Source organism: Lissotriton helveticus, chromosome 12 (assembly GCF_964261635.1).
Source record: "Lissotriton helveticus chromosome 12, aLisHel1.1, whole genome shotgun sequence".
Lineage (NCBI taxonomy): Eukaryota > Metazoa > Chordata > Amphibia > Caudata > Salamandridae > Lissotriton > Lissotriton helveticus.
Window position 1 is genome coordinate 256,566,369 of NC_136073.1, and position 1,041,410 is coordinate 257,607,778.

A 1,041,410-nucleotide genomic window follows, 5' to 3' on the forward strand; every position below is an offset into this window, starting at 1 on the left:
CATTTGAAATGGAGCCTATTTGCTGCTGAAAGTGTTAGTCCACAGACTGTTTAACACATTGAAAATACAGAGCCCCCCTTTCCCACGCCATCACTATCACCTTGCTCAGCACCCTCGAAAAGCACGCCAGTGACCTCAAACCTTTGCACACCTCCTGGGGCAGCTCCTGCTTTGATAGGCAGCTTGCTCTGCCTGCTGGCACCAGTGCAAGCCCGATTCCTAGTCCTCGACTCGTGGGGGGGGTGCTGCACCTCAGACCTTTGCAAAAGTGTGTTTAGACACCGCGGCTGCAACCAGCAGCCAGATGTTTTTATATTTTGGCCAGGCCAACCAGCAGAGACATTGGCACGCCACTTTTCTTAGCGAGAATCCATGTTTTCCCCTTAAGTAGTGAGAATGCTCTACTTGGTTGATTAAAAACACGACCAAAAGGAAGGATTAACATAGGGCAAGAGATGGGAGGAACTGAATTGGAGGAGGGAGACTTTTGAAGTGTGTAGGGAAAAAAGGGTATGGGGAAAGAGTGGGCAGGGGAAAGGGACATAGCAAGCTGAACGATAGTGGTCTTCCGCTGGTAATGTATAGATCCATGGCAGTAGGGCAATCAGACTTGACTTAAGCAATAGGTACCTGGTGTAAGAAGTTGAGGGTGGGAGGAGAGAGAAGAAAAGAGTCTGTCATTTGTTAACTAATATGGAAATGATAAAAAATATAAACAAAATTAAGAATGACCTTTCCTATTTACAAGGTAATGGATATATACTGCAAAACAGAAAGGTGATGTGAGCCAAAGGGATTTTGCCCCTCCCTCCTTACTCTCGGACCCATATGGATATTCTGTGGGCACTCAGAGAGAGGAAAATAGTCTTACTGGCTCGGCCAAGTCAAAGAGAATGTGTAAATATCAAGGTTTTTAACTCTCCTCATTCCACCTATCCACCCTCCGTTTCCCCTGCCCTCCACTTTTGTGTGCTGAGAAGTCAAGGGACACAACAGTAATGTGGTATTTAAAAAAAAAAATTACAGAGCACAAACTAACACTCCACGAGACTGCACTACTGTCTGCAACTCAACAAGAAACCTGGAAAAAAGCTAGGGTTTCAAGATATTATGCATAAGCTACAATTCTCTAGAGAAATTTGTTGTTCCACAATCTAGATCTCTCAACTCAAAATGATCTCTCGCACCACTTGTAATTTGTGAGGGATACTTTTAACACAGCCTTAGTACTAGATCTGAGTGCACAAGTAGGGGTGCATTTCTCCAATTTGTTCATCAGGAACTTAGACAAGGTTCCATGACAAATTTTGTACATCATAAAGGAGGTCCTAAAAATAATAACATTTTCCACGGGTAGTCAGTGCAATTGTCTCATATAAATAGATATTGACTCAAATGTATTTAAATTAACAACTGATCTTATTAGTTTTAGAATAGCTTCATATTTAGAAATGCACCCAAATCCCTTGTATCGTTCATCTGAGTAGCTGAACAGACTGCAGCCTTTGTGTAGCCAATGTTCTAGATTCATGGACTCGTCAGTTTGTCACTCTGTCCCCCTTGCCTAGTGAGGCGGCTGCTATGGTTCGATATGGCAAGGGAGATGAATGCACTAGAGCTTTTCCTGTCAGGCGGGGGGTCAGGCAGGGTTGTGTCTTGGCCCCCTTCCTTTTTAACTTGTATGGAAATGCACGAGGAGATGAGTTGCTTAAGAGCGGTCAAGACTGCCCACGAGTAGGAGGCCGTCCGATACCTACCTGACTGTACGCGGATGACGCAGTTCTGATGACACTTACACAAAATGGTTTACAAAGGGTTTTAGGCAGTTTTAATGTTTTTATGAAGAATCTGGGCTTATCTATTAACGTTTCTAAAAACTTTATCATGAACTGTGGAAAAAAGAAGTATAGAGGCAGGGGAAGGGAAAGCAATAAGGTATCTCAAACGATACATTTTTCGTATTTGGGTATCCTATTTAATGACGATGATACCTGGACAAAAACCATAACTGCGAAAAAACTCGCATTTATGAGAACCACCAGTGCACTCGCCACTTTTTGTAGGATACTGGGACGTAAGCCACCCGGTGAAATCATACAAATCTATAAGGCCAAATGTCTCTGAGTGACCATGTACAGAGCAGGGGTATGGGGGTTCATGAACACACTTCAGATAGAGTTGGTGGAATACGCCTTCCTCCGCTTCATTTTGTTGGCTCCGCAAAGCACGTCTACCTTTGCCTGCCATGAAGAATTGGGTCTTGCATAACTAACAGATCTTATTAAATTAGAACCCATACTCCTCTGGCACAGGATATGGACAAAGGAACAGACGGTACTGAATAGAACAATCATGTCGGACATAATGAGACTTGTTGGGGTTCGTATGATCCCCTGGATGAAGTATGTTGAGTCCTTTTTTTCATTACTAGGTAACTCAGAGTTTTACTCAAACCCCAGCTCAATGATTGGTATCTCTAGAAAGGAGTTAAAATCTAGGGGCCTTGTGTACCTAGCTGAGGAGAGAGCATTAGGTGAACTTGCGAAACCTTGTGCGCTGAAACATCAGTTAACACTTACAACTGGAGGGATGGAGCCATACCTGTCTTTCGTATCTAGCGGGTTTGATAGAATGCTGCTTTTTAGATTCAGGTTAGGTTCCATTCATAGATTGTCATTTCCAACAATGAATGACTGGTCACATAACTTACCAGCTTGCCCGTGTGATTCCCAATCAATTCAGACAACATTACATATGATGTTCTTCTGTAAATGTTATGTGACACAAAGAAAAGCATTACTTGTACCCATTTTGAGGGCGTATGGTCTAAGACAGTGTTGTATAGCGCAAATTCGTCTGCAATGTCTAGAAAATGCACATATTGCATGGAGAATTGCTTTATACATTAAACAAGTGCTCTGAATCAGGATAATAATGTGACGGAATAGTAAGGAACAGAGGAGGTTGGAAGGTGACCGGCGATACGTGATATGGGTATTAATTCATCATATCTACAATCGTTTTTTTAATGCATTTTATAACTGATTTGAATCTGTTTTAGTTTGTATTTTATCTTTGGCATAAGGGGGCCCTGTTAGTTTTAGTAAAGATTTATCAAATGGAATACTTGTTTTAATAATTGTTTCTGTAAATTGTATTTTATTGTGCTTTTATGATTGTTTTCCTTTAATCGAATAAAGCTTATTTTGATTGATTGCCTAAGTTGGTCAAAACCACTCCTGGGTTGCTTGTGTTCCCATCTGGATGGTTCCTATCCTGGCAGTTCATGCTGGACTGCTCCTTTTAGAGCAAGACAAAGGCTGATTCGCACCTGGTATGTCTGTCTAGGGTGGCATATTGGGCAAAACATGATGGTCAGAAATGCAGCCTCAAGCAATCACCAGTGGCTGAGATAAATTCAGTCAATCCTTATTTCACCTTGTTAGTTGATAATGTAGACATGGTGGTGGCTGTGGTTGGCAGTACAAAATGGTGGCATGTACTAGCACACCCACGCCTGCCTCAGACATCCATCTGAGCCCAGTGCCACCATTTTGCACCTGAATGTGTCAAGCAGACCTCAGGCTGCTGCTGTAGTGAGCTTTTTTTGGATCCCGGGGTCACCTAGTGGGTGCTGAAGGAGGATCCTCTGCACTTGGACGAGGCCTGTGGTATACAACGGGAAGAACTAGAACACGAACTGCTGTTGTGCGCAAAAATTGTGTTTGTCATGCTACTTTTTTAATGAGAAATGCATTGTCACGTGAAAAATTGATGCAAGGACACATTACACACCAAAATACAGAGGTAAACTATGGATTTCCATGGCATGTAATTATGTGTAATTTTCCTGAAATGTTATCTATACAAAATCAAATTATAACAAGTTCCCCCACCTCTACCATGAACTTTGCCACTAGCACACTGAAGGCTGTCTCTGACCTCATATTGGGCACTCCACTGGGAATGACAGAGGTGGGGGAGATTTCAATACAGTCATGACTCTGACTCGATGTAGGTAGCCCTGCCTTCTCCGCGCCCTGTCAAAATGGGCGTCTTCTATGGGACTCAAGGACGTATGGCGGAATAGGCATCCAGAAGAAAAGCAAAACCCATTACTTTTCACTCCATCAATGCCTGGACTATTTATTTATCCCAGTTATACATCTTAGCAGCAGCGTGGGGGTACGAATTTTGACGAGGGGACGTTAAAATCATCTCTCAGTGGAGTTATTGATCAGCTGCTCAGACTCTGGCCACAGGGGGCACTTTATTGTTTGGTGATGAGAGGATTAAACCTTAACAGCACTTCTTTGGGATACAATAGAAGAATATTTAGGTTTAAAGTAGTTTATTGCATTTTTACGAGAAACAATACAAACAAATTAATACAGTCGTCGCAAAGAGGTAGTGCAGAATTTCCGCCCCAGGAGCGCCATCAGTGTGTCAGATATTACAATCGGAGCAACCTTCAGAGCATAAAGCCAGGTGTGTATGCGGTGACGACAATTTCAGGAACCAACATCCCCTTCCCCAACTCCCCCCCCTCCCAGCCCACACCCCAAATCCCCTTCCCCCCTCCCCCCGTGCTGTGCAAATGTCCTACACCCCTATCACTTCTGCGATGTATCCGCCCCTCCCGTCAGGCAATCCTCCCGAGCAAACTAGGTGGGTGGGTCAGTCAGGGACGTCAGGCGCAGTAGCCTGAGATATCGGGGACAAGTAATTTCTTTGAATTCTGACTGTAGTAAGGTATGGAAAGGCTGCCACAGCTCCTCAAACTTATCCACCTCGCCCGCCACCATGAGGGATAACTTCTCCATTCCCAGAACGTGCCATAACCTATGTAACCAGCCAGTAGTGGTGGGAAGTGTGGTGGTGCGCCAATAGATGAGTATGTTCTGAATCGCCGAGCCCAAGGCGATCGCTATCTGTCTACCCTTTCTGGACCTCAGAGGATACATCAAGCCGTTAGGTAACCCAAGCAGGACATAGGCTGGGAAGCGAGGCCATTCAATGTCGAAGCACTGGTCTATCTCATCTAAGATCTCCGTCCAGTAGGGACTCAGTAACGGACAATCCCACAAGATGTGTGTAAGTGTGCCAAGCTGTCCACATTCTCGCCAACAGGTGCTCACAATGTTGCGATTCATTTCATGCAGCCTCTGAGGCGTATAGTACCAATAGGTGGATAACTTAGTGAAAGTTTCAGTGAGCCCAGTGTGGTATGCAGAATGACGCGCCCGGTAGGAAATGTGGTCCCAATCCGCGTGACTCAGCGCCCTCCCCAGTTCTCGCTCCCAGCGCTCCCGCCCGGGGTTGTAAATGTGGAAAGGGGGGGTTGTAAGAGTCTGTATGGATCTGAGATGAGTTTGGAGTCCGAGGAGCGCGTCACCAGCCACATCTCATAGGGTGTGAGTTTCCGGTCAGCCAGGCCCCGCACTTGCGGCTGAAGCGCCCAATGGAGTACCTGCAAATACCGCATTCGCTCCGTCTCAGGCAGGTGGTATTCCCGTCTGAGGTCCTGAAACGATACGGCGCCCTCCGGGCCGTATATGTGAAACAAAGCACAGCATCTAGCCGCCCGCCAGAGCGTGAATGTTCCGGGTTCCATCCCAGGCTGGAAATCGGGGTTTTCGACCAGTGGTGTAAGTGGCGACGGGAAGGTGGTGAGCTCATGCGTAGCATTCACGGCATCCCAGACTCGCAGCGGGACTTGCGTGATAAAGGACGCGTAGAGGTTGGGGGGGCGGTGAGCTCTGCGCATGAAGGGTATCTCCTGGAGGGTCCTGCCCGCCACTGCCTGGTCCTGAAACAGCCAATGCTTATCAGATTCCCACTTGCTCCATTCTACGAAAAACTGCAATTGCGCCGCCTGATAGTACTTGTGTAGATCCGGTATGCCAAGTCCTCCCGACTAAGGTGCCAGCGTGGACAAGGCTCTCTTGAGTCTGGGTTTGCGGCCCTGCCAGACAAAGCGTGCGATGTCGGCCTGAGTCTGTCGGATCCAACCCTTCGGTGGTTGAAGCGGTAGGGCCCTAAACAAATACAATACCTGCGGTAAGAGAGTCATCTTCACCGCGGCAATCCTTCCCAGCAACGACAGCGTTCCTTTGCTCCAGCGGGACAATTCCTCCTTAATTTTCCTGCCTAAGGCTGCGTAATTGGCCGTCACCATGGCAGGCAAAGAGGGTGCCAGTAATACGCCCAAGTAGGGAACCAGGTCTTTAGACCAGCGCATGGGGAAGCGTCCTTGTAACTCGAGTCTCGTGGCAGGGGTCAGCGAGATGTCTAGGGCTGCCGATTTCCCCATATTCATCTTAAAACCCGCCACGGCGGTGAAGGCGTCCAACTCGGCGATGCAAGCGGGAAGCGCCCTTCTTGGATCATCAAGCATTAAGATCACATCATCCGCGTATAAACTAATGGTGAGAATATACCTTCCCATCCGGACGCCGGTCGCCACCGGATTCTGACGAATCCTCTGGGCAAATGGCTCCATGTAAAGAGCGAAGAGTAGCGGTGACAACGGGCACCCCTGTCTGATGCCCCTCTCTATCGCAAATTGTCTGGAGCTGCAACCATTCACTCGCACCACCGCGGACGGAAATCTATAACAATTGAATACGAAGGTGCGGAATTTCTCCCCGATACCCAGTTTGCAAAGTACTCTCTCTAGGTATGGCCAATGTACCCGGTCGAACGCTTTCTCCGCGTCAACCGAAAGCAGCATTCGTTCCCCAGGGATACGGGAGGCCTTCTCCAGGATATGGACCACCCGTTTAGTGTTGTCCACCGTTTGCCTACCGGGGACAAACCCCGCCTGGTCCGGATCCACCAGCCCCGGCAGATGAGGTGCCAGACGTGCCGCTAGGATCCCCGTGTAGAGCTTGAGGTCCACATTTAATAGTGAGATCGGCCGGTAGGAGCCGCATTCAGTCCGGTCCTTCCCCGGCTTGGGGATAACCGACACCGTTGCCCGGAGAAGGTCGGGAGGGATAGCCCCCGGCTCAGAAAAGGAGTTGAAGAGCCGCGTCAACAATGACGCCAGTTCCGGGCAAAACGTTTTATAGAAAAGTGGGGTGTAACCGTCGGGACCCGGGGCCTTCCCATGTTTGAGTCAGGAAATAGCTGTAATCACCTCCCCGGGCTGAATGTCCCGCTCCAAGTGTTCTGCCTGTTCCGAGGTGAGGGCGGGGAGTTCGACCGAAGCGAGGTAGTCAGCCTCGGCCAGTGCCGAGGAGGGCTCGCCCGCATATAAGTCGGCATAATATCAACGGAACCCGTCCGCAATCTGGCTATCCTCCGTGGCCGTCGCCCCGCCGGAAACCGATAGCTCCTTTACCCGCTGATTCTGGGGTTTTACACGAAGCTTGGTCGCTAGAAGGCGGCCGCACCTGTCGCCACCAGTGTAATACGCGTGCTTCAGGCTCAACGCTGCGTACTCCGCTCTATCCATGTCTAGTGCAGATAGGAGCTTCCGGGCAGCTTTGAGTTGCCTGCAGACTCTAGGGGCTCCCGTCCTCTGATGTACCTGTTCCAACTCCCGTACCTTGCAAGTAAGTTCGTCCCTCTTTTGTTGTCGTTCCCTATTCTCCGCAGAGGAAATGGCGATAAACTCACCGCGGAACACCGCCTTCAAGGCGGCCCACTGCGTCGCTCGAGTAGTGTCGCCATTATCATTGTGCTTCTGATACTCACTAATCGTGTCTTGCACCTGTTTCACAACCGATTGCTTATGCAGTAGGGTATCCCGGAGGCGCCAGACCCCTCGTGAGGGAGACACCGGCGGTAGCTGGAAAGTGCCCATCACCGGAGCATGATCTGACACTGTAAGAACCCCTATGTCGGAAGCCGTCGCCAATTAATTAATTGGTCCCGTCACCAGGAGATGATCTAGTCTCGCGTAGGTCTTGTGCGCGTGTGAGTAGTAGGAGTAGGCCTGGGTGGCAGGGTGTAGGCGCCTCCACAAGTCATGCAAATCGAGATCTCCCAAGCGGGATTTACTCAGCTGCGAGATCTCTCCTGCTTGTGGGCGTCGCTGCGCTGATCTATCTAAGGAAGAGTCAAAGACCATATTCAAGTCCCCCCCAATGATTATGTGTCTATCTGGGGTAGTCGCTATGTCTTCTAGGGCTAAATGTAGAAACCGGTCTTGGTGGTCATTGGGACTATATATCGAGCCCGCAGTAAACATCAGACCTCCCATCTTGACCCTGTACACCAGGAGCCTCCCCCTCTGTTCTGCCACTTTGTGCAAGACCTCGCCTTTAAACTTTCTAGACACTAAGATTGCAATCCCGCTGTCTTGGTAGCCCCAGAGGAGAAGAGCTGTACCGGGAATTTCGGTGACCTCATCCTGTGGCAGTCTCTGGCTAGGAGGTGAGTCTCTTGTAAGAGACAAATGTCCGCCTGGGTGCTTTCAAGTAGGGACAACACTGCTCTACGCTTGACCGGGTTGTTCAGCCCTTTCACATTAAGGGTGACTATCTCAAGGGCCATGAGTGACCATCGTAAGGGCAGCGCTTAAGGAGCCTGACTCTTCCCCAGGGACGTCAGTAGTGACAATAGTGTGAAATGGTGGTGCGGGGTGTAGCAAATGCAACAACCATACAGCACAATACCCGAAACTCTGTAAATGTGGTGTGAGGTCAAAGCAAGAGCAACAGCAATACATAACAGCACAGTACAAACCCCGAATCCCCCCTCCCCTCCCCCCAACTTCCCTCAACCAGCCCAACTCCCCGCCTCCCCTCACCCTGTCTAGTGGCCTGCCCTCCCTCTCACCCTCCCCCCTCAATCCCAACCGTTCAAAAAACACCATTGTCCCAGTCTGGTCCGGAATGGACAAGTCCGTGGAAAGTTATTCGAGTGGACGTCCAGCCACCACCTATGCCCTCCCAGTGCCCTCCCCAGAACCCTCGCACCTGCAATAATGATGAGGCCAAAACGATCTCCCCCCGGAGTATGCTCAGGCCGTCAGGGCTATATCACCAGACGACGTGTCCCTGGATACCTCCCGGATTGCACTGTCCATTTCTGCTCGGACCGTGGGTGAGTCAGGTCGCAAAGGCAGGGGTGTGGATCGCCGCCTCCGAATTGTCTGCCACCCATCCCTGGCGTTGCGTCGGCGGTGAGGCGTGGGGGCGTAGTCATCCGTTGCGGTGATTCCCAGCACTCCGCAAGTGTCCTGGAGGGACCGAAGCTGATGCAAAGTCCCGTTCCAACGGAAAATTACCCGAAAGGGGTGGCCCCAGGAGTACTGACCTCACAGAGAGACGCCAGGACTCTAAGTAATGAGGATTACTGATAAGTGCTCAGAGCATTACAACTTCGATCTTCTTCTGCCTCATAGTCATTAGAAGTTAAGAATATACCAAGCGATGCTAAGTAGACATGCAACGCCCTTTTGTAGTCTTCCTGAGTCTTAAACCTGTCAGGACCTCTGTGGGCCTGGCTCAAAAGCAGTCAACAACTTAAGATGAACCTTACCTATGGGCTGGGCACAGATGACGTCACCATTAAGCCCATAGTTAGAGTCCATGAAACTATCCATCCACAACACAAACAAATCAATGTTAGTGGACAAATGTTCAGAGAACACACCAGACCTACTGTAGGATATGATGTGATGTGAAGCAACACCATCTGGTACAGAAAGTATGCAGTATACAAAACTGCAACCTCCCACCCCCTCAAACATTGTTCCAGTCCAGACCTCAGCAGAGCCATCATACACACTTGTTTGTATTTGTTATGATATACATGAAATATTGACGATTATTTTTTTCTAAAATCAAATATTATTTACAGTTTATAATATTGAATTATTTCTGATTTATGTTTGAATCACATGGCTCTTTTGGGGCCGTGAACATTTTTCCAAACTACGGCAAGAGATTCCGCCTGACTGTTATATCAGGCAGGTTGTTTCCTGTTTTGCATTTAGTCTTTCTACCCCTGCTCTCCTGCCTTTGCATTTATTAAATCAGCGGCCATCTTTGTTTCATAAGAGTGTGGTGGTGAACCCAGAGTGTTCCTTCATACCCCTTTGTGTAAAGGGTTAAGACTTGACAAAAACATCCATATGGTGGAAGACCTCCATTTTCTGGCAAGGGCCAGGCTGTAAACAACAATCCAGTGGAGCAATGTGAGCAGTTGTCACCTCGGTCACAACTCTTGAGAAATGAACCTGCACAACAAGTTTCTCCCTCCCAACACAAACCCTCTGGGTTTTAAAAGTAAAGGGTAGAAGCAAGAATGCAGGAGGAGGTGGTTCAACCTGCACAGCAAGATCATGGCCCCTGCTGAAAAAACGCCTGGCCTTGTAAAATCGTTTTGACATTCAGCTCTGAACAAGGCGCATCCCCACCTCCTGACGCTGAGAATGGGATAATCTTCCCGAATGAAATCAGAAGGAGGGTAAGAAATGGGCGAGCACTTTACAGCACCTTTGCAAACCCGTGTCACAGATTGAGAGGAAAAAAAAGAGTTCAAACAAAGGGCTTTTTAAATGCTTCTAGAGGAGCCGCGTGCAGTCACAGTTAGTCACGTGCGCCTCTCACAGCAACGACAGGCCGTCAGCATGACTGGGAAAATGGCTTCTGGTTGGGACCGCGGGACAACTGCAGAAGCAGAAACTCTCAACTGCTCACTGTAAAAGCTTAAAATTAAAAATAGAAAGGAAACTTAAGAGCAGAGTCAAGCAAGTAAAGCTGAAACTGAAATAAAATAAATACGTCCGATGCATGGATGTGCTCCCATCAACATCGATTCACAAAAATGGCTGGAGAAACGGAAGCAACCTCACATGCTCTCTGACCTTAATGACATCACAAGAAGTGGTGTCATATCACCTTATACCCTCATTCTTCCCAGGAGTGATGTCACATGATTTTAACCCAGATAACATTACAATAATCGCTGACGTTCCATAATACCTGCATTAGTAATATAATAACACAAATGTCTATTTTAGATATCGCCTAACATAACCTTTGAAAGTGGTGGGGATCATATTTGTCATAAATTGTGCTAAGCAAGTGAGCTGGACCTCTAAAGGATGGGTCCTGGGGATTGTCTACGGAGAAGCTTTAGAAAAAATGGGTTCAGATAGTGTATTTTAAAGCATAGTTTTTACATAAATGTGATAAAAAGCCATGTACTGTGTAAGTAACACTAGTTAAATATTCAAATCATGTTATGGTGTACAAAGCCAATGAAACCTGATATTCCCCAGGAGTGTGCCCAAATTATTTCATAATGTATTATGGGTGCCTGCATATGTAGAAAAAAATACCTCATGCTGCCAAGGCCAGCATTTTGCATCAGCACCCCCATATGACATGGGTGCCTCATTATGCCAAAAATTACACATAACATGCAAGTGGCAGAATGTTGCAATTAATGCTGTCCATATAGCATTGTTGGACTTTATTATTTTTCTTAAGCTGATGTATGTTGGGGCTAGTATTTTGTCATGCCCCCCCACTCCTCAAATACCCCTGTTGCCCTCCCTTATGTCAAGAATTACAACCATTGTGCTAGTTCCATCAGTTTGTAAAGGGGGTCCTCTAAGTGTACACAACGTTCTCAAGTATGCCAACACCAGCATTTTTCCAAGGGTGCTTCATATGTGAAGAGTTAACTCTACTATGGCAGTACCAATATTTTCCAATGATGCCACTTATGCCACAAATTACCTCCAGGATGCTGTGCCAGTATTTTGTCACATGTGCCTGTCATGCTAAGAACGCGTCCAGTATGCCAGCACCAATATTTTACTATAGGGGCCTCTGCATGGCAAGAATTACTTATAGAGTGCCACGGCCAATGGTAGGCTTGCAAGCATAACACCACATATGCTCATTCATGTTCTCATACATTCACTCACTCAGTCACATTCATTCTCAGTCACCCACTTGCATTCATCCACTCTCAGTCATTCTTACTCTTTCTCACTCATACTTTCTCACTCACTCACACACAATGACTGTCACTCTCATCATTCTCACCCATTCATTCACACTTAGTCTTGCTCACATTCACGCTTACTTTTACCCAGTCAAACGTTCTTACTCATCCTCACTCTTAATCTCACTCACTCATTCTTGCTCATTCTTTTCACGGTTACACGCACACACTCTCATTCATTCTCACTCCCATATAGTCTAACTTTCAGTCTAATACTCACTCCCCCACACTCATTTTTACTCATTTATTTTTACTCCCTCGCCCACAATCACTCTTACCCATCTTCTCTCACTCCGACTCAGTCATACTAATTGACACTCTATCTCACTCATTCTTATTCACTGTGACTCTCTCAGACACACACTCTTACACATATAGTCACATACACGCACCAGCTCTCTTGCACAGGCTCACCCACAAACATGCACACAACATACTTCTAAAAGGCTTTTTTTTAAATCTCAGTTGCTAGCAAAGATCCCATTATACCTCTTGTGCTTCATTTTTATTACACTAATGGTGGATAATACATTATTATTCATTATTAGTGTAATAAATAAAATGGGCAAAACACAAGGATGGTGACCCTGGCACTGATTTGCCACCTCTGAAGCCAAGGGTCGCAAAGGCAGAGCCAGGAGTCGCACAGAGCAAGTCAGGTGTTGCAGCTGGGACCACTGGTGACCCCTTAATGAAGTCCATTAATGCTCCCGAGCGAAAAAGAATACCTAGCGCAGCCCCCAGGCCCACCTATTTGTAGGCAGAGACCATGGGCGAAGAAATAAAGCACTCAAGCGACCTGGGACCTTCAGCACAGGCGCTGAGGGCATCAAAAAGGAAGAGAAGCGTTGAAGATGTGGCTGAAAGCAAGATGGTGGACACAGCCTCTCTACTGCTTAGGCCAGAGCGAGCGACCCCTTCACCTTCAGATAAATACATACAAAAATTAACGCACACACCTTAAATCAAAAATAAGTGTAAGTTAAAGTAATTGGCGGGAAAAGCCTTTTTTTATGTAATGAAAGCTTAATTGTTTAATGTGAAAGCTGCAGATCTATGTGTGTGTAACCAGACAGTCACATAACTGATTCGTGGTTGGTGCATGGGGAAATAGTGACATGTATTTATAGTGCTAAGAAATCCAATCTTGCGAGTGTCACTATGCTATTAACAATCTGCATCTCTCACTCAGAGCAGAGCATAAGTGCACTCCATAAACGGCATCCTTGGTACGTGGCTTTTCTTTTTTTTATTTTTTATAAACTCTTTTTTATTAAACATCGCTCAGCATACAGTGGATACAGTAATTGAATTGCAGCAGTCATCTTGTATACATTTTGACCAGAACAAACAGTGCAGAATTAGAACACAGTTGTTCCTTAGTACATTTGAAATGGAGCCTATTTGCTGCTGAAAGTGTTAGTCCACAGACTGTTTAACACATTGAAAATACAGAGCCCCCCTTTCCCACGCCATCACTATCACCTTGCTCAGCACCCTCGAAAAGCACGCCAGTGACCTCAAACCTTTGCACACCTCCTGGGGCAGCTCCTGCTTTGATAGGCAGCTTGCTCTGCCTGCTGGCACCAGTGCAAGCCCGATTCCTAGTCCTCGACTCGTGGGGGGGGTGCTGCACCTCAGACCTTTGCAAAAGTGTGTTTAGACACCGCGGCTGCAACCAGCAGCCAGATGTTTTTATATTTTGGCCAGGCCAACCAGCAGAGACATTGGCACGCCACTTTTCTTAGCGAGAATCCATGTTTTCCCCTTAAGTAGTGAGAATGCTCTACTTGGTTGATTAAAAACACGACCAAAAGGAAGGATTAACATAGGGCAAGAGATGGGAGGAACTGAATTGGAGGAGGGAGACTTTTGAAGTGTGTAGGGAAAAAAGGGTATGGGGAAAGAGTGGGCAGGGGAAAGGGACATAGCAAGCTGAACGATAGTGGTCTTCCGCTGGTAATGTATAGATCCATGGCAGTAGGGCAATCAGACTTGACTTAAGCAATAGGTACCTGGTGTAAGAAGTTGAGGGTGGGAGGAGAGAGAAGAAAAGAGTCTGTCATTTGTTAACTAATATGGAAATGATAAAAAATATAAACAAAATTAAGAATGACCTTTCCTATTTACAAGGTAATGGATATATACTGCAAAACAGAAAGGTGATGTGAGCCAAAGGGATTTTGCCCCTCCCTCCTTACTCTCGGACCCATATGGATATTCTGTGGGCACTCAGAGAGAGGAAAATAGTCTTACTGGCTCGGCCAAGTCAAAGAGAATGTGTAAATATCAAGGTTTTTAACTCTCCTCATTCCACCTATCCACCCTCCGTTTCCCCTGCCCTCCACTTTTGTGTGCTGAGAAGTCAAGGGACACAACAGTAATGTGGTATTTAAAAAAAAAAATTACAGAGCACAAACTAACACTCCACGAGACTGCACTACTGTCTGCAACTCAACAAGAAACCTGGAAAAAAGCTAGGGTTTCAAGATATTATGCATAAGCTACAATTCTCTAGAGAAATTTGTTGTTCCACAATCTAGATCTCTCAACTCAAAATGATCTCTCGCACCACTTGTAATTTGTGAGGGATACTTTTAACACAGCCTTAGTACTAGATCTGAGTGCACAAGTAGGGGTGCATTTCTCCAATTTGTTCATCAGGAACTTAGACAAGGTTCCATGACAAATTTTGTACATCATAAAGGAGGTCCTAAAAATAATAACATTTTCCACGGGTAGTCAGTGCAATTGTCTCATATAAATAGATATTGACTCAAATGTATTTAAATTAACAACTGATCTTATTAGTTTTAGAATAGCTTCATATTTAGAAATGCACCCAAATCCCTTGTATCGTTCATCTGAGTAGCTGAACAGACTGCAGCCTTTGTGTAGCCAATGTTCTAGATTCATGGACTCGTCAGTTTGTCACTCTGTCCCCCTTGCCTAGTGAGGCGGCTGCTATGGTTCGATATGGCAAGGGAGATGAATGCACTAGAGCTTTTCCTGTCAGGCGGGGGGTCAGGCAGGGTTGTGTCTTGGCCCCCTTCCTTTTTAACTTGTATGGAAATGCACGAGGAGATGAGTTGCTTAAGAGCGGTCAAGACTGCCCACGAGTAGGAGGCCGTCCGATACCTACCTGACTGTACGCGGATGACGCAGTTCTGATGACACTTACACAAAATGGTTTACAAAGGGTTTTAGGCAGTTTTAATGTTTTTATGAAGAATCTGGGCTTATCTATTAACGTTTCTAAAAACTTTATCATGAACTGTGGAAAAAAGAAGTATAGAGGCAGGGGAAGGGAAAGCAATAAGGTATCTCAAACGATACATTTTTCGTATTTGGGTATCCTATTTAATGACGATGATACCTGGACAAAAACCATAACTGCGAAAAAACTCGCATTTATGAGAACCACCAGTGCACTCGCCACTTTTTGTAGGATACTGGGACGTAAGCCACCCGGTGAAATCATACAAATCTATAAGGCCAAATGTCTCTGAGTGACCATGTACAGAGCAGGGGTATGGGGGTTCATGAACACACTTCAGATAGAGTTGGTGGAATACGCCTTCCTCCGCTTCATTTTGTTGGCTCCGCAAAGCACGTCTACCTTTGCCTGCCATGAAGAATTGGGTCTTGCATAACTAACAGATCTTATTAAATTAGAACCCATACTCCTCTGGCACAGGATATGGACAAAGGAACAGACGGTACTGAATAGAACAATCATGTCGGACATAATGAGACTTGTTGGGGTTCGTATGATCCCCTGGATGAAGTATGTTGAGTCCTTTTTTTCATTACTAGGTAACTCAGAGTTTTACTCAAACCCCAGCTCAATGATTGGTATCTCTAGAAAGGAGTTAAAATCTAGGGGCCTTGTGTACCTAGCTGAGGAGAGAGCATTAGGTGAACTTGCGAAACCTTGTGCGCTGAAACATCAGTTAACACTTACAACTGGAGGGATGGAGCCATACCTGTCTTTCGTATCTAGCGGGTTTGATAGAATGCTGCTTTTTAGATTCAGGTTAGGTTCCATTCATAGATTGTCATTTCCAACAATGAATGACTGGTCACATAACTTACCAGCTTGCCCGTGTGATTCCCAATCAATTCAGACAACATTACATATGATGTTCTTCTGTAAATGTTATGTGACACAAAGAAAAGCATTACTTGTACCCATTTTGAGGGCGTATGGTCTAAGACAGTGTTGTATAGCGCAAATTCGTCTGCAATGTCTAGAAAATGCACATATTGCATGGAGAATTGCTTTATACATTAAACAAGTGCTCTGAATCAGGATAATAATGTGACGGAATAGTAAGGAACAGAGGAGGTTGGAAGGTGACCGGCGATACGTGATATGGGTATTAATTCATCATATCTACAATCGTTTTTTTAATGCATTTTATAACTGATTTGAATCTGTTTTAGTTTGTATTTTATCTTTGGCATAAGGGGGCCCTGTTAGTTTTAGTAAAGATTTATCAAATGGAATACTTGTTTTAATAATTGTTTCTGTAAATTGTATTTTATTGTGCTTTTATGATTGTTTTCCTTTAATCGAATAAAGCTTATTTTGATTGATTGCCTAAGTTGGTCAAAACCACTCCTGGGTTGCTTGTGTTCCCATCTGGATGGTTCCTATCCTGGCAGTTCATGCTGGACTGCTCCTTTTAGAGCAAGACAAAGGCTGATTCGCACCTGGTATGTCTGTCTAGGGTGGCATATTGGGCAAAACATGATGGTCAGAAATGCAGCCTCAAGCAATCACCAGTGGCTGAGATAAATTCAGTCAATCCTTATTTCACCTTGTTAGTTGATAATGTAGACATGGTGGTGGCTGTGGTTGGCAGTACAAAATGGTGGCATGTACTAGCACACCCACGCCTGCCTCAGACATCCATCTGAGCCCAGTGCCACCATTTTGCACCTGAATGTGTCAAGCAGACCTCAGGCTGCTGCTGTAGTGAGCTTTTTTTGGATCCCGGGGTCACCTAGTGGGTGCTGAAGGAGGATCCTCTGCACTTGGACGAGGCCTGTGGTATACAACGGGAAGAACTAGAACACGAACTGCTGTTGTGCGCAAAAATTGTGTTTGTCATGCTACTTTTTTAATGAGAAATGCATTGTCACGTGAAAAATTGATGCAAGGACACATTACACACCAAAATACAGAGGTAAACTATGGATTTCCATGGCATGTAATTATGTGTAATTTTCCTGAAATGTTATCTATACAAAATCAAATTATAACAAGTTCCCCCACCTCTACCATGAACTTTGCCACTAGCACACTGAAGGCTGTCTCTGACCTCATATTGGGCACTCCACTGGGAATGACAGAGGTGGGGGAGATTTCAATACAGTCATGACTCTGACTCGATGTAGGTAGCCCTGCCTTCTCCGCGCCCTGTCAAAATGGGCGTCTTCTATGGGACTCAAGGACGTATGGCGGAATAGGCATCCAGAAGAAAAGCAAAACCCATTACTTTTCACTCCATCAATGCCTGGACTATTTATTTATCCCAGTTATACATCTTAGCAGCAGCGTGGGGGTACGAATTTTGACGAGGGGACGTTAAAATCATCTCTCAGTGGAGTTATTGATCAGCTGCTCAGACTCTGGCCACAGGGGGCACTTTATTGTTTGGTGATGAGAGGATTAAACCTTAACAGCACTTCTTTGGGATACAATAGAAGAATATTTAGGTTTAAAGTAGTTTATTGCATTTTTACGAGAAACAATACAAACAAATTAATACAGTCGTCGCAAAGAGGTAGTGCAGAATTTCCGCCCCAGGAGCGCCATCAGTGTGTCAGATATTACAATCGGAGCAACCTTCAGAGCATAAAGCCAGGTGTGTATGCGGTGACGACAATTTCAGGAACCAACATCCCCTTCCCCAACTCCCCCCCCTCCCAGCCCACACCCCAAATCCCCTTCCCCCCTCCCCCCGTGCTGTGCAAATGTCCTACACCCCTATCACTTCTGCGATGTATCCGCCCCTCCCGTCAGGCAATCCTCCCGAGCAAACTAGGTGGGTGGGTCAGTCAGGGACGTCAGGCGCAGTAGCCTGAGATATCGGGGACAAGTAATTTCTTTGAATTCTGACTGTAGTAAGGTATGGAAAGGCTGCCACAGCTCCTCAAACTTATCCACCTCGCCCGCCACCATGAGGGATAACTTCTCCATTCCCAGAACGTGCCATAACCTATGTAACCAGCCAGTAGTGGTGGGAAGTGTGGTGGTGCGCCAATAGATGAGTATGTTCTGAATCGCCGAGCCCAAGGCGATCGCTATCTGTCTACCCTTTCTGGACCTCAGAGGATACATCAAGCCGTTAGGTAACCCAAGCAGGACATAGGCTGGGAAGCGAGGCCATTCAATGTCGAAGCACTGGTCTATCTCATCTAAGATCTCCGTCCAGTAGGGACTCAGTAACGGACAATCCCACAAGATGTGTGTAAGTGTGCCAAGCTGTCCACATTCTCGCCAACAGGTGCTCACAATGTTGCGATTCATTTCATGCAGCCTCTGAGGCGTATAGTACCAATAGGTGGATAACTTAGTGAAAGTTTCAGTGAGCCCAGTGTGGTATGCAGAATGACGCGCCCGGTAGGAAATGTGGTCCCAATCCGCGTGACTCAGCGCCCTCCCCAGTTCTCGCTCCCAGCGCTCCCGCCCGGGGTTGTAAATGTGGAAAGGGGGGGTTGTAAGAGTCTGTATGGATCTGAGATGAGTTTGGAGTCCGAGGAGCGCGTCACCAGCCACATCTCATAGGGTGTGAGTTTCCGGTCAGCCAGGCCCCGCACTTGCGGCTGAAGCGCCCAATGGAGTACCTGCAAATACCGCATTCGCTCCGTCTCAGGCAGGTGGTATTCCCGTCTGAGGTCCTGAAACGATACGGCGCCCTCCGGGCCGTATATGTGAAACAAAGCACAGCATCTAGCCGCCCGCCAGAGCGTGAATGTTCCGGGTTCCATCCCAGGCTGGAAATCGGGGTTTTCGACCAGTGGTGTAAGTGGCGACGGGAAGGTGGTGAGCTCATGCGTAGCATTCACGGCATCCCAGACTCGCAGCGGGACTTGCGTGATAAAGGACGCGTAGAGGTTGGGGGGGCGGTGAGCTCTGCGCATGAAGGGTATCTCCTGGAGGGTCCTGCCCGCCACTGCCTGGTCCTGAAACAGCCAATGCTTATCAGATTCCCACTTGCTCCATTCTACGAAAAACTGCAATTGCGCCGCCTGATAGTACTTGTGTAGATCCGGTATGCCAAGTCCTCCCGACTAAGGTGCCAGCGTGGACAAGGCTCTCTTGAGTCTGGGTTTGCGGCCCTGCCAGACAAAGCGTGCGATGTCGGCCTGAGTCTGTCGGATCCAACCCTTCGGTGGTTGAAGCGGTAGGGCCCTAAACAAATACAATACCTGCGGTAAGAGAGTCATCTTCACCGCGGCAATCCTTCCCAGCAACGACAGCGTTCCTTTGCTCCAGCGGGACAATTCCTCCTTAATTTTCCTGCCTAAGGCTGCGTAATTGGCCGTCACCATGGCAGGCAAAGAGGGTGCCAGTAATACGCCCAAGTAGGGAACCAGGTCTTTAGACCAGCGCATGGGGAAGCGTCCTTGTAACTCGAGTCTCGTGGCAGGGGTCAGCGAGATGTCTAGGGCTGCCGATTTCCCCATATTCATCTTAAAACCCGCCACGGCGGTGAAGGCGTCCAACTCGGCGATGCAAGCGGGAAGCGCCCTTCTTGGATCATCAAGCATTAAGATCACATCATCCGCGTATAAACTAATGGTGAGAATATACCTTCCCATCCGGACGCCGGTCGCCACCGGATTCTGACGAATCCTCTGGGCAAATGGCTCCATGTAAAGAGCGAAGAGTAGCGGTGACAACGGGCACCCCTGTCTGATGCCCCTCTCTATCGCAAATTGTCTGGAGCTGCAACCATTCACTCGCACCACCGCGGACGGAAATCTATAACAATTGAATACGAAGGTGCGGAATTTCTCCCCGATACCCAGTTTGCAAAGTACTCTCTCTAGGTATGGCCAATGTACCCGGTCGAACGCTTTCTCCGCGTCAACCGAAAGCAGCATTCGTTCCCCAGGGATACGGGAGGCCTTCTCCAGGATATGGACCACCCGTTTAGTGTTGTCCACCGTTTGCCTACCGGGGACAAACCCCGCCTGGTCCGGATCCACCAGCCCCGGCAGATGAGGTGCCAGACGTGCCGCTAGGATCCCCGTGTAGAGCTTGAGGTCCACATTTAATAGTGAGATCGGCCGGTAGGAGCCGCATTCAGTCCGGTCCTTCCCCGGCTTGGGGATAACCGACACCGTTGCCCGGAGAAGGTCGGGAGGGATAGCCCCCGGCTCAGAAAAGGAGTTGAAGAGCCGCGTCAACAATGACGCCAGTTCCGGGCAAAACGTTTTATAGAAAAGTGGGGTGTAACCGTCGGGACCCGGGGCCTTCCCATGTTTGAGTCAGGAAATAGCTGTAATCACCTCCCCGGGCTGAATGTCCCGCTCCAAGTGTTCTGCCTGTTCCGAGGTGAGGGCGGGGAGTTCGACCGAAGCGAGGTAGTCAGCCTCGGCCAGTGCCGAGGAGGGCTCGCCCGCATATAAGTCGGCATAATATCAACGGAACCCGTCCGCAATCTGGCTATCCTCCGTGGCCGTCGCCCCGCCGGAAACCGATAGCTCCTTTACCCGCTGATTCTGGGGTTTTACACGAAGCTTGGTCGCTAGAAGGCGGCCGCACCTGTCGCCACCAGTGTAATACGCGTGCTTCAGGCTCAACGCTGCGTACTCCGCTCTATCCATGTCTAGTGCAGATAGGAGCTTCCGGGCAGCTTTGAGTTGCCTGCAGACTCTAGGGGCTCCCGTCCTCTGATGTACCTGTTCCAACTCCCGTACCTTGCAAGTAAGTTCGTCCCTCTTTTGTTGTCGTTCCCTATTCTCCGCAGAGGAAATGGCGATAAACTCACCGCGGAACACCGCCTTCAAGGCGGCCCACTGCGTCGCTCGAGTAGTGTCGCCATTATCATTGTGCTTCTGATACTCACTAATCGTGTCTTGCACCTGTTTCACAACCGATTGCTTATGCAGTAGGGTATCCCGGAGGCGCCAGACCCCTCGTGAGGGAGACACCGGCGGTAGCTGGAAAGTGCCCATCACCGGAGCATGATCTGACACTGTAAGAACCCCTATGTCGGAAGCCGTCGCCAATTAATTAATTGGTCCCGTCACCAGGAGATGATCTAGTCTCGCGTAGGTCTTGTGCGCGTGTGAGTAGTAGGAGTAGGCCTGGGTGGCAGGGTGTAGGCGCCTCCACAAGTCATGCAAATCGAGATCTCCCAAGCGGGATTTACTCAGCTGCGAGATCTCTCCTGCTTGTGGGCGTCGCTGCGCTGATCTATCTAAGGAAGAGTCAAAGACCATATTCAAGTCCCCCCCAATGATTATGTGTCTATCTGGGGTAGTCGCTATGTCTTCTAGGGCTAAATGTAGAAACCGGTCTTGGTGGTCATTGGGACTATATATCGAGCCCGCAGTAAACATCAGACCTCCCATCTTGACCCTGTACACCAGGAGCCTCCCCCTCTGTTCTGCCACTTTGTGCAAGACCTCGCCTTTAAACTTTCTAGACACTAAGATTGCAACCCCGCTGTCTTGGTAGCCCCAGAGGAGAAGAGCTGTACCGGGAATTTCGGTGACCTCATCCTGTGGCAGTCTCTGGCTAGGAGGTGAGTCTCTTGTAAGAGACAAATGTCCGCCTGGGTGCTTTCAAGTAGGGACAACACTGCTCTACGCTTGACCGGGTTGTTCAGCCCTTTCACATTAAGGGTGACTATCTCAAGGGCCATGAGTGACCATCGTAAGGGCAGCGCTTAAGGAGCCTGACTCTTCCCCAGGGACGTCAGTAGTGACAATAGTGTGAAATGGTGGTGCGGGGTGTAGCAAATGCAACAACCATACAGCACAATACCCGAAACTCTGTAAATGTGGTGTGAGGTCAAAGCAAGAGCAACAGCAATACATAACAGCACAGTACAAACCCCGAATCCCCCCTCCCCTCCCCCCAACTTCCCTCAACCAGCCCAACTCCCCGCCTCCCCTCACCCTGTCTAGTGGCCTGCCCTCCCTCTCACCCTCCCCCCTCAATCCCAACCGTTCAAAAAACACCATTGTCCCAGTCTGGTCCGGAATGGACAAGTCCGTGGAAAGTTATTCGAGTGGACGTCCAGCCACCACCTATGCCCTCCCAGTGCCCTCCCCAGAACCCTCGCACCTGCAATAATGATGAGGCCAAAACGATCTCCCCCCGGAGTATGCTCAGGCCGTCAGGGCTATATCACCAGACGACGTGTCCCTGGATACCTCCCGGATTGCACTGTCCATTTCTGCTCGGACCGTGGGTGAGTCAGGTCGCAAAGGCAGGGGTGTGGATCGCCGCCTCCGAATTGTCTGCCACCCATCCCTGGCGTTGCGTCGGCGGTGAGGCGTGGGGGCGTAGTCATCCGTTGCGGTGATTCCCAGCACTCCGCAAGTGTCCTGGAGGGACCGAAGCTGATGCAAAGTCCCGTTCCAACGGAAAATTACCCGAAAGGGGTGGCCCCAGGAGTACTGACCTCACAGAGAGACGCCAGGACTCTAAGTAATGAGGATTACTGATAAGTGCTCAGAGCATTACAACTTCGATCTTCTTCTGCCTCATAGTCATTAGAAGTTAAGAATATACCAAGCGATGCTAAGTAGACATGCAACGCCCTTTTGTAGTCTTCCTGAGTCTTAAACCTGTCAGGACCTCTGTGGGCCTGGCTCAAAAGCAGTCAACAACTTAAGATGAACCTTACCTATGGGCTGGGCACAGATGACGTCACCATTAAGCCCATAGTTAGAGTCCATGAAACTATCCATCCACAACACAAACAAATCAATGTTAGTGGACAAATGTTCAGAGAACACACCAGACCTACTGTAGGATATGATGTGATGTGAAGCAACACCATCTGGTACAGAAAGTATGCAGTATACAAAACTGCAACCTCCCACCCCCTCAAACATTGTTCCAGTCCAGACCTCAGCAGAGCCATCATACACACTTGTTTGTATTTGTTATGATATACATGAAATATTGACGATTATTTTTTTCTAAAATCAAATATGATTTACAGTTTATAATATTGAATTATTTCTGATTTATGTTTGAATCACATGGCTCTTTTGGGGCCGTGAACATTTTTCCAAACTACGGCAAGAGATTCCGCCTGACTGTTATATCAGGCAGGTTGTTTCCTGTTTTGCATTTAGTCTTTCTACCCCTGCTCTCCTGCCTTTGCATTTATTAAATCAGCGGCCATCTTTGTTTCATAAGAGTGTGGTGGTGAACCCAGAGTGTTCCTTCATACCCCTTTGTGTAAAGGGTTAAGACTTGACAAAAACATCCATATGGTGGAAGACCTCCATTTTCTGGCAAGGGCCAGGCTGTAAACAACAATCCAGTGGAGCAATGTGAGCAGTTGTCACCTCGGTCACAACTCTTGAGAAATGAACCTGCACAACAAGTTTCTCCCTCCCAACACAAACCCTCTGGGTTTTAAAAGTAAAGGGTAGAACCAAGAATGCAGGAGGAGGTGGTTCAACCTGCACAGCAAGATCATGGCCCCTGCTGAAAAAACGCCTGGCCTTGTAAAATCGTTTTGACATTCAGCTCTGAACAAGGCGCATCCCCACCTCCTGACGCTGAGAATGGGATAATCTTCCCGAATGAAATCAGAAGGAGGGTAAGAAATGGGCGAGCACTTTACAGCACCTTTGCAAACCCGTGTCACAGATTGAGAGGAAAAAAAAGAGTTCAAACAAAGGGCTTTTTAAATGCTTCTAGGGGAGCCGCGTGCAGTCACAGTTAGTCACGTGCGCCTCTCACAGCAACGACAGGCCGTCAGCATGACTGGGAAAATGGCTTCTGGTTGGGACCGCGGGACAACTGCAGAAGCAGAAACTCTCAACTGCTCACTGTAAAAGCTTAAAATTAAAAATAGAAAGGAAACTTAAGAGCAGAGTCAAGCAAGTAAAGCTGAAACTGAAATAAAATAAATACGTCCGATGCATGGATGTGCTCCCATCAACATCGATTCACAAAAATGGCTGGAGAAACGGAAGCAACCTCACATGCTCTCTGACCTTAATGACATCACAAGAAGTGGTGTCATATCACCTTATACCCTCATTCTTCCCAGGAGTGATGTCACATGATTTTAACCCAGATAACATTACAATAATCGCTGACGTTCCATAATACCTGCATTAGTAATATAATAACACAAATGTCTATTTTAGATATCGCCTAACATAACCTTTGAAAGTGGTGGGGATCATATTTGTCATAAATTGTGCTAAGCAAGTGAGCTGGACCTCTAAAGGATGGGTCCTGGGGATTGTCTACGGAGAAGCTTTAGAAAAAATGGGTTCAGATAGTGTATTTTAAAGCATAGTTTTTACATAAATGTGATAAAAAGCCATGTACTGTGTAAGTAACACTAGTTAAATATTCAAATCATGTTATGGTGTACAAAGCCAATGAAACCTGATATTCCCCAGGAGTGTGCCCAAATTATTTCATAATGTATTATGGGTGCCTGCATATGTAGAAAAAAATACCTCATGCTGCCAAGGCCAGCATTTTGCATCAGCACCCCCATATGACATGGGTGCCTCATTATGCCAAAAATTACACATAACATGCAAGTGGCAGAATGTTGCAATTAATGCTGTCCATATAGCATTGTTGGACTTTATTATTTTTCTTAAGCTGATGTATGTTGGGGCTAGTATTTTGTCATGCCCCCCCACTCCTCAAATACCCCTGTTGCCCTCCCTTATGTCAAGAATTACAACCATTGTGCTAGTTCCATCAGTTTGTAAAGGGGGTCCTCTAAGTGTCAACAACGTTCTCAAGTATGCCAACACCAGCATTTTTCCAAGGGTGCTTCATATGTGAAGAGTTAACTCTACTATGGCAGTACCAATATTTTCCAATGATGCCACTTATGCCACAAATTACCTCCAGGATGCTGTGCCAGTATTTTGTCACATGTGCCTGTCATGCTAAGAACGCGTCCAGTATGCCAGCACCAATATTTTACTATAGGGGCCTCTGCATGGCAAGAATTACTTATAGAGTGCCACGGCCAATGGTAGGCTTGCAAGCATAACACCACATATGCTCATTCATGTTCTCATACATTCACTCACTCAGTCACATTCATTCTCAGTCACCCACTTGCATTCATCCACTCTCAGTCATTCTTACTCTTTCTCACTCATACTTTCTCACTCACTCACACACAATGACTGTCACTCTCATCATTCTCACCCATTCATTCACACTTAGTCTTGCTCACATTCACGCTTACTTTTACCCAGTCAAACGTTCTTACTCATCCTCACTCTTAATCTCACTCACTCATTCTTGCTCATTCTTTTCACGGTTACACGCACACACTCTCATTCATTCTCACTCCCATATAGTCTAACTTTCAGTCTAATACTCACTCCCCCACACTCATTTTTACTCATTTATTTTTACTCCCTCGCCCACAATCACTCTTACCCATCTTCTCTCACTCCGACTCAGTCATACTAATTGACACTCTATCTCACTCATTCTTATTCACTGTGACTCTCTCAGACACACACTCTTACACATATAGTCACATACACGCACCAGCTCTCTTGCACAGGCTCACCCACAAACATGCACACAACATACTTCTAAAAGGCTTTTTTTTAAATCTCAGTTGCTAGCAAAGATCCCATTATACCTCTTGTGCTTCATTTTTATTACACTAATGGTGGATAATACATTATTATTCATTATTAGTGTAATAAATAAAATGGGCAAAACACAAGGATGGTGACCCTGGCACTGATTTGCCACCTCTGAAGCCAAGGGTCGCAAAGGCAGAGCCAGGAGTCGCACAGAGCAAGTCAGGTGTTGCAGCTGGGACCACTGGTGACCCCTTAATGAAGTCCATTAATGCTCCCGAGCGAAAAAGAATACCTAGCGCAGCCCCCAGGCCCACCTATTTGTAGGCAGAGACCATGGGCGAAGAAATAAAGCACTCAAGCGACCTGGGACCTTCAGCACAGGCGCTGAGGGCATCAAAAAGGAAGAGAAGCGTTGAAGATGTGGCTGAAAGCAAGATGGTGGACACAGCCTCTCTACTGCTTAGGCCAGAGCGAGCGACCCCTTCACCTTCAGATAAATACATACAAAAATTAACGCACACACCTTAAATCAAAAATAAGTGTAAGTTAAAGTAATTGGCGGGAAAAGCCTTTTTTTATGTAATGAAAGCTTAATTGTTTAATGTGAAAGCTGCAGATCTATGTGTGTGTAACCAGACAGTCACATAACTGATTCGTGGTTGGTGCATGGGGAAATAGTGACATGTATTTATAGTGCTAAGAAATCCAATCTTGCGAGTGTCACTATGCTATTAACAATCTGCATCTCTCACTCAGAGCAGAGCATAAGTGCACTCCATAAACGGCATCCTTGGTACGTGGCTTTTATTTTTTTTATTTTTTATAAACTCTTTTTTATTAAACATCGCTCAGCATACAGTGGATACAGTAATTGAATTGCAGCAGTCATCTTGTATACATTTTGACCAGAACAAACAGTGCAGAATTAGAACACAGTTGTTCCTTAGTACATTTGAAATGGAGCCTATTTGCTGCTGAAAGTGTTAGTCCACAGACTGTTTAACACATTGAAAATACAGTGCCCCCCCTTCCCACGCCATCACTATCACCTTGCTCAGCACCCTCGAAAAGCACGCCAGTGACCTCAAACCTTTGCACACCTCCTGGGGCAGCTCCTGCTTTGATAGGCAGCTTGCTCTGCCTGCTGGCACCAGTGCAAGCCCGATTCCTAGTCCTCGACTCGTGGGGGGGGGTGCTGCACCTCAGACCTTTGCAAAAGTGTGTTTAGACACCACGGCTGCAACCAGCAGCCAGATGTTTTTATATTTTGGCCAGGCCAACCAGCAGAGACATTGGCACGCCACTTTTCTTAGCGAGAATCCATGTTTTCCCCTTAAGTAGTGAGAATGCTCTACTTGGTTGATTAAAAACACGACCAAAAGGAAGGATTAACATAGGGCAAGAGATGGGAGGAACTGAATTGGAGGAGGGAGACTTTTGAAGTGTGTAGGGAAAAAAGGGTATGGGGAAAGAGTGGGCAGGGGAAAGGGACATAGCAAGCTGAACGATAGTGGTCTTCCGCTGGTAATGTATAGATCCATGGCAGTAGGGCAATCAGACTTGACTTAAGCAATAGGTACCTGGTGTAAGAAGTTGAGGGTGGGAGGAGAGAGAAGAAAAGAGTCTGTCATTTGTTAACTAATATGGAAATGATAAAAAATATAAACAAAATTAAGAATGACCTTTCCTATTTACAAGGTAATGGATATATACTGCAAAACAGAAAGGTGATGTGAGCCAAAGGGATTTTGCCCCTCCCTCCTTACTCTCGGACCCATATGGATATTCTGTGGGCACTCAGAGAGAGGAAAATAGTCTTACTGGCTCGGCCAAGTCAAAGAGAATGTGTAAATATCAAGGTTTTTAACTCTCCTCATTCCACCTATCCACCCTCCGTTTGCCCTGCCCTCCACTTTTGTGTGCTGAGAAGTCAAGGGACACAACAGTAATGTGGTATTTAAAAAAAAAAAAAATACAGAGCACAAACTAACACTCCACGAGACTGCACTACTGTCTGCAACTCAACAAGAAACCTGGAAAAAAGCTAGGGTTTCAAGATATTATGCATAAGCTACAATTCTCTAGAGAAATTTGTTGTTCCACAATCTAGATCTCTCAACTCAAAATGATCTCTCACACCACTTGTAATTTGTGGGGGATACTTTTAACACAGCCTTAGTACTAGATCTGAGTGCACAAGTAGGGGTGCATTTCTCCAATTTGTTCATCAGGAACTTAGACAAGGTTCCATGACAAATTTTGTACATCATAAAGGAGGTCCTAAAAATAACATTTTCCACGGGTAGTCAGTGCAATTGTCTCATATAAATAGATATTGACTCAAATGTATTTAAATTAACAACTGATCTTATTAGTTTTAGAATAGCTTCATATTTAGAAATGCACCCAAATCCCTTGTATCGTTCATCTGAGTAGCTGAACAGACTGCAGCCTTTGTGTAGCCAATGTTCTAGATTCATGGACTCGTCAGTTTGTCACTCTGTCCCCCTTGCCTAGTGAGGCGGCTGCTATGGTTCGATATGGCAAGGGAGATGAATGCACTAGAGCTTTTCCTGTCAGGCGGGGGGTCAGGCAGGGTTGTGTCTTGGCCCCCTTCCTTTTTAACTTGTATGGAAATGCACGAGGAGATGAGTTGCTTAAGAGCGGTCAAGACTTCCCACGAGTAGGAGGCCGTCCGATACCTACCTGACTGTACGCGGATGACGCAGTTCTGATGACACTTACACAAAACGGTTTACAAAGGGTTTTAGGCAGTTTTAATGTTTTTATGAAGAATCTGGGCTTATTTATTAACGTTTCTAAAAACTTTATCATGAACTGTGGAAAAAAGAAGTATAGAGGCCGGGGAAGGGAAATTTTTCTGGAAGGCAATAAGGTATCTCAAACGATACATTTTTCGTATTTGGGTATCCTATTTAATGACGATGATACCTGGACAAAAACCATAACTGCGAAAAAACTCGCATTTATGAGAACCACCAGTGCACTCGCCACTTTTTGTAGGATACTGGGACGTAAGCCACCCGGTGAAATCATACAAATCTATAAGGCCAAATGTCTCTCAGTGACCATGTACAGAGCAGGGGTATGGGGGTTCATGAACACACTTCAGATAGAGTTGGTGGAATACGCCTTCCTCCGCTTCATTTTGTTGGCTCCGCAAAGCACGTCTACCTTTGCCTGCCATGAAGAATTGGGTCTTGCATAACTAACAGATCTTATTAAATTAGAACCCATACTCCTCTGGCACAGGATATGGACAAAGGAACAGACGGTACTGAATAGAACGATCATGTCGGACATAATGAGACTTGTTGGGGTTCGTATGATCCCCTGGATGAAGTATGTTGAGTCCTTTTTTTCATTATTAGGTAACTCAGAGTTTTACTCAAACCCCAGCTCAATGATTGGTATCTCTAGAAAGGAATTAAAATCTAGGGGCCTTGTGTACCTAGCTGAGGAGAGAGCATTAGGTGAACTTGCGAAACCTTGTGCGCTGAAACATCAGTTAACACTTGCAACTGGAGGGATGGAGCCATACCTGTCTTTCGTATCTAGCGGGTTTGATAGAATGCTGCTTTTTAGATTCAGGTTAGGTTCCATTCATAGATTGTCATTTCCAACAATGAATGACTGGTCACATAACTTACCAGCTTGCCCGTGTGATTCCCAATCAATTCAGACAACATTACATATGATGTTCTTCTGTAAATGTTATGTGACACAAAGAAAAGCATTACTTGTACCCATTTTGAGGGCGTATGGTCTAAGACAGTGTTGTATAGCGCAAATTCGTCTGCAATGTCTAGAAAGTGCACATATTGCATGGAGAATTGCTTTATACATTAAACGAGTGCTCCGAATCAGGATAATAATGTGACGGAATAGTAAGGAACAGAGGAGGTTGGAAGGTGACCGGCGATACGTGATATGGGTATTAATTCATCATATCTACAATCGTTTTTTTAATGCATTTTATAACTGATTTGAATCGGTTTTAGTTTGTATTTTATCTTTGGCATAAGGGGGCCCTGTTAGTTTTAGTAAAGATTTATCAAATGGAATACTTGTTTTAATAATTGTTTCTGTAAATTGTATTTTATTGTGCTTTTATGATTGTTTTCCTTTAATCGAATAAAACTTATTTTGATTGATTGCCTAAGTTGGTCAAAACCACTCCTGGGTTGCTTGTGTTCCCATCTGGATGGTTCCTATCCTGGCAGTTCATGCTGGACTGCTCCTTTTAGAGCAAGACAAAGGCTGATTCGCACATGGTATGTCTGTCTAGGGTGGCATATTGGGCAAAACATGATGGTCAGAAATGCAGCCTCAAGCAATCACCAGTGGCTGAGATAAATTCAGTCAATCCTTATTTCACCTTGTTAGTTGATAATGTAGACATGGTGGTGGCTGTGGTTGGCAGTACAAAATGGTGGCATGTACTAGCACACCCACGCCTGCCTCAGACATCCATCTGAGCCCAGTGCCACCATTTTGCACCTGAATGTGTCAAGCAGACCTCAGGCTGCTGCTGTAGTGAGCTTTTTTTGGATCCCGGGGTCACCTAGTGGGTGCTGAAGGAGGATCCTCTGCACTTGGACGAGGCCTGTGGTATACAACGGGAAGAACTAGAACACGAACTGCTGTTGTGCGCAAAAATTGTGTTTGTCATGCTACTTTTTTAATGAGAAATGCATTGTCACGTGAAAAATTGATGCAAGGACACATTACACACCAAAATACAGAGGTAAACTTTGGATTTCCATGGCATGTAATTATGTGTAATTTTCCTGAAATGTTATCTATACAAAATCAAATTATAACATGTTCCCCCACCTCTACCATGAACTTTGCCACTAGCACACTGAAGGCTGTCTCTGACCTCATATTGGGCACTCCATTGGGAATGACAGAGGTGGGGGAGATTTCAATACAGTCATGACTCTGACTCGATGTAGGTAGCCCTGCCTTCTCCGCGCCATGTCAAAATGGGCGTCTTCTATGGGACTCAAGGACGTATGGCGGAATAGGCATCCAGAAGAAAAGCAAAACCCATTACTTTTCACTCCATCAATGCCTGGACTATTTATTTATCCCAGTTATACATCTTAGCAGCAGCGTGGGGGTACGAATTTTGACGAGGGGACGTTAAAATCATCTCTCAGTGGAGTTATTGATCAGCTGCTCAGACTCTGGCCACAGGGGGCACTTTATTGTTTGGTGATGAGAGGATTAAACCTTAACAGCACTTCTTTGGGATACAATAGAAGAATATTTAGGTTTAAAGTAGTTTATTGCATTTTTACGAGAAACAATACAAACAAATGAATACAGTCGTCGCAAAGAGGTAGTGCAGAATTTCCGCCCCAGGAGCGCCATCAGTGTGTCAGATATTACAATCGGAGCAACCTTCAGAGCATAAAGCCAGGTGTGTATGCGGTGACGACAATTTCAGGAACCAACATCCCCTTCCCCAACTCCCCCCCTCCCAGCCCACCCCCCAAATCCCCTTCCCCCCTCCCCCCGTGCTGTGCAAATGTCCTACACCCCTATCACTTCTGCGATGTATCCGCCCCTCCCGTCAGGCAATCCTCCCGAGCAAACTAGGTGGGTGGGTCAGTCAGGGACGTCAGGCGCAGTAGCCTGAGATATCGGGGACAAGTAATTTCTTTGAATTCTGACTGTAGTAAGGTATGGAAAGGCTGCCACAGCTCCTCAAACTTATCCACCTCGCCCGCCACCATGAGGGATAACTTCTCCATTCCCAGAACGAGCCATAACCTATGTAACCAGCCAGTAGTGGTGGGAAGTGTGGTGGTGCGCCAATAGATGAGTATGTTCTGAATCGCCGAGCCCAAGGCGATCGCTATCTGTCTACCCTTTCTGGACCTCAGAGGATACATCAAGCCGTTAGGTAACCCAAGCAGGACATAGGCTGGGAAGCGAGGCAATTCAATGTCGAAGCACTGGTCTATCTCATCTAAGATCTCCGTCCAGTAGGGACTCAGTAACGGACAATCCCACAAGATGTGTGTAAGTGTGCCAAGCTGTCCACATTCTCGCCAACAGGTGCTCACAATGTTGCGATTCATTTCATGCAGCCTCTGAGGCGTATAGTACCAATAGGTGGATAACTTAGTGAAAGTAAGCCCAGTGTGGTATGCAGAATGACGCGCCCGGTAGGAAATGTGGTCCCAATCCGCGTGACTCAGCGCCCTCCCCAGTTCTCGCTCCCAGCGCTCCCGCCCGGGGTTGTAAATGTGGAAAGGGGGTGTTGTAAGAGCCTGTATAGATCTGAGATGAGTTTGGAGTCCGAGGAGCGCGTCGCCAGCCACATCTCATAGGGTGTGAGTTTCCGGTCAGCCAGGCCCCGCACTTGCGGCTGAAGCGCCCAATGGCGTACCTGCAAATACCGCATTCGCTCCGTCTCAGGCAGGTGGTATTCCCGTCTGAGGTCCTGAAACGATACGGCGCCCTCCGGGCAGTATATGTGAAACAAAGCACAGCATCTAGCCGCCCGCCAGAGCGTGAATGTTCCGGGTTCCATCCCAGGCTGGAAATCGGGGTTTTCGACCAGTGGTGTGAGTGGCGACGGGAAGGTGGTGAGCTCATGCGTAGCATTCACGGCATCCCAGACTCGCAGCGGGACTTGCGTGATAAAGGACGCGTAGAGGTTGGGGGGCGGTGAGCTCTGCGCATGAAGGGTATCTCCTGGAGGGTCCTGCCCGCCACTGCCTGGTCCTGAAACAGCCAATGCTTATCAGATTCCCACTTGCTCCATTCTACGAAAAACTGCAATTGCGCCGCCTGATAGTACTTGTGTAGATCCGGTATGCCAAGTCCTCCCGACTAAGGTGCCAGCGTGGACAAGGCTCTCTTGAGTCTGGGTTTGCGGCCCTGCCAGACAAAGCGTGCAATGTCGGCCTGAGTCTGTCGGATCCAACCCTTCGGTGGTTGAAGCGGTAGGGCCCTAAACAAATACAATACCTGCGGTAAGAGAGTCATCTTCACCGCGGCAATCCTTCCCAGCAACGACAGCGTTCCTTTGCTCCAGCGGGACAATTCCTCCTTAATTTTCCTGCCTAAGGCTGCGTAATTGGCCGTCACCATGGCAGGCAAAGAGGGTGCCAGTAATACGCCCAAGTAGGGAACCAGGTCTTTAGACCAGCGCATGGGGAAGCGTCCTTGTAACTCGAGTCTCGTGGCAGTGGTCAGCGAGATGTCTAGGGCTGCCGATTTCCCCATATTCATCTTAAAACCCGCCACGGCGGTGAAGGCGTCCAACTCGGCAATGCAAGCGGGAAGCGCCCTTCTTGGATCATCAACCATTAAGATCACATCATCCGCGTATAAACTAATGGTGAGAATATACCTTCCCATCCGGACGCCGGTCGCCACCGGATTCTGATGAATCCTCTGGGCAAATGGCTCCATGTAAAGAGCGAAGAGTAGCGGTGACAACGGGCACCCCTGTCTGGTGCCCCTCTCTATCGCAAATTGTCTGGAGCTGCAACCATTCACTCGCACCACCGCGGACGGAAATCTATAACAATTGAATACGAAGGTGCGGAATTTCTCCCCGATACCCAGTTTGCAAAGTACTCTCTCTAGGTATGGCCAATGTACCCGGTCGAACGCTTTCTCCGCGTCAACCGAAAGCAGCATTCGTTCCCCAGGGATACGGGAGGCCTTCTCCAGGATATGGACCACCCGTTTAGTGTTGTCCACCGTTTGCCTACCGGGGACAAACCCCGCCTGGTCCGGATCCACCAGCCCCGGCAGATGAGGTGCCAGACGTGCCGCTAGGATCCCCGTGTAGAGCTTGAGGTCCACATTTAATAGTGAGATCGGCCGGTAGGAGCCGAATTCAGTCCGGTCCTTCCCCGGCTTGGGGATAACCGACACCGTTGCCCGGAGAAGGTCGGGAGGGATAGCCCCCGGCTCAGAAAAGGAGTTGAAGAGCCGCGTCAACAATGACGCCAGTTCCGGGCAAAACGTTTTATAGAAAAGTGGGGTGTAACCGTCGGGACCCGGGCCTTCCCATGTTTGAGTCGGGAAATAGCTGTAATCACCTCCTCGGGCTGAATGTCCCGCTCCAAGTGTTCTGCTTGTTCCGAGGTGAGGGCGGGGAGTTCGACCGAAGCGAGGTAGTCAGCCTCGGCCAGTGCCGAGGAGGGCTCGCCCGCATATAAGTCGGCATAATATCGACGGAACCCGTCCGCAATCTGGCTATCCTCCGTGGCCGTCGCCCCGCCGGAAACCGATAGCTCCTTTACCCGCTGATTCTGGTGTTTTACACGAAGCTTGGTCGCTAGAAAGCGGCCGCACTTGTCGCCACCAGTGTAATACGCGTGCTTCAGGCTCAACGCTGCGTACTCCGCTCTATCCATGTCTAGTGCAGATAGGAGCTTCCGGGCAGCTTTGAGTTGCCTCCAGACTCTAGGGGCTCCCGTCCTCTGATGTACCTGTTCCAACTCCCGTACCTTGCAAGTAAGTTCGTCCCTCTTTTGTTGTCGTTCCCTATTCTCCGCAGAGGAAATGGCGATAAACTCACCGCGGAACACCGCCTTCAAGGCGGCCCACTGCGTCGCTCGAGTAGTGTCGCCATTATCATTGTGCTTCTGATACTTACTAATCGTGTCTCGCACCTGTTTCACAACCGATTGCTTATGCAGCAGGGTATCCCGGAGGCACCAGACCCCTCGTGAGGGAGACACCGGCGGTAGCTGGAAAGTGCCCGTCACCGGAGCATGATCTGACAATGTAAGAACCCCTATGTCGGAAGCCGTCGCCAATTAATTAATTGGTCCCGTCACCAGGAGATGATCTAGTCTCGCGTAGGTCTTGTGCGCGTGTGAGTAGTAGGAGTAGGCCTGGGTGGCAGGGTGTAGGCGCCTCCACAAGTCATGGAAATCGAGATCTCCCAAGCGGGATTTACTCAGCTGCGAGATCTCTCCTGCTTGTGGGCGTCGCTGCGCTGATCTATCTAAGGAAGAGTCAAAGACCATATTCAAGTCCCCCCCAATGATTATGTGTCTATCTGGGGTAGTCGCTATGTCTTCTAGGGCCGAATGTAGAAACCGGTCTTGGTGGTCATTGGGACTATATATCGAGCCCGCAGTAAACATCAGACCTCCCATCTTGACCCTGTACACCAGGAGCCTCCCCCTCTGTTCTGCCACTTTGTGCAAGACCTCGCCTTTAAACTTTCTAGACACTAAGATTGCAACCCCCGCTGTCTTGGTAGCCCCAGAGGAGAAGAGCTGTACCGGGAATTTCGGTGACCTCATCCTGTGGCAGTCTCTGGCTAGGAGGTGAGTCTCTTGTAAGAGACAAATGTCCGCCTGGGTGCTTTCAAGTAGGGACAACACTGCTCTACGCTTGACCGGGTTGTTCAGCCCTTTCACATTAAGGGTGACTATCTCAAGGGCCATGAGTGACCATCGTAAGGGCAGCGCTTAAGGAGCCTGACTCTTCCCCAGGGACGTCAGTAGTGACAATAGTGTGAAATGGTGGTGCGGGGTGTAGCAAATGCAACAACCATACAGCACAATACCCGAAACTCTGTAAATGTGGTGTGAGGTCAAAGCAAGAGCAACAGCAATACATAACAGCACAGTACAAACCCCGAATCCCCCCTCCCCTCCCCCCAACTTCCCTCAACCAGCCCAACTCCCCGCCTCCCCTCACCCTGTCTAGTGGCCTGCCCTCCCTCTCACCCTCCCCCTCAATCCCAACCGTTCAAAAAACACCATTGTCCCAGTCTGGTCCGGAATGGACAAGTCCGTGGAAAGTTATTCGAGTGGACGTCCAGCCACCACCTATGCCCTCCCAGTGCCCTCCCCGGAACCCTCGCACCTGCAATAATGATGAGGCCAAAACGATCTCCCCCCGGAGTATGCTCAGGCCGTCAGGGCTATATCACCAGACGACGTGTCCCTGGATACCTCCCGGATTGCACTGTCCATTTCTGCTCGGACCGTGGGTGAGTCAGGTCGCAAAGGCAGGGGTGTGGATCGCCGCCTCCGAATTGTCTGCCACCCATCCCTGGCGTTGCGTCGGCGGTGAGGAGTGGGGGCGTCGTCATCCGTTGCGGTGATTCCCAGCACTCCGCAAGTGTCCTGGAGGGACCGAAGCTGATGCAAAGTCCTGTTCCAACGGAAAATGAGCCGAAAGGGGTGGCCCCAGGAGTACTGCGTGTCGTGTTCTCGCAAAAAGTCTGTGGCAACTTTGAATGACTTGCGTTTCTGCAATGTGATCGCTGATAAGTTCTGAAACAGGGCCACCTGATGTCCCCGGAAACTCAGGGGTTGCCGTCGCAGCGCCTCGCGGAGAATCCGCTCCTTCAAGGGGAAGTCCCGTAGGAAGGCCAGAATGTCCGGGGGCGGCGCCGAGGCCCGTCGTGGTAGGCCCACTCTGTGCGCCCTGTCAATTCTCACAGGGAAGTCTCCGGATTCGCCCAGTATGTCGCGAAACAGGTCCCTCAGGTAAGCGGCTACGTCTTCCCCCTCTTCGTGAGATGGAACGCCCCGGACCCGGATGTTATTTCGCCTGGACCTGTTCTCGAGATCCTCAGCGTGGGCCTGGAGATCGATCTGTTGGTCCCTGAGTCGCACGACCTCCTGCTGCAGGTGCGCTATCTCCTCATCACGGGAGTGGCCAGCTTCTTCTATGGTGGATACTCATTCTCCAAGGGAGTCAACCTCTCTCCTCACCTCCCGGACCTCCCCGGCTACTTCCTGTTTCAACGTTTGGAAGTCATCCCTGAGGGTGCTGAACAGCGACTCCAGAAAAGATCTGGTTACCGGAGGCTCCCCCCCTCCACGCCTCGAGAGCTAGTCGGGGGGCTCGGGGCAGGCTGACCCCTGTCCTGTCTCGGGGCGCCTCTGCCTAGCATTTCTGGTAAGGTGCGGTCTCCTTTCTTTCCCCCTCTGTTGCCTGACATCTTGGAGGTGGGGACGCGCAGCAGGAGGGAAGGCACCCACAAAGTTTTGCACGGTATGGAGATACAGAGGCCAAGACTCACGCAACGGCACCCTCCGGGGCGTCTCCTCCCAGTCCAACCCCAGCCGGCGGGCTCCCAGGACCCCAAGGGTGTCGACTCAGGAAAGGCTGCAGCAGTCCGCTTTCAGTGGCAGGTCGCCCCAACTGCGCCGCGGAGTAGGAGTAGAAGACTTGTGGAGGCGACAGCAGAGTAATCCTCCTCTCCGGGGGCGAACCACCGCGTCGTCAGGGCACTAACCTCTTCTTCGGGCCGACGCCCGTGCTTCACCACTCCTGCCGGAATCAGGGCCGCACCCCTCCGTGCAACAGCGCGAGGCGCCTCGGGCCGGTCCCCCTCCTGGTCGTTGCTCGCCACCGCAATCACCGCTCCACTCTGTGCGGAGCCCAGGGGCGTTCTACGTCCGCGAGGGGTCCACCATGGGAACTCCCGTTCCAGCAGCTGGGCTCTGGCTCCGTGGAGGGGAGGGCGAGGAGGCGGGGGCCAACCCCCAGTCAAGGCAGTGGGCTCACGCGCCGACTCCACGCCACAGGCCCGGCCGAGAAGAGCACTCAGGAGCTGAATCAGGGCGGGGGTCAAACGCCGTGCTCGTGGTCATCGGGGCATTCCTAGACTCCCCCTGGCTTCCGCTCGTCCCCCCAACCCGTTGGGGGCCCGTGAGGGGGTCAGGGGGCGGCGCGTAGATGCAGGCCTTCTGGCCTACCTGATCCCTGGTCTGGCGTAGCAGCCCTCTGCCGGCTCCCCCCCCGCGTCACTCCGGCCGAGGCGCCTTCGTCCTGCTGGGTACCTCCGCCTCCTGACCTCACTGGTGGCCTGTAACGGGAGCACCTTCGAGCTGCCAGTCCCTGCTGTGTCGCCAAAGCCCCTCACGGGATCTCCGGCGGGTCGCGGCTGCCGGCTCTTCGGGTCTCCGCCGGTTCCTTGGCCCGCCCTCGCTCTGGGGACTTCTCCGGCGAAGCACCGCCGGATTCGCGGGGCACAGGAGGTTGCGGGTTGCGCCGCTGCATGCCCGACTGCACTGGGCGTCTGATCCGCCCGATCCGGTGGAGATCAGCGGGAAAGGGCGGTGTAGGGGCTTCGGGGTCTCGGGAGCTCACGGTGAGAGCGTCCTCTCAGCCCGCCATCTTGGCCACGCCCCTAGAAGAATATTTAAAAGTTAATGTATCCTTGGTCACGTCTCCAACCAACCTCTGGTAAGCATTCAAGACTGTATTAAGGGCAGAGTCTTTTCCCGTTTTCAGGGGAAGGAGAAGTTCAAACCACTCAAAGAGCAGATCATGGTGCTAGAAGAGCAGCTTAGATTTAATCGTACTACGGACACCCTTGGGAGGCTTGAACAGATCAAACTATTATTGAAATAAAGTTATTAGACACAACTGAGATAGCATAGATGGCGCCTGGATACCCTATCGGGTGATTAGCCGTGCTTTATAAATCCTGATTAATTGATTGATCGCCAGGATAAGATATGAAAACTGGGTAATAACACCAGCAAACTACCTTATTGGCTAGCAAACAGAGACAGAGAATCTAGGATCATTCCCTAGGGCAAGTGCTGACTTCTTAATCATTGCAACTCTCTTTACTGATTACTATAGATCTTGTTATAGGAATCAGATCCCTCTCTTTTTGGAAATACAACACCCCATTTGGGATGACCTGATTATAAATCAGTAACACCTGTGGAACAAGAGGGTCTGGAACCCCCAATCACGATCAAAGAGTTTCCGCAGGCCACTGTGGAAATACCCCCAGGCATGACACCTAGGCCAAATAGCTTTCCGAATGTTTTAATAAATATTTTGCACTGCTGGCACCACACTTGCTGGCATTGTTTGTGGAGAACAAGGAGCAAAGCTATCTTCCTACTATACTATTGCTACTATAGCTGTGATCTTAAAGCCTAATAAACCAGCAGATGAATGTTCAACTTTCGATCCATACCGCTCATCAATATGGAAGCCAAATAATTGTCGACATTTCTGGCAGGCAAAGGTGGCGTGCTCAATACTACATGGTTATAAACTTGGCTTCATGCCAGGCAGGAGCACAAGGCATTGTCTGAGATGCTTATAAGTGGCCTTGGTGAGGGCAAAGGGACTATGGGGACCAGCTGTGCTGATCCTAGTGGACTTCAAAAAAGCCTCTGGCACGGCCTTTCTGCTCCTATGTTTCGGGTGCTTTGAAGGATAAACCACGGCCCTCTCTTCCTTATGTATGTTGTCACACTGTACAATGTGCCAGGGGTGCAGATACAAGTTAACGGAGTGCCCAGTACCCAGTTGTGAGAGATGCTCATTAGTTAAGTCCTCTCTCTCCTTTGCTCTAACTAAATGCCTCTGGCCGAATACATGAGGAGGGATGCCCAGACAACAGGGTTTGGGGGTTGCTGAGGTGAGGAAGGCAATGTGTCATTATAAACCAATGACATGATGCTATTTGTGCAGCTACCTGATGACACACTAGCAAGAATTATCCAGATTCCACAAGTATAAGGCGAGATGTCCGGTTTGAATGTAAATTGGAACAAGTCAACCTACCTTCAAACATGTGGCTCCTATCCACAATATTTGTTGCAGACACAGATGCGCCTAGCCAGGGATCGTTTCAATTATCTAGGCCTGACGGCAGGGCCGTTTCTAGGGGTTTTGCCGCCCTAGGCGAGAATTGAAAAATGCCGCTCCTCCCTTTTACTACCATCACTCATCAGCTAAAAGTTCGTAATCCTTGCTAAGCACATTCCGTCTTCCATCCTGCCGTGGTAGGTAAATAGAGCAATTTTGACTCCTGTTATTTGTAGCCTTTGGAAACTGTTTACGCATCGTGTAAAGCGCTATATGGAAATAACTATTATTTTTGTTTGCGGGGTGGTAAAAGGACGGGGTGGGGGATGGTTGGGGGTAGCTGCGTTCTGTGACATCACATGATATAATCTTTGCTCGATCAAGTGACCAGAAAGAAGAGCGTCAATCAGTGCACTAATGCATGGGAAGCCAAGTTGCAGAGCCCCAGGCACTTTTTGCCTGATCTTGGGTTTCATGAGGCGCTTATTAAAGGTCTATCTGTTGGAGCTATGAATTCACCGACTGTAAGATGTAATGGGTAAATAGATTGATGCGGAAACATTTAATTTCAATATTCAACTTGGGAAGGAGAAATGTATTCAAGGAGAGAATGAATAGTTAATTAATATTATTACTAATAATTTAGGCTTTATATGCATCAGTGAATATTATATTTATTTACACACGATGCCTACTATCAAGTATCCGACAAAGAATATATTCTGCTCCTTTCAATGAAAGTGTAATTTTACTTTGTTGTGGCTCTAACAAAAATCCTGCCTTCCCTTTTTCTTTTCGCCTGTTTAATAGTATGCCAATAAAAGTATTACCCAACTTTGCCATTGGTTTTGTGTTAAAGTTACTGCAATCGAATGTATTTTCACGTTGTTGTTTTTATAACTCTCGTCATAATAAAATACTTTGATATTTTTGTTAGAAAATATTTTAAAAAATATATATTTAATTTCCCTTTTTTTACACTATTTTTACAATAAAAGTAATAGTTTACTTCATACTGGGGATGTGATAAACATATTTCGATAAAGTGTTATTTCACTGTTTTTAAAAAAAAATGAATTAACCAATCGTGTTTGTACACTTTTTGCATTCCTTTGTAATTAATAGTATGAAAAAAGTATCATAACACGTTATTTAATAATTATTATAGCAATTACCATATTTTTACAGGTATATATTGCTTCTTATCACTCTGAAGGAGCCTTTACACTGTTGCTCCATCACATTATACATGGAAATTACACAGTTGGTAATTTTGGGTGCTACCTAGAACAACGCTATAAAAGTTACTTTACTTTAATAATAGCACGAACAATCTCCACCTAATGCAAAAACTACAATACTTGGCCAAAGTTTGGATAAGCACTTACTTGCTAAAACCATTTGGGAATTAGTAGCATGTTATTAACGTTATTAACTGCGCCACAAAACCAGAAAACACCAGTAGCAAGGGCCTTGCTCCTCACTCCTGATCCACTGGTATAATCTTCTGGGCGCACTGAATTACTGACGCCGCACAGCTCCAGGGTGCCGCAGAGCTCTTTCATCCCTGTCCATCCCGAGCCGGATGTATGGCACCTCCCCCGGCCACCAACCCACTTTTGCCACCGGATTTCTGATACATTCGTTTCCGGCACCTTTTCATAATGAATGCGAATAACTAAGACAAAAGAGGGAACCCGGGCTGAGCGCGTGCACGAGGAGCACAACCGGAAGAAGACCTCTGCCAAGCACTTTGCCGTCCTGGACGGTCTGAGGGTCCCTGCGCTCTGATATGGGCGTAATTGGTGAGCCCCTTACTGCGCCTCACATGTACACTCCCTTGACTGTGCTGGGTATCCCTGCACCTTGAGAGAGGGGCTTAATGACTGCAACCCCTGCCCTCTTCTGCACCTCACGCACTGCCGTTTCTAGGTTATTTTGCCGCCCTCCCTCTTTTGCCGCCCTAGGCGGCCACCTAGTCCTGCCTAATGGTAGAAACGGCCCTGCCTGACGGTGTCACTTGACCAGCAGAAATGATGGGGTTTAAACATCGTTCCTAAACTGCAACGTATGAGTGGAGACTTGAAAGCCTCGTCTTCTTTGCCAGTCTTCATACCGGGCAGGACAGCCCTGTTTAAGATGATCTCCCTGACTCGATTCCTTTACACATTACAGAATATTATCCCGCCAACATTGTCTCGAAATACAGGCAATGATTACTTAATTCAAATGCGCTTTCAAAGTTCCCAGAATCTCCTTCCAGAAGTGTACCCAAGCATCGTACGATGGAGGGTTAGGAGTAGTGAACACCCGCCGATATTATTGGCCTCATAGTTTATCCCAATAAATGACTGGCTGTTTTGAGGTCTTTGCATGTTCTGGTCAAGTTGATACTTTCTTTCCATTCAGGGGTTGTGTGGAATGGAATCTTGACACCTTGATCCAGTGCAGAGAGGCTTTGGGTGTCCATGGATCAGTTGACCTCTCTGGCAATTGGGTTTGTTGATGTGGGTGTCAAAATAAACAAGCATTGGCATTGCCAATAGGTCTCGCTTGTGGGACCTTATAAGTATTTAGTTTTGCAGTACAATATGATGAGTGGCGTTGCGTGTGTGAGTGGCGTTGCGTGTGTGAGTGGCGTTGCGTCGATGAGTGGGGTTGCGTGGATGAGTGGGGTTGCGTGTGTGAGTTGCGTGTGTGAGTGGTGTTGCGTGTGTGAGTGGCGTTGCGTGTGTGAGTGGCGTTGCGTGTGTGAGTGGCGTTGCGTGTGTGAGTGGCGTTGCGTCGATGAGTGGGGTTGCGTCGATGAGTTGCGTGTGTGAGTGGCGTTGCGTGTGTGAGTGGCGTTGCGTGTGTGAGTGGCGTTGCGTGTGTGAGTGGGGTTGCGTGTGTGAGTGGGGTTGCGTGTGTGAGTGGCGTTGCGTGTGTGAGTGGCGTTGCGTGTGTGAGTGGCGTTGCGTGTGGGAGTGGCGTTGCGTGTGTGAGTGGGGTTGCGTGTGTGAGTGGGGTTGCGTGTGTGAGTGGCGTTGCGTGTGTGAGTGGCGTTGCGTGTGTGAGTGGCGTTGCGTGTGTAAGTGGTGTTGCGTGTGTGAGTGGCGTTGCGTGTGTGAGTGGCGTTGCGTGTGTGAGTGGCGTTGCGTGTGTGAGTGGCGTTGCGTGTGTGAGTGGCGTTGCGTTGATGAGTGGGGTTGCGTCGATGAGTTGCGTGTGTGAGTGGCGTTGCATGTGTGAGTGGCGTTGCGTGTGTGAGTGGCGTTGCGTGTGTGAGTGGCGTTGCGTGTGTGAGTGGCGTTGCGTCTGTGAGTGGCGTTGCATCGGTGAGTGGCGTTGCGTGGATGAGTGGGGTTGCGTGGATGAGTTGCGTGTGTGAGTGGCGTTGCGTGTGTGAGTGGCGTTGCGTGTGTGAGTGGCGTTGCGTGTGTGAGTGGCGTTGCGTGTGTGAGTGGCGTTGCGTCGATGAGTGGGGTTGCATCGATGAGTGGGGTTGCGTCGATGAGTTGCGTGTGTGAGTGGCGTTGCGTGTGTGAGTGGTGTTGCATGTGTGAGTGGCGTTGCGTGTGTGAGTGGCGTTGCGTGTGTGAGTGGCGTTGCATGTGTGAGTGGCGTTGCGTGTGTGAGTGGCGTTGCGTGTGTGAGTGGCGTTGCGTGTGTGAGTGGGGTTGCGTGTGTGAGTGGGGTTGCGTGTGTGAGTGGCGTTGCGTGTGTGAGTGGCGTTGCGTGTGTGAGTGGCGTTGCGTGTGTGAGTGGCGTTGCGTGTGTGAGTGGCGTTGCGTCGATGAGTGGGGTTGCGTGGATGAGTGGGGTTGCGTGGATGAGTTGCGTGTGTGAGTGGCGTTGCGTGTGTGAGTGGCGTTGCGTGTGTGAGTGGCATTGCGTGTGTGAGTGGCGTTGCGTGTGTGAGTGGTGTTGTGTGTGTGAGTGGCGTTGCGTGTGTGAGTGGCTTTGCGTGTGTGAGTGGCGTTGCGTGTGTGAGTCGCGTTGCGTGTGTGAGTGGCGTTGCGTGTGTGAGTGGCGTTGCGTGTGTGAGTGGCATTGCGTGTGAGTGGCGTTGCGTGTGTGAGTGGCGTTGCGTGTGTGAGTGGCGTTGCGTGTGTGAGTGGCGTTGCGTCGATGAGTGGGGTTGCGTCGATGAGTGGGGTTGCGTCGATGAGTTGCGTTGCGTGTGTGAGTGGCGTTGCTGTGTGTGAATTGCTGGTTGGGGGAGTGGGGGGGTGGGCGGGGGAGCAGCAGGCAGATGCGAGTGGAGCGCGCGCTGGAGAGGGAGGGGGTGGGAGGACTAGGCAGCGGGAGAGAGGGAGAAAGGAGCGCGAGGGAGGCGTTTTTAGATACATGAAGCCAAAATTACAAGTGAGCATGTTACAAAAGCAAACGTTACGTTACATGAGACAATAGTGACAGTTGTGCAAGTATTAAGAGCAACAAAATACAAGAGGTAGCAAACGATATGCAATAGCATATCTGAGGGAACACGGCCTGGGGGAAGCTGGCTGGGGAGGGGGGAGGAGAAATGAAAGGAAGGCTGTGTTTGCGGGGAGAGAGAGGGGAGGTGCTGGTGTGGGAGGGGGAGGTGCTGGTGTGGGAGGAGTGCTGCTACGGCAAGGCTGTGTTTGCGGGGAGAGAGAGGGGAGGTGCTGGTGTGGGAGGGGGGAGTTGCTGGTGTGGGAGGAGTGCTGCTAGGGGAGGAGAAGCCCTGGCCGTGAATGCGCGTGCATGTTCACGTGAACTGCAAGAAAACGCCGGGCTGAAACCCCTTCGTTTGAAGAGGATTTTGCCGACATGAATTCGATCCTATCCATTCCTGCGGAATGGGACAGGCTCGACCTAAAAAGTGCTGGTACTCCGTCCCGGATAGTACCGGCCCATTTAAAGCACTGGGTGTGATATAAGTGAACAGAGAGTGACATACCGATCGATGTTCCATTGCTGCTCTAGCGGTTCTTCCAGTGGTTCTTCAGTGACCTGCTCTGGAGGATATCTAAGTATATTTGGCTTCAGTGGTGTTGCCCGCTGTCTGGTGGTTTTATTTATTTATTTATTTATTTATTTATTTCCATTTGTATAGCGCGTTATCACCCCAGGGTCTCTAAGCGCTTGTACAAAGAGAAACCCATCCCACAGATAGCAGATGTCAGACCTATAACACACCCCATGCTTCTCGGAAAAGCATTGTTTTTAGCATTCGGCGAAAGAGTAGAAGATTAGATTCCTTCCGGAGGTCAGTTGGAAGTTTATTCCATGCTGTAGGGAGCAGAATGGAAAAGGCACGCCCCCCAACAGTGGACAGGCGAAAGCGAGGATTCGCCAGAAGAGTAGCTTCAGAAGATCGAAGTACCCTACCCGGAATGTATCCAGCCAGTCTGGTTTTAATGTAACTGGGCGCATTACCATAAAGTGCCTTGTGTGAGATACACAGACCTTTAAACAATGCCCTCTGTCTAACAGGGAGCCAGTGTAACTGATACAGGAGAGGAGACGCACGCGTTGACCTAGGTTTATTAAAAATCAGTCTTGCTGCATCGTTCATGACCGTCTGCAGCCGCGTAAGTAGTCGCTGGGGTAGCCCTATGTACAGCGCATTGCCGTAATCCAGGCGTCCCAGAATCATGGCAGACACAACGCTTCTTAAGGTGGAAAAAGACAGCAGTTGAGCGATCTTGCGAATCTGTCTCAGAAGACCAACGCAAGTACCTACGACTGCAGACACCTGTTTGTTCATGGACAACGTGCTGTCGATGTAAATTCCCAGGCTCTTCACCACGGTTGCGGGTTGCGGTGACTTGCCCAACTCCCTGGGCCAAAAACCGTCGTTCCACGGACTGCCCTGGATGGCTATGGGCAGCACCTCGGTTTTGTCCGGATTGATCTTCAGGGAGTTGGCAGTCATCCAATGTCCCCGAGCTTTCTGAGGGATGTGGTCCGTCCTTGCCTGACCGTTAAATGCCTCTCGGCACGTAGGCTGTAACTGTGCAGCAAGCACATGACCCCTCACTAATAATCCAATTATAGGCCACTTTTTCGAAAATCGAATTATTGCAGTTCATTATTTAAACCGCTGTGTTATTTATTACCACATCCCAGAATTCTGAAGTGATCTCGGAGTTTTCAGAGCGCGCTCCTTTTACAGGATATGACGCTGTACGTGACGTCCCCACGCTTGACAGCGCGTGCTGCGATCAAAAGCACAAGAAACATAACTCCCCGTGCCCACTCCAATCCAGAGCACTGGAGGAGCAGCACACGTGTGTGAGCCCAGCCTTAATGTCACTGGTGCGACTGCCGCGGCAGAATGACTTCTGACAGAGCCGCATTGTGTGCTCGGAGCCGCTAACAAACGTCCGTTGAAGAGCCGCAGCCCAGGAAGAACAAAGGCCTATTTAAAAAACACACAACAAAGGCAGCAAACGAAGGCGTCTAAAACATTTCATTTGCAACAAGACTTCTCCCTCGAATTCTTTACTACTGAATCCGTGCAGTGGACTGAGGGCCATAAAAACATGGGGGGAGACTCAAGCAAGGCTTGTGATGCAATTTTAGGGCATCCCAGGTCGTTGGTGGGAAGTCCATTATATTAAGTGCAAGTGCCAGAAAGCCAGTCAGAAACCTTCACTTGGGAGGAGGCTTCCTGCGCCTGAACAAGAAAGAGCATGTGATCCCTGCTACAAGCACCCACTGACGTCTTTGCTCCAGCAACTCCAACAGGACCCAGGCTAAATAATAATTCTGGTTCCTAGATAGCTATTGGGGATACTTCATAACATGTTTAAGAAACAACAAACTGTACTGCACACCATTATTTATCAATGTTACAATGTTCAATGCGCCTCATGAGCTAAACATATTGCTCGAGTTTTTAGGCCTCTATACAGCACCTGCTGTCTGTTCAATACCCTTTGTTTTTTAACAGTGGTCTCATCTAGACAGCACATGCACTGTCTCTTCAAGACCTTTTGTTTTTTAACAGTGGTCTTACAGGCTGCCCATTCCTTACCATTGGTTGGCTTCATTGTCACTCTCATTTGATTGCTTCTTACTGGTCAGCTGCAATAAGCATCCTTCCTCTTCATGTGTTTGTCCCTCTCCTGGAACATGGGCGGATTATTTGTGTCCTTCCACTTTTCATATTTTTCGGCACTACTTTTTTCTTTGTGTTTTTGGCACCAGAGTGCATTATTTTGCAGGTGGCTCCCCCGTATACTTCTCTCCCCTCTGTGCTCCTCCCTCGCACCCTCCCTCCCTCCCACACCCATCTTACTTACTCCACCTACCTTTCCTCCCTCGTCTAAGTTGCCTACCCTCACCTGTCCTCCCTCATCTGTGTTTCTGGACCCCAATCATCTGCATGCCTCCCTCGTCCATGTTGCTTGACATCATCCGCCCATCCTCGCCCTTCAGTGTTGCCTGCAGGTCTGTGTTGCTTGCCCCCACCCACTCTCCCTCATTTGTTTTGCTTCCCCGATTCTTGTCTGTGTTGTTGCTTGCCTCCACCTGCCCACCCACCTTCTGTTGTTATCAATGTTGTTGCTTGCCCCACCCGCTCTCCCTCGCTAGACCGATGACTTACAAAAGTAGTGGAACAGCACTTGCTACAAACAATTCCTCAGAATAACTGAAAGGGTGCATATAGGAGGGTTTCCCATTTAGTGGATTTGCTTCCTGAAGCCTCAAAATCGTATAGGAGCTGATCAGCACCAGCAGAAACATGCATAGAGTCCCTCTGAGAGGTCAGTTTTCACGCTCCTCAGAATGACATGTAGCCTATTGTGGGAGTTAAACTCTACCTCCAAATGTGTGAGTCTCACTCGCAATGTGTGAGACTTGAATTATGTGCTGCAAATGACATGTTGCTATGACCCCCCTGTAGTGTAGTTCCTATCTTCCCAATAGGCTCTGCGCATTGGAATAATACCTACAGCAGTAAAGGCCTAGGCCAGACGTTAACTAGGTCTACTACTGTCGATACTAGACTTAAGTTTTGGGTTTGCCAGCGTAGCTCAGAGTTCGCTAGAAACTTTCTCGAATGTTCAAGGAGGAATTAACTTCCCTGATTAGACAAGAAGGGATTTAGTTTCTGACAACCATAGAACATGACAACTTTGCTCTCCCCTAATCAAGAGTCAATCTCGAGAGTCGTGTGAACAAAAGGCAAATTATTTTACTCAGTCAGTACGTGCATTCTTAGTCTCATCAGAATGTAGAGAAAAGGAAGAGACGGGCGTGTTCAATAAAAGATGTTATTTATTGATCAGTCTCTTTTCTCATACAAGAGAAATGGATCGATATTATTGCAATAGTTATAGTTAAGTAAAGTGCATACATTAAAAGCAATAGTATAAAGTAATACTGTAAAAACATTGATATGGTTTCTAAGCCATATGATGTTTTAAAATGAATAAAATATATTACATACACATATACATTTGACTAAACGTACTCAACTGGTGTTTCTAGATACGCCTACCCCGTGTACCTGACCTAAGCCTAATACGTGGGCGGGAATAGAAAGTTACAGTTTAAGTTAAGTTTGTTTTTGCCAAGTGAATAACTAAAGAATTCTCTGTGAGGGGTTATTCAGTTCTGTACCTGGAAGTTTAGGATGAATGAGGAATGGTATCTCTCTCTCTGGTCTCGATATTCCAGGCGGCCTGCGAGGGCTGCCCAGAAACGCCGGTGCTGGATTCTCGGCAGGAGAAAGCAGCGCGTCTCTCAGCGCGTCAGGAAGGCGGGGCTGCTGCCAGCGGGGTCTGCTCTGCTCTCGGCTTCGGCAAGTATGGCTGCTCCGTCTCGTCACCACGCGTGTGTTTGCATATGGCAAGATCGGTAATATTTATACCTTTAAGGTGCCGAGATTGACGTAAGGATGGACATAGATACGTCAATAAAGATGTCATACGATTTGCTCGTTAGCACATTCTTTTACTAAAGTTCTCGGTGAAATCAAAACAATGGCCGCAGGGTTTTGCCCAGGTTGTCATAGGTTTGATTTGTTATGAGAACTCCGTATGCCTTATCAGGGGCTGGAGGAATATCGCTTGTCTAATTAGATCGCAAGCGTTATGACCTAATCAGATAACACGTTCCTGTGCCGTAGTGTGACTGCGTCAGATAACGGTATCTGCATCATGGGGATTTTCTGCCTCATGGGCTGACTGCTAGTTAACTTGTTGGTTTGTTTAACTAGAATAGGGTCAGGAATAGGGGGATCGATTCAGAACCGATAGGAATACATGACACCCACTCCACGCTAACTATGGACATATTTACTAATCTAGGCATAGTATAACATAGTACAACATACTATAGAGTAGTGTGTATACCTTACCACCCCAAAATACATAAATGCATTTTGAAATTTTCAAATATACTGAAAAATTGCAGACATGTATATATAGTATGCACTCAAGCTGTAGATAAAAGCCAAACTAATCGCATTTGTATACATTATTGCTTATTTGGTATATGAGAATTACACATGAAATGATTTCTTACAGAAAAAAGTTTCGAGACCATTCCATCACAGAATAAAATATCTTTATGAACATGCCAGCGGGCAGCTAATGTCTATAAGCTATCTAAAATTTAGAAACCTTAGTTCTCTAAGAATAGTTCTTACTCTAAGCAGAAGATAGTGTCCCGAAAAAATATGTAAAAATATTTGGGGCTGCTGAAAAAACTGCTGTCCGTGAACTGGAGCGTAAATGTTCATGTGACTTTATTTTTAAAGTTGAAGGCCGAATTCAGGGAACGCCGTGTGCGAGCTTGCTCAAAAGTCTCTATTTCTGTTCGGGTGAGAACATCATATCATTTAGGCTTTCGAAAAAACTGTCAACAGCTTCCTGGGAAAGTTCCACTAACTCGGAAATAGGTGTAATCATGCATTCTTGCGCATGATTGTCTCCATTGACATTCTGATTTACATTACTGACAGAAGGTCGTACCTGTTCGATGCTGCTTTCATCTTGAACTTCACTACCCATCAATCGTAGTGGTGAAGCTTCCACGAATGCCGTCATCAGGATTGGTAGCCTTTGAGGGCAGCACAAAGCATGAACCTTGATCGGGCTCAACAATGTTTCTGCATCCATTGGCGCATCCGATTGTAGCGTCATACAGGTGTCTAACACGCATTCTTCTCCGCATAGCAGACACCTCAATACAGGTAAAACACATCTTTGCCACATTGGTCGAAATGATAGAAACCAAGTCATGTTCAGGTCTCTAAGCCGGGAAAGTCCCAGGATTTTTGATATCCGGTCCCGGTATCCAATGGCTAGGATTGTTTCTTCCCTTGTCGCAAGAGTTTTGTCTGTGACATGGGTTGCCATAACGAAAAATAAGGACTAAGAATAGGATTCCTGCAATTAGTCCCAGGATCAGGGGAAGTCCGCCAAAAATCGAATGGACGAAATCTGGAAAATACCCAGTATGGCTTTGAATGGTGTTAATGCCATCGAAAATACTGTCTTAAATACATTTGAGACCCCATTGGTATCAGAAATATTTAAGATTTCACTCAGGATTTCCGCAAAATGTACGGGGGAATTAGTTGATAATAATGTATGTATCTCTGCAGTCGTCCTTGCGACTTGTAGATCATATGTTTCTTTTGATGACGAGAGCCTGGTAGGCGTCTGAAGAAGGACTGTTTTCATTCTGCTTAAAGTATCTATTCGAATAGAAGTAATTTTCAAATCAGGCCATGCCCTTGCCTCCCTGTCTGGGAAGGAGCTGGGGAACAATGAGCGTCCACAGCACTTGACCTTCGCAGTCGTAGTGACTAGATAAGGAGTCCCGGGCATAAGACTACAACATCTGCGGTCTACAATAAGAATGTAACTCCCATTATAGAGTCTTTGAAAGAATGGTTCTATTTCTGTTGCAGGTGCGCCTTGCTGGTGACATGAAAGGTTGTATGAATTCCCTTCACAGGCTCCATGCAAACTAATTCTGTTACACAGAAGTGTGCCACTTAGTGACATCGCACAATTGTTGCCACTAAGAAACACTTTCTGTCCTTTATTACTGACACATGCATGTGAATAGGGCAGGTTCCATGTTGTTTTAAGGTACCCCTTTCCCAATTTCTCGTACATGCCAGCCTGTATATATTTTTGGCAGTATTGAAACCTGAAGGTTGAGATTGGAATATTTATGATTCCGTGTATTATCCATTCACTGACAGGTCGTTCTGACATTGTCATTGGTAATCTTTCTAGTTTTTCAATGCTCAAGATTGTATAATCAGCACCCTTTTGCGCCATACCGATTTGTCTATCAGTAAGGTTAAAGATTTGGAATAGTGACGTTGTGTTGATTAAACGCCAAGGCACATAGCCTGAACGCAGATTTTGTAACGTCCAGCCAAGCTGTACAATAGAACGCAATTGTGACTGACCATGTTGTAATAACAGTAAGTCTTGCGATAATATGTCGATTGCTGAAGACACAATGCTGTCCAATGAAAAAATTCTGGAGGACAGAGTCATTAACCCATTGTCCACTACAGAAAGTGATTTCTCCAAATTAATACGGTCAATTTCCCGTATTCTCTCTGCTGTTTCAATTTGATTAACCTTCCAGACCTCTGGGGGGAGGAGCCTAGCTCGCGACCGAGATGGCCGCGTTTTAGCTCGGCTCCGTTCAACCACCTGTTTTCTTCGATTATCCTGCATTTCTCCTGCCCCGGGAAGCCCTCCTTGCGGTGTTTCGGTACCGCGGGCACTTTGCGGACACTTACCCGTTGCTCCGGTGATCCTGGGTGCTGTCGATCCTGTGCGGTGGTCCCGCTCGGAGCCTTCGGGGCGGACTGGCCTGGACCTCCTGGCAGCGACGGGACGTGACGGAGCGCGATGGTCGGCCCTTGCTGGCGCTGTGGATCTGGTTGCGGGGGCTGATGTGCGAATAGGCCGGCTGTGCCCGTTGGCGGACCCGACTGGCCTGGGCCTAGGGGTGCGGACGCTGCCTCCTGCGGGAGAGCCTCCTCATTTATCCGGCTTGGTCCCCCCTTTGTTCCCCGACCCGGCCATTTTGGATTTACCGCCCGGGCTCGGAGAACGGGGCCGGCGGCACGGGGGGGCCGCCGAACATCCTTCTTCTGGTGGGTCTCCTTCCTGCCTTGGGGCGCCCCGCCGCAGTTCGGCTGACCTCCTTTTGCTTTGGTGTTGCTCCGGCCGGGGCCCCCGACGACCGAGGGCTTGCTGGGCTCCTAAGATGGCGGCCGACCCTGGGAGTCTCTGCCGGGCCTGGGCGAGCGCTGGGGGCCCGCCACACGGCCCGGATGTCGGATCTTGTGAAGGGTTTCCTGCACTTCAAGTTGTCCTGGATGCACTATACTCCTGGCGGACTTCCGTGGCTGTGCCTGTTTCCCCTGTGGAGGCGGACCCACTTTTTGATTTATGCGGGCCCCCATCGTTGGATTTTGCTTCCTTGTTGCAGGGTACGGCTGGTGTGCTCCTGGTCTCTGTGCCTCCGGCGGAGACCGCATCCTTGAATTGGAGACTCTCCGACGCCCTTTGTCGTCCTGCTTTGTTGCCTCGGCCGCGGGTCTGCGGTCCGTTTGCATCCTGTCCAGGCCTCGATGATCCTTTCTGTTTCTCATCGCGTCGGCTCCCCGGCCGGGGCGCCTGTGCCGACCCAGCTGGGCTTGCCTCGTTGGACTTGTCCATAGAACTGTGCCTGCGGTGCGAAGATTGTACCGTAACTTTTTTATATTCTCCGTATTTTCTTTCACGTTTCTCCTCAGGACTGCCGCTGGATTTCCTCCTGAACCCTGTGTCCCTCGTCGTTTGGACTTTGTTTGTTTGGATGATTACAACCTTGGACAAAAGCGGACAGGGCTGAAATGACTTATTATATGCGGTAGTCTTGTTTTTGATCTATGACCGACATGTGCTGTTGTGATGTTGCGTAACTTCGTGGGACTCCTGAAACTTATCCTGATGTCGTTTAACTTCCCGTGGGCTCTGCCTCTCCCCTTTTCACAGGTGGTGGGATGGTTGCAGATTATCCTGTTTTTCGCCCTCTCCCGTGTGTGATGTTCCTTTCTTTCCCTGGCCCTTCTTTTTTGTCTTTGTTTCTACCTTGTTTCTTTCTCCTATATTTCGGGTTCTATTTAGGGCGACAGGCACGCTGCTGGGGGGTTGGCCGTAGCCTTCTGCAGGGGTGTAGGGTGGGCTTGTGGGGTGGGTGGGGGGGTCTGTTGCTGTTTTTGGGGGATCTTTTTCCTCCTTTCTTCTCCCTTTTTGGTTCTATGGCCCTTGTGTATCCCTTCTTTCGGGGCTCTGTCTCGTCGTCTGTCCCCCTGGTGTCTTTCTGGGGTATTTTTCCGGTATCACGATGATTCTGATTTGCTGGGTGTGTTTTCTGTATTTTCAATGTCTATTTTGTACCGGGTTATTGTTTTCCTGTTTCGTCGCCCGGGGGCGGGTGTTTGGATAAGAGTCCCTTCCTTTCCTTCTTCCCCCTTCCTTTCCCCCCCCCCCCCCCCTTAAGCGGGGTTCTTTTCTTTATTGGGGGTCCGTTTCGTATTGTTCTTGTATTTGGGTCCTTTTTTGCTGTTCGGTGGGACAGGTGGTGGCTGCGGTGGGCGGGCATTGGACGATGTGTGCGATGGCCTTTCCTCATGTCTGTTGTTTTGACCGGTGCTTATTGGTCTGCCTATTTCGTATTTGTTTTTCCTGTGTTTTTTATGATCATTGTATTGCTGCCCGCCGCGGCCCCGCCCCTTTGGTTTGTCTCCCGGCCCGCCATACTCCTGTACTCCCTAACCCGTCCTTTAAAAATAAGAAAACTACCTTTCTAATTCTTATCTCCTGTGATTGCTCTAAGATGCTTATTATTTCTCCTGTTTCTTTGCCTTTGTATATTGTGATACTCTGTGCATTGCTCCTGACATTCGGCTCTGTGGTGGCCAGCCCGGTGGGTTGTAGGCCCGTATTTGTGATCTCTTTCTGTACAATAAAGGTTTTCAAAAACAAAAAAAACAAAAAAAAAAAAAAAAACCTTCCAGGCCTCATTGTATGCTGCATATACAGAGGCTGCTATGAAACGCTTTTGACGCTGTTTGCGTGGTCCCAAAGTGAAATCACGCAAGTCAGCACCATCAGTAAGTAAAGTTAGGTGTTGCTTAATTTCTGTCAGTGTGGAAGTTTGTAGCCATTGAAGGCATAATTTGCCCACACTGTAGGTGGTTATTATCCCTGGGTGATGTCTTTGAGGATATCTAGGGTCTGGCCTGTTCATTTTGAAACCCTGTGTTTTGTTCAGGAATCTGTCTTGATAGTATCTGTGGGCCAGATCAACCACTGTTTCCAATCAGGATGTGTTCTGTTTTGGTTTAATATATGGTTTAAGTCTATATCTTCATCTGTATCAGAGTTATTGCTAAACATTGTTGGCTTTGGAATAGACGGTTTAATTAAATCTTTGATTTTGGCTAAGCCAAGACAGGTGGTTTGTTGAACAGTGTCATTTAAAAATATCATTTGTTCTGGGATCATGCAGGCTCTAAACAAAGCTTCTATACCCTGTACTTGCCATTCTTTTGTACCCCAAACACTTTTCAATTCAACATTTTTGTCCCAATAATCAAATCCAAAAGTATTCATTTGTTCAAAAAATGAGTCTGAATATAACAATTTTGTGTTGGTTATCATGGTTTTGGTTCCTGTCTTGTTTGACAATTTAAAATAAAATGTTTCAGCATTACTTGTGTTAAAACCTGAAAAATATGAATATTTGTCGTAAGCGGTTCTTGAGCTCCCTTTTGGAGGTGTTGCACAATGTTCCCATTGATTATAATTTAAAACATTTCTAGGTTGTGCAGATCTATGTAAAAAGTGATTACCATAGTGGTTATAGCAATACATACTGTCATAATTTGTAGAACCCTGCAAATAATGATGTTTGGTAAATTTAGCAGACATTACTAAATCAGACATCATGTTATTAATGCTTTCGAAGTCCCAATCATCAGCAAATGAGTTTGGTTTTGCAAAGTCACTCAATGAGATCTTAATTTGGTGTGGATATTTCAGGATCTCGACCGGACCATAAACTTCATAGTCAGTGTTGTCCCAGGCTACCCCACCAGGTATCGGATTGGCTGTGAAGTTCGCTGAAGAAAGTTCTCTTTTCTCGACGTGTGAAGATGTGTGTGGTTTGAGGATCAAGTTGATGTTCTGACTTGCTGTGTCCATTTTAGCATATTTTCCCTCAATGAAGCGTCCCAAAGTAAGTACCATGATGAGCCAAAGTATGAGGATAAATGCACCAAAACCCACCCAAAATTCAATCCATGGAGAAATCAGATATGTTTCTTTCAGTTGATTCAAAAGTTCCTTAGCTTTGTCTTTAAAGGATTTTGATGATGGCTGTGTCTTTGATTCACTGAAGCCTTCAGAGGAATCATCGAAGTTGATGAAGTAGCCGGATGCAGTTCTGTCAAATGTTCCAATTGCTTCAGGATTTCTGTTTCTTGCATTTTCACTTGGTACTTCATTATAGATTGGTGTGTCTCTGCTAAATGTTTTTATTTGGGTTTTCAGAGGTCTGAGTTCTATTGCATTGTTGCATAGTGCTTGTTGTTCTTCTGTAGGCGTTTCGAATGTGATGAGCCTCTTCGTTAGGACCTCTGTACTGGTAGCAAACCTTGGTGTTCTGCTACTTATTGGGAGTCCACTTGGCCTACTGTTTGTTATCGGCCACATGTTGTGGTTTTACCAGGTCGATGGATACAACTCGGTTCTCCTTTTTACCAGCAAGTGGCGGTAGTACAACTGATCTTGTCCCGTTGACAGACAAGACAGGAACTGCTTTTCTGTAAGAAGGCCCAAATTCCTTCTTTACCGCGATCTTTTCCCTGACTAGATCCCCGACTTTTGGAATCCAGACAGGTCTTGCTGGGACAGGTGGTGGTTCTTCAGTGGTTGTTGGCTGTTGTTTCAACTTTATGTTGCTCAGGTCTTTTCTTGTTTTGTTTAAGTCCTGCAAAATAGCCAAACGGTCTTTGATATCAAAGCTTTTTTCTTTCACCACTGAAGTCTGACTATCAAGGTCAGAGATCAACATCCTAGTTCCAAATAATAATTCGTACGGACTGAATCCCTTCAGAGAATTTCTTGGCAAGTTATTGAGACTACGTTGGACACTTATTAGATGTTTGACCCACCCAGCTCCCGAACCTAATATCCTTTCCGCTATAGATTGCTTTATGCCTTGGTTTTTTCTTTACACCATCCCATACCCTCAGGAAGGAAGTGAGAAGATTCCCGCTGGGCTGTGCTCATTTGGCCATGTTTCCCCCCAGGCTGGTGGGCCTGAGTGAAAACAATGGTCGAACGTAGCATGCTCTTAGCGTATATGCCATTTAGACTCGCAAATCTTTGTATAACAGTCCGGACGTCAGCCGAGTGCTGGTGATCTACATTATAAGTGGAAACTAGCCTGTATATGTTAATCGCAAGCCATTCTTTTTACTGGTGATATTATCCGCCGTAATACGACGAGGTATTAAACTGTTTCTCTCCCCACTGCAATCTCTGTTGCAGTTTGGGCTGTTTTTTACAAACATGGTATGACGCAGGCTCATGCCTGGCCACCAGTACCGTGATTGTAATTCTTCCAGAGAATCTTTTAATTTAAGGTGTCTGAGACCCTCGCCCATGTGTGCGTCTGCGATTAACAAGTTTCTCCTGTCCATGTTTGGAATCACTCTATCCCCCACTCCAGGGATTCGAGCAAAAGGGACGGAGTTTGCATCGATTATGTATGTATAATTGAGTGGATAGTTGATCGGTAACGCTGAGCAGTCGCCTTTTGATGACGTTTTCACCGCCAGTACTGTTTCACCGTCAATGTATTTTAATGTACGCTTTTTTCGAACTACGGGAGCCGAGTTAGTGGCTGCCGCTGCGGCTGTTTCAGCCAATGAATTCCCTACAACGTGAACGCCATCACGCTGATGACTCAGTGAGTGAGTCACGTGAGTCTTTGGTAGTTCTTTTTGTAAAAGAGCTATTTGTTCCCAGAGCAGTTTCTGCTTTATTGGTGCATCTGTGTCATCTTTGTAACCGTTTTGAATCCATGTCTGCAAATCCTTGTTGTATGATTTGACGCAGTAATATGAATCTGACACTATAAGTGTCGGGAATTCGCGATCCGCATTATCTAGTGCCATTTTCAATGCTATTATTTCAGTTTGTAGTTCTGAATTAGTTTCTACTGAGTGTGATTTTGTTAATAGAGGTCTTAGTTTACCTCCGCGCCACACTTCTTTTGTAATCTCACATGTGGGGTTGTATGCTTGTTCTCCCCAAACGGAGGGTTGAGCATGTCCGTCTGTATAGATTACACAGGCGTAATGTCGTAAAGGCAGAATGTCGATTGGCAGAGGATATGTTTCTTCATATGCTAGATTTTTTAATTCTTCTAGTTCTCAAAAAATTGTCAACCAAGCTATACTTGATAATTCATATCCTTCGTATAGGACTGTCAGATGGGCAATTCTGGATTTTTTAAAGTTGAATTTGTAACCCTCCGCTGCGAACCCAAGTATTATGGTGTTCACTCTCTTCAAGTGAGTCTCCAAGTCATCATCTGTTAAGTAAATGTCATCGACATAAGATAATGCTTCATCATCATATAGATGAAGTAATTCTGTTACTCTCGCTGAGAATACCCCTGGGCTGTTCTTGTACCCCTGGGCTAACCGACAGAATTGTTTTTGAGTGCCATTTACTGAGAATGCAGTTAAATATCTGCTCTCTGGTGCTATGTTTTGACAAAAGAATCCATTGGAGATGTCCAAGGTTGTTTTGTATTTTTTGCGCACTATGTTATTCATTAGTGCAGCACTGTGTGAGTTTTGCACTGCAAAAGTTTTGCAACATGTGTTAAGGTGTCGGTAATCCAAAACTAGACTATATGAATTGTCTGGTTTGGAGACCGGAAACAAGGGGTTGTTCATTTGTGAGGTGCAAGTTTCAATCACCCCCTGGTATTCTAGCTGATCTAGTATTTCATTTACCTGTTTTTTAGCTTCTTGCTTAATTGGGTACTGCCTTTGTGCAGTAGGTTGTGATTTTAACTGGATTTTGTGAGGAGGAGAATCCTCATCCCATCCTACGTGATTTTTATATAAAGCAGGTGCTAAAGCCACTGCCCACTTTCTAGCAAGTGTGTATTTTTTATGAATTGGAATTTGATTTGAGAAGGCAGGCATAATTACTTCTTCGCCATGAGGGCACTCCCTGACAAACTCTGGTGGCCAGTCTTTTTCAGCTAGAAGGATATCATAGCCCTTGGAGAGATTATCCCAAAATAGTCCCCTTATTTTCCTAGTCTTATCACCCTCTATACGCAATGTTATCTCGTATATCTTGTGGGGTTTGCTAACCCTGGTGTCTGCAGTTTCCACTTGAAGATATTCATTCGTGTCCACTGTCTCCAGATGATTCATAAGGACTTTGCGAGCTATGCTCACTTCTGCTGCACTGTCTAGCATTGTCTGAGCCCACTCTCCGTTTTTCAGTTGTGTCCTCAGTATTCTCGGCATTGTTAACTACCTTGATACTGGCTACCTTCTTTTTTAGAAATTGTAATTTCTTTTTTAGCTGAGCAGGTTCCTTGTCTTTGGACTTGGCGTGCTCTTCTCTTTGTTCTGATCGTCCTCTTCTTTCCGATTTCTGCGAGGAATTCTGAAAAGATTGAGAGGGACGTATATCAATGTCTTGATATCTATCAGGTTTTTTAATATTATCCCTATTTCTAAGGTTATATCTATTCCCAGAGGGGTCACTCTGCGGTGACCTCTGTCTTCGGTTTGGAGATTTTTCTCTTCGCCTAGGAGACCTTCCTCTGGACTGGAATTTCTTTTCTTTAGGATTGGATTGTTTGTTTCCATCCCAGTTCTTTTTTGGTGAATTATTATTAAAAAATATTTTTTCTGGACTTTCAGTCAGTTGCGGTTTTACTGGTATTCCACCTAAACTATCTCTACCTAGTTCCTCATATGATTTTTCTATGATTCTGGCAATTTCAGCTGGTTGGTCTGCTATATCTGTCTCTTTTAACCTCTGGCGGATCGCCACGTTTGCTGCTTCACCTTTTATATTGGCTAATAATATAGCCGAGACCTGCTTGAAGTCTTTCAGTAATTTCATACCAAGAGTTAAAGCAGGTTCTGGACCGTATTCGTCTTGAATTTGTTTTAGCACATCAGGTATTACCGAAATGGATGGAACACCATGCGTTTTTGTGTAGATGGAAGCAAAGACTGTACCCCAAGTGTCACAGTCCTCTATGTGTGGTGCGATTCCCATAGGAAGACAGATAGTCAGAATCCTGTGTTTTTCTAGCGGGGTGGTGTCAGGAAACACCGCCTCTATTTGGGTAATTTTCTGTGCCAACCAGAATGGTATTTGTTCCCGTTTAGCTGGTACTTTACCTAGGCAGGATTGGATGTTCTGTGGTGTAATTTTATTTGTGTTCCCCTGGTGAGGGGTCAGCTGTGGAAGTTTAATCGCTGGCTGAATTGTTGAAGTCCGCATTACATACTGGACTAATTGTCTGTGAATTTTTAGTAATTGTTTTAGCTGTATTAACAGCTCTCCTGTAGACATCCCTTCGATGTCTGGGTGTGGTGTGTATCCGGCTAAGACCGTCCACGTTGCTCCTGGTCTTCCTAAAGGACCGAGCCTGGTGATGTGATTATTATGTATTAGGGCGCCATCAAATAAGAGCAAATGCTCTTGGAATTTGAGTGGTACTTCCACCTCCTCGAAAGGAGTGTAAATGTCGGGTGGTACCTCTATTTTGTAATAGTGGAAGTACTTTGTTACAGCATTTGCTGCTGGAAAATGTATCCATGTATAGTATACCTCTGTCTGCCGATATTCGTGTGCCTCAATTACGAATATGACTGTGCCACCTCTAGGTGTCAGTCCATTTTCTATAAGTTTTAAGGTTATAGATTTCCTTTTGGTGACCGGGATGAGTATTATATCCCCGTCTGCTGCCTGCATGGTAGCATCAGCTGCTGCGAGTTCAGTTGCTAATCTAACTGCCTCTCTTTCATCCTCATTGTCTGACATGTTACTGACAGGATGGTTATTTCTTTTGTTTGCAGATCAGGTTTCTTATGGAACAAAGATTAGATACACAATATTTTGGAACTGTTTATCCTTCAACGTTGACTATACCAAGAACCATACATAGGAGTTCCCTCCTGCGAGGTCTTGGAGGATATTACCTTTCACCCACTCCAGACGTCTTTGGAGTATTTGGGAAAAGGGGTCTGAGTGAGAAAGCACGACTGAGTTACTCTAAATGTCTTACGTTAGTTTTATCGCCCTTTCCAAACACGTTGGGCGCCATGTAGTGTAGTTCCTATCTTCCCAATAGGCTCTGCGCATTGGAATAATACCTACAGCAGTAAAGGCCTAGGCCAGACGTTAACTAGGTCTACTACTGTCGATACTAGACTTAAGTTTTGGGTTTGCCAGCGTAGCTCAGAGTTCGCTAGAAACTTTCTCGAATGTTCAAGGAGGAATTAACTTCCCTGATTAGACAAGAAGGGATTTAGTTTCTGACAACCATAGAACATGACAACTTTGCTCTCCCCTAATCAAGAGTCAATCTCGAGAGTCGTGTGAACAAAAGGCAAATTATTTTACTCAGTCAGTACGTGCATTCTTAGTCTCATCAGAATGTAGAGAAAAGGAAGAGACGGGCGTGTTCAATAAAAGATGTTATTTATTGATCAGTCTCTTTTCTCATACAAGAGAAATGGATCGATATTATTGCAATACTTATAGTTAAGTAAAGTGCATACATTAAAAGCAATAGTATAAAGTAATACTGTAAAAACATTGATATGGTTTCTAAGCCATATGATGTTTTAAAATGAATAAAATATATTACATACACATATACATTTGACTAAACGTACTCAGCTGGTGTTTCTAGATACGCCTACCCCGTGTACCTGACCTAAGCCTAATACGTGGGCGGGAATAGAAAGTTACAGTTTAAGTTAAGTTTGTTTTTGCCAAGTGAATAACTAAAGAATTCTCTGTGAGGGGTTATTGAGTTCTGTACCTGGAAGTTTAGGATGAATGAGGAATGGTATCTCTCTCTCTGGTCTCGATATTCCAGGCGGCCTGCGAGGGCTGCCCAGAAACGCCGGTGCTGGATTCTCGGCAGGAGAAAGCAGCGCGTCTCTCAGCGCGTCAGGAAGGCGGGGCTGCTGCCAGCGGGGTCTGCTCTGCTCTCGGCTTCGGCAAGTATGGCTGCTCCGTCTCGTCACCACGCGTGTGTTTGCATATGGCAAGATCGGTAATATTTATACCTTTAAGGTGCCGAGATTGACGTAAGGATGGACATAGATACGTCAATAAAGATGTCATACGATTTGCTCGTTAGCACATTCTTTTACTAAAGTTCTCGGTGAAATCAAAACAATGGCCGCAGGGTTTTGCCCAGGTTGTCATAGGTTTGATTTGTTATGAGAACTCCGTATGCCTTATCAGGGGCTGGAGGAATATCGCTTGTCTAATTAGATCGCAAGCGTTATGACCTAATCAGATAACACGTTCCTGTGCCGTAGTGTGACTGCGTCAGATAACGGTATCTGCATCATGGGGATTTTCTGCCTCATGGGCTGACTGCTAGTTAACTTGTTGGTTTGTTTAACTAGAATAGGGTCAGGAATAGGGGGATCGATTCAGAACCGATAGGAATACATGACACCCCCAAACTGTTATGTAGCACGATGCAGGTCAATGAAAGCTGAATCTGGAATAGAATTAAGTTTTGTCTGCATATCCTCTTTGGAGCTTTCTTTCGAACCCGAGATGTATATATTTTTTTGCTCCGCCAACAGACAGTTATCAGAGCCTCAACCCCATGCCCCGGTCACTGCCAGGAATGATGTTGATCTAGTAAAAGTGACCACCCATCCCTGGCAATGGGCTCAGTAGCTTCTTTTACCGCTAGTTTAGTGCCATTTATTTTTGACATATAAAGCAACCCCTAGAAATGTGTTACCCTAATACTGTTAATACCTCATGAACAGATGATTATTCTTTTGTTTTCCCTTACAGTAGATACCAGTACTGTTCACTTGTGCAGAAGTGAGGGGCCTAAAGAAACCTACAAAAAAGTGAGATACCAAATTTCTCAGCAGAGGGGTGGAATTACGGCTTATTCTGCGACTGCACCGGCTCCCCTTACCTGTTAAACAAATAACTGAGGACATTAAGGAGGATAGAGAAGAGAATCTGTTAGACATCCTGAACCTCCTCAACCTGGCTGGTGGAGCTTGGGCCCTAGGCGGTGGTCCAGGCGTAGTGGAGATGGTAAAGATGCAGGTGAGTGAGATGAGCAGCAAGTAGCAGTGAATTTCAGCTGCAGCGCTGCAAGTGCCAGAACAAGGCAACAGTATGACACTACCATACCCGTTTACAGCATCCCACAAGATGGTTCATTGCTAAATATCACCCGGGATAGGCTCAAGCTAACAGCTGAATATACTGCCCAAAAGATGGGCACCATCCGTGTTTCTGTCATTGTAGTATTGACAAATATTATGGAGGTCGAGGGTGAAGGTTTTGTTCACGGGATACTTCCAAAGAAAAGGTGCAAGAAGTGTTCACTCTTAGAATTTGGCTGAATAACATGCAGTGGCAAATAGTTGTATGGCCGCTTGCAAAAGAAAGAATCCAGAGAAATAAAATGAATGTCTCCTCAAACACATTCTTTCCAACAGATGGTCAAGGGGAACAGCAGAGGTGGACAAGGAGGTGGAAGAACTTGGAGAGGCAAGTGGCAGGGACAAGGAGAACGATGTCTGATCATGCCACCTGTTTCAGTTGTGGTCATTTGAGCCACTGAAAACAAGATTGCCCAAACCAACCTCTGGGAACTCATGACCTGTCAAAACAGCCAAATATCCCTCCTCCTTCCCTCTTTAACACTGCTACCTGCTATAGAAAATTCACCTTTTCTGCATGGCCACACCAGCTGTTTTGCCTTTTCATTGTCCCTACATTTTTGCTGGCTTTAGAATTCTGTGCAATTTACCACTGCTAACCAGTAGTAAAGTGCCTGTGCTCCCCTTTAACCATTTTGAATTTGGCTTTTTCTTAATTGGCACCTTTAACTTGCTTGTAAGTCCCTAGTATATGTTGTAAAATGTGCACCCCGGTGCATGGAAGGTAACTGTCTCTTGTAGACTGCAGCACCTATTGTGCCATCCACTACAGAGGCAGTGCAAACATGGCTTCAGGCCTATCCTGTATAGTTTCTGTTTCTGTGTAAACACGCACTGCACCCTATCAAAAATAAAACTTTTGCCGGGTAAAAATATGTTAGTATCTGAGGTCTCTCAGTCTATGCAGCTTTTATTGACTTTTCCACAGAGATCAATAGAGTTGACTACCAGTCCTTGAGACTTGGTAAGCCAGACACTTTTCTACACTTAATCATTGCCTTACATATTTCTACTTGGTGTCAGGTTGCCATGGGGAGAGACCAGGAATTATCATCTGTAATTTCTACTGAAAATGGCTTAAAAAGGGTTGTCTGCTTGACCATATATGCCCACATATACCCTTATATATGTCAGACTTACCGTTCCACCAAGGTAGTAGCAGTAGTGATTCATCGAGAATTGGGGTTTTCACCTGCCGTGCTTGCTTTATGCAGATGATGTTGTTATTCTCTATGTAACTCTGAGGGACCTGAATAATCGTTTGTCTACTTTACAGCAGTATGTTGGCTCCAATTCCCTGAAAATTAATGTTTCTAAAAGTAAAGTTTTGATTATTAAGTGAAAAGCTTCAGAAATATTTAAACCACTGTTGGTATCTTTGTAACGAGAAACTAGAGGTAGTAAAGTCATAAGGGGCCATATGTATCAACATCTCCATTTGCGATTCTCAAATAGCGATTTTTTTTGCGAATCGCTATTTGAGAATCGCAAAATGCTATGTATGTAGGATTTGCAATAAATGTTGCAAATCCTACATATTACTTAATAGCGAATCTCAAATTGCGATTCGCAATTAAGGAATACCTCCCCATTCATTCCTATGGGCCTAGAGGCCTATAGGAATGAATGGGAAGACATTCTCAAATTGCGATTAGCAATTAGAGAATCACAAATTGAGAATGCATGAGCAAAGATCCAGAGCACACTATATATATCAATAGAATGTTTTCTTGTAAGAGTATTGTTTAATTAGGGATAGATCCAACCAAACGTGAATTTTTCAAAAGTTTTATTCATCAGCAGTGTTCACCACTTGGGAATCACTGTACATGTCACTCAAGCCGACACGTGTTTCATCACAGCATGTGGCTGTGAATCTTCAGGGCTGATCTTAATGATCAAGGCGCGTGGTCGGGGAACCGGTGATAATTCCAACCCGTTCCTTATCGGGTGGTTTTTAATTTTCGATATAGCGGCACCAGTCAGTCAGTCAGGTTGCCGAAACCAGTTCATTTGTTTGGGGAATTTGTTATATAGACAAATTCAGTGGAGCGGAACACAATACTCTTACAAGAAAACATTCTATTGATATATATAGTGTGCTCGGGATCTTTGCCCAAACAGAACAAAAGGGAGGTCTCTGCCCCCCTTTTTTTTTACAGAGGTTAAGGTTCTCCTCTGGCCAAGAAGCACCTACATTGATACCAGGACAAACTAATACTCTACCGTGAGAAGTTGAGCGCCAAAATTCTGAACACTAAAAAACCGACTCATAGACTATTTATTTATTTATTTATTTATTTATTTGCTTATTAAGCGCATGAATCAATTCCCGAAGGGATATCTCTGCGCTGGTGCTAGCATTAGAGGGTTACTGCAAGGAATAAAGCTGAAAAGGAAGACCTGAGAAATTTAAGGCATGGTGAAGAGATAAGTTTTCAGTTTCTTCCTAAATAGTTCTAGGCTCTGAGTCTGTTTTAGATCAGTGGGCAGGGAGTTCCAGAGAATGGGTCCTTTATAGGACAGTGCTCGGCCTCCTTGTCTGGCCCTTCTAATCTTAGGGACCTGAAGCAGGAGATGGTTGCAGGATCGAAGAGTACGGCCAGGGATGTAGGGCAGGAATTTTGCTTTTAGATAGCTGGGGCTGGTGCTGAACAGGCATCTGTATATAACATTGCAGATTTTGAATTTGATGCGCTGCTTTACGGGTAGCCAATGAAGTTGGCGAAGCAGGGGGCCGGACGGTGTTCTGGGAGGGGCATTGAGGGCCAGTCTAGCCGCCGTATTCTGGACAACCTGAAGTTTGTCTAACTGTGCTTCATTTGCTGAGATGTATAAACCATTGCAGTAATCCATTCTGCTTATTATAAGGGTCTGGATGAGAGTCTTCCTATGGCTTGGGGGTAGAAACGGGAAGGCTCGTCTCAGGAGCCCCACCACATGGAGGCAAGCACCTGCTACTTGCATGGTGTGCTCTTTAAGCAGAAGTGCCTGGTCTAGTTTGACACCTAGGTTTTTTGCTGTTTGTTTGGGATAGGGGATGGGGCCTAGTTCCAGAGGCCACCAATCCGGGGACCAGAGAAGGGTTGCCCCTCCAAACAGCATAACCTCCGTTTTGGATACGTTACATTGTAAAAAAAATTTAGCCATCCAGTTTGCTACAGCCCTCATCCCGTCTGCAAATGATGACTGAATTGCCGGAGTGAGGGTCTGGAAGGGGAATAGCAGCTGGGTGTCATCAGCGTATGATACAGGAGTAAATCCAAAGGATCTTATCAGATTAGCTAAGGGGGCCACATAAATGTTAAACAACGTTGGGCTGAGACACGAGCCCTGTGGCACACCCTTAGTTAGCTCCCTTGATGGTGATGAATGGGAGCCCAGTCTGACACCTTGAGTTCGGTCGGAAAGGAAGCTGTGCAGCCATGATAGAGCTGTTCCTCCTACCCCTACGCTACTCAGTCTTTCGAGAAGGAGAGCATGTGATACCGTGTCTATTCAAATTGAGAATGCAATTTCAAGGGTGCAGGGGTGTCAAAAGGACACCCTGTTGCACCCCTGACAAAAGTATGGGTGCACATGTGGCGCACATACATACCCTAAGGGCATTTATGTGCTTCACATTGCACTTTGAAAAATGCAAAAAAGAGCATTTTTCAAAGAAATCGCAAATTACCACCAACTTGAAGTTGGTGGTAATTTGCGATTCCTTAAGGCCAAATTTCACTTTTTTGGTGCTTCTTACATTGCATTTAAGGAATCGCAAATTTTGCGATTCCTTATGTTGCACGCAGATTTTCCTCATACATACCATTTGGCAAAATTGCGATCGCAAACGCCAAAATTCTGAGAATTTCGGCGTTTGCTAATGCAATTCTGCTTGATACATATGGCCAGGGAAAAATGATATGCAGTAGTGTGAGTGATAACAAACATACAGCTCATGGCACTAGTAAGGCCACTTCACAAGCCAATAAGCTAACGGAACACAAAAGTGGCCACACACGAGTGTTCACATGCTCTGTCTTTAAACCAAGATGGCCCCTTGCATCAGAGTTCAAATGTAGGAGATGCAAGTAGTGACTTCTCTTACTGAAACAGTCTCTGTGTGTTCCACACACACTTCAAAAATAAAGGAAGTAAGATCTCGACCTGTGCTATTCTTTTCACACTAAGTAGACAAATGCATGCATTTAGTTGTTGAGCATCACAGCCCAAGACAGGATGTGCTGCAGTTCTTCTTTCTTCGTCACGTGGCAGGTGTGCCCCGCCCCCATCGAATCATCAATTTGAAGCATCAAGAATCCGAGGGGCGCACAGTCTTCATAGCAGCAGTTTCTAAGATGACCACCGGGATTTCCGGTCTTGCAGAGACTTTAAATCTTATGGGCCCTGAAATCCATGGAGCAATCTCGTGCTTGCTATTTTCTTTATTCCCTTGGGTCTGAAAATGGTGCCCCAACTGGAGGCTGTGCCCGGAAGTAGAAATGCTAAGGGAAAAAGTCTACAACAGTTTGTATTTTTCACGACACCTTTTTAAAAGGACTCTCTTTCTAGACCACATTTGCCAGAACAGTCGCCAACTAAGGTGCCTTGGTGTTTTAGCCTTTTGGGAGCAAATTGTCAGCACTGGGGTCCCTGGATACCAGGTTCTGACACCTATCAACAAGAAACAATGTTATAACAAGATTATAACGCTACACAAAAGCCAAGTTGTATTTATACAATTATAAATAAAATGAACGTTTAGAATATTATTATAAAATGTCAACATTTCAGTCATATGATTCACGTTTCATGTTATACTAAAACCTATAATGATTGCTTTGTTATTGTTGGATAATAGCTGATTTACATATCACATATATTTGCAAAGTCACTTTGCAATATCCAGTATATATTGGATATTACAATATACAGTATCCATTTTTTTTAAATCATTAAAGATAGTGGCGGCTCCGCCGCAATGGCGGAGGAGCATTGCCCCACTGACTCAGAGCCAAAACAAATTGATATTTTATTTTATTATTGTCTTATTTTTCAGCTGCTAGCTGAGCCAGCATGTGCAGGGAGGGGTGGGACCGGGCCATGGGAGGGGGGAGGCTTTGAACCTTTCTTGGACGAAAGTTTCCCAGCGGAAAAAATATCACTTTACTTGAAATCTTTACTGGTAATTTCGTCTGGGAACTTTACTGCTTGCATCAACAGTCAAAAGATGATCAACAAAGCCTGTTGAGGGGGCTGATCTGTGCCAGTGCACTCTGTGAGATCAAGAAACAATCATCCACTTTTTGTTGCTCTGTCAGCATACTTTAGGCATCGGAAATTCTATCTACCTCTGCTCTTTCTCAAACATAAAATCAGACTGGGCAATGAAGCTCTAGACTTTTGTATGAAAACAGACGATAAGAAAATCTTTTCAGTCATATCAGCTTATATTTATGCAGCTTGGAAGAGCAGGATATGAGCCTGGAAAATATATTTCATTGTCTTTAAGCAATATTTTGAGCGCAAAGGGACAGCCGCATAGGTGTATTGATCTTATTTCTGAAGATCTTACATGACTTCATCCAGAGAATGCCTAAGCTTTTATAACACATTCAGTACAGAAAGAACTCTTGAATCTAACTCATTTCTTCTTCCAACTATGTTGAAACGGCTCATATTATGTGTTCCTTGGCATTCTTGGGGCCCCCAAAGGACTCGGATTCAATCCAATTTGTTCTATTCCATAACTTATCAAATTGAATATTTATTCTTTTTATTTTTTGTAAATCCAAAGTATATTGTGCATTTTAATGTAAAGAAGGTGTTTTTATTCTGTTGATAATCATTATGGCCTATTTAGGCTGCGTACCATAAAGATTTTAATTTTTTTTTATTTTGCCCAACTGCCAGATCTGGTTTTCCATATGAGGGGTATTTGTGCAAGCAGGAGTTCGGATGAGCAGAGGAATCTAGAAGGTTTGTGAGACCAGATTCGATTATTGAGGTATGTTGGGCCAGTGTTGTGTAGTGCCTTGAAGAGTTTGAATTGTGCTTGTTTGTTTTAGGGAAGCCAGTGGAGCTCCATAAGGTTAGTTGTGATGTGAGTACTGTGTAGGAGGTTGAGAGTGAATAAGGCAGCAGAGTTCTGAATGGTCTGCAGCGTTGTGGTGAGTTTTTTGTTGATCCCGGCACAGAGGGTGTTCCCGTAGTCCAACTTACTTGTGATCAGGGCGTGCATGACAGTTTTCCAGGTGCTGGTTGAGAGCCATTTGAAAATCTTCCTCAGCATCTTCAGGGTATGGAAACATGAGGTGGTGATGGCATTCACTTGGGTGGTTATGTCGAGTTTGCATTTGATGATGATCCGGTTCTTGTGGTGTGTAGTGGAGGTTGGTATTGGTCCTAGCTCTGTTGGCCACCAGGGGGAGTCCTACGGTGATGTACTCTTCCCACAGTTTTGGTCTTGTCTGTGTTCAGCTTTAGAAAGTTGGTCTTTATCCAGTGGGCGATTTCAGTCATGCAGGCATTGAACTGATACAGGGAGCCTTGTCCATGAGGCAGAGAATTTGAAGCATTCCATTGGCGTAGGAGAGGATGTTGGTATTGTGAGAGCAAACTGATCTGTCATGTTGTTTTCTTGAGGGTCTCAGGGCTTCTTAAAGGCACTTCTTCACATAATTGCCTCTCCCATCTTTTTTTCCTTTAAGCATTGTGTCAGTGGTAATCTTACATTCCCTATATGCATTAGTTCCAACACCGTATTTATTGTATGACAAACAGGACAATACAGTTTAATATGTGCCAATGAACAACATAAAATCAATTCAGCTATATAAAGAAGAAATACTTCAGAGTACAGGGTTGAGGATAACTCATGACTGATGTCCATACAACATCTGCATCTCAAAGGAAACAATGCCCCAACCCAGATTCAGCAGACAGTTTCCACAAAATCCACAATGTTGAGAAGCCTGTAACAGTGGGGCTCTGCATACCACAACAGCTTGACATCCCCAGGTCTCAGAATCTCAGTGCCACTATCTCTGTTGCTCATCAATAAGCATGATATATACTACATGAAATGTATTTTAGAGGCCATAATAGTTAGCAAAAAAGTGTATTATCTGACTGATTGGAATGTCTAAGGGCCCCAAAAGCAATCACAGGAGCCCTGGGATGAAGTGCATGCCCATGGTTTCTCCAGGCAAATCTACTGTCAATATGCCAAACAACTGAGTTTGAGGTTGGTGGACTGCCCATCATGGCTGCCATCATAGATATGCTCAGACCTAGACACGTCTAGGTCTGACGTTGTTATACTCCCGTTGAGCGCCGCTGTCACGAACTGGAAACGGAGCGGATCATCAGGGAACTACGTCTCCCAGAATTCATAGCGAGAAGCAGGAAGTGATTTAGGAGACTAGCAGCCCGCAGAGGGCGTCGGATATTCAATGTACTTGCAGCCTTGGTGTAGTATGCCTGTGGATGTTCCTGTCTCCTTGCCGATCCGCCTAGCACATCTTTGGTTCTGACATTCAGACGGCTGTCTGATTGTTTTCTGCACTGCTTTGCCCTCCGTTGGGGAGCCGGTCTGGCTCATGCGGAGGACGAAGGTTCTGTTGTTCGTGTGGTTTGGAACTAAACCATTTTTGACCTCCGTTGTCTGAGCGGCTCTGCTCTTTGCGGAGGACTTTTGGAGTTTGTTTTCTTCTTCAAGTGGGTTGTTGCTTCTTTTGCCCTCCGTTGGAGAGCCGCGTTTCACGGCTCATGCGGAGGACGAAATCGCTCCACTTACCCACCGTCATTACCAGGCTTGGTAATCTTCCTGTTACCTATTTGGAAACTGTGCGTCTTGCCACCCCGGCTGGGGTTTATTCCTTGGGTTTTTTCATTTTACTGGATTGTGGTGTCAAGTGGGTGAAAACTATAACTATTCAGTTCTTCGTGCCGTTGCACATTGGATCCACAAGGTACTGTGTCTTTGCATTCTTAAAGGGTGACTCTAACCCCGCAGGATTATTTTTGTATTCAGACATTAACTTTGGCTACGCCACACATTCAAGAAGCCCCTCTTGACGTTCTGTCCTATTATAAGGGGGTACGTGCACAATCTGTATACGTGTTGGTTCATGCAATCACTATTATAGGAGTGTATGTAAGAAGGTGTGTTTTGTGTTCACAGGTGTGGCTAGCGTGGTCCCTGTACCTCCTAAAGTGGATAAGGGTGAAGAGCATTATCTTCCTGAGAAGCCATATCGTGTTTATCGTTTACAGGTAGATACATGGTCAGAGTTACTAGCAATTGGTGTTCTCGGCTATGGTGTATATTTAAATAGAACAGAAGAAGGGGTTCTCATTTTCCTTTTCTTTTGTCATTTCAGATCTCCCTCCCTGCTGTTCCCTCCCCTTCCCCGCGGGCTTTATTGCCCTCGCCTGATCCTTCTTGAACCTTTGGCTATTGTAGCAATCAGGGTTTGGATAGATCAGGAGGTGGCTTATCTTTTGCATCACGCTGATCCCGAGGACGAAGCCGGATAACAGACGTGGCGTCATCAACTAGGCCACACCAATTTCAATAGAAACAAAACAAAGCATAGGGTCCGTAAGTCTCTCAGGGGTTTGTTATACACATGTGGCTTCAAGCAAGGAGGCAATGGGTCCACAAACTGATCTCTCTTTCAAAAGTGCTCATTCACATACAAGATCTCATGGGTCTAGGCAGGATCTTACGAGAAGAAATGCTGCATGCATTTGTAATAAAGAACCCACCCAGCCTTCGCAACTGGCTGTTCAACAAGGTTTGTTGCACAGACAAGCACTCCAGCGCACCTACCCGCACACCAGTCAAGTGTTCAAGAGTGAGTTCCAGTTCTCTCAGGAACTAACTTTTGCAGCATTCAAAGCCACCGTCTTCCAGTTCACATCTTTTGCAGAATCAGTGATGGTTTGATCTGCCAAGCAAAAGTGAAGTTTAGTCCATTTACAAGAGACTCTGAGTAGAATACAAGTGACAGTCAGGGCACAACAGAGGAAACATATTCTATTTCTCGTCCCAAATCCCTTACCCCAGATCTTCACGTTTAGGTGTGTCCAGGGTGGGCTGGCAGGAGATGGGGGGGTTGGGAGTAAGCACTGTACTGGTTCTCTGGACAGCCCAGAACTGACATTGACTTACACCCAGAGAAAAGGCTGCATATGTTGAGCTGGAAAACCAGTGGAGATTTCTAAGAGTATAGCAACCTTGTACTGCCACAATTGATGTTAGTTTATTGGAAAGTTCCCACATACTTCACAGTGAGTGAGAAACATATAAAGCTGTTAAATTAATAAATGACTTCAATTGCACAGTATACTCAGGGAAAAACAGCCGGCTAGCGAGATATATTTCAAAGGCTGGCCAGTACTATACTGTGGATAACAGAAGTTATATGGGGACTATTCATAGTCGCCATATGGATCTTCTGCTTTGCAGCAACTTTGAATCCGCAGGTAAGGCTTTTTAGCAGTCAGTAGAGCTCTGGATTAAGTTACCAGTTTTTATGAAGATGCTTAGTGGGCCGCAGTGTTTGTACTTATCTCAATAATATTGTTGTGCAAGCTTTTTGTCTGCTTTGAATTATTAACACTTGTTTGAAGTGGGTGGGTGTTCAGTCCAGAGAGGCTGGGGACATGCTTGTAGAATGTTATATTGTGTAGAGCTTGTCTGCCCATGAACTACACATGTATTAACGCCAACTATGTGTCATATTGGCTTTCAGAATGTAGTGTACTGCTTCAATGGTAAATGGACAGGGCATTAACTCCCAACAGGTAAGAAGGTGGACTAGGGAGTCTGGTGGGCAGAATTTCGGTACTGGATAAGAGAATAACAACTGGAGCCTGAATGGTTGGGCCTGAACCTGAGGAGGCATCTGGGTATACTCAACCCAGGCAGTCATCAACCTCCTTCAGATGACTGTGAACCTCCTAAAAACGTTAGGATTCCCTATCAACATGCAAAGTCACCCCTGACTCCTTAACTGATGCTCCCATTCATCAGAGCTATTCTAGATATGGGATGGTTTTGTACCTTTCCACCGGAGTGGAGAGTCCAGCGCATTCAGGCTATGATCCTAATGTTTCAGCCTCTATCCTGGATCTCCGTGCAGATGGCTCTGAGGCTGCTGGGATTGTTTCCTCCAGCATCCTGCTTGCCAAACATACCAGGTGGCATATGCAGGCTCTGCAGCGGGACCTCAAATCTCAGTGGTCACAACATCAGGGGTATCTGTCAGATATTATCCATATTTAGGAGGAGATTGCAAAAGACCTGCAGTAATGGCTAGAGAACCATTAGGTCGGTGGCATGCTCCTCTCCTTATCCCACCAAGAGGTGACTGTGGTAACTGATTCATCACTTTTGGGTTGGGGAGCACATTTGGGAGAGGTGGAGATCGGAGGCCTCAGGTTTTTGGAGGAGACTCAACTCCACATCAATTTGTTGGAGTTGAGGGCTATTCGCTTGGCTTTGAAGGCCTTCCTGCCCACCAAAGGACTCCTGCGGGTACTTACGGACAGCACCACTGATTTGTGGCACTGCAACAAGCAGGGCCTTGGGTCCTGTGCCAGGAGGCTCTGTGTCTTTGAAAGTGGTTGAACCCCCCATGACTTTTCAATGATGGTGAACCACCTTGAACAATGTTTAAACATCAGTCATTGATACTTAGAAGACCACATATGGCAGTTGCACTGGAGGTGGTGCAGAGCACCTTCCATCAATGGGGAGAACCTTGACTCGATATTTTATCTTGTGGAAGCACACTCCACCTACAGTGGAGGTCAGGACTCCTGTGTGCCTTCCTGTTGCTGCTTCTCCTGCCCAGAGTTCTGACTGGGCGCATGTCCTCCTAGTGGTCCTAGATTGGGCCACAAGACTGTGGCTCCTGGAACTCAAGGGCATGAGCATCTTTCCTTTGACCAAGCTGCTGGTTCAAAAAGATCTTCTGTTGCAACAGCAGTGCAGGGCACTGCACTTGAGCCTGCACAATTTGCATCTTCTTGCCTAATGATTGAGTGGCAGCAGTTGACCTCTTTCGTCCTTCCTATTGGCATTGTTGATGTCATTCCGGCGGTGATGCATCCAGCTACAAAACTGGTGTATGCCAATCATTGGAACAAATTTGTGGCTTGAGTCCTTCTCGACAAATTGACCCCCTACAAGCAATGTCAGATGAAGTTTCGGTTGGTTCATTCCTGGCTCAGCAACTACTTGCTCTGTGCTTGGTTAAGGGCTATTTGTCGGCTCTTTCAAACTTTTAGTGGTTACCAGATCAGTCTTCTTTATCTAAATCACATGTTCTAATGAGATTTTTGAAAGGTTTACTACATTTATTCCCACTAACACACTTTGTGATGCCACAGAGGGACTTGAACTTAGTTCTCACTATTTTTATGTGCGCCACTTTTGAGCAGCTGCACAGTTGTCCATTAAGACTTCTGACATTGAAAACAATCTTTCTAATTGCCTTTAACATTGGTTAGGCATATGAGCGAGCTTCAGGCTCTTCCTGTCAACCCACCGTAAATAACATTCTTTCTGGATAAGTTTGTGTTGAGGTTCTGGGTTTTCTTTCTACCGAAATTGGTCACTCCATTTCATGCCAGGCAGGCTATTACTCTTCCAGCATTTTCTGCTCCATCTCATCCCTTTAATGAGGAAGAGAGACTTCATTGGTTGGATCCTAAGAGGGCACAAATCTTTTATATTGATTGCACCAGAGAACACCGAGTGGACAATCAGCTGTTTCAGGGATTCTCCAGGGCACGGAAAGGCAAGGCAGCGCAAAAACAGACCATTTCCTGATGTATTGTTCACTGCATAAATACCAGTATGGACAGCTGAAAAAGCAGCCTCCTGAGTATTTATGGGCTTATTCCACTGCTACCACTGCATTGGCATGTTGAATAGCTGTACAGGACATTTATCAGATGGCTTTGTGGCCATCGGTACATATGTTCACAAAGCACTATTGCCACGAAAGCTAGGTCTGTCAAGAGGGAGATTTTGCCTGCTCAGTCCCGCAGTCTGAACCAGTTCACAGACCCACCACCTTGGGAAGGTACTGCTAGGTATTTATTCACATGGTGAGGAATCTGCAGTTAGAAGTATCCATCAAAAGAAAAAGTTACCAACCTTCAATAATGCTCGTCCTAGTGAATACTCTATCTCAGTGGTTTCTAACCTGTGGTCCGGGGACCCACTGGAGGGCTGCAAAGCCTCCTCAGGGGGATCAGGACTACTTACAAATTTAAATAATATTAACAGATTAATAACGTGTATATAAATAAAGAAGCTAAATGTACAATTTAACATTTTGAAACGCACTGTAAATGTTAAGGAGTTTGAAATTTGAGGTTAAAAATTAAATTAGTATCCTCAGATTGATTTGTGGGAGCAGTACAGGTCAAACAAAATATAGTATGGACGATGAGTGGTCTCAATTAAATTAACCTTTCTATTAAAATGTTAATTTACATTTTTTTATTTTGTTATTTCTAAATGTTTGTGAATTAAATTAAAAATATCCTCATTTGTGTATCTTTTTGATAAATGCTTTTTTCAAAAATGTTTGTGTATTGTTTTACCGTTCAAATAATAGATAATGCTTATGCTGGGGTCCCCAGCTTCCAGTAATGACTCCTTGGGGTGTCCCAGGATTCCAATAATGATTCAGTTGGGGTCCCCGGGTCCCAGTATTGATTAAGTGGAGGTCCCCAGAAGTCAAAAGGTTGAGAACCATTGCTCTATCTAACCGTAGATTCCTCGATGATTCCCCCCCATCTACCCATTCTGTGAACTGGGTTCTTTTTCCATTTAAAAAGGGTCCAATGTAGAGATCTTTAGAATGGTCATGCTCATCCGTCGATGGACTCTGCATCTGAGGATGTGGATAGCCTAAGAAATGAACTGACTTTAGTGTGCCTGGGTAGTACTTATATGAGGCTTCACTTGTCACTTCTGGAGTGGAACAACCTCATCGAGGAACCTCACAACTGCACCTATCTGAGCGCAGGAGTAGTACTTTGAATCTTCAAATTTTGCAAATTGAGTCTTACATCTGGGGAATATTCATAAGGTTAGGAATCTGGGCTTAGATAAAGTATCCACCAAACGTGTTCATCTGCAAGAAACACACCTCACGTATAAAGATTAGAAACAACTTTTAAGGTTTGGTGCTAAAAATATTGGGCTACTAACTAGACATTTAATAGTAAGGGGATGGCTATCTTATGTACAATTCTGAACAGTTCATAACATGCATTTCAATGTATGCAGTGGTCAGTGTTTAATTTTGTCATTATAAACTGAACATAACTCCTTTGAGTTCATGGGCCAAACAAGGATGAAGGTCACTTCTGTGAAAACCTTTTATCAAGCACACTATTTTGGTACCGCTTTTAATTCAATGCAGAGATTTTAAGATGGTTTGAAATCCTATCCAGGATCAAATCAGCCAAGCAAGGAAAGGTCCCATGGCCAACACCCCCTGAACCCTGCTGAAGGGTGTGTGCTGCAGGTGCGACCAGGCACTACAGCCAACTCCACGTATGCATGGCCGAAGGCTGTGTCACGTGATTTGGTTCCTATGTGAGGTTGGGGGCCTTGCATGACCGTCCATACTGGTTTGACTCCGGTCCTGTGACCAATCCCACTGACTTGGCTGAAGAATGAAGGCAGTGGGGGGTTGCTGCCACCGTTGGTCAGGCGTAGGGCCCAGCTGAAGCTTAGGCCCTGCAGTCAACTCCTGCAACACATCGTCAGCAGGTGGGGTGCAGGGCCTGTTTGCCAATACTTTTTTATTTTATTTTTATTTTATATAGCTCACACTTGACCTGAAGATATCAGGTATCAGAGCACTTTACATGAGCACCAGTTTCATTACAGATGGACACATTCATTTTTGTTAGGCACGGGGAGATTAAATGATTTGCCCAGAATCACAGGATGTTGAGCATCCCTGCAGAGAATCAAATCCGGTTCCCCAGCTTCGAGCTCGACTGATCTAGTCGTAAGTCTACATCCTCTCTCCTATACTTGGTTGGGTGTAAGGCATAGCCAAAGACCAGGCCATACGCCAGCCCCAGCTGAAGACCGAGTGCAGTGGGGGTTGGTTGCCCATAATCGGTAGAGTGCAGGGCCCTACAGCCAACCTCTGCTGCTCATGGTCAAAGGGTGTACTAAGCAGGGTGGCCACTTGTGACCGCAACCAGGCCCTAAAGCCAACACTTGCCATAGCTTGCACCGTCTATCATCCTCAAAATACTAATTTGTCAATGGTGTAAAAAACAAAAGGGCTATCACCAGAACAACATTTCAGATGGCTCAAGTTGTGCCATGTGTTGTTTGCATTGGTAGCCTTAACTGGCAGATTTGACTGTTTTTCAGCATTTTATGAGCCCTTGGTTGTACAGAGTATTTCTCACTGACTCGAACTATGCCTCTTTGTCACTGTCGTGCCCTCCGATTATGTATCAACATGCTAACAGGTAACAGTATGGAAGTGCAGGTGTCCTACTTTTGTAGAATTTAGCATGATGGTGAGCTACAAGGGATTTGGCTCATCTATATAAAGTTTAATTAGGTTTATAGGGCAAAGATAAGTGTTTGCTAGCTCTATCTAGCTGTAATTCTTTTTGGCAAATAGGTGGCATCCTCCAACTTTGTAATGATTTCCTATTTCTTTCAAATCTCCTGGTATAGCATTAAACACACATGTAGGTTACTGAATCAGAGAAGCTAAAGAGGGACTCGGTATAGAGGATCAGGTGAAAAACAGCCATACATCACCAAAACCAGCGGGTCGTGCTCCTGACGTATCACTCTTCCTTTTCCAAAAGTTATGGGGTAGCCATACTAATCCAAAAAATCATTAGAGGGCCTATTCTGGATTAACCCCAAAGGATCCTCTAAAGACTTTTCTTTAGCCACATCATATTCTGTGACATCCTCCTGACTGTCTTTTACAGGAAAAAAAAGCATTTTCCAAATCTCTAGAAGGCAGCTGTAGTGAGACCTTAGGTAAAATAGCCAATTAAGGAAGTTAATGGCATGAACAATCGTATACCCATCTCATTGTTCACTTACATGGGCACACCTCTGGACAATATGATCCAGTTTCAGTTGAGGACTTTGCATAATCTGATGACCTAATTGAGGGAACACAAGTAGACTTTCATCCCAGTCATAACTCCAGGCTGGTGGTCCTATCAGCCAGCAATGATCTTCGTCAACTCATTTATTAAGGTACAACTGGCATACTAACCCATTTAGACTTCTTGACTGCATTTGATACTACTCACCCCGACATCCTGCTTAAGACACTGGAAGCAAGAGGTCCTGAAATGGATAACATCTTTCATGTCAGGTAAATCACAAGTGGTCAATCTTTCCCTTTACTTTTTGAAAGGTATACAACATCGATTGAGTGGTGTCTAAAGGGCCAATCACCTTTTCTGGACCATTACCATATTGCTCCACCTAGCAGAGGTACATATATACATGTATCCTGAAGATACTCAGCTTATTTATATGTAACCTATCTAGAGCACAAGAGACTAACATTCACAAGATGACACCTTTAGAGTAGACGTTCCCCATCGCCAGGGGTCGAATGAACAGCATTATCCCCGAGATGAACCTGACCAAAACTGATATATTAATTGCCTGTGCTTTATTGGTAATGGAAAGGGACATGATCTTATAGCCAGATATAATTGACAGTCCACCAAATGCTTTGACAGTGGTTTGGCATATAGGAGTTTTCTTCTTCAGCACCATGTCCCTGGAAATCCAATCCATGAATGTGGCCTGAACCTGTTTCACCTGACTTCACCTTCTAAAGAGGATTTTCCCCTTCACTTATCCCTTTTTGCATACACCAGTGGTGAATATTATCATTCAACCTTGCCTTGACTATGTTAATTCATTCTGCCTTGAATCTCTAGACAAAATCTTACATTGACTGCAACTTGCTCAGAATGCAGCGGCATGAATGCTTATAAAAGCTGCCAGAAGATTGTATATGTTGCCATTACTACAATCTCTACACTGGCTACCCATTTCATCTCGGATTACCTGTGAGGCTCCAACAATATCCCATATGCCCCTATACCTCAGATCATTCTCTTTTCTGGACAATAAGTAGTCCTTCTATCAACCGCCATGCTTGCTCAGATTAGCAAACCATTTCTTGCTGATCACAACCTGGACCAGCACCCTTAATCACTGAGACCTTTTTTGTCTACAGCAGTGGCCAAACTATAACTCTCTCCCTTTGAGTTTCCAGCCAGAAACAAACCAGCCTCTTTAATAATTAAGTATTTTTAGCCTTTTCTCCCAATCAAGGATGCCTCTTCCAAAAGCACTAAGAAGAATCTGTATACGAGAACTCTACAACTAAATTATAACATAACATAAGATAACGCAATGGGCCAGTTTGTGTTTTCCACAATAAACACTTTCGTTTCTATACCCATTGTAGGCTCTGTAGCCACTTTTCTATCTATCGTATCCAGAAATCTCACCAAATTTGTGACCAGAGGATCAGGGATTTGAGGTACTTGGAATCCTACAGCAGACCTAATCATAGACAGAAATCGTCCTATGGACAAATGCGACATGACAGACAGGGTGTTTCTGTGTGATGCAATGAACTATCATGATCTGATGGAGTTTTGGTGCATAATCAGTCCCAGGGAAAGGGAACATACTTTTAGTTTGTGGGATCATGGTAATAATTTGAGCATAGGCTACTTTCTTACCTCCAATTCAGCCCTACACGTTTTGTCCAATGGCTGGATCCTGGAAAGTGAGTTCTCACACCACTCACCAGTACAGATAGACCTTGGCCATGGTCACATTTGCCACTGTCTAAAAACATGGAGGATTTATGCTTCCAGGTACAAATTGCTAACAGTGAAGGAGACCCTGAGGGGGCACCTACGTGTATACCTAGACTTTAACATGGGTTTAGAGACCTCGCTACTAAACCTTTGAGTCAATGGAAAAACAGATGTAAGGGGTAACATGATGCAAAACTCAACCCTGAACAAAACAGCATTCTTTCCTAATGAGGGAAATCAGGGACGTTACTGCTAATTATAATACATGTCCTTACCCATAGTTACTGAGAAATCTAGAATGAAACGAAATTGATCTAAACACTTTTTTATGAGCAGAGTAGAGTATGCCTTAACTCTCCTGCAGTGGGGCCATTACAAGCAGGGAGAGAAAGCAAGCCGACATTTGGCAGCCCAGGTCAAGCAGAATGAACTCCACGCTGTTAAACCTGCTACAACAGTGAAGCTATCATTGTCCTCAAACATCCTGTGGAAATTGCAAAGTCATTTTCAAACTTTTTGATTGCCTTTATCGTTCTGAATGTCCTGACATGTCGCTGACTGAGACAGAGTTCCTGGCAGGCATACACCTTCCCACATTGTCTGCCGATGGCAGAGCACTGCTGAAGGGTGAAACCATGGTCAATGAAATATTGGAAATATTGGAAATAAGTTTAAACCTACCCTATGGCAAAGCACTGGTCTGCTGGGTGAATGCTGTAGCATTAACAGAACACATATTTCCCGTCTTAGTCCAGATGCTCAAAGAAGCAGGAACAAAGTTGAATTTAGCGCTGGTGGTGCCCGGTGCGACAATGTTTGTTGGCATTCCCCCATCCATGTGGTGGAGGTGGTGACTACCTCCAACATAGATTCCCTTGCCCCACTTTTTCACCCTGCCCCTCAAGTCCAGTGGCGTAGCTAGAGTTTTGCCGCCCGGGGCAGTTCCTGAGTTTGCCCCCAGTGATGGCCAGTGCAGGTAAGAGCGGTAGGACAAAGTTGACAGGCGATGACGAGGGAAAAAAAACACATTTTAAAAGTAAATCATTTACCTTGCACTCACCGCATCGCTGAGTTGGCAATGCTGTGAGCACAAGGTAAGTGGTTTTCTTTCTTTTTTATCCCCTTGTCATCGTCTGTCGAAACCCCCCTCACCTCCATTGCTCTTACCTGCACCAGTCACCACTGTTGCTGCCTCTCATACACACCAAAAGGCATGCCTCCTCCTCCGCCGCTAGATCTGTTCCCCAGGCACGGAAAATTGCTAACTTCACGTGAAGTACTACTGCCCTCCCAAAAAGGGCCGCCCGGGGCGGACCACCCCCCACCCAACCCTATGAATGCCACAGGTCAACTCTACATAACCACTCTCTTTCAGATGCATTTAATTAGTTATATATTGCCACTCATACAAATTAGGGTGTCAGAGCCAATCAATCATACGTGTGTAAATCAGTGTAGGACTACAAGGTGTTGTAGTGACATGTCATCCATACTAGTACAAAAATATGTCTCTTAGAAAAGCAGTAATCCACTGACCTATTTACATTATATGCACTTTGTGATCTGCATGGTACACGTTCTTTGCAGCAGGCACATTTACCCTCTGTGCTATTTTATGATCAGTCAAAACCTCAACTAGACAAAACTTCGTTCTCTCTCTAGGAAGAACATTAATCACCGGAGGTAGCTTAACATTTTTATTGTTGCCTGGAAATTGCAGGAGGCAAAGAATGCGGCAGCAGGGGCCTTTAAAACCAAAATAAACTTGCAAACACTGCGCTCCATGAAATCAGCACCCGGTGCAGTGGCAAAGGTGGCATCACCATAGAGTCGGCCCTGAGCAGGAATGACAGCCAGAATATGCAAGGGATTTAGCAAAATGAGCATAAGCCTAATGCCCCAACCAGGCAAGAACCCAGTATAGTGCTGGCTTTAGTTACAGGTTCATATCTCTAATAAATGCTGACATAATAATTTTGGAAAAACTGTTGGAAATTTGTTTAAGGAAAGTCACCCTAAACTTTAAGTATCGCTAGATGCGGAAAAGGTGTTTGACTGGGTTGAATAGATATATGGCCATATGTATCAACACATTTCCCCATAGACACAAAATGGGCAAAACCCTTTGATACATCTGGCCCATACTTTTTTAGAACGCTGAAAAAGGCTGGTTTTGACCATTACATTTTAGCGAAGGTAAGATGGCTGTCTGAAGAATCATCCGCCTAAATAGACTGTGGGGGTTTGTGTTGGACACTTTACCCTTTTGCAGATGGAGGATATGTAGCTGTCCCCTCTCACCTCTCCTATTCTTCCTTACACTGAGACCCCTAAGAGCAGCTATTCGGCAGGCTGAATCTATCAATAGCTTAAATATGGTTGCAGGTCATCCCATGATTATGCAATATGCAGATGTCATAGTCATCACACAAAAAGGTAACCCAGAAATTCAATCTCTAATTTGATTACTCTAATTGAGACATTTTTCTCCTTTTCTGGTTCTAGGATCAACTGGGGTAAGAGTGAAGGCCCAAGTGACCAAGGCCACTAGGACTTCAAACTCTGAGGTACCAAGGTGTATGGGTCAACAGTGGCTTAGATAACATGGTCTGAGATAACCTGCAAACGCTTATAACAAAAATTGACAATGGTTTTACCCGATGGTCGTCACTGCAACTGTCTTTATTGGGGAGAGTACAAATTGTCAAAATGTTACTTGCCCACAATACAATTATTTCCTAGGGATGCTATCTCTCTTGAGCCCTAGGATTATGCTACAAGTAATCAACAATTGTATACAAGATTACAAATGGGCAGACATGACTCCTACACTCAACCCTTAAAACTAAAAGATGCCACAGCATCTGGTGGCCTAAGGCTTTTTAATGTGAATTTTATCAATTGACACATCAGCTTTCGCAACTTGTTTATTTGAATCATGAATCTGAGGCTCTACTTACGTGAGCTACAATTAAATGGGCCAGTGTGGATCATCTATAAGGACTTCATGTCCTGAGTGACTGCAGGAAGTGAGTCCAAGACTAAACCCCCTCTGACAGTCAGAGCAATGTTGGACTCCTGGACATCTCACAAACAGCTAAAACAAATACATTCCTTCACAGTGGGGCACCCATGCAGTGCAGGGTTGGTAATCAGGTGAGACACTTTTAATGGGCAGATATGGGGTTTCCACTGTGTAAACACAGTATATGTCCTGGTTCATAGTAATACCACAAAAACCTTTTCCTAACTATGCTTGAAATTCAAACTACTACCCTTCCAAAGTTAGAGTTATCGACAACATACACATTGTTAGGAGGTAGAATTGGGTCTGTACAATTTATATTCCTAAACTCCACAATACTACATTATGAGGTCAAGATGGGCAAGAATAAGGGTGTTTAGCTGTGCCTGGGCAACAACTCTATTTTGAAATTGTACTCCACTGAGGTAGAAAAGGAGAATGGGGCCATATTATGGATATGGCGCATTTTTCCTGTTTGTGCCATGTGTGATTGCACTTGCCTGCAGGGGGATGTCTGGGGAGGTCCATGGGTCCCCCTTTTCTACTCTAGAAGGCAGCCTTTAGGAGGTGCACCACCTTTTTGGGGTGCACTTTAAGTACAACTCCTAAAGGCATATTTGCCTGTGTGTCTGCACGCCCTTATGCGAACAAGGGAAAGCCCTTTCATGGTAGTGTTGGCGAAATGTGCACCAGCGCTATCAGTATTACAGAAGGGGATACACAAGCGTCTGCAGCCCCCTCTAAAATACTAATGTGCCCCAGCGGCGCAAAAAGCGGGAAGCAGGGGCACACGCCAGTTGCGCCCTTGAGCCACAATGTATACTACGGCCCTAGAAGCCATTGGCAGGCTTTGCTGGAGACGGACACACAGACATGTATTTATTTATTTATTTGTTTGTTTGAGGTTTTATATAGCGCTGGTTAGACCCGGAGGTATCAGAGCGCTTTACATGAGGTTCGACAGTGTTACAAAGTTACATCACTTTCCTGTGATCGCTTGCTGCATGTTCTAGGTAAACTTTTTTATTAGGCTGGAGGTACTGAACTATGTAGTTTTCAAACGGTCATGGAGTAATAACGCAAAAAAAAAACACAACAAAATTGCTCACTCGTTATTGACAAGCCACAAACTGTTTTTATAATTGGCAGCACTGTTGGTGCACAAGGTAAGCCCTCTGGAAATGAAGTAACTAGTGAGGATAGCCCCAGACGTTAGTAGCATGTATAAAGAGCAATGGATTTACAGCAGGAGCAAGTGAGATTTTGTTTATAGGAACGCATGATTATCTTCAACCTTGCCCCCGAAACTGATTCCGAGGTAGTCAAAACGAGGTAGTCAAAAATGATTCTATTAAAGAAGTTCTAGCCGCCTGATTCATCAAGCAAAATTGAACTCGCAAAGGGCAAGATTCTCAGAATCTTGCCTTTTGCGAGTGCAATTTTTGCATTTGGGATTCATCATCCCAAATGCAAAATTCGCTATTTAAAAATTAGCACATTTGCGAAGAATTGAATTTAAGGAATCTCTATTTGAGATTCCTTAAATGCAATTCATGAAGCATTTTAAAATTGCGAAAATGCAATTTTGGGCCGCTATTTACCGAGAGGTCAGACCTCTCGGTAAATAGCAAAAACTTAGAAAAATGCATTTAAATGCATTTTTCTAAGTTGCATGTTACACACACACATGTCCTTTGGACATGTGTGTGCGCAACACCAATGTAGATTACATTTCAGGGGTGCTACAGGGTGTCCTTTGGACACCCCTGCACCCTTGAAATCGCATCCTTATTTGCGATTAGCTAATTGCTAATCGCAAATAAGGAATAACTCACCATTCATTCCTATGGGCCTGTAGGCCCATAGGCATGCATGGGGGAGTTATTCCTTATTAGCGATTAGCAATTAGCTAATCGCAAATAAGGAACATGTAGGAATCGCAATATTTATTGCAATTCCTACATGAATCCCGTTTTGCAAGTCCTTAATAGCGATTCGTTATGAATCGCTATTAGGGGCTCGCAAAACGGGAGATTGATGAATCAGGCTGTAGGTCTCTACACTGGCGGTTTTCATTTTCTTGTCATTCTAGAAGCTTGTTTCCTCTGCGATAAAGAAAAGTTTACAAACCTAGTCTAACATTCATATATATTAATGACGATCCCACAATGAAGAAGAAAGTGATTTACACGTGACACAGGTTTCCCATAACAGGTCTCATTACATAGAGAATCAACCCAACACTGTCCCATCGGAAAAAATAAGCATAGCTTTGAGGTCTTCTTCCTTTGAATGTCAAAGTCAAACGAAGGATCGACCTCGTGTGATTTGTGCTGGGACTATGGTGGCTCTTGGCTGTCTTAAAGAGAGCTTGCTCATTTTTCCTATAAGCAATATGCCTATGGGAACAGTTTTAATTCATTTTCCATTTTTTTAAAAGGGGGGGGAGCAGACACTTGGGTAGCAATGAAGTAGCACATAAACCACATTTTGCTTTTTAGTAACTTTCTAATAGAACAGTTTCATTTTGTTAAAAGATGAAAGAAATGGGACCTCTAAATAAATAAGCACTGTTTGGAGCCAAATCTCTATGTTGAGGTGTTCAGGGATACCATACTGGTAAAGGTTTTATTCTTTTATTGTAATATTAACGGAGATGACATTTCTGAGATACAATGTACCTACCACATGAAGAAAAAAAAAACAATTTAACCTGCCGAGCCCATCAAATGGTGTGTAGAGCAACAGACTAGTACTTTTTGGGGATCTTACAAGCAAAACAGCAGAGGGCCAATTATGGCTTCATATGGCGACTGCTCTACTTTCAAGTTGTCCCTTTGTATAATGCTCTCTACCTGCCCTCACTGTAAAACAACATGCCAGAAGAATTCACAACTCACCATATCCCAGAAGAGGCGGCCGTGGCTGGCCAAAAGCCATCATAGTCTGCTGCGGCGTCTGATGAGGGAATGGCATACCGGGAGACAGACCTGTGACTAACAAAACCTAGTACAGAGAATAGAGGAAGGTATACCTAAAATACACTTTCTTTAAAATACTGTGCAAATGGTACTGACTCTACCTGAGCTGTGTTAAGCAAAACTATGTAGGACTGACCTATGCTAGGGATGCAGAACCTCAGGTTGAGACCTACTGCACGTCCTGAGATTGTAGAGTAGAAACCCATTTATTTAGTTACTACCAAGCTGTATGGCAGGTGGCAGGTATTGCATGTCACTGGAGACGCCATTTTCAACCCTATGCAAAACTATCATTCCTACACATCACATTTAAACTGGTTGATATTATTTCCTACCGACATAGGGAAAATATCTGAATCCAGTCAGTAGAGGTCAGTCAGCGCACTCACACAAACTGAATGGCTGTCTGAACTCAGGCTAGTCACTCATGAGAGTATTGAATAAAAGCTAAGAGACCAAACAGTGTAGTATGATGCACTCTAGGGACCATGCTTGGAATAGTGTAGCATGCTGCACTCCTAATGTAATTGGAAACCCCTGTCTTCAACACGTCCACTATTAAATCATGTTGAAAATGCTTCACCTGTTTTCCACCAGATAAAAATGCGAGGCCAAGGCTGAACCCCCTTTCCCCTCCCTGCTGCCCCCTCCGCCCCTCGCTTCCGGTATCCTTTACTCTTTTGCTTAACCACAATTGTGAGCCCACCCCCCTGGCCTTTTTAAGCGAGTGGTGTGGCCCAGTGGCCACAGGGGACATCATTGGCTGCTACGGTGGGTGGGTAGGGATAGGGCCTTCCAAGGGAGGGGCAGTTAGGACTAACCCCTTCTTTGTTCTGTTGACTAATGGGCATGCTAGTTGGTAGAGACAGTGAGAGGTTTTTTGTGAGAGGTATTTAGTAGATCGAGTTTTATTGTGCAGAGTATTTTGGGTCATGGGGAAGGTATTAGACTGTATATTTGTTTTGGTCATGTTGGAGAGAGTTTGCGCAGAGTAAGGGAGGGGTTAAGCCAGGGAGGGAAAATGCATGGTGCAAGCTGCAATAGCATCCTGAAAAGGGTCCTGGCACTTATGTTTTTACAAATTAAGCACTGGTTTACTGTGGCTGGAAGTTAACAACACACCCCGGCTGGATGCCTATATGTGACATTTCAATGGTTTATTGCATAGATCATGGATGTTTCCACGTTTTTTGGCCTAGCCCTGTCCTGGATGCTAGTGTGTGACGGATTATGGCATGCTTTCTGGCCTGGGTGCTTATGTGTGACATTTCCATGCTTTCTGACCTGAGGGCTTAAGTGTGACATTTCCACAGTTTATTGCTTGGGTGCTTGCTTATGTGTGGCATTTCCATGGTTTATGGCATGGGTGCTTATGTGTAACATTTCCATGCGTTCTAGCCTGAGGACATGTGTAACATTTGCACGGTTTATGGCTTGCGTGCCAGTTGAGGGTGTGGGTGGAGCCAATAAATGAAGTGGGTGGAGCTAGTGAAGGAAGTGGGTGGAGCTGGGAACAAGGGGTGTGGCCTCTGACAAACATTTGAGCACCTGGACTTCATATTTTACAAATTAAGCACTGGTTAAGGGTTTGCTTGCACCTGAGGTAGGGGGGAGGGTGGACCTCATGAAGCCTCAGGTATTGGAAGCCAGAGAGGAGGTCTGTAAGGGGTATGGCAATAGGCGTTGACTTGCTTGCCTCGAAAAAATACATTAAAGAAGTTGGCTGTGGAGGGACGTGCAGGGATGACAAAGGCACACAATCAGCCACATCTAGGGATGATAGGCCCTGCCAATCTGTAACTGCAGCAAAAAGAAAGGGCAAAGGAGCTAAGCATTTGCCGGGTAGAGTGGGGTCCGAGGATCAGGTCTCTGGGTTGGATGAAGACGAGGTGTGGTTGGTGCACCGACAGGTGGTGTCCAAGTCTCCATTAATGAAGGATGCTTGATCTATCTGTGCCGCAAGAGCTGGCACCATTGAGAAAAATAGAGAGAGGCAGGAAAAATAAAGGGACTCTAACAGCATGTTTATAGAAAGTAATAGAGTCTTTAATGAGGCACCTCACCCTACGGAAACCAGGAGCAACTGCCAAAGCAACTGACAAGTTGCCCCTGATCTCCTTTAACATTCTAAGTTCTGCATTATATATTGCATCATAACACTGTATCTTGGAGACTGCACAGCATGCACATACCATTATGTACTTTACAATGTACCACACTACTCCCTCCCTTTTTTGACACACAACCTTTTTAAAATATACAGCCTTATTCTTGACAGTTATAACCTAAATGAAATCAGAACTTCTGCAAAATCTAAATACTATTGGCTGAAAATGTATAAATATATACTATAAAAAAAGCTATGCATTGCAAATAAACAAAAATGTTATCTAGTAACTGATACATGAAACTCAGGAGAAATAAAACTTTTTAAAGAGCACATCATTTATCATAATCCCTAAGATTAACAGGATATTGATATTTACGAGAACTCATTCTTCAAAATCTTAGATCTGTTTTGACCAACTCTTTTTCATCCTGAGTAGAACTCTCCTTTTGTCCATCAACAATGTCTTTCCTTTTTTCTCCACTTCATCATCTATTTTGCCCTTCAACACCACTACACGACTTTCATTCCAGACCCTGCCATCTTCGATTTTTATAGCATTGTTAAGATATTTGATTACACAAGTTGGGTTTGTGAACTTTGGATCAGTCATGTTGCCAACCAGAGCTTGTAAACAGACCCACTCTCCTAACTCTACCGCATTCTTTTCCACAAACTTCTTTTCGTCAAAATACACTTTCCTTTTCCCCTCCTGATCTCTCCACTCACCTACCCCATTATTTCGGTTCGGTTTATTCAAAAACAATCATTTTGGACACAAAACAGTATTAGGAACTCTTCCTTTGATTAGTTCTAATGTGTTTTTTTCCGTTGTGCGTGAGGCTTCATAGGATGTGCTGTAATTAATTGTTCTAATTAGTTTTTCCAGTTTAATGAATTTACCTTTGACAATTGAATATTTTCTTTAATCACTTTGTTGAATCACTCCAGGGCTCCATTGGTTTCTGGAAGATACCTTGCGCATCTTTTGTGCGCAATCCCACAATCATTCAAAAAGTACTCCATACATTTTGACACAAATTGTTGCCCATTATCAGAATGAAGTGAAACTGGGAAACTTTCTCTCAAAAACTTGATGACAGATTTGGTACTTAAATATTGTACACATGTGACTTTTGCCCATCTTGAGTAAATATTCATTAAAACAATCAAGTATGGCGTACCATGTTCAACCCTTTATGAACCGACAATTTCAATAGCAATCTCCTGCCAGGGCTGTTCTTGTATTGTCCTAAAACCATGGGCATTTGACAGTCCATTAAGATCTTCTCACAAACTTTACATTAATGACTTAATCTTCAAAGTCACACAAATAAACTTCATACTTTTGTACATCATCTAGCCTGGATAAACAGTCAGCAGTTATATTATTTACCCCAGGAACATGGCATTCTTTCAAATTAATATCATGCAGGCCAACCACGCATCTCCTGCTTCTAGACAAAATAAAGTCCAAACTCTTCTTTCAGAAAACTTCATTGAGTGGCTTATGGTCCGTACACACTTTGAATGCTGTTCCCTACACAAAATTCTTAAATTTGTTCTGAGTTCAGAAAATAGCTAAAGCTCAGTGTCGTAACACAGGCCACCGCAGCCCCTGTGGTGCTCGGGGGACCCTCAGCACAGTACTGTGGCCTGAGAGCTCCTGATTGAATCCGGAGCAGGCCCGGACTGGCCGTTGCGGGCACCGGGCAATCCCCCGGTGGGCCGCATGGGTGGGGGCCGCTATTGGGCCCCTGGGGGCCGTTTTTGCAGCACGGCCCTGTAACAAAATCGGCCGAAAATCAGCCCTGGCAAAGAGCGCGGTCGCACCCTTAACCAACCCTGGGGGAGGGGGGCCGGCCGAACACTTTGCCAGGGCCGGTTTTGGTTCCCAGTCCGGCCCTGATCCGGAGCAGGGGCCTCTATATGTACCTAGCAGGGGAGCCCTCACATGTTTTGTTACGCCACTGCTAAAGCTTCTTTCTCAATTACAGAATAATTCAATTCTGCTCAACGGAAACGTCTGAGGCACAAACTATCAAACATTCTCTACTCTCTCTTTTTTTGTTTCAAAATTGCCCCAGGACCTTTTGAATTTGCATCAGTGACAATGTAAGTTTCATTTCCTGTAATAAATGCGGAAATTAGAGAGTGCCTGAAGGACAATGCTCCTCAATCATACACGAATTGTTGGTTTGCGAGCAGTCAAAGGGGCCTGAGGATAGTTCCGGCACAGCAGCATCAGAATGTGGAGGACCCAGAGGAAATATGGCAATAGACATCGGCCTTGGCATCGCCTGCCCGGCGGTCAGGCCCTGGAGTAGGCTTGCATACCTCATATAAGGTAGGGGTTGAAGTGCTAGGAGGGGGTATGAGTGGAAAGAGCATAGCTGTGGTAGGGAGTGGTCTAAGGGAGTGAACCCTGGACGGCGCAGGAGGCCATGGGCAGCCAAAACACAATTAGTTTTACTTGTCTGAGGAGGGTCCAGGTGGAAGTGAACTTGAGACTGGTAGAGGAGAACTACATGGGCAAGTTGCTAGCTAACCAAGTGGGACAGGGACAAGCTTTTGTCGTGGAGAAGCACTGGAGGCCAGTAGGGAGAGTCCAGTTCAACCCATGTAACCTGCATTGAAGTCTGAACTTGTGTTAGTGCAGCTAGTTCTTGGACAGCATTGGATCATGAGTGGCATGAATGAGGAAGGCTACATGTGGCCTCCTCTCAGAGATGAGGAAGATGTTGCTGTTACTTTAGGGCTTTGATTTTGTGTTAAAGTTGGTGGTATAAAGGACCGAGCGAAAGGAGATGGGCAGACAACTTGTATTCTGTGTGGGTCATGTGGACATGATGTGGTCAAAACTACCAAAGGAGGTTGAAGAAGGGAGAATGAAAGGTTCTTTTGAAAACTGGGCTTTGGTCAATTGATAATTTTAGCCATAAATGTTGTGCCTGAAAACAGAGCACGGTGGATACAGGTTGATACAGCACCTATGCTGGCTGGAGGGCCAGTCCGTCAATGACTCTATACAAGAGGAATTGAGCAGGGTTTATTATGGCACAGTAAACCCTGTCATTGCATTGATAAACAAATTGGGGCCAGGGGCATTGATCGCAAAGTGCGACATTACGTCAGTCTTTTACCCACTGCCTGTGCATCCCATGGACTTTGAGTTGTTTGGAGTGCAATTTGTTGGTTACCTTTTTGTTGCTAAGGCGCTGCCTATGAGGTGCTCCATTTCCTGTGCACTGTGTGAGACCTTTAGCAGTTTTTCGCAGAGTATTTTTAGTTTTTCCACTGGCACATAGTGCATGACACACTACTTGAATGATTGTTTCATTGTGGGGTCAACAATCTCAGATCAATGTGCTATTATGTTGCAGGGACGTTTTGTGGAATTGATGCAGCATTTGGGTGTGTGTTTTGCTCCAGAAAAGACTGTGAGTCTAAGTGAGGTTTTGACTTTTCTTGATGTGGAACTGGATTCAGTACGGAGGAAATAGAAACATTGTTGGAACTTTTAGAGATGATGTTTGCAAAATATGAAGTGCAGGTGAAGGACATACAAGTTCTTCTTCGCCATTTGAATTTTTCTCACAAGGAGGTGGGTCATACTACTTGTAGAAGGATGGGCATGGCTCTATCAGGTTCCTTGCTCTGCCATCACAGGGTAAAGGCTGATCTGCGAGTCTGGCAAACATTTTGTTTTCTTTCTTTCAAAACGTTTTTTATTAATATTCAGCAGAGAGGGCAAAAGAAAATTGCAAAGACATCATGACATTCCGTGCACTGCTATGTAGACATTTCAAGACATCGCAATAAGACAAATAACAACAACAACACAGGAGCCCCATATGATCCTAATGAATGGTAGCGTAGCAGTCCCGGGCTGTCCGGCATCTCCACCTCGCATATACCTGACTTATCGTATCAGTGGTACACAACTACAACAGTTAAATTCGCATCTATGACTGATATCCTAGAACTTCAATCGTCGGGGAGTGGCGCTACGGTGTTACGGGGCAAAAAAACACCAACAGGTAATTTAGCATTCCGGTTCTAATATAGATGCCTAACTTGAAGTGCAGTGCAGTGATGCATCCATATGCTGTAAATCATGAAGGATAGATGCAAGAAAGAAACCAAAAGAAAAAAGAGAGCAAGGACATAACCAGCGCGCAGAGATAAAGAGAGGGATGTGGAAAAGGGATAGAAAAGAGAGAGTGGTCGGCGGGGGTAAAAAGAAGGAGCACCTTGATGAGGCCTCCAAGGTTATTTACTCCATGGGGGACCATTACTCTAGCACTAGCCAACAGAGTCTCTGAGAGAGTGAGATAAGGGGGATCGTGAGCGACAGTATTGATCAGTACGCCAATGGGAAGTGTGGTTGGATTTGAGGTACACCTTGGGACAATGCGGGGTGCAACTAGGTAGCGTAGTTCCAAAAGCCCTCCGGGTCAGGGGGAGAAATTGCGTCATCAAAAAGTTGCAGGGCTCGAAGTCTTGGCGGTTGTAGTCTAGCATTCTCCAGGCGTCCCAGGTTGTCCACCAGCGGCTTCCACAGCTTCACAAATGTAGTTTCCCGAAGCTGTAGGCGCGCCGTGAGCAGCTCCATTGCCACAGTGTGCCACAAGCGAGTGAACCATACATTGATGGAAGGCGTTTCTGGTTTCTTCCAGTATAGTGCGACAGTTTGTTTTGCAGCTCCGAGCATATGAAGACTGAGGTGCCGATCTCGACAGGTCATTGCTCGTAGGTTCACTGGCTTAAGGCCCAGGATGAGAACGAGTGGATTCTCGGGCAGCCCAACACCTTCCTTCCAGTATGTAGCAAGGAGAGGGCATGTCCACCAAATATGAAAGAAATCTCCCATCGCTTGTGTACAGCGCCAACACAGAGACGATGCATTCGGGAACATCTTTTGAATTCGGGATGGAGTATAGTACCACTGGGTCATCACCTTAGAGGTGGATTCCTGTTGGGGAATGATACGGAAAGTTTTTGGAATGTCTCGCCAGAGACGCGCCCACTGAGAGGGAGTGATGTCGGAAACTGACTGCCACTGCCGTTGGTATGGATCGAGTTCCACGCGGTGCGAATGTTGGAGAATCTGGTATATACGGGCTATTAACCCCCTAGTAGAGCTAAAGGTGCGTGCAAATTGTTCAAACGACGTTAAAGGGCGTGTGGTCCCCTGGGCTAAAGAGCCCCCTTGCAGCCAATGCCTAAGTTGAATGTACTGAAACCTATCTTTCTCAGTGAGCTGAAATTCCTGTTTACACTGGGCGAACGTTTTGAGGTCTTTCCCTATAAAGAGATTGCGAATCATTCTGCAGTCTTTATCTGTCCAATTTGCAAAGTAAGGCGGGTGATATGCAGGGGGAAACTGTGAGTTGCGAGCAATTGGGGTATGCAGAGATGGGAAGGTAGTGAGGCCTCTATGTACCGTCACTTTATCCCAAATCTCAAGGACCGTTTTGGTAGGAACTGCCTGGTACGCACTGCGATGGCGCGCTTCACGGGGCAACCACGCATGGTCCCAGAGAGGGCGACATGTGACTGCCCTGTCCATGTGAAACCACACTTTCTCGCTTTCCCATGCCGCCCATTCCGGTATAAAACGAAGGTGGGAAGCCCAATAGTACTCCAGCAGGTTAGGGCTGGCCAAACCCCCTGTATCCCTTGGAAGCATTAAGATTTTACTAGAGAATCGTGGCTTCTTTCCCCCCATATAAAAGCGATGAGTTCGCGTTGCAGACCCTGGATCTGGTGTTCTGGGATAGGTGTCGGCAGTGTTTGAAACAAATAAAGGGTTTTAGGCAGGAGAGACATTTTAACCGTGTTGAGGCGTCCCAACCACGAGAGTGGCAGGGCTTTCCACGCTCGTAGGTCAGCAATAACTGAGTTTTTGTATTCCTGCCAATTGGTTTGAGTCCAGGTAGCAAGATCCGGTGTTAGATTTAGGCCCAGGTAATGTACAGAACTGGTCGCCCTTTGGTAGGGAACAAGGGCTTGCAGGGTCGCAATCTCGCCTGCTGGGATTGTAAGATTAAGAGCCCAAGATTTTGTGTGATTAATCTTAAGTCCCGACGCTTGCTCATAGAGTTGGAGCACAGTATGCACTGCTGGAAGCGAGCATAACAGGTCCGTCAGGGTAAGGAGTAAGTCGCCCACAAAGAGGGCAATTTTATGTTCTACATCCCCAAGCGTAATGCCCTGGATGTTGGGCGACCCGCGCACCATAGTAGCAAGTGGTTCTACCACCAGGGCAAATAATAGGGGCGAGAAGGGGCAGCCCTGCCTGGTGCTCCTAAGAATAGAGATAGGCTGTGTGAGTTGACCATTAACGCGTATCCTAGCGAGGGGAGAAATGTAAGGGGACATGATGCGCGCTATCATACGCGGTCCTAAACCGGCTTTCTGCAAGACAGTGCAAAGAAAACCCCAGTCCACCCGGTCACACGCCTTTTCGGTGTCTAACGAGAGCAGGCAAGCCGGAGTCCCCCTGTGTTGCGCCTTCCCTACGAGATGTGCCACTCGCTGCACGTTATCCGCCCCCTGACGCTGCTGGATAAAGCCTACTTGATCTGGTCCGACGAGATAGGGGAGGTGCACACTGAGCCGTTTGGCCAGAATTTTAGTGTACCGTTTAAGGTCCGTATTCAACAGGGCAATGGGACGGAAAGAAGAGCACAGCGTGTGGTCCTTACCAGGCGTCGGTATAAGGCCAATTTCCGCCATTGCCATATCGGGGGATTGCCCGACAGTGTCCGTAAATGAGTTAAAAAGGCGCAGTAGGTACGTTTGGAGATATGGCAAGAAGGTGCTGTAAAACAGGACCGGGAGCCCAACAGGGCCCGGGTTTCCCAAGTGGAAGTTCCTTGACGGCAATCGTTAGCTCTTCCAGAGTGATTGGTTCCTCCAGAAGCTCAGAGTGGTAGGTGTCCAAGGGACCCCAATCGCAGGCATCCAAGGCAGCGGATATTTGGGCTGGCGCGCGCGAGTCCCGAGCGTAAAGTGATGCAAAATAATCCTGAAACGTTCGAAGCTTATCAGCTTCCGTGGTGACCCATGATCCGTCCCCTAGCTTTAGTTTCGCGATGTGGGCCTTGGCCGACCGCACCCCCTAGCAACGAGCCAGCACCCTTCCTACTTTGTCTCCTCCATCATAATATCGTTGTCGTAACGCAAGCAAGGCACACTCTGCTGCATTTGTCCTGTGAGCCCTAAGTTGCCCCCTAAGGACCACTAAACGTCGCTTATGGCTCGCCAAGGCCATTCCTCGTCTAGCTTTTCCAACATTTTGATTTCACGTGCAAGTTTGACTTCGTACAGGCGAGCTTCTCGCGCCCGTGCAATAGCAAGGGAAGTGAGCACTCCCCGTATCGTGGCTTTAAACGCATCCCACAGCACAGGAAGAGGCGTGTCGGGAGGTCGTTGGCAAACATTTTTGAGGGACTTCAATGGTGCCCCCTTTGCAGTGATGGGGTAGGAGGCAGATCAGTCTTTGGAGCTGTTTCCGGATGCAACAGGAGGCTCAGGGTTTTGAGTTTTATGAGAGGGAGGTGGTGTGCTGAGTCCTGGCTGGAGGAGTTGTGGTCGCAGTACTGCTTTCTTGGATTTTTTTCCAATTGGTGGTAGCTGTCTGTTTGTGGGGTAATCACTTTGCAGATAAGACAGTGCTGGTTAATATGAACAATATGGCAGTTGTTAACATTGTTAACAGGCAATTAGCAGGGTTGTCAAGGTTTTACAGTCATTGAGGATTATTGTATTGTAATGTTTATGTTACAACATTGTCTTCAAGGCATGGCATATCCAGGAGTGCATTATGACATTGCGGATGCTCTGTCTCATTCTCAGTGACAGAGATTCTATTGTTTGGCACCGAGGTGGTCGAGAGGAAGACGCAGATGACAGAACACATTTAGTCAAGAAAGGTGTATGGTCAAGCATGGGTGAAGCGTTTAGCATCAGGTGGTAGGAAAAGTAGTGGAAAGGAGGAGGCAAAGCAATAGAGGGCAGACATAGTAAACTTTATAATGTTGTTGATTAAGGGAGTTTGTTGGCTGGGACTATCTCGGGTAGGTTCACAATATTGGCTTTTTTGGAGAAGCTTAATTTGGAGGAAAATATATCAGCAGGTGAAACGGGAAGCAGAATGCTTGAATGTGGAGTGCATAAACTAGGCAATAGAGGGAAGGTTTGGCGGCTGTTGACGTTATTTTAACAAGATTGATTGGTATTCTTACAAATGTTAGTAAGGATGTTAAAGAGTACATCCTGTTTTCTGTCATTATGGTGTGGCCATATTTTGGCACGTTTAGCACATTGCTTCTTGTGAAGTGAAGGTAGTCTCCTTTGCGGATAACACCCAGCTGGTGTTCTCTTTTAAGAATCACTCTGCTGATTCTTTTACTAGATTTAGGAGGTGTTTGAAGGGCATTTCACGCTGGATGAATAATAACAGCTTAAAACTTAATGCGGACAAGATGGAGGTCTTGTTCTTTGGCCAGACATCTCCTTCCCCCGTCAGACTTTGGTGGCCAGTAGAAATGGGATTGCCACCTTTACCGGCAAACACAGCGAAAAACCTGGGCATCAAATGGGAGACAGACCTCTCTCTCTTGGCCCAAGTCCATCATATATCAGCCTCATGCTTTGGGAAGTTGAGAAGTTTGAGGAAATTCTTGCATCTATTGCCGGAAGATTGTCGCAGGATCATAGTCCACACTACTGTGACATCTTGGCTGGACTACGCAAACTGTTTTTACCTTGGGCTGCCTGCCTATCTTATTAATAGATTACAGATTGTACAGAATTCGGCAGCAAGATTAATTCGTCAGGTCCCATTCCGTCACCACATCTCTCCGCACATGAGACAATTTCACTGGCTATTTGTAGCTAAAAGGATAGAGTGTAAGTCCCTGACTCTGGTTTTCAGGCTTTGCAAGATGGTGGCCCAGGCTATCTTAAGCGTAGGCACGGGCCTATACCAACAAAAATGCAAGCTGAACTCTAAATCCCAGCACCTGCTCTGTTTACCTCGTTTTGCTAAGTCCTGTATGGGAGGCAGGTCCTTCACTGTGGGGACGGCCAGACTGTGGAACTCCCTGCCTTCCCATATGCGCACGATCAAGTAGGATCGTGTGTTCGGAAAGACCTTGAAGACTTGGCTCTCCAGCCAATGCTAGTACCTCGGTTGGACCTACATCACCTGCTGTAGACCACAAAGCGCTGGGACACCGCTGCTTGGGGTAGCTGTTGCCCTGAACAATTGCTATTTTTATTATTATATCCAGCAAAAAAGGGAAATTTTGGGAATCACTAAGTGGTTTGGGGAAGAGCTGATCTGCTGGCACGAGCTGCTGCCCAAGCTTGAAATGTTAGCAAGAGGGTTCCTGGGTCCGGACAAGCTGTTAATTCACCTGGGAGAGAATGATTTAGAGAAGATGAAAAACTTGACCCCTCTGAAACGGATGAAGGATGTTTTGGTGAGATTAATGAGACATGGGAAGGAACAGCCATTTTACAGACTGAGTTTCTGCCCAGGCATGAGTGGAGGGATAAGCGGAGGCCAGGGGCCAGAGGCCAGAAGACACTTAATCTGAGAGATGCAGCCAACCTTGCACCAGTCACACAGGACCATTTACCTGCGACTGCGGTCAGCATAAATGAAGGTCTAGTCATTTCCTGGTGTGACTGACAGAAGGAGGAGAAAGCGACTGAGAAGGAAGACGTTTTCATGAAAGATACAGGAAAAATTAATATGAGCCTAACCGAGAGACGCAACGCAGGAGGGGACTGTTGTTTGTAATATTTACATGATATGTTTTTATTTTTCTAAAATATTTATGTTTTCAGTGTTTGTTATAATTTGATATATAATAAAATCTTTATTTATATTTATTTAATTAGTTTATGTATTTGTAGAAAATGTGTTTGTAATCTAGTACTGACTGTAGTCGGAATAATATTTTTTTTCTATGGACAAAGCCAACACTTTTCCTACTTTTGGACTGACTGGAGTGGGAATAGTAAATTGTACCCCACCGTAATCCAACACATTCCCTACTGTTGCACTAAATGCCGTGATAATAGTAAATGTTACCCCTCCGGAATCCAACACTTTCCATACTGATACACTGACTGGAGTGGGACTATAAAATATTTCTTTTTGTAAATTATAATTTTTATTGTTTTTTTAATTGTAGGAATAGTAAATTGTAGTTTTCTGAAATGTTATATTTTATGTAATTTTATATTTATTGTAGTTAGAAAAGTAAATCTTTATTTTTGTGCTATTTAAAAAATGTTGTTATTGGGGGCGTGGTCTCACTGCAGATGTAGTGAGACGTACACTATGAGAACTCCGGGCCACCGGTGGTGCAATTAGCAATTTTAAACTTGCGAAACATGCTAGTGGGGCCTTTTCTGGAGATGACTGCTTGAAGGAAACACTCCGTCTGATTTCTCGGGGCCTGGCGACCCCCTTGACAGGCGGACAGCGGCGGGAGCTGTGGGGGACGGAGAGGGCTCCGGTCCTGGAGGGCGTGCCTGCCATTTTGTGGTGCCTGGGCCTACACGCTCCCGAGTGGGCGATCCCTGGTGACCCACGGTTGCTGAGTGCCGAAAGTCGAAGGTTCGGCCCGGAGCCTTTGGCGGCTTTGTGGGGGCTGAGTCAGACCGGTGCTGCTCTTTCGTCGATAGTGCTGGCGGGGCCCTGATGAGAGATTGCTGGTGACGTTTGGCGGGAGACAGCCTGCCATCTTATGCCGCCCGCTCTGAAGCGTCCTGGAGTGAACAACATCTCTGAGTGGGGACCTGGATCGGGGCTGGCCGCCGTCCGCAAGATCAAATAAGCAGCCTGGTTCTGGGGACTGGGGAGCGCCGGCCTCAGGGCCTGAGGAGAGCAGCGTCTGGGGATAATCTGAGGATTGCCTGTCCTGCTGCCACCTTGAGCCCTGGTACATTGGGTCCTTGTTGGGCCGGCTTGAGCTGTTTGCCCCCCGGCTGGGGCGCCGCACTGCCAGTGGGACGCCCGGGCCTCCTGCGTGCTTCCGGCTGGCGAAACTGCATTGCAGGTGGTGGGGGTTCGACGGGGGCCTCCTGTTGCTGGACTGAGTCTGCTTGCCCTTGGCTGTCCTTTGCCGTCTCCCGGCCATAAACTGTGGTAGCTCCGGGCGTCCTGCTGAATTGCTTTGGCGAGGCCCCGCTGGTGCTAGTTAGCCCCTGGGACATTTCTACTGCTGCAGATAGGGGTGGTGAGACCTGCGCATCGGAGCATTGGGCCCCGGTTGAACTGTGTCCTGACCGGGGCGCAGTTCCCCCATTCGGGCCTCCCTGAACGCAGCTGCGCCCCTCCTCACGCTCTCATTGTCTGCCATCTTGGCTGCTGCGCAGCCCTGCGGGGACTGAATCGGGGGCCCTCTGGCCGCCTCCTGCATCGCCCAGCCTCTTCCCGGCACCGCAGTCAAGTGGGGGGTGCCCATAGTGAGCCTAGCCCAGTGGACCTGTAAATGCGCCCTACTGGTGTTGGGAGAGGCGGGCGCTGATACTGAGGGAAGAGACTGCAGCTGCCATCTTCCTGCAGGAACGGCGAGAGGGCCTTACTAGACCAGTGCTGATCAGCCACCAAAGAATAAGTTCTGTGGTGCAGCCAAGTACGAGTGCGGGGGGCCATTAACACCGCCATCGGGGGGGGGGGGGTTCCCTTGAGTCTTACGCCTTCTACGACCCCGTCTGCTTATAATTCTCCCGGGCCATAGTACAGTCCCCGGCGGTGGAGCTCCCCTCCCTACTGCTTTGCTCTACCGGCGTCGCTGCTCAAGCTGAACTGCTGCTCTACTGGGTACCTTCACATTGCATTCCTGGCAGCCTGAGTGCAGGGTGGTGGTGCCTACTGCATTGGATTGTCATATAGTTGTTTGGTGGCAGCTTCTAACAAGGTGGCCCCCGTGGGGTCCACAGCGACAAGGCACTATCCCAGCACGACCATGACTCGGTCAAAATCTGGGAAAGATCCTTCAGCAACCCCTAAAGAGACTGCCACCACGGCGACGTGAGACAAGCTGGGTCCAGCTCCTGCTTCTGAGATTATGCCAGCGGCTGGGGGCACCTCTGAGCCAGTCACACAGGCTTTCATGACACTTTTAACGCAGGAACTCAAATCAGAAATAGGGTCCTTGCGCAATGAGGTCCAGGCCTGCGTCAAAGATCTCCGGAAGGATGTGGGGGAGTTGGGTGACCGAGTGAATGACATTGAACGAACCCTGGACACCCGTACAGAGGATCAAGAGCACCTATGGTGGTGGTTGGCCACCCTGGAGGAGTAGCACATTGAATTACAGATCAAACAAGAGGATTTGGAAAATAGGGAGCGCCCGAACAACATACGCATACGGGGGATTCAGATCGGGGCAGAAGCTACCGACATCATGACCTTTGTGGCAGATCTGCTCCGCGACATTAGGAGGGACCATGACGACTCATCGCCAGCTTTGAACCGTGCACACCGAGTAGCTGGACCCCCGGGGAGGCCTGGCCTCGTCCCAGACATCTTGACTCGGTTCCACTTTTTCACCGAGAAGGAAGCAATCCTCAAGGCAGCTCAGGACAAACCTGAGATCCGGTACAATGTTTGCCCATCCAGCAATACCAGGACTTGGCCCCCACAACGCTTCGACGCCGCAGAGACTTTAGACCCATCACTGATAAGCTTCGGGAGCATAACATCCGCTACCAATGGGGTCACCCCTTTACCCTCATATTCCAGTGGGAGTCCAAGCGGCGAGTGCTGAGATCCTACAGGGAGGCGGCTCAACTACTTCAGATTCCTGACTCCCCTCCGCCAAGTCCCTCCCGAATGCCTGCTAAGACCCGGGTCCCACTAAAGCCACAGTGGAATTTGGTGCACCTTTCTCGACACCCCTCCTCCAGAGATCGCAGCAGCTCATCCCAGGAGAAGCAGGACATATTTCAGCACATCAAATCCTTGGAGGGAGGCAACTCACCCTCGAACTCACAAGCCACTGCCATTAAGTAGCGAGACCCTATGATTGATGCTCATCTCAAAAGATATACTCCTCGCCATACGGGAGATCCCCCCACCGTTGACTTTACAACTATTTGGCTGCCCCACTGACAAATTCTGTGCACATACTCCCACAAGACCGAGCCCAGCTGGGGTCGGAGCGGACCGCAATGCGCCATAATAGAAGTTTACCTGCAAACGACTGCAGCAATACTGCATAACAAAAGCTGGATAAACCTCAGTATACATGGCTTCTGGCGGGAGTTCGGTATCCCGCAGGTTCACAAGCTTCTACCACCGAATGCCTTCGCTGAAGTCTGTGTTGATACCCTCAATGACTGTTATTTGCCTCTGGGAGGTTTTTAATTCCTGATGTTAGAGCCACAAAGTTCTTTCCCTTCCTGCTCGGGTGCTGTGATTTGGCGGAGAGGCAGCTCAGATGTTACACTTCCCCGATGCTTCCTCGGTGGTCCCTGCAGGGGACCTCCCCGGGCCCACGAGGCACGCTGCAGCTATCAGGGCAGGCAACAGGTCACGCAAGACACACACCCGCGAGAGACTGTGGCAGCTGGCGCTATAAATGACAGGATGTGCTACAACGAGCAGGATCCCTCGACAGCGGGACACTGCCTTCAGTTTTGCCTATGTCTGTTACCACTCGAACTACCCCAACCCAAATGGCCACATTTGGCACCTACTCTATGCTAGGGGATAGGCTTTGAACCACCAATGGGTAATCGACACACCCCTCTCGTATGCACCTCGGCAGGCTTATAGATGGACTTCCACCTTCCACTAACGTGGCGGCGGCCTAGGGCCGCGCTCCAGAGTTTTCTGTCACATTTCTCAGTGCAATGACCGACCCCTGCTCCTATTCCTGGTAGAGTGACATCTCCAGGACAGCCTGTGCCGAAGTGCCTGACTACTCCCTGGACTGGATTAGGAACATGTTGGCCATGATGGCAGTTGCAATATTTAAGTTGTTTCAGTTATCTCTGCCTTTCCCCCCTCTTTCCTTTCCCTACCCATCTCCCTGGCAGGGGGGGCACCTAGACTCTTGGGAGAGCTGCCAGCAGATACCTAGCCTTATAGATCATTTGTTTGGGACAGCGGCGTGACCTGACGATAGCTGACTATGGCCTCCGTACCCTGTTTGAAAGTTCTGTCCCTTAATATGAAGGGACTAAATTCCCCCAACAAAAGGCGTCAAATATGGAGGTACTGGTTGCTACAGAACCCAGACATAATCTTCTTGCAAGAGACTCACCTCCTCAGGGCTGATGTAAAGCGCATGTCCCCCCCTTTCCCCCTCCAGTTCTGATCCTCAGCAGCTACCTAGACAGCGGGCGTAGCCATCCTTTGCCGGGCGGGCATTCCACAGGGTGATACTAAGGTAGTCCGGGACACTGAGGGCAGAGTTCTTAAGGTGGGGATCAGGAGAGGGCATTGCACACGTACTCTTTGAAATGTGTATGCGCCTAACCAGGGCCAAGATGCTTTCTTGGGCGGTATCTTATGGGAGCATGTAGTACCGGTGAGTACGGACCTCATAGTGGGGGGAGACCTAAATTTGGTATGGGACTCTGAGTTGGATCGCAGTAGGGGCGCGTTCCATGGGGTGAGTGCTATGTCGGCAGCAACGAAAAACTCTCTTACCGCCTTAAACCTTATAGACGCCTGGCGCTATCACTCCCCTGAGAGTAGCGACTACACATACTACTCCCAAGCGCACCGCTCTTATTCTCGCATTCACTTTCTCTTTGTGTCCCATTCCCTGGTTAAAGATACCCTCTCCGTGGACATCTCTGACATATCAGTCTCAGACCACGCGCATGTGGAGCTTCTCCTTCACGAGCGCTTCGTCCACCCCAAGCGGCCTACGAGGTGGTGATTTCCACCCCACGTCCTCAGGGGCCCGGTAGATAGAACTCCAAACTGCTATTTCATCCTATTTTGAAACTAATGATCTTCCGGAAACGCCCCTCCCTGTTTTGTGGGATGCGTTTAAAGCCACGATCCACGGTGCTCTTACGTCTATTGCTATCGCTAGGTTGCGGGAAGCCCGTTTATACGAGTCCAAATTCACGCGTGAAATCAAAACATTGGAGAAATTAGACCAGGAACGCCCTTTGGCGGTGTATAAATGCCGCTTGGCTGTCCTCAGAGGCCAGCTTAGATCACATAGAATGAACAAGTGGGAACGCGCTTTACTTGCGTTGCGTCAGTACTACTACGATGGAGTGGACAGGGTGGCTACTGTTTTGGCCCGTCGCCTGAGAACGCGGGCAGCCACAGCTCACATCGCGAAATTAAAGTTAGGGGATGGGTCATGGATCATCACCGAATACAACAAACTCCAAACGTTCCAAGATTACTATGCGTCTTTATACGCGCGAGATCCGCCCGCCCCTGAACTCATATCGGCTGCCCTGGATGCCTGCGACTGGGACCCTCTGAATGACTACCACTCCAAGCTTTTGGAGGAGCCAATTACGTTACAGGAACTAACCAGTGCCATGAAGGAACTCCCACTTGGTAAAACGCCTGGCCCGGATGGGCTTCCAATTTTGTTCTATCGCACCTCCCTGCCGCAACTTCAAACGTATCTGCTACACCTTTTTAAATCTTTCACAGATACTGTCGGGCCATCCCCTAATGGTGATCCATCCCCTATGGAAATGGCAGAAATTGCCCTCATCCTAAAGCCTGGGAAGGACCACACACTCTGCTCTTCCTTCTGCCCTATTGCCCTATTAAATACAGATCTCAAATTATATACCAAAACTTTTAGCGTGCACCTGCCCCATCTCATCAAGCCGGATCAGGTGGCTTTTTTCAACAACGCCATACAGCGGACAATGTGCGGCGAGTCGCACACCTTGTAGGGAGGACGCGGCACTGGAGGATTCCGGCCTGTCTGATCTCACTGGATGCCGAAAAGACGTTTGACCGAGTGGATTGGGGAGTTCTCCGTGCGTTCCTGCAGAAAGTAGGTCTGGGCCCGCTGATGATAGCGCGCATCATGGCCCCTTACATTTCACCTCTGTAAGGACCTGGTGTAACCAGGTCTGGCTGGGAGCTCAACCTGAGTCCATTAAAGGTTTCAAAATTGTATAAACAAATTTATATTCATTTGTCCCAATTCAACATCATGTGACGTGCAAAGGTTCTGATTCAAAAAATTCGTTATTTTTACTGTACATAATACAACATATTCATCTAGTTTCAACAAATCCGAAAATGGTGATTACATAAGATACAATTAGGCTTAATACATTGTTAAATCACATATGTATATTTCATTCCTTGCATCTTTACAAAAGTCCTTAAATGAATGATAAACATCAAAACATATCCCAATGCATTTCGGGTCACTACTGGACCCTTCTTCAGGGGTTGGTCCTTATTCAAACGGTTTGAATCCTTGTTATTCAATAGATGTTCTGTTTATGAGCACTTCAAAGTAGTATTTCAAACACTGTAAAGATAGTAATCGCCATAATGGGAATATCAGTATTTTAATGTGAAAGTCACAACTGCACTGTATCAAAAGTGATTCATAATGAAGAGATGAAAAAAGAATCGTGAGGGTACTGTGAAACTAACGGAAGCAAAGTGAAAATGTGTAAGGAAACTAATTAGGGAGGTGAACTGTAATAGTGCTGAGGTACCAACTTATTTGGAAGACCCTACTGCCACATATGAGTGTGCTTTTCACCGAACACCAAGTGATGGAGAAACTACGTGCAACTCGAGTACATCCGAATTAAAAAATATCGACTTACCCGCCCAACAGTCACAATAGTGGACGGGCTCAAGAATTCAACAAACGTATCCGGTTCTGTAAATTACATATATACATATGTCAATCAAAAACTAACGTAAAAAAAGAAGCGTCTCCAAAACTCTATGTATATCTACTGGCTTACCAAAAAACGAGTGTCATGAATGTAAATCCCAAAGTTCCCGCAATCTGCGGTGCATCATAAACGCGGTGGCCAAAGGCTCCCTGTAATATAAAGGGGCGAGTGCATCAGTGACCCGCCTTCATTTTCCCGTGTGATAAAAGATCACATGAAGCGGCAAGCGCTTAAAGCGTTCCTACCTTCGGTGTCGTGGCGTTCTCTGACCCTCGACCTTGTGACTACTTCCGGAAACAACATCCGGTCCAACGTAGCTTACTTAAATAGTCATACGCCCTGTCCTTTGCCTGATGTCCGGTTCACTGTGCATGTACTCTTAAAGGGCTAGATACTATTTGGGAACTAAAACGCTGCCGAAACAATGTTAAAGGACATGGTTGCCTATGGAGTATTCCTTTAATTGAACTTCGTAATTTGCTAAAAAAGGCTCAAAGCTTGGCCGAAGCCGTGAGTAGTGTGGAAAGATACCAATATATCTGAATCCCATGATGGAAAATTATGTTATGATTAAAAGGGTCTGCGCTCGACACAATGTCAAGTAAGCACAAAAGAAAATACTACACAATAAAAAAATGTGAAGCTGAAGTGTACTGCTCCTTTGTTTATACAATTTTGAAACCTTTAATGGACTCAGGTTGAGCTCCCAGCCAGACCTGGTTACACCAGGTCCTTACAGAGCTGTTGTACAAAGAATTGTGGGCACAATTCATACTGGGATAGCTCCCATACGAAGTAAACTTGCTTTTCAATTCGAAGAATTGGTTGAAACTAGGTAGGTGTGCAGGCTAGACAATTACATTGCCCTTACATTTCACCCCTTGCTAGGGTGCGGGTTAATGGCCAACTCACACAACCCATCTCCATTCTTAGAGGTACCAGGCAGGGTTGTCCCCTGTCGCCCCTATTGTTCGCCCTCGTCGTGGAATCACTTGCTATTATGACACGCCGGTCGCCTGATATTCGTGGCCTTACACTTGGGGGCATAGAACATAAGATTGGCCTTTTTGCAGACAACATGCTTCTTACCCTGTCCGATCCGCTGCTCACGCTTCCAGCAATACATGCCCTGCTCCGGTTCTATGAGCAAGCTTCAGGGCTTAAAGTCAACCATACGAAATCTTGGGCCCTTAACTTCACAATCCCGGTCGATGAGATTGCGACTTTGCAAGCTCTCGTCCCGTATCAATGGGCGACCAATTCTATACGATATCTCGGCCTCAATCTTACACCTGACTTAGCAACCTGGTCCCAAGCTAATTGGCAAGAATACAAAAACTCAGTCCTCGCCGATCTACGGGCATGGAAAGCCTTACCGCTTTCTAGGTTGGGACGCCACAACACAGTCAAAATGGCCATTCTGACGAAAATTCTCTACCTATTTCAAACACTGCCGACACCCATCCCGGAGCACCAGATTCAGGGGCTGCAACGCGAGCTAACCACCCTTATATGGAGGGGAAAAAAACACGATTCTCTAGTAAAATTTTAATGCTTCCGCAGGATAGAAGGGGGCTTGCCTGCCCTAACCTGATAGAATATTACTGGGCGTCTCACCTCCGCTTTATACCAGAATGGTCGGCGTGGGAAAGTGAGATGGTGTGGTTCCACATGGTCAGAGCAGTCACTTGTTGCCCTACCTGGGACCATGCATGGTTGCCTCGAGAAGCACGCCACCACAGCGCATACCTGGCAGTTCCTACTAAAACGGTGCTTGAGAATTGGGACAAAGGCTTTGGGTGAGTGATAAGACTACGCCATGTTATGCAATAGTGTGAAGAGCGGCCCCCCGAGCGCTCAGGTGTATCGGGTAAAACTTTTCCAAAAACAAGAGTTAGGAATGGCCAGAAAGGTTTTTTTGTAAAACAAGGGGGAGGTAATAGATAAACCCCAAGAACCTTGTATACATGGGTAACCCTAAGAGAACGAAAAGACCAGATCGTGATGGTAATGAATTAATATGCATAAAGAATAGCTCACTGGTGGTCATCTGCTTTCTATTTGTTTAGAGCATGAAAACGGACCGAATTTAAAACGGATCCTTGCACTGAACCTGAACCCGCACTCAACACCCAAATCATAAAGGGAAAGAGACAGCAACCAGTAATCTGAAAACGGTGGCTCCTCCTGGTAGTCAAAGATACGGCATACTTAATAATAAAAACAGGTACATGAAGAGATCAGAGATGTGAACAATCTTAATAGTAGCAAATGAATAGGCTGAAAATTGAGTTTCAGTTTACATATATATACAATTTTTTCCTACTCAACAGAAAGATACGTACTGAGTGGAAGAATGGAGGGTAAAACCAACTACTTCATGGAAATTTGAGTAAATCTCCCCTACTATAGAGGTAGACTTTTTTATATCATAGAGTGTAAAAACAGTAACTTGACTAAATCAGAAAACGTCATGCAACAATCATATTTAGATATTGTTTACCCTGCACAGGAACAGTATAATCTTACCTGATGCAACACGGTCTATGATCCCAAAACCCACAATTGATAGATGGGAAGGCAATATGACCATTGATTGAAGGAATAACATCTTCAATGAATAAGGTATTTAAGAACACGAGATCTTTATATACTATGGGTTAGCAAAATGTTAACAGCAGTGGGCATGATGTCCAAGGAAAAGGTAAACTCTGTTAGTTTTGTAACAGGAACATGAATAGGGTTATAGAATGTTGATGTGTTGTGTAGATAACTTTATGAGAAAATACGAAGTCTTACCATAAAATGTACAGTATAGTGTTCTAAATAGTACAGAATAAATGAGAGGAGACCACAGTATGTTAAGCAACATGTAAATAGAGGTATGACAATATTTTAGGATAATAGAGATGTATGTTTTTCCTATACCCATAAAAGTATGGTAACGCTATGTTTTTTTAAATTGATTTAGAATCAGTCCTGAGGAAGGTCTACCATCAAAAAATACCGAAACGCCGCGTCGACTGTTTTGATTCTTTGTTTTTTATAAAAAGATGAATTTTTTAAATGTGTGATCATGTGATTTTAATATTGTAAAATTGTGAAATAAATGTGATGTAATAAAGTGCAATATATATTTTTACAAGACATAGTGTGGAAAATACATCTCTCTCTCTCTCTTTTGAATTTATGCATGCTTTTTTTGATATACAAAGTTTTTCCTCTAGTCTTTTAGAAATTGAACTCTATTAGTTTGAAGTTCACTTTTAAAATGTGTATTAGACTATTGCAAGCAATGTGAGTGTGTTCCTAGGGATCTGTAAAAACTTTGAATCTCCCACAAGAAATTGAAGATACAACATTGTAACTTTACCTTTTCCGCCCAATTGATGGCATGCTGTGTTAAAAGTTAAAAATAAAAATAATTGGTTTCCACTTGAGTGATGACTCTTGTCACTGGACGTTGATCATCGGTCCATTCTTTGTGGGGACGCCTTTATGTCCTTTTAAACGTTGTTTTCCCCCCCAGTCCCCTACAAGTCTGAGCGGGGTCCTCCTTTACTTTATGACGTAATAACTCCCTTATCCTACACTAGAGTGGTGGTTTCTGCCTCGGTTTGGCGCAAGTCTCAACTAACCAGAAATCCCATTTCTAACATCAACCTTCTAGGGAAAAAGGTAGAGGCGGTGACTGAATTCACCTGGTCTCCAAAGGAGAGTTTGTTGTTCATTTGGACACGCAGGTTTTTGACTTTCTTCACCGGCAGGGGCGGAGGGCCTAATTCATCTGGTCACCAAGATGGCGACCAAAGGGATGTTTTATTTCCAAAAAGAATTACTTCTGTTTTTCCTGAATTCAATTTTAGGCAGTTATTGCTCATCCAGGTACTGGTGCCCAGCATACAGTTTCAAAATCTGTTGTCTGTATCTGTGTCCTGGTTGGCAAGAGACACCACAATGTGTGTGTCATCAGCATATGAAGTGAGAGAAGAACCAAATAATCTTATCAGGGAAGACATATACTTTATAAAAAGTAGGGCTGAGCGTGGATCCCTGTGGGACTCCGAATGGGAGTGAGAAAGGCTCTGAGACAAATGAGTCCAGGACTACCACTTGTTTTCTATCTGAGGGGATGTATCCCTACAAGGTCAGTGTTGTTCCCCACACACCGATCATAGGTAGAAGGTCCAGCAGAAGGTCACAATGGACCATATCACATGCTGCGGAGAGATATACCAGTACTAATGCAGCATTTCCTCCAGCATCTATTGCTTCTCTGATTTCTTCTGTGGACAGACTCTGTACTGTGTCCACTTTGAAAGGCATATTGCGTGGTGTCTAGCAGCTGATTTTTCCAGGATAACATTTGAAAGTTGGATAGTCATTGCCTTTTCAGCTAATTTGGCAGGTAGAGGAAGCCATGAAATGGGGCAAAAGTTGTTGGGATCATTAGGATTTCGATGTTATTTTTCTCAGAGGCAGTAATGAAGGAACCTTACATGCTTTTGGAAAATTACCCAATTTGAACATCATATTAAGGAGAATGGTGAGATTTTCAGGCATTGGCTCTGGGACCATTTTAACCACCGCTGGGGGGCATGGATCCATTGGAGAATCTGACTTGGCTGCTTGGACTGGAGCATGAACTGATTTGGTCTAAAGGGAAGTGAATTCTAAGAGGGTAGCCTATTATAGTTGTCTTCAACTTTATTTAGAAATAACTTTGCAATGTTGCCACATAGCAGTTGGCCTGATTTTGTCCAGGGAGTTCGGTTAATTTGGAGACTGTTTTGAATAATTCTTTCGAGGAGTTTTTGCAGCATTAATCTGTTCAGTGTAATATGTCCATTTTAATTTCATAAGTAAGGTTTTATAGTTTGATTTTTCCTATGTTGCTGTAGTGTCTCCTCCAGGCAGCTTTTTGATGCTTGCAGAGCTGTTTCTGCTTTTTAAGTGTGTCAGAATACCAAGGTGCAGTGGAGTGGAGTTGTTTAGAGTACACAAGATTTTCTGGAGCTAGCCTGGTGACTGCAGAATGAAGCCAGCTGGTGTATAAAGAAGTATCAGCTTCCAGGTCTTCAGGTAAATTAGACGGAGAGATTGAGAGCTGATAGGAGAGCTGATCAGGTTTTACTTTGTTCCAGGCGCCGGTTTTACGTGGCCTTGGGGCAATATTGGAGTCAAATATTCTAGAAGGAAGAGTTGGTTCAAATATAAAAACATGGTGATCAGACCACGTCAGAGGCAAATAGCCTTGATAGTTGAGTGCAGTGTGATTAATAAATATGCCATCTAGCGTATGACCAGTGTCATGGGGGGGCCTTGTACCAATTGTTCAAGGCAACCACTAGTCATGATATCTAAGAGGCGTACAGTATCTGGGTCTGTGGAGGTTTCAAGGTGAAAGTTAAAATCACTTAGTATGGTGAAATTGTTGACAGAGAGCCCTTCTTCCAGCTGGGGGCTTATTTTGACTGTGAGGGAGTGTCTTGGACTTGGGGGTGATACAGTAAGATACCTGTAAATGAAAACTGATTGAATGTTTCAAACTGGAAAGAAAGAGCCTCACAAACACCTGAAGGAACCGGTTTATAAAAGGCTAATATTGAGTCACGATGAAATATTGCTAGGCCTCCTCCTGTCTTTAAGGGCCTGTCTAGTGTGTGGCATGTAAAAACCGGGAGGAATGGCCTCTAACAAATCTGGACCTGATACGTAGCTGGCCATGTTTCTGTAATAAACACTATATCTAACTGCTGCCTTTCTAGAAAACCAGCACACTTGACGCTTTGTTTTACCAGCGACCTGGCATTTAGGAGTGCACAGCATATTTGTCTACTAGTTCTATGAGTGTGTTCAACTGTGTTAAAAGCCAATTATTACGAGCGATACAAAAGAGCAGGTTGGATAAGTAAGAGTGACATACCTGGCATAAAGTTAGTAGGGAGTTAGCAGGTGGGCTAAAATCAAGGCAATGACCATTGGTCCTCTTACTGTTCACGTCAAGAGCATGCAGGTCCGAGCCTGACTATTGGATAGTGGATACCTGGTCTTGTGTAGGACCAAGCAGGAAGGCTGGCACTGAGCAAGGTCCGAGCGCAGACGGGGACAGATTGGCTTGCCTTAGGCGCACCTGCTGCACGCGTTCGCTGTGGAGACGCGCTCAAGCATTACTTAAATAACCATGCGGGGTGGGGATGTGTTCTTGCATTGTTTAAATCACCCTCCATGTGAGGGTGGACGTGGCCAATTAGCACTTCGTAGTGCGAAGGAAAACAGGTGGGGAAAACTAGAAATGATGCACAGATAATGGGATCCAGCAACCCCAAGATCCCCACACAGACTCCACTGTGGAGAAGATGTGCTGCCAAATAAAATCATATTAAAATAAAAAGGTGAAACTATAAAATTATTAAAAGTTGGAAAGATCCCTTTCCAGTTTGGCGACAGCGATGATGGAGCTATGCACCTCCCAAGTTGCACATTGCTCCTTAAATGCTTGTGGTTTTCATTTAACCCATTTCTAAACTGCCTGAACCCTATGTGTTCATTGTATGATGAACTCACAGCTAATTCCTATTAATTTATTCGACCACATAGAAGCTGGCCAAATCATGGCATGGTTTCTTTTAAGAGCACAAGACTAGCCTTAATAACCAACAGTAACCAAAAATTAAAATACTCACCCTGGGTTCCAGAGTAGTGTGCTGTTCGGCATAAAGAGTTACAACACCTCATATGGTCTAATACGTGCTATATAAAACAATTACAATAAAGATGCACTATATAACCACATTAGTAGTAATATCATAACACTCATAACACTCAGCAGTTGGCAAGTTGATTGTAGTTATTGACACTCACGTTCACATAGGACAAAACTGCTAAGGAGCATGTCCATCAACCAGTACTGTATCAGTCCACAGAAAATAAATCACCCATAACCAACTGAGCAGGCACTAAATAACTGAAGAGATTTTCCACATGCCGTTGAGCAACGGAGGATTCTTAATTTAGTTAACATCTGCACGTTAGAGGTGGGTGAGCCAACAAATTAAAAGGTAGGCGTGAGCCAGAGTCAATGCAAGGGTCTGGCTCGGCTCTTAGAGCATGTGCACGAGCCGAGCCCTGAAAATGTTTGTTATGTAAATCATACAAGAAACATCACATAAAATACGATGAAGTCTCTTCAAAAGTCAAAAGAATGAATTTCATTAACATGCGGAAGTTTTGACATCTATACATCACATTATAGCCCTGCAAAGAGAAGTACTTATTCCAATGATAAGTTTTTAAACATGATCCATTATTTAACTTAGAGACAAGACAGTTGTCATGTAAACCCTGTACCTCGCCGAGGTTATTTTAGAGCAATAATATAGTGTCTATTAAATCAAACACAACTGGCATTCTGAACTCACAAATTTAAAAGTGCCTTTATGTACGATAATTAAGAAATAGCAGTTGGTGAAATAAATTTGCCTAAAATGACACATATTAAGCAAGGAAGCGACGATTTATGCAGGTCTTCTGGTTTCACTTTGTACAAATCAGCCAGTAAATGGGTATCTATTTGTCTTTGCTTGTGTTTTGTCTTTGTGCTTTGTTTTACCTCATTTGTGAATTTTTCTTCACTTTTTATGCAGAGCAAACTGCAGTCTGATGTACTGAAATGCTTTGCATAAGCACCAGTTATATTAAACAAGACCACATTCATTGTTGGTAGGCACCAGGAGATTACGTTATTTACCCAGAATCACAGGATATTGAGACGACGCGTCAACGCCCAGACTCAAACAGGATTTATAGTATGCAGCACTGGCTGTAATGTCACATCCAGGGAAGAAGGCAGGTGTCAGGCAGAAGCCACATTAAAGAACGGCTCATTATGGGCTCAAGGTTCCAACAGCACCTCGAGCTGAGACAAGAGCCAGGCTTCAGACTCAGGCCTGGCTCAAGCATTCAATGGCTCGCCCACCTCTACTGCAGTTCCCGACTAACTACATACTACAACCGCTTTTTGACATCTCACAATGACAATCAGGTATTGGATGATATTAACAAAGTCCATCCCAGCAGATTACTCCATCGTTTCTCCTTTAACCTGTGCCTCCTCAGGCTCATATTAGGATCCTTGATCTGTCACGCACTACACTATCGGAGCAGGGATGCCTAAGGGAAGCTTTGTGCATTATAAGTGATTCGTAGAATGGAATATAGAGCCATTAAGTTTAAACAAAATACTGAGAACCAGGTAAATGGACTATGCCCATACAAATACCATAAGGGACTTGCAAAGCTGCTCCTAGCTGCCAGCTTACTGAAATTCATAAATTGCAAGTGAAAGGGCGAGATTTTGATCGATACCTTATATCTATTGATCCAAACCTCGATCTGGTCGACTGAACCTTTGTTGCCTGTCTTGGAAGAAAACAGTACACCTATCTGCAAGTTAGTTCACCCAATAAAGGACTCTACTCTCAAAGATCACGGACAACTTCTAGGTTTCAAAAGTTTATTGTAAAGATATAATGAGCTGCAAATACAGACATCTCAGAATGAGATTCACGAGATACACAGGTCCAATTACATACATGTGCTCTCGAAAAGCCCTCAGACGAGCAACAGAAATCACTAACACAAGTTCTAAGAATAGTAAAGCTATCAGCATAGACGCATATCGCTCCTTCATTTAGATTGGAGGAAAACAAACACAGGTTAGGCGTCCCTACCCTGTTCTAGATGGTATCCCTACTTAACCAAATCCCAACCTAACAAAGGTGTCAGCAGTGAATGACCCCAAGGAAGTCACCCACTCTAAGTCTCTTGGTGAAAACCTAAAGTTCTCCAGTCATGACCCCTCACTGCCTACCCATCCGCTCTCTAAAGGGTCCTCAGGTCTCTGCTCTAACTCCACCCAGGGGTGCTGTCCCTAATACAAAACAGTCAACAACATTTGAGACGCCCCTTGCGAAACGCCTCTCACGTGGTGCAACTTCAGGCTTTTTCCATGATGCTTTGTATTGGGCCTCAGACGTTAGAGTTGACCTTGCTTCTCAGACTCTTCTCCGGCCCGCTGATACCCCTTAAACATTCCAGAACCCTCCTCCATGTCTGGGCCGTCCACTGAACAGACCTCTATTCATTCATTTATAATTGGATCCCCCCTTTCCTGTTGCAGACAGATATCTGCCGCCAAGAACCCAACTCTCATAGACTTCTAAAAAGGCTTGCAACATTTCTCAGCCCAGACATGTACGTGTAAATCAATGCTAAAACATTTCAGGCCTACAATATTTCTCATTATGATTATAGCATTCAACTTCTTCATTTGGTTAAAGCATGTTAAAACTCTTATTCTATTATTCAGTAAACATTACTATAAATCATGGCCCATTAATGCAATGACCAAAAACGTTAAAACAATCTGTGTCGTGAAAAGAAACACCTTCCCTTTTAGCTCCAGCTCTGGCCCTGAGGCCTACCACGTTCTGCTCTTAACCACATACCACCTTATGTTTTAGCAGCTTCACGACATGGATTCAAAAAAATAATCACATCTAATAAAGTCATATAATGTCACACATTTCTGTATTAGTTCCACTTCTACTTAAATCTCTATATTAGCTATACATTTAGAATATAATTTCAGATACTATTAGCACTCATGGCATTTCTCTTCATGTTTTGTGCTTACTAAAGGTAAGTGTGATGTACTCATACAATTAAATCAGTTTGCGCTCTCTCAGTTCCCCCCTTTGATGACCTCTCGGGGTCATCACTAACATTTAAACTGCCGTTATTGCTGGCATTCTCTGCGCTTCCAGAGCTCTCAGGCTCCTGTACTGATTATCTTGTATGGCAGCCAATCTCTGCAACTGTTCTCTTTGGGCCCTTTCTGACCTTCTTGCTCTGTACCATTTGAATACCCTCACCAATCCCCACAATATTATCCCACAGATCAATATTATGATGATAGGCTTTAGGATGTACCATACAAAGCTTTTGCCTAAGGCGGAAAACCACCCTCCAACTGTACTCATTCCGTGGCCCACCTTTTCCCAGACATTTTCTCTACTCAAGTCTTCGATCTCCTTGTGAATACTAGTTATGTTCCTAATAACTTTCTCAAGGGGCTTCGAATTGTCTGGAATGTAGGTGCAACATTCCTGGACCTTCAAAGCCTTACAGACTCCGCCCTCTTTTGCTAGTAGGACATCTAATGCAAGACGATTTTGAAGAACCATAGCCCTTATCGATTGCATCTCTCCTTCTACCAGCATTAAGGACTGAGCAGTGCTGGCAGACAACCTGTCGACAACTGTTGCCAGTCGTCTAATTTTAACATCATTAAGGATTATTCCCAAAAGAGGAAACATAGCTCCAAAGACATCTCCAACCATTTCGGCATCACCTACATCTCTCCTTCCCCTCGATGATGTCTGACCCTCAATGATCACTAAGTCTTGTGCATGATATATTTTGGGGAAGACAATTGCCAAGTAACATGATCCATACCAGTTGTCAGGTAGTCTCACGTAAGCATTTCTTCCACATACAAAATACACATTTGGAATCACTTGCATTCCCTTCAGGAAATCCTTAGTGTAGTACTCTAAATTAAAAGCATGTTCACAGTCAACTTCACCCACGTATACATTTTCATAATACGTTTTGGCTCGGTGAAGACATAACTTTCCTCTCTGCGCTTTATCTAAAGCTATTGGACCACTACTACCCTTTCTCTTATGTGACTTCTCTTCCTCGGTCCAATCTAATTTCCCTTGTCCTGATTTTTTCAAAATCTTTTGTCTCCTGTAACGATCATCCACCTGCCCTATGAACTTTTTCTCGACTTCTGACACCTTGCATGTCAGATTATTTCTACGGGCATGTGAAGTATCTAAGGTAATCCAAGGAATGAAGAACTTGGCCAATCTGTCTTCACTCTTCCAGTAATCCCATTTGTTCATCTGCTTATAATTTGGGACTTCTGGCAACACTGAATCATAATTAGAGAAATAGTATTCAAAACTATCTCTCTCATAAAATATACTAAGCAATAAGCTACATGTAATGCCATATGTCAGAGGGAGGTGATGATAGCGAATTCCTTCATCTACAGACGCAGGCAACTGCATGCAGACGTAGCAATCCTTAACCTCCATGGCATCCACGTATTCATATAAAAGTTTAGCATAAGCATTTGACCTAAAGTCTCCTTGGGACTCGTCTACATGTAACCTGCGGGCTTCTGCAGCCAATAACGCTTTCTCTTGAGTGTTTTCCCTTTTCTCACCAGCAACAATAGGTGTAAGCGTTACTACAGAACTCACATCAGTTACCTTTACCTCTTCTTCATGTCCCTTTATATAAGAAATTGTTACCACTAAAGCTATTAATATTATCACTCCTACTATTAGTGTACCTATTATACATTTAGCTCTGCGGTTCGGGGTGCCGGCCTCCATTTCGTCAGATATTATAGCTCTCTCTTTATCTTTGCAAAAAGTTCCTTTACTCTCGTTCCTTTACAGTCTCTTTTCAATCCTTTTTGTCGTTAGAATCCACACAGCTGGAGGCTGACAGCCTTTTTCGCAAAAGTCCTTTAACAGTTCAAAAAGACAACCCTAGCCCTTCTCCATCAACTCAAGGGATTCCCTAAAATTCTCTGCTTCCTGGGCGCTAGGTAATCTTCTTTTTCTGCTTGCTTTATTTACAAAGTCCTTTAACAGTCAACTATCAGATTTGTGGTTGCAGCTTCAATAGCATAGTTCAATATTTCCAAGCGAAGAGTGTGCTCTTCATGTGCTGTTATCGTTGTACCAAAGTCGGGGAATTGCAATTCTGTAAGAAACATATGTTTTAACTTGCTGAGGCGGGGAGGTCTGGGGAGCACGAATGTTAGTGACCCTTCTTGTTCGACACCGGGTACCAACAGTCGTATTTCCACGGTGATAATGGGCTCAGAACTGGACACCACCACCGCTCGGATCCTCCCTGTCTCCGGTTTCACAGACATTTGTCGCCAGATATGTCCACTCAGGTGTGGAGTATCTTCTGTTAGGCACACGCACTCTTCTTGACCTTCTTCGGTCCGGTGCCTCAGCGCCCTGAGCACCTTCTTCTGGGTCTGAGTCTTCTGATATCGGAGGAAGGGTTGCTTCTGGAGTTGACCTCAGGCTAGAGCTCCTTCTTTGCGGCCAATTAGCTTCTCCACGTGCCCTTCTACTCCTTCTCCTTCTGGTCTGTTCTCGCTCTCTTTCAGACCTGTCAGGGTCAGACTCGTACTCCCAGCTACTTTCTCCTTCTGTAGCGTCTTCAGTTTCGCTGTTGTACTGACCGTCCTCAGCTTGGTCAGACTCGTTCCCTGCTTCCGCGGGCACCTCTACAGCTTGACTAGCCCCCTCTATGGCTTCTTGGTCCTCAGCTGGACGTCCATCTGAGAGAGGAGCTGTTTCCAGAGGTGCTGGAACCCTTTTCGTATGTGACGCGTGGATCCAATTGGGCAGGCCTCCCACCTTTACAGCTGTGCTTGTGATCAGGATGACCTGGTAGGGCCCACGCCAACGAATATCCAAGCAGCTTCTTCTCACATGTTTCTTCACCAGGACCCAGTCCCCAGGATACAGGTCATGGCAAGGGCCCTGGCACGCTGGAACCTCTGCAGCCTGTACCTGAAGAGACACAGAACGCATTGCGTCAGACAGCCCCTTACAATAGTCCAGGATCATATCATCTGTGATATTTAACAGTGCAGTAGCTGGAATAGATGGCAGCCTCATTGCTCTCCCCATTAACACCTCATGTGGTGACAACCCTGTTCTTCTGTCTGGGGTACTACGAAGGCTCATGAGAACTAATGGCAGGGCATCAGGCCAACTCAGAGTCGTTGAGGAGCAAACTTTAGCTATTCTGGACTTGATCGTGCCATTGATTTGTTCCACAATTCCTGAGGCTTCTGGTCGGTAACTGCAATGCAGCTTTTGATCAATATTTAGTGCAACACAAATCATCTTCACAAGCTCACTGTTAAAATGTGTTCCCCTATCTGATTCCAAAAAGGCCGGCACCCCGAAACGAGGGATAAGTTCTCTAAGCAGTAACTTAGCCACTGTGAGGGTGTCGCACCTACGTGTAGGGTATGCCTCAACCCATCTGGAGAACACACAAACAACCACCAGGACATAGCGGAGGCGGTTGCATCTTGGCATTTCAATGAAATCTATCTGCATTCTGTTGAATGGACCTCCAGACCTTCCTATGTGACTTAGTGCAACTGGTGTTCTTTTCCCTACATTCAGCTGCTGGCAGGTCACACAACGCTGGCACACTGCTTCTGCTGCTATTCTAAACTTAGGATTGTACCAAGTCTGTCTAAACACTCTCAGCATAGCATCTCTCCCTAAGTGTACGGGACCATGTATGAGTCTAGCCATTGGACTCACCATCTCATTAGGCAACACTGCTCTGCCGTCTGCTGAGACCCAAAAATGAGTCTCACCCATTACACATCCTGCCCTTTCCCATGTTTCTTTTTCAGAATCTGGAGCATTTTCTTGCATGATTGACAGTTCATCCCAAGTATCAACAGTTTCCAGTATCATGGCTAATTCAGTTCTTACATTTATTCCACCCACATCCACCTCTGTGAAAGAGTAACCTTGTTCCGCGCAATACCGCGCAACTTCATCAGCATATCTATTGCCTTTCGAAACAAAGTCCTCATTTCTGGTATGTGCGATGCACTTTACAACTGCGATACTTGCTGGACATTGCAATGCTTCTAACAACAGGCGCACAAACTCTCCATTGCGAATGGGAGAGCCTGAAGAAGTCATGAACCCTCTTTGAGACCATAACTGCCCGTAATCATGAACTACCCCATACCCATACTGGCTGTCGGTGTATATGGTGACTCGAATTTGATTGCCTGCTAAGCAAGCACGTGTCAGGGCAATAATCTCGGCTACCTGAGCGGAGTGTACTCCTTCCAGGCACCCAGCTTCCACAACTCCTTCAATTGTACAAACAGCATAAGCTGCTCTCAACTGCCCAACTTCGTCTCTTACACATGAGCCATCGACAAAGAAAACTTCGTCTGGGTCGGTCAGTGGCTCATCTACGATGTCGGGTCTGGGTTTGGTGCATAGTTCAGTCACATCGAGACAGTCATGGTCTGTATATTCATCATCATCATCAATATCATTTGGAAGTGGCATTAAGGTAGCAGGGTTCAAAACAGAGCATCTCTTGAGGGTCACATTCTCTGCAGCAAGAATAACTTGCTCATAGCGCGTGAGCCTGCTATTGGTCAGATGCTGTGTTTTGGTCCTGGTCATTAACAATTCAACAGAATGTGGCACGCACACCTCTAACGGGTGCCCCATAACGATATTTTCACATCTCTCAATGCTGACACCCGTTGCAGCAACGGATTTGAGACATCCGGGCAACGCTGCGGCTACTGGGTCTAAAGTAGCCGAGAAATAAGCAACTGGTCTACGGGCATTCCCATGGATTTGGACCAACACAGACAACGCACAACCTTCTCTCTCACAACAGTAAAGAAAAAATTGTTTATTGTAATCAGGCATTCCCAATGCCGGAGCACGACACAGGTCCTCTCGCAGCTGTAAGAATGCCATCAAACAGTCTTTGTCCCATGGTACCGGATCACTCACCTCTTTGTGCGTCAGTTTTTGCAAGGGCTTTGCTTTCAGTGAAAAGTTCACGATCCACTGTCGGCAATAACCCACCATCCCTAGAAACATCCTGACCTCTCTCTGTGTCGTGGGCGCGTTCATTTTCATGATCGCCTCTATCCTGTCTGGTGACACCTTTCGTTTGCCTTTCTCAATTCTGTGTCCCAAGTACTGCACTTCTGTCAGGCAGTACTGCAATTTTCCCGGGGACACCTTGTGCCCATTGGCAGCTAGGTGATTTAACAAAGCAATGGAGTCTTCCCTGCAAGCTTCTTCTGTTTCTGACGCCACAAGGAGGTCGTCTATGTACTGGACCAGAACTGACTTCTGGGGCAGCACTAGACTTTCAAGATTTTTCTTCAAAAGCTGGTTAAAGATCGATGGGCTCTCTGTATACCCCTGAGGGATACGACACCATGTTAGGACGCGATTTTCCAGCTTAAATGCGAAAAGAAAATGGCTATCTTCGTCCAAAGGGATCGAAAAGAAAGCCTGACAAAGATCGATCACAGTGAACCACTCAGCTTGGAATGGAATCTGAAACAGTATCACTGATGGATTCGGTACCACTGGACAACATGAAACGACTATGTTATTAATCTTTCGAAGGTCCTGCACTATCCGAAATTTCCCATTTGGTTTCTGCAGACCCATAATCGGGGAGTTGCATGGACTACCCACGATTTCTTTCAGTATTCCCTGTTTAATCATAGACTCGATCACGGGTTTTATGCCTGCAATCGTTTCTGGAGTCAATTTGTATTGGGGTGTTCTTGGGAACTCAGCATGCGGCTTCACTACAATTTTCACTGGGTCTACCCCTTTGACCAATCCAATTTCTTCCCCAGTGAAATCCCATACTTCTGATGCCACTGTCTCTCTCAAGTCCCAGGGAAGCTCGTCTACTGTCAAAGTAGGGTACAGCTCCACACATATCCTTGAATTCGCAACTTTGAAATCTGCATCATCATCATTAGTCAATACCTCCACTCCCTGAGGTGTACAATATATAGTACAATTCAATTTACACAACAGGTCTCTTCCTAGCAGACACACAGGGCTTGAATCGCAAACCACAAACTGGTGCTCATCACTGTACTTCCCTATTTTCACCTGCACCGGTTCTGTCAATTGGCTGGTTATTCTCCTGTTTGCGACCCCTACCACCTGTATGGTCTCTCCGGACATGGGCAGGTCTGGAACTGCAGCTGATCTGATCGTGGATCTAGTGGCTCCTGTGTCCACCAGAAATGTCGTAGGGCACCCTGCTACTTCTGCTTCCACATAGGGTCCCCTCTGATCTACCTCTAAGGCTGCCCCAAGGGTGCAGTCTTCTCTTTCCACTCTCTGTCCGGTTAATGGGTCCACATAATAGCACTCTTCCCCTTCCACAAACAGGGGCATTTGTCTATAGGTCTTACCCATACTCCCTACTCGAGGAGGTTGCGGGAACTGGGCTCGGGGAGGAGCCCCCCCTTTGAGCACCTTTCCTTGGTATGGCGTTACCCCTCTTGTAGGTGCGCTCTGAACCTCTTCCTCCTCTATCTCTTGCTCTCCTATCTCTACATTGTAGGGGCACTCGCGTTTCCAATGCCCCAGCTCGTTGCACTGGTGGCACCTAGTCGTTTTCTTCAAGGTAGCTATGTCTATTCTGGGTCTAAAGGTGGAACTCTCCTCATTACCCTTGTTCTGACTGTACTGCTTCTTACCTCCTGTACCTGTCCCTTGCTGCTGTTGCTGCGGTCCCCCTTTGCCTGCTGCTTGCATCTGTACCACCATCAACTTTTCCTTTAGTTTCTTAGCCTTGGAATCTATCTCATCACAGCAGTACCTGGCATATCTCAGTATTTCATCTAGGGGTTTAGTTTGCCAACAAATCGAGTGTTGCTGAATCATTAAACTAATATCCGGTCTCAGTCCCAGGACGAACTTGGACACAAATTGCCCTATATCTTTTGGATCCATTACATCCAAGCCGCTATACTGTTTAAACGCCTTCAGCAATCTCTCGTAATATTCATGAACTGTCTCTTTGGGTTCCTGTCTCGTTCGGTCTATTCTGACCCAATCTATGTCTTGCATTGGCACCTTCTCTTTCAGCCAAGTCATCACTCTCTCGAATTTTGCCATCACAATCTCGGACGGCCCATTAGTCTTGGCATCTCTCTCTGGCTCCGTTGTGGGCCACTCAGCGCTAACCTTGCATGCTGTCCACAGATCTCCTGGTACTACAATGTCAAACAGCGTGTTCAGATCTATCCATAGGACCTTGGAGATTTTTACAAACCTCTCGACTTGCTTGTACCACTCCACAGGGTTCTCTCGTAATTTGGGGAAAGAGGTGGTAAAAGCAGCTAAATCTCCCCTACTCCAAGGGACATGTACATAGTTCCCATTTGCAACTTCCCGCAAAGGGTAAGCTTCTATTCCCTGCTGTCCTGGTGTCATACCAATCATGCTTCTCCTGCCGGTCCCTTTCTTGGACCACCTCTCTTCCCACTTATCTAGTGCCCTCCATGTCCTTATTCCAGTGATCAGTTCCCTTATGTGTGTTTTCAGCCCAATCGTTCTCCTCTCATCTAGGTCTCGATCTGAGTAATGTAGCCTGTGGTTACCCTGTAATGCTTTGGTTCTTGACAAGTCCACCATATATTTGCCTGCTAGTTCGACTAACTTCTCATGGACTGCTCTCGCCTTTCGAGTGATGTCTTTTGCCATATACAGTATTTCATCCTGTTCATACATTTCCATTCTTTCTAAAGGCAGGGTACCATCTACCATGTCATCCAGATCTGACCTTAAACTGGAGACATCAAGTCTCTTGGCTTTTATCTCAGCTCGCAATATGTCTTTTGAAGGGGGCTCACTGGTCTCCCTACCATCCCAACTTCGAGCTCTGCGTTTGGGCTCAGGAGAGTTAATGGGTGGCCTCCCTTGCTCCCATCTCTCCAGGTCCCATGCTCGGCCATCCGATCTTGGAAGGTGATGGAACACGGGCCTGTTATCCCTACTCTCTCTCTGCCCACTCTCGTCTTCTTCTCTCCTCTCACCGCGCATCTCTCTGTTATTTTCCCTCTGGTCGCTACACTCCCTTTGCCTCGTATCGCTCAGTATCCGATACGATCCTTCCTGGTTCCCCATATTCCCTGGGCTGCGCTCATTTCTGTCATCACAGGGACTATGGTGCGACCTCTCACAACTCCCATTCAGTTCTCTGGTGCCAGGTACACAGTGTGGACACTTAAAGCTGTTCCTGTACTCTTGCGCTCTCCTCTCCCCTTCACTGAGTATTGGGCACGCCACCCCTCCACTCCCGGGGCCCCCGTTTTCCGGATCTGTTCTACCTCCATTCCGGGCCCAATGGGTGACTCCCCTACTCCCTCTACAGTCCCACTCCGGGCTACTCTCCCCAGCCCCGCAGTGAGTCCGTGCTCTGCTGTCCTGACTTTCCCTTTCTGCTTCTGCAGCATTGATGCACTTTTGAGCCTTCACTGCCTCGTCCCACTGCTTCATGTACTCATTCAGCTCTTGAAAGGATTTTCGTCCAGATCCCCTCAGATCCATTGGCCATCTGGGGCCCCCAGGATCTCCCCCTGGGTCCCCTGCTGTGTGCATCGGGGTGCTCCACTCTCTGGGTATCGGCATCTGACTTGGGGAATTAGTGGTATCGTTCCTCCTTGCCTGCTCTGCTCTTTCTCTGTCTTTCCGTTTCCGTTCTTCCCCTTTTGCTCTCTCTTGGTCATATATCGATATTATAGGACCTATGGTAACAGGTACCTGTAGTGCATCTGGTAATGGGTAGGATGTGGCGCTTTCCGTTTCCGGCGCTCTTTGTACCACAAACCTACCGACTACCTGTTGCACCTGACTAGGCTGGAGCAACTCTTTCTTTGGCTCAGGATCCCACTCTGAACTGGGAAGCGGTCTATGCTCTCCTGCATTGCCCCCCTTTGCTCCTTCAGTATTCTCGACCTCTCCCCCTGCTCTATTATACGGGGGTGGCCTGTCTGTCAGTAATCTGTTTATCAGGCTGTCCTCTGTTTCGCTCTCATCATCTTCTTCCAGGGGACTTTTATTTACTGGCGCCTCTAACACTGGGTACAGTTTATTTATTTCCAAATGATGCACTCTCCATCTTTTAGCATCCGCATCCCACCTGGCATCCTGCACTGCCCTTACCGAGCGTTTCACCCTTTCTTGTCGTCTGTTCATATTCCTTTCATGCGCTGCCCTAAGCCAGGCATCAAGGGCTTCGAACTGGGTTGGTCTAGGCAAGGGTCTCTTTGAGGTCATGACTGATTTCAATCGATGTAACACCTCTAATCTGAACGTCCCGTACTTCGGGAACGTCAGTTCCTCATTTCCTTCAGTAATCTTACTCCACTCTGATATCCAAAGGATCGTATGCAACCCAACATTTACTGCCATATAACGAGCTGGCGTACCCTCCGGCGGGGCTTCTTCCCCTTCATACGATCCTCCCTTCTCTTTCTTAAACAGCGCTTTCAACCATTTAAAACACTTCATAATTATGCGCACAAAATCCAGCCTCGCTACTCTGTTTACTTCCTGATGACAATCCACCAATCCTGTCGCGGCTTTGCTAGCTTGGCCTATCACAGCGCGGTCTTTCTCCTGTCGGCCAATCACGTCGCGACCCTGTCTGACGTGTTCGCTAGCTGGCCTATCACAGCGCGGTCTTTCGCCGGTCAGCCAATCACTGCGCGACACCACCTGACGTCACTTTTCTCCGCTTCGCAGCAGCACCCCTCCTTTCTCAACTCGTCTCCCGGTTATGCATGCGTCCCATTCATACTCTGAAAAATGACTACTTCCGACCAAGCGGTCACTTCTCTCGACTGTACGTCCACAGTCTATCTGTAATTGTCAACACAACTGACGAGATGTCTATCGTCTCTCTGATAGGTTGCTTACACACACAGTAACTTCCGACCAGCGTCCGTTACTCACGCACTCACTCTTACGTTCCCCCTATCTCGGTCTCTCGGGTGATCAATGGTACCTCATGACCCCCTTCACACTAGTTGACAATTACTCTGGGTGTCCGATACACCCGAACCACTTAAGCTCTCCTTGAACTTAAGATTTCCACCGGTTGCGCGCGCTCACAACCTGTTCCACAGTCACTCTACAGACATTCAACTCCGCCAGACATTACAACATAGATACAATACAAAAACACCGCAATCTAACACGCATAACCCTTTATACTCACTCTCGACCGATACTGCTGCTTTTTCTGTCTCACGTCATCCGGATCTTCTTCTGCGGGCTGTTCTTCCGATCATCGATTTCTAGGGGCCTTGGGGTAAGCTAACCTGGCCTAGGTCACCGTCCTCAAGAAGGCAACCATCCTCTATAGCTACCAACTGAAAGGGCGAGATTTTGATCGATACCTTATATCTATTGATCCAAACCTCGATCTGGTCGACTGAACCTTTGTTGCCTGTCTTGGAAGAAAACAGTACACCTATCTGCAAGTTAGTTCACCCAATAAAGGACTCTACTCTCAAAGATCACGGACAACTTCTAGGTTTCAAAAGTTTATTGTAAAGATATAATGAGCTGCAAATACAGACATCTCAGAATGAGATTCACGAGATACACAGGTCCAATTACATACATGTGCTCTCGAAAAGCCCTCAGACGAGCAACAGAAATCACTAACACAAGTTCTAAGAATAGTAAAGCTATCAGCATAGACGCATATCGCTCCTTCATTTAGATTGGAGGAAAACAAACACAGGTTAGGCGTCCCTACCCTGTTCTAGATGGTATCCCTACTTAACCAAATCCCAACCTAACAAAGGTGTCAGCAGTGAATGACCCCAAGGAAGTCACCCACTCTAAGTCTCTTGGTGAAAACCTAAAGTTCTCCAGTCATGACCCCTCACTGCCTACCCATCCGCTCTCTAAAGGGTCCTCAGGTCTCTGCTCTAACTCCACCCAGGGGTGCTGTCCCTAATACAAAACAGTCAACAACATTTGAGACGCCCCTTGCGAAACGCCTCTCACGTGGTGCAACTTCAGGCTTTTTCCATGATGCTTTGTATTGGGCCTCAGACGTTAGAGTTGACCTTGCTTCTCAGACTCTTCTCCGGCCCGCTGATACCCCTTAAACATTCCAGAACCCTCCTCCATGTCTGGGCCGTCCACTGAACAGACCTCTATTCATTCATTTATAATTGGATCCCCCCTTTCCTGTTGCAGACAGATATCTGCCGCCAAGAACCCAACTCTCATAGACTTCTAAAAAGGCTTGCAACATTTCTCAGCCCAGACATGTACGTGTAAATCAATGCTAAAACATTTCAGGCCTACAATATTTCTCATTATGATTATAGCATTCAACTTCTTCATTTGGTTAAAGCATGTTAAAACTCTTATTCTATTATTCAGTAAACATTACTATAAATCATGGCCCATTAATGCAATGACCAAAAACGTTAAAACAATCTGTGTCGTGAAAAGAAACACCTTCCCTTTTAGCTCCAGCTCTGGCCCTGAGGCCTACCACGTTCTGCTCTTAACCACATACCACCTTATGTTTTAGCAGCTTCACGACATGGATTCAAAAAAATAATCACATCTAATAAAGTCATATAATGTCACACATTTCTGTATTAGTTCCACTTCTACTTAAATCTCTATATTAGCTATACATTTAGAATATAATTTCAGATACTATTAGCACTCATGGCATTTCTCTTCATGTTTTGTGCTTACTAAAGGTAAGTGTGATGTACTCATACAATTAAATCAGTTTGCGCTCTCTCACAAGCTTGTCTCTCATACTTGTCCATGAATCTAATTGAACCTCGGTGTTCCTCATGTATGCACGCCACAAAAACACTTTACAATGAAACTAAACATATTTCCAACCACACTTCCTACACGATGTAGGGTAATACGTAGGCAAGCGTTTCGGCGCCCCACATAGGGGTAGTAAGGACTACATGAATATTACAATAAACACCAGCTATACATAAAACGTAATGAATGCAACGTTTTCTCTAATGGAAACTAATTGCAACCCTATTATTGCCTTGGGCTTCCTATGAAGAGTAACCGAAACAAACAAGACTCTACAGTGAATCGCACGGGACCAACGACATCCTACGCGGCTTCTCTTAAAGTTAAGAATAATATTCATTCGACCCCTCAAACTTTTTTCTCGAATTGTGGAGACTGTTCTTGCCGCGGGCTTCTAGCGGTAGGTTGTGCCTGTTTTGGGCTGCTTTTGAAAGTGGATTGTGCTTGTTTTGTTCTGCCAGTTCAGGCCACAGTGCGCACGCGCGTCTCCGCTCCGGAGAGAGACGAACAGTGGCTCTTCATTCCGAGCCCGCACACGCCCCCCCCCGGACCCTGTCCCCTGTGCAGTGTTGATCCCCGGACGTCCACCGTTAGCCAAGGCATTCTTCTCTGTCTCTCCTCTGGTTCCGTGGAGGGTCGAGCTCTGAGGGTCACGCGCTGGTGACCGGTGGGCCGCGGTGGAGGACAACCCGGCGCCTCGCGCCGCTGCACCAGGGCCCGAGGCGGTCTCCCTCCCGCCGGGCCGTGCTGCGATGCCCTCGGACTTCATCTCTCTGCTCAGCTCCGACCTAGACCTCGAGTCGCCACGGTGCCTGTACTCGCGAGGTGAGTCGCGCCACAGGTGGCAGGGGTGTTGTGAATGTGGGTGAACAGGAGATAAAGGGGTGCTTCTGTGCAGGGAGGGTTCTTGGGAACGGTCAAGGTTAGAGGACGCAGGGCACCCCAGGGGCAGGAGGGGTTCTGGTGAGGTGGGAGTGGCAGGCCTGGTATGCTTTTGAGGGCTGGGAAGGAGGGGCAGTGCATGCCCCTCAGTGCAGTGGGTGGTGCCAGGCGCTGAGCACCTTTGGTAAGAGACCCCCTAATGATCCAGGGAACCTGTCAAGCACTAAGAATGCTATGCATTCTTCTACCTCGCACCTACATTGAGACAGTGTTGCTGTTGTCTCCGATCACATGTCACAACATGGCCCTTTTACAAGGCCAGTCTCTATAGCGTGTGTCCCGATCTTTACTTGGCCCTGCTGCATGCATGTCTGCTCGCTGGGTGGATTCTGCTGCTGGTCACCTCCGGTGGACTGCTTGTGGCACCTGGGCGAGGCTTATGTCATTCTTTCTTGATTCATGAATTTTAGTAGACTTAGCTCGTCTTGCAGATCTGATGCACATCCTGCTACAGTTGTGGATTATACTATTTGCCTAGCTGGGTCAGAGCGTTCTGTCACACCGTAACCTCCAAATGGTTGCCTTTTCCAGCGTCTGTCCCTGCAATCCTTTAAATAAACGTTAGCCTAATTCACACTAAACGCCTCACCGATGGCTTCTCCTCTGAAGCCGAACGCATCATTTATTTTTATTTTTATGTTCTGGACTTTGCTCGCCCGTCCCTAAGAAGCGAATGTCTAACTTTTTTAATGTCCTGCAAGAGCTGTACCCCTCTATGGACTTTATCATATTTTGCCAGGTTTCCCCCTTACACTGGCCAGTAATTCACGTTTATTATTTGGTCGCTGCCCACTACATTGTTCAGTGGAGTTTTTTGGAATCATGCGAAATCGACGGGATTGAATGCACTGTGCTTTTTAAGTGAACAGGAACACTTTTTGTTGGTTTGTTTTTCTGTCGCTTATATATAGAACTTGGTAGAATGCTACCCTGTGCTTTGCGCGAATGTGGGACAGTTCATGATCTTGTGTGAGAAGGAAATACAGTCGGTTGACTGTGTATTGGCGTCGCGTGCGGTTTTTATTATTATTATTTAGTACGTTCACATATCCCAAAAACATGCGCTGACATTAAAGTTGACATGCCTTAAAATAAATGCAATAAACGTGTAGTTCTTTTTGTCTACAGTTGAATATATTTGGAATTCTGAAATAATCTTGCACTTGTATTCTATTTTGTAGTATGTATGAATGTATGTATCAAGATAAGGACACAATAATGCTATATGTACTAGTCATCCGATAAACACGTTTTTAACAAATTGTTGCAATTAATGGCTGGTTCAGTCGCTCGATAGTGTGTGCAGCATTTCTGTATCCTAAAAATACAATCTTTGTAATAATATTAACCTTGTCACTTAAGAAGACTCCGGTGTTAAGCAGCTACAAATCCACTGTGCTGTTGAAGGGCAAACATGCGGAACAGACGGTCTGGAGAAACATAAAAGCTTCTGAAGATTTTGCGCAGTTAATGGATGTAGCTGCTTTCGACAAACCCTAAATGCAGTCGAATTCGGAGCACGTTAATAAAAGCACTGTTTGCACATTAAAAAAAATTACACGGACTGATTTTACACATCACTTAGTTAAACTGTAAAACTAGTATTTTGCTTGCCATTCAGTACAGTTTTTAGTTGCCACAAACTCGTATTTCCCACCTCAGGACAGAACCTGAAGTGTATTTCTATATTTTAACGTTTCTGTCTCGTACAACCCGTTAAGTATCGAAAAAAATAAAATTATGCTTGTTGTCTAGAGAGAGCCCCATGTAGACTAGTGTGGTCTATCTTTCACCGACACCAAGAGTGATGTGCACTATCCGGGACAAACATGAACATAGAGGAACAGACAAGCGCATAGAGAGAGGGTGGAACAGGCTGCTTACTTGGACATGGAGACATCAATGTGCACTGTAACGAAACCCAAATTCCACTGTCATCTAGCATTGTGGCGGAAGGCCAGAAGGCATCATTTGTTTCATTCCCCTGCAGAGCCACCACCACTGGGCAAACTGTATTTTAAAAAGTTTTTCCTTGTACCTTACTATAACGCATCCAGAACATGGTACGATATTTGCATCAGTCTTACAAACCTCACTCGTACCTATAATTCGTACCCCGTGGACAGCAGCGTTGCAAACCTCTCCCAACACACAGGGTAGGTCAAATATTGACGAGAGCAGTACAAGGTACACTCCACCACCCGTCCAGTTAAATATCCAGCAGAAGCAGCACACACTTATATGCTGCACCATCCCATATGCAATATCAGTCTAAGCTTCACTCACAGGGTTGAGAGAGAAGCTGAGAAAAGACAGCAAGCATCGGGTATTTCCAACGTTGATCCTTGAGGGCTCGATTCATTTCCAGATATTCAATGTATGCGCATGAGGTGCATTTTACATCCTAAACGTGGGATCGTTTACTTAATTTCTTGGCCGTAAAATCTGGACCATTGTGGATCAACATTCTACTCCATAGGCCAATATGGATGGGTTCCAAAGCAAACCACTACTGCGCCAGGGTGATAACGAAAGGGTAAAACTAAAAGTGATCTAAAAATAGAAAAAAAGTCTTGAATCCTGTATAGAGGTTGTGGTCTGGTTCCTAAGAGTGAAGGCTTACAAATGTCTCTCTGATTGATGTGTTCAAGACTAGTGACATAGCGGAATAACCTTTGTATTTACACTCCGAGTAATCCGTCTAATGGAAGGTGCCTAAAGAACTCCCTTTCCAAGCTTGAAGATACATGCCAAGCAGCTTCACTCTTACCATATTCCTAAACATACCATCTCTTGAAACAGTTGGCTCAGCAAACCAATCCTAGGCCTCATTAGCACTAGAGTCTGTGCTTGCACTGGCTGGTTGGTCATGCTGCACCTGTCCCTGCCTTGTACGTTAATTTAATTCCTGTACAGATAAACCTGGTCTATCTGCCATTGAATAAGGGCTCAAATGGTAGGTGCTTTTTTTATTAAAACTTCTCTTATTGTCACTAATTGGTTGCCTTTATGGGAAAGATAATTGTTTAAACAATCTGTGAGCAAAAGTTGAAGCAAACTTTTGGGAGCACCTTTTTATAGTGCTACTTAAATTTGATCAGAAAATGTAAAAGTAAAACTCATTTTTTTTGCACGTTTCAGAAGAGTATGTGAACATATTGGTGTTTCAAGTAGGATTTTGGGGAGTTGCTGCTGTAGGTGAGACAGCAAAGCTTGTAGAACCTATGTGGTGAAGTTGGTTGTGAAGATTATAATTTGTAGTTTATGAAGCTTAGTATATTTTAGTTGCAGTAGATGAAGGTGTACATGGTTATTACACAAATGGTTGTGGGTGATATGTGGTTGTGTTAGTTTTGTACTGTAGTTAATGGCCTGGTTAAGTGAAGTGCTTCAGTCTGCTCATGAAAAAATCCCTTAAACAAATGGTTTATGGTAGATAAAGGAGGATGTTGGATGTGCTGAGGGTGTCTATTGTAAAATGTAGGTTGTGGATTTATGTAGCATAATGGTGCTGTCCGGCGGGAATGTCTGTGCTTATTTTACATTGTAGGCATGGCTGTGAATCATAGGTGGTAGCACAGAATGTAGCTCATAGTTTTTGTAGGTGTAGATGGTGATAAAGGTGTTGAGCTGGTGAAGTCTGTAGCAGGTTGTATAAGCAAAGACACGCTCCTACCCCTCTCAGCTAAAGCGTCCTCCAAACTTCATCTAGTGACATGGGCAAAACCTTCTATGTTGTCTAAAGAGGATGCTTACACTATTATAATATTCACTGAAGCATTATCCCCTCAATCAAAACCTTCTTTCGTTGATGGAGAAAAAAAATGAATTGTACTTTTGCCGCTTAGCCCACTTTTGTTATGTCGCTGTGATGGTTTGCCATTAGTGGTGGTAAAGTGCTACTAATATGCCTGTACGATAATGGTTTAAATATTTCTACATAAAAAATGCTCAACTTCTCCCCAGCAAACAGATTACATTGCATCTTTATTTCCCTGGAAATAGATTTTTGGCTAGAGCAAAGCTATTTGTTTTCCAGTAGCGTTTCGTAAATTAGCTCTGGAAATTTAAACAATATAACACTCCTACTGATTGCTAAACTAAGAACATATAAAGCGTTCAGCACCATTATTTAGGGAGGCAAAGAAAAGTGTTTCGGACTGCAGTTAATAGATAAACTATCATAAGGTTTTTATATTAAGTGCCGCGCTTTAGTCTTAGTGTGCCGGAATCAAACCCACAGTGGTGTAAAATGGAAAGGAACTCAACTAAACAGTTGAAATTAGTAGGTTTATTTTAGTCGGTGCACAGTAAAATGGCATTAAATGCATTCTTCCCACAATGTTACATATTTGTGGCAGAGAACTAAAACGACTTTTTTTTGTGCATAGTTAAGCACTCTTGTGGGTTAATCCAATTTGTTTGGAAAATAAAGGTCTTTCCTGAAAGAGTTGGATTAATGCTGGTAGCTTTAAAAATACAGACTCGCCCGATTGTGCGTTATTTTCATTTGAATTTCTTAACTACAAATATGATAAGAAATAATGAGATCTGTATCTGAAGTACATTTCTCTATCAACCTTATCTGAACCGTCGAGTGGAAGCGTTGGCATGCGCTAAGCATGTATAAAGTGACTTGCGACTGTTTTCTAGCTGCCAAAAGTTTCAATAAAATGATTAAGGTACACACATACATATGCATATATTCTATAGCGCAAACGTAGCCAAAAGACAGCCGTGCACTGTACAGGGTCAAAGACACTAAGGAGTGGCTCCATTTTTGTGGTCTGGTCTTTGGAACAACCATTTAGGTGGAGAGTGGTCTTCGCTCTGGTGAGGTTTTTTTTAGAATGGATTCCCTAAAATCTTTGTATTTGGAGGGGACCAGTTTAGCAAAATTAACATGGCTGACGGATGACTCTCTCCCCGATATCTTGGCAGCACTACCCCCTGCTTACTATATGCTTAATATCAATCGTCCTTCCGGCCGTGTTGGCCGGGGGGTGGCAGCTGTCATACGGAAGGAGCTCAAATTTATTTCCACATCTTCCTTCATCCTTGCTGATGTAGACAACCTTATCATCAGTCTCGAAACAGGAGAGGGAGCTCTTACTCTTATTGTCCTCTACCGTCCCCCGTCTTCCATGCCTCTGTTCCCTGCCACCTTTAGCGAACAATTAGCCAACCTGATCACCTCTTCTGCCCGAGTCGCCATCTTTGGCGATTTTAACTATTGGTACAACAATAGCGACGCCGGTCCCCACGCTGCAGAGCTGTTCGAAGTCCTCTCTAATTTCAACATGAGCCAACTTGTCTCCTCCCCTACTCACATCAGGGGTCATATATTAGATCACATCTGGACCCACAATCTCACGCTCTCCTGTCCTGTGATTACCCCCTGTATCTGGTCGGACCATCATTTAATTGACACGGTGATCACAGTCAGGGGCCACGTTAAAGCTCCTCCCTTGGCAGGTGGGGTCGCTCGCAAATGGGGCACCCTCGACTCACAAGGTTTCCTCTCTTCCCTGTCTGACACTCAACCTCCATCGCGCAGCAGCGCGACTGTCCAGGCTTTGGAAGACGACTTCTCCAGCTGGATCACAAGGGCCAGTGACCTCTTTGCCCCTCTCTCCAGATTCCTCCGTTCCCGCCATAGCAAATCGCACAGGTGGTTCAATGCCTCCCTGAAATCCCAACAGCTTAAACTGCGTCAGATGGAACGTAGGTGGAGACGTTCCTACTTACCGATCGACAGAGAGGCATATGTCGCGGCACGAAAAATATACAAAAGCGCAATCATAGCTGCGAAATCCTCACACTTCTCTGAAAGAATTTCCGTCGCCCCCAATAAATCTAAAGAGATATTTAGAATTATGGGTGAGCTGACGTCTGACGCCAGAACCCTCCCTTCCCAGGCCCCCACCCAACAATCCTGTAATGCCTTAAACAGCTTCTTCACTGAAAAAATCACTAAGATTAAGAACACTATCCCTCCTGCCCCACTCGCCGTTTTACCTGTCTCCTCTCCTGGAAATCCACTCTCACTATCACACTTTCCCCCCCCTTGACTCCCTCACCCTCGCCAAACTTGCCTCCCGAGTCAAATCCGGCTCCCCCAATGATTGCTGTCCTACTTCCGTCTTCAGAGACATCTGCCTGGCTTTGCCGAATTGCGTCTTGCCACTGTTAAACACCTCTCTCCTCGAGGCTGGTACAGTACCTAACTCTTTCAAGGAGGCAGTTTTGGTACCTTTGCTGAAAAAACCTGGAGCCGACCCGGAGGACTTCGCCAACTATCGGCCTATTTCTCTCTTGCCCTATCTTTCCAAAATCTTGGAGGCACACGTCACCAGCTGCCTCTCTCAGTTCGTCGAGTGCTTCGGCTACCTTAAGCCCAATCAAGCCGGCTTTAGACCTGCCCACTCTACTGAGGCTGTGATTTTGGCGGTTATGAACTCTCTCAGGGGCAATGCCGACAACGGGTCTCCACAGGCACTGGTCTTACTGGATTTGTTGGCAGCGTTCGACACGGTGGACCATAACATCCTTCTCCACCGTGTCGAGCAAGCCGGCATCCGGGGCCTGGCCCTGGCCTGGATCAAATCTTTTTTGACAGGCAGAACACAGGCTGTCCACCTGGGTCCTTTCATGGCCTCTAAGGAACCATCCACCTGTGGAGTGCCTCAGGGATCCTCCCTGTCTCCCCTGCTTTTTAATCTTTATCTCCGCCCGCTCATCCACTCTCTGAAGAGCTGGGACATCACCGTCTTCAATTACGCAGACGATCTGCAAATCATTTTCCCTCTTAATACTCCTAACGCAGCTCTCGACTGTCAGGCGGTCATGCTACACATCCAGCAATGGATGAACCTTAACCAGCTCAAGCTGAACCCGGGGAAGACAGAGCTAATCCTTCCGGGCAATAGTTCCATCTATTGGGGCCCTCAGTTCTGGCCTTCGGAGCTGGGTCCCCGCCCACCCCGGCAAAGTCGGCAAAGAGCCTGGGGGTTATCATAGACACAGAGCTCTCCCTTAAGCCTCAGGTCGGTGCAGTGGTGTCCTCCTGGATGTTCCAGCTTAGGAGAATCAGGAAAGTTTCCCATCTCCTCTCGCCTGAGGCCCTGATACAAGTTCTGATCGCCCTGGTGCTCTCCCGCCTGGACTTCTCCAACTCCTTGTACCATGGCCTACCCAAATATCTTCTGCATAGGCTGCAAATTGTGCAGAACCAGGCGGCCAGACTGGCTTATAAAACCCTGAAGTGGCAGTCTGCAAAACCACTGCTCTGCAAACTCCACTGGTTGCCGGTCGAACAGAGAGCCCCATTTAAGATCGGCTGCCTGACCTACAAAGCTGTCACGGGTACTTCTCCCGCTTTTCTCAAATCCCTAGTGATTCCTTACTATCCGGTACGTAATCTACGGTCCTCTCATCGCCAACTTTTGACTGCACCTCCAATTAAGCTTAAAAAACATGGTGGTCGCAGATTCGCTCATCTGGCTCCCAAACTCTGGAATCAGTTGCCGTTACCGCTCAAATCTTCTAATTCTACTAATTCCCTCCTGGAATTCAGAAAACTTCTGAAAACCATTCTCTTTACACAGTCTGGCTAGCTTCCCTCTTCTACTTTCCTCAGCACTCACCCAGCGCCAGGAAACTTACGGTGACAGAGCGCTATACAAAACTCCCTTAAGATAAGATAATAATTGTAACTTCAGAACGAGTATTAAAGTAAGTCATACCCAATAATAATGAAAATTGGGATAAACTATTCAATCTCAAAAAGAAATTAAAATGGAGAGAATAACGTGCAGATTACCTAATCGAGTATCGTAAAACTGGTGTCATCCATATCGGTTTACAGATTAGGAATGAGCCAGCTTTATTTGTTAATAATCAGAAGTTTAAACACAACTGGACTCTGACTGCAAACCAACGGAGTAGGTATTGGATGGTACTAATTATATAGACTGCAAAGGAAGTGATTTTATTTGAGAAAAAAGATTAAGGAGTTGGGACAAATCTTAAGAGAACATATAGCATTGGTTGAAGTAAAAAAAACAGAGTTCATGGAAAAAACAAGTAATAGATCTGTATGAGTAGGGATTGGTGTCAGTATAACGCGTTGTATTACAACGCATTCCGTTACAACGCAGATTTTACAACGCGGGATCCATTACAACGGATGTCATTACAATGCATGGCATTACATCGCAGATGCTATTACAACGCATGGCATTACATCGTAAGTATAGGTAAGTTGAATTTTTTGTTAAAAATGTTATTTAGTTTATTGTAAATAATTTTTTTTTAAATAATTTAATTAAAAGACATTTAAAAATTGTCATTAATTTAATTTAATAAAATAATATCTATTTAATAAATGTAAATATAATAAAAATTGTAATTAATTTAATTTAATTAAAAAAAGTAATTAGTTTAATGTACATATTTTTTATAATGAAATTAAATTAAATTAATAATATTAATTTATTTAATTTAATTAATTTAATAAAAAATGTTATTAATGTAAAATAATTAATTTAATTTATTAAATATATTTCAATTAATTTTAAAATGGTAAATATAATTTAATTATCCCTAAACCCAAACCCTGCCCTAAAACCTAAAAACACCCCTGTACCCCAAAACCCAAACCCTACCCTAAAACCTAAAAACACCCCTGTACCCCAAAACCCAAACCCTGCCCTAAAACCTAAAAACACCCCTGTACCCCAAAACCCAAACCCTGCCCTAAAACCTAAAAACACCCCTGTACCCCAAAACCCAAACCCTACCCTAAAACCTAAAAACACCCCTGTACCCCAAAACCCAAACCCTGCCCTAAAACCTAAAAACACCTCTGTACCCCAAAACCCAAACTCTGCCCTAAAACCTAAAAACACCTCTGTACCCCAAAACCCAAACTCTGCCCTAAAACCTAAAAACACCCCTGTACCCCAAAACCCAAACCCTGCCCTAAAACCTAAAAACACCCCTGTACCCCAAAACCCAAACCCTACCCTAAAACCACCCCTGTACCCCAAAACCCAAACCCTGCCCTAAAACCTAAAAGCACCCCTGTACCCCAAAACCCAAACCCTGCCCTAAAACCTAAAAACACCCCTGTATCCCAAAACCCAAACCCTGCCCTAAAACCTAAAAACACCCCTGTACCCCAAAACCCAAACCCTACCCTAAAACCTAAAAACACCCCTGTACCCCAAAACCCAAACCCTGCCCTAAAACCTATAAATACCCAAACACCCCAAAACATATACCTCAGTACCCCAAAACATATACTCCTATACTCATACTTATTTAAAAAATCACTTAAATTAATATATTTAATTTATAATATTTAAAAACAAAAATAAATATTTTTTTTTATAATTAATAATATTTAAATCAATTAAATAATATTAAATGAAATAAAAAAAATTAAATACTTACCAATACTTACGATGTAATAGTATGCGTTGTAATAGCATCTGCGATGTAATGCCATGCATTGTAATGACATACGATGTAATGGATCCCGCGTTGTAAAATCTGCGTTGTAACGGAATGCTACGTAAAAGTTGCGTTGTAGGTGTAACATACCATGAGTAGTACTTGATAGATAAATAAAAACTTTCCAATTAAAATAAGGTTAAGAAACTCAGTTTTGAAATAGTTTACCTGTGTCTTAAGTAACAATATTGTGATGAACATCACTGACTTCATCCACAAAGAGAGAGGGAGTTTCTCTATAGACCAAAAATTAGTCACATTTTCAGATTCATCAGAAGATGAGAGAGTGTATAGGAGAGATGACAGTGATGTTATGGGTAATAGCAAGGATTATCAGACTTTTTTTTAGAGCAACGCCCAAAAGAGAAATCAAAGGAACAATCATGGGACTGGAAGAGGCCAATATCAGAGTGCACACACCCCCCAAGATTAGTTTCTGACCAGGAGCCAGAAATATTGTTAATAAACAATCAAGTAGAACCATCACTAAAATACAAATGGAGACTTTAGATAAGGGCATTAGTTTTGTGCCAACCAGTTTTATTATTAGGTTTGTATTGGAACAGGACCTTAGGGCCTTTTTAGAAAGCTCAGACTAAATAGGATCTTTGAGGGTAAAGATAAGGCTCCACCTGAAAAAAGATCAGGTCTTGCACTCAAATCCACGTTTAATCCTTCCTTGTCCCTAGTAGTAAAATAGGTTGTGTCAAATCTCTCATAGAACCCTTGAATGAATATGTGGACTGTTTCCTGAGACTTCCGGTGAGTGTATAGGGATTTATTGTGAAGGATTCAGCACATTTGATCTTATAGGCTGAAGGCTTGGGTTTGATAAAAAACATTCAATATTTAGTCACACATGACATAGAAGTGCTGTATGAACATTTTCTTCAAAATGACAAAATCATGGCGATTCAAAAAATCTTATATTAGTCAGGGTTTCAAGGTCCCAGGTTGTAACCATGGTCTTAAAGAACAATATTTTCCTGTTTAAAAATAATCTCTTCCTTCAATTGAGAGGGGCCAGCGAGGCAGCCACTTCTACTCCAAGATGAATGTGCTTTTTATGTAGCCAAATGTGAGAATAAACATGTTTACAATGCAGTGACACTATTCTTTGAACATGTTAAGCATTGAACCTGATTTATTGATGACAGATTCTTCATTTGGTGTGGCCCTGAGAATTTATTAATTTAATATATAACCTTTTTAAATCTAGGTGATAGAAATCTGAGATTTATCTCAACTTGGACAAATATTAAATGTAAAGTTTTAGATACAACTAGAAAAGAAGTTGCTAGCCACTTAGAAGTAGAACTATGTATGAAACCCACAGACAAGAACACACTATTGCACTATGAGAGTTACTATCTTATAAGTCAAAGGTAAAACATCAATTTTTGGGCACGTTTCTGACGTTATGGAGAAATTGCAGTACCATGAGTAAAAAGGAAAATGACGGGATTGTTTTTGTTAGTACATTTTCAGGGATAAGCACTCACAACACTCCCAAAACCTCTACATTCTGCAAGAATATGTCCCTGAGAGATAAGTTGATACATACATTTTGAGAGAGAAAACCAAATGTGCAAGTTAATATATAGACACAAAGGAAAGAATAATAGGTAATATATTGTGTGAACGTTGTAGCACTGTCGGTTTTGTATTTGTGATGTCAGGGTTGGATGCCATGGAGTAGGATATAAGAATCATCACATTACCAAATTGTAGGAACAAGAACATATTATGCCTACTTAGGTGTCTTTGCAGCTACGGATACATGGGACAAACTGGTCGAGAATTATGTATTTGAGTCAGCAATTGGAGCAAAAAAGATAGGAACTCTTCTAGTGGAACATTTACCTTGAAATAAATTGGATGGAAATGAAAATGAGGTGGTTTATACAAGAGAAAATAGAAAGTAGGAGAGGGAGGTAATACCATCACAAGAAGGAACATTTGTGAGTAGTTTTTCTTTGTTGTCAAAATTGGATTTGTACAAAGTGGGGTTGAACCATAAAGAGGAACTGGAACAATAGGTTATTCAATTCTTGGGTACATTAGTTTATGAATCTTGTAATTTTAACAAACACAAATCGGGTTGGAGATGCCCTTTACGCTAGAAGAGGTGATAAGTAAAATTCCGGAACTTTAATTCAGTAGCTTCATTTGGCTTGTAAAAACAAACCATAAAAGGACAAACATGCAATATGCTAACAATAATAAATACATAATAATTCATATTGTTAAAACATTGCAATTAAAAGCCGCCCAAAAAGTGAAAATTACAATTAAAAGCCGCCCAAAAAGTGAAAATTACAAACATGGAACCAGGACCACAACTTACACAAAATAAGTTAATCCTCTTTTGTTTAAAGATCGCACATATTAAAAAGCATTACATATTCATAAAAAGCAAGGTTATACTGTTCGTTAAAACAATAGAGAATGCCTGTGTCATAACATGTGCTCAAAGAATGCGGCCACGCCTAAGCAGACCCCAAGTTTGGGAAGCAACTGCAAGTATAGTAATGAAGGAATGTGATGGAAATGTGAAGTGCCCCTTAAAAGTGAATAAAAAACTTCCTAATATAATTACCATAAAATCCACAACATTTGCCAATGATTACATTGAATGCTCATTACATGGGAAGACCAACATTTTCTTTCAGGCCAAATTGGTAATGTCTCCTGGTGATGAAAAAAATATTGGGCTGTCCCAAATTGGCGCACAAGCCTTTAATGTAACTGAGCCAGGGGATATGAAGATCCCTATCACAGGCAAGGCAGTCCATGATTTCCCTAGTTAGGAAGGCTTCAGATTTGAGCCAGATGGAAAACCATAAATTCAAGGGGGTCAAGTTAATAAAGTCAGCCACATATGGTAAACCAAGTTCCTTGTGAAGGGAATAGATTGGTGACCCTGGCGACACACCAAGGATGCACCTACATACTCTTATTCTCCTTGTCCTGCAAAAGTTTAACAGCCCTATACCCCCATGAAGCCTGATCCTTAGGTGAGAGTAGGTACACACTCCCTTTTATGAATCTTGATGAGAACCACTAAGGTCTTATTACCTATTTTTGAGGCCTGACTAAACAGGAAACCTACAGCCTCAGCGGAAAACGCATCCTCCAGAGAGTTTACCGAACTGCTTATTAGCTTAAATTTTATTTCACATGTCCATATCCCCACACATGCACAGGGTCACACTCTGGACCAAATCTGGTCTCTCAACATCTCTATTTCTGTCCCCACAGTTACTCCCTGTCTATGGTCTGACCATTTTTTGATCTCCTTCTTCCTGGACTTGAGGTCAGCTCAGAGGCCATCTCTCCCTATAAACACCTGGGCGCGCAACTGGGGTAAAGTTGACATTCCATCTTTGTGCTCTTCTCTCTCTACTTCCAGTCCAGCTATTGACAAACTCTCCATTCCATCTCAAGCTGAAGCCATAAATGAATGGCTGATCAGAACATGTGATCAGGTGGCTCCCCTTAGGCGTGTCCAGGTGAAGCGCACTCACCACGCGAACAAGTGGTTCAATCAGGAGCTTAGGGAGAAAAAACTGGCGGCTCGCCAAGCAGAGCGTACCTGGAGACGCACCTATAGTGTGACCTCAAAGACCCTGTACAACTCCATTCAGGCGGAATACAAGAGAGCTATTTTGAAGGCTAAAACTTATTATATTTCAGGCAAGATTCTTCAGGCGGAGAATAAACCGAGGGAAATCTTTGCCACAGTGTTTGAACTGGCCTCTTCGGACAGAACAACTGCCAAACCGGATCCTTCTCAAAAGCTGTGTGATTCTTTGAATGATTTTGTCATCAGTAAAATTGAAGGCATCAAGTCCAACATCCTCCCTCCCTCTACTTCATTTTCCGACATTGTCCCGCCAAACAACCCGTATCACCTTGATCAATTAGCCTTGCTATCTGAGGAGACTTTTCTCTCTATTCTCCCTAATGTCAAATCTGGCTCTCCTGCAGACGCCTGCCCGGCTTATATCATGTGTGACATTTTCCGGAGCTGTCCCCTTCCCCCCCTGACCTTCCTTAATGAGTCCCTTAAAACAGGCACTGTCCCCTCCTCCCATAAATCAGCCACGATTGTCCCCATTTTAAAAAAGCCGGGTGCCGACCCTACAATACTGGCAAACTACCGCCCCATCTCCCTCCTCCCCTATCTGGCAAAGGTGTTGGAGCGGCACATTACCCTCACTCTTAGTTCCTTCATTGAGTCCAGTGGGTTTCTTGCCCCCTCTCAGGCGGGTTTTCGCCCTCTTCATTCCACCGAAAAGGTGGTAGTGTCCGTTATGGACACACTTAGAGAGGGGCTTGATTCCAATCTCCCACACGCGTTGATTCTCCTCGATCTTTCTGCCGCCTTCGACACGGTTGATCATAACATTCTTCTTTCCCGTGTCGAGGCGGCAGGCGTCGGGGGCTCCGCCCTGGCTTGGGTGACCTAATTTCTTAGTGATCGCACCCAAGCCATCCATCTGGCAGACGTTTCCTCAACGGCTCATAAAGTACAGTGTGGTGTCCCTCAGGGCTCGTCTCTCTCCCCTCTTCTCTTCAATTTGTATATTTTTCCACTTATTTTTGCTTTACAGCGGATGGAGGTCACAGTGTTCAATTACGCTGATGATCTCCAACTTATTTTCACTCTGTCTAACTTACCCCATTCCATTCACAGCTTCCAGTCAGTGATGGTCTTTATCAGGGATTGGATGAACTCGAAACAACCTGAAACTCAATCCTGATAAAACCGAACTTGTCCTGACTGGAGGTAAACTTAACCCTTGGTCCCCTGCTTTCTGGCCTTCCTCACTTGGCCCCCCTCCTCCCCCCTCCTTCTCTGTTAAAACTTTGGGGATCACTCTTAATCAACACCTTACCCTTCATTCACATGTTAGCACGGTGGTTTCTTCTTGTTTCTTTGCGTTGCGTACTATCCGCAAGATCTCACGCTTTTTTTCTTCCTCAGCCCTCAAGCTCATTGTCATGGCGATGGTTCTCTCCCGCCTTGACTATGGCAACGCACTGTACAATGGCATTCCCAATTATGCCCTCCGCCGGCTTCAACTGGTGCAGAACCAAGCCACTCGCCTGGTTCTTAGTCTACCTAGATCTCAACACATCACCCCGTCTCTCTGTTCCTTGCATTGGCTCCCGATAAAAGAAAGAGCACTGTTTAAACTTGGATGCTTGACAGCCCCAGCTTTTATTAAAGCTAACATCCATGACTATATTCCTGTTAGGCAATTGCGTTCCTCCTCCCTCTCTCTTTTAGTGGTACCCAGATTTAAGAAAAGTAGGACAGGAGGCTGTAAGTTTTCTGTCCTTGCCCCGTCCTTTTGGAACTCCTTGCCCCTCCCTATTCGAACATCTGTATCTTATATGGAGTTCCGTGGGAGACTGAAAACTTTTCTGTTCTCACGGGCCTTCTCATCTTAATCTAACTGATCCTGCCCTTTGAAGTTGTACCGACCCCGCAGCGCCATGAAACCGCTAGGTAAAAGTGCGCTATATAAATATTTTAAAATTCAAAAAAAATTCAAAATACAAAGATGCAGAACTTAAAACATCGCTGCTGAGGCAAGGTGCTCTCAGGAAGTATTGTATTAAAACCTTGAGCATGACATAAATGTTCCAAATTACAAATAAAAGCAAAAGAGCAACATAATTAGGATTATCCCATGTAGAGAAATTTGCATTATGGAAATGTATGAGAACAAACCTAAAGGATTTTGATCACTTGACCTGAAATGCTTGCATTAGCCTGTTATTAGTAAGAATTGGTGAAATTGTGCAGTCAGGGGAGGTTTTAAACCAAACTTTGAGCCCGATAAGGGCCCTTCTGGCATCAGACGGAGTGGCGTGGGCAGAATGACAAAACTATCACAAAGTCCCTGGTGCCCAGGACTCCTGCAGAGTAACCATATCGTAAAGTGAGACAAAGTCCACTCAGTTCTTCACCTGAATTTAACAGCAGTCCCAGCTGTGTCCAACATAACAGCCTAACCTTACAGGCAGTGCCTGACGGTGACTGAGAGGGTTTAAGCTCCAAATCTTCTTCCAGAATCAAAGGGGGGGGGGGCACAGCTGGCACCTTGCAACCATTAGCTGAGACCTCATAGTCAGTTCCCCTATCTATGCAAATGTTTACATCCAGCTGCAAGAGAGAGTCATGGCAAAGTTAGTCAGAGCCATGGATCTCAGCCAAAGTAGAAAAACGATTAGTGTAGATGCTGAATAAAAGACACTCAATGTCTGCTCAGAAGCCAACTCCCTCATTGTACCATACCTCCCTTGCACGAATCTGAAAAAATACTCTAATGGCAGGACCATCATATTACTTTTTAGCACTATAGGAGGCTGGATTATTATGTGGTGTACACTTATGGAAGTGTAGCACCCTGCACTAATCCATACAACCCTTCTGGTGATTTTAGTGGTCCTAGACAAACTTAGGAAACTCTCTGGGTGGTAGATGTGGAGAGAAACCTTCAGGCGTAGTCCAGAATGAGTGTAAAGCAGCTTGTTTTACCAGTACTTAATCTTTTGGTGTAGGCTAAGTGAAAAATAACCACACAGTGTACTTATCAAAATATGTATTTATTATAAACACTTACTAATACATTGCATTATCTCCTACCCGGAGTAATAACCACAATACTTTAACAATTGAACACGTAAGTAGGACAAATACACAGTGGTCTTCAGGGGGAGACCAAACTGTATACTAAAATAGTGGAATGCGAGCCACGACTTAAGTTGGGGTTTGCACCCAGAAGAAGTAGTAGAGACTGGGACCCAAGGAACCACCCACGGTAAGTGACCGGGAACTCCATGGAGGCCGTGTGCAGGGTGGGAACACGACCACGTACTCCATACAATTAGTGTGTATGTCTTGGTAGCAGTTTTAAAGAAGGACTCTTCCCAGCGGACCCTGAAGAAACCCCGTGGAAGATGGCAGGTTGGAGGGTCACCCCACCTTTGGATACCCCTGGAACTAGGATACCTACACCAAGGAAGCTGGGTTCAATGATGCGAAGTGACGTCGGAAACTGCCGTAGACCACAATGGAGGACTTCAGTGAAGATGCCGCTGGCAAAGCAGGCGAAAGAGTCCTTTGGAACTCAAAGGTGGATTCAAGAGGAGCAGAGGGGGAAGAGTCTGTGCCACTCAGAAGTGACCAGGAGGCATGGAAGACGAATGCCCACCAATGTCAGGATGCAGGAGAGTTGACAGTGCCCTAAAAGTTGCAGCAGTGTGGAACAGGCGACGCTGGTCAAGACCAGAAGCCGTTCATGTGCTGCCCCCCACGGCAGATGTCAAGAGCAAGGGGGTTAGTGTTGGCAACCAACCTAGTCGTCGAAAAAGGTGCAGTGTTGGGACCAGCAAGGTCCAAGTGACTCACCATGAGCAGGTACGTCAGAGTAGGCCAGAGCAAGCAGGGGAGCCCACTGGAGCCAAAGAAGACCCTCAAGGACCCACGGGCCGAAGGCACAGGAGTCGCAAGAGGACTTTGAGCATCTCACCGAATGATGAACGCCCACAGAGTATGTGGTGCAGGTGAAGATCTTGGTTGAAGGAGATGTGTGAGGCTGGAGCTTCTTTGAAATCTGAAGATCTTTGGAGGAGGTAGTCAGCAAGCCTTGGCAATGGCAAGTCCACGCCGTGCACAGAAGTACTGCTCCAGTGGTTCTGACGAGGAATACTGGCTTCAAACTTGCTGTGCAGACAGTGCAGGCCTCAAGGGAGTTGCAGAACCACCACCTGAGTTGCTAAACCTTTCGAAGTCCGTAGAAGCCCAGGAACAGCAGATGCAGGGAAGTGACTCCTTCACTTCAAAGGAGATTCCTTCCGGTGTCTTGGATATCCACCGGCCTGTAGAAGAACCTGTATGAAGCATAGGCACAGACGACGTAGAAGACTGGCAGTACGACGAGACCAGAAGCAGCAGGAGTCTTCCCAGTTGCAGTCTCTGTTCCCAAAGCGAAGTTCAGGGAAGTCCAAAGTGCCTGGATGGATGAAGATGAAGTGGTTTCGGATCAGAATCTTGTCCCACAATGAATCTAGGAACCCACCCACAGGGTTCCTCCCAGAGGAGGAGCTCAACAGTGGGGAGGAAACTCCCATGTCCTTTCTCCAGCTTTGCGCCTAAGCGGGAGCCAATGATTCTCTGAACTGGTTTCAAATGGAGTATGCAAGGATGGCAATAAATGTGCCCTTCAAAGCAGTGTAGTGGCGGTGGTAAGCGCCCCCACCCTGTCCCAATACACTTTCCTGTCTGGGAGATGCGTAAACCTCCCTGTGACAGGAAACCTATTGTCCAACCTGCTCATGCTCATGCTTGGCTCAGCAACAGGAGGGCAGAATCGTGTCTCTGGTTGGCGGCAGCTATAGTTTGCTGTCCAAGTATAGAAGACTGGAACCGGGAGCACTGAGGTCCTACCAGAGGAGCTTAAAAGGCATTGAATCATACCTTTCACACCGTTTACGGTGTGGAGGTATGATTCAAACATGTTTGATACCAAACATGACAGGGCTCATTACAGCTACTTTCTAGATAGCCATCGCGCAATGGCGCATGGTCACTCTATGTTTCGTAATGGTTGATGCACTTACAACCTGTGAGAATGAATTCCGTGGATTGTAGGGGTTTCCTGCTCGTACAGGGCACCTTCACACTTAGGAACCAGCACCCTGCCTTCAGGATTGAAAGGCCTGCCTTAGGGATGACTTATTGGTTTTAAGTGTAGTGACCTCAGTTATAAGGAAATGTGTATCTGCAATAAGTTGTGCAGCCTGCCAGCTTACACAAGCTGCACTGGCAGGCTTGTAGTCTCAATTTGAGTAGTCTCCCGTGGGTGACATAATACCTGCTTCAGCCCATGGGGGGGTGCCTGGTGTACCTATGCCCTGGGTACCTTAGTTCCATATACTATGGACTTACAAGGGTACATCATTAGCCAATCTGGGGGGGGGGGGTACGTAAGTACTCACCATGTCCAATTTGAGGAAGAAGCACAGAGACAGGGTCCTGATTAGCAGGATCCCAGTCAGACTAGTAATTAAAACACAATGACACCAGCAAAAAGTGGGGGTGACAATGAAAGCAGATCCTACTTTTCTTTAAGCACTATGCCCAAAAATGCGGCACAGATCAGGTCCTCTGCTACAGATTGTTTCATAAAATTGATAGTTATTCAGTCCCCTTCAAATTCCTTTCTAATGGGACCCAGCCAGGGAACTATGCGAGCAAACGGGACATCGGGTAACTAGTTGGATTTGCATCTAACATGTGAATGAAGCCAGTGAGTAGCTTTGTTCATTAGCTGCTAAGTATTTTCAGCTGTCTGATTGAATTTATCTACTGAGGTGTCCCATAGTTGGCTCACATTGGTTATCATCTGGCAGGACCAAGGCTAAAGGGGGGCCCAATTGATGGAGCAATGTGAGTCCTCTTAGAAAGCAAAAGGTAGTACTAATCTAGACAATGTAGACACTTGTGAATGAAGCATGGGCATCTTTTTTGCAGCAAATGTCTGAGACCGTAGTTACAACTGTACGCATAGACTCCCGTCTGCCGCGTGGGCCAGCCCCAGACCCCATAACCTGAGTCAGCTTGCTTTCAGTAGCAGGCAGACAAGAAAGCACAAGAAAGAGGTGGCCTCCAAAATGGATTTAGTGATGGTGGAACAGATGAGGCACCATTAAGGTCGCTTGAATGTGGAGCCAGGAAAGTGGGCTGAGGACTTCTTGACCGTAGTTGTTTACCTTTCTTTTTTACGCTTTGCGGGTGTAGAGCCTTCAGCACTAGTAGCAGCGAGGGAAGATGTAAGAGCACAGTCAGAATGAGTCAAGATATTAGGATCTCCATTTCCTCAGCGTGGTGGCTCTTCAAAGGATGCATATATCCCTTTGGTTAGTTGATGGAGGCAGAACTGGACAATCGGAGACAAGAGATAACCTCTCCTCAACGAGGTGACTCTCATTATCAATTATGCCCTTCCCCGTTCAATAAAGGCATCCATTGTAGAATTTTGGTAGTAGCAGGATTACGCCCCCCAACTTGCTTTTGTCCAGCTTAACACTGGAAGGCTCAACTGCCTTAAAGAGGGTAGCAGTGCACCAGAATATGCCTAACCCATACTCTAATGAAAACAGGCCACTGATTCACCAAGGGAGACAAACAATAGATCCAAATCTTCCCTCCCAAAACGTGTACAATGAGGGAGACCAAGTTGCTCAGACCAGGCACAAGTCGGGGAGTAGGAGCAAGAGAACGGACTGGGCCTGGACTTCCCTGGGCTGGTCTTTGCACAGGCTCTCCCTGCGCCGTGGGACAAATAAGCACGTAAGAGTGCGAATTGAGGCAGAGACCCCTCCTCCTGGCTGCGGGCTCCCTAATAGCTGCTTGGGGATGTAGTCCCACAACAGCAGCCGCAATGCCAACAATGTGGGAAGAATCGTTCCCCGCGCCACAGGAGACAGTAAGCGCTTAAGAGCACAAATTCAGTCTAAGTCTCCTTCTCCTGACCGAGGGCTCCATGTTGGCTGTTGGGGGATGTAGTCTGTGGTATCGTGTTGGTGTTGCGCGCGTGTGAGTCTCGTGTTGTGTGCGTGTGTGTATCTGTATGCGCGTGTGTGCATGTGCTCGTGTGGAATGCGTGGAATGTATGCAAGAGCGAATGCTGGGGAGTCAGTTACTGGAAGGGAGGACGGAGGAAGTACTATCGTGTTGTTGCTGTACTGCTATTACTTATATGTTAATAAAGATCAACTGAAGAACCTACATGCCTACGGAACCTTCTTACAATACATGGCGACGAGCGGGATTTGCAGCAGCAACATCGATTTATTTTTTAATTTTTTCTACTTTTAAATCTTGTTGGACCAGTGAATATTATTGCTATCAATTACTAACCAACGGATTACTTCTAAAAGACTTTCAACTACAACAGTGAGTAACTTCTGGCTGAACTTTTTGTGAAAATTAAGAGGTTACCTTAAACTATCCACTGCAACGTATGATGCATCTTTTAAACTGAATGACTCGTGAAGAACAGTTGCGCGTGCAGTTGATCTCCTAGTCTTCCCGTAGTTGATCGTCATCATCACGTGATAGTGTCATCACGTACTACGCACAACGTGTGGCCATTTTGGATGTGTTTTCCTCGCATTAACGCGTCAACAGAGTATCATAGCGACGCGATCAAGACAACATCTGAGTAACGCGATAGGCAGTAACTTAGCAACGCGATCAAAACAACATTGAGCAACGCGTTCAACACTGCATTTTACCAACGTGTTCAGATGTTCAGATAAATAAACACATGCACAGCGTTTATAAGTAAAATTAACGCTGGCCATCCAGTTAGTTCTACGTTGTGGGTAATATCTTATTTACTATTTTTTTACAATTACAAAATCGTTTTTTCTTTTCTCTCATACTACTTGAACTTTGGTGAACTTTTTGTACAAGTGGAACTTCATATCAACTTGGACTTTGGTGAACTGTTTGCGCAAGTAATTGGGAATTTTTTTTCTTTTATTTTGCAAGTGTTAAATTATATTTCTCTTATATTGTGGTTATAATGTCTTCAATTCATCCACCTCCATTTTTTCTGGCGGAATCTGGTGAACCTCCTATTGCATGGGATCTTTGGATTGATATGTTTGAGGCTTATGTTGAAGTGTTAAATGAAGAAGAACCTTCTCAAGATAGGAAGGTATCACTACTTAAACATAGATTAGGTGCTGTAGGGTTGAGGGAGTTTAAAAATCTACCAAAAATTGAAAATGCTGGTGATATGGGCGCTTATCAGTGTGCTGTTAAACAGATGCAGGAAAGATTTGGAAGGAAAATTAACGTAGTGATGGAAAGGTTTAAGTTTTATTCAAGGGCTCAAAAAAGCGATGAGTCAATTGATCAATTTGTTTCTGCCTTAAGGGGTTTAGCAGTCACTTGTGAATTTGAAACCATCACATATGATCAGGTTTTGCGGGACCAGATTCTTATGAAGACTAAATCCAAAAAAATCCAGGAGAAATTATGGTCGTCTGGCAGCACTTCATTGAAGAATGCAATTGAAGTCGCTAGAGGCGTGGAAATAAATGACCAATGCATTCGTGAAGTCAGAAATGAAAAAAATGATAGTGATTCTGCATCTATCAATGCTGTGAATAAGGTTGATAGTTATAAACCCAAGACCGATAGTAGGACTAGTTATTCATCTTACTCTAATAAAAAGGGGAATGAAAAAACTTATGTAAAAACTGGTGAATCAAAAAAAGTTTGCATGTTTTAGATGTGGATCTTTGACGCATCTAGCTAATTATAAGTGGTGTCCTGCTCTTGACAAAATTTGCACTAATTGTAAAAAAAAAGGGACACTTTACTAAGGTCTGTCGAGATTTCAAAGCTAAAGTTAACTATTTACAAAGTGATGAACAAGATGACATTAATTGTGTTCATGCTAATAACCAAGATGATGCTTTCTATGTTGTAGGTGATGTATGTAGCATACAGGATGAATCTTTTAAAGAAACAAGTAAGGTAAAAAAATTACCGTCATGCCTGGTCACTATTGATGGGTTGGAGGTAAAGGTCATGGTAGACTCTTGTGCATGGTACACCATTATGGGCATGGATTTGTTTAAATCTCTGTGGCCTACTAGACCATTATTAGGTCCTGATGTACGACCTGGTAGTTACACTGGGCATAAAATACCTTTAGAAGGGTTCATAATTGCCGTAATAATCTTTGGTGGTAATTCGTGCCAGGGTAAAATTTATGTGGCCGACAAAGGTGCAACTATTTTGGGGTGGCCACACATTTTTGATTTAGGCATGATAATTGACCCCAGACGGGAATGTCCTGTTTATTCTATTCAAGATGAATGCATTCAGAATAATACTTATTCAAATTTACAAGAAAAATTTCCTGATGTGTTTTCGAATGGGATTGGCAAAATGGTTGGGTTCAAACATAAAATAATATTAAGAGAGGGCGCATGTCCTATTCGACAAAAACTTAGGAATGTTCCCATCAGTTATAGGGAAAAATTAGGTGAGATACTTAAGAAACTATGTAGCGATGGCATTGTTGAACCTGTGGAAAGTTCAGATTGGGTTTCGCCAGTCGTGATTTCGCTTAAATCTAATGGCGATTTACGACTGTGCGTAGACCTAAGATGTTTAAATGAAGCTATTTGGGTGGACACATTCCCTCTTCCTAATCTGCAGGAGCTTACATCATCTGTTGGTGGCTCATCTTGGTTTTCCAAGATTGACTTAACCAGCGCGTACCATCAAATTGTATTAGATGATGATTCTAGACATTGTACTGCCTTCATAACTACAGAAGGAATGTTCAGGTACAAACGAATGCCATTTGGTCTCGCCAGTGCTTCGGCTGTTTTCCAAAGGGAAATGTGCAGAGTTTTACAAGGCATTGAGAATGCCAAGGTCTTTCAAGATGACATTTTAATATATGGGAAAGACAAAGAATGTCACGATAAAAGTTTATTTGAGGTTCTAGATGCGTTGAGAAAGAGTGGGTTAACCATAAAAAATGAGAAATGTGTTTTTGGAAAATCTGAAGTTGAATATTTAGGACATGTGATATCTAAAGATGGGATCCGACCTAAAATCAGTCATGTTGATGCTATCTTAGCTGTTCCGGAGCCCAATAGCAAAGAGAAATTGATGTCATTTCTTGGACTCACTGAGTTTTATTCACGTTTTATTGAAAACTATGCTTCAAAGGTTGAACCTTTGAGATTGTTATTAAAAAGAGGTGCAGTATTTACATGGGGTGAGCAACAAAAGACATGTTTTGAGGAAGTGAAGAAGGAGATAGTTACCACTCCTTGTCTGAAACCATTTGTGCCAACGGCTGAATGTGTATTATCTGTGGATGCATCTGGTTATGGAATTGGTGCTGTATTTTCCCAGCGAGTTAAATCTGAAAAATGGGTAGTAGCATATGCTTCACGCACCTTGACTCAAGCGGAGCGGAACTATTCCGTGATTGAGAAAGAGTTATTGGCGGCTTCATGGGCAGCTGAAAGATTTCGAATGTATGTCTGGGGGAGGAAATTTAGAATTTGTACGGATCACAAACCATTGGTGAATATTTTAAGACCTGAGGGAGGAAAAAACTTAACTCCAAGGTTGGCTCGATTAGCTTCAAAGTTGCAGATGTTTAATTTTAGCATAGAGTATATCCCGGGTAAAGATAATGTAGTTGCTGATGGATTATCCAGATTACCCAATGCAGATTCCAAGGAGGTTATAACCAATACTGATTGTGAAGTAGCATTCACCACTAAGGATGTATTTCTTGTTGGGATGCAGGATGCCATTAGCGGTATCTCGGAGACATCATGGATGAATGAGATGGAGAAAGACATGGTCCTGAAGGAGATTAAACGTTTTATCGTTGAGGGTTGGCCAAGGGAGTCCAGTTTACGTGGTGAATGTGTTGCATTTTCCAAAATTAAAGATGAATTGTGTATAGCCAATGATATCATCCTAAGGGGCGACAGGATCGTTCCCCCTGTGGGCTTAAGAAAGGTTATTGCTGAGAGAAGCCACTTAGGACATGGTGGTATGTCTAGTTCGAAGAAAAGGGTCAAGGAGTGGTTTTGGTGGCCAGGGTTAGATTCTATGGTAGACCGCCTAGTAAGAGATTGCAAGAATTGTTGTACTAGCGATAAAGTAGTTAAACCATTACATGTACCATTAACCATGGTTGAATTACCTGAGTATCCGTGGCAAAAAGTAGCTATTGATTTTATGGGGCCATTTTCTGCTTTATCATCTACGGAATGTTATGCCATTGTACTAGTGGATTATTATTCTAAATGGCCCGAGGTAAGGATGGTAAGTGGGATGTCATCAGATGTGGTTATTGAGTTTTTAGAAGACGTATTTTCTAGAGAGGGTGTTCCTGAAATATTAGTTTCTGACAATGGTCCCCAATTTGTGTCACAGAAGATGGAAGAGTTTTTACATGTGATAGGTATCAAACATGTTAGATCTTCATTATATCACCCAGAAGGCAACGGCCAAGTTGAACGCTTCAACAGAGTAGTCAAGGAAGCAATTGAGTTGGCTTTAAGTGCAGGGTTGCCTTGGAGGAAAGCCTTGCAAGAAAGACTGACTGCTTATCGTGTTAACCCCCATTCAGCTACAGGGAGAACGCCCTTCGAGATCTTGAGAGGCAGGAAACCTTTCTCTGGGTTGGTGCCTTGGTGGTTAAGGAAAAGGAATAATAAAATGCAATACGACACTGGAAATATTGATAAAGAAATCAGAACCGAGGTTAAGAAATATCAAGATCGCAACCAGCGGCACCATGGTAGTAAACCAGCTTGGCCTTTAGTTCGGATTGGTCAGTTGGTCAGGGTGAAGAACCCCAGGAAAGTGTTGAAGGGTGAAAGTGTATGGTCCAAACCTTTAAAAGTGATTAAGGTTTTTGGCAGTGCTGTTGAATTAGAAGATGGTAAAAGATGGAATTTTCGTCAATTGAGTTTTTGTAATGAGAGGGGTGGTGTGGCTGGTGCACATCATGATCGTGGATCTTGTAGTGGCTATTTTCTGAGTGATGAGTTTGGTTTTGCAAAAGAATTGGAGTTATCTAGTGATGCAAACAGTGGCGGTACTGGTAGTTGTAGTACTGATTGTGATCCTGGTGATGGTGTTGAGGACGTTGGTGATGTTAGACCTGCTTCCCCTCATTCTGGCGTTGATGATGGGTATCTCCGACGTGGTGATAGAGTAAGGAAGTTGCCTGCCCGGTTTGCTGATTATAGATTAGGTTGATTCTGTGTGGGTGCTTAGCTTTTCTGAGGAGGAGGGTGTGTGGTATCGTGTTGGTGTTGCGCGCGTGTGAGTCTCGTGTTGTGTGCGTGTGTGTATCTGTATGCGCGTGTGTGCATGTGCTCGTGTGGAATGCGTGGAATGTATGCAAGAGCGAATGCTGGGGAGTCAGTTACTGGAAGGGAGGACGGAGGAAGTACTATCGTGTTGTTGCTGTACTGCTATTACTTATATGTTAATAAAGATCAACTGAAGAACCTACATGCCTACGGAACCTTCTTACAATATAGTCCCACCCCAGCAGCTGCAGTGCCAACAGTGCGAGAGGAACCGGCACCCCTGAACTTATAGTACGCAGATATATGGCCTGTGTGGACTACAGTTCTCTTTTCAATATTGCTTGGTTATTTTCCGTAATTTGCTGGTTTGACTTGATTATGGTGGATGCCTGTTTAAAAACCAAAGGATTAATCTGTGTCTCTTTGTAAGTCAGAAATGCAAGGGTAGAATGTAGAATGCCCATGGTTGTAGACATGACTGTATATTTGACGTCAACAATCCACTAGAATAGCTAGAGAATTTGGATGAGAATTATTCGTAATACTTAAGTCTGAGTCTGAAGAATTGTGGATCCTGACATAAAAAAATGAATCATTATAAAACGATTATTTTAGTCCCTGCATATACTTAACTTGGTTAATCGTTTAAAAGGGCATTTCATTTGTATTCAAGGTGGCGACCATGGCTCTTTTCCTTCAGCCCCTTTTTTTCCTATGAATATGGGAAACAACCTTTACAACGCAACTTTTACAATGCACTACCATTACAACAAAACTTTTACAACGCAACATCCATTACAACGCATGACACTACAACGCATACCATTACAACGCATACCATTACAACGCATACCATTACAACGCATGTCATTACAACGCATGTCATTACAACGCATGCCATTGCAAGGCATACCATTACCATCCAACACTTACCCTACTGTTGCACCCCCTGGAGTTAGAATAGTAATTTATACCCCTACACTATCCAACACTTACCCTACTGTTGCACCCCCTGGAGTTAGAATAGTAATTTATACCCCTACACTATCCAACACTTACCCTACTGTTGCACCCCCTGGAGTTAGAATAGTAATTTATACCCCTACACTATCCAACACTTACCCTACTTTTGCACCCCCTGGAGTTAGAATAGTAATTTTTACCCCTACACTATCCAATACTTACCATGTTATGTTATGTTATGTTAATTAATCATTTTTATAGCGCACGGCTACTCAAAAAGAGTGTCCCGGCGCTTTTATTGGAGAAAGAAAAAGCTGCAACCATACATGCAATGTAATGTTATGCGTTGTAACGGTATGCGTTGTAAAGGTAGTATGCGTTGTAATGGAATGCGTTGTAAAGGTAGTTTTTAAAAATTCGTTGTAATGGCATGCGTTGTAATGGAATGCGTTGTAATGGATGTTGCGTTGTAAAGGTGTGCGTTGTAAAAGTATGCGTTGTAACGTCATACAACCATGAATATAGAATCTGAGAGAATGCAGTGAAATAAAAGCAGGATATAACCATCTTCCATAAAAGTGACGGTCATATAGGTGACGGTATTTGTCTTTTTAGTAGTCAATGCATATAGGATATGATTTTTATTTTTAGTAGTCCAAGTCATCCACAGAATAAATAAAGAATTAACACTGATGATATGTGGTGTATTTTAGTCTCTAAATACACCACAACATGGGTAGCAGAAAAGGAATTTTTTTCTACTTTAAAATGGTGCCTCCTTTTACCCACGAACATAGGAGTCACACCCAAATCAGTTCAGGTGTTACTCGTTATCACTATACATAGATGGGCTCAGAGACACTTGATTCGCAGTAATATCAAACCCAGAGAGTGAGGAAGCTAGGTTGAGGTGAAGGGAACTCCCTGTTTTAAGCATTGAGTTCAATAGTGCTTTTAAGAAATAACCTGATAGATACACATAAGGTATATATATCATTTTTTTTTTTAGCTTACCCTAATGAGAATTTAAGGAGTGAAATGCTATTGAGATCATATATGTGTGTATATATATATATATATATATATGTATGTATGTATAAGTATATCAAAATCGCAAAAGGTCCTCTGCCAGCTCGCAGTGTCACCAGCGCTCGCATCCGCCGCAAAGGATCCACGAACCACCAGAATGTAGGCAATTTAATTGTTTATTGCTGTTGCCTCTCGATTACGCGTTTTGGGCACCACTTGCCCTTGATCACACAAACGAAGAGTGAAAACGCATTTTTTAACAATGCTAAAACCACGTGGTAGAACACCCAAAGTAAACGTAGTGAAAATACACACTTCAACCAAGGTACAAAGTCTTTCTTTCTTTTTTCTGTTGTATCCAGTTATTGTGAATGATCTTCTCTTTCATATTCCATATAGAGGTGATAGGTCCCAATGAGTTCTGTGGCAGTTTCAATATGTATGTGTATATGTATGAATATATGTATATATGTGTGTATATATATGTATGTGTGTACATGATTGTATATATATATTTATTTTTACACAACAAAGGATGCAGCACTCCAAAGTCAGGATTCTCACAATTGATTCTTGGCAAAAAACTCCAACCAACGCGTTTCAGGCCTCACACAGCTTTTCTTAAGGTTAGAGGGTCCTTTCTTTGTTACACTATATATACCCACATTAGCCCTAATGTGGCTTTGTGGGATTTGTAGTGTTTTTAAGTATTTCAAAAAACTTTATTTACAATGGAAAGAAGGGGAAAATTGTAATTAGTGTCAGAGACTTTCGTGACAGTGCTATCATTTTACTTCCTTTTGATTATTTCTAAACCAGCAATGCAATTTTATAAAGAAAACAACTTCTTAATGTGTAGCAACTCGTTTGATAACAAGTATTATTCACGTTATTTACATTATTTACATGTTTGGGTATAGTACCCATGGCAAACCTTTTGCTCGGTTGATTAGATTATCAATGAGCAGTTACAGTATAGTACTAATTTCATTTCACACAGATAGATCATCTCAATTTCATTGTTTCAATTTCATTCAAGATGTACAAAAAGTTCTTCGTCGTTATTCATGCCCATTGATAACTTTGTACTGAGTCCAATGATGTAGCGTGACTCCATCTGGTGCAGTTTTTTAGGCCTGGCTGCTTACTTAAGCGAGACTTATTGTTGCCGGGTAGCTTAGCGAAGTGGGACAGGAGAGGTGCATGAGCTTGCAAACAGATTGGAGACAATGGCTGTGACCGCTCGCTTTTAGTGACATGGGCTGTGAATGCGTGTGTCTCTTCTCGCGCTCTCCAACGCTTTCACTTTCGCGAGCGAGAGCGCCTTTCTTTGTATCAGAAGCGCTGTGTGCCTTCCAGCACTGCTGTGTCCCTGACCCCGCCCCCACCACTCAGTGGCAGAAGCAGCAGTGTCACAGTTCAGTTCCGGTGGTATCGTTCACCTCTATTCTGCAGCTCTGGACACATTGACGATCGGCCGCTTTTACTCTCACCCAACGCACCAATTCCAGGCGCCATGCGGCTGTTTCCTGCTCTAGTGATTTCCCATGGCCGCGTAGCTCGCCCCATGGGGCAGGGGCCCGCTCGCGCCTGGACCTGCTGCTGAACTTGCTGACGGCGCTGGTGCGGCACGAACGCATACAGACAACCTGGGCTTGCGCCGATGAGCTGCGCTTCTATGCAGAGCGGGAGAGCACGGGACTGGGGCCGACGGATGGAAGCTGAAGGCTAGTTAGGGGGGGGGGGATAAATGAGTGATCGGTAAAATGAGTGATTGGTGCACAAGCGGGTGCAGGGGATCATCTACCGAGCTTGGAGCAGAAAGGCTGAGGCATTTGTAAAAGGCGTTTCAGCATGATGCATGTGTTTCGGTAAGGTAGATGGTTTAAGAGTGGTTGTGGTGTCGGGGAAGGGAATGGGGGGGCGAATTGCATACGAGTTCCTAAAGGTGAATCTTATTGTTATCGATGTGCCGCAAAGTGAAGACTAAACTTAGGTTCTGTAAAGCTTCATTGACAGGAGAATCAGTCCCTGCCACTTGGCGGCAGGCCTCGCCAACGTATGGCCCGATTTGGGTCAAGGATTTTCTGTTGTAAAGTTCCTAAGCCACTGCTTCTGTTGAGAGGTATGTTATGGCTTGCTTCTCGTGGCCTTCTTTAGTTTTCGGACGTCATGGTGCAGGACTGGCTTTCACGCTTGCGGTGCTTGGTGTAACAATAATTTTTTGGGGCTCTCAAACCCCCCCCCCCCCCCCAAACCCCCATGCCCCCTCTACCCACCCCCCCTTCTTCTTCTGCTGGAATGTGCTGGTGCTTTAACCATGCCTGCCCTGTGCCGGACTCCCTGGGTGGGCGCAGCTTCTCTACGTGCCCACTGCTCCATGCACCGCCTCTGTGCACTGTCACTTCCCACATGCAGCATGCTCCTTTCTTCCCCAGGTTCTAAATGTCTTGTTTATTTCTGCGGTCCTGCGCCGACCTATTGTGAATGCACGGCAACATCTAACATTTTTTGTTGCGTTCGGGCACCACATGGCAGGCTGACATGATTGGGCCAGGCGGACTGCAATGGGCAGCATAACCTTACTGTCCAAACAAGTGGAGCCACGCAACACAGCACTTTCAGGGCATGCCAGCCCGACAGTGACAGAGTATTTTTTTTTGCCTGGCCGCAGTGCTGAGTTTCATCGGTGCCCTCCCGATTGCAGCCGCCATTGGCACCCAATGCTCTAAGATCGGTGCGCAGCTGGTCAACGCCATGGTGGAATTGCTCGAGAAGTTCATCAGTAAGATCCAGTGGGACCTGGCTGCAATGACGCACAGCCTCCGGGCAGCAGCCAAGGTTAGTGCCCTTGCATTTCTGGTGCTTGCTTACAGCAGTTTTAATATCTTAAGAGTTTCTTGTTGCTCAAATAGGTGTAATTTCTATTATTTATATATGTTTCTGTTGTCTATATTGCTTGATTTTGCTTGTAGGATAGTGTAACTCATAATCTTTCATTCATGCCCATTTAAAGTTGGTGCTATAAAAAATGCACACATTCTACTTGCCACAGCTCGAGGGGCAGTGGTTGTGTACAACGGGACAGTGTACTTCAGCTGTATCCACACATATAAATTACAGGACATTTAAAGGAACACTTGTTTAGTGACCTACCTAATCCAGTGAGATATTTCACTGAGCAGTTCAAAGCCGCAGCAGACATCACAAAATACTTCTACTATGTCTGTTGTTGGTGGTTGTTAGAGGTTGCGGACTGGGAAAACAGGGCTGTGTGTTTTTCTCTGCACTGGAAGCCCCTTTATATCTAGTGCTTCACAGACCGTGCATATGTGTGCATTAATTACTTATCCTATAAAATACTATTTATGTATGGACGACATATTTTCAAAAGGGAAATTTTTGCATGTCCATGTCCGCCAACAATAGCGCAGCCGGTTCACCCAGTCGCTGGATGGCCGCCACTGCTACATGCACCCGTCTAATGTTATGCCTGGTCGCCCTCTGAGGCTTAAAGCCAGCCTGGTCGGGGTGGACCGGAGTAGCAATATGAGGCAGTAGGTGGTTCGCTAGAGCCTTAGCCAGAATTTTGGCCTCTACGCTCAAGAGAGATATGGGACGATATGATGCGTGTTGATCCAGTGGCCTACCTGGTTTGTGAAAGACAACCACCTCCGCATGCCTCCAATCTGGGGGAAGAGAGCTTCATTCTCGTGCCTCCTCCACCACTGAGACATCAGTCACATTTTTAGGTCTAGCCTGGGCAGCGCATGTGCTACTCTGCGAGGCATGCTGTATTGGAGTATGTACTTGAAGCCCCGCCCACTCTCTGGCCATATTGTCATTGGCATGTGTCATTGTCCTTTATAAATGCTGGCTTCTGATTGGTTAATGCGATTGTTCTATTACTTGCTACAGCATGGGGGAATGGGTCAGCCCACTTCAGCCACCCACTGGATACGTTGACCCTGTATTTTGTTGTTTTTGTTATTTGAGGCTAAAAAAAGGTTTTGCCTTTCACAAGTCTTTTTTTCTTTTTATATTGATGAATGCCGGGCAGCTCCCCAACAATAAAGTTGAACAAAAACCATGTCAAAACTAAAACAATGTATTGAAGAAGCGGAACGGCTGGCAGCCATTGATAGATCTGTAGGCTTTGCCAATGCTTTTTTTCATTTAAAATGAAAGTGCTGTAAGAGTGCTTATCTCTTCCCACAAACCTAGACTACCAAGGAACATGCTTGATGTTGGACCTGCAGATGTTGGAGATTAGCTAAGCTGAATCACTAAACTTCTATTATAGGCCAAACTTCAGAATGCAATTTCTGTAGCATTGAGTGTTACTCAAAAACATTTCTCCATGCACAGTCCTACTACTATACGTGTGTGTGTGTATATGTATGTGTGTGTGTGTATATATATATATATGTGCGAGTGTGCATATATGTGTATGTATGTGTATATGTGTGTGTGTATATGTGTATATATGTGTATGTATGTGTGTGTGTGTGTATGTATATATATATATATGTGTATATATATATATATATATCTGTATGTATGTATATGTATATATCTTACCTACTGGCGGTCGCCAGTAGGTAGTTCTAGTTAGGACCAAGTTTCCATAGGAAGAGCATTTCTTGTTTGCTTATAACTTTGGAAAATTTCATGAACATTCATCAAACGACACCAAACTAATTCTTTGTTCATATCAGCTAATTTTTTTTTGGAAACACATTTTATTCATTTATCACAGTTACATAGTGGTCAATACCCTGAAGATATAATGCACAGTAAATTACAGTCCGAAGCATCGTGAGCAACTATAATGCCATCGTCACATTAATTTCGTCCTCGTTGAGGTCTATACCTCCGCCCACTTTCATGTGATTGTCCATCTAGCTGACATTGCTTAGGATATTTGCGATCTACGACTGTCTAGTTTATCGAAACCTGGCTGCTCCAGCCGTAAGCATATTCGAGGTCATCCCAACATTCAATGGAGTAACACAATAACAACTCCCCCATACCCTCCTCCCAACAGCACCCCTTCCCGCCCCCCCGTCAGACATGTCGCTCTACCCCGTCCCCCTGTGCGTCGCGTTTGTTCATATAAGCTCATGTGTTGAAAGTTTGGGTGTGATTCGTCAAGGGTGGGGCAGAGAAAAAAGGGGGGTCCCAAACGTGTTTTCTCCATGCAATTTCCATAGGAAACTTTAGACAAGGCTGCAGGTCGAACGGGTGAACGGAATTACCCCAAATTTGGCAGGGAGAAGAGTCTTGGTCTAGAAAGCACACTTTTGTTTATTTGGTGTAAATCCGTTCAGTAGTTTTGGAGAAATATCGAAATTTACAGATATCGATATTTGGGAATTCTGACATCTGATTGGTTGAGGCGTTACGAAAACAAGCTTGCTGCTTATTGGTTGCAAGCTGTTGCAACTAGGAAGTGTTGGCAGCCATTTTGTGATTCCATTGAAACGAGTAATGGGAAAAAAGGGCGAAAAGAGTAGGAAACAGGAGGATTAGAGCACTGTAACCTCTGTCGGGGAGTGCGAAGCGAAGTAGTTACTCCTACCGGTCTGAAAGTGCGGTGTTGCTCAGTGACATGGTGCTGAGATGAGATGCTGCTACACTCTGGTATGAAACCGAGAGCCTAAACCGTGAGCTCATTGCTGTAAAGTGATGTGCTCTGGTCTTAGTAGCATACATGTACAAGTAGTGTTGGTAGGCGTTTATACCATACAGGGAGTGGGAAGCGAACTACTGACCCCTACCGTGCGTTTATACTATACCGGAAGTGGGAAGCGAAGTACTCACGCCTACCGGTGTGAAAACTCTGGGATCAAACCGAGCTGATTGCTGTAAAGTGATGGGCTCTGGGCGCTGTAGAATACTGGCCGGTGTAGTATAACTGTGTAAGTAGTGTTTGTATGTGTTTATACAGGCAGTGGGAAGCGAACTACTCACCCCTACTGGCCTGAAGACTCAGGGATTAAACCGTGAGCCTATACCTTGAGCTCATTGCTGTAAAGTGATGTGCTCTGGGTGCTGTAGCATACCTGTGGAAGTAGTATTAGTTTGCGGTTATACAATACAGAGAGTGGGAAGCCAACTACTCACCTATGCTGGTCTCAAGACTCGTGGATGAAACCATGAGCTCATTGCTGTAAAGTTATGCACTCTGTGTAGTATTCCAATGTTAAGTCATAGTAGAATGTTAGTATGTAATGCTACTAGAATGTAAGTATGTAATGTTAGAATGTAGGGTTGTCATGAGGGGAATCTTGGGGAGTTTGTATACGGTGCTGGAGAAGATGGTTGCCTTGCTCTCTGGTCCAGTTGGTGGCTGTTTAAGCTGTCTTGTTCTCCTGCAATAAATCTACTTATTGGATCCACTGCTGTCTGCCTCTTCACTACTTGAATTTGGCGACGAGCGGGAGAAGGTAAAAAGGCAGCACTCGCCAATATTTTGAGCTTCCTTGCGTTCTGCTGAAGACCCGTTTTCTTCGTGAAGCTGTTTCTACTCATCCCAGGGTCATCGGCTCATCGAACTATGTCATCCGACCTCTAGTAGGATTTATATTTTTTGATTTTGGGCTTCCTCTGCCTCTTCACTACACTCTGGTCGCTGTACTACACGTGTGCAAGTAGTGTTAGTATGCGTTTATACTAATTCTGCAGTAACCAATGCATCATGGCCCTATGGAGCGCCACCTCCCAGGCGCAGCTCATACAATGTCCCGGGGTGAGCATCCGCGGGACATTTATGTTTGCTATTACAGGGCGGGAGCATGGCTTCCACCCTGTGATAGCAAATCCTTGTTTGCTTAGTTGAAGCGAGAGGAGGAAAACCTCGTATCGCTTCAATAAAGCAGATCCGGATGGTAAAAATGAAGAAAAAAATAAATGAAGCGGGGCTCACCCGTTCATTTAAATGAGCCCCCTGGTGGGTTATGTTCCGTGGCCAATTCTATTATTATATTGCGGGGTCTCTGCAGTACTGGGGACCTTAATCTCACATGTAAATTGGGCGGGGGAGGGCACAGAGACGTTTCGCAGCCTAGGGGATCGCCATGTCCCCGGGTATTGTTTACTAATTGTTAGAGGGGCAGGGGGGTGTGGCCGAGCAGCATGGCCGACAGGACGTGAGCTTCGCCAGCTCCGTCCGAGGACCCATTATATCCTACAAAGAAGATCCTTGCCGGACCCTCCAAAGGGGTGCTGACGATCCGGATCCTTCCTCGTTCCGTCTGGGACCCCCACTTTGCCAGGAGAACCTCCGGTGCCCCGTCAACGCTGCCGGAGAACGAAGCGGCGCTCTGAGGGCTCCGCCTGTCTCTACGCGAGACCGCGGACTGGGCCTGCGCGAAGGAGTAGCGGTGCGTGCGGCCCGCTTGCAGAAGACGTGTCCCGGCTACGGAGGTGCTCACGTCCACGTCGGACCCCCCGATGGTTGGAGATCTATAGCGGACGTCCTGAGAGGCTAGTGGAGGGCTGCACTGGGGTCCGGTGACTCCCGCTGACCCGTGTAGGGGGTTGAGGTGCTGGCCCCTCCCCCCGCCGATCCTCTGCTGCACCGGAGCTCCCGGCTGCTGAGAGCAGCTCCGGGTGAGTGATTCCCCTGGTACCTGGGGCTCTATGCGAAACTTGGGGGACTGAGGCTGTGAGATCGCCGAGAGCTTGACGCTGGTCCAGCCGGACCTGTTGGCATTAAGGCCCGCCTCTGCACTAGGAGTCGGTGCGGCCTGCGCGGGCTGCCCCCTTTGGTTACCCTGCAGCTGTGGAGATTGTGACCTCCGTCCCCACTACAGAGCACCACAGCGACCCTTCCACGTGAAGCCTGCACTGGCGCTGAGACTAGTGGCGACCTGCGGGGCTGACCCCAGAGGGGCACGGACGACTTGGGGCCCCCCAATGGACTACGTGCCATTTTGCCTGACTCCCGGAGCGGCCCCCCCCCTGCGTGGCAGCGGAATGCAGACTGTGCTATCCCTAGAGGCTTGAACACCGACCTGTTGCACCTGGGACTTGAGGGGGCTCGCCCGGGGTGCGCTGGTTGGCGGGGGTGCTGGCCGGTAAGCTGCCTTCGACCTGATTGCTGGAGATCCTCCGGCCCAGCCCGGTGAGTGCATCTTGAACACTGGTTGCCACGCTCTCCCTTTGCTAGTGGTGGGAGTCACTGCTTGGGCCGGATCTGCCTGGTGCGACCTGCTGATTTGTCCTCTCTCCCGGTCCTCCCGTCTTCGCTCTGCCGTTGGGCTCTGTACCTAACCGGTGGGACCGGGCGTGTCCTAGCTGAGGCGCCTCGAGGGGGCTCCCGATCTGCCCCCCAAGAAGACGACCAGCAAGGATAGAACTGCGAAATCCTCCTAACCCAACACCATCGTGCAGTATACCACCCCGAGACTGCCGTCACAGAGGATCACACGGCAGACAGGGCCGGACGATGGGGGCGATGACCCGCATGAACCTTCCCGAGCGGAGATCCTGAAGGCTATCCAGGGATCCCATTCTGCCTTGGAGAGGCAGATCGAGACTGTATCGATCGATGTGAACCTCCTCCGGACGGACCTTCGCAAGGTGGCAGACAAGGTCTCGGACGCGGAGGGCAACATCACACAATTGCAAACTGAAGTGGCTTCCCTGCAGAAATCGGTCACGCACCTGACGTCCACTACCCGTGCACTGGAGAGAAGAGTGAAGATGCGGAAGGCAGGGCCCGTCGGAGCAACAACAGGGTCCTGGGCGTGCCGGAGCGCCATGAGGCGGGAAACGCTGAACGCTTCTTGGAGACGTGGATCCGTACCCAACTATGCCCGACCGGTCTGTCCAGTGTCTTTGTCATAGAGAGGGCGCACAGGGCCCTGGTTCCCCCTCCACGACCGGGCGAGTCACCTAGAGCCATCATTGCAAAGATCCTGAATTATAAATATCGCGATTGTATTCTACGGGCCGCTAGAGAAATGGAGTCCATCACCATTGAAAATAGTCGTGTTTCCATCTACCCTGACTATACTCAACAGGTGCAGGAACTACGGAAGTCCTACCTGGGAGTCAAGCAGAAACTTCGGGACATGAAGCTACAATACATGCTCCTTTACCCGGCCAAACTCAAGGTGCTCTCCCAAGGACGCGCTCACTTCTTCGAGTCCCCGGCGGAGGTGTGGGAGTGGCTCGAGATACGAGGAGACGACCTACCCCCTGGTGAGCGAGGCGGCCTGAACTCTGATATAAGGTACTGTCTTGTTAAAATGTTGTTGCCCAGGGAGGCTGGGTGAGTCACCCCTCCTGGCTTTTGTCTACCCAATGCTGTCTATACCTGGTGCTGGGAGCCCTGGTTGATTCAGAAAAGGGGGGTGGTGATGAACAGAGTGCCTGAATTAAGCAGACCACTCTTACCCAGTCCAAAGATCAGGGCTTGATCCATCACCGTTTTTTAGCTCACTGCACCATCCCAGCTCAGAACTTGGCTATATGCAAATTAGTCTGTTCCTGTCCCAGTGCATGATGGGAACAGGGCAAACCAAACTACCAAGCCAATTCTTGTACTGGGAAGGAAACAAGCTTCCGGGGACCGGTTTCTGCCATTTCAGGCGTCTTCGGCCCGGCTTGCTTGAATCCTGATGGTGCAATGAGCAAGGGACTCACATCTGAGTATACCCTTCCACGCTTATGGTGGACAAAATGATTCAGAAAAGGGGGTGGTGATGAACAGAGTGCCTGAATTAAGCAGACCACTCTTACCCAGTCCAAAGATCAGGGCTTGATCCATCACCGTTTTTTAGCTCACTGCACCATCCCAGCTCAGAACTTGGCTATATGCAAATTAGTCTGTTCCTGTCCCAGTGCATGATGGGAACAGGGCAAACCAAACTACCAAGCCAATTCTTGTACTGGGAAGGAAACAAGCTTCCGGGGACCGGTTTCTGCCATTTCAGGCGTCTTCGGCCCGGCTTGCTTGAATCCTGATGGTGCAATGAGCAAGGGACTCACATCTGAGTATACCCTTCCACGCTTATGGTGGACAAAATGATTCAGAAAAGGGGGTGGTGATGAACAGAGTGCCTGAATTAAGCAGACCACTCTTACCCAGTCCAAAGATCAGGGCTTGATCCATCACCGTTTTTGGTTGGTGGACTGCACAGAGGATGGATGCACTGTTGGCCGAGGTGATGTGGTGCGAGGTCCAAGAGTTTATGGCGTACCGTTGCCCAGCATTAGAACTGTCTTTCATGAACATTCCCGGAGACTGTCCTGGAACATTGGGTCCTCGGGGAGTTGGGGGGGAGGGTGGGTGGTTCTGGTTGGTTGTGTGTGAGTGTGGGGTGCGTGTGTTGTATGGGGTGGCTGTGCACGTCCTGGCACTGGCAGGGGAAGGGCAGAGTAGCGTTTTTGGTTGTTGCTGTCCTCTTGCTCGCGGGTGGGGGGGGGGGGAACTGGTTCTGATGGGGTTTTGAGTCCTATTGTTTTTGGATGGCGCTGGCGGGGGATGAACGGGATGGTGTGTTTTCTTGTTGCGTCATTCCTGCTCATGTGTGGGGGAGGGGAGGGGACTGTTTCAGGGGTTGGGTGGTTGCGGGTAATGTGGGGTTGGGGGGAGTTATGGGGGGAATTTTGTTTTTGGCATAGTGTGTACTACTGTTCGCGCCCCTAGGAGGCTGTTTGCAGAGGTTAACCTTGGGTGCCCGGATGGGCGAGACCAAAGCTTATGGGATTCAAATTTTTAACTTGGAACCTGCGTGGCCTGGGTACTTGCTCCAAGCGGCATAGGGTGCTGTCCTTCCTTCACCGGCATGGAGTATCAGTGGCGTGCTTACAAGAAACGCATATGAATGAAGAGGGTGATCTTAAGTTGGCGAAGAAGTGGAGGGGTCAGATGTTCCATTCCTCCTTCTCTACCTATGCTAGGGGGGTCCTGATCTGGGTGGCTCCAGGGGTTCCCATGGCGGTCCAGTATGTTGAAGCTGATGTTGAGGGCAGATATGTTCTTATACGAGTAAAACTTGATGGGAGGGAATTCCTGCTGGTGAACTCTTATGCACCTAATGTAGATGACCCGAGTTTCTTTACCGGCCTGCAGGAGCTCATAGCGACAGACTTGGATGCCCCCCTCCTCTGGTTTGGAGATTTTAATTGTGTACTGGATCCACTGCTGGACAGGCATCCCCGCCGGGCGGGTACAAAACCTCGGATGACGACACGACTCCGGGAGGTGACGGATTATCTGGGTGCTGTCGATGTCTGGCGCCTCGGCAATCCGGGACTGAAGCTCTACACTTGCTATACCCCCACACACAACACACATAGCAGGCTCGACAGGGTCCTTGCTGCCAACATTGGCGCATCTCTTGTCTTATCGGTCACACATAAGGCCTGGTTTTTATCCGACCATTCGCCCGTGACGTGCATGGTACAGTGGGTGGACCGGTCCTCCCGCCCAAGGACCTGGCGGATACCAGGGGATCTTCTGCAGGATCCGGTGGGACGGGACCATGTGGAGACGTCCCTGCGTACTTATTTGGACCTGAACTGGGACGTGGGTGATATCCCTTTTGCGACCAAATGGGATGCCCTCAAGGCAGTCGTGCGGGGCGCTTGTATGGGTCTGACGTATGGAGTCCGTAAGCAGCTGCTCAGTGACCTCGCAAGGGCTGAGGAGCGCCTCAGCCACTACTAGTCCTTGCCGGACCCGGATGGGTTGAACATGGACTCTGAGCGGACTGCCCGAGAAGGCGTCCATGATATCCTGGCCCGGCTGGATAGATTCACTCTTGGTCGATATCGCCAACGCCTTCACCGAGAGGGGGACAAGTCGGGCCGGTTGCTGGCCTGGATTCTCCGAAGGGAATCGGCCCCTGCGCGGATCGTTGCGTTGAGAAATCCCGCTGGGGTCCTGGTACACTCGGAACGGGACCTTCTTGCGGTGCTCCGCACACATCTGCAGAAGGTCTATACTGCTGACCCCCTGGTGACAGAGGCGTCATATCAGCCATACCTCCAGGAAGTGGAGAAGCGTGGCTCAGTGGTTAGAGGCGGCAGACCCGGAAGCTGAGATCGACCGTGGACCAGGGTTCGATTCCCCACCTCGGTGGGTCTCGGGCTCAAAAATTCCACGGACTCCACAATTCTCGCTCTGGTGCCTACTCAACTCACTGGGTCACACTCTGCGACTCTGGGCAATAGCTTGCTTAATCTCCACTGCGGCCCCTCGCGGCGGGATGCCTGGCTTTCACCTTGTGGACACCCTGCCGGGGTTTCTCACAGGGGAATACCAGGACGGGTTCCCTAAGCAAGCGCCGGGACGCTTACGGGCAGCTGTGCGCTTTACAAGTCCAGCACATTTACATTTACATTTACATTACATTTGCCCCTTCAGACCCTCTCTAAAGAGGATGCTGAGGACATGGATACTCCAGTGACGCTTCATGAGGTCAAGGTGGCGTTGGCCGCCCTACCGAAGGCTAAGACGCCGGGTGGAGACGGTTTTCCCCCAGAGTTTTACCAGGCGTTTGCTGATACCCTCGTGCCCCTTCTTCTACAGGTTTGCCATGAAGCGATGGAGCGAGCCGCGCTCCCGCCCACCATGCAGCAGGGTGAGGTCTGCATGCTCCTAAAACCGGGTGGGGATGACTGTGATCCCGCGGCCTACCGGCCAATCACTTTAATCAATACCGACGCCAAAATCCTCACTAAGATCTTGGCCACCCGGCTGGCATCACATATGGCGCGCTTGGTTCATCATGATCAGTGCGGGTTCATTCCAGGCCGCAATACCGCCATGAATCTCCGGCGCCTGAACCACGTTCTACATGAGGTGCGCAATAGGGAGGATCCTCAGGTCCTGGTCTCGATAGACCTGGCTAAAGCCTTCGATACAGTTAGCTGGGGGTACCTATTAGAGGTGCTTCGGTTGGCGGGGGTGGGGCCCCTTTTCTGCGCCTGGATTCGTATTCTTTACAGTGCGCCTACGGCCAGGGTCAGACTTGGAGCGGCCCGTTCGGAGGAGTGGCAGTTGGGCGGGGCACCCGCCAGGGATGCCCCCTGTCACCGCTCCTGTTCGCTCTGGCGATTGAGCCCCTAGCGGTGACACTATGAGCGGAGATGGCACCCTGGGGAATACGGGTGGGGGATGTGGTACACCTGGTCTCGCTTTATGCGGATGATGCGTTGTTCTACCTGACTTCCCCACGGGAGTCGCTACCGATCCTGTTACGCCACTTGGAACGCTTTGGTGCAGCTTCTGGGCTGCGTCTTAATCCTGAGAAATCCCTGATCTTTCCCCTTGCGGGATGCGGTGAAGACCCTAGTGTGGGTTTCCCGCCCCTGGGACTGCGGTGGGAGATGGAGGCCTTCCGCTATTTGGGTGTTCAGGTGGCTGTCTCTGATGAACAATTGCTGGCCCGGAACGCCGACCGTGTGCTCAGTTCCCTACAACAATCTGTATCCTTCTGGAATACGCTTCCACTCTCTCTCATGGGACGGTTGGCAGTCTCGAAGATGGTGATGCTGCCTAGAGTATTGTATGTCCTACAGAATACCCTCTGTCCTCTTCCTCCTCGAATTTTCAACAAGCTTAATACTATGCTCACCTCCCTGCTTTGGGCAGGCAGACGTAGCAGGGTTGCGCTACGTACGTTGGTCAGACGCTGGGAGGAGGGGGGCTTGGAAGCCCCGCGCTTTGATTTATACTATTACGCGGCCCAACTTATACCAGCTGCGCGCCGGTTCGCGGGCGCGGAAAATTGGGAATTGCGACTCCTGGCTGGTAGTGCAGATGAGAAGACGTTGCAAGTGGCTCTATCTATGGATATTGGCACCGGTCACACTAATGGAGGAGCACATGTCTTTTCGGGAATGGCGTGAGGGCGGCTGCGACACATTGGCAGACTTGTATCCGGACGAGTCCTTCGTGACCCTGGAGAGAGCTATAGAGACCTTCAGTCTTACGGGGGGCCAATACCTTCACTATGGAGGCCTGCGGGACGTGGCGAGAGCGACATGGCCACAGTTCCCTGAGGCGCCCCAGGTGTCCCATACTTTGAATATCCTGCTATCGTGCGGCACGGGACGGCGATTGATAACGCTTTTATATACAGCGATGAGATGCGACTCAGCGCCTCCGATAGCCCCGTCCTGGGCGGCATGGGAGGCGGATCTAGGGGTTGCCTTGGACCCGGGACAACGGAAACGAGTAGGGACGCTCACCAAGAAGGTGTCGTGTAACGCCCGTTTCAAATTGATCCATTTTAATTTCATGCACCGCACTTACGTAACCCCAGTTGCTCTGCACCACATTGCGGCGGATAAATCGGATGCCTGTCCTAGGTGTGGTTCAGTCGGGGCCGGATTTCTCCATTTAGCTTGGGAGTGCCCGCTGGTCGGGGACTTCTGGAGGGTAGTAGTAGCCCACATCCGGAGGGTCACGGGACTGTGTCTTGACCTGACCCCGATCCATTGCTTGTTAGCCCTGGTCCCCAAACCCAAGAAGAGGAATCTCTCATATAAGATGCTCCAGCTACTTTTGGTGCTGGCTAGACGGCGGGTGGCTATCACCTGGATGGGACAAAGGGCACCAGATATGGCATTGTGGCTTCGGGATGTGGGGGAATGGACATTAGCTGAAGAAACGCACATGCAACATACGCGTAGAGATGAGCGGCTACAGGAGGACTTGCTTGCATGGCGTATGATGTGCGCTGTGGGGTTGACTGACAGCGACTCCGATGCTACTAGTACTGCATTGTTCTCGTCCGAGGAATCGGGACCTGAGGAAGGGGTGGCGGGTGATGGAGAGGGAGGGTAGGGGCTGCGCACATGTTACCTATTGTCAGTTTCTATACTTGCACTGTATCCAGTGGATCTGATTCTTGCATCCTCTGTTCTATCTGCAACTGTTGAAGCCGTGCTGGGAGTGTGAACTGCGTACACTTGTATTTATATATACTGATGCCAATTTTGGGGGGGGGACTGTATTGTTTATTCTGCTGAAAAAATAAAGTAAAAAAAAAAAATTGTTAGAGGGGCTTCGAGGCCAACTCCAGTCCGGGGATCGCCACCCTCTGGGGCTTTACTTAAATATGCAGGGTGGGCCTTGCCGGTCGCTGAAGCCTCGGTGGCCCTAGGCAGTGCCTTATTGGTTCTGTAATCACACGGGCAGTACTCATGGTGTTATAAAGTGATACACTCATAGAACCCTTGCAGTTGTAGAATTACCCAGGCTTCATTTATGTAATAGTCTGTTGGTTTATATGTGGTAGGTGCACTGCAAAATTTCAAATGTTTTCCCTCATAACTTCCTATCAACCGCCGATTTTCACAATAAACTACAGACAAGTGTTGTCAGAAAAAGAAGACCCATACACTAACTTATTTATTCGTAAAAAAAATAACCTTTATTAAAACAACACATATAAATGGAAACGCAACTTTATTCGAACAAACAGTATAACATGAAATAAGTGGGTGGGACTCCTCTGGAAGCAGCATACAAAACCTGCAAGACAAACAAGCATTGGCATTGCCAATAGGTCTCACTTGTGGGACCTTATAAGTATTTAGTTTTGCAGCACAATATCCTTGTTGCATAATCGGATATTGTGCTGCAAAACTAAATACTTATAAGGTCCCACAAGCGAGACCTATTGGCAATGCCAATGCTTGTTCAATTTATACTCATTTTGCTGGTCGAATTTTTACATAACGCCGACACCGTTGTACTGGAATCGATGCAGCTTAATACATACGAACTCCATCTGCCGAATATTTGCTTAAATGTGCATGCTCCCCTAAATAAACAGAGCTTTATTATCTAGGTATTTCGTTCTTAATAGGTATTTTTTTTTAGGTAGCTGTTTTTATTTTATAATGTCGCCTATATTCATCTTCTGATGCAGGCTTTCTTTGCATGGTGTTGCCTTGGAATAGTGCTGTGCCTTGCATCAGGAAGAGGCGTGTGTGGCGTGTGTGCTTCTCCTTGGTGTCTAGTGGAGCCTGCTGGGGGATTCATTTGCAGCGTCTTTCACTGCAGCGGGCGCTGCCATCCACGAGCTGACGATTCTGACTGAAGCGCTACTTATCTAAAAATGCTACCTTTGAGAGGATGCTTTCAAATTAGGGTGACGAGATTTTAAAAACCAAAAGCCCGGACTTTAATAAACATAGAAGGATGACTACAACTTTTGAACTGACCGAGGGCCACAGAATGATTTCAGACGGCGTTCATGGACATAGACAACACAGACAAAGAGTTACACCGATTATAAATTAAATGCAATTTTTACACAGAGAATTATATGTGTTAATTAAATTGGTTTCTGAACAGACTCGACGCAGATTGTGCATTGGAACATATGAAAGCATGTTTCCCTCTTTGTTCACTTTTCAACAAGCTCTGACTGCAGGCAGCAAATGCTTGACGGCCGGCCGGCGACGATGGAGGGCAGGAAAGTTAGAGAAAGAGGGGTGAGGGGTGGCGAGGGCAAAAACATAAACAGGCATGCTGTGACGGAGGTGTGAGAGGTCTGGCAGGGAACAGATGGCCTGGCCGTGAAGCAGGGGGCGGGGCAGCGCTGGGGAAGCCTGTGGGAGGTGTCATTGATGCCTTTGATGTGGGGAGGGAGGAGAGCCTTTTGCGAGCAGATGTCCGTGAGGTGTGGGAGGAGTGCCTGATGCACGTTCACGTGGTTCACGTGAACTGCATGAAAACGCCAGCAAAAAGCTGGTGGTTTCACGAGCAGTTTGCCTACTTGAATTCTCGCTCCGCTCGATGCGCTTGCGCGCATCGATAGGTCGCGAGACCTAAAAAGAAACATGAGTATGTGTGCCATGTCCAAGGTAAAAAGAAAGGTAGTCAGAATGAAAGGAAGAAAGTGAGAATGGGACAGAGAGTGAGTGAGTGGGTGGAGGGGGAATCAAAAGAACAGAGGGAGGAGGAGACAGAGTGTCAGCCTACTGCACCCAGCCCTCACTATTCACCTCCCGTCACCTGTGTGTCTGGGACGCTGGGGTCCGCGAGAAAGAGTGCGGTCCAGCAAGTCCTTAAAATGAAACGGAGATATGAATGAGGCTAGAGATTACATTATTATCTACGGCAACATCGCTTGCCTGCACCTGTGCACACAGGCTGCTGCACCCTAGCCCCTTCCCCCGCACTGTGCTCAATTGCAGCTCCTGCGCACCAAGGCTTCACTGCTCACCTGCCACCACCGGTGTGTCCAACGACGTGCCGGTGCGAGCTCTGACTCCGGGGTGCCTCTCTCAGGTTGGCACAGCAGGTCTTCGGTCAGGGATGGTGTCTTGATACCACAATGGAAGGCGTCAGAATGCCCAGGACATGATCACGGGCTGAGGTCCCGCTCCACCCATTATGGTGCAACCAACTCAGTGTCTGAAAAGGGAGAAATAATATAATGCTGGAAACGTCTTGAGGTGTAAATGAAGGTTTATTTCAAGCTTAATAGAGAACACCAGTTGAGTGCATCCTTCCTTCTTGAAGTACGATCTACCTACTGTTAGTGGTAATCGTGGTTCAAAGAGGAGTTGGAGTGCACCAGAATACAGAAGGTTAAATAGTAATATGTTCTGGCAACATTCACACACAAAGGAACAGAGCGCATGCTAGAAGCATAATGTGTGCGTGTAATGCAGTGGCGAAGCCTGTGTGCATGTACACTTGGTAATCGGCTCACTACAGTGCCTCACAAGCCAACGCCACGTGTCTGTAGGGCAGCGCTGCCGCTGGCTCAGGCCTACAGTACGGTCCAGCAGGCCCTTAAAATGAGACAGAGATGTGACTGAATGAGGTCAGAGATCACATCATTACGCACAGCAACATCGCTTGTTCGCACCTGCGCACCCAGGTTGATGCACCCCACCCCTCTCGCCGCACTGCGCTCCATTGCAGCCCCTGTGCACCCAGGCCGCACTGCTCACCTGCTGTCATTGTTGTGTGTCCAAACTCTACGGCCAGCAGTGTTCACAATTCAGATGGAGTTTTGATTGCCAGGATGGTGCACACCTCATGGATTCCTTTTTTTTTTTATGCGCATTGTGATATGCGAGGTGGATGTGGCCATATCACCTGAGACAGAGTGGAAGAACTGGGACATGTGGCGTCGTCGTTATCCTATTTATATGTACGGAAAGTGGGCTGGGCTTGCGTACGCCAGGCCAGCGTAGGGATGTGAATAATTATTCCGGGACCTGGCCGTTGTTTAGTTCCTGCCTGGCCAGGAAATGTACTTATGTTTGTGTCCCTGTTTCAGTTTTGACGTCGCACAATCCGTAATTTACATTAATGTAGCATGTACCGGGAGGGCGGCAACTACCGCTAATGAGATGCTGTCCGAAAACATTGAATGGCCAACATCACATGTTGTCAAGCTTGTGGATATGCGCAGACACGCATGTCAATGGTGTGCGGTATTATTGAAAGTGTTGCTATCGCGAAGCGCACACATGTGAATGTGCTCGGATGTAGGGAGGATCAGCAGTGAGGCTGTGTCATACACAGTGATAATGCGCATTACAGTAAAGCAATGCATGTCAAACGTGAATCTGAAAGTCTCACATATGACACACTACTATACTGGTAAAGCCTGACAACCGAGCATACTGCAACACCAATCTACACATTACTCTTTACTGTTTGTCACATGTGATCTAGGATGTGCACTCTGTCCGTGGCTGATGATATCCCTTTGAGCCACCAATACCCAGGCCGAAAGGCAGCACAATAATACGCACACAGCCACCAGGGGCATCGTGTAACGTACATTTGTTTTTTGATGTAACGTTTCAGATGCATGGCCATCACACGTGGAAGGCTACTATACAGACCATGAATATTGATCAAGATGATCGTTGCATGTTGTGTGTAGTATAAGATATGTGTACAAAGCAAAAAACTTTTTTAAAAAAGCTCTCTAAGCAGAAGAGGTGTAGAGAGAATGACTAAAATGGGTGGGGTCCTCCAACTGTTACAATGGGAAATGTTATGAACCAATCAAATGCTTTTTTTTAAGGTCACATGGCAATCGTGCACTGTGCGCGGAAGGAGGCCGCACCGACTTAATTTTGAGAAAATATATTTACCAGAATATAAGTTTATTACAGTTAGAAATATATAAATGTTTAAAATATTTTAGAGTATTGCTTGCTCTCATATACACTTTAAACTTATTTAGATATAGTTTTTAGACAAAAAAAATGAGGGAATGGTGTACCCGGCGCGACACCATACGTCTGTGACGTAACGTGTTGGCCTGGCAGCGTGCACTCGTCTCATCCTCAACGTGCAGCGGGCTCGAGCTCACACGTACATGACGTAACGTGCGGCTTGGTACTGCGTACCCGTCGCATACCAAAGTAGCAGCTGGGGCGACCTCATACGTATATGATGTTAAGCGGGTCTCGGTGCCACGAACCCGTCGGATACGAAATGCGCATCATTTACGAGTTTAGCAATATGGCGGATAGGATTCGCGTGCTGATGGAGCTTGGTACACTACCGGTACCGGACTCCAGTTTTCTCAAAAAAAGAGAAACACTTTTTTAAAGATATTAAACATTACATAATTTTTAAAGTTAACAATAAAAAGGATAATAGAGTTTCAAAATAATACAAAAAAATAGAAAAAATATAACTTTTATAAATATTAAAATATAAAATTAACATTTAAAAAACTTTCAAAATTCACTGAAAACCCATAGGTTTTACAGACTTTCTAGTTGGGAATTAATATTTAAAAAACCTTTGAAATGCACTAAAATACCATAGGTTTCAGGGACGTAATAGTTAGTTGGACATTTGACTCATAAAACCAGAGAAATTCGCCCGTTCTAGTTAGTTGAGCTAACTATAACCCGCGCGCCTGCAATGCATTGCTGATGATGTCACATATTACATCACTCATGACCTGCTCAGTGACATCACTGATGACATATCAAATGACATCACTGATGACATCGTCCAGTAAATGTGTATTTCTGTAAAGTTTAAATATTTTTCATATATATCTATGCCACGGTGTATTGAAGAATGAGTCTTCCCTTTTGAAAGCCCATCCCCAGTCCCTATCTCAATTCTTTGCATGCCTCCGTGCTCTTGATCTACCCATTTTGTCACTTGCCTGCCTCCTTTAATCTAATTTATTTCACTCCTGCAGATTGCTTGCACATAATTTCATTGACTTCACCCCCCAGCTGAACCACACCCATAGAACCTAATGATACGTAACCTCCAACATCTATTAATCCCACCAACCATCTTGCAACATTCTCAGCTAGATGTAAAGATTTACTTTGTATATGTAATGCTATATGCTTATGAATTGAAATTATTTAATTTGTAAAAAGTTTTTGGTCAAGCCTTAACCCCGTTTGCACTCTCTCTTTGAGACACGTTGTATATACTTTGTGGGCATACAGTCCATCCATTGCTTTCAGTTTGTTTCTTTCAGTGTCCTTTAAAAATCCTTGCATCCAAGTGGTTAACCTTTCCTATTTGACCCTCCTTTTCATCAGTTGTTCACTCCCATGGATCACCGTCCCAGTTTTTCTAGCCTTCCAATTCTCCTATTTTAGCAAAGGTAAAACTGACTCATTTTCCTTTGTCCAAGAGAATTGCACACAAGCACTCAATCTTTTCAGTTCAATCAGACTTCCGTTTCTGTAAATAGGGATGTAACTCTTCTTGTCTCTTCACGTTTGCTGTGCATTCAAAGACTGAGATCAAATGTCAGACGCTGTTTTCAAGGGTGCCTCTTTAAATTTCTACTACTTCACAGTGAGAGAATTTCCCCCAAACCCCTCCCGCTTCTCTGCTTGTTTATACCATTGGGCGGGGGGTGGGATGTGGGGGGCTGGTGGGGTCTGAAATTGGTGCGCATTTTTATATAATTTTGGGGCGGGGACGGCAACTCGCTAAACTGCAACAAAAAAAATCCTTTTTGTTTTAGTATGCTCTTTACTATAGTAAATGATTCTCTACCAGTGCGCTGTTTCAGAATCTGGTATCATTTGGCATGGATTGAGTTTGCCCTCAGTGCATAGGCACTCCGCCCCTGGTCTCTCCGAGTTGCCTTCTTATGGAGACCTATTCCAAGGTGGCTGGTGATTTTTTTTTTTCTGGCCAAAAGATTTATTTCCGTCAAGGGCAGTGCAAGTTTTTTTTTTTTTTTACAGAGTTTTTATATAGCGCCAACTTGACTCGAAGGTATTGGGTATCGCATCGCTTTACATAGCACCAGTTGCATTGCATGAGGAAACACTCATTTTTTGTTGTTGTTATCTACAGGGAGATTAAGTGATTTGCTCAGAATCACAGGATGTTTAGTGTCGTTGCCGAGACTCAGCCCGGTTCCCCAGATTCGAGGTCGACCGCCCTAGCCGTTGGGCTAACTCCTATCCCCAAGTTGGGAATATTATGTCTCCTGGGTTTCTCTCGACGGTTGTGGTGGCTGGTGGATTTTGCAGGGTACTCTGGAATGGATTTAAGTACTGATCCACGTATGAAGGGATACAGGAAGGGTTGGGAGGAGGAACATGGTGCTGGATGCAGAGATGCCTCAGTTCTAAGTGCACAGGAGTAAGATTTGAAGGTCAACACCTAAAGTTATTCTGATAGCAAAAGGATGGAGCCAAGGGGTGGAACTCTGTAAAGATGCTTCACAACGTACCAAATCTTTATTAGCAGCCCTAAGTGGTGGGCATCCATCATCTAGACCAGGGGTCTCTATCCTTTTCTGGGAGAAGAGCTACTTATGATCCTGAGCTGCTAATAGTGTTAGTGTTCTAACAGAGACCACATCAAACTAGATTATATTAGTGGATGCCACATTCAAGCTTACCAACTTTGATCATCTCGATGAAGCAGGCTTGGATACCAGTAGAAATGTATATAAAGGGTTTATCAATATGCAATGCATCTACATTGGTAATAGATGACATCTGTAATTGCAGTGTCCCTGGTACCAAGATAATAACAATAGTACTAGGTCTCACCAACAGTGCTTGATTTATCAATGAACTATCAGCTTTATGTGCTGGATATTCCACTCTACGCCACCTCAACCTAAGTCTTTCCACTCGACTCTACGCCGCACCACTCAGCTCCACTCTGCGCAACACCACGCCACTCTACGCCCCACCCTACTCTACACCCCTGCCACTCTACGCCCGCCACTCTACACCTATGCCACTACACTCCAGTCAACTTTAGAACACTTTACTCCACGCCCCTTTACCCCAATAACTTTTTAACCATACTGAATAGCAGTCAAACTAGAGTGCAACATAGCTAAAACATATTGGCGAAGCCATAGGCAAGACCTATAGGCTATGCCAGTACATGTTTAAAGTGTTCCTTGTGACACAATTGTTTTAAATTATGAATTTTTGTTTGTGTGTATGTTGACCACTAAATGTTTGCATATAATTAACAAAAAGGTTGAAAAAATAGCAGCAGAATGTATTAGAACAAGTCACATATGCACTTACAGTGAAGTGTTGCCATATAGCCAGCTAGCAGAAATTAAAATGTTCTCATATCTTATACAAAGCAAATCCAGGATCTCCATCTGCTGAGTAGATAGCTTATTAGTGTTTTCTGGTTTTTACGAGCAATTGAAAAAGACCTCTGTGTCTTTCCTGACTCGAGCACTGTGGACCCACAGCCCAGTGATTTCAAAACACTTCAAACTAGCCAATACCATAGGAGATATTCCAGTCGCCTATTAATTTACACTTACAATACACTAACCAAGATCTATATCGACCATGACACCTTAAATATATCAAGGGCTTGTCTCTAATGGAAATTTAATGATTTGGTGATACGGCTGCTCACTACATAGCCAGCACCTCTATTAAGCTAGTTTAAGTATTTCCTGTACAGATACCAATAACAATTCAATTCAAAATCTTTATTCGAATTTTTGCAAATTCATAAAAGCAATACAGACAATCCCAGATAAAATAACATATTTACAATAGTTAAAAACAGCAGTATAAGAAACAATTATAAATGTAATTCTCAGATTTACTAAGGGTTCTCCATTGTTTTACGAACATGGGTAATGACTCTTAGAAAAGTGCTAGTGCGGAATATCAACTCTTCATTATTTAGAGTCAACAACATCAAATTTGATTCCTCCAAAGAAAGTGGTCTGTGCTTTTTAAAATAGGGTGCTAAAAACCATTTAAAATATTTTTGATAAAATATACAAAAGAAAAAGAAATGTAAATCAGTTTGCGAGCTCGTATCATCGCATGGGCACAAATTATTTCCAGATTTTAAAAAGGTATAGCCTAATGGAAAACATAATAAGAATCTCACAGTCCCTACCCTGAGGCAGAAAAGCAAGGATCTTTCCCACTTTGTCATTGGAAGCGTGAGATACAGAGGGATTGGTTGTATATACAGATCTTTGCTCACATAAGCCTGGATTGTATGGATTGTAGGTTTAATTAATTCCCTTGCCAATCTTTCTTCTCTATAAAGTGCGTACAGTGCAGATTTTAAATCATTTTTATCTTTGGAATTAATTTTGCAGGGGTCAAGAAAAAGGTATAATAGGTAAAATAGCAGCAGAATGTATTAGAACAAGTCACATATGCACTTACAGTGAAGTGTTGCCATATAGCCAGCTAGCAGAAATTAAAATGTTCTCATATCTTATACAAAGCAAATCCAGGATCTCCATCTGCTGAGTAGATGGCTTATTAGTGTTTTCTGGTTTTTACGAGCAATCGAAAAAGACCTCTGTGTCTTTCCTGACTCGAGCACTGTGGACCCACAGCCCAGTGATTTCAAAACACTTCAAACTAGCCAATATCATTGGAGATATTCCAGTCGCCTATTAATTTACACTTACAATACACTAACCAAGATCTATATCGACCATGACACCTTAAATATATCAAGGGCTTGTCTCTAATGGAAATTTAATGATTTGGTGATACGGCTGCTCACTACATAGCCAGCACCTCTATTAAGCTAGTTTAAGTATTTCCTGTACAGATACCAATAACAGAATACTTGCATCCATGCTGTAGTGTCCAACCGAAGACAAATGGTTCACTTTAGAACTTTTTTGATTAGGAGTCGAGCAAAAATTGTTTGCTCCAGTTTCATGCTTACACTTTCTACCATTCTTTAGCCGAGGGTAGCGGGCGATATAAAATGCAATTTTTTTTGCAATAATGCATACTATAAATTGACATATACCGTTTTCCGTATTACCATCCATTTTGTTTACAGTAAAGTATTAAATGTCGAGGAAGATCTTCCTTTACAGCAAGATGGCCGCCGTGAGGCTGTGGTGAGAAGTCGCTCCAGGCCTCTCTCCCCCCGAGACACCCAGATGGTAGAAAAATAAGGACTATTGTACTACTCTATGGATTTGAGTAGCTGGTTACAGAGAGGACTGTACGGATACCGTCCTAAACATCCAGGCGTAAAAGAACAACTCAGCCGATTCTCTCAAAGAGCACTGTAGCTGAGCGCAGTGCTTCGTGATCAGTTGACAAAGTTGGCAAAGATGACTACACGCCTATTCAAAGACAAGGAGAAGGCAAAGTTGCAGCAAGACGCTACACCAAATGCACAAGGAATGAGTGGTAAAGGTGCCCAGGGTAGCGCGAAGAGAACCAGCAACGATCCAACCTCAGGATCACAACAACATCACCGAGGGCCTGGTGCCATAAGGAAGACAATTCCCCCGACACAAAAGGTGAAGAAAGTAGAGAAAGAGAAAGTCGAGAAAGCCGAGATGGCAGAGATGCGGGTAAAACGCGATATAACAATAGTGCCTGCAGCTAAGAAAGATCGGCTTTCGGACTTTTCAAATGAAGACATTACAATTGCGGCAAAACAAGGTACGAATAAAGGGAAAGACGCGGCACTGAGGCAGCCTACCTTGTTGGAAGTGTTTACCCCGAGGAGAGGCTCACAGCCAGACATGGAGCTTCCCGCTTGCAGAGGCGTCCTCGAGGATGCAGCGGCTGAGGCACCAACAGAGACGGACGCTCACAGCGTGGAGACAGTGGTTGCTCGGCAACCCAGAGACCCGGCAGCAGCACTCATCGGCAGTGGTAGCGGAGGCGGAGTGGAAACGGGAGCTGAAGCGTCGAAGGTAGTACAACCTTCGGGTCAAAATGTAAATGGGCAAAAGCAGCTTAAAGGGGTTAGCGGTGACATAACTCCTTCTGTATTGATTAGCCCACATAAACCTAACTTAGTAGGAAGCGCGGACATGCTGGCAGCGTTAACTCAGCTGGAAGCTGAAATGTGCAATAAAAGTCTAAAGGAGAGAAACGATGGGGGTAATTCTCTATTGGAAGCAGGAAGAAGCGTAAAATCAGGCGCAGAAAATATAAACGGTGAACTGGAGAAAAGAGAGGGAGCCTCACTGGAGGGAGAATGCTTCTTTTCAGTAAATGAGGATGCTGGCACCACTCAGTCAAGCAATGAGGCTACAGAGGAATCAGATGAAGACTCAAGCTCTGGGTCAAGCTCTTCTGTAAAAAATAATACGCAGAGAAGGAGAAAGTCAAAGGGTAAAAGATATGGTGGAGGACTGGATACACCAGTTGCAGGGGGAAGGAAGCTAGATTGGGACTACTCTGCAACATCCCAGACTTATGTAGAAGAAAGTAACCCACAGGCCTCCGGTAATACCCACATACCAATCCAGTACATGGCCCCCTTTGATACGATCTGCTCCACTCTCAAGCAGATGCAGGGGGAAGCAAGGTCGGAAGGCCGAAGGGATAGACAGGCCACAAAGAAAATTCAAAACACACTTAGAAAAGTCAACAAACTGTATGAAGGCCTCAGTGAAAGAGTGACGGAGGTGGAGGTTCGGACTGGAAAACTAGAGGATGATGTTGGAGGTTGGCAGGACTTTAAAATGGAGCAGGAAAAGCTGACAGTTGACTTACAATGGAAGCTGGAGGATTTTGAGAACCGCCAGAGGCGGAATAACATACGCATTTTGGGAGTAGAGGAAGGAGCAGAGGGAGACGACATTATGCGATTTGTGGTTAATTTGCTGAAAGGAGCTTTTCCTGAATCACAGTGGGAGTGGGAGAGAGAGATACAACGAGCGCACAGATTCCCATTTACTGTCAGGAAAAACCACGGAGATAAGAGACAGACAGCTCAACACGTCTTGCCCAGAGCCATTTTGATCTATGTCGGGAATTACCTGCTCAGAGAGGAGATAATGGACAAGGCTAGACCGAATAAGAAAAGATCTTTTGAAGGAGTCACTTTCTTTGCCAGGCCGGACTTCTGCCACGTAACGGTGGAGAGAAGATGGAGACTGAGGCAGCTTATTAAACCCTTTCAGGCTTTGGGCTCTGAGGCCTTTCTCTTATTTCCAGCTAGACTCAAAGTGGTCACAAGGGGCAGAATAAACATTTTCCTATCCGAGGTAAAAGCCCAACAATACTTGGAGGAGATTAAGGCACAGAAAAGGGGCTGAGAAGCTTAAAAGATGATAAAGAAAGGATTGGTAGACTCTGATATTCAGCTGGTTGGAGGGTCGGTTAAATTGAATGGATAGTGTTTTGTAAATAAATAGGGAATTGGTACAGAGTAGTATAGAATACTCGGGGCGTTGGGTTTAGGGGGGGGAGGGGAGCGATATCCACAGGCTACTGCGGCTACACATAGGTCTTCTGGACCTATTTGCCTGTAAAGGGGGGGAGGGGGGAGGGGACCAGAGTCGGGGTAGGGTGGGTGCAGGGGGAGAGGGGGGGGGTAGTGAGGGTTAAAAAAACAAAAAAAAGGGTGAAAGTATGGAAGAACCAGCACAAGAAAGCACAATACAGAGCACAAGTAAGGAATTTCTATTGGTATTCAACAACCGAAATGACAAGATCTCATGATACATATCAGGTTTATTATGAGAACAAAATGCTAGATCTCGAATGGTTTATTGAGTTGGGTAAAACAAATGATTCAGTTAAATGACCTGTAGGATAGCTACTATCAATGTCTGCGGACTGAATGATCTGGGGAAAAGATTAAAAGTGGCGGCATTGCTTAGGACACTTAAGTTGGATTTGGTTTGCCTTCAAGAAACGCATGTTGAAGCTTCCAAGAGCTATATAATGAATCATTTAGGGTTTTCGGTACTGGCAAATACTAGGCAAGAGACAAAACACAGAGGAGTGGCGGTACTAGGAAGACCCACTGATGTAGAAGTAATAAGGAAATCAGAGGATAAGTGGGGAAGGTGGGTAATAATAGAAATAAAATTTAAGGGAGAAAAATGTACCATAGTTTCTGTGTATGGGTCTACAGAAGACGACCCAGACCTTTTTCAATTTTTAGATACAGAGCTGGCACTATGGCCTGAGCCAATTGTATGCTGTGGAGATCTTAACATTCATTTGGTCAAATGGGGGGTACATATACAGGGAGAAAAAAGAGAACCCACAGGGCACTATCAGATATGGTAGCAAATAATTCCTTAGTTGACCCGTGGATAAAAATGAAATCAGGTATCGATGGTAGTACATTTTATTCGGCCCCACATAAAGTACTTGTTAGGCTGGATTATTTCCTGATTTCATACTCCCTGATATCAGAGGTACAGATAGAGAAACAGCCTCGAATTGTTTCAGATCACAGTCCTTTGGTTTTAACGATTAAACTGGGTCAGGCGCAAACGAAAGATATGCAGTGGACATTTGATAGAGCCCTGTTGAAAGATGAAGGCTATAGGCGTCATATGACAGGATGGATCAGATCCTATTGGGAAATTAATAAAGATACAGCCCCAGTGGGAGTAGTGTGGGATGCCTTTAAGGCAGGAGTACGGGGAGAAACAATGACCTATGTGTTCTCAGCACAGAAAAGAACAAGACTCAAAATTAGTGAAGCAGTACAAAAACTGATAAGGGTAGAGGAGGAGTTGGCGCAGGCTTTAAGAAATAGGGTACCAATAGAAGATCATCTATTAAAAATAGTGGCACTCAGGGTGGAGGTGACGGAAAGTATCTCTGAAAAAGCAGCTGTGAATTATCTGTCTAAGAGAGAGGATGCCTACGAGTTGAGTGAGAAGGTAGGCCATCTATTAGCAGTACGTACCAGGCAGAGACTAGCGGCATCGGACATTGTTGAGATTATGAATGAGAATGGAATTTTGGTAACTGAAGTAGACAGAGTGAGAGATGTATTTAGGCAGTTTTATGAAAAATTATATACCAGGGATAGTACGGGAACGGTGGGCGAGATGGAAAGTTATTTAAGGGAGGGTACCTCGCCAGGTTTGACGGAAGAAGAGAAAGATAGTTTTGACTCCCCTTTTGTTCTAGAGGAATTTATCATGGCTCTAAGTACGCTTCCGGCCGGTAAAGCTGCCGGACCGGATCAGATTCCGGTGGAGTTTTATAAGGTCTTTTATCAAACAGTGGGATTGGAAATGTTCAATGTCATGATGGAGGCACAGAAAGGGGATAAAGTACCTGAGACATGGGGGGAAGCAGACATCATTGTTATTTTAAAAAAAGGGAAAAATCCGACACTCCCAGGATCATATAGGCCTATCACTTTGTTGAATGCGGACGCGAAGGTATACTCTAAGATTGTAGCGACAAGATTGGCGGGAGTAATAGAGGGATTGGTAAGCCACACTCAGCATGGCTTTATTCCTGGCAAAGGCACAACGCAACATACCAGACAAGTTATCACAACATTTGATGCAGCGAATGGCTTGGGGGACTCTCTCGCGGCACTATTTTTAGATGCCGAAAAGGCATTCGATAGAGTCTCCTGGGAATATCTATGGCAAACACTAAAATGGAATGGATTTGGAAATAGTTTTGTAACAGCAATGCAGACACTCTATAAAAACCCAACAGCAAGGATTAGAGTAAACAGAGGCAAATCATTAGCAGTTAGGATTGGGAGAGGGACTAGACAGGGCTGCCCAGCATCACCATTACTATTCGCTCTCTATCTAGACCCCAAATAGTATGCAATCAACATATGCAATCAACATATGGTGTTTAATGATCAAAGAGTTGTGGATTCTGCTGTATACTTGGGGGTTGCAATCACAGCTAACTTAGACGCGTTGGTTCAGAATAATCTTGCGCCACTCATGTTAAAAGTCAAGTCCGATCTAGTACGTATGAACAATTTGCACCTGTCATTAGTAGGCTGCACTAACGTTATAAAAATGCTAATATTACCGAAATTTCTGTATTTCTTTAGGACAATACCATTATTTTTTGAGTTAAAATGGTTTAATGATTTGGAAAAAATTCTGAACAGATTTATTTGGGCCCATGGCAAGACCCGAAGGGCATATCGCTTTATGTCCCTTCCCAGAGAAAAGGGGGGGTGTGGGGTGCCCGATTTTAGATTATACTATTGGGCATCTGCACTCCAATATATGCGGGGACTGATAGGGGGGGGGTGGCGCAGACGTTAGAACAGCGAATGACTCATCCAGGATATACTCCATTGTGCTGGGACCGGAGGTAGAGAATTCCTTCCTCAAATGTATTGATTTTGCTTATTTTAAAAGAACTAGGTTCAAGACAGTCCAAGCTGCAATTAAGATTTGGATTACAGTGATGAAAAAACTTGGGTTGGGCCGATACAATTGGTACACGAGATTATATAAAAATATCTCCCTCCCAAGGCAGATCTTTGGAGACAGTACAATGGCAGGCTGGATGGAGAAGGGGATAGTACAGCTTGGAGATGTGAGGAACATGGAGGGGATGTTCCAATTCACAGATCTAATGACCAAATTTGGGTTAGATAGGAGGGACCTTTTCAAATTTTTTCAGCTAAGAGGTTTTCTTGGGAATAAGCAGGGTGGAAGTATAGGGTTTGCTAAAGTAGAAATCCTTGAGATAATAAGATTGGGGGGTGACTGCTCAATACGGTGCCTTTATGCAAAGTTGTTAGCAGGGAAACCAGATGACATAGATAAACATGGTGAAAAGTGGGCAGACAGGCTGGAAGGGGAGTCCTGTTGGTTTAAGGAGTCACTGGATCTAGGGCGTACTCTCCTGTGCTCAGCACCGCTGCAATCGCAGCAGTATAAAACACTTTACTCGCTCTACTTTACCCCTGCAAAAATAGCAAAATGGGGGGGTACCACAGGCACCACATGCCCAAGATGTAGCTCCCCTGATGCAGATCTAATACATTTATTTGCAGTATGCCCGCAGATACAGACAGTGATAAAGGATATAGAGCAATTTCTGGATGCCACTCTTAATATTCAGATTACTTTAAAACCCCCAGAAATACTCCTTGGGATAGTTACAGATATTAATGTCATTCAGAGGGAGTTCATCTTTGTTGCAATGGCAGTTTTTAGGTTATGTTTAGCTAGGGCTTGGTTAGACAAAAACCCCCCAGGAATGCAAGTCTGGCTGTCGAACCTTTTATCAACCTATAATTTGGAAAAAAACATATACGCCCGGAAAGGTAGGAAAGGGAGGAGATTGGGATTAAGGATATGGGACCCTATTATAAGATGGAAAGAAGGACTGGATTTGTGAGATTTGAACAGGTCATGTTATGGCAAATGAAATAATCAAATAACCTGAGTAGATGTTGATATGTTGTTTATTGAAATCTTAACTGTTTTCCTTTTATGTATGATGTAATACGATAATTGAATACAATGTACGGTTGAAGAATATATAATGAATTGTGTGAATTGTGCAATGGTATAAATAAAAATATATTTAAAAAAAAAAAAGTATTAAATGTCACATAAAGACACACCTGAAACCCAGCACAATTTGATTTTTGCCAGAATCTTTTTCTTTTTAATCAGTAAGAATTTACACTGGTGTTGGAATAACCTGGTATGAGTAATGTCCTCAACTGCGGGGTGGATGGGCTCCAATTGTGTGCATTCGGATTGCTTGAACTACCCTTAGGCTTTGAAGCACTTACCCATACGGATAGGCAGCTACTCATTAGATGGTGTTTTTATTTGAAGTCTAATTGAGATGATTTTTCATGTTGTGTTTGATGACCATTGTGGCGGATTTGTGGTTTATGGGATGCAGCACCTGGTGGTGTGATGGGTGAAGGAATGTGAATTCTAGACGTGCCTATTGCAATAAGCACTAAAACATATAGACTGCTACCTAGCACTAGCTTAGCTATAGGGGCAGGGGTCTTCAATGTGCCTTTACTCCAAAAACTAGGAGTAATCAGAGAAGGGTCAATAATCAGTATGCCAACATTTGCCAAACGAAGACCTTGTTGAATGTTTCAAAGGATACCTAAAGGGCACATTTAGGAATAGGAGACATGAGCAGCAGCCATGTACTTTTTTTTTAAAATAACAATAAGGCAAACATATTTTCCACTACTAAACTAACAAAGATAATGCACCTCATGAATGAGGAGGGAAATGGGAGAGCAACCAATGCCGGCAACCTGAACAGAAACTACACTAGCTAAAAAAGTCCCCTCCTACCAGGTTGAAGGAAGCCAACGTTTTTTGAACCCCCAAGCCCTTTTCAATCTGGTAATCGAAACATGCAAGCGTAAGAGACTAAGCATCCTCCTTACCTTCTAATATTTTCTTCTAGGTAACGCCTACTGTCATTATCAGTAGTGAATGATAATTTCAGTGTAAAAAAGAGACAAGATAATGTAAGGAGATTTATCCTTCGTCCATTGTTTGGCCTAGGAAAGTAGCATAGGAGAGATTTGGTAATTCTCATTTTGTTAAATCTTGCCCAGTTTTTCTTTCCTCCTTTCACTGTTAGAGATCAACACCCTCCTACCGTTCACCATAGGAAGTTCCTTTTTTGAATGACATCTTTATTAATTTTCATAAAAGAAACAATAAACAGAACAATAAAGGAAAAAGACTATTGTCCGCAATTCACACCACAATTAGTGGAAAACGATTATCTGAGAAAGTAAAAAATACAGACAGGAACACTGTCATACACAGCTCAACCCCCTTTGTAGTGATGTACAAATAACAGCAATTGTCAGTCCGAGCAAATATTGCTATTGGAAAAAACAATGACACAAAATCAAAACAACCCCTTATGTTCTATCACCGGCGCAACCCAGACATGTAAAAAGATGTTGCATTCACAGGGGAGGTTGCGCAAATGATATGCATAACTTATTATGCCCCATGACTACCCACAGACCACTGTAACCCATCTTCTGTGTCCTTGACACACAATATACAAATCTGTTAGACCCCATCAAACATCTTTAGCAGGGCACAAGTCCTAAAAAAAGTGGGGGGACTAACCTAGTTAGGCAGTATGCAAGTGACATCACGACGTGTGACATCACTGCACATGACTGTGTGACAAATCATGTTCACACTATATAAAACCTGCAACAAAAAAGACATCACAACGCATGATATTACATGTGGCATCACAGGAATTGACATGTAAATGTAAATGTACAGGAATTTATATAGCGCAAATCACCGAGCGGTTTCTAAGCGCTTGCTTAGGGAACCCGTCCTGGTATTCCCCTGTGAGATAACCCCGGCAGGGTATCCGCAAGGTGAAAGCCAGGCATCCCACCGCGAGGGGCCGTTGTGGAGATTAAGCAAGCTATTGCCCAGAGTCGCAGAGTGTGAACCCGTGAGTCGAGGAGGCACCGGAGCGAGAATTGTCGAGTCCATGGACATTTTAGGACTCAAGACCCTGCCGAGCCGGGAATTGAACCTTGGTCCCGGGCTGACCTCTGCTTCCAGGTCTGCCTCCTCTAACCAGTGAGCCACACATCATAGGAAGTGGCATCACAAGCCTCTACTTTAATATGTACATGTGATGTAAAGCGCTCTAACACTCTGCTTTGGGATGAGTAGCGCTATACAAGAAACAACAGTGGTACTTAAATTATTTCAACGCCTCCTCGGGGGTAGTAAGCGGTATACAAATTTCATTTATTTTGTAAATACTAGGAGAGACCTACGCATCTGACATTCTTACAGTGCATGCATATCTAGTAAACAGAGCCTGAACAAAGTGATAAGCTGCTTCTCAAGTATGTGTGTATTGCTAACCTTTGCTTCCCCTCTGCTGCATTTGCTTCTTGGTGTGTGGCTCCGCACTGCTTCCAACTAGGAGATTCGAACAAAAAGAGGCCTGATTACCCCTCAAATTCGGTCTTTGTAATGGGCCCAGCAAGAGTCTAAAATAAGAAAGCCCAGTCCCCACCTGCACGTTGTTGCTTGTTGCAGATGGAAAGTGCACAATGTGCAGACGCTGCTGAAAGTGTCCCGGTGTTTGGAAATTGCACCAGGACGAGTAGAGCACATTATTTAGTGGGGCCCAACTTCTTGGCAGGGTGGACGGCGTTCCCCTTGTGAAAATAGTGGGTGGACGCCATCCACCTGCTTGTACCCCCGAGTCGTACCCTTCTCTTTAGGGTGGGCGGTCATTAGATTTGCCCTTCAGAGCTAACGGAATAGTATCCAAGAGATAAGTGGCGCTCCTCTCCTGCAGAGCATCATGAGTGTGGTCACTTCTGCATGCATCCACTAAGCCATTGGTACTCAAAGTACGGCCCTGGTGCCGCATGCGGCCCTCCTGACCTTTACATACGGCCCCCTAGTGCACTTTACTAGCGAGTGCTAACAATAAAAAGATGTTAAATAAACAGGCAAGCAGTTGTTTTAAATGTTAAGTAGTGTTAAAGAAAGGAAGTAACTATTGAGTCCGGCACCACTTAATTTTAGGAGCTCCTTCGTTTATAAAGCCATTTTGCAGACAAAGTATAAAAATATAATACTCTTCAAAATTCAAAAAGTGTAGTTAGTTAACATGCATAACCTTTTCACTTTAGTACATCAGATAATAGTGCATTACGCAGTACTATTTTAAAAGGTACAGATTACAAACATGAATTTAGAAACATTAATTCTTCCCTCCAGTCTGATAACAATGCCAATAGTGAACTAAAGAGGCAAGTTAGTAGTTATGTGCACTTTTTGAGTGACCTGGCTTCCTATTATACAAGTAAAACTTTAAACTTTAAAGTTTACTAAATCAAACACAGAAGGTTTTGTAAAGCGCGCATCCTGAAATCAGCTATTTCGAACTCCTTGTATATATGATAATGACTTGAAACCAGGGAAAGGGAAGCAAAAATTGTCTAGGATCACACAGTTTTGCAAAGTGGGGAAGCTGGGATGTGAATCCCAACATTTCCGGTTTTACATTGTGCAGTTCAACAACTAGATCTATATGCTTTGCTTCCCCTACACCCACCTTACTTCCAATGCCCCCCCAAAGCTCTGACCCCGGCCCAACCGTACCCCACTGGCATCAATGCGACCCTCGGTTACTTTACACAGCACACCTTTTGGCCTCAGGGAATACCCATGGACTAGGCCATTTCTGGAAGCTAGCTATGGTTATCAAGGAGGCGTTTTTCCTTTCGAGCCCATCACTGTATTTCCCTTTGCAGCAACTAATTCTAGGTCTACATATTTAATATTATGGTTGTGACTGTTTAGGCCTACGAAATTGTCCCAGCTAGCACTCCAGAGACTCAGGCGGAATCTCGAGCCCTGCAGCCTCTTTAATTATCTGTTTCCTCTGCCCTGTAGGCCTGAATATGGCAGCAGTTCTACACTATATGATAGAAAATGTACGTGTACCTGTAAACTTCTTGAATGTGTCATTAGAACCTTCAGTCAGGCAGGAGAAAGATACGTTTGATGGCTGTAGTTTTTTTGGGTAAACTTAAACAAGTCTTTCCTTGTCATTGTTTTTACATATTGCAGGACCTTATCCCATGTATCCTCTCTAATTTCCCATATATATATATATATATATATATATATATATATATATATATATATATATATATATATATATATATATATATATATATATATATATATATATATATATATATATATATATATATATATATATATATATATATATATATATATATATATATATATATATATATATATATATATATATATATATATATATATATATATATAATCGCCTACATAATCTTCCATGCTGTGGTAACCGAGACGAAAGTGGAGGACATCTGTGCAAAAGGGAAACCACAAGTGTACAATTCACCAGTGTGAGAATATTAGCAAGTTTATGAGAGGAGGGAAACTTGTCTGGAGTATCTGACCATGTAGTTTTTATAGCCTCCAGTAAGGTGCATGTACCATGAATTGACCTGTGCCTAACCCATACTGATATCCGATTTCCTCGATGGTCCTGCTTACCCACCCTTCCCATTAACCCATCACCTATTGCATGAATATCAGCATCGGACCCAACTCTCTTGTCAGAATACCTGGTTAACTGAGAAAATCGAGGCAAACATCTCCTATCAGGGGCACATGGCAGCCCCCCTCCGAGGCACGAGTACAATGCTCAATGCTGATAGCAGTATTGGCCGCTGTAAGCGATCGCAGATGTGTCCTCATGAGTACTTTGAGGTTCAGCATTTCACTGATTTGTGTAATCTTTCAGGCATGCAGTATGCAGTATGCACTATGACCTCCCAATCCTTTGGACACCCCAACGATCTTATTGGCCAAATAATCTTTGCAGCGAAATAGTATACTTCTAAATTGGGCAGACCCGTTCCAGCCCTGTGTAGTGGCAGCATGGCATGCTCTATAGATAATCTCTGTTGTTTGCTGGCCCAAATCAATTACGAGAAGAGGCTATTCGACTCACTGAAAAGGAAAACCTTCAATAAAACTTGGGGAGCTAAAAAGAGGTCCTCAGCCGTGGATGGACCAACATCTTCACTATGAATACTCTTACTTGCACTGACAATGGAAGTCCCTCCCAGAAAGAAGTTGAGTTGCAGATCGCTGTCGCTGCTCTCCCAATATTCCCACAGGAAGTTTATCTAGCAGCATTTCTGGTCAGTGAGCTTTAGTCTGGAAGTAGTACTTATTTTTCCAACTTGTAAGCAGACATTTTATTTGTTTAAACCTTTATTTGCTCATTTACTATCAAAACATACAGTGAACAAGTGTTCGAGGCATGTGGGCTGCTAAATTCATATCTAGTGCATAGATCGCCGCCTAGTGTTGGGTCCGGATGATTGCACATTGTTGTCCTGGAAGAGTCTTCGAAGTATCACGAGATAGGTGGCTCCTCCCCTGGACTACAGTGCGCATGGGCATCGGCTCCATCCCCAGATTGTTTTTTTCCGCCATTGGGTTCGGATGTGGTTCTCGACGTCTCCGTGTCAGAACCGATAAACTTTGTTCTTAAGGCCAAAAGGCCTTCGTTACCAGCGTCTGTATTGTTTGCGCACGGTCTCGAGCGTCGTCCGACTCTCTGAGCCGGAAATCTACGGAGTATAGTTACTCTTCGCACTTCGAGGCCCTCTCGTCGCAGCAAGACACGACGACCTTAACATGGAACGGAGCCCGTTTAAGTTCTGCCCCGTCTGTGGATCCAAATATCCACACATCGATGTGCATCCGGTCTGTAATAAATGCCTGTCACCGGACCACAACGAAGACGACTGCATGGCCTGCTCAAAATTCAGGTCGAAGAAGGCGCTCAAGCATCGGCGCGCGGCGCGCCTCGAGGCCCAGCGAGCGACACCGGCACCCGACAACATATTCGACGACCCTGCGGAGGAAGGCGGTAGCCATCACCTCCAAATTTCGCCACCGTCGACGGAGGTCCAGTCCGATCCCGAGGAACAGGTCGAAGGACAGGACCAGGACATTGAATACGTCGAGGAGGTAGGGGACGACGAAGAAGTTTTTGGGGCCGCGGAAGATAGCTCAGAGGAAGAGCTATGCCCCGACGTCTATATTACACAGGCTCAGGTCACGGGATCGCCACTCGGCCTTACCCACGACCCTGCACCGCTATCCCCGGCCCCGCATTCTAGCCCGGCCACGGACACTCAAGCGGAGCCGCCATCCAACGTATCGAAACCGAAAACTTCGGTTTCTACAACACCCAAGATGGCCGACGTCCAGGCAAACTCGAAACCGAAACCAGCGGATTCGACAACACCTAAAATGGCCGACGTCCAGCAGAAAACGAAACTGAAACTAACGGACTCGACAACATCTAAGATGGCCGACGTCCCACCAAAAATATCAAAGCCTGCTCCTTCATCGACTCCGTCCACCTCCGGTCCACAGAAGTCGAAGAAGGTTATCGAGCCAACAGCGCCGCAGAAGGTGCACAAGGACTCCTCCTCCAAGAAGGCCGTCCGTCAAGAGTCGGCCTCTGTTGCTCCGGCACGGACGTCGAAGTCTGTTCACACGCCTTCAGACGCTCCTACGGCGCCGTCAACTAAACGCCCCGTCGAACATAAATCGACTACAGGCCACGACCCGAAGGCCGCAGCCACTACGCATCGGCACAAAGATGTCGGAAATGCAGCATCGGCATCGGCGCCAGAGCCTACAACGGAGCCGCGCCACGTTGCAGCTGAAGAATCGTCGACGCAAATACCGTCGCAACCGAGGGACTCCGACGCCACCAGACACCGAACGTCGGCTTCGACACCCTCCGCCTCCTTCACTAAACAAGTCACCGACTCCCTGAAAAGGATTCGAGACAAGACTTTGTCGGCGGCTCCCACGCCATTGGCTCCGAAAGAGGTTGACACTCCTCAAAAGTCATCAACCAAGCTTATTTACACTCTTCCACCAAAGGTGCCACCAAAGGCATTTGCACCTAAATCGGTGCCAAAGACTTCGGCTCCTTCGACGCTTCAAGCCTCGGAACAAGACTCTGAGCATTACATCAATGCCCAAACAGGGAAACTGACCCTTTACAAAAGGAAGATCACTTCCCAACCACTGGAATCCTATGTTATTCCACTGAAGAAAAAGAAGCCAGCACAGGACATTCCTGCCCTTATTGAGCCTATCCTACCACCACCCAGAAGAAGTCCATCACCTTCCCCAAACCAATCAGGGGGAGAGGATGATGAGGAAGACGACCAATACAATTTCCCAGTGGACAATGACCCTGATGTTCAGCAGGACACATATGACGACACTGGGGACCAAGGTAGCCAGCAGGTGGTACAAGATCCACAAGGTTTTGGGCCACGTACATCTCCAACGGAGGATTCTGCAGCATTTAATGCTTTAATCGAACGGGCAGCGGGAACTCATAATGTGGACATGCATGCTGACCCGGTGGAGGAAGATTTCCTGTTTGACACTTTCTCTGTCTCAGAAAGAACAGTAAAAATTCTTCCTATGCTCAAAGGTGTCCTTAAACATGCCCCAGAGATCTTTAAGGAACCAACCAGGGCAAGAGTGGTGAACCCACGTATCGAGAAAAAATACAGGCCAGCACCTGGAGATCCTGCATATATTAGAGGACAGTTGCCTCTAGACTCGTTGGTGGTCGCCAATGCCCGCAAAAGGGCAAACTCCCAAACTACGGGTGAAGCTCCTCCCCCTGACAAGGAGTCGAAAGTGCTTGAGGCATCTGGCAAAAGGGTGGCTGCGCAGGCTGCCAATGTATGGCGTATAGCGAACACACAGGCACTGTTGGCGCGTTACGATAGGGCGCATTACGACACCCTAGAACAGCTCCTTCAACATCTACCTGATGAGTATAAAGAAGCAGCAGAAATGCTCATACAAGAGGGAAAGCTTATATCAAACGCTGCAATATAATGTGCACTTGATGTGGCTGACACAGCGGCTAGGGGAATTAACACTAGCGTCATGCTGAGGCGACAAGCTTGGCTTCGTATATCTGGATTTAAGCCTGACATCCAAACTACTATCCTCAGCCAGCCCGTCAATCCTGACAGACTGTTTGGCCCAGATGTAGACACCACACTTGAAAAGATTAAGAAAGACAACAAGACTGCTAAGTCCATGGGGGCACTTCAGTCACAACAGTTCAGGGGCGGCACTTTTCGTCGCTCAGGAGCACGTGGTGTTACCAGAGGACACTTGGGTCAACAATCACAATTTTCAAAGGGAACTGCACAATCCTCCTACCCCAAGCAGGGTAGAGGAGGATACAGAGGTAACAGTGCCAAGGGCAGGGGCAGAGGAAACAACAACTCACGTTCCTCTGCCTCCAATAAACAGTGACTCTCTGTCACTGCCCCCCGACCATCCAACACCTGTCGGGGGGAGACTCCAGCAGTTCCTGCCAGTCTGGACATCCATCACTACAGACAGGTGGGTGCGAAAACTTATCCAATACGGTTACTGTTTGGAGTTAACATCCACTCCTCCCAACATTCCCCCAAGGCACCGTCCTATGTCGGCAGAGCACTTGCACTTATTGCAGCAGGAAGTCTTGGTGATGCTGCAAAAAGGTGCAATCGAGCTCGTACCAGTGGAAGAGGAAGGCACAGGAGTCTATTCCCTGTACTTCCTCATCCCAAAAAAGGACGGATCCCTCAGACCTATTCTGGATCTACGCCCCCTCAACATGTACATACTGTCAGAACATTTTCACATGCTGACACTGCAACAAATTCTACCCCTGCTAAATCAAGGGGACTTCCTAGCAACCTTAGACCTCAAGGATGCTTATTTCCACATCCCACTCCACCCATCCCACAGACGGTACCTCCGGTTCACCATTCAAAACAGGCACTATCAGTTCAAAGTCCTACCCTTCGGGGTAACTACTGCCCCCAGAGTGTTTACAAAGTGTCTGGCGACAGTGGCGGCGCACCTCAGAAGGCAGAACATACACGTCTACCCGTACCTAGACGACTGGCTTGTTCAAGCAAAGTCGGAACAACAGTGCGCCGCGGACATGTCCCACACTATTCAACTCCTGCACAGTCTGGGGTTCTCGCTCAACTACCCAAAGTCGCACCTTCAACCAGCCCATGTGCGGCAGTATCTGGGCGCGACAATAAACACCCTGACTGCTATGGCTCAGCCAAACCCAGCCAGGATCAACAGCATTCAGTCACTGATCCAGAGGTTCAGACCGCAACACTCCCTGCCAGCGAGAGTGTTCATGCAGTTGATAGGCATGATGGCCTCCTGCATTTTCATAGTCCCGCACGCGAGGTTGCACATGCGTCCTCTCCAAGAATGCTTGGCGAATCAGTGGACACAGGCTCGGGGACAACAGACGGACCTAGTGTTGGTGACCGGTCGGGCATACAACTCTCTGCATTGGTGGAATACACACAACCTTTGCAAGGGACGACCGTTCCAAGAGCCTGTGCCACAGATTATCCTGACAACGGACGCATCTCTCCAAGGGTGGGGAGCTCATGTGCTCCACTACACGGTGCAGGGACTGTGGTCCACACAACAACAGAAGTTGCACATCAACTACCTGGAATTGATGGCAATCTTCATGGCGATGAAGTCCTTCAAGGTACATTTGTGCAACAAAGTCGTGTTGATCCGGACGGACAACATGACAGCCATGTACTACATCCAAAAACAGGGAGGTACTCACTCACCACAGCTGTCTCATCTGGCTCAGAGCATGTGGAAGTGGGCCATTCAGAGGAACATTTTCCTCATGGCGGAACACCTCCCCGGCAAGGACAATCAGATGGCGGATCTGCTCAGCGGGTACAGCCATCAAATGCACGAGTGGGAGATACATCCATCAGTACTCCACCCGTACTTCCAGCAGTGGGGTCCTCCAGAGATAGACCTGTTTGCCACAAGGGAAAACGCAAAATGCCAAAGCTTTGCCGCCAGGTTCCCTCACCCGGAATCGCAGGGGAATGCGATATGGATGAACTGGTCAGGCAAATTTGCGTACGCTTTTCCCCCAGCGCCTCTCATTCAGCTGGAGGCAAAAAAGCTAAAGCAACACTCGGTGACTCTCATCCTGGTTGCTCCAACATGGGCACGCCAACCATGGTACACCACGTTTCTGGAACTTTCCGTGGTACCGCATCAAAGGCTGCATCTCACACCCAGCCTCTTGACGCAGAACCATGGCGACATTCAGCATCCAGATCCGCAACAGCTCAATCTGGCGATCTGGCTCCTGAGGTCTTAGAATTTGGCTACCTCAACCTGCCTCCTGAATGCATGGCCATCATCCGGGAGGCACGGAAGCCCACGACCAGAGCTTGCTATGCTGCAAAATGGAAGCGATTTGTCATTTACTGTACAGACAACAATATCAACCCGCTAGATGCATCCATTCCTAACATCATCTGCTATTTGTTACATCTTTACAACTGCAATCTAGCGTACGCTTCCATTCGGATCCATCTATCCGCCATAGCGGCTTATCTCCAGAATACCACCTCTCTGTTTTCAGGGTGCCTGCCATTAAAGCCTTCCTAGAGGGGCTGAAACGAGTCATTCCTCCTAGAACTCCACCAGCTCCTGTGTGGAACCTCAATGTGGTCCTCACTAGGCTGATGGGCCCACCTTTCGAGCCACTGCACTCATGCGACCTTCAGTTTCTAACGTGGAAGGTGGCTTTTCTCGTTGCTATCACGTCGCTCAGACGTGTTAGTGAGCTGCAAGCGCTCACTGTCCAAGAGCCATTCATCCAAAATACATTCTAACAGGGTGGTGCTCCGCACTAACCCCAAATTCCTTCCAAAGGTGGTGTCACAGTTTCATATCAACCAAACTATTGACCTGCCTGCATTTTTCCAAAACCCACAAACGGTAGCAGAAAGAATGCTTCATACATTAGACGTTAGGAGGGCGCTAATGTACTACATTGACAGAACACAACCCTTTAGGAAGACACAACAACTTTTTGTTGCCTTCTCCGCACAACACAAAGGCAACCCCATTTCCAAAGCAGGAATAGCCAGATGGATTGTTAAATGCATTCAAATCTGTTATCAAAAGGCTAAACGCACTTTAACAATACCCCCAAGAGCGCACTCCACACGCAAATTGGGGGCCTCCATGGCTTTCCTGGGGAACATTCCTTTAGAAGACATTTGTAGAGCAGCCACATGGTCTACACCACACACATTTACCAAGCATTACTGCGTAGATGTGCATTCCAAACAGCAAGCAGCTGTGGGACAGGCTGTTCTCAAGACACTTTTTCAAGCTTCTGCAGCTGGCACGGGCAACCGCCCTTAATGGAGGGACTGCTGTGTATTCTATGCACTAGATATGAATTTAGCAGCCCACATGCCTCGAACTGAATATGCTACTTACCAGTATGCATCTGTTCTTGGCATGTAGGGCTGCTAACATTCATATCGCCCGCCCTCCTCCCCGGTGCCCGTAGCGGCTGCAGACACTCTCTTGCATTCATCATTAGCATGGACATCCTTTACACTATTTCACTCCATCTCTGCCACAATGGCTAAAAACAATCTGGGGATGGAGCCGATGCCCATGCGCACTGTAGTCCAGGGGAGGAGCCCCCTATCTCGTGATACTTCGAAGACTCTTCCAGGACAACAATGTGCAATCATCTGGACCCAACACTAGGCGGCGATCTATGCACTAGATATGAATGTTAGCAGCCCTACATGCCAAGAACAGATGCATACTGGTAAGTAGCATATTCAATACAGCATATTGACATTGTGTTTGAATAAAAATGTAAATGGCAACATTATTGGGGATTTCTCACCTCAAAGGTTTACATTCTGATTGGGCCACTTAGTACACATACCATTCTGGCTCACAAAAAAAGACTCTCCGTCAAAGTCGTCTCCAAAGAATGAGGAGTATTGCAGACAGCTGGAAGGGGGCCTGTCTTAATACCCATTTATACAAGAGGCGATGTTTCCAAACCAACAAAATAGCTGCTTTTGTGTATGCTGGACTCTTCGGAAAAGTATATGCGAAATAAGTTTTAACTTGATTAACCCAAATGAATGACGTAAAGAAGATAATCTCTTCGAAACAGGGGCTTTTACCAAAATCAAAGTGCTTTATGTCATTGTTTGATCCTGTGTGCTAATGGTGTAAATCTATAGAACTGACAAGGTGTAGTGCTGTGTGCTCTTAGACATCCTAGTAACTTTTCATTTGGTGTACTGTGAAGTACTTTGGGCCAAATATCGATCAGTTGAAATAATAGATAGAGAGAAAATTCGATATGTTGGGCAACTATTTCATAAATAATAGATTGTCTGTAAATGTGAATCATGTAAACATATCTAGTCATATACTTCAGTTTTAATTAAGGTGGTTTTATCAACTGTATATGAGTAGGCAATTTACTGGTTTGATAGTTATTATGGAGACTTAATTTGCCCACTGCTGAAAACTTTCATGGCTAAAATTCTACAAATTACCTGTACGGTACATCAGTTCTTTTGATAAAGTAGTCAAATGGCATTATTTTGAATCCTTACTGGTTAAAAGGTTTGTTCTCCCTGAGAACAACATTTTTCTGACTGTGATTGGAACGGAGCCTATTATTATGAGAGCATGCAGGTTTCTCTAGACCGACTAGATTTCTTACTCTGTTAGGGCGAGGCAACAACATGAAGTTAGTGGTTATTTACCTCCAAGCTTTACAGAGCGGTGAATCTGTTTGGTTTGTTAGTAGAATAATTCATATTGAAATTAATACTTAATTGAAAATTCATAAAGAGAAAACACCAGGATACAACTAAGAATGAGTAATGTTTTATTATAAAAAATAAAATTGTCAGACTTACGCATCCATATAAACGTAGTACATTTCAAGTGCAATTATCTTGAAAACACCAAATTTCCAATTTTTTTTAATACGTGCTCTATGAAATTTGCAATACGAATACAAATGATGCATTATTCACACTTTTTGGTACCATTCTTGCATGTTTTATTTTATCTCTTTAAATAAGCTTCACGTTCATGTAAAAATCTAGGACACAGCAGCAACACCTGTTAAAACATCAAGTCTTTTCTGATCACAACGATAAACTAGCATTATCAAAGCAAGTAAATTTAGCCTTTTTGATTTATTGGCTTGGTGAATGCTGTGCAGTGTCATAATGTAAGCTAATGCAATTATTTATACCAACCGTCAATGGATCACTTAGGTGTGGAGTTTTAGGTTCCTCTGTTCCTCTTGTGATCTATTACTTGGGACCTTATCTTGAACAGATAGCCACTTGTGTGCTACTTTGGGGTGTTTAAGGATCTGTATTTGTACTAGCTTTAATTTTGCAGCTGCAGCCACTATCGTATCTCTTATAAAAGGACATAAATGACCAGTACAACTTAATTTAATTAATTTCCCTCACATCTCACCCAATATAAAAACCCTCTGATTTTATATCTCGACTTTTCTCCGTCAAAGATGTAACAAATGTCACTATATTGGTTGGGTTTTTTCAGTGCCTTCTGCTATACTTCTCATAACATAGGGCTAGCCATATCACTTGCAACAGAGCCCCAGCCTTTCTTGTTGAGCTTATTCTTATGAGGAGATTTAAACACAGTGAGACCCCTAGTGTAGATATTGAAAGGTTTTTGTTGTAATGTGTATGGCTGCGTTGATCAATCATTCAACCTACATACTAAGGCTGAAGGATCTAACCTATGTCTCCGTGTACCTCTTTATTTTTGCAAGACATGTTTAGCAGAAATGAGATCTCCACCAGTTATTTCATGAGTGAAGACAGTTGGTTTATCTTAGAATTTTTACAGGCGCAGGCAGCTGTTGCAGGTGCCACCTTTCCACACAGTTAGCGTGTGCTTGTTTGTTTCTGCTGATGCACAATGGGTGATTTAAAATCAAGATCAGTGTGTTGCGATAGCCTTTAATTCTTTCATCACCATAGTTAGCGGTATCTTGCATTATTTTTCTACTTAAGATTTTTTTAACCTATATTCCACTATTTTTAACCTATATTCCACTTCTTGTTTATTCGGGCCTTTGTTATTATAGTAGCATGCAATTTAGTCAGGGTAGGATTATGGATGAGGTAAAAGATCAGAAAAGTATGACCTATTTACAAGCAATTCGGGTGATTATTAAAAAGGAAGTCTGTCTTTGACCTTCTCAATTGAGTGCTCTACCCTCGTCTTAATTTTCACATTGTCAAGTATAATGCCCTGTGAAATTTTGTGCACATTGAACATATTAATTGATTGTATTCTGTTATTACAAGCATGTGTGAACGTGTTACGCCCTGTTCTTATTAAATGCTCTTTAAACTCGTTAGAGAGCTAGTGAACTGTTAACTTGTTGTAACTGTTATGACGTAATTTGGTGTCTTTATAGTGGCAGGATATTTTTGGAACGGGCTTAGGAAAGTTGTTAGATGTTACTTTAGAAAATGTAATGAATTGTTTGCATGTGTCAACGGATCTGTAAAGCGTAAAATACTTTTTTAAATAGAAAGAATAGGTTCTCTTTTAACCCCTTACAACCCTCATGACATAACATATATTTATCAATATAAGGTGTTGACAGGGCACACTTGTGTGTGTGTGTGTGTACACAATGGGCTGGTGTGTCTTTATTTTTTACTTCCCTTCACCCCCTCAGTGGTGGACAGTCTCATTTGGATCTTGATGAGTTTTCGCTGCCATGTCCTTTTCGGCAACGGCAAATTCCTGAACTCTCCAAACAACCCCTGTTTTCCTCTTGGGGCACAGACACACACACTTCTGTGTCTCTGTGAGGAGCTTAATCCTGTGTGGATTTTTTCTTAGCCTAATAAAAAAAATCCAAAATGTTTCTAGTGCACTGAAATACATAATTGAGTTTGTGGTTGTCTTGCACTTTTGGGAACCTACCAACCCAAGCTATTTTTGAACAGTAGACCACTGTGATATTGCTAGTTTGGTGAGCTTACAAGACTGCCATGACGTTTTCTTAACCAAATTGTTTGCAAAAAACAGAAAAGTTTCGGAATGTGTGGGGAACAGCAAAACTCTCAACTACCTCAGTTGCCACAACTCTACCAATTAAAACAGGACATTGGTGGGTTTATGATAACGGACAGGAAGAGGCCAAATATGTGACAGTCTGAAGTAGACTTAGCGTGAGTGGGATCTTCACTTGGTCACAATTTTGACCTATCCCTGTCCCCTCCAATAAGCCCAAATTTATAGGGTACTATTTTGATGACACAAGTGGGAGCGTTGGATGCCTGAAGTTCTGTTTTTTCAGTCACTGAAAGTGAACACTTTTTTTTTTTTAGGTCGAACCTAGAGCAGCGCATGTGCTGCTTGCTCGATTTTAGTAAGTGCTTTTCAAAGTGCTACCCGCCGGCCACCAGATTGCGGTTACGTGCACAAGCACGCGCGCCTCGCTCCGCCTCTCCAATCATTGCTGCGCGCGCATCCCTCGCGTATGTGTTCTCTTCTGTTTGCATTCTCTTAATTCCTCAGGAATTCTTCCTTGTTAATTATCTTTCTTGTGACCTCTCCTTGTCTCAGTCGTTCTTCCTGGTGTCACTTCTCTTTTTCTACGTTTTTTTATTCCTCGCGCCAATATCTCTTTTTCAGACGATCTGTTGTGGTACGTTTTTGTTCTTTTTTCCACATTGTTCAGGAATTCATGGGTTTTCCCTCTCCCTCTCTGTCTCGTGCCGCTCACTCTCTCCTCCGTGACTCTCAGTGACAGTTGTTTCTTGCGCTTATTTTCAGCTCACTGACTTGGGTGAGCTCTTGACGTCTCTCTATCGCCACCCGGTGCCGCAGCTGAACAGTGCAGTCAGCCTGGAGTTTGTAAGTACAGCAGAGCTGCCCCTTGCTGTGGGTGTCGGTATCTTTCTAATGTCCGAGCATGCAACCAGCAGACAGACAGCTTTGCAAGGCCGGTAGAAGGGCACATTCAGCTGTGGTAGAAAGTGGTACTTAGGAGAAACGGCAATCCTCAAATGCATGGAGTGGCTCCGAGAATTCCCTATTCACCCACCGGTCAGCTTCAGAGGCCGGTGGGGCTGGAATCGGCTCAACTACACCTCAGACAGCAGCGTGAGTGGTTGCTTTTAGTGGGAAGCGTGGCGTTCTGCTGAGCTGTGGTGAAATGCTTAACAGGTGTGACGTCATGTACAAACCACACCACAACAATTTAAGCAGAGTCATAATCAAGGCCACTGGAATTATGCGGCAGGAGAGGGATTCATTATGCTGACTAAATTACGAGGCAAGAAAAGGCAAATTATGCAGCGTAATTCGGCACATTTTGAGAGGGGATTACTTCATAATTTTTAACTGTTTACCCTTGTAAGCACTGTTTTAGCAAAGTTTTCAGCTTATTAGTACCACTTTCAAATTTAAACACAAAAATAAGTTCTGAAAAGTAACCAGTGAACCTTAGTTCAGGACCTTTCACTGCGCGACAAATGTTGTGCATTTTTACTAACTTTTGATCCATTTGAGCTAGAAACAATTTTATTTGGTTAAAATCTGCAAATTATGTGGATATGAGGATTATGTGACAAATGCAGCAGATCCATAGCTAGGCGAAAAATGCAGCAGCTGCAGAATCTTATAATTCCAGTGGCTCTGTTCATAATTAAGCCCATTTTGGGGTCGCAGAGCTGCAGGCAAAGCTATGACCCAGCTTGTGACATTACAGTCCTGCCTGAACCCCTGATCACACAGCACACTGCAGTGATATCACAAGCCCCACCGACTGACCGCACATCATTCTATTATGACATCACAGATCCTACCTACTAACAGCACACTGCAGTGACATGACATGCCCCACCTCCTGACACCTCTTGGCGTTTTTATCACTAGCTCCATTCTCTGACAACTCTTCACACTGTAATGTCATCTCACATCAAACATTGTAAAACAGCCCTTGGTTCATAGAGCATTTTATGCAAAGGCTTCGATATATTCTTTGTTTTTGGATAAGATGGTGCCAAAGCAATGGAAACTCCCCCCTTCAGAGGACACGTTCAGCTAGGGTAGCAGTAGTGCAAGGTTTCTTCATCTCAGGTCACATACAAATCAGGCAGCAGCAAAGCAAGCTTTGCTCTCTTACATTGGCATAGCCGCTAGGTCTGGCATTGGGGACCTTATAAGTGTTTAGCCATGCAACAGTTGATGTTGTTGCACCAAGGATATTGTGCTGCAAAACTAAATACATATAAGGTTCCAAAAGCGAGACCTATTGGCTATGCCAATGCTTTTTTTTACCCATACTCTGACATTTGCAGGAATTGTGGGTAATACAATGTGTCAGGATTCACTCAAGCCAAATCATAGTGAGGGTTCTTCATTGTCTCTACATGTCAGCAGTGTCTAAGGATGGTGGTTCTCTTGGGTGCCAGGCTGACCCTATGTGGGAATAATGCATATATCCCTCATGGATTCTCTCACCATTAAAAACCCTCTGTAATGTATAGTTTGGAGAGCCATGCTCAAACCAAGCGGAAACCCACACATGATACTCCACACATTCCTAGGAAAGCATAGATTTGGGTCAAGTTTTTGGAGCGCTGTGCTTTTGTTTGAACAAGACTAAAGGAAACTATCATATTTTGTGGAGAAAAATATTGAAATTTGAAAACATCTTTTTTTTTGTGTTGTCCCAAGTTGAGGGTGTTCTAGCATCCAGCAGTGCGAACCTTTCTTATGTGTAGATGTTGAAAACATATAGTTGTGGACGATCTCGGTACAGCTCATGTGTGATAGCTGCAACCAACAGTCTGGTAGCTTACACAGGCATTTTGCTTTTAGTTTCTTTCCAATTTCCCAAATGCACCACGTCCAGATTTTTTGCCCATCGTCACTCTGACCCTCTTGAATACCCTTACATGTTACTCCCCTTCTCGGGAGACTCAGGAGAACAAACGTGGAGATCAGTCCTTGGCATGAATATGTTCCTGTACAAGGTAGACTGGAGGGAATACCAAGTTTTAGGGACATATTCTAAAAATCTAACATCCTGTTTAGAGTGTCCTACCAGCCAGCCTGTCTGGCCAATAGAGGTTCAGCTTGCACCACTAGATTCTTTGGATTGTTCAGAATTAGAAAATGCGTAGCTTTTGTACTTTCCACATAGTTCTGAATGTATCTATCATCAAGTGAACAGTGCACCATGAACTGAGATTAGGTCACAATTTTGTTATCTGCTCTGATGTAATTGGGCGGAGTACATTCCCTATGAAAATATATATATTTTTGGTGTTGACATACTCCAGACGTTAACAGCAACATTTACTTACTTTTTGCTCTTTTTGTCTGTTTGAGAAATACACAAAAATATTAAGCAAATTTGTAAAAAGAAAAAAAAAAACTGGGGAAAGAAATGAAAGTTTTTTCACGTTTTTGGTCTCGTCTGGCGTTGCAGTACGCATGCACTGCTCGCTCTGCGAGGGCTACTTGGAATCAATAAGTTTTCAGAAGTTGTGTCTCTGCTCCTCCCGTGATTTTCATTGGTGTGCGTCTTTTGTGGTCATTGATTATGCTGAATGAAGTGTGATGATTGTACCGGAGGCTTTTTAGACACTCCTGGTTGCCACCCTGTCCTCTTTTGGCCCCACCCACCCAGACTGGATCTTTTACTAGCGGCGTGACACAGTGAGTTTTAGAGTGACTGTTGGCACTTTTTTGTTACCATGGTTTGCATGTGGGCTGTGCGTTTACTTGTGGGTGATTTATAACTAATAATGTTTTTTATTTGCCGATACTTGTTATTTTCAGCGGGCCCGCCGCGGCCGCGCTTGTTTATTTATTTATTTATTTATTTATTTATTTATTTATTTAATTGGCCACACGGGGCAAAACGAAGCATTGTGCATCACTATAGCAGTGTGCTTTCATTTTCTGCGTGGTCTGCCTCGGACGCGCTTGTTTATTTAATAATTTTTGCGCAACGCTATGCGGGGCAAAAGGGAGCTTTTCGGTTTGTCAGGAATTACGTGCCCCGGGGGTAGCTGCTGGGCACACAGACTTCCATTGTGCGTGCATCGGTTCTCAATGCTATCGGGTGTCCCTATAAACAGCAAAGAGCAGCTCCGCCTCTGCCAGACCTCCCTGCGGAGGAAACCACATACCCACAGCCTCAGAAGCACGTAAACAGCTCGATCTGTGGATGGGTAACGTTCAACACTAAATGAAAATAGAGGGGATTAAAAACACAAGAAGGTAGTGGAGACAGCCTGTGAGTCACCCAGAGAACCCAGATCACCTCCCTACGGGGAACAGTCAACTTATCCTATTGTGTTTCAGGCTGCTCGCGTCTGTTGTCTTGGTTCTTTTGCCCTATCCGTAAGGGAACCATTGTGCCTTGTAGAACTGGTGAACTGGAGCACACAATGCTAAGCTGTAGAAAGCTGAACAAGCATTGGCAAGGTCAGCAAATCATACGGGCGCCCGCTGGAATATTAAGCATGGAGCCTGTGTTGCTGCTAATGCTCAAAGTTCAGCATGAGCTCGGGAGGGGAGGGGACGGCAATGAGGAGCATGCTGTAATGCTGGCAAACAACAAAAAAAGAATTTGCAATGCAATAGGTCTTGCATTCACGCGAGTTTGAGCTATTGACATTGCAAATGACAATGCCTTTTATTTTTGTTTTCGTTTTTAAAACAAATAAAAGGCATTGTCATTTGCAATTTTAATAGCTCAGACTCACTTAAATGAGAGACCTATTGCATTGCAAATGATTGTTTGTTATAGCTTCAGGGTACAGTGCTAGGTTGATGTTGACTTCGTACAAATGCAGACCACTGAATATGTCGGGAGAAAAATACGTGATTTGTAAGGTTGCCCAAAGAGATCCAAGAGAAGCATGTGACTAAATAAACTAATGGCATTTTTTAAACTCCTACACAGAGTTGCACAAACACCACAGCAATGAAAAGGTTAATTGCGATTCATTAACGTGACTTCAGCATGCTGCCTTTCTTCTTACAGGCTGTCCATTGCCTTCAGCCCAATCGTGGCCAGATGATTACTCTTTGGGTACATATTTAGTTAATGTAGATCTGCGGTGAATGTTATCACATGCCAATTGTGTAATTGAATCTTTTATTCCACAATGGCTAGCCTTCCTAGGAATTCCTCTGCTTAACCTATGAAACACTTTATGTACTAACAACTGTGATTTTGAAACCATTAGTCTTCATTGCTTGATATAGCATTACAATCCACAATCCAAACAGCTTTATTAGACAAATGTCATAAAAGCGAAATTCAACTAATTAAACTCATTTTTGTTACAAAAAGTTTCAGTGCAAATAATTTAAAAAATACAATAAAAAGGTGAATAAATACACATCAATCTTACACTGATTAAAAATCGTATTAAACATTTAGAAGAAAGCAATGGATAAAACATTGGATTGTCCTAATTAAAATTACAATAGGTAATTAAGCATCCACAATGACTAAAAAGGATAAGTTGCAGACATAAATGCCAGACATCGATTAATCAATTGGTTAAAAGAGATTTTGATCTTATAGCCCACATCCAGCTCAGATACTTGGTTACAGCTGTTGCAATACATGGGAGAGTGTAATTTTTCAATATCCTCATTGCAGTGCTATATATTCTGGTAGACCGCAATCTGCATAATGGAGCCAACCACGCTTTGCATGGAGCTGTGTATGCTGGGCACACAAAGAGAACATGAGCGTAAGACTCTTCACACTTAAAGCAAAAGGGGCATTTACTGTTGCCCCGCTTGCCAACTTGGGCGTGAAGGTTTGCAAAGGCAAAGTTCCTACTCTAAACTGGAAGTACAACTTTGATCATAAGGTTTGGATACAATATCCCAGTACATCTCCAATTTAGGTTGTGGTTTCACTATTAAGAAAAGCCCTGATTGCGTTGAGCTATCACATCTATTGTAGGTATTATAATGGAGCATATACCATATAGCATTACTTAAGGAGGTTTGGGGAAGGGAGGGTCTTTAATGATGGTTCATAGACTGCTACCTGAGGCTGTAAATAGTTATTTTTGCACCGTATGAGTAAAGCCTATTTCATCAGTTTCATAAGCTGATTATAGGCTTTTGTATTTGCCTTGTGGCTGCGTTGCCTCACAGAAAGATCCAACCATGCTGCTGTAATCTCTTGTACACTTGTTTTGAAAGACATTGCTACGATGACTCTAAGCCTCTGCATAGTACCCCCCAGTGCTCCCACTGGTTGCTCGTGAATGTTTAATAAACATGCAGTGTTTTTATGTCAACCTGAAATGGACTGTTTATAACAAAACAAGTGTCCGCTGTGTAGATCCACATTCTCAACAAGAAAAGCATGTAATGCAATAATGGCGAGCTAAATTTGAAGCTTCGGATGCCATTTCCTTCCTGTGTTTATTAGGATTTTTTAATTTATAATAAGTGACCATGCAGGAATAGGTCAGGCTCTTGGGGAAATACTGTTACTCTACTTTCCTGGACTATTTTATCACTTGATTCTGATTGGTCTCATTTGGTATGTTAAGTAATGTGCAAGAGTGGTGTTTGATGGGTGTTTGCACCTCTTATACCTGGAAATTACTCTTTCTTTTGTAGTGTTTTGGCCATGCTCAAATTATGCCTTTTTCCAATAAAATGTAAGTAGCCTTTTAGCAGCCCCAAATATATCATTAGAAGAAGTTTACTAGTGTGTGTTTGCCACCCTTCTTGCCCTCCTTTCATGCTTTATAGCACCACCTTTGGGACTTTTTTGTGTGGCTTTCCTTATGATATCAACAGTGTGCCTAAGTATTTCCTTCCATAAAAGGTTTCATCTTTTCACCCCCCCCCTGTATGCAGGAATGTGCCTGTGTCGGATTTGCAGAGTCCGCTCATGTTTTATAGTCTATTAGGGGTCAAGTACCATCTGATAGTTTTGGACACACCGAAAGCCTTTGTGGAGTTCAAACCAAATGTAGGACTATTCTTCCTCTTTGACTTCCCTAATAAATTGTGTTTCCCATTAAGTACTTTGTAGCAATCCTCTAACAGAATTTGGTGTAATTTCCTTATCAGGTCTTTGGATTTTCAAGGGGTCAGTGGCCTGGTTGCTGGTAATTTATTGTTGGTGTGCATAGCGCAACGCCTTACCTGATTATATTGCATTCTATCTGTTTATTTCGGGTGGAATTCCCTTTTGCATTACCCAAATGATTTAATCTGTCTCTTGTCATAAGGCACCCCACCCCTTGTTTCCACCTTCAGAACTGCGCCGGGTCTAACTGATCAAATTGCTGGATTAAGATGGATCCATGTGTATGGGGCTAGAGGTGTTGAGGCCATGTTTATTTGCATTATGTTCACATATCACTAAGCCTTTCCTAGTGGGATTTTCATATGTACAGTAATTTGGATTGTGCTACTCCCATTAAAAATGCGGAGCCATTTCCCTTTTCTGTAAATTTCTGATTCCTTTGCTGACTATTCAACCAGAATTCTTAAGTTGTGCAGCATTATAATAATATAGTATTCTGACAGGCCAGGCCACCCTCGTTCAACGGGGCCAGCAGTAATATTCTACTCAGCCTAGCTCGCAATCCCACCTAAACAAGTGTAATCACTTGGCAATGATTTCAGTTCGGAAAGCAGGAATGAATTGGGGAACACTTGAAATTAGTAGAGCAAGCGGGTTGGAATAATTTTCACAGCATTGATTCCCCTAATAAAGCGATATACTTGCCCTTCCACCTTTGTAGATCTGTTATTATCTGAGTTTTAAGGCTAGGTTAGTTTGTGGTATACCAATTTCCACAGTCCTAGTAATTCTAGCCCACTACATGGGACAAAGAGCCTTCAGTTGTGCCTCCCTGTCTCCCTAAGTTAAGTACATTTATTATCTCTGACTTGTCTTCATTAATGTTTAAGCCCCATGCTTTCTCAAAGTCCACTTTGCGTTCCGTAAGGAAATTTCTGGTTCGATTATTGTAAAGAGGACGTTGTCGGCTAAGAGACTTATTTTATGTTTTTCCTCTCCTAACTAGTACCTCTTCAAAGAGGGGTGAAATCTTCTGAGCTAGGTGTCAAGAGAAAAGACAATTGCAGAAGGGGGCATCCTTGTCTCACGTCGCTTTGCTGTATGAATTTTCAGATGATATGCCATTAACTTTAATTCTCGCCTTCAGTTGTACGTTGTTAGCTATATTTCAATTTTCAATTAGGGCCTAGCCCTATTCCAACGCTGCCTTGAGGAAGTACCAGCTTACCCTTTCAAATGCATTTTAACATCTAAAGTCATATGGAGAGACGATATCCACACCCCTGCCCTTCTTCTTTTTGGAGATCTCAATCATGTGGGCACCTTTCCATACATTGTCGCCCCGTCTGTCTTTTTTGTGCAAAGCCCACCTGCTCCCTTTTGACCAGGATGGGTTGAAACTTCTTTAGAAGCTCTGCAAGCAATTGTGTGAAGATCTTAATGTCTATGTGCAGGAGAGTTATTAGCCTATATGATTAGCAGTCTTTTTTTTTTTTTATTGTATTTATTGATTTTACAGAAAATCATAACATAAACATTAGGAACAAGTTCCCAAAAAACATTTACCAGTCAGCACGTCCAGATAAAAAGAAAGCAATATTTCTAGTAGTTGCACATTTCGGCTACATCTGCAAGAGATAACAGTTAACAATCTACAAGTATAGGTCAGGTGTTATCTCATTCGTACACATCATATTTGGAGCATCTATCAGCACATAATCAACATCATAGGAGACATGAAACGTCGGATATCAACACATTCCAGGTACGCATCAGGCTTATACAAACATCCAATGGGTAACAGTTCAATACCAATTCCCTTTTACGAACTGGGCCAACGGAATCTGTAGATATGTCATGCAACCTCCGTGGTAGTGGCAGGTGTTGGGGTACTTTGCCTGGTGCGTGCCTATTGCAAGAAAGGTTCCAATATATTTTTCGGCCTCGAAGTTGGTGGCATTAGATCCCAATATACTCCCAGCTGTGTGTGGCCAGAAGTAACATCGGTCAACCAATGCTTTGAACTTTGGTACATTCTTCCTACCCCAGCGAATAGCGACCTGCCTCTGCGCGTATAACAAGAGGAGAGCATGTAGCTTGCGTCTTTGGGGTATAGTGTCTCGCACAAAACCAAGCAAGCCCATGAGCGGGGAGGGAGCATCAGTCCTTTCAATGATTTGATTTACCGCATCAAATATGTCTCGCCAATATATGGTTAATCTGGGGCAATCCCAGGCCATGTGTAAGAAGGATGCTGGTTCAAACCCACGTCGCCAGCATCTCTCATCTTCCCATAAGCGCATGCGGAAGAGATTGCTAGGTATCCTGTAAAATCTATGTAAAAATTTTAAATGGATAAGGCGTAATCTGTAGCTCGGGGAAAGTTCCATCAACTGCCTGCAACAGAAATCCCACTGTTTGTCCGTCATGGGAGGGTCTAATTCACTGTTCCACAGTTGCAATGAATGTGGCTTAATGATCTGGGCATTGTTTTGCATAATGGTATATAGTATATAGACATGTCACCAGTTTACGTGGCGAGGTCTGCGTTAAAATATTATCCAAAGCGTGCAACATCAGGGGTGCCTCTGGAAACCCCTCCCAAAGTGTACGGCATGCACCTTTTAACTTGTGATACAGAAACCTCTCTGTGAATGGCACCGCTTGGCCATCTGCCCTCGTGGGTGTGGGGGCCTGAATTGACCTTCAGGGTATAGATCTGCCAAAGTTCGAAGTTGTGTTTCTCCAGATACCGCCGCACCGACACCTTCTTCTAGACCAGGCAGCATCGGATTGTGCTGCAGAGGTACGGAAGGTGCATATAGTACCGGGAGTTTAGCTCTTCTTTGAAGTTCTCGCCATGCCCATCTCAAAGAGCCCGCCGTGTCCACATCTTCCCTGGGGCGTGGTGTCTTTTTATATAATGCCACCACTAACGGGTCGGTGCTACCGCATTGATTTCAACTGCGACATGAGGTTGGCATGGTGTCTGGTGTACCCAAAAATGCAGAAACTGGGCTTGCGCATAAAACGCATATAGCTGCATGTCCGGAGCACCTAAGCCTCCTTGCCGTAATGGTTGGGTCAGGAGATCCCATGATATTCTGGCTTGACCACCCGCCCACACCAGGGATAACATCTGAGAGCGAATACTCCTGAAAAAATGTTGTGTGAGGGGAATTGGCACATTAGTGAACACATTTTGGCAGAATAATCATTTTAGATAGGGCCACTTTGCCCGCGATAGATAAAGGCAACTTAGACCAGATAGCCACCTTATTTTCCAGCCAGGTGTAAGCCCGTCCAAAGTTTAAGTTCCAAATCTCCTGCAAATTGCGGCTCAGCCAGACTCCTAAATATTTAACGGCCTCTGCCTCCCATCGTAGCGGGTATTCAGATGATACTACTGGAGTGCCATCCGTCAGTGGAAAAATGACAGATTTCGCCGAATTAATGGAAATGCCTGTCAGGCCACCAAATTTGACGAATTCCCGGAGTACCGGATCTAAATTTTCTTCAGAGTTTATGATATACAAGGTCACATCATCTGCATAAAGTGATATCAATAGGCTGCGAGTACTAAAACCTATTCCTCTTGCAGTGTGATGCTGACGTATCCAGGCTGCAAAGGGCTCCATGGCAATCGCAAACAATAATGAGACAGCGGGCAACCCTGTCTAGTGCCCCGTGATATGGAAAATGTCTCAGTGACTCGCACACGGGCTAGTGGTTTAGTATATAGCAGTTTAATACGACTAATGAACAGAGGGCTTAAACCCATACGTGCCAATATCGTAAATAAGTATGGCCATTCAAGTCAATCGAACGCTTTAGTGGCATCCCAAAAAATGGCAGCAGCATGGACAATCGGGTGGAGGTAATGTAGCACTGAGAACAGTGTTCTAAGGTATGCGATGTTGATCGCTCGGGTATAAAACCCGACTGATCCGGGAGGGCTACCATTGGGAGCAGTGGTTGAAGGCGGTTTGCCAGCAATTTAGCACAAATTTTAACGTCTACGTTAATTAAGGATAACGGCCGGTAAGAGTCTAATTCCGTTTCCTCTTTGTCTGGCTTCAACAGAGTCATAATCAACGCTTCGCGCATGGATGACGGAAGAATTTCCATCTCCAATGCTTCGTCATATACGGCCAGCAATCTGGGAGCCAGTTCTTCTACATACGTTTTGTAAAACGCAGTCGTCAGACCCATCTGGCCCTGGTGCTTGTTCAGTGTCAAACTTTTTATCACCTCTGTGACATCTTCTACGGTGATGGGGAGGCCCATGTACAACCTGTGCGCATCATTAAACCATACCAATGCTATGGTTTCTAAGAACTCCTGTAAGCCATCTGGGTTTGTTGTTTGGGTGGCTGTATACAATGCAGAGTAAAAGGCATAACACTCATTCAAAACTCCTGTCTGGCCTGTAACTGTATCTTCACCAGCCCTTTTAATCTCATGTATGAAGGAAGCAGATGTAGATTTGCGAACCATCCTCGCTAGCGTGCATCCTGGCCTGTCCCCCTCGCCATAACGCCTTGCTTCAGCGTATTTGCCCAGGAATTTAAGTTCCCTTTGCGCCTCCTCTGCAAACTCTAAGAGCTTCCTCTTCAGCTCTGCTGCCGTGTCAGGGCTGGCATCAGAGTAAAATCGTCCTTCAAGTTCCTTAATCTGACCTTCGATTGTCGCTATTGTACCTCTAATGGCTTTGAGTACTCTCGCCTGTCTTGCTATACATTTCCCTCTAATTACCACCTTAAATGCGTCCCACAGTGTGGCTTCGGTTGTTACCGAGCCAGAGTTCAGGGCAAAGTAATCGATGATATTAGTCCTGATCTCTTTCTTGAAAGCCTCGTCATGTAGGGCATGGGGGGCAACCTCCAGCTGAAGGCACGTGGTGGCAAATCCGGCAATGATAATTTAAGCAAGCATGGGGCATGGTCAGACAGTGATCGTGCAAGGTGGGATACCTCAAGCGTCCATGCGGCCATATCTGACGACACCAACCAAAAATCTATGCGCGACCAAGCAGCGTGATGACTAGAGATGCATGTCCCCTCCCTCGGTCCGGGGTGTCTAACCCTCCAGATGTCCAACAAGTCACCTTCAGATAGAAGATCATGTAGGGCCAAACTAGCATGTGGGTGTAGAGGCCTTGGTGTACAGTGCCTATCTAGATCATCATTCAGCACTGAATTAAAATCCCCTCCCCATATTATTGTCTGGCAGCCTTTGGAGACTATCCGCGACCAAAATATCACGAAAGAAATCAGGTGAGTCCACATATGGTCCATACACGGCTGCCAACACCACAGGCCTACCACCCAAGCGCCCACTCAAGACGACATACCTCCCCTCGGGATCAACAGAGACAGTGTCACCCTTCCAGTCTAAACCCCTGTGAGTAAGTATTGCCACCCCCGAGCATAATTAGAGTAAACAGCAGAGTGCGTGTCCGCCCATCTGTTGTGACGTAGTCTTGGTGGTGGTTGTACATTAAGGTGCGTTTCTTGCAGAAAGCATATGTCGGTGCTATGCCTCGCTAAATAGGTGTGGACCAGTCTAGCCTTCCTGCTATCATTCAGTACCACGTAAGAATATTAAATGTGACCGTGCATGTTACTATAGCGGCCGCTTAGTAAGTGTACTCATACCCAACCTCCATCTATAATGAACGCTCCAGTGCAGCCCAGCAGGGCATACAACATATGCAGACTGGTACAATACAGAAAAATAAAACTTAAACCACCCACCCACCCTCCACCCACTCCAACCCCCCCAATCAGGTTGTGTCATACCCCACCCAGTTCCAACTGTGGAAATGAACAAAGCAAGCATAGGGATTCTTCTCGTGAGGGCGTGGTGGGGCCGGCATACTCCCCCGTTTACACAGGGTGGCCGGGAGTAATGCAGACACGCCAGTAGTGGCACAACGTGTGGCTAAAGGATCATATACAATAATCAATAGGGAAAGGATCACTTGTCCTGCACAACCTTAGGTATCTATTAGGTATATATTCATATATGCTCAAGAGGGAAAGGGTTCGGCACGGTGCATTAAAAAAACTTTAACAAATCGAACCACACTTTGACCAAGATGTCTGACAATAAATAAATGTGTATAGGGCACCTGTAACTTAGCAGAACTGAAACCATAAAATATATTCGGAGCAAATCAGTCATTGTCACTTAGGCGGTTATCACCCTGATCCCCTCCACTTTTTGTTTGTTACCGCACACATGTTTCGCAAATTTGAGGGTGGACTTTGCATCAGTGAAGAAATGTGCAGTTCCATCATATGAGACTTTGAGTTTCGCTGGCTATAAAAGAGATTAGGGAATCTTCGCCTGCATAAGAAGGCGTTTAGCTGGAAGAAACTCCCTTCGTGCCGCCTGCACCGCCGGGGTGAAGTCCGGGTAAAATGTTATTTCCTTTGAGTGATTTGTCCTTTTTCCCTTGCCAGGCGCAAGATGAGGTCCCTGTCTTGGTAATTTAACAGCTTGGCCAGGATTGGTCGCGGTGTCCCGCCCACAGGCGGCTTCGGGCCCAGTGCTCTGTGTGCCCGTTCGACCACAAACACCGGAGACAGTTGGGGATCGAATAACTCATGGAGGAGGTCCGTCACAAACGCTTCCATTTTAGAGATAGCGGTCGTCTCCGGAATGTCGGTGACTCGGAGGTTATTCCTTCGCGACCGCGCCTCCAAATCATCATTCTTTGCTCGTATGATATTCAACAATTTATCCATTTGTAGTAGTTGTTCTTTCGTTTCAGTTTGGAACTCATGGATTTCAGTGTGTCTATTTTCCAGGCAATCCAGCCTAGTTTCGTGTGTGGTTACTTGGGATTTAACAGAGTCTAATTGTGAGGTCAAAACGTCTAATTTCGTAACAATGTTGCGCAAGCTGGAGCGCATTTCTAGCATTAATGACTTGAGGTCTTCCCCCCTGTTCTTCCGAGTGCAAGACTTGACCCGCAGCGCCCTGCGTATCTGGATCCTGATCAGCATGTCTGTTAGTGCGCTTATTTTCAAAAGTAATTTTGGGCTGCTTAGCATCAGCTTTACCCATGGCGCTGTCGGTGAATGGCACTGTATATGAGCACTATATCGCATGAGAGGTCAGCGGCCACCAGGTCGGTTGCGTTTGGGCTGTACTCTGCACAGCGTATCACCCACTGGGTCAGTCGTAGAAGTCCACACAGATCTCTTCCACGTCACATACAAATCAAATCCAGTGCGCTTCAACCAGCTCAGAGGCGCAGTCCCAAGTCACCCCCTCTACATCAAACCCGCACAGCAGGCCAGAGGTTAGGCCACAGCACAGGGGGAAGTGCTCCACATCTACCAAGATCACGCACTCCCGTTGAGATTGTGAAGTTTTCCATTCAATACAGCATTGACGCACATGTTCGCACAAGGCTATGGTTACCTCGGCATCTAGAGCTTCTCGCCAGGGCAACAGGAAAGCCTCCTCCTTTCACACTGTTCCAATCATAAATCCACGGGGTCGGGTATTTCCTGCAGGTGGTAGGGGCAGTGACAACGCGGCAACGGCAGCTGGTATAAGGGCAGATCTCATCGGGGTACCGCAAGTGCGCGGCGCAGGAAGTCAAAGGCAGGCCCTCTCCTCGCAACGCGCTCAGGGCCTGATGTTGCAAAATGGTGGCTGCTTCAGTCCGCGAAGCCAACCGCGCTAGGACCTGCATGCAGCACTATGCCTGGAGTTGGGAATCCCAGGGCGCCGCCACCAGCCGCCTCAGCGCCTGCCCACAGCCTCTCACCGTCGGGTCTCGAGGCAATCAGCGCGTGCCAACTATGCCCAGACGCCTCTGGCTACAACATAGGCGTATGCAATCTCCTACCGTGCCTACTTAAGATACACCTCGCCTCTCCGGTAGCAGCAATGTCTACAGCCCGCTCCGAAGAAAGGAGCAGTGCCCAGGTAAGCGCTCACTCCCACCTCTTGCGCCTCTGTTGCTCCAGCGCCGACTCTCGCCTGGGTCACCGGCCGCATCCTCTATCAGTAGCGTGTTCTCAAAATGGTGCTGCATGCACCGCACAACGCGATCTGGCACAGCACAACCAGAGACTGTCCGGCACCAAGGGATCCCACAGCAAGCACTCGGATCCTCCGCATACCTCCGCCTCTCCGATGGGGTCACGGCACCTCAGGAATGAACACCGCACTTTCTCGTGGGTTGGGCCTCCATAGCAACGGACTAGAGTATGTGGCGAGACAGCGCTTAGCCGATCCGCCTTCCGCTGTCGGCGCCTCGTCTCCCCCGCAACACCAGTTCCTTGTTCGAATCTTTAGCAACGACGATCTTCGTGCAATGGAACCTATCCTAGATCGCCACACACACCAGTGCTTCCCCAGTCTAGGGCGCCTCAATTACACCACCACATCAGCGTCATGTGCAGGATTATTTCTGGATTTTGTCCCGGGCCAGCGGAGCTCGCTTAAGAAGCGGCCATTTCGCAGCTCGGCTAGCCACACACCCCATATGATTAGCAGTCTTGAGTTGAATTCCCTGGTTTTTGGATTACCACAACCTCCGCTTCTCTCATAGTAAGGGTAATAACTGCTGTTTTCTGGAAGAGTTTATCAATTCCGCAAGGGAGTCCAATAAAAGAGGTGCACATTTTCTGTAGAATGCTCCAGTGAGTTCATCTGGGCCAGGAGTCTTTTTGAGTTGCATAGGTTCCAAACCTCCTAGGTGGAGATAGTTTTGTCTAATTCTGCTTTCTTATCCAGGTAGATAGATGGTCCTAGATGTCTGTTGTAGCGTACCAGTCCCTGATCTGCAGATTTTGCTTTCATTCACTTGGAGAAGGTTTTTGCAGAGTGGGTGATATCAGCATGTCAGTCATTTTAGTTAGAAATTGTTCATGTTGCCTATTTGGAGCATAGATGTTGATTAGTGTAAATTCAGTTTTGTGGATTAGGATATATATCTTAAGGGATCTACACTTTGAGTCCCATGTAATAGTCTGTAACTGTAAAGTCAAGTCCTTCTTAACTATTTTAGCAACTCCAGCCGTCATTGCACTCCCCTAGGCTCAGACATGGACTGGGTCAAGCCTATTTTTCATAATAAATTGGTCTTCTCTCAAAAGGTGTATTTCCTGGAAGAAGATATCAGCTTTTTTACCCAGATATATATCCACACCATATATATTTTCACAGGAAAGTTGAGCTCCCTTACATTAAGTATGATGAGCTTGAGTGGTGGGATGCTGGCGTTGCAGAACCTCCGGAACATGACTGCCTGCATGCACCTTCTCTTCCTTATCTCTGATTGAACAAAAGCTGTCATGTTGCTTTTTTTTTTTTTTTAATTCTTTATTCACAGCTGGTAGGCATCAATCTTAACATTACAGTGATATTTTGAGTGTTACAGCCGGGTTTTATGTTTTCTCCCCAACTCAGATCTCCGTTACGTACCACAGTAATCGTCATATAGTGTATCAAAACATTACATAGGTAGTCTTCTCAAATTTTCTCGACAGTCACTGTATAAGGTAATGAAATATCATCAATCAAACAACCCTCCATCCGCCCACCCCCCCCACCCTCTTACAACCAAAAAACTATTCGTCTCCCGGCTATCCAGCATGGGCAATCATTGAGATGACAGGTTGACCTTGGACCTTGTCCCGGCAAGCATAGGTGCTAATGTGCGTCAATACGTGGACCCCTCCACCGTATAGTATTGTGTAGCATGGGGGTATGTAAGTGGGGTCTGGGCCAGCTGTTGCGTGCCTAATGCAGCATACCTATTCCCAACTAATTCTCCTGCTCAGTGTTCCCCAGTTGTGTTTGGTCTTCCCCCTCCATTGTGATAGGCATAGCCTCCCACTCCAGGGAGATAGGGAACTTCCTAAGGCATCTTGCTTCTTCCCTCCTGAGTATCGTCCCCTCCACCCGTCCCCACTTAAGTACTTCTGAGTGGCAGATGTGTGCAGCGGGCGGCCTGTGCGACTTCCACCTCATGGAGAGCGTTCTAAGTGCAAGCAGCAGTGCCATATCAAATAATTTCAGCTGAGCCTTCAGTTCTTTCGGCCTTCTGCGCAACCCCAAGAGGCAGCACTGTGCCTCCTCCGGCACCAGGAGGGTCGTAACCGCCCTCAGTGTCCGGCACACTTCCGTCCAGTAACCACGGAGTCGAGGACACGACCATAGCATGTGAATGAGCCCGGCCTCGTCCTCGTCACAACGTGGGCAGGTATGGGGGGAGTTGGGGAACATTTTATGTATGCGAGTAGGGGTCAGGTATGCTCTATGCAAGACCATCCCTTGGATAAATCGGAACCGGACATTACGGGAGACTCGCCTGGGATGCTCCAGCATTGCGGTCCACTCCGTATCCAAGATGTCTCGGTTCAGATCTTGGGCCCAAGTGTTCCGAAGAGTGACGAGTGATACCGCAGCATGGGCCCTAACTCCCACATACAACCAGCGTACCAAGTGCCCTCCCGCTCCCATAAGATACAGTAAGTGTACCAATTGATGTTGTGGGGGCTGAAGGCGTTGAGGCGCCCAACTGTGCTGTACATAGTGTGTGACTGTGGCGTGCAGTAAGTACATTCTGGGGGGAGCTCCTGTGGCCTGTAGGAAGTAGTCATGTGTAAGAAGATGGTCGTCACTAAACAAGTTGCCCACCACTTCCACGCTCGATTCAGACCATGGTCTCAGCGCTCTATCCGTCAGTCTGCCCTGCGGTGTCGGTATGCCCAGTAGGGGAATGTTGGGCGCATACGGCACCGTTGCATTCGTGTACGCTAGTGCCTTCCGCCAAACCTTCAGTGCCGTGTGGAGAAGTGGGTGGCAGTCCGCTGGGATTCGGCTCCTAGGGAGGAGTAGGGCATGGAGCTCCCCACGTTTCAGTCTGTCGGTCGTGTACCCTTTTTCATGGAGGTTCCGTCCCGCTATCCAGTGGGAAAGCCACAGGAGTTGGCCTGCGTAGTAATGTCCCCGGAAATCTGGAGCTCCCATCCCGCCCGCTCTGGTCCCCAGCTGCAGCTTTCTCAGTCCTATCCGTCGTCTGCCAGTCCCCCAAATCAGAGTGGTTAGCAGAGAGTTAAGGGCGTCAAAGATGGATTGCGGTAAAAACACTGGGATATTCACAAAGAAATATAATAGTCTAGGGAGCATCACCATCTTGGAGAGTGCAATTCTGCCCGCAACGGATAAGGGTAACGTCGTCCAGAACCCTACGGAGGCCCAAAGTTTTGCCACGGCCTTCTTGACATTTCCCTCTATCTGATCCTCCTGGTGACGATAAACCTGTACCCCCAGGTATTTAAATGTGTCCGGTGCAATCGGAAGCACTGCAGCGCCAAACCTCAGTACCCCCGGATCTGGGGTAGCTCTAAAATAGAAGCCAGTGGACTTCTCAGGGTTAATAGTGAGGCCCGATATAACAGAAAATCTCTCAAAAATGCCATACACTGGGCCATGATCAGCCTCCAAGTCCCTTAGGAACAACATGATGTCATCCGCGTAAATGGACAGAAGGTGCAGAGTGCCACCACTTAGTATCCCCCTGTGTTCCATCGTAGCTCTTAGGGCTATAGCCAGGGGTTCCAGAGCCAGCACGAATAACCGCGGCGACAGCGGGCATCCCTGCCGCGTGCCACGATGGGTAGCGTATGTTCCCGAAATATGTCGCCCCGTTCGTGCCCTGGCTGTGGGTCCGGTATAAAGCAATCTAATCCATGCTATGAGGGAGGCCAGAATTCCGAACTTCTCCAGAGTCGAGAACATGAACGGCCAGGCTAGAGAGTCGAAGGCCTGGCGAAGGTCCAAGCTATGCTGCCCGCCCTAGGGAGTTCAGGGTTGGCAGATGCCATAAGGGCGTGCAACCTACGTATATTTATAGAGGTGCTTCTGCCCGGCAGGAACCCGCATTGGTCCCTGTGAACCAGCGTTGGGAGGTGTTGTAGTCGTTGGGCTATTACCTTACTAAGAATTTTATATTCCGTTGCTAACATGGACAATGGTCTATAGTTTGCCAAGTCCAAGCTGTCCCTCCCGGGTTTCGGCAGGGAGATCACCAATGCCTGCATCGTGGTTTCAGGCAGATGGCCCTCCGTCAGCGCCTCTCGGTAAATTCTCTCCAGTACCGGCACCAGGGTGTCCGAGCACGTCGCATAGAATTCCACCGGGAGGCCATCCATGCCTGGCGTCTTATTGCGGTTCAGCGACTTGATAGCCGTCTGGATTTCATGTCGTGTTATGGGGCCTCCGAGATCCCTCTGGGCATCTGCTGGCAGAACAGGGAAGGGGAGGTCGGTCAGGAAGGCTGTGATCTGGTCAGCACCGACTACTTCCGGCTGAGCATATAAGGCAGCCAGGTGGTCATAAAATGCTTGGTTAATGTCCGTTTGTGTACCTACTATCCTCCCGTCTCGTGCCCGTATCCTAGTTATCACCGGGATGTCTGGATGTTCCCGCACCAGGCGAGCCAGTAGCGCTCCCGATCTATCTGCCTCGGCGAGCTGTCGGCGCAGATATTCGAGCTGTCATGTTGCTTTATAGGACTTTGTTGGAGGGAGTGCTGCAGACACTCACAACCCTCAAGTTACACTGGGAGATAGACTCGCTGATTTCTCTTGAAGGAAAATCCTAGAAACTAGTCTTTGTTTTTTTTTTAAATGCGCGCTTCAAATGTATCAAATTCTTTCACTTACATTGGGCCTGTTTGACCTCCTGACGTATCCATGCCATGTTCCTGACCCCACCTCTGAATGCCCCTGCTGCACTGTTGAAAATGCAGATCTTTATCCTCATGGTCGGTTTTGCCTTCTTTAACACCCTATTGAGCTACTGTCCCCTGGGTGGCACGGGGGCAGGCACAGATGGACTTTCCTCTTGATCTCTCACTGTGCCTCCTGGGCATCCATGGACATTAGGTGGCCAGGAAGGTTACTGATCGGCTTATAGATCTGGCCTTTATTCTTGCCTGCAGGTGATTGACCAGGAGTTGGAAGTCTGCTTGGGGTCCTGATATCTACTGTTGGTGGGTGGTGTTGACAAAGTGGTTGAACTTCAAGAGGGAGGCGATCCACCGAAAGGAGGTTAGGAGGAGTTAGAAGGGTGCAGATAGAACCAGCATAAGATGCCATTTTGTTAGCCCGCCCGCCTGTGGAAAGTTGGGGGCCGGGTACTTATAGATGACTCCTCTTCTGCAGGCTCCGTGTCGGGCTTGGATGATGGCATGTTGAGCTGGTACTCTTTAGTGGAATTTGCCTATTTATTCCCCTGCTCTGCTTCTCCACCCCTGCTATGATTTGTGAATGATGCATGTACAGTGGTAGATGGTCTGACCTTATTGTTTATATGTCCCATTCTTACAGGCTCTTTTGCCCCACTCATTCGGGGGCATCTCCCTTCCGCTGAGTGTGTTGATGATACTCCTACAGTACCATTATTGTACTATAACATGTAATCAGATTTTCACTGACTTGTCTGTGTTCAGCCTGCCCACGACTATGTTCTACTAAAAGTTGGTTTGTTGTAATAACAAAAAAAGTGTTATGAGTTTGAATGATAAGCTTCTTTGTCAGTGATACCCTGGCTTCACCCATATGTTGCGGTATGTCTAGTGCCTTGAACAGTAAGCAAAACCCCTGATGAAGATATAGTAATTGCAAAACCAACTACTCCAGTCTGAGGGCTATGTATCCCCCTAATTTCAATGTTCGCGAGATCGCACACCCAAACTTGACCAGCCATGGAAGACATGGTGTGGGTGGGCGTGGAAAATTTACTAGAGGCGTATATATTCAAGAAATCATTAAACGATCTTAATGGATCCCAGCAGACACTCCCTCTTCCACATTATTACCACATCTGCCCTTTTTACCTCCTTTTTTTTTATCACAGGTGAAGTTCCTGTAGAAAGGGCCAGATAGAGCCTCCCTCTGCCCCAGGACTCTATTTGAGAACATAGTTATAGAAACTTTAAAATGCTAACCCACACATGCATTTCTCAGTACTGTTAAGTCTTAACCTTTTACTCTATTGATATGCTGCAATTTTTAGGTCTTTGCTAAACCTCTTTTTTTACAGGAGAGTACATCTGGTTTTCATAGATTACCTGGTTCAGTATAATTGCAGAGTTTGAGTGTTTCGTTGTGGATTTAGGCTGTTTGCATTGGTCCGCTTCTTTAAATGTTGTCACTTTATCTCTTGGTCTTAGGTGTGTCCGATTTCAGTTTTTAGGGCTCGGGGCGGAGCTCCGAGATCCTAATGTTAAAGAAAAAAAAAAAAGTTTCTTTAGGGCTCGGGAAAGACATTCCTTAGTGCGCGAGTTTTTTTATATTATCTGAATGGTGATTGGTCCTCGCGGTGATGTATTTTTAGTAGTCTTGATGCGATTGGGCAGATGTAATTGTCGGGCGCCATTTTGGGCATTTTCTGTGCGGTTACGTGCTCGGCAGTGCATTAATTTTAATTAGGAGCTGTCAGGGTGGCCGTGTAATGCATTCCAGATGGTGTGCGCGCGTTCACCATAGAGCAGTGCGTTTGTCGGGCGCGCGTCCTCCTCACGTGCACACAAGCATAGCGAATCGGTGGCATTTCAAATGGAATCACCGGGATGGTTTTTACTCTTCCTCCGAGGGAGAGGTGATGAATCTGCAAACTTCGATCACTATTCCTCGCTGGACAGAGATTTTGGGCAGTATGTGAAAAAAATTGTTTTCCCCTGGACTCCAAGTGTTATACAAAAATTGACACCTCCTGCTTGACAACAGGATGTATTTTCCATTAAAACGCCGACAGCACGTTCGCGTCGTGTAAGCTGTTGATTACAAATAATTCGATTTTAAGTAGGGATTATTTGTATGTGAAATTCTAGGGCACCAGCGACTCTCGCGTTTACTCAAGTGAAAGGATGGTTTTAGGTAATGAATCTTTTTTAATTATTCTGTGCTATTTAATTTTAGACTACGTTGTATTAACGTTCGCATTCTCTGCCGTACTTGACGCTCTCGCTAACAAAATTGACTCCGAGTGGGTGTAAAGTCCTATTACTAATCCGTTTGTTACTAAAGAACCGCTGGTGGTACAGGCCCAGGAAAGCGTGGCCCTATACTGGAATTTTTATCCTCTTGAATGTCCCTTTTCACCAGAACTGTAGACCATCTAGAATAAGCTAGTGTGAGGAAAGCAGTTTATTATATGGTGTGGTGGTGCAACCTCACCTTGTAATAAACTTCCAAACCTGATTAGGGTTCAGGCAGGTTTGTTTTAAAAGTCCTAGCTCACTCCTGGGTGGCTAAGACCAATCAGGCTTTATCAAAGGAACAGGTGTAAAGCATTCAGAAGTACCAAAACAGTTGAATATGAAGAGAAAGCAGCACAGTAAACATCCAACACCAAATTGACACCTCAGTGACAAAACTTCAGCAGAGGGTTCCGGATATATGAATTTTTAAACAAATATTAAATCACAGATGTTCACTTAGTGCTATAAATCATTGTAATCTAATGTGACTCTCTATATGGTTAGCCACAACAAATAACTTGAAAACAGCTATGAAGGCACTCTTGTGGTGACCCACTCCAACAGGAAGCCAGACACAGGGTCCAATGAGGTTGAGTAGAGCACTTACCTCTCAGTCAAAGCATTCTTCAGTCCAGTTCCAGGCTCGAAGTTCGACCCGTTGTACAAATCAATGGAGTGGTCCTAATGTAAGGGATAAAGAATGCTGAAGATGCTCATGGAAGCTGAGCCAGTGTCTGGGTCTCCTGAAGCTACTCCTCCAGACACGAACATGATGGGACGACTTTACCCACAGGGGTCCTGGTTGTTTGAAGTCCAGCCAAAAGACCGGTTGCCACTGGTCAACTAGTCTCCAGTTACATCATTTATGTATTTATTAACGAGTTATATATAGCGCTGGCCGGACCCGGGGGTTTTGGAGCGATTTACAACCGTTTTAGTGCAAGAGTCATACAATAGAGCAGTAGTATACATATTGGTTCGGAAGTCCAAGTGTGCTGTGCAACATGGAGGTAGTACGTGAGTCCTGAGATAACCTCATTGAGTGCACGTTGTCTTGGGTTGAACCTCTTTGAGGGGGGAGGGAACAGGTAGGGGTCAAAGAGCGAGGAGGATGTAGGTCTTAGTGATACAATGTCGGGGAACTACAGTGAGCGGGGATTTGAGTTTAGGTGGCGGCTATCTGTTCGGGAGGGAGCGGTTGAGGAAGAGGTCTTTTAGGTGTTTTTTAAATTTTGTGAAGGACGGGATAGTCCTGATATCTGCTGGGATGGAGTTCCAGATTTTTGGCGCGTTTCCGGCAAAGGACCGTGCGGTGTTTTTTTTGTTTGCGTTTTTTCCATAGGGATGAGTACTAGGGTATTAGAGCTCCTGAGGTTCCTTGTCTGACCGGCCCTCTTGAGTTTGGCGGCCAGGTAGTCAGGTTTTCCTGTGTGCTGGGCTTTGGGCGCGAGTCAGGCAGTTCTGAAGCTGGCACGCAATTTGACTGGGAGCCATTTTAGTTCTCGGGAGTGCTGGTGAGATGTGATTGTATTTCCTAACTCAAGTGACCATTCTGGATGCTGCATTGAGAGTTTTTTTGAGGGGAGCTAGGTGAGATTTTGTTGTACCCATAGTTGAGTCTGGATAGCACCAGTGATTGGGTGGCTTGTTTGCAGTCTTTGGTTGGTGTGAAGGGTTTTATTTTGTAGAGTAGCTTCAGATTGAGGAAGGCACTCTTTGCGGAGTTCTTAATGTGTTTGGCCATGTCAAGTTTTGGGTCTCGGGTGATATCTAAGGATTTTACGGAGTTGGCCAGAGTGAGATTACCGTTGAGAGCATCCATTGCTTTTAGACGTTCTGAAATTTTAGAGTTCTCTTCTTTGTTGGAGATGAGGAGGATCTCTGTTTTGTCTTGGTTGAGTTTTAAGTGGTTTAGAGACAGCCAGTGTTGGATTTCTTTGAGAGTGTCATTTAGTCTGTGAATGTCATTTATGGAGGAGGTTTCTAGATAGATCTGGGTGCCAGATGTTCCAATTAACTAACAGTAGCTTCCTTGCTGGGCATCCAAATGGTCCAGCAGACTCTGGTGCAACTTTTGAGGGTCGGGACTGGGTCTACTAGGCAGCACTTGGACGGTCAGTGGAGAACAGGTGTTTTTGGCTACGAGCTCACCAAGATCACCGTTTTCAGCTCTAACGGCCCTGTAGCTGTGACTGGGAGTAAGCCAACTGACTCTTGGAGGGGGGGGGGCACCGTCTCTGTCTGGGGCTCATGGGCAACTTTTCCTCATGTACGACACCACAGGCACGTTCCTTCTTTGCTAGTTTAAGGTGCACTAGTACAGTCTTTGGTACAGTCCCTCTTTGCTGGTCCAGGGAACAGCAAGGCAATCATTTTTCAATAACAGATGTGATCTGCGGTTTGGGTGCCATGGGCGCCTCTTTTATGCCCACTAAAAGCTCAAGGGGTGGAGCACATAACTAGCCATTCAGACTATTTGCTCCCTTTGCCTGATGGCCGCTTCCTGTGAAGTGTGGCATATAGCTATCCCAGGGTGCACCAGTCTTCCCACTACCAACTAGGCAATTCCATTTTTATTATGGTTTAGAATTCCGAAGAATTCCACATAAAATACATAATTAAAACACAATTCCATACACCAAAAAATTCAATTAAAATTACAAATTTTCATTTAAAAATACATGAGCTTTGGGTAATAAAGTTGCCGTATGTGAATTATTACCAATTTTTGCAGATTGTTTAAGCTAATTCTGTTCCAAAAGCATTCATTAAAAGAGAACAATTTTTCTAGTCACTAAACTATACTCTGCGGTGGTCAACTTAATTACAATGCAGATGGTCTTTCAACATGTACATGCTTATTTCAGATACAGCACACTATAGTTTATCGGAGAAACCTAATTAAGTAAGGTACACTGAAAAATTAATATAAAGTTATAATCTAAAAATAAATATCAAACAACACACGACATTTGAAAAGATGTACATGTTTGAATGTAAACATAGGAGCCTAAACTTAGGGGCTGAAGTCAGAAAAAAGTGCAAGTGCTCTGTGCATCTTCTTTTGGAAAAGCTATCCCAATTAATACTAGCAGCAAAAAGTTTTTATAAGGTGCGCCATAAAGGGCTAATGCTCTAAGCATCCTCTATGGAACACTCCATACCAACAATTAACTAGCAGCAAAAAATATCTTATAAAGTGCGCGTAAGAACTTGAGCAAGACAAGTAACGCGTCGAAAAAAAAGTGCAAGTGCTCTGTGCAACTTTTTGGGAAAGTATTTCCCAACCACCCCTAGCAGCAGGGTATTTTTATAAAATACGCAAAAAAGTGCAAGTGCTCTGTGCATTCACATAGAATGGTTCTTACCAACAATAACTAGCGCCATAAGGTTTCTTAAACGATGCACATACGCAGAATGCAAGTGCTATAGACATTCAAATCATAAGAACTTATTACAAACTTAAAAAATATTTTAAAATTCTTTAAAAAAGCGAAAAATTAAAAAAACACATCAGTTCAGATGGAGGGGACAGGAGGCAATTGCGGGCCTGTTCTGCTGTGGAAATGTTATACTTTAAAAAACCAATCCTTAAATGTCTGCGTCGTATTGAGCGGAGTGAGGGCACACAAAACAAAACACGATTCAAATCTTGTATACCAAAATTACATAGCTGACAATACCTCTCATTTTTAGGAATACCCTCCCAGGAACCTGTTACAATTCTTAGGGGTAATAAATTCAATCTTAATAACAGGATCACCCTACGTACTCCATGTTTCAGGTTCCATAAGACATACGGTTGGGGATTTTTAATAATGGTACTCCCAACAATACAATCCATACTTCTGTTCATTGAGCACAATTTAGAATCTCTTTCACGGGAAACCACATATATTGTTTTCTTAATTATCTACTTTAAGGCTGTTTTACATAGAACCGCTGCTCCGTCCATATCTAAACCAAACATTCTTCATGCTTTTAAATAATTTCTAAAAATAGCACTTTTTCCCAACATAATTACAAATATTTCCCTGTGCAATGCCTCCCTTAGTAAATTGTCAGACCCATTTATCAGAGCATTACACCACCTTAAGTACGCAGCCATTGATAACACATATGTGGAAAGGAGACCAAATTCGAATCTTAGCGCTGCAATCGGCGCTGCACGATTTAGGTTACATATTTGACGCCAGATCTTTCCTTCCACTTTATCAAATTTGGCCCACTCTTGCGCATCTATTGTTTCGCTAGCGTAGTTCAGAGTCGGTGGGATCTTTATTTTATAGACTGAAATAATATGTGAGAAATGTTTTCCCACATTGCGTGTACAGGCGATTATTGCAGAGGCTTGTGAAATCGCTTTACCTCTGCAATGATCCATGTGTCTATTGGCTGAACACCTGTTAGTAAATATTTTTCCTAAATATGGATAAAAGGTTACTACGTCCAGTTTTTCCTTTCCCAGAAACCAATTCAATTTTTTTCTGACCTTACAGCCTTGATAACTAAAAATCATAACTTTACTTTTCAAAATATTTATTTAAAAAAAATACTCTTATGTATACCTTACTAGCTCGGTCCGTCGTCTTTGCAATCCAATTGGTGTTAAATCCATTATTATTGCATCATCTGCATATAACAGACAACTCAGTTTTAGGTTACCTAATTGAGGAGGGTCCCCTTTACTGTCCTACACTACTCTGCAGATCATTGATGTAAATGGAAAAGAGTAAAGGGGCCAGGAGGCACCCCTGCTTCAGCCTGTTGTTATTATTTTCTTTGAGAGGGCTTGTGTCCCCCCCCAATGAAACTTTTGTCCAGGTCGAAGAATGGAGAGCAATTATTAATCTTAGGAGGTTCCCTGGTATCCCCATTGTAACCAATTTCCTCCACAGAGGCCCCCAATCTACCCCGTCGAACGCTGTGGAGAAATCTATAAAAGCTGAGTATAACGGGACTCCCGACCCACTGGATATTTTTCGGTTAAGGTTTGCAAAATAGAGATGTTATCCAGTGTGCCACTATTCTTACGGAATCCTGTTTGTTCCAAGGGGATATAATTGTTTCCGAATGCCCACTCTTGCAAGTAGCCAAGTATATTCTTTGCAAACAGTTTCCCCGTTGCACCTAAAAGGGAAATTTTTCTAAAACAGGCCGGGGAGTTTTTAGGGCCCTTCTTATATAACGGGACTAATATACTTCCCTTCCACGATTGTGGGATGTCCCCATCATTATAACAGTGGACAAACAACGGATGTAAAACTTTTGCCCAGTCATCACTGTCCTGTTTTATTATGGCTACAGGAACATCATCTGACCCCATTGCACTAGAGTATCTCGCCCCTTTAATATATCCTTCAATCTCCAAATGTGTCGATGCTCCCACATCCCCCCCGTTAGTGAAGCATTAATGACCTCTTCAATCTGATCAGCTGGGTGATTTGGCGCATAAAGCAGAGAAATAAAAATAAACCATTCGGTTTCTGGGATTAAAATGGGTTTTGATTTTTCTCTCCCATCACAGAACTTTGCTGTCAATGCCCAATACTTTCTAGTATCCCCGGATAAAGCCACTTCCCGTAAATTAACCCATTTTTCGTCTTCAGCCATCTTCCGATCTGATGCTATTTTCCTTTTCCGAACCTGTTTTAGCCTATTTATCTCTCTCTGCCTTTGTAACCTGGGCTCTCTAAATTGGTCTCTAATTAAACCATTAATCTCCTTGTTCAATTTTTTAATTTCCCATGGGATTATTGCTATTGGGGGGACTGTCGCACCTTGCCTATTCTTTCCTAATCTTCTAATTGCTGCCAAAACCCTCTCATACCTCAAGACCAGTGTCTCCGGACTTGGGCTAAAAGCAATATTCTTAAAAACAGTCTTAAAATTTGGAAGCGACTTATATGACCAGCAAGTATGGCCATTATTTCGGGAATAAGTGACGTTTTCATTCCTCTGATTCCAGAGTTCAGGCTTCTCAATTTTTATAACCATATTTGCCTCTATAATGTTATGGTCACTCAACTTTGTGGGGAGTACCTTAAACCAACTAGGCAGAACTCTTTTGTTGGTGTATGGCGCGCCCAAGTTCTTCCCAGAGGTGTGACTACTTGGGGGCAACACACCCATGGAAAAAAGTTTTGACATCTGCTTCCCCATCTCTGTCTGAGATGCCAGACAGTATGCTAAAACAAGAGCTGCCCCTTTCATATGTGGCTACCATTTGCTCTTCAAAGGTGGATTTCCTCTTAAAGCTTGCCTTTTAGGCTCACACACTGTTTAGCCATCTTGCAAAGAGGAAGTCACACCTCTCTCAGCTGCAGGCCATTTATGTTCTTCCTGAGAGTCATTCACTCCTCTCCCCAGAGGGCAAAAGGCTGTTTCAAAGACAGTATCTTGTGTGCAACCATAAATGGCCGGGGTGTGGAATTTCATAAAATATCCACTTGTCCATGGGGCAGGTTGCTTCATACATCTACTTGTCCTGTAACAAAATCCACTTGTCCCTTTTGTGCCATGTAATGCGTTGACAAATTATGGGAGCAATCTCATTATATAACCACTCTGAAATAGCCTCTCTGATTATGCCAGGACTCCTACCATAGTAGGGTTTGAATACTAGCAATTCCCTTACGTTGTCACGTTTCCGCAGATCTACATACTGGGGCTGAAGGTAATGGTAAGCAATAGTTCCAGGGTTTGAATGCTCCTTTAAGTCTGTGCAACTTACTAACTTGCATGTGTTAAGGGTTTTACAACTCTTCTCTGTTCTTTTCCCATACTGAGAAAGGTTGGAAATGTACTCCTGACCATGGAGACATAAAACCTCTTCCAGGATTGGGAAAAAAGTGTTTGGAGTGAAAGTGAACTTGCAAACACTCAGATTTTCGCATGAGCAAATCTACACCTGAAAATTTGCTCATGCTAAAAGGCAGTTCACAAATATTTTCTAGGATTACTATTTCTTGGCCTACTTCTGTAAAGTCTTGTGAATTCATGAAACCTGTATATCTGCACTTAATGCAAGAACAAGGAGGCACTTTTGAGTCTTTATTTAATAATTGGTCCTCTAATTAAGTCTGGTGTTAACCATTACCTTTTGTGTTTATTCAATTCTGTCTCTCTCCTGCTGTCTATCGGCTAGCTTTACTGTGAGTGACAGCATTCTGTGCTTTCACAAGAAGCATAGCTACACAGTCGTTTTGTTCAGTGCCTGGAACTACTAAAGCAATGTTTACTTGTTGAAAACAATTTTTGCTTTTGCCAATGTTTGTTATAATGGTGAGGGCCCGGCAGCTCCCACATAAATAAGGTTTTACAAAAACCATACCAAAACCAGTCACACATTGAAAAACAAACAAAAGGCTGACCAGCATTTTCAGACAGACTGGCTTTACCAATGCTTGTTTATTTTTTATATTTCCCATAATCTTATTAAAACTGGTAAACTGATTTTCCATTATGAACATTTTTGGGAAATACTAACATACATCAACACAGTTTAATAAATGTGCTGCAAAGAAATGATACCTAAAGGTTTACAGTAAAGTGAAATGTTTTTGCATTTTTTTGTGAACATTTAATTTTGAAAGCAAAGAATCCTCAATCTTGCTTTTAAGCTTCTGCAAATATTTGCATCTAATCAGAGAGCATAGCATTCTGGGAGTATTCTACAAAGCCTCATATTGCTAAACATTGATAACGTGTGTACACCCGTTGTAGACCCTGAGGCGCTCCGCGTGATTCCAAAATGGTGGCCGTCCTTCCCAATTTCAGGTATGGCACGGGGGCACCACAGAGGTACCCTGGGGGGGAGCAGTAACAGCAGGGCCCCAGGAAGGATCTTAGCAATCCTTGAAAAGAACCTGGATGTGGGGACCCACAGTGTTTTGCACTCCTTGCATGACCTTAAGATGGCTGCCAGGGGAGACTTTTCACCACGAGGAGCTCTAAACCTGAGTCTGTCCCTTCTTCACCTCTCCTCTCATCATCTTTGTCCCAGTGGCCAGCTGGAGAACGTTGCGGAAGGCTCTCCCCAGTAACACCAGGACCGATGTCTCTCCTGACCTTACTTCCCTCCTCCCTACCCCTTACCCCTCTCGAGTCTTGACTTTGGATCACCTCCTGTTCCTCTCTCTATTCTGGTGGAACCAGAAACGCATACATGGCCGATTCCCGGTGGAGCTGCACCGACAGCTATAGGGGAGATTGGCTGCGGCACACCGCCATAGCCGTCACCTACCCAGCCGGACTTCTGACATTTGTCTCGTTTCTTCTCCACCGCTGCTTTTGCTCTTTAATTGTTTTCATGCCCGGTGGAGTTACCTGATAGCTAAAGAGGAGATGGACTGTGGACTTTCCCCTCGGTCGTCACATACCCAGCCGCACTTTGGCCAGACCCTCTTTCGTCTCTCCTTTCTATCTAACTCCTACTCCTTTACCCCACCCCCTTAACCTTCTAAACTCCAGTTATTTTGTCTTCTACGCTCTTGAAATGTTTTTCTAGTAACTGATGTAACGTGTAACTGAAGTAATTGTATAATTTCTGTTAAACCTTATGTAAAGCGCTATGATACCTCCAGGTCTATCCAGCGCTATATAAAACTTTTTCAATAAATAAATACTGGAACCAATGTCTGTTCAGTCTGAGCTTACAGCATTTACTTAGAGCACTCGCCCTAATAATAAAGACTTTGCAGTAATGAACCATAAATACAAGTTTGAACAGCTTTAAAAACATGGATACAAATATTACCTTAACTGCAAGCAATGCCTTTCCCTGATCCCTAATGTGATACTGCAAACTGGCAGCCAAAGGGTTTGTGCTGCAGGGGTTGGGGCCCACTTGTCCCAAGGACAAAATACACATGAAAACTTGTTGTCCTTGTCCCCAAACAATTTGTCCTGGGCGTCCCGCTATAGGAATTTCACATCCCTGAATGGTCTGGGGAAACTTTAAGCAACAAAGTGGCAACTTTCTAACATTGCCAATTATGCAAGAGTTAAATTAAATTTGACTTGGGAATCAAGTCTGGTTTAATGCAACAATTAATTGTGATACCTTGAAGCACCATCCTTAGTAGTCCCATCCAGAAGCTAGCACTGCTGAGTTGTCAGCGTGTAACTGCACTCGCCAATGGGTGTAGTGACCTTTCTACTGAGAAAACAACAATGTGGATTTTTTGCTGTCAGGACATGTAAAATCACATATCCTACTTTTTGATATACAGCACCCTGCCTTCGTGCTTGTTCGGCCTGCCTTGGGTGTGATTTACATATATTAAAAAGAAAGCTGTGGGCTTTGCCATTACTTTAAATGGCAAAGTCGAGTTACCTGTTTAGAAACTGCTCTGTCAGCCTGCAGTGGCAAGCTGAGCACTCTGTTTTACCTTGTCATGCTCGTGGCACAACCAGTGCTGCAACCAGCAATGAAAACTTCACTTAAAGGCCCTAATATACTAGAGACTTGTATATCTGATTGACTCAGCCACAGTTGGCTTAAGTTAGCTTACTTATACCTTTTTAAAGGGTCAGCCCATTGGCGCAGAGGCCTGTTTGCCAGACTCCGTGCAATTAGAGTTGAAAAACCAGCAGCATCAGACTAAAGTTACCAAATATGGGGAAGAACTGACTGGTAAACCCTGCAAAAAGCCATTTCTTTACAGTCCGCATTTTCGTACCTGCTTCTTAATTAGCTCAGTTGTGAGGTCCTTATAATTTCCATCTCAGCCGTATTGCTACTGGCAAATCTTTGATTAGAGCTATCTTGCTATGTCACAAACAGTATGTGCCAGTTAAGTGATTTTTCATTTTGAAGGTCGTTGGGGACCTCAATCAACCCTTCTTTGGTTTGTCTTTGTTCACTGTGGTCTTGCAGCGTACTCTGAGCTCTCTGTGTATCCACTTGATAGTCTGCCCGCCTGCAAGAATACTTTGACCAGTTCGCTGTTCCAATTGACCATATTGTTCCCTTGTGTTCTGTTTTTCAGGCTGTGAGTGTGTATGTTTTGCCATCAAGACCTGTTTTCCCAGTCCTAGCGTTTGGCCTTAGCCATCTTGTCAGTGCCTCCGGGCAGGTGGTTGTTATAAGGGACTGTTCAGTGTTGGTTGCATTTTGTATAAATGATTCTGCTTGATCTTAGCATTTCCCCCTGAATTTAAGGCAATTCTTAATACCCGTGGTATCTTTCCCAGTGTATGTACGTATTTATTCACCATGTGAGTTGTTTCTTTCTGGCAAGGGTCCACATTGTCTGTTTGCCCTTGATAAAATTCTAAAATGTTCCTAGCTTGGCGACGTTTGTGTTCACGAGACTTGGCTTTTCAGTAGCCGCTCCTTAAGCTTCACAGAGGTATTTCCTGTAAACTGTTTCTCATGGCTGGCCATCTCCTAACCTTGTTAGGGTGTTGAAAGTGTCTCTTGTCAGTAGGATACCCTCTCAGTGTGTGATGCATAAGTCCTAAAAAAAAACAAAGTTGACAGGCTAACCAAGTTAGGCAGTATGCAAGTGACCTTGTGGCTCATGACATCACTGAGCGTGATATCGCACATGGCATCAGAAGAAGTGGTATCCGAAGTGACAATTGATCTCAACACCTCCGACATACTTTTAGCGTTCTATTATGAGTACATGTGAGGGCATTTCAAGATTTAACCAGATATTTTATGTTTATTATTCTTGGTATGGTGCCGACACTTGAAGAAATCAGGCATATTTTGGGCTCCACCTCACGATCCACCACAAAGCCGTTACAGTTTTTATCCTGGAACGTCAACGGTTAAAAGCCGGAGGGAAAAAATTCTCCAATATCTCAAAGACTCCCCCGCACAGATAATTATTTTACAGGATACACATCTCCTGAGAGAAGAAATAAGTGAGATCTGTGGGAAGCTTAGATGGGTGGAGCACTGTGTCAGTTTCTGTCAAAGTGCTAACATTAGGGGGGGGTTGCTATCCTAGTGAAAAAATAAGCAAAAGCTTGTCTTCTAGACACTGACAGACCCAAATGGCAGATGGGTGATTGTCAAGCTATTTGTTAAGGGTTCTTACTTAACAGTAGTAGGTTATTATGGCCCCAACCAGGATGACCCCATCATTTTGAAAACAATTTTTGGGAACTTGTTAGGATTTCCAGATTCGACCATCTTAGCCGGAGATCTTAATATAGTCCTGAATCCTCAATTGGATATATCCCCAAGCAGTAGGGCAAACATTTTATCTAAATCAAGGGCATACCTCCAGCTGATGATGAGACAAAATGCCTTATCTGATATTTGGAGGGAAAGATCAGGCGCAAAATTAGGCGCTTCATTTTATAATTGGAAATACGGACACAAATCCAAGATTGACTACATTCTGATCAGCAATGATTTATGGGGTAAAGTTGAGGACATAGGTTATCTAGCTCCTCACCTATCAGACTACACGGCGGTGTGGATGGACCTAAATTTAGTAGAAAAAGAACAACCGAAAGTGTGGACATTCGATCGTACACTTCTTTTAGAGAAATCAGAAGCTTGTTATCTCTCTCAGGAGACTGAGTTTTTCCTAATTACAAACATAGGCTCGGCATAGATTCCGGTGGTGTGGGACACCTTGAAGTCCTATCTGAGACGGTTAGTAACAAGTAGGATCTCTCACAAGAACAGGCAATATAGGGAGAAAATTGCACATATTGAAGGTTAAATGAAGGAGGTTGAAAGGTTGATCAATAAGGTGGTTGACCAAACAACATGCCAATCACATGTCATGAAACTGAAAACTTTGAAAGATCACTTAGAAGATACTATCTAGACCAGGATTTCGAAACAGTGGGAAGCTAGTAAACTGGCCCATTTCGAATACGGTGAGGGGGCTAGCAAACTCCTGGCTTGGAATGCTAAAACAGACCGGGTACGAAAATTAATAATACAAACCGATAACGAATATACTAATTTACCGGCAGTTAGTGACGAAGAGATTGGAGAAGCTTTTTTTTAACCTTTTTTCAAGTTCTGTACAATGAAGGAAAAGATGTAGATAGCAACTGTGCACAAGAATGGCTGAATCAGGTCAACATAACCACTTGGAGTGCCTCTCAACCAGAAAACCTAGAGTCAGAGATATCTCAACAGGAGGTCAGGAAAGCCATTTCTCGATGTAAAGCAGGTAAGGCAGCGGGCCAGATGGCCTTCCTGTAGAACTATATAAGTTCTTGGGAGAAGTCATAATACCAATAATGACAACCCTTTTCAATAAAATATTGCTTGAAGGAATGAGGCACCCTATCTCCTGGGGAGAAGCCACCATAACACTGATTCTAAAACCTGGAAAGCCTTCAGTCATATGTGGGTCATATAGACCTATTTCACTTTTAAATACGGATTATAAGGTTTTTGCTAGAATTTTGGCCGATAGACTGGGTGTGGTGGCGGGTGATTTGCTGCATGCAGATCAAAAATGTTTTTTGAGAGGAAGGAATCTTTTCGATCTTATGCATGATTTCATAGGTGCCATTGATTTCGCCTCCACCTTTTCTCTTCCTTTGGTAGCAATGACACTAGACGCCACCAAGGCATTTGATCGGGTTAATTGGAACTACTTAGCCGCGGAGTTGGAGTTCAACTTTGGGCCAAACTTTAGTCGAGACATCAATCTTATATATAGTGATCCTTCAGCAAGGCTTATGGTCAACGGAAATCTGACCAAACCCTTTAAGATCAAAAGAGGAACCAGACAGGTATCCTATTTAATATGCACATAGAGCCTTTTGCTCAACGTCTCAGGGAGGAGACAAGTATCACACCATTTAAATGCGGAGCATGGGAGAGGAAGGTAGCTGTGTATGCTGATGATGTACTCATTCTTTCATCAGATTTGGAGGTGTCTTTACCCCCATGTCATTCGCTTAACACAGGATTTTGGCCTAGTCTCAGGATACGTGGTCAATGCAGGGAAAACCGAGATAATGGCTTGGAACTTGCTGGGGTGTTGACATCAAATTAAGAACGAGATGAGATCTGGGAAACGAGGTCAATGCAGGGAAAACCGAGATAATGGTTTGGAACTTGCTGGGGTGTCGACATCAAATTAAGAACGAGATGAGATATCTGGGAGTAAAGATTGTCCATAATAAAGACCAGATCTCTGGGACCAATCTGGCGAATGTTTCAAGGGAATGTCAGAAACTCTTGAAATCTTGGGCCCATCTTCCTTTGACTATTTTGGGGAGAATCAATTTAATCAAGATGGCAATCCTCCCATAAATTACTGTTCTTTTCAACACCATTCCTTTATTTTTTGAGACACTCCCAATTGCTAAGTGTCAGCAGTCTATTCATTCGTGTGGGCCTAAAAAGCTGCGAGGATATCTTGGAAAAAATTAAGGCACAGGAGGGAAAAAGAGGGCCTGACATTGCCAGATTTGCAGTACTATGCCTGGGCTTTCCAGCTGACACATTCAAGAATGTTGGTGAAATCTCCAGATTAATCAGAGAGGGGAGTAATGTTTTTGGCTATGTTAGATCAGGTGGGGCTACCTAAAGAGGGCTTTCTTTTTGAATATGGAGATCAGAATTTTTTTAAGAAAGTAAGGCTGAAGGTCTTCATGAGTATGGCTCGTACATGGGCTAGAATCAAACAATGCACTGGTTTAGGCTACTTTTCAAGTATGGCTCCACTGTGGGATTTTCCGGGAGCCCCGGGCTGTCTGAAGGATAAATTGGCAGCCCCTCTAAAAACAGCTGGGTTCCTGGTGTGGGGAGAGCTCACGTTTACCATGGACACTACTAAACGACAAATTGGAGGAGGGCTTGTCTAGGTTTAAATATTCACAATTAAAGAGTTGGTCCCAGAGTCTGAAAAAAACTCATAGGTATAGGGAACGCGCTAGAAGAGCAACTGGTACAGAGACCGGCAGGGAAGAGAGAAGTATCTTTCTTTTACTGGTCTATTGAAGAGGCTATTGATGGGGATTTTAGGCTAGCCGAAGAACTGTGGAGATCGTATATACCAGACATAGATTGGGTAGATTTGTGGCAAATTTCTTTTAACACCTTATTTACAGTTGTAAAACCAGCCTGGTTCAGGAGAAACCACTATTTTTCTAGACACAGGGCTTTTTTTCCACGGCTAGGCTTTCTAAAATTGTTAAGGGTCCCCCTGCCAGTTGCAAAAAATGCGGTATGGTGAACGCCTCTGATATACACATGTTCTGGGACTGTCCAGCCATCCAAGAATTTTGGGAGAGAGTAGGGAACACCTTAACAGATATTTTGGGCCTCCCAGTACACGTTTCTCTCAGCCTTGTCATTTTTGGTATATCAAGTGAACTCACAGGTTTGAGCAGGAGTTTTTAATTTTACTCTATGCTGTTGGCTAGACGAGAAATATGTAAGAGAATTGGGTTGAGGTCACACCCCCTACATACTCAGATTGGTTGTCCACCTTGTATAAAACCTCCTGGACAGACTTGGCTATACTGAAAAGCAGTAGAAATAAAGCTATGTGGGATGGTTTGATTAATTGGTCTCCTGGTTAAGCATTAGTTGGTTATCTCTCTTTGATAAGCCCAGTTAAAATTCTCTCCAATCCTATGATTAAGCCTCACGGAAGCTGTCAGACTGTGCTAGGCCTCGCATATTTTTTTGGTGCGCAGGTCCGATTATGGGTGAGCTTTAAGCGACAGACATCGGTTACGATTAATCAAAAGAGAGAGCGACCACCCTCTCCATGACAACGAGAGGTCAGCAACACAAAGGAGGTTTGTCAGCTACTGGTTGTCGGGCGACAGATCCGAGTATATCCCTAGAGAGCCTTCGTATCAAAATTGAGTAACAGTGGCGACTTACTAACCTTCTAGTTGTCTGGGGTTGGAGGCGAATGAGGAATAAAAAAAAAAGATATTTTGTGATGGGATTGTAAAAAAAGTGAAGCAACAAAAAATGTGTGCCTCAACTTACAAAATAATTTTTTTAGTAACTCTGCCACAAAGAAATTGCCAGCAAGGTGAAAATGTGACTGTAAATCTGTTCTGCTTTCATTTGTTTCAAAGTCTGCATTTTAAAATATCTATGGCATTAAGGCACCTGCTAGTGAGACCTTTGTGAGCCCAGTAAATCTCAGGTAATAATAAAGGTAAAATAACTGGTTCCGCATAGCTATCAGCTAGGATACTCCAGCAAAAGGAATTCTGATGGCCCCTTGACTTTGCCCTTTGTTTTGGGCCCGCAGGAATTTAAAATAAAATAAAAAATCCCTCCCCACCTGCACATGTCTCCTTGGAACGAAGCAGAAAACATGCAGGCGCTGCTGAAAGTGTCCTGTGAATGAAGTCTACACCGGGACGAATTCATGATATTTTAGTTTGGCCCAACTTCTTGGTGTAGGTGGGTGGACGCTATCTACCCCCAAATTGTGCCCTGGATGTAATGGCAGTCACAGGCTCCGACCGCTGCTTCCCTCCGGCTGCCTCCAAATCTCCCTCATGGGGCTCCGCCAGGCTCTCGATATATATGATATCCTGGCGCGGAATATCACCGCGCTGTGCCCAGTGCTTAATTTGTGCCAGTGCTTTCCGTGCTTAGCACCGGCACTTAAATATCACGGCCGGGTCTATGCATCTGCTACGCACACACCCACATTGATGATTTGTTTTGTTGTAAAAATAAATATACCTTTATTGTATACTCTGTGCTAATGTGCAGCCACAGGTCCGCAGCGTGTTCATGTATATCCCGCCCGCCGGCCGCCGAGTCTCAGTCATACTGTCACCGGCGTCACGGCGTTTAATCGGTTTAGTGTTGTGGCGACTTGCAAGTTGCTACTCGAGTGCCTCCGAAACTCACACTTCACTTCTTAATCACGTAGGTGAGGTAGCCCTGCTGCTGCCCCTGCCCAGGCCAAGATAGAATATATTATTGAATAATGATAAATATATGATAATATATATAAAATATGTGTGTCAAGTTTCATCATCATGGCGGCCGCAGGCCCGTGTGGCCCTTCTTAGTTCAGTGAAGTTTCAAGTTAGTAGTCAGTGCCTGCAGAGTAGACGCAGAGTTGTTGACAGTTTCTGTTTGCCAGTGGGTGGGCGGGCCACGAAGTTCAGGGGGAACACAGAACGCACACAATGATGTGATTTGGGCGGGCCATGGTGGGGCCGGGCTGGAGGGTCTGATGGGGGTAGGTGCTGCCTGTGTGCAGATTTTTTTCACTTTGGCTCAGGCTGCCGCTGCCACCAGTTGCCACGCCCCAGCATAACCACCGTGCTGCGCAGTTACAGTGGCAGGCGGCAGCTCCCCAGGCCACGCCACGAATCATCATCCACATTAAGTTAGCCCGGTGGCCCCAACCCGACCAACGACGAAGCTGAACAGGGCGCTGGGCTGTGCTGTGCAACTGTGTCTGTCCGGTCTGGTAGCACTGCAGCCAGTAGTACGGTGACTGACTGGTCTCTACTACAGGATGGCCTGGCACTGCAGACTGCGGCCTGGTAGCAAGCAGTACAAAAGGGGGTGGTGATGGACGGAGCATCTGAACCAATCAAACACTTGCACCCAGTCAACAGATCTGGGTTTAATCCATCACCGTTCTTTAGCCCACTCTGCCACCCCAGTTCAGACATGGCCATATGCAAATCAGTCTGACCCTGTGCCTCATGGGAACAGTCCAGCCCGAACTGCCAAGCCATGACTTCCCTGGACCGGAAACAAGCTTCCGAGGTCCGGCAGTTCGGGCTGGACTGTTCCCATGAGGCACAGAGTCAGACTGATTTGCATATGGCCATGTCTGAACTGGGGTGGCAGAGTGGGCTAAAGAACGGTGATGGATTAAACCCAGATCTGTTGACTGGGTGTGAGTGTTTGATTGGTTCAGATGCTCCGTTCATCACCACCCCCTTTTGTACCGCTTTGGCCGCCATAAGTGTGGCAGGGTATGCTCAGACGTGAGTCCCTTGCTCACTTTGCCACTGGATTCAAGCAAGCCGGGCTGAAGAAGGCTGTAATGCCAGAAACTGGCCCTCGGAAGCTTGTTTCCGGTCCAGGGAAGGCATGGCTTGGCAGTTCAGGCTGGACTGTTCCCATGAGGCACAGGGTCAGACTGATTTGCATATAGCCATGTCTGAACTGGGGTGGCAGAGTGGGCTAAAGAACTGTGATGGATTAAACCCAGATCTTTGACTGGGTGTGAATGTTTGATTGGTTTAGATGCTCAGTCCATCACCACCCCCTTTTGTACCGCTTTGGCCGCCATAAGTGTGGCAGGGTATGCTCAGACGTGAGTCCCTTGCTCACTTTGCCACTGGATTCAAGCAAGCCGGGCTGAAGAAGGCTGTAATGCCAGAAACCAGTCCTCGGAAGCTTGTTTCCAGGGAAGGCATGGCTTGGCATTTCGGGCTGGACTGTTCCCATGAGACACAGGGTCAGACTGATTTGCATATAGCTATGTCTGAACTGGGGTGGCAGAGTGGGCTAAAGAACGGTGATGGATTAAACCCAGATCTTTTGACTGGGTGTGAGTGTTTCATTGGTTCAGATGCTCCGTCCATCTCCACCCCCTTTTGTACCGCTTTGGCCGCCATAAGTGTGGCAGGGTATGCTCAGACGTGAGTACCTTGCTCACTTTCCCACTGGATTCAAGCAAGCTGGGCTGAAGAAGGCTGTGATGCCAGTAACTGGTCCTTGGAAGCTTGTTTCCGGTCCAGGGAAGGCATGGCTTGGCATTTCGGGCTGGACTGTTCCCATGAGGCACAGGGTCAGACTGATTTGCATATGGCCATGTCTGAACTGGGGTGGCAGAGTGGGCTAAAGAACGGTGATGGATTAAACCCAGATCTTTGACTGGGTGTGAGTGTTTGATTGGTTCAAATGCTCCGTCCATCACCACCCCCTTTTGTACCGCTTTGGTAGTAAGCAGGCAGCACGCAGCAAAGTACAACTGAGCAGTGCAGTGTGCAGCTAGCTAGCAGTGTATGTCCCTGCCGACCGACTCACCGCGAATAATGGTAAGATTCAGAAGATAGAAATTAAGTTAAGTAAAGCAAAGCACTCAAAGTTTTAAGTTAAGCTCTGCAGCAGTAATTTAATTCATTGAAGGCTAGTCGATGCATGCATGGTAGGAGGCAGTCAGAAGAGGACCGGCGTCACCTAGGGTCCGGTTTCTTGCAGAACAGTATGGCTCAAGAGTCTTCACATGGCGACCGAGCTTTGGTCGTGATTAGAACAGAACAGTATCAGTATGTCATATCCGATATTATAGTACTTAAAAATATACAGAACTATAACTAGCAGTTAATAACAGATGTTTTTCACCAAAGGTTTTGGAGAGAGTGAGACATAAAAAAAGACAACAGGGAGAGGTGTCTTCCTGTGCCCATCATGTGTATATATATTGGATGGTGAGGTATTTTGTGGGTTCTTGCGATATATCTCCTTACATTGCTCATAGTGCCATGATCAGTGAGGTATGAAGCAGGAATTGACCTCGCTGTAGCCCATCCTTATCTGCTAGGACATTGAAGGGTGCAAGCTGTCCGTCACAATAGAGGTCTCCCAATGGCTGCACCCTGCCTCCCCCTAGGCCGAAAGTTCTGCCCCGGTGGTGACACTGTGCCCGAACTGCCAAGCCATGACTTCCCTGGACCAGAAACAAGCTTCCGAGGTCTGGCAGTTCGGGCTGGACTGTTCCCATGAGGCACAGGGTCAGACTGATTTGCATATGGCCATGTCTGAACTGGGGTGGCAGAGTGGGCTAAAGAACGGTGATGGATTAAACCCAGATCTTTTGACTGGGTGTGAGTGTTTGATTGGTTCAGATGCTCCGTCCATCACCACCCCCTTTTGTACCGCTTTGGTAGTAAGCAGGCAGCACACAGCAAAGTACAACTGAGCAGTGCAGTGTGCAGCTAGCTAGCAGTGTATGTCCCTGCCGACCGACCCACCACGAATAACGGTAAGATTCAGAAGATAGAAATTAACAGCTAGATTCATCAAAGACCCGTTTTGCGAGTCTTTAATAGCGATTCATAAGGAATCGCTATTAAGGACTTGCAAAACGGGATTCATGTAGGAATTGCAAAAAATATTGCGATTCCTACATCTTCCTTATTTGCGATTAGCAAATTGCTAATTGCAAATAAGGAATATCTTCCCATTCATTCCTATGGGCCTACAGGCTCATGAATGGGAATTATAACTTCCCATTCATTCCTATGGGCCTACAGGTCCATAGGAATGAATGGGGAGTTATTCCTTATTTGCGATTAGCAATTTGCTAATCGCAAATAAGGATGTGATTTCAAGGGTGCCAGGGGTGTCCAAAGGACACCCTGTAGCACCCCATAAATGAAAATTTACACAGGTGTTGCGCACACACATGTCCAAAGGACATGTGTGTGTGTAACATGCAACTGAGATAAATGCACTAAAGTGCTTTTTTCTATTTTTTCGCTATTTACCACGAAGTCAGACTTCGTGGTAAATAGCGGCCAAAGATTGCAAAATCGCAATTTAAAATTGGTTAATGAATTGCATTTAAGGAATCTCAAAAAGAGATTCCTTAAATGCAATTCCTCGCACAATTGCGAATTCTATAATAGCGATTATTGCATTTGGGATGATGAATCCCAAATGCAATAATTGCGCTCGTAAAGGGCCAGATTCTCAGAATCTGGCCCTTTGCGAGCCGATTTTCATTTCATGAATCTGGCCGTAAGTTAAGTAAAGCAAAGCACTCAAAGTTTTAAGTTAAGCTCTGCAGCAGTAATTTAATTCATTGAAGGCTAGTAGATGCATGCATGGTAGGAGGCAGTCAGAAGAGGACCGGCGTCACCTAGGGTCCGGTTTCTTGCAGAACAGTATGGCTCAAGAGTCTTCACATGACGACCGTGCTTTGGTCGCGATTAGAACAGAACAGTATCAGTATGTCATATCACATATTATAGTACTTTAAAATATACAGAACTATAACTAGCAGTTAATAACAGATGTTTTTCGCCAAAGGTTTTGGAGAGAGTGAGACATAAAAAAAGACAACAGAGAACAGGGAGAGGTGTCTTCCTGTGCCCATCATGTGTGTATATATATATATATATATATTGGATGGTGAGGTATTTTGTGGGTTCTTGCGATGTATCTCCTTACATTGCTCATAGTGCCATGATCAGTGAGGTATGAAGCAGGAACTGACCTCGCTGTAGCCCATCCTTATCTGCTAGGACATTGAAGGGTGCAAGCTGTCCGTCACAATAGAGGTCTCCCAATGTCTGCACCCTGCCTCCCCCTAGGCCGAAAGTTCTGCCCCGGTGGTGACACTGTGCCTACTTTGTGTGCCCTGTAGAGGAAAAGCAGGTGCATATGGGATTGTAGTGCTTCTGAGGTATGAGCCCCGTAGAAAGCATCTATGGGCCACCTCCAGCATCAGTTGAGTAGGTGTCACACCCCTTCTCCCGGGATGAAATAACCGTAGGATAGACAAGTGTGTCCATGCTGGTAAGTGTGTGGCCGTGTCTCCCAAATTAAGTCTGCTAGCCCATTTTGTAATCCACTGCAGCTGCCAATTATGTTTCTCGGAAGCCCGAGGTGAACGTGAATCTATTTCCGTCCTGTTATTCACGTTTCTACAATTTTATGTTGCCCGATCGTCTGCTCTTGATTTCAGGATGGATGCAGGGGGTGAGAAGTGATTAGGGACTAGGAGGCTCCACCATCCCCAGCCCACTGCCCTTTGATATACCTGGTGTTCTGTTACTAACCGCTACACCCTCTCAAGCCACTCGAAATTAAAAATAAACATATGGCAATTCTGACTGCCACCCATGCACCTCACCCTCAGTGTTAACCCTCAATTCCCCCAACCAAATATGAAAACGAATACATTGACTCCTGCTACCCAGATCCGCGCTGCGTACTCAGATGGATTAACTCCACGTACATCAGACGTGTTACTTTATCACGACGATCCACGCTGTAGCGGTTTTCACCGCGAGGGCCCGACCCATGGGCGGACTCAAAACGATCTCATCATCAAAACTACACTTTGATGGCTGACTTGGTTCCACCTATTTAGATCTCGAGTTTCCTCTTTTCGAGAGCGTCTCTCCTCTCTTCCATTCCCACCTAAGACAAGCAACCGTTGGGTTTCCTGCCCCGTCACCCGTCCTGATGAAGACCGCGCTGCAAGGGAATAATTAGTACCTGCGTTTTTTAAGGGGTCGAAACGTCGACAGCTCTGTGTTTCTCCTCAGCTCCACCCCATAAACTTGACATTTATCGAATTATGTGGAGCATGACATGTTGATGATTGAAATTTTGAACTAAAGGTCTATTTGATCTGTGTTTGACTAACATTACGAAGTATAGTGAGGCCGTTTGGCCAAGTTTTATGTCACTATCCTTTACCCACACCATCCCTCACGATGCCACTTCCCTCCTCCCCAGGGGCACGTGTAAATATTTTGGGCCAGTTACCTGCAGATTGCAAAATTGTGATGGGTGGCGACTTTAACTGTCATTTTGAACCCTTAGAAGGGCTGAGGGAGGGAGCTCTCACTGCAGAAGACGACTTCTGGGGCGTCCCGGTGTGCCAATCTCCCCATCCCAAATCATGGTCCCCACTGGCGGTACAAATTATGTCCTTGACGCTTAATTCAGCGATAAGGGCGTGTAATGGACGAACAATCTCAGATACCCCCTCTAATTGTACCTTTAATAGGAAAGACCATGAGTCGCGTCTGGACTATATTTTTGTAGACATTAGTTTGTGGCCCAAGGTCGTGGATTTTGAAATAATTCCACGTACAGACAGTGACCACAATGCACTTCTTCTACACTTGACGCACTCTGTTTTAGCACCCGGCCCCCAGCCCTCTGAGATTAGGGAGGATCCATGTAATTTGGTACTCACCTGGCGTAGGGTTAAATGAGAGAAACTGGCAAATTCAAAAGATAGTATTAGGAAACTGTATGAGCTAGCACTCCCCAAGTTAGAAGAGCTGGACAAATTAATTAATTACTCTAGCTCCCAGGACTTTAAAAAGAGATTAACTCAAATCCATGAGGAGCTGGTGGGTGCTTTGGGCGAGGTCCTCTACCCAGAGGCAGTGCGGCGCAAGCAAAAGACTCAGGCCTCTTCCTGGTACAACTCAGCCTGTAAAAAGGCCAAGACTGAACTAATTACAGCAGTAAAAGCAGGTACAAATAGGACTAGAGTGGCTGAGCTTAGGCGTGAATACAAGGATGTAATGGCCCGGGCAAGGTCAGACTGGGACTGGGATAGATGGCATGATCTCTCTGGTGCCCTTGAAATGAGGGACTCAAGGAGATTTTGGTCACTGGTAAATACCGGTTCAGGTGAACCAAAAGCTGCAGTAGAGCCCAATATCGCAGCCTCAGTGTGGGAAGTCCACTTTGGCAAACTTTATGAAGAGAGCTCTGATGATACCAGTGATGTGGTTGCTGCCCTCCTGGCCCAGCCTAGTGATAAGTTGGAGTTCAGTCTTGGGGAGGTGGCCAGTGCAATAGATAGGTTAGCGATGGGGAAAGCACCGGGACTTGATAAGCTGCCTGGTGACCTTTTTAGGTCCCACTCTGAAATCTGGGCCCCGTATCTCCACATTCTTTTCAATTCTATTGCAGATGGCATGGAGATCCCCTGTACTTGGCTGGGGGCGGAGATAGTACCTATTTTTAAAAAGGGCTGTCCCCTTCTCCCAGTCAATTACAGGCCGATCAGCCTTATAGACGTGCCTCAAAAGCTCTTTTTCCGCCTCATATTGGACCATCTTCTGGACTGGATGGAGGATAGAGATATTCTAAGTCCCCTTCAGGCCGGCTTCAGGAAAAAAACGTCCACCGTGGACCAGATCTTCCGCCTTGTTCTCCTCTATTGGAAAACTGTGAGGATTGAGGGCGGGAGGCTGTACATGGTGTTCGTAGACCTGAGGTCAGCATTTGACCTAGTCCCCCGAAAAAAACTCTGGGAAGTTTTAAATGAGATGGGAGTCCCGGCGCATCTCTTACAGGCCATAATCAGACTCCATGAAGGCAATTTTGCCCAGGTCCGGTGTGGGAGGGGCGGACTTTTGTCAAACAAGTTTCCTGTCCTTAGGGGGGTAAGGCAGGGTTGCGTTCTGGCGCCAACCCTGTTTTTCCCCTATGTTAACAACGTCCTAACCCATCTCAGTAATGTCAAGGACAATGATGCACCCTTTTTGGCAGGCAGGAGGGTGCCGGCTATCATGTTTGCTGACGACACCCTCCTGCTTTCCAAATCTCCGATGGGGATACAGCGGACTCTGGATGGATTTGGTCTTTTTTGTAGACAGAATGGTCTTGAGATAAACACAGGGAAGACCAAATTCATGATTTTTAACCCTTCCCCTAAGACAAGATCAAATCCTTCTTTAAGCTCTGTAAGCCTGGAAAGTGTAAAAACGTTTCAATACTTAGGGGTGACCTTGCATGAGAACCTAGCATGGGAACCACAGATAGCAAGTTCTCGGATTAGGCTGTCTCAACTGTCCGGGGCGATTCTGAAGGTTACGAACACCTCCACCTTCAAACCAATCGCCCCGGCAATCGAAATGTATAAAATGCAAGCTAAGGCGGCTGCAGTATACGGCAGCGAGCTGTGGGGGCATAAGGCTGGAAAAGCGCTGACGAGCGTAGAAAATAACTTCATGAGACGACTTCTGGGCCTCCCCCGTGGCACAGCCTTGACTCCTCTAAGATTAGATATGGGACTCTCACCCATAGGGGAAGACCTTGAACTAGGCCCACTAAGATTTTGGCACAGGCTCTGGACCACCAATGAGCTTAAACACTACAGGCAAGATCTTATCCATGTACTGAATTTAAATCAACGTGGCAAAATTCCATTGTTGGCCTTTGTAAAAAAGGAATTGCATCGCCTGAGTCTCCATGAGCTCTGGGAGGCTCCCGAGACAGGCTGCCATAAAGTTTCTCGGAAAAGACTTATAGAAATCCACAAAGAAAGTAGTCTTGCTTCCACTGTGCTTGCACCCCACAATGGGAGTTTAACCCAACGTTTTCTGGAGTCTAAAAATTCCTATTTTGAAAATTTTATGGACATCATTTTCCCATTATTGGCTAGAAAGTTATTTATTCAATGGAGGCTTGGTACTTTGCCACTCAAATCCTTTACGTGTAAATGGGGCAAGGGGGAAGATAAAACATGTCCCGGTTGTGATCTTTGTGAGGAGGAGGAAATTCATGTTCTGTTCTTCTGCCCAGCCTACAACAGACCCAGGAATCATTGGCTAGCGCCTCTGTGTAGGAACTTGGGCATAAGGAGCCATGCAATCTCATACAGAATATTGAAAACCAATACTTCCCCTCACATAGTATTCGCGATTGCAAAATTTCTAATGGCCATGTGGCATACCAGGAGGAAATTACTAAAAAACTGATCATTTAAGGATGGCTCTATTATATATACAGTGTTGTGAATGTATCTCTGGCCTAACATCTGGGAATTGATTGCTGTTCTTAGTTATTTATCTCTTATAAGAATGGTTTTACGTGATGTTTTACTAATATGTATTCTTTTAATGAATGATCATATGTATCTTTTATGGCCTCAATGGCCGAAATAAAGAATTTTTGGATTGGATTGGATTGGAAATATTTTATAAACTATTTATCAATACACCTTTGCGCTACTCAAGATATACTTACATTGTGATTAAATAACAATGTATGTGAAATAATTGTGTCTTTATTGTTTGTTACTTTGTATATATTATGTTTTCACTTGCTGGGACCCCTTCTCTCAGTACCCAGATCGACACAACAAATAAAAAAAATCCCTAGTCTTCCACCACCACCCTGTGCATATAAACCACCTGCCGCAAATTGAAGAAAAATCCTGCAATACCTGTTCTCAAGACACTCATACTGACTCAACCTTGTTTGCCTTTCCTTCATGCCTCAAAGCAGCACTCTCATCGGCCACTGCAGTATGCATTGTCAGAGTGAATCGGGAGTGTCCTACACTGACCGGGAATTTGGTGGCCGGCTCAGGCATTCCACACCACTTGAAGATGTGGGTGGAGCCAGAAAAAAGTGGGTGTGGCCTCCGACAAACATTTGAGCACCTGCACTTCATATTTTACAAATTAAGCACTGGCTGTGCCGTTCAGATCTGCTGTTCTGCTTAGCGTGGGAAATGGGCGCTTTAAAGACCCTGAGCACGCCCCTACCTCATCTATCTATCACCAGCGACTTTGAGGGGCAGCTCGGAAACGCACGAGATGCAGAGGGTGCCTCATGGACGAGCGACTCACCATGCCATCATATTTAACTGAAGTCTCACGCATTTTTGGAAAATCAGGGAATTGCATACGAAATTTCAATAAGCTGCTTGCGAACTAAAATATGGATTTTATATAGTTCTGGGCTAGTTTTCTTACCGTTTCGTCGCCTTATTTTATTTGCATTAAACATGTGGAGAACAAAAGAGGATGCTCACTCAAAGAGGATTTCTGTAAGTTTAGGGACAACATCCATCAACATGAGGGTGATGTTTATTGCAGTCTGAAATGTAGCCACTTGAGGGCAGTTCCGCTCCACTTTTAGACACTGACTTTGAATATACCACATGCCTTACCTCTCCTTTTAGCTCACGTTTTTCGATAGAATTAGTATGCAGTTTAATTCGCTTTACATTCGTTTTTTTCTTATATTTGATTATCTCATAGAATTGTCAGATTTTTTTAAACTAACCGTTTTTGTTCGATAACTGTGATTCGAGCATATAATAGAATTGTTAATGTTTTTAAAAAGGTTGTAATGCTACATCGAAAGGATGGCCTATTGATCTGATCTGACTTGATTTATAAAAGTGCTCTAAGATTAGGTGAAAAATCTGACTGTTACACAGAAAGTGAGGTACGTACGCACATGCAATGTAAATGCACGATACATTTTTTTTTCATCTTTTCACTATTCCAAGTGCAGCTTAATTTGGCATGTTTAGTTGGGGATTGAAGGGCTGGGATTGAAGGTTTGATATTAAGCCTTGTTGAATGAATGTGAATATTTATAAAGTTCACTGCTCCCTCGGTTTCCGCGTGCTGTTAAAAAGGCTGAAATGGCAAACTAGCAGAGACAAGTTAATAAGGCAAGTTAATTGTAAAAAAAGCAACAAAAAAAACAGGACTTGTCTTTTGAGCAATGTCATGAAGTCAGATGACCGTATATGCGGCAGAATTAAAGAATTGAAATTCTTGTGCCCCAGTTATCGCAGACCTGGGCCCAAAAAGGTGTATACATCATTTCTAGCCCGAAATGTTTGTGGACTATACAAAAGAGCGTGAAATGAGTACAGGAGGGGTCCTTGCAGGGAGATCGGGTAGCATTTTTGATTGAAGAAACTGGGACTTAATCCAACAAAAAGCTGTTCAATGGTCTTAAATGCTGGAATGCCAATGACCTTCTGAACACGGCCTTACATATGCAGCCTGTGCCCCCAAAGTCAGAAAAATCCTAGGCGCATGCAATGGAGTGAAGGATTAATCCTCTCACCGTCTTTCTGTGCCTTCCCCTGAAGGACTGGTGACAACTGGCTTAATTTGCATGGTGCGTTCATTAACCCTAGCCCAGAAGCCACCAGAATGGTTTGGCTCCAGAGGCAGGAGGAGCTGCCGCTCTGCAGCTATATCTTTATTCCCCGATGGTTCTTGGCAATGTAAGAAATACTGTTGGAAAGGCAGATGCCTCTTTACAAGGGTGCCTGAGCAAATATATTTGCGTGGGACAGTCTTCTGGCATAAGGCTTGTCTCTCTGACCTCCACCGGTTATCCACATTTCAGCTCCCCTGGGGGATTAGATTGAATCTGTTAGCCCGTCTTCTGTCCCCTGAAAATCCATCCTGGGCCCTGTAGATCACATAAACTGACCAGTAGCCAGACCATCTGTCATAGGGCATTACTAACACGCATACAGTACCTCCATTTCAGGTTGCTGGGGCTGCAGATCCCAGAAGCCATATGGTTTTGTATGCCACTAATTTAAATTTAGCTTCTATTTTTTTTAAATGTCAAAATGACATTTTGTTTTCTCTAATATCACCGTCCCAGTGGGATTAGTAGTGCAATATTGTGAGGCCAATAGAAATAGCCCTATTCTGGATTCCCGAGCATGCTTACTTTCCGGAAATATGTTGTGATGCCAGTCCTCCTTTGTTGCAAGGTCCCACAGCAAAGTACCTCAGTTGTATTGTAGCCCCTACTTGAATGTGTACATGGCTGCAATTCCAATCTTTCCCTTTTGAGTGCTCAGTGTACGCCTTTACATGTGTGGGAAGTATTTTGACTGGAAATTATGTGTTTAACGACTGAATTCATCTTGCTGTCAATATTTGTGCTGGTAGTTTTCATCAAAGGTAGCGTATTACCTCAGACCAGCACCAAAGAAAAGCGCCTTGTTTCCTCAAGGCCTCACAAATTAAAAAAAAATTCTGGGATTGGTAAATTTTGCTTGATGTTGTGTTTCTGCAGGGCCATAGATCGAATGATTTCTTTGAAAATGTGCATACAAAAGACAGTTAAAAGGTTGCAGTGTTGTACCATTCCCACACCCTTGAGATGTGTCCATCCCCACATTTGAGGATAATTGATATTCTCAAAATGTTAGAGAGATTTGTGTCAACAAAGTTACGTTTTTACTAAAGTTCTCCTACAATTGCACTGCATTATGGACATTCCAGATTTCTTAGAGGTGGGAATTTCACTTACCTCTGAACTCTTATTCTTGGGTACAATTTAAAAATGCATATTTTATCCTTTTAGCCAAATTCTATTCCTTTTTTAGGTCGCGCCTGCGATTGCAGGGGCGAAAGCCCCTGCTGTCGCAAAGCGATCTATTGCAATCATTTCAGTCATTTTCCCTGTCAAGGACTAGGCAGAGACAACAGACTGTCACGAGCACGCAGCCGGCCGGAATCGGATCAGGTCACGCGCTCCGATCCCGGCCGGCTGTTCACAACACATGCACACGCAGGCACAGGCAGGCACACACGCAGGCACACGCAGGCACACACAGGCACACACAGGCACACGCAGGCACACACAGGCACACACAGGCACACACGCAGGCACAGGCAGGCACACACGCAGGCACAGGCAGGCACACACACAGGCACACACGCAGGCACACACAACACACACACACAGACAGACGCACGCACCCCCCCCCCCAACTCACCGGGCTCTTTTAGTGTGTTCCGTGTCTCTGTCATCAGCCAGGGGGTCAGTCTCGAACCTCAATCTCCCTCCGCAGCGCTGGTCTTCACCCGGGCCCCCTCCTGGGACCCGGGACTTCAGATGCCGCACTCCTCTTTGGTGCCGGGGCTTGGAGCGCGCACGCGCGGGCAGCTCCCGCCCTCTCGCGCTCAGCCCGGGCTGCTTTCAGATTGTGGCTTTTTGTCAACAGGAAAGCTGTGAGGCTACAACAGAGGCCAGCTAGTTTATATATGTCAAAATAAAATGTACATTTCTGTATGATCATATCATTTTTTGCTCCTTGTGTGTTACATAGTTTTGGTTGTGTATGGAATAATGTGGGTCTAGGCTCTGGCTAGCTTATAAGTTCACCCAAAGGGGAAACTTTTCTGACAATTTGATCCCCATGGAACACCAATGACTATTTTCAAACGTTGACCCAAGGCAGTGTTCTAGGCTGGCATTCCATTTGACCTTCTTCTAGACAATGAGGTAAACGCAAGTACGTGGATTTATCAGTTTCCACCAATTATTGAATTCCATTATTGTTGAAGGCAATTAGGTGATTTAAATTACACACCCGGTGCATTTCGGAGAGGATGCCTTCTTCAGTAGGCAATGGTTAAATTGATAAATGCATAATTAAACATGCTCAAAGAAAAATCCGAAGTTTGAATGCAAGACTTGAGATCGGCTGGGAGCCGGGAACCTCGAACACTGTGATCAAAGTTTGAAATATATCGCTGTGCACTGGGAATCATGCAGGATAGTGCACGAAAGCGGTTTGACGCCCCCTGGCTGTTGCGCCATTTCTAGCAGCAGGCACGTGAAGTGACAAGTCAGGGTGTCTGTGACTTAATGTGGGCACGCTCGATGTTTGTAAATCAGTGCTTTAAATGGGCCGGTACGGAGTACTGGAACTTTTTTATTTTGTGAGGGAGAAACCGGTACTTCAAGAGAAATGTAATACTTTTAATTGGAGAGCACCGGCACCTCTCGGAAACAAGCAGGCACTCTGGTACAGAATACATGCACTTCTATTTTTCTATTTCAAGCACTGTTTGTAATTGAGGGGCCTCTTGACAGGCAAGGGTTGTCTGCGAGTGGGCATTTCTGGTAGTTCGGTGGACTCCTGAACCCATCGGAGGCGTCTCTGTTTAACCATGTAATAAAAGGTTTAAATCCTTGGGGGGCTCGGCCAGTCATTCATCCTTCAAGGATCGATGCAAAGTGCACCATTGACAAGGTACTGATAAACACCAGATAACGGCACCAACAATCTCTTTCATGGTGAATGCGTGCTTCACAAATCGAGTGCTCGATTATGCTGTGTGTGCGGGTCCACTCAGCCGCTCATCCTTCTGAGGTCGATAAAATGAGTACCACTGAAATGGGTAACAATACATATCTGTTATTCGGCACCAAGATGCCTCTTTGGGGGTGAATGAGCGCTTTACAATGCATGTTATGTTTTAGGTAATGCCTGAAGATGTACAGTTGGAAAAACACCTCTTTTGATGCCAAACATTGGGCGCACGGGCGCAGCCGGGCCCTTTCCTTGAAGGGAAGCCAATGCAAACGGGAGCAGCACGGTCAGCTCTCCTCGTGCTCTAACCCTCGCTAATAAGGGGGCTACGCCCTCCGAGCGGGGGGGGGGGGCGCATCGTGGCCGAGGGTCCTATGGGTCAGCACGGAGTGTGCTGATCTCACCTGTGCCAGAGGACAAGAGCAGAGTAGGTCAGGTCTCTGCGGAGGAACAGAGTGTCTGAGACAAGGTTCTGGCCCTCCCACTGCCGGGGGTTTCTAGGAACGGACTGTGAGATCAGCAGGTGTTCTCAACATGACGCCCTACCCCACAGGCTTGGCCACCCAAGCCTCTGGGGGAAGGGGGCCTCGCTTCTCGAGGGATGTTGGTTATTTCAAGGCGCCGGACCCGGATCACAAAGGTTCTGCGGAATTCACTAATCTTTGCTAATTCACAATACATTTTCTTCAGCTGTGTGCCTAAATTGGTTTTAAATGCTGATGGAAATGTATATGTTTCACAGAAACAAAAAGCCACACCGCAAGTCCGCAACAAGGAATTTGCACATTCCTAGGAAAACCAACATAATTTTTTTTATTTGTTTCTTTCTCTGGACACACTTTTTCCACCCATTGAAAAAGTTCACTTTTGCAACAGTAGGGACAGTATTACCTTTTCCCCCTTGTGAAGGACAAACTAAACAAGCATTGAAAATGCAATAGCTCTCACCTTTAATTAAGTTAAACCCATTTGCTTTGCGAACGGTATTGTATAGCACAGCAAATGGCTTTAACTTAATAAAAGGCGAGACCTATTGCATTTGTAATGCTTGTTCTTTTGAGTGTCATGTGAAGTATGGTTCTATACAACGAGAAAATAATTATGCGCACAGCTACATTGCTGACTCAATCCTTATTTTCAGGCAGTCTCTGAAAATTGTACATTTTGTGACCAGAAGAGTCTGAGGGACATTGCTGCAGTTTAGTTTTATAAATCTTATCTTTGCGCAAATTTCACTTTATTCCAATTTTATTACTGCTGTTTTTCAAATTCTGTAAACAATGTTTGTGGGAGACTTTAAACAGTGCACGCACTGACCCTCCCTGAATTCAAAATGTTGTTAAATTTCTGGAAAGGTTTTCTGGGTTCAGCTATGGTTTTCCTATCTGTTCTCCAGCTGTTTGCAAACATGTGGAAACGGCAGCATCTCGAAATATTGATGCAGAAATACAAAGTGACGATAAAAAACAATTTTACCTACACTATTGTTGTTTAGGAAAGTTCGGAAGAGGGTACTTTTACCATAAAAACCCTTTATCTGGATGCCGGTGTTTTGTATGAAAAAGGCTAGTACTCACTCTTATTTTATTAAAAATAATAACATTTTCAGATTTTGACCATTATCTTTGACCATTTCAGAGCTCTTCTCAAATTCTGCTTGATTTGTTTGCCCAAAACACGGGTGATGTGGGAGTGGGAATTATATTTGCTCTAGATTCTCCAATCCTGCTCATCCTTAAAGTGCGAAGCATCGGAAATCGTGTGGACGAGGGAACACCTCTTTCCTTGTTATACTTTATAGAAAAAAATGTGAAAATGGTTCTGTACTTGCAATCCCCAAATGTCAGTAAAGGAGCTTGGCATCCTAAAGAAAATGTTATCACTTAGTTATATAGAATTATATTGACCATAGGAAGCCTGTTCTCTTTCTGAAGATGACCAGATAATGAGAAATAGATTTTAAGACCCTGTATATCCCTAGCTGTTGCACCATTGTACTCCTAAAAAGTGTTGTAGAAAATAGTTTAGCAGGCCAAAAACACCGTGTGCCCATAGTCTACACAGGGGAAGATGACTGATTTGATAACTGTGTTTTGGGGATTGGATGTTCAGCAAGTGAATTCACCTGTTTCCCTTTGTTTATTTTGTCTAGTCTGTTGGCATAAAAACATTTAACCAAATAATAAACACGATTTGAATCAGTTATTTTTATTTTGTTAGTCTTAAGACTACATGTTAAAACCAACCTTTCTTTGCATGATAAAGCAACATTATGCCTGCCTATGCTTTATTTCATTCAATGGAGTCCTTAATGGACTTTTAAGTGTAAAACACTTTGAAACCTGTTCACTGTGAGTCATTGTTAATGTTTAACCCTTTAGGAAATTGTCAATAAGGTCTAGCCATCTTTTTGTCATCCATTACTCAAGATCATGCTCCCTTTCCCATCCCTCCACCTCCCCTTTGTTTGCTTACGTGCTTTCAATCTTCCCTTCCCTTGTCTGTTACTGTCTTCCCTTCCTCAGATATTTTCTATTTTCATTATTTGAACCTCCTATACACATCTGTTCCCTCTCCGTTCTCTAGCTCTTACTCACCTACCAAATTCTTTTAGTATTTCTTTCCTATACTTTTGTGCTCAATATTATATTTTCATCTCATCCATAACTTTCTACCCTTCTTCTTTCTCGTCTTTCACCCTTCTCTTCTTGTCTTTTAGGTTTGCTTATCCTGGTCCATTGTTCCCACACTGCTTTTTTAACCTTTTCTCAATGCCATTCTTCTTTTTCACCTTTCTCCATTACTTTCCCTTCCCATTCAGTTTCCTCCTTCCACTCAATCACGGCTGTTAACTTCCCTCCTTAATATACTGCTTATTATACCCCTTTGTAGTGATAATAATCAATTTTTTAAAATAGTATAGTTTGGGTTTAAAAAATCTGGAATATAAGCATTGAGAAACAGTACGCATGCAAAGAATTCATAATACAATTATTCTTATACCATATAATTATGTAGATAGTAGTTTGCAAGATATATTTTCTATTGAGCAGTCTTTGGCTTATGAGTACATGCTAGTAACAATGTTGTTTAGTTATTAAATCAGTTCAGCTCATTAATGAGTTTTGTTCCGAAAGATCAGTCGTAAATGAGGAAGTAGAGAGAGCAATGTAAAAGAAAGAGAAGAGACTGGAGAGAGAGAGAGCGTTCATGATGATCTAAAAAGAGAAAGGGTAAGCTGATGTCTGTTCACTTTGAAGGATGAAAAGGTTCAATTAAATCATGAGGAAAAGAATAGGAAATGTTCTCCAGTCTTCAATAACATGACACCATAAGATATCCTATATGTTTGTCAGAGAAACAGTTTTGTAATCAAAGGAGAGAGAGAGGAACCAGATAGGTTACTTCATTTCCCCTAGAATATTGTTATCAACCAACAAGAACTAGCTCTGTTTAGTGTGCTTTGTGTCTGTATGGGAAACCACTTGGTTTTGTATGAAGGCCCTCGCCCACCAACCTAGTTGGTGTATGCTTCATCATTGACGCCAGATTACTGCGGAGTGGGTTTTATTGAGTTTGTGAGTGTGCTATGCGGGTGTGTTGCGTGAGGTTTTAAAATACTGTCCTTGGGGTCCCAAAGGTTACTTTATTGGTGGGCTACAGGCAGTGACTAAAAACAAAGGCTTGGGACGTGCATGGTAGACTTATGGTCTCCAATGTCCAGTGCCGTCGACTAGTTTCAGCCAGGCCTTTTCTTCTACTGGCTTTCTTCAGGGCCTAATATGTGTAAGGGTGTTACAGGGATCTATATGTTTGTTAGTGCCCTGTGTGTGAACCATGCGCTAAGGTGATTATATTTGTAAGAGGTGTTTCCTCTCAGTTTGTACCTGTTAGGGATTTAAAAAGGAAGACAGACAAAAACACATATTTTTTTTTTGTCTGTCTTCTTTTCTAAATTTTAGTCACTGCCTGGAGCCCACCAATAAAGTAACCTTTGGGACCCCAAGGACTTTATTTTAAAACCTCACGCAACACACACGCATAGCACACTCACAAACTCAATAAAACCCGCCCTGCAGTAATCTGGCGTCGATGATGAAGCATGCCACCAACTAGGTTGGTGGGTGAGGGCCTTCATAAAAAACCAAATGGCTTCCCATACAGACACAAAGCACACTAAACAGAGCTCGTTCTTGTTGGTTGATAACAATGTCAGGGAAACAGCACACTAGAACCCCACAAGAGGTAGTCCGCTTGTTCCTCAAGAAATGGAAACAGTTCTTGTTGGTTGCATGCTTCATCATCTTGTCTCATCCTGGTCCCTAAAAACCAGGATGGGCTCAACCATATTCCAGGGAGCCTCTTCGAATGTTTCCTGCTGGAGTCTTACACCTAGTTATATTAATTGTGTCCCTGATATGATCAAAACAGTACTAAAAGGGGGGTGTCTTTGAGATAATAGTCCTACACTCTACATTGAGTCAACATGTTTCAGCTCTAACATATGCTGCCCTTGGGGTCCCGGGCTTTTATCCTAATTAAATTAGTATAATACCACATAAATGTCTCATATACATTTTTCAGTAGGCTTAAACACTTAGCAAGGACGAATACAATCACATATGACATGTAAACATACAAAAGTCAAAATCGCCCTTTCACCACGATGTACTTGTCTTGGACCCTGGAAAGAAATAATAATGGATTCATGTTGGTATCAAGCTTTCCATGCATTTCTGTAGTGTTCATTTGTAGAACACCCCATTTAGTAATCCAGCAGAACCATAGAAGATATTTTTCTATGATTGCTATTATTGGATATAATCAAATATAGACTGAACGAAGGACAAACTATGGTCATGTGGTTCCATGCCTCCTGTTACACCTAGTCATGCTCCATCTCCTCTCTGATGGCGAGCGGGAGAGAATGCTGATCTTTTAGCGTGTAGAAATATGGTTCACACATTTTTGATATCTTTCTGTATTTTTGAAATATTACTTTGAGTAAGGAATTCTTTACAGTTTATTTCTTTTTTTGATCACCTTTGTTTTTAGTTTTAATGGGGGAGAGGGAGCAAAGCGGATGACACATTAACTTGTCATGTACATCATATATATGTGCAATAGCAAATTAGTAAAAGCATTTGTAAACAGTTCTGTCACCTTTGGCTAATACTAGACCTAGTCTCATGTTGCGTAGTCCTGATCAGGCTTGTTAGGTTGTGGGAGCCTTGGCTCGAGTTGTTATACCCTAGTGGGTTGTGTCTGAGTTCTGGTGATCGTCTTCAGAAGATGATAGTTCACACATGCCTATGCATGTCTGAGTTCTGGACATAATCCGTAGAATGCCTCCTGTTTGTTCGCGTTTTATATAGGTGGTAACTGGTCACCATTTGGTTTCGAATTTGTGAATTCTGTTGAGTATCCGAACTGTCCGTTTCTCCATGGTATATATAGTCCACATGTTACGAGTCGAAGCTTAGACTTGTTTCCACATTTGGGATATGCTCAGGCAGGCGGTCAAAAATAGGTGAGTGAACAGTTTGTCTAGAGGAGTAGCTGTGAAATATGTTCTGTGTGTCCCGGGGCCCCTAGAAGAATGAGAAGGGGCCCTGAAGTTGGGATATGTTGGTTATGACTCAGCCCATCGTGAGGACCGCCTGCCAGAAAGATTGAATATGGGGGCATGCCCACCAGGTATGTAGGAGGTTAACTCTGGTTCCACTGGCTTTCCAGCAAAGGTCTCGCCTACTAATCATCTTATGGAGGCGAATAGGCGTGAGGTACCATTGTGTTAGTATTTCGTATGCTCTTTCTTTGTGGCGTAGGCATAGTGGGGATTTTGTGGTCCTCCCCCAGAGAGCTGTCCAGGTCTTTTCTGAAATTTTATTTCTTAGGTCTCTCTCTCTTTGTATTATGTATGTATACTGTTTGTGGGGGATGAGGTCTAGGATACATCTATAGAGTCGGGGGATGCCCCTCCGCTTTATATCATTGCAACTCTTTGGGTGTTATCTCTGGTGATATTGCGGCTTGTGCAGGTCCCCCTCCCACCCAAAGCAAGACTTCATTAGTCTGAAGGCCTTGCATCTATCCAGGTTAAGGTTAACAATTCACTCTCCTGAAGCTCTCAATCCTTGAAGTCTTTCAGTTGGAGGATGGGTGGTGGTGGGGTTGGGGGCGTCGTTCTGATTGCAGATTTGGAGTTGTGGGTCCTTGAAATCTGGATTGTTTACTTATCGGTTCAGGGGAAAGAGTTAGCGAGTGAATACTTATTTATGGAGTATTATTTGCCAATATGCCAAGAGTTCTACTGTTGTAGAGAGTAAGGAGGGGCATTGCTGCCACATTGTGTGAGGGAGCCATAGTAAATCTATTAGTGAAATAGTGCAAAATGTTTGTTTTTATCTATATCCACAGTTCGGAATCAAAGTTCTGGTCCAGGAAAAAGTGTATCTGGTCTGCCAGCGTGTATGCCCTCAAAATCGGGAAATCCCTGCTCCCCCTTGGCCCTGGGGCATGGAAGCGTCTCATGTGCCACCCACAGTGTTTTACCCTGCCATGCAAAGCTAAGCATTTCACGGTGTATCGCGCCAAGGTTGTCTTGAAGGGAGTAAGTGGCAGCATCTAAAGTGAGACATGAAGTTCATTTTGAGACTGCTCAACCTACCCAACCAGGATATTTTGGGTTTGTTCCATCATTAGAAGTCTTTAAACAGAGATGTGTTCATGGAAGGGATATTGCATTCGTTGATTGTCTAGGTTAGGGACGGCAGGTTGATGCCTAGGTTTGGGATTGTGGTTTCTGCCCATGTGAACCCCCTCTACTGGACCGGTTCTTGCAAGCCGCTACCCCCATGTCTTGAGATTTAGAGTAATTGATTTCTAAGCCCGATACCTGAGCAAATAAGTTTAGCTTGCAGTGCTGGTATCGATCTATCGGGTCTGTTATGAAGCATAGGATGTTGTTTGCAAACTGAGTGAGTATGTGTTCCCTGTTTCCCACTGTTAGTTCATGTATATTGGGTTTTCACTAGGTATTTGCCCCTAAGGATTCCATGGATAAGAGGAATGAATATTAGCGGAGAAGGGGGCAGCCCTGTCTCGTTCCTCTCATCATGGGTATATCAGGAGTGTATTCCCCATTTACTTCTATTTTAGTGATCCTATTTTGATAGCATGCCTGGAGGAAGGTTTACATCTTGTGGCCGATACCGGTCTTGTGTAGAATCTTAGTTAGGAACAGCCAGTCCACTCTATCGAAGATCTTCTCTGCGTGAAGGGAGAAAAGGACCCTCAGCTGGTTCGAGCTCTCGGCATCTCCCATTAAAGTTACTGCCAATCTGGTGTTATCGTTTGCCTGTCTGTTTTTGATAAACTTATTGGTTAGATGTAAGGTGTGGCCATACCCTGTGCAGCCTGGTGACCAATATTGATGTGAACAATTTTATGTTTCAATGAAGAAGGGCTTCAACTGATAAGACTGGCAACGCAGTGGGTTTTTATCCAGTTTCAGGAGTAAAGTGCAATATGAGACCTGCATGGTGTTGGGAACCACTTTGAATGTCAAAAAGTAGTTGAAAAGGTTAGTGAGTGGTTGATTCAGCCAACTAGGAGGTGTAACCCTTATAAAATGTGGCTTTAAAGCCATCAGACCAGGAGAGTTTTTGGGCTGCCTCACATACTTCTTCCTTAGATGTACTGGCTCTTCAACTGCAGGACAACCCCCCCCGAACCCCCCCAGTGCCTTGAGACCCTAACTGGTGATAAGCAGTGCTCTATAAGGACCCTGATTGATTGTTTGATTATCCTCCTCTAGGGGACTTAGATCTGCCTTCAGTTATGGGGGCTTGTAGTCTTGGAGGTATTTGTTTAAGTGTTCATCTCAATCTTGGGCTTGGAAAAGGGCAGAGTAGTATCAGTCGAATGCAGTGTCTGTTTCTTGGTGCAGCGTCCCCCCTCCCCATCATCATTTCTTGGTGCAGCACCCCACATCATTTTCTATGGCATTGGTGTGGTTTCAAGTTGACATTATGTGGAACTTATATGCTAGTAGTCTATCTGCTTTGTCACCTTTCTCATAATAGGTTTGATTGATGTAACGTAATTTTGTGGCCACTTCTTTCATCTGGATTTGTTCCAGCCCGCTTTTAACCATTGCAAGTCTCTTGGAGTCTTCATCGAGCCTCTTTGTATGTGGCGTGTCTCTGCCTGGAATAATTCTTACTTCAAATCTGTAGTCTGTTTATGTTGTCTAGGCGCTCAAGGGTGGTTGTGTGGGAGGTAAGATCACCTCTGAGGACTGCCTTAGCTGCATCCAAAAAGGTAAAGGGGGTCTCTTCTGCATTATCGTTTTCAGCCAAATAGTTTTCTTGAGTCTCTCTACAGTGTTCTTGTATGGTTTAGTCTCTCAGTGTAATTTTGTTAATCATCCATGGCTTTGGCTATGGTTTTTGGGGTGTTAACCAGATGGGGCGTGGTCTGATAGCGATTGCACATCCATGGAGGAGTCCAGTTATCTTGGCAAAAGGCCCTTTGAGGTTAAGAAATAGTTGAGGTGAGCTAGGGTTCGTAAACATTAGAATAAAAAGTGTATTCATTCTCACCTGGGTGGTGGTGGTGGTGGTGGTGGCGCCAGATGTCCACCTGGTGCATTTCCATTATTCCTTGAGATAAGGATGGGGGAGGGTGAGGTTCGCCATGTTGAGCTTGGGAATGGTCGATGACTAGGTTCAGTAGAATGTTAGTCTTCCCCTGTATTATATAGCAAATTGTGAAATCCTAAGGAAAAGTGTGGAGTAAAATTATTCTTTGTCCTCGTTGGGGCTTACAGGGAGATGGCAGCATATCTGCGCCTAGTTTGCCCTGTATTCCCACCTGGCGACCATCATGATCTGTGTATGTGGCACTGACTTGGAAGGACTGGTCCCTTCCTATAAAGATTGCTACCCCACGTGCTTATTGCGTATAAGAAGCATGAAATTGTACCTGATACCAATATGAGCGGAGGCGTTTTGGTATCCGTTTTGAGAAGGCACATCACATGCAGCAATGCTATGTCTGCTTGAGCCAAAGAAGGAGAGCTTGACACTTAATTGTGGAGTTAAAGGGCTGTGCATTGAGCTTCACTATCTTTAGGTGTGTCATAGTAAGTGGTATGGAGATGTGTGATCTTGATGTGGGATGTGGTCAGCTGGGAAAGTGGTTGGCAGTGGACCATTTGGGTGTGGAATTGTTAGTGGTTTTCTTGTACCTCTCCTCCAGTAGTTTTCTCAGCATTTATGTTTTATCTTCTGAAGATTAATGCTGGCCGTCCTTTTCCTCTTGACAGCGGAGTTCACGGGCTATCTTGCGAGCTGAGCATATGGGTTAGAAGCACCACCTCCCCCCAATATCAGTCAGGTTAGTATATGTCGGTTTTTGGGTTTGGTCATGGGAGGAGGTTGAAGGGAGGCCCAGTATCTCTCTAACTTCCTCTTCACTCCTCACCACTAAGCGTTTTTCTTTGGCTATAAAGAGGAGCCGGAAGGCGAATCCCCTCGAAGCACTATTGGTTTTGTTTGTGGACCTTTTTCAAGATATCATCCTTTGCACGCAAGTAAAGAATGCGCATGAGTACATCTGGAGGAAGATTCTTTTGTTGTTGATAGACAGAGTAGACCTTGCGGTTGCGGTCTAGAATGATTGGGGTGTCTTTAGGCTGTTGTTGTATGTGGACAAAGAGAGCCTGGAAATGGGCTTTGAAGTCTGCTGGCATGATTGCTGGAGTGATGCCACTGATCCTAATGTTATTCCTCCTGGATCGTTTTTTTCTGATCGTTGAATTTGTTGTGCAGTGCTGCATATTATTGCTCCAGCCTTTCCAAACCGGGTGGTGCGGTCGATGTTGTCTTAAGCATGGTCATTTACCATGGTCTGAACATGCTCCTGGCCAGGGGTGATTTGTTTAGCATAACATATGGTTTAGGTCCGTCCAGGCTCTGTTGAAGTCGTGGCGGAGGGACGAGATATTTTGAGAGAGCAAGGATTAGATGTCACCTTTAGTGGCTTTTGCTTGGGGGTCAGTTGTAGTTTGCAATTTGGTTATAGATGTGGAGGGCGGGGTGGGAGGTGGCTCTTCATTCTTGCAGTTGTGGGGCATCCAGCTTCTGGAGTAGATACTTAATAGTGGAAGCTTGCAGAGTTTTTTTATTTACCACCATTGCTCGGTCAGTGTGGGGGCCCTGGGGGTTGTCCAATCATGGGAGGACAGGCTCGTCTTTGGTCGTTGTATAGGTTATGAGCCTTCCATCCCTCACCACACCTTCCCTTCATCTTCTGAACCTGTTGCCTTGTGACCGGGCTCCTCTATTTTTTTTAGTTTTTTAGTTTTTAAAAGACCTTTATTATGCAGAAGATGTACAACATACAGAGTGGTGTTATCGGCTCACTGGGGCCAGCCGAACAAAGAACAATCAGGTAACCTTCAATTAGATGACACAGCCATTTAGCCGGCAACCCGGGGGTCCGGCGGCGAATCTCATGTAAATGCATTCACAATCATCTGTTATCTAGGTGCATAAGCGGCAGGTCTTGTGATTTTGTCTTATTTTGTCATAAGTAGCCATACAGTGTTCACCCAGCATTAGTGCCGTGTTATCAATCTCCCTAATTCCCCACAAATAGCTCAGTAGACAGTTGTAGTTAGCCGGTAGTAGGGGGGGGGGGGATTAGCAATAGGTGTTTCACCAGTTCCGTGTCCATAATGCTGTCTGTGAATAGGCAAGGTGTATACTGGTATAGCTCACTGAGGCACAGTAGCAGGCGAGTGTGTGTGGCAGGGTTAGCCTGCAGCCGTTCCGGGCAAGGCTCAGATGGCCCGCAATGTGGTGCCTGCATGTCCTCCCTATGTTGGTAAAGGGTGGTTGCGAAGGGCATGGTGGTGCTTAATATGCTGCGCAGCATGTCAGCAACTAACACGTGCAAGGTTGAGTGCAAGTCGGCACCTCGCACAGTGTGCAAGCGTCATCATGGCTCAGCAATGTGAGAAATGCGTGAGGTCGATAATATACCGCTTCCTGTTAGTATCATAGTGTATCTGGTGTCCTCGATGTGGTGAAGAGGTGGGTCTGGTCGGGGAACTTGACCAGCGAACAAACTGTCCCCAAAGCCTATACAATGGCAGGGAAAACCTAGGGTAGGAAGGAGGGGGGGGGGGAAGAAAGGGAGAGATCGTCACAGGTTTTCATATGCGGCAGCATTTGCGGGGCGGGACGGGGCAGGTCATCTTGCAGTGTGAAGCGCGCGTTGGGGTGGGGGGGGTCGACGTCCTCAAGTTGGGGCTGGCAAGCGCTGCCTGTGAGGTATGGTCAGGGTGCATGTGAGCGCAGCGCGGGGCGGTTGTGCCAGCTGTTGACGTGGTGGTCGTCCCCCTACGGGGAGAGGGGGGGGGGGGAGTCTCCTTGCCAGCATCTGCAATCTGCACGGGCAAGTAGGGGCCGGGGCAGCAGTGGGCGTGTATCGCTGTGTGGGCGTCTGGCGCAGGACTGAGAGCAGCGGAGGTCTGCATCTGTTAATGCAGGGTGTGAGGTCTATAGAGGTGAGGGGGTGGGGGAGAGGGGGGGGCAGCAGAGTAGCGCCCGCTCCAGGGATGGTATGTGTTGCAAGGGCTATGAAGCCTGTTATCTCAAGTGATCTCTTGTTCCTGACAGGTGCGTTGGAATGCCTTGAGGAGGTCGTCCCAGAGCTGGGCGATAGGGAACTTGCGAAGCCCCGCCGTTTCCTCTCGTAGGAGCACTGTGCTCTCCGCTCGCGCCCAATTGGTAAAGGAGGCGCGCCAGTGCCGAGTGTGGGGGGGCGGGGTTGCAGCCTTCCAGTGTTTGGTAAGCAATCGTTTGGCCGTTATAAGCCCCATATCCCAGAAGCGTGTCCATACTTTATTAGATTTTGTGCGTTTATACAGCCCCCAGATGCATGCTTCCCATGTGTGTGGTAACTGTTCACCAGTGCTGCGTGCGAGTAGCTTTACGACCTCGTCCCAGTATGTATGAATGGCCGGACAGTGCCACAGCATGTGTAGTAGGTCTGCTCCGTTCAGAGAGCAGCGCGAACAAGCGGCGTCAGTAGTTGCAAAGTATTTATTGATCTTGTCGGGTGTGAGGTAAGCACGATGTAAGATGTAGAATTGGATAACTTTAAAGCGGGGATTGCGTGGGATATATGTCGGTCCGGCTAAGATCATTGCCCATTCTCCATCAGTCCAGGCCCGCCCCCTATCTGTCGCCCACTTCTCCCGCAGCGACAACGTGAATGGTTGTGAGTGTGCCTGTAGGGCCTGTGCCAGCCAGTGGATGACATGTGAGCCATTTCCCATAACATGGAGATATTGTATGAAGCTGTGCATCGGGATTTCTTCGGTCATGTCACCCCAGGATGTAGTAAGCGTGTGTACGAGAGTCGCATGTAGCAAGAACTGGCCAGCTGGGAGTTCCGTGCTTGCGGCCAGGTCCGCAAAGGTGAGCAGTGTACAGTCAGTATATAGGTCTCCTAGTGTGTCTACCCCTGCCTGCGTCCAGCTAGCCAATCGAGTCACAGTCAGCGCGCCCGTTGGTCCCGGGGTGCCCAGAATGGGCAGTATCGGGGCATATGGCGTCGTCGCCCGGGTGAGCCGCAGACATCTCGGAAAGCATCTGCGCGCCACAGCCAGGTGCAACTGCGTGGGACAGGGGGTGCGAGTTATCGGGTGGAACAGCCAGCAGATTTGCGTTTGTGTCCAGGCAGCAGCATTCGAAGCAGTGTCTTCGAGATACTTGCCGCTGAGCCATCCTGTCACCCACTGCATCTGTGCCGAAAGGTAATACAGTTCCATGTTACGAACCGCCAGGCCTCCCGATTCTGTCGGCATGTAGAGTTTCGTCAGCGCCACGCGGGGTCGGCCCGCGTTCCAAATGAGGTTACGCAGCATAATCTCCAGGTCGCGAAATATTTTAATCGGCACGTATGTGGGTATGTTGGCGAAATAGTACAGCAGCCTAGGGAGTACTATCATTTTAGTAAGTGCCACACGGCTCGGTACGTTGAGGGGCAGGGTGTTCCAGAATTTGATCTGCGCCCGAACCGAGGCGATGGCCCGCAGGAGGTTTCCCTCTAGGATGTCTGTTGGGTTCCGATATATTCGTATCCCCAGGTAGCGGAACATAGTGGGATGCCACTGCAGTCTACCCCCGCCCAGGCGCACATCGCACTCGGGCGTGTCCGGGCTAAAGGAAAAAGCCCCCGATTTGGACCAGTTGACTCGCAATCCTGACATCTCTTCGCAGGTCCGAAAGACGTCAGTCAAGGAGGCAGGAATGTCGGTTATGTCTCTGACGTACAGCAATAGGTCGTCCGCGTATAGTGACACTGTGTGCAGGCCATCCGCAAGTGGCATCCCCCATTCAGCCCCTTGGGTTCTGAGGATTGTGGCCAGAGGTTCCATGGCTAGGGAGAACAGTAGAGGCGACAGGGGGCATCCCTGTCTGGTGCCTCTCCGTACCCGGATGGTGTCCGAGAGTAGCGCACCCGTGCGGACCCGGACTGTTGGTTTGTCATACAACAGGCCCACCATGGCTTCATAGCCTCCCCCCAGTTTAAACTTTTCCAGTATTGCTCCCAGGTACGGCCACTCTACCGAGTCGAAGGCCTTCTCTAGGTCTAATATCAGGCATCCTGCTCGGGCCACTGTCGGGTAGCATATTCCTGTATCCGGAAAAGTCGGCGGATATTGTGGGAGGTGTGGCGAGTCGAGACAAAGCCTTTCTGGTCCTGGTGCACCAGGTGGGGCACGTGGGGGGCCAGTCTCCGGGCGAGTGTGGAGGCCAGTATTTTGTAGTCCGTGTTTAATAGTGCCAGGGGGCGATAAGAGACCATCTGCGTGCCGTCCTTATCAGGTTTGGGGATGGAGATCAGGGTTGCCTCATTTAACGTTGAGGGTAAGGCTGCATCCTCCACCGCTGCAGCATACATTCTCAGAAGTTCTGGGATAAGTATGTCCGAGCCTGCTTTATAAAATTCGGCCGGGAGCCCGTCTGGGCCTGGGGATTTTCCATTAGACAGGTTAAAGATTGCTTTGCGCACCTCATCAGGTTCAAGCGAGGCTCCCAGTTCGTCCTGTTGGGCAGTGGTCAGCTGTGGCATCGTTAGAGGGGAGAGGTAGTCAATAATGTCTGGGCGTGAGCGCTGCAGTCGGGAGCGGTAGAGTGCATCATAGTGCCCGGTGAACGCATCATGGATCTGGTGTTGCGAGTATAATAGGCCCTTTCCATCTACATGTATTGCTACCACTGGGGTCGAGCGGGTCTCCTGTGAGATCAGCCAGGCCAGTCGTTTTCCAGGTCTGTCTCTCAGGTGATGTGTCCTCACCGAATGCGCCGCGTAATTGATGTCGCGGAGTCGCTCCAGCAGGCCCGCGTGTTCTGTGCGCGCCTCCTGCAGCGAGTCAGCACTTCCGTCAATGGCCTCCCCCTCCCTGTCAAGCAGGTCAGTTTCAAGCTTGGTCAGATCATTTTCCAGCTGTTGTCTCATGTGGCCCTGTGTCCTCAGGCAGTGTCCCTGGATCACTACTTTGAAGGCATCCCACTCCACCTGGGGGGTGGATGCCGTGCCCGCGTTGTCTTTAAAGTACTGGGAAGTGCGTGTAAGTAGGGAATCGCGGAAAGCCCCGTCGAGCAGGAGCGCTGGTTGTAGTCGCCAGGTGGGTATGGGAGGGCGAGGACGGTTCCAGGCTATAGTTAAAAAGTGTGGGTTATGATCTGAGTGTGTGCGGCCCATGTATAGTGTATCGGTCACAAGGGGCAGGAGTGCAGAGGACGCCATAAATCTATCTAGACGGACATGCAAGTCGTGGGCGCCTGAGTAATATGAGTAGACCCCTGTCCCAGGGTTGCGCGATCTCCAAATATCGTGGAGGTTCCACTGTTCTGCCCACTCCAGCAGCGCCTTCGTGGCACCACGTGTCGGTGCGCCCATGGGGGGGGGAAGAGGAGCGGTCCAATGCGATGTCTAGTGTGCAGTTGTAGTCCCCACCCAGCAGCCAAGGGGCTGCATGCCAGGTTGCCATCATCGTGGAGAGGTGCGCCAGGAAGTCCCCCTGATCAGTGTTTGGGGCGTACAGTGATACCAGCACTACCTGTTGCCCATCGAGCCTGCCTTGCACTGCAACAAACCTTCCCTCCTGGTCTATCGTAGCGTCTGTAGCTGTCCAGGGGATCCCTGGTCGGACCCATATCAGAGCGCCGCGGGCATATGAGGAGTAGGTTTTGGCATAGAGTTGCCCGCGCCATTTGCGGTGTAGCGATAGGACCTCTGTCTTGTTCAAGTGCGTTTCCTGAAGCAGTGCGATGCCGATCTTGTGTCGTTTTAGGTATGAGTAGATCTGATAACGCCTGGCTGATGTGTGCATTCCCCTGATGTTCCAGGTACATATTCGTATCTCAGACATAGCTTCCGTTTACGCAAGTCCCTCCAACCCCCCCGTGAGTCAGTTCCTCAAGCAGCGCATCTCGCTGGGCCTCAGGTCCCGCCCCCAATTCAAATTTGCTCAAAGATCTCAGTACAGAGTGCGGTGATCTCCAGTGGTGTAAAAGGGTAGGGGGAAGGGAGAAAACATTCAGCCACAACATGGCAACATAACCTAAAATGCCAAAAGGTCGGCTGCACAACATGTCGCCGTCCAAACGCTCAAATGAGCTCGTAAACTATACAGTTCTAGGGGGTATCATGTGGTTTATGCTATAACAATAGGAAATTCAATGTAGTCCATAAGGTGTGTGGCCACCCTCCCGGGCAGGGCAGTGAGGCCGTTGCCGCCTGGCGGGCGCATGGGTCCAGTCTCACAGTGCGGAGCCAGCATCGTTCCCAGGTGTCAAGTGGTGGGAGCGAGGCGTCTGAGAGGGGATCTACCTCCTCGGGCGGCCCAAACAATGTCAGTTGGTATGGACAATGCTGCAGAGTAGGTGTCTATTTCGTGGCAATAGGCGGCCTGGCCGCGTACATATAGGAATCACAGTACCTGGTCGAAGTCCAGTGTTCCAAGGTGATCGGGGTCCAGCAGCATGTAGTTGCATAAGACTTTGCCTGTGTAGGGGGGTCCACAAAGTAACCATGTAGTCAGGTTAGTGCTGGTGCTTAGAAGGAGGAAACCACACGGATCTGGTCAGCCAAATAGGTCGACAGTTTGAGGAGTGACGTCTGGGAGTTCTTCAGTGTGCTGGGAATCCGATAATCCATAGATTGCCTCATCATCGCTCGGGAGGGGCATCGGCCTGGCGTTCGGGGCAGGGGACAGAGCCAGAGTGCCGCTGATTTCCACTACACTGCGGAGAGCATCTTGTTGCCCTTGTAGCATCTCGTGTGTTGACGGGGAGTGCGCTGGTGGCTCTCGAGCTCGGGGAGGTGTGGGCGCCCTGCGCCTGCGGCGTCGTCGCGCTCCTCGCGTGCGTTCCATGGTAGCAGTCCCCTGTGCTCTCCTGGGAACGTCAGGCATATTCTCATCAAGCCAGGCCTCAACTTCACAAGAGTTCATGAAAAAGTGCGTCCTGTCTTTCGCCACCACCCGTAGCTTGGCAGGGAAGAGCAGCGAGTATTGAAGTCCAGCTTGCCGTAGTCGTCTTTTCACCTCTAAAAAGGAGTGTCTTTGCCTTTGCACTTGCACAGTGTAGTCTGGAAAGAACATCACCGTGGCGTTGTCTATTCTGATCTCGCCTAGCTTCCTGGCTTCCCGCAAGATCGCGTCTCGGTCCCTGTAGTTCAGGACTCGTAGGATGATGGGCCTGGGGTTCGAGCCAGCAGAGAGGGGTTTCGTTGGCACTCGGTGGACACGTTCCACCACGAAGTGTGGCGACAGTGTGTCGTCTGGCAGCTGCTCACGTAGCCAGTCTTCCACTCTTTGCGTGGGGTCCATTCCTTCCCATTTCTCCGGAATACCCACCAGGCGGATATTGATTCTCCTCGCCCGCCCTTCTGCATCCTCCGCGCGGTCTTCTAGGAAGTCCACGCGGTTAAGGAGGTCCTGTATGTGTTTGTCCGACCGGGTCACCGTCGGTTCCAGTGACGCCATCTTGTCTTCCAGCGATGTGGTGCGTTCCTGCAGTTTCTTGTGGTCAGCCCGGAGGTGAGTCAGATCTATCGCCACACTGTCTTTTTTTAGTTTCCAGGGAGGTGCGGGTCTGCTGGAGGTTCTCTTCCATCCTCTCCATGGCTGCCAGTACTGTGTCTAGCCTCGACGCCACGTGGGCGGCGTCCATCTTGGATGTTGTTTTCGTCGTCTTTCCCTTCACTGATGCACTCCCCGTTCCGGTGCGTGTCATTACCCCTCCAGACATGGGGCAAGTGGTGTGCACAGGCAGTGCCAGTAGCAAGACTTGCAGTGGTATCGTTGCAGGCAATGCAAACAATCAGGGCGCCGTCTACGGTGCCAGTCCGTCAATGCCGCCTCCCTGTGGCACGGTGTAGGAGCCTCGTGGTCTCACCCACTCCCCCAGCTCTCTCTCGGCGGCTCCGCTACGTGTGTAACGGTCAGGCGTTTGGGGCCTGTGGCTTAGCGGGTCGCAGGTTGTAGCAGATTGGGGTGCCAGTCCAGTTCCAGAGACCGGGAGATTCCCGCCGCCCCCAAGCGCTATCCGGGTCCCATCAGGGCAGTTATTGCTTCTAGGGCGCCACTCAGGGTAGTGCTGTCGCAGGTGCGTGGGGGCTCAGATGGCCTCCGTAGGCGGTCGCGCCCCGGTAGTGTCCCCGCAGCCCTCAGGATGCAGCTCCCACTATGGGGGGGGAGGGGGGATTCCCCGGTCCAGCTACTCACTGCGTCACCATGAGGGCCTGCCAACTCCGGGGTCCCTAGCCGGTGGTGTCGGCGTGAGGCAGCGTGCAGTTATGGAAGGGCAGGGGGAAGAAGGCTCCACTCGTCCCTCGGCGCCTCTGTGTCACGCTCGTGACGCAGCCCAGGCTGCGTCTGCAGGAGGCGGGTGCTCGCTCCCTCTCGTCCGTGCCCCCGCAGGTTCGTCTCGATCCGCTTCAAATCCTGGCTGCTTCAGGCTCGTCGTCGCCCTCGCCTATAGTCTCCAGGGCCCGGTGCGTGGGGGTATCGAGTGCACCTTGTCGAGGGTCGCTGCGCCCCTCGCCATCCGCGCTCATCAGCAGTCAGGCCTTCACTGGTGGGCCGCAGCGTGAGGCCTGGTAGTCCGCGAGAAGCCGCTGCCTCGCGTGATCTCGCTCCCGGTCGTGACGCAGTCAGGCCGGCTGTAGCGTCGCCGCCAGCCTCGGTGCGGAGCCCCTCAGTCGATCCGCGCCAAATTCAGCCTGGATGCTGTCAAGAGTTGCGGGCAGTCCCGCCAGCAGTTACAGGCCAAACAGGATAGTTTTGGCCGGAGAAATGACCCGGGGTAGGGGAGCTCAAGCAGGAGCTCTACCCGAGCACGTCTTCCTCCATTGCGTGCTAAGCCACGCCTCCCGTGACCGGGCTCCTCTGAGGCTCAGGGGTGTCTGATAATTTGGGACCCTCCTTTTTGGAGCAGTGTATGGCAGTCATGCCCACCCCCAGGGCTATGACAGTAGTTTATTTCAGTAGTTCCGTTAGGAGGGGCCCCAGGGTGTTTGCAACCCCCAATCCCTGTTTCCAGGCTGCACCAAGAGTGGAGACAAGGCCCTTAGAGACACCCTGGGAGAACGGCACCTGCCCTCTTGACTGCTTGGCCTCTCTGTGAGTAATTCAATTCGAAATTCATTGGGGGAACCTCTGTCACTATGCCTCTGTCATCATTCCTCCCCGGTATATACTGGGGAGGTGGCCTGATGTTTCCGATTTCACTTGGGTAGTACCCTATGGGAAAATGTTACGGGGCTCAATCGTGAAGCTCAGGCCACATAAGTGTCGACTGGCTTAGTCTCTGTCCATTCTCCCAGTAGTTTTATTTCTTTGATAGCTTCTAATATTTTTTTTTAAAATAGTGATCTTGATTTGGGCATTTGTTATCTTCACTATTTTTGATTTTAATTAGTAAATTATCAGACAGCCGTTTTTCTGTATTAATTATCAAGATCAGCCAATCCTGTGTACACGCCACATGATCAATGACCAGTCTTTCCTGAATTTATCTGCTAAGAAAATTCGGGGTTCATTAGTGACAGTGAACCCAGTCAGAGCAGTGTTGGCTTTCTGTTCAGTTTTGACAGTGCCTTGCAAATGGGTTTTTACTTGGTTTCTTTTTAGTTCAGTGAGTGTCCCAACCTTCTGCCCATGCGAGGGCCTGGGTAAAGTTGGTCTTATTAATTGGGGGAGGTGCTGATAGGATTTGTGATGCTATCTCATTAGAGAAAGTCAAACCTTTTTCTTCTGCCACGTGTAGTCCGTTTTGTTCAGACTTCCTGTTGTGTGAAGTGATTGTTGGTTAATTCAACAACTGGAAATAAATAGTGAATATTTTTTTGACCTTATTCCTACTTCATGCATCGCTAAACTTGGCCCTTATCATCCCCACAGCTGTACGATACGATACTATATATCCTAACCATAATCGCAAAGGCAGCCAGAGGGTCATCCACTACGACCAGGAGGAAGAGAGGAGAAGACTAGGGTATGGCAATAACTATAGACCAATGGGTAACCTGTATGTTTATCATGCAAACAACATACAAGAACCCCATAAGAGGTAGACTGCTGACCCTAAAGAAATGGAAGCAATTATTGTTTTGTTTATTTGACCCTCACCCACCGTGTTAGTGTCATGCTTCATCGGGTCTCATCCTGGTCCCTGAAAACCAGGTTGGCCTCAACCATATTCCAAGGAGCACTTTCGATAGTTTCCTGCCAGGATCTTAAATGAAAACATTTGAGTATCCTTTCATTAGTGGTGTTCCTGGTATGATTACAAACAGTACTATAAGATGGGTCTCTTGGAGATAATGGTCCTACATCCTTCATCAAGTCGACATGTTTCAGTCCTAACATATAATGGGGTCCTGGGCTATCATCAGGACCAAATCAGTATAATGACCTGGAACTGTCTCACATAAATTTGTCAGTAGGCCTAACTGGACTCAGTCAGGATAAATACATACACATATAGCCCATGGTATAACCATACCATGGGCAAAATTGCCCTTTCACCAATGACATTCACGTCTTGGATCCTGTAAAGAAATAATACTAGATTCATGTTAGTTTCAAGCTTTTCATGCATTTCTGTAGTGTTCATTCTAGCACACTGGGGAACAGCCATTACAACGCGGTTTCTACCACGCATTGCTTTTACATCGCATGCATTACAACGCATGGTAAAACCACGCATACCATTACATCGCATGCGCTTTTACAACGCATGCGTTGTAATGTGTAATGGCGGGGGCGGCTATCCACGTCGTTGTGAAGAAACTTAGCCTGTTTCCTCACAGCAACGTGCAGCAAGCAGGAAGGAGGAAGCAGGATCCGACGGCGACGCTGGAGAGGAGAGAGGTAAGGGGGTTTGTGCATGGGGTGGGGGTTACTTTTGTCGGGTTTAGGGTCGTTTAAAAGTAGTGTGGTTATGTTTGTGTAGTGTGTGTTTTTTTAAAAACGTTTTAGTGTTTGTTGTGGTGTTGTCGTGTTTGTTTAGTGTAGTGTATTTGGGAGGGTATTGTAGTGTTTATGTAGTGTAGTGATTTAGGTTTTAGGATAGTGTAGTGTATTAGTGTTTAGGGTAGTGTTGTAGTGTTTATGTAGTGTAGTGATTTAGGTTGTAGTGTAGTAGTGTTTGTGTAGTGTTCAGGGTTTAGGGTAGAGTAGTAGTGTTTGTGTAGTGTAGTGTTTTAGGGTTTAGGATAGTGTAGGGGTGGGAGTAGTGTGGGTAGCGCAGTAGTGTTTTAGGGTAGTGTAGGGGTGAGAGTATTGTGGGTAGCGCAGTAGTGTTTTAGGGTTTAGGGTAGTGTAGGGGTGAGAGTAGTGTGGGTAGCGTAGTAGTGTAATAGTGTTACAAATGAGAGGGGGGTGCATACCCCTGTAGCCACACACTGTCGCAACTTCGCAACATAGTTTCAAGTACGGAGAAAGATTTGTCAGGGACCCAGTGAAAAACATGTATGGAAGAGAAACATAATAGATTTACAAGCAGTTAGCCAGGTCTGTACTCCCTGTTGCCAGTCGTTAACCGAAATGGGGGCCCCTTTACTCGCTTCAAAGGTGCCATGCTCTCATATAACACCTAGTCGTGCCCCTGTCTCCTCTCCAGTGGTGAGTGGATGAGAAAATGCTGACTGTTTATATATTAGAGGGTTGGGGTAATGTGGTAGTTTCCAAAAAGATCACCATGAGTATTTGCGCATGCACGTTTGAGTCAGAAGAACCTTATGGGACTTGTGGTTTTAGAGCCCTGCAGAGAGACTGCGCATTCTAGAAACTCCAAGCAAAATGTGTAATACAGAGGCTAATTAGAAATTGCGGTTTCGTCGTGGCAAAACAGTTTGTGCTTTTTCAAAAGAAACCACCCGTGATTTCTAACGGTGTTTTTAAGGTGTAAGTGGAAGGAAAGAGGTATGCAACATATCCTGGTTCAGTTGGTGCATTGTATTAATTTCTGACAATTATGCATATGGCCCCAATAATTATTAGTAGAAGCCTATATAATTCCAGGGAAGCAAGGATACAAATTCAGAAAATCATTGCAGAAATGTTTCCCCCTTTTGTAACATCTGTAGGGATTGTGTGTAAAAGAATGTGACCTTGATTTTTAAGAACGTTTGCAGATCTATATTTTCTAGGAGAATGGGTAAAAAACTTTAACGTGCAAGGTCTAAAAGAAGCACAATCCTTTTTGCTGCCCAGTCTCTCCAACGTTGTTGTTTCCCATACATCATTGCCTGTTGGGTATGCTATAGTGAAAAGTACATGAAATATTTCATTTTGTTATGTTGCTTGGTACTGTGCTTGCATAAGGCTGAGAGGACGTTGTTGAAGGAGTGTTGTGCCATAAAATGTCTCCCGGTACTGGTTGATATCAGATAGTGTATCTGGATCAAAGCTAGCTAGCTCAGTAGCCAATGGGAGTATTGCTAGACAGCCATTGGAGGCCATGTCTCACCAGATAAACAATTTGATATCTTTAGAAATCCGCTAGGGTGAAACTTCATAGAAAGTTTGGTAGCTTTAAGTGGTAAAATGATTTTCTAAGTGCCATATCAAATACAAAATGAATACATCAATTTATTTGTTTGCAGAATTTGTCTGATAAATGCAACGGAAACCAGCTAATAGGAAATTAAAAAGCAATGATATCACTATTTTAACGGTTTTGATCCTGTCCCACAAAACAATTAATTGAACCAGGAGCTGTTTGACAGAGTGCAGTGTTGTTAGCTTTTCAGTTTGTTTAAAGAATCCTTGTTAAGGTTAAATTTAACCAAATCTGACATACTTTTTATGGGTGTTGTCCCAATTCAAGCCTTTATTGGCTACAAGTGAACATTGACACACTTTAATTTTCTGCTTGGTCCTTCTTGAAGGTGTTTCCTGAAACTTTAGCATATTGACCTATAATTTAGCAGCAATTGCTTTTTCATCTTGTTTTCTAAAAATGAAGGTTTGAGCGGCATACACTGCCCATTTGTAGAAATCTGTTTTGAAGAGGATACCTGGTATTTTGGTAATTACTCTAATTGCAATTAGAATGGTTTATATAGCTAGTGAAAACAATACGCCCCCCCCCCGCCCTGTAGCGGCTGCTATCTAGACATCATACATGATCCTGCATCTTGGACCTTGTCTCCACCCCTCTTCTTCTACCCCTCCCTTCCTCTCCCAGTACCACGCCCACGGTTTATCCCCCCTGTTTAGGTCTCGCCTGTCGATGCGCATGCGCATCGAGCTTGCGAGACTATTGGGGCTTAAACAGTCTTTGACCAACTTGCAAGGAATCGTGGCGATTCCTTGCAGTGCCCGTGAAATTCAAGCTTAATGCGCATGCGCTTAAAAGCGCGTGCACATGCCCCCAGCCGCCTGCCTGCCCCTGCTGCTTTCACACCCTCTCGCCGTCTGTTCCCCTTGCTGCGTCATCAAAGACTTTCACGGCCGGCCGGCCGTGCTTTCAGTTTCACTGCCGGCCGGCCGTGTAAAGTGCACTTCAAAGGCCGCTCTCCCTGCTCCGCCCCCTGTAAGTGCTCTTGTTTTACTCTTCAGCACACACTTTTAGAAAGTGCATGCCTCTGCTCTCAATCTCCTTCACCCCTGAAATCCCCGCTCCTCTGGTCTTTTAAACCTCCTCTCCACCGGTTTCCATTCTTTTTTCGAACATTTCTCCCACCCGTCGTCCTTCTCTGTAATCCATCCCGCCCCCTCCAGCTACACGTTCTTTGTTTCCCAGCCTCTTGTTTATTTTTTGATGATTTCGCTCAACCTCATGTTTCCCACCTTCCGTCATCCCGTTGCTTGAGGTCATGAAAAGGACGCTGCAGGATTGCACAGCCTCGCTCGAGTTGCCCACCCCCTCCCTCTCCCCTTCCGTGACTCGTATATAACAACTGAGAACAGCACATTAATTAACAACTGGTCACAGTTGCTAATCACGCTCAATACCCAATAACGTCTGATCACTCGTACTTGGCACTATGCTTTATGCGATTTTTTGACACAATTTATTTTGTGTTGTTAGCTCTTAGCGCCCTCGCCTTTTTCAAAACGCTCGGGGTATTCACCATCTTCTGATGTTTGGAGTCACCGGAATACATCCTACAAAAGGAGGCCAGAAAGGCTGGGACTCCTGAGACAATTAAAGCTAGAGGCATTGGATGGCGAGCCGCAAAACAACCGGAAGACAATCGCAAGTCCACACAGTGAACCCAATACTTGCACGGTCACATCTAGAAAGGTAAAACTCTCCTCTCGCCTGCCGTGGGATGCATACGTGTGACCTCGGCATAATTAGCCTTTGAAAACTTTGGGGATTACAAACGCTTGCGGGTCACCCCTTCCAGCTGAGCTAACAGACTGATGCGAAGCAGATGGACAGCACACAGAAGGTGGCGCTGGCCTCTCTAATTAACAAGCACTGGCGTTGCCAATAGGTCTCTTTTTTTTTTTTTCCCCGCTATTCTTTCCAGTGTTTTCGAGTCTTCTCCTCTACCATTTCCTCCCTTCTTTTTTCTGCAGTCCATCTGTGGCTCCTCTTAATCTCGTCCATCTCCCCTTCCTTTCCCTTGACTTCAATCCCTTCATGCCCTCTCTCCTTTTCCCACCACTTTGCCTACCCTCCCTTCTTCTTCTCTCCTCTCTCCTCCCTTCTCGCCTCCTTTTACAGCCCTGCTGTTCAGCTTGCTTCCTTCCGTACCCATGCAGTTTCCTTCTTTTCCCATGGCTCACTGCAGCGTTTCATTCGCACTTTTCGGCATCAATTCCTCGGTTCACTCTATTTGCTATGTTTCTTTGTTCCACTGCCCCCACCTTCCTTCCAACACACTGTGGCCCTGTGCAGTTTGTCGCTGGCATTCTTTAGTGAAATGTAGTGCACATTGCCCCTATAATTTCATCTTGTGTGTATAGCGTCTTCCCTGCTCTTATTAAGTCGTTCATGTTCTTGCTTTTCCTCTGCAGGCTCTTCTCGTTTATGTTTCTATATTATACCGAGGCACATCTCTTTACCAGGCACATGCACTTTTGTCACTTAGGGAGTATGCAGTACCGAGCACGGCGTTTCCATTGCGTATGTTTGCTTGTTTGTTGCTGGGTTATAACTGCGTGTTAAAGAGCCAGAAACACGGGTGAGTGCACATGAGATTTGTGTGCGTCAGTGTTGCCGGCGAATGTAGAAGTGGCCATTAAAAGTAGAGACAAAGGAGCATCGTTGTGTGAGGGCTTACCTGCAATGTGTGTGTCTGTGTAGATTGCTTCTAAATGTACAATGTATGCGAGCCTGTGTATGACTGTCTACGTCTGTAAAATGTGTATTTCTTTGTATTCTATATGTGTGCTTGCATAGAGGAGCATGTTTTTTCTGTACCCCACTGCACGTTGCTTGTGCACGAGTCTTTGTGTATGTAAACGCTCGTGCGTGTTTGCTTGTGCAATAAATGTGTACAATGATGTGTGTATCACGTTCTATGGAATGTATGTGCTGAGCGAATGTTGTGCTTGTGCCTTTGTGCATGCCTGTGTGTTTGTGTAGATTGTGTGCGCCTTTGTACTTGGTATATAGCTCCGTAGTAGTGCTACTATGTGTAAAGTATGACTGTTACTTTGAGCTGTGCGTTTGTGCATGTATACAAAAGCTTCTCGAACGCTTTTGCATGGTGCGAATTTTTTTTATTTTTATATAGGAATGACTGTGTTTATAGATAAGTATGTGTGTTTGTATTCTGTGCTTGGCTACGAACTCTGTTGTTTTGTGTGCCCTTCAGCGTATGTATGTCTTTTTTGCGAGTACGCCTGTGTGCATTTGTGTAATGTATGTGCCTTTGTGTGGTGTATGACTGCTCCCGTTTTTTTGTATGTGTATGAGATGTGGGCTTTACCCACGTAACGCCACTCACACACGCAATGCCACTCACACACGCAACGCCACTCACACACACAACGCCACTCACACACGCAACGCCACTCACACACGCAACGCCACTCACACACGCAATGCCACTCACACACGCAATGCCACTCACCCACGCAACGCCACTCACACACGCAACGCCACTCACACACGCAATGCCACTCACACACACAACGCCACTCACACACGCAACGCCACTCACACACGCAACGCCACTCACACACGCAATGCCACTCACACACGCAATGCCACTCACCCACGCAACGCCACTCACCCACGCAACGCCACTCACCCAGCGCCACTCACCCACGCAGCGCCACTCACCCACGCAGCGCCACTCACCCACGCAGCGCCACTCACCCACGCAGCGCCACTCACCCACGCAGCGCCACTCACCCACGCAGCGCCACTCACCCACGCAACGCCACTCACCCATGCAACGCCACTCACCCATGCAACGCCACTCACCCATGCAACGCCACTCACCCACGCAACGCCACTCACCCACGCAACGCACCCACGCAACGCCACTCACCCACGCAACGCCACTCACCCACGCAACGCCACTCACCCACGCAACGCCACTCACCCACGCAACGCCACTCACCCACGCAACGCCACTCACCCACGCAACGCCACTCACCCACGCAACGCCACTCATCCACGCAACGCCACTCATCCACGCAACGCCACTCATCCATTTGCAAAACGAAAAATGTAAAACTCTTCTATTGCGAGACCTATTGCATTTTCAATGCTTGTTTTTCTTTGGACTCACGTCTGGACAATGTCAACTGTATTAACATCCTCATCGTCCCAGGCATGTGGAAACAGTCTCCTTTGTCTGTCTTTCCTTCTTTTATAGTGTATTCATCCCACTGTGACACTACCAATTGCCTCGTGATGTACTGCGAGTACTTTGAAAATGTTAATAAAAATATTTTACAAAAAAAGAAATATATAGCTAGTGAAAACAATAAAGAGTATGTAGACACAACTGTCTTGTCCCTTGCTGTGTTAGAAAACTGCTTCAGAGCCAGCGATTGATTCTGATTTCAGCGGAGGAATTTTTGTACAAGACATGGACTATTCAGATGAAGTTCTCTCCCAACAAAAATTTACTAAGCACTCCATAAAGAAAAGCCCCAGAAACCATATCAGATGCTTTTTCCATGTCAAGTGCCATAAGGGTTGTCAGGAGTATTCAGCTTTCTTAGCGACATAGCTTGAACACTGATGTAGTGTGAGGCAATTTTTTTCTTTATAAAATCCATGAGAGTCTGTTGAATCAGATTTTCTGAGATAGGTTTCAGCTTTTTGGCTAGGATTTTCACACGTTTTACTGTCTACATTAATAAGGGAGATTGGTTTGCAGTTGTCGTTGTTGTTTAGAGTTTTATTTAGCAGTTCTTTGTATCTAATGTAGCCTTTCTTTGTAATTATAACAATATTTGGTCCCATAACAGAACCTGAGACAGTTCCTGAGTTTGCATATTACCAACACTAATTTAATGGGATTAAGGATGACCTCTTTTTGTGTAGGAGGAAGGCCATCAAGACATCGGGCTTTCTCTGTTTTCAAGGAGTATATAGCTTTAATTACTTTGCATTTCCCTGATAGTTTGTTGAGAGCGTCCCTATTGCCTGGGGTATGGTAGGAATTGCAAGGTCTTTAAGGACTTGGAAGTATGGGTTTATTGCACGAGTAACAGTGATGGTAGAATCTATGAAGTACCTAATGAATTTCTTTTTCGCTATATGTTATCATGGTTATCTCTTATTGTTGAGATTTTGTATTTTGTTCTGTTGTATTCGAAATGTGTAGCACGCAGCTTCTCTACTTTATTATGCCCTCAAACTTTGAGTGTTTTAGGGTTAGTGCACTTGGATAAGCTCAACATCTAATTGTAGTCTTAGTTTAAGTTCGGAAAGACCTTCTTCCCCTTCTTTTGTATCAATTTAGTTATCAGAATAGTGATTTCTTTCTGGATTTTAATCTAGTTTCGTTTTGCCCCATCCCTGGTTAGGTTTTGCCTCAGACAGCGTGCCTATTACTTACCATTACAGTGGCTTTGACGTGACTCTTGTTTCCTTACTTCTTATTCTTCATTGCCTCCTGCTTGCCCCCTACTTCCTGCTGGGTCATCTAGTGTTTACCCCTGCTGTGTAGCATGGCCCAAGTGCAGTTTCCTGCCTGCCACTAGTGTCCTGCCCCTGGCCATATGCTCCCGCAGGTACTTTGTAATTTTTAATATGTACTCTTACAGAGTGCTTTTGTTTCCACTACCTCCCTCCTCCCACCATCGGTTCTCTTGCACCCCACTCCTCTCCAACTCTCCATTTTCTTGCTGTTCCCTCCCTCCTCCCCCCACGCCTCTCGTGCTACATTGTCTCCCCCCCCCCCCCCCCCCAAACTCCCCCATCCTCCATTGTGTTGCAGAGAGTGCTATTTGGCTTTGTTTAATGTTTTTGGACATATTGCACAGCAACACAGGCTGATGTGCATCCTGGCTTAAAGAAAAAAAAGTGACATGTCGCAGTCAACTCTGGTCACGGCATAGCGCTTTTTTGTACAGCAGCCCACACTGCAACAGGTCTAAACAAGCATTTACAATGCAACGGTCTCGGCATTGCAAAAGTTAGAGCTATTAGCATTGTAAATGAACGCGAGTTTAAGGTCTTGACACTGTAAATGACAAGGTCTTTTATTTATGTTTTAAAAACCAAAAGATAAATAAGTCATTGTCATTTACAATGCCAATAGCTCAAAGTCGCGTAATGTGTATGCCAAACTACATTAGCCTCCTGACGAGTGCCCTTTCACTTAATTTTTTACAAATGAAAGCCCTGGCATTTTTTTTTTTTTACAAATTAAGCACGAGTGGTGTCCGTGTGTGCATGGGAGTGGTGGTGTCCGTGTGTGCATGGGAGTGGTGGTGTCCGTGTGTGCATGGGAGTGGTGGTGTCCGTGTGTGCATGGCAGTGGTGGTGTCCGTGTGTGCATGGCAGTGGTGGTGTCCGTGTGTGCATGGCAGTGGTGGTGTGCGTGTGTGCATGGCAGTGGTGGTGTGCGTGTGTGCACGGCAGTGGTGGTGTGCGTGTGTGCACGGCAGTGGTGGTGTGCGTGTGTGCACGGCAGTGGTGGTGTGCGTGTGTGCACGGCAGTGGTGGTGTCCGTGTGTGCACGGCAGTGGTGGTGTCCGTGTGTGCATGGCAGTGGTGGTGTCCGTGTGTGCACGGTAGTGGTGGTGTGCGTGTGTGCACGGCAGTGGTGGTGTGCGTGTGTGCACGGCAGTGGTGGTGTGCGTGTGTGCACGGCAGTGGTGGTGTGTGTGTGTGCACGGCAGTGGTGGTGTGCGTGTGTGCACGCCAGTGGTGGTGTGCGTGTGTGCACGCCAGTGGTGGTGTGCGTGTGTGCACGCCAGTGGTGGTGTGCGTGTGTGCACGGCAGTGGTGGTGTGCGTGTGTGCACAGCAGTGGTGGTGTCCGTGTGTGCACGGCAGTGGTGGTGGCCGTGTGTGCATGGCAGTGGTGGTGGCCGTGTGTGCATGGCAGTGGTGGTGGCCGTGTGTGCATGGCAGTGGTGGTGTCCGTGTGTGCATGGCAGTGGTGGTGTCCGTGTGTGCATGGCAGTGGTGGTGTCCGTGTGTGCATGGCAGTGGTGGTGTCCGTGTGTGCATGGCAGTGGTGGTGTCTGTGTGTGCATGGCAGTGGTGGTGTCTGTGTGTGCATGGCAGAAGTGGTGTCTGTGTGTGCATGGCAGAAGTGGTGTCTGTGTGTGCATGGCAGAAGTGGTGTCTGTGTGTGCATGGCAGAAGTGGTGTCTGTGTGTGCATGGCAGAAGTGGTGTCTGTGTGTGCATGGCAGAAGTGGTGTCTGTGTGTGCATGGCAGAAGTGGTGTCTGTGTGTGCATGGCAGAAGTGGTGTCTGTGTGTGCATGGCAGAAGTGGTGTCCGTGTGTGCATGGGAGTGGTGGTGTCCGTGTGTGCATGGGAGTGGTGGTGTCTGTGTCCGTCTCCATTGCACGGTGCCAAACCCACGAAAGAACAGTTTAATTCACCACTCCAAAAAGTTAAACTTTTGCGCCACTTTGCCTGAGCCCAAACAAGGATCTGTGTAGATGTTACTTCTGCGTGAGAATATTTGCCTTCCTTCCTTTTATGGACGCCTTAGCTGGCTCTGAAAATTGCCACCATCTGGCTTGCAAATGGCGCCCCTGCCCAAACGCGCTCTTGTGTGGAGCATTTCATAGGCTGGCTGCTCGTGGCTGGGGGCGGCGGCGCGCGCGCGACCAAATCCACATCACTAACGCGCACTCACCATCTGTTTTCCCCGCAGCTGGGCCTTGAATAATTGTCCAGGAGCTGATGGACTGAGGGGGGCACACCATCTCCGAGGGCTTTCTGATTCATTTAACCAGCCTGGCTGCCCCCCAGAGGAACCGCAGCACTGGTTTATTCATGATGGCTTTAGAAAAAACACTGTACATTTTTGTCTGACAAATGGTATCATTGTATAGAAGAAAAAGCTCTCACAATGCTGTATTGCCGGGTTTGGCAGGCGGTGGACGCATTCACCTCTAGGGGGCAGTGTTGTGCTCCGAGGAACGGGGGCTGAGCGAATGAGAGAGGTGGAAACAGCACGTGCTGGTTGTATTATGGCATTTACACATAATTTAGTGACATACAGACCTTTGTGAACAGGGCATTCAGGCCAAATGGGCATCAGTGCCAATAGTGCCGGTTTTTGCCACCGACATGCCTGCATTCCTGACACGAAGATCCATCTTTTCATTATTCTGCACAGCGCGTCTTCATTTTTATACGACAGGAAAAAAAAAATAGATCAGAGTGGAAGCAGCGAATTGGTCTGTGGTGTTAGACTGCAACAGCTTTTAATTATAACAATGTTTTTACCGTAGAAATCGATTGAGAGGTTGTGGGAGTACGTCGAGCGATCAATGTGTTAAAAGCGTATAGTATTTTTTTTCCAAAGTTGTCACTGCGTAGACGCCATGCTTGAGGATAACAGATTATAGAAGGTGCAAGGACATGTAGGTTTTCTGATACACAATGTAATATGGGCTTAACGTTACCAGCGTAGGCGGCGGATGAAGAAAAGAAGGCTTGCTTGAAGGGGCAGCCATGTGTGTGTTATCAGCGCCGCGCGCTGGTATGCAGACTCCCCTTGCATACCAGCAGGCGCTCGTCGCGTTCCGGGCTGCATTCGCATGCTCTGGATACAAGACTTGGCCGCGTGCACAACGTTATCCTTTGGGGAAACGCTGCGTGCGGCCAGGTCTTGTCTCACTTCGGCGTCTCAGACTGCTGAGACGCCGACAATAGTTCTCTGGCGAGAACGCGCTTCCGGCGCGTTATAGCCGAGCCCTAAAAAACTAGTAAATATATATTTTTAAAAAATCGACACAGCCAATAGATCTCGCATAGGCAAACCGTATTGTCTTTGGTATTGTTTTTTTCATGTGTTGGAGTTGGCCTCCAGAAACTCTTGAAGTTTCTCTTTTCAGTAAGGTGAATATATGCATGCGCAAGGTCTTATGTAAGATTATTTATTCCCCATGATGTTTGGGTTTTCTATGTAGTTTTTTAATCTATACATTAACGAGATGCATGTGTGGTCTTTGATTAGTATAGATTCAGTTGTGGGCTCAAAGATGTTCGAGATGTGGACTTTGTTCACTAGAATGTAATCGATCCTGGAGAATGAATGGTGTGAAATCTTTGCCCGTTGGATTGTGAAGTCTCCATCTGTCTTTACGGTAATGTACCCTTTGGAGGTTATTAGTTTATGGGATGTGTTTTGCCACACTACTGTCCCATGGTAAAAAAAAAAGTCACCTCTCATTATGATTCATAACCCTTGTTTGATCTGGGAAATGTTCTTGTTTGGTTGTACCGCAAAATCTACCTAATCTGCTGTGGTGGATAAATGCTAAGGGCGTAAAGCTCGGATCCATACTGCTGGAGCCTCATCAGGGGCCTTCTGTATAATTTTATGATCAAATCTTTATTGCTTTCCTCTTGGAGAGAAGTGCCACAGGCCCATTTTTGTTGATGCAGAAAAGCAAGCAAAATCATCTACCTATCTCTAATCTAAATATCTTCCCCTACACGAATTCCTGTCTCTTGTAGGCACATCTTTGCCTCCTTTAGTTATTAGTGTAGACTAGGATCTTTTGGCGTTTCAGTGGATGGTTCATAAATTTAATGGTGAGGAAGAGCAGTTTAATATGTGTCATGTGTGATTGGCTTAGGCACTTAGTATATAGCATTGATGGGTGAGATCACGTATGAAGTGAATTTGAAAAAATGACTATCTTTTTCTATTATTCTCTTGTAATATAAAGTTGAGTGACTACATATATTGACCATATAACATTGGTGGATATAGCTGCCGAAGATAGTGATTGATCAGCATGGAAGGAGACCGAGTGAAGTGGTATGGAGAAGTACAAGAAATAGGAGAGCGTGCAAATAAACTAAAATTACCCAAACAAAAGCCCTCCCTTCAATCCCATCCCACTCCCACCAGTACACTGGATCGAGTAACTCATTGGAACCCATGAGTGACCAACACGCAGAGTGCATTATGTCTTCCTCAACTGATATCCTGCTGTGTGAAAAACATCTTTCTCTCTAACATTTTTTATAACAACCCTGTATAATCAGTGGCACCATTGTACCCCAACTGGAAATGTAATTTCTGTAATACATGATTTTCTGTATAGATATTGTATAGCTGTATAAATGTCAAATTGAAATATTTACGAAGTGAGCACAGCGCTTCATGCCTGGTAAGTTCAACCCTTATTAAAAGCATTGAGCTCCTAGCAAGTTTATCTGGCAGATACCTTTGAGCCCTAGGTAACGATTTAGATTGCTGGGTAAATCCATCTAGTACTTAAGTGCATCTCTGCCATCATCATATTGCCAAGTGAGTACTGACCCTGCACCAAAGTCACCTTTACAGGTGGCATTCACTTGGCGCTTTAGGAAATGTAGTGGCTAATCTTTTATTGCCTGGGTTCAGTGCAGGAGGTATTAGTATTATCCAGTATTATGGGTATCTTTCATAGATTCACATGCCTGAATCATTCCCTGTACATAAATAAAGTAATGTCCTATAGACATATATACATAGTAATGGGCCAGAGGCCTCTCATTAGTGACATATCCATGTCCTTTTGTGGAAAGGACCAAACTTTGGCTTAGAGCCAATCGTCTATCACCACCCTCTACAACCTTCCTGGAAGGAGCTCTGGCCCCTCAGATTTTCTACCGCACGTCGTGCTAAGGGAGTCTCCACTGAGCTCTGCTCAGTTTTCCTTATTTCTCTGGATTTTCCAGTACTTTTCTCTCAGAACTTCTGTATTTGTGTGGGGTTTTCAGTTTACCATGGCTGATACTCCTAAAAAAGGACTTTTTAGACCTTGTGCCTCTTGTGGCCAGAAGAGGCTTCATGTAGATGACAAACATAAGAATTGCCTTTATTGTCTCTACCCAGACCACTCTTCTAAGGATTGTAAAGTCTGCCGGACTTTTTCAACAAAGACCCTCAAGGACAGAGAGGGGTGCCTGTTGATATGGCTTCAGAGACTGAAAGATAAAGACCAGACAGTCTCCTCTGGTGAGAGTGAGTGTTCCTTAAGGAGTTCACATTCCTCTCCTAAAAGGCCTAGAGTGACACCCCCAGGACCATCTTTGGAGCCACCTCAAAAGAAGACGCTGAAGTCTTCAGAAGTTTATTCTAAGGCCTTGCCTGTGAAGGTTTCTCCTCAGGGCTCTGCTTCCACCTTCAAGAAACCCTTCACGACATCATTAGCTCTGCCTGTGACAGCGTCGACAGCGACCATCTCCACTTCTGTGGCGTCATCTTCATTGTCCACTTTGACGTCTACAACATCCTCGTCGTCGACGGGTAGGTCAGTTTCCTCTATTATAACAATAAAGAAATCGTCGTCGACGCCATCGTCGATGAGCGCTTCCACAACGACGAAGTCCACATCATCGTCGTCGACAAAAGCTCCATCGTCGTCGATGAAAACATCATAGACATCGACGAAGGCTCCATCGACGCCGTCGACGAGATCATCGTCGTCGACGCCAAAGTCGACGAGGCCGTCGACTAAGAAATCACCGTCGACTATGACAACTGGATCAGTCGTTGACGTCCCTCCATCAACGACCACCCCGTCGACGGGCTTGACGACGACACAGGCACCTACCTATAAAAGTGCGTATGTTCACTTAAAAATTACCAAGCGCACTCTGACACCGGATTTAACCTCTCCGAGCAGAGTCCAGGCTTTACCACCTGCGCATCTTCTGGACGAAGAAGACTCGGATGAGGGCTCTATGTTCCAGACAGCTAGTAGCCCATCTGAACTGAAAGTAAAATATCACGAGAGTTCAGATTATGAAGAGCAAGAACAAGACGAACAAGTGGATTACCAAGAGGAATTCCAGCCTCCTTCTCCTCCTCAACCTATGGTGTGTCTACCCGCTTCCATAGTCACGGATCTGCAGTTCTTGATTGCGGACTATAAACAAAGGTTTCCGTCTACACCTCCACCACCTCCAGTAGTTTCTCCTCCGCCTCAACCTCGGCCTCCACCTCTAGTGCTTCAGCCGGATCCTGCTCCTTCACATCCTCCACCATCCTCAGATGAGGAGGAGGAGCAACACCAGGAGGAAGGGGAACTCCAGGACTCACGTGACGAGTGGGATGTTTGTCATTCCATGTCCAGCATCTCCTGTGCCAACTTAAGCCGATTCGCCCCCGGAGGACATTGGGGGATTCCATAATATCCTGGAAAGGGCGGCTTTGCGTTTCAAGATTCCAATAACCACTCATCAACAAGACTGTTTCCTTTATGATTTTAAGGAACCATTCAAAAAGGCTGTTAGGTCCATCCAAGTCATCGACTATATTTGGAACGAAGGTGTTAAAATCATGCAATGCCATTCTTCTTTTCCCCCAGTTCTGCCCTGGCTGGACAAGAAATATAGGGCTCCAGACACGGCTCCGGCTTGCCTTACTGGCCAACCCAAGCCGGACTCGGTCATTACTCCAGCAGCGCAGCGCAAATCGAAAAATCCTTCTGCTGCTCTCATCGCACCACCGGATAAGGAGGGGCGAAAACTGGACAATATCAGAAAGCGGTTTTCTTCAATGTTCGCGCTGACAGTGCACGCTTCAAACTCTATGGCACTGCTAGGACGTTACAACTGTCAAATGTGGGCCGATATCGCCCCATATTTGGGATCATTGTCAGAGGAAAAAAAAGAGGCTAAGAAGATTCTCTTAGAAGGCGAACACTCAGCCTCAGAGATGATTGATTGTGCGATGGATATCGCATCGACGGGGTTCCGCCAACTAGCTGGAGCTGCGGTACTGAGACGGCAAGGCTGGCTCAAAGCAACTACTTTCCGACCGGAAGTGCAAACTAAGGTGCTCGACATGCCTTACGACGACCAACTTCTGTTTGGAGCACACATTGATGAGGCGCTTCAAGGTATTAAAAAAAGATACTGATACAGCGAAGGCACTGGGTACCCTCCAGTTTAAAAATCCTTCCTTTAGGGGCTCAAGAGGGAGAGGCCAGTCTTCAAGAGATGATTTTCAAGGTTACCGTTCCTCGTACAGCTCAAATCAGCAGTACAAACCCCAGTATCAGCAAAGACAACAACAACAGTCGTCTTACACGAAGTCTTCCTTTCGTGCTAGAGGAGGAAAGAAGGACACAGCCAGAAGACAATGTCTTCTCTCTGCCACAGGTCTCCACTTATTCTCCACCATGCAAAGTTGGACGGAGAATTTCATCTTTCCTACAAAATTGGAGAAAGATTACTACGGATCGATGGGTCCTCCAAATGGTTCGCTTCGTACACTCTCTGGAGTTCATAGAAATTCCACCTCAAACTCCTCCTCGTCCAATGCTCCACAAGAATTTACAGCTGCTGCAATTGGAACTCTCACTAATGCTCCAGAAAGGTGCTATTGAAAGAGTCCCTCGCGATCAGAGAGGCAAGGGGTTCTACTCCCGATTCTTCTTAATTCAGAAGAAAGAGAAAAAATGGAGACCTATATTGGACCGATGAGACCTAAACAAGTATCTCAAAAAAACAGTCTTTCCGTATGGTGTCCCTTCAGGAGGTGCTACAACTCCTCAACGCGAACGACTTCATGGTGTCTCTAGACCTTCAAGGCGCTTATTTTCACGTGCCTATCCACAGGAATCACAAGCAATACCTCAGGTTCGCTGTGGCTGGCAAACACTACCAGTTTCGGGTGTTGCCTTTCGGCCTGAAGTCGGCACCACACATCTTTACAAAATGCCTGACTCCAGTAGCAGCGTACCTCCGGCAACAACATCACCAAGTCTTCCCATACTTGGACGACTGGCTCGTCAAGGCACCTTCTTTTTCAGGCATGACCAAGTCCTCCAATGTCTGTCTTCAACTTTTCAACGACTTGGGCCTTACTCTCAATCGAGAGAAATCTGTCCTTCAGCCTTCCCAGCGTCTCACTTTCCTAGGCGCTGTCCTCGATACAGCTCAGAAGAAAGCATTCCCTTCGCAGGAGCGTCAATCCAAGCTGGCATACTTGGCGGCCCGTGTACGAACCAAAAGGACCCTCACGGTGCGCCTTTACAGGTCCCTGCTATGGATGATGCCTTCTTGCATCCTGTTGGTTCCACACTGCTGTCTTCATATGCGCCCTCTTCAAGAAGCGCTATCCACTCAATGGATCCAGTGTACAGGATCATTCGACGATGTAATCCGAGTGACTCCTCGCGGGTGAAAGCTCTACAGTGGTGGATTCACCCACAGAACCTTATGCAGGGTATGCCTTTCCTGCTTCCAGTTTTGCCGCATGTTAAAACCGCAGATGCGTCCCTGGAAGGTTGGGGTGCGTTCCTCCAAGAACTCAGAATCAGCGGACAGTGGTCCCCTGCCGAACAACAACTGCACACGAACCTTCTTGAGTTAAGAGCAGTTTACCTGGCGCTTCGAGCGTTCCTGCCTCGGATCAAAAATTCCCCAGTGCTTGTGAGAACAGACTACACCACCACAATGCACTATATAAACAAACAAGGGGGGACTCGTTCTCTGACGTTGTCTCACAAATCTCAGAAAAGCTGGAACTGGCTACTTCTTCACAACATTTCCCTTCGGGCAGAAACCAACAAGACTTATTCCCTGAAATGGAAAAGGTTCTGCACATGGTGCAAGTCACAGAAAGTACACCCTTTTTCTTCGACACCTGCACAGATTTTGCCTTACCTTCTAAGTTTGGCAAACTCAGGTCTGGCTCATGCTTCAATAAAAGTTCACCTGGCTACCATATCTCATTTCAGACGTTCCTTGACTGGTGCTTCCCTCTGGTCCAGTAGACTCATAAAACATTTTCTGAAAGGTTTGTTCAGAACATTCCCTCCGGTGAAAACTTTACCGCCTACCTGGCAGCTAAACATTGTGCTGGCTCAATTAATGAAACATCCCTTTGAGCCGATACACAAAGCTGATATCAAATATCTTTCCTGGAAAACGGCTCTTCTACTGGCGCTTACCTCAGTGAGACGAGTGAGCGAACTCCAAGCCTTCTCCATTCAAGACCCTTTCCTCCAATTCAGACAGGACAGAGTGATTCTGAGGACTAATCCTAAATTCATCCCAAAAGTCCCATCTGACTTTCACCTTAATGAGCCTATAGTCCTGCGCTCTTTCTTCCCGAATCCACATTCTGCAGCAGAGAGGTCAATCCACTCTCTTGATCTCAAACTCTGTCTTAAATTCTACATCTACAGAACACAGACATTTTTGGAAAATCTAACCAACTCTTCATTGCTTTTAGCAGACCTAGGAAAGGTCTTCCATTGACTAAGCAGAACATTTCACGTTGGATCTCTGCGACTATTGCTTTCTGTCATCAGCAAGCAGGACATCCTCTGCATTCCAAGGTTCGTGCTCATTCCACTAGAGCAGTCTCAACCTCCATGGCTCTTTGCTGGAGTGCCCATTATTGACATCTGCAGAGCGGCGACATGGAAGACGCTGCATACGTTCACCAGGCACTACTGCTTGGATACTGAACTTATGAAAGATGCAGCAGTGGGACAAGCTGTGCTCCGTCAACTATTTCACTAGAGGTGAGCCTTCTCTTTCATCCCACCTTCCTACTGTCTACTTGCACATTTCTCTCTAATATTGCATTTTGGTACCTTTTGCTTTCTCTATTGATGTTCTTATCTAGTGAGATTTGATATTGTACCATTCGAAATGTGCTTGTTATTGCTCGCTACTCTGATTCAGGCATGTGAATCTATGAAAGATACCCATAATACTGGATAAGGAATGCGTTACTTACCTGTAACTGCAGTTATCCAGTATTGGTATCTTTCATAGATTCACATGCAACCTACCCGCCTCCCCTGGAAGGACTCACCTTTGTTCTCTCAGTAATATACTACTTAGCACTGTGCTTACGAAAATCTGAGGGACCAGAGCTCCTTCCAGGTAGGTTCTAGAGGGTGGTGATAGCTGATTGGCTCTTAGCCAAAGTTTGGTCCTTTTCACAAAAGGACATGGATATGTTACTAATGAGAGGCCTCTGGCCCATTACTATGTATATATGTCTGTAGGACATTACTTTATTTATGTACCGGGTACTCCCATCCCAACGAAGGGGAATGATTCAGGCATGTGAATCTATGAAAGATACCAATACTGGATAACTGCAGTTACAGGTAAGTAACGCATTCCTTTATTTCTTGTGTATAGATGTTTTTTAATGACCCAGTCCACAGTTGGTAGATTGGTCAGTGCCATTTTTTTCCTAAGTAAACTGCATTAATGATGGTTGCCACAGTGCTATTTAGGTACTTTTGTTTAGGTGCCTGATTGCAACAGATTTGATGAGAAGGCTGTTTCGAATTAGTCATTATGAATTAAACACCCCGAGTAAAGTCAAGTGAATGCTGTGTTGAGATCCTTTTAGTTGTTCGAGTAATGCAAATGGAGCAGGTGTGATTTGGACCTCTGTTTCACTGTCTCTGAGAACCACAGGAGCGTTGTATGAGGATTGGGAGGTCTTGCAGCCAAAGTTAGAATAGCGTGACATATTCCCTCGGTAACGATGCATCTCCATTACGGCAAAGCGTACCCATGCTGACATTTTAATTAGGGCTCCTGGTTTTAGGGCATTTATTTTTTAGACATTTCTGTCTAATTCTCCATATTTATTTTTCGCTCTTTTTATCTTCACTTTACAGATTTATTGTAAGTTTTGTGCAAAAATAAGCTTAACTTGTATGTTCCACATTTATGTAACTCATAATGGGACACTTTTAATTGGCTGACTCATGGATTTTGTGCCATATGAAGCCATATATAATATATCATCCAAATGCAATACACTCATTGGCATTATCACTTTAGTCAGGGCTTTAAGTGGGAGAAAAAAAACTGGCGGTGCTTAAAAGGGGTGTGACAAATTTCTTAAAGTTTTGTGGCCTATCCGAGTAGGGGTGTGATTTAAATCAAGATAACTAGCATTGTGTGCTTAAGAAAATCATGAAGTTGCATCCAGCAAAGGATAATAAAATAGGCAAAAAGGTATATTTATTAAGTATAAGCCATAAAATACCAAACACTTTAAAACATGTAAAAATTATTACTCCCTTGGTCCTCAGCAATCACACCAACTGTAGGTCAGCTCCCAGACACTCAGCACGGATTCCCTCTTGATCACAAAGCTCCCTAATCTATTTTTACTGGGGCTCCAGTCTTACTTTTGTACCCCAAAAGTCTTTGTTCTTCTTGTGTGAGGGGTCCTGGACCCAATCTAAACCAGTTCTGGGTTTACTCTGCCAGTGCACCTCTTCCTTAGTGGGTATGGGCCAGAGTCATCAGACGCACCACAGGAGGTGGAGCCGGCATTGTGAAAGGCAGACACAGCCCTGTTGAGATCCAGGTGCTGCTACTCCCACCACTCCCAATCCAGATAGGTCTATTCAGCCTTGTGCTGACTCAACCAGCCTCCTGGAGCCGCCCCCAGCCCCTGTCACTCACAAACCAGACAGTCAGTACACAACCAGGCAGAGGCACACAGAAAAGTTGAACAGGATAATAGCCACTTTCTGAAAGTGCTATTTCCAAATTAAGAATTTAAAAACCATCTTCACTAAAGGATGTGTTATTATTAAATTTGAGTTCAGGGATACCAGATTCCATATGTCTATCTTGCCGTTATGGGAAGATATGCAGGTAAATATGTTACACAGGATTCCCCATGTTATCCTATGTGCAAGATAGCCTTTCAATAGTGAAAAACGAAATTGGCACTATTTCACTATCAAGACATGTTACCCACACTAGTAACACCAAACAAAAACCGGGATGTCTGGTCACCCTATATCAGGGCTCTCCAACCGGTCGATCGCGAGCTACCAGTAGCTCGCCGACCCTCTGGGAGTAGCTCGTGCTGCTCTCTAATTATAAAGACGTATTTTAAGCATTTTATTTTTTAGACCTTTATTGTCTTTTTCCAGTTATAAGCCATTGCCCGCCCTCACACTAACCAAATGCTCTGATTAGCTGAAATGAGCTTAGCTGGGGCGGGGCGGGTCAATAAACGTGACGTTCTTCCTACGGTCACCTGCATTTTCCAGGCAGGCTCCGTACTTCATATTTGCAGTCTCATCCTCCTGGGAAGCTGCACAGTGCAGGACTGGTAAGTGTGCCCCTGGCCTGGATTATTAGCAGAGTTGTTAAATCCGGCTAAGTGCATTGTAAGTCCTTTGATTTTAACATCGGCTGCCACTTGGCTCTATATCGGACAGACTTCAGTAACAAGCGCAGTGTAGCCGATATTAAAATCAAAGCTCCTTGCAGTCACAGAGCTGCTACCGCGGTCACAGCAGATGTAAAAATCCAAAGTCCTTGCCTGTACGAACTGCTTTCACTGACTACAGCACGCTTTAAATTTGCTTTGCGTGGTAGTCAGTGAAAGCTGCTCAGTGAATGCAAGGAACTCTGATTTTAACGTCTGCTGCCTCTGTGCTTTTCTTCTGCCTTCGATAATAAAGTGTGGTGGCAGCCGACCTTAAAATCCAAGTTCTGCGCAGGCACTGAGCTGCTACCACGGTGGAGGCCAATGTTAAAATCAAAAGACCTTGTCAGCCCTGAAGTGCTTTCACTGACTTTAACACGCTTTATATTTGCCTTTGTGTGGAAGTCAGTGAATGTGGCTGAGTGCATGCAAGGCCCTTTGATTTTAACATCGGGTGCCGCCGTGCTTTATATCTGCCTTTGGTAATAAAGTACAGTGGCAGACTCGTCTAGGGCATTAAAAGTACTCTAAGTAAAAGTATTTTCTAAGAACAAATTGAAAGACGGAGAAGTGTATTATGAACAGGTAGTACGCTATGTTGTGGGATAATGTCTGTAAAAAGATTATTGTTGTAGCAGTGCTGCTATATTGAACATGGCTGCTTGTGCAGTAATAAGTGGCATGGGTGTGGCCCGCTCAAAGAATGTAGGGGGAATTTACTTGGCAATGTCAAAAATTAAAGCACAAAAAACTATTCAAATATTGTAGTACACTACAATATTTGGCAATACTGCGGTAAAAGGGGATTATAGCAGGACTGCAGCTAAGGGTATGGTGGCTGCTTGTGCAGTAGCAGAACATGTAGTATGTTTATTAATTGTATTGTTTGGCAAGGTTAAAGCATGTACAGCGATTGTGTATAGCCACGCTGTACTTTGGACAGCACCTGCACAGAACATCGGCTGGCTTGAACCTGTGATTGATCTGACTATGAAGCTTTCCGTTTATTGTGGTATGGCTGAAGGACATTTCCATATGTTTCATGCTACTATAATTGCTGGAAGTAGAAGAGGACTGTGCAGTGAGTGCAAGGCTTAGCATACAGTCTGTTGCTGAGAATTGCAGAGCTATGCCTTTTCTGAAAATGTACTTTGCAGAGTTAAAGCATGTGTTACTGACCTGAGTGAAGTGCTTTATAATGAAAGTAAGGTTGCAGCCTTTCCAAATATCGGCCATTTATTGTTCCAATAGTCTGCAAGCTTAACATAATAATATAACGTGTATTTGTAAAGCGCACGTTCATCCAGAGGTCTCTTGGTGCTGAATAACAGATGTTCATTGTTACCCAACTCAATGGTACTCATGCAAAGGCCCGGACGTGAATGAAAATTATATGTATTCATTTGTAACATAACTTTTCTCTCTTTGTTTTAGTTTTTTTCATAATGAAGAAAGGGGAAGACTTCTGTTGCAGCATGTTTATAGTGCTTACTTATGTGTGGCACTGAAGCACTTATTTACAGGGTTAGCAAGCAATGGCATGTGTTGGGTGGGTGGTTCAAAGTGTTTTCTTTGGTTTTTGACCCTATGTGGTAAGTGTTTCCTTGTCTTGCCTGATGAACACCAAGGTGCAGTTATCGTTATCATGTTATGGGAAGCAGTGTGTAGCATTGTGGTGAATGAGGTGTGAGACAGATATACAGTTTTTTTATGAATTTCAGTTTGCTGACAGCTTTTAACGGCTCTATAGGTCTGTATTTTGTTCAAACCACAGTATGGGCCACAAAGAAATTAGCCTTAAATACAATGAAACAGGGCGTGGGAGGTGTCTCCGAAAAATGCGCAAGTTGCTTGGCCTTAAGTAGCTCACGGCTATTTTCACTGATCAGAAGTAGCTCTCACTACAGAAAAGGTTGGAGACCCCTGCCCTATATACATTTGAGGTCCGAAAATAGAGCCCCTTAGAGCCCCCTTTCGAAGCCCCCCCCCCAAAAAAAACTGTGGGGGGGGGGCCTCAGACCCCCACAGAACCCCCCCTTAAAGCCCTGACTTTAGTACACATGAACATCGACAACAGTTTAAAACTTCACTAGGAAAACCTGTCCCTTTATTTAATTCCTTTTTCTGTGAGTAAAATACCCAGGCAAATCCTTAGTGGAACACTAGCACATGAACATTAGCATTGACCAAAACATGGTTTGGAAAAAATATAATCAAAAAACGTTTTTGCACATTTGGTGTATTTTAATTTCTATTATAAAACATGATTAAATGATAAAAAGGTTTTAAGTACATTGGTATCGATACATGATAAAATATTCCAGCATTATAGCATATGCATGGGTCTAAGCATACATCAGGTACATATATATTACAATAAAAAGATGGTTTCCTGTCTACGCGTTTCGACACAACTGTGTCTTCCTCAGGACTGTACCATCATGTTTCTGTAAAAGATATATATAAAAGACATTTTACAAGTCTGTATTTAAAGTGCAAAAAACGTATATAATGTAAATTTTGACATTTCATACGTAGGGCTAGTGTTCTAAAAATCTCATAAATCTAATAATACCGCTAGGCAATCATGCACACAAAACACATCATTTATCTACATGTATACAGATCTATATACATATCTATAGGTACCTATTTACAACATTACTACTAACATGTACTGTACTTCCACATCTATGGTAGAAAATAGAGAACCATATGTGTGGTTCCGAATGAAAGATGGATAAAGAAAAAGGAAACGAAAAACACGTGAAGGTCTATGTTTTTTAAGTTATCCTCAAGGCTTTAATAATCCTGACGTGCCCCTACTAGTATTGCATGGTAATTACTATGTGGAGTAATACCATAATGTAGGCAGCATCTTATAAAGGACCTATATGGCCATACGTGACTGGTTATGTGTTTCATTTTGTCATGTTGTCTGCTTACCTATAAATACCCACACGTGATACCAGAATTTGAGCCAGTATAGGAGCAGGTATACAGTCTAAGGTCCCAGGGTAGGGGGAGAAATGATGGGTGCTGCAGAAAAAGAGGGAGTTTTGGGATCAGAGTACATATCAACAGCCCAAAAGCTCAGTTGGCAATTCTAAGATAATCCTATATTATCCTGCATTTCTTTTATATTGTGAGTGTCTACAAGTGTGACTGACACCTCGCTTAGTATGACACACTATTGCTGCAATGATGAATTAATCTAAATTAATGCAGCACATATTAAGTGTAGTCGTATTTAATCTCATTGGTTGAAAATGGTAGAAACAGGCAAAAAAGTTTTCCTGCCCATTTAGCCAAATTTTAACATTTTTGGTTCAAAGTTTAGGTCCTAAAAGAGACTATTTTATTTACAGAAATCTCGCTGTTTGGGGGATGCACTCTAAGATAACCTTCCCGAAAATACCAAGTCATAGCGATAAGTATTTACCTCCAATATAGGAATTCTGAGATCGTCCGCTTTTTTGACGTTTAGCAGTGAAAGTTTAGCGCCTACATGCACAGAAAAAGAGGGGCAGAAACGAAAAAAGCGTCATGGTAAGGACCGCTCTGCCACATTGCTAATTCTACTCTTTGTATGCAGCACAAACGCTTACCTCTTTTGATGATAGTTTTTATGAACCGGCTACATGTGGTTCCCGGCGTCTGTTTCTGCAGGGGAAGCATGGACACGGCTATTATTATTTCGACTACTGAAGTAAAAATAAACATACACACTGGTAGGCTACCGCATTACCAATTATTTTACAGAAAACGTTTTAGTGGGGGCCAGCACAGGCACGACTTGTGTTACTTAATCTAAAGAGAGGTGATAACTACTAGCAGGCTAACGCATAAACACTGGGTGCAAAGCCGCTATAGCGGAGTTCGGCTTACCGTAATATGCGCCCTTCCACTCGTTTAACTAGTGTGGCCCGGCTTTAGGGGTTGATTGATGTAGCCTGATATCACGCGGTTCCCAGCGTCTCTAATACTGCAAATGAGACACGCACAGTATTAAGAGTTTGTTAACTAGAACTAGCTACTGGCTATTACCGTATTCGCCTACAGACTTCGTGAGTTAAAGAGCTGCGCGCGGACCGGTAGAAAATGAGTCCCGGCGGTTTCTGGTATTGTGGCAAGAATCTGAGCTGGGCTTGTGCATTGGCTATATATAACCACTTCGTTTATTGGCTAGATTAGAGTCATGTGCTTCTTAAGGGGAAAGGCTCACATTATTCGCACTTTATTTTTCAGATCTTACTAGAACGTATTTAGAGACCCTTTACAGGGAAATTACTCATGAAACCTGTATTACCATACCTAATCCAGATAGGTCTATTCAGCCTTGTGCTGACTCAACCAGCCTCCTGGAGCCGCCCCCAGCCCCTGTCACTCACAAACCAGACAGTCAGTACACAACCAGGCAGAGGCACACAGAAAAGTTGAACAGGATAATAGCCACTTTCTGAAAGTGCTATTTCCAAATTAAGAATTTAAAAACCATTTTCACTAAAGGATGTGTTATTATTAAATTTGAGTTCATGGATACCAGATTCCATATGTCTATCTTGCCGTTATGGGAAGATATGCAGGTAAATATGTTACACAGGATTCCCCATGTTATCCTATGTGCAAGATAGCCTTTCAATAGTGAAAAACGACATTGGCACTATTTCACTATCAAGACATGTTACCCACACTAGTAACACCAAACAACAAGCATTTGCAATGCAATAGGTCTCGCAGCATTTAAGTTTGAGTTGCTGGCATTGTAAATAACAATGCTTTGCATAATTTTTTTTTGTTGGTGTCCGTGTGTGCATGGCAGTGGTGGTGTCTGTGTGTGCATGCCAGTGGTGGTGTCTGTGTGTGCATGGCAGTGGTGGTGTCCGTGTGTGTATGGGAGTGGTGGTGTCCATGTGTGCATGGCAGTGGTGGTGTCCGTGTGTGCATGCCAGTGGTGGTGTCCGTGTGTGTATGGGAGTGGTGGTGTCCGTATGTGCATGGCAGTGGTGGTGTCCGTATGTGCATGGCAGTGGTGGTGTCCGTGTGCATGGCAGTGGTGGTGTCCGTGTGTGCATGGCAGTGGTGGTGTCCGTGTGTGTGTATGGCAGTGGTGGTGTCCGTGTGTGCACGGCAGTGGCGGTTTCCCTGTGTGTATGGCAGTGGTGTTGTTGCTGCTGCTGTAGTATTTTGACTGGTGGTGCTGGTAACGCGTGGTATTGATTGCACTAGTATTGCAGCTGCTAGACCTGCTGGTGGTGCTACTGGTAGTGGTTGTTTTACTGCAGAGACTTTTTCTGCTGCAGGTAGTGGTGGTCCTCCTGCTGTCAGTGGTGGTACTTCTAGTGGAGCTACAGCGGTGCTGCTGCTTTTGGTGGTGTCCCTGCTGCTTGTGTTGTTGGGGCTGGTACTGCTGCCTCTGGTGGAGTTTTAGTGCTGCAGCAACCCCTTGCTGGTAGGGCTGCTCACACACTGCCCCTGCACACTCACACACTGCCCCTACACACACACAGACTGAAGATGTATAGGTGCCCGAGTCATCATTCACACGCATGTATGCATCATAATGCACTAGTGACCCGAGCGTGGTGATGTACTCACGCATGGACCGCCAGGCATGTGTACATTTGTTACAACTGAAATGTTTTCCCCCTTTTTTTAATGCACCGTTCCAAGATGGCGTTCGGTCATCTTGGACCGCTAAAGTAAAAAATAATATGAAACGCTGCTGAGAGGAGCAGCCCAGCAGCAAATTGCAGCTGCTGGGACGTCTGAAATATAATCAAATAGGGAGGGGTGGGGAGTGCTCAGCGAGCGTAGAGGAACGGTAAATAGAGAGGGATGGGGGAGCAGAGGAGATATGAGTGGGGAAAAAAGTGTAACTTGACAGGGTGGAAGCAACGTGTGAGCTGAGCAAGAGTGAGTGCAACAGGTAAAGTGCATGGCGAGGAGAGGGGAGAGCAAGGAAAAGTAGAAGGGAAAAAAATAAAGCCCTGGCGTAAGTTACCAAATCAAAAGGATGGTAAGAGGCAGAAACACAAGTGGAGGAAAGAAAGCTATTGATTAAGAAGCCAGCAAATGAGATCGGCAAGAGAGCCAAGCAATGATAATGGGCTGACGCTGTAAACATTGGTAGTGCCTATATGTGGGCGAGATATGAAAACATAATTTCCCTACCTTAAATCTTAACCTTTTTGTGCTGGTAGGAGCAGTGTTGTTCTGTCATTTTATACAAAATTATGTTTGTGGGATGGAAAACATAGATGTTCGCCCTGGTCAGGTACTGTGCTGCTGCAGACTTCACGCGTATGGGGCGTGGCTGTCTGTGCCTGGGTGTCTCCTGGTACATCCGCCCTATGTACGGGTGCACCTGGGCAAATATTACGTCGAAGGGGGGCAATTCATCCGTTGGCATATAACAATTCGTTGAATAATACAAACGAAACGGCCCTTGCTCTGCAGAAGGAATAGTCCCCGCGTCACCTGGTGGAGTCACGTTATGGGGCGCGGTGGGTGTTTCGGGGTGTCCATGGAGTAGGGGACCGCGGCGGCGGCCTCGGGGTGCTCCTGGCGGCTGCTCCGTCTCGGAGGAGGCCCTGGTCCCTGCCGCCGAGGCCAGGTCTGCCCAGCGCCGAAGCAGGAAGGCCTGATAAGGCTGGAGCACTGAAAGCCGCGTCTTATCTCGGGCCGCACATGGCCCGAGAGTGCATCCTTTTCCTGTGCTGGACGGGAGACGTAAACTGGCCGTCTCCTGACAGCCAGGGGCCTCGGGCGCCGCCCCCGCTCTGCGCAGCCGGAGGGGCCAGCTCGCCGAAGGAATGGCAAGTCAATAGTAATGTTTCTTATAGATGGAGCATCCTTACGGTCTGTTAATTCAAATATAAAAGGTGCTTGCGCAGCGCACACCATGAACTAATAAAGACTGGCACCCCGGGCTGGGACGTGCTCGTGATGCCTTGGCGGGGCTTGCTGGGCTTGCTTGTGTGCTTCCCAGAGAGACAGGAGATTGGGAACGCGCGCGCGCGGCCGGCTCCGATCGCTTTCCTGAGCGTGCGCGCGCCAGTCTCTGTCTCCTGGGAAGCAGACTCCGCAACTATAGTATCGCGCCTGCGCGATGCATATGGCTTCGCCATATGCATCGCAGGCGCGAGACCTAAAAACCGGGATGTCTGGTCACCCTATATACATTTGAGGTCCGAAAATAGAGCCCCTTAGAGCCCCCTTTCGAAGCCCCCCCCCAAAAAAAAACTGTGGGGGGGGGGGCCTCAGACCCCCACAGAACCCCCCCTTAAAGCCCTGACTTTAGTACACATGAACATCGACAACAGTTTAAAACTTCACTAGGAAAACCTGTCCCTTTATTTAATTCCTTCGTTTTCAGTCTGCACTGCTACTGGCCTAGCAGTCATGAATAATATACAGCATCATAGATCGCTTAAAAGAAAGCATATTTTTGGTATTTTTTCTTATTTAAAAATAAATACAGAGAAATGTTTTTCTATCTATATTTGACTGTAAAAATTAGTGAAAACTGAAAACTGGCAGCCTTAATGTTAATGTTTCGTGCCTGCACTTAAATGTTTTTGTCCAGGCTAGTAGATCAGGCAGGCACCATTTTGTTTATAGACTCACAGTCGCCGCCTCTTTAAATAAGGGTTAGATATGTGGACCTCACGGAGGTAAACATCAGTTTCTTATACTCTGAATGGATGCCTGAAAGTTTTCAGGGTTTGTGAGACATTGAGCCTCAAGACTTGAGTATGTGCGCCTCAACCATGCCGTTCATTGAATGCTTCCTCTGAATGAAAAGACTGACTCTGCAGCAGTCAGGACGATCCCAGTCAGTACAATTATGTGCAGCTGGGAATTGTCAGGGCATTCCCAGCCATCAGGACATGAACACAGATATCGAGTCGAGAAAGCTCTTAGCAAAGGGATGGGTTTTGTGAAAATGAATGATTTCTCTAACCTTTTCCAAAGGCTTTGGGAACCTTAATTGCAGCACCTACATGACTTGACCATGCCTTCAAGTGGTACAGAAGAGGCTGCTCTGTAAAACCGAGGCAGCTAACATGCTTCCTCTCAATCATAATCGTGCTTTTTGCAGACTTCCATTTCTAGGAGTGTATGGTTGTATTTACAATATCTCCATTACAGTTATTAAACATAAATCGAGTATTAACAGGTTTGGGTGCGCTTCTACTTTCTTCATTCTACATTAATTTGTTGCTGCAACAAATCCTCTTGATAATGCATACAGAGTGCTTGGCATGCTTTTAGGTTAGTGTCCGAGTTGGTGCTTCCAACTTTGGTATATTTTTGCATGCATCTGATTAAAAGAATACATGTCTTCCTTGGTCCGCATGCTAGGGTAATGTTCTGTTCTCCAAGAAGCAAAACACTGGTTTGCTTACCTTTCATCGTCATTCTAAATCACCTTATTTCGGTCTCCAACCTTAAAAGCAAACAGTTATCATACAGTTTTACAATGCTACAGATTTTAAAAATAAATCGGGAATTGTCAAGACAATGATAAAAAAAATTTGAAATTAATAAATGTGACTCATCTTAAAGTGCTTGAAGTGCATTTGTTTAAGAACGTTAAAAAGCAAACCATAAAATTGCAAAATTAGGCCAGTTAAATAAAACATGCAAGATACAGGCTAAAATCCTTAAAAATAGTGAATAACTTTTCGAGCGAAAACAAAAATCACCCAGAAAGCCACAGCAAATACAAAAGTAGATCAGTCAGGGCACCCCATGATGGAAAAGCTTGGATCTGATAGGCCAGACACTTTCGAGGTATTTTGCAGTAGAGAATATTTTATATAAGGTGAAGTATCAGATCTACAAATTCTCAATACAACTTTCCACTCTCGGACTGATAGATTTTTGCATAGGTGCACTATCCAGTGCTTATGCTAGCGGGTTAATGCTCAATAGAAGAACAAAAAATGCTCGTCAGTTTCCTCTGCACTATGACAGACTTGGCAGATTTCACTCCCGTCAGTAGGGCTCTTCCACTTGGCAGTAAAACTGGCAAGTCGAAGGGCACCCAGTCTGAATCTGATGTAAAAGAGCTTTGGTAAAGGGAGGCTCTATCGAGTCCATAAAGGACTCCAATCCCGGCGCTGCTTTCACCTCCAGGAATCTGTCTTTAAAGGAACCAAGATTGTATCAAAGCTCTGTCTTCACTCTCCCAAAAACGAGACTTAACCATTCTAGATGAGCTACAAGAAATGGTTTGCTTAAACGTAATCCTTTGCTCGTTTTGTAGTGTAATGGACTATTGGTGTTGCCTATTGTAGACATCAGCCCTTTTCCTGACATTTTTGCCCTAGAATCAACTGTTTTCTCTTGATTTACTATTCATTCTGATATATGAAACTATCTTGCTTCCTGCCCATTACTTGGTCTAGCCTTCCAGTGACACGATCTTGTGTTACAGAGACTAGTTTAGGATACGAACTATTCATTTAGCCTTTCTCTGCCACTTGTTCAGTTTACAGTTCCTTTGATTTACCTGAGCCAAAATTAAATGTCTAGGTGTTTAAACTCCCATCTCACTGTGCTGCTGATTGCAGGCTTGCCCGTCAAATTATAAATCTCCGAGTTTTACTGAGCGCCTTTTCCGAAGCTTATTCAAGCCGAACAAGGACGCCCCTTCATGGAAATACTGACCTCTCCTGCTCGTCTGAAACAGCTCCCTGTGCTGAAAGAAAAGCAGTGTGTGCACACAATCTTTCCACGTAAAACAGGATGACTGTCATTCATAGCAAGCAAGCAAACCAAACAGCCTATTTCCAGACCAGTTGTCGAGGTGGTCATTTTGAGTCTGGTTCCTGTTTACGGATGTTAATTTTCCATTTACAATTCCAATGTTCTCAACCAGCTAATACCCATTTTGAGTTGGCTTAGTAGAAAAGCAGTTGTCCGTTTTCTAACCTTATTCAAATCATGTATAGAATGAAGGCTAATTCGTAGGTTCCCGTGTGTCATCTTGTGTTTGTGTGTGCCGTGTCCAGTCTAAAACTCTTTTAATATTTAAAGTATGCCATGTAGGAGGGAAGATTCCTGTTAGTTTACAGGTCTCAGGCGAGCCGTTTCACCACTCCACATTAAGAATGCAAGGCTAGCTGATACTTTTAAACAGTAAATTCAGTAGCCAATAATAGATTAAATAATGCTCTCTGATAACTGCAATAAGACTTTCATTCTCAGAAGTATGTACATCGTAGAAATCGTAGTGTTTTGTTTTAACCGGGCTCGTTCACAAGAGACAGCTGAACAGTGAAGTTGCAACCTCTTTACGTGCTGCTTGGCTTGTGCTGAGTTACGGAATTATACACTGGGATTGTACATTGCTGATCTGCAGATTGTTAGTATCAGTTGTGAACATTTCGAACTAGAAAATAAAATTCTTGAATGTACCATTACCTAGGGAAACTGTTAATAGCCCTACCAGCCCCAATCTTCCCCTCTCTTCCCTATCTATTATAGATAAAGCAGTTTCTCTATTCCCGGTTAAAGAAGAATTGGACAAGTTGAAGGATGTACAGACTTCTTTCAACTGTCGGAATTGAAGCACTGTTGTAGTACCAAGTAAGATAACCGGTTACGAATGTGGGCATTGGAGAAGTAGCAACAGTGATGTGAAGATAATGAGGCTGATCTACTCGAAATGACACCATAGGTCTTCTATTAGAAATATATAAGAAATCTCTTTAGGAGACCGAGAAACCAAGAGGCGGAGTTAAATCTGGGAAATAGTCACCCAAGGTGAGATATTATCTCAGAGCAAGGAAGCAGAGCAAACAGAAACGTAGCATACTATTCAACACCAGTTACAATGAAAATATATCCTAATACGATTAAGGCCTGACTATACTGTGCTCGATTTATTTACTACTGAGAAAATATTGGACTGATGTATTCCTAACTGTAGGGGAAATGGGTGGGTAGTCTAGTAATCCATTAAATGTATATGTGCTTGTATGTAATGAATTCACTCACAAATATAATATTGGACTCTCTTCTTGTAGCATTATCTAATATTGTCTGCCCCCCTTATCGTCCGTATTTGGGACCGTATCAGACCCATTCCTAAAGCTCTCTATCAGCTATTTAGTAGATGCTAGAATTAAAATCACTGTTTTGTTCACTTTCACACAAAGCATATCGGTAAATGTCCCACATTTCTGAAGAAACTGGCACCTTACTTCTTTCCTGCCAGAAACTTCCACTCCAGGTGAGCAGTGGACACTTCAAGAGGGTGACACGCAAATGCCCTTACCCCCATCTTAGGAGCTGAGCCAACCATGTGTAGGTCATGAAACTCCTGAAAATTGAACTGCCTATACTTGAGATCAACATGGGTTGTGTTGCAAAATATCAGACAAGGCTGCTCATTCTGCCTGATTGACTGCTAATTTCTCCCCTTTATTTATTTATTTAAATATTTATTTAAAGAGTTTTATATAGCGCTGGCTAGACCCGAAGGTATCAGAGCGCTTTACAAGAGAATCAACAATGTAACCGAAAAAGATCAGCAATTTACACAATACATCAAAAGATAGGCAATACAATTAGGAGAGGTGGGAAAGGAGAGATAAAAGTGGGGGAGGGGGCAGGCGAGGTGAGAGAGGGAGGATAAGGGCAGAGACAACACAGAGAGACAAAAGGAAGTCTGTCTAAAGCCCGACTGGGTAGGTGACGGCCAAGGAGAGAATCCACGGCCCATCTCCCCTATAGCTAAACCAGGTAGCTCCATCGGGCATCAGACAGAATAGTTCAGTCTCGATACATTGAGAGAAAAGAGAAGGAGAGACATAAATAGAGGGAGGTGAGAGAGGGAGGATAAGGGAAGAGATAACAAACTGTTAAGGTGTGTTTTCTTACCTGTCTGCACTCTGCCGTTAACTGAAGCGTAACATAATTCCGAATAAACAACTGTCTGGAATGATCAGTCGTGAGAACGACATTAGTGTGGATGGTGAGAGTTAGAATGTGCATTGCTCTCTAGACCAAGTAAGTTTCAGCCAGTTAAATTAGATGCATTTTTCCTAATGTGTGTCCCCTTATGGGTTCCATGGCACAGAGAATTAATTATTTTATTGTCTGTTTTGGCCGCACTGTTGTCTAGAAAGCCTATTGTTAGCAGTTCTTTAAAATATATATAGAATGGGCTTTAGCTCCCCTACAGGAGTATCTCAGTCTTACTTCATGCTGTTGATGGGCTTCCAATGGAATGCATAAGGAAATATTTTGTATTTGAAAAATACAGTTAATCCAATTGCTGTTTGCCACATTACATTTTTCATCTCCTGTATGCATTTTTAACAGAATCTGTATTTGCTACTTTATCCCCAGCATTAATAAAGCCAATGTGTCTTTAATGTGATAATCTATATTTATAAATTAAACACATGTAAGTAACATTTGTGACTGAATGTGTTTATATGTGTTGGCTTTGCTAATGGGTGTTAAACATATAGATGGCAGATTCTGTAAAGTGTGAGAGCAAACAAATAATCTTAGTTAAGGTGCTTTTGTGAATTTTTACAGGAAGTTAGAGAAATTGCATGCCTACTACTTGTCAGCAGTGATTCAGACAAGACTGTTGCAAGGTAGATAATACTTAGTGAGTGAGAGCTTTTATACGGATTGCTTACGGGCTTGATTCCATGGATATCAGAACCAGATGGAGTGGGTTCCCAGCCTGACCACAGATAGCAAGCTACACTGTCTTATATATATATATATATATATATATATATATGCTGTTGGTTATGGGGAGGAGAATATCGCTCTATGAAACACTTTGTGGAAATAAACAGAGAGCAATTAAATGGCATGAGTAACTGCTGGCAGATTCAGAATGGAATATGATGTTCAATTACTCTGTCAGTCAGTAGTATAACTAATGCCACACTTAAGCTTATGCGTTAGAAATATCTTCATAAGATTCTATTGCGCATGAATAGTAATTAATTAGATGTATTCTGGACGTCCAAACACTTGTCCACGATGTAACGAGTTGAGGGCAGTAGAGCAACACAAGATACAGAAATCTATAATAATGGTACGCTTTTGGAACACTCTACTTGATAAATTTAGAAAAACTGGAAGCATAATACAAAGTTCAATAAAACACTTTATTTTGGCTTTACACCAAAAGTTAATAAGTCTAAATTGAAGTATAATTTGCCACCCCTTGCTTACTGCCAGCTAATAAGAACATTGCACAACATTGGCTGCAATAAGGGTGGGTCTGGCTGCAATAAGGGTGGGTCTGTCATTGAAATGGTTCAAAGATTTAGGAAAATAGGCAGTGACCAAGAGAAGAGGGGTACTGGTATGTACAGTTCAGTTTACCAAAGACCTCCATGATTGCGGACACCTCATTATTATGTTAATAGACCCAGCAATTAATCCAAGTGATGTCAGTCCACAAGTAGGTATAGTAGATACCTGCAACAGTTAATACCCTGAGGGCAAAATGTAAAAGAACTATGAAGGGAGAAAGTGGTCTGTGTTTCATTTAACTTGAGTCGTTCGGTGTTCCATGTTTATATGTTCTATTTTTGTGTTTGAATTTGGAGCAAGGGGATTTACAAACTATTTTTATTAAGTGCTGTAGTTACATAGATGCAGTAAGGAAATGTTTTACAAAAGCTCCCTTAATCTGTTAAGTGCAGAGGATGTGAACAGGTCATCTACTACACTGCCGAAAAATCCTCTTGGTTCCAGCGGTACCTCTCTCTCTATTGACACGTGCTTGGGCATCGCCTCAGGAGGGCAATCCTCCAAGCGGGGATCCACCCAATGGACCATTAGCAGGCCCTGAAAAATCATAAAAAATGTTACTAGAGTTGCACGTCTAGTGACTTGAATAGTCTTCTCAATATAATTGTAATATTCTTGGGCCATAAACTGATCTCAAATTGTAGGATCCAGGGACAGTATTTTATTTTATTGAGCAGCTCTTTTCTTCGTTATCATATATGGGAGCGCCTTCAAATATGTGAGTTGAGCATTTCTGCTGTACAAAAAATCTTTCCTTTTTATTGAATGTACCAAACATTTGCTCCAATGGATAAGAATCTTGTTCACATACAGGGTACACATGGCCCCTCACTTGCCTCTTAGTTCACAAGCGCATCATCATTAGGGGGTGGGTAGGAATATTTCTCAGTTCATGCTTAAAAATTGTTTAATAAATGTATTACGAACGCATGAAGTCGGAACACATTGTCATTAACTCCACTCAAAGCAATCTGCCACGCTCCAATCAAAGCAATCTGCCTCACTCCAATCACAATCTGCCTCGCTCCAATCACAATCTGCCTCGCTCCAATACGAAACAATCTGCTTCGCGCCAATATGAAACAATCTGCCTCGCGCCAATATGAAACAATCTGCCTCGCTCCAATACAAAACAATCTGCCTCGCTCCAATACAATACAATCTGCCTCGCTCCAATACGAAACAATCTGCCTCACTCCAATACGAAACAATCTGCCTCGCTCCAATACGAAAAAACCTGTCCTGCTCCAATACGAAACAATCTGCCTTGCTCCAATACGAAACAATCTGCCTCGCTCCAATACGAAACAATTTTCCCCATTGCAATCCGAAACAGGGTGCCCCACTGCAATCCGAAACAAGGTGCCCCACTCTAGTCCAGAACAATGTGTCCCACTCCAATCCAAAACAATCTAAACCACCCCATCCAGTCCAGTCCACTCCACCTCACTCCATTTCAGTCTAGTCCGCCCCACTCTACTCTAATCCACCTCTCTCTACCCTATCCAGCCCAACCAGTTTGGTCCCCACCACTCAAAACAATCAATCCAGCCATCGCACTCCAGTTCACCCCAATCCAGTCCAGTCTCAACTCAACTTAGTGCAACCTCCCGCTCCAGTGCAACCCCTCCGCTTCAGTGCAACCCCTCCGCTCCAGTGCAACCCCTCCGCTCCAGTGCAACCCCTCCGCTCCAGTGCAAATCCGCTCCGCTCTGCTCCAGTCCAATCCGCCTCGCTCCAGTCCAGTCCAATCCGCCTGCCCCGCCCCGCTCCAGTCCAATCCGCCCGCCCCGCTCCAGTCCAATCCGCCCCGCTCCAGTCCAATCCGTCCCACTCAATTCCAGTTCCCTCTACCCCATCCAATCCCACCTACCCCAGTTCAGTCCACCCCACTCAATCCAATCCATCCATACCACTCCAGTCCAATCCACCCACTCCAAACCACCCCTCTCCAAGCCACCCTACTTTAATCCATTCCAACACAACACAGTCCAGCCTAATCCACCCCAAACCAATGTAAACCGCACAAATTCAATCCACCTCACACCATTTTAATCCACCCCATCCAGTCTACCCACTCTAATCCACCCCACTTAATCCATCCTACTGTGCCCCAATGCAGTCAACCCCACTCTACTCCAATCCACCCCACTACCTTAATCTGCTCCAACCAGCTCCCCTCTGCGCCGCTGTCTGCCACAGAATCTACTCTCTACTCAACTCTACAACACAAATCCAGTCTACGGCCCAAAACAATTTTGAACCTATTCTGGGGTGGGAGCGCAGCATAATGCCTGGTTGAGCCACCCCATACCCTTTTTGGGGGAAAGGGGCTCCTTCCCCCTTAGGTGCATAACTCTTTTGGATTGAGCGTTTTTACCCAAAATCTGCTCCTTGGGTGCAGAAAGTTCACTAAACACCAGAAGAAAATTAGGCCCCAAACAAAAAAAAAAAGGGGATGAGACAGCTCACCCAGGCATTCTGCCATGCTCCCACCCCAGAACAGGTGCTTCAGTCTTTCTGCCACCTGGGGCCGGATTGATAGTGTGTACTCAAAATTTGCCCCCGGGTGGCAGAAGGGCCACTGGGCACAAGTTTTATTTTCAAAATGGCACCATAACAAACAAAAGGCTAGGTTGACCTACTCTAGCATCGAGCCGTGTCTCCCTCCAGAATGGGCAATAGAGCCTTTCTGCTCAATGGGAACTACAGCATCCTTCTCTTACAGCATGAGGGGCAATTATTTTCTTTATACTTATGGGTAGCAGAGTGGGGCTAAGTCTCAGTTTCACCCTACTTCTATGCTGAATGACTGCATGGCTCAGGTCAGCTGCCACCTGGGTAAATCTACCAAAACAGGCATTTCTGAAAGCTAGACAATCAAGGGGAGTCAGAGTGGTATACCTTGCATGCACTGCGCAACATTTTGTTGTGAACAGTGTTGTGCAAATCTCACTCTTGCTCTAGAATCTCACCTTTTCATTGTATTTTTGTGATGTAAACTTACAGAAACCACAGAGATCCACAAAATTCCAACCACTAAACATTTCCCCAATTGTCTCAGTAAAAATGCTGCCCCACTTGTGTGGCTGGGTCTAGTGCCCCCAACAGGCACATATCAAACCAGAATCCATGAGCGTCTCCCCAAGGAAGTCCTATTGAACCTGGTTTGATGCGTGCCTGTTGGGGTCACTGTGCACAGCCACACAAGTGGGGTAGCATTTTTATCACAATAAGTGGGGAAACTGGTTGGTAAGATCTTTGTTGATTTCTGACTCCGGAAGCTTTTGTTACAGAAATGCAAGGATAATGCACAATGTAAGGCAAAGTCTGAGGTTTGCAGGGCAGTGTCGGCGAGAGAACTTTGTAGGATCCATGCAAGGCACACCACGCTGGACTCTCCTAGTAGGAGAGGTGTGGCGCCGCGGCCAGGGCGACTGACGCTGGAATCTGGGGATCAGGGTTCGATCCCCGGCTCCGGCGGCAGGTTAGCCCAGCACCATGTGACTCTGGGCAATAGCTTGCTTAATCTTCCCGACGGCCCCCAGCGCCTAGAGACCCTTACGGGTGATTGTGCGCCTTACAAATGTAGATTATTATAGTTTTAAGAAATATCTGGTTTTGGTAGATTTTGGCTGCTGAGCCCTGGCCCAAAAACTGCAGCTGCACCTATTGCCAAATCACGTACCTTTTCTGACAGTAAATGTTGATGTCTTCACATTTTGTTCTGGGCCCTTTCCTGTTGTACACTAGATCTACCCTCACAGGTGAGGTGCCATTTTTAACGGGAGACTTGGGGTAATGCTGGGTAGTATGAAGTGTGTGGCTCCCCACAGATTCCTGAATTTTTCTCACATAAATGTGATGGGGTTTGCAAGGGCTTCTGGGTAAGTAAACCTGGTGAGAGCTACGCAAGTCATCCTACCTTGGATTCCCCTAGGTGCCTAGTTTTCAAAAATGTGCATGTTTTCTAGGTTTTTCTAGGTGCCGACTGAACTAGGGCTCAAAATCCACAGCTTCTCACATTGCAAAAAAAGGTCAGTTTTTAGTGGAAAAATTGATATGTCCATGTTGATTTTTGGGACCTTCCTGTTGCGGTCACTAGTCCTACCCACACAAGTGGGGTACCATATTTATCGGTAGACCTGTGGGAACAAAAATAGTGGAACACTTGTTATTACCAATTGCATTTCTCTGCATCTGTGACTTTCAAATGTAAGCCAGTGTGTAAGAAAGAAGACATTTTGAAAAATGGCTTCTTAATCGCATGCTAGTATGGTTGCTCTCAAATTTAGAGATGTGCAAATACCCACTGCTCCCTAACTCGATATTTGGTGTACATTTCAGAAATACATTGGTTTCCTTAAAAACCCAATTTTTCACTCTTTATATTTTACCATATGAATTACTCTATACCTGGTGTACAATTAAAACCAGTTGTAATGGGCAGCTTAGTTGTGCGCTCTGGGGTACCTCGCGTACTTGGACACCCTGCAAACCCTATATATCCCTGCAGCCAGAAGGGTCTACCGGACATAGTGGTATATTGCTTTTGTAACTCAGACATTGTGACAAGAAGTTAAAAATGAAAACGTTGTCACAAATGGATGTTTTTTCCTACTTAATGTCATTTTTCCCCCTTTCAAGGGTTAGTTTCTTAGGGAAAAACTTGAGGTATTTACGCAAATTACTCCATGCTTAATTCAGAATAGTCTACTTTTCGAAAATCTATAGTTTCCGGGATCACACATGGGTTTCATAGTAATTTTCACCACAAACTAGAAGTAGTTTGAAAGCACAAAAATTAGGAAAAATAGGTTAAGTCTTTGAAAAACGCCAAATCCGAGCTAAAAATGTTTTTGATTCAGCCCTGCATGTTACCAGAAAAGGGTGACTTTAGCACAACAAACCTTTCGTTGATGCCATTTGTAAGGGAAAAAAAAGACACCTTTTTGCTTATTTCCCCTATTTTTCCCAAATAAACTCAAATTTGCCTATTTTTCTCAGTCCTCTCCAGGGCGGTCCACAAAACTGGGTACCTTTAGAATTCACAGGATGTTGGAAAAAATAATGCAAATTTGACATGGGTATCTTATGTGGGTAAAAGAAAAAGTTATGTAGGCCTAAGTGCGAACAACCACAAATAGTCAAACAAGCATTTACAATGCAATAGGTCTCGCAGTGACATTGTTTTGAGTAAATGGCCTTGTAAATGACATTGTTTTTTTTGCATAACATGAATAAAAGGCATTGTAATTTAAAATGCTAATAGCTAAAAGTTTTGTAAATGCAAAATCTATTGCATCGCATTTACACGAGTGTGAGCTATTGGCATTGGAAATGGTAATGGCTTTTATTAATGTGATTTTTTTTAACATAAATATAATGGATTTCTAATGCAGTAGCATAAACTTATGTAAATAAAATATTTATTTTATTTCCAAGATGTTGAGCGCTATTTCCATTGTAATTACAATGCTTTAACTTTGTGTTTATAAAACCTACAAGGTGTGCATTAATATGCACACCTTGGTACACGCATTACAATGCAATAAGTGGTAATCTGTGGAATTTGTCAGTTGCAACATATTTCATTTTTGCATTACTCTGTATACCCAAAGTAGTTTTCACCTTTCAATAATACTGTCAAAGGTATGAGTCAGAGTTTCTGTGTTTTTTCTGAACTTGTACGTTGATTTCAGTCTTGTTTGGCACAGGTCCTAATACTGTAAGCATTTTGCCTTCCTGAGATACTATGATAGTGCAGCTGTATAGCAAACTTTTGAGATGCCCATAAGGGCTTCTTAGCACTGGTTTGTATCGATATTGAATTCAAAATTGGCAGCTGTGGTTGGGTTCAGGATGAAGATCAGGGTAGGGTGGATATCATTTTTGTGTGGCTAATTTTTCGTTAATTGAAAAGTATGAGGGATGTACTTTGGTCTGATTTTTCCCTTTGTCTTTCTCTCGTATCTCCCCCCTACCCTGTTACTACTCTACGTTTCCTCTGATCTCGTCTTCAAAGATCTCTATATGCTCTCCCTGCAACCGTTGTAACCTAGAACTGATGTAATCTTGGAACAATAAGGATATCATGTAAAAAGCTTTGATACTTTCGGGTCTAAGCTTTTTTAATTCTGAATGCTGAGACCTGAGTAACATGTCAGCTAAAGAGGAGAACTACGTTACGGTAAATGATGTAACTTGTAACGCAAGGTTCCTCTGGCAAAGCGCTCTGATACATCCGTGTCTAGCCAGCGTTATATAAACTTATCAAATCAACTAAACTCAAAAATGGTTCCCCTGATCGCTGAGACCTGTGCAACATGGCTGATGTCCGGTGGAGCTAATAGACAGCTATTGAGGACATGGGCCCTGGTTTCCCCCTGACCGTCACCTACCCAGCCGGACATTGGGCACAGTTCCTCCTCTTCTGCCTAGTAATGACTCCTTCCTTCCCTTCCTCCTTCGAATTCTTGCAACATTATTTTTGTTTACTGTACCTTTATATGCTCTTGTAACTGATTTAACTTTTATTGTAACAATCCTGAATGTAAAGCGCTCTGATACCCTCTTGGGTCAAGTTTGTGCTATATAAAACATTATAAATAAATAAATAGTATTCTTGGCAAAGGATAGGACATGTCTTTAGTCCTTCAATCAAGACTGTGTCACCTGAGAGTAACTGATGATGTATTGCAAAGATGTTTATCTTCAGAGATGGCTTTCACTAAAGCCTGCACACCTGCTTAACTTAGGCAAGTGCAAGAACATGTGTGAAACCTACAGATTACCGGCTAATTTACACTGAACTTCTGTAGATGTGCACCCGGCTAGTGAATGTTTGAGTCAAAGATTACCCAGGATGTTATAACCCAGGCACACCTCATTGGGACAGGCTGCAGCTGTATGATGAGCCAGATGCAAAATGTGAAGCTTCCAGCAACTCTCTACCAGCTTGAATCTATTTCCATGCCGGAAATCTGGGGTCAAGCATGCAGAATAACAACTCTGCAACAGATATGCACGGACACGTCCATTAAAACAAAAACGGCAACTTACTTTTTGGACCCAAGAAGACTGAAACCCATCTGGGTTGCTGGTGTGCCTGTAAACAGGGGGATATGTCCTGAGTTAGTCCTTCTTTGATCCCTGCCTCTAATCCGCAGCTTGCTCAGGTGATATCTTGCACATACACAAGCACATTCTCACAACAACCCCTCCTCCCTCCTCACACACATAGCCACAACCTATCTTGATACGGGTAACGTCTGCCTCCCGGTAGCAGGCCAGATTTGGACACATTGAGCACAGTCGGTTTATATTTGTCCGGCATCTGATTGTATGTCAAATAGTGATCAATATCAAGTTATCATTATCAAGCCCTCTTGTGACGTCTAGAAATAGTAGTTTGAGTTTAACTGCGAGAGTGGAAGTTGCTACAGACTGTTACAAAATGGACAAACAAGTTATGTTTTCTACCTGGGCGTAATTCAAAACAGAACCTCACTACATCTTGATGTCACTAGCAGTGTCGGCAGGGCTATCTAGGTTTGTCTCGAACATGTTTTGCAGAGTCTATAGGAGTTCGAATTATGCTTTTAAATGGACTCTAATGAGGAGCTTCATTATCTGAAAGAGACACGTTAGTATTAGATTCCTTACCTTAGAATATCCGCAGGCGTCAGACTGGATCCGGAAACTTTTGCATAGCAGTACCCTTGCGCGTCGGTAGGCTTCGTCTGCGGCTCCGCGTCCGTCGTCGGCGTCGTGGGCGCCGTGATGACGTTGTCGGAGTACTTAGACGCCGCCTCCTGACGTCAGTTCTTCTTTTTTCCGCGCCAGCAAGCGCAGATCTGGAAAAAGCAGTAACCCTAGTCAATTTTTGACTAACTTTTTTGATCACTTTTGATCATTTTTCGAAGTCTTTCGACTCCGATTGGTGCCGTAGGGATGCCCGGCTTTAAGCACTGCGAGGATTGCGACCGCCTGATGTCGGTGACGGATCCTCACCACTTGTGTTTAACGTGTCTAGGCGTCGATCACGACGACAAGGCCTGCTCCGACTGCCGGGCCCTCGATTCGAAAGCCAGGTGGGAGCGGTACCGCAGGCGACTCGAACTCCGGCAGTCGGTCCCGCGCCGCGAGAGGTCTCGGTCCCACAGGAGGTCGAGGGACAGGTCGCGGGGTCGGAGCCACCACAGCTCCGAGAGTAGGCCGCACTCCTCCGGGTCGAAGTCGTCGTCCGGTAAGAGGCACAAGAAGTCCAAGAGGCGTCATCGCTTTGCGGACTCCCCTTGACGCTCGCGCGATGCGGCCGGGGGTTCGGGTGACACCGCCCACGCGGCTCCGTCGGAGTCGCGAGCGCCGCGTTCAGCTCCACACCCTCCGGTCCCTGGGCTCAACGCGACGCCGGAGGAGATCGAGCGCTTCCTCATGGCCATGAGGAAACTCTCTCCTCCGACGGGCTCCGCGGCGCCTTCGGGCCCAGCGGACCCGTCTGGGACCCCTAGCGGGTCGGGGGTTTCTGCCCTGACTTCGGGCCCGGCGCCGCGGGACATCGCTAGACCTTCTTCGGGTTCTGGATCGTCGCCGGTGGACCTTACGACCTCCCCGGCGTCGGACCATCAGGTGTCGCCTCCGGCGCTGCCCCTTCATTCCTGTTCCGACGTCGGGACGGCCCCGATGGGCGCCGCTCCAGACGTCGTTTGGGGAGTTTCACTTCTATGAACAGGCCCCATTAGTTGAGAACCCTGAGTTTCAGGAGATGGGTGATGAAGAGGATTGGGAGGGGTCTGAGGACCCTCTGACCAGAGAGTGTCAGTCTCATGAGGACTGGGCAGGAGACCTTGGGGAGGCCAGTGGCCTGGACACCTCTCCAGACACTGGTTTTGTCTCCCCTCCTACCGTGGCTTCGGAGGAGGGGGCTACCTACAGCGTGGTGTTGATGAGGGCTGCCAAGGCCTTGAGCCTTGAGCTCCCCGTCGCGGCCGTGAGGACTAATCTCCTCACTGAGGTCCTTAAACCGAAGTCAAGCTTGGCCGAGCCTCTGCTGCCCTTTAATGAGGCCTTGACCGACGTTCTTCTGGACACTTGGTCCAAGCCCGCTACGGGTTCGCCCGTAGATAGGAACGTGGCCAGACGCCACCGCCCCGCCCCGGGGGGCCTATGTTTCCTGTCCACCCACCCTACCCCTGAGAGCCTGGTCATCCAGGCCTCTAATTCCCAGACCGCATTCCCGTCGGCGCCGCCGGACAGGGAATCCAAGAGGTACGAGCAGTACGGCAAAAAGATCTTCTCGTCCCTGAGTTTGGGACTGCGGTCTTCCAACACCACATGCCTCTTGGGCCGCTACACCCACTCTCTGTGGGATACGGTCGCGGAAGTGCTGCCAGAGTGTCCGTTGGAGGTACGGGCCAAACTCGGCCAAGCCCTTGTGGAGGGCCGGGATGCAGCCAAATATTCCATACGGTGTGGGTTGGATACCACTGACTCACTGGGTAGAGCGATGGCAACGACGGTGGCGGTCCGACGCCACACCTGGTTGAGGTCCGCCAACTTTTCAGCCGATGTCCAGAACACCTTGATGGACATGCCGTTCGATGGCCGTCGCCTCTTTGGCGACAAGGCTGACCATGCGCTTGAGCGCTTTAAGGACTCCAGGGCTACGGCCAAGTCCTTGGGCCTCTCGGCCCCGCGCCAGCAATCGGCTGCCTTTCATTCCTTTCTTGGGCACGGAAGGGATGTACCCACACGTGCTGCCAGCCACGCTCCGCAGGGTAATACCCAACGCGGTGGCGGCCGTGGGAACTGCCGTCCCGGCGGTCGGGGACGACGGCGAGGTCAGTCCACACCTTCCCCCGCAGCATCCGCCTCAAAACCCTCCTAGTCCGTGCTTTTAGGCCCATGTGACGCCAGTGGGGGGCAGGGTTCGCCATCACCTCCTCCACTGGCGCACCGTCACTTCGGACAGGTGGGTGCTGCAGATCGTCCGAAGGGGCTACTCCCTCCCCTTCGAGGCGACTCCTCCAGCCATGCCACCGCAGAACCACCGTGTATCGGGGGATTATTTGCGACTTCTGCAGGAGGAAGTTACGGCCCTCTTGAACAAGGGGGCCATCGAGTGCGTTCCTGGGCCAGAAGTAGGGTGCGGTTGCTACTCCCACTACTTTCTGGTACCCAAGAAGGGCAAAGGGGGCCTACGTCCTATCTTGGACCTACGGAACGTCAACGGCTTCCTCCGGAAGGAGAAGTTCAAGATGCTGACACTGGCTCAGGTCCTAGCTGCCCTGGACCCAGGAGACTGGATGGTAGCGTTGGACTTGCAGGACGCTTATTTCCACATCCCCGTCCTGCCGGCCCACCGGCGCTACCTGCGGTTCACGGTTGGCCACGAGCACTTTCAGTATACCGTGCTCCCCTTCGGCCTTACCAGCGCCCCACGGGTGTTCACAAAGTTGATGGCGGTGGTCGCAGCTCATCTGCGCAGGTTAGGGGTTTCAGTCTTCCCCTACCTCGACGACTGGTTGTTGAAGGCGGGCTCGCCCCAGACAGTCGTCAGCCACCTCCAGACTACGGCAGATCTCCTGCATCGGCTGGGGTTCTCCATCAATGTGCCGAAGTCACACCTGTGCCCCTCTCAGAAGCTCCTTTTCATCGGAGCGGTTCTCGACTCGGCGCAGTTTCGGGTTTATCCACCCGAGCAGCGGGTCCGGGATATTCAGGCTCTGATTCCCATCTTTCAGCCGTTATCCCGGGTCTCGGTCAGGTTGACGCTGCGGCTTCTGGGGCTGATGGCCTCCTGCATCCTGCTGGTGCATCACGCCTGGTGGCGGATGCGGGCTCTGCAGTGGGACCTGAAGTTTCAGTGGGCCCAGCATCAGGGCAACCTATCCGACCACGTCCTGATCTCGGAGGGCACTGCGAGACAGCTGCAGTGGTGGCTCACGGACCGCGATTGGGTCAGCGGCAGATCCCTCTCCCTTCCCCAACCGGAGCACGTAGTTGTGACGGATGCGTCCCTCCAGGGCTGGGGTGGCCACATGGGAGAGGCGGAGATCATAGGCCTCTGGTCTCCGGCGGAGGCCCGGCTCCACATCGACCTGTTGGAGTTACGGGCAATTCGTCTAGCACTGAAAGCATTCCTCCCCTCTGTCCGGGGGAGTGTAGTGCAGGTGTTCACGGACAACACCACCGCCATGTGGTACTGCAACAAACAGGGCAGAGTGGGGTCGTGGACCCTTTGCCAGGAGGCTCTGCGCCTCTGGCAATGGCTGGAACGCCAGGACGTGACCCTGGTGGCTCAACACCTGGCAGGTTCTCTGAACGCCAGGCCGGACGAGCTCAGCCGTCGGTGCATGATGGATCACGAATGGCGTCTGAACTCGGACGTGGCGCAAGGCCTCTTTCAGCAATGGGGAGAGCCTTGATTAGATCTATTCGCCACCGAAGAGAACGCGCAATGTCATCTGTTCTGCGCGTTGGAATTTCCAAGGCGGACTCGCTCGGAGACGCTTTAAGTCACGAGTGGAGCTGCGGTCTACTGTACGCCTTTCCGCCTATACCACTTCTGCCCAGAGTGCTGAAGAAGATCAAGCGCGACCGGGCCCAAGTCATCCTTGTGGCTCCGGACTGGGCTCGAAGGTACTGGTATCCAGAGCTACTCAGTATGTCAGTCGATCCCCCGGTTCGTCTGCCTCTTCAGGAGGACCTTCTGTCGCAGCAGCAGGGGACGGTCCTCCACCTGAACCTGTCCAGTCTCCACCTCCATGCTTGGAGATTGAGCGGCGACAGTTGAGGCCATTTGACTTGCCTCCTGAAGTCTGTAACGTCATTCTGGCAGCCAGGCGTCCCTCCACAAAGTCGGTATACGCCTGCAGGTGGAACAGATTTGTGGCATGGTGCACAGCCAAGGCTGTGGATCCTCTTGCTACCCCTCTTTCTCAGGTTCTTCTCTTCCTTCTTTCTCTTGCCCAGCAGGGCTCTGCTCTGGGCACTATCAAGGGCTACCTTTCTGCCCTTTCAGCCTTTCTGAGGCTGCCTGATCAACCTTCTTTGTTCAAGTCCCCTATTGTAAATAGATTTCTTAAGGGCATCACACACACGTTTCCTCCTGTTCCGTTTGTGATGCCTCAGTGGGACTTGAACCTGGTTCTTACATTTCTGATGTGCACTCCCTTTGAGCCACTTCACAACTGTCCTCTCCGCCTTCTAACTCTGAAGACTGCTTTCCTGGTTGCCATCACCTCTGCCAGGAGAGTGAGTGAGCTCCAGGCCCTTTCTTGCACTCCACCTTTCCCTTCTGTCCATCCAGACAAAGTGGTGTTGCGTACTAAGCCATCTTTCCTGCCCAAGGTTGTCACGGCCTTCCACATCGGGCAGTCTATCACCTTGCCCACCTTCTTTCCGCCACCGCATCCCTCTAAAGAGGAAGAGCGGCTCCACCGTCTGGACCCAAAACGTGCGCTCTCATTTTACTTGGATCGCACACGCCAGTTCCGGGTGGATGACCAACTCTTTGTTGGTTACGTGGGCGCTAAGAAGGGGAAAGCGGTGCACAAGAGGACCATTTCCCGGTGGATCATCTTGTGTATCCAGGCATGCTACTCCTTGGCTAAAAAGGAGCCCCCTGTTGGATTGCGGGCTCACTCTACCCGAGCCACTGCGACTGCAACTGCCCTGGGCCGGGGAGTGCCCTTACAAGACATCTGTCAGGCAGCTACGTGGGCATCGCTGCACACGTTTGCAAGACACTACTGCCTGGACAGCCAAGTCCGGAGGGATGGCTTCTTTGGCCGTTCTGTCCTCCAGGACTTTCTGGTGTGATTATTGGTTCGCAGACCCACCACCGGGTTTGGTATTGCTGGGGTATCTATTCTAAGGTAAGGAATCTAATACTAACGTGTCTCTTTCAGATGCACAAGTTACTACTTGTGTAACGATATATCTGTAAGAGACATTAGTTAGTATTAGATTCCTTACCGACCCACCCATCCTCCCCGTTCTGCGAACCGATATCTAGGGTTAGGGTTTACCCCTTTCAGGGCCCTAGTTTCAATGGCACCAGTGTTGGTTTTTTGACATGGCTCTGCGTTTCTGGCGCGGAAAAGCTGTGTCTAAGAACTGACGTCAGCACGCGGCGGAGGCGGCGTCTAAGTACTCCGACGACGTCATCACGGCGCCCACGACGCCGACGACTGACGCGGAGCCGCAGACGACGCCTACCGACGCGCAAGGGTACTGCTACGCAAAAGTTTCCGGATCCAGTCTGACGCCTGGGGTTATTCTAAGGTAAGGAATCTAATACTAACTAATGTCTCTTACAGATATATCGTTACACAAGTAGTAACTTGTGCGACAGGTCACGATGTAGGAATTGAAAGACGCTCTTTATTAGGATCTGTTTGGTCGGTTGTTATGAGGTGATGATCTGTTGTAATGTTCTTCAAACTGGTGTGAAGAGCCAAGTCTATAGTGTCTGCGTTCATGTAAACTGATGCCTTAATAATCATAGGAATGAAAAGTTCCTCTGTGGTCAATTTACCCTCCCGAGGGCTCCTCTTGCGTCGGGTGCTCCTGCCCCTTCATGCAACAGACATCACCAAGCAAAACAGAAAGCAACTTCACATCCGCCCAGGGAGGAGACCTGGGACGGCGAGGGCTGCCCACGCATACGCGGTACCTGCAACTTTCACGTGCCCTGCGGCTCGTGCCCAGTGGCGGCACGTGCAGCTGGTGCAGGCAGCGCCTGTCCCCTTCCGGGACTCCCGTGCTGAAGAGAGAGCCCCGGCGCCAGAGAGGAAGGTCGGCACATAGCAGTGCGGGGCTCCCATGCCTATGGAGAGAGCCCCGCATCGTGCAGCCAGAGGTGTAGAGGAGCTGGAGTGCTCCGGCCGCAGCAAGCCACCGTTCAGGAGGACCGTTCACCATGCCCCCCCCCAGACCGGGTGAGTCAATTTGTGCCGATGAAGGCACAGTATCAATGTTTATTTACTGAGCGGACCCACCATTGCGGGCCGCTCCAACGATGGGGCGAAAGTGAAACTGCATGCTGGCTTGCCTGGGAAGCGGGACAGGGGATGTGTGCGTGCCTGTACGTGCGCGTCCACAGACCCCAATCACCAAAAGCCCTGCTCGTGCCCTGTTCTGTCCCACTTAGGAGGCGAGTCGCTGACAATAAGTCTCGCTGGCGACAGCGCTTCGCGGTGCGTTGCCAGGTGCGAGACCTAAAAAGGGCTTTGAATTCTAGGAGGAAAGGCGTAGCAGCGAAAGGATTAAAATCAACGAGTAGTAGGAGAGGAAGTTGTGTTGTGGGGTGTTAATGCATTGTAATGTAGTGTCCTTTAAAGAGGTGAGTTTTCAACTTATCCCTCAATTGGAGCAGCATTTGAGCGTGCTGTCTTGCCTTTTTATTTTATTAACTTGTTAGTCTGCAAAGTAAGTATTACTTGACTGAAAGGTAAGCTTTGAGTTTGGCGTTAAAGTTAATTCTCCGGTGGTTGAGCGTTTAGCTCTGACACCTCCCCACAGTAACTCTTTGAAGCCTTGAACTGCTCACCCCACTACCCTTAGAGTCAAGTGCGGAAAGGATTATCCTTAACCCAATTTTCCGAGCCCTAGTATTGTGGACACAGGTAGACTATTGCCCCCAACCACCACTATTGGAGCCCCCATCTGCCCTGCCAATTTCCCCCTCCGTTCCCCCACTCCTCTCCGGGGACTAATTAAAAATGCGATGTTTTTTGCGGGGAGAAAAAAGCTTCATGAAAAATTATTTTAAGAATACCCGTCTCTGTCGTGCTCCATATGAACTTTCAATGGTTTAGGCTGTACTGATTTATGCAGACACTGCCTTCACGTATTTTTTGCTGATGGGGCTTTACTTTTGTTAACAGAAACTGCTCTTCCATTTGTTGCTTGACAGTTTACAAACAATTAGGAGAGAATGTGTATTAAGTCCTTGTAGTCCATTAGACCACCTTCTGTGATTTTTGTAATACTCCTTTTTCGTCCTTTCACCCAGCCCTCTTCATCCATTAGACTGTTATTTAGCTGTTCACATTTTTGTTCTGCTCACTGCAGCATACAGCACGGGGCTTCTCTTTGCTGTAAGTGAATGCAGTATCCTCTTTTACAAGGAGCACATTCATACACAATACCTTAATACTGTTTTGTTAATGAGTGTTTTTTTTAGACCTAAACATTTGCATCTAGCCAGCGTTTTTATTTATCAATAACTGCGAGGACCTATCGGATCCCCCAACAATACAGTTGTACAAAAAAGATCAAAAGACAAAACGAGCTCTAACAAAGCCAAAAGGCTGACACCTAAAACCAGACCTTTCAGCTTTGCCAATGCTTGTTGTTTTTTCCTGACCGCCATCGTGTGGTAATAGTGTCTCATGATGGGTTCCGACATTCGCAAACCTTTTGAATAGAGTAAATGTGATTTATTGTTAATAAAACTCCTTTGTAGTATTATAATGCCAAGGCTATTCATTGATAATATGCAACAGTAGCACAACTGTTATACCAACGATTGTTCCACTAATCTTTAATGAGCAGAAACATTCAGCTTCCTCTCTTTTATTGTTTTCAGCAAATGTAACCTGCACCATCAAGGTCTCAAAATAACCGTCCTCCATTGCACCCCGTGTTACAGAAGACTTCCTGGTTGCTGTTTGCTGTATCAAACCAGCAATCCAGAGAGACCAGCAAGGTCACTCCTTGCAAGCATTTTGACAATAAAAATGAAACGGCCCTAAACTCAAAACCATGAACAATGAATCTGGTAAAAATGTTGCACAATTCTCTAAGGCTAGCCTAGGTTTCGGAAGTGATTCTAACGTTTAGCATTACCAAACTTTCCTCATCAATCTGGCCTCATTCCCTGTCCTTAAGGTCCGATTTAGAATTCCACTTTCATGTGGATACCACCCGGCACTATTATAAAAGTTCATGTAACAGCCACTGAAGTTATTTTTTAAAAATCATTTATACTTTATTCCAAAGACGCACGATCACATGCCATCACTGTTGTATGTCTTTTAATCTGACCAAGTGTGTTGTCATTCTCTGAAAATATATTTGAGTGTATCTAGAACCATGGACATTATTTAACCTTGTTAATTCATATATGTAACTATATTTTTTTAGGTGAATGTAGGATTGTAAAAAACTGGCCCCTCTGTTGGCAAACAGTGGGGCAAGTTATAGAATTCATATCTGTCTGTTGTGTACCTCTTCAAATGCTTCCTGTCAACATCTGTCCTGTGGTATTTTGAGTGGCTTACTTTTATTAGTTATTTTGTATCACACAAACCCAGCTTATTAAACTCAGATTGCAGAAACCAGGATGTTATTTGAGAATGAGTGAATATTTAATTTTGAATTTACTAGACAGTGTTTTTTCTACATTACATGACTGTGATTTACACAGTTTTACATTATGCTGCACGTATTTACTATTTGTGGTATGGATAGAAATGATGTGCCCTGAATCGTGTATATATATATTTTTAAAGTGCTTAAACTAGCAAGAGAACCTGAGGCCTCTATGATGATGGAATTAGCCGACTAGTCACTAGACCAAATTTGCACCTTTCATTTAGTGTTAAATTACTCCAACCCAGTGTTTATTTACCTCGGGTAGGACCGCTCTCTCCCCAACTGCAATCGTTCCTTAGACTTAATATTACACATTTAATGTTTTTATTGGCTACCTTTTTTTGGTAACTATTTTATCTTATTTAATTGTAGAGATGTGACTTTGCCTGCTGGACAGTTTTGATGAGTAGAAATATAACTTTATTGTATGATTAATTAAAATCGTTAATATACCTATAAAGTCAAGCTACATTGAAAATATTGCTCCTTGGACCAATTAGTAATAAAAATTGAAAAACTGTTTAAAAACTGAATGGACTGCAGTTAATACAATGAACTAGGAAATACATGTTAAAACATTTAAAAACATTGGCATCAGCACCAGCAAAAACATTATCAAAGTTCCAATGGCTTTGCCATTTTCAATATGGGCTGCTAAAGTACAAAATGTCTGGCTTGTGTTTGGACGGATTCAGACTTTGCCTTGTACTACTGAGATCAAATAACGTTTTAGTAAGCGGCGAAAGTAGGGAAACGTTAGTAATACCGTTCCCTGTCCCTTACAAGGGGAATTAAAGAGAAATGGGTCATTCAATCAAGGCCCTCTATGACAACTTTAACGACCAGACACCTGACTCCAAAACCACTTTCTACTCCAGCAACTCCAGCCAGCCCACCATCTCCTCCTGAAACCCAGTCACCACCGAAGACACCACATTGACCAAGAAAGACATCCACTCAGGGGCCCCCACGAATCCCTGCCCCCCACACATCTTCAACAGAGCCGCAACGCAACCTTCAAAACAGGCATCTTTCCAAACGACTGAAAACGCGCAGAAGCCCCTGCTAAAGAAGCCCTCAGCTGATCCCACGGACCTCCAGAACTACTGACTCATCTCCCTCCTTCCCTCCGTGGCCAAAGCCACAGAGAACGCCCAACTAACTAAATGAATCGAAGGAAACTCCATCCTCGACGCCTCCCAAACCTGATTCCAAAGCAACCACAGCACCGAGACCACTCTACTCGCTGCCACAGACTACATCTGCACCCTCCTCAACCAAGGACATACCGCAACCCTGATCCTACTCGACCTTTTTGCAGCGTTCGACACCGTCTCCCTCACTGCCAGACTCCACAACACCGGCATACAGGGAACTGCCCTCTACTGGCTTCCCTCCTTCTTCACTGGCAGAACCCCAAGAATCAGACTGCCACCAACTGCAGAGTACCCCAAAGTTCGTTATTCAGCCCCACGCTCTTCAACATCTACATAGCCCCCCCTCGCCGCCATCGTCAGACAGCACAGACTCAGCATAGTATCCTACCCCAACGACACCCAGTTCACCCTCTCCCTCACCAAGGACCCTAGCACCACCAAACTCAACTTCCAGGAGGGAATGAAGGACGTAGAATCCTGGATGAGCAGCAGTTGCCTAAAGCTCAACTCTGAGAAGACAGAGGTCCTCGTTCTTGGACCCTCCCCCTCTGCATAGGACAACATATGGTGGCCCACTGCCCTCGGCAGCCCTCCCACCCCCACGGACCACGCTCAAAACCTCGACATCATACTTGACTCCTCCCTCTCCATGACCCGACATGTCAATGCCGTTGCCTCCAGCTGCTTCAACACCCTCTGCATCCTCCAAAAGACCTTCAAATGGAGCCCCCCTAATCAAGGAAGACCGTCACCCACGCACTCATAACCAGCAGACTGACTACGGAAATGCCCTCTACGCCAGGATCAATAAGTCTCTGCTCTTCAAACTCCAGACCATACAGAACAACGCAGCCAGACTCGTTCTCTGCATCCCTCGCACAAACACATCACCCAACACCTGCGGAACCTCCACTGGCTCCCCGTTGAGTAGAGTATCTTTAAAGATACTCACACACACCTACAAATGCGTCCACAACACCGGGCCCCAATATCTCAACAATAGAATCTCCTTCCACGTACCCAAGAGGAACCTCAGATCCGCCGATCTCGCTGAACCCCCGTGCATCTGTAGAGCACGAACGGGTGGAAGAACCTTCTCCTACATCACGGCCAAGACCTGGAACGAGATCCCGATCAACATCAGATGTGCCCCCACCCTGCGCATCTTCAGGAAGACCCTCAAGACCTGGAAACCCTGACTCTTCGACTGACCGGAGTTGCCCCCCCCCCCCCCCCCCGCACCATGAGACCCTCACGGATGAGTAGCGCGCTTAAAACCCCCTGATTGATGCATTGATTTAATCAGCGGAATATGCCTTCGGTCTCGGATTAGTCCTGTCCGTTTCGGTTGCCATAATGTCCCAGGCTCGTGCCTTAAATTGGTCCTATGAGGTACAGATGGCCAGGTCAGCTAGGTCTGAATTAGCGTTCTGGAGCGGCAGCCCTGCACAACTCATCTGTTGCCTGCTTCATACATTTTAAGAAACAAGCTGTTGGTTGCCTAAATTCACCTCTTAAACGTATTTCAATGGCAACCTTTCAAGTGCAGATATTCAAAACTCTGAAAAAGGGTTTAAGACAAAATGTTCTCAGCATCAAAAGTTTGCGGCAATGCAGATAATATGTGGCAGTGTTTCTGTAGTGGCTGTGCTAGCCTACATGATCGCTTGCCGTTGCTTCCTATTCTTCTATACCAATAGACTCTGAAAGAGATCAGCTCCAGAATCTCATAATCGGTCTTTTTCTCCAGACCCATCTTTTGTTTTAGGTACAGTTGTGCAGAAGGCAAGATATAAAGAAATCCTTCAGTCTAAAGTAATAAAGCAAGCATGCAGAGACTCGCAAAACCACATGGAAAACCTGTCGGATAATCCCGTTCAGGACAAAATCCCTCACCCACCGAAGGTGGCATGCGTCATCGTCTGGGATCCTCCTCCTGGTGGGAAAACCTAGTCCCGCCAAGGGCTACGACTCCCTCTCTCAGAGGAAGGAGCGATGGGATGTTTTGTATTACTACTCTAGGGAGGATTTACCAAATCCAACAGATGAGGCAAAAACAAGTTATGGTGAGGGCGCAGTGCAGCAAAAAATCAAACTGTGAAGGTAGTGATGCTAAAACTAACAGGAACAAAGGAGTTGCCTTTATGAGTTTGTTCTCGCTGCCAGGATTAAAAACCGTGCACCTGCAGTATGGATTTAAAACGGCATGTGTCGCATGAAAAGGTCTACATGTTTCAGCCAAGTCGACGCTAAAGGTGTCAAGGCTTTTGTCAGGACCTAGAAGGGTGCTGCTGCCACAAAAAAGTGAAATAGTAATGACCAAATAATGAAAATGCTAAAATATCAAACCACTAATCCTGCTATTTTCAGTTCCAGATTTGCTGGTCATACCTATTGGAGAAAGAACATGCTTGCAATTGATTTGTAAGGATGATGTGGAATAGTCTTATCTCCACATATAAATGATGCGTTTTGCCTGTGTAAATTATATCATATTCGCTTACCCGTGGTGTACGAATAAGTAGCCTCACCTCAACCATGCGACAGCTCAGGGAAGGGGGCACTGCTCTGTAAAAAAAAAAGGGGATGTAAAGGTGCCAAACATAATTACAAATATGTTGACCCTACTCCTTAAAAGTTTATTAAGGTTCAAACAGATCACTAAAGAAACAAGTTCACGAAAAAACGTATACAACAACACAAAGTCCTATGCAAATCAGCTCATGGTGCCAAATATACAAACAGTATCTGAAGTATAGATCAAGACCCAGTATAGTTGCGCAAGGGGTCCCTGAAGTGTGTTAAAAGGCCGTGTCAAACTCTAAGTGTGGTCCTAACAACTAATCTCACCATGCAAGTCCTTGATCTTTCTAGCAACCTGAGGAGTGTATTGCCATGGTTGTAGTGTGATATATGCTGTGGGGTCATCACGTTTATCATCAGCACAATAGAAAAAGGGTTGTAAAATGGTGACGAAAAAATGCCCGGACTATGGCAATGCCCTCTGCTGTTGACCCCAGTATTTAAAGTTGCAGAGATGTGATATCAATTCACACTAGCGATTATTCAAGTGTGTTTACTCAGTGAATTTAAAAAACAAAAGAAAGGCTGTCAGTGAGCATTAAACCCCGCTTAGTTAACCATATGCCACTGAGTGCACCATGCGTGTAAAGTAAATTGTAGTGCCTGGTTTAAAATAATACTGTAGTACCCACAGTATGAAAAACGAACAACCCTCTCAAGAAGCGTACAAGTGAATGCTAAGGAAACGCTTGTATTATAGTTTGATTACCACATACTCACTCACAGTCAATAAACAAGCCCAGCGCCCCTATGCCAATAGACCACAGTTATCGACACATAAGACAGCCGTGGACAAGACAGACAGCCGTGTCGTATAACACTCTCCTCTCCGTTGGTACCCCGTGGCGGTACGTAATCTGCGATCAGAGAGGAGGGTCGATGCTTACCAGTTTGTCTTAAATGACCTGGGGAAATACGCGTAGTGCGGCGCGTACGTATTAACATCACGCAAGTTAGACTAATGTTTAACAGAAGGTTGGCTGTCGGTATTTGTGGTTTTACCATCTAATGATCATCTGTGCATGACCCGTATAGAGAACGGGTGCCCGCTCTAACTAACAGAATACTTTATTGCCTATATTTTTAAATGACAGTTGGCAACATTCTCCCATCTCTTCAGATAGGAGAACTTTATTATCCACATGTTGATCATTACGGTCATCGAATACAGCCCGCCAATGGAATTCATATTATTGAGACCCACTCAATGCATTGTAACATTAGTGATAAATATATGTGCAATTCACACATGTACTGCGTACACATTGAGATGGATCATAACTGCTGCTGTCAACATGTAGAATCAATGCGCATAAGTAGCATGTTGAGGGACCCCCAAAATGGTTACAAATACGTTTCCACGCATGTCCTTCGTGTAAGTTGCCAAGTAAAGTACAAATAGCAGTAGGTAGCAAAAACTGCAGGAACCTTGGTACAAGGTATTAGTAAAGTGGGACCTAGATATTAATCCCATGTGTATCGAATAGTCTGTAAGTCTGTGTCAAAGGCACTGCTAATTGGTCGCCTTGTACTCTCATACAATAGATAGGTAGTAAGGACCTAAATGTCCTATTCAAAGTAATCAGTAATAAATCTTAGGACACCCCAGTGAGACTCTATGCGAAGACTAGTGTCAACTATGGTACTATCCCTACATGTTGCTCCACATCGATCATTGTAGTGTAGATTAGGTGGAAATTAGTAACCTGGTTAGGCTCAGGCATGGAAGATAATTGTATTATAGTGCTGTCCACGGGATTTCCATGTTGAGACCTGTGCTATCCCTCTGTAGTCTGTGAACCCATTTTGCTCACGTCTGAACAGATACTTGAAAGTGTCTGTTACATGTGGATAATAAAGGATTGTTCAAGAACCGTCCAACTCAGGTCATGTGGTGAATGATTTTTCTCAAAAAGTGATTGGTGATCTTGGTTGATTGTTTCCTGCAGCGGATTGTGCTCCATGATTCTTGTTTTGATCTTGCGTGTCATCATGCCCACGTAGCAAAAGCCGCATGGGCAGATGATAAAATAAATTAGCTTCTCACTGTTACAGTTAATCTGCTGAGAAAGGGTCCATGGTCTTCTAGAACTGATATTGATCGAGACAGTGTGTGTTTCATTTGGTGACACGAGAGTCACAAGACTAAAGCCCTATGATGGCTGGTAAGCCCTATAATGTCTCTTGATTGGGGGATTTCTTCAGTCTTGGACAAGTATGTACGAGCTGATCTTTAATTTTGGTTCTTTTTTTGAGAGCAAACAGAATTTCTCCACATGCTTGTCATATTTATCCTTTGTGGAGCAGTTCCTCCTGATCTATAAAAAGTGTCCATAAGGCAAGTTGTCTCGGAGGGATTTCGGATGGTAACTTTTGTATGATAGCAGAGAATTTGCGGCTATTGGTTTCCTGAAGAGCTCAGTCGCCAGGCCCTCTCTATCTGGGAAAATGCGGATATCCAAAAATGGCAAATTGGTGTTGCTGTATTCGGAAGTAAACTTCAAAAACTCATTCCTGATATTCAGCCATTGATGGAATTGAGTGATGGTGTCAGGTGTACCCCGCCATATGACGAACATATCGTCAATGTAGAGCTTCGAGATAAGATGTACTCTGTATGTGTTGCTTTCTTCCAGAATCTGCTCTTGCTCAAACAGATGTACATACAAAATCGCCGAGCTGGGAGCAAAAACACCTCCCATAGATGTTCCTGATGTCTGTAAATATAATCCATCTTCAAATTTGAAGAAGTTCCCCTTCATGGCAAGTCGTGCACATGCCATGATAAAGTGTACCAGGGAGATGGTGTCTATGACTCTGTCACTGAGTAGAGTTTGTATTGCTCCCAGCGTTTCTTCCTGGGGAATACACGTATAAAGGGAATTAACATTGAAAGAGACAAGGTAGCCTTTAGTTGCATCAAACTGAGTCTCAGAAGGAAATCTCAGGAGATCTTTTGTATCTTGAAAGCACGCTGGCATCTCAACAACCAACGGTGGGAGAAAATTATCCACAAAGGTGTAAAGGGTCTTGAGTAAAGAACCAATGCCGGAGATAATAGGTCTCACAGGATGTGGTCTTTGCTCCTTATGTATTTTGAGCAATACATAAAAATATGGAATGATCGGATAGATATTTAATCAAACCATTTTCCTTGGCCTCATCAACAATCCTCTTAATCTCCAAGGACAATCTCTTAGTATGATCCATTTTCAAAGGTTAGTAGAAGCGCTTGTTTTCAAGCTGTCGTAAGCACCCAGCTCGGTAGGTGGACGCAATCATGATGAGTCGCGCCCCCCTAATCGCTGGCTTGATGATGAATGACTGGTTGTTGTTCAATGTCTTTATTGCCATTTGTTCTCGCGTGGGTGTGTTCTGAAATTGCATGTTGTTGGTCTCACACATTGTGGTAACATCCTCTAAGACCTCTTTCTCAAAGGTTGAAACCTGATAAGGGATCAAATATGTGGGGGGGGAGGGGGAGGGGTGTGTAGACCGGATTTTCAAGCCTGTATTCAAAAGGGCGTCTTCTGGTTTAGCACTAGGTTTATCCTGAAAGAAAAATTGAAGGCGTATCTTGCGAAAGAAACCAGACAGTTCCTGCTTGATCAGGAAGGTATCACCTTTGTTCGATGAGACATAGCCCAATCCTCTATCGAGGACTGCCAGTTTGTCTTCTGTCAACTGTCAATCACTCAAATTAACCACTAGGTCACCTCTTGGCTGCTCCCCAGGTGTGCGGTGGGCTTCGTCATGCTCAGTGTCACCCTGCCTAACATGCCAACTGCTCAAATATCAACTTCCCAACCACAAATAAAAATATGCCAATAATGATTTCGAACTGGGATGATCTTTATGATAAAATCACAGGGTTACTACTCCCGTTATGCCAACGATTACAGGCCATTGAGAGAACAATTAACAAACTAGCAGTCACAAAATTCTTGTCACTCCAGAGTAAAGGAGGTAAGGTTTGCCTCTCCCAAGGTCAAAACATAGCCTTGAAATCGGCTACTCCGCTGGGAGCAGATAATATATTGGATTCCAATGGCTCAAACTGTAAAAGCTTTGTGAACCAAGCCCCTCAAAACGCTTCTACAATGGTACCCCTTACCACCGGCATCCACCCAAATCAGGTAGCGGATTCAACTCCATTCGTAGGCTTGGTGGTTGAGGCACCAAGACACTCTCCATCTTGGGACGTGAACCAGGGCAATATAGACCCGAGGCCAGATGGTTCCTGTTTTAATACCCGGAGAGCATATGATAGGTTAAGACTAGATCTCCCTCCAGCCACATGCCTCTACGTGGTTATTCTGGCTAACACCCCAAAATAAAAAAAATACGCAAAAAGAATCCCCTATCCAGCTAATTCTCAAAGCACGCCACTGGATTCACAAGCATTTAAATGAACGAGAAGAGAGGGGCAGTTTAAAATGTTAATGACAATTGGGCAGCTCGGCTAAAACACTCAGAGTGGACTGTGTAGTTTTAACCTCAAGTCACCGACATGGCTCATAAACTTTTACACTTATTGTCTAAAACACAGTCATCTCAGTATCACAGATGTTTGCTTTGCCACTCTGCTTTTTCTAAAAACCATTACTCGAATGGCCAAGACCAGCTGGAACTAGGGACTACACTTTTGCTCCTAACCGAATGGACACCCAACATCGAGTGAGACATTGAGTAAATCCCTTTTTGACCCTTCCAACTTCCAATTTCTTTTTGGCAATATCGGACAAGGATGCCTGTGACCAACAAAGATCTGAGGAATGTGACCCAAAAAACACCCGCCCCTGCTGTATTTGCGGGGGCGGATAATATAATTCCACTCACTAAGGGTTCAGACAAGATATCAATTAGCACATAGAACGTTGCAGGCTTGGGTAAAAAATTGTCTGATCTAGAATGGTTTATTTATATAACTTCCTTTGATTTAATCTGCCTATAAGGGACTTGGGAAATAAGCCCAATCTAAATAAACGGCTATAAAACTTCTATACACCAGTCTTTGCTTCAAATTCCAGACGTGTGAGGGTTGGCATTTTGACATTATTAAAGAACACAGCGAGATTTGAAGTTCTCTCCTCCCATAGTGATTCCCAATACTATAATAATCTACACCTTAAAGGGCCAGATGATAACACCGTCCCGGTAATTAATTTTTATAATAATATTTTTGGGTTTTTAGTTGAGGATAAAATAAATACTTTAATCGATAATACCTGGAAAATCCCAGGAGTTATATAGTTAAGTGATTTTAATGTGCACAGCTGTCCCTTCGCCGCCAATTCATTAAGTGGTTTTGCAGGCAGAGGATGGAGTGGGAATTGTGCATTTTGCCATAATCAGTATGGTAACATATTAAATAAATGTATTGTCTCCAAAGATCTAGAGTTAGCGAATCCTCTGTCTGAAACCACTGGTCAGTTACAAAAGAACTTCCGTACAAGTTTAAATAGTTCCTCTACTGATTTTGTAATAGCATCAGCATCCATCTGAGGGCCATAACTGACATAAAAACCAACTTCTCAAGTTTTTTTGACCATGCGGACATATCTTACCAACTGCACTGGGATGGGATTAGTGGCTCCCATATCTCGCATATAAAACCTTATGTAGCATGGGATTATCCTTAAGGGGAGGAAATTGACAGGGAAGATTTCATTCCGTGGGTTGTGGCAAAAAGGTATAACTAAATCCTAACCTGCCTTGAGATAAATCCCGAACCATCATGCATTGTGACCGCCTTTTGAATCAATCCTGCAGGAGATAAAAAATAATTGAACAAAAATTGGTATAGCCCCAAATCAAAAGGTTCAGAAGTGGTTTGACCAGCACTGTACTAAAGCTCTTTCTAAACTTCATCACACCTTAAGATGGAGCCTAGATCCAGCGTTCTGGTTAAACGCGTTCGCCAAATGTATAAGACTCCCAGGAGGACTAAACTAAATGACTTGAAGAAGTAAGCTTGGGAACAACTTTACCAAGGTTCTGTTACGAACAGCTCGAGGGTACTTTGGGCATTAGTTAAAGCCCCCTTTTTTAAACGCTCCACAGGATGTAGTTATGTAGATGAGGATTCATGGGAGGCGCACTTTGTAAAAATGTTGCAGGCTACATACAATAGGGGAGACTTGGATATTCATGTCCTCTCTTTTAACCACCTGGAGTTAACTGAAGCTCTAGCACAATGCTCTAGTAACAAGGCTCCGGACCTAGATGGCACCCTGTTAGATTTTTTTTACGAGGCTCCTGACCTATGGGGCCCTCTGCTAACTTACGTTTTTAACGTAATAGCTAAGGTGGGGCTGCCTGACTCCTGACGTAAATCAAATTTAATACCCATTTTCGGAAAAGCGTGATAAATCTGTTCCCAAAAATTACCAGCCAATCTCCCTCCTCGACAGCACTGTAAAACTCATGGGAAGAGTCCTATTGAATAGGTTAGAGCATTGGGATACGACAACAAAATCTTTTTATTAATTAGGCAGCTGTATACAAAGGCTGAAGCTTGTGCTTGTGTCCGATAAGGCCAATAGAGGAAGTGTATTAGATGGGTTTCAGTCACCGGGGGGGGGGGTGTAGTCAAGGGTTTGTTCTTGTCCCCTTCTTGTACTCCCTATATATCAATGGAGTAGAAGCCCCACCTGTTGGAATCAACAGTGGACGTCCCCTCAATGCAGAAGCTCTGCATCCCCATTTTACTTTATGCAGACAATGCAGTTTTAATTGCTTGTATGGGAAAGTCCCTCCAGAAATGACTAGATACTTACGTGAATTTTATGGATCTGCAAATGTATGAGGCCAAATCCTTTATCTTAGTTACAGGCCGTAAGATTAAAAAACCGCCAACGTTTTTTTTTTTTCTCTGAACGCAAAGTGGCCCAGACGGAGTTGTTCTCATATCTATGGGTGACCTTCGACCAGATGTCAACTTGGTCCCACATGGTGATAAATAGAGGAATCATGCTAGAAAAAAGCATTAATGCCATAGATTCGTTTAATAATAAGATAGGCTCAAAACAAACCGACATGGTTAAAAAGGTATATGCGGCAAAATCTAGCACAGTAGCCTCCTACGGAGCTGGAGTCTAGGTATATATTATTCCCATACCACTAAAATTGATTGAGGACAGTTTTTGGAAAAAAATGATGTGCTTACCCAATAGTATTTTTTTTATTTTTAGGTTTCGCCTGGCCGTAGCACGCAGTGCTCCGCCCAGGCGAAAACTTTTGTTAACAGTATGGATGCTCGTCCCGCCTCTGTTTCCCATTGGCTAGCTCCATAAATGGAGGCTAGCCATTGGAACAGAGATCTGTCCGTCAATTGCGGAGCAGATTCAGGGGCGTTCCGGCCATTTTTCCTCATCCTGCCCCTTTGACAACGTCATGCGGCCGTGGGCGGGTTTTTATTTTTTTTTGCAAATTTGTTTGGGCCATTCCGTGGCCGACCGCCGCCGGAGGAAGTCCAGGTCCAGGTGAGTGCTGGCCGTTCCCGCCGCCCCCCCTCCCGCTGTCTGTGCTTTTCCCGCCCCCCTCCCGCTGTCCGTGTTTTTCCCGCCCCCCCTCCCGCCGTCCGTGCTTTTCCCGCCCCCCTCCCGCCGTCCCCCCTCCCGCTGTCCGTGTGCTGTCTCCCCTCCCGCAATTCCACACCCCCGAATTCTCTAGTCTTCCTTCAACGTGGTCTCTTACTACAATTACTTTTGTGTGTTGTGTAAAACTTCAAATCGGATCACGGTGTTTACAGTTTTTGTCCGAAACTTCTGTGTTTTCCACAACGAACTTTGGAGATAATCATCTTGTTTCAGCGACTGGAGAACCTTCAGCAATGCTTCCAGGCCCAACATTGGAAATAAGTAATCTGAAGATAGTTTGTTTGTGGGCCGCCACACGCACCGGAGTCCCCCAGCATCCCACTGAGGCGCGGATGGCGGAGGCAGCCCTCCCGAGACCACAAACCCGTTTTCCCGCAGCGCAGGATGCATGCAGACGTACCCGGGCCAAATGGTTGGCCCATCTGCACCCGTCAGAGGCCGGGCTGCCCCCCCCCCCTAATATTTATGTATTAAACTCCCAGAATCAACATGGGCAAAAAAAGACTCTACCTGCACCTACAGAGGAGGAAACTGACTTCTCTGGATACTTTTTTTTAGCCAAGGCAACAACGGCACTAGAAAAAGATTGCTGTTACAGAACAGAGGTTATCACTAGGGGTGGGGAGGGGAACCAATAATGATGTTTATTTGCCTCAGGAGGAGGTAAAGGCCCATGCTGGCCCTGAGAGAGCAGAACAGATTATGGACACGTTGCCACTCTCTGAAACCTTAACGACAGCTACCACTGTTAATGGGGCTCCGTTTTTACCGGGGAATACCTCCACAAATGGTAAAAGGAAAAGAGTCCTTGCGAAAGCTTCACTCCCCAAAGAAAACTAGAAAGGCTGCACCACCTCCGGCACCCCTTCTATTAAGAGCTCTCAACAGGTTGAGATTATATCTGAGACTGTATCAACATTAAACTGGCTTAATTTAAAATAAATACAATTTAAGCAGTTAATGCAGCCGTTCTATGCACGCTTAGAAGCCATAGAGCTTCATGCAGCTCCGTTTTTTAGGGTACAGTTTGACAACCTTCTTACTGCTAATCTCAGAACTCTGCGGTTTTAAAATATCCAGCAAGGTCATGCAACAGGCCGTCGCACTCTAAATCTGTGTGTTGCCTGTGCTTGTTTATACCCAGCCAGCCACTCATTCTTGTAAGGGTTCTAGCTTGCTAAGTTGTATATTTCAGCCTTGCAGATTCTGCTCGGGTAACACTTAGGCTTTCTTGTTCTGAAGATTAAATAGCTCAATGATTCAGCTGAGATGTGTTTAGAGATCTGTTTTTAAAGCAAACTCCCTCCAAACAGTTTGAGTAAATTAGATTTTTATCCAGAAATAGCCAGAAAGGATACAACAGCTAGCAAGTATTCAAATGTTTCTCATATTTCTCATGTGGTTGTTGACACGAGGGAAGTTAAGACAATGACCATGTTTGGTCCACTGGTAACTGTTGTGACCGGGGCTTTCGTTTTTTTGGCACTGCTAGTAGGGGAACATGAGGTTACGGTTCTGGGTTAAGGTTTGGAAGCTGTTCATTTGATGGAGTGGTAAATGGACAGTAGATAGTATGGACAGACTAGCAGCTCTTGGACTCTATGCCACAGTTCAATGAGCAAGTCATCCGAGCTCACAGAAACTTTGTAACTGAAGAGCCAGCTGATATTTGGATAATTACTTTGACACATATATATATATATATATATATATATATATATATATATATATATATATATATATATATATATATATATATATATATATATATATATATATGGCTCTAGGTGTGTGTGTGTGGGGCTCGGGGGGTGTGTGTGTGGGGGGGGCTCTGGGGGTGTGTGTGGGGGGCTCTGGGTGTGTGTGTGTGTGTGGGGCTCTGGGTGTGTGTGTGTGTGGGGGGGGGGCTCTGGGTGTTTGTGTGGTAGTAATTGCTGTCTGCTGAGCTCATCCGTAGGGTTCAATAGGTCTCACATTTGCGAGAGATTAAGCTAATGGCAATGTAAATGACAATGCCATTTATTTATCTGTTTTCAAAACCAACACATAAATACAAATTTTGTCATTTACAATGCCAATAGCTCTAACTTTTCCAAAGGCGAAACCATTGCATTGTAAATGCTTGTTCATTGTGAGTTCAATGTCCCCTATATATCCGACCAGATAAACGTGGCACCTATTCTCCTATGGCATTCCATATGGAGAAGAGATACTGTAAATCTCACCCAAGATTTTATCACGGATTGCCTTGTATTTGAACACGTACAGAGGATCCCCTGGATGATGTATGTTAAAAACATTCTAAATATTCTCGGCTGGGGTACTCTTTTTGAAACCCCACACAAGAGCTCGACTATATCTAAAAGAACATTAAAAATTCGTTTTTTAAATTTCATAGCTGAAACTAGGCTTGCAAAGCATACTAATAAATATACGGTCTGTGCGTATCTGGAGAGCCCTATGCTTAATGATGGTGTACCATCATACTTGAAATTTGTAACAGATCCACGCCATAGATTCATTTTAATCAGGTTCTGCCAAAATCTTTTCTAAAGCCCTGCCGTGTTGTCTGTGTGATGGTGTCTCACCGCAGTCTGATTTGCACATTTTTTTCTTCTGCAAGTTTTATGCCGAACATCGCAAAGGATTTTTATTACCAAATATGGGTGAATATTAATTTAGGCAATGCCGCCCAGGATTGTATATTTTACGTATCTTTCCCGATCCTTTAATCTGTTATTGTGTTGCTCTCTTTTTATGTCTATTGCTAAAAACCAGGAACTTGCAAATTTATTGATATGAATTGTATTTAAGTTTTTTTTTAACTTGGTTTTATATCTGTATCTTTTTAACTATATGGTGTATATATGGACTTTTATGATTAATTTGAATTAATCGAATAAAGGAAGTTTGATTTGATTTAATAAATTTTTTTATCGAATTAAAAGGGGCCATCTTTAATTTTGTACAGTATGCCACGAATCGTTAGCAGAGCTGCAACTGATAACTTGTTAAGCTAAATTCCAATCGAAATTGAGCTTGGAAGTGGTGACCTGCAATCTGAAGGTTTGGCGAAAGGTGCTGCACTGCAGTCTGTCCTGCCAACAAGCAAGCTTATTTCTAAAATGTACTTTACATGTCTTGGGGCCATCCGGTCCAGAAAAATTCTTCAGCAAACAAATGCCATATTGAGTAACTGAGATGCGCTTGCTTGTGAGCATTTGATTGACCACACTCCTTGAACAACACTCCCAGGTGCTCATACATGGTGTCTTTCTATTTAAACACTGTTGATTTCCCAGGCACCCCTTATCTTCACTGTCTGGCCAAAGGAGGTGATTTTCCTTACATTAAGATGCTCACTCATTTAGGGACCTTTGAAACCCTAATGCTGTCTGATGTAAAAGTATTGTGTAGTCTGCATACTGTAGGATTTTCAGTCTGCGGCCTGCGAATTTGGGGGTGGGGTGGGGTGGTGGGAGGGCGGCCAGACACATAGACCCTCTCCATATCGGCCAAATTGAAAATTTGAGAGGCTAATATGCATCCCTGCTTCAGAACTTTAGTATTGAAGAGTTTTTATGAGGTTACCCACTTTGATGGTAACTTAATCTTAACTCTTGTGTTAGTATAAAGACTGATGATTTCTGTTAACAGGCAGATGGAATGTTCCATTTAGTTAGTTTGGCCCATAAATGGCCACATAAGATATTGTGATAAAGGCACAATTCAGCAATCGGCCCTTTTAAGGATATGTTTTCGGAGCCTGTCAAAGAAACTCTTCAGAATATGCCATTTGATGGTATCCATCTCTTTGGAGAGCAGGCCGATTCATCTTTGTTGGTTAAAGCTAACCGACCTGATCAATCTACCTAATAGGTCCCAGACTGAGGGCTTTATTCTACAAGGTCTGAGTTCAACCTGTCTTTATTTAGTGCTACCAGCACTCTTTCATTTCTGAGGTAAAGCACTGATTCTGTTCATGTTACCTTGCACCCCTCCAGGGGTGGCCTTTTTATTCCACTTGCGATCTTCAAGTAGGCGCTCATGATTAGCGATGTTTTTTCCTTTATCTGCCAGGTGCAGAAGTGCTTCTTAAGTTATCTACAGCGGATACATATGCTTTATTTGTATGGTATTTTCTTATGTCATGTCGAGCTGTACCTTCGCGGTGTAGACTATGCCCTATGTGAGATTTTGCCAGTACACTTTCATTCAGTGTTCCTATCTATGGCCATATACATTTTTGTCTATTCATATCTAATTCCCCGTATCTTTTCGTTGACAAGCAGGTTATTCTGCTTACACATTTGTTATATACTCTGCTTCCACTGATGTATATTGGCATGTATGGATGGATATTGTTTATAGATATGTAGTATAGGTATCTATGCTTTGACTGACATTTTGATATGTCTTCCTGTAGTTAGCCCTGTGGGCTTCACTTGTGTGCTGCTTTTCTCTGGTCCCGGGGTTGACTTTCCTTTTCAATAAGGTTCCTTGCCACTCTCTGGTCATACAATTGTCGTTGTACCCCTTAAAGGAACTGACTTTTTCTACCCCAAAATGTGTCTGTCTGTCTGTCTGTCTGTCTGTCTGTCTGTCTGTCTGTCTGTCTGTCTGTCTGTCTGTCTGTCTGTCTGTCTGTCTGTCTGTCTGTCTGTCTGTGTCTGTCTGTGTCTGTCTGTGTCTGTCTGTGTCTGTCTGTGTCTGTCTGTGTCTGTCTGTGTCTGTCTGTGTCTGTCTGTGTCTGTCTGTGTCTGTCTGTGTCTGTCTGTGTCTGTCTGTCTGTCTGTGTCTGTCTGTTGTACCTGCATAAAAAAGAGGAGGCAATCGGGAACAACTTTTAAGGCAGAAAGAATCTAAACACATTGTGTCATTAAGAACATGGAATCCAAGGGGCTTGAATCAGGATGAAGAACTTTACGTACATCTTTAGAACACCACCATGAACCAAGCAAAATAGATACCTAAATCATCTAGCAGATTACATGTGAGCTCACTAGAGAGCGTTAAGACATCAATATACCAAGAAAAAAGAGAAGTTGTGATCGTGATCAAGTGAAAATGATTCCAAATATTGGTATACAGGAACATTTGATAATCAAAACTGCTCACTGGAGAGCGATAAAGAATGAAAAAACTCGATAAAAAATAGAAACATCTAAACATATTGTCTAAATCTGCGAGCAAAGGGAAATTATGAGAAAAAGATTGTAAACGATAAATTAAAATGATTTAAAAACATTTAAAAAAATTGATGCCTCGGAATATTTCACAAAATGGGTTATTTTAAATCATTCACAAGACACGATTGGCACTTTGAGCACTGTTGCACTTTAATTGCTGAATTGCACTAGATATTTTATCACCTTTTAAATTGTTAAACTACATGTATCAGGATGCTTTACTAACAGGAAACAAGCTATGATGTTAGAAATAAAAGATGTCTGTGAATGTGAACATTCATCCCTTGATCAAGGTCCGAGTTATGGACCGAAACGCGTTGGGCATGGCAAGAACATCTTAGCAGGAATAAAGAAAAACGAACTAGATCCTAAGTGAGTATGTGGTCAATCATCGCTGCTGTTAAACCTGCTATAATATATATATATATATATATATATATATATATATCTAGCACATTATGGCACACACACTTGTCTTCTGTATTTCAGTTCTTTTCTTTACACAGTGTTACTCTTTATTCCGTCACTACTTCCAGTGTTGTTCTCTAGTAGATGGCACATGAAACTGCTCTCTATCAGGGTCCTGGTGACCTTTCCTGCTTCTGAGAGTTTTAACGTTACGGACCAAGAACCTCTTTCATTGTGTTCTTGGTTTCTTTTTCTATTGTTACCACATGGTCTGCTGTACCTTTACTCTGCATTTTATCCTCTTTCCCCTTTGGAGTGAGATAACTCTATACGTTACTATTCTTGCCTCCCTATTCGGGGGCGTTATTACCTCTATTGGGTGTTTCTTTTTTCTGGCTAAGATGGTTTCATAGCCATTGTCCCGTAAGGAGTGAAGGCATTTGCCTCCTGGTTTGCTGCTGTTTTTTCTTAATCTTCTTCTCTCAGTTAGGTTTTGTCTCTCTGGGAACAGTTTCCTACTTTTCATGCCTGTACCAACAAATAGTACAAATAGTATGTTTAATGTACATTAAATACACAAAACCTCTACCACACTATTTTAACAATACCAGCACGGAGGTATATTAAAATTCTTTTTAGCCCTCACATGCGAGGTATTTTTTAATACTCGCGTATCCATTCACTCCTGACCCTACCACTGACTACCCTCGCACACCACACATAGTGTTTACATCAGTGCTGCCGTGTATCCGTTGGATAGCAGCAAGCCGCGTTCTGTAGAGGGACGCGAAGACCCTTATGATGAAGCATGACACCAAGGGCCCTTTTGGTGTGTGAGTGGTATTTAAAGAACATCATGTGCTTCCCACCATTGTAGGAAACACACCAAACTCTAGACCTTATTTCCTATTTTTCGCCTATCTTACATGGGTGGATTCCATTTATTTATTAACTGTAGCTGGGGGTATCGAATCCGCCCCTTGTGTCCTTATGGACACATTCCCTCTCCACTCCCTCTTTTGATATATATTATATGCCATTTATCCCAATAAAAATCCAAGAAACTTCTCAAAAGCAAATTCATTCCTGGTTGTCAGAAATTGAACCTTAAGTGGAATTCCCCCACAGTCAACAGTGTGCAAGGTCCCTTAAAGTCTGTTTAAAATTTGACCTGTTATTTAAAGCCTACGTGTTGATGAAGGCACAAATAACTAACTTGGTACGGCTGTGGTTCGCTTATGACAGAGTTCTTACATTTTTTTAGTCCAAGGGAGTATTTATAAGAAATTGAGCTATGGTAATTGCCTCACTGAGAAAGCAGAGTGGCATGCCATGTATTTGCAGATGAGTCGCCGAGCAAAAATTAAGATAGACTTTATTTCCGAGCAAGTAATCAGCAGTCGTTTGAGCAGTCTGCAGGAGTTTCTAGAAATGTATTTCCTGTTTCCCTGTTTGTTGCAATATTAAGGTGACTTGTGTGAATGTAAAATCTACTTTTGTTCCTTAGTCCATGCGGCTTAACATGCTAACAGACGGTAAGTACATTCAACACAGTCTGTATGATATTGTTATTTTATCACCATGTTCTTGATGTTATGGAAAGATTCTCGTTCATCTGATTCTGCCTCTGAACCTCCTCTGCTTTAATGACTTATAATCTAGTCTCTTTGCAGAAAAATGGTCCTAACCAAAATCTGTCTTGTCTCATTTCTAGAATCAGTCTATGACCTTCTCCCAAAGGAGCTACAGTTGCCTCCTTCTAGAGAAACCCCAGTAGCACCAATGAGTCAGACAAGTGGTGGTGAGGCAGATGAGGTGGGATCACCACCCCCAGCTATTGTTGCTGCTGGTAAGCATTACATTTTTGCCATCTAATGGTTGTGTCGTATATTTCTCTGGCATCCTGAGCAGTGCTGGCAAAGTTTAAAGTATAAAAGCAAGTGTTCTAGGGTGAGGTAACTGTTTCTAAAGACAAGTGGCACCTTTTGTAGGCATATTTTCCTTTCACTGATGTTGAAGGCACATAGTTTGACAGTAATAGATAAGAGTATAGGGCTTGTCCCTGGAAAACCACTCATTGTAAAATGTCAACTATTTGGTGGTTTCAAACAAATTAGTTAATAGCTTGCTAGTAGCAGAAACTAAAATATGTTTTGTTCTGTTTTTTTTCTTTTGTGTTCTGTTTTAAACAATGGAAACCTCATTTTAATTAGGAGTAGTATTTAAGGTTGGAAAATGTCGAATAAACATTATTGAGATTGTTTAAAAAAAAAATCTTCATTCTCTGTCCGACAAGTGAAATATCATGACTTCGGATTTCTCATGGAAAGTGTTGTAGAAAATGCCAGCTATCTAGTGAGGAATATTCCCGCCATTAGAGCCATTCCCTAAACTTAATGGTTGATGGCATTAGTGTATGCCTTTTAGTTCCTTTATTTTTGATAACTCACAGTGCTTAAATTGCTCTTGTTTGTTAAGTAGTATTATTTATCTCACCCTTATGGATTTCAGGCTTTACGCTTGTTCACGACACTAATTGTTTGCCTTTAAATTTAGTTCTAAAAATTGTGCAGTTAGTTCAGTAGTGATAAGTATTATACAGAGCTTCACACCATATTTTATGCCGTTTGAAAGCAGTGTAAGTAGCAGATGTTAATATTACCCACTTTAGTGTTAAATAAAAGATGCTTTAAATATAATACATCCTTTAGCAGAAAAATCTAGGTATTTTAAGGGTTTTGCCTTAATAAGAAAAATTGAATGCTCCCCATGCCTCGAGTTTATCCTGAGTTATAGTGATATATAAAAACGCACCGCCTCACAATTACATTCATACATACTGCAGATAGAAGCTTTACGGCACTGCTCAGTGTTAATTTGCTGCCTGAAATGCACAGCAAAATCTGTGGATTTAATAGTGTCCAAAGGACGGTATTAGTCCGAGATCTACATTTACTTTTGTGATCACTTTGTTACAGACTATTTTGTTCTACCAGTTCTTGACTGGCTAATTGCTTAGAAAATGACACTCTGCAGCTCATTATGGTCTACAAAAATACACAATCACTCTTTAAATCCACAGATGAAAATTGATGATTTTTTTCACTGACGTTGTTCTGTGAGCTTTTACTGGTTTAAATATACTGAAATATCTGTTGCCTCCATGTGCCCTGGCCAGTCAGAATCCTCTATTGAAGCCTGGAGCTAGGTAGGAAAGGACGGGTAGGTGAGGGGTTTGTCTACTGGGAAAGTGGGTTGGGGGGATCTCAAGGAATACCGAATGATATCGACATACGAAAAGAACCTAGTGGTTACGAAAATAAATCAGTTTTCTTTGACTTTGCACTTAGCAAACTCATAAACAAAATTGTAAAGACAATTTGCACTTAGCAAACTCATAAACAAAATTGTAAAGACAACAAGCGTTCGAGGGCAGAAACAGCAATTAAAAATAAATGTCACATCATGGAGGGCATTCTTAAGAGGTAGACAATTTGCATTTTAGTAGCAGTGTCTCTTTCAACCTATTCAAAAGTAGCTATAGGCTTAACATGTCAAAAGTAGCAAAAATACAGCCAGCGAAAAGGTGACCTTGACAGCGTAACTGCAAACACAACTTTTCCCTTGTGTTCTGTATAAAGTATTGTATTTATTCAGCCTGCCACTGGACTTTCTTAGTAATCATTTAAAGATTTAAATTGTGTTCAATTAAGTTAACTTTGTTTTAACAAAGGTTACTGGTCTATGAGGAAAATAAAAGTAACGTGAGACCTTCATCATTTGTTCACAATGTGCCTTCTGCAATGCGCATACATTGTTTAATCTTCGGCTCATTTGCAACTATTAAGTAATTTTTCAACAAATGGATATCTGTTTTTTCTGAACAATAACAGATTTCACATAAAATTGGAACCATTTGTTTGCCTTCCGGGCATCTTTCATCCTTTCCCTTTTAGTCTCCAAGCAGAGGGATTGTTAGCCTCATACCTAATCGATTCCTCATGAATCATTAAACTTATTATATTGGTTGAGGCTCATAATGCATGTGCAGGCTGACCAGTAAACCTCCAAAGATTCCTGCTGGTCTGGAAAGCAACATCCTTTGCTACACATATATTCACTGGCACAGAGAGGGGCTTCTTGAGGCTTAATACATTTTATGATGAATGGATCCAGGAATGTAGTCAATAAATAGCATTTGTGATGGTTGGTGCTACATGTGAGCTGGTCCTGTCTTCTAGTGACATACCACAGCTGAGCAACTTCCATGAAATAGTTCTTATTTACCGGAGAGCTATGTTCCTGCTTGAATTAAATAACGTGTTTCTGGGTTTCCCTTGGGGAATAGAAATGCTTGATAGAAATCTGCAAAAGCATATATTACTTGGGATTTTTGTACTGGTTTACATTTGTGCATTCATGTAACTTAGAGATGGTTTCTACGTGTAGGGCTCTTCAGAGTATGTGCAGAGCTATTTGAGAATATTGTGCCCGGAAAAAAGCACTTAATCGCTTGTATGGCACAGAAAGCAGTATTTCTGCACATCTACATTATGTTGCACATAAAACTCACAAATTATATTGAAGCTCTGTGTGACATAAGTTAGTAGTAGAGACTTCATTACTCATTTTCACTCAGGAGGCTGTTATTTTCATATTTCAACACTTTCGTTGGTTTATGATTCAGACCTTGGAAAGTTATTTTTTAGCAACACTTCACATATGCTGCAGTGACCTTTAAAATTAGTGACTGCAGTTGAACTAGGTATGGTTGATGTTTGACGTTTCTAGCCCCATCCTATAGAGTACAAATTGTGTAATCATTGTCACGTGGTCACAGCATCTTCTTAAGATGTCCTGGAACTATCTTAAAATATTGTTTTCATCTGCCAACCTAGCCTATTTTGCATACAAGGATTCATGCAGAACAATAACAGTCGATTCTAGGATTAGTGCAGTTTGGTATATTTTTCCCAAAATAGCTTTGGTTTTTTACAATGGATGGGTCACCTTAGCTGCAGGGTTTCTTTAAAGTAAAATACTAGCTTTGGTTTTCTGTTTACTTTTTTTCAGTGGTAAAACAAAGTAAAGGATGAACATCTGTGATCTTTGCCGCTGTGAACATTTGCAGGAATTGATGATGATTTCAGGATGGTGGTGGTGGTGAGGGAGGTGATGTCGCTAGGTTTTCCATGAACAGCCATAGGACTCTGTTATCCATTGGGTACCAAGGGTCCAGCCCCTCATGGCATGGCACAGACCCCAGTGGCAGGGTTGTCTTAAGTTTCCATTCCACAAGAGCAGAGCCACACCAAAGCCATCTTCTGCATCGGAAAACAAGGATGTAGTCAAGCCCCACATCTGCACATGCTGCCATTAATTCTTTGCAAGTTGGCATTGCAACAAGGCATGTTTCCTACTGGTCTCCCAAGATTTCAGGGGATCGACAACACTAGAGCAGACAGCCTAAATATGCATCCCTGATAATTACTTGAATGGAAGGTTCTTCAGGAAGTTCTTGAAACCCCAACCTTTAGTGTTGTGGCCATCCAGCCATTGACTGCTAGTCACGTAAACTCAAAGTATGATATTTTTGCCTCTTGCAGAGGCACAAGCGCTAGATTACTAGGCAATACCCTGCTGTTTACCTTAATCCCTGCTTCTTGAATAGGTTGATCTTCTCTTGAGCATGGTTCAAGGTTAGCTTTATTGTCTCAGACTGAAAGCTACTGTCACTTACGACTATTCTACTGGAGTTCTTGACTTGCTTCTTTAGAACTCAGTGGAGGTTTGGTGTTATAGATCTTAGTTAAGGGTGTCCACATGGGTGTAATTCCTGACATTTGAGCAAAAGAGCATGCCGCATCAGGGGCAGTTTGCTCACTTGAAGAGATTTTCCACAATTTGGACGCCATGCACATTTATGTAGATTGATCAAGGGATCTACAGTCATTGGACTAGCTCTGAGGACAATATGCCAGGTGACCAAAAACCTTGCAGGCGGTGTCAGATGGAGTATATTATGAATCACCCATGTTTTTTTTGGCTTGAAACTTAACTTCCATCCAATTTCAAGGAACACTGCACAAAAATGGTGTCTGTGGCAGTCTTAAGGAATGTGCCTCGCAGATATTTGACAGGTGAGCACATTGCCTACACTTCCAAACACATATACACTCAAACACTTTTTCTTAGCACTGTGGTCTCTAGGTTTCCTCCCGAAATGATACTATTTTGGGCAGAAAGTTTTACCAAAATCTCTTTGCCCAACCCTCCTTTCGTAAAGATGTCAGTTGCCTCCTTCATCCCTTCTTAGTTGCAGTGAGATCTACCAACAGAAGTAGAAATAGAAAGAGTCTGGGTGTACGAGAAGGATAAGGTTAACGTTGACTGTGCTAGTCACGGTATGTAGACGTTTTTCTAAAGTATTACGATCCAAACATGCCCGTGCATTGGATCAGAAATTATAGACTGACTCCTTTTTAAAAATATATATATTTAAATAATTGCTGAAAAAACAGATGAAGAAGTTTTGTGTATCATCAGTTGATAATGTGATAAAATCCTTAGTCATCATAAAGGTTACTTTATTTTTCTTCCAAGTTATGGAAAGACTAGTTATTCATGTGTGTGATACACTGAGCAGTTTACTTCGTTTATCAGGCAGCAAGAAGCAAGAGATGCGCAGAAAAAAGGCAAGAAAGGTGCAGAAAGATTGCCTCTGTGGGGCTCTAACATTAGAACTAATCCTAGTTTTTGTTTCAGTATAGTCCTGTGACTCTTTCTTGCAGATTCTTTCTGGGCCCCTCATCCCCGTAAGTACTGATGTTTACTGACAGACAAGAGTCCATTTCTGTGGAAAGCTGTAACCTGGACTATCCTAAGGAGATGACCTTCAATTGAACACAGTAACCTTCCAAACTGCCGCTTGTTCGGTCTTATGTTGTTGGTTGTTTCAGATTAGGAGGACTACAAACTTGGTTGGCTTAATGAAGCATAGCATTTTCTGATAGCTCCAGGGGACCATAAAGTAGGATGCCTTGGCAGTCATAAACACACAATAGATGTACATTTGTGGATGCACATTATTTGACAAGTGGCATCACTGTCAATTGTTGGGGAGTTGGGGGAGCGGGGGGATTCCGTTGGTTGGTTTTTCTAGGGCTATTAATCTAGAGATTCAGCATGACCACATGTACTAGTATGTGACTGACAGTAAAAGCATTCCTTTATTTGCGCTACATCAACAGCATGTTAAAGCCCAGTGTTTGCAACTCAAATTAAATTGTAGTGGATATAAGAGAATGTTAAAAAAAACACAGCTGTTGCAGAATAGATGCCACTCTCTTACTGCTTGGGTAACGATTACTAAAACTGAATTGTTCAGTCACTCAATCTGGCTGCCAGAAAACAGTCATGTATGAAATGCTAACGACAGATGGCCTGCATAAAATTAACTCCATTTACACATTACTTCAACTTGATTCTCAAAATGAATTTCCAGCTTTCCCATTCATTGTATCTTGAGGTCTCCCTCTTTTGTGCCTGTATAGAGATATACGAAGTAGTTAGCACACATTCCATTTTACTTTAGTTATGTTAGTATGGTTAGAAAACTGCAAGTGTACTTATAAAAACAAATTTAAAGCATGTATTCCATTAAAAAAAGCTTGAAAATAATTATCTGTCAAGTTTTTGCAGTCGTGCTTTAGAATGGCTGGTCGTCCAGATAATGACATCAAAACATGCTCAACACCTGGGTCTGGAAACATCCCCACTTTAAGTAGCATCTTCAAGCTCATGTTTGTGTGTTTGTGTTTGGAAATTGGAACAAATGCTGCAGATACAGGATGAGAATGTAATAATTAGAATTATTTATCTTCAGCTGATGAGGCATTGCATGCACAGTCTTCTTTCGTGTTCCTAATCCTTTTTGCTATTGTTCTCTGCCCCATAATACCGTGCTTAAACTCGTGCTATCCCGTGTTTCATTGTCGTGACACCATACTTGTAGACATGTGGGATGGATGGATGATGTTTAAGAGTATTTCCTGATTGAGTGTTATGGATATTAGCTTTGGTGAGAATTTAATTAGTCATTCTTAGCTGTAATTGTTTTGACATCATTCTAAACCGAACTTCTTATTCTACTCTTTCTGAGTCCAGTTTACCATCAAAGTAGCTTATTATTTTTTTTTTACTGGTAAAACACCTGAATATATAGTCAGGTCAATTATGAGTTATTTCACTTCGGACACATTCTTCTCATTGTCAAAATACATTGTTGTTAGGCACATACATTTGTTTTATTAGTTAGCAAATGCAACAGAGATTCATCTTCAACCAGCGTCCATTTTGCTGATTGGGACTACAACCACACGCAGCAACACAGTCGTGTTTCTCAGGTAAAAACACCAAGATCCAACCTGCTCATTTTTTTCTTTAGTGAGTACAATATTGAGGCAAACTTGAGGCAAGTCTTTTTAGTCAAGTGGGGATGGAAATCACAGATGAGAACTTTGAAAAGGTGGGGCCACATATAGTACTATGGGGGAATCCAGAACTGCGTAACCAGAAAATATTAGAGTCTGGCTTTTTTGTGTGACCAATCTGCCATTTGTAGTGTGTTTTCCAAGTGTTAAAACTGTTAATAGCTACAGTAACCGCAGCCTTTATTTTCGACTGCATGGAGTTGCTCAGTCTTCTCTCCCTGATTATGCAAAAGCCGTGGAGAAATGCATGGCCCTTTTGAAAGCTTCATGCTTACTGTGCCAGCTTAGCCATGTCAATTTTGATTCACAGTTCTTCTGGGTCTCAGAGCAGGACCATTGTCCGTTAGAAAGCTATCTATTTACAGGGATATTATGCATCTTTGCCTATCTTTGCTTGTAATCTTAGTTCCTAAGATGCTTGCTTTATCTCCATTCAAACCCAACCCTAATCGAAATAGTTGGCTATTTACATAGCAATGATTCATTCTGCAAGAGAAGCTGAACCACAGTTATGTGATTAGATACTCCACAACTAGACCCTACAGTGGTAGAGAAGAGAATAATCTTCATTGCTGAGCTAATTAAAAACATTACAATGGTTTGATTTCAGTAATGGCACATAGTCTGCAAATGCCAATTATTTGATAGAACAGTAGAATTTAAAATAAATGACAAAACCTGTACTTGCTTTGGAATATTCTGTTCTCAAAGGGCATATAGATTACTGCATTCGTTTACATATGCTTTGCACATCTAGAACAGGAAGTATCGTAGTGAATGTTCTCTGGCTGAAGACCATGAGTCAAAACCTACAGTTAGCAATTTAAATTGTTTCAGTTCTATTAAGTTACGCTTAATTAATGAGAATATTTTGAACGCTTAAAATCAAACAAGGGTTCCGCCAATAAGGCATTTCGGAGCAAGCTTGGAGTTGAGTCTAGTAGCTTCTAGTCTGGCCCGTTTAACATAGGCTCTTCTCTTCATTTGAGAAGTCATGATAATACACCAGCAACACCACCTCTCCTTTGGGATTCGAAGGTAGAAGGGATATAATTGTGTACTTCTCAGAGCAAAGTGAATGTCCGAGGTTTTGTTCTCGTATTTTAATTTATTAATTCCATTCTTGTCCGTTCGTTTCTGGTGTTTCTAATAAGAATTTCAAGTACTGGCTGGCGTTCAAATGCTGTTATTTGGATTTCTTTAAATCTTCCAAAGATGTCTTGTATTTGTTGTCTGGTTGGAATAAGACGCTTACGGGTAACACACAAGTTTCCTTCGGAAGTGAAGATACTTAACAAATTGAAGGAAAGAGAGCAGAATAACACTAAAAACAAGCATTGGCAAAACCAGTATGTCTGTGAGTGCAGGGCTTTTACTTTTGCCAATAGTTTTGTAAAGCATAGTCTAAGAAAGATCAAGGAAAAATATATATTATGAGGAAAAGCAAACCCATATATTATGGTATATAACATTTGTACTTTAAAGTCAGTGTTTTCAATTCGTTATAAATGGATTGGTAAATTTCTTTTTTAATACTGTTCTCTCGGGGAAAGAATTAAAAAAGAATAAGTGCCAAAATGAAAAAGGAAACACTTGACCGGGCCTGATTTACTTTCCCTGGCATTCAGCCATTTGCTCCCCTGCAGTATGTCAGGGAGCAGACCCGTGGTCTGCAGGAGACGTGTCTTTCTAAGTACACCTTCTGCTTCAAATGCCAGCTGACTGAGTGCAGTGGATGGCCCTTCCTCAGCCCCATAAAAGCCTATATGTGCCAAAGTTTGCGCTTTGATGCAATATATTGAATACAGTAGATAAAACAAAAATAACCCCAGAAGTCTGGTCTTCAGCCTTACCCCAGCAAAATGATCCTGGTTACCTGGCTTTTGCAGAGGGGTCAGAATCAGCATAATGTGATCGGTGAGGCAGGTATTTGAGTAGAGCTAGAAATCACATGCTCTCTTATGGAGTGCTGAATGAAAAAAGAAAAACGTTGTCCTCCCACAAATGTGAGTAATGGGTAGATACCAGTCAGCCATTCAAAAGGATTGCAAAGAGGATATGCTGCAGGGAGGGACAAATGCAAGAAGAGGAAGGTAAGCCATTGGATAAGAAGGAAGTAAATGAGAATGACCGTAAATGATCAGCAAAGGGCAGACTGGAAGCCCACTGTTGGCGAACAATAGGTATTTTACAACCTAACCGCTTTGTCTTGTAGCCTTGACTAAAAACTCTTCTCTGAAAAGACAGTGTCACTTCAGTAGAATAAGGAGCATTCTCGCATGGATTCGCTTTGCTTCCATGGACTACTTCCTTTTTACTTTAATTGTCTATTGAAGAAATTGCCTTCCCTGTACTGCACAAGCTGGTACAAGCAGTCTTTGAATAGTATACTGCATGTAAACAGAGTTCCCTTTGGCTGACTCTTCATTGTTTATGTCTTGGGTGTGAGAATCTAGTATCCAATGAGTTTTTGTTTTCTGCACTTAAATTCATTTGAGATCCCTGATTCATTGTCGATTTCCAAGAGGAACATACACTAAAATTGTATAAGGAGAGTTTGGTGCTAGGTGTGGTATCTGAGTCAGCAGTACCTGCTAATACCCATGAGAAGGCCGTCATCCCAGCACTGGGATTTTCTACTGCCCTTTTGTTAGTGAGAAACTCCAAGCCTTCAACACTTCGTTGTATTTCCAACAGTGTTACCTTCCAATTGATGATGGAGACTCAAATTGGTTTGTATGTATAGAGGAAATAATGCTCCAACACATCATTAGTGCTACTATCCCATTTCCTTTTTGCTCACTGTTCCACCAAGGGAACTTTTAGGTCATCAGCATCTGCTTGTCTGGAATTAGATAAAATAGTCAGTGTTTGCACAAAATATCACTGATGCAGTTGCACAGTCCCTGCTTTCTGTCAGTTTCTTAAATAATATGAAAGAGACTTTTGCTGGTTTGTTCTAATTGTAGCCTACACCAACTACAGCCTCTGTCAGCTCCAGATTGTTAACTTGCCCATTGATTTGTACACTTTATCTTGCCCTTCTCCAGCAAACTCATTTTTATGTTGTCCTCATTCATCATCAATTGGTACCTTCTGATTTTAACTCATGAAAGATAGTTCACCTGATGCCTTTTGTGTTGATATCTTGTCTCTGAACCACTGGGGGAGGCCTGAGTCACCTGAACCACGTCAATGGTCCGAGAGTTCAGAGTTTGGTGTAATCATGAGTGATCTCTGATCAAGCCAAAATGTGACCTAAGGATGATTTATTGATAAAAAACATGCCCTCTCCAGCCCTGATACATAATTAATTCTTTTTAATCAGCTCTTGAATGTTGGAGGTACTGTTCAGAACCATTGTTTGCACATCTCAAGTCTGACCAGGAGGAATAACTTAAACAGCAGCTTGTTATCCTTCGACTGTAATCAGGATTTGAAAAATCCTCTTTATGGCGAACCAGAATAAATCAGGACTAGCTATTTTTAGGGCCTACTCACCCTTTCTGGTGTGCTTCTTTGCTCCCAAAATGAATGAGCAATAAAGATGCCTTCAAATTTTTCTGGCTTGACACATTTGCTTGGCTTTCAGAGAGGGAGACCAAAAGTCAGTTGGTCTTCCTACTTTTACTTTTCTTTCTGTGACTAAAGTTAGAGGATTTTGTAAAGGGAACTGTGTGACAATCCCTTTGAGACCAGTTCATGGATCAAGTACATTATAGTTAGGTCAGTGGATTATTAAAGTTACTAGACCTGCAGGTTAATACGTTTTTAAAATAATTTTTCGAAACCCTCTGTAATACACAGTCAGCTTCATTAATTATTCTAAAGCTTAGAAGTGATGGATTTAACTTAATTTCTTGATTTTAAATTTCAAGGAAAGTCTTCCCTTTACCTTTCCAATAATCTCTGCAACTTAATCATTTTAGAGATCTTCTTTGGTATCCAGTAGATTCTGTGAAGAATAAAGAAATTATTTCCTTTCAGTGATGCAGACTTTACTGTATTGTAGAGTGTAAATAAGGATACTTGCCATAGGTTTTCGAGCTCCAGCCTTGCCTCGCTCCCATATTTTGTGGGGTGCACACTGCCTCATGTTCGCTGCTTTGCATAGTCTGGCACACCAAAGTGAAACTTCTTTATCATTGGTGCTGGATTTTGGCGTTTGAATTCCACCTTTGATGGGGTTTTTGTTTTTTTCCATAGTTGTTGCAAACCCCATGAGGCACATTGTAAATAACTTAGGCTGGATAATGTTCCTTCCATTTGTACCTTCAAAGGTTCCAGGGAAGCAGTTTTTTAAGATCCACCTTAATATGTCTCCTTTTTTAAGTGGTCCACTCACGTAGTCTCCTAGGAACTCTGGTAAGCCTGCGAGTGCAGAATCTTTGACAGATTCCAACTGGACGGTATCAGTGGTAGGCTCCGAACTCCATGTCATTGTCTTGCTGCTGCATTTAGGACTTTTAACCTGACATTTTTGGGACGCAAATTTATAAAGGAGGTTTGTTGAGTAAATTCATTCTGCCATTCCTTGGAACATCAGTCCCAACTTAGAATTATCTGGGCAAGAAATTATTATTATAAAACTCTTCAATTGGAAAGTCCAGCAATATGGTTGAAAGTCTGGCATTGATGTTTGGTGCAAGTTGAGTAGCTACCGGCCCTCTCTCCAAGAATTAAAGTGAAAAATAGAAAAGAGAAACATCTCAATCTCTATATTAAGTAATAATATGCATCATGTGAATAAGTGTGTGTAACCTACAATCATTTTTTTTATCGGTCTCTACATTTTCTTTTCACTGATTGAGGTGGTCAGAACCTCTACATTATGAAAATTATGCTTTTTGTTCTGACACTTTACTATTATAATTGCTGGGAAACTCATGTGCACTTTCCCTCCTAAGTGCTGCGGTTCCCCCATCCTGTTGTCCAGCTCTCATTGCCTATCTTATGTGGTACATTATATGTCTGAGCGTATTGTATATGAAGAATCTCCAACCTCCAGTGACAACTTCTTCAAGGCAGTCTTAAGTATACATTCCTTGCTGTGTTGGTCTGAAAAATTATTAGGACTTTACTGGGCTTTTGAAGTAGCTTATCAAGGGCTGTTGTTGGATTGTTTTGGAAAATCAATTCTATAAGAAGGGCCTATTGCAAAACTTTTAATTATGTTATTTTGTAGTCCTTCTAGTACTTTTAGTAACCTTATGTTCTTTCAAGAGAGGTTTTTGATTTTTCTCTAGATTCTCCATAATAAACTTCTCCTGAATCCTAAATTGGGCAAATTCCTTAGTGTTTCTTTTTATAACATACGTTTTCTGCATGGCTGTTTCTAATAATCTGGTGCTCTTTCCACTCTCATATATATGTTATCTCTCAAGCGGATGCTATATTAAAACATCTTTTACCCTCAGCCATTGGATTCCCCAGCATGGTCTTTAGTGTATTATTTGTGCGGACCAACACTCCTTTTCATTTAACACTTGGGGACTTGAGTGAGATAGTTGATTCGGACACAATATTCTTGATTCAGATATTAGATAGGGGCACTTTCATCCAATGTCGTGTTTTCACTCTAGTTCCATCTGTAAAACTGGTTTCATCTGGTATTTCTTTCTATATTGGCACCTTTAACATTGTCAGCCTTCGTGTAGTATTGAAGCTTCCTTGCTGAATTGATCTATTAATTACTTTGTGGCCTAGACCACATTCGGAGTCTTGTGAATTAAAGTCCTTGGATGTAACCTGCTAAACTCCCAAGGATGAACGAAAGACTTCAGAAGACTTCAAAAGAAAATCAAGATCGTTGCTGATCCTTCTAGGAGAGTAAACTACTAGCAAAAAAATAAATGCACTAATCTTAAGTTGCCAAATCCAGGTCATAAAAGATCATGGGTTCACACAGCTCAAAGGGTAGAACTGGGTTAAATGTGTACTGAGAAGTAAGTTCATTAATCAGAGGATTAAACAGAATCAGACATTTTCTTCAAGTACCCGGTGACGTGTAACAATTGCAGGAATTTAATTTGATACTTGGACAAGAAACTAAAACACCATGTAAGGTAGTTTTCCCCAAAACATTGGCTCAACTGCATGTGTAGGGATATCTGTGCATCCAGCTGGCAACATTGTTGAATAAAAAGACATGATATCATAGAATAAGTGTGGTACCCTTGGCCCATATTCATATGTGTGGAATTTGTGGAGCACACAGTTAGCAATAAGATTGTTTGGCACTAGTTGAGTAACAGAAGAGCACTGAATGTTCAGTGTGGTGTAGTTGTGAATAGAACTAATAATTCACAAATAACATTATTTCACCTTCCAAGTTAACAGCCCCTGGCAGTGTTCTGTGGTAAATTTTCAAATGTAGATTTGAGGGTATTCTCTCTAAACATTTTCAAATACCATAATTAATTATATTTAATTTCAAACTGGCAAAATTAATAGTAAGTGCACTAAAAATCAGTGAATAATTTAATTTTTAGTGCATCATTTGGGCATATTTACTGGGTATTTGCTCACCATCTTTTAACACTACATTCCTTATATCAGTTATAATTGTGTTGCTGAGTCAAAAGTATAGCAAGTTGAAACTGAGCTTCCTTCACGTATGTTTTTCATATAGTTCTTAATCGCTTGTTCTTCACACAGGCATTATGCAACTAGTTGTATATACTGGCATGAACAATGTATAGTTCATATCAACAAATATTTGCAATGAGCTTCTAATGCTGTCATATTCATAATAAGTATTAGGATTTCATTCAAACTTATCTCATCAATGTTTGCTCTCTTGTATTTTTTAGTTCAAAGTCTACTGATCCACAGGTCTTATTTATTAATGTAAGTTTTTTGCCCAACTCACAACCGATTACGTGCTCATTTCTCAAGGACACCTTTCAAGGTCTGCAAATAAAACAATGTGAATGCTTGCTTCTACAAAGTACCTGAAATTCTTCAAATATGTAGCAGCCCTACCACACAGTCTTTTGTGAATTCCAGGTACACTGTGTGGTTAATTTAGCACAGTACTTTCAAGCATCTTTCTACCATTACTTATTCAGTGTGCTCCTCGATGTGTGCCACTTCAAGTGATGGCTGGCAATCCACATTCAATTAAACTAGGTTTATTCGGCCTTCATCTTGAAGCAATGTTTACCACTCGAAGAACCAAAATCCAACACAAATAGACCAGGGTAATGCTTCATTGCAGTTGTGTTTACCTTTTCAGTTATTTTTTAAGTGAATTACAGTGTTAAAATTTTGTTTTTCATTACCTATGTCGAATCTTTCAAATGTTAAAATTATTTTCGGTTTGTATACTGTGTATTTCAGCTGTTTTTTTTCTCTTCTCCACCTTTAAAAAGATTCCATATTATAGCCAAATGAATGCACAGAATGTAAGAAGTTTCTCGAGGATATTTTTCTTCAAACGAACTATCTATTTTTATGGCTTAAAGTTTTATCTGTTCTCTACGTTCCATTACATTGTTCCCTGCACATCTCTTTCGATTTCAATATTCCAGATTTCCATCAGATGTTGTCAGTTTTGCAAATTTTGTTTAATGCAGGAGTGCCTTGTTGATTATCATAATTTTTATCTGCAAAATGGGAGCAATTATTTTTTCTTGAGCTTATTGGGGCTGATAGTTTTTATTTTATTTTAAAGTGAGAAAAGTTCACCAATATCCAATCTGCTGTCCAGCTTTCTTCAACAATAGTACATTGTCACATTAGATTTCGGAGCTTTTGGTTAACACCTATCAAATTTGTTTTCATGACATTGTGTATCACTCTTAAATGTCATGATAGGCTCTCTCTCAAAGATCTTCCAGTGCTTCTTACTTAGGTTATCATCCAGATATCCCAGCCAATATACTCTAACTAGTTTGACGTGTAGCAACATTTTTTTTTGTGTTTTATTGTTTGCTTTCGCAGAATTGTTTAGTTTTACTTCCATATTTAACTAATGTTGCTTTTCTGCAAGCATATACCATGGAGGGTTTGTGCTTCACCTAACCAGGTACTCTTGATATTTTTTGTGGAGACCAAGTGTGTCTTTCAGGCCTTTTGCCTCTTTAAATTGTTTGTGTACTTCAGATTCTAACTTATTCAAATTGGCAGCTGCTTTGAGGATGTTGCCATCTTTTCAATCCCTTAGACATCACAGATTGTGCTGTTTACTTGAACCTATAATGTTTCTTCTTCTTCTTGGTTAGTGTGTTATTATTCTGAGTGATTAATTGACTTGATACTCTCTGTAACATCCTATTTTGTTGTTTTGTTTAGTCTTATGCAGACCTAGATTTCTTTTATTTGTCCTGAAATTGCCTTTCTCACATATTATTTCTGTTTGGAATGTTCTTTGCCATTTACCAAGGGGGCAAGTACAGTGTGCATGTTGTTCAGATTCCACCCTCAGTAGTGTGCATAACCTCTCTGAATCCAGTCTGTTGGCATCACTGTAGTGTCTGGTTTAGAAACCAATACAAGTCATATTCATGATTCTCTTTATCCTTACTTCATTGTTTATTCTTTTCCAGATCAGGATCTTGCTGTCCACGTAGCAATTCCAATAGCTAGCTTCCTCTTCTGATCAACCATACTGCCATCAAACCACTGTATAAATGATCACTCTTAAATGTTATGATATCCTTTCTTTCAAAGATCTTCTAGTGTTTCCTACTCAGGTTATTATTCTTACATTATCACACACATTCCATTCAATACTGTTCAAATTGTTTGATAAGTAGCTCTGAATGCCTAAAAAGACGTTAGTGTTGACAAACAACAAACCTTGTCCCTCACATGGGTTTTCAGTGAATAGGAATAGGTATTTTGTTTAGTATAAAATCAGTACTTTCAGATTTTGTTTCAACAATGCAGATGATTTGCTGGTCTTGTACCAATTGAGCCCTCTGCTTTTTAACATCTATTTGACCCCCTTGATCTTTTTAGCGGAGGAGCTGGGAGCAAAAATTATAGCTTACGCGGACAACACCCAGCTACTATTTACCTGGAAGGACTCTGATCTGGGCACTAATACCGCCTCAGAAGTGCCTCTCGTCCGTATTCCACTGACTTGCACATGCCCAACTTAAGTGCAACGAGGACAAGTCGGAGGTACTCCTGTACTCCTGTATGGCCGGTTCCCCCCTGCCTTCAGAGAATCTTTGTGGCCCCCTGATTTCCCCTGACCTAACTCAGAGGGAGGCCCGGCGAAAAACTTAGGGGTCTGGTTCGGTGAAGATTTCCGGTTTTCAGATCATGCTAAAAAACTTACCGGAGTTTGCTTCGGCACCCTCAAGGCTTTATGAAGGTTTTTGCCCCTGCTACCAAGGCAGGCTAAAGAAATGGTTGCCCGTGCCCTTATCCTTTCCCGCCTTGATTACGCCAATGCGTTGTTCATTGGCATCCCTGGCTATTTGTTAAAGAAACTTCAAATCCTACAGAACACTGTAGCTAGACTTCTGTTCAACATCTCTAGGAGATCTAGTGTTCGGCAGCATTTGCGGGATTTACACTGGCTGCCCGTGGCCCAGCGGGTGCAATTCAAAGCCCTTACCTTCTCATAGAGCCCTTCACGGCCTAGGGCCATTGTCTCCTAGGAAGCGCCTTGCTCTGTAAATGCCCAGCAGATCCTTGCGATCTGCCACTCAACGCTGGATGGTCATCCTGCGGTTTACCAGGTCACGGCTGGGGGTCAGTTCCTTTCTGTCAAAACAGCAGCTGCCTGGAATGCTCTCCCCGTGGACTTACAGCATACCCAGGACTTCCGCCTTTGTAAAAAACATTTAAAAACGCATCTTTTTAATCAGCTTATTTAAATACTCTTTGCCCTCTCTGCCACAGCTTCACTTACGCGCCAGGACACTCTTGAGTATTTGAGCGTAATAGAAGTCTTTTATAAGATAACAATTAGCATCTGCTTTTACCTCACTTGTGTGTGAGGGGCAATGAGCTTTTCGCATCAATTCTCAAGTCACTAAGCCGTCTTGCTCCCATAGACTATAATTCAACTTGTTAGAAATACGAGTTCTCATTAATGTGATGTATAAATGGTCACAAATTGAAGAAGAAACACATTGACAAATTCTGATATTCTTTGTTAAAGCATCAGCCTGAAATTGTATCCATGAGAGTGCTAAGCCCCCCTCCCCCCTATGAATTTTAACTCTTAGCCTGTTTGACTTAACATGTTTTTGGAATAGTCCTTTAAAAAGTATCTGACGTTTTCATGGTTTATAAACAATCAAAGTTTGGAATATGTTTCTTGTAAGGTTTGCAGTGATTTTAGTTATTTATTAAATACATTTAAAGTGAAACTTCATACTGGGTTTGAGTGTTTAAAATATTTGTGAATCCCCACAATTGAAATGCAAGCAATTGCATTTCATTCCAGAATGTGAGCAATGAATAACCCAATATCTGCTGTAAGACGAAATCTGTTTTTTAAAGACCATATTGCAAGATTCCAGAGGGTAGGGGACAAAATACTAGGCCTTCACACCTATTCTCAAGGTCATTTGGTTGATGGTGGGGCAGAAGTTGAAAGGTAGAGAGTTCCACAAGCTGTAAATAAGAACTGAATAGGAGTGCCCACACATGCTAGTTAAGATCATGGATTAGTGAAAGAAAATAAGTCTTGTTCAGAATGTAGAAAATTCTTTAGTTGGTAGGGAATACGCTCACTGATCAAGAATGGCGGTTGTTAAGTGTGGAGATTGCTGTGGAATTGGCAAAGTACTTTGGCCTTAATTTCTCCCATTAGTAAGCCAATTCCGTGCTGGTACGATTGATGACTTACTCTTGTGTAGAGGCTGCAATCAGTAAAATACCCGCTGTAGTCTGAATTTGAAATTTAGATACCACATATAGTGTTTGATGAAAGATTAACTTTCATTACCGAGGTCCAAGTGGAAGAAGAGTGGAACCAGGAATGCATATTTGGTAAAATCAGGCAGAGGCAACTGCTCTAGCCTGGGCAGTGCTTAGAGAAGGGTGAGTGAAAACAAAACCAGTGTCTCTGACTGATGAACCAGATAGGAATAGCCTACCATAAGTTCCTTTTTCCTACAAAGCCACTTCTTTTTCATTTACTCTCATGTTGCCTCCATGCTGCATAGAAAATGATAATCAAAAAACTCAGACCCTTAGACACGCGGATTAGACTTGAAAGAGTATTCTCCATGTGAGGGTATAAGTTAACCGAGCATAATGGTTGAGCTAACAGACACACAGAGATTTTGTTACCAGTGCTCCTATACCTTAACACCATATCTCTTGTCGAGTTAAAAATATTTTTACATTTGGCTGCTTGTATGTAGTCTTAAATCTGTCAAATGGTCACTTCGTATATGTGCCTTTAGGGCTTTTCAGTTCAACTATGCAAAAGAATATTATCGCAACCCCTGTATAGAGCATGAAAACCAGCTGCTGGTTCTGGTCTTTGTGTGTATAGGTAATTTGACACCATCTGGTACTGGAGTTACAAGGTACTAATTCTAATTTTCTGCAAATTTTAACAGACCTATTACATAGAAAAGGTAGCTCTAGCAATTTTCCTGATTAAACTTCAGTGGCGACTCAGAATCTCTTCATTTGGCTGACACACTTTGCCATAAAACAGACATAATCCGAGGCATCAAAATTAGGGATTTAAAAACCAATGTTTCAGTGTAGCCTGGAATCTGAAACTGTCCTAGTTTTTGTGAGGCCCAGCATGATCTCAATTCATACATTTTCAAGAGTTTCCTTTAGTTCTCGGGCACTAGCATCTTATTTAGGGTCCGATTAGGATGGCGGACGGACTTTGCCCGTCTGCCATCCCTGTGGTAACGGGACCGTCCGCCACGTGGGCAGCTGTCCCGCCGTGCCAATTATGATGCGCCCGCCACACTGGCGGGCGCATCATGCATTTTTAACATTGCGGCGGGCGGTGCTGAAAACACCGCAAGCCGCAATGTTAAAAATGCAGGCATGCATTTGCATACACAAAGCGGCAGGCACCGCGCGGTGCCTGCCGCTTTGTGTATGCAAATGCAGGGGGGTACCACAGGTACCCCCATGTTCACCCCCCCCCATTCGCCTTCACCATGGAGGCCCCCAAAGTAAAGACCGTATGCCTTTCCGTGGCGGCATTGCTGCCACGGAAAGGCATCTGCAGGAGGCCATCATAATATGGCTGGCGGTGTCTGGAAGACACCTGCAGCCGTATGAACCCTTTTCCGCCCCGGCCGCAAGGCGACCGGGGTGGAAAAGCGGCGGAGGGTGTTTCCGTCCGCCGCGGTCCCCCCAGCCATTGTAATATGGCGGAGGGGAAATAGGTGGCGGACGGGCACGGATTGCGGACAGATCGCCACCGCCTGCATGGCGGTGGCGATCCGTCCGCCATCCTAATTGGCCCCTTAGTTTGTATCTGTATATCTATGCATGTCTGTAAATGTATCGCCGTATGTTTAGTTGTGGGCTTTTTATCAATGTAGTATGAACCCATTGATGTATTTTGTGTACGCAAGTGTCTTGGTGTGCTTGAAAGAATGTTTCAGTGGAGGTGTTTTCCAGAACCCTTATTTTTTTGCAACATTTTATGTTGTATTTTTTTTTTTTTAATCAAAGAGCATGTGACCCAAGCATGTGGCTGTATATCGGTTACTGCCTTCAGAATGCTGCCATTATTGCCAAGTTATTTCTCATTTATTTCAAAGTGAGAATTCTTGCTGCAACCAACTCTTCGGGTTTTTGGAGGGACAGAATTGGCTTCAATGAGGTGTGAGGGCCTGGAGGGAACAGACTTCGATTTCTACCAGTGAGGTTTGTTACACATTACACACGAATATAAGACAATTACAGTTACACATTCGTATCGTTCAGTTTTTGATGGTTACATTTGAATAAATAATTAAAGACTGGATTATACATGTTATTTACTAGTTTAAAGCGTTACTCATTTAGCATGTGAATGTCAACAGCAGTATTGAACATTATTTTTGGCTTAATGTAAACTAAAATCATTCTACATAAAATACTATGTAATAATTAAATTGGATTGCATATTATATTTGCTGGGATGCTAGCTGTTTTCTCTATTAATACACTTAACTTGCATTCTAGCTCCGCCATTCAAAGACAGGCATCGTGTGGTGGGTTGTGTGACGGTATCTGTCTGTCAGTAGTGAAGACAAATAATGCCAGAGACACTTATCCCATCCAATCTCACCCAGGGATAGGTCGGTCTTGTTTCAGACTTCTTCCTAAGTCTTTTTTTCTTTCTTTTTTGAGTTTTTAACTAGTGGAATAATACTGAATGACGCAAACTATTTTTATGTGAAAGTTAATGTTCCTTATATGTGGTTATGAAGAATTGACCTAGAAGGTTACGAATGGAATGATAGAATTATTATGTGTATTTGCAGCCACTTTGTATGTTCAGATTATCAATTTGATATCTTCGGCAGTACAGTCTAGAACTAGAGGAGCTTGTTTCCTTTTCTATATGTCTTGAGCACATCAAAAGTAAATGGTTCAATTTGGTATTGCCCAAGATGTGAAATGTAAAGTACATAAATATTTAAATCGGCGGACAGAGCATGAAAAGCAGCCTAAGAGGTAAGATTATTGACATTACTTACATTTTTTCTCAACTCCTGCATGGGAAGAAGATTCCCTTTTGGATTTTGAGTCCTCTGGATAAAGGTTTGTTGGGCTTATTTTTTATTATGGGACAAGACCCAGTCCCACCACCCCCATTTATAAAATGAAGTCAGTACACAGGAATTTCTTTTATGCATACGTCTGTGATTTGTTTATATTTGTAGCACAAATTTAAACCATATAGGTATTTCCCCAAGCTCAATAAAGAACAAATCACTATTTTGCTGAAAGAGATTTAAAAGAAAGTTAGTCTTCATATGCCACTGACTATTAATCTCGATATCATGCTTCTGAGGGCAGAATGGTGAACACTACTAGTTAGTGTAGGTTTGTCATTGTACCAGCTCCCTAATGGATGGCAGTGTACATTTTTGTCTTAATGCTGAACAATTTCAATACTATCCCAGATCTATTGTAATGTTGGATGTTCAATACAATGTTTCATGTGGTGGGAGGGATGAAGGGGGTTACGTTTTTAAAGGTTCATTCTTGATGGTGCCATAGGCTTTGCTTTTTCTTTTTCTAAGGAAAGGATCTTAAGTGCTGAGAGAACAGCTTTCTACTGTTTTTGTTGAGATCCTCACATAGGTGTGTTTCTGAACAACACTATCTACTTTGTGCCTTCCCACATCTTCCCAGTCGCTGTATTTTAATGGACGTTTTCAGTCAATGGTCACAGAGTATTCTGATTTTTAATCATTGGCGGTTGTAGAGCTTGTAGACTTTTAATTAGTTCTATGGTTAGGAGTACCCAGAGTAAACTTGTTCCTAAGAGTGCAAGAATGTCTGAGGTTTTCAAGGGTATTTTCACATAAACTTCAACCTGTGCTAACCTTGCCACATGCTGCTAGTCTGCCCCCTTCCCTCCCCTCCTCTCCCCTGGACTGGACATGGCCATTTGCCAGTTTCCTTAGGAAATTAGAACACCATACCCTTTACAAAGCGCATTTGATGAAAAAATACCTTATATGCAAGTTCCATATTGAAAGATTACTTACTAAATGTGTGCGGTTTTTTCTGGTGACCTTATGACCTTCAGAAATGTCCTACACAGATGGCTTTTGCTTTAGAATTAGCATTGAGAATACCTTATTCTCAAGCACACATTGGTTATACGTTGTTCAGTGTATGCCACCGGTTAAACAGTGTGTAGATTTTGCCAGCTCGTCGTAGTAGTCTTTCTGACTCTCCTTCCTACCAAAATGCTTGCAGTACAGATGGGACCATTAAAAAAAAGCCTCTAAGGAAACTTCTGTCTCTTCATATGTGTAAGGGGACCCAAAGTGGAATCCTCTCTTCTCTCACTAACCCACCAACCAACCTGTGCATCTTCAACCTTTTCTGCCAAGAGCCTCTTTCTATGCTTAAAGAGAGGAAACTCAAAAGGAGCTCAATTGACACTCCACCTTCCATGGTGCTGCCTCAGTTTATGTTGTCTCCGCTTCTTACAAGCTCCCCAATTTTTAATAAAACGCTTCCTTCAATTAGCCATCTTCTGACAGAAATGCTATTGGTGAGCAGCTGTGTGTAGTTCATACAGTGAAGTGGATTTGTCTCACAGCTCCTTGTATTACTTTGTATAGAATTTCTATCCAGTAAGTTAATTTCTGATGAATACTTCTAACTGCTGATTATTCACCTTGTTAATTTCCCCAGGTGCAAGAGGGTCTCTAGAAGATTTTCATAACAACTCTCTCAAGTGTCTGAAGGTGGCGTTGTGTGGCTCTGTGTCTCGTCTGTCTTGCCCCAGATGTGACGTTGAGATCAGTATATCTGCTCCACCTCCGATCTCGGACGTGATGAGGATCCGGAGCTTGCTCCCTCAAGTCTGTCATACTTGACAATGTTTTTCTTAGGAATTATTTCCTGTATGCAAGGGGTAGGTGCATTACCAAAACTACAGTCTTCAAACTGTGAAAGGACTGCCACAGACAGATGTTGTAACTTACTTTCATAAGGTTTGCCTCTGGTGTCTAAGTTCCAAGAAGATTCAATGTTGTGTGTTAAATGTGGCAAAATGAATCCCGAGGCTATCCTTGCCTGAAAACCAAATTGTACATCTTGGAACATCGACAGAAGTCTAAGCAGACCAGTTCGCGGTTAAGAGCACGGACAACTCCCTGCTCTCAGGGCTAATCTCATGAACATTCGTCATTGAAGTTGAGATCTTCAGATAAGTCAGAAAAGTAAAAAAATACTAAAGAAATACAAACACAGCTCACAGACTTACCTCCACTCTCACCTTCAGTGTTGCATGTCTCCCGGGTACCCCCAGGTCATGAACACCGATCTGCCACCCGGAACTTATTTAGACCCTCCTTCCAATTTAACTATACTTCTCTGACCCTTTGGAGAGGCTGTAGCAAATATGGGATTTCAAAGAGGCTTTTACCTGAATCTTTGGAATCCAACCAGATCCCTCTAGCGAGCCTGTGGGCACTTATGATCTGAAGCAGCCTCCTGTCAGTCTCCAGACTGTCTACCACCAGTGGATCCGTCCCTAATGCCAACTGTTCCTCTCAACATTGTTCTGAGGACAGCCTTGGCTTCAGGCTTGATGTCAATGCCCCTTATGATGCCACAACCCTGACCTTTTTTGCCGGCCGACGCTGAAAGGGAAGCTGATAGTCTTTTTGGACTCGGTAGTGAGCCTGAAGTGATTTCCATCAATACTGCATCTACATTGTTCATAGACACACTCTGATGCCAAGTCGCTTCTACAGTGATTTAATGATTGTGCAGATCATGGTGAGGATTCCAGTAAGTTGTATGACGAAAACCTTTTTCTAGACCTCCAGGACCTTAGTGGTTTGGACAAATTGCCAGAAACTGGCCCCCAGTCACCATTACCTAATGTTGCTACAGAAGAATCTGCCTCCTTAACTGCTGTCATAAGGAGTGCAGCTGACGTTTTGGACCACACCGTCGCCCCCCACTGATTTCAAGATAAGTGTGTTAACTAGAACAGGCTACTGGGAAGCCTCTCCTCCCCTTCAATGAGGCTCTTACAACACACTGGGTGAAGCCAGGAACTTGTCCGCCATTGAACAGACAAATTGCAAGGCGGCACAGGCGTGCCCTGAGGGATCCTCCTTCCTTCCAGCAGAGACCGAGTTCATGGAGACTTTTGCAAACCCAAAAGTTCTCCGAGACTAGCCTTCCCCTTAGTTCTGTTAACACAAGCTATCTCCTCGGGAGATACTTGTATGTGTTATGCGACAAGGTGGGAAATATCTTACCAATTGTCCCAGATGAGTTTCGCCACAAACTCCAGTGCCTCATTCAGGATGATTAAGACACAACAATGCACTCAGGCCTGGACACTACGGACTAACTGTCTGAATAGAGCAGTTGGGGCCAGTGTGGTGCTTCGCAACCTCATTTGGATCTCCTCGACCTGATTTTTGAGTGACGCCCAACAGTCCCTATTAGATATGTCTTTCTGTGGAGTTCATCTCTTCGGAGACAAAGCAGACTCGATCCTAAAGTGCTTTAAGAACAGAAAAGAGACTGCACTTTCTTGGACTGGCAGTTACGCCTTTTCGTGGCTTCGGAGGGGGTTATAAACCGAGTTCACGAGCAAACATTCCTCAACAGGCTTCCCAAGCCTTTCAAGGCGGAAACCAGGAATACGAACACTAGAGTCCAGGCCTACAGGGACAGTAAGCTACCCAGGCCCCTGCCCCTTCCCCCACCGCTGTCACAAAACCACTTTGTCACCCTCTGCAGCACTGATCGCCCAGTGAGAGGTTACTTCACCTTTTACTTCCCCAGGTGCAGAGCATCACATCCAACCAGTGGGAGCTTCAAGTCATGCATAACGGTTATTCCCTTCTTTCCGATACATCCCACACCACAAACTCTCTAGGAAGACACTTGTCCATTTTCCGAAGAAAAGTTCAAGGTGTCTTGGCCAAGGGAGCCATAAAGAGGATACAGAGGGTGCCGGCATCAGGGATTGGTACTGGTTGTAATTCCGGTTATCTTCTTGTGCCTAACAAGGATAGAGGCTTTTACCCCATTCTAGATCTTCATTCTTAAAATATCTTCGTTCGGAAGGACAAGTTCAAAATGCTCATTCGGGCTTGAGTTTTTTCTGCACGGGCTAAAGGAAAGTGGATGGTAGTGCTGGATCTGCAAGACACAGACTTCCACATTACCTTCCAGCACTCTCACAGACGATATCTGTGTTTTCAGAGAGGCCATGAACTCTTTCAGTTGCCTATGCTCCCTTTCAGCCTTACTAGTGCAGCTCAGGTGTTCACAAAGGTGATGATGGTGGTCGCTGCCCATCTGCGAAGATTGGTTTGACTTAATTTGGTTTTTCCATCAACTTGCCACAGTCACACCTGACTCCTTCATTATGGCTCCCCTTCATGGTGCTGGCACATGCAGACTCTGCAGTGGGATCTGAAGCCTCCGTTGGCTCAGCACAAGGGAACCTTTTGGATTCTGTCCAGGTGTCAGAGGGAAACCTCAAGCAGTTCCTGCTAGGCTGCAGTTAACCTGATGGCATACTCCTTTTCGTAACCCATCCAGAATTGATGGTTATGACAGATTTATTATTGGTGGGTTGGGAGAGGTGGAGATCAGAGGACTCTGGTCTCAAGCAGAAGCACACCTCCATATCAACTTTGTGGAGTTGCGGGCTGTTCACTTGGCACATAAAGCTTTACTCCTGCAAATCACGAATAGCTGCTACACCTAAAGGTGTCACAGGGTGTCTTCCATCAATGGGTGAGAACCTTGGCTTGATCTTTTCGCTACAGAGAGCACAGTGCCCAAACCTTTACACGTTGAAGTTCCCAAGGCTGTTTTTGATGAGACAACTTTCACCTGGATTGGCACTCAGGACTCCTATGCTCCTTCTCGCCTCTTCCTATCCTGTCTAAGGTTATGAAGAAGATCAGGAAAGGCTAGGCCCGACTCATCCAAGTGGCTCTGGACTGGGAGAGGAGTGTGGGGCTCCTGGAATTTCTGGCCATGAGCATCTCTCTTCCAATCCGGTTGCCCATTCTGTGTAGTACCCTGTTGCAGGACCCTGTTGCAGCAGCATGGCAAGGTCATGCACCAAATAAACCTCTATGTGAGGAGTTTGAGAAGTGACAGTTGATGGCTTAGAACCTTCCTTCCGAAGTAGTTGATGTCATTTTGGCAGACAGGCGTCTCTCCAAATTTGTTTATGAGAGAACCTGGGATAAGTTTGTTGGATAGTGATCCTTCTGCAACATTTAGACTTTACAGGCACAGATAGCTGACATTTAAAGATTACTTGTTGGCCTGTCAGCTATTTTATACGTACCTGATCAGCCATCTCTTTTCATATCACAAATTGTGATGCTTTTCTTTGTGGAACCATTTCAGGTCCGTGATGCGATTAGTCTGAGTCTGCACGCCAAGTTGGATTTAATAAAACCCCTTAAACGGATGTTGCAAAGAAATTCTACTGCATTTGACTTACGCTTTATTGGCTTTTTGCCCTGGAAGTCTATATTTGGTGACTCTACATTCAGTGCCTTGAGTTTTTGTACTTTTAGAAATTCTGTTAAGTGGTCGCTTCCCACTCCTGAAGCTTCTAGTCCTGATGATGACCCTGAAAACCACCTGGGGTGGAAACGCCGTCGACGCTTCCAACATGGCCTAAATCATAGAGGACATCAACGATTTGACTATACTCTGTGTTAATTGTTACAAGAGCATTTTCCTCTGCCATTGTTTTCGATTTTTTTTACATGTCCTGTGTATTATATTCTGTAGGAGTGTAATTGTTGTAGGATGTATTGTTTATGATTACATTTATTTATATTTTGTACATGGTTCTCTTGTATGTTTATTTCAGGTCTTTTTCTTCTTCTTTTCTTAGTTGCATGACTTATATTTATGGGTCTTTCATCACGTGGTATTTGAGGGTTGCCCGAGAGCCACTCTTTGGATAATTGTTTCTTGAAAAGGCTGACTTGTATTTTCGTACCAACACCATTTATGATACCACAGTGAGACCTGGATTTAGTTGTCACATTTCTCATGTTAGTGGCATTTGAATAGCTGCAAAGTTACTCCCATCGTCTCTTAACTTAGAAAAAACAATCCTTCTTGAAATCGCCTCAGCTTGCCGTGTGAGTAAATTAGAAGCTCTGTGTGTCTAGCAGCCGTATACCAACGTCTTCCTGGACGAATTAGTTCTTCGCATGAAAGTGGGCTTCCTCCTGAAACTGGTCATGCCCTTCCACGTAGGGCAGTCCTTTACTCTGTCAGCTTTCTCTGTCCTGCTTCATTCCTCTAAGAAGGAAGAATACCTCTATCATCTAGATCCCAAGAGGGCGCTGAGCTTGCCCCCTGATCACATCAAGGAATATCTGGCGGACAATCCACTTTTTGGGGGCTTTGCTAGGACCAAAAAGGATTAAGCTGTACAGAAAAGGATCATTAGCCGATTGATTGTTTTATGCAGCAACATCTGTAATGGACTGGCCAAGAAACAGCTCCCAGAAGATTTGCACACTCATCCACCATAATTAAGGCGGCTACCACTGTTCTGGCGTGTGATGTGCCAGTTTTGGACATCTGCCAGGTTTCTATGTGGCTATTGGTCCATACTTTCCCGAAACACTACTCCCTGATAGCCAGGTCTCTTGCGGGAAGGGCATTTTGCCATGTCTTTAGCCATTTCATAGACTCACAACCTGGAATCTGGAGTTAGAAGTATCCATCTGGGGAAAAAGTTGCTTACCTTTGGTAACGCTCTTTCTTGTAGTTATTCTAACTGCAGATTACTCAATGGCCTGTCCTCTTCCTCGTTCTATGGGTTGGATTTTACTAGTCCATACAAATAAGATGGCAATCTAGAGATCTACACACTGACATACCCTGATTTTGTAGGCTCTGCATCTGAAGGTGTGGACTGGAATTAGAAAAAAAATCACATTAGCATGTGAATGTTTTGCAATTATAGTGGCCCGACGTCCCATCTAGGACACTCAACGTGGAGCTCTACGATGCCACCTGTTAATGTACATGGGAGTTGCTTTGAAAATCTTCCTGATCCATTCTGACACCTGGGGTCACAAGGTGAGGAACCTGCAGTCCGATAAAGTGTCCACCAGAAAGAGTTACCAAAGGCAAGAAACTTTTTCCTTTGGAATCCAACTGGGTTCGCTCACTTTGACAACAAAGATACCATTGACTTTGTGATAGGACACTGCCTGTCCCATTTAGACAAGAGCTATGTTGTACTGATTTTCCAAGGTGTGAAGGTCTTCACGTCCATGCATGGCTGTCACCTGTGAGAACCTGTTTGTAAAAAAGTGCTATTTTGCAAGTGTTTGTGTCCCTTTCTATAGAAAAACACATTCTTACCAGATATTTCCTTAATTGTACTGTGGAAGAGTTCTCTTTCAGAACATACTTGTATCCCTCTGCGGTTGATTGGGCTCTTTTAGCAGAATTCCCTCAGTAATATTAATGCGGTGTGTCAGATCTTTTGAAGAGAAGGGAGAGTAAACTCCTTTCTTAGTCACAGTGAGCCTGTACTAATGTTATCTGATTTTGGTGAAGCTGAATGGAATAGCTCAAAATAATCCAAGCCTCTTGCTGGTATTTAAAAATCTCATTAAAAAACAGAAGGAGATTAAATGGTCAGGTTTCTGTGCCACACTTTCGTGGATGATTGTTGTTCTGCAGCACAAAAAACACACACTTCCGAGGTAGGCAAAAAGAGCACAGATGTTCAGCTCTGTTTTCTACCCTGGTAAGTTTAATGTCTTCACTTTAGCCTGTATCAAAGGCTGAATTTCAACTTGTTTAAACAAAACTGTAATTATTATCATTGAGCCTCTAAATTCACCCATTCTGAATGGTTTGAATATTCACAATAAATGCCTGTACCTTCTGAGGAAGTTTTCGACTCCTTCAGTTTCCTCAAACTTTTTTTACGCATTTTCACCAGATGATCTACGCTATCCCAAATATTCTTTTACTCTTTCACTTCTTCAGTCAGGATTCTTGACTAACATATATGTACCCAGAACTGCGGCTTTGAATGTGTACAGCCACAATGATCACACATCACTATTTTTTAGGTCGAGCTGACGTTAGCATTCATGCGAAGCATGAATGCTGTCAGCTCGACAACTAATGTGATCCGTTTTTAGGAGAGTGGACACCAAAGTGTTACGAGCGTTTTCAGTGCCGGATTTCACCTCGGGAGCGCGCAGCATTGTCTGCAGTGGCAGTGTCAGTTTCGCTTTTTTATTACTTTCGTTTTTCCCGAGGCTGGCTGAGGCTGGCTTGGAATGAACAGGCTTGCCCCCGCGCATGCGCAGAGTAACTCACAGCCCTTGTTTATATTTGTTTTAGTTCCGTGATGCTCCGATCTTTGCCCCTTCCGAGTGGAGCTTCCGAGTGGAGCTTCCGAGTGGAGCTTCCGAGTGGAGCTTCAGAGTGGAGCTTCAGAGTGGAGCTTCAGAGTGGAGCTTCAGAGTGCAGAGTGGAGCTTCAGAGTGCAGAGTGGAGCTTCAGAGTGCAGAGTGGAGCTTCAGAGTGGAGCTTCAGAGTGGAGCTTCAGAGTGGAGCTTCAGAGTGGAGCTTCAGAGTGGAGCTTCAGAGTGGAGCTTCAGAGTGGAGCTTCAGAGTGGAGCTTCAGAGTGGAGCTTCAGAGTGCAGAGTGGAGCTTCAGAGTGCAGAGTGGAGCTTCAGAGTGGAGCTTCAGAGTGGAGCTTCAGAGTGCAGAGTGGAGCTTCAGAGTGGAGCTTCAGAGTGCAGCTTCAGAGTGGAGCTTCAGAGTGGAGCTTCAGAGTGGAGCTTCAGAGTGGAGCTTCAGAGTGGAGCTTCAGAGTGGAGCTTCAGAGTGGAGCTTCAGAGTGGAGCTTCAGAGTGGAGCTTCAGAGTGGAGCTTCAGAGTGGAGCTTCAGAGTGGAGCTTCAGAGTGGAGCTTCAGAGTGGAGCTTCAGAGTGGAGCTTCAGAGTGCAGAGTGGAGCTTCAGAGTGGAGCTTCAGAGTGCAGAGTGGAGCTTCAGAGTGGAGCTTCAGAGTGCAGAGTGGAGCTTCAGAGTGGAGCTTCAGAGTGCAGAGTGGAGCTTCAGAGTGGAGCTTCAGAGTGCAGAGTGGAGCTTCAGAGTGGAGCTTCAGAGTGGAGCTTCAGAGTGCAGAGTGGAGCTTCAGAGTGGAGCTTCAGAGTGGAGCTTCAGAGTGGAGCTTCAGAGTGGAGCTTCAGAGTGGAGCTTCAGAGTGGAGCTTCAGAGTGGAGCTTCAGAGTGGAGCTTCAGAGTGGAGCTTCAGAGTGGAGCTTCAGAGTGCAGAGTGGAGCTTCAGAGTGGAGCTTCAGAGTGCAGAGTGGAGCTTCAGAGTGGAGCTTCAGAGTGCAGAGTGGAGCTTCAGAGTGGAGCTTCAGAGTGCAGAGTGGAGCTTCAGAGTGGAGCTTCAGAGTGCAGAGTGGAGCTTCAGAGTGGAGCTTCAGAGTGCAGAGTGGAGCTTCAGAGTGGAGCTTCAGAGTGGAGCTTCAGAGTGGAGCTTCAGAGTGGAGCTTCAGAGTGGAGCTTCAGAGTGGAGCTTCAGAGTGGAGCTTCAGAGTGGAGCTTCAGAGTGGAGCTTCGGAGTGCAGAGTGGAGCTTCGGAGTGCAGAGTGGAGCTTCAGAGTGGAGCTTCAGAGTGGAGCTTCAGAGTGGAGCTTCAGAGTGGAGCTTCAGAGTGGAGCTTCGGAGTGCAGAGTGCAGATTCGGAGTGGAGCTTCAGAGTGGAGTGGAGCTTCAGAGTGGAGCTTCAGAGTGGAGCTTCAGAGTGGAGAGTGGAGATTCAGAGTGGAGATTCAGAGTGGAGAGTGGAGCTTCAGAGTGGAGCTTCAGAGTGGAGCTTCAGAGTGGAGCTTCAGAGTGGAGCTTCAGAGTGGAGCTTCAGAGTGGAGCTTCAGAGTGGAGCTTCAGAGTGGAGCTTCAGAGTGGAGCTTCAGAGTGGAGATTCAGAGTGGAGATTCAGAGTGCAGATTCAGAGTGCAGATTCGGAGTGGAGCTTCGGAGTGGAGCTGAGCTTCAGAGTGGAGCTTCAGAGTGGAGTGGAGCTTCAGAGTGGAGCTTCAGAGTGGAGCTTCAGAGTGGAGAGTGGAGATTCAGAGTGGAGATTCAGAGTGGAGAGTGGAGCTTCAGAGTGGAGCTTCAGAGTGGAGCTTCAGAGTGGAGCTTCAGAGTGGAGCTTCAGAGTGGAGCTTCAGAGTGGAGCTTCAGAGTGGAGATTCAGAGTGCAGATTCAGAGTGCAGATTCAGAGTGCAGATTCAGAGTGCAGCTTCGGAGTGGAGCTGAGCTTCAGAGTGGAGCTTCAGAGTGCAGAGTGGAGCACTCTACAGCACCCCGCACTCTACAGCGCCCCGCGCTCTACAGCGCCCCACGCACTACAGCGCCCCGCAGCGCCCTGCACTCTACAGCGCCCCGGGCTCGACAGCGCCCCGCGCTCTACAACGCCCCGTGCTCTACAGCGCCCCACACTCTACAGCGCCCCGCACTCTACAGCGCCCCGCACTCTACAGCGCCCCGCACTCTACAGCGCCCCGCATTCTACAGCGCCCCGCATTCTACAGCGCCCCGCACTCGACAGCGCTCTACAGCGCCCCGCACTCTACAGCGCCCCGCACTCTACAGCGCCCCGCACTCTACAGCGCCCCGCACTCTACAGCGCTCCGCACTCTACACCGCGCTCTACAGCGCACTGCACTCTACAGCGCCCGCACCGCAGCCTACAGCGCACCACAGCGCCCCATACTCTACAGCGCCCCGCACTCTACAGGGCAACGCGCTCTACAGCGCAACACACTCTACAGCGCAACGCACTCTACAGCACTCTACAGCGCCCCGCACTCTACATCGCCCTGCACTCTACAGCGCCCCGCAGCGCCCCGCATTCTACAGCGCCCCGCACTCTACAGCGCCCCGCACTCTACAGCGCCCCGCACTCTACAGCGCCCCGCACTCTACAGCGCCCCGCACTCTACAGCGCCCCGCAGCGCCCTGCACTCTACAGCGCCCCGGGCTCGACAGCGCCCCGCACTCTACAGCGCCCCGCAGCGCCCCGCAGCGCCCCGCACTCTACAGCGCCCCGCACTCTACAGCGCCCCGCACTCTACAGCGCCCCGCACTCTACAGCGCCCCGCACTCTACAGCGCCCCGCACTCTACAGCGCCTCGCACTCGACAGCGCCCCGCACTCGACAGCGCCCCGCACTCGACAGCGCTCTACAGCGCCCCGCACTCTACAGCGCCCCGCACTCTACAGCGCCCCGCACTCTACAGCACCCCGCACTCTACAGCACCCCGCACTCTACAGCGCTCCGCACTCTACACCGTGCTCTACAGCGCACTGCACTCTACAGCGCCCGCAGCGCACCGCAGCGCACTCTACAGCGCACCGCAGCGCCCCATACTCTACAGCGCCCCGCACTCTACAGCGCAACGCGCTCTACAGCGCAACGCGCTCTACAGCGCAATGCACTCTACAGCACTCTACAGCGCCCCGCACTCTACAGCGCCCCACGCTCTGCAGCGCCCTGCACTCTACAGCGCCCCACAGCGCCCTGCACTCTACAGCGCCCCACAGCGCCCGCACTCTACAGCGCCCCGCACTCTACAGCGCACCGCACTCTACAGCGCACCGCACTCTACAGCGCACTCTACAGCGCACCGCACTCTACAGCGCACTCTACAGCGCCCCGCACTCTACAGCGCCCCGCACTCTACAGCGCCCCGCACTCTACAGCGCCCCGCACTCTACAGCGCCCCGCACTCTACAGCGCCCCGCACTCTACAGCGCCCCGCACTCTACAGCGCCCCGCACTCTACAGCGCCCCGCACTCTACAGCGCCCCGCACTCTACAGCGCCCCGCACTCTACAGCGCCCCGCACTCTACAGCGCCCCGCACTCTACAGCGCCCCGCACTCTACAGCGCCACGCACTCCACAGCGCCACGCACTGCGCCCCGCACTCTACAGCGCCCCGCACTCTACAGCGCCCGCACTCTACAGCGCCCCGCATTCTACAGCGCCACGCACTCCACAGCGCCACGCAGCGCCCTGCACTCTACAGCGCCCCGCAGCGCCCTGCACTCTACAGCGCCCCGCAGCGCCCTGCACTCTACAGCGCCCCGCACTCTACAGCGCCCCGCACTCTACAGCGCCCCGCACTCTACAGCGCCCCGCAGCTCACCGCACTCTACAGCGCACCGCAGCGCCCCATACTCTACAGCGCCCCGCACTCTACAGCGCCCTGCGCTCTACAGCGCACGCACTCTACAGCGCACCACGCTCTCAGCGCCCCGCAGCGCCATGCACTCTACAGCGCCCCGCGCTCTACAGCGCCCCGCACTCTACAGCGCCACGCACTCTACAGCGCCACGCACTCTACAGCGCCCCGCACTCTACAGCGCCCCGCACTCTACAGCGCCCCGCACTCTACAGCGCACTCTACAGCGCCCTGCACTCTACAGCGCCCCGCACTCTACAGCGCCCCGCAGTGCCCCGCACTCTACAGCGCCCCGCACTCTACAGCGCACCGCAGCGTCCCGCACTCTACAGTGCAACGCAGCGCCCCGCACTCTACAGCGCCCCGCACTCTACAGCGCCCCGCGCGCAGAAACTTTTACAAATAATAGAAATCCCACCATCGACAGTAGTCAATTTATCCACGAAAGTATTGACAAGGGATGAGGAATCTGTCCTCAATCTAGGTTTAAAATGTGTTCCCAGTCAGCAAACATACAAGGCAGCTCCAATAATATCCTATTGGCGAGCTAGTCCTGACAATAGTGAAGAACGAAATTAGCAGTATTTCACTATCATGACATGTAATACATACCTACACATGTCCCACCTTTAACATACACTGCACCCTGCCCCTGGGAGTGTCTTGGGCCTACCTTAGGGGTGTCCAACATGTAGTAAAAGGGAGGCTTAGGGCCTGGCAAGAGACTGCACTTGCCAGGTCGACTTGGCAGTTTAAAACTGTACTCAAAGGCACTGCAATGGTAGGCTGGAGACACGTTTACAGGGGTGCTTATATGGTTGGCACAATCACTGCTGCAGGCGCACTAGATGCATTTGATTTACAGGCCTTGGGCACACACAGTGCACTTTACTAGGGACTTACCAGTAAATCAAATATGCAAATTATGGAGAACCCAGCAGAATTAAAAATGACAGAGGTAGCATTTGCACTTGAGCACTGATTAGCAGTGGTAAAGTGTACGGAGTACATAAAACAGCAAAAAAGAAGTCCAGCATAACATCAAAAATACAGGTGGTAGAGCAAAAAGACAGAGGAAAACACGTCAAGGATGCCAGGTCTTGCAACTGCTTAGAGATCTTTGAGTGATGACAGGTCACATTGCCTCTCTCTCATCGTCTCATGACCCCAAAAGACAGAGGTCAGTCGCAGGTGTCTAGGGATAATTGGTGCACCTGAGCCCACTACAAGAGAGCGCTTCGATCCACGAGAATCCACTGCAATAATCAATCTAAATTACACCGCGCTGTGTTTGTTTACACTTCCTCTCTCGGGTGGGTTCTTTTCAGATGTGATCCCATTTGTAGCTCAGCAGACAGCAGCTTACCCTGACAGAGCAAGAGAAGGATGATCCGCACTCTGCTGCTTTTGGTCCAGCTCTCTCATTTATGTGTATTTTGTTGCCTGCGAGTGTTGTTTTTGTTATCACAGGAGAGGGGCTTGGCCTGATTCTACTCCCCACTACGAGCAAGGAGCCACGTGAATATCACCTGTGTATGTCCATTACGAAGTGATGCTAGAACACGTTTTATTTTAAAAATGGATTAGGCCCCAGAAGGTGTTCAAACAATTTCGAGGCATGGTGCTCATCTTCTCAGCATGAGAAGGATGAAATGCTGAGCCGAACTTGCTTTGATTCCAAACTAGTGGCCATTAGGTTGCAGTTGCATCATTGTAACAGGTGCATCAACCAACTGAGCTAGCTTGAAAAATTCCGGAGTGCAAACATACTAGATTAATAATGTAAGGTTCCTTTTGTAACACCTGCTTAGGACAGCTGCTAATCACCAAACATCTGATGCAGAGACACGCATTTTTTCCTTGACTGAAGCAACTATAACGATGATGCATATGTCATAAGTACATAGAAAGCTCACGAAAGTAAGCATGTGATGCTGAACATTTAAAAACATGATGGAATAACAATCTAGTATTTTAGCTATTCATCTTAACAAGACCAATGCATTGAACACCGTTACGTTGGCTGATAAAAGCGCATTTTATTTACAGTAGTCTAAAAGAGCAAAACTGCAGGAAAATGACCACTATACAAAATAAAAATAGCACTACTCTGCGCGCCGCCACTCCCGTGCACCATTTTAATTATGAAGACCCGGCCTGGCTCCAGTGCGTACCACTACCAACTATTTAATTAATTTTAAAAAGGCTCAGGCCAGGCCGGTAGGGCGTGCGCACCACGGCACCATAATTAATGTTTATAGGCCGGGGCCCGTTACCATCCGTCCCTGGCGTGCGTTGCGCACTGTAACTATTATAATATAGGCTTGCCTGCTTGCTTGCTTCAGCAGCAGCCGAGGGCAAATGGAGCAGGCGAGGAAGCAACAGGGGTTGGGGGGCTGGTTGAGGGCAAGGGCGAACCCAATATGGAGGGAAGCGGCACACAGGCAAGAACAGAGAGCAACACTGAGTGCGGCCCCGGGAGCAAAGAAGTACAGAAGCGAGAAAGCATGTTCTATAGGAGGGACAAACACGAGTGACAAGTTGGGACATAAATAAGAAGCAGGCAAATGCGCGACAGGAAAGCAACTCATTAGTGCACGCAGCAGGCCTGGAGGCAGGCAGCCAGCAGCAGGCCTGGAGGCAGGCAGCCAGCAGCAGGCCTGGAGGCAGGCAGCCAGCAGCAGCCCTGCCCCGCCGGTCGGTGACGGAGACGGAGTGACAGACTCTGAGTGACTTACTTTGGTCTTCGGACTCGGATTTGGACAGGGCAGCTGAGCGTGGGCGGGCCTGGCCGCCTGGCTGCTTTGTCTTGGACTTGGAAGGCAGTTAAGTTCGTAGTTTTCTTTATTCTTCTCTTGTCTTCTTCTTTGGCTATGCGCGCCGCCTGCCGCGCCCCATATGCCACGCACAGGGGCTTACTGCTTATTGGCCCGCATGATGTTGTGCGTGCCCTGGGGCTGCCTGGCATTGCTCACCACCACTCAGCAGCAGCCAGCCCTGCTGCCCACGCCCCCCACGCACGCGGCACGCGCATACGCGGCGGCGGAAGTGCGGAACGGAAAGTGAAAGAAAAGGATACAGGCCTGTCCCGCGTCCCGCCGCCATTTCATAGAATCAGGCGGGCTTAGACTAAGATAACAAAAAGTGCCTTACACACTGTGTAAGGCACGGTTTGTTATCATTGTCACTTTTGCCTCATGTAATGTAACGTTTGCTTTTGTATTTTGTTCACTAGTAATGTTCTCACATCCCTTCTTACTCGGCTTGCTTAGCTGGCAGAATGGTGTTGCAGCGTTGGCTAGGAGTTTATTATAGTTGAGCTTTTTTCTTTCAGTCAAACAATAAAGTAACATTCATACAACCTAAATTCAGGATGCTGCCTCCCTGCCAATGTTTTAGTCATCTCTCTTTTTAAAGTCGGGAACATTCTGTTAAAACAGCTGTTTAGGATGTAAGGTATTACTTCTCACGAAACAGACTGATTTTTGATAATGTCCTGAATGCAGCAAGGACCGTCTGAATCAATGTAAAGAATTGCAGTGTTCCTAATGTTCTATATGCGATTTGCCTTCAACTAGTAATTACCATTGGATCATTGTGTGCTGTCTCACTCTTAATGCCTGTTTAAAAAGAGTGCTCTATATGCTGGACCCAAGTATGTTGCTATTTAAACAACACCAGCGATCAATGCACGCTTCCACCACACGCACACAGAACCAGACGTCGGTGCACGCTTTCACCAGGCGCACACACACACCACCAACCGTCAGTGCACACTTTCACCAGGCACACCCCATCAGCCATCAGTGCACGCTTTCACCGGGCACACACGCCACCAGCTGGCAGTGCACACTTCCACCAGGCACACACACCATTAGCCATCAGTGCACATTTTCTACAAGCACACACACACCACCAGCCATCAGTGCACACTTTCACCAGGCACACCCCATCAGCCGTCAATGCACGCTTTCACCGGGCACACACGCCACTAGCTGGCAGTGCACACTTCCACCAGGCACACACACCATTAGCCATCAGTGCACATTTTCTACAAGCACACACACACCACCAGCCATCAGTGCACGCATCAATGGTTAGCACATCCACAATTAACTATTGTAGCAATCGCAGTATGGCGCACTTTACTTCTAAACATGTCAGTGCACGCTTTTCCACCATGCACACACACCATCAGCCATCAGTGCACACTTTCAACAGGCACACACACACCACTAGCCATCAGTACATGGTTTCATCAGGCATACCCACCACCGGCCGTCAGTACACACTTTCAACAGGCACAGACACCATAAGTCATCAGTGCACGCTTTCACCAGGCACAAACACCACCAGCCGTCAGTGCACGCTTTCACCGGGCACAAACACCAACAGCCGCCAGTGCACCCTTTCACCAGGCACAAACACCAACAGCCGTCAGTGCACGCTTTCACCGGGCACAAACACCACCAGCCACCAGTGCACCCTTTCACCAGGCACAAACACCACCAGCCGTCAGTGCACACTTTCACCAGGCACAGACGCCATAAGTTGTTCGTGCACGCTTTCACCGGGCACAAACACCACCATCCGTCAGTGCACGCTTTCACCGGGCACAAACACCACCAGCCAATACAGAGTTTGGAAAAGAATTCATGCAACACATTGTCATATACAATGCCAATAACTCAAACTTGAATGCTGCGAGACCTATTGCATTGCAAATGCTTGTCCTATTTGCCAATAATGTCTGTCAGGAGCTGCATTGCATCTTGATTGCAGCAGAGGACACAGTGCAACCAGGAGACTTGTCGTATAGTATGGCACAGAATGCAGCCAACTAAGATCTGCAGTGCAAATTGTGTTTGATTAATTTATTGAGATCCTCATCATAACGCTCAAAACAAGACAAAAGACACTTTAGCCTGACACTTTGAGCACTCTAAATTAATTATTTCCTGAAACGCTTTTTCAGCTTGGCAATTAATCTTAACACTTAACATCAAACATTTGCTTGTGGCTTCAGATGATCTTAGAATGAAATGTATAGCTGATTTAGAAATCCTTGTCTATTCCTAGAAACATTATCTAACATATATTGCAGTCCACCTGAATATGCCAGGAGATTACTTCTTCCTAATTAGTGGGACAATAATGAGGCACTCAGATAAACATTAGATTAGTCTCCTTGAGATCTTTCTTTCCTGTTTTATTTTGGTTTCTTGTAACATTTAATATGGCCCTCCTCAAAAGATTGGTGAGTTTCAATCCCGTTGCTTAAAAGATTCTTACTTTGTTCTCCATTAGTGTTTACAACTGTGATCCTTTATATTTTGGGTTTGGACGGCATCCTAAAACCTCATGTTTCCTCGACTAGCTAAAGGCTGGGAAAGCATCAACTTAAGTCCAGATGTTCGATGATCTTTCGTTACCTATTACAGATTCCATTGAGGCAGTTCAGAAGTCATTATTGACACATTAATGACCACAACATGATACCCCAGATATTGAACTTCTTAAACAGATTCTTTGTGCGCCCTATTTTGCTGTGTCCCCTGCAGTGTTTCTTTTTTTCAGTGGTAGTAACAAAGCTAAATCAGAATCCATTTTAATGTAAGGTATGTATCCAGGAAATAAATTCCTTCAGCCGGGTTCTTCAGACCCTCCTGCTGTATTTATCTGTGTGTATTTATTAAACAGTTTTGGTTTAGTGTTTCACAGTGTACTTATTCCAGCTGTTAATGTAATGACAAATTGCAGACAGGCTGAAATAATCTTTTAAAATTGACTCTGTACTTTCAGAATTTGTGTACCTGGGAACGGATAAGGTACCAAATCTCCCTTGCTTCGATTTATCTTTTAGGATGCAGACTGCAGGCTCCACTAACCTTTATATAGCTGAAGGCTGTTAATTCAGGTGTCCTAGTGACTATTTCGCACCTTAGCTTTCCAAATTTGTCTTCTTACCCTTGCCTTGCCCCCCTATATCTAGAGGGTGGGGGTTACACTTATCCACCTTAGTATAGCACTGCATTGAATATGTGATTGCAGAGGATTTAGGGTTCGTACCCTGGCTCTTTGCTGTCTAACTTGGGGTTCATAAACCCTCTAGCAGTAATTAAGCACATTGATTACAAAAGTAAGTATTTTTGGTTTGCAGTGCTATATTTTCATTTTCTTTTCATTTTCATTGTCTTTATTGCGATTCTTCATCATAAAAGACAGTAATATCCAAAAATTAATGCAACTTCCCGTCACGTTAAATTACACCATCATATTCAAAAATCTAAACCTTAATACTATACCACGTCCGCAATAGTTAATAAATAGATATGTATACATATACATGTTAAAACATACCTAAAAAAAAAGATTAGATATATAAACCAGCATAGAGACTTAATCTACATCAATTGTTTTACAAGGGGTGAGAAATCTTCAGAGCCAAACAGGTATTACTATACCAACTCCAACCCCTGTTTAAAAGGTCCCATCTTTAGTCATTACACAGCTACATTCCCCCCCGCTGCTCCTCCCATTTTTATTGCGTTAAGCCCACGCCCGGCTCAAAAACTTTGTTACACCAATTACAGCGAGGTTGGAAGTGTCATATTTCTAAATTCTCCTTGCAACCATCGCCGATCTTGTATTCATGGGCAAGCATACCGGTTTCAGTCAGATACTTCTCGGCTGGTGGTACGCAGGGCATACAAATAAAAAGTTATCAATGTTTTCACTATGATCTTGGCAGAATGCACACTTATCACTGCTGGCAGGGTTCCATTTGCTTGTAAACCATTGTAGGGGTAATGTGCCTATCCTGAACTCATGATAGAGTTTCCGATCGTGAGGCTTCGTGGTAAGATCCCAGTAACCTTCCAAGTGCGGTTCATCCTTAATATCAAGGAAATCCCTCGACAGTGACTGGCTGATGTGGAAGGAGAATCTCTTAGTCTTAACCAACTCCCAGTATGCTGCTCTGTAGGACCTTTTCGATGGAAATTCCGCAGCGTTTGGGTGTTCCCATAGATTCCTCATTCCCATCTCGGTCAACAAGGACCTAATTGCAGTCAGCCATGAGATCTTATGTGATCGGCTCAACCCCCTCACTTCCAGTACGGCCTTGGCATACAAGGAGAGTTCCGGAGTGATCCAGACACGCCTCCAAAATGCCAGCGGTCTATAGCGTGCTACGTTTTCAAGTGCGTGACAGCCCAGATCAAGGAACAATGGTATTAGGGGGGGGACGATTGCGGCAAACCTACTATAGATCTCATGAACTTATTTGGGGCTATGGAAGTGGAGATAAATTACAAAAACCCCAGATTTCAGCACCATATAATATGGCTTGGCAAATTTTGGTTGTGTATATCTGGACAATAGGTTTGGTTTGAGACAACCTGTGCTCCTTAATCAGGGCACCGGCCAGTTGGGCGTGCTTTAGCGCTAGCATTTCGACCTGGGGCTTCCAGCTTAATTTATCATTGAATGTAACACCCAAGTAGGTAAAGGCCTCTGTTTGCTCCAATAGAGCGCCATCCATGTAAACACTAGCTTTAACCCCTTCTGCGCTCATGAGGAGCTGAGCTCGTCATGTAAGGGGGTATTTTAAAAAACGCAGCGCGCAGCGGGAAAACCGCTAGCGCGTATGCGGTTAACTGGCTTAGACCCTTGGAGCACCATAAACTTTGTCTTCCCTACGTTGACCACGAGCTTATGTTCGCGGCAGAACACCTCAAAACCAGACTGTGGCAACTGCCGCCCCTGTCTCTTTTTGGATATAAGCAAGGTGTCGTCCGCAAACATGAGCAGTGGTACTTTCATGCCAGCTAACATTGGCGCACCAGTTGGGTGGTTTGCGAAGTACTGGACCACCCCATTTATAAATAAAGAAAACCGGGTGGGAGCCAGCACGCACCCCTGTCAAACACCTTTGCTGACCTTAAACCTTTCTGTGGTCTCACCTGGTTTGCCCTAACGAACTTGCGCATAGGTGTATTCATGAAATTTGACCAAAATAGCAACCAAACCTTGGGGCATCCCCATTTTCAGTAATGCCCTCCACAGTTTCACCCTTGGAACGAGATCTAATGCGGATTTTAGTTCCACAAATGCCGCAAAAAGCATGCCCCGCCTAATACCACCTCCTTCCAGTAAATTAATACAAATCTGAAGGCCTGATCAAGGGTCCCTGTATGAGACCGAAACCCTGCCTGTAAGGGTGTTAAAATATCGGCTTCGGTCATCCATCCCTGTATCTGTCCAAGTACTAATCTCGCAACGATCTTTTGTACAGCGTCGATTAGACTAATAGGTCTATAATTTGCTGGTGCGGAACAATCCCCCTTCTTGTAAATCTGTATGATCTCTACACCAGACCAGGACTCTGGGAGCGGGGCCCCACTAACTATGGCATTTGCTAGTAGCTTTATGTATGGAACCCATAGGTCTTGGTCTTGTTTAAACAAATCTGCAGGGATGCAGTCTGGCCGGGGGCCCTGCCACTTTGGACTATATTTAACACAGACTCCACCTCTCTGCATGTGAACTTCAGTGGTTCTTTAGAAAAAATAGGCGGGACAAATTAGTCGCTACTATATGCAGCCTTAAACTGAGCTTCGAAATAAGTCACCCATGGTCCATTTTCAATGTGGTTACTCGGGATTTGTGACTGCTGACTGTTCCCCCCATTTAAATAGGTGCCAAAATTGGGTCATGTTACAGGCATGTAATGGGTGAAACAAGTCCTTCCATCTTTCTTCATCCCAATCTCTCTTAGCTTGTCTCTGTGAAGCTTTGTAATTAGCTCTACACTGTTTGATATTACCCTGTGACCTCGATCTAATAGCTTCCACAAGGGCTTTGTAAGCCTTTCTACAAGTGTAGTTATACCACGAACTTGGCTTCAGGGGTCTAATCTTTTTGCAAGAGTTTTCTTTAATGAAAAACTTTTTCAAACCCATGAAAAGTTTGTTGTGAACACCCGATAGGGCGGCGTTTAACGCCTCCTGGGACTTACAATCCTAGAGTGTTGACAAGGAACCCAAGACCATGACCCTAATCTGCGCAACATCGCTGTCATTGTTAGCTACCCTTGCCCACCGAACCCTTCTTAAATCGTTAGTAATGGTGACCGTTTCGGAGATTATATCACCTTCCCTCTGTAAAAAACTACAAAAACTTCTGTCATTAATTTTTAAGACCAGAGGGTTGTGACCGCTTTCCTCTGAACCTCCATGTCTAAAACTGAGGGCCATAGTTCCACATTAACAAGAATGTAATCTATACGACTACCGGTTCTTCCATTATCGAATGTCATTGCGCCCTGCCTATCAGACTGCGTCCTCCCGTTAACCGCCCTCAAACCCCTTTCCAAACAAAACCCCTTCAATTGAAGGGCGGCCTCAGACCATTTCCTTATGGGTTGTAGGTCCAAATGAGGATCGCCCGATAACGCATCCACATCTTCACTGAGCCTTCCATCTTCAAAATCCAGGGGTTCGAAACAAGTATTAAAGTCGCCAGCAATGATCAAGTTACTAGTGTCTACATCTTGAATCGGATAACTTTCTAGAATTGTGATGACATTTGAACCTCTGCCACCCAGTTGGCCCCGCGAATAGACATTATTTATTGTTATGTCTAGGCCTTTTGATGAACTAACCCGTATGGCCATAATGTCCGGGCTTTCAATAATTAGCTCATCCACCCGTATCCTCTCTAATTGCCTCACCCAACAAGTCAACCCACCAACTGGTCTGCCCCTCGGTCCCCGGGTAGCTGCTTTAAAAAAATTTAAATAGCCTGAATGATAAACTACTTCTACAGACCACGTCTCCTGGAAGACCCACACATCAGTTGACTCTATATATGTTGACCAATCTCTGGACTTAATTTTTGTTTCTAATCCCGCTATGTTCCAAGAGGATAGTCATACATGGCTTCGCGAGACTAGATCCTTCATTCGCAGTGCATATCAGAACCTCCTCTGTATTCCCATCAACTGATATAGGCAACCTTGCTAGGGGTTCTTAACCACTTTGATGCTAAGGCCCTGGACAGATTTATTAACAATTTCCATTGAAATCAATGGAAACTCCATGACGAGTTACCCTTAGGGGTGGGACACGGCCATCTGTTCTTTCCGAGTTGACCAGTACTGCTGCAACATCAAATTTAGTGGGATTTTCACGCAGTTCACTGCCCATGCTTGCACTCCTGGTGCCAACTATCGGTGTGGCACGTAGAGAAACACTCTCGCTTCCCAGCATGCTACTAGTACAAGTTGCAAGATTCCGATCAACCACCTTTTTAACCCCACTACCTACAAACCACGGTAAGGTGTCACTCCCTCTCAGTCAGCCGATATCTTCGAGAGTTGATAGTAATTCAAAACGATTGTTGGTTTGTACAGGATAATCAAACCGATTGTAAATCCTGTTAGGATCCCACGCTTCCTTATTTCTGGGCATCTTACGTGGATTATAGAAAAACCCTAAGGGAAGTAGTTTGATTTCCTCAACTGCCAGAGGATAGTGACCAGCCATCTCTAAAATATATTGTACCAAAGAGGGTGTCCTAAAACTTAGTACCCCACAATCGCCAGCCATAGATTTATGTGAGTGGCCTACCCAATTAATTTGTCGCACCATTTTAAATTCATCAAATAATTGGTGTCTAATGCCTGTCTTTTTGCTCACTAAATGGAGAGCCTTATTTTTGAGCGTTGACCAGTGCTCTCGAGTAGTGGGGCACATTGGCTAAGACAACCATGTAGGGCGTGGCTTCAGGGGGAGATGGAGACTGGGTAGCATGTTGGGGTCGCCTTCTACTCCCGGCTCAACCTGCCTCCTTCTATTACCTTCAACCCCACATTGCTGCACCAACTTTACAGAGGTACCATTGTTTGAACCTGAAGTAGGAAGGCAGGCTGAACTTGTCACCGGTTGTGCCAAGTTATGACTTGTTTGAGCATTTACCAAATTTCCATGCTGCATGTTAGGTGCAGCCCCTGAAGTGTTACATTTGACCCCCCATTAGCATGGATGGTAGATTGGGAGAAATTCCTTTGGTTGCTATAGGATAGGCATTGATCGATCTTGTTTAGCCTTTCATCAACTAAGTCTAATCTTTTAAATATCGGATCAGTAATGGCTATTTGTTCTCTTAATAGTGAGCACAATTCCTCTGGATTGAACTGAATATTTGTGCATGGTGCCTGCTTGGGTTGAGAAGGTATTAGTATCGGTGTTGGAATTACAACAGAATTAGCATCCGAGATGTTAGAACTGACTTGCCAAAGACATGTACCCTACTAGATTCATTAATACCGGCCAGTGAACTTTGTTTTACTGTACTACGACCTTTCCTTTTTTTAGTGGGCGGTTCATCCCCGGATCCCCCCATAGCTTTCTTCCCCCTAGTCTTTACCATAACAGGGCTCTGTGTGCTACGCTGGACTTGCGGGGTACCTGGAGTGGAGACTCCTCACATGTCAAGCTGGGAGGTGACATATCACAAGCAGGTTCTAATTCATTACTTGACAATGGTTGGGGTATCAGGGCACTGGACAGAGAGCCTCCCCGGGATGGTGCAGGTTCCAGCGAGAGCTTTCGCTCTGTTGCCTGGATCTCATGCATTAATACAGATTCTGCTCTATTTATGAAAGCATCTAATGTGCCCACCACCCTATCCCCAACCTTTCTTTTACTCATTATTAGGAGACCTCAATGCCACACAATTAACGGGAACCAGTCTGACTAATAAAAGAACCCCTAGGCAAAGGTGTAATGCTTACAGTTCGCCGCAATAAATGTCAATAATGTGGCCCAGCCCGGCCTCCTCTGGGTTCTGACGGGCGCGGACGGGCCCGCCCTAGGCTCGGGCACACCCGCGCGCATCCTGCGCTGCGGGAGGCCTCAGGTGTTTTTGAGCGCCTCCTGGCGCTGTGCTCTGACGCGTTGGTCCGCGCCACTAGAGGATTCTGGGGGTGTAGTCCCCGTCCGCTTCTTGGCGTGGTGATGGTGGTGGAGGTCGTGAGAGGCAGTAGCAGTCCCACCGTGGACTGAATTAACGAGAACCAGCAGGGCAGCGGTGAGTGTTCCGAATGAGGGCAGAAAGAAGAGCAAAGGTGATATATTATTCACACAGTATTTGGCTGACAGGCATTTCAATTCATTAATGTTAAAGTTATTAGAGGACTCTTTGAGCCCTACATGAGTGCTTTGGCACAGTGTTTTTTCTAGTTAAGCCAAGTAACGGACACTTGGATGTTTGCTAATGTATCTAATCTTTAATTTATTACGTGTGCCATGCTGGAAACGTTCCCTTCGCCCTTGATTCATTGTAATTTTTTGGTTTGGGACACTGTCTTGATGATGCCAGATAGATTTGCCTGAAGACTTTCTACTCATGCTCTCTAATAATTGGGGGTGGCAGGCAAGGAGGCAGGCTTCCATTTTACTAGTTGTGCTTGTATAGACTTCGCGGAACGAGACATCGTTAGATTAAATTAGTTATCATACACTTTTTATTAATATGGTCAACAGGTTGGATGCAAGTATTGCATAGGATATACATATTGAACTGGATACAGTAAAGACCCGTCTCAGGACCCATAGTTCAAATTGGTCATGTAGAAGCAGGAAGAATGTCAATTGCAAAGTGCTAAAGGAGAACCCTGTGGCTTATTAACAAATACATCCACAAGATCAAACCACTCCAAGGTACCTTGCACCAAGTGTGTGTCATTTTTGTCTCTCTAGTTTGAATTCCAGGACTTATGGAGCCAGTTAGACTGCCGTTTAAACAATCGCACTCTGTCAGTGGATTATTTATTATTTATTTGGATACGCGTTGTATGCTTGCGAGTTTCAAGCATATGTTTCTTTTTAATATATGTATTGAGTTTATGGGATTTTACATTTTTTTGCAAATGATGGTGAGATCTGCCTTGATGAGCAAACCAGAATCCTGCATTCCTCAACTTTTGAATGCTTAATACAATGTACTGTAATATATTTGTTTGCAATTTCAGTCATCAGAACTGAAGCATGACATAGTAGTATCAAATAGCATGCTTGATTTATGTCTAGAATAATTCCTATGGGGGTGTAATCATTACCCATGGGTATAAATTGCGGAATCTTTTTCCAGGACTTCATGTGAGAGCCCTGCCAGACATCTCCTTGTCTCGAAATGCTGATGCAGTCCCATTTTTTAAAGCCCTCTATCTGTGGCACCTGCCCAATGAATGTTCCCAAGGAGACAGGTTTCCAGGGTAGGCCTCCAGTCCCATCGTATCTACCGCAGCGTCAACCTCCAGTTCAGGAGAACCACACTTGAAAGCTCTGGATTAGAGAAGGTGATGGGATTGCCATATATTCCTATTTATTTCGTTGCAGCCCATGCAGGAGACTGCAATCCGAAATGTTGGGTCCTTCAACCCCGGTGTAACTAGTCATCAATCACTACCACTTGTGACGCCCAGTAGTATAGGCGTAGATGTGCCGCTCCCAGCTCCAAGTTGACTGAAAACATTTGAATATGGGGTATTCATGTCAATTCACCGGAGTTCAGAGGTTCGCCCATACATGTCCAGAATTTGAAGTAGTGTTAGCCCCGTGTCAGCAGGACACGAGAGAAACAGCTGCACATCGTCAGCATAAAGGACAATACCGTTCTCCCTATCTTCTTTCCAGGGAAGACCCCACACTTAGGACAAATCACCGAACCAATGCTAATGGATCCATTGCATTTGTCTGTTGCCTCTCTGTATCGAGAAGGAGCTGGAGAGGATGCCATTAACATGTACCTGCGCCTGTGGTTGGATGTACAGTAGCTGTAAATATGCTAGGGAGCGAGGCCCAAACCCTAGTTTGGAAAGTACTCCTATCAGGAAATTCCAGTTCAAAGTCAAGAAGCAGATAACAGTACTAGACCCAGTGAGACTATATTAGTTCCCTAGTGCTGCATGGACCCACCGAACACAGTGCTGGGTGCCATAATGCGGGATAAAGCTGTACTGGTCTGGGTGGACCATCCCAGGTATCACCCAGATAAGTCTGTTTGCTAATACCTTTGTGTACAGCTTAAGTTGAGTATTTATAGGAGTTTTCAGGTATGTTTTGTCTATTACCCGTATGTATGCCTTTCAAGTTGCCCAGAAGCTATCTGGGGAATCCACAGATCCCTTGTTAAGGTCTAACTAATTATGTAGGTCCTGTTTCAGAATGTGTTGGCATGCTTTACTGACAAGACACCAAGTGTTCAAATGCCAGATGGGTCGGCAGCCCACCCCTTGTTTCCAGGTTGACCATAACCGGTGAGTGATCTAAGATACAGCTCCGGAAGATGCGCACTCAGTTGTTCCCAAAAGGTCTGTGACCCAGGGAAAGACGATACCTATATGGGATCTGGTGCCATGGATGGCTGAGGTGAAGGTGTACTCAAATGTGCCACGCATCACAAAACCCCAGAAGACTCATTGCTCAATCAAAAAGGGCAGTATTCCCTACACTGTTGGCCTGAGTGAGACCTGTTGAGTCTATAGACTATGTTAGTCACCGCCTACGATCGTTTATCCATGTTGAAGGCCTGCTATCTGGGTCTTAAGGGTGGATTTGACCAGTTGCCCTGGAACATAGATTCTGATAGATTGTAGGGGCGACCCTAGAAGCACCTTTCCAGTATTACATATCACCGTTGTCCATCTGACACAACTTGCGTGACTGCCATTGGGAAACTTCTGCAGAGTAGTATAGCTTCCTCCCTAGACACCCTGGAATAACCGTAGGAAATACCCGGTCATAGCCAGGCCAAAAGCAGGTCCCGATGCCCAGCAGGTGGGTTTTCTGCAGTATAAGAACTGCCCCTCTTTTTGATACAGTGTAGAAGACCATTGACTTTCCATGTCATTTACCTTAAAGGCATACATAGAGTATATCAGGAAAGTGTCTCAGGACTTCTAGAGATTTTCTTGATATATAAATATTTAACCTTGCATACCTTCAGCCTAATTATGAACCTAGAGGCATATTGTTAACCCCAAAGTAGGCACATTAAGTGGATGAGCCTGCTATCGTGGAAAAGAAAACCTATTAAAAAAGGGACCAAATTGCTTTGTTTCTATCCAGTTGTGAATGCTGTAAGTAACCAGGAGCTGAGCTAAATGTTTTACAATATTTACACTTCAGATGTGTGTGCATTGTAATAGGATAAGTTTTACACGTTTTTCATGGTTCTCCAGTTTTCTCGCATTTTAGACTATTCTACAAAAATGTTGTAACTGTCACCATACAGCTGTTCCTCGGGGACAACAGCCTTTCCAACAAGGTTTTTACCTTGTTATGCCTTTACCACAAATTTTTTATCATGCATATTTTTACCATGTGCATGCCTTTACCATGCATTTAAGGTAAATTGGTGAGTCGGGGTGGACTCAATCCTCCCCCCCTCCCACCCCCCCGCCGACCCCCACCCCGAATCATTCTTTTTATATATAGAAACGATGTGTGGTATTGCATGCGTTGTAAAAGCATATTATATTTCTGGTAAAAACATGCTTGGTAAATGCATTTGATGTATTTACCTACGTTGGACCGTCGTACAACTATTACTCGGCCTTTTGACCAAAAACAAAGCTACTGTCTTGTTTTTTTTGTCCACCAGACCACCCAGTCAGTGTTGTACACTTAAGTGCCTTTCCCCAAAAACTCTTTTTAGGCTGTCTCTACCCCAACGCCAACCCTTTCCCATCCTTGTTGTTTGGCCTGTACCTCCCCCTTCGTATTTGCTTGATGCCTGCCTCTGAACAAGAAGCTCTATGACAGAAAGCGCTGGCTTATCCATAGCGTTTTGTTTTTACTTACTTTAAGCCATCTTTAAAAAACATTAAGAAAACCATAAAGCTCAAGCAGAGCTATTTCGCTTTGTTAATGTTTTTTTTTAAGATGGTGCTCAGCAGCGCGGGCTGCTGTGCAACATAGCTTAAAGTACATAAAAACAAAGCGATATGGTGCTTTCAACGCTGCCCACGCCATAGCGCTTGGTTTTTATTTACTTTGAGCCATGTTACACTGCAGCTTGCACTGCTGTGCAACATCTTTAAAGACCATTGACAACACTAATTGGTCTAGCATAGGAGAAACCTAATGATTTTGCCAATGCTTGATTCCATCATTTTACGGTCCACTTGTAAAAGACTCTAAAATGAGGGTGCCTTTGAGATGAGGTAGTAGATTGATATAAGATCGATTTTTAAAGTTCATGAAATCTTATTCAGTAAAGATTATCATGTTTTAACCCGGATGGCTCATGATAGCAACTTAACTGTAACAAAGTTATTTGGAGAGTAAACTCTGTCTGTGTGACGATCTGATTTCATTAGTCTTCTTGATGTTCCAAATCTTCCATGGCGACCTCCCAAAAATGTCACCAGGTAGCTTTAAGATAGTGTCGGAAGGTTTGGGACAGCACTGATAGAACCTACTGAAACATACTGTGTGGTTGTGGTTCACCTTACAGGTGTATAATGGGGAAAATACTAGGTTTATCAGCTTACCTTTTTGGCATGTTACGAGTCTACACAGTTTAATGTTGTTTAAGGGAAAACATGTTTATCAAGACTTGCCTTTTTTTATTTTGCCCATATTGTATGAGAAGAACACGTTGAATTAGGACAGCATCCTTGCTAATCTGAACCTCAAAGTGGCTGCAAATCGGTTTCTATATGTTCACTGACATTCTCGTTTAGAATATAAATTGTAGTTATTGATATATGCTTTACTTTGCTTAACTGAAGAACAGTGCAGTAATGCATGATATAATTAAACATGATCACCTTTACTTTACATGTATGTGAATGCTTTTGAATGTAACTGAAGATCTAAGACTACATTCAGCTAGGAAACAATGGTGTGTGAAATGGAACTGATACTCGAGCAGCATATATAGGTGTTCCTCCTGTTCTGGGCAGTACAAGATGCATCTTTTACACCTGTGGGAAGAAATTCAATAATGCATTATTCCCGATTTTTAAATATACAAACAGTTTTTTTGTCTTCAGTACTTTGCTCAGGCACCTTCTCAAAAACGACCCAAGTCCTGCTCTCTTCTGTTTCTGGCAAATTGCTGTCGCTAATTGGAGTGGTCGAAATTTTTGAATTAATGTGTTAAAGCCCAAACTAGGACTTTCCTATACCAGACATGCATAACCAATACTCTTCAAATCAGCTATAGTCTTCCATTTTCACCTGACTGTGTGGCCTGGAAAATGGGTAGAGATGTTATTCCGGATGCAGGGCTATGCACTTCAAAGCAGGAGAGAGGAGCAGAGCATATCTTTGTAGCTCTTGATACAAGAGCCACCTTTTTGCTTTTTTTTTATCACTGAAAGGTGTAATGACCTTTCAGCAAACCTTTCTCAATTGGAGCAGACTAGATCTAGTGCCCTTTTGTGACTGTCTCAGTTTAAGGGTGTACTAAAGGCTTTGTCCACAAAGCCTGTGGCAAAAATTAAAGTTGTTCCTTTGACCCCTGTGATAGTTATTTGCTTAGTCTCCTTAGAGTTATTTGGGGAAGCTTCTTCAAGAAATTATTTTTATTGGATTCTGACTGGGATTATGTCGATTAGGGGAGCAACATTTGTTTTTCTCTTAATGCTGATTCTGGTTGCATGTTCCGTTCTAGTAAGCTTTATACAACTGTCATAACCTGCAGATTGTTCATTCTCTGTGTTCTATGTCAACATATTGAGCAACTCGTCTTTCAGTCACCTTTTTGCGTTTAGTCTTTATGGCCTCCATCACAGGTTCATCATGTAGACCATTGTGCGCAGAAAAGCTGTTCTAATGTGAGACCACGTTCCATGTAGAGATACTGTTTTGCGAGTATGAAAACCTGTGCCTTCTAGTTGTGTTTTGTTAGTAAATGAATGTATTTTGCAATGATTCCAAGCAGTAGCTGAACATTCCTGCTTTTTAACCACAAGTGGATTTAGCTATATACTGTAATGTAAGGCTCCAGATTGGACAGAGCCAAGAAAGCAGAACAGCAGAAGCTTTAACTAATTAATTGAACTGATAAAAATAGATTTCCAAACTGCCACCGATCGTCTTTGTTGTATTAGTTTTTCTTATGAATATTTCTAAGTGCAAGTTCCTCACTTTTTTAATCTTCACCAGGTGACCGAATGGATCAGTAAATTATCCAGGCAACTGCTCTTACATGCCGATAGGCGGCACCATTGGCTCCGTGGCAACTGCGTGCCACCTAAGTGACATTACTGAGCCATGTAAAAGTGCCACCCCTGTGTAATGACATCCGTTTGTGTCTTTCCATGCCCTTTAACATAGAACCGGAGCTCCGCAACCAACTTTTCAGTAGTTTTTACCAACATAAACTCATTTTCCAAACTGTGCTAGGGAAAATGCCCCCATTCCCAAAGATCACTCGCTACTACCCATGCCATGACTGCAAGATGCCGGGACACCCTTACCTGTTGCCTCTGGTTCCTTGTGCTGCCACGCTGTTGACATCCTGATAGCCTACTGCCATGCCCTAGAGCCCCGTGTTGGGCGAACACATTTTGCACAGCCCTCTGCTCCCGCTCCTGATCGGGGACCCCCGGCTGCCGGAACTACAGCTCCCAGGAGGCAGCACGGTCTCGCGAGAGGAGGAGGGGAGCAGGCCCATAAGTTTTCCAGTGGGCTCCCGCGGTACGGGACGCCCACGGGCCAAGGGCTGGTCCGTCTGTGCCCGTCAGGGCCAGGAAGAGGCAGGGTGGTGCCATTCCCCTTGGCTGATGCCTTTTCAGGCGTCGTCGAGGAGCGGGTAAGACTTCTATCGACTAACTCTTGTCAATCACTGCGATGTGCTACCAACGATAGATTTACCCACAGCAAGACTCTGAGACTCTAAGACTGTGTTGCTATTTTGTAGGTCACCAGACTCTAGGGGTCTCTGGGCCTGACGATCTACACTGATATAAATTGTAACAGTTCTTGGGGGATCCCTAAAGGTACTCTAAGGTGTAAATCAATCGTGGGAAGACGGTAATTACATTTTAACATAATAAGGATTACCCTGACTATATGGCCTGTAGGAGAATTGCAATAAGCTAGTGCATCAGCTTCTATTATAAGCATTACTCGACTAGATTTTTGGCTCACTAATTTCCATTTAAGTGACTTTGTAACTCAGGTTGCTACTGTAAGTTTTTGTAAAGAATAGAAGTGAATAGCTTAGGAGTATGGAGAAACGCAAGAGTGTGGTAGGCACTTTAGATGCTTTTTTAATTAGAGCTGAATCGCTTCTCTCCCACGAGATCCAGCTAACAGAGAGACGTTTATCACTCGACCCTACCCAGTTCCCAATGTCTAGAGAGCCTAATATTCCCCTGACACCCAGAATTACTGTTCAATGTAGCAACGATCACTCTCCTTTGGCTACCCCAATCCCGATGCTCCCGAGTCCAGAACGGGTCGATGATCACAGCTCAAACTTAGGGACTAGACCATGAACCAGGAAACAAATAGAAAAGGCCAAAGGGAAAGCACCGAGAGCAAGGCAGAAGTGTGTTAAGGGGGGTACTGAACGTAGGAACATAGGAGGCCTAAGCTCCAACGCTCAAATAATTCAGCAAATAAAGCAACAACCAGTGGTAATTAAAAAAACTTGTAGTATGCAGACAGAAGTAGATATCCCCCTCACTGATGAGATTGATCCCAAAAAGCATCTAGGTTTTTAAAACACCCTTAGAGGGATCCTAGAAACTACTTTAGGTTTAATGATGAACCAGATAAGTAGCCTTATTGATGATAGATTTGGCCGTATGGAGCAAAAGATTGAGTTGTTGAAAAAGGCAGTAGGTACTATAAGAGATAAAATAGACAAAATTCAACCCTGCATTGAAGTATGGGGGAAAAGCCCAATTCACACGGAGGAGCCCCGGTATCTGGGCTCTGCGGGAGCGAGTGGGAGGTTAAGGGAAGCTCATGCGGCCAATGTAACAACCCGGGAAGCCGAGGGCACAAAAGAAACGGAGCACACCAGGGGGGTGCAACGAGTGGATCAGGGCCAGCTAGGTTGAATTACTCTTACAATAGGCCTCTGAATCCTAACTCTGATACCCTAGGTTTACCGCCAGCTTCTTGCCCATATGTAATAATTTTAACTGGGGTGCCAGTACTAAAAAATCCTCCGAAATAAAACTGCTGACTGGCTGATTAAACATTAAAAATGTAGACCCCAGAGTGTTAATGAAATTTTGATGGTCCGAAGAGTAGGGTGGGTTGGCGATTCCCCAAAGAATATTGACGTCGATTGCATAGTCATAAACTTTCGCCATCCGCAGTTGGTCCGATTTCTACTAAACATCAGGGAAGAATTCTCTCCTCAAAGCACCTGTATAAGCGCACTCCCACTGGGCTTTTTCTACAAACCGATCCTCAGGCCGAGCGGTAAAGGGAATGGTCCTATTTTAAAGGTAAACATGTTTGAGGCGCTATCCTCCCTAGACGCTGTGGAATCACAACCAACCTGTATAGCTAGAGTGACGCCCAGGTTGGAGAAAAGTATAACTAATATTTACTTAGGGGACACCTCTAGTCCTTTTCAAGTGGTGGGACAGAGGGACCCATTAGAAAATAACATATCTAAACCGAATTCAGTTACCAGGGAGGAAGAGCAAAAACCCTCATCAGCCACGTTGATAAACAGTACTACAACAGAGAGGTTGGGCTCCGATTGTATAATTTTATCGAACCAGGGTAGTACAGATAACAATTTAACTCCAGTCGTTTCAGGAGGACTTGTAGCCCCTAGTACCGCCCAGGCAAGTTATTTAAGTGCACTAGGACTTAGTATTGTTCTCTGGAACGTTGCTGGTCTGCGCTCCAAAGTTATCAATGATGAGTAGCTTAGTTTTACACAGAATTTTAATATCCTCCACCATAACACCCATGTGCTCAATGGTGATCACCATTGAGCACATGGGTGTTATGGTGGAGGTATTTTTGAACAAATAACTATGTATGATATAGCAAAGTTTTGTTACATTTGTTTATAGACCTGAAGAAGTCATAGATGCGGAGGCATCACAACTGACGAAACACGTGTTGGCTTTGGATGATTTGTGATTGAAAGAAGATTTTATCAGACTTAAAGAATAAAATCGTCATGAGAAAAGAAGATTGACTGGACTTCTTTTTTTACCACATGTGAAGTTGTGCTCAGGACATTGTATATTTTTTCTATTTTGGACTGGGTCTCTGGTCCATATCTGGGGGTACAAGTGGCTGTCCCTGTCCTTGGAAGCACACTGTGATTGTCATCTGTATTTAATTTGGGGAGTACGCAAATTATCTTGTGCGCAGGAAAAGCCTTGCCATTTTTCCATTTCATTTCCATGTGGGAGGGGTGCCAGGACCTTCCCCTACTTCACAAACGCCCGATACCCGCTCTACTCTACACGGACGACGCAGTAATTATTGCTCGCACCCCCCTGGAACTCCAACGCTCGCTTAATAAGTATAATACCTATATGTCTAACTTAGATTTAAAAATTAACATTAAAAAAACCTTTAATATGAATTCAGGGCCAAGGCATAAGAAAAGGAGAAAGGAGCAACGCACTCCTCTTAACAAAAGTGTGACTACAGAGGAGGCGTTCCCCACACAAATCCACAAAGCCTGTAGTTTAGTCTAAGTCATATTAACGTCCAATTAGACAGTTGACTGGTTAGAAAAATCATCCTTTATCACATTATATGAATGCACAGCATAGCTAGGAAGTCAGAATACCCTGACGAACACCTTTGACCTTTCTTGGCATACCTACAGGTCAAAACATGCTGGTAACCAAAGGATTCTAAATGGTCAGATGAATCATTGCATTTCATCTGCTGACCATTTCGTATGCTTTTAATCAGTACCAGGCGTACACAATAATAAAGGTAATTCCATGGGTATATCCCTAGGTATTTTTAATTCTTATAACATGATCTGGACCACTGCATTTGTCATGTAGTAAGATTTATAAGGACGTTGGTTGGGTCTGCTAGTGTGGCATTGTTCCTACCCCTGTGTGAGAAGTTGCCGAAGATGAAGCATGCCACGATATGTTGTGGAAGAGACAACCTCTGAAATATCTTTTTATGACCCTTGTGCCATTGTTTCCCCTCTGTGAAATGACTGAGTGGAACTATGGGCTTGGGAGCGCAAGTATTTATGTAGGAAGATTTGGTTAAAGAAGACATACTTGAGAGTGTCTCTGTTTACTCTCCTGTGGGGATTGATGCTCTTAACGGCCATACCGGATGAATTCAGAAACGTCTTCACTCAGGCGATCAACGACAGACCGGGCACAGCTAAATTTGACTTAAAGGTTTGCTTTGAAATAACTGATTGTGTGGGCCAGGCCATTGTCACTAGTAAAAAAAACAAAATCTGGTATAATTACTTGATGTGTGCGATTAAGTTTTTAGATGACTTGGCAACATCCCTTATGGGTTTGCTGTTTGACAGTTCCAGGTTCTCACCAGCAAGTCTATTCCATCATCGATACCACAAGATTAGAGAATACTCTTCGGGTATCGCCTGTCATCGGAGGGAGCCCTTTCAACCCTTACATCAGCCAGCAAAATCTTTTAACTTAATTGGTCCTGGTGGCAGCAGAGACCATGGGCACTACCATTGACAGTAGTCCGCTTATTTCTCTCCTGCTGCAGCTGTGGCCAAGCAGTTTTCATTCCCCCAGCCATCGTCACACAAATCTGGCAGGGGCAAGATTTGTTTTTCCCATCTAGCTGGCATGCTATAACTTCAGACCAGTGAGTGCTGCCAATTAGTCATCATGGTTATGCCCTTCCTTTCAAATCTGCCTTCATTCTGGCACAGTAATGCAGTCTCTGTTATTTAAAGGGTACAAAGAAAGGTTCCTGTAGGTGGAGAGGGAGGCTGCAGCTCCCACCAATTTGTGGTGCCCAGAAAGAACAGAGAGCGTAAACCAAATTTTGACCCTCCACTTTTAGACATCTTCCTTGAAAAGGGTAAGTTCAAAATGTTGACTCTTCCCCAGAATCTTCTCGCCCTGGATTCACAGGACTGGATGGTGTCTTGCAAGCCGTGTGTTTTTTCTTCTATATACCCGTCCTGCAGTCCCGCAGACGCTTTCTTCAGTTGGTGGTGTGATTGGAATGCTTTCAGTTCCCATATCCTGCCCTTCAGCATCACCTCACACTCTTGTGTATTTAAAAAGGTGATGGCGGAGGTTGCAGCCCAACTTTGTGACTGGCTGCTGAAGGCTGGCTCACCTGTGGAACACTTGCTGGTCACCATCATCATTCTGTGATCCCTGGAGTTTTTTTTATCAATGAGTCGAAGTCCTGCCTGCAGTCTAAACAGAGGATCCCTTTCTTAGGGGCCATCCTGGACACAGCTGCATGTAAAGCTTTTTCACCCCCGCAATGAGTCCAAGGCACTATAGTAATGAACCTGAAGGTTACGGGCTCACGTCTGGGTTCCGGCGTGAAGTGCTTTGAGTTTTTTTGGCCTCATGCATCCTGCTGGTTACTCTGGCCTGACTGCACATGTGGATCCTGCAGTGAACTCAACACTGGGGCTGCCTGTCAGAGAACATCCGTATTCCGGAGAAGGCACTCAGGACCTCTAAAACCGATTGTCAGATCGCCTCTGCTTTGGGGCATTCATCTATGAGAGGTGCAGATCAATGATGTTTGATCCCTGGCTGATTAGAACACCATCTTCCTGCTGGAGTTTCATGCCATTATATAGGTTCTGGCGGCCTTTCTTCCATATATCTGATTAACAATTGGATCACATTTTTTCACTGAAATAAGCAGGGTGGTGTGGGGTCACAGATCCGATGCCACAAGGTGCTGCGACTAGAAATAGTTGGACTCCCAGGGGACCTGTCGGATGGTTAACCATTTGGTACATTTATGAATGCCAGGGTGAACGGGCTCAGCATTCACTATCCAGGGGACCACAAACTGAGTCATCTTTAAGTGAGGCGTACCCTAACTATCTTTTTGGTGCCACCGAGAACAACATTTTCATGACTACTTGCTGTGGCGTTTATGCCAAGAGGACCCTTGAATGCTGCATTCCTCCTGAAGTGGGACTCTGGTCCCCTGCATGCGTTCATTCCCGCCCTGTCTCAACTTCTTAGTTCTGAAGGTCCTAATAGGCAGGGCTCAAATCATTCTGATAGCCCCAGTTAGGCCTTGGAAATTGTAATTGGCTGATCTCCTGAGCCTGAACAACGACCCCCTCCACCCCTCTCCCCGCTAAAAATCCTTCTACCTCTCATGGAGTACTTCCTTTATCAGCAACACTGCAGGATCTTTCACCTGAATCCTCCCAATCTACTCCTACACACGGAGATTGTTTGCCACCAACTGAGCAGGATCCAGCTGGCCCCAGAAGTGGCGGATGTTTTTATTCAATGCTGGGTGCCCATCTACCACATCTAGTTTGCTTAGTTTCTGACTTGATAAAGAGACCATCCAGATAATAATCTCCAGGTAAAGATGGCTGATGTTTTGATGTTTTCTGTCCCATTGTCATGGGCATTAACCGTTATTTGTTGGTCCTTTTGTGATGCACTTTTTAAAAGGGCTCACATATGCTTCCCCATGCTCCCTATCTTTGTGCATTAATTGGATTTTAATTTGCTCCTTATGTCCTCACTGCAGTTACTTCTACTTGCCATTTCAGTGAGCTGCAGCGGTGAAGGGCAACCTTCCCACACCATCTACTTTCTAGACAAATTGGAGAGCTTGTAGCCTCGATAACATGTGCTCGAAGGCGCTCTACATAGTTGTTCGGCAGTTTATTGGCTCTGACAGTGTTAAGTGGAGGGCAGTCTGTAAGTGGACCTTTTCCAGATGAATCTTCCGGAGTATATAAAAAAGCTGCAGCTTTAAAAGGATTCTCCCTAGGGCCTAGGAACTCATTCCATCAGATCAGAAGGCCTCACTGAAGTGCTGAGGGTAGGCCCATTATTGGACATATGCCAGGTTGTGACATGTTTTTGCTCACCCCTCCCCCAAGCATTATTGTCTCGAAATCAAGCCCAAAGAGATGGGCATTCCTCCCGCTCAATTCCTACAGGATTTCCGGTATAAGTTCAGTTATCTGACCCTTCATTTTAGGAGGGAGGTATCCATCAGAAGAGCAAGTTACTTACCTCCGGTAGCATGCCTTTTAGAGGAGACACTACCGAACTGCAGATTCCTCACCGCCCTCCCTCCTTCTCCTTTTGTAGCATGGGCTTTTAAAGTTCTGAAAGGTCCTAGGCTAGATTCCTCACACGGTGGCACTGTAACCGGTTAGGGTTGATATATGTCTGAGGATGCAAAGGCGTTCCAAGCAAATAAGATTCGGTGTCACTTCCCGGGACTGCACTAAGTCCACAGAATCAATAGTGACACCTATCGATGTGTGAGAGCTGTTGCTATGAAAAACTGATCCAGTTTGGTGCAGCGAGGGAGTTGAGAATGTGAGGGATCTGTGGCTAGATAGAGTATCCATCAGAACTGGTGTTACCGAAGGTAGGCAATTTGTTATTCCCAGTCTTACGGGCTAAGCAACAAGAGCTTTGCTTTTTCTCACCAGAATTTGTGTCTCAAGCAGGGACCAAAGTAGGCCACTCCACTCCACTCCACCCATCACTATTCAAACTTGCGCATCTTATTCCAGAGCGAATCGCTTTTCTCCATCGCTATTCCTCTAGGTCAGGTTAGTGCCTAGTTATAGCTCCACAACACAGAGATCTAACTGCTAAATATGAATCCTATGCTGGGCCCTGGAAAAGGATGAACATTAAGCCGTGCACACTGTAAATTCCATAACATTTACAAGATGCTTAGCTCAGACTTCTGTCCACGTGGATTCATGTTAAACTCTTTCCACCACTGGAGTCTAGATGATCAGGCCCAGTAGGTTTTACCCTGTACAGATTTTAAACACAAACAACATTTCTTTGTAGTTCTGTGTCTTCCTTTTAGTGACACTCTAATTCTTTTACATTTTTCTTTGAGGTTACGTCGTAGTCTTTCAAAACCAAGCTTTATTCTTAACCTTATTTAGTATTTGGATATAGCAAACAGCTGGACATTGGAACTAGATAGTTATGCTTACGGTAACTTTGGTCTCTGAATCCTCTTATATATCCTGTAATTGTTCATAACTGTTTCAGCAGCTAAAAGATAATTTACTGACTTGCCAAAAGGTGGTGCATTGTTCCCATCAATTGAAAATAGGGAAGACTCTACCAGTAATGTAACTTTCTAGGTAACACACACTTCCTGAAGAGCATTGGCAATGCCAATAGGCCTGGTTTTAAATAAATGGTGTATGGTAATGTGAAGCATTACAAGTAAATAGTATAGGAATTGATATGTATGCATCAGTGGTAGCAAAGAACTGTAGAATAATATTGGGGTAGGTTAAAAGGTCTGGTGACAGTTGCACTGTCAATCCAGACCTAAAAATCGTAGGTTAAAGACTGCCCTCTCCCATCGATGCTGATGCCAGAGAAAAACAACATAAATTGTTTAGTTATCTAAGACACTTGAATCGCATTCGAGTGGCATCTGAGAGCACCTGAAAGTTCAAACATATGTAGTTGGATAAATAAGCAAAATGACCACATCTGCTTGAGGGCAAGCCTTTTTTGTTTTTTTGTGGAAGCATACAATTTATGCCCAATCAAAACATGTGCTCCTTGGGTCCCACCTTGTGGGCAGAGCCAACGTCCCTCTATAGTGATAATCACATAATTGTCTGGCGCCAGCAGTTCTGTGAAACTGGACCATAAAAAACATGCTGGTAGGAAAATAATCTAATGACTTGAAAAATTACAAATTACTTTGCTGGATGTTTTGTCAGGGACTAAGAATTAGTAAAACAGTTAACTAAATTCTGTTTACAACTCCAAGAAATGTGTACAATTCTTCATCAACGGGTCTAAACATGTTTACCTAGTTTGACTAGTGGTTGACTCTGTAACTGGAGGAGCTTGCAGTGTCACTGCCTCACCTGTCTTAAAGAGGAAATGCTGTTATCCGTGGTAATATTCGGGGCAATATTCCAGCTGCTGTTGCTGAGAACAATCAGGTGAAGGTGGAATCTATATGTACACTCTAAATTGAGGACATGAAAAGATTACGTAAGGGAACCTTACACCAATTTAAATATGAAAATGAAATTTCAACCACAACATAGCTCTGCTAGGCAGAGCTTCTGTTATACTTTAGTGCTGATTATGAGAAGCAGCAGGTATACCTGGTATATCCTTTGGTAACCTGACAGTGTCTTGCTATCCCTGGTCTTGGGCAGTGGCACAAGTTGAAATTAAAGGTGGCTGTAAGAACCATGTTTATTTTCGTACGCCTTCACCTTCCGTTAACCACTCACTGGAGATGGATTTGGGTTATGTAAGAGGACGCAGTCCTGCGATGTCATCAGGCATCCACACGTCTGAGATGTTACAGCTTTTACCACTCTCATTTTGGTGAATTGACTCAAACCGACTACTTTCCTCGGTGGGTAAAATGTTCCACCTTCACTTGTATAGAGCTCTGAGAACCTTATTGAAGGGGCACTGCATAGAAAGTAAGCTTTAGGAACCAAAGAAGAAAGCATATTCAAACATAATAGGCCTTGTTGAGTAAAAATCTGCAAGCCGAGAATGGCAGATTGGTTCTCCCCTCTGCCTATTGCTAAGAGGCTTACCCGGTCAGTGGGGTTATGGGAATGCTTCTTTTCTGAGTAACTAGTTAAAACGTTACCTCAGTTCGTTCATGCTAGTGTACCCAGTTCAAGTTCCATGGTAACATTTTATTTCGGTATTTATCCCATTATTGTAGGGTGTTTTCTGATGAGCAGTCTTCTTAAATCTGTTAAGTAAAATGTTATTTTTGTGATTCACAAGTATTTGATCAAAGTGTCCTTAACGTTCATAGAAAACATAAAATCCTCTTCGATATTTCAGTAAAACAGTTTGTAAGATCTGATCCTGCCTATTACTAGATGCTGCAGTCTAGTTATTTCACTGGGATATACTCTAGAATTTAGGACTGTAACTTCTGAGTGAAAATTAATGCTGTGTCTGGTATCAGTTCCTTTTTACCCATTATTCTGTTTCTTTTTGTTAAAATATTTATAATATTTTTTTTAAAGAAGTGTTAATCAGCAGCTGTTTCTCATGCATTTTCTCGTATTTGTATTCCAGGAATTGCCTCTGAAGCAGGGAGTGTCTGCATTAATAATGACCTGTAGTTCTCTGCTTCATAGGTTAGACATTTATTTTAATTATTTTGTGGCTAAGCGCAGTCCCACCTTTTCAAATCAAACATTGATGAGAATTGTTTCAATTGGCATTTAAATTTGGCTACAAGCATACATATTGCATCTAGGGATTAATTGTATAATAAAGTATGTCCATAAAGGCTGTTGTTGGTTTCCATCAGCTGCTATAAAAACTAAAATGACATAGCTTGATAAACATATATTTGGATTTGATTGCAACAGAAAGTTGAATCACTCTCGGGGGCTTTTTGCGAAAACCCTGTAACAGTATGCAGTCGTTTGTATTGCTTGCAGCATTTCTTTTGAAAAATGTACCAATATTTAAACATTCCTCATTTGGGAATACCAAAACCAAACCCAAAAAAAAAAACTAAAGCCTAATTACAATGGGACTGCTAGCCCAAGCATGTGAAAATCTGTGTATTTACTTTTGAATTGTACACCGCAGATGCTTCATCTTCCTCTTCTTCCATGGGCGGTGCTCGCAGCTCCTTTACCACCACTTCCAGCCCTACCATTAACTCTACCTCAGTCACGGACAGCAAAGCTATGAAATTGGAGAGTTGCTCCTTGACCATTGGGGTAAGTAACAGAGGGGTAAGTGAAAAGCAGTTAACCAGTAAAGCAATTCAGCAGCAACAGGCGGCACCTATGAGATGGAGGGTCCTGAGTATCTCTCCACCACCCGAGGACTTGCTGGATAATAGTCTGATGTCATGTCAAGATGATGGGGGTGTGGTGGAGTCTGAACCGAGCAGCACCATGTGGATGGATGACTCCACCGCCAACTTCAGCAACATGAGCACTCATTCTTACAATGATAATACAGAGGTGCCCCGTAAGTCCCGCAAACGAAATACCAAGGAGAGGCCAGGAATCAAACGACATGACTGTGAAGAATCCAACATGGATGTGTTTGATGCAGACAGCGCCAAAGCACCTCACTATGTGCTATCCCAGCTCACTTCTGACAACAAAAGCAGCTCTCAAGCAAGCAACGGGTTGGTATTTGTTTTTTTCAATTTTATCATTTTCGGTAACGTTTACCAAAGACTGTACTTTTTGTTTGCCTGTTTCCAATTCTCTGCTTAAGTTTTCAGTCAGTAGGGTGAAAAGTATATTTCTCTGCAAATCAAGAGGTGTTTTTCTTTACCTCATGTTTTATCCTTTAGGTCCCTTAAGCCATTCTTGGAAATAACTGCTAGACTTAGACTTGCCTTTCGTGCAAGTACATTATTAACATTAATTCCTGGAATTGGTGTTCATAAAAAACAATGTATTTCTGACCCATTTGGAGTAAGACATTGTCATTGCCACTAAGGTGAGCCCCCTGGCTCCTAGCTTAGACCAGCTCCGCTTGCGGTTTAACTTTCTAACTCTTTATGTTTAATATAGTGCTAGGTGTCTGTGTACATAATTGATATGTTCAAATTGCGTCCATATTTAAAAGAAAATAATTTCAACTGTTTTAATGTATTTTTAAAGTGTTGATCAACCTTTAAATGTGTGCATAATCATTGTTGGTCAAACATTTTCTATAAGCTCAGTGGCACCTTTTTTTGCTTAGCTAAATTTTGATTTCTGGTTAGATTCAGGCATCTCAGGACCATGGTACCTTTCTGTTAAAAAGAGTTATCAAAAAGTCTAATTCTGATGTATATTTCTAATTGCAAATTCCTCAGTCTTCACAGGCACCCAACTGGATCTGGCATCTTTTGCAATAGTTCCTGCATGCTAATAGGTGAAGTCATCAATCTGCTTTACAACTCTCCCCCCCCCCTGGACATGATGGCACAGCTGCATATAAGGGCCACCCCTGCGTGATCATGACAGTTTCTGTGTCCAAATGCCCTGTTTTGGAGCTCTCTTTTTAACAATTTTGTTTTTCACTGAAGTTTCAAATTCGACTATAAACTTTGGGAATGTGCAATGATGTCTCTAAAGACAAATGATGTCAAGCCATGCTACTTATGTCTAAAGCAGATGTCGGTAACAGACCAAAACAATATCTGCTTATGGTTCCTCAGCACTGAATATGATTTCAAGTTGTGTTACATGTTCCTTGATGCACCCAAATGCCATCTGACAGAGATTCCAATCTGTGTGTTATGGAACACAAGAAATAAGTTGGGTCCGACTCTAAATCACCCTCTTACCCTTGGTCTGAGGAAAAGTCAAAAGACGAATCCAAGGATGAGTCAAGCCAAGGAAGAAACACAATAAACACAAGAAGCATGACCGAAGCTTCTTGATGGTCATACGCTGCAAATTCAGTGATAGATTGTGTAGTTGATAGATTCTGACCTCGTTATTTGACTCCATTCCGAACCAACTTTGGAACCGATGTGACCGATTTTATTTTCTCTTGCCCATCATCCAGGCCATACTACCTCCAAGGTGGCCATGCTGCAAGTATTTAAGTTCCTTTCAGCGTGCTCTGTCGGCCTCCAGTCAGACTTCTGCTGCAGAGCACTTCCCAGGTGCTGACTGACCCCAGTTGAAATCAGCTCACTCCGGTAACGGTTAGGTCATACCTTCACTCCTGTGTTGCAGTCCAGGCTCTGCATAATGCTTCTGCTTCAGTGCTGGCTACGGATCCAATGACTCCTGGTTCATCACCGGCTCCTGTCTCTGAATCTAAACCCTCTTCAGTAGAGCCCGTCCAGTGTTCAGTTGCTTGTTTACCAAGAGACTTCTGGGGACGACTAGACCTCTTGTGTAGTTCCGCTTGTGCAGTTCAAGGACACTTTTGTATCGAACTTAGGCCCGTTAAAGGCCACAAATATTCTATATGAGGATGAGGTGGCAGATAATTTGCTTCAACCATATTATGCAGGTGCTGGTCTTTATTTGGATTTTCAAAATGCCAGTGGGTCTGACACCTCTCTGGAGTCCACTTTTAAGGCACTTATGAAGGAAAGTGTCTCCTTTGTGGTTGTAGTTCGAAAGGCCTGGAATAGTCTTTTCATTGTGGAACAGGTAAGGCAACCCTAGTAGATATTTTGTGACCTGGGCTGTTGACCTCTGAGCCCTTGTTGCCTTTTTACAGTGTGTTGATTGACATGGCTCAGCTGTGGGTCTAAGCTATTTTCATCTGTGCCATTGAAGGCATCACAGGCCAACACTAGTTTATCTCAAATATTTTACGCACAATCTAATTAGAGAGCCTTGTAACTCAGACCTCATAGAGCATTGTAAATTTGAACTGTTCTCTAGGAAACATAGAATCAAAACAAATTGACTCTCAGGGCAAGAAAATATTTTATTTCTGCCAGTTTAACAATAAGCTCCCTGAATGCTGTTATTTTTCTGGGTCATTACACTCACACCCTCTGTCACATGGCATGTGGATCTTTGTTGGCTTTGCCAGAGAATATAGAAAGTGCCTTCACCTGGAAATTAAATGGTGTTTAAGATGCTGAAAAGTATGTTTATATTCTGGACTGGATACTAAGGATTCTTCTGCCCGTGCTGGGAGCACCAGCGTATCCTCAGATGTCATGCCTGAATGTTCTTGACTGGATTCTCAGAGGATGTAGAGGCTTTCTTAATGCACATGCTGTTCGAGGAGTCTATGTTGCATGTAGAGAAGGCTGATTCTGCCTGCTAGAAATGTAATGGTAGCGAAGCTATAGCCTGCTCACTGGGGTTGCTTTTCCCTGCGTGAGAGTTCCATCAGCAATACAGGATGGTCAGAGTATACTTGGGGGTCTTGCATATCACCAGCTATAGCCATTTCAGTCTGTATAGTAAACCACACCGTTTTTAATTCGTGTTTGAATCAGGGTAGGTTGATGAGGTCAACAACAGAGCAACGCTCTTCCTACTCCTCTTTGCCAGGCACAAATGCTAAACATGGTTACCTTGTCTCCCAACCTAATATTTAAACTTGCCTTATTGATACTCCATCACATTGGACTAGTGGTTCCTTCAAATCATCCAAGTTGGTCATGCCCTTCCATTTCTGGCTTACCTCCCCACGTACTCCCAGTTTATTCTCAGACATCTCTGGGTCGCTCCTCTATTCTGTTAAAAGGAGAATCCGATTTTGCATGCCTAAGTGTTGATTAAACTGGTACCAGAGGGGAAGACAGTAATGGGTTGTTATTCTCTGTACTTTTTGATCCACAAAAATGACATGAGACAAAGGTTAATTCCTGGCCTCTGACTCCATTGTTCTTCCCTGGAGGGTGAAGTTCAAAATGACATTAGCTCATGCTTTGCAGACCTTCGATGCTGAAAACTGGATGCCGTCCATGAACCTGCAGGAAACTTGCTTTTATTGCGGCAGCATCTCTGGACTTTAAGAAGCTAATGTTGACGGTTGGAGCACATTTTCACAGATCAGAAATATACATACTCCTATACCTTGATGGCTGCGGAGAGTGAGCTTGCTATATCTGATTTCAGGCCTCCTGCAACTGTTCAATGCTGCCCCCTGTGGTTCTCTTTCAGCATGCCCAAATTTCATATTCAACCAATGTAGGGGTTAACTGGCCCCAGCTGTAAGCCTCCCCATCCACGCATCAAGTCCGGGTCATTCAAGTTGATGTTTTGGGCAAGAGCATATGTTCTGACCTAGACGGTCGTAAGGCTGGTGGGGCTCTTGGCATTCTTCATCCTGCTGGTGCCTCACATCTCGAGGCATGTGCAAGCCCTTTTTTGGATTCCATAGCTGCAGTGGGTCCAATGCTAGGGGGATGCCTTTCGAAATGTGCATGTCCATCGAGACACCTCAGGACCTTCAATGGTGGATAGTGGATGCCAAGCTGATGTGTGGCTTTCCATTTTTCTGGCTTCCGCTAGAGCTTACAGTGACTGATACGTTGTCTCTTGGCTGAGTAGGTTATCTGAGTGAAATGGTGATATAAGGTCTTTTAGATCTCAGATGGAGCAGCACCACCATAAAAATCTTCTAGAGCTTCATCATGGACAAGTCGATTCAAGTGCTAATGGACCTCATGACTGTCACTTGGTATTAAAACGAGCATGGCAGAGTGGAGTCTTTTGCCCTCTGTCAGACTTTGAGGCTGGCTTACACATCCTAGGGTTTCCCTCATGGTGAAACACCTACTTGGATCTCTCAACATCAGGTCAGGCAAACTCGGGCGTTATCTTGCTGATAATGAGTGGTGTCTGCAACCAGAACTATCTTCGTCCAGAGGGGTTGTGCCCTCGGTAAATCTATGATCTATGAACTAGCTCAAAGTACACTCATTGCTCATCTTTTTGCACTGTTTTTGATCCTGTGGTTCCTGAAGAAATTTAGGTTGGACCTAGCACAGCTTATTGTAGTGGCCCCTAATTGGGGCAGGAGTGTCTGGTACCCTGAACTCCTGTCCCTATTATGTTATGTTAGGAATATTCATAGAGTGCAGTATCAACCATGAGGTTATTGTGGCGTTGAACAGGTGTGAGACTAGCCAAATATAGAACCTGGTGGTACTCCTCAAAAAGCCAGGTGTTCAGCTTCTTGCAGAATTCAAGAAGTGGAGAAGAATCTCTTAAGTTTAGCGACCTTAGTTTTGTGCGGTGCTGCGAGAGAGCAGTGTGTGGAGAAGGGGACAGGGTTGAAGGTGTGGAGGGTTGCAGGAAGGGTGTGGTGGGATCAGGTAGAGCCAAGGTTCCTGGTTCTGGGCACGTTCTGAACACCTGTCGTCTTCTTTAGGTTCCTCTCTGGCAGGATCTTCTCTCCCAGTATTAAGGTAAGGTGCTGCACCCAAACCTCCACAATCTATACCTCCGTAAGTAGAGATTAAGCAGAACTAATTTAGAGGCTTTGATCTACCATCTGTAGAGACTGTCATTTTGACTGCTCAACTCCTTCCACCAAATCAATTTAGTTAGAGCCTTGGTCCACGTTTGTCTCCTAGTGTGAGGAGAAACAGGTTGACTGTTTGCAGGCATCCTTTCTCCTAAAAGTGGTGTCACCTTTCCATGTGGGTCAGTACACTATGCTTCATACAAAGCAATACTTTATTGATATAGACCATGGCAAAGTTCACCAAAATATTAAAATAGACAGCTGAATCAGCGTTATAATTCTATTAAAAACATTAAAATTAAGATATTAATAAACATTTAAGAAACATTTTTTAAAGAATTCATTTTTGTCCCTTTGTGAATAAACTTACCCTCCACAGAAAAAGGACGTTGTATGGACACAGCTGGGCCGACAAACAGTGGGCAATTGCCCAAAGTCTGCACCCCTCTGTTACACAGAGAGCAGGTCTGCTGTTCATGGGGAATATTCTTCCATGCCCCTATTATTGATTCAGTACGTATTCTGTCAGACCCTAATAGAAATATCATTCTTCTGATATGTTCTAGTGAAAGGCCTAAATTAGGCTGCATCCTGTTTAAAACAGTGCAATTGGCAACTACACTGTATCCTTTTAAAGGGTATCAGTGAGCAAATCTGCACGGGTATTTGCTAGGAGAATTACTCTTTTTAGAGATAATCCTAAATTACTATATGACACTTGAAAGGCCTAATTCATGCTGAAAGGCCCGTACTAGAGTAGAAAATGAACTGCAAATAAGGGACATACCATGTATCCCTCAATATTTCAAAGGAGAGGCAATAGACAGTGAGGGAGATATTCAACTCCATAAAGTATTATTGGTGGAACTCTCCTTTATACACCACTAACAAATGATTAAAATGTATTTTCCTCACTGATTTACACGCCGATTTTAAAATAAAGTAAAATAATTCTCCTGGAGATATAGATTTTGATTTTATGTGGTCAATGTCCCGTTTAGGGCGAAGGTTATCTGAAAAAAGTCTGCCAAGATAAGGGTACTCTTTCACACACTCCAATAACTTTCATCCCCTTTTCAAACTTAATGAGTGTTTTCCACCTTGATTTCAATTTAACTTACTGTTTTAATTATGGAATAACTGTCGTGCTCTTCTGAACATTGACTTTGAGAAAATATTTAACTAAATTCGAGTCTAATTTGTTTAAGTTGCTCTGTAAGCGAATGTGCGTGAGATCAAATGAAATTTGGTCATCAGCTTATAAAAGCGAGTAACTATGGAAAGAACCTAAACGTGTAGGAAAATTATTAATGCTATAGAAGGAGAGCATGTCATGTAAATATAATTTTAAAAAGTGAAGGGGGTTTGGGTGTATTGCTTTTGTTGAAAATTCTTTATCATCTCCCAGCAGCACTCTTCACACGGTAGAGAAGTGTAAAGCCATTGACAAAACCTTAATAACAGTAGAGGGTATACCCTTTTCGAAAGAGTGAACTTTCAACATGATCAAATGCCTTTGAAAAGTCAATAAAAGCAGTATCAACTGATTGCATCTTTAGTTGCACATATTTATCTAAGTTGATTAAAAATGGCAATATTATCGACAGTGCAGCACTTAGATTTGAAACCAGATTGTTCACAGGGTATAACATTTTTTTTCTCAAATACAATCTTGTAACTTTTCTAAAATGCTCTTTGTACAAATATTTTCGTCACTGAGCTGAGTGAGGCAATTTGTAATTTTGAGGTTCGCTCTTTAGGAATTTGCTTTTGTAGGGTGGAAGGGTTTCTACTACCAGTCCACGATTTAGGAATAGATCCAGTTCTAAAAAAATATATATATTTAATAAAGACTGCGGTCAGCAGTCCCTGAGTCTCCAACTCCAGCACCCAACAGTTACACTCTGCCTTTAACACATCAATCCATTTGTAGTCTTGCCCCATCACATTACAATGTCTTGCAGTATTGATATAATGGGCAGTTTGCTGGACAGATGGAGATGAAATTTCCATTTCCAAATTAGAAAAGTTGAGCGATACAAACTGCCACTTTACAAAAACCTACTCTGGGTCCTTTCTATATAATTTTTTAATGCTGTGGGATGGTTACTGTGGGATACATCATGCTTCCTACTTTTTTTCTCCACCTCATCAATAAGAAGGAGAGACTATACCTAGTGGTTTCACAGCATGCCCTTGCTCTCTATATTTTAAGGAGTATTTGATGTGCCACTAGCCGCTGGTTGGAGTTCCTGGTGAGAAGAAAAGTAAGGCAGCTAAGAAACTGACTTTTTCCCAGTGAATTGTTCTCTGCATGGAATCGGTTTACCTTGGTTAAAAACAATCTTCAAAAGGGCCTATTCCAGCAGAGCAAAAAGGCTTAACCACTGTTTGAGCTTGGGGTGTTCTGGTTTTGGACGTCTTCAAGGCAACAGTTTTCACGTCTAGCAGTACTTTCACCAGACCTAACTGCAAGTCTGCAGAGGGTCGTTTTTTTTTCCACTCCGTCCTCCAGGGCTTCCTGTTTTAATGTCCCCACTCCACACCCACCTTCCTCCTTGGGGCATTGCTTTGGTTATAATTCACAAGATGAAGATTCTTCAGTCAGAAGTATCCACCAAGAGAATAAGTCACTAATTTTAGTAAAGGTTCTTTCAGATGGATTCTCTTACTACAGATCCTCACTGCTGTCCTTCCTCCCAGTTCTGCGGAGTGGACTTTCAGGTATCAATAAAGTTCCAAGTTGACTTTTGCACACTGCCAATGAAACATTCTGCATTTTCGGTCATAGACGGTATAATGATAAAATTGACATCAATGTGCTGGTGTGGTGCCTTTAAACAGCTCTGTGTCCTGTCCAGAGATGGAACAGAGTTGCAACAAAAATTGGCAGTGCCATCAGTAGGGCTCACAAGAGTTATTGCTAGAGTTTCCAGATCCAGCCTGGCACCTCAGAGATTCAGAAGGTGAGAAATCTGCAGTTAGAATGGCCACCAGAAAGTGCCACATTGAAGGTAAGTAAATAGTTAATAGAGTGTATTCCTGTTTTTTCAGGTCCAACCATGCAGACTGCTTGCTTTTGAAGCGGCATTTTCTCTAGAATTGCTCTTGTATAGAAGCAAAGTGGTTCCTTTTAAAACTGTACTTTAATTGGCATCATAATTAGGCCTGGGCGGCAAATTATGTTCCGCTCGCCGAATGTAAGTAATTTTGCGTTCTGCAGAGAACGCGGAATTGCCCAAAATTCTGCGGCTTTGCATTATTTTTTGCTTGTTCGCATGTTTGCAAGATATTTCTCCCCGAGCACGCAAACAGTGTTCGCGAACAGGAAAAACAATTCCGCGTGTTCATGGAACTTTTGCGTGCTCGCAGAGATTTTTTACAGTTTCATTAAGTTTTGCGTAGCGCGACTACGCAAAGTCCGCCCCCCCCTAATCATAATATCATTGGGGTGGAAACCTTCCTCTCTATTCTACAGTGTCTCGATGGCTAGAAAACACAATTTTTCCCAAACCCCACCCACGAATATCTTAGTTTGAAATCCTCCACCAGCCACAAGGAATTCCTAAAACACTGTTTTCTCTTGACTTTTTTCTGTGAGAACATATTTTTTGTTTTCTCTATTATTTCAATAGATCATGCATGTAGTTAGCTTTTTTTTTTACTTGGAGACAGCATTTTTCTTTTTCCTTCTATAGCTTTGAATTTCATCAGTTTTTACTATGTAGACAATATAGGCATTGCAATAGTCTGTTAGCAATACTACATAAATATTTAGGCCCACACAGTTAAGTTTAGGCCAATTGATAGCTACAAATACCCGAAGGTATTAAATCTTTCAGTTGTCAAGAATGAGGAAAACGCTTTACTAGACCCAACCTATCACAACTCCTTAAAACGTGGAAGCCACTTTATCCCTGCTGAAGGAGAAAGCAGAAAAAGGGTACTCTTTATTTCATTAGCAATGACATCACACGTTAAGGGGTATATAGCAATGTTTTGTCTGAGGTTTAATCACCGGGTTGACGGCTGACTGTTTCATGATGGTCATCTATGAAATTTTCAAACATCTACAGCTGTCAATGTGCCACCTGCCTATCTCAGTCTATGCCATCATGGTTATTCATGAAACTGGTAAAGATCTGCTTATCTTTCTTCTTCAAATTTTTTAAGGAGCAAATTATCCAAAAGTACCACATACTGATAGCTTAACTGCAGCCAATTCCTTAGATGCAGAAAAGAGTTCAGTAGGGTCTCCTGGTTTTTGTAATAGTACTCAAAGTTAAATTGACTGATGACTAAAAAATATCCCTTTGTCACCCAGATCCTCAATTAACGTAATTGGGGCTTGGGGGAGAGAGTCTTTTCTGCTTAATCTTGGTCATTGGTCAAGACAGGGATGTCTTCTATTTCCAGTCCTACTCCCTCTGGGGGATTGAACATCTACTGCATTTGTTCAGGGACCGTACTGAATTTTAATAGACTTATCATAGCAAAGCTGAAGTACAGTTGTGTGAAATGCTGATAACTTTCTACTCCTCTATACCTTAGCTGCTGAAAATAACTGATTTATCTGGGGGCTTTAAATAGAAACTAATCTTATGTTAAGATACTAAATCTAAAATGTACACCTGTGGTGCTGCATAATAAGACTACAGTGTTAAAGGGGAATTATTAAACAAAATATAATAGGTATTTGGTTTAATCAGAACTTACATGAATCACGCTCGTGTAAGAAGAAGTCACTAGTGAACACAGTTGTTAAACTACTAGATTTGTAGTGCTCTAAATCAACCCATATCCCATTAGTGGGAAAGAGTGATGGTTACTCCAGTAGCCACCTATATCCTCTGTTTGCTCTCAATCCAGCGTTCACATATGTTTTTCTAACCCTTTTGAAGTGCATATGCAACTGTAACAAGCATTGGCATGGCCAATAGGTCTCGCCTTTGGGACTGTATTTAGCCATGCAACAGTTGTTGCTGCCCCAAGGATATTGTGCTGCATAACTAAATACTTATAAAGTCTCAAAAGCGAGACCTGTTGGCTATGCCAATGCTTGATTTTTGTTTTATATAGGCGAACTCGACCTGAAAGTATTGGAAAGCTTTACATGAGCCCCATTACATATATTCAATTGTTTTAGGCACATAGTAATTAAATGATTTGCCCAGAATCACAAAATGGTGAGCCATCACCGAGACTCTAACCTGCTTCTCCAGTTCCAAAATCTGCAGCTCTGGCCCTAAGGCCACATACTATCCTATGATTTTCTTCTTTTTTTGCAGTTTTTATATAGCACAAACAGGACCCTACGGTATTAGAGCGCTTTAAATGACCACCAATTACATTAGACAAGGACACCATTTTTGGTAGGCACGGGGAGATTAAGTGCTGTGCCCAGAATCACAGAATGTTGAGCCGATGCCGAGACGCAAACTTGGTTCCCCAGTTCCAGGGTCTGCATCTCTGGTCGTTATGCCACATTCTCTCCTCTCCTCGCGGGTTGAAGTTGTGGTTGAGCCACTTGTGCTGTAGAGAGACCAGCAGATGCTCCTTGTGGTCTTTGATGCCGGTTCCTGTCGCTTGGTGATATATTTTAAATCTGTCCTGGACACGTCCGCTCCGGTGCCTCAGGTCCACGTAGCATTCCTTGTTCTGGGTGGCACTGGGGTGAGTAATGTGCCTGGGGCTGTAAAGGCTCTCTGTTTGCAGGGCACATGTGGGTGCCAGATTCCACACATGCGGATGGCCCAACCTTGGTGATGCGGACAGTGTTTGGGTTTATGCCAGGTGTAGGACTCCAGGTGCGATCCGATCTGCTGTGTGATGCGCAGTCTGTGCGCCGAGAGAGGCATCGTGCTTTTTATTAGAAAGAGTAATGCGACCTGTCAGAGCTGCCAAACATGCTCGCAGGGACCTGATGGGGGGGGGGTCCTCGCAGGGACCCGATCAGGGGAGGGGGGAGGTGGCAGACAACGTCAGCATCAGCCAGTGCTAGCCGTAAGGGAAGGGGTGCTATAGTGGGGGCTTGGAAGGGTGTAGTGCTGTCTTGGGAAGGGGTTGAGGGGGCTGCCGGAGACGGTTATGCAGGCGGATCTATGGAGATTCTGAGGCAGCCAGCCTGATGCTTCTGAAAAGATGACGGATTGTGTGAGGCGACAAACTCTTCCCTAGCCCTGGCAGGGCTACAGAGGAGCAGGGACCATGGAATGTGTTCAGAAACTCTAGATTTGGCTTCAGGGTGACCTGCCTGCCCATAGTGAAAGCGACCGCGCTGTAACATGAGCCAAGATATGGAGGAATGCAGCTGGCACAATGTGCGCCACTGCTCGCTCCCGCGACCCAGATGGCAATAGGTGGGAACCTTTAGAGAACAGGCAGGACATGTACCCGCCTTTGGCCAATTGCGTGCTTTCATTTTTGAAAGCCACACGCAAAGGCCAATAGAATGTGTGGAAAATAAAAAGCCACACGCACGAGTTTAGCGAAAGTCTGGAGTGATTCCAAGAGCCCTCTCCTAAAGCTGCGCATCCGCGCTACGCTAGGCTCGAGCTAAAAGGCAATAGTCAAAATTAAATTCCCTATAATGGATGATGGATTTTGGACCAATTCTAGCAAACTTTTTATAATTAACAATCTACCTCTCCTGAAAGGCAACACACTCAGTCTTTATACAACCACTCCAGTAACTTTAGTGTGGCTGGATATCCAGAGACCTTTGTGCGCCAAATCCCATTTTTTCAGATTAAGATGTGCCATTTGCCTACTCCGAAATAATACTATTTAATAGGTCTAGTATATTGTTGCAACCGAATAATAAGTTGCCCATTCTTGACTTATTATGTAGTAATAAAAGGATGATAGGTAGTAAAATGAAGTTCTGCTCCTGGCACAGTAGATTGCTGGCTAGAATTTCAGATGCTTTTAAGTCACCAGTGAGTGTTCCTAATCTTCGAGTCAAAAATCCTTAGATAAAGGTGAGTTTTAGAAGTTGTCATGTCTAATCTTTAGAGGACACATTATATTAGAACATCGATAAATTGAATTGGTTCTGTTATTTATTTTTAAAAAGTAAAAGCAAATGGAAATTGTTTGTGGTCAGCTGTGGCGCACCTGTGTGCAAAACTGATGGAGGCACAGTGGGCTATGATTTGGAAATATTTCTTCTTATCTAAGATTTCCACGATGAGAGAGCAAGCTGGAAATGACTTTAAATAGATCAAAGTGTACTCCTTCGAGATTTCCTAAATTAGGGCTCACCTTCCAGAGTGACCAGTCCCATCTGTGGCTGAGCATATCATCGTTTTGGTTAGCCAGATTTAAGAGTTCAACTATTCAATATGAAGTTTAAACTGAGCAAGTTTTCGTACATCTAGAAGTTCACTTGCTGGAACATGTCCCCTACATAAATAGGTCAGTTATTTTCTTGATGAACCTGTTTTCTGGTGTGCTGCACATGTTTGTTTATTGATAGTTGTTGTATGTACTTTATTCGATAACATTTTTTATCATAAAAGCATGTACATCCTAAATTCATATTTTAAAAGAATCATAATACAGTACAACATCATCAATAAGTCCAGCTGAACATTGTACAACTATATTAAAAATATAGGACAGGATCATTAAAAGGCAATCGGTTGGCCATAAAAACAATACATCAAAAGAGAAACATGGGCACTACCTGGCTGCTACTTTTCGTTAGAAGCTTTGATCTTATTAGCCAGCGCAGCCCAAATATTTTGCCACGCCACAGACCAAGGTAAGGGAGGAGGTGTTGGTTTTTAAAATAAGTAGTGCCACCCGATAATTCTTAGAACCAAGCATTTTACAAACGGGTTTAAGCCATTTAGTTCTAGCCATCCTGTATGCTGGGCACGCGAAGAGGAAATGTGCAATAGACTCATTGGGAGCTGTGCAGCCTGGGCAAGAAGCAGATGATGGATTGCTCCGATTCCAGGCTGCTAACGTTTCATTTAACACAAGGGTCCCAATTCTCAACTTCATATAGAGCGCCCTGTCCCTAGAAATTTGGATGAAATCGAGGAAGGGTTCAAGTTTCCGGACAGGTTTGTGTTCCAGGAACCGCTCAGTGAGATTCCCCTGGTTGAGATTGCCCATCTCTTCTACCTGTACCCATTTCCAGTAAGCACTTTTTAAATCCTGCTTGGATGGCGGGAATTTATTGACCCAAGCCTCCCCAAACCCTATATCTGATAAAAGCTGTCTAAGATAAAAAATCAATTTGATCATATTTCCTGTATCTGCTGCTATTAGTTTGCTGAGGGCGGCAGCATAATTGGTCAGCTCAGGAGTCCTTCTTATGCGTGCCCAGAATAGTAGGGGGGCGGAGGCGTGCAATGTCCCTAATAGAGCATCTTCCCATGTCCTGATATAGGGGCTTCAATGGAGTAGAGGTTGGAAGAGAAACCAAGCCTCTAATGAACTTATTTTCAGATCTAACGAGTTCGATGGTATTCTTGAAGCCCCATAATTTGGACCCGTATAGGGCAGAGAGAAGCACTTTGCCATCATAAACCGCAAGGCCCGGGGCCACTGGCCTGCTTACAATGAGTTGTGTTCTCTTATAATGGCCCCGGAAACCCGTTTATGATTGAGGAGCATCTTGGCCACATGGGAACTCCACTTCATGCATTTGGTGACCCAGATTGCCAGATAGTGAAAAGACCCAACAATGTCAAGTGGGGTATCATTGAGGGTGATGCTATTTCTAAAGCATTTCGACAGGCTTATTGTCATTAGCTTTGTTTTGCTGGTGTTAATTGACCGCCCCCGAGATTCGCAGAACAGGCTAAACCTGTTTAGGAGTTTTTGAAGGCCGCCCGGAGTTTTAGAAATCAGGAGGGTGTCACGGCGAATAGGAGGGTTGGGCTTTTCTCACCTGCCAAGATAGGGGCGTCGGCTGGATCCTCTCTTAGATGGTCTACCACCTTGTTCACAAAAAGAGAGAACAAGGTCGGGGCCAGCACGCAGCCCTGGCGTACCCCCCTATTCACCAAGACCCTCTCCGTCAGCTGTCCCTGTGAGCCCCACCTGATTCTGGCATAATTATCCTCATGGAGGCGTTTGATAAAGTCAAGGATCAAAGGAGGGATGCCCAGATCGCACAGGACCTGCCAGAGCTTAGCACGTGGGACGAGGTCAAAGGCGGTCTTCAGATCTATGAAGGCCAGATATAAGCTGCCTTTCCCAATCACCAGTTTTCCAGTGGATCATGAAAAGTCTGAACACCTGATCCATCGTGCTCACCTTCTGTCGGAAGCCTGCTTGATAGTGTGAGAGGATGTTCCCTTCCTCCATCCAGGACCTTATCCTCGAAAGAAGCACCCTGCCAACCACCTTCTGTATCACGTCGAATAAACTAATCGGCCTGTAGTTGGCAGGGTCCTCCCTATTCCCCTTTTTGAAGATTGTTACTACCCCCGCACCCTTCCATGAATCTGGAACATCATGTCCCCTGACAAGAAGATTCATCAACAACAAAATGAAATGAGCCCAAGGCTTCGGATCATACAGAAGCAAATCTCCAGGAAGACCATCTGGTCCCGCAGCCTTTCCAGGAGATATACTCTCTATTGCCAAATCTACCTCATGTATGTCAAAGAAATCAGATGGTATGGGAGCCCCGGGGATAGATGGTCTCAGTCTGGGAGGACAAGGGGCCTTCATCACCCGAATAGAGGTTAGAAAAGTGATCGTACCATTGTTGTCCTGTGATATGGTTTGGGATTGCGTCGGATCCCTTTCTAGTCCCTCTATTGATTAGCTCCCAAAACAGGATGGAATCTTTCTGTTGTGAGGCATGTTTGAGCTCGTGCCAATGTGCCTCATCCCAATTACGCTCTGCTTCCACTTGTGCCCTAGAATAGTCCTTTCTGGCTGCTCTGATTGCCAGGGGATCTCTTTTTCTTAGAGATAGGACCTGCCTCTTCTCCCTATATGTGGATGAATACCAGGGGTTCGTGGGTCTTGGTGGGCGTCTTTTTGTTGCCCTACTCTCGTCAATGATAAAAAACGATCCTAGCCTATCTATTGTTTCTTGATGGAATAAGGAAAAAGAAAAAGTAAATAGGTTCTCAGATTTACTGTGGGTTATTTCGAGCTCCTTGGTCTTTTGGTCAAGAAGTTCCCTGATGTTATGCAATCTGTCTTCTTGGTGTGAAACCTTGTGCCATTTAAGGCGTCGATTACAATTTGAGGGAAAAAACCTCTTTTGTCGACATTATAGGCGCAGTTGGTAACTTTTTCGTAGTGGGTGACCAACCATTGTTAATTTGCATGCATACGGGACTGTGGTCACTATCCAAGGTGTGATTGACATCCATGTCCAAAAGGTCACCCCAAAGTCGGATATCTAGCAAGATATAATCTATGCGGGACGGGGAGCTAATCTTATTGAAGGTATTTGCCCTGCTCGGATCCGAGCGTGACCTTCCATTTACGGCTCTTGGATTGTATTCTAATGTTAGGGCATTGATTTGAATAACCCTCTGTGACCACTTCTTGATAGGAGCTATATTGACGATCGGTATAGACCATTTGGTGTCCTCTTCGCTAATTCCCTGAAAGTCCTCCCTGCTGTTATTGTTGCTGATGTTTGAGCGCCGGGAGACCCTCTAGCATATATATTAAAAACCTCCACATTTATGCCATTGGCTGGCCATTTCTAGCCTGGGTCTCTCGGGGCTATTTAGGCTGAGCCTGACATCTGCGCGCTGCGGTAAGGGGTAGTGGCAGTTCCTCCTGACCCGCTAGCTCGCCAGAGGCCACTGTATTGAGCCTGTGCTCCAGCCTTAATGTGCTTTGTGATTTGCTAAATTGTTTTATCTGTGACTGAAAACGGAAAATTTTACATTTTTAAAATTGCACTTCGCATTTCTTGCACACATTACTGAAAATCGCCACACTCATCCTATTAGTGGGCAGTAGCCGCATTTCTGTTTGTTTATTCGTTTTCCCTCTGAATAGCAAGGGGGAGGACACCACTTCCTGTCCAGGATCTGCTTGGCGGTTAGCGCTCTAGCGCCTGGGTCTCTCGGGGCTATTTAGCCCTCGCCCCCTGTTGAGCGCGCAGCGATCGCACAGCGATCGCGCGCAGTGGAGCCGAAGAGTAGCCAAAGAGTGGCCCGTCTGCGCCCGTCCGCGACAGGACGGGACCAGGGGCCACTCACTCTGCTCATTTTTCTACTCATTACCATGGCCCGGTCAGAAGACACACGTCTCGGGTACACTTCTCAATCCTTAATAGCTCTTCGACCTCTGGGGCTGCAGAGGTGTGCCCGTGATAATTGGCCATGTCCAGAAGGTCCCTTTTCCTGTCTGCTATGCCGGTTTCAAGCCACATCCAACACGGTTGTTAGTCAACCTCTTAAGGTATTTACTCCAGAAATGAAAGGCTGGAAAAGCTTCCTACTAAATGTTCGATCACTCCCGCGACACCATGTCGAGATATGGGATACTATCCAGAGCCTCAAACCGGAAGTATGCTACCTTACGGAAACATGGTTAAAACCACATACCGTCCCAACTATCACTTTGGGGGTTCCCCTAGGATATAAAATCCTGCGACAGGACCGTCCGGAGAAAATTGGCGGCGGGATCGCCATTATATATAAAGAAAGGCTACACATTACAGTGATAGAACAAATTATACAACCCTCTATGGAAATAATGATTTTTAAAATAAAAACAGGACCCAGGGACCACTGGAAAGGTGCTTTAGTGTACCGGCCCCCTGGACCCAATGCTGGCTTCACGTTAGCCCTAACCGAAATATTAGCCCCACACATGAAGGCCAAAGAAAATTTTATTTTACTTGGAGATTTTAATTTCCACGCTGATGTATCAGAACACTCTGACACAAAATCCCTCTTAGCTGACCTTGCTCTTCTAGGTCTTCATCTGCGTAACTGTGGCCCCACTCATAGGGGAGGTCATACCCTGGATTTAATCTTTACCAACCACTCTTCCATACACTGCCACCCCCCCAAATTCATAAACTGGTCAGATCATAGTATGTTGGAATTCTCCTTCTTGCAGTTAGTTAAATCTGCTGACCCCCCTACCACTCTGAGTATTAAGCGGAGATCTTGGCAAAAAGTCACCCGGGCACATTTGAGCAAGTCTGGAGAGAGCCAATAATATCAGACTCTGATAATATCGAGTCGGCTCTATCCAAACTGAACAATGCACTCCTGGATGCTATAAATTTTTTGGCTCCTCAAAAATTAATTAAACAATTTTCCACTGCCAAAAAAGAGATATGGTATACTGAAACATTAAAATTAGAAAAACAAGGATGCAGAAGGTTGGAAAAACTCTGGAGGAAAACCCACACCACCGCTAGTAAGGAACACTACCTGCAGGCAATGTCCACCTATTATAAAAATATTAAAAAAGCTAGAAAAACTTGCTTAACATCACAGCTAGCTGAAGCTGGCAATTCGACCAGGGAATTATACAATATTCTGCAGACCTTCACTAACCCTTTGGTATGCGAAAGCCCCGACACATTCTCCCAAGAGTTGTGTAATAACATCTCTCAATTCTTTGAGGATAAAATTGAAACTATTTACAATAAAATCACCTTGGCCAAATACCCCATGGACATCGACGTCCTTAGTACCCCCCGCATGGAGACTCAAAGAGACACCTTTCTTGACATTCCGGAAGCTACTGAGAGCGACATTATATCACTATTAAATAACATGAAAACAGGCTCCCCTCTTGATCTGCTCCCTGCTAGACTGGTGACCACTCTGAGCAGAACATTATGCCCAATCATTTATAAAATCTTGAACCTCTCCTTCAAAGAAGGGCAACTCCCTCAGCAATGGAAAGAGGCAGTAGTGAATCCTATACGGAAAAACTCAGCTTGACCTTGGACGGAACTCTCTAACCTCCGTCCCATCTCTCTTCTGCCCCTCCTGAGCAAACTGGCTGAGAAACATGTCAACACCCATGTTTCCAGTTTTATAGAGGCGACAGGGGGCCTGGACCATTCACAATCTGGGTTCAGGCCCAACTACAGCACCGAATCAGCACTCCTCTCCGTGACCGACAACATCAAGATGTCACAGGATAGAGGAGGCTCAATGATTCTGGTGCTGTTAGACCTGTCGGCCGCTTTTGATACTGTGTCTCACCAAATACTTCTGGGCCGTTTGCAGGGAGTGGGCATTGGAGGACAAGCTTTGTCATGGTTGGAGAGTTTCCTTTCCGGGCGTTCACAATCTGTCAGCTTGGGCCCCTATCGTTCCACCTCAAGGGTGCTCACGAAGGGGGTGCCACAGGGCTCATGCCTAAGCCCCACATTGTTTAATGTGTATGTGGCCCCCCTTGCTGAGATTGTGAGGAAGTATGGATTCACCCCAGTGTCCTACGCCGACGACACCCAACTTCTCTACCCTTTCCACTCTCTGAACTCTAATGTCAGGGAAAATTTTGCTGAGGGTATGAGGGAAGTATCAAATTGGATGGCTTCCAACTGCCTCCAGTGTAATGTCGGGAAGACGGAGGTAATGCTCTTTGGGAAAGCTACTATACTCTGGTCCCCCGATTGGTGGCCTATGGATCTGGGACCAGTGCCCTCCCCAAAGCTGACCGTTAAAAACCTGGGTGTGAAGTTAGACCAAAACTTAACCTTAAAGGAGCACACGAATGCAATCTCCGGAGCATGCTTCCGCACCATTGGCCTGTTAAGGCGAGTCTTCCCTCTCCTGCCTGATACGTATAGAAAGACTCTTGTACAGGCCCTGGTGATAAGCCGGTTAGACTATTGTAATGGGCTTCTGATACTAGCTAACGAGGATGCCTTAAACCGGCTACAGGTGGTCCAGAATACGGCGGCAAGACTGATACTGGACGCTCCTTCAAGAACTCCCTCCAAGCCCCTATTGAGGGAACTTCACTGGCTACCGATACGGCAACGTATCAAGTTCAAAATCTGTTGTACCATTCATAAATGCCTTTTTGGAGATGGACCCAAATATCTAGCCCAAAAATTCCGACTCTATAAACCAGATCGCTCTCTTCGATCAAGTAACCAACTGTTACTAAAAACCCCCACTCATTAAGAAGACCAGACAAGGTGGCCGTGCCCTCTCCCTTGTGGGGCCGACCTTGTGGAATAATTTGCCTTTCGGTCTCAGACAGAACACTAACCACTTATCCTTCAGGAAGATGCTTAAAACAAACTTATTTCTGGAAGAATAACGGTCTTAGCTCATCTATTTGAGACCCTAGCCCATCCACATAGCTACTTTCCTTACCAACCTAACGTGCAAAGCGCGGAGATACCCCGACAGGGTCGATTCTGGCGCGATATAAGAAATTAAAATAAAATAAATAAATAAATAAAATTTGATAGTCGGGTGAAGAATGTCTTGTGATGGGGGAGTATGCATGACGATAGACCAATTCAGAGAGATGTTAATCCAGATATGTAATCCCCCGGAGGGGCGGCCCTTGCCTGAGCTTATAGCTGGAGTAAAATACGTAATATAGCCAGATTTATGTAAAGGAGCCTGGCTCCTGGTCTCCTGGAACAAGCAGACATCAAACTTTTTGATAAACTCATTCCACTCAGGGAGAGACAGTTTTTTCTGGAGACCCGCAATGTTCCAGGAGAGGAAGTCCAGCACCCTCAAGTTAGACCCGTCAGCCAGAACTTCGCTGTCTACAGCACTAGCGAAGACCCCAACCCGGTCATCGTTAGATCTCTCCCCCTTTGGTCTTTCTATATAGGGGGGGGGCTTAGAATAGAATCAATCTCCCTACATTTAACTCCTGCTGGGTCAGTGTAGATGTTCTGTATTGGGACCCCAACTAGTCAATCAACTGTGTTGAGTCCAGACCCTTCACCTGCCCTCCCATGCACTTCGTGCTCCGACAGCCTAAAAGGTGACCATAGGGGGGAGCGTCTAATCTGGATGGCTGAGTGCTCTGGAGAGGAGGTGCGAAACTCCAGAGCCAGTAAATTCTCAGCTAGTGCTGCATGACTGTTGAATAACTTCTGCCCTTTTTTGTATGCTACCTCTGATTTCTCAAACGATTCAGCTGTATGATTTATTGGCAGCTACACTGTTATTGTTCCAGTGGGTTTATACTAAAACAGAAGACAAAAAGATTTAAACTATGCTGGTAGCAAGGGGTTAACTTTTATTTAATGCTAATTTGTAGCAGCTTGCCCGGTTCTTTGCTTAATGTTTTGTCAGGTTTTCAAAGGGACCGATTGGGAATTGTGAAGAAACATTAGGGTTAGGCCTGTTATAGAAACATTACTTGTTGTGACCGTCGTGGTACGTGTTTCAGTCCTGTGGTATCCAAAGAAGAGACTGAAAGCTAAAACATGAACTTAACAGAAATTAAAATAATCTTTCTGTTAAAGGAAAATTGTACCTTTGAAGAAGGTTTTAGTCCATTGCTTGTTCTGTCTTTTAACAATTTGGACCTAATGTTTGTATGACCTGATAATGTCCACTCAAAGCTATGAATAGAAAACCCTAATTTTTTGATTGCCTTAATTTAATGTAAAATGTGATTTGAGAGTTGGCATGCCCTGCTTGCATTTCCAACAATGCTGAAACATAAAATGCCTTTGAGTTATAATAATTAATTGTCAGGGGCTAACAACCCGATAGTGGCATGGAATAACTTGTCAACCAAACGTATCTTGTCCTCAATAATAAAAAATGCCGCTAAACAATGCTTGCCTCCCTTGTTAACACAACTGTTCTCTCATCAAAATCCTGGAAGCAGCAGAAGCATTTTCCACTTCATGAATGCAAAGGCTTAGCTATATGCTCAAGCTAAATGTTTCTTTCTACTTGCTAATACTGGTTCTGAACGAGTTTCCAGAAAACATGTCCTGTTACTGTAAACATTCAGTTATGATCCAGGTACCAAGGCCTGATTGAATTATGGGGCTGCTTAGTCTTGTATGCTTTTTAGGTCTCACCTGCCAATGCGCGTGTGCATTGCTGGCGAGAGATATAGAGGGGCACCAGAAAATCCTACCAAGAGGGCTTTGGAATGCGGATTATGGCCAGTGCATGTGCGTCGGGCGCGCGTTCACTATTTGCTCCCCGCCCCCCGCCAGACTTGAAAGGAAGCCGCTCGCACACCACCATTTGTCTGAGCCGTGGCATCAGACTTCAAAGGCTGCCGCTCCCCTGCCCTCCCCCCGCCACAGCAATGCCGAGAGCTTGCTACACCCCCCCTTCTCACCTGCCCTCCGCATCATCTATCTTTTTACCTGCCTTTTCCCCGTCCATTCTCCTCTTTCCTACCCCGTCCCAGTTAGCACCCTCTCTCACCATCACGAGCCTCTAAAACAAGCCAAGAACATCAAAGCCACCGGCCGCTTTGATTCCATTTGCCACCAGCCACTTCACGCGGTCCGCAGGTCATAAACAGGACCATTTGCTATTCTTCAGAGCCATGACATCGCTGCTCGCTTCCCACCCCCCTCCCGCATTTAAATACTTCTTTCTTAATTGCCATGACGTCGCGGCTCGCCCCCACCCGCATTTAAATACTTCTTTCTTCATTGCCATGACGTCGCGGCACGCCCCCCATTCCCCTCCCGCAATTTTTCCTGCTCGCTTATTCGATACATGTAAAATGTAAATGTGGGATACTTGTAAAGCGCACTGTTACTCTACCCGAGTGTCCTGGCGCTGTAGACCGCTGGGGAACCCGTCCTGGTTTTCCCTGTGAGATGGTCCCTTTTTCTGGGTATCTCCAGGGTGAAACCAGGCATCCCCGGCTTCTGTGGGGGCCGTTGTAGAGATGAGGCAAGCTTAATGCCCAGAGTTACCAAGTGTGTTCCCTGGTTAGAGTAGGCACTGAGGCGAGAATTATTGAGTCCGTTGACCCTGGTCCAAGACCCTGCCGCGTCGGGAATTGAACCCTAGTCCCGGGCCGTTATCTGCTTACAGGTCTGCCGCCTCTAACCATTGAGCCACACCACTCTACATGTGGCCAGCCAGCTTTGACTTTTACAGCCCGCGACGTCGGAAGGCATACATGCTCCAGTGCAGCGGTGTACATTACAGCACAGGCCTTTGTAGGGGTAGAGATTTCATGGAGCGGTGCCAGAATCAGACACCGGTCTCGGTGCCTCTTATTTAACTATACTGCAGCTATGCCCGAGTACATGGAAAACCTCACACATTTTTATCGTGAAGAATTGATGAGACAACTGTCTGGCACCTCAAACACGTTTTTGCAAAGTCTTGTAATTTAATCAATATTTCTGTCCATCTCCCTCACCAGAAATGACATTTATCTGAGCTTGGGGGATGGATGTCATGTAACTACTGCCTATAAAGTAAAAGAGGTTTAGAGTACACACATCCCGGATATTTTCAATACGACCGAGTGGACAGTAAAAAGAAGTGCTGAGAAGATGCCTAAGATCACACTGATGCAAAATATTGGTCAAAAACAGATAAAAACAACGCAAAATTCCGAATACCACTCAACAACATACATTTCACAAACCTCACATAATATGCATATGCCATGCATGAATTGCAGGTATCCCACAAAGGGAATAGTCGTGCGTAGATGTAGCTTTTTAACACTTCATCTGTCTGACTCACACGTGACATAACCGGATCTAGAAAGCAGCTTAATGTTTCTGAGCTGGCACAATGGAGAGAAAGTTATATATCCATAGAAACTTATATGTGAATTCAGGGTCATTTCTACAGTTCTGTCTCCTGAAAGTAACACGCAACTGGTTTCCAGATTCAATGAAAGACACAATATGTTGACAAGCCAGGGCAATCCTGATGTTCCCGCTTCCCTTCCATGAAGGCTGTGCACTGTCTGTGGCTCGGAAGCACGCGCTGCACTAACACTTAATCTTCACTTCAGCCCTCCAGAATAGCAGGCTCCTGCAGAACAAGGGCAGAACCAAACTCCAAAGCAAGAACCTGTGAAATTACCCGCTTACATAGTATGCTGACTTAAAGACGTTGTCTGCATCACAAACGTCGGCCTTCTCATAGTCTGCCTCTAATTGTTCCGTTTGGAGAGGGAGGAGGGGAGACTGAGTTTGTTCACTCAAAGGAAGACCTATGAATGAACAGCGTATTATTCCCTCTCAGCTCCTCAAATCACCTTCGCCTTTTAATTAGCTGAGCGCATAAAAAATGAGCTTTTAGAGGGTTGTCTTGTTGCAACATTTCTTCCGTCAGCCTATAAATTTGAAGACATGGGGAAGGTAAAATGCTTCCTGTTTCCAGGTCTGCTTCTGACGCCTCTGGAATTTTTAAGGCAGCTCTAATTACTGTGCCTCTAACGCCCTCACTCTACCACCCTCACTCTACCACTCTACTGCCCTCACTCTACCACTCTACTGCCCTCACTCTACCGCCCTCACTCTACCACTCTACTGCCCTCACTCTACCGCTCTACTGCCCTCACTCTACTGCCCTCACTCTACCGCCCTCACTCTACCGCCCTCACTCTACCACTCTACCGCACTCACTCTACCACTCTACTGCCCTCACTCTACCACTCCACCGCCCTCACTCTACCGCACTCACGCCCTCACTCTACCGCCCTCATTCTACCACCCTCACTCTACCACTCTACCACCCTCACTCTACCGCCCTCATTCCCTCACTCTACCGCCCTCATTCCCTCACTCTACCGCCCTACCGCCCTCACTCTACGCCCTCACTCTACCACTCTACCGCACTCACTCTACCGCCCTCACTCTACCACTCTACCGCACTCACTCTACCGCCCTCATGCCCTCACTCTACCGCCCTCACGCCCTCACTATACTGCCCTCACTTTACCGCACTCACTCTACCACTCTCACTCTACCGCACTCACTCTACCACTCTACTGCCCTCACTCTACCACTCCACCGCCCTCACTCTACCGCACTCACGCCCTCACTCTACCGCCCTCATTCTACCACCCTCACTCTACCACTCTACCACCCTCACTCTACCGCCCTCATTCCCTCACTCTACCGCCCTCATTCCCTCACTCTACCGCCCTACCGCCCTCACTCTACGCCCTCACTCTACCACTCTACCGCACTCACTCTACCGCCCTCACTCTACCACTCTACCGCACTCACTCTACCGCCCTCATGCCCTCACTCTACCGCCCTCACGCCCTCACTATACTGCCCTCACTTTACCGCACTCACTCTACCACTCTCACTCTACCGCACTCACTCTACCACTCTACCGCCCTCACTCTACCACCCTCACTCTACCACTCTACTGCCCTCACGCCCTCATTTTACCGCCCTCACTCTACCACTTTACTGCCCTCACTTTACCACTCTACTGCCCTCACTCTACCGCCCTCATGCACTCACCCTACCACTCTACCGCCCTCACTCTACCGCCCTCACTCTACCACTCTACCGCCCTCACTCTACCGCCCTTACTCTACCACTCTACCGCCCTCACTCTACCGCCCTCACTCTACCGCCCTCATGCCCTCACTCTACCGCCCCCACTCTACCACTCTACCGCCCCCACTCTACCACTCTACTGCCCTCACGCCCTCATTTTACCGCCCTCACTCTACCACTTTACTGCCCTCACTTTACCACTCTACTGCCCTCACTCTACCGCCCTCATGCACTCACCCTACCACTCTACCGCCCTCACTCTACCGCCCTCACTCTACCACTCTACCGCCCTCACTCTACCGCCCTTACTCTACCACTCTACCGCCCTCACTCTACCGCCCTCACTCTACCGCCCTCATGCCCTCACTCTACCGCCCTCACTCTACCACTCTACCGCCCTCACTCTACCACCCTCACTCTACCACCCTCATGCCATCACTCCACCGCCCTTACTCTACCACTCTACCGCCCTCACTCTACCGCCCTCACTCTACCGCCCTCACTCTACCGCCCTCTCTACCGCCCTCTCTACCGCCCTCTCTACCGCCCTCACTCTACCGCCCTCATGCCCTCAGTCTGCTGCCCTCACTCTACCACTCTACCGCCCTCACTCTACCACTCTCCGCCCCCCCTACCACTCTCCGCCCCCCCTACCACTCTCCGCCCTCACCCTACCACTCTACCACCCTCACTCTACCACTCTACCACCCTCACTCGACCGCCCTCACTCTACCGCCCTCTCTACCGCCCTCTCTACCGCCCTCTCTACCGCCCTCACTCTACCGCCCTCATGCCCTCAGTCTGCTGCCCTCACTCTACCACTCTACCACCCTCACTCGACCGTCCTCACTCTACCACTCTACCGCCCTCACTCTACCGCCCTCATGCCCTCACTCTACCACTCTACCGCCCTCACTCTACCACCCACACGCCCTCACTCTACCGCCCTCATGCCCTCACTCTACTGCCCTCACTTTACCACTCTACCGCCCTCACTCTACCGCCCTCACTCTACCGCCCTCACTCTACCGCCCTCATGCCCTCAGTCTGCTGCCCTCACTCTACCGCCCTCACTCTACCACTCTACCGCCCTCACTCTACCGCCCTCACTCTACCACTCTACCGCCCTCACTCTACCGCCCTCACTCTACCACTCTACCGCCCTCACTCTACCACTCTACCGCCCTCACTCTACCACTCTACCGCCCTCACTCTACCACTCTACCGCCCTCACTCTACCACTCTCCGCCCTCACCCTACCACTCTCCGCCCTCACCCTTCCACTCTACCACCCTCACTCTACCGCCGTCACTCTACCACCTTCACTCTACCACTCTACTGCCCTCACTCTACCGCCCTCACTCTACCACTCTACCGCCCTCACTCTACCACCCACACACCCTCACTCGACCGTCCTCACTCTACCACTCTCACTCTACCGCCCTCATGCCCTCACTCTACCGCCCCCACTCTACCACTCTACCGCCCCCACTCTACCACTCTACCGCCCTCACTCTACCACCCACACGCCCTCACTCTACCGCCCTCACTCTACCACTCTGCTGCCCTCACTCTGCCGCCCTCACTCTACCACTCTGCCGCCCTCACTCTACCACTCTGCCGCCCTCACTCTGCCGCCCTCACTCTACCACTCTGGCGCCCTCACTCTACCACTCTGGCGCCCTCACTCTACCACTCTGGCGCCCTCACTCTACCACTCTGGCGCCCTCACTCTACCACTCTGCCGCCCTCACTCTACCACTCTGCCGCCCTCACTCTACCACTCTGCCGCCCTCACTCTACCACTCTGCCGCCCTCTCTCTACCACTCTGCCGCCCTCTCTCTACCACTCTGCCGCCCTCTCTCTACCACTCTGCCGCCCTCTCTCTACCACTCTGCCGCCCTCACTCTACCACTCTGCCGCCCTCACTCTACCACTCTGCCGCCCTCACTCTACCACTCTGCCGCCCTCACTCTACCACTCTGCCGCCCTCACTCTACCACTCTGCCGCCCTCACTCTACCACTCTGCCGCCCTCACTCTACCACTCTGCCGCCCTCACTCTACCACTCTGCCGCCCTCACTCTACCACTCTGCCGCCCTCACTCTACCACTCTGCCGCCCTCACTCTACCACTCTGCCGCCCTCACTCTACCACTCTGCCGCCCTCACTCTACCACTCTGCCGCCCTCACTCTACCACTCTGCCGCCCTCACTCTACCACTCTGCCGCCCTCACTCTACCACTCAACCGCCCTCACTCGTACCGTCCTCACGCCCTCACTCTACTGCCCTCACTCTACCGCCCTCACGCCCTCATTTTACCGCCCTCACTCTACCACTCTACCGCCCTCACTCTACCACTCTACTGCCCTCACTGTACCGCCCTCATGCCCTCACTCTACCACTTTGCCGCCCTCACTCTACCGCCCTCACTCTACCACTCTGCCGCCCTCACTCTACCGCCCTCATGCCCTCACTCTACCACTCTGCCGCCCTCACTCTACCACTGTCGCCCTCTCTCTACCACTCTGCCGCCCTCACTCTACCACTCTGCCGCCCTCACTCTACCACTCTGCCGCCCTCACTCTACCACTCTGCCGCCCTCACTCTACCACTCTGCCGCCCTCACTCTACCACTCTGCCGCCCTCACTCTACCACTCTGCCGCCCTCACTCTACCACTCTGCCGCCCTCACTCGTACCGTCCTCACGCCCTCATTCTACTGCCCTCACTCTACCGCACTCACTCTACCACTCTCACTCTACCGCACTCACTCTACCATTCTACCGCCTTCACGCCCTCACTCTACCGCCCTCACTCTACCACTCTACTGCCCTCACGCCCTCATTTTACCGCCCTCACTCTACCACTCTACTGCCCTCACTCTACCACTCTACTGCCCTCACTCTACCGCCCTCATGCCCTCACTCTACCGCCCTCACTCTACTGCCCTCACTCTACTGCCCTCACTCTACCACTTTACTGCCCCCACTCTACCGCCCTCACTCTGTCACTTTACTGCCCTCACTCTGCTACTGTACCGCCCTCACTCTACCACCCTCACGCCCTCACTCTACCACCCTCACTCTACCACTCTCCCGCTCTCACTCTCCCGCTCTCACTCTCCCGCCCTCACTCTACCGCCCTCACTCTACCGCCCTCACTCTACCACTCTACCGCCCTCACTCTACCACTCTCACTCTACCACTCTACCGCCCTCACTCTACCACTCTATCTCTACCGCCTTCACTCTACCGCCTTCACTCTACCGCCTTCACTCTACCGCCCTCACTCTACCGCCCTCACTCTACCGCCCTCACTCTACCGCCCTCACTCTACCGCCCTCACTCACTCTACCGCCCTCACTCACTCTACCGCCCTCACTCACTCTACCGCCCTCACTCACTCTACCGCCCTCACTCACTCTACCGCCCTAACTCACCCTACCGCCCTCACTCACCCTACCGCCCTCACTCACCCTACCGCCCTCACTCACGCTACCGCCCTCACTCACGCTACTGCCCTCACTCACTCTACCGCCCTCACTCACTCTACCGCCCTCACTCACTCTACCGCCCTCACTCACTCTACCGCCCTCACTCACTCTACCGCCCTCACTCACTGTACCGCCTTCACTCACTGTACCGCCTTCACTCACTGTACCGCCTTCACTCACTGTACCGCCTTCACTCACTGTACCGCCTTCACTCACTCTACCGCCTTCACTCACTCTACCGCCTTCACTCACTCACTCAATCTATCTGTCTCCCTCCCTCCCTCTATCGCCCTCCCTCCCTCGATGGCCCTCCCTCGATGGCCCTCCCTCGATGGCCCTCCCTCGATGGCCCTCCCTCGATGGCCCTCCCTCGATGGCCCTCCCTCGATGGCCCTCCCTCGATGGCCCTCCCTCGATGGCCCTCCCTCGATGGCCCTCCCTCGATGGCCCTCCCTCGATGGCCCTCCCTCGATGGCCCTCCCTCGATGGCCCTCCCTCGATGGCCCTCCCTCGATGGCCCTCCCTCGATGGCCCTCCCTCGATGGCCCTCCCTCGATGGCCCTCCCTCGATGGCCCTCCCTCGATGGCCCTCCCTCGATGGCCCTCCCTCGATGGCCCTCCCTCGATTGCCCTCCCTCGATTGCCCTCCCTCGATGGCCCTCCCTCTATCGCCCTCCCTCCCTCTATCGCCCTCTATCTATCTTATCGCCCTCTATCTATCTCCCTCCTATTTATCTATCGCCCTCTATCTATCTATCGCCCTCTATCTATCTATCGCCCTCTATCTATCTATCGCCCTCTATCTATCGCCCTCTATCTATCTATCGCCCTCCCTCCCTCAATCTATCGCCCTCCCTCCCTCCATCTATCGCCCTCCCTCCCTCCATCTATCGCCCTCCCTCCCTCCATCTATCGCCCTCCCTCCCTCCATCTATCGCCCTCCCTCCCTCCATCCATCTCCCTCCCTCCAACTATCGCCCTCCCTCCATCTATCGCCCTCCCTCCCTCCATCCATCTCCCTCCCTCCAACTATCGCCCTCCCTCCATCTATCGCCCTCCCTCCATCTATCGCCCTCCCTCCATCTATCGCCCTCCCTCCATCTATCGCCCTCCCTCCCTCTATCTATCGCCCTTCCTCTATCTATCGCCCTCCCTCTATCTATCGCCCTCCCTCTATCTATCGCCCTCCCTCTATCTATCGCCCTCCCTCTATCTATCGCCCTCCCTCTATCTATCGCCCTCCCTCTATCTATCGCCCTCCCTTTATCTATCGCCCTCCCTTTATCTATCGCCCTCCCTTTATCTATCGCCCTCCCTTTATCTATCGCCCTCCCTTTATCTATCGCCCTCCCTTTATCTATCGCCCTCCCTCTATCTATCGCCCTCCCTCTATCTATCGCCCTCCCTCTATCTATCGCCCTCCCTCTATCTATCGCCCTCCCTCTATCTATCGCCCTCCCTCTATCTATCGCCCTCCCTCTATCTATCGCCCTCCCTCTATCTATCGCCCTCCCTCTATCTATCGCCCTCCCTCTATCTATCGCCCTCCCTCTATCGCCCTCCCTCTCTTCCACCCACCTCCTTCTCTAACTCCCTGTTCTCTGCTTCTGTGCTGTTATGCTGCCCTCTTCCACCCGCCTCCTTCTCTACCTCCCTGTTCTCTTCTCCTGTGCTGTTCTGCTGCTCACTCCCACTCCACCTCCTTCTTTAACTCCCTGTTCTCTTCTCTTCTCCTGTGCTGATCTGTTGCTCTCTACCACCCGCCTCCTTCTTTAACTCCCTTAACTAATGCTGATCTGCTGCTCTCTTCCACCCCACCTCCTTCTTTAACTCCGTTCTCTTCTGCTGTGCTGATCTGCTGCTCTCTTCCACCCTCCTCCTCTAACTCCCTGTTCTGTTCTTTTCTCCCTCTGCTGATCTGCTGCTCTCTTCCACCCCGCCTCCTTCTTTAACTCCCTGTTCTCTTCTGCTGATCTGCTGCTCTCTTCCACCTCCCCTCCTTCTCTAAATCCCTGTTCTCTTCTCCTGTGCTGATCTGCTGCTCTCTTCCACTCTGCCTCCTTCTCTAACTCCCTGTTCTCTTCTCTTCTCTTCTCCTGTGCCGATCTGCTGTTCTCTTCCACCGCCTCCTTTTTTAACTCCCTGTTCTCTTCTCCTGTGCTTATCTTCTACTCTCTTCCACCCCACCTCCTTCTTTAACTCCCTGTTCTCTTCTCCTGTGCTGATCTGCTGCTCTCTTCCACCCGCCTCCTTCTTTAACTCCATGTTCTCTTTTGCTGTGCTGTTATGCTGCTCTCTTCTACTCGCCTCCTTCTCCAAGTCCCTGTTTTCTTCTCTTCTCCCGAGCTGATTTGCTGCTCTCTTCCACCCGCCTCCTTCTCTAAGTCCCTGTTCTCTTCTCCTGTGCTAATATGCTGTTCTCATCCACCCGCTTCCTTCTTCAACTCTGTTCTTTTCTCCTGTGCTGATCTGCTGTTCTCTTCCACCGCCTCCATCTTTAACTCCCTGTTCTCTACTCCTGTGCTGATCTGCTGCTCTCTTCCACCCCACCTCCTACTTTAACTCCCTATTCTCTTCTCCTGTGCTGATCGGCTGCTCTCTTCCACCGCCTCCTTCTTTAACTCCCTGTTCTCTTCTCCTGTGCTAATCTGCTGTCCTCTCCCTCCCTCCTCTTTCTCTAACTTCTTGTTCTCTTCTCCTGTGCCGATCTGCTGTTCTCTTCCACCCGCCTCCTTCTTTAACTCCCTCTTCTCTTCTCCTGTGCTGATCTGTTGCTCTCTACCACCCGCCTCCTTCTTTAACTCCCTTAACTACTGCTGATCTGCTGCTCTATTCCACCCCACCTCCTTCTTTATCTCCGTTCTCTTCTGCTGTGCTGATCTGCTGCTCTCTTCCACCCACCTCCTCTAACTCCCTGTTCTGTTCTTTTCTCCCTCTGCTGATCTGCTGCTCTCCTCCACCCGCCCTCCTTCTTTAACTCCCTGTTCTCTTCTGCTGATCTGCTGCTCTCTTCCACCTCCCCTCCTTCTCTAACTCCCTGTTCTCTTCTCCTGTGCTAATCTGCTGCTCTCTTCCAACCCACCTCCTTCTTTAACTCCCAGTTCTCTTCTCCTGTGCTGATCTGCTGCTCTCTTCCACTCTGCCTCCTTCTCTAACTCCCTGTTCTCTTCTCTTCTCTTCTCCTGTGCCGATCTGCTGTTCTCATCCACCGCCTCCTTTTTTAACTCCGTTCTCTTCTCCTGTGCTTATCTGCTACTCTCTTCCACCCGCCTCCTTCTTTAACTCCATGTTCTCTTCTGCTGTGCTGTTATGCTGCTCTCTTCTACTCGCCTCCTTCTCCAAGTCCCTGTTTTCTTCTCTTCTCCCGAGCTGATTTGCTGCTCTCTTCCACCCGCCTCCTTCTCTAACTCCCTCTTCTCTTCTCCCGTGCTGATCTGCTGTTCCCTTCCACCGCCTCCTTCTCAGACTCCCTGTTTTCTTCTCCCGTGCTGATCAGCTGCTCTCTTCTACCCACCTCTTTCTCTAACTCCCTGTTCTCTTCTCCTGTGCTGATCTGCTGCTCTCTTCCACCCGCCTCCTTCTTTAACTCCCTGTTCTCTTCTGCTGTGCTGATCTGCTGCTCTCTTCCACAGACATCCTTTTCTAACCGCACACACACGTACATACAACCACGCACATACACACATACAACCACACACACACACACACCCACATACACAACCACACACACCCACATACACAACCACACACACAACCACACACACAACCACACACACAACCACACACACAACCACACACACAACCACACACACACAACCACACACACAACCACACACACACAACCACACACACACAACCACACACACAACCACACATACAACCACACATACAACCACACATACAACCACACATACAACACACACACCACACACACCACACACACACACACACACAACCACACACATCTATCGCCCTCTATCTATCTGTCGCCTCACTCTATCTATCTGTCGCTCTATCTATCTATCTGTTACCTTCACTCTATTGCCCTCACTCCACCTATCTATCTATCGCCCTCGCTCTCTATCAATCTATCTATCTATCTGCCTCTATCTATCGCCCTCTGTCTATCGCCCTCTGTGTATCTATCGCCCTCTATCTATCGCCCTCACTCTATCCATCCATCCATCCATCCATCCATCTCTCTATCTATCTCACTCTATCTATCTATCTATCTATGTTTCTATCGCCCTCACTCTATCGCCCTCACTCTATCTATCGCCCTCACTCTATCTATCGCCCTCACTCTATCTATCGCCCTCACTCTATCTATCGCCCTCACTCTATCTATCGCCCTCACTCTATCTATCGCCCTCACTCTATCTATCGCCCTCACTCTATCTATCGCCCTCACTCTATCTATCGCCCTCACTCTATCTATCGCCCTCCCTCTATCTATCGCCCTCCCTCTATCTATCGCCCTCCCTCTATCTATCTATCGCCCTCTATCTATCTATCGCCCTCTATCTATCTATCGCCCTCTATCTATCGCCCTCACTCTATCTATCCATGTATCCATCCATCCATCCATCTCTCTATCTCTCTATCTATCTATCTATCTATCTCACTCTATCTATGTATCTATCGCCCTCACTCTATCTATCGCCCTCCCTCATCTATCGCCATCATTCTATCTATCTATCAATCGCCCTCACTCTATCTATCGCCGTCACCCTATCTATCTATCGCCCTCACTCTATTTATCTATGTATCGCCCTCACTCTATTTATCTATGTATCGCCCTCATTCTATCTATCTTTCGCCCTCAGTCTATCTATCTATCGCACCACCACAGCATCACTCAGGGGCACCACAGCATCACTCAGGGGCACCACAACATCACTATGTGCTACTACAGTATCACTGAACGCCACAGCATCACTCGTCGCCACCACATCATCACTCAGCGCCACCACAGCATCAATCTGTGCAACTATTCAACAACTGGTTCAAATAGGTTCTCTCAATGTTTCAAGCTTTATTACAAATGTCACAAAAAGATGTTAATATTTCACTTCTGTTCTTGGATTTTCGTCACAATTAAATACACTGAACATAATCTTCACAAAAGTTATTTACAAAGGTTTAAGCTATTGCCATTATAAATTACAATAACTTTTATTTAAGTATTAATTATTTAAAAAAATTAAAAGCCATTGTTGTTTGTAATATCAATACATCGAAGTCCCGTAAATACAAAACATGTTGCATTGCAAATGCTATAGGTGTCACATCTGCAAAAGTTAAAAGTATTGGCATTGTAAATGACAAAGCTATTAATTTAGCTATTTTCAAAACCAACACATAAATAAAATATTAGTCATTTACAAGACCAATAGCTCAAACTTTCCTAATGCGAGACCTATTGCATTGCAAATGCTTGTTATAAGAGCTTCCCCAACCGTGACTACAGTCAATGGCAGTTCCAGCAACCCCACACTATTAACTGGAGTTAGCCAGGAAATCAAACGCTAGGTGACTGACCACCTAAAGATGGCTTCATGAGTTTTTAAGTGTAGGATCAGCTGTTACAGCAGAAGTGCTATCCACTTAATGAAGAGAAGATTGGCCCAAAATATGAACTGTTTTCTAAGCCTAAAGTGCACTAAAACATCTTGGGGAATGAGTTGTTTGATGTCCCAGAATTGGCTCCCTCCGAGTATTGCTGTTAAACAACGGAACTCTTATTTTCTCACAGATACCATATTGCCTACAGAGATGCAATAGAGCCCAGCTTGTGGATTTGATGTCTTTTATGTCAAGAAAAATTAGGTTTAATATTTTCAGTGGAAGAGTATGATGTTATGGGTAAAGGGTCATTGTAAGTGAGTTTAGAGAAGAGGCCCGCTCCTCTTTAGCTCCACATTTTCTATACCTGTGCCATAAAATCTCAGTTGTAATTTGAATTGCTGTAGCTACTAAAGAAATTGAAACTTCTGCAGTTTTTTAAATGATAAACCACTAATTCGTCCTAATGGTCAAACACAATCTTGGATTGCTATAATTCTGTCTACATGGATTACATTACTTTGCTTTAAAATGTATTGCTGGGACATATCAATGTAGGTCCTATCTCTTACATTGTATAAACAGTACTGCTTCCAATAAGGCATTGTATTACATCGAAGTATGTTCACATTGTCCAAACAGTAGCACTTAGGATGCGTTGCCTTCGTGGCTAAAAAGTAAATTCCTTTTGTTAAACGTTGATCCACTCCAACACAACTATGCTGTTATCAATCACCAGTTATAACAGAGTCTAATCAAGTGAAGTTACATGTTTGTGTGATTCCCGTATTGGACTTTGTCAGCCTACCAATAGTAAACGAAACTCCAGGAAGGGAAATAAAATTCTACCTGTGATAAACAGGGTTCTAACATCCGACACTCGTCATTATTACACAAGACACAATATCATGACCAACTTTACGGAAAGTTCCTGCCGCAATAAGAACCTATTGGGTTGCTATGACAAGAACAGGTTCAGCACATGATTCACATCCCACAACACTGAATAACATGGAGCTGGTGCGAAAAATAGCCAAATTCCTCTGAGGAGGCGGCACATAAAAGGGTGTTCCCCTACTGGGGCCCCGTCCACGGTGGTATGACCTGGCGAAACAGCTGAACAGAAGGTGTTGATAGAACAGTAGGACAAATCACCGGATGACAAGCTCGCTAGGAAATTGAGTATCTGGACAACATCCGCGACCACAGTATCCACTCCCCTTCACAGGCACCAACATGTCCATATGTTCCAAGCTGATCTGTACTGTTTAATGGTACTATCTGTCTAGACCCTTGAAAAGAGGCCCTCATCTGGTGCCTAAATTCACAGGAATAAGGACAAATGTCCCCTGTAATACTCCAGGCCATCAGGGCGAGGGAGCCCTCCAATACAAGTCGATTATGGCATGCGATCTGGATTGAGAAGAAGTTGAGGAAACCAGGGATTTGGATTGGAGAATCCCACAAAAGTTCCAGAATAACTGAAAACCAAACTAACGATCTCCATATTGGCGTAATCAACACCACCTTCACTCCCTGTCTACGGACCTGCGCTGAGGCATAGGTGGTCATTATGAATGGGGGGAAGGGATAGCCCTGTTCCCGAGCCCAGGCTTGCATGAAGTCATCTGTCACCTCTGCTCTAAGCAATTTATGTGCAAGGTTTGCTGTTAGGGGGGGCAGGACAGGGGGGCAGGACCCTCTTGTGGAAAAATTTCCACATCTTGCTCCCCAACCTGACCTGCTGGCATCTTACTCTATGATGAGGTCTGGGGATGACCCAAAAATCGCTCTCACATTACAGACTTCCATGTGCAAAAGCCACCAGGAAATCTCCCCCTTCGCCTCTTCCGAGAGGGGCGCCTTCTGCGAATAAGTGAGACCCTTGCACAGATGCGAGACCTTGAGTATTTGTAGGGCCCGATAATGTAGAGGACATGGAAAAATGTCCTGAATGGAGGATGAGAGAAGGCTGATGATAAGGGTGATTTGCCACAACGAGGTGCGGGGCTTCAACAGAGTCCTTCTCAATTCGTGCCTGATCTTCACGATATTCCGTGATGGGAGGCTCAGTGGAGAGGTTGTCGAATCGATGATGAACCCCAAGAAGGTCACTGTCTGTGAAGGGACCAAAAGGGACCTTGTGCCATTGATCACAAAAACCTAAGTCCTCCAGAAGGTCTATCGCCATGTATAGTTGTAGTGACAACTGTCTGGGGCACGGGCCATTAAAAGCATATTTTCTAGGTAGATAATGAGGCACGTTCCATGCGCTCGCAGGGGTTCCACCAACTGTTTGAGAACCTTGGTGAAACAACATGGAGCAGAGGAGAGTCCGAATGGAAGGCAGGAGGACTTGAACGCCTGATGGCGCAAAAGAAACTGAAGAAATCTCCGGTGAGGGGGTGGGGGGGGAGTTTGGGATTGCCCGGTAGGCTTCTTTGAGGTCCAAATGGACCATCCATTTGTTTGGGTGCAACATGTCCCACAGAATATGAATTCCCTCCTTCTTGAAATGGCGGTAAACCAGCCTATCATTGTACTCTCTTTGGTTGGTGAAAGGGTGACGCCCTCCATCAGTCTTGTTGACCAGGAATAGGTTGCTGAGAATACTGTGGAAGTGGATTGTTGCCCTTTGAATCACACCCTTGTTCAAGAGTACTTTTTGCAAAGAGAAACAGAATTGCTGAGATCCGGTGGGCTGAAATAGGGTGCCATAGACTTCTTTTGAAATCTCTGCACTGTCTGCATGACCCACACATTTGCAGTGAGTGACCTATACCTGTGGCAAAAAACATGGACCAAGCGAGTGATGGGTACTCACCAGAATTGGAGGGGTTAGATTGCCTCTGGAAGCCTCTGAAGCATTGACCTCTTGTGGGGTAAAAGTTGTTGAATCGCTATTGTTCTTGATAATAGTCTTGCCTGAAGCCTTGCCCTCTGGAGGGCGTGCGGGATGCTAGCCGCCGGGCCGAACTGCCACAGCCGGCCCTGTGAAAAACCTACGTGGGGAAACCCCTTTGATGGACGTTTGGGCTTTGTCTAGCGAGGTGAAAGTGTTCACGAACTTTCTGAGCACTTTAATAAAAGGCTCTCCAAACAGCCCTCCTTGGGCCCCTGCCTCTGAGGTGGCAAGGTCCCCAAGCTTTGGGGTCACTTTTATGAAGAGGGAGCGCTGCGCTCCATGCATAGAGTGCAGTTGGCGTTACCTAGAAAGATAATTGCCCTATGGGCCCATCCTGAGAGCACCTGGGGGAAGACCAGAGAACCTGAAGACTTTGTATCCTCCGCCATGTCGAGGATTTTGGTGAGCAGTCCCATGATGTCCAGAAGCTTGTCCTGGAAAGGTCTTTAAGATCTGTTGATGCCCTTTTTGGTGTCTATAACAAATTTGACTAAGAAGGTAGCCATCCTAGATCAAATTCTGATGTCAATGCTACCCTGTCCACAAGGGATGGGTACAAGCACGCTGCTCGCAGGCAACTATGTGCCTCTTTCTCCTGGAGCTTGCTGGGGTTGTTTGCCACATAGTGCACCACCTTGTCGCCAGGGACCCATTCTGCTGTTCATTTAGTCTGGTACCAGCATATCGGATCCTGACTCTAAAGCCAGGGCTTTGGGGTGTGTGGGGCCTCATCAGAGGGAGGATTGTCATTCTGGGCTGGGGAGTGGAGGGAGGCGGGAGTTCCAGCGGTTCTACTGGGTCAGCAGTGGGTGCCCTGTGAGGTTTTTGGCCATGAGGCCTATTTAAGGCGGGCAAAGGTATCTAAGTTCACCAACTCTGCACAAGGGCGTTTTGCCAGGGTTCGTTCCACATCTGGAGGTGCTGGTGGTCCTGGAGCTGGCCCGCGACCTCCTGCAGTGGTTGTGGGCCCTTGGTGCATTCACACACAATCCGTTGCATGAGACGCTCCTCTGTGGCCTCATCAACAGCACTGTAGATGGAAGCGTCCATGCATCGAAGTAATCTTCCCAGGGTGGGGCGTCTAGAGGGTCTTAAAACATGTCCCCTTTAGCTTCCATTAAGGAACATAAGGTTACTGCCCAGGCAAACCCAGAAGTTGTGGCCAAACAGTTGCTTCTAGCACGATATCACCCCTTTTTTAGGTCGAGCCTAGAGCAGCTCATGCGCTGCTCTAGGAAAACAACCTCTTGGAATCAATCTGTACTTTTAACACGCTTGTGCGTGTTTTTTATTTTGTACTTTCTTTTCTATTGGTCTTTGTGCGCGAAGGCAGCACGCAATTGGACATGGGCGGGTGCATGTCCCACCTTTGCCAGGAATTGTAGCCGCCCACAGCCTAACGCTTGCTGTTACGCGCAGCGGCGTGCAGTGTGCCATTTGTTTTTGGCGTGCGCACGCACCACTCCCGGGCTTGTTCTATATAAGATACGTGGAGAGCAGGGAGCCATCTGCAGAGACCTAGAGTAAGGAGTTGCTGATAAAGCTGTAGTTATCCTTCACTCTCTCGCGCACTCTAATGTCCACCTCTTCAACTCCTACTTTTCCCTTCTTCCCATTTTTGTACCGAAACGCCGCAAAGTAGCTTATCAGTATACTTTAGTCCTTTACCAATGTATTTAAAGTAAAAAGCCATCGCATTTTAAGCAGTAGAACACAAAAACGTCAATCACAACCAAAATAATAGTATTATAAAAAAAAGATAAACAACTAAGCCGCCTTGAAACAAACGTGTAAAGCGAAGTGCTTCATTGATTGTCTCATTCCACTCCTTTTTGTAGCGCCTACTGAGTTGGCGTCCTTCAGGTGCTCCAGGGACAGCAGAAAAAGACCATAGAGTGTACCCAGTCTCAACTTTAACCCAACAATGACTGGCCTTTGCGTGGCAAAGCTGGTGGCACTTTTGCCCACATTTAAAAACATTGGAGAACTTCATCCTGGTGATGCCCCCTTCGGGCCCTGTGTACCCCAGCCTGGCTGGCACCCTTCACCTACCAAGGGGGGGGCGCTGTAGATTTTTGTAGGCCCAGGGCCCAGATGGTATCAGTATAGAGCGAGGCCTCTTGCATGGCCATATAACTACATGGTACACAAGTGCGCGCGTGCTACGTCAGCCCTGTGTTTGCATATGCCTTGCGATTGGACAGCCCTGGTCGTGTGCACGTCCGCCAGTGTTTAAGCAAAGAGATTAAACCATTGCATGCAAAACACCCCACCCTCGTGCAGGGAAATCGGTCATTGTACTGGCGATGAAAACACAACGTGGGAGAGCCTGGCTCACAATGGGTTTGTTTCTCTAATCTTTCAGAGCCAGGAACGCGAACATTTGTGCCTTGCAATCTCGTAATAATACTTAGTCAAACACAACCTTTCACGTGCACCAGCAATGCAAGCGCCTGATCTGCAGATCTTCACAGAGGGAATGTATCAGTGGGCTGGATTGTCCAGCCATTTGTACAGGCCGTGGGGCAGGCACTGTATGCTCCCCTGGGAATGCTGTGAGACTGGAGTGGCCAGGCAGAAGTGATGAATACCCACAATTTTGCAGCTATGTGAACATTCACAAACACATGCAATGATTTCTTCACCTTAACTGCACCTGTAAAAGGTAGAATTGGGCATAGGGGGAGCAGAGAAAGGTTTTGTTCATGGCAACATGATTTCTATATGTTGTAAGGTTTCTTTTTTGTTTGTTTGAATTTTTTGAATTGTTAAACAGCGCGAACTAGACTGAAAGTATTTGAGCTCCTTACATGAGCACCCGTTTTATTACACAAGACACATCTTTTTTTGTAGACACTGGGACGCAGAATAACAGGATCTTGGGCCCCAGGCAGCAACTCTTGACCTTACGCCGCATCCTCTCTTTATTGCTATTGCTAGTAGGGGTACACAGGCACACTGCAAAAGGCGTACTTTTCTGGAGTATGAGTGGTGGGATGTTGAGCTGGAAACAATCCAGAAGTGGTTGCTGGCGTTTCTGTCTGCTAAGAGCTCTTCTTACATGCGGGCGCTCCAAATCACAAAAATCTTTGGAAATCTGCACCTACCATTTACCTCCCTCGGATGGGTGCCATTTTAGGAATTCACAAATATTTCTGAGAATGTTTCTGGTAAATCCTTTATGAATTCAGACTTCTAAATAAGGAAAATACTTTTTGCATGAACAAGTGTATATCGAGTAAAACTTTGCATACAAAAATACCTTAACCTTTGGGCAGTGGTAGTATATTTCTCCTCTACACCCATTTTCTTGCAAGTGTCTCAACATTTTAAACTGTTCCATGCTTATTCTTACACTGAAAAACAAGACTGATTTCTGCTTTAAACAGAAGTTAGTTTCCAAACGTTTCCAGGGTGGGAATAGGTCGTTGAGAAGTTTATGAACACCCACAAATTCTGCTTGTGTTTCCAAACCTTTCAGGACCTGCCCCACGTAGTGCCCGCAGGCACGAATCCCACAAGGACATTTACAGCATTCACAGCAATACACCAATAGCTGGGTAATGCATGTATAGGTAAACGGGTGCCTGTGTAACTGCAAATCCAATGCTTTGTGCGTTTTGAGATTTTGATGGCACATATGTTACGACGAAAGAGAATGGAAACTGGGGAAGCTGGTTTGAGCCTCGGCAGAATGTTCATCATCTTGAGATTCTAGGAAAATCACTTAATCTCCCTGTGCCTAACAAAATGATTGTCCATCTATAATGGAACTAGTTCTCATGTAAAGCGCTCTGATACCTTCAGTCGTGTTCGCACTCTATTAATCTCCAAAAATATATTTAAAGAAGGATGGTTATTAAAGCATTTTAAATAGATGAGTAACCCCCTGAGAATCACGTGACCGGAAGCCAGTTAATGATGTCGCACTAAATTCGAAAATTGTTTTGTTAAACAGACAAAACAGCTACTCTTGCTGTGGACAGCCATGTGTAGCGTGCAGCTTCACACGTGATATTCGATCAGTGGGCGGCATCTGCGCTTGTGGCACTCATTCCGCTTCTTGTCATAGTTCGTACATGCGTGCCTTTTCTGCGATCTTGTGGCTACATGTGCCCTGTAATTGTAACAATTAAAGAAGTCTGCTCCATGGCCAAACTTATGAAGTCCCAAAGGCGAGAACTATTGGCTATGCCAATGCTTGTTATGGCTAGTGTAGGCAATATTGACCCCTATAGCGCCTTCAAACCCCCTCTAGGGTTAATGTAGGGAATCCGGTGGCTGTGAATAGGAGACTGGTGGTCCAGTCAAAGCTTTTTCAGTGGACAGAACCACAGTATGTAGGTCAAGACCCAGGACCAAGTCACCATGGTAGAATTTTCAATTAGGGGAAGATGTAGTGTGTGGGAGCGTGTTCCCTATGAATCCTTTGTGGCCAACAATTGTATACAGACCCCTGAGGGCATAGGAACATTGGCCATACTGACCATTGGTAGGGTGTCAATGACACATACAAGGTAGGGGATTACCCAGTCAAATACTGACCCCAGCCTGCTGGGACGTCACTCTCAAGGGCAAAAGGCTCCATGCTTCATCTGACCAAGGTCATAAATGAAAACCCCTTTGGATTAATTTATGTTACTCACACCATTCACACACAGCTCATTCAGAACAAGATTAGTTAACAGTGGACAAGAGGGATGTAAACAAAAAAGATAACATCTAAAAAAATATGCAAATGTATTCATAATTTAAAAACATATAGATCATAGTGCGTACAGTACATAATTTTCAAATATCCTAGCTAAACGATGATATTTAAACCTAAGGATAAGCACACAATAATGCTCCTATAAAAAACACAAACTTGCATAGGGACCTAAAAAAGGAAAAACTATTTCCTATTGATTTAAGAAAACCAATAACCCATATAGGGATCATTTGTAACTGCTATGAGTAATTCATACATATACTAGAATTTCAATTTCATTGTCACCACAGATTTTATACAGTTTTCTTAATTGTGCATCAACGCGTTTCGGTGGGCACTAATTTTATGGCCAACACCTTCTTCAGGAAGATTTGGATAAAAGTCCCAATTCACATCAACATCTGAAAAATATGAATATAGCAGTCAATAGCTAAAAATACAATAAACGTAAAACCTATGTTAACCTTTTTGGTCACACACCCCTCTGTCCACCACACAAACCATTTATTCATTTTTACTAGACAATTTATGGAATTCAGCATATTGATTAGCTGAAACGTGTATTTAAATATTCTTTTCACTATACATTGATGTCATTAAAACTGTCCTCCACTGCTATTGGGAATAAATCTCACATATAGCGAGATTACGTGGAGACGATATCACGTACCAAAATCAGGCTGCAGCTACCGGTGTGTGATCCCTGCACTGTCTGCTGTGAACTGACAGGAATCGCAGGTCGGTAGAGCAAGTTTCCACCAATTGGGCGGAGGACCGCCCCAAAGTTGCAGCGGGGGAGGAACGCAGGGATGCGTTCCTGTGGCCGTGCGGTTGACACTGTTAACAGGTACACCACTAGTAATGCACCAAATGGAAAACAGCACCAACACGCAAGAAAAGTAGAGTTAAAACATGACAGCTTGCGGGCAAGCAGCGAAGAAAGAGGCATAACTGAGATAGAGGAAGGACTGTGGCTGGCCTGGTGGAGCTGGATTGGCTGATCATTTGAACTACTATCCTAACCAGTTTGGGCAGTTAATTCAGTTACTCCTAAGGTTTTGTATAATGACTCTGCTGTAATAAAGAAGGGGGAAAAGAAAGCATAATCCTCGCCTCCGGTGCTGAAATAGAATCAGAGCTCTCCACTTGTTTTTGTGAAGCATTGATGGCATATTATGAAACAAAATGTATTTTTGGTCACTTTGTGAAAAAACGAATAGTGGAAAACATATGTTCGAGGCATGTGAACAGTAGAGCACATGCTTTGCATACTCCTGCCATCTAGTGTTGGATATGGATGTTTGCTAGTTGTTTTTCTTCGAACAAGTCTTTTCAGTCACGAGGTGAGGTGACTCCTCCTTTCGGTGATCATGCGCATGGGGACAGACTCCATTGTTAAATAGTTTTTATCCGCCATCGGGTTCTGATGTGTTTTTTCGCCATTAGTTTCCCCTCGACGTGCAACCCTCTCTACCTAGACGGTATTGTTGTCGTACACATACCCACTACTCAGCGTATCCTTTCGGTCACCGAAAACTACTTTCGATCAGAAAGCTTTGTGGATGGCCTTTGGGCCTAACCGTTTCAGGTCAGATCTCCATCAATGGAAGTGACACGTTCAAATGTTGACCTCATTGCCACGCGAAGTGTCTGCGCACTGTCTCACACAAAGTGTGTAACTTGTGCTTGTCTCCAGAGCACAAAGAGGAAGACTGTGACGCCTGCAGATCATTTAGAGCGGAAAAAAAACTATTTGCGATCGTCTGGCTTGACGTCAAGAAATCCAGTGTCAAAGCGAAACCGCCTTCGGAACTGAAATCGTCCGCGTCTAAAGTGCATTATATGTAGGCACTGAAAACATTGGTGCCGAAAACAAAATATGCCTCGTCCGATCCGAATTTAGACGTTATCCCACCAAAAAAAGGATACGGGTAATTTACACACTAAACTTCCTCAAAAACACTAACTTCCAAATGAGGAGACTGCTTACAAAATTCCTTTAAAGAGGAAATCTGTTGCCACCACTCCTTTCCATATGCCACCGTCATCCACTCCACCACCACCACCCTCTGCTCCTTCTGACCCTTCACAGAATACACCTCAGGAGTCTTCACAATCTCACCATGATAATGATATTGATGAAGAGGGTGCACATTTACCAGTAGACCCATGGTCTGACTATACTATTGATCACCCAACAGATAATGACACAGACCTTTACCCTGCTAAGCCATCACCACCAGATAACAATGTAGCCTACCAAGAACTCATTGCCTGGGCAGCACAATATCATATAGGGGCACCACATAAAGATGCATTAGAGGAAGATTTTTTGTTTGAACCATTAGGGTCCACTCACAGGGCCTCGCAGACACTTCCTATGCTTAACCGCATGCGCGCTAGCGGGTTTTCCCGCTGTGCGCTGAATTTTTAAAAATCGCGGGTTACGTGACAAAGCCAGCTCGTCATGCGCGTAGCGCAGGTAACGCCCATGACGAGCTGGCTTTGTCACCCGCACTGAAGGGGTTAAGAGCATGATGAGGCACACAGATGACGTTTTTAAGGATCCTGTACGTTCCCGCATATTAACTTCTAGAGTTGGTAAAAAAATATAAGGCTTCCCCATTGATACAGTTTTTTTATCAAGGGACAATTACTATTAGATTAACTAGTTGTATCTAATGCTCGTAAAATATCTAATTCCGAAACATCTGGGTACGCGCCTCCACTGGATAAAGAGTCCAAATTAATTGATGCTTCTGGTAAACGCATAGCAGCACAGGCGGCCAATTACTGGCGCATTGAAAATACGCAAGACCTTTTAGCCAGATACGACAGGGCACACTGGGATGAAATGGAGCAGCTGCTTCAGTATCTTCCAGATGAGCATAGAACCAGACCCCAGGACTTGGTAAACAAAGGGAAACTGACTTCCAATTCGTCAATAAGATGTGCATTGGATGGTGCTGATACCACAGCTAGAGAGGTCAACACCAGCATTCTTCTTAGAAGACATGCTTGGTTAAGGATCTCAGGATTTAAGCCAGAGGTCCAACAATTCATTCCTAACACACCCTTCGACAAAAATCATCTTTTTGGACCTGATGTGGATCAGGCGTTCGAAAAAACGAAAAAGGACACCGAGGTCGTCATCTCTATAGGAGCTCTCCAGTTCCCTTCCAATAGAGGTTCGTTTTGGCGGTCCTTTTACTGAGCAGTGTCTAAGACCACACCCACAGACTACATTACGTCCAACTATAAGGGCAACAACCAGTCCCCTTCAAGAGGATTCTTTTGGGGAGGTTACAGAGGGAATAATTCTAAGAGTAGAGGAAAAGGCAGCACATCCCGTAATTTCCCTTGCCCAAATAAACAGTGACTTCCACACATTACTGTACTGTTACAATATCAAGATTCAGGTGTATACTCACCGTATTTTCTAATTTCCAAAAAGGACGCCTCCTTGAGACCTATTCTGGATCTCCGAGAACTAAACCTATACATCCTGTCAGAAAATTTCCACATGGTGACACTTCAACGTGTGCTCCCACTACTACAGCAGGGAGACTTCATGTCTACTCTAGACTTAAAAGATGCATATTTCCACATTCCAATTCACCCTGCTCATCGCAAATATCTCAGATTAGTGATAGTGGGCCAACATTACCAATCCAAAGTACTACCAATTGTAGTCACCACTGCTCCCAGAGTATTTACCAAATGCCCGACAGAAGTTGCAGCTCATCTGAGAAGACAGCACATCCATGTCTTCCCATACCTGGACCACTAAGTCATCAAAGGCAGCACTTACCGGAAGTGCTTCCAACACACTCAAGCCTCAATCTAGTTGCTTCACCAACTAGGGTTTACAGTGAATGCACTGAAGTCCCATTTGCAGCCTTCCAACATACAGAATTGCCTAGGAGCCTCCATAGACACTCAAAAAAGCTCTAGTCTAGCCTCTCCCAATGCAGCCAGAATTCTCAGTATTCAGTCTCTTCTCACCCAGTTTCAGCCCAACCAACGATTACCAGCAAGAGTCTTCATGCAACTGCTAGGAATGATGGCGTCTTGCATAGTAATTGTTCCCCATGCAAGACTTCACATGCGTCCCCTCCAAGAATGCTTAGCAAGTCAGTGGAACCAGTCACAGGGTCAATTGACCGATGTAGTGTTGGTAGGTGACCGAACCTATCACTCTCAGCAGTGGTGGAACCCACAAATGTATCCAAAGATGGCCCTTTATCGACCACAAACTGCTAACAGCAGACCTATCGCTCACTGGTTCGGGTGCTCACTTGCTCAATCACACAATCCAAGGATTGTGGAGTCTAAAGCACAAAAGGCTTCATATAAATCACCTAGAACTACTAGCAGTGTTTCCAGCGCTCAGAGCCTTTCAAACTCACCTCATAGGCAAAGCCATCCTAGTCCACTCAGACAACATGACAGTTATGTACTACATACAAAAGCAGGGGGGGGGACACGCACTCTCCAATTGTTACGCCTAGCACAAACCATTTATAAATGGGCTATACACCACAAGATTTATCTCCTGGCAGAGCCCCTTCCAGGAATAAACAATCAGATTGCAGACCTTCTCAGCAGACAGAAGCAGCAAATACACGAGTGGGAACTTCATCCTCAAGTTTTCCTCCCATACTTTCAGGAATGGTGTTTTCCTCACATTGACCTGTTCGCCACAAAGCAAAACACAAAATGCCCTAGCTTCGCCTCCAGGTTCCCACACTTGCTCTCCAAAGGCACTGACCAATGGATGAACTGTCAGGGATATTTGCTTATGCTTTTCCGCCTCTCCCGCTCGTTCCATTGGCAGTTCCGAAGCTCAGGCACACATCCCTCACACTGATTCTCATAACTACTGAATGGGCACGTCAGCCATGGTTCACCACCCTGCTGGAGCTGTCAGTAGTTCCACACCAAAAGCTGCATCTCACCTCCAATCTCCTCAGTAAGAGGCATGGCGAAATAAGGCATCCAAATCCCAAAGAATTCAACCTAGCGATCTGGCTCCTGAAGTCATAGTTTGGTTGTTTACAATTACCACCAGACTGTATGAATATCCTAAAAGAGGCTAGAAAGCCTACCACTAGGGTAAGTTATGCAGTAAAATGGAAACGGTTTATCTATTGTAACAATAAAAATATCAATCCTCTTGATGCTTCTATACAGAACATCATCTGTTGCTTGTTACATTTACAGCAATCTGGACTAGCGTCACATGCATTTGCTTGCATCTAGCAGCACTAGCTGCTCACTTATAAAACAGACAACACTTCTCTCTATTCAGAGTACCAGTGATTAAAGCCTTTATGGAAGGATTAAAAAGAGTGTTACCACCAAGAGTCCCACCTGCACCAGCGTGGAACTTAAACATAGTCCTTACAAAACATATGGGTCCACCATTTGAACCAATGCACAGGTGTCAATTCCAATTTCTCTCATGAAAAGTTGCTTTACTCATAGTAATAACTGAGGAGAGTTGGTGAACTCCAGGCATTAACAATACAAGAGCCCTTCTTTCAGCATCATAAGGACAGAGTGGTTCTTCAAACCAATCTTCAATTTCTTCCTAAAGTTGTTTCCTCCGTTCATATCAATCAATCAGTTGAGGTACCTGTGTTCTTTCCTCAATCTGATTCTGTAGCAGAACGAGCTCTACACACACTTGACGTTAGAAGAGCGATACTACATTATGTGGAAAGAACAAAATAATTTTGCAAAACAATGCAGTTTTATTTTGCTTTTTCACCACCACACAAAGGCAATCCCATATCTAAATCGGGCATTGCAAGATGTATTGTGAAATGCATCCAAACATGTTATGTGAAAGCTAAAAGAACTTTAATAATACCTACTAGAGCGCATTCTACTTGCCAGAAAGGGGCTACTATGGCCATCTTAGGGAATATTTCCTTAGCTGACATTTGTAAGGCAGCAACATGGTCTACACTGCACACATTCACCAAGTACTATTGTGCAGATGTGTTAGCGAGGCAACAAGCTAATGTAGGCCAGGTAGTACTTAAAACACTGTTTCAGACAACTGCAACAGCTACAGGTTAGCCACTGCTTTGTGTGTATACTGCTTTATAATCTATGCAAAGCATGTGATCTGCAGCTCACATGCCTCAAACAGATAATGTTACTTAGTAAGCATCTGTTCTTGGCATGTAGAGCTGTAGATTCACATGCGCCCACCCGCCTCCCCGTGTACCTGCAGTTGTTGCAGTTCTCAATTTATATACATACGCATGGACATCTCTATTCTACACTTACTCCATTCTCACCCTCTGTGGGAAAACAATTTAGCAATGGAGTCGATGCCCATGCACACTATCACTGAAAGGAGGAGTCACCTCACCTCTTGACTGGAAAGACTTCTTAGAAGAAAAACAACTTGCAAACTTCTGGACCCAACACTAGATGGCAGGAGTATGCACAACATGTGAATCTACAGCTCTACATGCCAAGAACAGATGCTTACTGGGTATGTACATTGTCCTAATGGTACCTGTGAAATAAAATCCCTGTGTTCTTAAGCAGGAAATAAATGCAGAAATACATACATCTCTGAGTTTTACAATCCTGTGCAAAACACGCCCTCATGTTAGGATGTCCTGCACAGATTTAAATTGTATCTGGTGACTTAAAGTATTGTACTCTAAACTCTACTACAATGGTATCATTGGTGTCGGGAAGCTACTGCAACACCCCCTTCCCCCTCATACATACATACATACATACAGACAGACACACTCGCTCACTCTATAGAACCTGAATAACTCAATTAACCTGGGCAAGGTGCAGTCAACCAATTATTCCCTTGCACCACCTTCCGACCGTACTTCCCTGATTAAAGAGACTGATGAAAATGTGTTAGAATTTTAGCCATATATCACTTTGGCAGTCAAGTGAAAAGTTTTTTTTGTGTGCTTTTTACAATATTATGGAACCTTCATTTGCTCTTTATTAGATGGCATAAGGAAACATGCAGAGCTTCCTTTTATTGAATTTGTTAATTTCGGGCGTTCAATTGGACTGTAAATAAACTGTTGATATATAGTCGGAAACTTTAATAAATTGTAGTTCTGAGCATTTAATGGAGCAAGCCTCCAAGACCAAAAATAATGGCATGCCCATAAATAGAAGTTTCTTAACTGCTCAGAACATGAGCTGGTATTTGCTTATGCTGATGGCTATAATAGGAAATAGAACTTTGCATATTTTAAGAAGTAATGTTCTGGCGTTACCATATTACAAATGCATTGATCTCTACTTGATCCATTTTCTAGTTGCCTTCTTAGAAGCCTCAACCGTAGTATTTGGAATTGGTCAACTTAAAAGGATTTTAAATACTTACAACTAACTGATAATTGATTTTATTATTGTGAGGCTCCACTAGCTAACATATACAGTTGGCTTCATAGACCAACGTGCTTTTGATCAAGTAGAGAAAAGCTGATTGTATTTGGCTCTAGGGGTGAGGGTGTCTTCTCTCTGCTGCAACAGCCAGTTAATAAAGGAAATGTACCAATAGTAACGAAATAATTGAGGCATCTGCTATATGGTTAAAAATAATACATTCATATAATTTTGGAACTCAAAGTGTTACGTCCACAAACAATGCAGTGGGACAAAGAATACAGAATGATTGATTCCATTGTTGCAGGCGGGAAAGAATGACTAGAGAAATAAGTCATTTACTAACTAGATGAAGGCTAAGCAGAGTAACAAGCAAACCTTTCATTTTGCTAACTCTATATTTTCTTTGTTGTTTTAGTGTGATGCCCCAGCCTACACAACTAAATCAATGTATGTAGTTTAAAGTGATGCACTTTCAAAAATAAATGCAAATGACTCCGTATTATTCAGTTTGAGGCTGTCTGAATTAGTTGCTTTGTTTGCATATTTAATACCCATGGCATACTTTGTAGGTAGCTAGCGAAAAAACGTATTTTTTTCCAGTTGGCTTATCTTTCCTAATTTGTTCCCTAAACCAGGAGCCATCGAGAAGGCTGAGCTGCTGCTAGATATGAGGTCCTTAGAAGAATCCAGTAGTATCATCAAGATATCTGGACAAGGATGAGGTTAATAGAATGGGAAAACAGTAACTTCTTTTATCTGAAATTGTGGCATCAACTTAGGGGAACAGTAGCCTACCAGAAATATGGACATAACACACTTCTTTTCTTAATGTGTTTACTTTTTCACCAGTTAAATGGATACTTCTAGGCTTGATAAATCCAGTGAAAAGTTAATATTATTTTATTCCTTTCATCCTTAAAGGTTGGTACTGTGACTAAGTATCTTGGTTGCATCATGCTTGATCCATGGATTAAATTTCATTCGGTATTGTATTTGAGCTCCAAGGATATATCCAAACTTAATTTGTTAAGGCACACGTACATGGTCCTATTTCTACTCACTTTGCTGAGTCAGTTAATAGAGCACTCAGCAAATTAGATTTCCTTTGGGTCATTTTGTGAGCTTTCAAGTGCTCATCTTATGATGCACTGTCTAGACCCATGAAATGTCAAAGCTTAAAAAAGATGGGAATGGAAAAAATAGATCTTAAAGTGAAAAGTTTGTTCCTGATTTTAATGGTGGATTGCGTATTCAAGTTCAATCTTAATTCAGTTTAAAACTAAATAAACCATAAAAGCGCTATATCATATAAATATAAAATCATAAAATAAAATTGATCTACAATCATTAAGAGCTGCTTTGCATCACAAGAAAATTCATATCTAAATCATGGATTTATAGCAACAGGAACAAGAGCCCTGGGACTGGATAAAAATAAACCACATCATATGTAAATTCAGAATTGCAGTTACTGAAAGTCTCCGATTTCCAAATGTGTCAAACCTTTCCTTACACGTATAACATCAATAAAATACTTTGCTACAGCATTGTATACAGTAGCATTCTTTAAATCAATCAAATGCTGAAATGCCTCCTGGTAATTGGACAATTTATCCTTTAAAAATAGTGGTTTCAAAAATTGTTTCCTATAAACAAGATACAATTTACAAAAAACTGCTAAGTGCAATGTTGACTGTATAGATCGGTTGTCACATGGACATTTAAGGTTATTTAGATCCGAACAACACTTTTCGGGAACGCAGCAAAATGGTGGATTATACTGAGACTGAATAGAGTTCGGAGATACCTATGGTTCATGTTTGAGATAAACTAATGTAAGGTTCTATCCATGACTACTTCTAAGATGACCTAGAACTCACTAAAGTAGTTTCATTATTGTCTCTCGATGCCTTTCCTGTGCACTGAACCTATAGGCGTAGTCTTTTAAATCCCCTTTTGGGAACTATACTATATTTTCCTGAGTCTTCCAGAGATTCCTATCTGGATTATCAAGTTCCTTTCTTTATTACATTTCTTACATATGCTATCCAGGGGACTTTGAGTGCCTGAGCCAAAGCTAAGCAGTCTGTAAGGATTTATTTAGTAAGTTGTGTCCCTATTTTAGACCACACTGAGTGCCATGAAAGCAGTGGTTTTACCTCTGTTAAATCCTTTAAAAAGTGAATCCCTAAATCCATGTGTAGAACAGTCTCTGGAATACAATGTGGAACTGCAAGAAGTCCTTCAGGAATTTGTTCTCTTACCTTTGTAATGTTATGTTATCTCCCCCCAACCCCCGGTATTCCTTCACAATATGTTGCTACTGCAACTGTTTTGGCACCATAGACGGTCAGAATTTCATTTATTGGCCTGATATCAAATGTTGTTGCAAATCTAAATAACCCTTCACTTTTTCTTAGCATGCTGGTACAACTGATTTCCCTGTGGTGATTCCATCCACTATCAGAAGAAAAATGTAGGCCTAAATAACTAAACTTTTTAGTACTGGAAATCTTTCTCCCTTAATACAAAAGGACCAGTCTTTAGCGTGCTTTTACAACAGCACATGGTGAACATTTTTCCCTGCTTAATCTGTCTTTCTTTTCCATATACTCTGTGAAAGTATTAATTAGATTTTGCAGATGTATTGCCATTAGAGATAGTAGGACTGCATTCATCGTACACATACAAAAGAATTGCTACAGACTGTTGTCCAATTCTAGGGGTATCAGTACCAATCGAGCAAGGATATGGGTCGGTAACACTTTAGGTTACTTTTTCAACCCTTTTGTAAAGACTGGAATAATTGAGCCAGGGTGATTGTAAAAGCTCTGGTTGCATTTGAAACCCAGAGTACCCATAGGGTAGGTATATACTTATAGGGACTCCATCAGGGCCAGGGGCCTAAACCTCTGTACTTTTGTCCAATGCTCTGATTACCTCCTTTATAGAAAAGACAGGAGGATACCAGAAGTTTCATGACTTCAATGTCTAACCTTAAAGATGATATAAATACGGAGGCAAAATAATCCACTCATTCAGCCGCTGGAATCGAGCAGTCAAGGATTGGTGTAGATTTATTTCTAAAAAGAGGGGCATTTATTGTGTTACAGAACAATTTTTTCTCCTTTGTCTCTGCAGCCTGAATTAATTTAGCTCATGCCTCCTCTTGTGACTCTTTTTTCCTATGATTTAGGGCCCTTAATATCTGATTCTACTAGCCTGGGTGGCTGCAACATTCCTGGGATAGCAATGAAGCTACTTGTTAAGATCACTACGGGCACGAGTGCAGTTCTGATTAAACCTTCCTTTTCCCACTGTCCTTTACCCTTAATTTCCCTAGAGAGTAGTTGGCTGATGGAGTTAAAGATTTGATTGTGTGCTTTTATATTCTGCTAATAGTTAGCCTTATGATCAAGACAGGTTGAAATGTGAACTAGACTTTGTTTGATTTGAGATGAAGCTAGAAGGATCAACTCTAGTCCATTTTATTATCGTTTTGCTCAACAGGGATGATATTCAGTAATCTGCCTATCTGATTTACTGTTTGTAAACTTATTTGTACCATTAAAATAATTGGATTATGATCACTGATGCAATTTTCCCCCAGCTAAAATTTTGTAGATATAATCATGTTGTTCACTGAGGCAAGAATATGCCTCCTGTACCAGTAAAGTGAGAGGTTGAGGGACACCACTTGGGCAATAGGCTGTTTAAACATCACTTTATTTTAAACTGTACCATAACGGTAGTACCTAAAATGTCCATTGGCCTCACCCTGAGTATTGGCGAGGTTGCCCCCCTGTTTTGAAGAAAGAGGACATTTGGTAACATTAAAATCGCCAGCCCATATTATAGCAACATAATTTGAACTATAAGAAATAAAATCTAAGTCAATCTCCAAGGCTTCTACCACCATGAAGCACCAGAAATGTTATTGTAAAAATTAATCATCAAACGATCAGGGTTGCCATCAGAGGTCAATAACACCAATTGGTAATATATTGATGTTAAACATGTTTTTAACACTTTTAAAGGAACTCTGACTGCTTTTTGCCCAACCCATAGTGGATTGGGTGGCCCAGGCTGTACAGATGGGTGTAAAACAATCTGCATCAAATGAGTCCACTAACCATGTTTCCTTGTGCTTCATTAACATTTTTGGATCTGTCCTCCATGCGGGCTTTTTGGCCAGTCCTGCCATATTCCATGAGACTATTAATATTTCAGGCAAACTTCTCGCATATGTAGTTATTATGACTAGTTCTGCAAATTCATTGTCCGTGTTTATCACTGGTACAATATAAGATGTAGATGGAGATCGAGTAACTACGACTGGGCATAATGTTAGGAACTTTACTTGGGTATTGGTTTGAAGCGGTGAGGAAATATTCAGGTCTGTAGAAAGACCCCAATGGAACAGCATTTTTTTTGCCCCTCATACGAGTACCTTCTAAGTGCACGTTACGGGGAGATATAAGAATATGTTCAAACCAAATAAGGATGTCTAAAATAAAAAATGATACAATCTCCCTCCACAGTTTTTTTTTTTTTTTATACAATAAATTTTATTGGGATTTTACAACCAACGTGGCGTACCCCCCGCAAATAGTGTTCATGCAAATCATGGATTACAGCTATAAAAGCTGCTGATGAGGGTAACATTTGAGGATCAATACCGCAGTTAAACCAACAACCCCTACCTCCCGCCACCCCCCTCCCTTGCACCGCACTTCCCACTAGACACATTATACTGGCATATAAACATACAGGCATATCTCCACGTTGGCCAATCCGCGTCTTAGATTGAAGATTCATTAAATAGTGAGTCTGTCTATAGGGTCTGAGTCTGCTGACGTTGATAGGAGGGAAAGATCAACGCCCCGATAGTTGGCCCATGCTGTCCAGATCTTCCTGTGCTTCTGCGGGCAACCTCGAGCTTGAAACACCGCCACTTCAGCTGACATACATTTATCTAAAGCGGATTTCCAGGCCGCCACCCCCGGGGGAGAAGAGGACTTCCACTGTGGAGCTATGTCCCGCTTAGCCAGAATAAGTCCCAGAAATAATAGATGTTGTTTGTATATGTTCCCCCCAATATCGTCCGTACTGTGGAGAAGTTAGTCGAGGGTCTGCAGGGAGATCCCATCCTAGCACTCGCCCCAGGCAGGACAACACTCGCGACCAGAAATGTTGCAGTGCCGTGCAGCCCCAGACCGTGTGCAAAAAGGAACCGTCGTCCGATTGGCATTTAAGGCAGGTGTGGACGGGATAGCTCCCAACTTCCAGAGTCGAAGATGGGTGTAGTACGCCCGATGAAGATATTTAAACTGGATTAATCGGTATCGAGAGGACACCGCGGAACCCCTGGGACTGGCGAGGGCCTCAGTCCAGTCATCATCTGAGAGGGTCGATATATCCGCCTCCACGCTGCTCTCGTCCGGTGTAGGTTTGTCTTAGAATATGTGGTCAGTGTCTGGTAGAGTTTCCTAATATTATGTTCCCCTAGATCCCCCATCAACAGTTTACCCTCCAACGGGTGAAATTCTGGAAGTGTCGTAAGGTTCTTAATCGGGGGAGACAAGGCATGGCAGAGCTGAAGGTATTCATGGAATTGGGGCTTGTGAAGGTCAAACTCCTCCTGCAGCCGTTGGAAGGATTTAAGTGTGGACCCACGCATCTCATCACCCATCGTTGAGATCCCTATACTGTCCCAACAACGGAAACCGGGCAGAGCCGCGACCGGTCGGAGGCACGTGTCCTGTCAGAGGGGAGTCTCGTGCGTCAGCATGCCCCACCAACCAATAGTCCTAGAGGCGCTCCTCCATATCTGGATCACCGTGCGACAGGCCGGGGGGAGGGCCCCCAGAGCAGAGTTGCTACACAGGAGGTCAAGCAGGGGATATACCTCCAGAAAAATTCGCTCCACCGCGTAAGCCGGGTCATTTTGCGGGTTATACCACCAATCATTAATGACCAGCAGCTGGGATGCCCAGTAATATGACCGCATGTCTGCCGCCGCGATGCCCTCACAGTAGGTAGATTGAACCCAGGTCGCCAGAGCCACCCGAACCGCCTCGCCGCCCCATAGGAAGCTATTCAGGAGTGCATTCATTTGACGAAACCATGACGGCGGGATTGGATATGGGTAGTTTTGCATTCTGTACAGCAAACGTGGCAGGGACACCATTTTCAAAATCGCGGACCTGCCGTATAAGGACAGTGGAAGATGGGACCCTATCGTCGTCTCCTCCCGGACCACCGGGAACAGAGGTGTGATGTTAAGCGACCACGCCACTGAGGGGCATCTGGTGATATGAACCCTGAGGTATTTAAACCCTTCGTTAGCGATGACCAGTTGTGAGGCCCAGTCTTGACAACACTTATCCCCACAAATAAGAAAAAGCGTCAACTTGGACGGGTTGGCATGTAGCCCTGTCGTTTCGCCAAACACCCGCAGAATTTGCAACACCCTCGGTCCGGTGAACCATGGGTCCGAGAAAAAGAAAAGCACGTTTTCCGCATAGAGTGCTAATTATCCGAGTATTCCGGGGACCAAACCAAACCCCTATAAGTCGCGTCCAGGCGCAACAACGCTGCTAACGGTTTGATCGCCAAAGCAAAAAGAAGTGGGGAAAGAGGGCATCCCTGCCGTGTTCACCTCTGAATATGGAAGGGGTCCGAGCGGTACCCGGCCACTTGCACAGAGGCTGTTAGGTCTGTGTATAATAGTTTAACATACGCACAAAAGCGGGGCCCCAGATTAACAGCCTTTAGCAATTTAAAAAGATACGTCCAACTCAGGGAATCGAATGCCTTATCGATGTCGGCTAGTAGGACCGCCACGGGGCGTCCCAGCCTTTGGGCTTCGGCAACCGGGTTATGCGCGCACCTTATGTTATGCCTGGTGGAACAGTGCGGCATAAAGCCTGACTGGTCCGGGTGGACGAGGTCAAGGATACAGGTGCGGAGGCGATCCACCAACACCTTTCCCAGCAGCTTTGGCTCGAAGTTTAATAAAGAGATGAGGCGATACGAGCCCGGGTCCTCCGGTGGGCGGCCCGGTTTGAGGAAAACTACGATTTCAGCATATTGCCAATCCGGAGGCAGAATCTCCTGTTCGAGCGCCTGGTGTAATGCGCCGAAAGATGGGGGCTGGCTGTCCCCATATGGGTGCGCAGGAAGTCCCCAGGGAACCCGTTTGGGCCCAGTGCGCAGCCTGGGTGAATATTGGTAAGGGCGGCCTGCAATTCGTCCAGAGAGATGGGCTGGTCAAGGGCCTCCCGGTGCTCATCCGATAGACGCTTCGGAGGGATATCCACAAGGAAGGCGTCAATGAGCGAATCGGCGAGTACCTCACGGGCGCTGTACAGTTTGGCATAGAAATCGGCGAAGACCTTCACCGCAGCCTCTGGGGAGGAGCACAAGGCGCCTGTAGATGACCGAAGTACCGGGACCTGTGTCGGGGAGGACCGCGCTTGGCAGAGCATGTGGAGCCATCTGACTGGATTTATCTCCCCACTGATATATCCGGTATTGAGCCGCCAACCAGGCTGCTTTGGCAGTGTCTGTGAGCAACTGATGCCGCTGCTGTTGAACCTGGAGCAGAATGCGGTGAGCACCCACGTTAGAACCCTCCACTACCGGGTCCTGGAGGGCACGTTGTCACTCCTCCAGTTCTTGAACCTGCACCAGACGGCACCTCTTCTCTCCCGTGCGGTAGCTAATTTCGACCCCACGTATCGTGGGCTTCCAAGCTTCCCACAGTGTAATCCGGGATGGAACAGACCCGACGTTCGAGGCAAAGTAGTCCACCGTAGCGCAGTGGAGTGCCTCTTGATACACGGGATCGCGAAGCAACCAAGGTGACTTGCGCCAGCGATAGGAAGGGCGACTAGTCTGCAGGCGGAGTTTGGGCTGGGTAGGCGAATGGAGCCGCGTGGGAGGATGGAGGTGCCTACGACCCTGTGTGTGTAGCTATGTGGAAGAAACATGTAATCCAACCGCGATAGCGCGGGGTGTACCGAAGACACATATGTATATCCTGCTTCATAGGGGTGGAAGACCCGTCATGCATCGGTCTAACCTAGAGCATGAGCCAGGATGTTATGTTTAGACCTAGAGGGAGGGACCGTCGGAGGCTGCGCCCGCCATCTGTCCAGAGGGGCCATGACATAATTCCAGTCTCCCCCGAGTATAGTCAAAGCCACCGGAAGTACTCCCCAGAGCTTCGTCAGTCTGTCCACAAATGTCTGGCTAAGGGGGGTGGGGCGTATATGCTTCCCATCGTTATCTGCTCCCCCGCCAAAGTACCAGACGTGACCGTGAAGCGGTCGCCGGGTTCTAGCCACTGCCGAGTGACCTGGAAGTGAACTCTGCGATGAAAAAGTATGGCCGTTCTGCGTGCCCCCCTGGAAAAGCCAGAATGATATACCAGGTTGTAACCAAATCTGGAGAGACACAGGGCCTTATTACCCAATAAGTGAGTCTCCTATAGAAATAGGACATCGACAGAGTGGCGCTTAGCTTGAGTCAGCACCGCCCCTCATTTTTCCTTATTTAGCAGGCCCCACACATTCCAGGACACAATGTTTAGGTCCCCCAGGGGAGTGTCCTTAGCTGTGTGTGACATGAGCCCTGAATGAAGCAAAGCGCGGATGACCATATGAGCATGTGAGACGGTGCGGTGCAAATAACATGCAAAATAACTGCAAAACAAACTGGCTGTAGCCAGTTGGAAAGGAAACGTCCCATTGAGGGACCCTCGCAGCCCTCCGGATAGCCCACCAGGCGGACCTTATTGCGGCGGGCCCTCCCCTCCGCGTCCTTGGCCCAAGCCGCAAGCTCCTTGGAGACCATGGCCAGCTTATCGACCTTCTTCTTGAGGGCGAACACAGTATCTTCGACAATAGAGACCCTCGTCTCGGCCTCTGTGATTTGATCTACCGCCTTCCGGAGGTCTTGATGAAGAAACACAACCTCGGACCCCACCGCACCGATCTGAGCCTCCAGGGCAGTGCGAGATTGCGTGATGGCCTCCAGAAGCATCACCGTGTGCGAGGAGACCCCCACCCCCACCCAGCGGTCTCCTTCCCGGCCGGGGCGGCCGTGGCGGCCGTGGCGTATTGGTCTATAGTTGGCTGCTTAGGCGCCGCCGCGCCAGCGTTGTGCCTGCCCATGGCGGTGTGCTGGGTGACTCCCGGGTCGCCCAGGGCGGAGCGGGCCGCAGAGCCAAGGAGCAGGGGGGAGGACTGCAAGATTCAGCACCCACTGTGCAGCAAGGCAAAGCGCTCCCAGTTGTGTAGTTAGGCAGGCGTTGCCCCCGGGTGCCCCGGGCTCCCGCAAGCCAGGCCCACAGGCGGCGCGGCCCTCAGTGCGGCCTATAGGACCGCACAGCTGAAGTCAGACCCAACAGTGGCCCACCGCCAGAAGACCCCAAAAAGCTGCAGCGGGGAAACGGCACCACGATGATGTCGCTGCCGTCCTCAGGGAAGATCTCGGACCCCACTCCGGTATCCCCAGCAGGCCCCGCAGCCCCAGGCCCCTTTACCAACCTGGAGCAGGCTCACACCGTCTCTAGTGCCCGGCCCTGATCCAGCAGTCATCACGGAGAGCCTCTTGATCCCGGAGAGGCCTCCCCTGCCACTGGGCCACCTCAGCAGGACTCCAGCGGCCTACTCCAGCAGCAGGGGACCCACCTCTCCTCATAATCCATGGCAGGCCAGCCGCCGCAGGGGTCGCGTCGATGTGTAGGCGCTAACCTCAGCCTGTCACAGACAAGCGCAGCACAGATCCCGGCACAGGTTTCCAGGTAAAGCCGGGGGATGGGGCCTCCACCGCCGCGGCGCGCTCTTCGCCGTCCTCGGCCAGCCGACATCACACAGTCACAAGACGGCTGCTACGCCAGGGCCATTAGTCCCCGGCCCAGGCAGGCCACAGCCTCTTTTACAGAGAGGGGGGGAAAGGCGCCACGGCAACAATATTGCGGCCCACGCCCCCGGGACCCCAGCACTGCTCCGCAGGAGGTGGGCGCCCCACAACGAGGAATCGGCTCCTGCGTCATCACCCGCTTGGGGCGCATGGCCTCCGGTGCCCAGCCCCCGCCGTCCTCGCGGGAGCCTCGATACCGGCCAGCCGGCGGCGATCAAGCGCGGCAGCCATTGCGGGCGCCCCCGGATCTCTGGGACACACCGGCAGGCTCGCGGCTCGACCGCCTTCAAAGCGCCACACAGCTTCGCCGTTAGGGACCAGGATCAGCGGCAGATAGTGTCTCTTGTGGGAGCGAACAGCGGAGCTCTACCAAGACGTGTCCGCCATGTTCGGCTCCCAAGCCACGCCCCCTCCCTCCACTGTTTTCCCTAGAGATTCCTATCCATTTGACTCTTCTAACCATCAAAATCTCTTTGGATAACTGGTTCACATTTGATATCCTTTGTGCTAAAAAAGTTATTGATTTGTTTTTAAGTTCTCCTCAAGGTTACCTTCTGAAAGGGCTCAAACCTGGAACTCCCACTAGAATCAAGACATAGGGTGTAGCTTCCGGAGAAAGATGCAAGCAATCCTTTGATGATGAATGACTTTGATTCCCTGATAGATTGCTTTGTGCACCTGACTCTCTTCTCCTGATTTTGTTTGTGAATCTCCCTGTGTTGAGCGTCCTTTAAATGGATATCCATGCTTAGTCAGGAGCTAAGTCTGGTGAAACAGCCATTTCAATGTGGTTGGAATCACGCATACCTTTACCATGCAAACTTTTATAACGACTATACCTTTACCATGCATGCCTTTACAAACTATAATGTAAGTATTACGCAAGTAAGTATATTAAGTGTGTGTGTGTGTGTGTGTGTGTGTGTGTGTGTGTGTGTGTGTGTGTGTGTTAGGGCTGGGCTTTTTTAGGGTGGTTGTGGGTTATTGGGTGGCAAGGATATTTTAAGGGTTTAGGGGGAGTTTGAGTTTTTGGGTGGCTGGGATATTTTCAGAGTTAGGGTGGGTGTAGGTTTAGGGGTTGTGGGTTAGTAAGGTGAGATATTGATATGTGTGAATATATATGTGTGTATGTATGTATGTATAAATATATATATATATATATATGTGTGTATATATATGTGTGTGTGTATATATATATATATATATATATATATATATGAATCTGTAAATATGTGTGTGTATACCCCCTCCCCCACACACACAGTTTATACTCCCCTGTAAAATACTTACATTTTTGTTGTAAAGGCATGCTTGGTAAAGGCAGATGCATAGTAAAAACATTTGTGGTAAAGGCATGTGTGGTTATGAAGCATGCATTGTAAAGACCACGTTGTAAAGGCATGTGTGGGGTTCTGTCATACATCCCTCTATCTGATATGATCTCAGTTGCACTGTCATCATGTCATGATCTCCTGGGGGGATGAGGGGGATTCACCATTTGCCATATCATTTTTGCATCCTGTCACAACTTCACCAGGTCTTTGCACTTGCATACTTGAAATAGAAGTCTGCTTTTCCATAAGCTCCAAAACATGTTTTTAGGCCTGTTTTGAACTGGATGAGTTTTGTTTGTTTTCGCCTCTAGGGCCAACTTTACCAAATTCTTTATATTTTTGCCCTAAGCACTCTGAACATAAGAGACGAGGTCAACTCCTGTAACATTATCCTCCGTTTGCTTGGATGACTTGGTTGGACCTCCCTTATTGGCAGGTTGAGACTCTTAACAGAACCGTTTAAGAGAACCAGATTTGGGTAGAAGAGGTCGTCACTATATCTTCCTATCCAGACACACCCTGATATAATGTGAGAAGATTTGCTTGCCTGGCCAAAAGGAATTGTAGAATGGCAATTTTTTTTTTTTTTTTTTAAAGCAAGAGTCCCTGGCTTGAAAAACATTTGTTGCGCAAGGAGAGGCTGCTCGCTCTCAGTACCTCTCCCCTTCACTCACTGGGGAATCCAAAAAGAGAAGACCAGGTGTAGAAGAAAGTCCCCGTTCAATATTGAGGACATTCTCTTTGAGAAGACGTACAGCACCTATTTGCTTGACGTGCAGGAGAAGGACCCCATCAACGTCAAGACATGGTTCGTTGTCAATGCGCTCTTACGTTGCTGAAAAGAAGACAGCAGAGTGGCATTGCATCTTTTCCTCGAAGAGTGGAAAACCAAAACCAGTGACAAATGGGTTCTGAATATTGTCAAAACTGGATATTGTCTCGGATTCATGAGTCCTCCATCTGCAGTTCAACCATAGAAATTATTCTGTTTTCACAATTCCAGCCAGAAGTTTCCATCTTCTTGCTAAAATAGAATGGGAATGGATTCCTGTTAATTTCTAATGAAGAAGAAAGGACCAAAGAATGAGTGCGGGACCATTCTTGATTTGAAGGAAACCAATAAATAGATTTGCAAAGAAAAGGTACGAATGTTGTTTTAGATCAATCTACAATTCCATCAGAGCGATGGCCTGTGCCCTATAGATCTGCAAGATGCCTATTTTCACATACTTTGTTTCCGAAAAACATAGTAAATTCCTGATGTTTGCAGCCGGAAGTAACCCTTACAAATACAAAGTTCTTCCTTTTGGTCTCAAGTCTGCGCCCAGGACCTTTTCCAAATGCATGGCTGTCTTTTCAGCAGCACATCTCAAGAGGTTAAATATATTCCTCTACCCCTACCTAAGCAAATGGCTGACCAAAGCTTCAGTGTATCAGCAAGCTTTCCAACATTATGCGATTGTTGTAGTCACCTTCAACCGATTGGGCTGCATTTAAATCACGAAAAATCAATTTCCATCTCAATACAATCTCTTCATTACTAGGCAGCAGTTTAAAATACAGTCAACACAAAAGTTTTTTCTTCAGAAGAGTTATTTATCTGTCCTTCAGAAATGTTAAAATCTGAAGAAAAGAGGCCACCAAATAGGAAGACAGAGCTCTCTCCTAGGATTAATGGCATGCTGCATCTTCCTTGTACAAAATGTACGCCTGAACATGAAACTTCTGCAACAATGTCTGGAGGATCAGTGGAACCAGCTCTCAAGCAAATCTGAAGTCAAAGTGACCCTAATAATGCATTTAATGCAATCGCACAGCTCTTGGTGTCTCTCAGAGAATCTGTTCAAGAGAGTGAATTTTCATCAAGACATCTCCACAAAGACCGTAGTAATGGATGTTTTCCTGTTGGGTTGGGGTGGTCACATGTTTCGCCTTCAGATTCAAGCCTTTGATTCTCTGATGGCACAGACATACCACATCAACCTCCTAGAGTTGAGAGTGGTACATCTTGCTCTAAAGACTTTGCTTCTGTCCATCAAGACAAACTCCCTCCTTGTCCAGACGGATAACCACTGTCCATGAATTTTCGAATCGAGCATGAAAGGATGAGATTCAGAGTGCTGCTCCTGGAAGCACAAACAATCTGGCTAGTATCTAATAATCTCAGGTTTATGGCTGTCCATATGCCAAGCATCCAACATTTTCAGGTGGAGACTCTTAACAGAACCGTTTAAGAGAACCAGATTTGGGTATTAAACAAAGATGTTTTGTAAGACTTATTTTAGGGATTTTCTGAAATAGACCTCTTGGCAAACGTAGAAAACACAAAATGCCTAGACGTTGCCTTGAGGTTGTACCAACATATCACTTTGAAGAATGCCCTATGAATTAACTGGTCGGGCAAATTACTTTACAGCTTTCCTCCCAGTCCGCTGTTGCCATCATTGATCATCAAGCCAGCTCATTCAAAGGCCAGAATGATTCTTATCACCCCGGAGTGGCCAAGTCAAAGGTAGGTCGCACATCGTCTCCACCTCTCAGAACGTCCACATGGGGCTGCTTTGCAGAGCAGACCTTCTGCACAAGTTCTGGAGCAAGATACTGCACTCCAGCCTTCAGTCCTTGAACTTAGCAGATTGGCTCCTCAATGCATAGAATGTGACCATTTAAATCTTCCTCAGAAGTGCTAGGACGTGTTTAGAAAAGCCAGAATGCTATCTTTAAATGGAAGCGATTCTGCATCAGGCTCAGAACAATTATTATCTTATCACCTGCCAAGAAGAGCCAGTGCTCCCATGTCTACTTCATTTATCTGAAGCGAAGCTGCAATTTTTCCCAGTTAAATGCCGCCTTGCAGCTATCCCAGCCTATAGAAAATGTCTTTCACAAATTTCCTTTTTCCTTTTTTTTTATTTCCTGTAGATAAGGATTTTATTGATGGCAGTAAAGTTTATTCGAACATCAGGACACCTCCACAGGAATTGAATTTTGTCCCATCACATCTCTTGGGCCTTTCCTTTGAGCCTATACTTAAGGCTTCCCTTCAACCCTTATCATGGCAAGCTTCTTTCCTAGTTGCTTTGACCTCTGCACACAGGCTTAGTGAAATTCAGGTTCTTTGGCTTCATAAATCTTAACGTTTTTCACAGTAATGGTGCAGTGATGAAAGTTCACCCCGCATTCCTTTGTAAAGTGGTAGCAGACTTTGCAGAGTTTTTTTTATATAGCGTGAACTTGAACCGAACCGGGTATCAGAGCGCTTTACATAGCACCAGTTACGTTACATGAGGACACACATTCATTTTGTTAGGCATGGGGAGATTAAGTGATTTGCCCAGAATCACAGGAGGTTTTAGCGACATTACCGAGACTCGAACCAGGTTTCCAAGGTCGAGCGCCCTAGCCGTTAGGCCAACTCCTCTATGTCAGTCTTTCAGAATCCATCTACTCTAGCAGAGACGTCCCTCCACTCTATTAATGTGAGAAGGGTGTTCGTTTCATCTGAACAAAACTGAAGTAACGTGCCTACTGCTGCATTACTTAGATATTCCAATCTCTGAAATCTGCAGGACAGCAATATGAAGATCTTTTCACATCTTTACAAGACACTGTTGCCTTGATTCAGACTCTAGAGCAGATTCCCAATAGGTCAAGCCTATTTGAGATTTTTTTTTAAACCTTTTATCTTTTCCATTGTGGCTTAGGGGATGAGCTAGCCATTCTACTCGGAGCTTATTATCAATGGAGAATCCCCTGAAGGAGTAGGAATAGTTTACCACCTGTAATTCTAGCTCTCTCTCTGGGAAATTTCCATTGAAATCAAAAGCAACCCTCCCAACTCACTGAATCAACTGCCACCTACAGATCATTATAGAACAATGGAGATCTTGGTGCCATTAAAGGTGCACTGTTCTATTGTCTTTCACTTTACTGAAGCCTATACAGTTGCACTGCCCTATGCTTCCTTATCGTACATTGGAATAGAAAAAGGGTTTATTTTCTTTTATTTTAAAGCAAATTAATGGAATTGGCAATGTAGCTTGTTTTAGGCTGCTGAATTATGCATTTTGGTCATGTACTTTTTAGCTTTTCGAAAGTAAGCCAAAGATACTATACAAAATGTGACTGAAAAAAGTGGATAGGACTGTTCAGGTCAACAGAGATTCCCTTTAAAAAGAAGCGATCATGTCCTAGCTACTGTGAAGGAAAGTTTCAGGTTTTTTAGGGACACGGAAGCAAGGATTATGCATCCTTTCTTCTGTTTATTTTCTGAGCTGCCGTAACCAATATAACTTTGTAACATTACTACATTTCCCATGACCCTGAATAAAACATGAACACAGTAACAGTGATCACATTCCACCAATCAGATTGCCTTTCTTCCCCGTAAAACAGTTTCCAAAGAAAGGCCTACCTCTTTCTTCATGAAGAAATCATACTGCTGACCATAAATCCATCAATATTCTTATGGAAAAAGTAAATAGTGTGAAAAGACGCAGATACTGTCACTGTAACATATTTTTGTTTGTGCAAATGGATTGTAAAATTAAAATGCAATGAACGGATTTAAACAAAAAAAAGAAAATAGTGTGAAAAAACCCACCCAATGCCTCCACTTAATATCAGAAATAAAATTACAATCACATTGACTGAATTCAAAAACCTTGTACTTACACCAAACTGAGATATTATGTTCCCAGTAGAGATGGGACACAAATTGTAGCATACCTTTTTGTGTGAAATATTACTCACTTAAGAGTTTTTTCTTAGCATGAAAACTTTCACTCAGGGTAGCTAGGAAATTTTATTTTCTGTAACCGGACCAAAGGCTCAGATTATGCAAGTTTGAAGCTTACTCACACTCCATGATGTAACTAACTCCCATCAGGTGTCTGAAATAAACATTCCTTAAAGGTGGATTCTGATGACCAATCTGCCGCATAAAAGATGTCCTCCAAACAGCTTTGGAAAGTGAAAGATTTGGATGCCATGCTCCGTCTTGCAGAATGGACTCCAAAGGTTGAAGTATCTATGCCTGCTTTGTTATTATCCACCTTACTCATCTAGACATCGTGGGAGAGGAAACCGGTTTATATGATTTCATAATAGTCATCGACAATTGCCTAGGTGATATCAACTCTTCTGCTACTGAATCGTACTCCCTGATATTTCTACTCAAAGCTTTGGGTTATTGGGATAGTCGCCTAATGGACCACCTTGGTATGTGACTTGCTATTCCTGGATTCAGTAAAAGTGACGACTTCAGGAGAAAATGTTCTGGGCGGTATTTGCAAGGACCTTACAACCAAAGCTCTCTTTTATGAAATCATACATACAATAACGGTTTCCTAGATCAGAATGAATTATCTAGCCAGAGCAGTGTTAGACAATGTTCATGTCCCAGAGGTGCAAGTAGCAGACAAACACACTACTCTCAAACATCTACATACTAAGGGAAGTTATCTGATTGGAATCCCATTCCTAGGGGAAACAGCATTTACAACGCTGCCATTACTTCACGTTCCTTTACAACACGGTCGTTACAACGACCGCATTGTTATAACGCGATGCCTTTATATCGCAAGTCATTAGATCAACTTGCTGTAGGGGGTGCTCTAACCTAAGAAATAGTATAATTTAGTTGCACAGGCTGGAGTTGGAATAAAAGATTATACTATTCCTAATTCCAGCGCGCCCCCTACAGCAAGTCAATCTAATGACTTGCGTTCTAATAATGCTGTTGTTGTAACAACAGTGTTGTAAAGGAACGCAATGTAATAGAATGCATTGTAACATGCTATATTTATTGCTAGGCTCAATCCAGCTGAAATTCTGGATCCAAAGGTGTTAACCATGCACTATGCTATGCCGCCTTCCATTAATTCTGACAGGAAGTTGAGAATTTGAATCTTCCCCCATAGGATCTAGATTCCGTCTCACACACCAACCATCCATGCTATGCTAACTCATATCACTTAGTTGCAGAATCTGCCGACGCCTTCCTGATGAATGCTGAAGCATGCTCTGAAAGTCCTGGGGTATTCCAGTGATGCATGTAATCCACCACTCCATCAACCAAAGTATTCTCTCCTCTGCCAGAGGGTGTGATCTGCCATGAACGTGCTGCAGAATATGAGGAGTCCAGAAAATCGTAATCATTGAAAACTGGGGAAATGCTTTCCCTGTGATCTATCTCCTGTCTTGGAGAAACACGTACATGGATTCTGCCAGTGATCCCTGCCTCAAACTGAAGAATCATGGAAGTTGAACATCTGGTCATGATGCAAAGAAGCCCTACTTAGCATTGACCCCAGCGTGACATCAGTCTTTCGAACATCAAGGGGCTCAGCTTCCAGGCACCGAAATCCTTCAGGTACATAGAATTCCAATCTTCAGTGGAATTCAACTTCTCAGAAAGGTATTTTGTTATCCAGGCAAAAATGTCAGCAGTCCCTGGCCAAATCTGCCAGAGCTCTCGACCTTGTGCCCTAGACGATTTATGTATAGGACTTCTGATACATTGTCCATCTTCAGAAGGATGTCACAGGAGAATTTCTTTCATGAGGCACTTTACCGCAAAGGACCCTGTAAGGAGTTCTAGGCAGTTTGTGTAATAGACTCTCCTGAGGCGACCACTGGCCACCTGTTATGTTTCCGCATCCTACTACAAAATCTGGTGAGGAACCGATGATGGCCACACTCACGCCTGCATATGGTCTGGTCGCCACTGGAGTTGCACTTTGGGCTCTTATGACATCGGTCAGCACTGCTTTCACTTACTATACTGCTTGGTAGTGGAATGGTCCAGGATATATCGCCTGAATTGACAAAGGTGGCAGATCCACATCCACAAATCTTTTGGCCAAAGACCACCTTAGTTGACTGTTTTGCCTTGTTGAGTGACGAGATAGTATCTCAAACAGACTCCACTCCTTAATAAATAGGTTTCCAAAAAGTCACCCATCTTCTACTGCGCCAGCCTCTGTATTAGCCAGTTCCCCCAAATTGGGGTCCATTTAGATGAGGAGAGTGACAGCTCTCATTTGACAATGCACAATTCATGTTGCCGCATGAATACGACACGCTGTGCCCAGCCTGAAAGGGGCTATTTGATTGCCAGTGTCCTTTGCTTCCTCTGCCAGATCTGGGATTTTAGTTGAAGGGGCCAATATATCCAGTTCTGACATGCCCACCATGAACAATCAATGACATTGATAAATTTTGCTACTAAGATGGCCATTTTTCCATTTGTCAGGAGTGTTCCCTACTTGCCACTCAAATAGTGGTTGTGGGCATTCTGCTTTCAGTCTGCCCCTCCCCATTTCATCCAGAGGATCTCTGATTCCAGTTTTACGTACTCCAGCAGATTACGTTGCAGGGCCAAAAGTGATGAACACGTATGATGGACATTGTCTGGATCCAGCAGCCCATGCATGATTTTTGGGGTAATCCCTGCCCAGTCAGATTCTGGCACTATCTTGGGGTTTTTGGGACCACCCTTTGGTTGCCAAGGTCTACTTGGACCGGATCCATGTCCTGAATCATCATTCTGATCAGGGTCCCTCTGACTGTTCTCAATCACAGGTTTCCTCTGTGGAAAACATACACAGACTGTGAATGCCCTTCCGGGGCATTCACAGTCCACTTCCCAACTAACCTCAAGGGCCTGAGCTCATCTGTTTAAAAAGGACTATCTAAACCTTTCAAATGCATCGTGTTTGGTGGGTGGGGGGGGGGGGGGGGGGCGAGCAGGATTTATCAGACTTGGGCTTAGCCTTGTCACCAGTATTATGAACGCCCAGTGTTTCAAAGGTCCTAAAAGACCCAAAACCTTCCCACAGTGGGGTTTCATGCTGTGCTTGGAGACTAGCACCAGAATCTGTGTGGGTTCCGGAACAATAGAGAATGCCCTCTGTAGTGATGTGTTTGTCATCTACAGATTCCTTGTCTTCGGAACATTTTACTGTTCTCTCTGCATCCCCTCCTCAAAAGCCACCCTCTAAATTGCTGCATTGGTGTTCAACTCTTCTTAATGTTTATACTGGCAATCTAAGAATAATGATTCACCTTCTGGAGCAATCAGTGATAGGATTACACAGATTATTCTTGCACGGGCGAGTGAATCAGACCGAGTCCTGGGATGTGGTGCAGAGTATACTGCACTACAGACAGACTGTTGCCTTGCCAGAGAGTCCAATGGGAAGCCTACCTGATAGATGAAAAAGAACCTAAAAGGCTTTCAGCCTGTGAACTGTCTTTGCACTCCATATCTTTGGAAATTGTTTGCCGTTGTTTGGATCCGCAGCGCATCCTGACTAGATTCACCTGACATTGGGGGGAAGCCGAGATACGAGGAGAAGCAGTCCATGACTATGCACCTCTAGTGATACTGCTGCATTACTGTGCCTCACCAAGGAGAGGATCTCTGATGAAATCTGCCTCTGGGGTGGCGTGCATCCCAAAACTGTGCCCAGCATGTCACAGGCTCTCAAGGGAATTGCTGAAAGGCCCAACACACTAATCAACAAAAATACTGCACTCCTAGGCTTAACACTCTTAATTACTAAACAGTGATCAATACCAAGGCACAGAATTAGTGAGCAGTTCTTGGCTCCAAGGATCGTGACTAGGAATGGGCGATAAATTCTGATCAGCCAGCGGAGCCCACTCTGTTACCGTTGTGGTGCTGAGTTCCAGCAAAACTCCACCAACTGTCATGTGGCAGAGTTTTTCTCTCATGCGCCTCGCCAACAGTTGGTGAGCAGGAATTTATGTCCCCTAGTGTGATATTCAGGCACTAGGATGTCGTTTGCGGGGAGCAAGCTGCTGCTCGAGTAGAAAATCTACTTGAGCGGTCGCAAAGACGCAGCGCCCTCTTGCACACTGAGTACTGCAGTCCATGCTAATTTTGCAGCGCTGAACAAGCTCACAGAATTAAATATCAGCATGCAGTGCTCTTATGCATTGCCTGGTCATAATCCTTACTGCCAGATATCCACGTATGAATGCCTTTCTGCGTGTGTATGCAATTGCAATTTATACTTGTTTATTTGCTCACGAAGAGACATTCAACATCTCCCACCCTTCCAATGTTCTGGCTGTAGATGCTTTCTTGAAAGATATCTTTTGAGCCCAGTTAACACTAAAGCAACAAGAAATTTGCTAGTAAACCTCAACCACCTGGGGCTATGGCAAGCAAGACACTTAATTATTAAAAACCTTTTGATTAGTAGCTGTATTCAGAGACTTCAAAAAGGGGCCTTCTGTGGGGCAGGCAGGAATGCGGGATGAGAAATACTGCAGTGCCTTTGGGGTAGAGGGCAGGGGAGTACTATCTTACTCTTATCTATGGAGATGGCAGATTATCCAGTTCCATTTGAAGTCCTGCCTTCCTATACACCTTGTGCCCTGTGACCAGAAAATACAGTGTATCCAATTTTGTTAATATCCTCTCTGCATGCACTGAGGGATTGCCAGTACCGTTTTTGAGTGATCTCCTGTATACTCTGGGAAGTAGTGGCCAAAAAACTAGCATTTGGCCCTCAGAAAGGGATGTCAGACTCATGGATCCAGTAACAGCCTGAACCTTCCGATCACATAAATCGTTCACTCTGGCCACTGATCTATGGGAGAAGCATTTGTCCCAAGGGCAAAGAGATAGTTTCCAAATCCCCAGAGACACTTTTTGTTGTCTCATGTGTTCCAGATGGACTGGCATTTACATCAGTGTCCGAAGCTATCTCTGCTGTTTAATTCAGGGTTGTCTAATGTAGATCCAGCAAAACTATATCCATGTTAATTTTCTGGATAATCACTAAATATGTCACCTATCTCTGTTTAGATTAGTTATTTGTAGCTTTGATGTATATATTTCATTACCCTGGATGGAAGTTTGCCACCCCTCATAAAGTGAGTCTGATCTGAGTTACCAGGTAGCTGTGAGGAAGACTTTATGCTGCAGTTCCATACTCAAACAAAGGAAAGAAAAGACTATGAGGGGAGGCCCCCTAGACACTGTTAGAATTGTCAATGATTTCTAGAATGTGAAGGCAGCTCAGTGAACAACATTAATACACGAGACACGCTGCTGGCGTACTTATTGAAGAAGTTATTTAGATGTTGCTGCTCTAAGTCCACATTGGAGCACTTTCTTCATCTGGCAGGTTTGAAGTGGGTCTTACGGCACTTGAAATGGTTGCTGCCCTATTAAAGTGTGAGGGTGATATTAACTTCTTGAGACAACTGAAAGAGAAAAGAGCACTTTCGTGCCAGCTATCCTAGACGAGGTTATCAGGATCAGTAGTAGACTTTGATGTTGCAATTGAACTTTTTGCTATCTTCATAACATTCTGATCCATGTGCTGAAAGTTTTTGTTATGCTACATTAGTATTAATTCAGTGTTGGATGCACATAGTGCACAGTGTACTGTTACAAGTAATAAGTCGGACAAGTTATTTTTTAAAGAATATTCTTCCTTTGTTCTTCTCTGTACCAAAGACCCTAATTTACTCTTAGCTAATAACCGAAAACCCTTAACATACTCACTGTCATGTTTGCTGCTTTAGCTTCTTTTCCTATTTGTTGCATACCTGCAATTCTCTCCAGTCCAGCATTCTATATTGTTTCTGAGTTTCATGTTTTTACTTCTTTCCAGATCCTCTGAAAATCAGAAAGCACAGGTTGGAAAGAAGTGCCCAACCTTGTGTGGTCAGTATCCCAGTAAATGTGAGGGAAAAGAACTAAAGATAACTGTGCAGCCAGAAACTCAGCATCGAGCTCGGTATCTAACAGAAGGCAGCCGTGGCTCGGTGAAAGATCGGACCCAGCAAGGTTTTCCGACTGTAAAGGTAAGTGTCATTGGCTCCCGGCCTAATGGTGCACATTTGCTTGACAATTTTTACGCACCTAAAGAACCCCCTACATGACATTACCTCTGTTAGGTAAATTAGTCCTATAAAACATTTTAATGACAACATTTATTTCTACTGCCATGTTGTGTGCATGTGAATTATATATTAATACAGATGTGTGGGATATATGCTTTTTATTGCCATTGTTGAGTGTGGGGAGGAGCTTTTCACGAAAGGCGAAGCCTCGAGCAGCTCCTCCTCAAACACGAGAAATAAATTAAAAATTTCCCAACTATCTTAATGGAAAGTTTCAATTCTATTAAGGACTTGGAGGATTACGCTTCACCTTTCTACGCTTTATTACCAGCAGCCATAACAAAACAACAAGAACAGGCTCATTTTCCTGACTCTCTGGGGAAAAAGTCAAAGTTCCACTTAAGCATTGTCCAATCACATGGCCCCACAACATCTCCATAGTCCTTCATTGCTGCCCCCTCTTCCTCTTTCTTCCTGTGAAGTAGAACCTTTTAAAGGTGGAATCTGAAGGCCAGTCCGCTACGTTATGGATATCCTTCAACTGGGCTCAGAGGGATAAGGCCTTAGACGCCATGGCTCCTTTAACGGAGTGAGCCCCAAACAGTTTGGTAGCCACACCCACTTCTTGCATGGCCCATCTGATAGTATGATAAAATGGTAGGTGATGAGACTGCCCGGAAATGCTTCCTGAGTGCTGTTAGGAGTTGTCTCTTCCCATAAGGATTGATGGCCACCGTCATTGTCTCATAACTTTTTATGCATCTTACCACGCACAGTTTCGGGGAATCGGGAAAAGAATGGTAATTCACCATGCAAGAATTAACTTTGGTACGTCTTGAGTTAAAGAATATAACCCTCTCTGGGGTAAAAACTCTAACTATTAGGTCCAGTGCCCATACATTAGAGATTATATTAGAGACCCTGCGACATGAGACCAAACAAATCAGGGTAGCCAACTTGGCTGAAAGTTAATTCCGTGAAAGATATTTGTTAGATTTGCAGGACAAAATCATGTTAAGGACTTTGTTCATGTCACATAAGACAGAATAATGGAGTTCTGGCCGACTGGATAGACGGATGCCCTGTAACCGTTTCAGCATCAAGGGGTGTTCCCTAACTAGAGCATCGCCCACCAGTGTATGGCCAGCAGAAATTGCTGACCAAAAGGCGTTAATTGAGCTGTACGTAAGTCACTCCGAAGATAGGGATGTAAGAAATTTCAGAATGTGGACAACGCCTGCCCCCACTGGATCCAGGTGTCAATGGTGACACCAGCCTTACCATCTAGACCATGCCGACTTGTATCGTTTGATGGTACTATCGGCCCGGTCTAGGAAAGACATGGCTTGGTAGTTCGGGCTGGACTGTTCCCATGAGGCACAGGGTCAAGGCTGATTTGCATATAGCCATTGTCTGACCTAGGGTGGTGTGGAGTGCAAAAAAACGATGGATTTAGGCTCAGATCTTTGTACTGGGGTGAATGTAAGACATTGTTCTACATTCTGTCCATCAACTGTGGTTTTTGCAATTTTCACCCCGAGTGGGCTGGGTATGCTCAGACGTGAGTCCCAGGCTCTCCACATCACTGGAGTCAAGCTATCCAGGCTGAAGAAGACTGATAGCCAGAAACCGGTCCTTGGATGCTTGATTCCGATCTAGGAAAGACATGGCTTGGTAGTTCGGGCTGAACTGTTCCCATGAGGCACAGGGTCAAGGCTGATTTGCATATAGCCATTGTCTGACCTAGGGTGGTGTGGAGTGCAAAAAAAGATGTATTTAGGCCCAGATCTTTGTACTGGGGTGAATGTAAGACATTGTTTTACATTCTGTCCATCAACTGTGGTTTTTGCAATTTTCACCCCGAGTGGGCTGGGTATGCTCAGACGTGAGTCCCAGGCTCTCCACATCACTGGAGTCAAGCTATCCAGGCTGAAGAAGGCGGATAGCCAGAAACCGGTCCTTGGATGCTTGATTCCGGTCTAGGAAAGACATGGCTTGGTAGTTCGGGCTGGACTGTTCCCATGAGGCACAGGGTCAAGGCTGATTTGCATATAGCCATTGTCTGACCTAAGGTGGTGTGGAGTGCAAATAAACGATGGATTTAGGCCCAGATCTTTGTACTGGGGTGTATGTAAGACATTGTTCTACATTCTGTCCATCAACTGTGGTTTTTGCAATGGAAAGGAGTGAGGCAGACTATCACGAAAGTCTTTCCAATGATTCCTGTAATCCTCCAAGCCATAAGCAACTGAGAGACCTGAATGACCAGATAGTGGATAATACCCTCTGGATTTTCTAAGAGACCTGGAAACAAGGATAGAGGGATTGGAGAATCCCAAGAAAGTGCCAAACGAACTGTGTACCAGAAAGTCTCCAGGTCGGGGTCACAATGACCACATCCGCCATTTATCTCCTGACCTACGCTGACAGACGCATGATCATCGCAAATGAAGGAAAGGCATACCAGTGCTCGAGATGACCAATCCTGAAGGAAGGCATTCGTGATCGCTGCTTCCAGATCCAGACGGCAACTTAAGTATCTCGGAACTGGTGGTCCAAGCGGGAGGCAAATAGATCCACTGAGAATGGGGCCACCTTGCTTGGAGGGCTTGAAACAATGAAGGATGTAACCACCCATGGCTTGTGTCTTGGAGGGGGCGAGAGTGGCAATCTGCCACCCTGTTAGACACCCCTGGGAGGTGTTCATCCGTCATTGAGACTTGATTTTCCAGACAATAGTCCCAAAAACTGCAGGCCATGTCAGAGATTTTTGGAACTGGCCCCCTAGATAATTTATGTTGTGAACCATTGCCAGATTGTCCATCTTTAGTAGGAGGCAACACTGCACCTGGTCCTTGGTCCAACATCTGACTGTGAAGGAACCCAGCAGGAGTTCAAGGCACTTGATATGCATGGATCTTTCTTGTGTGGAGCAGTCTCCACACCTTGCTCCTCAACCCGAACAGCTTGCATCAGATTCAATCACCAGATCTGGACGGCAACCGAAGATGCTCGACCGTTCCACACTTCCATGTGGACCATCCACCATTAAATCTCCTCACGAGCTTCCTCCGAGAGGGGAACCACTTGGGAATAAGTTAGGCCATTCCTGAAGTTAGATGCCTTCAAGCGCTGCAGGGCACAATAGTGGAGAGGGTCTGGAAAAAGGGCCTGAATAGAGGAGGATAGCAGATTCACCACCCATGCGATCTGCCTCAGTGAAGTAAAAGCTTGCGCTTGATTTTTTTCAGCTTCTGGGAAGGAAGGCTGCGGGTGACGGAACAGAGTTCACCGCAAACCCTAGAAACACCAGGGACTGGGAAGAAATCAGGACTGATATGTTCTGATTGACAATAAAGCCCAATGACTTGTATACTGACAGAGACCAAGGGCGTTGATCCATGAAGAGGATGTTGTCGAGATATATTATTAGACGTATGAGAAACTCCAACACTGGGACAAATAACGTGGTGAAGCAATACTGGGAGGTTTAAGACAGAGGAAAGGGAAGTTAAGTGAACTCGCAACGTGCCCCATGCCACTGAAATTGGAGGAAGTGATGATGAGGGGGAAAGATGGGGATGGTAAGGAGGTGTCCTTTAAGTCTAGGTGCGCCATCCAGTCTTTGGGTAGGAGAAGGTCCCTGAGTAGGTTGATCCCCTCCATCTTGAAATAGCGGTAAACCAACCACTCATTGAACTCCTTTAGGTTTATTACCAGTCACTGTCCTCCATCCTGCTTGTGCACCAGAAGGAAATTGCTTGAAAAAAAACCTGGGATGTGGGAAAGTATCCACAATCGCTGCTTCGGTGGCCTGCTTTTGCGCATCAGTAGCATGGATGACCTCAGGACAGAGAGAAATTCCAGAACTTGCTGACGTCTAGATATTGTCCTCCCTTGTTGGAATATCCTCTGTTGGACGCCTATTGCTGTTTGCTGCCAGTCAAAGTGCTCTCCTCTTTGACCAGCCCCGGGGGTAAAGACCTTTTTAATGGATGCCTGGACTTTGTCCAGTGAGGTGAAAGTCTGCACGAACTTGCCCAGGTCTCGAATAAACAGGTCACTGAACAGGCCTCCCTGGACGACATGTCATGCCTCTGAAGTCGCAAGTACACCCAGGTTGGGATCAATTACCGTGGAGAGGGCACAGTTCGCATTCCCTTATTCGATGATGGCTCTTTGAGCCCAACCCGACAGGATCTCTGAGAAATCAAGAGACCACAGGACTTAGCATCTTCCGCCATATCAAGTATGCGGGTCAATGGCCCGACTAAATCCAAAAGCTAGCCTGGCAAGTCCACCTGGAATGACCAAACCCGTTTTAGGGTCGTGTACATACTTCCAGAAGTAGCCATGCGCTCATTGGTCTCTGGAGTTAGAGCCACCTTGTTCTCTAGAGAGTCGAGGGCAGTCCACCCTCAAGCAGTTTCTAATCTCCTTATCCAGCAGCTTCCAAAGCCGCGTTGCAACTTAGGCTGTGACCTTCTCAGATGGTGTCCACTCCGAAGAGCGAGAATGAATCCGTGCTTCTGGGTGCAGCACATCCAAATGCGAAGGATCACTACCTCTGAAAGAGTTGCCAGGTTTGGTGTCACAAGGGGAAGGATACCATGGGCTGATAGAGTGATTCTGCTCTGTGTCTGAGCCAGATGCTGACTCCAACTCTAGTTTGGGGGTGGGGGAGGGGAGGATGGGGTTGGGTACCCAAGGGTTCCAGAGACTGGAGTCCGGATGGACTTGCATGGGGGAGAGGGGTGGCGGTCTTGTGTGTCAGACATATTGTGGTCCAGGAACGCATATTTTAATTGATCAAATGTGCTCAGATCTACACCTTTCGCCCTTTTGACCTGGGGGATGGGGGGAGGCGATGCGGGTAGTTGAGGCCTACCCAGAGGTAAGAGTGGTTCACGCCCGAAGGGTCTTTGTCCCAGGAAGGGATATGTAGCAGTGTTACACATATTCAAGTAGCTTCTCCTCCAGGGGTACCCCCCGCCTGCATAACTGCCTTAGAGATGGAGGGGTTCATGACCTTGCAGAAATGGTAATCTACTGGGAGTTAAGTAACGTTTTCCTCCTTTACATAAGTCTCGTCCACATGGCTCATCCTGAGAAGTGGGTAAGTATATAATACAGGCTATACCTAGTATGCACCCTGGTACTCTAAGCAGATTTAAGGGGGAATGTGGAATGCTGGTGGGGGAGAGACTCTCAGCCCAATAGTAAGCCCAGTGGGCAAAAATGCATGGGAGCAGGCAGTGCTGACACCGAACACCCCCTGCAACCTGTGTGGTAATGGACTTGCCTGGTGTCACACTAAGGGAGAGCGCTGATCAAGCGCTACAAACACAGACTCTGAACGGGTGTCTAGCAGCCGGCAAAAACGAGGTCTCGGGCACTTTTATTTCCCTAACCTGCACACCTGGCCGGCCTCGCTAGATGTCCGTTGAAGTAGACAGTGCGGGCCAGCTAGTGTCAGCGAGACATGCCAAACGCATACTTTTTGCGGCTTCCCCCAGGAGCCTATGCTCACTTCGCATGAAAAGCAGCCGCGGAGGAACGACAGGTGTTGCCACATAAACAATTTTTCTAAACAGTATGCAAGCTTTATCGCACAATCCACAGTGAAACAGCAGAAATATACCATTAAAACTGCCCAAAAATAACATTAAGAAGCAGGCCAAAATCAGGGCACTTAACTGGTTACTGGAGCAGCGAAGGAAGAGGATACAGCGACAAAGAGCTATGGAGATGTTGTGGGGCCAAGTGATTGGAAAGTGCTGAAGTTGAACTTTGACATTTTCCCAAGGGATTTGGGAAATCTAGTCTGTTCTTGTTGTTTTGTTATGGCTGCTGTTAATAAAGCGTCGAAAGATGAAGCGTAATCCTTGCCTCCTGTCCTGACATAGAATTGCATATATCTGAAATAAACACGTAGTGATAGATTCCTTACCTTAGAATTACCCCAGGCGTCAGACTGTATCCGAAAAGTTTTCGTCAGTAGTACCCCTGCGCGTTGGAAGGTGGAGTCGTGCGGCTCTGCGTCCGTCGTTGCCATCGTTGTCACCGAGACGACATCGCGGCAGCAAGCGCAGATCTGGAGAGAGCAGTACCCCCAGTCACTTTTCGAGGCCTTTTTGTCTCTTTTTTTTTTGAGTCGATCGACTCTTGGTGCAGTAGGGATGCCCGGCTTGAACCCCGAAGGACTGTCATCGCATGATGTCAGTGACCGACCCGCACCGCGTGTGTTTTTACTGCCTGGGGCGTGACCCCTACCCCAAGTCGTGGCCCGAATGCTGGGCCATGGCGCTGAAGAGTTTGAGGGAGCGATTCTGAAAGTTGCTTGAAGTCCTGCAGTCGTCTCCGCGCCACTCAAGGTCCTGGTCCCTTGGGAGGTCGAGGGACTGGTCGCGGATCCACCACCATCGTTCATCGGGAACGAAGTCTTCGCACTCGGTGTCAGATAAGACGAAGCATTCCAAGAAGTCGTAGAAGCGCCATCGCTCTGATTTCCCCTCGCCGGACCATTGTGGACACGGTGCCGGAACGGTGTCGCTCGACGCAGATGGGGGATTTCTATCCCTATGTCCAGTCTCCTTATTTTCCGGCATGTTTATCAGCCTTCGGTGGAAGGGGAAAACTGGTAGTGGTCTGAGGACCCTCTCACAGCGTGATGTGAGTTTGACCGGTACTGGGCAGAGGCGTTGGTGGATGCTAGTGGTCTTGATACTTCTCCTGACCTTAGCGTGCTGTCTCCTCCTACCGTGGCTACGGAGGAGGGTGCAAGTTACGCAGTGGTGTTGCGTAGGGCGGCCGAGGCCCTCCACCTCAAGATCACTACAGTGGCTGTCAGGACTAACCTCCTGACAGAAGTGCTTCAGCTGGCGGCTCCCTCCGCCGGCGCCACTGCTGCCTTTTAATGATGCACTTTCAGATGTTCTTTTGGGCACCTGGTCCAGGCCCAACACAGGGGCTCCTGTGGATAGGAACGTGGCCCACGCCATCGCCCGGCCCCGGGCGACCCCATTTTCCTTTCCCAACACCCCACCCCTGAGAGCTTGGTTGGTCAAGCCTCTGCGTCCCGAGCGCATTCCCTCGCCACCACCGGATAGGGAATACAAGAAACTGGAGCAATTCGGTAAGAAGATTTTTTCTTCCCCCAGTTCAGGGCTGCGGTCTGTGAACACTGCATGCATTTTGGGCAGTTATTCCCACTCTGTGTTGAATACAGTGGCACGCGTGGTGCCTCAATGTCCGGAGGATGCCCGGACAGTGCTCTCTCAAGCTATTGTTGAAGGGAGGGATGCAGCCAAGTTCACCATTCGTTGTGGCCACCATTCGTTGTGGCCTTGATACCACCGACTCGCTGGGCATGGCGATTTCCAAGACTGCGCCGCTCCGTCGCCACGCCTAGCTGAGGACAACTGGCTTTCCTGGGGATGTCCAGAACACTCTGATGGACATGCCCTTTGATGGCATTCACCTTTTCGGCAACAAAGCAGATAGTGCGTTGGAGCGCTTTAAGGACTTGCGGGCTACGGCCAGGTCCCTGGGCCTTTTCGCCACATGCCCTCCTCCGCCTTTTGCTTTTCGCTCCTTTCATGGCCACGGAAGGGGAGCCCCAAAACGTTCGCTTCAGAGCCACAGGCCTGCACAGCAACAGTCACAGCGCGGACGTGGGATGCGCCGAGCCAGGCCAGGGGGCCAGTGGGCGGGTCAGTCCACCTCCACCCCAGCCACCACTGCCTCCAAACCTTCCTAGTCCGGTCTTTCAGGCCCATCAAACGCCAGTTGGCGGCAGGATTCACCATCAACTCCCCCACTGGCGCACCATCACTTCGGGCAGGTGGGTTTTACAAATAGTCCAAAGAGGCTACTCCTTCCCCTCTGAGACTACCCCTCCAGCCATGCCACCCCAGCACCACCACATGTCAGGGGATCACTTGGCACTTCTTCGACAGGAAGTCGCGGCCCTCTTGGCCAAGGGGGCCATCAAGCGCGTTCCTGCGCCAGATTTAGGACGTTGTTGTTACTACCACTACTTTCTGTTGCCCAAGGAGGACAAGGGCCTGCGTCCTATCTTGTACCTCAGGGACGTCAATCGCTTCCTCTGGAAGGAGAAGTCAAGATGGTGACTCTGGCTCAGGTCTTGTCTACCCTCGACCCTGGAGACTGAATGGTAGCGTTGGACCTGCAGGATACATATTTCCACATTCCCATCCTACCGGCCCTCTGGCGTTACCTGCGGTTTACGGTAGGCCACGAGCACTTTATTTACCGTGCTCCTCTTTGACCTTACCAGCGCCCCTCGGGTGTTCACGAAAATGATGGCAGTGGTCACAGCTCATCTGCGCAGCTCAGGGGTTCATTCTTCCCCTATCTCGATGACTGGCTGTTGAAGGCGGGCTCGCCCCGGACAGTCATCTCCCACCTCCAGACTACGGCCGACCTGCATTTGCTGGGGTTCTCCATCAGTGTGCCGAAGTCGCACCTGATTCCCTCTCAGAAGCTCCTCTTCATCGGAGCGGTTCTGGACATGGCGCAGTTTCGGGTCTATTCTCCTGAACAGCGTGTCCGGGACATTCGGGTTATGATTCCGATCTTTCAGCCCTTGTCCCGGGTTTCAGTCAGAATGACCCTGAGGGTGCTGGGCCTCATGGCCTTCTTCATCCTGCTGATCAATAATGCCAGGTGGCATATGGGGGCTCTTCAGTGTTACCTGAAGTTGCAGTGGGTGCAGCATCAGGGGAACCTGTCCGACTAAGTCCAGATCTCGAAGGGCTCTGCAGAACAATTGCAGTGGTGGCTCATGAACCGGCTGTGGGTCAGTGGCAGATCCCTCTCCCTTCCCCAACCGGAGCGCACAGTGGTGACGGATGCGTCCCACCTGGGATGAGGCAGCCACATGGGAGAGGCGGAGACCCGAGGCCTCTTGTCTCCGGCGGAGTCCAGGCTCCATATCAATCTTCTGGAGCTTCGGGCGATCAAACTTGAACTGAAGGCATTCCTTCCCTCTATCAAGGGGAGAGTAGTGCAGGTGTTCACAGACAACACCACCACCATGTGGTACTGCAACAAACGGGGTGGGGTGGTGGACCCTATGTCAGGAGGCTCTGCGACTCTGGACATGGCTAGAACATGGGGGCATTTTCCTGGTGGTTCAACATCTGGCAGGTTCACTGAATGCCAGGGCGGAAGAACTCAGCCACAGGTGCATGATGGATCATGCATGGCATCTTCACTCGAAGGTGGTGCAAGGTCTCTTTCAACAGTGGGAGCCTTGGTTAGATCTATTTGCCACCGAAGAGAACGCACAATGTCAGCAGTTCTGCGTATGGGAATATCCAAGGCGGCACTCGCTAGGCTACGCTTTTCGTTGCGAGTGGAGTTGAGGTCTGTGGTGCGCCTTTCCGCCTATACCACTTCTGCCCAGAGCGCTGAAGATCAGGTGCGACCAGGCCCAAGTTATTCTTGTGGCTCCGGACTGCGCTCGAAGAGTTTGGTATCCTGAGCGACTCAGTATGACCATCGATCCCCTGATTCGTCTGCCTCTTCGGGAGGCTCTTATGTTGCAGCAGGAGGAGACGGTCCTCCACCCGAACCTGTCCAGTCTCCACCTCTTTGCATGGAGATTGAGCAGTGGCAGTTGATTCCTTTCGACTTTCCTACTGAAGTCTGTGATGTCATTCTGGCAGTCAGGTGTCCCTCCACTAAGTTGGTATACGCCTGCAGATGGAACAAGTTTGTGGCATGGTGCACAGCAAAGGCTGTGGATCCTCTTTCTGCCCCTCTTTCTGAAGTCTTATTGTTCCTTCTTTCTTTGGCCTAGTAGGGGTCAGCTCTGGGCACTAACAAGGGCTACCTTTCTGCTATTTCAGCCTTCCTTTTAAAGTCCCCTGTTATAGATAGATTCCTCAAAGGCATTACACATCTTTTCCCTCCTATTCCATTCGTAATGTCACAGTGGGACTTGAACCTGGTTCTCACATATTTCACGTGTGCTCCCTTTGAGTCTCTTCACAACTGTCCTCTTCAGCTGTTAACCTTGAAGACTGCTTTCCTGGTTGCCATCACCTCTGCCAGGAGAGTGAATGAGCTCCAGTCTTTCTTGTAAACCTCCTTTTCTGTCCATTGCTCTCTGCCAAAGGTTGTCACTGCTTTTCACATCGGGCAGACTATCATTTTGCCCACTTCTTTCCGCCTCTGTATCCTTCCAGAGTGGCTCCACCGTCTGGACCCAAAACGTGCACTCTCATTTTACCAGAATCGCACACAACATTTCCGGCTAGATTACCAACTCTTTGTTGGCTACGTTGGCGCCAACAAAGGTCGAACCGTACCCAAGTATGAGTCGTCTTTTGTATTACAGCCTGTTATTCTCTGGCAAAAAAGGAGCCTCCAGTCGGGTTGCCTGCCCATTCTACCAGGGTGACGGCGTCTACTATGGCTTTGGGACGTGGTGTCCCCTTACAAGACATCTGTCAGGCAGCTACGTGGGCCTCGTTGCACACTTTTACTAAGCACTATTGCCTGGACAGCCAAGTCCAGAGAGACCGTCTCTTTGGCCGTTCTGTTCTCTGGGATTTCGTGGTGTGATCTTGGTTCGCAGACCCACCACCGGGGTTGGTATTGCTGGGGGTATCTATTCTAAGGTAAGGAATCTATCACTGCGTGTTTCTTTCAGATGAACAAGTTGCTTACCTTTGGTAACGATATATCTGTAAGAAACATTAGTTAGTGATAGATTCCTTACCGCCCCACCCATCCTCCCCGCTCTGCGAACTGATTTCCAGGGTTAAGGACATCCCTTTCAGGGCCCTAGTTTCAGTGCACCAGTGGTCAGTTTCCTGCATGGCTCTGCGTTCCTGGCGCGGAAAGTCGTGCACAGAACTGACGTCAGCATGCTAGGGAGTCATCTAAGTAGCTGCCGCAACGTCATCTCGGCAACCACGATGCCAACAACTGACGCGGAGCCGCACAACGCTACCTTCTGACGCGCAGGGGTACTGCTGATGAAAACTTTCGGGATCCAGTCTGACACCTGGGGGTAAGTCTAAGGTAAGGAATCTATCACTAACGAATGTTTCTTACAGATATATTGTTACCGAAGGTAAGTAACTTGTTCTACACTACGTTAACATATTGCACCTGCCAGTAGTTTGCCATGCTGTTTCATCAATCAGTCAGTGGCTTGTAAAGCGCTTCTACTCACCCGTGAGGGTCTTAAGGCGCTGGGGGGCTGCTGGTCGGACTTGGTGGAGGAGCATTCAGAGAGCCAGGTCTTGATGTCCTTCCTGAATTGGGTTAGCATTGCTGATTGCCTGAGGTACAGGGGTAGGGTGTTCCAGGTCTTGGCGGCGAGGTAGGAGAACAACCTTCCTCCGGTTCTGGTCTTGTGGATCCTGGGATGTAGGCGAGGGTGAGTTCGGAGGATCGGAGTTGTCTGGCAGGTACGTGGAATGTGAGGCGGTGGTTCAGGTACGCTGATCCTTTGACGTGTTTTGGGCCTTGTAGTCGTGAGTGAGTACCTTGAAAGGTACTCTCTTGTTGACTGGGAACCAGTGGAGTTGTTGGAGGTGTTGCGTGATGTTGGTGTGGTGGGGGATGTCTAGTTCTGGTCTGGCGGCAGTGTTTTGGAAATTCTTTAGTTTCTTGAGCTGCTTCTTGGTGACGCTGGCTTAGAGTGCGTTGCCGTAGTAGAGTCTGCTGGTGACTAGTGCATGGGTGACAGTCCTTCTGGATTCTGTGGGGATCTCTCTCAAAGTCTTCCGGAGCAGGCAGAGCCTGTGGAAGCAGGCTGAGGAAACACTGTTGATTTGGCGGTTTCATATGATACAACAAAACATGTTTCTTTGTAAAGGGCACTTTAACTCAGAGGGGTATCTTGGCGCTGAATAGCAGACGTTTATGGTTACCCTACTCAATGGTACTCATTTTATCAACCTCAGAAAGGCTTCCCAAAAAATTCTACCTTCGCCATTAAGTTAGGAATAGCCACCTCAGGGTTAACTATGTAAAGTATAAGATCGTTTGCATACAAAGCCAATTTTGCCACTAAGCCTGGGTATAAGATAAACAGAGGAAAGCCCGAAGTTATGGAATGGAATCAGCCTAGGCAAACCCCCGGGATTAAGTCGCGAATGCGCTATTTGGGTATTATAATCACGCAGAAATTAGCTGAAGTGCCTAGTATGAACTGGAAGAAGACAAGTCAAGAATTTGTGAGACTGTTGGTTAGGTGGGCGAACCTACCCAATAACATATACGGCAGGGTTAACCTCATCAAAATGATTATCCTTCCTAAGATTACGTTTTTTTAACTCTAAACCCTTACCTTTTGATAAAGGAGAGGTAGATAAATTGCATCCAGGAAAAAGCTGTTTCCTCTTCCAACCCTTCACAGGTGTGCCCGTAGCAAAGAAAGGATCAGGACCGGCAGCAGTTATTTGGCTTAATTATTGGACCCCTCTGGGACTTTGACTCCAATCGACCAACTTTATCCACACATTCCCCTGACTGCTAGGAAAACAGGCTATGTCAAACTGACTTGTAGCTATTATATTTTTAATACAGTCCCTGTACTCCCTCCTTCTGCAGCTCTAGTTCCAGGCATTATACAGCTCTTATTTCCCCTGTTGGTACTTTTCAATATCGTAGAATGCCGTTTGGCTTAGCCTTGGCGCCATCTTTTTTCAGAGAATTATTTACCAGTTCTTCAGAGAAGAATCTTTGCAGCATTTAAAGAGGAGCACAAAGTCATCCTAAACCAGGTTTTGAATATTTTTCAGGAAAAGGGGGTGGTCCTGAAAATTGAGAAATGTGACATTGACCCAAATATTCCACCTTATTTTTACCATATTGTTTCTGGTGACAGAATTGAAAAATTAGCTGGTTTAGTCAGTGCCATAATTGATGCATCTCCAACTTCTGGTAAGACTGGGCACAAATCCTTCATGGATTGTATGAATTCTATGCCACTTTCTTTCCAGACTATGCTTCACACATCAAGCCTCTAACAATGCTTTTGTATAAAAATGCTCCTTTTAAGTGGTCAGTCTGACAAGAGTCTTGTGCTTGGTTAAAAAAAAAAGTTGGAAACACGAAAATTCTAAAAGCTTTTGACCCAAACTTGCCATGTTTTGTCACAGTCGAAGCCAGCAATTATGGTTTGGGGCCATCCTCACCCAATGTTATGGCAATGGTGAGAATGCAATTGGATATGCTTCTGGGGTTTTAAGAGGTATAGAGATACCTTTGAGAGGGAATGGTTGGCTTTGTAGGAGAGTAGGGTCTGCTTCGTATGGATACCCCCACTTTTTGCTGTGTTTCACTGGCTTTTCGACTTTAGTATGGCTGTGGTCCTGCTAATCAGCCCCACCGCTGTTCTCTCTCTAAGTTGATACCATGTACTATAGGTACATACCAGATTGGTTACTGGGTCACCCTTATGAGTCCCTGTATATGGCCCCATAGGTACCCAGGGTAGAGGTACCCCAGAGGCCTACCAGGGGCTGAAGCATGTATTGTGCCACACCTGGTTAGCCTTCCAAACTGACACCACAGGTCTGCACTCGCAGCCTGGGTAAGGTGGTGTAAGCACCCCTTACTTAGATATAGTATACCTATATCTACCTTTACATATAGACACATAGTAACCTATAAGTCACTCCTATGGCAGGCCTTGACAATCCTGAAGGCTGAGTGCTTGGTTTTGTGTGAGAGGTTGCCCTAGCATGAGCTGAGCCCCACTGCAGCTTTCGGAACCATCTCCTTATAGCTGTTCTATGATATAGCCATACTATATGCTCTTAAGTGCATTATAATCCTCGCCGTTAATGCTAACTTTGGTTTGGCTTTATCAAAACATGTCGTGTAAGGTGTCAAACACTTTTGAATACCAACCCCCCCCTCCAGTTCTGGTGGTGGGGGTAGCATTCTACCCTTCTAGAGGGAGAAGACATGTACACACTGGTAAACCCGGTTAACGTTAAACAGAGCCCCAGCATCACAAAATGGATGCTGCTGCCACAGACACAAGTCTGCCCTCCTGCTGCAGGACGAAACTCCTGCAGGGGAGGTCTGGACAATAGGTTTCCTGTCCAGGGAGGTGCTAGCACCTCCCCAGACAGGCTTTAGTGTATTGGGGCAGGGTGGGTTGCATTCAGTGAAGGCTTTCCAGACACTGCCTGATGCACACGAGGTGCTCCATGCATTTCCCAGTTTAAACTTGTTGCTGGGGCACTCAGCCCCAGCTCAGTTGTGAAACTGGACAAAGGGGAAGGGGTGTAACCACCCCCTCCCCAGGTCCACCCATAGGAGGGACCTTATAGTTAGTCCAACCCCTAAACTTGCTATAAGAATAGGATCCCAGTCCCTAGGATTTTAGATTACCCTGGACGAAACTCTGCAACATACACCTTCGACATTCCATATCGACTGGAAGACGGAATAAATGTCCCTTGTGGTCAAGGAGTGGCCACCCTGTTCAAACAGGCAAGAAAAGCATCTTTGCCGGTCTGCATTTTCGAGGCTCCCACCGGATCCCGAAGAATCTGCGACACAGGACACCGACTTCCAGACATCTGAGGCTGACCCGAGCTTCCAGCAAAGCTGAGACCCGTAGCTGACACGAGAGACGTGGGACCGGAACTCCTGGACATCCTGCATTTTTGCACCTGCGCCTACTTCCAGAGGTATCCCGAAGTTGTGCATTGAGTATTTGAAGCCCCTGCCCCGAGCACCTTTTGCACTGAAGTACAGAGGCCAGCACTCCACGAGTGACCTGTGAGTCCCCTTTCTTCCCCGCCGCTCGAGGCCCTTTCGTGGTTCCTAGTCCGTTGGCTAGTGAGCCCCCACGAAGGCCAATCCTTGATTTCTTGAGCTTTCCTGGTTGCTCCAGACGTGCTCTCACTCCTCCCCAAAGGAGGAGTCCCTCAGACCTTGCTGGTCTGAACCGAAGCCAATCTTGTCATCTTGCATGGGTTGCTGTTGCCAAGGCTTGTTGGGTCCAATCCAGATTCTGACGCTGCAGCACTCGACATCCTCCGTGGGACAGCTCGAATCCTGCTCCTGGTCGTCGTCGACCCCTCCTGGTCCTCGTGACTGAAGAGTCAAGCTTCACCTTTTTCACCTGAAATGACCCGACATTGGTTGGCATCTTCCTATCGCCATCCTGGTCACTGGCTAGTGACCCAGACACTGTCCCCTCTGCTTTCAGGTTCTTCACAGCTCCGATCCACTCTTGGATCCACCCGGACACTTTTCCTCTGGTCGCCTGCAGCATTTCTTCGCAGCTCTCCATAGGAATCGACGACGAAACCCGACACCAAAAGACACCTATGCACCCTGCTTCCCTGGGTGAGGTAACACGAGTACTCTGGTGCTCCCGTGGGTAAGGGCCGGTTAGACTGGTGCAAGTTGCCCACTAGAATAGTGGACATCATATGCCAGGCCAACTTCTCACAGGCTTTTTGGGGGCTCATATAGGACTTTAAACCATATATTTTGGGCACTAAACTACAGACCCATCATAAAGCTCTGGTGGCTGTTCTGAGTGGTGAAAAATATCAAAGAACAGACGCCAAGAATTTCAAGTGTTTTCCACTAAACTCTTGAAATATCACTTTGATATAGTGCACATCCAGGAGGCAAAGAATGTAAGAGCAGGCATGTTGTCCAGGTTTCTGTCTGAAACTGTGGTGGTGGATGAAATTGAAGATCATCAAGATGAGAATTGTTTAATTGCTGACTTGAATCTTGAAGATTTGTGTACCATTTCGGAGTCTGAGTGGAAGGCTGCAATGGTAATTAATGAGAACCTCACATTTGTAATGGCGTATGTGACTAATGTGTGGCCAACTGAGAAATTGATAGAGCAGTCTTGCCAGTCTTTTTGGAAAATGTGCAATGAGTTGTCAACTGAAGATGGGATTTTGGTCAGAGCTGAGAAATAGGTACCATCTGTTAGTTTGAGGGACAAGTTGATCATTGTAGCTCTCGAGGGGCATCTAGGACACACTTTTACCAAACACAGGTTAAGACATACGTTCTAGTGGCCTTCCATGGACAATGAGGTTGATCATTTTGTTGGAGTGTGTTATTTGTGCCAGCTCAGAAAAGAGTTTAATTGAATGTCCATCTAAAGCTTGGGAGAAGGCTGGTGGGGACCTGGTGGGTCCCTTCAACAGATTATCCTGTCAGTTCAGGTTTGCATTGGTGGTGGTGATCTGTGTACCAAGTGGCCAGAGGTTATGTTTCTTGTTGAGTCAAATGCTAAAGCGGTTATTGAATTTTTTTAAGATATTTTTTTTAAGGGAAGGTTTTCCTCTGTTTTTAGTTTCGGACAGTGGTGTTCGATTTGTGAATGAAGAAGTTGACAGGTTTTTAGGTCGAGCCTTATCGCAGCTCTCTTAGGAGAGGGCCGCTTGGAGCTGACCAGCACTTTGCGCATCAGAGAGCAAGCTTGTGCTCCAAGTCCTAACATTCCATTGGCCTTTGTGTGCGTCTTTGTAAAAAGACAGCACTCAATTGGCCAAAGGTGTCTTTTTGTCCCAATGTTGACGCCCACGGCCTAATGCTTGCGGTTACCAGCACGGGCGGCATCTGTTTTGAATTATCGTGCCCAGACACGTGCGTGATAATTGAAAACAGATGGGCTGCTTACTCTCTCTCGTGTGCGCGCCCTCTTTCTTTTGTTTCCCTCTCACTTACGCTCTGTAATCTTGGCCCCGTCGCCTTCCTCCTACTCTTGTAAAATGTTCGATGCATAGTGTTTACCAGTGGTAGAAGTGGGCGGGGACGGAAGGGCACGGCATGCCCCTACTTCTAGAAATTATTCCAGTCCGTTCCCCTACTTCTTACTTTCAAAAACGCATCCCGGGACGGCAAGAATAGTTCTACTTAATAAAAACTATAACTTTTTTCTTTCAGCTTTCAGGGTCTGCTCGCACTTCTCTGTTAATCTCCAGAGGTAGCAGCAGCCCCTCCCTGAGCTCTCACAGGCTGATGGCAGGCCCATTGTCCTTCCAATTAAGGCTGATGACCCCCTTTCGAATGACAATGCGCCCGCCGTAAGCTATTAGCATGTCATGTGCCACTGAGATTGAAGTTAGTGATTACAGAGGAGCTTTCCGTGAAAGAGCGCTTAGACGCCTCGTTGGGGGTAGTAAGCACCATATAAATGCAATTACAATACAATAATTGTGTCATGTTATGTGAGAAGGCCTGAAAAAAATGCCTTTTCTGTGTATAGGGTTAATCAATTTTTTTTTTTTTTTACACTGATGCACTGAAATTTTTTGCACTGTTCCTCAGGAAGGCAACCCAGTACAATCAAAAGAGACTGGGAAAAACTATTTGTCTATATTCCCTCTATGCTGACTTTGTTTGTCTGAGACTACAATGGCTACAGATCTGATTTAAATCGTTAAGCAGCGCAGATCAGTATAGCTTTGTATCTCCTCGTAAAGGGCCTGTGTGCTGGGGAATCTCTCGTTGTGACGCTACAGTGGCTCTGACAATATGATCCCCCTTGACACCCATACGACCAACTTTTCATGACCTTCCATCACTCACAGCACAATTGGGGCAGGGTTTTAAGTGGGTTGTAAAAACTGGGGGGCTCTCAAAGGGACGTGGCCGATATAATTAAGGATGTGGCTGAAAACATTTATGCTAAAAATATGTGCCCAGCGTAATGTGCTGCCCGACTTGTATTTTGCTGCTTCTGTTATTGCCTCCACATATATAATACAACAAGTAACATTACACCTACAAAAAGCCAGGACTATTGGCTTTGTCAAAGGTTGTTGGTTGGAAAAGATAAAGGGCCATATGTATCAAGATACACATTTGCCATTTTCAAATAGCGATTTTTAAGAATCGCAAATAGGTATGTGTACAAAATCGAATTTTTTTTGCGATTTCCTAAAATTCCTTAATTGCGATTAGCAATTTGCGAATCGCAATTAAGGAATACTTTCCCATTCATTTCTATGGGCCAGGAGGACCATAGGAATGAATGAGAAGTTATTCTCAATTTGCGATTCGCAATTTGCTAATCGCAAATTGAGAATAATTTCAAGGGTGCGGGGGTGTCCAAAGGACACCCTGTTGCACCCCTGAAATATGCATGGGTGCACATGTGGCACACATACATGCCCTAAGGGCATGTACGTGCGTCACATGGCACTTTGAAAAATGCATAAATGTGCATTTTTCAAGGAATTCGCAACTTACCACCAACTAGAAGTTGGTGGTAATTTGCGATTCCTTAAGGACATTTTGCAATTTTTTTTGGCTTCATACATTGCATTTAAGGAATCGCTAAATTTTCGATTCCTTAAATGCAATTGCAAAATAAGGAATCGCAAATTTTGCGAATCCTTATTTTGCACCAGATTTTGCTTAATACATACAATTTAGCAAATTCGCATTTCGGCCTTTGCAAATGCGAATTTCCTTGATACATATGGCCCAAATATACTACATTCATACAACTATGGCTTTGTTGTATATAATATTGAAAATGCTTTAGTTTCCGATTGAAAATGCTTTAGTCTCCGACTGAGGCTGATTACCCCCTTTCGAATAACAATGCACCCGTCATTTGCCTTTACCATGTCATGTGCCAGTGAGATTGGAGTTAGTGATTACAGAGGAGCAGGCGCAGTGATGGGGCAGGAGCAGTGATGGGGCAGGAGCGGTGACGGGGCAGGAGAGGTGACAGGGCAGGAGAGGTGACAGGGCAGGAGAGGTGACAGGGCAGGAGAGGTGACAGGGCAGGAGAGGTGACAGGGCAGGAGAGGTGACAGGGCAGGAGAGGTGACTGGGAAGGAGAGGCAACAGGGCAGGAGAGGTGATTGGGCACGTGACATGACAGGCACGTGACATGACAGGCACGTGACATGACAGGCACGTGACGTGACATGACAGGCAGGTGATGTGATGGGCAGGTGATGTGATGGGCAGGAGAGGTGACGGGGCACGAGAAGTGACGAAGCATTAGAAGTAATGGGGCAGGAGCAGTGATTGGGCATGAGCAGGAGTGGTAACCAGGCAGGAGCAGTGAACGGGGCAGGAGCGGTGAACGGGGCAGGAGCGGTGAACGGGGCAGGAGCGGTGAACGGGGCAGGAGCGGTGAACGGGGCAGGAGCGGTGAACGGGGCAGGAGCGGTGAACGGGGCAGGAGCGGTGAACGGGGCAGGAGCGGTGAACGGGGCAGGAGCAGTGAACGGGGCAGGAGAAGCGGTGAACGGGGCAGGAGAAGCGGTGAACGGGGCAGGAGAAGCGGTGAACGGGGCCGGAGAAGCGGTGAACGGGGCAGGAGAAGCGGTGAACGGGGCAGGAGCGGTGAACGGGGCAGGAGCGGTGAACGGGGCAGGAGCGGTGAACGGGGCAGGAGCGGTGAACGGGGCAGGAGCAGTGAACGGGGCAGGAGCAGTGAACGGGGCAGGAGCAGTGAACGGGGCAGGAGAGGCAACCGGGCTGGAGAAGTGACGGGGCTGGAGAAGCGACGGGGCTGGAGAGGAGAGGTGACTGGGCAGGAGCAGTGAACGGGGCAGGAGCAGTGAACGGGGCAGGAGCAGTGAACGGGGCAGGAGCAGTGAACGGGGCAGGAGCAGTGAACGGGGCAGGAGCAGTGAACGGGGCAGGAGCAGTGAACAGGGCAGTGTGAGAAGTTGGCCTGGTATATGATGTCCACTATTCTAGTGGGCACCTTGCACCAGTCCAAACAACCCTCATGGTGATGGTTGTAAAGTCAACCTTATAGACCAGCTATCCTAGTGGTAGCATGGACAAAGCAGTCTTAGGCTTAAACTTCAGGGAGCATGTGAAGCCAGCTGTTTTACCATATATAATCCCTTGAATACCAAATGAAAGGACACCACACAAGGTATATATCAAATATATATGTATTTATTACTAACACAACCCCTCTGCACTCTTTATGAGGTCACAGATCGAGATACAGCACAAGTTACTCAATAGGCATACTATAAGTTGCACAAATACAATTCTGCCCTAGGGGCCTCACAAACCATATACTAAATAAGTGGTATAAGAACCACTTCAGGAAAGGTGAGTAGGCCTAGGGCCTAGGAAATTGCTGGGGCTACACTGAGCAACCAAGGGATTGGAAGTAGGAGGCCCACAGGAAGCGTGTGCAGTGTCTAAACACACACGCAGGTTACCATAGAGTTTCAATGGGAACGTAAAAGTTACGAAGTAGTAGATGTTGGACACTTCCGGATGGACTACGGGAAAACCATGTTAAACTAGGACACTTGGATAGTTAATACCCACGGGAGAACCAGAGTACTCAAGTTACCTCACCCAGGGAAGCCGGGTGCATAGGTGTTCTTTCGTGTCGGGTTTCGTAAGTGTTTCCTATGGATAGCTGCAAGAAAGTGCTGCAGGCGACCAGGAGAAGTGTCCGGGTATGATCCAAGGCCGGATCGCAGTCGAGAAGAACCTGAAAGCAGAGGGGACAGAGTCTGGGTCACTAGCCAGTGACCAGGAAGGGACCAGAAAGGAACCAGGCGATGTCAAGATGCAATCAGGTGAAGCTTGTCTCTGCAGCCACGAGGACCAGGCGGTGTTGACAACCACCAGGTGCTGGAGTCGAGCTGTCCCATGACGGATCTAGCTGTTGACGGTGTCGGTATCCGGATTGGACCCAACAAACCTTGGCAAATGCAATCCACGGAGGATGGGAAGATTGGCTTTAGTTCAGACCAGCAAGTCTTGGGAGCTTCTCCTTCACAGAGAAGCTGGAGCAAGCCTGGAGCAACCAGGAAAGCGGTGTAGTTTTGCAAAGATGTCTTCAGAGGGCATATTAGTCAACGGGCTAGCAACCGCGAAGACGTATTTAGCTGAAATTCAGGCGCAGGCCCCACAAGGCACTCGTAGAGTGTGGAGGGCTGAGCTTCGGTGCAAATGGTGCTCGGGTTTGGGGCTTCTCAAACCCCAATGCACAACTTCAAGGGTACCTCAGAAGCTGCACAGTTTGCAAAAAGCAGGTAGTCCAGGATGTCTGGTCCCGCGTCTCTCATGTCCGCCACGGGTCTCAGCTTTGCTGTGGATGTGGGTTGGAGTCAGAGAGTCTGGAAGTCCAGTTCCTGCGTCGCTAAGTCTTCGAGTTCCAGCGGGAGCGTCGACAAAGCAAACCGGCAAGTTACTGTTGGTGCCTGTTTGCACAGGGTGGTCACTCCTTGACCACAAGGGAGATGTCTTCAGTCTTCCAGTCGATATGGAACGTCGAAGGTCCAAGAGTTTAGTTTCAGAGTTTCTTTCCAGGATAAATCTAAAGTCTCTATACACAGCTCCTAACTTTATACTAAACAAAGGGGCTGGATTACCTGCTAGGTCCCTCCTATGGGTGGAACCTTTGTCCAGTTTCTTGCCAGAGCTGGGGCTGGAGTGCCCCAGTAACTAGTTTGAACCGGGCTATGCATGGAGCACCTTGTGTGCCGACGGCAGCAACGAAAGGTTTAAGGTAACATGTTGTTCCTGCTTATATTTCACATGCTTTACATAAACCTGTATTTCCTATAAGTGTTTGCTTTTTCCTGAATTAAACCTCAAATAAACATGTTTATCCATTGTTTTAATTAAATAACGTTATAAGCTGTAACTGGTCAGTGAAATGCTAAACGTACTAAAAATTGGTATGTTTTGCTATTTCTAGCCACACCCCTGACTCCGCCCACTGTTTCATTCGTTGGTTATTCCTGCCCCCTGATTCTCCACCCACAGTTCCCCTACTTTTTATTTCCCATTTCGACCACTGGTGTTTACAGACTGTCACCACGTGTGCGGCAAAAAAATGCACCTAGCTTTTCCGCCGAGTGTTTACAAATACACCGCATTTGTAGATAAATTAAGTGCAAGATACGTCTTTAGTCTCCGTCGTTAGCGCACGCTTTGCCTACCATCTTCCAGAGTCTTCCTTTCATGTCGGAATGTCCCAGGGTGCTGTAAATAGTGCCCAGCGCAGCCTTTGTGTAGCGTTTTTCTTTGCAAACTGCTAATGTGAATAACTTGCATCACCTTCTCTCCTTATTTTTGCAGTGATTCGACATTTTTGCATTCTTCCAGTGTAGCTGGGTCTTGCTGAAAGCGGGTGCATTTTTGCCACACCATATTGAGATTTTTTATTTTTCTCAGCGTGCTTTTTAGGTCTCGACTATTCTATCCCGCAGGGATAGATAGGCGAGATTATAGTAAGCAGTTCAAAAACTCTACCAAACTGCGGATCGCATACAGTTCATGTGATCTATGCGCGTGCACGCCATCACCAGCCACATAACACCACCATTTGTATGTGCCTCGGCATCAGACTTCAAAGGCTGCAGCTCCCCCCTCCCTCCCCGCGTGCACATCGCGCACCACCGTTTGTCTGTGCCTCGGCATCAGACTTCTAAGGCTGCCGCTCCCGCCACAGCAATACCGAGAGCTTGTTCATGTAGGAGCGGATCAGTGTCTTTCCGAGCACCGCCTGTATCACAAGCATTTGCAGTAACCGGCCACTTCATCTCTGCTTCATACTCCCTCCCCGAGTGACTCCCTGCCTCTCTCCTTCACTCTCCCGGTCTTGTCCCACCCTCTCTCCCATCTTGCTACCTCCTCCTGGCTCATCCACTTACACCCCCTTCCGAGCCTTAACTTGCCTGCCTTCTTTCTGCCCTCTCCTGTGTTCTCGTCTGTGCTTCATTCCCATTTCTTGCTCTCTACCTCCCTGTCCCCACCTTCAATCCACTACTACTCTCTCCCTGCATCCTCCGTCGCTTGACTGTTACCATGCCTTCTGCTTCTACTTTCCTCTTCCTACATAGCTCTTGCCTACTTAGTCCATGTTCTCGACTTCGGCGACTACCTCTGCCTATCGTTGCCTCTTCTTGCACCTCCTCTTCCTCTCTCTGCAAGGCACCTCCTCTAACCCCTCCCACTTCCTCTCTTCTTCGATCTTGCTAGGTGGATCCTCTTCCCCCTGCCGTCTCTGTACTCAGACTGGATCGCTGTTTTTCCCGTTTTATATATATGATCATTACGACTACCTTCTGGTTGGCTTCCCCACTCTATGCTCTCTTCGGTGCTGCTCATTTGAGTGATTCTTGTCCGTACAATACCACTTGGTCTCTTACTGCCTCGTCTTTCACCAATTCACTCTTCTCATCACCTTATTTTCCTTTACTTTTTCCGTGACCTACAGTTCAAGGGAAGTGCTTAAAACTGATTAGGGGTGCCAACCAAACAAGTGTCTTTAATAAACTTTCCTTGGTACCCCTATCAGGATTAAAAAATTAGAAAGGGATGGGAAATGCCTTAAGGAGAAAATTAGGAATCTCAAGGCTTCCCTCCTACCACTGCTAAGGTCAACATGTTTCGACCGTTTACTATGTGCCTCTGTAGGTCACTTCGGTCTTCTTCAGGACTGTCGCAATCAGTGCCACTCTGGGTCCTCCCGTAATTCGGACGATAGATCCCAAGGAACAGGCAGGTCCACTGGATCCATACCCTTCCTACGTTATGTGTGGAGACTGATCCCTGTAGTGCGGGAATACATTCACTGCAAGAACACAAAGGGAGATAATAGAAACAATCACTTAAGCCTCTACTCTTTTCCTGTCCATCTACTATTATCAAGCCTCCTGAAATTAAACCTACGTCAAACGAGTGCTGGTTAGGCAAAGTACCCAAGCGTCTGCTCATAGTTTGCTGCCTATTCCTGGGACATACCCTCCTGTTTATTTGAAGCGTTCCCTTGAACTGCATTTTTGGTCGCACTTACAGTTTTGGTCACTGGGTGTTTGCACGGCTTTCACCGCTATTCATGTTATGTGTTGTCCTATGTTGAATTACTCTGGTTGTACGTCCTGTTAAGTGGAATTTATTATTTTTCCCCCTCCCTTATGCTCCGCCCTGAGTGTGGCTACACCAGGACGTATTGTAAGCAGGCCCAATGATGAAGCATGTCACGTACTTCGGTATGTGAGTGAGGGCAGTTTTTCCAAACAGAGCAATTTGCCTGATTGGGATATTTATGTTTTGTGTTTTGCTTGTGTGGTCTGCTAATGTTATTGCCAGTTAGCTACATAGATTTCCTCCCCTCTGATTCATGTGCATTGGCTGTCCCGACCCCATCCTTTAATTTGTGCCGGGATGGGGTTGCAGCAGTCGTCGTGCTTACCGCCATAGTTTGAGATGTAGGAATGTCACTTGCCTTGTCTCCAAGGACAAGTAAAAATGATCCCTGTTCCCTACCCCACAGCTTCCATGAGTACAATGATGGTCGGGGTTGAAACTTTCACTGTTACCACTTCCTACTTGTATAAGTCACTCCGACACAGGCCCATTACCGTTGGCCATTTATTTATAGTACCCGACCTGGCAGCACTTCTTGTGGTAAACAAAAATGATTATGGGTTATGCCTATTCCTGCCAGAGTAGCCCTCCCAAGTGGGGTAGCAGATTGCTGCGAATTGATGATGTCACAAAGTGACATGGCCGCCCCCAGCTCGACTCTTTCTTTTCTGACGTAGTAGTTTACACACGTACGTTATGCTGGAAAATACGCATGATGTCACACGTTTGCAGTTTGGGGAGCTGTGAGAGATATCAAATGGCACCTGCGTGCCGAATGTTTACTTTGCATACCATGGAAACCGCCGAACCTTGACCCTGTCTTTCGCCATTTTAAAAGCTGTGTTGATATTCCATTTTGTCCAGATATGATCTGTGTTATCAGACCGACTGTGCGGATTTGAGTAATCAAAGATATGTACTTTTTACTGACATAGGATTTAAAAAACGTCGTTTAGAGAATTCAATTCGGTATAAAGTGTCGTCCATGTTTATAGGTGGTTGGGTTCTCGCCGACTCTAGTTTTAAAGGTAGAAAACTTTTGAATACCTTTCCATTCATTTTCAGTATTGACTTTAGTTTAACGGCTTTCAGGAGTTCTGAAGAGCACGTTAGTTAGGCTGCTGAAACCTTCATTTGACCATAAGAAATCCTCCCGATTGGTGATGGTTGTAAAGTCAACCTTATAGACCAGCTATCCTAGAGGTAGCATGGACAAAGCAGTCTTGCTAAAACTTCCGAGAGCATGTGAAGCCAGCTGTTTTACCATATGTAACCCCTTGAATACCAAATGAAAGGACACCACACGGGTTATATATAAAATATATATGTATTTATTATAAATACAACCCTTCTGAACTCTTTGAGGTCAGAGGCTAAAGCACATAACAAGTTACTTAATTATCATACAATAAGTTGCACAATATACAGTAGAGCCCTAGGAACACGTAAAACATATACTAAAATAGTGGTATAAGAACCACGTCACGGACAAGGAATAGGCCTAGGGAATCGCTGGGGCTATGCTGTACTAACAAGAGTTATGGAGCAGGAGGCCCACGGGATGAGTGTGCAGTGTCTATTCACACACGCGACTTACCATAGGGAAACAATGGGAATGTAAGAGTTAGAAACTAGTTCTTTTAGGACACTTCCAGATGTACTAGGAGAAAGCCACTGAAAACTAGGACACTAGGATAGTCAATACCTACAGGAGCACCGAAGTGCCCGCGTTACCTCACCCACAGGAGCCGGGTGCATAGGTGTCAAGTTGTCGAGTTTCGTCGCTGATTCCTATGGAGACCTGTAAAAAGATGCTGCAGGCGACCTGGAGAGAAGTGTCCTGTTGGATCCAAGGGCGGATCGAGGATGAAGAGTACCTGAAAGCAGAGGGGACAGAGTCTGGGTCACTAGCCAATCAATCAATCAATCAGGTCATTTATAGAGCGCGCTACTCACCCGTAGGGTCTCAAGGCGCTGGGTTGGGGGGGGGGTGCCGTTACTGCTCGAACAGCCAGGTCTTGAGCTTCTTCCTGAAGGAGAGGTGGTCTTGGGTCAGGCGCAGGTCGGTTGGGAGTGAGTTCCAGGTCTTGGCGGCCAGGTAGGAGAAGGACCTTCCTCCTGTTGTCGCTCTTCGGATGCGGGGGACGGCGGCGAGGGCGTGGCTGGTTGATCTGAGGAGGCGCTTGGGGGTGTAGAAGTTGATCCGGTTGTTGAGGTAGCTCGGGCCTTGGTCGTGTAGGGCTTTGTGCGCGTGGGTGAGAAGACGGAAGGTGATTCTCTTGTTGACCGGGAGCCAATGCAGATCTCTCAGGTGTCCGGAGATGTGGCTGCGTCTGGGGATGTCGAGGATGAGTCTGGCCGAGGCGTTCTGGATCCGCTGGAGTCTCTTCTGGAGCTTGGCGGTGGTTCCGGCGTAGAGGGCGTTGCCGTAGTCCAGTCGGTTGGTGACGAGGGCCTGGGTGACCGTCTTCCTCGTCTCGGTGGGGATCCACCGGAAGATCTTACGTAGCATGCGCAGGATGTTGAAGCAAGACGAGGAGACGGCGTTTACTTGTCTGGTCATGGAGAGGGAGGAGTCCAGGATGAAGCCCAGGTTGCGTGCGTGGTCCGTCGGTTTGGGTGCGGTGCCCAGTAGCCAGTGACCAGGAAGGAACCAGGCGATGTCGCGAAGCAATCCGGTGATGTCGTGAAGCTCGACTCTGCAGCCACGTGGACCAGGAGGTGTCGACGACGACCAGGAGCTGGATACGGACTATCCCACGAAGGATCTCACTGTTGGCGGCGTCCGCTTCCGGATTGGAGTCAACAGGCCTTGGCAAATGCTACCCACGCAGGAATCGAATATTCGCTTAGGATTAGTCCAGCAAGGTCTATGGGGCTTCTCCTTTGCAGGGAAGCAGGGGCCCACCTGGAGCAACCAGGCAGGCGGTTTAGGTTCAAAGGTTGGTCGTCACAGAGGCCACTAGCCAATGGGCAAGTAACCGGACAGACGCGTCGAGCACAAAAACACCAGCAGACCCCACGCGGCACTCGTGGAGGGCTGTGCAGAAGGTGCTCGGGCTGGGGCTTCTCAATCCCCAATGCACAACTTCGAGGGTGCCTCTGAAGCTGCACAAGTAGCAAAAAGTAGGTTATTCAAGATGGCCGGTCCCACGTCCCATGTCTCTCGTCGCCTCCACGGGTCTCAGCTTTGCTGTGGCTGTGGATTGGGGTCAAAGAAGTCTGGAAGTCTGGCTCTTGTCGGACTCTGTGCTCGGGCTCCGGCGGGAGCGTTGACAAAGTAAACCGCAGATCGCTGGATGGTGCCTGTTTGCACAGGGTGGTCACTCCTTGACCACAACGGAGATTCTTCAGTCTTCTAGTTGCAGTAGAATGTCGAAGGTCCAGAGTTTCGTTACAAGTTTCATTTCAGGATAAATCTAAAGTCTCTTGACTCAGCGCCTACCTATATACTAATCTGAGGGGCTGGATTACCTGCTAGGTCCCTCCTATGGGTGGGACCAGGGAAGGGGTGGTTACACCCCTTTCCCTTTGTCCAGTTTCGCGCCAGAGCTGGGGCTGGAGTGCCCCAGCAACTGGTTTGAACCGGGCTATGCATGGGACACCTTGTGTGCCCCAGGCAGTGTCTCATTTCATTCAGCCCTCCCTGCCCCAATACACTATGGCCTGTCTGGGGTGGTGCTAGCACCTCCCAAGACAGGAAACCTATTGTCCAAGCCTCCCTCGCTGGAAGGACTCCCAGCAGCAGGAGGTCAGACTTGTGTCTGTGGCAGCAGCATCCATTTTGTGATGCTGAGGCTCTGGTTAACATTAACCTGGATTAACAGGAACAGCATGTCTTCTCCCTCTAGAAGGGTGGAATACTACCCCTGTCGCCAGAACTGGCGAGGGGGTAGTATTCCAAAGAGTATGACACCTGACACGACATGTTTTGATAAAGCCAAACCAGAGTTAGCATTTAACTGCGAGGATTATAATGCACTTAAGAGCATATAGTATGGCTATATCATAGAACAGCTATAAGGACATGGTTCCGAAAGCTACAGACAGGCTCAGCTCATGCTAGAGCCTCATCTCACATAAAACCAAGCACTCTGCCTTCAGGATTGTTAAGGCCTGCCATAGGAGTGACTTATAGGTATATATGAGTCCATATATAAGGGTAGGTATAGGAATACTATACCTAAGCCAGGGGTGATTACACGACCTTGCCCCAGCTGAGTGATCAGCCAGTTGTGTCAGTTTGGATGGCCAGTCAGGGGTGGCATAAGATATGCTGCAGCCCCTGGTAGGCCTTGGGTGCACCTATGCCCTGGGTACCTATGGTACACTATACATGGACTCACAAGGGTGACCCAACATCCAATTAGGTATGTACCTAAAGTACATGGAGTCCATTTTACAGTGAGAGCAGATAGCCTAGGGCCCTGATTAGCAGGATCCCAGGCCAACTAAGTCGAAAACCAGCTAAACACTAGGCAAATAATCTGGGGGGAACTATAGTCCGGTATCCACCTTCCTACATATACTATGCGAGTGACTTAAACCATTTGCCTGTGCCTCGACATAAGACTTCAAAGGCTGCCGCTCCCCCGCCCCCCCGCATGGACATCGCGCACCACCATTTGTCTATGCCTCTGCATCAGACTTCAAAGGCGCCCACCCCCCGCCACAGCAATGCCGAGAGCTTGTTTCTGGACGAAAATGAAAGCCTACCGTGCTTGTTTGCAGTAGCCTTGCTCCTCAAATGCTGTTGCTGTGTTGCTATCTCTCTAGGGACACTCAGCTTGAAAACACTCGACTTGCTAGCTGCAATGCTACATCCGCTATGCTTTGCCTCTAGACAAGTTGATCCCTCGCAGACTGTGCTGACTCTGCCCCTCCTGATTCTGAAACTGACCAACGCAGTCACGACGCAGTCTCTTCTCTCTGTCTTATGATGTCTGCCCTGCCACCATTTACTTCGGACCCTCACCCACCCTCATTCACCCTCACACACCCTCACTCACCCTCACACACCCTCACTCAGTCACTCACCGTCACCCACCCACACTCACCCTCACACCTCCTCACCCTCACACACCCTCACTCTCACCCCCATCACCCCCGTCACCCTCACCCTCCCTCCCTCACCCTCCCTCACCCTCCCTCCCCCTCCCTCCCCCTCCCTCCCCCACCCTCACACACCCTCACCCTCCCTCACCTCTCACACCCTCACGCACCCTCACAACCTCACACCCCTCAACCTCACACCCCTCACCCTCACACCCTCACTCACCCCTCTCACCCCTACACGCCACATCACTCGGGGACACCACCACATCACTCGGGGACACCACCACATCACTCGGGGACACCACCACATCACTCGGGGACACCACCACATCACTCGGGGACACCACCACGTCACTCGGGGACACCACCACATCACTCGGGGACACCACCACATCACTCGGGGACACCACCACATCACTCGGGGACACCACCACATCACTCGGGGACACCACCACATCACTCGGGGACACCACCACATCACTCGGGGATACCACCGCATCACTCTGGGAACACCACCGCATCACTCTGGGAACACCACCGCATCACTCTGGGAACACCACCGCATCACTCTGGGAACACCGCCGCCTCACTCTGGGAACACCGCCGCCTCACTCTGGGAACACCGCCGCATCACTCTGGGGACACCGCCGCATCACTCTGGGGACACCGCCGCATCACTCGGGGACACCGCCGCATCACTCGGGGACACCGCCGCATCACTCGGGGACACCGCCGCATCACTCGGGGACACCGCCGCATCACTCGGGGACACCGCCGCATCACTCGGGGACACCGCCGCATCACTCGGGGACACCGCCGCATCACTCGGGGACACCGCCGCATCACTCGGGGACACCGCCGCATCACTCGGGGACACCGCCGCATCACTCGGGGACACCGCCGCATCACTCGGGGACACAGCCACATCACTCGGGGACACAGCCACATCACTCGGGGACACCGCCACATCACTCGGGGACACCGCCACATCACTCGGGGACACCGCCACATCACTCTGAGACACCGCCACATCACTCGGGGACACCGCCACATCACTCTAATACACCGCCACATCACTCTAATACACCACCACATCACTCTAATACACCACCACATCACTCAGCCCAACCACATCATCACTCAGCACCACAACAGCACTGTCCTTGCTTGCTACCAACAAGCATTGCCATAGCCAATAGGACTTGCATTAGGAAAGTGTAAGCTATTGGCTTTGTGAATAACAATGCTATTAATTTATATTTTTTCAAAGCCAACACATTAAATGTATGTGTCATTTACAATACCAATAGCTCACACTTTCCTAATGCGAGACCTATTGCATTGCAAATGCTTGTTTATTTGTGGCAGGGCCGATGAATTAAATCGAACCTCTCCAAGCCCCCTCCCCCTCCTCCTCCCTCTTCCCACAGCCTTGTGAATCGAGATCTGAGACTGCTCAAAAGTTGCCATTAAGCAGGAATCGGTCAGAGCTCAAAATTGCAAGGGGAAATAATCCTGGAACTTTCTCTAATTAGACATTTGCAGAGAGAAAGGAGCATCTCCAAATTATATATATTTCAGTAAATCGCATGCTAATTTAGCCAATTTCCAGCAAGCTTCAAATGTAATGTTCTCTAAACTATAAATTCAATATACACAGCGTGGGCTGGTGTTTATGTGCCTATAAAGGAATGCAGTAGGTATATTTTGTAAAAGCAAATGAAGTTTTTCTGCTAATTTTTTTTAAAGGCTCCATGTTTTTAATTACATATAAATGTTCCTAAAAAGATAGATTACCCTGTTGTAGTTGGATAATGGAAGTAAAATCATAAATTCCAGGGAGTGAGTTCAGGAAAACAAACGTATGACTAACGCAGAGCCACTTTATAGTGAAATGTTGTTGTATTCACTGAAGAATACAGTACATGGGCATGTTTTATAAGTGCATTTGTCCTGTAAATGATTGAAACCTGTTGATTGATTGTCGAGTTTCTCGGCACTACTAGAGCAGACCCTATTTCAGTGTAGCCTAGTAGAATGAGGACAATACTGCTTGCACAAATGTATACAGCCTGCAAGTAAAACAAGACGGGAACGTGATGTAACTATCTACTATCGGTCTCGCGTTCTTTAAATGTGCATGTTTTTAATGATTTGTTAATATGATATCTTTTGGAATCATCGGTACAATTTAAATAATGCCAAATAGCCGTTAATCTCGAAAAAAAATACTGCACATAAAAAACAAAAGTAACATGAATTCAGCTTTAGAAAAGAAGAAGTCTTCCTGCAATTGTGTTCCAGTGGAATGTAACCATTAAGCAGATGTAAACACGGTGTGTTTACTCAACACACAAGAGAAGGCAATCTTTTACCCCATGGTGATTAGGATGTCCACTAACCTGGGAGATGGGCTCGCAATAATTAAATGTGCCTGTAACTTCATATGTAATCTCTCCCTCCCCCAAACCCACTCATCTCCTACGCTCCTCCCCTCCCCCCACACACACTACAGATCTCAGAGATTGGGAATGCCAAAAAACACTGGCCATCGCTCACGTCATTAAAGTGATTTGCGCCACTTTGCTAATTAAGGACAAGCTATAACTTAATACTCGCATGTCTACTGAAGCCTTCTTACACCAAGACTGTTTTAGTTTCCAGTTCGGTGTTCGAATACGGAAGAGTCTCAGGCTACTTGCATGTACTTAGAGTTTTGTTTGCACAAGTCTGTTTAAGAAGTGCTAAAATGCAAAAAAAAAAAAAATCTTCCCTGTTGGATTCAGGACATTTGAAAGCTTTGTGGGGCATCGCTGTGTGGATGTGCTTATTCACCGAGCAATCTAACCAGGAAGTTCCGCATCCAGCCCTTGTTCCTTTCTTGCATTTTTGTCTTTTATTCTTTACGGCTTGGTTGGTATGTTTGTCTTACATACCACATTTCTAACTACAAAGCAACAGAGTATTGAACATAATGGAGTTTATACTGTGGGTTGCGAAGACTAATAGGTAGAAGAGGGTGTGAATGAGGCAGAAGAGAATGGGCAGTGGAGTGAGGAGGATACTTAGAGAGTCCGTGTGTGAGGAGAGTGGCAGAGGTGAGTGGAAGGGGGGATGCGGGGGCTGTGGAATAGTTAAAGTTGGTCCAGCATTTAGAATGGGGGAAAAGTATAACCCAAAGTCACAGAATTGTCTGCACCTGGGCAGTTGGCTGAGAGGGCCTATTTATTCCCCAGACCCAGGCTTTTTTTCAGGGATCATGCTGTAAAATCTGTTTCCCCATTCCGAAGCAAGTCTGTTTACTGACGAGGAGACAGATAATGGGTACATCAACTGGGTGATGCTGTAGGCTAGAAGAGACCCTATGTTTTCTCTTTCCCTAGGGACCTGTTTAGCTCTTCATTACCAGCAGCTCAATCTGCCCAGTCACGAAAGGCATTGTCAGCTTCAAGCCTAGTCAGTCTCATTTGTTTGCTTTTTATTTGCACATGCTTCGTGTTGCTTTCGCCCGTGTGCCCCTGCCCTCCTCTGTGTTGCGTTTGCCCTCATGTGCTTCTCCCCTGCATTTCTTTCTCACTCGTGTGTTCTGCTTTGCTTTGTGCTTCACCCTATCTCCTGGTTGCTCCCCATTGCTGCCACCTCCTACCTGCCTGCTCTCCGTTGCTCCTCCCCACTGCTGCCTCACCTTGTAGTCTTCTTTTCCTTTTTTTTTGTTTCCTGTATGTATTTCTCATTTGCAGGGACCAATCAAAAATGTCTGCAGGCCCATCCGCATTAAAAGCTCTTTGTGCAGCTTGTATTTGGTTTATTTTTCTATGTTCTCCTGGGGCAGCTGCCACAAGATGGAACATAGAAGGTAAACAACGTTTTCAAGGTTTGCTGGGAGGCTCGTTGTTTTTCTTGAGCCTTTCTTCCCTAGTGTTTACCTTCTTTCTTCTGCTGTCCATTCAGGGCTCTTCCTTAACTCTCACTGTCTTGTCTCAGCCCTTCATCCCTGATTTCTAGTCCTTTCACAGACTGTAGTTTCATTTTTGACTTGAACATTAGCACATCCAATAGATCTGCCTAAACACTTGTTAGAATCTGGTGGAGTTAAGTGTTTGAAGACTTTGCTATAGCATCTCCAAACAAAATGGTCAGATAGAACGCATGAACCGAGTCTTAGAGCAATGTATTCAGCGTGCTATTGCCAACCGATGTGTAGTGATCAACGCAGTGAATTAGATACTATGGTTTTACCTTACTAGTTCTCATTCTTCTACTTGAGCATCTCCATTTAAATTGCTTAGGGTTAGGAAATCTACTACCAAGCTTTGCCTGGGTTGGATGAGTAAGTAATTGGATAAAATTCGGAATAGATCTTCATGATAATAATTAATGGTTAAGAAAAATGTTGCAGATGCCAAAACCATGCAAAAAGAGGATTTTGACAATCGTAACTGCATAAATAAGGTCAGTTTTCGGATAGGTGATGTTACATAAGTACCCTTCTTGAGGCGTAACACGAGTGGTAAAATTCAGTGGGTCACTTGTGGATTAGGTGTGCAGCAGTGCAGTTAGAGGCAGTGGGTCCAATTGGTAAAATGTTGGAAGAGTGGTAAGATGCAAAGTAGGTTCTGGTTCAGGCTTTTTGAATGTAGTTGATGGAAGCAAAATGCAAGTAAATCTGGATGTGACGTTGTCCCTGAGGGGCCTCCTTCTTAAGGTGCCATTGGTGTGAAGGACAGGGAATATGTGCCCAATGCTCAAGATAATTCCAATGTTGTGATTCTCAGGAGCTGTAGGTTCAGGTTCAGACAAGTTCCACTTCGATTCAGATAGAAGCCTGGGGTTCATGATTTGTTCCAATATTTAGGCATTTTCATAATCTTTTATGCAGTTTTATTTTACGATAATCCGATTTCATTTTTTTCTATTAGTTCCTTTGCAAGATTTTAGGCTGTGATAGAATGATGTATATATATTCTTATGTATCGTTTCTATCGTTTTATGGTTAATTTTGGTTTAATTATTTTTCCTTTATTTTTCTTGTGTTTATCGAAGAGTAGAAGTAATGTAGTATTCTCATATCAACCTATTATAAGGATGTTGGAAAGAGAATGTTGGTATGTGACCAGCAGAATCTTTTTGATGTCATTCATGGAATGTTGGAGGAATGCTGATGACAGTTGGAGGAATGCTGATGACAGTTGGAGAAACGTCATTTAGGACTACACGGCTTGGCAGCTTTATATGAATAAACTTATTTTAACTATTGATGACCAGCGTGATTTCCTTCTACCTGCAAGGGAATAACACACGTTTGGAAAATGTAGAAAGCAGTCCTTCGTTTGTTTTAGTTTTTTAAAATATTTTTTATTTTTTAATTACCAAATTTTCATTAAGAACTGCCTGAAAACGTAGGTTTTTGTCAAATTCGTATTGTACTGTAAGAAACAAATTTTGTCCTCATAATTTTTCTAGGTGGAGTGTGGCAGCTTTCTTATTAGTGCCATGCGGAATATGCTTCAGTATTGGGGTATTCCATTTTACTGGCTATCCTTTTGCCCAGTAGTACATGGAGCTACCATTACTCCTAGACATATCTTTGTTTTGGCTCTTCGACAATGAAACCATGTCAGAAAAGTAACATGCATTAATGAATAAGTCGATTTACTTCTTTCTTGACAACTTGTTTAAGAAGACTGACAGATGTCTTCCAGTCTATGCGAAAATGCAATTTTTCCAACTTTACACCAATCCTTGCTTTCTAGTGAGTTGTTTTGTTTGGAGCAAACCTCAACGTTTTAGGAATAACTCATTAAATGGAATGCCTTGTGACCTTAACTTCCTTGAGTTTTTCGATTACTGTGAAATGTTTTCCCTGATGGCCACAGTCTTTGCCGCAGTAGGTTGATGCAATCATTTCAAGCACCAAAAGTAATCCTTGGTTTCATGTTTTTTGACAATTAAAAGAGACTTTCTCAAGACTGGTGTCATGGTCACACCTCTCACTCACTTCAGATCCATGAAAAAAGAGGACCGTTTTCTACTGTTGAAAATGATCTCAGAACTGTTCTGGTGAGGAGGGCTAGAAGGAATCCCATTCCCATCTGTCTGTTTTTAAAAAGAAGCATTGGCATAGGCAATAGGTCTCGGCAGTGGCCGAGCTTTTAGCATTGTAAATGTGAATGTTTTTGACCATATGTTTGTGAGGTTGCAGACAGATGTCATGTGTGGCTGTGTCAAATGTGTTTTATCACTTTTGAGGGTGTACCTGTGTTGTGTGTGTGATAGTAAGAGCAATTGCCTTGCTCAATACATTGACACACTACATCTGCTAAGCAATTAAAATACCACTGCACACATAAAAGCCCAGTGGTTTATTCTAATAAGATATTAACATAATAAAATCAGAAATGTCAAAACAAGTGTAAATAGGAGCAGTATGGTGCTGTACAATGGAAAAAAAAGGCAGGGGCACCATGTTTGCTCTGAAAAATGTAAAGATGCTGAGCCTGCGCTAAAATGTGTAATTGACAGGCACTCTAACCCTGACCACCTGAAATCGGCCATAAAAAGACACTGATCACTACTCTTACATTCAATTACGGAATAAACATGATTTTATTTTTTAGTATTCACAGAAGGCACTTACTCATCAATGATTAAGTGTCTTCTGTGAATACCAAAATGAGTAAGTGTCTTCTGTGAATACCAAAATGGTAGTAAGTTTAGGATTTTGTCTTAATTTAGTTCTGTGAATCGGGCCCATTGACCACTGCCATTTTATGGTTCATAAAGGGGCGTCCTGTTAGGGCTCTTGTTAGAGTTAGATTTCCTACTGTGCACAACACATTGTGTCAGCAGTGCAGCAGTTTAACAGCTCAACAGTCTAGATCAGATCACTTCACACCACGGTGAGGTCTAGATCGAGGTGCGCAGATTGCGGTGACCGTGGTGATGGTTCGATAGAGCAATGGGATTCTCAGCAGGCAAACATGCAGGCAGATAGAAGACAGCCACAAACACTGCATAACAGCATGATCAGTCTTATCCATTCAAGCCCATACGTTGTCCAAATCAAGGTGCGCAGACCACGGTGTACTTTAGTAGCAGCGATGTGATACTCTTGAGGGGCCGCCTTTCTAGAAATTACAATAGGGTGCCATATTAGGGTCATGCAGGTATACATTGGTCGAAATCAGTGGTTAGCAGTAAAACATCTGATCCTATTAAGCCCATTTAAGAACAAATCACATTGATCTTTAGTGATCAGTGGATCGACAACTGCGCCAACACCCCCGCCCTGCTCAAGAAACCCTCCAACAGCCACACCAACAAGAAAGCCACCTGGTTCACCGAAGACCTCCAGGACTCCAAACGAACATGCCGGAAACTGGAGAAGAACAAGAACGCCACCCGCAGACACCACCAACTCATCAGAGCCGCCAAGAGGGCCTCATTCAAAGACCGCCTGGATAACAACGCAGACAACAGCAAAGAGCTCTTCAACATCGTGAAGGAACTCTCCAACACCAACGACATCCAGCCTTCGCAAGACCTGTGCAACTCTCTGGCCACCTTTTAACACCGCAAGATCGCCGGCATCTACGACCGCTTTAAAGCCATGACCGTCCCGTCAACTACCGCCCCCACGACCACCACCTGCACCAGCCGCCTGCTCTCCTGGACCAGCACCAACGACAAGGACACCAGCGAGACCATGAACACCATCCACTCCGGATCACTGCTGGTCCCATGCCCCCACCACATCTTCAACAAAGCCAGCACAACCATCGCACTCGACCTCCGTAAAGCAATCAACATTTCCTTTGAGACAGCAACCTTCCCGGAAAGCTGGAAGCACGCAGAGATCAATGCCTTACTCAAGAAACCCAAGGCGAACCCCAAGGACCTCAAGAACTTCGGACCCATCTCCCTGCTCCCGTTCCTGGTGAAGTTCACATAGAAGATCGTCAACAAACAACTGACCCACTTCCTCGAGGAAAACGGCATCCTGGACCTGTCACAGTCCGGGTTCCGCAGCAACCACAGCCCCGAAACCGCCCTTATCGCCGCCACCGATGACATCAGGCCCCTGCTTGACAACGGAGAAACAGCGGCCCTCATCCTCCTGGACCTGTCAGCCGCCTTGGACACGGTCTTCCACCGCACACTACGAACACGCCTACACGACGCCGGGATCCAAGAGAAGGCCCTGGCTGGACCACATCCTTCCTCTCCGGCAGAACTCAGAGCGTCTGCCCCCCCCCTTCCGCTCCACTGCCACCGAAATCACCTGCGGCGTACCCCAGGGCTCTTCCCTCAGCCCGACGCTGTACAACATTTATATGGCACCCCTCGCCCACGTCGCCCGACAGCATGACCTCAACATCATCTCCTGCGCCGTCGACACCCGGCTGATAATTTCTCTCACCAAAGACCCTCACACCGCCAAGACAAACCTCCACGAAGGAATGAAGGCCGTTGGCGAATGGATGAGGAACAGCCGACTGAAGCTGAACTCGGACATGACTAAGTCCTCATCCTTAGCTCCACCCCCTCAGCCTGGGATGACTCCTGGTGGCCCACAACTCTAGGAACAGCCCGACGCCCACCGACCACGCACGCAACCTAGGGGTCATCCTCGACTCCACCCTCTCCATGACCAAGCAAGTCAACGCTGTTTCCTCATCCTGCTTCAACACCCTCAGAATGCTCCGCAGGATCTTCAAGTGGATCCCCACCGAGACAAGGAGAACTGTCACCCAGTCCCTCGTCACCAGCAGGCTGGACTACGGAAACGCCCTCTACGCAGGAACGTCAGCCAAGCTCCGGAGGCGACTGCAGCGCATCCAGAATGCATCAGCACGTCTGATCCTAGACATCCCCCGCCGCAGCCACATCACACCCCACCTGAGAGACCTGCACTGGCTCCCTGTCAACAAGAGGATAACCTTCAAACGCCTCATCCACGCACACAAAGCTCTCCACAAGACCGGCCCAGCATACCTCAACAGACGACTCAACTTCTACACGCCCACCCGCCAGCTCCGCTCCGCCAGCCTCGCCCTCGCCACAGTCCCCCACGTCCGAAGAACGACCACCGGCGGCAGATCCTTCTCCCACCTCACTGCCAAGGCCTGGAATACCCTCCCCACCAACCTACGACAGTCCCATGACCTACTGGCCTTCAAAAGACTCCTCAAGACCTGGCTCTTAGATCACTAGCAGCAGCACCCCTCCCCCCAGCGCCTTGAGACCCTCACGGGTATATAGTGCGCTTTATAAGTGTCTTGATTGATTGATTGATTAACGGAAGCGCTTCCGGCCGCACTTCAAGGGATCATGATCAGCTGCCATGTTAGGGTCAGTCAGTCAACATACCTACCATGACAAATAAAATTTAGCAATACGAACAGAAACAAAATATAAATGTCAATGGTTGAACTCCCTTTATGACAACGTACAGGATCGGGTGGACCAATGCAAAGAAAAAAATAGACTGCACCAAACAAACCATACATTAAAAAAAAGAGTAGAGAGACATGTAACAGGGCCAATAGCCCCAAAGGCGGGACAAGAAAAAAAGTGAGGAGGTTCATCAGACATGTGTTGTGTGCAGTGCATTTACTGAACATTACTGTAAGGAAAATTACTGTTTTATATTTAAGATGCTTACCTGCATATTCTACTTTAGGTCTGTAAATTAACCTACATGTCACAGTTCGCATCCATTCAGTTTGTTTGACCCTTCCACTGTTCACAAACTTCACCTTACGGGTACTTTTCGAACAAAGTTTGGATGTTTTAATTTATAATCGTATGTATGATTGGCTGATTAATGTTCTCTGCTGAGCCCCATACCCAGGGCTGTGGAATACCTGTTCCTACGTTTCCAAGACGCACTGTTTGGGGTCAATGACAACAAGCCTTTTTGTTATTTTGACCACTGCACAAGTAGGATCGACCCGCTGCAGCACAAACTCTTCAGCTGCCAGTTTACAGTACCACAGTATTGATCTATGAAACAGGGTTGACAACCAAAGCAAGATTTGTGTTTCTATGTATAAGTGGTTCAAACTTTGAAGGTTCATTGATTCAAAGCCTTTAATATTAAGGTGAGCACACTAACGTGCAATCATGCTTAACACTTTGAAGCTACTAATAATTCTCCCAGTATGCGCCCTGATTATATGCAAATACATGCAGAAGCCTGAAAGTTAAAATGGTTATTGTTTGCTTTAAAAATAAGATGTAAACAAAAAATGTTGTGATAAACTACTATCTAGCTTAAGCTAAAATTTCTTTGAGGCAACATTTAGTAAAACCTGGTTTGATGCAATGCTGTATTTTTTAAAAATGATGATAGAATGTACAACAAAATGAGCAGCATAAAATAAATCCAGGCCCAGTTTTTCAAGAAGTTAGGAAAGTACACCCACAGGTAATGTTCTTTGATTTGTGTCCTATTTATGACCGTCACAAAGGCGAACAAGTTCACGAAGATCCTAGAAAGCCTACTACTAGCAAACTTTTTTGAAATCCATTTCTGCAGGAGCAAACACAGGTGCTTATTTTTTTGTTCATACGTTAATCTGCTGAGCGATTGTCAATTCACTTTACGTGCAACCCTTCTTTTTACCCTCTGGATAATGTTTTGCTCCATTCCTTGTCAGAGGTAAATTTCCAACCTTTTTTGAGTGTGGAAAAAGATTTGTAGAGGAGTAGAACACCCCCAAACATGCAAATAATGCATACTCGCACAGTGGCCTTTTTCACTGAAAGCAAATTATGACACAAAAATGCACCAAAATATGACACTAGCTATGTTATAGTATATATTTTTAAGCTGTTTAATGTATGTCACTTTTTTCCAAAATATGAAGATCAGAAGGTGTAGTAACATGCAGATGGATTGCTTTTTTGTGTAATGACCTCTACAACTGCGTTTAAGAAAGTAACCGATTATTGCTATTATAGGGTCGTTTTCAGAAAGTAATAGCTGAGAAGAGTTGATACGCTAGTTCTCCTTATCGTTGTTTCCCCTTGCTTTTTTTTTTTAACTTGCTTTTGGATGTGGCAGCAGGCATTGTGATGTCACAACTCAGCTTATACCTTTGACTATTTGTATTGTGACTGGACTATGAAAGGAACATTTGAGGCAGGATTTTACATTTGTATCTAAGGCCGCCATGTTATGTTTTATTTTATTTATTTATTTATTTTTTAGATTTCTAAAGCGCGTAGCTACCCTGGGGCGTCCCAGCGCTGTTACCAAGACTACAATAAAAAATGACAAAGTTGAATGATTTGGGTGCTGGTATTTTTTTTTTATTTTTTGTGTGCAAAAAGCACTTTTTTATGTGATGATCCCCTCATTCTGCATAGTGTGGAGCACAGGCAGTACATTCATTCATTCAATTTCCTTCAAAAGTCATAAAAGTAGTCCGTCAGAAACATGCTGGATTTGTTTTGATGTAGCACACTCACAATCGAAACGAACACTAACTGTAGTGTAATCAACATTTTACGGTATGTGTGTCCAAAAAGGGTGAACTCAATGTGATTGCGCTTCATTTCTTCTTTATTAATGGCATTAAGGTGTGCTTGCTTGTTTGACAATGTAGTACTTATCTTAATTACTGAATGGGTTGTGCTCAAGGTACTAACAATACATGTAGTTTTGAATCTTTTCTAGATACTTTTCACTGAACACTATAGACCCGGGGGAGCATGTGGATACTAAAAAGTTTCCTATTCATTATTTGCAGTCAATTCACTATATGCTGTCTTTGGTTCCAGCTTGAAGGCTACAATGAACCTGTGGTGCTGCAAGTGTTTGTTGGCAATGACTCTGGTCGTGTGAAGCCCCATGGGTTCTATCAAGCTTGTAGGGTAACAGGACGAAATACTACACCCTGTAAGGAAGTTGACATTGACGGAACCACTGTTATAGAGGTCAGCCTTGACCCTAGTGGCATGATGACTCTTGCGTAAGTAAGCCATTTGTTTCATAACTTCCTTATTTTTAGGAATAGAATGTTTGAATGAGCTGAATAATTTCCTGATTTTTCATTATCTGCTTACTCTTTTGATATTGGGACATTAGGCATAATACAGTAAAGCTGATATATTGAATCACTGTAATTTTTATTTTTCCATGTTAAATGCACATTTTAATGTTCATTTTGCTTCAAACAATCTAATAGTCTTTTGTCCACTTTGCGAAATACTCAATTGATATTTTAGTGTGACGAGAATAGAAAATGTTTTACTTTCCTTTGCCCTGCAGAGTTCTTTCTATAGCTCTGTAGCATTGCATCTTCCTCTTCTCCGATTTACACGCGACTTTACAGTGCAAATAGCGCCAGACCGTATGTGATCAGCTGAAGGCGCATAAGAAAGCACTACTGAGGAGAAGGGCTTAGGCTTTCCTCGACTGTTTATTTTCCTTCAGACAACATTTGATTGAGCAGAAGTTATGTTCTGCCACTGAATGGGAGTGCTCTTGCACTTATACTCTGACTCCTCTGGGCTTTCCATCACCTTACATCTTCAAATGTAACGATATTGTGATGGGCAAGGGGATAGGCGTTACGGCACATGCTTTTATTATAGTGCTATATAAATGCAATTACAATACACTAGGATGTCACCATCAGCCAGGACTGGCTTTATAGTCAGTGAACCAGTGCATTCTGGGACTGTAAAGTTCTTAGTAGTCTATAGGAAAATGTATGTGACACTCCAAGTGTCCATGATACTGTTGACTGAAAAACAGGATACCTTAGGTTCTCACCCATGCCTTTTTTTTTTTTTTTTAGCTGTATAAGATATTTGAGATACAGTCTAAGGCTATCATGTTTCCATTGATTTATATTGAATTCCTCCTATGCCACTGAGGACTGTATTAGGCTGTCATACCCAGAATGTTGAAGCCGTCTTCTGTTAGACAATAATGAGTCTCACCTAGTCCCGGGCTTTGTTTTGCATTCTGGTACTGTTTCATTATAAGTGCAATGCTACAAGACCTACAATGAAGAAATAAAAAACAAGACTGTGTGAAGTAATTCGAGGAGATTGACACCACCACCGAGCCACTTGGCGCCAAAGCAGGCTGCACAGGTGAGCTTTCGGAATATCCAGGAGGTCCACCCTTCTACCTAAGACATGATCGCTTGCAAAATGGGGTAGGGTCCCTTATTATTTTGGGCAACACTGCTCCTCACTGCTGTGGCCCTTGTGGACCCTGCTGAATCCCTGTTCTCTGCCCTACTGATGGACTTCGAAAAGGTGTTCGACTCCGTCAGCTGGTGCTTCCTGGGTATGGTCCTTGAACAAATGGATTTTGGCCTGCGCTTTAGTAGATATGTGAAACTCCTTTTTTCCTAACCATCAGCATACGTCCAGACAAACAGTGTGCTGTTAGCCCTCTTTCCCATTCGTTGAGGGACCAATAGAGATTCACGCTATCTTAACTCCTTTTCATACTGGCCATTGAACCCCTCACAGCACTAGTATGAGATGCCCATATCCATGGCTAGAGGTGAAATGGAGGGGAAAAGACATGATTGCACTTTACGCATCATGTGCTCAGTAGGTTGGACTTCATCAAAATGAAGGCACTTCGTCAATTTCTCTATAGCCTTAAAAATGTTCCTCTTGATGATACCCAACTCGTTAATCCCATCAATAATTTGCTCATTCCCTTGGTTTGTCCAATCCCGCCTCTTGGTTTACGATTGCAAAAAGAACAATTGATGGACAGAATGCAGAACAATGTCATACATTCACCCCAATACGGAGATCTGGGCCTAAATGTATTGTTTTTTTGCTCACTATGCCATTCCAGTTGGACCTAGCCATATGCAAATCAGTCCTGACCCTGTTCTCAATGGGAACAGTCCATCCCAAACTGCCAGGCCAGTCCTCCCTGGACTGGAACCGAGCATCCTAGGACCGGTTTCGGGGTTTCACCCCTCATCAGCCAGGATAGCTTGACTCCAGTGGCATGGAGCGCACGGGACCCACGTCTGGGCATACTGGTCCCACTTGGGGTGACCACGCAAAAAGAACAATTGATTGACAGAATGCAGAACAATGTCATACATTCACCCCAGTACAGATATCAGGGCCTAAATCCATCGTTTTTTTGCACCCCGGGATGCTTGTTTCCCGTTCAGGGAAGATCCGGTTTGGCAGTTCGGGCCTGACTGTTTCCATGAGGCATAGGATTCAACCCAGATTTGTGACCGGGGGTGAGTTCTGAAAAGTTTCAGCGCTCCGTCCATCATCTCCCTGTGTTTGCTTTTAGTCTTGAAGGCAGGGTGCCAAGTTATAGGATGGAGGGTGCCCTGCATGAGTAGGACACCCCCTACAAATCCAGGAGTCGATTCTCCAGGCTTTGTAAATGAGGTCAGCCATTTTGATACATATAGTGTTCATGCGTCACCACTATATATTGGCAATGCCGCCCCTGGACATGTTTGGTATCAAACATGTCTCCTCCTGGAAGCCCCCAGTGTTCCCTGTAACAGCCTTCCAGGGTCTGCCAGCAAGCTAGTGCTGATACCTTCCCCAGACACGAATCTGCCTTCCTGCTGCTAAGCTGGGCCTGAGCAGGGCAAGGTAAAACAATAGGTTTCCTGTCACAGGGAGGTGTGACCTCCTCCCAGACAGGACTTAGTGTATTGGGGTGGAAGGGCACATTTGGTCGCCTCCTTGCATACTGCAGTTTGAGCCAGCTAAGGGAGCCCATGGCTCCCTCTCTGGCACGAAACTGGACAAAGAACATGGGCGTATCCTCCCCTCTGTCCAGCCCCTCATCTGGGAGCAACCCTTGAATCGTCCTAACTCTTTCCCTAGGGTACTTAAGGGCTTACCTGTGGATGGCTCTTCAGGTTCGTCATGGGACAAGATTCAAATTCGAAACCACTTCAACTGTCTAGGCACTTTGACTTTGCCTGGAACCGAGACTGCTCCAAGGAAGACTCCTGCTGCTACTGGCCTTGCTGTTCTGCAAGTTTTCTTTGTCGTCTATGTCTGCAATTCATCCAAGTTTTTTTCAAGACCTGTGGGCATCAAAGAAGTAATCTCTCTTGCAGTGAAGGAATCACCCCCCTGCATCTGCAGACACTGCGGCGTAGCTGACCTGTCTTCTGCTCCTGACGTCCCACGGACTCTGAAAGGCTCAGCAACACAGGTGGTGGTTCTGCAACTCTCTCGAGGCCTGACCTGCCCTCTCAGCAAGTTTGAGGCCAGTATCTCTTGTTGGAACCGTTGGAACAGAACCCCTGCACACCACTTCAAACTGCCATTGCCAAGGCTTGTTGACTCTGTCCTCCAGAGATCTTTGGACTACAAGAAGCTCCAGGTTCCAGACTCCAGTATCTCTTCCTGCCAAGATCTTTTTCCTCACCGCATCCTCTGCACCGTGGGCCTGCATCTTTGGTGAGCTGCTTGAGGCCCTTTTGCAACTCCTGTGCCTTTGGCCTGTGGTTCCTCTTGAGAGTCTTCGTTGGCTTCAGTCAGCTCCCATGCTTGCTTGGGCCTGCTCGGACTCTCCTGCACTTGGTGAGTCCTTTGGACCTTGCTGATCCCAATGCGGCATCTTTTTTGTTTGCCACATCCATTGTTGCTCCCAGGGCTTGTTGGTGCTCCTGCCGGACACAGACCCCCTGGTTCTTGACTTCTGTTGTGGGACAGCTCGTGAACGGCTCCTGGTCTTCCACAGCGTCGCCTGGTCCTCACAGCTGCAGCTTAATGGTCAGTCATCACTCCTGCATCTTCAGTCAATGGTGGTCATTGGTCTTCTGTGCCTCCTGGTCACTCCTGAGTGGTATAGACTCTGTTCCCACTGCATAAAGGTACTTCTCTTCAATAATCCACCCTTGGGTTCCAGTGGAATCTTTCACCCTCTTTGCCAGTGGCATCTTTTCTGACGTCCTCCATTGTGGTCTACTGCTGTTTGCCGATGTCCAGGATTCCCTGGTGTAGGTATCCTGTTTCCTGGTGTTTCACAGGTGGGGAGACTCTTCAACATTCTGCCTTCCACTGGGTTTCTTCAGGTTCCATTGTGAGGGGTCCTCCTTCTTAAAAACTGCAGTTGTGACTTTCCCTTTGACTTGCACGGTGTTTCCACTCTGTACACAGCCTCTGTGGGGTTCCTGTGGTGGTTCATTGGGTCCTCAGCTTTTCTGAGTTTTCTGGTCCAAGTCCTGACTTCGGTCGCAGTTCGCATTCCACGTCTTTAGTATATTGTTTGTTTTTCATAGGAAGTCCACTGAGTATTTGTGCTTAATTACCTATTTTACATTTTAAATACTGGGTGTACTATGTTGATATCTCCGGGTAGGAGATTTACCTTTGTGTTAGTGAGTGTGTATAATAAAGATATTTATTTTTGTTACTACATGGGTGGTTCTTTTTTCGTTTAACCGACACTATATGATTAGTTCTGGTAAAATAAGTTGCTTAACACTCCTGGAATAAGCCTGAAGTTAGCTCTCAACAGCTACCACTTTTGGTTTTCTAAGACCACTAAAAAAAACATAAGGGTTGTCTGGATTTGTGCAAGGTGCTTCACTTAAATAAGTGTACACCATATACTAAGCCACCCAGAAAAAGAAGAATCACCCCATCTTTTCTTCTTTTTCTTTGGCACTACTCTCAGCAAAGCCTCCGTAGAGCACATTGTTCTTGTAGGCTGGTAGTGCGGTAGCCTCTTGGACAAATAGTCCTGTCCCAGTCCATAAAAAAACTTTGTGGGGTAAGGTCAGCCCCTTCATTTTCACTTTTTCCTTGATCATCAACCAATGCAAGTCTTTAAGATGGGCATACACTGCGCTGCTCCTAGGAATCTTGAGTGAAAGCCTAGCAGCAGCGTTCTGCACTACCTGAAGTCTTTTTAAGAAACACTTTAGGAGACCCCAGTAAAGAGGATTCACATAGTGCAGCTGAGACATTTTCAAAGAATGGATCACCATCCTTTGACAGGAAGCGGAGAGCATATACAGGAACTTCCACAACTTCCTGAGGAGGCCAAAACAGGCCTGACCACTCTCTTGATTTCAGATTGGAATGTGAGATTACAAATGTTACGCCTACATTTTACACTACAGCGGAAGGAGTCGGAGTGAGGTGGGGGGGATGAGTTAGGCCAGATCTCACCTCCCCACGGCAGACTTTTGAGGAACGAAAATCCAATACCTTTGTCTTGTTAGTGTTACATTGGAGATTGTTCTGAGACTTCTAATTAAACACTGCAGAAAAACACGACTTGGATTTAACCACCCTCCCACATGCGTGTCATCGGCATAGGAAATAATCTGCCCCCCAAAAGACTTCACCAGTTGAGCAAGTTGGATATTAAACCGTATCAGGCTCAACGCTGAGTCCTGGGAAACTCCATGCTTCAAGTGCTTGGGCGAACAGTGGCATCCGCACAGATGGAGATCTATCCGAAAGGAAACAATGTAGCCACAACAGGGCAGTCTCACCTATCCCGATATCCTGCAAGCGTTGCAGCAGGATAGGGTGGGAGACTGTATTGAATGCCGCAGAAAGGTCCAGCAGCAGTAAGGCCACCTTCTTTCTACTATCTACAGCCAGTTTAATTACATCAGAGACTTTAACTAAAGCCTATTTCTGTGCTGAAACCCGGACGAAAACCCAGTTGTGAAGGATGAAGCAGCTGTTTGACCACCAGGTGAAAGGAGAGTTGAGAATTAATAATTTTCTCACTAATTTTTGAGAAAGCCAGCAGTAAAGAGATCTGTCTATAATTGGCAAAAATTGATTGATCTGCCAACGGCTTCTTCAACAGCTGTATCAATTTAGCTCCCTTCCAGCATTTTGGGACAATAGCCTGTCTTAAAGATTCATTTAAATTTAATTTAGAGCAAGATGGATAGCCTCCGCGTGAGCAGCTAGAATCTGAGGGTGGCATGGATCCTCGGGGAGCCTGATTTGCAGACTCGAAGGGCGTGCATTGAGTCTTCTAAAGAAAAAGGATAGAATGCCAGCAGTGAGCAACCTGGTGGGGGCTGGGGGGGGGGAAGCTATCAAGAAATGGACATCTGTTCCACTGGATGCTGTAGTGGTGTCTGACCAATTAAATGGTTTCTTATTGATCTCCGTTTCAACCTCTTGTCCCACAATGTGGGTTATGTTTTCTGAGTCCGACCCACCCAATGACTCCACGATATTACTGATCTTCTAAAAAAGAGTCAGATAGTTGAAAGCAGACCTTAGGCGAAGCTTCTCACGTCTGAGTGAGAGTGTATAGATTTGTACATTTTTTTGTAATTTTGAAAACCTCCCTAGGCTTATTTTTGGACCCCAGAAATTGGCTTGCTCAAAAGTTTGCTTGCGCTATATTGATTCCTCTGTGATAAGAGGAGAGCTCTTTTTTTACATAGCTACTTATCCACTTGTTGATAATGTTTACATCAAGTTCTTTTGAGATTTTTGCACTGTTATTTCATGGCTTTAAGGTCATCATTAAATCAGGGCAATGACGGTCTTCTTCATTCGCTAGAGCCAATGCCAGTGGTTCCCAAACTTTTTCGACCCACGGCTCCCTTGACCCATTGCCCATGGCTCCCCACTATTATTTTTTTGGGGGAGGGTGGGGTGGTGTAAGCCTGGCCTCAGGAGTACTTGCATTTTTCTCCCTGAAAATGATTGGGATGAAGGTATTATGATCACATACGCAGGGTGTTTCGTATTACTAAGGCGGCGCCTCAAATAAAATATTCCTAGTTACACTTCTTTGTATATGCCTTTTTTAGAGTACCCTCTCAAACTTTTTTTATCTCACTTACTGTGCTAGATAGCACCCCTAAGCATGTAGGCCCCATTGCCAAAGTGTTTCAGCGCCTGAAGAATATTTGCATACACTTCAATTTCTACCCATGTCATTTGTTCCAACATACCTGTCTCAGCTGGGTGACTCACGATTTTGTAAACCACATACAGCTTTATTTTTGCTGTCTACTCCCTAAAATTGACTCCAAATCAATGCAAGTAAAACAAAAATTCCTCTTTCTTTTAAACATCCCTCTTTCTTGCTTCCAAATGTTGGCATTGTGCCATATAATGGTGTTTTACTTCCATGTGCTCCAGGAGAGAGCATGCCTGTTTAGAAATGTGTCTGTACCGAAAGAAATGTGTACTGGAAGTACCTATGATTCAAGTACAAATGTCAATACTTAATAATACTTAGTGTGTTTAATTGACAGGACAACTGTCCTTTCCTGATAACTTGCATTGGTGTAAAATGCACTAGGAAAAAAATGAAACTATTAACAAGTCTAACAAAATTAATCTGGCATCTTCCGCATACTTTGGGAGTGTTGGAACGTGGGTATCCAGTGAAATATGGAGGGGATCTACCTCGACATGCCGTCAATTAAGCACTACATTTACAGCTTTAGGCATGCCACAAATCATCGACATCATGCGTTTAAGTATAATTAATTTAACTAAAGCCAACAGACCCTTCTGAAAGCCAACAGACCCTTCAACATTAAATACATTAAAGTGCTTGGTGCACGGCTCCCCTGGCTAGGTTTGGCTGCTCCCCAGGGATCCACGGCACACAGTTTGGGAACCACTGGCCTATGCCATAGGGTACTACCTGGTTGGTCATGTTGATGAGCCAGCCATTAAGTTCCAGTGCATCCTCTTCAACAGTAACGGAAACACCGGAGGACTGGCCTTAAGGACCAAAGGTATTGAACTTGACCCAGTTGCGATGTGGGAGAGAGGGATTCATCTTTCTCTCACTATACCTTTGCTCCAACAACCTGCTAAAGTACACTGTTGCGTGGTGGTCAGACATCAGATTACTCAAGACCTCACCCACCTCAATATAGCTATTAGAAAAGATAGGGTCAAGTAGATAACCGGTACGATGGTTAGGTATGTCCACAAATTCATTCATATTCCAGTGAATATTCTGTCCCTTAAATAGAAGGCATGGTAATTTCCTGACTTATCTAAATGTATATTCAGATCACCAAGCACTATAAAGTGAGAATGTTTTAACATCAAGCTTGACAAGCCTTACTCCAATGAGTTTGCCAAACCTGGAGGGTGGTAAATTAACAATCCGGACACTGTTTAGTTCGGGATGGGGAAAAACAGAAACTCAGACATTCTATCCCCAACAATTCAGGACTTGTGAAGGAACTCCATTTCAAAGAGTGTTTAAAGATAATGGCAACACTTTCTACTCTTTTTCCAACTCTGTTAAGATGAACAATTGAATTCACCTGCTACACCACAAATCAATCAATCATTTGTAATTCGCACTACATACCTGCGAGGGTCTCAAGGCGCGGGGGTGGGTGCGTGCTACTAATCGAACAGCCAGGTCTTACTGAAGGTCAGCAGGTCTTGGGTCTGTCGTAGGCTCAGTGGGATGGTGTTCCATGTCTTGGCTGCGAGGTGGGAGAAGGATCTCCCACCGGTGGTGGTGGTTCGGATGCGCGTGAGAGGTCAGCAGAGCGTATCTGGCGGTTGGGGATGTAGAAGGAGAGCCGTCTGTTGGGTGAGGAGCTTGAAGGATATGATCTTGTTGACGGGAAGCCAGTGCAGGTTTTTTAGGCGGGGGGTGATGTGGCCGTGGCGTGGTACGTTAAGGATCAGTCGTGCCGAGGCGTTTTGGATTTGTTGTAGTCGTTTGATGAGCTTGGTCGGGGCTCCCGTTTAGAGGGCGTTTCCGTAGTCGAGTCTGCTGTTGATGAGGACCTGGGTGACTGTCTTTCTTGTATTTGTTGGGATCCATCTGTAGATCTTGCGTAGCATGGGCATGAGGAGGGTGTTGAAGCAGGAGGAGGAGACGGCGTTGACTTGCTTGGTCATTGAGAGCATTGAGTCGAGGATGATTCCCAGGTTGCGTGCGTGGTCCGTGGGTGTCGCCCCCAGTGCCGCCGGCAGTGCCGCCGGCCACCAGGAGTCGTCCCAGGTTGAAGGGTTGGAGCCGAGGATGAGGACCTCTGTCTTGTCTGAGTTGTCTGAGTTCAGCTTCAGACTGCTGGTCTTCATCCAGTCGGCGACGGCCTTCATTCCTTTGTGGAGGTTGGCTTTGGCGGTAATGGGGTCCTTGGTGAGGGAGAGGATAAGCGGAGTGTCGTCGGCGTGGGAGATTATATTGGGGTTGTGCTGTCGGGCTGCGTGTGCGAGCCGGGCCATGTAAATGTTGAACAGCGTCTGGCTGTGGGAGGATCACTGGGGTACGCCGCAGATTATCTCGGAGGCTTTGGAACGGAATGGGGGGAGGCGGACGCTCTGGGTTCTGCCGGAGAGGAAGGAGGTGTTCCATTCCAGAGCCTTGTCTTGGATCCCTGTGGCGTGGAGGCATGCACATAGTGTGCGGTGGCTGACTGTGTCGAAGGCGGCGGAGAGGTCTAGGAGGATGAGTGCTGCGGTCTCGCCTTTGTCCAGCAGGGTCCTGATGTCATCGGTGGCGGCGATGAGGGCAGTCTCGGTGCTGTGGTTGCTGTGGAACCCTGACTGGGAAGGGTCCAGGATTCTGTTTTCTTCGAGGTATCGGGTTGGCTGTCTGTTGACGGTTTTCTCGATGACCTTGGCCGGGAAGGGGAGCAGAGAGATGGGCTGGAAGTTCTTGAGGTCTCTTGGGTCTGCCTTAGGTTTTTTGAGGAGGGCGTTGATCTCTGCGTGTTTCCAGATCTCTGGGAAGGTCCCGGTCTCGAGGGAGCGATTGATGACGTTGCGCAGGTGGGGTGCGATGGAGCTGCTTGCTCTGTTGAAAACGTGGTGTGGGAATGGGTCTGACGGAGAGCCAGAGTGGATTGTGCGCATGGTCTTGAAGGTGTCATCGATGCTCACGCTGGCCCAGGCTAGCAGGGGGTCATGGTCAATGGTGTGCGCAGGGTCTGTTGTGTTGCTGTCTGTTGGGGATGTCCGGGTGTTAAAGCTGTTGTGGATGTCTGCTATCTTGCGGTGGAAGAAGGCGGCGAGGGAGTCGCACAGGGCTTGCAACGGCGGGTTGTCGTTGGTGTTGGAGCTGGGGTTGGAGAGTTACTTCACAATGTTGAAGAGCTCCTTGCTATTGTGTGCGTTGTTGTCGAGGCACTCTTTGAAGGAGGTCCTCTTGGCCGCCCTGATGAGGTGGTGGTGGTTCCGAATGGCGTCTGTGTGCTGCGTGGCTGCCCGGAGTTTGTTCACTGTGCCATTTCTTCTCTAGTTTCCGGCAGGCTTGCTTGGAGACTAGGAGTTCTGGGGTGAACCGGCTGTCCCTCTTGCTGATGTCTCTGTGGGTGGGTTTCTACAGCGGGGCAAGGGTGTTGGTGCAGTCATCGATCCACCGTCTGAGGCTGTGGGCAGCGTCGTCGGTGTTGGAGGGTTCGGTGGGTGGGCTGAGAGCGAGGTTTGCGTGTAGTTGGTCTTAGGTGATTTTGCTCCAGCAGCGGTGGGGGATCTGTTGGGTCGGTGGTGTGTGGTGGACTTCTGGAAGGCAAAGTGGATGCAGCGGTGGTCGTTCCAGAGGAGTTGGGTGGTGTGGCTGAGGGAGACATGCAGGCTTGAGGAGAAGACTTGGTCGAGCGTGTGGCCGGCGGAGTCGGTGGGCGTTGTGATGAGTTGCTTCAGTCCGAGGTTGGCGAGGTTATCAATCAGGGTTGTGGAGTTGTTGTCGTTGTTCTCAAGGTGAAAGTTCAGGTCTCCGAGGAGTATGTAGTTGGTGGAGGTCAGGGCGTCCTTGCTGATCAAGTCGGCGATGGAGTCACTGAACTGGGGGCGGGGTAAGGGGATCGGTAGACGAGTGCGCCTCTGAGGGTGGAGTTAGGGTCTGTGTGGATCTGGAAATGCATGTGTTCGGTGGTGCTGAGCGCGTCGTCGGTGCTAGTCGAGACCCTGATGCTGTTCTTGTGGACAATGGCGATTCCGACTCCGTTGGTGCGGTCTCTGCGGGTGATCTTGTAGCCGTCTGGGATGGCTATGGCGATGTCGGGTGCGGCGGTGCATCGGAGGTGGTTGGGGTCTTTCTTGGCGGGTGGTTCGTCGGCTCTGAGGCTGGTGTAGCTGCAGTTCCGGCAGGTGAAGGGGGCGTGTGTGCGTTTCGGGGCGGTCTTGAAGCAGGCGTGACTCCATCCGGAGTTGAGAGCGTGCAGAGTGCTGCGTCGTAGTGGAGGCGGTCATCGTGGCGAGTGCGGGGGCCAGGCGTTCTGGTGCTGGGCGTGGTCCAGGCGCGAACGGGCGCAGACGGGCTTGCCTTAGGCGTGCCTTCGGCGCGCCAGTGGCGCAGCCGCACAGCCGTCGGCATATATGTGGAGGTGGGAGGGAGGAGCAGCTGGGAGGCGGGGGCAACATATGGGCAGTGGGACGTCAGGTGGGCGGGGCCGCAGGGGATGCAGCGGCGAGGGCGGTGAGGGACAACAAAGGTAACAGAAGGAAAAAGTTGCACAAAAGCAAGGGAAAAACGAGTGGCACAGAAGGCAAAAGGGCACAAAAAACGAGTGGAACAGAAGGTAAAAGGGGCACAGAAACGAGGGAAAAACGAGTGGCACAGAGGGCAGAAGGGCACAAAAAACGAGTGGTACAAAGGGCAGAAGGGCACAAAAAACGAGTGGAACACAGGGCAGAAGGGTACAAAAAACAAGTGGAACAGAAGACAAAAGGGGCACAAAACAAGGGGAAAACGAGTGGCACAGGGGGCAGAAGGGCACAAAAAACGAGTGGTACAGAGGGCAAAAGGGCACAAAAAACGAGTGGAACAGAAAGCAAAAGGGGCACAAAAACGAGGGAAAAACGAGTGGAACAGAAGGCAAAAGGGGCACAAAAACGAGTGGCACAGAAGGCAGACGGGCACAAAAAACGAGTGGAACATAAGGCAAAAGGGGCACAAAACTAGGGGAAAACGAGTGGCGCAGAATGCAAAATGGCACAAATACCAAAAAACAAGTGGCACAGAGGCAAAAACAGAACACAGAAATACAGGGGCAGCTAAAAAACAGAAGGCAGAATGGGCAGAGAGGCACGGGGGCAGCGAGGGGAACAGAAGGGAAAACCGGGCAGAGACACGGGGGCAGCGAGGGGAACAGAAGGGAAAACCGGGCAGAGACACGGGGCAGTGAGGGGTACAGAAGGACAGACCGGACAGAGAGAGCATGGGGACATCGTGTAGAACAGAGGGAAGAAAAAGGGGCATGGACCACGTACAGGCAGCGGGGGAAGACAGACAACAGCAGTCACAGACACAACAATTAAAATACAGGCAATACAATAAAAGCAATAAAGCGGAGGATCAACAAACCTACCTACGGCCTACCACTGGCCACCAGGGATGAGGCGCAGGTGGTAGCCTGTGAGTGGCGGAGGGCCTCGATCTTCCTCAGCAGCGGCAGTTGGGGCTGGCAGACACAGGCGGTGCTGTGCAGAGGGGGAGCGACCTACCTGGTGGGGTCAAGGGTCGCTCTCCTCACCGTGCATCGGCCGGCCTAAACGGGGCCGCAGGGGACGCAGCGGCGAGGGCGGTGAGAACAACAAAGGTAACAGAAAGAAAAAGGGGCACAAAATCGAGGGGCACAGAGGGCAGAATGGCACAAAAAAACGAGTGGAACAGAGGGCAGAAGGGCACAAAAAAACGAGTGGAACAGAAGGCAAAAGGGGCACAAAAACAAGGGACAAACCAGTGGCGCAGAAGGGCACAAAAACGAGTGGAACCAAAGGCAAAAAGGGGCACAAAAAACGAGAGAAAAATGAGTGGCACAGAGGGCAGAAGGGCACAAAAAACGAGTGGAACAGAAGGCAAAAGGAGCCCCAAAACCAGGGAGAAACGAGTGGCACAGAGGGCAGAAGGGGAAAAAACGAGTGGAACAAAGGCAATATCAGGTGCCACACAGCCTCAGGGGCTTAAAGACATGAATTACATTTTTATGAAGAGACTGGACACTTATCATTACTGCCTTAATTACTTAATATACTAGCATCTGACTATGTAATGCTGTAAGGGCAATTGCCCGAAGAGGCCTAAGAATCCTGTTTATCGACTTCTAACTTAAAAGGACATTGTGGATAGGAATATGGCATAGAGTTCATTAGATCAGCTATCCCAGAGCATAGAGTACCTAGGTTTAACATTCTCATCTCCTCTGAGGTATATCTCAGCAAGTACCTGTCTGGGGAGAAAATAAGTCAGTGTGGCTGGAGCAGAGTGCTGGCCAAGCGCGGACAGGCGCGCATACAATTTTGGGACATCATGAAACTAATGGTATCTCACAATCCTGGAGTTACATTTCTTTCTCCTGGAAATATGAAAAGCAACGTTATCAGGGGTGAAAATTCTACTTTCTCTATCTGGAGCTCTGACATCTGAAACGCTACAGCAGGGATTTAGGCATAAGGGCATCTGTAGTTTTCAAGATAGCGGTTTCCTAGATAGATACTTAATGCTCCTAAGAGGTTCCTTGTTCACATCCCAAAGAACTGAATATCTCGGTTCTGGGGGAAGAAAAAACGGATGCACCTCTGAAGCTCCTCAGACTGGCGTCCCCACTGAATGAACCTATATAGCAGTGTTCTTCAAAATGTTTTAATGCCGCACCCTCTAAGCCCAGTGGGAAAAACAATCATCAGACGCCCCCATAACACTTTCCATAATAATTCTATTAAATTGCCAATGTTTAAATATGTCTAGACTTATTTAAACATAGCAGTTGTTTGTTTTAAAAAATTTAATCAAATATATGATCGCCAAACATAGTATTCTGGTCAGGCAGGCCATACATGTAAAAGTATCCACAGTGTGATTATTAGAAATGGACATGGGGGGGGGGTTTGAGAAATATTTGGAGTCCCTTCCCTTTTGCACCACCTCCCAGCCAGAATATAAATGGGAAAAGACGTTGGTGATCTCCCATTAATGAGCAGCTTAATGCTGCTTATTCTTTTCCTTTGATAACAAAGCATTGTTACCAGCATAATGCTCCTTTTGGCCAGCGCTTGCCCCCATCCCCCATTTGAAAAGCCCTGCTCTTTCGGGATATGCCCAACAGAAATCACCAACCGAATGCTGTTCACAGACCTGTATGACAGGCCTTGCTTAGTCAAATCTGCCCCATAAAATGTAGGATATGGACAATGTCTGCCCCTAAGGGATACAGGTCCTTCTGTGGGTACCAAGCCATCCATTTCAACCAGGCCGATCTGTACTGCTTGATGATCCCTTCAACCCATGCCTTGGAGAGGAGATACTAAGTTTGCCACCAAAGGCCTGTAACATTTCAGTGATCCCTGTAATCTGCCATCAGTTCCAGATAATTGAGCATTCATCCCGAGCGGACCACTCTTCCTGTGGAGATCCTTCCAGATCTGACCTTCTAGCTGCTTCAGCTGACGTCTGGTTCTGACCAGATCTGGTTGTAAATGGAATATCGCTCTCGTAGTCCATGCTTCCATGTGGGAGTGCCACCTGGCTATTTATGCCTTGGCTTCCTCTGAGAGCAGGACCAACTCGGATCATGAGTCCCTTGCAAAAGCGAAATGTCTTGACGTGTATTAAGGCCTTGTAATACAGAAGGCCTGGAAAAATGGCCCTTGACCCTACATGCTCTATCAGTTCTCTCTGGGCTAATACAACAACACGCATGGGTTGGTGTCCTCGGCGTCCTTATACAATCCATGATCAGTACAGATCCCGCAGGCTGTTCAGACTCCACTTGTTGGGCAGGGTTCGTTAACGTTGGGCATATTGACTTGCCACAGTGGTTGGGCATGCTGCTCTGGCTTGTTAGATTGAAGTAAACGCACAGAGCTGCCAGGACACCGACCCCACAGAATAGAGTCTGTCTGTGTTGAGTGCTTGTGAGGGCGCAAGATCCCTCTATCAGCTGGCAGACCCCACCCGCACTTAGGCTCGTCTTGTCAAAGTATAAGTTATCGTGACCATGAGAGGAGTGCAGATGGTGTTCCCTGGTGAAGCTGTAGGGAGGCAAGCTATGTTAGTCCCTACATGCAAAGAGAAAGGGTAATACATTCCCCTAACAATCCCCTGATGTGAGAACTGTAGGAGTCCTCAACGCTGGATCAAATGAGTATGATGGCTATAGGAAAAGTGTGATTGACTGTTTTCCTATCTAAGAAAAACAGATGCAAGTCCAATTCGGGCGTCACAGAATTCCTGTCCAAGTGCTAAGGGAAAGGAAGCTCATTCTGATGGAAGAGGAAGCATCATGCACATAATCATATCATGCTTCATCATCAGTAACTTCTCCCTGCCTAGGTAGGACAATACAACCAGGGTGGACTCCACCTCCTGTTGGACTCCAGTCCGAAGCGAGTTTTTAGATTAAAAAAACTTCTGGGCAAAGACAGGATCCAGGCTAGGGAGTTAAGAATACCTTGCAGTTCCCCGGTGAATCACCTTTATTAAGTAGGTACTGCAGTTATGTGTGTGAGGCTTCCTCTTCCATGAGAATGATCTTCCCCTCCCTTGGCACTTGGACAGTAATTCTGTGATGTCCGAATTAGACTTGCACCAGTTTTTCCTAGATGGGAATATAGTCAATCTCATTCTGCCTTAAGCTACTGTACTGCTTTGTGATTGAAGTACGACTCAGGAGGACGTACAGGAGTTTGACCTGCCCCCCTCCATTTGTGTGTTAAGAGCGGCTGCTGGATCAAAGTCCAAGGATTTAGAGGGGTAGCCTGCATTCTAATTGGTTGCTTATTTGTTTACCAAAAGCTCATGGGAAAGAAAGTTGCATGATGTTAAAGTGGCTGCTGGAGAAATTAGTGAAGAGAGATTTCCGCATAATCCACGGCTCCAGTTCTGACATAGAACCCAGAATTCCTTCATTTGACCTAAAATTTGCTGTACATGTTTTTTTTCCAAATGTATGGCAATATTTGCATACGACTTGGAAGAATGAAAACCTTTCTTTCAATTTCTCTCTGATGGAATTCTTATGCCTAGTACACAAACAAATACAGAGGTTGAAGTGCCACATAATTTACAACAGCTGGACTGCCACCCAATTCCAAGCCATTCATTACTTGGCAGCTACATGGTTTGACCCAGAGGAAGTGTTATAAACACAGTAGAGTGTTCTTCACTGGACAGACTGTTATCACAGAGCCAGAATCATTGTGCATACTAGTCAAGTCAAAAAGGCTTTATTTCGATAAAAACATATCATAAAAGCATCACATTGTAAAAAACACATTTTCCAGTTAAAAACAAGAATTAATCTATTTACACCAGGGTTTTTCCCTCTTTTACATCTAACATTTACAGATAAAAAGCACAGTATAAAACAAAAAAAATTAAGTATCAGATTAAACAATTCATTTAAGCCTTTTGTTTCTAAGGTACCATGCCCATGATAGGAATTTTGAGAGACTACAAGCATAGAATGGGCGTGAATCTGTCGTTAAGATGCGCAGCGCTACAATGTAAGACCTAGTGCCTAATGACCGACACAGAGGTTTGAGCCACCTAGTTCTTGGGTACATGTACGCTGGACATTCGAACATAAAATGCGCTATAGTTTCTGGTGTAGTTGGGCAGGAAGGGCAAAATGCTGTAGTCTGGGCCGGAGGCTTCCAGCAAGCTGTTAGGGCACGTACTGGAAGAGCACCAACCCTAAACCTAAAGTAAAGAGCCCTGTCGAATGGCTTCCATATGATATCCAAATAGAGTTCTCGGATCGGCAGATCCTTGAACTGCAGGAAGTCATTCGTAAGCCTGCCCAAAGCATAGTCGGCACTAGTTCTAGTAGCGACCCAGTTCCAGTAGAGGCTCTTTAAAGTTGCCTTGGGGGGAGAGGACTTACCAACCCATGCCTCGCTAAGGCCCAAGTCCCCAAGCAGAGTCTTTACATTTTTTAGCCACCTTACTTTGTACCAACCAGGTAATACCATGACTTCAGTTAGCCCTTTAGCATATTTGGCCAATTCGGGAGTTCGCCATATCCGAGCCCATAAGAGCAACGGTCAAAACTTAGCCAAATCGCTAATAGGGCGACAGCCTAGGTTAAGCAATAAAGGTGCCATTGGAGTACTCTGGGGAAGCGACATAAGGTCCCTAAAAAAATTATTTTCGGACCTTGTTAGGTCAACTGTGCTAGTGATGCCCCATAGCTCTGCCCCATAAAGAGCAGAGCTAACTCCCTTTGCTTTGTAGAGGTCAATAACAGGGGCTATTGGTCTTATCGAACATGATCGCTGTTCCCTAAGCAGAGCCCCAGCTACCCTCTTATGGGTTAAAAGCATTTTACAAAGGTGGACGGTCCACTGCATGGTAGGCGATATACGTATACCTAGGTAGTCAAACACAGTGACCCTTTCCAAATGCACAGAGTTCAATATAGATGGGCTGGCGAGTTTTTTCGGGGGATTCATCACCAAGTACTTTGTTTTTTCGGTGTTAATTATTAGACCCCGCTGCAAGCAAAAAGCCTGGAAGTTGTTAAGAAGCTTTTGGAGGCCCATAGGGGACTTAGATATTAGGAGCGTATCATCCGCAAATAGGAGGGTAGGAATTCGCTCGCTCGCCCGCCAGAGATGGTTTGTCTGAAGGATCTTTTAACAGATGCTCAACCACACCATTCACGTATAATGAAAAAAGGGTGGGGGCAAGAACGCATCCCTGGCGGACCCCTCTCTCTACCGGGATTCTATTGGTTTTCTCGCCCTCTGTGCTGCATCTTATTTGGGCAAAATTCCCTTTGTGGAGCCTCACCAATATGGACAATATGTAGCGTGGGATCCCCAAGTCCAAGAGCACCCTCCAAAGAGTATCCCTGGGCACAAGGTCAAAGGCAGTCTTTAGGTCGATAGACGCGAGATAAAGACTGCCTTTGCCTATAACCACCACCTTCCAGTAGATCAGCATCAATCTAAACGCCTGCTCAATTGTGCCTGTGCCAACCCTGAACCCTGCTTGGAAGTCAAAGAGAATATTGTTTTCATTAATCCATTGCCATATTCTCTCCAACAACACCTTCCCTACCACCTTCTGGGTTGAATCTAACAGGCTTATGGGCCGATAGTTCGAAGGGTTGTCTCTCAGTCCCTTTTTGAAAATGGGCACGACTTCAGCCCCTTTCCAGGACTCGGGGATGGCAGCGCCTCTATCAATCGCAATGAGCAAGGAGTGAATTAACTTTCCCCATTTCAGGCTATCCGAGCGAAGAAGGTCCCCAGGTATGCCATCTGGGCCAGCTGCTTTTTGGGGCACGATTGTACTGATAGCATACTCTACTTCCTTAGTTGTAAAGGGAAAATCATTAAGGTCGCCTTGCAAAAAACAAGCTAGATGTGGCCGAAGAGCTAGTCTCATGTTGGCAGGTGTACAATTTTGAGAAGTGGTCAAACCATGCTTGGCTGGTGCTGTTGCATGTGATGAGGTCGCTATCTGGTCTGTTTCTGGCTCTTATTGTATCCCAGAAGCGTCTAGCATCCTTACTGGAACTAGCCTCTTTTAAAGTTTGCCAGTATTGATCTTCCCACTCCTTTTTTGCGTATGTTATAGCCTGCTTATACTCTTTTCTGACACTCTGTATCATGGGTTGTAACTTCCCTTTTATAGCCTTAATCAAAGCTAACTTTTTATGTCTGCAAGTGGGAGTGAACCAATCGTGGGCGCCCTTTGGCTTCTGGGGGCCTAACATCTTACCCCCCTGTGTTTGTTTCAGAAATAATTTCCCTACGGTTTCAATGGTGTCCTGAAAAGCAATTGTGGCCCTGCCAGGGAGCGGGTAAGCTAAGATGGTATCTAGCTCCCCTTGTAGAGTTGTTAATGCTGTATCTATGGCCTCTAACTTTGCTTGGTCCACGGCTACTTTACACCACTTGAGGCGCCTCCCACAGTTTGATGGATAAAGTTAGGGGGCAAATTCCAATTTACTTGGTATTGCCTCCTTAATTTTTTTACCTGTCCATAAGCTCTTAAGAGTTAAGGAGAGTGGATTATGGTCACTATCTACAGTGGGCAAGACAGCCATGTCCTGAACAAACTTCCAGAGGATAAGATCAAGGAGGATGTAATCAATCCTTGACGTGTTGTTCACCCTATTGAATGTATCAGCACCCATGGAGTCCGAATCAGTTCGGCCATTGGTGGCTCTTAACCCGAACTCCATGGTCCGTGCATTCAACTGCGCAATTCATTGTGCATACTAAACCTCTTGATCCTTCAGCCAGACGAATGTTGTTACTGCTTATTGTGATGTTATTGTGCTTTATTTGTTCACATATGCTAATCTGTGCCTTAGGCCTCCCAAGGAATTCTTAGTCAACCAGTACTCCCAGAAATGGGGGAAAAGATGATTGACTGCAGTGGACCTCCAGTATTTCCCCTAATGGCTACAGGAAAAAACATGTTGAAGAGAGTCCCCTTAAAAATTCTTCTGTAGTATACTTCTATGTGGGGGGTGCTTCTGAGGTGAGGGCATCCACTTGAACCAGTCAAGGATCTTGTTTGGGAAAGGAGAAATTGTTAGCACACCAGCTTGGTGGTACTGATGACTGTTCACGTGGTCCTCCGAGTCTTTTCTTTTGGGCCTTTATTGAACAGAAGCATGCTTAATACAGATAGCACAACTTCTGTAGTGTAATGAACAAGCATGGGTGAACTAGACATAACCATCTCAAGGGAAGTTCAAAAGATTAGGTGTACGTTAATTGCAAGACATTTACCGATGACATTAATCTGTCTCATGCATAGAAAATGTTAAGTGTGAGAGCGACTGGAGAGGAGCCTTAAAGAGGATGGAGTACATCCTTCCAGAACTTAATTTTCAGACCTAAAGGATACACTTAACATGTTGGAGGTGTAATGCGACACGTTCCTCCTATTTGTCTTAGTTCCAGCTCATGTCCTCCACAACAGAGGATCAATTAGTATTTTTAGGAAAAAATCAGTGATCAGTAATACAGTCCAGTGATGAAATACAACAGAATGTAGGTTCTTGGCTCACACTCAATTGTAGTTAGTATTATGAGAGCCAAATGAAAGCTAGCCCAATACGCTCTGCTTGGTTTCTGAGTTATTTTCATAGGGTTATTCGAAGGGTAGTAAAGAGAGGGATAGAGCAAGCGATTCACAAAACAAACATAAATGCAAAGAGTGGATATAATCCTCCAAATTTTATTCTTTTGAACAAGGGGCATTATTTAAGATAAAACAGATGCACATATCAACTCTAATTTGTGTCTCCCAATGCACGACGTTTATACTTCTCTATGCTATAATTACTTATGCATTTGATTCATTTTTATGTATGAAACCAAACCTGTTGAAAAAAATATGTTTATTTAGGTAGCTTTATCTAATTGATTTTCTTCTGGGCTTGGTTATCCACACTTCTATATGTTCATTTTATTTCAAAACTAACTGCTTAGTGTACTTGTTTGCTGATCTAATTGCAGTAATTAGGACCTGTTGCTTTATAGCAGGAAAGTTGCTAGTTCATATACTTGGTCTGGGAAAACTAACTTCTCTTGTTTTGAAAATAAAATGTTGCATTTGATATTTGTAAATAGTTTGGAAATTGGTCTCAGCTATGTGTTTTGGTTATTTTTGTAGTGTTGATTGTGTCGGGATTTTGAAGCTAAGAAATGCTGATGTGGAGGCTCGAATTGGGATTGCTGGTTCTAAGAAGAAAAGCACAAGGGCTCGACTGGTGTTTCGTGTTAATATAACACGTAAAGATGGGTCTGTACTAACACTGCAAACTCCCTCTTCTCCAATCCTTTGCAGTAAGTACTGCTGTTCTCTGCTCTGTCCCTTTGTGAATGTGCTTACTTTCTTGATGTTCATTTATTAATGGTAGACATAAGTGTTCATCCCTTCCTACTGCATCCATGAAGTTACACATTTACCAGGAAAACAACTTTCTAAAGCCTGCACACTATAGCAAATGGTGATGTGATTTGGTACTGAGCATGCCACAATCTTCCCTGGCTTGCAACACTATTTTTCTCTAAAATGAACAAGGAATAATGTGTTTCTGAAACTTAAAATGTGATACTCAGTCCATCAACAAGAAAGGCGTGTATTTTAAGTATAGGTGAAAATTGTGTGTAGGAAGGAACATAATAATCTAACTTGGTTCTTACATTGATACGTCTCAGTTTCTTAGCTAATGGAAAAATCTTCATCACATCAGTACAGAGATTACCAAACGAAAGTGAGCATTGACATTGAACGATTTTTCGCCATTTGTTTGAATAAAATATTTATTTTATCTTCACCTGCCATCTTTATAGCATTTTATTTTTAATAGTCAGGTGCTTGTAGATATACTCCTGTCATCAAAAACAAGGGAACCCACAAAGTAACCAAGGACCTGGGGTATCAGTTAATTGAAAAAACAATGGCCCTTGACACGGGAAATTTATCAGTTCCAATAATTATAGGCCACAATGTGCACTATAATGAACACATAGTCCAGCCGGACTATAAAATTTATTCAAATGTTAAGATAATCAATTTTAAACAAAAAACAATAAAACAAGGGGACACAATCCTGCATCCACAGTGCTGCACACACAATACACATAACATATAACTAAGGTTCTTCAGGCATTTACAAGAGCAAGAGCGAAGGACATTAGGTTATAATCGCTTCATATATGTGAAAAACACATGAATTTTAGCACTTCATAGTGAACTTAGTGTTTAACCACATATTGTTTGTCGACGGCGTTTCGATCCAATCACAAATAATGGATCATCATCAGGACATGTAATAGGTTGCCTGAAATAAAAGGCCTTAAGTTTAGGCTAGGTGCATGAGGGTTGAGTTGGCACCAGAACTGTGCAGGTTCGGGTAACCTATATAAGAGGATTGCCCACGTCTAATGAATTCTCTGGGGATCAGGCTGCTAGGCGAGACGCGCTCCCGCTAGACAGATAAACAATCGATGTAATCGTCGATGTGATCGTAGTTCAGATAACCTGGGAGCTTCAGGTTCAATCTCCCTGTTACGAGGCTGATTAGCGTTTATAAAGGCTCCTTTTGTTCACAGTGGAACAAGGTGCAACATCCCGGTACCGAGTCGCGCCGTGGAGCGACTCGGTACCGGGATGTTGCACCTTGTTCCACTGTGAACAAAAGGAGCCTTTATAAACGCTAATCAGCCTCGTAACAGGGAGATTGAACCTGAAGCTCCCAGGTTATCTGAACTACGATCACATCGACGATTACATCGATTGTTTATCTGTCTAGCGGGAGCGCGTCTCGCCTAGCAGCCTGATCCCCAGAGAATTCATTAGACGTGGGCAATCCTCTTATATAGGTTACCCGAACCTGCACAGTTCTGGTGCCAACTCAACCCTCATGCACCTAGCCTAAACTTAAGGCCTTTTATTTCAGGCAACCTATTACATGTCCTGATGATGATCCATTATTTGTGATTGGATCGAAACGCCGTCGACAAACAATATGTGGTTAAACACTAAGTTCACTATGAAGTGCTAAAATTCATGTGTTTTTCACATATATGAAGCGATTATAACCTAATGTCCTTCGCTCTTGCTCTTGTAAATGCCTGAAGAACCTTAGTTATATGTTATGTGTATTGTGTGTGCAGCACTGTGGATGCAGGATTGTGTCCCCTTGTTTTATTGTTTTTTGTTTAAAATTGATTATCTTAACATTTGAATAAATTTTATAGTCCGGCTGGACTATGTGTTCATTATAATCCTTTGTAGATATACTCCAACATTAAGGCAAGGCCTATAGAGTTCAGAAACCAACTTTGTCTCACTTTATAGCTCATTGACACAACAAGTGAGGAATTTGTAAATGAGATCCCAGTCTAGGTAATATGGAAATTAAAGCCTAAACACTGGATTGTGTAATCCACAGTTAGAAATAAAACTTTTTAAATTAATTTTTACTAATTCATTTTGTCTTGATAACTACCTGCACTTAAAAACATGTTTTTCACCATTAAATAAATGTTACGTTATGAGCATTAGTCTAATGCTCAAGTGTCACTTCTTGCATCCAACGTGCTGTGGTAGATTACATGGTGAACCAACAATTCACTTGTGCAATCTTATGCCTGATCCTGATTAATTGTGCACTGTTTAGCTTCAGTTACGTTCACTGTTGACTAGACTTTATATAGAAATACTAAACATTCGGCAGAACGTTTAAAAAAAATATGAACACATCTAAAGACATGCCTAAAATGTGGATATCGCAAAGAGATACACCATAGTCAAACATCCAACACAACACTTTATATAGGTTGTAATACAATAAGACGGCTGAACTATGACACATAGTTGCCTATTAGCTGAGATTTTGTACTCTTCTAAACAGGGTTAGCAAATTCAGTCCCGCTTTAAAACAAACTCTAGACATTTTAGCAACCTGCTGCAATGTTTCATAATTATACGATATGCACAATATAGCAGGTGGATAAAAAGATATCCAATCATAAGTATTCATCATTTAATCATTTGCGTAAATATTCACATTAACAGGTTAAAATTTTCAGCAAGGATAGAGGGTATCACACCCATCCACTTGTGTGGATATTTTCATTTCTTTAGTGAGCCGTAAAAATTGAGTGGGTACTGTCTACTACGCTCTGGGAACAGAAGCAGATATTTGACTTGGAGGGTACTAAGCTGCTTCTTGGCTGCATTAAAACTGTACCTCTGTTGCTACAGTGTTCTGATCTAGTCGGTTGAAAGCCCTATGTTTGTATCCTCTCAGCTTGTGGGTCCTCTACTTATGACCACCTGAAGGGTAGCCTCTATATTGCTTAAGTTTAGTAGTTTAAAAAAATCACTGCTCCAGCTGTCTCCTCTGGCCTGAGTGTGTGGATTAGCTTTGTAGTTGTCTTCACGACAGCAGACCTCAGGCTTCCAGCATTGGGTAATAGAGTGTTCCAGGCCTCTGAGCTGTCGATCGTATACTTGTGCATAGATCGCCATCTGGTGTTGGGCTCGGATGTTTCCACTTTGTTTTTGTCTTGGAAGAAGTCTTTGTAGTCACGAGGTAGGTGACTCCTCCTTAGGATGATAGTGCGCATAGGCATCGACTCCATCTCCAGATTGTATTTTCTCCGCCATCGGGTTTGGATGTGATTTTCTGCACTCCGGGTCGATATCCGTTTCGAATCTCCCTTTGAAGCGCAATCCCTCTCCACTTTACAGTACTGTCTCGATCGCGTTTCCCTTCCGACACGCATCTTTAAAACTAACTCCTCGACCTCAATCTTCGACGAGGGCTGTTGGGCCTCTACACGCCGACCACACCTGCAGTCAATGGAAAGGACTCCTTTAAAAAATGCCCCAGGTGTGGTGCTAAGTTCCCACACACAGACTTGCACCAGGTTTGTAATCTTTGCCTCTCCCCGGAGCACGAAGACCAGAACTGCAAGGCCTGTGCATCGTTCATATTGAAGAAAAGCATCCATGATCGTCAGGCTTGATGTCACAAAATGTCTTGCGGCAACAGCTCGATTCCGGATATCTTTGGAGCAGATCCCAATGTCCAGCTGGAGCAACAAGGTGATGAAGAAGACATCTCCATCCCTGAAACAGATGACTCCGACTTAGAAGAGGAGACAGTCACCCCGGCTCAGCGATCCGTGAGTACCGAAAGCCCTCTCCCAAAAACCAAACCTAAGGCTCCGGTAAAACCCTCGCCCTCGGGTCGACACCGACAGCATGTCTGAGATGCCTCGCCCTCGGGCCCAGCTATGAAACCGAAAGATAAGCCTTCCGGTTCAAGCTCAAGACAACCCCATTCCGGCGCCGAAAATTCACCTTTGGCGCTGAAGCACCTACCAAAGTGGTGCCACACCCTTCTTTGTCGACACCAAAGGCAGCCTAGACTCCGAAGCCCTCTGCGTTGAAACACACCAAGGACAAACATTCGGATCCGAAAAAAATCGCTGCGAGCCGAAAAAAGAATCGGAGCCACAAACTCCTAGAACAAAACCGATATAGTCCAAGACCCCAGGGAAATCCTCAGCGACTCGGTCCAAAGAACATTTTGACACAAAATCTTCAGCACTGAAAAAATACATTTTACCCACGCAGCCTGTACCTGATTATTTGGATCCAAAACAAAAACTCTTTCTATTGATCCAGAGACTGGCAAAGTTGTTGCCAAGCCTCCAAAAAAGAGGAAACTGGACACTTCAGAGGAATCTGAAATACTCTTGGAAAGAAAGGAGATGAGTACTAATTTCTCCATCACACTCCCCACAACATATTGTTTCACCTCAAACATCAGATACTGGGGATGATCATACCGATGGGAGTGGAAATATAGATCCACATGGGGATGATGATGCACATACCATCGCACACGACGTAGACCACAGATCCCGATCCACCTGATGACCCGGACCTCTATCCATCTAGGCCATCACCACCAGATGACAATATTGGGTTTGCGCAACTTATCAATAGGGCTGCCCAATACCGCGGGTACAGTTACATTCTAATCCCTTAGAGGATGATTTTTTAGTTGAAATCTTTGCACCCTTGCAAAAGTCCATGCACACCCTGCCAATGTTAAAGGGCATGCTAAAACATGCCCCCGATGTTTTTAAGGACCCAGTCAGAGTCAGGATTCCAAACACCAGGATAGATAAAAAGTATAAGGCAGCTCCCAATGACCCAATGTACATTAAAGGTCAGGTCCCTTTGGATTCTCTTGTGATATCGAATGCACGCAAGACGCCCCCCCCCCCCATCTCCTGATAAGGAGTACAAACTAATAGACGCATCTGGTAAACGTTTTGCGTCACAGGCTGCAAATCATTGGCGGATTGCAAATGCCCAAGCTGTATTGGCCAGATATGAGAGGGCTCACTATGACAAGCTTGAAAAGCTCATGGAACATCTTCCTGACCAGTACAAACAAAAGGCTAACAACCTTATACAAGAGGGGAAATTCATCACAAACTCCTCAATTAAATGTGCACTCAACGCGGCTTATACCTCATCTTGCGCCATTAACACTAGCGTTTTGTTGTGCAGGCACGCTTGGCTCCAAGTCTCCGGTTTCAAATAGGAGGTACAATCTGCTATTCTAAATCAGCTCTTTGATCAAGAGCATTTTATGGGGCCCTCAGTTGACCCATCTTTAGAAAAGATGCAAAAAGATGGGGGCCTTACAATTCCCTTCCCCTGGAGGCTCTTTTCGCCACTCCTTCTACAGAGCTGGCTCCAAAATCATTGGCTCAGAACATCCCTCTTCGTCCTATAAGAGCTCCACTCAAACGTCCTCCAAAGGATACGTTCACGGAGGCTAGAGAGGCAACAATGGTAAGGGATAAGGTCGAGGCAACAATACCCGCCCCTCACCTACCACCAAACAGTGACTTCCCTGCACTCCCCCCCCCCCCCGATCATCCCACTCCTGTCGGGGGACGTCTCTCACAGTTCCTATCTGTCTGGAATTCAATCACAACAGACAAGTGGGTAAGACAAATTATCCAGTATGGTTACTGTCTGGAACTCACCTCTGCCCCCCAAACATTCCTCCCTGACAACTTCCAATGTCCTCGGAACATCTAACACTTCTCAAACAAGAGGTTCTCTCTCTATTACAAAAACATACAATAGAACCAGCCCCCTTGCCTCACCAAGGAACAGGGGTTTACTCCCTCTATTTCTAAATTCCAAAAAAGGACAGATCTTTTAGGCCCATATTGGAACTCAGACCGCTAAAGGTCTACATTCAGTCGGATCACTTCCACATGCTTGCTCTCCAACAGGTGCTCCCACTGCTTCAACAGGGCGACTTTCTCTCCACTTTGGATTTAAAGGATGCCTACTTTCATATTCCCATTCACCCCGCTCACAGGAAATATCTCAGGTTTGTGGTAGATGGTCAACACTATAAATTCAAGGTCCTCCCATTTGGGGGGACTACAGCACCCAGAGTCTTCACCAAGTGCCTCGCAGTAGTTGCAGCCCACTTAAGAAGACAGCACATTCATGTCTTCCCTTATCTGGACGACTGGCTCATAAAAGCCAAGTCACACAGCAGATGTGTGCAACACACACACTCAAAACAATTCAACTGCTTCACGACTTGGGAGTCACAGTAAACCTCACCAAATCCCATCTCCAACCTTCCAGCATGCAACAGTATCCAGGGGCTACAATTGACACTTCAAAAGCTCTAGCATACCCCAACCCAGTAAGGATAAACACCATACAAGCTCTAATAGCAAAATTTCAGCCACAACACTCACTACCAGCGCGAGTGTTCATGCAGCTAATTGGGATGATGGCCTCTTGCATTCTCATTGTCCCGTATGCACAACTCCAAATGCGTCCCTTACAGGAGTGTAACTGCACCCCCCACCCCTAGCGCCTTGAGACCCGTACGGGTGAGTAGTCCCGCTTAACAAACACCTGATTGATTGGCACGTCAGTGGAACCAGGCTCAAGGTCAGCTAACATAGCTGATGTTGGTAGACGACCGCACACATCACTCTCTGCAGTGGTGGGACACATAAAACCTTTCCAAAGGGTGGCCGGTTCCACAGATAGTGATAACAGCAGACGCATCGCTTACTGGCTGGGGAGCTCATCTTCAAACCAATACCATTCAGGGCATATGGACCCCTAAAAAAAAACAATTACACATAAATTACCTGGAATTGTTGGCAAACTTCCTAGCGTTGAAATCTTTCCAACTCCACCTCGTAAACAAAGCTGTCCTGGTCTGTACACCCAACATGACAGCAATGTATTACATACAAAAACAAAGGGGGACACACTCTGTATAGCTTTCACACCTAGCTCAAAGCATATGGAGATGGGCCATTCCTCAAAACATCTATCTCCTTGTAGAACACCTCCCAGGAGTACACAATCAAATTGCGGATCTACTCAGTCTCCAAACACAGCTGATCCACGAATGGGAACTTCATCCTCAAGTTCTGCTTCCATTCTTTCAAATGTTGGGCCACCCAGAAATAGACCTGTTTGCCACACACCAAAACGCAAAATGCCCAAGCTTCGCATCCAGGTATCCACGCCCGTTGTCCAAAGGCAAAGTGCCATGGATGAACTCATCAGGCAAATTTGCTTACACTTTTCCGCCTCTCCCACTCATTCCGACTAGTGGTTCGGAAACTCAAACAGCATTCCCTCACAATGATCCTGATTGCTCCAACATGCGCCTGACAGCCAAGGTTCACAACCCTCTTAGAACTTTCAATAGTTCCTCATCAAAAGCTATGCCTCTCACCCAAGCTTCTCACTCAGAACCATGGAGAGATAGGGCATCCAGATCCCAGTCAACTCAACCTTGCGATCTGGCACCTGAGTCTTAGAGTTTGGCTACCTTAATCTCCCGCCAGACTGCATGAACATCATTAAAGAGGCAAGGCGTCCTACCCCTAGAGCTTGCTATGCCGCAAAGTGGAAAAGATTTGTAATTTACTGTACAAATAACAAAATCAACCCACTCGAGGCTTCTTTTCAAGACATCATCTGTTACCTTTTGTATCTACAACAATGTAACCTGGAGTATACATCCATTAGACTACATCTTGCGGCAACACTTGTCTTTGTTTAGGGTACCAGCTATCAAGGCATTTATGTAATTCCACCTAGAGTTCCACCCTCTCCAGTATGGAACCTAAATGTGGTACTTACCAGGCCCATGGGTCCCCCATTTTAACCTATGCATAAATATGAATTACAATTTCTCACCTGGAAAGTAGCTTTCCTGGCTGCAATCACCTCTCCCAGAAGGGTCAGTGCACTCCAGGCATTAGCCATACAAGAACCATTTCTACAAATCCATCATAACAAAGTGGTTTTTAGAACTTACCCAAAATGTCTACCTAAAGTCGTCTCTGTTTTCTACCTTAACCAGTCTGTGGAACTCCCAGTGTTTTTCCCTCTACCAGACTCAGTAGCAGAACAAGCTCTTCACACTCTAATGTAAAAAGAGCAATACATTACTACATTGAAAGAACAAAATCCTTTAGAAAGACTAAACAACTTTTTGTGGCTTTCTCCCCACCTCATAAAGGCAATCCAATCTCTAAAACAGGGATTGCAAGGTGGATTGTCAAATGCATCCAAATATGCTATGCTAAGGCCAAACGCACCTTAACGATTCCCCGAAGGGCTCACTCCACAGATAAACTAGGGGCATTAATGGCATTCTTAGGGAACACTTCACTAGATGACATCTGCAAAGCAGCAACTTGGTCTACACCACACACGTTCACAAAACACTATTGTGTAGACGTGCAAGCAAAACAACAAGCTAGTGTGACCCAGGCTGTATTAAGAACACTTTTTCAAACCACTGCAACAGATCTAGGTAGCCACCGCTAAGGAGGTAGCTGCTGTATAGTCTATGCACAAGTATACGATCTACAGCTCATATGCCTTAAACGGAAAATGCTACTTGCCTGAATGCATCTGTTCTTGGCATGTAGAGCTGTAGATTCGTATACAACAGATGTACATTGTCCTTTGAAGTGGAACTAGAAATGTAGGTAAGTAGTTAGTCTTTAGTCAGCACCCTTCACTCCACTCGCATAGGGCTATCCCTCCTCTGTACTCTTCAACAACTTTCTTTCTAAAGGTGCGGCAGCAGCTCCTATGTTGTGTATCACCCGTACGAGCCTATATTTAGGATCTCTCAGGGCTGTGCCTGTTGCCTGTGTCATTGGCCTATGGGTCAGCACCCAACAAAGTGCAAATAGGACATGCAAAATTGCCAAGGCTACCTAATCCTGGCATTCCCCAAACCCACAATGCCAGATTAATGTAGGAATACTGAGGTGACAAGCAGCAGCTGAGGTGAAACATCCCCACCTATGCCTTTCTTCTGTGCCGCCAAGACACTGCTTTTAAAGGGCAACACAACTAAATCTTATAACAAGTAATTTTTGAGTAAACTCAAAGAGCTCAAAGTAAAACGTGTGAGGCAGAAAAGGCCCTTTACTCCAGCTACAGTGCTGAGAACCGGAAGCTATATCTTGCTGACCTTCTTGACTAAAATGAATATATTAGCAAATAAACGTTTTAACATAGTATTGCAGCCTCAAACCAATTAAAATAAAATTTCAGGATATAAAGTGATTTTAATACCATTCTAGCCATTCAAACTGATGTTCCTCTACAACAATCCCTTCGAAGTTTTTTTCCACCAGTGTTTTAAAAGCATGGTGGGTGCAAGCCGGTCATAACAAAAGAACTTAGATTTTGCAGATTCTGACACTAGTTGCTATTTGAGGTCCTATAAATATTTGTCTTCCTCAAACCTATGCCCAGAAGGAAGCAGCAGTGGTTCTTCCATTGTACAGATAGACCCTGGATCCTTCCGACTTGTAAAATTTGATAATTTCCCAACTTCATTTGCTATATAATGTAAAAGCTGCGGGAAAGCATTCCTGGAAGCAGCAATGCCTTTGATTTTCAGTGAAGCTGATTTCAAAGTAAACGTGTACAGAGCTGGTGATTGTAATATCCCTACATGAAATAATATGGAAGTACATGACTGCATGTAGAGCACTTATTTTTGTAGGCATTTTAATGGTCAATCACTCCATCCTTTAGTAGCTCAGTGTGGGATTAGAGGCCTGAGCTTGACATGAAGTGCATGGTTTCTTTAGGATATAGCACAATATATCGCCAATCCTTTAGAATCCAGCCCAAGGAATGTTCGCTGAGCATACGTCGGAATTGAACCATATCTCTGCTGTTATCTAACCTGTATTAAATTCATCTGGCAAATGTTTTACATGAATACCAACAACCATGCCCAGTTTATGTTCTGCCTGACCTCAAAGCTGCGAGACTCGTAACTAAAGAGATAGTGGCCCAATGAGCATCAAAGGTTTTATATTTGGAGATGTGGGTCACTGCGTAAGTCTTCAGCTTTTTTGCCGTCCTTCTTACCCCCCTGAATGTATACTGGCAGCAAACGCTTTCAATTTAAGTCCATCTGGACTACGGTAACTTTGTCCTTCTCTTATTCCAAAAATCTGCATCTGGTTCAAATTCCAGTAGTGAATCCAACTTGCTTGGGAAAAACAGTCCTGTCATGCTATCATTAGTCAAGCTGAAGTATGCAAATAATTGCTAGCGGGAATCTCAGCCAGTGGTAAATACTTTGGGCTGCATCCGAGGCCATAATTATTTAGCACACCATGCCACCTCAGCTTGGACCCAGCCGTATGCACATCATTCATTCAATAAAACGTTATTCGGTCGTGAGACCATAAGAGTACAATACATAAACACACACATATATATATATATATATATATATCTCTTCGCAACAGTTAAAACACAACTGATGAAGGCAAACCTAGTCTCCTTCTGTCATGGGTTGCAAAAATAGCATAGTACTGCCTGCTGTTCAGTTCATAATGCCTAATGTGAAGATGCAACAGACCATTTATACATTTTTATGACGGGGATAAGGGTGAGCTGTTTTCGTTAAAAGTTAAATATAAACAGAAAGCCTAAAAAAGATAAATAATATCATAAAATCATCACAGCAGCTTCAGTTTCTTCGCCAACATGATCCGGTCATGTCAAAAATGAATCGGGGCAGGGCCTTCCTTCTAATCCCCAAGGAACTTCGCGATTGCGCACACAAATAAATTGTCTTGTGTCAGATATTTGTATGCGCAGGGCAGCTCTGAAGTCACGAGTTCCGAGTTGTCTACAAACGGGGATTAGCCATTTAGCCCTTGGTTTGGTATATGCATTGCAAGCAAAAAGAGCGTGTCTTATTGTTTCAATCACAGCAGGGCAACAAGGGCAACCTTTGGGTTGGGCATCATTACATAGCCAAGCGTTTGTAAATGCGTTAAGCGGCAGATTGCAGTGCCTAATTTGTTTATAGAGCTTCCTGTCGGTCGGCACCTTGATAAGATCAAGATAACTTTCTAAGGAGCCATTGACCTTGAAGTCTCTAAATTCCTCGATTAGTCTGCCCTGTTTGCTGTCGTTAAGATCATTCTGCTCAACTCAATCCCAATACAGCGTTTCGATTTGTTGTTTGGTAAGAGGTAGTGGGCAATTATTACTGTGCCCTGTTAGCACAATGCTAGACATGAGATTTCTGATATGCTTAATCCAGCCTATTCTGTTCATGGAATCTAGAGCACAAACCTCATTAAAGGCAACTGCATATGAGGTCAGTTCCGGAGTGGTGACAAGCATCTGCCAAAATAAGAGGGCAAGGCTTCATTAAGTCATTGATTGGTTTAATGCCCTTATCGAGCTTTAGTGGGCAAAGTGGAGTACTTCGCGGAAGGGACACCAAGTTCCTAAGGAACTTGTGCTCGGATGCTGTGAGGTCACTCAATTTTTCAAAGCCCCACAGCTCAGCCCCATATAGGGCGCTACTCACATCCTTACAATTATATAGTTTCAGGGCAGGTGCAATAGGTTTTGTGTGGGAGAGGCAGTGTTCCTTCCTTAGAGCCCCAGTTACCTGTGAATGCCATGCCTTCAGAAAGTTTGATTCCCAGGTAATCAAAGCAGCTCACTCTCTTTAAGGCATTCTATCTAGAAAGATTTATGGGCGTTCAGCAGCATCAATTTTGTCTTTTTGGTGTTTATTTCAAGGCCCCTCTCATCGCAAAAGAACCTAAATCGATTAAATAGTTTTTGCAGGCCCATAGATGTTTTGGAAACAAGTAGGGTATCATCTTCAAAAAGGAGAGTTGCGATTTTCTGTTTCCTTGAAGAGGGAGTGTCCGCTGAGATAGCAGATAAAAAATGGATCACTTGATTAATATATAGCGAAAACAGAGTTGGAGCCAGGACACAGCCCAGCGGAGCCCCCCTGGATTTTGATGGGATCGGTAACTTGGCCATGGCTGTCCCTTCTTACCCTTGCAAAGTTCTCTTCATGTAATGTTATTAGCAATGCCAGGATTTCCAGGGGCACACCCATCTCCTTAAGCCCCCCCAGAGAAGATCGAATGCTGACTTCAAATCGATAAACACTATTTATACGCTCCCCTTACCCAACAGTACCACCTTCCACTAGAGGAGGAGGCGGCATAAAACCGGATATATTGTTCCCGTTTTCTGGCAAAACACCGCCCTGGAGAGGTGAAGGAATAAGATTCTCATCCATCCAATCCTGGACCTTCGCTACGAGGGAGCAACAGAAAACTTTTTTGACACATTCGATCAGGCTGGTAGGTCGATAGTTGGGAAGATTGCTCCTCTCACTTTTTTAACGATGGGAATCACTTCAGCTCACTTCCACGATTCAGGAATACCACCACCCCATGCAATCTCGTTGGAAAGTGTCAATATATAGGTGGCCCAATTGTCCCTGTCAAAACGAAAAAGATCACCCGTGATACCATCCAGTCCTGGTGCTTTGGCTGGAACAATTGCCTCAATGGGGACCAAGATTTCCTCCTTGGTGAACGGAAGGCCTGATGTAGAATGGAATAGATCAAAGGGGATTAATCCCATGTCATGGCTGGGAAAAATCATGTACAAGGCGCTGAAGTGCCCTTGCCAGGCATTGGGTGGTATTTTATTAACAAAAGGGTGTGAGTTTTCAAAATTGCCATTTCCTACAAGTGCCCAGAATTGCCTTGCATCTGCTTGGTAACAAGCTTCAACAAGTTTATCCAACCGCTTATCGTCCAAACCTCTCTTTGCTTGGGACAATTTATATTGCCTCCTGAGGTCACATATCAGAGGCATATCCCTGTGTCTTATGGCTGTGGCCCAGCGTCTCCTTATAGACCTGCACTCCTTAGTGAACCATGAGTTCGCCTTGGCCAATACTCCCTGTTTTGGCCGGTGATTTTGAAAGTAGACAATGAAGTTTCGAGCCAGTTGGTCGAAGAACATTGAGTGCAGGGCACTGATGTTTGCTGATGGTGTCTGCTCGTGTGATGGAGATTATATCACTGCCAGGTGCATCTCAAGGTCTCTTTTTAAGGTGTTAAGCTTGGACTCATCCTTCATGATCAGGGGCCATTTGAGCGAGGCGAGGTTTGTCATTTGATGGTATCACCTCTTTTGTTGCTAATTTGACAGGTGCTATCCTGCCCTTATCGCCCCATGGAAGTTAAAGTGTCAGACTTAATAGTTTATGGTTGCTTTCACAGTATTTGACTATGGCCATGTCAAATACAAATGAGCATAGAGTGAGGTCCACAAGTATATAATCTATACGACCAACACCATTTGGGCCAATATAGGTCATCCACCCTCCTGTATCGGAACAAGTTCTTCCATTTGTGGCCCGCAGCCTATGTTCTAGAGTTAGTGCCTTCATCTCTAGGGCTGCTTGGGACCATTTGTTTATTGGTGGAAGCTCCAGGGGCGGGACTGACCACAATTTTCCTCTTCATTGATTTCTTGAATGTCTTCTCTATCAAGGGGCTCGAATGTCACATTAATGTTGCCACCCACAATTAAGGGGTAGACCGCTTGCCTTGCATCCAACTTCTCATCTAAGGCTTGTAAAGTTGGAGATCTACCCCCTCTGGTGCTACTTGCATAAACATTGAAAATATCTAAGCTCCTGCCTGTATTACCCCTTAACCTAACCCCAAGGATGTCTGGGTTATCAGTGGAGCGCTTTTTGGTGTCGTAGTTTAGTGCGATACTGATCATGGTTTGCAACCCTCCTGAAGGGCAGCCTTGTTTAGATGGTACTGCCGATTTGTGGAGAGTCTCGAACCCTGGGATGTAAATAGGGGTCAAGCTCCAGGTTTCCTGCAAAATGCAGAGGATATGCTAGTTAGTGAGCTCGAGCCATCGGGATAGACCTGGTTTGCCCCTCATTCCAGCCACATTCCTTGAGGCTATTTTAAGCTGCCTCAGGTCTGTGGGCTGTAGTAGATCCTGATGGGGAGATGGAACATGGGTCTCAACTGCTGGGGGCATGGTGTAATTATGCGTTTTTATCTTCAGCCTGGTAATCAGATCCCACACATAAGAGCCTCTGTAAAGTGGAGTGAGGGTGTTTTATGGGAATCATTGGCTCAATTTCTAAGGGTCTCCCTTCAGAAGAGGGACAAGCAATGTTGGGGTCAGGATCAGGGGTTATAACAAACATATGTTCATATGAAGACTCTGATTGTAGTCATTCGTTATGGATAGGGACAAGGATGAAGATACCCTTAGTGGCCTCAAAATGGACATAGGTTGTTCTAACTTCTAAACCAATTAAATTGTACACTAAACTTTCATCTGCAAGTATAAGTTCTACTGCGTCTACAGTGCTGTTAGTCAAGACGCATCGTCTTGCTCTTAGGATATCGTGCCTTATCACAGATCTGTACCACCTTATATGCCTAATAGTTTATGGCTTTGTACTTGATAGCCTCGTCATTCTCGTGTTTGGCATGTTGATTGGCCTTGGGTACGTTTATCATGTAGATAGTATGCCAGTAGCCACTGTGGGAGATTAGACGGGCCTAGGAGATGGGAGCATCGCATTACATCCTTTATTTATTTATTTATTTGGTGTTTTATATAGCGCGAACCAGACCCACGGTTTGGGTGTCAAAGCGCTTTACATTTCAACTGTATTCGAGATCAGCAGATATAAATTATTTTGCGTCAAGAGCAAGACTATGTATTCTATTAATATTGGCATATATTTATCCATGCATAAACCAAACCTGAAGAGGAGAGAAAAAATAAAAATCAATAGAATATAGTCCAGATTGTCGTGTTGTACTTTAGATTTAAGATAAGGCCATTCCTGAGTTCCTTTATATCAAAGCTGGTTATAGAGTTGTTGTGTTCACCACATTGTTCGTTTTGGTAGAAATGTACCCATCAGAAAGGACTTGGTCTCCTTTTTGAATCGTGGAGTATAGGTGATTCTTCTGATGTTCGGTGGGAGCGAATTCCAGATCCTTGGTGCCGCTCCTGTGAACGCTCTATCGTAAGTCTTTTTCTTTCGGAAGAATGCTGGTTTCAGTAGACAATCCTATGCTCCAGTCAAGATTCTCGTGCTTCCGGACAGCGTAACTTTATGTGCTAGGTAGTGGAGGGTTTTGTGATGTAGTGCCTTGTGTGTAATGCTTGCAATTTTTAGCTCTATTCTTGCTTCGTATGGAAGCCAGTTGAGCACTTTCAGATGTGGAGAGATGTGGTCGAATTTTTTGGTTCCCGTTATAAGTCTAGTTGCTGCATTGAGGTAGGCTTTTAGGGGAGCTGTTGATATCATAGGGAGTCCTGATAGTGTTGTGCATCCATATTCAATTCTTAATATGACTAGTGCCTGTACTGCCATTTTCAGGTCCGTGGGATCGATGAGTGGCTTAATTTTTCTGAGGTAATTCAGATGGAACCAAGCGTTTTTTGCCATTGTGTTGATGTGTGCTCGCATGTTTAGCTCTTTGTCCAGTGTGATACCCAGTGAATGAACTATCTTTCGGGTCCTGTTTAGCGCTGTGATCATCTTGGTCCATTTTTTAATCTTGGCTGAACTTTTAGGAGGGGCGATCAGAAGGAATTCGGTTTTCTGTGCGTTTAGCTTAAGATGATTGTCCGATAACCATTCAACGGTTTTCTTGAGAGATTGGTTCATAATGTTTGTGAGAAGTTGGCCTGATGTGCAGTGCTCACTATTCTAGTGATCACTATATATCAGTCCAAACAACCCTTATTGATGATTGGTTGTAAGTCAACCTTATAGACCAGCTATCCTAGTAGCATGGATACGAGCAGTCTAAGGCTAAGACTCTAGAGGGCGTGTTAAGCCAGCTGTTTTACCATCACATTACCCCTTGAACACCCAGTGAAAGGACACCACACAAGTTGTTATGAAAATAAACAGTGTATTTATTTATAACAAGACTACCCTGGCTCTTTATGAGACAGGGAGCTAAGCACACAACAAAACTCTTACGAAAATACTTTTAAGTTAGCACGTTACACAAATGCCCGAGGGGCACGAAAAACCATATACGCTAAAAGTGGAATGCGAATTACTAGCAGGTAAGTAACAGTTCTAATAGGCTTTGGAATCGCTAGGACTGGACTAGGGAATCGTTAGATTACTACTAGGAGGCCTAGGGGACTCGGGTGCAGAGTGTGCACTCTCACGCGGGATGCGGGACAAAGTCTATGGAAGCTAGAATTCACAAAGTTAGTGTTCACGGGCGAGCCCGACCTGGTAGGGAGAAAACGACAGTGGATCCTGACCCTTGGATAGTGAGGCTATGCTGGGACACCGGAGTGCCGAAGTTACCTAGCCCAGGGGCTGCAGCTGCATAGGTCTGAAAAGACGTCGGGGATCTCGTTGCCGGACCAGGAGCCTGGAAGGAAGAAGTTGCTGGCAGGCGACCAGTGAAGAAAAGTTCGATGGATCCAAGCCTGGATCAAGGAAGAAGAAAACCTGAAAGCAGAGGGGACCAAGTTCTTGAATCACTAGCCAGTGATTAAGTGGGCACCAGGATGGCACCGGGCGAAGTCACCGCAGTCAGGTGAGTGGGCGCTGCTGGGCTCTGCAGTCTCTCGGACCAGGAGGCGTTGTCGGCGACCAGGATGGAGGTGCGAGCTGTCCCACGAAGGATGAAGTCGTTGGCGTCGAAGTTACCCAGGATTGGGCAACAAGCATTGGCTAATTCAAGCCCACGCGGTGGACTCAAAATGGCGTCTTGAGTGGACCAGGAGGGTCCGGGGTGCTCCTCTTCTGGAAGGGAGCAAGGGCCAGTCTGGAGCAACCAGACCAGCAGCAGAAATGTCGTCGGGCGTCGTCAGGAAGGCCACAAGCCAACGGGCTAGTAGCCAAACAACGCGGTGAGCAGCGGAAAGCAGAAGGGCCCCACGCAGATCGTGGAGATGCTGGGGGGCTGCACTTCGGAGCTGGAGCTGCTCAGAGTCGGGGCTTCTCGGACCCCAAAGCACTCACCAGTAGATTACTCGGCGGGCTTGCTGGAAAGAAGTCGTGCAGTCTTGCAGATGGCCGGTCCCTTGAGGTCTCGTCGCACCCACGGTTCTCAGCTGGGCTGTAGAGGTGGGTAGAGGTCAGAGGTGCCAGGGAAGCCGGTTCTCGTCGAGCTGGGCAGTCGGATTCCGGAGGAAGGACTTACAGCAGACCGCAGTGTTCTTAGATGGTGCCTGCGGATGCAGGGTGACTACTCCTTAGTCACAAGGGAGAAATCTTAGGAAGAAGTCTTGAGTTCCTTTCGCAGAAAGTAGTTTCAGGATTCAAAGATGATCTGATTTGGAAGGGGGCCAGTCTCTACCTTTATCCTGTAAAAAGGGGCTGGCACGCGACTAAGTCCTGCCCTAAGGGTGGGACTAGGAGGGGGGTGGTTACACCCACTTCCTTGGCGGGCTTTTCCCCAGCACAGGGTCTGGAGTGACCCTGGAACTGGTTCCAGCCAGCCTATGCACAGTGAGCACCGGGGTGCCACGTGCAGTCACCTTCCTCTAAAGCCCTGCCTACCTACAATACACAAAACCCTGTCTGGGACGGTGCTGGCACCGCCCCTGGCAGGAAACCCTTTGTCCTTATCTCCTGCTCTGGGAGGACTCCCAGCAGCAGGAGGGCAGACTTGTGTCTCGGTGGCAGCATCCATTTTGTGGATGCTAAGGCTCTGTCTGACTTTTAACCGGGTTATAGGTTACAGGCATGTCGTGTCCCTCTAGAAGGGTGGAATGCTAACCCCGTCGCCAGAATTGGCGAGGGGTTAGTATTCCAATTCGTATGACACCTTACTCGACATGTTTTGATAAAGCGATACCAGAGTTGGCACATAACCGCGAGGATTATAATGCACTTAAGAGTATATGGTATGCGATATCATGGAAACGGCTAAGGGATGGATCCCGAAAGCCGCAGACAGGCTCAGCTCATGCTAGAGCACCATCTCACACGATTCCAAGCACTCTGCCTTCAGGATTGTTAAGGCCTGCTATAGGAGTGACTGATAGGAGATCTGTGTGTCCATTTTTAGGGTTAGATATAGGTATACTATATCTAAAGCAAAGGGTGAGTACACCACCTTGCCCCAGCTGTCGTGCAGCCAGTTGTGTCAGTTTTAGTTAGTCAATCCAGGGGTGGCATAATACATGCTTCAGCCCCTGGGAGACTTCTGGGTGCACCTCAGCCCTGGGTACAGGGACTTGGAGAGGACCCAGTGCCAATTCAGTACCTGAGTACAATTTGGATAGAGAGAACAGCTAGGCTGTGGGTCTGATTAGCAGGCCCACAGCCAGGGAAAGTCGTAAACCAGTGCAGCAAAAAGCAAAAATCTGGGTGATCATAGGATTGCAGACCCTACTCTCCTACATGACCCCCCCCCAAACTTTGGGACAATAAGCTAACCTTGACCAGGTGAGTCTTCTTGCTCTAAGTGGAAATACCTGGAGAGCCCATCAGCATTGCTGTGATCAGTCCCAGGTCTATGCTCCACTGTAAAATCCATCCCCTGTAGGGAAATGGACCACCTAAGCAGTTTGGGGTTTTCACCCTTCATCTGATTTAGCCACAAGAGGGGCTTATGGTCTGTCTGAATGGTGAAGTGAGTGCCAAACAAGTAGGCCCTCAGCTTCTTCAGGGCCCAGACCACAGCAAAGGCCTCCCTCTCAATAGCTGACCAATTTTTCTCTCTGGGTGTCAACCTCCTACTAATGAAAGCAATAGGCTGATCATTACCATCAAAATTCAGTTGAGACAGAACAGCTCCCACACCCAACTCAGAAGCATCTGTTTGGACAATGAATGGCTTGGAGTAATCTGGACTCTTGAGGATAGGTGCTGTGCACATGGCCTGCTTTAGGTCATTGAATGCTTTCTGACAGCTTGCTGTCCACTGAACTTTCTTTGGCATCTTTTTGCTTGTCAGGTCATTAAGGGGGGTCACTATGGACCCATAATTTCTGACAAACTTCCTATAGTACCCAGTCAGGCCCAAGAAAGCTCGAACCTGAGTCTGGGTGATTGGAGGAGTCCAGTCCTTGATGGCCTGTATCTTACTCTCCAGTGGCTGAACCTGGCCTCCACCTACAAGGTGGCCCAGGTATACAACCTGTGACTGCCCTATCTGGCACTTGGTGGCCTTGATAGTGAGGCCTGCCTTTTGCAGGGCCTCTAACACTTTCCTCAGGTGGACCAGGTGATCCTCCCAGGTGGAGCTAAAGACAGCAATATCGTCAAGATAAGCTGCACAGAAGTCATCCAGCCCAGTGAGGACTTGATTCACCAACCTTTGGAAGGTGGCAGGTGCATTTTTCAGTCCAAAGGGCATTACCACAAATTGATAATGCCCTCCAGGGGTAGAAAATGCTGTCTTAGGTTTGGCTTCCTCAGCTAACCTGATTTGCCAATACCCAGCTGTCAAATCAAATGTGCTTAAGAAGTTGGCAGAAGCCAATCTATCTATAAGCTCATCTGCTCTTGGTATTGGGTGGGCATCAGTCTTAGTGACTGCATTGAGGCCTCTGTAGTCTACGCAAAACCTCATCTCTCTCTTACCACCCTGGGTGTGAGGCTTTGGCACTAGAACTACTGGGCTAGCCCAAGGGCTATCTGAGGGCTCAATGACTCCCAGTTCCAACATTTTCTGCACTTCAGTTTTGATGCAGTCTCTAACATGATCAGGCTGCCTGTAGATTTTACTCTTGACAGGCAGACTGTCTCCAGTGTCAACATCATGGGTACACCAATCAGTTTGGCTGGGTGTCAGAGAGAACATATGTCAAAAGGATTGCAGAACTTGCCTGCAATCCTGTTGCTGATGTTCAGTGAGGCTGCCACAAAAGACAACACCATCAACTGACCCATCATCAGGATTCTGAGTGAGCAGGTCTGGGAGAGGGTCACTCTCTTCCTCCTGTCCCTCATCTGTGGCCATGAGCAAGCTCATGTCCTTCCTGTCAACATATGCCTTGAGCCTGTTAACATGGAGCACTCTGAGAGGGCTCCTGGGAGTTCCAAGGTCCACCAAGTAGGTAACCTCTCCCTTTTGCTCAATGATGGTGTGGGGCCCAGACCATTTGTCTTTCAGAGCTGCTGGGGCCACTGGCTCCAGCACCCACACCTTCTGTCCTGGCTGGTACACAGTCAGTACAGCCTTTTGGTCATGCCAAGCTTTTTGAAGTTCCTGGCTGGCCTCAAGGTTTTTAGATGCCTTCTCCATATACTCAGCCATCCTGGAGCGGAGACCAAGTACATAGTCCACTATGTTGGTTGCAGGCTTTTTGAGAGGTCTCTCCCATCCTTCCTTCACCAGACACAGGGGTCCTCTTACAGGATGCCCATACAGAAGCTCAAAAGGGCTGTAGCCAACCCCCTTCTGTGGGACCTCTCTGTAAGCAAACAAGAGGCAGGGGATCAGGACATCCCATCTTCTCCTAAGAGGTTCAGGTAGTCCATGAATCATCCCTTTCAGGGTCCTGTTGAATCTCTCAACAAGCCCATTGCATTGTGGATGATAGGGTGTGGTGAACTTGTAGTTCACACCACACTCTTTCCACATGGCAGTCAGATATCCTGACATGAAGTTTGTACCTCTGTCAGAAACGACCTCCTTAGGGAAACCCACTCTGGAGAACACTCCAACTAGGGCTCTTGCCACTACAGGGGCTGTAGTGGTCCTAAGGGGAATAGCCTCAGGATACCTGGTGGCATGGTCCACCACCACCAGTATAAACTTGTGTCCTGATGCTGTCTGGGGTTCCATTGGACCAACAATGTCAATCCCCACCCTTTCAAAGGGAACCCCCACCACAGGTAGTGGTATGAGGGGGGCCTTTGTTGTGCCACCTGACTTACCACTGGCTTGGCAAGTGACACATGAGCGACAAAACTCCTTGGTATTCTCATTCATATGGGGCCAGTGAAAGTGTGAGACAAGCCTGTCCCAAGTCTTTGTCTGACCTAAATGACCTGCCAGGGGAATCTCATGGGCCAAGGTGAGAAGGAAACCTCTCAGAGACAAGGGGATGACCAGCCTCCTGGTTGCACCAGGCTTGGGGTCTCTTGACTCAGAGTACAGGAGTCCATCTTCCCAGTATACCCTGTGGGCACCTGTGGCATTCCCTGCAGCCTCAGCAGCAGCCTGCTGTCTGAGGGGTTCAAGGGAAGGGCAGCTCAACTGTTCCTTCCCCAGGTCTGCTCTGGAGGGTCCCCCTGAGCCCAGAAACTCAACTTGATCAAGTTCAAGCTCTTTAGGCTCAGTTTCCCTCAGCTCTTCTAGATCAGCCTCCTCAGAGACTTGATCCTCAACCTGGGGCAAGGGGGAAGGCAAAGCCTTACCCTTACTGCTCTTCTTCTTGGAAGGTGTCTGGTCCATAATTTCAGGATCCAGCACCTGTTCAGTGGGGCATCTTCTGGCCTGTGACCTAGTCACAGCAAGCACATGTGCTGGCAAGCCTAACATCTCCATGTGAGTCCTCTGCTCCACTTCTGACCATTGTGATGACTCCAAATCATTGCCCAACAAACAATCAACTGGGAGGTCTGAACTGACTACAACTTTCTTTTGTCCCTTCACTCCACCCCAGGAGAAAGCTACAATTGCCACACTATGACTAGTAGTGACATTGCTGGCATTGGTCACCAGGAAATCAGTACCTGGCATGATCTGTCCAGGGTCCACAAAGTTAGGTGTCACCATGGTGACACTGGCACAAGTGTCCCTATAGGCCTGAGCCATCTTGCCATTAATCAAAGGTGTCTGCCTGTATTTGCCCAAAGTATTGGGACTTATTTCAGGGGACGTATCCATATCCCCTGTACAGACAAGGACAGCCTGAGTGAGTGTGCCAACTAAGTTGTCAGACCCCTCAGTACCCAAGGTTAACCCAACTAATGCCTTGGGAGTGACACTACCACTACTGACTGTACTAGGGGGTGCAGTTGCTTTAGGAGCTGTAGTGGCAGGAGTTTGTCCTCCTCCTCTTTTGGTGCACTCACTAAACCAGTGAGATTTACTTTTGCAGTACTGGCACCACCTTTTTGACTGGCCTTCTTGAGTCTTCTTCTTCTGGGAAGCCTGACCCCCACCCTCTTTGGTTTGTTGGGGACCTGGTGAAGACTTCTGGTCATTTTGCTCATTCTTAACATTACCCTTCTGGTCTGCTTTCTTCTGACCACCCTGGTTCTGGTTCTGGTTCTGCTTGATCCTTGTCCTGACCCATTTGTCTGCCTTCTTTCCCAATTCTTGGGGAGAGGTCAGATCTGAATCAACAAGGTGCTGGTGCAGCAACTGGTTCTGACAATTGTTCAATATTTGTTCTCTCATCATTAGATTATACAATCCTGTGTAATCTGTAACCTTGCTACCCAGCAACCAGCCCTCCAAAGCCTTAGTGGCACAATCCACAAAATCAGACCAGTCCTGAGACTGAGTTTTCTGGGTGTCTCTGAACAGCAACCTGTACTGCTCAGTGGTTAAACCAAACCCATCAACCAGTGTATTCTTCAGGACCTGGTAATTGTTAGCATCCTCCACTCTTGTAGTGAGGAGCTTATCTCTACCTTTACCATCAAAGGAGAGCCACAGTATAGCTGCCCACTGACTCTGGGGAATGTTCTGCACAGTGCAGGCCCTCTCCAGAGCAGCCATCCATTTCTGGATGTCATCCCCTTGCTTAAAGGGGGGTACTATTTTAGTCAGGTGTTTAGTATCTAAACCCTTCTCTCTATCTCTTGGGAGATTGCTGCCACCAGTGGGAGCTAGCCCACTCATCTGCTGCTCTCTTGCCAGGGCAAGCTTCTCTTTGGCCAGGGCAATTTCTTCCCTTTCAATCCTCAGTTCAGCTTGTCTCATCCTAGCCTCATGCTCCTTTCTCTGAGGGGAAGTAAATCTCCTCTGTGGAGGATTCCTTCTCCCCTGAGAAGAGGCATTAGAGTGCAGAGATCTATTGGAGTCCCTAGAAAGAGATCTATCTCTCCTAACCCCAAGGTTAGGCCCACTTCGGGTTAGTACTGGGGGGCCCCCAGATCCTAGCCCAAGTAAGTCTAAGTTGGTCCTAGTTAGCCTTCTGACTACCTCAAGACCCTTGTCTACCTCATCCCCAGAGAGTACCTCCTGATCCTCCTCCTCAACTGCTGAATCAGTGTTGTGGAGATCTGGATCCCCAGAGGTTCCCTCTAAGGCTGGCATGTTCTCATGTAACTGAGAAAGCTTTCTGGCATCATATGTCTCTAAGAGACCTATCAGAAAGGAAGTGGTGGGGTTAGACCCCTGCTTCAGTTTCCTGGAGACACAGATCTGTCTCATCTCATGGAAACTGAGAGCTGCATATCTTGAAGTGACCTGTGGAGGGTCAACACTGACCAGGGGAGTCTCAGTAGAGTCCTCCTGAGTCGACATGCTTTTCTAGTGAGGTGTAAGTGGTGCACTTACCTTCACTATATGTTTGCCTACTGATCCCTTGCTAGAGTTGTAGTTTAGGGTGTGCTAGGCCCTAGGAGCTACAACAGCTGGTTCAGTAGAACTCAGAGTATTCTAAGCTAAGTTATATGTACCTTTAGTACTTATGTGATCTTTCACAAGATATTCTTAGGATATGTGTGGTAAAACAACAGCAAGCTCAAATCCCAACCGCTGCCCACCAATGTGAGAAGTTGGCCTGATGTGCAGTGCTCACTATTCTAGTGATCACTATATATCAGTCCAAACAACCCTTATTGATGATTGGTTGTAAGTCAACCTTATAGACCAGCTATCCTAGTAGCATGGATACGAGCAGTCTAAGGCTAAGACTCTAGAGGGCGTGTTAAGCCAGCTGTTTTACCATCACATTACCCCTTGAACACCCAGTGAAAGGACACCACACAAGTTGTTATGAAAATAAACAGTGTATTTATTTATAACAAGACTACCCTGGCTCTTTATGAGACAGGGAGCTAAGCACACAACAAAACTCTTACGAAAATACTTTTAAGTTAGCACGTTACACAAATGCCCGAGGGGCACGAAAAACCATATACGCTAAAAGTGGAATGCGAATTACTAGCAGGTAAGTAACAGTTCTAATAGGCTTTGGAATCGCTAGGACTGGACTAGGGAATCGTTAGATTACTACTAGGAGGCCTAGGGGACTCGGGTGCAGAGTGTGCACTCTCACGCGGGATGCGGGACAAAGTCTATGGAAGCTAGAATTCACAAAGTTAGTGTTCACGGGCGAGCCCGACCTGGTAGGGAGAAAACGACAGTGGATCCTGACCCTTGGATAGTGAGGCTATGCTGGGACACCGGAGTGCCGAAGTTACCTAGCCCAGGGGCTGCAGCTGCATAGGTCTGAAAAGACGTCGGGGATCTCGTTGCCGGACCAGGAGCCTGGAAGGAAGAAGTTGCTGGCAGGCGACCAGTGAAGAAAAGTTCGATGGATCCAAGCCTGGATCAAGGAAGAAGAAAACCTGAAAGCAGAGGGGACCAAGTTCTTGAATCACTAGCCAGTGATTAAGTGGGCACCAGGATGGCACCGGGCGAAGTCACCGCAGTCAGGTGAGTGGGCGCTGCTGGGCTCTGCAGTCTCTCGGACCAGGAGGCGTTGTCGGCGACCAGGATGGAGGTGCGAGCTGTCCCACGAAGGATGAAGTCGTTGGCGTCGAAGTTACCCAGGATTGGGCAACAAGCCTTGGCTAATTCAAGCCCACGCGGTGGACTCAAAATGGCGTCTTGAGTGGACCTTGAGGGTCCGGGGTGCTCCTCTTCTGGAAGGGAGCAAGGGCCAGTCTGGAGCAACCAGACCAGCAGCAGAAATGTCGTCGGGCGTCGTCAGGAAGGCCACAAGCCAACGGGCTAGTAGCCAAACAACGCGGTGAGCAGCGGAAAGCAGAAGGGCCCCACGCAGATCGTGGAGATGCTGGGGGGCTGCACTTCGGAGCTGGAGCTGCTCAGAGTCGGGGCTTCTCGGACCCCAAAGCACTCACCAGTAGATTACTCGGCGGGCTTGCTGGAAAGAAGTCGTGCAGTCTTGCAGATGGCCGGTCCCTTGAGGTCTCGTCGCACCCACGGTTCTCAGCTGGGCTGTAGAGGTGGGTAGAGGTCAGAGGTGCCAGGGAAGCCGGTTCTCGTCGAGCTGGGCAGTCGGATTCCGGAGGAAGGACTTACAGCAGACCGCAGTGTTCTTAGATGGTGCCTGCGGATGCAGGGTGACTACTCCTTAGTCACAAGGGAGAAATCTTAGGAAGAAGTCTTGAGTTCCTTTCGCAGAAAGTAGTTTCAGGATTCAAAGATGATCTGATTTGGAAGGGGGCCAGTCTCTACCTTTATCCTGTAAAAAGGGGCTGGCACGCGACTAAGTCCTGCCCTAAGGGTGGGACTAGGAGGGGGGTGGTTACACCCACTTCCTTGGCGGGCTTTTCCCCAGCACAGGGTCTGGAGTGACCCTGGAACTGGTTCCAGCCAGCCTATGCACAGTGAGCACCGGGGTGCCACGTGCAGTCACCTTCCTCTAAAGCCCTGCCTACCTACAATACACAAAACCCTGTCTGGGACGGTGCTGGCACCGCCCCTGGCAGGAAACCCTTTGTCCTTATCTCCTGCTCTGGGAGGACTCCCAGCAGCAGGAGGGCAGACTTGTGTCTCGGTGGCAGCATCCATTTTGTGGATGCTAAGGCTCTGTCTGACTTTTAACCGGGTTATAGGTTACAGGCATGTCGTGTCCCTCTAGAAGGGTGGAATGCTAACCCCGTCGCCAGAATTGGCGAGGGGTTAGTATTCCAATTCGTATGACACCTTACTCGACATGTTTTGATAAAGCGATACCAGAGTTGGCACATAACCGCGAGGATTATAATGCACTTAAGAGTATATGGTATGCGATATCATGGAAACGGCTAAGGGATGGATCCCGAAAGCCGCAGACAGGCTCAGCTCATGCTAGAGCACCATCTCACACGATTCCAAGCACTCTGCCTTCAGGATTGTTAAGGCCTGCTATAGGAGTGACTGATAGGAGATCTGTGTGTCCATTTTTAGGGTTAGATATAGGTATACTATATCTAAAGCAAAGGGTGAGTACACCACCTTGCCCCAGCTGTCGTGCAGCCAGTTGTGTCAGTTTTAGTTAGTCAATCCAGGGGTGGCATAATACATGCTTCAGCCCCTGGGAGACTTCTGGGTGCACCTCAGCCCTGGGTACAGGGACTTGGAGAGGACCCAGTGCCAATTCAGTACCTGAGTACAATTTGGATAGAGAGAACAGCTAGGCTGTGGGTCTGATTAGCAGGCCCACAGCCAGGGAAAGTCGTAAACCAGTGCAGCAAAAAGCAAAAATCTGGGTGATCATAGGATTGCAGACCCTACTCTCCTACAATGTTGATCTTTTCTAGAGATGATATCTTCATATATAGCTAGGTGTCGTCAGCGTACATGTGAAAGGAAATGTTAGCTTTACACAGTACTTCAGTTAGTGGTTCAATGTATAGGTCAAATAGTGATGGGGATATGATTGATCCTTGCGGTACCCCAATTTGAATCGGAGATGGAGGGGATAGTTGGTTATTTATTTATTTGAACGTTTTATAAAGCGCGAACAAGATCCTAGCGGATATCAGAGCGCTATACAGACAGTAGATGTTACTTATACAGAAAATAAGAGTAGATCCAAACAAATGTACAGAGAATATAGTAAAAAAACAGCATAGTTAGATTTAGCATCAATCAGTGTCTTGTGGTTGAGAGCGCGAAAGCATCTCGTCACAGGGTTTCAGCAGACCATAGTCATGTGTATTTGGCCATGAGGATGGATATATCTTCCTTTTTGGGTTTCGCCTGCCGAAGGCTGCGCTCTGCGCAGCTTTTCGGCGCAGGTGAAATCCTTTGTTGACAATAAGGACTTCTGGAACGTCCCCCGGCTCTCATTGGCTAGCTCCATAAATGGAGGCTAGCCATTGAGTGCCGGATCTGTCCGTCAAGGCCGGACCAGATTCGGGGGCGTTCCCGAGATTTTTTCCCAGGGCGGAGTTACGTTTTTTCCCGTTCCCTCCCCTTTCACTGAAAGTCTGTCCATTCCCGCCCCCTCCGTGTGCCTTTCCGCCCCCCCCTCGCTGTCCTGTGCACGTTTCCCGCCGTCCGTGTCCTCTCCCGCCCCCTCCCGCCGTCCGTGTCCTCTCCCGCCCCCTCCCGCCGTCCGTGTCCTCTCCCGCCCCCCTCCCGCCGTTCGTGTCCTCTCCCGCCCCCTCCCGCCCCCTCCCGCCGTCCGTGTCCTCTCCCGCCCCCTGTGTCCTCGTAGGTGCTTGTTTCTATCTGCGGGACCCAATACTGCTGCTTTCCCCTGTGCAGGCTTTGCAAGCTGTGTCTGAGCCGCCAGGTCTATTAACAGTTCTCCGCTCACCTGAGGTCGGCTTCTTTGTCCTTTATCCTCCTTACCCCCTCGGGTGCTTGTAGAATTCACCTCCGTTTCGTCTGTGACTTGACCGCCCTCAGAGGACCCGGAAGCACCGGTGCTGCTGCTGCCCCAAGCACCCCGGAGGAGGCTCCGAGACCTACGTCCTCTTCGGAGCTCCAGTGCGGCCTTACTCCACCGCAACAGCCCAAGTGCTGGGAGGATCGCTGCAGTCCGAAAACCCATAAGCGACAAAGGGAAAGAAAAACCAGAAACACGAGGCCAGCACGCCCAGGTAAATATATATTTTCTTAGGCGGCGTCACGCACACAGCCAAACGCAACCGCTCTAGCGATAAACGCCACCGAAAAGGCGACAACAAATTTCTCAAAATATTGGGGGGAGAGACCCCTCCGCCCACAACAGCAACCGGTGAGTCAGTAGCTTAGCAACTAGCTTCCGCCATGTTTCCCCCCGTTCGCCAACATTTATTAAGACGGCTAACTTTCAATTGCTGGCCTCGCAATGGCGCTGCGTCTCTCCTCCCCCTTTCCCGCCCCCTCCCGCTTGTTTCCTGATGGCGGCACCGGCGCAAACATGGCATTGGAAAGGTACAGTTCTGTGTCAGCTCAGCTGAGCAACACATGGTGATTTTCAGCACATCTCATCCTCTCCTCGTTGACAGCGCCAGTCCGTGTTTCCGCTGTTGCCGCAGCGCAGCAGTTTAGCCTTTGGACGCCGACGCCGTCCTGGCCGGGAGTGGAGATTTTGGCACCCGGTGGAGACAGCTGGGGACAGCTAAGAGGCACAGTTGAGGTAACAAGCGGTGGATCTTTGGGGAAGCGCAGCTGAGAGACAGAACCGCTTGTACCAGTGGGGCACAGGGGGGTAGCTTGCAGAGACGGCTCGGTTCTGACCGGGTGCGGTTTGCGATGAGCCCCCGGTGAGCCTCTAAATTTTACTTTTAATTGCAATTAGATTGGCCTGACATCCTAACATATGGTATCCTTTCCTCGCACCCATTAGCTCACTGACCCCATTAGTCCTGCCTCCCACTCCTGCATAGATTCTGGACTTCCGTAAAAGGACTTTGTACCCGAACCTTGCTCAGTGAGACGGACAGGAGAGACAAGACTCAAGCAAGCGAGAGTGGAAAGGTGTATATGTAACTCTAGGTGTGTGTGTGTGTGTGACTCTGGGTATGTATGTGTAGCTCTGTATGTGTGTGTGCATCTGGGTGTGTGTATGGCTCGGTGTGTGTTTGTAATCAGTGTGTATGTGTGTGGCTCTGGATATATGTGTGTAGCTCTAGGTGTGTATGTGTGTGTGGCTCTGGGGGGTGTGTGTGTGTGGCTCTGGGGGGTGTGTGTGGCTCTGGAGGGGGGAGTGTCTCTAAGTGTGTATGAGTGACTAGAGAGTGCAGAGTGACTAGAGAGTGCAGAGTGACTAGAGAGTGCAGAGTGACTAGGGAGTGCAGAGTGACTAGGGAGTGCAGAGTGACTAGGGAGTGCAGAGTGACTAGGGAGTGCAGAGTGACTAGGGAGTGCAGAGTGACTAGGGAGTGCAGAGTGACTAGGGAGTGCAGAGTGACTAGGGAGTGCAGAGTGACTAGGGAGTGCAGAGTGAGTGACTAGGGAGTGCAGAGTGAGTGACTAGGGAGTGCAGAGTGAGTGACTAGGGAGTGCAGAGGGAGTGACTAGGGAGTGCAGAGGGAGTGACTAGGGAGTGCAGTGGGAGTGACTAGGGAGTGCAGAGGGAGTGACTAGGGAGTGCAGAGGGAGTGACTAGGGAGTGCAGAGGGAGTGCAGAGGGAGTGCAGAGGGAGTGCAGAGGGAGTGCAGAGGGAGTGCAGAGGGAGTGCAGAGGGAGTGCAGAGGGAGTGCAGAGGGAGTGCAGAGGGAGTGCAGAGGGAGTGCAGAGGGAGTGCAGAGGGAGTGCAGAGGGAGTGCAGAGGGAGTGCAGAGGGAGTGCAGAGGGAGTGACTAGGGAGTGACTAGGGAGTGCAGAGTGCTAAGAGGTGCGGAGTTACTAGGGAAGCTAGGGAGTGCTAGGAAGTGCACAGTGCTAAGAGGGGCGGAGTTACTAGGGAAGCTAGGGAGTGCTAGGAAGTGCACAGTGCTAGGGAGTGTAGAGTAACTAGGGAGTGCTATGGAGTTCTAGAGACTGCAGAGATTAAGCTAATAACAATGCAAGTGACAATGCCATTTATTTATCTGTTTTCTAAACCAACACATAAATAAAAAATGTGTCATTAACAATGCCAATAGCTCAAACTTTTCCAAAGGCGAAACCATTGCATTGAAAATGCTTGTTAAAAGAAGTAGTGGACGGGTTAAGTCTGGTTATCCAGTATTTGGGTGTCTTTCATAGATTCACATGCCTGAATCATTCCCCGTCGTCGAGACGGGAGCCTCCGGTATATAAAAAAAGTAATGTCCTAGAGACATACATAGAAAAGAATAGGCCTAAGGGTCTCACCTTAGTAGCCTATCCACGTCCTTTTGCAGGAAGGACCAAACAGAGCAGGCCTCAAGGGTCCCACCTTGGTGGCCTATCTGGGTCCTTTTGTAAAAAAGGACCAAATAAAGAAAAACAGCCAATCAGCTACTACCTCCTTCTAGAACCTTCCTGCCAGGAGCCCAAGTCTCTCAGATTTTCTACTGCACGTTGTGCTAGGGAGTCTCCACCTGAGTTCTCCTCAGGAATTTCTATTTTTCTTCACAAACAAATTTATTTCTCTTTTAAAGTTATGTCTGATAGCCAGAAGAAAGGTCTTTTCTGGGCCTGTTCCTCCTGCAGCAAAAAAAGACTTCATATAGAGGATAAACATGAAACATGTTTATATTGCCTCTACCCTCACCATCAGGCAAAGGACTGCAAAATATGTCGGACCTTCTCGAACAAGACCCTCAAGGACCGAGAAGGACGACTACAGCTATGGCTCAACAGACTCAAGACTAAGACAGAGGACTTGGTGTCGGAAGGTGAGAGTGTGTCTGGAGCTTCGCATTTTTCCTTGAAGAGGCCAAGGGTTTCTTCCCCTAGCCCCTCAGACACGCCTCCTATGAAGACTTCTAAAAAGTCCTCAAATGGCAAGCCATCTGTGTCTGGCAAGGACCTTCCTGTCCCCAGGAAGCAGCCGCTGGTTCCGACGACAGCGTCGATGGTTCATTCAGCGCAGAAAACTGTCTCGACGTCGACGACGGCATCGTCGGCTTCCTCCTCGACGACGAGGACGACGCCTTCATCGTCGGCGAGTAGACCTACGCCGTCGACCATCCCAGTCACTCCATCGACGACGAAGATATCGTCGTCGACGACGAGACCATCGTCAAAGACGACGACGACACCGTCGACGAAGACAACGACGTCGACGAAGTCTACCTCGTCGACGAGGAACACCCCGTCGACGGTGGGAAAGCCGTCGACGACGGGTACGCCGTCGACGACGGAGACCTTGCCGTCGACGAAAATGACGTTGATGAAGACGCCGTCGTCGCAGCTACCGTCGACGACAAGTAAATTACCGTCGACGAAAATACCTGTCACGGCGCCGTTGATTCCAGCGTCGACGTCTACAGGACCATGGAAGGAGTCTGCACTCCTATCACACGCCATGGATGCCTTTCCACCGCAAGTGAGCCATGTCACGGTCAAAATCACTAAACGGCCTAATATTACGCCGCTTCAGACGTCGCCCGGTAGGGTACAACAACTACCTCCGGCCTGTCTCTTGCAAGGTCAGGAGTCGGATGAGGACTCCTTTAAGCAAGCTACTAGTCCATCAGACCTGGTACTGAAGTGCCAAACCACAGACGAGGAGCCGGAAGAGGAGGAAGACCTTGTACAACAACCGGTCCAACCTCCGACCCGGACACAGGTTACTCCTATGGTGTGCCTCCCCGCATCCATCGTCTCAGACCTACAATTCCTTATTAAGGATTATAAGGAAAGGTTCCCGGAGAAACCCTCTACGCCTGCACTTCCAGCTGCACAGGCGCCAGCTCCTTCATCTCGCCATAAGCCAGCTCCCCTGGTCATTGAAAAGGCACAGGTACCAATTCAGGACATTCCCTCATCTGATGAAGAGGAGAGGGAACAGGAGGAAGGTGAAGTCGATGACGACCAGTCGGACCCGGATGCAGACCAGGACTACGTGGCACATTCTCCAGCCTCGCCGGATCCACAGACCTCGGAGTCTCCACCTGCAGACATCGGTGGATTCCACAACATCATTGAGCGGGCTGCCAAGAGGTTCCATATGTCCATGGAAACTCAGGAAACTGAATGCTTCCTTTACGATTTCAAGGAGCCCACTAAGAAGTCCACACGGTCAATCCCAATCATTGACTTTATATGGAAGCAGGGCAAACAACTCATGCAAACTCCTGCTTCTATACAGGTGGTAGTGCCCAGGCTCGATAAAAAGTACATGGCAACCTCTTCGGCACCGGTATGCTTGACAGGTCACCCCAAAGCAGATTCCGTGGTGACTCAAGCGGCGCAGAAGAACTCACGAAATCCAGCCTCCCCTCTGTCGACGCCACCTGACAAGGAGGGCAGGAAACTGGATGCCGTCGGCAAACGCTTCACTACCACGTCAGCCATGACGGTCAAAGTGGCTAACTCGATTGCTCTACTGGGCCGTTACAATCGCCAACTCTGGGCGGACATTGCGCCCTATCTTGCGAATCTGCCGGAAGATCTCAGAGAGGAAGCACATTCACTTCTCTTAGAAGGCCAGACCTCTGCTTCAGAGCTCATCGACTGTGCCATTGACGCCGCCATGACTGGCTTCCGGCAACTGGCAGGGGCAGCAGTCCTGAGACGTCAGGGTTGGCTCAAGGCCATCACTTTCCGCCAGGAGGTGCAAACCAGGATATTAGATATGCCTTACGATGGCCAGCACCTCTTTGGTGAACAGATCGACGCGACACTCACCACCATTAAAAAGGACACGGACACCGCCAAGGCTCTGGGTACTCTACAATTCCGGACCCAGTCCTTTCGCGGCAACAGGGGAAGAGGCCAACCTGCGTACAGAGGTTCCTATCAAAATCGGTCTTCCTACTCATATTCACAGTCCAAACCGCCATTTCAACAGCGGCAACCACAACAGGGACGCCAGTCTTCCTACTGCAAATCCAATTACCGAGGAAAGGGCCAAAAATGACCTGCTGGCAACAGACAATGACTTGTCTCCCCTGCTAGCCCCTCCACCACTACATTCTTTACGACTTGGAGGAAAGCTAACATACTTCCTAAAAAATTGGCAAACTATAACGACGGATCGGTGGGTACTCCAACTCATTCGGTTTGGACATTCCCTAGAATTCACCTCAATCCCCCCAACGACACCACCTTGCCAACGACCCCACAGGCACCTACGGTTACTTCTTCAGGAAATCGCTTCCATGCTAAAGAAGGGAGCGATAGAGAGAGTTCCACGGGCCCGCAAGGGAGAAGGCTTCTACTCTCACTTCTTTCTCATCCACAAGAAAGGAAAGAAGTGGCGGCCAATCCTGGACCTCAGGGCACTCAACGTGTTCCTAAAGAAACAATCGTTCCGTATGGTGACTCTGCAAGAAATCCTTGGTCTTCTGGAGAAAGGGGACTACATGACGTCCTTAGACCTTCAGGACGCCTACTACCATATACCTATTCTCAAAGGACACAGGAAGTTCCTCAGGTTCGCGTTGGCAGGACAACACTACCAATTTCGTGTCCTTCCATTTGGCCTCAAATCTGCCCCGAGGATATTTACCAAATGCCTATCACCAGTGGCAGCATTCCTTCGTCAGCATGGCCACCAGGTGTTTCCATACCTGGACGACTGGTTAGTAAAGGCACCAACAGCGGCCGCCGCAGCCTCATCCTCCAGCGCCTGTCTGGATATTTTCCACCGCCTGGGACTGACCCTCAATGCCGAAAAGTCGACTCTGGAACCCACCAAGGTCATCACGTTCCTTGGAGCGACTCTGGACACGGAGCGTGTCAAAGCTTTCCCCTCTCAGGAGAGAAAGGTCAAGCTCATCTCCTTGGCCAAGGCAGTGGCTTCACGGAAGACTCTTCCGGTCCGCACGTTCAAGTCCCTCCTCGGCATGATGTCTTCATGCATACTGCTCATTCCCCACTGCCGCCTGAAAATGCGTCCACTCCAAGAAGAACTGACAAAGCAATGGACACAAGCCACAGGTTCTTTCGAGGACCGCATATGAGTCACTCCACCCATTATCAACCACTTACAATGGTGGACATCACTCAACCATCTGTCAAGGGGTCTGCCGTTCCTACTCCCTGCAGAACCACACGTCATAACTACGGACGCATCCCTGGAAGGTTGGGGAGCAGTCCTTCAGGAACTCCAGATCAACGGCAAATGGACGACACAGGAAACCAAGCTCCATATCAATCTGTTGGAGTTGAGAGCGGTCTTCCTGGCTCTTCAGGCATTTCTACCACGCATTTGAAACTCCCCAGTGCTCGTCAGGACGGACAACACCACGACGATGCACTACCTGAACAAACAGGGGGGGGACACGTTTGATCTCGTTATCTCGAGAATCGCAAAGAGTCTGGAACTGGCTTCTGGAACATGGAATAACGCTGAAAGCGGAATATGTCCCGGGCAAGGACAACGTCTTGGCGGACGCTCTGAGCAGGGACAGATCTCCTTCCCACGAATGGGAACTGGACACGGAGGTGCTGGACCGTATCTTCGAGGAGTGGGGCACCCCGAAAATAGACCTCTTTGCCACCAGGGAGAACGCGAAATGCCCAAGCTTCGCAAGCAGGCATCACCACTCAGGAACCCTCGGGAATGCATTTTCCATCGCATGGCGCAACGTATTTGCGTAAGCCTTTCCGCCATTCCCACTGATACCCAGGGTTCTCAGGAAAATGAAATCAGAACCCTGCACTCTGATCCTGGTTGCTCCAGCCTGGCCGAGGCAGCACTGGTTCACGGAGCTTCATCGCCTCTCTGCCCGGCCCCCTCTTCGCCTGCAGCAGTTTCCGGCCCTGATCACGATGTCCCAAGGGCAGGTCCTCCACCCGAATCTGAGCTCTCTGAAGTTGTCAGCCTGGCTCCTGAATACCGCGAATTCAGCCACCTGAACATCCCGCAGGAGTGCAGAGACGTCCTTGCGAAGGCTAGAGCTGACAGCACTAACAAAACCTACTCACTAAAATGGAAGCGATTCTGTTCCTGGTGTGTGGACAATAGCTTGCACCCCTTCCAAGCCACTCCACAGCAACTGCTGCCATACTTATTGCATCTTGCGCAATCAGGCCTTGCACATGCATCCATCAAAGTGCACCTAGCGGCCATTTCCAGGTTCACAAGAACGGCTACGGGCCCATCTCTGTGGGCGGACAAGGTCATCAAACAATTCCTAAAAGGCCTATTCAGGTCCTTTCCACGACCACGACCAATTCCTCCTTCGTGGCACCTCAACGTGGTTCTTCATCAGCTAATGAAGCATCCCTTCGAACCCATCCATAAAGCGGAGATCAAGTTTCTCTCTTGGAAAACGGCCCTCCTCCTGGCGTTAACCTCTGCCAGAAGGGTCAGTGAGTTGCAGGCTCTTTCCATACAAGATCCCTTTCTGCAATTCAGGGAAGACAGAGTCATTCTGCGAACTAACCCTCGTTTCATCCCAAAAGTCCCCTCGGACTTCCACCTAAACGAACCAGTGGTGCTTAGATCCTTCTTCCCAAATCCTACCACTGCAGCCGAGAGAACACTGCATTCACTAGATCTGAAGAGATGTCTTAAATTCTACATCGATAAGACACAACACTTCCGGAAGTCATCCCAACTCTTTATTGCCTTTAGTAGACCACGGCTAGGCATGCCCCTGACAAAGCCGAGCATCTCAAGATGGATCTCTTCTGCGATCACCTTCTGTCACGACAAGGCCGGACGGCCTTTAGACTCACGAGCCAAAGCTCACTCGACAAGAGCCATGTCCACGTCTGCGGCGCTGTTTGCCGGAGTGCCGATACTGGACATCTGCAGAGCGGCGACCTGGAAGTCCCCACACACCTTCACCAGGCACTACTGCCTGGATACTGAGCTGATGAATGATGCAGCAGTGGGCCGAGCAGTGCTTCGCCATCTATTCCAGTGAGGTGAGCCTTCCTACATCCCTCCATCCTTTACTGGTATGCACATTCTCTTACTGTATTTCTATAACATTGTATTGTGTGCTTTATAGTCACGTGATATGTATTATCTACATACTCATACCTGATGCTCTATACAGAATGTGCATAATGTATTGCTCGCTACTCTGATTCAGGCATGTGAATCTATGAAAGACACCCAAATACTGGATAAGAAATGCGTTACTTGCCTGTAACTGCAGTTATCCAGTATTAGTGTCTTTCATAGATTCACATGCACCCTCCCGCCTCCCCTGGCAGGGCTCACCTTCTCTCCAATGAGCTTACGCATAACTAGCTTGGTGCGTACGAAAATCTGAGAGACTTGGGCTCCTGGCAGGAAGGTTCTAGAAGGAGGTAGTAGCTGATTGGCTGTTTTTCTTTATTTGGTCCTTTTTTACAAAAGGACCCAGATAGGCCACCAAGGTGGGACCCTTGGGGCCTGCTCTGTTTGGTCCTTCCTGCAAAAGGACGTGGATAGGCTACTAAGGTGAGACCCTTAGGCCTATTCTTTTCTATGTATGTCTCTAGGACATTACTTTTTTTTTATATACCGGAGGCTCCCGTCTCGACGACGGGATTCAGGCATGTGAATCTATGAAAGACACAAATACTGGATAACTGCAGTTACAGGTAAGTAACGCATTTCTTTCTGGGGGTAAGGTGTTTCAAATGCTGGGTGCCATCCCAGAGAAGGATCTGTTATAAGTTTTTTCTTCTGGAATTTTTGTGGTTTCAGTAGTAATTTTTCCGAATTTCTTGAGGATCTGGCCCCACCAGAGATCCTCCGTTTCTGTGCCAGGTAACTAGGTGTATTTTAATGTAAGGCTCTGTGCGTCATGCATGCAATTTTCAACTGAATTCTCGCCTCTCGGGGTAGCCAGTTCAAGGATTGAAGGTCCAGGGAGATGTGGGAGCTATGTTTAGATCCAGTTATGAGTCTTGCTGCAGCATTGATTGAGGCTCTAAGAGGTGCAGTTGATGCTTTGGGTAGGCCACCGAGGGAGACACAACCGTATTCCACTCTGGGTATAACCAGAGCTTGTACTGCCTGCTTAAAGTCATTGTGTGGTAGGAAGGGTTTCAGTTTCCTCAATGTGTTTATCCCCTTGTAGCATTGCTGATGTGTTTTTGCATGTTAAGGTTACTGTCTAAAGTTATTCCAAGTGACTTCACTGAGTCCACAATGGGAGGTTGTACGTTAAATGCCGTGATATGTTTGATCAAATCCTGCATTTTCGGGATTTGAGCCGGCGGAGCTATTAGTAGGAATTCAGTCTTTCGGGCCTTCAATTTAAGATGATTTTCTGCCAGACAAGTTTGGGTATTCCTAAGAGCTGTATTAAGTAGTTTGATGTCCTCGAGGGTGTGTATCTTGAGGTATAGCTGTGTGTCATCTGCGTACATGTGATATTGCACGTTAGAGGTTTGTAGAATTTCGGTGAGAGGTTCCAGGAAGAGATTAAACAGTGTTGGGGATAGTGCGGATCCTTGTGGTACCCCCACGGTTACTGGGACGGGCTTGGACAGGGTGTTATTGACTTTGAATTGTTGTGTCCGATTTTGGAGAAATGAAGTGAACCAGCTCAGCACAACCCCAGATAGGCCCATTCTGTGTTTCAGGAGGTCTAACAGATTCTCATGCTTGACCGTATCAAAGGCAGAGGAGAGGTCAAGTAGGATGAGTAAACAGGATCTATTTTGGTCGAGTATTTGCAGCGCATCGTCAATGTGTGTCTAGGCTGATTCTGTGCTATGGCCAGCACGGAAACCTGACTGTTGTTTGTTGAGAAGGTCAAAGTGGTCAATATGTTTGGTTAGCTGTAGATGCTCACATTTTTACAACAGTTTGGTTACGGTAGGGATATTGGAGATAGGGCAATAGTTGTTTAGGTCTGTGGGGTCTTACATAACCCATCAGAAGAATAGCCCATACGAATCAAGCACGGACCCATAACATATACACGATGTAAGATTTTGAGCTGAACGAGTCGGAGATGGGCAGGAATCTTCCTTGGGCGAGGACAATGCAGATTGCCAATCCTCGTCATCCAGCGTCAGACTGTCACCGGTCCAAACCTCCCTGAAGCGCACCAGCAGATCCACCCGATTGTTGATCAACTTTTTGTGTATCAAGGAAATCATGCTGTCGGGCAAGTAGCCGTCGAGAACCCGATCTTGAAGGGGGGAGGACTCGGGATGTCAGTTCCCGCAGGGAAAGCTGAATTCAAAGCATGGTGAATCTGTGCATACCTAAAGAATTCCCTATCACTCAGTTCATATTCTGTCTTTAATGCTGCAAAGGTCTTAATTTTACCCTTGGCCCAGAGATCGCCCACCCTACTGATACCAATCCTATCCCATTTTTCAAAGCCTTTAGTTTTCCAGAGACATCCCAGTCTTTCAGACGCATACAACGGGGTCGCTTGAGTCAATCGATCCCTCCATCCCACAGCCGCAGTCTCATCATGCCACACTCGTACAGCAATCCTGGTGGGTCCAGATAAATCCTTCCCCGCCACCTTGGAATAGAGCGCCCTCTTGTAGTCCCCACCCGGTAGCAGATATTTATCCATCTCAAATGCCGGGTTAGAGACAGGAGCATACGTTGCATGATTGATCGCACTCAGCTGAGAGGCCCAATAATAACGCCTGATATCCGGAAGTGCTATATCTCCGTCGTACCAGGGAAGTGTGAGTTTAGCAAGGGCAATACGCTAACGACCTTCCCAGATTAATCGTCTCTGCAGGCTCTCCACCTCTCGAAAATAGCTCGCCGGAATAGTATCGAACGAATTCTGGAGCGCGTACAAAAACCGCGGCAGGGACATCATTTTAAAAAGAGCTGCGCGCCCGAGTGGAGATAGTGGCAGCCTGCGCCAGCGAACGACATCTAGCTTTAACCTTGAAGAGGAGGGAGCAGATTGTGCTCATATCGAGCAGCGGGGTCCAGAGATATAAAAATCCCCAAGTACTTAAATCCCGTCGGCGAGACCTGAATAGGGCACCTGCGAAGCAGGGGAGGGAGACCACCCGAAAGCACATACACACAGGATTTAGCCCAATTGATCACCAGGCCCGAGTTCTTTCCAAACGAAGTAAGCACGTCAAACAAAACATTCAGCGATTTTCGAGGGGACATGAGATACAACAAGATATCATCTGCGTATAGCGATACACGATCCTCGAAATCCGGGGACCATTGGATACCCTTAATCGAGGGCTCCCACCGCAACCAGGCAGCCAGCGGCTCGAGGGTGAAAAGTAGTGGTGACAACGGACAGCCCTGCCGTGTGCCCCTCCCGAGGACAAAAGACTCAGACACCCATCCATTCTCGACCACCTGCGCCAGTGGCTCCTCATACAAAAGTTTCACCCAGCCGATGAATCCAGGACCAAAACCAAATTTCGCAAGAGCGGCCCAGAGATAAGGCCACTCTAGTGTATCGAAGGCCATCGTGGCATCCAAGGAAGCCAAAATGGCCGGCTCACCAAGAGACGCCGCCCTCGCGAGAGCACCATGCAAGCGCCGCAGGTTGAGTGCAGTGTTACGGTGTGGGATAAAACCTGACTGATCCGGATGGATCAAATCACTAATCCCCTTTATCAGACGGTTGGCTAAGAGTTTGGCAAGAATTTTCGGTTCGGCATTTGAAAGCGAGATGGGCCTATAAGAAGCGCAGCGATCCCGCGGCTTCCCCTCCTTAGGAATCACCACGATGGTGGCAAGACGCTGATCACGAGGAAGGGAGCCGATGTCTCGTGACTCTAGAAACATATCACGAAGATACGGAGCCATTTTGTCAGGACGCAATTTGTATAATTCAATGGGCAGACCATTGGGACCCATGGCCTTGCCAGAACGCACAGAACGAATAGCGGTATCTACCTCATCCGCCGAAAGTGCCGCGTCCATTAGGTCTCTGTCAACCTCAGACAGGCAGGGCAACGCAATGTCGCGGAGCAACAGATGAGTCTTCCTCCGGCCTATCCGAGACCGGAGAATACACAGTTCGGAAATGTTCCACGAAACACTCAACAATGTCAGCCGGATCCGTCACACGCACTCGATCAAGTTTCTCAATCACAGGAAACACACGACTCGCCCTTTCTTTCTTGTCCATCCACACAATCAATTTACCTGCCTTATCTCCAACATCATACAGTCGGCCCTGTTGCTCTCTATTCATGACTTTCGCAGCATCATTCACCAGGGCTCTGTAATCTAGTTGTTTAAGGCTCAGGGAATGAAGCTTAGCACGGGTCACGCCAAGCTCCAAGTCACTCTCCAGCTCGGTTATTTCAGTCTCTAAACGGGCCACTTCTTCATGTTTACTTTTCTTGGCACCAGCGATTAGAGACAAAGCCTGCCCAAGGATCACAGTCTTAAAAGCCTCCCACAATGATACGGCAGAGGACACAGATCCCACATTTTCAACAAAGTAGTGATCGAGGGACTTTATCAACTCGGCGCGGGTCCTAGGGTTGCGAAGATACCAGGGGTTTATCGGGGCGACTCGCCCTGCATTACTCATAGTGGTATCTATGCTGAGCCACAGTGGGGAGTGATCGGATATGCCCCGGGCCAGGTGTCGTATCTCTCTGACAGAGGAGGCTTGCGCCGCAGGCATCAGAACATAGTCGAGTCTAGAGAGACTGCCGTGGGCTCCAGAGTGGAAGGTGTATTGTACCTGCTCCGGATGCATCAACCTCCAACAATCCACCAGGTCCAGGGTCTCCAAAAACCCACTCAACCAGTATTGAGACTTGGTAAGATCTCTAGGGGGATAGCGATCCACGTTACCGGAGACAACAGAGTTAAAATCTCCGCCTATCACCAGGATACCCCCTGGGAGCCCCAGTACCACACGCCCAAGATCCGCAAAAGTCGAGGTCTGTAGACCCATTGGGATATATACAGTAATCAGTGAGACAGTCCTCCCATCTGCCGGTGAGAGCAGCATAGCGCCCCTATCATCGAGAATTACATCATCTATTTCCAAAGGGAGAGAGGACCTGACAAGGATGCCCACGCCCCTAGAACCAGAAGTAAATCCAGAGTGTACCGCGAGACGATACCCTCGCCGATTCATGGCATGGCACGTGTTTCCAATCAGATGCGTTTCCTGCAATAGTACAATATCGGGGGAGAGGCGCCGGAGTAACTGTAACACCACACCCCGTTTTATCCTATCTCCCAATCCATTGACATTCCAACACAGTAGTTTCAACCCACTACCCCCATCCCGGAAAGATATGTAGAATCCACCCCATAACGAACACAATAACCAAATCAGAAAGGAAAACAATACGTTGCCTTGAGAAAAAATAACAAACACCCAAACTCCCCCCTCCACACCCCCAAACTTGGAACCGTTACGATACCCCCACCCTGCACCCCTGCGTTAGACTCAAAAGCCACCCCAACTTGCAGTGTGCCGGTCGCCCTAACATTAAACTAGTCTACAGAAAGAACCCCTGAGGAGGATAGAGACCCACTCCCCCCGCCACCCTCGGGTATACATCAATAAGACACAATGGAATAAAAAGCATCGAACCCAGCTGTATGACATGTCAATTGTTCGGGAGTCGGGAACCACAAAGTCACTCTTGTTCCAACACGCCACCCTCGGCTCCACCCGGGTGCCCAGTTCGGTCATTCTGCTTGGGTAAAGTAGCCAGCCAGTCACTAACTCTCTCAGGACGATCAAAGAAGAAAGTCCGGTCCTCACATTCCACACGAAGCCTAGTTGGAAATACCATCTAATATTTCAGGCATATGTCTCTCAGCCTTCGCTTCACCCCCTGAAACCCCATCCTTTGCCTCTGAACGAGCTGGGTGAAGTCCGGGTAAAAACTCACCGTCATGTTCTCAAACTTTACGGGGCCACCCACTCTCAAAGCCTGCAGGATAATGTCTCTGTCCCTAAAGTTGAAAATTCTGCCGATGATAGGCCTCGGAGGGGCGCCCGGCTTCGGTTTCCCGCCCGGCACACATCCTGCAGAGTCAATTCGGTCGACGCGGCCGGGTCTACATTGGAATCTTCCAGAGCCCGACTGGTGCCACTGGGGGACCCCTTGGAATGGGTGTAGCGATCCATGACGTTAGTCTGGATCGGTCCCCCCCGTAGAGGCGTTTTGGTTTTACGCTTCAAGTTGTCAGCCCTGGCCGCCATTTTGAAAAGTGTGCCCCGAAGGGGCCCGTGAGACCTGGTGAAAATGGCCGCTCACAACCAAACCACCAAAGACCACAAAAGCAGAGTCCAGAGGCACATGCAGCAGCGTAGCCCAACACCCAAGCATCCACGACCGCTGGCACACAACGGATAGGCAGTGTTAGGCTGAACCTCGGGGGGACCGAAGCAATCCTGCGATCTGATAAGGCCAAAGACCCGAGAACGAAACCGAAAGTCGGATCAGGGCCGCAGGGGTAGCCCCTCTGGCCGTTGTTGTTCAACTACTCCCCGGCGTCTTGGTGCGTCGAGCCCCCGGTGTCGTCGTGGGGCGGGCCTCAAACCTCAGATCGACATAGCGGCGGTTCCCGAAGTCCAAATTAAATTTTGAAAAAGCTAGGGTGTCAGCTGAGGTTCATCTACAAGAACCCATCATCAAAATCAGGATATCTTTCAGGATATGTGCGGAGGGCGGCGAGGGTCTCGGGAGCCCTGTGCTCAAGCGGCCATCTCGGATGCGCGCGAAGCTCCTCCTCTAGGAGGTCGTTCTTGATGGTGTCGGTCTTCAGGGTGAAGAAGGTGGAGAATTCTTCACAGTTTGGCTGCGAGCATTCAAAATCTTGTGGACATTGAGGTGCCTCCTTAGATTGGGTTTTGATCAGATCAAAGAGTTTTTTGGGACAGTTTCTGCCTGGTCAAGTTGAAGGCTGAAAAAATCGGCTTTGGTGCGCTTGATCTTGTGGAAATATGCGTTTCTCTTTGTCCTGAGAATCTTGAGGTGGTTGGTTGATGGTATTGATCTCCAGATCCGTTCTGCAGTTCTGAGTGAGCGCCTGTCCTCGTTGAGTATACCGTTATACCAAGGTTTAGAATCTTTCAGAGAGACTCTTTTTAGTTGCAGAGGTGCTACCTCGTCTATTGAAGTCATGGTCGTGAGGTAGTGGCTCGTGAGATCGTGAACTGTGGAAGATCTTGCGGGAGGCAACCGTAGGTTGGAGCAAGAGGAAGGCAAGGTTTGGGGTTACGTTTTTTCAGGTCTCTTTTCCAAACTTTTGGTCTTGTGGATTGGGCTGAGTTCAGTTTCACCGTTTCCTTAATGGTGAAAGTGATGATGTGGTGGTCTGACCAGTCGCAGGGTAGGATCGACTCTAGCTGAATGGAGTCTGATTTAGAGATTACTAAGTCCAGAATCGATCCTTTGTCGTGTGTTGGGATGTTGTAGAATTGCGTTGGGTGTAGATCAGCCAGGAAATTCTTAAGACTGTTCACTGCTGTATCATTAGGATCATCCCAATGGAGATTGAAATCTCCGAGGAATATTTGGGTATTTTGTCGCCCCGTGTATGATGAAACCATGTCCATGAAGTATTTTGTGAAGTCGAGGTTCTCACCTGGTGGGTGATAGATGATATGCATAGAGCAGACAGGTTTACCCTTTCTGGTGATATTAAGGCACATGTATTCGCATGACTGGAATAATGGGGAGATGGTTCTGCTTACAGAGATACTACGATTTATGCAGGCTATGCCTCCCCCTGACTTGTCGGCTCTAGCTCGATCTAGTCTGATGATGTTGTAATTGGGTGGAACTAAAATGTCAATGATTGGTGTGGAGGTTTCTTTTAGCCAGGTTTCAGTTAGCATTATCAGGTCTGGCTCATGTGTGAGGATGAGGTCAGCTATGTCCGCTGCATGTCTAACGGCCGATCTGCAGTTTAGGAGAATACATTTGAGTTTGGGCTTGCTGATGGTTGAAGAGGGTTCCTGAGTGAAAGGGATTCGAGGGCTAGCAGAGCGTCATCTACTATGTGTAGGATTGCTGTCTCCGTACCGTGGTTTGGTCTGAACCTTGATTGACAGTCATGTAGTAGTTCAAATTCATTAATGTGTTGACTTAATTGATTGCGAGCACATTTTTCTAGTGCTTTGGCTAGTAGGGGAATTGTTGTTACTGGCCGAAAGTTGTTTGTGTCCGATGGGTTCTCCGTAGGTTTTTTTTAAGAAGAGGGGTGACCTGGCCTGTTTTTAATCAGTCTGGAATTGCTCCTTGGGCAAGCAATTCATTAATTATCTTAGTCCAGAAGGGGATGACCATGAGGCTGCAGGAGGGCCAGCATTTTGCTGGCAGAGGGTCATTGTAGTGATTATTTGGTTTCAAAGATAGTAAAATATTGGTAATGTCCTGCTGATCATATAGTTTGAAAGTTGACCAGTGGGCATTGTTTTTGGGCATTATTTGTCTTGTTGGGGCGTGGTTCCTCCCTTGTTCATTCTTTAGGATTGATGCTTTTTCCGTGTTATTCTTGAGTTCTTTTTCCAGTGAGCTGGCTTCACAGTTCCGATCTGATTTGGATGTTAATAGGGAGGATATGGCTAATTTGTTTGATTGTTCATTTAGTAAATCGACGAGTTTCCCCAATCTGTTCTTTGCGTTTTCAAATTCCTTTCTGAAGAATTTTTTTTTAATTTAAATTCTCTTTTGTTGTAGGTTTTTCTGGTCATTCTTCGTTGTTTTATGTTGGGTGATTATGGATTTTGTCTCCATATTCGTTCAGTTATTCTGAGTTAACATCTTTCTTCATTAAGTGATCCGTTGAACCAAGGTTTTTTATCTTTGATCTGAATTCTTTTCAGTTTTCGGGGTGCAATGGTGTCTATTATTTTAGATATTGTGCTATTGTAGTGCTCTGTATGCTTGCTAGTGTCTGTTAGTTCTGCAGGCGGTTATAGTTCTTTCTCGCCTTGCATTTTTAGAGTCTCCGCGTTCAGGTCTCTAGCGTCTCATACCCAATGTTTGGGTTTGATAGATTGCAAAGTTATTTTTTTTTAGAGAGAAGAGATGTTCCTTGCGCTGGTGCCATCATGTGTGATATAGTTTCCTGCATTTTTTCCATATCTCCTCCTTGTCGTTTAGCCCTTATGGGTAGTGTGCTCCGGAGGCCCGTATCACGATGGCCTATGGTAAAGGACTGGAGTACAGGAATAGTGGTCAAGGCATTGCGTGTTAAGTGAGGGGAGTGTAATGGGAGATAATTAGAGTTCAAGTTCGTATCTACCCTCAGTGGATCTACAGGAGGTGATATCGCAGGGCTACTCAGTCCTTCTATTCTAGCAAACAGTTTATAAATAAGAGCCGTCGGAGACCCTATTGTTTCCCTTAGGGCAAAGATTTCCCTCTGGATGTCTAGGTTGGAAAGCAACATTTCAGTGCCCTCCATCCCTCCAACCCTGGACTGAAGGATCATATCTAGCCTGCTAGTCTCTGTATCCTCCGTGACTACCTGGACCCCACTGGTGGTGGCCATATCCGATAATACTGATTGGTCTGTAAGTGGTGAAAATCTATTGCTACATGGAAAGTCTGCTGTAGTCATAGATTGGGTACTAATATCACTAGGTGGAATAGTGAGAGGCTCAATAATAGCTTTCAATGACTGTTTCCTATTGCCTACCTTTTTGAATAAGCTCTGTATGCCCCCAGTATTTAAGTTAGTGGATTGTGTAGGGGTATGTGTATGTGAGGCCTTGGGGTTGGGGCACTGATGTCAACAGATGTACAAGAAGCGGTCCATCACGTTCCCCCTCCTCCCACCCTCCTACCACAGGGCTTGAGTTCAGAGTTCTCTTTTTGTGTTTTTTTCTCTGTGCCCCTCCCAACCCTCCCTCAATCACTTTCCTTTTACACATAATGTCCAAAGGCGAAATGGAAAATCGGCAATGTTCGGAGCAGGGGTGGGAAGACCGATTATGTCTTTTGGTTGGCTAGAAAATGATGCACAGTACCTTAAGAGCGAAAAAAGTCCAAAGTCCTCAGAAGGAAGGTGTTAAGGGGATGGCCCAGCCCAGCCTCTTCTCGGCTAAGACGGGCGCGGACAGGCCTGCCCTGTGCGGCCCGTGCAGGGGGGCTTGTGCCTTGCTTATAAGCACCTCCAGGTGCTAGCAAAGTGACGCAGACTGCGTGCTGCTGGTTCTGGTGGAGCCTGGGGGCTGTAGTCCTTGCCCGGCTAAGCGCCTCCAGGCACAATGAAAGTGAAGCAGCCTGCGTCCTGCCGGTCCCGGTAAAGCCTGGTGACTACAGTGGAGCCTGGGGACTGTAGTCCCTGGACGACTCTTGGTGGTGCGCAGCCCCCATATGCAAATCCTTCTTGACCTTGCTCCAGGGTCGACAGTCCAGCCCGAACTGCTAGACCAGGTTCTCCCTGACCTGGAAGACCAGCAACCCAGGACCGTTTCACCATTATTAGTGCTCATCAGCCAGGTATAAATTTGTCCCTTTTAGGGTGTCACATTGAAGAATTAAAAATAAATACAGATGGACTGGGATGCAGCCCGACGTATTACCAATGGCTAAAATTGTTTCAAGTATTCCATCATGAATTTTTTTTTATACGTCATTAGCCAACTTTCATTGGCTCCCTAGGATTCAAAAGGATGTCATTCAAAACCCTATGTAATGTTCATAGATTCATTCACTATACTGCACCCTTCTTTTTGACTTGTAGTTTTAAGTCTCACCTGTCTCCATGGACTCTCCACTCCTTATCGTCTTCCAAAGTACACTTCCCCCGAGCAAGGAAGGCCACGTTTGGGAACAGTATTTTATTTAGATTCATTTGTTGTAGAATGCCGAGCCCCTGTAATGTAGTCTAACCAAACCTTTTCTTACTCAGCAGCAACTGCTAAAAACTTGTCTTTTGCTTTTGTCAGTATCCTTAAGGAAAGCTAAGCAGCTACTAGCATTCAGGTCCCAATGTAGCACTAAGAAATGTAAGTGATTGGACACTTTGGACAATGGCTTAATTTGATGCCTTCCTAATCCGTGGAGCATCTTTGTCTGGCCAGGACGCATATTTAAATCGTTTCACACTGTAAAGCTTATCCAACTCGTGTGAGCAACATAACACCATATACTTGGCATTGCATTGTTGACACAAAAGAGCATCCCTTAGTCATGCTACTTTGCTGATTCAAACATCTGTGGATTCATGCTAACAGAGCTAGACCCCATCAGAACCTCACTCACATAACATGGCAGCAGTGTTATAGATTTGGCAAAGCTTTGCCAACCCATCAGCACACCAGACTCTGCACTAACCTTTAAAAGTATTTTAAAAATGTTAGCTACATAATAGGGTAGCTTCATGCACAACACAGCTTTATAGCTATTTAACTGACAAGGGCATTGAATCTACTTTAAGAGTGAGAACCAAAGTCATTGTCTTTGAAAGGAGCAATGTATAGCGAGGTCCTAGGTAGGAGTGCCCCTTTTTGCCCCTGCTATTTGGGCTTGCAGTGGGGCCTCTAGCAAATAATCTTAGATGTTACAAGATTGGGGGTTGAGAGTGGATGCAAATGAGCATGAAAAGCTGGTTTATGCTGAACACCCTCTGGGAGTAGGCTCCCTACTTCTGGAAGAGCTAGACCGACTCAGTGGGATGTTAGGTCTACAAGCCAACTGAAATAAATCAATGTTTTAATTGAGTAGCCCAATCGGTTAGACAGTAGAGAGACTTTCTGATTTTGGGAGAATGTAGGTATTTAGGGATGCTAATGGTCAATTCAGCAGCATGTCTATACACCTGGAATGTTGGCAAGGCCAAACAAAGGCTGATTTCATGGATTCCGTTTTGGAAATAACTCCCACTGTCATTTATGGTGCCCTAGCAAAATAGTTTTTTTTCTTCCGAGATGTCTATAACGTGTTACAAAATACTATGTGCTCCATGCCAAGGGTGACATTCAGAGAATTCAAAAGGCCATCATTATTTGTCGTATGAACGGGGAAAAGGGGCCCCTTCACTATCCGTTATAAATTTACTACATAGCAAGTCACTCCCAACATGCATCTAAATTGTGAATGACAAAAGATGTCAGTCTACTAAAAAGATCTTTCAAGAATGAAACAGTCACAGTACTCCTTATGAGAGGAAGGATCATAGCACCTCACACCCATGTTTGATACCTAGTAGGTTTAACCCGAAGCCAGATAAGTATGAATTAATGTATACATTTGCCAAACTGTGATTAGTACTTCCCGAATGCTAGCCAGCCAAACATTAGCTATAACCTTGAGGCCCAACATAGAAGGCATGGTAAAAAGTCATTACAGAAGGAGCCTTGGCTGAAAGATACGCATGAAAACCGTCAGACGCTACAAGAGAGCATCTGAATATATAACTAACTGGACAGATATGATTAGTGAAAAAGTTAGGATTTCTGACAAGTGAGCTTTGCAAAAGTACAGATCGTGCACTGAATTAATATTTGGCTCAAAATACATGTATATACACTGTGCAGTCCAAGTAGAAGTGGAAAACTATCTATAAATGTGCACCGTAAAAGAAGCACAATTTCATATCCTGCTGAAACATGCTATATGATATGTTAAGTTAAAAAATATATTACCAGTAAAAATATGCATATCTTATTAAAAATACTACTGCAGCGTCAACTTCCTGGTAATGTTTGTACTCAATGTTTATAAAACTATAAAGATGAAGATAAAAATAACTACTGAGGAAGCAGTTTTACTACACTACTACACGAGAATAAGAGTCCTAAAATTAAATTCTCTCTCTTTTGCTGTTGATAGTGCAAATCCTCCACAACAAGACTGTCCCAGAATTGGCCTTCAGGCAAGAAGAGGGGATGGGCAATTTTCTGGCTGTTGCCTTGTTCTGAACGGTTAGAAGAGACTCAACATGGATCTAACAACAATTGACAAGTGTATTCCTGCACTCTTTCCCTACAATGACAGTAGCCACTATCATGCTGAACATTAGATTTAAAGTGTCAAGGAATTGTGGTGAAATGGGATCTAAGTAGATGTATTCTGGCTTTCCCCCGCCTTCGCTGATGCCAATACTTTGCTGCTTTAAGGGATGAAAAATTCAGAAGAAATTAAATAGCATTACAGTAGTCTTGAGCCTCACATACTCAGCAGTGAAAAATCAGATGGTGCCCTTTTTTGCAAGAGCAGAGACAGATTCTGTGGAAGACTCTGCCATGGTTCGAGGGAGAAAGCTGTAGACAGCCATGGGATCCTGAAATACATGAATACGGACAGAAGTTCAGCACACTAGAATCCCAGGAGAGTTCAGCATACCTGCTGGATTAAGAGCCAGCATCAGTGAGATAATGTAACATAGCATAGAAAACCATAAGAACTACATTGGAGGAGGACTGTGTGGAAAAGAGATACTGGTGAATAGCAATGAATATCACGCCTGGCTGGGAGCTTCCATTGCAAAAGTCAAGTGGAAGCGAGGCACACAGCAGATTAAACTGATAGAGCGACTGCAGGTGAGAAAAGGCAGTCTGGAGATTTGAGCGGGCCCAGGTAATCTGCAGGTGACCAAAGCCCTTTGTGAGGAAGTGGGAGATTCAAAGGCCTAGCGAAGCAGGCTCTGGGCCAGAGTGGACAAAAAGCAATAACCCAACACTGGCATTTAATAGGAGACTGGGGGGGAAGAAAAGAGATCAGATTAAAATTGATACGCAACTCTTATAAGCACCCCGAGGTAGAGTACTATAAAGTGACTAAGCAAGTAAGAGGGAGGTGGAGTCCTTGACCTGACGTGGCAGTGCTGGCAAACTTCCAAAGGCATAATAGAAGTGCCCCGCAACATTGAAGAGTAAGCAGGACTGAAGACAGAGTAATAGCATTAGTTCTAAAATATTATTACACAATAGGCTTAATATATGCACCTAAGAGCGAACAAGAGACGTCCTTGAGCAGGGCCACATAAGGAATAAATGGACTGTCACACAATGTTAGATAATAAAAGGAGATGAAAAAATGGTAACGGATGGGATGTCCGCTAGATCATTGCTGCACATAAATTAAACGGGATCTGTAGCAGAAGATGAGCCAAAATGACTCTGCCAGGTGGATCTGGTAGATATGAGGCACACACAACAACCTACAGAGCTGGACTACACCTGCTCCTTGGACTGTAAATCATACACATGGCTGGACCACTTTCCGGTGGCAACCGCCTCCACACAAAAGAATCAAAGACACTTAAATAGGGCACATAACGATGTAAGTTTATGAATGATCAAACTTATATTACAGAGAAACAGAAGGAAGCCATGAAGGAGACAGAGAGAGGTTTCTTCAGAGTGAAAAGATAGAGGACCAAATATGCATTGCTCATTTAACGTACCATTGGACTCCCACTTCGACGGCCGGTAATGATTCAAGCATGTGAATCTATGAAAAATACCAACCGTGGATATCTGCAGTTACAGGTAAGTAACTAATTTTCTTATACCATCGACCAGGCTGGCCCATAAAATGTCTCTCCAGGCTCGAATATGTAATGTGAGTGCTGCAGCCTTTAAACCTGCACATATACCTGTCAAAATAACCCTCTTTGACAAAAAGGTAACCTACTTTTAAATATTAAGTACGTCATCCCTAAGTATACCTCTAATCCTACAAAGTAGAGCAACTGGTATTTGACATAGGAACATGTATGAATTAAAGATTGGCATGTTCCCGTAGTGACTAGCCCACAGCAGCTATTTTCACTGTATAGATACTGTAGCTTTTTCTGTGAGAGAGGCTGAAGTACAATGTAAATGTTTTTTTGCAATTTTGATTTGGAGGAAGCTACAGAGTTTGTTCAATCACTGTTTTTAATATGTATTATAACACCCAATTCGCTGTTGGAGTTTTGATAAATTTACAGAAAAGGTGACTTTTAGAAAGTGATACTTTTCCTGCACGAAGCTCAATTTGGGTAATTGGCATTAGCCTGACTTCAGTTGCCCTCCCTGCTTCACCCTTACGTTGGTCTATAAACCAATCCCAGAGCAGACACAGAAACTTAAACATTTTGACTGGAAGGCCTTCATGTGAGGTATGAGCCTCAGGTTATCTCAGCAAGGGCCATTTGGGCCACTTCATTAATTTGAAAGGGGCCGCAGGGAGGCCTTACCGTTCACAGTTTAGCATAAAGTGAGACCTGGGAAGAGTGGCCATTTGGTCGCAAGGTAGAGGGAGCCATCCTCACTCTTCTCATAAAGTAAGAGAAGCTGATACCAGAACCAGTTTGGTTTGTTTAGGTTGATGGGGACTGCTCATTACTATTTACATACCCCTTGGTGGACCGCAACTCTTCTCCAGGCAAAGAAAGGTTCTGCCATATTGATTTTGCTTAAGAATGGTGCCTGTGGGATAGTTCACAGTAAGACAACCCGGATGTTCTGTAAAAGAGTGAAGGTTTACCCATTGTACAGGGAGTCATCTCCACTACCTGGCTAGTGGAATGCATAAAAGTGACATCTCACTCCCAGCTCCACTGGATACTTGTTTACCTGTGGTTGAACAGAAGAGGAAGACACCTACAGTATGATCTGTAAAGAAAAAGATCACCTCACTCTGTGCCCGTCACAATCCCTGGCCCGCCACGGTGATTACGGAGGGACGTGACTCCTCCCCACTGACACCAACAGCTTGCGAGAACAGCTGACATAGCCACACTATTTAAGGGGCTTGTGTAGTGGATGCACAGAAGCCGCAATTCAGCGATAGTAAGCTTGTCACGCTTGTGTCATTTAAAAACCTGCTTTACTCACATTTTATTTCATTTTACTGTTTGAACTGTGTTTAAATACTGCTGTAAGCTGCGCTACGCTGCCTTAAACATCTCTGCTGCAACGCGCAGGCACTTTTTAAACAAACCAGTCTTCTTTTAAAGAGAGGGATCACCTCGCTCTGTGCCCGTCAAAATAAAAAAAATTATTTAAAAAAATAGATTTAATGGGTTGGGTGGGGGTAAGAGTTTATAAGTGGTTTCAGGGTTAAGGGTTGGGGAAGAAATAGGAAGGGTAGGGGCAAAGGCAGGTATAGGAGTTAATAGGGATTAGAGCCGGGTAGAGTTAAGGGGTTTCAAGGACAGCTAGCGGTCAAGGCATTGACAGATTTTTAGGGTTCTGAGGAGACAATTGGTGGGGGTTTTAGGGCTTAGCATAGGGTGGGTGTAAACTGAGTTATGGGGAAACATTTGACTTCACCGCCCCCATCCCTCATGCTCTGTCATCTTTTTCAAAACTGTTGAGGCCTGGTACACATGAATCAAATCTGTGGTTACTTACTGTGTCCTGCACAGTGGTGACCCTGCACAGCTATTTGTGCTGCCTGCGATTTGACTGGGAGAACACAGTGCAAATGGGCTGGTGCTGTGGCTGTTTCCTCCATACATGATGCCTGGCTGACACTCTGGGCTCGATGAGTGGAGAAGCTATCCCAACGATTCTGGACGGATATTTCAAGATCCCTTATTAACTGATACTAAGCGCTGCTGTTGGGAGTGATTGGTGCTTGGGAGCCTGTACCTGTGTCCCGGACAGTTGGTGAAACTCAGATGTCCTCCATGTAAACTCTACTGTCCCAAGTGATTCTTTGGACCAACCTTCTGCAGCGACCTTGGTTTAAGGCAGCCTTGCATCTTCCAGCTGTCTTTCCTGGACTACACTCTATGATAAAAAAAAAAACAATACACGTAATTCGATGCCATCACAAATAAGTTGCAGGCGATGAAACTTAAATATATGTTTAGGATCCTATTCAGACTTGTTCATTCATAACTTGTGCTGCTACTTATTTCACTCACCTGAGGCAGCCTGAGACTGGGCACCTAAAACAAAATGAACGCAATATACTTTGTTGCAGGGTAGAAGATTCTGTCTGAGCAAGAAGTATGGAGGCCCTCTACTAGCAGTAGACAGAGAATGCGTAGATGCTTGCTCTAAAGAAAGGCCCCTCCCCTGGAACGCCAAATTCTTCTGAATTTATGTAGCTGAGCAAGACACAGGGAGTGCCCGGCTCTTTCTGGGCAGATTCCACTTCTGAAGAGGATCTCGTCCCCTGTGCTGGGGTGACCCAGTGACCGTTATTACACACAAGACTTCAAGGACAAATTATTGGTGGATCCCCTTCCTTGATTCTCACCTTTTGTAACTTTACCTTTGCCAACAACAAGTTGTCATTATCTACTGTAGTGTAAAGGAGACGGTTTTGCCTTTACCAAACTCATCAATTCTGCTTGTTAACTGGGGCTTGTCAAGCCAACAGATGCTTCTGGGGTGGAAGAATGGCGTGGAGGGCGGTTAGAGGGGCTTTGGGTTAACATACCTGTTGGGTATAGGTCCAATATGGTAGGTTTTTACCTACTGCACTTCCATTTTCCGACGTACATGAACCATGGGTGCCTCAGTGCAGAGTTCCCCCATAGTGCACTATGCACATCCAGTCCTGGAATTTGTTAAAAGGGTGAAACTGCCTTCTCAGTTACCATAGCCCGCATGACTTGTGATCTTGTGGAATGTTAGCAGACTCATTGATTATATTAAAAGGGGTGCAGTTCTCAGACTCACCAAACATCATTCCCCTGTGTTGTTGTTTCTTCTAGAAACTAATTTCCTTGGTTTACAATGCCCCATCCTGGGCAGATTTGGTTAGAATGTGGTGTTCCATACTGGACCTGCTAAAGATTTAAGGGGCACCACCATTTTATTGCACACGTTTCCCACTGTTGCTTTCTCAGGTTACTACTGTTTTCTGTCATACGTTTGTGACAGTGGGAGGTTGGCTGGAGGAGAAGCAGTATATATTAGTTAGCCCCTATATTCCTCCCCAGCTTTCTAAGTCAACCCTTGATAAACTTAGAGCAGTGATATTTGAACCTCCACAACGCCTAACCATCATGTGGAGAGATTTTAACGCAATATTGCACCCACTGCTCGACTTAATAGGTTTAGAGCCCCAAAGCCACATGGGATTGTCGCATTGACTGATTGGAAGTCCTCCTTGGAATTATGTGATGTGTGGAGAGTATCGCATCCCTATGCCAAAGAATAAATCCATAGCGCGGATGATAACAAAACAAAACCATGTCTAGAATTGATTTCCTCTTTCTACAAGCCGTTGACGTGTTCTGCAGGATGGCAGCGTACATCTCACCCCTGGGGATATCTAACCTCTCCACAGTGGCAGTCCAAATCAGGGCCATTAGGGCAGTTTAACGCCGCATATACCATCTTAATGCTTGGTGTCGGATGCAAAGATTTCTCAATTTCCAGCACAGGAACTTAAATCTTATTTTCGGCTTAACAAGGGCTCAGTAAGGTCCCCAGAAACTCTGGGGATTGCTGGCAAAGCCACCCTATGTGTCAAAGCCAAAGAAGTTTAATGAGGAAAAGAGAAGGAAAAAGGCCAACTTGTCTTCAATCTTGAGGCAAGAATTTGTGAGGATGGACTCCTGCTAAAAAACAACCGGTCTTCCTTGTGACAACTTTACTTGGTTGATGCTAGGCAGTGTTTGATTGCTTTGAACAGCCGGGCTTACAAATTGGCGGAAAATGCAATAAATTGCTCTGTTGGTTGTCAACCGGAGGCCATCTTCATGGTGATCCTCATCAAAGTGACTCAAATGGGAAAGTGTTCCCCACAGCTGTGGCGATCTCCTCTGCCATTTCTTCTTATTGCTGAAACCTCTATGCACAGTGTTGGCGATTACCCAAGTGAAAGTTCCACCACCCTTTATTGATAACATCCCTTAAAGACACTCAACAAGCTACATAGAGATACATTGGTACAACCTATCACAGTGAAGGAGATCAAGGCAGCCTTTTCTGGTGTGAGGCCAGGCGAAACGACTAGATGGGTTCCCACTAGAATACTGTAGTAAATCCATCAGTTCTGCCTCTCTTCCTATCCAATGTTCATCCTTAATGCGGAGATTATAATACACACTCGGTTCTTGGCTCTAAGGCCTTCACAAGTGGTCCCCTCCCTCGTCCACCCAGACGCATGTGGCTTCATCTCCAAATCGTAGTAGCGAACGCTATATCCACAGATTACTTGTCATTCTGGCACAAGTTCAAGAGCTCTTGGAATCTAGATTCCTCATGCTCATAGATCTTGAAAAGGCATTTAATTCCATGTATGGGGCTTGATCCCCTATTTTAATTGTTTGTCAAAGTGCTGGACGCTCAACCCCTGACCCAGTTGAAAGTAAACTGCACCTTATTACCCCCATTTCTGATTCACTTGTCACCACTCTTTTTAGGTCGAGTTTTTTATAACTCGATCCTATTACTACTGAACCAAAGTCTCTTGAACCAGCCGGATTTCGTCCAATGCATGCTGTGCACTCAAGCATGAAGCTTCCCCAGGCGCGCGCTTGGCCTCTCACACCACCATCAAAGGCTTCTGCTCTTCCTCACTCCCTTTCCTCCCTCCCACTCGCTGGCCACGTCAAACGCGAGAGCTTTTGTAAAAGGGGCTTGCTTCCGACAGTGCATGAGGTGCGCGACCCGCTGGCATTTGTCTGGCATTTGTCTTCAAAGGCTTGAAAGCTTGAAGGCAATCTGCTTCCCCGCCCCCTGGTGTTTCTGGCATTTCTCGCTCGCTAATGCGTTTTTTCCCCCCTCCCACCCTTCCTTTGATGTCCGCCGTGCGTGGCCTCTGCCTGTCGCCTCTCCGTCCTTCAAAGCCCCTCTCTGTCGTGGAATCTCAAATTTGGGGACTACATCTTCAAAACAAGCCTGTTCATGTTGACACTTGCAATTAGAATCCTTTCTTTCTTTCCTTTCATCCTTTCTTTCCTTCTTTTCTTTCCTTCCTTTCCTTCCTTCCTTTCCATCCTTTCTTGCCTTCCTTTTCTTTCTTCCATTCCTTCCTTCCTTTCCTCCCTCCCTTTCATTCCTTTCTTTCTTTCCTTCCTCCCTTCTTCCTTCTTTCTTTCGTTCTTTCTTTCTTTCCTTCCCTTCCACATTATCACTCAGCACCACCCCAGCATCACTCAGCACCACCCCAGCACCACTCAGCACCACCCCAGCATCACTCAGCGCCACCCCAGCATGAATGAATGAATGAATGAAGTAGGATTTGCACATGCGCGACTTAGCCCAATGGGCGTCAAGGCGCCTAACATTAATATAGCTGAGTCAAAGGATGGATAGAGCTTACTGATATGCATTAACAAAACACCAAGTTTTCAGAGCTTTCCTAAAAAGATCCAGTGAGGGTTGTGACTTAATCTCTAGGGGGAGTGAGTTCCATAGTTGGGGTGCCAGGATAGAAAAGGCCTTACTACCCCATCTAGCCTTCATGGAGCGAGGAACTACCAATTGATTAAGTTCTGAGGAGCGTAAGCACCTACTCGGAACATATCGTGTAAGCCGAGATCCAAGAGCATCCGCAGGTCCAGCCATAAGTGCACGATATGTGAGGCAAAGTAGTTTAAAAGATACTCTAGAGATGATGGGGAGCCAGTGAAGACTCTTCCTTGCCATAGTCGCTGACGACAGCCAGGGCAGGGCCAGGACAAACCGTGCCGCCGCATTCTGTAGGACCTGCAGGCGCTGCAGAAGGCCCTTGTTGGCTCCGGCATACAGGGAGTTACAATAGTCGAGCCTTGAACCAACAAGGGCGACTACAACCTGCTTGCGTGCCTGTGGGGAGAGATAATGTAGGATTCTCTTCAGAGTCCTAATAACACCCCAACAGGTGGCCACAGTTTTGTTGACCTGGGCTTCCATAGATAGCCGAGTGTCAAAAATGACCCCAAGATTCCTAGCAGATTGAGTGGGAATAGGGCAATTGCCTAAAGATGGAGGCCACCAATCACCAGACCATATGTCCTGGTCTTTGCCAAAGACCAGGACCTCTGTTTTGTCACCGTTCAACTTTAGAGAGTTGAAAACCATCCACTCTGCAACAAGTTGCATACAGGACCTAAAGTTAGAAGCGGTGACAGTCACAGAGTGGGTCAAAGACACCATGATCTGCGTGTCATCGGCGTACGACACTACCTCCATCCCCTGAGATCTTACAAGTCTAGCAAGGGGGGCCACGTAGATATTAAACAGGGTCGGACTCAATGCCGACCCCTGTGGCACCCCACATTGCAAGAACTTGGCAGGGGAGAGGAGATCACCAAGCATCACACGCTGCTCTCTTTGTTGTAAAAAAGAGCTCAGGATTCTGAGGGCCGGTCCTGTTACTCTTGCCTCCCTTATCCTAGGTGTTAGTGTAATGGGAGACAGTGTATCGAAAGCTGCCGTAAGGTCTAGCAATACCAGCACGGTGGTTTGACCCAAGTCTACTTTCCTACGTATGTTGTCAGTAACCATAGTTAAAGCAGACTCCGTGCTGTGAAGCTTTCTAAAACCATGTTGAGACCCATCCAAGAATCCTGAGGCATCCAAAAAGCGAGAGAGATGACAATTTAGGTGGGCTTCAAGCATCTTAGCAGGGGCCGGCAAAAGAGATATGGGTCTAAAGTTCTGTAGGATTCCTGGATCCAAAGTGGGCTTCTTAAGCAAGGGTTTCACTATGGCTTTCTTCCAGGCTACAGGGAAGATACCATGTTCCATCGCATCATTCATGATTTTCAACATGGGAGATAGGATGGTATCCCTGCAGGCCTTGAGCACTTTCAGAGGGACCGGATCTAAAGGGGAAGCAGACTTAGTTCTTTCCAGCAAGAGATTCAGTCCTTCCAGCGAGAGTGCAGGAAAGTGATTAAGCACCTGGGGAGGGTCATCGACCCAGGCTTCCAGATGTCTAACTCGAGCGGAGTCCTCTTCACTCAGGAAGCTCCTCTGAGTTTGTAGAGCCAGATAGATATCATCTATTTTTTTAAAAAAGAAGTCCGAGATGTTGTTGCAGAGCTCCTGTGAGACTACTACGGGGTCAGGGGCCTGGAGAGAGCAGAGAGAGCTCACGATCTTAAAGAGCTCTTTGGAAGATGTAAGAGAACTGGTTAGGTTGGTGAAATAATCCTGTTTCTCCTTAATGACTCTGCTTTTATACTCTCGTATTTGGCACCTGTACACTTCCCGCTCAGTCGGATCTCAGGATTTGCGCCAACATCTTTCCTTCCTTCTGCATTTTTGTCTAAGAAGCCTCAGAGTATCGGTGAACCAGGGGGCTGTAGGTTTTTGTCGCGCAGCATATTTAAATGAGGCAGGGGCTAGCTCATCCGCCGCTTTGGAAAGAGAGTCAGCCAACTCTTGTGCAGCATCATCTACCATCCCCTGGGATATGTTATTTACAGTTTGAACAAAAGGTACAAGTCCCTCATTCGTAATATTTCTAAAATTTCTTTTAAGACAGTTCTTAGAGATAGCCAAATTTCCTTCCATTTTGGGCATATTTAGATAAATTGGTACTGCTAAATGATCAGACCAGACTATCGGCAAAGGAATGCCGACCGTTAGCCTGGGGTCATTAGAAAACACCCCATCAAGGGTATGACCCGCCTTATGCGTCGGAAAGGACACCCTTTGGGAAAGCTCACCTGCGTCCAGGGCATTAACCAAAGAGCATGTATCCGAGGATGACCGGTCATCTAAATGAAAGTTCATGCCACCAAGAACAGTAAAGGAGGATCTCCCAAAATAGGGTTCCATAATTCTGAATAGTTCAGGACAAAAGTTAGCTCTGGGTCCCGGAGGTCTGTATACCAAAATTCCGGTAAAGGAAATCGAAGAAGCACATATAATGCAAAAGTATATAGCCTCAAAGGGGTCAGAGGGAACAGACAAAGATTTTATCGTACAGGAGAGGGTAGTTTTATAAAGGACTGCTAATCCCCCCCCCCTGCGTCGCACTCTGTCCAGCCTGAGAAGAGTATATCCTTCCGGTATGGCCAAGAGAAGATCGTGGCCCGAGGACTCAGAGGCCCATGTCTCGGTCACAAAGACCCAATCAGGTTGCCTCTCACTGACGAAGTCATGAAACTCTATATTATGTTTGAGAGATCGTGCATTAATCAAAAAACCCAGTCTAAGTTGAGAAGGTCCCCCTCCGTCATGAGAAGGGAGAACAGATTTCGTGGCCGCACAGGAAGTGAAATTAAAACAGGATTTACATGAAGAACATATCAGGGCTTGACGCAGGATTTCAGGGCGGAGCCGATGGTGGCATGCCTGCACGGAGGGTCTATAAAGCAAGAGATCACGTGACAGATTTTCCGGAGGCATTAAGACCGTCTTACCAGGAGTCCCAGGGTCCAGCCCGTCCTGCAGCGCGTCCTCAGCGCGGACGGGCGCAGACGGGCTGAACTCTGGCGTAACTCCGGCGTCAGTCAGGCGTCCCCGCAGCGCGTAACCGCTGCGCGTCACCATGACTCTCCTTTATACCCACCTAGCGTCCTTGTGACGACTAGCGCGTGTAGGCTGCCAGAGTGCACCGGAAAGCGGCACCGCCTACCCCCAAGATGGTGCAGCTGTAGAGAGAGACGCCGGGAAGCGGACCCGCCCAACAGCGGTGGATGATACAAAATTATTGTGCAGGTAAGGGCCAAGCGCGTTATAAAAACAGGGAAGAAAAACGAAAATCACAAATGATATAAAAAACAGGCGATAGTTAAAATATGTCAGCAGCTCAGCACTCGCGCTGCAATAGCGTAAGCACAGGTATAATGACAGCTAAGAAGGGAGAATTGAAGATTGACCTCTCCTTTATACCCGCCTAGCGTCCTTGTGTCGACTAGCGCGTGTAGGCTGCCAGAGTGCGCCGGAAAGCAGCACCGCCTACCCCCAAGATGGTGCAGCTGTAGAGAGAGACGCCGGGAAGCAGACCCGCCCAACAGCGGTGGATGATACAAAATTATTGTGCAGGTAAGGGCCAAGCGCGTTATAAAAACAGGGAAGAAAAACGAAAATCACAAATTATATAAAAAACAGGCGATAGTTAAAATATGTCAGCAGCTCAGCACTCGCGCTGCAATAGCGTAAGCACAGGTATAATGACAGCTAAGAAGCATCACTCAGCGCCACCCCAGCATCACTCAGCGCCACCCCAGCATCACTCAGCGCCACCCCAGCATCACTCAGCGCCACCCCAGCATCACTGAGCGCCACCCCAGCATCACTCGGCGCCACCCCAGCATCACTCGGCGCCACCCCAGCACCACTCGGCGCCACCCCAGCACCACTCGGCGCCACCCCAGCACCACTCGGCGCCACCCCAGCACCACTCGGCGCCACCCCAGCACCACTCGGCGCCACCCCAGCACCACTCGGCGCCACCCCAGCACCACTCGGCGCCACCCCAGCACCACTCGGCGCCACCCCAGCACCACTCGGCGCCACCCCAGCACCACTCGGCGCCACCCCAGCACCACTCGGCACCACCACAGCACCACTCAGCACCACCACAGCACCACTCAGCAGCACCACAGCACCACTCAGCATCATCACTCATCGTTACCCCAGCATCACTCCGCACCACCACATTATCACTTCGCACCACCACATTATCACTCCGCACCACCACATTATCACTCCGCACCACCACATTATCACTCCGCACCACCACATTATCACTCCGCACCACCACATTATCACTCCGCACCACCTCATTATCACTCCGCACCACCACATTATCACTCCGCACCACCACATTATCACTCAGCACCACCACATTATCACTCAGCACCACCACACCACCACTCAGCACCACCACAGTATCACTCAGCACCACCACAGCACCACCACAGCACCACCACAGCGCCACTCAGCACCACCACATTATCACTCAGCACCACCACATTATCACTCAGCACCACCACATTATCACTCAGCACCACCACAGCACCACTCAGTGCCACCACAGCACCACTCAGTGCCACCACAGCACCACTCAGCGCCACCCCAGCACCACTCAGCGCCACCCCAGCACCACTCAGCGCCACCCCAGCACCACTCAGCGCCACCCCAGCATCACTCAGCGCCACCCCGCATCACTCAGCGCCACCCCAGCATCACTCAGCGCCACCCCACCACCACTCAGCACTACCCCACCACCACTCAGCACCACCACTCAGCACCACCACTCAGCACCACCACAGCACCACTCAGCACCACCACAGCACCACTCAGCACCACCACAGCACCACCACAGCACCACTCAGCACCACCACAGCACCACTCAGCACCACCACAGCACCACTCAGCACCACCACAGCACCACTCAGCACCACCACAGCACCACTCATCACCACCACATTATCACTCATCACCACCACATTATCACTCAGCACTACCACAGCACCACTCAGCACCACCCCAGCATCACTCAGCGCCACTCCAGCATCACTCAGCGCCACTCCAGCATCACTCAGCGCCACTCCAGCATCACTCAGCGCCACCCCAGCATCACTCAGCGCCACCCCAGCATCACTCAGCGCCACCCCTGCATCACTCAGCGCCACCCCAGCATCACTCAGCGCCACCCCAGCATCACTCAGCGCCACCCCAGCATCACTCAGCGCCACCCCAGCATCACTCAGCGCCACCACAGCACCACTCAGCGCCACCACAGCACCACTCCGCGCCACCACCGCGTCACTCTGCGCCACCACCGCGTCACTCTGCGCCACCACCGCGTCACTCTGCGCCACCCCAGCATCACTCAGCGCCACCCCAGCATCACTCAGCGCCACCCCAGCATCACTCAGCGCCACCCCAGCATCACTCAGCGCCACCCCAGCATCACTCAGCGCCACCCCAGCATCACTCAGCGCCACCACCGCATCACTCAGCGCCACCACCGCATCACTCAGCGCCACCACCGCATCACTCAGCGCCACCACCGCATCACTCAGCGCCACCACCGCATCACCCAGCGCCACCACCGCATCACCCAGCGCCACCACAGCATCACCCAGCACCACCACAGCATCACCCAGCACCACCACAGCATCACTCAGCACCACCACAGCATCACTCAGCACCACCACAGCATCACTCAGCACCACCACAGCATCACTCAGCACCACCACAGCATCACTCAGCGCAACCCCAGGTTATAGGTGTCACATTTGCGAAAGTTATAACTATTGGCATTGTAAATGACAAAGCTATTAATTTAGCTATTTTCAAAACCAACACATAAATAAAAAATTGACATTTACAAGACCAATAGCTCAAACTTTCCTAATGCGAGACCTATTGCATTACAAATGCTTGTTTCCTTGGGGATGGAGCCACTGGTGGTGTGAGTTCGGTGGGATGCCCAGGTGTGGAGGCTTCCTTAGACGAAACTTTGAAGGCTGCATTGCCCTTTACACAAATAGTTCTCCTGTTTGCTTCCCCGAGATACCGGACCCCGACTGATCAACATGCTAGGCTATAAGTCAAAGCCTCAAGTCAGAAGGTCAGCTCGACAAAGTTGTTACGTGCCCTATTCAAGGGGGTGAGTAGACCGTAATATGGCAACCCTGAACTTGGGTGCAAATAATTTGATACATGTTGCCTTTGAACCTGACTTACATGGACCCTCAACGTATCCCTACTGTTAGCCTGGACATTAAAACTGGTAATCCAATCTTTAGCTCAATATCCTTGGGAGGGTAGCTATTTTCAAAATGATAGTTTTGCCACGGTTCCTGTAAATATTACAGAATTTTCCTCAGCAATCCCCCAGGGTTGGTTTACAGACCTGACATCCAGAGCACGTTCCTTTATTTGGAAGAAACAGACCCAGCATATTGTTTGACAAATGCACCCATTACACCTATTAATGTCGTCATGGCTAAGGCCGACGTCAGTCTCTATTTCTGGGCCTCATAAATCCTTGTGCTGAATGATTGATTGTACCGGGGAGTATAAAGGATCCAGCATTTCTTACTGAAATGGCCCTAGTGGGTCGAGACAACATGCTGGGCTTAATGTATTTGGGGTGGAGGAGGGGGGGTGGACCCTATTACATACTCACTCAATACCAACCACCTTAAATGCATCCTTCTCAACACCCGCTCGGTTCACAAACACGCCATTGACCTCTGGAATCTACTCGACACCATTTCTCCAGACATCGCCTTCCTAACAGAAACCTGGATGAATGCCTCTTCAGCTCCAGACATCACCATAGCCATCCCGGACGGCTACAAGATCATCCGCAAGGACCGCCCCATCCAAACAGGAGGAGACATCGCCATCGTCCACAAGAACACCATCCGCGTCTCAACCAGCTCAGAAGACAACCTCGCTATCGCCGAACACCTTCACTTCCAGATCCACACCGACCCCAAGACCACACTCAGAGGCACCCTCCTCTGCAGGCCACCAGGACCCCGTACAAAATTCAGCGAAGACATCACTGACTTCATCACCCCACACGCCCTCCCCTCGGAAGAATACATTCTACTGGGAGACCTCAATTTCCACCTGGAAAAGAGCAACGACAGCAACACTACCACTCTTCTGGACAACCTAGCCACTCTCGGACTCAAACAACTTGTCAACACCCCCACACACTACGCAGGACACACACTCGACCCTATTTTCACTTCCAGCAAGCATATCTCCTTCACGCACACCACACCCCTCCACTGGACGGACCACAGTTGCATCCACTTCATTTACAATAAGACCACGATCCACAACCACCCTCAACCAACTCTGCGAAGAAATTGGAATAAAGTCACCATCGACCAAATCTCCACATCGCTTCTCCAAAATCCCCCGGCCTACTCAACGAACCCTAACCATGCCGCCATCAACCTTACACAATGGTTAACCCAAACCGCCGACAAACTAGCCCCCTTGAAAAAACATCAACTCAAGCAAGGCAGCAAGAACGCCCCCTGGTTCAACGATGATCTTAAGAAATCCAAGAAGCTCTGTCGTTCCCTTAAGAAAACTTGGAAAAAAGACCCTAACACTATCACCCAAGCCGCCTTTAAAAACGCCACCCGCAAACACCACCAACTAATCAGGACAGCCAAGAAATCAGCACTCAGACCGACTAGACAACAACGCCCACAACAGCAAGGAACTTTTCAACATCATCAAAGAATTCACCAACCCCGCCGCCAGCTCAAACGACATCACCCCCTCTCAAGCCCTCTGCGACTCCCTCGCCTCTTTCTTCCATGACAAAATCGCCGACATTCATAACAGCTTTGACAACCAACCCGTAAACCAGTCCACCTCACCTACCTCCGAACCTGTACCTCCCCCGAATAACCTTCTCGACTGGAACCCAATCACCACAGAAGACACCATTCGTCTGATGAACTCCATCCACTCAGGATCCCCTACAGACCCATGCCCCCATCACATCTTCAACAAAGCAAACTCCATTATAGCACCCCATCTCCGAGACGTCATCAACTGCTCCCTCAACTCCGCCACGTTCCCAGAAAGCTGGAAGCATGCCAAACTCAGCGCCCTCTTGAAGAAACCCACAGCAGACCCCACTGAACTTAAGAACTACCGCCCCATCTCGCTCCTCCCATTCCCTGCCAAAGTCATTGAGAAAGCCGTCAACAATCAGCTCGCCGCCTTCCTCGAAACCAACAAATCACTCGACTCCTCACAGTCCGGCTTTCGAGCCAAACACAGCACCGAAACCGCCCTCATCGCAGCAACAGACGACATTCGAACACTACTGGACAACGGAGATACAGTCGCCCTCATCCTCCTTGACCTTTCTGCAGCCTTCGACACAGTCTGCCATAGCACCCTGATACAACGCCTCAAAAACATCGGAATTCAAGGAAAAGCTTTGGAATGGATCAGCTCGTTCCTCGCTGGAAGAACTCAGAGAGTCCGCCTCCCCCCTTTTAAGTCAGAGGCCTCTGAGGTCATCTGCGGCGTCCCGCAAGGATCATCACTCAGCCCCACCCTCTTCAACGTCTACATGAGCCCCCTCGCAACCATCGCACGTCAACACAACCTCAACATCATCTCCTATGCTGATGACACTCAGATGATCCTCTCACTCACCAAAGACCCAATCTCCGCCAAAACAAACCTACACGAAGGGATGAAAGAAGTAGCCGAATGGATGAAGAACAGCCGTTTAAAACTGAACTCGGACAAAACGGAAGTCCTCATCTTAGGTTCATCCCCTTCCGCCTGGGACGACTCTTGGTGGCCAACGGCCCTAGGAAAAGCCCCCATACCGACGGACCACGCACGGAACCTAGGCATAATCCTGGACTCCTCACTCTCGATGACCAGACAAGTCAACGCCGTCTCATCATCATGCTTCAACATCCTACGCATGCTCAAAAAAACATTTCGCTGGATCCCCACCGAAACAAGAAAAACGGTCACCCATGCTCTGGTTACAAGCCGTCTGGACTACGGAAACACTCTTTACGCCGGTACCACCGCTAAACTGCAGAAAAAACTCCAACGCATCCAAAATGCTTCAGCCAGACTCATACTAGACATCCCCCGCACAGACCACATTTCCGTTCACCTGAAAGACCTTCACTGGCTTCCCGTCAACAAGAGGATAACGTTCCGTCTCCTCACCCACGCACACAAAGCCCTTTACGAACTTGGTCCTGATTGTCTCAACACGCGCCTTTCCTTTTACACCCCCACCCGCCAGCTGCGTTCATCTAACCAAGCCCTCGCCGCTGTGCCGCGCATCCACAAAGCCACCATGGGGGGAAGATCCTTCTCCTACTTAGCGGCCAAAACCTGGAATTCCCTTCCCATCCACCTCCGCCTTACTCAAAACCACCTAGCCTTCAGAAAACAGCTTAAAACATGGATATTCGATAAATAAACTCCCCCCCCTTCCTCAAGCGCCTTGAGACCCTCTGGGTATGTAGTGTGCTATATAAATTCTGACTTGACTTGACTTGACTCCCGGTGGTAACAAGGGTTGCCCATCTTAGCTAGCATTCGACTCTCCATTGGATAGGATGGGATTTTTAAGCTGACTGCAGCAGATGGAAGAGTAGCCGTGAATCGTAGTGAAATCCTGTCCCACAGTTATTGATTTAAGGATTTTACGCCAACCCGGTCCAGGTGACTTATTCGCACTTGAACACCAGGACTGTCGTGCCCTGTACACCTGTCCTGAGAAAGACCCGCCGCGACCTCAATCACCTTGGCGCCCTAAGGGTCGAAACGTCGACATTTCCCGATTGGCCCTAATATTCCAGAATCCCGACAAATTGACAAGAAATAAATTAGGATTCTGTAAATTTATATTAGCTGATGGCCTTTATGAAAGTCAAATTTGTATATACTAGTATAGATCGTTCATATTGAAATGTATTATTGTACATATTGTATGTCACGTGATCACTATTCACTATTGTCACTCTTTGCACTTGCACTTTTATTAAGATATTGACAGTCATTTATGAGTTGTTTTGAATGAATTTTGAAAAACATAAAGATAAATCCAGCTCGATACAGGCTTTATTTTCATTGATTGTAAGAACCTGTTGTGAATTCTTGTCAGAGGGAGGTTTCTGTATTGCATGTAGACAGCATTTGCAAATTAGTTGTTTTGCTACCCGACAGAACCAATTTATATTTAATTATCAATTACCCAGGTTCTGAGGGACACAGGGTCAACCCCGGTTTTTCGCAAAAAGGGATTTTTAAAGAAACACACACTTGAGGCTCTGCTTTGGCTGGGGACATGGCTTTATTCATAGTGCCCGATTTGAAGAGTTTGAGCGCAGGGCACTCATCGGGATTTCCAAGCTGGGGAACAAATTAAGATGCTCCAGATCATACAAAATTATATCGGCCTGGCAGTGTCCAGCAATCCAACTCTTCTGGCATGAAGTGAATAAGATATTAACGGGAACAATTAAAAGAGAAAAAGAAGTAATCCTGACATTGATTATTGTTGGGATTTTAGAAGGGGGGGGGGCTAAATCGATAATTTTGAAAACCTCACAAAAACTAATAATTATAGCACTTAGGGACGTTTACATTAAATGTATATCCAAATCTTTACCTACTTGCAGGGAATGGGTTAATTCTGCGACGTATATTGGCAGGAAGGATTGCTAAAATGGTTCAGTAAAGAGGGTCAAAATGTGGGAACCCCTTCTCTCTCCCTCGATAGGATAGTGCCCGAAGTAGGAATGGGGAAAAGAAGTCCGCAAGGTTTGGTAAACAAAAGTAAGTAGTCCAAGGACTAAAGACCAACATCATGACAAGAGAAGTTAAGCGGCAGCTCAAGCAAACCCTCCAATAAATGTTTGAAGGAGGCTAAATGAACAAGGTCAAAGCCCTCTGTGGTTTTAATCTACCCGGTGGCTCTCAGAACGTACCCTCCCGCCTCTGTGGTTTTAATCTACCCGGTGGCTCTCAGAACGTACCCTCCCGCGTATTGTAATTTGTTACATATGATGAGTAAAAAACGAAAATTATTCGACCTGCATAAAACCCACTTCTGTTAATGCCTGCAGATGTAACATGCATTGGCCTATCATCAAATGTCCTTGATTGATCCCCCTGAAAGTACATCATGTTAGAGGCCAAAGTCACCCTGGACCCACTGAGGATCGGGGGATGGAATAGCATATATATATATTAATATTAATGTATTATATGAAAACAATAACGTATTTGGTTTCTAAAATGTATAATGAGGTTAGCAGTCTGTGTTATGTTCAGCACTGGTGACATGATGCCCAGACCCTATCCTAACTGCAGGTCTAGAAATAGTAGAGCAAATCTGTCACAGGAGGGGGCAGAGGTTCCGACAATATTCTGGTAGAGGTTCTGAGAAGATTGTGGCAACAGAATTGTTTGTTTTTTGCTGAATTAACCCATTCCGTGCAAGTAGGTAAAACATTGGATATCCATTTAATGCAAATGTCCCTTCATGCTATAATTATTAGTGGAAAGAGATTTACCCAATTTTCGTGTATCTGTTTGCTTCCTCTACTTTCCCTTTTGGAATCCGTGAGGGAATTCGGAGTAGAATAATGACGGATTAGAATTATAGCACACATTTGGATCTAGATTAATATCTTTAGAATATTTAGCTTACAGGTAAAAGGAGAGTTCATCTTGTTCTTACTGTGGCATCTGTTAAGGGAGCTATCTGTGTTAAGTTGGAAGGAAATGATTTAAACCATAAACCTCACCAGCGTATGCCAATTTACTGGTAAGCATGTTTCACTGTAAACTAGTTGAAACGTTCACACTTACTCAGAATTTATTATAAATATGCAAAGAAAGTCATCAAAATATTTTATCAACTGGGTCACTCCTCTTTCCAGGCTGCTGAAATTGAAACTATTTTTTAGTGCTCTCAGCTCCATTCCTATCCTTACCAAAACTACCGTTCTTTGCTAAGAAATGTTTCATTTCTGATTATTTTATTCCCCTTGTGCCATTGTACCATGATATTTAATTGCATATTTGTAGGCTTTATAATTTTATCTTCTTGCTGATTATTTTCTTACACGGAAGCCAGTTAAGAAATTCATAAATATTTGCAGCATGTTTCCTATTGAGTCAACGTGGGTCAATCAGATATGGTTCTCTATCTTTAATTTTTGTATAACACTTTACTTGATCATGCTCTCCTTTTCTCTAGGGAGGCATTTGTATTCAAAAAGTAACCAAGATGGCAGCGTTGGCTGCCATTGTTATCCAGTAAATGTCCAGTTGCTCATATTTATCTGTGCAATTTGCTTGATGATTTTGTGTATTTCAATATTAATAAGAGGTGTTTCGTAAGTCATTTCAAGCATGCCATTCTGTGTATGATGCCCTCCCTGAAGTACTGCCGTTACAGCAGAATTATTTGGTATGCGGGCTCATACATGACAACGCTGCTTTATAAATTGCCTTTTGTGTGTCTGAATTGTAGTTTTCCCATCCTCATAGCTCAGCCTGCCGGATTGCCAGAAATCCTGAAGAAGAGCCTCCATAACTGCTCGGTGAAGGGAGGGGAAGAGGTTTTCCTAATTGGCAAAAACTTTTTGAAGGGAGCGAAAGTCCTTTTCCAAGAAAGCATCTCAGGTCAGTACAAGCAGCTCAGGTATGTTATGAAAGGCTCTTTACCCATCTGTGCTTGGATTTGGCGATTTTCAACAGCTACATGGCTCTCTTTCTATTTTCTCATTTGCAAAGTCCAGCTCTTATGTTCCTTGATAGGTATGTAGAATTGATCTACAAAGGTGTATCACTTGCTTCCAAAAGAATAGGCTTCTTAGCCTTTTGCATTTTATGGTGACATGGTATATACATCTGGTCCTGGAAGCAGGTCTTAGTGCATTGTGGCATATGTTGAAAAAACCTGGTCTGCAGAGCTTTCGTTTTTAGCTCTGTCGCCTAGGGCATCAGGTTGTGCTGCTTGACCTGCTGTGATTGTTTACAAATTATGTTGCAAAAATAAATCTTTTCACTTGATTGATACTTGAATAGTAAAGTTTTATTCAATGGTTTCAATAGTTCCGTGTTTGGCTTAGATGTTGCTTTCATATCTCTTTATTTATCCATTTTTTTGATTCTCATTTTAACAATTTAAATCATCAACTGAGTACTCCAGCATGCATAGAGTGTAGAAACGGCCCGAAAACGCCAACACGATTAATCCCTTGACAAAGGCGCTGAGCGCCGAAATGCATTGGGAATAAAGATAATCAGTTGATGATTTAAATTGTTAAAATGAGGATCAAAAAAATGGATAAATAAAGAGGTGTGAAAGCAACATCTAAGCCAAACACGGAACTATTGAAACCATTGAATAAAACTTTACTATTCAAATATCAATCAAGTGAAAAGATTTATTTTTGCAACATAATTTGTAAACAATCACAGCAGGTCAAGCAGCACAACCTGATGCCCGAGGAGACAGAGCTAAAAACGAAAGCTCTGCAGACCAGGATTATTCTTTAATCACTCGAGAGTAGTGGGTGATACCTAGGAGCACGGAAAAAGCAAGCAACTAACAATACAACCTACGGTGCACATCCCTGCATCATTATAGTATCATATGTTGAAAAAAGCCATTAAAATAGTTCCTGCTTTGTAGAACGCATGCTGCAGAATGCAGAATTACTTTAAGGAAGTACCCTTCTAGAGGGAATCCAGTGAAGATGGCACCAACCATAAACACGTTCATTAGGTTAAAAATAATGCTTGCAGATCTTATGTCTGACCTGCTATTGGCAGGCTAACCTTATGTTTGATTGCAAATGTTGGCCCTTCGTTGTTAAAGATATTCCTGTTGTCAAGTTGATAATAAAGACCTTAGCTTCTTTGGTGTGGAGAGAGAGAGGGAAGGGTGTAGGCTCTTAATCTTTCTTCATCTGATCAGTGCGTTAATCTGAGGACTTTTCAAAAGTTTAAATCCACTAAAAAGCTGTGGCTACCATAGCACATTGGAATGGGCCAGTCAGAAGCCCATAAAAGAGGGCAACATCAGCATCCCATAAAAGGTTGTTTGTGAGGAATTGGGGATCTTTGATTTGATCAGGTTGCGCTTCATAAAGCTTTCTGACAGCCACCAGAAGATATTCCAAGGATTTAGCAGGTTTCAACAGCTCCATTTAGACAAAGAATGAATGAGTCGTTTAAGTGTACATAAAAATGTTCGCACCATGTATTTGTGACTTGAAAGATGTATATTGCAGACCTCGGATAATTAATGGCACAGTCCTGGATAAAGCTTGTGGAACATTCCAAAAGGGCCAGTTGCATATGGAAAAGGCCTATTTAGCACTGACCCAGTTGATCTTCCATTTGCAAGGCACTAAATAAGAAGTGAATGGGCAATTATATTAAAAGAAATTTGAGTTGTTAATTGCAAAGCAAGAACGTTGTTTTCCTAGCTCACAGCAGCCTTAAAGTCAGCTGGAGAAGATCTCTCTCATATTTCTCAGAAGGCTGAAACACGTGTTGTAGTAGCTCTCTTAAGAATTTTGTTAGATTGTAGAGAAACAAAAGAAGCACATATCAATAGTTCTATTTCACTCTTGAATGTAAAAAAAAGTCACAATAACATGTGAAACCTTATTATATTGTCATACATATACGTATACATTACTTAATTAGAGCTGGTGGGGGCCACCAACACACGTTGTTAGATCGTGTATTTTTCCACAGCTGCATCATAGTGCTTTTTTATTTTTTGTTAAACTTTCAGGCATGCTGCACAGCAGCCTGCTGCTGTACATCATGGCTTTAAAGACGTTGAAAAATAAGCTTGACCTGCTGGCGTTGCCTGTGCATATTTTTAAAATTAAAACAACTTTATCTGCCTATATAAGGACATGTGGACAATTTTCACTTGGTTTTCCTTTTATTTTTTTTAAAAGGGAGCCTACTACGAGTTTGAAAAACCATTAACGAAAAACTACTCTTTAACAAACCAATTGTACAGTAAAGGATGGGAAATAGTGGGCAATGTAGCTAAATAGACTGCAGCTTGAAGAGTCTAGGAAACTGACATTGCTGCTTTGAGGAAGCACCTCTTACTAATACCCCCATCATTCCCTGACAGTGACAGTTCTGTTTTTTTTTTCTGGCAGCTGCATAAGCTTTCTGGAGAACTGAACTCTGCCCGTTTAGCTTTATTTAAAGAAAGAAAAAACTTTCCAAACATTTGCTAAACTTCGCTCAACGTCTTTGGACATCAGGAGTATTTTTATCTTTTGTCCCAGAAAAGATTTTTTCATCACAAAGGAGTGTGATCTCTTTGTAAATGCACTGCTTCTTGGTCAAAGGAAGATGTAGACTAATTCTCATGTCTTCTAAATAGTCTTTCTCTCTGATTTGCTTCTTCCAGAGAAGTTTCCCCACTGTCAAGGAGGACCCTAGAGGACAGTCACCTCCCTGACTTCTCGGAGACAGACAAGCGGCATGAGTTTAAGTCCTGTAGTTCTGAGGGACATGGAGTGCTGGATGCTTTTACCAGAGCTTGCTCCTCTTTTGTACAGGTCTCCAGAGAGTTGTCCAGGCATGTAACATTTCATTCTTACTAGTCAAAGCTAGGGACAGTTGCGACCTCTTTGTTTTTGAGAGCTGGACTGATGGTGGAAACGCCAAGACTATCGACATTGAAGTAGAGATTGACCTCGAAACATTCAACACTTCCTACAATGTCGAGCTGTCTGTACCTGTCTGCAGAATGGGTTAGAAAGCTTAAATGGAGAAATATTCCTGTGATTATGGATTCTGAGGTTTCCTGTGCATACTCTTCTTTTGTGGTGTATCACCAGTGAATATTCCATTATCTCCTAGATCATCGTTCAGACACTGTCACCATGAGCCTGCATACCTTTTGTTCCAGTGCCACGTGCAACTGTCTAATCTTCTCAACAGCAACCAGAATAACTCTGTGCACATCTCCGACACCCTCTTCTCCGCTAGTACAATAAATGATGTTACGTCCATATGAAATTTTGGCTTTCCTTCCCAGCATCACTGATTTCACTCCAGACTGTCATTGCATAATGCTGCAGTGGTTTACCCTCCTGTCACAGACACTGTGCAACTTTTCTAGTACCACACTTTGTTGTGTGCACTGATGAGAAGACACATCAAATAAATACTGAGATGGCTACCATGTAGGAGGAAGGTCTGGAAAAGAAAAAGTAGTAAAAGAAACACTGCAAGCTTTGATTGGCAGTACTACCCACTGAGGGACAAACTCTTCAATTGTTTCAACATCATCAGTCACATTTTAGGAACATTCTAGACAGGCTGGCCCTACGATTCAACTACCCAGTCTTTTTCAATGCCAGTTATGTCCATTCACTACTTGTGAATGGTGCTAGATAAGCAGGTGGCAAACGTATGTCCTTCAGAGGAGAGACTAGCTTTCTGAACTGTCAAAATATTTGAAGATAGGCCCAAATATCAGCTAACCAAATCTGTTGTCTATGGAATGCTGCAATTTCCTCATACCTCATGGTTGTATCCACATGATATTTCTTCAGCAGTTTCTTTAGGATCAGTAGTGTCAAGTCTCTGACTGTTAAGATTGCAACCTAATTCTAGCCCCCCCCTCAACACACACTGCAAAACTATCTCTAAAATGATGGTGCAAGACATAAATTATTCTCCAAGGAATTACTTTTCATCAGGACTTTCTGTCTCAATTCTTTGTAACAGCTGTCTTTCTGTTACATTGGGTAGCTCATGTGGATTACATATGAGGTAAATGGACACAAGGAGTCTGTATTATATCATCCTACTGTATTTGAGCTCAGCCCACCTGGCACTCAGCTCTGTGGTTTAAGCTACAAAGACCAGTTCCTTGCTTGTTGAACAGACAATACAACATTGCATTACCTTACCAAGTAGGGGGGAGACAAATGCAAGCTGGTATCTTTTGAAATATCGACGATTTGGAAAGGGTTCATAGCCAAGAACCTGCAAATCATGACAGCCCACCCTACATTTGGTTTAAGAGACAGATTCATTCAGCAGGGTTATCCAAGAGAAGCACAAGTTGACCGTAAACAGTGAAGTGCTGCACTAATCTTTGAACTTTGTGGATATCCACACCCAAATCTGTTTGTAAATCCAGAAAACAAATACCCAGACACCATGTACTACCAACCAGGAACAAAGGATTGTGTCCTTTTGATAGGCTGGTCAGAGACTTTTCTGTATATTTTCCCACCATTACCCCGAACCCTTAAATAATCATCAAACTGACCAACTCCAGATAGAGGATGATCCTCATAGACCGGAATGGCCATGTCAGTGGTGGTTCACCAACCTTCATCCTTTGGACCAACAACATATGGCACGTCTGTACAATCTGGATCTCCTCCATGAGTTCAAGAACCAGATCGTGCTCACCAGGCTACTGTCCCTGAATTTTCTATCCTGAGGGTCCCTGATCTGGGTGACTTCCTGTAGGGCATTAAAAAAAATTCCCACCAGTCAGGAGACCACCTTTTCCATCGAAACTCAATGGTGTACTTTAAAAATGGGTGAGCCCCCCCTTTCAAACCTTGCCCCTTTCTTTGTGGAAGGCTGCTTCACATATGCATGCAAGGTAAGTGAAATCCAAGCTTTATGTTACCACATAACCTACAGACAGTGTACTATAAGGACAAGGTGGTAATGAGGACAGTTTTTTCCACATGGTAGCCTCTGATGTTCTGTTAATCAGTCTTCCTCTTCTAACATTCTTTTAGAATCCTTCCATTTGAGCAAAATGTCTTTACACACAGTTGATTCAAGGAGGGTTCTTTATCACAATAAGACTAAAGACCTCTTCAAGTCAGACACGCTATTTATAAATGTTGGGCCTTATCTTACAAATTTGCCCAGCTGAAACCAGTCCTTATCCAGATTGATAGGCTTTTATATACTAAATTGTAATCCGAAAACAAAAAAGATCTTCATAAACCTAAAATCCTATCTAGTAGTGATAAAGCTGTGGCCACTGCTTTGTTGAGATAAATCCCCAAAGCTGAGATTAGTAAGATTAACACATTGCACTCAATCTATACAGTCACAAGTCCCTATTGTCTAGAATCAGATTTCATATGGGGCAGGGGGACCATGTATCCGCCCATACACATCCTATGACTTCTGTCTTCCTCTGACTCGCCCCTCCACTTCTCTTCAGCGTGTCTTGATGGCGACTATGTGGCTCTGCATGACTTACAAAAGGCTGAAACTCGTTGCCTGCATCTCAGGGCTATGCGCTGAGAGTCAGAGCAAACTTTGAAAATCCTAAAACTCTGGGCACAGGATTGGGAAGTGGTAGAATGTTGAGGAGTGGACGTAACATTGGCGAATCTCGCTCCTGCGCGCTCAATGTCCCGTACGATAAGTTTATGATGTGTTAAGTTATGGCAGTGATAGCAGTACAGCCTAGCATGAACCGTTCGCAAGTGGAAAAGCCTGCAATTGAAGCCAATGGAGTGAGACAGATGGTGCCTTTTGATAGGCGTTTGCAGTGCTACCACGCTCCGAGGACCAAAGGTGGCTTGAAGCAGGGGCTCAACAGCCATAACATAAACCAGTGGCATCAGTATGGGACCGTTCCCCCCCCCCTCACACCACCCCAAACCAAACCCAAACCAGAGAAGTAGTGTCTGCCGTACCCCAGGCTAGATGATGTTCGCAGTGCAAGTGTGCATAGAGCTCTACTGCATGAGAAGTAGGGGGTCTGGGTAGGGTAACCTTATGAGATCTCTAGTCTAATGGCTCCAGTGACAAAGGAGCCCTTTGCTAACAATGCCTGTAAAGTCGGAAAAATCACTGCATCACACCAAACACTCGGGGGCTTCACTAGAAAAACTTGTCATTGCCCCTATCTCATTGATGACTAATTCCGCACAGGCTAGTGCTGTAAGTTCAGTCAACATAATGACTGGACCTTTAACATCCTCAGAGGCAGGGCAAGATATTTTCAATGCAACAACAAGAGCTGCTGGAGCAAACCTAAGTTGGTAAACTCAGTAGGAAAAAGTCAGCTGGTCAACTCCAGTGCCCAGGTGGAGGACAGGCTCTTATTGAATCAGGAAAAAGTAGTAGGATGAGTGATGGCTACCTGTTATTCCAGGCTAACAAAAATGTGGTAAATGCAGGAAACAGCAGCAGTCATGGTAAAAATGTTCAGACAGAAAGGTCCACCTCTAAATTGAATAACCTAGAACCTTGACTATAAGAAACCAGTGCTACAAGAACGACAATAGACCGTACTGCACAGGACTTTGAGCCGCCTAGTAGCCACGTTGGAGCAAGTACTGAGGGAGGTTAAAATGATAAAACCCACTTAGAAAGCGATGGCGGACAAAATGAAAGAAAGCATGGACAGTGTGAGCGAGCAGTAGACACAATTATCCTCTAGAGTTGAAGAAATTGAGCAGTGGCTCTCTGAATGCGAGGATAAGTTGCATTTCTTAGTTGAATCAAACGATTAACTTGAGGAAGAAGTATTATGGGTCAAGGATAAACAAGGACACATGGAGAATCATGCAAGGTGCTCTAATGTATGCGTGGCAGTAACTCCAGAACATCAGGATGACAGTTTGAGGGCTATTTCCCTTGTGGAAAGATTAATAAGATCATATGTAGGGCCAGTGTATGTGCAGGATTTAACGGTAATGTGCACTTACCTAGTTCCAGCACAGATCTCTACCCATGCCAAATGTCCTAGGAATATGCTGGTGAATTCTTCAGATTATAGGGTAAAATAATGATTATTGCGAGGGCTATTAAGGAGAAGTCTTTTACAACCCAAAATAATTTTCCTGTACGTGTTTTTACGGACTTGACAGTAGAAATTGCTTAAAGATGCAAAGAGTTCAAGAACATGCTCTCTCAATTTCAAGCCACAGCCCTAGATAATCTAACTTTCCAGATTTATAGTACAGCATGAGGGAGCATTTCAAATGTTCAACAACTCTGTCAAAGAGGTCGCTGTGTTATTGAAAAACAGAAGACAAATCTTATATAGTTTAACATTAAGCTGAAAGGTTTGAAGGGATAAGAAAGGGGGAAGCTCGAGTGGAGGAGTGTGAAATGTTTGGCCAGTCATAATGCCAAATTGCTTCAGGAAATTTGGAGGGGGTTGCAAGGAGAGAGGGGGTGGGGCACCTGACAGCATGTAGGGGGAGAATTAGGAACAGTGGAGAGAATATACAAGGAGGTTTAGAGGAGTAAGGCAGTTGAGTATTTTTCTCAGGTTATATAGGAACGGTGTGTGCGTGTGTGTGTGTGTGTGTGTGTGTGTGTGTGTGTGTGTGTGTGTATGTATATATATATATATATATATATATATATATATATATGCTCGAACAATTCTCAAACCGCTGTCGCGCGGAAAAAGAGATAGCAGCACCCCAAGGGTATATGCACACAGTTTATTTCAAGAACGCGCTTTCGGCACTCGGCCTTCTGCAGTATTAGATCAGTTGCCACAAACAACTACCATTTAAAATAAAATAAAAGTCACATGACATATGGACAGAAAAAACGGACTTGAATGCAAACAATCGAAAGCAAATGGTCGCCATTTTACGAGTGCGGTCGGCAGGTGTACATGGAGCGGGAATATATATATATATATATATATATATATATATATACCTGCAGTATGCACTTTTAGGTTTGAAGTTAGTTTTGTTATGTTTTCTAAGCAAATTTGGCACATGAGGGCTGATGAATCTAATCCGTTTTAGTTTACCATGGTTACAGGGGGCCAAGATAAAGCCTTGGGACACTGTCTGAAATATGTATGAATAGAAGAGGAGCGTGCAATTGAAAGATACTTTGAGAATTATCTTATATAATGTGAATTGGGTGAATAACAGGAAGAAACTTCATGCCATAAAGGGCTTGGATTATAGGTCGCAGTCTGTCAGTCTCGCTGTTACAAGAGATTCATATAGTTTCAACTAATCTGTCCAACTTTTCGATGTTTAAGAAATGGGCAGGGTATAGAGAATTTTTTGTATTACAAGTGACACATAGGGGTGTTGCTTTCTTTATAGCTTTAAAACGTTGATGCTGAAATTCATTTCTAGGATAGTGACACAGAAGGCCATTGGTGCTGCGTCAACTGCAGTATTCCCTCTGTGCATTCCGCACTGGCTAGCTTTTACGCTGCAGTGGAGGATCATCCAGGGCCTTATATTAAATTTATTCCATTCTTTGTTGGTGGTCTTGGGGAGAATTATAATAGGGGGTGATTTTCCTTTTTCCCCCCAAAATTTAGATATGGGCTCTACAACATGGAATAACCAACACAAGCCCAAGACAGGGGGACTTGTTACTAATCGATCCATGGAGAAATGCTTTCCCAGAGTACACCAGCTTTTCTGAAAAATTTAGAATCTCGACACGGATTGATTTCTTTTTTTTTCTCCATTTTTAGTCAAGTAGTCTAGGTTTTTAATTTTTAATAACACTGCCTAACTGGTTCTTGGATAATTCTTGATTTAAGCATTATGGGCGGTACAGGAAGTGCTAAACCCAGAAGATGGATTTTTAATAAAATATATTTCGAGGATAATGATTGGTCAGAAATGTTCAGGCAGAAAATAAGAGAATTTCTGATGATAAATCAAGAGACGTCTGCGCAAAATATAGTTTGGGATGCATGAAAGTATCTCTGTGGGCACAGGTGATAGCTAAAGACATTGCAGTGAATAAAATAGCTGAAGAGCATAAGCTGGAGCTCGAAAAGTGTTCAGAAGTGAATATGAGAAGTTACTGCTACCCCATACTGAAGGGAGTAAGAAATGCGCTTGAAAAAACTAAATGTACATTAAGTGCACAGAACTATGCAGAGGGCTATGTAAATAATTCTACCTATATGCAAAGGATATATTAAGAAAGTAATTATGCAGGACGATCAATGGCCTGGCAGGCTATCCAAAAGCACTTTTAGGGTGTAGCAGAATGGGATTTGCTGTAAAGAGACTGAACAAATCATTGAGATATTTTTAGAACATAATAAACATTTATAACGGTACCTAGACTGTAGATAGGAATGCGCTGAATGAATTCCTTAGGTAAATGCCAATGTCTACCCTCCCCGAGGAAGATAGGTGCAGTACAATTAAGCCTTTCAACGTTGAAAGAGCTGGAGGAGGTCATTAATATTTTACTGAGCTGTAAGGTATGCGGCCCAGATGGTTTCCCATATACATTTTAGAAGAAATATTTGAATGTACTAAATATATTTTTGTTGCGATTAGCTAATTTTATTTTAGGTGAAATGCCCAATCCCTCCCTCTTAAAATTCTGGTAACTTGATTAGATTACTTAAAAAAAGTGAAAATTCAGAAGTTCTAAACTCTTATTGCCCCATAGCAATGCTGAATATGGAAATTACTGGCAAACAGATTTAATAAGATAGCTTTTCAATTGATTCATACACATCACAATGGTTTTATTGCCGGATGTCAGCTTGTAGCAAACAAAAATCACCTAACTGAGGTTCTTAACATCCTCTCAATTAAAGCAATCCACGGAATGATGTTTTTTTAAATATTTTTTTTAATTTTTTTTTATTGAAATCAAAACAAAATACACTTCACAAGGCAGAAAGTCATTTGCGGGAACCATGGGGAAATGAGGATTAATTCCATTACATATGTATACAGTATTTCAAACAACGATTTCAGGGGAGAAGGGGGGGCTGCAAAGAAACCATGCGATATAATCAGTGAAATTGCGCGAACCAGGAATGCCATTTAGGGAGACAAGGGGATGTTAAGGGTAGAGTCTTGGGGGGGAGTACATACATTCCCATGATATGCATTCCATTGAGACCAAATTCTGTTCCATTTCTTAGGTCTACCCCGTGACAAGTACACCGTCTTTTCTCTGAACATACACCAGTCCATATTCTCCTTCCAAGCCGATATTGTGGGCAGTCTGGGGGAACCCCATAATTGCGCAATGTCCCTTTTCGCGATCATGTAACCGAGGGTTGCCCAACAGATCTGTGCCGTATTATAATCATTTGGTTCCCAGACATTGAGGAGACAGCGTCTGGCCTCAGGCAGGAGTGTAACCCCCGTGACCCTTTCCATGTTGGTATGCACTCGGGACCAAAACGTAGCCACCTCGGGACATTCCCACAGTATGTGAAGGAAGGTACCACTCATACCACATCCACGTTTACACAGACCATCCACCGAGTGCCCCATACGTACCAGACACGGACCAGTTACATACACACGATGAAGGATCTTCAGCTGGACGAACCGAAGGCGAGCAGGGATGGCCACCTCCTTGGGAGAGGACACGGCCATTTGCCAGTCCTCATCGTCCAGCTCCAACCCGTCAGCATTCCATAAGGCCCTAAGGCGCACAAGCAAGTCAACTCTGTTGTTAATGAGCTTTTTATAGATGAGCGAAATCGTGCTATCAGGTACGTGGCCATCAAGGATACGTTCCTCTAGAGGCGAGGACTCGGGGGATCTCCGTCCCCTTGGGGAAGACAGACAGCAAGGCGTGCCGTACCTGAACATACTGAAAAAATTCCTTATCGTCGAGCTCATATTCCGTCTTAAGTGCCTCAAAAGTCTTAACATTCCCTTTAGACCAAAGATCGTAAACCTTGCTTATACCTATCGTGTCCCATTTAACAAACCCTTTCGTCCTCCACAAATTGCCCAAACCATCCGAATCATACAACGGAGTTGCACAGGACAATCTATCACCCCATCCCAGAGCAGCAGTTGCATCACGCCACACTCACAGCAATTTTAGTGGGTCCGGTCAGAGTCCCATATGGTTCCTTCGAGTATAGCGCCCTGTTGAAATTCCCACCTGGGAGGCCCAATAATAACGTCTAATGTCTGGGAGGGCAATGCCGCCATCATACCAAGGAAGAGTGAGTTTGGAAAGGGCAATGCGCGCACGCCCATCCCAAATCAGCCGTCTCTGAAGGCCCTCCACTTCTCGAAAGTACCCAGGAGGAATTGGATCAAAGGAATTCCGGAGTGCATATAAAAATCTAGGTAGCGATATCATCTTGAAGAGAGCCGCACGTCCCAAGGGTGACAGAGGCAGCCGGCGCCATCGTACAACGTCAAGCTTGAGCCGCTGAAGAGGGGCCTGAAGGTTACGGTCGTATCGAACGGCAGGGTCCAAGGAAACATAAATACCCAAATACTTAATGCCGGACGTAGGGAAGCCAAAATGGCCGGCTCAGTCAAAGTCCCAGCTCTTGCGAGCACTCCATGGAGCCTCCGAAGATTAAGGGCGGTGTTCCGGTGTGGGATAAAACCGGATTGGTCCGGATAAATCAAGTCACCAATCACCCCAATCAAACGGGTGGCCAACAATTTAGCAAGTATTTTGGGTTCGGCATTGAGTAACGAAATGGGCCTATACGATGCACAACGATCACGCGGTTTACCCTCCTTGTAAATCACAACTATAGTAGCCAGACGCTGATCGACGGGGAGGACACCAGATTCAAGGGCCTCAAGGAACATGTTCCTTAAGTGAGGCGCCATTTTGTCAGGCCGTAACTTATAGAGCTCAATGGGCAAACCGTTGGGGCCCATGGCCTTACCTGACCGGAGGGCACGGATGGAGACCGCGATCTCGTCCACCGTGATGGAAGCATCCATTAAGGCCCTATCTTCATCAGAGAGGCAGGGCAAGGCAATATCACACAACAGCTGGGAGTCACGTTCATCCCTGTCACTGACCGAGGCATACACCATCCGGAAATGATCAACAAAACACCCAACAATACCCACCGGGTCAGAAACACGTTCACCAGTCGACCTCTCAATCACAGGCACAACCTGATTCATTCTCTCTTTCTTGTCCAACCACGCAATCAATTTACCCGCTTTGTCACCCACATCGTAGACTCTACCTTGCTGCTCTCTATTCATGACTTTGGCAGCGTCAGTCACAAGGGCTCTATAATCAGCCTGTTTCAAACTAAGGGAGTGCAATGTAGCAGGGGTGACATCCCCATCGAGATCGCTCTCAAGCACAGTTATTTCAGATTCGAGGCGTGCAAGTTCTTCGTATTTAGCCTTTTTGACAGTAGCAATCAATGACAATGAGTGCCCACGAACAACAGTCTTGAAAGCCTCCCACAATGAAATAGAAGAAGAAACAGACCCCACATTTTCATGAAAATAACAGTCAATAGCCTTCACCAGTTCGGAGCGGGTCGTAGGATTCCGAAAATACCATGGATTGATGGGGGCAACTCTACCCTCGCTACCCACTCCAGCCTCAACACTGAGCCATAGGGGGGAATGATCAGAAATGCCCCTGGGAAAGTGACGGATCTCCCTGATGGAGGACGATTGCGCTGCAGGCATTAGGAAATAATCTAGTCTAGAGAGGCTACCATGGGCTCCGGAATGGAACGTATATTGTAACTGTGTGGGATGCATGAGTCTCCAACCATCCGTTAGCCCAAAGGTATCAATCAATTCACTAAGCCACATTTGTGATCTAGGTAAGTCCCGGGGGGGGGGGGTTTAACGATCAGAAGTACCGGAGACTACAGAGTAAAAATCCCCGCCAAGAATCAGAAAACCTTCAGGCAGCCTCAATAGAAGCCGCCCGAGGTCAGCAAAGGTAGTGGCCTGTAGGCCTGTAGGGACATAGACGGTGACTACGGACAGCGTCTTACCCTCCCATCTCCCAGAGAGCACAGCATTGCGACCCCTATCATCGAGTATTATCTCATCAATTTCGAGGGGAAGAGAGGACCTGATCAGAACCCCCACCCCTCTAGAGCCAGAGGTGAATCCGGCATGTGCGACTAGCCTATATCCACGTCTATTCAACGCCTGGCAAGTATTGCCGATTAAGTGCGTTTCTTGCAGTAGGACAATATCAGGGGAGTGGCGTCGAAGGAACTGCAGCACCACCCCCCGTTTTATTCTGTCTCCCAGACCATTGACATTCCAGGATAGCAGTCTCAACTCACTACCGCCCATCCCAGGAAAGGACCAGAGCCCCATCTCCATGGAACCCCGCACATGAAGGAGCTAAGCAGACAATACGATGCCATGTGAAGGAAACAAGAAAACAAACACTCCCCACCCCCACCCCCCAACAAGAACCCGTTACAACACCCCCCACCCTGCACCCCTGCATTCAAACTGGAAACCACCCCAACTTGCAGTGTGCCTGTCGCCCAATCATTAAACTAGTCTACATGAAGAACCCCAGGAGGAGGAAAAGTCCCCTACACCCCAGCCACCCCAAGGCCCATAAAAACATTAGTAAAAGAACAAATAGCAAAACTCAGGTGACAAACGATAATAAAGAGAACAGACGTCTGGAACCAGAATGTCACTCTTGATCCGACGCCCCCCCTTCGGCGCCACCGGGGTGCTCAGATCGATCATCCCTCTTTGGCAAGAAATCAAGCCAGTCACTGACACTGTCCGGATGGTCAAAGAAGAAGGTTCGTTCCCCATATTCGATACGAAGCCGAGCCGGAAACAACATAGCGTACTTGAGGCCCAGATCACGCAGCCGCTTCTTCACCCCTTGAAACCCTAGTCTCGAACTTGCTGAGTCCGGCGGGAGCTGGATGATTCAGGACCAGATCCTCTACGAGGAGGTCGACAGCAGAGTTCTCATGATTTTCCGGCACACCAATGAGGCGCACGTTATTGCGTCTGGCCCTGTTTTCATGCTCATCAAGCCGACGGGCCATCAAGTCGTGTGATGATCTCAAGTTGCCGATCTCAGTCTGTGCGTCCGTAACATCAGCGATCAGGCTGGAGGTCTTCAAGTCCAACGCTTTCACTCTCTCATTAGTTTTGGCCATGTCTGCTCTAATCAGCGTGACATCCACCGCCACCATGTCGATTTTAGATGCAAGAGACTCGTATTGCTGTCCCATAGAGGTCTGCATACTGGTAATGGCACCCATGACTTCACGAAGAGAGACATCTGTAGGCGCAGTCGAGTCTGCCCTGGGGTCGTCAAGAATACGACCAGTACCGCCGGGGGTTCCCATCGGTTGGGTGTATCTATCCATGACGTTGGTCTGGGTATGTCCCCCGCGGACCGGCGTCTTCGTCTTGCGCTTCTCGACATCTGATTTGGTGGCCATATTAGAAGCTGTGCCCCGAAGGGGCCCTCTTGACCTGGTAAAAATGGCCGATCTTGATGGGGCCAATGAAGACAAGAAATAAGCCAAAAAATGGTTAAATGGCAATAGAGCAGGGGACCAAAACCCTCAGGAGAGGCAGAGTCCGACAGCAGGACAAAGCCGCGCCGATTCCGGAATGCGTTTGAGAGAGTGTCAGTCACTCGGAGCTAGACGCAGAAAGCGAAACCGAAAGTGGGGATGAGGCCGACTGGGGAGGATCCCTCCGGCCGTTGTTTTTCAACTACTCCCCGGCCTGTGAAGCAGCAGAGCCCCCCGGCCACGTCCAGGGCAGGCCGGAAAAGTTGAAGTTAATGTAAAAACATCTCCCGACGTCCAAATTCAATTTTGAAAAGGATGTTGAAGTCCACAAGAGTTTGTCTTCAAAAGCCCAAATTCAGAATAAGGATATGTTAAGGATATTTGCAGAAGGGCGGCACGGGTCTCGGGAGACACTTTTATGCATTTTAGAGATATTGTTTCCCCCCAGATTTTGAGATTCCTACAGAATATGTAAGAATGAAAAAACTGAATCAGATTTCAACCAGAATACCACATTGGGCACATTTATTTGTGAAATCTGTTTGGCTAGATCTGAATTTTTCTTGGTTGTTTCTCCACTTGATATTTGTGTTGAACTTGCTGTCCTGTTCATGCTAATTACTATCAATGGAGAATCCCCTAAAGGAGAAGGAAAGGTATCGGGGCAGTAATCCTAGTTCTCCTTCTAGGGAATTCTTCATGTAGATCATAAGCAACCCTCCTCTGCCTCTGTGAAATAATAGAAACAGTTATTGTATAAAGGACAGGGAGCCTAATGCCTACAACCATAAAGGCCGGCAGTGAAAGTCTCAGACATAATACATGAACACAGCTTCTTTGTCTACAACCCTGGGGCCGGCAGCGTATTTGGATTGTATCAACCGACCTGACAAAAATAACAAAATTGTAGATGCAAAGAAAAGGAAAGAGCCCTCCCACCCCTCCCAAAAACGTGAAAGAAAAAGCGGTATCTGCACCGGCATGCGTTCATCTTATTGCGGGAGTGATCCCCCCGAAGCAAATGGTCTTTAACTCAAACCCGACACATTATGTGTAAGATGTTGCTGCTTTTGCTTGATATCAAACAGGGGGAATAAAAAGGACGATTATTTAATGGGGTCCAGTGTACTCGTCCAACGCAACGGCAAGCAAAAGAGTGTTGTACAGAGTTCCCCAGTGTGAGCCAGTGTTATAGCTCAGTCGATTGTCTCTCTCAGTTAGGGTGGCGGGACAAGTGCATGGTGTAGACCCTTTTCAGAATTTTAGGATACCTCACACAAGTCACCGACAGGCCAACTTCTGTTGTCCCAATCGGTGTCCGTCCAGCGTCATCATTGGTATCCTGCTCCTACGGCAGGCTGGCGGTGCAATGCCCGTCGGGCAGCCCGAAGGGCCGCACTTTGATGGAGATCTTTTATTCCGAGCCAGCGGGTGTATGTGTGTGAGGGACCTAGGGAGTGCAATAGTGAGCAAGGGGGGGTGTGTGTGTAGAATTAAAAGAAGTCAGTCGAGTCCATTAAGAATAACTTTAATGATCAGGCTCGCTGCTTTGTTAAAATTAAGGGGTATTAAGGAGTGATAGACAATGAGACCAATCCTTATTCAACCCTTCATGTGAAAACGGTCGACATGTTTCTTGCCGTAAGGGCAATTCATCAGGACCATAGTGCTCATATAATTGCTGGGTGTCTACTAAATTGTGAAGACCCCCATATACGACCTGAGTGGTGTCGTACTGGAATGGTTCCAGGCGGGAACCTACTGGAAACCGCTAATGTGGATCCGGGTGCCTCACAAGCTGTCCATGTGGGGCCAACAGCGGGTGAGAGGTCCCTCTCAAGCGTCGCTGAAGGCGGGCATCTCAGCACCTGCCCCTCCCACGGTCGCAAGTAGCAAGGACAGCTGTCCTTGCTACTTGCGACCGTGGGAGGGGCAGGTGCTGAGATGCCCGCCTTCAGCGACGCTTGAGAGGGACCTCTCACCCGCTGTTGGCCCCACATGGACAGCTTGTGAGGCACCCGGATCCACATTAGCGGTTTCCAGTAGGTTCCCGCCTGGAACCATTCCAGTACGACACCACTCAGGTCGTATATGGGGGTCTTCACAATTTAGTAGACACCCAGCAATTATATGAGCACTATGGTCCTGATGAATTGCCCTTACGGTATCTGCACCGGCATGCGTTCATCTTATTGCGGGAGTGATCCCCCCGAAGCAAATGGTCTTTAACTCAAACCCGACACATTATGTGTAAGATGTTGCTGCTTTTGCTTGATATCAAACAGGGGGAATAAAAAGGACGATTATTTAATGGGGTCCAGTGTACTCGTCCAACGCAACGGCAAGCAAAAGAGTGTTGTACAGAGTTCCCCAGTGTGAGCCAGTGTTATAGCTCAGTCGATTGTCTCTCTCAGTTAGGGTGGCGGGACAAGTGCATGGTGTAGACCCTTTTCAGAATTTTAGCTGTCCTTGCTACTTGCGACCGTGGGAGGGGCAGGTGCTGAGATGCCCGCCTTCAGCGACGCTTGAGAGGGACCTCTCACCCGCTGTTGGCCCCACATGGACAGCTTGTGAGGCACCCGGATCCACATTAGCGGTTTCCAGTAGGTTCCCGCCTGGAACCATTCCAGTACGACACCACTCAGGTCGTATATGGGGGTCTTCACAATTTAGTAGACACCCAGCAATTATATGAGCACTATGGTCCTGATGAATTGCCCTTACGGCAAGAAACATGTCGACCGTTTTCACATGAAGGGTTGAATAAGGATTGGTCTCATTGTCTATCACTCCTTAATACCCCTTAATTTTAACAAAGCAGCGAGCCTGATCATTAAAGTTATTCTTAATGGACTCGACTGACTTCTTTTAATTCTACACACACACCCCCCCTTGCTCACTATTGCACTCCCTAGGTCCCTCACACACATACACCCGCTGGCTCGGAATAAAAGATCTCCATCAAAGTGCGGCCCTTCGGGCTGCCCGACGGGCATTGCACCGCCAGCCTGCCGTAGGAGCAGGATACCAATGATGACGCTGGACGGACACCGATTGGGACAACAGAAGTTGGCCTGTCGGTGACTTGTGTGAGGTATCCTAAAATTCTGAAAAGGGTCTACACCATGCACTTGTCCCGCCACCCTAACTGAGAGAGACAATCGACTGAGCTATAACACTGGCTCACACTGGGGAACTCTGTACAACACTCTTTTGCTTGCCGTTGCTGCTTTTGCTTCAGGCAGCAAGTGTAGTATTTGGAGATATTTGGTGCACGTTACCGCTCGGAATTCTTTGGACCTTTTTTTTTTAAAGGGGCCCACAATTCAGCATAGGTCTCCCCCTTGTGATCTTGGACCAATGAGAGGCGTTCCTTCGCGAGGGTTAGCCAAAGCCTATGTAGCCATGCAGTGTGATCTGGAACATTTGTAGTGCCCCACTGTGCCAAGAGTGTCTGACGTGCCGCCAATAACGCCAGCGCCATCTTCCTAGCCCTCAATAATCGCAGGGGAAATGTCAGTGCGTTTGGTAGCCCCAGTAGGGTGTAAACCGGAAATCATGGGATCTGAGTCAAAGGCATTGTCAATGTTATTCAACACTCTCTCCCAAAGCGCTCTATACTTGGGCAGTGCCAAAGCAAGTGCGCTAAAGAACCAGTGAGATCGCAGCCCCTCCAACACTTATCTGTGTGTTTTTTGTCGCAACTATGGATACGTGCCGGTGTTGGATACCAGTATGATGTGACTTTGAAAGCTGATTCGGTTAAAGCAGTATTATGGCCTGTGTGGTGCGCCTTGCAGTGGATATTCTTCCATTCCTTGTCTGACAAAACCCTACCTAGCTCTCTCTGACCTTTTGAACGCTCCCTTTCGGCCCATTGGCCAAAATAGTGTATAGGTCTGAGATTAGGTGTTTGTCATCTGTTTTACCTACTAACTGTTTCTCAAAGGGAGTAAGCCGTTGAGAAGCCTGCGCTATTTATGGTGAGGAGGTGACCCAGTGTCTGAGTTGGAGATAGTGGAATTCATCGGCTTTAGGCAAATCGTAGTCCCGTCTCAATTGCTAATAAGGGATAATACCCTGGGCATCAAACAGCAAACCTACCCGCTTACACCCTGCCTCCCTTCATCTCTGGGAAACCTCAGATTTACAGCCCGGAGGGAAGTCCGGATTATTGACTATTGGGGACATTGGGGAGGGGAAAGTCGTCCAGATTCTTTCTGAGCGCTACAGCATCCCATACCCTCAGCGTGGCCGGTGTAACTGAAGACGAGTAGAGGCCCCATGCCCTCAATTTGTGTGGCAGCCAGGCCTCTCTCCATATATTTATACCCGCTACCGCCTGATCCATGAAGGCCCAGTGCTTTTCGGAGAGTGGCCGGTTCCACTCCACAATATATCAGAGATGAGAGGCTTGTAGGTATCTCTGTATGACAGGAAGAGCTGTACCTCCATCATGCTTGGGTCTTGACTTTTGAGAAAAGGACAGACGTGTCTTCTTCCCTCCCCAAATACATTTATTGATGGCCAATTGTAGGGTGCACAGCACCTTCAGGGGGAGGGGACCAGCGGTAACATCTGGAAGATATGTAGGATCGTGGCAGTACTATCATTTTGACAGCTTCTATACGGCCAAAACAAGTTAGTTTCAGTCAAGGTTTAAAATTAGCTTTATTCGATTTTTCTTGCAAAATCATAAAAGCACATATAAAAAACAGTCAAAAAAACATTAGAAAGATTTAAAAGTACCACTCACAAATATTTTCACAAAGCTAAAATTGATCATGTTTAACAGAAATCAAGTTGTGTCCTACAGATCAAAATTTAAGAAGATGATAAAAAGCATACAAAAATAAACAACCTCACTACTATCATTTTTTTGAACCAGTGTTGAATAGTTACAATTAATTGTTTTCATGAAATTCATAAATGTTTCTTATTGCAAGAAAAAAATAAAAAAGAAAGATACAGGGGACTGCAGATGAATCACCCAAATCACATGGTATTCCTCAGGCCGATGAGTATCCTCAAATAGGAGGAGACTGCTTTTATGATAAATTCTGTTTCCAATTGTTTCAACTTAAGAAAAGCTGCTCTGCATCCCCTTATTCCCCATTTAACGAGGATTGGCTTTAAAAACCTTTTCCTAGGGGTAGCATAACATTTACAGAATAGGATGCAGTGAATATTGGTTTGGTGAGATAAATCATCGCATGGGCACTTCACTAAATGTTTAGACCAGTCATTACAGTTGGGAAATGTCACCAAGCGGAAGTAAGTATCCACCCTAAATCTTGTCAGCAGCATTCTTGAGAAGGCACTAGAATCTAGCAGTAAATAAGGCTGTATTCCTACATGGGAAATAAGCAATTGGTTCGCCATGGCAGTTTGCTTGCCCTTTTCAACGTGCCACCTTTCCTTATCTAGATGTTCCATTATCAATCATTTAAGCGTGCGTCTTGGAACTTTTTCTAGACATGTGGGATTATCAAAGAATTCTTTGTGGCCAATATTCGATGCCATGGTTTTAATATACTTTAGCCATTTAATATTTACGGCTCCGTCTAGTGATAGACAATCTAAAACAGCATCTCTATTTAAGGATGTTTCTGCGGTTACCCAAATTTTGTGCCATAGGAGCAGTGGGGAAGATTTAATCGTATCCTCAATAAATGGTAACCCAACTTCACTATGGCTGAAATAAATGGGCGTGGATTTAGGGTCTGCCAATAGATAACGAATAAAGTCGTTTTCAGTGCGTTGTATCTGCTCCACATTAACAATCCCCCAAAGCCCTGCCCCCCAAATGCCAGTGGGAACACATTTTGTTTTATAGATTTGGATAAGTTCACGCTCTGGTCGCCCACCTAGTTTCCTGGAAAAGTTTAGCAGGGTGCCATTTGCCCTGCTAAAGGCCAATTTTCTTGCAAACACTGCCTTTTTCCAGCTCCCTCTGCTATCAAAATTTACTCCCAAGTAAGAGAAGCTACTGGTGTTTTCGATCTTATGTTTTCCCAGAAAAATTGCCTTGCTTGATCTTGTCGAGGTACTACATGGCATGGAATATGTTTTCGAGACATTTATTATTAGCTCACGGGTACACATATAGTTTGAAAATTCAACCACAGCCCTTTGTAGGCCGATGACAGTGCGTGACATTATTGCTGCGTCATCCGCATACAAAAGGATGGGGATAGATTTTCCTCCCACAGCAGGATAGTCAAACGGAAAATCCTTGAGGTGTTGTCCTACACTGTTAATATATAGGGTAAAGAGGAAAGGTGCCAAAATGCAACCTTGTCTCACACCTCTTTTTATGTTGAATTTATCAGAGCGGGCTCCCCCCCTCCCTTACCGTACTCTGGCCCCTGCATTCCTATACAGTTCCTTGATAAATGTTAGGGTCCGTTGGTCTGTGCCCATGTCGCTCAACGTCTTCCATAGCATGGAGTGATCCACACAATCGAACGTGGAACTAAGGTCCACGAATGTGATGAATAGTCTTCCTCCCTTTGCTTGGGTATACTTGGCAGTCAACAATGCTAAGTTTAGGCCTTGTTCAATCGTGCCCTTGCCAGTACGGAAACCATATTGAAGGTTGGTGATAATTTCTTTTTCCTCTGCCCAAACCTGCAACCTGTTAAGAATTATCCTGCCTGCCACCTTCATTAAGGCATCTAAGAGAGAAATAGGTCTATAGCAAGCGGGGTTGTTCCTATCCCCTTTTTTGAAGATTGGTATAACAACTGCTTCTGGCCAAGTTGGAATAAAGCCAGAAGCATTAGCGCAATTTAGGACATTAGTTAACAATGGTGACCATATAGATAACTCAGATTTATATAGGTCAATCGGAACACCGTCCGGTTCCGGCGCTTTCCCCGAAGCGCTATCCTTTATTGCCTTGAAAACCTCCGCGTGCTCAAAAACCACCCCCAATGGGAACATCTCTGAACGCTCCGTCTCTACAATTGACACCGTCTGATGATCAATGACGTTCTTAATCTCAGGTACATTTGGATTATTGTATAAATTAGAGAAATGCTTAATCCAAGTGTCCACTGAGACAGCTATGTCAATAATATCTGTTTCTTTATCTGATAGAAAAGGGGCGTTTACTGCTCTCCAAAAAGCTATATTATCATTTTTTAAGCATGCCTCGTGAAGGTTCTGCCAGATTTCATTTTTTAACTCTTTTTTTCCTTCTGGCCAAAGCTGCCAGATAAAGTTTTCTAGTCTTTCTTACCAGCTCCAAAGATCTGGGAGTTTCATGTAGGGCGGCTTTCAAATTTTGGTGTGCCCTAGAACAAGCTTTATCAAACCAGCCCTTAACTTTGTGTGTGCGATTTCTATACTCTTTTGTCAGCTGTTTTTTAATTTCGCTCGTGATTTTACCGAAGGCATCAAGAACTTGATGATTACCTTCCGATTGAGAGAGGCAGGTTAACAGCTGGTCATAGACTTTGGTAACCAATTTTTGCATAAAACTTTCAGGGTTTACATTTGCCCATTTGATGGAGTAACCATTAGTACTTGCCAGGTCGATCGGGGCATTATAAGTAACCTTATTGATTATTTCAGTTCCCTTTGCTTTCAAACAGAAAGAGATGAGATAATGATCACTCAAGGCGGCATCTAATGTTTCCCATGACAGGACCAATGGGCTATATCTAGCGGATAGAAGGGTAAAGTCAATAATAGAGTTTACCCCTCTCCCATTAAAGGTTGGTTTAAACCCCTCCGCTGGTGAACAACTTTCATTGATATAACCCAGATCAAATTCGTATATCAAGGAATTTAGCAAGTCCCCCAGCCTGGAATGAACAAAGTGAGTTGATGGATCTTCCCTGTTCCCTGTCAGGGGACAAATGCCAGTAGCATGACAAGTACAAAGGAAACAATTAAAATCACCCACCCATAAAAGTGCCAAATCCCCATCCCCATCCCCTACTTTATCTAGGTCCCTTAGCGACTTTCTAAGACTAAGAATGGTCCCTTCCCATAAGGAAGCATGGGCGTTGTTATAGAAGTTTACAATGGCCATATTCTTTAGGCCCGGCCAACTTACTAACAGGATCTTGTAAGATTCTGCTGAGGTGAAATTGAAAACAGTTATCCCAGATGAATTAGAAATATAGGTGCATAAGCCCCCTTTATTTCTGCCATGCTGACTTACAATAGCAGGTGAGTTAAAAGTTTGATATCCCATTAAGTTTCTCTTTGGCCGTCAAAGTTTCTTGAAAACACACAATATGCTATTTATTGACCATGTCTAGCCACTCTAAGTGGTCCACTTTATCCTTTAACCCCGCTAGATTCCAAGACATGATCATCTGATCTTTGAAGATATTCTTATCAGCAGTAGCAACCTCTCCCGCCTTAGCTATTTTATCAGGTGACCCTTCCTCCCTATTTGTCACATAGTCAGCTCTGTATATAGGTGAATCTTGATCCTTCCCAGTCTCTATAGTCCTACTCGGGAGTCAGTCTACCCCCTCCAATCCGGAAAGTGTGGCAAATCGATTGAAGGTTGCAACATTAAAAACAGGACCCGCTATGGACTGATTATTCGGGTACCGTGTTCTAGATTGGTTTTCTACCAGTGCTTGTGGATAAAAATAACTTAAATCACGGGTAGAAATACCTCCCTCATAGCTCTCAGGGTACCAGTCTCTAACGTGGTTTGTTGCCCTACGATCCCTAAAGTTAATGATGATGATATCCCCCTGTACGTCCTTCGGTCTTGGTCCCACCCAGCTTAGTCTTCTAACGTGTAGGATTTCACCATCTATATAGGAAGGTAATGGCCTGTTCTTTCTCAGCCAATACACTACCTTATTCTTAAGGTCCTGGTATCCTTCGGTTTTCCCCACTAACAGCTCAGGTACCCCAGTGAGTACTATAACTTAAGGTACAGCCTCTGGACAGAGATCTATTTGCTGGGCTTGTCCTCTTAGGTTTTTATCCAAATGAGATCTACTTGCAGTATTTCCATACTCATGTCCTTGTTTGCGTGCTTGCCCTTTGTCTCTTACTTCCCTGTTTTTCAATTGTTCAGGAACTGTATTCGTGATTGGAGTAACCGTGATATTATCACCGACACGGGGTGTCAAATCCGTGCTCGTCGTGGATTTAGTTGTTTTTGGAATTGACACTGGCACGATGGGGATCGGGTCACGAGTGTTAACTAACAGTTCCTTGAGTAAGTCTGTATTAACATTACTCGATTCTTGAATGGACCCCACTTGCTCTGCCATTCTCTTTACCCTCTCAACCAGTGGTAATAATAAGGATTTGACCAATTGCTCTATATTTCTCATTAGATCCTGGTGACAATGGGAATGTGTACACAAATGATCTTGGTCATGTTTACTTTCTACAAGACCCTTATTGTTCGAGGGGGTCGTGCCCAATTTAGATGTTTTTGCTAGTCTTCCTTTTTGTCTATTCCCCCAACGCTTTCTTTTAATTGGCGATCTTAACCCTAGTGTCGTGGTTGGAATAATCTTCTTATTGGGGGAGTTACTAGATGTCACTAATATTTGTTCCTCAGAAGAAATTTCAGATTGGGAAACCTATACTGATATCTGTGATGTTAGGTTCCCTAGTTCTGGCTGGTGATGCCGATAGATCTTGGAGCTGTGGGGGGATACCAATATCACTTAGTTGTTCTATACCAGTGCCATGATGGGATGGTGTGGTCGCTAACTGAATGAGTCCCAGGGAAGAGCGTTTATTCTGCAATTCAGAGGATAGGCGCCGCTCCGTGAGTACAATTTCACGTTCTAACACTGAGGCGGCCCTTGTAATGAACTGGCCTAAAGTCCCTCTGACAGACCCACCCACCAGAGACGTTCTGCCTATACTAAGCCGGGTATTCATGTTATGTAATATGGTTACAGTAGAACATACAGTTATGGTGACCTATGACCCTTATATTAACACATATGGTGCGCAGTAGATATATGCTCTTACTATAACGTCCAGTGTCCCGGATGAACAATGCAAGAGGGGGGGCCCAGCCCAGCCAGCCCTGGACGGCCACAGACGGTCCCGCCCTTGTCCCGGTCTTCTCCCGGCGCCATCCCGCGTGCGTCCACATGGGACGAGGGACCAGGCGTGTCTTTATGCGCCTCCTGGCGGGTGCAGATTAGGTGCCCTGCCCTTAAGGCTCCTGGGGCTTGTAGGCGGCAGCAACAGGCGGACCGGCGGAGCCAAGCCCGGCCGGTCGATGGTGGGACCAAGCGGTAGGAACATGGGGGCGGAGCCAAGCCCGGACACGGGAGAGGGAGCAGCGAGTCCAGAAAGACAGTCCGACGGTAAAACTACAGCGTCTGGCAGGCACCGAGGAACTCTGCCCCAGGCGTGTCTTTATGCGCCTCCTGGCGCGTGCAGATTAGGCGTCCTGCCCCTGAGGATCCTGGGGCTTGTAGGCGGCAGCAGCAGGCGGAGCCAAGCCCGGCCGGTCGATGGTGGGACCAAGCGGTAGGAACAGGGTGGCGGAGCCAAGCCCGGCCAAGGGAGAGGGAGCAGCGAGTCCAGAAAGACAGCCCCACTGTGAAACTACAGCGTCTGGCAGGCACTGGGGAACTCAGCCCCAGGCGTGTCTTTATGCGCCTCCTGGCACTTGCAGATTAGGCGTCCTGCCCCTGAGGATCCTGGGGCTTGTAGGCGACAGCAGCAGGCGGACCGGCGGAGCCAAGCCCCGCCGGTCGATAGTGGGACCAAGCGGTAGGAACAGGGGGGCGGAGCCAAACCCGGCCACGGGAGAGGGAACAGCGAGTCCAGAAAGACAGCCCCACGGTAAAACTACAGTGTCTGGCAGGCACCGGGGAACTCTGCCCCAGGCGTGTCTTTATGCGCCTCCTGGCGCATGCAGATTAGGCGTCCTGCCCCTGAGGATCCTGGGGCTTGTAGGCGGCAGCAGCAGGCGGACCGGCAGAGCCAAGCCCGTCCGGTCGATGGTGAAACCAAGCGGTAGGAACATGGGGGCGGAGCCAAGCCCGGACACGGGAGAGGGAGCAGCGAGTCCAGAAAGACAGCCCCACGGTAAAACTACAGCGTCTGGCAGGCACCCTACTACAGTGTCTGGCAGGCACCCAAGCTAGTTTCAGTCTCTCCCACCCGTCTAGTGCTTTTGTTGTCTGTTCTAACAATGCCGAAAAGTTCAACCCCAGCGTCCTTGATATAGTCGGAGCTCATAGGATACGAAGATATGTTATTGGCTGAGAAGCCCATTGTAGGGTAAATCTCTCCCGTAGAGTCCATCTCTAGCAAAAGAGCATGTAGGGAGGTGAGTGGCTCCGCTAGCAATAAAATCACATCATCTGCATAGAGGCTTATCTTATGATCGTCTCTCCCGAAGCGCAGACCTTTTATTTGAGGGTGGTCCCTGATCCGTTGGGCAAGGGCTCCATATATAGGGCAAAGAGGAGGGGTGAGAGCGGGCAACCCTGCCTTGTGCCCCTTGCTATCCGAAAGGATGTGGACGACGTCCTATTTACTGTAACGAAAGCCCGAGGTGCCTGATAAATACACCTAATAGACTTTATGAAGCGTTCTCCAAAACCAAAGCGATGTAGAGTATCGAACAGGTAACTCCACCGTACCCTGTCAAACGCTTTCTCCGCATCTTTTTACTAGAACAGGGCCTCCCTCCCAGATCTACACACACTGTCCATAAGTTGTAGGAGATGCTTCGTATTATCTCCACCTTGTCGAGTGGGGATAAACCCTGCCTGGTCTGGGTCTAACAGTCCCGCCATCACCGTACTTAAACGTGCCGCCAGTACGAAAAGCTTTGCGCCCAAGTTAAGTAAGGAGATTGGATGGTACGACCCACACTGACTTGGATCTTTGTGAGGTTTAAGGATCACTGAAATCGCTGCTTCCGCCATGGAATCAGAAACCGTGCCACTGTCCAGAAAAGAGTTAAAAAGTCTTGTTAACAAAGGGGCCAGTTCTACACAGAAGGTCTTGTAGAACAAGGCTTGGTAACCGTCAGGGCCTGGGGATTTGTTCAACTTCAGCCAAGCTATGACTTCCTCCGGTCGTATGGGCTCGTTCAGTTGACTCGCCTTGCCCTTGCTGGCCCTTGGGAAGGGGTGTGAGATTGCACGTCTCAAGGTACGTACTCACGACTGGTTGCCCTATATCCTCTTCGGTGTATAAAGATTGATAAAAACTGTGTAAATGTATCCGCTATCTGACTCTCTGTGTACACTTCCTCCCTTGAGAACTTCTGTATCATAGGTATTGCTCCCGCCAATGTCTTAGCCCTAAGCCGATAGGGCCAGCATTCTCCCACATTTGTTGCTACTTAAGTAAAACTTATGGCGTAGTCGCAGTAGCGCATACTCCGCCCTGTCCAAGTCAAGAAGCTTCAGGAGGAGTCTTTCTTTCCAGCTCCAGCCATACACTCGGCGTGCCTGTACGCTTATGTATCACCTCCAACTCCCTCACCTCTTGTGTTATACTCTGCCGCGTTTCCCTGTGCTTTCTATTCTCGGAAGAGGATATAGCCAGAAACTGCCCCCTCACTACCACTTTAAGGGCCTCCCAGATTGCAGCCAACGGGGTGTCCTCTCTATCATTGTGTTTTATGTACTCCACAATTTTCCCCCAGATCTCCTTCACTGTGTGTAATCATTGTAACAGCCCTTCCCGCAAGCGTGCCTGAGTGTGATTGGTCCCCCCCGGCTTAGATTGTGACTGTGATTAGGGCGTGATCCGACAGTGAGCGAGGCTCTATTGAAGACTCCTGTATTCTAGAAAGAGCGTTGTCGATGCTAGGAAGTGATCTAATTGCACGTAGGATTTATGCCCAGCTGAATAGTGTGTGTTATCTCGTGTTTCTGGATGGTGGAGGCGCCAAATGTCGTGCAGCCTACACTCTGCAAGCCACCACTTACTCTCAGAGGAGATCCCCCATAACTGGGCCTGCCGCTGGCAAGATCGATCCCAGTCATTATCCATTACTAAGTTAAAATCGCCCCCTATTAGAATTGCTGCGTCAGCTAATGCCAGCCCTTCCGTAAGAGTTTTGATAAGAAAAGGTTCCTGGTTCGATGTTAGGTGAGTAGATATTGAAGAGAGTGAGAAGAGTGGAGCCCCACGGCATCCTATGAGCAAGAACCTTCCCCCTCACTTCATAAAGCGTTGAGAGGACTTTGCCTTCAAATTTTGCTCTAAGCAATATAGCTGTCCCACTGGTCTTGGTGTTACTTGCAGACCAATATTGATGTGGAAATCTGTGTGTACGCATGCGAGACGAGTCTTTGGATAGTAAGTGGGTTTCTTGTAGCATGCAAATGCCCCCTTTGCGATTTCTAGTAGCGAGAGGATCGCAAGAGCTTTACGGGGTAGTTAAGGCCTCGAACATTGAGAGAAATTACCTAGAGATCTTTACCCATGACACTTACTTAATGAAGGAGAAGGATGTGGGGGGGCCGGAACAGAACAGGCAAAAGGGCGCTCAACCGCACCATCCTGGAGCAGGTGTCGCTAATACTGGTGCAGCATACCCAAAAACAATAAACCCCGGAAAAGTAAACATTGTGCATTCATCATCTAACTGGATGGAGTGCAGCAATATTCTATTATGACCAAAGTTTGTCAGAGGAAAACTAGTGACCTAAGCAAGTCCATATAAAGAGGCGAGTGCTGCCCCCTACTTTGCCTCTATGATGTGCTGTATAATGCTTCCCTCACGGAGTACAGCTGGGTGCCACTGGAAACTGAGGAAATGACCGATTCCCGCTCGTTTATAATAGTGTCTTTGTCTAGTTTAAGGGGGGAAGAGGGCTTCCACACTTTTTACCATCGAAGTTGAGCTTATCCCAAGCGTTTGTTAGATGTGTGTTGTAGCTCAGGGGACTGTGACTTTGCAATTCCTCGCACATCTCTGGCCTCTTGGAGAGAGAGGATCTGCCGCAGCCTGCCCTCTTATCTGAAGGAAATCCGAAAAGGATGGCCTCAGGAGTAGGCAATCCCCAATTCTTTCAAATGCAGTGTAACAGGTCCTAGTACAGTGTTGGGGAGGTTCCGCAGAACTGTAGGGGGTGCGCCATTCTAGCTTTCTTTATAATCAGCTCTTTCAGTTGGAAGTCATGGACACAAATGAGGATGTCCGGCGGTGGCACCTTCCTGCCTCGTTATAGGGCTACACGATGAGCTCTATCAATCTGAATCGACTGTCGTGTGATCATCTCCCTGCACCTGCCGACATATGGCCGAGACAAACTCCCTGATGTTCTCCCCTTCTGCTCCGAATGGCACTCCTCTGCTGCGTATTTTGTTGCGGCGGGAACGATTTTCTAGATCCGCTGCCTCAACTTGCAGTTCTCTATGTTGCTCTTTGAGGCGGAGGATCTCTTGCTGCATCATTTCGATTTCCTCGTCCCATCCGGTTTCGTGCTCTTCAAGCGTGGCCACACGCTCCCCGATGTCTTCCACGTCCCGCTTCACCTCCTTGAGGTTGGCTGATATTTGCTCTTTGAGTTCCTGAAGATCGGTTCTCAGGGATGTGAACTGCTCCGTCATGACGGCTTTCGTGGCCGGGGCATCCGCTCCCTTTTGACTTCCTGGCGACCCTTCCGTCTCCTGGCCTGGATTGTCAGTCACTCCTTGAGTGGGTTGTTTTAGGAGCATTTATTTGACCGAGCGCTCCTTTTTCAGATGTGCACTAGCCATCCTCCTTGCTTGGTGCAGTTGGGGAGGATGCAGCGCTTTAGGACTGTTGGGTGGTGGCTGCTGGCTAATCCTCGCTATCTGGCTAACAGGGCCAGGACCTCTTTGCAGGCGACGCTCACACACCCGAAACGCTGGGCCACAACCGCCCGGAAACTCCGGGTTGCCGCTTCTCCAGGCTGTCCAGGAAGTTATGCTATGATCACAGTGGTAGGTCTGGCGAGTCTGTAGCTCTGTCTTCTCAGCCCTACTTGTGCATGGCACGCCCTGCCCACAGACTGCTCAAGGACCCGATGCTGTCCATGTGATTTGGTCCTCTGGGAGTGGGCCAAGACCATTTGTCTATCCTTCTATGGTGGGCAGTACAGGGAGCAGGCCACCTTATCTACTCCGTCCTCCACGCCCTAGGAGTGCAGCCCCCTCCCGCTTCCCAAAGTGCTGCTGGTATCTCCACCGCACACTACGTTACAGGGGGCTCCAGGGCTGCTCCGAGGGATTTCGCGCCTCGCTCTCTTCAGCTAGCCTCCTCGGCCCTCCAACGAGCATTGCCTACAAATGGTCAGCAGCAGAACTATAGAGCTCCGGCGCGTCCGCAGGTGCCGCCCGAGCTCTTCCTCTGGCACCCTGTATCCGTGGCGCCAACAGGTCAGGCTTCAGGCCGCGGCAGAGATGCACCCATGTGCCCCCAGGCTGCCTTGTTCCGGTCTACCGTAGCCTTCTGCTCACGGGCGTCAGGGAAACTCCACCGCATCCACTTCCCTCCAGTAGCTGCTCGCTCCTCATGTTGGGCCCACCTGAGCTGCGGCACTCCCTCACCGATCCGAGTGACACCATCCGGTGGCATAGGGCCCTCCAATCTCCTGCCTCGGTCTGATGATATCCGCAGATCAGAATCTACCCAGGGAGGTTGGCCAGTGCACCAACTGCTGCTGGGCCACCTGCTAGGGCTCTGGTTGCTACCCTCCTGGTGTCGCGGGTCCGCAGACCGCGACGCTCCTCTCCCTGCCGGGAACCACCACTCCGGAGTGCAGTTCTGCGTCGATGAGCACTCCCAAAGCATCCGTGTGAGATCTGGGGTCTGATTCTCGCCCCCCCTGCCAAGGAGAGTGCAGAGCTGGCAATATCAAGGGCGATTGTCATGGCAGAGCCGAAGGAGGTATAAAACACGGCCGCCAACTAGGCCACGCCCACCCCCCTTCACTTTTCTTTTAAAGGTTTGTGAAAGCTTTTCTTTTCACTATTTGTCTTGGCTCTGTTTGTTTCACATGAAAATCAACCACATTGTTATGACTAATTTATTTAATCGAACCATTACCATTTTTTCTTTCAGAATAGTTTTTTACTAGGTTGGCAAAACTAACCTAAAGAAATCCTTCTTGAAGAAACATTTGTTTCTTCATCTTTGTTTTTCTCGATTTCTTAAGGAGAGGAACCCCACTTAACCCCTTGTATTTTGTTTTAGGCAGGGAAGTTTCTTCTGTTCCCCCCTCTCCCAATCTCTCCGTTTACCCTGTTTCTTTTACCCCATTTCCTGCTTACTATAGTGCTGCCACCCTCCCCATTTGTTTCAAAAGACTTATACTTTTTCCAGCGAAACCTACTATTTTTGTGAAAAGGTATTCCTTCATTTTTACATTCCTTCATAAGTGGATTTTGCCAACCTGCTTTTATCAGGCTCACTTTCTATATTGAAATGCCACACAATTATTGAAATAAAAATGTTCTGAACATATTTTTCCAAATTAAAATTGCCTGCTTTATAAAGAAGAAAAAAATGGCCCAATATAGCCTTCAGTAGGCTGTTATTTTTTCAGAAGAAAAATTGGCTGTTCTGGGGAAAGAGAATGTTTTTATTTTGTAAGGTTTTTTGCAGGTCCCTGGCATGGTTGTAACAATTCAGTGCTTATGAAATCAGTGGAGATTCCGCTGAAGGAGAAATAGGGTTTGTAGAAAGCTGTCTCTGTATATGGTATACCAGTAGGTGGTTATATCTGTACAGAGTCCAGTGATTTCCCCAAGAAGTGTACAGGGCTCAATGCAAACCCAAAGTGCTCTATTTATGGTAGTGTGGGGGAGCAGCCTCTGTCCTACCACAGAGGAGTGTTATACTTTGTTGTGCACACATTGACAATAAATGACCTGCCTCAAAAAGGAGAGGTACACCAATTTTTACAAAAATAAACTTTTCTTAATATTTATTTTAAGACCAAGACCTTCCCAAACAAGCATTGGAAATGCAATCGGGCTCGGATTTATTTGAGTTTGAGCTAATGGCATTGTAAATGCCAATGTATTGTTGCTATGTGTTATGGAGTGTGTTCATGTGGCGTGTACTGCCAGTGATCTCCTTGTGAGTGTGAGAATATTGCACCGTTACTGCCTGTGATGTCCTTCTTGTGAGTGTGAGAAGCTTGCACCGCTGCTGGCTGTGAGTATGAGAAGATTGCATTGTGCATCTCTGTGCTGTGCCTGTTCTTTGTAAGGGACTCTTGCTCTGTTGCTGCTGCTGCCTTGGCACAGTACCTGCTGTGAGTGTGTAAGGGAAGCTTGCACCACTGCTGCTTGTGATGTCCTTCTTGCGAGTGTGAGAAGCTTGCACCTCTGCTGCCTGTGGTCTCCTTGTGAGTGTAAGAAGCTTGCACTGCTGCTGCGTGTGATGTCGTTCTTGTGAGTGTGAGAAGCTTGCACCGCTGCTGCTTGTGATGTCCTTCTTGTGAGTGGCAGAAGCTTGCACCTCTGCTGCCTGTGGTCTCCTTGTGAGTGTAAGAAGCTTGCACAGCTGCTGCCTGTGATGTCCTTCTTGTGAGTGTGAGAAGCTTGCACCACTGCTGGCTGTGAGTATGAGAAGATTGCATTGTGCATCTCTGTGCTGTGCCTGTTCTTTGTAAGGGACTCTTGCTCTGTTGCTGCTGATGCCTTGGCACAGTACCTGCTGTGAGTGTATGAGGGAAGCTTGCACCACTGCTGCTTGTGATGTCCTTCTTGCGAGTGTGAGAAGCTTGCACCTCTGCTGCCTGTGGTCTCCTTGTGAGTGTAAGAAGCTTGCACAGCTGCTGCCTGTGATGTCCTTCTTGTGAGGTCTCGCAGTTTTGAGAGTTTGAGCTATTGGCATTTTAAATGCAAGTGCCTTTTATTTATGTATTGGTTTTTGAAACATAAATAAAAGGCATTGTCATTTACAATGCCAATATCTTAAACTCTCGCAAATGCGAGACCTATTGCATTGCAAATGCTTGATGGTACTGGTGGCACTGGTAATACCGGTAGCGGTAGTATTGGTGGTGGTGGTACTGGCAGTGGTAGTATATGTGGTGGAGGTACTGGTAGTGTTAGAAGTGGTGGTGGTGGTACTGGTAGCAGTAGTATTGGTGGTGGTGGTACTGCTGGCTGTAGTACTGGGAGTGGTAGTACTGGTGGTGGTGGTACTGGTGGTGGTAGTAATGGTGGTGGTGGTGGTACTGGTAGTGGTAGTACTGGTGGTGGTAGTACTGGAGGTGGTGGTACTGGTAGTGGTGGTACTGGTAGTACTGGTGGTGGTGGTAATACTGGTAGTGGTTGTACTGGTGGTGGTGGTACTGGTGGTGGTGGTACTGGTGGTGGTGGTGGTGGTACCGGTAGTGGTCAGTACTGGTGGTGGTGGTGGTATTGGCAGTGGTAGTATATGTGGTGGAGGTACTGGTAGTGTTAGAATTGGTGGTGGTGGTACTGGTAGCAGTAGTATTGGTGGTGGTGGTACTGCTGGCTGTAGTACTGGTAGTGGTAGTACTGGTGGTGGTGGTACTGGTGGTGGTAGTACTGGTGGTGGTACTGGTAGTGGTCGCATAGGTGGTGGTGGCACTGGTAGTAATGGTGGCTGTAGTACTGGCAATGGTAGTACTGGTGGTGGTAGTACTTGTAGTGGTAGTACTGGTGGTGGTAGTACTGGTGGTGGTGGTGGTGGTAGTGGTAGTACTGGTGGTGCTGGTGGTGGTGGTACTGGTAGTGGTAGTACTGGTAGTGGTAGTACTGGTGGTGGTGATACTGGTAGTATTGGTGGGGGTGGTGGTACTGGTAGTGGTAGTATTGGTGGTGGTGGTGGTACTGGTAGTGGTAGTATTGGTGGTGGTGGTGGTACTGGTAGTGGTAGTATTGGTGATGGTGGTACTGGTAGTGGTAGTATTGGTGGTGGTGGTGGTACTGGTAGCGGTAGTACTGGTGGTGGTGGTACTGGTAGCAGTAGCATTGGTGGTGGTGGTACTGCTGGCCTTAGTACTGGTAGTGGTAGTAGTGGTAGTGGTAGTGATAGTCCTGGTAGTGGTAGTACTGGTGGTCGTGGTAGTACTGGTGGCTGTAGTACTGGTAGTACTGGTGGTGGTAGTGGTACTGGTATTAATGGTGGTGGTAGTACTGGTGGTGGTGGTAGTGGTACTGGTAGTACTGGTAGTGGTAGTACTGGTAGTGGTGGTGCTGGTGGTGCTGGTAGTACTGGTGGTGGTGGTAGTGGTAGTACTGGTGGGCGGAGTAGTGGTAGTACTGGTGGCTGTAGTAGTGTTAGTACTGCTGGTGGTAGTACTGGTAGTACTGATGGTGGTAGTACTGGTAGTACTGGTGGTGGTGGTACTGGTGGTGGTGGTACTGGTAGTGGTAGTATTGGTGGTGGTACTGGTAGTGGTAGTATTGGTGGTGGTGGTGGTACTGGTAGCGGTAGTACTGGTGGTGGTGGTACTGATAGCAGTAGCATTGGTGGTGGTGGTACTGCTGGCCGTAGTACTGGTAGTGGTAGTACTGGTAGTGGTAGTACTGGTGGTGGTAGTACTGGTGGTGGTAGTGGTATTGGTAGTGGTAGTACTGGTAGTGGTAGTACTGGTGGTCGTGGTACTGGTAGTACTGGTGGTGGTGGTAGTGGTAGTACTGGTGGCTGTAGTACTGGTAGTACTGGTGGTGGTGGTGGTACTGGTAGTGGTAGTACTGGTGGTGGTGGTGGTACTGGTAGTGGTAGTACTGGTGGTGGTGGTGGTACTGGTAGTACTGGTGGTAGTACTGGTGGTGGTGGTACTGGTGGTAGTGGTGCTGGTAGTACTGGTAGTGGTGGTGCTGGTGGTGGTGGTACTGGTGGTGGTGGTACTGGTAGTACTGGTGGTGGTAGTACTGGTGGTGGTGGTAGTGGTAGTACTGGTGGCTGTAGTAGTGGTAGTACTGGTGGCTGTAGTAGTGGTAGTACTGGTGGTGGTAGTACTGGTAGTACTGGTGGTGGTAGTACTGGTAGTACTGATGGTGGTAGTACTGGTAGTACTGGTGGTGGTGGTAGTGGTATTAGTTGTAGTACTGGAGGTGGTGGTAGTACTGGTGGTGGTAGTACTGGTGGTGGTAGTACTGGTAGTGGTGGTACTAGTAGTGGTAATACTGGTGGTGGTGGTACTGGTGGTGGTAGTGGTACTGGTAGTGGTAGTACTGGTAGTGGTAGTACTGGTGGTCGTGGTACTGGTAGTACTGGTGGTGGTGGTAGTGGTAGTACTGGTGGCTGTAGTACTGGTGGTGGTGGTGGTGGTACTGGTGGTGGTGGTGGTACTGGTAGTGGTAGTACTGGTGGTGGTGGTAGTACTGGTGGTGGTGGTACTGGTGGTGGTGGTAGTGGTACAGGTAGTACTGGTAGTGGTAGTACTGGTAGTGGTAGTACTGGTGGTGGTGGTACTGGTAGTACTGGTGGTGGTGGTAGTACTGGTGGTGGTGGTAGTACTGGTGGCTGTAGTAGTGGTAGTACTGGTGGCTGTAGTAGTGGCAGTAATGGTGGTGGTAGTACTGATGGTGGTAGTACTGGTGGTGGTGGTGGTGGTACTGGTAGTGGTAGTACTGGTGGTACTGGTAGTGGTGGTACTGGTAGTGGTGGTACTGGTAGTGGTAGTACTGGTGGTGGTGGTACTGGTAGTACTGGTGGTGGTGGTACTGGTAGTACTGGTAGTGGTAGTAGTGGTAGTACTGGAGGTGGTGGTAGTGGTAGTACTGGTGGTGGTAGTACTGGTGGTGGTAGTACTGGTGGTGGTAGTACTGGTGGTGGTAGTACTGGTGGTGGTAGTACTGGTAGTGGTGGTACTGGTGGTGGTGGTACTGGTAGCGGTAGTACTGGTGGTGGTGGTACTGGTAGCAGTAGCATTGGTGGTGGTGGTACGGCTGGCCCTAGTACTGGCAGTGGTAGTACTGGTGGTGGTGGTACTGGTAGTGGTAGTACTGGTGGTGGGAGTGGTACTGGTAGTGGTAGTACTGGAAGTGGTAGTACTGGTGGCCGTGGTACTGGTAGTACTGGTGGTGGTGGTAGTGGTAGTACTGGTGGCTGTAGTACTGGTAGTACTGGTGGTGGTGGTGGTACTGGTAGTGGTAGTACCGGTGGTGGTACTGGTAGTACTGGTGGTGGTGGTACTGGTGGTGGTGGTTGGGGTACTGGTAGTACTGGTACTGGTAGTGGTGGTGCAGGTGGTGGTGGTGGTACTGGTAGTACTGGTGGTGGTGGTAGTACTGGTGGCTGTAGTAGTGGTAGTACTGGTGGCTGTAGTAGTGGTAGTACTGCTGGTGGTAGTACTGATGGTGGTAGTACTGGTGGTGGTGGTACTGATGGTGGTAGTACTGGTGGTGGTGGTACTGGTAGTGGTAGTACTGGTGGTGGTGGTACTGGTAGTGGTAGTACTGGTGGTGGTGGTACTGGTAGTGGTAGTACTGGAGGTGGTGGTACTGGTGGTGGTAGTACTGGTGGTGGTAGTACTGGTGGTGGTAGTACTGGTGGTGGTAGTACTGGTGGTGGTACTGGTAGTGGTAGTACTGGTGGTGGTGCTACTGGTAGTGGTAGTACTGGTGGTGGTACCGGTAGTGGTAGTGCTAGTGGTGGTGGTACTGCTGGCCGTAGTACTGGTAGTGGTAGTACTGGTGGTGGTGGTACTGTTGGTGGTGGTACTGGTGGTGGTAGTGGTACTGGTAGTGGTAGTAGTGGTAGTACTGGTGGTCGTGGTACTGGTAGTACTGGTGGTGGTGGTAGTGGTAGTACTGGTGGTGGTAGTACTGGTGGTGGTGGTGGTACTGGTAGTGGTAGTACTGGTGGTGGTACTGGTAGTACTGGTGGTGGTAGTACTGGTGGTGGTGGTACTGGTGGTGGTGGTGGTAGTGGTACTGGTAGTACTGGTAGTGGTAGTACTGGTAGTGGTAGTACTGGTGGTGGTGGTACTGGTAGTACTGGTGGTGGTGGTAGTACTGGTGGTGGTGGTAGTGGTAGTACTGGTGGCTGTAGTAGTGGTAGTACTGGTGGCTGTAGTAGTGGTAGTACTGGTGGCTGTAGTAGTGGTAGTACTGGTGGCTGTAGTAGTGGTAGTACTGGTGGTGGTAGTACTGATGGTGGTAGTACTGGTGGTGGTGGTGGTACTGGTAGTGGTAGTACTGGTGGTGGTGGTGGTACTGGTAGTGGTAGTACTGGTGGTGGTGGTACTGGTAGTACTGGTGGTGGTGGTACTGGTAGTACTGGTGGTGGTGGTACTGGTAGTGGTAGTAGTGGTAGTACTGGAGGTGGTGGTAGTGGTAGTACTGGTGGTGGTAGTACTGGTGGTGGTAGTACTAGTAGTGGTGGTACTGGTGGTGGTGGTACTGGTAGCGGTAGTACTGGTGGTGGTGGTATTGGTAGCAGTAGCATTGGTGGCGGTGGTACTGCTGGCCGTAGTACTGGTAGTGGTAGTACTGGTGGTGGTGGTACTGGTAGTGGTAGTACTGGTGGTGGGAGTGGTACTGGTAGTGGTAGTACTGGTGACCGTGGTACTGGTAGTACTGGTGGTGGTGGTAGTGGTAGTACTGGTGGCTGTAGTACTGGTGGTGGTGGTGGTACTGGTAGTGGTAGTACTGGTGGTGGTGGTGGTACTGGTAGTACTGGTGGTGGTGGTAGGGGTACTGGTAGTACTGGTAGTGGTGGTACGGGTAGTGGTGGTGCAGGTGGTGGTGGTACTGGTAGTACTGGTGGTGGTGGTGGTGGTGGTAGTACTGGTGGCTGTAGTAGTGGTAGTACTGCTGGCTGTAGTAGTGGTAGTACTGCTGGTGGTAGTACTGGTAGTACTGATGGTGGTAGTACTGGTGGTGGTACTGGTAGTGGTAGTACTGGTGGTGGTGGTGCTGGTGGTGGTGGTACTGGTGGTGGTGGTACTGGTAGTACTGGTGATGGTGGTACTGGTAGTGGTAGTACTGGAGGTGGTGGTACTGGTAGTGGTAGTACTGGTGGTGGTAGTACTGGTGGTGGTAGTACTGGTGGTGGTGGTACTGGTGGTGGTGGTACTGGTGGTGGTACTGGTAGTGGTAGTACTGGTGGTGGTAGTACTGGTGGTGGTGCTACTGGTAGTGGTAGTACTGGTGGTGGTACCGGTAGTGGTAGTGCTAGTGGTGGTGGTACTGCTGGCCGTAGTACTGGTAGTGGTAGTACTGGTGGTGGTGGTACTGTTGGTGGTAGTACTGGTGGTGGTAGTGGTACTGGTAGTGGTAGTAGTGGTAGTACTGGTGGTCGTGGTACTGGTAGTACTGGTGGTAGTGGTAGTACTGGTGGCTGTAGTACTGGTAGTACTGGTGGTGGTGGTGGTACTGGTAGTGGTAGTACTGGTGGTGGTGGTACTGGTAGTATTGGTGGTGGTAGTACTGGTGGTGGTGGTACTGGTGGTGGTGGTAGTGGTACTGGTAGTACTGGTAGTGGTAGTACTGGTGGTGGTGGTACTGGTAGTACTGGTGGTGGTGGTAGTACTGGTGGTGGTGGTAGTGGTAGTACTGGTGGCTGTAGTAGTGGTAGTACTGGTGGCTGTAGTAGTGGTAGTACTGGTGGTGGTAGTACTGGTAGTACTGATGGTGGTAGTACTGGTAGTGGTAGTACTGGTAGTGGTAGTACTGGTGGTGGTGGTGGTGGTAGTACTGGTGGTGGTGGTAGTGGTAGTACCGGTGGCTGTAGTAGTGGTAGTACTGGTGGCTGTAGTACTGGTAGTACTGGTGGTGGTAGTACTGGTAGTACTGGTGGTGGTACTGGTAGTGGTAGTACTGGTGGTGGTGGTACTGGTAGTGGTAGTACTGGTGGTGGTGGTACTGGTAGTACTGGTGGTGGTGGTACTGGTAGTGGTAGTAGTAGTAGTACTGGAGGTGGTGGTACTGGTAGTGGTAGTACTGGTGGTGGTAGTACTGGTGGTGGTAGTACTGGTAGTGGTAGTACTGGTGGCTGTAGTACTGGTAGTACTGGTAGTACTGGTGGTGGTACTGGTAGTGGTAGTACTGGTGGTGGTGGTACTGGTAGTGGTAGTACTGGTGGTGGTGGTACTGGTAGTACTGGTGGTGGTGGTACTGGTAGTGGTAGTAGTAGTAGTAGTACTGGAGGTGGTGGTACTGGTAGTGGTAGTACTGTTGGTGGTAGTACTGGTGGTGGTAGTACTGGTGGTGGTGGTACTGGTGGCGGTGGTACTGGTAGCGGGAGTACTGGTGGTGGTGGTACTGGTAGCAGTAGCATTGGTGGTGGTGGTGGTACTGCTGGCCGTAGTACTGGTAGTGGTAGTACTGGTGGTGGTGGTACTGGTGGTGGTAGTACTGGTGGTGGTAGTGGTAGTGGTAGTACTGGTAGTGGTAGTACTGGTGGTCGTGGTACTGGTAGTACTGGTGGTGGTGGTAGTGGTAGTGCTGGTGGCTGTAGTACTGGTGGTGGTGGTGGTACTGGTAGTGGTAGTGGTGGTGGTAGTGGTAGTACTGGTGGTGGTGGTACTGGTAGTACTGGTGGTGGTGGTACTGGTGGTCGTGGTACTGGTAGTACTGGTGGTGGTGGTACTGGTAGTACTGGTGGTGGTGGTACTGGTAGTGGTAGTACTGGAGGTGGTGGTACTGGTAGTGGTAGTACTGGTGGTGGTAGTACTGGTGGTGGTAGTACTGGTGGTGGTGGTAGTACTGGTAGTGGTGGTACTGGTAGTGGTAGTACTGGTGGTGGTGGTACTGGTAGTGGTAGTACTGGTGGTGGTACCGGTAGTGGTAGTGCTAGTGGTGGTGGTACTGCTGGCCGTAGTACTGGTAGTGGTAGTACTGGTGGTGGTGGTACTGGTAGTACTGGTGGTGGTGGTACTGGTAGTGGTAGTAGTGGTAGTACTGGAGGTGGTGGTACTGGTAGTGGTAGTACTGGTGGTGGTAGTACTGGTGGTGGTGGTAGTACTGTTAGTAGTGGTACTGGTAGTGGTAGTACTGGTACTGGTGGTGGTGGTACTGGTAGTGGTAGTTCTGGTGGTGGTACCGGTAGTGGTAGTGCTAGTGGTGGTGGTACTGCTGGCCATAGTACTGGTAGTGGTAGTACTGGTGGTGGTGGTACTGGTGGTGGTAGTACTGGTGGTGGCAGTGGTACTGGTAGTGGTAGTGCTGGTGGTCGTGGTAATGGTAGTTCTGGTGGTCGTGGTAGTGGTAGTACTGGTGGTGGTACTGGTAGTACTGGTGGTGGTGGTAGTAGTACTGGTAGTGGTAGTACTGGTAGTGGTAGTACTGGTGGTACTGGTAGTACTGGTGGTGGTAGTACTGGTGGTGGTGGTAGTGGTAGTACTGGTGGCTGTAGTAGTGGTAGTACTGGTGGCTGTAGTAGTGGTAGTACTGGTGGCTGTAGTAGTGGTAGTACTGGTGGTGGTAGTACTGGTAGTACTGATGGTGGTAGTACTGGTAGTACTGGTGGTGGTACTGGTAGTACTGGTGGTGGTAGTACTGGTGGTGGTAGTACTGGTGGTGGTAGTACTGGTGGTGGTAGTACTGGTGGTGGTGGTACTGGTGGTGGTGGTACTGGTAGTGGTAGTAGTGGTAGTACTGGTGGTGGTGGTACTGGTAGTGGTAGTACTGGTGGTGGTGGTACTGGTAGTACTGGTGGTGGTGGTACTGGTAGTGGTAGTAGTGGTAGTACTGGAGGTGGTGGTAGTGGTAGTACTGGTGGTGGTAGTACTGGTGGTGGTAGTACTGGTGGTGGTGGTACTGGTGGTGGTGGTACTGGTAGCGGGAGTACTGGCGGTGGTGGTACTGGTAGCAGTAGCATTGGTGGTGGTGGTGGTGGTGGCACTGCTGGCCGTAGTACTGGTAGTGGTAGTACTGGTAGTGGTAGTACTGGTAGTGGTAGTACTGGTGGTGGTGGTAGTACTGGTGGTGGTAGTGGTACTGGTAGTGGTAGTACTGGTAATGGTAGTACTGGTGGTCGTGGTACTGGTAGTACTGGTGGTGGTGGTAGTGGTAGTACTGGTGGCTGTAGTACTGGTGGTGGTGGTGGTACTGGTAGTGGTAGTACTGGTGGTGGTGGTGGTACTGGTAGTGGTAGTAGTGGTGGTACTGGTAGTACTGGTGGTGGTAGTACTGGTGGTGGTGGTAGTGGTACTGGTAGTAGTGGTGGTGCTGGTGGTGGTGGTACTGGTAGTACTGGTGGTGGTGGTAGTGGTAGTACTGGTGGCTGTAGTAGTGGTAGTACTGGTGGCTGTAGTAGTGGTAGTACTGCTGGTGGTAGTACTGGTAGTACTGATGGTGGTAGTACTGGTGGTGGTGGTACTGGTAGTGGTAGTACTGGTGGTGGTGGTACTGGTAGTGGTAGTACTAGTGGTGGTGGTACTGGTAGTGGTAGTACTGGTGGTGGTGGTACTGGTAGTACTGGTGGTGGTGGTACTGGTAGTGGTAGTAGTGGTAGTACTGGAGTTGGTGGTACTGGTAGTGGTAGTACTGGTGGTGGTAGTACTGGTGGTGGTAGTACTGGTAGTGGTGGTACTGGTAGTACTGGTGGTGGTGGTACTGGTAGCGGTAGTACTGGTGGTGGTAGTACTGGTGGTTGTAGTACTGGTAGTGGTGGTACTGGTAGCGGTAGTACTGGTGGTGGTGGTACTGGTAGCAGTAGCATTGGTGGTGGTGGTGGTACTGCTGGCCGTAGTACGCGCGCCCACCAAACGCACTGCTCTTCCTGCCTATCTTTATTTGGAGGAGATAGCTGGCTCTTATCTGCACATACCGCGCCGTTGTGAGCAACAAGCTGTTTGAACTGCGATGCAGACGAACGCGCACCAACCAAACACACTGCAGAATGGTGAACGCGCCCACAGCATCTGGATTACATTACAGCGCCTCCATGACAGCTCCTAATTGATATTTATGGACGGCCGTGCGCATAACCGCACAGAAAATGCCAACAATGGCGACCGGAAATAACATGTAGCCTATCGCGTCAAGGCTACTAAAAAGACAGCACAGCGAAGACGAATCACTATGCAGATGCCAAACAAAATGACCGAAAAAGCTCGCGCACTGAGGAATTTATCCGGCACAAAACAGAATACCCTTTACAATACGGCTCGCAGCTCCGCCCCACTTTTGACGAAGTGGTGACGTCGCCGAGCCCGTAAAAAGGCAATTACGTTTTTAGGATCAAATCTTTTTTATTGCAGACCAAATAGCGAAACATTTACACAGCAAACCACTTACAACCCGTACAGGGCTGGCCCGGCCGCGAGATTATCTGCTTGCGGGTGAACAATACCAAATCTATCCAGCTATATCACAATGTAACCAAAGTAATACACAGCTTTCACCTACAACCCACAATAGGCTGGCCGCCAGCAGAGGACAAGCGAATAAGAGACACTGGGGCCTCTTTAGGATGTGCAATGAACAACGTGTTTGATGCTTTCTCCAAGCAATCGCCACATGGTGTTGCTGTGTGAGTCAGTTCGGTGTGCCTGCCAAAGAGTAAAGGTAGAACAAAAAAAACAAAAAAATAGCCCTTTCGACCAGGTCAACCCGCCATTTTTTTTAAACTCTTTTTATTAACAGTGCTCATTTCATTTGATATGTCAATCCATTGGTCACATTGCATTAAACACATAAGGAGTGTACAGTGCACGGGATAGTCACTTTTGATCATTAACAGAACGCCCAAAGTAAGAACCATTACCCCAGACCACCCCCTATTCCCCTGTATCTTCTCCAGGGCCCCCAAATCTTCTTCCACTTTTTCGGGCACCTCCTACTTTTGTAAATGGTTTCCTCCGCCCTCTGACACAAATCCAGGTCCCGCTCCCATTGGTCCCACTGTGGAGGGGCTGATGCCCCCCAGGCCCTGGCAATGTTCCACTTTGCAACCTCCGCCGCTATTGCCAGCCAGAGTTCCTCATACCTTGCCCAATCAGTGGGCCCTTTAATCATCAACAGTAACCATCTGGGCTCCCTCGGAACTGGGGAGCCCACCACCTCCGCCATTATATCTGTGACTTTGGTCCAATAAGGGACAATCTCCGGGCAATTCCACAGTATGTGATAGAAGGATCCTCCCCTCCCCTCCCCCCGCGCGCGCACAAGACAGACTGACACCCACCCCAGGAATGCAGTAGGGTGTGAGGGTAATACACCCGGTGAAGAATTTTGAGCTGTATCAGCCGGAACCTAACATGGATCAAGATCTCCTGGGGACTCTGCAGGGCGTCCTGCCAATTGTCGTCATCCAGGGGGCCTAGATATCGCTCCCAGGTTGCCCTTAATGACACTAATGGATCGGGCATGTTATTTATCAACTTCCGGTAAATCGTGGATGTGGGCTTTTCAAGAATGGGATCCAGGAGTAATGATCCTCCATGGGGGAATACTCCGGAATAGATGCGCCCCCACGAACATGAGAACGTATGGCATGGACAAGGTGTAGATGGTGATAACGCTGCGAATCCCGGAGATCATACTCTTTCTGTAGATATTCTAAGGAGTGGGGGCTTCCCCCCTCCACACGTCTCCCAAGTAATCTATTCCAATGAGCTGCCAGCCCCTAAAGTCCTTCATTCGAGTCACTTCACTCAATTGCTCCCCAATCCACAGGGGAGTACTACCCGTCCGGGATCCCGTCCACCCCATGAATCTATTCGCCTCCCTCCAACATTGGATCACCACACCAGTGTGTGAGGGCCAATCCGCATGTGTCCTCCGGGTGTATAACAGAGATTCAGAATTCCAGCCCGGCATCACAAAGCGGTCCACTCTGTAAGCCGGCTCCGACCTGTCGGCATAAACCCAATCGTTGACAACCTGTAGCTGAGACGCGCAGTAATATAATTGCACGTCCGGTAAAGCCAGCCCACCGTCGCACACCCCCCTTGTTAATTTCCGCAACGCGACCCGAGGGTTGCCCCCATCCCATAGGAGCGTCGACACCGCCTGAGATACTCGTTTGAAGAACCCCTGCGGAATCGGATATGGTGTGCTCTGCAGGAAACCCGCCATTTTTAAGTGCCTTGCTCAATTGGTGCCTGTCAAGTGCCAACCACCTCACGCTGTCAACTCCTGCGCAGTGGGCAGCAACCTACGAATACGCAAATGAGAATGGCACGTCAATTCCCTAAACTCTATAGACAAGATGGCAATGAAGGGACGCACGATTTTCATGTATGATGATGGATCAGTGCCAGTCGCCATTGACAGCCTCTCCATCCCCAGCAGGGACCAAAGCTGATGAAGCCATTGCCTGTGGTCAGGGACTTTGTCTGTGCCCCAATTGGCCAGAACAAGCCTGTGTGCAGCGTTTAGAGTAAGTGCAATCTGACGTCCCCTGGTGGACCAAAGAGGATATGTAAGTGCGTTCGGGAGCCCCATGATGGTATAAGCGGGGAACCTCGTGTTCTCAGCGTTAAAGACTCGATCAATGTCGTCAAGTACTAGCTCCCAAAATCTAGAAAGCTTTGGACAGTGCCTTAAAAGATGCAGCAGTGTACCCGAGCTGCCAAAGCCCCACCAGCATTGACAATCACAGTGTATTCCATTTTTGGATGTGTGCAGGAGAGTAGTACCAGTAGGAGCTAATTGTGTATGCTGTTCAGTGTGCCCTGTATTGTGTGCAGTGTGGTGCACTCAATAAAATGTCTTCCCATTCTTTGTCTGAAAGGGCTCATCCAAGTTCTTTTCTTTTTTTCTTTTTATTATTTTCTTTTCCATTTTGTACAAATAAATGAACCAAAAATACAGAACAATCCACCGACTCATAAATGTAACATAAAGAAGAAATCAAAAATACAATACTCTCTACATTATTGTCGTCTGGATAGTAAGAAAAGCGTAAAAAAAGGGGGAAGTGGGCAAAGACACAATGAAGAAGTACAAGCAGAATTATCCAATGATATCTGTCAATGCCTGTAGTTGGGAGTGTAATGGCACTTGCACACTAGTCCACCGCCTAGACCAACATCATATGCCTCAATACACATGAACACAGTCATGACCGTTGTAACCCTTCAGTGAGGGGGATTGTGTGGCTTGCTCTCGAGCGTGTGACTCAATGTACGTTGTGTATAAGCTCCAAAAGTTCTTTGGCCGATTGCGAGGTGGGAGCAATTCACTATACACCTCCGTTTGCGTGTTGCAATACATCATATCCTTAGCCCATTGTGACAAGGAAGGAATGGGGGCCGCGGGACCAGTGCATTGCTAGGACACTTTTGGCGACCAGGAGGGCCATATCCACCAGGTGTCTGATGGGTTTTGGCACTTTTTTGGAATATCCGAGGTGAGCCAGCAATGGGTCAGGGCGAACCACCACCTGCATGACTGTGCTTAGTTCCGAAAAACACTTGTTGCCAGACTTTGGCGATTGCAGGGCAGAGCCACGCTAGGTGTATTAGGTCGGCGTCACCCGCTCCACATCTCTCACAATTAGGCATGTCACGTAGGCCAAATCTATGCAGGCTTATCGGTGTGCGATAGATTCGACTGAGAAATTTGGACTGTATTAGCCAGTGCCTACCATTAAGTGGAATGCGTGTTGTGGCTTCACAGCAATTTGTTTACATGTCATCATCTATCTCTATTGCTAAGTCTGCTTGCCACTCGTTTCTAGCTTTGACTTAGTGGATATGAAACTGCTCCTGTGTCAGCAAATATATACAGGAGATTATCCTCCTAGGGGAATCCGCTTGCACCAAAGCGGTGATGGACAGGACCTCGGTGGGTTTCAGCAGCTTGTCCCAAAGTAAGTCTTGCAGTGCACTTCTTGCCCTATAATAGTGGAAAGTGGTAAGGGGAGGAGGTGTCGGCTCTGTTATTAAATGGTCCGCCCAAGGTGTACCTGTTCCCTCGTGAAAGAAATCACCTATTGTATCTATCTCTATAGAGTGTAATGCTGCAACCATCTCAGGAGAGGTGAGGAGTGGAAGCCATGCACACCAAGCAATGGGAGTCTCGGGAGAGTACAATGTGGAGAGTGCTTGCCGGTTGAGATTCTATGCCAGGCTTGTGTAGGTGCATTGATCGAGTCCAATACCCTAGTAAGGCGCCCAGGGCCCAACACCGCCGTAGCGATATGAGCAGGTGTGAGCGTGAGACGTTCTATACGTAAGTGAGGGGGGAGTTTGTTGATGTACCCAGTGATATGCATGCGAAGCCTGGGCGGACGGATAATAGAGATCCAGGTATAGGGCTCGTCCAAGTTATAACTCCCTGAGGTCTGTGTATGAGTAAAACGGTCCTTCTCTAGTACGGAATAGTGGGTCTTGAGTTGATGAAAAGGGATGGGATTTTTCTGATCAAAAAGGCAACCAATCCACTTGCATCCACCCGCCACCCAGTGCTTCTCAATCCCCGGAGTCATACCCCGGGGGAACTCTAGGTTTGCAAAAAAAAAGGCGTCATAGGAGAGTGGAACGACGAGAGCCCAGCCGCCTCCACAACCCTGTCCCATGCTTTCCATGTTGGACTGGCCACCGGGGACGAGTGTAGACCCCATGATCTTTGGGCCCAAGGAAGCTGAGCCTCGAACCAGATGTGTGCACCTGCCACCGTTTGGTCCATGAAGACCCAGTGCTTCTCTGTCATAGGGCGGTTCCACTCCACTAGGTGCCGCAGATACCCAGCTTTTTAGTAACACAGGACATTAGGTACAGCAAGGCCCCCTTCTTGTTTCGCACATTGCAGCATCTGCTTTTGCAATCTGGGCTTTGTTTTCCCCTACATTAAATGTTCAATCTCCTTTTGGAGTTTGGAAATCGCGACAGGAGGTGAGGAGAGGGGGAGTGTCTGAAAGATGGAGGGCCCGGGGAAGGACATCTTTACTGCCACTATTCTTCCCAACCACGAGAGGCACAATTGTTGCAATTGCACTAAGTCCATGCAAATTAGGGCCAAGATTCTGGTGTAGTTAGCCTGGGCAGTTTTCGTGAGACTCCACTCAAGAACAAGCCCTAGGTAGGGGAGGTCTGCATCAACCCACCTTTAAGTCAAACTGGGATCGTAATGTTTGTTCCGTGCCAGGGTTAGTGGTAAGATTTAAAATCTGCTACTTCTGCGAATTGACCCTGAAGCCCGATTTCGCACCAAAGTCAGTCAGCTCTGAGACAAATGCTGAGAGTGAGGACAGAGGCCGGGTGATGGAGAAGAGGCTGCCATCTGCATAGAGACTGATCGGATAATGATCGGCCCCAAACTGAATGCCCGGCACCTTTGGGATGTTTCTCAAACTCTGTGCAAAGGGTTCCATATACAAGTCGGAGAGAGGAGGTGACCCTGCCGCATTCCTCGGTCTATGGCAAACCTGCAAGAACTCGCCCCATTGACCCATACCACGGCTCTTGGGGTGCTATGAATGCTTTAAAGCCACTTCTCAAACTGTCTGTCTACTCCAAAGCGTTGAAGAGTTGCAAATAGATCAGGCCAGTGCACTCAGTCAAATGCCTTTTCGTCCTCAACAGGAGGCAGCAAAGCCTCTTCCCGTGAGCAATGGGCCTTTGTTAATAAGATGGCAAATGCGCTTGGTATTGTCCCCCCATTAGTGGGAAGGGATAAGCTCCACCTGATCTGGGTCTACAAGACCAGGCATCAGAGGGTTAAGATGTTGGGATAAGACACCGGTGAACAATTTTGCATCCACATTTAGAAGGGCGATGGGACGATACGAGCTGCGTTGCTTAGGGTCTTTCCCTAGTGTAGGTATTACCGTAATTGAGGTCTGCAGCATCGACTCAGTTAATGTGCCTGTATCGGTAAAATAATTAAAGAGGCGAGTTAGAAATGGGGCCAGCTCCAGGCAGAACGTCTTATAGAAGGTCACACTGAACCCAACCGGGCTCGGCGTTTCATTGGCTTCAGCCTAGCAATTGCCGATATTGCCTCTTCTATTCGAATAGGCTGGTTAAGTGCCTCTGTTTCTGCAGGTGGGAGAGGTGTGACCGCCACCGTCTGGGCATATATGAAGGGGTCCGTTACCACTTTGGGGTCACTCTGCTGCTATGCTTGATGCATCTGTCACCTCTAGACCAGAGTGCGCGGCTGTATGGACTTAACCACATTAGCGTATTGCTTGCTGCACAGGCAGTTGGCAAGCATCCGTCCCACCTTATTGGTCCCCACATAAAATTTATGTTTGAGGCATAGCATTGCATATACGGCCCTGTCATGGTCAAGACGTTTGTGTTGTAACCTTTCTTGTTCCAGTCTACGCACCAGGACATTTATGTATAGACTCCAATTCTCAGACTGAATTCTCCAGTTTCTGCTGCTTAGTATTTCATATTTTATTGTTGTAGGCTACCTTGGTGATGAGCGCTCCCTGGGCAACCAATTTTAAGGCTTACCACACGGAAGAGAGAGTCACCTCACCTGTGTCATTTAGGGACAAGTAGTCATATATCACCCTCTTAATTGCTAAGACTGTCTTGGGGGACTGTAACAGCATCTCATGCAGTCGCCAAGTGGATGTCTGGGTGTGGGGAGGAGGAAGAGCACAGGGTGAGCGTGATGGGAGCGTGGTCAGATAGAGAGCGGGCTTCGATGGTAGAGGCAGTTACCCGATTCCATATATTGGGGGAGGCAAAGAAGTTCTCCAAACGGGCATAAATCGTATGTGCTGCAGAGTAAAAAGTGTAATCACATTTGTGGGGGTGTTGCGAGCGCCAAACGTCATGCAAAACCCGCAGTAAGCAAACTAAGCTAATCCTTCAGGAGAAAGAGCCTCAGATTGCCCGGTTCTCTGCCCTCAACGTTCCTGGTCAGCATCCATTACTAGATTAAAGTCTCCTCCCATTAAAATTGCTGAATCTGGGGAATTAAGCACTTTTCCTAGGGAGTCCGTTATAAAGTCCTCTTGTCTCTCATTAGAGGCATACAGTGGAGCAACTGTGAAGTGAAATGCTTCAAACTGGACTCGAAGAGCCGGTATGTGGCCCTTAATCTTGAGGAAGGTTCCCATGACCACCCCAGAGAAGCACTTTTAGAAAAGAATAGCCACACCCCCCTTTTTCCCTTTCCCTGAAAACCAGAATTACTGAGGGAATCTCTTGGTGTACATTCTATGTGTTTCCTGAGAAAGCAGGTGTGTTTCCTGGAGTAGACATATGTCACTCTGGGAGTGTTCTAGTAGGGAGAGAACCACCAACCTCTTAATGGGGTTGTTGAAGCCGCCATGCACATTGAGGCAAAGTGCCTTGATATCCATGGTCTAGAGAGATGGAAGGGGCTAGGCAGTGACTCTCACAAGGCTTGCCGATCAGAGGGGGAAACCCAGGGTGTAGGAGAAAATTCCTATTGGCCCTGTGGCATACCATCTTATTCTGGTGCGGCCTGTCGGAAGGGGAACCCCCATACTTCAACCTAAAACCCAAACAAAAAAACAGAATATTTAACGGAATATTAGAGTCCATCATAACAAGAAGGTCCATACAAGAGGGAGCCGCCAAGGTGAAGCGAGACTTCAAGTAAAAGTGGGGTTCAGCACCCCTCTCTCAAAGAATCATCTCCTCAACATCTTAAACAGTATCTCAAGGGAAAAGGGAGCGAAACACCTCTGATCTTTTTTTGGCCATGGTGGCTGGCTTGGTGTGGTGATGCACCTTGCCTGATTCAGCGGAAGTCTTTACCAGGCGCGTTGTCATTCTGCTTCTGCCTCTGTTAGAGAGTGTAGTTGGTATATTTTCCCATTCGTTTGGATGATAAGACTAAATGGATGGCCCAAGGAGCACGCTATGCCCTGGCAGCGTGAGTGACTGGTTACAGAGCTAAACTCTTTACGCTTCTGCAGGGTGGTGGCCACCAAGTCCTGAAATAGCTGAACTGAATGGCCCCGAAATTGTAACTTTTGATCTGATCTGGCGGCCTTGAGAATTGCCTCTTTCTCTGTGAAGTTGTGAACATAGACCAGAATGTCTGTGGTGGGAGAGGCGGCACTCGTGGAGACTGACCCTGTGGTATCAATCTACCTTGGTGCTCTTCAGTGTGGCTTCACCCAGGATACTGCTTGGTCATAGTCCTTGAGGTCCAAACCCTCCATGCCCTCTGGGACTCCCCGGATGCAGACATTATTCCTTCTAGACCTGTTTTCTAGATCTTTGGCATGGGCTTTTAAGTCAATGTGTTGGTCCTGTAGGCGAATGATTTCTTGCTGTAGGGCTTCTATTTCTGTGTCCCTGGCTAACAAGCCTTCTTCAAGGGCCACCACTCTCTCCCCCACCTGGTCTATGTCCCGGCGCGCTTTCCTTAGCTCCATCGTCAAATCATTTTTCACCGTACGCAGCTCTTCGCGCAGCGTCGTGAACATCGCCTCCAGAAACTCACCGGTCACTGAGCTTTTTCCTGCTTCCACTCCTCAGTGTTGTTTCACTTCTTCCGCCACAATCCTGTCCTGTTGGGTCTTCCCACACCTTTAATCAGCATTTCACGAAATGTTACCATAGGTATCCTCCATGCCTGTACGGAACCTTATGTCATGTTATTAATCCCTACAGTTACGTCGACTTCCTTCACCTGAACGACCGTGAGTGGTCTTACCGCTTTGAACTTTTTTTGTTTGCCCTTTTGTGTTTGTCCTTACTAGGAACACACGCGGATTTGTTAGTTATCTCACCACTACACACGATACTACGAAGGGTTCCCCCGGTGGTAGTCTTCCTTACATCACAGAGTTTCCTTTACCTTTGTGCACATCACGCTCCTACCGACGATCGTTAACCTCACTCACGCCTATGCACGAGTTTTTTGCAAATTTTGTTCGTTGTTACACTACGCTGGTGCAAGTACTTAACTACATCACCTGCATGCTATTTATTAATTTTCGAACAGCACTCTGTATTATTTACTATATCTTCTTCATCCTTCACAGTACTCCTTGAAAAAGGGCTAACCCGCTCGAAATGCATTGGAGTTGAAGTTCATTTAATCAACCAAACGATCAACGATCAATGATACTATCATGATTATATCGTACAAGTTGAAATGTTGAAAACATTAACCTTAAGTGATAACTACGTATAAACTTTGGAAATATCAACCTACACCCAGTTGGAGTCTTTTTTTGAACCAAGAGGAGTGCCTCAAACAGGGTTTCATTCACATATATGTATGCACTATTTGTATTATACTTGATAGCGTTGTGGACGGACACGCTACCTGTGAGAGCAACCTACCTTATTTAACTTTTCACTAAACAAATTGTCAAACCCTTTTTGCTGTGCATCTTCCTACCTATTGTTCCTTCTTTGATGTGGCCATCCTTCCTTGATCGCAGGCCCCAGGGTGCGAAGGTACACAAGGGGTGGAGTAGCTCCGTCCGTACCTCAGCGTGAACAGGCTGTGGTTGGGAGCTGAGTTTGGGCCTGCACCCGGTGGGGCGATCTAGTTGTGATATCTGCTTCAGACTACCTGACCAGCCATTCTGTGACAAAGACATCCGTGGAGAGCCTTTCCATGCAATGCGCACCACTGCCAATATCTTATCTCAACTAGCTGTGGCAGTGTGCTACAGGCCACTGGGGTTTAGAAACTGGAGTGCCACCATGTACTACATTGACTGTGCCGGCTTGCTTCTGGGTCGATCCATCAGGCAGTGCCCAGAAACCACAAGGCCTAGGGCTAATTAAACCTTTACCACTGTGCCAGACGGGAGACCATCACACCGGAAGCACAGGCTGCCCAGGCCCTCCCAGGTGCTACGGCTCGCCCAGCCCCCAACGCCATCCCAAGTCTGAGTTAGTAGTCCACCACGGGCAGTGATTTGGGGCCAAATCACAGACAGGCAAAGTACCCTAGCAATGGCAGCACAGAAAAGTAGAGAAGAGTGGTTAAGCCACTGCCCACACCCCGCCGCAGTGCTCTCCAGTAGGTGCCTCGGGCCCCAAATTCAGCACACTTCAAGGGGGTAAGTGGGCCAGACTCCCATGCATCAGCTCTCCCCATGTGTGACTCACAAATAGCTGCCGTCAAAAGTTCTGGCCCTCTCACGCTGAGTGCCACTCCGAGGCCTGCTGGTGGCCTGTATCCAGGGTGCAGGTCTTGGAGGAGTGTGTGAGCTCTACAATCTGCTTCCCACGGGCCTCCGATCAGCTTCTGTGGAGGCCTATGTGTTGCAGGAATGTGGGTTGTCCATCCCAGACCTCTGAGCACCCGGCGCAGCCTGCTCTCTCCAGGACCCAAGGGGAGCTTGGTCCGCAGCAGGTGCACGGCTCGCTATGCTTCCGGGTGGGTTTTCCAAATGAACACCTCGGAGCTCTGGGACACCCGGCACCTGTTGGGATGACGCTTGTTGGGTGATTTTATGAGCCAGTGAGTGCTATTAATTGTGCATTAATCCCGGTGGGGACGGAGCGGCATGCGTATCGCATCCGTTCACATCATCATCTTGGCCTTGCCCTACCAATTAAGTTTTTAAGTAGAAATACTTTTCAGTTTCAAACGTGGACACTTGGTGCATTCATCAGTCTCTGCAATGTTAACCCTTGGAGGAAAACAATAATGCGGCTTGGCAGATAAGTGTGCATCTTACAATTCCAGTCTTTGGGTTTCCATGTCAACAGTAGGCAAGGGTCAGATTAGCACACACTGCACCACCAGTGGCACAGGGGCGGAGATCACGCCTAATGTAGTATGAAGGTACGATGGAGACTGTGGGTGCTTGAAGGCACGCTGCGTGCTAGCAAATGACACAGCTGCTGGGCTCAAGCTTCAGAGGTTTAGGCAAGCACTGGGCAGGGTGCAAGGGGCACAAGGCAGCACCAAACATACACTACCAGCGGCACAGGGGCGGCCGGGTGCAGAGGCAAACCGTGTCGGGGGCCCAATATAAGTAATTGGAGGAACTTTGTTTTGAAAACCGACTGCAGGTGTCGAACGGAAGGCTTCACGAAGAACACCAGGTGCCAGCAGATGTATGTTTGGGTGCAGTAGGTCGCAGGGACACCGCCAATCGAGCTCCTCAGGGCCCAGGGACTTCGGGTGCTGTGGTGTCCTTTGACGTCTGGTTTCTCTTACCAAAGCCAGTCATGGTCGGGGGAGCCCTTGGATTCACACCGCATGCGTCGTCGTGGAGTCCAGGAGGAGTCCGCTAACGCTGGACTTGGAATTTAGATGTCTGGGGAATCTTTTCTGGATCCGTAGGGCACTTGGACACAGGCCGAGGCGTCTGGTGCACAGTGGTCAGGAATCGTGGTTCTGGAGGGCATCTGAGTCCTTTGTGTTGATCTCTTGTGGACAGAGCCGCTGTCCTCAGGTTGTTTTGTTCTTTTTCATAGACAGGCAGTCCTCCCAGGGGTTGTGGAGGTCACTGGCTGCAGGACAGGCTTTGTTCTCTTTACAGGGTCTTTGAAGCTGCAGACAGGCTGGAAGGGCTAGGGCCAAGTCAGTGGGTGTTGTCAGTCTTCTCTGCACGGTGTCGTCTTTGTCCTTTTTCTTCTAAGGTTGGCAGGAACTAGTTTCAGAGAGTCTGGGGTAAGCCTCCTAGATTTAGGGGTGTTACAGGGGAGTAGCTGGCTGGGACCAGTGGGTTCCTTACCTGGGGTGTCTACATCCACTATAATGCCACTCTCCTGTAGGCGGGGGGATAGCTCTATCCCTGATTGGTTAAGTCCGACCATCTTGAAGATGGTGGGCACTGAAAAATGTGCTTTACTTCGCCTCCTGCACCGAAGGGGTGAAGTTGGTGAAGGAGGGCACACATTCTATTCTGACTAAGTTTTCCCGCCGGTTCTCCCACCCAAAATGGTGGTTTGAACAGGGGGCTGCTATCTGCTGCTAGCAGTAGAGTATGGGGGTCACATTACAAAGGCAGCAAGCTTTTGAAGCATCCCTCTCAAGCACTGTGCCCATCCTGGGGGAGGAGGTATGAAACCTGTTGGTGGCAGGCTGCTTAAAGCCAGTCTGTGACCATACCCAGGTTGGTAGGTTTTCCAGGGGTACCTCTGAGGTGCCTTCCCAGTACATGTTTCAGTAAATCCCACAATGCCATCAGTGTGGGTTTATTGAGAGGAGTAGTTTGGTACTAAACACTCCTGTGTTCAGAAAAGCCATCATGGTGCTGTGGAACTCGAGTTGTCAAGTTTCCAGCCCATGTATTCTCAATGGCTTCCCAAGAATTTACATTATTAGGGAATAGACCTAAATACCCATACCTGAGATATAGTGCGCCCTGCCTTAGGGCTTGTAAGGCCTGCCTGAGGGGTGACTTATCTTAGGCAGTGCTGATTGGCGTGGCACACAGGCAGTTTGCCCTGTCACCTTTGTTGTTTTTGTTTGCATGGCCTCGGTGAGGGGTCCCTGAGGGACCTTCTTCAGTCCCAATGCCCTAGGTACCCAGGTATCCTTTACAAGGTACCCACTGTGAGTCTAAAGGGGCAATTATGGAACAGTTTGAGAAGAAATACTGTCTGAATTAGTGGGACCAGTCTCTGGTTTGGGAGTACCATCAGCTAACTTGGAGGCTAACCTAGTTGACCAATTTTAATCAAAAGCCAGTTGTATTTGCTTTGGGTCTGTGTTGCCCATGGTAAATAAGTGAGGATGAGAAAGGGGGACCCATGCTCCCCAACAATAGGATGTGATCAGTTGATAAGAGCACCCAGATAAAGTCTCAAAATGGATACGAATTACAGATTCTTGGTGCCTCCTAGGCAGAATCAAGGCATGTATGTAGAGAGCAGTGGTAGACAGCCAGACACGTTGGCTATTTTCCAGGCTGAGGTGAGTAGTAGGCCCAGAATCCCGAACCAGGGCACCAGGTCCAAGTACCAATGAGTCAGCCTAGCCCTCGCTTTGATTGTGGTTGGAATCAAGACGATGATTGAAGCAAAAGGTGCACGGGAGAAAGCAAGCTCTCAGCTGCACCTGCGGCTTCCTCGCAATCAACTGAGGCTTAGGTGTTGCACACCTGCGACGGCCTGTGCGATCAGTGCGAGGGTCCGTCAAATGTCCACAGAGCACCCAACTAAACTGTGGCCCTGGGAGATGAGCTTTCCTCCATGAAGCAGCTGCTGGGCTGCACCATTCACAGGGCTTCTGCCGTGTACCACGTTTCTATGGTGTTTCTCCCCTTGCCGAAACAGTTACATGCCTGCCAGGTATATCGATGGCCCCATATAATGTATCGCCGAGTTCCGGCCCCTCGACTCTGCAAACTGGTGGTCAATCCAGTAATGTGGGGCAGCAGCAGGGAGCCTCTCAGGAGTTGTGTCCAGAATGGCCGCCCACAAGATCAGAAGAAAGACCCCTGCAATCAGACCCCAACCAACACACATTATTGCGCGTGCCGATCATCCGCTCCCACCCCCTGCCCCTATGCCAAAGCCATCCCCAGTGCAGGCAGTGGTGGTGGGTTATCACTTTTCCATTATAGACATCTAAACAGAGAGCAAAACTCTTAGCATCAGGTGATACTGTTGCCATCAAACATCACTGGTGATTCTTATCACAGTAATACCAAAGAAAACCTGCTTCGCCATTGAAACATAAGCAATCAATGTCAACAGTACATGCAACACCTTCACAGCATCGACGTTGAGGAAACAAAGTCAAGAGATATCTCCAGATGTCACAGTGGGTTCCCATTACTCTGAATTGCACGCATCTCTGAGCTCAGTGGTATGTTTTTCACTTTCTATGACCATAGAGTAAAAGGGTCCAGGTACTGAGATTGGTGACAATGATGAGAAGATGATAGATTTAGAGCAAGAGGGAATTTAGAAAAAACGAGGGGAAGGACAAGGAGATGTGAAGTGTGCCAGTAACCTAGAGTGAGTAAATCTCAGCAGAGTTTGACTGTGTGAAATACAGGTCCAGCCAGTTTGACTATGATGGTTGTGAAGAGTAGAGGTGATAAAGTTGAAAACATAGCAGTGTGTGTTTACTTTGTTGTGTACAACACAGACAGTCGATGGAAAGGGATTGCATTGGTCATGCGCTGAGGCATGGCATGCAATACAGCTAAATAAAAGGCATCCAAGTATCTGAATTAGTCTGGGAGCTTTTGGAGGTTGTGGATTGGCAGCAGTAGATTTCTTTATATGTTTGTAAACAATAAAAATGTGTTTAAAAAAAGGCTTGACAAAGTAATTTTAAAACCAGAAAGACAGTCATGATCACAAGGTAAAGAACAAACAGCACCTGATTGGAAAGATCACCAGAAGGGAGCTCCAGGCATTTAACTATATGTTCCTTGAAGGTTGTGTAATATAGACTAGCAGACATGAGGATGGGGATCAGCTCCATTTAAGTAGTATGGCAAAGGTGACATAAGAGGGGTAGATGGTAAAGTGTCAGAGTAGGGAGGGGTGTAAAGAAGTGAGAAGTATTGCCTGTATGGTAGAGATTGAAGAGCAAAAATAGGTTTAGTGATAGTTGTGTGAAAAGTAGAGAGGGCATGGTTTTGGCCAAGCAATGCAGATGTGCATGTTGGGAGAGATGAGTTCTTGAAATAAGGCTGATTGTGCCAAGTAGAATGTGGGAGGGGCAGCCAGTATTCAGTGTGATGTGCAGTTTCAGGTCTTCCCTTATTTGTTGATCAGGACATGAACTTTTGTTTTATGGATCCATGGTGAGTTTGGAGGGCTCCTGCGCTCTCTTGGAATAGATATATTTATTATGGGGGGAGAGGGAGGGTGATTACATTCTCATTTAGGTGTTGTTAAGCAGAATTTAGCATTATATCTAGAATGTTCCTGACTTGAATGAGATGCTAGGATTGTTAACTATAATCTTATTTCTGTTCTTGGTGGTATTAATGAATGCTTGTAACTGAGGGGTGATATTTGTATCCATGTTCATAAGCGCATGATTGGAATGTGTTTAATTGGTGAAAGGAAGGATTGGGTGAGGCATTTTAGTAGAGATCAGAATGAGATCAAGGAGATTTCCATGACAATCATTGGATGTGTGTGTGTGTGTGTGTATGAGCTGAGAGTTGTGTCTCTGAGTGTGAGGCCTTTTCTTGGATACCTAGAACAGTCAAAGGGTACTGACAATAATTAAAAAAGTAATGGTCTCCTGGGGCCATGGTACTGTTTTATTCAAACTAGGTTACCAAGTACTTCCTTTTAGCACTTGAATGTCTTCGAATAGCATAGCCGAACAGTCAGGACATATTTTAGGACGGGGTGTAGGTTAAGACACTCAGTATTCACAGGTAGATTACGCTGAATGGAATGCCCAATCAGATCTTCACTTTAATAAGAAATGTACGTTATTTAGAGAGCAAAATAGTTTAATTACAAGTGCTTTTCAGCATTGAAAACCAAAAGTGCCTTGCACCTAATTGGCAAGGAAACCAGCCTCAGACAGTTTTGTAGCTTCTCAGCGTTGGGCATCTGTTTTCAGTGTAGCATTGAACTCTGTAGCCAATGCTATCCTATGTGGAAGGTTCAGGTGCACATAGGTCTTGTTGGAGCTAATCAGTTCCTGAATGCTACTGAGTCTTTTTCAGCATTCACTTTAGAGCTAAATATAACATTTATATTTTGGTACGCAGTAGCTAACTTTCAGAGCGTGGAATGTGCTCAGGAATACATATGCCACAAAGCCCAGAATAATAGCCTAGATTTCCTGAGGACCCACCACCCACAGACGTAAAGTGCCCACGCCTTCAATAAGTAAATCTGCTTCTTGGGGGTCTCTCCAGTTGTGTCCAAAGGGTGGATGAATTGGTGTCCAGCCTCCAGTTACGGGGAGAGACTGACTTGATCGCTGGATTTCAAGAGGCCAGTAATTGTTGATATACTACTGCGCAGTGGCTTGCCAGAGTGCCTATAGAGGCCCAAGCAGGATTGTTGGCCTGTATCTCTCCTGGCTGCAGTAGAAATGTTCCAGTGCACAGATCAAGTATACTGAGGTTTCCATTGATCCCTGGGCTACTGACTAGGAAAAAAGACTCCGGAATACCGCTTTGTTTGTCGTTCTCTGGAACCATAAGGGCTAAGAAAATTATTCCAAGGGTTCCCATATAAAAGCAACCTTTCCAAGCTAAGAGCAAGAGACTAAGCTGGGGTCAAAGCACTTCCTGCTGAACTTTCGAAGGTCTGCCAGTGAGGTCGGGGATGGGCACCCCAGAGCACCTGGTTGGACTGGAATACAGTAGGCTGACCCTTCTTGACTAAAGAAGGTTCTGAATTTCCTGGAAACAGGTTTAGTCTTCCTCTCTGCTTGGAATTGTTGGTGGACTTTTTCCACTTAGCCCATTAAGATTGCTCCACGCTTGTATTTCCAGCAACCAAGCTTTGACGGTCTTCTGAGCGGCAGGTCACTAAAAGTGAGCTCCACATATTTAAATATCTGTTGTTTGAAGGGTTGAGAGGGGTTTGTATGATAGATTAGAGGATCGGAGGGAGGAGATTGGCTTTGCTCTTGAAGTAAGAGCTTAGCAAAATAATGAGGACTGATAAAATGCAAGAGATTTGAGGTGGACATTGAGAATCCCCAAGCATAACAATACAGATATCAAACTTTTTGTCGGAGACTGAGGATTGAGTGATGGCTGTGTGTGCAGAGGAGAGTAGGGATGATATTTTGGGCCATGCATTGCAGCTCATTTACACTTCCTTCTGGCAAGCGCACTTTACCATTGTGTATTGTGAGATACGTTCTTCCTTTCTCTCCAGATCTCATCAAGGTGTTTTTGTTAAGTCTTTCTTGGACCTACATCATTCATGAGGGAAATTTGTCATGCAGCATCAGTCCTACTCTTACTACTAGTTTCTTCTTCTCTCCTATTCTGGTGTTCCGCTGTGTTCATTTGATCAATGAACTGTACAAATGGGGAAGAATTTATCGTCCACTGATGGCGGGCCTGGCTAATCGAGTGGTCGTCATTATTTGAATTTCCTGAGCCCACTCAGTTGTTGGGGCATGGTCATCTATCATTCAGGTTGTGCTGCACAATTGACTCTGCTGAGAATGATTACGCGGGCTCATGTGCATTTTGGGATGCTCTTTTCAAGACTTGGTTGGGGAGAGTTAAATTCTTACATTTGAAGTGAGGCTACATTAAAGGGCTGTGTGGTCATCCTTCCCACATTCAGAGAGATAACTGGCTTTAAGAAGGGGCATAGGAAGGTGGACATTGGCAGCCTCACTCCCTCACCTTCTTGTGCAACACAAACTTGGTCATCTGGAGTCCATCATTAGCCCAACAGGCACACACACGAACCTAACAGACATTTTCTTCTTTTATGCGTGCCCCAGACTTCATGGAGGACAGCACAGACCCTACATGATGGGAGTCAGTAGGCCATCTCTGAAAGGACCTGACCAGAGTTCATGCTGTCTCCCCTGTCAATTTCTTGTAGCCTAGATTGAGCCTGTAGTAGCCACTGTCACTTGAGACATCAAAACCTAGCTCTGCTGTTTAACAGTACAACTGGACTATCATGAATGAACCTCAAGCTTAAAGTGGAAAAATGCAAAGAGCTGTTAGGAAAAACGTATTGGGGCTCGGAGAACCTGCTTCACAAAGCCTGGCCGAAGGCTTAATCCCAACACTGAGAATAATGCTGAATCTTCAAGAAAAGAACCAGTGCCACCAGGGCTTTTTGGCTACCAGATGTTTTTTAAAGTGGTGATAATAGCTAGAGAGGTATTAAAAGGTGACCATGAATCAACTTGAGGGAAAACTAAAAAAAGGTTTTTGTTAAGGAAGAATCCTCACTTTCACCCTTTCGGGTCTTATGGCTGATATCTACCTTTGGACACCATGTTTCCAGTTCTGAGATTTTATATCAAAGCCTAATGTATTCTGAGAATTGTAGTCATGTTTTGCTTTGACATCTGATAGCAATGGGCTGTAATACAAAAGTTCAAAAGCCCAGGACTTCGAATTTTGATGTCCAGGTGATCCAGGTGCATGAATAAAAGAGATTTCTCTGTGTAGTTCAGCTGGTATAGTAGTGTTGCAGGGAGAAATTTTGATTTGTGGCAGCTGCAAAATGAAAGGTTGTGGCTTTAGTCTAAATGGTCTATGATAAACAAAGTTTCTTACATATAGCATGCTGCAGAATTGATTGAGCTAGATATGGTGTTTACTCATTGGTAGTATTTGTGCCTTCTATAAAACCATTATCGTTAGAAATTAATGAGCTGTATGTACCAATTTAGCAAAATATTTTAAGACTGTGAAATGCTGACATACCCTTTCCCTCTTGTTTCAGATGAAGACTCCTGGAAGGCCGAAGCTGAAATAGACATGGAATTATTTCATCAGGTATTTCATTTTTTTACGTCTTCTGTAAACATACTTCCTCTAGTCCTACAGTTGAAAGAGCTGAAGTCACATATACTGGGAGTTAAAAAAAGATTCCTGTGGTATGAGGAACTTGCTGAAAGACAAAAAACGATTAATGTTCTGTAAATTGTGGTTGAACACTGCATATGAATCAAGAAACAATTGTTCATTGGATGGATGGTAAATGCACTATGAGGTAAGACGTAGATAAAAACACTGACTCTCATGGATTTATGTTTAACCTTGTGGTGTGGACATATGCAGAAGGCAGTACTCGGCAATCCACTGTGTTTTAGTGTAATGTATAGCATTTTTTTAATTTACATTGGGGTTTTTTGGCCTGCCATCCGAATGTGGTTTCAAACGTGCTTTATGTCGGAACCCGGATTTTGTCAGATATATTTTTTCCACAAGGACGATATCACTTAAATTTGAAGTACTGGGGACTGAGATTGTGCATGCCTAAACACCTGACTTTACCCATCTATTCCTTATCACAAGTCCCCAGCAAACTGTTTCTATATTTCTAGCTCGTATTTGGGTCCGGAAGTAAATGGCTTAATACCTCCTTAAATTGTTCTTGAAAAGAATCTAATTTTTCTATGCAAGTGCAGGGTTGTTGGTTCTAACTAAACATTTGTTAAGATAAATATTTTGGCAGTTGAGTCTACCAGAGCTTGCGTCTCCTGCTTTGGAAAATGTTTGGGTTAACATTTTACCAATGTTTACTGCCATAGCAATAAGGTTTCCCCAAACATTCCACAATAGACAATCACACCCCTATCAGATGCATCTGCAATTCCTTTATATAAAAATGTTCATGTTTTAACTTTTGTCCCCACCTCCAGGACCTTACTATTATCTGGCTAACAGTGTGTCCCTATTATAGGTATGGGTTTTGTTCCCTTCCGTGGGGTTTTACTTGTGTCATATGTACTGCTGCCAAGCATGGAAGCCTGCAGCAGTGGCTCATGGTGCTGGGATACAGAATTTTGCTTCTTCACTTTCCGGCCAATGTATTTACCTGAACCTGAAGAATGCACCATCCTGTGGAGACCAGCAGTCAACACTGTCCACACAGCGCAGTTGGCAAGACCAGTAGCGATAAGTGGAAAGTGCTGCAATTACAGCACCTACATATGGTGTGTAATTTGGTTCCAAATGGTCATCCTGTTGGTTTGGAGGGACAGCTCTTCTTATGTCTTGTGTTTCACTTCAAAGGATGTGTCTTTTGATAATCATTGAAACTCAAATCTGCCCTCCTTACTCAATATCTAGCTGTTCCCATGTACACAAGTTCAGACAGGAGTAGTAGTGACATTCACTGTTTGGACAGACTGGGCCCAAAGTTGAAGATTCTATTGGACAACATAAAATGAAATGAAAGGGGTTTTGTAGAGCGCGACTGCTGCCCGAGGGCGTCCAAGCGCTAGATAGAGGAAATAAAGACTCTGAAAACCAGGGGGAGAGCTAATTTCTAAAGAGGAATGTTTTCAGCTCTTTGCGGAAGGACGAGAGAGTAGGATTGGACCTTAGTGAAAAGGGAAGAGAGTTCCATAGTTTGGCAGCGTTGAGCGTGAAGGACCTGCCTCCCGCTCTGGACCTTTTGACTCTGGGAACTACGGCGAGAAATGCGTTTGTGGATCGAAGAGATTTACCAGGACAGTAAGGAGAGAAGTGAGTGGTTGATCTCAGGGCTGGCTCTATGGAAGGCTTGGTGCGATATGCACAGGGTCTTGAACTTTATTCTGTCTCTGACGGGAAGCCAGTGGAGTGACCTGATCCCTGCCTTAACTGATTCCCTGCGAGGGATCTGGAGAAGGGTACGAGCTGCACAGTTCTGCGTGCGCTGAAGTTTCTCCAGCACATATTCAGGGGCTCCCAGGTAAAGGGCGTTGTTGAAGTCGAGCCTGGACTGGATGATGCCCTGAATAGCAACCTGCTTAGCTTCAAAGGGCAAAAGCGGCAGGATCTTTCTCAGCATTCGGATAATCCCGAAGCAGGTTGCTGCTGTTTTAGTTGCCTGCGTGTTGAAGGTAAGCGTTTTGTCCAGCCACACTCCTAAGCTTTTGATGTCCTCCTTCGGGGTTGGAGGTGGGCCTAAACTTGCGGGCCATAGCTGGTCGTAGGTGATAAGAGTAGGGGGGCCGAGGATCATTATCTCGGTCTTGTCGCCGTTAAGTTTTAAGGATGACATTGTCATCCATCTTCTGACATCCTCCAAACAGGCTGGGGATCATCTTCCCCTGAAGTGGTTCCTCCTGTGAAACAGCCTCATTTATTTATACTTTGAATACTCACCCACTTATAACCAAGAGCGTACAGCGACTTAGAGAGTGAATTACAATGAGGATGATGTCTGAAAATGTGCTACCTGTTTTCGGTTCTACCTGAGATTTAATGAGACAGTATGCCTGTACACCTTGAAATTTCTTCAGCAACAGCACTCTTGTGGTTGAGGACTTTCACTTATCCATGCAATTTATAGCATTTTCTTATATTTTCCTGTGGAGTGGTAGAATGTGGTTCCTTGGATACTGTCAAACGTGTATACTGTTTTTACAAATAAACTGTTCCTGGCATTTGTAGCTGTCGAATACTTTGTGTTTATAAAAAAAAGAAAATGTTACCTTGTATGCATTTATTCATGACATGTAGTGCTGTATATTCACATGCTCTACATACTCGTGCCATCTAGTGTTGAGCGTGGACATGTAAAACCTGTTTTTCTTCGAAGAAGTCTTTTGTGTCACAAGGTATGGCGACTGGTCCTGTGACTGGTAATGCACATGGGCATTGAGTCCATTAGTGGATTATTTTCTTCTGCTGTCGGTTTAGGATGTGTGTCGATGAAGCTCCGAGTCGATGCCAGGTAGCGTTTGTCGTCCTGGTCTTTCGGTCCTTCCACTGCTGTTTGCAAGAAGCAATCGTGTTTTTTGCAGTTTCAGTTTTGTTAGTTCTGCTCTGGGGACCTTCTCAACGCCTCAACCAAGCCATTCCCCCTATCAGGAACTTTTCCTCTGCCTTCATCTTAAAAATTGAGCATACTGTAATGGAAGGTTCCCCTTTCCAGAACTTTCTGCAGTGCCACTCAAAGTACTTATGACAAGATCACCATCCCTTCTGTAACCTCTGCTTGTCGCCGGAGCACAAAGAGACCTCCTGCCCATCTTTTGTTTCGGTCCAAGAAGACCCTTGGTTACCGACGCATGATCAGGACACCTATCATTGGTGAGGACTTCAAGAGGAATTGGGCACCTCTATCTCTGCTGAGCTATCAGTGTCCAGACATCGACCGTGAGTACAGTTTCCTATCCCCAAAGACAACCAACCGAGCACCACACCTCAGGGGTTTGGGTGTTGTGTCTGTCACCAGCTCAACCATTTTTCGGGTTACCGCTGCATTCCATCCATGGTCAGCACGGACATAAGGCTTTTGAAAAACTCAGAAAAGGCCAGATTATAACTGGCCTCACTCAGCACCAGCAATGCCTCAGATGCCTCCCGGTTCCAAATGCTGGTGTAGACATGCTTTGTGGAGCTAAAGCTCCATTTGAGGTAGATCGTCTTCCAAGCTGAAACAGCTGTTGGCACAGAGTAATTCTTTGTGGTCTCCATGAATCTTGATACCCCAATTTTGCAGGGCCCCCAGGAGGAGTTGAACAGTAAGCCGAAGAGGCTTTTTATCCTCCCACCTACAGACAAAATTTCTCCTAAACCTCCACCAAAGTTGCAGTACACTCTTCCTCACAAAAGGAAGCTTACCTTTATGGGGCACCTTGTATTGGAGTCACACCCACTTTCTTAGCTGAAGAAGCCTTGAGACAGGGGCACTAACCCCCTACCCTCTCAACCTTCCATTCCATCTCCCCCTTCTCTACCCTGGTCACTGCTCTTCCACCTTAAATCCCTACTCTGCTTCCTCCACCTAGGCCACCTCGGCCATCTTTCCCAGAGGGGCCCTGCATTCTTCATATGGGGAAGGTAGTTCCCTAGATCCTGTGGACCCTTATGGTGTCCTATATTACCCAGAGCTTCTGGGACGATTATGATGGTGTACCCCTGGTCACAACGACCCGACTGCTACTAGACCTAGCTTTACCCTTTGGATGATAGCACCTTGCATCATGAGGTTATACACAGGGCGGCCACCTACCACAAGATAGACATGCACACATTGCAGAGGAAGCTTACATCCTGGTCGGAACCCTCTCCCATACCCAGCATTCTACAAATACCTACCCAGGCTCCAGGGTATGTTAAAATGCACACTATGTCTTTAAGTACTCTATTAAGGCATGGATAGTCACACCAAGGATTGTCATAAAGACTTTCCTCCCCCCCACCCCAGGACCAGCCTTACTTTAGAGAACAGCTCCCACCAGACTTTATGGTTGTGCCTGCCATCCCGTAAACTACTACATGCACAGGGGGATGTGGATGTCCCACTGCCAGATAAAGTAAAAATACCAATGTGGTGTGGAAAAGGTTGGCCACTCAACCTACCACCCACTGATGGGTCTCCGACTCAGTTGGTCTTCTCTCCAGACGCAAACCAGCACAATGGGAAGAGATGAGAGACCTGTCCCAACATCTCCTTGATTAGTATGAGTTTGGAAGCTCATAGCAGAGGGGCAGACAGATGGTCTTTGTAAATTGTTAGGAGGAACACCAGTGGGAGACGGTCTGCTAGCAATTGTTCAAAGGAGAGCCTTGGGGGTATGATGTCAGGGGTATTGTGAAGAAATTTCACACCTTGGGCAGCCAGAAAGTTGAGTTGGTATTTTCTGAAGTCTACAAGGTTAGCACTGCCTAGAAATTTAGGTAAGTGTGTTTCTTTGGAAAGATAAAAGGTTTTTTTTTAATTCCAAATTAATTTGTCTATGTTTTAGAAATATTCATCCAAGCTGAGGATGTAGACCGGTTTAATGAGTATTTAAAAATCTGAGTAATAACCATTTTTATGGATTCACATTCACCCCACCAAGTCAGAAATTTTGTGGACCATCCTTCTAGGGATGTTTGAACTTTTTGGAACATCAGGGACTTGTTGTGTCAGATAGATTCAATGAGATTGTCGTTGAAATCGAGACCTAAGTATTTAAGTAATTTTGGTTGCCACGCTAAGCCTGAGCTGCCCATAACGTCTTTGGTGCAGATAATATTCAGTGGACATATTTAAGATGTATTCTTTTTAAAGGTATAACCCGAAACCACAGAGTATTCCCTGATTTTAGTCATCATTTATGGGGTAACAATGTGTGCATGTTTTGTTATTATTAGGATGATATCCGCATCTGTAAAACATGGCGTAACAGCCTAATATTATCATTCGAGAGCCTGCCTTTGAGGAAGCCGGCTTGATACGGGCCGATTAGAAGTGGTAATATCGCTTCAATATGTTTAGCCAGTATTTTAGCATAGAGATTGCAATCTAAATTGATGATGAGTGATATTGGACTATAATTTTTGGGAAAGGTATTCTCTTTGCCTTCCTTGTGTATTAGAGCTATAATTGGTTCGGCAATAGACCCTACCCACCCGATGTTTCCGTTTTCCTCATAATCATGAAAGAGGTCCAATAGGGGTGATTTATAGAATTTGACCATAAGTCCATTAGGCCGAGTGGCCTTCCCAACTTTCAGGGATTTGATGGCTTTATTGTTCTGAATCTGTAATGGTATGATTTAATATGGACTGACATTGGGCATCTAGCTTGGGTAGATTGAGTTTGTTACATTATGTTAAACTATCCGAGTAGTTAACCAGTATTTTCATCATCCAGTCTTGTAGAAGTCCAGGAAGACACTAGATATTTTATTAGGATCTAAATGTAGCTGTCCCTCTGACAGGAGTCATTTATAAGCTATTTTGTCTGTTTTTTAAGTAGTGTGCTATAGTATTACCAGGAGTGTTACCAGCACACCATTTTATTGAATTAAATTTGGCCACCCATTGGCCAGTACTGGTGCTCAGAAGTTTGTTAAATTAGGATTTTTTCCGGTTTAAGGTGTCCAAAAGGAGTGTGCCCTTCTCGGAGTGATGTCTGAATTCTAACCGTTTGATTTATATTTTCAAACTTTTCATCTATATGTTTGCAGATTTGTTAATATGGGCGTTGATGCCTATTATATCTCCCCTAATAGTGGTCTTGAAGGCATCCCTGTATACCTGGGGGTGGGGGAACAATCGTCTGGGTTTTTTTCAATAAACGCTTTTTTAATAGCCTGGCAAATCTTATCCTACAAATGGGTTTTATCTTGTGAAATGCCAGAGTTAAGTCTCCAAGGCTTGTCAGTTGGGGGAGTTGTGGCCACGTCCAATGAAACCAAAATGGCTGAATGGTCTGAGATCAGTCTAGGTTCGATAATAGAGTCCGAGATCATTCTCGCCTAGTTATGAGCTACAAATATGTGATCAATTCTAGAGAATGATTGATGGGGTGGAAAGAAGTATAATCTCTAGTATATCGGTGCTGAATATGCCATATGTCTACAATAGAGAAGCTAGAACACTGCTTTAAACCCCTGCCTGTGAGGGAAGTCCATCTAGGGCTTATGCCCCTCTTACCTCCGGGAGAGGCCAACCAGCCCCCACTGCTCTCTGAACGCAAGAGGGACTCTGTGTCTGGAGTTGATTTGAGCGCATTTGACAGACTGAAGTGGGCCTTTGTGGACTGCGTGCAGCCTTCGCCCTTGGAAATCGATATTGGCCCTTCGGGTTTGTAACTCTCAGCTGCACCAATCCCCCCAATTGTGAGGATGTCCCGTCACCCGAGGGGATTTTTAAGCAATATCTTTATGGTTTACAGGCAGTCCAAGATGGAGGGCATCCTTCTTCTCTGGGATCATCATGTTACCCATGATTTGATGATGCATCTGGACCTCAAAGGCGCCTTTCTAATAGTCCTGGTATTCCCTCCTCTCCACCGCTACCTCCAGTTTCAGTGGTGGTGGGTGGGGAGGAGTCCTTTGCATTCACTACCCTCACTTTTGGTTTGTTGTACGCTCCGTGGTGTTTCACAAAGTGATGCATCCAGTAGTAGAGTTCCTCAGAGTTTGGGGTGTTCGTCTCATGATCTATCTGGACAACATACACCTTATGGATTAATGCCCTAGAAACTTCTCACTGCATCTGTAGATGGCAGTGTTGATCCTGGAATCTCTCAGATTCATAATAAATCAGCAGAAGTAGGCTCTAGCCCCCTCTCAGTCACTGATGCTTTTGGGTTTTGTGGAGGACTCCGTTCTGGCCACCCTCAGCCTTCCTTCTCACAAGATGACCAATATCAAACACGAGCTACGCAACCTGGCAGCCAGGTCTCCCACACCAAATAGCATGTGTGGTTGTACTCCTGTTGTCTTCGAACCAGGCCATATTCAGAGGGCCCCTTCACTCTTTGGCCCTCCAAAGATTGAAGGCCTCCCATCTCAGGAAGGACCTGACTTACTCTCCGGTCGTTCCCTTATTGCAGGAGGCCTGGGAGGAAATCCAGTAGTGGCTGGCTCACATGGAGGCTTGGTTTGTCCAAGCGATAGTTGGCTTCCTGACTTGGTTGTAGATGTTGCTGCTGGTGTCATTGCCTGGTGGGGCGAGATGTGGGGATTTCTCCACAGGAGGAAGATGGTCCTCGCTAGATAAATCCATGCGCATCAATTCCCTCGAACTCCTAGTGGGTTCTTTTGTGGTCCGCTGTTGGACCAAGGATCGAGCGCAGTGTTGTGTCTCCTCAAGAGGGACAGTGAGGCGGCAGTTCAATACATAAACCATCTCGAGGTACTCACTTAAAAAATCTCTCGGTTTTAGGCCGCAGCTTTTGAGACTACTGCCTGCAGAATCAGATTCCCGTAACAGCAGAGTATCTCCCAGAGGCTGCCAACCAAGAAGCCGATTGGCACTCATGTCATCTCCAAGACAGGGGTCTCTGACATCTGCATCCACCAGTGTTCCAAGCTCTGCGAAAGGTGGGGCCTGTTCACGGTGGACTTCTCTGCGTCTCGCCTAGACCACAAGATCCTGTGATACTTCAGTTGGCGCCTTGCCCAATGGCAGTGGCCACGGACATTCCTCCAAAATTGGCAGCTGGAATAGGGCTATACCTTCCCTACTTTTGTGATGATCATGCACCTCTCTGCTCAGGTCAGGTGTTAGGAGGCAGACATCGTTCTAGTGACTTCGACATGCAAGTTTGGTATCCAGTTCTTCTGGATCTTCTTGGGGTTTTCTAATCCCTCTACGCCTGTTTCTGGATCTCTTTCGATCCCTGGAGGGGAGTTTCCATCCTCTAGTGCTGGAGGGTCTCTATCGCTTATGGCATGGAGGAACGCTGGAAAGTCCTAGGTCTTTCGAGACAGGCTGTTTACCTCCTCTCCAAAGCATGGGTAGACAGTACGGTCAAGCGTTATCGATCAGCATGGACTAGAGGCTGGGCTGGTGTCATACAAAACATCTGGATTCTATGGGGACAGAGCTTATCCACATACTGAATTTCCTTGGTTCATTACCGTAAGAGGGCCCGGCATATAGAACTATCAATAATTTCAGATCTGCGCTCTTGGCTGGTCATTCACCGGTGGGTGATCACCCAGTAGGAGAGCAACCATTGATGCGGAACGGTTTCGCCTATCTCTTCCTCAGGAACCCAGAGACTCGGTGGGATGTTAATAAGGCTCTCAATGTATTCTTGTCTTGGCCATCAAAAAGATATATTCCACTGAAAGAAATTTCTGCCAAATTAGCCACTATCCATTGTCTAATCTCAATCAAGCATGTCTCGGATGTCAGAGTACTGGACATAACGGGTAGAATATTTACCCCTGATGAGGTCCCTTTTCATATTTCAAGACAAACACAATGTAACTCTTCTCTGGTTAATTATCCTTACTTTCCAGATTCCTCAAAACTGTATTGTGAGATTCATAAAGGCTTACGAGGCTATGAATGTGAATGTCCGCCTCCATGGAGAGACACCACTACTGATAGCCCTACAGACGCCATTCAGAGCAGTTTCTTCTCCTACAATTGCCAGATGAGTCTAGTGGGCCATGCAGGAAGCTGGTATTGATACCAGAATGTTTGAAGCCCGTTCAGCCAGAGAGCTTTGGGTTTCAAGGCATTCTCCCTCGGGGCTCGCCTGGTGGATATTCTCAGCGTTGCCGACTGGTCTTTGGACTCCACCTTTAAAAGGTTATATTTTAAACCAGTCTCTAGTATTGCTTTGCTGGTTTTGAATAAGCTTTAATCCAGCGAAATCATCGCCTTCAGTCCTGACATAGAATGAAATAGTTCCTAGCTATCGTAATGGAAAGTTTTAATTCTATTATGGGCACAGAGACAAAGATTGACCCACCGCGTGTCTTCCCTTCCTTGAATGCGATACGTTTATACTAGGGTGAGTATGTTAAATTCCTTGAATCTGCACATTCGTAATGCTCATTGATTGAGGTGGCTTTGTTCACAGTTGCTGGTTTTGTGTACGCAGAATGTTTCCATTTTCAAGACTCGTGCATATTAGTTTATTTATCCCTAGGATCTAAAGAGTCAAAATGAGATTATCGATGCTACTCTCAGTCTGCAGTCGCTGGAAGAAAGAGGCGACAGCAACTGCGAACTGTGACTATGGAGGGGTCCTGGCCATATCTTATTGGATGTTGTTTTGTTGAACTGTAACTTTTTTCCTTAGTGTTATGGGAAGTTAAGTCTGTTATTGTTCTCGTGATGGCTGCTGTATAAATACAATGAAGAAAGAACCTTGAAATCCTCGCCTCAATGATCTTAATAGAAAAGAAACGTTTCCGATAGCTAGGAGATTTTTCATTCTTTACCAGATTTTGACAATTTTTTTAGTATTCACCTCTCTTTGTGGTTTGAGAGCGTGTCTAAAACAGCAATTTTTGCTTGTTTGGTGATGATGGTAAGAACTCCATTCTTCTTATTGTGTGCGAGTGAAACTATGACTTCAGAGAACCATGGGGCGTTAAAGGATGAGATGTCTGAGGTAGAATTAGAGTCTTGTAGTCATAGTATATCATGTCTGATTTTGTTAGTATATTCAATAATTTTCCTCCTTTTCCGAATGATTTAGCCCATTTGTGTTAAGTGAGATAATTTGTAGAGTCACACTTAGACCGTAGGTAATACTGCGCGGTGCCGAAGGGGCATAAGTAATCGGCGTCATCCCTCTGTAATCTGAGGGGACTACACATGGTGACAGTGTCTTGCATCGAAATCCTACTGATCTTACTAGTACTACCAATGTGAATAGTATTAAATTGGCCCATCCAGAACATGATATGGAAAGTAAGGTAATCAAAATGAAAGAAAAGAGAAGAAAGAAGAAAAAATACACACAAAAAAGCAAACAATTAGAGCCACCAAATCCATAAATTATCTCCCCCCAACCTTAAAAAGGAATTGCATGCGACCCAAAGGAGGGAACCAACCATCTCCTGGGAGCGGCGTTACAGGCTCTTGAATATGTAAATTAACCCACACATACATGCATTGATACAAATGTGTATCAGTGTGTGTGTGTGTGACTAGAGTAATGAGAGTGGGTAAGTAACTCTAACATACTAAGTATGTGAAGAGCGTTATAAGTTTTAAACCAGGTAAGTGGACTAGCTGGCCGAACAGTTGGCAAAATATGACAGTTATTGATGCACATGAGACAAGCAAAACCGAGCAGATCAGCGTTTCATCTTGTAATATGAAATCTGCTCATAAAGGGAGAAGAATGCAAACCTTTATCCACAAAGAGAAGGAATTGGTGACTGCATCCGGTCACTTAGTCCAGTGTAGGGAAAGCAGGCTATAGTTACAGTTTCAAGAGTGTCATTAGAAATAGTGTTGCTGTTTGTGACATTCGGTTTAGCAACAAGAAGAATGGAAACTACTGTACAGTGAGGCTGCGGTATAGGCCTGAAGATATCTGTGATTATGAAAACATACAGTGGCAAAGAGGACAACCGGTAACAACGAACATAATAGCTTATTGTTTTCAAGCACTCAGACTGCGATTGAGTACTGGTATCATAAGTCACTAAATAAATTGAACAGCTGCCAGTGCTAAACGTAGGGGAGTTAGTGCAGCATAAAGGATGGTAGTACTTTACGACGCCCCTGTGATAGAAGATGTGTCCTTCTTGGCTTCTTGAATGTTATCTAGGAAGGCAGCCAGGGCTCGTGGTCATGGAACAGGTGTGAAGAACCTTTTTAGGTGATACGAGACCTAGCAGATTTTTGAGTCTTTTTCATCCATCTTGATGTCTTGGCTGATCTAGGCCGTTCTAGTTGCTTGCAATAAGAGTGGGAATGTAGGAAACTTCGTATAAGGTCTTCTCAAGTACCTTTACTCTGCTCAAACAGTTACGGCCAAACCCACATTACAGATGTAATGGGTCACAAGTGACTTTGGCATTAGTGGGGACACATAAGTGATGATTGTAGTGCTATATTAAATTGAGAACGCAGCCTCCTGCATGGCATATTAGAAGGAAGCCTTCTGGGTCTATCAAGTGGGATGTGACCAGGAGGTGGTAAGAAGGCAGACTTTGTGCTATCTCTTTCCTGAAATTTAAATGAGCTTTTCCTCTACCCGTGATTGCTTCATTTTCACCTGCTTTGCTTGTGGTTGTTACAGTTTACAAATTGAAGTTTTTATCTGCCTATGATTGTATCATTTTTCACCTGTTTTATTTAAAAATTTGAAGTTTTACTTACCTGTGATTCTCATTTTACCTGTTACATGGAGGGCTTTGCAGTCCAATAACAGTTGTATTTGCAAAAGTGCCCGTGACTACCTGATCTTCCACCCTAGATCTGTGCTCCACCCCCAGTTCCCATTTTGTCTTAGCAAGCGAATGAAACCAGATCACCTCCCACCCCCTTTAGAAACATATAAAATATCAGAGACAGAACAGAGGGTGTTCTGAAACTGCAGTAATCTGCTGTCCGTTGTTTAAACTGTTTGGAAAGGGATTTTAACACTCTTTTTTTGGCTAGGAGAGTGAGTTGTTTAAGTGTTGGAAAAGCAGTATTGTTAGAGGGCAAAGTTTTTAGGCCCTAACCTGCAAAACTCTAGAGTGCGGAATGAGCCTCTCCTACTTGATTCTGAATTGAGGAGCAGACTTCCATCAAACATTGCCTGAGGTCGCAGGCATCTTATTTAGGCTGCTAATGGATACTACGTGTGTTCACTGATTGGTGGCTGAATCTGATGTTTCGTTTGGATTAGGGTTAGTGTTCTCATTGGTTGAGTATTTGAGAGTGCCGATTGGTTCCTAGGTCAGTGATTCGATTGATGTGGGGCTTAGGGTTAGTAATCTGAATGGTGGATAGGTTTAGGGTTTCGGATGGTTTCTGTGGTTAAGGTTTCTATTGGACATAGAGCTTAGGGCTTTTGGCATGATTGGGTGTTGAGACTGGGACTGGGTCTAGTCTTTCTATTAGATGTCGGGTTTAGGGTTTCCAGCATGATTGGCTTCTGGGACCAGGGTTGGGGCTAGGCTTTCTATTGGACAAAGGGTTTCGTGCCTGGCTAGCTCCTGGGACTAGGGCTATGATTGGCTATGAGAGACTTCTGTTCTATTGGTTCTAGGGCTTAGTGCTGTAACTGGTTAGGGTTAGTGCTAGGGTTCCCATTGGCTGAAGGGGTCACCTGATCACTAGGGCTATTTAATGCCAGGGTTCAGGTCGTCTTAGCCCGGGCATCGAGACTGGGGGTGGAGAGGAGAAAAGGGCAGCTGCTGTTTGAGTCTGTTCGAGACTGATCAGGACTATGGCGAGAAATGCTGCCCAGTTTTATATACACCAGCACCCACCCTACCCCATCCACAACCAGAGTAACACACTCCCAGCACACCTACTCTACTAATTCACTTCAAACTAAGACAAAGTTCATTGTCTCCTCACCCACTAAAAAATCCAGAAATTAAACCCATGCACCCTTCTATCCCTGCTGGTACACATTTGCACCACACCCTACAAACAATACATAACTCTATCCTATAATACTAACCAATATTTACACAAAATTCCCGGCTGCCGCTCTGCAGGATTTAGAGACCATCACTAGGACAGGAGAGGAAGATAAAACAACCTGCAGTACGTTGGACTGTTTCCAGCCTGTCACTCTAGAGGAAGTATATAACTCCCTGGCCACAGCTAAATCCAGTTCACCTCAAGATCCATGCTCTACCAAAACGATGGCTCTTCTAGCCACTTGTTGCGCCCCCATGATCCAAACATTTTTTAACTGCTCTATACAAACGGGAATTATCCCTATAGCATGGAAGGAAGCTTGTGTATGACCCATATTAAAAGCCACATTGGACCCTCAAGCACTCGGCAACTATTGTCCAATCTCCTTGCTACCTCTTTTGGGTAAGCAGTTGGAAGGCCTAGTAAATAGGCAGTTGGTGTCTTATCTTTAAACAAATGATATCCTGGATCCATCACAATCGGGGTCCGCTCCGGTTTTAGCACATAAACTGCACTCCTGGCCGTGACAGACTCACTTAGTCACGGAATGGATGCAGGAAGCCTGGTAGTACTGATATTATTGGATCTGTCTAAGGCCCATGAACAGACTGCAGGCCAGCGGCATCCAGGGAACAGCACTAAAATGGCTGCAGAACTTTGTCAGACAGACAGCAGACGATCATCTTAGCCCCATACTCTTCAGGCAAAAAGCAGTTGGACAAGGTTGTTCCTGAGGGATCATGCCTAAGCCCGACGCTGTTCAATATGTATGTGGCCCCGCTGGCAAATATCACAGAGCAATTTGGCTTTGAGATCATTTCATACGCTGACGACACCCAGCTTATGTTTACCATCAGCCCAGGTCTAGAATCAGAGAAAAATCGCTTCTTGGCCGGAATGAAAGCAATCTCCGACTGGATGACCGATAACTGTCTCCAGCTCAATCCAGAAAAAATAGAGATTATGCTACTTGGGAAAGCCCCAGCCATCTTGTTTGACAACTGGTGGCCCCATCAATTGGGTGCCATCCCCGTGCCCAGGCAAAAGGTAAAAAACCTAGGGATAAAATTTGATCAAGCCCTAACAATGAAAGACCATATTACTGCCACCACAAGCTCCTGCTATTACAATATGCGTCTCATGTGCAGAATATTTCTCCTTCTCCCCACAAACGTCCGTAGAACCCTGGTCCAGGCTATGGTGATTAGTGGACTGGACTAAGGGAATGCCTTGCTGGCTGAAGTAGGTGATACCCTGCTCACGAAGCTAAAGGTGGTCCAGAACACCGCAGTAAGACTGATTCAGAACTGCCAAGAGGGCACTCCTTCTGCGCCTCTGCTGAGGGAATTGCACTGGCTCCCGGTGAAGAAGTGTTCCTATTTCAAAATCTGCTGCCTCACATATAATGCCCTGAGAGGCAAAGCCCCACTTTCTCATATTTTGCCCCACGGTACTGGAACAAACTATCTATAGTACTCCGCATACAGTAAATTTAGGAAACAATTAAAAGCCTATCTATTCTAAACTTCTCATCTTCTTTTCTGGTCAGGATCTGCAACAGCACCGAGATGCCCCTGGGTGAGATGTGCGCTATAGCAAGTAACGCTAACATACCTTAACATAACGTCCACTCATCACTAACACAACCCAAATCTACATCATACTTAAGTATATCCCATCCAGACACACACTCCCTGCCCTATTTATTCCTAACAGAACCCTTTCTGTCACTAACAAACCATACTCCGCCTTCCATAATATCTCCGACGAACACTTTCCTCTTCTTTCTACCACAATAACACAATTGCGCAATACTTACACTCCACTGCACTGTACCACACATATTACCTCTTGCAGCAATCAAATGTAACACAAACGCTCTTAACTCTAGTTCATCCCCTCTTACACACAACATAAACTCTACTCACAAACACATCACCACCCCATTTACCTTACAACGTCCACTCACAAACACTACTATACAAACAAATCCATCTCATAAAATAAATACATCACCACCTAGTTGCACAACTCCTGAAAAACAAAGCCTAACACACACACCAGCACAACTAAACTTCTCACACCAAACACCTCATAATACTTTCCATCAAAAACTACATACACCCACCTTTCAGACTACACAACTTAACAAACTCCAATGCCAAGCGTTCTCTCTTCCCCAACATGTAACACATATACAGCAACTCTCTTTTAACCGCCTCTCATCCATTGGACAATTTAAAAACTTACTACATGACCTGCATGCTGCATCACCATCTCTAACTCATACACCTTACGATCTAAACAGATGCAAACAAAATAAGAAATATGCCACACTTCACAACTCCGCTTCTCCATGTCTACCACACAGCAAGGTTACACTCCAAAAACAACACAGCTCAACAACTCACCCTCAACCACTGTCTCCACCACCTACACAGATAGACCCATCAAAAGGCCTTCTTGGCCTGCTGGGCGAGGAACACGTTATCAGAACAGCTACACGATTGCTATCCTCATACAGCTAATACCAACACTAAGAACCCACCTGCTACAAGCCCACAAAATACTGCTCACTCTTCTACAAAACAGAGTCAAAATATCACCAAAATATCACCAAAGCACATTCTATAAATGCTTGATCACTCTCTAGAAAACAAACATCACATCTATGATTCTCACTGTCGCAAAACGGGACATATTGTTCATAACTTAATCATGGTTGGAAGAGGATATGGCTCCAGTCCTGCATGAAGCCGTTTCTCTAGGCTGTCAAACTATCATGCCAAATCGTATAGACAAAAGAGGAGGTGACCTAGCAGTTGTGTTCAGGCAAACATGACATATCACTAAAGTGGACGACTTCTCCATACAAAGGTTGTGAGGCCCTTTTTACCAGATGCAATCCTACACCATCTCCCTCCTGTAACGTCCTGCTCTTTTACAGACCTCCACCTAGCAATGTAGCTTTCCCGGACACACTTCTAGACACCGTCTCAAACCTGATAACACTACACTCCAACCTATTCATTCTGGGTGACCTCAACATTTGGTTTGACAAACCCAGTTATGCCCACATCTGAAAACAATAATCGCTGGCCTAGATGCACTGAACCTGCATCAGATCATCCACAAACCCACACAGATCGCTGGGCATATCCTAGATGGTATTTTTGCTAATTCAGAATTAGTTACCTTTCAAACAATGACTCCAGTCACATGGTCAGAACACCATTTGCTTGCTTTCCATCATAAAACAACACAAAGTGAAGCACCTAAACCACCCTATGTGCATACACCTATTGACCATGGAACAAGCTCAATTTGGAACACTTAGAAGCACACCTAAAGATCTAGACACAATAAATTCTGTTAAAAAACTGAGTGACTACAGGGGGCTTTTGATATCCTAATACCACTGGAAACGACACAATAGAACAAAAGGAAACACACACCTTGCAGAAATACTGAGATTAAAGAGATAAAACAATAAATTAGAAAGCTGCAACGTGCCTCGCTAAAAAAACCACCAATCAACACATACTTTGCCCACAGAAATGTAATAGATTATACAAGTCCGCTATCAAAAAAGCGAAGAAAGGGGTGCTATTCAGACAGAATTCAAAATGCTAAATGTGAAAATAAAGAATTCTCAATGCATTTCGCATAACAAATTGCCAAGAAGGAGCTTCCACCACATTTCACACAATTAATTTATGGACCTGGTCCAAGCAAGCAGACCTGCTGGAAGCCCTTCTGACCCATGTCCAACGCAAACCTTCAAGAGAATTCTTCGAACTACCTCTGCTGCCACACCAGTAACTACAGGAATATTTCTGGAAAAACTCAAAAAATCATATGTACACCCATTACTGAAGAAAACAAACCTGGACCCACTGAACCCTGACAACTACAGACCGATTACAAATGGATCTTCCCTGGGCAAACTGATAAAAAAAGAGCAGCATTCGCCCAGATGTCACAATTTATTGAAGAGGATGCCATACTTTCAGACTTCCAAACGAGATTCCGTCCAGAAAAAGGCACAGAATCTGCCCTCGTTGCCATCTAGGATAACCTGAAGAATACAGTTGACTGCCACAGGGTTGCTACACTACTTCTTTTGGACGTCTCAGCTGCCTTTGACACAGTCGACCTTGACACTGAAACAAAAACTCTACGAAGCCAGCATAGAGGGGACTGCTCTAGACTGGATCACATCATACATTCACAACAGAACTAATGTCATGCATACCCCCCTTTCTCGTCCAAACTGTACTTCACAAAAGCAGGGGTCTATCATTTGGCCCATGCTTTTCAACATCTTCATGAAGTTATTACCGGCATGATCGATCAGTTTCGCCTCATATGTTATAACTAAGCAAATGACACGCAAATACTCCTTCAACTGGAATGCCCAAAAAACATTGGAAACTCTCCAATTTTCAGTTGTCTCAGAGTTGTGGATCAATGGATGACGTGGAGACATCTCAAATAGATACTTCTTATTTATTTATTTATCTTAAAGGTTTTATATAGCGCTGGCTAGACCCAGAGGTATCAGAGTGCTTTACAGGAGTGCAAGGAGGTACAGTAGTTGATAAGCTAATGTGGATGGAGTGTGATTAGATTAGGGTGGGTGTTGTTCCGCCTGCCAACCGGCCCAACACCACAGGAGTGAAGAATGTCCCAATCCCCTACCCCCACCGTAGTTCCCCAACACCCACAAGTATAACTCCAGGTGATGGGAAACCACGACGCAGGGAGAGGGTGGGTAAACAAAACAGGGAAACTCAAGGTCTTGGGTAATACGGCGTGTCTCTTCAGATCCCCCAGCAGCAGACCACTCGACCCCATCCGGGACCTTAAAGACAAAAAGGGGAGCAAGATTACACACACTGAACCCACCTACTGTGTACCAAGTACGCACACAAACCCACCAACTTCCCCGCTTAACCTAGTTACTGCTCAGGAGTAGCTTTAACAAAACAGGGGAAAAAACGTCTTCCTGTATCAAAGCTCTGCTCGGTAACCCAGACCAGCCACACCCCCTTTGAGGGATATTGAGAGTAACAAGAAGGGAGGAGTTGGCAGAACAGGATAAAGGCAAAGTAGGGGCCAGGAAGGGGGGAAAAAAGGTGTCCACAAGGCTAGGAAAGCACCCAAAAAACCCCCTTGGATTTAACAACACGAAGGTAGCACAAAAAACGGCCGTTGTTCAGCCCCTTCGTAAAACCACCCAAAAGATGCACAACAAGGCGGTTCGTCTACACAAAACCAGGAAGTAAAAAAGAAACGCCCAGCTATTAATGGAACACGCAGCCCCGTGTTCCCGGGCGTTCTCGTTATCAGAAAAGGGTCCCAACTGTCTACTAGTAAACCCAAAGGGGCAGGAAGAAAAATAGGGAAATAGGGAAGAAGGGGTATCTGCAAACAGCCCTCCAGAGGCCAACAAACGTAGACCTCACTGAAGAAAGAGCAAGGGAAGAAAACAGGAACAAGAAACCCAAGGCAAGGGACCATCATAGAAACCAAACACCGGTTTCCTGGAGGCAGGCCCTTTTAAAGCAACCCCAAGGGAGCGTCCATAAATTCATGCAAGCACTTGGTACACAGAGAGAGACCGGAGGTCGGGAAACTAGACAGAAGGCACCCACTGCCCCTGAATCCCAACAGGTGTGAGGGAGTGAAAAAGAGACGAAAAGGAGGGAGATACGGAGATTGGGAGATTAGAGGAATAGGGTCTTGGGAGATCAGAAGGAGGCCTTGCTAGGGTCTAGATGTCATACTTGAAGGAAGGGGCAGGGAGGGTGGTATGGGGAGGGGAAGTAGTAGCGTGAAGGAGGGGAGAAAGAAGGTGGAAAGAGGAGTTGAGAGAGTTGGAGGGCAAAAGAGGAAAGCCTGATGAGGTGAAGAGCGGGAGACTGTGTCTGAGGTAGGTATTATTGACCCCAGTATTTGTTGAGTAGGTACAATTTGAGGTCTCTTTTGAAGTTGATGTAGGAAGGGTTACAGCGTACGTCTTTAGGCAGGGAGTTCCAGATGGAAGGAGCGTTTCCAGAGAATGATCGAGCCTGTGTGCTTTTCTTTTTTAGCAGAGGGGGAATAAGTATGAGGGCGTTGGTACTCCTTGTCGGCCGGGTGCAGCCTGCTTTGTGTAGTTTGTCTGAGAGGTAACATGGAGAGTTTTGGTGAAGTGCTTTATGCGTGATACATGCAATCTTGTAGGTGGATCTGTCTTCAATGGGAAGCCATTTGAGTGTTTTAAGCGCGGGGGAGATGTGGTCGTACCGTTTGTAGTCAAAGATAAGTCTCGCAGCTAGGTTGAGCACAGATTTGAGAGGTGCAAGATGGACTTTAGGTGTTCCAGGCAGAATAGCGTTACCATACTCTATTCTAGACCGGACTAGTGATTGGACAACAGTTTTAAAGTCATCAGCCAGGATAAAGGGTTCAATTTTTTTTAGATGGCGGAGAGTGAAGAGCGCTTCTTTGGCTGTGGATTTTATGTGGGAGGAAAGAGTAAGGTTATAATCAATGGTAATGCCTAGGGACTTAACTGAGTTGGTAGTGGTGAGAGAGCAGTTGAGGGCATTAAGGTCAGATATCCAGTTTTATATGGGGAGAGGGTTTTTTTTTTTAGGGTTGAGTTTAAGATGATTGTGGTGGAACCATGTTTGGATCTTGGACAGGGTGTCATTGAGGTGAAGGACATCAGAGTGGGATTTAATCTTATAGTAAAGTTAAGTGTCAGCATAGAGGTGGTAATTGATTCCTGCTCGTTTGAGAATGAGGGTGAGTGGTTCCGTGAAGAGGTTGAAGAGCACAGGAGAGAGAATGGATCCCTGGGTTACACCGAGGGCGATTGGAGTCGGGTTAGAAAGACAGTTCTCGATTTTGATTTGTTGGGTTCTGTGTTGGAGAAAGGAGGTGAACCATTTGAGGACATGGCCTTTGAGGCCAAAGTGGATTTTGAGAGTGTTAAGTAAGGCAGAATGGTTAACCTTATCGAAAGCCGCGGAGAGGTCGAGGAGAATGAGTAGGGAAGACTCACCATTGTCAAGTGAGTGACAAATGTCATCCACTATATTGAGCATGGCAGATTCTGTGCTGCATCCTTTTCTGAAGCCGTATTGCAGTGAGTCAAAGAGGTCGAACGTGTTGATGTGATTGTCCAGTTGGAGCAGGGCGCACTTTTCGAGGGCTTTGGAGAGGAGAGGGAGGTTAGAGATAGGTCAGAGGTTATTTAGGTCATTGGGATCAGCGTTGGGATTTTTGGGGATGGGTGTGATTTGACCCAGTTGGAGGGAGGCGGGAACACACCCAGTGGTCAGGGATGCGTTTTATAATGGTGGTCTAGAGAGGGGCAATAATATGTTTAAGGTCTAGGACAAGGTTAGAGGGCATAGGGTCCTTGGTGTGAGAAAATGGTTTGAGTTTAGAGATTGTTATAGACTTCATGTTCCGTGACAGAGGGAAAATTATGCCAGGAGGTGTTGTTTTTTTGTTGCTGGGGAAGAAAAAGGTTGGATTCAGGTGGGAAGGTAACAGATGAGAGGCGGGAGGGGACCTGGAGGATTAGATGAGGATGGAGGATCAGGGGGAATGTCATAGGAAGGTAGTGGGTTGAGGGAGGAGGAGTTTAAGAGGAAGGATTGATCAATTTTGGTGACTTTATCAGAGAAGAAATTCGCAATTACTTTGAATTTCTTGTTAGTGGCTATCCGCTTTAGGGGGCCGGAGGAAGTTTTCTTTTGACAATGCTGAAGAGTTCTCTAGGTCTATTTTTGGCTCTATCAAGCTTTGTTCGGACGAAGGAGGCCTTTTCATTGAGGATGTGTTCTTTGTGATTGGACCTAGCGGATCGTAGGAGGGCTAGATGGGAGGGGGACGTGTGTTGCCTCCAGGTTTTTTCGGCGTGCCTAAGGGACCGTTTTTCATTGTTAAAATCGGAGTTGAACCTGGTTTTGGAAAATATGCTTCTTTGGGTTTTTAGTTTGGGAGGTGCCACTTGGTCTAGGACCACAGTAACTGATTTATTATAGTGCTCGGTTAGGGTGTTAGCATTTTGGTTGAGGGGAGTTAGCAGGAATTGGGCTTTGAGCTTCGTTTCTAGTTCGCCAGGGGGGATAAGATGGAGGTTTCTGGTCAATTTCTTGTGTTTGATGCTTTTGGCTTGGAGTGGAGGGGCTGTAGTGGTGATAGTGAAGAGGATGATGTGATGGTCAGACCAGTCAATTGGGATGATATTGGAAAGGGAAGCCAAATCATTATTCGTGATGATGGCATCAAGAGTAGACCCCTTGGTGTGTGTTGGAGAGTGGCAGATTTGTTTAAGGTCACTGATCTCCATAATATCCGTGAGGAGGTTAACAGCAGGGTCTTTGATATCATTCCAGTGGAGGTTGAAGTATCCAAGGAAGAGATTTTTAGAGTTGGAAAGTGATGATTGGGTGTGGAGGTCAGAGAGTTCCTCAGCGAAGAGAAGGGATTGTCCCGGAGGGTGGTAGATATTGTGGAGGCGAATGGGTGTGGTGCCCTCGATTTTAAGTTCGGCTCTGAGGTATTCAAACGTGGTAGGGTCAGAGTTCTTGACAAGCGAGAGTTGAAGTTCGTTTTTGAAGATGATAGCTAAACCACCTCCAATCTTATCGAGTCTAAAGTATGGAGTAACCGGGGGGCGGGAGGGGGGGGGGGAGTAGGTCAAGGATAGATGAAGAAGGGGCCTTGAGCCAAGTTTCCGTAAGGAAGGCAATAACAATGTCTTCGCAGAGAAGGGTTTCAGCTATTTCAGTTGCATGCCGCATGTGAGGGGTTTTGGGTTGTTTATGGGAGGAGGGCATGTTTGGATAGTGCTAAGTTGTGTTGGGGGCCTGGGTGAGACGGGGGAGGAAGGGGTTCTGCTTTTCCCCAAGATCACGGGAATGGCAGATTGGGGTGAGTGCGGTTCAATTGGATATTTAGGGAGGTAGGAGTTACAAAGATCGAGGAGGTCAGAGGAGGAGAGAAGGTTCAGGGCACGGTGGGGTCGATGGGAGCAGTTGCAGCGGGGGAGGGTTTTCCACTGTAGAGGGTTAGAGTTGTTTTGTGAGTCGGGGTTTGGGGAAATCGTGCGATTAATGTGGATTTCAGAGGAGAGGAAGTTAAAAATCTTTCCTGAGTTGAGAGAGTTCAGACTACAAGGAGAGAACTTTCTTGAGCTGGGAGAGTTCAGACGCCAAGGTCGGAAGAGAGCTGTTGATGCTAGCTAGGGTCTGTGCTAAGTTCGGATCAGAGTTCTCCAAGGAGAGCAGTCTGTGAAGTGTTAGGTTTGGGAGCTCGGGGGGGGGGGGGGGTGGTGGAGAGGCGTTCTCAAGTTGGTGGACGGAGGGATGGCCGTGTTAAGGGTGTCCTGAGATGGCAAGTGGTCTAGAGAGGGGAGAGGTGGAATAACATCCTGGATAGTAACATCTTGGGTAAGGGGTGGAAGGTAGTTAGGAGAAGGTGAAATAGGAACAGGCTGTCGAATAATAGGAATATCGGGAGAATTGTGCTGGAAGGGCGAAGTAAAGGAGGGGGGTGTCTAGAGGTGGGTGGGGAGAAGTCATAAGAGAGAGATAGGGTTTGGGAGACTGGGCATGCTATTGAGGTGTTAGGATGAGGGAGGGTTGCTAGCGAGGGGGGGTAGTTGGAGTGTTGGGTTTGAGAGTCGTCACACATAGTAAACATTTCTGTAGGGAGAGGGGTTGGGGACAAGGAAGGGGAGGGTGCGAGTGCGTCAATCTGCTGGGGGGGGGGGTGAAAAGATAGTAGGTGGGATGGAGAGAAGGTAGGATAATGTGCCGAAGTGTTGTTCAAAGATGGTGAGATGGTTTTCAGAAGCTTGGATTAGGATCTTAACCGGATTTGATGATGGAAATGTCTACTTCGCCAAGGAAAGCCGGGGAAGGGGAGGTGGACAATTTGAAGTCATATGGGATTTTGCATGATTTCGTAATGGGGAGGTGGCGGAGAAAGATGCATTTCCATTTGGAGGGACGTTTGGAGTAAAACATTTAGTTGGTTTTTATTATGGAGGAGAGACTAAGGTAGTTATCGACAAATAGGGTTTCATTATGGCCTATAAGAAGTTTGTGTTTAAAGTTTTTCTTAGCATTTTTGGAGAGATTGGGAGGGTAGAGGATGGACCAAGAATTCGGGCCATGTCTAGTGATGGGTGAGTCCTGTGGGTGTATTCTTTGATCTGTTATGATGGGAGTGTGTGTGAGGGGGGCATGGTAATTGGATGAGGAGGCTAGGGAAGGGGGAAAGAGGGTGGAGGAAGGCTAGAAGTGAGACGTGGCGAGGTGTGGGGGCCGAAGTTGAAGCGGGTGAGAGCGAGTGAGTAGAGTAAGAAACCAGAGGGGGAGTGGAGTAGGAGGATAGTATTAGAAGGAGGAGATGTAGTAAGTCGGTGTCAAGTGGGCTAATCAGTCAAATCACATATAGGGCAACTTGGAAAAGTATGGGAACAGGTGGGAGAGAGGGCAAGGAAGAGGGGTCGAAAATCGGTGTCAGGTGACAGGTGGGCTAGTCAGTCAATGCACATTTAGGGGAAATTGGAGAGGTGTAGGACCAGGTGGGCTAATCAGTCAATGCACATATAGGGCAACTTGGACAAGTAATGCAACAGGTGGGAGAGAGGGCAAGGAAGAGGGATCGAAAATCGGCGTCAGGTGACAGGTCGGCTAGTCAGTCAATGCACATTTAGGGGAAATTTGAGAGGTGTAGGACCAGGTAGGAATAGGGGGAGATAAGAGGGGTCGGAGCAAGGGGATAGAAGAGAAGGTATAATCAAAGAGGGACAGAAAGAGACATTGCAAGCAATATGTAAAGCAAGTGATTGCTTATAGTCATAGCCAATAGAAGTACATCATAGTATTAAGTTGACAATTTTGGCCAGTAGAAGTAAATCATAAATGAGCAAACAAGCACATAGGGTTTCAAGCATCATTCTGACAGCAAGGTTAGTCGCGCTTTCATTTAATTCACGATTCCGGCATGTTAGGCACTTATTCACATCTTTTAGTTCTTAAGTCTTGTTCATTGGCCTAGCCGCCTTATTCTGCACTCAATCACGTACTTGCCAGCAAATATCAGTTTAATGCCGTCTTCCCAAACCCTCACCCTCCAAACCGCTTCCCCAATGTATGTCACCACCCTTGGACCATATAGCCACTGACACTGATGGTTGCATGGCCAATTTTAAACAGTGGCACATTCCACACTTCCGTGACGCCTTCCAACTTACTTCCAGAGTATGTTTCCTTACTTAATTTTTTCTGCCTTAGTCTCTTCCTTCCTCTACCTACAGGCAGTTCTCTTATTCAGGCATGTAACATCACCGTCCTGATGATGATCCAAATACCCCTTTTACAAGGGATTGAAACGTTGTCGACCTATGTTACAGATTCACACATTCAAACTATTATGTTATATTAGTGTGAACACTGTTATAGATAGCTTGTTATACATTCTGATCTGTCCCAAGCATACTTCTTTTTTCTGTGCCTGAGAATCTTTTTGTTTCATGTGTATATGTCCCCTGTTTAATGTACCGGATGCAGTACTGCGTCCCACTCCATTGTTGGTTGTTCGTCATTTTTGCTGAAAACATTTATCCGACTTATTAAAATTGTATGTCCGGCTGGACATCCTATAATATAGTACTTATTGTGGTATATATTTACAAGTACTTCTATTGAATTGTTTTAAGGTCCGTTGTTTCCAATACAAAAAAAACTTGCAGTTTACAGCTACACATGCCATGAATGCAAAATGTTACTTTGTAATAATATGGTCATAGAATGCAATGCTGTAGATTCACATGCGCCCACCCTCCTCCCGGAAGCCTTCGGCTGTTGCAGATGCTATGCCTTACTTTACTTTCTCTACTTACTTTGTATGGTCATCTATGGTCCTGTTCGGCTCCATGTCCAACCTCACCCGCTGTGCTCATTACCGGTCATAGGAGGAGTCACTGTACCTCGTGACTTGAAAGACTTCTTTGAAGAAAAACAAGTTGTACATGTCAGAGCCCAACACAAGATGGCAGGAGTATGCCTAGCATGTGAATCTACAGCACTACCTGCTACAAAGTGATTCTTACAGGGTAAGTAAAATGTTCTTTTTCTTTAAACAAAGAAATTCATGCGAAAATGAAATATTGCCACCATAAGGTCATCAACCTCCTAGTTCCTTTTTACTGTTGGTCCTAAAGGGTGCCAGAATTTTCCAAAAACTGCCTTTCCCTTTTACTGCTTCTGCCGCTTACTTTCAACTTCTTAATTCCAATTTTTATTCATTGAATGTTTTTCCATCACCAATGGCATATCTGGTAAAAAAATTGTTCAAACTTTGTTTGGAAATAGGCTGAAAGGGTACACTCTTTGTACTCTTGATACGGTCTGAAAATCATGACATGGGCAGTTATAAACCTTGTATTGGTTGCGGGTGGGGTGGTGGTATTTAAAACTCTGAACTCCAGCTGTCCCTTGCGGTCTCTGAGCAGGTCAGTGTTGAAGTTTTGGCTCCAGTACCATTCAAATTACTGACTACTCGACTCCCTCCTGAAAGAAATTTTCTGAGAATATACCAGGATACCTCATGCTTCTATTTAGGTTGGTAGACAGACCAGCCAGAACATAGAAGGGGTTTCTTGCCTACAGTTGTAGCTCCTAGAGCCAGATAACCTATTAGATCTGGCCATACTTTTAAAGGTTCTGATCCAAACTTGTCTATCTGACTGGGAGAACCTAGAACCAGTGTCTCTTTCCGATGATCAACATAAATTGATGAAGAGTTCAACTTAAGATGACCTAATTCGTGATATCGCATGGAAAATACTTTCTGGAATCCTCAACTGCAGTTTAGCCCTCTAGTTTTTGAGATTTTGGATCTTGCATGTTTACTTCGGAGCAACACACCTTTCTCTACTACTGGAATGGCTATCTAAGCATTCTTGGCTCAAACCACTGACAGAGCATACCAACAGACGCAAGAATAGAAATGTATAGTTCTTGTAAGGTCCCCCATTTTTCTTACTGATCAGCCTCATGCAGATTGTCCTATGCTGTCTGTATTTGGTGTTCCATTTCCTCTTGTTGCTCAGATATATAGCAAAAGGATAGCTATGCTGTTCCTCGGCACCTGACATCGCCATAGCCATCCCGGAAGGCTACAAGATCACCCGCAAGGACCTCACCAACGGAATAGGGGGAGGAATTTCAATCGTCCATAGAAACACTCAAAATCTCGACACACGCTAACGACACCCTCTGCACTGCCGAACACCTACACTTCCAGATCCACACCCACCCCAACACCACCCTCAGAGGCACCCTCCTCTACAGACCCCCCCGAACCCTGACCGCAGTTCAGCGACTCCATCACCGACCTAGTCAGCACACACGCCCTCGCCTCCACGGACTACATCCTCCACGGGGACCAGAACTTCCACCTCGGAAACAACAACAAGGCCAACTCCTCCACCCTGATCGACAACTTCTGCAACCTCGAACTCAGACAACTCGTCGCAGTACCCACACACTCCGCTGACCACACGCTAGACCCCATCTTCTCAGTGAGCACTCACGTCTTCTTCGACCGCACCACCGAACTCCGCTGGACTATCGACCGCTGCATCCACTTCACCTTCCGGAAACCCACCACACACCACCGCACCCAGCAGATGCCTCACCGCAGCTGGGGCAAGATCACTGGGGACCAGCTAACCGACGCCGCAACCCGCAACCTCAAACAATGGATAAATAACTGCGCCAACACCCTCGCCCCGCTCAAACCCCCCCCCCCCCAACATCCACACCAGCAAGACAGCCAGCTGGTTCACCAAAGACCTCCAGGCCTCCAAGCGAACCTGCAGAAAACTAGAAAAAAAACTGGACCAGCGAAAGAACACCGGAAAGCTACACAGCCCACAGGAACGCCACCTGCCGACAACACCAACTCATCAGATCCGCCAAAAGGACCGCCTTCAGAGACCGCCTAGACAACAAACTACACAACTGCAAAGAGGTCTTCAGCATTGTGAAGGAACTCTCCAACTCCAGCTCCAACACTTCCCACCGTCACAAGACCTGTGCGCCTTGCTGGCCACCTTCTCCCATCGCAAGATCGCAGACATCCATGACAGCTCCGACGCCGGCACCACCCCAGCAACAGCCGACACCCCCGCTCCCACGACCACCACCCCCACCAACCGTCTGCTCGCCTGGACCAACATCAACGACGACAACACCATCAAGATCATGAACACCGTCCACTCCGGATCCCCGGAAGACCCCTGCCCACACCACATTTTCAACAAAGCCAGCAGCACCGTCGCACCCCACCTCCAGAAAACATCAACATCTCCTTCGAGACAGCGACCTTCCCGGAGAGCTGGAAGCACGCAGAGATCAACGCCTTACTAAAGAAACCCAAGGCGGACCCCAAAGACCTCAAAAACCTCCGACCCATCACCCTGCTCCCGTTCCCGGCGAAGGTCATAGAAAAGGCCGTCAACAAACAATTGACCAGCTTCCTCGAAGAGAACAACATCCTGGGCCCATCCCAGTCAGGGTTCCGCAGCAACGACCGCACCAAAACTGCCCTCATCGATGACATCAGTATCATGCTCGACAACTGAGAAACCGTGTAATTCATTTTCTTGGACCTGTCAGCCGCTTTCGAGACAGTCTGCCACCGCATACTAAGAGCACGCCTCCACGACGCCAGAATCCAAGAGAAGGCCCTGGACTGGACCACCTCCTTCCTCTCAGGGAGAACCCAGAGCATCCCCCCCCCCCTTCCGCTCCGAAGCCACCGAGATCATCTGCGGCGTACCCCAAGGCTCATCTCTCAGCCCAACGTTGTTTAACGTCTACATGACACCACTCGCCCACGTCGCCAGACAGCACGACCTAAAAATAATCTCCTACGCCACCCAGCTGATCCTCTCACTCACCAAGGACCCCCACACCTCAAAAACCAACCTCCACGATGCAATGAAGGCTGTCGCCGACTGGATGAGGAACAACCAACTGAAGCTGAACTCGGACAAGACGGAGGTCCTCATCCTCGGCTCCACCCCCTCTGCCTGGGACGACTCCTGGTGGCCGACGGCACTAGGAGCACCCCCTACACCCACCAACCACGCACAAAACCTTGGGCTCATCCTCGACTCCACAATCTCCATGACAAGGCAGGTCAACGCCGTCTCCTCCTCCTGCTTCAACACCCTCCGCATGCTTCGCAGGATCTTCAAGTGGATCCCCACCGAAACTAGAAGGACGGTCACCCAGGCCCTCGTCAGCAGCAGACTGGACTACGGCAACACACTCTACATAGGAGCCCCGGCCAAACTCCTGAAACTACTCCAATGCATCCAGAGCGCCTCCGCTCGCCTGATCCTGGACATCCCCCGCCGCAGCCACATTGCACCCCACCTAAAAGATCTGCACAGGTTCCCTATCAACAGGAGGATAACCTTCAAGCTCCTCACTCATGCACACAAGGCATTCCACGACACCAGACCAGCGTACCTCAACAGCCGACTCAGCCTCTACACCTGCACCCACGAGCTCCGCTCCAGAGACCACACCCTCGCCACCATCCCCCGCATCCGAAGAGTGACCGCCGGCTGCAGATAATTCTCTCACCTCGCCACCAAGACGTCCGCCTACGGCAGACCGAAGACCTTCTAACCTTCAGGAGACTCCTCAAGACCTGGCTCTTCGAACAGTAGCAGCATCTCTACCCCTCCCATTCCCCCCCCCCCCTAACCCCCAGCGCCTTGAGACCCTGAGGGGTATGTAGTGCACTTTACAAATGTTATGATTGATTGATTGATTGATTGATTGTTCACAAGGCCACAGTACACAATGGCCAATTAAGTCTTGTGGTCCATCCTACTATCAGTCCGGTAAATTAAGCCATGTACACCCTTTCTGCATTTGACTCTCTGGGTAACCAGGGCAGGTAGGCAGGTTTCTCAGGGAGGTAGGTAGTGTTGGGCAGGGCATGAGTTAAGAACACAATGGTCCAGCAACAAATAATATAAATCATCTTGAGTCCTATACTTGTCTTTTTGGGGGAAATTCAATTCTTTTACTCACATAGCAAACAAAGCTAAACACTATATGTAAGAAATTGGAGTATTATTTGGGATGGATGACTTCCCAATTTAAGTATCAATCACAATCCTTGTCAGGATGAACTACTAAAGCTGTGTAGCATGGGTCGGACACAGCAATCAAGTTCGTCCTGAGCAAAGATTTTACCTTCTTACTTCAGTCCTTTAAGCCACAATACACCACAGAAGTAGATTTCTGAATTCCCCCAGGAAGTCGAGTTTAGGTCCAGTGGGCACTGATTAATAGCTTGTTATATCCCTGTAGCTTGAACAGGAGATCAGCTGTATTATCCTTACAGTACACTTCTTTGTCCAGGTCCAGAGAAAGTAGGTCCACTCAGTCAGGGTTCTTCTTAAGTCGCAAACAGCAGATTCAGTCCTCTTCTGAGCTTCATCAGGACCAGGAGTGTTCTGAAGTGGGTGCCTGATTTGATATTCATAAAGCGCAACAGTCACCTGAAGGCATCAAGGTGCTAGAGACCAGCCGTACATACCTAGGAAAGTAGGAGGAGGCAGAAAAACTCCAGCCAGCAGCCTGGAAATGCTCCATTTATGCCTGGCATGAGTTAGTGGATGGGAATGACTCTTTTGCGTGCCCTAACAGTCATATTGTCGTCCGCACAGACAATATGACTCTGATGCACTACATCAACAAACATGGTGGCACACTGTCCCACTGCTGTCCCTGGACCCACAGAAAATATGTGAATGGGCCATCCATCACATGTGCGTCCAGAACATGTTCCAGGAAAGCAGAAAATTATAGCAGACACTCTCAGCAGGCTGACATCAACTTGCCACGAGTGAGAACTCAACTAAATAATGCTGAACAGCATTGTTCTCAGATGGGGCAAACAGTCTGGACCTCTTCACTACCAATGTCAAACAGAAATGCCGCTTTTTCGCAAGCAGATATCCACAACTGGGGTCGTGGGGGAATGCATTTTTGATTGCATGGTCTGGAATCTTTGGCTACGTTTTCCTCTGATTCCTCTCCTTCCAAAAGTTCTCATGAAGGTGAAGGCAGAACCTTGCAAACTCATTCTCATTGCTCCCACTTGGCCTCACCAACACACTTGTTCACACAGTTACTAACCTCACATGCTTCTGATACCGTTCCCTTCTCTTCAGTCAGTGAACCAGGACCAAGTTCTGCACCCGGTTCCCAAGTCTCTTTGTTTATTGGCATGGCTCCTGAGTTCCATGAATTCAAACATCTGAACATTCCATTGTTTGCAGGGAAATCCTAGCCAGAGCCCTGGCATACAATCCCAATAAAACCGATTGCCTCAAATGGAAAAGGTCTCGTATATGAGGTCAAAAATATAAACTTCATTCTTTCTCTTCTTTACCAGAGATAATACTTCCATACCTTCTCCACCTATCCCAGTCTGATCCCATCAAGGGTCACTTTGCAGCCATTTCTCGTTTTAGGCGATCTCCCACTTCTTAATCGTTATGTTCTTCCAGGATCATTAAACAGTTTCTCAAAGGCCTCTTATGGTAGAGCCTCCTCCGCCTCTGCTTTGGCAACTGAACATTGTGCTATCTCCGCTTATGAAGGAGCCCTTTGAGCCCATACACAAAAATGATATCAAATTCCTCTCCTGGAAGGTAGCTCTCTTCCCAACCTTAACCTCTGCAAGATGAGTCCGTGGAATCCATGCTTTCAGCATTCAGGAACCCTTGTTGCAAGGATCTGAAAGAAACCCTGTTAGGTTCCTTTCCTTAGAATATCCCCAGGCGTCAGACTGGATCTTGAAAGTTTTGCGTAGCAGTACCCCTGCGCGTCGGCAGACGTAGTCTGCGGCTCCGCGTCCGTCGTCTGCGTCGTGATCGCCTGGATGACATCGTCGAGCCCTTAGAACGCCGCCCACGCGCCCTGACGTCAGTTCTTCTTTTTTCAGCGGCAGCAAGCGCAGGTCCGGGAAGAGCAGTACTCTTAGTCATTTTTTTACTAACTTTTTGATCTATTTTGGATCACTTTTTGAGTCGTTCCTCGACTTGCGGTGCCGGTAGGGATGCCCGGGTTCAAACCCTGCGACGATTGTCACCGCTTGATGTCAGTGACAGACCCCCAGCATCGGTGCCTTTACTGTCTCGGGGCCGAACACGATGGCAAGTCGTGCCCCAACTGCCGTGCCTTGACCTCGAAGGCTAAGCGCGAGCTGTCCCGTAAGCGTCTTGAGCACCAGCAGTCTGCCCCGTGCCGCTTGAGGTCCTGGTCCAGGAGTAGGTTGAGGGACCGGTCGCGGGGCCACAGTCATCACCGCTCAGCGAGTCAACACCACTCGTCGGGCTCCAAGTCCTCAGGTAAGTCGAGGCACTCCAAAAAGAAGTCGAAGAATCAATCTCGCTCTTCCGACTCCCACCCCGACGCGGCCGGGGTTCGGGCGACACATCTACGGGTCTCCGCCGGAGCCGCAGGCGCCGCTTCCAGCTCCATATCCGCCGGTCCCTGGGCTGCACGCGACGCCGGAGGAGATTAGTGCCTTCCTCACGGCCATGAGGTCGCACTTCCCTCCATCGAAACCTGACGAGGTGCCTTCGGGCCCTGCGGGTCCATCTGGGAGCCCTCCGGCACCGTCGACGACTCCGGTCCCGACGCCACACGGCTCGTCAGGATCCAAGTCTGGATCCGTGACCACACCGGTCGACCTTACGACCCCTCCTCTGGCACCGTCACCTAGGGTGTTGCCCCCGACGTCGTCCCCGGTTCCAGCCCCTGTCCGGATCCGTCGTCGGACCGGCGCCGTCTTTGACGCCGATCGGTGAGCCCTTCACCGACGACCAGGCTCCATCATTTTTTCCTGACAATCAGGAGATGGATGACGAGGGGAACTGGGAGGGGTCTAAGGACCCTCTGGCACTGCAGTGCCAGTTGAGCCAGGACTGGGCAGACGAGCTTGGGGGAGGCCAGTGATCCGGACACTTCGCCCGACACTGGATTTGTCTCCCCTCCTACCGTGGCTATGGAGGAGGGGGCTGCTTACAACGTGGTGTTGACTAGGGCAGCCAAGGCCTTGGCTCTTGAGCTCCCTGTCGCGGCTGTGAGGACTAACCTCCTCACTGAGGTGCTCAAACCGCAGGCAAGCTCCTCTGAGCCTCTCCTGCCGTTTAACGAAACCCTCACTGCCGTTCTGGTGGACACCTGGTCCAAGCCCTCTACAGGCCTTCCCGCAGATCGGAACGTGGCCCGACGCCGACGTCGGCGCCGGGCGACCCCAGCAGTCTGTCTGTTCACCCCACCCCCGATAGCCTGGTGGTCCAGGCCTCTACCTTCGAGACCGCATTCCCGACCGCTCCTCCGGATCGGGAATCCAAAAGGTACGATCAGTTTGGGAAGAAACTGTTCTCCTCCCTAAGTTTGGGGTTGCGATCCGTCAACACCGCCTGCCTTTTGGGCCGTTACACCCACTCTCTGTGAGATGCGGTTGCGGAAGTGCTGCCGCAGTGCCCGGTGGAGGTCCAGGTTAAGCTTACCCAAGCCCTAGCAGAAGGACGGGATGCAGCACGCTATTCAATACGATGTGGACATGATACCACGGACTCGCTGGGTAGGGCGATTACGACGACAGTGGTGGTTTGCCGCCACGCCTGGCTGGGGTCTGCCAACTTTTCGGGGGATGTCCAAGCCACCCTTAAGGACATGCCCTTTGATGGCCGTCGCCTCTTTGGTCATCCTTGTGGCTCCGGACTTGGCACGAAGATACTGGTATCTTGAGCTACTCAGCATGTCAGTCGATCACCCGATTTGTCTGCCTCTTCGGGGGGACCTTCTGTCGCAGCAGCAGGAGACAGTCCTCCACCCGAACCTCTCCAGCCTCCACCTCCATGCGTGGAGATTGAGCGACGGCAGTTGAGGCCATTTGACTTGCCTCCTGAAGTCTGTGATGTGTTTCTGGCAGCCAGGCGTCCCTCCACAAAATCAGTATACGCCTGCTGGTGGAATACATTTGTGGCATGGTGCACAGCAACGGCTATGGATCCACTCTCTGCCCCCCTTTCAGAGGTTCTCCTCTTCCTGCTTTCTCTTGCCCAGCAGGGCTCTGCTCTGGGCACTATTAAATGTAAATGTAAATGTAAATTGATACTTGTATAGCGCACTACTCACCCGCAAGGGTCTCAAGGCGCTTGTACGAATACCGCTGTGGAACCCATCCTGGCTTTTCCTGTGAAGTGTCCACTCCTGGGGACCCCCAAGGTGGAGGCCAGGCATCCGTAGCGTTGTGAGGGCCGTTGTGGAGATTAAGCAAGCTATTGCCCAGAGTTGCAGAGTGGGACTCCATGATTGGAATAGGCACCGAGGCGAGAATTATCAGGTCCGTGGAATTTTGAGCTCAAGACCCGCCGAGGCAGGGAATTGAACCCTGGGCCCGGGCTAGACCTCTGCATCAGGGTCTGCCGCTCTAACCATTGAGTCACACTTCTCCACCATTGAGCCACACTTCTCCAAGGGGCTTAAGGGCTACCTCTCTGCCATTTCAGCCTTCTTGAGGCTTCCTGATCACGCACATGTTTCCTCCTGTTCCTTTTGTGATGCCTCAGTGGGACTTGAAACTTGTTCTAACCTATTTGATGTGCGCTCCGTTCGATCCACTTCACAATTGCCCTCTTCGTCTTCTGACTCTTAAGACTGCATTCCTGGTTGCCTTCACCTCTGCCAGGAGAGTGAGTGGGCTCCAGGATCTATCTTCTAAACCTCCTTTCCTTTCTATCCATCCGAACAAAGTTGTCTTGAAAACTCGTCCTTTTTTCCTGCCCAAGGTGATTACGACCTTTCACATCGGGCAGTCGATCACCTTGCCCACCTTCTTTCCGGACCATCTCTTGGCGGGTCATGTTGTGCATCAAGGTCTGTTACTCCTTGGCGAAAAAGGAGCCTCCTGTTGGGCTGAGGGCCCGTTCCACTCAGGCCACTGCGGCTACTACTGTCCTGGGTCGGGGAGTCCCCTCACAGGACATCTGTCAGGCAGCTACGTGGGCTTCGCTGCACACGTTTGCTAGACACTACCGCCTGGACAGCCAAGTCTGGAGAGATGGCTTTTTCGGCCGTTCCGTTCTCCAGGACTTTCTGGTGTGATCTTGGTTCGCAGCCCCACCACCGGGGTTGGTATTGCTGGGTTATCTATTCTAAGGTAAGGAATCTAACACTAACCTGTTTCTTTCTGCTACACAAGTTACTTACCTTCGGTAGTGATATATCTGTAAGAAACAGTAGTTAGTGTTAGATTCCGTACCGCCCCACCCATCCTCCCCGTTCTGCGATCCGATATCTAGGGTTAAGGTATCTCCCTTTGAGGGCCCTTGTTTCATGGCACCAGTGTCGGTCTCTGGCATGGCTCTGCATTCCTGGCTCGGAAAGCTATGTACAAGAACTGAAGTCAGCGTGCGAGGGCGGTGTCTAAGTGCTCAGACGACGTCATCCCGGCGATCATGACGCCGACCACGGAGTCGCAGACTACGCCTACGTGTACCGACGTGCAAGGGTACTGCTACGCAAAACTTTTTGGATCCAGTCTGACGCCTGGGGGTATTTTAAGGTAAGGAATCTAATACTAACTACTGTTTCTTAAAGATATATCGTTACCAAAGGTAAGTAACTTGTGCATCCTGCTCATAAACAGAACTGTGCACAGAGACCCAGGACATCAGTGATTGTGGTATACAAGAAACTCACCTCAGTACCTAGAAAACCCCAACCAGCTAGCATCAGTGTCACATTAGCTCTGCGTCCTATAGCAAAGGAAACAATGATTAGACAACCTGGAACATGAGACTGAGGATAAACTCAGGAATGGTGAGAAGTGAGAACATTCTTTCGTTATACTCTCATACCAGTCCACAACAGGAGTGAATAAGAGACACGGATAAGGTTCAAATATTTATTTTAACGAAGTGCTCTCAGGTGCAGTATCTTTACCAACATAAGCAGACATATGATTAGAAATAATATGGTCAGCATTGTTACAATTCCATAACACACAAAGGGAGAAATCATATTACAATGATGGTGAAAACAGGTCGTATAGCGCCTCGTTAGAACACCCTCCCTATCTAGGAACTATGTTTTATAAACTAAAGAAGGTCTCTTAAGCTTGTTTGGGGGGACCCCATTACCTCTCAGCTCAGCATGAGTGAATCACATCAGGATCAGCAAAAGCTCTCTGCATCACTGGAAACAGAAAATCTTCCAAGTGTGTGAAATCATGGCTGCAGTGTAATAATAAAGGCGCCAGGATTTCAGTTGGCTCGCAGCTGCCATTTGTTGTGTCTAAAAGCGTTAGCCAATCAGTTCAAACAACAGCTACCATGTTATTATAACCTTGACGGCTTCAGCACTCACTGTGCAGATTAGGGTCACGATGTAAGTCTAGGGATGTCGAAAACAAGCTTTTCTCATGTGAAGAGATATGCACAGCCTAACTTAAAAAAACAGCTATATGCAGTGTTGTGTGCAAAAGCAGCAAAAGGTATAATGGCCATTAAACTTCTACTAAGTCATGCTAACCTAACAATGTGTGCAACCCAGGCCTCAGACCATACTACACCCTTCTTTCAATTCAGAGATGATAGGCTTATTCACAGCACAAATCCTAAAATAATTCGTAAAGTCCCTTCAGACTTCCACCTTAATGAACCAGTGGTTCTCAAGTCTTTCTTTCAAATCCTACATCTTCAGCTGAAAGGTCACTACACCCTTTAAATATCAAACATTGCTTAAGATTTTATTTGGACAAAACTAAAGCCTTTATCAAATCTTAGTTATTTGTGGCGTTTAGCGCTCCAAGGAAAGGTTCTCCGCTCTTAAAGCAAAGCATTTCTAGATGAATTTCCAATGCCGTTCACTTATGCCACCAGTAAGCGGGAAAGCCATTGTGCTCAATGGTACACGCCCATTCTACAAGGCCTATATCCACTTCTATGGTATTATCTGCTAATGTCTCTCTTGGAGATCTGCAGGGCTGCAACCTGGAAGAACAGACACACTTTTACCCAGTACTACTGCTTGGAAATAAGCAGCTCAAATTGAGGCAGCAGTGGGTCAGGCAGTGCTTCGACATTTTATGTAGTAAAGATGAGCCTTCCTTCCTTCCCACCATTCGATAATTAATTCTGCACATTTTCATTCAATATTTTTTTCCTACATGAGGATATCTTGTACATACACCTTATTATGTATATGAATACTCAGATTTATATGGATTGGATTGTTGTGAAAATGTGCTCTTTTCAACTGCTCATTACACTGATTAAAGTACCTGTAACTGTAGTTTTCCGGTATTGGACTCTTTTATGGAATTGCATGCCTCCCAACCCGCCCCCCCTTTTCAGGGTAGCTCACCCTTCTCTAAGTGGATGTATTTGATTATACACTCATGCTTTAAAAATCTGAGAGACTGGAGCTTCTCACAGGAACGTTCTAGAGTGTAAGGCAACCTGATTGGTTAAGACTTAAGTTTGGATTAAATTAAATGCAGCCCTTATCCTCCTGGGAGACGATGGAGCACTAATTTTGCTGTTGAAGCGTCCTTATAAAAGGTTGCTCTTTTATATAATCCTTATCACTAGGAGGGAAATCTGTCTGAGATAGAGGGGGAACCTTTCGCCCCCGACAGCAGAATTCTGGGTCAGGGCCGCAGTCAGGATTTGTTGCCTTGATCAGACAATAACAAAGAGCCCTGACCTATCTATATGGTCTCCCTTTCTGACTTGGTCTCGTTCCCTCACTGTTGGCTATTCATCCCTATGATTACACCGACTCACTGACAAAGGTCAGGGTCCAGGTGGAATAAACAGGACGATTGCAGTGACCGCTGGGCAGTCAGAGTGACGATGCATTTTTTGGGTGATATGAGGGTTAAAAAAATGTGTTTTTTTAAAAAAAGACTTAAGTTTGGTCTCTTTTTTAAAAATGACCACAATAGGTTATTAAACTGAGGGGCTGTTGTAGTCTATACCTACCAGTACATTGCTTTTAAAAGGTACCAATGACTCTCATCTAGACGATGGGGAATTATCCAATCATGTGAATCTATGAAAGATTGCAGTACGGGAGAACTACAGTTACAGGTACAGGTAAGTAGCTTAATTTCTTATAGAGACCGACAATCTCAAATCCTTGCAAAAAAGGACTCCACTTTACATCCTTCTGATAGTAAACTGAGCACCATTAACTTGAGCAGTAGTAGCAATGGTATTTACAGTGCTTAGAAAAGACGAGGGTGCAGTGCAGAGCTTAGGGTAGGCGGGATCCATCAGGTGTCAGACCAGACATTAATTAAAAAACAGACCTCCTGTCCCTCACTTTCCTGGAAAAACACGAATTGATGTCTGAACAATGACTGTAAAAATCGTTAAGTGACCCGTGTAATGTGCTGTTGGAAATCCCCAGAGAGCAATTTGAGTGAATAATGTTGGGCTTTGACAGCTGACAATTTATTATGTTTAGTCTCCAGCTCTCTCTTTGCTCTCATGCTGTGATTACTCTTAGGTGATTGTTTTCTTGTATATGCTTGGTGGGATCACCGGGCCTTACTCAGAATGGATGTTTCTAGACTTTGGCAGATTTGGGGCTCCTGCATTCTCATTCCAGTGTTCCTAGCTGACAAGCCACTTTTCCTTGATATGAGGTGTCACTTTCCAGGCAGCTTAGGGTTCCCTTAGCCTGCCCTCTCTCCTATCTCATCCTGCAGTTATTATGAAGGTAATGTGTTTGTTTATTGGCAACTGTGTAAGGACTGTCACTGCGTTCAAACTATGGCCAACTATGAGATTTAAATATAGAAAGGCATGCAACTGTTTCTCTTCAAATCTTACTTGCTGCTGTGGGTGGAGCGCTCTCCACACAGCATACAGGTAGTGTGTCAGTGGTTGGACACATAGGGGCTGCTGTGGGGGAGCCAGTGGTGGGACTTTTACAGACTGGTTTGAGGGCGACAGGAGTTGAGCTTGTTTGAGTGCAAAGTTAATACAAAGCCCTTCTCACCAGTATGAAAGCAAGTGCCGCAGGTACACCCGTGTAGTCTGCTTTCCTCTTGTTTGGGTACAGGCTAGTGGGAGCCAACCTCTGGTCCATGGTCCTCAGGAGTTAAAAATTGTTTCCCAAGGTACATTTGGAAACCTGCAAAAGTCATACTTCCCAGGCATTCCATATTTGCTGCAGTTAACACACCTGTGTATAACTGATCCTTTGAAAATCTATAGAACAAATGCACTCCCATCCCTTTCCGAGCGTTTCTTTTTTTCACCCCTGAAAACATTTTAAATCTGCATTTCAAGAGTAACATTTATAAATACCCATGAATGTGTAAGTTTCTAGGTGTACACAGAATCTGATTGTATTGGCATGGAGTACCCACTTCCTGTTGTTCGCTTACTCGCATGAAAATCTCAGTGTACGTAAATCGAGTGCCAAACCACCTTTTCCGTGTAGAAGGCAACATTACACCTGAAAAAAAGCTGGCACATAACATTTTCATCCTGACAGCACCTCGCGTGGTTCATCTTCTTGTAAAATGTCCAGCCATTAGTATAGCACTTGGAAAATAGTGACTATTTTGATAAAACAAAATAAAAAAAATGAACTGATGTACATTGAGGTGAAGTGATTTGCCTGACATTACACAGAGGTCAAATGAAAAACTGTCAGACTGTGGGAAATGTTCTTGATAATCAGTTGACAACTCTCCGAGTAATGTTTTGTAAGATCAACTGAATGCTTCACAATAAGTAACACAGAATAATCCACAAAATGCTTCTTTTGAAACTGAGATAAAAAAAAGAGAATAAGCGCATAATTAGAACACAAATGCATCCAGAACGCTGCTATGATTCTAACTCTTTGATAATGATGGAGCCCTTCTGTGATCAGAAAGCTGGTCCAAATAAAACCCATATATAAACACGTTTAGGAAATTCAACTGTTCAAAGATGTGATACGGAGACCTAGTGTATTGAGTCTGTTTAGATTAGTGTGTAATGTAATCGGAGCCTTGCTGGAACCAAATCGGGGCATAATATGGGCAAGTTTTATCAAAGCTACCATACAAGCTCAACACTACTGAAGTCTGTCAAATCAGTACTTGGCACTAAATGAGAAATCTATTTCTTATACCTTGCACAGTTAGATATTTTACAAAATTCCACATCCCTGGGGGTTATCTAAAACCTTCACCGTTTAACATACTAACCACACTAGACTTGCCTCGCAGATGAGACTTGCTTTCCAGGCAAGGTATTATACCGGAAACTGATCTTGTTGATCTTCATAGATTGACACCCTCAGTCCTTTGTTACTGACTTGAATTTTTTTTAATTTGCACACAGATCCTAGAAGAAAGAATGAGACCATCTGTCAGAATATACTATGCTTGTGGGGAAAAGTTGTGCTTCTCATGTATACATATGCCAAGGATACGCTAATTCTATTTTGATATTTTAGCATTGAATATTCTTCATGTGTTGAATTATCTTTCTATAATGTTTGTAAGAACTCTAGTTACAGTTTTTTTGCACCAAACATTCTGTTGACGGCCTTTTAGAGAGCGTTAAAACTTATTTTTTCTTCTATATGGAGATAGGCTCCTGCTTGGTGTCTGGAAATGGTACTAACAATTGATGTATCCTCTTTAAAATGGCCATGTGTAGGTTTGATGTCAAGCATGTAGTTAGAGTAAGCCTACCTGTTAATCCAGCTTGAACTGTGACTGAAATTTAGTTTTTTTTCTATTGATCACCCACTATGTTTTTTTTTTTTTTTTTTGAGATAACATTGTCCTTCATGTTCGGTCTTCTTTCCTCCCTTAGGTAATATCAGAAATCCAGTAAAACTATGTAGTGGTTGTGCCTGTTTTTTTTTATGAATCCTTAACTTTCAAACTGAGCTTCCCTTGCATGTTGTAAACTTGATTGCACCAAATAAATCAACTAGACAACAGTACAAAATAACCCAAATATTATATCAGTTTTAAGGATCTACCCGAGCCGGAAGAGAGACTAAGATGATTATATGTAGTGGAATATTATCCTGTATATATCTTATCAGAAGAACAATTGTCCTCTTTCCCACACTACAGTGAGAGGTAAAATGTCTGCTGTAGCCATAGCAGTAAAGTCCAGGCTTGGAGACCAAGTGCGCTGAGCGGCCGCACTGAACTTGCATTTTGAATTGAAGGACGCACAGATGGCCTAGGGCGATCACAACTTGAGGCTTAGAGGGGAACTCTGATGATGAGCCTGCATTGAGGGCGTTATCCCTACACCTGATGGGCTAGAACGATAATCAGTATATACACCAAGAGTAGTGGGCTAGCTGACTGTGCCCTGCATAGAGAGGATATACTTGGTGGCCATACCTTGGGACCCTCTTTCCACCCCTTGATCATGGATGAAGAGCAGACCTAGGGATGGAAGGACCTTGCCCCTCTTGGTCTGGGACCTTGGCCCTCCTTGCCCTGCGATCTTTGAATGTTGTTAGCCGCCTGTGGATGTTCCTGCGGCTTGGAGAGGTTGCTGCTGTACCTGCTGGAACATGCTGCTCTGCCTACCTAACACCCCAGGGAAACTGCAGGGACAGGCCGAGACTGTCCCCAATCCATGGGTAAAAGAGCTAGTTCAGAGAAGGACTGGACCGTACTGTGAGAACCTAGTTCTGCTATGATGCAGTGAACGACAGGCAAACCCTCCCGCAGAAAGGAGCAGGACCCGGAAGAGGGTAATACCTTGCTGCCTGGTGAGAAGAATACCCCCCCTGTCGATGGGAACTGCTAACGACCCCAAGCTATAAGACCTACTGCAAGCAATAACTGCCTTCCGTGAGGTGCTGGAATTAAGGTTTAATAGCATTGGCACGGATTGAACCTCCTGCGAGATGACCATAAGCACCTGGCGAAGAGATTCACTTCAAATGAGAGATTACTGGGATACCTCCTTCCGGCCATAGTTGGTGCTGCGCGAACAGCTAAAAGCTGTAGAGGCCAAGTTCGGACATTAGAAATCAGAGCAGAGGTTGCCAAAAATCGCTGTCGCCACAACAGTATTCGAGTGGTGGATCTCCCTGAGAAAATAAAAGGCGCAGAAGTGGTGAGCTATATGGAAAACTGGCTGCACACAGGGAGCTCCTGAAGTTCTGTCATTCTTTGCTCTGGTAGGAGCTCATGTATTATAAATTCTGTGACTGTATTTTAACGCATATATATTTGAAACCAACAAGGGAACCCAATAGAGTCAACCAGGGACCTTGGGAGCAATTTCTTTTAAACAGTGGTCCCTTGAAAGGAAGGAATTAAATGCAATAAATATAGACTCAGTCGTTACTATATTTGCTTGACGTGTCCATCCGGACAGAGGTCCAATATTTACTTATAAACAATACAAAAGTATTCTTACAGTGGTACACAAGGTGAGGCACAAGCCTGTGCCCTACTTAACAAATAAATACAAACAGTATAGAACAGGGAACAAGGGCTTTTAGGCAAAAGCTTAAGGTTAGTTGCACTGATAATTAGACCGTGTCAAAGTACAACACAACCACAATTTTTACACATTTACACTTTCAGTGCACACAGGGTTTTAGCTGATATAAGGTGTTTACAGGGTGTCGACGGCGTTTCGATCCGACTTTGCGATGTGCGGATCATCATCAGGACATAAATATTATGCCCATGGGTATAAAGCCTCAATTGCCTATGGGAGGAAAGGGAAGGAAAATGCCAACATTCAAGAATTAGGGTGTGGAGATATATTGTGCAATAATACTGGGGCTAATTCAGACATGGTAATAAGAATGTCTATGTTTAGACCTGAGTGTTCCTGGTCATTTCAACATCAGTACAGTTAAGGATTAACACATTTAAAACATGATTGAGCCTGCAGTTCCCCGGAATGAAAATTACACAAAGAGCTCAAGAACAGAGTGATCGTGATTAAGGGGCAATTGCGGAGGGAGTGTAAACGTGGGGGGCCGTGAATTGGTTAAAACAACCAATTGGGAAGCAAACTCGGTGGCTTACCGAAGCAGTAATAGAACGGGCGTGGGCGGCGAAGTAAAAACGAGAAGACGAGATAAGCCTTGACGTTCAGATCCAGAAACTGAATTAACCGAAGTTGCCTATGGAAAACGTGAATAAATTACATGGGGTGCCCAGAATCTCTTCGTAAGGGGTCATAAGAGTTGTCCTTACCTAATAGATCTTGGGGATATCTGTCAGCCCGGTAGCCCGTGGAAGGGAGGGATAGGTCAGGGAATGCCTACAACATTGTGCCTGAGAATTTGTGTTATCCTAGTAATGAGCCTTACCAGAATTGCTGCGGTAGGGACTGCACTATCGGCGCTATCACGGGTCTTGGTGAAGGTGGCGGTCGGATAGCTGCGGCACAGTAGCCTTAAGGGAAAAGCGCGGGGAGGGTGAGTACGGGTCAGGAACTCTTGCGGTTAAGGAATTAGTATTGCTGGGGTAGTGGGACTTGGGAATGGTTAGAGCAGAACTGCACGATCGCGGGTACCTGCACGGTAATTTCCGGAGAAGTGAGCCGGGGATGTGCTACTTGAGGGTGTGTGTGACTACGTAGTGATTGGGCCACGATCGACACGTGATCAGTGTCAAGAGGAATTGAAGAAGGGCTATGGTAGTGGAGGATACGGTGAGCGTGGCGTTCTATACTGTTTGTATTTATGTGTTAAGTAGGGCACTGGTTTGTGCCTCACCTTGTGTACCGCTGTAAGAATACTTTTCTATTGTTTATAAGTAAATATTGGACCTCTGTCAGGTTGGACACGTCAAGCAAATATAGCAACAGCTGAGTCTATATTTATTGCACTTTAATTCCTTCCTTTCAAGGGACCACTGTTGTATTTTAACACAAGCACGAAAGAGAGAAGAACTCTGAGTCGACAATGCCATGTTGCAAATTTTCCCAGACTTTTCCAGAACGGTCCAGTGACGGAGCGCATCATATCAGGAAACTAAAAGGAAACTACAGCAACTAGAATTCAAACATGCGATGCTGTTCCCGATGAAGCAAGGCGATAGATACCAAAGGGGATGATGGACAGAGCGTTTGAGCAACTCAAACACTCACCCCCAGTTAACTGATCTGGGTTTAATCCATCATCATTCTTTAGCTCACTCCACCACCGTTGTTCAGACATGGCCATATACAACTCAGTCTGACCTTGTGCCTCATGATAACAGTCCAGCCCGAACTGCCAAGCAATTTCTTCCCTGGACCGGCAAAAAGCACCTGGTACCGGTTTCGGGTTCATAACCCTCATCAGCCACGCTATCTTGAATCCAGTGGCAAAGTGAGCAAGGAACCCACGTCTGGCCATACCCCACCAACTTAGGGCGAACAAAGCAATACCAAAGGGGATGATGCATATGAGCAAATCAAACACTCACCCCCAGTCAAATGATCTGGGTTTAATCCATCATCATTGTTTAGCTCACTCCACCACCCCAGTTCAGACATGGCCATATGCAAATCAATCTGACCCTGTGCCTCATGGGAACAGTCCAACCCGAACTGCCAAGCCATGTCTTGACGACGAAGCTGTGGGTGGTGACCCCAGAGGCCGTGCAGTTTTTTTTACATCTGTCAAGAGGTGGCTGGCAAGTCGGAGCGATCGAGAGCCAACACAGATAATGGACAGTGGCGCCAGCGTCTATTTAATTCCGGTCGCAAGAGGCTGAAGAGGAGCATGACCGCCCCTTTTCAGGCTGAGGTGCAGCTTGGATGATAGAAGGCGATGGAGGTCATGGCCCAGCTGAGCAGACGTCAGCAAACCTGGGATTGCAGAGAAAGAGCCCTCCCAACCAAGAGACTGGAGCTGCCCAAGGTGACCCCGAGAACAGCGGATTACATCATCTGAGACTCTTGGTATACCGGTAATGGGCGGGGGATTATGGATTTGATCGCTGTACTGTTTCTTCTGAGAGACACTTGCGCCACGCATGGAGAGTCATATTATGGGCGACTCCTTCACCATTACGTAAATAAGCTAGATGTGGGTCCCATTAGCTGGGGGACCTCCTCCCCCCAACTACTGAGTGGCGTGGATGACCTTCCACAACTGTTGCTGGTTTATATTGCTATTTGCATGAGTGGCGTTAGTCTACTTGTTCTAGGGTGGGGAAGTTGGGGTTTTAGTCCGTTGTATTGGGGATTGAGGAATCGTACAATTCACACCAATGTGTTTACCCTGAGCATGCCAGAAAGGCAATGCAGGAGAACACAGACCGTCGTGAGTGGAGTCCTTTACTCCCCTAGAGGCAAATTTGACTGATTATTTAGCTTATAAATGCTTAAAATGGAACACCTGGGGTATGCACTCCATGGCAAAACGATACAAAGTATTTTCTTATCTAAGCAGGAGGGGCATGCACATAGCGCTCCTACAGAAGGCACATCTGAAAGAGGGACTAGCATTAAGGCAACGATGGAGTGCTCAGACATATTGTGCTTATGGCAGGGGAGTCTTTATCTGGATTTGGGCTGGGGTTCCTTTCCAACCAACTGAGGCTCTGATGGACACTGAAGGAAGATTTATGGTGGTGCGGGGATGCCTAGAGGGCCGGGAGGTGACTATTGAGAACATTTATGTCCCGAATGTAGATCAGAGTGGGTTTTTTGTGAATTTATTGCGACAATTGGCACAGTTCATAACTACTGGGACTGTGATTGGGGACGATTTTAACTGTTTGTCTGACACACTGCTAGGTCGCTCGCACCCTCCACTGTGCGACTCCCAGACTTTCCACACGGCTAAGATGTTTAGGGACTGGCAACAACAATGGGGACTTATTGACTCCTGGAGCTCAATCGAAAGGGATCTGAAATTCACTGTTGGGGTGATGTTGAAACTGCTGAGGGGCTCCTGAGCGAACCGGAGATCAGACGTCCGTGCCGCCCAGTGCTCCAACCTCACCTTATGGCAGCCAGAGGAGCTGCGGCGGCACAGGTAGAATGACTACCATGCTTTGATTACAAGCAGTACACTGACCAGACACGTGCTGAGCGGGATAAATCTTGCTCCCTATTGGCGTGACTATGTAACCCAGATAAACGCTGCTCATCAATAGTGGAACTAGAAGGCAAGTAGGGCACTAGAACTTGCAGGAGGGGACAAATAACATATTCACAGGCTACTTCTCGACATTGTATGGTAGCTACCCCTCACGTGACCCGGAGGAGACGCGGGCATATCAATTGCTGTGAATTACAGCAGAGGAAGTAGGAAACCTCAGAGGGGACATCGATTCACAAGAGATTGTCACTGCCCTTAAACATATGGCATGCAATAAAACCCAGGCACATGACGGGCTTCAAGTAGAGTTATATACGGTGTTCTCCTCGGAGCTGACTCCTTGTCTGGTGGCCCAGCAGCGAAAGAAGCTAACCTTTTGCCAGACACTACCAGAGAGGCCGTAATAGATCTCATTTTGAAACCGGGTAAACCTGCATATGACAGGTCGGCCTGCCGTCGATGCTTAATATAGACTTCAAAATCCTGAGTAAGATTTTGGCCACCCAACTGTTGCCCTTCATTACGAAACTTATATACGTAGACCAGGTGGGATTTAACTCTGAACGTAACACGGCAAAGAATATTCAGCGGTTACTAAACTTCATAGATGCAGGACAGACTGCTCAGGGGGATGCAGCAGTCTTCACAGTGGACATAAAAAAGGCATTTGATAGGCTGGAGTGGTAATATTCATATGGAGTTATGGCGTGCATGGGATTGGGTGGAGGATTTATCGAATGGACACAGTTACTATAGGCTAGACCTACTTCTAGGGTGTGTACAGGGAATGTTTTCTCGGAGGAAATGGTAGTGGAATGAGTAACCAGACCGGGATGCCCTCTCTCTCTCTCTCTGCTGTTTACTATTGCTATGGAGCCATTGGCAGCTGCGGCCAGGTCTAGCCGATTCTATAGGAGACTGAGCGTAGGTGACATTAGATATCAAATTGCGCTTTATGCTGATGATCCGCTACTTTTCCTAAAAGATGGGGAGAAGGATCTGAGAGGAGCCCGCTCCCTGATAGAGGAGTTCGGTTCCTTCTGTGGACTGAAGGTAAGCTGGCAGAAGTCCAGGCTCTTCCCCGTGCTGAGGACCATCTGTCCCCTAACTGGCCTGGCTCAGCTATGATGGGGACCTAGGTGCTTATGCATTCAGGGTGTCCGAATATATCATGACTTGACTGACCTCATTGAGAGAAGCCTGGGGCAAGCTGTCCGATCAATGAGAACATCCATCTGGCAGACCCTTCCTCTCTCAGTAGCTGGCAGGATAACACTCCTTAAATGGTGTTGCTCCCTTGGCTTTTGTATTATTTTAGCACGCTTCAGCTGTGAGTTCGACTGCATTTTTCAGGGAGTTAGATTCCCTGATCGGACATTTATTTGGGGTCGGGATGGTGCAGAGTAGCGCTAACAGTGATACAAACAGTGATCAATATCCGCGAGCGGCCTGGCAGTTCCTGGCTTTGAGTCCTATCATATCGCGCCCAGTTGCAGTGGATGGTCTGAGGCATGGCGCAGAGACCAGACGAAGCCCCTGGCCCACTCGTACTGCCGCTACTTGATCTCTTGCGGATGTACCTTTGGGTGCTCAGACCGACTAGGGAGAATTTGTGTGACTTTAAAGTCCAGGCTATGTGCTGGCACCGAAGGTTACAGAAAATGCTAGTTAGGACTCCTATTCCACTGACTTGCGTTTGGACATCTTGAGAGCACTTCCACATGTAATGTAATGTAAACGCTACTTGTAAAGTGCACTGTGATCCAACAAGTATCCTGGCGCTGAGAGACGTAGGACCTGTAGCCACAGATCCAGGGGGAGACAGTGATGTGCTAAGAGCGGGAGAAAGACAGATGTTATACTCTACGATAGAGCCAGGTCTTCAATTTCTTTCTGAACTGCAGGAGGTCTTCCATCTGACCCAGTTCCGTGGGGAGGCTGTTCCAGAGCCGTGCTGCTGCAACACTGAAGGCTTGACCCCCTAGTTTTGCTTTTCTAATCCTGGGTACGTTCACCCAGTTGGCTGAAGATGAGCAAAGATTACGAACAGGAGCATACCAACCAAATTTGTTCTGCAACAGTTTGGACCCCATACCGTGCAGTCCCTTAAACACAATGCCAAGTGATTTAAATTGAATCCTCATATTGGGAGCCAATGGAGTTCCACAAGGGTCTGCAAAGCAGAGGACTGCCGAGGTCTCATCAAAGCTAGCTTGCCCGCCATAGTCTGAATTCTCTGTAGTCTCCCAATTAAATACTGGGGCGACTCCAGCAACAATGCATTACAATATTCCAGCCTGTTCATGTTGACGCTCCTTACCACCAGTGCACGTGCCTGTGTTGGTAGCACAGGGAGAATCTTCCTGAGAACCCTGATAAGGGAGAAACAACCCCCAACAGTCTTGTTGACTTGCATTTCCAAAATCAACTTCTCATTGAAACAGATTCCCAAATTGCAAACTTTCTTAGACGGTACCAGTGGTGGATCAGATGGGATAGGCCAGAAATCAAGTTGGAAGAGAGTATGGCACTTTCCCACCAGCATAAGATCTCTGTTTTGTCTGCATTCAATTGCAGAGAGTTATTCTTCAGCCAGTGTACCACGTCCTGCATACAGGCATGAAAATTACCTAGAGTGGTTGACTGATCCCCCTTCAGGGAAAGAATAAGCTGAGTGTTGTCAGCATAATTCACCAGGCCTATATCGTGGGACTTAATGACTTTCATCAGGGGACGCATGTACACATTAAACAGTATAGGGCTGATCGCAGAACACTGCGGGACCTCATGTTGAATCTCAGCGAACTTAGATTGAAAAGGGGGAAGGGCCACTGCCAGACATCTGTCAGACAGATAAGATTGAAGCCACGTCAACGCCACACCCACCACCCCAGCTCCTTCCAACTGTTCCTGGAGGACCTTGTAGTTGATTGTCAAACGCGGCAGACAGGTCTAGCAAGATCAATATGGCAGATTGACCCCTGTCTGCTCACATGCGAAGATCGTCCAACACAGTCAACAAGGCAGTCTCCGTCTCATGTCCTGGGCGGAAGCCGAATTGCACATCCTCCAGCTTATTATTGGCCTCAAGGAACTGGGAGAGCGCTTTGCTGACCAAACGCTCTATGATCTTCACTGGGTATGGAAGGCGAGGGATTGGCCTGTAGTTACACATGGGGGTAACCAGAGAGATCTGGACGTTTGGGTTGAGGCTGGGGTGATGTAGATGGGAGATCTTTACAGGGACAGAGAATTATTCACATTGAGGAATTTTATGAGGAGTTTGACCTACCTCGTGGTCACTTCTTACTACATAGATTACTCACTACAGCAATACGCAATCACAGGCACAAGAACTATTGAACCCCCATCACAACAGAGCAATTAGTACATGACTCTCTGCGGGCACCATGAAATCATTCTCTTGCTTGTAAAGAGCACTGAATGCGGACCAGCAATATCCATCGGAGAAGTTGGAGGCAGATTTGGATACCCCGATCAGAATAAATGACTGGCATCATATTAGCTAGAGATTTCCAGAAATGCACACTTCAAGCTTATTAATTATGCCCTGCATAGGTCCTACCTGACCCCAGAGCGCATAGGCAGATACTTTCAGATATCCGATTTGGCCTTCCCTCACTTCAGAGAGATAGGAGCACACATGCTTCATATGTTTTAGGCCTGCCCAAGACTGCATGAGTTTTGGGAAGGAGTCTTTTATACAGTTGAGGGGAATAGCGAAAGGGTGATCCCTCCTACCCTGGGTCACTGTTTATTGGGGTGGTTTTCCACACATCAAGAATCAAGCAGATTTCAAGACCTGGCATTTGTCCTTGCTAAACTAGATAGCGGGGAATTGGAAGGCAATGGGGGCCCAACGCCTACATGTCTGGAAGAGGGAAATGCTGAAGTGGGCAGGATGTGAGAGGCTAGGAGGGGGATGTGGAACAGAGAGGTGGCATAAGCGGTTCTGGGAGAGGGCCTAGCCAACCCTGAACAGGACACGCCTGAGGGATCACCTGCGAGGTCCCCACGAACACCCCCTAGAGAATGCATTCCTCTACTTAGGCCTGAGGCGTAGACCTTTGTCTGTTACTGCCCAACCCTTTTCAATCAAGAGGGAGATAAGCATATACCACCACAAATCAACCCCTTTCATGCCGCATGGTACAGACTCATAGGGGGAAGAGAAGGGAACAGTTCTCTTTCAATTTAAAGATTGTATCATTGTCATGCCTTGATCTTATATATGTGTTGTGAAACGACTAAGTAGTCGACCTGTAAGGCTCCATTGCACAAACATGCTACGGAGTGTACCAAATAAACAAAATCTGTTTACCCAAACAAATCCATTGGGTCCAGGCTGTGCAATTTGTCTTGTTGCCACTTAGAGATCAGTGGTTAACTTTCTTTAAGCACAGCTGCCTGAACCCAGATGCGGTGGTATAATTTCAAGTGAGAAGCCAAGCTATTTTATTTCGCCTCCATTTCTCCTTATTGTAGGGATTGCTTGTGTAGGAAAGTATGATCTTTCTGGAATAGATACCCCAAAGTTTTGTATGATGTCATTGTGTTTTGACTGTAGTTCCTTGGGATCCTTACCAGGACCCCAGTGCTCTCTCCTCTAAATGTGCTGATAAGTGCTTTGTACACCCCACAATTGGTATACTGGGGTACCATTATGAGCCTCCAGTATATGGTTCTGAGGTACTCAGGGCGTTGGTACTCCAGGAGTCTCCAAAAGACTGTAGCATGTAATAAGCCACCCATAGGAGGCCATGCAAACTGTGTGTGCAGACCTGCAATTGCAGTCTGCGTGACTGGGTGCATGCACGCTTCACTTCAGATATGAGGTTTCTGTTATATTCCGGTAGTGCACATAAAATCTACAAGTCACCCCTAAGGTAGGCCCTTTAATCCAAGAGCAGGTTGCATGGCTCTAAGTGTGTGGGCACCCCTGCATGAGTGGATGTGCCCCTACAAACCCCAGACTCAATTTTCTGTGCTTTGTAAGTACGGTACAGCCATTATAAGGTATGTAGTGGACATTGGCAAGTCGAGGTGTCTAACTACAAAATGGATGCCCCGAACCTGCTGTTTGGTATCAAACATGTTGAAATCATGCAACGACGCCAATTCCAGTGTTAGTTGCAGGACATCATCCAATGGGGTGACTCCTTAGAGGACCCCCCAATACCTACTTAGCCTTGAAGGGTCTGAGTGCCAGCCTGCGTTGCTTCCAACCCCGACAGTGTTTTGTCGTTCCCCCCCCCCCTCTTTGTGAGTAATTGATATCTCCGGGTAGGAAATACACTAAGTTGTTCTGTAGTAATATAAAGTTTTCTTGTGTGAAAAGCTTACTGACTGACTATAATGGCTCATGCAACAGCTTTACACCCCTCCTGCCTTAACAACTCTCCACACCTACCCTTTGAGCTCTTTGGTTTTTCAGGGACCCAAACACTATCACTAAGGGCAGCCTGGGCTCAGTGCACAGTGCTTCACTATAGGCGGATCCTATATACTGAGCCATCCTCCTACATCTTGCTTCTTTATCCAGTAGCCACAAAAGTTAAAGTTAATCTTATGACTGAGAAGATAACATTTTGTGCCTGTACTTATAAAGGTATATCGTTATTCATAAACGCCCCTCTCAACTCTTTGTGTCAAAGAAATCTACGATATGTCTTGTAAAGCTCCATAGAGAACTCAGGACTGGACTTTGTGCAACGCATCGATAGCGGATAAAAACTTGAGACCTTGAAGGAGCACCACCTTGATATTACATGAACAATTTAATCCAAACTGTTTTTTTAGTTTTTAGTCTCAAAAAGTGCTCTTTAGTTGGTTTCGATTTAAATATATTAAGATTATATCAGTATTCTGTGGTCCTTCTGGATTTGCAGAAATAGTCTAGTGGCTAAACATATAATATAGACCGACTCCAATAGCTGGCAAGATTTCCTCAGCATAATATTAAGTTTCACAGATGGTCCTTATGCTTAAGTTACCTTTCTATTATCATTCTACTATAGCTGTAGAATTAAAGTACTCTATACATTTTTATCTAAGATCATGCAGTTTATATGGCTTGATGTTTTGCTATTTGCTAACTACTTAATGTAGGCATTTTTGTTATTAGATGGACAAGTTGGATATATTTTGACATATTTATGCTGCTCAGACACTCATTAATTACAATGTTTTTACTTCTAGAATCATCTAGTCGTGAAAGTTCCTCCATATCAAGACCAGGAAATCACCTCTCCAGTTTCAGTGGGAATTTATGTTGTGACGAATGCTGGAAGATCTCATGAAGTGCATCCATTCACGTACACTCCAGATGCATGTATGTATTTAAACTTAAGTTATAGCACGATGGGTAATGTGTTAGGCCGGGAACTCTGCAAAAAGACACACCTAATGGCTTCCTGAAACGATTTGTTTGATAGACATCTAGCCGCAGATTCCTTAACTTTTGAATTATCCCCTGGCGCCAGTCTGGATTTGGTGATTTTTCAGTGGTAACTCTGCACTCCGCGGGACGGTGTCATACTGCTCCGGTCATGACGTCGACTCCGGTCATAATGTCAGTGAAGCCGGAGCCGGTCTGGGGGACGTTGTTTTCCAGGGAAGACAAAAGGTAAGGGGTGGTTTAAGTCACTGCATCCTCGGACTTGAGTGCGTGGAGACTCCATCTCCCTGGGCTTCTCCCGCACGACGGCTGAGGAAGCCGTACGCGACTCTGCAACTCATCTCCCCATGTTTCCGGGAGCCGGTGCATCAATGGCTCAGATGAAGAAATATTATGATTCCTTACACCTCCTCTTTGGAACCCCATCTCCCTCTCGAGGGCCTCTAGGCCCCAATGGGGTGAGTGGGGCGCCGTCGGAGGATTTGGCCTCTGTGATGGTTGGGCCGTTGGAGTCAATGGATCAGCGTCGGTCGACATCAACTGACATCGCTTTGGCGCAGGCTCACTGTCCTTCGGATCTTTGCCTACGATACTGGTCTTTGATCAACCGACTTCTAAATTGACGCCGGCGGCTCGGGTCAAAGTTGCGTCTACTCCGGAAGTCACCGTTGTATTGGTGCCGCTTCGGCACGGATGCGGATTCGGCTGTGCAAACTGGGGGAACTGTTCATTTTGGTGGCACCTGTATCTACTGGGCCTTGACTTCTTCAGCCCCGATGCCAATGTGATTCAGGTGGAGGAGCGTTGTCTTGAAGCTCTTGGTAATGCTTCTGGGCTGGATTCTTCGCCAGAATCTGGGTCGCTTTCTCCACCTAGTCTTGCCATGAAGGCGAGTTCCTGTTTTGCTTTCATGTTGAGAACGTCTTCGCCAGCCTCAGGTTGCTTTCTCCCCCTAGTCTTGCCACAGAGGCAAGTTCCTCTTTTGCAGGCATTCTGAGGACAGTGGCAGCAGTTGTGAGGTCCTATTTGACATTTTGTTAGATGCTTGGGCCAAGCCTTAACCGGAGGTCTCAGTGGACCGTGATATTGCATGTAGGCATTTGCCTTCTCCTTGGGACCCAGTTTCTTTGCATAGACATCCTTCACTAGTGGCCTGGTGACTCGGGGTGTAAGGTCTTCTAAGGATTTATATTCTACTCCTAAAACGCCGGTGGGTAAGGATGCTAGGGTTCGTGATGCTTGTGGTAAGCATATATCTTCTTCGGCCAGCTCAGCATTGAGAGCCACCACCACATCTTGTGTGCTCAGGCGCTTTTCCTATGCCTTATGGGATTCATTACAGAACATGCTCCTATCTCTTCCAGATAACCTCCTTGCTGAGGTAGGCAACTTGATTAGAGGTGGCCAGCAGTATTCTTGGCTTACCATAAGATGTGGAATAGACAAGACTGATTATGTGGGTCGTGCCATGGCATCTGCAGTGGCGCTATGGCGGGTTTGGTTGGTGTTTTCTGGTTTCTCTGAGGCTATCCAGTCTGCTTTAGTAGATGTAACTTTTGATGGAGCCCATCTTTTAGGCGATCAGGCAGTGCGGCGTGAAGATGTTTCATGAAAGACAAAGAACTACAGTCGTAGTCCTACATTTTCTATTTGTACTTTACTTATAGCTAGGCTTGGTATATTTGTTTTTGTTGGTCAAAGAATAGTCTTATTAGGACATTGGATGTCCAATTTGGTTCCAGTTCTACCACATGTACTCAGGAGAGGAGTTGTAGTTCTAACCTCAGGACCATTTACTTTCTTATTTTGTGTATTGATTTAAATGACTATGGGAGGTTCCCTTTGTTTCCTGGCTTTTGAGAAAGGGCATTCTGCTCAAGAGGCTGTTAAGAGAGGTTTCTTCCTGTATCTGTTACATGCTTCTTCGAAGCAGTTCAGTATGAAAATGTTATGGTTCTCTTCTTCAGTGCTTATGTAGAGGCATATGGTTATGTCAGTTGTTGACTGTTGTATAGCGACTCTTTGATATAGTCTTGGAGTGATCGGGTGCTTCAGCAAGTTGAAGCGTTGCTCTGACTCAGAGTGTATGTTTGCATTGTTTGAATGCTACTTTGCTTGTGTGTTCTTCCTTTACCCCAAAGGAACAGTTTCTGGATCCAGACTGGCGCCTGGGGAGAATTAAAAAGTTTATTAATATGCTGCTACACTGTGTCTCTACCAGATATCATGTTAAGAAAGGTAAGTAACTTTTACAAGAAAGTGAAAAACGTAAGTGTAAACCTTGGGTACTGGGCACATCTGGAAGATTTCCTTTTGTTTAGATTCATCACCTTGCACATTATATGTGAAGTCGAATAAGATAAATACATTTGTATTGTAAAGATAAATGTTGGGTTTGAACTAACAATAATGTGGATGTAAAAAGGGCACAAAAAGGTGTCAAATATTGGCCGCTGAAATAATAGAGTGAAGAAAGTTGTGGCTACAAAATAAATGGGAAAATGGCATCCTTTATAGGGCTGATATAGGTTTACTGGGAGGAGGAGCGAGGGGGGCATCCTCCTGCTAAAGTAGAGAAGAGCATTTACATTGAAGAGGAGAAAGGTGCGGGATTCAGGGAAGGAGTATCATTAAGGGGTACTAAATAGATGTAGAGTTCATGTACAGATAGTTTTAAGGAATAGTTTGTTTTTTTAAGGTTCAGTGAAGGAAAGCGTTATGGGGTGGTTAGGTTTTTTGGGTTCAGGGAAGGGTAACATTAACGTGGTTATTTGTGGTTTTTAGAGTTCAGGGATCAGTTGCATAAAAAGGTAGTAAGGGATTTTTAGAGTACATCGAAGGATGACTCAAAGCCGTAGTAAGGATTTATGGTGTTCTAGAAAGGGTAGTATTAAAGGGAAGTAAGGGGTGTATTTAGAGTCAGGGAACGGTAGCATTAAGGTGTATTAACAGCTTTTTAAGGTTCAGGGAAGGATAGCATTAAAGAGTGGTAAGGGATTTTTAGGTTTCAGGGAAAGGAGCGTAAAGGGGTACTGTGGGGTTTTAGGTTTCAGAGAATGTTAGCATTAAGAGGTACTAAAGTGGTGGTAGAGTTTAAGGATTAGTAGCATTAAGGGGTAGTTTGGGGTTTTAATGTCTCAGTAATGCGAAGCGTTAAGGGTAGTGAGTAGTAATTAGGGTATAGCTAGGTAAATTAAAGATTGCGCGTAATAAAAACAACTTTTAAAATACAATATTTTTGGTATTGGCACAGATAATGGACACAACATTGTTACTTTTTAAAGGTCGACTCTAATTTAATGTTGTTGTCATTTTAAAAGTAAGCTTTATTACATACAACCAAATGTTGTAGAAATATCTTTCCATCGGTCTCTGCTTATTAGATTATTGTAGTAATATAAAATGTGACCCTCACATTTATCAAGACATATGAACAGCTTTTTTCCCATTCAAAGGTAGTGTGGCCTGGCAGTTTGGGCTGCACTGTTCCTATTGCAGCAGGAGCCGGGGTATTTTGTATAAGGTTGGTAACAGCACACTGAGTAAATTAGATTGACTGCTTTAAAACCCAAGATAATTACTAGTGGCAATGATTATTCCAAACATTCCACCCTTCCCGTTTTTGTTTTTCCACTTCACTATAACCTTACATAATAAATAGGATCTGGTGGAATAAGGCTGCAACAAGAAACTGATTAACCCTCAAATTTAAATTGTACATGGACTGTCTTTTGCATATCTTATTGCAGGATTAATTTGAGATAATTGACTCTTATGGGATTAAGATTTTATTCCCAAATGTTTTTTTCTGAATTGACTCCTGTCCTGTTGCCATTAACTTAGTTCACTGAAGAATGTATGAAATCTTATCGTGCGCAGTTTGGCTTTTAGTTGAGTCATTATAACAAATAAAAATCTAAACTTTAAAGTAAATATTTTCTAATTGATATTCCTTCCTGCACATTACTTCTCTTCAATCCTTCCCAGTCGTACAACTCAATTCAGTAGCTTTTCTTGCAGTTTTCCTATACTTGCACAACTTAGTGCAATTACTGCATTAGCCTCGTGAGAGGTACCAAACAGAAGTGACAAAATGACCTAATAAAGGTGGTGTACAGTATTGGTCACAAGTTCTATTTATTTTTAGCCTCATATACTAATATCCAGATCGCTGTCGGGTACATTTTTCGTTAAAGAAAGTTTAATTATTCATAGGCAGATGCCTCCTTAGGCTCAAGCTGTGTTTGAATTTAAGGTGACCGATATCTTCATCAGTAGTACTTTGGCTCCAAGCATCACACAGCCATGTTACGTATGTGCTTTACTGTACTAACACCATTCATGAAAGGTAGGGTAGCTCTGTATGGCTTCAGTCAAGGAGTTGTGCAAGTCAGTTGGTCTGCAGATCCCCTCTTCAAAAGTGGGCCATTGTGAGAAACACACTTATTGTTTCTCTTTCTTGCCTCAAGACTAAGCGAAGGAGAAGGGGTGCTTCAGATTCTTCCTCATCTGTGCAGATTCCTTTCTTGGAAAATTTGGATCGGAAAGTAAGTTTGTCCTTTTCTAAGACATCAGCTGAATAAAGAAAAACATTTAAAGATTCTATGCTTAGGCTCTTCAACTATTTTTCTTAAACCTCTGGTACACCCACCACAGCCACTACTGTTCCTCACGCACATTAAGTGTAACTTGCTGTTGTTGATGCTGGCAGCTTTATCTGTTGGCATAGCACATCACCAATTGTGATATGTAGCATAGGTGTAAAATAGACCAGTGTCATCTACAGGGTAACACTGACTGAGTTCTTCCCTTGGATCTCCTCAGCGACCGTCCCTGTCGTTAGTACCAGCAGTATCAACTCAATTTATAACAAGGAGTCAACAAAGTAAAACACAGCCAGGATATTGCTAACACATATTACAGTCCGTGCCTTCAAATGTCCATAACGAGTATAGCAGTTTATTTCCATGAGCAGGAAAATCCTTCTATTAAGGAAATTAGCAGATTGTCTAACATCCTTGGATCTGACCCAGAAGCAAAAATATTCCGTCCATAATTTCTTAGGCAATGGGAGGATGACCGTTTGGCAAACACCCTTTCTCCAAAACACACAAATAGAATTGTTCTTGGCCTTAATTACTAGGGTTCTGAGTTCATCTCATGAAAGGAATTTCCCACCTTCAGAAAATCGCTTGTCTCAGGAGCATTCCTTTCATATCTTGACCATCCGAAGTTGGAGCTCAATCTGCACATGATACAAACGAAGTCCAGTCTCTTCAAAGATCCACACAATCAGGCAAAAGTCCAAGCCTATTTTTCCTTTCATTGAGACTTTATTGAATACTGTTTAGTTGTGTGACCTAAGTCTGTCACTATACTTACAGTCAGGAAGCAAACATTTGCACCAATAGATCTAGTCTTTTTGCATACACATCACATGCTCCAAGATACTAGTTGTCCAAGTCTCATTAGCCAAGCTAAAGCCCAGTATTTCCCTCTGTTCCACTAGATAGAGAATCCATGATCCTTTTCGCTTTGTCGTAAGGTTTCACTTCAGCTAGCAAGACAGTAAAGCATGCAATGCTTCTTGTTTACTTTTTGCTACTCTTTGTGGGAGATAACAGGTGGCCACTTCATGCTGTTTTAGAACAGGTACTTTTTAACAGTTATTATAGGAATGAAAAGAAGCTGTAACACGTCATGCAAACTAGCCTTAAGATGCTTGTTGCAGTAGAAATAACTGTGGGATTTGGAGTAGTTCTGTGCTGCAAGACCTGATGACTTTCCAGTGAATTCTGTGGGTACGTCTAATCTAGACTTGAGACATGCCTTTTGGTGGCCTGTTCCTATTAAGTGAAAGGGTAACTCTCTTCTTAGATCATTCAAGTAAAGTTGGGCTACAGACTGAGCTCTTATATTGGTATCTCCTACAAGACCTTTCCAACAGCAGAATAGAAACCTTTGGGATTGTAGTCAAAAGTACAATCAGCCAAGTCAATTTTCTCAAAATCTATTGATGGCGTGTTTTATTTTTTTTATAGTTTTTACAGTCTCCGGATCACCATGGGGCCTCTTGCCACCATGAACAGTTGAACTGGACGTGCTGTGATATTTTTGTCATACAATGGGTGTGATCAGAGAGATCGTGTACGTAGGCCTGGTGTGAGCCTTCCTTCCACTCGAAGTGGTTATGCAACATTTTTTCCCTGTAGTTGCAATATTCCAACAGTATAGTTTTGTCAGAGTGGTCAGTTCCATGGTGGTTAGGCCTTACCACATGTTTTTCACACAGTATGTCTGCTTACAGCACCAGCTCTTCAAAGATTGTGGCAGAAGTTCAGCTTAACAACTATACTGGTGGCTGCCCCACTGGTGGTCTAACCTGGAAGTATCTCTTGCTGGGGAAACTTTGTTTGTGTAAATCAATCACTTTAGTCAGTCACATGTGCCTTGTTGTTAGGTTGGAGTTGAATGGGGCCAATATTATTTTGTTGGAAAACGTTCTCAAGGAAACCTCTTCTTGAGAAACGTTCTGTATAAAACTGATTCCTCCATTTTTATAAATGAACACACCCGGATGACTGCCTTTCCTTCATGTCAAAAACGTACAGCATTTTCTTCCCTGGGATAGCCTAGTTCCATTGTTTATATTATATCGTGAAAACTCTCATAGACCTTCCATTTTTAGGTCTCGCTAGCGAATGCAGCGCATGCGCTGTTTCGCCTTGCGAGACTCTATTGTTGCAGCTGAAAATCAGTCATCTAAAAGTGCAACACTGACTCTTAGACCAAGAAGAACTCTGCACAACATGAGGCCCAGGAGGGTACTGTAGTTAAGCTGGCTCCGTGGAGCCGGTTGGGGGGGTGGGGGAAAGGGGACTCAAAGCGCGCACTGCCAGCCTCCGGGGACAGGAAATGTGCACGCGTACGAAGTGCACATCTCCTGTCCGTACCAAAGGCAGAATGAGCTCTCAGCTCGGTTTCGATGTTTCTGTGCCACAGATAACATTCCCTGATGCACGTTTGAAAACCGATTTAGTTATGAATGACGTTCAGAAAATCTGTAGAACAGAATAATTTGCACCTGAAATCTTAAGACCCTCCTGAATTCATGCATGTGAAAAAGCTCCTCTGTCTTAGATCGATGTTGTGGAGAAAAATGTCGGTGTGAACTTTGATGGGAAATACAGAGCGATTACAACATCTGGAAGGAAATTGGGCATGACAATATCACTTTGTCCCGGTGCAAAGAATGTGAAGTCTGAAGAAAACAAATTGTTTAATTCATATGCTTTAATGGTAGACATAACTGATGCAAGAGAGATGATTTCATAGGTGGAAGACGCAATACACGAAAAAGCAACAGTTCAAATGACTAGCACTTCTAGAAATTCAACACAAGATCACAATTTCATCAAGGTACTACAAAGGTTTGGGCCAGTAATAGATTGCTTAAGACTGCCAAGCCTGGGACCAAATACTCATGTGACCCCCACCCCTTGCAAAACCAGGTCTTTTTCAGATACTAAGGGGGCATCTGCGTTTTTGGTCCCGAGGTCAGCAGCCATCTAGGGAAACCTACCAAACTCACACATTTCTGAAAACTAGAGACCCAGGGAAGTCCAGGGAGGTATGGCTTGCTTGGATTCCACAATGTTTCCTTACAAAGAATCCCAGCAAACCTCATATTTTGATGAAAAAATCTATTTTTTTCTGCGTGGGAAAGTACTGGAATCTATGTGGATCCACAAATTTCCTACCACCCATCGTTCCCCAGGGTCTCCCGATAAAATATTCAATAAAAATTTTCTGAAATAAATAATAAATTATACCTTGCTCGCGTGGGTGGGTCAAGTACCTGCGATAGGCAAGGTCCCAAAACTTATTGAGGAGACATCAAAATTACCTATCTCAAAACAACCTGCTCAGTTATTGGCTCTGGGTTCGTCGGGCTCTTGGTGAACCTACAAGTCCTATATATCCCCCAACCAAAAAGACCAAGCAGATGTAACGGTATATTGCTTACAAACAGCTGTTCTAATTAGAAGTTACAGGTGAAAACGTTGGTCAAATGGCTGTTTTTTCAACTAATTTTAAATTTTTCCTATATTCAACTCTTAGTTTCTATAAAGAAACCTTGAAGGATCTACACAAATGACCCCTTGCTGAATTCAGAATTGCGTCTACTTTTCTAAAATGCATAGCTTTCCAGAATCCATTTTTGCTTTCATACCCATTTTTTCCATTAACTGGAAGACGGTTGAAAGCACAAAAATAGCAACAATTGGCTGTGTCCCAGTAAAATGCCAAAATGCCAAAACTGTAAAAAAAAAAATTTGGTTTTTTGACAAAAGTCTGCCAGTCCCTAAAAGCTGGGAAATTAGTGATTTCAGTCCCTGCATTTGTTGATACGATTTGCAGGGAAAAAAAACAGATACTTTCTCTCCTCCCCCCCCCCCCCCAAAAAAACATTTAGCTGTACTTTGGCTAATTTCTGGGTCCCCTCCAGGGGTATCCACAAACCCTGGGTACGTTTAGAATCCCCATGATGTTGGAAGAAAAGGACGCAAATTTGGTGTGGATACCTTATGTGGTTAAAAAGTTACAGGGGCCTAAGCGCGAACTACCCCAAATAGCCCAAAAAAAAGGCTTAGCACATGGGGGGAAAAAGGCCTAGCAGCGAAGGGGTTAAAGTGTCTTAGACAACTAGATGATAAAAAAAAAAATCTCTAGTAGCAGCACATGTGAGGAGGGCAGTCATTAACTTGCAAGGAATTTTAGGTCTGCCTTGACAGTGCAACTGTCACCTGATCTTTTAACGTACACCAATATTGTTCTCCAAATCTTTGCTTCCACATAAAAATACAGATGTAGTCCCATGCTATTTACTTGTGATGCTTCACATTACTATATAAGATTCCTTTAAAGCCGGATCTATTGCCACTACATGCTAAGCTGTGCGTTGTAATACAGTCTACATGCAAAGATGTTGCAAGACATTCTGTGCAATGAGTTTCTCGTGATGGGTCCCATTAAAAGGTGGTGGTGGCTCTAATCCTAGCCAGATTAGACTACCCTCTATTTTGGGCATAAACAAAGGCCAGCTTTATCGCCTGCAGCTGGTTCAAAACGCAGCTGCAAGGTTGGTTCTGAATCTCCCGAAGTATCACTCTGCTTCATCATCTTTCAGCCTGCTGCATTGGCTCCCGGTGGACCGTAGAGTTTTATTCAAGACCCTCTGCCTCACTCATAACGCTTTTTATGGCCGGTGCCCATCTGGCCTAAATAGTATCTTTAAAAGATATATGCCCTCAAGGAACCTTGGTCAGCAAATTGTAACCTTCTCGTGGTCCAGAGGTTCAAAAGATCACGGTGGGGGGGGGGGGGAGAGCCTTCTCGCTGACTGCTGCCAAGGCGTGGGACTCTCTCCCGTACTCCCTCTCGGGGAACCAAGAGCACTCTGTTTTTCGTAAATCCCTGAAGACCTGGCTGTTTTCCTAAGAGCAGGGCTTAAGCATGATCTCCGAGATTGTCTGTGGGTGATCTGTATACAAGCGCCTTGACGCCCTTGGGCTTAGTTTGCGCTATACAAATTGCTCATTCATTCATTCATTTATTCAACCAAATGCAGCAGATGCAGTGTGCACATTTCTCCATCAGCTGTAGTGTTTGTAAAGTAACAAATAAATTGTCCTGGCGCTCCTTTTAATTTATTGCAGAAAATTTTCCATTCACGTCTACCTGAAGAGACGCTGCCCATTGTGCTGGGGCGATACTAGTTTGAGAAACATTTCTACAGGATTATGCTGCAAGTGGATAGTTTTTCAGCTTGCAGTTTAATATCACTCGCTACTGTTTTCCTTTCATGACGTCCTAGGTTTACTTTTCATTTGCACTCCTGTCGCACTGTTAATATTATAGGTTTCAACAAACTAGAAAGTGCCATAGAAAAAAAAAATTAAATTCTAAATTTTTGTCTGGGGGTTGCTTTGGGGAAAATAGAAATGACAAATTGGAGAACACTCCGCAAGAATACCCATGAGCAGTTTTGCCTTAAATTAGGCTTGTTAGTGTGCAGACACTCATCCGGGATGTGCTCTTTTCATGTTGATTTTTGTGTTAGAGGTTGAATCCTTTGCGACTGGAATACGCAAAAATATGCAAAATTAGGTGAGGCATGAATATAGCCTGTACAGAATTTCTTTGAATGGAAACCAACAATGCAATGATCACTCTGGTGGCCACCCCTAATACACTACTTGGATCCACTAAAGAGCTTACGTTGTCTTAAATACATTACCAGGTATCATATATGACGAAAAAACAGTAGGGGAACTTTTCCATCTGGAGCGTCTTATACAGTGTTTTATTTGGAAGCTGTCTCAAGAAATATCTGCCATTTAGGAAGAAGTTGGATAAACCCGTTACTCTCGAAATTTATGAGTACACCATTTGAACCTAGGCATATTTGAAAAACATTTCTCATATGTGAAGCTTTTACTGTTGCTATGAATTGTACATGGCTAAATAAAGTTGATGTTCTATTTCATATTTCCATGACAGTTAATCATTGCCATTGCTCACGTTTTTCAAAATCCCATCTGAGTAGTAAGAACAGCATAGTATTCACTAGATGACAAGAGAGCTCTCTATTGGCACGTTAAATGACTTTAAATGCATGAATCTGTGAGTTTTAGCTGTTGGCAATGTGAAAAAAGACCAAGACTTGTGTAGGCAGCAAAATTGCTTGATGAGTGGTTGCTTCAGTTACCTTCTGGGAAACGGACCTCTAACAAGATGAGTAATTGTGCTTTCTACTAGAGGTAAGCCTGGAACAGGGCTCTACTGAGAAATATTTGCTGTGATTTCCATGTGGCCAAACACTGCAGCAGTGCTCTTATCGAGACACACATGGGGCAAGTGGTGTGAAAACTTCTGCAGCTGATACAAGTTTCCTCTCATCCCATTAAAGGTAATGTTTGCTTAGTATTATGTTAAAAAAATGTGCTTATATGAAAGATACAATGCTGGAGAAGAATGTTACTCATTTCAGTATTGGAACTTTCATAGGTTCACATGGGTGATACATTCCCCTATTTAGAGATGGGGTCCCCCGGTGTCTTTAAAAGTACTGCCCTAGTAGACATAGAACATATGACGTAAGGCCTCATTGTTTTGTTAATTACCCCTGTCCTTATTTAAAAGGACCAAACTTAGAAAAACAGCCAATCAGATGACACCACCCTGCAGAACGTTCCTGAGAGAAGCTCCAGTCCATGAGATTTCATACTGCACGTCGTACTAGGGAGTCTCTACTGAACTCTGCTCAGTTGTGTCCTCAAAGCTCTTGAAAGAAGATTTCTTCAGGATTTTCCTTATTTTGATTTGACAGATATACAATTCAGATGTACATCTGTGTTTAGGTGAAGTAAACTGACGCCCATCATGTCAGACACACCTAACAAAGGCCTCTTTAGACCTTTTGGCACCTGCAGGGAGAAGAGATTGCACATCGACAACCCTCACAAGGACAGTCTTTATTGTCTTAATCCTGACCACAAGCCAATGGATTGTCAGGTGTCGCACATTTTCAACTAAAACCTTGAAAGATAATGAAGGGAGGCTTCTCTTTTGGCTGCAGAGGCTTAAGAACAGAGATACTTTGGTCTCTGATGAAGATAGGAATGCCTCTTCAAGATCCTCCTATAAAACACCTCAAAAAAGAACTTTGGAGTACCTACAGGTCCATCTTCTCAGCCACCAAAAAAGGCACTGTAAAAATAATCAGAGCGCTGCCATAAACATAGTGCTCCTCCTAATAAGCCTTCCCAGCTGCAGCCAGATAATAAAACAGTATCTACTAAATAATCCCTCAAAAACCAGCTTCAAAACCTTCTACTCCTCCGAAGCTTAAACACACATTTAAGAAGCCTAGCTCAGCTCCACCAGCAGAGAACTCATCAACGACATCCCTGATGACAGGAAGATCCTCTTCAGGTACTGTTTCAGTGGTATCAACGGCATCCACAGTCACCACCGTCACTGTATTTTTGGCGGCAATTTCCTCATCGATGACGTCATCATTGACAGGTCAGGCTCCTTTATCGTCTACAGTGCAGATTACTCAGTCTTTTAAATCGTTGTCGAAAAACCATCTCTCAACGACGACCATCCCGTCAATGACAGGGCTCTCGACTACCTCGTCTTCTCATCGACGATCCTGTTGACGGTGCAAGCCTCGTCAACGGCGAACGCAACGTCTACAACTTGGTCCTCAACAGCAGCCACTTTGTCATCGTCGATGAAATTTCTTTTCACGGAAGGTTCGCGGTCGATGGGCTAGTCGACGACACCAACAGCAGAGAGAAAAAAAATATTTTCCTCAAAGATAAAGCATTAGACCTTAACTTTAACTTCACCCATCAAGTTCAATCATTGTTACCCTGACACCTTTTGGATGATGACTCTGAGGATGATAGCCTCTTTGGGACAGCTCAAAGCCCATTGGGGCTTAATGTTAAATGTCAGGAGGACTTAGATGATCAAGACTATTATGACCAACGGTGTTATTATTCACACCAGCACCACCAGCAGCAGGACCTGGATCTCAAGCGTGCATATTTTCCTATACCCCTACACCAGAAACACAAAAAGTTCCTCAGTTTGACGTGGCCGGCAGGCACTGTCCGTTCCTAGTAATGCCTTTCGGGCTCAAATGGGCCCCTGGCATCTTTACGAAGTGCCTAGCCCCAGTCGCAGCATACCTCAGGCAATAGCATCATCATCAAATTTGTCCTTAGCTCAACGACTGGCTAGTCAAAGCCCCAACTTACAGGGCCACAAGAGCATCCATCAAAGCCTGTCTGCTGCTTTTCAAACAACTGGGTCGAACTCTGATTCCAGCAAGTCAGTCCTTCAACCCACCCGGCGGCCATCCTTCCTAGGTGCCATACTGGACACCACTCAAAACAAGGCATACCACATGCTAGAAAGACAACAGAGATTAATAATCTTGGCGAAACGCGTACAAAAAAGGTGGATTCTTTCTGTACGCTTTAACAAATCTCTCATGGAAATGATGTCCTCCTGTATTCACACCATCCCTCACTGTCACCTACACATGTGTCCTCTCCAGGAAGCTTTAAATATGCATTGGGTGCAAGTCGAGGGAACATTCAACAACATAATTCATGTCTCACCACCTGTAACCTGCTGGATACAACCTCATCAGCTGTGGAAAGGCTTGCCTTTCCTGCCTCAACCAGCACCTCTGGTAATAACAACGGATACCTCCTTGGATGGCTTTCCTTATCTACGGGTCAGCGGAAAAGGGGCATAATCTCATCAGGATCTTCACATCAATCTCCTCGAGCTGAGAGCAGTATTCCTGACGCCTCAAGATCTCTTGCCCAGAATAAATAAAGGTACAGTGCTTGTCGGAACAGACAATACTATGACAATGCATTACCTAAACAACAAGGAGGAACACGATCTCCCCTGCTCTCTCAGGAAGCTCAAATTATCTGGCGCTGGGCAATTCAGCACAAGATGTCACTAGCAGCAGAGTATGTACTAATAAGACAAAACTTCATAGCAAACAGGTTAAGCAGACTGAAAACCTGCCACAAGTGGGAATTAAATCGACACTCTCTGAGCAGCATTTCTCCCAGTGGGCAAACCAGGCATAGACCTTATTTCAACTCCAGACAATGCCAAATCCTGGTACTTCGCATATTGGCATCCCCATCAGGGATCATGGGGGAATGCTTTTTCAATAGCATGGTCCAGCATATTTGCTTATGCTGTTTCTCCCCCTTCCTCTCCTTCCAAGGGTACTGAAGAAGATAAAGGCAGAACCCTGCAAGATCATAGTAATAGCTCCAGCATGGCCTTCCCAACTTTGGTACACCAAACTTGACCTCCTCTCAGTGCAACCTCTGATTCACCTCAAACCTATTCCATCTCTGTTGACAAGGAGTCATTCAGATCCCAGTTATTTGAAATTATCCACCTGGCTCCTGAGTCCCAAGAGTTTCAAAGACTTGAAGATTCCACAGGATGCAGAGAGGCACTTACTAGGGCACAAGCAGATAGTACCAGCAAGACGTACTCTTTGAAGTAGAAGAGGTTTTGCATTTGGTGCACATCGACTAAAGCGCACCCTCTCCATTCTTCACCAGAAGAAATGTTGCCATATCTCCATCATTTGGCGTGTTCCGGCTTGGCTCACACTTCAATAAAGGTTCACTTAGAGGCCATTCCCTGCTTCTGAAGATCATGCAATGTTCTATTTTATGGTCCAGCAGACTGGCGAAACAGTTCCTGAAAGGATTGTTTAGAATTTTGCCGCCAGTGTGAGCCCTTCCTCCTACATTGCAGCTGAACACAGTGCTTGCACAATTAATGAAGCATCCATTCGAACCCATCCATAGAGCAGATACAACATTCCTGTCCTGTCCTGTCCCGTAAGATTGATCTCCTACTGTCCTACTGGCTCTTAATTCAGCAAGGAGAGTTAGCGAACTCCAGGTTTTCACTACTCAGGAGCCTTTCCTACAATTCAAACAGTTATTCTACATATGTACCCTAGGTTTATCCCTAAGGTTCCTTCGGACTTTCACGTAAACGATCCTCAAACATCAGCCGAACGTCCTTTGCACTTCTTGGATGTCAAATGGTGCCTAAAATAATTTATTGGGCAAAACCAAATCTTTTTGTAAATCCAACCAGCTGTTTGTAGCCTACAGTGCACCTAGAAAGCTGTTTCCTCTCACGAAACAAAGCATATCAAGGTGAATATCAAGTGCAATTCTTTTCTGTCATCTACAAGCGAGTCAACCTGTGGCGTCAAAGGTCTGTGCTCCCTGTACCAGAGCCATGTCCACATCTATGGTGCTGTTTGCAGGTGTGTCCCTACTGCACATCTGCAGAGCAGCAACCTGGAAAATGACCCACACATTCACGAATCACTACTCTTTGGACTCTGAGATCGTGCGAGATGCGGCGGTAGAACAAGCGGTTCTCAGCTATCGTTTGAATAAAGGTGAGTCTTTTCTTTCTTCCCACCATCCATTTTATAACACTCATTTTGTATGATAATTCTGTAATGCTGTGTGTGTGTGTGTGTGTGTGTGTGTGTATATATATATATATATATATGTGTGTGTGTGCGTGTGTGTAGGTGTTTATGTATAACTCTAAGTATGTATTTATTTTACATGTGAACGGTATAGTTTTTCATGTTACTCGCATATTATGTCTGCTGAATGAAAATTTGCTAATTACTGCTCTCTACTCCGATTCAAGCATGTGAATCTATAAAAGTTCCAATACCGGAGTAAGAAAATAAGTTACTTACCTGTAACTGTAGTTCTCCAGTATTGGAATCTTTCAGAGATTCACATGCACCCACCCACCTCCCCTGGAGAGGCTCACCTTTGGTTTTCTCAGTAATTTCTACGCACTAATGAATCAAAAATCTGAGAGGCTGGAGCTTTCTCTCAGGAAGTTTTCACAGGGTGGTGTAATCTGATTGACTGGTTTTCTAAGTTTGGTCCTTTTTAAATAAGGACCGGGATTTGTTACTAAATAATGAGGCCTAAGGCCCTATGTTCTATGTCTACTATGACATTACTTTTAAAGATACCGGGGACTCCCATCTCTACGACTCGGAATGATTGAAGCATGTGAATCTATGAACGATTCCAATACTGGAGAACTATATGTTACAAGTAAGTAACTTATTTTCTTATGTGTAACTAGTACTCCTTGTTGGCTGTTATCTTTCATAGATTCACTTACTACCATTCATGCTTTCTCACTCTTAGTCTACACTGGTAATTGCCACATTGTTACCTGGTAGTTATTGCAAACCTGTGCTCAATAGTAGTAGTATTCAAAACGAGTACCCTTTCTATTTGTACATGTAATACCACCCATTTACCACTAGACCTGCGTTAAATATACACACACAATGTGCTAATCTTGGAATTGAAAATTTCTAAAAAGCCAAGCCATATCGAATTGTCCAGTCATTTACTTCTACAAAATGTGCCCAAGAAATCTATTTAAAAAAAAGAGGTATTGTTAAGGAGTGATTATAAAAGACTACATGTTCCTGTATAAAAGATGCCAACAATGGTGAAATAATGTTGCTGATAAGTAGTAGCACATTCTTCGAAGATAAAACACCTTATTCTCTAGGGCGGTAGACAAGCAGTTGCGGGTAAGTGAAAAGGGGTCAAGCATTTCCCACATCTGGCGATCACATAGCCCAAAGGATTAAGTACAAAATATGTACTCAAAAGCGCACCACTAAATATTCTACAAAGCGACTAAAATAGCAAGACATTAAGGACTTTCTGGAGGTGGATACAAATGAATGTAAAATTAAAGACTATTCTGCTCCTGTTGACCACAAACATTCCAATCCTGTTTAACCATGTAGTTAACGTTGTGGAGAAAGGGATGCCAGTTGTCTCTGAATTTATCCTCATAAATTGCCCTAAACAGAGATGTGAGATCCCAGAAACCTTTTCTATAAAATGTTTTTTTATTGATTATAAATAGTGAAAGGTCAAACAACACATCTGTATAAAGATGGCTAAAGAGGTATGCCCAGTTATCAGTGAGTGTGTGAGGGTTGTCTCTCCCTCCCCCCTCACAATTTCCCTCCCCCCTCACAATTTCCCTCCCCCACCACCAGAAAAAAAGTATAAATCTTTCGAGGTTCTCTTTAACAGGATATGCAGTAAGGTTATTCTCATTGATGGCTGATGCTATATAGGTCAACAAAGTCTACAAGCTGTGTCACGATCATCACTCAACCAAAGGATAGTAGTGAGTGCATCTTTTTGATGATTTGTATAAGAAAAGTTCATGTCTTTGATGAATGAAAGGGCATGATAGCTTAGGGTTGCCTGTGGAAAGATGAGAGCACTGGGTTCCATACAGCTTTGCAATCTTTATATTTATCACGAAGGGCTTGAGGCAGAATTTAAATTGCCATTATTTTCCACAGTCTAAGGTATCACTACAGGGTGGAGAATTATTTCATTGGGATGCCAAAGAGAGTTTTGCCACCTCTCTGCAATTCTACATCAGCACTCTGCCGAATTTCGATTGGTATTTTAGCTTGGGGTGTGGGGTAGTAAACCCATAATTACAAAGGCAGATTCATCTGCCTAAAAGCTCCTTCATGGCGGCTGCACTTTCTTACCAGAGCGGTTTATTAGAGGGACATTCCCACTACATGTGTTGAAAATCCCCAATAAACCACAGCCTCTCCAGCACAATGGGCTTGCAGTTGTGAAGTGCTTGTAAAATTTTGCAATGTTGAGATTCTAATCGAGCATCATCTTAGAATGGCCCACTCTACCCAGCTTGCTAGAGGACCTTTTCTTAATGTCATGTAAACAATGTTCCTACTGCCTAGCTTGAATGTCTTTACGGAATATACTCCTCCATCACTACTTCTATTCCCAGCTGGACACCATGGTATTCAGTTAAGACACAATAGATAGAACTTGTGCCAGCTGCTTGCGTTCTGGATTTTTTGAACAGCACAAGTTCTCTTGTTGCCACAGCTTTTATTTTTCAAAGCCTCACCCTGTGTCTCAGCTGAGCGCAGTGGAACCTCTCCCCTCATCAAAGATGAAGGCTTGTTTACATCTTTCAAATGTTTTGATAGTGCCCCTTCAAGCAAATCTAAGGTAATTTTTTACCATCCATCTGTCTTGGAGACCAATATTGAAATCTGGTGTGAAAGCCAGATTGAAGGGAGTGAGGGTTTGAGGGAAAGAGTATAACGTGAGACTTTGGTGCCTATATATTTTATCCCAGATTGTGAGGGTTGTTTTCATTGATGTGCTTAAGTATGCTTTGGCGAGGTCTATGCTCTTTGAAAAGCAAGAGCAAGTCAGATATTGATCTTCCTGCTAGGGCCTTTTCTATGTGGTGATGCAACTTATCTGTTGCTCAGAGACTGAATATACATGTGGCATTCCCTGTAATTCAAGACAAAATCTGCAAGGCTTATGCCTTGCCAATCCATTGGATAAGTGCATGCGATTGTTGAGGGCAACCATTTTCCCAAAGAAACTATAGGGCGATCTTCCTTGGGTCTTCAAACTATTCTTTACTTAGTAGTATTGGAAGGGTCTGAAATATACACAATATGCTTAGCAGAAAATTATTTCTGAGCTCCTGAATCGTCCTCATCCAGGAACAAAAAAGGCGAATCTAAGGTTGGTACGTAGGTCATTGATTAGTTTCACGAAATTTGCCCTGTGCGATTTTGAAAGTACCAAGGTTGTTAACTTACTCCGGTATTGGAACTTTCATAGTTTCACATGCTTGAATCATTCCCCATTGTCACGCTAGGAGTCCTGGGTATATCAAAATAGCAATGCAAATCTAATACAAACTGGAAAGCCTAGGCCTAGACCCATTTCAGTTTTGTAACATATCCCTCTCTTTTTGTAAAAGAGACCAAAAGAAGCTTTTAGCCAACCACCCTCTAGAACCCTCCTGAGAAAACCATAGACCGTCAGATTTTCTACTGCACGTTGTGCTAAGGAGTCTCCACTGAGCTCTGCTCAGTTATTTCCTTAAATTACTCTCTTGGGAGGTTTTTTCCTAAACCTTTTCTTCAGATTTATACTTATTGAGCTTGGTTTATCTTCTTTCCTGATGTCGGACAAGGAGAAGTGTCTTTTTAGAGACTATCACCTGCTCTAACAATATACTCCATGTGGATGGTCCTCATAAGGACTGTATTTACTGCCTGTATCCTGACCACAAAGCCAAGGATTGTAAGGTATGTCATACCTTCTCCATCAAGACACTGAGGAATCGTGAGGGGCGTCTTCTCATTTGGCTCCAGAAGCCGAAATCCAGAAAAGAGCCTATTTCCAGTGAGGAGAGTGATGAGGCCTTGTCATCTTCATCTTCCAGAAGGTCTCACAAGAGGGTAAGATCTGAGCCTCACTCATCTGAGGAGCGTCCTCATAAAGCCTAAAAAAAGACCACCCATGGGTATTACAGGCTTAGTCCTACAAAATCTCCACACCAAGGTGAGGGAAGGACATCCTTCAGGGCACAGAAGGGAGAAAAAGGCAAGTGCCGCCTTCGGACCCTCCTGAAGGCAGGGAAACCTTCAAGAAGCCTTATTCTGTCCCGTTGATGAAGAAATTCGCTTCATCGACACAAACGGTGAAGAAATCCTCTTCATCGTGGATGTGGAGTGAGGTTTTCCAGTTTTTCACGACTAAGGGTCAGTCTTCATCTGTGCCAATACCTCCTCCAACGATGGCAGCGACGACTGGATCGTCGTTGATGGCTCTACAGGCCTTGCCGGTCACAGTTCCATCAGCATCTTTCTCGCAAACGGTTACATTAACGACAGTGACAACGGTGATGGTGGGAACAACAACTACAGTGACAGCGACGACTGAGGCTCCGTGGGCAGCGTGTAGTTTACTGTCTTCCCTGTCGACAGCAACAGTGGCTCTGCCGACGTCGTAATAGACGACACCGTCAACGACCTGGTCGGCGAGGGAGAAAATTCCTACAGAGAAATTAAGATTAAGGCACTTAACAACAGAAGTCACTTTACCTAGTAAGATGACCCCTCTCATTCCATCAATCTCCTGAAGGATGTTGACAGCCCCTGTGGTTAGGCCCACAGTCCTTCGGAGTTGAATGTTAAATGCCAGGAAGATGATTTCAAGGAAGGCTATGAAGAAGAACACTATTATGTCCCTCCTCAGGTTTACCACCACCAGTATCAGAAAGAGATGGTCTGTATGCCATCCTCTTTACTTTCTTATCTTCAGTTTGTCGGACTATAAGAAAAGATTTCCAGCACCTTATACTGTGGACCAGACCACAGTGCCTCCTAAGCATCATTCAGTGCCTTCCACTTCTCTGGCAGTAACAACTTTACAGACCGTCATGGCTCCACCATCAACACCACCTCCTGACCCGCATCCGGACACCTCAGATGTCGACCAGGAGTGGAGGGAGCTTCCAGATCCGCACAGGGAATGGGCCAACTATATATTCCTCACTTCTCCTTCACCCTTATTGGTTCCCATAGACTCTCCACTTGAGAACATTGGTGGTTTTCACAATCTTTTCAAAAGAGTAGCCAAGAGATCAGATTTGCCAATGCCAACTTCGCGAACTGAGTGCTTTCAGTATGACTTCAAGGAACCATTTAGAAAATCATTGCGAGGCATCCCCATTGTTGTTACATATTGGAGGAAGGCCTTAAGGTTATGAAGACCCCAGCTACAGTGGTTTCTGTTCTTCCTAGATTAGAGAAGATTTATAAGGCCCTGGAAGATAGCCCAGCTTGCCTGATGGGTCACCCAAAGCTAGACTCCATAATATCACAAGCTGCTCAAAGGAAATCAATAATCTGGCTGCTCCAGTCACAACACCTCCGGACAAGGAGGGCAGATGCCTTGACTGTTCTCTTCGATGTCAGGGCTGCTAATACTCTGGCGATTTTCGATCGTTATGATCAGCAGATGTGGTGCGACCTAGCCCCCTACTTTGACCAACTCCCGGATGGACGTAAGCAGATGCCAAGAAAATCCTCCAGGAGGGTGAGAGGGCTTCCTCGGAAGTCATAGAGTGCGCAATGAACATCACTACGACAGCCTTCCGATCTCTGACTGGATCAGCAGTCTCACACCGACAAGGTTGGCTCAGAGCAACATCTCCCTTTGACGGAGAGGCCCTTTTTGGCAAATTCATCGAATAGGCTCTCCAGGACATAGAGAAGGACACTGAAACAGCAAAGACATTGGGGACGCTCCTGTACCGTAAGGTTCCCCTTCGAGGAGTTTGGGGAAGAGGTCTGCCCTCATATAGAGGTGGCTACCAATAGTACAGGTATCCCGCCTACACCTCATCTACACAGCCTTATCGACAACAATACACTCAGCGGCAATCTCAGTTTGCGGCCTATTCCAAGCTGGCCTAAACGAGGATGAGGATGACAACAGGGGAAGGATTCCACACGTCGACAATAACAACTTTCAGGCTCCAGCAACTATTGTTTACCACGACCAGGCGCCTGTTCGGGGAAGAATTTCTTTCTACATCCGAAACTGGCGAAATTAACAACCGATCAATGGGTGCTCAACATCGTACAGTTTGGCCATATATTGGAGTTTATTCAACTTCCACCATCCACTCCACCTCACTTACAGACGACGAAGCATTTACATCTCCTGTGCCTAGAAGCCCTACTGTGAAAAGAGGCAATAGAACCAGTTCCGTCATCCCAGCGAGCAAAAAGGTTCTACTCCTGATTTTTTTTGTACAGAAGGCTTGCAGAAGTGGCGGCCTATCTTAGACCTGAGAACACTCAACAACTATCTCAAGAAACAGTCTTTCTGCTTTCACATAATACTTCTTCTAAATTCACGAGATTTCGTGGCCACTTTAGACCTACAGGACTCCTATTTCCATATTCCCATTCATTCATCGCACAGGACGTTTATTCGCTTCACTGTAGCCAGGAGCCACTATCAATTCAAAGTTCTACCTTTCGTCCTAAGATCGGCGCCAAGGATATTTACAAAGTGTCTGGCCCCAGTGGCGGCTTTCCTCATAAGGCAACATCACCAGGTGTTTCCTTACTTGGACAATTGGCTCATAAAAGCTTCTTCCATGGTGGCAGCCCGAACGTTCCCGACAGCCTGAACAGGTGTTTTTGAAAGTCTGGGGCTAAAGCAAAGAGAAATCAAACTTACACCCTTCCAAAAGCACTACTTTTCTGGGGGCTATACTGGACACGTCTTTCAACAAAGCTTTTCCATCGCTAGAAAGGCAGACCAAACTATTCTCTATGATTCTGTTCTTCCTAAGAAAAAAGTCACTTTCAGTTCGCCGTTACATGTTCCTCCTGGGATCAATGTCATCCTGCATCCCCTGATTCCCTTCTGCCGCATGCAGTTGTGCCACCTTCATGAACAACTGGACTTCCAATGGCGCCAGGTGAGGGGGGGTCCTTCGAGGATATCATCAAGGTAACTCCGCTTATGCTACAAGCCATTTTTTGGTGAACCCACCAGATAAACATTTCAGAAGGTCTCTTTTCTGACGTCCTCTGCTCTGCAAGTAATTACCACAGATGCATCTCTGGAGGGCTGGGGCGCTTTCCTACAAGATCTTCAAATGAGTGACTGTTGGCAGCAGCACCATTGTCTTCTCCACATCAACCTCCTGGAACTATGAGCAATTTGTTTAGCCCTACAAGCATTTCTTCAAAGGATAAGAAACTCATCAGTTCTCATCAGGATGGACAATACAACAGTGATGCATTATATCAACAAGCAGGGGGGCACAAGGTCCCCTCTGTTGTAATTGGAAGCTCAAAGCATCTGGGAGTGGGCTATCCAGAATGGGGTATCTCAACACAACAGGGGATACTCTCAGGAGGCTCAAGCCTGCCTGCCACGAATGGGAACTGCATCAGGAAACTCTGGAAAGCATTTTTCGGCTGTTTGACAAGCCATCCATAGACCTATTTGCAACGCAACATAACAGGAAATGCCAGTACTTCGCAAGTTGGCATCACCATCCGTGGTCGCGGAGGAAAGCGTTTTCGATGTTCAGGCGCCTTTGCCTACGCTTTTCCACCCATTTCTCTCTTGAAGATGTAGACTGAGCCCTTCAGGATGATCCTCATAGCTCCATCTCGGCCACGCCAGAATTGGTACACAGAGCTGCTTCTTCTCTCGGAGAGACAGACGATTCTCTTGGATCCCATTCCATCGCTGCTTACGATGTCCCGGGGTCAAATGCTGCATCCTCATCCCAAATCACTTTGATTAGCGGCATGACTCCTGGACACAGAGTTCGATCACCTGAGTCTATCCACAGAGTGTAAGGGCTTACTTTCTCACGCCCCGTCTCAGAGTACTAACAAAACATATCAAATGAAATGGAAGAGGTTTTCTCTCTGGTGCCAGGAATCGGGTGTTCACCTTTTTCTCTTCTTCAGTTCATGAGATTCTTCCTTACGTCCTTTCATTGGCCAAAGCTGGCTTAGCTCTCGCATCTATTAAGGTTCATCTCTCCATTTTACATTTCAGAAGAACATCTTCAGGCCATTCTTTATGGTCGGTGAGAATAATCAAACCGTTTATGAAAGGACTTTTTAGACTTTTTCCTCCGGTCAAACCTCCTCCACCACTCTGGCACCTTAATGGCTCAACTCATGAAGCATCCCTTCGAACCTATCCACAAGGCAGCAATGACATTTCTATCATGAAACGTGTTGCTTCTTCTGACGTTAACCTCTGCTAGAAGGGTTGGTGAAATGCAGGCCCTCACTATCCAGGAACCTTTTCTTCTGTTCAAAGATGATAGAGTAATGTTACGTACCAACCCCAAGTTCAACCCTAAAGTTCCATAGGACTTTCATTTGAACAAACTTCTGGTTCTCAAGACTTTTTCCTGCAACCTACAATGCTGGCAGAGAGAGCCCTTCATTCTCTAGACATACAGTGCTGTTGAAATTCTCTCTCCACAGAACTAACCCCTTCTGAAAGTCACCCCAATTCTTTGTGACATATAGTGCTCCTTGTAAGGGCTATCCCCTCTCTAATCGAGGTATTGCACATTGAATTTTTAGTGCCATCCAATACTGTCACCAGGCGGCTGTAGAGCCCACACGGGAGAGTCCATGCACATTCCACTAGAGCAGTATCTGCCTCGACACCCCTTTTCGCTGGGGTACCTATCCAGGACATCTGCAAGGCAGCAACCTGGAAGAGTTTCACACTTTTTCAAAGCACTATACGGCAGTGGGCCAAGCAGTCTTGAGGAACCTGTTTCAGTGACGGTGAGCTTTTCTGTCTCATCCCTCCCTCTTTCCTTTTCTTTTTAGGAACCTTGCATATTCTTTTGTAGTATTTTACTTACTGTATATATTTTTTTCTTTTCTAATATCTACATTAAGTTTATTTGATGATACCTATATATATGGTTATGGATATTCTCATTTATGTTCATTTCGATGCCCATCATTAAATGCTTAGTTTTAACAGGAATTAAGAGTTTATACTGGAAAGTTTTCTTTTTTCTTTTACTCTTTATCGTGTTTACTTTATTCAGAGAGAATTAGACAAAAATGTGCTTCTAACTGCTAGCTACTCTGATTCAAGCATGTGAATCATCTATGACAGTTCCAATACTGGATTCAAAAATAAGTTACTTAACTGTAACTTTAGGTTCGAGGCATATGAGCTGTAGATCATATGCTTATGCATAGATCGCCATCTAGTGTTGGATCCGGGTGTTTGCACTTTATTTTTGTTCGAAGAAGTCTTTCCAGTCATGAGGTAGGTGGCTCCTCCTTTCGGTGATAGTGCGCATGGGCATCGACTCCATCCTCAGATTGTTTTTTTCCTGCCATCGGGTTCGGATTTGTATTCCTGCGCTCTGGTTCAGTACCGTTTTCCGCCCCCTTCGACGTGCAATTCACTATCCTAGATTGTATTGTAATTGATCGCGGTTCCCCATACGACGCATATCGTCTGACCTCTGAAAACCTTTGATCTGGAAACTCGTGGCAGGCCGCTGGGCCTACCCGCGCCAACCGTGCTAGCAGTCGATGGAACGGACTACCTTCAAGTTCTGTCCTGGGTGTCGTGCTAAGTTTCCACACACCGACTTACACGAATTGTGCAACCTCTGTCCCCGGAACACACCGAGAATGACTGGGACTCATATCGATCGTCTAGATCGAAAAAGACACTTTGTGACACCACAGCAGCTCTGTACCAGACATCTTCTGAGAAGATCCCGACACTGAACATCAAGCTCAAGGCGCCGAAGAAGAACTGATCTCCGTGTCCGAGGCCGACTCTGACATGGAAGAAGAGGAGCTGGTTACTCCTGGTCAGGGTACCATGAGTAAAGATACCCCTATACCCCCGTCCTCGGGCCAAGGTCGGCACCAACAAAAGGTTTTCGATGCCCCACCCTCTGCCCCAGCTCCGAAACACTAAGAGAAACCTTCTGGCTCAGGCTGGCACCACTCTGACGCCGAACCAACACCTTCGGCGCCGAAACACAAGTCCAAGCAGGTCACGATACCACTGTTGCAAAAGATTCCACCTTTGACACCGAAAGGCTCGGAGTTAAACCTTTGACTCCAAAAGGCTCAAAGCTGAAATTTCCATGCCCAAAGGCTCCGAGCTGAATCCTTAGTCGCCCAAACCGGCACAGAAACAGAAAGACAATCCCTCTAAAGAGCCTCGGCCCGATGCCCCACCTTCGGATCCAAAGCAGAAAAAACTGGTGATCAACCCTGAAACAGGACATATTCATGCTACTCTTCCAAAAAAAAAACGGAAGATTGACCTACCAGAGGGCTATCACATTCCTCTATAAAAGAAGAGTCTAGGTACTAACCCTTCGCCCCCTTATATTCCACCTCCTTCTCCCACTGATCCCAACTTGCTCATCACACCATCAAATTCACCACAACCGCTTTCACCTGACCCACAGGATGAAGGGGATGGAGATGTTGATGAGGATCAGGATAAGCCACAGGACACTGACCCTTGGGAAGATTATCATACAGATCCACACACAATGACCTTGATTTGTATCCCTCCAGACCCTCCCCGCCTGACGACAACATTGGGTAAATTGAGCTTATTAACAGGGCTGCTCAATATCATGGGGTGGATCTCCATTAGGAGCCTTTAGAAGAGGAATTCCTCTTTGAAATGCTTATATCTTCACAAAGAGCTACTCATACCTTACCAATGCTAAAAGGCATGTTAAAACACACGGATGAGGTATTTAAAGACCCTGTAAGGGCAAGGATAATCACGCCTAGGGTTGACAAAAAATATAAACACGCTCCCACCGACCCTGTTTACATTAGAAACCAGCTACCCTTAGACTCTCTTGTAGTCTCCAACACTCACAAGAGAGCTAACTCCCAAACCGCAGGTGAGGCGGCTCCTCCTGATAAGGAGTCTAAACTTATTGATGCCTCGGGCAAAAGAGTGGCTCCACAGGCAGCAAATCACTGGCGCATTGCCACTGCTCAAGCCTTGTTGGCTCATTATGATAGGGCTCATTACGATGGGTTAGAGAAACTCATACAGCATTTGCCTGATGAATACAAATCTAAGGCTAATGACCTTATTCAGGAAGGTAAACTTATTACCAATACATCCATTAGGTGTGCCCTAGAGCAGACAAAGCAGCTCATGCAGTTAACACCAGTGTTCCCTAACGCAGACACGCTTGGCTCCTAATATCAGGCTTCAAGCCGAAGGTGCAAACCTCTATCCTTAACCAGCCATTTGACAAAGAGCATCTCTTTGGCCCCCCTGTTGATACCTCACTGGAGAAAATGAAAAAGGACACTTAGGTCGCAAAGTCCGCGGGGCTTTACAGTTACCTGCCAATAGGAGTTCCTTTTGCTGCTCCTTTTATAGGGGTGGTTCAAAAACTATGTCCACCGAAAATCCCTCCTCCTCTTACAAGGACAACAACCAATCCTCCTCGTCAGGAGGTTATTTCAGAGGAGGTTTTAGAGGAAACAATGGTAAGGGAAGAAGCAGAGGTATCTCCACACGCACTACCCCCGCAAACAAACAGTGACTTCCTTCCGCTGTCCCCCGATCATTCCACCCCCGTCGCGGGACGTCTCTCCCAATTCCTACCTGTCTGGAATTCGATCACATCAGACAAGTGGGTACTACAAATAATCCAATATAGTTACTGCCTGGAGCTTACAGACATTCCTCCAAGATTACATGCAATGTCACCAGCTCATCTCACCCTCCTAAAATAAGAAGTTCTCTCTCTCTTGGAAAAACACGCTATAGAGTACGTCCCATTACAATACCAGGGAACCGGAGTATACTCCCTGTATATTTTAATTCCCAAAAAGAACGTCACTCTCCGGATCTATACTACACCTCAGAGAACTAAATCTGTACATTCAGTCGGACCACTTTCAAATGGTCACACACCAACAGGTGCTACCACTCCTTCAGCAAGGTGACTTTTTTGTCCACCCTGGACTTAGAGGACACCTATTTCCATATTCCCATTCATCCTTCTCACTGGAAATACCTCAGGTTTGTGGTGGACAGACAACATTATCAATTCAAAGTTCTCTCATTCAGAGTAACCACAGCACCCAGGATTTTCATCAAGTGTCTGGCAGTAGTTGCGGCTCATCCAAGAAGACCGCTCATTCACGTCTTACCCTACCTAGAAAACTGGTTATTAAAAGCCAGCTCATAACAGCTGTCTACGCCACACTCAGAAAACAGTCCAACTGCTTCACAACTTTGGGTTCACTATACATTTCACCAAGTCTCATCACCAACCATCCAACACACAAGTGTCTCTAGGAGCCACAATAGACACTCAGAAAGCTCTAGAGTATCCCAACCCAGTAAGGATCCGCAACATGCAGACTCTAATATCGCCGTTTCAGCCTCAACACTCATTACCAGCTCGAGTGTTCATGCATTTGCTGGAAATTATGGCAGCTTGCATATTAATTGTTCCTTATGCAAGACTCCAAATCCGTCCCCCCCAGGAATGCTTAGCACGTCAGTGTAACCAGGCTCAAGGTCAGTTATCAGAGCTAGTGTTGTTGGATGGTTGTACCTATCGCTCTCTGCAGTGGTGGAACATACAAAACCTTTCCAAGGGGCGGCAATTCTTCTACCCGGTTCCACAGATAGTGCTAACAGCAGACGCATCGCTCACCGGGGGGGGGGGGGGCGGGGGGGTTTAGCTCATCTTCAAAAATGTACCATTCAGGGCATGTGGACTCCGCAACAAAAACGACTCCACATAACTATCTAGAACTGCTAGCAATTTTTCTAGCATTGAAAGCCTTTCAACTTCATCTACTAGGCAAAGCTGTCCTAATTCACATAGACAACATGACTGCAATGTACTACATACAAAAACAGGGGGGTACACACTCTCTCCAGCTCTCACAGCTAGACCAGAGCATCTGGAGATGGGCCATTCCTCAAAAAATATATCTCCTTGCAGAACACCTTCCAGGTGTAAACACGCACATTGCAGATCTGATCAGTCGTCAATAACAGCAGATCCACAAATGGGAACTCCACCCTCAAGTTCTCTTCCCATTCTTCCAAATGTGGGGCTTCCCAGAGATACATCTGTTCATCACCCACCTAAACGCAAAATGCCCAAACTTCGTGTCAAGGTATCCACACCTATTGTCCAAAGACAATGCTCTATGGTTGAACTGGTCCGGGATATTTGCTTACGCTTTTCTGCCTCTCCCACTCATTCCATCAGTGGTTCGTAAGCTTGGACAGCAGTACCTGTCACTACTCCTAGTTGCTCCCACATGGGCCCTTTACCCTTGTTCACAACCCTGTTGGAGCTATCAGCAGTTCTTTAACAAAAACTATACCTTACTCCCAATCTTTTCACCCAGAACCATGGAGAGATAAGACATCCAGATCAGTCATCTCAACCTTACGATCTGGCACCTGAAAATCTAGAGTTTGGCTACCTTAATCTTCAGACAGACTGCATGAATATTATCAAGGAAGCTAGGCACTCTACCACAAGAGCATGCTATGCAGCAAAGTGGAAGAGGTTTGTCATTTATTGTAACAACAATCAAATCAATCCGCTAGATGCTTCAATTCAAAACATCATTTGCTATCTGTTACATCTACAGCGTTCCGATTTAGCGTACACATCCATATGCTTACATCTTGCTGCAATAGTTGCATATCTACAAACCAGACAGCATTTGTCTCTTTTAGAGTGCCTGCCATTAAAGCATTTATGGAAGGACTTAAGAGTCATTCCCCCCAGACTCCCACCTGCTCCAGTTTGGAATCTCAACATAGTTCTTACAAGACTCATGTGTCCACCTTTTGAGCCATTGCACAAATGTGAACTACAATTTCTCACTTGGAAGGTAGCTTTTCTCATAGCCATCACATCTCTGGGAAGAGTGAGTGAGCTTCAGGCACTAACCATAGAAAAGCCATTTTTACAAATACACCAAACCAAAGTGGTTCTATGGACCAACCCCAAATTCTTACCTAAAGTCATTTCTGCCTTTCATATCAACCAAGCTGTTAAGCTGCCTGTGTTCTTCCCTCAACCAGATTCAGTGGCTGAACGTGCTCTTCACCCTTTAGATGTCAAAAGAGCATTACTGTACTACATAGACTGAACAAAATCTTTCAGGAAAACCAAGCAACTTTTTGTTGCTTTTGCTATACCACCTAAAGGCAATCTAATATCAAAATCGGGTATTGTAAGGTCGATAGTTAATTGCATTCAAATATGCTACATTAAAGCTAAACGCACATTACCAATTCCCCCTAGAGCGCATTCTACGCGTAAACTGGGGGCCTCTATGGCATTCGTAGGAAATATACCTATAGATGACATCTGCAAAGCTGCAACAAGGTCTACACCACACACCTTCGCAAAACACTATTGTGTAGATGTTTTATCAAGACAACAAGCTAGTGTGGGCCAGGCAGTTTTACGTACACTATTTCAGACCACTGCAACAGCTACAGGTTAGCCACCGCTTTGGGAGATAACGGCTACGTAGTCTGTGCATAAGCATATGATCTACAGCTCATATGCCTCGAACAAAAAAGCTACTTACCCAGATTGTAACAGTTTTTAGCATATAGAGCTGTAGAGTCATATGCACCCACCCACCCCCCCAGGTACCTTTACCTGTTGCAGTAACATCTTACTTAGATACAATATACCTGGACATCTCTCTTTATTACTCTTACTAACTCCATCATCATCCTTGACGGCAAAACAATCTAAGGATAGAGTCAATGCCATGCATACTATCGCCTACCTCGTGACTGGAAAGACTTCTTCGAACAAAAACAAAGTGCAAACATCCGGACCCAACACTAGTTGGCAATCTATGCATAAGCTTATGACTCTACAGCTCTATATGCCAAGAACATATGCATACTAGGTAAGTAGCATTTTCCTTCTCCAGTATTGGAGTCTTTTATATGTTCACATGCGACCCACCCTCCCCTGAGAAAAGCTCAACCTCTGGGACCTTTATGGTTACATTTATAGCACTAATGCTGCAAAGGTCTGAGGTTCTCTCAGGAGGGTTCTACAGGGGGAGGTTGTTCTGATTGGCTCTCTTTTGGTCTCTTTTACAAAAAGAGAGGGAGATGTTACAAAACTGAAATGGGCCAGGCCAATTTTTTCCAGTTTGTATTAGCTTTGCATTGCTATTTGATATACCGGGGACTCCCATCTCGACGACGGTGAAAGGTTCAAGCATGTGAATGTATGATAGATTCCAATACCGGAGAACTAAAGTTACAGGTCAGTAACTAATTTTCTTCTGGGTACCTGGAGTACTGAGTGACCCATTGGAAAGACCAGGGCAGCTGCCAAGCTTTTACTTTCTATCAAATCAATTTTGTAGATTGTAGGCATCTGTGGCACTGTGGCTCTTTAATACATATAGTGTATTTCTGAGTCAAATCACATTTGTAGTTTGTTGACATTTGTAATGTGTTTAACTTCAGTAACTAAAAGTCGACACAGATTGCCATGCATTACTACTTGTTATAGAAAGGGTAAGACTGTCATAGAAAGAATGCGAGCCAACTAGCTGCGCGACAACGTGGCATACAGCCAAATTAATATGTTATGACTAATCCTGAATATTGAAGTAAGTGGTGTTTTGGAAAGGCATGTTAAAAATGTTGAGGTGGCAAATCTTAGTTCTCTAGTCAGGATGGGACTCCGTCTATATACTTACTACCCTTGAAGGCCTTAGTGTGTTGGATCAGGTCCGCAACAAATGAAATGAATGTGTAGCATTTGCCATTCTAGATGTCCATTTGGCAGTTTATTGAAATCAAAGAAGCCGTGTAGACAAATCTTCTGAGTGGGTGGTTAGGCAAAGACAGAAGTGAAATAAATGTGGCAGTCGATTATCTAGATGACGATATTGCTCTAAAATCAGATGTTCAGCTGGCCAAGACGTCATGTAATGTACAGATGACTTTCATCTGTGTGATGAAGACAATGCAAAGGAATAAACATCTCACTGGGATTCATACATTTTCTTTTGGTCGAGGGGTTCTCACCATCCTGCAGTGGGGAATCCTAGAGTGATATGGGATTCTCCAATAATGCACTGTTCAATAACAAGTCATTCTAGAACGTCATTGGTCTATTAAACATTTTGCATGTTATTTGAGCACCATCCCTAAAAGGTAGCAGTGGTATTTCAGGGACTCATAAAATTATTTACTAATGGGGAAATTCTCAAAAGCCTTCACATTGTTCCTTTGAGGAGACGTTTTTCTAAAATATTAAGATGTGTGGCATCTTGATATGATGTAGTATAATGCGTCTTGATTTCCAATGGAGCTTTGGTATCAATGAGATTTTTGGCAGCGAGTCCAGTTCAACATAATTTCAGCCATATACCACTAGCACCTATTGCACTATCCTGCCCTGAACGCCAAATGGTTTGGTCAAAAGAAATGGGAAAATCCATTACTCCAGTGTTTTCTTAAGTCTTCCTCTGGTGGAATGTAGAGGAGGACTAGAGTGCTCCTAAGTGGAGTTGATACTTCCCCTAAACACTTATTTAACTAGTATTGATGGAGACACACTTTTTGCACTAGTTATTATTTCCTGTGAGGTGTTCTTTGGCTACATTCAAGAGACATTTGACTTAAATGGTGCCCTTGCATTTTAAGTACTATGTACAGAAGACAAGACTTTTCTGATAGATACTTCTGACCGTAAATTCCTCACCTTGTGAATACTGCCAGGCACCAGACTGGATCCTGAGATTTTTCAGAGCGCTTTTCCCCCAAGGCAGCATGTGATGTATTGAGATTATGCGTCAGCTTCATCCCGCCCCGGAAGTGAAGCTTGAGTCACATATAATCATCACCCTTGTGCACTGACGTCAGTTCCTTTCTTTCCATGCCTTCGGATGTGAAACTGGAGGTTGCCCCCTTACTTTAACTCGTCTTTTGACATTTTATTTATTCTTCTAAAATACTTTATCAGTGTGCAATGGAACATGTCCCGGCCAAAAACTACAGGGTTTAAGCCTTTTAGGGATTAACACAAACAGATGTCTGTGACAGATCCCCACACTGTCAGTTTCTGATGTAGAGGGTCATCACACAAGTCGAAGCCTGTATAGGAGTGCATCCACATGAACCCCGAGGTGATCCCAGATCGCAAAGTTATATGTCACAAACCCGGAAGATAGATGAGTAAGTCCTGTTCAAAGTCAAATCATCAGATAAGTCTAAAGTCTGAAAAGAATCATGAGGAAGACCAAATCGGAATCCATGTTTAAGAAAGCTTTAAAAACATGGCTCTTCGGTCTTCCCTAGAGCACCCGGTCTCCTTGATTTCTCTCCATATGTTAAATGCACTACTAGCGTCGGGACACGTCCGTTGGAGGTAGCCGCGTGCTCTACAAGCTGTAATAATAAAGTGCTATATTTCTCCCTCCTGCTACTTGCGACCGGATAAGTCCAGTGGAAGTTAAGGTGCTTCTCTGCTTTGATCCTAATTTCCAAAATTCATTCCAATACACCCTGCATTCCCAGGGCCACCTGCGACGTCGCAGCAGACAGGCTTTCGAAGATGCCATGTTGTGGCTTTTCAGCTCCCTTACACGTCCAACTAATGCGCCTTTAGGCGCAAGATCCAAGGAGGCCTCTAGTCAGATTAGCACCTGCTGGTGCATCCCCCTCACTCCTGTGCCTCTCAACTACGTTGCAGGGTCCACCATGACTTCAGGGCAAACACTCACCATAACTTTGAACTTGGCACCATGATCTATGCTGGATTCTGCTATGTCGACACCAGAGGAAGAATCAATGGTTTTTATCAGATTCTTAAGAGAATCCAGCAGTACTTCACCAAAGTCACGTCATGCACCAATCATGATACAGCCTGTTTAACCTAATTCTGACTCAAATAGGATGCTGTCCCAGGCCCTCAACTGAAGAATCATTCTCTTTTGCTTTGATCATCTGGTGTGCAACTTAAGTTTTTGATCTACAACTGCCATCCATTGAGGTTAAGACTACTTTGGTAACAGAACTTCTGCAGCCTCGACAGACAGCTACAGAACTGCTTCTCCCATTCAACAAAACTCTCAAGAACACATTAACGGGCACCTGCGCCAAGCCTAGCTCTTGCCTGCTGGTAAGCAAGCAAGATCACCAGTCACCAAAGACCTACCCCAGGAGATCCTACTTTTCTAACTTAGCGTCCTACACCTGAAAGCTTGGTTGTCCAGGTGTCTTACAGCAGGCTGAACCCAAACCCGTTTCTTACAGTTCTCCCGACATTGAACCCTGACATATGGAGACATTGGGAAAGCAGATATTTTCTCCTGTCAGTCTCGCACTTCGTTTTGTAAGTGCCAGCTGCCTCTTAGGAAGATACTTGCATGCATTGTAGGATATGGTCAGCAAGATCTTGCCAGCAGTCCCTGCCCAATTTTAAGCCAATTCAATGCAGATTATCCAAGATCTATAACATGCAGCGAAGTACATTATTTGCTAGGTGCTGTGCGCTACTAACTGCTTAGGTAGGACAGTCGGTACCAGCATGGTGCTTTTGTGCCACTCGTGGATGAGATCCAAAGGTTTTTCAGGTGACATCCAAGCGTCATTAATGGATATGCCAATTGACAACAAATGTCTCCAGATTTGTCAGCCTCTGCACTGAATTACTTAAAAGAAAGCAGAGCAGGAGCACAATCCCTAGGCTTTTCTATACCCACTTGGCAGTGTCCCAGCAATTTTGTCCATTGTGATGCTTCTGAAGGGGTTTGACTCCTAGACTACTCCAAGCCCACCTCCCGAGCAACAGACATCCCTGTTCTTTCCAGGCCAGGCTGGGGATCTAGCTGACAACATCCAGGTTATTAGAGACTGCGTACTACCCAGTCCCCAGTCATTCCAGCTTTGCCTTCCAAGCCGCTTTAGTTTGCCTTTGACGCCACATGCCCGTCCTGTTGGAGGCAGGATAATTTGTTACCTCCAAGGGTGGTAGAGCATTACATCCAACAAATGTTTTCTCCAAATAGTGCAACATGCTTATGCCCGTCTGTTCCTGTTGATCTGCCAGTTATTCCACCCTCACCAGAGCAGATTTCTGGGGAGGATTTGTCCATTCTGAACTGGGAAGTCCAGGCTCTTTTGGCCCATAGGCAGATCCATCAAAAATGTGGACTGGATGTTACTCCTGTTATTTACCTGGTGCTGCAGAAGTACCTAGGCATTTGTCCCATGTTAGGTCTTTGCCCTGCACTTTTCCTGAAGGAGACAAAATCAAGATGCTCATACTGTCCCCGGATCTAGCTGCCTTGGATTCAGCAAATAGAATGGAAATTCTGGATGTGCAGGATGCTTATTTTCATATTCCTGTCTTTTAGTCATAGAGCTGTTTCCTGCATTTCAGTGTGAGCCAGGAGCATTTTCAGTTTTCCGATCTCCTCTTTGGACTTAGCAGTGCCACTCAGATGTGCACAAAAGGGATTGCAGAAGTTGCAGCACATCATTAGAGGTTAATTATACCAGTTATCCCCTACCTTTAAGACTAACTGCTAGAGATCACCACAGTTAGTTCTGGACCACTTCCAAATGACAGCAAACCGCTTAACATCTTTTGAAGTCAGTGTGCCAAAATTACACAAAATACTGTTTTGAACCTTCCTTGCAGTACGGGTACAGGGCATTCTTACTATGATCCTGATGTTTCAGCCTCTGTCCTGGATCTCAATGAGAGGAGCTCTGAGACTACTTTGACTCTTGGCCTTCTGCATATTGCTTAGTGACTATGCCACTGACACATGCGTGCTCGTCAGTGGGGGATCTCAAGTCTCATTGAGCTAAGCCTCAAGAGAGCCTGACCTCTTCATTCCAGGTTTTAGAGGTGTCTGCAGACCCTGGGAGAGCCTATGTAGGGTACTGACAGGCATGGGAGTTCCAGGTGGGTTAATTGAGCTACTAACTAGGATGCATGAAAAACTACAAGCAGTTAGGTGGGTCGATAGAGGTGACAGATTGGAAGAGGGGTTCGCCAGAGGTGTGTTTTGGCTCCCACCTTGTTCACCCTATATATAAATGATGTAGTCGGGGGGACTGGCAACGTGTGTAAATCGCTCCCCTACCCTTAACAGGGCTAAAATACCTATACTTTTGTTCATAGATGACTCATTATTAATTTCGAAATCCCCGATGGGATTACAGAACCAGCTAAATACATTCTTGGAGTTCTGTGGCCAAAAAGTTTTAGAATGTAATGCTGCAAAAAACAAATTCTTGATCTTTGGCGAGAATGTTAGCAAGAGCTGTCCAGTTATGGTAGGGAATGTCCATTTGGAAAGGGTTTTCAGCCTCAATTATTTTGGGATGACCATGTCAGACAAATTTAGGTACGTCCACCAAATAAATAAAGGAGCCCTCACGATATCACATAAATCAAAGGCCATCCTACGCTTTCAGAAAAAGACATATTTGCATTCTATCTCCACTGCCTTGGAAGTCTATCAAACGAATGTCCGAACCGCCGCATTGTATGGGGCTTGGAGTCTGGGGGTTACACTGACACCTCAAGGCTTGCAGTAATGGAAAATTCATTTGTCAGAGTATTGCTCTCGGTCCCCACAAGCACCCCCTTGGTCCAGCTCTTTTTTGACACTAGGATGAAAAAAGTATCTGACCAGGCGCACCTAAAACCACTAATGTTCTGGATTTGGCTTTGGATTACTCCTGAATTAGGCGATTACAGAGATTCCTTGAGCGATGTAATGAATTTGGATCGCGCCATAGAGATACCTTGGTTAAGGTTTGTACATGACTGGTGAAAAGATTGGGTTTGATCAAAATGTGGGAGTCGCCTGAAGAACTTTGTAGGGCGAATAGGTACAAAAGGGGGTGGTGATGGACGGAGCATCTGAACCAATCAAACACTCACACCCAGTCAAAAGATCTGGGTTTAATCCATCACCGTTCTTTAGCCCACTCTGCCACCCCAGTTCAGACATGGCTATATGCAAATCAGTCTGACCCTGTGCCTCATGGGAACAGTCCAGCCCGAACTGCCTAGCCATGCCTTTCCTGGACTGGAAACAAGCTTCCGAGGACCGGTTTCTAGCATTACAGCCTTCTTCAGCCCGGCTTGCTTGAATCCAGTGGCAAACTGAGCAAGGGACTCACGTCTGAGCATACCCTGCCACACTTATGGCGGCCAAAGCGGTCCAAAGGGGGTGGTGATGGACGGAGCATCTGAACCAATCAAACATTCACACCCAGTCAAAAGATCTGGGTTTAATCCATCACCGTTCTTTAGCCCACTCTGCAACCCCAGTTCAGACATGGCCATATGCAAATCAGTCTTGACCCTGTGCCTCATGGGAACAGTCCAGCCCGAACTGCCAAGCCATGTCTTCCCTGGACCAGAATCAAGCCTCCTAGGACCGGTTTCTGGCTATCCGCCTTCATCAGCCAGGATAGCGCATGACAAATATTACTGTATGGCGAATCGCGTATGACACATGACAGATAAATATGCATGTATTATAATAAACAACTGCGGCCAACATTGACCACTAAGAAACTGAAACGGTGTTGGCCTATTCATTCAGAGGACCAACAAAGGTCCCAGGCATATGGGTACGTACGCAGGAGTGGGGGCGCAGTGCGGGGGTAATTGCAGAGGCCCCTTAACCCTCGCCAGGCCCCTAAAGGAAAACCAGTTCTGGGCGCTCCCAGAAGTGGGAAAATCCGTGCCACCCCTTTTGCCCCACCCCCCCACCCCCCGCTAGCCTCGAGGTCTCACGGGCGCAGCGCGTGTGCATCTGTGCACCGAGGAGCCTGTTACACTGAATAGACGCACGTTTTATACCTCTAACACACAGAAAATACAGTGCACTGAATCCGGCAATTAAAGTAATGCACCCGAGCATCGAGGGCGCCTCTAAAGGAGAGTAAGCGTTCCATGTATATACTCATGCTAAATAGTTCTATCGTTTTACCATGCCCCCGGGACTTGGCCCACCCGCGGTCTAAATAATAACAAAAGTGAAATTTGCGTTCGGTGCGCGGATCTCGACGATTTTTTAAATTTTTTTATTTAAAAAAATGCTTTTTTTTGGCCCTGAGGGTCCTTGTGGGACCCCCTGAGCAGGCCTAGGGGGTCAGGGTGTTTCTACCCTACCCCCTTTTCTTTTCTTTTTTTTCACCTTTCTTTCCTTGTGCCTCGGTTATCGAGGCACAAGATGGCTGCCAACACTTCCTGGTTTGGATTGTTGACAGCCAATTAGAATAAAGCTCGTGGTCGGGAGGGTGCGCGGATCCTTCGTGCCTCTATATATTGAAACTTTAATGTTTTGATTTCCTCAGCTACTACTGAACGGATTTACACCAATTAAAAAGGCGCTTTCTGAACCAAGCACTACCTTTTTGCCAAATTTGGTGTAATTCCGTTTAGGCGTTCGGGCTGTAGCCGTGTCTAAAGTTTCCTATGGAAAATAACATGGAGAAAACACGTTTTGGGACCCCCTTTTTTTCTGGCCCCCGCTTCCTGAATCACCCTGGTTTGGAGTGTTGACAGCCAAATAGAATAAAGCTTGTGGTCGGGAGGGTGCGCGGATCCTCCGTGACTCTATATATTGAAACTTTTATTTTTTGATTTTCTCAGCAACTACTGAACGGATTTACACCATTTAAAAAAGGCGCTTTCTGAACCAAGCACTACCTTTTTGCCAAATTTGGTGTAATTCCGTTTAGCAGTTCGGGGGTTGTAGCCGTGTCTAAAGTTTCCTATGGAAAATAACATGGAGAAAACACGTTTTGGGTCCCCGTTTTTTTCTCGGCCCCCGCTTGCCGAATCACCTTGAAACTTTCACGATAGGAGCTGACCGGAGCGGGCCACACGTGTTGAAAATTTCACGAAGATTCGTCAAACGGCGCCAAAGTTATTGGGAAAACAAAAAATGCTTTTCCTATGGAAACTAGCTCCTAACTATAACTATCTGCTGGTGACCGCCAGTAGACAATATAAATGTATATATATATCACGTGGCTCTGTTCAAAGAAACTGGCACGAAACTCTAAGGTTCTGCAAAACACTCTTGTTTATTGAGAGTAGCCGCTTAATGCTTTTCAGCTACTCCAAATGGCCTTGATCACAAAAAAGGAACACCATTTTCTTTCTGTCTTATACACCCACACAACTTCCGACACATCATAGATATAGAAGTGCACAAATTCTGCATTACTTGATGCTTAACAAAGAAATCAGTAATTCCAAATATATTACATACATCTTATAACAAAGTGTTTGTTATCAAAAGGTCTTATTACCCCACCTCAAATACGGAGCCAGCTATGATCAAGCCTCACCCCTCCAGTTCTGAGTTTGGTTTTCTTCCAAAGTCAGTGTGTGTGAAATTTGTATTCGAGCAGATGGGGGGGAAAGGGGAGAGAAACATAGTCTAGCCCTTACGTACATTGCATATCTCAAACTGAAACCCTATTAACTGAGTAAGAGTATACCCAGCCATCTTCTTTGTCAATTGCGTAACCGTGGGTCCTGCCACAGTGGGGCAGTGGCAAATAAAACACCACTGTTTCAAAGTCTCCACCTTCTTCCGCTTTACCAGGTACTTTAATTGGACTGCCCCGTAATAAGAAAGAATGTGTTTGAAGCAGTATGATACAGTGTGCTGCTAGTCACCCACAGTGCCTTACCCTGCCATGTAAAACTGTTAATAATGTCCTCGAGCAGTTTGAAACTTTACGCTTCTGCTAAACTGTAGCTGGCCAAGCCCATTTCCAAGGGTAGATTTGCCAGGTGGGTTGTTAGGTGTTTACAGACATGTGCTGTCAAAGCCCTCAGCAGGGCAGACGTTAACTCCCAGCGTCCAGTCCACTGCCGCCCTCAGGGTCCAGCCTGCACTTAGAGAAAGCTTAGAAAATGAGCACGCTCCCACAAAAAGGTATCGTACCAGAGCAGTCATCTACCCCTTTTCTACCAAAGGGCACAGAATATTCCTGTTTGAATTCAAAATCAACACAGAAAGCGCCTCTGAAACCAACCAATAAGTCAGCATAGGAATTCAAAGTATTCGGAGGCACCCTTCTTAAAAAAGCTGGTGGGAGAACTAGACAAGCAGAAGCCGTTCTTCATCCACATAAACACTTGCAAGATTAGCACTTAGCTGCCCCAGGATGGTCCTCAATTTCGAATAAACAAAGGCTAATTTTCAAAGCGAAGATTGCTCTTGACGCACAATGATATCCAGTGCACAAGAAGCACAAGGAACTGAGGAACATCTCTTTAGCCCACCATTGGATGAGATGTTGGGAAAGATCAAAAAGAACACTGAGCCTGCAGAGTCCATGGGTAGACAGCAGTCTGTCACTCTGAGGGTAACCTTTTGTAGGCAACAACCCAAAGGTCGGGACAAAGACCACATCTACTGTCCATTCACAAACCTACCAGGGCCAACACTGTATAGCCTATGCTTCTATACACCTATAGCCAAATCTCCAATCCATACCCCCACCCTATCCCCCTTCACAAGATCACATAATTCCTGTCGGGGAAGACTAAAGTATTTCCACACCTGCTGGTAAGAAACTACCTCACCACACCAATAACGGGTTTTAGAAGTAGTTCAGGAGGGCTCCTCGGAAGATAAATAAGCACTTCTCCAAAAGGGTGCAACAGAGCTCGAGCCTTCACACCAATCGCACAAAGGCGTTTCATCACTGTACTGTGCCATCATGTGTAGGTCTAATCACTGACTCACTTACAGTTCCTAGTGGGTAAGACTCTTAGACCAACATTTAATTGCATGATTCGAGTAGATCTGGAATGTGAATGCCTAATTTAAACTTATCATAATTTTAGACAAGGCAAAATCAGAGCTCGGATGACCTACTTAAGTTATTTTACCAAGACTAAGCCAAACCTTTCGATAGACTAAAATCAATCATCAGGACTAATTCACCCACAAAGACTTCTCCAACTATAACTTATGTTAACTTGCATTATACGTCAGAGTTGTTTTCCAATCTCTGGACCCACAATAGAATCTTAAGTGTTTCCTTATACATTGAGAGTCAGATGGGAGGAACACTTGTTAGCTGTTTTTGATGAAATTAAGGCAGAAGCCAACAACTAGGAATAAAGACTACAAAAATGATTACGACTCATGTCCTTAATATTTACTTTGCCTAAAATTATGATGTATTCGTTTATGATATTAGGTGTTCCATATCTTCTAGGAGGGTCTTTACCAAGTGCATGTTCCTGTCAGTGGGGTCCGCTCACCTTCACATAAGCTCTATCCATATCCATACCACAATGAACGCTTTATCAAGAGCAGCAGCAGGCAACAAAGCCTAGCAAATACCCAAACAATTGTAACCCTCCTTCAAAGCTTTGGGTTCACGATAAATGCAAAGGAAATCCCACCTCCATCCCCAACAGGTCCAGCCCTGTCTCAGGAAAGGCATATCTCAACTGGCAGAAGGTGATTGTATTTTAGCAGTTGCTGCCTCTTTCAGTCTACTCGTCTGATTACTGTAAAAGTTGTTTTGAAGCTCTTGGGTATGATGGCATCCTGCATAGCAATTATCACATGCCAGACTACCCAGGTTCTGTTCCGAAAGTCTCTGTAGTGGCAGTGATCACAAGCACGCAGTCATTCTGATGATCTAGTGTTGATAAAGCCCTGCACTTGGTGCTCTCTGAAGTGATGAATCAGCAACAACCGGTTGCTAGCAAGGAATTTCTTGAACTCACTTCCGCAAGTCACCATCCCACCGATAAATCGCTCACTTAGTGGAGGCACATCTCGGGATAGTGGTTGTGCAAAGTACTTGAACCCCTCAGCAACAGATTTAGCACATCAACTACCTGGAGGTGCTGGCTGTCTGTTTAAACCCCAAAGCTGCCTTCATGCTTGACCAGGGCAAAGTAGTACTCCTGTAGCTTGACAACACAAAGGACATATATTACATACAGAAATATGTCGTATGCTGATGACACTCAGCTGATCGTTTCCGTGTCCTACTCCGTAGATTCCATGGCTGCTGACTTCGCTGGCTGTATGTCTGAAGTCATGCAATGGATGAACCTGAATTTCCTAAAATTGAACACTGAAAAGACGGAAGTCCTAGAGTTCGGATAGAAAGCGTCTATCTGGAACCACAATTGGTGGCCTACTTCGGCAGGAGCTTGTCCGGTCCCAGTGGCGAAAGCAAGGAACCTAGGGTTCATTTTTGATAAAGATCTGGCATGGAAGCCACAGGTGAATCAGGTGGTTTCTGCCTGTTTCTTCATGCTCAAGGGGCTGAGAAAGATCCTGCCGTTTATTCCTTACCATCTCAGGAAAACGGTTATAATCGCCACTATCTTTTCCAGAATAGACTATGGGAAGGCTCTTTATTTAGGAGCAGGTTGTGCTCAAATGGCCAAGTTGCAATCAATCCAGAATGCAGCAGTCAGAACGCTCCTTCTTCTGCCTAAATATCATTCCACCTCACAGGCCATCAGGCAGCTACATTGGCTCCCTGTTCAGAGGCGGATAGACTTCAAAGCGCTCTGTCTGGTCCACAAAGCACTGGCGGGTGTGGGGGCCCCTGATCTTCAACACCTATTTACAAGGTACCTTCCAACCCGACCCTTGAGGTCTGCCTCGCAAGGGCTGGCTATGGTCTCTAAAATCAATAGACAACGTTTGGGAGGGAAGGGCTTTTCCCATCTGGCCTCTAGGCTTTGGAACTCCTTACCGCAGCAGCTAAGACAAATCTCTGACCACAGGGGGTTCAGGAAGGAAGTTAAGACGTGGCTTTTTACTCGATAGGACAATCGCCAGCGCATATCTCAGTTACCGTGTACAGCGCCAAGACGCCTCGGCATTAGTGCGCTTTAGAAATACCATCACTCACTCACTCCCTCATAAATAGGGCAGTACTCACCCCACCCCTCCCCCCCACAGCTGTCTGCATTAGTGCAGGTGATCTGGTCCTGGACAAACTGCTATAAGATTCACTTTTTAGCAGAACACTTTCAGGAGAGGGACAAAGGCTTTGCAATCCCCTTTAGCATGATGAATCAACAAGTCCATGAATGGGAACTCAGACTCAGTCTTTTCACCCAACAGCATGGCCAAAGCAGGCATCCGGTTCCTAAGTAGCTCAAACTAGTGATGAGGCGCCCGAAGATATCCTTGATGAGTGTATAACCATTCTGCATGAATCACTGCTATGCAGCCAAATGGAAGAAGTTTGTTCACTACATCATCTCAAAGAAACTAGACCCCTTCAAGGTTAGTGTTCAAGAAACCATCTTTTACTTTTTAAACTTTAAAAAGGTAGGTCTTGTATATTCTTCAGTATGGCTTCACCGAGACACTGTTACGGCACAACAGGGAACACACCCCTTTGCAAAATCCCTGTGGTTAAGGTGTTCATAGAGGGACTTAAAAGGGTAATACCCCATGAATTTACCCGCCCGTGTGGTGCCTTCACATAGTTCTGAAAAGACGTATGGTCATGCTTTTGAGGGCCTCGTCTCTTGCAACCTAGTTTCTATCCTTGAAGATGACCTTTTAGTAGCCTTTGCCTTGCTGTGGAGCATCAGCGAGTTACAAGCACTCCCTATTCGAGAAACATCAGGTGCACATGAACGGGTGCGCCTTAGACCTAATCCAAGGTAGTCTCGTCTTTCCACATTAATCAGACTATTGAGTTGCCCTTATTATTTCCGCAACCAGATTTGTTATCGAAAATGGGGTTACATACCTTAAACATCAAGCGGGTGCATATGTACTTACTATACGGACAGAACTAAGACCTTCAAAACTAGATACAGTAGCTTTTTCTAAACTGCACAAAGGTCACTCCATTTCCAAAGTAGGAATTGCCAGCTGGATTGTGAAATGCATATTGACTTGATATGCCAAAGCGAAATGTGTACTCACTGTTCACTGTATACATCACAAGTTGTCAAACAGGCAAGTTTGTAGGTGTTTGCAGAAATTCTTCTACAAAACATTACTGTGTGGACATCAGTCAACAACCCACGGTTGTCCATATGGTGTTGCACACACCATTGCAAAATGGTGTTGTCCAAACATTGCAAAATGGTATTGGCCAAACATTGTTCCAAACATCTGCATCATCTGCCAGCTTGATACCGCTTATGAGGAAACTGCTTTTCAGTTGATACAGATCATGTGTATCTGAAAATGTTACTTACCTGCTAAGCGATTATTGCAAATTTTAGAGCTGTAGATTCATATATGCCGTCTTAACCTACGGAAGAAAGCAATGTTCCAAATTACTGTTATCTCCTAATTTTTCAATTTATAATGCACAGAACACAAATTCCGTCAAGTGTCACTGCACTCCACTTACATTATTTACTGGCTGGGGGAAAAAACAGTCCAAGGTGAAGTCTTTGTCCTTGTGCATGGTGGGCTGAAGGATGAGCCATGTGACATTTTGAGACTAAGACTAAAGACTTGTTAGAAGAAAAACAATTTGTAGTGTTGCAACCAAATGCTCCATGACAGCAGTCTTCAGCAATACAAGCTCCAGATACTTGCAAAAGAAGTACCACTTTTCTTATACCCCAAACATCACTTCAACTTTTCCCACCTAAAACCGATCTCTTACACATTGACCAGTTACTATTGATTATGAGATCATCAGATACGACATAGTAAACAACATTAGAGCGTCGCTCTAATCCATAGGAATAACATTTCATGGAAAGAACTTCGCTCCCGTAGGTTTTCCTCTTTGACTAACTCAAAGTGGCATCAAAGTCAACAGGATATTAATTGATAATACTGCACACTTTTTGCTCCCTTCACAGAGTTCTCAAACATAATCCGAGAATTTACTAAATGTTTAACCGATGAACGATTATCTAGTGTGCGGAACATTATTTAGGTGACTATATTAATGGCAACAGCCCAAATGAACAGTACTACCAAAACATTAATTAACTTAATCAATTGCCTCAAACTTTTTACAGCGTTTTACTAATTTCAAAGGAAAAAATGTAATCACTTTCAATGACATTCCATTAGTCCACTGCAGCTGAACATGATGATTCCTTTCTATATCCTCACTAATGGAATAGACCACAAGCCTGCTGAATTCCCTTATCTGACATTTGCATAAAAAAATCTCTCCTGCAACTAAGACTGATTGATCAATCAACATTTACATCACTAATTTGTCGACCGTAAGTCATGGTGCAAATAATGCATTTAATACCTGCCATAATGCTGTCTACAAAGAGACAGACAACAGGTCCCCTTTATAAACAAGAATTTACAATGCAACGGTCTCGCCTTTGCAAAAGTTAGAGCTATTGGCATTGTAAATTACAACATTTTTATTTATGTATTGGTTTTGAAAACCGATAAATGAATGGCATTGTCATTTACAATGCAACTAGCTTAATCTTTTACAAATGCGAGACCTAGTAGTAGAGTGAGCAATAGTGAGTAGTAGAGAGTGAGTAGTAGAGTGCATAGTAGAGTGCATAGTAGAGGAGTAAAGAGTGTGTAGTAGAGTAGTAGAGTGAGTACTAGAGAGTAATAGAGTGATTAATAGCATGAGTAGTAGTGAGTTGTAGTGAGGACTAGAGTGAGTAGTAGTGAGTATGGTGAGTATTAGAGAGCGAGTAGAGAGAGTATTAGAGAGCGAGTAGAGAGAGTATTAGAGAGCGAGTAGTAAAGATTGAGTAGTAAAGAGTGAGTAGTAGAGAGTCACAGAGCCACACACACAGAGCCACACACACACACACACACAGAGCCACACACACACGCACACACCCCCCCCGTTAAAACTAAACAGATCAACACACAGAAGAATTATTAAGCTGAAATCACAGGCGGTCGTGTAAGTTGTGGAGAGGTGGTGGTCCCCCTAAGTAAATGCGCAGAAATACAGAGTGAATATACGTGTCTGCCCCATGCTAGGTGGGTGGTTGAGTGCTCAATTAGGATGGGTAATGAAAACCCCAGTCGAAGAACATTTGCAGAGCAGTGTGACTGAATGTTCTTAGACTGAATAAGAAGCGAGGAAGGGCAAAATTCAAATGCAGTGACCGCTTCTAATGTTTGTCAGAATTTTAACAAACAACTGCAACCCTGTGGGATGCCCGCCCTGTGCGACCCCCGCATCCGGCCTGAGCCCCCCAGCGCCTTCCTCCGTGCTCCGTAGAAATCACGTCACAAGCGGAGAGCTTGTCAAAAGAGAGCAGAAGAGAGCAGACAGGTTACAGGGCAAATACGTCCTTATCGTCATTGTTTTGATGAACATTATTAGTTAATTGTTCCAAAAACTGTTGCAAGTATGGAGGAAAATTTTGAGTATTTTTTTTCAAACTTCACACTGTCGAGCGAGCGCGGGACATTCTGTACAGTGTGCTTTTTACATTTAAAAAAAAAATCTTTCTGTTCAGTACCATGGGTACGGTGTTGTCTTTGGAACACAAATAGGAATGGGTGCCGTTCATATCTGTGTCTCAAAATCAGTCTGCCATTTTACCCACATAAATATGACTTCAAGTTCATGAAATACACCACTAACTTCTTTTTATCCTCCGATGCCCATCTTTGCCCCAAGGCCAACGAATTCACTTTGAACTCAAGAGTCTGACATCATGGAAAAGAAGTTGTTTGTCTCAGCCCCTTCGACGCCCCCACCGCCCATTCCATGTCCTGTTTACATAACGAGTATTTCCCTAAAGAGCCATTAATAAAATAACAGAATTGCAAATTCTGAACAGCCGGTGTTCCTATCAAAGCTCTGGAAACTGAGGCTTCCACCATAAATGTTCATTGCACATGACTCGAAAGGCCATTTGTCGATTGCAATTCCACACCTGACCATATTTTGTGAAACTAAAATCACACGTTTTATGTTTTTGCTCAAACCTTCATAAAATCCAGTATGCCTCATGAATTACAACGAGGAGGTGACAATTGCTTCACCTTACAAGTAGGCCCCTTTATCACGCGTGTCAATACAATCCACTTTACGCGTAGGCACGACCTACGGGGCTGGTGTCTTGTGCCCCAACACCGTCGTGTGTTCCTTCTCAGCCCGTCCATGTGTCAATGTATGCGAAGGAGGCTACGATTGTTTACTCCTATTCCTAAACTCACAGGAGTATGCTTTGGCTGCAGGCCCAACATATCAGTCAGTGGGACTCTGACTCAGCCCTGGCAAGTGCTGTGACAGCCAGTGTGACATTGAGCCGCTGAATCGCATTCTAGTCTCAGAGAATACACAAATCTTAGAGAAATGGTGATAAACAAAAGCATATAGTGTGCAAAACCTATTGCTTGTCTCTGTGACACCGTGTGCTGTTTGTTACGTATGGGAAACAGAGCTCCGGTTCAGACGGCCTCCCAGAGACAGAGCGGAGTGTTTACTCTCTCGGCGCACATTCATTCAAGGCCCCCCACCCACTGTCCCCTTAGCAGTCTCCTCACAAAGCGAGCAGGCCTTGAGGAGGGGCCGCGGAGGAGGCTGGGAGAGGTTGTTCAGGTCAGGTTGGGGTAAGCAAGTGGCCAGTGTCCGCCTGCGTCGCAGCTGATCGTATCTCGCTAAGCTGTGCAAATTGCCATCGAACCCTCTCTTCCACACACGCACAAACAAGCGCTCGCCATTTGTCTTTAAGCCCCGTCCTTTTCAGACTGGGCGCCCGACTTCATGCTGGGGTAAAAGGTCCTTATCTTCTTTATGGGGCCATCTGGACCCATAAACAAGATAATAAACCTTTTACACCAGCAGTAAGTCGGGGAAGTCAATCTGAAAAGGACGGGGCTTAAAGAGAATGAAGAACGTCACTAGGACCTCTTCTCCAATGGCTGGCCACCGTTTAGGAGGCCAGCCAATGGAGAAGAGGGGCGGGGCTTAACCCTCCTAGTGAAGTTCACTAAGAGACATAAAATCTTGCGAGCTCGACTGCGCATGTGCGCAGTATGCCACGCGAGACCTAAAAAGACATTTAGTAACAGCAAATGGAACACATGCGGCCACATGCATCATTGTTGCCGTTTGCGATTTCTTAATTGCGAAAATCAAGGAATCGCAATTAAGAAATCGCAAAAGGCTATGCATTAAGAAATCGCAATTTTTTTTGCCTATTTCTTAAAATTCCTTAATTGCAATTCACAATTTGCGAATCGCAATTAAGGAATCCCTTCCCATTGATTCCTGTGGGCCTAGAGGCCCATAGGAATGAATTGGAAGTCATTCTCAATTTGCGATTCGCAATTTGCGAATCGCAAATTGAGAATGCAATTTCAAGGGTGCAGGGGTCCAAACGACCCTCCCTGCACCTCTGAAATATAACTTTAAGTGAATTTTTCACACACACATGCCCCAAGGGCATGTGTGTGTGTAAAATAAAACTTTCAAAAATGCACTTTTGTGCAATTTTTGAAAGTTTTCGCAAATTACCATGAAGGTCAACTTCATGGTAATTTACCTCTCCCTATTTGCGAATTCGCAAATTTAAAATGTTCATGCATTGCATTTAAGAAATCTAAAATTGCGATTTCTTAAATGCAATCGCAATTTTAGAAATTGCAACATTATTGCGATTTCTAAAATTGCGAAAAACATGATGCATCCCAATTTTGACAATTGCATTCGCAAACGGCCGAAAATTGCGATTCGCACCGTTTGCGAATGCAATTGACAATGATGCATGTGCCCGATGGTTCTCCAAGAGGTTATTCATCTAGAGAAAACAAGTTATGCATTTAGAGAACCTAGCTTGCCAGCAAAATATTAAGCTCTTTATCAGCACTAAAACAAGCAAGAGAACAAACCTGCCATGGCGGGGGAAACTGCTAGAGAAATATGCTGCAATTCCACTAAAAAGTCATGTTGATGAGAGCATTCTCCTTGCTCTGTATAAATCTGCATTCCTACGTGGATGCAGCACATACTGCCCCCCTCAAAATCCTCAACAACAGACACTTCTGTTGTGTGATGGCTTGCTTCATTGCTGATCCTCTTATATCTATCTACAGTGTTTGTCAGTTTTTACAGGTTTTACAATACCAAATGAGCTGCAGCAATCCAGTGTTAAACTGTTATGTGTTAAACTGGTTTTGTTCCTTTCTAATCATCTGATAACAAATGGTCAGAAGAATGCATCAGTTTTTACTGACGTTTTCTGTAGAGTCCCTCAGTGTTACCTTTTTAGCCCAAGTGCTCTTTAATCTCCTTATGGAGCCATTGAGTATCTTAAAGGATCAACATGCCGTTGGTTTCCAGATTTACATGAAGATTCTATTGCTCAAAACAGTCCCTTCTTAAATGTTTGCCTAAAGAAAATGTAGGGCCACATGTCAACTAACCTCCTCAAACTTCAGCATGAAAATACAGTATACCTCCTTATTAGATGACCTCATGATTCCAAAATTACTGATGGATGGTTTATGAAACTTATAAGTGACTGCTTCTGTTTCACTTTGTCAAAGGAAAAACTCATTTGGCACCTTGGTAGATTAATCATCTTCGTGTGGCCTATCACACTGATCAAACCGCCGCCAAAGGACGAACCACTTTGCACACAATAGTAAAAAGATCAAAACCTTTCTGTTTACAAACTGCTTTCAGATAATGTGGTACAGTCCTTGGTGTTATCCATAATAGATTGTAGTAACTCACTCCTCAAAGGCATGCATACTTTCTACCATTTCCAAATAATAGAAGTCATACAGTTTATTTCCAGACGTATTTCAGATGCAAGAAGAAATTACTATATAGCACCAGTTCATGAAGATCTTCACTAGCTCCCCCTTGAAGCCAGACTAATGTTTACCCTGTCATGCACCACCTAGTCCTCATATTTACTTGAATACCTGTGTGCAGCACTTAAAAACCTGTATACAAAAGAAATCCAAAGAATTCTGTGGAAGTTCAACAATTATTTGAAACTTTGTTTGACTCATTGCTGTCCTTATGCTTAAGAAATTGAAAATGTTATCTGAGCATAATTTGAAATGATGCTCCTTATCCATGTACCTTACGAACCTGGCTGTTTATTTTCCATGCTTTAGTATATGCCTTCATCTTACCAACTTTCCCTGGCTGACTCTGGATTGCACTGCTTGGAATCTGGTGTTTAATTAAATTCAAAAACATCTTTATTCGATTCATAAAAGAACAAACAATACAATACAGTGATTACGTCATTTCAATTTAATTTGAATTTTGAATTTAAATTTGAATTTAAAAGCATTTGTACAGCGCGCTTTTACCTAGCGGTTTCATGGCGCTATTTGCGTTACGGAGGGTGACAGCAGTAGGAGAAGGTTAGACAGAGTAGGCTTGCGTGAATAGGAAGGTTTTAAGATCCTTCCGAAACTGGGGGTAGGAGGGCGAAGTGCGGAGGGCAACGGGAAGGGAGTTCCAGAATACTGGAGCCAGGACAGCGAACCTCGCTCCACCCGCCCTCTGTTTCTTAAATCGGGGGATAGCTAGGGGGGCCGCATGGGAAGAGCGAAACTCTCTGCCGGGGAGATAGGGAATGACAGCAGAACATATAAATTTAGGGGCAGTCCCTGACCTGGCCTGAAAAGTGAGGCAGCCGAGTTTGAAGAGGGCGCGCTCTCGCACCGGCAGCCAGTGTAGTGCTTTTAGCAGTGGGCTGGCCCGATGATATTTGGGAAGGCCATGAATCAGGCGCGCAGCCTGGTTCTGCACCAGCTGCAGGCGGTGGATCGCGTAGGCGGGGGCCCCATTGTAAATTACGTTACAGTAATCAATACGGGACAGTACCATGGCCAGCACGATAATTTTTAAAGCAGAGAGAGAGAAAAAGCGAGAGACTTTCCTAATTATTCTTAAGGAAAGGAAACAAGAAGAGACAACTGAACCGATGTGTGAATGGATAGAAAGTTGTGAGTCTAGAAAAATCCCAAGAGTTTTGACTTTAGGTACAGAAGATGGAGGGGGCACCAAGTGAGGGGGGCCAGAAGGAGGGGGACCACGGACTGCAACCACCTCCAGTCAAGACCAACTCGGTCTTGTCTGGATTGAGTTTGAGGTGGTTGCAGTTTAGTACATTAATCCTCTAAAAGATGCCTTGCATGATTTATAGGTCGAGACATTTGTGCAAATGTGCGGTTATTGGCTAAAGTGCAAAATACGCAGGACATACTCATCAAATTCAGGATACAGTACAGAATTAAGATGATAGTGTATAGGTGCCATATTTGAATTTCACAAAGATACTTGTTCCCCTTTTACATTAATCATAGAATCAATTAAAAAGATAAAAATCTGCTTTTGGCCAAAGTTTAGGCGTCACAATACAGAGTGCTATATACACTAAAAAGTTCGGCAGAATGATCCTACAATGCACAATTAGTGTGCTTAAGTGCTCTACCAAAAGTCCTGGTTAAAATTTCAAACCTTTCTTCAATCTCATAAAATTGATAGACAATAAAAATCTTCTCACTCCAAATACAATAAGCTGGGTATTGTCTGTTTTTAGGATACGTAGCATGTCATTGTACTTCCTAACACCTAATTTCCTGCCCAACGGTTTTATCCATTTCCTGTTAGCGTTGAGGTAAGTGGGGCAGAAAAATAGGACGTGTGCTATATCCTCCTGTTTACCCAGCTGGCACATTTTACATTCACTGTCCCCCCCCCCCCCCCCCCCCGCCCGTTATGTGACTTTTCCCATTTGATTGTAAAAGTTTTGACTCAGAGGGTACCATACCTGAATTTCAGGTAGAGTATCTTCGCGAGTTGAGGTTCAATTTGGTCTAAAAATGATTCAAAACGGGGTGTTTGCTTAAACATCAAAAATTCAGTTGTGAGTGAACCAGATCCACAATTTAGGGTAACTTTATGCACAATAAAATTCGAATAAAATTTTCGGATTTCCCTTTTTGATTCGGCAGTCAGCCTATCAGGGTGACTCCAGAATATGCTAAGACCCAAGTCTGAGAGCCACCTACGGACATTGGCCAACCAGGGAAATGTAACATGGGTGTCTAGTGCAATTAATTCACCCAGTGCCTGCCTATAAGTGGAAAGTTCCTCAGTAACCCATATCCTTATCCAATATGACAGTCATCCAAACTGCCGTATGCTCGATGCGTTTTAACCCCAAATCGTACATATAGGAATTACCGGTGTATTTTGGGGGAGGGGATCATTGCCCTTAAGGCCCTATTTTCTCCCACGATTACTGTTGAGAGTTGCTCCCCGCCCCACAACTCGGAGCCATACAGAGCGGCAGTTTGGGTCCTGGATTTGTACACCTCCAATGCAGGTGTAACAGACTTAGTTCCAGAATGGGTGCCGAATTTTGCGTTAAAATAGATCCAGAATTTCTTATGTGCGGGTGCCATGAAATTGTGGAATCTATAGTTACCCCCAGGTAAACAAAAGTATGAACCCTCTCTAAAACTGCACCATTCAACATTATATTCTTCTTAAAACTTTTCTGAGGCCTAATAGACATATATTTTATTTTTGCAGGGTTTATTTGCAAAACCCTTTTGTTTACAGTACCCATCAAGGTTGTTCAGGAGGTTTTGCAATCCCTTTGGTGTCTGTGAAAGCAGGATGGTATCATCTGCGAATGTCAAGGCACATACATGGGTACCACCTAGCTTTGGGGAATCGTGGTTTGTATTCAGTAGGAAGTCGACCTTGTCGTTGACATAGAGAAGGAACAGAGTAGGCGCCAGGACACAGCCCTGGGGCACTCCTCTCCTCACTGGTATTTCTTCTGTCAACTCCCCGCCTTTTCCCCAACGCACTTTTGCGAAGTTATCTTCGTGGAGTCTAATGAGTTGGACCAGTATGTTTTTTGGGACCTCTTGTTTGAGCAGATTTACCCACAAAAGATCTCTTGGGATTGAGTCGAAATCAATAAAGGCCACATACAGATTACCAGTTCTTAATTTGGTATATTTCCAGGCAATGGTTAGCAGCCTAAACACCTGATCTATGGTGCTCGTTCTTTTTCTGAACCCTGTCTGACACGGAGACAATATATCATTTTCGACTAGCCAATCATTTAACTACGCCCTTCCATGATGTAGGTATAGGCTGTCCTTCACTGATTGCATTACATAATAAATGAATGTACGGTGCCCATACCTCCAGGGATGTTATCTGGGCCGGGCGCTTTGGACAGTTTAATAGCAACTATAACCTGCTTGGTGTCTACAATGCTAAAGTGTAATGGTTCAATCTCACTCGACATTGTCCGCTCTTTAATAGTGCATAGGTTCTCACTTGATGGCAAACCCAGACATGCGTATAAATGTGCAAAGTGTCTAAACCATGTATTGGGGTCTAGATTGTAATCCTGAGTTGGCTTGCTTGTCTTATTGCCGTTTGCAATGATCCGCCAAAATAGCGATTGATCCCCTTTCCTTGCTGCAATTAACAAGTCTTCCCAGCTGGAATCCTCCCAATTTCTTCGCGCTACTTTTAGTACCTGGTTGTAGTGTTTCCTTTCTTGCCTGATTATAACCAGTTCTTTCAGCCTTAGGGCCTTGATTAAACTCCTCTTTGCTTCTCTACAGTCTTCATTAAACCAGGGATTAGCCAGTGGCAACTTGTCATTGGTAAAACCTTTACCTCTCCCTGCTTTAGTGAGGTGCAGTTTAATATTTTTCACTAGTGCTGCATGGATTTGGGTGATTAGAATGGGATTCTAGATCTCATTTAAAAAGAAGAGAGATAAGAGATCACAAAAATTATTATAAATAAAAGTAAGGGATTCAAGTTTTCCTAAGATAGATGGCCATTTGACTGCCCTTTTATTATTACTCACTATGGGCTGTAGGTCCTGCAGACCTGATCTAGGATGGTTCTGGAAGTATTTTCCTTCGAGGATTAAGCATAGGGGGAAGTGATCACTTTCCCTCCTAGCCTCTACTCTAAAATCAGTCACATATGCCCAATATGCAGCGCTAACCATAATGTAATCCATACCAGAGGACGATTGGCCCCTTGAGAATGTGTTAGCACATGCAAAGTCAGAGGGGCATCCACCACTGCAGGACCGTATTTATTTTTCTATAGTGAAGTTAAAAATCTGTACGGCAGATACAGTGCACCCAATTGGTCCTTCTGTTCTGAGTAGTGGGATACCCAATGCTAAATCTTCTTCTTCCAATATAGTTTCCATGCCCCTTAAAGGTTCATAGCAACAATTAAAATCACAACCATTTATAATGGGGCCATTCGATGTGATTGAATCAATGATTCCTCCTAAGTGATTAATTAATGGTGTTTCTTTAGAGCGATCTCTCGATCTTAAATATATGTTAAAAAGAGAGATCCTAGTTTTATTAGGAAGGTTTAAGCTTAGTCCCTGGATGTCATCTGAGCTGGTGGGCAAAATTTCTATTACGGCATTTACATGATTTTTGACGCATATATTAAAAGTCCACCTGAGGGTCAACCTTTTGTAGGTTGGTTAGCCTCTATACTAAACGTTCTGTACCCCACCTTATGTAGGGGTACCAGAGCCCAGGTCTCTTGGAAAAGGCTCAAGTCGTGGTTGCCTATATAGTCCTGCCAGTCAGGTTCCCAGGAGTTTTTTTGTCAGACTGGCTATATTCCAGGACAATACTTTAACAGCATCTATTTTGGGGTCCACCAACCTGTGATTTGTTTAATCCTTGGTTTGCATTAGGGCTAAGTCCTACTGCAGATGCTTCATTGCTATTTTGTCTAACTAATCTGGCTAGATCCTGATCCCCAGGCGAGTGAAGCTGTGTCCCAGAATTTATCAACGTCTAGTCAGTGATCGAATTTAGTCAATCCACTGCTTCAAGATTATTTTGGACCATCAAAGAATTCCAAGAAACACCAAAATTGGTTTTAGTCTTCATGGGATTCGGGGGCGGACCACAGCTCATTGTACCAGTTTTATTTTGTCTAATGCAAATGTTTGAATCAAACAATGAGTGGGTTCTTAGATTCAAGGTGATCAGGTTATCTGCAATTGTTTTTGAATGGAACATTAACCTGATATCATCTAGGCCCCCTCCCTCTTGCTGTAACCGTTCAGCACTCTTTATATCGGTTCTGATTACGGAAAGGCATTGGCGTTTAGTTCTTATCCAATGTATGACCTTGTTAACTAAGGAGTCCTCATCCTCCCTGCTGCCTGGTTTTAGCCTTGTGACATTAGTAAGGAATACACTGTAGGGAGCGATGCCCCCATGAGCCCGATGTGATGATTCCCTATTTGGTTCTTGTTGCCATATTTCTTCTCTCCGTCTGTTCCCAAGTTCCCAGTCCCCCTTTTGCGTTCTAGTTGGGTCTAAACTGTCTGAGTGCCTTTTTGTGTAAGTCAGCATTTGCTGTGATTTTTGCGCTCTAGATTGTTTCTGTAGGTTAATCACCGGGTGCCCTAAGTTTGGTCGGTGTCCATGGGCATGGTCTATATTATGACGCTGGTGAGTTATGTAAGTTTAAGAGCAATTTTGTGTTCCTTCTGTTTGCTTCCATGGCTTGTCATTTCTGTTGGTAGTGTTGCTCGGCCTGGTCTCTATATCTGTATTCACTCCAGGTGGGGTATCTAAGCCCCTTCACTTGTGTGTTTCTTTCTACTGGTAAGGATTTCTATCATTTTTGTAATCGCTCTAATCTCTTCCTCGACAATGCTCAGTTTACTAGACAAATCTAACACCAATCTGTGTGTGTCCGTAATACGTGTTTGTACGTGGGCATTTAGTGGGGGTAGGTTAGGCAGACTTCTATTAGGCGATTGCTCCCTCCCAAGTTTTGGCCCTAGTATTGCTTCTGGGTTTTCTGCTAATACCGAATATTTATTAGAGCACTCAATAGTTATAGTCTCTTCCTGCAGGTCGCTTTCATGATCTTTATCTAAGTTATCTGTTATTTTGTTCCTAGCTCCATTTGTTTTGCTTGTGTTTCTGTTTTTGGGTTGGGGACAGCTATTACAGGTGGAGGGGCCTTTTCATGGCTTTTATGGACAGTAACTATATGGCTGTTAGGCTCTTCGCTAATGGTTTTATTCTTTTTGCACTAATACAATGAAATCTTGTTTCTCCCCTTAGTGTTAGGCTCTTTGCCATTTGACAGCATATTCTCTACCTCTTCAATGAGGTTGTCAATGGCAGCAAGTGTGCAGTTTTCAGCTGCTGATTTTGGCTGTTTCTGGGTCCTTGGAATCTTTTTCCTGCCTGTTATCACATCTGCTGCTTTCCTTTTCCCCATTATTGCACGCAACACGCTATCAGCGAATACACAGAAGAACAGGGAAGTACTGGGTGAGCGGGGTAAATTCTTCATGTACAAAAAAGAATTTCTACACTCCAAATATGTATATAGGACTGTTTACCATTAATAAAAAAATAAAAATACGTAAGCAAATCAAGAATAATCCGTAAAGTAGCAGGGAGTCCACAAGTTGTATCTCACAGAAAAATGTTTCTGGTTTAAAATGTCTCAATAAAATGTTCCATTAGTCATTAGTCTATGGTAAATCTCTTTCCAGAGAATTGGGAGCTGAAAGGCTGGTCTGCTAGACGCGGTGTCAGAGAGGTGGCTCAGCCCAGCCTTGTCCGGGCTTTGACGGGTGCGGACGGGCGCGCCCTTGGCCCGGCAGCGCCCGCCCCACGCTGCGGGAGGCCCACGCTGCATTTGAGGTCCTCCGGCACCCTCCACTGACGCGTGTTGTGTGCGTCTCGCACAGCCCCCTGGGAGATGCAGGCGTAAGGAGGCTGCTGGTGCAGGTGGTCGATGGCCTTTCCCCTCAAGGCGGTCACTGAGTAGATTAGCGCGTCCCGTGCTGCGGGAGGGCAGCGCTACCTTTGAGAGCCTCTGGCGCCCTCCGCTGACGCGTGTCGTGTGCGTCTCGCACAGTCCCCTGGGAGATGCAGGCGTAAGGAGGCTGCTGGTGCAGATGGTCGATGGCCTTTCCCCTCACGGCGGTCACTGAGTAGATTAGCGCGTCCCGTGCTGCGGGAGGGCCGTGCTACCTTTGAGGGCCTCCGGCGCCCTCCGCTGACGCGTGTCTTGTGCGTCTCGTGCAGCCCCCTGGGAGATGCAGGCGTAAGGAGGCTGCTGGTGCAGATGGTCGATGGGCGTTCCCCTCACAACAGTGCTGGCGCTCGGGTGGCCGTTCCCCTCACGGCAACGAGCAGGGCGGAATGGATGCAGATAGGCAGATGGTCGTTGGCCGTTCCCCTCACGGCGGTCACTGAGTAGATTAGCGCGTCCCCCTGGTGTTTAATACCAATTTTAATTTAATCTTTATTTCGGTTTAAAAAACAATAAAAGATATGCAGTACAATTTACACAGCAAAACAATAAAACATTCCAAAGGAATCGCTAGACCATTGCACAAGTATTGAAATACATATTTTCAGTACTGACCTTTCTCACCCATTAAAAAGAATAAGGGCAGTTAAAATTTAAATAATTTAAACATATTGAGGGATTAAAGCAAGATGCATTGTATTAACGACGGACATAAAGAAAATCTATCAAGCAACTTTTAATTAAAACTTTCTAATTAGGAATCACTTATTAGAAAGTGCAAATGCTTTAAGTGCAACGTTTATGCTTGGTATGGCCTTCACATATTTTCTTATTAATTAGTAAAGTGCAAATGCAAAACAAATATGATAGCAATGCTCCAAATGTAGTGCATAAAATGCAAATGCAGAACTAATATAATATCAACATTCCAAGTATGGCACACTAACATTTCAAGCCTTCCTTTACTCTTACTAAGCCTACATCAAATAAATACCTACTAATACTAAAAACTACCTTTTGTGAAGTATGGGTTCTTAGTATTCTTTCTGCTTCATGGCAAGACCCTAGTACCCAATCACCGACAAATGGGTTTAATCCATTTTTTCTAGATTTTGCATAAGCTGGATAAAAGAATACCAATGGGAGTCATTTTCTTTTGCACCGGATTGGCACAATACACAGCACTCAATATTTTCTTCCCCTTGCTTGCGGGCCCATTTCGATGTGTCTGAGTTAATTTGCAAAATACCATATAAAAATTTCATATTTAACGATTTTGCAAGCTGTGGCTGCACCTCATCCAAAAATGGCTGAAAGCTCCATGTTGACTTCATTAAAAGAAACTGAGTTGTTAATCTGCTGGTAGTTGAGTTATGGAACACACTATCTTGGATGTAGGCCCAAAAAATTGATTTTAATATTTTCTTAGAGGCCAAAGACAGTTGAGCAGGTTCCTCCCAAAAATGACTCAACCCTAATTTGGAACCACAGCAAACCCGTAGCATGATTGAGCCTTAGAATTTCCTCAAGCCCTTCTTTATAATGTACGAGCTCTGCTGTGGACCAGAGTCGCACCCAAAATAATAGTGCTTAGGATTACCTGGTGATCCATAGGGCGCACATTTAGGTCCATCACAATAGGTATTAGTGGTGTACGCATTGGAAGGTGTAATAATTGCCTAAAAAACGTATTTTCTCCTACCATAAAAGTATTATTGCTTGAAGGCCCCCATAGCTCCGCCCCATAAAGAGTTGCTGATTGTGCCCTATACTTGTTTACCTCGAGGGCAGGGGATACCGCTTTAGACATACTACTCTCATGTCTCGTTGGTATCGGTAGAGAGTTTTGGAGTAGAATAATTTTACTTTTCTCCAATTGAGGTTTCCAAGTCATTTTAGTGTCCAAGGTTATACCTAAATAATTACAATTATTCACATATTCTAGCTTCAGATGTTTTACCGTTATATTCTTTTGAAAAGACTTGAGGGTTCACTGCCATATATTTTGTTTTGCTAGAACTTATTTCCAGGCCTTTAGTTTCACACTATGCATCAAAAGTGTCTATTGAACATTGTAAACCTTTTGGGGTTTGGGATATTAAGATAGGATCATCTGCAAATAAAAGTGCAGGTACTGGTACCCCACGCCACCCTCCTCTAGCTTGGGAGAATCATGTTCTCAGCCAAATAGATATTCTGGTATGTCATTTACAAACAATGAAAATAGGGTGGGCGTCAGCACACATCCCTGCCTTGAGGTACTGGGTTTTTCAGAACCGGTACTGATCCGGTAACCCAGCGGTGCCAGGGTACACCCAAGGACCTCGAGTTCTCCTGATTCAGACCACAGAAACTCAGAGTCTTCTAGGTGAAGTCAAAGATCGGTTTATTGGCTGCAACCAAGGTAACAAGTGTCCTAGAAGTACATCACACGGAAGTATGTTCTCAGGAGACTGCTTCCAATCACGAAGTCAGGCTTCTCTTCTTATACAAAATAATAAGCTTCAGGCAAACATTCCTAGATTTTCAGGATACTATTCACATATTTCGACCACAAATAAGTAACAGAGTTATGATGACAAGCTCACATTTCGTTTGTCTAATACATAATAAATTACTCGGCAAGGTCCGGTATTTCAATCAGATATCGGTGTTTCCCCAATAAAATGAGCACGTCCTCATCATAAAACAAGTAGAAAAGAAGGAGCGGGGCCAGGTGCGGGCAAGATTCGGCAGGGTGTGTGTGTGATGAAAGGGTTTTATGGCCGGGTGCGCCTAGATGCTATCTTGACCGGCCACTGGGAGAGGAACTGACCAAACGGGTTGGCCTGGGGCGATGGTTTCCACCTGCCCAGGTCACGAAAAAGTCAATCAAGGAGTGCTTGTCCTTATGATATTGGATTAAGCCTATGTGAAGGGCAACATACAAAATGGCTGCCGTATACAAAATGGAAGCCAAGGGTTCAGGGTACAAGTGACGATTTCGAGGTGAAAGCAACCTTCGAATGCGACGAAAATGCTTGTGCATAATGTACTCGCCATTCTCGGTCTTTTGATACTAAATTTGTCGTGATACGATGAAGTTTTATTCTTGTGTCTGAATGGTTACACGAGTTTGGATTTTCAGTACTACAAACCCTCCTTTTGCCCTTACATAGGCAACTTAACCTACTCTCATGCTAATCTGAGTCCAGGTCGATATTCCTAAAGTCATTGAGATGTTGCTGTAACATCATCCTAGTACTTAGCTCGTCTCTTGATACAGGTTTCCTTACACATGATGTGACACAACGGCCACATATTGCAGGAGCACACTGCACACACAAAGAGAACAGGAAAAGGATGGCTAAGACCATCCCAATGACCATCAGGATTTTCCATCCCCAGCTGGATATCAGTTCCCAGAACCACCCCATTAATGACCAATCTCCTTTATCCACATGAATAGATTCGGAAATCTTATGCAGTTTGGAGATGGCTTGGTACACTGTTGGAGCGTTATCTGGGATAAAAACGCAGCAGCTAGATTGGATCAATCTGCATACCCCACCTCGGTCTGCAAGTATGACGTCTAAAGCAACCCTGTTCTGAAGGGTCATAAGACGATCCGACTGGAGCTCAGCAGTCAGGTTACTAAGGGCACCAGCAGTTTCAATCACGGTAGACTCAACTACCCTTGTCAATTGCCTTATGTTCCTGCTGTTTACCATGGGTCCCCAGAACGGCAGAAAACCTCTTGCAAAGTCCCCAAATTCTTGACCTGCAGTGTCTTCTTTACTCAAGACACCTCTATTTACCCTTGTCCTGTGGTAATCCGCCGCTGCTGTGTAGGTGGGAGGTAACAGGAACGAAACAAAACATGAGCCCGAGAAGTCAGGGGGCAACCATGTATAGGCTCTATCATGACAGATGAAATAAGTACCCTTAGCTGCTAAAAACGCAGGGGAAGTCTGAGACCCAAAAACATATGTTTCTGTACAGACACTTCTCCCTAACTGAGCTCTGGGATTCCTGCCAATGCCTTGCAGACACAAGTTACCTTGATGGGGTACAATCCAGATCGGGGAAGATCTCTTCGCTTGCTGTTTCTCACTTAAAGTAGCTCCATATCCGGTCACGTTCCAACCTACATATGCAAGTATCTCGTCATTAGGGGTATTTTCATAAGAAGTTACTTCCTTAATCATGTCAACTATGCCTTTTACTAGGGCGCTAGTCTTGGGGTTGTCTTTTACAGAACGTAGGGGTTGGATTTCTCGTGCATATATGAACATCGTTCTGTATGCCCACACAGAGCCATTATGACTGAAAGGTAGAACTAGATAAGGGATACCTTTATCCGTAGTGTGAGGCATAAGTCCACATACCCAACAGTTAGTTGTGTTCATTACTAACTGGTGCTGGTGCAGGAGCTGAATGAAGGAGTTATTAATGAACTCTAATCTTCTATGGGATTCATGGCCAGGAAGGGAGTGGAAAGAATGAGGGGAAACAGTAGTAGGAGGAGGTGTAGGGGATGCAGGTGGTGCGAATGTTACATGAAAAGAGAATAAGACACACCCAACCAAAAATATCGTCACACTGAATATCATGAGAACGCACATGGTTAAAAAACTTTTTCTTGTCATTACTGTGCATCTAGAGTTCGTTTGCTTGGCAGGCCTTTCCATTTCAGAAAACTCCATCCTCTCTAGAGTGCTGCCCGCGGTGGGAGGTTGATTCTGCTAAAGGATGCTTCCGTCAGTCCAGGGCAACTCCCTTAGACCAACCAGAACTACCGACCTAACGTCGTTAGCTGCACCCAAAAGACTTTTTAGGCAACCGCGGCCCTAGCAGCGGAACCCGGATGGCGGTTCGAAAAACAAAAATGAGCAAGTTTTCTTCTGATGGAAGAGCTGCCTTTTCGAAAATAGTACTTGGAGGGAAAAAAATACTTTTTATTGGTCCATAGGTTTTTGCCTTAAAGTGGAAAAATAAATCATTTTATTAGTTCTTATTTCTTGGTCTCAAATCGTATCTTCGTCTTCCCGGTACTGTGTTGTCCTGAAACAACAGTTCAGGCTCCGAAGTGTTCAATCGTTTTGACGGTGGCACACCTTCTTGAAGAATGTTCTCGTTTTCGCGCTCAGAGTTAGTTCCTTTCACTTGTGCATCACTGAAAGGTACGAACCGAGGCACCGTGTCCGTTTCTGTGTCGCCGACACCCTCCTGGACCCACTGGTCATATGGCAGAGGAAAATGGATCCTCTTACAATGGACCCCGTGGATCCAGGCCTTTTTCCCTTCCACTCGAACCGCCGATCTGGTAGAGAGAAGGACGAGGTGAGGCCCTGTCCACCTGGGCTGGTCGTTTTTAGTCCTCTGGAAGTTCCGCACCAGCACCCAGGTTCCAGGGTCAAGGCTGTGTCCCGGAGTCTCAGAGACCGGAGGCAGGGTGTCGTTGACCTGTTGATGCAAAACACGCAATTTAGCCGTCAATTCATACAGATAGTCAAGTAGAACAGGGTGCTCAAGGGGGCTGAGTTTCACTCGCGAATGCACAGTCATTCTGGTGGATAGGAGTGCTAAGGGTAGAGCGTCAGGCCATTTAAGACCTGTGCTCGCTTGAATTTTGGCCAATTTTAACTTGAGTGCCGTTGTAGCATTCTACTAATCCAGCTGATTGGGGGTGATTTGCAGCATGGAACTTCTGTCTGATACCTAGTCCTTCACATACGTTCTTCATTACACGACCTATAAATTCACTCCCGTTGTCAGACCAGCTCATTCTAGGCATTCCGAATCTAGGGAAGTACTCTTTCACAAGGGCTTTCGCTGTGGACAAGGCAGTATTGTCTTTTAGGGGGTATGCTTCTATCCATCTCGAGAAGGCACAAACAACAACGAGCACATATTTTAAACTGTTGCACCTTTCCATGTGGATGAAATCTAGCTGCAAAACCTCGAACGGATACGTAGGAGGTGCAAAATGACCAGCTGGAGTTGGGGTTCCCCTACCAGGATTATGTTGCAGACACACCATGCAATTCTTGACCACATTCTCTGCACACTTGGGAATCCCTGAATTCTGCCATACTGGAGCCAACAACTTGCAAATCCCTTTCACGCTGATATGAGCCATACCATGAGCCATTGTAACTACTGCAAGCACATACGCATCGGGTAACAACCATCTCTGATGTTCTGACAATTCAATCCAACAACCATTTGTATCCATCCTACCCGTACTTTCTCTCCATATGCTCAACTCTTTCTCTGTAGCCTCAGCTTGGATCACTCTCCATAGTGTCTTCACACATGCCTACATCACCAACCCATCTTGCAGGTCCTGCAACATACATTCGGCTCATCACATTCTTTGCAGTTTCTTTAGCGCTTTCATCAGCGAACGCATTTCCACGACCAACATCATCAGTCACCTTCTTGTGAGCACTACATTTCACAATCGCTACTTGTAAGGGCAGGGTCAGTGACTCAAGGAGTTCATTCACCAACTGACCATGCTGAATCTTAGCTCCATGCGAAGTCAGAAATCCATGTTCTTTCCACAATCGTCCAAAACTATGAGCCACACCGAACGCATACTGGCTGTCGGTGTAGACAGTCACTCTCATTCCTCTTGACAACACACATGCTCTCGTGAGTGCAAATAGTTCTGCTGCTTGAGCTGAATTATGTGGGATACGTGCAGTTTCAACAATGGTTTGCAAAGTCGTGACAGCATATGCTGCAGTCGTATGACCATTCGGGAGCTTGAAACATGAACCATCTACCCATAATGTACCATCACATTCAGCAAGAGGAGTGTCGTAAAGATCGACTCTTCCTTTTGTCTCTTCTTCTGTTCTAAGAAAGCAATCATGCTGTTCCGAAGTGTCTGATTCTTCTACGATTGGCAATAATGTGGCTAGGTTTAAAGTACTGCACCTTTTGATGTGCACATGACTTGCCAAGAGCGTTAACTCGTAACTTGATAGTCGAGCACTGGTTAAGTGCTGTGTCTTGGTTCTATTCAACAACGTGTCTACTGCATGTGGGACCATCACGATTAGTGTGTTATTCATTACTAGGCCAGCAGACTGTCGAATAGAAACAGCTGCTGCCGCTGTGGCTCTTAAACAACTAGGCAATGCTCTAGCCACTGGATCCAAAGTCGAGGAAAAGTAAGCACATGGACGCTGTTTGTCCCCAAATAACTGAGTCAGGACTGACAATGCACAACCATCCTTCTCATGGACATACAATGTAAAAGGCTTACTGTAGTTGGGGGTACCCAACACAGGAGCCGAACATAAGGCTGTGCGTAATTCAGAAAAACTGTTCTGACACTCTTCCGACCAAGGAATAGGGTTAGGTGTACCTTTACACGTTAATGCCACCAAAGGTTTGGCTAATAACGAAAAATTTGGGATCCACTGTCTACAGTATGATGTAATGCCCAAGAAAGCACGCACTTCTCTCTGTGTTTGTGGTGCACTCAATTTCGCTATTGCCTGAATTCTTTCTGGGGTCAGTTTCCTACCCTCCTTCGATAAGAGGTGACCTAAGTAGTTAACTTCTTGTCGGCAATATTGAAGCTTGGAAAGTGACACCTTATGATGCAAAGCACACAGATGACGCAATAATGACAAAGTGGCATTCTTACATATTTTCTCAGTATCTGCAGCAATGAGTAAATCGTCAACGTACTGTACAAAAGTGGCACCTTCAGGTAAAACAATCGTATCAAGCTGTGTTTTCAGAGCTTGACTATATATTGATGGACTTTCACAGTAGCCCTGAGGAGCGCGTTTGAAGCGGAAACTGCGACCTCCTAAACTGAAGGAAAAAATATCCCTGCTTTCCTCAGCAATCGGGATGCTGAAGAAAGCATTCTTCAGGTCAATCACCGAAAACCAGGTGGCAGAAGCTGGAATCATAGTCAGTAATGTAGTGATGTCGGGGACAACTGGAAATTGTGGCACAACTATTTTGTTGACCTCTCTAAGATCAATCACGAATCTGTACACGGGTGGCTGAGTGGGGTCAGTTCTTTTTAAAACAGGCAGAACAGGACTATTGCAAACATTTCCTCTCGTTTCTTCAATCACATCTTTTTCAATTAGCTCGTAAACGATCGCTAGCAAGGCTTTTTCACCCTCACTGGAAATTCGGTATTGCGGAATTCGTGGCATTTTAACATTGGCTTTCAATGTTACAACATATGGTGGTATTTCTAAGAGTCCCACATCATTGGGACCAGCTGCCCAAAGTATGTCTGGAAGAAACGACAATTCTGTTGGAAGTTTATCTCTCGATAAGTACATTGGAGAAACCACTTTCTTCCCCAGGGTAAGTTGTACTCCTGATGGAGAACAGTACAAAGTCGCATACAATCTTTTTAGCAAATCTAATCCTAGCAAATTTTCGCCACAACCTGTTGTCAGAATAAGGGGTGCTTCGAATTCGCAAGGAGCAACAAAAAGAGTCAAAGGGTCAGAAATTGGGTTTCTAACCGGGGCGCCAGAAAAACCTACAGAAACGTTCGTTTCGCCAGACAAAGGTGCGCCAGGGAGTTTGGAGTGCATAATAGAACTCTTTGTAGCACCAGTATCCAAGAGAAAAGGTTCTGACACACCTGATGTGATCACCTCAACGTAAGGTCCACTCTGATCTACTGGAACTGAAACAACTCCCTCTCTTTGTCCATGGCTGTCCTAGCAATCATTACTGTTCCATTGCTCGCCTTCTGTGTAGTAATCATCAGTATAGTACTGAGCTGTCCTACCAGATGCGTTATTCTGCTGATCGAACTTATTCATAGAATTCTGTGGTGGAAGAGACTGCGCGTTCTGGGGGACGTTTCCACGTCCTCTACCTCTAGGTGCTTGCTGAACGCCTCTACCTCTTACGTTCGAAACACCATTCGCACGTTGTAACAAGATAGGGCAACTATACTTAAAATGACCTTCCTCCTTGCAATATGAACACTGGTTGGGACCTATATTGACACGTGGCTGATTATACTCGACTCTTTGTGAGTTCCCTTGATACTGTTGAGGCTGCTGATAGTTATTCTGATAGGTGTTCTGACCACCGTTATTCTGGCCATTACCACCACCACGTGGCGGATAGGCTTGCTGCAATAAAACCTTAGTTTTTAATTCTTTTGTTTTCTTTTCTACTCTATCTTTCTCGTCTTTGTCTCTATTCTCGTAATATTGCGCAGTGGCTAATATCTGTGCTGAAGAGGAAACAGCCCAAGAACTCTCCGAATCTTTTTACTTTTTACACAATTCTGGAAGCAGATTGTGCACGAACTTATCGACAAATAATCGCTGACCACCTTCTGTGGTCATGTCTTGGCCACTGTGATCGACAAACGTTTCTTCGAACCTGGTGAAGAAATCTTAGACCGTCTCGTCTTTCTTCTGCTTACATGCAGATAACTTATCCCAATTCACACGTATTGCAGGCATTATCGTTTTCATGTAATCAACTATTTTACCAGGAAGTTCTGCTATTAAAGGCTCAGGTTTAGCACCACCAACTTGTCGGGCATCTACAGCAGCAATATTAGCCCACGAGTCACCTAATTCCTGATCATGATCTATATGACGAATTTTACTCCATAAAGGCTGCGGAACAACGTTCCCAAATAACATATCGATATCCGCTAAATTCATTATACATGACCCAGCAGTCTGTGACAACTCTTTGTAATACCCTGCAGGATTCTTACGCGGATCTGGTAATGTCTGTTTAAGTGCTAAAACTTCAGCTCTCTTCCATGGGACATGTACCCATACACGCTGAAAGTGTGGCGGAATAGGGGGTTCAACAGATGTGTCACCCTCCCTCCATTGCGGGGGAACTTCTCTCATGGGGTATTGTCGCGCCTTTTTCCTACTAGATGTACCAGGCTCAGATTGTGACCGAGAACTACTTCCCTGACTCCGATATGATAACAATATTTCAACCGCTTTCTCTACATCAGCACCTACAATCATGCCTTCTCCAAATTTAAACCATACACGACACAACTCTTGCGGGTTGCTTTCCTGATAATTGTCTTCCAAATCCTCACAAAGAAAAACACACATCTGCTCGAAAACATATCTTTGTGTCGATGCTTCCCATTGATGGAAGACTTCCATGACAGACTCTACATCATATTTTACAGTGTCCATGACCCATTTCCGTGCTAAACTATTCAGTGAGTCTCTCTCTTGATAGTCAGGCAGTCGACTTCGCAACTGTCTTCTTCCCGTGTTAGGGGTCGTAGTAGGCGACCCAAAAAGAGGTAAAAGAAGGTTAGTAACAGTGCTGGCCATTTTCTGCCGAATGGAAGGTGAAACTGAAGGAAGAACGGGTGGAAAAACGGGGTGAGATAAGGCAGGGGCAGAGATAATAGCAGAAGAGGCATCAGGGGAAATAGAAGGAGCACTAGGCAAAATCGTAGAGGGAGCATTAGAAGAAATAGAAGGTACATTAGGCGAAATCGTAGAAAGCACAGGTGAAGCAGAGGTGGTCGGTGAGCCTGGAGGAGGCTGCACCGAAGAAGTAGGAGCCAGCTGAAGAACAGCTGGTGGGTGCTGTGGAGTAACCGGAGGCGTAGTTTGCGCAACTAAAGGTTGCGGGGGTGCCGTGGCATTTTGTGCATAGGGAGGTGGCGAATTTAGTAAATGTGACATTAATGGGTCTTTTTCACGCTCTTTTGCTGCCTCTTGCTGAAGAGACGGCAAAACTGGATAACATTTGTCCACTGCCATTTTACGTTGCCTGTGCAACTGCTCACTCATTTGCTCTTCTTCATTGTCTTTAAACTGCATAGCAGCTTGCATTACTGAAAGTCCCTCTTCTCTTTTATTTTTCTTAGCTAATTTGATTTCCTTTTGTTTGGCTTCTTTACGCCATAAGCGGAAAGAGTCAAACATCGCCGGCCGGGCTTTCTTTTTGAAAAGTTTGACCTCAAGATTATCCAAAATTTCGGTGTCAAAGCTACCGTATTGGGGCCATTTTAAAACACCATCGTTTTTGGTATATTTGATCCACACTTCATTGTATGTGATGGGGCCTACCCCATGTTTCACATATAACTCGTAAGTTGGAGTTCCAACCGGAGGAACCGGACATGAGTCCTCCAATCGGGAGTCCCTATTATTACCACCAAGACAAAACAAATTTCCAAGTCTAAGACTAGGCATCTCTGCTCTCTAGTCTAGTTCCAAACGTCAAAGGATTATCGATTACGATATTTTCTCGTGAAAACACGAGTCCTTCGGTTTTGGTGCTTGCAAGTACCAACACAAAACTTTTTCCAAAGGATACCCAAAACTAAGAACCACTAAGGACTGGGAGACGCTCCACTTATACTTAACTGAAATGTCGATGACGTCACTAGAAGACTCGTCTTAGTGTTTCGCTCTACCAAACTTCAAGGGTCCAAATCAGGGCGATAGCCAGGGCAGCAGTCCTTCGTAGCCGTCGGGAAGCGGGGAACCTCGCAGCAAAGACCTTCGGACCCCGTCGACATGCAGGGGTCGTTGAAGTGGTTGGCCGTCCTCCGGAATTTTCACACGAAGCTCCTCACGAACCTCTGGCTGGACCGGTACCGCTGGAATCGCCCCACGTTGGGCGCCAACTGAGGTACTGGGTTTTTCAGAACCGGTACTGATCCGGTAACCCAGCGGTGCCAGGGTACACCCAAGGACCTCGAGTTCTCCTGATTCAGACCACAGAAACTCAGAGTCTTCTAGGTGAAGTCAAAGATCGGTTTATTGGCTGCAACCAAGGTAACAAGTGTCCTAGAAGTACATCACACGGAAGTATGTTCTCAGGAGACTGCTTCCAATCACGAAGTCAGGGTTCTCTTCTTATACAAAATAATAAGCTTCAGGCAAACATTCCTAGATTTTCAGGATACTATTCACATATTTCGACCACAAATAAGTAACAGAGTTATGATGACAAGCTCACATTTCGTTTGTCTAATACATAATAAATTACTCGGCAAGGTCCGGTATTTCAATCAGATATCGGTGTTTCCCCAATAAACTGAGCACGTCCTCATCATAAAACAAGTAGAAAAGAAGGAGCGGGGCCAGGTGCGGGCAAGATTCGGCAGGGTGTGTGTGTGATGAAAGGGTTTTATGGCCGGGTGCGCCTAGATGCTATCTTGACCGGCCACTGGGAGAGGAACTGACCAAACGGGTTGACCTGGGGCGATGGTTTCAACCTGCCCAGGTCACGAAAAAGTCAATCAAGGAGTGCTTGTCCTTATGATATTGGATTAAGCCTATGTGAAGGGCAACATACAAAATGGCTGCCGTATACAAAATGGAAGCCAAGGGTTCAGGGTACAAGTGACGATTTCGAGGTGAAAGCAACCTTCGAATGCGACGAAAATGCTTGTGCATAATGTACTCGCCATTCTCGGTCTTTTGATACTAAATTTGTCGTGATACGATGAAGTTTTATTCTTGTGTCTGAATGGTTACACGAGTTTGGATTTTCAGTACTACAGCCTTACGCCCCTGTTTACTTGAATTGGCTCTGTGAGCTCACCCTTCGGACCCCACCTAACCTTTGCAACATTTTCCTCATGCAATCTTATAATTTGCATGAGTATTTCCCCCGATACCACTTTGTTTTGTAGGGATTTCCAGAGAAGATTTCTAGGGATGAGGTAGAAGGCGTCCTTCAAGTCTACAAAGGCGATCTACAGATGTCCCTTCCTAAAGACTGTATATTTCCAACTCATGCAAAAGAATCTAAATACCTGGTAAATTGTGCTAATTTTGGCTCTAAAGCAAGCCTGATATTTTGATAAAATACTATTCTCCTCAATCCAATAATTTAATTTCATTAAAATTTGTCGAGCATATATTTTTTGTAAAACATCCATTAAGCGAATCGGTCAATAATGCACAGGGTCTTGGCGATTTCCTTACTTAAAAGTTGTTGTAATTTCAGCCCCTTTCCATGATCCTGGTATTGGTGCACCAGTGGCGGCTGAATTACAAACAAAAATTAATATAAGGGCCCCAAACCTCTTCATCGTGCCTCAGTAGATCTCCTGGTATCTTATCTGAACCTGGTGTTTTTCCCCGGTTTTACTGTATCCATTGCTACCAGTATCTTCCAAACTAAAATGTTAAGGGGCTGTAGTTGTTATTAAAACATAATCTTGTATATTAACTTCTATATCACTTGTATGATGTTGATTAAAGGCGGGAAAGTGGCTGACCCAAGTTTTAGCATCCAAGAAAAGGTCCTTGCTACATCTTCACGCCTTATTACCCTTTGAGATCAGTCGCCAAAACCAGAGTTATCCTTGGCTTTGCTGCACTAATCAATTCAGTCCATATGTTATGATCCCAATTTTTCTTAGTTTGTAATGGTAATCTCTTATACTTGTTTCTTTTCTCCCTTAGGGTCTCTACATTTCTAGTTTTTGTAGCCAAAATGAATTCTTTATTTGCCTCACGGCACTCTTTATTATACCAGGGATTCTCTAGATTATTTATTTCAGATTACGCCTTTTTACGTACTTTAGGAATCCTACTCAAAATAGGAGTCAGTGCACCTACCAATGCATGATGTATGTTCATAATTGGGAACTCTGATGCTGCCAAATCTATATACGGAAAAATAGTATCTACAAAGGTATCATAAATCTGCTTCATGGCCTCATCATTTCCCCCTAATGAAGGCCATTTTAAGGCCCTATGTTATTGCTTAATAAGGTTCAATGGCACTAGAGTTAGTATCTTCATTATTCAAGGACATTGGTTCAGAGAAATGAGCTGCTAGTGTCAAACATAGGGGATAAGGATCACTATCAGTTCTATTCTCTACTACCATATCAAGCAAAATTGGCCAATGGCCAATAAATACCAATATATAATCCATACTACTCTTTCAGTTACTCCTACTAAATGTGGTAGCATTTGGACTATCAGAGGGCAATCGGCCATTGCTTGCTCGGAGTCCATGTCTTGAAACTAATCTTATTAACTGTGCAACGGCAACTGTGCAGGGTACTACCGGACTGCTTTCCAATGGGGGAATATTATTCACCATATCTTCTTCCTCGAAGATATTTTCAAATCTTACAGCCAGTTCAAATTTACGATTTAAAATCACCCCCCACAATTACTAATGCCCTTGAATCAATTGAACATAAGAATTGATCTAAATGTTCTATCACCAAAGATTCTTTGCTAGTTACCCTTGGTCTGCTTATAAATATTTACTATGAATAATTCAGTTTTGTCCTGTAATCGGATCTTCACTCCAACTATATCCTGGGATAGAAAATCCAACTGAATTATGTCAAATCAAAGGTTAATTTTTACCCAAATGACAAGACCTCCCGAGGGCCTCCCTCAAACCGAAGGAGTAGCATTAACACTATATGTTTTAAATCCTACCTTATAGGGTGTTTCCAGAGCCCAAGTTTCCTGCAAAAGAACTATGTCACTTTCCCCAGTGTACTCCTGCCAATCCCCTTCCCCTAAGTTTCTTTTTAACTCTGCTATATTCCATGAAGACAGTCATATTGCGGGTTGATTTTTCTCCTTATATTGCTGATTAGATGCTACTTCCGTCACATTCCTTTGCCCTAAAGTTTCCTGACATTTAACTATGTCCATCTTATTTCTTTGCCCTATGGTATGCTGGCAGTCATTATGGGAATTGGGGTTATAGTTCAAGCGATCTATTCCATTATATTGCGGTGTCTGGCTCACCTCAACTATAACCATATTATCACCAGGTAGAGGCACTGGTGGTATATTTAATGTATTGTGGAACATATCTATTTCTATTTCATTTCCCAAAGTATCCCATCCTGATTACCTAAACTGGATTGTACTCCTCCTATATGTTTGTTAAAAATGCTTAAATCAATGTCCACTTTAGCCTTATCCAAGACTAACCGACCATCTTGAACGTCAGTTAAGAAAGTAACTGAAGAAGCCTGAAGACTATCCAAGGAAAACAAATTATATTGTGGTACAGGTAGTTGTCAGTCTTGAGCATCTAAGTCTGTTAGGGCCTGGAATCTATTACACAAGGGGATTGAAACAAATGTATGTACAACGGACCCAAGTGGAGGTTTATAGAAGTATCCCAAGGGAAGGGCACAAATACTAGTACTTTGAGTATAAGTTGACTCACAAGAATTTAATAGCCAACAAACCATCTGCGGCCTAAGAAAATTAACCACGATGCAATCACCATTAATACCTTTGGAAGATGGGCCAACCCACCCGACTCTGCGAACCATCAAAATCTCCTTTATAGCAGATGGATGGAATCTTTTATGATTTGTTAGCCAATCCAAGGTTTTATTGTGTAAATCAACCAACATCTCCCTCTGGTCCTCCTTGAGAACAGGGACACCAGCCAAAACTAAAAAGTATGTACATGTGGCTGCGGGTAGGCTCAAAACATCAGTATTGACCTTCAGGTGGTTGCTAGTTAAAGTACTTGATACACTTCCTGAATCTACATTTCCAGAAGGAACATTATGCCGACCTACCAATTTGGGCTTAGGCTTTTGGATACTTCCTGCGTTTTATCCATCCTAGCATTAGTATTCATCCTCATAGAATAATCCTTGGCATTACTATCTAAATTTGTTTTGTCATTTAAGTTTAAATGCCATTTACTACTGTTTTAGAATCCACTCCCTCTGCAACGTTAGATTGCTGAATGACGTTTATACTACTTAAATTATTTATGCAATGTCCATCCGATCCAATTTTTCCCATAAAAGGGTCAATTTCTTGTCCATTAATTCATATACACGAGTTAGCACATTACCCAATACACGGTCCTCAGCGATAGCATGAGTAATAGTGTTAGCATCCACAGCATTATCAGATGTTGATGTCGGAAATAGAGAAAACACATCAGTCTGCATGCCAACAGAGTTTGTTTTCGATGAACCAAGAGCGTTTGCATTATGATTACGATTGGCAAGATGGGGACCCTTTGTATTCTTGACTTTTTGAGCACCAGCACCCCTCTTTCGTTTTGCTGGCGGTTCTATTGCTGTTCTTGCTTCAAGAGATTTTGAGACCCGTGCGCATAGTGGTGGGCCCGAAACTAACACAGGAGAGGCAAGTGACACATTTGGGGGTACATTTAGGGGCATTATAGGCGTTACAGGCAAACATGTTTGTACGACATCCCCCAAATTAAGGTCAGGGATACCCAATGAGGAACAGGATCCAAGGAAAGACGGTGTTCAGTTAATTCAAATTTGTGAGTCAATACTGACTCTGCCCTAACTAAAAATGTGTCCAGAGTTCCCACAATTCCTTTCTGTTTGCTCATGATAGAACTTTAGCAGACTAGTTCTTGCACGGAACCACACAAGTAAACAGGGATACTAATTGTTTAAGTCACAAATGCACTACAGTATCTGATATTTGCAACGTATAACCATGCGAATGACCAAATGTCAGAGGGGTGGCCCAGCCTAGCCTCCTCCGGTCTCTGACGGGCGCCGCCCGCGGATGCCAGCACGCGGCCCACGCTGCGGGAACCCACAGCCGCATTTGATGCATCTCCTGGTGCTTCCTGATGACGTTGGTGGCCGTGCGCCACGTAAGGCAGGCTGGGTTTTGCGGTCCTCTTGGACCGTTAACACAGTTCGAAGCAAGAGGGAGCAGTAAACCCAAGCGTTGCAGTCGCCTTGGACCAGAGATGACAGCAAATGAGCAGGTGAAAAGGGCACTATCCGGCAAAGAGAGAAAGTGGGACTAGCGCTGTGGGAGCCCACGGCCGCTTTTGAAGGGCCTCCTAGCGCTTCCTGATGACGTTGGTGGCCGTGTGCCACGTAAGGCAGGCTGGGTGTTGCTGTCCCCTCGGACCGTTACTGCAGTTAGAAGCAAGCGAGAGCAGCAGACCCAAGCGTTGCGGTCGCCTTGGACCGTGGATGGCAGCAAATAAGCAGGTGAGCAGTGCACTATGGGGCAAAGAGAGAAAGCGGGTGTTTAATACAAATTCCTCCCTTATTTTTCACCAGACTACTTCTAACACTCTCCTCCCTGTGTCTCTTCTGCATCTCTTTTAATCTATGGTCTGTGTTATATCTTAAGCATACTCCCAACAGTGGTTACCCAGTCCTTTATCCTCACTACCATTCCACTCCTCCTGGCTCACCATGTTCCTTTAGTCATGATGACCCTTGCTGATCCCTCTAGTCCATTACATAACGCTTTCTCCACTCATATTTACCCTTTCACCTCAAGGAATGTTACTTGGGTTTACTGTTTCCGGTTATCTTTTGCTTTTGGTAAATCAGTCATCCGCAAGTTGAAGCCATGGCTTCTGCATTAGATGTACAGCATGCCGATAACTACTGGGGTAAAACTTTATAAGTAAAGTAAATACATCCTGTTGTTTAAGCCCATTAAATCACACTCTCAGCAGGTAAAAGAAGGCATTTTTGTCTCAAAGAAGTGTTGATTAGGTTTAGTTGACTGAAAGGTTTTTAGCAGTCTGCATACCTTACGGAGGTGGCCACTGATTGTTTCCTTTAGGAACTGCGTGGCAGAGTGCTTTGGAATCCATGTAGTAATTCTCTGAAGAGCTCCAAAAAACAGTTGTCAGGACTTGGATGAAGCTCCCCAAGAGGGACTCCATTATCAGTCAGGTCAGACTTGACAGTGTATGGCAATACATGCAAAGTTGTTTAGGTCAATCACTGTTTTTTTTTTTATCACTATCATGAGTCACTTCATAGCAGCTTTAACATTGGGAGTCAGTACATAAGGGGTTCAATTACATAGCAACTCATTACATCTACCTCTATACACACACACATATATTATGTTCATTTACATGCCCATTTCCTTCTTAATGTTGATGTTCCAAATGTTTTATTTATATGGATGTATGAATTTGTAAGTGACTGCCTACAGAAAAGTCTGGAAATCAATCCACAAATTGAAAGAGTAGTGTGTCTGATCAGGCAAGTATGTTTACGAAATCTGCTCCCTTGATAATGCGTCCAACGTGCATAATTATAGTGATCTCAGCGTGGTAGGGAATGCCAAACAGGGTTTGTAGTTTTCACAGAAGTCTGCAATTGAATTGCTCTTGATATTATTGCGATGGTGGGAAAAGAGGGTTAGGTTGTCGGTTCGAATGTTGGTTCTCTTGGAGTGTCAATTGAGTCTTTCACTTGAGATGAGGCCTTATGGTAATGAGCTCTTCTACTTACCTTCTTCAATATTCGTTGCATTTTACTTTTCTTCTTCGCTGCAACTGTCCACTGGTGGTCTGTTTTTGTACCATTATTAATGGGACCTTATTGTTTACAAAGGAAGATTTAATATACTGGTTTACCAGCTGTTAGATCTATGGCGTTAGGTTGATGTACTGCAATTGCTATTTCTAATGGTATCATAGTTTTACTATCCAATCTTAAGTCTTCAAAGAGTTTCTGCAGTTGAGTACTCTATATCACTCTTATTTTTTATCTTGTTCTTTTTATTATATTTCTGGGAGATGTTTTTCCATCAAAGTTGAAGAGGACACTCGTGTTGAGCTTATCTTCGTGTACTGTCTTATTTGTATTCTCTGATTCCGTTTTACAACCATGCGCTGCCAAGGGATCAGCCTAATCATCTATCTGTAGTATTTTAATTTGACACCAGTTGGCAGAGTTTTTAGGTCCAGACGTGCATACACCAGCTGAAGTTGGGCAACTTGGTTGGTGAATTTGAGTTTCTATTTGCATTATAGTGGTAAATGATAGCCCAGACTTTGTCAGTGCTTGCAAGATTACAGTCAGTAGTGCACAGATACGTTCTGATCCTGCCATAGATTGCACACATAATGCCAGCATAGAGCCTAGTACTCTTTCAAGCATCTGCAAGGATTCTAGGATTTGGAAATCCTAGTCTGGCACATTAAAATTTTTGCAGAGGTGTTTGTACCTTAATGTGGCACTTAAAAACTCAGATTCTTCTGTAGGCTGCTGGGTGCTGCTTTCAACCGCAAAGAAATGAATTTGGTAGTGTTCATGCAGTTCAGAATCAGCTGGCCCTTTGACATGTATCCCCGATTTTGGGTCGACTGGGATGGGAACATCAGGAAGAGTGTAATCATTTATCATGGAGGATATTACTAGGAGAGTTGGAATAACTGAGAAGTGGTTAGAGGGTGCCTTGTTCCCATTTCAGCAGTGTAGATGTTCACCTGCACATTTAGGTAATTCCTCTTTACAGTTATTTTCATGGTCTCTATAATTCAGACTTGTCCCAATACTAAGTATGCTCTCCTCCTAGTACGCAGCTGCTTGTTCTTTGCTGGATTTATGGCTACCGTTGAGGTATTTCCAAAAAGCAATGGACTAGCTTTAACCCCTTGCCTGCGGGGCTAATTCCCCGCTGTGCTGGGGGGCGGGGCGCGCACAGCGCCCCGGTGCTCATGACGAGCTCAGCTCGTCATGAGCCACGGTGGTTGTGCGCTCATGACGAGCTCAGCTCGTCACGGCCACACCTGTTTCTGTAGAATGTTCAGCACAGCGGGGGAATTAGCCCCGCGTGCGAGCGTTGCGGCCGTTATGACGAGCTCAGCTCGTCATGGGCACACGGCCACCGTGGCTTATGACGAGCTGAGCTCGTCATGAGCATGGGAGGGGTTAATATATTTATGTTTTGCCTTGGGAAGAAGGAACTGATAATCAATTTTGTCAGAAGTTTCAGACGTATTTTTTATTTAATTTCCAGTCCTTCACTTTTTAGAGTTAGGTCCTCTGGAGATTCCTGGCCATTTATTCTTTTCATTTTTGGGGCACTAAGCGTTTTCAACAACGTAGCAAGAAGATTAGTATTGATTTGCATAGACCTTTGTGGGTTTGGGATCATCATCCCTATTTGAATTAATCCATATACTATCATAGTACAATTTATATTTATATTATTGTGCTAGTATAGTTTAGTATTTGAATATGGTAATATAGTTACAACCAACCAACCCATGCTAACGTGGGCTGGTATTTAGTAAAATAATGTTTTAAATATCCAATCAAATCACAAGCCGTGTGCCGTATGTTGTCTTCCTGTCCTGGTGCCTCGTCAGCCACATGCCCGCGTCTCTGCACCGGTCCCTCCTTTTAATTGACTCTAAATTGCCAGCAGCGGCAAGAGAGCTCGTTTTACTACCATAGTGGACCTACGCCTTAAGGGTAGCTGCAACAGCTTAGACTCTTGGGAGATGGGATCTTGAGAATGAGGAAGAAAGCAACAATAAAACAGACAGGCATGCCGTAGCTCAGGAACCAAGACAGGCCAGCTCACGTCATGCACTGTGACTAGCGTAGTGGTTGGAGACATTCAGAAGACATATATATATATATATATATATATATATATATATATATATATATATATATATATATATATATATATATATATATATATATATATATACATATATATATACATATATATATATATATACATATATATATACATATATGTATATGTGTGTGTATATAGGTGTGTGTGTATATATATATATATATATATATATACATTGTTATAATTATGGTTACGTCAGAGTTTCAATTTAAAGGCATTTTTGTTTTCATAATAACTTTGGAGCCGTTTTATGAATCTACGCAAAACTACCCAAAAATGTTCATTCTATTTGGTTTCATCATAGCCATTTTTGTACATTTTCGGGACTGGTAGGGAAATGTTGTAAGGGATCAGAACAGGCTCGAAGTGGTTCCAAGAAATTGGCATTTAGATGTGTTTTTGTTAAAAAGATAGAGAAATCTGCACTAATAGTCTGCAGAGGTCTGCAAACCCATATTAAAAAAATTATTCAGATCTGATTGAAGGATGGGGACTTCATTAACACTTTGTGTATTTTGGGTCCTGGAACTCAGTGTGGGCTCCACAAACCTGAAGTTCTCTGACTGACAACAGAGAAAAATCTGTTGTAGCTGGCATTTCAGCATTTGCAGACTTGGTCTCCAAGTACTAAAAAATAAAATGAAAGGAGCCATAAGCACCCCTGCCCTCTCATGTCATAATGAAAATTAGGTATCCTTTTGTTGCACTGTTTGCGAATCCCATACTCCACTAACTAGATGTCATTGAACCTCCTGCAAAGGCCCATGGCCCCATGTTAGGCCTCCGGCAGGGTTCACACCAGAGACAGGCAAGGGTCTGCCTGCGGTCCCCTACACAACTGATCAATAGATAGGCTGCTCTTTTAGCTCCTAAAAGGATGGGGGTTGTTTAGTTAAGTATATACATAGCAGAGAGCTACAATGTCAGATATTAGTCCGTGGGCATGTTCAAAGATGGTTCTTGAGCAGCTTCTTTTTTCAATTGCAGAACTGATTCCTGTCAAATGCTCACGAATGCGCATTACCTTTAGCACAATGTGCAGAATAACACTTTATGCTACCCTGTCCTTAAAAACCGAAAATATATGCACTGGGACTTCTTGTATATGCCCCAAGCTGTTTTTATAATAAAACTCAATAAAATCTGCTTAAAAATATATATATTACTTACAATTCTTAGAAAAATAGTAACATCGCTTTCTGACTACACCAAATATAGCCACAAAACCAAGCAATTGTTCCATCAGAGGATGTAACTGTCTTCTGCTGATACAGGGATCCCCTCTACCAATAGTAACTACTTCCGCTCTTCTGTTATCCGTTCTGGCCGAGAATGGGATGTGACCCACTCCTTTGAGTGAGTCCAAATCACCAGAGAATGAAATGTTGATCCACTTTCATCTTAGTGATCATTTCTCACTCTGGTCTTAAAGCCTCTTCCTCCATGGGCGTCTGCAGAATGTATTTTGGGCTTGGGGCATAAAGATCTTTACATTTTTTTAAAAGGGCAAGTGAAACGCCCATGTCCTCCTTTGAGGTGTAAAATAAATAAGGTGAAAGTCTCTTTAAGTTTCTGTTACCTCCCAGAAATCAATGGTTGTGAATAAGTATAGGAAGAAATGCAAGTGACATGGCATGCCAACCCCAACCCTGTACACCCCCTAGCTTGCCACTTTTATCCACTGGTAGAAATGTCTGATGTTTCAGTCACTCAGAGAATGAAGCTGTTCAGCAGGTACAGAGTAAAGCGCTTTGGTATGCAAAGCCTCCAAAATATTGTCACATTGCGCTTGTTGGAATAATTTTTATCTTCTGAAGCAACTCGGCGAGCTTCAGGGAGTCTGGCCTGTTTTTTTCTTTTCTTCCAGGGAAAAGTATTGGCTGTGACCCTTAACACTCTAGCTTAATTGCTTGCTTTTGTCTCTTTAATGACTCCCCTGAACCTCTTTGGCACCTCAGCATGTCAGTGCCAATTCCTCTGCATAAGATGTGTAGGCTAGTAGACCCTAACTAGGCTCCTGACATAGGCACCAAGAATGCTGCCAGCTAGGCAGGGGACTTACACCCCTCCAGGAAATACTTTGCAAATCCAGGCAATGAACATATAAACCTGGTTTCTCCACCAAGATTTGTTATTGATGCTTTGGTAGGCTTATCACATCTCTGTGCCTTTGCTTTTTATGTAGCCACAGGTCCTCAAGAAGTCTTGAAGAAACTCTATTCTAAGCATACTCTTGTTTCTCACTAATAAATACTGGTCTCCCACAATGTCTGCCTTTGTTTCTGAGAAACTTCACTTAGTCATCGTGGTTGCCTCCCTGTATAAGGACTTGGCCCCAGTTTACTTAGCATCCAAGAGCCAAATGAACCAGTACAGCAAAGTCTACCTGACGCTGGCCAATGTTATTGTGTTCCTGGCCAAATATAGGTTGCACCTGTTGCATTATTAAGAAATTGAAGCATTGTTGTTACTGTGATGGGAGCGAGTTTCTCTACATTGCTATCATTTGATTGTAATCACTAAAGAAGTCTGGGTTTCCTTGATCATTTTTTAATTACAGACCTCTAATGCACCCAATCACCATTCTCAACAACAGTATTTCAGCCTCCATCTGAAAGGTTCATAGACTCCTCATTTAAGCCAGCCATAAAACCTCTACCTGGTAGGGGTACTATTCCAATTGCTTTCTAGTGAAAGAGGTGCAGCCTCTTTACAGAAATTCAAGATGTTGACCTTGGTACAGATATTGGCAGCAGTTAAGAACAAGGGTTAGTAGTTCGCTGTGCTTACAAGGCATATACTTACCTTCTGTTTCACTACAGGGTACCACTGCTCACAGTACAGAAGGCTGCCCTAAACAATTTCTGCCCCTACTGGCATCCCACCTGTGTCGGCAGAAGATTCATTTTATAACTTGTCTGTATGAATGTCTAATGGTTCATTGAACTAGTGAATCCGCTGCATTGATTGGTGTACCCCCAGGCGTCAGACTGGTTCCAGAAATCTTTCATTAGCAGTACCTTGTCATGCCATTAGGTGGTGTCATTCGGCTCCACGTGGCGTCGTTGGCGTCATATGGGCCGTAAATGACATTCGCCATACCTATATTGGTGCCATCCAAGTGTGCTGGCGTCAGTTCTTTTCATACCGGGCCAATCAGCACAGATCTGGAAAAGCTACTCCGTGCAGGGCTTGAAGCTGGCCTTCTTGGACGACATCCCTGCCATACCAGGAGGTAAGCCCACGCAAGATTTCAACAACACATCAAAAAAAACTTAGCCAAAAGAGCAACTGAGGGGTAGCTCTTTACGGATCTGAGCGTGGTAAGAGGACATTTGCCATACCTGTATAGGCGCCATCCGGGCGTGCTAGGGTCAGATCTCGTCTTACAGTGCCAATCAGTGCAGATCTGGGAAGAGCTACCCCTCAGTAGCTTTTTGGCTACTTTTTTTCTACATTTTGTCAAAATCTTGAGGTTTTACCTCCTGGTGTGGCAGGGATGTCCTCCAAGAAGGCCATCTTCAAGCCCTGCGGCACCTGTCACCCACCACCCACTCACCAAACACCACCGACTCAGTAAGCAGAGCCATTTCATTGAAGATGTCCTTATGGCACCAAGCCTGGTTGAGAATGACTGGCTTTTCTGGGGATGTCCAATCCTCTCTTATGGAAATGCACTTTGATGGCTCCTGTCTCGTCTAAGAGAAGGCAGATTCAACCTTGGATCGCTTTATGGACATCAGGGCTACGGAGAAGTCCTTGGGCCTTTCCATCGCCCCTCATCACCCTCAATAATCCTTTCTTGGCCATTGAAGGGGCGTACAGTCCGTCCTTCCACTGCAGCACTCTAGCTTTCCAGCCTCTCCTACAGGCCCCATGGGTCTGGTCATCCACCCCCCCCCCCCCATTCTCCTCCTCTCAATCATCCTCCACCTCTTAACCCTCCCAGTCATGGGCACCTGGTGGTGGGCAAGATTTGCCATCATCTGCTCAACCGGCAGTCCATAACATTCAACAGGTGGGTTTACAGATCATTCAAAGTGGCTACTACCTCCCATTTGAAAATACCCCTCCCTCCTTCTCACCTACTTAAGGACAGGCTAACTGAGGAGCACCTATCCCTTTTCCACCAGGAATTGACTGCTTTTTTTGGCCTAAGGAGCCATAGAGAGAGTGCCGATGCTGGAAGTGTGCCTTGGTTCTTATTTCTGTTACTTTCTGGTACGCAAGAAGGACACAGGGCTTTGTCTTATCTTAGACCTGCACTTTCTCAACTTCTTTCTTAAGAAGTTCAAAATGCACACTATAACTCAGGTGCTATCTGAATGGTAGCGTTGGACTTGCAGGGTGCATATTTTGTCCATATCCCCATCCTGCCTGCCCACACAATGGGCCAGGAACACTTTCAGTTTGTTATCCTCCCAAATGGCTTGTCCATGATATTCAGGGTGTGATACTGATGTTTCAGCCTCTGTCCTGGATTTTGGTGAGGCTGTCTCGGAGGCTGCTGGGCCTTCTGCAACGTGCTGGTGACACATTCCCATTTGCAAATCCGGGCTCTGCAGTGGAATCTCACGTACCAGTGGGCACAGCATCAGGGGAATCTCTGACATGGTCCAGATCTCAGAGGGAACTTCAAAAGATCTGCAGTGGTGGCTAGCAAACGGCGATTGGATCAGTGGCAGACCCCTCTCCCTTAACCAACCAGATCTCACGGTAGTGACAAATGCGTCCCTCCTGGGAGAAGTGGAGATCAGAGAACTCTGTTCTCCAGCAGAACCCGACCCCCACTTCAACCTGTTGTAGCTTCGAGCAATCCGATTGGCATTGAAAACCTTTTTACCCTCCATCCCGGGAAGGCTAGCGTAGGTGATCATGGACAACACCACCGCGATGTGGTACTGCAACAAACAAGGCAGTGTGAGGTTGTGGACTCTTGTCAAGAGGCCCTGTGTCTCTGGACATGGCTGGAACAGCAGGGCATATCCCTGGTGGTTCACTGTTTGGCGGTTTCTCTGAGTGCCAGAACAGATGAACTCAGCCAACAATGCCTCCTGGATCATGACTGTTGTCTCCATCAGAAGGTGGTGCAAGGTCTCTTTCAGCATATGGGAGACCCTTGGTTAAATCTGTAGTCCACTGATGAGAACGCGTAATGTCGGCAGAGTTCTGCGTGCTATAGTTTCTAAGTCGGCTCCCCCTCAGAGACGCTTTTTGTCTCAAGTGGAGCTCAGGACTCCTGTACGCTTTTCCGCCCTTACCACACCTGTCCAGAGGTCTCAAGAAGGTCAAGAACGACTGGGCCCAAGTCATCCTTGTGGCTCCGAATGGGGCTCAGAGAGTCTGGTCGCCAAGCTGTTGAGCATGGCCACTGGTCCTTCGATCAGGCTGCCCCATACGGGAGGATCTTCTGCTGCAATGGAGGGTTCTCCACCCGAACCTGTCAGTGTTCCGCCTTCTTGCATAGAGATCGAGAGTTGACCGCATTTCACCTTCCTCCCAAAGTCTGTAATGTTATCTTGGCAGACGGGCGTCCCTTCACCACAACGGTTTACTCCTGCCGTTGGGCAAAATGTGTTATAGTGTACAGAAAGACAGCTTTTTCCCCTTTCTGCCCTCCTTGCCCAGGTTCTCCTGTTTGTCCTTTCCCTTGCCCAGCAAAGCTCTGCTCTGTGCGCTGTTAAGGGATATCTTTCTGTAATCTCTGCTCTCCTTTGGTTGCCTGACCAACCTTCCCTTTTCCAATATTTTATTGTACATTGGTTTCTGAAGGGTTTGAAACATATGTTTCTTCCCTCTCCTTATATTATGCCTCAGTGGGACATTAATATGGTCCTAATGTTCCTGATCTGCGCTCTGTTGAGCCTTTACATATGTCCCCCTAGGGCTTCTTACACTCAAGACTGCTTTCATGGTGGCAATAACACCTCCCCGGAGGGTTAGTGAGCTCCAGGACTTGTCATCCAAGCCTTTTTATCTTAACATTTACCCAGACAAACTTGTGCTTCTTACAGGAGCTGCCTTCCTTCCAAAAGTGGTCACTCTATTTATTACAGGTGTAACACCACAGATGTATAACCCTACCCTTTATAATGTGCACTTTTTGTTAAATTAAATGTTACCCTTTTTCAAATTTTATCTTCTTTTTAAATAAATAAGCTCACTTGAATTTTGTTATGATGCTCGGTTGTAATAATGTTGTTACAGTCAATGTATTGGTCACTTTGATCTAGTGACCGTCTTCAGTTGTGGGGATATACATGTCATTCTAGTAAGAAAGCCCTCTCAAAGGCTGACTGTGTACAGTTAGACACATATCTTTCTTACCTTTTTTGATCTCTTGTTTACAGTGACAAATACAAAAGCCTTGCCAATACCATGCCAGAATAAAGTTAATATGTACCATCATGGATACTGCAATAGCAAGTGTATATATACATAGTGCTCAGGGAGATATATAGCCATTGCGGAAATTGTGAAGATCTTCCTCAAGCACACAAGTGACAGCGTTGCAGTTTTATGTACCTAGTAATACACCAGGATTCAATTACTAAAAAATTAGTGCAACTATGTCACAGTCCATCCATCTTCAGTACTATGTGTAATGTGGCAGGCATATTCTCACAAACTCTTTGTAAAATATATCTTAGGCCTGCTAAGCCCCCAGATCTGTTGCAACAAACTGCTGTTATATTGCATTGGAGTCCATTGCAGTTGTCTCTTTGTAAAGACGTTAACAAAGTTACAATAAATCCATCCACATAACACTTTTTTGGGCTAAAGCTCTGCCTTCCTTCCATTGATCACATTCAGACTAAAAATCAGGCACACTAATCCTTACGATCTCTTCAATATCAATTTCCTCTGCATGTGGGGCAGATTCTGACATGCAGATTCATAGTCCACATACTCAGAACCACATAGGAGATCTTAGACTCGCCAACACATTGCTTCATGCAATCAGCTGGCTCTACAAATCGTTATGGAGTCACGCACCCAAACCACTCCGGCGCCTCAGAGAAATCGCTCTTCTTTTGGTGCCTCTGCATATCTGAAATCGTAGTCTGCCTGCCTGACACTAATTTATGCTTTCTTTTCTCCTTACCATCCGCAGGTTGCCAGTTTCAAACACATCCACAGAATGAGTTTTCATCATGTGCCTTCATGTCCCAATGAATCTATGGTCTCTTCATTTTGCATTCGTCTGTAGTCAAAAATTGGCTTTTATTGCCTGTCACGCTGTTGCTTCTTTTGACATGTGCTGAAGGAATGAAAACCTTCTGTGCTCAACGTAAAAGTCTTTAGCCTTCCAAATGCATCATAATGAGCAGTCTGACCTCACCTGTGTGGTCTTCTATCTTTGTAACTCTAGTGCATTTGTCTGCCTTTGGTCTTCTTTGTCCAAGCATGAGGTGGGAAATTTCCGATGTGTTATTGGTTTCTTAAAATGCTTTCCAAAACTCTCCAGTGCTTCTGAAACCTCCTGTTAAAGCGGCACCTATTGCCTCAGTCAAGCTGTAATGCACTGAAATAAATATCTGCTCATCAATCAATTCTTGATGCCTGCAAATCATCCCAAGATCCATATTAGCGCGATGTACACTAGGCTGAGAAGCCCAAATTTTCTGTCTTGAAATCTAATTGCTGATTTTGATTAGTGCTTCATCTTTTCTTTCCTTGGGTGCCTTGTTAACACCATGAGATTCCATGGCGGTAATCACTCTGTGCCCAGGCCAGTCCAGTATTTTTCTCAGTGGTAACCCTCTGCAAAACATGCATGGCTAGAGCAGTCTTTTGCCATAAGTACAGTGTCCAGGTTTGGCATATACTGTAAGATCACAAGTTCTATGAGTGTGCTTACAGGACTGATAGTTTCTCAGACTCTGCTTCTTAAAAAGACTTAAAATAATATGCTCATAGAGCTAGACAGGGACTTCTGCCCATGTTGTTTCTAAGCATTGTGCCTCCTACTCTGACAGCCAAACTAAAACTGTGAGCAAATCACCAGTGTGCCACATCCCACAGTTGTTAATTGAGCTTGTAGCTCAGATAATTAGTCTGTGCATCTTACAGGAGTACTTACCTCCATGGAACAGCTGCTGGCCCTAAGGGCCACATATTTTATTGTAGCAGATTCATCTCAAATATGAGGTGTAGTAAATAGAACAGTATGGTCTCTGAACTCTTTTGTTCGAGAATGCAGATTTCATTATGTGGTGGGATGGCCAGAGCTGTGTCTTAACCCAGTAGGGTTTTCATCATGCTATTACTGAAGTACACTCGTTGCAGACATTTAAATAATGGACATATACAAATGTCAGGCATATAGAGATGAGGCTGTCTTCTCAGAGGCTCACAATTTCAAGTGCTGTAGCCAGGATTAGAACCCATGACACTTTTAGTCAGGACCTGCACCTGAGCCACTATCCACATCTCTTTCCTTGGTGAAATTGATTATTCCCTGTGCTTGTTTACATGATCTACACCACCTCACTGCTTATTGTCCTACCACTACAACACTTTATTATGAAGAAAGCATGTGCCTCAACCTTTTGTTGATGAGTGAAATCAGCAGATTTATCTGATCTGTGTGAATAAATGTAAGAACCAGTATTTGGGAAATAAATATTTTGGTTTTCTTTTCTTAGTGAAATAGTTTAGATGTTTGCAGTGGCTGTAGTAAGTTTGCTGTGCCATCTTTATTTTTTAGTAAACTGCTAGGGTATAGTACACGTCCCATGTATGTACTTTTGTGGCAGCAATTATATTACCAATATAGCGTTTCCGGGGCTCGATAATCAATTGGAGACATTAAAGTTAATTCAGCAACTATGTATGCTGCCTGAGCAGGTTGCTATCACAGAAGTTGGAAAACCAGTGCCAAAAAAAGGAACGTTTGGGATGAATTCATGGGAGGATTTAAGTATCCTAAGGAGTGAGAATCTGGTGCACCCCATTTCATGCCTGCTCATAGCCAATAATCACTCTCCAATCTCGCTTTTCCTATCATCCATTTGACCTTAAGTGGTGCATTTAATGTGAGAATAAATAAGAATTTAAGTTATGGTTGCTCATGTTTAATTGCGATTCATGAAATAGTTCTGTAGTTTTTAAAGCCAATTAGCACCACCTGACAATTATAAGAGACAAGATGATTAGGGAAGCTTTAAAACATTATGTTAAGAAGAGGAGTACTGAGCTGCCACAATGGAAAACTGAATGTCCTAACTGGTTGAATCTGTTATCAATGTGTTCGTGCAAGGAAATGCTAAATATTTTTTGCTCTGTTAAGGATAAGGTGAATTAATTTAATGTGGGTGATGAGCAATTTCCTTTGTCACTGCATTGTACATTGCAGTGGTTTGTCGTAGACTGCATTATTATTGCAACACATTGCACCCTTTAATAGAAAAGACATGTTTAAAAAATTAAGAATACTGAACCCAGGAATGTTGTCAGTATACTGTATATAAAAAGTTAGCTTGTTTAATATATTGAATGTTCTTTTATCAACAGGTGTGTCTACAAACGTGGTGAAAAAAGAGTTAGCTGCATCTGCACAATCCTGCTCTTTTGAAAATACTGTGAAAGGTAAATAATTTATACTACTTCTCATAGCCATGTTTTTCTATTTTCCTTACATACTTGGAGCACAATATCTATAAGTTGGATTTATTAATTGTATTTTGGAATTTTATATGTCTAATGAATTGCACGCATTTGGTCCATTTCTATTAAATGTGTAGAGGAGGCATTTGACAAATTGTTCCGTATTAGTTTGATGCATTGACTTTATGAAACCATCTTCTCACCTTGAATGACACTAGTGCAACTCTGTTGAAGGGCCTTTAAGGAATAGCCTATTATCAGTTGCTTAAACTAAAGATATTGCAAGTTCCATCCTGGTCAATGGGAGTATTGTGAGAGAAGGTGAAGAAGCAGGCTGGTAGTTTCCATGAAAATACATACTTTCTCGAGTTAAGTAATATGTTCTTCACCAAGGCTATAATGTAATTACATACACAAATACGAACCACGTCTTTTGATATTGTACTTATTATTTTGCAGTTCATCTCTCCAGATGGAGTCATAAGAATTATTACTAAATCCACAGATCATAAACCGATCACAAGATTTAATATTTTCAAAACGTGCAAGCTACTGAGGATCAGCATCACATAGTGCAAGCATTTGGATTGCAATTGTCTTGCATTTGCGAGAGTTAGAGAGATTGGCGTTGTAAATGATGTCTTGTACCCATGTGTTTTGGTTTGGAGTGAAGTTAATGTATGTGGTTTGAAGTGGAATTATGTGGGTTGAATTGCGATTGTAGTGGAATTGTGTGGGGTGTAGTGTATTTGTGTAGTGGAATTATGTGGCATGGTAAATAAATAGAAAGAAAGATAGAGCGGTATATGTAGTTTGTGCACAAATTGTGCACAAATTGATCAATAAACTCCAGACAGAGGAGCAGAAAGAGTGTGAGAAAGAAGAGGAGAGCAGGCCACAGACCAATAAAGAGGGTTCTCCTCTGTACACAGACGACACCCCGCGAAGAGGAGGAGAACTTGGGTTTGAGGGATGGAAATCTTGAAAAGGCACAGGAAAGAAACTGTGCTCAAAGACCTGAAGTGAAACAATATGAGAGCAGCTGGAAGAGCGTGAGAGAGAGAGCATATGAGAGTGAGAGAGACCAGTAGGAGGGGCACCCAGAGGGGGAGGAGGAAGGTGAGAGGTGGACCAGTGCATAGCACGAGGAGATACAGGAAGGTAGCATGTGTAAGCAGGTAGTATAGAGAGGACTTAGGGAGTATGTTTAAAGGAAGAGAGGGGCAGTGGATTTAGGAGATGAGAGGGGTTAGTGGGAGTAAGAGGGAGAGATGATTGGGCAGTCAATGTGAAGGTGTAGATGATACTGGGCAAAGAAATAGTGACATAAGGTATAATGATAAACCTACTCTTGGCAGAATAAAAGATGTAACACCAAGATAAACGACATCTCTGAACGGAAGATAAAGATCATTCAATTGTTTCTTAATGCATATGATGCGAACACAGCATCCTGAAATTTCTGTAGCTGCTTGATAGCTGCTATTATTTCATATTTAATGGTCCTCCAAATCACAAACCAACGTTATACACTTAAGTGTGTGTATTAACCTACTGAACAGTGTTACCAGCTTCAAGGTTTCAAGTCTGCTCTTTTAAGAAACAGGTAAATATAGGGTTCTGTGACCTAAGCTAATCGCTTCAGTAAAAATTGGCAGAGGCTCATTTAATTCTGCTCTTGTACTATTGGGGGAGGGCCGCCTAAGACACAAGCCCAGGCATGCAACCCTGCCCCCCTTGCTTGTGTGAAGCAACGCTGCATGTCAGTGGGTTCACAGGACCAGCTAATATCCCCAGTCAGTCAGCTCTTCTCTAGATGAGTCTAGCAGCAAATAACCACCAACTTGTACCTCGGAGACCTTGCTAAATGTAATTTTACATAAAGTATTGTCGAGACAAAGATATGACTAGAAGAGTGGGTAAGGAATAGCACTAGACAGCATTGATATTTTTTAGATCACATATATTTACAATTCGTACCAGGCAGAATTACATAACTTATGGTCAATTGCTGACACCAGGATTAAAACCTAAATCCTCATGGCACAAGATAAAAACTTACGCAACCCTATATCTGCTACTGGGAGGGAATGTTTTCCTACAATAGACTGTAATTTAAGGCAAATCACTTAATCTTCATATTCCAAAAAATGTGACCTTGTGAAACGTAACTAGTTCTAATGTAAAGTGTTCTAATTCCTGCAGGTCGAGTTCGGCTGTATAAAACTGCAAGAAAAACAATGGTTTTCTGAGCTGAGCACGTTTTGTTTGTAAAGCCCAATTAGCCACGGCAGACAAAAAACAAAACCGTAAACCATTTGACTGCACAATAGCCCTAGATTTTTTGTGCCCATGCACAATTTAAAGTTGAGGCTGTGCAGCATAAAGGAAACCCTCACCACTAAATAAATACATCTTGTAGTCAAGTCAAATGGTCTTTATTCAGATATGAAATATCCATAAAAGTACAAATCCTCATACCTAATAGTACATAATATTTGATCACATAGCAACATGCATAAAAACGGATTATGATTAAAAACTTCAATATTACCATAAAACCAATGTGCAAACATAGCAATAAAGTGCAAATTATCTTAATATGTACATTATGTAAACAACACTTCTAGCAATATCTTTGTACAAACTTACAATAAGTAAACATAGACTATGTGCAAAGAGCAAATATGTATGCAAAAGTTTCACTTTCTCTATGACATATTCATAGAAGCTCGAAAAAAGAGATTACTCTAAGGATCATATCATCGCTACCTAACTGCCATATTTCATGAAAAGCCAAATTAAAGTCAGTAATGGCGTGTGATTTAAAATAAGGAATTTAGTACAATTTTGTGTAACTGACATAAAAATCACAGAAAAACAGAAAATGTAACAAGGTTTGTTTATGGCCCATACCACAGGGACAAGGCAGGTCCTCAAGACTTTTGTTAAAACCTAACGGGAAACAGAGTGAGCATTTTATACTTCCGTCCCTGAGGCGAAATAACAAACTCCTATTCCATCTCTCAAGGTTTTTTCTGAGATATACCTGGGGCATATTGTTGTTCCTGTCTGGTGGTTCCAAAAAAGTGGTGTATCTAATAATTGATGGTTTATGGAGCTCCATACTTTCTCTCTCCTTACGATATAATTCATACAATACCCCTCTCACGGACATCAGATGTATACCGTCTGTGGCTGAGGGTGAGGAGAAGATGTGCTCCATCCCTACACTGACTAGGCTTTTCTTTACTGCCCCTAGCCAGGGTATGTGGTTGGCTCTGTCACATTTAAGATAGTCTGTGATTATTTCTTGTGTTAAAGATGCGGCGGGGTTTCACCATATCTTTAGCCAGAATAATACAGGCCGTGACCTGATAAAATCTTCCACATAGTGGAGATTTAATTCCTTATGACATATCAGGGTAGGTGCGGATATTAGAGCCCCTATTGCCTTTCTGCAGAATCTATTTTCTTCAGTTTGAATACTACTGCAATTAGTATACCCCCACACCTCTGCGCCATAAGTCGCTGTCGGTATGCATTGGGCCCTTTAGATCTGCAGTAAAGGGATTATAACCTCTGCCTGCTTTGGCTGTCGGAGGCTAATGATTGAATTTATGGCCTTACCGAGTTTATTTTTTTCCGTAGGCCACGTGAGGCTGCCAAAATCCTGAGTCTGCGAAAAGTAGGCCCAGGTAGGGAAAAGTGCTAATGCTTTTTAGGGACTCTTTTCCTGACGCAATGTTTTGAATACGGTGCTTCTAGGGCCCGCAAGACATTATGTACGATTTGTTAAAATTAGTGCATAGGTCCAGATCTGCCATAAAGGATACAAAGCCCATTATTAAAGTGCGAAGTGATTTTGGTGTGCGGCCCATCAGGACCGCATCATCCGTGTATAAAAGTAAGGGGAGCAATTTGCCATTTATTTTTGGGACATCGCAGGTTGATTTAGACAGAGATTTATTTAATTCATTCATATAAAGAATAAAAAGTAAGGGGGCTAAGACACAACCTTGTCTAACCCCCCTACCAATTAAAATATCCCCGGAGACCTCTCCTTCATTGTTTATCCTAACTCGTGCTTTCAGGTCTCTATGCAGATGCCCCAAAAAATTTACAAGTGCCTTATCCAACCCGTAATTTAAAAGAATCTCCCAAAGCCGTGAACGATTAACAAAATCAAAAGCCGAACTTAAATCCATAAAACCCAGGTACAATGGGGATTTTAGGCGATGGTATATTTGCCCAGTATCAGATTCAGGTTCAAGCACTGTTATACAGTTCCCCCTTTACTCCTGAATCCCAATTGACAATATTTAAAATTTGAGTATCCTCTGCCTAATTTCTAATTTTATTAAAAATCACTCTTCCCAAAATCTTTAAGGTATTGTCAATCAATGATATAGGGCAATAGCAACTAGGGTTTAATCTATCGCCCTTCTTGAAGATGGGAACAATAATACTATTCGACCAGGTTTTTGGGATGGGAGTATGGGACAGATTGTTAAATACGTTACATAATAAAGGGGGCCCAGAAATAGGGCTCAGATTTAATTAGGTCAATTGGTAGACTATCAGGGCCTGGGGCTTTATTCCCTGCGCTTTGGTTTATGGTGTCTTCTACCTCAGATATAGAGATGTTAACTGTGTCAACTGAGAAATAGCTATCGGAAGTCATTATTGATGCTGTGTATATTTTTGAAAAGTGCTCTTCCCATATTTTGCTAGCTATGTTACAATTTATCGGGGTGATATTTGATCCCAGAGACCTCATAGATTTTACCTCACCCCAAAACCCGGTGACATCTCTAAGTACAGCGGAGCGTGCAAGAGAATCCCACCGCTCCTTCAATAACTCCTCTGACCGTGTTTTTGTTGCTTTCTTGTAACGTTCTCTCAGAACTCTGACCAGGGGCCTGTCCCTGGGTTCTGCTACTAAGGCATCGCGTAGTTCTCGATTTGCCCGGGAGCAAATGCCATTAAACCATCTTGGATTTTTACTTGAGTTGCTGACGGGTTTAGAGATTTCTTTTTTAATACCCGCACATAACTCGGTAAAGGCCTGGATGATCTCTGGGCCTAGGCATCCCGTAGACAAGCACGTGTCTACAAATATAGGGTAGGATTTTTTAATACATGCAAGGAGGGCCTTGTTGTTAACGCCCTTCCAAATTACTTTAAGTTTGTCAGTGGATGCAACCAGACTCTGTGCCCCCATTTCTTTACGTGTTGTAAATTTGTGAGCAAATTTAATAGTTGTCAAAATTGGGTTGTGGTCACTATGAACAGTGCTTAAAACATCGGCCCTTACCAAACAATTCACAAGCGAGGAAGATATAAAAACAAAGTCAATTGTGGATGAACAACCGCGTCCTCTGTATGTGGGCAGTGGACCTCTGTCCGTCGTACAACCAACTTCCTCCATGACATTAATTAAATCCAGAGTGGCTAAGTGATTATGCAATTCTTGCCCTCTTTTACACTGGATTACCCGGATAGGTGTAATAAGTGAGTTGGTCATACTTTTGTGCAAATGCGCATTAAAGTCGCCCCCCAAACAGATGCCATCCAGTTTACCATGCCTTTGTTCATCCACGATTTTATCAATAAAATCAAACAGATTGATAAAACTCCTATTGGGTTGTGAAGTAAAATCATTGTTATAAAAATGTATTAAGCATAATGTAATTCCGTGAGAATAGATTGTGGCCTGGAATTTACTGTCGTTTGTCTCCAGGGGTTTAATATTGCTTCCTGCGCTAATCTTCATCCATGTGGATAGTCCCTCGCTAGCTCGGCCAGCTACGGGAAACTGTGCAAATTTATTGAGACAAGAAAATCCCTCAAGAAGCAACCCACTAGTACACCATGTTTCTTGGAACATTAAAATGTCAAAATTGCTGATCCAATCGGTCCACTCTGCCATTTCCATCTTTGACCTTAGGCCAGCGATGTTCCAACTAATTATATTTAAATTATGATTTAAGGGACCAAGGTCATCGATGGTAGGGCAGGGTGGCAACAATTCTTCCAATTGATCTTTATGAGAGGTACCAATGGATCGGGGTTCGATCTCGACCTGATTGGCCGTAACTGCATCCTTGGCCTGGTCTACAACATTCAGGAGTTCTTTTGGTGGTCAGTCCTGGCTTTCCAGGTCAGATAGAGCACTAAACCGATTTTGTATGGGATGCATTGGTGTCACTGAATTATAGGCTCTCTGAGAAGGTCTATAAAAGAAACCTAGGGGTAACGGAGTTATAGCTGTTGAGGGACTAAAGTAGTCTCCGTTACCTTTTAATATGTATTTTACCAGAGCGGGGTGTCTAAAATTCACGACTATGCAGTCACCCATGATATTCTTAGCTGAAGATCCTATCCATCCCACCCGTCGTACCATCAGAATTTCGTTTATAATTTTCGCACCCATCCCTTTATGCCTGAACAACCAATCAATACACTTATTTCTGAGCTGGTCCCAGGACTCACTTTGCTCTTCTTTCAAGGGGGGTACTCCAGCTAAAATTACAACTTAGGGACATGCTTCTGGAGGCAGTTGGAGGGCAGCCTCCGCATGTTTTTTAGCCCGTGTGGCAGGGATAGGTTTACTATTTAAATCTTTCGCTGACTTTACGGGGACTGACACAGATGGAGCAGACGAGGCTGGCGTAAGCGAGGAGGATTTACAAGGTGGCTTGTCTACTTTAGGCAACAATTGTGGCGGCATAAAGCCCGCCACAGTGCTAGGAGTGGCATTGTTGGACGGTAAACTTTTATCCACAGCACATTTATCACATACATTTTTAGTACCAGATATGTTGTGGGTAGCCGTTCCCTCCGCCCCCCCCCCCCCCCCGGTACCCCTATTGACAGCCTCCATATCTTTCAAAAGTCGTTCACCCCTTAATTGGTCAATAATAGTAACCCCTTTTCTTTTAACATCTTCTTTTTTTACCAGGCTTTCTATTCTATCCAAACGTTTAAAAATAAGATTAAACTGTTTATCCTTTAGACTTTTCAATTGATTAAAAGTTGAGTCCACTATCGTGTCAATCAGATTTTCATTTATCCTATCTTGTGTGCCGGGAGTTGGCTCAGTCTGTGTGCAGATGGAATTATGTCCTGATCCCAATGCAAACAGTACTGTCATCTGGTTGCACGGTTACGCTAACTGGTGCCCCGTTTGTTGCTGGTTTTCCCCTGACCACATACTCTGACTTTTATTGCGGGGTGGTTGTTTCCTCTTATTTACTGGCAATTTTGAGGGGCTCCCCCTCTTCCTCTTTTCTGCTACAGTCTTGGTATTAGAGACCGGCGTTGTACTATCAATATTGACTTCACTGTCCTGCTGAGAATCAGCAATGACAATCACATTGCTTTCCAACAGTGAGGCCCCCGATCTTTTATCGTCATGGGTAGGTTTAACGATTATTATGCGCGGTGATAATGGCAAAGCAGTTATGGGACCGTCGCTCCCTGAGCCATCCATAGAATTTAAGTCGGGTGCAGATTGTCCCATTGACATCCTTCTTTCAGTATTTGCGATCTCTGTTGTAACCATATTGAATGCACTTTCTAGCATGCTTTCAAAGGATGGGGAGATGATAGATGTATTCTTCGAGGCCTGAGTAGAGGTGATAGTGGTCCGTTTCCCCATAGTACTATTATGCACTCACCTCAGGTACGTCTTAGGGGGGTGGCCCGCCCGACCACTGTCGACCACGGACGGCCACAGATGGCCCGCCCTTTGCCCGGGCTTCTCCCGCGCACGTCCCGCGACGCGAGGGGCCGCGGTTCTTATCCTGGCGCTGGTGTTGCGTCACTGGAGCGCTTCGCCGCTAGGGCAGCCGGGAGATGTAGTCCCGGGGCGGCGGAGCGAGTGGTGGCGGCATCTGAAGATGTTAGCTGCTCCCCACAATGCTGGTAAGCTCCCCAGCTGCACCGTAGGCTGACACTGTGGATTCGGCTGTTGCAGGACTCCCTCCATACATCTTGTATTTTTACAGCAAGCAGCTAACAAAGGGCGTCCTGGTGCGTAACTCTTACTAAAGGGAAAAATATGCACAGCAAGGCAACCACTGATACAGTGCATCGCTCACCTGTCAAAATGCGCAGAAAGTGTTGGAAGACGTTAAGGAGCTCACGGGACAAGAAATCTGGCCACACTAAGTATACCCTTTGATTTCCAAAAAGCTCTTACCCTGTGAAAATTTGATTGCGGGTCTTCCTCTCTTATGGAGTCTTGGCCAGACATAGCTAAAGAGACCGGGTGTTCGCTATCCATAGTGGCTGCTGCTTACGCGCCTGACAAATGGAGAAATGCCACAAATAATCGAACCTAACAGCTGTAGGATTAAGTAGTAGGATTACTTGATTTATGGAGCCATGGGAGAGGAGTGTTATATGTGAAAAATTAATATTGAGTAAATGCCCGGATTCAGAAAAGTTGGCATTACAACAAAGAAGCAACTAATCGTACACTACGCAAGCCGTTGGCTGAGCCAGTATACATAATATCACAGCACTACTGTCTCACCCCTTTGCTACCTCTCAAGCAAGTCTCACCTGATAACATGAACTTGGTATGCAGTACACAAGTTCAAAACACCCCACCGCTGTACGCCACATCCCACCATGCACCTAGGAAAGCCAATAGTGTTACTCCTGCAAATGCTTCACGTCTGACCTTGTTGCATAATTGATGAATACAGAATGTTTGCGCTTCACTTTTGGGCCTTGAAATAGAGTAAAGCGCTATCCACATCACCAGCATGTCAGCATTCCACCCATCATTTGTTTGCAGTAACACTTTTTGCCCTAAGTGGGATGGGTATGCCCAGACGTGGGTCCCTTGCTCACTGTGACACAGGATTCATGCTAGCCTGCCCAGGCATGCAACCCTGCCCCCCTTGCTTGTGTGAAGCAACGCTGCATGTCAGTGGGTTCACAGGACCAGCTAATATCCCCAGTCAGTCAGCTCTTCTCTAGATGAGTCTAGCAGCAAATAACCACCAACTTGTACCTCGGAGACCTTGCTAAATGTAATTTTACATAAAGTATTGTCGAGACAAAGATATGACTAGAAGAGTGGGTAAGGAATAGCACTAGACAGCATTGATATTTTTTAGATCACATATATTTACAATTCGTACCAGGCAGAATTACATAACTTATGGTCAATTGCTGACACCAGGATTAAAACCTAAATCCTCATGGCACAAGATAAAAACTTACGCAACCCTATATCTGCTACTGGGAGGGAATGTTTTCCTACGATAGACTGTAATTTAAGGCAAATCACTTAATCTTCATATTCCAAAAAATGTGACCTTGTGAAACGTAACTAGTTCTAATGTAAAGTGTTCTAATTCCTGCAGGTCGAGTTCGGCTGTATAAAACTGCAAGAAAAACAATGGTTTTCTGAGCTGAGCACGTTTTGTTTGTAAAGCCCAATTAGCCACGGCAGACAAAAAACAAAACCGTAAACCATTTGACTGCACAATAGCCCTAGATTTTTTGTGCCCATGCACAATTTAAAGTTGAGGCTGTGCAGCATAAAGGAAACCCTCACCACTAAATAAATACATCTTGTAGTCAAGTCAAATGGTCTTTATTCAGATATGAAATATCCATAAAAGTACAAATCCTCATACCTAATAGTACATAATATTTGATCACATAGCAACATGCATAAAAACGGATTATGATTAAAAACTTCAATATTACCATAAAACCAATGTGCAAACATAGCAATAAAGTGCAAATTATCTTAATATGTACATTATGTAAACAACACTTCTAGCAATATCTTTGTACAAACTTACAATAAGTAAACATAGACTATGTGCAAAGAGCAAATATGTATGCAAAAGTTTCACTTTCTCTATGACATATTCATAGAAGCTCGAAAAAAGAGATTACTCTAAGGATCATATCATCGCTACCTAACTGCCATATTTCATGAAAAGCCAAATTAAAGTCAGTAATGGCGTGTGATTTAAAATAAGGAATTTAGTACAATTTTGTGTAACTGACATAAAAATCACAGAAAAACAGAAAATGTAACAAGGTTTGTTTATGGCCCATACCACAGGGACAAGGCAGGTCCTCAAGACTTTTGTTAAAACCTAACGGGAAACAGAGTGAGCATTTTATAATTCCGTCCCTGAGGCGAAATAACAAACTCCTATTCCATCTCTCAAGGTTTTTTCTGAGATATACCTGGGGCATATTGTTGTTCCTGTCTGGTGGTTCCAAAAAAGTGGTGTATCTAATAATTGATGGTTTATGGAGCTCCATACTTTCTCTCTCCTTACGATATAATTCATACAATACCCCTCTCACGGACTTCAGATGTATACCGTCTGTGGCAGAGGGTGAGGAGAAGATGTGCTCCATCCCTACACTGACTAGGCTTTTCTTTACTGCCCCTAGCCAGGGTATGTGGTTGGCTCTGTCACATTTAAGATAGTCTGTGATTATTTCTTGTGTTAAAGATGCGGCGGGGTTTCGCCATATCTTTAGCCAGAATAATACAGGCCGTGACCTGATAAAATCTTCCACATAGTGGAGATTTAATTCCTTATGACATATCAGGGTAGGTGCGGATATTAGAGCCCCTATTGCCTTTCTGCAGAATCTATTTTCTTCAGTTTGAATACTACTGCAATTAGTATACCCCCACACCTCTGCGCCATAAGTCGCTGTCGGTATGCATTGGGCCCTTTAGATCTGCAGTAAAGGGATTATAACCTCTGCCTGCTTTGGCTGTCGGAGGCTAATGATTGAATTTATGGCCTTACCGAGTTTATTTTTTTCCGTAGGCCACGTGAGGCTGCCAAAATCCTGAGTCTGCGAAAAGTAGGCCCAGGTAGGGAAAAGTGCTAATGCTTTTTAGGGACTCTTTTCCTGACGCAATGTTTTGAATACGGTGCTTCTAGGGCCCGCAAGACATTATGTACGATTTGTTAAAATTAGTGCATAGGTCCAGATCTGCCATAAAGGATACGAAGCCCATTATTAAAGTGCGAAGTGATTTTGGTGTGCGGCCCATCAGGACCGCATCATCCGCGTATAAAAGTAAGGGGAGCAATTTGCCATTTATTTTTGGGACATCGCAGGTTGATTTAGACAGAGATTTATTTAATTCATTCATATAAAGAATAAAAAGTAAGGGGGCTAAGACACAACCTTGTCTAACCCCCCTACCAATTAAAATATCCCCGGAGACCTCTCCTTCATTGTTTATCCTAACTCGTGCTTTCAGGTCTCTATGCAGATGCACCAAAAAATTTACAAGTGCCTTATCCAACCCGTAATTTAAAAGAATCTCCCAAAGCCGTGAACGATTAACAAAATCAAAAGCCGAACTTAAATCCATAAAACCCAGGTACAATGGGGATTTTAGGCGATGGTATATTTGCCCAGTATCAGATTCAGGTTCAAGCACTGTTATACAGTTCCCCCTTTACTCCTGAATCCCAATTGACAATATTGAAAATTTGAGTATCCTCTGCCTAATTTCTAATTTTATTAAAAATCACTCTTCCCAAAATCTTTAAGGTATTGTCAATCAATGATATAGGGCAATAGCAACTAGGGTTTAATCTATCGCCCTTCTTGAAGATGGGAACAATAATACTATTCGACCAGGTTTTTGGGATGGGAGTATGGGACAGATTGTTAAATACGTTACATAATAAAGGGGGCCCAGAAATAGGGCTCAGATTTAATTAGGTCAATTGGTAGACTATCAGGGCCTGGGGCTTTATTCCCTGCGCTTTGGTTTATGGTGTCTTCTACCTCAGATATAGAGATGTTAACTGTGTCAACTGAGAAATAGCTATCGGAAGTCATTATTGATGCTGTGTATATTTTTGAAAAGTGCTCTTCCCATATTTTGCTAGTTATGTTACAATTTATCGGGGTGATATTTGATCCCAGAGACCTCATAGATTTTACCTCACCCCAAAACCCGGTGACATCTCTAAGTACAGCGGAGCGTGCAAGAGAATCCCACCGCTCCTTCAATAACTCCTCTGACCGTGTTTTTGTTGCTTTCTTGTAACGTTCTCTCAGAACTCTGACCAGGGGCCTGTCCCTGGGTTCTGCTACTAAGGCATCGCGTAGTTCTCGATTTGCCCGGGAGCAAATGCCATTAAACCATCTTGGATTTTTACTTGAGTTGCTGACGGGTTTAGAGATTTCTTTTTTAATACCCGCACATAACTCGGTAAAGGCCTGGATGATCTCTGGGCCTAGGCATCCCGTAGACAAGCACGTGTCTACAAATATAGGGTAGGATTTTATAATACATGCAAGGAGGGCCTTGTTGTTAACGCCCTTCCAAATTACTTTAAGTTTGTCAGTGGATGCAACCAGACTCTGTGCCCCCATTTCTTTACGTGTTGTAAATTTGTGAGCAAATTTAATAGTTGTCAAAATTGGGTTGTGGTCACTATGAATAGTGCTTAAAACATCGGCCCTTACCAAACAATTCACAAGCGAGGAAGATATAAAAACAAAGTCAATTGTGGATGAACAACCGCGTCCTCTGTATGTGGGCAGTGGACCTCTGTCCGTCGTACAACCAACTTCCTCCATGACATTAATTAAATCCAGAGTGGCTAAGTGATTATGCAATTCTTGCCCTCTTTTACACTGGATTACCCGGATAGGTGTAATAAGTGAGTTGGTCATACTTTTGTGCAAATGCGCATTAAAGTCGCCCCCCAAACAGATGCCATCCAGTTTACCATGCCTTTGTTCATCCACGATTTTATCAATAAAATCAAACAGATTGATAAAACTCCTATTGGGTTGTGAAGTAAAATCATTGTTATAAAAATGTATTAAGCATATTGTAATTCCGTGAGAATAGATTGTGGCCTGGAATTTACTGTCGTTTGTCTCCAGGGGTTTAATATTGCTTCCTGCGCTAATCTTCATCCATGTGGATAGTCCCTCGCTAGCTCGGCCAGCTACGGGAAACTGTGCAAATTTATTGAGACAAGAAAATCCCTCAAGAAGCAACCCACTAGTACACCATGTTTCTTGGAACATTAAAATGTCAAAATTGCTGATCCAATCGGTCCACTCTGCCATTTCCATCTTTGACCTTAGGCCAGCGATGTTCCAACTAATTATATTTAAATTATGATTTAAGGGACCAAGGTCATCGATGGTAGGGCAGGGTGGCAACAATTCTTCCAATTGATCTTTATGAGAGGTACCAATGGATCGGGGTTCGATCTCGACCTGATTGGCCGTAACTGCATCCTTGGCCTGGTCTACAACATTCAGGAGTTCTTTTGGTGGTCAGTCCTGGCTTTCCAGGTCAGATAGAGCACTAAACCGATTTTGTATGGGATGCATTGGTGTCACTGAATTATAGGCTCTCTGAGAAGGTCTATAAAAGAAACCTAGGGGTAACGGAGTTATAGCTGTTGAGGGACTAAAGTAGTCTCCGTTACCTTTTAATATGTATTTTACCAGAGCGGGGTGTCTAAAATTCACGACTATGCAGTCACCCATGATATTCTTAGCTGAAGATCCTATCCATCCCACCCGTCGTACCATCAGAATTTCGTTTATAATTTTCGCACCCATCCCTTTATGCCTGAACAACCAATCAATACACTTATTTCTGAGCTGTTCCCAGGACTCACTTTGCTCTTCTTTCAAGGGGGGTACTCCAGCTAAAATTACAACTTAGGGACATGCTTCTGGAGGCAGTTGGAGGGCAGCCTCCGCATATTTTTTAGCCCGTGTGGCAGGGATAGGTTTACTATTTAAATCTTTCGCTGACTTTACGGGGACTGACACAGATGGAGCAGACGAGGCTGGCGTAAGCGAGGAGGATTTACAAGGTGGCTTGTCTACTTTAGGCAACAATTGTGGCGGCATAAAGCCCGCCACAGTGCTAGGAGTGGCATTGTTGGACGGTAAACTTTTATCCACAGCACATTTATCACATACATTTTTAGTACCAGATATGTTGTGGGTAGCCGTTCCCTCCGCCCCCTCCCCCCCCCGGTACCCCTATTGACAGCCTCCATATCTTTCAAAAGTCGTTCACCCCTTAATTGGTCAATAATAGTAACCCCTTTTCTTTTAACATCTTCTTTTTTTACCAGGCTTTCTATTCTATCCAAACGTTTAAAAATAAGATTAAACTGTTTATCCTTTAGACTTTTCAATTGATTAAAAGTTGAGTCCACTATCGTGTCAATCAGATTTTCATTTATCCTATCTTGTGTGCCGGGAGTTGGCTCAGTCTGTGTGCAGATGGAATTATGTCCTGATCCCAATGCAAACAGTACTGTCATCTGGTTGCACGGTTACGCTAACTGGTGCCCCGTTTGTTGCTGGTTTTCCCCTGACCACATACTCTGACTTTTATTGCGGGGTGGTTGTTTCCTCTTATTTACTGGCAATTTTGAGGGGCTCCCCCTCTTCCTCTTTTCTGCTACAGTCTTGGTATTAGAGACCGGCGTTGTACTATCAATATTGACTTCACTGTCCTGCTGAGAATCAGCAATGACAATCACATTGCTTTCCAACAGTGAGGCCCCCGATCTTTTATCGTCATGGGTAGGTTTAACGATTATTATGCGCGGTGATAATGGCAAAGCAGTTATGGGACCGTCGCTCCCTGAGCCATCCATAGAATTTAAGTCGGGTGCAGATTGTCCCATTGACATCCTTCTTTCAGTATTTGCGATCTCTGTTGTAACCATATTGAATGCACTTTCTAGCATGCTTTCAAAGGATGGGGAGATGATAGATGTATTCTTCGAGGCCTGAGTAGAGGTGATAGTGGTCCGTTTCCCCATAGTACTATTATGCACTCACCTCAGGTACGTCTTAGGGGGGTGGCCCGCCCGACCACTGTCGACCACGGACGGCCACAGATGGCCCGCCCTTTGCCCGGGCTTCTCCCGCGCACGTCCCGCGACGCGAGGGGCCGCGGTTCTTATCCTGGCGCTGGTGTTGCGTCACTGGAGCGCTTCGCCGCTAGGGCAGCCGGGAGATGTAGTCCCGGGGCGGCGGAGCGAGTGGCGGCGGCATCTGAAGATGTTAGCTGCTCCCCACAATGCTGGTAAGCTCCCCAGCTGCACCGTAGGCTGACACTGTGGATTCGGCTGTTGCAGGACTCCCTCCATACATCTTGTATTTTTACAGAAAGCAGCTAACAAAGGGCGTCCTGGTGCGTAACTCTTACTAAAGGGAAAAATATGCACAGCAAGGCAACCACTGATACAGTGCATCGCTCACCTGTCAAAATGCGCAGAAAGTGTTGGAAGACGTTAAGGAGCTCACGGGACAAGAAATCTGGCCACACTAAGTATACCCTTTGATTTCCAAAAAGCTCTTACCCTGTGAAAATTTGATTGCGGGTCTTCCTCTCTTATGGAGTCTTGGCCAGACATAGCTAAAGAGACCGGGTGTTCGCTATCCATAGTGGCTGCTGCTTACGCGCCTGACAAATGGAGAAATGCCACAAATAATCGAACCTAACAGCTGTAGGATTAAGTAGTAGGATTACTTGATTTATGGGGCCATGGGAGAGGAGTGTTATATGTGAAAAATTAATATTGAGTAAATGCCCGGATTCAGAAAAGTTGGCATTACAACAAAGAAGCAACTAATCGTACACTACGCAAGCCGTTGGCTGAGCCAGTATACATAATATCACAGCACTACTGTCTCACCCCTTTGCTACCTCTCAAGCAAGTCTCACCTGATAACATGAACTTGGTATGCAGTACACAAGTTCAAAACACCCCACCGCTGTACGCCACATCCCACCATGCACCTAGGAAAGCCAATAGTGTTACTCCTGCAAATGCTTCACGTCTGACCTTGTTGCATAATTGATGAATACAGAATGTTCGCGCTTCACTTTTGGGCCTTGAAATAGAGTAAAGCGCTATCCACATCACCAGCATGTCAGCATTCCACCCATCATTTGTTTGCAGTAACACTTTTTGCCCTAAGTGGGATGGGTATGCCCAGACGTGGGTCCCTTGCTCACTGTGACACAGGATTCATGCTAGCCTGGCTGAAGAAGGGTGACATACCCGGAAACCGGGCCCAGGATGCATGTTTCCGGTCTAGGGAGGACCTGGCCAGGCAGTTCGGTCTGGACTGTTCCCATGGGGCACAGGGTCAAGACTGATGTGCATATGGCTGGGTCCAAACTGGGGTGGCATAGTGGGCAAAAGAATGATGGACTTAACCCAAATCTTTAGACTGGGGGAGAATATTTGCATTGTCAGCATTCCGTCCATCATTTGTTTGCTGTAACAGCACATGCAAAATAGCATTTGTGTATCCTTGTGTTTGCATGTGTTAGCAAATTAAAGCAAGACATATTGGCCTTGTAAATTAAGATCATCAGACCCCAAAGACAAACAAGAAACAATTAATGCTTTAAAGATGTATTTGAAAACCTAATGACGGAAGGCTGCAATTGGCAGAAACCAGTTGTTTCCAACAAATTGTGCAAGAGGAGATGTACAGTGTGCTACATTGCGATAGCAGATTGCTAGGTTTCTGACCACTAGGCCATATTTGAACGGGTCATGTCCATGTAACTTCAAGCAGCCCTTTGTGTCTGCTGTTTTATTAATTATGATACTGCCACAAACTGGTAGTAAACACTGCGCACTGTGCATGTATAGTCCTCACGGACTCTGTTGGTCCACTTAATAAGTAAACAAATAAATCATATGCATATTGTGTTTTTCAAAGCAAAAATCTTTTGTTATTGTTAATTATCCACATTCATTTCTGTATGCGTTATGCAGTCAGGGTTGAACAAATGTATATACCATAATCATTTGAATCACATAAAAAGAAATCAACTTCAGGTCCATTAATACATGAATCCAGAATGATGATGATGAACAAAATGTAACAATCTATTCATAAATCAATATATTCTTGACGATAACCATCTTGAAAATGCCCGATGCATTTCGGGACAGTAATGTCCCTTCTTCAGGGACAATCTGTGAAAGCAAAACAATTTCTCAAAATTGATGCTCAAATGTCAATACTATCAATCAGAAATATCTATTCATAAAGGCACACCATGCATGGGTCTTAGCTAAACAGAAGATGCAAATGCAATGATACTGATAATAAAACAAGCAACATGTCACAGGTGCTGGTGTACTACATCAACCACATCGTGCACTGAAAGAGTGAGCTCCATAAAGTATTAAAAGGGAAACCACGTGATTAGAAAAAGTTGTGCACCTGATAAAAAGTGACAGCAGAAAATACGCCCCGTGATGCTCAATGGTGTGAAAAATGTCAATGTGTGAAAGCACACTGGTAAAAAACTGAACTACCTGGTTAGAATCACGTTCTAGTAACTGTAAAAAACAGCATAAAACTCATTGAAACCACCTATGATCAATGGTGCTTGAAGAATATATACAACACCAATACAACCTCCTCACAGGTCGATCGATACACTGCCTACCTGAATGTATATGATGTTAAACCCTATTCGATGGTGGACTGCTGCTCCAATGCTGGAGATTATGGTGAAAAGCTGAAAAGATGATAACACGAGTCCCCTTAGTCTGATGAAAAAACAGCTATAGTTCTGTACAGTATTGCGTCAAGCCTAGGGCAATTTGCTGTTTTATTAAGGCATTTTGACATTGAAGAGCTGGTAGGAGAGAGGGATAATTGTCCAATTTTAGAGTAGCATGAATATTGCATTTCCTCCACTCTGCCCTGCAGACACTAGAATAAAGCACAGTCCGCGTAGCCACCTGACACAATATTACTGGCTTGAAAAGTTATAGCTGCTTCCCATTTTAGCTCCTATAGTTTGACAATTTGTTTAAGTTCACCCCGAAAATGCTCGATTAAAATATCAGATTTAATGTACAATACACCGTTTGTTTGTAGCCATGCACACAGCATTCTTTTTCTGTATTTGAGACTATTCTACTCTTGCCTCCTGCTCGTTTCCTGACCCATTCAGTGGAGTTTTCGTTAGAAACCATTCTGTTCTGTTTGTTTCTATTAATGCTCCACCGTTCAGAGACTACTTACTATCTTTCAATAACTCAGCATTGCATATCTCCTTGAACGAGCAAACAAACCACATTATCTATGTCCTGCTAACCAATCTCTGAAGCTCCAATAGTAGTTTGCATTAAAATATAATTCTGGACTGAATGACTTGTACTATGGGCTAAGGGAGACCTAGAGAAAAGGACCTTTAAGGGGATAGCTCCGGCGGAGTTGGCAGAAGAGTTCTTGCTAAATTCTGCCTATCGACAGTGGCTCGCTCAACAGTAAGTTGGCGAGCGAGAATTGGCATGCTCTAGCGCGAAATCAGACACTAGGAAGGCACCCTGCAAGATTTTTGTCATTTGGGCGATTGTGACTGTTTGCCGTGAGAAAGCTGCCGCTCGAGTAGAAAATCGACTTAAGCAGCAGCATGGAAGCAGGCCCGGACTGGCCATAGCGGGCACCGGCAATCCCCCGGTGCGCCGCTAGGGTGGGGGCCGGTTTTGAGCCCCTAGGGGCCGATTTTGTTAGAGGGCCGTTTGTGCAACATAGCTGCAAAATCGGCCCTGCAACAAAATCGGCCGAAAACCGGCCCTAGCAAAGCGCTCGGCGGCACCTCCAACCCCCCGGGGGGGGGGCCGGCCGAGCACTTTGCCAGGGCCGGTTTTGGTTCCCAGTCCGGCCCTGCATGGAAGGCATGCCACGTGGTGCCTTTCGATCAGATTATTCCCCGAACAAGCTCCCAGCAATAAAAATCCGCGCAACATGGCGATTTTCGCTCGTCCGTGGAGTCTCCGGGTAGCCATGCGCTATATAAGAGCATATTCTATTCTATTCTATTCTATTCTATTCTTATCATGTCATTTTGCGGAGTGAAACTTCACAAGTTCCGTTCACCCCTAAATAAGACGCACAACCTAAGCTGCCCTGGCTTGTCTGCTGTAAAACAAAAAACGGGCCTTGCCCTATCCTACTCATTGCATTTAATAACTGATTATTGTTAAATGATGCATTTACCGCTGCGTATTAGCAGTAATAATGACAGCTTCGTGGGAGCAGCTTTTAATGATGATAATGCTGAATTTATCCACAGCCAGGTCTTCACTCTGTTCTCTTTTAGACAGTAGGGTAATTGTAAGCTCCAACCCCAAAATTGTACTTCTTTTCTGGCGTCTGTGAAGTGATGAAATTGAAGGTGCATTGTAAAAATTATTTTCATAGATTTTTCAGTTCGAAAACATTTAAGTGTTTCATGCAATGCAATAAAATTGTTGATACATACAGTATACACTCAGGTGCATTTTTCACTTTTAAAGGAATATTTGATTGTTTAATAACTTGCAGGGATTAATGCACTGTTGCAGTTAGAATCTGCTTATTGTTAAGAAAGAAGGGTAGCAAGGCTAATTTCAGTAGAAGGGCAGCCTAACTATTCCAACCTGTACCCCGTTCCTAATTTAAGCCTCCTGTTTGTGTCTATTTCCGTTTGTACTCATTTATAGAAGTTCTTATTGCTTGCAGTAACCTATTCATAAAATGTGTGACAGGTATTTTCAAGTACTTTGCTTTGTAACTAAATAAAACATAATAAAAAATGGCTTAAAACCTGAATAGTCATTTTGGGCTGCCAGCATTGTGGACTAATTTTCCTAAGGCTCCTGCTTCGCACCAGAAGCTTACACCCTTCTGCTCCATCGAGGAACCCGAAGTCAGCCTAACAGCAGAGGGTGACTCCATTGTCCTGCACACCACAGTGAGGGACCTCCAACCAAGAGGTCGAACGGAGGGGAGCAGATGCGTGGAGCGGAACCAGCGCACCCCTTCTCTAAGGGCTACGCCTGATGGCCCCCGCAGGCCCCATCACTGGCAAGAGGGTTTGTGGAGGGCAGAAATGGGCTCCTAATTGCAGCGATTGTGGACAAAGGCTATGGTATGGAGAGTCTCTGATGTAGGCACGAAGGGGGTGACCACAATGATTGTCTGGTAAATTGCCTTCCTAGTATCACCATAACTGGTTAAGTGACTGCAGTCCCGCAATATTGAGGTCTGGGATTGGTGTGAAGTACTCCCATGAGAAGAAAGGTATTGCAGCTCCCGATTGCCTCAAGAACTGGAGGCGGAAACTGGAGAAACGATGAACGTTGCAGCCTGCACTGCAATTATTTGCCACCTCCCTCAGATTCAGGGTGCTCTAGCATGATACTAGGGACTCTCTGGAATCACTACAGACTGATTATAAACAGATCTCTTTTCAGGAAGAAAGACAACCATTTGAGGTCCCTCTAATGTTTGGCGCACTCTTTTTTTAAGTTAACAGAGTATCTGATAGGTGCTTAAAGCCACGGGTATCTTGTGAAAGAACACTGCCTGATACAAATACGTGACAAAGAACATTTGACGGAGAGGAGTATGTGCAGAGCCAATCGGTGCTAAAGCTATTACCCAACCCTGACAGCAAATAATGTCATAAGACTATCGTTTAAAAGCTGTGACACAGGATTTCAGAGAAGCGGAGTAGCTGGCCTGTTAACTTACTTCACAGCCTGTCACAAGCTCTTGATGAACCAGCCCAAAGCGACTAGCTAGATGATGGGAAGTCAGGATAATTCAGTGTACCAGCCTGAAGAGATCCACAGCAGTGCTGGGCAAGAAAAGCAAGTTAACCTATTTCAAGGGACTGGAACACAATCTGCCACCAGAAAAGACATACTATAACAGCTGAGGGGACCTCACAGCAGACAGATGCTGCTTAGCTGTGGCACGTATCTAAAGATGAGATGACTATGGCAAGTGGCTAGAACACAACTGTCTACCGTAGAAGTGGTACTCTTACAGCTGAGGGGGCCTTGCAGGAGGGAGATGCTGTCTAGCTGTGACACATAGCTGAAGATGAACCAAGTGTCATCCTGCATCAGGAAGGATGGACAGGTATGCTAAACATTTGCATCATTCCACCCCACCCGGAATAGCAATCTCAAAAACTGAAAACTCAGACATGGGTATAGTGTACTCCAAATCCTCGATTAATCTCATCCCACAGTTCATTCTGTTTTCCTGGGCTGGCATTGATACTAAAAAAGGGGGATTTGGAGATAATGGCAGCATCAGGACCTCGGAAACAGAGTGACAGGAGCAGAAGGTTCAATATACTAATTACAGGACGCTGTCAAACAACTGAAGACCAGAGTGTCTCAACTGGCATCCACTTTAAAAGAATTGATGAGCTGAGCTAAAGACCTGTAAGGCCTGTTGCAGCAACCCACAGTTTGTGTTCTTTGCCAAGGCAGCCAGATGGTTATAGGCTGGAGATGTCTTCGAACAATGGCTTAGACGGATCATACCTGAGGCTAGAGACTCTTCTTGCTTCTTGGTGGAAAGAGCCCATACGGCTCTTGGCCCTTAGCCTCTGTCCGGAACCTCAGCATGGCTGCTTATAGCCTGTTACCTCAACTTTAAAGACCAAGACATGTTCCTGAAAGTACCCAGGGAGTTGTAGGTGGTCTCCTTTGACTCCCTTAAAATAATGTATCCAGACTCTGCTAAACAAGTACAGCAACAACATTTAACCATGATAAGCAGAAGCTCTGAGCCATGGGTCTCAAATACATGCTCCTTATGCCAGCAAAGTGAAGTCCTTTCTCAGTTGAATTCTTTTTCAAAACTCCAACGCTCTCCTGTGATAAGGTGGGGGGGAAAAGAACCTGCATGAGTATCAAATGTTAGGCCAAGCAGAGGGTCATTATGGGCATCTGAAGGGACTCTACTCAAGGAGCAACAGAGTTGACACAGGATAAAATCTCATGTCCGAAGACTTTGATAGTATGCTAGACACACTCTTTGGTGAATGGGCAAAACTTCATGTAGATTCAATCAGTTCTGAGTCGCCACTCTGCTGTGAGGTAACTTCGCCAGATCTGTGGACTGAGCTCAAAATTGTTGGAGCTAGTAATAGGGAGGTGTCAACCAGACAAACGTTTCCAACACGGCAATAAGAAGTCTGCAAAGTGGTGGCTCCGAGCTATTGAAGCAGAGGATGGGTGACCGGATAGTGACAATGAATGAAGTGCCAAGGATGCATTGCACGTACACAATCACATCGAGGTTGAAACACTGCCTTCAATAAAACAGAACTCAATAGATCAGTTACACTTACCAGTGAGAACTTAGAGCCAGTATGGGATTTCAGGGGAGGATTTTTATTTCTGATGATCTGTTTTCACGTTACCTGTAGGATACTGGTTGAGAGAAGGGGAATGGCTTGCTCTACGGGGTGGCTAGTCTATCCAAGTTTGTGTGACAAATAGTTCATGTTCAGAAGTGTAGATTTGTGGGAGGAGGATCTGTTAAAAGTCCCAAATTCTGTTAATTGTTTTGTATTTTTTTCAGATTTTTGATACAGCAAAGGTAGTCACCTAACTGGAGTTCAAGCAGAGACAAAAATACTACTTTACCTTATGCATCATGGAACTGGGGTAGGGATCCATTTCCAGACATGGAATGTCACTGGGCTCTTAAATCTTAAAAGGATGTGGTACTGCACACCCAAAGCACCATGCATTGCAGTGCTTCAAGAAACCCACTTACAGGGCACTAGATATGGCTGCTTAGAAAGGTTTAATTTGTACAGGTCAATCATGCAGTCTTTTCCAGGGGTACATTGGAGTAGCAATCCTGTTTAGAAAAACATGACAGTTTAGTAAGGAGTAATTTGCTTTACTTTTTCCATGCCACCACTTTCCCTTTCCCCCTTTTTTCTTACATCTCCATGATGAGGGAGTGACTTTCTTGATTCAGAGCTATGGAAATAAGATAAAAAGGCACTTTGTGGGTGCATGCATCTTTCCATAGGACCATTTGCTCATCTTCTGGATGCTAACAATGTTGACAGAGTGATAACTGTCAGAGCTTCCTTTATTACCACCTGCCCTCAGAAGTAATTCAGAATTAAGTGTTGCGTAATTGCTGGAGTGCTTGCAAAGGAGACGTTTGCGTTGTTTCATGGGGGGATGCCACTTTGACACCTATTTCCTCGTGCGATTTGTATGGGCTTAGAAAGTTGCCATTGCAATTCCTGGTAACCATCGCAGACCATTAATAAAGAATAACATTTTTTTTAAAATAAAACATCGCAGCCCATGATGCACATTTGTCCTGTTTGATGGCTATGATGTTAAGGGAGTTGATATTTTTAGATTTCTGCTTACTGGTGCCCAATCAGTTGCACTGCCGACAATGGTTATTTAACTTTTTGGTTGTCCAAGATCTTCTGTATTATCACGTGTGTCATCGTAAAGCACCCTTCCTCGACAGTAATTGCCATTACTCCAGCTTCTTTTTTGAAAGGGAACAAAGAAGTTCATAACCCACTTTCACATTTACAAACTCCGTTAATTCAAGTGAGTGTGTATGGCTACACATACAAGATAACCGTTGTTACAGAAACATAACTTGTTATCTATTATCCTTAATGCGGTCGTACTGTTATTTCATACTAATGATATGTTAAATTTGATTAGATGTGATGTAATGGGGCACCTGAATTATGAAGCATGTCTGCCAGAATGCTTTGGTGCTTACTTGCTGGAACGTTTACATTTTCTTTGATTTAATTTTGCATCTTCAGCAATCAATGCTACAAGCTGCAACATGGAATCCAGCAATACTCATTCTAGTGCCTTGACAGCTCCACTTATACAGACGATTATTGTTAAAAGTGAAGATGCTGATCCAATGGAGTTGACCACAGAACCAGACTACAAAGTAAGCTGCCTCTTTGATGTATATGCTTCAAATAGTCGCACCATATTTACTGCAGCCTGTTCCAAAAATACTGTTCTTGGCACTCATTTTTTATGACTGAAACGCTAGCTTGATAAATTAAATGTTTTAGAAATATCTTGAAATATAAAAGTAAATTCGAGGCATTTCGGATTCATAAAATATGGACCCTAAAGTAAGGTGAAGTAGGTTTAACAATATTTTTGTTGACTTTGCCCGACACATTCTCCGTTGCCTATTTTCATAATGCATTGGTTTCTTTTTTCTTTTAATATTTTTCAGTAACTTTGTTAACAGTGATCTCTCATTCCGTTTCCATTTTGCACTCGATTGGTTTCATTTTATGCTTACCTTTTGTCAAAGTTCCCTCTGGTTTCTGCAGGAGCGCCACGGAACCGAAGCAAGATCCTCAACCTCCCTTAAATCACCTATTGAGAATGGCGATTGCCATTCAACAATGGTAATCCATGGGAAGAAGGGAAACAAAACAAGGGAAATAGGGAAGAGATCCCTCGACGTGCACAGGCTCCACAGGGCTTCAAAAATGGCTGAATAGATAGGGTAACAGGTTAACAGACAGGCTACATGCTATATGACCTGTATTTATGATATCTTATGTGTATTACCTTAATGTTTCCCTTCTATAACAAAGAAATGAGGAAATGGCTGTTGAAAACGCTCAGTTGTCAAAACTGTAAATAAAGAAACAAGCTGTGAGTGCATCTGATATCTTGCCCTTTGAATAGAAATCAATGTGACACAACAAATGACCCACCTACCAAAGTATACTTCAGGAAAAACTTATACTTGAGGAGGATATTCTTTGACTGCCCCAAGGGCACAACTAATAGTTATTTAAGCATTACAAATCCTTTTGGCATGCTCATGAACTTTGTGAAAAACAAAATAATAAAATAACCAAAATTGCAGTGCCGAGACGCTGTTACCGTAACCACAGTCTAGAGCAGCTTCTCATAAAGAGGAGGCCGAGGGAATGAAGCCTCCCAGCTGGCAGACGGAACAAACACCCATACGTCCGGCCAACCAGCGGGATAAGAGTAACATTCCGGCGGTTGACGAAACGCTGAACGAGATGTCCGGCCTGCCAGCCAGTGCAGGAAATCAGGAAGAAAGGCGGGGATACTGGATAGTCCAAAAGTAGCAATGTCCGATCCACACGAAGACAGGAAAGTCCCAGAGTAGCAATGTCCGATCTACTCGAAGACCGGGCGAATAATCCCCGGACCTTGAGGTTGAGGGACTGGAATCGGGAGAGGTGCAGGGAAAGTCCTCGAATCAAAATCCTTAAGCCTGCAAACATGAAACACGAACAAACCCGCAACAGGAGAAACATCCCGACGAAGGGAGTGAAGGGACCATGGCCAAACCAGAAGTGAGGGAAAACAAAGTTCCCCCACCTCAACATCTTTACCAGGCTCCTCTGCTGCCTCGTTATCAATCTGGGGGGAGTTCAATCCCTCTAAGCCCCAGGGTCAAGTCCACTCTGATAAAGAGTGGTATAATAGTTCAGAAAGTGTGTGTTGATGGCTTATTGAGTATAATATGCCACCCTCCCCTGATCCCGAAGCTCCAAGATCGGCGTACCGGTTCGCCAACCACGCCCCTGACTTGTCCCGTACTGCTTGGGTCTGAGTGGTGTAGGCCTTATAAACAAAGGAGCGCAGCCTTATCCAGTATTAGGGGTATCTTTCATAGATTCACATGCCTGAATCATTCCCCGTCGTCGGTGTGGGATTCCCCGGTACATGAAAGAGTAATGTCATAAAGACATATATATAGTAATAGACCAGAGGCCTCTCATTAGTAACATATCCATGTCCTTTTGTAAAAAAGGACCAAACTTTGGCCAAGAGCCAATCAGATATCACCACCCTCTAGAACCTTCCCGGAAGGAGCCCTAGTCCCTCAGATTTTCTACCGCACGTCGTGCTAAGGGAGTCTCCACTGAGCTCTGCTCCGCTTCTTTGTATTTCTGGATTTGTTCCACATATTTTTCTCAGAATTGTCTTTCTGTGAGGGATTTTTAGTTTAGCCATGGCTGATACTCCAAAAAAGGGGCTCTTCAGACCTTGTGCCTCTTGTGGCAAAAAGAGGCTTCATGTAGATGACAGGCATGAGGACTGCCTTTACTGTCTCTACCCTGACCATTCAGCAAAGGATTGTAAAGTCTGCCGCACTTTTTCAGCCAAAACTCTCAAGGATAGAGAGGGCCGCCTGCTGATATGGCTTCAGAGACTCAAGGACAGGGATCAAGCAGTCTCTTCAGGTGAGAGCGAGTGTTCCATTAGGAGTACACACTCTTCTCCAAAAAGGCCTAGAACGTCATCCCCAGAACCATCTTTGCAGCCACCTCAAAAGAAGACGCCCAAGTCTTCAGAGGTTCGTTCTAAGGCCATCGCTGTGAAGGTTTCTCAACAAGACCCTGCCTTCAGGAAACCTTTGATGACGTCTTCAGCTCTGCCTGTGACAACGTCGACAGCCACTATCTCCACGTCGATGGCGTCATCTTTAACATCAACGTCGACGACTACTAACATCCTCGTCGTTGACGGGTAGGTGTGTTCCATCTCTTATTGTTATCAAAAAGTCGTCGACAAGCGCCTCATCGTCGACGAAGTCAAAATCGTCATCGGCGACAAAAGCACCATCGACGTCGACGAAAGCCTCAACATCGTCGACGAAATCGTCGCCGACGACAAAGGTTCCATCGACTATGACAAGTTCCTCGTCGATGAGATCATCGTCGTCGACGAGGCCGTCGACGGGCCCGTCGACAGCGACACCAGCGTCGACGAAGCCGTTGACGAAGCAACCATCGTCATCGAAGAAGACACCGTCGACGACGGAATCTGGGTTGATTGTCGACGTTCCCCCGTCGACGACCACTCCGTCGACGGGCTCGACGACGGTAGAGTCGCCTCCCTTGAAGTGTACTTATACGCACTTCAGGATGACCACGCGTACTCTCACGCCGGAATTGACCTCTCCGAGCAGGGTCCAGCCATTCCCACCTGCTCATCTTCTGGATACTGAGGACTCTGATGAGGGCTCTATGTTCCGACAAGCGACAAGCCCCTCTGAACTACACGTAAAACTACATGAAAGTTCAGATTATGAGGAACAAGGACAGGATGATGTGGAGTACTAGGAGGAATTCCAACCTCCTCCGCCTCTTCTACAGCCTATGGTGTGTCTCCCAGCCTCCATAGTGACAGATCTGCAGTTTCTGATTGCGGACTACAAGCAAAGGTTTCCGTCCACTCCTCCGACTCCGCCAGTTGTGACACCGCCAGTTGTGACACCGCCACCTAGGCCTCGGCCTCCTCCTTTAGTCCTTCCACCAGATCTGGCTCCTTCGCGTCCTCCGCCATCCTCTGATGAGGAAGACGAAGAAGAGGAGCAACAGCGGGAGGAAGGGGAGCTCTAGGACACGCAAGACGAATGGGATGACTACGTGATTCCAGGTCCAGCATCCCCTGTACAGGCACAAGCGAATTCACCCCCGGAAGACATTGGGGGATTCCACAATAGCCTAGGGAGCGCAGCGTTGCGATTCAAACTCAAGGTGACGGCAACACAACAGGATTGCTTCCTCTATGATTTTAAGGAACCATTCTAAAAGGCTGTACGGTTCGTTCCCATCATTGATTACATCTGGGAACAAGGGGAGAAAATAATGCAAAACCCTTCATCTCTGGCTCCAGTCCTGCCCAGACTGGACAAAAAATATAAGGCTCCTGACACAGCTCCAGCTTGCCTTACTGACCATCCAAAGCCGGACTCTGTTATTACCCAGGCAGCGCAGCGCAAGTCAAAAAATCCATCGGCTGCATTGGCTGCGCCGCCAGATAAGGAGGGTTGAAAACTAGACAACATAGGGAAGAGGTTTTCGTCCATGTCCGCTCTAACGGTGCGTGCAGCAAACTCTTTGGCACTGTTAGGACGCTACAACCGTCAAATGTGGGCAGATATCGCTCCATATTTGGATTCGCTTCCAGAAGAGCAGAAAGAAGAGGTGAAAAAGATTCTCCTTGAAGGCGAGCGTTCCGCCTCGGAGATGATTGATGTGGCGATGGATATCGCATCCACGGGATTCCGTCAGCTGGCAGGAGCTGCAGTCCTGAGGCGCCAAGGTTGGCTTGAAGCAACATCTTTCCGGCTTGAAGTTCAGACCAAGGTATTGGACATGCCGTATGACGGTCAACTTCTTTTTGGGCAACACATCGATGAGATGCTCCAGGGTATCAAAAAAGATACGGATACCGCAAAGGCTCTAGGTACTCTCCAATACAAGAATCCTTCCTTTCGGGGCTCCAGAGGAAGAGGTCAGTCCTCGAGAGGTGCCTATCAGGGGTACAAATCCACGTACAGTTCAATCAGCAGTACAAACCCCAGTACCAACAAAGACAGCAGCAAAACCAGTCGTCCTACAGCAAGTCTTCCTTTCGCGGACGAGGAGGGAAGAAGGACACAGCCAGAAGACAATGACTTCTTTCAGCCACAGTTCTCCATTTCCTCTCCACCTTGCAAAGTTGGCGGGAGAATTTCATCCTTCCTTTGCAATTGGCAACAAATTACAACGGATCAGTGGGTCCTCCAACTTGTTCAATTCGGACACTCTCTGGAGTTCGTGGAAACTCCTCCTCAAAAGCCGCCAATACCAATGCTGCACAAAAATCTGCATCTCCTGCAATTGGAACTCTCCCTCATGCTCAAAAAAGGAGCGATAGAAAGAGTCCCCCGGAATCAGAAGGGCAAGGGATTCTACTCCCGATTCTTCCTAATCCGAAAGAAGGAGAAAAAATGGAGACCTATATTAGACTTACGAGACCTCAACCAATACCTCAAAAAACAGTCATTCCGTATGGTGTCCATCAAGGAGGTGCTGCAACTCCTCAATGCGAACAACTTCATGGTGTCTTTAGACCTTCAAGACGCGTATTTTCATATACCAATCCACAGGAACCACAAACAATTCCTCAGGTTTGCGGTGGCGGGCAAGCACTACCAGTTTTGGGTATTGCCTTTCGGCCTGAAGTCGGCGCCACGCATTTTTACCAACTGTCTCTCTCCAGTAGTAGCGTACCTCCGCCAACATCACCAGGTCTTCCCGTACTTAGACGACTGGCTCGTCAAGGCACCTACTTTCGCAGGCGTGACCAAGTCCTCCAACGCCTGAATTCAACTCTTCAAAAATCTGGGACTTACTCTCAACAAAGAGAAATCCATCCTTCAGCCGTCCCAGTGTCTCACTTTCCTAGGAGCTGTCCTAGATACTACTGAGAGAAAGGCTTTCCCTTCACAGGAACGTCAATTGAAATTGAGGACCTTGGCCGCCCGGATTCAATCCAAAAATGCCATCACGGTGCGCCTGTACAAATCCTTGTTAGGGATGATGTCCTCAAACATCCTGTTGGTTCCACACTGCCGCCTGCGTATGCGTCCACTTCAGGAGGCGCTATCCGCTCAGTGGATTCAATCCAGGGGATCTTTCGACGACATAATCCGGATAACTCCTACCATTGTCCATGCTCTGAACTGGTGGCTTCATCCACAGAATCTGAGGCAGGGTCTTTCGTTCATACTTCCAGTTTCGCCACATGTGATAACTACAGATGCGTCTTTGGAAGGATGGGGTGCGTTCCTTCAGGACCTTCAAATCAACGGGCAGTGGTCCCTTGCAGAGAAGCAACTACACATAACCCTCCTCGAGTTAAGGGCAGTCTACCTGGCATTAAAAGCATTCCTGCCCAGGATCAAAGATTCCCCAGTGCTTATGAGAACAGACAACACCACCACAATGCACTATCTAAGCAAACAAGGGGGAACTCGCTCTCTGACGTTGTCTCAAGAACCTCAACGGATTTGGAAATGGCTACTTCAACACCACATTTCCCTTCGGGCAGAGTACGTCCCAGGGACGGACAATGTCCTGGCGGACTCTCTAAGCAGACAACGCTCGGTGTGCCACGAGTGGGAGCTGGATCAACAACTTCTCAGCTCTGTATTCGCCCGATGGGGCAGGCCCCACCTGGATCTGTTTGCGACACAGCACAACGCAAAATGCCAACATTACGCAAGCTGGCATCCCCAGAAGGGATCGCTAGGGGATGCATTTTCGATCGCATGGTGCAACGTCTTTGCATACGCATTTTCTCCATTTCCCCTAATTCCCAGGGTCCTCCAGAAAATGAAGGCAGAGCGTTGCACCCTGATCTTGATAGCCCCAGCGTGGCCGCGCCAGCACTGGTTCACAGAGCTTCATCTCCTGTCACTGGAACCGCCGATTCTATTCAAGTCTTGCCTGACTCTCCTCACAATGAACCAGGGTCAAGTCCAGCATCCGGATCCAGCATCTCTCAGATTGTCAGCTTGACTCCTGAGTTCAGAGAGTTTCAGAACCTAGACATTCCTCAAGAATGCAGGGCAGTCTTAGCCCGGGCTCGGCCGACAGTACCAACAAGACGTATTCTCTAAAGTGGAAAAGGTTCTGTGTATGGTGTAAAGCAAACAAGATACACCCCTTTTCATCAACACCTGCACAAATTCTACCTTACCTGGTCCATTTGGCGCACTCAGGATTGGCCCATGCTTCTATTAAAGTCCACCTAGCCGCCATATCTCGGTTCAGGCGTTCGTCATCTGGTACTTCCCTCTGGTCCAATAGACTGGTTAAACAATTTCTAAAAGGCCTGTTCAGGACATTCGCTCCAGTGAGAGCTTTTCCTCCCACCTGGCAGCTAAACATTGTGCTTGCTCAACTGATGGAACATTCCTTTGAGCCAATACACAGAGCCGACATCAAATACCTGTCTTGGAAAACCGCTCTCTTACTAGCGCTCACAAGGCGTGTAAGTGAGCTGCAAGCCTTCTCTATTCAGGATCCTTTCCTGCAGTTCCAACAGGACAGAGGTATTCTACGGACCAACCCTAAATTCATCCCGAAGGTTCCGTCTAATTTTCACCTGAATGAACCTATTGTCTTGCGGACTTTCTTCCCAAATCCACTTTCCGCAGCAGAGAGTTCTCTCCACTCTTTAGACCTCAAACGTTGTTTGAAGTTCTACATCCACCGAACAGAACAGTTTCGGAAATCCAACCAGCTTTTTGTTGCCTTCAGCAGGCCCAGAAAGGGTCTTCCATTAACTAAGCAGAGCATTTCTCGTTGGATCTCTGCAGCCAAAACTTTCTGCCATCAACAGGCAGGTCATCCTCTGCATTCTAAAGTTCGGGCTCATTCCACCAGAGCTGTCTCCACTTCAATGGCGCTCTTTGCGGGAGTGCCCATTATCGACATATGCAGAGCGGCGACATGGAAGACGCCACATACGTTCACCAGGCACTACTGCTTGGATTCTGAACTTATGAAAGATGCAGCAGTAGGACAAGCTGTGCTCCGTCATCTATTTCACTAGAGGTGAGCCTTCTCTCTTTCATCCCTCCATCCTACTGTCTTCGCACATTTCTCTTTTTTATGGTATTTTGGTACTTGTTATAGTTCACAATTGGTATTCTAATATCGTGTGATTTTACTTGTTGTACCATACGAAATGTGCTGGTGATTGCTTGCTACTCTGATTCAGGCATGTGAATCTATGAAAGATACCCCTAATACTGGATAAGAAATGCGTTACTTACCTGTAACTGCAGTTATCCGGTATTGGTATCTTTCATAGGTTTACATGCAACGCACCCACTGCCCCTGGAAGGGCTCACCTTGGTTCTCTCAGTAGGTACTACTTAGCACTGTGCTTACAAAAATCAGAGGGACTAGGGCTCCTTCCAGGAAGGTTCTAGAGGGTGGTGATATCTGATTGGCTCTTGGCCAAAGTTTGATCCTTTTTACAAAAGGACATGGATATGTTACTAATGAGAGGCCTCTGGCCTATTACTATGTATATGTCTTTATGACTTTACTCTTTTATGTACCGGAGACTCCCACCCCTACGACGAGGAATGATTCAGGCATGTGAATCTATGAAAGATACCAATACTGGATAACTGCAGTTACAGGTAAGTAATGCATTTCTTTCCACCTGCGTCGCCAACTCCTCGTGTGCTGCGAGCAGGTCTTCCTGCCTATCAGGTCATTCTGGTCTCTCCTGTTCGAGGCATGTGGGCTGCTAAATTCATATCTATTGCATAGATCGCCGCCTAGTGTTGGGTCCGGATGATTGCACATTGTTGTCCTGGAAGAGTCTTCGAAGTATCACGAGATAGGTGGCTCCTCCCCTGGACTACAGTGCGCATGGGCATCGACTCCATCCCCAGATTGTTTTTTTCCGCCATTGGGTTCGGATGTGATTTCGACGTCTCCTGTTCGGAATCGATAAAACAACTTCTTTAAGGCCAAAAGGCTTTCTTTACTTCGGCGGTATTGTTAGCGTTCGGTCTCGTGTGTGCTCCAACTCTTCGAGTCGGATAACTGAGGAGTCCGGTGACTCTTCGGTCATCGAGGCCCTGTCGACGCAACAAGACCCCGACGACGCTACACTGGAACGAAGTCCGTTCAAGTTCTGCCCCGTGTGCGGTTCGAAATACCCACACATCGACGTGCATCCTGTATGTAACAAGTGCCTGTCGCCGGACCACAACGAGGCCAACTGTATGGCCTGTTCGAAATTCAGGTCGAAGAAGACGCTCAAGATTCGGCGCGTGGCGCGCCTCGAGGCCCAGCGATCGGCTCCGGCACCTGTAAACATCTTCGACGACCCCGAAGCAGACGAGCAAGAGCTTCACCTGCAGATCTCACCTACATCGGCGGAGGTCGAGGCCGACTACGGAGAACCCGTTGAGGGCCAGGACCTGGACGAATACGTCGAGGAGGTTGGGGACGACGAGGAAGTTTATGGGGCCGCGGAAGATAGCTCGGAGGAAGAGCTATGCCCCGTACGTACAATTACTAAGGCTCAGGTCACGGGATCGCCACACGGCCTTACCCACGACCCTACTCCTCAGTCCTCGGCCCCGCCTCCTGGCCCGGCTATGGACATACCTACGGAGCCTCCATTACCCAAATCGAAACCGAAACTAAAAACATCGGAATCGAAGACACCAAAGATGGCCGACATACCATCGAAACCGAAGACGTCCGAGACAACATCGAAACCGTCGTCTTCGGAGGCCTCGAAGCCGAGAAAGGCTGTCGAACAGGCAAAGGTACCGAAAGGGGTCAAGGAGACAAGCTCGAAGAAGGTCGTCGAGCAAGTGTCGAGTAAAGTGGTCGAGTCGAAGAAGACTGTCGACACACCTTCAGCTAAGACTACCGCGCCAACGGCCAAAGGGCCAGTCGAGGCAAAGTCAGCGGAGGGCGCCGGCACTAGGCCTGGAGCACCGACGCCAAAAGTGAAAACTGCTGATCCGAAGCCTGCGGCGTCGGCGCCTAAGGTCGGAACAGGGGACCGGAGCGCAGCTGTCGAGGGTGCGTCCGCGCATCCGGCGCCCAAAGAAAAATCGTCGACGCTCGGATCTTCCCCTGTGGGTGGACCGAGGTCATCTGTCGGATCGGCGAAGCCATCCGCTTCTTTTACGAAGCAGGTCTCGGACTCCCTGAAACGGATAAGGGACAAGGCGTCGGAGCCGAAAACACCCTCGGTACCAAAGGCGAGTGTTCCACCGAAGACAACTTCAATGCCGATCCTCTATACTCTACCGCCGAAGGTGGCGCCGAAGGCTTTTGCACCTCGTACGGTGCCCAAGGACTCGGAGGGGTTGAGGCAGACTCAACTGAGTGGAGGTCTTCGTCAACAACCCTTCCTTGAAGAGCAGTCGGAGCATTTTATCGACGCCGACACGGGTAAATTAACGCTCTACAAAATGAAAATTACATCCCAGCCTGTGGAATTATATGTAATACCTCTAAAGAAAAAAAGGCCTGCACCAGAAACGCCAGAACTTGTTGAACCCATTCCTCCACGGCCTAGGAGGAGTCCGACTCCTTCACCCACTCGCTCAGATGGAGATGGGGGTGAACAGGATGAGGAGTATAACTTCCCTGACAATACTGACCCTGATGAGCAGCAGGACTCATGGATAGACTCTGGTGATCAGGGGGACCAACAAGTGGTTAATGACCCATAGGTGTATGGGGTGAAAACTTCTCCAACGGAAGACTCTGCGGCATTTAATGCCTTAATTGAAAGGGCGGCTACAAACCATAAGGTGGAAATGCATGCCGACCCTGTGGAAGTTGACTTTTTGTTTGATACTTTCTCTGCATCAGAAAAAACTGTGAAGACACTTCCAATGCTCAAGGGGGTTCTCAAGCATGCCACAGACATTTTCAAGGAACCTACCAGAGCAAGAGTGGTAAACCCACGAATAGAAAAGAAATACAGGCCGGCACCTGGGGACCCTACTTATATACGGGGCCAGTTGCCTCTAGACTCTTTGGTGGTCTCAAATGCCCGCAAAAGGGCGAATTCGCAGACAACGGGTGAAGCTCCTCCCCCGGACAAAGAGTCGAAAGTGCTGGAGGCAGCGGGCAAAAGGGTGGCAGCGCAGGCAGCCAACATCTGGCGCATATCTAACACACAAGCCCTGTTGGCCAGATATGGTAGGGCACACTGACACCTTAGAGCAGCTATTACAACACCTTCTAGACAAGTTTAAAGAAGGAGCTGAGATGCTGATACAGGAGGGCAAGCTCATTTCTAACGCTGCAATTAAATGTGCGCACGATGTTGCAGATACAGCAGCAAGAGCGGTAAACACTAGTGTGATGTTGAGGCGTCAGGCATGGCTCCGCATCTCAGGGTTCAAGCCAGCGATGCAGACAACTATCCACAACCAGCCCGTTAACCCAGACAGACTGTTTGGCCCAGAGGTTGATACCACCCTCGAGAAAATCAAGAAAGACACTGAGACGGCTAAGTCCATGGGTGCACTTCAGTCTCTGCAGTACAGGGGGAACACTTTTCGTCGCTCAAGTACACGAGGTGTTACCAGAGGACACTTGGCACAGCAGACGCATTTCAATAGAGGAGGCGCACAGGCCTCGTACCCCAAACAGGGTAGAGGAGGTTACAGAGGAAACAGCGCCAAGGGCAGAGGCAGAGGCAACAACAACTCCCGTTCCTCTGCTGCCAACAAACAGTGACTCCCTGTCACTGCCCCCCGACCATCCAACACCTGTCGGGGGGAGACTCCAACAGTTCCTGCCAGTCTGGAAGTCCATCACCACGGACAGGTGGGTAAGGAAACTTATCCAGTTCGGGTATTGTTTGGAGTTAACGTCCACTCCACCCAACATCCCCCCAAGACAACGTCCTATGTCAGCAGAGCACTTGCACTTATTGCAGCAGGAGGTTCTGGTGATGCTGCAAAAAGGAGCAATAGAGCTCGTGCCGGTGAAGGAAGAAGGCACAGGGGTTTATTCTCTGTACTTCTTAATCCCAAAAAAGGACGGCTCACTCAGACCCATTCTGGACCTCCGCCCTCTCAACCTATACATACTCTCAAAACACTTCCACATGTTAACACTACAACAGGTTCTTCCATTGTTGAACCAGGGGGACTTCCTCGCAACCTTGGACCTCAACGATGCTTATTTTCACTTACCACTCCACCCCTCCCACAGGAAGTACCTCAGGTTCACCATACAAAACAGGCATTACCAGTTCAGGGTCCTACCCTTCGGAGTGACCACTGCCCCCAGAGTGTTCACGAAGTGTCTGGCGACTGTAGCGGCGCACCTCAGAAGACAAAACATACATGTCTACCCTTACCTAGACGACTGGCTTGTTCAAGCAAAGTCAACCCAGCAGTGCGCCGCACACATGTCCCACACCATTCACCTCCTTCACAGTCTGGGGTTCTCGTTAAACTATCCAAAGTCGCACCTTCAGCCAGCCCATGTGCGACAGTATCTGGGCGCGACAATAAATACGCTGACTGCAACAGCTCAGCCGAACCCAGTGAGGATCGACAGCATCCAGTCGCTCATTCAGAGGTTCAGACCGCAACACTCCCTACCGGCGAGGGTGTTCATGCAGTTGATAGGCATGATGGCCTCCTGCATCTTCATAGTCCCGCACGCGAGACTGCATATGCGTCCACTCCAAGAATGCTTGGTGCATCAGTGGAATCGGGCTCATGGACAGTTGAAAGACCTAGTGTTGGTGACCGGTCGGGCATACAACTCTCTGCATTGGTGAAATCCACACAACCTTTGCAAGGGCCGACCGTTCCAGGAGCCTGTGCCACAGATTATCCTAACGTCGGACGCATCTCTCCAGGGTTGGGGAGCTCATGTGCTCCACTACACGGTGCAGGGACTATGGTCGACACAGCAAAAGAAGATGCACATCAATTATCTAGAGTTGATGGCAATCTTCATGGCACTCAAGTCCTTCAAAGTACATCTATGCAACAAAGTCGTGTTGATCCGGACGGACAACATGACAGCCATGTACTACATCCAGAAGCAGGGAGGTACGCACTCTCCACAGCTGTCTCATCTGGCTCAGAGCATGTGGAAGTGGGCCATTCAGAGGAACATCTTCCTCATGGCGGAACACCTCCCGGGCACGGACAATCAGATGGCAGATCTGCTCAGCAGGTACAGCCACCAAATGCACGAGTGGGAGATACATCCATCAGTACTCCGCCCGTACTTTCAGCAGTGGGGTCATCCAGAGATAGACCTGTTTGCCACAAGGGAAAACGCAAAATGCCAAAGCTTTGCCGCCAGGTTCCCTCACCCACAATCGCAGGGCAATGCGATATGGATGAACTGGTCAGGCAGATTTGCGTACGCTTTTCCCCCAGCACCTCTCATTCCGCTGGTGGCAAGAAAGCTAAAGCAACACTCGATGACGCTCATCCTGGTTGCTCCAACGTGGGCACACCAACCATGGTACACCACGTTTCTAGAACTCTCCGTGGTACCGCATCAGAGGCTGCATCTCACACCCAGGCTCTTAACGCAGAACCATGGCGACATTCAGCATCCAGATCCGCAACAGCTCAATCTGGCGATCTGGCTCCTGAAGTCTTAGAGTTTGGCTACCTTAAATTGCCTCCAGAATGCATGGACATCATCAGAGAGGCACGGAAGCCCACTACTAGAGCTTGCTATGCAGCAAAATGGAAGCGTTTTGTCATTTACTGTACAGAACATCACATCAACCCGCTAGATGCATCCATTCCTAACATCATCTGTTACTTGTTACATCTTTACAAATGCAATCTAGCTTACACTTCCATTCTGATACATTTATCCGCCATAGCGGCTTATCTCCAGAACAGGCAGCATCTCTCTGTTTTCAGGGTGCCTGCCAATAAAGCCTTCCTGGAGGGACTGAAACGAGTCATTCCTCCCAGAACCCCACCAGCTCCTGTGTGGAATCTCAATGTGGTTCTCACTAGACTGATGGGCCCACCTTTTGAGCCTCTACATTCATGTGAGATTCAGTTCTTAACATGGAGAGTGGCTTTTCTCATTGCTATTACATCTCTCAGACGTGTTAGTGAGCTACAGGCGCTCACAATACAAGAGCCATTTATACAAATTCATTCAAACAGGGTGGTGCTCCGCACTAACCCCAAGTTTCTTCCAAAGGTGGTGTCACAGTTTCATGTCAATCAAACTATTGAACTGCCCGCATTCCTTCCAAACCCAAAAACAGTAGCGGAAAGAATGCTCCATACGTTAGGCGTCAAAAGGGCGTTAATGTACTACATTGACAGAACACAACAATTTAGAAAGACACAGCAACTTTTTGTTGCCTTCTCAGCCCAGCACAAAGGCAACCCAATTTCCAAAGCTTGAATAGCCAGGTGGATCGTTAAATGTATTCAGATTTGTTATCAGAAAGCTAAACGTACTTTAACGGTCCCCCCCAGAGCACACTCCACACGCAAGTTGGGAGCCTCCATGGCTTTCCTGGGGAACATTCCTTTGGAAGACATTTGCAGAGCAGCCACGTGGTCAACACCACACACGTTTACCAAACATTACTGTGTGGATGTGCATTCCAAGCAGCAGGCTGCTGTAGGACAGGCTGTTCTCAAAACTCTGTTTCAGACTTCTGCAGCTGGCACGGGCGGCCGCCGCTAATGGAGGGACTGCTATGTATTCTATGCAATAGATATGAATTTAGCAGCCCACATGCCTCAAACTGAATATGCTACTTACCAGTATGCATCTGTTCTTGGCATGTAGGGCTGCTAACATTCATATCGCCCACCCTCCTCCCCGGTGCCCGTAGCAGCTGCAGATTTTTCTTGCATTCAATCATTCAATCGACTTGCCCAAACGTGCCTCTGCCACCGATGCTCGGAAGCAGCTTCACTGGCTCCCCGTTGGGGATCGCATCCTTTTTAAATCCATGTGTATGGTGTACAAGGCCCTAGCTAAAACTAGCCCCACGGGCGTTGGATCTATCCTGTCTCAGTACAATGCCGGCTGGAATCTTCGTTCCTCACAGAAACTGTTACTTTCTGTGCCTCGTGTCAGGAAGACAAGATGGGGAGGCAAGGCCTTTTCCAATCTGGCCCCTAAATGGTGGAATGCTCTCCCTCTCGAAGTAAAGTCCCGTCCCACTCTTCAAGCCTTTAGATCTGCCCTAAAGACCCACCTCTTTACACGCGCATACCTGTAGTGGTGCTCTGCATACTTTTGATCCGTTTTAATAGGCGCCTTGACACCTTCGGGTTTAGTTTGCGCGGTACAAATTGCTTAATAAATAAATAGCATGGATATCATTTACACTATTTCACTCCATCTCTTACACAATGGCTAAAAACAATCTGGGGATGGAGTCGATGCCCATGCGCACTGTAGTCCAGGGGAGGAGCCACCTATCTCGTGATACTTCGAAGACTCTTCCAGGACAACAATGTGCAATCATCCGGACCCAACACTAGGCGGCGATCTATGCAATAGATATGAATGTTAGCAGCCCTACATGCCAAGAACAGATGCATACTGGTAAGTAGCATATTCATTTCCAGTTCTTGGAGCCTATTCTCTGCCCCCATTACGTCGCTTGTCAACACCTTTCGGACTCCCACCACCTCCCCAATGCAACGCCCTCTGATCACAGTTTTAAACGCATCCCATTCTATAAGTAGGTTCGATGCAGACCCAGTATAATCTAGGAAGTAGTCGTCAATCGCCTATCCAATTGTGTTCTTAAACACCGGATCTTCTAATGCCTCCGGCCTCAAACGCCAACTATGTATGGCGGACCGTACCATTATCCAATCCAGCGATACTAGCAGGGGGTTATGATTAGAAATCATTCTGGTCAAATATTCACTATGGGTAACCCCTCCGTTGACATCTGGAGAGCAAAGTATCGAGTCCAGATGAACATGTAACTCGTGCAACCCAGAGAAGTATGAGTAGTCCCTACCTCTTGGGTGATGAGCCCTCAAAGTATCTATCAGTCCTCACTGGCACTGCCACACCCGTCTAGACGCTGCAAGTCTCTGTATGGGAGCATCTGGAAGAGGTGGATGAGAGCGATCCGGGTCCACATCAGCAGCGCAATTAAATTTGCCCCCCATCAGCACTGAACCTGTCAACAGGGTTGCCAACTTTAGGGGCTCCCTAGCACTATATCCCTGCCGTCCAATCGTCCCACTAGCATCACATATCTACCATCCGGGTCAATCAATTGCCTACTGCTCTGAAACAGGACCCCTGCCCGTATCCAGATCAATGTGCCCCTGGCAAAGGCAGAGTATGAGGTGTAGAACAACTGCCCCCTCCATCGGTGCTGCAGCGCCTCCCCCTCCTTCTGTGTAAAATGCTTTTCCTGCAGCAGAGCGATCTGTACTCCCCTCCTCACCAGATACGCACGAATCTTGTGTTGGCGTGTCATAGTGTGCATTCCCCTGACATTCCACAACACACATTTAAGTCCTACGGTGGATCCCATGACTTGGACCACAATGATCTTCCCTCCTGCCCCTCCTCAGCAACATGTCTGACCCCCTTAGAAACCCCCAAACCCCATAGATCTCCCCAAACCCCATAGAACTCCCCAAACCCCATAGAACTCCCCAACTCCCGCTCCCCAGGACAGGTACAGTCATACTAGTTCCCATCCAAACTAGTGCAACAATCAACTGATCACTAAAAGTGGTGAGGCGTGTACTGACCCTATAGGACCCAGAACCCCCCCCCCCCCCGGCTACACCCCCGCCCGTATCAAACAGGGGTACACCCATCTATAGTTTGTGTCTGGTGAGTCCCCATTCATGCTGCGAATCTCAAGCCTGCCCATGCCATGGCTAGCGACAGTGGAGCTTGGGCTAGGCTCACCCCGGCTGATCTCTGCAACCGCTCTCACAGCCCTGTTCCTTTCAAGTTGGAGTCCCGGCGGCGTCATGGACCTCTGTGACCCCCAAATGCTCAGGTGATCTTCGTTCCGCCGGGCTCCACAGAGAAGCACTTCTCGTTCTCGGTTTTCGCGCCTCCAGCCACTGCCATTTGTCCTGTGGAGTAGTGAAGAAATGTGTAGCGGTCCCGTCTACTACTTTTAGGCATGCGGGGAAAACATAGCATAGGGTAAACTGCAGCTGTCGGAGTTTCCGCTTTAGTGCAAGAAAGGAAGCGCGCTGCCTCTGTACCTCCCTGGTGAAATCCGGGAAAATCATCCCCCTGGTGTTCGCGATTTGAAGGTTCTGCTTTCCCCGTGCTTGCTGCAAGATGTGGTCTCTGTCGCGGTAATGGAGCAAGCGCACAACCATCTGTCGCGGGGGTGCACCCGGCTTTGGAGGTCTGGCTTGGGACCCTGTGCGCACGTTTGAGGGCGAAGAAGGGGGAGAGCCCCTCCGGGGCCACCTCGGCCCGGATCCAGTTTTCCATGTATTGAACAGCATCATCTCCTTCCTCCCCTCTCGGGACCCCCACTAAGCGCAGATTGTTCCTGCGAGAGCACCCTTTACTGTCCTCCGCTCTCACCTCCAAGAACCTGACCCTGTCCTCCACCAATTTAAGAGAGCGCTGCAAGGTAGAGATTGCGTCCGGAACCTCCTCTAAGGTCTTCTCATTAGCTTTCACCCGCTCTTCGAGCTTGCGGTGGTCATCCTTAAGGAGATTGAGATCCACCCCAGTGGCGTTCATCTTGGTCTCCAAGGCCTCTCTCGAGGAGGTGATGGCTTGCATTATGTCCACCAGTGTGGGGCCCCCTGCTGCTTCGTCCTTCTGTCATTCTGCCACTTCCTCCTCGTCATCAAATTGTTGCCCCGTTGCTTCCACGTGCAAGGCTGTGAAGGCCTTCCGGCGGGATGTTCGGCCCATTCTGGCTGTTTGCGATAGGTCACGCAGGTCTTCCAAACAGGGAGCACAGGGAAGTTCTGGAAAATTGAGAATAGGCAGTGCGCACAGGAAAGTGCAGGATGTGCACTCTGGCGCAGCAGGCCTTTCCCCTGGGACTTCGCAGTAGAGAGAGAGCGCTATTCAAGTTCGCCAGCTCGGAAGGGGAACAGGGCGGTTGTCTCCTTCTCAGACAGCTCAGTGCACACTCACTTTCAGCCCTCCCGAGCAGAGGGATAATGCCCCCGCACTACTCTACCAGCGCAGCATTGAATTCTATAGTTCTGGGCTCTCTCGCTCAGCACTGGCCCCGCCCCCTGTGTCCTCCGAACCAGCCCTTAGTGGCGATCAGAAGGGTCGCCACCTCACCTGCACCTCACGGTCACTCGCAGTCAGTGAGTGCACGTCAAGGCTCCCACATGTGCTGTATGGGCATCACCATGTAACTGCAGGTAGTCTCTGTGCGCCGCTTGCACTAGTCAACCTCCCCGGGACTCGGGAGTGCACAGTATTGGGCTTCGAAGCCGATATCTCCCTCGGATTCGGTGGGCTCCCATCACCTCGGCTGCTGCCCCTCCCTAAGACCTCGGGTCAGCGCTCCCAGTGCCCCAAGCCCAGCTTAATATCAAAGCCCATCGTGGCCCGGGGCATTAGACATCTGCTGTGTCTGATAGTAGGGGGTCCCACTGCCGGGCTCCGCGCCCCTCAACTCCGCTTAGTGTCCCGCTGCACCATGGACATCAGGTCTCCGCCCCATCAGTGGGCGCTGCCATTTTGTATGCGAAGCGTGTCTTCGAGCTCAGCTGAGCGCTCCCAGTTCCTGGCAGCCCCAGTGACCCGCACTCACCAGCCACTCTTTCAGCCGCCACTCCTCTCAGCCGCCGGAGAGATGAAATCTCTCAGAGAGTCCCGGATCTCTTTGTGAGCGCTCGGCGACTTCCTCTCCCACAGCTCCCGGCCGCCATCTTAGGTCTGCGGCACTCTGAGCCACCAGGCTACAAAAACAGCGCTTTGGTCGCTGTGAAGGCAGCGCCGAGTCTCCCCCGCCGCCCAGCACAGGCAGCAGAGCCTCCGCCACCAGGATCCCGGTAAGGGGCCTCTTCAATATGTCAGGATCATTGCAGCCAGGTGTGAGGCGCCGACGGATCTCGGGAGTCCGCTTCCCCTCACATCGGCACTAAGCCACGCCCCCGTCCACAAGGCTCTAATGAACCAAAAAATTATGCTACTCCCCCTAACTTCCTATAAAAGAGGTATCCAGACCCTAATGAAACTTTGATGGGAACACGGAGAGGAGATTGAGATAAAGTGTAGGTGCCATGTCGGACTAGAGACACTAGAGCAATCATAGGACCCCCTGTAGTGGATCTTCTCTGAAGCCATACACTGCAGTTGGTTATCTCTCTACCTGCAGTTTATGGGAATCTGCCATGAAGTCAAGAGTAGTCCCAGGGCTAAAACTGAAGTAAAAGCCGTAGTAAGAAGAGACCAGAAAGCAGATATCTTAGAGCAGATGTCTTGATTAAAGTGTACTGACCCACTGTCTTTGCTGAGAGTGGAGGTTGGTTGGAAGCGATCATCTTTGCCCTACTGATTCTGTGTGAAAGAGACGAAGGACTTTAGGTAGGAGCATATTGAAAGAGATCAAGATACTGTGGTAAACACACTTCTTTCTAACTAGTTGCATTGGAGAAACGATTATGATGCTCATCTATAATAAAAAGAGGGAGACAAGACACACATACCCCCCTCCTACTGACGATCACCAGTAAGTAGTTATAGTCAGGACCTATTTTCCATTCGAAAAGCATTTTTTGACTTACCTATAACTTTGGCAGCAGCACTCGTCCTCCTTGACCTCTCCTTGCCTTCGACACCGTCTGCCACTGCACTCTAATCGCACGCCTCCAAGCCACAGGGATCCAAGACAAGGCTCTGGAATGGACCACCACCTTCCTCTCCGGCAGAACCCAGAGCGTCTGCCTCCCCCCATTCCGTTTCAAAGCCTCCGAGATCATCTGCGACTTACCCCAGGGATCAGCCCTCAGCCAGACACAGTTCAACAGTTACATGGCCCCGCTCGCACACGTCGCCCGACAGCACGACCTCAACATAATCTCCTACGCCGACGACACTCAACTGATCCTCTCCCTCACCATGGACCCCACCACCGCCAAAGCTAACCTCCATGAAGGAATGAAGGCCGTTGCCGACTGGATGAAGATCAGCCGTCTGAAGCTGAACTGTGACAAGACGGAGGTCCTCAGCTCCAACCCTTCAGCCTGAGACGACTCCTGGTGGCCGACGGCACTTGGGGCAGCCCCGACACCCACCGACTACGCACGCAATCTGGGAATCATCCTCGACTCAACGCTCTCAATGACCAAGCAAGGCAACGCTGTCTCCTCCTCCTGATTCAACACCCTCTGCATGCTCCGCAAGATCTACAGATGGATCCTGACAGATATTAGAAAGACAGTCACCCAGGCCCTCGTCAGCAGCAGACTCGACTATTGAAACGCCCTCTGCGCGGGAGCCCCGACCAAGCTCATCAAACGACTACAACGCATCCAAAACGCCTCGGCACGACTGATCCTCGGCGTACCACGACACGGCCACATCACCCCCCACTTGAGAAACCTGCACTGGCTCCCCGTCAACAAGACGATATCCTTCAAGCTCCTCATCCACGCACATAAAGCACTCCACAAGACCGGCCCAGCCTACCTCAACAGACGGCTCTCCTTCTACATCCCCAACCGCCAGCTACGCTCTGCCGACCTCTCACTCGCCACCGTCCCTCGCATCCGAAGAACAACCACAGGCGGGAGATCCTTCTCCCACCTCGCAGCCAAGACATGGAACACCATCCCACAGAGACTGGGACGGACCCAAGACCTGCTGACCTTCAGAAGGATTCTCAAGACCTGGCTGTTCGATCAGTAGCGGCCCCCCTCCCCAGCGCCTTAAGACCCTCAGCGGTATGTAGTGCGCTTTACAAATGATTGATTGATATTTGACGTCTCCAAGGAATTTCCCCCAAAAAAATGTCAAGCTGGGTCTTGTGCCTGGAAAGTTTTGGGGTGATCCGTCAAGCGAGGGATGAAAAGGGGGGGGGGGGGGGGGGTTTAAAAAAAAAAGAGTGTTTCCCAGTCTTTAGAAAGACCTGCAGCCTGAACTGCTGGATGGAATTACACTGAATTTACATTGAATTTGGCAGAAAGGTTTTTCGCAGATCATGCTTTCAGTTATTTGGTATAAATCCTTTCAGTAATTTTCAAGAAATGTGCATGTTACTAATGGGAAGGGGTGGCACGGCATGGCCCCCCCTTCCCATTAGTAACATGCAACGGTCTTGCCCATTTTCCTCCCACATTGATGGACAGCTTAACAAAAGGGCCCCTCTAGCATGTTTTCAGACGATTTTGGTGACATGTTATTGATGCTGAGGAATAAGAGTACATCTCCACCAAACAAAGAAGCTCTTACTTCATTTAGTTTAGAGAAAGCACCTCTTTGTGAACACATGATCACAGATTTGTGGATGAAGACGATAGAGGAAGGTTCACATTGCTGAAATTACATGCACACAAGATCAATGGAAACATTACCTCGTGGTCCTTTACGCAGCTGTAGTGCAGAATATGCATGAGACCTTTATCCAAAGAGTTGCCACTTACTAATTAACCAGTTGCCACTTACTAATTAACCAGAGTAAAAAATGTGTCTGTAAAACTAGGAACTCTTCTTGGAAAACATGAGGTTCCATTCAGGCCCTGATGCACATTTCACAGAAATTAAACCTCAATAGGGGAGAGGAGTTGTCCCAACGGCTAGGGCAGACGACCTCGAATCTGGGGAACTGAGTTTGAGTCTCTGCAATGACGCTGAACATCCTGTGATAGTGGGCAAATCATTTAATCTCCCTGTGCCTAACAAAAATGAATGTGTCCTCATGTAATGTAACTGGTGCTATGTACAGCGCTCTGATACCTGATTTGGGTCAAGTTCGCGCTATATAAAACTCTAAAATAAAAATAGGAAGCGCTTACAAATATAGACATAGCATGTTTCCTAGTGGAAGCTCCACTTCAGTAAAACACAAATTAACCTATTAAGTGTGTTTCCTCTTGTATTTCATATTGAAAAACGATCTGAAATCCTTAATGGAGGTGACTGCATCGTTGACTGTAGGAGGGCAATCTGATCTGGTGTGACCAGTGATTTATTTCTCATTGTCTCCTGGTAAGAGCAGAGTCCATGATTCTCCCTTTTAAATTACCCAAGTATGCACCACTCACAGATATGCACAGATACCTTCAGACCCACTCACAGAGCCCCAAAGGCACTCATGCACCTACACAATCAAAAATACATACATGCACTTATATACTCACTCAGGTACACCCACTCACATAGGAACTTACACACCCACTTACAGACCCACGCAGACACACACTCTCAAAGATGATTGATTACAGTTCAGATTTATAATTAAAAAAAACTGTAAAAATTCTCAGGGAAAAAACATAGGTTACAGGGACATTATAGTTGGACTTAGATTTCAGTCATACAAACCAGGGAAATCCAGCAGTTATCAGAGCTTACTATATCCGACACCCCCACAATCCACTGCTTATGACATCACATATTACATCACTCATGACATGGTCAGTGGCATCACTCATGACATCTACAGAACCACTCAAACCCCTATCCTACCTCTCATACACCCACTCACACACCCTCACAACCATTCACAGACCCTTACAGGTACTCACACAATCATCGACTCATCCATAGAGCCACTCCCACAACCGCTCACACACCCATACAGCTACCTATACAACCAGTCACTCACGCATACAGCCACTTACACATCCATATAGCTACTCACACATACACATATTCACTTAGTCATTCACACACCCACCCATACAACCTCTCATATGTATATATATATTTTACAAAATTTAAAACTTTGTAAATGAAAAGTAACACTACACCCAATGTTTTGGCTCCAGATGTTGTGGCTAGTTTTTAGTGACTTACATTGTAACTGCCTTCTTGTAGTGACGTACAACCCCATTAGGGATTCCGTTTCAATTGAGGCAAAGTCTAAAAGTCTCATTAGAAATTATTTTACTTTAATGTTTTATCCTTCTGCATCTAATGAAGGAATATTCACTATTACATGTAGCATTACAACCTGATAAATGGGGCACTCTGTACAAGTTGCAGAATTTCTGATTGAACTGAAGAGTTTTTCGATTGATGGCCCATTTCATAGCCCCCAAAATGTCATAAAACACCTTTTCTGGGACAAGGTCTAGCTTTCTGCCAAATTTGGTGAATTGCCGTTAAGCAGGTTTTGAAGCATCACTGTTCAATATTCCTAAGGCAAAATCAATGGGAAAACACACTTTGGGAACCCCCTTTTTTCCTCCAGCCCCTCTTGGCAGATCGCCATGAAACTTTCCAGAAAGGAGCTAAGGTGGATGAGAATTAATTTATTTATTTGGTCGAACATTTTGTGAAGATTCATTAAACTGCACTCTCTAAAGTTATTAGCAAACTAAAAAAATGTATTTTCAATGGAAACATTGACCTGACTGTAAATACCCAGTAGCCTTCGCCACATAATGAGTTAAGTAATATATGAGGTCATTAGCAGTGGATTGTGGGGGTGTGCGTTGTAGTTGGCTATAACTGCTGAATTTCACTGGTTTTGTACGAGTGAAACTTGAGCCTAACTATGACGTCCCTGTAACCTTTGTTTTTTTTCTGTGGAAAAAAAAACATATGTGTGTATATATAAATATAAATATATATATATATATATATTTTTTCATACAAAATCCGGTTTCCGGGGCCGTCAACAGGGCGGTCCGTGTGCAGAGTACCGGAACCCTCTGTATCCAATTTCCAAACTTTCCCTTTCATGAAAGTGACACGGACACCGTGGAATTGCAGCAAAACCCGTTCTTTATTGCAGCAAGAAGAAGCAACGCGTTTCAGCTTTCGCCTTGATCACGCTAGGTGATAGGCATTCAGATACACGTTTAAAAACACAAAATAGTGAAAATAAACAACAGACAATAACACCAACAGTGGTATAGTGAAAAATCAATACTGTTGCGGCTATCTTAACATGATTATTTGTACATTGTGTCTCTGAGCTATTTACATTGCATTATGGTTCTTTACATGTATCCGAACCCAATTTATGCTGATAGCACAATAAATTAAATTTAAACAATCTATTATTTTTATCATTACATTTTTAGTTTATTTGTTATTTAGCGCAATCATCGATATTAATACACGCATTAGTGCTCTTAATAGATTACTAGTTATGCCGACTAGAGAGCAGCGTGTAAAGTCAAGCCCAAGTGGGCATTCAACATATTTGTAAACGAGCGATCTTTTTTTATAAATAAAGTTTTTGCAGACAACAAATAGTGCTATGCATTTTGCTCCCAATTGCACTGAACATTTTTACTATCTTTTGCCTTAGCGCATACTTCATAAAGTCAAATGTAATTATGAAACATTTAATAATTTCGACACTATTTGTCAATATTCATTATAAATTGTGTCATACTCTTGTGCTTTACGGTTTTGCCCAAGTGGGCATAGCATGTCAGTCCTAATGCGCAAAAAGTATAATTGGATGTCTCCAACAATTCAATCCAAGTACGCGCCAAAGGTATTGGTGAGATGTTTAATTCCAACAATATTTATCCATATTCGTTGTAAATAGTGTCATACTATTTGCCTTTGCAGTTTTGCCCAAGTGGGCATAGCATGATGGTCATGATGCGCAAGAAGACGTAATTGGATATCTACAACAATTCCGTCCCAATACGTGTCAGAGGCATTAGTGAGATGGCCAGTGATAACAAAGTGCAAGAAGAGCACCCTAAAAAGTAAAACATAATTAATATTAAAAGCAATTCCTGATAAATTCTATACAATGACAACAATTCTAAGCACCTTTCTTCAATTCTGTAGATGCACTGACAATTCTTCATTGGAGTTCATACCCAGCGGAATCAGAGTTTCGAAATCAATTATATATCTCGACTCTAACTTGCTAAGGCTCAAAAGTCTATTCCCCCCGAACATGTTCAGCCACTGACTCAATCACAACCATTTTCAAAAAGCGTTCATTTTGCATATGGTGGTCAAAAAAGTGTCTTGCTATGGGGTATAGCTTGTTATGATGACGAACTGCCCTAATATGTTCCAATACTCGCTTTTTAGCCCGATGTTTTGTACTCCCAATATACATTTTCTGACATGGACAAATTAGTACATATATGCAATACATAGTGTTGCAATTTAAGTTCTTTTTAATTACACGTTCTTTCCTTCCACCTAGTATACTTAGGCTTTCGCAGTCAGTGCTGTATTTGCAAGCTTTGCAATTTCTGCATCATCTGAAACCACTTCTCCCCACTAGGTTTTGATGTTGCCTCTCACTCACTATATTGGGACTGAGCTCATCTCTCAGTGAGCGGTTCTTTTGAAAAGTAATTTGAGGACTACTGCCAATATACTTTTTTATATGTTTGTCCATCAATAAAGTATGCCAGTGTTTTGTAAGGACCTTCCTAACATGACATGCCTGGCCTGTGTAAGTTGTAATAAACCTCATTGTAGTTTCTTCCTCTGTTTTTGCCTCAGGATGTAATAATTGGTTACGTGTTTTTGTCTCTACCTTCTTGACTGCATCTCTGATCATTCTCTTTGAGTAGCCCCTCTCACTGAATCTCTTAACCATCACTCTCTTTTCCTCATTGTATCCCTGCTCCGAGCTGCAGTTGCGTTTTGCACGAAGCAGCTCGCCAAATGGAATGCTGTGAACTAATTTTCTGGGGTGAGAGCTAGACGCTTTTAGGATGCTGTTCCCAGCTGTTGGTTTACGGAACAGCTTCGTGGTGATGTTTTGTTCCTTAATCTGCACCAAAATATCCAGAAATTCAATCTCATTTTTGCTCATATTGGTAGTGAATAATAGATTGTAACAGTTGTTATTCAGCTGGGCTACAAAGGTTTTAGCAGAAATCATATCACCATCCCAAATTAAAAAGATGTCATCTATGAATCGTAGCCACAGGACACAATGATTGTACTCTGCCATCTGGGATACCACCTGCTCCTCCCACCAGCCCATGACCAAATTGGCATAGCTGGGGGCGAAGCAGGTGCCCATGGCTGTGCCCTGTGACTGACGATAGATGACATCACTGAACAAAAAATAATTGTTCTTCAGGCAGAATTCAATCATAGTTAAAACCATGTTGGAATGTCCCCGTAACTATATGGACCTAGATCGAAAAAAGTGTTAAATGGCTTGTAGCCCAAATTGATGTTCAATACATTTGTACAAACTGCACACATCCATGGTTATTAATACACAATTGGGCTCCCAGTGTATCCCATCAATAATAGTCAAAAAATGGGTTGTGTCTTTCAAATATGAGGGTAAGTCTACCACAAATGGTCTTAAATAGTGGTCTATAAACTGTGACGTGTTCTCCAACAATGAGCCAATCAAGGATACGATAGGCCTCCCTGGTGGATTAGTGGGATTTTTGTGCAGTTTAGGCAACAAGTACAGGATGGCGAGTTTAGGATATAAACATTTAAAAACATTATACTCTTCCCATTCTATTAATCCTTGTTCCCTCCACTTAATCAGTAAATCACCATATTCTTAGTTCGCCAGGGATACCTGTTTCCGATCTGTACATATTTATATATAATTATTTAGGGTGCTTTTAAAGCCCAAAATGCAGTGCATGAAATATTTCACAATTCAGTGTGAAGAACAGGTTTCATTATCATAACAGCCCACGAACTTCTTTGCAAACGTTTACAACTAAGGTTAGCAGTACGTTTATATTGATTGTGCAGGCTAATTATGCAACACATTGTCTAGGAGTATTTTATCCATTTGAGCTAGAAACAACATTTATTGTGAAGTCTTTGTTGTGTTGCAGATATGGTAGATCCATAATTATGTTGTGAACGATGTAGCGACAAAAGAGCTCATATTCATGACTCTTAGCATTGACCAATGCTTTATCACCAATTTATTCATGAAAGGTAAATCTAGATATTCTAATTTATTTTATTGCCTTTTGTTGCACTTTAAGAAATTTGTTTTTTCAAGCTACTACCCCATAATAAACATGGAATATAAAACATATGTAAAGGGCCAAAGGCTGTGCACAACTTTTAGCCACCTGCAGCGGTTTGTACGCAGGAGCTGGTTGAAGGTCATGTCTTGCTGCCACCCTTTCTGCTCTCAGCCAAAGGCAGTGCCCTCTCGGGGTTGGACTCGGACAGGAGATTCTAGTAGTGCTTGGCCAAAGGCAAACTCCCGCTTTGTACACTGCCAAATTCACTGCTTTGTGGAAGTTAAGCTCAAGGAAAAGTTAATGTGGTATATGATCATAAAACCCAGAGGTACTTTGAAAATAGCAACGCTTAAAGGTAATTTATGGTTAACATATGTTTAAAATACTGACACAACACCCAGGGTACTCAGGATAGTTTCGAGAGGAAGATCCCCCTCGAAGCTCAAGAACCAAAAGATGCAAGGCTTTCAGGGCTTCATGTAGCCCACATATCAAGCAGCCTGCGAGACTGTGTTTTGGAGCCAATCTGACAGTCTGTACATGGAGGACATCAGCCCGACATTGAAGATCGGCCCTCACATGAAGACCCTGCCCAGGGCCTTGAGTATGCCTTCGGCTCCTGAGAGTCCTCCTTCCAAGATAAGGTCACATAAAAGATCCCATGCTTAGGCAGAGCTCAGGATAAGGCCAGCAACAGGCCGGCTGGCCGTCTTTGAACTCCAGTCAGCATCAGCAAAAGGTTTTAGGGTCTGCCAAGGGTGCCAACTTCCATCACTTCTGCTGCTGAGGATTCATATTCCCTCCTCCAGAAGTGCCTTGCACTTCTATTGTCTCAAGCAGAGGGACAGTTGGAAGATCTAGTGTTGGTACAGGTTGAAGTGTAGCACTCTATGGAATGGTTGAATACAGCATTCACCTCAGGGTGCCGCATATCCCAGTAGTGAACAACAACTTTGCAGTCCTGCTCAGAAGAATGCATCAAGAAGTCCATGAAAGGTAACTCCACCCCAAGGTCCTTCATACATCAGTTTAGCAAATTCACAGATGGTGCACCACTAAAAGAGCTACACTGGAATTATGAGGTCTGTGTCAAAAGATATTCTTCAAAGACTTCCTTTATTTTTTCAATCAATACAAAAACTCTATAGATGAGCAGAACAGCCAATGCGTTTCGTCCAAAAATGTGGACTTCTTCAGGGCAACAGTAAAACACTCCTGATAAAACACAATGTAATTTCCAGAAATGATGGGTGTGACCAGGCATGCCAAAATCTGTATTCAATTTCTTTGATAAAAAGTCAAACAGTCATGCGTGTTACTTATAACAACCGGACTCCAAAGGTGTCCAAATAGGGAAAATAATGAGGTCACACACACAGAACAGCAGGCCAGGTAAGGGCCATCAAGAGTCCCACACCATGCTGAGCCGTGGGAAACCTCTACCGAGTCTCGCCTCCTAACGCGGTAAAAGTAGGGAGATACATCCTTCATACATCAGATTGACCTGTTTGCCACCCCAGAAAACACATAATGCCCAAACTTCACCAGCAGATATCTAAACCACAGTGCATGGGCAACACACTTTAGATACATTGCTCAGGGATATTTGCCTACACTTTTCTACCTCTCCCACTGGTTATCTTTGTGGTGAGAAACTAAGGCAAAGATTCACTAACCCTCATTCCAATAGCTCCAACCAGGCCAGACAGTCTTGTTACTCCACCCTCCTGGAGATGTCCATCAGCCCTCATGAGAGGCTCTTGCCTCAGGCCGAACCTTCTCACACAGAAGTGAGGTCGTGTGGAGCATCTGGTTCCTTGTCAGCTCAACCTTGCCATTGGGCACCTGAAATCCTAGTACTCTGGCACCTCAATCGTCATCAGGAATGTATGTCCATCTTAAAGGATGAACGACAGCCCACAGCAATGGCCTGTTAATGTGACAAAATGGCAAAGGTTTGTTCTCCACTGTCTCTCCAAAAACCTGGACCCACTAAGGCCTGTTTTCAATGATATCATTGCCTACCTTTTGCTGTTGCAGAAAGCAGACCTTGCTTACACCTCTGTTTGCCTACACTTAGCCACAGCTTACCTGCAGAACAGAAGACACACATCAATCTTCAGAATTCCAGTTGTCAAAGCCTTCGTGTGGGACCTCAAGACAGTACCACCTAGAGTAACTTATGCTCCTTTGTGGTTTCGCAACGGTCATGGGATCACCCATGGACCTAATGCATTCTCCCTTCAATTTTCTCCTCGAAGGTGGCCTTCGTCTTGGCCATAACATCACTCGGTGCATTGGTGAGCTGTAAGCTCTCGCACTACAAAAGCTTACCAGGTTCACAAGGTACCTGGTTGTGAAACGTACCAATTTCACTAAGACGTTCCTTGAAACAAATCTTAAGTTAATCCTGAATGTGGTATCACCCTTCCACCTTGACCCCCTCCTAGACCTCCCAGTCTTCTTCCCGCAACTAATTTGCTTTACAGTGAGAGAACTCCACACAATCGATGTCAGGAAGGCTCTCATATACTATGTTAATATGACCAGGCCTTTCTGTAAATCGGACAAGCACTATGTACTTTACAATGCCTCAGAAAGGATTTCCTATCTCCAAGGCAGGCATAGCTAGACTGATAGTCGAGTGTATTAAAACCTTCGGTCTTAAAGTAAAAAGGGTTCTTACTTTCCCTCCCAGAGTACAATCCAGCCATAAAAAAAGAGTCACACTGGCCCTTCTAGGTAATATCCCATTAGTGGACATTTGCATAGCAGCCACTGGGTCAAAACCAAACGCCTATACAAAGTATTACTGTGTGAACATCCTAGCCTGTCAGTAAGACATGGGCGGTCAGACAGTGTTAAGGCCTGTAGTCCCATCATTTTCATCATCCACACACTAGCTACCACTTCCAAAGGACACTGCTTTAAAATCTAAGCTAAGCATTTGTATCTACAGCCACACATTCTATGAATGGAAATGCTACTTGCCCTGTAAACATCTGTGTGTAGTATATATTGCTGTTGATTCATATGCACTTGCCCTCCTCTCTGGAAGCCTGTCTATTGCAGATCTCTTACTTTCTTCTTTTAACTACACATCACACAGCTTATTTACATGCGCATTCCAAGTATATTCTCAACCATTGTGTGAAAATCTAACCTAGTCAGTACCCATTCACAAATGTACCCTAAGAGGAGGAGTCACACCACATCTTGTGACTTAAGATTTCTTCAAACAAAAACAACTTGTAAACGTCAAAGCCCAAGTCGAGATGACAAGGTATGCTAATCATATGAATCTACACCGCTACATGCTCTGAACTGATGCTTGCTGGATAAGTAATATTTTCCTTCCCTTTTGTGAAGTATATTTTAAGCACATGAAATCTAAAATAAAGTTATGTTTGACTTGAAAAATTAGGAATCTCCCACCTCATTTGTAAGAGGGCTACATTCACAGGACATTTTCAGGGCAGCAACACAGAGAATGCCAATATCTACACCTTACATTGCAGCCTGGGTAAAGATACATTTTCTAATTTAAAAATGCACCAAGTAGAGCTCTGGAATTTCTTTAATGTATACCCCATTAACAGAAATCCAAAGTGAGGCATGACACTACATGCCAAGAGCAACTACATACAAAAGGTACATCGAGTTTTTGGAGAAGCCTATGTGGCTGCCTGACCAATTTCGACAGGAGATGGTAAAATAGTTTCAGCAACACAGTAAGAAGAAGCCTTCTTCCCCTTATGGCTAAGTGGAAGGTAAAAAAAAAAGGAAATCTTGGCACCTTTTTGTTCCGATTAGTAATTGTTTGTAAACTAGTCAGCAAGTATCTGTGGTAGGTTTAAACTCATTCATTTAGATGCAGAATATTGTCTTCAGTGCTCTTGCGAGGGCTGCCGGTATCTGAAATTTTTGAAGCTCTCGGTATGTTAAGATCATCTTTTATGTGTTTAGCAAGCACTTCGATCTTGATGACATCGGTCTAAAAATAAGTGTGGCCATTTTTATCTGAAACATCTGGCCAGCTCAAGGTGACCAAAGGCTTATGATTTTATGTAAGGTCCAGTGCTGTAGAAGATATTAAATGTAGTTACAGTTCTTCTTTGCTGTTATTTTAATTAGACTCATACACAGTCACCCATGTCTTTCTCAGTGTCACTCTGAAGTGGCCCAGGTGGTATGTAATGCTAAAATACAATTTCCTAACAAAGAAATACAACCTGTACTCTTTAATAATCTGAAAACACTAATGAAGTCACTGTATTACCCATGCAGTCAATTGCCATTGAATACCTAGCATGTTTTAATAAATGAAAGGTAACCATGCTTTATTAAGAACCATGGTTACATGTAAAAACATTATGATGGATATTGTCTCTTCATCCGCAATACTTTAAATAGGTGGTATGCCATTTTAACAATCTTAAATGTGTGAAAAGATATTTATGCATGTCTGACCTGTTAAACCTTTGAAACAGAAGTGCAAAATGTTGGGTACACTTGAGATGTTCAAAATATTTATTTTATATACTGTACATTACTCAGACAATTTAGTAGATTTATGTTTCTCTTTCAGACTACGAATGTCGTTGGACCATCTCCGAACCCACTTACAAACATGTCTAGCAGTGGGTCGTTCTCTCCTTCAGTCTCTCTTCTTGATGGGGAAAAAACTCCTATTCCGACAAAAGGATATAGTCCAGAGACCATGAGTCCTCTCCAAACACAAGACATTACTCATTCAGTCCCATTTGGTTCGGTCTCTGTCCCTAGTCAGAATACTGAATCATTGCTGCAACCGAATGTACAATTTCCAAGAAGAGATGCACAGTCTGATGTTCTACAAACAGATTCAGCAGTAGTTAATTTGTCGCAAATGGCTGAACTTTCACAGCAGCAACAAACATTTGGAGAGCAAGTACAGACGTTACATCAACAAATGTCTTCCAGTATGTTCTCCCCAGCAAATGCTGTGAACCATTTACAGAACACTATACAACAGATGCAGACAGGCAGCTTCCCATCTAGCCCAGTCACTAGCAGCAGTGCAAATGTGGACATGGTTCAGCAGGTCCTGGAGGCCCAGCAGAAACTCTCGGCTGTGTTGTTTACTGGACCAGGTAGTGGTGAAAGTACACAGGCAGTGTCCGAGCAAATGAATTCTGAAATATTTCAGCAGGTCAGTCAAATTCAGGGCACTGTTGGTTCAGGAATGTTTTCCTCACCTGATAATTCAACCCATTCCAGACCAGATAGCTTACCAGGAAGGTCTGAAAATGTTATTCCACAAACTGAGAGCTCCTTATCAAACCAGCAGCAAGCCATGGACACTTCATCTTCACTAGTGATGGGAATGCAACAAAGTATCCATCAGGCCACAGGATCAATGCAGTCAGATCTGTTTGCAGCAACTGGCTCAACAACTGGAAGCATTCAACAATCACCAGTGTATGGGCACAGTTCCCATATCATGAGTGGACTGGCTCCTAGTGAAGACTTGCACATGCAATGTGACTTGTTCTCTCCCTCATCCGTTTCTGGGAATGAAAGCAATGCAGTGGCTCAACAGGATGCATCTACCACCAGCTCAAACATGTTTCAATCATCTAATTCTGCTAATGGTGATGAGTCTCCTGGCAAAGCAAAACAGATGCAAAGTAATATATTTCAGGCTGCCATAGTTCAGATGCAACACAGTGGCGAAAGCCAACCTCCGGTTAGCATTTTCTCATCTCCAGAGATAATGGCTGTTCAGACTAGTGGAACTCAGCAGCAGGGAGGAAGCCTTTTTCAGCAGTCCGGTGAAATGGTGACACTTCAGTCTGGAAACTTCATGCAGCAATCTCCCAATATATCCCAAACTCCACTTTTTCACCCTTCAAATTCTATTGGTGATGCACAGAATATGTCCCAGGACAATCAAGGATCCATTTTCCATAACCCTAATACCATAGAGCAGCATCAGAATTCAGTCTCCTCTCCAGACCAGATGCAGTCCTCAATTTTCCATTCTCCAAACACCATGACTGTGCTTCACGGCACATCCGCTTCACCAGATCATCAGTCTGCACACTTATTCATTTCCCAAAATTCACTAAACTCTCTGCCAAATAATGGTACATCTCAAGATAAAACGGTCTCATTCTTTACCAACCAGAATTCCCACAATACACATCAAGGAGCTACAAATGTAGAACAAAGTACTTTCCAGCAGCAGACACAAATGTCACACATGCAGAGCACCGCCCTTTCCCAAGAGCAGCAACCACAGCAGAACCTGTTTCAATCCCAGCACCAGTCCCAAGAGAGTTTGTTTCAGTCCCAGCAGCAAACCCAGCAGGGCATGTTTCAGTCTCAGCAGCAGTCCCAGCAAGACATATTTCAGACCCATCAACAACCCCAACAAGACATGTTCCAGTCCCATCAGCAACCCCAACAAGATGTATTCCAGTCTCACCAACAATCTCAGCAAGATGTTTTTCAATCCCATCAGCAATCTCAACAGGACGTGTTTCACTCCCAGCAGCAGCCATCTCTAGAAGTATTTCAATCCCAACAACATCACCCCCAAGATATGTTTCAGTCCCAACAATCACCCCAGCAAGACATGTTACAGTCCCAGCAGCAGCTGCCACAAGAACTATTTCAGTCCCAGCCACAGCCACCACAGGATTTGTTTCAGTCCCAGTCGCAACCACAACAGGATTTGTTTCAGTCCCAGTCGCAACCACAACAGGATCTGTTTCAGTCTCAGCAGCAGCTCCAGCAAGATATGTTTCAGTCTCCGCATGAGCCGCAACAGGACTTATTTCAATCACAGATGTCAATGAGCACAAACCAACAAGGATCAATGTTTCAATCCCAGCATTCGATTGTTGGAATCCCAAACACCTCTGTATCGCAAGAACAGCAACAAGGAATTGTATTCAGCAATCAGAATACAATGTCTTCTCAGGAACAACAGCAAAGCATGCTTTATACCACCAGTCAAAGCCTAATGTCAAATCAGGAGCAACAGAATCAGGCTGTTTTTCACTCCCAAAACAGGCCATCTATGAATCGGGAGGAACAGCCCATGCAGTTTGAAGGTCAGGGTTCAATGTCCTCACTTCAGAATTCCACCTCATCTCAATCTGAGCAGCAGCAGTCATCAATATTTCACAACACCCAACAGATTCAAATAGTCCAAGGGACTCCAAGTTCCCAAGAGCAGCAAGTAACACTGTTCATCACTTCAGCTTCAATGTCTGCTCTGCAAAATAGCATTAATCAGCAAGAGATACAACAGTCCTCTTTATTCAGTCCAGCAAACAACCTTGGAGGGATGCAAGTAAGCACATCTTCATCACAACAACAGGCTGCTCTGTTTCACAGCACAGCAGGTGGTGCTCTTAACCAGCTGCAAAACTCTCCTGCTTCATCTCAGCAGACTTCAGGAATATTCCTGTTTGGAATCCAAAACAGTAAGTGCCAGTTAAAAGGTGTTTGATTAGATACACAGGCAATATGTTTGTTAATTTTGCAATACAAATGTAACAATTATTTCCGATCCTGATGGCCACCATCGTCCGCTTCTTTATAATGTCTTAGAACCTAGACACAGAATCTTCAAGCCACATTTCATTAATTTTACACCAAGCCAAATTCAAAAAAATTAAACTATGCACAAAAGTGATGGATGGAATGCTTGAAGAATTCTCAGCCACTCATAATTATTCAGGCTGCCTCACAGTCCATCGTTATTTGGCTCACCAGGCCACCTTATTGGACCCAGCCATATGAAAATCAGTCCTGACCCTTTTTCAGTGAAAACAGTCCAGCCTGAACTACCAGACCAAGTTCTCCCTAAACTGGAGCATTAGCAACCCAGGGCCGGTTACGCCCTAGTTAGGTCCCTGTGACAGTGTGCACAGGCCCCACCTCTGCCCATACCCGTCACACTTAGGGCGACACACTGATGTATACAAAAAAGTGATGGATGGGGTGCTTAAATTAATCTCAGCCACTGGTAATCACTTGAGGCCGCATCCCAGTCCATCCTTATTTTGCATACCATTACTTTGCCACCTCAGTTTGGACTTAGCCATATTCAAATGAGTGTTGACCCTGCTCTATTGGGAACAGTCAAGCCTGAACTGCCAGGCCCAGTCCTCCCTGAACTGTAACACAAGAAACCCCGGTCTCGTTTTGCCCTAGCTAGATTTTCAAAAACTTTGCAAGGTTGCATCAAGAGAAAATAAAACCTAATACATCCTGTATTTAAACATTTATATGGCCAAATAGTTGAAATACCAGTTTGTGAAAATGTGCAGACTTCAGCAGAAGTAAAATTAACATATTACAATTAAATTATAAATAGAGTTTGGGTAATACTAGCCCTATTAGAAGTTTTTATTAGTTGGATGCATTTTTTTATTCCAAATCTCAGGTGGCAGTGAGTTTGTAAATTAGGCCCCCACGGAGGTTCAAACATTGATTTAATATAAGGAAACAGCAACTGATGTAATTCTTCATATATTGTAGCTTTCTTAGTCATAGAATCACTTTCTAACAAAGCTACAACCTGACACTTTCTAAAATCTGTATAATTGGTGAATAACTACAAGACGGACGTTATGTTTTGGAATATTGATGATTGGTGGAGTGTGTGCAGAGATAAAATATCTTGGGATTGTTATTGTCAACCAGATAGATGAGATTCCACTGTGTAAGTTGTAGCGGGTGACCAAAGAAGTGGACAGGCTATTAACTAGATCCGTTGTACTCGTAGTACAGCCCGGCAGGCCTTCATCGGCGGCCCACGGACCTTGCCGTGCTCTTTCTACGTTTCCAGTGAGGCCGGCAGTAAACCCTGAAGATGACCGCAGGAGCATACATAGTGAATACCTAACAAATACGTATTTACTACGTATGCTCCTGCGGCCATCTTCTGTGTTTACTGCCGGCCTCTGTGACGTCACACACGGCACCGTCGGGAAGCTTCCCAAATGGCCCTTTAAAAGCCCGCTGTACGCGCTTTCACATCTGACTTTTAAAGGGCCTTTTGGGAAGCTTTCTTTTTCGTGTTGCCTACGACTTCCTCTTCTCCTGCAGCAGCTTCATCTTTGAGTCACTATCCCTGACCATTAGATGTAAGCACATTCAGAATCTGGACAATTGCGCCTAGAGGCAGAGACAGGCACAGACAGACCGGCAGAGACAGGCAGAGACAAACAGAGATAAAGACAGACAGATAGACAGAGAGAGAGAGACCGAGAGCGAGACAGAGACAGATAAAAACAGACAGATAAAGACAGATAGAGATAAGAGACGGATAACCATAAGAGACGGATTGAGAGAGACAGATTGACACAAATACAGACAGATACAGACAGACCGACAGAGACAGACCGACAGAGACAGACCGACAGAGACAGACCGACAGAGACAGACCGACAGAGACAGACCGACAGAGACAGACCGACAGAGACAGACCGACAGAGACAGACCGACACACACAGACCGACCGACACAGACAGACAGACCGACACAGACAGACAGACCGACACAGACAGACAGACCGACACAGACAGACAGACCGACACAGACAGACAGACCGACACAGACAGACCGACACAGACAGACCGACACAGACAGACCGACACAGACAGACCGACACAGACAGACCGACACAGACAGACCGACACAGACAGACCGACACAGACAGACTGACACAGACAGACCGACACAGACAGACCGACATACACAGATAAAATATCTTGGGATTGTTATTGTCAACCAGATAGATGAGATTCCACTGTGTACGTTGTAGCGGGTGACCAAAGAAGTGGACATGCTATTATCTGAGCCACCTGCATCACTACTGATTCTGGAGGCGGATGCCCAATCAAACATGCAGACGAAGACTCTGGTGCACAATATTTTTTCTCTATCCTGGGTACCGAAGCCGCCACCAAGGCTGGCGTTTTCATGATCTTCAATTCTTCGTCCCAGATATTGTCAATGATGGGAATTGACCTTATAGACTTCCTTGACTCCTCCTTGAAGTCGTATAGGAAACATTCTGTTTCCTGTACCGGCAGCGGAAGCTCAAATCTCTTTGAAGCTTTTTCCATAATGTCATGGAATACTCCAATGTCCTGTGGTGGGGAGTTTGCTGGTGACGGTGATGGAGATGGAGTCGTAGGCAATATATATTGATCCCATTCAACAACCACAGGAGTATCTTGAAGAAGTTCTCCTTCTTCTGGCTGGCCTTCTCCATCACTCTCTGCAAACTCATCCCTTATTGTGATAATTGGGGGAGATCGCAACTTTTGTACTGTAGGCGTAGGTTGAACTACCAGAACTTGGATAGGAGCGCCTGAAGTATTTGAGTCAGGAGCATTAGCTTCAGGAAAACTACGATAATAGTCGTTGGTCATGTGACGTTATTCAGTCACCAGAGAAATAGGCATTGAGATGGACTCTTCCCTCTCCTCAGGATGCGGTTCTTCTTCCTCCTCCTAGTCATATGGTTGTTGGAACGATTTGTATCTTTTAGATTCAGCTGTTGGACGATCTTTGAAAGAGTAAACCTCTTGAACCTCTTGGCACTCCTCTTCATCAGTCTCCTGACTCTTAATCTGTAGCTGAGAGGGACTGTAAGCTACACCCGTTGATACTTCATCCTCCGATTCCTGAAGATCCAGCAGATTTGATGTGGAGAAAGGGGAGACATTTTTGTCCACGCAGTATATTCGTATTGTATATAGCTTTATTTCGAAATGTTTCATTTCATAAAAGCATTGCAGTAAAACAGATACAGAATAAAAACAATTATTGAGTTTAAAATCACGAGAAAAAATCATTTAAAAAGTGCAATATACAACAGTGCTAAAAAACGTCCATCTTAGGACAATCATAGGGACACATACTTAGTCGACCTTAGGGGATGGAATGGGACACAACAATAGGTAAATGAGCCGATGGATTATAAAATGGAGCCATTTACTGGAGGATCATCATCCTTGCGGATCTTATCCTCCAGGCCCACCCCAGATATTTCGCCAGGCCGCATGCGAGCAAGGGTTGGGGGTCTGATCTTAACAGATATAGTGCCTCCGCATATGACCGTGTACCCAGCCTCAAACAAAGCGGTTTCAACCATCTACGGCGAGGACTAGAATATGCGGGACATACAAACATTAAATGGGAGATGGATTCGACACTGTTTGCACAGAAAGGGCAAGTTGATACAGTTTGCCAGGGGGGTTTCCAATTTGCTGTCCATGATCCCAGGGGCAGAACACCGACCCTGAATTTAAAATACAACGCCCTATCTGTTGGGTTAGAAATCACATCCAAATAGCGCTCTCTATAGGGACGGCCTTTGAATGTCAAAAACTCCACCGCAGATCTACATAGGTTGGTTTGTTTAGATCTCTCGTTATCCACCCACGCCCAGAATAATTTCTTTAGTAATTGTTTGGGTGGCGAAGATCTGTTGGCCCAGGCGTCATCCAGGCCGAGTTCACAGAGCAGACGCTTTACTTCCAAGAGCCAACCGATCTTATACCAACCCGAGGTGGAGAGGAGCTCGCGAAGAGCATCTGCATAGCTCGAGAGTTCAGGAACATTCCATATGCGGGCCCACAGGAGAAGGGGGCGTAACTTCGCCTGCTCAGCTATGGAACGTGTACCAGTGTCAAATAAAAGAGGGAGAGTTGGGGAGCTATGAGGGAGCCTCATTAAATCTTTGTGGAATTTGTTCTCAAGATGGAATAGAGTGTCAAATTTCTGAGTACCCCACAACTCCGCCCCATACAGAGCCGCACTCACAGCTTTTGCCCTATAAATGTCTAGTATCACCCCAATAGGCTTGAGCGAGGAGGCACGGTGTTCTTTTAGTAGGGCGCCCGTCACCCTCCTATGAGCCAGAATGATCTTTTGGTGGTGCGCCTTCCAGCTCATAGAGCCACAAAGGCGGATTCCTAAATAATCAAATTCCCTTACCCTTTCCAAGGGAACTGAATCCAGGGATGGAGGGTGGACTCTCTTTCTAGGGGGATTCAACACCAGGAACTTAGTTTTGCTGATGTTAATAGCCAAGCCCCTGGTGACACAGAAGCCCTGAAACCTAGTTAGCAAGGTTTGAAGGCCCACCGGGGATTTCGAAATCAACAGGGTATCATCTGCAAACAGGAGTGTTGGTATCTTCCTGCCCGCCAGGGAAGGTGCGTCTGCAGGTAGCTGGAGCAGATGCTCCACCACTCCGTTTAGATATAATGAAAACAGAGTGGGGGCTAGCACACACCCCTGGCGGACCCCCCTGTCTACAGAGATGCGAGATGTTTTTTCGCCCTGCGCACCCCATCTAATTCTGGCAAAATTTTCCTCGTGGAATTTAATAATTAGTGCCAGCAAGTAAGCGGGCATACCCAAACCCTCAAGAACAGCCCACAGTTGGTTACGTGGGACTAGGTCAAAGGCAGTCCGCAAATCTATAAAAGCAAGATACAGACTGCCCTTGCCCAGTTTAACCACTTTCCAATACAACATAAGGAAGCGGAATGTCTGCTCAATTGTGCCGGTACCAGATCTAAAGCCGGCCTGAAAGTCAGACAATACCTTCGCTTCCTCAGCCCATTGGAGAAGCCTCCCTAAAACCACCTCCCTAAAACCACCTTCCCTGCTACCTTCTGGGTGGAATCAAGCAGACTTATGGGTCGGTAGTTGGCAGGGTCATCCCTACACCCTTTTTTAAAAATTGGGACAACTTCCGCGCCCCTCCAGGAATCCGGAAATCCACCGCCCTCCAAGGCCTCATTTAGGAGTTTGGCAATGAGTAGGCTCCACTCCTCTATATTTATGCGCAGCAGGTCGCCAGGAACTCCATCTGGGCCCGCTGCCTTATTGGGCACGATGCACCTAATTGCTACTTCTACCTCCTTGGGTGAAAAGGTAGAGTCAGAGTGTAAGCTGTTAACCGATATTATGTGGCTTTCGCCCCTACAGTGGCCCCTAGCCCCCAGAGAATTAGAGTAAAGTTTTGAAAAATGGGCCAGCCAAGCATCCCCTGTAATGTTGCAAGTCAACAATGAGTCAACCGGCCTGTCCCTGCCTCTAAACAAGGCCCAGAAGGCCCTTGAGTCCTTCCTGGACCCAGCATCCATTAATTCGCTCCAGAAATTAGTTTCGTGAGTTGCCCTTGCCACCTCTTGGGCTTTTCTGTATTCCTTCCTAGCAGAGGAAATCAAACCAGGATCTTTCAGGCCTACTGCTCGGATAAGGTTGCTTTTGGCCAGACGACAGGCAGGTGAATACCATTGATCTCTGCCCCTTAATACAGTTCTCCGCCTAGCCCCACCCCTTCCCTGGGGAGCTAAGAACAGGTTGCCAAGTGATGCGATAATCTCCGTGAAGGTTGTTAGAACTGCTTCATCGGAGTCCAACGTACTCAAGGTACCCTTGGCTTCCAGCATTATGGTTCTTGCTTGGGCCATTCTTGATTCATCCAAAGCAACTTTGGCCCATTTCAGCCGTCTGCCACAGTTGGATGGGACAACTTCATTGGATGATTTCCAGGTGGATCGAGGCGATGCTAGATCCCCTGCCTCCCGTGGGAGAGCAAGTGATAAAACCAAGGGATTGTGATCACTGTCCGCTGTTTGTTGGACCTCCATATCGAGAAAATACTCCCACAAATTGTGGTTCAACAATATATAGTCTATTCTAGAGGTGTGGCCCACCCTATTGTAGGTGTGCGCACCCCTAGTGTCTGATTTGGAACGGCCGTTTGTGGCTCTTAGGGCATATTCCAAGCAGAGAGAGTTGATATCGATAGCCTTCTGTGACCATTTTTTAATGGGGTCGAGATCAAGCAAGGGAATACCTCTCTTGGCATCATCCTCCCAAGTGTCCAAAATATCTTCACAGGCCAGCGGTTCGAAGCAACAATTAAAATCGCCAGCCAAAAGGATAAAGGAATCAATCTCGCAACCCCGAAGCTCTTCTTCAACTCCAGAAGAGAATAGAGGAGAAGAGTCCCCCCCCCGACCCCCCCTGACATACAGGTTAAACAATTCCATAATCCTACCCCCCGGGCACCGAATGGTAAGTCTCAGCAGGTCTGGCGATTGGGTGTTGATATGTTTTATGGTAAGCCCCAGAGAGATACTGACCCAGACAAGAAGGCCACCAGAAGGGCGTCCTTTACTGCCTTTTGGCTTGGAGGCCGGCACATGGTACGTCGCGAAACCAACCCTGTGCACGGGCTCCAAACACCAGGTTTCTTGTAGGAGACAGATCCCAAAAGGCTCCACAAAAGAATTCCAGTCAGGTTTATTTAGATTGTGCACAAGCCCCGCCACGTTCCAACTTAAGATCTTGAACGAGGAACTGCCTACCGAGCTTATGCAAGGTTGGGCGGCAGTAGCTGGGTACACAGCATCGAGACCGTCGAGCCGGGGATGCTGAGAATGAGCCACAATTTTCAGCGAGTCCTGGGCTAGCAAGATCGCTGCTGAGGAAGAACTAGCATTGCCATCGAGCAGGGGAGGGTGCAGCAAACCCCGAACAGGGGTGGCCAGGGGCGTGACCTGGGTCAGAGGACCAATGCCCCCCGTGTCCAAGGTAGTATACAGTGGTGAAGACTCAGCCTCCACCTGCGGGGTATTAGATTTGAGAAATGGAGCCGGCGCAGGGGATGTTACAAGTCAATCCACATCTTCAAGGCTGGCAAACCTATTAAAGGTTGTGATACCAAGCCAGCCACTAGCTGGGTTGTGTTCCCTAGGGGCAAACCCCCAGCTGGGCTGCTGGGGAACCAGAGTCCAATTGCCCCCCTGAGGGTGCACCATCCGGGGTGGATAGAAGAATGACAAGGGCCTCGGGGCAATAGAAGAGCCCCCATTCTGGCTCACCCAGGAGCAGATGTGGTTGGCCGTAAAAACATCATCAAAAGTTACGACTATGCAGTCCCCAGGGATTGATTTCATGGTTGTTCCCACCCACGGGACTCTGCGAACCATTGTGACTCTGCTCTTCCTACCATTAGGGATGGGTCTGTGGGAATTGAGCCAATGCATAACTTTATTATGGAGGGATTGCTGATGTTCATAGAGGCCATTCTGTATTTCCGGCACCCCCGTCAATACTGCCACGTAATCGTTGGCTTCAGGTGGAAGATCGATATATCCCCCTCGGAAGTTGCTCTTAAAACTAGGACCCCCCAAAGAACGAGTGCTAAATTTGTTTTGGGAGGTATGAGCAGAACGAGAACTAGACCTAGTGGGATTCTGTGTTCTCGCGTTGGCCGGGTTGGCACGAACATGTGGTTGAGTGGTAGGGGCGCTTGAGATGTTGGCCCTAGGCTGGGGAGCCGGGGTTGCAATGTCAACTCTCTTGGTCCGCGGTTTGGGAATGGGCTGAGTAGAACAAGGCACAGTGAGATTAGGCTGCAAACCTGGGATGACCGTGGGGGGGGGGATAGCTGCCTGGGCAACTCTATTGTTATCTATCAAACCCTGGTGTTCAAGGCCTCTCAGGCCAAGAGTGGCCAAAGCAATAATGCTTTTCTCCATCTCGAGGAGGTTGTTCTCTATTCGAGAGAGCCTTAAATCCAGGGGAGACAATAGGCTTTTTAGGGTGTCCCAGACCGCTCCTATAAATTCTCTTTCCCTCCCTTCTTGGTCATTTGGGGCAGAGTCCAATCTCCTGCTAGGTGAAAAACCACCAGATGCCACAGAAGCAGTCCCCTCGTTGTTAGCGCACCAAGCGGTCTGTGGGGCAATGGAGGGCATCCCTGTGCTACCATTAGCTGCTGTGCTACCCATATCAGACAAGTTACCTCCCCTATTTAGAATCTTTTTGTGTGGGGGGGATATGCTGGGTGAGCGTTTTCTTTTATTAGTGTTGCCAGGGATGCTATCTAGTCCTCCATAGGTAGTGGAGGCAAAAGAAGAATCTGACGAGTTTAGGATAGAGGTAGGAGCAACAGAAAGACTACCCACAACCGTTAGTTGACCCTCGGGCAAAACAAATGGACACAAAGGTGAAAGGGGGGTAGGTGAAACTGGAATATTATGGACATCAACCTTAATTTCAGTTCCCCCTATATTATGAGCCCGAGTAGGAGTAATGGCAGATGCAATATGCCCAAGGGAAGATTTTTTATGGGTGGCAAATTCCAGAGACAATTTTCTAGCAGCTTCTAGGTCAAGAGACACTCTAGATTGTAATTTGGTAATTTCATGGTCTATGGCAATGTTCGTTCGTGTAATGAAGTCATCCATAGGTCCATTCGGAGCTGGCCCCACCTTGGCCGCCCTGTTGCGGGTTACACGAGTACACATGTGGGCTAACAGTGCCGACCAAATTGGACCTCGCTAAGAACAATCCCAGATACCAACAGCAACCAGATGGTGGAAAAAGGGTGACAGAGGAGGGGCCCAGACCACTCAGACTTCGAACGGCCTCAAACGGCCCGGTCTTTGCCCTGTCTTCGCCCGGGCTGCGTCCCGCGCTGCGGGAGTGTAGTGATGTTAAATAAGGGATGAAAAGGGGTGGGGGGGCGGGCCAGCAGGGAGAGCGGACCGGAAGCTCTCCGTCGGTCTCGCAGGGACTTCTGGGAAATGAAGTCCCTGCACGCTCGCAGCCCCGCTGGTTCCTCGCGCCCCTTACCGCCTGAGTCCTGGGTCCTGATGAACGCCTCCCTGATGCGTCCACCACCAGTGTCCAATGACGCTGCGGCACCCGCGGAGCGGGTGCGGCAAGGAGTGGGCTGGAAAAACTCGTGCGCTGCTGCAAAGTGCGCTGGTGCACTACGATGCCTCGTCGCAGGAGCCTAGAACCGCCGTGCTCAAAGTAAGTGTCCCGCAGGTTGGGGAGGCAAGACCACCTTTTGAATCCCTTGGTGGGCGGGGGGCGGGCCAGCAGGGAGAGCGGACCGGAAGCTCTCCGTCGGTCTCGCAGGGACTTCTGGGAAATGAAGTCCCTGCACGCTCGCAGCCCCGCTGGTTCCTCGCGCCCCTTACCGCCTGAGTCCTGGGTCCTGATGAACGCCTCCCTGATGCGTCCACCACCAGTGTCCAATGACGCTGCGGCACCCGCGGAGCGGGTGCGGCAAGGAGTGGGCTGGAAAAACTCGTGCGCTGCTGCAAAGTGCGCTGGTGCACTACGATGCCTCGTCGCTGGAGCCTAGAACCGCCGTGCTCAAAGTAAGTGTCCCGCAGGTTGGGGAGGCAAGACCACCTTTTGAATCCCTTGGTGGGCGGGGGGCGGGCCAGCAGGGAGAGCGGACCGGAAGCTCTCCGTCGGTCTCACAGGGACTTCTGGGAAATGATGTCCCTGCACGCTCGCAGCCCCGCTGGTTCCTCGCGCCCCTTACCGCCTGAGTCCTGGGTCCTGATGAACGCCTCCCTGATGCGTCCACCACCAGTGTCCAATGACGCTGCGGCACCCGCGGAGCGGGTGCGGCAAGGAGTGGGCTGGAAAAACTCGTGCGCTGCTGCAAAGTGCGCTGGTGCACTACGATGCCTCGTCGCTGGAGCCTAGAACCGCCGTGCTCAAAGTAAGTGTGGAGAAAGGGGAGACATTTTTGTCCACGCAGTATATTCGGTAGATTTCTTGACTGTCGACGAGCCCGTTGACGGTTGAAAAGACCTTATAGAGATTAAAGTCTTCAATTTTAGTGATTTAAAAGCCGTCGTCGACTGAGCTCCCGTCGACGGAGCTCCCGTCGACGATGCTCCCATCGCTGATATTCGAATGGTCGTCGACGGAGTCTTGGTCGTTGGAATCGTCGATGGGGATGATGTTCTTCCCGTCGACTGAGTCGTCGGCGAACCTTTCTTCGATGGCGTTTGTAGGAAGGTGGATACCTGACTATGGTTACCCCAGATTTTTTGCCTTGTGTTTAGCTGGTTTTCGACTTAGTTGGCCTGGGATCCTGCTAATCAGGGTCCCTGGCTATCTGCTCTCTCTTTAAAATGGACTCCATGTACCCTAGGTGTATAATTAATTGGATTGGGTCACCTTATGAGCCCCTGTACAGTGTACTATAGGTACCCAGGGCATAGGTGCATCCAAGGCCTACCAGGGGCTGCAGCATAGCTTTTGCCACCCCTGGCTGGCCATCCAAACTGACACAACTGGCTGATCACTCAGCTGGGGCAAGGTTGTGTAATCACTCCTTGCTTAGATATAGTATACCAATATCTAACCTTATATCTAGACACATATACACCTATAAGTCGCTCCTATGGCACGCCTTAACAATCCTGGAGGCAGAGTGCTTGGTTTTATGTGAGATGGTGCTCTAGCATTAGCTGAGCCTGTCTGCAGCTTTCGGAACCATTTCCTTATAGCTGTTCTGGGATATTGCCATACCATATACTCTTAAGTGCATTATAATCCTTGCGGTTATTGCTAACTTTGGTTTGGCTTTATCAAAACATGTTGTGTAAGGTGTCATACACTTTGGAATACTACCCCCTCGCCAGTTCTGGCGACGGGGTTTGCATTCCACCCTTCTAGAGGGCTAAGACATGTGGGTAACAGTAAATGCAGTTAAAACTAACCAGAGCCTCAGCATCACAAAATGGATGCTGCTGCCACAGACACAAGTCTGGCCTCCTGCTGCTGACCGCAACTTGGCAGGGGAGGCTTGGACAAAAGGTTTCCTGTCACAGGGAGGTGTTACATCACCCCAGACAGGAGATAGTGGATTGGGGCAGGGAGGGCTGAATGAAACTAGACACTGCCTGGGGCACACAAGGTGTCCCATGCATTGCCCAGTTCAAACTGGTGCTGGGGCACACAAGCCCCAGCTCTGGCGCGAAACTGGACAAAGGGAAAGTGTTGTAACCACCCCCTTCCTGGGTCCCACCCATAGGGGGACCTAGCAGGATATCCAGCCCCTTGATTTGGAATAAAGGTAGGAGCTGTGCCCATTGAAGACAGATAATCCTGACTGAAACTTTGATACAGAACTCTGGACCCTTCGACATCCCACTCGACGTGGAAGACTGAAGAATCTCCCTTGTGGTCAAGGAGTGACCACCCTGTGCAAACAGGCACCATCCAGCGCCCAATGGTTTGCTTTGTTGCAGCTCCAGCCGGAGCTCGAGCGACAGAGCTCGACAAGAACCAGCTTCCCTGACTTCTAACAGTCCCAGCGAATCTGAGACCCGTGGAGGCGACGTGAAGCGTGGCGCCGGCCATCTTGAAAAGACTGCGAAGTGCTGACCGTGCAGCTCCCGAGGCACCCTCGAAGCTGTGCATTGGGGTTTGAGAAGCCCCAGCCCCGAGCAGCTCGTGCACCGAAGATCACCCTTCCACACTCACCGAGTGCTGCGTGGTGCCCTTTTGCATTTTCCTGCTCGACGCGTCTGTCCGGTCACTTGCCCGTTGGCTACGACGACGAAACTTTGAAACTACTCTGCTAGTCTGGTTGCTCCAGACTGGCCCTCGCTCCCCTGAAAAGGAGCAACCTCTCTGACCTTGCTGGTCCGAGTAAGAAGCGATCTTCAAATCCTGCGTGGGTTGCATTTGCCAAGGTCTGTTGACTCCGATCCAGAAGCCGACACCGCCGACAGCGAGAGCCTTCGTGGGACAGCTCGTGATCCACTCCTGGACATCTTCGGTGCCCCAGAGTCCACGTGGCAGCGGAGACGAGCTTCTCGACAACCACCTGATTGCGCCCGACATCGTTTGGTTTCTTCCTGGTTCCATCCTGGTCACTGGTTAGTGACCCAGACTCTGTCCCCTCTGCTTTCAGTTACTCTACATCTTCGATCCACCCTTGAATCCAACCTGACTCTTCTCTCCTGGCCGCCTGCAGCATCTTCATCTCCAGGCTCCATAGATCTCCACCACGAAACCCGACACACTTTGGCACCCATGCACCCGCTTCCTGTGGGTGAGGTAACGATTGAACGCCGGTGCTCCTGTAGTGGTTTACACCTCTAGTGTCCTAGTTTTAAGTGGCTAAGTCCTAGTCCAGTCGGAAGACTTCTAAAACAGTAACTTTGTAACTTTTACGCACAATTGACTTTGCATTGGTGCATGCGTGTGCTTTTAGCGCTGCACCCGAATCCCGCGGGCTACTCCCTTCCTGACTACTGTTAGTCCAGTGTAGTCCCAGCGATTCCCAAGGCCCGAGGCCTTGCCACTGTTCGTAAAGCGGTACTTATACCACTTATTTAATATATGGTTTGAGTGGCCACCGGGCCTATCCATAATTGTTCAACTTTTGTATGTTTAACTGTGCTTTTGTTTAAACGCTTGTGCCTCTGCACTCATAAAGAGTACAGGGGATTATTCTAGTAATAAATACATATATTTTTATAATATATAACTTGTGTGGTGTCCTTTGATGTGATATTACAGGACTGCATATGGTAAAACAGCTGGCTTCACATGCCCTCTTGAGTTAAGCCTAAGACTGCTTAGGTCTATGCTACCCCTAGGATAGCTAGTCTATAAGGTTGACTTACAACCACCACCATAAGGGATTGTTTGGACTGATACAAGGTGCCCACAGAACTGTGGACATCATACATCTGGCCAACTTCTCACAGCGTTGTTTTGGTCACTGCCGTCGACGTTGCTGTCTTCGTCGAGATTGTCGTCGTCGAGATTGTTGTCGTGGACTAAGTTGTCGTCGACGGTGTCGACGTCTTCACAGAAGCAAGCGCCGGAGACGCCACAGATTTCGTCGACGGAGCTGTAGACACTACCCTTGACTCTGAGGGTTTATTCTGAGGAGTATGAGGGAGAGAGGACGAAGATGTTTTTTCCTTTAGTTTTTTGCTCCTTAGGATCTGCTGTTTCCTCTGAAGCAGAAGACTTCCTCTTTTTTGAAGATTGGCTAGTGGATTCTTCCTCTGAGTCTGAATCTGAGGTGGCCTTCTTTTTCTGTTGCCACAACAGTAGGCGTGCCTCTCTATCCCTCAAAGATTTTGCTGTAAAGGTCCTGCAGTGTTTGCAGTCTTTAGCCACATGTTTGGGATGAAGATAGTATAAACAGTCTTTGTGGGGGTCCTCATAATAAAGTCTGGCTTTCCCCACAAGATCTGCAGGGCCTGAAAAGCCTATTTTTAGAGCTTTCAGCCACTTTCAGATATTAGATGTAACACAGTACCTTAAATCCAGAAGTAAACTTGCAGTTGAAAAGGTAAAAAGTTCACTCAGGAACAAAACTGAGCAAGGCTCAGGGAGACTCCTCACACGAAGGCGGTTGGAAATCTGAGGTAGGATGGCTCTGCTGGGGAGTGTGATGTCAGGGCTGGCAGACGATTGGCTGAGTTTTAGACCAAATAATGATGAGGTCTGGTTACCAAATAATGTGATTCCCTATGGGATTTTCTATGCAGTTTTTTCTACTGCTATGATCATTCTGTTACCGTGAGACTCCCACCATGACGACGAGGAGGATACAAGCTTGTGAATCTATGAAAGATTCAATACTGGAGAAGCCTAAAGAAGGACCCCGTGGACCTCATCTCGTACCGCACTATAACTATACTAAATATGGATTAAAAAATCCTCAACAAGATCTTAGTTTATTGTATTCAGCAAGTGTTTACCCTCCTTGTCCATGTCGACAAAAACTGGTTCATCCGTGGCAGAAATACCTCTGCCCACATCATGGAGTCAGTGTGGGCCAGCCCCTGCCGGCCATTGCCCTGTTATTGAGCCTGTATAAATCATTCAGTAACATTAGATGGGATTATATCGAAAGCACCCTATTTGCATTCAGCTTTGGTACACGTATCACCAGATTAATTTGCTTACTCTACACTGACCCACCTTTCCGGGTCAGCTATGAGAAACTCCTCTCAGAGGCCAAAGCACTGGACAGAGGTACGAGACAAGGCTGCCCCCTCTCGCCCATTCTGTTCGTCCTTGTGATGGAACCTTTGGCAGTAAGAGCCATATACTGGGGTGGTGAGTGGCGAGTCCCTTTATCAGATAGAAATAACACAATTTCACTTTATGCTGACGACGTCCTATTTTAGCTCTGAGATTTATCACAAGATCACTCCCGATAGCAAGACTCCTGGCGGAGTTCGACTCCATGACGAAACTCCAAACAAGCTGGGCTAAATGATGTGTTTTTCTTCTGACTCAGAGCTCAAGGCCAATACCCTGGACCTATGTGAGGGTCCAGTACATTAGAAGCAAGCGTCCTTCCATTATCCAGTTATCCGTATATACCACTCTTCCCAAGACCTACTAGACAGTACACTTGCAGTGTCAGAGAGATTGCTCTGATTATAGGTGCCATTCCGGCGGTCTCTCTCCCTGTGTGATGGGCCGTAATGCTGTCTCCAAAATGGTGATTCTCCCCTGCCTCCTGTACTTTTTCGCCAACTTCCCTATAGTTCTCCCATGCAAGTTATTTTGGGAACTCCACAAACTGTTGGGAAACCTAATAAGCCACAACTCTTGTATGCGGGTAGCTTTCCTAAAATTGCACCTCCTCTCACAGCATGGCGGCTTTGGGGCCCCTAACTTCAAATATTACTACAAAGCTGCCAAATTACAGTGTGTCTCCTATTGTCTGGTCGGGTGCTTTTTGGAGGAGACATGTACAATGGGCCCGTCTTACTCAAGCTGGACTTCTAACACTTATGGCTGTGGGGACTCTGCCCTCTCTCTCCCATACCACGAAGCAAGAGAGGGCCACGCGTAGCAGTGCTGAAGCTCACACACCAGTTAACTCCCTATGCACCTGCGATACCTCTGCTAGGTCTCCTGACATGCGCAGCCCACTTACTGATCAGGAACTTCAACCCTGGTGTCAGGCTGGGATCTTCACTATGAGGGATCAATAGCAAAACTATAAATTTCTCTTCAATTACTGGTGGACAAATGCGGCCTCCGTAAGGGTCAGTTCCTCCTACTCTTCACTTCAGAGGGCCCTCAGAGACTACCCACCAGTGTATTCAAGGTTTCTAGGCCCTGGGCAGTGGTCGTCGGCACATCACCTGGCTTAGTAATGTTGTACCAGCCGAAATACACATCTCATTGCAGCCTTTGATTTATTCATAGAAAACTGTTTTTTGTAGATCCTTAAATGACAGGGAGTGGGATAGAGCACTTAAGTGCCCCAGAAAAGCGTACAGGATTTCCAGACTAAAACGTATTCCGTTTTACATACTACAGAGAGTGTCTCTCCCTTGCGGGACCAGGATCTTCCCAGAAGCCTCAGTATCATGTGCAGAATGCAACATCAGCAGTAGACTTGAAACATATGCTATGGTACTAGCTGGACTGCAATGCTTCTGGGGGGCAGTGTTGTCAAGAATAGAGGAGGTCATTGGCTTACTAGGCTCGAGATCCTGGGAGGTTGAGATTGTAGTTCTCTACAAATGATACCACAGACCGAAAACAGCGGCACACTTTTTTTTATTATCTTGCTCTCATCTTAACCCAATGATCAATTACCATGGGATGGAACCATCAAATGCCTCCTTGTTCTGAGGTCTGGCTCCATGCTCTTACTCGCTGGGTGAAGGCTGAGGCTTTAGCCCTCCACAGGGAGGAGGCAAAAGCTTGCACTGCTGTCCCATCGCCACAGACTAGTAATTGCTGCTCTCTAGGCTACTCGATGCCCCTCAGGCGCCAGTGAAACTTCACCCAGGAGGCTGAAATCCGACCTATCACACGTTGACACAGATTACTCCCCCCATACACTCCCTCCAATCGCGAATACTTTTCCTACTCTCCGCTAGTGCTCCCAAAGTCACCCTGGTCATCAATCCTGCAGATATGACCCAGCAATGGGCTATACCCAGTAGACTGCTTTAGGAAGGTTTTAGTTGCCTCTTTAAACAAGATTTCACATCGACAAGTGACAATAATGTTAGGCTAGCCGTACAATTAAATTGTTTCCAACGTTACTGGTGAGTAAATTGAACACTGACTTTTAAGAGAGCATTTTGTTCAGACAGAATGTTAATTTTAGTTTGCAGATTTGCCATTTGATCACTTGCAAAATCAGCTACTTGTTTGTTTTTTGCTTACAGAAAACCATCTTTTTTAACTGCAAACGAGTGCTACTTTTCCTTTTTTTCTTTCTAGACTGTGGCCAGCTTCTGTCCCCAGCTCAAGCCACAGTGCCAGAACAGTTGATGGCTCTCAACCAAGACGGACAAGCACAGAATGAGGAGCAGTCTGTGGTAACGCTCCTGTCCCAGCAGATGTCTGAAAATTCTTCACTTTCATCCTCTGCCAGCAATAATCAGAACATGGAAAAGATAAACGACTTGCTGGTTTCCTTACAGAACAATTCGAACAGCATGCCTGGGTCCTTCTAGCTGAACATGCAAGTACATGTTTTTGTAGGATAGATTTATGGTAAAGTTTGATGCTATTGCTTTCTTTGGTGCGTAGCTTTAAGCATTTAGATTTGATATTTTGTTAAGTGTTGTAGAATTCAGGGGCCAGGTTATCAACTCAAACTCTAAACAGCGTGAAACCGGACAATGTAAAGCCAGTGGCCCTCCTTGCACGACCTTGGTGTTCTATCATATTACAAAAGAAATCTCGGCTAGAGTATGGGCCGTAAAAGCATGTAAAGCATCTATGCGTTTTACATGCCAAGTATTTGCTGAGCTGTCATTTGAGACAGGTCAGTGTGGCGAACAGGTGCAGTCCCGGAACACTGATTTTAGAGGTGGTTGAGTTTAAGCCAAAATTGTGCAGCAGTCACACCTTTGATTGTTATGGGAAGACAATTTCAAAGCTATTAGAATGTTGATAAAGTAATCTCCTTTCTCCAAAAAAGTACAAAAGGCAGCAGCCAAGAAAAAAAAAAGACAAACTGATAGATTGTTTTAGTTTTGAGCTGGTCTCCCTTCAGTAAGATATTAGCATCTTGTCTTAGAATTCGTCAGAGCAGATTCCAGGTTGTGGGCTGGGTAGGTTGGAAGGAATGGAAGGTTTGAAGATGGGTGCAGTAAAAAATAAGAAGTAAGCACAGTCGTGGATCTATTGGTGTATATTGACACAATTCTCAGGTTTAAGGATTGGGGTGTGTATGGCTTGTATATTGCAACGTATCGCCACCTTGAATATTCCAAGATGGAACATAAAACGTCTAGATAATCCAAGTAAGCATCAGGTGATTATAGAGGTACTTCCTGGTTTTAAAGGTGGATTGTTATGTTTACAATAAACCCACATAGTTTATAAGATAGAGATCTTCTATGACAAGTGGCATGCGGTATAGCCGTTTCCACAACTAAACAGGTGTCTGTACAGGTGTGGCAGTATTAGCTCTGTGGGAAAACCTTTAACTGATCAAACTGTGTTTGATAATCAGGATAGATGGGTAATTGCACAAGTTATATAATTCATAAGGTACATGATTTGCTTGATTTATGGGCCTAGTGATAACTGTGCTTTACTTACTTAACTTTAGAGCAGAGCACCTGGGAAAGTTCTATTATTTTTTTTTTGGGGGGGGGGGGGGGGGGGCTTTAGCCGTATTATATATTGTGCACTAGATGCTAGTACCTCTTGACCCTCTCTTCAATTAAGCAAGATGCAAAGTCTCATTGAATATTTAAACCACCCACTCATGACATTGAGCAGACTAGCCATACTGCAGAATGCTACTAAAATTCTGAATATATGCCCCCTTCTCAGAGGTTGATTAACAATGACATTAGCTACGGCAGAAATATACTTTCTGGCATCTACAACACCAACACAAGGGATTGCTTATGACAATGTATAATATAGCCCTTAGGAATCAATTATATATATATTGCAATAGGATGCCTGAGTTTCAGAGTATGATATGACACTAAATACTGGGCGAGGGTGCTAGTACAAGGGTAACTTACACTTTTGAGTAATTTACACGTCATTTACTATTATATTTTTGAGTAACTTTACTACGTTGCCTATTCATAAAATCCAAGGGTAAAGTTATTTAAAAGTGTAAACTTACATGTCTTCACCTCCTGAAAAAGGGAGCAGAGCCAAACGTATGAGTGTACGGTATTACTGCCAGAAAAGAAACAGTACTAAGGCCAGCACCACACATGGCTAACCATTAGTACAGCAGCATTGTCTCATAGAAATCATTAAAGGTAGGGACTTAAAAGAAAAACTCATAGGAAATCATTTTAAATTAAATAATTTGAAATAGGTAAAAATATAAATAAATATAGTTTAATTCTAAATAAATGCCTAAAATAACTATGTTCAATATTAAATTATTAAATATTTTTCATTTATGCATAAAAACATAATTTTACTTTAGGTGGTAATGTATTTTCTTTTTATTTGAACGTTCGCAAAATAGTTTAGATTTAATGTATTTACATTCATTGGGTGTTTAATTCAAAACATAATAATGCTATAGCATGTTTACTTATGTTCTATCTTTAAAATAAATATATATAAATAATTTGCAATAATATTTAACGTAAATATGTCTATGCTACGTTTTCCAAGTTCAGTAAATGTTTAACAATTTTCCCTATACTTTACCATACATAAATCGAGCTCTCCCTATGGTAAAGTATAGGGAGAGCTTTTCCTTATGCTGCACTATTCATAGATCTCAGCCCTCTCAGCAGAGTTTCCCTAAGGTAAAATATAGGAGAAAGTACAAATGGTAGGTAAACCTGGAACAATGAATCAACGTACTTATTAATTTTAAATGTATAACAGAAGAAAAAATCTGCACCATTATTAACTTAATTTTGAATTGAAAATGAACTCAATTAAAATATTTCAAATTTAAAAAAAATCAGGTTTAAAATAAGATTCCCACTTAAAGTAATGTTTATTATATATTAATAATTGTTAAAAGTAGTTTTTAGAACTAATTATAATTGTTTTTTATTTTACCACAATGTAACATTACATTAACTTTTAATGCACACAAGTTAATATTTTATAATTAAATAACATTATTGTAATGTATATTTTACATTAAATTATACTTATTGATACTTTTAACTACTTTAAATAATTTAAATGAATTTGATTTAAATTATTTAGAGTAGTTAATTATAAATATGTATGTTATAAGTATGCATAGATTTATATTTTTAAATAATTTTAAGTAAATTGTGACCTAATAAACTGCCATCAAACTATCAGGCTCTAAGGTGGCACCGTTAGCTTGATTAGTGGAAGCAGCATAAATACCTCAAACAGAATCTAGTATGGTTGATTGGTAGACTCAAATGAAGTGCCATCATGTGCCATCAAAACAAGCATGCATTTACCTTCTCTAACCTTCCCATTGAAATTAAACGTCTTATTTTTGTTCATTTTGTTTTTGATTTAAATAATATATATATATATATATATATTTGTTTATGAATTAACATATACTTTTTTCTGTATTTTGTTTCCTATATTGTTTTGAGTTTCAAGTCGTAGACATGCTTAGACAGCTATTCCCGGCTTCCAGTAGTAATTCACTGGTGGTCTGTAAAAGTTAAAAGGTTAAGAACCGCTGCACTAGGAAAAGGAACCGCTGCTAAACAGGAGACATTGTCCTTTTTCCGTCACAACATCTCCTGCATTGAGTGATGCTCGGGTAGCTCAGTTATGCCCCTCGAGCACTAATCAAAGTGAAAACAGTCCATGAATAACGGCATCAGTTGCTTTCACTGTCATTGTGTGACTGCAGCGAGCTATGTGTACTGATCGTTCCCAAAGTGGGAAAAAAACTAAGGATGCAAGGAAAGCACTTCCATTGTTTCTTAAAGTTTTTTTAAATCCACTGTGGAAGACAAGATGTTTACATCCTCCACTTTAATGAGATAATGCGGTAGAAGAGAACATCTAGCCCTCTACAAATAAAAGGCAAAACCATATGCTGTACATCATATATAGACGAGAGTCGGGATCTTGGTTAAACATTGATTATTGTCTTTAGAAATTGAACTTGCCACTATTGTAAATGCAACATACTGAGGGAGCATGATATTTCCTCACAAATTGTTAACTGTAATGCCTGCTCTCTACAAGCTGTTAGAGAAATGGTAATCACATTATATCTGACTCTGCTCCCAAAGGTCTGTATTGACGGTTATAAAGTTGTTCGCTTACGAAATTGAAGAGGTCAAAAACTCTTTGAGCATAGACACTATCTGACATGATTCTGGCCAATTGGTGCCATAACCCCCTACCATGATAGCACATTTCCAAGGCTTCTGTCAGAGGTTATGTAATGGCTATCTGAATTACATCATTGTGAGCATTGAGACATATCGGTCTTAAGCTGCTTAGGAAGTTTTACTCCCCCAAACTGCAGAAAAGCTAGACAAGCCAATTGCTTCAGTCGAAGTGGTTGAGGCATTAAATGTCCTGCCTAGTGGTAAAAGCTACTGGAAATGTTTCAGTCCGCATCAAAATCAACAAGACTTCCTTCTCTGTTCAGCCAACGTGTTTTTGGAAGCTAATGATGCAATTTTTAGAGGAGACTGAATCTCGCCTTCATGGGATAAAATCAGTATTCTAGTATTTCACACAAAAAGGGAAACTTAGGCTCATTCTCACCCATTTCTATATCAGTGTATATATGCCAATATTTACTCGAAAATCCTAGCTATGCTCCTTGGGTAGATTTTAGTAAAATGGGTTTCTACTCTGCATCACAGACTTGTTCCAAGTCTGGATACGAGAGCATGTGTCAGTGGTGCTATTTCAGTGTTTGATTCTGCTGATGTTGTTGGGACGGGTATCGCAATGTGATTAGTCTTGACACAAAGAAGGCATTTGATAGTCTTCAGGGCTTACCTTTGATTTGTTAGGTAACAAAAGGGTTAAGCTTACGGTTTATCAATTTGGTTTTGGCATTACTTATCACTCAAGTGCTAGGTACAGTTATGGGTACGGTTTCTCTACCGACAGGGAATGCCAGGAATACCCTGTCTTCCCGATTCTGTTAACCATTTAGCTGGAACCTACTTAAGGCATATACTAAACCACTTAACATTAATGGCTACTTTTAAAAATGGCAGCGTTTGCCAGAGATTTTGCTGTTTGTACATCCTCAACTACGGATGCCCCAGTGTCTATTGAAGATGAGGCAGCTAAATTTGGTATTATATCATGCTACCATTTAAAGGCTGCCAAAACTCAGGTTATTGCCAGCAATATACATATTTACATGACAATCGTATCATCACAGAAGCTGTACATTTATATATATGGTGATGTAGTGTTTGTAGTGAAAGGAAATTATTAACGTTTATGAAAGTGATGCATTGTGATGATGCGAAATTGGCATTATTTGTCTATTTGGTTGGTCATTGCAATATATTTAGAATGACAATTCTTCCCAAATGTGTTTCAATCTGTTCCTTTGCAAGTATCAAAGTTGTTTTTCTTAGGCTGGTTTCAGCCAGTAATAATTGTATTTGTAATTACAAAAGCGCACGTAGTCCGTCCGGTTTACAAAAGTGCTAATATGTAAAAAAAAGAAAAAAAGGTTTTATGCTACCTGATTTTCAACTCTATTTCTGAGCTTCTGTGGAGAGGAGGATAGCAGTTTTAATCCTTTGTCATACATCATTCAGATAATGAAGTGCTTTCCATTATCTTATTAGCCTAAGCCGAATTGCTCCTGCTTGCTTCATCAGTTAATGATCATAACTAGTCTAAAAGATTAACTTTTAAGATAATTCGAGTGGTATTAAAGTTCTAGCAAGCTTGACGTAAAGTATGTAAGATATCTTTACTGACACAATATACTCCATTGTGGGGAAAGTCAGTCCTCGATGCAATATATTTTTATGTCAAGTGTAGGATATATGAATCAACAAGGGTGGGTAAAATCAGAAGACTATATAGTAAGGATGCCATGTGTTCAATGATTTCCAAGTGAAATATGAGCTTCTCCATACTTCTCTTTAAATATCGTGAATTTAGAGATTTATTTAAACAAAAAAATCGGGCGAATTTTAAGCTGAATAAAAATGCATTGATGAAATATTGCAGGTTTCAATGCCTACGCGGTCTACGGCGAGAAACCACGGCATACGAGATCTATGATTAGCAGCAGACGGATCTGATAAACATTGGAATCAAGTTTTGTTTGATCAAATGTCCGCTGAATCGGCCTACTCACCCATCAAAAATGTCTGTCTCTGGGTAATGGAGACACAAAAAGAATAGTTTATTTTGCATGTGCCCTCAGTGTACGGTCAAGTACACTTACTCGAACACTCATAAATTGTGTAACTTGTGCTTATCCCCTGAGCACAAGGAACAGGAGTGCACAGCGTGCAACCTTTTCAAGAATAAAAAGACGCTGTGGATTAGAAGAGACTGGTGCCTAGCACCTAATATGGAGATGGAGGCAGAGGTGGAGTTGTCGAACGTAGATTTGCACAACAAGAGGAGATTGAAACTAGTATGACTACACAATGTGGAATAGTCCTCGCAAGCCTCCACTATGTTGCGTCCGCCAAGTCCAGCGGGGAACAAAAGAGACTGGTACAGATCAAGGACCCCAAGCAGAAGACTCCAGTACCTGGGTCGGGAACGTAAACAAAGACGAGGCCAAGGGCTGTGAGTACTGCAGACGGCAAGGCTGAAACACGGCTATGGCACAACACTGGCACGAAGCACAAATCAGCATCGATTGATTCTTTGGCACTGAAGAAAACCAAACTGACTTTGACACTATCCATCAGGTCTGAAAAAGCACTCTGGCTCAAGCTGCTCCGGTAGCATTGGCATCGAGAAAAGAGAAAGAAAATGGTCAAACTGCCATACCGGAGAAAAGCCATGTTTCCGTTACACTCAAAACAACACAACCTTCAACAGCCATACCACCAGGTCTAGGGAAGTTCCAAACACCAATTGTAGAAGAGGGAAATAAGTTTGAAGGGCTGCATAAATATATGCAAAAGGACTCTGCAAAACGCCAGGCACAAGACACAGATATACTACAACCTCCATCAAAGAGAGGAGCAACTGAACATAGTGACACAAGCCCCAGGAAAATCAGTCAACCAGAATCCCCAGAATCAAGATCACTCAGAGTAAAACAGGAAGAGGAGGAGGGGGATTTACCTCAACAGGATTGTGACACAGGTGACTCACATGAGGATACCCACTACAGCCTAGACCCATGGAATGCCTATGGAGTGGTTCTGCCTGATAATGACATTGAACCACCAAACAAAGCAAAAGCATCACCACCAGATGACACTTCATCCTATCATAGTATCATCCAAAGGGCTGCAGAGTACCACAAACTTCCTATGCACATAATAGAGGAAGAAACTGATTTTTTAGTAGACACTATCGCGCATCGAACGCACAGTGCAATACCTTCCAATGGTTAGATCTGTCTTACATGCCTCAAAGGACATATTTAAAGACCCAGTAAAATCCAAGATATTCACTCTGTGCATTGGATTGAAATAAAGACCCTGACCTACATTCCACAAATATATCTAGGTTCACCCACCAGCAGTCTTAATAGTGGTCACCACTAAGAGCGCCGCCACAAGGCACTGGAGAGGAACCACCTCCTGACAAGGAGATTAAACGGATTGATGTCACAGGCAAAAGAGTGGCTATAGGCCACTCTAACCACTGGAAAATTGCAAACTCAGTGGTGTTACTAACTCATTACAATAGGGCTACTTGGAATGAGATAATCAACAGCTCCTTGTCATCTGGGACCGTCCCTGCATCTTGGAAGCAAGCTTGGGTTTCTCCCATCTTGAAAAAACCCAATCTGGATCCCTCTAAACCCGAGAGTTTCCGACCAATATCCCTCCTGCCTTGGGTAGCTAAAATCGCGGATGCACATGTTAACAACGTGCTAACTCGCTTCGTGAACGACCATAACATCTTGGACCCTTCCCAGAATGGGTTCTGACCGGGCCATAGTACGGAAACTGCCCTTCTGGCCACCATGGAACGTCTGCGATTTCTCATGGACAAAGGTCAAAGTGCGGCTCTGGTCTTGTTAGATCTCAGCGCCGCCTTTGATACGGTGTCTCTTGAGATTCTACTCTGCAGGCTTGAGGAGGCAGGGATAGAGGGCTTAGCCTTGGACTTGCTTCGCTCATTCCTGGCTAATAGATATTTTCGAGTCTCGGTTCCCCCTTTCTCCTCCCAGATCCACACCATCGATCAAGGGGTGTCTCAGGGCTTGGCCCTTAGCCTACTACTCTTCAACTTATATGTCCAGCCTCTGGCTGTGGTCGCCAAGCTATGGGACCTTACGATGGTTTCCTATGCTGACGACACGCAGCTGGTGGTTACCTTGGCGGACGGTTCTTCCCCCTCTGCCTCCAGATTCAAAGACGGCATGACGGCAGTTGCAGATTGGATGGCTGATAACTGTCTACAGCTCAATGCCGGGAAAACTGAGGTTTTGTTGGTGGGTAAGAATGTCAATCTGTGGAATGAGCTGTGGTGGCCGTCAGCTCTAGGATCAATACCATCTCCTAAAAATGTAGTAAAGAACCTTGGTGTCCTGATGGACTCTTCCCTTTCCTTCCAGGCCCACACTAAGCAGCTAGCCGCCTCCTGTTTTGGTACCCTACGAGGCCTTAGATCCATCCTAAAATACTTCGACCCCTCGGTTCGCCAACTCTTTATACAAGCCACCATCCTCTCCCGCCTTGATTATGCGAGCTCCCTCCTTTTGGGGGCGAACAAGGCTGAAATACAGAGAATGCAGCGCATTCAAAATGCTGCTGCTAGAGCCTTGGTGGGCCTGCCGCGCTTTTGCTCTGTCTCCAGCACTATTCGAAAGCTGCACTGGCTTCCTATTGAAAGACGTATCCATTTCAAGACACTCTGTCTTTCTTTTAAAATCCTGAAATACGCGAGCCCTGCCCTGTTGGGCAACCTGATTACCCATTATGTTCCTTCTCGCCCTCTTTGCTCGGCAGAACTTCACTTGACGGTTGTGCCCAAAATTAGGCTCTCCAGGACAGGTGGGCGTGCTTTCAGGTATCTCGCACCTAAGCTGTGGAACTCCCTTCCCGTACATATCCGTGCCATTGACTGTCTGTCTGCTTTCAGGAAGGCCATCAAGACCTTCCTGTTCCCTTCACTTTAGTCTCTACTAGTTTCATTTTTCCTCTCAGGCTGGTATATTCCTGTTGTGTCCTCTCATGGGCAGCGCCGGGACGCCCCTTCGCTGGGGCAGCTGTGCGCTCTACAAAACGGCTAACATAACATAACACTAGAGGGGTACTTACCTCAAGTCTGTGCATAGCGAGTGTATCTGCAGCCAACACATGCTACGAATGGAGTATGTTACCCTCTAAGCATCTATTTGTAGTGTGTGTTGATGCAGATTCACATGCACCCTCCCTCCTCCCAGGCAGGTATTAGATGGTGACACAAAGATATACATATTCAGCATGTTCCACAGCAAAGCTAACACATGCTATGAATGGAGTATGTTACTTACCCTGGAAGCATCTATTTGTAGTGTGTAGTGCTGCAGATTCACATGCACCCTTCCTCCTCCCAGGGAGGCATTAGATGCTGACACAAATACATTCAAATTCTTTGAACATGCTCAATAACTTGAGGAGGAGGAGATACGATACACAACGCTGACAATAAAACTACCTAGAGAAAAAAAACTTGCAAAGTCCAGGCCCAACACTAAATGGCAGGAATGTGAATTGCATGTGAATCTGCAGCACTACACGCTACTAATAGATGCTTACAGGGTAACATACACCTTTTGCACTGCTGTGTGCTATACCAGTTTTAGAACGTTGTAATGGGTATTAAAACAGTGCTAAAACTAGAGTAATTGTGTAGGGGCGTGTTTGTGGTTTCTTAAACTAGTAGGCTTCGATGAGTCTCTTCTGTTGGTAAGATTGTGATTCTATGGTTTTCACAGTGCCAAAGTTGTGATGAGCTTTAAATCATTTTATAAACCATTTGACGGAGAAGGGAGAATGTCTTCTTTTCATAGAACGGAATTTAAAAAATAAAAATAAAGTGTTTTTTATATTACTCCTAAACGGGTATTCGAAAGGTGAACGTCAGCCAATTATATGCTGTCGTATTTCAACCAATAACAATTATATCAACTCCCAAGAACACCTTGAGTACCTAAACCACCGCTCCCTCCCCATATGTGTCTCAAAACACCTTATTTCTAAGGATAGAAATATCATGACAACATTCTGCACGGGGTAGATGTTTAGTCCCCCAGCCGAACAGTCTATTTTTTCTCAGAAATCAGAAGAAACCTGTCTGGACTTTTGGAGGACAAATGTAATGCCCTTAGACAGGGAGTGGGTGCTACTTTTGGTTGATTGTCCAATATATATTCTGTTCGTGATTTCCAAAATGTATCAAATTTCAAATGTTTTCCCTTTATGTTAGATATTAGTTATTCCATGGCTCGTATGTTTGAGTTTAGCATGCCATTGGAAAATTAAAGAAGATCCTGTACAGGACAGGAATAGCAACCTATAGGTGGTCTATATCCAACAGTAATAATCTGTGGTCTTGTGTAGGAGAACCCTGTGAGCTCCTTGATCTCCCCCAAGACCAAATCGGTTTCAGTTTTTGAACAATCCCCCCAATGTGTAACAAATTGCCCTTATGGGTACACCTTCTTCAGCAAGCATTTGGGGATCACTCTTGAAAGCATGCATTGAATCTTGTCTTGGGTGGGAGAGGTGTGGCGCCGCGGCCAGGGCGACTGACGCTGGAATCTGGGGATCTCGGTTCGATCGCCGGCGACAGATTAGCCCAGCACCATGTGACTCTGCGCAGTAGCTTGCTTAATCTTCCCGACGGCCTCCAGTGCCTAGAGACCCTTACGGGTGATTGTTTGCGCTTTGCAAATGTGGATTATTATTATTAATATTAAGGATGTGGATATTCATCCTTTAGATGTTGGTGTCCGGAACAAGAATCCCTAGAGCAGTACTTGCAGCCTTTGGTCTCAAGTGCCTATATTTTGATGATTTAGGAATCTTATCACTCTGTGTGGTAGGTAATGTAGCCTGTTTATTGACTGACTGCAATTCATGTGAGCTACTCAACACCTACAGGAATACCATTATTTGCAGCCCTTAGTGTAATAATCAAAGCCTAGAGACAAAGACAATTATGCGAGTAAGTTTATATTTTCAGATACAAAGTGTAACATAACAAGAAAAGAAACAAACCTTTCATTTAAAATCTTCAACAAGCTGGGATGAGCACAAGATCTAGATTTCTCAGGATGATAATGGCAAATTACGAAGGCCCTATGGCTAGGTTAACTTAAAGTGGCCACGCGTGGTGGTATGTCTCTAAAGAAAAGAGTTACCCTTGCAAATCATATTTGTTATAAGAATTGAACATTTTGCCTGAGGTACAAATGGACCCCAAGACATCTTGGGCTTGTCCTTGACAGCAGCCTCTGGATTTCACCCTATAATTCATCTTTGACGAACTGCAAAAAGTTGTAAATTCCAGTTGGGATGTGTTTTCCTCCAAATGGCAGACTCTGTTCCAACCCAATTATTCCTTGTGAATGGTATAAAGCGGATTTTCCACAGAATGTAGGTAGAGGTTTGTGGTCTTACTAAAGGAACAATGGCTAAGGTTGGCACAACTTTCTTTAATGCTCACGTGCAGCAGCAATACAATACATGAATAGTATTGCAAAGTTAACATTCTTGAATAGCCATTTTTCTTCTTTCATTCCATGTGCTGCGAATGAAGAGTAAACATATTTGTCTTAGCCATCTCCACAATACTCTAAACTACTATTGTTAAATTCTTTAAATTGCTCTCTCTGCCTCTTGCATAGTCATCCATTTTCTGTTTTGATCTGTTTTTATTGCGTTTATCATCAATACGGTTACAGAACACGTAAATGCAACTTGAATAGTACAATACAGAACAACTCAGGTGACAATCGCTGGTACTGCATAGCGGAGGAGATTTCGTGGTGAACCAGACTTCTCAGTTATTGCATGCTGTGAGTGGGGTTGTGGATCTATGATCAGGGGGACGACCTACGTCTTACTGCTGGTCACCGAAGATGGGGTCGCCTGCTAATGGAGTGCATGTGTACTATTATCCTGCTGCAGCGCTGTTGTTTTTTTTTTTTTTGAGTGGTAAGGAAATAGAGGGCAGCTGAACCACAGGGTGGTGGGGGTGTGGGCTGGCGGTGCACCTCAATCAACCGAAGTGTAAGTTATTATGTTACAGTGGTTTTCGTCGGCTGTCTTGCGTTCTTCGCAGGGCATGTGGGTACTGTACGTTAAGTTGTTTAGTAGTTATCCACACAGGTGCAGTGTATGGATGTCGTGTATGCGATAGGTCGTTTCAGGTTGCACATGGGGTGCTCCGCTGCTGCTCATGTGCTATTGGTCCTGCTTCGGGCTCCGGGGTCTCACCACTGTTCAGAAGCTCCTGCAATATTGCATCCCAACTTTCTGCAATTGGGATTTTGCAAAGGCCTAATGTGTCCTCCCTGCATAGTGCAACGCTCTCTGCCTTGGCCCACACCTGCAGTGAGCGTTCCCAGGTGCGCACCGCCCGGGGCTCGGTCGAGCGCCACCTTTGTGTGATCAGCATCTTTGCAACAATCAGCCCTAGCCCTATAAACTGGGAGGTGACTCGCAGATGTTTGTTGTTTGCATACAGGTGTAGGATGCAGGTCTCCCAGTTTAGGGGTATTGTTCGGTCCATGCAGTGGCTTAGTGTGGACGTTACCGACTCCCAATATTCTACTAGTCTTGGGCAGCTCCACAACATGTGTACCAAGTCTGCATCAGCGGCCTGGTAGTGCGGACAGGTAGTGACCGCACCAGCATAGAATGTATAAATTTTTGCTGGTGTGCGGTATGCCCTCTGTGTGATAAAGTACTGTATGATGTGGTACCGCATGTTGCGTGGGACGCCAGTCGGACCTTCCAACACCCTACTCCACTTGACATCTGTGAAAGGGCATTGCAGATCCTCCTCCAAGTGTGTGCGTAGGGAAAGTTACGGCGTCGCTGTGTGAGACAGACCAATGGGAAGCTGTGAACCATTTTATAAGGTGTCTACCCTGACCCATCACATGTAAGTATTGGATGGTCAAGTGCTTGGGTGGTTCTTTGGTCATGTCTCCCCAATGATTGTATAGCACAGCTATGCCTGCTCGGTGTGTGAGGAATTGCCCTGCCACCCCATAATTGTCTATAAGTGAGGCACAGGGCAAAACATTTCCTTCACGATACAGGTCCCCCAGATACTATATTCTGCTTTCAACTAGGTAGCGTATCTCCTGGGCCGTGATAGGACTGTGGCTGCTTGGTGTATCTATTATTGGGAGCGCGGGCATATTGCGTAATGCTACGTATCAGAAGCAGGCTCCTGCGATATGATTTGTACGCCACATTAAGTAGTAGTTGTGGCGGTGGTTTCTGTTTGCTGCCCAGATGAAAGGGGGAGGGAAGGGCCTTGGGGGTCAGGGCCGGGAGTTCTGTTGCAGTGTCTGCCAAGCGTTACTCCGAGAGCCATATAGCCACCCATTGCAGCTGAGCAGCTAGATAGTAGTGCTCTAAGTTGGGCAGGGCGTGCCTCCCTTGGTCTCTTCGTACATAGAGCTTCTAGAGAGGTACTCTGCTATGGTAGGGCCCCCAAATATGTCCTCTCAACATCCCCTCCAGTATTTTGAAAAAGGCCGGTGGGAGATATATGGGCAAGTTAGCAAGGTAATATAGTAGTCGCGGCAGTAATATCATTTTCTTTAATGCCAAGTGGCCCATAATGGTTAGGAAAAGCATTCCCCAGAATGTGGGTTGCGATCGGCTGAAGGCTATTGCCCTGCCCAAGTTGACCTCAAGCAAGTCTTCTGGGTGATGGTACACCCGAAATCCCCAGGCATCTCTTAAATATAGGAGAACCTCAGCATATAGTGAGATGATGTGTGTTGTCTTCCTGAGGGATCCCCAGCTTACTCCTCTTGCCCGGAACATTGCCGCCAGCAGCTCCACGGCGAGTGAGAACAGCAATGGAGATAAGGGGTGCCCCTCCGCACTTTGATCAGAGCTGACATGTACGGGCCTGTTTTCACACTCACCAGTGGATCGTTGTATAGTAGCCGGACCATCTTAATGAATGCCCCCCCAAATGCTTATAGTGGCAGCACCGCAAACAGGAAGTCCCATTCTAGGGTGTCAAATGCCTTCTCTAAGTCGAAGATCAGGAACCCCGCGTAAGGCCATTGTCGTGGCGCATATATGGCAGCCCTGAAGAATCTGCGAAGGTTCAAAGAGGTTCTTCATGTTAGGGCGAACCTGTTTTGGTCTTCCTGCTTAAGCGATTGAACTAATGGTGCTAGTCGATCCGCTAACAGTTTCGGCAAAATGTTAAAATCTATGTTCAACAGAGCCAGTGGTCTGTACGAGCCTAGCTCCATAGGGTCTCTATCCGGTTTGAGTAGCTAGACTAACCTGGCCTTGCTTAATGGTTTTGGGAGAGAGGAGTAGCCTATTGCCATGGCATAGACTGCTTGGAGGTGCGGTGCCAGTACGGTTACGTTGGCCGTGTAAAATTAAAACGGGAGCATGTCTGGGCTGGGGGTTCCTCTCTAATCTCCTCTTGTTCAATGGGGCGCCTAGTGTCTCGCATTGCTCTGGCGAGATAGTGGGTAATTGTACCGCATTTAGAAATGCTCTTATTCGGGCTCGGTCTAATGGGACCATGGCTTTATAGAAAGTTGTATAGCGTTTGGTCATCTCCACTTGTATCTCCTGTTGGGTATATACTGTGGGGCCATCTATGGGGCGTATGGCATCTATAGGGTGTCTGGGCTGTTCTTGGCGCAACAACCAAGCCAATAATCAACTAGGTCTGTCTGATAGTGCATGTGTGCGCGTTGAGTGTGCTTTGTAATTAAGATATCGTAGCCACTCTAACAGGCTGATATGTTCACTTTGCTCCTTGCTCAATTGTTTTGGGTCTTTCGTGCATGATGTTTATTAGGTATCGCAAGGTAAGAGATTGAATTCTAATTTCCCTATCTCTCTGGTTAGTTGTTTGCGCAAATTCCAGACCAGCCCCGTGCTGTGCCCTCTGATGACTACCTTAAATGGTTCCCACTCTTAGCTTAGCTGTAATATCCTGGGGTTATTGTCGGAGTGTGTGCGACCTAGGTAATCAATGGTTTTAATGAGCAGTAATAGTGCGGAGGAGCCAACAATCTGATCCAGTCGCACATGCAGGCCGTGTACGTGGGAGTAAAATGAGTACACACGGGTGGCTGAGTTTGTGGCCCACAAAATGTCTGTCAGAGACCAATTTGTGAGCCAGTCGCACAGAACTAGGGCGTTAGAGGAGGCGGGGGTCGTGTCAATGGGGAGAAGGAGCGGTCTAAAAAAGTGTTGAGCACTGAATTAAAGCCCCCTCCCAATAACCACAGGATATCAGCCTAGGGCGCAAGCGTACATGTGAGGCTGCGTAGGAAGGCCGGCTGCTCTACGGTTTGGGGCATATATAGAGCCTATGAGAATAGACTGTCTGTTTAATCTGCCTCGTACAAGAACATATCGCCCCTCGTTGTTACCTCTTCTGCTATGAAAGGGGTTCTGGCTCTGACCCACACTAGTGACCCCTTTGCTTGAGCACTATGTGAGCGGGCCTACACTGTAGGTATGAATATATGGAATTGTGTTTAGCTGGAGTGTGAACACCTCTCATGTGATTACATTAGTTTGCGCCATATGTGTGTGTTTTGTGTCCGGATGCGGTGTTCTGCTTGCTGTTGATGCGCAGACCTATTGGCTGTAAAATTATGTAGATGCTCCAGCCTCAGGTTGATTCACTGCGGTGTGAGGTGTAGGAGAGGATGTGGAGAGGGGCAAACAGTAAAACTTGAAGAACATTAGTGGAGTGGAGCACCAACAAGGGCCCTACCAAATTGTGTCGCAGATACATTCTGCTTCAAACAATATTAGTTCAAGATAGGGCTAATACGTGTGGTGGTGGCGTTATCGCTGTGCCCTTGTAGGTTGTCTCTAATATAGTCCCTGTCAGAGGATAGCAAGTTTTGGCAAAGTCTACATACTTCCTGGATGTTGCGGCGTGGCGGTGCAATATGATAAATTACTGGCCAATGCACCGTTCCGCCTGGTCTTAACGTGGCCTGCTAAACAGGAGTTTTGAAGGTGGCCAATTCTCTACTTTATTATAACCGGGGAGATAGGGCAGCGACAGAATACCTTCTGGAGCTGTATGCATTAGATCACAGGTACTCATAGTACGGCCCGCATACCTTTCAGACGTCTATCAGTGTGACTCAGAGACTCTGCTGCTCTGTGGGGGCCAGCCGTAGACAGAGTGGAGCTGCGGCGCTAAAAGGTGAAATACAACACAGCCTCATTAAGACTTGAATGGTTATTTAAAGACCTGTGAAGTGCTCGGGTGCGGCTCTGTGTGTGTGTGTGCCCCCGGAAGCTGTCTCAGCCAGGGCACACACACGCAGGGTGAGATGACGGAGAGGGAGGGAGGGAAGGAAAGGGGACAGAGGGAGAGGGAGGGAGGGAAGGAAAGGGAGACAGAGGGAGGGAGGGAAAGGGAGACCGAGACAGAGTGAGGGAGGGAAAGGGAGACAGAGTGAGGGAGGGAAAGGGAGAGAGAGGGAGAGGGAGGGAAAGGACCACAGAGGGAGATTGAAGGAGGGAAAGGGAAGGAGAGTGAGGGGGGGAAAGGGAGAGGGAGGGAGAGTAAGGGGGTAGAGGGAGGGAAAGGGAAAGGGAGGGAGGGAAAGGGAGACAGAGTGAGGGTGGGAAAGGGAGACAGAGTGAGGGAGAGCGAGAGAGATGTGTGTATGCCGGGTCTCGTGGCTCAGTGGACAAAGGCGTTCGCTGCAGGGACAAGTGATCAACCTCATGGTCAGGTTTTTTTTGTTGCTCTAGCCCCGCCCACTCCCCCAATGACCCGCCCCCACTGGTGCGGCCCTCGGACACAAACCACACTGTAAATTTGGCCCCCGAGAGAAAGTTTGTGAGTACCCATCCATTAGAATTAGATGATGTCATCGTTGGTAGTGGTATCACCTCCGGAGGGGGAGGAGAGTCTGGTCTCCCCGGCCATGAATGGGTCTGCTCTTCAGCCATGAATGGAATAGATTCGGTGTCTGGATCCGAACTGTGGGGTTGGTCACCCAGTGCCGCTGCGATCATTAAGGCCTTCCAGTGTTCTGTGATGATTTGCCCCAGGTTGGGGAGTGTGATCTGTGTGTTTGACTGTGTTGTAGCCGGATGGTTGCTACGTGTCCGGCGTCTTCTGTCCTGTCGCGCCTTTGCATTGCCTCCGGGTTACAGGTGTCTGGAGAATAGTCCCAGTTCCTCACGTCATGTCCAGGTTTCTGCAGAAAAGTCGACAAAAATGTGTGGATCCTTCTGCCACTATGCAAAGTTGGCCTGGCAACAGGAGGGATTAATGCATATTCAGTTCCTGGAGGCCTTTCTTCACCGACTGGAAAGAGCTTCTGCGTCATTGGACCAGTGCAGGGTAGCATGGGAAGAACATAACGTGGGCTTTACACACTGTTATACCTGAGGACTTCCAAGTCTCCTCCTGTATAGCGTCCCTGTCCCTGAAGTTGAGTAGCTGGATCAGGAAGGTCTGGGCCGTGCCCTGGGGGAGGGGGAAGGGTGTCTCCAGGTTGGCACTCAGTGCACATGCTCCACGACAAACTGGGGGGACAGTTCATCTTGAGGCAGGAGGGCCCTTATCTATTGCTCCACATAGGACACGCGGTCCCGGCTTTCAGCCTCCTCTAACAGCCTCACCACCTGCCTGCACGTTGTTGCGCCGTGACCGGCCTTCCATGTCGTCCAGTCTCTCCTCCAGGGCTTGGACCTTAGCTGTGAGGTTGAGCGCATTAGACGTGTTCTAGCTGGTGGCGAGGCGAAGTTCCGTGATGGCTGTCTCCTGTGCCTGCACCTTGTCGGCTAGTTTCTTCTGGTCTGCGTGTAGCATTGTGAAGTCTATGGCCACTTTATCTTTGCCTCTAAGGAAGAGCTGCTTATTCCCAGCATTGCACCTAACTTTTCTACTGCATTCAGGACTGTTTCCATTTTCGCCGACAGAGATTAATGTTGGTTCTCTGTGGTGTATGATGCTCGTCGCTGCTGTGGCCCCTCTGCGTCTCAGAGCGTGTGGTGCCTGGGAGGTGGTGGATTGCAATTGACACATGGCTAGCTGCTGGGCCAACGGCATGTGCCTGCAAAATCCAAGCCCGTATCCTTTGGGGGGTGTACCACGGGTATACAATCTATGTAGAGTTCCAACTCGTGTCTTCACCTCACGAGCTTCGGGAAGGTCAAGGGGTTGCCTGTGTAGGCCTCAATAGGAAAGGTGGGGGTTCCTAGGTGGTGCTTTGACCCATGGGTGCCGGGAAGCACAGCAGGCGGGACATGACTCAGGACTGATATGGTTCTACAACTTCCTGTGTGGTGAAGGAAGGGAAGGCGGGCCCAACGCAATGTTTCGCCCAAGCAGCAACTTTCAGTGCTGCTGATGGATTAATCTAGCTGGTTCTCTCTGGTGCCTCGCGCTCCCTCCACCCTCTACTCGTCATCTTCCTCCCGATCGTGATAGGCCACTATATAGGAAAATAGCCCAGCCCCTGGGTCCAACCACATAGGAGTTGGTATGCAGTCTCGTAGATCGCCGTAAGTGCTGCACCAACCAGTCAGGACCGGAGGATGAGTTATCGATCGTTCCTGCGGTTTGCTGGACCTGGGCCCGGTATGACCCCAGAGTCCTGCTCTGCGTTTCTCCCCGCCTCCTGCCCCCGCCCTCAGGTGCTAGCTGTATTTCTATGTCCGCCGGGGCCACACAGCTGAGCAGACGTAAGTAGTCCCAGCCGCCAGCCAGCGTTCCGCACCTTCTTCATGCCTCCTTGGTCCCCTGCAAGGGTAGGGTGTGTGCGATGCAGGTATAAGCTGCGGGGGCCCGACTATGCAGACACCGCCGTTCAGGCCTGTGAATTCCTACAGCTCCTTCGGAGGTCTACTGCAGGAGGAGGGATGAAGGGGGCATGGTGGATTCCGCAGAGGCGTCTGCGCTCCTGTGGACCTGAGCCCGACACGACCCCTCGGGTCCTGCTGACGCTTCACTTCACCCACGGCTCCTCACCTCCGTGCAGTCCTTGTGTCTAGGGCCTCCGCACAGCACTCCGAGGGGTCGATCCCCTCGCTTTCACAGGTCTGTTGCCTGGAATTGCACGGCCTGGCAGATGCTGGCCACCGCGTCCTCAGGGGAGGAGCTCACTGCTCACCCGGGGCACCGCTTCACCCACCTCAGAGTTACCTCACTGCGGTGCCCCAGGGCTGCACAACGTTGTCCTGTGATGGGTGCTGCTTTCGTGACACTCCCTGCGTCAGCCAGCTAGTCCCATGATGCCGGCAACCCGGCATTGGGGTTCGGGTGATTTCGGTGCTAGGCGGGCGGCGACGGCAGGATGAGGAGGCTGCTTCCACGTGGCTTAGGGCATCTCTGGTCTGTACTGTCCCGCTACGGCCATCCTGCTCCCCTGTGGCAATAGAGGTTAAGCCACTAGTTAGTGTGAGTTGATTTGCTTGCCTGCCTCTGGTGGATGCTGCCTCTACTCTGGGATTTGGAAGGATAATCCGGGCATACAGCGGAGCGGTGCTAATGTGCATCCGCCATCTTAGCCGCTTTGCCATGCCCTTGTTTGCATAGTCATCCATTGTATGATGTTTTCCACCATTATACTGAAAACAATCCAAATAACATCAGAAATGCTGGGAATGCAACTGAGTTGGATAATATTATCCTTTGGTCCTTAACACAATTATAATATTCTACCCCCTCTGCTAAGGGAAATCTGTATTTTATGGCGGGGTATATAGGCTAATATGCTTGCCTTAAAATCGTTCTGATTTAGAACCGTTTAAAGATTAAATCCCTACACCAACTGCTGACTTTAAACTATACTGCATTTTACTGCATTTTCCTCACACCATACATGATGTTGATGCCATTGATCCACCAAGAGAATGTGTCACAAATATTTATGCATAAACATACGCTTCATCACCTGTTTCGACCATCTAGCCAAAGTGTGTGTGGACATAGGTTTTAAAGTGTCCTGAAAGAAATGAACAGCCACTCCAGCTCAACTCCTTGTTGGCTGTCATTTTCTCGTTGTTCTTTTAAACTCGCAACTTATCATTATCTTGGAAAAACATGTAAAAAATGCTTGGTGGTATGGAGTTGGCCTTCCTGGTCAAAAACAGACTTGTTGAAATCTGCTACTAGAAACATCTCATGCCTTCACTATGTAAACTCCTGTAAGATACCCACACACAATGTAGCTGACTTCATAGACTACATCCGCAAAGTTTAACCCTTAGCTTGTCCCGCATGTCTCCACCCACTCCAATGCTTTATTCCCATGCCCCAGGTGTTATCTTGTGGCAGGCGGCTTTCCCAGTCAACATTTATAACCGTTCTTCTGATTCATATATTCTGCTGTGAACAGATTAACTGCATTATAACATTATCCCTTATGATAATGTTCAGTCAAACAATTTTAAATAGTTGCTAAAAGAGCTGAAGCAGGAACAATGTCCCTGGCCACAAACCTTCAAATGAATTTCTTCCATGCCTAACTACATGGCTTTGGCGTGCTAGGAGCTTTTGATCCTGTGATGCGATCAGAAGTTTATACCGACAAGTGTGGCGTCTCCCAGACTCACCCGAAATCTCCCATGATACCAACTGTAGATTACTGTCCAATACCAACTAGTGAAACTCATCCTGCCAACTCTGGAAAAATTGGTGCCAGTATTGAACAATCTGCCCACATCACCATCATTGAAACCCTACCTGAAACCTATTTAATCACTGTAAACTCCTTTATTTTCTGTACTTACTCAAACACTTGAGGATTCATCTTGAAATGGGGTAAATCATATGCTGGCAAATGTGCCAAACTCTGTGCCAGTGTGGTCCCCGCATCACAGTCGTATCTGAACGCCTCTGTCTGTTTAAAAACGAATTCCTGCCAAGTGGACTTCACACCTCATGAATCTTGAACACCTGTATGTCCTGTTCCAAGTCAACTTAAAAATGAAGTTCCTTAAATTCATTTCCACTGTGGAGTTGCTTAGCCCCATCCTTTCTGTAATGTTCTCTCGCTCAGTCTTCAGACATTAATGACTATTATTTTGTTTCTCTGCTATTTCTTTCACATGAGCACCACTTTTTGACACATTTTACTGTCGACGCATAGTGAATCCTCAACTTCTTTAAATCAACCTATCAAACAGGCATAAAACTTTATCGCTAATTCTATAACCTCTCCAGGATTTGCACACCCCTGCCACGCTTAAATTATTTTCCAATCTAAATCTCTGTTACTAGTCAGATATGACTATGACAGAGTCCATCACATGGGCTATTTCCAGGGTTCCGGCAGTGTGGCTCTCTTCCTACATAAGCATAAGCACATGGTGGTCTCCCGCTTTGAGATTGACACGCAGGGTAGATGAATAGTGGCTGAGGGTGTAATCGTTGGGTGGGCCTTCAGCTTGATTAGTGATGATGCACCGCTGGAGGCAGTGAAAACCATAGCACTGTGGATCCCGGTAAGAGGGGGAGTCTTCAATGCAGTGATGTCCCCCCAGGGGACCACACAAGAGCGACGGGGACTCCCCGAAGAGGGGTAGTCAGTGTGCTGACAGCTTGGGCCTAAGGTAAAACGAGGTACTGTATTGATCTCCTTTTGCTCCCTAATGCAATGCTTGCTACAGTGGGAGCCTACATTGTACCTAGGGGAATCTAGGACCACTCCCCAGTAGTGGTTCATCTGGCACCTAAAAGCATGGTGCTTAAACAATAGGATGGTCACATACTTCCTGTCACAGGAAATAGGTGCATTACTAGGCTTGAATGAGGAGTCTGTAGAATCTCTCCGATTCTGCTGACCTATAGAAGGCCTGCATGGTGGGGTATTGCCTGGTCCCACCATGAGCGCAGAGGGAGGGACAGGACCTGCATCAGAGCTAGGAGCCATATTGTCTGTCTTGCGCAGGGGACCGGAGAAGGAGTACCAGGTAGAAATAGAGGTTTGTTAAGGCAGCTCTGCCGCAACGTGCTGCACCAGTGTTGGACTGCATTTACTAGCTGGGTCTACGAGTGTAGCGATAAGTCCAGCAAACACCTTTAGTAGCTAGCGACCCACAGCGGTACCTACAGGGTGATTCAGAGTATTGCAGGCCACTCCTTAGTGAGATTCAAAAGAAGCAGAGGTGATTGCAACCACCTTTGCTATTACCAGGCCCTATGCACCAAATGGGAGATACCCCCTGGGAGTTGCTCCCAACTTTGAAGACTTTCCCCCGCCCAGTATGCCTGCATTGGAGCAGGGGGATTCCTAGATAAACCCATCATATAGAGGAAACTGATGCAGCCCTTGGTGTCATGAATCCTGACAAGACACTAGTACCAGACGGTTTCCTGATTGAATATTATCAGAATTTTCAGACATTTCTCTTGCTGGCTTTTTTGGTTCTGTACAACGCAGCTAATATGAAGGGCCATTTTCCGAAGGGTCTGGATAAGGAAGGGCGCCCTCCTGAAGATTACTCCTTATACTGTCCTATATCTCTTATAAACTACAAACTCAAGTTGGTGGCCAACATGCTTTTTAGTGTTGCCGGCGCTGGTCCACTAGGACCCATGTAGCTTTGTGCCACAGTACAGTCCAGACACTGCATTTGCAGGGTGCATGCAGCCCTGGCATACCGGCACCACCTTGTTGACCGCAGTGCGCCTTTATGCATTGATTTTTTAAAAGGCCTTTGATTCTCTTGACTGAGACTTTCTTCTAGACATGCTCATATAAATTTGGGCCTCGTTTTCTGTCGCACACACATATATAGTATATAGTATACCTGGCGGCAGGTGTGCATGTGCTTTCCCCATCCAACGTGGTACCGATTAAGAGTGCTCACTATCCACACAGCGACACATGGCGACATGGGTCAGATACAAAGCCCAGGTGTTGGGTGTTCGTTGGGGGCATGGCTTTAACGATCATATTGCCTTGTGCGCAGACTATATTCTGCTCTTCTTTTCTTTCCTCAAGGCCGCAACTTTTCCAGATGCTGGACCTGTCTGGGCAGGCTTTAGGCTATCTAATCAGTTGGAACAAGCCCCTTCTATTCCCTCTGTTGGGAAATGCAGAGGTGGAGAGTTGGCAGTATTGCTGAACGGACGGGCGTGCTCCGCCCGCTATGAGGGGACCTTAGGTGCCTTGAGGGAGAAATACGAGAGCTCAAAAAAGAATACTTCAACACCAATAGGACAGAAACTCTAGGAGACATCAGAAGCAAAATTGACAAGTTTGAGTAGGCAGCTGTAAGGGAGATACTTTATCTAGGAAAAGAGACACACCCAAGACTATATGGGGATGGGGACCACGCAGGCAAAACACTAGCCGGTCTCCGACTACATTAGCGAGCTACACACAACAGAGGCTGAGAGGGCGATAGGCCAGGAGGCCGTCCAGGTCGAAATGCTGTGTTTCTACTCCTCACTCTTTGCGTTGCAACAGTCTGCCACCCCCCTCTGACCTGAACACCTTTTTTTATTTTATTCAGTTTCTCTGGCTAGGAGACGCCCACCGTAAATACCTGGATGAGCCGTTCGCGGGGGAGGAGGTGATTGGAGCTCCGCCCAGAGATAAAGGCTCAGGGTTGGACGTCCTGATGGCCACTTAAGAAGAATTTGCTCCGCTGCTGGCCCTGCACCTCATCGATATGTATGAGGAAACACTTCCTCCATCCTTCCGGGAGGCACTCATCCTCACGATTCTCAAACCCAATAAGTATCCGCTGCTGTGTGACTCTTACAGATTGTTATCAGTGATTAACCTAGATAGTGAAATTCTCGCCATATTGATTGCGGCGAGACTACTCCCACTGCTGCCCATTGTGCTGCTCCCTGACCAGTGCTGCTTTGTACTTGGCAGGGGTACATCCCACAACCTTCGCACCTTTTTTTGCGCCTCTACAAGAAATAGACCCCTCCCTCTCGGCAGCTGCGATATTTTTAGACATCACCAAGGCTTTTGATACCTTGGAGTGGCGGTAGTTTTTTGCACTCTTGTCCCGCCTGGAGCTAATCGCCCTGCTGTACCCCTTTCCGACAGCGGGTCTCCGGATTAATGGGATAATTTCCCCTCCCTTTGCGGTGGCTCGCGGCACGAGACAGGGATGCCCGCTATCACCCCTTCTGTTTGCCGTGGTTATGGAGCCTCTTGCGGCACAATTGAGACAGCATCATGCACACTGTGGATTGGCATTTACCCCTCGAGTGATCCTGGTGTCACTGTACGCAGACGATGTGACCCTATATGTCGAGTTTCCAGCTAAAAATCTAGACCCCCTGTAAGAAGGTAGGATCCTTCTTCATGGTTACCTCCACTTATGCCTGGTGCTAAGCTGTTTTTGACCAGTCTAACTGGGATCCTGCTAATCAGGACCCCAGTCTATCTGCTTTCTCCCTTAAATTGGTATGTTCAGTACTCGGGCACATCCCAGGTTGGATACTGGGGTACCCTTATCAGTCCCTAGTATATGGTAGCCATGGTCACTGCACTTAAAACCTATATCACCCCTCTAGCAGGCCTTTACAGTCCTGAAGGCAGGGTGCTTGGTACTAAGTGAGAGGGTGCCCCTGCTTGTGCAGGACACCCCTACAGCCTAAGAAGTCCATTCTCCTGGGTTGTAAGTAAAAGATCTGTTGTGTGTCGGTTGTCAGTAATGGTGAGTGTGTTTTTTTTCCATCATCTTCCAATTTTGGGCACATTTTTGAATGACTAGTAGCTACTGGTCTTTTGGACAGATCAGGGCACGATGTAGTGTGAGCAGCAACCGTTTGTCTTTGGCTACTTTTCCATGGCATGCAGTGACAAAAATGAGGTATCCTCATGCCCAACGGAGACATGGAGAGCAAAGTAGTGTACCTGGCCTTGTGCACGAGTACAGACTTAGTCACTGGTAGCATCTGTGTTGTGTGTTCACACCCCTCAAGCCCATAGTAGTGTACTGACATTAACTATGAAGCATGTTAGTGTACCGCCTCTCCCACAGCACCCAAGAAATTGCTAGCTCGATCTATTCAGTCTGTGAAAGAGAGAAAAACTGCCAAACGTGAGGTAGGACTGAAAGCCCATCAATTGGAACCAGCAATTGAAAGTAAAAAAAGACTCTGGTGAGCATGTTCATATTATTTTTACTGATCAAATAGCAACAGAATGACCGTTGTCCTGAGACATGATGCTGGCTGTTTACACAATAGAGGAATTATAGAACTGTTCCAGCAATCTAATTAGGAGCGATCCCAGAGACACTGGTGCAGTTTGAAGAAAAGGAAAGAAATGGAACCATAGGGAAGAAAGGCAAATCTCTTGCGTTGTATCCTAAAGATATTTAGTGATTTGGGGGAATGAGAATTAATTTTAAGTATGCAAGAAACCAAGTTATTTCAGAGCACTCTGATAACGCTGGTCTTGGCGTCAGCAAGTTCTGTTGAAGTGTGGAGATGATGTAATTGTTTCATGTTTATACATGGGGATTATGTACAAGTCTACCTTTTGATGTAAAATAAGTATGAAGATTTTGGTATTGTATGTACGGGAGGCAGAGCAATACTTGGAACAGGTCATTCGGGAGTATGTTAGTTTTGAATGGTTCTCGAGCTTAACCATTATTTGGGCTAAATCCATAATATTACCGCTCACGCAAAGTGCCTCACCGTTTGTGCTGATCTTTCCCTTGGAATGGGCGTCTGACCCTGTGCGGTACCTTGGTATATAGGTGCATTGGGACCAGCAAGAAGTTATTCAGGCTAACTATGGGGTGGCGGTGTCAAAACTGGAAGATCAGGTATCTAGGTGGATACGTCTACCCTTGTCTTTTGCGAACTGAGTGGCACTGATCAAGATGGTGGTGCAGCCCAAGTTTTTATATTTATTTGTTAATGTCCCGATTATCTTGACGGGCCAATTTTTCGTAACACTTCGCTCCTTACTAATCACGCTCGCATGGAGGGTAAGAAATCATGCATAGGATGGGAAACACTGACGAAGCCATATGAACTGGGTGGCTTCTCGATACCGGACATGCACTTATATTATCTTTGTGCACAGGCACACTTTGCTTCTTATTGGCAATCGGCGCCGCCATTCACGCCACATGTGGCAGTTGAGGCTGGCGCAGTACATCCATTGCCCCTTAAGGCTATGGTAGCGAATCCACACTCGGTGTACGACAAAGGTGAAGTTGATACGGTGCAATGTACGGCTCGAGCATGGGCGGAGCTGGGGAATAGAACTGGGCGGCTACCATTGTACGCTCCTGCGATGCCCTTGTTTCATCATGCCGCTATATCGGTGACGGGCGAGGCAGGGGCAGTTAGGATACTCCAGACTGCCTTGGTACTGACAATGGGAGATGTCTTTTTAGGTGGGACGTTCATCAAGTTGCAGGACTTTTTTAAAAAATGGGGGGAATGACGTTATGGCGACGTTTATCTATGCCAGACTCCGGGCAGCCATGCGTAGTTTGTACCCGGCCTTCCCTGAAGAGCCGGTCGCCTTGGGGGCGCTGCAGCTTCTTTATACGGCCAATGATAGAACTAAATTGGTCTCCCAGTTATATCATGCCTCGCAATTGGACGAAGGGGCCGCAGTGTCCCGCTCCAGAGATAAATGGGATGAAGGTCTTCCACAACCGCTAACAGATGAAGAATGGGAGGAATGCTGTAGAATGACCGGGAGTTTTGCGGTAAATGGCAATTTTAAGCTCATACATTATAAATACCTCCACCAGCTGTACTACACGCCTGCACAGTTGCACAAATATGGCCTGAGGGATTCTCATTGTTGTGTGCGTTGTGGTGCGGAGAGCGCTGATTTTGTACATCTGGCATGGGCTTGTAATAGAGTATCTGCCTTTTGGATGGGTGTGACTGAGGTGCTGTCTGTTATGACGGGTGCTCAGATTGGGTGTGATCCTAAGGTATGTCTGTTGGGGATCGCTTCCAAAGTACCAGCGGGAGTGCGCAAATTGGTGGTGCTCTCTTTGCAATTAGCCAAGTCGCCCTATGTTGGGGCGGCAGGCCGGCGCCTAGGCTGAAGCAATGGCGGCAGGACCTGGTATACTGCCGTGACCAACTTACCTGCTATTCTGAGGGGTTACCGTCAGCGTCTCGGCCACGGGATATTTGGGGACCCTACACCGCATATATGCTGATGCAATCGGATGCTGAATAAGCACATGATGATGTATACAAAGTTCTTTGCCCATTACCTTGATTGCCTCAGGGTAGGCAGCTGGGTGTCGCTGCTGGGTCTTGGGCGCCGGTAGAGATGCCCCACATTGTGAGTGATGGTGTTAATGCTGCCTAAAAATGATGTTTTGGATGTATTGCTTCGACCTAACTGATGTTTTTTACTCCTGGCGATATACATGCTTGTGTATGTAACTGCAACACACTAAGTGTTTATTGTATTATATGAGAAAGGAATGTATGCACACTTCCCATCTGTACTGTGGTTTTCTGTTGCTAAAATGATAAAAAATAAAAAGTATGGAAATTTAATATGATTGGCTTCAATATTATATATTTATGGAAATTGCATACAATGCTGCTTACATTTCATGTAATTTATGCAGATTGTGAACAGGTCCCACCACTCCAATTGCAGGCCTGGTCTGTATTTGGAGTGGTGGGAGGGGTAGCTCCTGCACCTGTATAGGGCTGTGCCTGCCTTCCATAATGCTGGCTCCACCTCACTGTGTTGTGTCTGGCGCCTGGGCTGAAAATATGATTGGGGGTGTTGTGCACTTCAATAGTGGTTGAAATTCCACCCATAACACAGAAATTGCACAATAAGTATAGGGGCTGTGACCCCATGTGGGGGAGAGAAGACACTGCGTGGGACTGGTGGCCAGATGCTGCTGGCTCTGGACACTGTCAGAGGGTTGCTGGATTGCCAGGAGGAACCACCTTGGGACTTGATTCCTCGGGGGTTGGGGCTGACCGGCTGCCTTTTGGGCTTAAAGAAGGACTGCCCTTTGCTTGCTTTTTTTGGCCTGCCTGCACCCTGCTGGGGCGCCCCAGTGCTCTCCCAGAGGAAACGCTCGCACTCTCCCTCTGGTGTGTGTGCAGTGACTACGGAAGCTGCCAAAATCTGATAAATGATGAAGAGGCGGGAGCATACCCCGCGTTGGGGTGACAAAGTGGGAATAGATGCAACGCGGCCCAACAGCACGCCGCAGCAACGAGATAGCCACTAAGGGGTTCCCCAGGCGTTGCTAAGCTACCAGCACAGCTGCAAGGAATTACTATTATCGGCTGGCCACGCCCCCGGAAGCCGCCCGGGTCCCGCCTTTTCAGCCACCCTGAACAGACGTGTCTCCAGCGAAAGAGAGGAGTCCCGTGGAGCCGGGCGGGCCCACCACACCAGAAGATAGTTGCGGGAGGCTTTGGCCGGTCTTGGAGCTCTGTGGGAGGGGGCGTGTGTTGCTCTTTCTGCTGAGAGTGCCAGTGGTCTCCATTGACATTTTTTCGTCACTGCTGCAAAGTGCTCGTGCTCTCCCATTACAATTATTACATCACTTTTGAGAAGGGACCGACATTTCCTATTAAAGGTGGAGAGGCAAAAGTGCTCTTTCTTAAAAAATATTATATCTTTCTGAGAATTGTACTGTTCTCCTTTAAAATTAGGCCTGGGTAAAACCTAAATTACGACAGTGTAATTTGCATATTTTCGGGAAATACACAGTACGCTTGTTAGGCACAATTCCAAGAATTACGCCATTATGCCAACCTGCATAAATATTCCCCGTTACATGTGCCCTTACTGTAACAAATTTACCATGTACGCACAGGAATCAGCAGAACTGCAGTGGCTATTATTTTCAATGCTTTTGTTTTTTTGCGCTTGTTTTTGCTCAAAATGCCACCGCATGTCAAAAATTGAAATGAGGAGGCATGTCACACTAAAATATAGTGCAAAACGACAGTTTCATTTTGTGTATTTACGCATAATTCTCGATAATTTTGCCAACATTTTGCATAATTATGTGAAAACATGTGAATACTGCACACTCCTACTTAAAATATTAACTATTTCTCTACTGAGTTGGGCAAAATTCTCCGGTTAAAAGTATGACGCCACTACTTATAAATCACATTACTCTCTCTTAAAGTTATTGCATCACTGCTGAGAAGTTACAGTACTCAGCATGGAAATTATTACACCTGTATTAAGAAGTGCAAGCACTATCCCTTTGATTGATTACATCAAACTAAAGTAGTCTCCCATAAAATATTTACATCCCTGCTGACAAGTGCTGGTACTCTCTATTATAATTATGACATCACTGCCATGAAGTGTTGGTAGCCTCCCATTAATATTGTTACATCACGGCTGACAAGTGCTGGTACTCTCTATTACAATCATTATATCACTGTCACAAAGTGCTGGTACTCTTCATTGCAATTATGACATCACAGCTGAGAAGTGCTGGTACCCTGGCATTTACTAGTGTTAAAACCCCCACCCAAATATATACACATCCTGCTTTGTGTCATTTCACAAAATCTTTCAGTTCTTTATCTAGATCAGTGATTAACTTATTTCTAGTCTTATCAGAAACACGACTATATAAATTTATCAGTACAATATGTATTTTCAGGTCAGTTTACAAAATTACAAACTGAAAGTAATTGGATTTGGTATATGATTTCTTTAAGACTACCGATGCGATCGTTAAAATTTACACCGCCAGTCCTCCCTTTGTCCGCCCCATATTCGAGGGGGTGGGAGGGTTAGTTATGGAGACACAACCTTCAATGCTGAAGCTTCCCAACTGCCAGGGTTCCAGAAAAACAATCAGCTGTGCAGAGTTTATATGACTTAACCATTTTTTGTTATCCGTTTTATTTTTTAACTCTGACAACATTTCATGATATAATGACTGGGTGATGCCAGGGGCATGGATACCTTTCATAAGCCTGGCATGCTTTCTACTCTTAACCTGGCTACGGAGGAGGGGGCTTCCTTCGCTATGGTGGTTCGTAGGACTGCTGAGAGCTTGGGCCTGCAGCTTCCTACCGTGGTGGTCAAGGCCAATGTCTTGACAGGTTCTGCAATACAGTGTCTCCACTACAGAACCCTTGTTGCCATTAAATGAGGCAGTAACAGACGTTCTTTGGGCACCTGGCCCAAGCCCAGCACAGGGGCTCTTGTAAATAGAACCATTGCCTGCTGCCGCCGCCATGCACTGGGCGACCCAGCTTTCTTCTCCTCTCATCCAACCCCGAGAGCTTGATGGTTCAAGGCTCTACTTCCCATGGTGCGTTCCCTTCTGCACCCCCGGATAGGGAATCCAAAAAACTGAATAGCTTTGGCAAGAAAATCTTCTCTTCCACCAGCTTCACAATGCGGTTGGTAAACACTGCATGCCTCTTGGACTGTTACTCACATTCACTGTGAGAGACTTGCGCAAGTGCTGCCTCAAGTCCTGAAGGAGGCCTGGGCTGTCCTCTTTCAAGCTGTTGTAGATTTGAGGGATGCAGCAAAGTTTGCCATACGCTGTGCCCTTGATAAGACTGACTCACTGGGTAGAGCGATTTCCTTAATGCCTGGCTGAGAACGTCTGGCTTCTCTGAAATGACCAAGCCAAACTTATGGACATGCTTTTTGATGGCTCTCATCTCTTCAGAGATAAAGCAGACACGGCACTAGAATGCTCCAAGGAGTTGCGGGCTACGGCCAAGTCCTTGGGCCTCTCAGTATCCTCCTGTCCCACTTATGCCTTTTGCTCCTTTTGTGGCTACGGAAGGGGCTTCCAGTTTCACCAGCCCTACCCTAGCCAGAGGAAAACACAGATACAGCACCCTCTGCATGGCCGTGGGTGCCCCGACCCCATGGGTTTGGCAGCCAGTGTGGATTTTGGGGGTCTTTTGGGGGACAGAGAGAAAGGATATTTATTACAATCTCATGAGATGGAGAGAGCATCAACAACAGACACCCATAGCTGTCTGAGGAGGCAGTCTGCAGAATGTTCTTACTTTACATCTTATATACCCTCTATCCTGCCCCAGGCATGTAAGGGAGTTGTACCAATAATACCTTATTACATTCATAAACAATGGTCAAACTGGTGGATCAGCAGGTGAGTAGCCTTTGGGGATTTTCGCAGGACATTGGCAAAACATTATAATTACATAGTACACAGAGGTCAATCTGATAAGTTTGTAGGTAATAGCTGTGGGCCTCTGCAGGGCGTAGCATGATTATATGTCAAACAAAGGTTAATCTGATAAGCACAGGTGGTAGCGGTGAGGCCCCTGCAGGGTGTAGGCGAAAAGCATGTTTATACAAATAAGTTCACAAATGGTAGTTGTTTGAACCCCTGCAGGGCATAGGCGAAAGGTATGATTACACAGCAAGCGGAGATAAGTCTGATAGGCCTGTTGAAGGACGCCTGCAGGGCCTAGTGTGCAGGGTGAAGACATCTGGGAAACTCCCTGTCCGACTGGTTGAGTATGTGCTGGTCAGTTTGTGGCAGGCCAAAGCACGAACAGGGTGAGTGTCCGTGCAGGAATGTGGCAGGTCAAAAGTGGAGCTCCATAGTGTTTGTGATACAGAGAGAAGGTCAGTCATGAAGGGTACAGCACAAAATCGTGGAGTAAATGGCAAGATAACAGACCTACTTTTCCACACCAGAAGTCGGGTCAAGCAACAAATACCCCTTGCTCTTCCGCCTCCAATCCTTCATTGTCTGGTCTCCCAGATCATGGGCATCCAGTTGGTGGCAGGATAAGCCATCACCTCCACCACTGGCAGGATAGCACCTCGGACAGGTGGGGTTTGCAGATAGTCCAAAGGGGTTATTCCCTCCCCTTCAAGAGTACCCCTCCCTCCATGCCTCCAACATACGATCGGCTGACGGAGGATCACCTGGCTTTGCTTCGAGAGGAAGTCAAGACTTTCTTAGCCAAGGGAGCGACAGAGGGCATTTCCGTACCAGAAATAGGCTGGGATTGCTATTCCCGCTGTTTTCTGGTCCCCTGGAAGGATGGAGGCCTTTGTCCAATTCTTGACCTCAGAGCCCTCAACTGCTGCCTCAGAAAGGGGAGGTTCGGGATGCTCACTCTTGCTCAGGTTCTGTCTGCCCTAGACCCGAGAGACTGGATTGTAGCATTGGTCCTGCAGGACGTTAATTTCCATGTCCCTGTTCTGCCTGCCCGTCGCCGCTACCTGTAGTTTATGGTGGACCATGACCAATTTCAGTTTAACATGCTCTCCTTCGACCTCATCTGTTCCCCTTGGGTGTTCACCAGGGTGATGGCGGTGGTCGCAGCTCATCTGCGGGGATCGGGCATTCTAGTCTTCCCCTATCTCGATGACTGGTTGTTGAAGGCAGGCTCGCCCGAGGCAGAAATCGCTCATCTCCAGACTACGGCGCACCTCCTTCACTCGCTGGGGTTCAATAGCAAAGTGCTGAAGTCACACCTAACTCCTTCTCAGGCGCTCCCTTTCATCTGAGCCTTTCTGGACACAATACAGTTTTGCGCCTATCTTCCCAGCGGCGAGTCCAGGATATTCACGCTATGATACCTATGTGTCAGCCCCTGTTCCTGGATTTCGGCGAGACTGACTGAAGCTGTTGTGCTTCATGGTCTCCTGCATGCTGCTGGTGAGTCATGCCAGATGGCATATGACGGCTCTGCAGTGGGAACTGAAGTTCCAATGGGTGCAGCATCAGAGGAATTTCACTGACCTGGTCCAAATCATGGACCGGCAACTGCAAAAGATCTGCATGGCGGTTGACAAACCGTGATTGGGTCAGATGCAGACCCTTCTCCCTTCCCCAACTAGATCTCACAGTAGTGACAGATGCGTCACTTTTGGAGTGGGGAGGTCATCTGGGAGAGGTGACGATCAGAGGACTCTGGTCTCTTGTGAAAATTGGGCACCACATGAACTTTGAGTTTTGTGCGATTTGATTGACACTTAAGGCCTTCTTACCGTCTCTCAAGGGGAGGCTGGTTCGGGTGTTCAGAGACTACACTACCGCAATGTGGTGCTGCAACAAACAAGGCTTGAGAGGGATCATGGATCCTTTGTTGGGAGGCCAGGCATCTCTGGACTTGGCTGGAACGGCGATGTATATCCCTGGTGGTTCGACGCCTGGCCAGTTCTCTGAACATCTGTTTGGACAGACTCAGCTGTTGGTGCCTAGTGGATCACGAGTGGTGTCTCCATCCAGAGGTGGTGCAGGGACTCTTTCGGCGGTGGGGAGAGCCTTGGTTGGATCTGTTTGCCTCCGAAGAGAACATGCAATGTCAGCACTTTTGTGCTCTATCTATCTATCTCCCTCATTCTATTTATCTATTGCCCTCACTCTATCTATCGCCCTCACTCAATCTATCTATCGCCCTCACTCGATCTATCTATCGCCCTCACTCGATCTATCTATCGCCCTCACTCGATCTATCTATCGCCCTCACTCGATCTATCTATCGCCCTCACTCGATCTATCTATCGCCCTCACTCGATCTATCTATCGCCCTCACTCGATCTATCTATCGCCCTCACTCGATCTATCTATCGCCCTCACTCGATCTATCTATCGTCCTCACTCGATCTATCTATCGCCCTCACTCTATCTTACCTTTGCCTCAAATTGTAAAGCGCTCTGATATCCTCCGGGATCAAGTTTGCGCTATATAAAACTTTATAAATAAATAAATTGTTGTGTATAAGCGGAGTGGCCGAGGAAGGTTGCCCCGCCAAATTGGACATAGTCTCCCCTCTACCACAAACCAGAAACCCCATTTCTAAGTGATGTATGATTAAACTTGGTTTTTGTGGTGTTTGTGCCTTGAATCTGTAGATTTGGGGGGGACGGAAACTCCTAATCGAAGGAGGCCCAAGGGTTTGCATGACTGGACATCTGAGACCATTCTGAGTGTGTGTATATGTGATTGTAGGACCTCATGTCCAAGGAGGTTGGTGTCTTGCAGGGCTTGGACCATTGTGCAGTGTTAGTCATAATCCAGTTGTTGTTTAGGTCTCGCTGAGCGAACGTGCAAGCGTTCTCAGCGAGACTTAAGTAAGGGCTCTCAAAAATGCACCCAAAGGCGGATTGCCTACAGTTCAAGTGTGCGGGCGCGTGCACATCACACATCATTAGCCTCTCTTCTCACTCATGCTGGTTTGCTTGCAGCCGGCATCAGACTTCAAAGGAATCCACTCCCCGCCGTTTCTGGCTTTGCTCGCTGAAGGCTGTCATAACCAAGATCACACCCGATTAAACAGCCGAGGTAATGCGCCCATAAATTATATTGTTGCTTCCTGCTACTTTGGTGTCACCTCCACTTTCATCATTGGATCCCAGTCTTTTGCTATCTAGATGTTGTAAAATAGACATGAAAGGTTTAGTTATGTCCTGATTAGGGTCACTTTCGGAAAGTCTTACAGAAACTACACTGTAAGCATTCCTCCCCGTTCTGGTCTCGTTTCTTAGAGGTTTATGGTGCTGTTCATTCACACTTGCCAGAGATGCCGAAAGAGCTCTTTTGAGCTTCTTATTTAATTATGTGCTAAGAAATGTTTTATTGTGTACTATACCGTGATGCCAAATTCTGTGTGAAGTCCGTGCATTGCAACAAACGCCTAGAGGGGCTGATGAATTTTGCACAGCCTGCTGGCAGAATCCTGCACGATTACCACCACACCAACCTCCACCACCCAGCACCACCACCACGTCCACCACCACCACGTCCACCACCACCACGTCCACCACCACCACGTCCACCACCACCACATCATCCACCACCACTACATCCACTACCACTATGTCCGCCACCACCACCTCCACAATCACCACCTCCACCACCATGTCCATCACCACTACCACCACCACCACATCCACGACTACCGCCACCACCACATCCACCACGTCCAAAATCACCACCACCTCCACCACCACTACATCCACCACCACCAAGTCCACCACCACATCCACCACCACACCCACCTCCCCACCCCATCTACCACCACGTCCAACACATCCACCACCACAACCACATTCACCACCTCCACCACCACCACGTCCACCACCACCACCACGTCCACCACCACCACCACGTCCACCACCACCACCACGTCCACCACCACCACCACGTCCACCACCACCACGTCCACCACCACCACGTCCACCACCACCACGTCCACCACGTCCACCACCACCACGTCCATCACCACCACGTCCACCACCACCACGTCCACCACCACCACGTCCACCACCACCACGTCCACCACCACCACGTCCACCACCACATCTATCGCCCTCACTCCATCTATCGCCCTCACTCCATCTATCGCCCTCACTCCATCTATCGCCCCACTCTATCTGTCTATCGCCCTCACTCTATCTGTCTGTCTACCTATCGCCCTCACTCTATCGCCCTCCATCTATCGCACTCACTCGATCTATCTATCGCACTCACTCGATCTATCTATCGCACTCACTCGATCTATCGCATCACCACAGCATCACTCAGCACCACCACAGCATCACTCAGGGCACCACAACATCACTATGGGCTACCTCAGCATCACTGAATGCCACAGCATTACTCGTCGCCACCACAACATCACTCAGCGCCACCACAGCATCAATATGTGCAACCATTCAACAACTGGTTCAAATATGTTCTCTCAATGTTTCAAGCTTTGTTACAAATGTCACAAAAAGATGTTAATATTTTACTTCTGTTCGTGGATTTTCGTCACAATAAAATACACTGAACATAATCCTCACAAAAGTTATTTACAAAGGTTTACCTATTGCCATTATAAATGACAATACATTTTATTTAAGTATTAATTATTTTAAATAAATAAAAGCCATTTTTATTTGTAATATCAGTACATCTAAATCACGTAAATACAACACATATTGCATTACAAATGCTATAGGTAGCACATTTGCAAAAGTTATAACTATTGGCATTGTAAATGACAAAGCTATTAATTTAGCTATTTTCAAAACCAACACATAAATAAAAATTTGTCATTTACAATACCAATAGCTCAAACTTTCCTAATGCGAGACCTATTGCATTGCAAATGCTTGTTTTTTATTTGACATGAGGTTTACGAACCCTCATTTATTTTAGGAATTTTCCTTGACCACCACTGTCACTCATTGTGACTGCCATTTGTTATCTTTGTGTGGATGTTGGAGTGTTTAGCAGGCTGTTGTTTGACCTAAACATGTTGGAGATTGAGTGATTGTTAACGATTGTCCCTGTGCTGTGTGTGCAAGAGAACGGCTGTGCTTTATTTAGGAAGGTATGTAGCATGAGTTAGCTTATGGAATGCTGAGTGATTGATGATGTAATAGAATGTTGGTGTTTGTGTCTGTCTGTGGGGGTGGGGGGGAGGGGTGGGAAGTAAGCTGGTAATTTCTTAAAGTTGGTGGGAGAATGATGCCATGACTATGGATGTGTAAGAAATGGTATAAATTGCGTTTTCCGTAATTATGCATAATTTTTGGGAACTTGTGCATAATTATGCAAACGTCAAATCAGCCATTTTGCGCAGTATTTTAGCACAAAATGCTTCCTTGCTTACATTTTTAATGAAAAAACGGATTTCATAAAAGCACCACGAACAGCAGTTGCGTGTGTTATGTTCGGTGCAAATCCTTACTGGAATTGACATGTAATTGAAGGGACACAATGCTGTAATTCAGGGAATTTGCGTAACAAGCAAAATTCCCAAGATGACACCAACATAATTTCAATTTCGTACAGGCCTAGCCTTGACTAAAGTTTGTTAATTGACGCTGTACATAAGGCCCTGAGATGTCAATAAAGATATTCTTTGAAACCTAACTGGCTCCTCCTCATCTTTGACTAACATTCATAAAGACTTAATATACACCTTTTTCGCAACAAAGATGGAACCGGTTGTAACATAGTCATGAATTAGAATGGAGTTAATGCAGACGAATGAACCTCGACAGGTCTGCTTTTAAAATATAGTGAAAGCATTACTTCCGCATTTGTTTTGTTAAGAAGGAAGATAGGGTCAAATTGTGTTTTAGTAGTAGCAGCTCTTGTGTTTAGGATGATTGATTCATTGGTGACTTTTCAGAATGCCCACAACAGTTTTATGATAATAATCAGAAGATTTACTTGTCAGAGCAGAATTTGAATACAAATGTATTTTACTTTTAATACAATTTAATAAATTGTGTAAATCTCAAAAATATGTTTAGGCCTCTCTAAATTCCAAAATGCCAAATTTGCCGACTTAGAAAAATCTTGCAATTTGTCATCTCCCATAGATATGGAATGCTTCCAGTTACTCTACCAACCTCTGTGTTAACTCGTTGTCTGGCATGACTGTTGATGAATAAATACATGTTATTGATTTATTTCTAGGGCAGTGTTAGAAGATGGTTCGGAAGACGACGTCAGAATTCGTTTCTGTGGATGCAAACTAATATCCAAGTTGTTTTCTACGACACAGCCCGGGTGTGTTTTGAAGCTGAGTTTCTACATTGTCTCTGGAAGTTCACATGTGCCATTGAAAGGCTCGACTGGTGGTGGAACTTATAGACTGTCTCCAAACTGAGGCTAAATGGAAACCTATGCTTTTTGTTGCCAGATTACCATTATTTCCAAAAGCTTCAAAGGAAAATACTGCTCGTCTCCAAAAGCTGCAGAAATTAACCTCTGTGATGTTTACCGGTCTTTGTTCTTGTAATATTTTTTGAGTTCTTCACAAACTGCATTGAATTTCTGAGGATTTCTGAAGAAAGGTGTGAATTTGCAACCTGAAGCTGTGACACATGGGTCCAGATTTACTAAATGTTTCCAGTTTCATGTAAAGTCAGTTGAGAGCTTGTTGTCGTTAGAAAAAGCTTCAGCACAGCTCTTTCTGGTAATTAAGTTAGCGAGTCACAATATTTTAGTAATGAGACCAGTAGCTTTTCCAGATGTGTTTCTTAATTTCAGTATTTCCTAATGGTTACTTATTTTGGACCAGTTATTGTCTAGATTTTCATGTTAACATAAGACTTGCTATAACCTTATATGAAGTTTGCAGGCCTGCCGTTTACAATGGCACAAGAACACTTCCATCATTCTGTAATTTTACTAATGGATGTTAAAAAAAATCTATTCGACAGATTTTATGATACATAATGTATACTTTCATTGGGAAATGTAAAACATTTTTAAGGTGCCTGCTTGTTGGACATCCGGTGGTGAAGATTCCTGTGCCTGTGCTCCCACTAGCCAGTGCAATGGGACGTGTTCCTTTGATACTCTGAACATTTTAAATCATTCAGAGTAACTTTTGTACAGTAAAATGGTTTAACTGTTCTGGCATATATAACACTTTAATTTTAAAGTCAATCTGCAGTAGTTTCTAGCTGCTAAACCTCAATATTGTTGTGTCTGTGAGTCTGGTTTAGTTGTATTTTTAATTGTTTAATCTGACTTCTCTCTGAAGGAAGGTAACACTGTACGGTCTTAACCAGTTTTTTCTGGTTGGGATACTTCATCTGTCTATTCAAGCCTTTTGAGTACAGGAGAATATATATTTTTAAGTTACTTTTTTCTAGTCTGTACCATTTATTTTTCTAACTTGTGCACTTAAGTGAGCGGTGTAGATATTTTTGGAGTTTTATGTTATGTTGACCCCTTTTAACTTTTGTTTGGAGTTTAAAAAATGTCCACCTTCGTGTGTATTTGGCTAGCATATCAGTTGGATAATAGTACTTTTGTGACTTATTCCAAAGCGCTTTCATGATCTTCGAGAAAAGCACTAAATAAGCACAGTATTATTATTCTTTCCTCCAAAGAGTCTTTCTCGAAAATCATTTTGCTTGTCCTTCTTCTCTGTGTGTTAGTTTTCTAGGCCATTTTCTCCCTTGACCCTTTCTGTGTTGTTACCCTTTACTGCAGGGCTGCTATATCGTAACCTTACTTTTTTACTCGCTTGTGATATGTCTACTGTTGCCTCCATCAGTTTCTCTCTCTTTGGCCATCCTGTTCACACTTTTCTCTCTTTCTTGTCCTTGTACCATTGTTTCACCTTACTTGCTTCATTCCATGTGGCTCTAACTGTAACTCACTTTCTTCCCCTTTCAGCCACTGCCCTTTTGCAACTTGTTTGTGTTCCTAATTTTCTTGTCATTTTTGTGTTCTCCATGTTGTTAACTGCTTTAGTATGTACATCATGGCTTGCGCCTAATCTCTTATTTTCTGCCGCAATATTTCTTACCAACTTACTTTGTATCTCTATCCATGCTTTCTCTCTCCTGTGTTTCCTTGCTTCTTATATAACATACCCTACCTACCCTATTCCTCTATTAAGTCTCTTCGCTGATGTTCTCTTGATAATTTCCCTATTTAATGGTCTGTGTTTGTTTTTTTACTTTTCTTTGTATGCCGAATATGCATCTGTGCCTTTCTCTGTGATTGAAAGGCATCAAATATGAAGGGAACCTTATTGAAAGATAACTGTCCTGGGTCATTGAATTTTGAAAACAGTTTTCAATCGTTCTAGTTTTTGGATGGTTTATATCTATTGTGTGCTTAATTTTTTGGAAAGCTATATTTTGTATTTAGAAAACGGTATACTATTTTGCTATTTGTACTAAGGGGTACATTAGCGTGAATATAACAATTTTTATATATATAAATATATATTATACATATATAAGATATTCTCTTGCCACGTGTTTTGTGGTCGTTGTGTGAGATTGTCAGTTCTACTTAAAATGAAGCATCCATGAGAATGGGAGTGGGAAAGAGTCATGTACGTTGGAAAAGGTTTTGCCTTGGATAAGTGGTTAAATGCTTTTGTAAACACAAATGAATTGGTTGTGTTGCATCACTCCAAAGTGCTTCTAATGTCCTATTAAACCTTGTCACATCTGTTGTCATTCAGCTTTGTGGGAGTTTACTTTCAAGCATTCAACTTGTTTGTCATTGTGACTATTAAGAAATAATTAATTGGCATCTGACTTTTGAAGACCATACTACAATTTTGTTTTGCTCTGTATTTGTTTTATGTCCTTCTCAATTAGAAACATGTGCCATTTTTTTACATGCAGAGCAGTACTATAGATTGTTCTCTCATTAATGTGGTGCTACAAGACTGAGATCTACAGCATTTGTTGGAATCACAGGAAACCAAGCGCTCTCCATGCCCCATCCTGTTTTCAAAGTTCTATTTTTAACATGTTCTGTTATTTAACCGCATGCGTGCGGGCGGAATTCCGCTCGCACGCTGAGATTTGCGGAACCGCATGTTACGTGACGAGCTGGGCTCGTCATCAGCGTAGCAGGAGGCTACCTCATGACGAGCCCAGCTCGTCATGAGCGTGGAAGGGGTTAAAACCATAGCATTTATAATCTTGCTCATTTATGCCTTAAATGAAAAATGATTTTATAGTTTTCTCAATGATTTCATTTTCTTAATCAGCCCAAACAAAGCTGTGAGAAAGCTGCTGTTCATGGAGAATGTTAATTTCTGCCTTAAGTGTGTATGGTGATTTGGAAGTACACCATTAACTGTTCATTGTTTAGATTCATTCTCTTACAGGCAGTGTTTTCTATTGTTTTTCTTGTATAGTCCGATCACAAATAATGTAATTCTCTTAACTTGTACCCGTTGTGTTTCTGTATCATGTGTGGGAGGACTGCCTTCTCACAGAAAGTAAAGGGTAACATGGAACCTTACACGGAAACAACAGCCTCTTAATACGTGTTTGTATGGCACCTGAAATAGTTGCATTCCATTATTTGGTTGCTCTTTCTAGAAACCTAACTAGTCACAACTATCGGGTCAAATGTGCTTAATTTGTTGGCTGATATTTGCCAAAGTCTCACTTTAACAGACTTTGATTCATTCTGTATAATTTCCTTTATCTTACGTCCCTTGTAGGATTGTCAATGATACTTTCAGAAAAATGTCAGTTGACTGGAAAAGAGGTGGCAAAAAACACCTAATGAATTATAAATGTGAATTACTCTTCTACTGGAGCAACTGTTTTACTGAGCGGCAAAGTACATATTTATATTTGAATATTCATAGTGCACATGTTATGAAATATATAATCTTTAGGCAAAGTTTCTACAACCATAAATTTGCAGAGCTTTGTAATTAAGGATATATGAGAAATATATTGGCTCAATTCACCCCATTCTAGACCTATTTAAATGTTATCAAGTTAGCTCATTGAGTCAGCAGAACATTACTTTTTTCCTTTGTGTGATTTGTGCTCGAAAGTTTAGTCTCAACCATGTGTTATCTATTGGACCTGATTGCATTCTCTTACATTTAGATAAAGTGGTCCTTCGATTCACTTTTGCCAGTTGTTGCTTATTTTCACTTTTAGCAGATTCAATTAATCAATCAATCATACTACTTGTAGTTACCCGGGAGGGTCTCAAGGCGCTCAGGGGAGGGGGGTGCTGCTACTGCTCGAAGAGCCAGGTCTTGAGGAGTCTTCTGAAGGCGAGTAGGTCTTGGGTCTGCCCTATGTGGGTAGGGAGGGTGTTCCAGGTCTTGGCGGCGAGGTAGGAGAAGGATCTGCCGCCGGAGGTCGTTCGTTGGATGCGGGAGACAGCGGCGAGGGCGGAGCTGGCGTGTGGGGGTGTAGAAGCTGAGTCTGCTGTTTAGGTAGGTTGGTCCAGCGTTGTGGAGTGCTTTGTGTGCATGGGTGAGGAGCTTGAAGGTGATCCTCTTGTCGACGGGGAGCCAGTGAAGGTCTCTCAGGTGGGGGGTGATGTGGCTGTGGCGAGAAACGTTGACGATCAGTCGGGCGGAGGCGTTTTGGATGCGTTGTTGTCGCCGTAGGTGTTTGATGGGATTCCTGCGTAGAGTACGTTGCCGTAGTCCAGTCTGCTGCTGACGAGGGCCTGTGTCACAGTTCCTCTTGTTTCGGTCGGGATCCACTTGTAGATCCTGCGAAGCATGCGGAGGGTGTTGTAACAGGAGGAGGAGATGGTGTTGACCTGTTTAGACATGGAGAGGGAGGAGTTGAGTATGAATCCTAGGTTGCGTGCGTGGTCGGTGGGTGTTGGTGCAGTTCCCAGTGTGTTCGGCCACCAGGAGTCGTCCCAGGCTGAGAGGGTGGGTCCGAGGATGAGTACCTCCACCTTGTCCAAGTTCAGCTTCAGACGGCTGCTCCTCATCCAGTCGGCGATGGCCTTCATTCCCTCGTGGAGGTTGGTTTTGGTGGAGTGTGGGTCCTTGGTGAGGGAGAGGATGAGCTGGGTGTCGTCGGCGTAGGAATGATGTTGAGGTCGTGATGGCAGGCCACTTGTGCGAGGGGGGCCATGTAGATGTTGAACAGTGTTGGGCTGAGGGATGAGCCCTGGGGGACGCCGCAGATGATTTTGGTGGCTTCGGATCGGAAGGGTGGGAGGCGGATGCTCTGGGTTCTGCCGGAGAGGAAGGACGTGGTCCAGGCAAGATACTTCTCTTGGATTCCGGCTACTAGGAGGCGTGTCTTTAGAGTGCGATGGCAGCCCGTGTCGAAGGCGGCCGACAGGTCCAGGAGGATGAGGACTGATGTTTCGCCGTTGTCTAGTTGGGGTCTGATGTCGTCTGTGGTGGCGATAAGGGCTGTCTCGGTGCTGTGGTTTCGTCTGAATCCACACTGGGACGGTTTCAAGATGTTTTTGTCTTCCAACTGTCTGTTGACGATTTTCTCGATGTCCTTTGCCGGGAACGGGAGCAGGGAGATGGGCCGGAAGTTCTTGGGGTCCGCCTTGGGCTTCTTGAGGAGGGTGTTGATTTCGGCGTGTTTCCAGCTTTCCGGGAATGTCGCTGTTTCGAAGGAGATGTTGATAACCTTCCATAGTTGGGGTGCGATGGCTTTGTTGTTTCTATTCATATTTTCTTTCTGGGCTCAAAAGATCTATGTAGAAATAAGTTCTAATATATCATTATACAGATTTTGAGAATTTAGGAGTTATTGCCTATGGAATGTCACCGAAGATGTGTACTGTATCAATTTACGTTGTAGAATGTATTGCTGTCAGGCCTCCAATTTCATTCCTCAACGTACGACCTTCCACAGATTGCCCCACAACTTTCATTAGAACCTCTCCAAGTTGTGACGTAGTGTATTTTACACACCATCTGCTGCTAATTGTGGTAGATCAAATGCATTCAGTTACTCGGGGGACACCTCCAGTGGTGCAATGAAACTTGACTGGCTCCCCTGTAAAGTACAGGGAGCGCAGTTCGTGCACAGTGCTGATGGGGGGCCCCAAGAGCTTGGAGGGGGCTAATGTAACACCACTGGGCACCTCCACATTTGCCATTCTTCGTGGTTTACTGCAGTGGTAATGATTAATTGTGGGCGCACTGAGAATTGCGGTCAATATGTTACTTTGAGATTATTTTAATGGCTGATATCCAGTAGGAACTCATTATCCATCCTTTAACTTTTCGCAACTCTCTCCTTTTTCATAATTAAAATAATTTGGGTAAACCAAAAATGATCATCACATCATCTGAATTACAGAAGTGGCTTGGAAACCGATATCATGCAGCAGCAGAAATGGCACTACTCAGAAGCAGACACTGCCTTGGCACAATATATCTTTCTTTGAGAGCTTCAAATTCAGTAATTAGTTATCAACAAAAATATTCAAGAACACCGCTACAAAGAAGAGTCTAGAAGCTGCAGCTATGGCACCGAAACTTGAAACAGTGCAAAAGTTTGGTTTTACACATTTGACAGTCAGACTTGTGGAGAAACATTTGTTCAACCCTCTACAATCATGGGATGTACACACTCTGAACCCCCAACCTACCTCATAGCCATTAACCCAGACATGATATTAAAGAGAACTTTCTTCAACTTAAGATATGCACAACAAATTGCATGCCAAAAACAGAAAGATCAAGATTCAAGCAGATTTCAGATCTGTAAGACCTCTAAAGGGTATTCAAAACCTAACCAGACAGGAGTAAAGATAAACCACGTACCACCTAAAACTCCCTGCACCAAATTGAGCCATCAAATAATAAAAGGGTAACTGTGCAAAGTGGGAGAAGTTATTACTAAACGACATACAGTGAAATCACTAAAACACTGCATGATATGGGAGTCTAAGAGACATCATTTAGACCAGTAGCAAATCATTTGCTAAACATATACAAGTAAGTGAATGTGCAACCGATGAGGGCCTGGAAAACATTTCTTACAGCAACAAACATTGCATGCTGGAACTTCACTTTCCGCAATAACCCCGACAACCCACTAATCAATAACCCCCACAACCCACTAATCTAAAGATGACAAGAAGTGCTTTATTGCCAAATCTAAGAATGTCGAAATTGGTACAAAGCGTGACCAGTCCTTAATGCACAGAGGTTTCTCAGTAAGTTACAGCAGCACCTTGCCCCCTGAGGCCTTCTTAACTCTTTTTTCAGTTACTGTCCTGTGTATTAAAATTGGTTTGACAAACATCCAACACACAAAGGAGCACTGAACCCCTGCAAAATCAGACAAAGTAGCTATCACGTTTTGGGGTCTTACAAACACCTGTTATGCTCGACTCAATTACTATTATGGAGAAGTGTCTCTTGGGACTACAAAACCGTCCAGTATAAAAGGCACACAGTTCAGGTGTTCCACAATAGTCTGTGTGTTTTTGTGTGGTTTTATTTGCAATAGCATAGTAGATGCAAAACCTTGGTTCTATCTTACCATGAATTTGGTTGTGAAAAATCCTTTCTGGAAGAGATCCTTGAGCTGACGCTACACTGACTTTCTCAAAAGAATTTACTAGTGTGGAATTTCAGCACATTGATGGAAATACCTAAGGATGAAAGGGGGGTTGTATTTATGGAAGTGTTAATCTTCAGTCAACTGGTGTTGGACCCCAGCCACATATCTGGACTCACCTTAGACTTAATGTTTTACACACTTTCTACACAGACGTGTGTCCCGTGCTCACTCTACCACTGGATTCATGCTAGTCTGGCTGATGAGGGATGATACCCCGAAACCGGTCCCAGGATGCTTGTTCAGCCTGAACTGTTCTATGGGGAGCCAGGGTCAGGACTGATTTGCAAATGGCTGGGTCCGACCTGGGGTGGTGTGATGAGCACACAAAAAACTGTGGATTTAAACCAGATCTGTCACTGGGGGTAAATGTTTGATTTGTTCTGTATTTTGTCCATCATTTGTGTGTTTTTTGCTTTGCCCTTATAGGCCAAGTATTTGTAAAATACTTTGACCAGAAGATCCTGGACCCAATATAAACATCAAAATGAAATCTGTGTAATGTGTTATACAGGCCTCTGCCCCTGCTCTCCAACCAACCCCCTCTATTTGTTCATCACTTCGGACCAATATTGCCAGAGGTTCTATGGCGAGAGGAGACAGAGGGCACACCTGTATGGTTCCCCTTTCACTAGGGTAGGGATACAGTAAGGCTCCGTTTGCCTGAACTTGTTCTTTAGGGTTTATATATAGTAGCTCCACCATCAAGATTATTCTAGGTCCAAAGACTTTGCGGTTCAGAACATCCCAAAGGAAGCCCCAGTCTATAGAGTCAAATACTTTTTCAAAGTCTAGGAGGAGCAGCACGTTATCTCCTTGTAGGTGTTCCAGTTATGTCACTGCCTTTTGTATCACGCGGATGCAATCTCTGGTGTTTCGATGGGACATGAAGCTGGGTCCGACCTGGGGTGGCGTGATGAGCAAAAAAAAACTGTGGATTTAACCCAGATCTGTGACTGGGGTTGAATGTTTGATTTGTTCTGTTTTTCTGTCCATCATTTGTGTTTTTTTGCTTTGCCCATATAGGCAAAGTATTTGTAAAATACTTTGACCAGAAGATCCTGGACCCAATATAAACATCAAAATGTCATCTGTGTAATGTGTTATACCGGCCTCTGCCCCTGCTCTCCAACCAAACCCCTCTATTTGTTCCTCACATCGGACCAATATTGCCAGAGGTTCTATGGGGAGAGGAGACAGAGGGCACACCTGTATGGTTCCCCTTTCACTAGGAAATGGATACAGTAAGGCTCCATTTGCCTGAACTTGTTCTTTAGGATTCGCTTATAGTAGCTCCACAATCAAGATGATTCTAGGTCCAAAGCCTATGCGGTTCAGAACATCCCACAGGAAGTCCCAGTCTATGGAGTCAAAGACTTTTTCAAAGTCTATGAGGAGCAGCACATTATCTCCCTGTAGGTGTTCCAGTTGTGTCTGCCTTTTGTATCATGCGGATGCAATCTCTGGTGTTTCGATGGGGCATGAAGCTGCACTGATTCACATGAACCAACTTTGGAATGAACCTAAGGAGTCATCAGGAATTGCTTTATTCAATTTAAACACAGTATTTATTTATTTATTTGAAGGTTTTATATAGCGCAGCCAAGACCCTTGCAGGTATCGGAGCGCTTTACATGTCAAATGTAGGAAACAAAAATAGACATAGCAAGCACAGTTATAAGTGATTCAGATATACAGTACTCAGAAAGGTAACAACTAGTGATTAAAATACAGAGCTCACTAAAACAGAACTAGTATTGAAAATACAGCAACTTATAAAACCTAGAATTCATCAGTGAAAACAGGTAAAAATGTAAACACAAACACATCACCTCTCAGTATGAAAAGCCCCGGCTAAAAACTGTGATACATAGAAACAATTCTTAAGATTAGACAAAAACTGCAAATAAAGCAGTGCTGGCCGCACTTGTTTAAAATCCTTGTTTAATAAAAGTGGACAAATATACTTGTGTTGTAGGGATGCCTATTTGTGGCAAATAATACTACATGTAAGGTATTAGTTATACTAGCCATGTCACAAAAACAGATTGACAGCTCAGATGGTCTATGCCAGCTTACTAACAGTTCAGGAAACGGATTCGGACCAAAGTAAGATGGCAAACGTCTGTGCAAGATTAGCATATCTAAAGTTAAGTACATTTCTATATTGCTCATAGATTTTACTGCGGCATAGTGCGCCCCAGATTTTTGGGCCATCATACTGTTTGATCTTGATTCATGTGCTTTTACTCAAAGCCTCCCTGATCTGGACAACATCTATTTTAGTAATTTGCCATGGATTAGAAAACAGATGTTGATTACCCAGATCACATCAGGTGCTTTTGACATAAGGTAGCCAAGGAATATGATGACTTCATTCTAGTGTCTGGTAATCTTTCATGATCAATCTATTTAGGCCTGATTTTATTTTTTCAACAAAATATTCATCCATAATAGTGAGGCGAACTTTCTCTCCATAGGCACACTCTGCGGCAACCTCAGAAGCCTCATCAAAAATGTGTGTTCGAGGCATATGAGCTGCAGATTGTACATTTAGCAATAGATCGCCACCTGGTGTTGGGCTCGGATGATTGCAGGTTGTTGTCTTCTTGGAAGAAGTCTTTGTAGTCACGAGATAGGTGACTCCTCCCTTGGACAATACTGCGCATGGTCATCGACTCCATCCTCAGATTGTTTTTTTCCGCCACTGGTTTCGGATGAAAGTTTTCCGCTCTGGCTAGAAAAGACTCTTTTCGGCATTTTCGAAGCGTGAAACTTTAGACAATCAACTTTCGACATCGAAGACACTTTTCGACATCACCAGCTACATCCCGGTGCGTCGACGCGGGCCGTTGGGCCTATCGGTGCCGTACGGCCTATGCCTCATGGACAGAACTCCATTCAAGAGATGTCCGATATGTCGAGCAAAACTCCCTCATAGCGACCATCACGAGGTTTGCAACCTCTGTCTCTAGCCAGAACAGGACGAGTCGACCTGCACAGCCTGTGCCTCCTTCCGATCGAAAAAGACCATTCGGGATCGGAGGGCCCGTCGACACGAGATGAGGAGATCAGCACCGGAGGCCATCTTTGAGGAGGAGATCGTCGAAGAAGACGTCTCCGAGGACGAGAACCCACTCGAAGATATCTCCGAGGACGAGGCTCCACTCGTCGCCGAGGAAGACTCGCCTGATCTCCAGATCATATCGGGAGCAGAGGACTCGGACGATTCGATTCCATCTCGACAACCCGTGAGTACCTCTGCCCCTGCACAACAGACACTGCCCAAACCAAAGGCAACGGTCAGCACTCCGCCCATGGGGCCCAGTCGAGACCGAAATTTACCCTCCAACGCCCCGCCTTCCGGCTCGGCTCCGAGGAAAAAGAATACGCCTTCCGGTGCCTCGGCACCGAAAAAAACACATGTGCCAATTCAACCTCCTCCATTGGCACCGAAACATCCTTCAATACCGAAGGACTCTTCGGCACCGAAGCTAACACACCCTTCGGCGCCCAAAGACTCTTCGGCACCCAAACCTAATCAGGCATCGGTGCCAAAACCAAAAACAGTAACGGACCCGAAAGCTTTGACTCCGAAACCATCCGGCTCCAAAAACAAAGACGGGAGGATAGACTCCGGCGCAACAGGCCGAATAAAACCTGTCTCCACGCCGAAATCTTCGATAACGGTACCAAAGAACACAAGGCCTGATACAGACAAGCCTAAACCACCTTCGGCACCGAAGAAATTGCCACAGGACTCAATAACTCCTCCTAAGGCAAAAAACACTAAAGAACCCCTATCGGCACCGAAGAAATCGGCGCCGAAGAGGATTATACAAGAGGAAGAACTATTTAGACCAGATCCAAAGCAGAATAAGGTCTATATCAATCCAAAAACTGGACATGTGGAAGCAATTCCACACAAAAAGAGACCAGCAGACACACCACTTCCAACTGTGGTTCCTGCCAAAAAGGATTGTGCCACATCTCCAATGCACTCTTCCTCTCCTTCACCTTCTTCCTCTCCTATCACTCCATATATTGAGCCTATAACTTCTCCTGCTCAATCTCTTGCATCATCACACCACACTGATGAAGAATATGACTTAGGTGGGGGGGATGATGTACCAGAGCCACATACATACCCTTTAGATGAGGAGGAGGATGTCAACCCAGAATATACCAAAGACGATGATGCATATATTTTCCAACCACATAATGCACCAGACATCCCTGATCCTCAGTACTACCCAACAAAACCTTCCCCTCCAGAGGATAGTATTGGGTTGAATCATCTACTAAACCAGGGGTCTTCAAACTGTGGGGCGCGACCCCCAGGGGGGGCGTGGAGTGATACAAAGGGGGTCGCGCATTCCCAATCAAACTACTGCCCAGGCCCATAGAATTACAAGGGCTTCAGCCCCCCTCCTCCTCGTCTGTGTCTCAGCCCGGGCTGCTGCAGTGCAGCTCGAGCTTCTGTGGGCTGGGCAGTGTCTGGAGTCTAATCTCCGGCGCCCGAGTTTTTGACGGGTCGTTAAAGACCATTTGCATTACAGAGGTTTTGTTTAAACATTTTATGTCAGAGCAATTTAGCACCTTCGTGCCACATGCCCAAAAACACCTGGAAACAGCTTTGAGAACGGCACACAAAGAACTCCAGCATCTTGTGCCAAATGATGCAGTGAAAAGCAACGATTACAGCCTCATAATTAATAAGGAATGATTTAAAAATGGACACATTTTATCTAAACTGGTAAATCAATCGATCAAATGTCACAAAAAAGAAAAGGCGCAGACCTTCCAATTTGTAAAGAGCCAAGAGGTAGGTTTTTAGCTTTTATGTCTATGTTCTGCGCTATGGCCGCCCATTTAGTGTTTACTTCCTACCAAAATCTGGGAGCCCGGCTCAGATACCTTTGTTTGTACAGTTACAGAGGGCAGTGGTAGATGAAGACACAGCCATCCAAGATTCTACCCCTCCTGTCTAGTCCACCCTGTGAATACAGCCCCTCCCCCTCGGCTCTCAGGGTGGAAATTATTCTAAGGTAGGCATGTTTGGGGAATTGGCAAAAACACAAGTGTTGCACTATATTCAGGCTGGATGCCATTATACTGTAAATACAGATTAAAGACACTTTTTCAGAGGTAGCTGTTTGACAGGAGCAGAAACAAAAAATTAATCAAGCATTAAGGGGCGACAAATCTTGCTAACGATCAGTTGCAGGTTTGCCTCAGAAATTGTAACCAATACAATAAGAATGGATTAATCACTGCTAATAAACATGTATTCTACAAACTGGCAACCGACTACATAGGAGGAGTAGCTTACAGGCATAATTTTGATGACTGGCCCCCTTCTTTCATGCTCTTCGGAGCAATTTTCTGACTCTCCATCATATATTCTTGACGCCTTGTTGATCTACTGGTTACAGATGCATTCAAAAGCAACACCATTTTTAGTGTCAAAATGTAGTCAATTAATTTTTAAAAAGCGCTAAGTTGGGGCAATTTTTTTTACATTTTCCTTACATTTAAACAGTTTTATCACACAGCAGCTGTGAATAAAACTCCAGGAAGTTAAGAATGTCACAGGTCAATAACAAATGAAATTAACCAAGAACAGAAAAGACATTAGCTGTAAAAATCTTAACCCCTTGGGCGCGGCCGCGATTCTGCACCTGTGCAGCACTTTTATTGAGTGGGCGGGTTCATGACGGCCCCCAGCCGTCATCAGCACAGGCCCACCATGGTGCATGACGGCCGGGGGCCGTCATCAGCATGGAAGGGGTTAAAGCACTTTAGGGCAGATTTACAACAAGTAACCGCATGGTGCAGCAATTCATTTTGCTGTGCTGTGTCAGTTTGGAAAGCACAGAGATGCGACATATTTACAAGAATTTGTCGCATCTCTGTCCTTCCCCTGCGCTGGTGCACAAGCTTCAGCCATGCGCCAGCACAGGCACCCTTGCACCATGGTGCACGGATGCCTGCGTCGTGGGGAGATTGTTTTTGTGCAGGAAGGGGCACCTTCCTGCACAAAAACAATCACTACAGGCATTTTCCTCTTTCCTGCTGTAGAATGCAGCACGCATTGAAAGAGGAAAAAATGAGGAGAAATGAAAACATTTCTCCTCGTTGCGCCTTGCTACGCCACCTCCAAGGTGGCGTAGCATTCACGATTTCTCGTAAATATGGAGATGTCTTGTTCAATGGGTGTTGCGTGGTAACACCCACAGCAATATCCATGGAACTCCCCTTCCACGCACAGTGCTGCATGTGAAGGGGCCATATTTACGAGGAGAGGAAAAGTCAAGCAGGGTGGCTTTTCCTCTCCTTGTAAATATGGAGGCCCCCCCTGCGCTACCAATACGTCACAAAAAGTGACGTAGTGGTGGCGCAGGGGGCTTGTAAATCTGCCCCTGAGTATGTAGGCTTAGGAAACCGTTTGTTAACCTTCATGAGGGGGTCCTCACACCTGAAAATGTCGACAGGGGGGTCTCTGCATCCAAAAGTTTGAAGACCTCTGTACTAAACAGAGCTGCACTTTACCACGGAGTTCCAATGCACTCTGATGCCATTGAGGAGGATTTCTTATTAGACACTTTTGAGCAGTCACAAAGATCTACTCAAATACTACCTATGATCAAAGGGGTAATTAAACATGCTCCAGAGATTTTTAAAGATCCAGTACGGTGTAGGGTACTGAATCCCAGAATAGAGAAAAAGTATAGACCAGCACCAGCAGATCCTATCTACATTAAGGGACATCTGCCATTGGACTCTTTAGTAGTGTCAAATGCACGTAAGAGAGCCAATTCCCAGACTTCTGGTGACACCCCCCCGTCTGACAAAGAATCAAAAATCATTGATGCGTCAGGGAAACGGATTGCTGCACAAGCAACAAACGTATGGCGCATAGCAAACACACAAGCCTTACTCTCACGCTACAATAGGTAGAAGAGGTAGAGGTAACAATAACAACCGCTCCTCTTCCACTCCCAAACAGTGACTTCCCTCTGCCTCCCCTACAGCATTCCACCCCCTGTAGGGGGCAGATTAACACAGTTCCTACCTGTCTGGAATTCCATCACAACAGACAGGTGGGTAAGACAAATTATCTAACATGGCTACTGCCTAGAACTCACAGCAACCCTCCCAAACATACCACCCAGGTAGCGTCCAATGTCCACAGAACACATAACCCTGCTTCAACAGGAAGTTCTAGCACTTCTACAAAAAGATGCTATTCAAGAGGTCCCCTTACAGGAACAAGGAACAGGAGTCTACTCCCTGCATTTCCTAATACCCAAAAAGGACGGGACATTAAGACCGATCCTCGACCTCAGGCCCCTAAACCACTACATTCAATCAGATCATTTTCACATGATCACTTTACAACAAGTACTCCCATTACTACAACAGGGAGACTTTCTGACAACACTAGACCTAAAGGAAGCCTATTTTCATATTCCTATACATCCTGCGCACAGGAAGTATCTAAGATTTGTCATACAAGGACAACACTATCAGTTCAAAGTCCTTCCATTCGGAGGCACAACAGCACCACGAGTGTTTACAAAGTGCTTAGCACTAGTAGCGATTCAGAAAAGGGGGTGGTGATGGACAGAGCATCTGAATTAAGCAGAACACTCATACCCAGTCAAAAGATCAGGGCTTGATCCATCACCGTTTTTTAGCTCACTGCACCATCCCAGTTCAGAACCTGGCTACATGCAAATTAGTCTGTCCCTGGCCCAGTGCATCATGGGAACAGGGCAGACCAAACTACCAAGCCAATTCTTTACTGGAAAGGAAACAAGCTTCCGGGGACCGGTTTCTGGCATTGCAGCCGTCTTCGGCCCGGCTTGCTTGAATCCTGATGGTGCAGTGAGCAAGGGACTCATGTCTGAGCATACCCTTCCACTCCTATAGTGGCCAAAACAATTCAGAAAAGGGGGTGGTGATGGACAGAGCATCTGAATTAAGCAGAACACTCATACCCAGTCAAAAGATCAGGGCTTGATCCATCACCGTTTTTTAGCTCACTGCACCATCCCAGTTCAGAACCTGGCTACATGCAAATTAGTCTGTCCCTGGCCCAGTGCATCATGGGAACAGGGCAGACCAAACTACCAAGCCAATTCTTTACTGGAAAGGAAACAAGCTTCCGGGGACCGGTTTCTGGCATTGCAGCCGTCTTTGGCCCGGCTTGCTTGAATCCTGATGGTGCAGTGAGCAAGGGACTCATGTCTGAGCATACCCTTCCACTCCTATAGTGGCCAAAACGATTCAGAAAAGGGGGTGGTGATGGACAGAGCATCTGAATTAAGCAGAACACTCATACCCAGTCAAAAGATCAGGGCTTGATCCATCACCGTTTTTTAGCTCACTGCACCATCCGAGTTCAGAACCTGGCTACATGCAAATTAGTCTGTCCCTGGCCCAGTGCATCATGGGAACAGGGCAGACCAAACTACCAAGCCAATTCTTTACTGGAAAGGAAACAAGCTTCCGGGGACTGGTTTCTGGCATTGCAGCCGTCTTCGGCCCGGCTTGCTTGAATCCTGATGGTGCAGTGAGCAAGGGACTCATGTCTGAGCATACCCTTCCACTCCTATAGTGGCCAAAACGATTCAGAAAAGGGGGTAGTGATGGACAGAGCATCTGAATTAAGCAGAACACTCCTACCCAGTCAAAGGATCAGGGCTTGATCCATCACCGTTTTTTAGCTCACTGCACCATCCCAGTTCAGAACCTGGCTACATGCAAATTAGTCTGTCCCTGGCCCAGTGCATCATGGGAACAGGGCAGACCAAACTACCAAGCCAATTCTTTACTGGAAAGGAAACAAGCTTCCGGGGACCGGTTTCTGGCATTGCAGCCGTCTTCTGCCCGGCTTGCTTGAATCCTGATGGTGCAGTGAGCAAGGGACTCATGTCTGAGCATACCCTTCCACTCCTATAGTGGCCAAAACGATTCAGAAAAGGGGGTGGTGATGGATAGAGCATCTGAATTAAGCAGAACACTCATACCCAGTCAAAAGATCAGGGCTTGATCCATCACCGTTTTTTAGCTCACTGCACCATCCCAGTTCAGAACCTGGCTACATGCAAATTAGTCTGTCCCTGGCCCAGTGCACCATGGGAACAGGGCAGACCAAACTACCAAGCCAATTCTTTACTGGAAAGGAAACAAGCTTCCGGGGACCGGTTTCTGGCATTGCAGCCGTCTTCGGCCCGGCTTGCTTGAATCCTGATGGTGCAGTGAGCAAGGGACTCATGTCTGAGCATACCCTTCCACTCCTATAGTGGCCAAAACGATTCAGAAAAGGGGGTGGTGATGGACAGAGCATCTGAATTATGCAGAACACTCATACCCAGTCAAAAGATCAGGGCTTGATCCATCACCGTTTTTTAGCTCACTGCACCATCCCAGTTCAGAACCTGGCTACATGCAAATTAGTCTGTCCCTGGCCCAGTGCATCATGGGAACAGGGCAGACCAAACTACCAAGCCAATTCTTTACTGGAAAGGAAACAAGCTTCCGGGGACCGGTTTCTGGCATTGCAGCCGTCTTCGGCCCGGCTTGCTTGAATCCTGATGGTGCAGTGAGCAAGGGACTCATGTCTGAGCATACCCTTCCACTCCTAATGCCAGAAACCGGTCCCCGGAAGCTTGTTTCCTTTCCAGTAAAGAATTGGCTTGGTAGTTTGGTGTGCCCTGTTCCCATGATGCACTGGGCCAGGGTCAGACTAATTTGCATGTAGCCAGGTTCTAAGCTGGGATGGTGCGGTGAGCTAAAAAACGGTGATGGATCAAGCCCTGATCTTTTGACTGGGTAGGAGTGTTCTGCTTAATTCAGATACTCTGTCCATCGCCACCCCCTTTTGAATCGTTTTGGCCACCACAAGTGTGAAAGGGTATGCTCAGATGTGAGTCCCTTGCTCACTGCACCATCAGGATTCAAGCAAGCCGGGCCGAAGACGGCTGTAATGCCAGAAACCGGTCCCCGGAAGCTTGTTTCCTTTCCAGTAAAGAATTGGCTTGGTAGTTTGGTCTGCCCTGTTCCCATGATGCACTGGGCCAGGGTCAGACTAATTTGCATGTAGCCAGGTTCTGAACTGGGATGGTGCAGTGAGCTAAAGAACGGTGATGGATCAAGCCCATATCTTTTGACTGGGTAGGAGTGTTCTGCCTAATTCAGATACTCTGTCCATCGCCACCCCCTTTTGAATCGTTTTGGCCACCACAAGTGTGGAAGGGTATGCTCAGATGTGAGTCCCTTGCTCACTGCACCATCAGGATTCAAGCAAGCCGGGCCGAAGACGGCTGTAATGCCAGAAACCGGTCCCCGGAAGCTTGTTTCCTTTCCAGTAAAGAATTGGCTTGGTAGTTTGGTCTGCCCTGTTCCCATGATGCACTGGGCCAGGGTCAGACTAATTTGCATGTAGCCAGGTTCTGAACTGGGATGGTGTAGTGAGCTAATAAACGGTGATGGATCAAGCCCTGATCTTTTGACTGGGTAGGAGTGTTCTGCTTAATTCAGATACTCTGTCCATCGCCACCCCCTTTTGAATCGTTTCGGCCACCACAAGTGTGGAAGGGTATGCTCAGATGTGAGTCCCTTGCTCACTGCACCATCAGGATTCAAGCAAGCCGGGCCGAAGACGGCTGTAATGCCAGAAACCGGTCCCCGGAAGCTTGTTTCCTTTCCAGTAAAGAATTGGCTTGGTAGTTTTGTCTGCCCTGTTCCCATGATGCACTGGGCCAGGGTCAGACTAATTTGCATGTAGCCAGGTTCTGAACTGGAATGGTGCAGTGAGCTAAAAAACGGTGATGGATCAAGCCCTGATCTTTTGACTGGGTAGGAGTGTTCTGCTTAATTCAGATACTCTGTCCATCGCCACCCCCTTTTGAATCGTTTTGGCCACCACAAGTGTGGAAGGGTATGCTCAGATGTGAGTCCCTTGCTCACTGCACCATCAGGATTCAAGCAAGCCGGGCCGAAGACGGCTGTAATGCCAGAAACCGGTCCCCGGAAGCTTGTTTCCTTTCCAGTAAAGAATTGGCTTGGTAGTTTGGTCTGCCCTGTTCCCATGATGCACTGGGCCAGGGTCAGACTAATTTGCATGTAGCCAGGTTCTGAACTGGGATGGTGCAGTGAGCTAAAGAACGGTGATGGATCAAGCCCTGATCTTTTGACTGGGTAGGAGTGTTCGGCTTAATTCAGATACTCTGTCCATCGCCACCCCCTTTTGAATCGTAGCAGTAGTAGCAGCACATCTCAGAAGACAACAGATACATGTCTTCCCTTACCTCGACGACTGGCTCATAAAAGCAAGATCGTTCAACCAGTGTGTACAACACACAAAACAAACGATTCAAACATTACACGACTTAGGGTTTACAATAAACTACACCAAGTCGCACCTAGAGCCTTCGCACGTTCACCAATATCTAGGAGCTACCATAGACACATCGGAAGCTCTAGCCTATCCCAGTGAAGCCAGGATTCAAAGCATTGAGAGCTTAGTCTCCCTTTTTCAATGCCAGCACTCTCTTCAAGCCAGAGTGTTCATGAAACTAATAGGCATAATGGCGTCTAGCATCTTCATAGTTCCTCACGCAAGACTGCAAATGCGCCCACTACAAGAATGTCTAGCACAACAGTGGAATCAGGCTCAAGGTCAGCTCACAGACCTGGTGTTGGGAGACAGCCGTACATATCGATCTCTGCAATGGTGGAACACCAAAAACTTGGCAAAGGGACGGCCGTTCCTAGAACCTGTTCCACAAACAGTGCTGACAACAGATGCATCCCTCACAGGATGGGGAGCCCATCTTCTGCACTATACCACTCAAGGCCAATGGAACAGCCAACAAAAACTGCTCCACATCAATCATTTAGAGCTGCTAGCGATTTACCTAGCACTCAAGACTTTTCAAGTACAAGTACGAAACAAAGCTGTTCTAATCCGGACGGACAATATGACAATATGACAGCTATGTACTACATACAAAAACAGGGGGGAACACACTCTCTGCAACTGTCCCAGCTTGCACAGAACATTTGGAGATGGGCCATCCCTCAAAACATACACCTGACTGTAGAACACCTTCCAGGAATTCACAATCAGATAGCAGATCAGTTGAGTCGTCAATCACAACAGATTCACGAATGGGAGTTGCACCCACAGGTTCTACAACCATTCTTCCAAATGTGGGGGCACCCACAGATAGATTTGTTTGCCACCCACAAAAACGCAAAATGCCCAAACTTCGCCGCCACTCATTCCACTAGTAGTACGCAAGCTCTGACAACAGTCTCTCAAACTAATACTAGTAGCCCCACATGGGCACGCCAGCCGTGGTTCACCACACTACTAGATCTCTCACTGGTTAGCAGAAATTACGGCTCACGCAATCCCTGTTAACACAGAACCATGGAGAAATAAGGCACCCAGAACCAAGCCAACTGAATTTGGCGATCTGGCTCCTGAGGTCTTAGAGTTTGGCTACTTAAACTTACCACCAGAATGTATGAATATAATTAAAGAAGCTAGAAGACCCACCACTAGAGCATGTTATGCTGCTAAGTTGAAAAGATTTGCAATATACTGTAGCAACAATCACATTGAACCATTGGATGTTTCCATCCAAAATATTATTTGTTACCTTCTACACCTACAAAGGTCCAACTTGGCTTATTGTTCCATACGGCTGCATCTAGAAGCAATTGCAGCCTATTTACAAAATAGACAGCACCTATCTCTCTCTAGAGTACCTGCGATAAAAGCATTTATGGAAGGATTAAAACGAATAATCCCACCTAGGTTACCACCTGCACCAGTATGGAACCTAAACGTGGTCCTTACAAGACTTATGGGTCCCCCTTTTGAGCCTTTACACAAGTGTGAATTGCAATTCCTAACCTGGAAGACTGCCTTCCTTGTTGCCATCACCTCTCTCAGAAGAGTTAGTGAAATACAAGCATTCACAATAGAAGAACCATTTTTTCAGATACACCCTAACAAAGTGGTTCTTAGACCTAATCCAAAATTCCTGCCAAAAGTGATTACTCCTTTTCACCTTAACCAATCAGTAGAGTTACCAGTGTTTTTTCAAAAACCAGACTCTGTTGCGGAAATGGCTTTACACACCCTAGATGTTAGAAGAGCTCTTTTATACTACACAGACAGGACTAAATCCTTCAGAAAGACAAAACAACTATTTGTATCTTTCTCTTCCCCACACAAAGGCAATCCCATATCTAAAGGAGGAATTGCCAGATGGATTGTAAAGTGTATTCAAATATACTATCAAAAAGCTAAACGTACACTAACAGTTCCTCCTAGAGCGCACTCCACTCGCAAACTAGAAGCCTCTATGGCTTTCTTAGGAAACATACCACTAGAGGACATATGTAAGGCAGCAACATGGTCTACCATACACACCTTCACTAAACACTACTGTGTTGACGTGCAAGCCAAGCAGCAAGCTGCAGTAGGCCAAGCTGTCCTTAAAACACTATTTCAGTATGCTGAAACGGATACAAGCGACCACCGCTAGGGGAGACACTGCTGCACAATCGTTGCTAAATGTACAATCTACAGCTCATATGCCTCGAACGGAATATGCTACTTACCAGTATGCATCTGTTCTTGGCATGTAGGGCTGCAGAGTTGTACATGCCCTCCCGCCTCCCCGGGACTTGTATCCGTTCCATTACTCATCTTACTTAGATGCACACGCATGGACATTCTTTCTCTTTACTTCTACTAACTCCATCATTTCCCATTATGGCGAAAAACAATCTGAGGATGGAGTCGATGACCATGCGCAGTATTGTCCAAGGGAGGAGTCACCTATCTCGTGACTACAAAGACTTCTTCCAAGAAGACAACAACCTGCAATCATCGAGCCCAACACCAGGTGGCGATCTATTGCTAAATGTACAACTCTGCAGCTCTACATGCCAAGAACAGATGCATACTGGTAAGTAGCATATTCCTTTCTGCCACCAAGATCGAATGACATTGCTTGTACCACAGACTTCTAAGACAAAAGTAAAGGGATTCAAGCTAGCCTGGCTAGCATATGGCCATGTCTGAACTGGGGTGGCGGAGTGAGCTAAAGAATGATGAGGGATTAAAGCCAGATCAGTTGACTGGGGGTGAGGGCTTGCAATGTTCAACACTCTGTCCATCATCCCCTTTGGTTTTGCTTTGTTCGCCCTAAGTTGGCAGGGTATGCCCAGACGTGGGTCCCTTGCTCACTTTGCCACTGGATTCAAGCTAGCCTGGCTGATGATGGCTGATTAGCCAGAAACCGGTCCCAGGATGCTTGTTTCCAGTCCAGGTAAGACATGGCTTGGCAGTTCGGGCTGGACTGTTCCCATGAGGCACAGGGTCAGACTGATTTGCATTTAGCCATGTCTGAACTGGGGTGGCGGAGTGAGCTAAAGAATGATGATGGATTAAACCCAGATCAGTTGACTGGGGGTGAGTGCTTGCAATGTTCAACACTCCGTCCATCATCCCCTTTGGTTTTGCTTTGTTTACCCGTAGGACAACTTTGTACCTTTCAACTAAAATCGGTTTAACTGATCGATGTACAAGATAAAAAGAATGAAGGCTCAAATACATCCCTGGCGAACTCCCTGACCCAAACTAAAGTGCTCCGTGCATTCCCCTGAAGGACCATTTCTAACTAAGGCCTCCAGACTAGCATGTAGATTACACAGGAAAGCTACAAGAGAGATCTACATTCCCATGTTTTCCAGCTCTGCCCGCAGTTTTGATCTCTCCACTGTGTCAAAGGATGTGTTGTGTCAAAGGCAGTGCATGAAAGCTGCATTGCAATACTGTACCACTATAGGAGCCCAAACTCACTGCAACTCTTAACTAGGGATGGATGCACACAAACAGCTCCCAAGAAGGGTGGACACACCAGCAGTAGCGGCCGGTGGTGGGAGGGCAGTGGGGCGGGGCGGGGGAGCTGCTGGGTGGGGGGTAGTAAACTACAGCAGACGGCCGAACAGAGGTAAGTAAACAAATAAAACTTATTTCATTGTGCGTGCTACTTTGCCAAATGCGATGCAGTACGCGCAAGGAAATTAGTTTTATTTATTTGTTTACTTACCTCCGTTGGGCCCTATTCCATAGTTTACTACCCCCACACTGCTCCACCCCACCCCACCGCCCTGCAGCACTCCCACCACTGGCTGCTACTGCACACCAGAGTCACAGTAGTTCTGCAACACACCAGAGCACACTAGTTCTAAACGGAGAAGAGGCCCAGGTGAAAGAGCGCTACTTTACATGACAAGGGAAAAAGCAACTCTAAGGTGGGGGAAAATGAGTGACACCAGCAAACGAGAAGTGTTGAAAGTTCATAGCAGAAAAGAGATGTGGAAAATATTAGAAAGAAGCAGCACAGAAGAGACTTGATAAAGGCGTGCAGAGTAGGGGAACCGAAAGACAAGAACTAACCCGCCTGCGAAGCTAGACTGCAGGTCTGGGAAGGGGAGTTTGTTCCACACCTGCAGCTGCGCACCAAAGGACATCATTAATAAATGTTAATGAAGTGCCAAAAGATGCTGAACAAATTGATTTGCTCCCATCTGGTCAAACGACCATCTAAAGAGGGGAAGCGGAAGGGTTTAACATCAATGTAAACAACCCAATCCGCTCAAACATCTCTGCAGTTATTTAAAGCATCTTTTCTCTCGCTATGCTACCCAGACTGTTAAAATGTGGATCAGGTGGATGTTTCCAAAACTTTTACGAAGCCGTCAGAATTCTTGGATGTGATGCTTTAAAAAACGTTTATCAATAACTTCCTTACCAGAAACCGAACATTTAAAACCTGAAAGTACAAATACAGCGCTCTACAGGGTGGGACCAGAGGAATAGGGCTTGCTAGTCACTTCCTCAGTTGGCTCAACTGCACTGTAACAAATGCTATTTAGCCTTAAAAGAAAACATTTGTTCAAGACAATAAAGATAGATCGGAAACCCCAAACAGCCATAACTATCACAAGGAACTGGTCAGTAGATGCTTTCTTAGTAAAAGCAGTTTTCAAACTATTGTTGCTATGTTTGCAAAAGAAAGTCAGACCGTCCTTGCCTTGCATTCTTAGATATTTATTTTACTTATTTAACAATTGAGTGTGGTTAATTAACAACATGCGCACTTACAAAGTGTAGGCGGATTCATGCCATGGTGTAGCGGGGAGACCCCCAGGGACGGAGGGAGGAGGCTAGGCAGAGCAGCAAATGCAGCGGAGGAATGATTATTGAAGAGGCATTGTCGCCTCTATAAGAGAAAGGTTGCGTTTATGCCTAGTGGAAGGAGGGCTCTTTATGGGAAGCGGGAGGGGAAAAGCAAATAGAGCTTTAAGGAGCATGCTGGGGCGTGCAATACTAAAGAACGGTAGCGCTCGCTTTATGCCCAGGTGATACCGCTAAGTATAAGCCAGACCCAAGACCCATCTCTTTCACGGGCTTTGTTCCGATATGGAGAGAGGCACCAGAGGAAGGGCGAAGGAAGTTGTGCGAGCCGGAATGAAGAGGAAAAAAAAAGTGGCCGCCATTGTTGTTAATTCGGAGGCGGCTGCAGTGTTTTATAAAAGCGGGCACCTTAAGATAGCGTCTGCTTTGCAGGCGTCCATGCAGTGGAGGATGGAAGGGGGAAGGGAGCGTATTTACAAGTTATTGAGCGATGCCCATTAAGCAGGCGCCGCACTGAGTTACTAAAACACTAAGGGGCGGCAAAGAGTTTGCAATCTGCGCATACTCGTGCTGCCGCTATTGTTACTTTATTAAATAAAAGTTAATACATTTCAAAAAGAAAAGTCGTGCAGGGAGCCATAAATAAAACAAATGCAAAGTCTGTTAGGAAGCGGCAGCCATTACTGAAACTGGCGTCCCGTGAGTGCTGTGTTCATTAAGTAAATAAATAGTTCTCTGAATTGCTAATGAAAGCTCCTGAGTTAGGACACATGTAAAAAGGCCAGTCCTCATGGGAGGTAACCACAGAGGACTAAGAAGGGACTAATAAGCCTAATAACAAATCAGAAGCCGACATTTACAAAGGATAATGATGCAAGCCAATGACAAATATGGGTGGAGCTTCAATTCCATACCCGAATACAGCACGTCTCGAAGAGACAGTGCAAGCACTGCCTAGGCGAGACTTAAAAATGACATTCCAAGCGACTGCGTCTTTTTTTTCAAACTGACGCATCAAACTTGATTTTTTATATCTCTTTGCAACAAATATCTAACAACTGATGTGTTTAATGTTGAACTAGGGATGCTATATTTATTTTTCATATTTGCAAACATGCACTGTCTTTCATATGAAAAAGCTACGCCCAAAGGATTTAAGTGCGTTGTGTGAAAGGTGACGGTCTGAGCATCTATTATGAAAAATAGTAGCCCTTGCTGCACACGATAAAGATATTGCAAGTCACCTTGAGTTCGATAACCTTATAGAAGAACTACGCATTTGGCCTGGTTCCTCTATATGTGATATAGAAACAATTGGTCCTAGACTAATTTTAGATCACAGTTTAGTTACCAAGACATTCATCGTTCAAAGAATATATTAGAGATGCATTATGGTTAGCATATGATCATTAATGTATAGTAAATTCATCAACATATATGTAAAAGGGAAAGGTGCTTGTGTTGGAGAATAGATAAGGAAAAATTGTAAAACTTTTTAGCCAGTTTGCTATACATAAATTGCATTTCAGAATCAGAAAAATCTTTATTCGGTTATTTACACAAAACAACCATAAAAGTACAATTTGATAAAAACATCCTCATTAAAACCAGATATCTAAAAACCACTTATCCAGAAATATAAAACACAATTAATCTAGTGCAAAGATTTACAACAATTCTAGGCATTTTAACCCTCCATACTGTTTCTAAATTTTAGGGCTATTTTTAAAAAACTGATTACAAATAAGGTGCATTCGTGATTTAGCAGCTGTAAATAACAAAGTGCAGGTCTAACCTGGGTAAAATTACATTTTTTAAGAAGAGGCTTAAGATAAACCCTCCGAGGTGTACCATAAAACGGACAAATAAATAAAAAGTGCACCAAGTCCTGCGGAGACACATGGTCGCAGCCGCAGCACGGTAGCACTTGGCCTTGGTGGCTACCTTTTGGAACTGCTAGCAGTAAATGAAAAAGACCCAGACGGAACCTAATTAACAGAAAACGGTCAAAGCTCAACATTGGCCAGGATAAATAAGGTTCCATGCTGAATGTAGATTGTAAAACAACATATTTTCGAACGCTGCTTTTGTTTAGTTCCGCCTCCTCACGCTGTAGGTTCTGCGAAAGAGAAAAGGTCTTCTTCACGAACTCTACGTCAGCTACGGTGATAGAGTCAGGGTTCGAGAAAAGTTCAGGGCGCCCCAATGCGAGGAAGCAGTTTTTCAGGTATTTTAGCCACGGGATTTTTAACATATTGTCCCATGATAAAGCTTCTCTCAAGAGCTGGTGGTTTAACGGTAGATCCTTATTAAGCCAGCATTTCAACCAGCATGTTAAAGGCCGTAGTGCTATGATGCCACTTAAATAGGGAGAACCTAGTTCTTCGTGCACTATAAAATTGGCAGTTCCCCTCGGGACCCCCAACAGCTGTTTCAATAAATTATTTTCAGCTACCACCAGGTCATTAACAGCTGTATGCCCCCATAGCTCGCTTCGATAACAGCCTATTGCCACGCTCTTGGCCTGGTAGATTTTTAACAGCGCGGCAATTGGCCGTTTGCCCATTTTCCTTGCAAAGTTAACAAATAATAATATTAATAATAAAACCATTTTTAAAGCGCCTGGTTACACCTAGGACAGTGTGTCCCCGCGCTAAGAAATGCTACTGCTCCCTAAAGAGGCTGAATCCGGGCCTAGTTAAGATCCTAGGCTACAACAAGGCACTTATTTATTTGGGAAAAGGTACGTTTTTAATTTTTGTCTGAATCTTGTTTCGGAGGGCTCCATCCGAAGATCCAGGGGGAGATTGTTCCAATGTTTACTCGCTAAAAAGCGGAAGGAGCTGCCTCCCATCCTAGTCTTGCGAACACGAGGGAGTTGGAATAGCATCACTCCGGCAACAAGCATTTACAATGCAACGGTCTCGGCATTGCAAAAGTTAGAGCTATTAGCATTGTAAATGAACGCGAGTTTAAGGTCTTGACATTGTAAATGACAAGGTCTTTTATTTATGTTTTAAAAACCAAAACATAAATAAGTCATTGTCATTTACAATGCCAATAGCTCAAAGTCGCGTAATGTGTATGGCAAACTACAGTAGCCTCCTGACGAGTGCCCTTTCACTTAATTTTTTACAAATGAAAGCCCTGGCACTTTTTTTTTATTTAGGCAAATTAAGCACGGGTGGTGTCCGTGTCTGCATGGCAGTGGTGGTGTCCGTGTGTGCATGGGAGTGGTGGTGTCCGTGTGTGTATGGCAGTGGTGGTGTCCGTGTGTGCATGGCAGTGGTGGTGTCCGTGTGTGCATGGCAGTGGTGGTGTGCGTGTGTGCACGGCAGTGGTGGTGTCCGTGTGTGTACAGCAGTGGTGGTGTCCGTGTGTGTACGGCAGTGGTGGTGTCTGTGTGTGCATGGCAGTGGTGGTATCCGTGTGTGTATGGCAGTGGTGGTATCCGTGTGTGTATGGCAGTGGTGGTGTCCGTGTGTGCATGGCAGTGGTGGTGTCCGTGTGTGCATGGGAGTGGTGGTGTCTGTGTGTGCATGGGAGTGGTGGTGTCTGTGTGTGCATGGCAGTGGTGGTGTCCGTGTGTGTACGTTTCTCGTGCCATGGAGAGACTGAGTACAGCGCCTGGGCTGGGTCGGGGTCAGTCTGCCCAGTAATGATGTTTCTCATGCCATGGATAGACTGAGTACAGCGCCTGGGCTGGGCCGGGGTCAGTCTGCCCATAGGCCACGGTGCTCGTGCCATAGAGAGAACAGCGCCTGGGCTGGGTCGGGGTCAATCTGCCCAGTAGTGACGTTTCTAGTGCCGTTGAAAGTACAGCACCTGGGCTGGGCCGGGGGTCAGTCTGCCAGTAGTGACGTTACTCGTGCCATGGAGAGTACAGTGCCTGGGCTGGGCTTGGCCGGGGTCAGTCTGCCCACAGGTCACGGTGCTCGTGCCATGGAGAGAGCAGCGCCTGGGCTGGGTCGGGGTCAGTCTGCCCAGTTGTGATGTTTCTAGTGCCATGGAAAGTACAGTGCCTGGGCAGGGCGGGGGGCAGTCTGCCCACAGGTCACGGTGCTCGTGCCATGGAGAGAACAGCGCCTGGGCTGGGCCGGGGTCAGTCTTTCCATTAGTGACGTTTCTCGTGCCATGGGGAGTACTGTGGTACTGGGCTGGGTCGGGGTGAGTCTGCTCTTGTGCGATCAGACCTCAGCCAGCAGAGAGGGTACAACGGTATCGGGTGCTTTTGGAAACCCCCAGTGCGCCTCCCCGATTAGCTCCTGTGACTTCCAGGAAAGCAGGCGAGGGGGAGGGGGGCAGTGTTTGCCTCGGTGCTGCAAATGGCCGCGCTTTGTAAACATTCCATGCAGACCCTGTCTGTGGTTTTATCTGATGGACCCCGCTCATGGAGACATCTCCGGAGAGCTGGGAGCAAACTCAGCGCCGGCAGAGAGTGCCCCGCCTGCAAGCTGCCAGTCTGATGAGCCATGTGTCTGTATCTGTCCGCCTGTCTGTCAAGCCACCTGCGTGTCTATGCACCTTTGTCTACCAGCCTCTGTGCCTGACTCTCTATCCACTTGTCTGTATGTGCTTGTGGGTCTCTCTATCTACTGTCTATCTTTCTGTCTGCCTCTATCTAACGCTCTGTCTGCATCTGTAGCGCATAGAAGGTGTGCGCTCGGGTAATCTGTCTCAAGGAGCTGCTAGGCTGGTGTACAGTAGGGCTGCATTGGGTTACTTTAGATGGCACGGAAAACAAGGAGCTGCTAGGCTGGTGTACAGTAGGGCTGCATTGGGTTACTTTAGACGGCACGGAAAAAAAAGCATGGCTGATTATCAGCGCCGCGCGCCTCTCTGCAGACGCCCCCTGCATTCCAGAGAGGCACGCGACGCGATCCGCTCTGCATGCAATGCTGTAGAGACCAGACCTGGCCGCGCGCACAACTTTATCCTATGGGGAAATGCTGCGCGCGGCCAGGTCTTGTCTCACTTCGGTGTTCTCAGACTGCTGAGACGCCGACAATAGTTCTCTGGCAAGAAAGCGCTTTTCAGCGCGTTATAGCCGAGACCTAAAAATGGCCGCGTTAGCCCTGGTTATCTCCCCCCTTTTCCTCTGTACGGCGGGTCCCCATTTCAGCTGGTTATCGAACAGGACACCCAGATATGAAAAGGTTTTTGTTGTAGGAATCTTCTCCCCGTTTACATAAAATGAAAACGTCTTAATATGTCCTTTGCCTACATTCATTACAAAGGATTTTGAGTTGTTAATGGCAAGATCCCGGGATTTCATAAAACTGAAAAAGGTGTCAAGCAGCGATTGGAGCCCTTTTGAAGTCCTAGCCAATAAAATGGCGGCGTCCGCATAAAGAAGGACAGGTAACCCTTTGCGCTCAACATAAGGATAATCGGCGCCTGTATTTCAAAGATTATTCTCTAAATTGTTGATGTATAAATTAAAAAGAAACGGGGCCAGGATACAGCCCTGTCTTACACCCCGGTGTACTCCAACTTCCCTGGTTACCTTCAAGTCCTGGGAATATCGTACATTGGCCCGGGTGTCCTGGTGTAAATCTGCCAAAAAGTTAACCAGGTTCTGTTCCACCCCCATGTTTCCCATAGCCTCCCATAACTTGGCCTGGTTGACACAGTCGAAGGCTGAAGAGAGGTCCATAAAGGCCATATAAATTGTGCCCTGACGTGCCAAAGTATATTTTCCCAAGACCATGTACAGGTTAAGGCACTGTGAGATGGTGGAGTGACCTGGTCTAAAGCCATGCTGGATCAGAGAAATTATGTTGTTTTCTTCAGCCCAGGCTATTAACCTGTTCAAGATTGCACCTCCCACTACTTTGACCACCGAGTCGATTAAGGATATTGGCCTGTAGCAGGTCGTGCTATTACGGTCCCCTTTTTTAAAATCTGGGACTATCGTGGATACCCCCCAAGACTTTGGGCATCCGTGATCAGCAACTGCGTTAAGTACAGCAGAAAGAACAGGCACCCACAATGATACCCTTGATTTAAAAAGGTTCGGGGGCAGGCCATCGGGCCCGGGTGCTTTATTACTAGATAGGCCCATAATACCCTTCTCCACCTCACGAATAGAAAATCGCAGAGGGTTGTCCCCTGGATCATGTTCTGGCTGTGGCATATCGCTGTTAAAAATAGAGCTAAAATGGGAGACCCACTCTTCTTGTAATATATGGGTGCCTACAGAGAAATCACCTGGGGATTCAAACAAGGGTTTGTTTATAATTTCCCAAAATTTTGCACTGTCTCCAAGTGTTATGGGATCTAACAGATTTTCCCAAGTGGAAGCTTTCACTTCTGCTTTACGTATAGCCAAAGCCTTTTTATAGCTAAGGCGAGCTGCCCTAATACTTAGCGGATCCCTCGGTCTGGCCTTTAAAGCCGTCTTTAAGTCACGACTTGCCCTAGAGCAAGAGTGATCAAACCACTTAGGGTCACTAAAAACCCGACCTGTGGAGGGTGTGGTTAACATTGCCCCAACTTTTGAAACAATACCATCAAAGGCTAAGAGAATTTCCTGGGCTGAGGGTACTGGAGAAACGCAGGTTGATAACTCGATATTGCACGTGTTATTAATCTTTCCGTACAAATGAGCCGAGTTCACCTTTACCTACTTTAAGCGTCTTTTGCCATCCATACATTTTAGAACCCCACCATCTAACCTTTTTTTTTTTACATTTAAGATCTTGCCTCCTAAATGAATGCAGACTGGATTATGGTCACTAAGTGAATTCTCAAGGATTTTAAAACCTAATATATGGGTGCTGAGGGCACTAGAGAGAAGTATGTGATCAATATAGGAACCCCCCACGCTGCCTTTATATGTGGGGATTTCATGAAGAATATGATCGTCCACCTGGGACATGGCAGTGATTAGATCAAATTCATCCATGAAATTGTTCAGCGAATTGCCCCGGTGGGTATGATCAAAATGGAAGCCTTCTAGTCTGTTGCAACCCATTGAACCGGTTACGGTATTTGCTGGGTTCCCACAGGGATGTGCATTAAAATCCCCTGCAATGACGATCTGAAATGAAAGTCTCTCTATATTATCCCTAAGAAAACTGCCTAGTTCAGCAATCTTACAATCCCCTTTTTGGTTAATAGCATTATAAAAATTAATCAAAGTAAATGATTCTTTCCTGTTTTTAACCGTCAGTATTTGAATATCATTATCACAAAAGGGAAATCTTTTAACAGAACATGTTAGTGCTAAGTCAATGTACACAGCCAGACCCCCTTTAGCTCTACCACTCCTGGACGGCTCGGCTGGCACAAAAAAACTTTTGTACCCTTCTATGAATACATTGTTGCCTACCAGCCATGTTTCTTGTAGGCAGATTACTGAAAAGGATTTTATAAATGTCACCCAAATCGGATCATTGATTTTACCAGCAATGTTCCATGAGATTACGTTGTGCCTCATTGCCATTGAATCTGCTAGGGCCGGGACTTCATCCCCTGTGGCTTTTCCAAGAGAAACAGCAAAGCTTGGTTCAGTAATATCCCCTACAACTATTTTTGGATCAAGGTTAATGTTCCATTCACTTATTGGCATTTGCGTTTGTTCACAAGTCTGTGCGGGCAAGGCATTAGCTGACCCTTCGTATGTCAGCAGATCGTTGGCTGACATCAGGGTTCCTGTAAGCTCCTCAATTTCGTTGATTTCCACAGAGATGTCATTCAGCAGTTGTTTTGAAGCGACCCGTGGGGCTAAATCATGGACCAGAGCTTCCTGCGGCTTATCCCTATTTACAACAATGTGACGTGGATCTTGGAAGATATCTGTAGTTGATGTTGAGGTCTTTTCGTAATGTCAATCCACTCCCTCGAGGCCTTCCTGCTGATGGAGGGCATCAAATCGATTGAAGGTGGGTACCCTATACTGGGTGTCATAGTAATCATAGTGTCCACATCCAAAAGTATAGTTAGGGCGCGTAATACCATGGGCCATTGAAAGGTTATCGTGATGAGTATGATGAGTATAGTACCTAGGTCTATGTGGGTACTGTCGGTGTGTGTTCCTTTGGGCCATGAGGGGGGGGGATAAAAGTAGCTGAGATTTACTGTTTGGATCCTGCTTTCTAGATCACCTTCCCTCCAGCCACTAATGTAGTTTGCCACCCGCCGGTCTTTGAAATTTATTACGATGCAGTCACCTTCATAATTCTTTTTACTCTGTCCCACCCAGTTTAATCTTCTAACATGTAGGATTTGTCCACTTAGAGAGGGGGGAATGGGCCTGTGTCTAGTTAGCCAATGCCTAACCTTATTTTTTAATTCTAGATGACCTTCAGACTTCCCTACATCTAGAGTAGGTACTCCTATCATTACCACCGTGAAGGGGTGGGATTCCGGAGGTAAGTCAATACATGAAAACTTGCTAACTGGCATCGATCTTTTGGGTTGGTCCTGCTGACTGGTGCTGTTGTCGTTGTTTAGACCCTCAGCTGCCCACACACTCTCATAATTTCTGGTCCGGCCTTGCTAGGCAGCACACTTAGGGGAACCGTCTCATCTGTACTCCCACCTGTTATCACAAGGGAGACCATGGAAGGCTCCTTGTGCCCCTTGTCTAATGGTTTCGGTAGCTGTGATTGTTTGGCCAATTTACATGGGCCTGATGTAGCTACAGGGGTGTTCTTATTAATTATAGAGCAACGCGGCTTGGCTTTGGTTTTATGATGCATCTGAGTTTGGGGAGTTTTGACATACTTCGTTAAGATCTCATTGTTTCGCAGATGAACTTCTCCCATCTTTTCTAATTTCTCATCTATCGTTTTTACTCATTGTAATAGAGGGTGCATAAGAGACGTCATTAAATGTTCTATTTTTAACATGAGAGTCTCCACATAAGTGTTGTCATTGCTTGCCCTGTTGATCGGGTTAGTATCAATATCAATAGTCTCGGGGCCTGTACTGCTCTCGGAAACTGTCAACTGACTTTGGTCTGCTGATTTGGAAGATTGTACTACGTTGTTAGAGTCTCTCTGTGCTGAGCTCACAATTACCCCCTGACCATGCCTAAATTTACGCTTAACATATTTCAGTTTTGCCCTAGATTTAATTCCCACCCTCGCCCTTCTTCTAGATGTCAAAATACCTGCGTTCCCTTTCCCTCGGTACAGTTATTAAGGAAAGTTGCTTTGTCCGATGGATCACAAGCAGCGTTAGAGGTACAGACATCCATCACTTCTGCTACCACTAAGGCTTTAGTGGGTGGGGAGAGTTCTACGTTTGTCTGCATGTAGGGGGTCAAGGACAACCTGTTTTCCCGGGTAACGAAATCAGATGGGGGGGTTTGGCATGATGGAGTTAGCTGCTTATTCTCTATATCTGGGAAGGCTGCAAAAGTTTCCATAAGAATAGAATCTTGAGAATATGCCGTGTGGGTAGATGAATTAGCGTGCATGTCCTGGGTTGGCTGAGTGGAAAGGCACATACTTGGGGGTAATGAGAGGCGCCTCTCCGTGCTCTCTATCGCATTGACAACAACTCCTATGGTCTTTTGGAGCATTCTGTCAATCGCGGTAAGACTTGGAAGAGGTGTGGTAACTTGAGGCTTTTTCCTTGAAGTAGAACGGGTCGACATTGGTGTACTTTTACTCTTACTCATGATGATGGTAATATATCTTGATACAGCTATAGGTGAACCCTTCTACAGGATACCGCTAAGAATTAATAATCAAGCAGAACAATTGATTTGTATCAATTAGAAAAGCATTTACCAGGTAACATGGATGTATATGCAAAAGAATTATGTAAAAAGTCACCTTTGTCAAAGTCCCAGGGGGCTAAATGGGACCAAGGGGGGTGGCCCAGCCCAGTCTCTTCAGGCCTCTGAGGGCCTGCCCTTTGCCCGGGCTTAGCCCGCGCGCGGCCCCCGCGAGGCGGGGGCTCTGGCTGGATTTGAGCGCCTCCCGGCGCGAAAATGCGGGTGACGGCTTCCGGTTCCGCTGCAAGAGACGCTGGGATTTGTAGTTCCCCTCCGCACTGCGGCCGCGATTGAATGGCGGCGGCGGGAGAGAGACTGGCAGCGGCTATGTCCTCAACTCAGGAGAAGAATGCAGAGTGCAGGTAAAGTTGCCCCCAAAAACAAGAACAAGATCCTCCAGGAAATTCTCGCCCGCTCTGCCGGGGCTCTGGCTGGATTTGAGCGCCTCCCGGCGTGAAAATGCGGGTGGCGACTTCCGGTTCCGCCGCAAGGGACGCTGGGATTTGTAGTCCCTCTCCGCACTGCGGCCACGATTGAATGGCGGCCAGAGGGAGACGGGCTATGTCCCCAACTCAGGAGAAGAATGCAGAGTGCAGGTAAAGTTGCCCCCAAAAACAAGAACATGATCCTCCATGAAAGTCTCCCGCTCTGCCGGGGCTCTGGCTGGATTTGAGCGCCTCCTGGCACGAAAATGCGGGTGGCGACTTCCGGTTCAGCCGCAAGGGACGCTGGGATTTGTAGTCCCCCTCCGCACTGCGGCCGCAATTGAATGGCGGCGGCGGGAGGGAGACGGGCAGCGGCTATGTCCCCAACTCAGGAGAAGAATGCAGAGTGCAGGTAAAGTTGCCCCCAAAAACAAGAACAAGATCCTCCAGGAAAGTCTCGCCCGCTCTGCCGGGGCTCTGGCTGGATTTGAGCGCCTCCCGGCGCGAAAATGCGGGTGGCGGCTTCCGGTTCCACCGCAAGGGACGCTGGGATTTGTAGTCCCCCTCCGCACTGCGGCCGCGATTGAATGGCGGCGGCGGGAGGGAGACGGGCAGCGGCTATGTCCCCAACTCAGGAGAAGAATGCAGAGTGCAGGTAAAGTTGCCCCCAAAAACAAGAACAAGATCCTCCAGGAAAGTCTCGCCCGCTCTGCCGGGGCTCTGGCTGGATTTGAGCGCCTCCCGGCGCGAAAATGCGGGTGGCGGCTTCCGGTTCCACCGCAAGGGACGCTGGGATTTGTAGTCCCCCTCCGCACTGCGGCCGCGATTGAATGGCGGCGGCGGGAGGGAGACGGGCAGCGGCTATGTCCCCAACTCAGGAGAAGAATGCAGAGTGCAGGTAAAGTTGCCCCCAAAAACAAGAACAAGATCCTCCAGGAAAGTCTTGCATTTAATTATCTGTTGAATATATCTTGATCCTCTTTTTCCTTATCTATTCTCCAACACGAGCATGCTTCCCTTTCCACACTCCCTTTGGAGCAACCTTTCCATTTCCAACAGTAAACATGAATATGGTGATCTGTTAAACGTTTTGTGGAATTAAAAACAGTCACCACTTGAACTATTTTGAGTGCTGCCCCTTTGTTGAGGATGTACTTACTTATATGTTGACGAATGTACTATACATTAATGATCATCTGCTAACCATAATGCATCTCTAATCTATTCTTTGAATGATGAATGTTTGGCAACTAAACTGTGATCTAAAATTAGTCTAGGACCAATTGTTTCTATATCAATCGGTACCCAGGTCCGTGGACATCTTTGGGTTACCCCATTATATTATAATGTTCCTCTGTTTGATCATGGATCTCCTCTGTGACTTGTAATGTACTTATAAGGTATAGAAGGGGGTATTTTATCCCATACATAACAGTGGCTCAGCCTTTTACTTCTTAATATTATGGGCCCAAATCTGACTTGGGTTGAGCGAGATCCCCATGGAAGATACTGCCTCGCCCGAGTCAGAGTTCATGATGGAAGACTCATGAGCCAATATATCCAACTGGGTTTTCATGCACAGACACATTCCTGTTGCACTCAAATAAGAGGAAACTGTCCAGCACATTATTCCCCATTCCATGCGTCAAACTCAGAATTGCAAAGTACTGGGCAGGTGTAAAGGATGAACATTTTTATTTTGGCCCCTATGTTCTTGTGCACCCTCCCCTTCTCCACACACTCAAACCGTCCAACACGGAATCGCACCCTATAAGGCAAAATAGCCAGGTCCAAGAGGTCCTACTCCAAATTTCCAAAGGGATCTAGCTGTAAGCCACAACGTTTGATCCCGGTGACATCATCAGAACTGGCAACACCAGAAGTGAGTTACATGCGACACTGATGAAACTACTGGGCAGTTAGAAAAACAGTAGTTAAAAGCTTAAAGCAGCTAGCCTGGTCGGCCATAAATACTCCTGTTAAAATGAATATTAAGATATAAAAATGCAAGATAGAGGCATAAACACTGAAAATAAAGTAAAGGGTGGTAAAAAGGTTGACAGGGCAGCATTTGGCTAATGGTATTCCTGTCTATTAATTTGAGTTTTAAAACACAATTACAGACAGTCTACAACAGAGAACAGGTCCTAAAATGCAGGAGGAATTATCATACACAATGTGCAGTGACATCACAGGACGTGATGTGAAAGAAAGTAACATCACCGTCCTATAATACCACTGATGTTAATGAGATTGAGTCATATATTGTGCACTCTGTGGCAACGAAATATTCAAGTGTATTTACCGGATATTCAGTAGGTTTAATTGCCTGTGAAAATGTAATGCATTTGTGAATGCACTTCCCCCCTTTTGTTCAAACTCTACCTCCTCCCCCTTATTCGGGCATTGAAGGAGCGGAAAGTCTGCACTTCCAACTATGCTGATGATTTTCAATTTATATTCCCCATCAGCAACTGCCCTGATTCGGTCCGTGTTTTCCAGTCTACCATGCTGTTCATTAGCGGATGGATGAACAGCAACCACTTAAAACTTAACCCTGACAAAACCGAGCTGGTCCTAACAGGAGGTATTCACAAAAAACCCTGGGGTCCTCATTTTTGGCCCAAGGAACTAGGTCTACCCCCCTCCCCTTCCACTTCAGTCAAAAGCCTTGGGGTAACAATTAACCATGATTTCACTATGAAGTACGAAATTGGGTCAGTGATATCCACCTGCAATTTCCAATTGAGGAAAATTAAAAAGATTAGAAGATTCCTCACCCAGGAAGCTTTGACTCGGGTGAGGACTATGCCAACTCGCTGTATTTTGGCATCCCCTTATTTTTAACTAAACGTCTGCAGCTGGTACAGAACCAAGCTGCGCGCTTTTCCAGCATCCCAGGGATCATCATGTCACACCCCTCCTGCAGAAGCTACACTGGCTCCCGATCAGTCAATGTTGCGCCTTCAAGGATTGTTGTCTCATCTTCAAATCCTTAAATGGAAGGAGCCCTAAATTCTTGGACAACCTGATTACGAGGCACACACCCATGTGCAATTTGTGCTCGGCCTAAGGCAACTTTTGTTTACCCCCCTCCTTTAAATTGAAGCGTGCAGGTGGTGCAAGGTTCGCCATTTTAGTCCCTTAACCCTGGATCACCCTTCCCCCTGAAATCCGATTCTGTCCTGATCTCTTTGCATTCAGAAGACTGCTCAAAAACTGGCTGTTCCGACAGGCGTATGAGTAAATTCTTAGGGCTCAGGTTATTCTTTGGGGTTCAGGTATCACTCAGAGTAGCGCCATGAAACCAGAGTGCGCTATACAAATTATTTTAACATAACACCTGTGTTTAGTCCGAGCACTTAAGTGTGTCTTACTCAGCAGTCTAAGTTCATTTAAAAAAGTAAAGGAACTGTGATGCTGTGTACAAGGCTGAGTCAAAGACATAGCTAAAAAACTAAATATTCTGTAACTTTTTTCAGTCTTTCACCTTCAGGTATGTACCTATAAAACAACAGCCTAGATCTAAAATAAATAAATGCACGTTAAGTTAATCTGTGGGAACTGCACTATCTGACTTTATGAAACCTCTATTAGTTCATGCGCTGCAGAAGTCTGTGTCTGTAACCAGAGAGCCAGGAATTGAATCCTAGTTGAAGCAATGGAGAATAGTTAGGGGCGTAACACCAGCCGTAAACCCTTTAAAAAGCACATACTTCCCAGCTCAGCTGGTAACTGCTTTCCAACAACACTGTCACGTGATTCCCCTAATCAAAGCCAATGTCAGCTTCCAAGCCCCCTTTACATTTGCAGATTGACCTATTGTGCAAATTTCTTTCTTTCAGGTAAGCAGGCACCCTGGCAAGAAGGCTTGTTTAGATGTCTGCTCGCCTTTGGCTTCACAGCACAGGAGAAGCAATTGAGCTTGTGGAATTAACCACTTGGGACGGTTATCTTTTCACAGAAAGTAGGGGAACTATTTTCCTTACATTAAAAAGGTGTGTGCACATCGTGCCCCTCCTATCCCGCCCACTTCGAACACTGGTCTTAGCATTCCATTAAAGAGACACACACCTTTCTGACGTCTGAATGCAAAGATCAAAACGTAAATGCTGTGCAGCGCCATCCTTGGACAACAAAAGTTTCTTGCGTGACCCTGCCTCCTCCCTTAACTCTCATGGATAAAGTCAGTGCTGCCTGGAGGGTCAAAGACACTGAAAGGCCACACATAAAAGGTTTGCCTGGGCGCTGTATATAGTTACTACACTGGCTGCCAGCCAAGGCCATGTGACAAGTGGCTCAAGGGGACAGCAGCTGATGTGCTCGCATTAAAGGAACAATGCCCTCCCCCGCCCCCACTTCTAGGTAGATGAAAGGTATCTCCTGCAGCGAACAGTTTCTTGAGGGCACAGTTTGTGGGAGGAAATCAGTGATTGGTGGAAGGCCGCAAGCCTACCTAACTTTCAGAGCAGGAGACGGAGGAAGGACTCGCCCCCCCCCCGCCCATTCCCCCATACCCCCCCAGCCTCACCCCCCCCTCCCAGGTCATTTTTAAGGGACAGATAACCGTACCGCCCTCACATCCTCCGGCAGATGGTGCCACGGTTCTGTCCACCAATTAGGCCAAACCTCCACGACACAAGATTGTAGGTTACACTCTAGTGAATTAACACAAGAAGAGTGCTTGTACCCTGAAGTGACACGTCATACCTGCAACGTCAGAGGCCTATCATCACCTATTCTCAAGAAGAAGTGGATTGAACCATTCTGTGAGTTTCAAGTGAGGACTTCAAACATTGAACAGGTTATCATGTCGCGTTATTGAACGGAAACAGTCTATGTTGGTAGTTACTGGCCTTACTGGGAGGGGATATTATGAACAAATGAAATTGCCAGCCCCGCCGCACTCCTTGTGTCTGTTCCTTTTCAGTGGCGCCTTTTCTAGCAATCTAAATGATAAAAGGGTTCTGAGAGCGATGACAGAGCGGTCGCATACTAGCAGTTATTGATAGCATTCTAAGGAAACCAGTTGGCTGTCCAGATCTCAGCATCCCAAATGAGCAAACACATTTTCTTAGGGTGTTTTGCGTAGGTCTTTCTTCAATCTGAGTGAGGCATTTACGCGCATTAATTCCCTGACTCGCACATCATCAAAGGTGCCTGTATGTATGTCATTTATAGAGACATCCTCGACATAGGACCCCCTCCATGTCTATTCGACATCTCTCCAAACACGGCAAAGATGTAGCATACGAATTCAAAGACGCCCCAGCAGTCAAAGGGTTAAAGGAATGTGGCTTATCCATGGGAGGGGAAAAGCTCTATATGAAAAAGTGCGCAGAGAACAGAATTCTGTGATACAGCGTCCAGACTTCACTTTATCCTAGCACACAAACCATAGTTTTCTGGCAGATTTAGATATATTTTCTTTTTGCTATTATCAGCATTGATCTCTTGTTGCCCCCATTAAAAAGAGCATGTCTAAAAATGTGTTTCTGATGCCATAAAGTGTGATAAAGTATGACATAACTAGCTTTCCATGTGATCGCCGAGACGGTATAGCCAAATGTGCTTTTGTTTGAGGACAGGAGTTCTCAGAATAGCAGATCATTGTAATTTTGGAGCGGTCACTGCTGCAGTCCCCGAGTGGTAAGAAGTGAGGCCTCTGAAAATGCCCGGTGGCAGCAAGGCCAACTATGAAATATTCAGATGTGGCTACACATGATTTAAACGTTAGGCTAACCAAAATGTGAAACCCTGGACCAGCTTTGTCCTAAGGGGTAGAGTGTGCATTGATAAGAAAATATAATAAAATACAAAAGGGAGACGACATGATGGCAGAAGTAGAGAAACGAGAAAAATGAAGAAGGAAAAAGACATTGTTTAGCTCATTGCTATGGTCTGTCGCCAGACAGTCATACCAGTATCGCCAGGAGATGGGAGACAGGAGTACCTGTTTTCATTGGGCAGAAGCTGTGTGCTTCCACAAACAAGAAGCACACAAGACCTCAGCATCAGCGGTTCTTTCATTTAGTTGCTTCCCTATGGATCCAAAGACAGAAGAAGCTCGCGAGTGGTGCTCGCGCACGCCACAGCGAGATGTGCTTTAAATTATCGCGCCCGTATCTGGGCACGATAATTGAAAGCACATGGCCTTTGGTGTGCGTAATAGACACCAATAGGCTGTGGGCGGAGCAATGCGCCTGCCTCTGGCCTATTGCGTGCTCTATTGCTAAAGCACTCGCACGCAAAGGCCAATAGGGGGGGCACAAAAGGAAAAGCACATGCAGGAGCGTGTGCAATTCCGGGCTCCGATTTGGAACTCCAGGCAAAAGGTCTCTCGCTGCGCCAGCCCTAAAAAGGTCCTCCGGGGCTCCATCTGAACCTAGTGCTTTTCCAGAAGGCACTATAATTTCCTGGATTTCAAAATATAGTTCTTTCCCTCTCAGTAGATCACTATAGGCAGCTGGTGAAGAATCCTCACAGGTTGCATAAATGGCTTCGAAATGTGTTGACCATGCCTGTGCTGGAATAATCTGCACCATATCGGGAACCACTGCCTCACTGAATAATGGTTGGTTTACCACTTTCCAGAAAGCAGAACTATTTCTTGAATCACAAGCAGACACTAGCTATTCCCAGGCTTCCCCTTTAAGCTCATTTTCCAGATCCTACAAGCCAATGTATACTGGGATCTAACCTTCCTTACAACCTCTTTGAATCTCGGTTGGTGACGCAGAGCGATCATCAAATATTTATGGGCCTTAGAGCATCTCTTATCAAACCAGTTATGTCCCTCTCTGACAGCTCTTCTCCCTTTCTTTGTGAGGACTAAGTTAACTTCCTTACAGATATTTGAGAAGGCAACCAGAATAACATGGTCGGGGCTATCCCACGGAAGACAAGCTTCAAAGTCCCTATTGCACAATTGCAGCAATTTTCTTAGAAGATCTTCTGGAATAATCTTCCCCCAATTTACCCTAGGACCTTGTTCATTCAATAGTTGGGGTTCCTTATAGGCTTCTGGAATAGCCCTCTCTATATTAAACCAGCTAAATTCTGCTGTAATAGGATTTCGGCCACTGAATATTCCAAATTATTTTAAAGTTGTTTAGGTGAGACAGAAAACAGGCCGAGACATGTATAAAGTCAATGAAAGCACTAGATTCACTATCCTTATAAGTAGGTAATGTATCTGGGCAGTGCGGCAGGTGATTGGGCAAAAGATGAATACAATTATATTCAGACACAGGGTGTTAAGAGCATCACCTTGACGGGTATGTAGAAGATGGAACTGCTCCACATCCTGGAATGAATCATCCTACAGACCATGCACGGGGGCAAATGAAAATCCCTTGCAATCAACAATATAGGAGCAATGGAATGGGCTATAAACCAACCTTCGAGAAGGGATCTTAATTCCCCCTCCAATGCTTCCCTTGAGCTAAGTGAGTTATAAACATTAATAATTAGCATCAAGATGTTAAGGGAAAAAGTTAGGAGCATCCGTAAAACATTAATGGCTGTTTGCTGAACAATCCTCCTACCGCATCCTGAGCCTAAACACACAAAAGTTGTTAACCCACGCTTAGCTCTGCCATAAGAAGGACTTGCATGAGCGCAGAAAGCCACGTAACCATCCAAACAAGCGACCCCAAGGTATCCCATGTCTTTTGCATGCAAATAACCTCAAAGGTTTTAAGAAAGTTAACCTTATGCTCATCAGACAGTATAGACCTCACACCTGCCACTATCCAACTTAGTATTCGCAAAATCTTAATCATCCTATTCTCTGTCCCTTTAGGCGCCACCTTGTTTCCAGTATTCATAGTGTGTAGTCAATGCAACCAATTGAGGTCCGACAGAGAAATACATCGATTGCAAAGCTAGACAGTTGGGGCAATCTGGGTGTCTATCCGAAACAGGGTAGTCAGGTCTCTCACTACCTGTGGCACATCTCGCCTAAGTCACTGCCCAATGCCTATCCTTTTGGGAGGGTAAAGTATCCGAAGGGGAGCAATACAGTCTCAGAATTGACATGTTTCAGCCCGGGTGTCCGGAGATACCCATCAGCAACAGATCTCATGCTTGAAGTTTCCTGATTTAGGGACTGGAACAAGGAACGGTGTTCACTGGTGGAAAAATCAGCCCACTGACGGAAACCCAAATTTAGCCTCCCAAGCAGTGAGACTGCTTTCCGCACCCTCTACCCTCTCCAGACTTCCGTCTAATTTCCTTACATCTATACTACTATTATAAAGGAAGAACTTTGAACCTTTGAGGCGGGTAAACTCGGGAACCACAGCGCCAATCCACACACCCGATACATCGTTGTAATTGTCAGGGTGTGCAGATGGGCATAGGCTATATAAATAAAAAAAAAAAAGTTATTTTAAAAATTTACGAGAAAAAAAAAGTAGTCCCATGGAAGTAGCGCAGGCCGCGACGTGCGTGCTGACAGGAGCGCGGGGAGGTGCGGCGGATGAGGTAAGACTCCGGGGGACCCACGGACAATGTCGGGGCGGGCGGGGGCCCTGAAGCCAAGGTCGGGACGGGCTGCTACTCCAGGGGACCCACGGACAATGTCGGGGCGGGCGGGGGCCGGGCCGGGGCCCTGAAGCCTGATTGCTCCCGGACAAGGTCGGGACGGGCTGCTAGTATTTAATAAAAGGGGCTATAGCATATAGATTTGTGACATAAGATCCATATGTTCTATTTTAGAATTGCAGCCATGGTTGTCACGTTCTCCCCTTTTATCACCACTTACTTCATATATCCTCTCTAGGAGTATTGAGCCAGTGGTCTGATTGAGAGGTAGTAAAACACCTTTTTAGCCTTTGCAAAGTCCTACATAGAAGCTGGTGAGTTTGCAACTTGAGGGCCCGGGATTTTGGGAGCTGTGTACCCACCTCTAACAATTGCTCAAAAGCACCCAATGCTACCGGCTGAACATGCAAAGTTGAATCCACAGTCACGATGCTGTCTAGGGATTACCACAATGGGATATGGATAACGAGTAGCCAGTTGATCTTCCACCTGAGTAATTTCTTCTGCGAGCGCTTCCACTGCACTATTAAGGAAACTGAGGATTGTATTTGGAGTTCTAGGTCTCTTTTGTCGAACATTGATAAGCTTTGTGTTTCCCCATCCTTACTCAAGATGTCCTCTGCTATCCGGGCACAAACAGTTTAACCAGACTGAATTACTGCATCAACCACACCCTAAAGCCCTGGAATATGTACTGTCCACTCCTACAATATTAGGGGAGTGGCTCAGCCCAGCCTCTTTTGGGACTGCAGTGCGCTGTTTAATGTGCCAGCGGCATCTTGCTCAGCTGATCTGCCCAGGGAGGATAATGGGATATTGAGTAACCCTGAGCAAAGCACTACGCTATGCTCACGTAGTTTGCGAAGTTTGGGCTACTTCGCGAACTGTACGTAGCACAGTGCAAACACGCGTAGCGTAGCAAAGTGCAGCGGTCATTTTTTGCTTGCTCGCGGTCCTCAACGTCAAGTTGGTGACCGCGAGCAAGCAAAATGACATCCCAGCGAGACTTTTTCCTTGTTCGCGATCAGCAACATCAAGTTGCTGATCGCGAGCGTGGAAAATAAACCTCAGAGATTGTCTACGCGGGGATGTCAGGTTTCTCATTGCCAGTGGTCGCGTATGCTCGTGACCGCTCGCGATGAGAAACTACCAGTCCGCGTTGAGAAAGCTGCCGCTCGAGTAAAAATCTACTTGAGCGGCAGAAAACTATAGCTTGCACTGTGCAAGATGCAGTTTTCAATGATTGCACAGTGCCGGATGCTTGTCCGCACTGTGCAATCATTGAAAACGGCCTCTTGCACAGTGCGAACAGGGTACTACGCAATTCGCGTAGTGCTACGCGTAGCTCACATAGTGCGAAGTGCACTTTGCGTAGCTTCGCATAGCGCTAATTCGCAAACTACGCCTAGCCCTAATATTGAGTAACCATTGGTGGTAGCAACACCTGCAGCTCTTCCCCAGTGCTGCTAAAAGATGGTAAAGTCCTCCACCTGGCAGGAAACACCCATCAAGGGTTCCTTCTGTGAAAACAACCACAACATTTCCAAAGGCTTGCGCCCGGTGATGAAACACAGCCCCCAAAAGTGGGACTGCTGTGTGCTATTTAATGCACCAGGGGAATCCGGCTTAGCTGGTCCTTTCCATGGGGGATTATGGGACATGGATTCCCCAGCAGTGGTAACAACAGCCGGAGCTCTCCTCCATTACTCGTAAAAGATGTTAAAGTCCTGCTCCTGCTCACGAAACACCCAGCGAGGGTTTCCTCCAGTTAAAGCAACCAAGACAGTTCAAAAGGATTGCTCCTGGTGATGAAACACAACCCCCCTAAGGAGTCTACTTACCACCAATTTAGCATAGAATTTGAGCTTGCTATTGATAAGGGAGATTGGTAGATATGTGCATGCCTCAGGTGGCCTCCCTTCCTTGTCCTAGGTCAAGACCACAAGCTATTTTCCACTTATTTAGGGCTTCATTTTACATATCGAGTAGCAGCGGTAACAGGGAAGTCCTCAAACTTTGGTAATACTTCATGAGGATTCCGTCTCAATCAAGTATTGTTAAGCTTCATGTAGTCCCAGTTGTTGAAGGCCTTCTTGTAGATCGATAGTTGACGCCCCTCTGTTTCGATTTCATAAACTTTATTCGACAATTAAGTCATAAAAGTGGTACATAAAATACACATCGTTACAATATAAAATTACATTACCATTAGAATTCATATAAATATTTAAAACATTATTAAACCCAAGAAGACTAATGCCGAATATACTATTTGCATTAAAAGTCAATTAAAAGACATTTAAAAATTTCAATATATACAGTCCAGGAAAATATTGCTCAAAGTTCAGCTAAGCGAAGTAAAATGTACCCCCCTCACATTTCAGTTACTTTTAAAGGGACTAAATAAATTAAGCTCATTTTACTGCCATAGCTGTTTCAGTCGAATAACCCATGCCCATTTAAGAAATTTAGCCATGGCTATGGCAATTGGGGGACTGGGATCTGTACATAGGATTCTTAATGCCTCTTCATGTCTGCGGGTGCCAATTAATTGACATATAGGTTTCACCCACATTGATCTAGGTGCTGCATACAAGGGACAAAAGAACAAAAGATGACTTATGGATTCTTGTTGGTCCCTGCACCTTGGGCATTTATCATCAGGTACTCCCACCCATTTTGCTGTAAATGACCTAGTTGGAAGGGTACCTACTCTAAGTTGGAAATAGAGCTTACGGTCATACTGCTTCTCTATGGCATCCCAATACAGTTCCAACTTCGGTTGAATCTTAAAATCGAGAAAACAACCTGTTAAGTGGGAGGAAAGGCCCTTTGTGCGTGCTTTTAAGTTAACCATCTCCCAGTACTTGGCCTTCATGATTTTTTTTAGATGGAAATATCGCATTTGTTGGATCATCCCACAATTCCCCCATTCCCAAACTTACTAGCAGGGATCTAATCGCCTTCAACCAGTATATTTTATGGAAGGAATCTTTTTCAATTATTTCCTTTAGGCCCCAGGCGCATTGCTGAAGTTCCTCGGTTGTCCATATCCTACGCCAATACAATAATGGTCGTAGGGAAGCTAGATCTTGAACAGCTTTCCTACCCAGGTCCCACAGCAATGGTGTCAAGGGGGTACTTTGCGGGACACTAGTCGCTTTTCTCAAAAATTCATTTTCCGCTAGTGTCAAGCTTTTTAGATTTTCAAACCCCCAAAGTTCAGACCCATAAAGGGCCAAACTTATCACCTTCATCCCATAAATCTCCAGAAGTGGGCTGATTGGTTTCGACAATGAGGCTTTATACCTTTTCAGAAGAAGTCCTGACTGCTGTTGATGTTTTAGTGTAGCCAGGTCTAATTGGCTAGTCCAGTGCATATCCCTCTGGAGGGTCACCCCCAAATATGTGAAGGCATCAACCCGCTCCAGCGGGGAATTATTCATGTATATGCTCCCTCTGAAAGGTTTAAAAGACCTGGAAGGTTTATGTTCAGTAAGAACCATAAACTTTGTTTTGGCGGTATTTATTTCTAATCCGCGGTCCAGGCAAAAATCCTCAAAGCGCCGGAGGGCGCGTTGGAGCCCACTTGGTGTTTTTGAAATTATCAAGGTGTCGTCCGCGAACATGAGGATTGGCACTCGCTTACCAACCATCACAGGGGCATCAGTCGGGACCAGGGAAAGGAAGTCTGCCACCCGTTCACGAAGAGCGAGAACAGGGTAGGCGCCATGACGCAACCCTGACGCACTCCCCGCTCAACGGGGAAGGTTTCGTAACCTCACCCTGTCGTCCCCACCGAACCTCTGTTTCTTCTCCACTCAGTGTCAACCAACATTGTTATAGTGTCTATGAGAAAAGCGGCTTAATAAAAACTAAATTAAATTGATTAATAGGCTATCTCTCAAGACAGTAGCTAAAGACTTGAAATTCATAGGAACTTACATTATCCAACAAATCCATAACCCTTACCTGAGCCTCAGTATCACTAACTCATCCCTTGTTTGTACTCTTCAATCAATAAACCTTAGTAAGAGTCAATATTTCTCTTCAGTGGGCATCTAAAGGTCAGTTTCTAGGACATATACTTCACCTAAATAAAGCAAAGGAGTGTTTGCATTAATTATAGTCAAAAATACAGAAATACTACTATAGCTTAAGAGGAGATTTAGCTATGTCATGCATATCCAGGCTCATAATTCTAATCCAGACTTTAACAACCTTTAACACCAGTTAAAAAAATTCTTCTCATGCTCAATCTTTATTGAAATTTGAAATCAAGATTCAAAATATCTGATAAAAATCACCATCACACCAACCTTTATAAATCACCATGATTTATTAGTAATTTATAATTTGGCCATCATTTACCATCCCACCGAGATACGGACTGTAACACTGATGGACTCAATCCTAAAACCAAAATTCTAATCTGAAACCCAAAAGAGCACTGCGTAACATTCATTATCACCGCTTGTGGTTATCAAAGTCTTCACTCCATATGACACTCACATTCCTATCCTTATCAAATGTAGCTATAGTCCTTTGAGGTACTTCATTGGTCGTGGATGGCGACATAATGTCTCCACCAACATAAGTATCTTGACACAAAAAGCATATGGATAGCACATTGTGTACCTCCACTTCTGAATAATATACTGATGTATGTACTTATTGAATTTACAGCCTTGAAAAAGTTGTCCAAGATGAAACACGTGTCCGCTGTTTTCTAATGTAAAGAACGTAAAAGCAAACAATGCTGGGTCATTAAATCTTCACCAATAAAATCGGACCTACTCTAATAGCAGACCATCAAGAGTCTTTTTTTAGTGCTCTGGATGTGTTTTTAGAAATTGTGTTATGAGAAGGAGGTTTATTTTTCAAGTATATTATGCACTATCTTGGTGGCATGGTATCTTTCCTACATCCCCTGTATATTTAGAGGTGCGGAACTTTACACCACTGCTACCAGTTCTCTCTGATCTTATGGGGAATATACTTACCTTTGTTATCCATAATATATCAACAAAATATACCAACAAAACCCTTAAATATATCAAACAATATTATAAAACAATTTTGTAGTCAACACAAATATTTCCTAGGCCAAGTAGTCAAAGTTAGGAGTACGGAGATACGTTATTTTAGTGGACGGCCCTCTTTTAGAATGGACTGTTCAACATCCGATCTGTTTTTCACATATTTCCCTTCTGGAGATCTGGGATTTCAATCTAAGGCACTTGCTAGCACTACAGTTTCAAACTTATCACCTTTGAAGTTTTCATATACTTCCATCATATATTCTAATATCGCTTTTGTGGTCAAACATCACATACACTAATCACCCCCCCTATAAAAACAAACTTTCTGTCAACTAACCTACATTACTGTAATATAAAAATCCTGCATGCCTTTTCATAGCATAGGCCATATCTCTCCATAGGGTGACGGAATATCACACAATAATAAAGGTAAATGAAAAATGCATGTTCAGTGATAAGTAAACATTAACTGCCTTGGTGCAAATATGAGGTAAGGCATACCCTGCTGTAAATTATATGTCGGATAAAGTACCCCCTAACATACATTATAATTGTACTGTAAGTCACTGAAGAGTTCTGTCACCGTATAGAGGTTATATGACCATACAAAGGAATAGGTATATTATCTAATTGTTGCATCTTTTGCAGCAAATAACTAACTACTTTGGTGAGTTTAATTGCCCACTAGAGATTCTAGTTTTCGCGTCTGCAAACATACTGTCCCTTTCATGTGAAAGAGAATACATCAAGAAATTAAGCAGTTTGTTGGAAGGGTGATGGTATAGTCACATAGTATAAGAATTATAATACCCTGTGCCATGCGTTTTGGAGATATTAAAGTTTGAAGTATGCCTGGTGGCTTAAAAGGGGCTAACATTTTGTAGAGTTTTACAGTTGAAAAGACATTTTTGGTTTGTTTATAACTTGCATCGTTTGACAAATATGCATGATGTATATCATACATTTAATATGTTAGTCTTATTCTTGATATGTTCAAATTAGTGTAGAGCCGTCCAGGTGTTGAACTCAGTTAAACAGGAGGGCGCAAAAAATGTGTAATTTGACAATAACTTTTCCACTATGGGACGAATTCGCATAAAATGTGGCAGCTTTTAGAAGAAGCCGTTTTCTCTTGGTAGGTCCAGTTTTGTGGCAGTCCATCAAAGAAGGGGATGCAAAGATAAAAGGATGGGCACGCATGTTTCTGTTGTAAATAACATTCGCTCTCGGTATGAGGCATACGCCTGATATGTGGCAGTCAGTTAACAAGTTTTAGCAACTGCGGATAATTAAGGTTTCATCCAGATCCAGCACAGAAAGATATGTTAAATGTAGCGGGTACTTGAAATGTTTTGTATTTGGAAATATCTTAAACGCAGTTCAAAGGATCTGCGCAAAACTTAGACGATGCTTCGCATGTTTGACTTTCTCCTGGTTTTCTCAATGTCATGCAGGTCTATTAAGGAGAGCTTATTTTAAGGGGTGTAGTCATAGAAGTGCCAGTTTGCTAAAAAAGTTGAATATTTGATGAAACAGCACAGGCATGTAGCAGTTTAGCTTTCTGTTGGTAAATCAAGTCCTGACAAATCAGTCAAAGCAGGCAAAAAACGTTTAATTCAGTGATAGCTTTGGTGCTTTTAAACGAAGTTACATGAAAATTGGCAGACATCAGAATAAGGCCAGTACAGAAATATCGAGTTTCAGGCAGCTAGCTATGACAGTGGAGCATCAAAAAGGCCAAGACCTGTAGCCACTCCCTTGCTGCGCGTTATCTCAGACCTTGCATAGCAGAGGTTGTCTGCCAGCGATCCCTGGGCTCAGAGCATGGCCTGGCTAAGTAATAAGGGTTGGGCGACCTTGATAGCAATATGCTACTCTGATTTGCTGATATATAGCTCTATGTATCTATATTGTATTGTAATTGCATTTACATAGCGCTTACTACCCCTTATGAGGCGTCAACGCACTTTTTCAGCAAGTAGCAAGCTACTCCAGAACCCATAAATGATTAGTGGTGAATTAGTATAGAGAAATATGAAAGTAATTTGAGTGGTGGATATGATAGTCATATTAGGATTGAGAAGGATAGTGAAGGGATTGAACAGGGAAAAGTGTTTAATTTATATAGCGCTTGCTCCCCATGATGAGGGGTTGAAGCGCTTTTTTGGCAAGTAGCACGCTACTCCGGAACCCATTAAGGATTAGTGTTGAATTAGTATAGTGAAAACTGAAAGTAATTTGAGCAGTGGATATGTTAGTTTAGTATTTGAATTGAGAAGGATGTTGGAGTGATAGATCAGGGAAAAGGTTTGCATACCTAATGCGCTTGCTTCCTCTGATGTGTTGTTGAAGCGCTCTTTCGGTGAACTGCGCTACTCCGGCACCCATAAAGGATTATGTTGAATTAACATAGTGAAATATGAAAGTAATTTCAGCTCTGGATATGTTAGCCTGTTATTTGGATTGAGAAGGATAGTGGAGGGATAGAAGAGGGAAAAAGTTTGCATTTATATAATGCTTGCTACTCCTGATGGGCTGTTGAAGCGCTTTTCGGTGAGTAGCACACTACTCTGGAACCCAAGCGGGGTTAGTGGGGAATTAGTTTAGGGAAATATGAAATGAAGTTTAGTGGTGGACATGTTAGTATGTTATTTGGATTGAAGGGATAGAAGAGGGAAGGGTCTATATATGTATTATTTATTTGGGGGGGTTCATAGCAGTAGGAGGGTGTTTGGGATGAGTAAAGGGGAGGTGGAGGGGGAAGAGTCAGAGGGAAGTGTTTAGAAAGGCTTGTTTGGGAGATCTGAATAGTAAAATAGGCGTAAGGAGGGAAGAGTCTAGAAAGGGTTATTTTGGGGTTCATAGTGATATGGGATTTAAGATGAATGAGAGTGGAGGGAGAGGATATATTGATAGAGGCTTAGGGTGATAAATAGGGTAGTGCATTAGAAAGAGTAGTAGAATTAGGTTTAAGACGAATCAGGGATGAGGTAGAGGATATTTGAGTGATATAGGGTGGTGTAGGAAAGTATGATTTGCTTCTTATTGTTACCCCCACTTTTTGCTTGATGTGATACTGTTGTTGACTAGTCTGACTGGGATCCTGCTAATCAGGCATCCAGTCTATCTGCTTTCGCTTAAACTGTTATGTTATGTACTTGGGTACACTCCAGATTGGATACTGGGGTACCCGTGTCAGTCCCTAGTACATGGTACACATGTACTCACGGCATAGGTACCCCAGTGGCCTCCCATGGGATGAAGCATGTATTATGCCACCCATGAGAGGCTTGCAAAATGAAACTACAGGCCTGCCATTGCAGCCTGTGTAAGTTGGTGCATGCACCACTTACTTAAAATCTAATTTTACTATATCTAAGGGTCACTGCATGTAAAACCTATAAGTCACCCCTGTAGCAGGCCTTTACAATCCTGAAGGCAAGGTGCTTAGTTCTAAGGGAGAGGGTGCCACTGCATGAGCAGGGGACCCCTGCCTTCTAAGGAGTCCATTCTCCCGAGTTGTCAGTGAAGGAGCCATTTCCGACATATAGAGGGGCATTATGCAACAGCGTGATGACCAACTCTAAAACAGCGGAAACAAACCCTATCGTGTTTGGTGTCAAACATGTTGGAATCATACTCCCACACCGGTAACCAGTGTGGGAGGTATGATTCAACCCCTCAGAAGCGAGCTTCGTGGGGTCCGTGGTGTTCCCGATACCAGCCTTCTAGTTCCGGACAGCACAAAATGGTTGCTGCCGACCAGAAACACATTTCTGCTCTCCTACTGCTGAGCCAAGCTCGAGCAGGGGAAGGCTGAATAGACACCCTGTCACAGAGAGGTGTGACAACCTCCCAGACAGGATTTACCGTGTTAGGGCTGGGTGGGTGCACTTGCCAGCGACAGAAAGTCTGCATGAGGGGCACATTTGGTGCCCATGTGCATAGTCTAGTTCAAACCAGTCCTGGGAGCCGCTGGTGCAAAAATGGACAAAGGACATGGGATAACCTCCCCACTGTCCAGACCCTCCCCTGGGAGGGTCCCGTGAATTTTGCCAACCCTCTTCCTTGGGTACTTTAGGGCTTACCTGGCTGTAGGACCTTAGATTCGACGTGGACAAGATTCTAAACAAGAAACCACTGCACTTCGACACTCTGGACTTTGTGTGGGCCTGACTTTGTCTCCCGCTCAGTCTGCTGCATCGTCTGTGCCCGTACACCATACAGGATCTATGTAGGACCTATGGGTCTAATTGAGGGTGCATTTTCCTTTTCTTGGGCTCTCCTGGTTGCTCCAGGCTTGCCCTGACTCCCCTGTGTATGGTGAATCTCCTGGGCCTTGCTGTTCCGAATCGTACAACTTCTTGACCTTCTGCGTGGGTTGCCGTGGCCAAGGCTTGTTGGTGCACCCACCGGGCACCGACCCATCAGCACTCAACATCCTTCATGGGACAGCTCGCATCTGGCTCCTGGTTGTCCTCAACGTCTCCTGGTCCCTGCAGCTGCAGTGTCAAGGACTCCTTCAATCAACATGAAGCACCCAACATCGGTGGGCATCCGTATACCGAGCCCCTGGTCACTCCTCGGTGACCAAGACTCTGTTCCCTCTGCTTTCAGGTACTCCTCAACAAGAATCCTTCTTTGGATTACAATGGACACTTTTCTCCCTTCCAGCATTCCTCCATTGGGTTCGACTGCGGTTTCTGACGCCACATCAGATCTATGCAAGCACGACATGGGACAACTTGTGCACGACTCCTGTTCTTCCTCAGTGTCGACTTGTGCTCACAGCTGCAGAGCCAAGGTCCTACAACACCTGACATCGGTGAGTTGAGTTGCGGTTGACATAGGCTCTGTCCCTTCTGCTTGCAGGTACTTCTCATCCAGAATCCACCTTCGGATTCCACCGGACACTAGTGTATGGTACGGTTCCCCTCTGGGGTCCTCTGTGCTATTTATGCGATATCTAAGCGTGTTAGAGAGTATTATATAATAAATACATATTTTTATAGAGTGGTTCTTTTTCTTTTAATCTTTACCTATAAGATTGCATTCTGGTAAAACAAGCTGCTTTACACTCCATCTGGACTAAGTCTGAAGGCTGCTCTCCACAGCTACCACTTAGAGAGCTTTTTAAGGTTCTCTAAGACCTCTGAAATCACTATAAGGGTTGTATGGACTGGTGCAGGGTGCCCACTTACATTAGTGGACATCATATACCAGGCCAGCCTCTCACAGCCATTCTGAGGTTTCTTACTTCCTTTGATATTTTAGGCAGTGTTCCCAGATCATAAGGCCAGGCCGCGAGTGGGTCATAATTTTCCCAGTCGCCACATGTGAGTATTTTTGTTTTGAAAGAATTCTATTTGAGATGGCTCCATGTCAACCATTGACCCACAGCTCTGAGACAAAGTAAAATTAGTGAGTTTCCAATGTTTTTGGGGCATTCCAATTTAAGTAGTATGTGTTTGTCATCTGCATAGTTAAAGCATGTGAGATGATATTTACTTATCAGTGCCGGTAATGTCTTCATGTAGTTGTTGAAAAGTAGGGGTGAGATTATATCCCCTGCTTTTGTGAAGTGCGGTTTGTATGAGAAAGGGGAGGTGTGGATTAAATTAGCTCTGTTGTGAAGGTAGGATGTGATCTAGTCTAGAGCAGTCCCCTCTATAACAACTTTGTAGAGTCTTTGTATCAGTGTCATGGTCAACCGTGTCAAAGGCAGTTTAGAGGTCCAAGAGAAGTTATGCAGCAACCCTATTGCAGTTAAGTGTGTTCTTAAGGTCACCTCAGATGGCAACGAGGGCAGATTCTGTACCTCTTCCTGGACAAAATTCCATTTGGCAATCTGAAAGTATGGCATTGTCTTCAACGAATTGTGACATGTGAGTGAATTTTTCTCTTTCTATCAGTTGTCCCAGGAAAGCAAATTTTTTAATCGGTCTGTAGTTGTCTGGGTTTAGCGGGTCCAGGTTTGTTTTCTTTAGTAATGGGGGTATGTATGACTTTTTGAGTTCTGGAAATATTCAGGTGGTTAAAGAATTGTTTATCATTCTTCTTACTGTTGTGGCAGCAGAGGATGTTAGAAGAATTGTGTTGCAGGTTTGTGGTGGAAACAGGTCACATGGGCTGCCAGCAAGCCTGATTGCTTTGACCAAGTCCATAAACTCATCGTGTGACATTTGTTGGAAGGAATGGAGAGGCTGGGTAAGAGTATTCTTGGTTTGTTGTTTTGGAAAAGGGTCGGTGCTGCTGTTTTTCTTTGTTTTAAATACGAGTTCAGTGTGTCTGCTTTGGCAGTGTAATGATTTGCCAGTTTGTCTGTGAATCTTGAATAGCAGGATGAGCTGAATCTAGGTGATTTAGTTTACAAAATTCAGTGAGAATTTGATAGAATTCTTTATTTGCACATTTAGCATTTTGAATTCTGTCTAAGTAGTACCTTTTCTTAGCTTTTTTTAATAGCTGACTTGTATAATCTGTTAAATATCTGTAGGCCAAGCTTGTCTTGATTGGTGTTTGATTTGAGCCAGGCACGTTACAGCTTTCTAATTTGTTGTTTTAACTCTTTTATCTCTGTATTTCTCCAAGGTGCCTGTTTTCTTTTGTTCGGTTATGTTGGTTTTAGGTTTTCAAAAGCTTTCTGTAGCCACTCGTATAGTATTTTAACGGAATTTATTGTGTCTAGATCTGTACTTGATGTTAGCTGTGTTTCTAGGTGTTCCAAATTGAGTTTGTTCCGCTGTCTATAGGTGGAGGCACGTAAGGTGGTTTAAGCTGCGTTGTTTTGAATTATTTTATGTTGGAAAGCAAGAAAATGGTGGTCTAACCATCTGACTAGAGTCATTGTTTCAAAGGTAACTTGTTCTTTATTTGCAAATAATGACATCTAGGATGTGTCCAGCAATGTTTGTGGATGATCTGAAGCAGGTTCAGTGCGTCTAGGTCAGCAATTATTGTTTTTGAATGAGGCATATTGGGTTTGTCAAACCAAATGTTAAGTTCACCCAGACTGCATATGTTGGAGTGTAGTGTGATAAGGTTTGAAACTGTGTCTAGGAGTAGGAAGTTATAAGATGAAGATGGTTTAGGGTTGCATTTGGTGAAAAGGGCCTCACAACCTTGTATGGAGAAATCGTCGACTTTAGTGATATTTAATGTTTCCCTGAACACAACAGCTATGTCACCTCCTCTTTTGCCTATACAATTTTACGTGATAGTTTGTTACCCTAGAGGTATGGCTTCATGCAAGATTGGAGCCATACTATTTCCCAATTGTGATTCAGTTATGAAGAGTATGTCAGATTTTGTGTCAGTGAGAATGTCGTAGATGTGATGTTTGTTTTTAGAGAGCGATCAAGCATTTATTGTTAGACAGTTTAGGGAATGTGCTTTGGCGATAGTGGGACTTTGTTTTATAGAAGCAGTATTTTGTGGGCTTGTAGCAGGTGTCTCCTTAGTGTTGGTATTGGCTTTATAAGGATAGCAATTGTGTAGCTGTTCTGTATTGTGTTCATCATCCAGCAGGATAAGAAGGTGTTTTGATGGGTCTGCATGTGTAGGTGGTGGAGACAGTGGTTGAGAGTGAGTCAGCGAGCTGTGTTGTTTTTGTAGTGTAACCTTGCTAAGTAGACATGGTGAAGCAAATTTGTGAGAAGTGGCATGTTGCTTATTTTGTGTCTGTTTAGGGCAGACGGTGTATGAGTTAGGGGTGGTAGTGCAGCATGTGGGTCATGTAGTAAGGTTCTAATTTGTCCAATGGATGAGAGGCAGTTAAAAGAGAGTTGCTGTATATGTGTTGTTGTGTGGAAAGAGAGAAAGTTTGGCATTGGAGTTTGTTAATGGTGTGTATCATTTGTGTATTCTGGAAGGTGGGTATGTTTGTGATGGGCAGTATTATGAGGTGTTGTGTGTGAGAAATGTTGTTCTGGTGTGTGTGTGTGTTATGTTTTGTTTTTGAGTAGTGAAAGGAGGTTCTGATGTATTTGTTTTCTGAGAAGAATTTATTTGTATATATGGTATTTCTATAGCTCAAATCTAGCTATGAATATGGAATAAGGAATAACTGTACCTATAAAGGAATCTCGTTCATTTGCTGAACGGTCTGGAAACTGAAAGAGATGCAAATATCAATCCTATATTCCACATTGTCAAAGTTTCATACGTGGCTGAAAGGGCATTTTTTCACCTCAGACATGCATTAATTCAAACTGTCTTTGTGCACCTCTGTAAGGAAAACTGGAAATGCATCTTTTCAACCACTATCTTTGCAACTGATTCTATGCAAGTGACTGACAGCTGTCTATACCAGGGAATATCTGCCCAACCAGGTACGCGGTGTGTGAGAACCTGGCCTGTTATATGATGTCCACTGTTGTAAGTGGGCACCCTGCACCAGTCCAGACAGCCCGTATGGTGATTTAAGAGGTCTTCGACAACCTTAGAAAGCTCTCTAAGTGGTAGCTGTGGAGAGCAGCCTTCAGGATTAGTCCAGGATTCTAAAGCTGCTTGTTTACCAGAATGCAATCTTATATATAGATTAAGTGAAAAAGAACCACACAAGGTATTTATAAAAATACGTATTTATTATATAATACTCTCTAACACTTTTAGATATCTCCTACCGGAGATAAACACAATACACACAATACTTTGCATAAAACTACAGTAAATAGCACTGAATACACAGTGAACCCTGGGGAGGACCAAACCATATACTAAGAAAGTGGTATCAAAACCACGACTCAGGTCAAGACAATGTCGAGAGGACGTACAGATGCTGTGGACCGAAGGAACTACCCAAAGTACCACGGAGAGTGTGTGCAGTGTAGGAACACGACAGCTTGCTCTGTGAATGTCATTGCTTAAGTTGCAGTTGGTTTTTAAAGATTGAGGACCCTTCCCAGTGAACCCTGAAGAAACCCTGTGGAAGGCAAAGGGTTGAAGAGCCATCCCACCTGTGGATACCCTAGTGCCCACGTTACATACACCAGGGAAGCTGGGTGCATAGGTGAGAAGTGGTGTCGGAAACTGCAGTTAAACGCAATGAAGGGCTTCAGGAAAGAGGAGAAAGTGTCCGGTGAAATCCGAAGGTGGATTCTAGTTGAGAGGTACCTGTAACAGAGTCTATGTCACTCAGGAGTGACCAGGAGATCTGGAAGACGAATGCCCTCTGATGTCGGGTGTTGCAGGAGAGTTGATGGTGACCTTGACTCTGCAGCTGTGAGGACCAGGCAATGCTGAGGAAGACCAGGAGCTGTGCACGAGCTGTCCCACGTCAGATGTCGAGTTCTGAGGGGTCTGTGTCTGGCGAGAGCACCATCAAGCCTTGGCAAATGCAACCAACACAGAAGTCAAAGCAGGTGCAATGTCGGGACCAGCAAGGTCTAGGGGACTAACCACAAGCAGAAAAGTCAGTGCAGCCCCTGAGTAATCCGGGGAGCCCAAAAGGAGCAAAGATGACTCTCAATAGGACCTAAAGGCCGAAGGCACTGGAGTCGCAGGATGACCTCGAGGAGCTCACCAAAAGATGCAGGCCACGGTGGAAAGGATGTGAGGTGGACGAAGACTTTGATCACTGGAGATGCTTGAGGTCGGGGCTATTTGGAGCCCGAAGATCTTGGTGGAAGGAAGCCAAAATACCTCTGCAACTGCAAGTCGACGCAGTACACAGGGGTTCAGTTCCTGTAGCTCCCACGAGGGATGCTGACCTCAAACTTGGTGAGAGGGCTGGGCAAGCCTCAAGAGCTGTGGAGAACCAACACTTGTGTTGCAGAACCTTTCAGAGTCCATAGGAGTGCAGGACCAGCAGACCTGTCAGCTTGGTTGCAGTGCCTGCAGATGCAGGGAAGTGACTCCTTCACTTCAAGGGAGATGCCTTTAAGTGTCTTGGATGCCCACAGGCCTTGGAAGGTTCCTGTATGTGCACAGGCACAGACAATTCAGCAGACTAAAAGGGGGACGAAGTTGAGCCCAAACAAAGTCCAGCAATGTCCAGAGTACCCAGACGGTAGAAGTTGAAGTGGTGTTTGAATTGAATCTTGTCCCACAACAAATCAAGGGACCAACCCGCAGGTAAGCCTTTAAGTACCCTAAGGAAAGGGTTGGGGAGCTTCAGAGGACCCTCCGAGGGGAGGGCCTGGACAGTGGGGAGGTTACTCTCATGTCTTTTGTCCTGTTTCCCACCAGAGCGGGAGCCAACAGCTCCCGGAGCTGGTTTAAACTGGACTATGCACAGGGACACCAAATGTGCCCCTCATGCAAAATGAGTGGCGCTGGCAAGTGCACCCACCCTACCCCAATACACTAAATCCTGTCTAGGAGATGGTCACAGCTCCCTATCACAGGATGCCTATTGTTCTGCCTTCCCCTGCTCGAGCTTGGCTCAGCAGCAGGAGGGCAGAATCGTGTCTCTGGTCGGCAGCAACCATTTTCTGCTGTCCGGGTCTCGAAGTCTGGTACTGGGAACACGGAGAGCCTAAAGAAGGACTCTTCCAGTGCTTGGAATCATACCTCCCACACCGTTTAAATTTGATACCAAACATGATAGGATTCGTTCCAGCCGCTTTTGAGATGGTCATTCAGTAATTACTCAGTGCTCCTCTATATAGTATATGGCTGCTTCACTTACAACCCGGGAGAATGGACTCGGTAGGCTGGAGGGGTGACCTGCTCATTCATGGGCACTCTCACACTTAGAACCAAGCACCCTGACTTCAGGATTGGAAAGGCCTGCCATAAGGGTGACTTATAGGATTGAAGTGCAGTAACCCTAGATATAGGAAACCTATATCTTTAGTAAGTGGTGGTAGCACCATCTTACACAGGCTGCAATGGTAGGCCTGTAGTTCCATTTTGAATGGCCTTCCATGGGTGGCATAATGCATACTTCAGCCCATGGGGGACCTCTGGGGTACCTATGCCCTGAGTACCTTAGTATTATATACTAGAGATTAATAAGGGTACCCCCGTATCCAGTCTGTACCTAAGTACTGAACATCACAAATTAAGGGAGAAAACAGATAGATTGGCGTTCTGATAAGCAGGATCCCAGCCAGATTAGTCAATAACAGCTTAGCACCAGGCGAAAGTGAGGGTAACCATAAAAGCAGGTCCTACTTTCTTACACAGCCCCCTCCCCCAACGTAAGGAGATGAGATTTACCTTCCCGAGTTGAGTTTTCATTTTCTAAGTGAAAATATCTGGAGATTCCATCTGCATTGGCATGGTTACTCCCAGGTCTATGTTCCACTGAATAGTCCATCCCCTGTAGGGAAATGTACCACCTCAATAGTTTGGGGTTTTCACCCTTCATCTGTTTAAGCCATAAGAGGAGCTTATGGTCTGTCTGAAAAATTAAGTGAGTACCAAATAAGTATAGCCTCACCTTCTTCAGGGCCCAGACCACAGCAAAGGCCTTCCTCTCAATAGCTGACCAACGTTTCTCTCTGGGGGTCAACCTTCTGCTGATAAAAGCTACTAGTTGATCCTGGCCCTCTGGATTCAGTTGTGATAATACAGCCCCTACCCCTAACTCAGATACATCTGTTTGCACCATGAAAGTTTATGGACAATCAGGACACTACAGAATGAGAGCAGTGCACATGGCCTGCTTGAGGTCATCAAATGCCTTTTGACAGCTTACTGTCCACTGAAGTTTCTTGGGCATTTTCTTTGACGTCAGATCATTCAGGGGAGCCACTATAGACCCATACCCCTTCACAGATCTTCTGTAATACCCAGTCAGGCCCAAGAAAGCTCCGACCTGAGTCTGGGTAGTTGGAGCAACCCATTCCATTATGTTCTGGATTTTGCTCTAGTGGTTGAACCTGGTCTCCATGTACTAGGTGGCCCAAGTACACAAACTTGCTCTGCCCTATCTGACACTTAGTGGCCTTGATAGGGAGGCCTGCTTTCTGCAGAGCCTCCAAAACATTCTGGAGGTGAACCAGGTGATCCTCCCAGGTGGAGCTAATGACAGCAATATCATCTAGATATTTGGCTTAGCATCCTCAGCTAGTCTGATTTGCGAGTAATCAGTAGTCAGGTCAAATGTACTCAGAAACTTGGCTGTGGCCAAAGTATCAATAAGTTCATCTCCCCTGGGAATTGGATGAGCATCATTCCTAGTGACTGCATTGAGACCTCTGCAGTCTACACACAACCTGATTTCTCCTTTTTTCACCCTTGGTGTGAGGTTTAGGTACTAGGACTTCTGGGCTAGCCCAAGGGCTACCTGCGGGTTCAAATATTCCCATTTCCAGCATCTTTTGGATCTCTGCCTTGAAGCAATCTCTGACATGGTCAGGCTTCCTGTAGATGTTATTCTTAACAGGTAGACTCTCACCTATGTCCACTTCCTGGGTGCACCTGGTGTTTTCACTGTGTCTCAGAGAAAACATATGCCTGTATTGATTGAGGACTTTCCTGCAATCAATCTGCTGTTGATCAGTGCGGCTGCCTGCCAAGGCCACTCCATCAACTGATCCATCATCAGGGTGATCAGGGAGAGGGTCACTCTCTTCCTCCTGTCCCTCATCAGTTACCATGAGCAAGCCCATGTCAGCCCTGCCCACAAAAGGTTTTAGCCTGTCCACATGAAGTACCCTATGGGGACTTATTGGAGTGCATAGGTCCACCAAGTAGGTGACCTCGCCTCTCTTCTCAAGTATAGTGTGGGGTCTACTCCATTTGTCTTGGAGAGCTGCTGGGGCCACAGGCTCAATACTCACACTTTCTGACCTTGCTGGTAAACAGTCAGGACAACCTTTTGGTCATGCCAATCCTTTTGAAGTTCTTGGCTGGCTGCCAGGTTTTGCTCACCTTCATGTATTCAGCCATGAAAGAACGCAGGCCATGTACATAGTCCACTATGTCCTGTTTTGGAGGATTGAGAGGTAACTCCCATCCCTCCTTCACCAGACAAAAGAGACCCCTAACTGGATTTCCAAACAGAAGTTCAAAAGGGCTGTAGCCAACCCCCCTATGAGGAACCTCTCTGTAGGCTGTAGTATGGCTGATAGGGACATTGCAGACATCGCTAAGCTAGCATGAGCCCAGCTCCAATGATGCTGCTTTTGCGCACGTTACTACATGACTTTACTTTTGCAAGATTCTGATTATGCCTTTCACATGAGAACTGTCTGCTTGTTGAGTTCTCTGCTGGTTTCTGGAGTTTAGTCTGAACACTGAAAGTATGGTCGATAAACAATGCCCCTTGTTATTCTGTTCTGGCTAGTCCTTAGCACCTAGACAAAACATGCTAACACAGCTGCTGCTTCTGGAAACTCGTGCTTTGATATTATGGGGATACATGTTTGGTCAGCACACACTTGGATAGGGATCTATCCAGGGAGAAGAGCCATGCGGTTTCTATCATGTAGATATACCATCTACCCACTAAGGTATGGGGTCTGCTGACAAAGGCCAGAGATCTTCTATTATATAATAATACTACTTCTTGCCAAGGGGAGGGGGGTTAGGCCTTATAGTCCTTTATCCACTGTCTTTATATGATGGTGTCTCCCTTTATGATATATGGCCATGCTGCAATGCTAACTATATTGATATTATGCATTTTACTGCTGGTTGAGGCTTGTATACTCTGTTTTAGAGCACAATAGTTCAAATAAATATTTAAAATTATATTCGTGTCTCGTTCAATTCTTATTATGGACATGTATGAGTGAGCAAAAGGTGAGTCATGTTACAGCGATTCCTGGGAGATCTGGGAGTGTTGTATTCTGGGGTGTCTAATCATTTGCATCTTCGTGGTTGTGTAAGAGAGCGAGTGAGACACTATAGCTAGTAAGTCCTGGGATTGTGGGTACTGCGGCGGAAGGAAGGCATAGCCCCTATACACTGATGTCCCGTATTCCTGCGCATACTGTGTATGTGCAGAATCCCTGCAACATGGCGCCACCCATGTTTGGTCTGGTACTCGTTCCTGAGACCCCTCCTGAGTAGTGCTTGTGCGTGTCCACAATACCCTCTCACCTGTTTTTGGAGACGTCCATAGTGAGCGGGCTTAGCCTCCAATATATATATATCTTTTTTTTAAATTCTTTTTATTAAATTCAGGGCTTAGTAAAGTCGTATAAACTATACACTTAATGCTGTTGGTTGGTACAAATTCCTTTGACATTTTGCACATTATTATTACATATAATACAGAAAAGATCTTGTTTATTAATCCGCACATTCTGCTTTACCCCCCCCCCCCCCCCAATCCGAAATCTCGCCAGTCGGCAGCCTGGGTGGATCACAGATATAACCCCTGTATTTGTTCTATGCTCCCCATACTTTCCCCCTTTTCTGGGGACAGCCTCGGTTGACATATGCTGCTTTTTCTGCAATCATGGCTCCATTCATTAAGCGTTTGTGAGTAACCAGAGCCCCACAATCTAGCTATATTATGCTTAGCGAACATTAGCCCCAGAGTTGCCCAGTCCTGTGCTGGATAGGTTAAATCATTGGGTTCCCATATGTTTAGCAGACATCTTTTGGGTTCTGGTACCACTGATACTTCCTCTGCTTGCTATATAGTCCTCATCACATCTACCCAGTATGGTACAATCTTTGGACATTGCCATATAGTATGGTAAAATGTACCCTACTCCCCACACACCAGCAGGCAGAACGGATGTGAAGCATTCCCTATTTTGTGTAGGGTTATTCTAGTATAATACGTATGATGCAATATCTTGTGTTGTACTAATCTTAATCTTGAGGGCATTGCTACTTCGCTTGAGGATGAAAGTGCAATCTGCCAATCTGTCTCGTCGAGATCCCCCAGATCCGAGGACCATTTTTCCCTCAGTGCTTGCGTTGGATCAGGTAAGTTATTAACTAGTTTACGGTAAGTGAAAGAGGTGGCTTGTTTGGGCATATAATCCGTCAGTAGCCTATCCTCTAGGGGAGAAGCCTCCGGCAATTCGGTGTCTGGTGGTATAACTGCCTGTAGTGCGTGCCTGATCTGCATGTATCTGAATATTTCAGAGGGTGCCTGTTCGTATTGTTCCTGTAGATGTTCAAACTTGATTATCTCACCCTTAATCCATAAATCGCCCACCGTAGAGATGCCTATTGCGTCCCATCTATGGAATCCCTTACTATTTGAGTCCTTCAAGCCGCTGTGTGTCCCAGAGTGGAGTGAGTTGTGTGATAACCCCCTGCCATCCCAGTTTTTTATGTGCTGAGTACCATATGCTGACTGTATGTGCTGTTGGTCCGATTAGTGGGGTCGACCGTTTTTTGTTCAATAGTGCCGCCATAACGCCTTCATCCCCCATCCCATGTCTGTCTGCTTGAAACGCGGAGTCTGTTTGTGGGGCGTGTATCCATTGATTGATTCTTTTTAACTGTGCTGCCCAGTAGTACAGTTGTATGTTTGGGAGAGCTATGCCTCGGTCATACCAGCCTCTAACCAATTTATCCATGGCAATATGTGCTGGTTTGTTTCCCCATAATAAACTGGAGACCTCTGCTGTTATTGCTTTGAAATAGCTCAGCGGTACCAGAAACAGAGTGTTTTCTAAGGCATATAGAAACCGTGAGAGTGCCATCATTTTGAAAAGTGCTGCTTTTCCAAGCAGTTCATAAAGGGGGTGGTGATGGACAGAGTATCTGAATTAAGCAGAACACTCCTACCCAGTCAAAAGATCAGGGCTTGATCCATCACCGTTTTTTAGCTCACTGCACCATCCCAGCTCAGAACCTGGCTACATGCAAATTAGTCTGACCCTGGCCCAGTGCATCATGGGAACAGGGCAGACCAAACTACCAAACCAATTCTTTACTGGAAAGGAAACAAGCTTCCGGGGACCGGTTTCTGGCATTACAGCCGTCTTCGGCCCGGCTTGCTTGAATCCTGATGGTGCAGTGAGCAAGGGACTCACATCTGAGCATACCCTTCCGCACTTGTGGTGGCCAAAACGATTCATAAAGGGGGTGGTGATGGACAGAGTATCTGAATTAAGCAGAACACTCCTACCCAGTCAAAAGATCAGGGCTTGATCCATCACCGTTTTTTAGCTCACTGCACCATCCCAGCTCAGAACCTGGCTACATGCAAATTAGTCTGACCCTGGCCCAGTGCATCATGGGAACAGGGCAGACCAAACTACCAAGCCAATTCTTTACTGGAAAGGAAACAAGCTTCCGGGGACCGGTTTCTGGCCTTACAGCCGTCTTCGGCCCGGCTTGCTTGAATCCTGATGGTGCAGTGAGCAAGGGACTCGCATCTGAGCATACCCTTCCGCACTTGTGGTGGCCAAAACGATTCATAAAGGGGGTGGTGATGGACAGAGTATCTGAATTAAGCAGAACACTCCTACCCAGTCAAAAGATCAGGGCTTGATCCATCGCCGTTTTTTAGCTCACTGCACCATCCCAGCTCAGAATCTGGCTACATGCAAATTAGTCTGACCCTGGTCCAGTGCATCATGGGAACAGGGCAGACCAAACTACCAAGCCAATTCTTTACTGGAAAGGAAACAAGCTTCCGGGGACCGGTTTCTGGCCTTACAGCCGTCTTCGGCCCGGCTTGCTTGAATCCTGATGGTGCAGTGAGCAAGGGACTCACATCTGAGCATACCCTTCCACACTTGTGGTGGCCAAAACGATTCATAAAGGGGGTGGTGATGGACAGAGTATCTGAATTAAGCAGAACACTCCTACCCAGTCAAAAGATCAGGGCTTGATCCATCACCGTTTTTTAGCTCACTGCACCATCCCAGCTCAGAACCTGGCTACATGCAAATTAGTCTGACCCTGGCCCAGTGCATCATGGGAACAGGGCAGACCAAACTACCAAGCCAATTCTTTACTGGAAAGGAAACGAGCTTCCGGGGACCGGTTTCTGGCATTACAGCCGTCTTCGGCCCGGCTTGCTTGAATCCTGATGGTGCAGTGAGCAAGGGACTCACATCTGAGCATACCCTTCCGCACTTGTGGTGGCCAAAACGATTCATAAAGGGGGTGGTGATGGACAGAGTATCTGAATTAAGCAGAACACTCCTACCCAGTCAAAAGATCAGGGCTTGATCCATCACCGTTTTTTGGCTCACTGCACCATCCCAGCTCAGAACCTGGCTACATGCAAATTAGTCTGACCCTGGCCCAGTGCATCATGGGAACAGGGCAGACCAAACTACCAAGCCAATTCTTTACTGGAAAGGAAACAAGCTTCCGGGGACCGGTTTCTGGCCTTACAGCCGTCTTCGGCCCGGCTTGCTTGAATCCTGATGGTGCAGTGAGCAAGGGACTCGCATCTGAGCATACCCTTCCGCACTTGTGGTGGCCAAAACGATTCATAAAGGGGGTGGTGATGGACAGAGTATCTGAATTAAGCAGAACACTCCTACAAAGTCAAAAGATCAGGGCTTGATCCATCACCGTTTTTTAGCTCACTGCACCATCCCAGCTCAGAACCTGGCTACATGCAAATTAGTCTGACCCTGGCCCAGTGCATTATGGGAACAGGGCAGACCAAACTACCAAGCCAATTCTTTACTGGAAAGGAAACAAGCTTCCGGGGACCGGTTTCTGGCCTTACAGCCGTCTTTGGCCCGGCTTGCTTGAATCCTGATGGTGCAGTGAGCAAGGGACTCACGTCTGAGCATACCCTTCCACACTTGTGGTGGCCAAAACGATTCATAAAGGGGGTGGTGATGGACAGAGTATCTGAATTAAGCAGAACACTCCTACCCAGTCAAAAGATCAGGGCTTTATCCATCACCGTTTTTAGCTCACTGCACCATCGCAGCTCAGAACCTGGCTACATGCAAATTAGTCTGGCCCTGGCCCAGTGCATCATGGGAACAGGGCAGACCAAACTACCAAGCCAATTCTTTACTGGAAAGGAAACAAGCTTCCGGGGACCGGTTTCTGGCATTACAGCCGTCTTCGGCCCGACTTGCTTGAATCCTGATGGTGCAGTGAGCAAGGGACTCACATCTGAGCATACCCTTCCACACTTGTGGTGGCCAAAACGATTCATAAAGGGGGTGGTGATGGACAGAGTATCTGAATTAAGCAGAACACTCCTACCCAGTCAAAAGATCAGGGCTTGATCCATCACCGTTTTTTAGCTCACTGCACCATCCCAGCTCAGAACCTGGCTACATGCAAATTAGTCTGACCCTGGCCCAGTGCATCATGGGAACAGGGCAGACCAAACTACCTAGCCAATTCTTTACTGGAAAGGAAACAAGCTTCCGGGGACCGGTTTCTGGCATTACAGCCGTCTTCGGCCCGGCTTGCTTGAATCCTGATGGTGCAGTGAGCAAGGGACTCACATCTGAGCATACCCTTCCACACTTGTGGTGGCCAAAACGATTCATAAAGGGGGTGGTGATGGACAGAGTATCTGAATTCAGCAGAACACTCCTACCCAGTCAAAAGATCAGGGCTTGATCCATCACCGTTTTTTAGCTCACTGCACCATCCCAGCTCAGAACCTGGCTACATGCAAATTAGTCTGACCCTGGCCCAGTGCATCATGGGAACAGGGCAGACCAAACTACCAAGCCAATTCTTTACTGGAAAGGAAACGAGCTTCCGGGGACCGGTTTCTGGCATTACAGCCGTCTTCGGCCCGGCTTGCTTGAATCCTGATGGTGCAGTGAGCAAGGGACTCACATCTGAGCATACCCTTCCACACTTGTGGTGGCCAAAACGATTCATAAAGGGGGTGGTGATGGACAGAGTATCTGAATTCAGCAGAACACTCCTACCCAGTCAAAAGATCAGGGCTTGATCCATCACCGTTTTTTAGCTCACTGCACCATCCCAGCTCAGAACCTGGCTACATGCAAATTAGTCTGACCCTGGCCCAGTGCATCATGGGAACAGGGCAGACCAAACTACCAAGCCAATTCTTTACTGGAAAGGAAACAAGCTTCCGGGGACCGGTTTCTGGCATGAATCGTTTTGGCCACTATAGGAGTGGAAGGGTATGCTCAGACATGAGTCCCTTGCTCACTGCACCATCAGGATTCAAGCAAGCCGGGCCGAAGATGGCTGTAATGCAAGAAACCGGTCCCCGGAAGATTGTTTCCTTTCCAGTAAAGAATTGGCTTGGTAGTTTGGTCTGCCCTGTTCCCATGATGCACTGGGCCAGGGACAGACTAATTTGCATGTAGCCAGGTTCTGAACTGGGATGGTGCAGTGAGCTAAAAAACAGTGATGGGTCAAGCCCTGATCTTTTGACTGGATAGGAGTGTTCTGCTTAATTCAGATGCTCTGTCCATCACCACCCCCTTTATGAATCGTTTTGGCCACTATAGGAGTGGAAGGGTATGCTCAGACATGAGTCCCTTGCTCACTGCACCATCAGGATTCAAGCAAGCCGGGCCGAAGACGGCTGTAATGCCAGAAACCGGTCCCCGGAAGCTTGTTTCCTTTCCAGTAAAGAATTGGCTTGGTAGTTTGGTCTGCCCTGTTCCCATGATGCACTGGGCCAGGGACAGACTAATTTGCATGTAGCCAGGTTCTGAACTGGGATGGTGCAGTGAGCTAAAAAACGGTGATGGATCAAGCCCTGATCTTTTGACTGGGTAGGAGTGTTCTGCTTAATTCAGATGCTCTGTCTATCACCACCCCCTTTATGAATCGTTTTGGCCACTATAGGAGTGGAAGGGTATGCTCAGACATGAGTCCCTTGCTCACTGCACCATCAGGATTCAAGCAAGCCGGGCCGAAGACGGCTGTAATGCCAGAAACCGGTCCCCGGAAGCTTGTTTCCTTTCCAGTAAAGAATTGGCTTGGTAGTTTGGTCTGCCCTGTTCCCATGATGCACTGGGCCAGGGACAGACTAATTTGCATGTAGCCAGGTTCTGAACTGGGATGGTGCAGTGAGCTAAAAAACGGTGATGGATCAAGCCCTGATCTTTTGACTGGGTAGGAGTGTTCTGCTTAATTCAGATGCTCTGTCCATCACCACCCCCTTAGGAATCGTTTTGGCCACTATAGGAGTGGAAGGGTATGCTCAGACATGAGTCCCTTGCTCACTGCACCATCAGGATTCAAGCAAGCTGGGCCGAAGACGACTGTAATGCCAGAAACCGGTCCCCGGAAGCTTGTTTCCTTTCCAGTAAAGAATTGGCTTGGTAGTTTGGTCTGCCCTGTTCCCATGATGCGCTGGGCCAGGGACAGACTAATTTGCATGTAGCCAGGTTCTGAACTGGGATGGTGCAGTGAGCTAAAAAACGGTGATGGATCAAGCCCTGATCTTTTGACTGGGTAGGAGTGTTCTGCTTAATTAAGATGCTCTGTCCATCACCACCCCCTTTATGAATCGTTTTGGCCACTATAGGAGTGGAAGGGTATGCTCAGACATGAGTCCCTTGCCCACTGCACCATCAGGATTCAACCAAGCCGGGCCGAAGACGGCTGTAATGCCAGAAACCGGTCCCCGGAAGCTTGTTTCCTTTCCAGTAAAGAATTGGCTAGGTAGTTTGGTCTGCCCTGTTCCCATGATGCACTGGGCCAGGGACAGACTAATTTGCATGTAGGCAGGTTCTGAACTGGGATGGTGCAGTGAGCTAAAAAACAGTGATGGATCAAGCCCTGATCTTTTGACTAGGTAGGAGTGTTCTGCTTAATTCAGATGCTCTGTCCATCACCACCCCCTTTATGAATAGCTTTTCCAAGCAGTGTCAATGGCACAGTGTGCCAATGCATCGTATCACGTTTTAGACGTTCCAGGGGGGGGCATACGTTTTTTTTTAATGAATTCATCGGACCTAGGTGTCACATGAATACCCAAATACTTAAAATTTCCCGCTGCGATTTGCAGATTGCAATCTTTATGGAGTTGCAGTGGTAGGCCGTAAAGTATAAATAGGACCGATTTAGACCAAATAATAGTGTAACCGGACACCCGACCATAAATTTCACAGATATTTAGAAGCACTATAATGGAACGCCTGGGTGATGTCATGTATAGTAGTACGTCGTCCGCATACAAGGAGATGCGGTCATCCCAGCCCATCGCCCACTTGAGCCCCTGAATGGTCGGTTCCCATCTAATCCACGCCGCCAGCAGTTCCAGCACAAGAGCAAACAGTAAGGGGGATAGGGGACATCCCTAGCTCGTTCTATGTCTCAGTGAAAAGTCCTCTGATATGTGTTCATTTGCTGTGACATGCGCCAAGGGTTTCGAGTATAACAGGTGTATCCACGCGCAAAACCTAGGGCCGAAGCCTAAATGTTTAAGGACCACAAAGAGGAAGGGCCACTCCACCATATCAAATGCCATGCGGGCGTCTAACGAGAGAATAACAGCTGGTTCTTGGATATATGGTATACGGGCCATCACCCCATGCAGGCGCCTCAGGTTAAGAGCCGTGTTTCTACCAGGCATAAATTCCGACTGATCCGGGTGTATTAGTGTCGTTAGGCGTGGCATTTGTCTTGTCACCAGAAGTTTAGCGAGAATTTTAGATTCAGCGTTAAGTAGTGATATTGGATGATATGAGGTGCATTCCTCAGGGGGTTTTCCCGGTTTGGGAATCGTTACCATGGTGGCCGTTCTTTGGTCTTGTGGGAATTCTCCCGCTCCCAGACTTTTGAGATAAATATTTAGCAGGTGAGGGAAAGTATGCCAGTCATCTTTTTGTAGAGTTCTATGGGTATGCCGTTAGGCCCCACAGCTTTCCCTGGTTGTAGAGACCCGATTGCTAATTGCAATTTTTCCATCGTGAGGTCCGCTTCAAGCGTGAGGGTTGCCTCCGGCGTTAACGTGGGCATTTTGATATCTTTAATAAAGGCCTGTGCCTCCTCAACCGTTGTGGTTGACGATGTCGCATAGACCTGTTTGAAATACTCGGCTAGACTATTTACTATTTCCTGTGGGTCAGATACTAGCATTCCATCCTGTGTTTTTATCCAAGCTATCCATCTCTTTGCCCGCTCTTGTTTGTTGAGCCAGGCCAGAAGTTTACCCGCCTTATCTCCCTTTTCATATATCTTATGTTGTGTAGCCTGTAACCTGGGTTTAGTAGTCTCTTTTAAATATTCTCTGTATTCCTGTTGCTTAATACACAGGGATTGGGATGATCCAGATGTTCAATTTTTTTTATGTTGGTCTTCAGCATTGTGTAGTTCTGATTCAATGGCATTCAACTCCTGCTGCTTTTCGCATTTATGACCTGCAATGGATCCAATGGCCTGGCCATGAACCACAGTTTTATAAGCCTCCCAAAGGGTGATTGAGGAAGGGACCGATGTCATATTTTCTTGGAAATAGTGTTGTGTTGCAGTGGTGATGTCTTTGAGGATTTTGGGATTATGCAAGTAGCCAGGGTATATGGGGTAAATGTGTGCCAAACCCTGTGGTGGTACGTGTATGTTAGTACCACCAGGGAGTGATCTGAAATTCCCCTGTGCCGTATCTCAATGTCCACTATATTCTGTAAGCTGTCCGTTGACATTAAAAAGTAATCTATCCTTGAGAGGCTATTATGCACTCCCGATTGATAAGTAAACTGTTGTGTTGTGGGGTGACGGCATCTCCAGGTATCTGTGAGACCAAATGCTTCTAGGAAGCCCTCCACACGGGATATTCCAGTAGTTTGAAGCTTAGAGGGATGTCGATCTAAAGTCCCGTTAACAGTGGCATTAAAATCCCCCCCAATTATCATTTCCCCCTCTGGAAGGGCGAGCAAAAATTCACTGAATGCTGGAAGGGCCACTGCATGGAGTGCTGGAGGGATATACATTGACACCACATTAAAAGGTCTCCCCTCCCATTGACATGCTATAGCCGCGAAGCGGCCTTGGTCATTTGTCCATGTTCGGTTAATTATCAGTGGAAATTGCTTTTTTACTAAAATACCCACTCTTTGCGATCCAGAGGAAAACTCGGAGTGTACAATCATTTTAAACCCCCACCGGTCCAGCGCTTTACAGGTTGATCCCGGCAAGTGTGTTTCTTGTACTAGGGCCACCGCTGGTGCGTAGCGTTTCAGATATTGTAAAACGAGACCTCCCTTAATCTTATCCCCTAGCCCACGGACATTCCATGTGACCAGCGACAGAGGAGCAACTGGGGACACGGGGGACGTTGGTGATTCAGCCTGTTTTTGAACCTTTACCATAATTTCTGTCATAAGCAATGCTTGCAATCATGGAATCATATTGTAAGTACTTCCGGTGAGCAGTGCCAGTCTAAAAATGCTAACCAATAACTCACAATACTGCAATAACAATCCCTTCCCCCCCTCCCTCCTTGACGGACTTTGAACTACCTGCCACCCCAACAGTGTAGAGTGCTTAGTACCCTTCCCCGATACCATAACTTGGGGGTGAGAGCGATCGTCCATTGTCCTTGGAAACCCCCCTAAATATATATATATACAGATGGCTCGGCACAACCGGCCATCAGGCCCAAACATGCTTATTCAGCGGCTTGCGCTATTGTGGCCGGCTCAATGGTAAATGGTGAGTTTAAGCCTTCCATAGTACATACAGAAGCACTTGGAGACTGTATGGCACAATTGGCGAAGCTGTGCGCTCTGATTTTAGCTCTAGAATTTGCAGACTCTTGTTGTGTGCGATTCCTACTACTGTGTTCAGGCTTTCAATGATAATTTATTCTTTTGGTCTCAGAATGCTTATCGAGACTCTAAAGGTAGCGGAATAAAGCATAAAATGCTTTGGGTTCAAGTGGCAGAACTTAAAGAATGCTTGCCGCTCACACAAGTTATACATACTCTTGGCCATCAGTGTGTGGGAACACATGCTGTTGGCAATCCTTTGGCTGTTGAGGCAGTCAAATCTCCAGTGGCCACATGTTCAGTTGCAGCAGTTACTAGGTCCATGACTAAGATTGATAATAATATTTTGGCAGCGACAGCTGCTACGAAGGATGGAACAGGTTTCCCACAAAGTATTCTTATCATTTGTCACCCGAGCAGGTCCCTTCTGCTACGATACCGTCCATTGTAGATCAGCTGATTCCAAACAAGGACCGCAGACTTCCTTTGATAATAGCCACTCAGGAAGGCATGGCATCTGCCCATGCTGGAATTTCTGCATCTGTTTCTGTCTTACAGCAATATTATTGGTGGCGTGGGTTATATAGACAAACCCGTAATTTTGTACTTTCTTGTTATATTTATCAACAGATGAAACCATCTACGATAAAACGTCCACCACAAACACAGCTGTATATTTCTAATCACCCGTTTGGCTGTATTTACCTTGATCACTGCGGTCCATTGACTTTCAATACTAACTATAAACATATTTTAGTTGCAGTAGATTCATGCACAAGAATCCTTTGGGTTTAGCCACAAGGCAGTGCTGATGCTTGAAATGTCTTTAGAGATTTGCTTGTCTTTGTCTGGACTTTAACCTGTGGTACTTTCCATTCTGACCAGGGTCCAGCATTTGCTTCTAAGGCATACGAGGACGCAATAAGGTCTCTGGGGGTGCTGGTGCAGTTTTCGTCTCCATACAGGCCTGAGGGCAATTCTATAGTGGAGCGAATGAACTGTGACTTAAAGCAATCTTTGACAGCTAGAGTCTTAGGTACTAAGAGGGACTGGCTGACTCATTTGTATGTGGTTCAACGTGCACTTAATAATCTCCCGAGAAAATTTCTGAGTGGGCAGACCCCATACAAAATACTCTTTGGCATTAAAATGTTTGTGCCAGACCTTGATGGTCTAGCCGTTGTGGCTGCTGCAGCCTTTGACGTAGATAACCATTCTACTGTGTTACAGGAACTGCAAAAGACCCATGACACGCTGACAAGAGAACATTCACCCTCTTCCGCTGACACTGTGGTGCCGATTTCTGTTGCCAGCTGGCTTTTTAAAGTTGGAGATCTGATACGAGAAAAGCTGGAGAACAAAAAAGAATTTGGTCCCTTGTATCGTGCTCCGGTCCTAGTTCTTGGATTGAAGGGTACTCATACAGTAATCTTAACTCCTTGGCCTGGTTGCAAGGAAAACAGATTTATTTCAATTGACAATGTCAAGCTACACCATAAGGCCAATACTGAGTAGTGTCACTTCCAGTATTCCATGTCAAGATGTTTCGCTGAATCAGATGGCTCCATTTTCTTTGACTAGTACACACGTTGTGGAGAGGGATTTGGAAATGCCTATTGACTTCTTGCCTTTGTCCCTTCATCATCCTCCAATGCATACATTGAGTATGCTTTCGCCCCTCGAGAGGTTAAAATTGACACTCCTGATGTTCCTGAAAGTGCTATACATCATCCGTCTGATGCGGCACAGCCCCCGTCGTTGAGCTTGGAAGCAAGTGGTTACTACTTGGATTGTGCAAGTTTCTCACACGTTTCATCTTCTTCGTCCTTATCTGTGTTGGCTCCACCAACGCGTACATGTCTTTTCATTATCTGGTTCAAAAATACTTACCTGGTCCCACCCTGGACATACAATTGACTGGTGTTCCTACCAATCTTCCTTTTCATGTGGATTGGTTTGTGACCGTGTTCTTCCTGCTTATTAATGGTCATTATTTACCAGAACGCTATGCTGTGAAGTTGGTTGATGGAATTCTGGCTCCACATACATCGTCCCATATCATGAAATGTAATCAAGCTCTCATGAACATTTCTGCCTTTCCTGTTGCTATGGGATCGTTTGGGATAAGGTTGCATTTGATGTCCATGGTCCGATGGAGGTCCAGAACATTCCATGTGTGTTTCGTGTTTCACTAGGAGATGTGGTAACACAGGACATACACTCAGACAACGGGGATGTTCAGGCAGTACATTCATTTATTTATTTTATTTATAAAGTTTTATATAGCGTGAACATGATCCCGAGGGATATCCGAGCGCTTCACAATTACGGATGGTCAAATACATATCAAAGGAAACAGTTACAAAGGGTGCAACACATCATCACAGTAGTTGGGGGGGGGGGGAATCAGGACTGGGAGGGAAGAAAAGATTAGGTAAGTGGATATAATACATCAGTACAATGGATGAGGGTGTCATTGTTTTCCGATTTGAAATATGCTGCATTTGATGCTGAGGATTTTTATTTGAATTCGGCCCATTATGCTGATTTATTCTGTTACCAACACTATAGCGATCATTTCATACAAAAATCGAAAATCTTACAACCTGTTTTTAATTGTACCCAGTGGGAACATTGTCCGGCTCCCTTGAAGGGAAGTTGTAATAGTCTCAGGAATAACTTCACATATTTTTTAGATTTCAATGTGTCCAACTGTGATTCCTATTTCTAAAGTTAAAAATGCCATCTCAAGCTAAATCCATGTTAACTCACACAAAATTGATTTAGTCTAATTCCTTTAGGACTGGTTTAGCATTACATGGTTATGAACACTGGAAAAATACAGTTGATTTAAAATCCATTTGGGGCACTAAAAATTAGCATATCCAAGTTACCAAAGCTCTGCATCGTGCGTGTCTAATTCCAACTCAAATTTTGTTTTTCAATTACACGGTGCATCAGACTACTTGTTTTGGTTTGGCTACAGCCAAGATGATGAATCTTCCGTCTATTCCTTAATTGGCCGAATACGATATGGGACGTAAACACACCAATCATACCCTGAAGGTCCTATTTATAAATGGAAGTATAAATGTCTCTGACGTGGACCCCTTAGGGGGAGTATTTTTGCAAGACTGTCTGGCGGAGCGTTAACAGAGCACAATCTAACCTGGGGAAAGCAGCTGATCCTCGCCACGCTGCACCTTCACCCGGCAGAACCAACCAGCCCAGAGACCGCGAACACCAGGCACGCCACCGCCGCCACGGGACTACAGGTCCCGGCAGCCTTTGCGGCGGAGGCGCGTTCCCTGACGCCGGACCAAGGCGCCAGGAGGGGCGTATAAAGTCATCAAGCCCTCGGTGGAGCGGGGGGAGTATTTTTGCAAGACTGTCTGGCGGAGCGTTAACAGAGCACAATCTAACCTGGGGAAAGCAGCTGATCCTCGCCACGCTGCACCTTCACCCGGCAGAACCAACCAGCCCAGAGACCGCGAACACCAGGCACGCCACCGCCGCCACGGGACTACAGGTCCCGGCAGCCTTTGCGGCGGAGGCGCGTTCCCTGACGCCGGACCAAGGCGCCAGGAGGGGCGTATAAAGTCATCAAGCCCTCGGTGGAGCGGGGGGAGTATTTTTGCAAGACTGTCTGGCGGAGCGTTAACAGAGCACAATCTAACCTGGGGAAAGCAGCTGATCCTCGCCACGCTGCACCTTCACCCGGCAGAACCAACCAGCCCAGAGACCGCGAACACCAGGCACGCCACCGCCGCCACGGGACTACAGGTCCCGGCAGCCTTTGCGGCGGAGGCGCGTTCCCTGACGCCGGCCCAAGGCGCCAGGAGGGGCGTATAAAGTCATCAAGCCCTCGGTGGAGCGGGGGGAGTATTTTTGCAAGACTGTCTGGCGGAGCGTTAACAGAGCACAATCTAACCTGGGGAAAGCAGCTGATCCTCGCCACGCTGCACCTTCACCCGGCAGAACCAACCAGCCCAGAGACCGCGAACACCAGGCACGCCACCGCCGCCACGGGACTACAGGTCCCGGCAGCCTTTGCGGCGGAGGCGCGTTCCCTGACACCGGACCAAGGCGCCAGGAGGGGCGTATAAAGTCATCAAGCCCTCGGTGGAGCGGGGGGAGTATTTTTGCAAGACTGTCTGGCGGAGCGTTAACAGAGCACAATCTAACCTGGGGAAAGCAGCTGATCCTCGCCACGCTGCACCTTCACCCGGCAGAACCAACCAGCCCAGAGACCGCGAACACCAGGCACGCCACCGCCGCCACGGGACTACAGGTCCCGGCAGCCTTTGCGGCAGAGGCGCGTTCCCTGACGCCGGACCAAGGCGCCAGGAGGGGCGTATAAAGTCATCAAGCCCTCGGTGGAGCGGGGGGAGTATTTTTGCAAGACTGTCTGGCGGAGCGTTAACAGAGCACAATCTAACCTGGGGAAAGCAGCTGATCCTCGCCACGCTGCACCTTCACCCGGCAGAACCAACCAGCCCAGAGACCGCGAACACCAGGCACGCCACCGCCGCCACGGGACTACAGGTCCCGGCAGCCTTTGCGGCGGAGGCGCGTTCCCTGACGCCGGACCAAGGCGCCAGGAGGGGCGTATAAAGTCATCAAGCCCTCGGTGGAGCGGGGGGAGTATTTTTGCAAGACTGTCTGGCGGAGCGTTAACAGAGCACAATCTAACCTGGGGAAAGCAGCTGATCCTCGCCACGCTGCACCTTCACCCGGCAGAACCAACCAGCCCAGAGACCGCGAACACCAGGCACGCCACCGCCGCCACGGGACTACAGGTCCCGGCAGCCTTTGCGGCGGAGGCGCGTTCCCTGACGCCGGACCAAGGCGCCAGGAGGGGCGTATAAAGTCATCAAGCCCTCGGTGGAGCGGGGGGAGTATTTTTGCAAGACTGTCTGGCGGAGCGTTAACAGAGCACAATCTAACCTGGGGAAAGCAGCTGATCCTCGCCACGCTGCACCTTCACCCGGCAGAACCAACCAGCCCAGAGACCGCGAACACCAGGCACGCCACCGCCGCCACGGGACTACAGGTCCCGGCAGCCTTTGCGGCGGAGGCGCGTTCCCTGACGCCGGACCAAGGCGCCAGGAGGGGCGTATAAAGTCATCAAGCCCTCGGTGGAGCGGGGGGAGTATTTTTGCAAGACTGTCTGGCGGAGCGTTAACAGAGCACAATCTAACCTGGGGAAAGCAGCTGATCCTCGCCACGCTGCACCTTCACCCGGCAGAACCAACCAGCCCAGAGACCGCGAACACCAGGCACGCCACCGCCGCCACGGGACTACAGGTCCCGGCAGCCTTTGCGGCGGAGGCGCGTTCCCTGACGCCGGACCAAGGCGCCAGGAGGGGCGTATAAAGTCATCAAGCCCTCAGCTACGCGGGACGCGAGCGGGACGCCCGGGGCTAAGCCCGGGCAAAGGGCGGGCCCTCTGAGGCCCTCAGAGGCACGAGAAGGCTAGGCAAGGCCATCCCCCTTGTCACCTACCGTTTGGTCATTAAGGTACTGTTCCCAGTTTGATATCATGCATATTATATTGCATAGATGACATTTTATTGTTATAACGTCGCTGCTGATTGTTCTTTTCACCACATCGTGTTGTTATCATCTACCGATTCCGTCTGAGTTTAGTTTTGAAAGGTCCTTTAGAGCCACAGTCCAGAGTATGGGGAAAAAACTGGTACCTGCCCCTGCTGAGACTTTGAATACTTTAGATTCTTATCTTGTTCAAGTGGTCAGTAGCATCAATAATAAGCGAAGGCAATCTTTGGGTCTAAGCCAATCACCCGTGTTGCCTCCAGAAAGCCCATCTACAAGCGCACTAAGCACAGCGATGTCTGACTCATTGCTAGACAATCCACCGCTAAACCTAGCTGATTCCAATTCTTTAAATAATTGCATTGAGGCTGCTGATGACTCTGATCCTTTAACAGATAGAATAGATTTAATAGATTTATCAGACAATGCTATTACTGATTCAAATAACCAGATAGCCGCCACGGACGAAGACCTACAACCCCTGCAGCCTGACACACGTGCTGTTAGAGCTTGTAGAAAACTTCCAGCAAAGCGAGGGGGGAAACAACTAGGTAGGAAAAAGCCTGCCACCCCACCTTCTAGACGGGCGGGGAAACATGTAGATCCCGACGTAGTCACTGAGTCCAAATGCATCATCGATGACGACCTTTTTAATAGGATTCAAGATATGATAGACATTAAAATTAGGACTATAATCAAACCCCTGATCGGGAAAGTGGATAAACTAACTGCTGAGGTTAGGAAGTTGGGTGGGGTACATTGCAAATTGGCTAAGGAGGTAGAGAACCTATCTTCCCTCGTCACAAATTTAACACCCACGGATGTGGAGGTTACCCCAACCGAAAGCAACTCACAGCCCATCCAACAAGGGCTGTCGCCTCCGCCATCACTACCATCATTAACTGTCCCGGGTCAGAACGTTGAAACTGGAGACTCTCATATCAGTTTAACTGGTGCTACAGCGGAAAGACATCAAGAGGATGCTTCAGTTCAATTCATCGTGGAAGCCTCACCGGTAGTACTGGTGCTGGCAAACGTCCCTGTTCTATCACAAGATAAAACAGAGTCCAATCAGGGTCTAAAAGATAAAGCTTTACATTGGCTCTCTAACAATATGTATATGGCACAAGAAGGGCTCGATAAACTGGCAGGGGATATAGTCTTGACCAGGAGGGTATCTTGGATTGGCAGTAAGCCAAAAAAGTTCAAAGGCGATTGTGTTATTTTAAACTTTGCTAATGCCGAGGTCCTTCCAGACATCCTGAGTAACGTTTTTCCACCCCAACGCCGCAGTGGCTCTATAATACCACTTACTCTCAAGTTCTTCTATGATGAGATTAAGTCTGCCACTTTACCCAATACCCACAGGTATAAAAGACCTACCAGTAGCTGGGGAGGGGCCACCAGATCGCGACACCTTAATGACTGGTTTCAGCCCTTAGCACATCGGGAGTTAGGAAGATTCATTTACCCGTATGAGCAAAACATCAAGTCTGTCCACCCGTATGAGTCAAGAACTAACGGGTGGGGGCCTGGTCCCCTGGGTTACGACCATAGTGTTCAGGGTATTAGGCCCACACATTGGCTGAGAACTGATCCATTTCTGACCCGTCCAAATACCCCACATCCCATGTGGAATCCAGCCTTAAATGGACAGGGTCAGGTAGCCACTCCCTTTGCGTGGGGTTTCGCCACAGGAAATAGGTTTGGCCCTTTATCCGATTTAAATACTTGTGATTGACTTGATACAGGAGTTGATCAAGAAAGTGAGGGGCTGTACAATCCAAAAACTAGTAGTGGTGGTTTCAAGATTGATGAACACTCTAGCCTTCCAACGCTTAATGTAGCCGCTGAGTCTCAATTAGCTATAAATTCTGACCAGCAATTAATCTTATCTGGGGCCGTGGCCTGCGCCAAATCAGGTCCCATTGGAGAGGACACACAGAGCCGCGGTCAAGCGGTAACTAACGAGGTACCTTTACCACAACATACAGCGGAAGGAGATTTAGAGGGTGGAAACGAATTGAGGTCAATTACTGATTCTTGTAAGATTATAAGCTGGAATGTAGCAGGTTTAAATGCTAAACGCCAGGACCCCGCTTGGCGGAGCTTTGTTTCAAAGCATCACATCATTGCTCTGCAAGAAACATGGGACACATCCAGCAATCTTTGGTGGGATGGGTTCACCAGTTTTACAAAACCTGCAGTCCCTAGTAGAATGGGCAGGGCTAAAGGCGGTTTGGCGTTCTTTTTCGCCTTGGATCTAAAAGGAAGTTACAGGCAGATTATTTCCGATTCAGATAACATCTTAATAGTTGAAAGGGTGATCAACAAAACAAGCAGGACTTTATATGTCAATTTTTATAATTCCGGGAACAGTGACTATTGCGGTCGTAATATTGCCAGTCTGGACAGTATTTTAAACACAGTCTCACAGAATATCGAGTTTGTTTTTGAGTTCATTTTATTAGGTGATTTTAATATTCATTTATGTAAATTAGCCTGTAAGGGAAGAGGAGTCAACGAGGTTGACGATGCGGCCCCTCAAGGGCCTCACTTCGAACATTCCGTGGAGGGACAGGAGCTTGAAGATTTACTTGCAAATTACAATCTATACGAACCTGATTATGGCTTGAGAATGCCAACCTTCACTGGCGTCCACCATGGAACAGTGATAGATTATATCTTTGTCTCACTGGGTATTCTAAATCGGACCACGGCCTATCGTACAGTTGCAACTAACTACAGTGATTATAACCCAGTACTACTCGAAGTGGCATGGGGAGCTCAGATGGGTGTATCACCATTAACTGTCAAATCGACACATCCCCTGAGGACCACTGATCAAGATAGAAGAGTGAAGTGGGCGAATGTGATTCCGGATAACTTTTATGAAAAATGCTTCCCTAAAATTAAAGATCAGGTTGAGCTCTGTCAGAATCCGGACACTCAAGGGAATCATATTGTAGCAGCTTATGAGGAAATATGTGTCCAGGTCTCTAAGGATCTTCTAGCTAAACCCATCCAGGGAGCCCAAGGACACAAGCGATGGTTCGACTCTGCATGTTCGAAGGCCCATAGAGATTTGTTGGCGGCTCTAAAAATCGTCCCTAGGGTCACAGATGATATCTTGAGATTAAGGAAAATTTATAAGGCAGCCATAAAGAATCGCAAAGAATCCATTAAACGCGAAACATGGGATAACCTCCTTTCAGCGGCAGTGCTGAAGGACAGTAGGAGATTTTGGGAGATCATTAAACAGCCCTTATTCTCTGAAGATAGCAATGCACCCATGGACTGCGTGATTACCGATGAAAAATGGCTGTCCTTTTTCATAAATGTATATGGGGGTGATGATGATGTTGAGGAAATTAATAAGGGTCTACTGCCCAATGTGGCTGCACATCCTATCATCTTTAATCCCCAAGAAGTGGAAAAAGCCCTCTTGGCAACAACCAAACATAAGGCACCTGGTCCAGACGGAGTCCCCGCTGACTTTTTTATGCACTCACCTAAACTGTGGTCGAAGGTTTTGTCTAACGTGTTTAATGCAGTTAATGGCAACTCAGCTCCCGCCTCATGGGCAATATCCACCATCGTCCCCATTTATAAAAACAAAGGTCAGCGGGATGATCCCGCATTTTATAGGCCCATATCCCTTTTGGACTCAACCATAAAAGTTCTGGGCAGAGTCCTCTTATTTAGATTAAGGGAGAATGTTGAGGGCTGTGGTGGGCTGTCCGAACTGCAATATGGTTTTAGAGAGAGAAAGGGGACCATCGAACAATGTATTCATTTGCATTTACTCATCTCCAAGTACACGGTGGCCAAGGAGGGTTCCGTGTATCTTGCATTCATGGACCTCTCCTCGGCTTTCGACCTCGTTAATAGGTCCAAACTATGGTCAACCCTGTTGGAATTGGGCATTGATGAAGCTTTGGTCATGTTTATGGCCACTTTGCATCAGGAGCTTTTTGCAGCCGTCCGAGTGTCTAATAATGGCAGGTGTACCCCTTTATTTAAATCCTTAAAAGGGGTACGGCAAGGTTGTATTTTGGCCCCCACGCTTTTTACCATCTATATTAACGGCCTGGGGGCACACCTGCGAGGCCAGGACGCGGACGTTCCACGTGCAGGAGATGTCCAAATCCCGGCACTCCTGTACGCGGATGACGCCGTGTTGATTGCCCGCACTGGTGTTGGACTCCAGCTTCTCCTGAACGCCTTTGGTTCCTTCATGGAAAATCTGGACCTTAAGGTTAATGTGTCCAAATCACACACGATGGTAATGGGGCGTGAGTGTACTAAAAAAAGACATAAATCATTCTTCTGCAGCGGGGTCTCGGTCTCTAAGGTAACCACATTTCCCTACTTGGGCGTATTGTTTGATCAAAAAGGAACGTGGGGACCACAGATAAGTGCAAAGAGGCTGGCGGTAACTAGATCTGCCTCAGCGCTCTTGGGCTTTGCTGGTAAGTTGGGAGCCAGGCCTATGGAAGCCTTGTTAAAAATCTATAAGTGTAAACCTGTGGCCATTGCATTATATGGATCTCCCTTGTGGGGGTACGTAAATCTCGACCCCATCCAGAGATCAGAAAACAGATTTATTAGATCTCTCCTATCTGTACCCCAGTCAACCCCAACCTATTCCATCCATAAAGAGGTGGGTCTACCGTACTTGTCAGACTTACTGAGTCTAGCGCCCTTGACCTTGTGGCTGAAAATGTGGTTAAACGAAGACCTTCCATTGAATCACATAATCTTGAAGGATTTGTTGGCGGCTCTAAAAATCGTCCCTAGGGTCACAGATGATATCTTGAGATTAAGGAAAATTTATAAGGCAGCCATAAAGAATCGCAAAGAATCCATTAAACGCGAAACATGGGATAACCTCCTTTCAGCGGCAGTGCTGAAGGACAGTAGGAGATTTTGGGAGATCATTAAACAGCCCTTATTCTCTGAAGATAGCAATGCACCCATGGACTGCGTGATTACCGATGAAAAATGGCTGTCCTTTTTCATAAATGTATATGGGGGTGATGATGATGTTGAGGAAATTAATAAGGGTCTACTGCCCAATGTGGCTGCACATCCTATCATCTTTAATCCCCAAGAAGTGGAAAAAGCCCTCTTGGCAACAACCAAACATAAGGCACCTGGTCCAGACGGAGTCCCCGCTGACTTTTTTATGCACTCACCTAAACTGTGGTCGAAGGTTTTGTCTAACGTGTTTAATGCAGTTAATGGCAACTCAGCTCCCGCCTCATGGGCAATATCCACCATCGTCCCCATTTATAAAAACAAAGGTCAGCGGGATGATCCCGCATTTTATAGGCCCATATCCCTTTTGGACTCAACCATAAAAGTTCTGGGCAGAGTCCTCTTATTTAGATTAAGGGAGAATGTTGAGGGCTGTGGTGGGCTGTCCGAACTGCAATATGGTTTTAGAGAGAGAAAGGGGACCATCGAACAATGTATTCATTTGCATTTACTCATCTCCAAGTACACGGTGGCCAAGGAGGGTTCCGTGTATCTTGCATTCATGGACCTCTCCTCGGCTTTCGACCTCGTTAATAGGTCCAAACTATGGTCAACCCTGTTGGAATTGGGCATTGATGAAGCTTTGGTCATGTTTATGGCCACTTTGCATCAGGAGCTTTTTGCAGCCGTCCGAGTGTCTAATAATGGCAGGTGTACCCCTTTATTTAAATCCTTAAAAGGGGTACGGCAAGGTTGTATTTTGGCCCCCACGCTTTTTACCATCTATATTAACGGCCTGGGGGCACACCTGCGAGGCCAGGACGCGGACGTTCCACGTGCAGGAGATGTCCAAATCCCGGCACTCCTGTACGCGGATGACGCCGTGTTGATTGCCCGCACTGGTGTTGGACTCCAGCTTCTCCTGAACGCCTTTGGTTCCTTCATGGAAAATCTGGACCTTAAGGTTAATGTGTCCAAATCACACACGATGGTAATGGGGCGTGAGTGTACTAAAAAAAGACATAAATCATTCTTCTGCAGCGGGGTCTCGGTCTCTAAGGTAACCACATTTCCCTACTTGGGCGTATTGTTTGATCAAAAAGGAACGTGGGGACCACAGATAAGTGCAAAGAGGCTGGCGGTAACTAGATCTGCCTCAGCGCTCTTGGGCTTTGCTGGTAAGTTGGGAGCCAGGCCTATGGAAGCCTTGTTAAAAATCTATAAGTGTAAACCTGTGGCCATTGCATTATATGGATCTCCCTTGTGGGGGTACGTAAATCTCGACCCCATCCAGAGATCAGAAAACAGATTTATTAGATCTCTCCTATCTGTACCCCAGTCAACCCCAACCTATTCCATCCATAAAGAGGTGGGTCTACCGTACTTGTCAGACTTACTGAGTCTAGCGCCCTTGACCTTGTGGCTGAAAATGTGGTTAAACGAAGACCTTCCATTGAATCACATAATCTTGAAGGATGTCCTATTACTGGATAAATATAGTAAAATCCCATGGCTGGCCTATTTAACTAAATCATTTACAGAATTGGGTCGTCCAGAACTTTTCTTTTGCCCAGAAAAAATTATGGCTCTGGACATAGGCCATATAAAAAAGCTATTCAATGAAAGGAAGGAAGCGTGCCGTGAGGCAGTCGAACTGCAGAAACCAGCAGTCAGGGCCCATTACCTTTTGGTGAGTGTACCTTATCTCGCACCTTATCTCAGCTTTGTTACATTCCCTTATCACAGGTTTTTATTAACTAAATTCAGGTTTAACCTGCTACATTTTTACCTTGGTTCTTTTAAGTGCTGGCAGAAGCCAGAATTAGCCGCTCCTTGCAGTTGTGACCATTTCTCTGTGCAGGACACAATGCACTTTGTCATGTTTTGCAGCTTGTATCATGAGCAGAGGAAAAAATATTTGTTCCCCATTTTGAAAGAAGCAGGGTTCACACAGGTGCGCCCGGCGCTGCTCTACCTACAGCTCCTGACAAATCCCCGCACAACTTTTAGCATTGCAAATTTTCTAGTGGCCGCTGCAAGGGTGAAAGCTGTTGGCCAAACTTCGCCTTAAAAATGTCTCTTTTAAATGGTTAAGATGTTTATCTTTTATAAAATGTATCTTTTTAAATTTTGTACATAGTATTTATTATGCACATCTAGTTTGATGCTTTTTAGGTAAATGGAGGGTTATGTATGTTTCCCATGTCATGTTTTATTGTTTTTGTTTCTTTGTATGACTTGGAATAAGTCGAATAAAGATATTCTGACTGACTGACTGACCCCTTAGGGTACGGCTATAACAGAAACAGGCTGGAAGTGGAATGTTGCGGTAAATGTGGTTTACAACCAGATTAAATAATGCAAGGCGAAAAGGGTGCAACTAAAAGCGTCTGAATGTAGAAATTTGGTGTAGGGATAGGAGTTAGTAATGCTCCAGTTGTGGTGCTTTTTAATATTATGAAGAATATAATTGGCGCCTGCGCCAGGTGTATAATGCCAAAGCGTAATGATGGGATGGGTGTAATGAGGGGCTGGGGGGATTGTTTCCCAGGTGATGGGCGATTGTGTTTACTTTGCTTGTGCCTTCCCTATTTCCTGTAAAAAAACAACAGGAGTATAACGCATAAACCAAGGTGGGATCAGGGTAGAAGGATATAAGGCAAACAATATCCCACAAGGTAATGTTTAGAAAGACAATTAGATACGCATGCTTACAGCATTGCCAGCAAAGAAGCAAGGAGACTCAATTAAGTTTCTTGAATGTGCATATAGCATCATATATTCAAAACACACAGTATACAAGTGATACAGTTATAGCAGCACTGTATTGACATAAATACAAAAACAACCCCAATTGTACTTGGTGCTCGGTGTAAGTGGGTGACACAGAATGGCAACGCAAGTGACAATTGTGCACAGCAAGGGACGGCGCAAGTGGAGTGAGTGAAAAAATATATACAGTGTAGTGGAATACAATGGCTGAATAATACATTTTAATCTGTTTGATAATTCAGCATCGATAGTTCGGGAAGCCCATTGTAAAAGGCGCGCCAGCAGTTGCGCTGTGGGTTGTCGACGAACGTTTCGATCCTCTGTTAATAGGGATCGTCTTCAGGACAGGGTTGCTGGGAATTGGACCAGTGCTTAGGAGGGAAACACAGGGAATCCAACTAGGGCAGATGGACGGCAATTTCCAGGTTCGGGTGGCTGTCCAATAGTACCAGGCGCTGCAGCGTGATCGATTTAGCCATCAACATTGCCTTCGGGAACCTGATCAGTCACAGTGCCCCCTGAGAAGCCGATCCTTTACTGATCTACTCACGTTGGCTACACACCCAGCATCACGCTGCAGCGCCTGGTCGACAACCCACAGCGCAACTGCTGGCGCTCCTTTTACAATGGCCTACCCGAACTATCAATGCTGAATCATCAAACAGTTTAAAATGTATTTTTCAGCCATTGTATTCCACTACACTGTATATATTTTTCACTCACTCCACGTGCGCCATCCTTTGCTGTGCACAATTGTCACTTGCGTCGCCATTCTGTGTCACCCACTTACACGGAGCACCAACTACAATTGGGGTTATTTTTGTATTTGTCAATACAGTGCTGCTATAACTGTATCAATTGTATACTGTGTGTTTTGAATATATGATGCTATATGCACATTCAAGAAACTTAATTGAGTCTCCTTGCTTCTTTGCTGGCAATGCTGTAAGCATGCATATCTAATTGTCTCTCTAAACATTACCTTGTGGGATATTGTTTGCCTTATATTCCCTATTTCCTGGGCATAACAGACTAGTATTTTGTAAATGCTGTATAAAAGTTGTAAAATCTGAGTTTTGCGAGCCACGTACAAAACAATAATAAAGTTATGGGACCTGATCAGAACAAAAGAACAAGCATTGGAAATGCAATAGGTCTCGGATTTATTTGAGTTGGAGCAAATGGCATTGTAAATGGCAATGTCTTTTCGCCATGTGTTATGGAGTGTATGCATGTGGTGTGTAGTGGAATTATGTGGGTTGGATTGGAATTGTAGCAATGGTGGCATGCTGAGCTTTAGATGATTATGTTTAAAAGTAAAGTTTGCAATACTGCGATTGCTACAATAGTTAATTGTGGATGCATTAACAATTGATGTGTGTACTGATGGCTGGTGGTGTGTGTGCCTGGTGGAAGCGAGCACTGACGGCTGGTGGTGCGTGCCTGGTGAAAGCGTGCACTGACAGCTGGTGGTGTGTGTGAGCCTGGTGAAAAGCGTGCATTGACATCTGGTGGTGTGTGCCTGGTGGAACAGTGCACTGACGGCTGGTGGTGTTTGTGCCTGGAGAAAGCGTGCACACTCACACACTGCTAGCCCTGGACACCCACATACTGATCACCCTGCATACTCACATACTGATCACCCTGCATACTCACACACTGCTCACCCTGCATACTCACACACTGCTGGCCCTGGCCACCCACATACTGATCACCCTGCATACTCACACTGCTCACCCTGCATACTCACACACTGCTCACCCTGCATACTCACACACTGCTCAACCTGCACACTCACACTCTGCTCACCCTGCACACTCACACACTGCTCACCCTGCACACTCACACACTGCTCACCCTGCATACTCACACTTTGCTCACCCTGCATACTCACACTCTGCTCACCCTGCATACTCACACTCTTCTCACCCTGCACACTCACACACTGCTGGCCCTGGACATCCACATACTGCTCACCCTGCATACACGCACACTGCTCACCCTGCGCACTCGCACACTGCTCACCTTGCACACTCACACACTGCTCACCTTGCACACTCACACACTGCTCACCCTGCATACTCACACACTGCTCACCCTGCACACTCACACACTGCTCACCCTGCACACTCACTCACACACTGCTCACCCTGCACACTCACTCACACACTGCTGGACCGGAACACCCACATACTGCTCACCCTGCATACTCACACACCCTGCACACTCACACACTGATCATCCTACATACTCACATACTGATTACCCTGCATACTCACACACTGCTCACCCTGCATACTCACACACTGCTCACCCTGCATACTCACACACTGCTCACCCTGCATACTCACACACTGCTCACCCTGCATACTCACACACTGCTCACCCTGCATACTCACACACTGCTCACCCTGCACACTCACACACTGCTCACCCTGCACACTCACACACTGCTCACCCTGCACACTCACACACTGCTCACCCTGCACACTCACACACTGCTCACCCTGCACACTCACACACTGCTCACCCTGCACACTCACACACTGCTCACCCTGCACACTCACACACTGCTCACCCTGCATCCTCACACACTGCTCACCCTGCATACTCACACACTGCTGGCACGGGACACCCACATACTGCTCATTCTACATCCTCACACACTGCTCACCCTGCATACTCACACACTGCTGGCCCTGGACACCCACATACTGCTCACTCTGCATCCTCACACACTGCTCACCCTGCATCCTCACACACTGCTGGCCCTGGACACCCACATACTAATCGCTCTGCATACTCACATACTGCTCACCCTACATAATCACATACTGCTCACCCTGCATACTCACACACTGCTCACCCTGCATACTCACACACTGCTCGCCCTGCATACTCACACACTGCTCGCCCTGCCCACTCACACACTGCTCACCCTGCACACTCACACACTGCTCACCCTGCACACTCACACACTGCTCACCCTGCACACTCGCACACTTCTCACCCTGCATACTCACACACTGCCCACCCTGCACACTCACACACTGCTCACCCTGCATACTCTCACACTGCCCACTCACACACTGCTCACCCTGCATACTCACTCACACACTGCTGGCCCGGGACACCCACATACTGCTCACTCTGCATCCTCACACACTACTCACCCTGCATACTCACACACTGCTGGCACGGGACACCCACATACTGCTCACTCTGCATCCTCACACACTGCTCACCCTGCATACTCACACACTGCTGGCCCTGGACACCCACATACTGCTCACTCTGCATCCTCACACACTGCTCACCCTGCATACTCACACACTGCTGGCCGGGACACCCACATACTGCTCAATCTGCATCCTCACACACTGCTCACCCTGCATACTCACACACTGCTCACCCTGCTCACCCTACACACACACACTGCTCACCCTGCATTTTGTATTCCCTGTCTACTCCCTACGGGTTCCCTCACCCAGAAGACAGTATGTTAATCTGAAAAAACTACTTTGGAGCCCACCGCCCCCCTCCTTTTCCTGTGAACACCCCGTGCCGCGCATGCTGTTCGTTGATGTGGACTCGTCCTATAAGTGTGGGAAGCAGGAGCTCGCCCAGGGAGGGCGCTGAATAGGTGCCAGAGCTGCTCGTCGCTCAGTCCTCCCGGGACCCCTTTAGCCGCCTGGTGCCGGGTTCAAATGGGCCAAGTTAGGAGAATCGACAGGAGAGGTGGCAAAGCCTGCGAATGTGACTCGTGATGGTCTGAGCCCCAACGCCAAGGGAACCCAACCTCACACATACCCCCACGCCCCCAATGGCAACACTCCTCCACAGGAATCATTAACACCTGGGTCCCAGGCACGGGAGGAGATCTGGGCAGAAGGGGAGGCCAGGTGAATCCCGGCGAGAGAAAGTGAGGGAGAGAAAGTGAGGGGCAGGAAACACTGAAGAGAGAAAAGAGCGAGACAGAGCGCTGCGAGAAGACGCCGGGCAGAGAGCATGTGCAAAAGTTCTCAGGTGAGAGGGTAAAGGAGACAGTGGAGGAGTGAGGGGGCAGAGGATGGGTGGAATACAAGGGGGAGGTGTGTACAGCTCAAGACCCGGGCCGGAGGGCACAGCAGCCGCGTAGCAGGGAGTGTAGGGTCACGCCCCTGTTGCAGCTCTGTGGACACGTGTAGTAAAGTCAGACTGTGTAAGTATCCTCCAGTCCTGGGGGGAGTCCCCTCGCCTGCTGCCCTTCCTCCAGGGTTCCGCGGGAGGTGCCAGGTGGAGGTGGGCGGTGCTAAGCCGGCAATGGGCGTCTCCAAGGAGGTTGGGGGTGGCCACCATCCTGCAGCTCTTGGTTCGAGGAGCCTGGTGCTCATAGCTCGGAACCTGGAGGTATTACAAATGTGTTGTCAGTTATTGAATTGGGTGGGAGGGTGGCCATGGCAGAAGCAGCTGATCCTTTCCAGGCCCGCCGCCACACGCAGATACCCAGTGACTAGGACAAGCAGACCAATAACGGAGCCAGTGTGCCATGGGCCCGAGGGCAGAGAAGGAAATGCCCCCTAGCCGCTGCTTGACTCCTAAAATATAGCTATAATCACGGTCCTGGAGTCACTGCACCTGTTGCACCACGTGAAACTTCGCCCCGGAGCACATCAGATTCAACATGTCCCCTGGACAGCTTGCACCATGTGACTCTGTAACGGTGCCGCTGCTCTCTTTCTGTTGCAGTCATCTGACGGTGCCGCTTTTCCCTCTGCCTATGCAACCCCCACCATCCCTCGCCCCCAATATAATGTTCCCTTTACAAGAATGTTTTGGCGATCTTTTTGGAACAGGCGGCTTCCCAACCACTATTACTGCCGGCACTGGCTACCTCTCAAAAACACTAACATACTTATTCAAACGAAGACACTTCTGGGGTCAGACTTGTAAAACTGTCGCGAAAAGCTGATCTTCCGTCAGCAGCAACTGCGAGTAGCCCCAACTTTGCCCGCGTGTTTTTTTTTTTACCGTAAACTTTCGATTAACATTCCAGCAGTGACCATTAGCCCGCTCCCCTAGCAAAAAAAACAAGCTTTGGCAGGGAGCCAGCATGCGCGCGCACACACAGCTGAATAAAAAAGTAATTGGAGAGTGCTGAATGCGCTCCCAGCATCTGGCTTCAATTACCGCGGCCCCTGACAGCTGGTAATTGATGAATTATAGCCTTCTGCTGCGCGTGTCCGCACGGAATATGCAGGAAGTGGAGCAACTCTACAGACTATGGCCTATTGCGTGCTGCCTTGTAAAAACACAGCCATGCGAGGGCCAATTGCCATGCAGCTGCCATAAATTACAAACAAAATTCACGGGCTTCTCTGCAATTCGTAGGTTAGATTTTCGAAGTCCTCTCAAAAGGACTCTGAAGCCACACCCACTTCGTGGGATGTAGGCCGAGCCCTAAAAAGTGTGAAGAAAATATTCTTTATTATTATATGCGGTGTGCATGGACTTAATTTATTTTGGTGAGCCGCGCACAACAAAATAAACAATGCGCAGCCGCCACTGTTAAATTTAAGCAGGATTGCCACTTTGGAAGACCACATTCTATTATTATTATTTTTTTATTTTTTTTACAATCAGGCACCCCTCGAAGGGTTGTTTCATACACTGTGAAATGAAGCACTCTAAATAAATGCCCTGAGTGCAATCAAATCAGGCACACTAAACACACAGCCCCATCGGGCAGATTTACAATTCCTCGTAAATCTGGAAATGTGTCTGGTTCCATGGCTGTTGCTTGGGAACACCCACAGCAACACACTTGGAACACCCCTTTCACACAAAGTGCTGAGTGCAAATGGGCCATATTTACAAGGACAGGAAAAGTCATGCAGGGTGGCTTTTCCAGTCCTTGTAAATATGGAGCAGTAAAATGCGCCACCGGTACGACACAAAGTGACACACTGGTGGCACAAGGGGCTTGTAAATCTGCCCCTTTATGTCTTTTTAAATCATGTTCTGCCTGGTTATGCCATCATACGGACTTGGTGGTCTTTAATGTCTGGCATCAGTATGATGGCCAAAAATAGTCCACGTATGATTTACACAAGAGCCCCTCACTGCCACCCATCCCCCGTCCCAGCGCTGCAGTCAGAGCAATAATACATTTGTCAGGCCATGCGGCTTAGGAACAGCAAGGAAAGCCCTGATAATAGATCAATGCTATGGATTCAATGAACAGCAATGAGACAGGTTTAGCACCAGAGGGCTCGCGTGCAGCATCCCGCAGAGGACAGAAACCTCAGCAAACAATCATTGCAAGCAGTCACATCACTTTAACAAGAATCCGCCGCCATTGCTCAAGAGCAGTGTCCTGCGAGTGCTGTGTGCGTCCGCCATTGTGAAACTGAAAGCACGCATGGCCCACTGAAAATAAAAAATAGTGCCCGCCATTACTCGAGCAGCATCTTGCAAGTGTTGTGTGTGGCTGCCACTGCTAAAGCGCGCAGTGTTGGCCTGCTTGAAAAGAACACATGATTATTTAAAATTCAAGGAGGGGGGGGGGGGGGGAGTGGACACACCGGCCAACGTGCTGCTTTAAAGAGGCAGTGCTATGGCGGGCTAGATATAAAAAAAATGGCCGCCATTCCTATGCGCACGCACAGCATGTCATGCCTGCTTCTGCAAGATATTACGAAAATAGTTCTCCCTAACTGCTAATGAAAGATATAGAGTAAGGACACATGTAAGAGGGACTATCCTTATGGTGGGTAACAGGCAGGAGGGAGGGAATACTATGCCTATTGACAAATCAAAAGCCATCATTTACAAAGGACAGGAGGAGGAGCCAATTGTAAAGATGGGCGGAACATTGTCAGAGCTTAATACCCATATCCTGAATACTGACTAACTTCGGGGTTGGTCTATTATACACACAGCCAAATGTTTCACATTACAGGAATATGGCTGATTATTCAACCTTCATCCTTAGAATAACTAGGTCAAGTGAATCCATTTTCTTGACCCATGTATTTATTTTACAATTCATTCAGTACTGTTTTAAACAGCTTATTATAAACTTTAGACATATCATGAAAAGGCCACTTCTCAACTTTTTTTCAATGAACAAATAAACCCGAAAATACAAGATTTTTCAATTCAAACACTGTGCATAACTAAAATTAAAAAAGAATGACTGTGAATTGTACATCAAGAAAAATAGACATCAACTACAATGATGATTCCACATAACATGAACAATATCAACATAGATCTTATTGGGACATTCAAAACCAGTCACATGATCTATTCAAAACCAGAGGTAACATTCACATTTGTTTTAGTGCCTTGACCCTCTTGGTAGATGCTTGGGGGTCTCAAAGTTATTTAACTGGAGTGGGGTTTCCATTCAACATGTTTCCCCCCCAAACAAACATGATTTTGTAGAGAAATCCCCAAGGAATTTGTCGACTCGTTACAAAACGCTACGTATTTAGGGTTCTTATCAGGACCCTGACTGGTCAAAATCTTGTGTCCTCCGAGTGAGACAGATTCAATAAATTTTTCTTAGATTCCTCAACACTTCTTTTCCGGCAACCATGTGAATTTCTTTTGGTGGCCTTCAATTGTTCATTCTTCCAATGTTAAGCTTTTGTAACTGTTACTTTTACTCCTTGTTGAGTGTGAATCCTATCCTGAATACAGCATGTCTCGAAGAGACAGCGCAAGCGTTGCCTTGGCGAGACCTAAAAAGCACACTTCATGAAACTCGCCACTTGGAAGCTTATGTAAAGACAGGGCTGGGTATTGAGAGTCAAGCATCAGCTACAACACTGCATCAATGTCTGTGCAATTTTATCATGGAACTCCTCTTGCCCTCTTATGAACGGGTCGCCCTTTTATTACAAGCATTCTCCAAGCACGTTTCCCGCTTTAAAGCATATAAAATTGTCAAAAAACAACTGCTGTTTTGAATAGTTTTGTGAATTCTAACTCTTTTAGGAGCAGACTGACTGCTATACTCTTCTCCCTGTTGAAAGGCAGGTCAGAGTCGAACCCTAGATGGTCACTGTTCTTCACATTTCTACATTTAGCTAATTGCGGGAATTCTTTGCGAAATATAAATCTGGTTCACAGCAATATCCTGTTGCTATTAAACTTCTTCACAAGAAAATTCCTGCATTATGTAAGACTATTAGAGAATCTTTATCTGTCATCCTTTGGCATTGTACATTCTGTACTGAAACAGTATAGTCACGTTACAAAACAAAAATCATCCAATCTTGATCCAGCCAAGATTTAACCAGCTAAAATCCAATTACACTTTTTACTGAAATTGCCATTTTTTGTGATTAGGGGGAGTATTTTGCCAATCAACTCTTTTTTGAAAATCACATTTTCCTGGCGGATTCTCAGGTGGGTTTCAGGCATAATCGAAGCACAGTAACAGCTTTCTTAGCAGTACTAAATGACTTTCGAATTGCAACACACAGAAACTCTCCTTATGGTTTAACATTATTGGATATCTCAGTGGCCATCATCACTGTTGACCATAACATCTTGGTGTTTCGATTGAAGAAATGCAGTGTCAAAGCAACTCCTCTTGACTGGTTTACTTCTTTCCTTCCTGATTGGTCTCAAAAATGTGATATTAAGGATAATGTTACTTACCCAGTAGGTGTCTGTTTTTGGCATGTAGAACTGTAGATTCACATGCTTTGCAAACTCCTGCCATCTAGTGTTGGGTCCGGATGCTTGCAAGTTGTTTTTGTCTTTGAAGTAGTCTTTCCAGTCATGAGGTACAGTGACTCCTCCTTTCAGTGATAGTGTGCATGGTGTCCGGGTAGGCACATGTGAATCTACAGCTCTACATGCCAATAACAGATGCTTACTGGGTAAGTAACATTATCCATTCAAAGCATGTGTGCTATAGATACACATGCTTTGCATGGATTATAAAGCAGTATGCTCCCTAAGCGGTGGCTAACCTGTAGGTATTGCAGTTGTTTGAAATAGTGTCTTAAGCACTGCCTGGCCGAAATTAGCTTGTTGTCTTGCTAACCCATCTACACAGTAGTGTTTAGAAAATGTGTGTGGTGTAGCTTTACATGTCAGCTAGGGGAATGTTGTCTAAAAAAGGCCATGGAAGCCCCTATCTTGCGTGTAGCATGCACTCTGGGGGTATGGATAACGTTTTTTTGGCTTTAGCATAATTTATTTGAATGCATTTAACAAACCATCTTGAAATTACTGATTTAGAGATGGGGTTGCCTTTGTGAGGCGGCACAAATGAAACAAATAGTTGTTTGGTTTTGTGAAAATCTTTGGTCCTTTCCATGTAATATAATAAAGCCCTTCTAACGTCTAGCGTGTGGAGAGCTCTTTCTGCCACTGAATTAGGTTGAAGAAAAAGAAACCCACAGGTAACTCAACTATGAAAAGCAGAAACTACTTTGGGATGGAATTTTGGGTTGGTACGAAGAACAACTCCATCTTTATGGAGTTGAAAGAAAGGTTATTCCCGGGCAAAAGTCTGTAGCTCACCACTTCCCCAATGAAGTGATAGCAATGAGGAAAGCAACTTTCCATGAGAGAAACTGTAAAGGACATTTATGTAAGAGTTCAAAGGGTGGACCCATAGCTCTTGTAAGGACAATATTAAAATTCCAGATTGGTGTGGGTCGAACTCTTGGTGGAAATACTCTTTTCAAGCCTTCCATGAAAACTTTGATTACTGGAATTTTGAAAAGAGATAAATGCTGTATGTTTTGCAAATAGATAGCCACTGCTGCAAGGTGTAAACAAATAGATGAGTAAGCCAACCCTGCTTGCTGTAAATGCAACAGGTAACCGATAATATTTCGTATAGAGGCATGTAGAGGATTATTTTTTTATTATTACAATAAATAACAAATCTTTTCCATTTTGCTGCATAGCCAGCTCTGGTAGTAGGTCTTCTTGCTTGTTTTAAAATAGTCATACATTGTGATGGTAGATTTAAATAACTAAACTATGACTTCAGGAAACAAATCGCTACGTTGAGATCCCGTGGGATTTGGATGTCTGATTTCTCCATGGCTCCGAGTAAGGAGACTGCAGGTTAGATGTAGTTTTTGATGTGGAACCACTGACTGTTCTCATAGGGTCGTGTACCAAGGTTGACGAGCCCATATGGGGGCTACTAGGATAAGTGTAAGGGATTTTTGCCTGAGCTTCCGAACTAGCAATGGAAGTAACGGGAGAGGCGGAAAAACGTAGGCAAATATCCCTGACCAATTCATCCATACGGTATTGCCTTTGGATAGAGGGTGTGGGAACCTGGATGCAAAGTTTAGGCATTTTGCGTTGTCTACTGTGGCAAACAGATCTATTTGTGGAAAGGGAAGAAGAACTTGGGGATGAGGTTCCTACTTGTGATCTTGCTGCCTCTGTCTGCTGAGGAGGTCGGCAATCTGATTGTCTACTTCTGGAAGGTGTTCCGCTAGGAGATAGATGTTGAGATAAATTGCCCAGTACCAAATGTTTTGGGAGAGGCGTGACAGATGGAGAACGTTTGTACATAGTACATTGCTGTCATGTCAGTGCGGACTAGGACAGCTTTGCCTATAAGGTGAGTCTGAAACGCTTTGAGTGCTAGGAACACAACCAGAAGTTCTAGGTAGCTGATCTGGAGACTTTTGTGATTCTCGCTCCACAGACCCTGTATTGTGTAATGTTGGAGATGGGCTCCCCAACCGGTAAGAGATACGTCTGCTGTTAGCACAGTGTGGAATAGGGTCTATGATGGGCTGCCCTTTTGATAAGTTTTGTGGATTCCACTACTTCAGAGAGTGATGGGTGCAGCCGCTTACCAACACTAGATTGGTTAATTGACCCTGTGATTGATTCCCCTGGCTGGCTAGACATTCTTGTAGGGGAGGCACGGGAAGCCTTGCATGAGACACAATTGCGATGCAAGATGCCATCATTCCCGCCAGTTGCATGAAAACTCTGGCTGGTAATGTTTGATTGTTTTGAAATTGTAGCACCAAATCTTGTGAATTTTGGCTGCATTAGGGGAGGCTAGAGCCTTGAGAGTGTTGATAGTGGTTCCTAGATAAGACTGCATCTTTGCAGGACATAGGTGAGACTTTTGTGCATTGATGGTGAAGCCCAATTAAGTAAGTGAATTGTTTTCTGATTGTGTTGCAGACAGCTTTGGTAAGTGCTGGCTTCGATGAGCCAGTCGTCTCAGTAGGGGAAGACATAGATACATTATCTTCTAAGATGAGCGGCTAATGCTTCCAGACATACGGTAAATACTCTGGGAGCAGTGGTGACTCCAAACGGAAGTACTGTGAACTAGTAATATGTAGTAAATATTCTGGAGTCTGTCTGGAAGCAAGCTGGATTTATTGCGCAGTTAACAACAAGCATCTTCATCAAGGAGCTGGTCAGGAACAACTGACTCAACTCAGAATGTACAGAGAAGCACAGACAGTGTAAAAAACTTTTTGGCATATTATCAACACAATGGGAGGGAGAAGTGGCAGGAAAACAATAATAAGACACAATGATTGTAAAAACCCATATCATTTAATAGGTATCATGATGATCACTTTAAAAACACTTTAAAAAAACCACATAAGTATAAATCAATAATATTCAAAAAGTCAAAAACATTCATATGCAACATACAACAGATAAGTTAAAAATATATCATCACAGTGGCAATGTGTATTATTCGACGCGCGTTTCGGCGTTTATGAGGAATTTTCAATCTGTCCACAGTTGACTTAGACAGTCACAGTAAAGATTTGCTCTCGAAGGGTCTCTCCTTTGTACCTCACACATATGTCAATACATTTGAACTGTATAAGGATGTTGTATCGTTTTTCAGAAAAATTCAATTAAAGAAGTTCTTTCAGGACAAAGATGATAATATATACGATACAACTAAACAAAGTTTGAATGAAATAGCATTACCCTCTTCCTTTACCCCAGGATTAGATCAACTTGGTCCAGAAGTAGCGGCCTTCGAATTGGTGGTTATTAAAAAACTAGAAAGGACCCTCAAATTCATTCCAAAACCAATGTACAATTTGAACAGAAGTGAATCATTAGCCCTTAAAGAACTTTCTGAAAATAAAAAATTGACTATTAAAGGAGCAGACAAGGGAGGAGGCATAGTGGTAATCAACTCCACAGACTATGAGAAAAATATGACCATGATGCTCAATGACAGTTCCACATACTTAAAAATAAATTCGAACCCCATCAATAACATCATTAAAAAGATTAATACACTCACCAATGATGCTCTATTGAATGGTGACATCACCACTAAAGATTATGATTTCTTGAACAGCAACAAAAATAAAACTGCGTGCATTTATGGACTCCCTAAAATGCACAAGAATCTTGATAATCCCCCATATAGACCAATTGTGTCCACTATTGGCACTCCCACAGAACCCCTCTCCAAGTTTGTAGACCATTTTTTAAGACCTTACATTCCAATGATCAAATCGTATGTAAAAGATACCTGTCACATGATCAATCTAGTGGAAAATCTTGAAATTGTACCAGGAAGAGATATACTAGTAACCATGGACATTGAATCTCTCTATAGCAACATCCCATTGGATGAGGCTATCAGAGCTACAGATTGGTTCATAGAGAAACACCAAATCACATGTCCCAAAAAATTTCTTATAGATTGTTTGTTCATTGTTTTAACAGAAAACATCTTTGAATTTGGTGAGGACCTCTATCGTCAACTGAGGGGAGTAAGTATGGGAGCTTCGGTGGCTCCATCTATAGCCAATATCTATGTGTCCCGTTTCGAGGAGAGATACATAGACAATGAGGTGGCACCCTTCTACGAATCCATTTCCCATTGGTCCAGATACATAGATGACATCTTTTTTATCTGGACCAATGGGAAAGACTCCCTTTTGGAGTTCCTGGAGTGGATCAATTTGACTGACAGTAATCTCAAATTTACTGCTCAATACAATGAGAAACAGGTAGAATTCTTGGATTTGTTAATCAGAGTCAACAACACCAAACTAGAAGTGGATCTATTTGTGAAATCTACAGCACGCAACACTTTACTACATTTTAGTAGTTTCCATCCCAAGTGTCAGCGTGAAAGCATTCCCTTTTCCCAGTTTTTAAGAGTTCGCAGGAACTGTACTAATCTGTCTGATTATGACAAACAAGCAGCAATAATGCGCAATAAGTTCTTGGAGCGTGGATACCCGCACAGATTAGTAAGGAATTCCTACAAGCGGGCACGTTTTTTTGATCGAGATGCCCTTTTAACCCCCAAAGAGCAACCTGCGAAAAACCAATTGGTTTGTGTAACTACTCATTCAACAATGAATGAACGGGTTAGGCAAATCATCAATGCCAATTGGCATATTTTGAATTGCAATCCTTCATCAGAATCTGCATTACCAAAACCCCTATTTGCCCATAGGAGGAACAGAAACATTAAAGATAAGCTGGTTCACTCCAAATTCAATCCCAAACGCTCCGATACCAACTTGTTGCAACGATCTCTATCTACGAGCCTTCCAGTCAAAGGAACAGTCCCCTGTTCCTCCTGTAAATCGTGCAAAAACATTCTAAGTGGTGAGACATTCACTCACAATGGCTTCACAGCCAAGACAACTGGTCTATGGAATTGTAAAACCACTAATGTGGTCTATTTCATCAATTGCCCTTGTGGCTTAGGCTACGTCGGCGAAACTTGTAGGTCGATTCAAACGCGCCTAACTGAGCATAGATCGGCGATAAAAACAAAAAAATTGAATGCACCCCTAGTGAAACACTTCTTGGACAAGAACCACAAATTGGATGAGTTCCAGTGGCGCATTTTAGAGAAGATAAGAATATCAGACAATAAAGGTGGATGTTCCATCAGGAAAAAAAGAGAGGTCTATTGGATTTTTGTTCTGGACACGCACAGAAGGGGATTAAATAGTGAGACTCCTTGGGAGAACGCCATACAATAAATACGCTCCTTTGCTCCAATTGGCTATTTTAAACAAAGTTTCTATCAGTTGGTTTATTTTTGGCCCAATATGTGAACGCCCTTTTGATCGATTTTTTGACATCACTTATCTGCTTCCCCTTTAGTATAGGATGTAATGGCGTGACAGTGAATGCCATATCCCTGGTTTTACTAGTCACATCCTTTTGTGGGTCCATTCCCTTGTCCCCACGAAGTTGTTTGCCTTTGTTGGGCTGTGATTGACCTAGACCTGATTTATTTTTCATTTTTACGATTCTACCACATAATGAGTATTACCATTTTAATTTTTAAGGTGCATTGTACTTGATGTACTGTATTCGATGTATCTACACGGTTCAGTATTTGTCATTGTGTGACATTTTTGAACATTAATTTTAATCTCAAGCTAGATATCTTCAAAATTCCTCATATATTTGGTAAGATTCTTTTTCTACATCATATAATATGCATTATCCTCATTCACGTGACATGCATTGTTCTTTCGTGTCATTTCTTTTTATATCGCGTCGATTCGTACTCCTCTATTGCCGAAAGTAGTTCGGCTCTAGAGTCGTCTTTCTAGTTTAAAACTACATTTCCCATTAGGTACGTCCACTTGGCGTCTCTGTTTTTTCATTGGATTATCGTATCCATTGGCCTGCAGAGTGACCACCTGTTTGGTCTTTGCTTTGAACGTCGGAGCGTTGCTTGCATCCATCTGATTGGACATTATATAAACCGATGGGCGGCCAAACTTCGGGTCAGTTGATTTTTATAACGGCTGCGGGACGCCAGCAGAGAAACATTCCGCGGCTCCCCAGGACTTTATACACGGACCGGAATATCTTCCCGGCGGTAAGAGGCCCTTTTTCCGGCTTAAAATTAAAATCGACTCCCCCTCTGTCTAATACGACGAAATATACCGATTATTTACAAACGAATCGGCTTTTTCATCTTTTTTATTTCCCATCTTCGGCTTGAATAGTACTGACGTGGCGTGTGAACATATCCTTTCATGCGTCCACTGTAACGGCCAACTTCAATCTCTCCCGTGTCACCATAAGAATGTTTCCTATCGACAGCTACTCCGCTCTCGGTAAGATTATATTGTTGATCTGCAGATGCCAGACTATCCGATTTTAGCTACTATTGGATTGTTATTTTTCTTCATTTGGGGTTTACTTTATTTACAGAAATATAACTGACGTGGGGACATATCTTGTAGAGCTTGACTACGACTGCAATCTCCAAACTCGCCCTCTAATACAGCAACAGTTATCTTTTTCTGTTCCTGGTAAGACAATCTATTCGTTTATTAAGTGCTTTATATTTGTATTTTATTTGACAACTAAGTAGTTTTTGGTGTGAGCGACACAAAATGTTTCGACTCTGTTTGAGGCAGTTACGATCAACGATCTCCGGTGTTGTCCGCCATAATTTGTAGCCCCATTTAAGACACGCTGGAATGTTGGTGTGAAAGTGAACCCTTTAGTGTTTCACATCCGTTTCTTGTCATTTACATCTGGCTAGTGTTTATTAGGACCGGGCACCTTGAGTAAGATTTATCGACTGGTCTATTGTTAGCACAATAGATTCTCACATTAGACAGATGCTAGCAAGCATTGTGAATCCATGGCTGTATATTTAGATATTGTTCATGGAAACTACCATCTCCGAATGCTCCTGTGACATTTTTTGATGATTGAAACATTATAGTAACTACAGGATGTCGTGTATTATATATCTTTTCTGAATATCACCTTTCTCCCAGTTTACAGATCTGGTAGTTTGAAACACAACCCTTAAGAATGTCGAGCAACTTGGTTGAACGCATATACTAGCGTTCTATTTTCAAAGGTGCACTGTGAGGCGATTAGACGATCAATTATTTTGGTAAGAACTAGTTGCAACACAGGTTATACAGCATTTCAGTCCGTTATATTGATTTGGGACTTGCAACCGTATTATTGGACCTTGCTCATATCAGAGATATGTATTCCATCCTAAATACAATAGATAGAAAGTTTAAAGGTTAGATCCTACCTTTTTCTTCCTTTCTTCTTTCTTCATTAAAAATAATGTTTTTAATTATCCTTGAATAGATTAGTAAGATAATACCATTACAGGTTTTGATTCATTTTTTATTGAAAATTATACAGAATATGGTCCTGAGGTTGAGCTTACTATCCAGTATGGCTGCCAGAAATCCAATAAGAACCCCCATATATAAACCCTTTGCCCTTCCCCACCCTCCCCCCCCCGCTTTTATTTTATTTTCCCAAACTCCACCTTGGTCCTTATCTTTGGGTCTTGGATGGGTTTCCCATTAGATGGCATGTTTGCTGCTCAAATGTTAAATAATGTTAGTCTGTAGCTTGTCTCAGCTGTATTCATCAGTTGCACAAGCAGGGAGTATTTGGCACTAAGACACTATGCATTTCTTTTGGAAATGAACTATTTACAGATTTGATTAGTATATTGGAATGTACCATTTTGAATGTGACCGTTGAGTAAAAATCATGGTCTATTGATTAAAATTATGATGCATGTTTGTGGATATATTTTTGATTATAATTTTAATATGTTTTTCAGATAATATTTGTGGCTCCTGAAGAAGGCGTTCCTCATAAACGCCGAAACGCGCGTCGAATAATACACATTGCCACTGTGATTATATATTTTTAACTTATCTGTTGTATGTTGCATATGAATGTTTTTGACTTTTTGAATATTATTGATTTATACTTATGTGGTTTTTTTAAGTGTTTTTAAAGTGATCATCATGATACCTATTAAATGATATGGGTTTTTACAATCATTGTGTCTTATTATTGTTTTCCTGCCACTTCTCCCTCCCATTGTGTTGATAATATGCCAAAAAGTTTTTTACACTGTCTAGTTCCCTGTACCCTGAATTGATTTTCTACACAGGGGGTCCTTGTTATTTACAGAGAAGCACAGAGCCATGCACATTCTGGAATACAGTGAGGTAAGAAAAGTAAAGGAAACAAAGGTAGGAATAATGTATAACACATCTCCTCTCACTGAATACAAAAGAACTAGGATCACTAAAGAAAGAAAATAACTATTAGTAACAGAGACAATCTATTTGTAAACATAAGGAAAGTACATGACATAGAAAACATATTTCGTAGTCAATATAGAGAACATGTTTTGATACATTTAGCATTTCAATCAATCACAACAATAGTCATTAAGATACATGGGTGGTCTGCGAGACCGTAGACACCTTGAGGATGGCTGGAACCCATCAAAACCCTCCTCACTGGGCTGAGCTTCAATAGTATCACCACCACCACCCCTCCTACACTGGGAAATATCACCAATTGGAGAAAGCGTGCGGGAATCACCCCCACCACCCCTTCTGCTTAAGCCTCCTACAGAGCTGGAAGGAACATCGGAAGGAATGAACATATAACCAGAAGGGACATCATCAGTTTCACGTTGAACTGGAGAAGGAACAGACTTTGAACCCTGAGAGTTGGTAGAACAAGCTTTCTGATACAAAGCCACCCTCCTCAAATTCCATTTTTCTCCATTGGAAAGTACAACATAGTGAGGGTAAACCATCTTCACCGAAAAAGGGCCTCTAAATTTGGACAAACCTCCAGAAACCCTCCCGGACTTTACTTTCACAAGATCACCCTTATTAATTCTGCTCAAAGTAGGTTCTGTTATTCTCCTATCAGAAGTTACATGTGTCGGTAAAGGAAAAGATTCAGACACAGAGCCATTCTTAGACAAACCTGATTGGGAAACCAAATTCTTGAGCCAAGAAGGGTTCAATTTCGTGCTGGCAACCCTGCCTCTCATAATCTCAAAAGGAGATTTGTTCTGAGAACCATGAAGTGTAGTACAATAGGCATAAACCATCTCGCTAACCAAGGTAGAAACTGGTGAGCCCTTAGAAATAGCCATCTGAATAGTCCCCTTGACTAATCTATTCAGGCGCTCACAGAGTCCATTCCCTTGCGGGTTGTAGAGGGACGTCCTGTGATGAGAAATACCAGAGGCACTAAGAAAAGAACGCATCTCATGAGAAACTAACTGCGTCCCATTGTCAGTGATGATGACGTTAGGGAAACCCTCCATAAAGAATAAAGACCTTAGATACTTTATAGTCGTTTCAGTAGTAATGTCCTTCAAAAATTCAACAGACAACCATTTTGAAAAACAGTCCACTACAACAATGGCAAACCTCTGAGAGGTAGGTAATTCGTTCATAGGACCTATAAAATCCAGGCATATAGTGTGCCATGGAACTTCAGGAAAGATTAACTCTCCAACTTGAGACCCTGCTGAAACTTTCAATCGCTTTTCACCTACTTTACAGGTAGAACAATCCTCGACCCAGGACGAAACAGAGGAGTCTATCCCTGGCCACCAAAAATTTAATTTAAGCCTTTGTTGTGTCAAAGTTTGTCCCAGATGCCCCTCATGCGCTATGGCGATAAGTTTGGTTCTTAAGTCAACAGGAGGAACAAATTTGTCTCCGCGCATTATGACATTTTCTTCACACACAGACAATTCGTCAATAATCTTCAAGAAAGGACGAACTGAAACATGCACACAACTTTCTCTTCGTGAACCCAACTTAATTAATTGGATAACTTCTTGTAATACACAATCATTGGACATGGCCTCTACCCAATCCTTATGTGTGAAAGAACTAGCACCAAGAGACACGACATCGTTAATCCAAGCGATGTTTTCTTCCACACTTTCAAGATGGAACTCATCATCAGACAGATGTTTAGTCGAGATTGCTAATCTAGACAGACAATCAGCCTGAAAATTTTTCCAGCCTTGTATGTGAGAGATATCAAAATGATACTCTTGCAGTTTAGAGGCTAATCTTGCTAGCCTTGGGGAACTACAGGCTGCGCCTCCAGGAGAGAGTATCTTTATAAGTGGCTTATGGTCTGTCTTCAGGTTAAAACGTGTACCCCACAAATAAGTGCGGAAATGGTGAGCGCCCCAGGCGGCAGCCAAGGCCTCCTTCTCAATAACGGAGTAATTCCGCTCACTTTGAGAAAGAGTGCGGGAAGCAAACGCAATGGGCCTCTCACCATCCTTATGTGCCTGTACTAGAACAGCTGTGAAACAGAATGGCGTGTCTGGTGGGGAACTGAATAGCAGTGCTTAGAAAAAAAGTGTGTTGTGAAAAGAAAGAGAAAAGGCTCTAAAATTAGGTAGTGATCGGGAAAACAATTTTAATAGACACCCTCACACTCCTAAATCAATAAAAACAGTGCAAAAGTGGTTTAACAAATAACCACTAAAGATGTAAGGTCGACATGTTTCTGCAGACACACGGAGTCTAGCGATCTCCTGCTGCTTCTTCGGGACCATTAGTGCTACTGCTAGATCAAAATAACATAAACCATATCACCTGAAAGTGTATGTATAATCATCTTCTCATCCTATGAATAGGGGAGAAAATAAGGATATAAGGGTACAGAGTCATGTATACAAATAAAAAAAATATATTTTTTTTTTTAACATGCACATTTTGTGCCAACGTTATTATGTGCTAGTCATAAGCTATTATTGCCCGGCACTTAGACCGTCAAAATCAGTCACAAATCACCAATTCAGCAAATTTGTAGGTTAAAGTTCACTCACCCACTTGATGGGAAGGAACAACTCCACCTCACCTGGCACGAGCTCAGGTTAATGGATGCACCGCACTAGAAAAAGACAACAAATAAAAAGATGTATCTACATCTGAATATGTTCCTAAACTGACCAGTTTAAGCATGCGCCGCACCAAGCGTCACATTCCTGCCAGTGCCAGGAAACATCACCTAGTCACTTTAACTGTATATTGTAAATAGATAATTACAGGTCGATCGGCTCAGAAGCTGATAAGAGTCACCGACCCCTATTTCACACACATGTAAGCATGCGCATAGACTTATTGTAAATAGATCGGTACAGGTGCACTTAACGTCACTACGCATAGGGCGCGTCGGGACACGTCGCGCTCCGAATGCGGAAGTGAGAGAGGCTTATTTACCTCGCCGGTGCACCGGGTCGGTTCCTCCCTACGATAGAGCTTAGAGGGACGACCGGTGCACCGACGGAGAGGTAAGGCAATGAGCATGCTTGGGTGTGAGAGAGGGGTCGGGAATTTTTCCAGCATCTAAGTCGATCGACCTGTACCGATCTATTTACAATAAGTCTATGCGCATGCTTACATGTGTGTGAAATAGGGGTCGGTGACTCTTTTCAGCTTCTGAGCCGATCGACCTGTAATTATCTATTTACAATACACAGTTAAAGTGACTAGGTGATGTTTCCTGGCACTGGCAGGAATGTGACGCTTGGTGCGGCGCATGCTTAAACTGGTCAGTTTAGGAACATATTCAGATGTAGATACATCTTTTTATTTGTTGTCTTTTTCTAGTGCGGTGCATCCATTAACCTGAGCTTGTGCCAGGTGAGGTGGAGTTGTTCCTTCCCATCAAGTGGGTGAGTGAACTTTAACCTACAAATTTGCTGAATTGGTGATTTGTGACTGATTTTGACGGTCTAAGTGCCGGGCAATAATAGCTTATGACTAGCACATAATAACGTTGGCACAAAATGTGCATGTTAAAAAATTTTTTTTATTTTTTTTATTTGTATACATGACTCTGTACCCTTATATCCTTATTTTCTCCCCTATTCATAGGATGAGAAGATGATTATACATACACTTTCAGGTGATATGGTTTATGTTATTTTGATCTAGCAGTAGCACTAATGGTCCCGAAGAAGCAGCAGGAGATCGCTAGACTCCGTGTGTCTGCAGAAACATGTCGACCTTACATCTTTAGTGGTTATTTGTTAAACCACTTTTGCACTGTTTTTATTGATTTAGGAGTGTGAGGGTGTCTATTAAAATTGTTTTCCCGATCACTACCTAATTTTAGAGCCTTTTCTCTTTCTTTTCACAACACACTTTTTTTCTAAGCACTGCTATTCAGTTCCCCACCAGACACGCCATTCTGTTTCACATCTGTTAACAACACTGTGGTTTTTCCTGCGCCTGGCGTAGTCATCTGCCAGCACAGGTTTTTTACCTTTAATGTGACAGAATTTATGCACAAGAGATCCCAGATGATGAAGGGCGGTCTCGATGGTAGACTGATGGGAACTCGTATAGTTTAACAACTATTTCCTTTGCATCTATATTTGGGTACATTGTTTGTTTCTTGACTCTCTGTTAATTTTAGGTTGGTGTCAATCATGTACAGGGGGCTTAACAGTTAGGGTCTATAAACTTACCCCTGGGACCTCCTCTGTGTTTGGTTGTACTAGAACAGCGCCAAGACCACATGCGCTCGCATCAACCAACAAGGTAGAGACTTTCTTGGTATCAAACGGTGCCAATACTTTTGCGCAGCAAATGGCATCCTTGATATTGTTGAAACATGTGTCCAACTCCTGCCCCCAAACAAATTTACAGCCTTTTTTAAGTAACGCTCTCAAGGGTAATGTCTTCTCAGAAAATTTTTCTACGAATTTAGAATAGTATTCAATTAACCCCATGAAGGACCGTAATTGATCCTTGTCGGCTGGACAAGGAGCAGAGCGTATGGCCTCCAAGAGATCTTTTTTAGGTTTCACTCCCTTGGCGGATATTTCATGGCCTAAATATTCGATGTTTTGGACAAGAAAGGAACATTTCTCTTTCCGCAAGGTAAGCCCTGTATCCTTAATCCTATGCAATACATTCTTCAGAACTAGATTGTGTTCAGCAATGGATTCCCCAAATATCAAGATGTCATCTTGGAAAAACACCACATTTCTCAACCCCTTGAAAATCTCCGTAACTAATCTTTGAAACACACTCGCCGCCGATATCAACCCAAAGGGAAGGCGAGTAAATTGGAAAATACCTTCCGGAGTGATAAACGCGGTGAGGTGTTTCGAAGATTCATGAAGCCTGACCTGATGATAGGCACTCCTCAGGTCCAGCTTTGAGAAATATTTTGCTCCCTGAAGGGTAGACACCATCTCTGAGATATTCGGTAGGGGAAAAGTGTCGGCAACGACAAACTTATTTAAGGCCCTAAGGTCCACACAAAACCTGAGCTTGCCATCAGCCTTCTTAGAAATGACTACAGGGGAAATCCAGGCTGATGCCTCAGTTGGTTCTATAACTCCTGACTGAAGCATTTCTTCAATCAATAACTTTACATCATCACGAATAGAGATGGGAATTCTTCTGACACGGTGTTGTATGGGTAAGCTATTCTTCTTCAGTTTGATAAGATGAGAGTAACCTGTCAGCTCACCAAGCTCGGCTTTGAACACTGAATTAAATTCATTGAGAATGGACTCGATAGAATCATCATCTACTACCATGATCTGGTTCTTGGCTCTCGGGTTGATAACTATATACAAATCATATTGGTGGATCCAACCTAGAATGGGTGGACCATCAATAGAGACGTACACTTTCCCACGAGTGGATCTCTTCTCAAAGCTAATATCAGATTAAAAAAAACCAAGAATTTCAATCTTCTGGCCATTAAAACTCTTTGCTGAAATGTCACTCTCATTTAAGTTCATCCCCTGCCAGAAGGTGTCAAAAGTAATTCTAGGAATAATGGTATGACGTGACCCTGTGTCCACCATCAATGACACTTCATGGGAGTCAATTGTGAAGACAGCTTTCGGTCTGTTCTGTCTGGGATCATCACCAACCACATTGACTTCATCCACTACTAAGAATCTTTCTGCTTCATTCTCATGCGGAAAGTCCTCAACCATAGCAACCCTTTGCTTGGATTTAGTCTTGCACATCTTTGGAAAATGGCCCATTTTACCACATTTTAGGCATTCTTTATTTGCCGCAAAGCAGAATTTCGCTTCTGAAGAGTGGCTATTGCTTCCACATCTGCTGCATAGTTTGCTGGTAATGAAGTTTTTCTTTTGCGGAAATCTCGGTTTGTTTCTTACCACCGCAATATTGTCACTCCCACAATGTTCACATTCAGTAGAATTATTCCTATCAGAAACTACTGAAACTTCCTGTTGTGGACTCGCTTTGTGAGAATCAAGTGTCTTCATACACTTGCTAGATTCCTCAATGACCTTTGCTAGATCAATGGCATCTTTGAGCGAAGGATTCTTTGCCGCCCACAACCTCTCCTGAATTTTCTTGTTCGAACACTGTACTATAAGTTGATCTCTTATGAGTTCTTCATTCATGACACCGAATTTACATTTGACAGTTCTCTGAGTCGGGCCACAAAATCATCTATGGACTCAGATTCTTTTTGTCGTTGGGTGTAAAATTTGTATCGGTTCATGACTAGGTTCTCCTCCTTCGAGAACCTAACTTCCAACCTTGCTACTGCTTCTTTGAACTCATCATCCATGTCTTGTCCGTTAGCTCTTAAGGCTATGGGTAAAAATCTGAAAACTCTCTGCCCTTCTTTGCTTAGCGTGCTTAAAAGAATAGCTTTTTTCCTTTTGGCCGAAAATTCTTGACCGTCAAGTGCTTCAAGGTAGTTGTCAAACATAATGTACCAGTCTTCCCATGGTATCTCTGGTGTACCAGGTTCAGGTAGGAATTGTAGAGGTAATGTAACTAGGATTTGTTGTGCCATTTTGATTAGTTCAATATTATTAAATTAATTATTTTTTTTGTAACGATGGTACAATGTTAAAAAGTTGTTAGTTTAATGTGAAAACGTACCTCTGTATATGTATTGTAAATAGGAGAACTTGTTTTGTTGTATTAATGGGTAATTTGCTGATAAGAAAGCTTCTCCCGGACAGCCGGTCACACACGAAGAAAATTGCACTTTGAAATGTAAATATTAAATAAAATGGCCGCTATGTCAAAACGAGGCTTGGCTTGTCTGAGGAGGAGGCGTGAAACGCAAGGGACGTCACAGCGCGTTTGCTTGTAGAGTTCCTTTGACTCAGTCACAGTGCAAGGATAACGCGCTTGGTAACGCTGCCGGCGTCACATTGAGTGCACATGCGCGTAGAGTTTTCCACTGCTCTCCATGGGTGTGACGTCAGGCAACAGCGTGAGAGCAGCGCGCCTAGTAACACTACCGGTTGGGGGGCGCTCGCGCTAAGGGCAGATTTTTACTCACGGTTCCTCTGCAATGAGAAATTTAGCAAAACGCTGGCAGGGCAGAGAGGTTGTACACGTGGAGTTCTTTATTTTCCTTGAAGAAGTATTCTGTTCGTTGTTAGGTCTGCGCTCTTCAAATAACAGTCCAAATTCTCACGGTCCGTGGGAGAATACCAAGAGTATCTCTGACCAGCTACAAATCGTCGCCATAAATTGTAGTAAATACTCTGGAGTCGGTCTGGAAGCAAGCTGGATTTATTGCGCAGTTAACAACAAGCATCTTCATCAAGGAGCTGGTCAGGAACAACTGACTCAACTCAGAATGTACAGAGAAGCACAGAGCCATGCACATTCTGGAATACAGTGAGGTAAGAAAAGTAAAGGAAACAAAGGTAGGAATAATGTATAACATAATACTTGCCTGCTATCACAAATCTGAGGTATTTGCGAGGAGCTGGATGAAGTGGAATGTGAAAATATGCTTCTTTTAAGTCTAGAGTAGACATTAGCCTTGCTGTAAAAGAGGAAGTACGTGTTAAAGGGTCCCCATGTGAAAATGCTCTGACAGTATGTATTTGTTCAATTCTCTGATATCTAGAATAGGTCTTAATGAGCCGTCCTTTTTGGTGATCAGCAAGTATACAGAATAGACCCCTGACCCTTGGTAAGAGAGATTGCACCTCTTCTCCGAGCAATCGCAGGTGATCTGGTGACAATTTGTGAAAACGAGGTGGAATATTTGGAGGATTGGCGGTAAGCTCCAGGCAACAACCAAGTTGGATAATTCCCATTTGCCAGTTGTTATAGATTCCAAAAGGGGGAAGAAAGTGTTGAAGTCTTCCTCCAACAGGTGTGGACCAATCAGCAAGAAGCGTGGGGCAGTCACTGCTTATTAGGGGAAGGGGAGTTAAAGGGTGTGGTGTTTTTACCACTACCCTTGGAACTGTTTACCCAGTAACTTCCTCTGAAAAATCATCTTGGAGAAGAGGGTTGGTTGTTACCTTTGCAGGAGGAAGTGTTTTGATCTGAGGCGGCTGACTTTGACCCTCCCCGGTAAAAGGAGCGCCGAAAGGAACCTCTGTTTGAAGGAGATTGAAGTGCTTCCATAGATTTGGCAACTTCAGTGTCCTTTTGAGCGCTTGTTCGATTTCGGGGCTGAAAAGAGGTTGATCAAAAGGTGTATTTAAAATAAATTGTTGGACTTCTGTAACCAGCGAGCCTTCTGAGTAAGATGCTAGTATTTACCTCCCTAGCTGCGGTGTCAGCAGCGTCTAGAGCACACCTTATTGAAGAGTCAAAAATTAACTTTCCTTCTTGGACTAAGTCTTGAGCTTTGGCTTTATGCTCATCTGGGAGATATTGTAGTAATTGCTCCATTTCGTCCCAGTGCGTCCTATCGTTCCTGGCTAGACGGCCCTGCATGTTAGCAATGCACCAGTGATTGGCCGCTTGTGCAGCTGTATGTTTGCCAGAAGCATTGATGAGTTTTGATTATTTATCTAGAGAAGGATCATCTCTCGAAGTATGAGAATTAGCTCACTTGCAAGCATTAGATACTACCAAAGAATCAAGTGGTAATTGGCCTTTAATAAATACTGAATCTGTTGGGGGAAGGTTTATATTTCTTGTCGGCTCTAGGAGTAAGGATTCGTGCACGTACAGGGTCTTTAAAAATTTGCGTGCCTCATTGTACCTTTGAGCATAGGGAGTGTCTGGCTCGACCTGTGTGTGGATCATAAATCTCAAATAGAAAGTGCTCCTCTAAGGATTCTTTGTGGAGCTCCACCCCATGGTATTGTGCAGCCCTGGCAATCAGTTCTTAATAAGAGAAATTGTCATCAGGCGGAGATGGCTTGGCAGGGTAAAGGTCAGGATCATTATCCATTGGAGGGTCAATGGTATAATCTTCCATGGATCCACTGGTAAATGTGTGTCTCCCTCATCAGTATAGTCTCCGCCATGGTGATAGTGATGAGGTGTAATATGTAAAGGATGTAAAGTTGGGGAGGAGGGAGGTAGAGGAGGAGATGATGCTAGTGGATGGAAAAGGCTACTACCAACATTTTTCTATTTCAAAGGGATTTTATAATGACTATCGTCATCAGGAAGCTTGTGCTTGTATGGCGTCTTGGCGTGAATATGTCCTGTATCAGGATTAATAGGGAGTTTCTTTTGCTTGGGATCTGGTTTGGACTGTACAATATCTATTTACGGATCCGAAGGTGCTGAAGGAACTTCTTTAGTTTTTGGCACCGAAGGTTTCGGAGCAGAGATGGGCTGACTTTTTGGTGCAGAAGATTTCAGCTCTGAAGATTGTTTGCTGCTTTTCAGTGTCGAAGGTTTCCGCTCCGAACCGACTTTGTGCTTGGAACCGGAAGGTTTCAGCTCCGAAGTAAATTTGGGCTGACTCAGTCCAGAGCCAGAAGGCTTCACAGTATGGTTTGGTGCTGAACCGGGAGGCAGAGCTTCTGAAATATCTCAGTGCCGACCTTGGCCAGAAGGCAGCGGTGGGGTCGTGGCCTTAGATTATTTTTTTTAGGGATGGGTGGATGGGGCAAGGGGTCTTCTGTACTCAGTCACCCTCTCACACATCATCGACATCTATCTCCAACTCTGAATCACAGTGAAGGCCTGTTATTCCTCGGCCGCTGTGGGTTCGGGGACCTCTTGCTCAGAGTCTTCATCAAAGATATCCGGCGTGTGCTCAATATGGCGCTGCATCTCCCGGCATCGAGCCCGACAATCACAGAGAGTTTTCTTGTGTTGAAACAAAGTGCACCCATCGCAGTCTTGTTCTATGTGATCTGGAGAAAAGCACAAGTTACAAGCCTGGTGTAGGGTGGTATGTGGGTACTTGGCTTGCTCTGAGGGCAGAATTTAAATGGAGTCCGGTCCATCAACGAAGAGCTGGACTGACACAGTCTTGCCCGAAGGCCACCCATGAAACTTTCCGTACAGAAATGGAGATTTTGTTGACCGACGCAAAACACATAGAAGTGGGAAACGTGTTCAAAACAATACGGTTGATGGGATAGAGGATTGCGCACTGAGGGGGATCCCGAGAAACGATTCAGAACCAGAACGCAGCAATACATGTCTGAACACGATGGTGGAAAAAAAAATTTGAGTTGATGACCATGCGCACTAACACCGAAAGGAGGAGTCACCGTACCTCGTGACTGGAAAGACTTCTTCGAAGACAAAAACAACTTGCAAACATCCTGACCCAACACTAGATGGCAGGAGTATGCAAAGTAGGTGTATTGAAGGCACACATGCCTCGAACAGAACTTTTTCAGTTGCTGCCAAAACTATCTGTGGTCCTCCAGGCTCTACCCTTTTATTGCATCTGTGTGTTACAACTAGTAGTCATGATTAGGTAGCTTGGGTGCTCTCCATTCCTATGTAGATGATACACAACTCATTGTTAAGTTTTGTGAAACACATTCCGAAGTGGATATCCGAGTTAATGGTCTCTGCAATGTGAAGAAAAGGATGGGCCATACGTGGCTTAGTATCAATATTAACAAGATGGAGGCCCTCAAAGTGGAAATGAACCCTTTAATTTGGACCTCTTCTACGTATTGCCTATGGTACTTGTGGGAAGACCACATCATTAAGGCCTGCAGTTCCTGTTGCAGCATGCACTCTAAGGTCATAAAGGAGCAGAAGCCAAGAAGTGCACTACCCAGGAAAATACAAGTCTAGACCAAGATCAGACTCCGGAGTTACCGCTATCATCAAAGTCATTGAAACAGAAGCACAAGAAGTAAAGACACCACAACTGCAAACAACCTCACTATTATAAAAGTAAGTCTGAGACCACCTCCTTCCCAGCAAGCATCCACGTTCAAGCCAGAACTAGTGATGGCCACCACCAAGGATCTGGCGCATGAGGCTCACTCTGACCCAGTGCTGATCTCAGACATGCTACTGAGCGGACCTTCAGACCTCAGTCAGTCTTACCTAGAGTTAGACTCCTGGGACAGATCCGGTTGGTTTCTAAACGCCATATGCAATATATGTTGATGAGCCATTGCCCCTTCTGGAGTGCCTGTGGTACCTATAGGTTGAAGGATTTCTGCTTTTGGAGCCCTTCCAATGTCGCTTCACAACTCCTTTTGCTCCCTTCTTTCTAATGCCGCAAGATACCTGGGTACCAACTCCGATCATGATGCCGGTTCTGCCTGCAATCACGATTCCTTCTGGCTTTTCTCCTCCAGTGCCAGACCTGCTCATCTCTCAGGCACCACAAACTACTTCAGTCTATGTCACCAGTGCTGCGACTAACATCTCCAGCTCCATAACTAACACCACCGGTGCCACAGACTGCTTGACTGGGCATCTTACCTCTCCTGGAGTTTGCCCAACACCGTTCTAATCCGGATACTCAGCGCAGCAGGGGGGGATTTCTTTTTTGGGTACTCCAATCCTCACTTCAACCCTTGCAAGGGCACAGTTGATGGAGATGGGCAGTTAATTACCCTTAACCCAGATTTTGCAGGTCTAAAACATGCTTTTTGTTCTGAATACCTTGGCAGAATGGGAGTTCTAATCTCCAACTGGGTTGCCTCTGCCTGAGGTCACAACCTATTGCTGTATTATAAAGAAGGCAGTTTCAGTAGCTGAGAGCTTGAGGTCCAAAGTTACTGCAAAAGACAAAATTCTCACAGAAGTTCTTTATGCTACTTCGCATACCACAAAGCTCATGCTTCCCTTGAAGGAGGCCTTCAAATAACTCATTCTCGCTGTGCTGGAGAAGCCTACATTCTCCACTTCAGTTCTCAGTTCGTGGACCTTCAGCACAGCGATACAGAGAGGCCCTGCATATTTCAGACTTCACGTTTGTTCACTCCTCGCCAACAAGTTTTGTGGTTCAATCACCTTGTTAGTTGAAATTATCACCAGGTGCATTCCCTACCACCCCGCGGCATAAGGAATTCAAACTAATGGAGAAATATGTCAAGAAAACGTTCTTGCTAGGCAGCATGGCCCCAAAATCCTTGAACAATTCCTGTCTCCTGGGCACAATACGCATAAACAGTCCTTCCCAACTTACTGCACCATCTCCAGCCCCTTTTTCTGAATTGATCAGCACTGGGAAAGCTGCGGCTAAACAGGTTACCCTGTCTGGACAAGCCACTACAGATTGTGTCACCAGGGCTATGGGCACATTGATTTGTCTTCAGCGCCATGCATGGCTGCAAGGCTCAGGATTCTCTCAAGAAGTCCAAGTTACCCTTGTGGACCTCTTTCGACAGCTCACATCTTTTTGGGAACATGGCTGATTCTGCTCTGGAAAGGTCTAAGGAGAGCAAAGCAACCACAAGATCCCTAGATCTACAAATATAGCAGAGAGACTGCTATCAGTTTAAGAAGTTTCATTATTTCTCAAGGAGCTTCTCCTTTCAAGGCCAAGAACACCAAGCTGTAAAGGCAAAACTGAGACCAGGGCAAAGAAAGACGACGTGGCCCACCTCTTCCCCCTACCACCTCCACAGCCATCGCAGGAATGTAGCCCTAGTTCCCTCTTGTTCGAGGACAGGGTTCCTCACTTCCGCAGACCTGCAGGGACATTACTAGGGGCCATGTCTAAACCCTTTCAGCAAGCCCTTCTACCCTTCCCATCCATTCTCCCTGCCAGACCACCTACAGATCCAACAGGAGATTGGAAGAGTTAATGCAAAAAGACAATGGAGAGGTGCTACATTAGGTGTCGTCAGGAGTGTTACTCCCAGTTCTTTCTGATCCCCAAGAAGGACAGCGGGTTCCGCCCATCCCAAGACCTCAGGATACTGCAGTTTAATTTAAGCGCAGCGTTCACCAGACGGTTTCTTGGCGCTTTTAGAGGCACATAGACAGAAGCACAATAGCTGGAGTGACGAAAGGGGTGGGTTAAATCGGAAAAGCCTGTTTGAACAGGAAAGTTTTCAAGCCTTTGCGGAAGAGGGGGTAGTGTTCAGTCGACCGCAGGTGGACGGGGAGGGAGTTCCAGAAGGTGGGTGCCAAAAAAGAGAAACTGGCCCCTCCCCACTTTTTCCGCTTATTTATTTATTTATTTAAAGGTTTTCTAGAGCGCGTAGTAACCCTAGAGCATCCCAGCGCTAAACCTGAATCTCCGAGGGGTATCAGCAATGGAGGAAGTTTATGGGTGAGGAAAAAGGAGGGTCTTCGGTGATTTCCTAAACTGAAGGAGATTGGGTTCTAATCTCAGTCGTCTTGGAAGGTTGTTCCAGTGTTTGGCCGTGTGGACCGAGAAGCGGCGGCCACCGGCTCTGGCTTTTTTGACTCTGGGAACTGTGATGAGATTTTCTCCGCTGGACCGGAGGGCCCTTTCCGCTTTGTAAGGGATAATGAGTTCCTTAAGGAGGGGAGGGCCATTGTTGTTAAGGGTTTTGTGGGCCAGACAGAGAGCCTTGAAGGCCACTCTTTCTCCGACTGGGAGCCAGTGGAGAGACTTGAGGGCTGGTTTAGCAGATGATCTTGCTGGTGTACCAGTCAGAAGGCGCGCGGCGGCATTTTGGACTTTCTGCAAGGTGTTGAGCGTGGCTTCGGGAGCTCCTAAGTATAATGCATTGCAGTAGTCCAGTCTCGCCAGAATGAGGCCCTGAATGAGAAGTTTCTTGGCGTTCGCTGGGAGCAAAGGGAAGATCTTTCTACAGGCTCTGAGGAGTCCGAAGCATGTTCCTGCAGTTTTTTTTGCCTGAGTTCTAAAGCTTAGGTCGCTATCGATCCAAACGCCCAGGCTTTTGACCTCTTCCTTAGGGGTGGGGGGGTCACCCAGGCGGTCGGGCCAGAGGTGAGGCGGCAAGGAGAGTCCTTTGTGGCCGAGCATCAGTATCTCGGTTTTAGAGCCGTTTAATTTTAGTGAGGAGAGGTTCATCCAGCGGTGGACTTCAGTGAGACAACTGTGGAGGTCAGAGGGGGAGTGGTGGGGGTGTGAGAGGGTAACCACCAGCTGGGTATCGTCAGCGTAGTTGATTATTGATACGCCGAACGGACTGACCAGTTTTTCTAATGGGGCCATGTAAACGTTGAATAACGTAGGGCTCAAGGATGAGCCCTGCGGTACTCCACAGCGGAGGGGAATAACGGGTGAGTGGCTGTCGTTCTCCCAAACTTGGAAGGAACGGCCTGTTAGGAAGGATTTTAGCCACTTCAGGGCCATACCCCTTACTCCGATTTCTCCCAGTCGTTGGATAAGGGTAGGATGGTCCACAGTGTCGAAGGCCGCACTGAGGTCCAGGAGGATCACTGCCACTGATCCTCCCGTGTCCAGAATGCTTCTGGCCTTCTCCACTGCTGCCAGGAGGGCGATGTCAGTGCCCTGTCCTGGGCGGAACCCTGTCTGGGAGACCCCTAGTAGGTTGTTGCTCTCCAGGAATAGTGACAGTTGTTTGTTCACTAACTTCTCCGCAATCTTACTATTACCTGGGAGAAGGGAGATGGGTCTATAATTGGAGAGGTCCTGTGGGTCTAACAATGGTTTTTTTAGTAGGCCTTTGACCGCTGCCGCTTTCCAGCTGGGGGGAACTGTGCCCTGCAAGAAGGAGGAGTTGATCAATGCCGTGAGGGGGAGTGTGATGGTGCTGGTCACTTTTTTCAGGAAGCGGAGGGGTGCGGGGTCGAGTGGAGACCCACTTTTAATTGAGGCCAATGTTGCCTCAACCTCTTCCGTAGTGACTGGACCAAAGGTGTCCAAGGGGGGTGAAGGGCTGTCGAGCGGATGGGGGGGAAGGGTGGTAGAATTAGTGAGATCCCTATCCGTATGCCCCGGTTCGGGGAGGGGAATGGCTAGAAGAATTTTTTTTATTTTCTCGTCAAAGAAGGTAGCAAGATTAGTACATTTGCTTTCCGCTTCTTTGGGATCGAGTGGCTTGAGCGGAGGGTCAGGGGCATGGAGGAGTTCTTTTAGGACGGCGAAGGTTTCGTGGGCCGAACATGCAGCATTTTTGATTCTGCTCTCGTAGAAGACAATTTTGGTGTTACGTAGCTCCTTTTTATAGACATTTATGGAGGTACGAAATGTATCTTTTTTCTCTGCCGTTTTGTCCTTCCTCCAAAGGCGTTCGTTCCTCTTGCAAGCCTTCCGCAAAAGGTTGAGTTCAGGGGTATACCAGGGGGACGGATTGACTCTCTTGGTGCGTTTCAAGGAGCTGGTTTTTGGCAGGATGGTGTCTAGGGATTGGGTGACCCAAGTGTTGAATTCTTTGTCCGCAGCTATGGTGTCTTGAGAGGGAAGGGGGACGTTTTCCCTTAGTTTGGCTGCCCATTCATCTGGGTCCAGTTTGTGCCATCGTCTTGTCCGGGTTCTTATTTTGGGAGGTAGAGGGGGCAGGGTGTTAATCGCCCATACGAAGGGGACCAGGAAATGGTCTGTCCAAGGGAGGGGGACGTGATCAAGGGTTTTCAGGTCTGGGATATTTTTAAATATGGGGTCGAGCAATTGCCCTCTTTCATGAGTGGCCTGTCGATTTTTTTAGGTCAAGGCCGGTGCAGGTGATGTCCTGTAGCAGTTCTTTCGCCTGCTTGTCGGCCGGGTCCAGAAAGTGGACATTAAGGTCCCCCAAAAGTAGGTAGTTGGAGGAGGATGTGCACTCGATGGAGATCTTATCGATGATTTTACTTGGAAATTCGGCCAAATGGCCCGGAGGGCGATATACCAGCGTTCCAGACAGTGAGGTGACTGGGGAGATTTGTATGGCAAAGTTACAGCTTTCACATCCCTTGATGTTGCCGTCCGAAGTTCTGCAAGTAAAAACGTCCTTGTAGATTATGGCTAATCCACCTCCTCTCCCCTCAGATCTATCCAGCGAGCACATAAGGTACCCGGGAGGGAGTGCAAGGACTGTGTCGGGGCCATTGCTGGACGTAAGCCAGGTTTCAGTTAGAAACAGGATATCTGTGGCGTGGTTGGCGATTAGGAGGTTGATTTCGTGCGCGTGCTTCACGAGCGACCTGCAGTTAAGTAGGCCAAGTTGCAGTCCACTAGGTGCCGGGTCCGGGCCGGCAGGGTTACAGAGATTGCATCTAATGAAGGGGTTACCGTCCGTCAGAATGCACGAGCAGGAAGGGTGTTTCTGGGTTTTTAAAGCTAGAAGCTTGTCCCGGGAGTATATCAGGTTGTTCCTGGGTGAGATGGGCATAGTAGTAGGGCCTAGGGCCGGCTGGGCCCGGACGGGCCCAGACGGGCTTGCCTTTGGCGCGCCCGTCCGCTGCGCGTCCGGTGGTTACACATTATTTAAAGGGTGAGAAAGGGGCGTGTGGGCGTGGCCTAAAGGTAGGCGTGGCCTCGTCCCTCGCCGTCAATGGCGACTACAATTGTTTGTTTAGGGGCGTTCCGCTACAGCGATAATTCCGCTGTTGAGGGCGGTTTGAGGTCAAGATCTGATGGTGCCAGAAGGGTGAGTGCAAGTTAAAAGATAGCAGCAAAGTAATACGTGACACAGAAAATAACAATTTAAAAAAAGCAGTTCAGCTCCCGGCTTCCGCCTCAGGAGTATACAAGGTTCTGAAATAATGCGCTCGCATTCAGCGCTTTATACTCAGGTGGGCGTGGCCTAAAGGTAGGCGTGGCCTCGTCCCTCGCCGTCAATGGCGACTACAATTGTTTGTTTAGGGGCGTTCCGCTACAGCGATAATTCCGCTGTTGAGGGCGGTTTGAGGTCAAGATCTGATGGTGCCAGAAGGGTGAGTGCAAGTTAAAAGATAGCAGCAAAGTAATACGTGACACAAAAAAATAACAATTTTAAAAAAGCAGTTCAGCTCCCGGCTTCCGCCTCAGGAGTATACAAGGCTTATAGCGGGGTACCTGTAGCAGTGATTGAGAGGAAGAGCGAAGCTCTCTGGCCGGGACATATTCCTTTATCAAGGCGCTGATAAAGGCAGGGGCTGTTCCCTGGCGAGCCTGAAACACTATACAGCCAATTTTAAAAACGGAACGTTCCCTGACAGGCAACCAGTGAAGCGCCTTCAGGAGCGGAGTTGAGTGATGGAATCGGGGTAAGCCGTACACTGACCGGGCCGCCTGGTTTTGCACCAGCTGAAGCTTGCGTAGGCTATAGGCTGGGATGCCATTGTAAAGGGCATTGGCATAATCCAGTCGGGAGACTACTAAGGCAGACATAATCATCTTAAGTGCCAGAGGAGAAAAAAAAACGGGAAACAGTGCGAATAGTACGAAGAGAAAGGAAGCAGGAAGAAACAACAGAACTAATTTGTGAATGAAGGGTTAAGTCATTATTCATTTTGATGCCTAAGGTCTTTACTGTAGGAGAGGGGATAGGAGGGGAACCCAAAGAAGCAGGCCAGAATAAAGAATTCCAGGGACTGGAAGAGCCACCAGTGAGAACCAATTCGGTTTTATCCGGGTTCAACTTCAGATGGTTGTGGCTCATCCAGTCGCTGATGAAAACCATAATAGTCTGAAAGTTGGAAATAGAATGAGAATCAGAAGAGAGATTAAAGATGAGCTGGAGGTCATCCGCATAATTATATACGGTGACCTCCAGCTGCTGGAGTGCGAAAATCAGAGGATAGATCTACAGATTGAACAGCAGAGGGGAGAGAGAGGAACCCTGGGGAACACCGCAAGTGACCTTAAGTGGAGTTGCCATGAAGTCCCCCAACCTGACGGCCTGGGTACGGTCCCTCAGGAAGGACGATAGCCAAACCATGGCTGTGCCCCCGATTCCCGCCGCTCCGATACGTGACAACAAGATGGAGTGGTCCACCGTATCGAAAGCGGCGGAGAGATCGAGGAGCACCAGAGCCTGATGTTTATTTTGGTCCAAGCCCTCCCTGAGGTTGTCCAGGACCGACACCCCTACTGACTCAGTAGAGTGCCTGGGCCGAAAGCCCGCTTGACAGGGTGCCAAGCCCCCCGCTGCTTCCACGTGGGCACTGAGGATCAAAGCAACATAGCGCTCGAGCACTTTACCCAAGTAGGGCAGCAGGGAGATAGGGCGATAATTGGCTGGGGCAGATGGGTCTGCACCAGGCTTCTTCAAAATAGGCACTATTGTGGCTGCTTTAAAGACTGGAGTCATCACACCCTGCACAAGGGAGCTATTGAGCAGGGTGATCGGGGGCGGAGTGCAAACAGAAAAAATCTGTTGAAGAATGCGAGCTGGACAGATATCAGCCGGAGAGCCCGATTTTACTTTAGGAAGAATTTCCAGAAATACTTCTTCAGTGAGAGGAGGGATCAAGGACAGGTGCCTCTGAACTATAGGAGGGGAGGGATTGATAAAAGTAGACGAAGGGACAGGGATATTAATCTTAGTGATTTTATCCAGAAAAGTGGTTGCAGTGGTTCCTCAAAAAGGAAAAGTTCAAAATGCAATCCCTAGCTCAGGTTGTTTGCGCTGAAAGTGGAAGGCTGGAACCCAATCCGAGAGGGGCTGAGAGGGAGGCGTGGTTGAGCAACATGGCAGCAGCAGGCCGACGGCTGCTGCGGAGCTCCACGCTCTGAAACCACCACAAGTATTCAACTGGATGAATTTTCCCCTGTCAGAGACCCGAACTCCTGAAACTATGCGGTGAGGATTTGAGGGCATTTTCCTGCAAATTATTTGACCATTATTGAAGTCCCCCCCCCCCCGTGTTTCCCTTTGTTCGGAGGTTGGGCGGCGAGCGCTCTAGAGCACTAGGACCCAGCGGAATGCTCGAGCCCGAGCGGTGCTTCGCCAGGAAGTGGGAGCCGAGTCTCGGTGTATACTGCGGGTCGTGGTAAGCTGCTGAAGGGCGCTCGAGGACGACAGGCACTGCCAAGGGGAGAGTCAAGACAGCCGAAGGAGTCACTGGCATCGCTCCAGGGGAGCGCTCTTCTTCCGCATTAGAGGTCCGGTGTGCTGGTGTCTCCCTTCAGCTTGGACAGTAAGAAACTGCGGTAAGGAGGCTCCAAGAGGGGAGGCCTGTATGGAGACAGATACATCGAGGGCAGTTCCAACTGTATTCTGCCAGAGTGATATCAGGAAAACGACTTGTGTTACCAAGGGCTGTAGTGAAAGGGAGGGGGTGTCACTAAATCAGGGGGTTCCCACCGCTGTTTCTAACCAATCCGAGACCCCTGTATCCAAAGGAAAGGTGGGAGAGACAAGGAACAGGAATCAGCTTAGGTCCAGGCAGGGGGTCTGGGACCTAACAGAGAGGAGGTCCAACGCCTTGGTCTCCCTACAAGCAGAAGAAGGGGGGAGTAAGGAAAGGAGGAACAGTAAAGGTAGTCAAGCACTCCCGAGCATATAAAAGCACCCCCTCACTTAAAAGCTATTTCAAGATAATGGAGCAAGCAGTAAAATCTAAGGAAGGCCCAGGAGGTAAATCAGGAGTAATGCTAGGAGTAGAAGTAGCCAGCGTGGAGGCCACGGAAAAGGGGGGGGGGGTTGGCAGAGGCAGTAGAAGCTGAAGCGGGGGCCACCTACCAACCAGACAACGTGTTTACCCCCCCCCCACTTTACCCCTGAAGAATAGGTACGCAGTGCTCGAGCCGCCCCCTACTGAGGAGGGTTTAGAGGCTATGGTACACTCTGATCCTGTACATAACCTTACTCTTAGCTTCCCATCACTAGTAGTACAGGGGTCTTCTGTTCTGAATGCTCCAACAGCCTTGAGGAGCTTAGCTCCTGCCTTACCTATAGCCCAGGACTCACTGAGCTCAGCGACCCATTCTAACTCTCTAATCCCCCATATAGCTCTAACCGCACCTCCATCCCAGTCTTTTCCTCCCTCCACTACTGTCATACACAGCCCTGTCCCACATACCAGAGGCACGCCGGTCGAGGCTGTCAAGGCTGAGCTTGAGAGTGATAGACTGGGTTTCCTATTCCAAACACTGAGGGGGGATCTGCTGGACAAGTTTGAGATCTCCGAGAGCAACCAAAGGGGGTTGCATGATAGATTTGACGCATTAGAGGCTAATCTGGAGGGATTAGCAACCCGAACCAGCGTGCTGGAGAGTAAAGTCACCACGCTTGCAGAAACATCGATAGGGAATTCCAAGGACATTGACGCTCTTAAGGCACAAAATCGAACTCTTACAATGGACATGGAGAGACTGGAAATGCAAAGTCGGCGGAAGAACCTCAGAGTCCTCAAAATACCAGAAGGAGCGGAAGTTGAGGACATTAAGGGATTTGTGTGCAGGCTATTAAGAGAAGACATACTAAAGAATTGGTTAGATATTGATCTAGCAGCCGAGATTCAGTGGGTGCACAGAGATCCTTTTAGGTTGCATCCGGACCGTAAAGCTCCAAGAAAGATTTTGGTCTACTTTCAAACATACAGGGTCAAGGAGCTTATTCTTAGATGTCCTCTCTCCATTATCACGCTTACCCCTATCAAATTAGATCCGCCATAGGGGGGGGGGGGGGAGACGGCTCATAGGCAGTGGGAGTTGGGCTCTAGGATGCCATAACTTCGTTCCTTGGGAGCTCAAGTCCAAATGAAATTCCCCGCTTTACTCAAGATAATGTGGAACAATAAGATGTTCAACTGTAGCCACCCAGAGGAAGTGGATGAACTGCTTTTAAAAATGAGGCAATAGTCACCTCCAGGATACAATCAGTTGCCAGTCCAAGGGCAAATGATAGTTAATTAGTACGCTGTAATTTCAAGTAACTGAGGCAGTTAATCTGCACACATGGGTTGCACGCACTTTATATCTACTACCAGCAGATGGGTAATAGAATGGGACAGATTTACTCTTTTTACACGACATAGTTTATTAACAGGGGATAATAAACAATAAATAAATGTAGGGAATGCAAAAATAAAAAAATGAAGTGACTGTAAAAGGATAGGCTTTAGCACTGAGTAAGGGGGGAAAAAAACGGTTTTATTTTAGGTGGTGTTTCAAGGGTGCGGGCCCCCTAAGGCGTGCTCACGCCGTATAGAAGGGGAGGGTTCCTGGGGGGGGGGGGGGGGGGGGGGATGGGAAGGGTCACAGGGGAGTGGGTAAAAAACACATAAAAATGTCCTCATAGGTCATAAGTCCTTATGTTGCAAAATCAGAATGCGAACACAGGCTACCACTAGCTGTAGGTGTGGTTATATTAGGTAACAGCTCTTAGTATGGCATCTAGTAATAAATTCCTCTCTTGGAATTTAAATGGTATAGGAAGCCGGAACAAACAAAGTGTGTGTGAATTCTTAAAAAATACTGAGGCACATGTATACCTTTTACAAGAGACCCATCTTGAAGCAGAGGTGTGTGGTCAAGTATTTGCAAAACTCAGTTGGGTTCAGGAAGTTCTTTGTTCTAAGCAAAGGGGTTCCACTAGAGGAGTAGCTATAATTGTGCTTGCTAATAAGGGAATAAGGGTTCACAATTGGGGAACCGATCAGTTTGGGCGATGGTTGGTGGCAGTCCTCTCCATTGGCAGTTCTATTTTTTTATGTGCTGTTTATTACGGTCCTAATGAAGACAACCCGGGCTTCCTCCGAAAGTTAGAGGAGTATATGATACAGCACTCAGTTCCAGTCATATTAGGAGGCGATTTCAACCTAATATTGGACCCCCAGCTAGATCGTACTTCTGTCAAATATAATTCCCCGAATAAATCCCTTTTAGCCTTGAGGAATATCATGAAGGACTTTACTTTACAGGATGCCTGGAGAGTCCAGCATGGTAACCTCAGGGAATACTCCTTTTATAGCAAAAAGTATAAACAATACTCCAGAATAGATGTTTTGTATTTTAGATCGAGCTTTTTTTACCCGATATTGTCTCAATTTCATATATTCCTATAGGATTGTCTGATCACTATGTTGAGTTAAAAATTAACTTTAAGGCTAGCCCCTCAGAGTATAGGTGGACCCTAGATAGAACTATCCTTCTAGACGATGAGACTAAAATTAAAATCAGAGGGAGTCTGTCGGAGTTTCTCATTTAACGTTGGTACTGCGGCATTCCCGCATGCCACCTACATCGGCTGCAGCTGGTGCAGAATCAGGCTGCCCGCCTGATTTTCCGCCAGCCTAAACACCAGCACGTCACTCCCCTCTTGCGCAGTCTTCACTGGCTTCCGGTCTCTAAGCGCTGCATTTTCAAGCTAGCATGTTCAGTTTTCAAAGCCCTCTCCGAGGCAGCTCCGGCATTCATCTCATCCGCCTTGACACGTCACATCCCCCTCCGAGCTCTTCGCTCTGCATCACTCAACCTTCTAGTGGTACCCAAATTCAAACGCAAAAAACACGGCGGTTTGAGCTTCTCTGTTTTGGCCCCTGTCACTTGGAACTCCCTGCCACCTACACTTCGTCTATGTCCCAGTTATGACTGCTTCCGCAGTTTATTAAAAACCCGGCTCTTCCAGTCTGCCTATAACTAACCCTCCCCATCCTTGATCACTGTATTTGTCAAGAGCGCCATGAAACCATTGGTGAAAGCGCGCGGTATAAATAATTTTAACGTAACGTAACTGCCTCAGAACAAACAGTTTGGGATACTCTCAAGTCTTATTTGAGGGGTATTCTTGGTTCACACATGGCACTAAAAAGAAAAACTTAGGGAAGAAGATATTAAGGATCTTTACTGGATTAAAAAGGAACAACAGTTACAGTTAGCAGTTACGGAAGATGGAGGTAGGATCCCGGTGCTTGAAAAAGAGCTTCTGCAGTTACAGACAGGCTTCAAAGCACGAGCTGACAAGATAAATAAGGACAAGTGGGAAGTAAGTAAGCTCCGTAACTTCGAATATGGAGAGAAGTGTGGCTCACTCCTGGCCTGGAAGGCTAGGATCGAGAGGAGCAGGAACAACATTAGTTCACTAATCCAGCGAGATTCGGGGCTGCTCATTACAGAAAATGTTGTGATCAGGAGAGAGGCTAGAGGATTCATGGAGGTTTTATATCATGAGGAAAATAGTTGTGGGTTGGAGAAGCTGGAAAAAAATGGTGGGCCTGAGAGAGCTACCCCAGTTGAGCGAATCAGATAAAGCATTTTTAGTTACTGAGATTACGGAGGGGGAGATACGGGCCCAGTTAAAAACAAAAGATGTCCAGGAACAAGGCCTCTGGTCCGGATGGACTGCCAACGGAGGTGTATAAGGATAATTTGGATGAGGTCCTAGCCCCATTATTGGCACTCTTACAAAATTCTCGCAGGGGGAGCATACCCCACCCTCTTGGTCAGAAGCTACAATCACTTTGATAGCAAAGCCTAACAAAGACCCCCCAAAAATAGTCATATAGACCTATTTCCCTTCTTAATTCTGACCTAATAATTTACTCCGGCATACTCACATCTAGGCTGGCAAAAATAATTAAGTCCATAATCCACCCTGACCAGAGGGGGTTTATACCAGGCCTTCAACTTAATGAACTTACGTTCCAAGTTGTAGGAGCAATAGACATGGCAACAGACAGAGGACTGCCGCTCGCCATTGTTGCGATCGATGCAGCAAAAGCTTTCGATCAAGTTAATTGGCTATTTCTATGGAAAACCATGGCAAAGTTTGGGTTCCCAGATATATTCATCAAAGGGATTGAGACATTGTATAGGGGTCCCCGGGCCAAAGTTTTAGTCAACGGCTGCCTAACCAAATGGTTTAACATCTCAAGGGGAACGAGGCAGGGTTGCCCCCTGTCTCCCCTCCTCTTTGATATTTATATCGAGCCTTTCGTCTGCTCCTTGAGATCAGATCCAGTAATCTTACTGTTCGAAATGGGGGGATCTGGTGCTTAAGACGGAATTATATGCTGATGACCTTCTCCATTACACGTCTAACCCAGTTGAGGCCATCCCCAGGTTATTTGATTTGGCTGAAGATTTTGGTACAGTGTCAGGGTAAAGAAGTAATAAAGACAAAACAATCATGAGCAGGAACAACTTAATCCAGATACCAGAAGCTAAATTAAAAATCAGATACCTGGGAATTTACCTTACCCACAACCTAGAGGACGTCCCGAAAGTTAGCTGGCAGATGGTGGTAAAGGAAGTAAGGAAGCTGACTAGTTGGAACACTACCTCTTAACATCTATGTTAGAGTGAATCTAGTCAAGATGAACATTTTGCAGAAAATTACCTTTCGATTTAACTCCATCCCCCTTAACTTTAATAAAAAAGGATTTTTCAAACCTTCAAGGAAGGATTGGCTCTTTTATTTGGGCGACTAAGTCCCCAAGGATTGCCTGGAGGAAATTGAAAAGGGGACTGAAATTAGGCGGGCTGGCTCTTCCTGATTTACTCCTATCAGACTTGCCGCATGGTTTAGATTTTTCTCTATAAATTTGGGGGGTCAGAAGTTCTTTAAAAAGGTTCGCCTGAAGCTCCTAAGGACAGCACTTAATATTTGGCAATCAATGCATAGAATCTTGAATATACCCTACTACCACTCAAGCCCCAATTTGGGATTCCCCAGGTACACCAGATTGCTTATTAGATAGATTGGCTCTCCCATTGAGAGCGACAGGCCTTACGAAATGGGGGGACCTGTGTAACATCTTGGCACTATTAAGTTGGGAATCCCTATCGAACATAACAGAGGGCTCCATTACAAGATTTTAATTTTATCAGTTGTCTTCTTGGTGGGGGAGGCAGTGTTGGGCTAACGAAGAGGAGATCCCCTTCCTGGAATCCATCAATAGGGGGAGGGGATGGAAGGGGGAGGTTGCGCTCTGGTACAACACACTTGTGGGAGCGAAAGACAATCTAGGAGCTGAAACCACCAAGCTATGGGACAATTTTCCAGTCCAGAACCTAGGGGAGGTGCTGAAGGTTTGGACGGACTCATTTACACTAAAAAATTATAAAACCATCCAATCTTAGAAGAAACCACCTGTTCACGTTATACAGGGTCTATTGGACTCCAGCGAAACTAAGCTCTCAGCAGAAGTATACTTTTGTCCAAGATGCAAGTTTCCAGCTGCAGACAGACACATGTTTGTCGACTGCCCTGAAATTACGAGTTACTGGAGTGAGGTGTGTGAGTTCCTAGAAGAGGTTGTATTATCCCCAATTACTTGTAGTCCTAGATTGATTTTTTGGTCTTCCCCTTGATTATGATATTAGAAATAGTACCTTACAGTTTATTTTCTACGTCATTGTTATTGCCAGGAGGGAGATCTGCAGGGAGTGGAAGTCTGTCAACCCCTCCAGATTTGCAGACTGTTTAAGAAACATCATGGCGGTTAGTCGTTTAGACATGTTGTGTGGTGGGGAAAGCTCCATTAATATCTGGTCTGCTTTAAATGCATGGTCTGAGAGATCACCTCCAATGAGTCCAATGATTATGCCAGAGGTTAGTGGTCCTGTCCTCCCAAAGTGGCAAGATACATTGTGAATGGGAGTTGGATTAGGAAATGACCTACCTCTGGGCGACCTCCACTGGCTATCCAGACTCTAGGGAGGGAACAGCTGGTCTGTGCTAGTGGCCTGGAGAAAGCCCATCTAGAGTTGGCCTGGAGAAAGCCCATCTAGAGTTGACATTTTCTGGTGGCATTTATGAGGACTAAAAAGAAAAAAAAAGTGGAAGGCTGGAATGTGTCTGGCGATCTGCAGGACACACATTTCCACATGCTAATTCTGTGGTCACACAGGAAGTACCCTTGCTTCATGGTAGGGTCCATACACTCCCAGTTAGAGTTCCTTATATTTGGTAGAACTTCTCCACCTGGAGTCTTCCCAAAGGTGATGGCAGAGGTAATTGCCCAACTCAGGTATCCCTGTATACCCTTACTTAGATGACTGGCTCCTCAAGGTCAGCTCCTCCGAAATAGTGTCACACCACTTCCAGGTGACAGCAGCTTTGCTTTTCAGGTGAGCTTTACCATCAACAAGTCCAAATCACACTTGGTGTCTTCTTAGCACATCCTGGTTATAGGGGGAAGTACTGGACACCACATCAAGTCTTTCCCCCTCCATAAAGGGTTCAGGACATTCAGGGTAGATTCCAATGTTTCAAGAATAGAGCTCACATTCCAATCCCGATGGTCTTGCGCCTGCTAGCTTCCTGCATTCTGTTGATCACTCCTGCCAGCTGGCACATGTTGTCCCTCCAGTGGTGCCTCCACAGACCGCGATTTCAGCATAGCAGAGAGCATTTGAACTCTCAGGATCTCCAAAACACTGCAACGGAATTACAGTGGTGGAGTGTGGAAGGCAATTTGCCTCAAGGGACGCCATTCCAACCCACACAGAACGTGACAATAGTCCTCATGGATGCCTCCACCCTAGGATGAGGTACTCATCTGGAGGAAATGGAGATCATAGGCCTCGGGTCTCCAGAGGAGAGGTTGTACACTTCTCTACTAAATAGACAGATTAGTCTGGCTCTCATCCCTTCACATCCATTCTGTTCAGATCTTGGACAATAGGACAGTGATTTAGTACATCAACTAATGTAGAAGGGTTGCACCTCCATTGCCTAGAAGCTCTACAACTCTGGCCCTGGGCTCAGGGCCGTCACATCTTGCTGGTACCTAACCATGGACATCTATTCACCAAAATGCCATGGGTAGCGGAAGAGACTTCAAGTGCCCCTTGATTCACCCACACATATGCATCCATACATACACACACTCTCTCATACAACATACTCAAAACTGCAAGCATGCACACACAAAAATCTTTTTTTTTTTTACTTACCTCAGCTCCCAGGAAAATTCATATTCCAGCTATTTGTAGGGCATAAGAGCTCATTCTACTGGAGCAAAATCATCTACCTTTTTCAGGCAAGAGAAGTGCCCATGACCAATATTTTCAAGGTGGTGACTTGAGCTTCCTTCCAGAGTTTTATAAAGCAGTACTGCTTGGACTTTGAACAGACAAAGGGACCTTCCCTGTCCCCTTAAAGATTTTAGTATAGCCAGCACTCACCGCCTGGCCTGCGCCGCTTCGTGACCTATTCAAAAGGGGGGGGGGGGGTTGAAAATCAACAGGTAGAAGTATCCAGCAGAAGAAAAGAAAAAATCTACCTTTGGTAAGGCGCTTTCTAGTGGATACCATCTACCTGCAGATTCCTCATTGACACCACCCTTCTGCTCTCTTGATGGCTGCTTACTAGGTTAGGCGGATTAACTTGAATGAGGCTCAGACATTCCCCTTTCTGTACACCTATACATTTCTTTAGCGGTTTACCACTTGTACTACTGCCTGGACCATTTACAAACTGGAGTCTGTGGATGTAGAACGATCTTGGATTTATTTCACTGCCCCAGTATAAAATATTTTATCCAATGTAAATGAGAATTTGGCCTGGCGGAACATGAACAGCTTCATAAAGCCAGTGTTGCCATTGGTCTTGCACCCCCAATAAGAAAGAAATTGCAACAAGGGAAAACTACCCTCAAAAAACATAATGAGCATACACATTAGCATGAAATGAGTGATATCTAACTTTTAAACACCGATTTTGGAAGCCATGTAGGTAAAGGAATAGTCAGAAGTAAATAACTTGAAAGATAATTGATCCAGAGCAGTACGATACATGGAGAAGAGATACACAAAAGCTTCTTAAGTGTGAAAAATAAAGAAATACATGATAAACTTTTCAATGAAGACATAAAATATTGCCAAGAGAACAGAAGAACTACTGGAGAAGCCATGAAATTATTGGGGATACACATCATGTCTGGTCGAGATGCCCAAACCATCTCACATTCTGGACATGATAGCCGATGTTTTAAAAGCGGTACAACGATCCACTGAAGGACAATTGTATTGGGTTTGAGGCGAGATCTGAATGGTACCTGGCCATGCATGGTTTGGGGTGGTAAAATTATCAAATGCCTTTCCATACAAAAGTTTAGGTCCTCTCTCAGCAGTGTCAGATATTATGAGCAATGCTGGCCAAGTAGACGTTAATCAGCGAGCACACATTTTGTACATGAAGAGCAATGCAACACATTTTAGGGCGAGTGGACTAAAAGTGCGGCCCTCTTTGTGGAGAACAATGGGCACCCTTTCTGGTTGAGGAGGGGTCAGAAGGAGGAGATAAAAGGACCATTATATAAAGTTGTGCTAGTATATATTTTTATGTTACATTAATGTGGGGGGGGGGGGGTCGCCTTCCTAAGAGGGTGTTGAGGGCAAGTTGAAAATTAAGTGATGGATAGACATTCATGAATATTGAGAAACTCATTGGCTTATATAGTACATGATGCATCCAGCACGTTCTTCTGTTAAGCTTTCAATAAAGATACATTTAGCCCAGAAAAAAAATCTGCCTTCTTGTTTGTGTTTAAATTGCAATCTGTGAAGGTGCATGGTGGAGATCTTGAATTTAACCCAATCAGCCATCACAAGTGAGTGGAGCTACTAACGACGGAGATGGGGTTAGGCCATTTTATCATGAAGAGCAGGCGAATCACCAAAATCAAAATTACTGGAAGCCACATCACGGCAGATTCAATGTGGATGCCACTCAGAGCCTGTCGTAGTCTAGGCAACAATCAATAAGCACCCTAAATACAACAAGTTGATCAGGTACAGGGATACATAAGGGGTGACAAAGTAGATCAAACAAAAGCAGGATTGCAATGGCATTCACTGAGGGGAGAGGATAAATTCATGCTGGTGAAATAAACCCTGGAAAATGTGGATCATACGCCAGGGTGATTCCCCCAGAGAGGTTTGGACCTTACTACAATTAAAGTGGAGCCAGCTACCGGTCACCACCATGTTGAGGGCATTTGATGCTCAATAATTAGGTACAGAAGGCCATCAAGGGAACTTAAAGCTTCTCATTTCTGTCTTGACTGTCAAGGTCAATAAACGCCCAGGTAGGCTTATTAAAGAAAGGGTAATACAAAGGCATGGGTGATCTATATGTAAGCTTAGAACCTGTAAATGCAAAGTAAGTGGGCAAATGAGAACTGGCACAAACAAATCTTTGCTAATGCTCTGTCCGATAAAAAGAGGCGATGTACAATCACAGAAGGTCCCATTTTTGCATATAGCATCCAAAAGATAGGGTTTTGTAAAGTAATATTAATACTACTATTACTTTAATATATTAGGCTGTTAATTTTCAATTACGTAAAACATGAATGCC

At 45.8% G+C, this 1,041,410-nt stretch overlaps 1 protein-coding gene across 7 annotated transcripts; it reads left to right on the forward strand.

Annotated features, from left to right (window-relative positions):
* The first annotated feature begins 125,718 nt into the window (after positions 1-125,718).
* On the forward strand, positions 125,719-913,685 carry NFAT5 (nuclear factor of activated T cells 5). 7 transcript variants are annotated; one of them, XM_078670043.1, is made up of 14 exons: positions 125,719-126,079; positions 339,627-339,761; positions 401,066-401,618; positions 471,783-471,975; positions 512,719-512,909; positions 533,471-533,643; positions 602,119-602,253; positions 661,912-661,964; positions 713,363-713,495; positions 799,336-799,410; positions 823,097-823,233; positions 854,279-857,165; positions 873,772-874,047; positions 911,173-913,685. In XM_078670043.1, the coding sequence occupies exons 1-13, from the start codon at positions 126,007-126,009 to the stop codon at positions 874,005-874,007; spliced, it is 4,974 nt and encodes a 1,657-aa protein (XP_078526169.1). In that variant the 5' UTR covers positions 125,719-126,006; the 3' UTR covers positions 874,008-874,047; positions 911,173-913,685. The 7 variants fall into 7 exon arrangements, with proteins under 7 accessions (XP_078526169.1, XP_078526171.1, XP_078526167.1 ...); XM_078670045.1 differs by having other exon boundaries at positions 911,178-913,685; XM_078670041.1 differs by having other exon boundaries at positions 873,772-874,031.
* Positions 913,686-1,041,410: the final 127,725 nt, after the last annotated feature.

Bases quoted from the DNA above. Each gene is read 5' to 3' on its own strand.
- NFAT5 (XM_078670043.1), top strand. From the start codon at position 126,007: ATGCCCTCGGACTTCATCTCTCTGCTCAGCTCCGACCTAGACCTCGAG. The intron at 471,976-512,718 runs GTAAGTGTCATT...CTTTGGTTCCAG, and splicing joins AAGGTTTTCCGACTGTAAAG to CTTGAAGGCTACAATGAACC. The intron at 857,166-873,771 runs GTAAGTGCCAGT...TTTTCTTTCTAG, and splicing joins CCTGTTTGGAATCCAAAACA to ACTGTGGCCAGCTTCTGTCC.